Source organism: Drosophila miranda, chromosome 3 (genome assembly GCF_003369915.1).
Source record: "Drosophila miranda strain MSH22 chromosome 3, D.miranda_PacBio2.1, whole genome shotgun sequence".
NCBI classification, from domain to species: domain Eukaryota; kingdom Metazoa; phylum Arthropoda; class Insecta; order Diptera; family Drosophilidae; genus Drosophila; species Drosophila miranda.
In genome coordinates this window covers 24,209,438-25,306,191 of record NC_046676.1, presented here as the reverse complement: position 1 = coordinate 25,306,191, position 1,096,754 = coordinate 24,209,438, and the positions used below count along the sequence as shown (strand labels likewise).

Genomic DNA, 1,096,754 nt, shown 5'->3' with positions numbered 1-1,096,754 from the left:
AGAAAAGTAATGGCTATGCTGAAGGCGGAGTCTGAGGGCCGTAACAAGAAGCGGACGACCACCTTGGCCTCGCCGATTACAAGGCGTCGGCAAAGAAGATCAAACGGACAGTATCCTCCAAGGAGAAGCGTGACCCTAACCAGATGAACATAACAAACTACTACAATGTACTTTCGGATGCTGACGACTTAGCTAATGACGAGATGGATGTGGACACTGACTGCAGCGAGGGAGAGACGGAAGCCGAGGTACCTGTTCCCACAAACAGGCCCTCTACTTCTCAGACCACCCCCCCGCCTGCCCCTACCACAGCGCACGCTCCCAATGCTGCTGCTACTGCTGACGCCAGAATTGTGCGGCCAGCCCCTATTTACATTCCTAATGTTACAGATATCTTTCCCCTGCTCCAGTGCTTCGACAATGCCATTGGCGCTGGTACATATGACACCAGGCCTGCTGCTAATAGGTCTCTGAAAGTCATGTGCCACACAATAGATGGACATAGGGCCCTAATTCGGCTCCTAACTGAGGGGAAGGTGTTGATCACCATACGTTTCGCCTGCGAAGCGAGAGGGGAATGCGTATTGTTATTCGTCACCTGCACCGTTCCACACCCACAGACTGGGTGCGTGAACAGCTTGGTAGACTCGGATATAAGGTGAGGCATATTGCCAATATACATAAAAGATTTACAAAGGAGCCATTGGACCTATTCGAGGTCGAGCTAGAGCCTCAGGAGATTAACAATAGTATACACGAGCTAACGGCAATTTGCAGCCAACGGGTCAAGGTAGAGAAGCCCATACGCGCGCCAGGTGTTCCCAGTGCATAAGTGTCAGATGTTTGGGCACTCGAAGAACTACTGCAGCCGTGCAGTTGTATGTCTGAAGTGTGGGAGAAGCATGACCCAAGGACTGCCCCAAGAAGCGGGAGGATGTGCCGAAATGCGCAAATTGCGATGGTCCCCATGTTGCCAGCTACCGTGGTTGTATCAAGTATAAGGAGTACTGCAATAAAAGGAGAAATGGGTTAGATCAGACCAACAAGATGCTAAGTAAACTTTCGATGCCTACCTTACCCGCCACTCAGGGTTTGCGGCGTCCCCGCCAGCCACCCGTCATGAATCAGCAGGGCTTTCCAGCACTGCAGCAGCCTAGCCGCCGGCGAGCGCGCTCAGGCGCAAGAGCTCCTGCTCCTCCAGTTCAATGAGCAGTTATGCCGATGCACTCCGCACAAGGCAGCCAGCGAGTCATTCTCAGCCTCTTCCAGGGAGGCAAGTATGGCAGTTCGGTGCCACCAGCAGCGACCACAATGGATTCCAGCCCGTGAGCAGTCAGAGTGTCCGTCCTAGCGATGAGCTCAGCCAGAAACTGGACTACTCATCGCTCTGCTGACACAGGAGCGGATCCAGCATGCGGCCGCTGCTGCTGAATCTACTCAAAACTGGAAGGAAAATGGATATATTAATTGCACAAATGACAAGTTAACGATTGTTTATACGCTAGCATTCAGGCGAATTCATTTGCCAGAAATGTTTAATACTAATGCTATACTCTACCCGCCACCAGCAATCTAAAGATTGTATTTTGGAACGCCTCGGGACTCCGAGGGAAGACAGCTGAACTTGCGGCATTTGCATGCAGACACGAAGTTGACGTTCTGATGGTCTCTGAGTCTCATTTTAAAAACTCAGAGACCTTCAGCGTCAATGGATACTGTACTTACGGTGCCAATCACCCATCTGGGACTGGTCGTGGGGGATCCCTGCTCTAATCAGAGCTGGAATCCTTCATATTGCCCTGCCAAACATAAAACAGGACCACATTCAGTGTGCATCCGCTACCCTGACCCTGCCTGATGGTGGCCGACTGTGGTCTCTTCCATTTACTGCCCCCCAATGCAGGAATGGTGAGGAGACTTCTTGGCATTGTTTGGTCAGTTGGGACCGAGATTCGTTGCTGCTGGCGATTGGAACGCGAAGAACTCGTGGTGGGGAAACGCAAGGGCGTGCAGAAGAGGCGGAAAGCTGCTCAGGGCCGTTCAGAAAGTAGCTGCAACATTCTGGCCACTGGATCTCCTACCACTACCCGTACAATACTCGGCATACACCATCGGCAATTGACTTCGCGGTCTACAAGGGCGTGAGGGACGAATTGCTGCATATCTCCCATCTAAACGACCTCTCTTCTGATCATCTCCCAATGGTGATTGAGTTGAGCATGTCTCCAGCGGAGGCGGTGACTAAGAGACGCCTCTTGCCCCAGGGGCTAGCATTTCGAGGTTCCAATCGTGGCTTGACTCGCACATCCATCTGAACCTGAGCTCAGGTCAGCAGAGGATGTTGATGACGCAGCTAGCATTCTTGAGAGGAACGTGTTAGAGGCAGCCGAACATGCCACAAGCAGTCTGAGGAGGCCCGTCCGACCTAGAGTCCAAGCTGAGTACCAGGTCAGCAATCGCATACGGCTGATGATTGCCACCAAGAGGCGCCTGAGGAACCAGCTGAAGCGGAACCATGACCCGGCAGTGCGACAGCTGTACAACATGCTTGCCAACAGGATACATAAGGAGCTAGAAGCGGGCAAAGCCAGACGCGCTGACGCTATCATTGGCTCAATCGATCCTACGATCGCTACAGCATGCAAAAGCTGTGGAGGTTGACCAATGGTTTGAAGCGGCAGCCAGCAGCCAATTTGCCTGTGAGGAAGTATTGTGCGGATGGAGAGGATAATGCTGACGATCCCTGGTGCAAGAGCACTGAGGAGAAGGCAGAGTCTTTTGCGTTGCATCTGGAGCAGCGATTCAAGCCTGTTTTGACCAGCGCGGCAGCCGACAGACGAGTCATCGAGGAGTCCCTTGAAGAGTTTGGATCCCCTGGGCCCAATTTGAGATTCAGGGCGATCACTCTTCCTGAGATTGAGGCACAGGTCAAGGTACTGAAGCTGAAAAAGGCCCCTGGAATGGACAGGATTGACAATCGGACCATAAAAGCTCTACCTAAGTCTGCTCTTCTATATTTCGCGCTCATATGCAACAGCTCCCTTAGGATTGGTTGTTTTCCTAACAGATGGAAGCACGCGGCTGTTAGCATGATCCCCAAGCCAGGAAAACCCGCCGATAAGTTGGCATCTTATCGTCCCATCAGCCTGCTTTCGGGCCTGTCCAAGCTGTTTGAGCGACTTCTTCTGACCAGGATGATGGAAGCTGATGGATTTGTTGAGGCTATTCCAAACCATCAGTTTGGCTTCAGACATGTGCACGCGGCTGAACACCAATTGGGGAGAGTTACGAAGTTCATCCTGTCCACCTATGAGAACAACCTGTACTGCTCTGCCATCTATATGGACATACAGGAGGCTTTCGATCGAGTCTGGCATGCGGGGTTGAAGGACAAGATGAAGCAGTTGTTACGCGCGCAGCAATATACAGAGTCTTGTCCCACTACTTGGATGATCGGTCTTTCTACGTTGAATGCACAGGCGGCGTCAAATCGGGAAATAAAATGATTGCAGCAGGCGTTCCACAGGGCAGCGTACTTGGGCCAGTATTATACAACCAGTACACATACGACATGCCTCTTCCTCGCGACAGTGGTATGCTCTTGGCCACTTATGCTGACGACACAGCAATTCTGGCCACTGGCATGAACCAGCTCATGGCTACCAACAAGCTCAACCGCTTCCTACAGAGCATCTCCAACTGGGCAAAGCAATGGGGCATCACCATCAATGCCTCCAAAACTGTGCATATAGTGCATACATTGCGCGCACATCAGCCAGTGGCTGAATTGCAGCCGCACATTGCTGATCAGCGGATTAGTAGCATCGCTGTGCATTCGTATTTGGGGGTCAAGCTGGACGCTAAGCTCCAGTTCCACCAACACATAACCAACGTCATCACAAAGGTCAGGGCAAGGGTCCAAAAACTGCGCTGGCTCCTAAACTCAAACAGCAAATTGAACCTCAACACAAAGGTAATGTTGTACAAGCAGATGATTGCACCTATCTGGCAGTACACATTGGCCGTATGGGGTCCATTAGCTAGCAGCGCGGAATTTGGACGGATTCAAGTTGAGCAGAACAAGACCCTTCGCCTTATTTGCAATGCTCCATGGTATGTGAGGAACGACACCATTCACAGGGACCTGGAAGTGGACACTGTTGAGGCAGTCTATGAGAGGGCATGCAAAAGGTACACGGAGCAAATGAGATCCCACCACAACATTGAGGCAGCCAAAGTGGTCAATGACCCTTATGTACCGCATAGAGTTACAAGACCCCGGTATTCCGAGTTTCTTGGAAAACACCTACCCAAGGAACTCGCGAAGCACGAATGGAACCGCATCGAGATGATCCCTAATCAGCGCCCGTACACGGAAGAGGACCAAATCAGCCACGACAGGAACCTTGATGACATGCGGAGGATGCTGATCAGGATGGATCGCCCAGTGTCGCCGCCATCAGAGTATAACTATTACACAGAGGTCATACTCCCAAGACGAAGATTACTGGAGCCTGCTCCATAGCCACAATAGACTTGACGATCAGCAGCAGAAGACAGCGATTAGAGCAATTGGGCCTGGCAATTGAAGCAGCTTTGAACGAGATATCCACTCATCAGACGCCTGACACACATTCGCGGCAGAGCGAGAACGGCCAAGTCAATGGAAGCGCGCACATACACACTAGCACAAATGCCCATGAAAGTCAACCACCGTCAGCAACAGGAACAAGAAGCACAGAAAACAACAACCAAAATGCTCAACAGCAGTGAAGACTTACCGCCAACAAATTCCCGTTCAGCCCCTAAGAAGGCAACAACCATGGCTGCCCCATTTGGACACAGAACACACAAACGCACGAAAGAAAAAACAAATATATGCGAGCGCGACGAATGCCCCGGACAAAGCAGACACCGAAATGGCCGTTACGGAATGATCACTCTGCTTAATATCTTCCTAAACCGATTAACTAACGACATAGAAATGGACAACTGCAAATTATTAAAAAGAGTAGAAGACTCATGCGAACGATTGCCAAAAACGCGTCCGAACAAGGCGCTGCTGTTCAAAGCTATGAGCGTTAGCATTTCTGCTGCGCAATTTCTGTCTCCTCCTTCTCCTATAGATCTCGAATTGCCGCCAGTGAACTCCCTGAGAGGAAGAGAGAAGCCAACAACAACTGGAAGGTGGTGGACTTCGGCCATTTCCACTGATGAGACAACGGACCGTTGCGCACATACAAGCGCACATACAAACACTCATCCACACAAACGCTCAACTCAATGCTGGCTGCCCCGGACCAGAGGGCGGAACAGTAACGAAAGAAGAAAGAAGACAAACCATAATAAGCAATAGCTCTGGCTGCCCGGACCAGTGGGCAGAGGAGAACAAAAACAAACAAAACAAATAGAATACAACACATAGAATAGATAACATATATATGTATACAATCTCCCTTTTCTGCCAATGAAGGCAACCAAAATGTTCCCCTTAATTATAATCTACTTTTAAATCTATCTATAGTATCAAGAGTATTATGCTTTAGCTCTACCCACTCCCTCTCCCCCCTCTGGCAAACGGACTGTTTACCAAAGTGGAGAGATTTTCCCAAAAATATGTTTGCGCCGGCAGCACTGCTGGCAATGGAGAATTCGCGCTGTAAAAAAAAAAAAGCATTGTATTTGCTGCCTACGGCTGCTAACAGCAGCTTGTAGACAGATATTTATATATTTATAAGATACAGCCTCAACATATTGTACCTAAAATGTTAGACTAAGTATTGGTATAAATAAAGTCCCCATAGCGTAACGTAACTCTGGCTCCCCTAACCTGCTGGATCAGGCCAAGGCTCGAGTTGGGTTACGTTACGTTATGTTAGTTACGTATCGCCACCGCTGCATACGACACACAAAAAAAAACGCACTCAGCAGATGAACGCCCTTAGCTCCCGTACACGAGAAGAAGCACCCTGCACGTCAAAGCAGGCCTTGAGTTACGCTGCTGTCGCCAGAGCGAGCCTCCCAGCGCAGCAGAAACTACAACAACAACGCAGGTCGAGGTCAAAGAGGAAGCTGACTCCAAGTACACGCTTGCAGGAGCAGCTCATAAAGCACCTCAGCCGAAAATCGCTCCAAGAGCGCAGGCCCGATTTAAGAGCGCAAATCGCCCGCAAGGCAGCAACAACAACAACAACAATAAGGCTGACCTCAGCAGCCTAAACGAGAAGCTAGACAAGCTTATCACTCTCCTACAAGTGCAGACGGATCGAAAGGAACGAGACAACTAATAACAAGACACAACCCCAACCGAGTCTTGAAGCTAGGCTCTCCATGATCGAGAAGACACTGTACCGAGTTATGGCACGACTCCGACCACTCACAAATGACAATGAGACCTCAAATGCATAGTAATTCCCCTTTAATCAAAATCGCTTTCTGGAATGCTGCTGGGCTTCCAAACAAACTCCCTGAACTTAACGCTTATTTGGCAGGCAACAGTATTGACATCCTACTGATATCGGAATCGCATTTAAAAGAAGACACAAACCTCGTGATAGATGGTTACCACGTCTACATGGCAAACCACCCGTCGAACCGGAGCAGAGGAGGAGCCGCGGTAATCATCAAGTGCAACATCCCGCACATTTCCCTCGCACCAACAAGAGAGGACTCCATCCAGATGTGCACCATAGCTGCAACAACAAAAAACCACAAACAATAAACATTGGTGCGATCTATTGTCCACCTGCACACGAATGGATTGATACACAATTTAAAACAGGTATTTGACTCTCTAGGTAGCAGATTTATCGTAGCTGGGGATTGGAACGCCAAAAGCCAGTGGTGGGGCAATGCAAGATCCTGTAGAAGAGGGGCTGCACTTCTGAAATGCATCCAGGAAAACGACCAAAACATACTGGCCACTGGATCCCCCACCCACTTCCCTTCAAATCGACGACATATGCCGTCTGCTATAGACTTTGCGGTTTATAAGGGTATTAGACACAATTTAATCCACATCGAAACATCATATGACTTAGGTTCAGATCACAACATGCAAATTATTAGACTCCTCCTGAGACCTGAATATGGAAAAAAGAAGATACTATTACCAAAAAATGCAAATATCAGAAGATTTCAAGCTCACCTAGAACAGCGAATCCATCTGGAGACTGAACTTCACAACGGCGACGACATAGATGATGCAGTGGCTATCCTTGAAAAGAACATTTACATTGCAGCTGAATTGGCTTCGCAAACCTCAAGTAACCAGCACACAGTGTACGGACCGCAAAGCTTCCATCTTGACTCGCAAACGCTGAAAGCGATCAAGATCAAAAGAATTCTCTGCAAAATCAACCAAAAAGATAGGTGCTCCAACCCCCTCATTGCACGCACTATCAATCAGCTGACTAACAGAATACGTAAACGGATCAAGCTGCAAAAAGACAAACAAATGAACAGACTGCTACACGACATTGACCCAACTGATAGGTACAGCATGCAGAAACTGTGGCGGCTTACCAACACAATCAAGAGACAGCCCATCCCAAATCTGCCAGTCAGAAGGCACGTTGCGGAAGGGCAGCAAGCTCCTGCTGAACCTTGGTGCAAAACTACGGAGGAAAAAGCTGAGGCCTTTGCGCAGCACCTGGAAGCACGTTTCACGCCAAAGATCACGGCAGACCTAGAAGACAGAGAAGAAATTAACGCAGTATTACAAGATAACGGTCCAGATGAAGCTGCTCAAATAATCAGACCTGTGACCATCCAGGAACTCAAATCGGAAATTAAGAAGCTCAAGACGAAAAAGGCACCCGTTTCGACAGTATCGACAATCGCGTCATTAAATCTCTGCCAACATCCGCCATCGAGTATCTGCTGTTGATATGCAACTCGGCTCTGCAGTTCGGCCACTTCCCAAAGTCCTGGAAATGCGCAAAAATCTCAATGTTAAGGAAGCCAGGAAAGCCGAGTGATAGGCTTGAGTCCTACAGACCCATCAGCCTGCTTACAGGCTTCTCCAAAATCCTTGAACGCCTCATCCTCAAACGACTTTTGAAGAAGAAAGCTTTGCCATGGCTATTCCAAACCATCAATTTGGCTTCAGAAGTCAGCACTCAGCGGAACAGCAAATCGGACGAGTCACGCAATTCATCCTCAGATCCTACGAAGCGCAGCGGCATTGCAGTGCTGTGTACATGGATATCCAGGAGGCCTTTGATAGAGTCTGGCATCAGGGTCTTCTCTGCAAAGTTAAAACGGTAGTACCTGACAATCTATACATTCTACTCACCAGCTATCTCTCAGACAGAAGCTTCAAAGTCGTCTGCTGCAACAACATCACCTCAAGCCTAAAGCACATAACCGCTGGAGTGCCGCAAGGAAGCGTACTTGGCCCAGTACTCTACAACCTTTACACTGCCGACATGCCGCAGCCACCAAGACACGCAAACTCAACCCAAATGCTAGCAACGTACGCTGATGACGCAGTATACCTCGTATCTGCCCCAAGTCCAAAACAAGCCAACGAAAATGTGGAGCGGCTCCTGGCTGATGCATTATCATGGTCTAAGAAATGGGGAATAACCATCAGTCTTGCAAAAACTGCTCATGTTCTACACACTCTCTCACCTGTGCAGCTACACACTCCAGCTCCAAGGTTAGCCGGGCAACTCCTGGCCAAAAAACCCGTCATGCCATACCTAGGAATACAGATGGATACGAAGCTCAATTTCAATAAGCACGTAGCGCTGTTGTCACTAAAACAAGGGCCCGGATCAAAAAGCTCGACTGGATCATCGGCAGAAACAGCAAACTCCCACTACCTCCAAAGGTCCTCCTCTATAAGCAGCTGATTGCCCCAATATGGCAGTATGCCATGCCAGTCTGGGGGCCACTGACTTCAAACATGCAAATGGCCAAGCTCCAGACGATCCAAAACAAAGCTCTCAGAGCAATGACAAATGCTCCCTGGTATGTGAGCAACAACGCACTGCATGCGGATCTCCAAGTAGCAACTGTGGAAGAAGTATATAACAGACTCTGCAGGAACTACTACACTCGGTTAATGCAGCACACAAAATTTACTTGCATGTGAGATCGCAACGCACCCATACATTCCAAGAAGGCTGGCCAGGCCAAGGTATGCCGCAATGATAGAAGAGCACAATCCAAACAGCAACAGAAGCCTGACAGCCATCCAATCAATATTGCTCCAAGTCAGACGCGAGAACTGGCTGCGAAATCCGTTTGCAACACACAATATGGAAATCAGCCGCAGTAGCGCTAATGCAGCTGCTACGCAGGCAAATGACGGCCCCAGCAGAGAACCTGATGATGGACGGCGGCAGCTCCAGAATCCAGATGATGGCGGCGGCTGAAAAGAAACTAAAAACCTTTCTATCTTCCACATACGAAGCACTTCACTACATTACTTCAGTTCACAGAAATTGGTAATCCACATCCAGAATGTCGATGCACTGGACCTCGGCCAGCTTCAGCCCTGTTGATGCTGTCCTGCAGTCCCAGTTTAGCGCTGACACTCGCAAGGATTCCACTTCGCAGCCGACGACGAGGCCAATAGGCGTAATGATGTTCTCCACGGCCGCATACTCCACCTGAAATAATTAAAACAATTTAAAAACAATGTAAACAAAGTAGCAATAAGATTAGTGTTACCCTAGCATCTAGACAAATTATCGATAGCTGTTAAAAAATACCAAATAAGCCAATACCGTAACAAATGTTACCCTGCCAATTTACAGCCACGTCTGCAACTACATGTAATGTAGATAAGCAGCCGGCGCGAAACTATTTGTAAAATATGCTAAAGAGTATAATAAAATAAAACGGTTCTCTCTTCATGTCGGCCTCCCTCCCCCCTGCTAATGCAGGTGGCGATGGGAATTGGTTCGACATGAAGAGAGACTACCAATTTAGTTCGCAAGACGAACAAGAACAAACAAAAAACGTGCTCCTAACCAAATTAAAATTAAAATCAAATTTACTATTAAAAATAGTACTTTTCCTACTGTTTTTTCGTGCATCTGCTGACCAATTATGGCAGATCGCGGGAATCGTAGGGGAAAGGCTAAAAAGCCGCCCCCCCCAATAATACGCGTGCACAAAGGCAAGTTGCCTGATGCAATAGAAATGAGGAGGTTCTGCGACCACCTCATGGGAGTGGAAAACTATGTTCTTGACTACCAAGACGACGGCATGGTCAGAATTGTATGCCCAACCAGAGAATCCTACAAAAAGATACTAATGTGCGTTGATGATGACGAGCAAATGCCAGTGATCTCCTCCAGCGAGTCAGAGAGCGAGCATGTAAGTCTAAATACACACCTTGCCTCCCACCCGGGAAAAAACCGCTGTTGAGGTTGAATTCAACAACCAAGGCAAAAGGCCTGCAACCCCGCAGTCCCCTCAGTCAAATGCCCAAAACCAAGCTGCCAAAAAAGTAGTCAAGTCCCCACAAGCACAGCCACCTCAAAGTGCCATGGACTTGACTACTGACGAAGATATGACTGACGTAACAGCCAGTTGTTTAACCCGAGAAGACCTGGGCATACCAGCGAGAGTCCCACAGAGAGAGCGAGCGCCAGCAGCGGCCACACAAAATGCTGCCGGCCCCTCCAGTGGAGACTCCACACTCCACGACACGCGCTCCGCATCGCCCCTGGGGGCACCTGCAACTGAAACTCGGCCACCCAAGCCGCCACCAATTGTACTAACCAAAATCACCAATATTACCGCCACTCTTAAAGAAATCTCGCAGCTAATCCCAGCAGAAAAGTTCCACACCAAGACAACTTCGGCAGGTGGACTACGCGTCATGTGCAGTGACGTGCAGTCTTTCAGGGTACTGCAAAGACATTACAGGGACGAGGCCTGTACCACGCCATCCTATTCCTACCAGCTACAGTCTGAGAGAGGATACCGAATAGTCATTAGGGACCTGCACCACACCACCGAAAGCGAATTCGTCACTGGACTACTGGCCAGCCACGGCCACACAGCCACTTTCATACGGGGCATGACGAGGCGAGCTACCAATGAGCCCCTCAACATGTTTGTAGTTCAACTTGAACCAAGGCCAAACAACGCTGAGGCGTTGAATATCACAAATATGGCGGCCAACGAGTCAAAGTCGAGGTGCAGAGGAACACCGGCCCAGTTGTCCAGTGCCACAGGTGTCAACGCATTGGGCACACCCACAATTACTGCAGAAATGACTTCGTGTGTGTTAAGTGCGCGGGGCAGCACTCCTCAATAGTTTGCCAAAAACCCTTGCAACAGCCGGCTAAATGCGCAAACTGTAGCGGCCCTCACCCAGCCAGCTACAGGGGCTGCACCGCTTTTAAAAGTGCAGCGCTGCGCAAGAAGCCGAGCGAACTTGCCCAAGCAAACAAGCTGCTACATGACCTGGGCATGCCTGCCCTTCCAATGCCTAGAAACCGAAGCCAAAGCCGACGTCGTCGTCAGCCAAGCAAACCACGCACTCAGCAGATGAACGCCCTTAGCTCCCGTACACGAGAAGAAGCACCCTGCACGTCAAAGCAGGCCTTGAGTTACGCTGCTGTCGCCAGAGCGAGCCTCCCAGCGCAGCAGAAACTACAACAACAACGCAGGTCGAGGTCAAAGAGGAAGCTGACTCCAAGTACACGCTTGCAGGAGCAGCTCATAAAGCACCTCAGCCGAAATCGCTCCAAGAGCGCAGGCCGATTTAAGAGCGCAAATCGCCCGCAAGGCAGCAACAACAACAACAACAATAAGGCTGACCTCAGCAGCCTAAACGAGAAGCTAGACAAGCTTATCACTCTCCTACAAGTGCAGACGGATCGAAGGAACGAGACAACTAATAACAAGACACAACCCCAACCGAGTCTTGAAGCTAGGCTCTCCATGATCGAGAAGACACTGTACCGAGTTATGGCACGACTCCGACCACTCACAAATGACAATGAGACCTCAAATGCATAGTAATTCCCCTTTAATCAAAATCGCTTTCTGGAATGCTGCTGGGCTTCCAAACAAACTCCCTGAACTTAACGCTTATTTGGCAGGCAACAGTATTGACATCCTACTGATATCGGAATCGCATTTAAAAGAAGACACAAACCTCGTGATAGATGGTTACCACGTCTACATGGCAAACCACCCGTCGAACCGGAGCAGAGGAGGAGCCGCGGTAATCATCAAGTGCAACATCCCGCACATTTCCCTCGCACCAACAAGAGAGGACTCCATCCAGATGTGCACCATAGCTGCAACAACAAAAAACCATCAAACAATAAACATTGGTGCGATCTATTGTCCACCTGCACACGAATGGATTGATACACAATTTAAACAGGTATTTGACTCTCTAGGTAGCAGATTTATCGTAGCTGGGGATTGGAACGCCAAAAGCCAGTGGTGGGGCAATGCAAGATCCTGTAGAAGAGGGGCTGCACTTCTGAAATGCATCCAGGAAAACGACCAAAACATACTGGCCACTGGATCCCCCACCCACTTCCCTTCAAATCGACGACATATGCCGTCTGCTATAGACTTTGCGGTTTATAAGGGTATTAGACACAATTTAATCCACATCGAAACATCATATGACTTAGGTTCAGATCACAACATGCAAATTATTAGACTCCTCCTGAGACCTGAATATGGAAAAAAGAAGATACTATTACCAAAAAATGCAAATATCAGAAGATTTCAAGCTCACCTAGAACAGCGAATCCATCTGGAGACTGAACTTCACAACGGCGACGACATAGATGATGCAGTGGCTATCCTTGAAAAGAACATTTACATTGCAGCTGAATTGGCTTCGCAAACCTCAAGTAACCAGCACACAGTGTACGGACCGCAAAGCTTCCATCTTGACTCGCAAACGCTGAAAGCGATCAAGATCAAAAGAATTCTCTGCAAAATCAACCAAAAAGATAGGTGCTCCAACCCCCTCATTGCACGCACTATCAATCAGCTGACTAACAGAATACGTAAACGGATCAAGCTGCAAAAAGACAAACAAATGAACAGACTGCTACACGACATTGACCCAACTGATAGGTACAGCATGCAGAAACTGTGGCGGCTTACCAACACAATCAAGAGACAGCCCATCCCAAATCTGCCAGTCAGAAGGCACGTTGCGGAAGGGCAGCAAGCTCCTGCTGAACCTTGGTGCAAAACTACGGAGGAAAAAGCTGAGGCCTTTGCGCAGCACCTGGAAGCACGTTTCACGCCAAAGATCACGGCAGACCTAGAAGACAGAGAAGAAATTAACGCAGTATTACAAGATAACGGTCCAGATGAAGCTGCTCAAATAATCAGACCTGTGACCATCCAGGAACTCAAATCGGAAATTAAGAAGCTCAAGACGAAAAAGGCACCCGGTTTCGACAGTATCGACAATCGCGTCATTAAATCTCTGCCAACATCCGCCATCGAGTATCTGCTGTTGATATGCAACTCGGCTCTGCAGTTCGGCCACTTCCCAAAGTCCTGGAAATGCGCAAAAATCTCAATGTTAAGGAAGCCAGGAAAGCCGAGTGATAGGCTTGAGTCCTACAGACCCATCAGCCTGCTTACAGGCTTCTCCAAAATCCTTGAACGCCTCATCCTCAAACGACTTTTTGAAGAAGAAAGCTTTGCCATGGCTATTCCAAACCATCAATTTGGCTTCAGAAGTCAGCACTCAGCGGAACAGCAAATCGGACGAGTCACGCAATTCATCCTCAGATCCTACGAAGCGCAGCGGCATTGCAGTGCTGTGTACATGGATATCCAGGAGGCCTTTGATAGAGTCTGGCATCAGGGTCTTCTCTGCAAAGTTAAAACGGTAGTACCTGACAATCTATACATTCTACTCACCAGCTATCTCTCAGACAGAAGCTTCAAAGTCGTCTGCTGCAACAACATCACCTCAAGCCTAAAGCACATAACCGCTGGAGTGCCGCAAGGAAGCGTACTTGGCCCAGTACTCTACAACCTTTACACTGCCGACATGCCGCAGCCACCAAGACACGCAAACTCAACCCAAATGCTAGCAACGTACGCTGATGACGCAGTATACCTCGTATCTGCCCCAAGTCCAAAACAAGCCAACGAAAATGTGGAGCGGCTCCTGGCTGATGCATTATCATGGTCTAAGAAATGGGGAATAACCATCAGTCTTGCAAAAACTGCTCATGTTCTACACACTCTCTCACCTGTGCAGCTACACACTCCAGCTCCAAGGTTAGCCGGGCAACTCCTGGCCAAAAAACCCGTCATGCCATACCTAGGAATACAGATGGATACGAAGCTCAATTTCAATAAGCACGTAGCGGCTGTTGTCACTAAAACAAGGGCCCGGATCAAAAAGCTCGACTGGATCATCGGCAGAAACAGCAAACTCCCACTACCTCCAAAGGTCCTCCTCTATAAGCAGCTGATTGCCCCAATATGGCAGTATGCCATGCCAGTCTGGGGGCCACTGACTTCAAACATGCAAATGGCCAAGCTCCAGACGATCCAAAACAAAGCTCTCAGAGCAATGACAAATGCTCCCTGGTATGTGAGCAACAACGCACTGCATGCGGATCTCCAAGTAGCAACTGTGGAAGAAGTATATAACAGACTCTGCAGGAACTACTACACTCGGTTAATGCAGCACACAAATTTACTTGCATGTGAGATCGCAACGCACCCATACATTCCAAGAAGGCTGGCCAGGCCAAGGTATGCCGCAATGATAGAAGAGCACAATCCAAACAGCAACAGAAGCCTGACAGCCATCCAATCAATATTGCTCCAAGTCAGACGCGAGAACTGGCTGCGAAATCCGTTTGCAACACACAATATGGAAATCAGCCGCAGTAGCGCTAATGCAGCTGCTACGCAGGCAAATGACGGCCCCAGCAGAGAACCTGATGATGGACGGCGGCAGCTCCAGAATCCAGATGATGGCGGCGGCTGAAAAGAAACTAAAAACCTTTCTATTCTTCCACAGATACGAAGCCACTTCACCTTCACAGAAATTGGTAATCCACATCCAGAATGTCGATGCACTGGACCTCGGCCAGCTTCAGCCCTGTTGATGCTGTCCTGCAGTCCCAGTTTAGCGCTGACACTCGCAAGGATTCCACTTCGCAGCCGACGACGAGGCCAATAGGCGTAATGATGTTCTCCACGGCCGCATACTCCACCTGAAATAATTAAAACAATTTAAAAACAATGTAAACAAAGTAGCAATAAGATTAGTGTTACCCTAGCATCTAGACAAATTATCGATAGCTGTTAAAAAATACCAAATAAGCCAATACCGTAACAAATGTTACCCTGCCAATTTACAGCCACGTCTGCAACTACATGTAATGTAGATAAGCAGCCGGCGCGAAACTATTTGTAAAATATGCTAAAGAGTATAATCAAATAAAACGGTTCTCTCTTCATGTCGGCCTCCCTCCCCCCTGCTAATGCAGGTGGCGATGGGAATTGGTTCGACATGAAGAGAGACTACCAATTTAGTTCGCAAGACGAACAAGAACAAAAATTAAAATCAAATTTACTATTAAAAATAGTACTTTTCCTACTGTTTTTTCGTGCATCTGCTGACCAATTATGGCAGATCGCGGGAATCGTAGGGGAAAGGCTAAAAAGCCGCCCCCCCAATAATACGCGTGCACAAAGGCAAGTTGCCTGATGCAATAGAAATGAGGAGGTTCTGCGACCACCTCATGGGAGTGGAAAACTATGTTCTTGACTACCAAGACGACGGCATGGTCAGAATTGTATGCCCAACCAGAGAATCCTACAAAAAGATACTAATGTGCGTTGATGATGACGAGCAAATGCCAGTGATCTCCTCCAGCGAGTCAGAGAGCGAGCATGTAAGTCTAAATACACACCTTGCCTCCCACCCGGGAAAAACCGCTGTTGAGGTTGAATTCAACAACCAAGGCAAAAGGCCTGCAACCCCGCAGTCCCCTCAGTCAAATGCCCAAAACCAAGCTGCCAAAAAAGTAGTCAAGTCCCCACAAGCACAGCCACCTCAAAGTGCCATGGACTTGACTACTGACGAAGATATGACTGACGTAACAGCCAGTTGTTTAACCCGAGAAGACCTGGGCATACCAGCGAGAGTCCCACAGAGAGAGCGAGCGCCAGCAGCGGCCACACAAAATGCTGCCGGCCCCTCCAGTGGAGACTCCACACTCCACGACACGCGCTCCGCATCGCCCCTGGGGGCACCTGCAACTGAAACTCGGCCACCCAAGCCGCCACCAATTGTACTAACCAAAATCACCAATATTACCGCCACTCTTAAAGAAATCTCGCAGCTAATCCCAGCAGAAAAGTTCCACACCAAGACAACTTCGGCAGGTGGACTACGCGTCATGTGCAGTGACGTGCAGTCTTTCAGGGTACTGCAAAGACATTACAGGGACGAGGCCTGTACCACGCCATCCTATTCCTACAGCTACAGTCTGAGAGAGGATACCGAATAGTCATTAGGGACCTGCACCACACCACCGAAAGCGAATTCGTCACTGGACTACTGGCCAGCCACGGCCACACAGCCACTTTCATACGGGGCATGACGAGGCGAGCTACCAATGAGCCCCTCAACATGTTTGTAGTTCAACTTGAACCAAGGCCAAACAACGCTGAGGCGTTGAATATCACAAATATGGGCGGCCAACGAGTCAAAGTCGAGGTGCAGAGGAACACCGGCCCAGTTGTCCAGTGCCACAGGTGTCAACGCATTGGGCACACCCACAATTACTGCAGAAATGACTTCGTGTGTGTTAAGTGCGCGGGGCAGCACTCCTCAATAGTTTGCCAAAAACCCTTGCAACAGCCGGCTAAATGCGCAAACTGTAGCGGCCCTCACCCAGCCAGCTACAGGGGCTGCACCGCTTTTAAAAGTGCAGCGCTGCGCAAGAAGCCGAGCGAACTTGCCCAAGCAAACAAGCTGCTACATGACCTGGGCATGCCTGCCCTTCCAATGCCTAGAAACCGAAGCCAAAGCCGACGTCGTCGTCAGCCAAGCAAACCACGCACTCAGCAGATGAACGCCCTTAGCTCCCGTACACGAGAAGAAGCACCCTGCACGTCAAAGCAGGCCTTGAGTTACGCTGCTGTCGCCAGAGCGAGCCTCCCAGCGCAGCAGAAACTACAACAACAACGCAGGTCGAGGTCAAAGAGGAAGCTGACTCCAAGTACACGCTTGCAGGAGCAGCTCATAAAGCACCTCAGCCGAAATCGCTCCAAGAGCGCAGGCCGATTTAAGAGCGCAAATCGCCCGCAAGGCAGCAACAACAACAACAACAATAAGGCTGACCTCAGCAGCCTAAACGAGAAGCTAGACAAGCTTATCACTCTCCTACAAGTGCAGACGGATCGAAGGAACGAGACAACTAATAACAAGACACAACCCCAACCGAGTCTTGAAGCTAGGCTCTCCATGATCGAGAAGACACTGTACCGAGTTATGGCACGACTCCGACCACTCACAAATGACAATGAGACCTCAAATGCATAGTAATTCCCCTTTAATCAAAATCGCTTTCTGGAATGCTGCTGGGCTTCCAAACAAACTCCCTGAACTTAACGCTTATTTGGCAGGCAACAGTATTGACATCCTACTGATATCGGAATCGCATTTAAAAGAAGACACAAACCTCGTGATAGATGGTTACCACGTCTACATGGCAAACCACCCGTCGAACCGGAGCAGAGGAGGAGCCGCGGTAATCATCAAGTGCAACATCCCGCACATTTCCCTCGCACCAACAAGAGAGGACTCCATCCAGATGTGCACCATAGCTGCAACAACAAAAAACCATCAAACAATAAACATTGGTGCGATCTATTGTCCACCTGCACACGAATGGATTGATACACAATTTAAACAGGTATTTGACTCTCTAGGTAGCAGATTTATCGTAGCTGGGGATTGGAACGCCAAAAGCCAGTGGTGGGGCAATGCAAGATCCTGTAGAAGAGGGGCTGCACTTCTGAAATGCATCCAGGAAAACGACCAAAACATACTGGCCACTGGATCCCCCACCCACTTCCCTTCAAATCGACGACATATGCCGTCTGCTATAGACTTTGCGGTTTATAAGGGTATTAGACACAATTTAATCCACATCGAAACATCATATGACTTAGGTTCAGATCACAACATGCAAATTATTAGACTCCTCCTGAGACCTGAATATGGAAAAAAGAAGATACTATTACCAAAAAATGCAAATATCAGAAGATTTCAAGCTCACCTAGAACAGCGAATCCATCTGGAGACTGAACTTCACAACGGCGACGACATAGATGATGCAGTGGCTATCCTTGAAAAGAACATTTACATTGCAGCTGAATTGGCTTCGCAAACCTCAAGTAACCAGCACACAGTGTACGGACCGCAAAGCTTCCATCTTGACTCGCAAACGCTGAAAGCGATCAAGATCAAAAGAATTCTCTGCAAAATCAACCAAAAAGATAGGTGCTCCAACCCCCTCATTGCACGCACTATCAATCAGCTGACTAACAGAATACGTAAACGGATCAAGCTGCAAAAAGACAAACAAATGAACAGACTGCTACACGACATTGACCCAACTGATAGGTACAGCATGCAGAAACTGTGGCGGCTTACCAACACAATCAAGAGACAGCCCATCCCAAATCTGCCAGTCAGAAGGCACGTTGCGGAAGGGCAGCAAGCTCCTGCTGAACCTTGGTGCAAAACTACGGAGGAAAAAGCTGAGGCCTTTGCGCAGCACCTGGAAGCACGTTTCACGCCAAAGATCACGGCAGACCTAGAAGACAGAGAAGAAATTAACGCAGTATTACAAGATAACGGTCCAGATGAAGCTGCTCAAATAATCAGACCTGTGACCATCCAGGAACTCAAATCGGAAATTAAGAAGCTCAAGACGAAAAAGGCACCCGGTTTCGACAGTATCGACAATCGCGTCATTAAATCTCTGCCAACATCCGCCATCGAGTATCTGCTGTTGATATGCAACTCGGCTCTGCAGTTCGGCCACTTCCCAAAGTCCTGGAAATGCGCAAAAATCTCAATGTTAAGGAAGCCAGGAAAGCCGAGTGATAGGCTTGAGTCCTACAGACCCATCAGCCTGCTTACAGGCTTCTCCAAAATCCTTGAACGCCTCATCCTCAAACGACTTTTTGAAGAAGAAAGCTTTGCCATGGCTATTCCAAACCATCAATTTGGCTTCAGAAGTCAGCACTCAGCGGAACAGCAAATCGGACGAGTCACGCAATTCATCCTCAGATCCTACGAAGCGCAGCGGCATTGCAGTGCTGTGTACATGGATATCCAGGAGGCCTTTGATAGAGTCTGGCATCAGGGTCTTCTCTGCAAAGTTAAAACGGTAGTACCTGACAATCTATACATTCTACTCACCAGCTATCTCTCAGACAGAAGCTTCAAAGTCGTCTGCTGCAACAACATCACCTCAAGCCTAAAGCACATAACCGCTGGAGTGCCGCAAGGAAGCGTACTTGGCCCAGTACTCTACAACCTTTACACTGCCGACATGCCGCAGCCACCAAGACACGCAAACTCAACCCAAATGCTAGCAACGTACGCTGATGACGCAGTATACCTCGTATCTGCCCCAAGTCCAAAACAAGCCAACGAAAATGTGGAGCGGCTCCTGGCTGATGCATTATCATGGTCTAAGAAATGGGGAATAACCATCAGTCTTGCAAAAACTGCTCATGTTCTACACACTCTCTCACCTGTGCAGCTACACACTCCAGCTCCAAGGTTAGCCGGGCAACTCCTGGCCAAAAAACCCGTCATGCCATACCTAGGAATACAGATGGATACGAAGCTCAATTTCAATAAGCACGTAGCGGCTGTTGTCACTAAAACAAGGGCCCGGATCAAAAAGCTCGACTGGATCATCGGCAGAAACAGCAAACTCCCACTACCTCCAAAGGTCCTCCTCTATAAGCAGCTGATTGCCCCAATATGGCAGTATGCCATGCCAGTCTGGGGGCCACTGACTTCAAACATGCAAATGGCCAAGCTCCAGACGATCCAAAACAAAGCTCTCAGAGCAATGACAAATGCTCCCTGGTATGTGAGCAACAACGCACTGCATGCGGATCTCCAAGTAGCAACTGTGGAAGAAGTATATAACAGACTCTGCAGGAACTACTACACTCGGTTAATGCAGCACACAAATTTACTTGCATGTGAGATCGCAACGCACCCATACATTCCAAGAAGGCTGGCCAGGCCAAGGTATGCCGCAATGATAGAAGAGCACAATCCAAACAGCAACAGAAGCCTGACAGCCATCCAATCAATATTGCTCCAAGTCAGACGCGAGAACTGGCTGCGAAATCCGTTTGCAACACACAATATGGAAATCAGCCGCAGTAGCGCTAATGCAGCTGCTACGCAGGCAAATGACGGCCCCAGCAGAGAACCTGATGATGGACGGCGGCAGCTCCAGAATCCAGATGATGGCGGCGGCTGAAAAGAAACTAAAAACCTTTCTATTCTTCCACAGATACGAAGCCACTTCACCTTCACAGAAATTGGTAATCCACATCCAGAATGTCGATGCACTGGACCTCGGCCAGCTTCAGCCCTGTTGATGCTGTCCTGCAGTCCCAGTTTAGCGCTGACACTCGCAAGGATTCCACTTCGCAGCCGACGACGAGGCCAATAGGCGTAATGATGTTCTCCACGGCCGCATACTCCACCTGAAATAATTAAAACAATTTAAAAAACAATGTAAACAAAGTAGCAATAAGATTAGTGTTACCCTAGCATCTAGACAAATTATCGATAGCTGTTAAAAAATACCAAATAAGCCAATACCGTAACAAATGTTACCTCGCCAATTTACAGCCACGTCTGCAACTACATGTAATGTAGATAAGCAGCCGGCGCGAAACTATTTGTAAAATATGCTAAAGAGTATAATCAAATAAAACGGTTCTCTCTCATGTCGCCTCCCTCCCCCCTGCTAATGCAGGTGGCGATGGGAATTGGTTCGACATGAAGAGAGACTACCAATTTAGTTCGCAAGACGAACAAGAACAAAAGAACAAAAAACGTGCTCCTAACCAAATTAAATTAAAATCAAAATTTACTATTAAAAATAGTACTTTTCCTACTGTTTTTTCGTGCATTCTGCTGACCAATTATGGCAGATCGCGGGAATCGTAGGGGAAAGGCTAAAAAGCCGCCCCCCCCAATAATACGCGTGCACAAAGGCAAGTTGCCTGATGCAATAGAAATGAGGAGGTTCTGCGACCACCTCATGGGAGTGGAAAACTATGTTCTTGACTACCAAGACGACGGCATGGTCAGAATTGTATGCCCAACCAGAGAATCCTACAAAAAGATACTAATGTGCGTTGATGATGACGAGCAAATGCCAGTGATCTCCTCCAGCGAGTCAGAGAGCGAGCATGTAAGTCTAAATACACACCTTGCCTCCCACCCGGGAAAAACCGCTGTTGAGGTTGAATTCAACAACCAAGGCAAAAGGCCTGCAACCCCGCAGTCCCCTCAGTCAAATGCCCAAAACCAAGCTGCCAAAAAAGTAGTCAAGTCCCCACAAGCACAGCCACCTCAAAGTGCCATGGACTTGACTACTGACGAAGATATGACTGACGTAACAGCCAGTTGTTTAACCGAGAAGACCTGGGCATACAGCGAGAGTCCCACAGAGAGAGCGAGCGCCAGCAGCGGCCACACCAAATGCTGCCGGCCCCTCCAGTGGAGACTCCACACTCCACGACACGCGCTCCGCATCGCCCCTGGGGGCACCTGCAACTGAAACTCGGCCACCCAAGCCGCCACCAATTGTACTAACCAAAATCACCAATATTACCGCCACTCTTAAAGAAATCTCGCAGCTAATCCCAGCAGAAAAGTTCCACACCAAGACAACTTCGGCAGGTGGACTACGCGTCATGTGCAGTGACGTGCAGTCTTTCAGGGTACTGCAAAGACATTACAGGGACGAGGCCTGTACCACGCCATCCTATTCCTACCAGCTACAGTCTGAGAGAGGATACCGAATAGTCATTAGGGACCTGCACCACACCACCGAAAGCGAATTCGTCACTGGACTACTGGCCAGCCACGGCCACACAGCCACTTTCATACGGGGCATGACGAGGCGAGCTACCAATGAGCCCCTCAACATGTTTGTAGTTCAACTTGAACCAAGGCCAAACAACGCTGAGGCGTTGAATATCACAAATATGGGCGGCCAACGAGTCAAAGTCGAGGTGCAGAGGAACACCGGCCCAGTTGTCCAGTGCCACAGGTGTCAACGCATTGGGCACACCCACAATTACTGCAGAAATGACTTCGTGTGTGTTAAGTGCGCGGGGCAGCACTCCTCAATAGTTTGCCAAAAACCCTTGCAACAGCCGGCTAAATGCGCAAACTGTAGCGGCCCTCACCCAGCCAGCTACAGGGGCTGCACCGCTTTTAAAAGTGCAGCGCTGCGCAAGAAGCCGAGCGAACTTGCCCAAGCAAACAAGCTGCTACATGACCTGGGCATGCCTGCCCTTCCAATGCTAGAAACCGAAGCCAAAGCCGACGTCGTCGTCAGCCAAGCAAACCACGCACTCAGCAGATGAACGCCCTTAGCTCCCGTACACGAGAAGAAGCAACCCTGCACGTCAAAGCAGGCCTTGAGTTACGCTGCTGTCGCCAGAGCGAGCCTCCCAGCGCAGCAGAAACTACAACAACAACGCAGGTCGAGGTCAAAGAGGAAGCTGACTCCAAGTACACGCTTGCAGGAGCAGCTCATAAAGCACCTCAGCCGAAATCGCTCCAAGAGCGCAGGCCGATTTAAGAGCGCAAATCGCCCGCAAGGCAGCAACAACAACAACAACAATAAGGCTGACCTCAGCAGCCTAAACGAGAAGCTAGACAAGCTTATCACTCTCCTACAAGTGCAGACGGATCGAAGGAACGAGACAACTAATAACAAGACACAACCCAACCGAGTCTTGAAGCTAGGCTCTCCATGATCGAGAAGACACTGTACCGAGTTATGGCACGACTCCGACCACTCACAAATGACAATGAGACCTCAAATGCATAGTAATTCCCCTTTAATCAAAATCGCTTTCTGGAATGCTGCTGGGCTTCCAAACAAACTCCCTGAACTTAACGCTTATTTGGCAGGCAACAGTATTGACATCCTACTGATATCGGAATCGCATTTAAAAGAAGACACAAACCTCGTGATAGATGGTTACCACGTCTACATGGCAAACCACCCGTCGAACCGGAGCAGAGGAGGAGCCGCGGTAATCATCAAGTGCAACATCCCGCACATTTCCCTCGCACCAACAAGAGAGGACTCCATCCAGATGTGCACCATAGCTGCAACAACAAAAAACCATCAAACAATAAACATTGGTGCGATCTATTGTCCACCTGCACACGAATGGATTGATACACAATTTAAACAGGTATTTGACTCTCTAGGTAGCAGATTTATCGTAGCTGGGGATTGGAACGCCAAAAGCCAGTGGTGGGGCAATGCAAGATCCTGTAGAAGAGGGGCTGCACTTCTGAAATGCATCCAGGAAAACGACCAAAACATACTGGCCACTGGATCCCCCACCCACTTCCCTTCAAATCGACGACATATGCCGTCTGCTATAGACTTTGCGGTTTATAAGGGTATTAGACACAATTTAATCCACATCGAAACATCATATGACTTAGGTTCAGATCACAACATGCAAATTATTAGACTCCTCCTGAGACCTGAATATGGAAAAAAGAAGATACTATTACCAAAAAATGCAAATATCAGAAGATTTCAAGCTCACCTAGAACAGCGAATCCATCTGGAGACTGAACTTCACAACGGCGACGACATAGATGATGCAGTGGCTATCCTTGAAAAGAACATTTACATTGCAGCTGAATTGGCTTCGCAAACCTCAAGTAACCAGCACACAGTGTACGGACCGCAAAGCTTCCATCTTGACTCGCAAACGCTGAAAGCGATCAAGATCAAAAGAATTCTCTGCAAAATCAACCAAAAAGATAGGTGCTCCAACCCCCTCATTGCACGCACTATCAATCAGCTGACTAACAGAATACGTAAACGGATCAAGCTGCAAAAAGACAAACAAATGAACAGACTGCTACACGACATTGACCCAAACTGATAGGTACAGCATGCAGAAACTGTGGCGGCTTACCAACACAATCAAGAGACAGCCCATCCCAAATCTGCCAGTCAGAAGGCACGTTGCGGAAGGGCAGCAAGCTCCTGCTGAACCTTGGTGCAAAACTACGGAGGAAAAAGCTGAGGCCTTTGCGCAGCACCTGGAAGCACGTTTCACGCCAAAGATCACGGCAGACCTAGAAGACAGAGAAGAAATTAACGCAGTATTACAAGATAACGGTCCAGATGAAGCTGCTCAAATAATCAGACCTGTGACCATCCAGGAACTCAAATCGGAAATTAAGAAGCTCAAGACGAAAAAGGCACCCGGTTTCGACAGTATCGACAATCGCGTCATTAAATCTCTGCCAACATCCGCCATCGAGTATCTGCTGTTGATATGCAACTCGGCTCTGCAGTTCGGCCACTTCCCAAAGTCCTGGAAATGCGCAAAAATCTCAATGTTAAGGAAGCCAGGAAAGCCGAGTGATAGGCTTGAGTCCTACAGACCCATCAGCCTGCTTACAGGCTTCTCCAAAATCCTTGAACGCCTCATCCTCAAACGACTTTTTTGAAGAAGAAAGCTTTGCCATGGCTATTCCAAACCATCAATTTGGCTTCAGAAGTCAGCACTCAGCGGAACAGCAAATCGGACGAGTCACGCAATTCATCCTCAGATCCTACGAAGCGCAGCGGCATTGCAGTGCTGTGTACATGGATATCCAGGAGGCCTTTGATAGAGTCTGGCATCAGGGTCTTCTCTGCAAAGTTAAAACGGTAGTACCTGACAATCTATACATTCTACTCACCAGCTATCTCTCAGACAGAAGCTTCAAAGTCGTCTGCTGCAACAACATCACCTCAAGCCTAAAGCACATAACCGCTGGAGTGCGCAAGGAAGCGTACTTGGCCCAGTACTCTACAACCTTTACACTGCCGACATGCCGCAGCCACCAAGACACGCAAACTCAACCCAAATGCTAGCAACGTACGCTGATGACGCAGTATACCTCGTATCTGCCCCAAGTCCAAAACAAGCCAACGAAAATGTGGAGCGGCTCCTGGCTGATGCATTATCATGGTCTAAGAAATGGGGAATAACCATCAGTCTTGCAAAAACTGCTCATGTTCTACACACTCTCTCACCTGTGCAGCTACACACTCCAGCTCCAAGGTTAGCCGGGCAACTCCTGGCCAAAAAACCCGTCATGCCATACCTAGGAATACAGATGGATACGAAGCTCAATTTCAATAAGCACGTAGCGGCTGTTGTCACTAAAACAAGGGCCCGGATCAAAAAGCTCGACTGGATCATCGGCAGAAACAGCAAACTCCCACTACCTCCAAAGGTCCTCCTCTATAAGCAGCTGATTGCCCCAATATGGCAGTATGCCATGCCAGTCTGGGGGCCACTGACTTCAAACATGCAAATGGCCAAGCTCCAGACGATCCAAAACAAAGCTCTCAGAGCAATGACAAATGCTCCCTGGTATGTGAGCAACAACGCACTGCATGCGGATCTCCAAGTAGCAACTGTGGAAGAAGTATATAACAGACTCTGCAGGAACTACTACACTCGTTAAGCAGCACACAAATTTACTTGCCTGTGAGATCGCAACGCACCCATACATTCCAAGAAGGCTGGCCAGGCCAAGGTATGCCGCAATGATAGAAGAGCACAATCCAAACAGCAACAGAAGCCTGACAGCCATCCAATCAATATTGCTCCAAGTCAGACGCGAGAACTGGCTGCGAAATCCGTTTGCAACACACAATATGGAAATCAGCCGCAGTAGCGCTAATGCAGCTGCTACGCAGGCAAATGACGGCCCAGCAGAGAACCTGAGGATGGACGGCGGCAGCTCCAGAATCCAGATTATGGCGGCGGCTGAAAAGAAACTAAAAACCTTTCTATTCTTCCACAGATACGAAGCCACTTCACCTTCACAGAAATTGGTAATCCACATCCAGAATGTCGATGCACTGGACCTCGGCCAGCTTCAGCCCTGTTGATGCTGTCCTGCAGTCCCAGTTTAGCGCCGACACTCGCAAGGATTCCACTTCGCAGCCGACGACGAGACCAATAGGCGCAATGATGTTCTCCACGGCCGCATACTCCACCTGAAATAATTAAACAAATTAAAAACAATGTAAACAAAGTAGCAATAAGATTAGTGTTACCCTAGCATCTAGCCAAATGATCGATAGCTGTTAAAAAATACCAAATAAGCCAATACCGTAACAAATGTTACCCTGTCAATTTACAGCCACGTCTGCAACTACATGTAATGTAGATAAGCAGCCGGCGCGAAACTATTTGTAAAATATGCTAAAGAGTATAATCAAATAAAACGGTTCTCTCTTCATGTCGGCCTCCCTCCCCCTGCTAATGCAGGTGGCGATGGGAATTGGTTCGACATGAAGAGAGACTACCAATTTAGTTCGCAAGACGAACAAGAACAAAAGAACAAAAAACGTGCTCCTAACCAAATTAAAATTAAAATCAAATTTACTATTAAAAATAGTACTTTTCCTACTGTTTTTTCGTGCATCTGCTGACCAATTATGGCAGATCGCGGAATCGTAGGGAAAGGCTAAAAAGCCGCCCCCCCCAATAATACGCGTGCACAAAGGCAAGTTGCCTGATGCAATAGAAATGAGGAGGTTCTGCGACCACCTCATGGAGTGGAAAACTATGTTCTTGACTACCAAGACGACGGCATGGTCAGAATTGTATGCCCAACCAGAGAATCCTACAAAAAGATACTAATGTGCGTTGATGATGACGAGCAAATGCCAGTGATCTCCTCCAGCGAGTCAGAGAGCGAGCATGTAAGTCTAAATACACACCTTGCCTCCCACCCGGGAAAAACCGCTGTTGAGGTTGAATTCAACAACCAAGGCAAAAGGCCTGCAACCCCGCAGTCCCCTCAGTCAAATGCCCAAAACCAAGCTGCCAAAAAAGTAGTCAAGTCCCCACAAGCACAGCCACCTCAAAGTGCCATGGACTTGACTACTGACGAAGATATGACTGACGTAACAGCCAGTTGTTTAACCCGAGAAGACCTGGGCATACCAGCGAGAGTCCCACAGAGAGAGCGAGCGCCAGCAGCGGCCACACAAAATGCTGCCGGCCCCTCCAGTGGAGACTCCACACTCCACGACACGCGCTCCGCATCGCCCCTGGGGCACCTGCAACTGAAACTCGGCCACCCAAGCCGCCACCAATTGTACTAACCAAAATCACCAATATTACCGCCACTCTTAAAGAAATCTCGCAGCTAATCCCAGCAGAAAAGTTCCACACCAAGACAACTTCGGCAGGTGGACTACGCGTCATGTGCAGTGACGTGCAGTCTTTCAGGGTACTGCAAAGACATTACAGGGACGAGGCCTGTACCACGCCATCCTATTCCTACCAGCTACAGTCTGAGAGAGGATACCGAATAGTCATTAGGGACCTGCACCACACCACCGAAAGCGAATTCGTCACTGGACTACTGGCCAGCCACGGCCACACAGCCACTTTCATACGGGGCATGACGAGGCGAGCTACCAATGAGCCCCTCAACATGTTTGTAGTTCAACTTGAACCAAGGCCAAACAACGCTGAGGCGTTGAATATCACAAATATGGGCGGCCAACGAGTCAAAGTCGAGGTGCAGAGGAACACCGGCCCAGTTGTCCAGTGCCACAGGTGTCAACGCATTGGGCACACCCACAATTACTGCAGAAATGACTTCGTGTGTGTTAAGTGCGCGGGGCAGCACTCCTCAATAGTTTGCCAAAAACCCTTGCAACAGCCGGCTAAATGCGCAAACTGTAGCGGCCCTCACCCAGCCAGCTACAGGGGCTGCACCGCTTTTAAAAGTGCAGCGCTGCGCAAGAAGCCGAGCGAACTTGCCCAAGCAAACAAGCTGCTACATGACCTGGGCATGCCTGCCCTTCCAATGCCTAGAAACCGAAGCCAAAGCCGACGTCGTCGTCAGCCAAGCAAACCACGCACTCAGCAGATGAACGCCCTTAGCTCCCGTACACGAGAAGAAGCACCCTGCACGTCAAAGCAGGCCTTGAGTTACGCTGCTGTCGCCAGAGCGAGCAACAACACAACAACAACAATAAGGGCTGACCTCAGGCAGGAGCGTGCACTGGAAATCGTCCAGAGGCAGGCGATAAGAGCGCAAATCGGCAAGCAACAACAACAACAATAAGGCTGACCTCAGCAGCCTAAACGAGAAGCTAGACAAGCTTATCACTCTCCTACAAGTGCAGACGGATCGAAGGAACGAGACAACTAATAACAAGACACAACCCCAACCGAGTCTTGAAGCTAGGCTCTCCATGATCGAGAAGACACTGTACCGAGTTATGGCACGACTCCGACCACTCACAAATGACAATGAGACCTCAAATGCATAGTAATTCCCCTTTAATCAAAATCGCTTTCTGGAATGCTGCTGGGCTTCCAAACAAACTCCCTGAACTTAACGCTTATTTGGCAGGCAACAGTATAGACATCCTACTGATATCGGAATCGCATCTAAAAGAAGACACAAACCTCGTGATAGATGGTTACCACGTCTACATGGCAAACCACCCGTCGAACCGGAGCAGAGGAGGAGCCGCGGTAATCATCAAGTGCAACATCCCGCACATTTCCTCGCACCAACAAGAGAGGACTCCATCCAGATGTGCACCATAGCTGCAACAATAAAAAACCATCAAACAATAAACATTGGTGCGATCTATTGTCCACCTGCACACGAATGGATTGATACACAATTTAAACAGGTATTTGACTCTCTAGGTAGCAGATTTATCGTAGCTGGGGATTGGAACGCCAAAAGCCAGTGGTGGGGCAATGCAAGATCCTGTAGAAGAGGGGCTGCACTTCTGAAATGCATCCAGGAAAACGACCAAAACATACTGGCCACTGGATCCCCCACCCACTTCCCTTCAAATCGACGACATATGCCGTCTGCTATAGACTTTGCGGTTTATAAGGGTATTAGACACAATTTAATCCACATCGAAACATCATATGACTTAGGTTCAGATCACAACATGCAAATTATTAGACTCCTCCTGAGACCTGAATATGGAAAAAAGAAGATACTATTACCAAAAAATGCAAATATCAGAAGATTTCAAGCTCACCTAGAACAGCGAATCCATCTGGAGACTGAACTTCACAACGGCGACGACATAGATGATGCAGTGGCTATCCTTGAAAAGAACATTTACATTGCAGCTGAATTGGCTTCGCAAACCTCAAGTAACCAGCACACAGTGTACGGACCGCAAAGCTTCCATCTTGACTCGCAAACGCTGAAAGCGATCAAGATCAAAAGAATTCTCTGCAAAATCAACCAAAAAGATAGGTGCTCCAACCCCCTCATTGCACGCACTATCAATCAGCTGACTAACAGAATACGTAAACGGATCAAGCTGCAAAAAGACAAACAAATGAACAGACTGCTACACGACATTGACCCAACTGATAGGTACAGCATGCAGAAACTGTGGCGGCTTACCAACACAATCAAGAGACAGCCCATCCCAAATCTGCCAGTCAGAAGGCACGTTGCGGAAGGGCAGCAAGCTCCTGCTGAACCTTGGTGCAAAACTACGGAGGAAAAAGCTGAGGCCTTTGCGCAGCACCTGGAAGCACGTTTCACGCCAAAGATCACGGCAGACCTAGAAGACAGAGAAGAAATTAACGCAGTATTACAAGATAACGGTCCAGATGAAGCTGCTCAAATAATCAGACCTGTGACCATCCAGGAACTCAAATCGGAAATTAAGAAGCTCAAGACGAAAAAGGCACCCGGTTTCGACAGTATCGACAATCGCGTCATTAAATCTCTGCCAACATCCGCCATCGAGTATCTGCTGTTGATATGCAACTCGGCTCTGCAGTTCGGCCACTTCCCAAAGTCCTGGAAATGCGCAAAAATCTCAATGTTAAGGAAGCCAGGAAAGCCGAGTGATAGGCTTGAGTCCTACAGACCCATCAGCCTGCTTACAGGCTTCTCCAAAATCCTTGAACGCCTCATCCTCAAACGACTTTTTGAAGAAGAAAGCTTTGCCATGGCTATTCCAAACCATCAATTTGGCTTCAGAAGTCAGCACTCAGCGGAACAGCAAATCGGACGAGTCACGCAATTCATCCTCAGATCCTACGAAGCGCAGCGGCATTGCAGTGCTGTGTACATGGATATCCAGGAGGCCTTTGATAGAGTCTGGCATCAGGGTCTTCTCTGCAAAGTTAAAACGGTAGTACCTGACAATCTATACATTCTACTCACCAGCTATCTCTCAGACAGAAGCTTCAAAGTCGTCTGCTGCAACAACATCACCTCAAGCCTAAAGCACATAACCGCTGGAGTGCCGCAAGGAAGCGTACTTGGCCCAGTACTCTACAACCTTTACACTGCCGACATGCCGCAGCCACCAAGACACGCAAACTCAACCCAAATGCTAGCAACGTACGCTGATGACGCAGTATACCTCGTATCTGCCCCAAGTCCAAAACAAGCCAACGAAAATGTGGAGCGGCTCCTGGCTGATGCATTATCATGGGCTAAGAAATGGGGAATAACCATCAGTCTTGCAAAAACTGCTCATGTTCTACACACTCTCTCACCTGTGCAGCTACACACTCCAGCTCCAAGGTTAGCCGGGCAACTCCTGGCCAAAAAACCCGTCATGCCATACCTAGGAATACAGATGGATACGAAGCTCAATTTCAATAAGCACGTAGCGGCTGTTGTCACTAAAACAAGGGCCCGGATCAAAAAGCTCGACTGGATCATCGGCAGAAACAGCAAACTCCCACTACCTCCAAAGGTCCTCCTCTATAAGCAGCTGATTGCCCCAATATGGCAGTATGCCATGCCAGTCTGGGGGCCACTGACTTCAAACATGCAAATGGCAAAGCTCCAGACGATCCAAAACAAAGCTCTCAGAGCAATGACAAATGCTCCCTGGTATGTGAGCAACAACGCACTGCATGCGGATCTCCAAGTAGCAACTGTGGAAGAAGTTTATAACAGACTCTGCAGGAACTACTACACTCGGTTAATGCAGCACACAAATTTACTTGCCTGTGAGATCGCAACGCACCCATACATTCCAAGAAGGCTGGCCAGGCCAAGGTATGCCGCAATGATAGAAGAGCACAATCCAAACAGCAACAGAAGCCTGACAGCCATCCAATCAATATTGCTCCAAGTCAGACGCGAGAACTGGCTGCGAAATCCGTTTGCAACACACAATATGGAAATCAGCCGCAGTAGCGCTAATGCAGCTGCTACGCAGGCAAATGACGGCCCCAGCAGAGAACCTGAGGATGGACGGCGGCAGCTCCAGAATCCAGATTATGGCGGCGGCTGAAAAGAAACTAAAAACCTTTCTATTCTTCCACAGATACGAAGCCACTTCACCTTCACAGAAATTGGTAATCCACATCCAGAATGTCGATGCACTGGACCTCGGCCAGCTTCAGCCCTGTTGATGCTGTCCTGCAGTCCCAGTTTAGCGCCGACACTCGCAAGGATTCCACTTCGCAGCCGACGACGAGACCAATAGGCGCAATGATGTTCTCCACGGCCGCATACTCCACCTGAAATAATTAAAACAAATTAAAAACAATGTAAACAAAGTAGCAATAAGATTAGTGTTACCCTAGCATCTAGCCAAATGATCGATAGCTGTTAAAAAAATACCAAATAAGCCAATACCGTAACAAATGTTACCCTGTCAATTCACAGCCACGTCTGCAACTACATGTAATGTAGATAAGCAGCCGGCGCGAAACTATTTGTAAAATATGCTAAAGAGTATAATCAAATAAAACGGTTCTCTCTTCATGTCGGCCTCCCTCCCCCTGCTAATGCAGGTGGCGATGGGAATTGGTTCGACATGAAGAGAGACTACCAATTTAGTTCGCAAGACGAACAAGAACAAAAAGCAGGCCTTGAGTTACGCTGCTGTCGCCAGAGCGAGCCTCCCAGCGCAGCAGAAACTACAACAACAACGCAGGTCGAGGTCAAAGAGGAAGCTGACTCCAAGTACACGCTTGCAGGAGCAGCTCATAAAGCACCTCAGCCGAAATCGCTCCAAGAGCGCAGGCCGATTTAAGAGCGCAAATCGCCCGCAAGGCAGCAACAACAACAACAACAATAAGGCTGACCTCAGCAGCCTAAACGAGAAGCTAGACAAGCTTATCACTCTCCTACAAGTGCAGACGGATCGAAGGAACGAGACAACTAATAACAAGACACAACCCCAACCGAGTCTTGAAGCTAGGCTCTCCATGATCGAGAAGACACTGTACCGAGTTATGGCACGACTCCGACCACTCACAAATGACAATGAGACCTCAAATGCATAGTAATTCCCCTTTAATCAAAATCGCTTTCTGGAATGCTGCTGGGCTTCCAAACAAACTCCCTGAACTTAACGCTTATTTGGCAGGCAACAGTATAGACATCCTACTGATATCGGAATCGCATCTAAAAGAAGACACAAACCTCGTGATAGATGGTTACCACGTCTACATGGCAAACCACCCGTCGAACCGGAGCAGAGGAGGAGCCGCGGTAATCATCAAGTGCAACATCCCGCACATTTCCCTCGCACCAACAAGAGAGGACTCCATCCAGATGTGCACCATAGCTGCAACAATAAAAAACCATCAAACAATAAACATTGGTGCGATCTATTGTCCACCTGCACACGAATGGATTGATACACAATTTAAACAGGTATTTGACTCTCTAGGTAGCAGATTTATCGTAGCTGGGGATTGGAACGCCAAAAGCCAGTGGTGGGGCAATGCAAGATCCTGTAGAAGAGGGGCTGCACTTCTGAAATGCATCCAGGAAAACGACCAAAACATACTGGCCACTGGATCCCCCACCCACTTCCCTTCAAATCGACGACATATGCCGTCTGCTATAGACTTTGCGGTTTATAAGGGTATTAGACACAATTTAATCCACATCGAAACATCATATGACTTAGGTTCAGATCACAACATGCAAATTATTAGACTCCTCCTGAGACCTGAATATGGAAAAAAGAAGATACTATTACCAAAAAATGCAAATATCAGAAGATTTCAAGCTCACCTAGAACAGCGAATCCATCTGGAGACTGAACTTCACAACGGCGACGACATAGATGATGCAGTGGCTATCCTTGAAAAGAACATTTACATTGCAGCTGAATTGGCTTCGCAAACCTCAAGTAACCAGCACACAGTGTACGGACCGCAAAGCTTCCATCTTGACTCGCAAACGCTGAAAGCGATCAAGATCAAAAGAATTCTCTGCAAAATCAACCAAAAAGATAGGTGCTCCAACCCCCTCATTGCACGCACTATCAATCAGCTGACTAACAGAATACGTAAACGGATCAAGCTGCAAAAAGACAAACAAATGAACAGACTGCTACACGACATTGACCCAACTGATAGGTACAGCATGCAGAAACTGTGGCGGCTTACCAACACAATCAAGAGACAGCCCATCCCAAATCTGCCAGTCAGAAGGCACGTTGCGGAAGGGCAGCAAGCTCCTGCTGAACCTTGGTGCAAAACTACGGAGGAAAAAGCTGAGGCCTTTGCGCAGCACCTGGAAGCACGTTTCACGCCAAAGATCACGGCAGACCTAGAAGACAGAGAAGAAATTAACGCAGTATTACAAGATAACGGTCCAGATGAAGCTGCTCAAATAATCAGACCTGTGACCATCCAGGAACTCAAATCGGAAATTAAGAAGCTCAAGACGAAAAAGGCACCCGGTTTCGACAGTATCGACAATCGCGTCATTAAATCTCTGCCAACATCCGCCATCGAGTATCTGCTGTTGATATGCAACTCGGCTCTGCAGTTCGGCCACTTCCCAAAGTCCTGGAAATGCGCAAAAATCTCAATGTTAAGGAAGCCAGGAAAGCCGAGTGATAGGCTTGAGTCCTACAGACCCATCAGCCTGCTTACAGGCTTCTCCAAAATCCTTGAACGCCTCATCCTCAAACGACTTTTTGAAGAAGAAAGCTTTGCCATGGCTATTCCAAACCATCAATTTGGCTTCAGAAGTCAGCACTCAGCGGAACAGCAAATCGGACGAGTCACGCAATTCATCCTCAGATCCTACGAAGCGCAGCGGCATTGCAGTGCTGTGTACATGGATATCCAGGAGGCCTTTGATAGAGTCTGGCATCAGGGTCTTCTCTGCAAAGTTAAAACGGTAGTACCTGACAATCTATACATTCTACTCACCAGCTATCTCTCAGACAGAAGCTTCAAAGTCGTCTGCTGCAACAACATCACCTCAAGCCTAAAGCACATAACCGCTGGAGTGCCGCAAGGAAGCGTACTTGGCCCAGTACTCTACAACCTTTACACTGCCGACATGCCGCAGCCACCAAGACACGCAAACTCAACCCAAATGCTAGCAACGTACGCTGATGACGCAGTATACCTCGTATCTGCCCCAAGTCCAAAACAAGCCAACGAAAATGTGGAGCGGCTCCTGGCTGATGCATTATCATGGGCTAAGAAATGGGGAATAACCATCAGTCTTGCAAAAACTGCTCATGTTCTACACACTCTCTCACCTGTGCAGCTACACACTCCAGCTCCAAGGTTAGCCGGGCAACTCCTGGCCAAAAAACCCGTCATGCCATACCTAGGAATACAGATGGATACGAAGCTCAATTTCAATAAGCACGTAGCGGCTGTTGTCACTAAAACAAGGGCCCGGATCAAAAAGCTCGACTGGATCATCGGCAGAAACAGCAAACTCCCACTACCTCCAAAGGTCCTCCTCTATAAGCAGCTGATTGCCCCAATATGGCAGTATGCCATGCCAGTCTGGGGGCCACTGACTTCAAACATGCAAATGGCAAAGCTCCAGACGATCCAAAACAAAGCTCTCAGAGCAATGACAAATGCTCCCTGGTATGTGAGCAACAACGCACTGCATGCGGATCTCCAAGTAGCAACTGTGGAAGAAGTTTATAACAGACTCTGCAGGAACTACTACACTCGGTTAATGCAGCACACAAATTTACTTGCCTGTGAGATCGCAACGCACCCATACATTCCAAGAAGGCTGGCCAGGCCAAGGTATGCCGCAATGATAGAAGAGCACAATCCAAACAGCAACAGAAGCCTGACAGCCATCCAATCAATATTGCTCCAAGTCAGACGCGAGAACTGGCTGCGAAATCCGTTTGCAACACACAATATGGAAATCAGCCGCAGTAGCGCTAATGCAGCTGCTACGCAGGCAAATGACGGCCCCAGCAGAGAACCTGAGGATGGACGGCGGCAGCTCCAGAATCCAGATTATGGCGGCGGCTGAAAAGAAACTAAAAACCTTTCTATTCTTCCACAGATACGAAGCCACTTCACCTTCACAGAAATTGGTAATCCACATCCAGAATGTCGATGCACTGGACCTCGGCCAGCTTCAGCCCTGTTGATGCTGTCCTGCAGTCCCAGTTTAGCGCCGACACTCGCAAGGATTCCACTTCGCAGCCGACGACGAGACCAATAGGCGCAATGATGTTCTCCACGGCCGCATACTCCACCTGAAATAATTAAAACAAATTAAAAACAATGTAAACAAAGTAGCAATAAGATTAGTGTTACCCTAGCATCTAGCCAAATGATCGATAGCTGTTAAAAAAATACCAAATAAGCCAATACCGTAACAAATGTTACCCTGTCAATTCACAGCCACGTCTGCAACTACATGTAATGTAGATAAGCAGCCGGCGCGAAACTATTTGTAAAATATGCTAAAGAGTATAATCAAATAAAACGGTTCTCTCTTCATGTCGGCCTCCCTCCCCCCTGCTAATGCAGGTGGCGATGGGAATTGGTTCGACATGAAGAGAGACTACCAATTTAGTTCGCAAGACGAACAAGAACAAAGTTGAGCAGGATTCAAATTTACACTGCCAACCTTCGCCACTCTGCCAAATGCCCCAACAATGCCATTACAACCGCCCACAAGATGCTATGCGGTCGACTCTTCGGAGCGTCACGCGCCCGGATCGAAAGATCCGGAAGTTTACAGTATCCGGGCGGTTATACGGGAGCAGGCATTTATCCCCCCCCTTCCCATCCCATCCCCCAACAACAGAGCAGCCAATACGAACAGCCCAAAGAACACGCAAGAACACGAGCCATCAACCAAAGACAACACACACAGCCACTAAACAAACGGCTATTCCAATTCTCCACTGCCTACTTATCGGTGCTGCTGCCCTCGGACTACTTTCATCTCACTCAATATTGGGGTGGGTGAAAGTGGAACCGGGGGTGAGAGCACCGGTAAATGACGATCGGCGATCGGGTCTCTCGAGTGGGGAGTATGGGAGTTGGCGGACATATGAGTGTTCCACCATGAACCTCGTCCGCCACTCTCATCTCGTCCACCCGCTCGAGAGGTCGCGTTCGTCGGACGTGCCAGAACCGTTTCGTGTCATTTTATCGTGTCGCCATTTCCGTTTCTTCTGTTGTGCCCTGTTCTTTCCTGTGGTGTCTGTCGTGTGCCGTGCCGTGCTGTGCCGCCCTTCCTTCACCACACCCATTAATTACAGTGACAAACTTTTATTCCCGTCTACATCTTACTGTGCCACTAACAAAAATCTCAGACTTCACAAACTAAAAGAGATAACTGTGATAGATGAGAAAACTGTGAATAAAAGTGCAAATAAATACATTAAACACAAACAAACACACACAAGAGACTTTTTAATTGGAAGCAGCAAACGGGCAGCGGATCGCCAATACAAAAACCAACAGCCAGCCATGACCAGAGGAATGGCCAGACGAGGGTCATCCAGACGCCACAGCGACGGCGGCAGAGCGGCCCGCAGAGGCGCCCTAGCAGCAGCAGCAGCAGCCAACAATACCAACACCAACACCGCCAATAGCAGCAGCAGCAGCAGAGCCCTCGGCGCAGGCGCCAACACCAACGCCCCAGCCAATGCACAGCGCCGACGCCACAGCGACCCATCTCGTGAGTACCCAGCCATTGCCATGGCCGATTTATCCACGGCCACAGCCACTCCCCCCTTGAGCCCCATCAAATCAGCAGCAACAGTAGCGCCAATACTAGCCACAAATCCCGCAACCCCGCCAAATCCAAAAAACCCGCCAAAAACAAAGGGAAGGGCCGATAGGACGCCGCTCTCACTGCCGCTTTTCCCGCCTCTCACGCTCTCGGACATACAAAACCGTTCGGGAGTAACGGGAGAGGGAGAAGACGGAGGAGAGCCGGCAAGCCGAAGCGCAGGAGCAGAGCGCCAGAGCGGCCAACGGGCAGCCACACACACACACACGACTGGATCGAACCCGTTGCGTGTCGAACTTGGTTGGAGTTCGAGCAGCGGGTCGATCCAAGCCATAGCCCAGCCTGCACAAATGCCACCAAAAACAGCAACACCAAAACGACGCCGCGCCCTCACTGACAGTGGGAGTGACGATGAGGGTGAGAGGAAGCAGGCTAGACGAGGGGGCCGCCATCACCAGCAGCGGCAGCAAACACAACACATACAACACACAATTACAAACACCAACACCGTCACCGCCACTCACACCAGCACCATCGCCAATACCAACACCAACACCTCCACCGCCATCACCTTCACAAACACCCCTGCCACTACCACCGACGATGACATCCGGCACGGCGAATTCGGGCATCAGCCCAGCCAGGAACGTGGGTTGAGGATCCTCATCCGAGGACTCTCCCACTCCACGCCGCCGGATTGGATTCGCAGCAGCATGCTGTATGAGGGGTTCACGGTTCGGTTTGTGAGGGCGATCACTGATCGATTCGATCGCAGCCGTCAATTCAACCTCTTCGAGGCTGAGATCGCCCCCAAACCGGACCGTGGTCAATTCGATGTGTTGAAGCTGCGACGCATGGGTGGGAGGCCCATCAAGGTTGAGAGACTTGGAGTCTCCCGTGACCCCGCCCAGTGCCATCGATGTCAGGTGTTTGGCCACACCCGCGCATATTGTAGACGAGCTGCTGTTTGCATGAAATGCGCGGGTGGACATCTGACGACGGAGTGTAGCAAGCCAAGGGCCGCCATTCCAAAATGCGCCAACTGCCAGGGCGCCCACATCAGCGCCTACAAGGGCTGCAGCGCCTACAAGGTAGCCAGGCAGAGGCTCGTGGCCCACAGGGTCGCCAGGGAGGAGGAGCGTCGCAATCAGCAGCCACAGCCAATACAACAGCGACAGCAGCCAATTCAACGTCGCCAGCAGCAGCCACATCCACAGCCACTCCATAACCCGCAGCAGCAGCGCCAACACCAACCGGATCGGCAGCATCGGCAGCAGCATCGGTATGGCGACCAACATCCCCAGCCATCGACCAGGGGGCGCCAACACCAGAGGGTCCAGCCGATGCAGCCGATCGCGAATGATGCTCCGACGCCACGCCAACACCAGCAGCAGCAGCGGCCAGCAGCTCAGTGCGATGGCAGCTGCGCTCAAAAACTGCAACTATATGTAGAGCAAATAAATGAGTTGGAAAGGAGGATTAACCAGATGGCAGAGCAACTCACAAAATTGGCTGCAGCAAATGGCAAGGGCACAACAGCCATGCCCCCACTCCAACCAACAGCAGCAGCAGTTCCTGCCCCTCGGCCAATACCATCAGTCGCCGCCAATACAGCAGCAGCCATATCGGATTCAGAGTCCGACATTGACTGCGACGCGTCTGAATTAGACGATGGCGACGACGACCAATGGACCGACCACGATCCATTCGATGGACTGGGCCAAGTGTGGAGGGCCCAAATCGCCAGCGCACGCGAAAGCATGCGATCGGGCGGTGATTGTTGATGCGCCCAATCGTTGATCCAGAGGCCAGCCACTGCAACAAAGAAAAGGACGTCAATACGGACAACAACGAAAAACGGCCAAAACACTTAAAAATCACACGTACCTGCCAATCACCAGACAGAGCTGACCATCAAGAAGCTGCCTCGCCACCAACATCACCAAATTTCTGCCAAAGGGGCGGAAAAGGAGGCCTTCTTTGATGACGCTGCCGCCTGACCATGGCCGTGACGTCACGCCAATCCGAACCAACAGCTGCCATTTCCAACGACGACGTAGATGCTGGCGTCTGTTGCCGCTCCACTGGGTCGTGCCCGTCTCTCATGCCAATTATGTGAGGGCGGGATGGCCTGGTGTTGAGCCGCCGGACGCCAGCAAATCCTGCAAAAGAAGGAGATTCAGGAGAGAGGCTGCCGATAAACACGAATACTCACCCGCAAACGTCTCTTACGCCAACACAAATCAGACAAGGGTCGCCAGCAACAACATCCAAATCAACGAAAGGCACCTGCAAATAAAGACAAATTAAAAATCAAACGCCAAAACGAACACCTCCTCATCTGGGTGGCCGGACCAGCAGCCACTTAAAAATCGCAAATAAAACCGACGTCGAACGTGGCCGAGGAGGCCAGGCCAAAACAACTGACAACGCATCCTGGGTGGCCGGACCAGCAGCCACTCGGATGCGGCCAATCAACAATTAAATCGACAACGTATCCTGGTGGCCGGACCAGTTGCCACTTGGATGCGGCCAATAATACTGACAGTCTGACATCACACACCGATGTCAACGCCAACACACTGGACAACGCATCTCGGGTGGCCGGACCAGTGCCACTCGGTCTGCTGCATTAAACCAACAGACAGATGCAACGTGGGCGGCCGGACCAGAGCCGCTCGCCATCTCCAACCTTTTCCCACGATGCACGCCAACACCCACATCCAGCCATCGCCACTAAAGTTCCCAGATGGTGCCACTAATCCTGCACAGGGGGACAGCAGAGCCGGCCGGTATGCGGCGCAATGTTCTGCATTGCGTTTGCCATGCCGGCCGGTGCTTTGTTGTAGTTGTCCTCCTGTTATGAAATAGACGATATTTAAGTATGTTTATTGTTGTGTAAATGTATTGTAATTATTGTTTGTTTAACCTTGTAAATATCTCTGTAGTTTTGTAGTCCTTATTTGTAGTAATTGTAGATAGTTTGTCCTTAGCTGTAATGTAATTTAATTATTTTTAGTTATTTATTTTATCATAATTACCTTTCATTCTTCCTCTTCTTTCCCAACTATCTCCCATTCCCAAATACCTGACAGGTGGCAAGGCCATTAATGACCCAAAAATACCACGCCAATTAGAAAAATACCGCGCCGATAACACACCAAAAGCCATTTCAAATTTAAATTGCATTACTCAATGCCCAGTGTGTTATCGGTCGCAACTTCGGCAATTATGCCCAGCCATTTCCTCACCCACCCCCTTACCCACTTCAAAGGCCATTAAATTCCAAATGCGGTTGAGCAGGATTCAAATTTACACTGCCAACCTTCGCCACTCTGCCAAATGCCCCAACAATGCCATTACAACCGCCCACAAGATGCTATGCGGTCGACTCTTCGGAGCGTCACGCGCCCGGATCGAAAGATCCGGAAGTTTACAGTATCCGGGCGGTTATACGGGAGCAGGCATTTATCCCCCCCTTCCCATCCCATCCCCCAACAACAGAGCAGCCAATACGAACAGCCCAAAGAACACGCAAGAACACGAGCCATCAACCAAAGACAACACACACAGCCACTAAACAAACGGCTATTCCAATTCTCCACTGCCTACTTATCGGTGCTGCTGCCCTCGGACTACTTTCATCTCACTCAATATTGGGGTGGGTGAAAGTGGAACCGGGGGTGAGAGCACCGGTAAATGACGATCGGCGATCGGGTCTCTCGAGTGGGGAGTATGGGAGTTGGCGGACATATGAGTGTTCCACCATGAACCTCGTCCGCCACTCTCATCTCGTCCACCCGCTCGAGAGGTCGCGTTCGTCGGACGTGCCAGAACCGTTTCGTGTCATTTTATCGTGTCGCCATTTCCGTTTCTTCTGTTGTGCCCTGTTCTTTCCTGTGGTGTCTGTCGTGTGCCGTGCCGTGCTGTGCCGCCCTTCCTTCACCACACCCATTAATTACAGTGACAAACTTTTATTCCCGTCTACATCTTACTGTGCCACTAACAAAAATCTCAGACTTCACAAACTAAAAGAGATAACTGTGATAGATGAGAAAACTGTGAATAAAAGTGCAAATAAATACATTAAACACAAACAAACACACACAAGAGACTTTTTAATTGGAAGCAGCAAACGGGCAGCGGATCGCCAATACAAAAACCAACAGCCAGCCATGACCAGAGGAATGGCCAGACGAGGGTCATCCAGACGCCACAGCGACGGCGGCAGAGCGGCCCGCAGAGGCGCCCTAGCAGCAGCAGCAGCAGCCAACAATACCAACACCAACACCGCCAATAGCAGCAGCAGCAGCAGAGCCCTCGGCGCAGGCGCCAACACCAACGCCCCAGCCAATGCACAGCGCCGACGCCACAGCGACCCATCTCGTGAGTACCCAGCCATTGCCATGGCCGATTTATCCACGGCCACAGCCACTCCCCCCTCGAGCCCCATCACATCAGCAGCAACAGCAGCGCCAATACAAACTGCAAACCCCGCAACCCCGCCAAATCCAAAAAACCCGCCAAAAACAAAGGGAAGGGCCGATAGGACGCCGCTCTCACTGCCACTTTTCCCGCCTCTCACGCTCTCGGACATACAAAACTGTTCGGGAGTAACGGGAGAGGGAGAAGTCGGAGGAGAGCCGGCAAGCCGACGCGCAGCAGCAGAGCGCCAAAGCGGCCAACGGGCAGCCACACACACACACATGACCGGATCGAACCCGTTGCGTGTCGAACTTGGTTCGAGTTCGAGCAGCGGGTCGATCCAAGCCATAGCCCAGCCTGCACAATTACCACCAACAACAGCAACACCAAAACGACGCCGCGCCCTCATTGTCAGTGGGAGTGACGATGAGGGTGAGGGTGAGAGGAAGCAGGCCAGACGACGGGGCCGCCATCACCAGCAGCGGCAGCAAACACAACACATACAACACACAAATACAAACACCAACACCGTCACCGCCACTCACACCAGCACCATCGCCAATACCAACACCAACACCACCACCGCCATCACCATCACAAACACCCCTGCCACTACCACCGACGATGACATCCGGCACGGCGAATTCGGGCATCAGCCCAGCCAGGAACGTGGGTTGAGGATCCTCATCCGAGGACTCTCCCACTCCACGCCGCCGGATTGGATTCGCAGCAGCATGCTGAACGAGGGGTTCACGGTTCGGTTTGTGAGGGCGATCACTGATCGATTCGATCGCAGCCGCCAATTCAACCTCTTCGAGGCTGAGATCGCCCCCAAACCGGACCGTGGCCAATACGACGTCTTAAAGCTGCGACGCCTGGGTGGGAGGCCCGTCACGGTTGAGAGACTTGGAGTCTCCCGTGACCCCGCCCAGTGCCATCGATGTCAGGTGTTTGGCCACACCCGCGCATATTGTAGACGAGCTGCTGTTTGCATGAAATGCGCGGGTGGACATCTGACGACGGAGTGCAGCAAGCCGAGGGCCGCCAATCCAAAATGCGCCAACTGCCAAGGCGCCCACATCAGCGCCTACAAGGGTTGCCCATCCTACAAGGCAGCCAGGCAGCGGCTCGTGGCCCACAGGGTCGCCAGGGAGGAGGAGCGTCGCAACCAGCAGCCACAGCCAATACAACAGCGACAGCAGCCAATTCAACGTCGCCTGCAGCAGCCACATCCACAGCCACTCCATAACCCGCAGCAGCAGCGCCAACACCAACCGGATCGGCAGCATCGGCAGCAGCATCGGTATGGCGACCAACATCCCCAGCCATCGACCAGGGGGCGCCAACACCAGAGGGTCCAGCCGATGCAGCCGATCGCGAATGATGCTCCGACGCCACGCCAACACCAGCAGCGGTCAGACGTCCAGTGTGATGGCAGCTGCGCCCAAAATCTGCAATTATACAAACAGCAAATAAAAGAGTTGGAAAGGAGGATTAACCAGATGGCAGAGAAACTCACCAAATTGGCTGCAGCAAATGGCAAGGGCACAACAGCCATGCCCCCACTCCAAACAACAGCAGCAGCAGTTCCTGCCCCTCTGCCAATACCATCATTCGCCGCCAATACAGCAGCAGCCATATCGGATTCAGAGTCCGACATTGACTGCGACGCGTCTGAATTAGACGATGGCGACGACGACCAATGGACCGACCACGATCCATTCGATGGACTGGGCCAAGTGTGGAGGGCCCAAATTGCCAGCGCACGCGAAAGCATGCGCTCGGGCGGCGCCTATTGATGTGCCCAATCGTCGATCCAGAGGCAGCCACTGCAACAAAGAAAAAGGACGTCAATACGGACAACAACGAAAAACGGCCAAAACTCTCAAAAATCACACTTACCTGCCAATCACCAGACAGAGCTGTTCATCAAGAAGCTGCCTCGCCATCAACATCAACAATTTCCTGCCAAATGGGCGGAAAAGGAGGCCCCTCTTGATGACGCTGCCACCGCACCATCCCAATGACGTCACGCAAATACCTGCTCACAGCTGCCATTTCCAACGACGACGCAGATGCTGGCGTCTGTTGCCGCTCCACTGGGTCACACCCGTCTCTCATGCCAATTATGTGAGGGCGGGATGGCCTGGTGTTGAGCCGCCGGACGCCAGCAAATCCTGCAAAAGAAGGTGAAACAGGAGGGAGAAGCAGACAGCCAATACACAAAATACTCACCTGCAGTTCTCACGCCAACACCAACCGGACAAAGGTCGCCAGCAACAACATCCAAATCAACGAAAGGCACCTGCAAATAAGCACAAATAAAAATCAAACCGCCAAAGCAAACACCTCCTCAACTGGGTGGCCGGACCAGTAGCCACTCAAAACGCCATTACAATCTGACGACGAACGTGGCCGGGGAGGCCAGGCAAATCCACCTGACAGCGCATCCTGGGTGGCCGGACCAGCAGCCACTCGGATGCGGCCAACAATTAAATCGACAACGCATCCTGGTGGCCGGACCAGCAGCCACTTGGATGCGGCCAATAACTCAAATCGTTGGCACACCGATGCCAAACGCCAGCACAACGACAATGCAGTTGGGTGGCCGGACCAGTGCCACTCGAGTGCAGCAGCCAACACCGACCAACGACAGATGCAACGTGGGCGGCCGGACCAGAGCCGCTCGCCAACAACACCATCATTGCCCACGATGCACGCCAACACCCACATCCAGCCATCGCCACTAAAGTTCCCAGATGGTGCCACTGGTCCTGCACGGGGGGACAGCGGAGCCGGCCGGTATGCGGCGCAATGTTCTGCATTGCGTTTGCCATGCCGGCCGGTGCTTTGTTGTAGTTGTCCTCCTGTTAAAAATAGACAATGTTTAAGTATGTTTATTGTTGTGTAAATGTATTGTAATTATTGTTTGTTTTACCTTGTAAATATCTCTGTAGTTTTGTAGTCCTTATCTGTGGTAATTGTGGATAGATTGTCCTTAGCTGTAATGTAATTTAATTAATTTTAGTTATTTATTTTAGCATATTTACCTTTCCCTCTTCTTCTTCTTTCCCAACTATCACCCATTCCCAAATACCTGACAAGTGGTAACGCCATTAATGACCAAAAAATACCACGCCAATTATAAAAATACCCGCGCCGATAACACACCAAAAAGCCAATTCAAAATGCATTTATCAATGCCGGTGTGTTATCGGCCGCCAACTTCGGCAATTACGCCCAGCCATTCCCCTTTACACCCCCACCCATTTCAATCCCATAGCAGTTGAGCAGGATTCAAATCCACACTGCCAACTTTCGCCACTCTGCCAAATGCCCCAACAATGCCAATACAACCGCCCACAAGATGCTATGCGGTCGACTCTTCGGAGCGTCACGCGCCCGGATCGAAAGATTCGGAAGTATAAAGTATCCGGGCGGTTATACGGGAGCAGGCATTTATCCCCCCCCTTCCCATCCCATCCCCTCATAACAGAGCAGCCAATACAAGCAGCACAAGCACATAGAACACTAGCCATTGACCAACGACAACACACACAGCCACTATAACAAACGGCCACTACAATTTACCACTGCCTACTTATCGGTGCTGCTGCCCTCGGACTACTCTCATCTCACTCAATATTGGGGTGAGTGAAAGTGGAACCGGGGGTGAGAGCACCGGTAAATGACGATCGGCGATCGGGCCATTCGAGTTGAGGGGGAGAGTATGGGAGTTGGCGGACATGTGAGAGTTCCACCAGAAACCTCGTCCGCCACTCTCATCTCGTCCACCCGCTCGAGAGGTCGCGTTCGTCGGACGTGCCAGAACCGTTTCGTGTCGTGTCGCTTCTTATTGTTCTGTGCCGTGTCGCCATTTCCGTTTTTTCTGTTGTGCCCTGTTTTTCTTTTGTGGTGTCTGTCGTGTGCCGTGCCGTGCTGTGCCGCCCTTCTATCACCACACCCATTACTATCTGTGACAAACTTTTATTCCCGTCTACATCTTACTGTGCCACTAACAAACATCTCACACATCACAAACTAAAAAAAGGGGGACGGCAACAGCCACAGCCAATGCAGCAGCCACTCCAGCAGCAACAGCCAGCAAATCGTCTCCAGCAGCCACCACAACGTCACCACCAGCCACTACAGCGACAGTTGCAGCAGCAGCAGCCACCCACACAGCCACTCCACTCACAGCCGCAGCAGCAACGCCAACGCGGTCCGGGTCGGCAGCATCGGCAACAGCTACAGCATCGCGACCAACATCCCCAGCCACTGGCTGAGGGGCGCCAACACCACAGGGTCCAGCCGATGCAGCCGATCCCAAATCGTACTGCGGAGCCACGCCAACACCAGCAGCAGCAGCCAGGCGCCCAGTGCGATGGGAGCTGTGCCCATATCCTGAAAAGATATGCGGGTAAAATTAAAGAGCTGGAGGATAAGCTGGCAGCAATTTTGAGGAAAGTGACAAACCTGCTGCAGGCAAGGGACGAGAGCACGGGAGAAGTGCCGCCACAACGGACTACAACAGCAGCAGCAGCATCCACACAGCCATCACCACGACCAACCGCAAATACGCACTTTGACGCCGCAGCCATATCGGACTCTGAATCCGATATGGACTGCGAAGCAATTGACGACGAGGATGACGACGAGTGGACTGACCACGATCCATTCGAGGCGCTGGATGGCCTGGGTGAAGCCAGCCACTAAAACAAAGGAAAAAGACGTCAATACGGACAACAACGAAAAACGGCCAAAACACACAAAAATCACAAGTACCTGCCAATCACCAGACAGAGCTGACCATGAAGAAGCTGCCTCGCCACCAAAATTGACAATTTCCTGCCGAAGGGAAGGAAAAGGAGGCCCCTTTTGATGACGCTGCCACCACACCATCATGACGTCACGCCACTCCGAACAGACAGCTGCCATTCCAAATGACGACGCAGATGCTGGCGTCTGTTGCCGCTCCACTGGGTCGTGCCCGTCTCTCATGCCATTATGTGAGGGCGGGATGGCCTGGTGTTGAGCCGCCGGACGCCAGCAAATCCTGCAAAAGAAGAAGGAGAATCAGGAGAGAGGCTGCCAATAAACACATATACTCACCTGCAAACGCCTCTCACGCCATCACAAACCGGACAAAGGTCGCCAGCAACAACAATTAAAATGACGAAAGGCACCTGCAAATAAACACGAATTAAAGATCAAACGCCAAAACAAACACCTCCTCAACTGGGTGGCCGGACCAGTAGCCACTCAAAATTACACCAACAATCCGAAGACGAACGTGGCCGAGGAGGCCAGGCCAATACACCTGACAACGCATCCTGGTGGCCGGACCAGAGCCACTTGGATGCGGCCAATAACTCCGACCATTGCCATCACACACCGATGCCAATGCCAACACGATGACAATGCAGTTGGGTGGCCGGACCAGTGCCACTCGAGTGCAGCAGCCAACACTAACCAACAGACAGATGCAACGTGGGCGGCCGGACCAGAGCCGCTCGCCATCTCCAACTTTTGCCCACAACGCACGCCATCTCCAAGTCCAGCCATCGCCACCAAAGATCCCAGATGGTGCCACTAATCCTGCACAGGGGGACAGCAGAGCCGGCCGGTATGCGGCGCAATGTTCTGCATTGCGTTTGCCATGCCGGCCGGTGCTTCGTTGTAGTTGTCCTCCTGTTAAAAATAGACGATATTTAAGTATGTTTATTGTTGTGTAAATGTATTGTAATTATTGTTTGTTTTACCTGTATATATCTCTGTAGTTTTGTAGTCCTTATTTGTAGTAATTGTTGATAGATTGTCCTTAGCTGTAATGTAATTTAATTAATTTTAGTTATTTATTTTAGCATATTTACCTTTCCCTCTTCTTCTTCTTTCCCAACTATCACCCATTCCCCAATACCTGACAAGTGGTAACGCCATTAATGACCCAAAAATACCACGCCAATTAGAAAAATACCGCGCCGATAACACACCAAAAAAGCCAATTCAAAATGCATTTATCAATGCCGGTGTGTTATCGGTCGCCAACTTCGGCAATTTACGCCCAGCCATTCCCCTTTTCACCCCCACCCATTTCAAACCCATAGCAGTTGAGCAGGAATAAAATCCACACTGCCAACCTACGCCACCCAGCCAAAAGCCCCAACAATGCCAATACAACCGCCCACAAGATGCTATGCGGTCGACTCTACGGAGCGTCTCGCGCCCGGATCGTAAGATCCGGAAGTTTAAAGTATCCGGGCGGTTATACGGGAGCAGGCATCTATCCCCCCCTTCCCATCCCATCCCCTTACAACAGAGCAGCCAACACAAACAGCACAAACACAAGAACACTAGCCATTGACAAGCAACAACACACACAGCCACTAAAACAAAAGGCCATTCAAACCTTCCACTGCCTACTTATCGGTGCTGCTGCCCTCGGACTACTTTCATCTCACTCAATATTGGGGTGAGTGAAAGTGGAACCGGGGGTGAGAGCACCGGTAAATGACGATCGGCGATCGGACCATTCGAGTGTGGAGGAGAGAATATGGGAGTTGGCGGACATATGAGTGTTCCACCATGAACCTCGTCCGCCACTCTCATCTCGTCCACCCGCTCGAGAGGTCGCGTTCGTCGGACGTGCTTCAACCGTTTCGTGTCGTGTCGCTTTTGACTGTTCTGTGCCGTGTCGCCATCTCCGTTTTTTCTGTTGTGCCCTGTTTTTTCCTGTGGTGTCTGTCGTGTGCCGTGCCGTGCCCCACCACACCCATTACTATCTGTGACAAGCTTTTATTTCCCGTCCACATCTTACTGTGCCACTAACAAACATCTCAAACATCACAAACTAAAAGAGGTACAACCTGTACACATACGACATGCCGCTTTCTCGCGACAGTGGTATGCTCTTGGCCACTTATGCTGACGACACAGCAATCCTGGCCACTGGCGTGAACCAGCTCATGGCTACCCAAAAGCTCAACCGCTTCCTGCTCAGCATCTCCAACTGGGCAAAGCAATGGGGCATCACCATCAATGCATCAAAAACTGTGCATATAGTGCATACATTGCGCGCGATCCAACAGCCAGTGGCTGATTTGCAGCCGCACATTGCCGACCAGCGGATTAGCAGCATCGCTGTGCATTCATATCTGGGGGTCAAGCTGGACGCTAAGCTTCAGTTCCACCTACACATCACCAACGTCATCACAAAGGTCAGGGCAAGGGTCCAAAAACTGCGCTGGCTCCTAAACTCAAACAGCAGGCTGAACCTCAACACAAAGGTAATGTTGTACAAGCAGATGATTGCACCTATCTGGCAGTACACATTGGCTGTATGGGGTCCATTAGCCAGCAGCGTGGAATTTGGACGGATCCAGGTTGAACAAAACAAGACTCTTCGCCTGATCTGCAATGCTCCATGGTATGTGAGGAACGACACCATTCACAGGGACCTGGAAGTGGACACTGTTGAGGCAGTCTATGAGAGGGCATGCAAAAGGTACACGGAGCAAATGAGATCCCACCACAACATTGAGGCAGCCAAAGTGGTCAATGACCCCTATGTACCGCACAGAATCACTAGACCCCGGTATTCCGAGTTTCTTGGAAATCACCTACCCAAGGAACTCGCGAAGCATGAATGGGAACGTATCGTGATGATCCCCAATCAGCGCCCGTACACGGAAGAGGACCAAATCAGCCATGACCGGAACCTTGATGACATGCGGAGGATGCTGATCAGGATGGATCGCCCAGTGTCGCCGCCATCAGAGTATAACTACTACACAGAGGTCATACTCCCAAGACGAAGGTTACTGGAGCCTGCTCCCATAGCCACAATAGACTTGACGATCAGCAGCAGAAGACAGCGATTAGAGCAATTGGGCCTGGCAATTGAAGCAGCTTTACACGAGATATCCACTGATCAGACGCCTGACACACATTCGCGGCATAGCGAGAACGGCCAAGGCAATGGAAGCGCACACACACACACCAGCACAAATGCCCATGAAAGTCAACCACCGTCAGCAACAGGAACAAGAAGCACAGAAAACAACAACCAAAATGCTCAGCAGCAGTGAAGACTTACCGCCAACAAATTCCCGTTCAGCCCCTAAGAAGGCAACAACCATGGCTGCCCCATTTGGACACAGAACACACAAACGCACGAAAGAAAAAACAAATATATGCGAGCGCGACAAATGCCCCGGACAAAGCAGACACCGAAATGGCCGTTACGGAAAGATCACTCCGATTAATATGTTCTTAAGCCGATCAACTAAGGATACTAGAATGGACAACTGCAAATTATCAAAAAGAGTAGAAGACTCATGCGAACGATTGCCAAAAACGCGTCCGAACAAGGCGCTGCTGTTCAAAGCTATGAGCGTTAGCATTTCTGCTGCGCAATTTCTGTCTCCTCCTTCTCCTATAGATCTCGAATTGCCGCCAGTGAACTCACTGAGAGGAAGAGAGAAGCCAACAACAACTGGAAGGTGGTGGATTTCGGCCATTTCCACTGATGAGACAACTGACCGTTGCGCACATACAAGCGCACATACAAACACTCATCCACACAAACGCTCAACTCAATGCTGGCTGCCCCGGACCAGAGGGCGGAACAGTAACGAAAGAAGGAAAGAAGACCAAACCAAAATAAGCAATAGCTCTGGCTGCCCCGGACCAGTGGGCAGAGGAGAAACGAAAACAAACAAAACAAATAGAAGACAACACATAGAATAGATAACATATATATGTATACAATCTCCCTTTTCTGCCAATGAAGGCAACCAAAATGTTCCCCTTAATTATAATCTACATTTAAATCTAATCTTTAGTCAAGAGTATTATGCTTTAGCTCTACCCACTCCCTCTCCCCCCTCTGGCAAACGGACTGTTTACCAAAGTGGAGAGATTTTCCCAAAAATATGTTTGCGCCGGCAGCACTGCTGGCAATGGAGAATTCGCGCTGTAAAAAAAAAGCATTGTATTTGCTGCCTACGGCTGCTAACAGCAGCTTGTAGACAGATATTTACATATATTTATAGGATACAGCCTCAACAATTTGTACCTAAAATGCTAGACTAAGTATTGGTATAAATAAAGTCCCCATAGCGTAACGTAACTCTGGCTCCCCTAACCTGCTGGATCAGGCCAAGGCTCGAGCTGGGTTACGTTACGTTATGTTAGTTACGTATCGCCACCGCTGCATACGACACAACAAAAAAAAAAAAAAAAAAGCTGGAAATAAACTCCGCCAGTAGCAAAACTGGCGGGCGAGTGTGCGCAACGTAGGCGTGCACTTGCATCAAAATTACCTCGAAAAAAAAAGTGACTTGTGTTTTGTTGTTATCTGTGGAACTGTAAATGTTTTAAAATAAATGTTTAAACCGGGAAATGAACAATATGTGCCAAATAATTGCAAATAATGCAATCTAATCAACTGTGATCGGCGCCGTAATACAGTGAAGCCAATAAACTCAATAAACTCTGGACCACGCAGCAAAAATCTAGCTGCAATAAAAGAGGAAAGGCTACTGACGCAACTGGACCAGGCCACCACCAAACGGACGCACTTGCTCCAAAACGACCCAAAATATGGATGTTATGGACAACTCGGCAAGAGAATCATCAGCCGAAGCGGGTGAGTTGGAGATGGACTCGCCAGAGAGTTCCCAGAGTTCCTTGGGAGCGACGGTTCTGGAATTTGAGCGTCGCTTCCTGGACAGGAGCCTATATGTTAAAAAATTCCCGCCAATCCCACCAAAAACTGACGCTAGTACACAAAAACAACAACCGCCATCAAAGACACCGACAAAGACGCAGACAAAAATTGCTCCCAGAAGCGAAAGCGCAACGGGCTCCAAAAATAGCGGCGCATTCGCTCTCACCAAAGAGCATTTAAATGCACACAATAAAAACAAGAACTACGCCCATATGTTTTCGCGCCAAACAAACGAAACAACTCACTCAAGCATCATAGAGAGCGACGCTTGCGCTCTCTCAGCATTCGAACCCTCGGCGCAAAAACAAAATGAAGTCGCGTCACTTCAAGCCCCAAAGCGTTTGCCGCCAAACATGCACACACGCACTTATGACAAAAAGAGAGATGCTTGCTCTCTCCCGCCGAAACAAACCACAAACACGAACAGCAAACCAAACGAAGCTACCCTGACCTACGCCAATACCAAAACAAAAACAAACACATTGACTTATGCCGAAACTATAAACGGCATACAGCAAAACAATGACCAGCAACAGCAACAACGTTTGACGACAGCTAAAAGCACCAACACTAGCAGAAGCAGAAAATGCTTGCTGCCTACATTGACTCAGGCGGACGCACACAATGTAAAAGAATGGCTAAATAATGTGCCTCCGCTGTTGGATAATGAGCCGCCCTCGCCCCTGCCCCTTACCCCTATAGCAAAGGCCAACTTGACTACAAATTCGTTTCGCTCGCCGCTCAAACGAAGATGCGCGGCGATGGAAACGGATTCAGATAATGACGACTTTACCTGCCTGACACTGGACACGCCTATGTTTAAGAGCCAATTTGCCAAAAGACTGCATCATGAGACCCGACAGATAGAGTCAGACCAAGAGTCGCCGACGGTTGGTCAACAGTGTGAGGTCCAACAACACAGGGAGCCACAAAGGATGGAGTCTGAACGTCAACAGATGGAGACGGACAACCATCAGCCGCAACATCAGCCAGACATTAATACAAATTTAATTCAACCACCAATACGTAGCACCAAGGTCCCTACACTCTTCCTGCCCCTGGTGTCTGCAATTGTACCCCTCCTAAATAAATTGACCATCAATCCAAATGTGGGGAAATTTACGACGAAATCCATGGCCAACAGTGGACTCAGAGTCCAGTGCGATGACATGGCAACATACAACGCCATACAGAACGCCCTTGCTGAAGATAGCACCCAACTCCATACACACCAGCCGCGCAGCGACAGGGGCTACCGTGTAATAGTGCGGCATTTACACCACACTACGCCAAGCAGCTGGATTACTGAGGAGCTGGAACGGCTGGGATTTACTGCCCGGTTTATCCGAGGATTAAAGCACCGTTTTAATGGGAGGCCTCTAAACATATTTGAGGTTGAAATTCAGCCCAAGGCGGATGGCGGCCATGAGGCAATACTTGCCATTAAACAACTGGCCAACCAATGCGTCTCGGTAGTGAGACAAGCCAAGCCACGCGACCCAGCTCAGTGCCATCGGTGCCAGGAGTTTGGCCACACAAAAAACTATTGCAGACGGCCATTCAAGTGCATGAAATGCGCAGGAGATCACCCCTCATCAGCATGCAGGAAACCCAGGCAGGAGGATCCTAAATGCGCCAATTGTAGCGGCAAGCACGTGAGCTGCTACAAGGGATGTGCCGCCTACAAAAAGGCTCGTAGACAGCTAAGGGCAAATAGGCTCATCGGTGAGCAGCAGAGGCAGCAGTATCAACAGCAACGCCAGCAGCCACAGCAGCCAACTGACCAACAACGCCCACAAACTCAGCAGCCGAGTCGCCAATCCCAGCAACAACAACAGCAGACAGCAAACACAGGCACCAGAGGCAATGGCAGGCCTTCCTACAGCAGGGTGTTGCGGTCTGGGAATGCTGAGCAGCTGCAGCAGCCACGCGCGGCAGAACGGCAACAGCCGAAGAGCAGTCGTCGTCCTTCCCAGCAACAGCAGCCCCATATCCACGCCCCCAAGCAGCAGCAGTCATCTCAAAAGAAGCGGCCACAACACCAACAGCAACAGCAACAGCAGCATTCAAGCGGCAGACAGGGGGCCAAACCAGCAGCACCAACACCAGCTGCAGCAGCAACGCCCAACACCCGCAGGCCCTTGTATAGCCGAGGTGCGCAAGCCAATCCGGCCGAAAACCATTTGGCCAGGATCCAGCAGAAGCTAAGGGATGAGCAGCAGCAGCAACAAAAACAAAATCAGCAGCAGCGCGGACACAATTTGGGTCGGCAGCACCAGCAGCAGCACCAGCATGCCAGCGCGATCAACGGGTGCAGCCAACTCCTAAACGTTTCCAGACACCGAGAAATCCTCAGCATCAGCAGCAGCCAGCCATCCAATGCGATGGCAAGTGTGTGGAAATCTTAAAAGAGTACGCCGTCAAAATTGAAAACTTAGAGAAAAGACTGCAAGAACTTACCACATTAATTACAAACCTGACGGAAGCAAAGGGCAGTGGCTCAGCAGTGGCCAATCCTCCAACACAGACACCAGCAGCAGCACCAATACCTACAAGACCCGCCGCCAATACACAACCTGACGCCGCAGCCGTATCGGAGGACTCTGATATGGACTGCGAAGCACTCAGCGAAAAAAAAAAAAAAAAAAAAAAAACCAAAATGTTCCCCTTAACTGATAGTTTACACTTAAATTTAATTTTAAAGTCAAGAGTATTACGCTTTAGCTCTACCCACTCCCTCTCCCCCCTCTGGCTAACGGACTGTTGCCAAAGTGGAGATATTTTCCCAAAAGATGATTGCGCCGGCAGCACTGCCGGCAGAGGAGAATTCTTGGTGGGGAAAAAAGCATTGTATTTGCTGCCTACGGCTGCTAACAGCAGCTTGTAGACAGATATTTACAAATATTATAAGATACAGCCTCAACAAATTGTACCTAAAATGCTAGACTAAGTATTGGTATAAATAAAGTCCCCATAGCGTAACGTAACACGGCTCCCCTAACCTGCTGGATCAGGCCAAGGCTCGAGCTGGGTTACGTTACGGTATGCTAGTTACGTATCGCCGCTGCTGCATACGACACACAAAAAAAAAACTTTTGTTCCCGTCCACATCGTAAAAAAAAAAAGAGAATAAAAGTGCCAATAAATTACATTAAACACAAACACACACACACAGGAGACTTTTCAATTAAAAAAAAAAAAACAGGCAGCAGATCGCCAACACACAAACCAACAGCCAGCCATGACCAGAGGAATGGCCAGACGAGGGTCAAACAGACGCCACAGCGACGGCGGCAGAGCGGCCCGCAGAGGCGCCCTAGCAGCAGCAGCAGTAGCCAACAACACCAACACAAACACCGCCAATAGCAGCAGCAGCAGCAGAGCCCTCGGCGCAGGCGCCAATACCAACGCCCCAGCCAATGCAGAGCGCCGACGCCACAGCCATCCAGCGAGTGAGTACCCAGCCATTGCCATGGCCGATATATCCACGGCCACAGCCACTCCCCCCTCGAGCCCCATCACATCAGCAGCAACAGCAGCGCCAATACCAACTGCAAATCCCGCAACCCCGCCAAATCCCAAAATCCCGCCAAACACAAAGGGAAAGGCCGAAAAGATTCCACTTTTCCCGCCTCTCACACTCTCGGACTGTTCGGGAGTAACGGGAGAGGGGGGAGAGGGAGAAGACGGAGGAGAGCCGGCAAGCCGACACGCAAGATCGGAGCGCCAAAACGGCCAAAGGGCCGCCACGCACACACACACACACACACACGACCGGATCGAACCTGTTGCGAGTCGAACCTAGTTCGAGCTCGAGCGGCGGGGCGATCCGGGCCAATGCTGAGCCGGCACCAATACCACAAATCCCACCAACACCAAAACGACGCCGCGCCCTCATCGACAGTGGGAGCGAAGATGAGGATGAGGGTGAGAGGAAGCAGACCAGACGACGGGGCCGCCATCACCAGCAGCGGCAGCAGCGGCCGCCAATTGGGAAGCCGAAGAAGAAAAGGCAGACACTGGAGGAGCTAGAGGCTATTGTCCAGGAGCAGTTGAGGCAGCACGAGCTGAGGGAGCAACAGCAGAAGCAGCAGAAACGGACGGCAGATGCAGCCAACACCAACACAGTTGCCGATCCTGCCACTATGCCGCAATCTGCACAGCCAACACATGCCCCTGCCCCTGTCCCTGCCTCTGCCATTACTATAAATGCCAACAGGCAGACCCACAGTCATCACCAACATCGACAACAGCCAATACATAGACAATTACCAGCCATTCACACAGACAATACCACAATTAACAATAGAAATAATAATGACGCCAATACAAATACACCTGCCAATACAAACACCACCACTGCCATCACCATCACGAACACCCCTGCCACTCCCACCGACGATGACATCCGACACGGCGAATTCGGGCATCAGCCCAGCCAGGAACGTGGCTTGAGGATCCTCATCCGAGGACTCTCCCACTCCATGCCGCCGGATTGGATCCGCAGCAGTATGTTGAACGAGGGGTTCACGGTTCGGTTTGTAAGGGTGATCACCGATCGATTTGATCGCAGCCGCCAACTCAACCATTTCGAGGCTGAGATCGCCCCCAAACCGGACCGTGGCCAATGCGGGGTGTTAAAGCTGCGACGCCTGGGTGGGAGGCCCGTCACGGTTGAGAGACTTGGAGTCTCCCGTGACCCCGCCCAGTGCCATCGATGTCAGGTGTTTGGCCACACCCGTGCATACTGTAGACGAGCTGCTGTCTGCATGAAATGCGCGGGTGGACATCTGACGACGGAGTGCAGCAAGCCAAGGGCCGTCAATCCCAAATGCGCCAACTGCCAGGGCGCCCACATCAGCGCCTACAAGGGCTAAATATAATTAATATGTTTATATGTTGTAAATGTATGTCAATTATCGTTTATTTTACCTTGTCTGCATCAATGTATTTGTTGTAGATGTCAATCCTGTTGTTTCTGTAGTTTTTGCATGTCCGTAGATAGTTTGTCCATAGTTTTAGTTACTTGCCTGTGATATTAGGATTAAGTTTTTGTAAATTAATGTAGTTTTCTCTGTAGTTAATTGTAAATTTTCGTAGTTTTCTAATTAGTTTTACCTTCTTACTCTTCTTCCCAACCTATCTGCCATTCCCATAATTCCCCCCCTTGACACGTGGTATTACAAAAAATACCACGCAAATACCAGACTTTGACCGATAACACACCAAAAAGCCATTTCAAATTCAAATTGCATTTATCAATGCCGGTGTGTTATCGGTCGCAAATTCGGCAATTTACGCCCAGCCATTTCCTCACCCACCCCCCCCACCCACTTCAAATGCCACCAAAGACCAGATGAGGTTGTGCAGGAATAAAATGTACACTGCCATCCTTCGCCACTCTGCCAAATGCCCCAATAAAGCCATTTAAACCGCCCACATGATGCTATGCGGTCGACTCTACGGAGCGTCTCGCGCCCGGACGTATAAAGTATCCGGGCGGTTATACGGGTGCAGGCAAACTTTCCCCTTCCCATCCCATCCCATCCTTGACAACAGAGCAGCCAATACACACAGCACAAACATTAGACACGAGCCACTAATCAGCAACAACACGAAGCAATCAGCCACTAAAACAAACCGCCAATGCCAATTCTCCGTGCTGCTGCCCTCGGACTACTTTCATCTCACTCAATATTGGGGTGAGTGAAAGTGGAACCGGGGGTGTGAGCACCGGTAAATGACGATCGGCGATCGGGCCATTCGAGTGTGGAGGGGAGAGTGTGGGAGTTGGTGGACATATGAGTGTTCCACCATGAACCTCGTCCGCCACTCTCATCTCGTCCACCCGCTCGAGAGGTCGCGATCGTCGGACGTGCCAAAACCGTTTCGTGTCTTTTTTCGTGTCGCCGTTTTCCGTTGTCTTGCTGTTGTGCTTTGTTTTCTTTTTTTGTGGTGTCTGTCGTGTGCCGTGCCGTGCCGTGCCCCCGCTGACATGACAACAAGTCCCTCCCCCCACTCGACAAACTTTCTGCTCCCCAATAAATGTCATTAATTTTAAACGCCAATAAATAACATTAACTTATAAAAACACAAACCTAACGAGAAAGTATCCCAACCATGTTAAGAGTAGTGGTTCAGCTGTTAAAATAACAGTTTTTAGAAATATTTGTAAATGCGTTAAAATGTAAAAACTGCGAAAACAAATAAAATTAGCTGAGGGTCACTGTGGCCAATCAGTCTTATTGTGCTCGCGCCGTCGACACACAACCCCAAAAACATCTTCCCAAGAGGACTTCAACTCCGCGTTCTCATTCCCCACCATCGTGTGCGTCTTGCCAGTACCCGTCTGTCCGTACGCGAACACCGTGCAATTCTAGCCGCTTAGCACCTCTTCGATCAGGGGCGACACCACCACCGCATAGACATCGCATTGCTTGGACTCGGGGCCGAAGCTCCGATCAAACGTAAACTTCTTCGTCAACTTCGAGTCGAGGGTGTGGCGTGTGAGGATCTCGCGTGGATTGAGCACATCCACAACCTCTGCGGAGCGTATGCATCGCTCGCGTGCATTCAGCGGCCTGCAGGGATGGAAATCGTACTTATTGGGCGATCTACTACCCGTAGATGGGGCACTCACCTAACGCGCACATAGACCTGAATGTTTTGATTCGATTTGCGTGCCTGCCACAAAACTCAAAATTCACTTTTTAGCGCGTAAAAATGATGCCACCCAAAATATGGTGTGAAACTTTTGTTTCCAGCACTTGGAAATGTACACGTTTACTCTTTTCAACTTGGTGACAGCTAAATAAAGCTGTTGGAATACGCCTATTCTCCAAAGTGGAGAGATTTCCCCAGATTGACGATTGCGCCGGCAGCACTGCCGGCAGTGGAGAATTCGTGCTGTCCAAAAGCATTGTATTTGCTGCCTACGGCTGCTAACAGCAGCTCGTAGACAGCTATTTACAGAATATTTATGGTAAACTACAGCCCTAATAATTTGTATTTAAAATGCTAGAATAGTATCTGTACAATAAAGTCCCCATGGCGTAACGTAACACTGGCTCCCCTATCCTGCTGGAACAGGCGAAGGCTCGAGCTGGGTTACGTTGCGCTATGCTAATTACGTATTGCCGCCGTTGCATACGAAAGACAAAAAAAAAAACGCCAGCGCGCACCGCTGACGCCACAGCGACGGCGGCTGCAGCCGAGCTACACAAACACCAACACAAACCACCGCAAATCCCCACAAAAAGGCGCCAAACCCAAAAGGGAACGCCGAACCGACGCCACTCTCACGTCAAAACGGGTGAGGGAGAAGGCGGAGGAGACCGATCAAGCCAACGCCCAGGCGCGGCATGCCATGGAAGCTGACACAAGCCAACCAACAGCCAGAAATAATCCCACACACACACACAAACACAAACGCTACTTCGTCTGTGTAAAGTGCGGTGGTTTCGTCCACCACTCCCAGCTAAATGCGAAAATTGCGGCGGTTTAACAACTTCTGTCAACGCGGCTTCGTCTGTGTAAAGTGCGGTGGTTTCGTCCACCGCACCCAGCTAAATACGCAAATTGCGGCGGTCCGCACCCAGCTAAATGCTAAAGTTGCGGCGGTTCGCAACCAGCCAACGTGATGCTGACATGAGGATCAGCCTTGCGCCGCCACTTATATGGAGCCCGCTCCGAGGACAGGAACGGACTGAGAAAACGCAATCCATTGTAAAAGAGAACACATGTTAATATTAAGTCTAGTGTTACCTTAACTTTCTTTACTCAAAATACTTGCATGAAAAAATACCGAATACCTACAACTAGTGTTACCTTCCAATCGCTAAGCTAAAAACATTGCAACTACATGTAAAATGTAAAATATGGCATGTATTATTTGAATTTATTACATATACAGATAAGTAGATGGCGTATTGGAGTGGTGGCGCTGGAGTTCCTCATGTGGCGCCAAATGTATAATGTAAGAACTGTTAAGGATGAAACTATCGTCTGTAAGGCAACACAATAGCCCTTACAAAAAACATGTTAATGTTAAGTCTAGTTTTACCTTAACTTTCTTCATTCAAAATACTTGCATAATAAAAAGTTAATTCCTATTTGTAAATAAAGCTTCAGCAACATATTTTTGTCCAGTATTTTTGTATATTAATATTACCTTAACTCCCATGTAATGTAAAATGTATAATGTAAAAACTGTTAAAGATAAAACTATCGTCTGTAAGGCAACTCAATAGCCCTTACAAAACACATGTTAATGTTAAGTCCTAGTGTTACCTAACCTTTTTTCACTCAAAATGCTTACATGGAAAAATACCAAATACCTACCATTACTGCAACTAGTGTTACCTTCCCATTTTTCAGCTAAAAACATTGCAACTACATGTAAAATGTAAAATAAGCAGTTGGCGCCAAGAAATTTTGTTAAATATGCTAATTTAAGAGTATAAATGCAAATAAAACGGTTCTTTCTTCTTGACGGCCCCTCTCCCCCCTGCTAATGCAAGGTGTGAAAAAACTGGTCTGCTTCATAAAGTTAGTCTTCCAATATTGTTCACACGACAAACACACTTCCAAAAAAAATTCAATAAACGAGCCATCAAAAAAAAAAAATTTCCAGCCGGTTTCTACACATTACTTATCTCATTCTCAGAATCACGGCAGATCTAGAAGACAGGGAGGAAATTGAATCAGTGCTGCAAAGTAGCGATCCACCAGACGAACAAAAAATCAGACCTTTTACCATCAACGAATTAAAATCTGAAATCAAAAAACTTGAGTCAAAATAGTCATCTGGGTTTGATAATATTGATAGCAGTGTCATAAAAGTCTTACCGTTATCTGCCGTTTCCTACCTTATGCTAATATTCAAATCTGCCCTGCAGATTGGGTATTTCCCAAAAGCTTGGAAATGTGCCAAAATTACAATGATACAGAAGCCAGGAAAGCCGCCGGATAAACTTCAATCATACAGGCCTATCAGTCTTCTAACAGAATTCTCAAAAATATTCGAGCGCCTTATTCAAACACGTCTCTTTGAAGAACATTTTGCCATGGCCATACCAAATCATCAATTTGGCTTTAGAAGTCAGCACTCCGCAGAGAAGCAAGTCGGACGAGCCACACAATTTATCCTCAGGTCTTATGGACAGCAGCGACCTTGCTGTGCTGTCTACATGGACATTCAGGAAGCTTTCGATAGAGTCTGGCATCAGGGTCTTCTCTGCAAAACCAAAACCATAATACCGGACAAATTATTCATCCCACTCACCAGCTATCTTATGGACAGAACCTTCAAAATCGTCTGTTGTGGGAATACCATCTCAAGCCAAAAGCATGTAGCTGCAGGAGTCCCGCAAGGCAGCGTCCTTGGCCCAGTGCAATACAACGTATACACTGCCGACATGCCACAGCCACAAATAAGCAATACTCAAACGCAACTCCTAGCAACTTATGCAGACGACGCGGTCTACCTGGTGTCTGCTTTTAACCCACGACATGGCAACGAATCCATGGAGAGGCTTCTAGCTGACGCTCACTCCTGGTCAAAAAATGGGGAATTACCGTTAGTCTCACAAAAACTGCACATGTCTTGCATTCACTCTCACCTGCGCAACAACAGACTCCAGCACCTACGGTAGCTGGGCAACACTTACCCAAAAAAACGGTCCTACCATACCTTGGCGTGCAGATGGATGAGAAGCTCAACTTCAACAAACATGTAGCTGCTGTAGTCAGAAGAAGCAATCTTACCCTGCACCTGAAAGTCCTTCTCTTCAAGCAACTGGTTGCCCCAATATGGCAGTACGCCATGCCAGTCTGGGGACCCCTAACATCTAGCACGCAAATGGACAAACTGTAAAAATTACAAAACAAAGCACTCAGAACAATCACAGGCTAGACGCGAAAACTGGCGAAGAAATCCCTTCTCAACTCATAATATGGAGATCAGTCGCAATAACACCAACGCACCAAATCCACATGTAAATTAAAACATTGTAAGCAATCTACACAAAACACAAATTAATACTAAGATTAGTATTACCTTAGCTATATCCAACACTGTTAAATTACCAAATAGCCATTATTGTAACCAATGTTACCCTGCCATTTAATAGCCATGTCTGCCACTACACATATGTAGTTAAGCAGTAGGCGCCACAATTTTTGTATAATGTACTATTTAAAAGTACAAACACAAAAAAAGCAACTTTCTCAGTTTTGTTCGAACAGTCGAACACATCACAAAATGTGCTCTGGCAGACAAGACGTTGCCAGAGTTTAACACCAAATACAACTCCACGGAGCAGCTGATCATGGCCAACATCGAGCTGCCCTTGATCGCCAACATCAATCAATTTTGAGCCTGGTAGAGCAGCGTGCTTTGCCGCGGCTCATAACGTTGCCATCGTTTTCACAAATTATTATGAACTATTGCTTGTGCTATGTTTTTAGGATACTGGCAGCGAAACCGCCTGCGAAGTACCGAAGTCAAAGCTGCTATTCGCCTTTGCAGTGAATGTGATTGTGTATTAATTATAGTATGGGTATGGTTTAGGTTTAAATCCCATCGCTAATGCGCATAAAGGGCGAGGAGAGTTTGGAGAGTTAAAAAAAAAAAATCTAGTTGATGTAGTTGTAAGAAATCTCTAGCGTGTTCCGGCTACTTTGAACTCAAAACAATCGGCTTATTTTTTGTTTCTATCCAAATGGCTCTTTTAATTTTCTTGTACAATGTGAAGAATTTGGAACGTGCTGTCGGTAGAAAACTAAATTAAGACTAACTTGTGTATAGTAATTAAAATAAATAAAGTGGAGGGGGAACTCCTCTCGTGTCTAGTAGACGGCATTGCGATAGTTATCCACGAAATGCTGCACCAAGCCGGGCAGCTCGGGCGCCCGGCACAGATACTTGTGGCCGTACCGCTTGCTCCGGTCAAAGCGGTGGAACTCCACGGGTCCCCACGCCCTACTCCGGCTGTCGAGGGCGATGCGGTACAACTGGTAGCCCAGGTGGAAGGGCACTACCACGTCGTCCTCGGCGTGGATGATCATAATGGGCTGCGGGAACTCATGCACGTGGATGTCCGACTCGAAGCGCAGGCGGTTGCTGTACATGGGTCGCGAGATCGCGAAGTCGAACCAGGGCAGGTGCTTGAAGATCCTTGAAAAGGGGTGGAGCCGGATCTCGTCTCGGATGTTGGTGAACGGGCTCTCTAAGATGACGCCGCGTGGCGCCCGCTCTTTCAGATGGGCCAGCCTGGCGCACATGTGCGTGGCCACGCCCGTGCCCAGAGAGTGACCCCATATGATGACCGGATTGGAGGTCACATTCGCTATGTACTCGTACACCATCATGGCGTCCCGGACCACACCCTCCTCCGTGGGCGAGACGGGATCCGAGTCGGCGTAGCCGCGATAGTCGAAGGACAAGACATGGTAGTTGAGGTTCCGCAGCAGCTTGTACACCTCCGAGCGGTGGCCGCTGCCCCGGGTGGCCGTGTTGCCGTGCAGATAGATGACTACGGTACCGCCGGGCATCCGTAGTAGACGCTCGAAGAACAGCTGCTGGTTCTCGGGCACGATCGAGGGGAACTCCGACTTGATGGCCGGAGCCAGGCGCCTGAGCTCCTGCTCGTAGTCGTCGTCCCTGCGCTCATCTGTTACGATGTCCTGGTCGAAGGCCTCCTCCACTTTCAGCTCCCGCTTGAAGCGGCGAACCGCGTTCCTCGGCAGCACGTGCCACACTCCAATGCGCACCCCATCCTCGTCCGATTCATTATCCTTGACGGTTATGTAGAAGTTCCGTGTCGCGTAGAGTCCGATGCCGGCAGGATTGGTGAGGTCGAGGCCCTTCGGGTAGGTGACTGCAATAAAGAGTATTGGTCTAGCATTGTCTCCTGGGGTGTGGTGGGTCTCTACTTACTGAATGTGAGGAAGAGGATGCCGCGCTGGAGCGTCACCGAATAGCGGAAAACCAGTGGCAGCACCACCAACACCAGGATGAAGAACAGCAGGCATACTTGCAGGCAGCGCAGGCCCACCCTGTGGAGGAAGAGGTGTCAGTGTGCTCCCGTGTGATCTCAGCTTGCTTTCATTTCATGATGGAAGGACGGGGTGATTGTGATGACTACAAAGGGGGAATATTACCACAAGACGAGATACATAAAGTGAAGATGAAAGTTGGCAATGTGGATGAGAGATGGAGTTGGTACAGTGGGAACCAGCGGAAACAGAATACGGAAGCGGAGCAGAGTCGGCGGTTCCCGAAATGTCAAACGTCACGATGACAAATATAAATAACGAGAAATCAGGGGGTTTTGTTTATACAAATGGAAGAGGGATACGATACGTTTACAACATCTAATCGAGCCGGGGGGACTCAAGATCGGTGCGAGGAGCTCGATGATACTTACAGCCCAATTAGCCAACTAATGAAGATCGCTCCGGGAATGATTGTAGCATAGAATATTGTGTTTATAGTACTATAAAGCCCACTCATTGCTTTCGGTCACTTTTGCTCTAGTGCTTATGGGAATTAAGATATGTTTTGCTCGATTCGATTCGGTTCGATCGGGAGTTAACGGATTCGAATGATTCTGACCGGTTGCGTACTTGAATTATTATCGTGTAATTATTTTGACGCGTGGGGAGAGAGAAGCAAACAGATTTATAGATTATTAGTTTGTTATTTGTGGGGTTGTTGTTTAGGGAGGTTGTCCAAAGTCGTCCAAAAGCGAGAGGCATGCATGGCGCACCGTGATAACCGAACCGAACCCGTGCGTAGCACAAACTGATCCCCATTCTTTTGCCAAAAATCCTTTAAGGCCAACCTTTGTACCCGATTTGATACTGCCGATAATGGCGATGGGTGTCGACGCGGGTATACGTAGTGTGGTGCAAGTGGAAATGGATGTACTTTAACGATTATGTATATATGTATGTTTGTTCATATGAGGTCAATGAGGCAGTGAGTAAGTGGTGAGGCAATTTGATAATAACAGTCAAAGCAGCCGAGATATCAACGAAATACGACCGTGACTAATGACACTACTACGGATCGGCTGCCGCGCGAGAGCAGGTTGAAATCATAAGAGAACACAAACGGATTTCGTACGGCTACAAGCAAACTACGGAAACAAATTAATCGGGAGTCGGTTAGTGGGGACAAACACACAGGGATTCACCTCTTGAAGAAATGCCGCCTACGCGCAAAAAGCATAGCTGCAACGAGTGAACAAGAGAGTAGAGAGAGAGAGAAAGAGAGAGCGTTAGAAGTTTGCCAGTTCTGAAATTCAAATTCAAACAGCCGCCAAGAGCGCAAGCGATATCCACAGCCGATAGGCATGTCTGTCAACTGTCAATCGAGTGATCGAGAGAGGGAGATGGAGGCACTAACGGATCTGCAAAAACTTTATTTTTGATTAAAAATAATAACTATTCGCACTCGCGTGAATGAAGCGCGTAGCGTTGTGTGTAGCGCGTCTGTTGATACTGGAGGAGAATGACGAGCGTGGACCAGTCCCCCCCCCAACAATTTTCGAGCTGATCGCTTGCCTTCCCCGCGGCTGCTGTGGACTGGGATTGAATTGAACATGAATAACACATTTAGTTGGGATGCACTTGTGGCCAATTAATGCCTCAATTACCGCCAAGTGCCGGTTAAGTGGGCATATGACGGCGACTCGAACTTACCGAGTTATATCTGTCCAGTCCGTGGAAATGAGTACTAAGAAAATGCAATCACTGCGGTGCGTTCGTCTGATTAGGTAATCCCTCTAATCCAGCAGCTGCATGGCGGCCTGCAAGTAAATGAAAAACTGTTTTCAACACTTTTGACGCGTGGTGGGATGGGGGTGTGGTTGTGGTGCAGCAGCAGCTGCAGTCTATGTATCAAGAAACCCCACATTTTCGCCGGGCCAAGTGGAATCCGTTTATGTGGCAGAGGAAGGGAGGGGAGTGGCTTTCACTACGCCACCCATTGATGGGGTTAAGGGCTTTACGACATTGTCTTTTCAAGGACTCTTAATGTGCACTGCCATTTCACTCAATTTATGTAATAAAATCAAAGGATAGCCGAAGCACTTGTGTTCTCACCACATACGCTCCAGGATTAGCCGAGATGTATTCCAATTGCCAGTTTGTGCTGATTCCAGGTTTTAAGCAATTAACTAATTAACATTTGATTTTCAGAACAGCTGATGCCTAGAGATGTGTAAATTGCGATAACTGAGAAACGCAATATTAATCTAAATGGAGCTGCCACACTGCAGCTGTCTTTTGGCGCGCACCACTCGTATCCAGTCGATAGTATCGAAAACCGAACTTGAATCCGGTAAGGCTCTCTTTTAACCGGTTGACAACAATGAGTCCCATTCCATGCACACATACCCTGGGGGAAATGGATATGTTATAGAGTTGTGAATATGTTTGTCATCCCAGGCAAAAACAATTTATTTTCAATATATTTTAATATTTTTCAATATTATTTAATATAATTTTCAATATTTCAACAATATTTTAAAGCTTATTGTCTTCTTGTAGGGACCAAGAATAGGTATCAGGATCGAGATATATATAAAAAACACTCATCATATACATGAATATGTCTAAAAAATGTCAATTTGAGAAAAGGTCTTTATTAGTTACGTTTTATCTTCATATCAATATTTACACTTTCATATACAATTAACAAAATAGGGTATACAAAGGCCTATACTAAGGCTTACACGCAACATAGCGATCGTTTTTTTGTTGAACTTTTTCGTTTAAACCTTTTTTTTACAATAAATACAATAAAAGCAAGGATTAAAAACTATCCAATCTTGTAGAAAATTTATTCATCAATGGGATAAAACTATGTGGGCATTGCTGAGAGATTTAGTTAGTCAGCATTATTCAATGGAATATCAAAATTGAGCAATTTCCTCTTTCGTTTTTTTGTGTAACCCATTTCGCTAAATCCTTTTTTTGTTTGACCATTTTCGCTAAAACCTTTTTTTACGCAAAATGCAATAAAAGCAATTATTAAAAATAAGCCAGTAAATTAGAAAATAGATTCATTGACCGAATAAAATGATGTGGGCATGACTAAATGATCTATATAGCGAGTATTATTCGACGGAAGATCTAACTGAGTTAGCAAATCTAAATACCAGTAAGTGGCACTCCATTCTCCATTTAGTAAGAGTATCCCATGCCAATCCTCCAATAGCAATGTGGTCATCTTCCATCGGGTGGACCGCACCTGGGGCTAGGACACTTTCGACAATAGTAATCAGTACCAGGAAAGATACAGCGGACCCATTCGAGAGCACCGTTCTGGCTCTGGAGCCTTCAACCGGCCGCGTGCAATACGATTGTGGAACTCCTTTGGCGGCGACCGGGCGAACGGACGGGTGCAGTGTTTCTACTCGAGCAACCGCACCTTTCACTCACAGTATCAAAATCACTGATTGGCGATTTACTGTCCAGCATGGCTTATACCTCGGCAGCAGGTTAGTCTCCGTGCCCCGTCTGGATAATGGCTAAAAGAAAAACAGTTTACAATCCTTTCGTTCCCTTCCAGGTGGAGAACTGATCATTGTCAATAGCCCCAACGCTGAGCTGTGTAGATGAATCCCCACGATGTGGCCGTAACAGCCTATGGTAATAAGATGTATGTGGCCGAATTGAATCCCATGCGTATCCACAAGTGCCCGTCGAGACCAGGCAGCGGGAGTGGACGCAAGCCAGACGACGAGACACCATCCCAGTGGCAGGGCCGTACTGGTGACCTCATTAATGCTGATATTTGCCCGCTCCACCTTTACGCTGACCCTGCTCATGGCCAGGCGGCGAAAACGAGGTAGCCATCAGTAACGCTGCCCCGTCGAGCGATCTGGTCTACCGCAAGCTCACTGCGTCCAACCAGAGTCTGAGCTTAATTACACTCGCGCAATGTCCTACATCTAGTTGTGTCCTATTATGTTCCGGTGTTAATTCGTTACCGATTTTTGTTTATCCATTTGCATATTTGTACATGTGTTACTACTATCATATATTGATAATTCTAATTTTTAGTACATATAATTTTAAGTTGATTTCCGGTCACATTCCCTTTCGCCCAGATATTTGAATGCTTGTACAAAGTATATATGTACACAGCAGACAAACCCATTTATACAATATACAATACATTTTCTAAATTTAAGTGTGTCCTGTTTTCGTTTATAGTTTGTTTCAATGCAAAATTTCAACAACTACTCATACAAAAGCATGTAAGAGCGTGTCGCGTGTCGCATACATGATTTGTTAAGTGAATCTCATCATTTTATACCCAGAAACTTATAGAAATCCAACGTAAAAACCATAAACGTACTATATCGGCATCGAGATATATTTATACAGAAAACCAGTCAATAGCATGAATATGTAAAAACACGTAAATATGTGAAAAAGACATTCTTAATTACGTTTCAAAGCAACTTGAAGCGGTATTTTAATATTGAATTAACGAAATAGGTATACAAATTTCCATACAGCGGTTGACAAGCAACAAGTCTTCAAATACCAGCAGAATGTGAGAAATGAGATGACATTCCATACTCACTTATCATAAAACATAAATTAAAGATAGCATTTTAAATTAGCCATTATTGTAGAAAATTGAATCATCAATGGGTAAAAATTATGTGTTTAGGGCTGAGAGCCCTAGCTAGATAGTAATATTAAGCCGAATATCAAAATCGTCGAATATTATATTCGTTCGTGGACAGAGAGAGATTAACCCATTGCCGACCAGTGGGTATTGAAATACTCTTTACGAAAATGATTAAATCTGAAGAATTGTAGCGCAGTTCACGTGAAAGATATCGAAGTCTTTTTTTTAAGCAAATATAAAGGATAGGATGGACCTACAAGAGTAATTATTATTAATATTATTGGTATTATTTTTCCGCGGTTTAACTCATGTATTTATACTGCTCAAATAAAGGGTGTTTAAGTGGGCTAAGTTCGTTTTTTCATCGGTATATTTACGGTATTTTTTCATATTTGTGACGTATATCAGCCCTGTAAAACAAAAGAAATTGCGAATTAGAAAGAAAACGCGAGAGGACGGCAGGGCCGAGACTTGGAAGACATGAAGAGCTTGGACGAAATCAAGGCGGAGTATCCGCTCCACTGGCACATCTGGAACGGAGACGTGGAGCAGCTTCAGGCCGAGCTACAAATTGACCAGGTAAATGGTGGGTGAGGTGGGTGTGGTTGTGGCTGGGCTGTGATTCTGGCAGAAGGAAAAGCCGGACAGGTGTGTGTGCGCACTAATTGAATTAGCGCATTCCCCGACAAACAACGGACGGCAGAGAAATAAATTGTTATTGAACCATAAATGGCACAATTCGTCAACTTTCAGAATGATAAGGAAAAACTCGATCCACGCGGACGCACCCCCCTGATGCTGGCGGTGCGATTGGCGAATCTTCCCTGCGTAAAGTGTCTTCTAGCAGCCAAGTGCAACGCGACCTATGAGCACGAAGGGTGGTCAAGTGAGTGCACCATTAGATAAGCTCTGGCTGATAAAGATGTAACACATCTCCCCCCGCAGTTGTACAGGAGGCCGTGTGCACTGGCGACGTAGACATACTGACTGCCATCATCGAGGTGCGTGACCTACAGCGGCACGTCCAGCGCGTGACGCACGTGCCCAAGCTCCTGCAGCACCTCCTGGACGCCCCCGACTTTTATATTGAGATGAAATGGGAGTTCACATCGTGGGTGCCGCTGATGTCGCGTCTCTGCCCCAGCGACACCTACAAAGTCTATAAGCGGGGCGCCAATGTGCGCATAGACACCACCCTGCTGGGATTCGACAACAACACCTGGCAGAGGGGGAACCGCTCGTACATCTTCAAGGGCGCCAGTAAGACTCCTACTTCCGAACCCAAGCAATGGCCTCACTCTTTCGTTTTCTTTTCCCCGCAGAAGAGACTGCCACGATGATCGAGATCGACCACGACACGAACGAAGTGATGGTGGAGCAGATGAGCAGCGATATCGGGGATATTGTGGCCATTCCCCCCGCCCTGGGCACTGTGCGCGCCCGCCTTAATGCGCCCGTCATCACCAACAATATCGAGATGGAAAAGATCAGTTTCGAGCGCAACAAGTGCGGCATTTGGGGCTGGCGCAGCGAGAAGTCTGAGGCCATCAATGGCTTCAACTGCAAGGTGTATGGGGCCAGTAATGTGGAGTTTGTCACAAAGACCCGCATGGACCACCTGAGCGAGGAGCAAATCAAGGTAAACCCTTTCCCTGTCCAATCTCCATTGAATCTCTGGCAACTCCAACCCCCCGCAGAACAAAACAGCACGGACGCCCCTTCACAGTCTGCTGGGCATTGCCGATGAGGACTACGTGCCCCCCACAGACGTAGCCGCGGGATTCAAAGAGCGCGTAAGTAGAAGCCATCTATCGTATGGTTCATATTTCGGTTTTTCTTAACCGCCTGTTACTGCAGACACCCTCGCCGCGACCTGGAGAGACAGCCTCCCTTTTGGCGGGCACCGAAAGCGGTGGGCGCTCCTCACCCGCCGTTTCCCAGAGCAATGGCGGCTCTGGCTGTGCATCGGGAGCAAGCACGCCCAGGTCATTAGTCACGCCAGAGGAGTACTTCAGCGGCGAGGACCTGCATGGCCGGGACGTGGGCAAGCCCAAAAATCTGAGCACAAAGGTGCAGCGTTTCAAGGCCAACCTATGGCTGGCCGAGGAACATCCGATACGACTGCAGGAGCAGGTGCTTCCGATTTTGGACCTCATGTCTACCATGGCTAGTCCCCATGTGTCAAAACTGAAAGACTTTATAACTATGCAGCTGCCAGCCGGCTTCCCGGTCAAGGTGGAGATACCGCTCTTCCACGTCCTCAACGCCTGCATCACGTTCGGCAACGTGTTCGCCATGACTACGCCTGTAGAGTACGTGGCCACCCTGGAGGAGCAGGACCGCGTCACCTGCCTGGTGGACGACCGCTGTTTCGATATACCCAATCACTACACAAACCGGGGCGGCGATTCCCGGCGCCAGATCCCACTGGACGAGGACGACATGCTGCAGTACGCCATCGAGCAGAGTCTGGTGGAAAGCAGCGGCGCCTGCGGAGCCGAGGCCGACGATAAGGTTGACATTTGGGAGGTGCTGCGCGGACAGAGCGTTGTTGGATCGGACATGCTGCCCGAGGACGACGAGCAACTGCAGCGGTAGGTTATGATTGACAGTTGGTCTCTTTACAGGATGCTAACCGGTGCAAACCGCCACCGCTAGTCACCCTCGCTTCTCCTCGCACCTGCTTTCACCTCACCACCATTACGGACGATACTCGCCGTCTCCCCACTCCCTCCTAGAGCCGCAGCCCCGCGGCCGCTCTGCTTCGGCGGGGGCTCAGTTCAAGAACGACCTCAGCTACATGAAGAAGATCTTCAAATAGTCCTCCCCCACACCCTTTCACTTATCCCCTCCGCCTGTACTGCTAGATCGCATCTTATCCGAGCTTTGTGTGTTTCCGTTTTCCATTTCGTCCGCAGGGTGCTGCACGAGTCGCTGCTTGGGGCCCATGCTAACGCCAGTGGCTCTCCCGCCTCCGAAGACGATGACGATGGGGGCTTCCGTTACGTAGACCCCGACCTGGCCATGGCCATGCGTTTATCGCAGCAGGACCAAAAGAAGTACGAGCTGGAGCGACAGCGCGAGCAAGAGATGATCGAGCAGGCGCTCAAGCTCAGCCTGCAGGAACACTAGCCAATCAATCATACCAGGGAGCAACCAATCACCACTCGACGAAATCAATTACGAACTGGCACTCGCTTTTCCGTTTGTGGCGCAATCGATTCCAAAACAAAATTCAAGTTATATTTTCTAGTGTAACACTTTCGTCTAAGTTGTATAAATATTATTTAAGTTGCCTAATTTAGTTCCTCCCTGTCCTCTGGTTCTCCTGGATCCTTGTTTGAATTGTGATACAAGCAGCATCAGCAGGATTCGCCTGATCCGCTTTTTCTGATCTGGTCTCAACTCGTCCACTCGCGTGCGAATCCCATCCCCCACATTACACAGAACATACACAGAATCCACAGCTATACGATTTGTACACCAAACACCTCTATATACTATACTATTCTATCATATATATATATATATATATATATATATGTACATCGTATGTATGGAATGTACGATAGATAAGCATTCATATTCATGTATGTGTATCTGTAGATCTTGTAGTCATAGTTTTTACTATCTATTAAGTGCGTGTGGGAATGAACAAATGTCACATATCCTCTAATATTCACATTTTCCTATTTTCGCTCAGTTTGAAGATCGTTGGCTGACACCTACTAGTATCTATAAATATACACCCACTATATATCTGTATTTACTAATCAGCATTATCACTAATTTGTACTAACGAATCACACACATTCATTCTCTGGGCAAATGAGGTAAATATTCATACATATATACTATATGAAGTGAAGTACACGAAATCAATACGAATTGTATAATCCATCTCCATCTCTGGAGATGCCTTTACTAGATCTAAATGTACTTGAAACACTTTTGCTTGTCGTGCGGAATGCGAGTCTTGAACAGTACCGATTCCGCCCGATACTGGGTGTTTAGCAGGGGCGTGTAGCCGAACACCTGGCTAAAGAAATTGATGCATTTGTTGCGGTTCTGAAGGTGTTTGGCTCTTTGGCTGAGCGCAGCCTTCATGCCACGGCGGCGAAAGTTCCACCGAGAAGTGATCTTCACCGGCGGCCGGCGGGTGATGTGCGAGACGAGGAAGTTCATGGCGATGTCCTCGCAGTTCATGAACTCGTCCACCTTTTCGCGGATGGCCTGTGGCAGGTGATAGGTGTACAGGTACATGTAGTATTTGTGCAGGAAGGCTGCTCCGGTGAGCACCATGCTCAGCTCGCAGCTGCAGCTGTGATTGTATCGCCACATGCTGCTGTCCACATCCCAGGCATGGTAGCGGCCAGGCAATCCCACAATGCGGTCGCGGTGTTCGCGCCATACCCGGAAGCCGAACACAATCTCGTCTTGTCCGATTTGAACGTCGTCATCCACCGAAAGGACCGCCTCCGTCTCGATTACGTCCAACGGCAGGAAGCGGTTGTTGAGGGAGTTGCGCGGGCCGCGTACTACATCCACTGGCACGCCAATTTCCGGCCAGAGAAGATTGATCCGCGGCAACTTTCGAGAGTTCCATACCACGACCACCTTGTGCAGATATGGCAGCCCGTAAAGGCGACGAAGCAAGCCGCACAGTACGGGCTCCCGCTCGTAGGTCAAAATGACGATGGTGAACTGCTCCCTGGGATAGTTTCCACCGAGAGCTTCGCTAAACTCCTTACCGGCACCGCCAATGCCCTTACCAATAGGCCGGAATTCGGTGTAGGATCCAATGAACTTGGCATCGGAGGGAAGGGCCGGGTCGAAGGGCAGCTGGGGATACATGTAGAAGGGATCTACCCAGTCGTTCCAGGCCTCTTTGGACTGCATTCGCAGGATCGTGTAGTTTCTGCGGAAGGTGGGACTCGGATATGGTGGCTCCATGGGGCCCAGAAACTCCTCTGGTAAAATGGTTAATCTAATCTTTGCCTTCAATGGCGCAAAAGTATTGTTGAAAACGCGTTGGGCCACTACTGGTGGAACCGGGCGCGGTGGTATCCCCAGGCGGTCGCGTAGGCTGGCTATCACCGTGTCCACAGTGGCCTGAACGGAACTGAGGTACCGCTCCCAGATTAGTCGTCCCTGGCGCCGAAGAAGAAGCAAGTCCGCGTCCTGGACGGCTCGAAGGAGGAAGTGCAGCTCCGTGATGCGAGCCTTGGGCATGAGGAGTGCCGCCCGACGCCAATCCAGAGTCTCCGCATACGGGAGACGAAGCTCATCTGCTCCGAGGATGACGGGAACGGCCCCGGAGCGCAGCGCCTCATATAGTCGGGCTAGCATGAGGGTGGAAGCCACACGTCCGTTCAGCGGGGGAAGGATCAGCGCGAAGGTAGAGTCCTTCAGCAGCTGCTTGCGGGACGAATCCGATCCACAAAGCGTCCAGTCGGACACGGAGTCCGCCTCCTGCTGCTCCGTGGCGGGGACGCACTGGAACTGTAGCTCGAACTGATCCTGAGTGGGTCCCTTGGACATATCCGTCAAGTGTTCCAGTATGAAGTCGTCCAGCGGGTTGGAGCCTTGGGGGTCTGTTTTCGGTCTCATCTCTCCCTGGAACGAGAGCAGGTACTTGCGGCGGGCGGGCACCATGCTGGCACACTCCTGCCAAACGTCTCCTCCTGGCGGACCGAGGATGGGGGGCACAATCAGATCGTATCCGGGCCGGAACTGGTCCAGCTCGAAGGCGCTCTGCACCGCAATGGCTCGCATGGTGTTCTGCTGGAGCAGTGCATTCGTCCTACGGGAGCAAAGGTCCCGGCGTGCAAAGTTTAGCAGCACATGGTTGCGGCCATCGCCTCCCCAGTAGGGCAGGTTGTACAGCTTCTGCATGTCGATGGGGCAGTGGTGTGTGTGGCTGGCTGCGTATCGGTTGTTTCGCAGCAGGTCCTGTTCCAGCAGAGCCTCGCCTACCAGCACCAGGTAGATGCAGGCTTGCGTTGGATCCCTCACTATGTGCGCGTTGTAGCCGAGCGTTTGTTTGAGAGTTGTCTTGAGGAAGCCATCGATATCGTAGCCAGTTCGCTGGACGTTGTGTTCGTCGGGGTCATAGAGGTACACTGGAAAGCCGGAGGTGAGGCTGCAACGGGAGTGGTCGAAGCAGTTGTGCATCGCACAGGAGGCGGCTACGCCCGTCGAGACAGTATTCATCTTTTGGGGCAGGGAGTTGGGCAGGAGAGTGGGCGGGAGGGTAATTTTGGGAGTGTTTCGCACTGCCTCTTGCTGGGCCTTTTGCGCTTGCTTCACGCCGATTTTAAGCAGCTCCAGCATCTTTTGCTCTCGCAATCGCTCTCTTTGGAGCTCCACGAGATCCTTTTGGTACTTTCCGATTGCCCACTGCAGCTTATAGATGGACTGCAGCCTTGTCTCGGCCTCGGCCTCGGCAGTCAGATCCAGGTTTAGTTGGTGAACTCTACTCATGCGGTACGCCATACAGGACACTAAAAACACCAGCATAAGAAGCAGTGCGATAATATTGCAGCGACAGTGTGGTAGCCAGGCAGTCTTAGCAACAACCGGCGCTCCGTTCTCTTCGCTACAGCTGCGGGAGGTGGCCATGTCGAAGGAACGAGCGAGTGTTACTTATCCTCTGATATACTCGTATGTATTATATAAATACTACTTTCGTTCGATTTCGAAACATCTACTGAAATTCCATACCTACTCTATAGCATTATTTATTCTATATATTTCTCTCCCCAGGCTCAAAAATAACTGGAATTCCTTTGTGTAAACCAAATACTAGACAATTGCAAGATTTTGCATGAAAGTGGGGTTGTTCAATAGTGGGGTTTTTTCATGACACAGACGCGTGCGTGGTCTGTCAATTCTCTTTTAGGCTATCCTTTGCTCTGACCGTGTATTCATATTTGGGTCCGGGTATCTATCGGAATATAGATCCCTGTATCTACTACTGAGTCGCTTAAAAACGAATATTATATTAGTCTTAATATTTGTAGCTTTAGCTCTCTTAGTTCAGTTTACTTATAATTTGTCTCGATCATTAGTCTAGCATCTATATTTGCTGCCATGCGGTAGCGCCCTCCGGTCGGGAATTCGCGCGTAGTTAGCATCGCCTTAGTATCGCTTGGCATGCATGAAGTGGGTGGGATGGTGAGGTCAACGTCCTGATACATCAAGATAAAACGTGATGAACGGATATACATACAAGGAAAAGGATTCGTCTAATTGATCATCCTTTATTGATACAGATTGTAGATGCCTTTATCAGGCGCTATATACAGAGTAGTCAAGTGGGGGACATACATACATACATAAATACACAGTAACATAGGATAATTAAGCGAACGTAGACACACATAAGTAAAAGACTTACGATCTGTTTTGGTATCTGAAAGCATCTCCGGCAGGCCGAAGTAGACAAAGGTACATCCATAGGCACATATAAGTAAGCACAGGATGAACATTCGCGTGGTTGAGCGGTCTGGGTAATCTCATATTGCTTATCAGTAGCTACGCTTTGAGTGAAAGTCCAGTGTTGTCCGTAGGCTACGTAGTATATACTACTTTGTGCTTAGAACTAGGAGTGGAGTCCGACTGGGAGTCGGGCCGGAGTCCAGCGCAGTAAGTGAAGCGGCCGTTACCACCGATGTGGTTCATCGTTTCTGGATGGATACAGGTGTGGATGCCCCGATTAGATCTAGATGTACTTAAAACACTTCTGCTTGTCGTGCGGAATGCGAGTCTTGAACAGGATCGAGTCCGCCCGGTACTGAGTGTTCAGCAGAGGCGTGTAGCCGAACACCTGGCTGAAGAAATTTATGCATTTATGGCGCTCCTGGAAGTGGGTGTCGTCCTCGCTGAGCGAAACCGGGCAGCCTGGGCACCGGAACGTCCACCGAGAAGTCACCTTCACCGGGGGTCGGCGGGTGATGTGCGAGACGAGGAAGTTCATGGCAATGTCCTCGCAGTTCATATACTCGTCCACCTTGTCGCGGATGGCCTGTGGCAGGTGATAGGTGTACAGGTACATGTAGTACTTGTGCAGGAAGGCTGCTCCGGTGAGCACCATGCTCAGCTCGCAGCTGTAGTTGGAGTTATAGTGCCACATGTTGTTGCTGCTCACATCCCAAGCGTGGTAGCGACCGGGGAAACCGACGACGCGGTCGCGGTGCTCGCGCCACACACGGAAACCAAATAAAATCTCGTCATGCCGTAGGTGGGCGTCGTCATCGACTGAGAGCACCGCCTCCGTCTCGATTACATCGAAAGGCAGGAAGCGGTTGTTGAGGGAGTTGCGCGGGGCGCGCAGAACCGCCACTGGCACTCCGATGTCTGGCCAGCGAAGGTCGTCCAACGGCGGCTTTGGTGAGTTCCATACAACAACCACCTTGTGCAGATACGGTAGCCCGTAAAGGCGACCCAGCGAGTCCATCAGCACCTGCTCCCGCTCGTAGGTCAATATGACAATGGTGAACTGTTCTCTGGGGTAGTTTCCGCCGAGGGCTTCGCTGAACTCCTTACCGGCTCCTCCAATGCCCTTACCGATTGGCCGGAATCCTGTGTGGGATCCAATGAACTTGGCATCGGAGGGAAGGGCCGGGTCGAAGGGCAGCTGGGGATACATGTAGAAGGGATCTACCCAGTCGTTCCAGGCCTCCTTGGACTGCATTCGCAGGATCGTGTAGTTTCTGCGGAAGGCGGGACTCGGATATGGCGGCTCAATGGGACCAAGAGACTCTTCCGGTTCCGTGTCCAGCCCCACTGGTGGATCGGACTTTAACGGTATAAATGTGCTGTTGAAGACGCTCTGTGCTACTACTGGTGGAACCGGGCGCGGTGGTATCCCCAGGCGGTCGCGTAGGCTGGCTATCACCGTGTCCACAGTGGCCTGAACGGAACTGAGGTACCGCTCCCAGATTAGTCGTCCCTGGCGCCGAAGAAGAAGCAAGTCCGCGTCCTGGACGGCTCGAAGGAGGAAGTGCAGCTCCGTGATGCGAGCCTTGGGCATGAGGAGTGCCGCCCGACGCCAATCCAGAGTCTCCGCATACGGGAGACGAAGCTCATCTGCTCCGAGGATGACGGGAACGGCCCCGGAGCGCAGCGCCTCATATAGTCGGGCTAGCATGAGGGTGGAAGCCACACGTCCGTTCAGCGGGGGAAGGATCAGCGCGAAGGTAGAGTCCTTCAGCAGCTGCTTGCGGGACGAATCCGATCCACAAAGCGTCCAGTCGGACACGGAGTCCGCCTCCTGCTGCTCCGTGGCGGGGACGCACTGGAACTGTAGCTCGAACTGATCCTGAGTGGGTCCCTTGGACATATCCGTCAAGTGTTCCAGTATGAAGTCGTCCAGCGGGTTGGAGCCTTGGGGGTCTGTTTTCGGTCTCATCTCTCCCTGGAACGAGAGCAGGTACTTGCGGCGGGCGGGCACCATGCTGGCACACTCCTGCCAAACGTCGCCTCCTGGCGGACCGAGGATGGGGGGCACAATCAGATCGTATCCGGGCCGGAACTGGTCCAGCTCGAAGGCGCTCTGCACCACAATGGCTCGCATGGTGTTCTGCTGGAGCAGTGCATTCGTCCTGCGGGAGCAGAGGTCCCGGCGTGCCAGGTTTAGCAGCACATGGTTGCGGCCATCGCCTCCCCAGTAGGGCAGGTTGTACAGCTTCTGCATGTCGATGGGGCAGTCGTGTGTTTGGCTGGGAGCCGTCGGCTGTTGCTGCTCAGCCTCTTGGGCCGCGTATCGGTTGTTTCGCAGCAGGTCCTGTTCCAGCAGAGCCTCGCCTACCAGCACCAGGTAGATGCAGGCTTGCGTTGGATCCCTCACTATGTGCGCGTTGTAGCCGAGCGTTTGTTTGAGAGTTGTCTTGAGGAAGCCATCGATATCGTAGCCAGTTCGCTGGACGTTGTGTTCGTCGGGGTCATAGAGGTACACTGGAAAGCCGGAGGTGAGGCTGCAACGGGAGTGGTCGAAGCAGTTGTGCATCGCACAGGAGGCGGCTACGCCCGTCGAGACAGTATTCATCTTTCGGGGCAGGGAGTTGGGCAGGAGGGTGCGCGGCAGGGCAAGATCAGGAGTGTTGCGCTGCACTGCCTCCCGCTGGGCCACCTGCGCCTGCTCCACGGACATCTTGAGACGCTCCAGCTCGGTCTGCTCACGGAGCAGCTCCTGCTTCAGCTCCTCAATTTTTTGATTGTACTGACTGATGTCCGACTGCAGTTTCTGGCGGCGGGACTCTAGCTCGCGCAGCTCCACTGACACAGTGCTCTGGGAAAAGTCGGATACGGTTTAATCCAAATTAGGTTCCAATGTGTTTGGCACTTACCTTGATTCTTACCATCTCCTCGATGCGCATCTTTAGGTCGCCGGCCCGCATCGCGCTGAAATCCTCGTAAGCATCCAGCAGCGGGGAGCTGCGGTGCAAGTCCGTGGGAGGAGCATCCTGCTCGGCCTTTGCGGAAATAGGACGTTTGATAAGTCAAGTCTACCTAGGAGAAATAGATACGTACACCCATGATGCGGTACGCAAGGCAGGACATCAGAAACATCATCATGAGAACCAGGGCGGGCAGTTTATAGCGGCGCCATTGCCTGATCCACGAGACCCTCATGCTCATCGCGTGTCTCTGCGGGACCGCTGCCGACGCGTCTTTGCCGCTTCCGCTGTCCAGTGGGTGATAAGCACCGCCGGAGTTGCTCAGGTCGAAGGCCAGAGACATGGTGCAGCTTCAGCTTCCGGACTTCAGCCCTTGCATGATAGGTTGTCCCAGTCTTTGTTTTTTTTATAATTTTATTTACATGTATTCTTCAGATTATGTGACCGCGGATTTATCATTAAAATATACGGTCCGACCCTCAGAAATATACCAAAATATACCATCTCATTTAAAAAATATACCGTAAATATACTGACGAATTCAAGTTCTATTTTACATATTCCTTGTTTTTGATCTTCCGTCGAATAATACTCGCTATATAGAACATTTAGCCATGCCCACATAATTTTAACCAATTCATGAATTAATTTTCTACACAATTGGTTAGTTTTTAGTCCTCGCTTTTATTGTATTTTGACTAAAACAAGGTTTAAACAAAATAGTTCAACAAAAAAAACAGTCGCAATGTTGCTGGTATTTGAAGACATGATACGTGTATAGGCCTTTGTGCACCCTATTTCGTTAATTTTATATGAAGATCAAACGTAATTTATTAAGACCTTTTCTCAAATTGATATGTTTTTGACTTATTCATGTGTATTATTAGTATCTTGTATAAATTTATGTAGATCCTGATACCTACTGAGCCTTGGAAGACAAACATTTTCTCAATTCTATAACATCTATTTCCCCCAGGGTATGTGTGCATGGAATGGGACTCATTGTTGTGAACCGGTTATGACGACTAATTCTTGGTTAATCTTTCTTCCGTTAAATATTCCCAGCTATATAGATCTCTCAGTTTAGCCGAGATAGTTTTATATGATTGCTGAATCAATTTTAATCAAGATAAACTACTTTTAAGTACTTGCATGTTTTTTGTTTTGACAAAAACACGATTTCAACAAAAATGTTCAATAGTCGCAGGTTGTGACGTCAATGGTGCTGGTATTTGCAGACTCATTTGTTGTTAACCAGGGCATGGGCGTTTGAATACCCTATTTCGTTAATATTATATAAAGATACTGTTTTCCAAGCTGCTTTCAAATGTAATTAATAAAGGCCTTGTTTTAGATTGCATTTTTTTGGTCTATTCAATCATTTGATTAGTTATTTGTACATAAAACCTGAGCCCTGTAGCGATTCTTTGTCTCTGTAAGAAGACCACTAATTGCGAAATATCGTTTAAAATAGATGCTGACTAGTTTCTGACATGCTGCCAGGGCTGCCATGAAAACAGCCGCAAATATCGAAATTCAAATGATAGTTTATAACGCACACCGGCAGCGCAGCTGTTCCGCAGTAAATAGAAACTTTAGAAAGTCAATTAACACCCACTGCCCAGGAGACTAGCAGCAACTAGCCCGTCCTGTCCAAAGATCGACAGTGCAGCATAGATTTCAGCTCACTTGGCTTGCGAGCGACCGCTGGCCGTTGTGTTTTTGCAGTAGTCTCCATCGCGTCGTCGTTCGTGCTGTGGTGCGAGTGTGGCGGGGTTGGTCTCGTGAATGGATGGCTTTGGTGGCTCTGTGCTCATCACCGTGTTAAATTAATTACATGCAGAACGTTTTAGACGATTACTAATAGCAGCGAGATGACTAAAGGCGCCTAACAAGTCGATTCGGATCTTTAGTCTTAACGGAAAGTGTTCCTAGGTGCACAATACTATACTCCCGCGTCCATATCCACTGCCATAGAGAAAGGAGACTCTTCGAACACCACATCGCGATCCTTCTGCGACCAATTGACTGGAAATGGGTAAACTATTCTATTAATATTCGCAGCCATTTACTTTGGCTGACATTTTCACTTTCTTGTGCGCTCTTTCATTGATTCTTTCACTTTGGTTGGGGCTCGGGCTGGGGCTGGGTCAGCTGCGTCTGCTCTGGGCCGCGGTGGGGTGGGTGCGGCCGGCCTTGAAAGTGAAAGCAGCATGAAGGAAAATGCCATTAGCACACCAAAGATTCGATACCCTAACCCCCGTTCCTCAGTGGGAGTCCACAGCAGAGATAAGAGATCGATCCTAGGCGGAAACGTGACGGTGATAAAGTTGCCACTTTATTGGACTTCTAAGGCAGAGGAGGTCAAAGACCTGATAACCTTTCTGGCATCGGGGTCCAAACAGCCAAGCAGACGATTGATGAGCCCCCGATTCGATGTGATTCCCAGTAAAGGGAGCCTCTGTGCTTGCACATTGATGGAATCTCCCGGAGATTAGAATGGGATGGCAGGGTGAAAGGCTGAAGAAATTGAGAGTTCCCATTTTGAGCAAGAAGTTCCGCATTTCGCTCGCAATCAACACTAATTAATCTACAGTCTATGTCCGAGGCAGAAACGCTTAATTGGAAATTTATTCCCCCTGCTACTGCTCCTCCTTGAGTTGCCCTGCTACCCTCCCACCCTCGCTTCTAGCAACGGCACCACGGCATAGGAGTTGCTTCCACTCGTTTTCTAGCCGTTGACCTCAAATGAGGCAACACAGTGGCTTCTGGATTTGGGACGCCGTTGTTTATCGGAGGGCGGTAGGGGTTGGGCTGGGGCAGGGCTTAATTAGGGGCACATTTATTGCACTGAGATCCGTTGGCGGTGCGTGCGTGCTCTAAGCTGGAGCTTCCGCCCATGAGCCTAACCCCCAAACACCCACAGGCCAGCAAAGACGCAGAGCGAGACGACCTTTGTGTGCTGTGCCCCAAAGAGAAACTGAAACAGAGCTGCAGTATAGTTCACAATTACCTTTCCTAATGACATCCGCTTGGGTAGACGCGGATCCGTGTGACTGAAGCCGCAAGAGACTGGCAAAGGCCCAGGCCTGGGTCACCGGCAGACAACTGCGGATAATTCAAATTCAGTAGCCACTTGCCCACCATCGCATGAGCAGCAGCAGTTTAGTCGCCAGTGCCCTGAATGCACCTATGCCCTGTGGCCATCATGCATCTCAAGATCCGCCTCAAGTGTCGCAAATATGAAATTTGGGGTAAGCTCTGCCACATTCCTGTTGTCATTGATACACCCCACCCGTCGTTATGCTAATATCGCACCGAACGGTACACCTGCGGTGCCTTTTGGCATTTCAATTGGAGCCGAACCTCCCACTCACTCCCCCGCTGCACGGACTGAAGTCGGAGCCAGAGCCAAAACCCAGAGCTAGAACCCAAAGCCAGAACACAGAACCAAGCCGCTTTAAAAGCGGGAACCCGCCACAAGTGCAATCTCAGTTGAGGCCGCAGAGCAGAGGTAGTCGCAACCGGAGTCCGAAATGAGTAAGCCTTTACGCATTTACTTTACAGGAAGGAACCCATGTCAATTTTGTCAAAATCCCTTGAGATATTCACATCCCACTCTCCTCTCCAATGCTGGGAATAACGCCGTCACTATTGTGGAAGATATCAATTCAAATGAGTAAGAAGGCCCAAATCAAATCGATCGACAGCTTTTCCTTTGGAGCTTTCGTCTAATCAGACGATAACGTGCACTCTAGCGGTAGATAAATAATAAATAGAGGAAGCGAGTGCTGCACAGTGTGCCTCCGACGGGCGAACGTGAGAGAGAGGCAAAGTTCAGCTTGCCGCACTCCGCAATAAAAATATTATGGGATTGTGGAGATTTCTGAAATGTAATGTTGGTGCCCCTCGATATTCATTGTGTCGCGATGCTAAACGTGATTTATTAGCGAAACAAAGTGCACAACAATGCGTTCATTAAATTAACATTAATGAATCGAAACAAAAACAAAACCAAAACTGAATCTAAACAGATTCGCTATCATCTGCCTGATGACACATTCAGCGAGAGAGACATTGCGCGCGAGAGAGAGAAAGCTTTTAAAAACAGCTGTTTTGGCCAGGTGCTTGGTTTGGCCCTTGAAATGCTTTCTCTCTCTCACACTCTCTTGGCTTTAGTTTTGGCGTTGTTTGGCAATTGTTCTATCTGTTGCATTGTTGCATGCAACTGTTAACCCACAATAATGTAGAATATACAATTTCATTTCCGTTTCCTTTTGATGCGCTGTGTATCGTTCCGTTCCGTTTCGCACGCCGACTTTGAGAAATAACAAAAACAATTCATTTCAATGTGAGTATGCACACCTCTTTAGCAATACCGTTACAACAGAGATGAGATAAACATTGGAAAGCTTTGACCCTAAAATAATTTTAAAAGAAGACTAGAGAAGGGCTGCGTCAAACGTCCCTCCGCCGACCTCGTGCCGATCGATTTCTGTCAGGTATTCCGTCTTATCAACAATTGGAAACCACAGATAGACGCTGTTATCTTTATATGAACTCCAGATACCACAAGTACTCATTTCTCTCTGAATATTGACTTTGGTTGTATTTGCAGCTCTCTGGTTATTCTCATTTGTCTCTGGGCTGGTTTTGCTGCACTTCTCCATAGCTCTGATTCTGATCAACAAGGAAGTGCCACAGTCGCGCGGAATGCTTTATCCTCGGGAGTCGGAGACGCGGGAGGTGCGTTCCCTGGACGGAATCTGGAACTTTGTGCGCTCCGACCAGACGAACCCAACGCAGGGTGTGCGTGAAGAGTGGTACGGCAAGGACCTGAGCAAGAGCAGGCCCACCATTCCGATGCCCGTGCCCGCTTCCTACAATGATATAACCACCGACAATCTGCGCGACCACGTGGGCACCGTGTGGTACGACCGCAAGTTCTTTGCCCCACGCTCCTGGGCCATGGATCAGCGGGTCTGGCTGAGATTCGGGAGCGTCCACTACGAGGCCTATGTGGTAAGCACAAGATGAGGTAATCAACATCAATATGGCATCTATAAAGATCTGTCTTTCTCGCAGTGGGTCAACGGCCAGAAGGTGGTCAAGCACGAGATCGGGCACCTGCCGTTTGAGGCGGAGGTCACGCATCTGCTGAACTACGGCGCAGAGAACCGCATCACGGTGATGTGCGATAACGCACTGATACAGACTACTGTGCCACAGGGTAGGATAACAGAGCTGCCCAACGACGACGGCATGACGATAGTCCAGAGCTACACGTTTGACTTCTTCAACTATGCCGGAATCCATCGCTCCGTCCACCTGTACACCACGCCCAAGACGTTCATCGAGGAGGTAGTGATAACCACAAACCTGTCCAAGGACAATGTCGGTAAGAGAAAGCGTCCATGATCTTTTCAGTCACCAGTTACCTCCTGGGCTTAATCCGCTTCCTAGGTGGGGAAGTCATCTATAGCGTCAAATTTAATGGAAGCGCCGTTAACGAAGCAGACAATTCCCTGTACGTACGAGCCCAGCTCTACGACCGGGAGGGCAAGTTGGTGGCCAATGGCACCTCGGATGAGGAGCTTTGTGGAAGTCTGCAGGTGGACAATGTGAACCCATGGTGGCCGTATCTCATGCACCCGGAACCGGGCTATCTCTACCAGTTGGAGGTGAAGCTACACGCCTCCAACGATGAGCTACTCGACGTCTATCGCTTGAAGGTGGGCGTTCGCACCCTCAGCTGGAGCAACGCTACATTCCAGATCAACGGCAGGCCGGTCTACTTCCGCGGCTTCGGTCGACACGAGGATGCCGATGTCCGAGGCAAGGGCCTGGACAATGCCCTGATGGTGCGGGACTTCAACCTGCTTAAGTGGATCGGTGCCAATGCCTACCGTACCTCGCACTACCCCTACTCTGAGGAGTCGATGCAGTTTGCGGACGAACACGGGATCATGATTGTTGACGAGTGTCCCAGCGTCGATGCGGAGTGAGTCTGTTGTGTGATGAGTTCCCTGCAAAGGCAGAGTGTAATTGTGATTGCTCTCGCCTTTCAGGAACTACAACCAGGAGTTGCTGGGCAAACACAAATCGTCGCTGGAGCAGCTCATCCACCGAGACCGCAACCATCCCAGCGTGGTCATGTGGTCCATAGCCAATGAGCCCCGCACCCGCGAAATGAATGCGGATTCGTACTTCCAGTGGGTGACTCACTGGGTGTTCTCCGCCCGTTTGCTTAATTTTGTATCTTCACAGACTTGTTGCCAACCTGACACGGTCCCTCGACAAGACACGGCCAATCACGGCCGCCATTGCCACTCCCTGGACCGATGACAAGGCGGTATGTATAGGGCCCTCCGGATTCTCCCTTGATCCGTGTAACCGAGCTTTCTTTGCAGGGACGCTTTTTGGATATAATCAGTTTCAATCGCTACAATGCGTGGTACTCCAACACAGGTCGACTGGACATGGTCACGAAGAAGGTAGTTGAGGAGGCCGTTGCTTGGAACAAACACTACAACAAACCCGTAATCATGGCGGAGTACGGAGCCGATACCCTGGAAGGACTGCACCTGGTAATTAGTGGGGCATCTTCGCTGGGACTGTTGCTCTTCATTTCCCTCTCTCGCCTGCAGCAACCGGCTTACGTCTGGTCAGAGGAGTTTCAGACAGAGGTATTCGCACGTCACTTCAAGGCGTTCGATATCCTGCGGAAGAAGGGCTGGTTCATCGGCGAGTTTGTATGGAACTTTGCCGACTTCAAGACGGCCCAGAGTGGGTGTCATCGTTTTCGCTAATAAACTGCATCATAACTAAAGCTGTTTCCATATCCTTTCAGGCTACACCCGCGTAGGCGGCAATAAGAAGGGAGTCTTCACGCGTGCCCGACAGCCGAAAGCCTCGGCTCACCTGCTGCGCAAGCGATACTTTGCCCTTGCCCGGGAACTAGACGATTCCAGCTTCCCGGAAGATCTCTTTACCTACATCGCTGACATGGGCAAGGTAGAGAATACGTAGTAGCCGGACACTTGGCTACTGTAAATATATTTTAATGCGTGTGATCCTTGATCTGCCATCGTTGCATTTTTCATTCCGTTGTATTGAATTGTACAATCTAAAATTTATAGTTTTAGTGCATTGTACTTTTATAGGTACTGTTAAGCTAAACTAAATTAAAAATAAAGTGCGTTATGGTTTTTTTGTCTAATACACAAATGGCTTGCTGTCATAGTTTTTAAAAATAGGGATTGGAAATTTTGAGGGTATTGGTGTATTTTTTCTTCCATTTTTATTTAATTTAATCCTTAATCCTTTCCGTTCTGAACGTGAGCGAGTTCAAAGCTCGGATGATAATATGAATGTCGAGGAGATCGTACCCGACAAGGAGCTGCTAGTAGCGATTTGAAATATTTCTTCATTTTCATAATAAAATAAAATATTTAAACATTATCTATGTGTGTTAAAATACAATCCACAAGAATTTTGAAATTTTTATAATTCTATCTCAGCTTAGGTGAAATATATCGTGGGGTATTTGGGATAGGATGGATTTACAAGTTTTACAAGTAGTATTATACTGCTCTATATTACAAACCTCATTAGTAACTCAAGCAGTTCAACTATTTAAATAGAGGGGGCTTAAGTGGGCTAAGCTCGGTTTTTCATCATACGAGACGCTATATTGTTGTTGAGGAACTGAAATTGACGCAAAAACGTTCAAAGTCAAGTATTTAAAATGAACCAGTCAAGTAGAAAATAGGTTCATTAATTGGATAAAATTATGTGGGTAGGGCTGAAAGATCTAGATACCTAGTAATATTTGATGGAAGATCAAAAACGAGAAATTCGTCGTAATCGTAACCGGTTGACAACAATGCTGCTGTCACCACTAATTTTCATACCCTAGGGAAAAGGATATGATAGAGTTGAGAAAATGTTTGTCATCCCAGGCTCCGTAGGTTACAACATACTAATCATATGCATGAATATGTCTAAAACATATCAATTTGAGAACATTTCTTTATAAATACGTTTTAAAAACAGTTTGGAAAACAAGATCTTCATATCAAATTAACGAAATAGGGTATACAAAAACCTATACACGCGTCATGTCTTCAAATACCAGCAACATTTCGACTGTTCTTTTTGTTGAACTGTTCTGTTTAAACCTTATTCTAGCCAAAATACAATGACTAAAAACTAATATCAATTGAAACAAAAACAGTTTTTCCAGCTGGACAACCTATCATGCAAGGGCAAGCTTGGCCTTGGATGTGGCTTCTGTTCGGCCATCTCCTGGTCCTGGCTGTCACTGGCCACGGAGAAAACAACGAACACGATAAGACGGAGCTGCACCCAGTGTTTCTGCACGAAAATTGGACAGCGCCCATCGCCACCACGGGATTGCTGTATCCACGCGAATCGGAGACGCGGGAGGTGCGCAGCCTGGACGGAATGTGGCGCCTGCTTATGAGCCAACCGAATGATCCGCTCCAGGGGATTCGGGAGAAGTGGTACGAGAACAGTCTGCAGAAGACTGGTCAGGAGATTCTCCCCATGCCAGTTCCGGCCTCCTACAACGACATAACCACGGACAACAACCTGCGCGACCACGTCGGCACCGTCTGGTACGAACGAACTTTCTTCGTACCCCGCTACTGGATAGAAAATCGCCGAACCTGGTTGCGTTTCGGCAGTGTCCACTATGCGGCGGTCGTGTGGATCAACGGGAGAAATGCCATGCGCCACAGCATTGGGCATCTGCCATTTGAGGCGGAGATCACCAACCTCCTGAATTTTGGTGGCGAGAATCGGATCACGGTTATGTGCAACAACCGCCTGACCAACCGCACTGTTCCCCAGGGGCAGGTATCTACAGTGAAGACGGATAATGGCGAGACTCCTATCCAGAGCTACACCTTTGACTTCTTCAACTACGCCGGAATACACCGCTCCGTCCACCTTTACACTACACCCGTGGTCCACATTAGCGATATTGCCATCAGCACGCAACTATCCTCCGACCAAGTGGGACGCATTGACTACCGCATTTGGTTAGATGGCACCACGGAAGATTCTACGATGCAGCCTACGCATGTTCTCGTTCAGCTGCGGGATAGGGATGGAGTTGTAGCGGCCCAGCAGTTCAACCGCGCTGTCTACAATGGAACTCTCCTGGTGCCAGGCCCGAAACTCTGGTGGCCCTACCTTATGCATCCCGAGCCAGGATACCTCTACAGTCTGGAGTTCGAACTATTCATGTCCAGGAGCGACGGCGATGATGGGAAGGAGCTTCTAGACGCCTACAGACTGCCCGTTGGTATCCGCACCCTTAGCTGGACGAGTACGAGCCTGCTCCTGAATGAGAAACCTCTGTACCTCCGAGGATTTGGCCGTCACGAGGATTCTGATGTGAGTCCCATTATTACCCATGTCTATCCTTTCAATCTAATTTGCATTTTGCAGATTCGGGGCAAGGGTCTGGACAATGCACTCCTCGCACGGGACATTAACCTAATCAAGTGGGTAGGGGCCAACGCCTACCGAACCTCGCATTACCCCTACTCGGAAGAATCGATGCAGTTCGCGGACGAGCATGGGATCATGGTCATAGACGAATGCTCCGCCGTCAACATAGACCTTTTCGAGCCGGAACTGCTGAGCAATCACATGTCCGCGCTGGAACAGCTCATCCACAGGGACCGCAACCACGCTAGTGTCATCGCCTGGTCGGTGGCCAACGAACCGCGCTCCTTCAAGATGGGGGCCCTCGGCTACTTCCAGTAAGTGGCATCGCCTTTGTAGAGCAGGGTTAATCGGTATCTGTCGACCCAGGGCCCTGGTAAATTACACTAGGAGTATAGCCCACGGACGACCTCTAACGGCAGCTATAAATGCCAGTCCCGATCCGCCCAAGCAGTGCCACCTGGCTCCTTTCCTGGACATCGTCGGCTTCAATCGATACAACGCTTGGTACCAGAACTCGGGACGCACGGACATGATCGTCAATCTGCTGACAGAGGAGGCCCAGCGCTGGCACCAGAACTTCGGGAAGCCCGTGATCCTCTTCGAATACGGTGCCGACACCATGGAGGGCCTACACTCGGTAGGAAAATGACTCCAGAATTATTTTAATATGCTCTGATTGATCCCTTGCAGCTCCCAGCCTACATCTGGTCCGAGGACTATCAAGTGGCACTTTTCTCGCAGCACTTTAAGGCTTTTGACAAGCTGCGAAAGCAGAAGTGGTTCATCGGGGAGTTTGTGTGGAACTTTGCCGACTTCAAGACGGCCCAGAGTGGGTGCCATAGGAGCCTATTCTCGAGCATCTCAAGATCTCTTATGCTCTCCCTTTTCTCTTTCAGCCTACACCCGAGTGGGTGGTAATAAAAAGGGCGTCTTTACGCGTGCCCGACAGCCGAAGGAGGTTGCCCATATTCTGCGCTGGCGGTACTTTGCCCTCGCAAAGGAGTTGGACAGGGTACCCGTGCCTAAGCATCTAAATGTGTACATTTCCAGCCAGACCGGGCAGGCACACATTGAGCTATAGAGGTCATTATTTAGGGAACGAAGCTTTAGCTTGCCAAAACATTGGCCAAAGTGATTTTAAAACTATTTGCAATATAGATAGAAAATATCTAATTTAAGTATATCCCGACTGGGTCCACTTAATCTTTCCAGGTGAACGATTTTGCTCCCAAAATGTATGTATTCCTGCAACTACATAGATCTCGGATCCATGCTTTCATGGGATGTATCTTGTTTATAGCACACATTAGCCACAAATATACGGATGTACTAACATTACATAAAGATTTATTAGTTACGTAGACACGAAATCACTTGAAATTTTAAGAGCATAGTTCGTATTCGTTGCGCTCCGTTTGAGACATGGGCTCCACGACCTGCATGCACGCGTCAGCGAACTCGAGGAAGAGCGGCTCGTGCATGGCCGCTGTCATGGCCAAATTAACGTTGTGCGCCACGTCGATCTGTTTGAGCAAACCCCGTAGGTGGGGATTGTTGAGCAGCTGGCGTAGGGGCTCGCAGGTATCTGCGGAAAGGAAAATGTTAGCGGAAATGATAGTCGGATGCGTTGCGCGACTCACTTAGCTCCTGCAGCTTCTCTGGCGGCACAGTGTCATCGCTGGGGAAGGGGGCATGCAGTGTGGGTTCTTCCTCGACAATCTTCTGTGAGTCTTCTTTTTTCAAAGAAGCTGCTTGTTGAGCTGTCGTACATTCCATAGAGTCCATGTGAACCTTGTAGCACTTCACTGAACAGCTGCGGATACACAATTTGATCAAACTGAAGAGCTACAGCTAGATAGTTACTTACTAGGGAGCCATACACTTGTTGCATTTGTATTTCCTTGGGGCTTGCGCGCAAATTGCACATTCCATTCTGCAGCTTTGATTTTTTTTTCCTCAACAACAATATAGTATAGCCCACTTAAGCCCCCTAAATTTAAATAGTTCAACTACTTCAGGTAAATAGCGGAAAATATTAACGATTGTAAATTTTTCTTGTAGATCCATGCCATTTTCCCTCTGAACTTAAAAAAAAAAACACTATATTTTTTCCCTGAACTGCGCTAACATTATTACATTTTCATTACTTTCGGTGGAAAATTGAAGTACCCCCTTGGCTTATAATAGGTTAATCGTCCTCCGTCAAGAACTGGAAACCATATTGCTCAATTTTGATCTTCCGTCGAATATTACTAGCTATATAGAACATTTAGCCATGCCCACATACATTTATCCGATTAATGAATCAATTTTTTATTAAACTGGCTTATTCTTAATACTTGCTTTTAATGGATTTTGCCTGAAAAAAGGTTTTAGCGAAAAAGGTAAAACTAAATAAAACGTAATAACGTAATAAAATGTAAGAGAAAAATCGTTCCTATTACTACATTTTTATATTCCGTTGAATAATGCTGACTAACTAAAATCTTTAGCTTTGTCCATATAATTTTAGGCCATTGATGAATAAATTCTCTACAAGATTGGATATTTTAAAGTACTCCTTTTTTTGTATTTTGACTACATCAAGGTTTAAACAAAACAGGTAAACAAAAAAACAGTGGCAACGTAAGTGAGTATGAAATATCACGTCAACCGGAGCTTGGGAACAGGTATACCCTATTTCGTTAATATTATATGAAGAAACTTTTTTCAAAGCTGTTTTAAAACGTAATTAATAAAGAAATTATCTCAAATTGATATGTTTTAGACATATTCATGCATATGGTTAGGGTCTTGTAAATATATCTCGATCCCGATTCCCATTCTCGGTTTCTGTAAGAAGACCACTACCTTCCAAATTTCGTTGAAATACCTTTAAAACAGAGACTGACTAGTTTTGGCCTTTATTGGTGCATTGGATGACAAACATTTTCTCAATTCTAGATCATCCATTTCCCCAGGGTATGCAAAATGTTGCTCAATCCGCGCCATGTTGGGGAACAATGCTGCTCGATTTCACGGCACATGAGTCTGGCCCATACAAATTGAATGTTGCCAGCAACATAAGACGTAAGAAAACGTAAGTGAGTATGGAGTGTAAGGACATTGTTGAGCGGAAAAATCCCATCAGAAAAAATCCCAAAAAAGTCCCACCAAACTTGAGCGCCAAATAGAAATTGTTTGAATGTGAATGCGCGTCAAATATTTAGATGCAATCCATTGGAATAAATGATGCACGGAAGCACGATTTGAAATAGCGAAAATTCAAAAAAGGTATTCGAGGCGGCTCCCACATTGTCGTTTGTGCTAACATTATTAAATTTTTATATATTTCTGCAGCTTACTTGTTCCGCAATTGAGATGGCAGTGCTTCGATATATCGCAACAGTTGATCGCTGGTGGTGGCAGTAGATACATTGCATTTCTAAATGATGCCCTAGATGTCGCTATACCAACTTCAGTTAGCGCCATTTTGGTTTTGGGCGGCGTTTTTTCGGCGGTAGAGTAGGAAAAAGTTGAACGCGAAGCGCATCGCGAAAAACAGTAAAATACGGAGAATATCGGCAGGTCGCATTGAAATTTTGTGTTTAAATTAAATGAACAGACTAGTTAACGTGTGTGTATGTTTCTGAATCGCTTAAAACTAATATGTTTGACATTAAAATTTGGATTTTAAGTTCTACGCACACTATGGCGCCAGTGGGGCTGCACATGTAGTTAACGTGTAGTCATTGGATGTGTTCTACGTACGTGTGTAAAAATTGTCAAGCTTCGAAAATTTTAGGAAAACTCAAACGAATTAGATAAAAAAAGGCGTTTCTTCCTGTCTTCTGGGACTATGTGGCATGTTTGCTTTAGTCAGTCTCATTTATGGCCAATCCAAGGCACGTCATCTTCCGTGCCGTTCCTGAGCAAACAAACGAGTGGGGTATGCCAAAGGGCCATGAAATGCTGGGAATGGCCGGGGTTCCTCAATCATCAAAGCAATGCGCAGTTTCGGGCCACCTGGCGAATTAACGGAGGAATCGAGTGTTGGGTGCGGGGGGGCCAGGAACAGCGGCAGCGCGAAGGGAACAATCAAATGGCGGTCGGCGTGTCCACAAATTGTAAACACATCCTGCACACGGAACGGAACGGTCCGAGCCCGATCCCCAGCACGAGCTTCAGCTCCAGCTCTTGGTCAACCACCACTGGAGCAACTACAGTTTGGGGCAACAACAAAAAGCCAAACGAAACTTCTGGTGGCAATAAATGACTTCAATGGCTGACTGACCGGATGGCGGAGTAGGAACGGGTGGCACGGTAGGGGAAGATGGTACTCGTTTCGCCATATTTTTTTGGGACTTGTAGCAGGAGGCACAACAACGTGCAACTTGTTTTGCTTTGTTCGCTGCCAATTGGATTGCACAAAGAAAAAGGCAGTAAAAAGGCTGAAAAGAAAACAGAGCTGCAAAGAGGATGCCAGCAAACATGGGCGGGATGTGGATAGGGAGGGTGAGGGTGTGGGGCCAAGGGTAACATGATGTGGCGCCTCTGCCGCTTCCGCCGTTCGTGCAACACAAGCGCGATAATTGCCAGCGTTATCCGTTCGGCCTGCCAGTCAATAGGCGCAGTAGCGGCTGCCGCCAGAGGAAGAGCCTTCGTGTGACTCGCCTACTTTTGATTTACAACATTCGTGCAACATCAGCAGCAACAGCAGCACAGGCAGCGGCACAGCCAGCGGCAGAGGCAGCGTTGGGGCAGCGTTGGGGCAGCGGCAACGACAGCAAATTCAGTGTATCGCAAAATAGAATGGGGCAACCAATGCAAACAGCAAGAAGAAGGGGGGGGGGGCAGGGCATTGGAGGAGCAGGACATGGCAACTTCGTTCGCTCCGTGCAGGTGTCGTTTGTTAGGAGTTTTCAGCGTTTCCCATTCAACCCGTTTATCCCCCTTTCATCCCGCCAGCAAAAAGCCAAAAGCGATATTAATAGATAGCGGCACTTTTCGCTTCGCTTTTATCGCCCGAAACGACAAAGGAAAACTCAGCTCCACCTGCACCTGGAGCTTGACTCCTGCGGGTTAGATCGAGGTGGGGCATGGGACTGGCAATTGGGCATATTGACAGATCATGCAATCATAATGGCAGCATATACCTACATATAATGAATATTAAATTACATGCTACAACAGAACTGCCATTAAATGTGCGCCAAGGAGAGAGGCAAGGCGATCCTTGTACGCTGGTACGCCACCTATTGGCGCTGGCTGGCATGCGAAAACGACATATGTCAGCTGGTTCAATGGAAGGGTGTACTGAATTAGTGGGTCATCAAATGGATTAAAATTCCGTTTGGGTTCATCCTAGTTCGCTGCTTCTTAGCTCGGGGAGCACTTGCGGCAGGGAAGGGGAAGGGGCAGGGACAGACAACGGCTTGTAATTTAATGCAATCACGTGGCACATTCGAGGCCCATTTCACAGAGCCACGTCGCAACAGAGCTCCGAAGGAACAGAGAAAAGGCGCCAAAAATATGAATATATATATGTGTATGAATGGATAGCGACTAAATAATTTGGAAATGATTTACAATATTGCCAGGAAGAGACTCCAGACCCCAAAGGTTAATAAATCTAGCTCCATGACGAGAAGATGGAGTCTATTCGAGTGGGGTGGAGTTCGGTTTCTCGCCCCGAAAAATGTTGCAAAAATTACAGGCTGCAGCTTCGAATGATGCATGACTGGCAGGCAGACTCTCGATGGAACGGAAGATGGGCCATGGGCCCTGGAATTGTCCTATAAAAGTGCGACCCCGTGGTGCTAATTCAGTTTTGTATTGTCAGCGGGCCTAATCTAGCGGGAAATGGCCAGCCGATGGGGGCAGAAGGCAGGGGGCAGAAGGCAGCTGACGCGATAATTGCAGTGCCTGCCATTTCAATTTACCCCCCATTCTACATTCTACATTCCCCGGGCTTTCACTTTGATGGATGACGGCGGTCTGACGCAGTCCGACGCACTTGTCAAACATTTCGCGCCTTGGCATTTGTCTTTCTCTTCACGTTCTGCTGTTGATAGTTGATAGTGCCTCCAGTGCCCCAGCGGGGTAGCACAGCTTTAGTGCAGAGTCTGTCAGGATTAGCCTTCTGGTAGCCACCGTTAGGGTATCTCCTAATCGCTGCCCCGTGGATGGCTGCTCCTTTTGCTACGCTTTTTTCTCTTTACGGCTATCCTTGTGCCTTAATTAAAAAAGCTGCATGCCGCTTTAGAAAGAGTCTCCCCAGAGGAGGCCGTGCAGTTGGGGGGTATTTATGACTTGGCACGCAACAGAGGCAGGAGCTATGGCAGGGGCAGGGACATGAGCATGATTTACAGCTTATTGAGAGACGCCGCAGGCGGCGAGACAAAGGCAACGCCAAGAATTAGCCGCAATGCCCCATCAATCATGGCCTGCCTGCCTGTCCATACCTTGGCGTAATCCTTTTGCTGCAAGTACTCAGGGCTCAGAGTACTCATCTGCCCCCCAATCTGCCAGCGAATCTCCTTCACCTCCACCTCTCTGAAGCCCTGCATCCTGCCCTTCCTCTTCGCCGACCGGACCGACTGGCTCGATTGGCTCGAATGGCTTTATGGCCGCATTATGCTTAATAAAGCAGTCAGTGAGTGCTTTTGCCACAGTTACTCGCTTTTTATACCCGATACTCAAAATGAGTATTGGGGTATATTAGATTTGTGGTAAAAGTGGATGTGTGTAACGTCCAGAAGGAATCGTTTCCGACCCCATAAAGTATATATATTCTTGATCAGCATCAATAGCCGAGTCGATTGAGCCCTGTCTGTCTGTCCGTCTGTCCGTCCGTCCGTCCGTCCGTCCGTCCGTCCGTCCCCTTCAGCGTCTAGTGCTCAAAGACTATAAGAGCTAGAGCAACGATGTTTTGGATCCAGACTTCTGTGATATGTCACTGCTACAAAAATATTTCAAAACTTCGCCCCGCCCACTTCCGCCCCCACAAAGGACGAAAATCTGTGGCATCTACATTTTTAAAGAAAGTATAAAACTAAAAACGCAGAATCGTAGAAGATGACTATATCTTCTAGAGTACAAAATCTGAACCAGATCCGTCCGTCCCCTTCAGCGCCTAGTGCTCAAAGACTATAAGAGCTATAGCAACGATGTTTTGGATCCAGACTTCTGTGATATGTCACTTCTACAAAAATATTTCAAAACTTCGCCCCGCCCACTTCCGCCCCCACAAAGGACGAAAATCTGTGGCATCTACATTTTTAAAGATAGTATAAAACTAAAAACGCAGAATCGTAGAAGATGACTATATCTTCTAGAGTACAAAATCTGAACCAGATCGTATAATTATTATAGCCAGAATCAAGAGAACAATTTCATTCTATCTCGCTCTGTCTCTCTCTAACACACAGGTTTCATGGTCGGTTTTGCCAATTGCAAAATATGAGTTCAAGGATCTCAGAACCTATAAGAGCCAGAGCAACCAAATTTGGTATCCACACTCCTGTGATAACGGACCTTGACCGTTTTGTGTCCAAATTTCGCCACACCCCCTTCCGCCCCCGCAAAGGACGAAAATCTGGGGCATCCACAAATCTCAGAGACTATTAAGGCTAGAGTAACCAAATTTGGTATCCGCACTTCTGTTAGATCTCACTATAAAACGTATATCTCAGAATTTCGCCCCACCCCTTTCCGCCCCCACAAAAGACGAAAATCTGTTGCATCCACAATATTGCACATTCGAGAAAACTAAAAACGCAGAATCATAGATAATGACCATATCTATCAGATTGCTGAATCTGGATCAGATCGGATCAATTTTGTAGCCAAAAGGAACAAATCAATTTGCAGTGGCTACGCAGCCCCCGACGTCACGCTCAGACTGATTTTCTGTCTCTCTCGCACGCACTCTTTGTCGTGTCGTTCAATATTAGCGGCGTCTGCCGGAGAGAGCCATACTGACTTAGTATCGGGTATAACTGTAGAGTTGCGGTGTCCGCAGCAACTCACAACGTTCCACCTCGTTATTTCTATGCATCTGGCGGAGGGTTTTATCTGCGAGTCATAATGGGCGCCGGCGACGCTTTAACAGCCCCGCTCACGATTCGAGATTTCGGATTTTTGGATCCCCCCCCACCTCTCACTCTACAGCGCTGCGTGATTTATGTGATTACTTCAATGCGGCGGGGTTGCGCAAAACCTCGAAAAAAAATTAAGCCGTTTGGCCGGGCAAGGAAGATGGGGTATCGGAAACTGGAGTGGGAATCCCTGGATCCTCCCCCTTACCCCATATTCATTGACTGCACACATTCTGCGATACAGGAGGAAGCTGAAATAAATATACATAAAATTATTGCTGCAGTCTAAATTGCAATTAATACTTGCCAGACACTTGACATGCCCCAAAAAGTAGGCTGCAGCAGCACTCTTGCAGCAGCACTTTCGCCGCTGACCGCTAATGCCACACAAATGATATTCAATTTATATTTAAAAACAGAGAGAGAACTGTTCCATTATGAACACAGAACTCCCCTCCACAGGCCATATTTGTACACGCTGTTCTACAGATACATATATAGTACTATTTGGTGTTTGTTTTTTCGTACCCTGCTTCTCTTTTTTTTGCCGCAGTGGCACAAAATAATTTTCCCGATTGGGCATAAGTTCTGCGACTGACCTACCCCTGCCCCTGTCCCATCCCCTTTGTGTGTAAATTGAAACACTCACAGATCCTGTTGGTTGTCCTCGGCATTTATGCAGTCAACTGTCCACAACCCCACGGACGGAGAGGAGATTTCACTCATTCATGAATGCATTTACAAAGCACGGGCCTCGCCTTCGTAGCCTGCAACGGGAGTTCTTCTGGGCGGCAGGAGGCAAGAGGCAGGAGCAGCAGAAGGGGCATGGCAATTTAACAGCATTTACTGTAACACGTGTAATTATTTCATGAGATTTATCTGCAGCAACAGCAGGAGCAGCAGCAGGAGCAGAGGCAGAAGAGCTCTCTTGCCACAAGCTGCCGTTGCTGTTGCACTTTGGTAAATGCGACAAAATTTCCAATTGGAAGGCGGCACCGAACAACCGCAGCGCAAACAAAGAGTGAGCGGAGGAGGGGGGTGGCATGCCACAAGTGACCGCAGGCCACTGCTGCGAGTAGCATAAGCCAGGACCATCTTATGAGGCCAGTGCGCCCTTACTGCTGTGATAAGCTGCCATGTTGCAGCCATGTGCCCAACGTATGCTTGTCTGTCACTCCGGGCCCCACTCTGCCACTAGCCCCTCCCAGCATCCCATCGCCAGTTAACGCGCTTACTCGTGCATCAACTTCCAAGAGGCACACGCATCGCCATCTGTTGTGTTAAAATGATTGGATGCACGTCATATCTACAGTGCAGTCCTCCAGTTCGAGGACCAGGACCAGGACCAGGACCAGCACTAGCCTCAGCCTCAACTCCTGGCCTGTCCTGTTCTCTGTCGTGTCCGTTGCCAGCCCGTAATTCTTTTACGGCGCCTGCGATAGGCTCAATTGTTGTTGCTGTTGCAGGTTCTGCTGCTGCTGCGTGTGTCGTGTTGTCGTTGTCGTTGTCGTTGCCGTGGCAGTCCCAGGTACTTTATGGCCTTGTCGTGGTTGAGCTGAGCTCTGCGCGTGCCTCCGTTGCATATTTAATATGCAAAGCCATGAGGGCCACAGCCACAGTCCCACGGAGCCACATAGCCACAGATGGATGCACTGCCAAATGGCGGAAGATGGTGCAGCAAAAAAAAAAAAAACTCCAAAAGCAGGAACAGGAGCAACCGATGCGATGCTGTGGGCATTGTGTTATCAGTTTTCCGTAGTTTTTGTGGGTTTTATTTCCCTGTTTCTGGGCTATCCTGCAAAATGATAGGCTATATTCCCACCTGCTGTTGTGGCTGCTTCAGCGGCTCCTGCTGCTGCTGCTGTTTGATGGCTGATGGATCCTGCTGCATGGCCTCCTTGGGGACTGCTGCGTTGACAAAAGCCACACTGAGAGAATCAATGTCGCATGGTTCCATTCCTAGGTCTCGTATGCCCTGCCCTTTCCAATCCTCTCTTCGCTCAGTGTAAACCCTATCTGCCCCTATCCGTGCCCATCATGCGTTGTCATGCAAAATCTACACTCACCTCTAAGTTAGCCAACCAGTCCAGCCACCTGCCCTCTGCATCCCCCTCCGCAGTCCCACAATCTGCCGAGCAGCATGTCACCAAAAAGGCACAAGATACGAGTACCAGTGCCCACCCATTGCCCGTCTCTACGCTCTACGCTGGGCACTGCTATGCCCGTGAGGATTTTCAATTTTACTGCATCATAAATTAAATTACCTCTTTCGATGCGATGTGCGAGAGCTGGGCCCATATTTTGCCCAGGACCATGAATAGGAGCAGGACCAACCTGTCTCCGTGGCTCCATTTTATTACCGCAAAAGAAACGCAACAAGAAAATGGTCAGAAGGGGGCTGGGGCTGGGGCTGGGCGACCTTTGACTTTGCCAAAATGCCAAAGGTATGCGCAAAAATGCACAACACACTCAAACAGAACAGTCAGAGAGGAAAGGAGACGGAGACATGCAGTGGCACGGCGGGGCAGTCAAGGGCAGGATGGGGCAACCAATTCCCAAACTGCACCAAAAATGTACAACAACAGCCGCAGACAACGTCGTCGACGACGACTGCGACGATGACTGCGATGGGCACTAAAAATGCAACATTACGTATACGCAGTGGTGCACCACCAAAAGAGGAGAGGACAGAACCAAAAAAAAAAGAAGGTACACCACGAAAGCACTGAAGCACCGCCAGCAACAACAGAGGTACATGGATTCTAATGAAATCAGCAATAGTAATGTAGCTGTGGCAAAAAATCCAAATGGGGAAGTCCTCGACGTCCCCCTCGTCCTGCCCCTGTGACGTCCTCCCACTGTGCGCATTGCAAACCCCCCTTTGGGACTAGCCGTACATTTCTGGCCAGTCCTAAAAATATCACCCCCCATGTGGCATTTTCTTTCTCTCGCGCTGACAGTGCGTCCTTTTGAAATCTCTTACACAGGAGTCCATTAAATTTTGCAGCTTTGATTTTGGCGAGTGGCAGCTGAAAAACAAAAAGTCCAAAAAACTAAAAAACCGAAAACTGAGTCGAAAAAAAGGCCGCTGGTAAATTATGTAATTTGGCTAAGAGGCAAACACAGACGGACCCAGTTCTGTAGCCCCTCCATCCCAATTTGGCGCGCATCCATAACGGCCCTGGTGGGAGCTGTAGTGGGTGGTGGCAACCTCATCAGGTTCAGCACTCCGCAGACGCAGAAGCACACGCCGGCGGCATGCTGATGAACCAAGGAAGACATCGACATCGATTGTACACGACTCTAATGTGGCCATAATTAAAATTACCTCGTTTACCTGTCACGTATGTGGATCTGCCACTCTCTGAGAGTTTTCGGCCTCTTTGTTGACGTATTTTTTTTGGTTTATTACCTTGCATTGCGGATGTGCTCGCCGTCTGCGCCGTCTGCCGAATCGTAATGTGCGTGTGTTTGTGTCGCCACAGGGAAGGCATGCCACAACCTATGTATGTACCTCTAATGGTGCCCAGGTTTGTTCATCGTTTGTCGCCTGCGTGCGAGCCAATGAGCAATGCTTTATGTCTTCCGGTCTGTGTCTCGGGCCTTTGGCTCTTATTTTATTGCTATCGTTTCGTCCTTTTGTTTGATGAAATATGATTGTGTTTGTTCCGCAAAGTGCCCCCAAAAATAACTGCAGTGTCCTCCGCTGGGAGGGGATAGGACAGGTTGGCTTCAAGTTTGGCCATTCCGCAGCAACTCGGAGTGCAAGGGATATACTGTGAGCACTTTTAATTGCCTGATCTCTGCTCATTCCAGTTTATACATATATTTTTTGAAGTATTTTGATTATTTCCATGCGTATGACAGGAATCTGGTTGGATCTGAATATATCCTATAGCAGCTAACCCATAAATCCAACTTTTTACCCTTCAAATGATATATTTAGCAAGCAAAAAATGTTACAAAACTTTAGGGACACTCCAGAGGTAACTGGATGTTAAAGTGTCAGCCAAGTATTTAGCTAGCCTTGGCCATGTGGTGGCTGTGCTCCTCCTCGACCCTACATCTTTCCAAATCTCATGGCGTTTACTTATTGCTGGGATTAGGAGGTATCCTCTGGAGGCATCCAAGGTGCGAGTGCCTTTTTCCTGTGCTTCTGATGCGGCTGCAGCGGGACATAACTCAAACCTAAATCGCCTTCCATGCCCTGCACGTGCAGCAGTCGCCGCTTGAGCCTGCCAACAGCTCCATAGCTCCACAGCTGTGGTTGATCGAAAAGGAGGGGGCCAGCGGGGAGTGGTGTGGACCTGCTGCTGCATCGCCTGCTCGTGCTACTGCTCCTCCTGTGCTGCTGTTGCAGCGAGCTACTCGTATTTGCAACAGAATGGAATGGAATATGGGTCAAAGTGCAGTTGAATGTCCTGAAACATCCGCAATGCTGTAGTTTGACTTTTTCCACACACACATGCATACTGTGGCACTGGTTTGCGTGTGTGTGTGTGTTGTTGGTTTGCATGGGAATTGCATTCAGGAAAATTTTACGATTTACGCTACGTTCCGGCCATTCAGATGTATGTGTGTGTGCGAGGGCTCTTACGTTACTTATTCGCAGTGGTGTCCTCTCGCTCCCGGGTCCTCTCCGGTTTTTATATGCCTGGGATTTTGCGATTTGGGGCTTGCAAAAGTTGTGTCGCCTGTCAGCCATTGGGTCTGAGCCGATCTGTCTGGATCGACCGATGGTGGTTTATGCATTTATTTAGCAAAGGGGTAATCTGCTCTTCCGCAGAAGGAGGAGGTCCTGGGGCGTGCCAAGTCAAACTCTGGTCAGGTCTGGCCTTCAATTAGTGTTTAAACTTTAAATACAAACAATTTGTACAACGAAATGGCCAGCGACATGTGCAGCAGCACGGCTCACGGCCTGCACGGCTGCACTTGGCCTTTGATCAAATCCAAACTAAAAATTAGCCGGACGGGCCGGAGTCGGCTTCTAGGCGGGGACCACAGGAAGCAGTCCCAGGCAGCTCTCTGACTATTTTTGCCCATGTTCCGGGCCAGCCGATACATATTTTTGCTGTTTGGCTAATTTAAAAGTTTCACGGGTAATTTTAAAGATTTGTGTGCTGCAATCCATTAGCCAGAGAAAGGACGAAGGACGCCGAACAGTACTTGACATGCTGTTGGCCGCAATGAAATGCGCAATAAATAAAACGTTAAATGAATAGTCCCGCGCCCTGGTCCGTGCTCCATCCCAAATAAACAAGCGCATAAATTTTGCTAACCAGAAGGAGCAGCTATCCTTTGAGCCGTGTGTCGCCTGTAATTTTCCACTCTCTCTTGAGGAAGAAAAAGGATGCCTCTTGGCGAATGAAAGGGATGTCCCAGAATAGATCGTTTGTGCAAAAGGAAGGCAATTCCAATTCCAATTGATATGTTCAGGAAGCGGCTTTGATCACACATGCACGGGTTGATTGACCGGAAAGGCATTGGGTATTGAGGCATCTCTTACTCCGCTCCTGCTACTGCAGCAAGGATGCAGGACACTGAGTCAGAGCACCTTGCCTGAGCCCCAGAGATCACAAAACCTTCATCCAAAAAGCATAGCATCCGCTTGAAGCAAAGAAGGAAGCAAAAATGCGCATCTTAGCTTTTCGTGCCGTTCCTCCATCCTCCATTCTGCCCCGCCTTTTCTCTTTCTCTTCTCTAATGAACGTGCCGCATTTGTCACAGCAGCAGGTCGTGTGGGTGGATGTGGGGATGGATGTGGAGGTGTCTGTGGGTATTAGTGTCGGTCAGCTGGGTCTTGGCCATATGCAGCAGATTAAAAGTCGATTTGACAAGCTGTTGAGTGCCCGGCGGAGGCGGGCAAAGGATGCCCGAATAAGTGGAAGAGAAGTGGCTTGCCGCATGTGCGTGCGTGTGTGTGTGCAGGAGTGTGTGAGTTTTCTGGCAAGATTTATGTGGCCAAGGGCCGGGAGCAGGCTAGCAATTAAAAAGCAGTTAATGGGAATGCAATTTCAGGTCTTTGTCTCTGTCAAAGTTTTGTCGCTGCGCCAAAAATTACGCATACGCCATGTGACAACTGTCAACAACGTTGTCGCTTGGCGGGGCATAAAAAATGATGCAGGTGAGTCCGGAGGTGCGGGGGCATGGACAAGAGCAGGTCGAAAGCCGCTTAAGGCAGTTACTTTTTGCACCTTTCTGGCGGCTTATGGCAGGGTGGGGGTCGAGGAAGCCAAGCCACTGCCAAAACCGGGGCTCACTTGCCTGTCATCTTGGCTCTTTGCTTGGTACGCAGCCATCCAGCAGGAGGGCGGAGGGGTAACGTGGCAAGGGATGGCACGAGGCACAGTGACAGCAGCGGCAGTGGCAGCAGTAGCAGCGGTGTGGCTGCACTTTAAGCCTTCGCTGAGTAATTGCGCGCAAAAAATGCGCAAATTGAGCGCAAGACCCAGAAAGACCCCAAAAGCCGTGCTTCGCTTTTCCACCATTTTCCACTACACTTCCACTGTACACCCTTCCCTCCCTTTTCCATTGCCCCGACCTGCAGCAGTTCTCTTTTCGGTAAGGAAAAACTTAGTTTTCGACTGTGTTTACTCTACGAGTTGCGTTTTGCGTGAGAAAAGTTTTACTTACGACTTGCATAAATGCAGTCATTGCCATTCTGGCGCATCCCGCTTTCCACTTCCAGTCGTGCCCCGCCAGCCACCACTGCACTGACTCTGACTGCAGTCGCAGTGCCCCAGAGATTGGCATGTAAAATATGCTAAAAGCATGCCACTTCCCAGTGGCAGTCGCAGGGCAAGGCGTCGCTTAGTCGCGTTGTCAGATTTGTCAAACGTTCTCTGTCTCTCTCTCTCACTGCATTGAACCATCAGCGAGGGGGATGTGGTGGGGTGAGCTACGATGGAGAGCATCTGGAATGCGTCGAATGCCAAATGCCTCATTGAAAATTTAACAATTGCATAGCTGCTGGGCGCTGGAGAATTATTTCAGATATTTCTGCAGATTTTATCCCGGTTCCCGGTCGGTGTTTCTCTTTGAGATTCACATGATTCGTAGTAACCAGGCAGTATAACCGGTATTATCCCCTGATGAAGTGGAGGAACTTTATCCCCCATATCATTATTACTTCCGCTTCCACTTTGCAGAACTTACACTATCAAAAGACAGTTTATAAGAGGATGGTTGGGCTTCAGCCATAAATTTCTTTCCTCATTGCGTACATTTCTGCGCCAAATCTAATTTGCCAATAAATTCCTTTGCTCGTCTTCCCAGAACTGCCGGAGGGAGGGTTGAAAATATATATATATTACAGGCAAAGTATCCAAAACTTTAAGGCAGATAACGCCTAAGCGGACAGCAGAGAAGGGTAGGATGATGGCAGGGAGGGCAGGAGAGGGCAGGACAGGGCAGGGGAGAAACTTTAAAACTAAACAAACTATTTATAAATTGCGCTAAACTCGAGACCAACTTAAACTTGCCACAATCGTGGTGGAAGCAACTGAAGTGGCGCGCGCCTGGAAATGAAGAGAGGATGGGGCTGGACAGCGCCGCGTAGGAAGATGCAGTGGCACCGAAACGCGGTCCAAGCCAAGTTGTTGCGGGCTGCGGCAATTCGTTTAAGCCGCTTTTGCAGCGCCCAATAATTTATGGGCCATGTCTGTCTTGCCAGAACTTCCTTAAAGTATGCAGCGTTGCCCTTCCCCCTTCCCTCTATCACTCCCCTCCTCTGGTAAATGCGTTTGGCAGACGCCTTGGCATCGATGACGCCCCGAAAAAAAACTTGGCGCTAAATTGCGGCCGAGGCGCGTGTTCCAAAAAAACTTAAGTGGCTTATGTGATGTGGTCGAGGGGTGGAGTGGGGCGCACAAACAAAAACAGTTCTTGGTAACATAAAGAATGAACCGAGACCGGGGCTAGGGCCTGAAGGACGAAACCTGAATACCCTTGACCAAGTAACGGGGCAAACGGCAAACAGTAGAAAGGAGGCGGCAGCGGCCGCGCAAGCGGATATGCGGAAAAACTTCGATGATGTGTGCCGCAAACTGGTTGCCTTTCCAATTTGGTTTAGTATTTAGAATTTTGTGGGCTTATGCCACGAGAAGGGACACGACAGTCCTCTGTACAGGATGAGTGGAGGGCTCCCTGTGGAGGAGGGCTGCCCCTCGAGAGGGTATAGATGAGCATGAAAAATAATCATGGGCACCACACTTGCAGCGTCAGTAAGTCTGCGGCCAAGTCTTTGGCCGCAGCTTCGTCGGGGAGCCTGAGAAAGGGAAGAGAACGCCGGAGAGCATCGGCATGAAGCTCACGCCAAGTGTCAATCAATCAAAGGCGGCAGCCGAGATCGATGCAGGCTCTGGCTTTGGCTCCACGTCGCCCGTCCCCCGTCGCCTGTCGACGGGTTCATAACATCAATTTCCATAAAAAACCGCTTTGGCAAATTGGGCGACAGATCGAAGGCAATGAATATTATACTCTCTATACGCTCTAGAGCAGATATATCCTGTAACCTGTGGCATCCTCGTTGGTCAGAACAACTCCGTTGGCATTCCACAGTCCGTGGATGGACAATCCATCCATAAATTTCTATAAAAAGCTGGGTCTGTGACTGGGTCTGGCTTTGGTTGTGGCTCATTTGTTAGGCTCTGAATCGGAGTATGCCAGGAAGCACGTTCAAGTGTGATAATTAGCTGCAAGCTGTGCCACATCAGTGTTCTCTGTTCCGTTCCGTTCTGTGCCTTGTGCCCTCCCATTGTTGCTGCAACATCCCATGTCCAGAGGTTGTCGTTGTTGTTGTTAATATGAGGAGGCTTCATTAGCTGGCCACAGCATCGGCATCAGCATCGGGGAGAATCATGGGAATAGCTTTAGCCTTTAGGCCAGTAACCCACACAACCCCTCTCTGGCCCCGGACTGGCCCTGGGTCCCTCCTGTGCATAGTTAATTGGCCAGGCATTGTAATTACTTAAGCATTAACCACGAAAGCAACACTTGAGCGGCGTTGGCGCCATGCAAACACCAACCCAAACAACGACAGGAGCTGGAGCAGAAACAGGAACAGGCATGGCAAGGGGAATGGATGGCCTGTCGTCTTCTCACTTCCAGGTTGAGGCTGCTCTGGATTGGACTATCCTGGCTCCTGGCTTAATTAGGTTTTTGGGCAGCGGGAATTTGTCGTCATGGTTGTCGCTGGCTCAGAGTTTCGTGTATGATCCTTGGGACCAAAAGCAGAAGCATACATCCTGCCTCCCTTCCTCGGATCCCTTCCAGCTAAAAATTTATGATCGAAAACGCGTCCTGGCTTCGGTTTTAGCTTCATCCTCAGCCTCATCCTGGACCCAAGTCTCGCAATAAAACCAATTGATTAATGCTGCTCGTTGTTGGCTTCCTATGTCTCGCCTCAGACAGAGTCCGTCGATTGTCTCTGGTTTCTGATTTAATCGACATCCGATGGAATGCTCGCAACTTCATCGATTTTTAACACACCATTTTTAGAGGCAGCATTCGTTGTGGCAGTTATTCCTCCCTCATCCTTCGTTCTGCTGAGCTTTCGCTCCTTTTAGGAAACTTTTAATTAAGTCAATTTTTCGATTCGAGCAAGTTTTCACAGCTATTTCCAATTGCGATTGACTTTTGTTCTGGCTGCTGATTGATTTCAGGGCCCAGCCAGTCCTCTCTTTCGCATAAGCAAACAGTAAGTGGCAAGTCAAGTGTGGAACAGTTAACGAATGCACACATATCCAACTAAGAGATGATCCTTCACACAGATATATCCACAGTCAGTCAAGGCAGGCAGTCGGTGATTCCCTTGCAATCGCACACTTAAAACGCCAGCAGTTATAATTGTTACTCAGGTGACAGATTGCTGAGTGGCAGCCAGCAATGGCAGGAGGAGCACGGCAGCATGGGAGCCAATAGCACGAAGGATGAACGACCATCCTTGAGGACCCAAGGACCAAAGGGAAAACCAAAACAAGCCAACCCGAGCCGAGTCAAGCCTGCCCTGCCTTGCGCTGCCGTGGCCTCGCCTGGAAATCTCTGTCTCCTCGGAGACGAGGCGGTGGCGGTGGCATCAACGTAACGTCAGACAAATTATCACGTTACACTCGAGTGCGTGAAGCGGGCAACTATCATCCTCTCTTCTCTGCCTCTCATTTCACTTGCCCCTCCTCCTGCCGTGGCTGCTGTCTTGCAAGTTGTCGGCTTGCGTCGTGTTCGCGGCAATTGCAACGGCAGTTGGATCTGAATCGGAGTCTGAGGCTGAGGCGGAAGCAGTAGCTGCAGCCAAAGCCGGAGCTGCAACTATAAATGCATTGCAGTATGGCAAAAGTCAATTTCGTGCACTCCCTACCTCTCTGCTTGTCTCTCCCTCTCGGTTCATGTCTGTGAGGCGAGGCAATATGCAAAATGTGCCTCAGTATGAGGGTCGTCGCAGGAATGATAACCCTGCTGATGCCCCATGTCCGTGCTTGTGCTCCGGCTCCTGCGTGCGGCAGGTCGCTCCGAGCTTTGTGTACCCTCCTTTTGCTGCTGACACTCGGCTTCTCGCTTCTCTTGTCTACTTTATTATCTGCTTAAACATTGAGATTGACCCCCTTCGTACCTTCTGCCTGCCTTCTCCCTGGCTTCAGTTGCCGTTGATTGACACACCGAAGGCCCATCGTCCTTAATTGCATTCTGCCCCATGATAACATAATTTAAAGGGAAAGCGGATACGGCAACGAGCCGCCAGGTGCTCCGGTGCTCCGATTGCCCGGCTTGATTTACGGCTCTGCTCTTCGGGAGCGAGGCTCTTCCAAGTGGCCCACTCTGCGTATGAGTAATGTCATCTTTTTTTCTCCTTCGTTTTTTTTTTGATTTGTTTACAATAAAAAACATAAAAAGAAAAGTAGCATAAGCGCATTCCCCAAAATTTTCGTGCTTTTTCTGCTGCTGGCTGCTAACTGCTTTAATGGCGGGGAAAACTGACTAAAACTGCAATTGCTAAAACGATTTTCGCGCCAATTTCATTTGATAGCTGCCCCGCTCTCAACCTCCCGCTCTCCCACCGCTAAGCGCCCGCTGGCACCAATCACGGCTTGCCACCATCAATTAGGTGTCAGAGTTGCAACAGCAACGACAACAGCTACGGCAACAGCAGTAGGTGGGAGTGGCACCAACAAATAAAAAGTTATAATAAAAGTTGACAACATTTTTTGGTGCCATGCAGCAGAGCAGCAGCAGCGGCGGCAGCGAAAAAAAACTTTTGTCGATTTTTATATTTGTGGAAAAATTTTTAATTTGCCCATGCTCCTGCCTGCCTGCTCCTCTGTCCCATCCTGTCCCTGCAACCAGCGTATAAATTGTTTTATTTGCCAGAGGGTGAAGGGTAGGTGGGACAGGAAAGCAAAGGGAGAGCGATGGGTAAACTAAAACTGAAATTAAACAAAACTGCTGTCATCATCTTCTGGCAAGTAAACAATTGACGGTCCCCGTGCCCATTCCCATCTCCACTCTCACCCGTTCAGGACCCGTTCTGGTGTCGCCTTCGCTGAACTGTCAGCTCATTTTCTGACAGCCAACAGCCAACCATCCCACCATCCAACATTCGGCAACAGCCACGACAAAGATTCCCAATTTGTTGGTTATATGTAAATTGAATGTTCTGCACAATTTTCGGTTTCGCTTTGTTTTCTATCTTGGCCGAAGGAGCAGTCGGTAGCAGCTGTAGTTATTGCAAAAGCCGGGTATCCCCTCAAAGTTGTCATTACATAATGAGAATCATTAACTTAACTGTCCCTAATAGATGCCTTTCTATAAAGTAGTATAGCGGCATACCCTACCAGCAAACAGGAGAGCTCTGTTATCTATATCTACAGCCTTTGGTACTGCACAAACCCAATGATAGGTCGGATATAGCCTTCGGATGGGACTGTAATTAGCATAATCAATTTGTTGGCTGCCTTCGTCTGCGTCTCGCTTGATAAATCGTTGCGGCAAGTCTTTGGTGGCGACGCAGCAGCGCGGGCAGCGGCTCAGCGGGGACTAGTTTTTTTTTGGTAATGGACAACATCAGTCCGGAAGTTGGCCTTCAGTGCACCCCTCACCCTCTCTTACTGGCTGCGTGTATCCTTAACGCCTGACTGGGTTTGCTGTGTGCCTCAGGACACGAGTCGTGTCAGGGACTGGGGCTGGTGCTGGGACGAGAGAAGTGTACTGGAGTCGAGTGGAGTGGAGTGTAGTGGAGTGCTGTCCTGTTGGGCGACGACCCACTTAACGCTGCAGATACGCCGCCAATTTCGCATGCAGCAAGGAGTTGCAGTTTCTCCATTTGCGTGGCGCATGTTGCTCGTAGCAAAGTCGCAGGAGCCAGTGGGTGGGTAAAGGGTATAGGAATGGAGACGGAGTTGGTGGGTGGTGGCTGGGGGCAACCCTTTTCTTTGCTTTACTTTCGTTTCGCTTAGTTTCGTTTCGTGTTTACTTTGCCATTTTTTAGTGCATCTGCAGCACATAACTAAAGGCGCAAAAAACAAAGCAACAAGCCAGGGCCAGTGCAAGTGCCAGTGCCTTAGCCGGTGCCTCAAGAGGCACAGGAACAAGAACTTGCAGCGGAGGCAGTCAAGAAAAAGTTGCCAACTGTTTGCCTCAGACACAGAAGCAGTTCCCCTGCTCTCTCCCCATAAAGTGGTCAGTTGTTGCTGGTCTTGTTTATTCCTATGTTGCAAGTCGATTGTCGGCGTTTGCAGCAAATGCATTTTGTCACTTATGCAATTTATTGCTGTTCGGCTTTTGATGTTTCGGTGTTTGACAGGACGTTTGGCGTTTGAGCTACACAAATGCTACGAACGGAAGTCTTTAAGTGCTGCCCCTGCCACTTCGACTTTCAACCATTTAAAGCCCATTCTCCCGGGGGGCACTTCCACAAACTTCATTTGCATAAATAACAAATATTACTCATACGCCGCAGTGCAAGGACTCAGCTGCTGGTCTACGGCTGCTGCTGCTGCTGATTCCTCCGGATGCGGCAACACACATTAAAAGGCATAACAAATTATGAAAAGTCGTGCTTCATCGGGGGCGCCACAAAAGCTGTGCAATCGATATTCACTTGAAATGCCCCACCATGCCAGTATGCAATGCTCGAAAATTCCAATCAACATTTTTATAAATCACATGCGCGCCACCAAATTTACAGCTGCGTTGCCATCGCAAAGGGTGGGGCAAGGGCTGAAAGCTGAGGACTGAGAAGATTGCGTCAGTGAATTTATGAACTTGCGGCATGTTTCCATTGAATGTTGCCTCCCGCCTCCCGCCTCACATTTCCCGTTTCCTGTCCCGCGCAAAATGGCGCGACAATTTCGAGTTATGGCAAGATAAATTGTCTTTGGCAGTGTAAACAGCAAATGAGTTGCAGGCCAACTGCTTACTAATTGGAAAGAGACAGAGCCACTAAAAGAGGGAAAGGGAGAGAGGAAGAGAGAGAGAGAGCGAGAGGGAGAGAGAGCGAGAGAGAGAGAGCAGTGCAATTGTCATGGCAAACACGTGAACAATTGCCACTCATTACAAAAATGTTGACCAGCAAACGAAAACAACAGAAGGCCAGCATCAGACACACGCGTGACAAACTTTTTAATAAATGAAACTTTTTGCCATATCTTTTTTCTCTTCCTACTCCCGCCCCTGCAACACACAATCTGCCACACCACACTTGCGGTTGACCACTGTGTTGTTAACCGCAATATTTTTGTGCCCTGGCCTGCCTTGCCCTATCCTCTTACCAAAAACAAAAGCCACACACACAATGGCAAATGCCAAAAGCTTAAACAAGCTGCCAATATTTTGGTGTCTATTTCCGCGTTCCCCCATCCTACTCCCATTCCCTTTTGAACCATTTTCGTTTTCCCATTGCCGTTACTTACACTTTATTGGGTTTCTGTCATGTTTCTACTTTTTTGCCTCTTGGTACAGTGCGTGGCAGGGCTGTAAGTCTCTCCTTCGGTACGACTAGAAAAGATATAAGATAGCTATTGTAGCGATAGTAACAATTGTAACAATAAGCATGTAAATAATACACAGCGCGAGTTTGTATCTATCACACCATCGGAACACTCTGTGGCAGTTACCAATAGTATATAACGTATAAGAAATATCGATAAGAGAGAAGAGAGAGTGCCGATCCAATCGGACCCACTTTTTTAAAGGTTGAGAGAGAGAAAGATATCGAGCCTAAATAAACTGAAGAAAGAAAGATATACCTAAAACTATCGAGAGGCCTTTTTTCAGCCTGCAATAGGGTGTCCATATGGTCGGCTTTTCTTCTCGGGACTAGTCTTTGCTGCTTGTTTTATTTGATTGAAGCTCTTTTTCGGGGAATTGGCTAAAAAAGGAGAGAAAAAGCATTTATGGCGCTCTTCATGTTTATTGTGGCACATAAAGCAGCCAAAGAACACGCTCCTTCCCCGTCTGGCCACGGATTGTGGCTTTTTTACGGCCAGTTGGCAAATGTGTCGCTGCTTGGCAGCTTTAAATTCTATTAAATCAAGCAGAAGAGGCCGAGGAGGTCAAGAAAGAAGGCTCCGCAGCAAAAAGAATTTCACTTACGACAACAAGAAAAAAACTCAACGAGGGGGAAAGTTTTGAATTGCTGCTGCGACCGCAACTCTACATTTATACGCGATACATACATAGTCCTTATGGCTACATTGAGCGACAGAGTGCGTGCGTGAGAGACAGAAAACGTGTCTGAACATGTCGTCGGGCGCTGCGTAGCCACTGAAAATTGATTTCTTCCCTTTGGCTATAAAAATGATCCGATTTGATCCATGTTCGGCAATCTGATAGATCTCTATGATTGTGCGTTTTTAGTTTTCTCGTATCTTCTATATTGTGGCTGCAACAGATTTTCGTTCTTTGTGGGGGTGGAAGGTGGGCCGAAATTTTGAAATACACGTTTTATAGTGAGATCTAACAGGAGTGTAGATACTAAACTTGGTTACTCTAGCCTTAATAGTCTCTGCGATTTGTAGATGCCCCAGATCTTCGTCCTTTTGCGGGGGCAGAAAGGGGTGGGGCGAAATTTTGAACTAAACTTGTCAAGGTCCGATTTAACAGGAGTGTGGATACCAAATTTGGTTGCTCTAGCTTTTATAGTCTCTGAGATCTATAGTCATTCTCTACGATTCTGCGTTTTTGATTTTCTCGTATCTTTAAAATTGTGGATGCCACAGATTTTCGTCCTTTGTGGGGGCGGAAGTGCGCGAGGCGATGTTTTGAAATATACTTGTAACAGTGACATATTACAGAAGTCTGGATACAAAATGTCGTTGTGCTAGCTCTTATAGGTTTTGAGCACTAGGCGCTCATAGGGACGGACAAACAGACATGGCTCAATCGACTCGGCTATTCATGCTGATCAGGAATATATACTTTATACGAAACGCTTCCTTCTGGACGTTACACACATCCAATTTCACCATAAATCTAATATACCCCTATACTCATTTTGAGTATCGGGTATAAAAAGCAACTTTCTGCTCGGAAAAGTCCAAACATGCACCCAATAAGGCGGCAATAGCAGCAGGACAACTACAAACAACAACTACAACAGCAGCAACAAAAGACAAACAATGATCTCCCTATCCCTCTCTCCCTTTCCCTGTCCCCTTCCAGCCTTTTGGTCTTGGCCATTTTTGTGCGCGCGTTGACAAAAAAATCGTTTAAACGTAGGCCAAGGCACGTTTCCTAAACACAATTGCTGGTGGGTAAACTTCATTAGAATGTGGCTGCAACAACACTAACAATCGCACGAGAGTGACATACAAGTCGCATGGAAAAGGATGGAGCACAGGCAGTGGAGCAGGGGATAGAGCAGAGGAGCCTGGGAGTCCAAGTTCCCCCAAGAACAAACAGAAACTCTAAAAAAAGAAGAGTAAAATTAATAACAATCCCAAAGCAAAACAAAACACAAAAAACGGGCCAAAAAAGCAGGATAAAAAGTAAGGAAAAAAAGGTTAAAATGCTGTTGGGAATTTGCAGCGCCTATCCCTTACCCAACCCCCTCACGTCTCCCTCTTCTGAAAAAGCCCAAAAAGAAACACCATGTTGGCCAAAAGTTGTTCTTGTTGCTGTTTCGGCCTTTCGCTTGACCAACGCGGAATGCGCGCGAATTTTAATTAGTGCGGAGCTTTGCCCTGCCCCTGCCCACGACCCAGCCACTGCCTTTGCACCTCTCCCTCTGGAAGATGGCAAGTGGCAGCTGCGACCCTTGAACTGCCACTATTGTTGTGTGTGTTTGTGTGTAGCAGAGTGTCTCGCAACAAGCATACAATTAAAAGTTTTTAGCCTTAATGCGGATATGTTTGTTAAATTGCCCACAAGAGTGGGGATCCAAGGATTTCGGTGGCTTGGGGTATAAGTGACACCACGCACAACAGCTTGCCACAAGGAAAGATGAATTTGTAGCATACTTCTGGGCGTAGCCGAAATAACTTTTTTGCCACTGTCAAGTTGGATCGGAGAAGAGTTATCGGTTATACAACCGAGTGCCGCGTGGTGCTGCATGCTTTGCGCTGTCATCAAGCCGTACAAGTCAAAAATGCCAACAACCTATGCCGCAGGAGCCGCAAAGATGAGACAGCGGCGGCGGCAGCAGTCCAAACCACAATTAACCAGCGCACCACCCGACCGCAGTCGACGCTGCCGTTGCCGATGCCGTCAAAGTTAGTGGTGCATCAAATGTTCGAAAGTTAATCACATTTATCGGTCAATAATCCCGGCTGATGAGTAGGCGTGGCTGGGGCTGGAATTAATGGATGGATGCAAAAAGGTCTTTGCAGCAAACCACAAAAATGATGTGGAAAATAGTTTGAAAATCTGCAAATTGCTGCAGTTGCAATTAGCAGAATGGACAAAGGAGCAGATAATTTGTTGACAATTCATGTGGCCTCAAGGATTAAGAGGGGCATTAAAAAGCTATTCTGCTGCATTCGGTCAGCGGTTTCCTAATTTAATTCCATTTGCCCAAAATGTACTATGAACACAGGCTTTCTCCCTGGCCTGACAGATACTCTGCAGAGGTTGCTTTTGTCCCACTGTGACAACATCTTTTGCCAAAGAATGCTCTGCAGCTGCTGCACCAGGCCGAACGATATTTTCGAAAACTGAGCTAAACTGTACGTCAAATAACCATCCAACAAGCAGAGTGTCCTCATTCCCCATTCGTCTTTTCTCATCCTCGTGCTCTCGTTTTTCATTAGAGAATGAGAACTGCACCGAAAGCCGGAGCCCAAAACTGAATGCAATTACAAAATCCCGAAGCCTGAAGCCTCTTATGTGATCTAAATGTAGTTGCCTGTGACCCGCCCTTCCCCGCTCGCTGCTCGATACCTGCCTCCAGCTTCCCCTGAGAGGCAGACAACCTGCAACAAATAAACACATCAAAATTGCATATTGTTTTAATTGTTTTGTTACCAGGTTTCAGGTTTCAGGTTGCAGTTCGCTTGCTGCCAAAACTGCAGATTAACGCATTTACACTGCAAGTCCTGGGCTTCTGGCGTGTGGTTCCTGGCTGCCAGGCAGGTCCCAGGCTCCTCTTCTGCTTCTGGTACTCCTCTACTCCCACAATCACACGACGCACACGACACATATGACATACACACACGACACACATGGATAGGGGAATATTCTGGATTCAGATTCTGGTTTGTGCATTTCCATGTCTGTTCTCAGTCGTGTGCGTTGCATGCCACGAAAAGGGAGGATGAGCAGATGCGGGCGTCGTGTATTTGGGATTCATATTTCGATAAAAAATTATGCCAGAACTTCATTTAAGGTATCCTTCATTCAAGATATAGTAGCTATAATGTGTGGCTGCTAGGCTCTGCCTTACCTCTTCCCAAAATATAATATTTTCTTCGATCCAGTGGATGCTTTTTAAGGTGGCCTTTCGTTCGATTTAAGTGCAGACAAATCGTTGAGGCTCCCCACTCTCACTCTGCTCCCCACTCTATTGTCCATTTTTATGGCCTTGTTGTTTCGCCTTTTGCTGGGTAATGGCGGCATGTGCATGGTGAGATAGAGACGGAGGGGGGAACTGCAATTGAAAATTTATTTTGTGTGCTCATTTTGCACCTAATTTCGAAGGAGACCCCCGAGGAAATGAGTTGCAAAAGGAACAAAAATGAAAAGTAAGGAACTTCCAAAAAGTTATTTTCCGTGTCCGAACGTATTCTCCTTTCTTTTTGTTCCTGTTTTTTTGGGGCTGTCGTGTCCTATCCTTGAGTTCCTTCGTTGGTTGTATATTTATTTTAGATTTATTGTAATGTCCTGCAAAAAGATTGCCCAACTGGCCTACCCTTCTACCCCCTTCCCTGCTCCACCGGTCTGTCCTGGTGCCTCTCCATTTGCTATTTGCTACCCTTTTTTGCCTTTTTTTTGCGACACACGCATTTGGTATGCAGTTTGCGTTTGTGGCCTGACAGAACAAGCCATGGCAGTACAGGACCAGGCTCAGCTTTCATACGCTCGTTGCACAAGACCTCGCCTCTCGTCCTTGCCTCTCGTCCCTCCCGGTCGACTGGATGGCACTGCCAGCCACTTTGGGCTCCAAATATTGAAAGTAATGTTTACGTTTCCGCTTCCGGTTTAAGTCCGTATCCGAGCCGTTCACCCAGAACGTTTGTATTTCATTTTAAATTTTTGTCATATTGTCTTGGTTCTCTGTCGCGCCTTCTCTCTATATCTCTCTAGACTTTTCTATCCATACATATATATATACATATATATATATATATATATATATATATATATATATATCTATGCGTTGATTGCACAAAATGCAATTTGATTATGGGAGAAGGGAAAACTTTTGCCTTTTGTCTAAGTTTAATTTTTTCCATCTCCATCTCTATGTTTCTTTCTCCCTTCGTTTCTCTGCTCTGCCATTCTGCTCTATTCATCAAACCCGTTCATTAGCCTAAAGACTTTCCTCATCACCATCGTCGTAGTCTTCTCTTCGAGCGATAAAAACTTATGACAATCCGACAACACTCGTTTGTCAATCAGTCAGTCAGTTCGTCAGTCAGTCGGTCTTGTGTTCGGCTTTTAACTAATTAGAAAAATATTTGAAATCCACAAAAAAAAAACAGCTCCAGCAGACCTTTCGGTCTCCGTTTCCGGAAGCGGGGAAAGCGACCAAAAATATATTATACTTACGCCTTATATGCCGAGCAGTCCCAAAAAAAATAAGAGAGCTACTGGTGTGAAAGAAAGGCTGTGGCCGTTCAGGTGGGCGTGGCCTGGTCTGGCCCGTTAGCCAGTGGCGCATAACAAAATTGCGCATTTAGCGAAAATGCAAAAGTGCAAATACGAACATCCGCTTCCGTTGCATCACCAAAGACCGACCCACAGCCAAAGCCAAACTGGAGAGGGGAAAAGACCAAGATTGAAAGTGCCGATAGACGAAGGAGGGGGGCGATGTTGCGGGTGGCAACTATTTTGTCCATTTGTTTTGGCCTGTTATGCCGCCCACCCCTTTTGGCTCTGTCTAAGTGTTGCCGTTTTCCAACACTCACCAAGAACTCGGAGGCATTCCCGCCCCTTGCCCTTTATACCGCTCCTCGTTGATTTTTACGAGTCTGCCACCCAGTTTTTGTGGCACTACCCTCTCTCGCCCGTCCGCCCGTAACCCTTCTTCCTTCCATTTTTTTTGTTGTTTTTCTCTGTTGGACATGTGCCAAAAATTTGACATATGAACTGCAGCCGCCAACGCTGCCACGCCTCCCACCTTGCCCGACCGTGCTCTGCCCCGCTGCCGTTGCCGCCACTGGTTCCTCTCCTGCTGTTTGCTTACATCATGAGCGGGAGCCGCAAAAGAAATCGCACTGCATTATTATCAACTTCAATTTTGTTGTCGACGTACGTTGTTCGGTTGCTGCCGCAAAAAGTGGAAACCACAACAACAACAACAAGCGGCGGAAAAACCTGCGCTGCATACGTGATGTGCTGCAACAACAGCGACAACAACAACAACCACTGGGGCAACAACCACAAAAGGAAAGAACAAGAGCCACAAAATTGAAATTACATGTTTTACTTATAAGTTGGTTGGCCCGGCCACAAGGCGCAGGACGAAACAAGCCAACAGAACCAGCAGGGGCAGGAGGAGACTTGGGGGAGGAGATGGGTGATTGGGGGAGGCAAGTGCAGCCAAAGGGCACTGTGTGTCCCGTCCAGAAGGTGGCTCATTAATTTGCCAAAAGCCAAAGCCAGATAAGCACGGGGACTGCTGATGGCGCTGCTGCTGTTGTTCCACTTGCAGCATGCAAAAGTTGCTCCTCTCTGATTCCACTCCCCCATGCTCCCGCTGCTCCTGCTGGTCAGTCCTAGCCACAGATAAAATCCAATATGGCGCCAATTTTCTCACGTATGACATTTAATTAACACAACAATGTGTTCACTGCTGCCCGCGGAACAGGCAACAGCGAGGGAGTTGCAAGAGTGCCTGAACTCTGGCACGGCACGCACTTCCTTTTGTGTGTGTGTGTGGCCCTGTGCCATCACAGTGAGGCAGGCTGTGGTAAATGTTGTCATTAAAAACTATAAATTATAGACGAGATCAACTCCATCTGTCTCTCTCTCTCTCTCTCTCTGTGTCTCTGAGTGATGGAGGGACATTGCTCTATACTTTCTCCCTTTTATTCCCGATAATTGCAGAAAACAAGGGTATATCGCCTTCGTGTGAGACCGCAAACAGGGCTACAAGTTACTAAGTCTAAAAAGAACGGAGCACAGGGTAATGCATGGCAGAGTTGCGTTCTCTTCTCTTGTATTTTCGTTCTTCTGAGTGGATATCGAGTGGATTGAAGGGGGCTTTATGTCCGTAAGTTGTTGCGCAGTCACTCTGTATGCGAATGACGTCACAATAGCTGGCGAGCTTGGTCACACTTTAAATATAGATCAGTGATCAGATAGAACCGAAAGGGGGAAACGAGCAGTGGGCAGTCCAGAGCCGGCTCTCTGGTTCACAACCTTCTGAGCGGCTCCAGACAGACATGGGACTGGAAGCTGGACCGCATGAGTAAGCGATTAACGGCCGCGCCTAACTGTAATTTCAAGTAGCAGCACCACCACCAGAAAAGTGCAGTTAAACAAGTTGCAGCCAGCTATAAAGAGAGAGAGAGGTGCCAGACCAGTGAAGACAGCAGATGAGAACAGAGAACGAAGAGAGAATACATATTCAAGTGCAAACGCCAAATAAATCAAACGGCACACAGATAGCGCCGCTGCCTGCGTCGACAGAGCTGCAGCTACACAGTCATTCGCTTAACCGTTTGAGCAGAGAGCCGTACGATCTATGAGCTCTCATCTGCCCACTACCGTCTGCTACCTCAATAAGCAGCAAAAACTGCGTCAGTATGTCAAGTTCGTTTGGTGCTCAAAGAGAGCGGCAGCGGAAGAGACCTTACTAAGAGAGATCATAGTCATTTACAGCTGCGAAAGCTCTCTTCAAACACTCTCTTTGCTGGCAGTGCCTGAAGCGGCCTATCTGTGGCTATCTGCGTTTAGTTTGGGGGACAACTTTCGAAAGGTGAACGAACTTCCGGTTCGCTTAAAATTTCATAACTGCGATAAAGAAAAGTTTTTGGGTGAATTGTCGATAGCCAATACTCCCTTTCCCTTTCCCACTCCCACTCGCATTCCCTGTCTATCTCTCCCTCGTTCATGCTGGATGAAACGTGTGTGTCAAAGTCGACAATTGCAAAACGCAAATCTCTATACATATTTGTACAATCGGTTTCCCTACACACATTCTCAGCGGTACACAGACACACAGTCCTCACTCTTGAAGCAGTTGAAAACTTTACTTTGTACTTTGTCTGTCTGCCATGTGAGTGGGTGGGTTGGTGGTGTGCAGGGAGCGGCAGTACGGGAGCCGGCTCTGCTCTCTCGCTGGGCTACTACGCAGCAACTACTACTACGGGGGAAGAGAAAGAGAAGTGCGGGCATGGGGATGTGAGCGTTCAAGCAGAGTATAAAGAGTTTTTAAGCTTGAGGTTATCTTTGAATTCTCACGCGAATAATACACAGACTCTTAATAGTCAGGGACTCGGAGAGAGCATTGCGAGTTCGTTCTGCCCGGTTCGATTGCCGTCTGCTGATTCTGTTTTGTTTGGCGAACTGCTGCGCAAATTCAATCCACCGCGGCGGGGGCCTGACCAACGATAAAGATTCTGCTGATAGCCACACGCACACGCAGACTGTCGTCGATAATTATTTGCATATTCTAAGCGGAAATTTGGCAAACAAGGGGAGAGGGCCATACACTGCGATACATCAAATGAAAGGCTGTAGTAACGCTCGTAAGATGCTGTCTCATCTCTTTTTAGCCCTCCCCCGACAGGGTCCGATCCGCCAGACTAATGGCCAAGGCATTAGCTTTATGGCTGCAACAATGTTGCGCTAATAACTCAGACGTGCAACAACCTTGCCGCGTCATAGTCGCTGGCTAGAGCCTCTCTATCGCTGCCATCGCACCGCCTCAGACAGATTGAGACCAATTAGTGTGGCTCAGAAATCCGCTTGCAGCAAACGGAACTGCAACGGGTGGCTAACTGTTAGTCTGCCGCTGTGCCCCAACCCGCAGCCCCAGCCACAGCATCAGCTTCTGCATCTGCTCTTGCTGTGGCATGGAATGTTGCATGCACGCGACAAGCTGAGTCGCGCTCTCAGAATGCCTGAGACCCGCCAGACCAGCCAGACGGAGGCAGTACCTAGACTCTGGACTTAAGCTCTGGCTCTGGCTGTGGCTCAACGATCGTGGCCTACTTTCTCCACATTCCGACGGCGATGGCCAAGTTGTGCAGCCAGCGCGGCAGCTCGAGCACCGCACCGCACCACCAGAGGAAAGGGATGGGAGAAGCGCGAAGAGCTGTGTTGCCGGCAAAACTAGACAAACCAGAAAACGGAGCCATTGAGGAAGCAAAGGTTGCAGCGCCACAAACCGAGGCTCGGAGACAGGAGATAGGTGAGAGAAGGGGATCGAACATTTTCTCCCAGTGTAGTAGAAAACTACCGCAAGTTCTCAGCTGGGGCGACCGAGGCATGCCACCATTCCCCCCTGTCCCGTCGAGACTCAGGCCACGCTTGAGGAGCCCGCCATCAGCTGCTGCTGTTGGTGCTTCGGCTTCTGCCGCTGATGCCGCCGCTGGCCTTTGGGCAGAGTATTTTTACCGTTTACAGTTTTAAAGCATTGCATAATCACAGTCGCCGTCAGCAGCGGCGTACCGCAGACGCCGGCATCGCCAGCAGCGTCGACTGCTGTCAGCTGTTTAACGCTTTTTTTTCGTTTTTCGTTTGTTTCTTTGATTGTTTGCTTGTTCGAGTGTCGTATGAATGAACTTGCGCCAGCGTCGACGCTGTTCATTCAAATGTGGTGATAAGCCCCCCGCCCCCACTTACCTACCTGTATATCTACCTATCTTTCTACATCTCTGCTGTATTGCCCCCACCCCCCATCGTTCCCGCATGTTCTGGATTGGTCCGTTTCGAGCCGAAAGTGTGGCAATCTCATTTCGCTCGCCGATCGTTTACTTTGTTACTGTTGCTGTCTCTGCACGCGCCGTACTTTTAGGTTGTTTACCTGACGACATGCGGATCCGGAGTCAGAGCCGGACTAGTCTAACTGTTCATCATCTGCTTGGTAGGGTATACCCTGGCAGATGCCAGTCTTCTGGCTGTACTACTATATGTAGTATATGTATGTTTAGTAGATGTATCTCGCATTTTATCAACAATCTATAATATCTGCAAGGGTATAGAACGTGTGTGTGCCTTTTTAAAGCTGCCTCTTTTTTCGTGTTCTTAAAATAGCCTCGTTATTTATGTGTATTTTCGCGGCTTCTCCACTACGAGCTGAGCGTGTCTTGCATGATTACCACAACCCTCTTCACAGGCCTGTTTCTTTTTCCCCCACAGAATGAACGCTTTTCTCACTTTGATTTTCCAAAATTGAATTGGCTGTGTCTCTGGTCGGACTGACTTGGTCTGACTTCTCCACTCGAGGAAGGAGAGGAGGCAGAGAGAGTCCCCTAGCTGTTGATCTTTTGACGTCGAAGTGTGTCTGGGAGCTGCAGCCCCAACGATAAATGACAGAAAATAAATGCAAAATTAAGTAAGAGGAAACCAATTGATTTATTAATTGAGCAACTTGACAACTTTTCCTTGTCCAATGCACTAGCTCTGACCAGCCTGTCTAGGGGGATATCATGTTTGGCTTGGCATGGCTAGGCCAAAAGTCCCTGGCAGGAGACAACAGGAGAATCAAATTAAATTCAATTTGTTGCTGCTTGTTGTCCTGATCCTCAAGGAATTTCCACGCCCCAAAACTGGAGCTTGTTGTTGCAGCTTCAGTTGATGTTTCTCTTTGCTGCTTCTGTTGCAAATTGGCTTTGCGGCTCTTTTGTAATTGTTATTGCGTAGTCCATGCTGGCCATGATGGCCGAGACCCTGGGGCCATTTTGTTTATTGGCTTCTGAACTGGGGCTAATAATCTTGCAATTTTGATGCGATTGGTGTTAAAATTTAAATCAGATTTGCAATTTTAAGCAGAAAGCAGAAAAACAGACAGCAGGCATCAGGCATCATCAGTGCTTTAATTGTCCTGAATAATCCCCTTTTTGGCCATAAACAAGAGGGGTAGATGAGTTACGATGCCAAGTCGAGGCATTTTTAATGCATTTCGTCGAGCACTCTTGATAATTAGCAAGCAGCTGTCCGGGATGGAGCAGAGTCCTTGCACAATTTATGACACTTTGAGAGGACATTCCTCAACTCGGGGTTGGGTTGTCGCAAATTGAATCCGAGAAGGGAAGTGGCAGCAGTGCGCCATTTGCTGACCAGAGTCATCCATAATGCAGAATGTTGCAGCACCTCCAAGAGCTGCCACTAGCTTCTTCCTCTGCTCAAGTGGCAACCAATCGACATTGCAAAGCCACCCTGTCCCCGTCCCCCTGGGGGGCACTCTTGACAGCAATTCATCCTCTTACCTGGGTACAAAATTCATTGAATTTCAAATGTTCTGGCTCTGACTTTCTGTTCGATTGCTGGGACGTTTTTTCCCGAGCAGCAGCCAGTTAGAGCTCAATTGGCCAGCTTCGAATTTGCCACTTCAATTTGCATTCTCTTCTCTTCACTCCTCTCTTCTTCTCTCAACCCCCCCTTCCTGCTCCGTCTATTCATGATTCATTCGCTTCTTCTTCTGTCGTTCTTTCCCATTCTCCCCTTTCTCCCGAAAAGCACAAAAACTATTAATTGTTATACCCGATACTCAAAATGAGCGAAAATCTGTGGCATCCACAATTTCAAAGATACGAGAAAACAGGAAACGGAGAATCGTAGATAATGACTAGATGTATCTGAACCAAATCGTATAATTATTATAGCCAGAATGATGAAAACAATTTCGTTCTTTCTCGCTCTGTCTCTCTGTAACCCCCTTCTGCCCCCACAAAGAACGAAAATCTGTGCCATCCACAATATTGAAGATACGAGAAAACTAAAAACGCACAATCATAAAGAATGACCATATCTACCAGTTTGCTGAATCTGAATCAGATCGGATAATTTTTATAGCCAAAAGTAAAAAATCAATTTACAGTGGCTACGCAGCGTCCGACGACATGTTCAGACACGTTTTCTGTCTCTCCCGCACGCACTGACTATGTATGTATCGGGTATAAATGTAGAGTTGCGGTCGCAGCAGCAACTGTTGATCTTTTTGCATCTCGCACCTGCTGTCAGAGCCGACGGATTTTCCTCCTTTTCAGCGTGCTAAGTGTCACTATTTGTGTCATCTCTGAGTCTCTGAATCTGTGAATATCTAAGCGTGTACGCACTATACGTGGATCGCTGATGATGAGTGGTCGTCTTTGAATGCTAATCTAATCAGGATCGGGCATTTGTCATCATGTTCAGTGCCTGCTTAAGCAGAAAATATGTACAAGGTGCAGGGACGGAGCGAGAAAATTTGAAATATGATCTCTGCGTTTCGCATAGGTGTGTTCTGTCCTGCGGGTCCCTTCAATAATTCAAACTCACGGCAGTCACTTGTTAACAATTAAAGTCAAGAGCTGTAACCTTTGCCGGCGACACTAGAGAGAGAGAGAGAGCGAGCAAGATATAGAAGGGTCTGGAGGAAGGACCCAGAAGGAAGGAGCTGGCGAACAATAAATAAAAGATGCAAAGCAACAAAACAAGAAACTATGGAGGATGCCAGGCTGAAAGGCTGCTGGCTGGATGGCTGCTCCTTCAGTGGCCTCCTGGTTCCCTGGCTCCTTGTACTCATATTATTATGAGCGATGATGATGTTGCTGTTGCTATTGCCTGCTCCTGCCACACTCTTGCGCCTTGCTCTCTGCCCCGTCTGCTGCTGCATTCTCCCGTTGACAGCGCAGAGTTGAATTGTTTATTTGACTTTTAGTTGTTTTCTTGCTGTTGAAATGCGAGATGCCACGCCGGGTCCCAAGGAGCAGCAGGAGCAGCAGTAGAAACTGCCACAGAAAATGGCAAGTTTCTGCCCTTTGGCTTCGAAGAGTTGTGTGTGTCGTGCGGCGCTGCGAGAGGAACTTTCCGTCGTTTGCCGCTTGTTGCTGCTTCTCCCTCTCCTATCGTTACCCAGGCCAGGGCAGGGTGGCAGTCAAACAAGTTAAGTAGACAATATGCAAAGCATCCTGGCAGAGACACCCTCACCCTGGCCAAAGGACACGGCCGCAGTGCAAAGCAAACTGTTGCTGCCTGCGAGTCATCAAAAAAGCCCTGTACGACTACGACTTCGACTACGAGTACCTGTCGATTCCCTGTCAGGGATCTGCATAGAGTGTTATACTCATGTTTTAGGAGAGGCAGGGCAAATCAGGCTCATAATTCGGATGATCGTTTCCTTTTCATTTCCATCCTTTTCTGGAAGCCACCAGCCACCGACGAATGTTGCCACAGATGCAAATTAGACGAAGGCCGCAAGCGGGACAACAAAAATTCACTGGCATATATTGCTTTCGGCCCCTCCTCCTTGTGCTGTGTGCAGAAGGGGTGGGACTGGGCGGGGTTCATACTAATTGATTTGCATATAAGTAAGATATTTTTGTAATTACCAAAAACCCAGGCAAAGTTCTACCTTCTACCCCTTTGGGTCACATTCTGGTATCTGTGTTTGCTCTGCCATGTGTGGGCGCTGATCCAAGGATTGTCCTGAAGGGGAGCACCAAAGGGGGGGGGGGGGGGGTGGGGCGGTTCCAGACGAAGTGCCTGAGTGGCACTTGAAACTTTGGACAGCGGCATATTTCCATTGCATAAATCTGGGCTGCAACACGGGGCACGGAACGGAACGGCACGGCACGGCAAACAGAATGGCGACCACTAAACGCGCGCTAAATGCGGTTCAGCTTTGGAAACTGTATGTTGGTGGTTACCACAGGGGTGTAGGGGAGGGGGAGGCGGGAGGCGAGAGGCACGGTTGGACAGGTGCTGGCACGTGTTTAGTTTGCTGCGCAACTGGTCAATGTGGGCACAAGTCCGGAAGAGGAAGAGGGAGTGAGAACGGAGCTGGTGCTGAAGCTGGATGCTATATAGTATCCCCTTTATGTTCGCTTGACTGTTTTTCGGTTTTTACCTGGTGACAACTGTGAATGCCCTTCCTGGGACATTAAGGTTGTAACGATTAAGGATAGTATCATCATATCGCGGTGTTGACCGGAGAGTTAGGGAATCTAGTCTTCGACTCTGCTAAGCTTTTTTCTGTGTTTCCTATTTTTACATATTCGTTTTTGTTTTGCGTGCTACGTAGCATATGAAAAACACATGTAGGACCAGCAAAGTGTGTATTGCCATGTGTGTGTGTGCTTGGGTGTGGGTGGGGGTGTAGGCAGCCACGTCTGCGGCAAGCCATGCAAACAACGGTTTAAGATGATTAAGTGCTTTTGCAGCCGCAGTTGTGTGGGCAGCGCTTTCCAGCTCTCCAGTTCTCAGCGGTGCTCGGTGCTCTCCGAGCTCTCCCGCTTAGAAGAGAAGATCACGATGCCACTATGGAAAGTTTCATTTTCTAAAAATCAAGATGGAAAACTGCCTACAAACATATATGTACATACATACACGAGGATATTTGCGCCAGGCTGCGCCAAAAATGCTGCAACAAAAATTTTACATTTTTTGTTCGGCTTCCGTTTCCTTCGTTCTTTTTGTTGTGTGTGTAGAAGAAATTTAATTTCCATATGTTTTCCACGAGCCCATGAATCCTTGTCTCCGTGTGTGTGTGTGTGTAGGGGGTTGTGGCAGCTGCTGCAGGTTTCTGCTGATGTGCAAGTTTTTAAATTAACCACCCCCCCTCCCCCATTTCCAACCCCATCCCATCTGTCGTTATCCTTTCCGCCGGTCTGCCGGTCCGCCGTTCGGTGGCTTGTCATTTTCGCTGACTCCTCTCGTTGTTCGCTGATTTGTTTATATTTGCATTGAATCTTCCCCAAGCTCTGCTGTGCTCTGCTCTGGTCTGGAGAGTGTGTCAAGAGTTCTTAGAGGGTCCTGTTAACCCATTTGAGATGTCCTCTGACACCGGAGTACACAAGACTTATCCCCCGCATCCATTGTGTGTGCCAGAAAGATTAAGTATACGTCAAGTTGCACGCGGAATTTGGCTTTTCAGTTAGCTACCTCTGTTCTCCGTGAGAGTTGGCTTTCTAGGAATCAGTCTTTTTGCGGAATTTGCGTTTGACAGTGTCTATGGGAGTGAGGCACGGCCACAGTTCATTTAGTTCGGCAGCTTAAAAGTTTTCACTCTGCTGCTGCCACCTTGAACTAATTGAGTTCTGCCACAAAGAGCGGAGTTTGTCTAAGAGTTTTTCTCAGTTTGACTGTGGATCAAGGAAATCAAATCAATTAGGCGGAATCAGGCAGCCTTAAACTGGGAATTTATTGCATCCTCGCGGATTCTCGCTGGAGATTTGGGGATAGTTTACTGCCAGATCCAGTCTGCCGCAGCCATCAGATATCTGCTGACTCCACGGCGCATTCGAATGCTCCCTCTGTTTCCGGGGTTTTTGCATAATTCAAAGTCAATTCGTGTCACAATAAAGACTGACTTGTTCTGTCAATCAGGCATTATATAGTCTGGTGTAGAGCTTTAGGCACTTCTCACTCAGAGTCGGACGGAGATGGATTTTATACCCTTGCCGAGGGTATTTTGACTTTCAGTATATGTTTGCGGTCATCCTTTGGGAGGAAAACTGACCTGAAGTGTGCCACTATATGCTTCATTGGATCTGGAAGGGTATTGGTCTACTCTTTGGTGGTCTGCTGTCAGTTTGACAGGACATTTCATCAACGGGTCGCCGCCCCAGAGGCGGAGACAGAGATAGATAAAGAGAGAGAGAGGGAGAGAGAGAGAGAGAGTGCCTCTGTGGCTGTGTCTATGTTTGTGCTTGTCCGAGTGTGTGTGCGTCTGGTGCACTTTATGCAAACACGGCTATTAATGTGCGTGTGATGGGCCACCCTGCCCAGTCCAGTGGTTCACCAACTTCCGCCTGAGTACAGTCTCTCCCTCCTCCTCTCCCCTCCCCCGTTTGCATATCTGGCGCGCAATTAGCTTAATTTGTGCCACTGTCCAGGGCCCAACATTTCTGATCAACGTTAATCCTTTTCACTATCATCGAACCAGAGGGGGTGGCTCAGAATGGAGGAGAGGTGGTATGGGATAGGGTAGGGGGTGAAAACAACAATGATTTTTCGCCCTATGCCTGCCGTCGACTATCTGTGTATGAAATTATAAAATTTTCATATTTATTTAGATGCATTTGAATATTTTGCGCATATATATACGCTTTCTTTTTTTGTGCAACATCTAATGGCTGTGCCACACCACTCCGCTTCCCTCCCACCGATACAGCCCCTTTAGGCCGGCTTTAATGCAGGCTTTTAGTTTTGAATTGGAATTGCCCTGGGATCGCCTGATTAGCATCGTTTTAATGTTTAATTAAAGCTCTCGTGGCCTCTGCCATAATTTTCCACTTTTCCGCTTTTCTTTTTCCCATTAAATATCATTTGAATATAAAAATACTCGTACAGTGGCAGTGGCAGTGTGGCAGTGCCTCTGCCTGGCCATTCGTTATGGATTGTTTGTGGCGCGCATGCAAAAACAATTTTAAATAATTTATTTGTGTCCATCGCTAATTGCTGCCAACTTCTTGTTACTGGCAATGGATTGGGGTCTGGAACTGCTATTTCTGGCAGCATTATTTCGGTCTTAATTGCAGCCCAATTTTCGGCCGACGACGCTCAGCGCGGCGTTTTATGCGAATTTATTTTGCCGGGATAAAAATATTTGTAAAACAAACAGCGACGGCCATAAAATAAACACACGCAAAAACAAAAAAAAATTACGGAAACATGCAGCGGAATTCCGTGGCATTGGATTAGAGGCTGGGCTGTTGGAAAACCCACACAAAAGCCATCTAAAACCGGAACTCAATTTAGCGACAAAATGCCTAAAATGCAGTTTCAAACATTGCGGGGGGGGCAGGCTGTGGTGGCAGAATGCGGAATGTCCACAAACACCCGCATACAGATACCATTGATACAGTGAGTGTTACTAATGATGGATGTGGTATCTTAGACATCCCCAAAATGGGACTGAAGGGAGTAAGTCTATCAAGACTCCGCCATGCTATGATCACTAGAAAAAACAGATAATTGGGTCCTTAAGGGACCACAGTGCCACAGGATAATCTTTAAAAGCTGTTCTAAACAGATTATTTTAACCGAAATGCTTGGGAAATCAAGAGTAGAGGCTTCCACCTGCCATATGGTTGTACTTTAACACCACCATATCACCACCATACCACCACCATATTTTCCTCCTGTAATCCCTCGGGGACAGGGCCCACTGTGACTAGTATTTCGTTGCATATTTTTGGTCATATCGAGAATTTTGCCAATTTTGCATATGAAAATTGTAAGCGGTTAATAGGCGACATGTGTGCAGAATGTCCTCCACAGAATGTGGGCGGAGGGATATTCTCGGCAAAATCTGGACATTTACATATATGTACATACATACGTACGTACTTGTATGTGTATATCCGAGAGCGGTGGAAAATTTAATAATAATTCTGCAGTTCGGAAATTGTTTGATAATTTAATTGCTTTCGTCTCGCGTGTGGCCAGGAGTTGAATGGAATTAAAGGCCAACGGCAGGACAATGCAAATTGGATGGGCTTGAACTGAAGGACTCTCGGCCTAATCAGGCGTCAGCTTGAGAAGCGGTCTAATTAGATGTTTTGAATGCCACAAAAACCAACAAAATTCCGAGCCAGAGGAATGCTCCCAGCTGCCAGTGCACTCCAGGACCAGCTCCATCTCCATCTTCGGCTGAAGATGTGCTAATAATCATTTTAATGAAACGTTGCAGATGCCGAGCATAAAAATCCTAGTGGCATAATGATGAGCAAAGTGGCCGAGTGGAGGGAAGCCGAGGTCGAGTATGCGGCCATAAAGCATGGAAGCCGGCAAGAGGAGTTTATGGTCAGTTGGGGATTCCCCCCGAACCACATTCCGACACAGGACCAGACCCAGACCCAGGCCCTGTCCAGGGGCATACTCCAGCTGCTTAAGCGAGAAACAAGATAAATCTAATAAAGGGCCGGGGTCCGGGTCCTCAAGTTCTGAGCGCCGCATTCAGAGCTCCCTACGTCCGCCAGCTGGCTCTCTCTCTCACTCTCTCCCTGCGGACTGACCTGCCCCAAGCCGCAAATGAAGAGCGGGTAGCACTTTCTCTTAAGTCCTGCGCTCTTCCGCCTCCGCTCTCTTTCCTTGGCGCTGGCTCTCAATCAACCCCACAAGGCAGAGCAGCAGAGGCAGCGACAGCAACAGCGGCACTGGCAGTGGCAGCGGCAGTTTCAGAGTCAAAGGCTCAAACAAAAGCCGAGCTGAGCAACCACCGATTGCCGAGCGGATGCACTGCAAAATGCCGGCTAAATTGAAGCTTTCCGTGTGCTTCCGCTGCTGGCGTCTCTGCCAGTGCTCCCTTTTCCACGCCCGCCGCCTGCCCCGTTCCGCTTCCGCAACCAAGTCTTCTATTGTAATCTCTATTTGGCTGGATTACAGAGGGGCAACTTCACTGCACTGTTTTGTGGTCTCTTCGAATGGAGTCTCTCAATTTTGAGTGGTTTATCCTGTGCCCTAATCTGTGACTAATCCATATCCTATCTCATTTCAGTCTGGTTTCCACTTTTCCGATGGAACTGACTTTCTAAAGGAAGCTTCGCGAGCGACCCTCAGAGGAAAACTTCGCTGACGTCGACGCTGCATGTTCGGTTCGCCCTTTGTGCCTGCTTTGTGCGAAGCGAAACGAACCGAGCCGATCCGATCCGAGCCGAAGGGATGCGAACCGAACACCCAAGCGCCACCACACTAGACAGACAGCCGATGGGCGCTCTGCTCGCTTCGCTGCCGCAGACTTGTTGCGACGCCAGACGTCAAGTGCGCATCTAACGGCATCGGGCCGGGCCACGTCACGCCACAACGAGCTACAAAGAGACAGAGAGAGAGAGAGAAAGAGAGAGGCAGTGCGACGTTGGCGCCTCGCGCAAGAGTTTACTATGCCAATGCACTCGTTGTCTGGCGCAGTCGGGCCCCGAAGCCCCCGCTTCGCGCCACTGCAGCAGTGCACCGACGCCAGCAGAAGCAGCAGCAGCAGAAGCGGTAGCATCGGGCTATCTCTCTCTGTCTCTCTCTCTCTCTCTTGCTTACATTTATTGGGAGGCCCCCACCTTCACCTTCGTTAAAGCCACTGCCCGCGCTGACTGCGGCGGAGTTTCAGCAGAGACGCCGGCATTGCACACAGCAGTTCTCGTTGGGTAAGTCCCCGTGAAGCTGGCATTCAGTTGAAATGGCAATTACGCCAGTGGAGGTTGGCCAGCGGCGGTGATCCACTGTTCACTGTCGACTGTCCAGATTTTCATACAGAGCATTGCGTTCTCGTGCAGAGATTTGTCAAGGAGTTCCGACAGTTTCCCAGTGCATCGTCGAGAAAAGCCTCGACAGTCGAGCTCCGACGCTAGGGCAAGACAGTCGACCCATGCGGTGCCCCATCTGGATGCATGTTGCATGTTGCGCATACGCAGTGTTTGCCAGACAAAAACTGACTGTGCCCGCAGTCTTAGTGAGCAAAAGCCAAACAAAAGTCGTCGATTAAGTGATCAGCCAGTCCGCGGAATGATAGCAAAAAGTTTCTGCAGCAACCTAAGACCCTGCCCCCAACTATACTGCGATCAGTAATTGTATTTGCAACTGGATCTGCTAGTGTGTGGGGTATGCGTGTGTGTAGTACTCATATGGTAATCGCGCAACTCGACTCCATTCGACCCGACGCGGCCATAATCAATTCGCAGTAATTCATTTACATTTCACGTCGCGTCGCCTACAATAAACGTCAACAAAACACCCAACAAGCAAACACACACACTGCACCGTGAACAGAGAGACAGAGAGAACTTAAAAAGAGACAGAGAGATAGAGAGAGAATGAAAAATTAAATATTACATACAAATGCTGAAAATTCCCCGAGCCATGGAATGACAGGTGAGTGAACAAATACAGATGCAACATTTACCTATTATTAAGTAATAAAAGTGCTGAACAAAGACTGAACAATCTCTCAGGGAGAGATTGAAGTGCAGTGCAGCTAAGAGATCCCACGATTGGCATCCGTTTAGAGATTGAAGAGCTACTATGGATGCTACTACTCCCTTACTTAGGATCCTTTATTCCGCCTTAAGCCTATCCCAAAAGCATTACTCAAGTAATTTTGGGCATGCCTCTAGTCATCATCCATCCATCCAACCGAACCGATTCATCAGCACATTCCTTTCAGCTCCTCCCAGCCAATAGCAATACATATTTTTGGCCCAATGCAAATTCCGTTTCGCTCTTTCCACAGCCCGATTGCACAAAAGCCCGATGACGGTCAATAGCCTTCTGCCAATAGCTTTTTGCCCAATCATGCGTCTCAGCATCCCCCCACCCCACCCCACTACCACCTATTGCGCGAGAGAAGTGCTTTGTGTACGGCTCACGATAAATGATGTTAAATACTCCGTGGCCGAATTTGCAGTTTGCGAGGAGGTCAGAAGAAACTAATTTCGGCCTGATTCAGCTCCACACGTGTGCGGCGTGGCGGTATGGTTAGGGGAACAACCCTATCTTATGGGGGTATGTTATCAGCGGGAGTGGACCCGTGCCGCTCTTATCAGCTGCTCGAAGGTGACAATTTCATTTGGCGGGCACTTGGTACATCTATCCCGCCCCTATCTGCCTCTGCTCTACGCGCTGATAAGCAAATTAGCCTCCAAACGGTGCTATAATTGTTTGCTCTGCCCCCCCCACCAAAAGAGAGCGAGGGAGAGAGTGAGAGGAGGGAAGAGGAAAAGGCAAGGGCTAGGGGTGTGCAGAAATAGCATCGGATTGGGGGCGTTAACCAACTTCTAAAGCCGTGAGCCGCTGCTTTAGCGGTCTATTTTATTTCGTTCTTTTGGTCTTTTGCCCACAGGCGGTTCTCACATTTGTTATGGCCAAAACAGGCCACCGAGCAGTGGCCGAGGAGAGCAGAGAAAGACAGAGAAATCATAATAAAGAAAAGTGGCCGAGAAGAGTGCTTAAAGAATGGAAATAGATGAGTGCTAACTTTAGAAGGTGGAGCGATGGGGGTTAGAGATGGATAGGGGCCAGGTATAGGAATGGCATGGCGGAACGGAGGGGGTAGTGCAGGAAAGTAGAAAGAATTTCTACTTATAACGAGTTTTTATTACAAACGCGCGAAAGCGGAGAGACTCCCGAAAAGCTGCCGAAAATTTATTAAAAAAAGGGGGAAAAAGTGGAAAAATACGTAGTAAAGATAAGTAAAAATGGGCAAAGCGAGCGGGCTAACTGAATTCCTTCTTAGAAATGAGCATGAAGGGAGCGGTGGCCAAGGGGCTGCGCATAAAAAGTAACAGCATTTTTGCCTAGGCAGACGATGACAGAGAGGGAGTGAGAGAGAGGAGAGAGAGACAGAGCGAGAGAAGGGAGAGAGGCCGACAGATGACGACCAAGACTGCGAAAGCATGAAGCAACATTATTCAAAAGAAAGCCAAGTTAAGGCATGCCACCAAAAGAGAGAGAAAGAGACAGGGAGAGAGGAACACACACACACAAAACTGTGCATGGAGCGACAGATACATGGCAGCATAATGCAGCAGCAGCACCAGTAGCAGAGAGAGGGAAGGGGAGTGCAAAGTGGGAGTTGGGTGGCGGCAGCAGGCAGATCGGGCCCAAGCATTAAACATCATTCAGCAGCAGCGACGGCGGCGGAGGGAGTACAACTAGGAGCAGCCGCAGCAGCAACTGCGACGCCGACAGAGTCGTTAGCAGCAGCAACAACAATCACATGCCGACATTCTTTCATTCGTACAACGACCTCGACTTTGATTTGCAGCTTTTAGCCAAGCAGCGGGCCAAAGAATGTTGTGCCAGCCATCGAAGAGAGTCGGCCCCAAACAGAAGAGCGCGACAACGGCCTCTAGACGACCTACACGCCTGAGCAGTAGCGGCAGAGAGTGGGAGACAGAGAGAGCGAGAGAGAGAGAGAGCGAAAACGGCAACGCTGCTTTGACTTCGTGTATGCTTCGCCGTCGTGTCGTCGGACTGCAGTCGTAGTCGGCGTTTGTCGTTTCAACGCTCTGCTGCTGTCCAGAGCTGCCAACTTCGTTCATTCGTTTATTCATTCTTGTCTGTGCCGGTTGGCTCTTTTTGTATCTCCGCTCCATCTTCAACCTGGACTGCCACTACCACTGCCGCTGCCGCTCTTCTCCACTCTCTACTCTACTCGCACACACCCACAGCGGACACACAGACGGAACAGCCGCCAGTCAGTGCAAATGTTAAACAAAGCCATACACAAAACGAAAGAAAAAAAAAAACAGTAACAGTAACAGTGCAAAAGAAAAGTGCGAAAAGTGAACATTACGTCGAGTCGAAAAGAAAACAACAAATCGCCGCCCAGCCAGACAATGCGTCATTCGCTCATTCACTCAATCTTGAAATAAAAGCGGTGCTATCGCAGCAGACACTCACTCACACAACCAGACACACGCATGCAGTTGAACAGTTACAATTACAAAGTGCGAAACGACCGGCTGGCCAGACATCTCACCTCACATACACACGCAGAGATAGCAGACGGCAGAGGCAGAGGCTGGTTGCAGACTACAGTTATCAGAATGCGAGCCCCAGACTGAGACTCAGACGCCGCTGCCGGCGCTACACTGCCGTCGCCTGGCGCTGTCTGGAATTTGTATTTCACATATGTATGCACAGACGAGAGAATCAGAGGCAGCCACGGCTAACCGGATGTTGCACACACTCTGGACCCCAGCACAGGCAGAGGCAAAGGCACAGGCACGAGCAGCCATCTTTGTCATCCTTCGAATCTCAGCCTTGGCTAAGGTCGCTCCTGCCCTCCCATCGAGCAGCAGCAGCAACAGAGTGAGACATACACAAAGTAACCTAGAGAAAGAGAGAGAGAGAGCGAGAGAAGTAAATTTATAAAAAATGCTAGACTCCACTCAGCTACACTCCGCCCCGAGTGGACCGACTGACTGGTTTGGCGTGTTGGCCTGGCCAAAATGGATTTTTTACGGCCCCGAATAAACAACAACAGAATCAAAAGCACACAAAAGCCGCAACTGAAGATCACAAAACGAGCAGAAACCGAAATTGTGAATGATCTGTGGGGTTCGTTTCGGAAACAAAAATTGAAGAGAAACTCAATAGATCTGAAAGATAGAGAATCGGGTAAGCCATATCCAAAATAGCTGTAATCACATCACATAACGATTGCGACGGTAATTGGGAGGGTAATCCTTAATTGCTGAACGATCATCTACCGAAATATTGTTCAAAGTTAGCCGAGAGAAATCATATACAGACGGATTTGGCATTTGATATTGATGTTTAAGTGTTTTAAGTATATATAAGTGTTGAATTTTGACATGTAGTTCGACTGTAATTCAATCCACAACCTGCAGCATCTATCAAGAAAACTTTCAAATTGCAAAGCAACACCTTCTCCAGATATCATTCAATCTTAAGAATTACACTTAAGCCCAAATCCCTGCCACTATGCCACATTGCAGCTGTTATTCCGTTGAGTGTTCCGCTAATTCTAGTTACAGTTATAGTTGAGGTGGGTGGAGGGGCTGTGAGTGCGGCTGGGGACAGCCCCCCCATGAGCGTGCTAATGAAACATTTAATTAAAGTATTAAACATCAAAAGCGACAACGAGGGAACATAATGAAACGGCTCTTCTGTCTGTGTGTCTGGGTTGGAATGGGGAGGGAGGCAGTGTGTTTGTTTGTATGTGTATGTGGTATCTAAAAGGTGTATAAACACCTGAACAGTTGCCAGAGTTAACGGAACCGCCCGATCAGCTAGATGGCTGCCAAATAACTAAAGGAAATTAAAAAGCTCCTCCACTTCATTCAACCGACTCCCTACTGATTGTCCCCTTTCCACTTTCCCCTTTCCTCTGGCTAATGCCGTCGACCATTGCCGTAAAAGTTTATCGCCCGCATTAAAAAACCATGGATTAAAATTCTACTTCAAATAAAAGTCGAGTATACACTCGTACGGGAGGAACAAATTTTCCCATCCATTTTGCCATTTTTTCTACTATTCCGCCCGTCCTTCCAACTTCACCTCCCCCTTCCACTCTCTTATTCCTTCTTATTTCGGTTTAAGTTTTATTCTTTTTCTTTTTTTGTGTTCCGTGCCCACATTTTTCTTCTTGCCGGCTCTTTTTAGCATTTTTTTTCCGTTTCGTCTCTTTTTTGTGTTTTTGTTGTAATAAAGATAAGAGCTCTAGTTGGAGCAGCCACCTGCATTGCCTATTGCCAGGGAAAGAAGGCATCCACCCCCTCCACCCCTACTCCTCTCTTCCTCATTTGCAACCCTCCTCCCCTGCACTGCCTCTCTCTCTCAATCTCTTTCTATCTCTATCTCTCTCTGTTGGCAAAGTGTTTGGCTAACAAATGTTCTCCACTAATTGCAGGCGAAAAACATTTTCTCGGGAAACGAATTAAGCGATGTACATTTTTGGGCTCTAAATGGTGCAACGATTCTTCAAAGGGCAGGGAGTATTGGGAGCTGTGGGCGGAGCGGGGGACTATTTACGGTGCGATTGGGGGCGTGACACGATGGGCAAAAAGTCAGACAGACATGCAGACAATTTCATATAAAATGCATGAGCATGAAACCAATTCAATAGCCAAAAACAAAAAACTCGCGCATACACACACACACACACGGTTGGGGGGAATAGGGTAAGAGATGGAGGCAATGCCGGAGCATGTTAACTGTCTGTCGAGCAAACTGCCATCGCACTGGAACCAATAGTTGTCCTAGTTGTAGCCGCTGATGTTCCAGTACTAGTTCGAGTTGGCCAAAAACGAGTATCGCAACGGAAGGAGGAGAGTGCCAGAGTGGCAGGGAGGCAAAAGATGTGTGGCCTGTGCGGGGGAGGAGCAGAGGGCTAAAGAAGAGGAAACCAAATTACATTAAGCCAGCCACCGACTGAACAGAGCTGAACCGAACCGAACCAAACAGAACGGAAACGAGAGCATCGCTCTACAAGATACCCCTACCCCGACGATGAAACTAAATTTGAAACAGACGAAAATTTGCACACAAAAAATTAAAAGGCAAAAAAAAAGACCGAAAGAAGGGGGGTACAGAAAGAGATAAAGAGACCGAGAACCAGAATCAAAGGGAAGCGAAAAAGTTTTCAAATTAATATATTGATACTGTGATAAGAGTAGAAGGGGGATAGGGAGAGGCGGATGCAGATGCGGAGAGAAAAGTGTGGAAGATAAACGTTGTATGGCAGGGCCATCATCAACAATGAAGAGTGACTAAAAAGGGGCAGTGGCGAGGGAAGGATGTAATAGCAGAGACACAGAGAGAGGATCAGTCTAGGACCCGGTTTAATCAAATGTGTTGAAAAATGTTTCGATTTGCCAAAGTTTTTGAGTCCGAATAGGACTTCAAGTGATTTCTGATGACAAAGGACAGAGGACACTGTAAACAGAGAGCGACAGACTGGGTGGAAAGAGAGAGAGTGGGATGGGTCAATTTGAGGGAATGAAAGTTCTCTTTGTACTCGGATGGGTCTAGTCTCTACTTAACAGCCGATGGAGAAACTCTATCAAAGGAAGAGCAAAACAGGCGCCGCACCTTTAAAATCATCATTCTCATCATCCGATTTCAGGGAACAGAAATACAATACATAAAGATGAGACGTTTATTTATAAATAAGACCTGGGACCTGGGGACCGGTGGATTTCGGAGCCTAGCAACAGCGGAATATGCACATAAAAAGAATCTTCATCAGCATCCGCTTACCGCCCTCCCACCAGAGGAGGGATACTTGTTCAATAGCCGATAACAAGACCGTACTATAGCTTCTGTCTATATAGGTAGATAGATTCTGTTTCTCATGCTGCTGCCTGCTGATGCCTGCTTCTGCTGACTTTGACTTTGCACATCTCCGGAGCGTAGTGACTGTATTTTATTCGTTTCGTTGTTTTTGCTGATACGAGACTTTAAGCACAAAATATGCAAATTTCACTTCGCTCTTTGGCCGCGACTGCTCCACTCTCCCCTCTGGCACTCTGGCTTTCCCACTCGTGGCCCTTCCCCTGCCCCCCGCTGTTATGCATTTGGCATTGTTTTGTTTTCCTGTTTTTTGTTTTATTTGTAAATATTTTTCTTTCTATTTATTTTAAAAAGTCGCTTCCCGATTTATTTATTGTGCCATTCATGTTTCTCTATCTCTACGAATACGTCTCTCTCTCTCTCTTTCTCTGATTCCCTCTGTCGCTCTGTGCAGTTTTATTTTGTGTAATGGCTGCGATATTTATGGCCAACAAGTCCTTCCTTCCACCAACCTCTGTCCAATCGGAACAACTGCTGCAATTTATGACCATGCCCCAAGTTCGGATTTGGCTTCCGTTTCCCTGGGCTAATAAAATATTGAAATATATAACAATTTGCATGATTTTTGGTTCAAGTTTTTGGGCGAACTGAATAAATATACAATTCCATTGCAATCCTATCCATTCGGCAGCGATCCATGGCAATCCATGGCTTTTTCTGGTGCTTTGGTGGAGTGTAATTTGTTTAGATTTTTCAACAGAATGTGATTGCAATTCGTGCAGTTGAAGTGCAAGAACTAAATTGACACCAAGGTTGCTCTAAGGATGAAATGAATGGACTAGCAGTCAATCTGGAGCAAGGACATCATTAGCTCATTCAGAGCTCAACTCTGCTTTTGTCAAGTTTACGATTCCTCTCGATCCCTCTCGATCCCTCTTTTAATCAAGCCAAAAGGCCTTAGATCAGCTCCACTCAATCCCCCTTCACTCAACTATTCCCCTTGGTACCCTTCCCTGTCAAGTCCACTGGGAGTGAGAGCCCAACCTGCTCTGGCCATAAACAAAGAGTTGGAAATGCTTGGGCCTGAATAATTGTCGGCTATTTCCATGCATATTACGTCAACGCATCGGACAGCAGATAGCAGACAGCGTACGCAGATGTGCCGTACGCAGAGTATAGGATGGGATGATAGAGCCACATGTTTGCCGTTTTGCGAATTTGGGCGATGCATAAAACTAGCTATAAACAAATAAAGATTTCGCGATACACAGTTGTGGAAAGAGAGAGAGATGGAGGGCGAAGAGAGTGCTAGAGAGAGAGAGAGAAAGCGACCATCACTGTTCGAATGCAAATAAGTGGCACAACAGGGAAACCTTCAGCCTCAGGGTACCTTCTGCCAGAGTATGTTGCAACCATTTGGTTGGATGGGGGGTAGGGGGCGGCATGGCTTTAATATGCAGTGGGCTGTCAGGCAGATTATGGCTCATAACGACAACACCTGTCGCTCGTGGCTGTTGTTGCCACTCGGCGTCAGAGACTGATAACACGCCGAGATTATGGCGCTCAACAATCTGTTGCTTGGCGGCCGTGGGTCCTTTCAGCTTTCTCTCAGCCACTGCCACTGCACCAGTCCCTGCCACTGGCTCTGTCTTTGGCTGCCTCGCTTTTAATGTGCCCACATAAATTTTGGGGCAAATCAAAAACGCGTTTTATGGCTTGCCATCGTCAATGTTGCTGCTGTTGCTGCCACACTGCCTCACTCCTCGGCTGCTGTTTGGGCCCCGACTTTGTCCGGATAGCTAACAAAATTTATTGCATTTTACAAGCATATTACAAACGCTCAAATCTCACGTACAGCTTGTCCCCTTCTCCTCGCCTCTTTGCTGCTACTGGATCGTCAATTCCCAGCAGCCACATAAAAGCGCGTCATGTCCGTTCCGTGTCTGTCCACAGAGTCCGCTCTTCTGGTGGCTGCTGCTGCTTCTGCTGGTCCTGCCAAATTGATGTAGACTCTGCGGCGCCAACGAGAGTCAAGGAACAGGAGGAGCATCAGAGGAGGAGCAAAAGCAGGAGCAGTAGCAGGAGCCAGTCAAGATTGATGGCCCGTTGAATTGCTCGCCCTGCTGCCGCTGCCGCTACCCCTGCTGCTGCTGCCCCATCTATTCCCCTGACTGCCTTCAGTTTCTGTCTGAGCATATGAATTACTCATTGCTCATTTTTCCAGCAATTTATTGTCATTTTTGCTGTTGCAGTTCTTCTGTTGCTTGCCGTTTCTGATGGTACTATCGTCATTTCAATTTTTCTGTCGCATTCTTTATGGCAAGATGTTTTTCGCGCAAAATCTTTCATGTCATCACGGATCTTTGGTCCCGCGGGTTTTTCAGTTAGTGTAAGAGTGGAGTGGGGAGAGTTGGGTGCAGGCAGCAGGATGCGGATTGCAGTAAGTAAACGAGGGAATGAGTGTGGCCGGGCATATTTTGTCGATATTTACTTAAAAACCCACAGAGAACTCGACTCCTGTTGAGTTATGAGCAATCCGACGGATATAAGAGGGAGTGAGAGGGTGGAGGGGGGACGCTGCCTCCTTGAAGAACATGCCGCGGAAATTACAACTAATGCGGCAACTGCGTGCTAAAGTTGCTCTCTGCTGCTGCTGCTTCTGACATCATTAGGCTCATGTAAACACATACACTCTTACACATGTGGGTCTTGGCTTTGGCTACTTCCGGTTAGACCAGTCTTAATTTCCTGCTCTCGCTCTTCGTACAGCGTGGCGTATGTGTAATCAAGTGAATGGTGCCACATGCCAAACACTGGCACATGGCTCTCTTCCCCCCACTCTTCTAGTCCCTTTTTGCTGGCTTTCCTTAATCACTGGAACTGCCATTTTTCATCAAAGTAATTACGGGACTTTTGCCTGGCATTGCTTTCGTTGTATTTTTCGCTGTTTTCCCCAAACCCCTTCTCCCTGACAAGCCACACACGCATGGAAAACCACGCCCACGTCCACGTTACCACGTCCTGGCCTCTTGGCTGTTCAAACAGTTTCCCGGGGCACTTTTCCGGGCTGCGGTGTCCATTTTTATGTGGCCTCAAATTAAATAATTGGATATGCATTCAAATTTTATGCGCAATTTTATTTTGTAAGTCTATACTAATCCTGACTCTCTCCCTTTCTCTCCCTCTTTCCCCTTTGGAGCACCCTTGAGTTGGGGGGGGATCTCCAGTACTCGACACTTTTCGTGCCGTGCAAATATTTTGTGTGTATTTGTTTTGTGTTGCCTACTTTCGAGCGTCGTCAAATGAATTTTTCATGTGCCACATTCGTTTTTTGTTAACTGACAAAAGGCCCAGTCAAAAAATTTATGAAGCCCGGCTGCTTGCTGTTTGGAAAATAATATTGCAAATAATTTTCAAAGGGATTGGCAGGAGGGGGAGTGGTGGTGGAAGTCCTTCTGGAGGCGCCTCTCTTTCTAGTTTATGCAGATTTATAAAACTTGTTTCCATCGCTTGGGCCGTTTGTCTCGAACTTTTTGATTTTGTTTGTATGTTGCACACATACACACGCATACACCCATAGAGGCTCATTGTGGCAACAAACAGTGGCAGTGGCAGGGAGAGGAATCCTTTTTACGCCCGCTGTGCAAAAATATTAACGAGCCAAAGTTCCGTTTGGCAAACATGAAAGGAAAGGAGCAAGAACGAGCCGAGCCGAGTGGCAGCAAGATGAAGCTGATTGCCAAAAATGGGGCCAGGAGTGGGACAAGGAATGGCCAGCAGGTAAGGGCAGAGGAGAGGAGGGAGAAATAGTCCTTGGCCAGGAGGCAAAACCTGTGCCACGCCTACCTAGCCCTTCGATGCAGAAAGGTGGAAAGCATTTTTGGCAATGAGTGGCAGCCTATCTCCTCCGGCACTGCCTCCTGCCGTGTTTTGTTTTCTGCCAATTGGCGTAGGCTTCTGCCTCAGGTCCTGCCTCCTCCGCTGCCATTTTAGTTGCATCTGCCCGAATCTGCTGGGCTGCCTGCCAAGAGCACATGAATTCCCCAGAAAGGAGAAGAAGACCAACACCACAAGGACACATGCAATGCCATGCCATGCCAGCGCCTGGCATGCCACTTCACTCCACTCCACTCCTTGCAACGCCACGCCACTGTGTCCAACGCCATTCCACTTCTATTCTATTCCGTTTCCAGTCCAGGTCCAGCTCCAGGTTGTCATAATTTCCAACTGACCCACAAGGTGGAGGAGGAGGAAAAGGACCAGAATCAGGACTATGTTATCACACACAAACACACACACACTTACGTGTGTGGACGCTTACGTGTCCTTTTCAATTATTTATGAAAACTGCACCCAAAAGAAGAGCTGGAATTTTTCCGAGATTTTTCTCTGCTTTGCATCTTTTTTGTCGAAGAGCCCCTTTCAAAGAGGTATTTCTTTGAATGATTCGTTATATATTGCCGCAGGTAAAATATTTTTTAGATGGGGGTGGGAGTGAAGTGACTGAATTTGTTGCCAGTTCAAAGTTGAAGCTTGCGCCAGTCACATTGCGCCACACAGAGAAAATTCGGACAGAAAACAGCAGAAAACAAATTAACAGCAAATGGAAAGTCAATTAATGAACTTTAAATTATTTAGGCCTTGAGCAAGGGGGATTAGGAGGGGGCTTGAGGGAAAAGGGTATGGGAAAGGAAAGCTGTTGGCTGTCAGCTGTGTAAGCATTAAATTCAGTAAAACATTTTAAGGATGATTTCAGGTCAATAAATTGTAATTTAAACTGCATCCAAAATGTACTCTTACCTCCTATCCCGCCCTTTGCTTATGTGTGTGTGGTGCAACCAGAAAAAAGAAGCAAAAACCACAGCGGAACAGCGGCACCGACACCCACACATTTGTATGTTTGTTCGGTGGATTGTCTGTTGCTGTTGCAAGGATCCAGAAACTGAGAGGACTGGCAGCCGTCGACAACAGACAATGAGATGTGAGACATGACCCCGTCCCCCGTCCCTACTTCTTTCCTACTCCCTGTTCAGAGCTAGTCCATCCGTATGTCTGTCTGTTTTTCTGTCTGTCTGGCTGTCTGTCTTTCTGTGAGCTATAGGAACACATAGAAAGTTGTTGTAGTTACAAGTTCTTTGGTTTATTCTTTCTATTCCATGTCGAGCATGCGGCTTGCACCACTCCTCCTGCTGCTTCTGCTGCTCCTCCTCTTGCTCGTTCTGTTGTGCATTTGCAAGTTTTTAGTTTTTGTCTGCTCCCAAAATCTTCTCTCCTCTACCTCCCACCGCGCAGCTCATCTGTTTTTATAGACTCCTGCACTTGTCGCAGCCCATTGTCTTGGCCAGGACGTAGAGATGGCGACGGAGACGGCGACAGAGACAGAGGCAGACTCTGGCTCCAACCTGTACTCCACGCCGCTCCGCCTTCTCGGAGAGTGTTGTCATGGTGTGTCAGGTGGCGTTCTGTAAGCTTGCAGGTGTTTTTTTTTTGTTGGCTTTAGTTTCTGACAATTCTTTAAAGAAATACTCCAATGCATTAGATACGCTCCCTCCATCTAATCTCCTCCACCCCCTTGCGGCAGGGAAAAGTCTGGCAAAGTTTTTGCGTTTAAGCATATTATGAAATTTAAATGCGACGTAATTTGTTCTTGGGTTTGGTTTTAGTTTTCTTAGTGGGGGCTAAGCCAGCTTTAAGGATATGACAGTTTACAGATCTGAGTACGGTTGACAGGTGTCTGTGGGCGGAACGGAGGGGTGGGGAGGGGCGCAATGCGTTTATATTTTGGTAGGAGAAGTAAAGGTGAGTCCTGGACGGAAGTCGTGTTCCGTGGCTACGTTATTGTTCCCTATTTTGCCCAGTCACATTTTGTCACCCTTGTGTGGCATGCCCCCAGCTTCTGTTGCTGCTGGAAAAACCTTGTCGCTTTTTGTTAGCACTGATTATGTCGCCCTTCTTAGAGCCTGCTACCCGGAAGGCCTCTCCCCTCATTTAGTTGACGCATATGACGTTGCATGCATGCTGACAGCTCTGCCTGGGGCAACAGTCTTCCGCCACATCCCTTGAATGCTGCCACACTTCTGTTTAGACTGGATCTGAGGTGCTGGCCATCTCCCTGCTCTCTGCTCCCTGGCGCGCTGTAATTGTTTGCGGTTGGCAGCTATTAGCACGGGAAGGGGGTGGGGGGGGGGGGGGTGCAGTTTCCAGTCTCCTCTCTGCATCTCTGACACGCCTCCTTAATGAGGTCATTGCTTGACAATCGCATTTTCCATGCCACATTTGCTGGTGCTGCTGCTTCTGCTGCTGTGATTTGTTGGATTCCCATTGCTACGATTCTTTCGCTACCAACTGTGTCCCTTCACCCATCCCATCGACCCCCCCCCCCCCCCCCCCCCCCCCCCCCCCCCCCCCCCCCTCCCCGTCCAGTGTGTCATCTGCTTTCCACAGATTCGCATCTTTGGCGTTGTCCTTGTAATTTCTCCGTTTCCTATTCTCCTCTCTGTCTCTCTCTCGCTCTTTGCTCTATTGTGGTTGTCATTAGGCGCCGCTTTTCCCCCCACCATCTCATCATCCTCCATGAGGCCACATTTCATTTGATTTTAGTTCATTTTAACTGTCTTTTGTCTCATGTTTTACGCTGCTTCGGTTGTTTTCGCCTGCGCTGCGCTGCTTTCATTAATTTTACCAGACAGCAGGATGCTTGAGGGGTACTGGAGGGGTGGCTGATGGGAGGGAGAAACTGCGGAATTCTTCTTCGACATAATTTATGCGACATGGCGTGCAGGAGATAAATTTCTGTCGTTTGCCATTTTTTGCTTGCGTTGTATTTGGTCTAAATAAATTAAAGCATTCTCCCGGGAGAGTGGAAGCGGCAGAGAAGCGGAGGGGCAGAGAGGGGGTGCCAAAAAACTACAGTAGTTTCCCGATCACAAACACAGAGAGAAAGGGGTGTCCTTTCGCATTTTGCAATGGCTGCCTGTTGATTAATGCGAGCTCTTAATTGCGTGGTAGTGGGGGAGAGAGTTGGAGCGGATGTGGGCATAGGGATCTGGGGCACGAAAGAAAAGAACATACACAAAAATTCCCCCGAGGCGCAGGAGTCTGAGCAGTTGCAAGTCTCTCTCTCTCTCTCGCAGGAGTCTGAGTGGTTGCAAGTCGCTCTCTCTTTTTATATAAAACATGCCCCAAGTATCCTCTCTCCCTCCCTCCCTCTCTCTAGCATTTTCGTGCGTTTGTTAATTAAAAGTGTTACTGTGTGGCATGCTACAACTGCTAGCTGCCGCCTCCCACCTTCCCCCTCCTGACGTCTGATGCGTTTTTGAGGTAAACCCTAAATAATGAATGAAATTAACAGCATGGCAAAGGCAGTGGGGCAATGGCAACATCAGTAAGAGCAGCAGCAGTGGCAGGGAGATGTGAGCCACACACACACACACCCCGCCCTCACCCCCTCCCCCCACCCTGATTGTGTCACGTGTTAATGTCATGTGTTGTGGCTGCTGCATCGCATTGCATTTTGCACTTCTTCCTTTTCCCAGCCCAGAGCTTCCGAACCCAAGATGGAAATTCCATGATTTACGGCATTCGGGCTGCAGGAATTATGAGTCCACTTGGAAGACATTTTTAACCAATCCCCATCGCAGGTCTGCTCTGAGTTATGGCCAGCATAAATTATGCACAGCAGCAGCACCACCGATTGAGCAAGGACCATGCAGGGCATTAAGGAAATGCTCGACAATCGATTTTCCTGCATGAGTTTTCTTCTGGGAGTGTCAGTGCCAGTTCCAGTCCACCTTTTGGCCTGATTTCTGCTTTAATTATTAGCTTCTTTATGGAGCCATTAATTGTTATGTCACGGAATGGCCACCACCCACTGCGATTCACCTATCAACAACATCCATCTACCCTGGAAGCCGCTGCTAAGCTCGTATTTCCGTTTCCGCTCGAGCGCGGAGCAAACAAAGCGCATAAAACTTCATTGAGTTATCAAAAGAGAAGGCAAGGGGAGGATGGGGGAGGGGTGTCTTATTTATGCTCTGGCAATTCCTCAGACAAGTCCATAGTCTGAGCCAAGTGCCTCGAGCGCATTCCCTGCCATATTCTGCAAAACATACACAACACACAACACTCGCATATACAGATACAGCTACAGCTCGCAGATGCAGATAGAGTTGCAGTTGGAGATGCAGAGGCAAAGAGACAAATGCAGCATAATTCAGCTCGGAAGATGCCAAGCAATTTATTCTGCACTCATGTCTAAGCTGGCGCAAAAATATTCATTTATTTCTGTTGGCAAACGCAACCAATGGAGTAGGAGCAGGAGCAGGAGCAGGAGCAGGAGGAGGCTATCCAGGAGATGGAGATGGAGCTGGAAACCGCAGCAATTAACAAAGAGGAGTCGGCACGGACTGTGGCTGTGGCTGGGGCAGCGGGGAGATCACTCTTCTCTTGGCCAGTCAAGTGGCCAACTCTGTTGCGGCTTCGCCTGGCACTTGCTTATCCTCGCATCGCTGCATTTTCATAATAAACAAATTTTATTTTATAAACGTACTTTCGGGTGGCGGAAAAATGAAGTCATGTGGTGGTCCCGAGGCTTGAAGTCAGTAGCCAAGGATGGGATTGGGATTGGCTGAGACGAGAACTAGTGTGCGTTGCACTGGAAGACAATGCCAGCCACAATCCACAATCCCTGCAATCCCCGCTATCCCCGCATCGTCTCCTCTCACAGTTGAGCGAACAAAGCAATTATTTATATTTTTTGGCCAACGATTTGGCCTCTCATGTGTGGCTTATGGGGGGGATTTTTGGGCAGACACACGCGCTCTTCCAGCCCCCCTTTTTGGGCGAAATTAAAGTCACATATCGGAAGGAGAGCCGCAACGCAGGAGCGCAAGGAGCTGCCGAAGGAGCAACTGGGAAATGGGGAAGGAATCGCTATAAAAATTTGCAGTGCACGCAGAACGTGCCAGGACATTCAAGTGGCCAGTACATCCATGCATTTTATGGCCAAAAAGCAAGGCTTCCCCTCCCTCACTCCCTCTGGCCATCTACGAGCATTGCCTCGTCTGACTTTGGCCTGAAAGTAGTTTTCATTGTTTTCCCTGCCTTGGTTTTATGTCCTGGTCTGGTCTGTTCTGGTCTGGGGGCTGTCCTGTTCCGTGCTGTGGCAGCGACTGGGTAGAGGGACGACGTCTGTTTTGTTGTGGCCACAAGCAACAAGGACTTCTAATTAGCACACTGTCAGCGGTGGTCAGCGAGACAAGGAGATGGCGGCTACCAGAAGGGTTGTGAGGGGGGGTGTGTAAGGGGATGTGTATTGTGGGGCAGGACAATGAGACGGCAAATGTGCTTAAATGACCGATGTGGACGCCACTAAAAACTCAACTAAAACTAAAATTGCACGACGAAAGGACGCAAAGCGGAAACCGCAAACTGGCAAATGGCTGCCACTGCCACTGAAGGACATTACCCATTCCTGTTTCTCCAGCTCCAGCTCGTTCTCCTCCTGCCCTGTCCTTGTCAGCAGGCTCGTTACAGAACACACAGAGGGAGGGGCACACGTGGTTGGGGTGTATGTGTCCTGTCCCATGTACATATATGCATATGAAGCGGCGGCTTTGAGCAGGAACAAAACCTGCAACAGCGAATGAAAGAAGCAACGAAAGAAAAAGCTTCTAAGCGGTCTGCTGATGTCCTGTCTGCTGCTCCTCTTTCTGGAGCTCCCCGCTCGCGTAGCTCCTCCGGCACGGCCACTATTTGGTCGACATTCGCTCTGGCTATCCCCTGGCCGCTCGCGTTTTATTTCCATTTTGATTGCTGGCTTTTTTTGTCGTGTGGTTTGTTTTTTTCTGCCTTTGCCTAGCAGTGCCGCTCGCCGCTGCCCGTCCGCACTGCTTCCTGCTGCCCGCAAATGTATGCAACATATTTTGTATGCAATGGCCACGGCACCGAATCCCCCACCAACCAGAAGGAGCAGGGGGAGGAGAGTTCCCGCCACTTCCGTGCAGGATGGCGGAAATGGCGGCGTCAGGTCGCCACCAACGACACCCAGGGCCAAAAGTGAAATTCGAAGCACTGCTAGAAAACACATGCAGTCAGACCGGTCGGGGCCAGGGCCAGGCCAGGATCGAGGCCAGGATATATGCAGGCAGGAAGGGCAGTTGGGGTTGGAGCCCAGAGATGGCCAATTGAATGTGTGGCTCTGGTTTCAAGTGCCGCCACTCAACTAGCACTTATTGCATGCGACAAACGACAGCAGCAGGCACACGGACACGGATAAGGATGATGGCGACTCGGATGGGTACGACTCGTATGAGGACTCTGCTCCGGATGCGGCCGCAAACTTTTGTCGTTTTTTCAATTTCAATTTTTCACTGAAGTGCCTGCTGTTGCAGCTGCTCCACCTATTTCTCCACCTCCTACGCTGGCTCTCTGCCTTTACCACCGCCACTCCCATTGCCTCTGTCTGCACTTAAAGCAGTTAGCACTATGACCGTCGTTGGGCATATCCATGTATGAATTCTCCCTCCGAACGTGCACTTTTTGTAGCCCTGCCCCTGCCCCTGCTCGGTGGGTAATGCCATTTGCTGCATATGGCACTGGTTGCAAGCGAGTGGCACTCGCAGCACTACGTATACGCAGCATTGTGCTGCGGATTTTCTGTGCCTAAGCGGCCGTGAAGACAGAAAACTAACAGAAACTTAAGGACCGGTCAGAACCGACTACGCGGTTCCCTAGATTCGAGATATCTTCAGCTGAAAGCTGTCTAAAATTGGCTGTTACAGGGTGCTGGCAGGAGAGAATCCACCTGGTCCCATAACCTGCGACTGCAGATGGCAGACTGTAGTTATTACGACCTTAAGCGGAACTGTTATCTGTTTTTGCGACCGTGTCTCCGTGTCCTTCTTCCTGTTTCCATTTGGGAAATTTCAGAAATTTTTTTTGCGCTCTCTTCTCATAATTTTATATTTGCAAAGTGGGGCAGGACGCAGCGAGATGGCAGCAAAAAACTGCAAAATAATAAAATGAAATTACCAAAGGGAGTGGTAGGGACAGAGGTAGCAGAAGCAGCAGCAGAAAGGAAGAGAGGCAGAGTGTCCGAGTTCTTTTTCTGGCAGCTGTAGGAAATCTGCGCTGTGCATTAAAAAACGCTTAGGGCAGCAGCTTTGTCGCCTACTAGGCTCCATACCCGCCACTACAGTCTGACAGTGTCCACTGGAATTGGGCCTGGAACTGGGCTTCGTGCTGGTCATCGCTGGGCATCGCCGCAGGCGGCTGTCCCATCCCATTCTGGCTGTCCCATCCCATTCCCATCCTCTCCAGCCTCGACTCTCTGCTCCTCTCTGTGTGCCTGTCGTGCATTTTCAAATTTGTTTGTTTTTAATTAATGGCACGCTGCGATGCCGATGGTGATCCCCTATTCGTGTGTGATGTTGGATGGGTCCCCGACCGACAGGATGGGACTGCGTGCTGTACAGTGATTAAGCGGACTGGAATGGAATGGCAGGAGATTTTAGACACGAGTCCCCCAGGCGGCACCCCTCCTGCCCCAGCCTGACTGCAGGGCGTGGCAGTTGGCGGACCGTCGCCACAAAGTATGCCATACAAATATGTCGAGACTTCATTTCGATTAATTTGACAGTTTTCGGCTGCTTTTCGCTCTCTTTGTGGGGCAATTACCAACACCAAAAGGGGACCAAAAACTGGAATCAAATGTAAGTCCTTGCCTCATCTCCACTCTGCCCTGTATGTGTGTGTGTCCGGGGCCCTGTGGCCATTAACCGACTGGAAAACCCTTTTGGGGCTGACAGCAGGAAAACTTGCATACATTTTAAATTTCAATTTGCAGTCGACAAAGAAAACGAAGAAAAAATTATGCATACCACGAGAAAAGAAATGAAAAGCAAATAAAAAGGAAAAAATACAGAGCTAGAGGTGGAGAGAGACACAAAAAATGCCAGAATCAAAATTAGTAGACAACAAAGAGTCCTCTATCGCTATCTTCTCTGACCCCCTCTCCCCCCTTAACTGGTGAGGCCAACGAAGGACGGAATCGAAATCGTTTTTTGGAGGCCACACAAGGCTGTGTGTGTGGGTGTGTCTGTGTGGGAGCCAACGGTAGCTAACGCACAATCCGAAGAGACGATTGGGTAGCATTTCGTTGTGCCTGTGCCTTCTGCTTTTTTGGCTTTTATCGAAGAGTATTCGATGCGTTTTTCCTAACAGGTCCTGGCCCTGGACTCTGTCGCTGCTTCTGTCTCTGTCTTTTCTTGTCCTGTGGCTCGTTTTACAGATTCTTACACATCCGCAATAGCATCACATGTGATTGTCAGTGTCTGTGTGTGTGTTTGTGACTGTACTAGTCATGGCTATAACGGAAAAGGAAACAACTGGCATTGGCAGCCATACGACGTTAAGGATAATCGTGATGACAGCATATTTTGTGACCCACAGCCACAGCCACTGCTCTGCTTCTCTGCCTCTGTCTATATGTGCCTCTGTGTTTCTCTGCCTCTGCCTGCCCCTGCTTCGTGTGTGTGTCTGTGGCAAATTTTAGGTGGCACTTCCGCTTCCAGGGCTTTCGGCTTGGTTTGGTTTGCTTTCGTTTCGTTCCAGCGTCTTGGCCCTCAGTTGGTTGTATTTAAAATGGCATTAAAAACGGCCAAATAAGTTTAGAGAGACAACCCAGAAATCACTTCTGACCGACGGCCGCTTAACCCCTGCCCTTTCACAAAGACGGAGAGACAACAAACACAACACAAAGCGCACAAACTGCTGAGAACGCGTCTGGAAGTGGCAGGGCATGCCAGAGGATCTGATAAAGTTACACCCATTTGGCTGTGTCTTACAAGTGGGCGTGGCGTGGTTGCCCCCAACCCACACATCCATGTGACTGCGGATTGATATATCTGAGCGGTTTTGTTGCTTAGCTTCTGGCTTTGGCTTTGGCTCTGGTGCTGGATGGCTGGGTGGCTTCCTTTAAAGTTGAGGGTTCTTTCGTGACAAATGTGAATTTTATGTTGATTTTGAGCTGAGGGAAGGAAAAGCAAAAACTTTATCTAATATTTCTTTTGTTTCTTCTTCTCTTTTTCAGATGTTTTTTCGGTTTCTGGTTACTGGTTCCTACTCCTCGCTCCTGCTTTTGGCTCTGGAAAATTCCAGATGAGGTAAGCGGCAGAATTTCTTGGAAGAATATTAAGAGTCCTGCTTGGCCAGCAACTTCTTGGGACGTTAACCCTTCGCAGCCTGTACTTCCTTGCTTCGGTGCTTCGTTCCTTCATTGGGTTCGCATATTACGTATACGCAACGTAAGACTGGACTCTCTCGAAGGACCCGCTTAATTGAACTTTTGCTTATTTATGGGCCTCGTTATTTGAGTGCATTCAAGTGTTTTCAATGGGGCACGCCCCCTGCTGCTTGCCCCCCTCCACCCCCATCCATAAATTGTTAAGTTTTATCAGCCGCAACAAACAGGAGCAGCGGCAGCGGCGGAGGCGGCAGCACCAGCAGCAGCAGCAGCATGAATAATAAGTCAGTGCCTCGCATTGCGTGCCTGCCCCGGGGCGAAAAGCAGGCCCTTATACATGTAAAGCCAACTCGGACAAACACACGCAGACACGTGCACACACGCACACTCAAACGCATATACGCACAATTGAGGCGGAAATGCGCATTGTTTCCGCTTTTAATAAGAGTCGTTGTTCTCTGTGGCAACACCAGCAGCAGCAGCAGTTGTAGTGGCAGCAGAAGCAGTGCAGAAGGAGTCGCTGTGGCAGTGTGTGGCATGGTGTGGCATGCATATGCTTTTGCATTACAATAAACCATGCAGGGGGAGGGACGGGAGGATTCAGTAGCTGAACAGTTTCTCCCTGGCCATAAATTGCATTAAATTGCATTTAAATGTGTCGGACAGGTTAACAATGCGAAGAGGATGCACCGTAATTGATTGTAAATTAAACCTAACTCCAGCCCGAAACCCTTTAAGCCACATCGCCAGCTATTATTTTGTCTCCATCTCTCTCTTTGAAACGCTTTAATTTAAACGCTTTTGGAGCACGAAATGGTATAAATGGCCCGCTGTTGTCGGAGAAGTCTCAGGGGGATTTGCATCCAGGAGGAAAGGAGGAGGGGTATCCACCGTCCTGTTATGGCATGCCTGTCGACAATTAAACATATTCAACATTTACATGAATTCTGCCAAAAGTTCTGGCCAGGAAAAACAACATGTGCCACCGTGCGGTTCCTGCACACATAAACACAGACACACAGCTCTCGGAGTTCTCCTACAGTTCCTCCTTGGCGTTTGCTTATTTTGTGCTTTTTATGTCTCGCAGCTGGAAGTGACTATGATCTATGGCACTTGGCATGTGTGGACTCCACGGACGGCCACGGGAGACCATGGACGTGGCAGAGAATAGACTCTGGAGAGTCTCTGTCTCTCCCAGAGGTGGATGACTTTTGTTCGGCACTTGATTAGCATTCGTCTTAGCCATTTTATTTCCTTTGTGCCGCGTGCATCCTCTGCTGCACGCAGCATCCTCTCCAGCGGAGTGGAGTGCACGAGCGTGCCTATTGATGCGTGCTAATTGCGAGGCGATGCTCCTCCGCTCCACTGCTCCGCATAAATGCAGCTGCAAGTTTTTGCATTGAAGTTTGTGCATTGAAGTTTGTGTCAAGAATAAACTCTCCTACCTCATGCTTCGGGCTTGCCAACCTGCCGCATTGTTATTGGGCTGGTTGCATTACAACGAAATCCGTTTCGAGTGCGACTGGAGTCTGCACTCTTTGTCTTGGAGGAACTCTTGCGAGTTCGTTCCCAAGTTCCTGAGCTCCCAGCCCTTGAGAGCTCTGACTGGCTTCGAGTGCTCTGTGTCGAGGGTACTGCTGTCTGGACAGCTGCGCATCGACGACTCCTGTTGGCCGGAGAGAGATCTTCAAATTGGATCTGCGCTGCTGTTAATCCTGGACGAATCTCTTAAAGAGCGAGTCCGTTGCTCCTTGGTCCGGCAGTCCATAAAAGGCAGTCCTGGCTTCACCCACTGACAGACAGACCGACCGCCAGATAGACTGGTAGACAGACAGCACTTATCAAAACGCTCAATCAATCAATCATTCAATCAATCAATTGTTGCCAAAAAAAGGCGCAAGCAAAAACAAGAATATCGCTCATACGCCCATTTGTAGCAACATAAAAATGGAGAGAGTGAAAACAGCAAACGCCCAAAATCAGCTTAGGGGAAATGGCTAAAAAAGGACCAGCCAGCAGGCAAAAAACAGCAGCAAGAAGGGTGAGAGGGGTATTGGGATTGGGTGTGGGAGTTTATACAAAGGACATATGGCATGGACCAGAGCACAGCTTGAAACATGAAAGCACAACCCACGACTATGTCTCTGAATCTGGCCTTTGTGTGGCGGCTTTTTATTTTTACAGTACAGGACACGACAGTATGTAGGATGTGTGTGGTAAGAAGGAAGTTCGTGTGGGGGCAGGGCTGTGGCAGAGGATGACCCAGAGAACTGGGCCCGAAAAAACAAGCCCATGGACTGAGGCGAGCCAACAAATCACTACCAATCGCACAAACAAAAGCGAACAGCTCCGGCGGAGAACGTGGACGAAGGAGGAGGGAGGCAGGTTCACCTGGCAACAAACGTGCAACATTGTCAGCGGCAGGCCATGTCACACTGCAGTGTCAGAGGCAGAGATAGCAACAGCGACAGAGATGGATCTGGGATCTGGAGGGGCGGCCACCTGCAGTTCATCTCGTTAAAGGAGTCCCTGTCCCCCGCTTTCCCTCACCCTATCAACGACGCGTCTAATAAGCCAATTCAAAGGAGTTGTCGGAAAATGATAATCGTGCAGTGGCGCGGGCGGTGGCGGTGGGTGATGGGAACGTGCGTAAAATGTTTATCCAACTCGAGAAATGGTGTGGCTGGTGGCCTGGCGCCATCCTGCACTTGCGTAAATTTATGCTTACACACATTTTGTCAACATCTGCAGCATATTCACAACATTCCAGATACGTTTCTTTCCCCAACCAGAGCCCCCGCCCCTACAACGCTCTTCTGAGCACACACATCGCTGGATTGCGGTAGATATTTGCATTTTATGTCTATATGCAAATCTCTACAGGAGACCAAAAGAGGAGCAGGAGAAGTGGAGTAGGAGCAGCAGCAGCAGCATTCAGCTGAGGAAGATGAGGGCGTTCAAGATGACGGTGCACACGCGGCGTATACGTGCTGCATTAACATATCAATCATACAGAGGTGGAGGCAGAGGCAGTGGCAGAGTCAGTGGCAGAGACCATTCTTCCTTCCGACGGCTTCTCGGAGCAGAGCAAACATTTGCTTGATGGAATGAGCCGCCCGAGCGCGATAAAGATGAATGAATGTTTGCCAAGATATGGGCACCCACTCATCATGGAAGGGGCCATAAAACTTGGCCCATAAATCCAGCCAGCCATTGAATGGTATCCCATCCATTCGCCACTCAATTCCTCGGCGCAATTGTCATGTGCCTTGTTGAAAAGTTAATTGCCGTGCCACAGGCCGTGGGCCGGGGATCAATAAATTAATGCCAACAACTAACAACATTGTCAGCGATGTATCGACTTCCTACTCAACAATAGTAGTTGTTGTTCTGATTGTTTAATTGCGGATATTTTGTGTGCAGTTTCCGGCTGCCATGAACGCACACGCACGTGCCACACGGTTACAAATAAGTGCTGCATAAATAAATTTTCCAATATAAAAATCAGTTTTTCAATTTTGCAGTTTTCATTCATCGCCTCCGCGCCCTCCATCCCCGCCTGTACACAAATTAGCGGCACTCTTTTCGTCAATAGGCATTTAAATCACTTTGCCAGTTGAACATTATTTTCTGGCATTTATTTGATATGTATTTCGATTGCGCATATCCTGCCCGAGGAATCGGGATAGGCTCGTTTTAGCTGTTTGCATATGAGTGACCCATGACCCATGGCTCGTGGCTCATGGCCATTAAATTGACTTTTAGCAGTTTTCTTTTATATATTTTCATAATATGTACGCATTTGTTGGCCATAATTTCCGTTTGTATATTTTTCCTTCCTTTTAAAGAGAGACGGCAGACACGTCTCCCCTTCCTTCCACATAAATATCGCCCTCCCCCTTCTGATTGCATCGTGTGATAATAGACACAACATGGGGCATGAATTATATGAGAGAAATTATGGTCCCGCATACTGCCACATTCGCGGTTTTTGCTCGCTTCATTCGATTTTTAATTTTTGTACGATTTTCTATCTCACAAAACCCGCCCTACAGCGCGCCCTGCTATCGCGCGTCATTTGTTAGATGTTTTAATGTCATTTAATTATAAAATATTGGCAAGTATGTCTCGAATGAACTGCAGACCAAACTGTAGCGGCGTCGGTGGCCCCTCCCATTCCACAGAATGACATCAGTCTATGGATCCCCCCGAGGAAATATTTGTGCAATGATTTCAGAGCGCCCACTCCGCGTCGCATATGGCAGATCCCAGACTTCAGAGCGCTCGGCCAAGAGTCTGAATTGCGTCATTTCCAGCCGCGGAAACAAGTTTTTTTTCTCCATCCGCCGTCTGTGCCGTTGACAAGGCCAGAACTGGAGGTGTGAAGCGTAAGGAGGAAAAGGGGATGAGGCCTGTCCCATTACCAATCAGTAGAAATGGCTCAGCGATATGGCTTAGATCTTTGCCGCTTAAGAGAAGGTTCTATCGAAAATATGTACTCAAATGCAAGAGTATCTAAGGCTTCGTTTCGCCCCATCTGCATTGCTCTCTGTTCCAATTTAATGAATATGTAATGGGTGGAAAAAAGTTGCCGCTTATCAGCCTCTGCCTCTGCCTCTCGCACTGCCTCTACTCCCAGTCGCCCAATCTCCCAAATTTGCCCGGAAAAGTTGCTCTATAACAATGCTTTCTATCAGACAGAGTCCCATCTCTGGCTCTGTTTTTCTGCTGCTGGCAGCTGCTCCTGCTCCTGCTTAATGCGCCTCCCATTGGGTGCGTCCCACAGCTACATGCCCCATGCCACAGCCACTGTGCTACGTTTTTCAATCTCAACTTGTAATTGACGCTGTACTTTCGGAGCTACATACAAAATAATTTGATTATTAACTTTTGGGGCGAGCGTCGAGTGCGGGGAATATATTTAAATATTAATTGAAGCAGCTCTCAGGATAGAACCTTCCCCAGAGTGGGACGGACACAGACACAGCCCTGTGGGGCCTGTTGACTCTTTAAGACTAATCCCCGACTAATCTCGGGCAGTTTTCCACTACGACTGCTTAGGGGAAGGACAGACGAGGATCCTTTAAGTGGCTGGGAATTGTGTAATCAATTAGTGGTGAGGGGCAAGTAGGGAGTGCGGCAAGCGGGAAGTGCCAGGCGAATTATGTTGCATTTAAATGCTCTCTATTTCTGTGTTTTATGGTTGTAGGTGGGGGGTGGGGGAGGGCCAAGAGATTTATGCGGCTCATAAATGTCAAAGACAGCCGGACGGTACACGCACCTGCACACAGATCTCCGTGTTACCTTACACACAATTAATCTTTTTGATGTCAGCTTAAGGGGCAGGACAACGGCCGGGACGGGATTGAGGGGGGGAACAGGTGACAATGTCAATAATCGGAGTCCCATCACCTGCTGTGGGAATACTTACAGAAGTGAAAGGATTGGCAGGGCAGAGGTATAGGCAGGGACAGAAGAAGAGGCAGGGACAGAGGCACGGGGAATTTGTAGGACAGTTCTAATAAGATATTTAATTTAAAATTTAAAACTCGAAGACCGAAATGAAAAGAAGCCATATGTCAATTGCCGTTGCACAGAGTCGCATAAAGAAGTGGCAAACAGTCTGGATGGTAGTCCTTGCAACAGACATCCTACCCTATCTCTCCCACCACCCCTCATCAAAGACCCTGCCACCCTGCCACACACAATGACATGTCAAGTGCAAAATGCAAGACCTTCTCTGGCCGGACTCTACAGAACTTTTCGCCATTTGTTCGTCCTCGCTCCTCGTTGTCGTCCTGGTCCTTGCCGGGTCCGGATACGGGTCCTGGGTTCGAGACTGCACCTACTACTTCCGGCCTTTGTTGAAATAACCATAAAATCAAGATAAGTTATTGGATTTGCTGGCAGGAAGCAGGAATAAGCACTTTTTGCATTTGCCCCTGCCAGTGCCACACTGCCACTGGCACTGGCTCTCGCTCTCTCTCTCTGCCACTGACTGGCTAGGCCTCCTCTTGCTTTCTGCCTCGTGCCTTCTGCCCCCGGCCATGTCCCAGCCTTGTGTCGTAGATTAATTGTTTTTTTTTTGGGGTGAGGCTCCCTCCCGCTCCTTTCCTCCATCCATCCCTTTCTGGGGCTGGAAAAACATTTTTGTGTAATATAAATACGAATTTTTTATTTCCTGCTGAACTTTTGTGTCCTGAGGATTGCCTGCTGCCGTTCCTGGTAACTATAGCTGCCTGCGTGCCCCTGACTCTGCCCCTGCCACATCTGCTGCTTCCACCGCCTGCTGGCTTTTCCCTTTGCATAAATAGTGACGCTGCCTCACAATGCCGGAGCTTAGGTTTCCGTTCCCCCCAGCTGGAGGCGCCGCACAATCAGTTTTCACAGTTCGCACTTGCCTCTTGGATCGTTCCCCTTTGACTCCTCCGCCCCCTTTCCCTACCCGCCTTGCCATGTGCTTTACTGTGTGGCGGGGTGGCGCACTAATGCGATTAAGCCGCTTGTTGTGGCTGTCAACGCGTTGACTGCTCTACCTCTACCTCCATCTCCATTTCTCTGGTAGTCCTGCCCCAATTCGAACAGTCCCAGTCCCAGTCCTGCCCTAGTACTGCCCCAGTCGGCTGCCTTTGTAATTCACTTAAGTGTGGCACTTTGGCTTGCGGTAAACGTCGTCCATTGTGGCCCACTGTTTCCATCTACTGATCTCTTTAGCACACAGCCAGAGGGGCAGTAGGAGGCAGGAAGTAGGGGTGCAGCAGGGCGTAGGGGGGAGACGGGAGGGTGAGCAGGGGAAGCGCTGCGTGGTTTACATTTGACCAACTTTCAGATTTTGGCATGGCTTTGGTTTAATCATAAATTTCGTGGCGGCTGAAGTGTCGTGTCGTTCCTCAAGGATCTCTTCTGCCATTGTCCAGCGAATGGGTGCACAGATGCCACGCCCAGAGGGCACCACAAAGTAGTTAAGTGGGGGCTGCGGGGTGGCCATCAAAGAGAAGACTCGGAATCGGAGTCCTCTGAAGCTCTTAACTACATTTACTATGATGACATTGTGGCGTGTGCCTCCAGTTTAATCACGATATTACTATCGCAACGGATAACAGGGGGGTGCCCTGCCGATCCCTGTAGAGATTCGGTCGAGGAAGGTGCAATTATTCTCCGGCAAAGGCCAACGCAAAGGCTGTAAAAGTAATAGTCAGCGCTCTCCCATTGGCAGTGGCAGTGACAAGTGTCACAGTTCGACACGCCCTATGCGGTCTCTCCCCATCAGCAGTCCCTTCTTCTGCTTCTCCTCGGCACACGCACCGCACCCCCGAGGGCCTACCCTAGAGGCAGGAAGTCTTTATGGGCTCACACGCTCGCCGGGAAGCCCCGGCAATCAGGACAGAAGAGGATGAGGACGTAGGGTAGTACGTGGAAAGGGAAAGGAGACCAATTGGAGTTTATTAATTTGAGGCCGTGCGTGTCGAGTAGAGCCGGATTCGGAGTCGACTCCAAGGTATTTACAATTGATGTAAATATTTCCTTTATTATTGTAATTATATTTATGGGAATGTTACAGAGGATGGGGATGGAGGAGGAGGAATGTTGGGGAGTGTGGCATGCCATGACAATGTTGCGTGCCACTAAAGACTGAGGGCGACAGGCTGTTGGCGGCTGAGAGAGCGACTTAAATCGCATTAGCAGTACATTAATCTGATTTTTATTGATGTACTCGGGAGTCGTGCTCGAGTGGCAACAACCAGGATGGAGTATGGGGTTTCCACAATTAGTCGAATATTTCTGCGGGTTTTTTGTCAGAGTCCTTGCAAATTGCTCGAAAGTATTCGAGAATTGTATTAACTCATGTGGGTTCTTAGGTATTGTTGCTCATGAATATGGCTGATACTTGTATTTCTGCAACTAATTTGCCCGTTCTGCTCTTTCAGGCCAAGCTGCATGCCACACAGGACGCACTTACCCGCACACATACGGACCCTCCACGCTTCATACTCCACACACTTGTACACGTAGGCACTTCCGGAATGTAATGGATGGCCCCGGACTTGACTTGGCTTGACTCTCGGCTCTCGACTCTCCTCCGGTGGCTCTGGGCTCCGGGATCGTGGGGCATGGAGCATGGAGCATGGAAGACTTGACTTGGACGCTTCAGGTAATTATGCATATTTAAGCAGTTTTGTCTACAGTTTTACGGGAAGGCGCCTAAAAGGATGCTTTGAATTAATTATTTATGCAGGGCGGGGCTGACATATGCAAACATTTGTTCTCCCTCGGCCTCGTCCTCGTCCTGTCAAGTAGGCTCCTCACGAACAGGAAGCCCCCTCCCATCCCTTACATGGTATACTTAATGGGTTTATATGCATTTTAAAGGCAGGCCTAAGCTGTGGCAGAGTCGGAGAGGGGGTCGGGAGCTGGGGGTAAGGGCTTGCAGACGAGGTCTGCAAAATTAATAGAGGTTCCTCTTTCGGATAATTGCCAGGCTAAGAGCTGGAACACACTTTATTCCTTAAAGCTGCCACGGCCGCAAAATTAATGCCACACTATTAATGCTAATGTCGGGGCATCGTTCTTCTTCCCTGGCACATCTGCCTGCCATCGCCTTGGGCATCCACATCCCCTGGCCATCCATCCGCCTATCTCCTTGCATTTTTCAAATGCCGCCTCGCCTCGCCTCGTCATCTGTTTTTGGCCCGGCCTCCTTTCAGCCACACTGCAATACACAGCTTTGCTTTCAGCTTAATTGTTTTGCAACTAAACATCAGTCGGAGGAATGCCTTTCATCCTGCTCCCCATTGTTGACTCTGCTGCTGTCCTGCTGCCTTTGCTGTCCTGCTGCTGCCTCTGCTGCTGCCAAAGTCGTGTCTAAGTAGCTTTTCTATAAATGAAGGCAGGAAGCAAAGGACGAACGACAAGCGAATAAAATGAAACGAACAAATCTGTACCACTCTTTGAGGCTGTTGCCTGAAATCAGAGACCCGCTGAGCTCTAGCAACGGCACAGGATGCTCCTCACGGAAACAGTAGTGTCAGGAGGAGTAGCATGAGGATGAAAACCATCGAGTGGCAATGAGCTGTTGACTAATTAAAATGTGTTCAAGGCCAGAGTCTGCGAATTGCGTTTGCAATTTATGCTTTTATGGCAACAGCTCCTTTGAAAAGGGGGAATGGTGCAGCTTCCCAGCGTAGGCGAAATTGGGCGGATTAGGAAATATCAAATGACATGCGAAAAAAATGCCAACTATTTTAATTGGATACGAGCAGGAGCATTGAAACATCTCATTTGAGAGGTACATAGAGGTATCTTTCTGCTGCACTCCTGCAGAAATTGTTTGCATTTGTGTCAATTGTTGTTCTTGGAGATGGGAAGATGGTTAGATGATTGGAGGGTCTGTTGCTATGGAAAAATGCTCTTGATTCCGTCAAGAATTTGGGATAAGGTCTGGTCCAGGGGTGGATGCTTCTCTGGGGTAACCGCTAGGACACATGTGGCAGGAGGCATCGCATCGTATTGCATGCCCCGGCAAGGGTTTGCCCCCGCAATGGGAATGGATGGGAAACAAACTGTAGACAATGCGCGCACGTCGGAAATTAGCATAGTTTTAGGCAGTCGAAAGTTTTCCGATGTTTTTGCCAATTTCCGTCAACAATTTACGGGCTCCGGAAAAGCCTTAAAAACACATCGTGGTTGAAAAAGTTTTTGGTGGAATCTTTAAAGGCAATCGGGGGAGGGGGCGTATCGAGAGCGTTTAATTTATTGATTTGGGCGGCCCGCAGATAAATGTGTTGTGTGTGGGAGGAAGGGGTACGAGAAATACGGGATATTTATATGTTTCTGAATGGCAGTCGAAGAGGGGCTGGAACAAAACACATAGAAATCTGCCCACAAATGTGCGAAAATTTAACTTTGAACTACGTCCGAATTGAAGATAGAATCAAATCAAAATCAAATCGATTGGGTATGGCCTCTGAGTGAAATTTAAATGGCTAAACCAGCACAGCCATCCACAAAATAAACGCTCCAAGAAGCCGAAGTTGGCCTGTTCTCTTATTCGCTAAGTTGTGTTCTCCTTTGTTTTTTTTATGTTTTGTCCTCTCCTTTGATAAATGTCCAGCAGGCAGCCAAAAACAAGCACATAAATCACAGGCATGTGTGGATAAGGCAGAGACAGAGACAGTGGCAAGGAAATGGGCTGCAGAGCATCTGAAGGCTGAAGAATATGTGATATATGGGACTTGATTTGTCCCAGTATATGCCCATCTATGGCGAAGGGGACACACTAGTTAAAGTTTGCCCACTGGCCGGCCGCATGCAAACATATGCGAGTGACAAGCCAATGTTGATGCCGATGCCTGCCTCTTTTCCCGGCTGCTTCCGGTGTTGCCATGTAAATGTTATTAAATCTGTTGGCCAGGCCCAGATATGTATGTATTTAAGGCCAGCCACAAAGTGCCACACATAGAGATGGGGCAAGTACAAAAGCCAATTGATTTCCACTGAACCGAACTGAACCTCAAACCAGAAAGCCAGCCCCCAGTCCCAAACCCACAAGCGGAGCTCTGACGCCACAATTTTGTGAGAAGGCAAAACAGTCCAAAATCAAATCCATATCCAAAATCCAAGACAATACTGTCCGTCAGGGCAAACAATGCAGGAGTCAGTCACATGAGTATGAGTCCCTCTCTCCATGCCCCACTTAGCTTGGGGCATGTCACACCATCCTTCCTCATCCGCTTCCTCGTTTGGCTTCCGGTTCTGCTGCTGTAACCGCAAATGCCCGAAATTTATGCCAATATTTGCATTCAATGCCCAAAAATAAACCGTAAAATGGTAGCAGAGCACAGAGGAAGAGAGGTGAAGAGAGACTGGCTGAATGGTGCTGCATACTTTTAGGCCTTGCAATTGTTGCAGGATGCGTTCCGTTACGTTCGTTCTGATGAAAATTTCATATTTATGACCAGCCAAGAGTCTCAGTGTGTATCTGTGCATGTTGCATGCTGCATGCTGCATGGTGGGGCTGGTATTTGTGCATCGAGTGCAATAATTCAATTGCACACCTACGCAATTTACCGGCTAGAAAGAGGAAGAGGAGCAAGAAGGCCTGCTTCTGGTCAGCCGCTAATGCCCTGGAATGCAAAGCGCTTAAAGCGCTCCACTGAGCAGTGAGGAGAGAAAGCGACAGAGAGAGAGGTTAAAGCCATTTCTCCGTCTCCATCGCCATTTAGAATATTTCGCAAGCAATTTCGCTACTCGCGGGAGCTGCGAAAGGAGTTTGGGGCGAGTCGGGGAGTCGGGCATAATTGGATTTGTTTAGCTGTCAATATTATGTGAGAAATCAACATGAGACGGGGGAAGATGGGAGGCAGACAGGAAGGAAGGAAGTAGGGCGCGACAGACATGGAGGAATGGATGGAAGGAAGCAAGGATAGATGAATAGATGAATGGATAGATAGATATATAGATATATAGATATATAGATAGATAGATAGATAGATGGACGGACAGACAGATAGACAGATGGACGGATTGATATCTATAGATAGACATCCGATACCGAGTCAGGCGATGTTCTACTATTAACTGCCACGGCGTCGTCACCAGTAAGTGGTATTCGGGGGCAGGGATATGAAAATAGGGGCATGGATTGGCTGTACATACGACCGTACATACACGTGCCCTCGAACTGACACGAACTGCTAGTAATAGGGGGCGTGGCCAACATGCAAACGGGGCAGACAGGGCTGGAGGCAAAGGACAATCAAAAAATTTGACAAGCCAAAAGGAAAGCCGAAAGGGTAATCGGGGAATGGGGAAATTGGGGAAAACAAACAAAACAGCGGCTGCAGCTGACATCGGTAGATAGATGGAAATACAAGAATAGATGGGAGACTGTAGCTGGACAGCGGGGAGGGAAGAGAAAGGGGAAGAGAAAGAGTCCTACCCTAAGAAAGGATACTCGAGTGAAGTGCCCACTCGACGCTCGATTGGCTGTGGCTTCTTCCATCCAAATCTCCACAAGCTGTTGACTCGCATGGCATGTGCCACAGCAACCTAAAATTATCAGTGGGGGGGGGGGGGGGGCGGTTCTGCTGCTGTGTTCTTTCCTGTGATATCAATTATAATTTGCCCGTTCCTTCTGCAAAGAGTCTGCTCCATGGTCTGCTCGGGGGGAGGGGGAGTGTTTAAGTTTCGGTTTATGAGTGCGGCAAAGAACACTCGAGAGCCGTAAGCCAAAATGAAAACAAAATGCAAACACAAGAGCTGCTCTGCTCATTAGTTTTGCTCTGCTCGCATCCCCATCCACCTCCCCCCAGTAGTCCCTGCAACATTGCCCCAAAAACTGTGTTAATAAAGTATTTGCTCGCTCGAGTGCAACCAGCAAACACACTCGACGCAGGGGGGCGGAGGCAGATGCAGAGAGTTGACTTTTGCAATCAGCAGGCAAGGCTGCAGCTGCTCCTGCTGCTCCTCTTCATGGATGTTGTGGATGATGCGAGGATGGAGCGCAAATATCCGAGCAGAGTGACTGGGCGCACACACTCGTGCAGGTTGAGGCACAGACAGGTTCAAGTTAAGTGCCTGACTTGGCACTGTCATAATTTACATATGCCAAACAGCAGCAGGAGCAGCTGAAGCTGAAGCGAGGGTTAACCCAGAGATGCACCGAATCCCCGGGTATCCCTGCTCATCTGTTTGTGGCTTTGCTGCCTGCCTCATGTCAAGGGTATTCGAGTGCAGAGAACACTGCAGCAGCAGCAGTAGCAGCAGATGCAGGTTGGAGCTGGCGGGTGGCTCACTAAAGGTGTTTTGAGGCTTTGTTGGGTGGCTTTATTTATATGAGTGATTAGCCGGTGTCCTCTCTCCCTCTCCCTCTCATCTCTCTCTGTGTTCTGTTTATTTATTAGTGCAAGGTGTTGTTTGCCACTCAGTCTCTCTCTGTCTGTTTGTGGCAAGCAAACAACTGAATTGTGGGTAGCTGCTCCTACTCGGGATCAGCACGTGCGCCAGCTTAGAGCTGCTGATGCTGCTGCTGCTGCCAGATATTTTCCTTTATGTTTGCACGGAGCCTTTAAGCCTTGAAGGCGGATCCGGCCCCACCTAAATAACCGACCGAATCTTGCCGCTTGAGATTCGCTCTCTTTTCAAATGCCACACACGTCGCGGCAGCCGGGTAATTGAGTTGGAAAAATGTTGACATCGTGCCCATGCCGCACGGAGAAGTAACGGTTACAATGGCAGTAGCAGTGGCAGTGGCGACATGTTGCGACAATTGCATCTGCATCCACATTCGCATCCGCATCGTCGCCTCTGTTTCCATTTTGCATATTATTACGTGGAATCCTATCGGGCCGTGGCAATTTCAGCACTTTTTCTGCTCCGAACATGCGCGCAAACATTTAAATCAATTGTGTTCCAATCTCCCCCGAGGAAAGGCACTTCCACCACGATGCAGTTAAAATTGTTGTGTAAAATACGGGAGGCCACGCGCTCGAAATGCAGACGAAGGCTGACAAGGAGCCGCTCCATCGCTGGCGCAGGAGGAATAGCAGGAGCTGGAGCAGGTGGAGGAGCACTTGGAGGAGATGTCTATGATGCGGTTCGGGTTGATTCGATTCCCGTATGTAAATAATTCTATATCGAGGTCTCTTTTTTCAATTTTAATGTAAGGCCCCTCTCCCTCCCACCCTCTCTCTCTCTCACTCTCTCTCTCTCTCTCTCTGCTCGATGCATTTTCCTTGGTAGCAACGGGAAAACTGCATAAACCTCTTTTTTCCTTGTGTCTATTTTTTCCGGCCCCCTTTCAACCCTTCGTGCCACTCGTGAAACTTGGCAAGGTGCACGCTTTCTCACACTATACTCTGAAGGTCGCCCGTTATACACAGCTCTGTGCCACAGCCATAGGTCTTCGAGGATGGGTTGAAAGGCGGGTGTGAGAGTGTGCAGTCATATAGCCGGTGGCGGCATGGAAAAATTTTTCAGCTTAGAGCAGCGAAGGAAAACCGAAGTCGTCTTTTACAAGCCAATAAAGCGAAAAATTTATATATTTTCCCATTAACGCCCCCTCCCCCGGCGTTAAAAACATATTTATGCAAATGGCTGTCTAGTTTATTCACTGCCCCCCATCCCTTTCCTCCTCCTGTTCCTTGGTTCCGGTTTCATTATTACAATTATTATTTCAACCTCATTTGCAGATTCGTCGACGGACCATGCGGACAGTGCTTTGCGGATGTTTTGGACATCATCAGGTAAGTTTTGGGTTAAATATTTTATCGCTTCTCATATCCCGTTCCCCCCCCTGCCACACCTCCTTTTCCACAGAAATGGTGCGAAATTCAGTATTCAGCTTTCAGCTTTATTTTACAATTAATTTTAATTAGTTGCCGTTAAATGTCAAACAATTCGCACTAAAACTTTTATCAGACAGTTTTCAGCTTCCGGTCCGTTCCTCTTCGGCCCTCTCCACTTCATTCCTCTCAACTCCCCTCCCCTCCCCTTCCATCCTCTCCTCTCCACTCCGGTTTGCTCTTCTGTTTTCTCTGCTTTTATGTTTTTATACCAAAGCTAATTATACGATGCGTGTCTGCTCCGCCCTTCCTCAGCACTGTCGTCCGATTTATATACATACATATGTACTTTAGTTTATTTTTTTATGTTTTGCTGGTTAAACAATTTTATGAGCTTGCGACAGGAGGAGGCATCACGGCAGCCCAACTAATCCCAACACGCCCAGCCATCGAAACGAGTCGAGTTGAGTCGAGTTTAGGGGCATGTTCGACGGCAGTCCCTCGCTCTGGCTTTAATGACTTTGGTTGCCACACGAAACCGGGAATTGATCTCACCTGGTGGCAGCCTCATGGATGTGGCTGTGGGTCCTTTTGTGGTCCGAAGGGTGCGGCTTCTCGACTGCCTCGCGACTACTTGCAACTCTTAAGTGAGTCATATTTCAGAGCTTAATCAGCTGCAAGTTCTCTGTTCGCTACTTGAAATGGCTTAAGTTTTGTCGGCTTGGCTCTTTGCCGTGCCCCCGCCACATGCCACATGCCTTGCAACAACGCAGTGGAGACATGCAATGAAGAGAATTAAAAGCATACTTTTCGGCGACTTGCAACCGCACGACAATGCAATAAAAGTAAACTTGCTCCTGCCACAAGTTGCTCTGCAGCTCCGTTGTTCCGGAGTTGTCAGTGCCGGGGGGCAAGTTCCAAGTTGCTTGCTAGTTGCAACAAGGCAAACAATTGAGCAACTCATTGAGGAGGAAAATCAAAATGCAGTGATAAAAACCAATTGAAAACGAGTCACAAATAGGATGGAGAGAGAGAGTGAGAGTTAGGGATGGAGAAACGAAGGAGACACACGGAAAACTTGTGCCAGGGACATGTTTGTCTCTCTTGTCCCTTGTATATTGAATGTTTTTTTGCATGCAACATTGTGTCCTACATACCCAAGCACAAACACACACACTTACACATGAGCTGTGTGTGTGTGTGTGAGTCGAAAGTTTTGTTCGAGCTTCCAAGAGGTAGGGGCAAGGGGCAGGGGGTTAAACGCGTTCTTAATATCACATAAAAAATAGAAGCGTAACAAAGTTAAACAAAAACTTTTGCTGCAACAAAACTTTTGAGTTCCACAGCGCTCTCTCTTTCTTTCCCTCTCGTCTCTCTGGGAGGAGTGGAGAGTCGCTTGACTTGCTTCGAAATTCAAAATGGCTTCCACTTTGGGCTTAAAGCTGCCTCCCGCGTCTCATTCCTTACACGACTTTCAGTAAGCGACAAATTCTTTCGAATCTTAGATGATTTTAAGCACGACTCGTTCGTGGCTTAATCTGAGTATGCCCCATAAATCGATGGATCAAAATGTGGCTCCAGCTTTGGACCACTCACTGGCTGGCTGCCCACCTCTGCGGATCTTTTTTTTCGTCTGGCCTGCACATGTTGGCCAAATTAGAGACGAGACGCGTTCCTCATGCATACAATAAAATATTTACTCCACCCCACATTTAGGGATCTCCATAAAAAATGTGGAAGCTCATAGGCCCCCGCTTCCCGCCTGCCGTTTCCGTTCCCCTTGAGTATTTTCAAGTGTTTCGGGTATTTATACAGCATTCACTCGAACTGGAACATTCATTTAGCGGAAAGGCGGTTGGGGTGGCACTTGTTGAAGTCGGCAGGCTGCCATTTTAATCGCCTCGTTTGCCGCCTACTCATCTGTGTTAGCCATACACACATACAAAAAAGAGTCGTGAAAGAAAGCGGCAGAGCGGGAGGAGTGGTGGAGTAGAGGTCCATAAAAGTGCAGAACGAACGCGTTGCGCCAAATGTCAACAATAATTATACCCGATACTCAAAATGAGTATAGGGGTATATTAGATTTGTGGTGAAAATGGATGTGTAACGTACAGAAGGAAGCGTTTCCGACTCCATAAAGTATATATATTCTTGATCAGCATCAATAGCCAAGTCGATTGAGCCATGTCTGTCTGTCCGTCCCTATGATCGCCTAGTGGTCAGATACTGTAAGAGCTAGAGCACTCCTTTTAGATCTCACTGTTACATGTGACCCCCTTCCGACCTCACAAATAACAAAAAACTGTGGCATCCACAATTTTGAAGATACGGAAAAATTAAAAATGCACAATCATGGAGAATGACCATATGTACCAGATTGCCGAAGTTTGATCAGATCGGATTATTATTATAGCCAAAGTAAAAAATCAATTTTCGGTCGCTACGCAGTGCGGACGACACGTTCAGACTGATTTTCTGTCTCTCTCGCACACTTTTTCTCGCCAATGTACGCGTCGTCTGCCGGGGGAGGGGAGAGACATACTGACTAAGTATCGGGTATAATAGTAGAGTTGCGGTCGCAGCAGAAACTCACAACGTTCCCCCTCGTTTTAAATTAAGATTTGTTTTCGTTTTTCATTTAGCGTGAAGCAACGTTAGGTCTTGTCGCCTCAGAGCCTGCCCACGCCTCCCGCCCACCCTCAGCAATGCGCTGCCACATAAAGCGGGCCACACACACGGACACGGGCACAGACACACGGACTCAAACGGACACATAGAGCGAAAGATCCTTTTGCTGGTGCGGCAAGGAGTTAATTTGAATTTTATAGCAGTCAAGTTTGTGTAATTTCAGCACCCAGCACCGCTCTTCTCCATGGAGAGGCGTTGTGCAACACATGTTGCCATTGCAGCAGGAGGCGTGGCTTGATGTGGGTGGGTGTGAGCTTTATGTGCATATGTGTTTTTTTTTTTCCTTCCCCTTTTCAACAGTTTTCTTTTGCCCGCAGACAAGGATGAAGCACTGACTGACTGCTGCATGAACAGCACATTATACATCCCCGAAAGAGCGAAAGAACAGAGGGGACAGACAGAGAAAGAGAGAGAGAGGGAAAAATTTTTCAATTTCTTGAACTGCATTCGGGCAGAGTCAAGGGTGGTGCAGACTCGGGGCTAGGGATGGCCTCCCCAATGGCTACAAATTAATCTGGCCCAGAGACTACTCAACTTTCGTATCCGTCTCGGCCGGGTGCGAAGTGAGAAGGATGAAAATGATACGTCGGAGGATGTCGATTATCCTTTTCCTCCTCCTCCTTCATTCAGTTTATTTCCTTAGCCAGAGATTCGGCAAAAAAGTTGGTTATACTCTCCTTTGAGTGCGACTACGAGTACCCAGAAGGAGAGAGAAAGAGAGAGAGTACTCTTAGCTGCAGAAAAGTTCTAATTTCGTAAGAAATTACACATGTAAAGCATATGTACGAGTAAGAGTGAGAGAAAGGGCGGAGACATTACAATTTATTAGCTGCAAATGTTCTACATCTTGCTATCGCCCCTCCCCTTCCCACTCCCTGGGCTCTCAATTACAAGCCAAGTTTATCGCTGGCTGCCAATAAGCCACAAGTTTATGGGATGTGCAGTTTCTGGCAATTAAGTTAAGCTCCCAAGGAATCTGAAATCTGCTCAATGGCCAAAAAATGCCTAAAAAGAACTCTTTGGCATTTGCCAAAATCCAGCCAGACACAAGTGTACGTGTATCCGTGTGTTGGCGTGAAAATTGAATATTCTGCATGCGAGGGAGTGACGTGCAGCAGCAGCATCAGCTTGGGCCATGGATTACTTATTAAATTATGTTTGGGGCTGCAAAGCAAACTTCTTTTTGCAATATTGCTGCTTTTCACTGCTTTTCCCCGCTGCCCCTGCTAGAACCCTTGCTGCTTCAACTGCTGGCAACTGGCGTTGCATGCTTTTTGGGCTGTCGTAGCAATTATTTCATTATGTGTGAGGCCTCAGCCGACTAAAGCAAACTGAAGATTCCCACTCGGACTCCTTCTCTGCCTTGCCTTTGCCTCTGCCTTGCCTCTTGGAAATTATGCACTCGAAAAGTTTCAGCGGTGCCTCCAACTTGGCGGCAGCATTTTCATTTACTTTTCTCCCCTACCCCCTACTCTGCCCTTCCCGCTTTGCTGCCACACAAAGAGGCGTTGACTGTGCTTCATTGTTATTATCATAATTGCATAAAGTTGCATGGACTGTGAGGAAGGGGACTCAGGGCGGCACAGAAGGCAAGGCGCCGCTTGCTGGCGACACTTTTTCGGCGAAGACAAGACTAAGCGCTTTCTGGCCATTCTCTTGCAGGCGGTGCGATTCACTTGCCATTCGGTTTTAATCATTGTACATTTTCCACTCATCCGCTTCTCCGCTCCTTCAAGCTCCATTAATTTGGATTTGCATGTACGTGTCTTTGATGAGAGGCGAAGGACATACCTCCCGCTCTCCTCACCTCCAGCTCCGACTCGGACTTTTCCCGCACGCATCATTAAACGAGTAGCCCCGAACGAGGCCATTCACAAATTAAAGTGCCATAGAACTTCCCGACCACGACCACGCCCTGGGTGAGCAAAGACAAACAAACAGCCAAGAGAAAAGGCCAAGAATTGTGTGTTCCGTCCCTGACCCCTGCCTCCTGCCCCTTGCCTTTGATGTCGGATGTGAGTGATTATAAATAAAGAAGATTTTGAAGCTCCCACCTGGTAAGCAGGCGGAACGAACTGCTCCGCTCCATGGAGTTTCCCCCGCATCAAATGTGAGTATCATTGATTATATTGCAAATTGCTTGCTAAATGTTGACTCTGAGCGCTCATTTCCCCTCCCCTTTGTTTCAGGGCAGAAGGCGGAAACTGAAATGTCCATGAGGAATCCTGGATTTATAGACAGGCAAAACGTGAGCGTGGGCCAGGGCGTGGACAGGAGCTGCGAGCAACTGCACTCAAGCGTTCGAGCCCATCTTCCTGCCTACGGCTCGAGGCGTCTGACTGTCATACTTACACGGTTGGCTGCATGCAACACGCCATGAATTTCGTGACGCAATCAGACACCAACCCCACACCCCTCGCTTTTGCCCAGCCGCTGGCGGAAGTGCGTGGCATGACGCAGCTCAAAACTTGGCTCCAGGAACGAGAGCCAGAAATTATGCCACTTCGGATTTGCACATGCCCCCGCAAGCTGGACAAGGCGGGACAGGACAGGATCCGAGCCGAGTCGGGTCGTGCCACCCCTCTTTGCCTATCAATCAGTATAGGAGGCTGAGCGCTAGGCTAGCGCTAGGCGGCACCACATGTGGGGCATTTAAATCCATCATACGAGTATATGTATCAATCACGGCTGAAAGGGATAGGGGAGGACTAGGAATAGGGATAGGGCGTGGCCATGTGATAGACACACGGGTATTAAAACTACTGACAGTCGCAATTTATAATCAATTGTGGCACACAATTAAATCAATTGCTGCTCTCAAAAGGGATGAAAACTCTGTGGCAATGTGTAAGCGGAGGTGGAAGGGAAGGGCGAGTGGGGTGGGGGTGGTGTGACTCATTGATGAATTTCCAAAACAATTAGAATTTCCGATGAGAAAAGGTGAAAAACGGGGGAGATGGAAATGGAAATGGGAAGATGAACGGTGGGCCAGTGGCAGTGTCAAGGCAGAAAATGTATTCATTTCCACTTGCAGCTTCGAAATTTATTGCATAATTAATGAGCTTAAGTTCAGGCAGAAACTGAAATGGAATGCAATTTCGGGCATGACTCTCGGAATGTGTCTCTCTGTGACTGTCGTTCTGTCTGTGTGTATCCTTCCCTCTTTGATTCTCCCTCCCTCTGTGGGTCTGTGCGTGTGCGTGTGCGGGTGCTCTGGCGATTTCCTGTTTTGTGGCTAGCAATTGATTTGTTTGCAATTTAGATGCGAACTCGATTCGAAACTGACTGCCTGCCTGCCTGCTGGGAAATTAGTTAAATTGGTTTTGTTACAGATGCGGGTCACAGGACGAGGAGTAGGAGTAGGACGGGGATGTTGACTCAAACTTAATGCACAAGTCAATGGGCGAGCGAGCTTTGAGTTAACATTGCGTATACGCCGCGTTGCGCTCATAAATAACAAAATCGCATTAATTTAAAACTCATTTCGTGAATAAACACAGACCGAATGGGGACGGTGGTGGCTCGGTTGAGGCCACTGGGTGGCCATGCGTGCCTGGGCGCATGGGTGCATGGGTGGACATGGGTGGTGCAACGGCAAACTGCATTTTAAATTAAAATTAAAAGTCACTTGCTCCCATTATCGCCAGCAGCAGTGTGGACAGACACGAAGCAGCGAGGACAACGAGGACAAAACCCCAGATCGGGGGCTGTCTCTCAACCATGTCCTGTACGAGGCGATAAATAATATATATTGTGCACGCATACAATTATGTTCCCTTTTGGCAGTCGCTGGAGCGGCTCCTGCTGCCAAAGGACTCGTGCGACTCTGGACAGGTGCAAATATCTAAAAACAATGCCATGATTTATGCATGCATGCCGGGCGCGTATTAAGCCATCATTTCTTTGAATATTGCTCAATGAAACATGACTAATCGAATATCAGCCAGCGATTTTCAGCGATTAAATCGTATGCGACAGACGCTGCGTGTGCGTGATATTCGCTCGACTAACACTCATCCCGTGGCAACTTAATTGGATTTCCATTGCCATTTGATCACTGAAGGGGTTGGCTTCCTCTTGGACGGGAACGGGAGAAGGGGTTGCGTGGGTGCTGTGATTGATATTTAATTAAAATATTTATTCATTTGTAACTAAGTTGATTGACTTTTCAATAGGCGACCGCAACAAAAGCCGAAGGTACTCATGACCAGTGCTTATTGTGGAGTAATAATCTGAAGAAACTGAATATTCAACCGATTTCCCTTTTATCAATCTTACTCATATTTGCAGGTGGGCTCTGGATCAACCTTTGGATTCCCCGTGGGATCCCGGGATTGGAGGAAAATACCTTTGCCCTGGACAAACAAAACACCCATTAATATCAGGCTTCCGTCGGTTTAGTGCTGGGACAGGGACTGCAACAATTATTTATTTACTCCAATTTGCTGCTCCCCTACCCCTCCTGCAACGTCCTTGAGTGTAATGGCAGATAAACCATAAATTATATTACCACATTTGATTGCCGGGCCCCATAACAAATTTGATATGACTTGACTACTTTTTCCCCATTGGAGGAGGCTCCATCTATGTTCCTGTATGTGTCTATGCCTGTATTTTCCTGTGTCCCTATCCCTGTCATACTTTGAATGCTTAAATGACTAAATGAATGAATGCATTATGTATGCCTCCGACACATGCCTCTTTCTCTGCGAAATTAATTTTTAAGCTACGAGCATACGCATTTATTTGGAAATTGAAGGGAATGTCGTTTGTCCTCTGTCGTCTGTCGATGTCAAGGAATTGCAAATCGATCTCTCTCTGCAAAGGTCTGACTGGCTGGCTACACCCAGTGCCCGGCCCTACTGCCGGCAAAGATTTATGAGCCAACGCACAAAAACGTTCATTGAAAACACATTTTCCATCTTTGGCTATCTCTCTGGCATCTCTGCTTTTCCACTTCCACCTCCACATCCACTGTGGCGTGTGGCGCCTTGCACAGCTCTGGAGCCTGGAATTGCAAATTCAATAAAGCATTATATAATATTGCCAAGTCCCACACACTCTCACACATACATGGTCCCTCCATGCGAGTGCAATAATTTACAACATTTTAATCGAATTAGACGCTGACTCGGAAGGGGCCAAGGGAGAGACGGACCTTGGCCAAGGGGCAAAATGCATTTTAAGTGCTGCAGTCGACGGCTGTGAAGAACACTTTGGCACTTGGCAACATCGAAAGCGGAAAGACAAAAAAGAAATTATACACACCACAATGGGGGTAGAAAGGAGAGGAGGGGATCCGCGGGATCCGTTCTTGAACATGTGCCAGCGAATCTCCCTGTCCAGGGCCAAATCTCAGTGGCTGAGGGAATGGAAATGGGACATGGGATGGGAAAAGCACGTAAGTCCAGCGAATGGTTGATAATTATGGGGCAGGCATCTCTCTCTCTGACTAGAGGTGTCCTGCGGGAAATGTGCAGTCAATATTCGTGGCACTTTCCTTGCACGTGGCCGCCATAAAGTCTGCTCTTTCGTAAAATTCGTTCTGCTAAAAATTTCGAAACATTTTATTTACCATTCCAAGAGCTTACTGCGCCACATGCAACCAGACCCAAGTGCAACGGGGCAAGGGCACAACCAGCGCCAGAGAATTGTCATAAATTCCAGGCAATAAATTTATATTTGTTTTATTTTGCCATTCTAGTTTTTATGTTTTTTTGTTTGCCCAGCCCCTAACCCTGCTGCTGTCCCTGCCCCATGCCTAGGGGCCAAACTGCAGAATGTCAGCTATTGTGGAGCCCCAGGCCCCAGTTCTCCAGCTGCACCCAACTCCAATCCCATCTTCATGAATCTTCCCATCTGCATACAGCAGAATACTCCGAGCACATCCTGCGAAGCGTGCTGGAATCAAAATGTTCGTGCTTTTCTTCGGATCTGCGCTCCTCTTCCGGTGGCTAGCTGAAGCGGCAGCTGCCATGCCACCTCGAGTATTCGCTGACATTGGACACTCGCCCGTGTCGTGGGGGGGAGGGGGGGTGGGCTTAATCAAATCCCCTGGAATTTGTTATGGTTGGCTCCCAACTGTTGCACGCTCAGAGTGGAATTTTTCAATTTTCCCTGCCTCGTGTGCCCCGTATGCCCCGTGTTCCCCGTCCATTAAGTGTTGTTCTAGCGCTAATAACTTTTGTCTTTTGCTGGAAAATCGATCCAGCTCAACAACATAAATGATTGGTTTGGCGTTGGAAGTACAGTAGGGGAAGGGGCTCTAAGGAAGTGTACATTAAGTAGAATGAGCGGGGGGTGGGGAAGAGAAGCGTAAGAGAAGCAAAGACGGACAGGCGACAGCAGTGGCTGCTGCTGCTGCCAGTCGCCTTGTCACAAAATCCGCTAAGCGCCCTAGACACACACACATCGTCGTGACATGTCATGAGCCCGAAAGCAGAAGGAGGAAGCGGAAAGCGTCCCTCCCTCTCTGCCTCTCCTTCTTTTCCTGATTTCGCATAGTTTATTAAATCCCTCAGATTTGGCTGATTCCATTAGCTCTGTCGTGCTTGCTTTTATTGCATTATTATGAGAGCGAGTGCCCCGGAAAGTGTGCTGTGTGCTGTGCTGGAACTACATTTGCGTGTCTTCACTCCGGTGTGTGTGTGTCAGTGTGTGTGTGTGTGTGTGTGTGTGTGTGTGTGTGTGGCACAGCGGCTGTGGCAGTTTCAGTTGCGAATGACATGCAAACGTTGCATTATGAATGTTATTATAAAATCTCGCTAGTTCGGGGCTGAGACTGGAGATGAGGTCGGTTCAGGCCAGGGAGAGTGCAGTCTGTGTATGCATTTAAACGACTCTATTTACCGCAAAATGGCTGCCAAAAACAACAACAGGGAGTGAAACAACATGCCAGCAAACAATGAACGATAATAATAATGACACAACAGCAACAACAAAAACGCAAAAAAAAAGAAACAACAACAGCTGAAAAGGGAGCCAGGCGGGTGTAATGGCTACCACCGCCACCGAATTGGTGGCCAGCTGAAGCACATTTTAGTGGGTGTGTGTGCCCCTATTTGCATGTGCCTGTGTGTGTGTGTGTGTGTGCACTTTACAGCTATTTAAAATTTAAATAATAGCAGAATATAGCGAGAAAAAAGAACAACCGCACGAAATAATAATAAATCATGTGAAATATATATTTTCAGAGCAAAAGAACGCACATACTGACCCCTCCCACTGCCCAAGCGTATGTGTATGTGGAAGAGGCATTGTGTTGGGCTGCCATTTGCGCCAATGCTTTAGTCCTGGCGCCGCGTGTTGATTTAATAGTCGTGGTCACAAGCATTATGGCATGCTCATGATTGCCCCCAAAAAACACGTGCCGCATACTGCTCCCCAGCGATATGTGTGTGTGTGTGTGCATGGTGTATCGCACATTGTTCCGGCTTGGCTTTTTATGTAAATTTTCCTATATGCAATTTTTCCATTATTTATTGTGCATTTAAACAGATTACGCATACGCAACGTGGCTGTGGCAGTTCCAGTAGCAGCAAAAGGATGGGGAGGGGCATTGGGTTCGGAGCAAAGATTAACAAATCTAATGGGAAAAGGAGCAGCAGTACCGACCGAAGTAACAGCTTGTACGGACTGCAAATTGAAAAAGCGACAAGCAATGACAATGATGGTTACGACAACGACCATGAGCAGGAGTAGAAGAAGGTGCAGGACCCCCAACTGGAGGCCATCCAAGGGACAAGTAATCCTTGTTGGCAAGAAGCTAGGATCTAGTATAAAAATGGAAATTCAGCTCCCTCATATGCTCCAAAAATCTCGCTCAATTGCTGTTGTTGCTGTTATTGTTGTTGTTAGTGCTGCTACTGCTTGCCGAGTACGGGCACGGCACGGGCACTGGGGGGTTCTGCAAAGAAATTTCATGCATTCTAATTTATGCAAAGTGGGAGGAACAGCAGAAACCGCACGTTAAAGCACAGCAGGCAGAAGAGGAAAGGCTGCCTGGCCACATAGCGCCTTCAGTTTTGTTTCGTTCTGCACTTGTGCACTGCACATAAGCGCACAATGCCAAAAGCGAACAACACAAAACACAATACAACAAATACAAAAAAGAGTGGCAAAGAAAACGGGCAAAAACTTGAATAAAATTTAATACGAGAAGCCCTCCGAAATGGCTATCCCCGAAGTCAGCTGCACTGAGCTGAACTGAAACGAACGGAACCGAGCTGTTCAGGACCGCTGTTCCAAGCCAAACGGAGATGGTAGATGGGAGAAGGAACGGGCGGACGGAAGCGACAGGGCTCAGTCAGGCAAGCAGCCAGCGAGCCACTTGGCGTACACGTAATACGTATATGGACAGCAGAAACGGCAACACGAACAACAATCGCAATGCCTTTGGCAGGGGCAAGAAGCTTGGGCTACGTGCCAGGGATCCAGATCCGAGATGGCCCGATGCGGCACAGGGAGAAGGGTAAACGGTATTAATGGGCAGCACAAGCACAAGCACACAGGATCGACCTTCTTTTTGGCAGCAGTTGGCAAGCGTAACAGAAATTGCTGCAATGCGACTTTTCGCTTTTTGGCTGTTGATGTCCTTTATGTATTGTATTGTATGTTGCACGTGCACCGCACCGCACCATACCACACCATTTCTGTGTCAGTCGGTGTGTGTTCGAGTGTGTGTGGCAGACAGTCCAGCAACATACAAATCACTCGAATGCTCAGGGATATTCGATTTTCGACTCGCAACTGGCAGTAATCGAATGCTAATGGAAAACTGTTGCTCATAAATATGCCAGACCAGCAAATCGTTGAGGGAAAACCATCGGCAGGAGGCAGCAGATCGAGCAGAAGGAGCAGCAGAACCGATGCCAAGAACAGCCGAAGCGGTAAAAACTACAAGGGCCATTTAACTTATGAGTGCCAGCCGCCCCAGAACCCCCTCTTGGGTCAGGGGTCAACCTTCTTCCTTGGAAGGTGGCCCGTGCCAATTGCCAGAAGCATCAGCGTCGACGGCTCTTCAGCGTCATCAACACATCGTGTACGTGACTTTGCCGACAAAAATTAACAATTTCATTAGTGGCCCGGTCCCCCGTTGCAAGAGAGTGTGAAGGATGGTTGTAGGAGAAGATGACGTAGTGTCAGCGAGCGGAGGCGAAAGCCAGGGAAAAAAGGAAAGCTACAGCCCCATCAGAAGTGGGAGAGAGAAAATAGAAAACAGCTGAGGGGGCAAAAAAAAAATTCTGCCACTTATCAAACAGACGCCCACATGCACAGCCCGCCCACACACTTCCTGTCTGCCCCGATGCTATATCTGTATATCTGTCGGTCGTACGGGTCTGTCTGTCTGCCTGTCCATCCGTCCGTGCGGTTTTGTATCTCTGTGTGCGTGGGTGTGAGTGTCAAACTAACGAACCGCGCTGTCCTCTCACGGCCGGTCCCCGCCCACTGCAGTCATTTACAATACGTCTAAAAAGGCGCTGCGTGCTGTACGTGCATCAAGTGTGCTTCAAATGCACTTCATTGCCTCCGAGACACAGATACACACACATACTGCTTGGAGTTCTCACACTCATACACATGCACGCCCGTATAGAGTGCTTAGGCTTTGTGTTATACAAAGTAAATGAAATCGTGTAAGAGCCAAGAGGAAAGTGGAAAAGAAAAACACAGAACACAGGGAGCCCAAGGAGTACGGGGAACACGGAGACCACGGAGGACACGGGGCACACTGGGGCAGATATCAAAAGGCGCTGGCTCAGTTTGCCGCCACCTTTTAGCACTCGCAGATACTCAGAAAACACAACTTCATACAAACTTTTTTACTGACTCATGTGCTCTCTTACACAGAGATACACTCGCGCACAATCAATTGCCTAAAATAGTTTATAAAATAAGCTAAAGTTGCAGGATCTCGAGGCAAAGGATTCTGAGACAGACAATCTCTAATGAAAACGTTAAATCTTGGCGCACTACCCTCCGTCTCTCGCCCGGTCTCTCCTGATTCCGGTCCCGCCCCGAGACCGACCTTCTCCTAGGTTTATTTGCCCAAGATTTGTGAGCAAACATACACATGGATTTCATGGACTTTTTCCTCCCAGCTTGTTCTTTCTTATTATTTCGATTTATCTCCTCTGACTGCCTTCGCCCTTCGCTTTGCAAACGGCGCACTGCAGTCATTTTACTTGTGTGCCCCCCTTGGGCAATTTTAAAGCCCCTCCACACTCCCAGGTTCAGTCCCAGTCGCAATCTTAGCCCAAGTAGTCCCTATCTCTAGCCCAACTCTGGAGCGAATGTGAGTAAGTACGCTTGAAATTTTGAGGGCAGCCAAGCGAATCTGTCAAACAGAAAATACGAGTAAATAATAAAATCAAGTTGGCAGGCTGGTAATGTGCTTGAAATTGATTTTTTGTAGCAGCAGAGGACAACAAGCGAAGACAGACTCAGGACCAGGGACAGAGACAGGACCAACAATTGGCTACGAAGAGCAAGTCTACGGCAGGATGTCTCTCGGTAAATATTTGGTCAAAAAATTGCCGTGCAGGTGTTGAGTTCGGTGTTGTTTGTAGATGGAGTCGGGCAAGGATTAAAGGCAGTTGCAGAGGACACCAAGAATAAGGGCTTAAATTTTCGCTCACAGTGAGCCAGGCGGTAGCAATGGAAAGTGGATTTTGTTTCGGCTCTGACGCTGGCGCTGGAACTGGCGCTGTCAACAGAAATGCTCGCTGGAACGCAATGAAATTCCTAAATCAATAAAAGTTTCGATGGCTTAATACCAAAGCGGAAGAGGTCCTTCGCCCAACTTCCTGGATGTGGCGGCGACAGCAGTCGTTGCTAACTCGGCTGCCGAAAATATGCCGACGCCAATTCTCCGCCCTGTTATTGCATTCCCGTTGCACTGGCTGTGGATTGGATGGAATGGGGATGGGAGCGAGGACATTTTTTATTGACTTAGTTTCGAGTGGCAGCGCCGAAAAGTTTTACAACTCTTGCAGGCAGCCATTTCTCTGCGCGACGTCTCTATTATGGGGCTGCCTACTTGGGGCGTTGTCTAGCGATAGTTTTTTCGGCTCTACGATTACAAATGAGATTTATACGGCCATTTCCGTGCCATTAGAGGAAGTGCAGTGCGCTGTGCCTAGTCAAGTGTGCGGTCGTAAAAATGCTTGCCCCCAGAGACTGCGACTGCAACTCGTTCTCATATTTTCATCTGCCCCTCAGCGCATTAACCAACAGTTTTTCATTTACTTCTCTTGTTCGCAGGCTGACTTGTCAGCAGAAGCACGCCTAATGCACTTTTGAATGGATCCGGATCCTCCCCGGCCAGGAGGAGGTCTATTGGATGTCCAATGCAGCGGCGCCAGCCGTTGATAAATTATCATGTGAGCAAGAAAAGGATGTGAATGGCACCTGCAGCAAATGATTCTGCATAGAACTAGCCCTCTTGCTCCCTTCCTGCCGGCAGTCCAGCAGTCCCACCTGCGGCGACTTTTAATCTATTTTAAATGTGCAACGGTAATGGTACGGTGCGACCGGACGATGGTTCACAACGACCGTGTCTCTTAAACTGGTCGGTGGGACTTTCGTCCGTTTGTAACGCCATTTGTCAGCGATTTATCATCATCGTCGCGCCCCAGTGCTCGTATTGGATTATTTATGATACCACCATATCGGATGTTGTCGCCGCATCTGCTATTTATAATGTCGCCTACCGACAGTGAAACTAATTGATTCACAATTTCACAATTGCACTTTTTTACAATTAATGAAATAAATGATTTTATATTGAAACCTAACCAATTGTTGTTGCTATTTTTTTAATACCTAGTAAATGTCCATACATATATTGGCAAGTCCTTGGACGAAGGCTTATACATACTTATAGTATGTGTGTCAGTTGATAATGATGTTTATGTCACACCCAGATTGGTAAAAAAAATAGCCAGGAGATTTAGTTAAATAAGTAAACAGCGAACTGGAATTTTAGAATGCTCTAATGATTTAAATTAGTCAGGCCATGGCGTGAATAGCACATCCAAACGGTTGGCAGGACTCTCCCGATCAGGAAAAGACATGCAACGGCCAGATCGGCCCATAAATAAAAACATAATTTTAGTTAATGACACATAATGACACTTAGTCAGTATGGTACGGATACCAAATTTGGTTACTCTAGCGTTAATGGTCTCTGAGATTTGGAAGGGGGTGTGGCGAAATTTTGAAACAAACTCGTCTCGGTCCGATATCTTAGGAGTGTGGATACCAAATTTGGTTGCTCTTGCTTTTATAGTCTCTGAGATCTAGGCGCTAATGTTTTACTCTAAGCAAAGCCGGCTAGGCTACGTGTGTGTTAGAGAGAGACAGGGCGAGATAAAATGAAATTGTTTTCTTGATGCTGGCTATAATAATAATACGATCCAATCCGATTCTGCAGTCTAAAAGTTATGGTCATTCTCTACGATTCTGCGTTTTTGGTTTTCTCGTATCTTTAAAATTGTGGATGGCACAGATTTTCGTCCTTTGTGGGGGCGGAAGTGGGCGGGGCGAAGTATTGAAATATTCACATTTGTATTCATTTTGAAATAATCACAGAAGTCTGGATCCAAAACATCGTTGCTCTAGCTCTTATAGTCTTTGAGCACTAGGCGCTAATAGGGACGGACAGACGGACGGACGGACAGACAGACAGGGCTCAATCGACTCGGCTATTGATGCTGATCAAGAATATATATACTTTATGGGGTCGGAAACGATTCCTTCTGGACGTTACACACATCAATTTTCACCACAAATCTAATATACCCCAATACTCATTTTGAGTATCGGGTATAAAAACAGAATTTTTATGATTTTGACTATTTAAAGTCGTGCAATTGGGAGATATGTTACATATATTTATAGGTATTTATGCTCGTAGTTATTTATCTGTATATTTTTATAAACAATTGATAATATCTTTTCATTGAGAATGGTTTAACAAACAAATCAGATCTGAAACGGTCGCTTCGGCTACGTTCTGGATTCGGTATTCCGTCTAGAATAACAGAAGAATAACAATATGGTCTAGCGTAAGGACTCAACATGGAAAATCGCTTCAGGATCTGAGCTCGACGGACTTTTGCAGGCGTACTCGTGTCAAAAATTTCAATAACATTAACATGCAGCTAAAATTAGATAATTTTATAAATAATTTGACTATTGACTAGGGATAAATTTGTCGTATTTGCTTTTCGATCTGCTTTTTTCTATCTGCTTCTGCTCTTCTGGTTTCGTCTTTTTCTAATTGGCTAATAATTGTATATTTGGATATAGTGCAGCAGCTTGAATAAATAAAATCTTGAATTGCACTAATTGCACTGGGCGTTCTACCTACTTAGCACTAGCGGATAAGGTAATATTTAGAAATTCATGAGACGGCGGCGAGATTCCTTCCATCGTTGTTCCTTCCTTCCTTCCGGGCAGTAACGTCCAACTTTCGAACTTCGGGAGTTTCGCCGTTCTCTCGCCGCTTTCACCACTTTCGCCATTCGACTCGGCTAACGCGGATTTGGTTCTAAACTAGACTACAGACAAGTTTCTTCGAATGGCAAGACAAAAGCTTTGCTAAAAAAGTGTGGACGTGAGCCATAGAGAGCCTAAGATATGAAAAGCTCTACGCAGGAGTTGCTCACTAGAGCCGTGGAAGCAGCTCCCGTCGCCCCCTGGCTGCTGGTCTTCAGCATGGGCGCTGTCGATGGTGTGGGAATAGACGTGGACGTCGACGTGGCATGATTTATGTCAATGCTAAGCAGCGTCGACGACGACGTCAATGTAGATCCAGTAGCGGAAGCCGTTGGTGAGGCCGTAGCAGAGGACATCGCTCCGGTTCCGTTCAAAGTAGTCGCTGGCGAAGCTCCGAGCTGGCTGGTACTAGCATATCCTAGCATCGGAATGGACAGCTTGCTTCCACTGGCCGTGGTCGTTGAAGAGAACTGTTTTGGTGGCACAAAGGACACGGCGGCCTTGGTTGTCGTGAGTATCAGGCCGGCGCTGGTATGCGGAATGGCCACGCTAGGCGGTGAGAGCGGTGATGGGGGGAAGAAGTCGAGCGGATACTGAAGAGGAATTCAAATTTGTATTCTTCGGTGTATATATGTAGATATGGGACCGTATCTGTACTGTAGATTTCACTCACCAGAGGCTGCGACGGCGAGTGCGCTGCCGGTTGGCTGTAGTAGGTGGTGGGCGAGACGGGCGGGCTCGGGTAGGGCCAGTAGACGAGCGGTGGCGGATAGAAGGTGGACGCATGATGGTGATGGTGGTGGGCGTGGTGGTTTCGGGGCGTGGCCAGGAGCGGCGTGTGAGACGGCGGCGGTGCTGCCCCGTAGGCCTGGAAGGGTGGTCCGAAGTGGGCACCCAGTACAGTGGCACCTGTATGGAGACGGGAGACTCGGGGATTACTCGGAGAAACTTAAGTTCGATTAGAAGGGAAATCTCTCTTAGGCATAATGGGGCATACTGTTTTGAGGAGGGGGAGGGGGCGTAAGTGTTGTGAGTATGGCTTGGTTGAAAGATTCAGATTCGTCTACATTTATAGATAATACGATAGTTTTCATCAGAATTATTTGTTGCAGCTATTCTTGTTTTTATTGTTGTTCTTGTCTCACTGTTGCACTTGTTGCAGTAGCAGTATTTGTTGTTGTTTCTGCTTTTGGGTTAGTGTGTGACCTTATCTTAGTACAAGTAATTAAATTTTGTGATTAGTAGAGGTAAAATTGTATTCAAAACACTCACCGTTTAGACATTGCAAATGGTAGGAGAGACATACAAATATAGTATTGGTATTGGTATTGTATTCTTACCACCTCTTATCACCCCAGAGACCATGAAACATTTGCGCACATACGAATAAGTTTAGACATTTGCCGATTTTTTTTTTTTGTTTTGATTTGAATTTTGAGTTTTTTTGTTTTGATTTGTTTTGTTTAATCCAAGCACCAACCTTTAGAGATACAATTTGATTATGCACCCGAAGAGCTGAAGAAGGCCAGCCTGCCAGCGGACAGAGTTACATACAAGATGCGTCTATGACAGGTACGATCGTGATGGAGATTCCATTTAGGGATACGTAAACGAGAATATTACCAAAACAGAAACAGAAACGGAAACAGAGCCCCAAACAGCAACATCTATTGCAGCTTCCATCTCCGCTCCATCCAACTCCAACCGCTCCGAGGCGAGGCGGAGCAGCCCCGCTGAAAACGCGATCGAGTGTAAAGCTAAGCCCAGTTACATGTACATATATGAAGGAGGAGTGAGGTGGGGTGGCGTTGGATATAGCGGGGGAGAGTACGGGTACAGGGAATGAGGGTTACACTTAAACAAAATTATCCCGCAGAAATCGATTGATAAATGGGTTAGTAGGTTTTTCTGTTTGTGTGGATTAGTAGGTGGGGTCGATCCTTTACACATAATCGGAGAACGAGAGAGAGGGGGCGGGTGAGAGAAAGTGTATATTACAGAGGGAGAGAGAGAGAGAGAGAGAGAGAGAAAGAGAGAAAGACAGGGAGAGAGAGAGAGCGTTGATAGTTTTTAGGCGGTATGTTGTATTTTATTGATGTAAAATAAAAAATTAAAAAATTAATCAAAGATAGATCACTAACAGCTAATGGTAAAAAGATGGAATATCAAAATCGTAAAATCTGTTCCACAATAAAAACGTTGGTTGTTGGTTGCGTACGAACTAGTTAAGTAAATAATTGGTTTTTTTTAAGATGTTTAAGATCCTTAAAGTGGCCGCTGGAGGAGGTTCTGTTAGCCTCATACCCATTCGGAAGCCACTCGATTGCCACAAACTCGCACTCGCAAAGAATCTACTCGTACTAAAGGCTAAAGGTTAAATTAGGCTAAGGATTAAAATCTATGCGAATCTTTCCCGTGGCTTTCATTCGTTATGCCCCTCTTAGCATTACGAAACTGAATGTTAGACGCAGCAGGAGAAGGATCAGAATCAGAAGCAGATAGATAGGAGGGAGTGAAAAGGAGTGATAGGGTTCAGGTTCAGGTGGAAGCAGACTTCCATCGTTCTTTCTTCTGCGCTCTGCGTTCTTCGATCGACGTATTCGCATGTTTGTGTGTGTGTGTATGTGGATGTAAGCCCGAGACACCAATTACCGTTATCACGTACATAGAGAGTAGGACACACTAGACACTAAAGCGCCCGAACGTACGATAAGCAGGTCTTATGCCTAGGACTACATACGAGTCTGTAGATGTAGATGTATATATAGACGTACATCCCTCCAAGGACTAACAACTAAATTAGTGGGGACGAGGGAAAACACACAGAAAAGGAGAGTGACAGTAATAGGAAGAGTGATAGATAGAATTATTAGAGTTCCCGTTTGCGACTAACACCAGTTACGCACACTTAAGAGCTACACCATACTCGCAGATCTACATCTAGATTATGCTAAATACATATATATATAGTACAATGTGTGCACACACACACGATATCAAATTCAAACAACGAGATTATTCAAGTATTGAACGCATATCAGTGGGTGGATTGGATTGGATTAGGGTTTGATTTGATCTGGGGTTAGCTTTTCGCATCGCATCCGAGTTCTGCCTTCAGATCACTTCAGTTCAGAACAGAGCTCAGGAAAGACACAGGAAATGATTTCAGACTGATTAAAATTAATGCCAACCAATTTTACAAGTGGTACGATCTTATATCTAGGCGTTTATCGATTATGGATATTCCACATATTGTCTTACAGAATTTCGTTAAAATTTGAGCGCATGAGCCAACACCTGACGCCATTCGTAGGGGAAGTGCGAGTGTGGAGTGGTGTTTGAACCGGAAGAGACATTAAAAGTAGATTGCACTGTATGGGCGTGGGCGAGGCCCAGGCCATGCCGTACTTCCTCCACGAATGACGTTAGCCTCTGTTGATTGCCTTCGAATCGTGGGGGGGGGGGGGGGGGTTTGACAGGACTGGGAACAATGTGCTATATAGCTATGCGTCCCAGATCCCTCACTGTCACACACGCACACGCGCACACACACACACACTCCAAGCATCCGAATGTGGAAGAAAGGTGAGCAAATCATTCTGGGATCCTCCGTTAACGGGTGTTCATATGCGTTTGAGTGAGGAGCAGTGCGACTGTATGTGCGTGTGCGCGTGTGTACGATATTATATATATGTATATGCTTAGACCATAGACAGGAATGCTTATGCTGCTACGAGTACTCCATACAAGAAGAGTACTCATTTACTTAAGGCTACTCTCATTCCATTCTCTTCCGGTAACGAAATCGATTCACTATAAAATAAAGCTCTAAAATATGTCTGGTATACATGTGTGTGTCTCTGTGGGTTGCCATGATGGAACATGATATACGTGGATCGTGGATAGATGTGTGGTTTATATGTCTATGTATATGTTTATATAGCACTCCGACGCCACTCACAATGGATTGCAAACGGAATGGAGCGAAGCGGAATGTGCACGAAGTGCTGGAGATGTCGCGAAATCGACTTGTATGCGGAGGCTTGCCTCAAATGCTCGGATTGTAGTACGAGTAGACGCTACTAGGCGTGCGAGTGAGCGCCCGCTTGGCCGCACTGGCTGCAGCCGCTGCTCCAGCCGCCTCCTGCTGAAAGGCGTTCTCGTACGACCGCTTTATCGACTGTGGCTGCACCTGAGCCTGTGCCTGGGCTTGAGCCTGTGCGAGGGCCAGGGCCGAGGTAGACGCACTGCCAGCCGCTCCAGCTTGCATGTAGCCAAGGGGAAAGTGCGGCATGTAAGGCCGCTGCATGAACACGAACTGGGGCTGGCCCGACTGCAGCATTGCATTGGCATAGAGCTGCTGCTGCTGCTGCTGCTGGTGCTGCTGCAGGTAGAGGGGGTGCGACTGGAGCATGGCGTTGGCGTAAAGCTGCTGCTGCTGCTCGGCGGCCAGGGCTGCGGCGGCCTGCTGGCGCACCAGAAGGCTCTGCTGGGCTATGAACTGCGCCTGCTGCTGTGCGAGCAGGGCGGGACTGGCGGCCGCCTGGGAGGAGGGCGGCGGCAGCGAGAAGTTGAGGGGGTATCCGGGTGGGGCCTGGCCCGACAGGGAGCTTAGGGCCACGGCTGCGTTCTGCAGCGAAGAGTGGGCTGCGGCGGCCGATGGCTGAGAGGCCATGAAGGAGGCCAGTCCGCCAGCGGACGCAGCAGCGCCTGAGGTGGAGCTAAGGGGCGCCAGGAGGGCTGGGGACGTGGGCAAGCCATGGTGAGCGGAGACGTGGCCCTGGGCGTGCGAATGCGAGTGTGCGTGCGGGTGTGTGTGTGAGCCGGAGATGGCCGACTGGGCGCCGGTTGGAGTCGGCGGCGACTGAGCTAACATACCCGTGGTTAGCAGCGAGGGCTGCTTGTGGGCGTGGCCGTGGTGGGCCGGTGGCTGGGCGACGGGCGAGGCCAGTCCGCCGTTTAGGACCATGTTCATGTCGTCGCCGGAGCACTGGAACACCTCGATGTAGCGGAACTTCTTTCCGAAGACCATGAACTGGTTGTGCTTGCGCTGGGCGCAGAGCCGCGCGGAGTCCTCCGAGTCCATCTGAATGAAGGCCTCGCCGCTGGGCTGGCCCTAGAATGACAGATGCTTGAGCAAAAGTCTCCAAAGTATAGCTGAAGGTAGATCCTCGACTCACCTGCGCATTAATCACCATATGCACGCCCTGGTAAATGATGTGCTTGGCAAAGTCGTCCAGGAAGTGGAGAATGTGCTCCACCATGGCCTCGTAGGGCAGTCCGCGCAGCCTGATGCAGTTCTTTGTCGTTCCCGAAGTGATAAGGTGCTGTGGGGGATGGGGATGTGGGCACAGGTTAGCTGGGACTGGAACTGGGACGCGGCCATTGCCATGGGTGACGACACCCACCTGGGGCAGCAGGGGCAGCTGCATAGTGGGCAGCTGGGCGATTAGCGGCGGCTGGCTGTGGCTGCTTGTCTCAAAGGTCTTGGGGTCCATGGAGCGGTTTAGGACCTGCTGCACCTCGGCGGTGGTCGAGCGAAAGAGCTCGATGTATCGCTGCCCAATGGACTCGCGGTGTCGCCCCAGCGCTTTCGGGGCATCCCCCTCGTTGGCGAACAGCACGAAGGCGTCTCCAGTGGCCCTCCCATCCGGCTTCTTCACGAAAAGAACGCCCTCGTTCGCATCCAGCACGTGGCAGGGCGCCTCGCCCGTGGTAAAGAAGTCGAGCTGTGGATCAAGCGAGACGAAAAGATTAATTTCGTCTCTCTGGAAGGAAACTCTGATAGGACTTACCACTTGCTTGGCCGTGCAGTCGTAGGGCAGTCCCCGCATTCGAATGATCACCTGGGCCCCCTTGGATAGAAAGGCCTGCGCCTCATTGGAGGCGCCTCCGGCAATGGCGAGAAAGTCCTCGCCCGAGGCGCGGTACACCTCGATGTACCTGGCCCCGATGTGGTGCTTATGCCGCTTCAGCGCCATGTCTCGGTGCTCCTGGGAGACGAAGCGGATTAGAGCCTCGCCGTTACGCCTGCCCAGTGGGGACAAACAAAGAGCGACACCGCCCCTATAGGATGGAGGGAGGAGAGAGGAGGGAAAGAAAGCCAGATTAGAGACGATCGCTTGTAATCTACGGTGACCCGCTGAACCCGCGTCTATCGGGGGCAGGCTTATCAATGGGTTGGCTTGGCCGTTCCGCTACTCACTTGGCTACGTTGAGACCACGGAAGAACTTGGCAATGTCCTGGTCGCTGCTCTGCCAGGGCAGTCCGCGGGCGCGCACGATGCAGTTGCCGTCGACCTCGTCGTCAATTGAGCTGCAATTGGATGACATTCGAATTATAATTGGAATTGGTATTGCAGTGGAAAGAGAGGACTACGTTATGTAACATGGGGAGGGGGGTGGCGTTGTCGTCTCTTTTTGTCGCTACTTTTCGATCGCGAAACGTGACTTGGTCGACGTTTTAATGTGCAACAAGAGTTCTCGACGATTACCAAGCCAAGGCGTACTACATACGAGTATACAAATTTTTTGCTGACTCTCCTAATACACACACACACCAAGAAAACACACAGAGAATGTCATCCAGAAAAGGGGCCAAGCAAACAGAAAAAAAAAGTGAAATGAAACGCAATCCGAAACCGAAACAGAAAACAAATAAAATATGAATAATGGTGGCAGACAGACGACAAATAACCAAATCAGTTGGCTGACAGGAGTTCCAACTAATTGCCACTCCAAAGGAGTTGGAGTTGAAGGGGGAGTGGTGGTGGATTCTAGTGCAGAGTACCTTTCCACTAATTGAATATTTTTATGAGTGTATAGTTCGAAACAGACCCGGGTCCGGCAGAGGGCAAGGCGTTTCCTTCTACGCTGGTATAATTTTCCAAGGCAATAGCGATAACAAGAGCCGTGCATTCATTCCATGCGAAACACACACAAAAGCCGACACTGGTTCACAGTTACGACGCGATCCGATCCGTTCTGACCCGATGATCGCCTTACAGCTGGCTGGCAGTATGTACTCCACCGATTTTCTCCAAGACGCCCGAGCTCTTATCGCTCTCCAATCCAAACGGTAACTGACGAGGCAGCAACCAAAAAGACGAAGGCGACAACGACAACCACAACGACGACCACGTTCCAGCACAGCTTCGTGCCGCCTTCCAGTGTTTGGGGTCTCTTTGAGTCGATTTTTATAGGTTCTGTTCTCGGCTTTTTGCTTTGAGTGAGTATTTTTTGGGCACTCGAGAGGGGAGCACTAAACAACGCTTTTTGCAGTTCTTTAGTAACGAGAGGGGAGCTACTCACCAAATTCCAGGTTCCAGGTTCAGGGTGACCAACTCGTTTGAGGCGAATTTGTGACCTGAAAAGCAAAGAAGCATATACTTAGAGCACTCAAAACCGATAAACCGATGTAAATCGAGTACACACCTGCCTGGAGGAGGGTCTGGATCACAGTGACCATGTCGCGAGATTCGCGTATGTAGAAGCCGTTGTCCTCCACCGACGTCGTATTGAGCTCTGTTCCAGGGGGTAAATGGATCGTGTAATTAGTAAGAGGAAGATGAAATCGACTGCCACTCACCATTCAGCATCTCTCCGATGGACTGGGGCACGGGCAGTGTGGGCGATTGCAGCATCTTTTTTATGTCCTTGACGGGGACCAGGGCCCGCGACAGATCTCCGGACTTGTAGCGCAGGAACTCTTTGCGCAGGTCGCTGAACCGATTGTAGTAGGCAGGCAGCTCCACATCCTTGGCGCAGGCCTCGCGGTGCAGGCACTGCCTCAGTGGCAGCTGACCATCCGTGATCATCTGGATGTCTGTGTCGTGCAGCGACAGAGACCGAAGGTAGTCATCGAACTGCAAGCGGGAGGGAGAGTCAACGAGTCAGTAAAATTTCCAATCAGGCGAGGGAGAGAGATCGAGGTGCAAAGGTTCAGTGGCAAGTGAAATGCCCCTTCATTCCAACCGCTTCTCGCCGAAAGGTGTCTCGGGTCACAGTTGGTGCCACATTTATAGGCTGCGACTACACTCCAATGCCATTTGCCTAAACCCGTTTAGTCGACTCTGCCACCGCCATAGTTGCTGGCAATTATTGGCAATTAAACGAGCAGCAGCCAGCAACCAGCAGCAGACACCAGCGGCATTCAGCCATGTCATCGTGAGTAAAAATAACACGGCTTAATGTCGCATTACAATCCGGGGCAGGCCCCAAGGAATCGCCAGCCAGATCACAGCAATCCAATCACAAAATCCACTGATAGCATCCACCTTGGATTAGAGGGGTTCATTCGCATCTGCATCCGCAGCTGACTGCTGACTTTCGCAACCCCTCCATCTTGGCCCTATCGATTCAGCCAATTAGTATTTCAAGCTCGCGTTTCCTGCTCTTTTCTCTGCCATTCTCTCAGACACTTGCGTCACAAGACGCTCACGGATGCACTCCCAAGTGAGAAATGCGATGGCCAATGGGATTGATTCTAGTCTCCACCTATGCAAGCCTTTGTATAAAGTGGATTAATGGATGAAAGGGAATCCCATGAATCTACATAGATCAGAGTTCATTTAAAACCCCTTAAAGAGGCATAGAAAGAAAGAAAACTCATTATGACTCGCTCTAATCGGATGCAATCGGAGGAAATGCAAATAGTAGAATCCGCAATGAATCAGCTCTGGCCAACATTTCGCAATACTGCGCCTCTCGCTGTCATTGTCGCCTTCGCTGTCGCTGTCCGTATCGAGATCTTTTATCTGTGTCGTCGAATAATTACATATGTAAATATGTATGTGGTGTCTACAGAACGATATTTCCCGGCTCTGCCAGCTGGCAGATTTCTCTGGATGGAGGCTTACCCCAGTAGGTGTTCCTCCGACTTATCAGTGGGTCAGATAAACAGACTCGCGGGGGTGGGGTGACTGTGACCCATCCGAATCCCCAAAGGTTAGGTGGAATCGAAGAATAAATGCAATCCCCCATGACGCAGCAATAAATGCGTTCCGTCCACTTATCGTGTCTCTCTCTGAAATCGTATTCTGAATCCGAATTCTAGTCCGAATCGGTTCTTATCAGATACATTGGTGCCTCATATACCACGCAACACCATTAATGTCATTCATCTTTGCCTGTTGGCAGACCGTAACTCAATGCCTGCCCCATTAATACTTTGGAGTGGGTTCAGAGTTCTGGCAGCGACTCACTTTGAGGGTGGGTTCCATAAATAGCTCTCATCTCTCCACCCCTTCCTTCACTTTCTCTTTCCCCCGCACTCCTCTAGATCTGCAGCGGCTCGGTGTGTGGTGTAGGCCTAATCTTATCGGATTTGGGAGCCGGTTCCACCTGATAACAACAAATCCAAACAGAACCCAAACAACGTGCTCTACCTTTCCACTCTCTCCACCTAGAGAATACGTACCTCCTCGATGGCTTCGTTGAGCGGTTTTCCCGCTGCCTGGGCCTCGGCTATCGGCAGAATCAGCTCGCTGCTGTTCTCGAGAACGCCATTCGCTGAGCTGCCATTCCCCGTTCCGCTGCCGATGCTGCTCGAGGCGCTGCTATTCGCATTGACATTGCCATCGATGGCTCCGATGCCAATGCCCGCCAGGGGCGGGGAGCAGGCCGTGTTGCTGCTGGTGACGTTCGAGGTGTCCGAGGAGGTCGAGGTGGTGCGGTCTTTGATGAAGTAGCCATCGGGCCGGACGAGTATTTGTTTGGTGCCGATGATCTGTAGAGGGGAGATTTGGATGGCAGCATTAGTGGGAATTACTTTGAGTTGCTACCTAATCAAAGTAATGTCTGTGTAAGCATGACTGCTGTTCCCCCTACGCTTATCAAGTGGGGCACGGGCACGGGTACGGACCCGGCAACGGCACGCTGCTCTTGGCCACAACAACGGTTCCTATCTCTAACATCTGATAGTGGGGTACACCTGCGAATCACTAGCAAAGCTTCTGGATTTTTCTTAGCCTCCAAATGAGTACCTTCGTGTCTCCCCTACCCCTGGGGGCAACAAGATTGGAACTTGCGTCAGCGGATATGCAAAGGAGACGATACGAATCGGAATTGGAATTGGAATAGGCTTCGGAATCGGAGCCAGCTGTATCCCCTGCAGGTAGTTGGGCCCTATGCTAATGGATCGCTGGGCCCTGGTCGGACTGGGTGGTGGGGGTTGCTGAGGCAAAAGGAGAACTAAAATTTTACTTTTCTTTGTTTTCCGATTTGAGTGCCAGCGATTTGCATAGCCATTGAATGCCTGAACAATACGGAGGATCGGCACAGAGATAATGAAATATTTATGAGTGTCGGTCATGTTAAATTCATCGAAGAGCCCTCGCACTACACCACACATTGGGTTTTGAGTTTGAGGTTAAGCCCGCCCCTAATTATGCCGATTCGAATTTTCGAATGGATGTCCCCGATTGCGATGGATGGGAAGTCGTTGCATTTAGCCACACTTGATAATTAGTTCGACGTAATCTGCGGCCATGAATGAAATTTCAGTTAAATTTAAGCTGAATTCTCGCCAGAGCCAAGAGCTCCAATTTTTGGAGAAGTGGAGCCAGAGAGCAGAGATTCTCAGAGATTCGCCGCACTCTCCCCACTCTGGCGACTGTTTGCAGTTTGTGATCGAATGTTAATTAACTTTAATTGTTGCCATACGAGTCATAACTAGCCTGCAATTAACATGCCAATTACTGCGCCTGTGTGCTGTACATGTTCCACGTATCAAATCAAGTAAATTGCTCCTCAACAAGAAATCTATAACAGAGAAATCCAATAGACATGGAAACGGTTCACCATCGCCTGAGATCGCTCTCAGAGCGAGTCTCCATTTTGAAAAGCGAGACACTCTAATCTTCGTCGTTCTACTTCGGACTGTTCAGATACGTATATTAATATCATACGAGTATACCCTTCCATACCAGTCCAAGCCTGCTTCATTAGGCATTACAATTGATGTCGGAATCGGAAAGCATATTGCCTATTAACAGACGCGTCAGCAAATCCAATAATAATTTGCCTGTGATTTCTATGTCTGGCCAAGTCCAACCGCCCTCACGATTCCCGTCACGATGACGATGACGATGACGATGACGAAGGCGTTGCGGATGGCTGACCTGGCCCGCCCGCGAAGCACTGGCCAAACGAAGCACTTTATTACGTTATCAGTCCGAAATTGCTTCCGATATATGTAGATAGGTATCAATCGGGACGGGACATCGCGTCGGGACCAGGCGGATTCCACCAGACGCGCATTGCCGTTCATCCATTATGTGGCTCACCAAATTACCATAAATTTCGCGCTGACTTTATTTGGTATTCAAATGTTCGTAGAATATATTCCAGAAAATTATATTTTATTCAGATGTCTCCTCTGGTCTGGTCTGGTCTGGTCTAGGGGCCCCTCATTAAAGCGTAAAGGGGGTGTCTACGGGGAGGAATATGATTTCGGAGAAATTCGAGCGAAGCTTGACCCCATGACCTGTCCGAATACTAGCAAAAGAAAAATGAAATACTAATAATTCCACTAATAACATCTTTTCGAATGGCTTCCGCGGCGGGGACTCACCGAACAGATTAGCATAAAAATTGGCCCCAAAGTCGAAACGTTTTGCGAAAGCCGCTGTAAAGCAAAGAGCCATAGTCAGAGCCGAACAGCGGAGCAATTAATTTATATAGATAATAATTTGGCGGCCGCGTCAGCAACAAAAGCTGGACAGATGGACGTGGTCTAGATGCTATGACACTCGAACAGGGCACAGAGTCAGGGCTTTCGGTTGAGTCCGACTTGGCTGGAGATTCAAATAATTGCCACGCAATGCCACTGCCGCAGATGCTGTCTCTGACTCTGCCCCTGCCGCCATTAAATGCCACTTAAGCGGTATAGAAGTTGGAGGAGAGGCTGCATTTGCTGAAAGGTTGCGTGCTCCGTTCGGCCACTCATAGAATCGAGACAATGTCAACTTCGTGTGCAGGCAAACATCAGGTAAATGCCCGTAAATAGCTTCAAGAGCTATCCCTCTTCCAACTACCACTCCCACTCCTCCCCTAACCCAAATGGCGGAAAATGGCAACGATTTCCATCATGGGCTCGAGAAAACAACCTTATATCGGCTGGTACTTATATCTAGTGCCCAAACACGCAGCCTCCGTAACTCTGTCCAGCTCCATCCAACCCCCGAGACAACGACATCCAGCGACATCCAAGTTTGTGTGCAGTCAAGACTGTCGTCGAGTATTGGGCAAATAGAATTGCGATTTGAAAACATCATTGAAACCAGGGGCAGGGGAGGAGACTCCCGAAGGGGAAAGCAGATGATACTAATAGAGTGATTATATTGGATTGGTTTGGATCAGATTGGATTGGAACGGATGGGAGATACACTGACGACACTGGGACTCTCGAGACATCTCCATCTCAATCTCAGTCCAAAACCAAACCATTACATCATTTTCATTTTTTAGATTGTGTACTTTCTTGGAAAACTTAGCTTTGGAGCCAAAGCAAACAGTTTTTAATGGCGGTTTCTCTCGAGTTGAGTCAAGTCGGACTGTCTCGGGCGATAGTTTGTTGAGAGATTTCGTAATGCCGTGCGAGGGTCTACGAGAAGGTTGCATCGCCATCGCCTTCCCTCGGATTTTTAGAGCTTTTTTTCCAAACAATTAGTGTCAAACGCTTGGAAAACTTAAAATATGCAAATATGTCTACAATATAATGTTTCCCTCCGTTTGGGATGGATTTACAAAAACATAATCAAACACTTCTACTTTAGGAGATCCTCTTTGGAGGATCCCAAATTGATAGAGATTGCTCGATTCTTTACTCTCTTTGAATATAGTTGCACTTATTTGAATTTAAATCTCTGGTGTTCTAAGGGGTATTACCGGCTTCGGCTTTCTCTGTTGCGTTTTCTTCGCCTTGGTTTTTGGTGGCGAATCAAAGGCAAGAGAGTTTTGTTTTCGTTGCTTTTGTAACATAATCAACGAGCGACACACCATACCAAACCACTCCATACCACGCCGCACAGTTGAATCTGCAGTATGCTCATGAGTGGGTGTGTGTGAGTGCATCGTTGTGTAAGTGGGGGACCGTTATCGCACAGCATTCATTAATTAAGGCGTCGACGAAAGCCCGAGCCAGCGACCGAGCAAGAGACCGAGTCGAGCGAATGATGAGCCGTCAAACAAAATGGTGAACAGTGGGCGGCGCCAGAAAGATCAGAGAGGGACGGTGCCGGTATCCCCTTATGAATGCTCAATAACTCACCTGACCCGTGGCGACCTCCAGCAGAACGAAGACGAGTAGTATGATCTCCTTCTCGTCAGATCCAAGTCCGGGTCCATTCTGGCCACAGGTGGCGATGTACAGGGAGACAACGTGCTCGGGCACCTGCATCTTATGTTTCTCTCTCGCTGGAGCTGAAGTTGGTGCTGGAGCTGGAGCTGTTGATGCTTAATGATGGTTTAATTATCTTTGAGGCGATCGATCTGGCTATTGATGCTGCTGCTGCTGCGGCTGCTGATGATAATAATGATTTGGCCACATTCCAGCGTTCAGTGCTTTGGTGTTTGGGGTTCCGGGCGGTTCCGTGCTTCTAGCGGACTTCAAGCACTCTCTTACTGTGCTGGCTTAGCGGGACTGCATCTCACGGCTGCCTCTCGGCCATTAGCTGTGCCTGCAAATGGAACAGAAGAACGAGAGTTGGGATGATTGCACAAGGCACTTGGACTTTAAGCGTATACCCGCCCGGCCGCTGGCCATATAAAAACACTAATTACGAGTGCGTTCAAGAAATGTCAAACAAAGCGAATTGGCTCGTACTAAAAAATTTCCAAACCAACAAATCGAAACTAAACGAAACAAAAAAAGGGAAAAAACGAAAAAAAAAAAAAAAAAAAAAAACAAAGTACGGAAAACAAAAAAAAATTCAAAAAACGAAAGTCAAAGTCCGACGACTATTCGTGAAACTTGCCAAGGCTTGACACTTTGACACCTTGAATATGCAATTCAATCAGCTGTCCAGTTTTTCAGTTTGTTTTGCCAGTAGTTTTCTGGTTTCCTTGTTCCCCTGAATGGAGCTCCAGCATGGAATGGAGCAAGTTCAGCGTGCAGCTTTGCCGCCGTTCACTTGCATTTGTAGTACCTTCTAAGACTGCTGCTACTGCTACCATTGCATTGACGTCAAAAGGGTCAAATTGAAATTAAAGTATTAACCCGCATGGCGATTTGAAATTTAATTTCGCTCCACGACAAAGTGGAAATACGGCGAAAACGACAACGCCAACGACGAAAAATTACAGTGCAATTTTATGAGAATTTTTAATGTGAAAATTTTTACTTTTAATGAAAACAGAAAAACACTCCAGAGCCCAAGCAACAGACCAGCTGACTGTCTTTCCGACTCTCTGTCCTACTCACAGGCTGACTGGCTCGCTGACTTACTGGCAAAGTTCATCAAGATGGCGCTCATGGGTTAATCGTGGTGCGCAAGCGCTGTCGCTGCTCACTGCTATCTGCTCTGTCCTCAGTTTCTGTGTGGAGCGGAGCGCACTTTATGAGATTACTCTTTGTTGCAATTAAATTTTAAAATAATGCATATGTATGTGCAAAAGGCCAAGCATTCGTAATTAAGCCAGAAGCTAAAGCACTTCCCGCGGGTCGAGTTGGGTCCGATCCGATTCGAGTCGAGTGGGATCTGCGAGTACTACGAGTACTATATGAACATATATGGCATATCGCTCGGCTCGGCTTGCTTTAATGTCCCACACTTGCCTAATAACTCAAACTGCTTAAGCAGATTTATTATCTCTCCCTCTCTCTCCCTTTTTGCCCTGTTTCCACCTGGTCGATAGCTCACTGAAGGGGTAGGATGGGGAGGCAGCGCATGCTTAGTTGACTCTTTTCACTCTCGGCTTCCTTCATCCCAGCCTTGGTGGCTTTAGAGTGACCATCTCTTAATGAGCGATTGCGGTTGTGTGCTTGTGCAATCCTGTGCAATCTTGTGCAATTTATGACATTTGCTTTTTACTGTTTTACTGTATGCTTTTTGCATCGCCGCCCTCTCCGTATACGCCCTGTGCCCATTTTTGCCGCTACTATCACACGATGAGTGGATTCCCACGTTTGGCGAGCCCCAGATACGCCCTAAAGAACTCTTTGGGAGGTGCCCACCATGGGATATAGTCACTAGCTATAACTTTAAACTGGTTTACCGGGCATTTCAGACAGCCAAAAGCCCCCGTGTGCGATCCCTAGGGTCAGGTTCACGGCAACCGTCTGCCTGTTGACCCCCGAATCAATGTCGCAATGGAAAATTTGTTCTAAAGTAGTTTATTTCCTGTTCTGGACTGTTCCTTTCGAGTACTTAAGCCGAAAAACCCTAGAAAACTTCTTGATCTACTAATTCGGCCCACCACTTTTATCATAAGTCGAGGAATGGCAAGGGGAACAGTACTGTTATATATGAAAGTTCTTACTTTCGTTGTGCACTTGAGAAACCTGGGAAACCGGGAATACCCTCCCTCCCTGAACGTACGCTTTTCATTAATGAATAACGGTTCACGCGTTTGGGCCCAATTAAGATGGACCGCACGAATGGGTCAGATGACAATGGAACAGGGCTGGAGCATTCATTAAAAGAAGAAACTTAAAATAACCGACTATAACGCAAAATCAAACTAAACGGAGACGAAGCCCAAGTGGAAGCCAAAGCCGAAGCCGAAGACCGCACCACGACTGGTGGCCGTTACGCTTTTGAAAGACTATACAATAAAGCTGGTGATTAAATATAAATTAGTGACAGGCGCAGCAGCAAAAGCAACAAGAGCAACAAAAAGCCAATGCAATTAATGAATTGTTGCCTGCTGATTGGTAAACCAGAAAGCGAGTAGATTTTACAGCGTTTTTTTTTTGCTCTTGCTTATTAAATTATGAATTGCGCAAGTTTTTCTTTTTTATTCACTACACTGTTCCCGCTCGCAAATCTGCTGGCTGGCGTGTGCCTCTGGCCGTTGGGGCAACAGGAAACTAATGATTGCGCAAATTGTTGGCCAGAAATGCCAATTGCCAAAGTTATTTTGCCAGAAAAGAAAAAAGTAAGTCGTTAGTTCAGGCTGCCAGTACTCTTTCTCTCTTTTTCTCTCTGTCTCCCTCTTTTCACTCTTATGTTGGCTCTCACACAAGAAACAAGTGCAGCTGGTGGTTATTGTTTCGAAGACGATTCGACTCCAAAATACCCTATTTGGCACTCAACCTGCAGTTGAATTGCTTCTATCTAGCATTCCTGAACTTATCGAACTTCGGAATTGAGTTTAAAGTCGGGTCGTATCTTGTTATTTTATCTTATCCGAATGACATTCTAACTTAAGGTTCAACTATGACCGGGCACACACCTAAACTTATACGTCGTACTCTGTGGAGGGTATTGGTCTCTTATACAAGTCCCAGCCTCTACCACTGCTGCTCTTTCACTCAGTTCTCTCTACGTTTTCTTGGTCTTTGCTAACTGTAAATATGTTTTCACTTTGTGTGCGCATCCACCTTACAGCGGCGGGGCCGTTGTCTCTGTTCATTCACTCGTTTGTGATGATGCTCAGTAGATTTCTCACCTGTGGCAGCAGAATCTCTACTCAATCGGATTCCTTGACGCAACAGGTTGGTGTGTAAATGATTTCTTGTTCTGCTCTCCTCCTTCTGTGACAGCTCGTTCTCTATCACTCGATGCGCGGCGATTTAACTGTTTTTTTTTTGCTTGTCTCTTTTCAACACGTTGTATACATATTGCACTTGTGGCTTTTTTACAATTTTTGGTGTTTATTGCACTTTCTTTTCTCGCCTACACGCTCACACCTGTGTGTGTAGTTGTGTTGATGTTTGTATGGTATCTTGTATTGTTAGCACCCAATGCCTGCACTGCCTTGGCGTCTAGTTGCTTTGATTAGAGACTAGTACACTTGCTTAGACAGCGATCTTAATACCGACATACGGACGAAGGGGAGTCAGAGCGGGTATGGATCGGAGCGTTAGCGCCGACGTCGGCGTATACAAGCAAACAAAAAACAAGTCACTTTTTGCCTCCACTGCTGCTGCTGCTGCTTCTTCTTCGCCTGTTACTACCACTTTTAGCTGTTGTCTTTTTTCTAGTTTTTGGCCGGAGCGAGAGAGGTGTGTGAGTAAGTGTGTTTTTGCGTGTATGTATGTGTGTCCAGCTCTTCGACTCAAGCGACCGCCGCGTCCGTTTTGATCCAAGCTGGGAGACAGCACAGAATATTCAGATATATTTTGGTATAATTCGTTTTAAAACCATAGGATAGTTAAGAATCTTAATTTTCCTGCGATGTGAAATAAACGAGCGACGATGGAGCGCGCGCAACGGACCGAACCTGCCTCGACGAACATTCGAACGGTAATTCGCGCTCTTTTCCTAAACAAGAATATATATATGGTACATATATATACAGCTGCGGCGAAAAAAATAGCACCATGAAGTAAATCATGCCCATCCGATTATGTTTGTTTCTCTATTTCTAATGATTTAACATAGGAGTCAGGGGGTATTATTCTACATTAGGTAGTGGTCTCACATAAGATCAAGACCCTTTTCCACCAAAAAATAGATGTTGGCATTCATCGGACCACAGGATGTTTCTCCATTTATCCTTGGGCCAACTTTAGTGCTATTTTGCATACTCAATTTTTTCCCCCATTCCTTCCCGTCAAAAGTGGACTTTTCCTCGGACACCCATTTTACGTTCTTGTAAGCAAGATCTAGCTTTCCTAGTATTTGGCGATTTCTTACGATTCCTTTTTAGCTCTGTGGCCAAATTAAATGGGTCCTCTTGGCTATCACGAACCAGTAGTTTTACCGGAAATGGGAATATCGCGGCCTTTGTCCGCGTCTCTCTTGTTGGAAACATATTTTAAAGAATTGCGAATTTAATTCACAAAAGCGTTTTCAGTGCTATTTTTGTTGGTGTTCCATTTCGCTCCTCTTTCGCTAAATTGACTCAAAAAAATAGGAATCGTTAGGATTTAGAGAGAGTTATCACACTTCTATCAGAGAGAAGACATGTAAACCTACTTGATATTACAGCAAAGTGCAAGAAATGTTGAACAGTGAAACCATATAGACTGTTGTAACTAGCAGTGCTATTTTTTTCGCCGCTACTGTATATACGTGGCCACCACTACATCCGAGAGAGAAAAACCCACCGAGAGAGGACAAAAACTGATCCCCCCACAGGTAGGTACGAAGGTAAATGAGCTGCGCTCAACGTGTGTGATTCGAGTGTTTGTGCGCAAGAGCGCAACCTACTGGAGAGAGCGCGCTCTCGCGAGAGCTTGCGCCTTTGGCTCAGGTGTATGGAGGTGGTGGTGGAATGCCAAGCCAGATTCCAGCACGCACACGCAGTCCATGTAAAACCCAAATGCTCTCTCGAGTCTGTTTGCCAATAGGCATATGTACATATGAATGTACATACATATGTACCTTCAAGTTGGTTAGTGGCCCGTAAACAAACTCCGCAGAGACGAGAGAGTTGACAAAGCTCGAATGGAACTGCATTTCGAATAGAGCTTTGCCAAAGCACACCGTTATTTTGGCTTGGCCAAAGCTTTGCGCTGTGATTGCAACGACGCCTCTGCCCGACCCCCCTCCTCGCTTGTAGTTTTCCCACGCTACGCAAGACAGTTACGCTCAATGAGCGTGACACGCTCGCTCTCTTTCTCTACTGTCATTCTCTCTCGAGAAGTTACCTGCGCCGCCTGCTCCGCTCCACCAATACCAATACAACAAGCGCACCCGCACGCATACACCTGTACTTTTTACGTTGTGTTTGTGCACCGCCGCTCTTCCTCTTCGCTTGCTCAACTACCAACAAAACTGCCTACGTACATACCTGTTTGTTTTTCGGGGGCAGCGCTAGAGGCTCGAACATTATATAGATTCACTTTTGGCCATCGGTTGGCTATTTTATATATTCGAATATTAAACCACTACTTAATTATAAGACTCTTTAGATCGTTGGCGGAGCTGCTGTAGCGCCACAAGCAACGAGCGACGACGGCGACCTAATGGCTAACACTTGAGGAATCCAAACGCGTTTTGGTCTAAACGGTAGGCAGAGAGCGACTGTAGCTATATAGAGAGACAGAGAGAGGGAGTGCATGTGTGTGTGCGTGGGTCGCTTACCTGTGCGTTAGAGCAGGCCGCTTGACACGGTTGAAAGCTACGATAAGTATCGGCTTATTCCTGAAAGAACGGACACTCCGCATGTCAGGCTGAAAAGTTGTGCCGCTGCGTGACAAGCTTTTATTGCATAAGCTTTAAGAATATTGCACAACATAAATATTTTTATAAAATGGCATACTGATGGGGGCTACGGGTAGGAACGGATTCCCCTGGATGATTTCAGAGAATTATCTCGTTCTTGAAACTGCGACTCAGCTCCTTGTGCGGCAGTACAATACTGTTGAGCAGTATCTTCTCGGCGGGCACCTGTACGAAGCAGCCTGCAATGAGCAATTAGATGGGGTCAGAAGGTCTCAGGCTACATTTCGGTGCACTCGCCCACTTACCCAGTATCGTTATGGAGGGATTCAGTTTTCCCTCGTTGTTGAACAGTGGCGGATTCTCCATCTTTGCGAAGGGCTTGTTGGGGTCCGGGTCGCTTGGCGTGCCCTCAACGCGGGCCCAGGCGCCGATGGTGGATCCCCGCCCCACAATCGAGTGAAGGATGAGCGTGTGGTCCTGGATCTGGGCCTGCTCCAGCACGATGGACTCCTTGATGCGCACCCCAGGGCCGATGGTGACACCAGGCCCAATGGCCACGTTCGGACCCAGCTGAATGCAATAAAGAGAGATGGATGAAGCCGGAGATTCAAAAATTGAGATTAACTGCCACCCACCACTGCGCTGTGGTGGACCGTGGCACTGGGATGCACGTATACATCCGGCAGGACAGTGCAGATCAGGTTGCCGTCGCCCTCGCCGCGCTTCGAGCCCACGTTCGCCAGCCGTTCCGGATGTGTGCGCTTATAAAGGCCCAGGTAGTGACGATTGGCGTAGATGGCCGAGCCGGCGGACTTCAGCTGGGACCACCAGTTGGGCACGGTCATGGCAAAGAGCTGGTTGGTACCCGCCAGAGGAGTGAGCACCTCCTGTTCCCACTTGATGTGGCCCTGATCACGGCCATTTCCGTTGCCGTTCCCATTGCTGAAGCCCGCGCAGCCGTACTCCTGTCCGTGGGCATGGAAGATCTGCGCCAGCTGGGTGAAAATGTCCATAGAGCAGACGTAAACGCCGCAGTTGATGAAGGTGGACACATACGAGCTGGGCTTCTCCACATAGTGCGAGACGGCTCCACTGGCGCGATCGAAGACGAGGCAGCCATAGTGCAGGGACTGCTGGCGAGTCGCCTCCGTGCTCATGATGGTGACCAGGGCGCTAGAGGGACGCCGGGTGTGAAAGTCGTACAGTTCCTGCAGCGGAAAGTCGGCGCACACGTCGCCATTCAGCACGAAGAAGGCCCGCGGATTTCCGGCCCGTATCTGATCGCGAAAGTGGTACATGCCGCCCGCCGTGCCCAGCGATGTGAACTCCTGCAGGTACCTGCGAAATGGACACGTCACTCCATCAATCCTCCATCTGCACTTGCCACGCCACGACTATCGCTCACCTGATGTTGATGTTGCTGCTGCTATACAGGGCCTGCATATCGCCCACAAAGGCCTCCATCTGCGTCTGGGGGTAGTATCCGATGATGAGGATCTCCTTGAGTTCCGGCAGCTGGACGCAGGCCTCAATGTGATGGGCTATGAGGGGTCGACCGGCCAGCGGGAACAGCGGCTTGGGCGTGTCGAGGGAGAGTGGCCGGAAGCGAGTACCCTTCTGGGGTCCGCCGATGAGGATAACCGCCTTGAGCATGGTGTGCGTGGAATGCGCAGCTTGTGACTAATACTATGTATATTTGTGTTTACGTTGCAACAGAAAAAGTTCTCTTCTCGGTCAGCTGATTGTACGTAGTACGCTGAAAACCCGCTAGGTGGCGTGGAGACAGTGGAGTGTACTATTTTGTGATATACATACATATATATATTCATTATTTATTTGAAAACAAAAAACACTTTAACACTTGTCTTTAATACAAAACAAAGCTGAAATGTAGGGGATTAGACTGAATTGGATTGGTGGCTTTAACTGCAATACTCCTATGGCTGCAAACAATGCCAAAGTGCTGTTTAACGCACTAGATCCTCGGGGTTGAACATGCCACGGGCACGCCTCAAAATCGAGTCCTTGCTGGCGTCGTAAGGGTGGTCCTTCGATGGAATCTCCAGGACGGCTGGCACTGGCGAAGTGTGGGCATCGATGACATGGCGAATGAGCTCGGCGCAGTTCTGGTTAATCAAGATGATGTCGATGTCGTCGCGCTTCAGGAACCTCTTGAAGCAGTCCTCCAACTCGCTTACGGGAGTGTTCTTGTCCACGACCATGAAATTGGGGTGGCGATTTTTGTTTATCTCGCCCACGCCACCCAGTAGGAATCCCACGCAAGTGTCCTCATCGCCGATGACAGAGATCAGCTTTCCTTTGATTGCAGAGTGTAGAGCCATGTTGATTGTTAGCTAACTTTAGTTCGGAGGAGTTGCAAGTTGAAGAAAAACTTTTATTTTCTGTTCGGTCAGCTGGTTGGTCTCTATCACATGACCCTTCTTCTTCTTTTCCTTCGAGTTTCTACATCACAACTACACAGAGATGAAATTATCACGGAGCCACCTGACGAGGAAATATCACGAAACGATATATTTTATCCGCCTATCGATACTAACTAATAGCATCGACTACGATTGTGCTATCGAGGAACTGCCACCACCAGCGATCAGCTATCACGATTTATCGAAGCGCTGCCATCTCAATTGCGGAACAAAACAATCTATATTATATTTTTGTGGGGGAGATTTTCCCGTTTACGGCTGTTTTAAAGACCGGCGGCGCCCTTTGCAGCAGCTGTGGCCCACTACTCCGCCCTGCCTCATCAACAAGTAAGTGGCACAAGAGCAAATTGGGCAAAGCATTTCGAACCATTTATCCGACCACTGGGACCCACACTGGCTAACGGCAACACCAATGTTCGGTGGAGCCGGCGCTGCCCCGGCCAATCACGCAGATGTCGACAACGACGTGCCCTGCATCTCCCCCAGCTACGACAGAGTGCCCGATTGTGCCGCTGCCGGTGTCCAGGTGAAGCTCTCTCTCTCCTATTTAGCTGTGTTCTAACACGTTTCCTCTTTTAGCTCCCTGGGCGAACTCGCAGAAGCGTCGCAACATTGCCGTGCATGCCATTAAAGCGAGGCGTCTGCTCATCTCGACAGATGTTGGCAGCCATCAGGCCATCATTCGGGCCCGAGTCGATGGCAATGAGCGTATGGAGCTGGAAGAAGTCACGGCGCTGGACCTGGACCAACAGTCCGAAGAAGTTGTAAACATCAATGGAAAGAACAAGTAAGCAACCATATTGGACACCTCTGGACACGTGTAATCTCCTGTTCCCTCTCTAAAAAAAAACCCCTTGCTTCCATGCATATCCCGCAGGTGAACAACATTGCCGCCTAGGAGGATTTGTGCACTGGCTGGGCGGCAAGACCGGACTGGAGAGGATCACTGTCAACAGAGAGCGTCGTTCCGTGCAGCTGCATCGTCTGTCGAAGTTCACCGATATCCGGGCCGTGTGACCACTGGATGCGAAAGTGCTGCGCAATCACACGGCCAAATTGTTTCCACAACTGCATAGCCAGCGGGGTGTGACACAGTACTCACGACGTTTGCTCGTGCCCCCAGGACAAGGAGAACTACGGCGTGTATCCGGCCAGATAATTTTAAGTAGCGGGAGTAGTGACATAAACAACGACTGTATATCCGCCTTCTGGCGCTGTGACGAAAGGACTGCAGGGCGGATCACTTCAGCTGACAGTCGGTCGAGGGCAGCGACAAGGCTCTGATCAGCGATGGTACCACCTGTGACAATGTCCACGATGAGGCCGACTGCTGCAAGCGGCCAGGAGAACTTCATACTGACATGACAGTTTATAAATTCAGTTATAGTATTTATGTGGCAGTCCAATCGAATGTAGAAAGTATTCTAACTAATGCATAAATTATCGTAAATGTCGTAAGACTCAGTTCCCATCTGAATACTTAAGGAAAAGGCTAGAGGGTTAGGCGAGGGGGATCCACTGGCGAAGATATTCGGTGATCTTCCATTGCATCTCCTGCAGGTAATCCGTGAGATATAGATGGTGCAGGAGCGGGGACTTTTGCTACATCCTCTGGATGACACACCCCTTGAAGGAGTTCAGTCTCACATCGATTTCACCCTCTTCCAGCTAGAGAAGAAGCACAGTGGGAATGGGAGTTTCGAAGGCGAGACCTCTCACTGATTTTACTCACCGCGTTGAAGGCATAGATATCCTGGTAGCAGGATGGAGATATGCAGTGCCTTATGCAGTTGATCTTGGTCACGCCCACGTTGAGATTGACACACTGGGTGTGCTGCTCGCAGGCCACCTCCTGTTCGTGGTAGGTTATTTCCTGTTTGTCAAAGACGTGAACGATTCAGCCCGGAGAAAAATCAATAGCCTCGTGGACGCACATTCTTACTCGTCTCCTTGTAGGCGTACTCTGGAAAGTGGAACGTGGCAGTCTTCGGGAACATCTTGCCACTCAATCCGGGCATCTCCTTGTAACCGTGTGTACATTTCAGTAAAATTACAGAGAGAACAAAACAGATATTCACAGCACGTTTCATTTTCCCGTTACTTGTTTGGTTGAATTAATGGTGACGACACAGAACAGCCCAATCAGGGATGAATTCGGTATGGAAAAACGATAAGAAATCATCCCGTTTGTGTTGTTGGTGCTGTTAGTACTAAGATTCGAAAATTGGAACGCCGATTAATACTAACCAATGCTATTTTACTGAAACGAGCGAAATATAGAAATATTTACATATATGGTTTGTCGAATTTTTTAAACCTTTACCTGATTATTTGTTATCGATCTATCTATCATCCCTAGTGCTAGTGACGCTATCGATATTAATATTCAAGAAAGAAGCAGCACGCGCCGTATAATTTTGTCAATAATTTTGCATTGCATTTCATCTTATAAACGTTGGAAGTGGGGCGGAAGAAGATGGCAATGGCAACGGGAACAGCAACGATGACTACTGCGGTCGAGCAGCTGGTAGCCCAGACCCTGCAGGCGGCCACAAACCCCAGCCACGAGATTGTGCAAAAGGCCGAAGCCCAACTTAGCGAATGGGAGCAGCAGCCGGGGTTCTTTGCCACGATAGCCAGGCTGAGCGTGAAGCTGCCCGGAAGCGCGCAGGGCAGCGCGGTTGACGCGGAGGTGGCGCTGAAAGTCCGCTGGATGGCAGCCGTTTACCTTAAGAATGGCATCGAGCGCTACTGGAGGCCTAATTCGCGGCAGGAGCTGCCGGCCGAGCAGAAGCAGCAGATACGAGACGTCCTGCTGCAGCACTACGACGCGGAAGAAGTGCCCCAGGTGGCACTGCAGGTGGCCGTGCTGTTTGGGCGCCTTGCTCGCACCGACTACCCACGCTTCTGGCCCGATCTGCTGCCCACGCTGATGAAGCAGCTGCAGGCGTGCAGCAGCGAGACGGACGCTGCACTGCAACAGAGAATTCTCTTAGTCCTACACTACGTCATTAAAGCCCTGGCCTCGCGACGCCTCATGGCCGAGCAGCGGGCCTTCGAGGAGCTGGGCAGCCAGATCTTTAGCTACTTGGCGTGGGACATCTGGGCCACTCTGACCGGCCGCTTCCTGCAGCAGGTAAAGAGCGGCGAGGAGGCTCAGGCCCTCAGCGCACTGCAGCGGGCCTATATTGTGATGCGATCCCTCAGGAAATTGATTGTCTACGGATGCTCCAAGCCGTACAAGTCCACTGACCACATGAATTTCGTGGAGCAGCTGTTTCAGCGCCTGCGCCAGTGCCTGGAGCTGCGCTACGAGCTGCGCATGGGACCAGGCCCGGCCAGAGCCTCGCAACTGATAAGCGAGCTGGAGCGCTTCATCCTGAAGATGATGAAGGCGCTGAACGAACTGGTGGAGCGGCACTCTATATCCTTTGCCCGATTTGTGTCTGTGGCCCTGGAGTTTAGTTTCCACTATGTGTTCCACGAGGGCACCGCCCTCATCTTTGACGCCGGCGACCGCATCAACTTTACCAACTTTGCCATTCAGGCTCTGAACATGCTCAAGGGCATCATGTTGAGCGGCAACGACAGCATCTGTGCCCCGCGGCCACGGAGCTGGCGACAGGAACCGGAGCTGGGTCTAGCCTGGAGGACGAACTGCTCGCCACGGCTGCCCAGAGCAACGCCAAGTTCTTCACCGTGGAGCGGGTGACGTACATCTGCGAGAAGATCGTGACCCACTACTTCCTGCTCACCCAGCAGGAGCTGGAGGAGTGGCAGCAGGACCCCGAGGGTTACGACCAAGACGACGGCGGCGGCGACGCCTGGAAATACGCCCTACGACCTAGCGTGGAAACGCTCTATTTCACCTGTTTCACCCAGCACTCGACGGTAATGATAGGCGAGGTCCTGAAGTTCGTCCGCCGGGCACAGCAGCTGCAGCTCTCGCCGGATTCCGACCTCAAAGCCATCCTACTAAAGGACGCCATCTACAATGCGGTGGGTCAGGCGGCGTTTCATTTCTTTAACCAGCTGGACTTTGGCTCCTGGTTGACCTCCCAGCTGCTGGCGGAGCTGCGCATCGAAGCCCCCAACTTTCGAATTCTCAGACGCCGCATCATCTGGATGGTGGGACACTGGGTGGGCGTACAGCTACCGCGGGAGCTGCGTCCGCTAGCCTACGAGGCGTGCCTTCACCTGCTGCGTCCCCAGGAGGACATGCCCACACGACTGGCCGCCGCCCGGACCCTGAACCTGCTGTTAGACGATTTTGAGTTCATGCCGGAGGCCTTCCACCCGTACTTCTCGCCGTTGTTCGAGGCTCTTTTCTTGCTGCTGCACGGGGCCGGCGAGTGCGACACCAAGATCGTTGTCCTGGGCACCATGACACTGCTGGTGGAAAAGATGAGCGAGTACATCGAACCGCAGGCCCTGCAATTCATCGCTTACCTTCCCCTGCTGTGGCGTGAGAGCGAGAAGTACGACCTATTGCGCTGCGCCATCATCGGCACCTTGGAGCAGCTGGTTCGCACCATCCGAGATGTGCCCGAGCCCATGAAACCCTTCCTCTACAGCGTCATCAGGCTGAGCACTGACCTCCAGGTGAGTAACTCTTTGGGAAGGGAATTAGTATATAGTAGTGGTAGAGGGAATTATTAGTGTACTTTGTTCTAAACTACGACGAACCAGCAAGATATAAACCCCAGCACGATAATGGCCTTATCTAACATGGTATAAATGTGTTCAGGAACGTTCAGGTAATTCGCTTAAGAGAACCCCTCAAAAGACGTAAAGAAACAAAAAGGGGGGTAACAAATTTGCACACACTATGACTGAAAATTATTGAGATTGCAAGAGAAAGTGAAATGAATTGCTGTATGCTCGACACAGAGCATCATCAGCATACATGAGTGCTTGAGAGTTTGTTAATAATATATGTACCTCTGCTTATAATATACCTCTTTACTGCAATTCTTTACGTCAGACTAATGTGATTCATTCCATCCTGCAGCAACACTCTCACGTCTACCTCATGGAGGATGGAATCATGCTGTGGCTGGCTGTGATTGGAAATTCGACTGTCCTGACCCCCGAACTGCTGGCACTGTGCGACCACCTACTGCCCATCATCGAGATGTCGTCGGAGAACCTTCGGACTGTGCTCCAGCTCATCCACGCGTACATCCTGCTGGACGCCCAGGCCTACCTGAGTAGGTACGGCGAGGGGTTCGTGGACTATTGTGTACGTTCCTTCGAGGACATCCGCGTTGAAGGCATCATCGCCATGCTGCGGATCTTCGAGACCTGCCTCAAGACGGACGCGTCGATGGGATTGCGATTGGTGCGCCCCGCCCTGCCCTTCGTCTTCCAGCAGGTGTGCCTCAAGCAGGAGTACCCCGTGACCATGGGCTGGTACCTAACCATTGTGGCTAGGACGCTGCTCATCGACCAAGCCGTATTCATGTCGGTGGTGCAGCAACTGCACCAACCGGACGCTCTGGCCCGCATCCTGGACGTGTGGATCGAGATGTTTCCCATGGTGCCGGACACTCACGCCGAGAAGAGAAAGCTCTTCTGCCTGGCCTTCGCCTCGATTTTCGGAAACAACGACCTGCTGCTAGCCCGCCTGCCACACATCCTCCAGCTGGTGGACGAGACGCTCGGCGAGGTCATGGATAAGCAATTCGCGGTGGCGGAGGATGGCGCCGCCAGGACCACGCCTCGCTACTACGACTCCCTGGTCATCCACGACGAGCACGAACTGGACGAGTTGCAGCAGCAGCTATGTACCGAAGACTTCCATTCGAAGGGCTACCCCGCCAAGACGTACCACGATGACCGCCACCGGCAGCTGGTGCTCAAGGACCCCGTCTACAAGATACCCCTCACCGAGTACCTCAAGTGGCAGCTGCAGGCGCTCCAGTCGCAGCTGGGCTCCGCCCGCTACGAGCAGCTGCTCCGAAGCGTCGTCCCGGAGGTGCTCGAACGGATCACCATGTACATAGAGCAGACGGTGCCCAAGGCCTGCGTGGTGTGCGCTGGCGGAGGAGGTGGTGACGGCTCAGGAGCAGAGGCTCCCAATGAGGCTGAGCCGGTAGAGTCCGGCTGATGCTCTACGCAACTCGAGCATTGCTGTGCTTCGAAAGCTTTTTACGCTAAGTTATTAATGTATTTTGTATTGAAATTATATATTTTTAATTGTTAGCCATGTCAATGCGTCTAGTCCAGGTCTAGTCTACGGCAGGGCGTCGCTCCAGCTTGCCACGCAGGAGGGTGCGGATAGTCTCGTCCTTCTGCTCGAGCCTGTGACGCAGCTTGTCCAGCTCCTCTACGTTGCGGGCGTGCAGGCCGCGCATTTGTGACTCCTTGTGCTTGACGAGCACCTCAAGGCGTCGCACTGCGTCGTAGGTTTCCCTCATCTCCGTCTGGCCCGCCTCCAGCTTCTGGGCCCACTGCAGGGCCATGCGAAGACGGGCTTTCAGTCGGTCCCGAGAGTGTTTGGCCTTCTCCGTGCTGCGGGCGAGGGCGGCGGCCCGCATGGAGCTCGCCTTCAGCTGATCCTGCAGAGAGGAACGCTCTCTGACGTGCTCCTGCTTCAGTTCCTCCAGCAGAGCCTTACACTGATGCATTGCCTCCACCTCGACTGGACCTGCTGCTGCATTGGGTGCGCTTGTGGCATTGGGGACAGCGGTGCTCCTAAGGGCTGCAAGCTCCGATTTGGTGCGGGCGTAGGCCGCCTGCAGATGGTCCATGTCCAGAAGGAGCGTCTGCATCCGCTGCTCGTAGCAGTGCATCACCTCCACCAGCTTCTCCTTGGCCAGGTCGGTCTTGCGTGTTTGCGCCTCGGCCTTTGAGCGGCAAACGCCCAGCTGCGCCTGGAGGCAGACACGCTCTTCCCGCCATCCCCCCAGGTCGCGGCGCAGTTGCTCCTGGGACTGCAACTGTAGGGGACATCAGCAGAGAGCAGTGGTCAGTGATCAGGTGAGTGTCCTATGGATATGGGATGTATAGATACGGCTATCACTTACCAGCTTTGTGTTATCCTCCAGGGCGCGCTTCAGCTCGCACGTGAAGTGCTCGAACTCTGTGTTGTACTGCAACAGGAGAGCGTCCTTGTCGCGGATGGATTCGTCGTAGGCCTGCAGTAGCGGGCCCAATGTGTGCGTGGGCAGGGGCTGACAGCCGGTGGAGCCTGAGGAGCAGGCTGCCGAGCTCGTCGATTCTTTCTCCCCGTTCCTCCGCTGATCCTGGTAGTTCTCGATCTGCACATTTAAACGGAAGACGAGAATCTTTAACATGTCCACGTCGTTCGCCAGCGTTCTGTTCTGCCCAAGAACGACGCCCAGCTTCTGGTTGAGCTGCTGGCAGCGGTCGCAATTGGTCACCTGCTGCTCCGCCACTGCCAGACGGCTCTCCAGCTGGGAGCTGTCGGTGCGCAGCCGCTCGTTCTCCTTGGCGAACTGTTCGTTGTACTTATGCAGGGTGGAAAGGCGCTGCACCAGCTGCTCCAGCTGCTGGTCCTTGGCCTGCAACTGTGTGGGATATGGGGATGAGCGCGTGGCTGGGTTGGGTTTGGTTTGGTTTGGGGTGCTGCTTACCAGTCCGTTGAGCGTGCGATCCCTCCGATCCTTTCTCCCGGCGGGTGTCGTCTGCTGGCGTTGCTCCACCTCCACGCTCCTCGAGCGGCGACTGAAGTTTCCGGACAGCGTCTGCAGCGGTTTCCGATTCCTCTTTGGCTGCGTGGGCGGGCGTTCCGGCACCCCCTCCTCCTGGTCGGTCTGGTCCAGATCCGTGATCATTACACTCCGCGAACTCATTTCAGTAATTTTCTTATTCAAATTCTGACATTTCCTGCTCGGGCTTCTAGCCTGCTGTGGAGACGAAGTAAACAAATCCCAAACCCAGCCAACCAACCTCCGCCGACACACCTGTCGTGTGTCCTGGCGCTCGTTGCCATGACGTTCCACCCTGTGTTTGACCCTGTTTCGCGAGTATAGTTACCCCTCTGCTGCGGCGAGAGCGTACTGAGCAAGAGAGGGTGAGAACGAGGGGGAACGTTGAAAAGTGCACATTGATTTGTTCCTTTTGGTTATAAAAATGATTCGATCTGATCCAGATTCGGCAATCTGGCAGATATGGTCATTCTCTATGATTGTGCGTTCTTAATTTTCTCGTATCTTCAAAATTGTGGATGCCACAGATTTTTGTCCTTTGTTGGGCGGAAGGGCATGGTGTGTGTTAGAGAGAGACAGTGCGAGAGGGAAGTTTTGAAATACACTTGTAAGTCTCTGAGCACTAGGCTCTCATAGGGACGGACAGACGGACAGAGGGACGGACGAAAAGACGGACAGACAGACATGGCTCTCTCGACTCAGCTATTGATGCTAATCAAGAATATATGGGTCGAAAACGCTTTATTCTGGAAGTTACACACATCCACTTTCACCACAAATGTAATATACCCTATATTCATTTTGAGTAGCGGGCATAAAAAGCTAGATTTTTCGCTGGACACATTTATTATATTATATCTCGTTTTAAAACGCAGTACAAATGGACTTTTTTCAGAAAAATTAATAAAGTGAATTCTGGGCCACTATATCGGTACTATTGCGAGCTTCTCATTCCGATTTCTGGGCATCTAGATCCTCACTGGTTGGACATTCTCCTTCTAAATTCTTTCTGGATAGTGGATTAGTTTTTTGACTTTCTTCCAATTTCTGGCTAGATAGTAGATTATTGGTGGGAGCAGGATTGTTGAACAGCTTTATGACGCGCGCGATCCACTCTGCATGACTGACCACACCTGTGTAGACAGAAGGGCCGACACAGTTCCGGGTGGTGTAGCTGGCAATCCCGAACTGGACGTAGCGCTCCAGGCCCTGATACTTTACCACTCTACCCAAGGGCCCGCCGGAGTCACCGTTGCAGAGGTTGCCAGTGCGGTGTCCGGCACAGAACTGATTCGTTGCCAGCGATACTCTGAATTGGTCATTGCACACGTTCCGACGGTACCGGTCCAAGGTGATTGTCTGAAGAACGGCGCTGGTGCTACCACTTCTGGTTTTGCCCCAGCCAGTGGCAGTGAACCAGGAGAGTGTCTCCACCGCAGGGGTCACCCTCGGATCCATGATCAGACAGATTGGTCGAATGTGCACTGCAAAAAAGATCGCAGCGTCAATTCTGGATCTTTGCTTGTGGAGGTGCTTGTTTACTTTTGAACTGGACCTTTCGCGCCAGTCGCAGCAGTCCTATATCGTTCGGATGCACATTTTTGTTGTAAAAACGATTTTTGATGGCCATATCAACGTCATACTCTTCAGCTGGAGGAAGGCAACCCGCTTCTGCTTCCGAGCAGTCAGTACTTGTCCTTCTGTTGTAGTCTCCCAGGCGAACCTTTCTGTTTAAACGAAATCCTATATGTACTCCTATATCTAGCTATGGCTACTTACAGCGCTTCTCTATCACGAATGCAATGCGCAGCAGTCAGCACGAACTCTGTAAAGGAACCCAAGTGTTATTCTAGCGCAAAAAGTGCCAAGCTTCCAAATACGAACGATTATGAATGAGCGTCCCGGAACACACAAAGTCCGGAGACGTATGCAAATATGCCATCCAGGGACTCGAAGTTATTTCCGCATTAGAGCCGTCAATTATTTTCGGCTTCAGCAAATTTTCCGATCCTGCGCGAACACCGCAGTTCTGCTCCAGAAATTGTGCAGATCCCGACTGGCAAACGATCAAGCAAGCGAATATTGATATACTCGCTACTAGGTTCTTCATTGCGATTGAGCGAATCGGGGAACACTGATGTCTAGCCAGGAGGGGCGCTCATATTAATACTAATCAGAACAGACACCTAGCTATCACTGAATTCCCAGAAAACTCTGGTTTCCTACGAAAAATGTTATGGCTTTTCTTGAGCATTAGGTCAGATTTTGATCTTACAAAATGAGCACCAAATTCTCTCGACAATAAAAGCTAAAGATAATAATAGAAAAGTTGCTATTTGATTCCAATTAAATAAATCCAATAATTCAAATTTTAGTGTCCAATTAACCAGAATTCGGTAACCAAAAAGATCAAGCAGGGGCAGATTGTGTTCTTTCCCCAAAAAAAGAGAAATTTCAGCCAAGTGCAATTTTAATGATTATGGTTCTCATAAAGCTCCTATTACGATACGGATCAAGGCCTTAAACAGTTCCACGAAATCCCTTTCCTTTGATCCCTACTGCCCCACGCCATTGTTAAAATTTATGCCACAAAAACCATTGGCATCTCAGTTTAAAAAAAATCGATGCCTATTGCTGTGATTAGGTTTTTAAAACTGAAAAGTCTAGTACATATGTAACATATATAGTTTTTTTTTTGTTTTATTTAACTTTGAATAAGATCTAGATCTCGTCTTCTCGCACGACGCGCTGGATCCAATCTGCATGGTATAAAACATCTGTGTAGATACCCGGACCATCGCAATTCGCGCTGCCATAACTGACAATTCCGACCTGAACGTAGCGGTTCTGGGTTCCATTCAAAAATGTTATCAATGGGCCGCCAGAGTCCCCGTTGCATGTGTCGCCTTGCCGGTGTCCTGCACAGATCTGGCTCTGTAGCAGTGTCTGCCGAAATTTGCGATTGCATTTGCTCCGGTCGAGCCGGTTGATGGTTATTCTCTGAAGTATTCGGCTTGTCTTACCGCTGTCGGTCACACCCCATCCAGTGGCAGTAAATGACTCAATTGCCTCTACCGACGACCGCAATTCTGGGTCAACGAACACACAGATCGGTCTAATGTGGACTGCGGGAGAGGAGTTTTTGATTATTGAAAGCATTTATATTGTATAGCATAGCCCACCTTTATATTCCACATCCGTGGTCAATCGGAGCAGACCTATGTCATGCCTTCCCAGTCGCATAGAGAAGAGACGATTCCTAAAGGCCGTTTCCACAGAATATTCTTCATGGGGCGGAAGACATTGCGAATCGCTGCAGTCAGAAGTACTAGAGACATCGAACTCTCCTAGGCGAACCTTTCTGTACAACAAAAACATTTCAATGTTTCAACTATAATTTCAAGGAAAGTACTTACAGTGGCATTTTGCGAGAGATACAATGCGCTGCTGTCAGAACGAACCCTGTAAAAAAACAAAATGTATCTTCCAAAATGGATTATTACTGTTTAACGACTTACGTTTGTGGATAAGCGTTCCGCCACATACGAAAGCTGAGGACGTATACAAATATGCCATCCACGGATTGGCGGCTATTGCTGCATCTGTGCCCCCCTTTATTCTAAATGTAAAATGATGAGGAACGACACCGCAGTCTGGCTGTAGAAATTGTCCAGATCCCGAATGACAAAGGATCAGGCAAGCGAGCACAGCAACAGCAGCTAATGTGATCTTCATTTCAAGGCAATGAACTGGGACACACTGATGTCTACTAAGTCGTGTTGGGCACTTATATACACCAAGGGGATGCCTATGCCGCTAATCAGCATTTTATTTATTTATTATTATTTATTTTGAATTTTTAGTTCCTTAGAACTGATACCACGGATTGTGTATGTGTTGTCACTTGTACATATACGAATAATTGGTATACCCTATCTGAAGGTATAGAAGCGGATCCGGGAATTAGATACAGGTCAATGATTGTGAGTTCTATATAAATTCGATAATTTATTCTGCAATTCTAGTTCTTCTGTTAATAATTTTCACATTTTGCTTAGTTACGTTATATCATATTTTTCTCAAAATAAAAACAAAATAAAAAAAAGGAAGTAAAGTAAATGAATGGTTTCTTTACTTGATATGTCATTGTTAGGTCATCCCACAGTTTGAATATCACTACTTTTGACAGGTTAGTCTTCAGGGTTCTTAACCTTATGCCGTTCTATTAATTTTGTTCGGTCGCCCAGTGTCCAACAAATGGCGGATCTGGCGTTTGATCACCTTGTTGGGGTGATTGCTGAACTCAATATTCTTTAAAAGAGTGCTTTTTAAAATATATGCTTTACCAGTGCACTGGTAGGGCCAATTGATGCCGTGCACGTACAAGTGGTTGCTCCGATTGCCGACACGGTTGAAATATTTTCCGCAGATGTAGCAGCCGTAGGGCTTGTGGCCCATGTGAAGGATAACACGTCAGTCTCACCTGAGTGAGTCTCCGTCCCGTCGAGATGCATCCACTCTGCTCCACGCTCTGCCTGAGGTTCTGGTTCGTGGTGATTGACTCGACCAATTCCTGTTAGGAGACATTATCGGCGAATGAGCCCCAGTCTACGAAAGCCACCTTCTTCGTTTTCTTTGTAAAATTCAATCAAATAATTCCTTATTTTTTTTGTTTTGTTTGTTTGCATTCGAGGCAGTAAATTTTTACAATGGGTAGCACTGTCAGTTAGGGATAGTGAAATATTTTCAGTCGCATCACTAACAATGCATTATATAGATGTGGCAGTTCATACAAACGAACTTTCTGGATTTGATCCCCAGGGTCTTCGGCTCTGGAGTTCGGCTAGTTAGTATGATTATATGATTTTTTCGATTGGTTCTGTTTTCTCTTTTGGATTTGCATTTTGAATATTAGGTTATAGAACTGCTGGCATTTGTGGACTATTTCATTTTCGGCTTCTGGGCTTACATACCCTTTACTTTTTGAACCATGTAAAAGGGAAAAACAGACCACATATCAAATACCAATTCCTTATCTGCATGAAATCAGAACGATCAGGATTGTTTTTCTTTTTCCAGAAACCATTTTAAACATTTCAGTTTAATGATCTGTGCAGTGCTTAATCGGATTATAGCATCTGCAAGTGTACATACATATGTACATATGTGTATTTGTCCCAAAGCCCAAAGAATTTGTTCATTCGCCAATTGTCCGAACATGAAGCTGGTGGCGATGCATCCCTGACGCTAAGCCAAGGATCACGTTTTAATTGGCTTTCTTATGGGATGGTAATGGTAAAGAAAAAGGAATAAATCTTCCAAGTGTACATAAAAGCGAGGGTACACAAATTGTTATTTATATAATATTTTTAAATTCAAATTTGGCCGTAACTGGCTAGTACTGGAAACCGCCAAATCACTGCCTGTCGAAAGGCTCACTGCTACAGAACGCGCAGCTGCAGGAAGTCTAAAGGTGTGTGTGACGTAGACAGGGTAGCTTTCTATTAGTCGCTTGTCAGGCAGCGATAGGTGGCGTCAAACCTATCGAATTTTAAATAAAATAATACTTTGCATACTAAATGTTTTTGATTTATTTTTCAAAAATCAACAATTATGTTCAACTGTTTAACTTTATTAAGTGCTGTACAGATTAAGTTAATTCAATATACGATAATATGAGGTCAGAATTTCAAGTGTGTCTACTTAGACACAAACTAAATAAATAAACACATTCAGACTGGAGAGACTTAGGTGGTACACGGAAAAGTGCGGCATCCTCCATAAATTATGTACATTAATTGAACGACATTTGTGTCTATAAATAGGTGGTGTGTGAATCAGGGAAATTCACTGTGTGAGCCATTAGTAATGTCGCACTGGCCGCAACCGGTTAATCTCTACAGCTTTTACTATCCGAAGCAGTAGGTGAGCGCAATCACGATCAGCGCGGCTATCCGGAAACGGACTGTGAACTGTAGATTACGCTTTAATTGCACTTAACCTAAGCTTATTACAAGTAAAATTAAGTAATCTGGGCCATACGGCGACGGGCCTAGTCGGGGCTATTGCATGGCGTGCCGCGGGTGGATGTAGTGGGAGCCGGAGTCGTCGTTGTCCTGGTGGATGACACTCATCAGGATCAGCAGACTGCCAGCAGCGAGGGCCCGCAAAATCAGGCCGACGGCGCGATGCTGGTGAGATCTGATCGATGTGAACATTTTCAGAGTATTTTGCTGGGGCTACGGGTTTTAAGCTGTACCGGCACGATCGGGCTGAGGCTTAGAATGAGACTGAACGCCGATGAACACTCGCGCCTACTATTTATTGCACTGTTAGCGTTCTCGTCTCGATGTGTTTTCCCCGAGGGAATACTGTTCGAGAATGTGTAGATTCCCAGTCGGGGCTATGGTATTGCCCCGTTCGATCCCGCTGTCGTCATCAAGTGATTGACATGGCATCGATAAGAGGTAGACCTCTTCATCTCGCCATCTCATTGCAGTTTTTAAAAATGCTTCACGAATTGGGAGTACGAGGAGTCTTTATAATCTTTCAGCTGATCCCATTGCTCCCGTGGATCTACTTCTGTGGAGTGGGTGAAGGTCGTTGGCCATTTCTTTGGGGTATAATGGTGTATAAATAATGCGCAGTGTGTGCTAAATTTTGGCATCCATCAACCCCTCCTACGTGCGTCGACTCTCAAAGCAGCCACAATTACTGCGAATGCTGCGCATTTTTTGTGGAAGAATCGCAGAAAGTTTGCTGCCGATGCTGTCATCCGCTGAAAGAGCCCTGATCTTCTTCCAAACTCCACTCCAGCAATGCAACTGCAGCACGGACTAGACGGGGCACAGGTTTGACTGTAGAAATCTGAAGCAATCGAATCAGTTGGCGATGGCTCTTGGGGGGAGAATGTATGAACTTCTGCTTACCGCACGTAGCGCTGGAACTTTGGACTCCTCGACAGTTGGGTGCAGCGGCGCCAGAGGCTTCTTGCGATGTGTATGGAATGCCTGGCCCAGGTCGGGTTAAGGCGCTGCAAGAGCGGCATCTTTCGGCAAGGTAGCGACTCGAACTGAAAATGAACGGCTAGCGCAGGCCTTCTTCAGGTAGGTTTTCATTTAGCGACAGCCCCAGCCCTATGCAGTTGCAGCTGCCCTCTGTCCCGCCACGCCACAGCTGCATAGCTGCTATACAATACACATAGGGATGCTCTTGGGTAAGGGCTGTACAATGATCTATAATATGGTGGGAACTCGTAGAACAAAGATGTTCTTTACAGAAGAGCGTGCGATGAATAGAGACGGAGATTCTCTCTAAGAATCGCTATCATCCGCTGATACGAGTGCATATACTAGTATATAACATTATATAGTACATATGTCATACAGTCGGGACTGATTGGTGCTCAGTCCGAACGTAGCTTCTAAAGGAGAATGACGGGGCTACAGCTGTTGGGGATATGTCTGTGTCTGGTGTCGGTGTCGTTGGTGCATTTTGGAGCAGGCGGAGAATGTCTGTCGATGGTCTGGAAGTGGGCTACTGGTGAAAAGGAACTCATGCCGACTCCCCGTTCTTGCAGATCCCTCATTCTGCACAACCTTTGAGGACAAGCCTGGCTGGTGTAAGCACTTCGGAGAATGTGCCTACTTCAGGGATCTTGTTACGAAAATTAAGAAAGGATTACCGCTAACTGAGGAGGAAACGAGGATCAAGGAAAACGCTGGCTGCTCAACCAAAAAGGTAAGTCACATGATGATCTCTTTGGAATGTGCACTCAACGATCCGTAGACATTCGTCTGCTGCGAAGAGCACGTGAACGGAACGGGACTGGAGCTGCTACAGCAGTCTGAGGAGGCATGCGGCAAGTTCTTGAGACTCAAGGTGCTTGGCGGCAGCGAAATCAAGATGGGATCGAGACCTTGGATGGCTCTGCTCAAGTATGATGCTACAGAACCCGGCACCCAGGGAAGGGGCCAATTTCAGTGTGGTGCCACGCTTATCACGAAACGTAAGTAGAATTTCCTGCATCGCTGAAAGAATCGTTTCACTGGTCCTAACTCTCCTCCCACAAGCAGGCTTCGTCCTAACCGCCGCTCACTGCATGATCAATGGATTCCCGTAAGTGAATTTCAGCCTCTGTCCAACCATTCAACCAATCATTTAAGTCTGATCTCTGAGCAGCGTGGCAGTGAGGCTTGGAGAGCACAATATTACCTCTGAGGTGGACTGCAGGATTGTGGACTCGAAGACAAGTTGTCAGCTGCCCTACGAGGACATTGGCATCGAAAAGATCATCCCGCACGAGGGATACTCGAGATTCACCCAAAAGAATGATATAGCCCTCGTCAAGCTGGTGAGGGACGTGGTGTTTAAGGGTAAGCGCTTCCTCCACGTGGAAATCATATATCATGTCGTAACGTGGGATTTTCTATGGCCAGATCACATCAATCCCATATGCCTGCCACTCTACGTAGAGCTGCAAAAGAGTATCCTGGAGACGAAAGTTATGCGAGTGACGGGCTGGGGCAGACAGACGGCCCATGGAAATGATTCCGATGTTCCCATGGAGGCTGGGGTCTCCCGCCTGCCCCTCGCCAGCTGCACCACTATGCAGAACAGATCCATCGCCAAGAACCAGATCTGCGTCAGCGCCTCCCTCCAGGACAGCTGCAAGGGCGACTCTGGAGGCCCGTTGCTCTTCAACTTCTGGTACAAGAAGAGCAAACAGCGCTTTGTGCAGATCGGCATCGTGAGCTACGGCCCCGAAAACTGTGGCCACAAGGAGTTGGGAGAGACGGGGGAGGGTCAGACATCAGTCTACACGGACGTCACCAGATTCATTCCCTGGATCACCCGGACTGTGGCCCAGTAGCAGGAGTAGCGCCCAGATGTAGTATATAATTGCATAAATATATGAAATAAGATTGGGTACACAGAGTTATCTTGCTTAGTGAATATAAATAATTTAGATCCGACTAATTGGGCATCTAATGCTTAAAATTAAACCGCCTCCGTCGTATCACGATTAATGATGGCCTCCACGATCTGGGTGAGGCGCTGGGCTCTCGTCAGCTTCCACGATACACAGGACAGGGATGTGATGAAGAAACCAATGCCTAAGCAACCGATGGATACATTAGGACGGGATGGGGTGGGATGGAATGGAATGGAATGCAAGGGGATGCAGCACTTACCCATTAGCAATATGGCCTCGGAGGTCTCGTCCTGCCAGGCTTTGGAGACGACGCAGAGCAGAATGAAGCCGCTCAGCAGGCAGAAAGAGCCGACGACTACGGCCAAGGTGATCAAAATGATGACGGGATCGTTCAGAGTCCTGTAGGCGAACAGCGTGTGGCACAAAGATCTCTTGCGTGGAAGTGGCGACATATACACATCCCCACTGAGTCGGAAGAGGCGGAAGATGGTTTAATTAGTTCTAGACAGGGAGAGAGGGTCTTGGGTAAACTGCGATACGAACCAGGCTTGGGCGTAGTTCGGAAGAATGGGAATAGCTCTGCACTCCATCGCGCACGTCGATACACTGAATGGAAGCCCTTTGTCCGTTCGATTGGGCTCTTCCTCTTTTGGGTGGCTGCCTGGCCCTGGCACTATTTTCTATATATAGCTCCATCAGCTGACGAACGCAGACGCGTGTCTGCCGCTCTAGAATCGGAGTCGCAGTCGCAGACGGAATCGGTGTTGGGGTTGGGGTTGCATTGTGGATGCGACTCGTTTTTTTTTTTTTATTTATAGCCGCAAAGGAAGTGCTGCGCTCTAACGGAACTAGACAGATGCGTAGTTCTCAGATCATCTCCGGGCGTGAAAACCACAACGGATTTATATCTATTTATATCGTTCAATTGGGAAGAGTTCAATGCTCTCAAACAATGGAAAACGGTAAGGCAAGGAACGTAGGAACGAAGGATGAAGGTAGAAAGAAGCCGGAGTCGGATTGTAATACAATAAATCAACTTCATTGCATTGCTTGCTAAGAACATGAGAGCAGGGGCTCTAACAAGTGAAAATCATTAACTTGATGCCACAAAGTTCACGTTTCGCATGTGCCCAGGTAGCGTTGACAACCGCCACGCACAACTCCCTCAGTATCCTATTCCACTCGTATCCCACTCTGGTCTCACATCAGCCTCAACCTCTTGGTAGTTATATAAATACTTCAAGGTGGCGTGGCGTGGCTGCATTCAAGCGAAACGCAAATTATGCAAAATAACGATGTCAAAGTTTCAATATAATGAAGCCAGGCAGGATGGTAGGATAGGAAACCCCTGACGTGGATGGGCACCCGGCAGATAGAGGCAAGTTTCATCGTCAAGCCAATGCCCTGATCGATGGGTGTGCTACAATGGATCTCGGTCTTTGTTCGAGAGAGGCTTATCTGGGAGACTGAGACTGCTATCGCCGGGGTAATTTAAATGAACAGGGCTATGATTATACGGATTCTACGGGCACTCAATCATTGTGGGAATGATTGCTGGAATGGACTTGTAGGTCATCACCCTAACTCAGTATTGGCAGACATAAAAGTCCAATCGAAGGCGTCGCCATAAACAATTATCAACTTTGTTGCACATTACTGCCACATGGGTGGTGGCACAAGCAGAGAGAGAGAGAAAGGAGTCACCCGCAGGACCTGGCGACAGGTCCTGCTCCTTGCTCTTGGGCGATAGCAGCGTGTTGTTCTCGCCTTGGTTACATTGTAAAACGTTTTATTGTCGCCGGCATCTGGCGACGATTTGTTGGTAACGTACCTCCATCAACCCCCGTTCCCAGACGCTATCCCCGTCCCCCTCCTCCTCCTCCATCCCCTCGCCACGTACCCTCACTAGAGGTGAGAGCCAGCGGCACGAAACGACGAAACCCACTCCTGACGACAACTGTTATGCTTATCGGATGCTTTGTGAATAAGAATTCGAATGCGGATGCGGATTCGGTCAACGTTGGGTGCTGGGTTTTGGGGTCCCGTGTCCTGGGGAGCTGAGGCAAATTGCCGTTGATTGTCGGGCCCAGGCGTGGCAGCGTAAATAACAGAGAACCAAGGTGCCAACTGCTTCAAAGCCAGTCACAAAAGTTTGCCAACAACATTAGATAGAGAGGCCAGAGAGTGGAGGGGAGTGGGGTGCGGATCTAGACCTGGGTCTAAAGCAATGGTAAACTTCAGGGCCGATTACATTGGGGCAGGCAGGGTGAAATCTTATCGCCGCACAAGAACTCGTTTCATTTTAGTGCCGCAATCAGCGCTGCTCACTTGCAACTGCCCTGGCATGACAAATATTTTACTTTTACTCTTTCGCTGTCCGCTCCGCTTCGGGTCTTCTTTTATGCGTTGGCTCCATTTCTGGCTCTGTCTCAGCGCTAAATTTCCTTCTCCCGCCTGAGCTCTCTAATGCGATGCGAAAGTGTGCCAAAGTCGCTGACAACGAAATCAAAAACAGCGCCTGAGACACACCCGGAGCCGGGATAGGGGGGAGGAAGTCCGGCAAAAGGCTGCAGAAAGTTAAAATTAAATTAGCGTTTTTTCAGACTTTGCAGGGTTGCAAGGTAGCAACCCATCCTTTGGGATATCCTTGGGTCGATCCACGGCCAGAATGGGTAACAAGGTATTCGCCTCCTTGGGCCCGCTTTCTGTCACTGGCTGCTACTTAGCCAAATTAAAATTGCAGAGCAAAGCACTTTCTGCACCCTTTCTAGGAGTCCAGATTCTTGGTCTAAAGGCGGGACAGGCAGGATTGGATGTTTGATATGGGATATCCAGCTCCTGGATGGGCAGCCAATCAGTTTAGGATTCCAGTAGAGCATTGCTACTTCGGGTTTTCCGTTTTTTATCCCTGCTGTCCTCTTAGCATCTCGCATTTATGCTTGTTTAAGCAAATGCTTGTTATCGTCCGGATCCGTGTCCTGGTCCGAGTCCGCGCTCAAATCCAGTCTAAAGGATAATGCGCGTAATTGTTGTCCGTGCCCGGAAATTGGCATAAGGAATGGAATGGAGCAGACCGGAGTGCTTATGGCCAACACCATTCGTATTTGCATGGAAAACATTAAAAGTCGCCAGAGAAGCACCTCCTCGGCGACGGTAATTAAATTTGAGCCTGTGCCATAAACACAATCTGGAATCCGATGCTCGAGTAAACATCCGGATTAGCGCAAATTCCGCACATACATATACATATGTACATATATCTCTGGCTTTTAAATGCGTATGCAGTGGTAAGTGGAATGAATGGCAGCAGATGACTGCTGGATGACTTTTTCAAATCGATTCCCACAAGCGTCAACTTTCACTCTCTCTCTCTCTCTCTCTCTCTCTCTCTGCCATACTCACACACACACACTCTCGACCCACATCCGCATCTGACAGTGCCAATAGTAGTGCTGCCAAGAGATGGCTCCGTCATCGTTGCGTGAGGCCAGAGCAAACATGCGAGCCACGTCGAGTGGCATCAAGTGCACGTTATCCTATATCGATGTGGCCATATGGTCAGTGGCTTCTCACTGATCTGAAGGATCAGGCACTGTATCCTCTAAGCTTAAACTTTCATTAAAATCTGGCGGTTGTTTGAACAACGTTAAAGCACCGTGTTGGCCTCACATCGCTTTAGTCTGCCTGCAAAATTGACATATAAGTGGCTTTTCGGTATGTGTCTGTCACATGACTAGCAGGGAATATCAAAAATATTGCCATAAAATGTGCCAGAACAAGCCCGGAATATACCACCAGCAATGCAGATGCAGGTACTCGTACGAGGAGCATCTTTCGGATAGACAGACAGCCAGAGTTTGGCATCTTGACTGACGCCGTTTGACGCAAGGGAGGAAGGAAGGGAGGCACGGCGATGGGGTTGTGCCCAGAGACACAGTAATGAAAAATATTTCCATATTGCAAATAAAGTCATCCTGTCTTCGTGGCAGCCCCTAAACCTATTTCTTAACCCTTATAGTATTGCCTTGTAGTCGGAGCGGCAGCCGGAGAAGGGAGAGTTCACCTGATGGCACTGCCGTGCTCTGGTTTTTTGTTTTGGCAGCACGGCATCTATCAATTTGCGACTCGAATAGGTACATCCTCCCTTTCCTCATCCCCTTCATGAGTCCAGGGCCCGAAGTTTATGCAAATTCATTTCAGGGGCAACGCAACAGCATTATCAACCCGGTGATGTCTTGTTCTTGCTCTTGTTCTTGGGTTGGCGTCTGGTTCTCCATGATGATGAAAATGATGATGGTGATGAAGATGATGTCGTTGTGGTGCTGCACACAATTTGGCATATTGCCATGGACACGGACACGGATACAAACACGGCTACGTCTGTGCGGAGTGTGCATTGTTGCAGTTGTTGTCCGCAAGTGTCGGAATTTGTATTATTACAATTATTACGTTGATGTGCCTCCACCTTGCCTCCTGGCAATACTCGTCCTCATTCTCGTTCTTCGCCTGTTGTATTCTGCTTGCATATTTGCGGTCAGTGTGCGGTGACAGAGTCACGGGTCGGATGTTGGAGTTTCCAGCTCTGGAGTGTCTGGAGTTTCGAGTGCACTCCAGTTGGCTGCGTGCAGCCAGCGTGTGTGCACACGGCGTATACGCAATTAACCATATTGGTAAATATTATGCCAAGTTACGCGCAATTTCGCGGCTTTCATTAGCTTTGACCAGCGGGCCAATATCCAACGAGGGATCAAAGAGGTGCCAAAGGCAGCTCGCACTTTGGCTTCCTAAATACTCCAACACGGCACACACGACTACACAATGTATGTACTCCACTAATGGTAATTATGGATCGTGCCTAGAAGGGTCGGGGGCGGGGTTGCTTGCATCAATGGGCCTGAGTTGTTTTTTTCTTTTTTAATTAAGTTTTGAGTTGGCAAAGTTTTGCCTGGATTAAACAATAGCCATCCACTTGAGACTTGTTTTCTTTGTTGCCTGCTGCCAGCCCTCGCAATCTCACTCCCCTTACTGCCTGCCCCACTGCTTGCCACACTGCTGCATAACTTGATTAAATTTCACTCCTTACCGGAGACGGCGACGGAAACTGCGACTGCGGCCATAAACCACGCTCGTTTAATTTCAATCCAAAGTCTAAGCAGTAACAAGAGCCAATTCAATAAAAAATTAAAAAAAGGAGCAGAAGGAGGAGGAGCTCGACAGCCTTGGAGAAAGCGGATTGAAAGGGCTGAAGCAATCACAGGAGAGCGGCAAATAAACTTGAAGAAAATTAAAATTGGCAGCCAAGAGAAGCAGACGGAGCAAACTCAAGTTGCCATCCAACTTTGATGGTGAACAGAGAATAGCCCTGAGGTTGGATAGGGGCAGGAGTTGGAGATGGAGACGGAGCTGTAACTGGTACTGGGGCAGGAAACGAATCGACTTAATTGAACAAATCGCAGTAAACGAGCCGTAAATTTTTAATATGTTTCGGTTTGCGTAAATAAAAGCTGACGCAAAACTTTCTGTGGCTATCACTGAGCCAAGGACCGCAATCGAAAGGACTTCTGAGTCGGAATTGGAATCGATTCGGGCAGCACCGGCTGTGGGGCGAGGGTGGGAGCTTTAGGGATGGCCGAATTAATAAATCAAATAAACGCAAAACGAAGTAGAGCCGGGGCGCAAGTTGAGGTAAATTCATTCAATTAGCAACTACTAGCCAGCCTCGCCCCCGCACTCATTTAATTACTTCTTCTGACGGCTGTTGGCTTGACTGATTAAAATACGGCAGAATTACCAAAGTCAGTGTAAGAGACAGAGTCAGAGGCAGCGCCAGAGCTCAGGCCGGGACTTTAAGCTTTGACATTTTGGCATTAGCCATGACCATGGGGCTGCGGCTGTGGCAGAGACAGGGCCAGGGGCGCAAGGACCGTAGGGCTGGAAAGAACAATATTTTCTTTGCCCAGTCGGCCATAGGTCGATGTGTCTGGACTGCTGCTGCTGCTTCCCCTTTGAGTGTTAATACAGAAAGACAGAAAGGCCAGACATCCGGCTAGCCGGATGGAGAGCCAGCCAGCCGCCAAGCCTTTTGTTTTTTCTTTCTGTTTGGCATTTACCCCTTTAAGCCAAGATTTGTTTAGTTAGAAGGACACGAGAAGGTGATCGCGTATCGATCAGGAGGAAATCGAACATGGAAGAGTGGGGAAAGTGGATAATGGCAACAGATGCAGCAAGCATAAAAAGGCAAGCAGAAAAGAAAAACAGAATCGGAACTAGAATTGGAAATGGAAGCGAAGCATGAAAAATGTCCGCTCTGCTGCGAATGCGAATGCGGGTGGAATTGTCATTGTAATATTAATTTATTGCTAGAAAACTTTGCCAGCTCCTCGCACATGTCGACACTGTCGATTGGAAAGCGGAGAAAGAGAAGGGGGGGCTGGGGGTGGGCAAAATAAGAAAAATGGAGACCATTTCACACTTGACATATGCGAGTCGTTTGACATACAAGCAAATTACATGGAACTATTTGTCTTGTCGGCTAAATCGCATAAGCTGCTAGTGGAATCCGAATTGCGGCCACATACCACGTACCCACATGGCAGAGCTGAAAGCGGTGAAGAGCTATGCGATGGCAAAACAAATTGAGTGTTCTACTGGGTGTATTTGTGATGTGCTGTGATCCGACTGCCAGTGAGCGATGATGGTCCGTGCTGCAGCTGTATTCCATAATTAACATAACACAGGGCGTATGAGCAATGAAAAACTCATTCAAATTGTCCAGCACATTACCGGTTCCGTTCCGTTCCGTGCCCTGCTCCTGCTCTGTTGGAACTTTACCCATTGTTGCCTGCTTTTGTTGTTGTTGAATATTTGGCTGCATTTTGCATTGAGTAAAATGTTTTAATTAAAAATGAGAAACTTTTCCAATTAAGAGCGGCCGACACTCGCCTTCGAAGCGCATTTAAATTATCAATGCAGGAGCTGTTTTTTTCGGTGCCACAAATGCATTTCTTCCTAAATGGAGTAATTGTGTGACTGCTACTGTGACTGCTACAGTGACTGCTACTGTGACTGTGAAGAGTGTTGAATGTTGAGTAACGAAATTAATTAGCTGCGAGAGTCCAAGTAAGTGTTGGCAAAAGTTCCATAAAATTGGTAAGCCTCTCTCTCCAACCCTGCTCTGCGCTTCCGCTGTGTGCTTGTGTCCGTGTCCCTGCCTCCTGTTGCAGCCCGGCTAATTGCCTCTGTGAGCGTGTTTAACTTTGGAAAACTTTAACTTAAACGAGGCTAATTAGTTCAAGAACGCGTCTGCAACGAGCGCAGGAAAGTAGACGAGAGCTGCTCTGCTTAAAGCCAGATGCAGGTTGATGGGTTTTTTTTTCTGGAACTGCATCAATAATGCTTCATAGTAATAATCATCATCATCGTCGTCATGCATGTGAAAGCCTGCTCAGCAATGCATTGCATTCATGGCAACAGCCACAGAATGACTATGGCTCGGGTTCCGGCTCGAGGCCCTGAGAGTGCGTTCTGAACTGGTGGCCATGTGGTGCCTTTCGCAATCACTCACCTGGCGCACAGATTAAGTTTATGTGGCGCCGTGTCGTTCACGTGATTAAGTCTGGGCCGCATGGCACTGCACTGCAAATTGCTGAAGGAAGCTGTGCTTTCATTGCAATTAAGCTGCAACTGCCACATAATGATAAAAAGAGAGCCAGCTGAAAGGATTGAAAGGACTAAGAGGACCGCGAGACTGCCTCACCTCACTCTTCATTCTGGACGATGTTTTTTCTGTTTCTCTGTTGCTGTTTCCTGTTGCCTTATTTTGCATGTGGCGCAAGGACACCCGGAGTATGTTCCCCTTGCCGCTTGCCACACCCAGCTAAACCCTCTAACTGGGCCTGCCCCGAACACGAACGAGTACAACGAATTTAATTTGGCCTGCTGCGGCTGCTTAAACGGCGTGCAACTTGCCACTCGACTCGATTGTCTGCCGCTTGGCGGCAATAAAAGGCAGCGTTGCCAACTTTTGATTGCTTTTCAGCTTTGAAAGTTTGTTGGACACACACACGCATGTGTGGCAGCTGCCGCTGAACTTTTAATAAGCATTCAAGTCACAGTTGCAGAACGACCCATTTTCACACTTCATGCGGCAGCAAATCTGCATTTTCACGCACCTGAGCAGCACGTGACCCAGCCATGACCACAGCTCCACACAGCTTTACACAGCTCCAAGGATCTGGGCTGTATAATTAGGCCACTTCGTTTCGTTTCGGAGGTCTTGTCATGAGCAGGACTCTCTCCTGCTCGACCACTGGCCTATGCCTCTGCATTGCAGTTCTGGTCATGACGTTTGCGCTTTTTTGATATATTTCTGCCATGCAGTGCAAAATCTGCGCTTGTATTTTAAGATTTCGCTGGCCATTTATCAGCCAAGAATGCGCTGAAAGTTTTCTACCATTTCCCCAGCTGCCTTCGGCCCTTCCTTCCTCTCCTTCCTGCCCACTTCCCCATTTTTTGGTGCTAACGGGGTTTAACGGGATTTGGCTCGCGAGCAGCGGCAATGCATTGCAGAATTTTAGAGATTCTTTTCGGGTGGGACTTGGGTCTCTTTTTTCGGTGGCACCACCGTGCAGCGAGCAGATTTATTGCATTCAACTTTCGTGTGACTTTCACAACAAACTTTTGTGTCTTGAAACTTTTCAAGTTTACTTAAGCAACAAAAAGTTTGTCCTACCATTCAGATTTTTCGCTTTCTCGTCGAATTTATTGCCAAATACATCCGACTGCGAGCGGATGGATGAGGGGATGCCGTCGCGAAGCCCAAAATGAAGAGTTGGTAATATTCTGAAAATTATGGGCATTAACATTTAAGCATTCCCCCGCCTCCCACACACTCGTGTGCATGTGTGTGAGTGGAAACAAAATGGCTTCGCTTCGCCATAAAAGTTTGCGGTTTTTCGCACCATTAGCGGGGAAGCCCCGCACACACTCCACTCCACTCGAAGTTTCCGCTGCTAATGAGAGCGGGAATGATAAGCGTCATGGGGCGTCCGATGATTATTCCAGTTGTGGCAGCCAAAGCCTGCATCCGGCGGAAGCGACTGTCCAACGATTGTTGCCATAAATCATTCGAGTGGCGGCTCCGGCCAGGTATCGATTACCAATCCTGCCGCTTGGATCGCAAGCAGCGCATAACTCACAAAACTCGTATTAGAATTATTAAAATTCGTGCTGTGGTTTCTGCTCTACATGGCCACATACATAGATGTGTGACTGTGTCTGTGTCTGTGAGCATGGCTTTCACTTGGCTGACTGGGCCATTTGGCAAATTAAAAATATTGCTACTGGGGGGTGGAACATTGAGAGCCACCCTCTCCCTCCTACTCTCTCGTTCTCGACTTCTCTCACTAAAAAAAGGAGAAATAATAAAAACGTAACCAAAGTGGAAGTGGCAACAGAAACAGCAACAGCAGAAAAAAAGAGAAAATACTGGATATTTATGCCAAACAAAATCAATATCAAAAGTAGCGCACACAAAGAGGACAGAGAGGGGAATACTGAGGGACGGGGGTAGTAATTTTAAATATTAGCAAGGCCAAAATATTTTCAAAAACGCGATGCTCCATATGCTCCGTACATATACACAGATACACCGAAAGACAGACAGACAGGTTAGAGAGCTCGTCGGCGGTGATGGACCAGAGAGGCGCTGAAAAGCAACAAAATATTTCGACAATTGTTTCTTTAATGTAGGTTTTGTTTCTGTTTCTTTCAAGATGTAATTAATTTTTGAAATTATCTACTTTCTGGTCGAGATTGGCAAGATCTCTTATTGTTGAGTGCCTCCGCCACCAATCAAAAAGTGAGTTGTTGTTTGTCCCATCGGTCCCACTTATTAATAGAAATTGACATTCAATCGCCCCAGACTTGTGTTCCCATCGTTCACGATGAGTATTCAATGGGAAATACCTGGGGACAGGCGTCAGAGAGGGACTCCCGATGTAACTGCAAAGCCTTTTAAGTGCAGGAAATTGAATTTTCAAAATGCTGCCATCAAGCACTCAATGAAGATGTCCATGGCTGTGATATGAATCTCTTCGTGGCTTGGATGCGGCAACAACTTGTTGTATGAGCCGGGAGCAGCAGGACCCCACGCCTTCTCCTATCAGTGGCTTCGTCCTGTCAATTAGGAGCCTCACATTCCAATGCTCTCAACAATTTCCCGTTCAACAGAGCGGGGCGGAAATTACGGCACGCCCATTTTAATCATTCGCCATTTCCGTCACAGGAGCTCGTCCCCGTTGACTTCCTCGTACTGTCCTTCTAGGGAAATCTGACATCTTTTTCAACTTACCCTTACCTGGCCGAACTGGGAGCTGGCTGGCTGGCTGGATGAATGGATGGTGGCTTGATGGTCACAAGTGCAGGGCTAAAGCTCTGTTCAAGAATAGCGCTAATTGCACTTGGCTCTAGATGGTACTGCGAGTGGTAGCATGAGAGCATGGCACTGGGACAGCACGAGCACGACAAATTCCGTTGGCACAGAAACCACGCAAAATTTATGGTTTCAATTAAAAGTTTTACCATTTCCGTTCATTTGCGGCGCAAACAAGCAGCCCCGAGCAAGCGGCGGTACCCCGAGATGGCCAGGCCAACGCAATAAGGTAATGAGCTTTGGGCCCAACGAAACCCAAGGACCATGCCCAAAAACTTGTTACTTGTCCATACCGTTCTGTAGTAGGGTATATGACACAGAAGAGAGCAATTTCCCAGATCAAATATACATACACATAGTGTCCCCCTATTTGGAAGATAAGGAGCTACAGCCTTGGCTTGATTATACTATCCACAAGTTTAGTTAGTTTTTGGCTCAATATTCTACAATATGTAGTGTTCTCTATTCAAATCATTCCAAATGCCATTGTAGGGGGTATCCTTTGGTTGGAATTTCGAAAATAGAAATCATATTTTGCCATCGCTTAGGAAATGGCAAAAGTTTTGCCCATTCGGCCGGGCAATAAAAATAATGTGAATTATGTGAAAATACAAGCTGCCTCTTGGGAGGCACTGCTCCTTCCACTAATTGGTCGCCCCTGCTCATTGATGGCTTCAGTGCAGCAATCATCGAACAGCATGCCAAGGATCCGTGGCTATTACACTGTTGGCGCTACCTCTGAGCGGAAAATGCGCAGATATGTAAGCACTGTTTGTCATATCGTCACTAATTGAAGTGCAAATATTGATGAGTGCGGAGCAAATGCGCTCCGCTAATTTGCACAATTCGCGTTCTGTCGCCTCGCCGCATAATGCACCGCAAAGGATGGCACGCGGCTCGGAGACACGCGGAGCGAGCTGCCTCTCCTCTGAAGTCAATGCCATACCCACGCCCACAGCCACTCCCAGGACAGTGGCAACAGTCAGATTCCGATGCAGATTCAGATTCAGTTGCAGACAAATTTGCCAGGCAATGGCAATGGCAGACATCCTAAATGCTGGCACAGCAGACTCGACTCGGCAGAATTTCAAATTTATTCAAATCAACTCTTTGCAAATGGCCCAAAGGGAGGCGGCTGTGGGCGTGTGCCGAGCAATGAGCAGCCCCAGCCGAATGAATGATTCAATTAGGCATCAAATATTTACTGCAGACGTTTAAATATTGTCAGTCGGAGCCAGAACCAGAGCCAGAGCCTCCATGGGCGTGCCTGATGTGCCCGGAAAGAGCTTCAACTGCAACTGCAGCTGAGATTTTCTCGAGAACTTTTCTAATTGGCCGCTAAGTGTGTTCCCCGGCCCTTGAGCGCTTGAGCTCTTCAATTCGGTTCAGTTAAGGCTCGAAACTAAGCCAAGTCCTATTCTGTCCTTTTCGCTTCTCCTGCTGACAGCTGCAGTCTGACGAGGACAAGGATGAGAATGAGAGAACAAGGAGCCAGAGTTCAATATGTACCCTGCATAAATAAGTAAATAACTTTGGCATTGTTTCCCTCTGCATTGCAAATCTCCCCGTCCGCAGACCCAAGCCCCGTTTCGATCCAGCAAGAGTTTTCTTCCCAGATTTATGAGTTTTTTCCCCATGCAAAATAGTTCCATATCCAATGTGAATGTGTGTGTTTGTGCTGCAATTCCAATAGTTTGATTACAAAAGTTTTTCAATTGAACATTTTCACAAACGAGCAGGTGGAAAATGTTGCTTGTTTCTGCTTGAAATACTATTTTAATGGCAGAGAGAGGGAGACAGGGGAGAGGCAATGCTGCTGCTGAATTCTCGCATTTCTGCACATTTATGTAATTTAATTTGATTTGATTCGCAAACATTTTGCCCACGCGGAGACCCGTACCCAGACCGAAGCACAGACCAGACTCTGCCAAGTTGTCGCTCAAAACTTGAGCACTCCAAATATTTTCATAATTTTTATCACGATTGTAATTCTCGCCAAAAGTTTTTGCATTCAGAAAGTTGCTCGTTCTGGCCAACTTTTCGAGGCGGCCCTGCGCTGGAAACTTTTCGGCTGCTGACAATGAGCTCACAACAGATTTCTGAGTTAATTTCCAGCATCATTTTGGTTCCTTATCCGCCCTCCGCCCAGCCTCTAGCCTCCCGGGCAGTCTCCGATTCTGCTGTTGCATGCAACTTTGTCGACAATAACAATAACAATTTCGAGTACACGCTGCACGCACTGTTAATAAGCCGAATTATAGAGCCGCAGATGGGAGGCAAGAGTTGGTTCTCAAGTTGGTTCCATCTTCTTGGCAGTCGGCTAATTGGTGCTTAATGCCGATATTTATACGCAGCAGTGGCAGGCAGAGTTGGCTTTAAGCTGCGGCGCCCTATCAATGACGGCCCCAAATGGATCTCGCTGACAGACAGCCAAACAATGCCATTAATCAAGCCGCCTCAAGGTGCTTGGCTAGGCCAGGTCATTGTGTGTGTTTGTTAGCTATGTTTTTGCCCAATGCCCAACCGAATTGGCCAACTCACATGTCACATGCAGCGACGGGCACTGCCGGAGGAGTGGCCGGGTGGAGTGGGATCCACATCCACATCCACATCCACATCCACGCCCCTTCTGGATACCACTTAGAGCGACAGTTTTTCCTTCACCTACTGCTGGGTCGCCTCGTTTTTTATTTCCCGCCTGAAAACAGGAACCGTCAATATAGAGGGATACCTCGATATAGCCTCGAGGGCCGAGTCCGTAGATACCCTCACGATTTCGGTTACAGAATCACAGAGAACAGAACGCAGTGGGGGTAATCTGCTGATCAAAGGGTCATTCTTTTACTCTGGGGGTCGGAAATTCTTACTTCTCTGTGGGACAAACATCTGGTAAAAGTCGTAGCCGCCCCGCTGCAAGGGTATAGGCAGCAGCAGCCAAGGGAAGAGGCACCACCAGAAGACCTTCCTCCTTTGCCCAAGTGCTGACAGCGATAAATTCTAATGCCGGGTCAGCACTGCCAGCGACCACGCCTCCCTCGGAGGCACCCGCTCCTGGCTCTTGGTTGCTGGCTCCTGCTCCTGCTGCCGTTTGGGGAGCGTGTGTTGAGTCGTAGTTGACCAAAGCATGAAAAATGCTCTCGCTTCCGTCGCTTTTTTCTTTCGTTTTCCTTGGGTTTTTCCTGGGTTTTTCCTTGGTTTTTAGTTTGCTGCCAGTCGAAGAAATGAATGAAGAAAGGAAGTTAACTGCCATTTGGTTTTTGTTTGCAAGAGGAAATATTTTTAGCACGTGTTTGGTCAATTTTTGTCCCTGTTTCGAGCTCCCCAACTGCCGTTTCGTCCCTTTTCGACCACCAGGCAAGGCACATTTGTCACTTTAAATGCAATTTGACTTGTGCCCAATGCGCATAAGTCTTCCCAGGAATTTTCCGAGGCATTCTCCCGGCAATTTGTCGTGTCTCGTTTGGCCATTGCGAATGGGCACAGAACAGGACAGGATACCGCAGAGTGAAGAAGGGTAGTAGCAGCAGCATGCATCTGGGAGCGCTTAGAGGAGGGCTCAACAGAATCAATTTTAAAGTGCTTCCTACCAGCAGAGATATTTATTGTCTGCTGCTCTTGTTTGTGCCAAACTCCGCCGGACTCTGGCCTCTGGACTCCAACTGCGACTCCGATTCCAACGGGGCATGCATCGAGCCCATTTCAATCTGCATAAAAAATCAGAGGCAGAAGCCGTTCCAGGCCAATTATCCCGATACGACAAGACTACGGTCTAAAACTCTCCAGAAAGGAGTGTTGCCCGTCTATTCTATACCCGTAAATCTTCTGCAGACACGCTAAAGCCAGAGCGACACGCCCCTCAACCAGCAGGGAGTCCTCTAATGTGCTAGGTAGTCGTCACTGCATTTTCCGAACGGAAAAAGGCCGCGGAAGTATTTGCATATGCGCTCGACTGATGACAAATTACCGCCAGAGGTGATGGCGTGGAGGGTTCTCCTAATGTGCAACGATTACGACTTCATTTGGATGGGTTGGCGTTGGTGGTACCGTTGGAGCTGTTGTTCTTGTTTCTGTTTCTCCTGTAGCTCCTGTTGCTGCTGTCGCTTTGGTGTTCAATGAGCCGGAAATGTCTTCATTATGATTGCATATACAAGGGGCCGGGGGATGAGGCTGGGGACGTGGATGGGGCCGTGGCAAACTTCGTTTGTTGCTACCAAAGAAGTGCGTACGAGCGTGCTAATTCTCTCAGCGCACAATCTCAGCTAGAGTCAAATCCAGAGCCAGAGACAGGGCAGAGCCAGAGACCGGGTCGCCCGACCGGCACACAGGGCGTATGAGTAAGAGTATGAGTATGAGTGATGGCAGCACTCATATAAACTGACAGTTTATTTACACAACGGCATCATTACCACAAGCCAGTCAATGTTTACGGGCGACTGTTTCGGGCGGAAGACCATCAGCCAACAATCAACAGCCGGTGCATGAAGCCACACAAATTATCGCAGCGACAGGGCCAGGAGCAGCTACATATGTGGCTTGAAAAATTGACTGGGATTTATGCAATGTTTTTAACAAAATATTTACTTTCCCACATGCCAATCGGCAGTGGCAGTGGTTGTGACATCGGAAAGATATTAGCAAGGATGTTTACGAGTCATATTCAAAAGGAACATCTAATCGATCCCTTCTACAACAGATAAAGATTTTTATAAGATACACGCGACCAAAAAAAAAAAAAATACAAGAGAGCGCAAGGCACCTCTCTTCATTCTACAATTTTGTTGCCAGCAGCAGAAAGCCAAACTTGTCCATAATGAACACCCTCTCGACAGTCTGAGAAGAGAAAGGAAAAGTTTTGTCATGTTTGTGACACGCCTCCCATCACCATGCCCCATCCCATGCCATTCAATTGCATGGCATCCCATCCGTCCCATCCGATACCATAGGCGGGTTATTGGCATTGAAGCCACTTTAACATTGGCTTGTCAGGGGCAGCAGACAGCCGTTGGCAAGTTTTTGATGTGTGTGTAGGTGCCGGAGGAGGGCTGAGCGGGGGCGGACTGGGGCACAATCTAATAAACGAGCTGGCAGAAAGGAATAACAAACTTTCACTGCTCTTTGCGAGTTGTGGGACTGGACTGACTATGAGCTTTGATGAAAAATATACCTTTGCAGGACTCCTTCCACCACCCCACACTACTCACACACCCACACACACATATACACTGACACACCCACACACACAAATTGAAATGAATAATAGAACATTATGAGGCAGAAAAAACAACCCAAATGAGACCCATTGTAGTTGCTGGATGGAGCTCTTTGTGGGCCATTGACTCCCTCCCATCCGACACGGTCCCCGGGGTGTGCCTGGCCCAAAGCAAACAAACAAAGTGAGAAAAAGTTGGCACATTCACTTACCAGATTAAAACGGATCCCGGATCCCGAAAACAGTATCACCAAGAGTTACGATTGCAACGGGAAGTGGATCCAGAGAACGCACCTGTCGGTCAAACTTTTGACTGACATTCGATGGCTGGCGGATTCCTTTGATTAAGGCCACAAAGTATAGTAGTTTGGGCACTACAATGTCAATGTCAATGGCATCAATGTCAGTTAATTGCCAGTTAATCGGCTGCTCCCCCGCTACATCCCTGCTGTTTCTCTCAAATCAGATAATCCCTCAACCTCGGCGGAAGTTCACAAAGGTCTGCTGCTCGGAAAATTGCTCTGCGAACTGTATTAAACAGGGTCATATGCGCAATTATAAAGAAAGAACAAATCTTGAATAAAAGCAACGAAGAGCGCATACCCTGTTCTGGTATGGCCTCAACGGAACACAGAATGGGAGAGGGTGTGTCAGCCTCTCGCATATGCCACAAAAAACTGTACTCTGCAGTGGATAACCACTGCCCCTGCCCCTGAAAACCAGCGAAGTTTATTTTCCATGAATTTCCCAGCAAACGGAAGTCGTCTGAGGCAGCGCAGCCACGAAACTCTTACCTCCATACCTCCCTCCCTCCCTGTCCACGTCGTTACGGCTGGCTGCTGCGTCGCTGAAGAGGCACTCGGATGGAAAGCAGCAGAGCTCTGGCACCCACTGCCCCACACAATAAAAAACTGGAGATCAGCGGCCACTTCATTTAAATCGTGTGATCCGATGCGTTTGATCATTTGTTGTCGAGATTTGTTAACAAATTGATAGCCAAAGGCGGTCCCAACGGCACTCTGTGTACGAATGTGGACGTCATAATGTTAGCGCCCGACTGGATTGATTATCCACTTCAAAGGCGCTGATATTGTGGACAGGGGGATGAAAGTCGAAACATATCTAATTGCATGTTAGATCCATACGAGAGGTCACGTGTCGTGGTCGTCTATGTTTGCACATGACCCCTGGGGGTGCGGGGAGGGCAGAAGTGCTGAAGCCAATCGAAGATGAGCCAGAGCAAGACCCAGATCCGGACCCAGAGCCGGTCTAATCCTGTAATTACAAATCTATGGCTCACTGCTCGCCTGACTCTCTCTTTTTCGCTTCTCTGTCAAGGTCTAGCGGGAGCAGGCAGGACTCGGGAGAAAATCAATACTACGTCGCTTTCGTTCCTTGCGGCTCCTTGTTGCCCTCATAATTCTCATAACGTTGCCATTTGGCAGCATCTCCCTCGGGTCGATGTCGATGCAATCCATTCCATTCCGTTCGATTCGATTCGAGTCTGTTAGGGGTCTGTGAGGCTTTTACATGGAATGTCTGCCGGATAAGAAAAATGCGCATAAGGGGCATTGAAATTTATGCCCTGAATTTATGCCCCTTCGCATTATATTTCCTCGGCTCTTTTCCCATTTTAATACACGGTACTGCCAGAGCAGAAAAGGTATGCTATACTCGTACTGCGAGCAAATGAGGAAGTCGTTTTGCAATACATAAAAAGTTCATGAATGTTGGTATCCACAAGTCGCATTGTCTTCCATTTCCTTATTCTGGTTTTATAATTTGCTTGTTGAAATGCTGCAAGTTGCGCATTTTATCGGACCTTGCAATGGCAATGGGAATTGTTCCCTGGGGGGCCCGCCTTCTTATCGTTGCTGCAGTAGGCGGCAGACTTAATTTATGCAAATTACTCATCTGATGATTAAATGCTTAATCCATTGACAAACAGAGACGAGGCAGGGCTGGGTAGAGCTCTCTGCTTTCCTTCTCTGCTCTGAGGCACCGCAAGGTTAATTTGCGAAATGCACCTAAACCACACATCAAGCCTGGTTACTGCTCAGACGACTGGCCGGGCGGCCATTGGAATCCTGGGCATGCGACCAATATATACCGAAACCACATCAAAAGCAACAGAACCGACCAAGCAAAGCCAGGCAAAGCAGCCAAAGGAGTCGAGAGCCGAGAGTTGAGAATTCTCTCTCCGGACAACTTCTGATGTATCCACATAAATCCGGTTTAATTAATTTAACCTGTCAAGCCGTTTGATTGCATTTGAATGGCTTCAATCGAATGAAGTTGAAGTGTTACATGCAAGTCGGCATATAGTGCCCCAAACGGAGCGATAGAGAGGGCGAGAAAGAGAGATAGAGAGGGAGAAATAGCAAAAGAGTGTGTCTGTTGCACTTGACAAGAAAAATTGATTTTACTTCGTTCGCTGGCATTTCATTTCCCTCGCGATTGTTTTGGAATTGATATTGAAAGCTGTCAATTTGCATTTGACATCGTTTTCCATTTTTGCCAAAACTGCACTTTTCCCCCCGTTGTTTTTCCGTTTTCTTTTACTTTTACTCCCTGTGCAACCGATTTTCCCTGCTGCTCGTGGAATCGCTTCGTTTATATACATTTTCTGTTATTTTTTGTTGTGATTTTTTCAGTTGATTTGCCTGCCATTTGCCATTTGGGGAATGAAAATAGGTATGGGTCTTGTATGGGAGCGGGAGTGGGAGGGATGGTGCGCTGGAGAACTGTAGCACTGGAAAATCGCTGTTTGACTTTGATGTGTTTGACATTGTTTTCGTTTTTCGATTTTCCGGGGCCCCACAAAACGCTCGACATTTGCTCTAGAGAACACGTTCCGGCAGCAAGAGTGTGTTCAATGGAATCAGAGAGTTTGGGGATCCTGGGCCTGGTCTTCGATTCCTTGTTTATGTCAACGGCAATGACTTTGTCATGTCACGGCCTTTATTCAGGAGGGTATTCCCCACTAAACCATGCAAAAGCCACACAAATACCAACACCAACCCCAATAGTATTATCTTTGCTGTCCATCAATTAAAGGGTTTTGGCCCCAACACTTTCGAACCTCAGATTCCCTGCCTGACTTTGTCACATTTAATTATTTTATTTCAGCAAATTATGCCACAGGAAATTACACGTTTGTCCGACTATAATGAAGCCATATGCTCGTGCTACAAGCAGTAGTAATATTCCATGAATTATGGGTGAAGTGTGGGAGTGCATTTACTCTACTCTTGTGTCGTGTCTGCCGCTTTAAAGGCTACTTTGGGGCAGCAGTGGCTAAAATGTTCGCTTTAAATATTTACCGCGCTGAAGAGCCAGAAGCGGGCTCATAAATATTTAGGAAGCTAAAAGCGAAAAAAGATGAATGGAGCTGGTGATGGAACGATGGGTGGATGGGGTCTGCGGAATAAATTGTTAACACGCATGTGCCGAGAAAATAATGCGAATGATGAAAATTAACTGAAAAGTTTATTAAATATGCAACAGCGGGGGAAATGCGTGAAAGGTGGGGAAATGGAACTGAGGGAGGCAAGAGGCAAGTGACAGCTAACGAAGGAGAAATAATGAACGTTGAATGTTTAAACAAAGCGAAAGTCCTAGACAATGCCGGGGAGCACAATTGGCGGGGAGAGTGGCGGTCACGGCCGTGCGGCATTCAAATCTAGCCTACAACTTTGCTTAATGCAATAACCATGTTAGGGGCACGCCACAAGAAGCAGGACAGGGACTAGGACGAGTAGGCTATAGCAGCAAGGAGTTCGGGGGGCAAGGTGGAGATGGAGACGGTGGTGGAGGCGCACATGTAAATGGGAACACGGGCAGCAACAATTCCCTGGGGAGTCAAGACAGCGACACTCACACACAGACAAACACACACAGAGGCAACTGGCTTCATTTTGTGGCAAGAAACACAATCAAATGCATTAGCCTAAGGATACTGCCATGTTGCCAACAATGAGAATTTGCCACGTGAGAGAGAGAGTGAGACACAGACATGGAGCTGGCAGCACAGCGGGGCACACCTCTCTGTCATTCATACATTTCTGTCTCATAGCCGCGGCCCGTTGTGGTACCACCCGATAAAAAAGATGTAACCAATCCACCAATCTGCCAATCTGCCAAAAGAAAGTAGAATTCAAATGATCACTTTTATATATCTGATATCTCCAATTTAATAACAAATTCCGTCAATGATCCCCCTGGAATTTACACAGACATCGTGTCCGAGGGGTATATAAGAATTCAAATACCTCTGTGCTGCTGGTGATGTTGCTATTTTCCTTCCCCATCCCCTCCGCAACACTTTTAAGCTTGTTTATTTGTATTTTCCTGCATTCAACGCTACCATGCCATGCCATGCCATGCCATCCCTCTCTGGGTCCCAGTTCCATTCTGATTCACGCTCAACTGGCAGAATGATATATGTGCCTGGCATGCGTCGCCCGTTGTTATATTTCTGGCCCCGACTCAGACTTATGATATGGCCTCAGCTCTCCCCTTACCACCTCCCCTCCCGTTTCTAGGGGGCATGAATTATTGTCGCTGTGTGAAATTTTCAATTTCATAAAAAGGCAAACGCCCTATATAGATGTTTCCCCATAAATGATTCGAACTACGGGAATGAATGCTCCCTGGTAGCACTTTTAGGGCCCCATCTTTGATATGGGCTCGGCTCCTTCCAGCTCCTCCAGGGGTCTCGGCTAATTGCCAAAGTTGGTCCCCGAGCGCTTATCGGCAGTAAGTAGATTGGTTTTCGGCCATCGCCTTGCATGTACAAATATTTAAATTTCCACAAATAATATAGGTATATATTGTATCATTATACTTTAGCATGCGCAATCAGCATGGGGTGCGGGTCCCTGCTGCTGCTTCTACTCCCGCTCGTGGAGCATCCTCGTGATCCTAGTCCTACTACTGCTCCTGCTTTTGGTTGTGGCTCTGTTTCTGTCTCTGGCTTCCTGCCAGCCTGCCGATTTAATTCGTTTGCATAAATTTCCGTTGTTTTTTTTTGTAGCTTTGGTGGGTCACAAAACCGAGTCCTGCGGCTCTTTTATGCCTTCTATGTCGGGGGTTCCTTCTGCTTCTGTTTCTGCTTCTGGAGGGGTGTGTATCTGCGTGCATGGCTCCATTTTTTATTATTTTGTTGTTTTGCGTTACGAAATTCGATTCTAATGTGCTGGCAAATGCTTTAAATATTTTCTTGTGCTCTTTGGGGGGTTGTGCTCTAAGCTCTTTTTCTGGCAACAAAAAAACTTCTCCTGCTAATAGGACTAGCGTTCTTTTGTGTTTTTGGGAGAGTAATTGTCAATTATGCTGAGAAATGGCCATCTTTAAGTTGATCAATAATTCATTAGAGCTCCTGGCCCCTGGCCCCGGGCCCCTGACCCTTGCCCTCACCCCCAGTAACCGCTGTCCCAGCTGCTGGTCTGCTGGACCCCGACAATCGCTGTGGTTCTGTTCCTCGGTGGGTCATAAATCATCATTTATATTATTAACAAGGGATCAAAGCAGACAAGCCAAACTCTACACACGAACACACACAGATACTCAACGGAACACGGGAACACTTTCATATGCATATGCGAGAGTGCATATGTGTGTGTGCGTGTTAGCCGGAAACCAGAACAACCGCAAACGACAAGGGAGTGTGTCCGTCCGCCCGCTGCTCTCCGAAACGAAAGGCTTCTCCGGCAGCGAAAGCATCAAAAACGATGTTGGAGCTGAAGTCGAATCCTGTCCGACCACGGTCACGGTACAGTCAGAGCTAAATGCGTATGCCTTCCTTGAATACGGTCGTTGACTCTGGTTTTCAATGATGATTTCATATCCGTTCTTCCAGGAATTGCGGATTATTCTAAGGACCGGATTAAAGTGATAACATTGACGGCTCCTATCAGCGACCACAAGACTGAGGTTCAAGCTCTTTGAGCCACTGTACTTCCTGCTAAACTAATAAATGCCCTGACTCACCGTAACCGAGTCAGTGTCCGGAGTCTGAATCACTTTGCATCGCGCTGTCCCTCCCTCTCTCTGTCTGTCTCTTTCTGCTTTTGGTTCTCGGTGTGTGTTTGTTTTTGTGATGGACTGGAGGTAACTCCCGGCAGCTGTTGGCCTCCTGTGGCTTGCATGTTTTATAGTTCTGACCTTAATACCTGCGGACCCTTTCGCGATGAACATGAGCCGAAAAAAGAGAAGGGAGATGGAGCAAGAGCCGCAGCCAGAGGCAGAGACGGAGCGTGTGAAGTTGTTTTTGTCCTTGGGGCTGCTGGCGTTAAGCTCAAAAGCAAACACCTGCATCCACGTACCTGCCGCTTACAATGGAAATGGGAAATGAAGATGTTATCAGATGATCCAATAGAAGAAGGTTTTTCCTGGAGTGTTCTGTTCCCAGAATCAATGCATTTGGTTGCATTTGATGCATTTGATTAATAGGTGGATAATAGCATTCCAGATGCCATTCCCGTGCGTTAGTTACCGGAAGCCGTAGCAAACATGGCCAGCAAAGGCAATGAGCAAAGGCAAAGAGCAAAGGAGCTTCCATTGAAAGCGTGTGATAAATATTCCGGCAAACATCATGAATTATGAATATTCTAATTTGGATCTTATCGCACTCATTAACACCTGACTGCCCTGTGGGCCCTGGCCCGTCACTCTTTAGAATTTCTCGTCGTCCTCCGATGCTGCCAGAGGATTGCATTCACGAGCAAGGGGCCTAAGTGGATAAAGGTTATCTCCCACACACATAAAAAGTGGGGCACACGCCACACCACACACGGCACACGGCTCTTCCTCTCTGGGCTTAGTTCAGTGTGTCAAGGTACAGCACGAGGCCCAGAGAGGGGCAGCCTGTGCTGCCACAATACGAGTAGGAGTACGGGTACCAGTATGGCCAATTTGCTGTTGTCAATTGCCAATTACCAATTGCCGGTGAACAGTTTGAACGGCTTAAATTGAAAGCCTTACAATCGCAGCTCGGGCATGTAATGAAATAATGAAACAAAGTGCTGCTCCCGGACAAAGGGTGCAGAGGACGAGGAGGAGGACGTGGAAATGAAGGACACTTCTGCAGCTTCGGCACAATTTTTAATTAAAATCTTTGTGTTCTCACTGTGCGTACTTAATTAATTGCGTTGAGACCGGGCCAGTGGCCCGAAAGGATGTACCCCCGTGGAGGCGATTGGATTCATCCTATTCTCGGTTTTTCTCTTGGCTACACCACCGCCATCTGCTTCGTGATCCAAGGCATGAACACCACTACGTTCGTGGCCACCGACGGGTAAGTTTCAATACCGCATTGTCTCGACCCCACGCTGACGATCCCCGCCTGCACGAAGCGCTGCTTTCCGTAGAAGCGGAACGGGTACTGCAGCGGTCCGCCAGAGTCTCCGGAGCAGCTGTCTTGTATGCCGGCAGATGTACAGACCTGATTCTCCGCGAACGCGTATCCCCTGTAGGCCTTAATACAGTCCTCCATGGAAATATGTTTGACAAACGCCTCCATTGGCACATCGGAGGGGCGGCCGCTCTCAGTGCGCCCCCAGCCAGTCACCAGGTACAGCGTCTGACCCAGCACGTTCTTTTGCAGTGACGGATACAGCGGAAGGCATATGGAATTGATGTGAGCTGCAAAAAAGGCTATCAGCTCCTTCCTTTGATAACTGATCGGCTGATGGCCTTTGCTTACCTGAGTACACCACGTCCCGGTCCAGCTTTATGAGTGCTATGTCGTTCTGGGTGATGTTCTTCGGGTATCCCTCATGCATGATGATCTTCTCGATGCCTATATCCTGGTGGGGCAGCTGGCACCGTTTCTTAGAGCCCACCATGATGCAGTCCTCATCTGTGGTTATGTCGTGCTCTCCCAATCGAACCGCGATTCTGTGGCAGGATCAGTCGTCGTTAGCGTTGATAAAGTCGAATGTCTGTCTACTCACGGCTGTTCGTTGATCGAGCAATGCGCTGCAGTCAGTACGAAGCCTAGAGAATCAAAGGATCAGAGATAGTTCTAGTGGGGATCCTACTTACGTTTCGAGATGAGCGAGGCCCCGCAAAGAAACTGATGCCTGGCCATCGTAGCGACATTGTACTTTAGCAGGGCCATCCAGGGTCGCGAGCCCATCTTCACCCGTTGCCCATTCGTGACCTTAAACAACGTGAACTTGCCGCACTCCGTCTCATTCCTTAGCATCTCCAGTCCAGAGGCATTGATTTCGTCCTGGCAGCACACAAAGGTCTACCACGTGCCACGTCATGAAATCATCTGGTTATTCCATCGAGATATCGTACTCACCGTATTCCTGTCCGAACATCTGGCTTGATTCCACATGTCTGTCTCCATTGTGCTTAGCTCGTGGCCGGATAGATTTTTCTGCACCAGTGCATTGATGGACGGACATTCTAGGTAGTGGACGCACCGCCCAGGCCTCTCCTCAAAGGTGCTACAATAGTCGGGATCTGTAACAATCGTAAAATATTTCGCAATTAGTGCCCGCCTATCAGCGATGCTCCGAGACCTCTGCTAACAGTCCTCTGCTCCCAGTCCGCTTCCGATAAGTGCTACCAGCAGGCAAAACGTCAAGCTCCCCGACACACAGCCGATCATGTCGCCGGCGAGGTTTGAAATGAGCTGCAACTGATCGAAGCTATAGCTTCGGCAAAAGCCACACTCGAAAGCTCTACTCAGTCTACTCGGGTCTTATATTACGCTCAGCACTCCTAAGAGCTCTTTGACGCCATGTTTTGATGAGAGAGAAAGAAGAACGAAGTTAGCTGTTGTTGTACATTGACGATCCTCCACTCTCTCTCGCCTTTCTGTTTATTTCGTACCCACTCTCGAATAAAGTGGATCATTTAGTAAATTCCAACGTTTTACATTCGGGAAATCGACTCTCTCCATTGTGACTCCTACAGCCTGTAGCCACCATCTAAACGGGCAGGGGGAGGGCAATGCGAATGCTTTCAGCACGAAACAAGTGTAAATCAAATAAAACCTAATAAAATATATAAAGGGGCGAGCGCAGGTTGGCACTCTGCCACCCTCCACGCCACCCTTTTACTCTAGAAAAAAAAAGCACTCACGCGTCCACACAATGCCACAGATGGCCATGGCAAAAAAAAAACCACAGGGATACGACCATAAGATACCGTCTAGGTGAAGGATACCCTCTATGAAGTCATCACATAACACGTCCAAAAGGAAAGGTGGATAATGGCCAAAGTTATGAGAGCTACGAACTGGGGCCACCGGAATCACATGCTTCCGTCTGCCTGTTGCATTCTCTACCACGAGTCCGGCATTCCCTCTCCTCTGTGGGTCTCTGCCCGAGTAGCAAGTGTAAAAAGGGAAAACGAAACCTAAATGGCAAACGAATCGAAGTCAGCAATTTTATGTTTTATTGAAATTCTTTCCTTTCACTCTTCTTTCTCTGCCCCATCCCCAGCGCCATCCCTAAATATATTTTACAGTTCTAGCGCTTCTTCCCTTTCCGTCTCGTATTGGCCACGGTTTGTCATAAAGGGTAGGAGAGTGGCCCTAGCCAGGTGGTAGGTGTGGATACGTAGATGCCTGGATCCGTGGATACCGATTCAGATACAGCCATTTGCCACGCACTGGCATCAAAAGGAAAAACCTGCCTTGAAGCGAAAAGCGCTTAAATCGCTGCTGATTCGTATGGCTGCTGCACGCATCCATCCCACTGTGCTTCTCACGACCTGCGCATATGTCATAAATGGGGTTTGGGTCAGGGGTCGGCTGGGTTGTAGAGGCGAAATGGAAATGGTTCTGTAATACCCCCAGCAGTGGCAGCAGGAATGGACTCCATCGTACGGGGAGGGCGTACGGCGTACGGCGTACGGCCTTCGGCTTGCTAGCGGCTAGCAGGAACTTCTTGTTTATTCCTTTATCGGGCTTTCTGCGGCAAGCGAGCTGCAGTTGTGAGGCAGTTATAGATACGGATATCTGTCCAAACACATGTATCCGCCTCCACCTTCGCCTCCCCCTCCGTTTGCGTGTCCGTGTGCATGTGCGTCCTTGCTCGGGGAGGTATTCAGGCGTGTTTAGGTTTCTCCATTGAAATTATTTCCCTGCGATGGGTTTTATGGGCGACAGGGAACGAATTGTTTTGAAGCGGGCATAAATTATGAAAAATTGTTGTACATACATTTATACATAATTTATGGCTGGCAATATGAAAGTAAATTCAATAAAAGGCCCCGGACCATACCATATCTATCTGGAGAGAACCCTAAAAAATGTCACATTCTTTTTATCATGGAAATGGAAAACCCACTAAAAACACACAATAAATATATAATAAATGCTCGATCCTAATTCAATTTTCGCTGCCAATCCATAAATTATGCTTTATTTCGGGTGTCGAGAGATGAATTAAATCCAAATTTCGTTTTTGATAACTTTCGGCATAACTCTTGGATTCGTTTGCTGTTCAAGGTTGTTCCGCTCTCCTGCTTCTCTGTCCATCTGGCGGCGCCTTTCATCGAGGAGGGGGGGAGGGGGGGGGGGGGGTATCACAGAGGCTACTCACGCCCCGGCCATAAAACTTTTATATCAACTTATGTACACTTACAACGGCCATTATAACGCATTAAACATAAACGCTGTTTCATGGACTATCGTATACCGCATGCCCCATGCTGCCTTCCTGTCTGCTATCTAATTGCCAAAGCCCGGCAACTTTCACACACTCTAACACACGCACACATACAAGCTGCCACACAGCCACAGATACTCCGTACATCCAATGAATGGGCTTGGTCTTGACCAGAAAAGCCCTGAGCGAAAGCCAAACGGAAACTTCAGAGTAGGTCCCAGGCAATAAATCATTGGCGATGACTGTTCCAGCCCCTGCTGCTGCCACTCCTGCTGCCCCTCCAATGCTACTGCCACTGCTGCAACCTCATTGAACATTAAAATAATTGCAGTGCAGAACTTGGCCAATGATTGTTCGCTGCCGTTGTGCACTTCGTGTTCATTAATGATAATTAAAAAAGTTTTCCGATCCAGCAGAGTCCTGCCTCAAGCCTCCATCCTCAAGCCTCAAGCGTGAGGGCCAGCCGGTCACCGGGCGAGGGAGAGATCCATTAAAAATAATGCCATAGTTTGCTAAACTGCATTATCCATATGGAATCAGTGCGAATCGAAAGAACACTCAAAGCTAATGCCATAATCATAGGGAATCGATGCCTTCCGCATTCGTATTTAAGAGATAGAGATGGAGCAGATGGAGCAGCTTGTTGCTCGACTTCCAGCAGTCACAGAAAGGGCCTTCGGGCGCTTTCTGTCCAAGAGACGAATGCAATTGCAGCAGTCATATTTCATTGCTGCCCCAAAAGTAGGCAACGACCAACATCCAATCCTCTGGCTCTGGCTCAAGCTCCGGGGCCTGCTCTATTTCCAACTCCTTGTTGTTTTGGCAAATGTAAACAAACATTTCTCCCTCCCCGAGAGACCGGGCGATAGAGAGAGATCGAGAGAGAGAGAGCGAGGAAGGAGGGAAATGCCTGGAAGCACGTGCTTCTGAGAATCGAGGATGCCCCCTGCGCAGACTCACCAGAGAGAGATTCGCAGTCGGAGAGCGCGTCCGTGTTGGGTTTCGGTTCTTCCACAAAAGTCAAGTTCGCATTGAAAAGCCTTTGTTCCATCCGGCGGCCATCAGTTCGTGTTGTCCGCCGGAGTAGACAGAACCAAAGCCCGCGAATCCCGGCCACATGTCGAGCATGTGACCACGAAAGATGCGAGACTTTTCCGCCAGAGACAATTGAGAAGCCGAAAAGCAGTGCACGTGTCTGTGGAATGTGAAAAGTGAAAACGCAACAGCAATAGCAATTGCAGCCGCAAATTCAAACTGAAACTCTCCTGCGAAGGCCAGGAGCAGGACCAGCCGCAATTCCCGTTTGTTGTGTTTCAAATTGCGTGCCTACTCGTACCTGCCCCCTGCCGCACTTGCCTTACTTGATGGCTTTGACATTGGCGCCACATTTGCATCTAGCCGTGGGGCAGGTGTAAATATTCATTCCTCCCGCTGTGAAGAGTGGTTGCTTTTGCTGCTTTTAGCATAATTAAGAAGAAGGAAAAACTTGGTCAGATCCTTGGTACCAAAACTTTTAAGAGATCGCTGCAATCAAAGGCAGCAGCTTTAAAGGCTCCCTCACTGGACTGCTGTGGAGTGGAGAGGAGTGGACTGCTGCCAGTGGACGTCTACGGCAAGGTGAGTAGTACCCCAGTACCGGGGGCCACTCAACTCTTTCCGACTGGCCGCGGTCCCTTTGGCCAAGTTTGTGGCGTGCTTTAAAGTTGGTTAATTGAAGAAGGGCCCCGCATAGTAGCCGGCTGAAAAGTTAAATTGAATGTTGCAGTCGCAGAATCAAACGCAGAATCAATATTTTTCTTCTGGGGGAAGGGGCAAGCGATTCAATGAGGATTAGACGGCGGCTGTGCCTCAGGAGTCAATTCCCAACACTACTCTTGGCTTGACATAACAAATCCCCTAACTACTGTTGTTGTAGTGGTAATCCCTACTCTGTTCCACCATCTTTCTTTCTACTCAAAATCCAACCAAAACGAAACGAAAAGAAAGGAATCTTTGGAATGGCTTAAGAGATCGTCGCAACGTTGCCTACTTTTCGGCTGCAAGAAGGGAAACTTTTTAAGTGCCCCAGCAAAAGGCGCAGAATTAAATTAAAAAATGGGAAACTGGGTAGCAAAATGCCTGGGAATCGGTTCCCGTCCTGTCCCGAGTCGTGTGCAAACAGAAGAGGACTCTGGCTTCCAAATTCAATTTAAGGGGAGCATAGTCGTGGTGACGAGTGCCGGGTTCGGGGCCCTCATTCCCAGTACAATAGTTAAGCGGAAATGTGTGTCCCAAGGGGCATCCTTGACGGAGCAGCAGAGCAGAGCCTTGGAAGTGTGTCAAAAGTACGTAGAACTGGCTAAGGGAATCAATCGAATCGAATCGAAGACGGAGACGAGGGAGAAGCAAAAAACCAAACAGCCACGAGCCATAAAAATGGGCCAAAACGAAGGGACGAAGTAAACGTCAAAAGAAATTGAAATGGAACTCAAGCAAAAACTACTTTGTTTGCGATTAGCACTTGGCCGGATTATTGGCGTGAGACGGGGGTGGTTCGGGTGGGTGTTGGGTGGCGCGTTTGCCAAGAGGAAATGAAATGTGTGTCAATATATTGATTGAATAATGGTCTACATATTGACAAACAACTCAAAAGGCACTCGACAGGCAGAGTGTCCCCCGTTCCCAGTCCCAGGACTAGAGACGAAACCCAGTCATCCATGAAAGGCCTAAGGGGGTCTCGGCAGAGTCTCGGCTCACACACAGGAAGCGGAAGCGAACGTACACGCACAAGCATAGAGAGAGACACAACCAGACACACACACAGACATTCATTGACAGAGTCGCATGCGAAGATATGCCGAATCGGCAAATGCAAAGTGAGACATCAAAAGCGTTTCGAGTGCGTCGTCATCAATGTAAAGCAGCTGCCAGTAAAGGCATACGCCCAGATGAAGCTGTCCATGTCGATCCCCAAGACGATGATGATGATGATGATGGTTCGGAGGATGCTCATGACGAAGACACTGCCTAGACGAAAGACGAGATAGGGGGCGACAGCAGAGGAAGAGTAGAGCAGTCTCTGTTTCCACTCCCGAAGTGTAACACGTGTTCCTTTAATTAGATAAAGTTTGTTTGCATTACAAACATACTGGCAGCAATTTGCCTCCTCTCCACTGCTGCTGCTGTCGATGGCCATGCCTCGTTTGCCTCTACTTCCTCCACTTCTCCTCCAATCCAAGTTTTTTTCTGGCGAATTCCCAAGCGGGGGGGCTGACAAAAAAAAGTTTTCGCCTGCCATTCTGGGCTCTGATTGACTGACGCACGTCTAGTCAAATAAAAATAAAAATATAAATAAAAAAAAAACAAAATAGGAAATATAAAAATGAAGAATACAAAATACGAGTATGCAAAAGAAGGCTCACTCTGTGAATATTTATGTAAATAATTTCAATGAATGCTTTGCAGCAAAGAGCTGCAAACAATTTTGCTCATTTGCGTGACATTTGCGCAGGGGCGGTGGGCTGGGAGTCTCTTCTTCAGAGTTTTCTTTATCGCAGTGCCAGAACTTTGGATAAATATTTGTATGGCTTTGGGAATGGTGCCTGGGTGTGTTTTTCGCTGAGATATTTCTTTGAGCAACTTTAAGAATTGTAGAAATATCTGATTTCCGAATGATTTTCGCTTCACAGCTGCTGCAAATCCAGCGGAATCGGGTCACACTATACTATATGTGTGTGCAACTCTCAAGAAAATGAATCTTTAAAGAGCTTCCAGCAGGGACACTGGAATGCCACGTATTGCAAATGCCAACAAAGGCCTGCCGCACAAAGGCCTTTTAAGATTCAAGGCTTTTCTTTCGCTTTTCCCTCTGTGGAAAGCCTGTTGTTAATTAAAAGCTCACAAAAGTAGGTAACATGCATATTACACACACTCTGCCAATCGCACACACTCTCTCTCTCTCCCTCAATTGTTGCACATACGTATTAATTTGTGCGCTTGCCACTCGACGAGGCATGCCATTGTGTGAGTGAATGGGTGTTTCCTCTGCTTCCGCTGCCTCCTGCCTCCCTCTTCGACACAACAATGAAATGGCGACCAAAGAGAATGACAACAATGAAGGCCAGAAATGCACATAAACTTGCCACAAACAAGGACACACATAGCCGAGGAAATTGCACCCCAACAACAATGAATGAATGAAGCACACTAACACAAATCTTTATTTAAGCATAACACAAAACACGAAAAAGATAGAGAATCTTAGTCGAGAAAGAAACCTCTCAAAATGAGTCGCAGCGAAATATTATAGATTGGTAGATAATTACTAGATAAATAAGGCATAAAAAAGGAGTTCCCCAGTACAGCCACAGTGCTGTAACTCCTTCTGCCTGCTGCAAGCAGAGTCCAGAATAGTGTATGCTCCACGTTCTGGACGGGCATTGGGTACGACCAGAAGAGAATGAAATAGACAACAAGAATGAAGAAAGAAAGAAAGCAATTCAATGGTGGAAGCCCACAACCACACAAAGCTCCCAAAAAGATGGAGAGGAAGTAGCACAAGAAGAGAAAGAAGTTGTCACCGGGGAAGGGCCAGCGGGCGAGCGAAAAAATTAGAACAGCCAAGCGCCTCAGGATATGCAACACATAAAACTTCGGAGCCCCAGTCCTCAGTCCTGTTCATGCGGCTTAAACTTGCCCCAATCCCCACACTCTTATGGTTGCGGCTGCTCGCTCGGTAGGTGGTGGGCTGGGCGCCGGCCAGTGCATTCCCCTGCACTCCCGCTCCGGCTGGCATCGAGTGACGTCCATGGCCAGCCATTTCCGTTTCAATGTCTCCCGCTTAGTCCGACAGCCGTTAAGCCATTTTCCCACCACTCGATGCCAGTTTAAACTTGGCTCACAGCCTACTTTCCACTCTCCACTCCACTCCACGCCAGGAGTGGTGTGAGTGCGGCAAAGTTTTCCTTGCCTCCTTGGGGCATAGAGAGGAAGAAGAAGGCGGCTGGGTGGCGGGGGGTAGATGCTACCAGAGAAACTTTGCATCGCAAACTTTTCTGCATATATTTTCCACAAAACGGAAGCTTGTTTTTCATGTCTGCTGGCTTATTTCGTTTTGGGGTTTTTCAGTTTTGGGCTTTTCTCGGGTTTTCCTCTGCCAGCGGGTATATTAACTTAGTGGGACCACAGCTATCCTCGAAGAGGATATCCAGAACCGAGAACCTTTTTCTTCAATTTTAAATGCTTTAATCGCAATTTATTAAATTGGATGTGGAATGGGAGGGGTCCATGGATGGATGGGTGCATGGAGAGGAGGCCTGAAAACTTTTCCAACCGAGGAATTGGGGCATTGTAAGCGTTTAATTTGTCAGCCATTTGCTTAGTTAAAAGTTTTCCATTTTCCATTTGGCATTTACATTTGGATTTATTTTATTCGTTCCTCTTGCTTTTTCTTTCAGAATGCTGGCCTCGCTCCAAGTCCGACTCCGAATCGAGTACTCCTCTGATCCCCGCCGACGCTGAGCGATGAGGGAGCGGCAAGCATGTCCTTGTCTGAGCACAACACGCCCAGCCACGGGGCTGGAGCAGGATCGGGAGCAGTCCGCCAACGGATGCCGCCGGATGTGGAGGAGGCCCTATCCTCCATGCTTTGGACCCCATACGAGCGCACGCCCATGCCCAGCTCCTCGGAGGGCGAGGAGGAGGAGGAGGAGGAGGAGGACGATGACGAGCGCCTCAACCGAAAGCTCCACAAATCGCACAGCAGCTACGAGGCTTCAGCGCTGAACCAGCCTTGTATCCACCCACAAGCCCACTCCTTCCACCTCCATTCCATCTACGCGCATCGCCACCCACCAGCAGTGGAGTCAGTGCCCCTGCTATTACCACTGCCACTGGCACTGCCGCTACCCCCCGTGCCTTCCTTTCCAAATTTTAGTTTAAGCGCATTCGATGCGGCCATCGCAGGCTTCGATCTGGCCAAAGCCGGGCAGGAGGCCACCGCAGAGGGGACTGGCGCTAGCGGAGGTGGAGGGGGAAGACGGAACCGATACTCATACCCCTCCTACTACGGCAGCCCAGCCCACACTCTGACCCAATGGTGTTCCTCGGCGGCAACGGCAATCCAGGAGCCGCCCTCCTACGAGTCGCTCTACTCGGCCAAGGGCTCTACCTCGACCTCCCTCCTGGCCATGTCGAGCGTGGCTCGTCCCAGGAGCGGATCCCAGCCGGAGACCGAACCATGTGATAGATCGCAACGATCGCCAATAAAAGCAGCAGCTCCACTAACGGCAAATGTTCCCGCTGAGCGTCTAGTGCGTTCCTTTACGGACGACTACATATCGCAGGTGAGTCCGGGGTCCCATAAAATTGTCGCCTCATCTATAAAGAGTACTTACGCTTTTAGCTGTTTAATGGGGCGCCATCAAATTTGATGTCAAGGGTTCAACAGACATTTTGTTGGCGCCGCCTAAGTCGAATGGGAACGCAAAGTCGAACTGTCGCCTTTTCGGGCCCATTGACAGCTTCCCCTCCATGTACCACATCCCCCCTCGTAACCCAGAAGACCCGATAAGGGCTAATGCTTCACTTAGGCACTTAAGTGCCGCTAGCATCCCTCCTCCGCCAGCAGATAAGCACCATATGTTGCCTATCAGTACCGAATTCGGAGTCGGGACGGGGCCATACTTCCCCTTTGTTTCCACTTTTATATTCATACTGTAATATAGAGTATAGATATAGCAACCACTGCCCCCACTCCTATCCTTTGCATGTGGTCTGTTTTTCTGTGTATAATCCATAATTTGTTTATGTTGCATCAGCGAAACGGAAAATGACCGCACAAAAATTACAAAAACAAAGAACAAAGACAGTGGAAGTAGACCCGTGGAACAGATGCGGGGACACTCCTGAAAGCGCATAATATGCATTACTGAACAATAAACACAGAAGTTTGAACAGTGTCAAAGGGGGGACCATTCATCATTCAGGTATTCAATCAAGCGATATAATTATTCCCGATCCAAGCCGATCCGATCCGATTTGTGCAATCTGTTCTTCGCCACGGATCGCAGAGCTAAAAAGGCAGGAACAAAAGGGCTAAGCAGAGCTCTACTCCATAACGCTCCCCATCCGCATATTATATGGGTCGCTCCCCACACTTTTTCTCCCCAACCTTATTTCTGCGTATGTGTCTCTGACGACTGACTCATGACGAGAGATTTAGGCGAAAGAACTAAAGATGGGCATGGGACGTGCTCGGTAGAACTCAGATTCGTGCGTTACGTGCACACACTTTCATTTAATAGGGCTACACGGTGTTTTATGTATATTCGTGCCTATATTTAGTGATCCTCGTGCTATGACGGGACTCCAAGCTAGGCCCTCGCTCATCTCTAGCAAGAATCAACGAAGCTCACAAGCACCGTTAGGTGTGGATGACTTTCGGTTTTCGGCTGTGCAGTCGGGTCTGCTCTCTCTCTCCCCCACTCTTTTTGCTTCTGTGATTGCAGTGTGTGAGGCGCCGCACAATCGCAATCGTAATGCAGTCCACTGAGCAGCAGCAGCGACTCCATTCTCCATTAGAACAATCGGAGAGTGAGAGAGTGGGGGAGGGGGCTAGGGCTAACAGTAAATCCTATTATATTTCTGTGACGAAATTAATTCAAGTAACACAGCGTAACATAATTAGATCCCACATCCACAATATACATACTCGTCATATCCATCCGCATGGCCCATAACCCACATCCCAATACCGTGAATGAGTGAGGGCGTCAGCGTCGGAGTCCCGGAGTCAGGTTCGGATTTAGGGTCTCGCGGATGGGGGATGATGCTATCGTCTGTATGATTATACGGCGCGTGGGGAGGGAGCATAGCAACAGCTTTATCAGCAGAGAACCAGCCAGGGATATCACCAACAGCACCCGCAACAGAAACAACAATTACTTGTGACGGGTTTTATGTTTATGCGTTGGCTTAATTAATTCAATTAAGCGCACATTTATGCGACTTCCACAGTCCATGCCACAGCTCCTGCCCCACACCAGGAGGGGGAGTCACCTTTTTACTGGTTTCAGTCCAGCCTTTGGTAAAGTGAGAGAACTCTCCCTGGTTGCGGGGTTAATCCCTCAGCAATTAGCATTAATTACAATTTAAAACTTAAATCAAGGCATATCAAATATAAGGTACGGCAGTCCCGATGTCTCCTCACCAAAGTTTGTAACGTAAGCTGAGCAGTTAAATGTGGGTACCGCTCTCTCGCCTTCCCGTTTTTTCGATATAACCTCTCTCTAATGACTTCACGTTGACTCTCCCTCTTTCTCTCTTTCTAGAACTGCGCTTCATTCACGCCAGACATAAAGCAAAGCAGCAACAAACGAGACACTGAAACGACAAATGCAACGGAAATGAGGCAGAGACAAAAACAAAGTCCAGCAACGAATGCAAGATCACAACAAAGCCGAGAAAAGACAAGCAGCAGCAGCATCGACAACAGCAACAGCAACAGCAACAACAACAAAGATAGCGACTGTGGCAGCAGCGAAGCCAATTGCATTATCAATGAACAGAGAAGAGGCAAAGCTGGCGATGAGCACGAAATGGCAAAAGCAACAACGGGAATAGAGGAAACCAGCTGGAGAGCAGACCGCCAGGTCACTCAACCTGTTTCCTGTGCCATCGCAGCCGGAGAGGGAGAGCGAGAGCGAGAGCACGAGCGCGAGCGCGACAGCCACAGCCAAGAGCGCCCAACGATCAACCCAACGATCACTCGCTCGACACATTTCAACGCGTTCACAACAACCGGCAGCAGTAGCAGCGGCACAAGCAACTGTTCGTATAAAAACAGCAGCGACGGCAGCGTGCTGCGGCCCAACAAATGTTTGGCAGAACTCGAGCGTCTGTACGCCGAATTTCGCGCGAGTGAAAGTAGATTTGAGCGGGGAACGGGACGCCAGTCGGATATTGATAACGCCAACATCGAGATGCGTTTGAATGTGCCAGCCAATGCAGTGGCAGTGCCGCCAACTGCAGCAGCAACAGCGAATGCGAATCCAAATACGAATGCAGGCAGTAGCAGCAGTGTGTTTCTTAATGCAGTCAGCAGCAACAATAACCACAGTGAAAGTCCTGCAGAGCAGGGCGTTAGCAACATTGCTGTGCTGGCAGCGTCAACGGCGACTGCGACTGCAAAGTCCTGCCAGCGTCAGCCGAGTCTCACGATTCAAGTAAACAACAGCAACAACAATAATAATAATAATAATAATAGTAATAATAACGGTACTAGCAGCAGTGGCGTCTCGGTCGCGTCGTCGTCGCCCACGTCGAGCATTGTCAACAACAATAACGGTGTTTGTGTGGTGGAGATAAATAATAGTGTGCCAGCAGCAGCGGCAACAGCAGCAGCTGCAAAAGTGTTTAGTGCAACAAGTGTCCAAAATCTGCTAAATAATAATACGAGTCCCAGTGTGGATAAGCAGCAGGTTGCAACTCCACAAGCGGCAGCTGCCAGCAGCATCAGCAGCAACCATCACGTGAATGATAACAGTGTCAATATAATCAATGTGAATGCCACTACCGTTGCCACCACCCCGCCACGCACCTTCACCTCCACCGAATGCCAAACAGATGACCTCACTGCATCCCCCTCCTCTTCCCAGCAGCAGCAGCAACAGCAGCAGCAGATGCGCACACGGGAGCAGCGACGTCGGGAGAGACGCGAAAGGCGACAGCAGCAGCAACAGCAACAGCAGTTTCCCCCGCATCACCCGAGACGCCACCAAGCACCGCCGCCAGCACCCCCTCCGCAGCTGCACCCGCCCCCGCATCTGCACCACCCACATCCCGCGGCCATGGGCCTGGCGCGTGCCCTCCTCCCGGACATCCTACACCCGCACTACCCACCGCCCTACAGCGCCCTGCCCGTGCCCGTGCCCATCACAGTGGTGCCTCCCCCCTCGCAGCAGCAGCCCCCCGCACAGCAACCGGCACCGCCACCGCCGCCGCCGCTGCCACCATCCGTGCCACCTGCAATGCTGACATCCGTGATATCCACGGTGCCCCTCCCCGGACCGGGTCCAGCGGGTCCACCTCTCATGAGCGACGGACGCTTCACGCTACCGCTGCCCATCATGCGCAGGTGAGTCTCTTCTCTTTTTCCCCTCTTTCGTGAATCTCTTCCAGCTCCCAGGTCCGAACTCCCAACTCTTCCCGGTGCTACCTCCACCTTAGGCACCATCGATCACCCAGCAGCCATCCATCCATTCATCCGTCTGTCTATTCTCTGGCCCCGTCTTCTTCTCCTCTATTCATGCCTCCTTTGTCGTGGCATGGTCCCCGTCTCGGGTTTCGCTCCTTCTCTTCTATTTCGACATTTTCTATTACCACACATTGCCTTTTGCCCCGCTGTATGTATGTATGTTGTGTCTTCCTGTTTCGTGTTTCGTATTCGTCTCGCTATGGGGTATGGGGGATTGTATTCCTCAGACACTATAATGATGGTAATTTGTATGTCAGTAACAAATTTCTTGCATGATTTGATGCTCCTCATACTCCTCCTCCTCGTGTTCCACATGCCACTTCCTCTCCTACTCCTCTCCGACCAGGAAGACAGACTATGTTTTTGGTGTAAAAATTAATTCTCATCGTTGACAGCTTCCAAGAAATTAACAAGAGAAAAGAGCACAAGGTAAGGGAAGGCGAGAGGAGTATTCTTTAATCTAAAGTTCAACCCGAAACCCCAGGAGGTTGATGGTCGGTGGTTGAAGCCCCATTACTCTCTGGCGGAGGGCTAGATTTCGGCGAAACGTTTTTTGGGGTTTTAATAACTCATTTTTATTATAATGAGTTCTGGTTTATCTGTAATTGCAGATCTAGAAGTAAATCTAGAAGCAGACGGCTCTTTTTAGGGGGGGCCATTGGAGCCTCAGATACAGATACTTTATCCATAGGAAGGCGCCTACGAAAAGGCGAACCAGCTAGCGGATTGCCTTGGTTGCGGTTTCCCACGCATTTATCGGTTGAAATAGTTATCGCCATAGTGCGAGGGGGGGGGGGGGGGGGGGGGGACGTGGACACTGGGAACTGCCAGAAGAACCAGTTTTTCCTCTGAACCGAACTCGAACCGAATAATCGATGCCCCGCGTGTACTTCTCGTTCGTATCTGCAGCTCGTTTTTTCTTTCTTTCCCCCCTCCCTATGTCACTGTAGCTGTTGCTATAGATGTAGATGTAGCTGTAGCTGTAGCTGTATCTGACGGATGCGCGCGCTATCTGTCTAATGGCTCGCCTAAACGTCTCATTATATGGGCAAATCTCTGCACCTCCCCTCCCCTCCCCTCCCCGCTCTCACTCAACGACTCGGCGAGAATCGCTATGAACATTTGACATTTCTGTGGCTCCAACAACAACAACGACAACGATAGCAGCAGCAGCAGCAGCGTCAAGAGCAAGTCGTGTCTCACAATTTTAATTGTGTTTGCCCATTGAACAATTGCAAAACTGTGTCAGAGACAACACCGCACCATCTGTCTCTCTCTTAAGCTGCCTTTGTCTCCGAGTGGGTGGTAGGTGGGGGTATGGAAGTGTGGGGCAAGTACTCTGCCCTCGATTAGCATAGTTTGGAGTTTCTCCGATTCCCCATTTCATATTCTGTCAAACATTTACTGTCAATTTTATTGATGGTAGATATTACCCCTCAGGTCAATCTTTCTTCATAAGAAAACGTGCCACATGGATCTAAGAGACATATCCGCTGCTTGGCTGCTTAGATGTTCAGCAGGATATGATGAAAGAGCGGGAAAACCATGTGGCAATACCTCCATCGAGTGGCTGCTCCCTTTAGTGAAAGGGGGCTTGGGCTTCCACTGCACCGCTCACTAATTGGGTCGCTTAATAGAGATTCCTTTCCATTCGAGTGTAAACAGCAGTCCATCCTCCCCCATACCCGCTTCAATCAGATGATGTGGATGAGGACTTGAGAGAGAGATCCGATCCAACAAAAAAGCAACAACAAACCGCAGGCATTATCTGCAATTTTAACACCTTCTCAGCATTCGTCCCAAAATTAACATTACACAACTCCCTTACCCTCCTCACCGCACCCGCCACTCTTTTGGCCCCAGAAAGGTGTAAAAAAAGCGAAAGTTTTTGCAGCTTGTGGCAGCCACCGAAAAAAGCAGGGATAGAGGCAGAGAGAGAGGAGCAGAGTCCAGTTCCAGTCCCCTCCAGCGGAGGCCAGGAGTGTTGGCTCCAGGGTAAAAGGGTCTCTGGACCTGGTGGACCGTGCATAATCTTTAAATCATTAAATAACCGAACGAGAAAACAACCAAGCGGCCCAAACGGCCCAAACGGAGCTCCAAATGAAAAGCAGGCAACAAAAGCGGGCATGAAAAAGCAGAAACAACGAATCCGTCTCCGCCGCAGAGGCAATAAAGAGGAAACGTGAGGCCAAAACTCACGTTGCCCCGCCACTACATATAAATCGTTGTATTCATTTTTTGTAGCCTTTTGATTTAGTTTTTTTTTTGTGTTTCTTAGCATTTAATTTTGTTTTGTTTTTGAAACTTGGCTAAAACCAAAGAAAGAAACGCGAAGGCAAAGATACTCTTGCAGATCTTGCAGATTGTTTGGTGGGATTTCTGAATTGTTTTTTTGCTTGTTTTCTGGATGGATCCCATGGATCGTTTATGTTTTAATTTGTATGCAAAAAGAAGATCCTTCCTTGGCTAGCGCTCTTCTTTCTGCAGTGCAGAGATACCCCTCCTTTGAGAGGGTATCCAAAAACAAAAGCGAAAACAAAAGGCACAGCAGAAACAGAGACAAAAGAAGCAGCAAAAGTGGTAATAAAATCACTTTAGAGACAGAGACAGAGAGGGATACGTCAGCGATTGGGAGAGAGACAGAGATCGACAGAGTGCAAGTTTCTTCATTTTCTTCTTCTTTTTTTCGGCTACTTTCACTTTTGCCTTTGTATCTTTGTATCTGTATCTGTTTATCTCTGTATCTTTGTGCGAGTGTAACTCCTAAGGTTAACGCTTGCAGCTCGTCAAAAATTTGGCTTTAAGAGCCAGAGCCAAACCACTCCACTCTATGCCCCCATGTCCGACTTGAGGCATAAATCAAAAGCAATTTGGCCGAAACAACATTTGGATTCCGGCAACGTCTTATTAATTATGGCTCCTTTTCTTTCTTTCTTTCGCTCTGGCGAGCTAATTGAACTGATTGAACGGACGTATTACGCGGCTGACACTGAAATGTGTCCAGTCGCAGCCCAAAAACCAGTTTACCAGCGTCCAAAAACTCCCAAAAGATACGAAATTTTGCACTGCAAAAAAGGATCTGCAAGATATCGATGATTCAACTTCAGTGTCGACTTGCAGCCTCATGCAAATCCAAAAAAGAAACAATCAGAAGCCGAAGCAGAAAACAACAAAACAACAAATCAGAGGGGAAGAGAGAGACAGACACAAAAACCAGATTTAAACCGAAAACCAATGGAAAAGCAGCCACAAAGAGCCAGAAAATACTCGAGTGGCACAGAACCTCGAGGTCTCGAGGCCTGTTTCTGAATCTCTAACACAGCGAGAGACTCTCTCAGAGCTGGAGATATTCATCTAAAGAGTGGCATGGAGGCAGAGAGAGAGAGAGAGAGAGAGGGAGACGCTCTCCGATCTTGGTTCTTGGGGCAGAATCCAGTTTTGGATGTTGTGGCACGCATCTCCGCACGTGACACACATTTCGCTGCAATTCTGCTGCTGCTGCTGCTGCCGGTAAATTGAGTGATTTTTCCATAAGTTTTCCCTCAAAGAAAACCCAAACAACCAGGTCTCCGCGACACCTCGATACTGCAACACTCCGACACTCGACAATCGACACTAAATGCTGTGACTGTGACTGTGTGGCGGCTGTTGCAAGTAGTAAAACTGACCAAACAACTTTCCAGTTTTAAGGTGCCTCACGGCTTTGCTCTGTCCTGCTGGCCCGGGGAATCTTTCACTGATTCGGGCCCATGTCTTGGGTTTATTTATTTTTGTAAGAGAATAAACACAGCGGCCAGCAGCAATCGGGGGGAAATGAATCGGGGGATACCCTGCAATCACTGGAGGGGCAGAGGGGGAGGGGGAGGGGAGACCTGAAGACAGAACTTGCCAATAGTCAATAAAGCCAGTAAAGCAAAATTTTGCAACAGTCCAAGGAAAGGAAGACGGGCAGAAGCCAGTTCCATGCCCCATTCCCCAAACAAATTGCGACTGCCTGTCGTTGCCCCATGCCCCTCCATCTATGCACATGTCTGTGTGTCGTATCTATGTTTGTATGAAGAATGCATTCGGGCCAAGTTGAAATGCGCCGGCAAAATGCATCAGCAACAACAGAAGAGGCAGCAGCAGCAACCACAGAAGTAGCAGAAAATAAACAGACTAGAGTCGCAAAACAAGTTGCCAAACGAATCTCGAAAGAGTGCACAGACCGACAGACAGGAGACACAGATACACGGACACAAAGATAAATCCAGCGGCGCACAGAGAGAGAGTTGGTGGTGCTGCTACTGTGGTATGGAGGGATGGGTGGCCGTAGGAAGGGCAGCCAGCACCTGTGGCAGCCAATCTTCTGGCTTATTAAATTGTCACCCCGAAAATGAGATCCATTCAATCGGATGATAGCCCCGTTCGATTGACTCGATTCAATCGAATCATCGACTGGACTAAAGACTAAGCAGAACGTGGCCCCGAAAAGACACGAAAATCTAATGGAGGAATGAGGAATGAGGTCTGGCGGTCGGAGCCACGGTAATTGTGTCACTGCCATTAAGTCTCCCCACTAATTGCGGCTATAATTGTTTTAATAACTTTTTAACTGCTATAAATGAGCGTCTCTGCTAGGGCCTTCGCTGGGGCCTGGCCTTGAGCAGTGGGAAACTGTGCCCCTCTTCCTTTTTTTTTACCGTCTTGTGTGCTTGCTTTTCGGTTCTGGCCATTACAGTTCAATGCCTCTGGCAGCAACAGCAACAACACAAAGCCAGCAGCAAAACTGCTCATTGTGGATTCAGATTCAAATTCACATTCAAATTCTGAATTTCGCACAAAAGCCAGGCCCCAAACAAATGCCAAATGGAGACGGGGAGCACAATACAATTATTCCCATGATGGGTTGATGGTTTTTAAATGAGCGCATAAATACTCAATCGAAGAGGCCACTCCCTGTGTCCAGGATATGCCATGACACACACACGTGACTGCCGCCTCATCTGCAGATTAACACAGGAGTAACTCTATCCGCATACTCTTGATGCCCAACCCTGGGTATCCGTGGATCGGATTTTTCCAGCTTTGATTTTCAATCTTTATTTTTCCTGCGGCTGCGGCTGCTGCTGCTGCGGTTTTAAACAAAAGTCCATAATTTATGTTATGGCTAAGCGGGGATACAGTTCTGCCTCTCACCCTCTCTGTCTATCTGTATCTTTTTTTACCATAATTATATTTTTTTTGCGGCTTTGCCTTTTGTGCAATGAACTGGGGATTGGCATTGTGGAGTGTGGAGTGGGGAAGAGGTTTGCAGGGGTTCAGATTGATTCGTTTTCCACGATAGAAGTGACTCAGTGAGCAGACCCGCATCTCATTCTCTCTAGAAGAGACAGAACGAGGCAGAATCCGTCATCCCACATCCCCATGCCGCCTTTCTCTCTCTCTCTCTCTCTCTAATTACCTTTTGTGTGTCTCCGTTAATCTCTCTGAATCTCCGATTTATTTGAATCTTTCACGACTTCCAGCTACGGCTGCTATGAGGTAATATTTGGCGAACCAGTTTCTGTTTTTTTTTTTTGGGTGAAAGTTGTGTCTGTTTTCTCGTTGCTTGTTGCGTGGTTTATTGGATTCCGTAAATCTCTTGATCGATGGTCAGCGATGGTCTAGTAGATTCCGTCTATGATAATGATGGGGCGATTGAGAGTGGGAGTGGAAGTGGGAGCCCCCGCATACGCTGCTTCATCTGGCATTCCACCTACCAGCTGCCTCATGCCTACTGCCCGCTGCCTCTGCATTTTGGGAGTCACGTTGTATTTGACTTCAATTAACGTTTACAACAAATGCTAGGCGCTTAAATATTTAAAGCCAATATGGCAAATGCGCAAACGTAATGAGGACACACACAGAAGTGGCCAGAAGGCATGCGGGGGGGCCACAAGGGGAAAGGAAAGCACATTTTAATGGCTGCATTTTAGAGCTTAAACAGTGCAAAATTTACCAAAAACCAATTGCCAGACAAGTGCCACTGCTGCTACTCCTCACTGGATAGTAGGGGAATGGAGAGTGGAGAGAGTGGGGCAGGAGCATTGGCACCCTTTCCTGTGGCAGCTCCTCCTGGCAATACCACTCTGCCACTGCCACTGCCACTGCCACTCTGCCACAGAGCACTGTGTCAACTGTCAACCGCAAAATGCGCGCACGCTAAAAAAGGGCAGCCGGAAAAAGAATCAACTTGCAACACACACAGCCAGCGGCAGCTACAGAGTTGGGGCAAGGACTGGAAGCACGGACTGCGGGGCATGGACTGGTTGCGGCAACCTTTTGTATCTTTTGCACTGATTTCAATTTAAAGTGCAATGAGTTTTGCAGTTTCGTGGCTCTTTCTGTTGCCCCTCTTGTTGCTCTCCTGCGCCACCGCTGCCCCCTTCTGCAACGCTTCAAAGTTTTTGCCAAAGCTTATTTGTTCGTTGTCTGCAAATCTGCTTGCCACATGGGGCAGGGGTAGGGGCAAAATTTACACTGTTTACTTGTTATATTTATTTGTTGTTTTGCTTTCGGTGGGAGGGTGTGAGGGAAGGACAAAGGATTCTGCTCTGCCGCTTCGTCGCAACTTTAAAGTCGAAACAACAAATGCGCTCCTTTCGTAAATTAATTAAAACACTTAACAAATTTATCTGTGTATCTGTACCTGCATCTGTGCTTATGTATGTGTGTGGTATCTGTGCATCCGTATCCTTGGGAGCGTACCCTTTCTTACGATGCCAAGGATTTGAGCAAATAAAATGCATAATTTATGGTTTTTCTTCTGCTGTGGCCATACCACCCCCCTCTATCTCTATCTTACCCCTCACTCTTGCAATTACATAAGTACACACACACACACAGAGAGAGGGGGATGGGGTTGTATTAACGCGGCGTATGCGTGATGTTACCTTTTTCCGCTGAAGGGGTTTTGTCATTGCCATGCCACTCGAATGGAAATTTGTGGCAAGTGACAACTATAAATGTTGCCGGGGGATTGAAGGGCAGATGGGAGGGGGGGGGGGTGGTGGGGGGTTAATTAGAGAGCGAGAGCACCTTCCGTAAGCCACAAACTAATGGAGAAGAATGGAGCTTGAAGATGAACGAAAGAGGAATCCAAAGGCAGATTTCCTCAGATATGAGAAATGACAGCCAGAGAGAGAGAGAGAAAGGCGGGAAGCCGCACGCAAGGCAAAGACAAAGACAGAGGCGGTAATTTGACGCAGCTGGGAAGCGGCAGCAACACCAGCAGTTGGGACACTGCTACAAACCACACAAACAATGCCTCCTCCTTCTTTTTCCCCTCTCACTCCCACTCCCACTTTCAGTTGACGGCAAAAACTAAAAGTCAAAACAAATAATTTGCTATAATAACCCAAGAAAGAGCGTGCCCCAAAACAGCTGAAGACAAAAGACGCAGACAGAGGCGATGGGCAAAAAAGTCCAAGAAGAAGAAACAAGCGACAGACAGTCAGCGATAGACAAGTGGAAGTGAGACAAAGCCAAAGCCAAATCCGAAGCTGAAACATCCACAGCAACAACAAAAACAAAACCAACATCCAAAAGCAACAACTAAAACTCTCATCTTAGCCGCAAAAGCCAGGCCCCGGCCAAGACGTAGAGAAAACTTTCTCCGTCTCCAGCTCCGGCTCTCGATCTCCTCAGCCGCTTCTCTGCTCCGCTGTGCCCCATGTGTATGTGTGTCGGCCAGGGTCTTGTCTTGTGTACTTTTCAAGTTAAAGAGCCCCCAAGATTGGGTCTTACCCCTTTCGAGGCAGCTCACCTCCCCGGCCCTACAGGGTCCGCTAGCCAAGAGCCGACAGTCGACAACCTACAGCCGACAGCCGCAGAGCTATTAAACGCACACTTGCGTCGCACACTTTTCACACGCAGACACGCCGCTGATGCTACATCCCCAAATCCCCCTTGAAACTGCTCCTGCCTCTGCCTTGCTCCTGCCCCTGCCCCAAGAGGTCCCTCCATTTTTGCATTTTACAATGCAACTTTTGCAAATCTTTGGCACAGCTGTGGTTTAGGTTTGGGTTTAGGTTCCCTTTCTAGCAGCAGCAGGAAGCGAAGGTGACTCTTAGAGGGTATCCGCCAGTCGATTGGCCTGTCTCTCATCAGAAGAGCCATCGGAATCACCTAAATGACTTGTTCCCCGGATACTTTCTTCCAGTTTTCCATTCCATGGAAGTCTCAAATGATCCTTTTCCAATGCCACTTTCCTCTAGGATATTCACTTCTCGAATCTACGGATATGGAATGGAAATCTTTTCGAAAATATGGAAAATATCTTTAGAATAGAGCCCTGATCTGTGAGGCCAGACGATGAGATCTCTAGGGTATCTGCCCTGCACTCCTCTACCCCTCCGCACCGCTCCCCTCCACACCACGGCACGCTAGAGATAGAGAAACGCAGCCAAATCGCCCGCATGGTCATAATTTCTTTGGGTTTTCCTTTAATTCCGTTCCGCTTATCTGCCGACTGCAATCAGCATATAATTTTTTGCCCAACGAAACAACATGTGGCATGTGGCCGGACTTCTGCAGACATCTGGACACTGCGGACAGCGGATACTGGACTCGGGACACAGTCGACACCCTCATCTTATCTCAGGGCCATTGCCTCGTAGTTCATTTAGTGGCAACGATAAGGGGCAAGGACAAGGGCAAGACACTGCCACCCCTCCACCCCCCTCTCAGGATGCGTGGCAGCAACTCTCTTGGCAATTTTCTGTGTGTCATTCCGAGAGAAGGGCGTGTGTGTGTGTTTGTTGGTAGGGGGAAAGATATGGAAAATGAAATGAAAATGTTGTAACTGAACGAAGAAGAAGAAGAACGAAAAAAGAAGAAAAAGGCTCAGAGGGAAATTATGCGTAATGAAGTAAGCACTTTTCTGTCGATGCTGTCGATGGAAGAGACTCTTATCAGTGTGTCTGTGTGTCTGGCTGTGTGTGTGTGTATGGGTGTGTTTGGTGATAGCTGGAAACTGCTTGTTGGCCGGACTACTTGGCTGTTGCTGTGGCTCTGGCAGTAGTTCGCGTAGATTTTATTCGCTTCGTTTCCGCGTCAATTTCCTTTAATGTTCTTTGGCTGTGGCGTGATGTCCCTTAACGCTCACACACTCACACATGAATCAGAGATACTTGAATCTATGTGTGCGTCTCTCTGGGTATAACTCTCAATCAGCTTTGTGCGCTTTATGCGCATTTTTATGGCTTTTTACTTGGGGTTCTCTTCGCTGCACTCCGCTCCATGCTCGACACTCAATCCAAGTCCAGCTTTTTATACCCGATACTCAAGATGAGTATAGACCATGCTGTATTGGTGCACTTGTTGAAGATATTGTTCAGAAAGGACCCCCCAAAGCTGGGTGTACCCCACCTCTAACCGAGACGAAACCCATATTGACCATATTCTGTGTAGTGGGTATTCGACGGTCGAAACAGCCTTCTATGATATCTATTTGCTGCTTGGGCTTGTCTTGTCCTGTGCTACCCGTGTTTTATCTACGTAATTAAGTTCGTTTGCACATCAGCAGAAGAACAACAGAGCAGCAGTGCCACGGGCAGTGGCATGGAGAGATGTAACGACCCCCACACCGGGGACAAAGTAATTGCTGTGCCTGCCATGAGCTTTATGGATTCCTAGGATGCTCTGGGAGGCTGCAAATTATGCACTTTTCGGATATGATTCGATGGGTTACCACACGCCCCTTCGTCAGTCGTCAGTCGCCGTCATTGGTGCGGCATTCAAATGAATTTGGTCCCCGATCCCCTCGTTTTGATGAGCGTAAATTGGCTTTATTGCAAGCCAAGCCTCATCGCCACATCGGCCCATCACTTGTGTGGCACATACATCGTTATGGAAATTCTATTAAAATTATATGTGGCCTTTGACCTCCCTCCTCTACTGCCTCTGTCTCGTGTGTGACATGGTTGAAGCGAATAATCTATATAATACTCGTACTCGTACTCGTCATTGTACTCTGAATCGTACCTGTTACGGGAAAACCCACTTTCAGCTGTGGGAATTTTTGTTTTTAACGAGTGACCGCCTCTAATGAGGCATCATCATCGTTCGGGATGCAGCAGCATCCAATTTCCGTTGAATGGGATCTACCGATTCCTGAAATTAATTGTCCAGAGAGTGGAAGCGAACCAAAGGGGTAATGGCAGACGCTCCAATTGCGTGCCAAAAATACTTAAAGATACTATTGCAAAATTCGGCATTCGGGCATTGTTCGGTTCGGAGTGGAGGAAGCCAACACAAAAAATGTTAAAGAAACTTTAGCTGAATCACGTTTTTGATACAATTTTGACTTCTCTCTCACCCCATCCTAGCAAAACGAAACCAAACCAATCCAATCCAATACCAAAGCCAAAGCAAAAGCGAACCGAACCGAAAGCAAACCAAGTCAGCCCCAGCGCCAGAGCCAGAGAGGCAGCATTTCAATCAGCCAACAGTTCGGCAACGTGCCAGGGGCAAGGTGTTTTAGAAGCATCGCCAATCGGCACACAGTCGACACACAGACCATTGTGCGGCATAGTTGCGCTGCAAATTAGCCACATTTATGAGCATGACCAAAGCGGATTTCTAGCCATGGACAAACGGAGACGGAGCCCTCGCTCTCTGTGAACGTGTGAACGTGAATTGGTAATCGATGAGCATTGGATCGGAGCGTTTCGACTCGTCTTAACTCGTCGTCTGCTCGGCTCGGTTCAGTTCCGTCTGTTGCAGCCATCGATGGAGCTAGCTCCCTGCCACAGCACCAGGGGGGTGTGGGGGGTTCTGCTACGTGCCCAAGGTCAAGTTGTTTATGGCCAGCACTTGATATTTGATATCATCGACAGTTCTCCGTCCCTCCCTCCCAATGCGGTATACAATTTTTTGTATTTATTTCGTGCCGAGTTATGAATGTGCATGAGCACCCCACCCGCCACCATCATATCCCACTCCACCTTTTGGAGTGCATACACGGATGGCGCTGGGTGATAGAGGGGTGGGGAGGGGAGGGTCATGGTATTGAACTCAAAGATCGTTCTCTCCAGGAGAGCACAGCAGCCAACCCGACGATCTGTGGATCGACTCTCAGATGCGATATTTGCTCAGGTTTTTAAGCCAAATATTAGTCTGGCCATGGACTCGAGTCAAGTCGAGTATGGATGGAGTCGTATAGAGCATATTGGAGCATCAGTCAAACACTTGTCGTAGCTCCGACTACCTCTCGAGTGTCTTCTAACTTTGGTGGCAACTGTAAACGGTCTGTAAACGCCTCCGCACCCATTTCCTTTAATTCGCCTTAATTTGCCACGCAGTTGAGTGTTGCATACACCTCTGCCAGAGGGTCACATAATTGGAGCTCCCATGATTGATCCACAGCTCTCCCTTGGACTGAAACTCATCCTTGCTCTGAATGGCTCCCACATGACACCGCGTGCACATTGAAGCTCGGCTTGAGACGCACAAGAGACAAATGCCACAGAGAATGCCCGGGAAAGCAACAACAAAATGCATGTAGTGTGCTTGACAGGGTATCCATACGGCGGTTTCTGAGAGCCATGTCTCTGGCTCCAAACGCTTCAATCTACGGAGCGTACAATATTTCTCAATGTCTGACTTCAAATGCTGGCCCCATGTTCGGAGTTAAGTCGAACATGTGTTCGAGTATCAAGATACATGTCGTGTGTCTCTGTATCTGTGTGTGTGTGTGTGTGTGTGGTTATGAATGCTGATGATGATGATTCCTGAAATGAAAAGTTATGCTCTCGCTCTCTGTCTCTTTCTATTTTTGCCCCTCAGGGGGGCAAAATCCAGAGTCAGAGACAGAGACAGACTCAAAATCGCTTCTCGATTGTTTGCGTTTGTGTCGCATGCTGCTTTTCTGTTTCTGCCATCACTTTCCATTTTCGAAATTTGCAAATTTGCATTTTTGCCTTTTATTGAATATGTATGACATATAAAGCCAGCAGCAGACAGCAGCAACAGAAACATTTGTCCCACGTATTCATTTAATTTCTGCCGTGTATTTCATTTCAATCGCCGCCTGTTGTAGCTTTTCATTATAGCCCGACTTTCGCACCTATTTGCATATGGCCAAGGGAATGGATGGATGGATAGAGAACGAGAGAGAGCAGGAGAGATCTATAGAGAGGTAGAAACTATGGCAATAGTGCGACGACTACTCTAGTGTTCAATCTGTTGAGGGGGGTGGTGGGCTGGCCATCGAATTAAAGTGACCAAAAATTGAATATAAACTGCGCCAAAATTGAAAAGTCGAGCTGTGACAGTGGAACGTGTCCCCGTGTCCTGTGTCTATGGTCCGTGCCTGTCTCTCAGCTAAAACTCTGACAAAAGTCGGTGCCTATAGATGGGTGGCACGTGACCGACAAGCGGACTCGACAGAATCGGCATCAGCCGTGCGGACTGGCCTGGGATCCAGGTGGCAGGTGGCAGGTGGCACGTTCCACGGGTGGCAGTGCCTACTCGCCACTCTCTCTCCGTCTGTCTGGCCCCCCGAAATTGTTTAATAGAAAAATTATGCACTGATTTGTATTTGTCTTAATCTGTTCCTCTGTTCCTTTTGGATGCTTCTCCTCCGCGGCGGAGTCTGAGAGTCCTTTGAACTGGTACGGCCCTGCCGCTGACTGGCGCTTATGCAAATCGCAGCCAAAGAATGGAAATAAATTGCAAAAAGTGTCGTCTGCCAGAACCAGGAAAAGTGGGGGACCTAGAATAGCGGTGGGGGACACGGACACGGGCTATCGATGGCAGCAATTTCCGAAGACCAGCCAAAGAAGCAAAAAAAAAATGGAAAAAAAGAAAAACCCAAACGAAATGGTCGCTTTACATGGCAGAACGCCTCCTGTGATCCCTTCTCCCCTCGCTTTCTCGCTTCCTCGCTTGCTTGCAAACTTTCGTCCGTCCGTCCGGGACGAGAGTTGTCGTAAAAACAAACTCCCAAAATCTGCCGCCGCCTCAAAATTGCTTCTGGCCGGAAAAACAAAGGGAAAACTCAATTGGAAGTCACTCAAAGTGTGGCTTCCAGGATGAAGGGGAGGTGGTTCCGGGAGCATCCAAGAGCATCGCGAAGTTACGGGATCTGCAGATTTCTCAGCTTCTCAGTGCCTTGTGTCCTTACGCACAGCTTTTGCAGTGGGCAGAAAACCATGAAAATCCCGCCCTAAACTGCAAAAACTTTCCTCCTTTCCGCTGTAATGCCCCTCCTGCCACTCCGGCCTTCTCATCCCCTTGGATGCTTCTTCGATTTGTCATCGATTTCAAATGGGTTGCATTTTTATTGGCTTTAGCATTGGCTCTGGTGGTGGCCATGTCGCTGGAATTTCATTTTATTGGCCATTTCGGTTGACCTTCGCGACTGCGAAGAGCAGGGGGCCGGATGACGGGTGTCGATGGAATTCCTTGGGAGTACAAGACATTCCAATATAAATTGCTCGACGCTTGGCGTGGACCAAGTTTTTGCATAGCTCGAGATTTTTGGCGCTTATTGACTTTCATTCCAGACTTTCTTTGATTTCACGCCATTCTGGAATCTGGAGTTTCCCTTGGATTTACCTCCCAACTAGGGCTTGAATTGCTTTTAGCATATAGCATTTAGCATTCAGCATTTATCGGTAATTAAAATGGCTTAAATAAACAGAAGAGAGGTTTTCTCTCATGCCTCCTTACTTCCTCCTCTGTCCCCCCGCTCACTGTTTGTGCTGCTCCGTGGGTGGACTTTTCACACCTTGCCACATTACGGAAGGCATACGCAGGCCGCAGGTCATTCAGGTGTCATAATCAAATAAAACTTCCACATCAAACGGCACATCAAAAGCAATTAAATATATGAACAGAAGCCCCCCACAAAGTAGAGGCAGTGGCAGAGGGAGGGAGAGGTGAGAGGAGGGAGAACACCACCTCTGAGGTCACCGATCCAGAAATGTTTATTAAACAGCCGCGTAATGACCTCTCCCTCTGCCAATCGCCAAGTATTGCGGAATTCTTTTGTTTAGTCAAGGCAAATACGAGCACACGTATGCGTACTCTTCAACCCTCTCTCTCTCGGTCGCTCTCTCTCACTCTCTCACGTTCAAACAGAGTTCAAATGGGTTCAGGCTGCAGCACCTTCCCCGATTGCCAATATCTGAATGAATGAGGGAGGGATGTAATTGTGTGGCGCCTAATTGAAGCAACGAATTATTAATTGATAATGTGTACACGATAATAAGCGATAAACATACAGATTCCTGATCCACGATCTCTCTGTTGGCATAGCCTCCGTTTGGTAGCCTCCGTTATTTTCCATTGCTGTACTCGTTTTGTTGAGTGAGCGTGCAAAGAGAGAAGAGACTTCGCAAAGCTTGGAATCAACAGCAGTAGCGAGAGAGAGCCGAAGCAAGGAAAGCTCTTCTCCTCTCCCTCTAACCCAAAATCCATTCTTGAAACGCAATACTGAGCATAGATCCTCTCACAAATGCCTAAGATATTCGTTTTTGCGTGGCTCTGTGCAATAACAAGGGATTATTGAACGAGAATTGTACTGCGATATATTCATAGAACTCGGATTTTTACGTATCGAAGGGAAAATGGAAAGGGGAGAGCGGACTGTGTTTGGGGGGCCCTTAATGTATTCTAATTAATGACAGTCTATTCGGCGATAACATCTCTTGGGTGATGAAAGCAGATACGCGGAGTGCCAGTGCCCGCATCACAGCTTCTGCTTCTTCTGCTCGTAATAAAAATATAACTTTAAAGGCCCCCAAAGCGACGCCGCCGTACAGTGTCGCCCATAACTTTGTCCACCCTGGATCCTTAGATCACAAAGACAAGGAGCGGGAGGAAAGGAGGGAGGAGTAGAATATTGGGTGCTAAATAAAATCACTTGAAGTTGCCACCGCGCGATATTAAAAGCGCATAGAATTCGAGGGAAATCGCTGGATTACAGTTTCAGCAGCAGCAGCAGAAGGGGTGGGGGAGTGGAAGTGGTAGTGAGGGGGGCAGCAACAGAAGTGACCTACATTATGTGGCAGCCAACGCAACACAAAGTTGTTGCTTTTGTAGCTACTGTTGGGTGGCATGATTATAAGTAGTGCGCGGTACTCGTCGGTTGCACGGAGCATACTGGACGCTACGGAGACACCCAACAGAGAGAGAACCGTCCAGAGCAGAGCTCCGGCGCTCGAGTCGAGGGTACAACGACATTTTGTATCCAGACTTCTGTGGTATGCCACTGTTACAAGGGTATTTCAAAACATCAAAAATTTTGAAGATACGGGAAAATTAAAAACGCCCGCTCATGGAGAATGTCTACCATGTCTACCCATCTGAATCAGATCGGATCATTACTAAAACCAAAAGAACAAATCAATTTGCAGTGGCTACGGAGCGCCTGACGACACGTTCAGACTGATTTTCTGTCTCTCTCGCACGCACTCTTTTTCGTTCAATGCCAGTGCCGTCTGCCGGAGGAGAGCCATACTGACTAAGTATCGATAAATGTAGAGTTGCGGTCGCAGCCTCAAATCAGAACGTTTCCCCTCGTTCTTTTTTTTTGGTTGTGGGACGGGGGTGCCATGAATGAATGAGCAGCAAACCTCATGATGATCTAACGAGCAATTTAAGAATTTAATTTATGGATACGTATACGCGACACAGATACAGATACAGAGGACACAATCCCATCGCCTCTTCGGATGGGAGATGCTGCCATTGCGACAGCAGAAGCAGAAACATCAACCAGCTCTCTTGCAGCCTAATGACGCAGCCACTTAAGCGCGTTGCATGTGTACGTGTCATGTATCCGTGTATCTGTGCAGTGCATGGCGCGCCATACTGGCTGCGGGTCTGGCTGCTCGTGTCGATGCCTCCGCCACTGTGCCACTGCCACTGCGGCGGCAACATGTAAAAGTAATTGCCAACCCGGATGCTGACTGACTCTGACTCCATTGCTGCATTGGCAGCCTCTCTGGCTGGCTGGCTGCCTTTTTGGATGAGTGTGGCTGTGCCACATGAAAGCCAGAAATTAGAAACGGATCTGAAATTAGAAATGCCTCAGACTCGAACGCAGTGTCGGTACTCCAGTTCTCCTTCTCGTTGTCGTTGTATTTGTCGTCACGATGTTTGGCACTTGTTCCCTGCTGCCACATTATGCAGCTCTCCTTTTGTTCCCCTTCTCTCTTTCTCCACCTCGATCTGTGTGGGTGTTTCTATATATATATATACATAAATATATATATATGGTAGTATATTACTGCTGCCGTATGTCTGCTGCTGTTGCTGCCACACCACACACTTGGCATGCTGCCCTATATACGGGCAGGCGGGCGACACACTGTGGCAGGAGGCAGTAGGACAGGGCAGGGCCATGCGTGTGGGCGTCAATTGTTGGCAACTCTTGCATTTTATGCATTCAGAAATTGGCAATAAACGTTTGCCAAAACTTTGTCTGTAGCCCCACACACCCCACCGATCCCTGACGTTTGCCAGAGTTTTCCGCTCAGTGTAGTCAATAGACAGCTCGCCTCCCCCCATATAATCTTTTACACTCCTATTAAAAGCTCACTTTGCCACAGCCAGAGAACGGCAGGAGGGTGGAGGGTAGAAGGAAGGAAATGCTGCTCCAGCAAGCACCTTCTGACATGCTCCATGCTCCAGCTCCGACAACTCCACTGACAGCTCAACTTGGGTCTGACGCTGTAGCTGAAGCTGGGGCCCCGTTTTTGGACGATATCAAAGTCATGTGCTGGGAGGTACGAGCAACGCCCAACGGCTGGCGGACTAGCGGAATAGCGGACTGGCTGGCTCTTTAAGGTGGCAGCAGACTAGACATTGGCTCTGGCATCACTCAAGCGTCAAAGCGCTCGCAGTTAACTGGAAAAACGTTGCCCAAGTTAAGATCCCCCCTCCCGCCTGTGTCCACGTCTTCTTCTGCTGTTAGTAGGTCAGAAGTTCTGCGAGAGAGACGCGATACTCCGCTCTCTCTCGTACATGCAGCACCTATGAAGTGGGCTCTCCTGCACTCTTCTGGCGTGGAGGGGGCCACATCGTGAGTTTGTCTCTTACGTCTGTCAGAGACAGAGACAGTCCCCGGGCAAAGCAGACTGTTGTTTGCTTTCATTTTTATATACGAGCGTAGTACGCGACAGAGAGAATATGAGCCATGAGGCAAGAAAACAACTGCGATTTTAATGTCGGGTGAATGTCAGGTTCTCCACTGCCCCCACACCACACCCGATCACCATCACCATCTCCATCTCTCTATTGCCTTCCACTGGTTTTCATTTAACGAGTACGAGTGCCGTGTATATTAAAACACACACAGTCCACCAGCACCACCACAGTCTAGCTACAAGGCGAAAGCCTTCTTTCTGCCGAGAGATGTCGCCGTGTCATGAAATTTAATATAGCACCTCTCGCCCCTCTCCCAGAGGGCAAAAGATAGATCTCTGAAAGGAATTAGAAAAGTTTCCCAGCCCAAAAGATTTGGCCAAACTTTAGCCAAAATATCTACCAGCCACTACACCAGCCCCCAACCCCCTGGTCAAAAACAACAAAAAAGACCGCTGAACAATAGAAGAACAGAAAAGAAGAGAAGTTGCGATTACAAATCAGAACAGAAACAAAACAAAACCGAGAACCGAGAGCCGAGAACAGATGAGCGGCAAAAGTTGAAAAGCGCGCTGTAATTATGCCTTTATTTTTGGATCGGGTTCAAGATGGGAGGAATGGAAGATACAGGGACAGTGCTTTGATTGAAAGTTTAAAATGGGTTTTGTTCATCCATCCATCAAGCTATCCATCCAGCCAGCCATCCATCCAGCCAGCAGCTGCAGCTGTAAGCCAAAAAAATTCGCCATGTCAGTGGGGCAAACCAAATCGCGAAACATTTCTGTTCCAGGCCTTTAGAAAGAGTCAGTATTTGGGTTTTCCTCTGCTCTAAATCTCCTTTACTCCCCTTCCCCCACCACGCTGTGGGACTGTGAGGAAATGTACCATTTATTAATATGTTTTTGCAGCTAATTATTTTCTGTTGCTCGCCTCCTCACGCTGATTGCCTCATTTTCCTCATTTAATTACATAAGTAAAAAATGAAAGGAAAACTCTCTGCAAAGAAGGCAAATGAAACTGAAACTAAAAGAGAGAAACGCTGAGAAAGATAGTGGGGGGTGGGAAATGGGAGGGGGAATTAAATAAATTATCAAATATTCATATATGTACATTTAACCGAACACGAATTTCGCTTTCATTGTTACCATCGTACGCTTTTAATTAAAGTTTCCCACCCGCTTTTCTATAGAGGCGTGGGGGTGTGGGAATTGCGTATAAATAAAATAAGATTTTCCCCTCTAAACTTTAAAGAGGTCCCCGTGCGGCGTCATCTTTCCTTCTAATTTGTTCACGGGTGCTACGCCCGCCTTTACGACTTTGCCTGTCTGTCTGTTTTAAAGACATTATATACGCAATGTACGAGAGTACGAGAGGGGGGCTTTTCCTATTCGACTGTTAGACTGATCGAATGACTATAGCGTATGGCGTATGCTGTAGCTGCTGTCACACGCACTATGGGATGCCCTTCCTGCCCTGCTTTTGTCCCGGATGTGTGGCAGGCAGACTCTGCTCTCCTGATAAAAGGCCAAAATGAATCTGAGTAATGAAGCATCGGGCCTTTGTCGTTGGGCGCTGAAGCTGCCATTTCCCCTCGCTCCATCCCACCGCTATCCACTGCTATCTGCTTGCGTGCTCTCGTGTTGTCTTTTGTGGAACTGCTGCAAATTGCTTAATCAATTGGAAATTGTTGACTCGCATGCAAATGTCAATCTGACAGCTGCCGGCAATGCTTAACGCACTGTAGGAGAAGTGAAGAAGAAGAGGGAGATGGGGGAGCGGAAGTGCCACCATTTAAATGAAAACTCTGCAAAAATGAAAGTTAATTTTCCATTCGATAAGTAAACGGCGGTGAGGCATTGGGCATGCAAGTAAATACACGAACCGAAACAGAAACTGTGTCAATGTTGGCGGCAATTAATAAATGAAAATTAATTACGGCTGAGGCTGATTGAATAATTGCTTGAATGAGTGAGTGAATGATTGAGTGCATGAGTGACTGAAGGCTCAGGCCTTCTAAGCCTTCGATATATGTACGACTGCCCGCCCCTGAGCTACTTGGAACAGACAGATAAATACATTGCCACATTTACAGTCACAGCCAGATGCTACATACATATGTATACATACTAGATGTGGATCAGAGAACGGCTTTGGGTGATTGCAAGAACGTGCAATGAAATGCATGAAACGCCCCCGAATAAACTCTCTTTGCGTCGAGCACAAACGATCGCTGCTGATTTTAAATTGCTCAAACTCTCCCTCTCTTTGGGTTTCGTGTCGGGTGATTCGGGTGTGTGTGGCTTCGGCTCGACTTCGTGTGCGTAAAACGCAGCGCAGCAGCGCAATTCATATGTGTGCGTGCAAAACGGTCCCCTTAGTGATTTTAGTAAGTGAGTGAGTGTGTAAAAATGATCGGAGCGAGGCGTTGGCCAGCACGAGGCTGAGTTTATTATTCAACATTGAGTTTTTCTGAGTGATTGCATGTCAGTAAGAAGTTCAGTTCATGATGTGGATATCAAATGTAATCGTATATAGCCTCGTACTACTCGTGGATTCATGGATTACATATGACATATGGCGATCCGAAAAACAAGTGCGCAGCTCGCACAATGTTTGCTCAATGCAGTCTTCTACGAGAGATCCGATGAGACCTGCATATGGAAATGGAAATAGAAAAAATGGTAATGGGGATTCCTCTGATTTGGGTTATTACTGTTTCTCTCCGCTGAGCGTTTAATTTGTTACCAATCAATCGTCTGCTTGTTGGCAGCCTTTTTTGATCTCTCTGCCCCACAGAGATCTAATTTAGAGATTCCAGAGTTCTTGCTGAACTTTGTCGCAGCACGGGGCCTCCAATCTGAGACTGAGAATCTGGGAATATTATGGCATCATTTCATCGGAAACTTCACACAAAAAAAGCAGCAGCAGGTCTTACCTTTTCGTTCAGTTTCTGCGCGCTCATTTCCGTGTCGGAGTAGGACTCGGAGTAACTCTGAGAGCGGCGTGTCTGAGCGATGACGAGCTAGAAAGATCCAAATTTATCATGACATGACAACTGCTGAAACACAATCATGCCGCAGCAGCAGCAACAACAAAGGGCAGTGTCAAAGACACTCCTCCTCCCCTGGGGGCACTAGCCTCCCTATGGCTGGGATGGGCTTTCTCTCTTGTCCCGGAGTAGATGTTGTCTTTTAATGGCATGCCATAAAAGAAGTATAAATCCGGAATGGAAATGGAAATCCTTTTCCGAGCGAGAACAGCATCAAATTATTAAACATAAATTTCCTGCCGTGCTCTTTGCCTTTTATCTCTAGTACGAAAATACATGAATCCATCCATGAATACTATAAGAGTTTGAGTGTGTGTGTGTGTGCACGTAATTTTCCAACAATTTATCATCTTTTTGTGAAATTGCTTCGATGACACTCGAAACAACAAAAGCGCCAGAAGGACCCCCTGGGTCCGGGGTTCCCTGGGTCCTGGGTGCCCGCCTATAAATATTTCCTCCTCTAATTGTTTGGCAAGCATCCCGCATCCCCTCTTCAGTCCCCGACTCCTTGAACTTCTCCACAAAAGGGGTTCATCTTCCACGACAGAAGATGCTGCTGTGATGCCCCAGGATCCTAATGAATTTACGCACACACGTCCTCAGACTCCTTCTTCTTCTTCCACGACGCCCCGCTCCTGTCCTCGTCTGTGCCGCATAAATTGTCCTTTCTCCGCAGAAAATACTTTACGTCGTCTGGTTGTCTCCTTTCTCTCGACTTTTCCAGTCGGAACTGGTTTTCGGGTCCTGGTCCTTTTGTGGTTCCTCCTCCTCATCCGACTGCCTGCCTGCTCCCTTACGTTGTTTAGTGTTGGCGGGCAGTGCGCAAATTTTTGGTCTTTTGGCTCATAAATCATCAAATTACAACAATTGCACACTCGCTGCGCTTTTGTGTGGCACGACAATGGCGGGGAAAGACCAGACACCAGCGACCAGCTACAAGGCAACAAGACGACAAGGACGGGAACGAGAACAAACACGAGACTTTGCCTTTTTGCCAATTTGCACGGACGACGAGGCAAAACATCTGTCCCGTCCTTTGTCCTCCGTTCCGCCCACCTGCGCAATAAAAATTCCCATTTTCCTTTTCCCTGTCCAGCATTCTTACATTTGCCAGCTGCGAATCTTGTGCACTAACTCTACAATTCTCTCTGTTTGCAGATCTCCCTCGGAGCGCTCCGGGAAGGGATGTTGCGGCCAGTGGTTCGCAGGACCTCCGCTGCGTGCCCTCATCGCCGTCGTGGCCCTGGGCGGCGTCGCCTGCGCTTTGGGCGGTGCAGCTCTGGGTGCCACCGGTCTGGCTGGTCCCCCCAATTCGCACCTCACCGCCGCCCTGTTAATGATTGGTAAGTAGACATTACATAATCGTTATGGGGGAGGGGAGGGTTGGGAAGGGAGGAGGGGAATAATAAGGGCATTAAAGCCAGCGACCGCCTTTTGATGTCCGCTGATGTTTAGATGACTTCGGACCGAATGAAAAGGTCTCTTGTTCGCAATTGTTGCAATTTTTACTCCAATTACTCCAATGTTCAATGTCCGCTGTCCGTTTCTTTCTTTCTTCTGCCGCCTAAGAGGTACCTGTATCTGTGTATCTATGACTGTCTGTGCAACTGACCCAGTTCGCAGAACAAACAAATCTGCGACCATGCAGACAGACAGAGAGACAGCCAACCCTGTGTGTCCATGTGTCAATATTGGCAAAGCATTTAGTTGCATTGTCTGGGACGGAGATGGAGATGGACTTACCACGAACTAGGTGCCACCAGGTGCCCTTATTTGTGGAGATCAACAGGTGGGGAGGGGAGTCCCATTCATTCCATGCCATTCTCGTTGTAGGAGATTCTGACGACAACAACTTTCGACTCATTCATGAATCATTCATGCTGCTGCTCACCTTACATAACCCCACAGACAGACAGACAGACGGGGCCAAGTGCATGTGCCAGTATGTGTATCTGTGTATGTATGCGACGTCTTTAATCAATTGCCGCCGCCGCCGCCGCCGCCGCCGCGTCGTAGTTGCTCGTAGTTTTGCGCTCTCGGAGCGTGACATTGCGCCATTTTCGGCGGCAATTACCCGAAAGTTTTTACATAATTTAATGGCAATCAAGCCAACCAGTCAGCAAATCTGCCACTGGTACTGCCATTGCTGCTCGTGCGAGCACTACATACTACATTTATGTATATCGAGGGAGGAGAGCCACATACTCGTAATAGCGATAGAGAGAGAGAGAGAGAGAGAGAGAGAGAGAGAGAGAGAGAGAGAGAGAGAGAGAGAGAGAGAGCCCCCATCATGACAAAGATGATGATGATTATTATGGGACGATGTCTCTGGTCTCTCTGGCAAAGATGTCACAACGAGGCCTACAAAATTGTGAACAGCTCATGACAATTTCCGCTAATAAAATCGTATAGCTATCCTGGGTTCAAATTTGCCATCATGACATGCTCCGTTGGCTCCACCGACACTTCCACCTCCACGTCCGCCCTGTCCTGACCTGGCCCAAAAGAAAAGAAAACAACAGAAATGAAAGTGAAAGTCAACTGCCTGCCTGGCGGCCACTTTGATTAGGCTGCAGGTTGGAGTTGGGATCTGTCTAAGTGAGTCGGTAATTGCGGCCACGCCCATTCGGACCAAGGCTAATTAAATCTGCAGCTAAATGGAAATATGAGACAGGAGATGGTAGAGTCCATTGGTTGAAACCAGCTAACCGTCCATTTAGCCATTTGTGGGGCGGCACTCGAGCAAACTCTAAAATTAACTATTTTTTCCTATTCTCTCCCTCCATTCCAACGCAGGAGTTGGCATTGTGCTAGTGACGGTGAGTGGTGCCGCCTGGCGGCTGACGGCGCCCGGCGGTCAGAGCTGCCTGGGACTGGGCCTGGGAACCAGCGTGGATCTGGGCCGCTGCGGACGACGACCGTGCAGCCGCGGAGGCGGGGCTCCGCACGGCTTGCTCTACCCCGAGTTCCAGCACCGGCCGCCGCCCCCCTCCTACCAGGCCAGCATGCAGGAGTACCGTTTGAGGTGAGTAGCGTGCGAGAGGGTGTGGGAAAAGGGAGGACAGGCAGCAGTTGTGGCCCGAATGTGCTCTGGTCTGTGGTGGCTGCCAGTCGCATGTCCTGGCGCAATTAATTGCATTATGCATAATTGTGGACTGGCCAAAAGAACTGCGACTGCGAGTGCGAGTGCGAGTGCGAGTACCTATGCCAGGACGGACCGCCTTTTTCCTGTCGCGTGGCATTAAGCAGAACCATTCTCAATCCGTTCTCTCTTTTCCGCTTTTCGCAGACTTTTGCTGTTGGACCGCGATCGTCAGAACGGGGTGGTGCGTGGAAATTCGCCACCGCCCACATATCGATCTCATGCGGGCAGCCTGCTGAGGTAAGTACTTCCGCTTCCGCGTTACGCTTCATGCCCTTGCTCGCTGTCCCCTGCCTCTGCCACATCCCCATTGCCATTGCCAGCCATTTCTGCTTCCATTCGTGAGTTATTTGCAAAGTTTGGCGCCTGCCAAACCACAAAATGTTTTCCAGGCCAGAGAAAGGAGAAACGAGGAAGAGCAGGGTTGCCAGGGGATCTGTGTGATGTGGGTCCCAGGACAAGATACGGGGGTGGCTCTGCTGCTGCTGCTGCCTCAGCATCAGCAAAAGCGCTTGGCATCGACGGCCGCGGTTTGGCTTTGGCTTTGTGCGGTTTTCGAGGGTGTCAACATTGACACATCGCTTTTCCAGGGGCTCCTCCTTCAGTGGAGTGGGAGTGCTGGCGCTCGCGGGTGGCGGGGGTAGCAGGATAAAAAGTTTTTGTTTTTTCTGCTGCGTAAAACGGTTGACTTGAATCGGCGGCTTGTCTGATGATGGAAGCAAACATTCGGCAATTGATTTGGAAACTAATTGAACAAATAAGTCCTCCAACCGATGAGAATCCACAAGCACTCGATACAGAAGACATCCTTCCTCCACCATCCCCCGCTCCCAGGAAAGCAGAAGCCATTTGGGGGAGCCAATTGAAAGGACGAAGGACTGGCATGGACTGGGGGGTGGATAATTTTCACCTGTAACGCATAATGACGGCGTCTAATGAGAGAAATGTACTTTTTATGGCCTGCAAATTGTGGCCAAACACAAAACGGAAGGAGCAGATTCCGAAGCTTCATTTTGTTAGAATTTCTTATGCAAATAATCGTTGAAAGTAGTCTGCAAAGCAATTGCCAAATTTAAACATATTCATGACAAATTAATTTAGAGAGCGGTGAGAGAGTGTAGTGGATAGTGGATAGAGGAGTGCGTGTAGCACTTGAATATTTATAGTGTGTTATGTGCGTAATGCAAATGGAAAGTCAACAAAGCAACAACTACATCTTTTGGGGAGTTTTCCCGCAATGCCACAGGAAGGAAGCGGATGTGGAAGTGAGGAGGAGGCAGGAGCAGGCACAGGAAGTATGTCGAAAAGCAAAACTTATGCAGTGTGTGGCAAGAAATCACAGCATACTTTTAGGCGGCCTCCCAAGTGCGTGTTCGTCCATCCGTCTGGGTATCTGTCAGCCTCTCTCTATCTCCGGCTGGTTATTCAAATGATGTTGCTCAGCAGAAAGAATTTCCGGGTAAATTTTGCAAAATATTTACACACACGCGCGCACATTTGAAGAGCTTCTTCTCGGTCTCTTCTGCATAACAAGCAGCCAGCCAGGACATGTCCCAGGGATCAGGACCAAAAGCTCAGTGCAGAATAGTACAGAAATTGGAGCTAGGCTCTTGGCCAAGTCAATTAAACAAACAAAGAGGCAGGCGGGCCGAAAGTGCTGCGAAAATTGCCTGTTATTCACAGCACATCACAGCAGGGACTTGAATAGACTAGGACCAGGACTTGGACCAGTGAATGGTAGCCACGAATATTGTGGCACAGTAGAAAAATGGTATAGATAGATAGATAGATAGACAGAGGACCCACACACAGTACCGTAACACAACTCCCATGCAAATGACTTATTTTCCTGTTTCCTTTATTTCTTGCTCCTTGCGTTGCTCCTTTGTCGGAACAATTAAATGCCTTTTTACATACTTCAAATTGCGTCTCATACAATTTGTGCAAGTTTTTAGAATTTTTGAGATATTCCAAAGTCACGCCCACCTTTAGCTACATCTGTATATAGTCCGTACAGGTCTATAAGCCAGCTTTAGTTGGATGCCGTGATGGGTGGGGAGGGGGGCCATTATGTGCAGATGAGCGTATGAGTGTTGACTTTTGTACCCTGGCGACTGAAGTGTTAAGTGTCTGCTGTGATTTGGGTTTGCCAGACAGACAGACAGACACCCAATGCCCACTTGTACTCGGGTATGCCACGTGGCACATGGCAACAATTGCCACAGCGGCCTTTTGTTATTTAAATTGACAAAGATGATAGAATTTACTACATATATAGTATAGGAAGAGTATTTTGAGATTGTGAGATAGGATAGAGACTGATATTTGAATAGGTTTCGTCCTTTGCCGTCCTGTGCAGTCAGAGATAGACAGAGCTCAGTGCTCAGTCTCTGGTCATGGTTTCCTTTCATGCATGCAAATTTGTGCATTTGGTTAACATATTTGACATCTTCTTATGCAAAAGGGGCAAACAATACCGCATTGACTTTGGCTCATACTGGCTCATGCTGTGTAAATAATTTATGCATTTGATTCACTTACTTCCAGGGCCCCACTGACCACACTACGTTCCGGCATGGGTGGGGGAGGCGCTGGTGGCACCATCAGCAGCAGCATGGGCGGATCCGAGTACAGTCTTCCGCCTAGCTACCGGTCGCGCAACGCTACACCCGCCAGCTTTGTGGGCGGCGAGCGGAACATTGAGACGGCGCCGTCGGGTAGGCTGCTGGCCAACGAGGACCTCCATCTGCCGGAGCCGTCGCTGGCCGAGCAACTGACGAACTACACGACACTGCAGTCGAACACGTTACTCACGTCGGCCATTGTGGAAATAGAGCGGGATGGCACACCGACATCCACAACCACAACGGCGACATCCACATCCACAGCAACGAAGGGCAAGGATCTGGTGACCATTGTGACCATATCGCAGGCAGACAGCGGCAGCCCCCACCTGCACTCCCAAAGGCACTCGGCTGGAAAGACGACGCACGGCCAGACCCAGACCCAATCCCAATCACCTGGCCAGGCCAGTGCACTCGATCAGATCGATATATTGGCGCATCTGTAACCGAACGAATCGGTCTTCGGTGCCCCGAGGGAATTAGTTGATTAGTTAGTTTTGATCGATTCGTTCGTTCACGCGTTCGTTCACTCGTGTTAACCCAAAGGTATTTATTTGTACGGAACTAAAGCTCTGCTCCTAAATGAATAATTTAATTCGTACTTGCTAATCTGTAACTGTAACTGTAATCCGTATTCTGTAATTGTAATTGTAACTGTACTCTGTAAGCGGCATTTAGCTGATAAGATGTTTGTTGTACTTGAATGTGTTGAATTTTTTTTTTTAAGCATAAGGAAATGCGCAGAGTAGGTATTACGAATTCTAGATACATGCAATTATACATACACATAAACCCATTGAAAGTATTAACATACGTATTCAAAAATGAAAAACGAAAGAAAATGTTAAAATAAAAAACTTCAAAGATACAAATCTGTAGAAGAGACTTCGGTTAGGACCGAAGCTAGCGTACGCTTCACAGGGGATAAGAGGATAATTCCAGATATACCCAGTTCTCCGATTGATATTTATTATGATATGTACCCCCAACATACACTGTGAAGTGTACCAATCTATGGCGAACTCAGCCCACTATCGAACTGTAAATACGAAATTTTGAGTGCATTTCTAGCATGTGTTAGCCGTAGGCCCCTCCCCCCATCACACCCACTCAAGTAAACTATTAAATAAAGAGATAATATATATAGGTGTACATGTATGAGTCTGTATTTACTGGATATATGCGGCCAGTGCATATATCTGTGTAAATTCGCAACGGAACGCTACGGTGACAAAATAAATTTGACGCGCATTTTCGGAAAACACGAATATCCAACTGAATACTGAATACTGAACTTCGATTCGATCTGATTTCGATTTCTGAACAATTCGCGTTTCAAACAAATAGTAGGTAGAGCTACCCCATAATGATATGTTAAATTACGACTAACTTGTAGCTGCTGTGCGATTAGTGGGCTGCGATTAGTGGGTGTGTCCTGCCGGGCCCCTGTCAAACACATCCCGACACATCCTGCACGAGTACAATTCACACGCTACACAGTATACACTACACACCAAACGCAACACACACTAACTTAAAGTCCTTTCTGTAATGTGTGGGGTGAAGTAAACTAAACATGAAATAAAAGAACCCAAAAAATCGTTGAAAAATGCCACAAAAACCCCAAATTGTTTTTCTTTCTCACACTCCACAGCACAGCCATGCGTCTTTTGACCAAACACACACACATACTCCCACGGCACGATCCTGCTTAATCTAGCGTAAATTTTGTTGGCATCGTCAGGCCTGCGAGGTCGCCGCAAGCGGCACAAAGCGGGACATGGCGTGTGGATAAAGGGGAACGGATGGGAGTTCCAGCGATTAACACCAAACGCAAAAATACGAAAAGCGCACCCCACTCACACCTCACCTCTTCCCGAAACACAAAACGAGGTGGAACGTTGTGAGTTGCTGCGGACACCGCAACTCTACAGTTGTACCCGATACTAAGTCAGTATGGCTCTCTCCGGCAGACGCCGCGAATATTAAACGACACGACAAAGAGTGCGTGCGAGAGAGACAGAAAATCAGTCTGAGCGTGACGTCGGGCGCTGCGTAGCCACTGCAAATTGATTTGTTCCTTTTGGCTATAAAAATTATCTGATCTGATCCAGATTCAGCAATCTGATAGATATGGTCGTTATCTATGATTCTGCGTTTTTAGTTTTCTAGAATCTGCAATATTGTGGATGCAACAGATTTTCGTGCTTTGTGTGGGCGAAAGGGGGTGGGGCGAAATTTTGAGATATACGTTTTATAGTGAGATCTAACAGGAGTGCGGATACTAAATTTGGTTACTCTAGCGTTAATAGTCTCTGAGATTTGTGGATGCCCCAGATTTTCGTCCTTTGCGGGGGCGGAAGGGGGTGTGGCGAAATTTTGACACAAAACGGTCAAGGTCCGATATCACAGGAGTGTGGATACCAAATTTGGTTGCTCTAGCTCTTATGGGTTCTAAGATCCTTGAACTCATATACTGCAATCGGCAAAACCGACCATGAAATTTGGGTGTTAGAGAGAGACAGAGCGAGATAGAATGAAATTGTTCTCTTGATTCTGGCTATAATAATTATACGATCTGGTTCAGATTTTGCACTCTAGAAGATATAGTCATCTTCTACGATTCTGCGTTTTTAGTTTTCTCGTATCGTCGAAATTGTGGATGCCACAGATTTTCGCTTTTTGTGGGGGCGGAAGTGGGCGGGGCAAAGTTTTCAAATATTCTTGTAGCAGTGACATATCACAGAAGTCTGGATCCAAAACATCGTTGCTCTAGCTCTTATAGTCTTTGAGCACTAGGCGCTGAAGGGGACGGACGGACGGACGGACGGACGGACGGACGGACAGACGGACAGATAGATATGGCTCAATCGACTCGGCTATTGATGCTGATCAAGAATATATATACTTTATGGGGTCGGAAACGATTCCTTCTGGACGTTACACACATCCACTTTTAGCACAAATCTAATATACCCCAATACTCATTTTGAGTTTCGGGTATAACAACAAAAATTGGTTAAGCATGAAATTGCGGTAGAAGTGCGTGCTTTTGGACACACAGCTGCCTCAATTGGTCCCAGAGTCGTGAGGTAAGCTCTACGTATGAGTTTGTGTATACAGACCTTAATATCCATACGTAGAGGATTGACAAATCGGCAAAGGACCTGCCTCTCGAATATCGACCTGAACGAATATCGATCACGAAAATAAAAGCAGCGCTCAGATCTGCACATTAGCAGCCGAGATATTGCCAAAGGTAAACTGCACTTAAATCGGCCGTCAAATGGTCGAAACAGAATAAATTTCAGACCGCGCTACCAGGCGAGCAGAAAATTAAACGCCGCTTTCTTGAAACCCCATAGTACCATGATTTATTATGCAACCTGTAAAGTATGCAATGATTTATTTAACCAGTCGTAAAAAATCAAATGTTCGCGAATATATATATATGTATAATATACCTTTCTGAACTCGCGACGAGTCTTACTATCAGTCTGCAGCAAGTATTTCTCTAAGGAATCTCCTGAAAGAGAATGAAATCCAGCCAAAGAAAACATTTTCATATTAAACGCGAAAAAGATTTCGAAATTTATTCATTTGCTGTTCGTGACAATTTACACTCAAATTATGGATAATTTACAACATTAATTTTTTAAATAATAAACATGCGACTTCCTGCTGTCAACCTGTTCTCTTCCGACTCTGTCTCGTATGCATCTCTAATGCCAATCGAATTTGATCTTGGAAATCCCCTGCGCTTCGCAACCTGTTAGCGTTATATTGGGTTGATCAACAGTGTTCGGCAGATAGGTATTTCGATTGGTCGCTTGAACTAAGTAAATTAACGCTGGCGACAGTACATACATATTTAGTTTAAGGTTTGGGTAAAGTAAAATTGGTTCGGTTATGATACGATGCTTGAATAAATAATAGGTCATTGTGTGTGAGTACATAGTAATTTGTTAGCTAGTTCGATTTCTTCTCGTTTGCAGTTTTTCATTCACTCAGCTTTGATTTTCTGATTGAAGATTTGATTTACTTTGATATTTCATTTGATATGACGCGTTTGGGTCGTTGATGTTTTAAAATTAGGATAACATTTGTGCGGCACAATTCAAACAAATAAAAATAATAATAATTACGCAGAGGCGCTCCTACAATCCTTTTAAGATTGCTCTTGATTATCGTTAATTGTTGATTTGATTGATTGGTTGGTTAGTGTGCATGATCCCTGAAGTCAAACAAAATCAGCTGGTCGCCGGCTTAGCGCGCGTGATTCTTGCAGAAGGGACGTCCGCCCTTGTTGTAGAAGCTCTGGCCCTCCAGGTTCTGTTTGCAGTACTGTGGGAGATACACGAGAAATTAGTTAAGGGCTCATCGAAGCAATGTCCCCCACAGAGAGTACTCACAGTGCAGTTAAAGCATTGGCTATGGTAGTTGTGGTTGAGGGCCTCCACCCATCTGTCGCCGGCTTCGACGGGGAAGCCGCAAGCGAAGCACTTGGTGGTGAACAGCTCGTTCCAGTCGGCCTCGCAATAGGCGTTGCCGTCCTCCAGGAAGAAGGGCCTGTTACCAAAGACCTTGCCGCACTGGCCGCAGGTGAAACACTCCGGATGAAAGTGTTTGCCAATGGCGTTCAGGCAATCGCCCTGTAAGAAAGCATTGTTTTTTAGGAGACAAAATTTCAAGTGACTTTGCCTTTGGACTAACCTTGATCTTGCCCGCACACTTGCTGCAGGTGGGGGCCAGATACTTCTCGAAGCAGTACTCGCAGTAGAGATCACCCTTCTCCTCAACGAAGCCAATGTCCTGCAGGGGACGGCGGCAGTTGCCGTTCACACAAATGAAGTGATCTGGGCACCAGATGCGTCCCAGCGCCGTAATGAAGGGTCCTCTGCAAAGACGTTTCTCGTGTTAGTTTTGAATTAATGTAGGCAGAAAGATATCCAACAAACTAGAGCAAGGAGCAAGCGGGGACAGGGATACTTACAATGTGATCTCCTTATTGCACTGACAGCAGATGGGCCGCTTACCATCCTTGAGCAACTGACTTACGGCTTTCTCGTTCTCCTCGGACATGGTGTTCTGTCCCTCGCTGTTTGTTCCCAAGGCCTTCACGCTTACACTGAAGCTGGGAGCAGCACTTTCCTGATTATGCTGCTGAATGCTGCTGTTTGTGGCAGTGGCAGTCGGAGTGACATTGGCAGTGGGAGTGGCAGTGGGTATGGTGACTGAACTGACGGCATTCACTGTATTGAAGCACTGCTTTGGCTCGATGTATGATCTACGATCGGCTGCATGGGTGGCACCAGTGCGCCTTAAATTGTTTCTGAATGCCACTGGCTCGGGCGTCTGTTGTGGCGTCACCTTGCCATTATCACAAATATCGAGGATCCGGCTCATGGGATGCTGCGCAGGCAGCTCCATCTGCAGCTGCTGCTCGACACGCGGCACCTGTGGCTGGGCCTTCTGCGTGCCCATTTCTGCGATCGGCTCCTTCTGCGAATGCAGAGCCACCACGGACTGCAGCGCCACCGGCTGAGTGGGATCGATGTTCTTGAAGTCGTCGAGATCCAGGCGCTTGCGCACAATCATCGGACTCTTAGACAGGTTTGAGCTGCTATTGCTGCGCAGGCTCAGGCTGCTACCGGCGTGCGAGAGGGGAGCACTCGATCCGTTGGATCCACTGCCGGCCAGACGTGCCTCCAGCATGCTGGAGATGATCTTGCCCGCCTCCTGCATGAAGGCATTGGTCTTGTCGCCCATGTCGATCTTGCCAATGGACTCGGCCAGCATGGCAGTGGCATCCGCATTCACATCCATCGGCTGCTCGCCTTGGCTGGCCGGTAAGTCAGTTGCCTGCTGGACGGGTCGGGGCAGTGTGGCATGGTGGGGGTTGGCATGCGAATTAGTTTGCTTGACGGCGGCTGCAACGAACGGAGACAGAACACAGGGCGAGCGCGTTAGGTCACAGGCATGCAAATTAGTTGGCGAAACACTTAAATCTTAGTTAATAAAAACAAAAACAAAGGGCATCAGAGAACCCGCCTGACATCAGCTGTTCACTAGGAAGCTGATCCTCGGAGGGCTCTATCTGATACTTAGATACAACAGCGGGTTAGAATCACTCTTAAAGAACATGGAGAACATCAACAGAACAGAGAACACAACGAGGTTGGGATGCTGCTCTTCACCTGATCTGCACGTTGCAGCTATTGCACAGAGGGATGCGCACTCCCGGTGCGGCGGCCTGGTTGAGGATTCCGCGTCCGCGCTTGGGTGCCGATGTGGCCCCGAAGCCGCCTTTGCCGTTCTTGATGCCACCACCTGCGGAACCATCGACATTAGAGTTCAAGTTCAAGTCGCTAAAGTTTGGCGGAAAGGAAGCTGGCGCTGAAGTTGGCGCCGATGCAGCGGCGGTGATAATTGACTTGGGCGCGGCTGGAGCTTGAGCTGGAGCTGGCGCTTGAGCTGTGATGGAAGCGATGGATAGCCGAGAGGCCAGATTAGGTTTGCTGTTATTGCCGTTTCCAGGGACGTTGCTCCTGAAGGCCGAGCAGGCCTGGTTATTAGTCGTGGTAGTAATAGCAGAAGCTTTGGTTAGACTGGCGGATTGCGCTGATCTGGAGGCGGATGCTGATACAGATGATGATGCTATTGCGGATGCTGATGATAGCGATGAGGAATTGGCTTTCGTGCTGCTCGAGAAGGCGCTCTGAGTGCGCTGCTGCTGCTGTACCACCGAAGACGAAGAGTATGCGGACCTCTGCTGTTGCGACTGCTGCTGTTGCATTTGCTGCTGCGTTAGGAACCCCGGCGGGGGAGCCAACTTGTTAGCCAATGACGCATTGGCTCCATAACCGGGCACAATGGACTCCACCGATGCCGGCTTCAGCGGAAACTTTGAGTCGAAGGTGGGCGATCGCAGCTGCGGGAAGTTGCTCTCTCCCATGGCGGAGGCTCGGGCACTGATGGCCTGCGACTGGCTGGTCAGGCTAGTGATCTCCTGCTCCAGGCCTGACAGGCGTCGCGCCTGATTGGCCACAAATCCAGTCTTTCCATAGGAGGAGCGACGGTCCGTGGACTCAGACTGGGACTGAGACTGGGCCTGGGACACCGATTGGGTTTGCGATCCGGTGCGGATTTCGATTGTCTTGGCACTCTGGGTGCGCTCAAACTCTTCCGTGACTTTGCGACGGCGCTCGATCTGGGTGTTGCCCACCTGGGTCCTCGTCTGGCTTTGGCTCTGTGCCTGGTGCTGCTGTTGCAACTGCGAGGACTGCTCCCGCTGCTGCACCGTCAGATTTCCGATTTGGCGTTCTGTGAGCGTCTCCGGCTGCTGCGAGAAGCTTTGGCTGCCGGACTGGGTGCTCTGCTCGGAGTGGGCCAGCAGCTGGCCCTGGTAGCTCTGGCCCGTTGTAATGGAGCCGGCCTGGAGGCGCGGCGGAGTGCCCCCGACGGAGAGTAGATTCGAGTCCGGCTCCTTCATACGTGGCGCTCTTATGGCGGAGAGCGGATTTGGCGGCGGTCCTGGAGCTGGCGAGCGGGAGCGGTCGAAGCAGGGGGAGAGGGCCCTCTGGTCGTAGGCCCGAGCGTGGGTAGCCGAGCACTCTTCGAAGCATAGCTTCTCGGGCGTCTGGTAGAAGGGTATTATGGGCGCCGGCTTGTTGATCATCGAGGGCGTGAAGGGCCGCGTGGGCGTCTGCGCCTGGTCGGGATGGTCGAACTCATCTAGCGATTGGAAAGCCATCGTTACTGGACCCGAGCGATCCTCGATTATGATGGGCACCGACGGCTGCGGCATTGGCTGTCTCCTGGGAGCGGTCTGAGCCACAGCCGTTGGCGCTGATCTTGTTCCCGGTCCGGATCCCGAGACCTGGGCTATGGGTTTATGTACAGTGGAATCGATCTGGCACTGGGCACTGGGGATCGCCTTAGGGGCATCTACAAAGGCCAGCGGCACATTCTCGCGCAGCTCCTGTGGCTCCGGTGTACGGATGGGACTCTGGGTGGGCAGCGATGTCCAGTTGCGCTGGTACTTGGGTATGGTGTCCGCCTTGTGGAGGCCGGATTGCACGGCTTTGCCCTTCAGGTGGCTAAGCGGGGATGGTGGCGGGAAGAGGATCTCCGAGTGCTCCAGCTCCTCGGCCGTCTCCTCGATCAGCTCTTGGGCCTCGTACTTGCTTAGGGCGGATGTATGTGCATAGGAGGAAGCGGTGGGCAGTGGTGCAGCGAGGGAGGATTTTCCGTTGTAGGAGTTGTTGTTGTTGTTGGTTGTGGACTGTTGGACTGTGGAAGAGGAGTTGCTATAGGAAGCGGAAGCGGAACAAAGCGAGGTCGTGTGAGAATCGGAGTACCCCTGGCGTGTCTGGTTCTCTGTGCGTGTCTGTTGTGCGGAGGTCTGCTGCTGCTGCTCCTGCTGATGGGAGAGCTGGGACATTGCTTGCTGGTGTTGTTGTTGAGTTCTTAGTGTCTGTTGTTGAGCCTGTTGTTGAGTTCTCTGGCTCTGTTGAATCTGCTGTTGGCTAATCTGTTGTTGTTGTTGAGTTTGATAGAGTTGCTGTTTAGATTGTTGAGTGTTTTGCATCTGCTGTTGCGACATCTGACTCTGCTGGAGCTCCTGTTGGGATTGTTGTTGAGATTGTCGTTGGTGTTGCTGCAGCTGATTTATTTGATTCTGCTGGAGTTCCCGTTGATTCTGCTGGATCTGTTGGAGCTGCTGCTCAGTTTGTTGACTTTGCAGCTCCTCTTCCTTCTTGTGGTAGAAGTCGAGGCGCTTCTGGTTGCGCTGCTGCGCCTTGCAGTACTTCTGGTACTCCAGATCCGTCTCCGTCTCCCGGGAGCCGGAGCATATGGAGGCACGCGGCGTGTTGGTGGCTGTGGCATTGGTAGAGGATAGCGGTTCGCGGGACGGCTGGAATGCTTGCATGGCCGCGAATGCCGACGACTTGCGTCGCTTCTCGGACTCCGTGGTGAAGTATTCCACAGAGTGCGGCGGTTCCGGCCGGATGCCAAGCTCCTCCTCGTGGTCGAGCACCTGAAATTCATGCTTCTTCAGCTCCTGCTGCTTCTGGTCCTCGTCCACTCGGTGGGTGGCATTCTCGGGATTCAGGGGGGTGTAGCCACGGTCCGGGGCCGTGCACAGAGCGTCGCACATGCTCAGGTGTTCTTTAGGGGTGGGCAGGTCAATCAGGTGGATGGGCACGTCGCGATCAAAGTGGCCCTCGAAGGGGCGATCGGGGGCGGTGGTGAGGGCGCTGACGAACGGGGACTTGGGACGGTAGTCGTCGCGCATGTACGGCTTCATGTCCATGGGCGGCGGCATGTACGGCTCGGTCTCCTCGGGCAGGGGGATGCCCTGGTCGGCGGGCGGGGCGAACCGCAGCTCGAACTCTGGCGCAGTGACCATGGCCTGGGTGAGGCGAGATCCACGGGGCGGGGATTCGCGCAGGAGTGCAGGTGGATCCGCCACAGGAGCGGAAACAGGAGCGGGAGGAGGAGGCGGTGGTGGAGGCGCTGGCGGAGCGGCTGCAGCTGCGGCTTCTTCTGCGACAGCTGCCTCCGCTTCGAAATCGTCGTCGCAGGGCCGCGGGAAGGGGCACTCGACCAGGTGGAAGGGCACCTCGGGAGCCGTGGTCAGGACCCGGATCATGGGGTTGATCCACTCCTTGGGCATGGGATTGGGTATCTTGGAGGGTGGTATCTGGCGAACAGGCGCTATCTCGAACTTAATCTCGGGCGTGGGCTGGAAGAGCCGCTCGCTCTCGAGGATCTGAGAGCGATGCTCGATGACCAGACCCTCGCGATCCTCGGCTGCCTCCGGTATGGTCTCCAGCTCCGTGGGCAGCACCATCGGCAGCTCTTTGTACTCGGGCTCGTCGTTGAAGACGACGTGTCGCGTGGCTTGTGGCGTGGATGGGGCCGGGGCCGGGGCGGGTGTGGACACGGGACTGGGTGTCACCTCCCTTACCATGTCGATCAGCTTGTAGGTACTCAGGGGCACGGACAGCGAGTCCACGCACTCCTGGGCACTGCGCCTGCCTGAGGCGTACTCCTGCACGTCCTGCGCACTGCCGTACTCCACCTGGTAGTCGTCCATTTCGGAGCCGGACTGCTCCTGCATCTGGTAGGCCGCCACCTGGGCCGCGTACATGCGCTGGTACTCCTCCGAAGTGGTCGTCGTAGTCGTCGAAGTGGAGGTGTAGCTATCCGAACTTGACTCCTGCTCCATTAGCCGCTGATTCGTCAGCTGAGGCGCCGAGTAGCTCTGCCACTGGGGAGCGGACTGTGGCACTGATGCCGCTTGTGGCACTTGCTCTGGCTGCGGATCGAGGCGCGCCGTAACACTTCCGGGTGGCAGCGGCGGCACTTGCTGCACGGGATTGGCCACCACCACGTGCTGCGTCTCAGGGGGGGCTATGTAGAGGGGTGCCGCTGTGGGCGCTGCATGACTATCGTCCTGAGGCGGGGGCCAGGTGAAGCTGGAGCCGCGCTGCGATTGTCGGCTTGCGGCCAGTGCTACCTCGATGTCCATCTCGAAGCAGTCCTCCTCCTCGTACTCCGGCTGCAGGCCGTGCGGCTCCTCCACGCTTGCTCCTTCAGTGCGGACGCGGAAACAGAAGCAGACAGCAGAGAGTGTTCCGTGTTTCGTGTATTGCAAAGTGGGTTGGGGGGGATTTTGGTTAGTTTGTACGGTTTGGGCAAATATAAGAGCAGAAAGAAATAAAAGACATTCGCTTGTTAGACGTTGGCACTGTGAAAGCGGCGACGGCGGCGGCCCCGCAGCAGCTGTGCGGTGGCAGCGAAATGCAGCGGCGGGTAGGGTAGGGTGCCAAGAGAAAAGACTAAAGCTACAACTACAGCTAAACCATGAGGCAAGCGGCAGCAAAAAACAGCAGTAAACAGCGGTAAAGGTATTGGCAACAATGTAATCCCGGTTTTTCTACAGAGATTCAAATGGAATTAGTTTGTGGTTCAACAATCGCGCCGAGTGGTGTGCTGTGGTGTGGTGTATGATATGGTATTGTGTGGACTATTTGTCCTGTTCTAAGGCTATGTGGTAGCGTTAACTCAATCGAAGGACTTCATCGGAAACTTTTCCCCTTTTGAGTTCGAAGAAATCGGAACAGTCCAAGCGAAGTGGAAACTTTTACCCTTGTCTGCAGTGCCACTGACTATCAGCGAGACCATCCTCCCTCACCCACAAGTCCCCTCTCTCTGTGCATTTTGTTGACAGACAAACAACGGCGGAGGGAGCCCGGGTATCACTCCCCGTGTCACTCGAATGCCGTAAAAAAAGGAGGAAAATATTAAATGCCATAAAACAATAGTCGAGACTGAGTGGAAGAAGAGCACTTTATGCCCCTTGCCGAGGCAAATACTCGTACATTTTTTTTATTTCTTCTTTTCGGAGCCATTTTCATGTGGCGCAACAATAAACACACACGCATGCAGAAGGAGGAGGCGGAAGTCCTGTACCTGTACCCCTTGATTGGCAAAAAAAAAAAGGATGGGTGTTCACGAATACGTGAAAGTGGAGGAAGCAGTAAGAAGGATCAATTCCAGGGAACTTCAGAATATAGTATATTTCCACGAGTACCCAGGGTATCCTCTATTCGAAACGCTGTCTATACCCTACCCTCTGTACTTGTTCATATACACACAATATATGGTGGGGGGTATGTGCTAGGCACGCATATTTACTTCCATTTTTTATGGGCCCACGTCTGCCTGCAACTCTGTTCGTATCGTTTCCCCCTGCACACGGAAAAATGGCGTCGACAGGTAGTCATTGGATTTTATTATGCATAATTTGGTATTGGCTGTAATTTTGCAGAAATTGAAAATGGCAGAAACACACAACCAGGCCCAGGACGTGGAGCAGCACGTGAAGCAGAATCCACGACGGGGACCCCAGACTGTGGGACTCAGGACAAAGAAATGGTAGCATGGCAGAGAGCACCGCCACCACCACAGAAATAAATAAACAAACGAATGAAACGAAACGAAATGAAATAAAATAAAATTATTGCCGCAAATATTTTGTCATATGAAAAATGTTGGCAACAGAAACAGAAAGTTTTGGCCATAATAAGAGGCCGCCAGGGCATTCAGTCGCGAAACTTTTCTCCTCTCATCTGTTCTTTATATTTATTATTCTACTATTATTTTCATTATTATTATGACTTTCTTTCTTAGTCTTCTTTTTTCGTGCTTTCCCCGAGACCAAAGGCATGCAAAGTTGTGCAAAGATGGAAAATTCTTACGAGTAGCATAGCCCAGGGCACCATTCGATTAGGTTTATATGTACTATATAGAAAGAGATAGCCAGAAACAGACGTTAGGCAGTTTGCTTGAAGGTTAAGGCTTGAAGCGTTTAAAGTATAGAGAGATTTCTTATAGAAAGTGCGAGTTCTTTGGAAGTACGGGATAATACAGATATTTTTAAACTGTCGCAAATTTATTTTGAGTAACATTCATAAATTTTCCAATTCAATTTTAAAAGTTTTTTTTAGTTAGAAACCGCTCAAAGTGTGTCCATTTGAAGATTACTTTCCCTTTCCTCCCCTTTGCATGCCCTTTGCTGGTGGCTTGTGCGAGGGGGGGGGGGGGGGGGGAAGGATATCGGACCGGATCTTGGACTTGGCAGCAGGTGTAAACCTGGCCTAATACGATTGGTATTGGTAACCGTAACCTAAAAGAAGCAGAAACCAAAAGTTAGTCCGGGTATTATGGTTAATGATTCGCAGAGCGGTAAGCGAAACCCGCCCTCGCAGGGTAGAGTTTAGGCCCTAGCACAATAGTTTCCCCCGAAAACCAACAACGAACCGGGCGTGGAGCTACGCGGGGCAGCCAAATGCAACCGATAAATCTTACGGCTGCCTCAAACTTTGACGAATGCCAGGCATGTGATGTATGGCCTCCTGGCACGCTCCAGCATGCGGCCCCCCCGTAGGTGGAAGCGGGTGCTTGTTTGGATAATAATGGCTGGTAATTTATCTGCTTTCGTTTACATTTCCCGCCAGAACAGAGAGAGAGAAAGAGATAGTGTGTGTGGAGCATGGGAAGCATGTGTGTGTGTGTGGGGCCTGCCTGGCTGTGCGTGTCGGCATTTGTGTAACGCAAACATTTGTTTGCCAGCGCACATTTTTTCCCCCTGCCATCCAACCAACCATACCAGTGGCAGCACCGGGCGGATGCCACACTCTGGTGTGGCATGAGGCAGCAAATTGGAAGTGGATTTGCTTTTAGCTGCCGGCTTTTGCCAGTTTCTTCGCAGATGGAATAACGAAGGCCACAACCCCGACCAAACCTCAAATGATTGTTGCGGTTGTGCGTGATTTTCGCTTTGATTGGGAGATTGATTCCGCAGCCGAATGAAGATTTATGGGGCCAAAGAAGCAAAGCCCCGAAGGGAGCATCCAGCATAGCAATTTTTTTTGTCCAGCGATAATTGTATTTTTAATTGCTCAACGAAAATGGCACTCGAAAAATTGGCTCAATAAATTGCGAGTGCCTGGAGAGAAGAGGAGAGTATTGTTGCTCCTGCTCCTCCTCCGTAAGCCCGGCAGCCATATTTGTTGTTAATTCATTTCCGTTATGACAGCCAACATCGTAGCGCCGTAATTGATAAATCAACAAACAACCAACGAGCGGAAACAAAGATATGTACATAAACAAAAAATTCCAGAAATTGTTCCGCGTCGAAACCACACAGGCACAGTGTGGCGTGCAAGTATTCACCCTGAGAATGGTTTCCATATCCATGGATTTCTGAGTAAAACATATTTTACTTGTGCTAGTGCAGATTCTTCTGCCGTTGACTGTCGCACTGGATGGATGGCTGGCTGGCCTTTGAGTATTTGCGATGCATTTAAAGTACTGTTCGAATTGGTTCTTTTCGGTTTCGGGGGAAAAACCAAAGAACCCAAGAACCGACAGCCGCAGATGCAATGTGGCAATCCCGGAACGTGGCGTCGGCGGTGGAAAAACCGAATGGCAACAAGCGAATACATTTTATATCATTTATTTCTGTATACATGAATGGGTCTTGCCGTCCCGGGTTTCATTTCACTTTACGTATACGCCACGTATCATTGGTTGTCGTTTTGGTTTTTCCCCTCTTCTTCTCCTCTCTCTACGCTTTTCCCGCCCCTATCCCCTTCTCTGTTCTGATTCGCTTTTGCATTCACAATTGCATTTCTCTTTCAGCACTCTCGTCGGGCCACACCGGAAGTGGAATCGGAAGAAGGCTGCTGCAATCGCACTGGCATTGAATGTGCCGATACTGTACCCACACCCCCTGCTCTCCATGTGCCATCCATTGTGTCGGTTTTAATTTCCCGTCTGGGCCTCATAATAATGATAAACACATTTTAAAATGTTTCCACCTATTGATTGAGTTTGTCAACAGAATGTTTCCATTAATAAGCGCTGCAGATTCCCACTGCTGAGTCCTGAGTCCTGCTGATACAATTCATTTGCTGTTGTTGTTGTCTGAATGAGTGAATGAATGTTCGAATGTGTATTTGTGAGTTTATTTGTGTGTGTTTGTGTGTGTGTGTGTGTGTGCGTGTGTTGGCGCTTTAAAGCAACTCAACAAGTGAATAAAGTGCATAAAAGTGCATCTATTGATTCGGCTGCGAGGCTATGAGTGAAATTTTTTGCTAAAAAATTCAACAACAGGCAGCAACACTTTTACCTCTATTGATGTTGTTGTTGTTGTTAAAAGTGCTATAGTTGTTGTTGTTGGTGAATGATGTCTGAGACAGGGACTGACTCTGAGTATTATAATTAGATCCCATTGGGTAAGAGTTTCTATACTGCTGTTTTTGCTGCTGCAGCTGCTGTTGTTGTTGTTGGTATTGTTGTTGCTGATAGTGTTGCTGTTGTTGGGGTTTCTGTTCTTGTTGGTATCTTACATTACGACCTACATGTGTGTATACATACATATATATACAGAATAGATATAGATAGATATATATATATATTTATATATGTATATATGCAGGATAGAGTGTGTAACTTAAACTATGCCAAAATTCTTTGCTGCAGCCACATTTGCCAAATAGTTTCTCATTTACGTGCACAGTATGCAGTTGTTCAGGGGTTCAGGCTTTCCGTCGAGGAATATAACCATAGAATTGTTTTAGCTCTCAGTAAATTTTGCCAAAAAGCATTTCGATAATGAGGGAGGACTGTTGTTGTTGTTTTAGTTCTGGGTTCTGGGTGGTTTTGATTGTTTGTTTTCTGCGCTCAATTCTGTTGTTAAGTTGGTTAAGTCATGTGCAATTTATTTCGAATAAAAAAACTCCATCATCATTATAAACAGAAATCCGGTTAATACTAAACAACAATCAATGGATCGACTCGAGCTGTATGTTTTTCTGTCTGTCTCTCTGTCCTGGAGTCTGTTTGAGAGTCCGTGTCTCTGACTAACTAACTAGCTAACAAACAAACAAAAAAGGAACTGCAACTGGAGGATATATCACGCTCATATAAACATAGTATTCGTAATCGTAATCGTATTCGTGGTGGCTTAGCGACTTAGGGACCTAAGCTTATCGACTAGACCCATTCACCCTCCGAATTGGGCGAATCAGCCTTACCTTGATGGCCCACATTGGTGCGGGGCAGGGTGGCATAGGGGTTGCCACCGGCCGCTGGGCGCGATGATTGCTGCTGCTGCTGCTGCTGCTGCTGCTGCGGCGGATACGCGACCGGCGACTTGGGTGCGGCACTCGGTGGCCCGGCGGCGGCTCCGTAGGGACGAGCATAGCCCTGGTTTACCTTCGAAGAGAGAGGGCGTGGATTAATATAGAGAGCATGGCATAATCATTACAACACTTCAAACAACACTGGACGGAACTTGCTCGGTTAGTTATTTTCTAGTTTCTGGCGGGGATCGTAGAGTTTAGAGCTGAGAGCTGAGCAGCAGCGCGGCGCGGCGCGAGAAGAGCGGATTGCGGAGCACCTACCTTGTAGCTGATGCCCGGCCCCTTGCCGGGTGCCTGTACACTGCGTATCACGTTTCCCGTGAGGGTAACATACTCGAAGGCCGGATCGCCGGGGACGGCCGTTGGTTGAGCATTCATTTGGCCATAGATCGATGATGGCTCATCGGACATATTGCCTGTGAAGGAGGATATTCCTGCTGCTGTTGCTTCTGATGCTTTTACAGTGGGGTTTGAGCTTGAGCTGTCAACTACTGTTGCTGCTGCTGCTGAGGCTGTTGGGAGCGCTGCTTGGGGGCTTGCAACCTGATGCGAATTAAATTTCAATTGATTAGCAAGTGTCGCCGTCAGCGCTGCCACTAGCGGCTGCTGTTGCGTTATGGCTGCCACAGATGACGTTGCAAATGGCTTGGCTACGGTGTTGTTGTTGTGTCTGGGTGGGGCGTGGGCTGTGGTGTTGCTGTTGTTGTTGGTGTGGTTTTGCTGGTGCTGCAGCTTATTGGAATACTCTTTCAGCAATTGGTTGTACGCATTATGGCCCTTGTTCTGCGTGTTCATGTCGTTCTCATTCTGCGCCCCAACCCTGCTGTTCGCCTCTGCTCGCTCCGTTCGCTCCACACGGAAGGGCGTCTGGGCTGTCTGTGGCTGTGGGGGGGGTGGGGGTGGCGGCGAGAGCGGCATTGTGTAATTATCGGCCTGAACACCAGCACCACTGCCACCCACCGCACTCACGTCCAGCGACGTGGACGAGCCCGAGGTCTGGCGCGAGTGCATGGGCGAACCGTAGGCGTAGCGGTCCCGGTCCAGGTCCAGGGAGAGCGTCGAGGAGCTTTGCTGGCTATGGCCCGCCCCACTGGCGCTCCCGCTCCCGCCGACGCCGGAGGATGAGGAGCCGCTCGAGATGGACGAGAGGCTGCTGTGGGTGCGTGTGTGCTGTTGCTGCTGCTTCTGCTGATGCGGCGGTTGCTGTTCTGGCTGTGGCTGGACCTGGATCTGGACCTGGACTGCTGTCGCTGGCAGAGCCTCCTGCGGCTCCTCCTCTGTCTCTGTCTCTGCCTCGTACTGCAGCAGCTGGGTGGGCGACGGCGGTGGCGGCAGTGGCAGCTCGCCGCCGGCTTCTACGACCTCTGGCTCAGGCTCTGGCTCGGGTTCGGGCTAATGTGTTAATGCGAGCACAGGCATGTTAATGGGCAGCAGGCAGGCATGGATTCAGGATTCGGCGGGATACACGGAAACAGAACTCGGGTTAATAAAGGCAGTTAATGAGAATGCAGGAATGCAGGAATGCGGAATGCGGATACGGAATGCCAGTAGAGTGGAGGGCAACGAGGACTACGGCTGACAGTCGACACTTGCCGTGTGTTTTCTGTGTATCTATGTGTGTGTGTTCTAAAAATAGCTAATAGGTCAAGGTCAATTAACTAAGCAAAGAGAACAAACCCCCCCACCCCATGGAATCAGCAGTAAACCCGAAAAAGAAGCCTGCAAGAAATATCTGTATTCTTTATCCTATATATCTCATATTCGTGTGGTATTCCAATAGGTCTGGGATTATGCAACACCAACTGCTGAGTAAATTTACAGAAAATTTAGTGCACTCTTGGGAGTTTCGACTCCCTCTCGGTTCGATAATATTCAATATTCAATATTCGATGATCGCTGGAGATATATCGCTATATGCTATCGCTTTCCGAGTGTCCGCAAGGACACGCATGGACACGGACGTTCGCGGGGACACCCGTTCGAGGACTAGAGGCGCACTGTCGACGAACTGTTCGCGCCGAAGGTGCAAAGAAACTGCGAAATCGGGCCCAAAACCGAAACTGCAGCTGGCAGTATCTCTGGCAGTGCCTCTTGTCACGGCGACGTGACAGCTGGGTTGGTGTTTTTTTTATAGCCAGAAGAACTCTCTGCTCTGCCAAAAAACCGAAAATAAAAAATAATACCGCCTGGCATATATATTTAGCATTCAGCTTTTAGCTTTTAGATTCCGCAGCCATTGCACATTGCACATATTCGCGAAATGCGCTGGCAGAGCGAAGAGTCAGTAAGTGAAAGAAATTCACATGAAATCAAATCAAAAAAACAAATAAAACCCCACTGACTACTTGCTAAGTGTGGGCCCCAATGATATTTATAAGTAATGCAATCAATCTGATTCTGATTCTGGCGATCTGTCCGCAATTGATTGGAGACTCTCTGTCCTGTCCCCCTCTGATCTTCTGTTGTCCAATCATCAGCCGTAGGTCTCGATCCCTTTCGCATTCAAACGGAAACGGAAACAATAATTCCATGCAAAAATACATACACACAAACACATATAAAGACACAGATACAGGCAGAGACAAGGCAAATGAATTCAAGCGTTTGTTGCAGATTCATTTGATCGTTTTGTGGCAAAAGAAAAGTGCGGAAGGAAAAGCCGAGGAAAACGTAACGCAAAGAAAAGCAAAGAAAATAGTAAGCGAGAAGCGTTTTTTTTTTATAAAATTGCACGAAATATTTGAACTTCTTTGCCGGCAAACTTAGTTTTTTTGCATTTTATTGCATTTTTCTCCTCCAACGACAACACCACCACCACCCTCCTCCTCCTACCCACCCCACTATCTCGCTTTTCTTCTTCAAATGATTTTCCACATTTTAGCATATGTATGTCTGGGAGGAGATACTCCAAGTTGCCAAGTTTATGCAAACATTTTCCATGGCAATATGATAAAATTGATTGAAGAACAAAAGAAGAAGAGAACAAGAGAGGGGTCGAAGCGTTGGATACCCTTCAGAGCTTCCGTTAGCTGCCCAAGAAGGAGCCTCTCGAAAACGGATATAAAATCAGATGGCAGATGGAGCATCTGTCGGGTCTTTTCCTTCATTTTTCTTTCAGTTTTCACCTGGCCCAAAGCATTTGCCTTATCTGAGGCCCCCCGAACACGTGTCTGTGTCTGAGAGTGTCTGTGTGTGTCTGTGCGTGTGTGTGCGTGTGTGTTTTTGACAGAATTGTTTTAGCCATGGCAAGGAACAGTTAACAGGCAACAGTCAACAGTTAACAACTAACAGATCTTCCTGGGCCCTTTGGCGTTACTTACCGGTGACGGGACCGGGGTCGAGTTGCCGTTGGAGTAGCCGTTGCTGCCGTAGCCGTGCGAGCTCAAGGCCGACGAGATGGTGTTGGCCGACAGCTTGGTATTGCTGCAACGAGATGGAAAAGATATTCAAGGTTTGATTGTGGCTCCACTCGATAAATCTGCCTTAATCGCCCCCGTCAGTTAATTGGCCCCAATGGCAGCCCTGCCCCTACGACATATAGTAGTACAAGCCTTTTAATTAAGTTGACTTTGAATGCAATTCGAAATTTAGCAAATAGCACGGAAAAACCCCACAATAAATTCCAAATGTCAAATGCAAATTGCATCTGTCGCCCGCCTGGGGGCCAAGGGGACAGAGGGGCCGAAAATGTCGCACACCCTTTGAAAGATCATATCGAATGCACTCCCAACTATCCATACGCCACTGATGGAGGTCCAAGTGCCGAGTATGGGGCACTGGCAGACAGACACATGTTGCCAATTCATTTATTAAAAAATTTGTGGCCCAGCCGATGACACGTCAGCAGAGCAATCAGTGTCGCCTCCATTCCCCCGAAAACATAAAACAAAGGGCCAACGGGAGGACCAGTCCAGTCATAGGAAAGCCGACAATGGATATGCTCTATAGGAGATTCCCAAGGAGATGGATCATACCAGAGAAAGGAGGGGTAGGGATACGAATGGTTCTTCCACTTCGGTTCGTTGAATATTCGTACACTCCCTTGGCATTACTCAGGAGAATTAAAATACCCTATGGGCAGGGCATTCCCAATTGGCGCTCCACCATCCATATGTATGTAAATATGTGCATGGTCGAATTTCGTCACCAGCCTGTCAGACGTGTTTTGGCATTCACCGATTCGCACTCGCTTTCGCATTTATTTATATTTCGTTTTCATATGTGCCCCCCGACGCTGCCTCTACCCCTGAAAGACCAGGGTTTCACCCTCACTACCCAATTGGCCGTGCAATCGGACACAACCGACTGCAACTGCAACCGAACAGAGGCAATACCCTTTGATCACTTACGGCTTGATGGGGATGGGCACGTAGCCCTCGGTGCCGGCGGGCGGATTGTTCTGGGCAGCCTGCTTGGCGTGGATGTCGCAGTAGAGCTTATTGTTGAAGTTGTAGTAGCCCTGGTTCTTCAGGGAGGTGCCACAGGTGGCACACTTGAAGCACTCCACGTGCAGATTCTTGTCCTTGATGCGCACAAAGACGCCACTAAAGGGGAAGGGGGTAAAAAGAGAATGATTATTAAATAAATTATATGGTTGTGGGGGCGGGAGAGATGAGATGCCCTTCAAGGGATTGCAATCTTCTTTGAAAAGCCTTTCAATCGATTACAAATCAATGATTGACTGAATGACTCTGTCTCTCTTTCTGGATGGTTCTTCTTTTTGCATTCGTGTATGTGATAGACACAGCCTCTACGCTGATACCCGAATGGCCGGACAGGGCGCATCTGTCGTGAGGTAATGCGGGAAATGTGTAAAAAGCTATAATGAATTATCGAATTAAGCTCTGATGCGCAAGGGACTGGGTATCGGGGGTACTTATATATGGGGGAGCCAATTAAATTGGCATACAAATTAATACAAATGATGATTCCCATGCGTCGTGTGGAGCACGGGGTGGAAGGGTCTGGGGCTGGTCTGGCTGTGGGCTCAGGTGTGCGGACGGGCTTTTGTAATGCGGAGGACTGCATCAATTTTAAACAATTGACTTCGTTGGGCGTCCCATGAAATAAAAGCAAATTAAAATGCACAGTCTCGTACACGGGGATACCGGGGGATACATGGGGGTGGCAGACACGGACGCGGACACACAGACACAGAGGCGGGATTCAGACTCATGAATTATCATTGAACATCGAACAAATCCTTACACAATGCCCACGCCGCATAACTGACACGCCGGATGTCCGCTGGCGGACAATGGCCGCGGACGCCCCTCGTCGCTGGCCAACGCTGCGGCGGCCGCCTCCATGTCGGCCTTGTACTCGGGCCCCTGCAGGGCCGGGCAAATCGGCAGCACAATGATGCGCGGATCAGTCTGCTCCTGCTCCTGCTCCTGACCTGCCCCCTCCTGGGACTGGGCCTGTGGCTTGGCCACCGGCAGACTGGGCCTGTGTGGAGCAGCGGGCGCCAAAGAATTCGACTGCATAGGGATGCCAATCCGCTCATCCTGATGCTGGTGGTGCAGCGGTGTGCGTCTCTCATTGCCTCCGATGGCATGGCTCTGTGTCCAATAGAAGTTTGCCGGACTGTGGGGTTCTACATCGTCATCATGGTCATCGTTTGAATCGGTGTTGAAAATTCAATCAGTAATATAGCAAATTTTCGGGGTTTGTGTGTCTGTGTTGTGTGTGTTGGTTAATATATATCCGCCTGAGCCACGCCCGCCCCCCCTTACAGTTTACTGCTAGAAGGTCCAACCCCTGACCTCTGCCCTATGCTAGTCAGATAATTGCATGAAATTAGTTACTAATGAGGGTAACAACGCCATACTAGAGGGAGGAGGCAGTGCTACTGCCGTTAGTCAATGTTTTCACATACACAAATGTTGGTACATATATAAATCAATGAGAGTCAGAGATAGTCAGAGAGAGCCTAAAAATAACACTCAACAAATAAGGTAACCGAAAAGAGACACACTCCGTTTTTGTTTCTTTTCCTGCGCTCCATTTCGCTCGATCATAGGCTGCAAGTGTCTGGCATGCGCATGCATGCGTGTAAGCTTGCGCTCGAGAGATAAGCTTCTGCAAAGAGATCGTCGTCTCTCTCTCGCATCAACGAAAGTTCTTATTGTGAGACAGACTTGTTCAGACGTGCACAACCGAAAGCGCAAAACAGAATCAAAGGTACATACATACATACATATGTATGTACATATGTTTGTAAGAAGAAATGTATTCGATTTAGGTACAGTGACGGTTGAGAGTTATTTACCAGCTCTGATGATATTACGAGAAAGGAAAGGGGATAGCAGGAGCAAACACGACTTACGTAATGAGGCGCTCGCATTCGGTGCAAATGTTCTGGCCCGTTGGGAGTCCGCCGGTGCTTGGGGGTTTTGGTGTGTTCACGGGGGCACTGACATGGCGAGTCGCATTCGATTGCTGTTGTTGAATTTGTTGTTGTTGTTGCTGATATTGTTGTTGTTGTTGTTGATGATATTGCTGTTGTTGCTGGTGTTGTTGTTGATTGTATTGCTGTTGTTGATTGAATTGTTGTTGTTGGGGTTGTGCTTGATGGTGTTGTTGTTGTTGTTGGTGAACATCATGCTCGTAATTGCCAAAAGCTGTGAGAAGTGTTGTATACGCAAATTGTTGGTGTAATTGTTGTTGATTGTTCATGTTTTTGTTGGTGTATATTTATTTACAACATATGAAAAAGAGTTTAAACACAAAACATGAGTTAGACGGAAAGATAGAGAGAGATACACAGAAAGAGTTCGTATGTACAAGTTTCAGGGTATCTGCGGTGTATTTCATTCAATGTATTGAGATGATCTATGTAGCTAAATTCCACTAAAATGAACCACGATTAAAGCTGTTCCTTTCAAGGCAAAATACTGATCCAATCCATTTACAACGCAAATCGAAATACATACACAAACAAACAGGAAATTTGAAATCTAATCCTAATGACCTTTTCCCACATCCAATGGACTTTCCTAAAATATTGATGACATATTAATAATTTTTTGTGTGTTCCTCAATGACCAAACTATTGTACTTTTAAACCTAGCGAATCTGTATCGGATGACTTTGAAATTGTTGGAGAATATACATACATACATATGTACATATTTATATATTTATAGAAAATGACTGGGGGGGGGAAACTTTTATTTGTGTGTGGACTGGACTAGAAGTGTGTCTTCAGATAGAGAAAACGAAAGTCCATTTCCTTGTGCCGGTCTGAGGGTTTGAACGACAAAAGAACAGAAAATTAAGTTACGTTGAGAAGCACACGCATTAGAGCTGTTTCAAGGTCTCTGCTGGTCGTTTTAAAAAAAGACTCAGGGAAAAAGGGAAAACCGATTAGAAAATCGCTGGCACTCGGCCCACGGCCAATGGCCACCACCACCCTTCTCTCTTGCTAGAGAATGTCGCCCAGTGTGTCGCTTACAAGCGGATTGGCGCCATCGTTCAGGATGAGGAGCAGGCGGGCCAGCTCGTAGTTGGGGCAATTACCTGGAGTGGACTGGCCGGTTTCCTCCTCGCGCAGGAACTTCAGCACCTCTGAGCGATCGCCCTGGTATTCCTTCTCGTTCTTCTTGAAGTTGACGCTGCAGGGGCGAGAAAGAGAGAAGTAAAAGGTTGTGTTAGACATTAAGGAGTGCATACTTTTCGGCACTCGCGCTTAGCCCGAAAGTATGCCGCGCGAGTGAGTCGTTACGTTACGCATCCGACGCGTTGGCCCGTGGAAACGAGTCGAAAGGACCAGGACAGTGTGAGAAATCCCCCAAAGAAATTAAGCGCAAAACGCGTGCGAGTCCCACGCGTGCGTTTTGGCACACCTCCCCTCTAACCCACACAGACCACCACGGTAACTGGCACAAGAAAAAAGGCACTTGGCCTGGCTCCAGCTCCATCTCCGTCTACGTCCTGCTATCATTTGCCAAATTGCATTCACCGTTAGACCAGCCTGCGGTTGTTAGTTCTACTTTTTCTGCTCTCTCCCTCTCTTTTTGTTTCTTGGCGCCACGAAAGAAACTCGCGAGCAGAGAGCGAGACAGCAAGAAAGAAAGAGGAAGACGGAGGGGAATAAGCAAACCAAAGCACAAAAAAACAAGAAAATTTTAAGTAAAACTTTTCCTGATATTTTGCACTGTCACGGCTGTGGCCCAGACAGTTGTTTGTTGCCTTTTCCCGCCATTAACCCTTGTCGGTACGAAACAGAACGGAACGGAACGAAAGGTAAGGGAAAACTTACCCGAGCACACCGCCAGCCAATACCTCCGCCTGGGCCGAAAGTGTTTCCGCAATAGATTCATCGCTGTAAATGCCAACCGGGGTGTTGTATTGTTTATTGACAATGCTCTTCACGCCGCCATCGCCGCCACCATTGGCCTGAAATCATAGATAGGGGAAAGAAGGATAACGAACGGGGGACATATCGTATATTTGGGGGCATTTTTCAAAGTCTGTAAAGTGTGAAAGTAACAAAATGATTGAGAATGGCAAGAGTCTCAGATAATCTTTGATTGCTCTTCCAGCTGTGCTTTTTTCCAGGACTCTACAGGAGTCGGGAGGTTCTCTTCTGTGTGATTCTCGTAATTATAAGAGAGGCAAAACCCAGCCCCACCCCTTTAGCCTTTTCCCTTGCGCTTCTTAAATTGTTTTTCCCTAAAATGATTCCGCCTAAAATGATCCCAAATCAATTTCATGTCTCTTGCTGTTGTCATTCGAGGTATGGGGCTCAGAGAGGGCTGGCTATTATTATACGAATTCATAACAATAAAATATACGTAAATGTATGCATATCACACACACAAGAGAGTATTGGCATTGGTATTACTATGCATGGCATGCCCCCAAACAGTGCGAATGGGGATGGAAGGTGGGTATCTGTTGTTGTGTGTGTGGTGAGACCTTTTGCACATTAATTCTTGCCAGGCAAATAATCCTGGCACTCATATTCATTACTCATTCTGACACTTTTCAAAACTACGCACAAACAGAGAGACAGACATCGTATAAATGCAAATGTTGTCAACTCCATACAAAAGCAGGGGCACCGAACCCTAGTCGAATGAATAGGGAAAACCAAACCCACAGACAGACAACAAAATAAACGGAAAATGTGTCAGGAAGTTCGGTCCTCGGAGCGGGAGGGGGAGGGGGAACCGTGCTTGGAAGGATTCCAACTATCAACATCATTGGTCATCATCAGGACACATCACCAGCATCAGCATCAGCTGTGTGGCAGCCTGACGGCAGTGGTTGTTCCACCTAAAAGTTTCAGCACTCCCAAGTTTTGGGCTCTCTGCAGTTTATGAATTTTATAAATGATGTTCCACCGCCTCGGCCAACACTCCTCCTCCCAGGAGGGGCTCCTGGGATGTGGGATGTGTGCTGTGGAAGGGGGATGTGGGATGGGCTGCCCGCAAATGTGTGCTACACTTTGTATGATTGCAAATTAGTAAACTTACAAATGGACGGGCCGAGTTGTTGTAGCCGCAGCCAATGTGCTGGCTGTCCTGTTGTTTGTGAGCCAGAGAGGTCTTCGTCACCGTCTGCAGATAGGGGGAGTTTGCCTGCGGCACGTTACCGGTGGGCGTCACCTGTGGCCGCCAAGTGGAGCCACCGCTAAAGGGTATGCAAGAGAGCCGTTCGATTAGGGGAATCTACAAATATATGTATGTATATGTATGCTAAGGACTGCCACTTACCGCTGCACTGTGATGACAAAGTTATTGCCGGAGCGCACCACCGTATCCTGGGCATCCTTGTGCCGGAAATTGAAGACATCAACGTCGTTGATCTTGATGACCGCATCGCCGGGCTGAAGGCCAGCCTGTTCGGACAAGCTGCCAGCGTTAACCTGCAACAAAGCAAAACACATTTCAGAAATCGGGCCCAGTTTCTCTCTCCTGCGATTAGTTCTCCACTCCCGTTAGTTTCAGCTTCAATTTGAGCCATAACTCATGGCCAGGGGCCGGCCAGAATGAATTTATTATGCTGCAACTGCAAAAATTATGAGGCAGCGATCCGAATCCGCTCAGATGCGGATGCGGTGGCTCTGGCTTTTGGCGGATGTTTACTCTCTCGCTTTCCCGTGGAAATATCTGTATCTGTATCTGCCAGCTATAGCCGTGTATCTCTATGGCAACTAGTGCGGCAAAATTTTAGTTTATAGGCGATGCTTTTGTGTGCGTTTGGTATTCTTTTTTCCAGGGGTTTGTTTTCATCATTTATTTATTTCTATATATACTCTGTAGGTCTGTGGGGAAATTGTGCGGGAAAAATGCCATAAATTTCACACGATTAAAATCGTAAAAGTTACGTTGCGCGATTCTCCTGCGTGGGGCCGCCGTGTGGGCGGCACTGACGCATACAAAAATCTCTTGGAATGAAGGCTAATTGAATTTCTTAACACTTAGGCAATGACTAAACCCAAAAGGTAGCTCCATTTAGTGAAGGAAAACTTTGTTGGAAAATACCATATTTTTCTTCCCTTTCCCCGGCGCCTTTAAAGCGGCTTAAACTTCCAGTCTGGGCCCCTCTGTCAGGCGCCTGTCAATGTCGCTTCATCAGCCCAACTAACCAACTAAGCACATAGATACACAGACGTGTATGTGTGTGTGTGTTTGTGTGGACTCCACACATAGATACACTCATGAAGCTAAAGTCTACAACCACAAAATACAGCCACAGAGGAGCTGCAGGGACAGACACACACCGACAGAACGCTGTTGCTGCTGCTGCGGCTCCTCCTGTTGCTCCTCCACTCCTCGGTCAGAGGGGGCTCAGGTGTGCCCAAAATTATACGCGCCATGCACGTATCCACTTTGGCAAATTGTCTGTTTATCAGACAACTGGCAGGCTCAGTCAGTCAGACCGTCTGTCTGTCGGTGCAGGTCCAGGTCCCATCTCGACTCGACTCCAGTCCAGGGTACATTCCACAAAGCACAGGGCAGAGCGACCTATTTTTCCCGTTCCAGGGGCTCTGCCTTACCCTATTGAATGTACCTTGGGACTCATTGGATCGCTCTCCCGCTCTTTCTCTCTCTTTCTCCCCCTCTCTCTGGGATCTCTCTGTGGTCGGTTTATATTTACACAAAACGGGGCGACGTTCGTGCAAAAACAAAAACAAACTCACACACACTCTCACTTGGCAGAGACGTATGTATGTGCAGTGTTGTGTATGCGTGTGTGTGTGGGCATAAATATTTCATTGGCGCACTCACCAAAGCGAGAGACACCTAAATTTTGTAATATTTACAAAGTTGCCAAAAATGTCGATTCCGCCGAAGCCCACGAACTTTCGAACCGCATCGAAGGCGAGTCCAAAGCCGAATCCACGATGAGAACCGCCGACAGGTTAAGCAAAGCAAAAGCAGAAGCCAAACCCGAACCCAAAACCCAATCCCGGACTCACTCCAATGCCAAATCCAAGTCCATATCCGACGTGTGCTGTTGACATGTTCATTTTCTTGCTGGCTGCGAGGGAGACAGAGGGCAGTGGGGATGGGCTGTTGGCGGTTGGGAAAATTGAAATTGCTTGGCCAAGGTGTTTCCCAGACAACCAACTGTCCCGCTTCCCTTCCCCTCCACTCGAAATCAGAATACAAATCAAAAGCAAAGCGAACGTGGCCTGCAAAATACTTTTTCTTTTTGTATCGAAGGTGTTGATGGGGGCATCCGTTGGGGGGATTGTCACTGGAATATTGACATTTGGACAGTTTTATGAGGACCTGTGATCCATGTTTGTTTCCCCCTGCTCACCCCTCGCGAGCTCGTATCTGTCGTATAACGTATCTGGTAGGTTGCTCGACATTTGTCAGCTTTATAGCATTTGCGGCTGGCCGACAATTTGTTTTTGCTTTCACGAATGACTCGTATGCGGGAAGAGGGCAGGAGGATATGAGGGGTAGTTGGAATGGTATTACCATAAAGCTCTGGCCCCACCTCGGCCGCATTATTAGTTTTGCCAGCAGTTCCACTGCGTCCCACAACGGGGCAGCTATTCCGAGCGTTGTTTTCTATGACTTGCGGGGGCCTCCTAACCCTGAATGGGGTACATCAGCTATGAAGGAACGTGGGAGATTATAACAATCTGCGTTTTGCAACACTTGAATGCTCCTCTTTGTTCATTTCTTTGCAGAGCCTCTCTCTATATCTCTCTCTCTCTCAAGGAAGCTTTTGATGGTATAGAGCTTTTAGAGTCCTTTCTATGCGCTTCTCACAAAAGCCTGCATTAGGGTACATCTAAGGTCTATCCTCTATCGCTGCTCGTCTCCTTTTGGGATCCCACTATACAAAAAAGGACATTAATGCGGCGTCCGAGAACATTACATGTGTGAGCCAGCAACCAGAACGAGAGACTATGAGGCGTAGGAGCATCAGGCAAATGATGATTTATATGGCAACTGGCCGGAGCAGAGCTATTTCCTCCATTGGGTGCGTGTGTGGCAGTGTGGCAGAGTCAGAGGATGCCATGTTGAAGGAGTAAATGTTGTAAAAATAATTTCATTTGCATTATCATCATCAGTAGCATGTTTTTAGCATTTTGCCCTGCCTCGAAGAGGAAGGAAAACTCTTGAAATTATATGCGTTATGACAAATACTGCTTCCATGTATATATGTATGTGCGAATGTATGTATGTATGTCAGATATTTGGATGTGGTATCTGTATCTGTCTGTCTGGTTGTGTGCTAGTGGCCAAGTGGCTTTCGTGGTGCTGCTGGCAGCTTGACAAAACTCTGAAGAATCGCTCGTTCTCTCTGAAGTGTTTGATTTGCCAGGCAAAAGTTGAAGAAGCTTGAAATGAGAAAGGAAAAATGGTTTCGAAATCCATAAAGCAAATTAAATTTTCGACCATCAACCCAAAAACCGAAACCCGAAACCGGAGCCAAAACTAGAGTTTGACAGTCTGAGGGCCAGAGCCAAAGACTCATAATCAAGTCAACTAAGCTCTGCTCAAATCCATTCAAGTGCATTAAAATTGAGTTTCATTCGAAAAAGGGAGAGACGAAGAAAATACACACACAACAATGGGACGCAAAAACTCAAGGAAATGCATTCTCTACTGCATGCTGCATCCTGGCACACATCTCCCAACTTTATGCAAAATATTTATGTTGATAAATCAAGTTTGCTTTTGTGGATTAGGTGTATGGCAAATAAATTGAATTTGTGGCGTAAATTAAACCCAAACAAGAAGGCAGAGGATAGAGGACACAGGACACTCGACGCAGGGCGACAGGAAGACAGACAGCCACAAGGAGTTCGTTCTGCTCTGGCCAAGTTGCTGGCCAAGTTATGAGCTTGTTTAATTGAAAATAAATCTGCCTAAAGCCTCAGTGCCGCCTCAGTGCGAAGTGTAGACGCTGGAGAGGAGAGTGTAGAGTGCCATAAAAAAGTGAAAACAGAAACTGCGGGAAAAGTCGGAAAAGTGTCGTAAGTAGAACGAAACAAGCAGAAAGCCAGATAAAATACAAAATACTGCGGAAATGCAGCGCAGATACAATGAATCTCAATGTGTATGAATATGCATGGACAGAGAGCATCACTCATACGTCTGGAACCTAGAAGCCCCGCCGTAAATCACTAGAAAACCCGACTCCAACCTACAGCACAGGCCGTTGTTGCTGCTGCTGATGAGGCTTTCTGGCACACAAACAAATGGCGCAGGTCCCACCCCCCTACAACAACACTTGACCAGCGCGAAACGGGAAGAGAAACAGGAACAGGGAGGAGGAGAAGGAGAAGGAGGAGGAGGATGACAGGGAGGAGGAGGAGGACAGGGATCTAGAGGAGTTTCCCAACAGCTAGAACAGCATAGAGGCGCTTTCCCCAGAGAATGAATGAATGAATGAAAAAAACTCTGTGGACCCCACAGAAACAATTGCATCCTGCTTCTCGCACTTTTGTTTTAAAGTGCTGTTTTATCCGTTTGGTTTGTCGTTTTACGGGGGCAGCAACTTCAAACACATTAAAGCTCTTGAATCTCTGCTCGCTCTCTCTCTCTCTCTTTCGCTTGTGCAACATTCAATTGGATTGGAAAAGTCACCAAATCACTTGCTAATGGCTTCGGATTTGGCTTTGGCTTTGACTGCGGCTGCTGCTGCAGCTATGGTTGCTCCTCCCCAAACAAAAAAACCATCATTATCGTCCATGACGATCCAACCGCGACAACAGAATCGTTTTCAGGTCCAGAGATGACCAAAAGAGAGTCAAGAGTCGGGGAGACAGACAAATGATATTTATTTATTGATGGAGAAATATGGGAGCCAGCAACAGCAGCAGAAGCAGCAGCCAATTGCAACTGCAACATCGAGGCACCCGCCAAACTGTCGGCAACATTTATAAATTATGATTGCAATCAACGTGCAACAAAAGAGCGTACCAACAGCAGGAACAGGACCCCACCAAGCTGATAGCTGCTGTGCAGATACCCTCTCCTGTCAGAGGGTAGCAGTGTTTTTGGGGAAATGAAGGAATTTCCCGAAAGGAAGATTCCCTATCCGTTTCAAGGCAGATCTTCTCACTGAAACACACAAAAAAGCCCCTGCAAAGCGTCTTTGTTGTTGTTGTTGTTGTGCGATGTTGTGTGTGAGAGAGAAAGACAAACGGAGTCGATCTCTTTGGAGAGCTTTTTTCACGAACATAAGCACACGAATGAAGCTCACGACACTCCGCGAAAAAGAGACTCAAAGAGGAGACAAAACCAAAACAAACAAAAAGCAAAAACAGAATGGAATGAAACTTTTTAGTCAGCTCTGCTGATAAGTGTACACATTCTTCGGTGTTCTGTAAATCCATTTCTCTTTTTTGAATTGCTAGAATGACAGATGCAGACAGACAGACAGACAGACAGAGAGAGAGAGAGTCGGCAATAAACGTGACCATTTATATAAATGTTGCATATTTATAACCAGGCAATGCAATGGTACAGCCACAAAGCCTTTCAAAGAGAAAAACAGAGAGAAAGAGAAAGATAGCGGGAGAGAGAGAGGCGAATCCATATTTGGAGCATCATCGGACCAGGAGGCGGATCCACATCGCCTAGAGTAGGCTTCTGTCTAATCCACTGCGTGGGCTGCTGATCATTTTTCTCAAGACGGTACCTCATGTATCTTTGTATCTTTCGAGTGCCGCACTTCCTGGACAGCAGCAGCAACCTCTCCGCCCCCATCCCAAGTCTCGTTCGCCTTGAGGCGCTTGGGGTTGGCCAGTCGTCACAGATTTGCCAATTGCCAGCGCAGTGGCGTGGAGTGGGGTGCAAGTGAAAGTATCTGACGGATTTTCCATGGGAACTATTTATAATGTGAACGGCTATAGCTGCTGCATATGGCAGCATAGGAAACCATAGCATATGGTGGATACGTTTAGCGTAATTCCAATTCAATTTTTGAAAGACTTGAATCCAATTTATTCATACACAAAGTACCACCACACACACACACACACACACACGAGGAGTGAAGCTCATTCTTCGGCTCATCTTGCCGGAGCAATTTACGGCTGTCTCAGACTCAGTCTCAGACTCGAAATTGAGTTTAAATTGCTCTCAGGTTGCTCTCAGCTGCTCCTCTCCACTTCACGCATCGCAAGGACCATCTCCTTCGGCTCCTTGTTCTCCTGAAACTAGAATTTCAATAAATGTCACATGTCCCGGGTCTGGAGAGCATGTCCCTGTTCCTCCGTGCACGCGCAAATTGTTGATTAAAGCGAGACTTCCACAGCCACTCCCACTGCCATCCGGCTCCAGAAAGCTAAACCTGAATCCGATTCCCATGAATTGCCAGGAAGAAGTTTTCTTTAGGATGGCTATCTCTCCTCACCACATATCCCCGTACATATATATTTGGGTTAATAAGACAGAAAAGCAGAGTATCCCTCCATCTGGCTGACATCTTGCTGCTGCCTTGAATGTCATTAGCGGGGATCCTGGTGTTAGTTGCCCCCTGAGGCTCCTCCCAAGAGTTGCGCAGCCAAAAACCCCCAAAACACACACACACTGAAGGGTAAAGGGGTTGCGGGGGTGATGCCACAGGGGAGCGTGCGGACAACTGGCAGCAACTGCCGCAGCGCAAACAAGATTAATTAAGGAATGTAAATTTTGTAAAATTACGCGCCATTGTTTGACTCTATCTCTCTCTCTCTCTCTCTCTCTCTGCCACCCTCTCTCTTTCTCTCTCTCTTGGTATCTGTGTGTGTGTGTGTGTGTTTGTGCGAAAAGGGTGTTGAGATTTTTTCCATTAACAACATCATCAATGGGTGGCAGACAAGTCGCGGGTCGCAAGGTCGAAAGGTGTCCCTGCCTTGGGTAGCTGCAGGCTCCATGAAAGAGAGGGTAATGGAGATTTCCTTCTCTCTCTATATCTCTCCGGCTTTGGGCACACCTTCCACTGCATATACCTTGCGTCCGACCGTGTTTGTTTTTGTGACGAGTTGTTGGGGGAGTTTAGCGGATTTTGTGGAGCTGGGAGCTTAGCCGGCATTCAATTTCAGCCGCCACACGGACTTTGGGTTTGGTTCTGGCAGTGCCGGCTCCTCTTCTGCTTCTGCTGTTGTCAGTCGCCGCATGAGGCATTCGAAGGGTTGGCCAACATTTTTAATTAGTGTCGTCAGCGTCAATGTTGTCCTTGTTCCTGCGGTTGCCTTGAACCCAGAACCCAGGAACCCTTTGTGTATTGTGGCAGTGCCACTGCCACTGCCACAGGCACATGCATAAATTATATTTCCACGCCACGAGGAAATTTCTAATGAAGCCAAAAATCGGTTGCAGGGGAATCCCCAAGATCTGTGTGCTGTGTGTGGCAAGCGAAATTGTGAAACTTTCCCAACTACCGCCTGCTGTGCACTGCTGTATATTGCAACATACGAGTACGAGTAGGAGTACTGTGCGTGTTTTTCCTGTTTTCCCCGACGTTTTCCCATTCCCACTGTCCGTTTCGGGGCATTGTTTACAAACGTGTCGAAATGCTGCTGCAGCATCGGGGTCCAGTCTCGTGCTGGCCTGCGTCTTCTTTTGGGTCAAACCTTTAAATAAACTCCCTGTGTCTGAGGCTCCGATTGTGCAACGCTTTTGTTTGATGTTTCACTTTGTTGCACATGTGCCTCATGGGTTTATTGAAAGTGATAGAGAGAGAGGGCGGGGAGATAAACAGAGAAAGATGTTCGTGGAAGACGATCCATCTATCAATCAGAGGCCAAACGTAATTCTGACAGCCCTGAAATCGTGTAAAGCGTAATCTCGGACTAACCAAAAATCACTCTTCCATATCCTTGTCTCTTGTCTCTGGTCTCCCTCTGATGTGTCTGCCACTGTTATCTGAGGCATGAATGATGGCACTCAAATTACATTAAATGGAATTTCAATTGAGCCAAAAGACTGCCCTGCCTGGCCCGGCCCCTCGCTTCAGCCACTAACAATGGGGATGACAAGACAATGGCGAGGCAGAGGCAAGAACAGAACAGAACAGACACGACACAGAAATCGAAATGGGAACAGTAAATGGCATTTACATGTTCCCTGTCATAAGACCCCAAGAAGGGGCAGGGTGGCAGAGCGGCAGAGTGGAACCAATTTAATGAATCAGCATCATCATCAGCAACAGATTCAGATTCCACATCAGCACCAGATCCACGCTCAATCTACAGTCAGCCTCCTGTGTGGATAGGCCTCCAATGACTGCAGATACCAGAGAAGCCGCTGCAGCTGCAACTCTGCCAGAGTGCCACACGGCCACTGCCTGTACTCCAATCAGACAAATGCAATTAGGATTTGGCAAAGCTTTCGCTGTCGCTCGTGTTGAGAATTCTAAGCATGCCGCATCAGCAACATCAGGAGCGGCTGCCTTTGATTTTCTTCTGTGGCAGCCACATCCATGGGGATGCAACAAGCCGCAGCGAGGAGCGCCACCAGGGACTCGGACATGAGAGACACCGAAATGACGAATGATCCACAAGGACCTGCTTCGACCAGCGATTGGCGACACGGGAGAGGGGAAACCTTAAACGAGTAGAAAACAGAGTCAAATAATCACCGAAATGACGATTGATCTTGTATGCAAAAGGAAATCACTCAAAGAATCTATGGATGGCTCTCGAGTGGAGAGAAGGTGCTTCCAATTAAAGCTCGCGCTCATATTAAATGCTCTCATCAAACTGCTTTAAGACATCAGTACCTCTCTCTCCCACTCGGCGCTTTCTACTCTCCAAGCACTCTGCGCCTCTGTCTCTACTTTCGCTGCTCGCTCGTCTTGGCAGCTCTCAATTAAATATTTAACTTTAAGAAATTTAATTTCAATTAGCGCCACAGAGCATTCAGCGTTCAGCCATTAGCTGTGCCGTTGAGAGAATGCCGGGATTTGTGCCAATTGCGAAACACAGAATGGCATGGCGGATGCCGGAGAGAGCAGCAAAAACAAATCTGAAATGAATGAACAAACAGCTGAAGCGGCGTGGCGGGGGAGAATGAATGCCAGAAGAGGTTGGGGAAGAAGAAAAGCACACAATTCGGACACCCGCGCCTTTCACTCACTCACTCGCTCAAAATCATTACGTGATTAAGGTTGCCGTTACGTCTGGGGGGAAGGCAAAAATAGAAAACTAGAGCATGGCACGCAGACAGCAATGCATCAGATGAGGGGGGGGGGGGGGGGGGGGGGGGAGGGGGCAGAGCAGGAGATTCTGCGGCAGCTGCAGAGGGGGGGGAGGGACGGCAGCAGAACGACCGCAATTGCGCGCTCGTGAAAATAAAAGCAAAAAAGAAGAGCGAAAAAATAACGGCAAATAGAAATAAATAAATCAGTGACACGGCGAAGAAGCAATAGGAAAGAGTGCGGGGTGTGGAAAAAGGACAGACCAAGAGGCACAAGGTAAATTAGGTAGAAGGTAAGGCAGTCCTACTTTACAGACACCCTGCCTTAGGACTCTCTTTCGCAATGCCTTACCATCCGTTGAATACTCTTTAAGCAGAGTGAGAGAGACAGAGAGACGGACAAACACTTCGCCTTCGCCGCACAAAAACAATTAAAATGAAAAACCGTAAGCACTCTAATTCCATGGCCAAACGTGCAGGGACAGTAAAAGAAGCACAGCGATAGGGGGCGAGGGAGAGGAGTCACAGGAGAGCAAGCATGTCCCCTGTTGGAAATTTGTATGCTCTGGCCGCACGAGCGAACAAAATGGTTTGAAAACAAATTTGCCGATCTAATTAAAAGCTAAATTGTGAGCATTAAACGGGGTACGGCACTCCACTGGGTCTCGCTCTCCGACTCGGTCCTCTCGCTCTAACTCACAGCAAATTTAAGTGAGTCCCTAACGGGACAGCCAGCACATGGAAAAACATTGAAAAGCATTTAAGTCGCCCCTCGCTTGACCTCTCTCTCTCTCTCTCTCTCTCTTCCTTTCTCCCTTTTTGCATTTTCCCTGTGCTCTGTGCCTTTCAACAAGTTGGAAACCAATGCAATTTACGGCTGCTCTTCATCAGGCGGGGCGGAGGGATGCAGAACAAGGACATGGCCATTACTGGGCCAACAGGGGAATAGAAAAAAGTATGCCAAGCCCCCACGCTGACCGCAACAGTCCGGCACGGCACGGCACATCGATGGTAGCTGGAGACTGCACTGCACTGCAATGCGATTGCTACTCCGACTCCACTCCGTATGCGGATACGGATGTCTGGCAAATTGTAAATTAATTGATGAAAGCATCGTTTAGAAGCGGACAGAACAGGGACAAACTCGGGCAAACTCAAGTGAGCCCGGACCCGAACCGAAACCCGGTCCAGGGCCACACAATATTTGAGCTGCATTTGGCATGTGGAACTGGAGAACGCAATGAGACGAACAGGGAGACAGAGAGTGAGATAGGGCAGACAGGCACAGAGACCTGGAGGAACACTGACAAATTGCTGGTAGCAAGATTAATGCTGTGCATTATCTTTCCTCATTTGTCGATTGTCAATGCAACTGGGCCGCGTCCACAGCAGAGCTGTATAGTTGGAGAATCGGAGAGAACCGTAGCACAACGGCAACAACAAGGAGAGCACGCTCCAGGGCGTGGCAGCTTACCTTTTACCTGTTTTCCTTCCATTTCAATCGCCTGTCTTTCACATTGTTCTCCGCCTCCCTGCTGCCGACTGCCGCCGACTGCTCTCTGATTTCCCATTTTCCTCTATCGTCGACATTTTTCAATTTGATGATGCGCGCACTCAAGGCAACAACATTGTGGGCGTCCTTTTCCCTTTTTTTGTCCCACTTTTAATGCCGACTGGCAGGGATGCAGGTAATTTCATTTCTATATTAATGACAGCGCTGGGCATTTTTTACGTTTGATGCGACTGCGTCGCGACGTTAATCATTTAAGAGTCTTAAATGGAGGAAAACACTCGGCCATATGGGGCCCACTTAATGGAGACATGCAGCTGGCAGCTGCAGAAAATATTCGCGAAAATAAATAAAATTCAACAACGAAAAAAAGTGACGATGATCGAAATTGCTAATGGGGAGAAGTAATTAGGTAAATCATCGATAGTTCGCGTGACATGTCAATCGATGGTTAGCCAAGAGCTAACTTGTTGTTTTGCTGGTGGAAACGGCTGCATTAGCTGATTAAATTTGAGGGGCATTTTCGCAAACTAGCTAAACCTAGCTAAACTATATTCACGACGACCGATTTGATTACACAAAACAGCCAATTGTGAATGGGCCCCATGTGCTTATTGTGAATGGAATTAACCTGTCCATGTATCGATAGCCTATCGATCGAAAGGTTGTTTTGTTTAGGGCCCTTTTTCTTATGTTAAATTTTCGAATCTTTTATTAAAAAAGTGCTGTGCAATTAATCTTACAACAAGTGCAGGTGCCGGCTGAGCAATTGGAATTTGTACTTTTATTTTTGTTTAGGCTGCAAGTGGACCCATGTGCTGGTGTTTGATATTTGATTTGATTGATTTGAATGATTTGATATTCCCGCCCAAATTGTGAATGCACCTCCAATCGCATACCCAGTATCGATACCGTGTCGATATGTATTGATCGGCTGCCGCCAAAAAGTTGTGTTCCTCGCGGTTTTTACTAATTATTGGAGAATTTTAAGTTTAATTGGTGTGAAAGTTAAGTTTAATGAGTTTAATATCAATTGCAAGTCTTTGTCAAGCAGTGAGTGTTTTTTGTTTTGTGCAAATCCAAGAAAAACTTGTAGATAGCGACGGAGATTCTACTCCTGAAAGGTAAGGTTTACACCTAAAATTTGTGAAACTTTAACAGCATTTCTGATTCCCCATTCAGGTAGGAGAGACGCTGAAACTTCCCATTAACTCAGAGGCGGTGAGTGTGGCATTTTCTTTGTTTTTCCCTGCACACACACGACACTGATCCCTTTTACATGCATCGCACGCGGTCCCGCACGATAGGGAATGCTACCAATTAGCAGACGTAGTACCCAGTCCTGGCCCTGGCTCTGGCCCTAACAAAAAAAGGAAACAATATGTTCGGCTGAGCTGAAACAACTGCAGGCAGAAATCTAAATCCCGGTCAGGACAGTAGCAGGAGCAGGCACAGGGGTAGGCAATGGCCATGGCATTCCGGATGTGCCTGTTGGTCGTCGAAACTAGCGAACTTTCCAGACAGAACAATACCATGCCCCCGTCGACGAGTGTTGGCTGGAATTTTAGGTCTAAATCCTGTTGGGTCATAAAAAGTGCTTATTACATTATCACCTCAAGCGTGGCTGAGCCGGCTATGGGCTCTGCCCCACCCACACCCACTCCCGGCCCAGCACAGCACACAAACAGACATTGACTTGTCCGCCCTTTCCTTTCCTCACAAAAACCGATTCACTTGCTCTCTGGTACTGCTTTTTGTTGGGGTTTTGGCTTTATAATGGCTCTGGCAGCTGCGTTTTTCAATTTTCGCTTTTTTTCGGCCTCTGGGCCTCTCACCTGAGAGCTCTGAGCCTTGAGCCGATTTGGTTCGGTTTGGGAGTGGGTTTGGTTTTGAGTTTGGGTTTGGGCTCGGATAGCTGCTGGCAGCCGTAGTCACTTATTGGCAAATGTTTCGCAGCCAAAAAGAAGGAAGGACCACGTGGCGATGGAGGAGCAGGTGGAGGACCAGGAGCAGCATCAGGAGCAGCCCGTGCAGGAGCTGGAGCGGAAATGCGAAAAATGTGTAAATTTCGGCTTGCTTTTATTTCTCGCATTTTCGCCCCGTGATGATGTGTAGGTCGCTGATCCGCTTTGGCAGCGCACCAAGGTTCGAGTTCATTCAATTTGGATTAAGTCGTTCGTGTTGATTAACAAAATTGACTTTTTTCCCCAGACTTGCCAGACTTTCGAGGCGGCATTCGAGTCGCCTGCCCCCCCACCGGAATCCATTTAAGAACAGTTTCGAGAGAGCACTGTGAGTCCCTGGATCGATGGCGACAGGCCGCAGCTGCGGACCATTTAGAAGACCATGCCGGAGACGTTTAGTAAATATTCAATCAATTTAGATTGAAGGCCCCAGTCGATATAATAAATCACAAGCAAAATCAAGAAGGTCTCCATTTCAGAGCTGTGTTTTGTGGAGACGGACATGGAGACGAGATATGCGTCATAACAATAAAAATTCTGGCATTTCCCATTTCCCCGCTGTGCGGCTAAATAACGAAAATATACAAGACAAGTCGACAGGCCATAATATATCATGGCCCAAAGGCGTTCGACGATACACACACACAGGCACACATAGCAAAAGAAGGACCAAACTGGAGCAGATCAAGCAGAAGCAGCGGCTGTAGTCTGTGGAAGGACATCGAGCGCCGTCGCCCGTAATGGCTGTCATGGGGATGGCTCCCGTTCGGCTTCTGGCCCTGGCCCTATCTCTGGCTCGTCTGCGTTAACTGGGAATCAATGACATATCGTCATGGCAAATACGCATGCCCTCGGGGGACGGTGAGGGAGATTGAGCCATAAAAACCGTGGAATAAAATAATAACCAGGATAATACACCAAGCATATGTCCTGTCAATGATGCAGCCATTAGCGACAAATCCCGCCATCGAGAGGAGGCTTTAAATCTGATCCGATTACCTGAAGCTAATTGCCAGACAAACTTCTCTCACTCTCGCTCTCTAGTCTAAGCCCGCGCCAAATGGGAAGGGGCAGAGTTGCTCTACTGCCGAGTAAGACACTAAAAACCCTCGCCGGATATAGCCTGGAGCGAGGGCTCCAACCAGGGCTCCAAGCTACTAACCACAATGTAAGTTTGGCTCATAATTTATTTCGATTACGCCGCTGCACGCAATTTGCTCTGGTCATATCCTTTTAGCACACGCACGCACAGGAAGTGGCGATAGCCAGAGAACCAGCCAACAGGAGCCGAAGCCGGGGAGTAGGGAATTAGGGGAGCAAGGAGTCCGAGGAGGATGCCAGATAAGTGTGCGCGCAATTTCCGTTTCCGCTTGGCTTGCCGTTATCCAGCTTTGATGCTGCGAAAATCCACTAAGCAACAATTAAATCAGAGACTCCAGCGAGCGTGGAAAGCAGCTCAGAGCCAGAGCCACAGCCAGAGAGAGGAGATAAAGCCACATACATACTCGAGCAGTGACTCAGACAGAGAGGCGGACCAGCAAGAGATATCAATTCGAGGATTGGGAAAACAGAAACAGAACAGAGACAAAAGTCGAAGGCCTTCCAGGTAGCCAAATGCAAATGAATCATGTCCGTGGAGCAGGAAGGAAGAGGCAGAGGCAGGTATCATGCATTAGCTGACTATTATCACGGCCCGAAAGAGTTTCCAAGCCCCCTTTCCCCATTCCCTCACCGAACCATTGAGCACTTTAAACGTTTACGTTTCGGATTTCGTTTTTTTTTTTTTGTGGAACGAAACCTTAGAACTTATAAATATTTATGGCGCACATAATGCAGCGCGTTGAGCACGGCCAATAATTCCTTGGCTTGGACGCGAGTCGAGTCGAGCGGTGCTTACTCCTTGCTATCGGGACAAGGGACTCGTAACTCGAGCGTGTGTGCAGCTCCGGCTCTGGCTCTGGGTGCAGCGGAGCGAGCATTTTCCACTGAAGGATTTATGCTCGCTGACATGCAACTTAAAAGCAAGGACAACAAAACGGCTGCAGATAGCACACACAAACCCACATACACACACACTTCCCACATCCTGCTAAGGAGCCAGCGAAGGAGCCATTTCTCTCCGCACAAGGATGCGAGTGCGAAGGCGAATGCTTTTCTTGTGTGTAAGTGCAGTAGGGAACAACAATTGGGAAAAATATGCTGAGCGCAAGGATTAGGAGCAGCAGAAGCAGAGGAAAAGCAGAACAAATTTATGTGACTTTTGCATGCGGCTGCAGCAGGATGCTGGAAGGAGGCCGCAAGCCTGCAAACTGGCTAGACATTAGTACAATTTCCGGTCCAGGCCACAAAATATTCAATAATATATTAAAGATATAGCCAGCCATCCAGCCAGGCCGAAAGAGATATCCAACAGACACAGAGAGGAAGAGGCATGAGACACGAGGCACGAATTCGACAACTCAACTGAAGCGTAGCAGGCAGGATAAATCTAAATAAGACGTGCTCGAGGCTACAGCTTGTAGCTTTAGAACCAGAGATACTCGTACCAGCAGCAGCAGCAGTAGCAGCAATATTTGTGCAATGAAGTGCAAGTGAACTTCAGTCTTAAAGCAACTGAAGATACTCGTACTCTCGTACTCGTACTTGCAGGAGCCAGCAATGTACCTGCCTTTTGAGGGGGCAGCGATGCGAACGTGAGAGCCCGACTCCATGACCACAATGGAGGTGTGAGTTCCGCAGAGCTTTGGGGCGCCACTACTCACGAGGCTTCCTGCTCATCTCTGAGGCATGAGGCATGAAACAAAACGGAAGCGCCGCCACCCAACAGCAGTCTCTGGTGCGGTAGCGGATGTGGATGTGGAAGCACAGACAACGTTTATGTGGAGTTGCAGAAAATTGTTCAATAAATTTCAACACTCTTAAATTGGCAATGCTATGCAATGCGATGCGATCCAGCCAGTCACTGGAGAGGAAGAGACCCAACCCAGTCGCCAGTTCTCGATTGGTTTGTCCTCGATCCACGGGGCCGGGACAGGGGCAAAGGCAGGACAGCCTTAAAGCGTATGTGACCGGTGAAAATTGATAATCAATCAAATGCGGAAAGGCAACGGCGCTGACGGAATGACGGAACGCAACGCATCCTCCATGCAGCCCAAGAGCCAGAGACGGCCACTTAATCACTGTCTGGTTATCCTTTTTGTTGCACTTGTTTCCTGTATATCGTATCGTATCCCATATGTACATATGTACATATGTTTGTTTGTTTGTGCCTCGGCTTTTATCAATTACGCTTTTTGTGGACGACTGGAGGAGTGACAGAGATGAATCACAGGAAGCTGCAGCGAGAGAGCCACAGCCCCAGCCACAGCCCCAGCCACAGCCATAGCCATAACCCATTCCCGTTTATTAAATCAATTAACGCTTGAACGATAATTACTGAGGCAGAGCTCTGGTGCTCCACCGAAAGACAAGGAAACTGAGTGCGGCTCCCACTCCAAGTACTCCCAATCCAACAAGCAGTGCAATTCTGTGGTTTCATTCCTTCGATCGAAGGAATCTCCTGCTCTTGATGGAAAAACCGCAACACAAATTTCAACAACAATGTACATTTTCCTGCCAAATGCACAAATGCAATTTTCATGTATCTGGATCTATGTGTTGTTTCTGTTGCTGCTGCTGTGTGTTGCAATTAATAAAATGTCCAAGTAAATTGTGAGCCACCGCAGCCCGAGATGTCTTCCGACATCTGCCTCGCCACGTGCCACAGGTGTCCCCTGCCGCCTGTGTGTGCCATTATGTTGACATGTGGGCGCCTGCTGCGGTCGACTGTGACTGGAGAAAAGTGCAAGTACAATCGACATTCAACATTCAACAATTGAAAGCCACTGGCACTGGCACTGGGTAAACGGCATTCAATGCTGTCCCGGCAACCGCAACAACAGGGTGTCTTTTGGGTCGGACCTGCTCGTATTCAATTACAAAAGGATTCCAAATCAAAGCGAGGGACATTCAGAGCCAGCATAATTCGGCAGTGCAGGCAGGAAAGGAACCCTAAACACCCTCGCTGGAAGGAGCATTCTCTAAAACAGAGCACCAGTGATATGGCCATTCGCGAATAGGGTATGCAACGAGCAGAATTATGAATTCTGCATAGTTCGGAGCCAAAGACAAACATCAGACACAAAGGCAGCCCCAGACAGGAGTCAAATAATTAATGGCCAGCAGAGGGGTGTGGAGGAGCAAAGGGGAGAAGGCAAACAAACAAGCCCGAAAAACGAGCAGAAACAAAACCGAAACGAAACTGAACTGAACTGAACCAAAAAAATCTCAGGAAAGTTCACCTTGGAAGCCCGAACTTTTGATACCCTTTACGAGGCTTTAATCCTTTTTTATGGTTTATGGATCGATCCTCCTGCCGTGAGGCATTTCGTTATGTTTCAATGTTTCTTTAAGAGGATCCCAGGGTGCATATATCTGGGATAAATCCTCATTACCCTCCTCTCGTTGAAGGGTACAAAAATCAGCCAAAAACAGATTTGCATGAACACAAAACGTAGACGAAGAGGCAGGACATTGGGGGGGGGAACACATACGAGTAGGTATGTGTGGGCTGGATCTGCCATCCTATAGCCGTCGTCGGTTGCCTTGGATGCCGTCAGTAGCTTGTTATCCACTGTCCTCCCTCTCCCTCCCACTCACCGGGAGATCAACCTGCCCGTTCCCGTTCGGCTCGTCTAGACTTTAAGTTGGCTAATAGCCGACACTGATGCGGCCGTCGCTGTCGCTATCCGACTGTTCTTTTCCTCCTCCTTCAGCTGCTGCTGGTTGCTATATTCCTCTTTTTTTATTGGACTGTGGACATCCGTCCGAGTGCTCTTTGGCCACGGAGCAGAGAATTAGTAGTAAACCGAATTTACGCTTTTGTATTACTTATTTGTTCCATTATTTGTACGGATGTGGTTCCACGGGATCCACGGAGTCCGAGAATGGAGCTTTGGCTTTCGCTTTTATTTGACTTTGGCCTTTTTTGTGACGCTGTTTTTTCTCTTTGGCCCAAAACGAACTCTGCTCTTGATAATGAAAAATAAACGTGGCTTCTGCCTTCTGGCCACGCCCCTCTAGCCTCTTTCTCTCTGAGTGGAGTGTCCTTTGTGTGGGTGGGTTGGAAATCCGTGAGCATAAAGATTATAGCACACACAGGACGACAGGACTGACAGAACTGACAGACAGGCGGAGGGCAACAGGAAAAGGACTTCATTTCGAGAGCTGTTCGAAGATCCACTCATGTCCTCGATAGGAAGGGGACTCAGGAGCGACTCCGCCCAGCGAGAAATCATAAATTAATCGGATTTAAGCAGCTCAGTAGCTTATTTTTATGTGCGCCCTACGGAAACCCGGGAACCTCTGCTCCTGCTTCTGCTATCTCTTTCTCTGTTGTTTAATGAGAGAGGGATGCGACTGGGAATCGTGTACCGCATCTTTGATGAGCTGTGGCAGCGTTTAAAGCCACCAATTTGCTGGCTCCTCAGATGGGATGTCGATGAGAAGGAGGAGCCCGATGAAGGACTTCTTCTGCTAAAGAGCTAGAGAAGTTGACATGATTGGATGCTGATGATGACTGAGTTGATGATTTGTTGTCAAGGTGCACGCTCCTCAGCCCCCGGCTTCGCACCGAATGGCAATGCTCAGTTAGAGCATCGACTTGAGTCGAGAGTGGAGTTCCGCTGCATAGGACTCGGTGTCCTGGCAACGCAGGAGCTCATTACGAGCAAAGTTTTTACGCAGGAGCAGCGGCATTCCTTCCTTCCTTCCGAAGGATGCGGCTTAAGTGTGCCATTCTAAATTCAATTGAGCTTGGAGTGTTCCAAAAACGATGGCAGGCAACGAGGAGTCGAGGTGGAGTCTGCCCCTGACAGGTCATCCAGGATAGGGGATAGTTCAGGGAGGGTCCCGGCGCAGCGCGATTTATGAGCAGACAAGCCAAACAATCCCCAACGATTGGTGGGACTGGGACGGCGACGGGGAGCCGTGTAATCCATAAATATTTCCATTTCAAATTGTTCAAATTGCATTGCTTTTATGCTATGTGATTTTCGCATAAATCTCTCTCTTGACTGATGCACTTTTTGGCCAACATTGTTCGCGGCCTGGCCTTCGTTCTCGTTGGCTAATTGACAGGGACGGACGGCTGCCGATTCTGTGGATGTGGATGCCACTAATTGGGACAGGACAGGACGTTGCGTCAGGCGTCGCGGAGTGTCTGATTTTAATTGATGAATGACATGCAACAAATCAATTTAAACGCAAAGCCATTTTAGTACGAGTGCTCATATACATATTTGGTTTTTTAAGTACTTACAGATCTTTGTGCGGGTAGTGGGAGTGAGAGTGCGGCATTGACACCGAAAACAGCTGTTAAAATAGAAAACTGCCCATTTAGCACGTGCTACGCCTACTAGCCTAAATGCCGCCCAGTGGAACCCATTTGTAATGCCAAAGTAAACAGCAAATAGAACATAAAACAGAACACAAAACAGAAATTTGTGTGTTATTTCTGTTTCACGTTCCAGTTGGAACGCAGCAAAGTACATACCCAACCTACAGTTGGTGGGAGGGGGAATGTGCGGACAATTACCTACATTTCTATATGTCTCTGAATCAATAATTTTAGCAATGCCTACCCCCTCGACTCACAATAACAAAGCCTAACTCACTCCCTTCCTGCGCATACCACATTCCGATGGCAGAAATTCTATTTATGACGGGAACAATATGGAATATGCCCCCCCTGCCACCCCCTGGCATTGGTTTCTGATAAGACGCGGTGGGGCGACGCTTATCGGCAGGGGTCGCAGATTAAGTCTGAGTCAGAAATGGAACTGCGGATTCCGTCAGGGCGGCGATGGGGAGCTCTATGGTTCATGGTTCGATCCATGATTCATCCGAGTCCGTTGCCAAGTTTCATGCCTGAATTCACTTTAAACCCGGTTTCTAATAAACACATATCTTGAAAAGATGATTAATAATATTGATTCATTTAGTGGACTGTATGTATGTTATACCCAGAGAAAAAGATCTACATTTTTTATATTTTCACTTGGATTTAGAGAGCTGAAATATTAACATTAAAATTTAAATATGAAAATATTTTATATAAATTGATTATATTTCATATATAAATTATATAATATAATTATTTTAAAGTTTTTTATTTTTAGATGAAATATGTGCAGTTTTAAAAAGACTTTTTAATATATTTATGTTTCCATCAATGTAAATTCTATTTAATTTTACAACTTTCTCTCCTTTTCTCCCTTTATCACCCACTTCTATATTCACTCGCTCATAAAATTGTCAAAATGATTTAGCAGTGATATTTGTGTGGCATGTCGCCACAAATGTAAAATTGTTCAAAAATCTTTTATGAATGTTTAACAAATTTCGGGTTTGGTTTTCTGTCTATCTGCGAGTGTGTATGTGTATCTGTGTTTCTCTTTGTGTATCTGTGTACAAATTAGTTTGGCGAGCGCGAAATTTGTTGGGAAAATGGGAAAAATAAAGCTCATTGGTTGTGGGTAACGTGCGCAAAAATCGCACGGAAAATGAAAAAATCCAAAAACCGAACAGAGAAAAACGAGCCAAAAACCTACCATATACACGCGGATTTATTTTTGAACGAAAAGAGAAGCACTTAAACGCATAAATAAATTAACTGCTCAACTAATACATATGCTTTTTTCTGCTCGCTTTTCCATATTTTTCTGCCCCCAAAACGAATTTTTATTTAATTTTCACGCGCTTTGCGTTTTCCGACACCGAAATGCCATTTGTCAATCGAGGAATCGAGGAATATATACATATACATATGTACATATATGTACATATGTATCTCGATGTATCTAGATATATAGTACATATGTACATACATACATATATGTGTCGGAGGTGGGCAGCAGGAATCCTCTTCTTCTTTCTCCTGCAACTCCTGGTTCAACTCTCTCTTTCTGTAATAGCTTCTTTTAGCTTCTGCACTACTGACTGTCGTAATGGTCTCTCTCACAGAAATTCTGATCTTCCTCTACTTCTCCCTCACAGACACCAACACCGACGGCTGCGGTGACTCTCTTTCGCTCTCAGCAAACACGAATGGGAAGAAAAACGGATTGCTCTACTGCGTAGTTTCCGCCTTTACCTATTGATTGTCATTATTGCTTCTATAGTAGCTCTACTTCAATTTCTAGTTTCCATGACTCTCCGAAACATATGTACATACATATACATATACATATACATATATGTATGTATTTTCTAGTCTTTTTGGGGGGGAATTCGCTTACCTTCTGCACGAGGAGGGGCTGGGCAAAGTCCACGCCGCCCTGCAGCCGGAATCCCCAGGGCTGGGCATCGAAACGTGACAGCTTCACTTGCAGCAGTTGTGGTTGAGCCATTTTCTATTTGCGCAGACTGTAAGACAGAGAAGAGGAGAACAAAGAGCGTAAATAATAATAATATACTGGATATCACGTACATACGTCGACTAATTAATGAAATCAGAAACCCACACACACGAAAAAATACTAAAATGGAGGTATGGACCGAGATTGCTGCTCCTTTTTTTTGGTGGAGTGGAGGTCCACTAATAAAGACATTATTCAGCCATGTCCAGGCTAATCCTGCCACCAGTCGTAGACACCAGGACCAAGACCAGGACCTGCTACACTCTGGGTGCCAGCTGCAGCTGCCCCCTGCCTCCCCCCGTTCTGTGTGGCAGGTTCGTATGCAGAAAAGCTCCCTCGAGAGTGTGCCCAAACATTCGGCTCACTGACTGCAAAAGGCTCTGCCACGCCATAGGAAGAGTCGACCTGGGGAATGCCCTGTAAATGGATTCCAAAGAGGCCCACTCTTGGAGAATCATTCTAAAATAAATCTCTGTCTTCTCTGATAGCTTTCCGTTTGAATTTCCTTCAATTTCTAGATCTTAAACTCAGTCAAGAATCCCCTAGTTCCTTCTGTATGTCCTGCTGCTCTAAAGGTTCGGCTGTCCTCTCCCCAGGGTCTTGTACTAGAGGGCACTCGACATAAAACGAGTTAAACTTTGTTAGATATCGCCTTTTTTTGCACACACAGATTCTCTCTACACTCCCCTCCCCCCTGTAGCAGCCTTCTATCTGCAGTGAGGCCTGGCCTGCGTGGTGGCCACAGTGAGTGCTGTAAGCAAGCGCCCACCGAAATGGCACATGCTGAGAGCCTGAGAGTCGTGTTGTAAGTGTGGCTTACATGGGTTCCCCCGACCCTCCCTGTGTCTCTCTGTCTCTCATAACTTTGTAATTTGTACGCCGTATGCAGGGGGGGTGGAGGGGAATGGGTATGGCACAGGGTATAACGGGTGTCTGTTGATTTAGTTTGCTGCATAACAATTTTGCTGAGTGTTGTGTTTTTTATTAGCAAAGACACATTTGTTCCTGCGTTTGGCTCTCCCTCTGTCTGTCTCCCTCTGTCTTTACATATGCACATATGTTTGTATGCATGTGTGTGTGTGCCTCTCTTTTGCTCTTTGTGCTGGCTCTCTTTTGCTCCACTTGTGGAAGAGAAGAGCATGTGGAAGACACTCAAAGTGGAAGTAACTACATTAAGCTATTAAAACGACAGCAGCTGGCAGGAGAGAGAGTCAGTGAGCAGGAGAAGGAGGAGGATGGGAGCATGGGAGCATGCGAGATGCGGATGCGGATGAGAGAGGAGTACCGTACCACATATGGAAAAGAGACATTTTAGCACACACAGCAGTTTAATTAACGTTAAGTGCGGGTGGTAATGGCTCCATGGAGCAGTGCTACAGCCAACAGCCACAGCCAGAGCTACGGCTCCGACTGCAGGACTCCATGACTCCAGGAGTCCAGGCTCTCAGGTTCGAGGCGGCTCAGGCCAAGGCAGAGGCCGTAACACGTTGGCGGCATTTGCATGTAAATACTTTGTGCCCCATGAAGTTGGCCCATTAGACGCCCCAGCGAATCCCCCCGTCCCAAGCAACCGCCTAACGTGGAGTATGCACATGCACAGAAATAATTTAATTAAAATATTAAATAAATGCGAGAAGCCAGTGCCAGAGCCAGAGCTAGGGAGAGAGCCAAAGGCTTCAAAGTGCCAGACGACTGAAAGAAGAAAAAGCGCAACAACACGAAAGTGCCAGGATGAACACGTTCCGCAGGAGCAGGAGCAGGAGTAGGAATAGGAGTAGCAGGAGCTATAGCTATAGCTATAGCTGTTCTGTTCTGTTAGCATTCCTGGCTAATTACTGGCTCAAATGCTCTCGGCCAAAGGATGCTCTGCGGCTGACAAACCCATTGACAAGATTGACATGAGGAGACGAGAGTGCACCACCTAATAAATGTAGAATAAATGTACATACATATGTGTTTGCCCTAATACTAGGAGCTTCTGGCTTCTGACAGAACCCCTGGATACCTATGGTTATTTGGGGGCCAGCTCTGTTTATCGGAGACCTACTTTCCATATGCCACCGACAATTAGCACACAAATTATTTGACACTGGATCCGGAACCAAACTCAAACTCCCACCCAGACACCGGGACCTCCCCAGGCCTGGCCTGGCCCCCCTCCCCCTCAATAACCATGGCAGCTTCATGACTAATAACCAGTCAGAGGGGGGAGGCGGGTGGGGCAGGGGGACACGTTGGCCATTTCCTGGAACGCTAACACCAACTTTTACAGCCCCACATACACACACACTCACGATTGGCAAATTACAATTTATTTATGCCCCTTGTGCAACCTGCCACTCTGTCATGCCACTCTGCCACACCCTCCGTCCGCCCCCCATCCGCACTGCATTGACTGCATTTTTGATTCAGGAGCGAAAGCAACAAATCAATTTGCATGCGGTAATTCCAAAGATTTATGGCCAACACATTTTGGTGGATGGACGGATGGATGCAAAGCACTGATATTCGCAGAAATTGAATAAAAGTTATTGTGTGGCCGAAAGAGTGGCAGAGGGAGAGAGTGAGAGATACAGGGAGATTGTGGCACGAAGAGTGGCGGAATTTTAAGTCGATTTCCTGCATTCGGAAATGCAAAAATTATGGAAATGGTCGAGACGACACTCTACCCCCGTAGAGTGTATGCCCGGAAGTACTTTTGATTTTCTTCGATAAATACACCTTCTTTAAGGGCATTACTGGCTCCTACTACTGCTACTACTACTTCCTCCTTTATGACCATTTAAACTTCCATCGTAAACAGTTTTTACTCTATTGCAAGAGTATCGCTTTTGTTATTAGTAGTTTCCCCTCCTCTTCCTCCTCCTACACTCTCCATAACAACAGCAATAGTGAAAACAGCAAAATGGAAATAGAAGTAGAAGAGAGAACAGCAAAAACAGAAGACAAAAGAAAATAAAGAGCGAAGGGAATCGAACCACAAAACCGAAACCCAAACCCAAGTTGAACCATCAGATGTCAAAGCCGATGATGATGATGATGATGATGATGCTGCTGCTGCTGCCACAGATGATGTCATGGTGAACGGTAGCTAGAAGAGAGTGGGGATGGAAGTTAAGTGGAGTGGAGAGGAAAGGCAGTTTTGGGGTCGAAAATTTGATTCGATTTTGCCATTTCGCACGCTGCTCAACAAACGTGGAAGCATCCAACGAGTACGAGTACGAGTATCCCCTGCTTCATGTTAGTGCGTCTCTAATGGAGTTCGAAAAGAGCTTTCCAACCGAAATACAGTGGAACTTCTGGCTGCACGAGCAAGCTTTTAATGAATGGCCATATCTCTTAGAAGGGGCCAAACTGTGGATCCTCTGTACTTTCCTCCCACTTTTCGGCTGTTTACTCTTGACTGCACATCGATTTCCACCTGAATATGTTTATCAATTGGCCAGCCTCCCAGCAGCCCTAATGAGCCACACAATCTCTAAACAAATTCCTTCTATAGCTGTATCTGTAGCTGTTGTGCTTTTGAGGATGTGTCTGTCTGCCTCTTGCCAGGCCTCTGCCTGCTCTCTCAGCACATTAATAAACTGCATGGCCAACAGCTCATTAAAAGGCACTCGAGTGAGGCAGCTACAGCTTTTGCAGCTTCCACCTTCCATACTTCCATTTTTCTGCTGCCCCGAAGTCGAGTCGAGTGGAGTGGCACCCAAAACCCTAAGAAGCGAGAAACTACTTCAAAGATGTTAATGCCCTTCGAGCGTGGTTATTTTGATTTAGATGAGATGCATGCAACGATGCATCTTTTAGGGTATCTAAAGCTTCGACACCCGAAGGCATGGCCTTCCATTCTGTTTGTTGTTGCTGGCTGCTGCTATTGATGTGTTTGGCTCTTTGGGGCAAACTAAAGTGAGAAACCTCTGCTCTGCTCCAGAGCGACAGCCACAGCCACAGCGACATTCACCCACTAACAGGCAAAAGTTGGATTCGACTGGAATTAGGAGTGGAAAAAAAGCAGTCGAGGAATAACAAGCCATGCAAATGCCCTATCAACAGCCACACAACCATATGTGTGGCAAAGTGCTCTGCTCTGGTCTGCAGTTTCCTTTCCGCCGCCCCCAGGGGAAAACGGTGGCGGTGGCGGAGGGGGTGGGTTAGGCGAGCGCCAAGTAGCGAACGCGTTGATTTCGCATTTATGCAAATTTCACGTACACTTCAAACTGCTCAGCGCTCTTTTTCTCTCTCTCTCCCTCAGTCTTTTCTCTGCCCCTCTCCACTCTCCACTCTTCACTCTTCACTCTCTCCCCTTACCTCCACTCGAAACCTTATTTTTTCTTCTTCTTTGGTGCTGTTTTTTGTGCGCCTGACGCGCTTTTGTTGGCCTGGCCAAAACTAAACTTTGGCTGCTGCTGAGTGAAACTGAAGTTGTCAGTGGGGATCGAGGGAGACCAGAGTGCGAGAGAGCAGGGGATTGTTAAAATTCAGCCGAGGGCCGAGTGATTTCTGTGTACCCTGTAGAGGCGCAGAGTATTGGAGAAAGGGTACACGTGCATGTGTTGGGGGAGCAGTAAAGGAAGTTTCACTTTAAGCAAAAACTGTGTATACTGTTTTCGGGCTGTGGGACCGACTCAGCTGCCCAAGACGAAACCGAGTAGGCAGTAGAATTGAAGTACAACGAAGCATCGACCGAAAATGGAAATGAAATTTGTTCCAGATGCCATATCTTGGTATTGTTTAGTCTTTGGTTTAAACCATACTCCTATGGCCCAAAGATAGGATTGTAGATAATTAGATAATCAAGGAGACACTTCATACAAAGCGAGGCTTTCAAGTACTTTCAAGTCGACTATACAGGGTGTTCTCTGTGTCGATGCCCCGATGCACTCGCTTTGACTGCTTCCTGCACTGATGCAACGTGACGTGACGTGACGTCATGTGTGCGCTCGTGCTTGCGGCTGCCAGGACATGCCTCCCGCCCCACCCCCACCGCAAACTCTGTTGCTCTTCAGGCTGTCGCTGTCTAATGCAATGCGCGTGCTAAATGGGCGTAACTCAACGGCTCGACGACTTTTTGCCATACACGGCGCTTATCAAGCGCGGAAAAAAGTTTTGCTAACTCCCACGCACACTCAAACACAGCAGCACCACACACATGCAATATGTATGTATATGTAGAGATGTCTGCAGCTGTCAGTGCATCAAAACACTTGAGTATTTGAAAAAAGAGATGCAGCATGGCTGACAGCAGCAGCAGCAGCAGCAGAAGAAAAGCGACCAAAAAACACAGCAAGAAAACTTCTGTTTTGGCATCGTCACTCGCATGGCCCGCACAACTGCACTTACAGTCAAAATAATAGCAGTGCTAAGATGTGTTCCTCTTGTTTGTACAAAAACTATAAGAACACTGCAAAAGAAAAGCCACGTTCTTAAAGTAAGCCAAACAAATCTATCATTCTTAGAGGGCTTTAATTCAAGAGAATGATTATATGGGAAACTAAGACAAGATCTGTCATTGGTGCTAGTCTTTTGACCGCGACTGTACGTGTATAGAAAAACAAACACACATTCCTCTTGTCTGATTGTTTGATATTTTTAATATTTTTGCACTAGGCACGAAAGCACGCGCAAGAGCATCAAGAGAGAGAGAGAGAGAGAGAGAGATGGAATAGCTGACAAAAGTGACACTTTGCCAAGCATATTCTTGGTGTTGTTGTTGGTTTCTTTTGCAGGTTCCTTTTGTGATTATTTTCTTCGTTTTGGCGCTTTGCTTTTCAAGTGCTCTGTCAGCAAGCAGCAAGAGAGAGACAGACAGAGAGAGGGAGAGAGAGAGTGCAACAAAAGAATGCAAGTGACATTGAATGTGGCAATTTTTTGAATGGAAAACAAACACACACACGGATACACAGATGCAGATACCGATACAGAATTGGGGGGCTCTTCCAACGAACCGCTTGCAGGTCTATCCAGATGTGGAGAGAGGGTAGGGGAGCGGGCTCATCCCCAGAAGGTGGTCGACAGGTGGGGATAAGTTCATTACCACACTGTAATCCTCCCTTTGACTGCGTACCGAATTCCGCAAAAAACAATTCTGCAATTCAATGCAACCCGGATGAAAATTGTAATTCCCTATCGAAGGTATATTTATGACCCCCATTCCACAACCCCTCCATCCCTTCCCAATAGAGTATTTCAGGGGTATATTGGATCTTGACCTCCACAATATGCCACAGGATATGATACTCCTCCACTCTGGCACAGTTCGAGATCCAACATGATGATTAGATGCTGATTACTGGGTATCTCCCTGTCGAGCCGAGTCACTCGCTTATAGGCTTTTCTCTCTTGCTTTTATTTTTTTCTTTTTTGTGGCAACTTTTATTCCCAATTGGCAATTTCAAATATTTGCCTGTAATTGCATAAATATGAATTTTCGCTTATAAAATATGTAAATTCTATATAGTAGGATCCCTCTCGCTTCTGCGTCGGCGGGGTTTATGCGGCAATTTGATTTCCCTTTACAGGATTTATAATTATTCGTGCAACAAAAACTGATTAATATTTCGCGATGAACGAGATTCAATGCAAATTTTAATCAGGGATAGTTATTCCCTGCCTAAACTCATTTAACTTATACTCGTGGCACGTTCTGTTGTAGTTATTTTTGGATCAGGGTTGGTGGCGGGGGGGAGCCCTGAGCTCTGAGCAGTAGTGCAAACATGGAGCCCCGTCGGTCGGTGCACAGTCATGCAAAATGTTGCTGGTCGCTGCCGTGTATGGCATATGGCATATGCCAGGGTAAATATTTATTAAATTGTGTATATAAAAACCAAAAGAATGCATTTAAAGCGGCAGATATCCATATGCAGATTCCGAAACAGAAGCTCTGCCTCGCTCCCTTACAAGGTTTTTTCTTTGTTCGGAAACTGTTTTTGTGTCGAGTTTCGATTACGACAAGTAAACGGGACTTAAAGCCTCGCAAAAATCAGCTGAAATACTATAAAGCATAGAGATAAATGTCGAACCGATATCACATTATTTACCCTTCGATGATGGGGAGAAGGGACGTGGCTCTGGCGGTCGAAATGTAATTAAATATAATAGAAAACAATCAAAAAACCAAATCCCATAAATTAAACTTTCTGCACAAAGCAGACACAGAACTCTGCCCGCTCCCCGCTCCTCTTCTTTCCTATGAACAATTCGATTAAAACCAACGCAAATATATATATATGTATAGTATATACATATAGTATATACATAGATCTGCGGAAATCCTCGGAAGTCGGGCTATAAAAAATACGCAAAATATAATTTAAAATCTGTCACTGGAATAGTTAATGCCATATTAGTTGTTCTGAGCTAATAAAGCGTAATTATCAGCGCATTTATTTAATTAGCCGCACAAAAAGTACATAGAACAGAGAGAGAGAGTTGAGTGGGAGAGTAGGAGAGGGGGGCGAGGGTACCCAGTCCATTATGTGGCAAAGATAATGACAATTTAATAGGCACGTCAATCTGCTCTTTGCATGGGATTTTCTGTGCGCAAATTTAATGTAAACTTTTGGTCCCTTTCAAAGGGGAAATCGTACATCGTAGTGGAGGGAGCTTTAAGTACAAAAATATAAAGAGAAATATAGAATAAAGAGAAAAAAACTATATTTAAATGTATCCCTTATCAATGCGAAAGATAAAAGCATCATCATCTTCGCTAACTTTATCTATAGATCTCTCTGATATCTGGGATGTCTTTTACTTTGTTTGTCGTAGAACACCACACAGTGTAGAGGCTCAGGAAGAGAGGGTAAGATTTAAGATGATGAATATCTCTGTTCTAAGAACTAAACGATTTCTAAGATTCCCCAGAATATATCAAAGATTCCCCTTTATGTGAAACTTATACTATATCTATGGAGAGAGAGAGACTTTTTTCTTTCGGACAGAGTCCTTAGCCACAGCTACAGCTACAGATACAGACACAGCTACAGATACAGATATAGATACAGTGTGGAATTGATTTGCCATTTGATTTAACATTAATGAACAAAATTAAATTAATTGAAAACTATTTCCCCCTTCCTCTGCTCTCCTCTTCCCCCATTCCTCCTCTGTTTCCCCATTTCGCTTGTTTTTGTGTGCTTTCCGCTTTCTGTAATTACCTTTTTGTGCATAATTGGTAGGCTTTAATGGGTTAACAAAATGCGATTAACCGAAATGCAATTGGGAAAATGCAAATTTCCGTCGCTAATTGGGAGGCCAGAAAGCCAGAAAGATAATGCCACCTACCGCTGGAATGGCAGCCGACAATTCTCAGTCGAAAATAGACAAAAGCACTGCTCCGTTTTTAGGAGAAGGCTCACAGGCGGCACACTTGTTGCATGCCACCATCCAGCCCATACCCCTATCCCACTCCTCCTCCTCAGTCGCTGTGACACTTTACAAAGTGCTGCAATTAAGGCTGACAAAGTGCTGGGCCCGACTCGACGGACGACCCGTTTCGGCCCGGTTTCAGCATCCAGCGAACATTCTGAGAACATTGGAAACACTCGAATGAATTTGTTGAAACATGCCTCTGCCCTCTGCCCTCTGCCCCCATTTATGTTGCTGCTGTTGCTCCTTCTGTGTGTGTGGATACGTATTAATCAGAAACTAAATGAAATGCTAAACATCTGAAATGTTTGCCTCTGCAAAACAATTTGTCAGCCGTGGTAATGGACACGGACAAGTGTCACTCTCGGGTCCTAAAAATATCATCTCTTAACGAAACGAAACTATTTCGAGTGCCCGGTGCCTCCAGCTCTTTGCGGGGAAGGGAACAGCATCACGACGTAATCCGAGCTGCATTGGCCCCCGATGTGTGGTTCTCGCAGACGAATAGAGAGAGAGATCTCTGCTCCTCCTCCGAATCGGCAGAACGCTGCCCGGCCCAGGGTCAGCAAGGGTAAGGTTATGGATGGGGGCTCTCGGCCCCACAGTAATTTTCATTCAGATTTCGATTGAGATACTTTTCCTCCCACTTTTGCTTGTGCTTTCGCTTTCGTTTTGCCTTCGTCAATCAGATTTTGAAATTTCTGACTTTGGCATTGACGTCTTTTTCAGTTGTCGATCGAAATAGATTCGGTTTGAAGACCGAAAACACCGAAAATCCGAAATGCTGAGCAAATAAATACGAGTCCGGATCCGGGTGTGGGTACGTTTACGGGTATGGGAACGGGTACGGCTCCACTGTGGGGGCGGATAGCAAGGCCAACGAAAATAGGTTTCTGATACACTATGCAATATTTTTTCCAATGAAAATCGTATTCGAATTGGAATTGGAATATCTCTTGAACAGCCCTCCCAACAACAACTTTCCACAATGAACATTTAAACATTTTTAAATGCTCGGGCAAATGTTCGTGGCAATTAATTCTCGATTCCAATCCCCAGGGAAAATAAATGCTGCACGTAAATGTTGCAAGTTGTGATTTATGGGCGCGCGCCGCCGCATGAAAATTATAATTTGTTCAGCGTTTTAGCCAAAATAAATATATATTTTCGGTTTTCGGTTAAATTCATAAACAAAAGCGGGACTCTGGTCGCGAAGCCATTCGGGGATGCGGGTTTCCCCCGAAGCGGAGCAAACCACTTAACCCTAGCCCCAATCCCCCTATCCTCTGACCATCTTGCGATGGGTTTTGTGGCTCTTTTCGAGGCGATGAAACCGAAAATTGTTTGCCAGTCACGTTTGTGGTGCAGAAAGACAGCGAGACGGAGAGAGAGACGAGAGTGGAGTCCGCGTCCGCGTCCGCACTGACTGTTGTCTGCACTTGTTTTTCTTTATGGAATCTCTGTTCCTCTGCCCCGCTGCCTGCCTGTGCCTCTGCCTGTCTCTGCCTCTGTGGGTGTTTATTTTGAACGCATTGCGGTTATATAATTGCAAGGCGTCGGATACGTGATTACTTTTACGCAAATTGCTACTCGAACACTCGAATACTCTCGTATACTCTCTGGTATTGTGTAACTCCCCCGCCTCCCTTCTCGTGATCTCTGCGAAAGTGTGCCAGCCACAAGTCTGGCACTGGCAACAAATGTTGCGTATTTGGAAAGTGACTAAGTGATGGCCGAAAGATACATATGTAAGTAGTTAAGGTCAGGGGCTGGTCATCGCAGAGGATTCGCCAGATGAGGGTCAACAGAGGGGTGGGTGGAACAGGCGATGTATGTCCCATTCTGGATGATAATTTTTAGATTTTACATCCATAGGAAGCGAAAAATGAAACCATGAAACTGAAGTACTTCACCCAATTTCGACTTCAAGATTAGCTCGAATGAGGTCGAATGCCGCCGCGGAACACCCTGTATTCCGCTCTCTCCCGAAGCTCGTCTCGAATGCTCTTTAATTATTGTCTTTCGGTCTTGATTCGCGTTCAGTTTGCTGAATGACATACGAACCCTGAAATGCACTGAGAAATACAATATGTGCATGCCTCAGCAAGCTGAGAGGGCGGGCATGCAACACACAACCTATAGAATGACAGTTCATGAAGGTTAAATTCTTGAGAAATGATTTTCTGCAAAAGCAAAATGCCAATGCAATGGGGAGTGGCTGTCGAGAAGAAAGGGTCGGAGAGGGAGAGGGGAGGCACTAATTAAAATATACGCAAAAGCTGTTTGAAAATATGTAGAGCAAGTCTCCCCCCTCCTAATAAGTTCCCTGATTATATATATAGTGATTGCACGAAGTCGAGCCATGAAATATTGTCACGCACTCGGGGAATGCCTTCATTTCATTCCTCCCTTCCTGCTGCCTGCCAGTTTGCCAGTTTGCCGGGAAATAGGATGTGAATGAGAACTCTAGAGAGTCGGATTGTGGCATTCTAATGAGCTTTGCAACATTTCCTGGGCGGCCCTAATTTACGATCCCCAACTGCAGACAGCAGCAGCATACAGCAGCAGAAAAGTTCTTTGGCGATCCACTTGATAATTAATTGCGACACGAACTGATAAACGCGATGAAAGGCGTGCAAACACAAGGGCGATTCATTCATTCTTCCACAGTAGCCATTAGCTCACAAATATTTGTGGGGAGGGCTTATCGGCCCACCCATCGATTCATTTTGAAAATATGATTACAGCCCAACTATAATTGGAAAAGTGACGAACTGTTATTCGGAGAGCTCTACAAAGGTGCATGGGGGCTGATCGATTGATTGATTCATTGACTGACGTTCGTCGAGTGATTGATGATGGTCAAGGGGTTCACTGAACTCTAAACTTAATAGAATCGAAGGAGAAACCTCAAGAATATTGGTAGAATTACACCACAGACCCCACTGCTGGATGGAAAATCGAAAATGAGAGAACGACCATTCACAGTGGCGTATACGTGATATCAGAGAGCTAGAGAGCGAGAAAGAGAGAGTGAACGAAAGAGAGAGAGCGAAAGCCTGAACGAAAATAGATCAAGCAAAAAAGGAAAAACTAGAAAGAGTAGCCAAGAAAATCGCACAAGCAATTGCCTGCCTGCGCGACGACGACGACGATTGCCAAGTGAAAGATGCTTTTTTCTTATTTTCTTTCTTTTTCCTTGGCACCGGTGGGTGGAAGTGGGGAGGGGGCCGACCTAGAGCCACCCCGCTTCATCATTAATAAGAAATATCTCGGGTATGTCTCAGAAATTATGGCGCCAAACACTTTCGCAATTTGTGTACCTCTGTCTCGCAGATACTGTACGAATATCTGTATCTGTATCTGGTGGTCGCCAGAGGAAGCGAAAATCCCATCCGCGCCAGTAGCCAGCAGCCATTCCGCGGCCGCTATAAATAAACTCACCTTGAAAATGTTCTAAAAATTTTCTCGCTTCTCGTTTTTGAAAAATATATATATATTTTTTATTCAATTTCAACGAGCCGAAGATCTACGACGTATGTCTAGCTGTGTATCTGTATCTGTGTCTATCTGTATCTAAAAAAAAAAAAAAAAAAAAAAAAAAATATATATATATATATACATATATCTTTAGTTATTTTAGCAATCCAGACTATGATTTAAATTGCAAATCGTGCACTTTATTTTGTTTCGTAATGGATTTTCATTTTTGTTGGCCTAACCTTCACACACACTCACACACTAAAGGACTGTAAAGAGGTAGATATATAGGGATAAAATGGGGAACTGATCTATCAGTTATTGTATAACTTTATATATATTTTATAGGTACTGTTCAGATTATACACACTTTGCTGCTGATGATCGGAGTGCGATTGGTACAACGGATGCGGATGTGGATGTGGAAATGGACTGGCGTCTGAGCTGTTCCGATTCGGTTTTGGATTAGGATTGGTTCGGTTTTGGTTTCGGTATTGATTTGGATTTTTTAACTTTGATTTCTCGGATCTCGGATCTGTATGTTTCGTGTGTTTCGGATCTGTTCTTCTCGATAGTGCTCCGATAATACGACGGTGCCAGTAGAATGTACAGTTCTTTTGGGTCGACGTTAACTAAGCGACGATTTTCTCTCAACTAAAGCAAAAAACGAAACCGAAAAATTTTGATGTGCATTTCGCTTTATTTTTTCGAATGGGAAAATCTTTTCAACCACATCGCTGGCATCGCCGTCGACGCCGCAGTCGGTGGCTCTGCTTTCGGGCCGCCACAGACAGAGGCCCCTCACTATATAGACATTGTTGGTTCTCAATTCCCAACCGATACGGAAAGAGCAGTGGCAGAGGCAGAGGAGCAGCGGCTACAAAGCTACAAAAAAATACAAAAATTAAATCCCAGACGGCTGCCAATGTCTGTCTGCCTTCTGTAGTTCTTATATTTGGTTCTTGGTTTCGGAATTTGTACTGTATTTTGTTATTTTGCTAATTGTTTGTATTTTGTTTTCATTTCCCAGCACACACACACATGGATATGTACAGTGCGTTTCATGGCTGTATGGGGTAGATTGTCGATTCGATGGATCTTTAAAGGTAATTACTTTTTGCAGATCTGAAGGATAAACAAATGAGGCACTCTTCATAATGAAACGCACTATTGGCAAGTCTGTCTATTTTTTACAACTAAGTTGTGCAGGTGCTTTCTGTTTCTGTGAGTTAACTATTTCCCATGATCCTGTTTTCCAACCGCCCACAACGGAGTCCCAGATCGCGATATATTTATGGTCTCCGGGAGATGATAAGAGTACAGAAAACAACAAAGGATGACTCATCGCTAACTCAATCCCTGAGAGATCCATTAAATGTTTGCCAATAATCGATTTATCAATCATGAGTCTTCGGGCAGTCTTGGGGTCGCCTTTAAAAATCGTCTACTGATGCTGCTGCTGAACGAGAAAATTAAACCATAAAGCATTTAATGCCAAAATGCTGCACACATTTTTTCCATTACCGAATCCGATGCTCAATCAGTCACAAAAAATACGAATAATGTGGAAAAACATGGCATGGCGGCTGCCTAATGGATAAATACGATAAATATAATATTTGGATGGTTTCTATATAGTACATGTGTAGTAGTACGCGTATCATAAAAAAGCTATGAAGAAGAGCAAACAAGTAATAAACCCATCGCCCTTCTGTCTCTCTCTCTCTCTCTCTCTCTCTCTCTCTCTCTCTCTTTCTCTTTCACACACAAACACTTTTTGTGTGGTTGGTGGTTCTTGGTGGAAAAAACAATTTGAGCTTTTAATTAAATCATGTTCGGAGGGTGCCGAAAAAAACTGATATTAAGGCCGATTCAATCAAATCACCCAAAAATGTTGCCAAAATAAAAACAACCAGCACTGATATCGCCCGCCAATGGAATGCCAGTGGAGGAGGGGAGGGCCCTCTCTTGTCACACGATTGTCAGCGCGAAGACTGACATAGAAATGAAGTTTAAAGACCGCATCTTGATGATCTTTCGGATTCGGTTTCGCTTTTGTTGGTTTTAATTTTAATTGAGTCAAGATGACAACAGTTACACAATTTCTGGCGGTTAACACTTTTGCTTTTCGGCCAAAGTACGACTATCTCTGTGTGTGTTTGCTGCTGGATGCTGACTCAACTCCAATTCAAATACAACGGTGGATTAGGCCCGGCCAATGGTCAGTTTTTGTGTGCGTATTATTTTTCGGTATGAATCACACTCGAATCGAATTCACGAACCCTTTGAATGGTAATCGGCTCGGCTCTGGGAGCTCTTATGATTTCGGCCCAAAACAAGAACTTGGCCAATTGCACACACTCACACTTACACTCACACTTGCACTTACACTTCGGGTCTGGAACTGGAACTGGGGTCTGGGTGTTTTCTTTGTTTCGGGACAGCGAAAAACAGCGATTCTGTTCTTTGCGATTCTTGGGTTCCTTCTTGTTCTCTTTTTTTGCTTCTGGTTTCGGTTTCTGTTTTGGTTTTTGTTTCTGTTTCTGTTACGGTTCCGCTGGGGCGAGACAACCGCGCGCGATCGTTGCGTTCGAACGAATGTGAGGCCGATACGGGCTAAAGTCGTAGCTGCCAAGCGACGTTTGCGAATGCACACACAGATACCAAGATACTAGGGGAAAAAACAACAACAAAGAACCAGTTGAAGCGCTGAGAGTCGTAGCATACGTTCCGCGACACTCGACTACAATATACCCAGTATTTATATGTGTAATCTTATGATTTATTAGACACATAATTCATTCACTGCGTCTATGCTTTTTGCACCTAATGTCCTCTCTTCCTCTCTCTCTCTTTATATCTTCTCAGCAACGAAGTTCCATTATATCTCCCTCACTCCGCCGTTTTCTTCATTCTGATCCGATCGTTTCTGCAATCTAATAGATTTTCTCGTATTTATAAAATATTGTTTCGCGTAATGAGGATACCCACACATCATTTTGAGATACAATTGATACAGTGATACAGATAAAACCGGTTGCTCTTATAGCCTCTGAGATCTGACTGGCGGCCAAAGGAATATGGAATATACAAGTATATGGTATTTATGGGGTTGGAAACGTCTTGTTTCTGGCTTATCTAAGCATCTACAAGAATCTAATATACCCCATGTACTTCCTTGACTGCAGGGTATAATAACACCCACACACACACATACATATTTACGCTCGAGAGAGCGCTCTCTCTCTCTCTTCTTCTGTCTCTTTTTATGACTGCAGCAGAAATCAACAGGTAAGCAGCCAGCCGAAAGGTGTGCAAGATACTCTCCCTGTATTAGCTGTATCTGTATCTGCGCTTGTGTGCGGCACTTGCTGATAAGATAAATAGACGCAGCACCAGCAGCAGCACCACCATCCCGAAACAGCTACTGAAACCGAAAAGCCACCCAAAACTTCTAGGAGCGGACAAAAGGCCTCGCTTTTCGACACTATAAAAAAAAAAAAATGGGATCGGGATCAACTCTGAGATTCAGCTTGAGCTCAGGGATCGGGGTTGAGGATTCTGGACTGGACTGGGGTCTCATTCTATATTTAGGCTGCATGCCACATCGGATCACGCTGGCGGAACTGGTTCCTCCAGTTTCCTGATAATCTGGGTGACGGCTTCACGGCCCAAGCACACTGCAGCACTCCTCTTCTGCAGCGGCCGTCTGATTTTCCTTTTCAGCGCCAAAAACAGAAAACAAAATGCACTTCTTCCTGCCTCCCCACCCTGCCCCCTTCCACTTCGCTCCGACCAAAAGGCGATCAAAACTGGGCAGTTGCCCCGGAAACCGGTTAATGTTGATTCTCCGACTACCAGCCATCCCATCCCATGTCATCCCGATTCGGGCTCTTTGCCATGATATTGACCAAGAGCCAGAGCCAGTCCCATACCCCATTGGGGCGGCAGGACAGAAACTAAAAGTGCTAGACCCGTCATCTCGGGTCGAAAGCGGCTGTATATCATTTAGCAACTATTTTGTTACAGACCCCAACCCCACAGTCTAGATCCCAGATCACCGACCGCAACTAAAGGAAACGACAACGCGCCGGCGCGTAGTCATCTTGGAAATGTCACGCATGCGCTGTTGGCATGCGGGTAATTGCGTTGAGGATGTGACGGCCAGAAGATGTCTGTCCTACTTCCCGATCCCCCCTCCCCCTGCCTGACACTACAATTGAATGAGCGAATAAGCCAGGAAATTGCCTGGAAATAAGCCCAAAAAATGGGCCCCGCAAAACAAATGAATTATGTAATTGTGAATGAATGAAAGTGACATGTGTGACGTCCTAGATGGGACAAGTGGAGTGGAGGGATTGGAGGAAGTGGCAGTCCGTCGAATTGGAGCGGTAAAAGAGTATTTATTTCCCGTTTGTTCTTTTTTAGCCAATTCTTCAACCAACCTATTGCTGGTGACGAAATGTGGAGAGCGCTGTGCCGCAGTGCTGAATGATTGATAGATGGCGCTATAGATTCACAGGTGGCGCCTCGCAACAATTACATTTTACATTACTTTTACCTTACATTACATTACGATTTTAATCAATAACAGCATCGATACTATTTTTATAATCAATAACAGCATCGATATTAATTTTACAATCAATAACAGCGTCGATATTAATTGTAAATTCAATACCAGCATCGATATTGAGAAACCTTCATTAAATTTTTGAATACGTTCCCATCCAGGATTTCAATTATATTTTTCATATTTTATATGAGATCTCACTAAACTGGGACTGTGACTGGGACAGACTGAATTCGTTCCATCGTGCATCCCATTTTCCAGAAAAGATATAGGAAGCGATATGAAGCGCAAAATCGGTATAGTCTTCCCCACCACTGGCGTTTACCTAATATAGTTAAGACCTTGATCAAAGGCGCTGATCGACCAGCCCTTGATAATCTTGGCATTATTCCCATAAAATGGCTCATTATTGGTATCAACATCTTATAGGCATTTAGAGTTTACCTGTTGGTTGAAGGCAAATTTTGTTCGACCTCATGTCACTGTGGAGGGTCTTTCGATCTTCCCAATTACATTCGCAATCGTTCACCCAAAACGGACTGAACCAAGAAGGTTTCTCTAATACGTAAATATATCCTTGAAGGGGTCCGCTCTGATCGATTCCTACGGATGTTCTGGTCTATAATATAATATAACAGACCAGAACTGGCAGAGAGACTGACGAACGGGACGGATGCTTCGTAATGTAGTCCTTTAGGGTTATCAAAGGGTGCCACCTATACAGAACGATATGATCCGTAAGTGGGCCCCCATATATCGTCGAGTATCGTTTTGTAATGTAGGAACAGCAGGTTGCCCGGATATTTACAGTTACAGCACTTGTCAACAGGAATCACCGGTATGCAAGGGCAAAGAGAGCGGCGGGTATGGATGAGCAGAACAGAGCAGAGCGGAGAAGAGGAGATGAGAGCAGAGAGAGCACGTGCCCATCCCATCACGATAACAGGCGCAAACAATTTGACAATTTAATGTGGCGACAATCAACCTGCAGATCAGAGCACGGGAGAACACCGCAGAACCCAGGACTCACCTGAGGACAACACTACTCAGGACTCGCGCTGACAACATTAGCCCTGTGCGTCGAGTCTATAATTATAATTCCATTACCATTACCAGCGCGAAGGAGGCGCGAGCCATTCGTAAAGAGCAGGACCCAAAGGGACACAGAGAGAGAGTGCAACAGAAACAAATTGGAAAGGTGCTACACAGCCACAGCGCAGATCCTGCGCAGATCCTGTGTTCTGCCGTCAAAGACAATTGAGTGGAGTAATTGCCGAACAAGACCAGGAACCAGGAACCAGGAACCAAGAGTCAGGCACTCGCTCGGCTAATGATGGCCAAGGATAATGCGGGCCGGGACTCGTGTTAATGTGACCAATGCGCGCCGAGCAGGTGGATCGCACGAATGCGGAAGTATGCGCATTTCGTTTGATTTGCAGCGGATCCACATTTGATGGAATGTCTCGACTCGCAACCGAATAACCCCCCGTTCCGCCTGGCCAGCAAATTGGGATACGGCTGCTGCTGCGGCTGCGGCACTACAGCTGCCAATCCGTTGCTAAACCACTTTTATGAGCCACCAGCAGCAGCATCAGCCCCAACAGGTGGGGGTCGACGCGCATTCGGCGATAAGAATGTCATAACACAAGCTCCCAATTAACTGCGTCAGCGAGTGGAGGAGTACCTTCAACTTCAGCTCCAGCTTCAGCTTCAGCTCCTTCTCCAGCTCCAGCTCATTTGCATCCGAGAGTATCGAGGGCATGGGCATTCATCACTGGCCTCCTCGCAGCGCCACGGGTGACCAAACAGGAGATACTCTTCGAAAGAGAGTGAGGGTGAGAGAGGGAGAGGGGGAGGAGGAGGCGCTGAGACAGACAGACGTGTGGCGTGTTGGCTCCTGTAAGTAGTTAACTCTGACTTTTATTGCCGCACAGTCGATGGACCACCGAAGGGTCATTGGCTCTGGCCCCGAATCGGATCGAATAGTATCGGATGGGATCGGGTCTCGTTTTGCGAAAGATCTCCGCTTTAAGTTCACACCCAGATTCGAGATTCATTTCCGCCCCTGGAGAGCCAAAGACAGCGCCAAAGCCAGAGCCAGAGCCAGAGCCTGGGACCCAATCAATATACCCACAATAAAGGTTAATTATGTAAATGTCACACAGTTGCTACTGTAGTCATCATCGTGCTTCATCGTTGTCGGTCTATTTCCAATTTCGATTCCAATACCAATACCAATACCAATACCAATTCCGATTCCGAAACGCGCTCAAAGCCCACAGTTTAATGGTCTCTTCTCATTCGGGTGGAGGATGGAGGAGAAACATTTCAATTTTTTATTAGTTCACATTCGGCGGTGTCTTAACCTGTTGTCGAGAGCGTTCTAAATGAGAACATAACTGCTTCTGTTGCCGCTTGGCCGCTCTGTCTGTCTCTCTGTCTCTCCGTCTGTCTGTCTTGGCCAATTAACCCCTTGTTCCTTTATATCTGCTGGCTCTGACCGAACCCTGTCCAAGTCTTTGCCGCTTTTTACGGTTTAATTGTGCCTACAGCCACAGACAAAACAGAGAAATCAATCTCGAATCTCGAAATGCGTTGACAACTCGGTCCCATCCCGTCCCTAGCCCAGACAGCGATTGCGAGAGAGTCACCTCTGGAGGGGGAGCTCACCCGAGAGGTGCATTTAAGTGCACCTTTAGGAAATTAACCATAAAAAATTGCTTCATTTAACCAGGGAGCAAGCAGCCAGCAGCAATCCGGCACTAAAAACTAACAAACCGAGCAGCAGGGCAGACAATGTCCGAAATTGAGAAGAGAAAAAGTGTGAGCAGAGAGAGAGAGAGAGCAGAGAAAACCAACGCAAGGGTTCGGGTTCGGGCGAGATCTTCCAAAGGCCAGAAGGCCGAGGCCATGCCCTAGAAAGCGGAAGCCCCTGCCCGCCTTGACTCTGGAAAGGTTAGTGTCAGGGTGCCCCCAAAAACTATTACAAATAGGTGTCGCTGAGGAATTGTTATCCGAAAGCAGATATATCTCATCATAATCCCAGTCCTAGTTCCATTCTAGGACTATCCTTTCTCTCTTCCTAATTGAAGACCATTAATTGTGCCCCATGCTCCTGTCAGCCAAGCCATCTTTTTCGCTGCTGCTGCTGCCCCCAAATCCCCATCCCATTCGATCCCATTCGATGCCATTCGATCCGATTGCATTCCCATCCCGATGTCGAGGCAATGTCAAACATTTGGATCTGCTAATCGCGTAAAACATAACACCATTACCGCCATAAAATAAATTTTCTGCCATAATATCTGTCGCGCAATGACCGGAGAGAAGGGCTCTAAGCCACGAACGATGACGACAGCAAACGACTGCGGCTACGGCGACGACGACGACGACGACAGCAAAGACGACGACAGCAAAGACGACGACGACATCTTGTGTCCAATTCCGATTGCAATTTCCAATTCCTCAACAGGATTTTGATTTATGCCGAAATCGCGAAGAGCAAGCAGAGCAAGTCGCAAAAACCGAAAACACAAATCAAACGCAAACAGCGCGACGAAACATTGCAACAATCCATGCCACGGCCCGGCCAGCGTTCGAGGCCAGCCTCAGCCTCAGACTCAGATCCAGCTTCAGCTCCTGGTCTATATCGCAGCTTCTGCTCCCATGTTGGCCAAGTGGCAACAAAAAAGGCCAAAACGAGCGCGAAATCCAAACGCGAGCGGCGCGCGCGTTTTTTGTCGCGCCAAATGGCCACAGCAAAAACGCCCCGAGATCCGAGGACCCACTGATGCCCTGATCCTCCTCTCCAGCCCAGCCTCATTGATATTTCGAGCGCGAGCGTATAAAAATATTCTGTTGTACCTTCGGTTCCAATCCCGGCCAGAGCTATGGGCTCTCAGTCCGAGCCCTGGCCTAAAAGTGTCGCCCGAGCGGGATCGTCGCGACGATCAGCGATCATCATCGATCCGGCGATCGATCTTGTCTGCTGTTCCTGTCTCTTCCCTCTCTCGTTTTCTTTCCCTTTCCCTCTCTCCCCTCTCCAAGACCCTCCCTGTTCTGTGCTCTCTGCTCTCTGGTCGTTTTTTGTGCGGCTTCCCTGCTCCCAGTCAGGCTGTCAGTCATAGTCATGCCAGGGCATTCCAATCTGGCCATGATCAGGAGGCTTCTTTGGCTGATTCTGCATTCCTGGCCGTCAGTTTCCTTGCGCGCATCCTCAACGCCTTTTAGCATTGTTTATGAAGTGGAAGCAAGGGCACTGCAGAGGAGTGCAGGATGGAGAAGGTGCAGGAGGATGCCAGGATGCGGAATCGCGGCACCGCGGCACCGCCTGCACGTGATACAATTATGGCAGATTTTTTCCACTACTCCGATCGGATCGGGTCCTATGCCACTCGCATATTTAACGCGCTCTCCGCGGCACAGTTCTCCATCTTTTTTTTTGTCGCGCGCTTTGCATAACTTAAGGCTGCCGCAATTGTTGCGGCAATTATTTTTAGTCAGCTCCCTTGCCTTTACCAGCTGATTTATTGGTGGCATATTCAGAGTAGCCACCGATCCCGATCCCGAACCCAATGCTTCTGCTGCTGCTGCTGGGAAAGTTTTTCCCAACTTCACACCTCATCGAACGTCCGATGGACGGCTGCTCCCCAGGCGGCGGCCTGCTTATGAATTCCGCTCACAGTGCCACACAGCTTTGACTCCTTCGATTCCAATGCCATTTTAAGAGCCAGTGGCAGTGGCAGAAGAGCCACAGCCAGTGGCAGTTCCATTGTCGCCTCTTCGAGTGCTCGTCTCCGTCTCCATCTACTGCCACCGCTGCCGCCGCCGCTGCGGGCGATCGATAGTTATGGTCGTGTCAGACATCCTGTAATTTTTCACTCGCCGGCCTCGCATCTCGCATCTCGCGGCATCTACCCCAACCCCAACCAGTTGCAGTTCCCATTCTGTTGCTCTCCAGCTTGTTGCAACTTGTTGACACTTCATTGGCGCGCAAGTTAATTAAGGGGGAGCTCTCTGCTCTGCCCCTACCACTGCCACATAGACAGCAGAGACGAGACAGAGACGAGCGACCAGAGACCACCAGGGGGGCAAAGCACTTCATTTACTCGGATACAGATACAGATACGTTTTTATTTAAATAAGATATTTATATAGAATTACAGACACTGAGGGGGCCGGGGGGATACTGGGCAAAGCTAGTACTACTAATACTATCTATATACAGGGCTAAAACTGGGTCATTGAGAGATGCTCCTCCTTCTCCTTCTCCTCCTCCTGCACTTAGTTGACGACCTCCACGCTGCAGTCCTCCTCCTCCTCCTCCTGCTGTTGGTCGTCTTCCTCGTCGACGGGCACCACTTCCGTGTCCACGGGCAGGGGGATGGGGGTGCAAGGACTCGTCTGCACTAACACATCCTCGGAGGAGCCGTCTTGGCTGCTCTCGCACGAGCTGGACGAGAGGCACTCCAGGTGCTCGCTCCGCCGCTTCCCCTCGAGGAGACTCGCCTGCGACTCGCTGCTGAGGCGCAGCCGCTTCTCCGGCTTCTTCAGCAGCTCCTCAATGGAGTAGGGGTTCCTTTTTCGGCTGTGGCTGTGGCCTAGCAGCTGTCCCCGGGCCGCGCTCAGAGAGAGGGCGGCCGGCGAGGACTTGCCCGAATCACAGTCGCTGAGGGCGTCGCCGGTGGCCCCAGGCGTCGACAGGTCGATGGAGCTTTCCGACTTGGTGAATCCCCCGCCATTGGACGCTCCGCCTCCGACAGCCGCTGCTGCTGCTGCAGCCGCAGCCATGCCGTGTGGCAGGTAGCCGCCGCCGTAGGGCAGGAACTGGGCCCCCGTGGCGGCCGCCTGGGCCTGAATGTGCGCCTGCGTGTAGTACAGCAGCGAGGGATTCCACAGCCAGTGCTTGTGCAGAGCCGAGTAGCTGAGATCCAGGCCCCCCAGCTGGCTGGACACGGACACTCCGCCACCAGACACGCTCGCACTCATACTTTGTCCATGTCCGTGTCCATGTCCATGTCCATGTCCATGTCCATGTCCATGTCCATGTCCATGTCCGTGTCCATGTCCATGTCCATGTCCATGTCCAAGTCCATGGGAATGCCCATGACTGGGTGGCAGCTTGGGAGCGGGCTTGAGCGGCAGCTCCCCTCCGGCGGATGTCATCATCATCGCTGGGGGCTTCGCGTAGCGACCGCCGTTGGGCGTGGCCGTGGCCGAGGGCGGGGCATTGGTTCCCGACGGTGTCTGGGTCTTGGGCGAGTGGCTGTTGTTGTTGTTGGGTCCCCCGTACAATTGCGCGGGCGTGGCATAGCCAGCTCCTGGTCCGCCTGGGCCTCCGCCTGCCGCCTGATGGGCCGCCGCCGCTGCAGCGGCAGCCGCCGCATTCTGCTGGCTGGAGGTCATCTCGTCCGTCCAGAGGCCGCTGTTGCGCAGGATGCGGTTGATGGAGCTGATGGACGGCACGGAGCTGGGATCGCAGACGCGCTGCTGCTGCAGCTGCTCCCGGATCTCCCACGCGAACATGCCGCTGTTCTCCTCCTTCAACCGGATGATTTTCTTTACGACAGTGGGCGTGGCCACTTGCTAAAAAGAGAGAGAGAGAGAGAGAGTTGGGAGTTTATACGATATTTTTGTTCCACAAATGCACAATTTCACTTTATTTCTGTTTAAGAGCTTTGCCATCGTGATTTTCAAAGCATAAATAATTGTAACCGATAAATAAATGAATAAATTTTCTATATGATTGACTAATTTTTATAGGCGTAATTTAATTTCATTATTTTGTTAAAATGTTTAAACGAAACAAGTCTAAAGTTAGCCAAAGACAAATATTCGCGCACTCAGTTTTAAAGGAGCTTACATATGTTTTTGTGATTTGTAATTTTTCCATCTGCATTTTCCCAACCAAGAACAAATAATAAGTCGAAAATCAACATAAGAGAATTCCAGATAAATTAATTTCCATTCGTTTCCCTGCCAAAGACACCCGCGTTCCACCTTTAAAGACCCCTCTCTTTGGCTTCCTCTGGCTGTAACCCTCCCTGTGGATGGAACGCGTGAACGATTAATTGCCGTGAAATTCAATTGTGCCCTAAACTAAACTAAACTAAGTTTAAACCTTCGCTGTGGGGCGCAAACAATTGTGCAAAAATTTGCACATTGCATTTTGGGCCACGCCCCTTTTCAGCTGTCATGTTCAGAGATTTGCATCGGACTCCAGTGTGCCACACGAGACGCTGAAAGGTGTTTCGCCCCTCTCTCTGTGGCATATGTTAATTTGTTGTGGAGAGAACGATTCGATGGAACTGGGAGCCTGCCACGAGCTGATGTGTCCACCGGCAGTGAGTGGCGCCTCCGCTCCTCACGTGTGACGCGGCAATTCATTAAAAATTCATAAATACGCTTAAGGGTACGCCGCTGCACGGGAAAAGATCTTATCGGCCATCTACACGCGCGCACTGGCCCTTACCTTCTGACGAATATAACATGCTCCTGCTCCTGCTTTTGGGCCTGCTGTTGGGCCTGTATCCGGAATAGAGACCGCGTTCCGTTCCCCCTGCAAGTGTTCAAGGGTGGATGGGAGTGAACGGGAGCGGAGGGAAGTGGACTTTATTGACCCAGCGTAGGTGTTAAATGCGCGTTTTGTTCGAGCGAGTGCAGGTGGTTATTGAATCACCATGTAAGTGGGTGGATGGGGATCCACCCACCCTCAACCCCCCATCCCCCATATCTAGAGGGAATATTCCTGAATACATTGTGCACTTTGTGGGCGTTGCAACTACCGTTAATTAGGCGTTCTCTGCCGTCGACAAACATCGCACCTGAACAACTGTTTGTGTAAGCAGGAAAAGAAGGAGGAGGAGTGGGAGTGCAGGAGTATGGATGGTATCGTATGGGTCGTGATTCGTGCTTATCGCAATAGTGGATTCCACTATCACCAGAGAGAGAGAGAGAGCTAGAGAGAACTATCATCACTCTAGGGACTTTGGGGCATTGTCGTCACTTGGGGATGGGTGCCTCTGTCTATGTCTGTGTGTCTGTGTGGCATGGTCCGTGAAGTGGAGCAGCTTAAACGGTAGCCACGCACTTGATTGGGCGTGTGAATCCACCAGCTGACGAGTACCTGGAGAGCAACCTGCCGTAGACCCAGGGAAAGCGTGCTCCGATGGGCTTATCATCCGGGTATCAAGCAGCAGCAAGCGAGATTGATTTGTTGCGCCTCCTCCCACACACACCCACACACAAACATGACCCTCAGTCAACCATAAAAGCTGTCACCAACCATCTATGCGTCCATCCCCATGGTAGCCAAAACATGTAAACTATGTATCTGTCGGGTTACAATCCTTAACTTATCTACATTTCTGTGCATATTTCTGTGATACTTTATGGATTTACTGCTGTGCGTTTGATTTTTATATAATCGTTTGTTGATTTCATGCCCCAACCCTCCACCCTCCACCCACACACACACCCGCACCCACCTGCACCTGGAGACCACATGTGGTTTTTCCTCGACCCCCGACCCACAACTTACCTTGGTCTTGCTGCCACCAATGGAACCCGGTCGTATGGAGCCCGTCTCGTAGAATCGTGTCAGTATTTTGGAGACGCAACCTTTGGAAAGAAAAGAGAACAAGAAAGAGATGGCTGTAGGGGCGGGACTCCCTGGACTCTGCTGTCGAGCGGACACTTACCATGAGAGACCAGCAGCTGGCGGGAGATATCACAGGGACGGACTCCGCACAGGGCCAGATCCACGATCCGGCGGCGGACGCAGTCCGGCAGGGGACGTCCATTGACAAAGACGCCGCCCAATTGATTGACACCAGCTTGACCTGGCAAGGAAAAGAAAGGATATTCTCATTAGATTCCCATTCGACTTGGAGATCCCCTTGGGGACAGCAATGCCCCATTCCCCAGCCTCTGGATGAAACATTTGCATAGCAAACATTTTGGAATTTACGAGTACTACGTACATGTTCCTAAGCTTCAATAAACCGCACGAAAGCCCTCGAAGATTTACAATAGCCACAGATACAGATACGACCCCTTCCATCCCCCCTCCCGGCCACTCTAATGACTGTTGGCTAATCTTGGGGCCCGTGCCCACGATCGTAAAAGCTGCTGTCGGCGCACTCCACTCCTGTAATAACCGTATCTTCTGGTGTGGCACTTCTTTCGGATAAACGCTTTGTCTGCGTTGAACTCTCTTGGACAGATCTCATCTGGCGCTTTCGAACTTCGAGTTCATTAGCGGGTTATTCGATAGCAAAAAAAACACTCCACTCTACTCTACTCACCTGTATGTGGCATGATTGAAAGGCTGAAGAAATCGATTCCCGGCGTTCTCTTCGGCGTCACCCAAACAGAAATGTGATCAACAATTCAATCCAAGATTGATTCGTCGCTGCCGTCAAGTATTTTGGTTAAGTTCCTCTGCTGCTGCTGCTGCTGCTGCTGTTGCTGCTGCTGCTGGATGTTGTTTAGTTAATCGCTGAATTTTAATCAAATTTCAAGCAAGAACGCCATAAAAGCGCTTTGATGGATGTCGTCGTGGTCGCTGGCGCAGCTATTAGGATTGCTGCCCGATGCTGGGGATACAGATGCTGATGCTGTCTCCTCAGACGGCGGCCCACTCTCCGAAGAGGTTTTACGGCTTCCACGAAATCGCTGCTCTCTGCTGTTCACTCTCCGCTCTCCAGGTTGTGGCCAGAACCGAACCGAAGAACAGTGAAAATCTAGTAAGGAAAATACATAAAATTTAATTATTTTATAAAACTACTACGCGGCTCGACTCAGCTCGGCTCGGAATTTAATGTGCAGTGGTTTATGTGCTCAATGGCCATGTCCAGTGTGCGGCAAGGGAGTTACCTTACCGGTCGATGGTGGTGCTGGTGGCTCCACGGATCTGTTCGGTTCGGCTCGTATCGGTTGCACCATCCCCACTGGGGAGTAGTATCTCAAATTAGCTGCTTATCAAGCACATTCTCGACGCAGCGTGAACTGCTGGCCCATTATCGGAGGGGGAAGAGGTAGGGGGCACGAACGGGGATTGGGAATGGGAACCTCCTCCTACCCGTTGCATGTCCATGTCGCGACTGCCTGCCACATACTATACACAAGAGTATATGCAAATGCCCGGCGGTTAACAATTAAAATGAATTTTGGCCAATTGCTCATTTCGTTAAATAACGTGGCCCAAATGGAGAGAGAGAGAGATATGCAAATGGACTTTCAGCGACGGCGGGTGGTTTCCGCTTCCTGTCGCTGGAATGAATAAGGCCAGGATTCGGATTCGGGCCTGTCGCCAGCCTGTCAGAAGCATGAAAACGCCTGAGAGACCTGAAGAACCGTATAAATCAAAAGTGTAACTGCTCTTATCCCCCTCCCGCTCCCTCTCCCTCTTCCCCCGGCAGTCCACACTTTGTCATGGCCATGTTATTATGGAATTCACATTAGATTTAATTGCAGGACCACGGCCGGACTGGTCCTGGGCCCTAGTCTCGGGATACTTTTCAGCTCGTAAAATCCCCCTACTCGCCCACCCAAGAAATCCGCGTGCACACACGCACCACATATCGTACTCCCTCCCTCCCTTCCTCACCTCTTCCCTTCCGACTCTGACTCTGAAATTAAGTTGTTCATTGGGTTTTTTGGCTGTCGGCGGTTCTGTTCCCACTTCTCAGTGGCTTACCGCCGCTCACCGTCAAACGGGAAACTCGTGCTGGCCGTTAAGGCCATTAAGTTCGCAGTTGGCTTAGACCGAACCGCGATAAGAATTCCATTGCATTCCACTCGCATCTCCATCTCCACTTTTGGCCAAAACTCTATTGTAGAAAGTGAAATAGACATTTCGGCCAAAGCCAATTTAGATGCAATGAAAAGGGGTTAAATTTCACCTCCCCCTCTACCCTTTCTCTGGACGGACCTCTACTTGGCGTGCCTCCCTGCCATTTAACTGGAAATGGGACCTAATCGAGGCCAATGAGCACTTGAGCGTTGAAGCGGTTCTAGGAGGGTTTCCACCCCTAAATCGGACCAAGAACCAGGACCCAAGGGATTTGGTCTCTTCTTTTGGGATATGTCTACTAGGGAATGGGTTAAGGGAGGAGTTTGAGCTCTGAAGGATATCTACCCTGAATGTTTTCATTTCTAGCTCATCAGAAGATAGAAGACAGTACGATGTATAGTTTTTTATGGTTAATATGAGTGCAGGGATGCCCATTTCAATATGAAGACATTTTCCCTTATAGATAATCCGTTCTTGGTTTGGTAGTAATTCTATAGTTTGCAATAGTCTATCCAAGAAAAAACTTCACTAAAGTGGAAATATATTATTGACTTGGGATTTTTGCTAATTTAAACAGTTCCTATTATAATATTCTCTAAATATCAGTGGAAAACCTTTGGGATTATGTTTGAGGTTCGATGTAGAATCAATATCACGTCTAAGCGCCACAAAAACGTTAATCGAAAGATAACTTTGAACGGGTTCAGGTTCTGGTTAGGGAACTGTTTTCTCTAGAGAAATCAGACCACTAGCAACCGTCTAGCGGAGAGGCGGAGGAGCACACTCTGTGTGGAGCACCAATGGCCCAACCCGTAAGCCTCAATTAGTCCGCGTGCACATGTCAAGCGTAACAGAGACGACATAAAAACCGATAGAAATTAGTTAAACATACAATAATTTAAATCGTGCGATTACTGAAAGTGGAACCGACAGGTTGGCCGAGCTTCTGTTTCAGATCACCCGGACCGGACCCCGGGACCCCGGGACGGACCCCCACTGCTCGATCGATGTAGAGAGCATTCTGTGGGTAGCTGGGACTCGGTCTGCGACATTAACAGCCGCTAATTAAAATAAAAAAATTATAATAAAACGTACGCTTCACAATTTGAATATGATTAGCTATGGAGCAGGGCAGGGGCTCAATGCGTCCACCGTCTAGATCTTAAATAAGTTGTCCAGTGGCTCGTTGGGGCTCGATAGAAAGCTCCGAAAAATCAATGAGCCATAATGGCCACAATGGTCACTGGTCGAAGACCAAAGACCGGCATGACAAAGAATTAATTAGCATACGATTTTTGGCTATTGTCGGGCTCTGGGGACCCCTCCGTCTGGGCATCCGTGGGAAAACTGAGCTCTTGCCCAGAGAGAGAGAGAACTGATCCGTAGATCGTAGAGCTGAGATCTGAGATGAGTTATCCGAGTGCGGCGGAAGTTCAATTTGGAATTGGATTTTTGCAATGCAAATTCGCTGTGGCATCGGCTTCTGTTAAAGGTGGAAATCGGAGCAATATCCGTCCGGTGGAATGGCATAATCTACTCCAATGTTCATTCATAGCGGAGACAGAGGCTGAATGGATAAAGACTTGGCTTCGTTCCGTTCCGTTCTCCGTTCCGATCCGTTAGATTGTCGTTCATTAAGAAATAAGCCGATCGATCGGCGGAGGGCAGAGGGACACAACTGTGAGCGATGTGTTGAACACGATAAGCAAATATCATTATTAAGCCTTTCAAATAAAGCCGCAACCTGATCGCGAGACTCGCCACGATTTAATGATTTAGTTATACTCGTATTCGTATTCGTATTCGTAATCGCATTCGAATGGGAGATCATCGGGGATTGGGGAACTGAATTATGCGCAAACAAATTGATTACGAATCGTTTATGGTGGTCATTATGGGCCAGGTCGATGCGATGGATGTGGCCAAGTCGTAATTAAGTCTCTAATAAGGCATAGCCACTATCTTTTGTCAACTGTCTGAACAATGGAGGAGGGAACAGCCTTCTAAAGATATTTTGATAGACTAGAACCATCTGGGGGAGCCTTCCTCGCACTCACCTTCTTGTGAGCACTGGAGAGAGTGCTCTTGCTCTTCTGGATATCCACTTGGTAAGCTCTGGTGCAATCCCTTTACGATTAGCACTTCAAAACTTCACTTTCTTCGCTTGAGTTTTAGATACAGATACACTTGTTTCCTTATTGCCACTTATCCTGGCAAAACAGTCAGGTCAGGTGTTGGTTGGGTCTCGCGACGGGTATCGGATCGGATAGCGGATTGAATTTCTGCGTCGCGGCGCACCTTGTCACTCGACCGTCAAAATGTCGACTAAATGCACGCGAATCGCACTGCCAACGCATCGATCATTTGTGGAGAGGAGTGTAGCGGCGCCCGTGGTCCATCAGCCAACGCTGGCTACTGAAACTCCGGCCAGCACTATCGCGCTCAGAAAAACAATACCAATACGAAGGCCCAAAGCGAAACTGAAAACCCACCACGCACACACCGAAAGAATCATTCACGGCCCCCCTCGCGTCACCTTCGCCCTCACGGACGGAACGTTTTTCTGGTGTAACCGGTTTTTCACGGCACCGCCAGCCGCCGGCCGTCGCAATCCCAGCCCCCATATCATCAGCGGGCCAATGAGCGTGCAACATCGGTGCGCATGCGTCTGCCCCGCTGTGGCGTGAGCTGTGCCATTGGTCGAGCCCATGACTGTGGCTGTAGCGGCTTCCGCTGCGATGAGTCGTCGTCGTCCCCAGAGGGCACTCGACAGCGCACAGTGGGTCGCATGAAGCCGTGCTGACGCTGGTACTGTGGCAAATGTTGGTGGAAATTAGAGAGGAATTGTTTTGTTTTTTGGATTGGAAATGGGAAAATGAGTGCCAATCCAAGAAATATATCATCCATCGGAATGGGTGATTGAAGAAGCTGAAAAATAACTAAAACTATTCAAAAAACTTGATATTTGAATACAAAAATGTTTCTAATGTTTATTATGATAGAAATTGTTGAAAAAACAAAAAAAAAACTCATTCGAATTAAGTACTTTCTGTATTTTTCTGTTTTTCTGCTGCTTTTGCCCCACTGTGCACAGTGCATGCATGACGCCTGCCAGCGCTGGTCGTTCCTTCCTGGGGGTAGTCTTCGATGCCGTAGAGCGTTGCGGCAGCGTAGCCGTAGCCGTTGCCGTTGCAGCCGCGTTCCGGCCAATCGGCAGAGGCAGAGAGCAGAGTCGCAGCTGCAGCCGCATCCCCATCCACATCCATACTCCCCGGATCGGAACCCGAACCCGATTCACATTGTGACACAGCATTGGGCATAGCCGTTACCCTGGCGAAACAGCCACAGCTACGGCCACAGCTACGGCTTCCCTTCCACCTTCCTTCTTCCTTCGCTTCCCCTGGACCTCTGGGGTGGGGTGGGGTGGGTTCCGGGTGGCTCCTGGCATGGGTGGTTCCTGGCGTTAAGTAACGCTTGGCAGTGGTGCTGCCTGCCTGCCGCAAGCGTTAATTGAATTCGACAATTGTCGGCTGTGGCTGTGGCATTCACAATTGAATCGAAAATGAATTTCCAGTGCGACTGGCGCTGAAAGATAAAACTGTCATATTGCTTGTTGATTGTCAAGCCGCAGGGCGGGGAGAGGGAGGATGGGATGGAGGGGTTGGAGGGAGTGGCAGGCCAGGGCATGGAGTAGGTGGTATATTGATCCATAGGTGGGATAGAAAATGATAGAAATTAGCTATTCCTTCATTGCGGAATGCAGCATGACTCGAAAATCAGTGACTGCACCAGCAGGTCCTGGAGCAGTGTCCTGCGTCTGTGGCTAAGCGCCATGGCCCTGGCTGAACGAGAGAGAACCCCCTTTGTAGCCGCGTGGCACATGCAAATCCACTTGCCACCAAAAACCACAAAAACCTGTGCAAAAACATGCAAAATTCTTAGGCCGAGGCCCAAGGAGCGGTCTGAAAGGACAGCGGCGGGGGGCTGGAACTTCTGCTCGGCAGAGATAAAACTGTCACAAAGGCTGGGGCACAATGCCAACCAGCCAGCAGCTTGTCCTGGTCCTCATCCTCGTCCTGTGCTCATCCCGGGCACAGACAGGCCTCCTCCTCGACACGACACTGATAGCAGCTGCCCGACTTTTCCCATGCAACGAAGCGCGGCATAATAAGATCAAGCGAGTCAGCCGTGCGTGGTGGCATCAACACACTCTCTCTGGCACGAGGTCCTGGCACCAGTGCTGGTGCTGCTGCTGGTCCTGGGCCCACCCATCATGCAACGCCCAACGCCCAGTTAGCTTGTTCATCATTCCTCCCCCTCTCCGCCGCTCACTGCCTCCGTGTGTCTTGCTCTATCTGACAAGGCGATTATGTGACCAAAAGCCCTTTCAAGTGGCAGCAATTACCCAAACCCGGAGCCCAAAGCGACCTACGCCCCAATTAAGGCGCACACACACAGACACACAAATCTGTGTGGGAAGTGCGTTTAGCAATGCCTTTTCGAAGAGTGGAAGGCCTCGAATGTGGGATACCCTTTAAGCGGAAAAAGACAAGAACAATGGGTTCTGATGGTAGCTATCTATCTGTTTAGGAATACATATATCTCAATCCCTATACGTGTTAATGTATTCAACTAACCATTTATAACCCTCTCTATGTTGATTCAAATACCGCCATATCTAGCTATCTAAAGATCCATTTTCTAATACATTTTGAAATCGCTGCATAATTCTTTATACTAACTGTTACTTCTATACCCATACCCATATCCATATACTTTTCTAAACCGATTACTTCAGGATGTCCTTTCTGTGCCTTGTTCTGCCCTCGATGACTGCTTCTAGCGGTACAAACCTCCCATCTGGTCTGACTTACCCTTTGACCCTTGGCAGGGCAGGGCATTCTCAAATGAGCAACGGAAGTGGAAAGTTTGGCTTTTTCAGGGTTTCAAAGCGGGTGTCGCAATTGGTATAAAAAGGGGGCTGGGCAATCGGCTTAACTTCTTCCGATTGACTTGGTTTTCCACGCGCCCTCCGTCCGTCCGTCCGTCCGAGCGTTCGTCCGTCAGGCGATCGCTATCGGGTAAACAGGAGAACTTACACTCGCTTATATTGTAATTGAAATGAAATCCACTCCACTCCGGCAGAAGAGAGAGCAGAAAGTCTTCTCCAAGGAAGCGACACCCACATCACTTTTTTCTCTAATCAAAATTCGAATTCAAATTTAAACTCAGCTCCGAACCGCGCCACAGGCGACGCATTCCTCGATGCGTGCCCCCAGCTCATCATTAGGAGGCAGCAAGGTTTGGCTTTGGAGGATCCGCAAAACCAAGACAGTAGCTGAAGCTGCCGCCTCGGCTCGTGCCTGGGGGCTGCCGGTGGGTCCTGGGTCTCGGGTCTCGGGTCCCGTCTGCGTCTAGATTTCATGGTCCATTAATGAGCGGGGTCCGCCGCTGGAATTCGCCTGGGAAGCGGACAAAAAGTTTAATTCTCTGGCGTGGGCGCCCTTCTAAAGGGGGAATTAGTTGCTCGAACTTGCCACAAATTAGTTCTTGCTGCTGCTGCTGCTTCTGCGTGTGTTGCTGTTGGCTGATGGTTTTTGCAGAGAGGGTCAAGAATATCAAAGGTATCTTTTCTAATTGCAGGGGCGGCCTAATTGAGGGTTTTCTTGCTTTTGCTGTTGCCATAGCTTGGTCCTGGCAATCAGCAGATGCAAGCGGCGGTTCCCTGAAAATTGTTCAACAAAAAGAGGCACAAGAGGATGGAGAACCGAGTAGGATTCCTGTGTGCAGGTCGCCAAATTGGCGCAGGTTACGCATGTGCCTCAAATCATGAGCATTGCTGCGGCTCTGTGGCACTCTGCCACGCGATGATGGATGCAGTCAGGCAGGTTGCAACGCAGACTCGCCTCTCGCCTCACGATGCACCTTGCGTCAGGGACACGCGCCGCACAGACAGACACACAGACAGACAGCAAGTACCCAAAGGCCCAAAGACAATCGCCGACAAGAACAAGGCCGATAAGATAAAAGTCCTTCGGCGGACTATCACTATCCTCTGCAATATCTCTCTCGTCTAGGAGTCTAGGAGTCGCATTGCCCTTTCGTGCCACAGTTGTAGGCGGACTGCTGCACGCGATTTTCGAGTGCCATAAAAACTAGGGCAGAAGACACAGGACAGAGGACACCCGACACACAGGGGTACAGGACACAAGACGAGTGGCATGTCAAAGCCAATTAATAAAAACGCAATTTCCACAAATCGAAATTTTTATAGAGTTTACAGGGTTTTTTTTTTATTGATCCATCTAGGACATTCCACACCTGCACTGCACACAGGACCAGAGCCTGGTCAGAGTCCGGGGTCGGATTGGGCGAGCAGATAAGTAAAATGAGCAATTACAAGAGAGGACTTGACAGGACAACGCATTTTCTCACATTAAGAGACGAGAAGGGGCCTCTGCTGGGCCCCCCCCGGCCTGTCCTCCGCTCCACTGAACCCTGACGACACTGGGAAAATGGCCGACAGGACACCCAGAGGGAGATGGCGAGACTCTACTCTCGACTCTCTCCCTGGCGGAGAGTAGGGTGAGTCCTGGTCCGAAAGTTTGCGTGTGTGCTGCTGGAGGAACGAACGAGAAAGATGGCAGAGAAGAAGCCGCCGCCGAAGAAGGCAGGCAGGACCTTTGCTTGCGATAAATTAAATGTCTGACATAATTATGGCCAAATTGAAAAAGGAAAGAGCAGGAACCACAACCAGGAGACAAAGCACAAGAAAGATGAGGGGAAGATGGACCCCAGCGAAAGGACAGGACATTTATTGTGCCATAAAAACAGAAATTATTTGATCAAACACAATAAACACGACGACATCGACATCCACATCCACATGGAAGCGCAGCTCGAAGCCGCTGACAGGCTAATGATAGGATGTGCCAAAAGGATACATAAGAGCCTTATATCCTTATAGAATGGGCCCCGCAAATCGATTGGGGACTGCTCTTTCTGTATGGATTAGGCTTTTGTGGAACTCTGCAATCTCTCGTCTTTCTCTGCCTTGAGAAGGATGCCCCATTTGGGGGGCTCCTGGTGCTGCTCTGTGAACTGCCCCCGAACTCCCCGAACTGGCCGAACTCTTCTTGTAATTATGGTTTTTATGGCTCGCAACGCCTCTGGAAATCGGCCAACACACATCATAGAATTCAAATCAATTATACGCTTGTCTATGCCATCCTTGGCTTCAGCTTGGGCTTCCTCTTGAAGCCAGTTCCCATTGCCCATTGCCCAAGTGCCGAGTCTAAGCCAGCAAAAGTGTTAAAATAATCATAAAACTTTGCCACTTCGAGAGGTGGCTGGGTTCTGTTGCATCGTTGCAATCGTAAAACGAAAACGCGGAAAGCGTTTGCCGTCCATCGCTCTGCCTAAATGCAATATTTTTACGATGCCCCAGTGCCTCTTTGACTGTTGTTGTGCCCCTCTCTCGGAGACCCAGTCCCTCTGTCCCCTGTCTGGTCTCCATGGTCTCCATCTGCATCTCCAGATCCCAGATCCATGCTGAATGATCATTCGGTTCGTTGTCCCCTTTGGCGGTGGTCGGTAGCCGCTTCGCTGGATCCGATCCGACTATGGACTCTGGCAGGGCAGGAGCAAAAGTCAAATACGGTAGCTCAACTAATTGAAAAATTAAAGTCTAGTGCTGGCCCAAGTACTTGGGAGTATCAGTGCTTTGCGTGGCACCGCCCACCGCCCCATCCATCCATCCATCTATCCTTCCGTTCATAAATCTTACGGCATTCCTGCACCCAGCACCCATCGGCCCATTGCTCATCCGAATGATCATCGAGTTAAGCAATGCCTCTGGGGTCAAGTTTGGCTAGCTTTCCCCCACGCCCCCCAATGCCAATGCCACTTACAGTCTGATCAGCCATGCCTCAGCTGCAGCTCCAGCTTCAGCCTAATGTGGCAGTCTGCACACCTTGCCACAGACACTTTAGGAAGGAGGAGGCAAAGGCTGCCCTCCCCGTGCTGCCGGGTAACGATTATCGGATCGAAGGTAAACACAGGTTCTGCACTGCCGAATCTGTAATGTTGCCAAAATCACTTCTGGTTTTTGCCCCGATACCTGATCGACGCGTCGACGCGTCTTCGACCTCAGGACACACGTATGACTATATGCATGTCTGCCTGTCGTGTGTGCAGCTGCAGCGATCCCCGAATGCAATTTGCGAGCAAGGGAGAGGATCGGATCGGATCGGACCGATCGAGCTTACCCAAGGTGTGCAATCAGACCGCGCCGATCAGAGGAAGGGTTAGTAGCCCTTAAAGCCCACGTTGGCTGGATCCGTCGGGTCTCTGAGGACTGCGGCATTTAAAAATTATATCTACATTAAGTGCATCCACAAATTGCAGACACTTGGGGCGTTTTAACAATGTCATTTGGGGAGGGGACTGGCACTGCACTACACGAGGAGCCACCCTTTTACGAGAAAGAGAGCAGTACAGAGGTAACCATAAATTAACCGTTTAATGTACTCGCTACATTGTCCCTCAGACACAACAAAGACGTAGCTTATAATAGTCCTTTTCGAGTGCCTGTGGCTGCGACTCGGTGATGATTTTCTAATTTATTGCCTTATAAACATAATCAAATTCGCATCATAACAAAGCGAGCAACCCATAACAGAACATAACAGAACAGAACCGAATAGAACCCCTGAATCGAATCCCAAAACACACGCGCGACATGCTGTGTGTTTCGGGGGATAATGATGACAGATCAAAGAGCGTCCACACAATGGGTTGGGATGATCGTCATCCGGATCCGGATCCGCATCGCTTATGCGGCTATGCGGTTTACGCTTGGGTGGCTGGGTGATACCCCCGCTCCTTTCTGCTGAATAGAACACTGATAGAAGCACACCTCTGAAACCCGCACAGATTGTCGTTATTCGAGACCGCATATGTCGATTGCCCTCGTCCACTTCCATTGTCCTTGCCTTGTTGGCGCATCAAACGTTACGTGTCATTAACTCGTCCTCTGACTCCGCTTCTGACTTTGTCGAGCTGTTGACATTTCTATCTGTCCAGCGATGGTCTGTAATTGATGCGCTTCCAAGTGCGAAATTCGCGGCAGGTGTCGGATTATGCATATGAATCAATGCACCCCGACTGCCGGGTGGCTAAGGGTAGGGGAGCGAAGCGGGTGCATCAGAAACTTAAATGTTCGCACATTTGCAGCTCATCAATTTTCGGCATTATCCCTGTCTCAGACCGGCAGCCCAGCAGCAGTTCATTCAACCTACCTTCTGCTCCGTCCGTGGTCCCTGGATCTGGTCCGTGGTGCATGTTAGCGCCGTCTTGTTGACTTAATCGCCCCAAAACAATTTACTCTTGCTTCGGATGCTCTGACTCTGGACATTGCTTAAACGCTTGTCGCCTAATGATGGGGCACAAGCAGCAGCAGCAGCAGCAGTGGATCCAGCTGCAGTAGGGGGGACTGCAGCAGATGGGACTGCAGCAGAGATGAAGGTGAAGCTGTGCCTTCACTGCCCGCTTCCCCACCACATTATTAAGCCATAAAATTGAAAACTTATTATAATTACATAAACGCCTCAACGCCTCCAGACATTCGGGATGATGGGAGAATCGATGGATGGACAGAATGCGCTTTTAACGCGCTCCCAGACGGAACCAACGAACGATTTTCGGGGCACACGCATCCTGCCCGTCTGCGGAGTTGCATTTAATGACCAAAGCAGAACAGATTTTTCTCTCAATTTTTTTTTTGGCAGCCTCTTGCCGGCGGCATAATGAAGGGGTTGGGGCCTTTGCCTTGTGGATTGTGGATGCTGCAACAAGCTCCGAGTACGCCGATCTCTGCACTCCTCAGAGGCCTCTCCTTTCTCATTATGGACATTACCATTAACATTACCATAACGCAGATCTGCACGGAACTTGATGGCTGGCAATTGCATCTGCTACGGTACCTTCCTCCTTCGAGTGTCCACACGAGGCCGACTCCTTGCCTGCTTATACAGATGAAAGATGACCACACGCGTTGACAGAGGGACATCCGGAACTGTTGAATAGGGAAAAGGGAATAGCCATAGAATATCAGATTATATGTGAGCAGTCATTGAGTGGACTGGGGAGAATCGATCTGGACTCCAAATCGTGTCGACTGGAAAGACATATAGAGCACAGATCATCTGATATGTTGAGAAGCTATAGCCCAAAGAATATATCATTTGTTTCGCCAAAACGTTGCATGTAGATTAACTAATAATAGCCGGTGTAACGAGCATACTTGACTAGTCATTTGTTTATTGCCTTTTGTAAGCCATTTGTATGCTTCGACTGTTTATTAGAACAAATGTACGACTATTTAGTAGAAACGAGAGGGAACGTTGTGAGTTGCTGCGGACACCGATACTTAGTCAGTATGGCTCTCCTCCGGCAGACGCCGCTAATATTAAACGATACGACAAAGAGTGCGTGCGAGAGAGACAGAAAATCAGTCTGAGCGTGACGTCGGGTGCTGCGTAGCCAGTGCAAATTGATTTGTTCCTATTGGCTATAAAAATGATCCGATCTGATCAAGATTCAGAAATCTGATAGATATGGTCATTATCTATGATTCTGCGTTTTTAGATTTTTTTTTTTCTTCAATATTGTGGATGCAACAGATTTTCGTCCTTTGTGTGGGCGGAAGGGGGTGAGGCGAAATTTTGAGATATACGTTTTATAGTGAGATCTAACAGGAGTGCGGACACCAAATTTGGTTACTCTAGCGTTAATTGTCTCTGAGATTTGTGAATATTCCCAGATTTTCGTCCATTGCGGGGGCGGAAGGGGGTGTGGCGAAATTTTGAAACAAACTCGTCTCGGTCCGATATATTAGGAGTATGGATACCAAATTTGGTTGCTCTACCTTTTATAGTCTCTGAGATCTAGGCGCTAATGTTTTACTCTAAGCAAAGCCGGCTATACTACGTGTGTGTTAGAGAGAGACAGGGCGAGAAAAAATGAAATTGTTTTCTTGATGCTGGCTCTAATAATAATACGATCCAATTCAGATTCTGTAGTCTAAAAGATATAGTCATTCTCTACGATTCTGCGTTTTTGGTTTTCTCGTATCGTTAAAATTTTGGATGCCACAGATTTTCGTCCTTTGTGGGGGCGGAAAAGGGCGGGGCGAAGTTTTGAAATATTTTTGTAGCAGTGACATATCACAGAAGTCTGGATCCAAAACATCGTTGCTCTAGCTCTTATAGTCTTTGAGCACTAGGCGCTGAAGGGGACGGACAGACGGACAGACGGACGGACGGACAGACGGACAGACAGAGATGGCTCAATCGACTCGGCTATTGATGCTGATCAAGAATATATATACTTTATGGGGTCGGAAACGATTCCTTCTGGACGTTACACACATCCACTTTTACCACAAATCTAATATACCCCAATACTCATTTTGAGTATCGGGTATAAAAAATCAATCGTTATACACAGAGATCCGACAGATCTCTCTCTCTGGTCGATCGTTGAAACTAGTTGCGTAACAACATGCACATATTGTATGTAGGTCGATGGCGCTCCTATACAAAATTTGCATAATCAAATCGATTACACACCTAAAGCTGAGATCGGTTTCTCTCTGGCGCTCGCAAAACAAATGACGTTGGCCACGAACCTGACATTCAAAAGAGAGCATTTGTGTTTGAGAATGAGAGCAGGAACTCGTTCTGTATGTAATTGAGTGCTCAAATCGCGACGAAATAGCTGTTCGTGCCACTAACTCCTATCAGTGTAGAGTGACTGTGAGTGTTAGTCGAGCAGGTAGGCTGGGCTGCCTCTTATCAGACAGCGGCCTCGGCCTAGGTCTACGCGGACTTATGTGTCATTAATTCTACAAAAAACAAAAGAGAAAAGACAAGGCATTCTGCTACGATTACGTACAATATCTACTATCAGTAAGCGAAATCTGGAGGGAAACTTTGGCAACAAACACTTTAGATATGATAATCAGATAATCCGTCAAAAGTTCCGCTCTATATCTTCCATTAATAAATGGAAAATATACGATTCTTATATAGTTTCGATTACTTCCATCGAATTTCTGTCGCTCATGAACAAAAGACACTTCGATTGAGTTTTGTGCAAACGTTTGATTGTGTATTTGTGGTTTATCACAGTACTAAGCACTCATGCGGATCTACTTAAGATTATCTCCTTCTCCTGCTCTTGCATCACTGCTCCGGCTTGCGGACAAAGACCTCCTGCATCTCGACGTCGGCGGGGGCTCGACGATTCCCGGAACGGAACTGCTCCTCGATTTCGAGCAGGGTGCGCCGCCGTGTCTCGGGCAGAGCCCAGTAGATGAAGATCATGGCCAGGAGGGACATGACGCCGAAGAATACGAAGCACTTACTCATGCCGATGGCCTCCTTCAGATCTGGGAAGGTCTTCAGGCACAGGAAGGAGATGAACATGCCGACGGCCACGGTGAGTCCCGAGGCCGGGCCGCGCACCTTCTGCGGAAAGAGCTCCGAGATCATGAAGAAGGGGAGTGTGTATAGGCCGAGGGTGCTCAGGATGATGAAGCCCACGATGGCGACCACGGGCAGATAGGGGACGTCGCGGAGCAGATTGCTCCAGCTGTGGCCGGCCAGCAGGAACATGCAAGCGCACATGCCCAGGGTGGAGATGATGCCGGCCCGTCGGCGGCCCCAGGCCTCCAGGACGTAGCCCATGGGGCAGGTGGTGACCAGGCGGGCCAGCCCGATGAGCAGAGCGCACATGAAGGGGTCGATGGAGATGCCCGCCTCCAGGGAGATCTGCACGGCGTAGACGATGACCACGAAGATGCCCGTCAGCTGCTGGAAGGCGAACAGGGACATCAGGATGAGCAGCGGCTTGTGCACCTCCGGCAGCCGCATGCTCCGCAAAAACGAGGGCTTCTCCTCGGCGTCCCGCAGCTGCAGCGACTTCTGTAGCACCTGGAACTCCTCCAGCACCTGGGGATGCGTAATATGCGCTGCGGAGAGAGAGAGATCAGAGAATGGTGTACACAGTTGGAGAATGCTACTCACGGGACTTTTCCAGACCGCGGAAGTAGTTGAGGGACTTCTTGGCCTCGGCCAGCCTCTTCTTGGCCAGCAGCCAGCAGTGGCTCTCGGGTAGGGGCAGGACGCAGAGCAGGGCCACCAGCTGGTAGCCGCAGCAGATAAGCGCGATTAACCGAAAGTCGTCGCGGATGAAGAAGCCGATGCCGTAGAGGATCGTTATGCCCCCGGCCACCGAGATGGATGTACCCAGAATGAGGCTGCCCCGCGTCCGAGGCACGCTGATCTCCGCTGCGTACACCCCAGGCGGGGCGCTGGCCAGGCCCATGCCAATGCCTGGAATTTTAATTTCATCGAATAAGCAATGACCGATAAACGCTTGTCGAAAATCACACGGATGCTTACCCAAGATGAAGCGGGAGACGATGAGCTGCCAGAAGAAGGAGTGGGAGTCTGTTTGGCTGGCGGTGGCGAGCAGGATCCAGGCAGCGATGTTAAGAATGTTCAGCACGACCAGCGTCCGCTTGCGACCGATCCTGTCAAGCAGCACCCCAGACAGCAGGCCGCCGAGTGGTGCGGCCAAGGCGTTCACTGAGGCGAACCAGGACGCCTGCGTCCCATTCAAGTGCACCGGTTCCGTCTCGTCCTTTAGCTGGTCCAGCGTGACCGTGGGAATGGCCAGGGTCATGCCAGTGGACAGCACGCCCACATTGGCCAGGATCACGGCAATCGCCTGCCGGCGCACGGCTCGCGGCTGCTCGCCCAGTGGCTTCGTCTGCAGCGGCCGGTCCATGCCCGAGATGATCTGGGGCTTGAGGTGGCCATTAGTGTGTAGCTCCTCCTCTGTCAGACCCATGGCCGAGTCACGTGCCGGTCCAGGAACCTCCTGTTATCTCTTCTGCGGCCTGTGAGTGGAGTGAATGATGTAAAGCCAATATTAGCATTTGGCGGTACTCTCACGGAGAGCAAACAGATCAGATACGAGTAATCGTAATCCCCACTGAATACTCGTTCTCACTGGTTGTTTGTACTATACGTATAGTACGTACGTACGACAGTGCATACCCTTCTCAGAAGCCTTAAGTCAAGTAATCTATCAACGCAAAAAACGAAAGCATATCCGGCCCAATAAAGTAATATTTTCTGTATCTAACAGCCACTGTGGCCCCGTTCTCAATTAGTCTGTCAATCTTTGAGATGTCTCCATCATTTAGATGCAGTACATCATTATTCGGATATCAAAAGACCTTTATGGATAGGATTCCCCAAAAAATTCAGACGCGAAACGGAAGAACTCTACCAACGCGATTGGATAATTTATATTCATGTTTGCGCTATGGAAAGGGAAGATCTTCCAAAACGGGTCTTGGATAATCGGGCTAAATTTGTTAGAACATCAGGCCATCACAAATTGGTCGTGCGACTGTGGTTAGAACGAGATATTCTGTGAATTGTTGTTTACTTCAAAGAGTTATTGTTTTCGTTGCCATACGGTGATAAGGGACTAGGGCGATAGTGCCCAAACCCTGGCCAGTGTCCACGAGAAACAGTTGATCCGCGATTCGTAGACCTTTCCAGAGTTTATTCAAAGTTTGTTTGTGGATCGCAAGTGTTTGTGTATTACTCTGATCAATCGACGCCAATTAACGGCTATGCATCCACACAAATCAATTGAGCAATACTCACTCGGGAAGCCTCTGTTTGAAGATGGACGGTTTTCCACCACCACGAGGGCTCGCTGGTAGAGATAACCTGCTGAACCAAAAATCCACAGAGCGGGAAAACAGGTTCTGCGACTTCTAGCCAAAAATCAAAGCCGTGTGTTTATGGCCCAAAAAGCGAGACAATACTTTAGCAAGTCTGTCGGGGCGGCACAGCGGAATAGAGCGAATGGAGCAACCCGTCTACGGCAAAACGCTGGAGCCAACTGAACGCCGCTTGCCACGTTGGATGCGCCTCGACTTGACACCCGACTCCTCTGCTTCTCTGCGGTCCGCTCTACTACACGGATTTCTACCGAGCGAGCGCTACGCTTCGCGACAAATTCTCTCCTTCCCAACAGACTCTCTCATGTCCGGACGGGCAGAAGCGATAAAGCGTATGCCCCGTTGAGGAAACTTAGAGGAAACGTCACCGCCCCGCCCCAGCCGGCCAATCGATTGCTGTTTGTATGACTTTTGTGTGTCATGATCGTTTTGATCGCTGCTGATAATGGGAGATCGCTGTGGATGATCGCTGTAATGAATAAAGGGGTTTAGAACACCTCTCGCTCCCGCCTCGCCCTACGCCAGTGCGCAATATCGGCTTATCGGATCGGTTGGCATAACCTTTACACGCAAAATGCAAATTAAACGTAAATAAATACTTAATGAGCCTCTTTTTAATGTCTGGGTTACCATATGATGCCACAAGTAGTATAGAATTGTTGTATCTTGTGGCATTGGCTTATCAGCTTTGAATTTAATCAGCCATACGCTCATCGCTGTTGTTTTTTGTGGGGCATCAGACGAGTGGAAGTCCACTCCCAAGAGCCCGCGGTGACAAACAGTGATTTATCTTATCGAATAATGAATATATTTCGCCTTCACAGCTGCAATATTTGCCCAGCAATGTATTAAGCGAAGAGACAAAGGCTGGCTCTAAATTGCGTGCTGTCAATTGGCCATTAGAAGTCTTTAGGGTCTGGCCCCGATTAGATAGCGATTCATTTACGAGGTGTTAAATCCCATAAACAAAAAACCGTTAGGCTCGCGGGTATGTGCGTGTCGCAGTACTCAACAAGTGTCAGGCAATGCTTGATACATTTTGCATCCCTGATATCGATACATGTACGATGTTGGAATGTTTTTAATTCACAGTATGACATTATTTCACAAAAGGAATCTATATCCGCGGGAGAATGTTGCTGTGTACCTAATATTGTTTATATTTTCGGTTTTGCGGGCTTATTCAGGACAGTCTATCGAAAAGAAATATCGATATTCATAAATAAATAAAATATGTTGTCAACGGGGTATGGCATACAGGCTTACAGTATATATATTGGTATATTTCATCCATTTTGTGGTATAGAATGGTATGCTTGATCAATTATTTGGTATATTTCGGTATATTACAAAAAAACAAAACTAAATTTTTCACAGACAAATGTAGTTAATATGTAGAAACTGTGTAATTAGCATGCAAAGAAATTAATTAAGTTGTTTAAACTTATTTTACAATAAAATCCAATAAAAAGAACGTTGATTTATCAATCGGATGAAATTATTAGTTCAGAGCTGAGGATCGTAGCTAAATAGTAATATTCAACCGAATATAATATAATCGAACACAAATAATTCGTCAGTATTTACGGTATATTATGAAATTTGTGACATAGTTTTGGTATATTTCTTAGGGTCAGACGGTATATTTCATCGGAATATCCAAATGGGCCTGTGTGACAGGAAAAATAATATAAAATGAACACAAATAGAATCCTGAAATCTGATAGTATAAAAAATATTTAATAAAAAACATTAATAAAAAATAAACCATTTTCACCATTTTTAAAAATCTTTTCCTCGCGTCCCTTAATGAAGGAATCGGAATCCGATAGAACCTAATATCGACATACATTTGCCAATATTTTGCAATTAAGTAAAAATATCATTAAATAGCTTGTAAACAAATCTGAAATGAAGGAAAATAAATTAAACAAAACGTTTTCTGTACTACGATAAATTAATTTTGCTGTTTTTTGGCTAAATGTTTTTCTATTTTCCAATTGGCAGCGCGATTATCATATGTGCGGGTGGATTCGATACCGGTATCGATAAAAACATTACAATGTCCCTTACATTCCAGACTCACTTACGGCGCATTCCAGACTCACTTACGTTTTCTTACGTTTTATGTTGCTGGCAACATTCAATTTGTATGCGCCAGACTCATGTGCCGTGAAATCGAGCAGCATTGTTCCCCAACATGGCGCGGATTGAGCAACATTTTGCATACCCTCGGGAAATGGATGTTATAGAATTGAGAAAATGTTTGTCATCTAATGCACCAATAAAGGCCAAAACTAGTCAGTTTCTGTTTTAAAGGTATTTCAACGACATTTTGAAGGTAGTGTTCTTCTTACAGAAACCAACAATGGGTATCGGGATCGAGATATATCTACAAGACACTCATCATATGCATTAATATGTCTAAAACATAACAATTTGAGATAATTTGTTTATTAATTACGTTTTAAAACAGCTTGAAATAACAGTTTCTTCATATAGATCAACAAAATAGGGTATACCTGCGCCCAAACTCCGGTTGACGTGTCATTTCATACTCACTTAAGGCGCATTCCATACTCACTTACGTTGCCACTGTTTTTTTGTTGACCTTTTTTGTTTAAAGCTTGTTTTATACACTATACAATAAAAGAGAGTACTTAAAAGTAGTCAATCAGGTAGGAAATTTATTCATTATTGGCCTAAAATTAGATGGGCAGAGCTAATGGTTTAAGTTAGGCAGCATTACTCAACGGAATAAAGAATTTGAACAATTGGAACGATTTTTCTCTTACGTTTTATTACGTTTCATTTGTTTGACCTTTTTCGCTAAAACCTTTTTTTAAGCAAAATCCAATAAAAGCAAGTATTAAACATTAGTCAGTTAAGTAGAAAATTGATTCATTAATTGGGTAAAATTATGTGGGCATGGCTAAATATTCTATATAGCTGGTAATATTCGACGGAATAAAGAAATTGAGCAATTAGAACGATACTCGTTTGTTTATGCTACTGTTGTATGAGCAAAAGTGCCATGTGCGTCTGCCTACATTTTGACACAGTCCAATAACAAGAATACGCATATCTTGTAAAAGAAGATTTATTTATCAATCGGAGAAAATTATGTGTTCAAACATGTTCAAAGCACAACATTAGCGGCAGGCACGCGTAAAACACGGAAGAAAATCGAGACGAGACTCAAACGCAAAAGGCAGCGGGTGTCTTGGAACGTGAAAAGAGGGGTTAAAGCAGCCAAAGTGTCCTGCTCCAAAAGTAAATACCGGTGACAGTGCCACCTCTGCAGGTGGAGCAGCATCCAGCGAATCCTCCACTCTATTAGTGGTTAAGTGTGTCGTCTCCGAGTCTACTGTTGCCCCAGGCTTCAGCAGCAGCGGAGTTGGATGAGGGATGAGCGGCCTTGCTTATAGGCAGGTGCGCGTCTCCGTGACAGTAGCAGCAGCGGAAGCAACAGAGGCAGCATCAACATAATTTAAACCTCAAAGAAAAGTGAAAAACGGAAAAGCAGAAAGAGAATCGGGAAACGAGAAAACGCATCGATAAATCGGTTCCTTCGGGTCGCCCAGGAGAGCGGTGGAGCGTGAAGAACGGTGCACAGAGAGCGAGTGTTGTGTATGTGTATCCGTGTCGGTGTCTCAGTGTGTGTGTGCGTGTGGCAGCATCCTGGAAAAGCAGGAGAGCGGAAAAGCAGAGCAAAGCAAAAGCAACATAATCAACCAGAAATATAAAAACATAGTTTTCCCCTAGACCCAACTCCTCATCCAATCCCGCAACCCCCGCCAACCAGTCCCCCAGCGTGCTGTCAACAATTTCACAATTGTCGTCGTGCAAACCCTCGTCCTCGTCGCCATTGCTTTCGGAGCAGTCACCATCAGAACAATCATGGAATGCCGCTGAAGCCGACCCCAGGAGAACCACAGCAGAGCAGAGCAGCCTTCACCTCCTGCTCCTCCTGCTTCTGCAGTTCACTCAATGCCAGACGGCTTCGGCACCCACCAGCAGAAGCTATAGATATTGCTATAGATACAGCTAAAGATACACAGATACACACGCAACGGCCATGTCCAGGTGCATGTCTATGTCCACGAAGTGATTATCCCTCGCTGTGACCTATAAAGCCGCCCGAAATTCCCAGTGACAATTAAGTAGAATCAACAGATGCAGACTTAGTCTCAATCCAGATCCGGAACCCAGAACTCGGATTACCCCACAAACGGCAGTCTAGTTCCAACTCCAGTCCTACTAGCAGAAACAGAAGCGCATCAAGATGACCACAGACTTTCTGTTCCCCAAAATAGCGGATTGCTCCTATGTGTCCTGTTACTGGTGAGTAGCCAAAGTCATAGTCATAGTCCTCGCCCTTGTCGTGATCCTGCCCCACAATGGGTACAGGCTGGCAGGTAGCCTGGGCTGACTCGGGGATACCAAAACTTTTTCATTAGGCAAAATCATTCACCACGAAATACGAGGCAGAATATTAATACAGTGTTAGCGTTTTTTTGATGAACAGAATATGTATAGAGAGAATGATGGTGATTTTGATTTATTATCTGAGATTTCTTCTTCTGTGAATGATTATCTCTATTTTGACCAGTCCTAGCTTTTGGAGAATTGCCTCCTTTAATAATGTATATTTTATTTTTGTGCGCTATCTCTTTTGGCAACGAAATTCGCCGTGGTTTGCAAGGGTCGGGGGCGCCTGTTGTTCTTTCCGCTTTCTCCCCTGTCACTCTCTCTCTCTTCCTCTTTCTCTCTCCATGCTTTTGTGTGTTTATTCCGTATATCTCTATAAGCCGAATTCTGTGGGTCTTCTTCAAAGGCTGTTCTTTCAGACTGCCGCTCCTTCTATCTAATACACCTTGACTCCTCGCTCGTCGATGCGCCTCGCATCTCATTCAAATTCGTTCTTTTTTCTCCTGCTTCTTCATTTTCATCCATCTCTGCTCTTCCCTTCCCCTTGCTTTGTTTTTGGATTTTCTCTTACCGTCCTCAAAGTCGTGATGCGGCGCCGTGCCGTGCCGCGCTGCGCAGCTCCAGAAATTAGGTCAAACGGTCATGTCTGCCTAACAAGAAAAGCGTGCCACAGTGTGTGTTGGAGCCCCTATATGTGGGGCAGGGGGTGGGGATGGCGTGGTTTGAACCTTTCGGTTCGTTTTTATTGCCACATGCGAGAGGCGCGTTTCGAATATAAAACAAACGACCAGCGGCACCAGCAAAAACAGCAACAACAAACCAAAGCGAAAATTAAACATATCCTCATGTATGAACACACACATACATATAGCATGCATGTATTCAAGCTGTGTGTGTTGGTGCAATATTTAAAATGCTAATTGCAAAAATGGCGGCACAGACGATGGCGATGACGAGGACATGGTCGTGGTTGGCTGAGACGGAGGGGAAGGGAAGGGTTAGTAGGGACAAAGTTATGGAAAGTTGGCAGGCAGGTGGCGCCCCCCCAAGGAGTAGACTCCTCGGGCAGCAGCGGGAGTGTTAAGAATTATATGAGTTTTATGTGCGTCTCCGACCACACGCACGTCATTTGACATACACGTACCCACACAGACACCATATACATACATATATATGTACATTTGTAAGGATGAAATGTCGTAGCGTTCTCTGACCTCATCGTCCCCCCATCCTCAAAGGACCCCCTTTGTTGCAACCCCCTTCAGGACATGTTCATTGATTAATTCACATTCGCAAAATGCTCGCACTCACATTTGCACTCAGATTCATCGTCAACGTCATCGCCATTCCCATCTCTCCATCACCTCTTTCCAGTGGGGGAAGAGAATCTTGGAATGAATACGCGCACTCTCTCTCACTGTCTCACACTCTCGCCTTCACACATGCATACACACTGAGGCGCCATCTGTTTTGTGGAAATGTGCAGCCCACCGTGTGGTCTGTTCGTTTGGAGAGGGGGCAGCAGAGCGAAAGGTTGGGTAACTGCATCCTGGCTTTGGCACTCAGCCATTAGCATCGGCAACGGGATGTGCCATTCGGTTATCTGTCGAACTGGGCTGGCGTCGGAGGAACTCACGTTCTCCGAATTCCCTCCCCCCAATCAGTGTCTGGAAGGGCATTAATAACGTCAGCTCACGATATCGCCACAAGCCACTTCCAGTCGCGACTTTTGACCGTGCCACTTGAGTGGGTTCCACTTACCAACCTTGTGCCTCTCCTGATCCGTTCCTTTTCCACCTCCCTACACCCTTTTTTGGCTTTAACTGTTGATATGGCCAATTTTTGTTCCAAGTTCTTTGAGTGTGTTCGTGAATGTTTCTGTTGTACTCTGCAAAAGTGTTACTATAACTTTTTTTACTATAACTTATTCGTTCTATCTATCCACTGGAAAAGATATTGTAATTGGATGCGATAATAGGATAGAAAAATTGGTTCATCTCTGCACGATATAGGCATCATATAGCGCCATACAGTGTACATATTCGCAAGAGTATTCTAGGCTTCGAATATCCCTAGAATAGTGCTGCCGTTGGTTGTCCTGGTGGAGGTCTGTAGCCCCAGTTTAATACCTCCTTCGCATGCACTTGACGCCGCCCACTTGTTTGTGGATCGCGTGGGCTGTTCTCATTCCCATCCTCGTCCTCAGTCATGCCATGCAGGACAAACATGCGAGCAACAATGTGTGGCAGCAAAATTGATTGGAATTTATTTGAAAGAGCCATAAACAGTAAAATGGCAGTCAAGGAGCACACGGGGACTTGGGGCCAGAGGCAGCCGCGTGCTAAGCTAAATCGATTATTTTAATTCGAAAGCCAAGAGGCGGCCTGTTGCTGATAAGCCACTCTGGTGCGGGCACCGTTGGCATTTCGTGCAAAGATTTGGGGCTCAGAAAGTGCATTATGTTAGTAGTCGATTGGTGAATAACCCAACCCACTTGCGACTTGTTACTTGCAGCGAGGAGAACGTGTGGAAACTCTGCGAGCAGGTGAAGCGGACGCGGCCCGAGGAGCTGGGCACATGCTATGCTGTGTTCGTGTCCAACGAGGGGCGAACGGTGCCGCTGTGGCGCCAGAAGGCCGGACGTGGCGACGATCAAGTTGTGATATGGGTGAGTGTTCTTATCCATTAATTCTAGCCATATAGAAACTATTTCATATTATTTTCTTCACAGGACTACCATGTATTCTTCATGCACAATCCCTCGCCGAACCGCTGCCTGGTGTTCGACCTGGACACCACGCTGCCCTTCCCCACATACTTCCACAAGTACGTGACGGAGACATTTCGCTCCGACCTGGCACTGCGACCAGAGCATCACAGGTGAGCGCAGTCCCTCCCTCCATGGAGCCCCATGATTTTCTAACACATTTCATACATATTTTCAGATTCTTCAGAGTCATACCCGCAGACACATATCTCATTGAGTTCTCCTCAGACCGGCGGCACATGCGACGGCCGGATGGCAGCTGGATCAAGCCGCCGCCCTCATATCCACCCATTCTATCAAACAGTGAGATGCTATACTAGAATCGGTGTACAACCAATGACACCCACTGTCTCTCTTCCACAGCCAATATGCACTGTCTGGGCGACTTCATCTGCATGAGTGCCGGAAAGGGCCCCGGCGCCGTATACAGCCTCTCGGAATTCGTGCACAACTTCTACAAGTCGCCCAATATGGTTGCGCAGCACAACAAGTAAAGAGGATCCACATTCGTATCCGCGACCAGGCACACGCATGCATCATAGTCCCATAATCGATGTCCCTTAGGATAATGTCAAGATAGTTTAGTTTTTGTGGTGCAGTTGCTAGCCAGAGAGACAGTTAATTACCAATTGCATATACATATAAACATACATATATATACACATGAATATATTTATGATATTGTATTTTTGTATTCAGATTAACAGAAAGAAGACAAGCCAAGCCGCTCGCCGCGCTTCGCTGTGCTCTTCAGATCATTTATATTGAAATTCAATTCTAAAGAAATTATAAATCTAATTATACATTTTTTATTGTATGTATTGTATTCGATAAAACACTCATAGATATATCATATAGTATATACTGATACGGTTTGGATCTAGCTAAGCGCAGCCCAAGAAATTCGATTTTTATTCGTTACTCTCTTCAAGTACTTTTTGAAATCTTAACCCTTAAACCTAAAACCGAAAACCCAAGCCTAAGCGAAGGGCAACGCACCAATTACGAGTAAAACTATAACATTTACAAACCACTTATGGCATACATACAAGAATATCTATATGGAAATATATGATATGATATATGATATATATCTATATGTAGATATGGATATGGATATACTACGCTACGCTCTTGATTCTGTAATTAAATTTTTGGCTAAGCTAAAAGCAACCTTAACCTTAGCCTTAACCTTAAATCTAAATCGAAGTCTACATCTAAATTTAAACCTTAAAAACCTTAATCGTTGACTCGAAGCTAAAGCTAAATCGAAAAGAATAATTAAATTAATGCTTGTTAACTTGTTTTACCGTATTTATTGTACACTAATTACGTACTCGTACAACAATTATAATTGTAATTCGAATATATATACATATGTATCTACTACTTTGTATACAACAAAACGTAACGTAACGAAAGTGAATCCAAACAAAACAAATGGAAACGGACCGAAACCGAAGATAATATTTATAATATGTGTGTTTGTATCTAGCTAGTTTTTGTACGGTTTGTATGCCCGAGGATCCTCAGCAGAGTAACCACGCCCCACCCCTCCCCCAACCAAACCGAACCCGCTTAGAGTTGATTTCGATATATTTATCGTATCGTTTCCCCGTTCGATTGACGACTTGTGACGCGCAAAGACTGATTCATTATACGCTCTACGGTAGCAGCAGTCCCTCTCCCTGCCCGCCCCTCCCTATAATACCACCTAATCTGGATTATAAAGTTTTCTTTCGATTTCGATTGTTTGTCGATAGACACCCCCTTTACACTCAAGATTAGTTAACGAAACTCGCATTTATTTTGGATTCAGTCGTTTACACTTGTTTGGATTTGTATTAAGAGGTTTTAACTCGATTTGTATGGGGAATACCGCGTACAACTAAATATTAATAACATAAATGGGAATGTATAATACATTGAAGCTGTGCAAAAGTCTCAAAGTTAAACCTAAACTCTTAATAACAAAACACGAAACGTTTCTCAATGTTAAACATGTCTCGCATCTGCATACAATATAGATTGAAAGATGGGCATTAAACGCATGCATTCTTCACTGTTTCACTTTTATAGTTCGCTTATTGTTTATCGCATTAATCGCCAAGCAATCGATTGCAGAGCTCACTATTTGTTGGTGGAAAATCAATTATAAACGAACAAACACGCACAAATAATGAATGCATCAGATCGTGTAACGCCACAATTTCTTTCTTCCAGTTTTTTCTACTAAAAGCAAGCATATAACCAATATGATACGGGGCAGCTAGCCCCCATATAACGTGCAGATATATACATATACTTAACAGTAAGCTAAAGAAAACTAAGTTTTGGCGCCACTCTGTGCGAGGTTCTGTGCGTCTTTTTACTCTTTTTTACTTAGCATATATGTGCAACATATGTACTGTACTCTTACCATATACATTAACACACAAACGACAACAACAACATCAACAGCTGCAGCCTTATTCTGAGTCAGAGGCAGCTGCAAAATGCTATGGAGAATTTTCAATTGCCAAAACACAAACAGAATGGAAACAGAACTGGGAGAACTGGGAGAACAATATGGCTGCAAGTGCTGCAAGTGGTTTCAATTAGATCTGAGTAACCCGATATAGGGATCGATAGCGATCCCTGCCCAAGACCATTTTCCCTTCCTCCTGCAATAAACACACATTAGTGGAGAACTAAGATTTACAAAGAACTCTATGCTTTATTGGCCTACGCCTTTGTTAAACTATATTTATATATATCTCATTACTACCTACATAACGTACAAACTATCGATCGTACTCTTGATTGTTATTGTAACATACTTTGCAACTCCCTAGTAGTACAGATACAGATACCAAATACCCTTACATGGAACACATAACAGTTTATGGATCAATGAATTATAATTGTTCTCTCTTGGTTCTGCAAATGCAAAGCGCTAAATGAAATCCAATATGAATACCACTTAATCTAAACATAAACGATCAATAAATATTCTTGAAATTGCATTTTAACCCCTTCCTCGGATCCTTCTGTTCTACTTCTCTCTGGCTTTCAGCGAATCAGCAGTTTCATCGTATTCATACAAAAATTAATTTGTGTTTACCAAGTTCACAACGGGAGTGCTTGATGACACCATAGGCGGCCCAATGTTTATTTTCTTAGTGCGCTCCAAACAACAGATTTTATGGAGAGACTCTCTTTTCTCTTTCAGGAAACTTGAGACTCCCAACACAAGCACGATCAGTTTTTACTAAAAGGAAAGAAGTTCTCGAGGCCGAAAGCTTCGCTCTTCAATTAGTCTTTCGGACGCCGCCGACGAGGAAAGCACAGAACAGTAAAAATCGAAACTCAAAATTAAAAAAATACATTAGTTTAGTTCATATATCCCACAAAAAAGGGGCCCGGAGAGAACTCGGCGACGAGGAAGTGCATTCGTCATGGCAAAGAACCTGGAAGATACTTTAAATGATTTGAACGGCGAACTAATCAACTTTGACAAAGACCGGAAGACGTTTACAGCGCACTACAACGAGCTGAGGAACCAGCTCTACTCCCTGTGGAAGCGCGACGAGAAGCTGAGCAAGCTGCTCAAGGGATTCACCTTGGGAGGTAACTACTAGAGTTCACTTTTCGATACTGTATATGTATGTATGTATGTATGTATGCTGTAGATGCAATTCCATGTGGGTCGACTGTCTCGTCTGCATTGAGTGTAAAAACATGCATTTCCGAGTGTCCGATTCTCCGCGAGAGTCTATCTACTCTGGGAACTATTAAAATCAAATTTTGAATCTCTGATAAGAACGTATCTGTGAATTCACACTCATTCACACATTCATACAATTACTCAATTAACACAGTACACCTAATTATGTCTTACTGGAAATTTAAGGGGATTACATTTTGCAATAGAAATGTGTTAGTATATTGTGAACATCAATGCTAACATTTTTTAAACGCAAATTTTTTTTTCCAACGTTTTCAAATTTGTTCCCTAATTTTAATACAAGGAACCAATCACCAATCTACCGTGTAAAAACAGAATTAGGTGGATATAAATTTCAAATTCGACCCATAAATTAGGCTATTTTGTGTTTAACCAAGGGCAGGTACGAAAAGAGTTTCCCCAGGCAGTGTGAGGGTTTCTTTGTGGTCTGTTATAAAACAGGAAACGCCATGAATTTCCAGGAAAAGTTTGTTAGCTTCTGATTAGATAGCGTCCAAATGATTGTGTTTGCACAGCTACTAAATCGCTGGGTGCGCTTTCCCCCTTCCAGGAAGCTATGGCGACAACCTGAAGGTGTCGAAGCCGGACGAGTTTGACTTGCTGATTCACTTGGAGTTCCCCGAGAATAAAGGGATCATTGTGAAGCCGGATCCCCGTAGGCCAGGTGAGTTTCGAGAGAAAGCTCCCTCGAACGATAAACTGATTTGCCCCGAACACCGCAGGGAACGTAACGCTGGACATGACGAAGGTAATGGAGGCCATCAGGGATAGTGAACATCACAGGCCCATCTACGAGCAGCTCCAAAAGTTGGTTAACGGGAAGAACATGCTCCTGGAGGACAGGCTGCAGAACTGGCTGCAGGGCCTGATGATCCAGGCGCTAAACAAAATTGGCAACCAGATCGAGGTGAACAAAACGATCTCCAAGCTGACGTACAAGAAGTGCGGGCCTGCACACACCATCTTCGTGACAGGGCCCTACAAGTACTCCGTGGATTTTGTGCCAGGCATCAAGCTGGTAGCCGCGCAGAGCGTCCTTGCTGGAGATCAGAAGAAGCACTTTGGCAACTCCACGCACTGGGATGCGATTCCCAAGCCCCTGAAGCCTCCTCAGCCCGAGAACAACTCCTTCCGGGCCTCCTTCTACGCCGCCGAACACGAACTGCTCAAGGACAAGGCCAACCTGAAGAATGCCGTGCGTCTCCTGAAGAAGTTCCGCGACGCGAAGCAGAACCTGAGCAATCTGAAGAGCTACTACATCAAGACAGTCTTCCTCTGGGAGGTCACTAAGCGGGATCCCCGCTACTGGCAGAGCCCCCTCCATGAGATCTTTATTGAGGTTTGCCATTGATTCTACTCTCCTCTGACTCCCACAGATCTGATCCCTTTCCCGAACGCTCATTTCAGATGATGAGCAAGTTGGCCAATGCCCTGAAGCTGACTCCGGGCAAGGGTAAGCTCCAGTTCTTCTGGGACCCCAAACTGGACATGATCGCCGATCTGAGCTCCAACCAACGCGCGGAAATGTTCAACTGTGTAGTGAAGAGCTTGTACCGTTTCCACAGGGCCGAAGGCAACTTCACGGATGACATAAAGAACAACATGCGCAGCTCCTTCAGTACGCAAACGAAGCACGTTGACGAACCGGTCAACGACTTACTAAGCTCTACCTCTCTCTCTCTCTCTCTCTCTCTCTCTCTCTCTCACAAGGTAACCGCGAGGAACGGGGCATTGAAAAAAAGCCTGCCAAGCCGACGGCCAATGCCAACACCCAGTTGTGCGAAAAGAATAATGTGGCAACCCAGTGCCAAAGCAACCCAGCGGACCTTCCCGTTTCGAATTCCGCAACTCAAATAGATATTGTAACGCCCAATCGTGAGTTGGGTACCAAAGAGAAGGCAAGCCCTCCGGCGAGCGAAGGAAACCCCAAGCCGAAGCCGAACGGATCCCTGTTGAAGCCAGAGCCAGACGTCCAACAGAATCCAATGCCAATGATGAATACCCAGTTGTGCGAAAAGCATAATGTGGCAACACAGTGCCAAAGCAACCCAGAGGACCTTCCCGTTTCGAATTCCGCAACTCAAATAGATATTGTAACGCCCAATCGTGAGTTGGGTACCAAAGAGAAGGCAAGCCCTCCGGCGAGCGAAGGAAACCCCAAGCCGAAGCCGAACGGATCCCTGTTGAAGCCAGAGCCAGACGTCCAACAGAATCCAATGCCAATGATGAATACCCAGTTGTGCGAAAAGCATAATGTGGCAACACAGTGCCAAAGCAACCCAGAGGACCTTCCCGTTTCGAATTCCGCAACTCAAATAGATATTGTAACGCCCAATCGTGAGTTGGGTACCAAAGAGAAGGCAAGCCCTCCGGCGAGCGAAGGAAACCCCAAGCCGAAGCCGAACGGATCCCTGTTGAAGCCAGAGCCAGACGTCCAACAGAATCCAATGCCAATGATGAATACCCAGTTGTGCGAAAAGCATAATGTGGCAACACAGTGCCAAAGCAACCCAGAGGACCTTCCCGTTTCGAATTCCGCAACTCAAATAGATATTGTAACGCCCAATCGTGAGTTGGGTACCAAAGAGAAGGCAAGCCCTCCGGCGAGCGAAGGAAACCCCAAGCCGAAGCCGAACGGATCCCTGTTGAAGCCAGAGCCAGACGTCCAACAGAATCCAATGCCAATGATGAATACCCAGTTGTGCGAAAAGCATAATGTGGCAACACAGTGCCAAAGCAACCCAGAGGACCTTCCCGTTTCGAATTCCGCAACTCAAATAGATATTGTAACGCCCAATCGTGAGTTGGGTACCAATGAGAAGGCAAGCCCTCCGGCGAGCGAAGGAAACCCCAAGCCGAAGCCGAACGGATCCCTGTTGAAGCCAGAGCCAGACGTCCAACAGAATCCAATGCCAATGATGAATACCCAGTTGTGCGAAAAGCATAATGTGGCAACACAGTGCCAAAGCAACCCAGAGGACCTTCCCGTTTCGAATTCCGCAACTCAAATAGATATTGTAACGCCCAATCGTGAGTTGGGTACCAAAGAGAAGGCAAGCCCTCCGGCGAGCGAAGGAAACCCCAAGCCGAAGCCGAACGGATCCCTGTTGAAGCCAGAGCCAGACGTCCAACAGAATCCAATGCCAATGATGAATACCAAAGATAGCCAGCCGAAGCATAGTCTAAACTCTCAGATAGGCGAGAAGAAAACTGGGGAAACCCAGAGCCAAGGCAATCCTAGCCCAAAGCCGAAGACGAACGGATCGCTGCCGGGCAGTGCATCCAATACGAAGCTAGATCCAGAAGTCAAACAAAAGTCACTGCCAAAGATTGGCTCCCAGCTGAATCCCAGGCGCAGCTATCTATTCCAGAGCCAAGGCAAGCTCAAGCCGAAGGAAAATCCTGCTACGAATTCTGCAGTGGAGAATGCAGCTGCAACGCCCAATACCCAGGAGGGTGCCAAAAAAGAGACATGCGAAGGAAACCCCAAGTCAAAGGCGAGGGGATCCTTGCCGGGCTCTGCATCGAAGACGAAGCTGAAGCCGGACGTCAAAGTGTCATCAAACTGCATCGTGAACTAACCAAGGATATGGAGGAGCAGATCGAGGCGGGTAAGAGTTGAAAGAGTTTTATTAACAGCAAAATGAAAAGAAGTTCGATCTTCGATCTTAAACCTAAAACGTTTCCCTAGAAGGTGGTGACAGACAGGACTGGAGACTTTCGTCGCTGTCGTCGTTAAGTCGCGCGCTTACAAGCCGCCGCCAGAGCGATCCACGCTGATCTTCTGCTTGAGATTGGCAGCCTCGTGCTTCTGTTCCTCCAGCTCGGCCATACGGGCAAACCGGGAGTAGGCCACATCGCCCGTCTTGATCGCGGACATCATCTGCAGCATTCAAATAGAGTTTCCACGTAAGAATTCAATAAATTATCGAAACAGATACATCCACCAATCAAAATTGGGACTGTGAGAGACGCACCTGTAGATACTCGTCGAGCTCAACCTGGCCGTTCATGTTGGTGTCGATCTCGCGGAGGATCTCATGCAGCTGCTCGCCGGAAACGTCGCTTTCGCCGAAGCTCTTGAGGCCGCGGCGGATATCATTGATGGAGACATAGCCCTTCTTGTCCTTGTCGATCAGCTGGAAGCGCTTGATGTAGGTCTGGATCTCCTCCTTGGAAAGCTTGATGGGTATGCGCTCCTTGGAGGTGCGGTTCACCGAGTGGCCCATCTCGTTGGCCAAGAACTCGGTGGCGACCTTGATCTGGCGCTCCTTCTCCTCCTTGGACCACTTCAACTCCTCGCCCATTATGTCCACAATCACAGGAAGCGCCTCCTGCGCCGCCTGCACGTTGAGGAAGGCCAGTCGCAGACGGCGGGCGATCATATCCACGGCCGTGCAGGCATATTCGCGCACGCCATAACGGATCTCGGCGTCGATATAGGGGAACTCGGGGTGAATGCGGTTGCCGATAATGGGCCACCGCTTGCCCGTCAGTGAGGCCATCTTGGAGACGGCAAAGGCGCGGTCGCCGTACGACTTGGCTAGGTGCTGTGCCACCTCGCACTCCAGCCCGAAGTCCTGCACCAGGCGGATGTACATGGTCGGTGTCCAGCCCTGACCGCCCTCGATCTTCAGGTAGGAGGTGACGGCCTCCGCCCGCTCCGGCTTTAGATTGCAGGCTGTGAATGGATGGACGGAGATACGATCAGTGATCGGGAATCTTAGGCGTAAAAGCAAGGATACAAACCCTTGATAGCCGCATCGATGGTGTGCTCGGCCATGGCGCGATAGGTGGTCCACTTGCCGCCGGCAATGGTGATAAGATTGGAGGGGCTTATGTGGACGATGTGGTTACGGGCGAGGGACTGAGTGTCGTCCTTGTTGGGGTCAGAGACCAGGGGTCGGATGCCACTCCAGGCGGACAGGACGTCGCCGCGGCGCACCTCCACGTCCGCGTTCAGGTAGTTTTTGATCTCTTTCAGGATGAACTGGATCTCGTCCTCGGTGGGTATGGGGTTGTGGGTGATCTCGCAGGGCAGATCGGTGGTGCCGGCGATCGTCTGCCGCTGCCAGGGCAGGAAGAAGATGACGCGTCCGTCGGACGTCGAGGGATCGAGCAGGCCCATCTGGTCGGGGCTGTAGTAGCCGGGGAGCACGATGTGCACGCCGGAGCTGGGGCAGCAGATGCTCTTCACCGAGGGGTTGTCCATCTTGCGGATGGAGTCCGTGAAGGGGCCGGTAGCGTTCACGATGCACTTGGCCTTCACGGTGAACTCCTTGCCGGAGATGTGGTCCTTGAGCTTGGCGCCGCACAGCACCTGCTTGCCGGTGCCGTCGTCCTTCTTAAGCAACTCCTTTACCTCCACGTGATTGCAGACGGTGGCACCGTGGCGGGCTGCCGTCAGTGCCACGGCCAGGCACATGCGGGCGTCGTCCTGCTGTCCGTCGTAGTAAACGATAGCGCCGCACAGCTTGTCCTTCTTGAGCATGGGGAACAGCTCCAGAGCGTCCTTCTTGGACAGATAGTAGGAGCTCTTCACGTTGCGGTCGCCCGCCACAAAATCGTAGGCCTTGATGCCCACCCAGAAGTACGGCACCTGCCACCACCTGCGTGATAGATCAGTGGATTGGAATTAGTGGATCGGAATGCTGGGCGGGATCGGGTGCATTTACGTATAAACGGGCAGCATAATGGGCAGCGGATGGGTCAAGTGGGGCGCCGATTCGAGCATGGTGGCGCGCTCCTGCAGCGCCTCCTTCACCATTCGGTACTGCTCAAGGTCTAGCTGTGGAAGCCGAAATGGAAGGAGGACAACGATTAGCTCTCTACGGGGCAGATAATCCGGTTGAGCGATGAACTTACGCCCAAAATAGCCTTCTGCAGGTATCGCACTCCGCCGTGGATGAGCTTGGTGGAGCGCGATGAGGTGCCGCTGGCGAAATCGTCCAGCTCCACCAAAGCCGTCTTCATACCTGCACAGAGGGGGGTTACAATAGCTTAAGACGTGCCTCTATACGGGCTTCCGCCTTGACTCACCTCGTGTCACCGAGTCGAGGGCACACCCAGCTCCAGTGGCTCCGCCGCCAATGATTAGCACGTCGAACTCCTCGCCGCTCATCAGAGACTTGATCTGCTCAGATCGCATGGGCAGTGTGCGCTTTCTCTTCGGCGGTGCCACCGCAGCATTGTTCACCACACGGGGGGTGTTCCAGTGGTCGAGGGTCCAGGCGGCCAGAACGGATCCCACGGCTGCACTGGTGGCGGTCACGCCGAACTTGAACATCCGCGAAGTCATCGCTCAGGGAGTTCCTTTTAATTGTTGCTTGTGCTGCCAAGAGATCGGAGAAGCATTCCATATTAATAAAAATGTATTTCTTTGAGTATCTCCAAAGAGTATTTCTACAATATTTTATTCTCTCTCCCGCTTTTAGTTGCATCTCACTCCAACGGCCAGCTGTCAAGATAAAGAGAGCAAGCTCTCCCAAGCATAGATATGCTCTCCCACTCCCACTCTGACCAAGCAACAGCTTTGGCCAGAGCTTTGATGCAAACTTTTCACTCTCTTGTCTCTCTCTCTCTCTCTCTCTCTCTCTGGAAGTTCCATTGCGAATACCCGAATATTTAGTGTGTCAAATCAATACTGTTCCATTGAGATGGGGGGCCAGACCCAGAGCCAGCTGTAGGGATAAAATACTGGACTCGCACCCGGACACGGAACACGTCCACGGACGACACTGAACAGATGTGCTCCAGAATCGAGACTCCGATTCTCGGAATCGGGTGGCGGATTTTACCTTAAGTTCCGGACCGAAAGCGTTTCGACAGTAGACAGTGAAACGCAAAACCTGAATAAATTCCACAGCGAATACAACAGACCACGACGGGGAGAATGCCGAGTCTGTTCAGAACATACATATGTATTTAGCGGGCGTAACAGAAAATGATTACATCAGAGTTTGAGTCACTTTTCGCGTCGACGGTCCGCGCGTCCGCACTCAGCCAGGGCGAATCGGGTATTGAGCTGCTTACCGTTTGCCTTCTGGCTATTGCTATTGCTATTCCGTTGCCGATGCTGTTGCTGATGCTGCGGCTAATGCTGATGCTGATACTGGAAGCGTAACCCTTTCCTGCTGCGCTCCTAAGTAGCTCTCCGTCCGCTCTGTCCGGTCCGTCTCGTTCGCTGGCAGAGTGCACTGTGCAAGTGCAGGTGCAGCTTTTTGGCTCGGCAGCTTTCAGTGCAATATGCAATGCTACAATGTACATATGCCTTGCCGCTCGGAAATCGTGCTCGGTACTCGGCCAACGAACAGCTGTTGTAACTATGCCACGCCGCGCCCCTGTGTCTCTCGAGTGTCTAGCCAGCTAATTGGCCAGCAAGTCGTTCGTGAATCTCACACCCAGATACCAGATACAAGATACTCTCGTGCCGCAAAATGCCGATTCCGCCCCTCTACTCGGATGCGATGCCCACCTTTGCGATGAGCCCACGTCGAGTGTCTTGGGTGTGCGCTTTGTAACTGAGCGCAGAGCGAATGATATTTCTGATTGCTGATTGTTTCGCGCTCTATTCAAATAGAAGCGTTCGGCCAAGTGCTGATAAAGCGGCACTCTCCAACATAGGTGGAACGGAGGTCGAACCGGTGATTCTTCTGTGGGTTTCCATTGCGGCGGCAGTTTCCTGAACAGTGTCATGCCCGTACCCGTGCCCCTGCTGATAACCATAATTTCACAACTGCTACGCATGGCGTAGATCTAGTGGGGAATGGAAATTGAATTCATGAATGAATCACTCCGGCAGAACCATCTTGTGCGTCGCTTGTCCAGCTATTGACCGCGCGACGTCACAGGCGAGACGGCTGCCGCAGAGTAGACAGGAAACAGACCGGCACTTGTGGGCTCGAGTAGATACAGATACGTCATGGGGGGACATGGGCAATGGGTAAGGTCAGTATCACTTGCGCAATTGAGCAAGAAGAGCCCACGGCTATTTATACCCAACAAGACCTACATGAAACGGCCAGACCTACAAATGACCTTGGCTCCCAATCGCATTCCCAAATTATAAATTCGGCATTTCTCACGAAAGCAAGGCGCATTATCACGCCGATTGTAAATGATACAAAGTGCGAGTAGTATATATCCGACTCTCCGTAGAGCTTGTCCGGCGCGGCGGCACAGATACGGACACGGGACGATAACACGCAGCTGTTGCGTGCAGCGCACCACCCACACAGAAATACCTACACAGACGCTCAACCACGACTACAAAGGAGACATCGAAAAGCTCCCGCGGGTCCCATAGTTACGGAGTGAGACGACGCCAGCGACGATGCTATCTCCATCAGCTGACGGCGACGCGTTCTCCGCCAGCACGTGAACACTATCAATGGACTGGCGGGTATACGTAGGACGTACATACACACATATGTACGTATCATGTGTGCAAGAGACTCAGTCTGAGACTGATACGGTTTTCAGTTGGAGCTCCTATCTTTACCAGTCTTACCCCAGTCTTGCCCTCCTCTAAAGGTGAAAGGCGTTGTGTCTGACCCCCAAAATATCACATATGAACGTTAGATTCGTGTTTGTCGACTATGTCTTGTAACGAACCTAAAAGGTTTCGATACAATCCGTCCCCCGACCTATAATGAGCGCATCGCACCGCACCCCACAACCAACGCCCCCTCCGCAAGCAAACACCGATCAACACGCGCCAACTCCAGAACGATGACCAAAGACATCAGGTCAAGCGAACTTTCCCCACTCCAAGCCAAGCCATCGGCCGAGTGCGGTCTTCCGGGTTCATCGACGGAGGAAAGTCGGCGCCGCCAAAATCTGCGACGATCACCAAGAACGGCAAAGTTCACCCCGACGCGGAAGTGCATTTGTCAAACCCGCAGACCCAGCAATACGGGCCTATAAAAAGACGGCGACGAGAACCAAAGAGCAACTTACGCAGAGACCCGGTCCGGAGTACAGACGCGGTACCCGGAACTCACAAGAAGACATCGGCGACCAATTAAAATAAGTTCATTTAAACCGCTAAGAATTACAATAAAGTGTCGAATTATCAAAGTAAAAAACCCCCGATTGCGTAAGTTCACCCCAATTAGTCGAGGCACCGACGCCACCCCACCCCGAGTCTACGCAGCCGTTTCGTATACACGACGAGCGACGCCCATCCTAGCCCCGATCCACCTCTCTACGACAGGCCGCCCCCTGACGCCGCCCTTAAGGTTCCATCACATTTATACAAATTTCTTGTGGATTGACCCCTGGACGGGACTGAGCTTAACTCAGCCTGAAATAGGTCCATCACAGTCTTCACTTATTAAATAAGGAATATCTCTCGTATATCATCGAATTATATCCCGAACTTTGATCTGCATATACATATAGGGTTTCATGCTCTATGTTGCTTGTCATCATTTCGAAGAAAATTTGAGTACCGGGTATAGAAATCTGGTACTCAAATGATATAGGGAAATATTCGATTCGGAAGCGTTTGAGATACAGGGTAATGGTAGCTCCGACTGGCTGGTTTTACATTTTGAATTTAGCTTTGAAGGCGGTTTTGTGGCGCCACTTGATTGGTATGGTGTTGCCATTCGCTTATCCGATGTTAGAACCACGATTTGTGTAGTTTGTAAAACGTACGTAGAACTTCCATTTGTAATAGTGTACTGTACCGTCCGTGTAAGTTTTGCACCTGACAACAGGTGTTCATGCTCCTTCCTTGGTACATTTACCTTCGGTGGGAGTGTCCTGCTGGAACTACTGCCATGACAGCCAGCTGTTTGGATGGTGGCCATGGCAACATCCAATTCTGCCACAACAATGACAATGACTCTTTCAGTTGGACGACTCAGTCGACTCAGTACATCCATGTCGCTGTTCAATGTCTGCAGCTGGTGGTCTGCCCAGTGCGCCGATCCCGGAGAGCAATACGATGTGGCCAGCCTACTGTGCGCCCGCTTTGGCCTGGAGGAACAGGAGAAGGACTACATCATAGTGGGCTCCCAGACGGGGCAGCTGAGCATCTACTACCCGCACAGGCGGGGCTACGATGCCACCGATCTCCTGCTGGAGACTCTGATGCCGGCCCCAATTCTCGGCTTGTATGCCGGAAAGTTTAGCGGGTGAGTCGCCTCTGACTGCTAGAAGAATATGGTCTAACATTCACCAACTCCTCCAGGAACGTTCGCAACGAGAACACCAACCAGCTGGGCGTGCTCCTGCCCAACGCCATCGCCATCTACAACGTCCAAGCCATCAGCGGACTGGCGGAACACGGAGCCCAGGTGCGCCTGCAGCTGCATGCGGAGCACAAATTCCAACGGGTGGCCTTCGGCCTGTGCCAGGGCCACTTCGGGCAGGTGAAGGGCCGCGAGTTCTTCTGTGTGGTACATCTGGACGGGACCTTGACTTTCTACGAGCAGGACGGCATCTCCTACGAGTGTCGTTTCCCCGGATACCGGGCACTGCCGGCTCCGGTGTCCTACTGCGAGCGCACCGACAGCTTCTTCCGATTCAGTGCCACTTGGCACCTGCAGTGCTATAGCTACCAGGACCTGTCCCACTCGCTGATGACCAAGAGCAGCTACCAGCCCACCTGGACGCAGGGTGTGGGCGAGGGCATTGTCGACATGCGGGTGGTCCAAGTAAAGGAGTGAGTACTGGAGCGAAGGATTGGATTCGATCCGACGATGTATCCCATATCTTGCAGGAACTGCTCCTACATCATGATCCTGGGCGAGCGGAACTTCATCTCCCTGGATGACAATGGGAAGTTCATCTTTATTCTGAAGTTGGACTACGCCCCCAAGTGTTTCCACAGCTTCGTAGTGGGCTATTATTGGGGTAAGCCTTGGTCATCCTACGGAGAGCTACCTTTCCTATATATTGATTCTATATGGCGACGCAGAGCCCGGCGCACGCCTGATCACAGCCATCATTTCGGACTCTTCGAAGCTGCATGTCTACGAAGAGGCCAACATCATTTGGGCGGCACAGTGGCCAAACCAGTCGAACGCTCCGGTGGCCATACAGCGCTCCAATATGCAGGGCCTGGCCGGGGGCATAGTGACGCTCGGGGCCAGGGGCCAGCTCGAAGTGGGATATCTGGGCGCCGATCCCTTCACGTTTCAGGTGCAGCCGCTGAACATCGAGGCGCTGAGCTTCGCCCAGGCGCATAAGGAGCTGCAACAGCTGGAGGACGAGATCAAGGAGGCAGTGGATGTACGCGACATGGACGCTCTCAATCAGCAGGCAGCGGATCAGGTGCGTCTCAGCTTTAGCATCCAGACGGATGTCTCTGAGGATCTGGACACCCTTTTGCTGGACGTGCCTGCCGACGTGGCCGTCAAGGAGATGCCCTCGGCCAAGGGCTTGCTGCGCTTCAAAATCAAAGCGGACCTGGCGGAGTTGCAACTGGTGTTCCAGACGCCCAACGGCGTTCGCTGCAGCCAGGACACCATGAGCTTTGTGGACGTGGTCGCGGGCACCAGCCAGGAGCTGAAGCTGGACTTTTATATTGCCGAACTGCTACACATCCACAGCACCAAAGTGGAGGTGGTGGCCTCCTTTGTGAGTCCTCGGGTGAGTGTCATGTGCAGGATCTGCATCCTAATTCTCTCGAGATATCCTACCCAGGGCATTCCGCGGGTCATACAGCAGAACGCCCACCTGCCGCTGGGCATGTTCTATCGCGTGTGTCAGCCCCAGAAGGCGGCGGGTATCAAGCTGACGTACAGTATCACCAGCAGACACGTCGCTCCGAAACTGGGAACTTTCTTTGGAGAGTTCCTCGAGGGACAGGCCGATGCCCACGCCCTCGGCCTCCAGCTGCTGTGCCCCGGCCTGGATAAGCAGTCCGAGGTCATCACTGTGGTAGCGGCCAAGAGCTCCAACCGCATCCGCATCCAGTCCGACTACGTGGAGACTTTTGCAATGATCCTGGAGCGCCTTGTGCAGACGACGCTGCAGCTGGACAGCTCCGCTGGCCTCCTTAAGATGGACAAGAAGAAACTCAAGCGCGGGGTGCTCAATCGGTGCGTGGAGCGGCTCATGGCCGCCCCCTTCCTGCCTGCCCAGCCCATCCTCCATCGCGTCGACGTGCACCACGAGACCCAGCAGAACATTCGAAAGCAGACGGTGAGTGGCGGAGATTCCCCCATGGAGAAGCATCTCTCATTATCACGTCTCCCTCTCGCTTCCTCCAGGAGAAAATGGAGGACCTCTGGCAGCAGTTCAAGACCCTCCAGCGACAGTTGCAGGAGCAGCAGGAGCAGGAGCCCAAGGAGGCCCTCACCATGCAAATCGAGACGAACTACGACCAGCTGATACTCGAGGGCGACAAGCTCGTAGATATACGGCGGGACGAGCGCAGGTGGGTGCATGGGGGCTGTGCGTGCCACATGGAGTGTCCGATAATTACCCAGGCCATTAGGCTATTCTCCCACTATAACTTATTCCAGCGCTTTCCATTAAAATAAAGATTGTTTGATACCCTCGAAAGAGATACATAGAGATAGGGAAATGCTCCGAACAATCAGAAAAGTACTCTAACTCTTTGGCAAATGTTCGCCTCTCCTTAGAGAAAGAACATTATTACGAGTACAGGGTATACAATTGATGTCATACTCTTTTTGAATTAATTTAATTATCGATTGCAGGCAACGCTGTGACCTAAACTGCGCCGTGGCTTTGGCCAAATGGATTATTCAAGCCCTGAACCTGGAGGAGCGCGTAGTCAACGTTGTCGGCTCTGTTCTAAGTGTTCCCGTCGAGGACTGGACCGAACTGGTGAGTGGACACTGAGTGAAAAACTGGGAAAAATCGAACCTGATTGCCACCTATTTTCTTTACAGAGTTGGGAAGAATCGATGGCGCCCGGCATAGACATGCTGCATCACTTTGGGCCACTGACCCGCTCCAAATCGACTTCGACCCATGGACTGCTGGATGCCACCGACACCAACAAGGACAGCTTCGACTATGGTCGCTTCAGGCGGCACTTTGCCACGCTCTTCGATCGAATTGTGCGTCTGGCGGCTTCTCCGCAGCCGGCAGCCGGTAGCGGCGTCGACTCGTCCGGCGCAGAGCAGCCGGTGGAGGTGGAGGAGGAGCAGCAGCCGGCCAAGCAAGCGGATGAGATTGGCAGAATGCAGCGCATGCTGGGGGACCAGTGCCTGCCGCAGGCACCGCACAAGCGCAAGTCCCACATGACCAGCTCCTTGGAAGCCGTCGAAGACGATGAGGAGTACGACGAGGAGGATCTGCGAGAGGACGTGGGATACCGCAAGGAGTATGGCACTGGAACTGGGACTGGGACTAGCACTGGGACCCAGAAGACCTCTAGCCAGCCACGCTCCGAGTGGGTCAACGAAGACTTTGAGCTCCCTACCACCGAGGAGCTGTTCAGCGACCTAGGCATCTGGTGGTAGTAGGGCCTCCCATTGCCATTCCCATTCCTAATCTCATACCAAGTGTCCAATAAACGCTAGAGCTGTCCCAACAGAGATCTTTATTTGGCAGCTGGGCACCAGATCTCCGATTCTGATGGCGATAAAGCCTCGTAATCGGAATTTGCATAACCTACAGCCAACAGAGATGTGAGTGTCCGTGGGAGTGCACTCGAGAGATTTGTGTGGACAGGAAAAACGGCAGGCAGCGAACTCATTTATGATGCATGGCTGCAGATAAAACAAGATAAAAATCAGACACTGATTCTGATTCAGATTCGGATGGGGATAGGGAGAGCCAGATGCCAAATGCCAGATGCATGAGAGGGGAACTCTGGCATGCTCTGAGTGGGCAGCGGAAGGAGGCGCGGAGGAGCAGGGGCAGCTGCTGTGATCCCTTGTCAACTCCACAGGCCAATCCCACACAGGGAGGCCTGAGTTATAGGAGTCTGCTGCATCTAGGCCTAGTTCCAGCTTCAGGCACAGGCACAGGCACAGGCTGTCGGCCGTAAATTGCCAACAATTGACTGAAAAAATACCAGGCAACTCGAGCCCAACTTGATTCAGCGTGCATTGTTTTCGCGTTTATGGATGGATGGTTACTATGGGATGAGTGGCGGTGTTGGTGCTGGGTGCATTCTCATTGATTAATTAACAGCTTTTTAATGTGATCCTGAGTGATCAAAAATTAATTAGCGATCGGCTGATTGCAAACACATTTCATCACAGTGTTATAATGAATGCCGGTTAGGTCACTCACATGCAACCAGGCGTGAAATATAACAGAAAGTACACTGGGATTCAGTTGATTTTATTTACAACGGAGATTGAATGATATGAAAGAGAGAACGATTAAAGTCTGTAATTCTGAAATCTGTCAAACAGAGGCCTAGGCTATCGACGTAACTTTCTTTTCTTTCTTTTTTAATTGGGTTAAAGGAGTAAATGTACTCCAGACTTAAATCCTTACGGAAGCTTCAAAAATGTTCAAAAAATCTGATTTGACAGATTGCAAAATTATCAAAACACTATGATATATGAACATCCGACAGTCACATTCCAAGGTGTTATGTCCAATGGGTTCTTTCGCAAAAAAACTTTCTTTACAAGAAAATCTATTACATTTATGTTATACTTTAGTTTGCATCAAAAGTACAGTCCGAGCAAACAGTGTAACTCGTATATCTCTACGGAAGGTTCTACAGATATTTCCTAGATTTCTCGTAAACTCCCACACGGATCAATCGAACAGATCCACTGTGCGAGAACCGCATCGGACTGTTTCCGTTAAGATTTATAAATTACGAACTGGTCGCCCGCCTGCCTGTCTGTCTGATTGGAACTGGAAGTTAACACCCAGCCGAATTTAGCAGCCGGACCGAAATAAACAGCACTTGACGTATAAATTAGAAACAGATGATTGTCTCGGGATCAATGGGAACGAAAACGATAAAGAGTTTGGTTCAGTCCTAGTATATATTGTAGTTTGGGTTGTATTTCTCCTTCACGGAGCAGAGGGCTGGATACTGCGGATTGTTGCCCGTGAGGCACTCGGAGGCGGGTAAGCCCGCATTGTAGACGGGGACGCCGATGGCATAGACGCTGGCATAGTTGCAAGCTGTGTTGTAGATGTAAAGGAACGGGTACTTCGGGTTGGTGAAGCGCATCATGGCGCAGCCGACATGGGTGTTCCTGTCCACCACCGTTTCCACAAAGTGACCGTACTTTTCCCTGCCAACCAAAAAAAAAACAAGGATTGTTACGTTTCTGCGGAAACCGGAAATGTGGGGGCAACTGCTCTTACAGTTTGCTGGTCACCCGGAAGTCGGTGATGAAGCTACTGTCGATGACATGGTGCTCGCCGAACCACAGACCCAGCGACTGCTCCACCAGATTTGTCACGTTCATTGGGGCACTGCGGTAGCGATCCACGCCGCACAGATTCTGACCCAGATTCCGGAAGCGGAACGAGTGGTTGCAGTCGTCGTGCTCCAGGTTGCAGGTCTTCAGGTTGAGCGTCGCCAGATACTCCAGCTCCTCGTCCCACACCATGGTGGCCATCCGCGTAGCCGGAAAGTAGCCCGGCAGCGAGCCCGAGGCGATGAAGTTGCGCCGCTTGTTGTGCTCATTCAGGATGAACGACCGGTGCGGCTTCAGATTCACCATGGTGGCATCCTCCGAGCAGCTCTCATGGAACTTCTATCGAGGATAATTCCTGGTTAACTCAGAAGCAGAGGGATCATGGAGATCACTTACTCCGTTGTTGTTGCACGCAATATGCACCTTTCCCTCCGGACAGAGCTGCGGGTCGCACCAGGACAGCGGCTGTCCGATCGCCATGGGCATCAGCAAAACGCTGATCAGGAGATATTTCCCAGGCTCCATGTTCTCCGGATGTCAATGCAATCACAAGTGCAGATCCTGACCACCTCCAAGGCGATATTTATTCAGAAATTTTGATTTGATACCGCGTATATTTATTTTGGTTTTTATTTTTGGCAACGTTTGCTGTTTGTTTTCCAACGCGGTCCGAAGTGGGGTTCGGAGTGCGGGACCGATTCCGATTCCGAAAACCGCAGCTGCACGCGGGCTGGTCAGCCGTCCGCAGTGCTTGAGACAGGTCAAGCAACGTTTTATGAATCATTTCCATTTTCTGGCGGACGTCTCGGTCTTTGTCTTTGTCTCTGTCTCGGTCCTCACCTCTGAAGAGCGCTCAGAGCGTTAACACCGAAAGTCGCGGACGAGGCGCACGACTTCTAGGAAAACTCGCTCATAAAGCCCCAAAGTTGAGTGGAGTTCAGGCTTGCCGAAAAGTGGAGAGCGTTGGAATAGATTAGTTGTTATTTGGGTACTGTCTAGACAAGACCGATTCCTTAGGTAGGATCCTTTAAGTTACACGTATCCAATAGATCCAGTAGTCCTCTATAGTAGGTTTAAGAGATTTTACACAGCAAGATTAGCCTCAGACAAATCTAGAACTAACACTAACCCATTAAATTAGGTTATACACCCAGAGTTGGGTGAAGTTCAAGCTGCTCAGAGTAAGAATAGAGTTGAAAAGGTTTCACTACTGCTTTGGATTGTGTGTTAAGTGATGAATAATCTGTCATCCCCCCATTATAACCAAATCTCATAGAAATTTAACATATATTTCTGGGAAATCTCATTCATTCAGACTCCACTCATCGCGAATCAACTCGGCGTGGGCGTCTCCAGCAGTTCAGTGACTCCGGGCTCTGTGTGTGGTTCTAGGTTCTGGGGCTTCGCCACTGACATTGACCCAATTGGTGAGTTTCGGCTAAGAAACTATAATATCGCTGTTGCTTTCTGGCTGCTGTTGCCCATATGTGCCGCGTATTTAGCGACTTCCAGTCGGGACAGGTTTTCAATCACAAAGAACAAATCAATAAGTTCTGCACACAAATCAACTTAAAGTCGAGATTTGCATACTCGAGGTGGATCTTCGAAGATCTCTTTATGATCTGTTGGACAATAATAAACGAAAGTTTTTTATGCCAAACCAGTCTCAAAATGGAGACGGACAAAGAGACGGAGAGCGAGACCAGACGACTGGGCGAGCGCTTTCTTTGTAGAAGCGTTTTGTTTGACTAAAACGTATACGGGAGTCGTACAGCGGCGTAGTCTTAGACGATAATTTATTTTGTGCTTATGCAATGACAGTCGGAGTCGACGGAGTCAGCCGGTCAGAAGTCAGAAGTCAGCCATGGATGAAATGGGATGGGATGCCGATGACTTTGTTGAAATAAATTATGCAAAGTTACTGGAATCAAACAAAACGTCACGTCACGTCGATGCGATCATTTATTTGTTTGTTTTTGTGTAAAGCTACGGGTTTCTTTTCTGAATACTTGACAGTTGGACCTGAGTAAAACTAAAGGGAAGATTTTTAGATCACCAATTAGGATCGTACTCCTCGCGAGTGGAGCAGAGACCCGGATAGAAGTGGCTCTTCCCCGTGGTGCAGCGCGAGGCCGGATAGCCCGTCTCGTAGACGATTGCCCCCAGAGCGTACAGCGAGGCGTAGTTGCAGACCACATTGTAGATGTACACGGAGGGGTAGTCGGGCCGCGTGAAGCGCATGATGGAGCAGCCGATGGCGAAGTTCTTGTCCACGCTCATCTCCACAAAGTGTCCATAGTCCTCGCTAAGGTAGGATACGCATTATGCTTCAGTAGTTCCTAGACGAGGGATAGGAGTCGCCCTCAATACTCACAATATCGGCGTCACCTTGAAGGCGTCGATGAAGCTGTTGTCGATCAGATCCCACTCGTTAAACCACAGTCCGATGCACTCCTCCACTAGGCTGGTCACATTCACATGGGGATTCCTGTTACGCCACACCGCGCATAGGTTCTGGCCAGAGTTGGCATAGCGGTACGTGCTGTGGCAGTCATCGTGATCCAGCACACAGGTATTTGTATTCAGCTGCGACAGATACTGCAGCTCATCGTCCCACACCTACGAGTACGAGGGATTCTACTAAGACTCTGCTACGAGCAAAAATTTAAGGGGGCTCCTACCATGGTGGCCATGCGAGCGGCTGGGTAATAGCCGGGCACTCGTCCCAGCGCCAGGAAGTTCCTCCTCTTGTTGTGCGCGTGCAGGAAGTCCGATTTGTGGCGACTGATGTCCACCTGGAAGGAATCCGGCTGGCAGCGTCTGTGAAAGTGCTAGCGGGATCGGGAGCGGACCAAAGTATCCATCAGTTGCTGTTGAATCTTTTGTTGTTCCGTTGTAGTTACCCCTGTATTCCGGCAGGCCACATGCCGCACACCCTTTTCGCAGAGCGTCGGATCACACCAGCTGTACTCCTTGGCAAGGACCATCTGCAGCAGCATCAGCATCAGCGTCAGGCAGGCTAACGAAGAAGGTACAAAATCAGACATTCTGCTAAATGGGAATCTCTCTTTCTATATCTTTGAATGCGGCACTTTCAATGGGAGGCGCGGTAGAATGCGCGTGGCCGTCTTTATTGAATGTTTCTGTCCGAATGATCTGAACAGAACTGAGATCAGAGACCGGGACTGGGACTGGGACTGGTACTAGAGAGCTAGAGAGTGTGCCGCCTGCTAACTAACTTTTGTATATATTTCTCTCGATTCGAATGCCATTTCGCAAAGTCCAAGCCACAGCCACATCCATAGCCAGACCAAGCCGAAGCAAAGCCTTTCTAACACGTTTAGAACAAAACGGCCAAGAACAAGTTTATACAAAATAATGATAATAAATATAAATATTAATTTGAGGGCGAGTAGACCCGATAAGGAGTGAATCTTCCCGGTTTATTTTGTTTTGTTCTGTTCTGCTCTTTTCTACTGTATTCTGTATCACTCCGAGACGCTTGCGTTGGGAGAAGAGAGTGCCCCAAAGTTCGTTGCTGCCACGAGCTGGGATCCGACGATCGATGGATCGATCGGTTGACAGAACAGACCATTAAAAATGTGCGCGTTTGAAGTTAATGCGATCGTTAAAAGATCCATATATACATGAGCTTTTTTTAAGGTCCCTTGGATTGCTTGGGAAACGGCGGCTATACATTTCAGGAGGCGAGCAATTAATTACCCGATTTTTATTGGCACACAAATTTGTCCAGTGCCAGCAAAACTTAGAACCTATTAGACAAAATTTATTGGCTTTAATATGCAAATTGCGACAACGCTTATGCCCAAAAAGGCGGCACTTAAGAGTGACGCGTGATTTAAGCTTCTCTTCGTGGATTTATGACGGAGAAATTCGAGAAGAAAGTCAGACAGACACCTTATGGTGCTGCTAATTGATGGATCGTTGATGGGTTGTAGCATGTGAGCGCGGGGTATCCCACACTTCGACCTTCCCCCAAAAGCTTGACTAATTAGTATTCCCTTTTCAATATCTGTGGGTTCTTTTGGCACTAATTGCTGTTATTAGTGAGCGATCAAGATTGATGGGCGGAAGGCTTGCGCCAATCCACGTGCGAAGTCACAGATCACCCGCAACATTGATCGCCGATCACTGCGCCATTCACTGAATTGGAATTACAATGGTGTTTGGGATTAGATAAGCACAATTAATACCCCATACGGATTGCACACGAACAACTTCCGTCATTTGGTAGCAGTAGAAGCAGCAGCATCAGTTGACGGGTTTGCATAATTGCATCTGATTGCGATGGGATCTTCGTTTTAGCGAAAATGAAATGAATTATGTGAATACAGGTACAATAATCGAATCGGGGAACAAGCAAAGTTAATTTAATATAATTAATAACCAATATTGACTCGCCAAATGTATGTACATACAAATGTACATCTGAATGCGTTGGATCTGGATGCCAACCAGTTTTCGCTTACCAACAAAAACCAACGAATGCCGACGCCTCACTGTCTGTCGAGGTGCGAAAGCAAGTGATTCTGTATGTGATAGAGAGAGAGTTCTATGTGAAGTCCTTCGGACAGAGAGAGTTACTATTCAAATGGCCAATATCTTGGTAATTAATTGTGTTTCAGTGGGGCTGCGGCTGGGTTGACACAAGTCATCGCCATTAGAGCGAACGCCGAATACTTGATTGCCAATTAAATTAGTCAAAAACCCATAAGAATCACATACATAGATGGATGGAGATGGGGAACGAGGGAATCTATTTATTAATTCAATAATTCATTTAGCCATCTCAGTTTCGTCTCGTGTTCGTGTAAGCAACACAAATCTCTGCAGATATTTGTATATCTAATGACTGACACTGATTGACAGCTGTGTGGAGGAGGGTTTTATGGGGGAGGTGTCGTCAAGTAATAAGCAATTTACACAGTTAATTAACTATGGGCAAGACACCTTAATCTACGGTGTCGGCAAATGAAACGCAGCTGGAGAAAAATGTCAGAAATTATGCAGAAAATATGGATTTCGGAAAAAAGACTACTTATTACATTATTTAATCAGGCAGGCTCCGTTTTTCATTTATTTTTGCGGATTACGTTTTCAGCTAAAACGTTTTGTTTTCGTTTTAATGCTCTCCAGTTTTCACATATTTTTGCTGTTTGCACCAAAACGAAAATTGTTGTTGCCCTGGCAAATTTTTTATGAGCGAAATTTGAGGTTGGGTTAAAATAAAATAATTTATAAAGAAAGCAAAAGTTAAATTACCCTGATATAGGTGTCAAGTTTATGTTAATGCATCAATAAGTCATATATTTGTTTCCTTTTGCAATAAAGGTTCGTTTCGTTGTATAAAATGCCGTTTACTTTTCATTTCGTCAACGAAAATGTTTTCGTTTTGAAAACGAATAAATCTTGCGAAATGTGAAAACGGGAGCCTCAATTTATGTGTATTCAAAAGTAAATCGGAAAACTTTTGTGAATGTGAAAAACGGAGCCTGGCTGAATATTTCAGAATGGTATTCAAATTTCAATTTTGGAAGGAGGAATTTGATGGACGCTGTTGTTAAGGAAGAACATAAGAAGTGAGAGTGTCTACTGTATTTGTTAGCACCGATTGGAACATATGTATGTATGTATCTTCATATAGATTGAACGACTGTCCGAACGGTCCAAATACAGATTTAATTTCCGTATGCTTTCTGCATCGCCTTCATCAGTTGTTACTTGGTGGGCGGAGAAAGAGTCACTCGGAATTGGCACTCCGTTGCTTCTGCTTTAAGGCCCGCGCCGAAGAGTATGCTACAATTTATTTCGATTCTATGCACTCCTCTCCGTCTCCCTCTTTCTCACAATCACTCGTGTTTCCGGCGGATCAATAGCATAAATAATGCCACATTTGTCCAGTTCTGTCAACATCCCCATTTGGTAACCAGGCGTGGGCAGAACTCTGAGTCGCGGATTTTCGGCATTCCAACCTCCTTCAAATCCTTGAGGCAATGGGAAAGTGCAGCCCTTCGACCGGCTTACGTGGGTGTCAATGCCAGTGGAAGTGGATGCCGCTGACATATGTCTGTATGCGCTAATGGCCAAGACGATGACAATGGATGCTCCCACGCCCACTCCGGATGATTCATGCGATTCCACTCGCTTATGCACACTTAGGAGCGCTCCCATTACATTCCATCCTATCCTCATCCTCATCATCTGGCAGATGATGCATGGCGGAGGCCATCGATGTTCGCGGCTTGTCCTTGGCGGAGGCTTATCTGGACAGCTGGACATCTTTATGAGTCCTACAGCGTTGCTGGACCACGGATTGATAAATTGGGGATTTTAAGTGGTTAAGGGCGAAATGTCTATGAATTATGAGCGGATGAGAGGAGGCTGAGTGCCCCGTCACTTATGTGCCCATCTCTGGTCTAATGCCGCCCCATGGGGAATGCAGTAAACACCACTTGTCCGACAAACATTTCACCAAAGGTCTTCACCAAATTTGGCTCATGCCGTGGCGCCACACCAGTCGCTGGCTCCCCAGATCTCCCCAATGGAATGGATATGGCATCTGCACCGATATGGACAGGGTAGCGCCTGATAAGGACAGAGCACGCGTCGGCCGGCGTCTCCAGGCGATCGACACGCGGAAGCATTCAAAGGCATTACATCAGGCAGATGTCACCAGAGGCTAGTCGCAGTTGCAGTCGCAGAGCCACAACCACAGCCAGAGGCAGACCCAAGACCAGATCGAGATCGTTTCTGCTGAACAACGAGCAGCGACGGGCATCAATCAGGTTGCAATTGGAATGGGAATGGGAATCGACTTGTTGCTTATTCCCTGCACGTGCCTGTTGCGTGGCTCTGCCACTGCCTGTGGTTTTCCTCAATGAGCAATGAGAAATGGCCAGTGGCCAGATTGTGTTTTCCTTCTAAATCGCCTTCGATCGGATCGTTGAATTTACGAGCTCTTTGAGTGTGTGCGATGTGGCTCTTTCCAAGAAATCAACAAGCCGCTGCTTGTGGCATGTTCAAATTACAGACAAACTTGTGCACTCCGTTCTGCCATCGCATCTCCGGCGGGTATTGGGATTGGGACTGGAATTGGTCACCCAACCCTAGACAACTCTGACAATTATTGCTAAGCAAACATGCATAAATTGGCATTGCCAGTGCCTATAGCCATTACCAGTGCCTCGTAATTCGACGCCAGCCAGACTCTGGCTCTGATTGGGTGGACTCTGTTTCTGCCTCTCGTGAGAGGTCGGAGTGCTGGATGCTGGAGTGCTGGCCCTTGGCAACTGCTTTGGACTGCTGGGAGTGCTTGCCTCACTTAACTTCCTTCCGTGACTCCCCAGACGCAGCGTCTCCAATTCTTTGTTCAGTCTGAACGGGAAATGGAGTTGGATTTGAGACTGAGAATGCGATTGAGTCTGCGACTGTGGCGGGAGTTCGTGCCTGCGAAACCGATGCCATAGCACTTTGCTATATCCCCGAATATGAACACATGTCTCGTTAGATTTGTTTTTCGTATATTTTAATTTCATTTATCCATTTGCAATTGTTGCATTGGGGTGTCCTTTGTTCTTTTCTTCTCTGTAGGATATTTCTGCTGGAAAATTTACAGATCCAGCCATACTATGGTATATTTCAAGAAGTATCTTGCATCTTTATAGTTAAGTAAATTACTAATTAAAGTTAAACTTGATTAATCCATATAATTGAAAAAATGGCAAAAAGCGTCTCCTTTCGTGTTCCTACGGAGTTCCTTTCGGATTACTCTAACGGTTACGTTTACGGTTAAATACGAGTAGTTGGAGAAGTAAGTTCATATTTAGGTAGGGATTTATAAATATTAACACAGTTTTGTGGGGTAAAAAGGTTATAAGATAAGGTCATATGCGGAATTAGTAATTGGAAATTGGAAAGTTCTTCTTTGAGATGGTTAAGTATTTAGTTGAAGAGTAGGACAGTAAGAGTAAGAGACTGGAGATGGATTTGGCCTGAACGGATCTCTCTGGGCTCTAGGCTTCGTTCAAGTTTAAAGTTTCAACTAAGCAAAAATACTGTTTGTGCCATTCTCATACGTATAGTAGCATTGTAGTAGTGTTAGTAGTAGATGTTCTATGTGTTGTTGTCTGGGGGACTTAGGCGTAGGTCTTAAATTTTAAGCAAACTTTAGCTAGGCTTAGGTCTACCTCTTAGTTTCCTTAGACGCTAACTAGAGGACCTTTGAAGAGTTCTAGCAAGAGTTCCATCTGTTAATTAGAGTAACGTAATCCACACATACAGGAATACAAATACAAAAAATCAGGCACACGCACAAAACAAACATCATCATCATCATCATCATAATAGTACTTCCAATACAGGATATATCCATATATAGTAGGTATTGTATAGAACCGTTTGATATAATTAAGAAAATTCCTTTACTAAAGCTAAAATAAATAAAACTTAGTCTATCTATGCGAAATGGCGACAGTTGGAGGATGAGTTTCATTGATGTATAGTGCATTATATATATATATATATATATATTATTATTATTATATTATATATATATATATATATATATATATATATATATATAGTATATATATATATATATATAAATATGTCTCTATCTGCCTGTTCCAAAGTACTGTACGTAATGCTTCAGCGTAATACTGCTGCCTGTCTGTCGCGTCTGTCGTGTCTGTCTGTCATGGGAGCGGATTCAACTACTCTCTCTCTCTCTCTAAACTCTTTTCGGCTTCCGCCAAAAGTATGCTACGAAAAGCTGAACTCGCTTTGAGAGAATATGCGTGCGAGTGTGGGAGAGTGTACGTGGGTGTGTACGTGTAGTAACTTATGGCAGAGGGGGGTTTTCTCTTTCTCAGTCCACAAATCAGTGGAGTGGCGGTGGCGTACGATCCGGCGCACGCTGCTGCAACAGGCTGCTGGGGACATGCTTCTTGATGAACTCATTGTCCAGGAGCTGATTCTGATTCTGCTTCTGGAGCTGATGTTGTTTCTGCTGATTCTGATTCTGCCTGCTCCTCTGCTGCAGATGCTGCAGGTGCTGCTGCTGTTGCTTTCGGCGCCGCCCCTTGAGAGAGCCTGGACCGGGAAAGCGCCTCAAGCTATCCCCGTAGTACTCGTTGTCCAGGAAGTTCGCGAGTGTGGCATTCCGTCTCCAGCCGGCGGGACAGTTGGTGGAGCTCCGCCAATCAGGCAGCTGGACACCGAGGCGGTGGCACTCGTGAGCGTAGGCCGCGAAACTGTCGCAGTGGCAGCTGCCCGACGGGCACTCGCAGACGTCCATGCGGCAGGAATCGATGTAGTTGATGGGATTAAGCCTACTATCACAGTGTCCGAATACTTCCGAGATGCGCAGCGGCTGGCAGTAGAAGCTCGACCGGCGCTTGTTGCACGTGGGCAGGGCGGCGATGTTCTCGCGCTGGCGGGAGCAGGACTTGGGGCCCCCCACCTTCCAGGAGTTGGCAAAGTGCCAGACCTCGTCGTCGCCGTGCGGGCGCCCGTCGCGTCCTGTGAGATCGTCGCGCCCGCTGCCATTAAAGTTGCCGCACAGGCCGCACATCCGGTGCTTGAAGTGGGCAGGCACCGAGACCTGGAGGAAACCGCTTCCGTCCCACTCTATGGCAAGGCCCATCTCTGAGCGCAGCAGGACAGCCCCGTCCTCGGCCAGCCGACCGATGGTCACGTTCTGGTCGCCGGCTCGGCCCGCGTAGGGTAGCATTACCCGCGTCCCGTTCACCTTGACGCGCAGCTTCTGGCCGAGATTGATGCGCAGGTTGTGCAGCTTGAGGGTCACTGTCTTGGCCCAGCTGGAGCGCTTCGTGCCACGCCCGTCGTTCGTCAGCCGGATGTGGAAGCTGTGCCCGTGGCAGTCAGCAGCCAGCTGGTACTTACAGCTGCCCTGGAAGCTGAAAAACTTTCCGTCGAAGGTCTTGAAGTGCGGGTCCCCGAACACGGTGCAGGTGCCCGCAGTCTCCACGCACTTGGGGCAGCACTCGCCCGGCGGCAGCTTTAGCTCCTCGTTGGCCCGGCATTTGACCTCCGGACAGCGCATCTCCGAGCAGCGGATCGTGCCTCCGTTGCAGCGACAGCTCCGGCAGGGGCCCATGTTCCACGTCTCGTTGTTCTTGTAGATGATCCCCTCCAGGCTGCACTCGCTCCGCACCTCGGCCACCGCACAGCGGGGACAGCAGCCGTCGTCCTCCTGGAACTCTGGCGCGCACTCCAGGATGGGGCACGTGGCCCGCTGGCAGATGGATGTGCCGTTCAGACAGGTGCAGTTGGTGCATCGGTCCGGCATGAACTGCGTTTTGTCATAGTGGAGTTTGTTGTTAAAGATGCACTTTCCTGGAGAACGAAGAGAGTGGAGAGACATGGAACAGGGTGCATTAGGGTGGCTGGTGGGTGGGCTGAGAGGGGCTGGGACTCTTCTCACCTGTCACTGGTATGAAGACCCGCTGCTCCGTGCAGCGGGGGCAGCACTCGTTCGGGTGCTGCTTCTGCTTCGTCTTGGGGCACTGCAGAATGGGGCAGGTCTTTTTGGCGCAGGTCAACTGGTTGTCGCCGCAATGGCAGACCAAGCAGCGGTCGTCGATCGAGGCGACGACCTCTTGGCCCTCGGCCACCGTCTGTCCGTTGATCTTGCAACCTGCCAAAGACGTCAGACATCAGTAATCAGACATCGGCCTATTTTGTCGCATATGATTTAGATCGCTTTCCGATCTTTGGCCGCAAGCCAAGAAATTTTCCACAAGGCGAATCGGCGATCGAATGCGATCGCTGAAACAGGTTTTCAACTCATACGAGGGCCCGGGGCTCACGGACTTTCAGTCTCTTTTTGGTCCGGTCTCTGATATTGTTGTTTCCTCAGATGGGATGGGGATGGGGCGACATTGTCACCTTAATAGACAATTTAAAGCCCATAAACCAGCAGATCGGTCAGAGCCAACAATAACAGAGGGGCAGAACGGATCAAAACAGATCGGAAGACGGTTCGAGTCTAATATCGGAATGCTCCATGAATAAATTATTTGATAATAGAGTCATAAAGAAGTCTCAATGATCTTTAATCTGATTGTATATCGAATGTCAAGCATGCTTGGACTCAATCTGTGAGGTGTTTCCAAAGGGGAAGCTGAATGATCGCGCATTACATCGAGAGGAACTGAACGTGATCCTCCAATAAATATTGGGCAACGATCTCCTATCTATCTCTCCCTCTGATGATCATCTTTCAGCATCCACCCGTAGAACCCTCTGACAGTATCGCTTTGTGGACACATTGTTGTGGACCATCTGTCGCTCTCCGGCTCTCTATTGTCTGCCGATTATAAGGCATTAGTCTGAGGCTGCAGCTAATTTTAGTGAGTGATGTTGACGCTCTGACACTCAGACTGGGGACTGGAATCGCTCGGCTCGAATCGGATCGGAGTGATTTCATGTGTGATGTTAGGTAAGGACTTACCCTGACAGGAAGGACAGCACTCGCCAGGGCGCGGTGCCTGTAGCTGGTTGTCGTCGCACTGTGAATAACACTTCTGTATTGTCTCGGTGACAACACTGGCGATGCACTTGTACGTTTTGCAGGGATCCTCCGGGTCGCTCCACTCGGCGCCACTCTCATAAGGCAGCCCTCGAAAGATGCAACCTATTGTGCAAAGAAATCTCCGATCAAAGACTCCCTTCTGTAGCCTCTTCTCTCTGCGGGGACTTACCTTTACACTTGCGACAACAAGGGTCGCTCGACTCCAGCTTGGACTCCAGCAAGTAGCAATCGTCGATGGCCGGACAGCTCTTGGCGCAGTTCACAAAGCCGTTCTGTGGAGACAAATGTGGAGACACGCAATTAATGTGGTGGCTCTAGAACTAGGGAGGACGATCCCATATGACGTGTGCGCAATTTTCACGAGTAAGAGATGACTTTCAGAGTCGCTAAGCGTATGATTTGCATCTCGAACCCTCTCTCTGGACTGATTTATACCCCAACAGCTGCCTGCCATTTGCAATTGCTCAATGAAGCTGTGCACTCTGACCTTCGGGGAGCCAGAGCCAGCCAGTCAGCCAGCCTCCGCTGTAATTTACGCTAGCAAATCCAGACAGGGGCGTGTCGATTGCCTTGACTTTGTCTCGGATTGGGGAAACGGGGTTCTACTGGGATTATGCAGAGTGTTTCTCGCGGATTCGGATGATTTATTCTCCGGTAATTTATCCCTAAAGCTGCCCAACTCGTTAGCTGATTCCCAATCCCAATCCCCTGCCCACCACCTTTGGTCACACCATTTGGCTTGTCGAATCGTATGGCCTATGGCCACGAGAGCACTCGTATCTATTGGTGCATAGGTGTATCTATGTATCTGGAGTTTTTGCTGCTGCTCGTTAACGACATGCTGACAGCTGCAACGCGGCCCATTAGAATTGATGTCGATTATAAGTCAAATTGTTGCAACTTGCCAGGCTTATGCAATTGCCTTTAACCCTTGTGCGCAGCTGGTGGCTCCGACTGGTGGCTGTAACTGTGACAGGTTAAAGCCAGACCCAGTCCGGGCCCGAGTCGAGTCGGAGCTGAAGCTGCGGCTGCGGCTGCGGCTGCTGGGGCCGCCGCTAATTGTAAATGTATCTATAAATCTAGATAGATGTCGACCAAAAACAGGCAAAATATTTCACTAATTTGTATGCAGTTGCTCCGAACAATGTCTGGGTGTCTCGAGAGGGTTTTCACTGTGCATTCGTATACTGTGTGTGTCTGTGTATGTGAATCTGTGTGAATAATTTAGTGCAACGAAACCAGATTGGATCTCAATTTGGATAGGGGGGGAAACTGCAACGAGCAACATTTGCAATTGTTATGAAAATGAAAATTCGATGGGTGTCTGAGCGGAGGGGAGATGTTTATCATCGTATTAGATTTAATGGCAGTTGCTAGTTGGAATTTTAATGCCACTTTAGTATGGCATTCTCTCTGTTTTGTGGCACCCATAAAATGGAATTGAATATCACCTTAATCGCTTTCTGTCTCTCGGATCAAAGCTCAAAAGTTCTCGAAATCTGGCAACGACATGGAATTGTCCACAGAGTACACTCTTCCCCTTCGTATTCTCCATTAGCCATTACCCCTCTCCTATCCCCATCTCCATCCAGCTGTTTATGCTTTGGAATTCTTTCTTTCTAATCTGGAACCGGTATGGAAAAATGTTCAGACAACATGAAAGTTAAAGCACATTTGTGCCCAGCTCCGGTCCGCGAGAGAGGCGCCACGATGGCAACCCAAGCGATGGCTAAGTAGAATGGTTGTTGCCCAGCGGCAGCGTGTGTGTGTGTATCTATCTGTGCCACAGTGGCAGAACCACATTTGCAAACGGCCTCTAACGACCTTGCGTTTGACAAAACATGATCAGTTTTAACACCGTCCTCGTCTTCCTCTCCTTCTGCGTCGTCTCTGTTTCTGTTGCTGCCCCTCTCGCTCTCCATCTCCTTCTTGGCGCAAACGGCAAACGTTTGGCCGGCAAACTTGGCCAGGTTAGAGTCTCAGTCTCTTTAGACACGGAGTGAATATGGTAATGACAGTCTTGTGGTTTTATGGTCATGTGTATTTTGTCACTTGTGGGGCTATGGCTCGAATTGGATGTGGAATTGAACTCGGAATCGAATGGAATTCAAATGGAATATGCAAGAAAGGAGTTGGCAGACCTGAATATTTGGCCAGATCTGGTTTTCACGTGCTCTACTATTCTACATTGTATTCCATATTCATGGCTTAAACTAAAACGAAATAATTGAAATACTTGCACAAATCAAGAATAGAATGCCTGCTCTGCTGCCTGCTTCCTGCTGCCTCATGCGGAATGCAATATATTGATAGTCACAATCTACTAATTCAATCTTTCTTCGTAGCATAATCCTCCGATGATTTCCATTTCCTGATCATAAATCCTTCATTAATATTAATCAAGAGTCATGCAGCATTCACGAAAATATCTATCGTGAACAGTTCTCGAGAGAAAATCATCCTGAGTGGGCGGCAGTGTGAGGTAGTGGGTGGGGTGAGGAAAACTGTTAAAATCATAAACCATTAGCAAAGGAAAGCAATTCAGCGGATTCAGCATAATAAATGAATAAAACCAAAAATTTGTTGACGCGGGAGTCAGAGACTGTCTGAGAGACAATTTCTTTGATTGTCCTTGACGGGATAAGCTTTCCATATTCGAGTATCTATGTATACATTCAATGAGAATACATACATATGTAGGTTTGTATACTAATATATTTTAGACAATAAACGCCAGTCGTAACAGTTCACCCCCCCCCCCCCCCCCCCCCCCCCCCCCCCCCCCCCCCCCCCCCCCCCCCCCCCCCCCCCCCCCCCCACCATGAGTATTCGCACGAATGAGCGGAGTACGGGTACAGTCGCGCTGCCATAAAGTATCGGGTTTATGGGTGATTCCCCCAAATTACAGCTGAAGGCTTTGCACACTTCATTGAGGAACTTTTTTGGCAGCCCTAAAAGAATGGTGGAGGGAGCAAGAGAGCTTCTGATGGGGAGAGAGACGAGACGAAGCGAGACGTGAAGACTTAAGAGAGGCTCAAACGAACACAAAAATTCAATTCGATTTCATGAACTTTTAATGAGCTGCGCGCCGACGCAACAGAGAGTATCGACTGTCGAACGATCAGAGCGACAGAGATGCAGCATGGGCCGCCGCGCTAGAGTGGGACGGCAGGCTGGTCATGGCGCCTTCCCAGTAAGGTGGCGCCAGCATTGTGTTTTCTGCTGCTTTTTAATTTCGGTTACGCCCACTTGACGACGACGACGGCAGCGACAGTGGAAATAATAATCACCACGAAGCTTAGCCCGGAGCGAAAGAGCTTCGACGATCAATCGATCGGTGGGTCGGTCGGACGAAGCGAAGCGGAGCAGCTCCCGATCGGATGGGATCGATCGGAATGATCGGCGCCAGCTTCGACGGCAGCGGCAGCGGCGGCGGCGTCTGTCGGTCAAATTGGAGCAGCGGCGTTTAGCAGCGCTTAGCGTTAAATTAGCGGCAGGCAGACCCACTTGCAGCTATCTGGCAACCCTGACAAGGCCTACCTCCCCCCTCCCGCAAATGAGCACGCGCTTGCTTAATGACGACACGAAGCTCAAGCCGGGAACGGAAGCGGGGCTGGAAGAGTGGCGGAGACCCGGGATCGAAGCCCGTCGGTACCGGCTCCAAGTGTTTGTCAAACGATCGCTAAGCCATACTACCTCTAGCTCTACCCATACCATCCATACCCGTCCTACGCTGTGGTTAACGATTGTCATGTAGCGTCGAAACCCGTTTGACGACCTTGGATCATAAAAACTCAAAGGCGAGAGCGAAGGAGATAGAGAGAGAGGGGGAGATCCGTAGAGCGAGAGTGAGCCAGAGAGAAGAAGAAGGTGAAGCCAAACAAATGCAAACCGAGTCGAACATTTTTTTCCGGTTCCGGCCAGATCTACAACTCCTGCACTTCTTCGAGAAATAACTTCAGCCGGCCCCTCCATAAAAAGACAGCTGGCACACACACATATGTATGGTGTGTCTGTCTCCTCTCCTCTGGTGGACAAACGGACAGTCCCATGTACACAGATATTTAAAATATTTTCTGAATTTTCATTTTGGCAGGCAGCTAAGGATTCTATTTCAATGAAATGTGTCTGCGTGTGGATGTCCTGCTGGCTGGACACTGGCGTCACCTCATGTAGAGAGCCAGACAGGGCAGAACAGGACAGGACAGTACATGAGATTTATTTCAGGACTGAGGCCGTGCTGGCCATGTTATGTTATTTCACTTCATTCCACTTTAAGTGACTTTTTATCGAGGCCAAAGGACAAGTCCTAGTCCAAGTCTTGGCAAGGATCCCAAGAGCCGCCCAGATTTGGGCTGGGGATACGAAGGGACGCTCTGGAACTGGTACTACCTCCGAAACTTACCTGGCAGATGCACTTAAAGCACTTGGAATTCTGGATACCCGTCAGAACCTCCTCTCCCTCGACCGAGCAGGACAGAAGATCGCCTGAAATGGGAAATACATTTTTTATTAGTGATTAAGATAGTGAGAGTTGGGCTTATCGGGGGATCGTAAATCGCCCGTCTCCACCATTTCCTGCCTCTTGACGTAATAATACTCGGCAAACACACACAGATTATTCATTCATGCACAAACACGCAACGAGAATCGCCGGAAATCGCCCACTGACGGAGAGATGGTATCCGAGCACGTGACCCAAAATGAAGAATGAACCCCTTCCCCTATCCCCCATCAGCGTGCAGGTCAAAGAGATTAGGGCACTTATCGGAGTAGCTGTGTGAGAGTGAATGCATGCTTCTTTGTTTATTTTACCTTTTGGGGCTCGGCTTCCTCTGCCTGTGCCGCTACCTGCTGATCTACCGCCGGCGCCAAGTCAAATGGTCCACTTATACAGGGTGGGGAATTCGAATCGTTCTTAGTATTGTCTTTGTCTGTTTGCTTACGACTACTGAGAGTCCTCTGGATTGATGCCTCACCTTTGTATGAATACACCTTGACCAAGCAGTGCATGTCGAAACATGTTCCAGAACAACAACAGAGCAGCAGCAGTGAAAGAGGCAAACGGAAACCACAGAGAGTGAGAGAGGGAGACGAGGTGACCCGAGCCCCAGACCGAATTCTTGTTCTTTTTGTATTGGTGAAGGAGGAGGAGGAGAGACCACCTGCAATGTGCTGATAAACGCACACACACAGAAATGCAAGCAGCCACTCTCCTTCCCTTTCTCTCTTTTGTGTGCAGTGATAAATGAAGACGCTGGCGCTACAACTGAGGGAGGGAGAGAGCATGCATTTGAGCAACCTTTTTTTCATCTGCTGCTGCGCTTAGTGGGCGGCTTTAGGACTTATCCACTGCTTGATCCCCCGCTTCCCCCTTGCCATTGTGCAATCTATATAATTTGTTCCCTTGTTTGTTTGGGGTTCTGCGTCGAGGGAAAGGAAAACCTTTGATTATGGACCTGTGGATTGCCATGTATTTCTTCTCTTTCCTGCTATACGATTGTGTCCTGCTGTTTGGATCCCTTACCGCACACATCATCCCTAAACCCTCACCCTTTCATAAACAAATCAAGTGGAATATTTCCCCTCAACAACCAGAACAATTTCTCGTTTGCCGCCGGGGACTTTCTATATTCCTTTCTCTTCTCGTCGCTTCATCGTTATCGTTCCGTTCCGTCGCTGGGGGACAGAACAGTTAATGAACTTGGCTCAAGTAACCCGATCTATCGGCACTGCAATATATCTAATTTATGCGATTTTTTATTTTATTTAACACACTCGAAACCCCATAAAAAAAGTCCACTCAAAAATATTTTAGAAGCCGAGAATAGAGCGGTAGCTGCTCCCGCAAAACCCTCCCCTCCACCTCCCCCTCAGCGGCTGGCGTCGTCGGCGCCGTTCGCTAATTAATCACAGTTCGCAGATTAGGCGCCAGCCACAACGGGAAGAGACCGTGGGGAGTGGAGGCGGCACGTGTTCAGGGGAGCGTGCGCCTAACAACAGGAGAGCGAGAACGAGAGAGAGATCAGTTAGACCAACAACTATTTTCAGACAAAGTACAGCCGATTAAGGGCAGCACCCAGCGAAAGTACAACCCTCCAAAGTCGATCACAATGTCACAATGCTAATGATGACTCAGTGACACAATTGCTTGAAGTTCCCTGGAAAAGTGATCGGAGTAACTAAGCCGATGCGATCAGCGAGTATAATCGTTCCAGGTGCCAGCTGCTTGCTGGCAGCCAAAGCTGTTATAAGCTCGTAAAAAACAGCTAAAAGCAGTTAAAATCCATGAATCATAGCCATAACACATAACTAAGTCTGGAGAGAGGGACTGCTGAGGAGGAACTCTTGGAAATATTTTAATAATATTTTTAAGTTCGGGAAGAATGTGTTGAGCTCTCTCGAGGTGGATGAGGTTTCGGTTTCAGCTTCAATTTCAGTCTCGGAGTTTTACGATCAGATTTGAAATGGAGCTTATGGCCAGAAGATTGCCAACGACAAAATTAGTTTTGGGTCCTCGATTCATGTCTTCACGTGCATCGCAACAAGGATCATTAATAGAGAAATCAAAATGTCCTATATGGAAGCGGTTTTATAGAGGGCGTAAATTGAATCCAGTTCCCACAGATAAGACAGTTCCCATTATATAAGAAAATAGTGCGTAAATATCAAATGATCGCTTCACGCTCCCATCAGGCCATCAAGTAATCATTCTTAAGTGATATCTTACACACGCACAACGCGTTCGCGTACGATTACAAGAACGAGTACGAGTATTTACAATACATTAAATCGATCGATCGCCACGATCATGAGAGCACTCACCATGGAGACTATCCCCGACTCCGGCGGCAGCCGTCTGCAGTTGGAGGAGCATCGAGAGCAGGATCAGTACTAGAATAGGAACGCGGAATGTTCTCCAATGTGTTTGCCGACTCAATTTGGATGCTGATTCTGGCGGCAGCTGCTGCTGCTGTCTATTGGGAGATGGAGATGGAGACGGGCCACAAGGTTTCCACTTGCCGCTTGATTTGCAACACATTTTCACAATTCGATCGAGTTCTTCAGAAATCTCTATTAGGTTTCCACTCTCCAATGGTCTTCCTTGAGGGGTGTGGTTGTTGTTTCCCCGCGGCGATTCCTGCGAATCCGTTGTTGCTCTATCCGTTTGTTGCTTTTGCTGTTGCTGTTGTGGTTGCACTTGCTCCGGTGAATTATGACTGGAGGAAATATATTGTTTTCGGGGGCGAAATGAGAAATGAAAGATCACAATCAAGCCGGTTAGATTAAAAATAACAGCAAGCGAGTCAAAATATAATTGTTTGGATATTGAGCAGGTGCTTTGTTGCACGAGTACCACTTTGTACCTACAAATACAACTTTGTTGTTTGTTCCGATTAAATTTAGAATCCGTGGCAGGCTGTGCTGTGTCTGTGTGCGTGCCACAACTGTTCCCGCGGCTCTGGTCTGACCTAGAGACTTTGCACTTGCCGCCCTTGAGTGAAATTTGGTCAACAAATCATTTCGTTTTGGGTTTTACGACACCAGTCTGTACTCAGAACATGAGATGATGTCCACAGAGATAGAGGTATAGATATCTCTGCCCGAATCGCTCGAAGCTAGCCCATGGGTTCGTTCTTTCACCGACATACGAATTCTGCGAATCATCAGCGCAGCCTCCGGCCCGCCCCTGTCCTTCCCCGTCTATCAAGAGGTGTTAAGACAACTTGGACATTATTAGTTTTGCGATTTATGGGTGCGTTCTGTCCGTGTCTGTATCTGTATCTGTGTATCTTATGGCTGCCGGCTGTCGGGTGTACAGGTAACAACAGATATCAGCCTTATGTGTGGTGGCTCTTTGTTCGGGTGTCGGGGATCATAAAAATGTTAATGATCTTTGACTGGCTGGCGCCAGCTACGGAATATTGTAATGCTTGTTTGAGTTATAATTAATTTCGATTGCTGTTGCTGTTTCTGTAGCCGCATAATTTTTTATTATTTGTCTTGAACAACCGACCATCAACCAACCAGTTACAGCCATCGAATTGGCCAAAGATTTTTGGTTTTCTTTCAGTTTCTCTGTTGGCACTTTATTGACTTCTGGCAGCTTCAAAGTGGCGCCAGTCAAACGCTGAACCAAACCGAACCCAACGCGGATGCAAATCTCTCTATGGCCATAGAGCTCCATGTATCATTTAATCCCACCAATCCAACGCAGCAGTCCCCGATCACATAGCTCAAAGCATCGATCGATCGAGCCGAGTGGGAGAAAAATATGCCCAAATAGGTGGGTGCTTGACCTATCAAATGTAAGTGAAGCGAACAAATACCGAGGATGTAGGAAAAAAAGATCGACTTGGGTATACCATTGAGGCAGTTGTAGAGAGAAAGCGAAATCGATCATCTCTAAACTCTATATACCCTTCTTATTCTAAGGCATTGGTCACACACACAGACACACAGACACACATGCACACACAACTAAACGACTGATAAGAGTACGAGTGTACATATATACATATGTATATATATGACTATATAAAGCTCTGAATAATATGTTAATTTCTGCAATTGATAAGATGTCGTACACAAAAACACACAAATGCAGCAACGGCAACGCCGATCACCGAATACGTGCCCATTGGACCGGATCGGATCGGAGCGGAGCACCGAGATACGCCGCTGTTCTTGTTCCCGTTGACCGTTGATTAGCTGCAATTTGTCAAGCGGTTCACGCAGTTGACAAGGACAATCCTCGAACAGCACAGAAGTTGCAACTACCTATACAATAGACGCTGTAGTACGTTGGAAAATGCACAACTCATACATTCATTAGTCAACCAACGGGAAGATAACTTCTGGTTCTGCGGCATTATGTAATGCTCGTGTTCGTATCCAACTTCAATGTCAAAGTGATTTCCCCTCGTTCAAGAAACATTATTCCATTTTAAATACAGTTCTTAAAGAACATTGAAGCTGAAGTTGATTTCAATTGGATTGGAGATCGCTGTGGATCGCTGTCGAGCTTTGCTTTGCTTTCGGCTTATCGTGTGGGTTCATTGTTCAGGCTCATAAAGATGATGTTGCTGCTGCTGCCGCGGCTGATGATGATCGTGCCACATGTGTGCTGTGCCATGCGGCGTACGCAGTTTCTGAATTGCCAAATCAGTCGAGCGACTGGCTGGGGTTAATGTGCGATCGAGTGACGAGTGTTGGTCGCTTGGTCGATTGGGAAATTGTCAAGAGCAAAAAAAAAAACTACGCCACTTTGACGGCAGCTGTGCCTAAGGTTGGGGCTATAAATAGGTACTCCTAGTGTGGCAATAGTGAGAATTAGCGAGAGCCATTTAATGAGAAGTCGAGCTTAGATCTTGGTTCTCTGTTCTCTGTTCGGTAATGTGTATAATTTAGCGTCCGGCGGCGGCATTGCATGCCCCCAGACTTTGACGATGTCGTGCCAATTAAAATGGCTGAGGGCCGACTGCTGAGGGCTGAGAGCTGACGGCTGAGAGTGCTAAGAGTGCCTCCACGGCCAGTGATTATACACTTTGTCCTCCCGACTGCGATTTCTAATGGTTCCGACATGGCGTCCAGCGGCAAGGCCAGAGCAATTAAGCGAACTCCACCATGGCTCAGGGGTTGCATTGCACTTGAAGGGGACCAGGCAGCAGGCAACAAATTGGTGTAGCTCTGAGTCTGGGTCTTCACCGGAAAGGGTTGCGTTACGCATGGCACGCAGACGGCGTCTAGACGGGGACCCCAATAATGCGCGGTAGGTAGTCGCTGGACGAGAAGGGCCCGGCCCCCGGGAGCCGAGAGCCAAGACAGGCCGATGGCTTATCACACTCTCCATCGCAGGTTCCACTTTAAAAGCTCCGCTAGAAGTGCAAGTTGGCTGTGGCCCTGCTGTGGACTACCTCCTGCCAATTACTCTCGGAGTGGACCATGTCGCCGACTTAATTCAATTAACAGCGGAATGCACTGGCTCCTCTTACAACATCAGCGGCCACATCAGCATTGAAAGCATAACCATTAAGGCTGAGAGATCAGTCGTAATCCCCCATTCAAATGACGCCAAAGCAGAGCCAAGAAACTCTTTAGCGAAACAGGCAAATACCATAAGAGCGCGGATACAAGACACGACTCCCAGCTACAACTCCGACTCCATCTCCAGCTTAGACTTTGATTCGGATCGTGCTGGGGTTTGTCGGTTGTTGGTTGCCTGGCAACTAATTTTAATGTATTTGCATATCGAGGTCTGTGTTTGCCACAACAATGAGATGGCTAAAAACGCACATTTGTCAAATGGCAGGCCTTCGGGGCAAGACTCGTTCAAGTTTTCAACTCTATTTGGGACAAATTCACATGACAGGCAGACGGATTCGAAACCGAAACCACACTGAAGGTTGGGGGAAATGATTACAACTGCAGTTTCATCCATAGCCCAAGTCCCAGCTCGAGCTTGAGCTCCAGATGAGGACCAGGCCCAAACGCAGACCCAAACCCATACCCAGCCTTAAGTCGATGACGATTGCCCAAGACAATGGGCCAGCCCAACAACAGCCACAAAAGTCAACGAATTTTATATGTCAGGAGCAGAGGGGAATGGGATTGCGAATGGGAATGGAATGAATGAATGCATCGAACGACATAATAAAGTCACAATCCAGACAAACGTACAGACAAGAGCTAACAAAGCTATTAGCCATCACCATCATCATCCTCATCGATGTGGCCCATCCCATAGCAAGAGAAAAGAGCTGAGTGCAAGGACCACAGTGAAGACCTCCAACCGGTCCCCGTTTCTGCCATCTTTGCATCAGAATGACTTTCTGGAACATACTCTGTTCTTGGAGCAGGGAGTTTCTCTCGCAATGGGGCAATGGTAATGCGATTTTAATAGCGGTCGAAGCACTGCGAACCGAACCCCCAAATGTGCCGGAATAAGTACTCCATAAAAGTCACACATCATATATCGTACTTTAATTAAACGGGATTTCTCCCATGACAAATGGCTTTTCTATGGGAGAATGAAGTGAAAACAATTTATGGATTGATTGATTAAGCCTTGTTAACCCCGTTTTATTGGCTTCGAAATTAAGACCTTAAATTTGACATCGTTTTTCAAAAATCAGTTTGATTGGCTGGCGCTACCAAAAGGAGCTATCACTCGATTGATTGGAACTCATATTCGCGGATTTCCATCTATGGATCTGTGAACATATTGATCTGTATGCTGATTGCCCGTGGACTGCCCGGCCAATCAGCATTAGCAGCATCCATTCAAGGCCTTATTTGCAGCAGATCCGCCGATTCCTGGCCAAAATATTCATATTCGAGCACATTTACTATTCAGATGAATATCATGCAGAGTTTTGCCATGAATCATGGATCATGTGGCATGATTTTTATTATTTCCAACTGCACATTGGGGACGGTGCAGACCCAAGGCTTCAGGGTGCGGGTGCGGGTGTGGGTGCTGCCTCGCTGAAATTTGAGTATTATTAGCAAATTTACCACAAAATCTATAAATAGCCCGAGACAGCAGAACATTAATTGATACACAGACATTGCCCCCTAGGCCGCAGATATGCAGATCCACTATATATGTATATAGCTACGTCCAATCCAAAGTCAAACTTTGAGCAGAGCAAAAAATAAAAAATTAACAGAAATTCCAAACAATTTTTATTGTGCAATTATTTAGGCGAAAGTTAATCAAAAAAACTACGTATACGAAATATTTGTGGCCTCTTTCCCTGTCCCTGTCCCTCTCGCTCTCCGTTTTAGTTTGAAAACCGGATTTATTGATCGAAGATGACCGCAGCAGCAGAAGCAGCAACAACAACAACCATTAAGGCCTCTGCTGTATAGCTGTAAACAATTTTTAGAAACAAAAAAAACCACCTCAAAATGTGGGAAGGGGTTGGGTTGGGAGGGGGGAGCCAAAAAACAGAGCCCAAGAAAACAACCAAACATTTTGAGCACACGATTTACGGGAATTCCAGCGAGTGACGTGCGAAACCCGAAATTTGTTGTTTTTGTTACTGCCACTGCCGCTGGCTGTTATTTGTTGTTATTATTTCTGTATCGGCGCCGCTTTTGGCACATTTGTTTAATGACAATATCGAAAAAGCCAGAGGAACGACTTCAAAATTCTTAGAAGAAACTCCCCTCCACCCCTACCCTTAGCCAATGACAGTCGCCAGGGAAAACAAGTCTCGTCTGCCAATGAGATTATTTTGCCAAAGAGCATGGTGGGAAGAAGGAGGTACCTAAAGGTATTCCCCATGAGATTCGGATAATCTTAATTAAATCCCTTAGAACAGCAAAAACTATCCTTCCAATCTGAATGTTTCGTGAAGGGTATCTCAGCTGCGGTATGCCCCTCATCCCGCTCTCCCCACTCCTCCGGCGATTCTACGAGTAGTTCCGTTTGATTCAAATCATCAAAATGGTTTTCACAGGCAAATTTATTGATTAGCAAACAAATGCGAATTGTTTGAATATTTTCGAATATCTTGTGAAAAGAAAAAATATCATAGGAGGAGGAGGAGGGGGGTTGGAGTTATGGGTCGTCGCACAGGTGCCGGGGGGTAACATTTCAGGCGCCGCCTGATACACTGATCCACAGCCCGTTCTGTTGGTGACGATTCTCCGGTTGCCGCCACCGAGACGCGCTAATATTTTTGTCGCTCTCTGCGGCTGCCTGAAACCCGATATGGCCATAAAAGATATTACCTCCATTTGTGATCTGTGATCTGCTGTGCATATGCAAGCGGTGGATTAGAAGGACGGCAGAAGGGGGTAGCATGGGGGACACTAAATTCCTCACCCATGATTCAGATCAGATCGTGTCCCTACTTCCGCTTCTACTGGCTCTTCTTGGGTTCGTTTCTAGAGTCTTTCGTCTTTCGTCTGGCGTTCAGTGTCGCTCTGTCTCTCTGTCTCTCTGTTTCTCTGTTTCTGTGGCAGGCCGGCAGCTAGGCACTGCCTCTCCGGTCTCGTGTTTGGAGATCGGCTATCTCTTAACGTGTCTGTTAATTCACGTTGATGTGCTCATATATCTTCGCTCCTCGGTCTACGATTTCAGTGTTCGACTTGACGATTTGACATGCAATCGTACGGATCGTACCCCGTGTGCTCTGATCTGTTCTGCTCTGTCCCTGCCCCAATCAGAGTCGGGTGGCATTGTGTTTTCCACTGCAGTTGCACTTGATCAGCTTCGTTCGCGTTTGACTGCCACTCTGTCTGTCTGGCTGTCTGTTTGTTTGTTTGTTTATCTGTCTGTTGCTACTGTGTCGTGTCTTGACGTTGAATCTGCCACCGATCTCGGGCTGCTGCTGCCTCGTTGTTGTTCTCTGTTTTGGCCCGGCATGTAGGTGTTAATTCAATTACGGCCAACCATTTCCGACCAAATCGCGGCTACTCTGAATTCTAGTCTCAGGCCCAAAGCTAATGAACAGATCTGTTTTTATACCGATCCTTTAGTGAATCCCCCTTTCACTAGTTTAGTTTAAGCTTTCCTTTTCGCTTTTCTCTCTCCGGCATTTTCTTCCGAAACCCAGACCCTTATTTTGGTCATGTTTTCCATCGCTATTGGCATTCCATACCACACATAAATTAGTATGTTTATGTGTGTATCTTTCGGCAGCGCTGATTTGAAATTAACATATGATTATTATCACAATCTTTGCTTCCATATTTTATGGGCAACTCTCGCTTCCCTACATACATATCTCTTTGCTGTGTGTGTCTCTTACATACATTTTGCATAGGAAATACATACATAAATGCACATTAATACATTTCCATACAAATGGCCCACAAAGACCCGCAGCAGCAATCGTGTCTGGTGGTTGGTGCTTTGGTGCTTTGGTGGGAGGGGGAGGGGGAGGAGTCACTCTAGTATCTGCATAATTTGTGTGAAATTGCGACTACAAATTGCTCATCTAAACTGAACCGCTGCTAACCCTTCCCTGCAAACAAAAGAAACGTCTTTTTGGACTTTGGTTTTCCACAAAACGCTTTATGGGCCGTAGAGGCAGAGCCACAGCCAGAGGCAGGGCCAGGCAGTGCCACACGAGCGCTGTTATCAAGGTGCTTTATAGCGCAGATTTCTCTCTCTCTCTCTCTTTGTCTCTACAGATACATATATGTTTGTTCTCCATGCAGTTGTCATACCCTTTCTACAGGGTTTTACGATTTAGGTAGAAGATGTGAGCTGTGATTTTGATCTAAATCGGATAACTATATATCGCGTATCTTCTATCGGAGTGAGGTATCTGGATCTGCTTTAGCTGTTTTCTCAACTCCTCAGCACTGCCAAATGGCGGTTGACATTTCCTGCCTGCCTGCCAGGCCCGCCCGTCTGGGGCTGGTAAATAAATAAATATTTTAAACAAATGTTCGCTTTGTGCTGTCTTGGCATATGCGAACCGAAGCGAAGTAAAGCGCTATCGTTGCTATCGTTTTCTGTTGCTGTTTCTGTTTTTGTTTCTGTTGCTGTTGCATTTGTGACTACAACAAATGAGCTTGTCAAGTTATATGGCACGCACCAAATGCTGTCAGCAAGGTTGCACACACACAAACACACACACACACATACACACGCACATGTGTTGGCTTGGCATTGCCGCCATTTTGTCTGGCTGCACTAAGTAAATTGTTGCAATTGCTGACTGTAAATAAGCAAGCACAATGTGGCACAAAACGGCGTATTAGAAATATAGCTTATATCTGACTCTCTCTCTGTGTGCGGCAGTGTGCTGCAGTATGGGGCAAGGCTGCTCAGCTTGTTGCCCCAAGGCAAGCTGGATGATGGGGGGGAGAGAGAGAGAGAGAGAGAGATTATATGGGACTCTCTCATATCAATTGATGTCTGCTTCCATTTCACAAATATTTATGCTCCGCTCCACTTTGGGCGGGAGGCGTACAGCCTGGGAGGGTGAAAAGCTTACTTTTCTGCAGTTTCCAATAAAATAAATTACTTTCTGGATGACAAAAAGTTCCAAGACTTCACAAGATCCCCGAATGCCAAGGAGAAACTTCTTTGGAAATTGAAAAAATTTCTTCGCCGAATAGTGCCTCTTATTTGGAATTGTTTTTTTTATCTAAAAACCCTAGGACTAGACCGATTTGATGATGCTGCACAGGCTCATTTAATAAATAAAAGTATCTTCTATGCATATGGACAGGGGGAAACCGATTCGAATCAGACAGAACGCTGATTATTCAAGAAGTTTAACTGATCCAGAAGATTACAGCCATAGCCCCCATGGTGTTTCAATTCCTCCCCCTCTAGTTTCTCCTATAAATCTCCACTCTCCATTTATCGCATAGCCGCCGCCGCCTAGTCTAGCACATCCAGCAGATACAAGATACACCAGATACCAAATGTATGTGGGTTTCTTTTGACTCTATTTTTAATATCTTATCAGAGGAATTTTTATTGGCTTTGCATTGTTCTGTAAATATTAATTAGTTTCTTTGATTGTGTGCAAGAACAACAATAGGGAAATCGTTCGCAAGTATCTGTGTGTGTGTTGCGTGTCATGGCGAAATTATCACGGAATACTGGGGGGCACACTGCTAGAGTACGAGTATGTGACGCAGAACTTCCTTCCCTCTGTGTGGCGGCTGGTGAAATTGCAATCGACGGACTCTGCTGTTGGCGCTGCTGCCTCCAACCTGCGATGACGCATGCCCCTTCTGTGTATCTGTGTGTCTGTGTGGGCATAGACATATGGCGACAAAGAAGCTGACGTCATGGCTATGTGGTGGGGAGGGGGGTGTTCACACGCAGGAACTACCCCCGAAATGCGTGTCAAGACTTTGGACCCGCCAAAGTGAGCACTTGGCCTACTTGCCTATCCCTCCCCCTTCTCTTTCCCCACCACCATGCACAGCTGCAACATCCACAGCAGGGGCAGTGGCAGTCCCAGTGGCAGCTACACACAGCAGCATCCCACGCAGGCAATTAAGAGCCCGACTTGGCTATTGGGTTACACTTAAACTTCACTTCCATTCCGTTTGGCATTTCGTTTGCAGTCAGCATTTAAAATTATTTATTAGAAGCAACAGTCGGACAGGCCGTGTCAAAGCGCGGGAGGAGTGGGAGAGGTGGAGCGGGAGGGGGGAAGAGACAGGGCCGGCTGTGGACCAGGCCAAAACGGAGAGCGTATCAAATGATTTTTTTTACTGTTCATTTTTTGTTTTCTTCTGTTTTTCTGTTTTGGGTTTTGCCAAAACGAAACGAGCCAAGCCGGCCCCAGTCCCCCCCTCGGACTCCGGTTCGGGCCAGGTCCAGAGCAGGGAACACGTTAAGAGGGTGGGGGCAGAGAAGACTGCTCTATCGTCTGGCTCTTGGCGACAGCAATTTACCTTCGCGTACGCGTAGAACAGCAGCAGCCATCCCTGAAGAGCCAGAGGAGGAAAAAGTGCCTCCAGGCGAACAGGCTTGAGACAGCGGAGAGACGGGAAGTGAAGAGGGGAGCGGGGGAACGGGAGGAGCGGTGTCCAGACCTAGTCTCTCTCTCTATAAATAAGCCAAAATCTCAGAGCAGAGCAGAGCCCCCAAACAAGCTGAACCATAAATCATAAGCAGACGCACGAGTGTGGAGTTATTATGCGATCATATTTTAATTGCAGGATTATTATTATGCAGGCAGTGCCACAAGAGTCCCCCCTTCCCCCCTCTATTCGATGCATGCCACAGCAACAAGCACAACAACAACAACAGCAGCAGCATAATCAAGCAACTGTCCGGCAAACAAACAAAACACCTGCAGAGTCTCCAGTCACCAGTCCCCAGACCCCAGATCCCATTCGACATCGCATGGCTGTGGTGCGGAGTGGAGCAGTCCTGAAGACCCGCTGAAGATTGTGGATCGCAGATCGCAGACCGCCTGGCTCTACCTTGGACAGGTGCGTGAACGGACGCAAAGAGAGAGAGAGAGAGAGAGCTCTATTATGAAGGAAGGCAACCCAACCCGAATATGGAATGCTCTGATTGTGGGATCCCATATCCACCCGAATCGAATGTTCTATCCATCTTCCTTTTGGGGGAGTGTCCTGGCTAATCCTTAATGCTGCACACACAATATCATGCACTGCAATTGCTGCAATTACCTTTTGTCAAGGGTATCCCCACACATACTACTCTATACATTGGAGCTCCGGTATGAGTACTAGTACGAGTACGAGTATAGTTTTTTTTTGACAACCAAATTCACATGCAGTTTGTGGTTGTGGCTGCAGTTGTTGCAGTTTCAGTTGTAGTAGTTGCCGTTGCTGTTGCCGTTGCAGATGGTGGGCAGAAGGGGCAAACGAGTTGGCCCCGCCACTCCACTCTCCTGAGAGTGTGTGTGAGTGTGTGCTGTGTACTGTGTTGGCCGTTTGTCAGTTGACTAAAACTGGTATGGTTGCATTTTTATTATACAGCGAACAGAAACACAACAGCAACAGCAACAACAGCAAAAAGGCGACACCTAGGAGTACCAGAGAGTCTGTTCTGTTCTGTTCTGTCCGATTGTCTATGCCGAGGGAGTGGCGGGAGAATGGAGGGTACAGGGTGCATGGTGCAGGGTGCATGCTGGAGAGTGCCACTGCAGCTGTGGAATGGCACTGGCACTGGCACTGGATAGGTACCTGGGACTGTCATCTAGGCCTAGTGTCGCCTGTAGTCGGTCGCTCACTGCTGGCTCAGATATCTGCTCTACGGACATTTCATGGACGCATCCACATCCACCGCAATGTGTACATTCATATTAACCCATGTATCTGCTGCTAACCCCCCTCCTCTTGCTAATCCTCTCCTCACCACAGTCCCCCTGCAATACGCAGTTATTACCAACATTTCTTACGTTTTATTGCTTCTTCTGTTTGCTTCTCGTTTTGTGTTTTGTTGTGTTGTGTCTTGGCATTGGCATTACCCCTCGTCGTAATTTGTATTTGTGTCCTGCCATTCAGCTATTCCTCTGCCACTCAGCAGCAGCCCCAGTCTTCGGCCTTCGGTTTTCAGAGTCTTCCGAGTCTTCGGCCGTCAGTCTTCAGTCCCTTCCCTCCTAATGAGCCAACTCATTGTATGCCCTGCTCTCTCTCTCTCTCTGTGTTCGAGGATAATACTCGTGCTTTTTTATGGTTATGTCAATGTAATACAGGAAATTGCCGGCGATTAGGTTAGTGACAATCCCAGTTGCAATTGCAATTGTCCGTGGCAGTGGCAGTTGCAGCTGCTGCAGCTATTAATCAGCCAGAGGGGGGGACTTGACACATCGTTACTAATTGTATAAACAATGCGTCTCACGAGTGATTCATGCCACATTAAAAGAGCGGTACTGCACTAGAGCCTCCTCCTCTGATTCCTCTTAATCTCTCAATAAGAGAATTTACCTAAATTGGAGATAACTCTTTTCAGCGGAGTCAATGAGTAGTCACAAGATTTTCACTGGAAAGTCTCCTCTCCTCTCCTTATTAATTCCGAGTAAACTTTCGAGCAGCTTCGAAGAGTAAATTTACGACGGGGCAAAATTCTATGCAAATGTTTTTTATTAATTACTTTCAAAGAACACACACAGACACAACATACATACATACGTACATATGTGCACATATATGTTCGAGTGTACATACATATACGGATACGGATCGGACATAATTTGGCATATTTTTGTAATTTGAGCTGTTTCTGATTCCGTTTTGCAAGACACTCCCGCGATGATTTGTCGACTATAAATTCCATACACAATTCCATGCATATGTATGTACGAGTAGTAAATATGTACATCAACATGTAGAGGAGGTGCATGTCCAAGTGGGTGTCTAGTCTTTGTGATTTCGAGAGTGGTGTGGCAGAGGGGCACCGACCAGGAGAGCCGGACAGCACAGCCGGAGAGCTGCAGAGCGGTCCGAATGTGATAATAGAATTCAAACAATTCAACAATTTTCGCAAAATGTTGAAACAACAAAAGGCAGATAGCACGGACACACACACATACACATACACACACACACACACACAGATACAGTGGGGATGGGGACGGAGACCCGAAGTGAAATGAAATGTTTATATGTTTCTCATTATAATAAAACAAAATCGCACGCTCTCAGTCAGCGATTCCCATCTCCATTGCAAAGAGAGCAGCCAGGAGGGAATGGGGTGGCGGTGGGGGTAAAGATTAATTGCAAAAAGAGAAAAGTAAAGACGCAAAGTTTACCCGTAATTACACTTCCAGATCGGGGGCGCTTCCAGACCCAGACGGAGGGGCGGTGGCGGCTAGGGCCAGGAATCGGCGGCAGTGCTCGTAACAACAACAGAATCGGAAATTAATTATGCTTGACATGTTGTTGCTGCCTTCGCCTCTCGCCTGTGGATCACTTCTGGGTTGCGGTGAGGGTTGGGGTTTGAAGTGCGGCTGTGGGTTGTTGGGTGGCGGGGGAGGCAGGGCAGGTGTTGTAGCCCAGCGCAATTGTTGCTTCTGCTGCTGCTGCTGAGATTGTTGTAATTGCTGGTGTACTCGTAGTTGTAGGTTTAGTTGTTGCTTTTGTTGGTGTCGATATGAATCGCATTTTCAATTGGCTTCTGTTTCAGTGTCTCTTCTCTTTGGCACAAGAGAGTGTGGCATAAGAGGGGGACATGGACACGGACACGGACACGCACTGGGCACTCCACTCCGCTCAGAGCTTCACCATGAGAAGAATTCTCTTAAGCAAACGCATAATTTATTGGAGACGGCGCGCGCCTTTCATTTCAATTTCGATTTCCACGCGGAATATTTCGTACGTTTTTTCACACACTTTTTAACCTCCTCCCCTTCTCATAGAGTACCTCCTCCTTCTCCTTGCAGGCGGCTCCACAGATTACGCATACGACACGTTGTCTCTGCTGCTGCCTCTGTCTGGACCCCTGCCGCCTGTCAAAGGTTCAATTTGTGTGCGGCGAGTGCAATTTGCATTCGGAATTAAGATTGAGATTGAGAATTGGGAATTGTGAATCGCGGGGAGTGTATAGTACAGTAGAATGAAATTGCGCGCCAATTTGCTTTTGTCGCCGCGCACAATGGAAATGCCTCGATTTCTCTCTTCTTTGTGGAACTTTGTGGCGCTCTCCTCTCAAATCGGGAAAATTGGGGAAAATCAGCAACAAACAACGCAGAAATCACAGCTGAAACACACACAGCTTCGTTGATAACGAATTTCGCCGTCGCCCTTTTATTGGCAAATTTGATTGTTGGATTTAGGTTTTTTTTTGGCGGAAATCTGATTGTGGGAATTACGTTTTGTGGTGAAACGTACTATATGGCTATGGTACGGGTGGATCGGCGAAGATCGATAGATAATCAGCGGAGCGATCAGCAGTTGACACTCGGACGCGCGCGCAATTTTCAGCCGTACAAAGGTTGTGCAGTGTTTTTCCGGGCCAAACCAGCGACGACGCGACGACAGTTTCTGGCGCTTCGCTTCGGTTTTCTTCGATTTCGCTCAGGCACTTTTCGTTTGGTTCCGTTCCGTTCGCCGGTTCTCGTCGAACTGAACGAACTGGCCGATGCGGACCGAGCCTGAGCTGCCGAACGTGCTGCCTGCTCGTGCATCGTGTCTGCTCGTGTCTGTTTCGCCGAAGTTAAAGCAGCGCTGTTGCAGCGCGGCAGCAGCGGATGTTGGCTTCCTTAGTTTTTGGGGGCTCGAACTTGGTCCATTCGACCCCGGGCCCGGGCTAATACTACATACAGCCTCTTCTCTTTGCTCTGCTCTGCAGTAATTAACGGCGAATGTATGGTATGGTATGGTATGCCCGCAGATAGATTGATAGAACGCTCGTATGTAATTGCCAAACATCAAAGTCGGTGTCGGTGTCGGCATCGGTGTCGCATTCGCAGCGCAATGATTGGAGAGTGAATTGAATTTCAGTCCGCAATCGCACTCGCATTCCATTCCATTGCTCGGGGAAATGAACACCTTGTCGGTGGCAAAGTGTTAACAAGTGGAACATAACCTGCGCCCCCCAGCACCATTGCCTGGACTCAATTCAAATTCCCAGAAATGTTGCCAATTATTGTACCCCCCGTAGAATTTGTCAGCTGGCATTCCGTGATGTCTCTTCTTCTTTCGCTCGCGCTTTTTATACCCGATACTCAAAATGAGTATTGGGGTATATTAGATTTGTGGTAAAAGTGGATGTGTGTAACGTCCAGAAGGAATCGTTTCCGACCCCATAAAGTATATATATTCTTGATCAGCATCAATAGCCGAGTCGATTGAGCCCTGTCTGTCTGTCCGTCTGGCCGTCCGTCCGTCTGTCCGTCCCTATCAGCGCCAAGTGCTCAAAGACTATAAGAGCTAGAGCAACGACGTTTTATATCCGGACTTCTGTGATATGTCACTGCTACAAGTATATTTCAAAACTTTGCCCCGCCCACTTCCGCCCCCACAAAGAGCGAAAATCTGTGGAAGAATCGCAGAAACGTAGAGGATGACTATATGTTCTATAGTGTAAAATCGGAACCAGATCGTATAATTATTATAGCCAGAATCAAGAAAACAATTTCATTCTTTCTCGCTCTGTCTCTCTCTAACACACAGGTTTCAGTGTCGGTTTTGCCAATTGCAAAATATGAGTTCAAGGATCTCAGAACCTATAAGAGCCAGAGCAACCAAATTTGGTATCCACACTCCTGTGATATCGGACGTATATCTCAAAATTTCGCACGCATTCTTTGTCGTGTCGTTCAATATTAGCGGCGTCTGCCGGAGGAGAGCCATACTGACTAAGTATCGGGTATAAATGTAGAGTTGCGGTGTCCGCAGCAACTCACAATTTTCCCCCTCGTTTTGTCATGGGAATGGAATCAGGCAGACAGGCACGGGGTCATTCTGGGTCTTTCCCCACTCTCTATAAAACTCTGTGATTGCTATGAGCAGAACTTTGGATGTACATTAGGTCCCCCCATACGTAGTGTCGATTAGATTCAGGGAACTCTGGTGCTGGTGCACCGCCATTAATGAAATGAAGTTCAAGAATTGGCACAGTCTACGACTGTACGAATACGTACTGATAAGAAGATCAGCTTTGAATGGAATGAAATATGGTACGAGGCACGAGGTATCGTGGTATCGCACTTAATGACTTATAGGAGGTGGTACTTCACCGCTTACGAGTTGCGACTTACGAATGTACAGTTCCCACAATTAGCAAGTACATTTCGCATATCATATTAAATGCACTTAGAGGTGCACTCTGCTCTGTGGCATTTGCTTGCGTCAGTTGCAAGCTCTTGGCTCTTAAGAGATACAGATACAAATACGAAGCCACGGGCTTCGGGGGCTTCGGGCGATGGGATAATTCACACTTAACCGGCGGCCAAATCAAATAGCCAGCCATTTGACATTTATGCCGTGGCTGCTCACAGATGTTGGAAAATCTACTGCTGCTGCCAGGTAGGAAAATGCCATGGCGCTGCAGCTGGAAGATGATTTATGCACTCATTGTATGTGTGTCTCGTACTCGATGGAAAATTGCAGTTATCACGAACGATGGATACTCGGCCAAGCTTTTGGTTATGCTTTTGGCTGATGCTAAGACTCTACAGCTGGGTTTCCCAGGCCATACATTTTGTCACAAGAGGTTGCCTAGTCATTATTTATGAGGCAAGTCAGTCGGAGTGGCGATGAGAGGAGAGGAGAGAAGGGGAGGGAAGAGCAGAGAACCACAACCGAAAGCGACGTCAACGATCGACGGAGTGGAGCTGCCAGGTTGGAACCGTGACGCAGTATGCGATTTACTTGAAAATTAAATAATTGCGTTTCATTAAACGCTATTTGCATTTGCATAGCGTTTGTTCGCGTCTCCGTACCCCCTTTTAACGTGCAAAGCAATTCGGCATAAACATCATTGGGTCTAGTGCTAGGTTCGTGGGTGGAGGCGACTCTGCCCGCCCCACAATTTTCCACGCCACTTGAGCGTAATTAAGCGTTGAGCTCCTAAGCGTTCAGCAAATAAGCGAAACCGCAGTCTCCAGGTATCTCCACAGATTGGATGCTTACGAGAATATATATATAGAACTGTTACCGCAGCGCATCGATGCTATTTTGATATGGGCAAATATTTGCAATTAGCCATTATTTGCCTTCGGGCCGGCTCCATTCTTGACTCGATTTCGGTTTCAGCCGCGACTATTAGCTTAGCAATTTGTGGTGGGTCTATTTTTGGGCCAGCAGTCGAGTCGGTTGTGGATAATCCCAGGCCAAATATCGAACCCCGATCCGATAGAACCGCGACCAGCCAGAGAACCAACACCGAGGGAGCCTGGGCTCCTAGGGCTTTGGTCATTATCCAGAAGGTTATCACGCACGCGGCATTGGCAAATGGGAAATGGAGCGCACAAACAAGCTGCTCGAATTTCCCTAATGGCCAAAGTTCATTTGCCCCAAACAGAATGCCGCCTGCTGCAAAACAGTGGCAGATATTGATACCCGCAGCACTTGAGGATTGGAGGACTGGTGTTCTAGAGGAGGAGCTGGAACAACAACTGATGTCTGCTGTCGAAGTCAAAGTCAGACAAAGATCAAGTGCTGCTGCGTCAAGTCTTGCTGTTTACAAAGGCGGCACGGCTCTCACGCTGTAATTATGTGGTGGATCCATAGACCAGCCCCATTGCCGTTGCCATTGCCATCCATAGCCACAGCCACAATCCCTCCAATACACATCAACAACTTATTGTCAACTTGGCTAATTGAAAGGCCAAGCCACATGTCCACATAACAATAAAGGGGGCGGTGTATGGTGGACGGTGGGTGTGGTAGTGGCCGGGTCAGTGCATTGCCAATTTGACAGACCATTGTAGACGCTGTAGAGGTGGGGGAGGGAGGCAGAGAAATGGAGTATTATTTACCGTTGGCCCTGTCGACGCCTAACAAGGCGTATGCGCCATTTGTTGGCCCAGAGCCGCGTGTAGTGGCGACTGGCCAGTGGCTCTAAAACTGTTTTTGTAGCGTAAAGTTTTAAGTGAACTGTGTTTGGGGGTATTTCCTTTTGGATTTCGGTTGCATTTGGAACACTCATTCGATACGAGATAAAACTCAACTTGATCTCAATTGAAAACCTAATTAAAACGCATCGAATTACACGCTAGCCCATCCGAGCGGGAGAACGGGACTGGAGATCGAGGATTGGTGGCGTGGAAGCGGCTTTTTGGGGGCCATGCAATTAAATCGAACAAGTCGCCGGCTGATGCGTCGCCGCTGATTATTTCGGAAATGCCAATCAGATGAAAGGGCCAGCAGCAGCAGCAGCAATCCGCAGTGTGTGCGCCTTGTCTGAGCATTTCGCCAGTGAGTCAACCCGGCGGCGGCTGGGATGGCGTCGTGCCGCTGACCAATCTCTGTCACGCTGAAAATGTTCGACTGATCAAAGTACAAGTGTGGCCAATTATTTTGTCTGATAGCCAAGAAGTGTGTGTTCTTGGCTCGCTAAAGAGTGACATACGCAATTTCGCTGGGATTTCGCAGCACCCCTCTCCTGAAGATGCTGCTGCAGAGGGACGGATAGTTCAGACAATAAAAGCCTATGGGGCCAAGCAAAATGTTTAAAATCGTTATTTATATTGGCAAACAATTTGTCTATAGTATGTGGTGTGGCGACCACAATTACAAACGTCTAGAGTTGTATATGTATATGATGTATAGTATATCCATGTACAGAGGTAACTAAGACTAAATAATGCAACTTAGGCTACGAAAGGGAAACGGGGCGCTGGGTTGGGTTAGGTTGGGAGAGTGGCAACAATCTTTACACTTATCACTAGGGGGTACGTCGTATCGTAATGCACTAATCTGAGTTTAGCAGTCGTTGCTTAGTGTCATAAGCCGAATTTAAGATATAACAATGACTTAACGTGATCTACTGTACACCAAACGTTGTGCTTTCTTAACCATCACCAGTCGTCGCGCGGCAGTCGGTACGTCGTGTTGTCGCTCCGCACTATGTGGATGCCTGCCCCATAGTAGGGTATGACGTAGGCGGATCCGTCGGCGGGCCCCACCACCTGTAGGGCGATGAGGACGATGTCGATCAGCTGGCCCAGGAACATACCGCCCAGCGTACAGAACTTGAGCAGGCCGATACCCGGGTATCCCAGGTAGAAGCGGTCCACGCCGAACATCCCGAGGAACACTGACAGCAGTAGTGTGGTGTCCAAATGGTAGCCATTCCTGTGGAGCAAAAGAGGTATATGTCAGTAATGGGTCTGTGTGGGCAAGTCACACACTAACGTCCACTTGCAGGGCACCTCCCGCGTGAAGGTCGCGTTGCCCGTTTCCGTGCAGTTGATTTCGTCGGCGGCAATGCACCACACCCGTGCTCGGCTTTCCTTGGTACAGCCGCGCAGTTGCTGAGTCTTGGGATCGATGTGATTCTTGGCAGGATCGGGACACATGAACTGGCCCATCATCTGCAGTTCGTTGCAGTCGACATTGACTTGGTCTGATTTCGTCGTTAAGAAGAGCAGGAGCAGCGGGACAGCGCACCAGTACATTTGTGGCTTTGGCTGAGTTTGGCGTGTGTCTTCGTTGGTCTGGTACTTGGTGTTCTTGGAGATGTTATTGTGTTAGCAGTGTTGCGATTGCAGTTTGCGCTTTCACACGATTCGTTTTGTTTCGATGTTGATTTTTGTTGGGCAGGCAGGCAGGCACCAGTGTTGTTGTTTGGACTCATTGGCATTTGGATTAGAGTGTGACCGTGCACTCGTGAGCGAGGTGCGACAAATGGGCTGTTAAGTGCACATTCAGCTTACAGTGATTGGTGTGCACCAAATGTGCTGTTAGGCGCAAAGTAGTTATTTCGAAATCAAACTAATTTTTTTTATTGTTTTATCCCCCAGAACTACTGCACAGTAACGTTAAATCATTGAAACAGGCCCGCCTGTTTATTGAAAACATACTTCTTGCAATTTAACAGCACCTGCAAGTCCCTGAATTTTTCTATCGTCGAGTCCGAAAGAGCTTCTCGGAACACAATGCAGACCTTGGCGGTCTGTCCGAAGGGTCGCTCTATGCAGCCCCTCTCTCCGGTGGACAGCTCGATCCACTTGCCCACGTACATGTCCCGGTTGGCCTCCTTCTTGAACAGGTTCTGGACAATCACCTCATTCGCGTTGACCACCCGCTGGATGCTTGCCACTTTCTGCTTCCGCTTGAAGACGCGCAGTTTGGGCAGGACGTCTTGGGCGTAGTTGGTGTCCTGCGTCTGCCAGGCGATGTGGCCCCAGAAGGCCAAACGGCAGCTGTTACTATGGGCGTCAATGTCCAGCTTGGAAGCAATCAAAGTAGTACCCAACGTGGTCAGGACGGGGCTTTCGAACTGCAGGAGGGCAAACACGACACCGTAGGCCGACATCTCCGCTGGAAGCAGCTCCTCCACATACTCATACTCCCTGCCGAGATCGAATTCGGGCGATCGGACTTCCTTGTCTTGGAACAAGGTTATATTGGCCATTACGGTGTCATGGCCGACGGTAATGTGGAGCTTGCTTTTTGACCTGATGACGTGTTTGTAGTAGCGGATCGGTCTCAGTTGCAGGCATACGGCAAACACGAGCTTTAGGTAGCCCGGCTCTGCAATCACACCGCGCTCCAGCAGCTTGGCATTGAACTGGGTGACACAGAGGCCGATCCGATCACCCATGGAGGCGCTGCTCACGTTCTCTCGGAATATCTGCATGGACTTCACCTTCCGCTTCGCGCCCAGAGCCGGCAGCTCCACTGTATCGTTGACCTGTACGCTCCCCTGGATCAGTGTGCCGGTGCAGACTGTGCCTTGGCCCTTGATCCCAAAGCAGTGATCAACGTACATCAAGAGTGGAGCGCTCACATTCCGCTGCGGTTGAAAATATGCATCACTCAGGCCGGCACGCAGCTCGGGAATGTAGATTCCCTCAAGGGCAGAAACTGCATACATGGGAACTTCGCTGCCGAAACTTGTGGCCGCCAGAGTCTTGACCAGACGCGCGCGTAGCTTCTCCAGCTTTATTTCCCTCTGAGCGGTCGCGAAGGCGTCGATTTTGTTGATGACCACAATTAGCTTCTTCTGCAGCAGCTCCCCTATGACTAGGCACTCGGCTGTCTGCGTCTGAATCCCCTTCTGGGCATCTACCACGAGCAGCATTAGATCGATGATCTGGGCACCTGTAGAGCGTCATTGATTTACACAAAGCTGCACATGGATGCATGGATGCCTCCTACCTCCTATGATGGTGCGTATGAGACTCGCATGGCCGGGGCAGTCGACAAAGGTGAACTGCAGCTTATCCGTTTGCGGCAGATTTGGCGGTGCATCGACGAGCAGGCCGCTGAAACCCAAGTCCAAGGTAATGCCCCGATCTACGGACTGGGGATTCTTATCGAAGGCTGCTGTGCTCGAGATGGAGCTCAGAGCTCGGGCCAAAGTGGTCTTCCCGCTGTCCACGTGCCCGAGCAGACCAACATTAAAGTTTTTCGACATTTTTCACTGGCTAGCGAACATTATAAACATGCTATAGGGACGGTACAGATTCGATAACAGAAAATAGAAAATATAAGGGTAAATATTGCATATACATATGTACATAGAAGTGATTCTATGTTAAGTTAACAGCTGATTTTCAAACCACAATAGAATTACAGCAAATTTGCTTATCTGGAACAATTATAGTTATACGAGGTCGCGCTAACAATGCTGATAGGCTTAAGTGGCAGTTGGTGTAGATTTGCAAGACATCTTTTGCACGTATGGGTGCCGTTGTCTCTACTTTTGTGCCCGCACACATGCACAATCCGAAGTCGAAAGAGCAAACGTGCAAAGTTTCTTGCTGGCTTGCTCTTAATAAAAGTGAAATCGTTGAGCGGTGGCCCCCATTTAGCCGGAACAACAAGAAGCAACAACAAGTGGCGATCGATTTTCTTCTCGTAGCGCATTCAAACAAAAGAAAATGGCACCATCTGTAATCCCAACTAGCGTCAATCCCGATATCCAGAAGGAGCGCGATGCGGCCAGCTTCAGCAGCGAAGAGTTCGCAGCCTGGTGGTCAGGTGGCGAGGAAAAGCTAAAGTTCAGCCGTGACGTGCGTACGTAACAAAAACTTGCACCTACTTTTGCTAATCTTTCGGAGCCAACAAACTCAATTACCTTCGCGTGAAAATCATGCTGACTGTGCTATATTGGTTTTGGCTTTGCAGGAGAATACCTGCAAAAGGATATGGATGTGGAGGAGGTGCAACAGTTGCACAACAAGTCGCACGAGGAGATCTACGAGGCTTCCAGCAAGTGGGCCATTCTGGCGGCCAAGAAGCTGCAGCGGCTGCAGAAGGAGCGTAATCCCGGGGGAAACGACTACTGGCCGTAAGTGGATCTGCTAGATGTGTCTTAACCGATGATATTTAATTGGTTTTCTCAGTACACTTTATGACAACCAGGTCATGTGGGGCCTGATTCCAGGTGGCAATCCCTTCGGTGTGATGTACGTGATGCTTGTAAAGGCACTGCAGGCTCAGTGCACCCCCGAACAGTACGAGGAGTTCGGCAAGCGGATAGAGAACTTTGAGGTCTGCGGAACGTATGCCCAGACAGAGCTGGGGCATGGCACGTACCTTCGCGGACTTGAGACCCGGGCTGATTTTGATCAGAATACGGACGAGTTTGTGCTGAACACTCCCAAGATATCCTCCTACAAGTGGTGGCCTGGAGGCTGTAAGTGCAATCAACTGTACGTTTTTCCAATAATATGTAACCAAGATTTTCCCACAGTGGGGCACAGCTCCAACCACTGCATGTTGATGGCCCAGCTGTACATTGACAATAAGCCAAAGGGTCCACACATGTTCTATGTTCAGGTGCGCGACGAGGAGTCGCACGAGCCTCTTCCCGGCATCCACATCGGTGACATCGGCAAGAAGATGGGCTTCATTGGCGTTAACAACGGGTTCCTGGGCCTGAAGAACGTCCGCATTCCCCGTACCCGCATGCTGATGCGCCATGCGCAAGTCAATGCCGACGGCAGCTATGTCAGTAGTCCGGCGAATGTCCTCACCTACTTCGCCATGGTGCGCACGCGCTGTGTGATTGCCTGGAACAATGCCGTGATGCTGGCTATTGGCGCCACCATCGCCACTCGCTATTCAGCCGTGCGCCGACAGAGTCCCATCAATCCCAAGTTAGACCCATGCAGCTCTGCAGTTGAACGTTTGGAGTAATTTTGTCTTTTCTGGCAGGGAGCCAGAGCCACAGATTATGGACCACGTGACGCAGCAAATGAAGCTGTTTCCGGAGATAGCGACCAGCGTGGCCTACCGCCTGGCCAGCGCGCACCTCTGGAACCTGTACGACATTACCTTGGGCGACATATCCAACGGAAAGTATGAGCGTCTCCCGGAGCTGCACTCTCTGTCCTGTGCCTTAAAAGTGAACTGCTCTTCGGACTCGACCATCGGCGTTGAGAGGCTGCGCCTGGCCTGCGGAGGTCATGGCTATCTCAGCTCCTCCAATATGTGCCACGTCTACGTGAATGCCACGGCAGCTTGCACCTATGAAGGCGAGAACACAGTTCTGCTCCTGCAGATTGGCCGCTTTCTGATGAAGTCGTGGCGCGCGGCGCTGAGTGGAGCTCCCCTAGCACCCACCGTTAGGTACTTGGCTGAGGTGCAAAAGAAGCCCGAATTTGGTTCGTGGACCGGCACCTGGGAGAACATGGTGCATGCTATGCAGTTTAATGCCGCCAAGTCAGTAAAACCCTGTCCCACTTGATTGCGCTCCTCTGACAATCACTTAACTTACAGAAAGACCGCCTTGGCTTTCAAGAGCCTGTCTAATCGTCTGTCCAGAGGCGAAACTGAGGAGACAGCAGCCAACCACACGGGAATCGAGCTCGCTCAGGCAGCTGAGGTTAGTTTGCTGACATAGTTTGGACTTTGACCCACTCTGAACTTGATTCTTTAATCATATGATTCGCAGCTACATGGCCGCGCCTTTGTTTTCTCCTCATTTGCCGACGAGGTAACAGGTCCCAAGGCAAAGACCCGCTCAGCTGCGCTGAACCGAGTCCTGGAGAACCTATTGGAACTTTACGTGGTCAAGGAGTCGCTCAATCACATGGCCAACTTTCTTCGAGTAAGTTAGCCCACATAGAATGATCGCTAAAACACTGACTATTTTGATAAATTAACTTATGCAGTTCATCAATTTGACGGACACGGATCTGACCCGGCTGCAGGACCGCTTGGAAACGGTGCTGACCAAGCTCCGTCCCGATGCTGTGGCCATTGTGGATGGCTTCGACTTTAGCGATGTGCAACTTAACTCCACGCTGGGTTCCTTTGACGGCAACGCCTACGAGAGAATTTTCGATGCGGCCATGAAGAATCCCATGAACCAGAAGTCGGTTCCAAAGTCCTTCCACGAGCATCTTAAGCCCTTCATGAAGTCCAATATCTAGTACCAGTGCAATCTAAATATGTATATGTTTATGACTCTTATAAGTGTGTTATCAAAATATCTTTTTTGTATTGTTAGTTCTCTTTTTTAATTTCAATGGGTATCCACAAGATTTACTTTTACTTGGAACAGCATTTGAACATCTTAAAATAGCTTTTGTCTATCTCTTGTAATATGCAGATTGCACACCATCTGGTGGCCCCCACCGATATGTTCAGCTCCAAGATGGGAGCTCTTCAATTGGTACTTGCCACCACTAAGGGCCATACCTGATGGACTGACAATGGACTACAGAAAATGTAACGTGCTATATATTTATTATCACATTTAGTGCAAGTTTTACTTGCAGTCTATAGATTACAGTGAAAAATTAACTTTTTGTGTGCTAAAACTGGTTTTTGGTCTTGGAGAGGAAGCTCTCCATTTCTTTCAATGAAACTAAGACTGAATCCAATCCAGTGGGGGCTTCATTTGCAGGAGGAGGTTCCGTATCTATATTTATTGTTTCTGAAGCTATTGCAGCATCGACGTATAATGGCTCCTGGTTTATGGTTTTTTCTGACACTGCAACAGCAAGTTCAGTAACTGCTGGAGCCATTATTTCTGAAGCTTTTTCAACAGAAGACTTCGGGTTAAAGATTTCTGCTGCACATACGGCACGTGCGAGAACTGCGTGTCGCTCCTCACGACTTCTTTCTACTGCTGCTAGTGTACGAGCTGATGAGGGATCTACGCTTTCCTTCTTTATGTTTTGTTCTCTTACAACAGGAGGTTCCTGCTTTATGTGTTCTGCTGCTACTGGACGAGCCGCTGCGGGATCTACGCTTTCCGTCTTTATGTGTTGCCCTTTCACAACAGGTGGTTCCTGCTTTATGTGCTCTGCTGCTCCTGCGATCTCCTCCTGGCTGCTTTGGGACTCTTTGTACTCGATTGGTCCTTGGGCACGACGTCGTAGCACCTTACGTTCAATATGAAATTTGGCGCTTTCCAGAGCCTTACGCTTCCTGCATAAAAAATAGTGTATGACTGAACTCCGAACCGAACTGAGCTAAATTCGTAGGAAACTAACCTGTTACGTGGACTCAGTTTGGGAGTCACGTTGGAAGATGGAGGTGCTTGGCTGCTTGTAAGGCCAGACACTTTCGGTGCTTCGACATTCCCAGGGACAATTTTTAAGGAAGAATCCTCATATGCATCTGTAAGCTGCTGATAGATGGCCGAACCTGAGAGCATCTGTTTGTTCGTCGCCTTGAAAGCTTCCATATCAAACAACTTTGTGGTGACCGTGCCTGTTAGGGAAAAGAGAACTGCTGCACAAATGCTCGTCTAACCCGGCAGGCCACATACCTCTGCGCAACTGGGCGCCCTCGATGCGATACTGCTTCAGCTCTTCATCTTTAGCCTGCAGCTGCTTGGCCAGCGCGAACACCTGATCCCGCATTCTACTGCCGCAGGAAATGGAGTCAATGAAAGCCTTGCGATAAAACTGAAACAAAAGAGCGGCAATCAGCCATTAGTGTGGATCGCATCTGGACGGTAACTAACCAAGGCTCTGTCTATGCGTTTCAGGTGCCACTCCCACTTGAGTGGCATGTTGTTCAGCATTTTATATTTAAGTTGCAGCACGCATCCCGCATCCTGGTCTGCCTCGCTCAGCGAAGCATATGTGGGTAGATCGCCGCCACTGACTAGAACCTCGCGTGCATCATCTTCTGGGAACTTCACTCGAGAGTTCAGCATCTGCAAACATTAGTTTAATTTTGCCCCTGCATTTGTATGTGCATGTGTTCTGGTCCAGAAAACTTACCTTCAAGCGCCTGGTGAAATCGCTAGGTACCACAGATTCTGTGTAGCTTTGCTCGAGCGCTAGGTCGTGGCACTGTAGATAAATCCCAGTGTCTGGGCCTGAGGCCAAGAAATTCATTATGAACTTTCTTCCATTTATTTCTATTACTGTTAGCATTTTGTAGTTGTCTGGTTCTTGTTCTAAGGGGGGCAAAGGTGTTGACAGCAGTGCTGCCAGATTTTGAAAGTCACCATAAGCTAGATTTAAGAACAAGAATAAGCTAGAATAAGCTAAAAATTAGTTTGTGCCATGCTTGCACATTTGCACATTGTTGTTGCATTGTTTTTTAGCGACAGCATGCTGCCGTAATTCGCACAACTTGGCCCCAATTTTTGTTTTATAAAAGCAGCAGTACGACTTTGTGGTCAGCTGGCACATTGCGTAGACACTCCTTAAATTCATCAAAATTTAACCAGAAATTGTGGAAATTTTGATTATTTTTTTTTCCTTATGTAAATGTGCAAACATGTGCATTACTGTAGTGTAACTAAAAGTTATCAACGAAAAATTACGATACATTTTTACACAAAATTGGATGATTTCCCAAAATATGAACAAGAAATATAATATCTATCAGTTTTCTCTCTAAAAATTAACAAACATTACAATAAAATCAAAAAACAGAAATTTTTTCTTACTTTTATTTTAAGCCAAAATAAGCTAAATTAACTTTTAAATAAGCTAGCTTTCAAGCATTTCAAATATTTTTCAAGCTATTTGGTTTTAAAATTAGCCAAATCTAGCTTAAAATAAGTAAAATGGCAGCACTGGTTGACAGTTGTTTTTTGAATTTAATGCTTGTCTAACAGCGAGCTGTTATGCGCGTACTAACAGCGAACTGATATACTCGACTAACAGCTGTAGTAGTTGTGCTTGACAATCATAAAAATCATTGGCAAAAATTGTTTACCATGAAAAATATTTCCATGCGAGGTACGGCCCTCATTTGGGCGTTCTACAGTTCGGAAAAATGCGGTGATTCCAAAGTAAATTCAAGTAATTTGAATTAGTGACAAATATCAGCGGATCAATAAACAGACTAAATGGATGTTGTGCATGCTTTTAACTCGTTCGGCTCTCTCTCTCTCTTAACAAAGCTTCAACTTGCACTTTGCTCCCAAAAGCGTTCACGCTCGCGCCCGACGAGCAACTATCGCTCTGTACGATCCATTACTTTGTTGGGGCTCACAGCTGTTGGAACATTCCGCTCTTTCTACTGTACTGCTCTTAGTGTTGCTTGTTGTTAGTAAAATTGTAAACGGCCCGATCCAATAATGTCACACATTAAGAACCTCATACCAAAGACGGTCAATCCCGACCTGCTGAAGGAGCGCACGGGCGCCGAGTTCAATGTGGAGGAGTTTGCTGCATGGTGGCAGGGCGGCCAGGAGAAGCTGAACACCAAACGCGAAGTCGGTAAGTCGAAACATGCCACAAAAACCTGGGGAGGGCTATGTGATTGCTGGCCATGTTCACTGGCCAATCTTGCAGCGAAGGATTAAGGGTCGGGTCCAAAGAGTTCGTCTAATTACCGGCAAAGTCCAAGAGATTTATACATTGTTAAGCGTGTGAACAACCAATGTTGGTATATCAGTAACAGATAATGATACAAGCAAAGTTTCATTTGATAAGCGGTAACTGCAACAGCAGACAGCAGACTTGCTTATCAAACCGCGGCTCCTCATCCACATCCACGCCCCCAAGCGATAACGAATTTTTTCGACAGAAAGGGCAATCTTTAGCGATCTGGAGGACGGCTATGGCCTGAATCATGAGTACATGTCACACGAGGATGTCTACAACTCGAGCGTGAAGAAAGTGGCAGAGGCCGCCGTCAAGCTGAAGGCGCTCCAGAACAAGATCAACCCAGGCGGCAACGACATTTGGCCGTAAGTTCCACACCCCGACCATGTTAGAAAGAACGTTTCCTCTAATCTCTTTCTGGTGCAGCGGCTTGCTATACAATGTGGAGAGCCACGGACTCTTTCCCGCCAACCATCCACTGGCCACGCACATCACCATGTTCGTGGATGTGATCAAAGGTCAGGGCACGCCGGAGCAGGTCGAGAAATGGGGCAAGGCGGCCGAGAACTGCAATATCATTGGCACCTACGCACAGACGGAGCTGGCTCACGGCACCAATGTGCGAGGTATAGCCACGCGGGCGGACTTTGACCCTAAGACGGACGAGTTTGTTCTACACACCCCCAATTTGGAGGCCTACAAATGGTGGCCCGGCGGCTGTAAGTAGTATCCGTAGTAACCTTTCAAGTGTCACTGACTGATCTGCCCTTCTGCCAGTGGGACACACGGCGAACCACGCCATGCTGGTGGCACAGCTGTACATCGCCGATGTCCACCACGGAGTCCAAATGTTTATTGTGCCTGTGCGCGATGCAGAGACTCACATGCCACTGGCCGGCGTCGACATCGGAGAGGTGGGGAAGAAACTGGGAATGGTGGCTGTCAACCAGGGATTCTTGGGGCTGGACAATGTCCGCATTCCACGCACCAACATGCTGATGAAGTTCGCCAAAGTGGAGAGAGATGGCACCTTCAAGGCCAGCCCCGCCTCGAGGGTCAACTATCTGACGATGGTCTACACCCGCTGCCTGATTGTCAACCTGACCTCCACTCTGCTGCTGGAGGCGGCTACCATTGCCACCCGATACTCGGCTGTGCGCCGCCAGAGTCCCTTTGAGGCCAAGTAAGTGCTCAAAGAGTGCTCATCCTCCATTCATCCATCCATTTATGTTGATAACTTCCGTCCCCTTGCAGTCAGCCGGAGCCCCAGATCATTGACCATGTCACGCAGCGCCTGAAGCTCTTTCCGGAAATAGCCAACGGCATGGCATACCACCTGGCCGCAGAGCACATGTGGGAGATATACGCCCAGACGGTGGAGGAGGCCAACAGCGGCAAGTTCGACCGACTGCCCGACATGCACATCCTGTCCTGTGCGCTCAAGGTCCTTGCAACAACAGACGGCTGTGCGGGCATCGAACGGCTGCGTCTCTCCACCGGCGGACACGGCTACCTGACTGCTGCCAACATGAGCAACATCTACGGAAACGCTGTGGCAGCCTACACCTACGAGGGCGAGAACACAGTGCTGCTCCTGCAGATTGGACGCGCTCTGGTCAAGGCCTGGGCTGCGTTTGTGGAGAAGAAACCCGTCTCGGCCTCCTACGGCTATTTTGCGACATCCATGCAGCTGAAGCAGTCCCCAAAGTGGGACAACTCCTGGCAGTGCATCATCCAGGCCCTCCAGTATACGGCCACTCAGTGAGTTCCAAATTGCTTTATCCGAGAATCACTTGTTTAACTTCTCCATTCTCCACTCTCCATGCAGGAAGACTCGCATTGCCTTCGAGAACCTAGCAGAGCGCATGGCCAGTGGCCAGTCGCAGGGTGTGGCAGCCAACAACACAGGCATTGAACTGGCCCGAGCAGCAGAGGTGGGTTGACTTTGCCTAAATTGTAGCTTTTTTCAACGATTATCTTCTATTTCCAATTACAGCTGCATGGCCGTCAGTTTGTTTGCCAAACATTCCTCGAGCAAGTCACAGGTCCCAAGGCACAAAAGCGTTCGGCGGCTCTCAACAAGATTTTGGAGAATGTGCTGGAACTTTTCCTGGTCCAGACCGTGCTCAATAACATGAACGATGTTCTGAGAGTAAGTAACATAGAGTGATCGAATCGACTAATATCTTACCGAATTCCAATCTCCATTCTCCACTCGCAGTTTATCAGCCTCACCGATGCAGACCTCAAGTCACTGCAAAAACGCTTGGAGGTGGCTCTGGAGAAGTTCCGTCCCAATGCTGTGGCCGTTTGCGACGGCTTCGGCTTCCACGATCGCGTCCTCAACTCGGTGCTGGGCAGCTATGATGGCAATGTCTATCCCCGACTGTTCGATTCGGCCAAGCGCAGCACCATGAACCAAAAGCCAGTCCAGAAGTCCTTCGAGACCTATCTGAAGCCTCTGATGAAGGCTAACCTGTAAATTGTCCCGCGCCAGGTCATTCTATATCTTTGATCTGTTTTGTTTATCTATCGATAATATACGATAAATAAATTTAAAAAACCAAAAACTCTTTGGTTGTAATGGCTAGACATTTCAATCTGTTGAAAACCGTTAATTAAGCAGCCTTAAATCCTGGTAGCATCCGATGAGAGTGAGCGTTGAGATACTCGCATACTTAAAGGCGTAAAGGCAAATCCATAGTTTATATCTGCTTCGAAATTTGTCAAGAATGTTAATGTTCCACTTGCATGAACAACATATAGTGTTACTGGTTCTTTGCAGGAGTGAACATAGCCACGACCTTCATGTGTATGATAATGGCATCTGTTTAAGTTCACAAATACAATACCTAAACCCAGAAGGATAAAAAGATGCATAAACGAAGTGCGATTTTTTTGGTGCCTCCAATGCGGATTATTGTGCTCCTTAAACAGATCAAATTTACGTCGAATTCATATCTTCCTTCAGCAATCCTACAATGTTCTAATCCTTCCATTCTCCTTTTGTTCATTTCGATAGTCGACAGGCGATTTTATTGTTCAAGGAGCGTTTCGCATTAGTGTAAGCTTATGCTACATACAACATGGAAACTCGAAAACTTTCGAAAGGTTCGCATAGATTGTTACTACAAAAGGGTCACGGGAAATGAAATTAGTTGCATTATCAACAACATTCTAAGATTTAACATAAGTACTCGTACTTAGATTATAAATAATTTAAAGTGTTTTTGCGGTGATCGGTGACCGCGTTCAGGCCCTCTGGCTTACTGGCCGCCGGCACGCTGCACATTGTCGAATGGGACCAAAACGCCTGGAGGACCGCCAAAGCGGCTCGAATGGCTGGTGGAGTCTGGCTGTTGCGTCTGCTGTGGCTGCTGGAAGGGTCTCGGCTCGGCCTGAACAGAGAGAACACCGTTGGGTGCACCGAAGCCGCCGGTGTAGCGACCTGGGTTGACAGTAGGACGAGCCCTGTTGGCCTTGAGTGTGTTACTGAATTCGTGCTGGTTTCCGGCCACGTAGGTGCCAGCACTGCTGTCCGGACTGTTGGCTACTCCGGGATTGGTGTTGGCGCCGGAGCCGGAAGAGCCTTGGGCCTGGGGCCGCAGCAGACCCGCTGGGGCGCCAAATCCTCCTGTATACTTGCCAGTGTTGCTGGGGGGCGTCGATGTGTCTGATGGAAGATAACATCAGATGGTGGTCTCTCGGGGGTATTGATGGCGTACTCACCTTTGCGCTGTCCACTGATCGGGGTGCTGATCACTTTTCCCTCGTCGCTCTTTGTGTACTCCACCTTCTTGGTGACGCCCTCAGTGGAGCCGCCGGCATTGAAGGGCGGGAACTGGTCCTCGGGGACGGCCTTAGGCGCCTGGTTCTGGGCGGCGGACTGAATGCCTTGGGTATCAAAGCGTGCTGCAAAATTGGTGATAGAGTTTGTACTAGGATTTTGTGGGACGCTGCTCGTGCTGCTGGAGGCGAAGAACGAGGTGGATTCATCGCTGGGCTTGTCAGCTGGCGGCACCAGTACCAGCGGCGGCTCTGGGCTCTCATTGGTGCTGCTGAGACTGCTGTCGATGCCCTGGGCGGTGCCTGGAAGCGGAAGCGAGACTTTGGATGGAAAAGCGGAGGAGACGGAGGCCGCAGCTGGGGCTGCTCTGGTCGGGATTGGTGTTGGTGTTGGTGGGATGGTCGGGGAGCGTGATGCTGCTGGCTCAAAGCCCTGGGGCCTAAAGTCAATTGGCTTACTACCTCCCGCCGGCTGCGTCAAAGCTGCCTCCTTGAAGTTGTCCGGATTGTAGGGCACTCCTGGTCCCACGTCCGGATAGTCGAAGTCTCGCAGCCAGGCCGGCACCGTTGACGAATCAAATGGGCTGTTGTCCTCCGCTGTCGTGGGCGTGGTTGCCGTTCCCGTTGCCCCTTTCAGGAGATCTGTGTGGTGAGTGGTTGTGATCAGTTTCGTTTTCTGTGTTTTTGTTGTGTGCTGTGGTTGGGTGCTGTGCGTTGTTGTATGGGTATGGGTATGGGCCCTGGTGGTACTAGTTGTGGTGCTCGGCGTCGTATGCAATGGCGCAGGCTCAGCCGTCGGTGGCGGCGTCAACTGAATGTTGTTGAGCTCCACGAACGGCTCGTACGGCGGCTCCAAATCGTCGGCCAGCGTGTGATTGTACTGGTCATTGTCCTTGGGCACGATAAAGGTGACGGCCACGTCGAGGTCCGGATCGGTGACTTCCTGCAGCCAGGGGGGCAGCGTGTACGCGTACTCCTCGTTGTTGTCCAGTCTGTAGAAGGTGGACGGATCCAAGGGGGTGGTGCTGCGGGGCGTTGGCTGCACTGTCGTCGTTCTTCTGGTCGTTGTGAATGGTCTTGGTGTCGTTGTTCTCCTAGTTGTGCTGGTTGTTGTTGTAGTTGTTGCTTTTGTTGTTGTTGTTGTTGTTGTCGTCATTGGGGGCTGAGTAGTGCTCGTACTCCGCGGCCTTGGCGTCGTCGTCGTGCTTCTGGTGGTGCTATAGTGCGCCGTTCCGCGATGGCGATTGGGGAATCTACCACCCGCATTGCTCGGCGTCGTGCTGCCCACATGTGCATTGGTTCCATGAGCCTCCGGTCCATCCCGCTGCAGCGGCACCACCGACACCTGGCCCTGCGTCTGTTGGTGCGGCACAGGGGCCGCCGGCGTCAGGGCATCGCCGCTGCTCAAACTCAGGCGAATGTTGTGACTGGCAGGATTCTCCACTCCCAGCACGTACCGCGTCGGCTGTTGCTCGGTGATTATCAGTGGCTCCAAGGTCGGGGCAGGGGTGGTGACAGGGTCTGTGAGATGCGGCGGCAACAGGTCCCAGGCGATGACACTCAGGGGCGCTGCATTCGGTGCCGGAGTCCATGGCACTGGGCCGCCAATGTCCGGATCCTGACGCTGCAACTCTCGGATATACTCGGGCAGTGTTCCACTGGCCACCAGCGGCTCCTGGACGCTCTCCTCTTGCTGCTGCTGGATCGGCACCAGCTGGGCCTGTTCCACCTCCACATCTGTGGTGACAGTCGTCGTGCTGGGGGATGGGCTATGCTTTGGTGGTGTTAGTGATGTGGCTGGTATTGGTGCTGGTGCGGATGCAGATGCAGATACGGATGCGGATACGGATGCTGGGGCTCGTGCGAATGAGTTCTGATCGGTGCTCGTGTCCAGGCCCACTGCGATGGCATCTAGTTGGGAAGGATTCGTATTTAAGTATTTCACATCTAACAGAGGTCTGGATCCTGGATTTGGATTCGAAGACAGTGAGGAAGGCGGAGAGGACGGGTACGAGGGGCAAGGACAGAGATTGAGACTGGGACTGGGACTGCGACTGGTTGGGGATGCTGTACTAATCTGTGTAATGATTGAGTTGGGGCCAAAGGGATTCAGCCGGAGCAGGGTAAAAGTGGGCGGGGAATGACGGGGACTGGGCGGGGCAATGGCATATTGAGTGGAAGTGGAGTTGGAACTGGCTTTGCTGTGGGTTTCAGGTAAATCGCGCTTAAAGAGCTTCCCCGCAATTTCATTTGTGGTTTCTGGGGTTAGTGCTTCTACATGAGTGGTGCTAATTGTGGGTGTGGGTGAGCGGGTGCTAGTGCGGGTGCTAGTGCTTGTGAGTGGTGCAACCAAGGCATTTGTGTCTGTTGTGTCTGTTGGTGTTTGCGGTGCACCGTTCGCGGCAGTCCCTGCTGCACCGCTGGTCGCTGCTGCTCGCGTTGGACTGGCCGTCGCTCTGGCTGCAGCTGCAGCTGCCTCTCTTGCTGTTGCTGTTCCTGTTGTCAACTCACCAATGTGGGGCGGGAGCAGATCATCTGCCGGCTGTCGGATCTCCGTGATGCCGGACGCATAGGTAGGTATCTCGAACTGGAGGCCCTGGGCGCTGACTACCTTGCGCCCGTCGGGCGTGTCGATGGGACGCAGACCCGCGATCGGATTGCCGTAACTGTCGACGGACCTTTGGCCGCCCACTCCGGCCCCATTGAATGCCTCCGCCGTCTGCGCCAGTGGCGGCTGCAGCTCTAAGGCGAATGGCGAGGGCCGTACATCTGCGGGAGGAGAAGGGAGGGGGGGTTGGTTGCTGGTTTCAGTGGCTTGCAAAACCTCTTCAGAGAGTTGAAAGGTGTTAGAAGCAGATGCAGAAGCAAAAGCAGAAGAGTACAGAGTACCGAGACGAGGACGATGAAGTAGCTGATGGGGTAGATGGTGGGGTTTCTGGGTGACAGATGAGTCAGCCGCGGGAGGCTCTTGGGCAATTTTCCTGCCACTTGCCACTTCCCGCTTGCCTCCTCCTCTTGCCTCTTGCCGCTGATTGATTGACATTGACTGAGATGGGCCATACATTTGGATGGATAGATGTCTCTCCTCTGGATGGGTGATTCTGTTGTGACTATTGTGACTGTTGTGTGGTGCTGAGGTGCTGTTGCTGTGAAGGTGCTTTGCCATGCAATGTGGCTTCTGTTAGTTACACAAAGGTCTGCCACCAAATAAAATTCAATTTTAAAAGTTAGTCACTGACTACGATTGCTTGTGCATGAGTGTGTGTGTGTGTGGAAGGTGTGGATGCTGTGTGTGTTTGTGTGGTTGTGTGGGTGGGACAGGTGTTCAACGGCATGGCATGCAAGCAAAATGGCCACCAAGTTCGTTGCCTAAGTCTTTTGTTTTCGCCTCCAATTGTTGGTCCAGTTAGGGCACAGTTAGAGTGCGTTTCATAGTCCACTATACGATAAAGCTGCCATAGAAAGGAGGTGCCTAACAGTAGGGGGAAAGCCCGCAGCTGTAGGAAAAACCTATTAATTATCTGCTGAGAAAACAGAACCCACCGCTATCACAGGTGCACGAAACGCACTGTAACCTCCCGCCTTTCAATTAGCGTTTTCATTGTTCCTACCCCTGGGACTGTGGGAAGCCATGTGACAGGGGCCCGGAACAGGCGGGACAATTCAATGGCCAAATTAATTGTTAATCATCGACGACCCTCCCGACAGACAGTATTTTCGTTATGTGTTGGAGACTGTGTTACAGTCGGCGGTTCTGTGCGGTGCGCTCGTGCCGTGTGCGAATAATTAATAACAATTTACTTGGAGGCTTGCACAGTTCTCCATTCTCAGCCAAGTGGCGATTTGATCTGCGATTGCTGAGATTTGTGATCCCTGCCTCGATTGCTCGATTCCTGTTTACATCGGAATAACTGAATAATATTTTAATAAGTCACTTCCCCTCTACAGCTCACTCTCTCTTGCTGTGGGGGAATTCTGGAAATGCGGTTTCTGCTCGGAAACTCGTCTGTGACTAAGCCTCAAACGGAATGCCAGATCATGATGGGCGTTCCATTCATTCGATTTGCTTAGTCTTTGGCTTTGGCTAGTTAGTTCCGGCTACTAAGCATATGTATGTGCATATTATTTATTTTATATACACATACTCGTATAATGCGGTTGTGATTTGCATTCCAGATGGGTTCGGTTCGGCTCTATCTGGATTCCCATTTGGGGCTGGAAACCCTGAACTTTCCTTCCATTCTGAACCCATCGCATACTCGTACTCATAAATATGAATGCCTGTGAGCGATCAGATGAAGATACAAGCATCCACCATTACTCATTATGGCACAAAGTGTTTTTGGGTAATTGAAATTCCCTTACAGCCAGCCACCACACTTCCGCCTGAGACCAGGCCTCAAGTTCAGGCCAATTAATTTTGCTTGTCTCCATCGCCAGCGACAGCCAACACCATCTTTATCTGCCTCTCCGCTAATATGTTTATTCAATTTAATTTTAATTGATTGACAGCTTCACGACATCTGCACCCCCACAAGCCCCAAGCACAATGCAATGGGATTTCTTGGGGCAGCTTGAAAATACTTGTATTTTTCACTTGCCAATTGTACAGTTTTGTCTGCCGTCTGCCTGATTGTCTTTCGTTTTGTTTCATTAATATTTTTTTTTTTGGTTGTATTTTGTTTTTTGACAAGTTTTTATGTTTAGTCAACCTTCAGCAGAAATAAAAAATCAGCAAAAAAATTGTAATGGATTTTGATTAATCTTCGTTTTGTATCATCCTCTCGGAGGGCCTTGAGTTATCGACTTATTGGGCTCCCAGCCCCCACACACTTGACGCGAAACTCAACGCGAAAAATGTTTCAAAAGTCATAAAAATCCCAAGAAACAAAAGCCAGCGTGTAAATAATACCTTGTTTTTAAAACAAATCAGATGCAAAGCTCGTGTTTATTGCACTTGAAATGATTGCCTCGATCGGATCGGATGGATATGGGGTAAATTATTGCGAAAAGGAAACCAGATCGCATGGAAATGTCAGGGAAACTGAGACTCTCCCATAAATACATAAATATTTATTGGAATAAAGCGAACGTTCTAGACGGGTGTCGGGTGATCTTTTGAAGAATTTGAAGAAGTATCTGCTTGCCTGTGGCAATCGATTGCAAAACGAAATGTGATTTTCTGTGACGAAATCAAGTTACTGCCGTCTCTACTCGCGGTATACTCGGTATATCTTCATCTGTATCTATAACTGGTTGATATCCCATTGTGTTTTAATTACGATAAGCTCAAGTCGAGCCATTAATCATAAAAAGCGAAAATAAAGCACGATTCCCCAATTGAGACCCCATAGGAGTCGCCAGGTCGTGCGAATTTGCTAATTATCACGTACGGGACCATTCATTACGATAGGTCCATTGATTGCCGAAAATTCGAAATCTGAAACCGACAAATCTCGTGTGAACAACCATAGAAATCCATTAAAGAAATACTCTGAGCATTAGATAATGCCTAAAGATACATATGTATGTATATGTTTGTGGTGTCTGTGTCGATTACGGTTTCGGTCTTATTATTATCCAATTAAGCGGAATAGTTGCCAGCCATATCCCTTTATAACTATTCCAACCTGTCCTGATCTATCTGTCATAAAAGCTTCTTCTTCTTCTGTTTTTTGTTTAGCTTGAAGCTTCCCATTTGTGGCCCCATGACCTAAAAAAAAGCCCCATCAACAGCGGATTGAAGCCGAAGGTGGTGTAAACAACTCTGTTAACAAATCGTCTTCTCGAAAGCGTCGCTAAATTTATAGACCTCTGCTCTGCTGGGCCTGGGACCAGACCCCTACTCAGGGTGGTTGGAGAATGGGAAGCACAGCTCGTCCCAGAGGTCGCATGCCCCTCCACCGAGCATTGTCCCTGCCTGAAGCCGAAGATGGAGACGAAGTCGAGTAGGAGGAGGAGGAAGATCGACAACGATTCAGGGGAAGAGCCTTGCCAGTCACGTTATCTGTCGCTTGGTGTCGCTTGCATAACATCGGCTGCTGCTGCTGCTGCTGCTGCTGGCTGTTGCTGTTGCTGCTGATGTTTCTGTAGCTTTATTTTTCTTGGGTACAAAGCCATCAGCATCAGCTCTGCTCGAATTTCAGTTTGGGAACTCGATGCCGCCGTCTGTTTGTTTTTGCAGCGGCTACTTGACTTCGCTTGGGTCCGGATCGTAGTGATCTGCGCCTAATTTCCTCGAGCCCCCAAACAGTTTTTTTTATTAAATAAAAACAGATTAAACTGCAGTAGCAGCATTTCCAACGTATTTGAGGTTGAGGGAAGGCAAGGTGCAGGTGGATGTGGATTTCTCCCGAGCAGGACTCTTATCCGCCCCTCAATGTGGGTCATGAGCATGAATGAAGGTCGTTTGCGAGGTAAGTATAAGTGCTTTCTGTTGTAGAATGTGATTTCGGTGAGACTTGGAGCTAAGGTCTAAGAGCAACACAAAGTGGTAGGGTGGGGACAGTGGGGGTGGGTGGTAGTGGTAGGGTAGGGTAAAAAACACATAAAATTAGTAACACTTGGAGGTCGAAGGAAGCTTGGATATTGGACGTAAACAATTCATGCCCTATCCAAGCTTCTTTCGATTACAGATTACAGTAAACACACATACATATATAACATTAAATATTAAAAACTGTTAGGCATGCGCATGCGTAGACGTAAAGAAGACAAAAAGCGAAACAGATGCGCAAGAGAGAAAGAGATATTAATTCCAAGAGCGAATATCGGATTCGCATAATCGTGCAAATTGAAGCGATGCCGATAACGCAATCGAAACGTTATACGATAGTGCTATGGTTTTCTGCTATATTTTTGTTTCTATTTTTATACCAGGCCTTCCAATGGCTGCGTGGACGCTGAGGAGCAGCAGCATCAGCGTAGCGGTAATGCTGGCAGAGCTATCACCGCCGCACTGTGGTCTTTTCATTTTGATTTGCATTTTCGTGGGTAGGGTAGGATTTACAGTTGCTCGCTGTTGTATTTTTTTGTTTGTTATTTGTTGTCTTTGTCACGCAATTAACAATTTAGAATTGGGCATTGCCCAAATACAGAGTCGAAATCCGCGAGCGAGTTCGAATAATTATTGCGTAGGAGCAGAATAACAATGATCGGAGCCGCGGCGATGACAAAATCGAAGGCAACGCAAGCGAGCCGGCGGCGGCGTGTGCACAACACCGTATTGCCAAATACAAATAATATGTAATATTCCAGCCTCTTCTCCAGCCTATTATTCACATCAAATTCAATCAAACTGCGACACGATATCACGAATCCCCAAGACGCGCGTCCGACGACGATGCAACTAGCAGCTATGAGGAGTCGATCGGGAGATTGAGTTTCAGATTGAGAGTGAGAGTGTGAGTGCGAGAGAGAGCGAACGGAGAGGATTTAACAGGTGGCGCGGTGGTGCGATCGAGCGAGACACGTCCGCAGCTCACGAGTTCTGCGGTTTCAATAAACTTGGCAGCGCTTGGAGCTTGAAGCTTGACTTGGAGCATGGCTCTTGCTCTGGCTGTGACTGTGGCGCTGGCGCTGGCTCCGGCGTTGGCAGCGGCAGCAGCATCGGCTTCCAGGTAATATAAGCCAGGGAAATACTGGAACACTAACTGTTTTGTTTACTGATTGACTCTGTCCAGTCTTTTGCATTCCCCTTCAAGAGGGGTACCGTACTTCCACTTCAAATGTTTTTACGCGACTCAGAAAATCAAATCGTAATTTCATTTAGTTGCCATTAGAGCATCATCGAATGCTTGGATTCCCAAAGATAGCCCTTCTTTCTGAATCGCATTTCCATTGCCTGCTGCAACTGGAAAGCAGTGTAAGCTAATTGATGTAATTGTTGTCTACACTGTTCTACACTCACACACGCTGACGTATTGCCAATGACGTTCAAGGTCAGCCACTGCGCACCGCCCCATCTGATCTGATCTGATCCGATGCACAGCCCATTCCCACATCCAACATTCAGCTAACAGCCGCTTAACATTCCAGCCGAACATTTCCAATCCAAAGCAAAACCAAACGACTCTCAGACAGACAGAAATTTAGCATAAACAGAAAAAAAGGGTAGCTTTTTGGCCGAAGATTAGCATACCCTCAAACTATATCGACAGAAATCTCAGGCAGAAAAAACTCGAACATTGAGGATCTACTTTTCGTGGAAACAGACTGGATGTCTCTACCACTACCATCCCCTAGAAGGGTATTACAACAGAAAAAACACACGCAGTCAAAATGCAAATGGAAATTGAAAACGAATGTGTTTGGCTTTGTTTTATTTTTAGTTGACAGGTTTGGCTTGATTTTTGTCAAATATTATGCTAACAATGCATAATTTATGCGAACCATTTATCACAGATCCGACAGATCCTGTTCTCAGAGTGACTGTCGTCAGAGTCAGTCTTTAAAAACAACGTTGACAGAAACATTGACATTCGAAGCCCGAAGCCTGCGAAGTCTACTGGGGCGAATCGGGCTGCATTGAAATTTTGGCTGGATCGAGTCAGAGCCAGACCCCGACCAGGCCAGACGTTGAGTTGATAGATCAATGAAGATGCGTTGATCAGTGCGGAGTCAGTGATCGATGAAATTTTGTCATTTAAGCCCGTTCCAGCGATTAACACGATCGTTGATTAGATCATCGTCATGTGGAGGCGAACTTGTACGATGTGCCGTCAGTATTGTGAAGAATGTTTCTGCAGGTCCGGTCATACAGACAACGATTATTTTTGAATGATAAACCCATCCACTATCCAACGTCTATGGTATTCAGTAAATAATGCGCTAATTACCCTGAAATCCTATTGAAAAGCCCGACCGTAACCATACCTTTGTGATGTCTCTGGAATGTAATTATGTTTTGGCCCAAGCAAAACCCATCAAACGAAATTATGTCAGCTTATTGGTTCCGCATTTGAGCATATTACCGGCATTTGCCTTTGGACGATCAAAGAGTCAGCTTCCTAGCGCCTGATGATGGGTCGTCACCTCGGTCTCGGCTCTAGCCCCGTGTAAGTCGCGCAGGGGCGTAGTAGTGGCGCTGGGCTTGCTATATTATCTACACGTACTCGTAGTACACTTACCCCTCCTTTAGAGCGGCCATGTGTCAGTATCTGTGATGTCAATGATTGCTTGTTTAGCTTTGGCATCATCATCGGGAATCATTGCTATTATTACTGCTACAATTACAGCAAAGATATTGCCAAATGGGCCGTATCCCGCCCAATGCCCAACAGTAGCTTTGGGCTTTTGTTGGTTGCGCCGCGGCGCCCGCCGCCCGACAATAAATCAAAACGCTTAGAGACGGACAAAGGGGCCGGGAACTGAGACAAAGCCCATCAATGGTCCCCCGACCCGGGACTCAGCGGCGTCAAAGAAGTAATCAAAATTGTATTACGAAAACAAACGTTTTTATAAATTTCGTTTCGTTTCGTTTCTTTGGCCCACAACAATGGGAATGAACGGTAGAGCCAGGTCTGGCTCTGGTATTGCTCTGGTAGCATTAGGAGCAGCCCTCTGTCTCTGCGAAAACTGCAAAGTCAGCGACAACACTAGCAAAGCTGAAAAAGCATTCAAGCTATATATTATTTACTTTAATAGAGTCTCTCCCTCCGTTGGGAAATGACACCCAGAGTGGGGTCTGCGCCTGCGTGACCCCAAAACCGAAACCGAAGCGAACCGAGCTACCCTTTCACCTGGGATTGGGTTTTATTAATTGTTTATAATTATTAATTTCACACCGAATCCGATTAACAGTCGCGACTCAGGCCCCAAGTCGGACTTCCGCTAGCTGTTTTCGTGCGAGGATGCTAAATCTTTTTTGGGGGGGAAAACTTAAAAGGTTAACACATCGCGTAATCACTGTTTGCCAAATTGTTTATGTTGTTTACGATTTCGCAACCAGTTTCGTATTAATAAAATTCAATAAAATGCAATTGTCGAACGCATCCCACATGGAAAACGTTTTCGAAAACAAAAACACCAAAAACATCATCACACTGGAACACTCGAAAAGTTGATGGAAACCGCCGACCAGTTTGCATTCGGCATTTTGAGTGCTGAACCAGTTGACGGCGGCTGCTTCGGGCCAAGAGACAGAGAGATACTACCACAAAGGCGCATCTTTTTTATTGCAAAAATATTGAAAAATGCGTTAACAACAACATACAAGCATACATATACATATACTCGTACATACATTAGCTCTTGTTGGTCACCGCGACCGCGACCTTAACACAAATTTCGATTTTGGTTTTATTTAAAGCAGGGGGTGGGGTGCATCGGGTTTTTCTTATCTCATGGGATGCGCTGGATGGGACTGGACTTGTCTTTCATAAATAAATCTGAAAACTTGGGAATTACTGCAAAATTGCTAGTTGAGTCATTCCCTGCATGGAATACGATTGCGAGTAAGCAAGATATGACGGTTCATTGAAACCCAAACCGAAACCGAAAAAAACCCAGAGAAACAAATAAACACATTAATAATTTGTCTTTTGGGACAGACTTTTTTTGTTGGCCATTTGCGTAGGGTATTTTTTTTCGCCATAATCGAGCGTTCAAACACATAAGCTCTCTGATGGGGCCGGGCCGTGACTGAAGAAAGTCAAGAATAACCAGATCGGGTTCGAGAAGATTAGCTGGAATCAGTAGAAACAGACATATCGTAGATACATTTGATTGGCTTGAAAAACATTTGGTTGCCATCTGAACTGCAAACAAGATTGATAGACATTTATTTGTAAATTCGAATCGAGCCGTTACCAACTAGCGGAGACGTCACACATTGGAGCTCACACAGCTCCTCATTCGCTGACATGTGTCGACCTGCAGCCCTAGGTGGAATCAGCTGTTTTCACACTGGCGGTTCCATGGGGCTCCATGGTAATTACATAAAGATGTAGTTGCCATGTAAAGAAATTAATTTAGTGGACATTGTTTAAACTTATTTGTAAATTCATGACTGGATGGCTACAAATATTACAATAAAATCGAAAACAAAAATTCTTTTGTACTAAACTTGCTTAAGCCAAAAAAAGCTAAATTAAACTTGAAATAAGTTAGATTTCAAGCTATAAGCATTTCAATTATTTTTCAAGCTTTTTGATTTTAAAATCAGCCAAATCTCCTTAAAATAAGCTAAAATGGCAACAGTGGTGATAACCCAAGACAAAAGAAAAAGCTTTACGGATCAATGAGCTCCCTGTTTCGTAGCCTCAACAACAGAAATCCAATAAAAGCAAATATTTAGAATAGGCCATTCAAGTAGAAAATAGATTCACTAATCGGATAACATTATGTGGGCATGGCTAAATGTTCTATATAGCTACTAATATTCCACGGAATATCAAAAACGAGGAATATGATGGAACTTGAATTCGTCAGTATATTTTTCAAATGAGACTGATTTCTGAGGGTCGGACGGACAAAACAAAGATTACGGACCAATGAGCTCCCTGTTTCGTAGCCTTAACAACAGAAACCCAATAAAAGCAAATATTTAGAATAAGCCAGTCAAGTAGAAAATAGATTCACTAATCGGATAAAATTATGTGGGCATGGCAAATTGTTTTATCTAGCTAATAATATTCGACGGAATATCAAAATTGAACAATAGGAACGACTATCCTCTTTTGTTTTTGTTTGTTTGACCATTTTCGCTAAAAAAAACTTTATATGCGAAGTGCAATAAAAGCAAGTATTTAAAATAATCCAGTCAATTAGAAAATAGATTCACTAATCGGATAAAGTTATGTGGGCATGGCTAAATGTTCTATATAGCAAGTAATATTCCACGGAATATCAAAAACGAGGAATATGTAAAATAGAAGTTGAATTTGTCAGTATAGTTACGGTATATTTTTCAAATGAGACGGAATATTTTGGTATATTTCTGAGGATCGGACCGTATATCTTATGGATAAGGTCCAAAACAAAACAAAGAGCTTTACGGACCAATGAGCTCCCTGTTTCGTAGTCTCAACAATAGTTTTTCGTCGAAGCGCGAAAATGTCGTGAAGGGAGCGCTGATAAACACTTTGAACGAGAATGCCCGCGAGATCGAGTTTGAGGTCAAGCAGAAGGGGTTGGGTAAGTTCTGGGTGCACTCTATGAATCATTGCTAATGTAGGAGGAGGGGACGTCCCACATTTCAGAGGTTGTGGGGCTGTGCGAGCAGACCAGTGCCCTGTGCACCACCTTGGAGGCGGTGTTCCTGCATGGCCTGAAGGACTCGTTCCTTTGGGCCACCTTAAATGTGATTACGGGCGATGTGGAACGGCGGCCAGATCCCAGCTTCTGGTCCCCCTGCATGGTTTTCATGCACAAGCAGGTGATCGAGCAGATCCAGGGTCTGAGTCAGATCACCTCGGAGATTGGCCAGTGTCGCGCCTGGGTGCGTCAATCCCTCAACGAATCGGTGTTCTCGTCGTACCTTAACGTCATGCGGAAGAATAGCTTTGCCATGTCGCACTACTACAAGCGACACGCTTTGGCCAAGGATGCCGATGGCCTGGAGACGGCTTCCAAGATTATGGAAAGCCTAGAGGCCTACGTCCAGTTCGACTTGCCGGTTAACTCGAGCCTGTTAAACCACTGGCCGGACTACTCTTTGCAGCTATCGGATCTGTGGACGCCTGCCCTTAAATCATGTCCGGTATGCACTGGTCCATAATCTAGTTCATTGTATGGCTGACTATTTTGAATACTTCATTACAGATTAGCAGTGGAGTAGACATAGCCAGCTCCCTGGGCTCCGATATTGTGACCATACCCACCCCGCAGCCTCTGCAGACCAATGAGCTCTTCTCAGAGTCCATTTCTAACAGCCCCTTCAGCCGGAGCGGCAACTTCGGAGTGCCGGATTTGAGCCAGCGCGAGAACCTCGACCTTCTCATACAAAAGTTTGACGAAATGGACATCATAAGCGAGGAGCAGTCCCCGCCCGTAGCAACAGCAGAAACGAGTGAAGCTGGAGAGCCAGTGGCTCGTTCGGGGAGCAACCAGAGGTCCCGGAAGCGGTCCAAGCGTCATATAGAAGAGTCCTTCGCCGACCTGGCAGATGAAGAACTGACCAGTCTGCCCCATGGTAGCAATTCCCTCTCCAATCTCATGCAGACCTCCTGGTCCGGCGACCTGGATCTCTCGCCCACGGCCACCGAGCCGCCCGCATCGCGTCTCTTTCAGCGGTCCGTGAGCATGAGCAGCTCGAGCAGCCTGCGCTCTCCCACCACAGATCGCTGCAGCTACAATGCCCTGCTGCGGAAGCACGAGAACAACCGCGAAAGTGGAGCTGGTTGGTCGGAGATTTGGGAGAAGTTCCGGGCCAGTGCCTCCACTTTGAATGTGGCCCATGCTCAGCGGGAGAGCGAGCCCCCTGTGTCCGACGACCTGAGTGACTTGCAGTCCCTAGATGTAAGCAACATAGAGCCTAAAGCCAACAAACCTTACCGCCTTTCTCTCCGCAGACGAACTCCGAATTTGAATTGCTCGCCTCGGACTTTGACATGGCGGAGCTGCAGCAGATGGTGGCCCAGCTCTGCCAACTGGCGCGGGAGCCTGGTCTGGATGCCCAGGGATTTCTGTGCAAGAGCTGTCAGCACCCTCTTGGAATAGGCTACACCAACTTTCAGTGAGTGGAACTAAGACGGGAGTTCCATCAATTGAAAAGTTCATCTCTTACAGAGTCTGCGCCTTCAGCGGGAATTACTACTGCAACAGCTGCATGGATGTGGAGTCGCAGCTGATTCCTGCGCGCATTATTTACAATTGGGACTTTCGCAAGTACAGCGTCAGCAAGCGGGCGGCCACCTTTCTGGCCGAGTTTAGGTCGCAGCCGTTTCTGGACATGCAGCTGCTGAATCCCAGCATTTACTTTGCATCCGATGCTATGGCCGAACTCCAGTCGTTGCGCATTCGGCTCAACTTTATACGCGCATACCTTTACACGTGTGCGCCGACCAGCATTGAGCTCCTGCAGAATTTCTTCTGCGGCCGGGAGTACCTTTACGAGCATATACACCAGTACTCGATAGCGGATCTGGGTCTGATTCAGCGCGGCGCGCTGTGCCAGCAGCTGCAGAAGGCTTTCAAGATGGGCGAGGCGCACGTACTTAAGTGTCGTCTGTGCCAGCTGAAGGGCTTCATCTGCGAGATATGCCAGAGTCCTAGGGTACTCTATCCCTTCCACATTAGCACCACATATCGGGTATGCTAGTCGTCCCTTTCTTTTCGCCGACTGTTTTCATTGAATGCCTAATTTCAGTGTCTGGCCTGCGGTGCTGTATTTCATGCGGAGTGTCTTAACGAGCAGCAGCCATGTCCCAAGTGCGAGCGACGACGCAAGCGCGAGGATCAAGGCCTCCAAGAGGCCGTGCAAACCCTCAAGGAAAAGCATGAGACGGCCTAGGATAAAATCCGATAGTTTTGTTAACGAATAAGTTTGTAAAAGTGCGATATATTATTATGGCTAACCCCAAGAAAAGGCTTTACTTTACCTTTAAACTAGATTTAAGTGCTTTGCTGTTATGTTATGGCTTGTCTTGTCAGCATTTACACACACTTTACTCAAATATTCACTATATACACATACATATATACTCGTTTATATAGTAGATATCGATTGACTTACCGCGTTCATTGCGTCAACTTTGGGCCAAGCCAATGACAAGTTCAAAGTTTGCTCAAAGTTTTCAAAATGATTTTGGAATTTATTTATCTGATAACTGCAATGATTATGATTCGGATGCTGAATAAAACGTTATGTTAAATGCTGGTTAATACTTCTAGTGACACCAATTCTAACAACAATAATTGAATTCAATAATAATAATAGTAATAATAATATTTATGTAGAGCAGTACTCGTATTACATTCTATTCTGTATACATTCATACAGTATGTATGGCCAAAAAGATCTAACAAATGTTCACCAATTGCGGATAGATCTTAGATTAGATACTTGAGAGAGATTTTATCACACAAATCTGGGTATTACCACTAGTTTTATTAGACTCTAAAATAGTGACAAGTGTATGACAAGATTCGTTGAAATGCTCTCAGTTGTGCTTCGATTAGGTATTGCATCTAACATTCTTCGTTTTGTGTGTATTGCACTAGAGTCTAGACTCTAGAGGCTCTTCAAGTATCCCAGTGCAGAGTATTCCATTCCCCCCTCCAAGTATTCGTGTATACTCGTATCTACATATATTAATTAGTTGTGTTGTTGCTGGGTTTTAACAGGTTCAGTCTAGTAAGATATTCATATAGAGGCGCTCCTAAATACAATACAATCGTATTGAAACATACAGATACAATGCATATACTTATAAAAGATTTGCTGGCTGCTATATTGCTGTTTTCATAATTTTACTAACTTTAGGTGCTATTTCCTATATACAAAACGAACAACTATGGTTAAGGATTGGCTTGCTTGCCAAGTGCTGCCAGGGAAGACGCTACAGAGAGTTGCGCGCATAAATTGGGATTCGATTCGTTCCCTCAGAAGAGTGGTATTTGGTATTGTTCCACTTTTATTTGATCAACCTTTCGTAAAATTTTGTACAATCACTCCGCACCGTGCCACACCGTATATCCGCATTATGTACAACTCATGGGCAACGATATGGATCGCCTCAGCAGACCGTCGAGTTGCGCGCCACACTTCCCGCCGCCTGTGATTGGGGTCGAACGGGGGAGGAGGCACTACCGGCCGTTCCGGCTGCTCCGCCGCCGTACAAGAAACTAGATTGCCGTATTACGGACACTGTGGCAGCGGCCACGCCTGCCTGAGGCGGTGGTGCAGGTGCCCGGTGCTTCTTCAGTGGTGCATAGGCTGGCTTCAGTGCTGGCGGCAGTGTACCTCTTCCCCCCGGAGCCATTGAATTGGTATTTATGCTGGCATTGTTGTTGCAGACAGCCGAAATGTTGTTGTTAATGCTGATGTTGTTGTTGCTGGGCGTCTGGGCGGCAGCTGAAGTGTGAGAGAGACAGAGAGAGAGAGGGAGAGAGGCAGTGGGGAGAGAGAGATATATTTAAAAAAATGGATAGATAGCGCAAGATATAGAGAGATAGATCAATGGGATCGATATGGGGATATCTTGATCAATGTTTGTGCAGGCAAAACTCCGACGAAGCATACAAATGATAAACGGAAAGGAAAGAAAGGAACTGCCAAAGGTGTAAATGCAGTGGAAAGAAGAGCTCAAAGACGTCACAAATGAAGAGAAACACAAAACAGGTGACGAAAGGAATGCAAAACTGTATGACATACTTCGGTATATCAGAAGGAGCCACTGAAGATAACAACCGATACAAAAATTAAGTATAACGGACAGCGAACAGTGGAACACCTGTAGCTCTTTTCTGTTTTATATTTAAATTTTAATACAAAACAAATGAAATGGTTTACATGTTGATGTAAATCCAATCGAATTTTGGTTTATTGTTCCATCCAAAAGATAACTTTAAAATTAAAACAAACAATTATACTCGTAGTGTGCCTGTTGGATACTAGAACTAAAATTCATCGCATCGGATGTCGGATATATGTACATAATATGTGTGTGTATGCCTATGTATGCATATGCATTTAGAGATGCGCGTACAGATAGGTAAGATATATAAAAGATATGATGGGAGTGGAGTACAATTAAAAAGCATGCGCTACATGTATTTCAAATGTGTTGTGTTGTGTGTGGATCGATTGCGGGGGAGGGGGATACGGTGGTATATGGAAGGACTTCTCTTTACATACACACACATAGTACATATGAATATATACGGGATATATCTATAGCTATGCGTAATAATATTGTGTGTGCTTAGTGGTAATATCGCGTTTCGTTAACATATTTTATGGAGATGTTGATCGTATCTGATCTTCATCTCCCTATCTTCTTCTTCTTGTGAAATTTAACAAACTTTAACATTAGATGGTATAAGATAGATAGTGTTTGGATAAAGCTATTCAACTTTAGTATTATGCAATATACAAGATAACATTCATCTACTCTTCATACATTCAAATTTTATTGGCTCGTTAACAGTAAAATAAAACAACAATAATCCAAAAAAAAGATTCCTAAACTCCCCTGGTTGCATTTGTATGCATTTGCATGTGTTTGTTTCTTTGTGTTCGATTGGATGGGTTTTCAGTGTGTTAAACAATAATAATCATAATCATAATAGTAAGTAATACATGTTTAAAATAATATATATGTATATAGCATGAGTTGTATGTATAAAAGATAAGAATCGTTGTATGCGAAATGACAGAGCGTGTGCCTTAAGAAACAATTACATAATTATATAACAGCATTGCATTCCATGTGTGTATATAAGAATAAACGCAGTTACATAAACATATACATATGTGTATGTGGTTGTGTATCTCTAAATACTGTACACATGTATTTAAAGCACTCACAGAACAGACACACCCACACACACTCACACGCTCACAGACGACTACATACCGTTGCTCGCCTTAAACGTTCGACTAGGATAGATTTTTTGTATATTAAGAAACGGCGGCGGCTTGGGGAACTCGGTCACGTTGTGGAATCGCTTCCCGAACTTGGTCTCCAAATCGATGACCAGGCGGCCCACAGTTGCACCTCCTGCTCCTCCTCCTGCCGACAGTCCTGAATTGCTACCAAACTGATGCGAGGCGTTGGCCATGTGCGTGGGTGGAGTCAGCGGGGCATTGGGCCGTATGGATGAGTGACGCTGTGGCGGCACTGGCGCTCCAGCACCCGACCCTGATCCGGATCCAGCCTGCAAGATGGAGAGAGGAGAGTGGAGTCAGTTATGTGGCTTTTGATACCGTGAGTATCGTGGGTAATCTCGGACAACTCTAGTTACGTTGCGCTTGCCGTGGAGCATCAGCATTTTGATAACCTTGAATGGTGGGCGGCCGTGGCTGTAGTTCCTTTTCAGATATTTGCTAAGCGAAAACAGCCTCTTGAACAACCAGTGCTTCACTCGAACATTCTGGGAGAAGGCATCAATGAGAGCTCGGCCTGGCAGTGGACAAGCAATGGACCGAAAAACAAAGCGAATGGAGGGTCGTGTGTCGTGTGTTTTGGTCACGTCTCACATTTGGAAAATCAATCTCCCCCACCTCCCCCTCCCTTTGGCACGAAAATAGGTGAGTTATAAAAAGTACGACTGGCGTGCCCCAAAAAGTGCGCAGCCAGGAGCTGCTCGGAGAAGCGCCTGCGCAGTGAGAGTAAGCTCTGCACTGCGCAAAAAGCAAACGTTCTTTGGGATAGGTTATGGCCGTGACGCTGTGACTGATTTGAACAGGTGGAACCCCAACAGCAGAGACAGCAGAGAGAATCCATACCCGTCACGATCTCATCTCTATGGACAGTAGCTCACGAGCTCCGCTCCTTATATCTGTTCCAAGTCTGTTCTGCGTGGTGGAGGCCACCCAATTGTCACCTTTGCCATTTGGGACAACCTGTTGTTGTTGTGTTGCTGGTACTGATACTGCTACTCTGGCTAATTGGCTACTCACAGTGCTCGATTGTCGCTGCGGCGGCGGTGGAGGCGGACAGCTGCGGTGCGGCGGCGGGGCTGGTGGATGGATGATGGGTCCCCCATTCAATATGATCGGCCGGACGGTCGAAGACTTGGGGCTGGCCGTAGTCGATGATGAGGCCGACGAAACTGATGCTGGAGTAGGCAGCGGCGGCAGCGGTGGCGAGGAATTCCCATTCCCACCGTTCATACCATTCATACCGTTCCCGATGCCAACCGCACGGAACTGGTCACGCAGGGCGGCCACGCTGCTACTGCTGCTCGAAGTGGAGGGCGGTTGGGTAATGGGAGTCGAAGGGGCCTGAGTCGTAGTCGCCGCACTCTGCACCAGGGCCGTGTTGACGGCACTTAACGGCGCTGCAGATGATCCAGCTCCGATGTTGCTCAGATTGCTGTTGGAGAAGCTCCGCGCCGGTGTTGGCGGAGGTGGAGGCTTCACCGATGGTCGTGCTACAGGAAGGAGGAGGAGGAGGAGAGACGTCATTCCATTCTCTCATCATGGCGATTTTCTTTGAGGTACTCACACTTTGGTGGATTGGGGGCACAGCGCATGCTGGCGACGCTTCCGTCGCTGCCCTGCAGCTGGAGCGGAGCCCGCATCGTCCCAAAATGCTGGAGGGTGGGGGCAGCATAGGCCCAGACGCTGGCGGAGATCTGTGGAGGAGGCAGAGACCCATATTAGTAGCGCTTAGGGTAATAGTCGGGGCTATAGCCAGAAATCAATGCAAATCGAAAGCCATAAAGATAAGCAAAAGCAAAACCCAAACTATATCAATGGATTGACTGACTGGATCGTGGGGTGACTGAAGCAAGCGGTGTGCATACTTAGCTAGGGTTTACTGCACTGTAATGTACTCTATACCTGGGCGACTTCATGCTGTGGTGCCGCGTCACCGCCGGACGCTGCTGCCCGTTACCCAGAATCAACTGCTGGAGCCCCGGCGGCTTTGGAGCAAAGTTCGGCTTGCCAAAGCTGATGGCCGGCTTCTGCTGCTGTGACTGAATCTGTGTTTGCGTATGGGACTGCGCTTGAGATGGCAACGGTGTGGGCGTGGCCGTTGATGGAGGCGATGTCTGCTGTGAACCACCACCACCAATAGAAGAACCAGCACCACCGAACAACGTTGACTTATTGGGCGCCAGGTTGCGTAGCGATCCTGCCGAGGACGTTCTGCTCGAGTTCAGCGACGTCGTGGAAGCACTCGCAGTGGTTTTTGCCATCGAACTATTTACAAAACTATTCCCTAACGAGATACTGTGGATACCATGGATAGCGTCGTTTGTAGTTTGTATTTGTGATGGGTGTGTGGTGTGGTTTGGGTGAGTGGTTGGTTGGGCGGGTGGGATAGGAAGATAACCACGAATGCCCGGCAAAGAAATCCACCCGAAAATAAAGAAAGAAAATGTGGAATTTTAACAAAAGTTTCAAAAATAAAAAAAAAACAAAAGAGTATCAAATGTTGGAGGTGCCGGACTGCTGGTGGATCCAAGCATAAACTTACTTCAGATTGGCCGCCTTGCTCTTGACGCTGCCACTGCTGTTGCTGCCGCTCTCCGAGAGCGTGGGCGAGGCAGCTTTGACGGCGGCAGCTGGTGGCAGGGCAGCGCGGGGTGCGATATTCATGCGCTCCAATATCGAATCACTTGAGTTGGTTTGCTGTGATGGCGGTAGAGAACAACAGATGGATTAGATATTATTATTTTTCTTGGGAGCTCTTCTAATACGAATTCTAGCTAGAGAATATTCACATGTCAATGCTCCTGAATTTCTACTGATTCCTATACAGGCTTTCTATTTCTATTTCTATTTCTGAACTTCTACTGATTCCTATACAGGCTTTCTATTGTTTTCCAAAGATCAATCGTTCCTCTCTCACAAATAACGCTCTCTTCTATAGAAGTACTTTGAACAGCATTCGTGTTTCCACTCTTAGCATCTATCCCACTCCTCCTCCCTAATTATTTTCATTAATATGGTGAGATCTATATTTAAACACTCTGCCGTCTGTGGGTCCATCCGTACATGGCTGCCTTGCCCTCACCTTTGGCGGTTGCGGTGGAGGTCCCCGATTTGTTTTCAGATTTGCTTCTGTGGCATTGATATGCTGGGTGCCGCTGGGTGCTTGCGGCGATTGTTGCTGCTTCTGCTGCGCCTTCTGGCGCTTCAATGTTAGGTGCATGGCCAGCTCTGTATTGAAGTCCATGGGTCCGTTGCTGGATGCGGCAGCGGCAGTGACGGCTGTGGGGGGGCTATGGCTTCGTTGCTGCTGCTGTGCTATTGCGGCCGCTGCTACTCCGGCTGGTGGTTGTGGAGTCGCTGCTGCTGCTGCTCCGGCTGCGGGTGCGTGTGCGTTGGCGGAAAGCGGAAAACAAGTGAGCAACGAAATACATAATTTGAATTAACATTTGTGAACCTACTGCGATAGCCATTCACGGGCTTCAGCTTCGGCATTTGCGAGTAGCCTTCGAACAGGCCCCCCAATTTGGGGGCTCCATTGCCAAGGCCGTTGCTGCTGCTGCTGCTACTACTGCAGTTGTTGTTGTTGTTGCTGGTGCTGGTGTTGTTATTGAGGGTGCGCTTGGCGCCTCCAACTCCCGCTCCTGCTGCGGCATCTGCTCCACATACTTTCCCCGATATCGCCGGTCCGCTCTTGTCCACGGTGTTCGTCTTACGGAGCTTGGTGCCCTTCTGGATGGAGCTGAGGAGGGCAGAGCGGGGATCTGCACCACCTTTGCCTCCACCGCCGCCCAGCTTCAAGCCGCCCATGGCCGGGGGCGGCGGGGGCCCTGGCGGTGGCGGTGGTCCCGGTGGTGGCGGTATGGCCATCTGCAATTCCAAATATAACGATTTTTGGGGTTAATTTTGTTGCTCTTTTAGAGCTACATATTCTTGATTTATGTTTAGAGCAATTCTACTTTTTTGTTAGCGCTTTTCTTTAGTCTCATTCTCGCTTTTGATCAGGTCTTCTCTTCTGGCCACAATCTCTGCGTCTGCCTCGTAGGGGCATTGGCTAAAGACTGGCTCTGCTCTGCGTCGAGAGACTTTCAAAGCGGAGGTACCGCGGAGACCGCTGTCGCCACCCACACGCCGCAAACATACTCACAAACAGACGCAGACATGCTCCACCACAGAGATTTAATAATACAATTTCTATACTTATTATTTATGTCGTGTTTTGTTTTGTCTTTTCTCGAGATTGACGCCTCGATAGCCAGCAGCCAGCGACGGCGAGCAGCAGCATTCCCACGCACCGAAGCCTGCAGTGCTCTACGGATGCGAACGGAGCAGTCCATAGATTTTATATATCAAAGATTTGATGTACTCTCTGGGACTGGGAAGGGTATTAACCAACATAAGAAATTTCAAGCTCAAGCGGCGCGTAAAGCTGCAGAGTTTGACAGGAACTGGACCGGGCAGACATCCCACATCTCCTTCAGCCGGAGGCCATCCCACGTGATCTGTGCAGATCTTGCAATACGCGTATGGGTGTTGTCGCGATGCTCTCTTAATATATTTCCATCATATTTATGGCTCTCTCCTACAGAGAATACGAGCAGAAGGCGAAATCGAATAGCAACAGTTATCAGAAAATTATAATCACGGCATTTCCATAGCTCGACTGATAAGACGGGGGGCGAATGAATCCCCGTTTCTTCATGTGATTTCCATAAAATGTTCTGTAAATAGGAATTCTCAATCAATTTGAATAGATTCTCTGGAAATTCCGATTCAATATTTAATTCCACTATGAACTTCCCCATTTGGTGCGCACTCTGCTTCCTGGCCGTTCGTCTCCGTCTCTCGGAGGTAAGTCCACAAACAAAAGAAAAAGTAAAACTTTAATGAATAGGCATTCCCAACAGTCGTTGGATTTGGTAGAACAATTGGAGGCCATCTATGAGAACGCAGATACGTTGCTCTCCAGGTATGCTTTCACAGAATAATGCTACACTGAAGAATGAACCACAGCTATTCTACAGATTGAAGGAAGAACTGCAACAGCACACGAATAGAGCCCAGAAAAGCATCAACCTGCTGCTTCCCACATCCTGCCTGACGGCAGCAATCGACCAAAACGGTTTGTACACCATAGAGGTCCCGGGACTGAGTCCCTTTCCCGTGTTCTGCGAGTCTCAATTGGCAGGACCTGGGTGGACAGTGATACAGCGACGCACCAACGGGAGCCTAAACTTCTTCCGGAACTGGGAGGAGTACAAGCAGGGCTTTGGGGACCTCGAGGGAGAGTTCTTTCTGGGACTGGAGAAGGTGCGCGCCCTGACGGCCCTCGAACCTTTCGAGCTCTACGTCCACCTGGAGGATTTTGATGGGGAGCGGAGGCACGCGAGATTCGACGAGTTTGCCCTCGGCACAGAGGAGGATGCGTATGCGATGAATGCTCTGGGCAGATACACGGGCACGGCCGGAGACTCCCTTCGATCGCACCGCAAGATGAAGTTCTCCACATATGATCGCGACAACGATCGGGAGTTCACCAAGAACTGCGCCTTCTACTATCTGGGGGGATGGTGGTACAATGCCTGCCTCGATAGGTACGTTTTTCTTTTATCTGAAGTGCACTTATAGTATAATCATCTCATGCGAGTATATATTTATGATCTCTGAAGCAATCTAAATGGCCAATATATCCAGGGCGGCAAGTACGAGGAGAAAATGTTCGCCCGGGGCATGTGCTGGCGCTCGTGGCGTGGCCACAACTACGGCTATAAGGTAACCCAAATGATGATAAGACCCAAGTGCCGAAATATTCCAAAGCCATGACTCACGCGAGAGACAGCGGAGGAAGAGGAGGAGCGGGTTCTCAATGAATAAAATATTTTATTTTCATAATGGCTTGAAGATCAGTCAGTGTGGAACGGAGAGTCGTAAACAATTTGCATGTACTCGATTAATATGCGAAATGTGTTTTCATTGAATCATCATCGAATCACCAGGCGAATTGGCTGAGAATATAAATCAGATTCTTATATAGTACATATCATTGAAATCATGGTCTAGTATATAGGTAGTTTCACCAACTTCCTGATAGATTATCGCCCCGAGCGAGGGAAACTTGACCTACGAATCGGAATGAATTGATAAGGCAAACGATTGAAAATCGTTTTGTAAATGTTATAGAAAATCTATCTCTCCAGTCTAATAGATTGATAGAATCGAGTCAGAGAGGACAGAATCATGGAGCTATACTGGATTTCCATTTCAATATTGAGTTTTTACTTCCACCATTCCGATGGCAGTCGGAGTAATTTCGCAGTTGCTTACGAGAAAACAGAGGCAGTGCTTGCCAGCGTAAGATCTCAAATTGAGGAGCTCAAACAGATCTATGGAGCGGTAGTCGCACAGAATATGACTCAGGAGAGTGAGTAGAAAGGCTTCATTTACAGGAATTCATGCATTGATCTCTCCTCTGCTGTCAGCTGTGGCCTATCCGTCATCCTGCCTGGCTGCCTCCACTAACACGGACGGGGTCCACACCATAGAAGTTCCCGGACTGGAGCCCTTTCCCGTCTTCTGCGACACTCGGGTGGCGGGATCGGGCTGGACAGTGATCCAGCGGCGCCAGGACGGCAGTGAGAACTTCTATCGCAGTTGGGAGGAGTATGCCCAGGGCTTTGGCGACTTCAGCGGAGAGTTCTTCATGGGTCTGGAGCGACTGCACTTCCTGACGACGGCCGAGCCCTACGAGCTGCTCGTACACCTGGAGGACTTCTATGGCGGTACCCGCTACGCGAGGTACGAAGACTTTGTGATTGGCAATGGCTCCGCCTCGTATCCGCTTGCGGTTCTGGGCAGGTACTCGGGGGATGCCGGAGATTCGTTGAGCTACCACAGGGGGATGCCGTTCTCCACCTTCGACCACGATGTTCTGGGCCACGGGTGTGCCATGACCTACGTGGGGGCCTGGTGGTACGACGATTGTCAATTCAGGTGAGGGAGGAGCTCTGTCTAAACACTTCTTTGGAGACTAATTTCCATCGGTTCTATTGGGTTTCAGCAACCTGAACGGACAGTACGTGGATGGGGGCAGGTACGAGGCGAAGCTCTCGGGCCGCGGCATCTGCTGGATGACCTGGCTGGGCTACGACTATGGCTATAAGGTCAGTCAGATGATGATACGGCCTAAGTGCTCTAATAGCATACAAAGGCATAGGCACAGCAGGCAGAGCCTCAATTTCAGTTGAATTCCAGTTCCAATCGAATCTAAATCGTTATTTTTTGTTGATAAACTTTATCAGCGTTTATGCTTTTATTTACATTTTGATAATAAGTTTTCACTGTTGCTTTTTTGGTTTTTTTGATTTATTTTTATTTTCGGGTTTTCGCACACACAAACGACAAAAACAAAAGTAATTCTTTTATTATGAGTGAAACACGCGTTGCTCTCCGCTCGCGGCTCGTATTCGAAATGAAGAACTTCAACGGCTGCGCATGCGATGCCCCAACTTTGGGCCCCAAGCAAAGCCAGAGAGAGGGAGAGGACACTTTTTTCCATTGTGTGCGTCAGTACAGGGTGTTGTATACACAGAGAGCGCACTCACGACAAGCCTGAGAACGAGTGTACCGCGTTATAACTGTGAGTTTAACGAAGACGACGACGAGAGAGAGCGAAGAGAGCGTGTGGGTACAATTATAAAATTAGCTGTCGCTGAGGACAGCCAGCTGTGACGTCACAATTAACCGATCAAGTTTTGCGATATGCAAAACCGCAGGCACCACCAACAAAGCCAGTGACAAATGCACACACGCAAGACAGCAACACAGATAGAGCCAAGCGCATACACGCAAGACTGGGAGAGAGACAGACAGAAGACAGACAGACAAAGAGAAACTGCGCTTGCATCCCCAGCACCTGTCATCAACGTTGTAAACCGATGATCTCCTCCAGATGCCAGATGGGGAATGAGAGAATAAGAAAGAGACGCAGAAAAAGCAGCAGCAAAAAACGCTTAACCGTAAGCTTAGCCTTGTGCGTGAGTGTGAGTGTGAGTAGAAACGTGCGAAATATTTTGTAGTCTCGACTCATTAAAGTGGCACAGTGGGACAGGTCCAGTGCAAACCTGGCCAGTGGCCATTCCCTAACTACTGTCCACTCTCAGAGCGATCCCCGATGCACAGCACAGGGGTCTGCGTATGATTCATTGCGATTGATTCACCCAGTCGGATTGCCGCTTAATTGAACAGCTGCTGACGCTACTGTGTCTGGAAAATGGCCCCCAGTACCCGGAGAAACCGTTGTCCGTATATACAGTATCTAGGGATACTAGGGAGCTAGGGAATGATTTCATTTCAAACGAAGAACAAATTAAGTCGTTTTACTCATTTAAATTGGGCATAACCCGTTCAGTCGGGAAGTTTGCATGTTTGATTATGATATCCACAGTACAGTTACATATGCTTGATGACTCCACTTGGCAGAGGGTAGAGGCATTCCCTCTATGGATTTCCTTATGGAAGATTTTTGGGTATCGAAAAACACTCAAACTTGATCAAATATTAACTCAAACGATTCATGACTCATGGGCGTGTGCGAGTTCGCTGGAAATTAAAGGTATTATACCCCAGGTATTTCTACAGTTTCTCTATCTTATCTTTATCGCGGCGGGCATTGCTTTTTGGCTCGGTGGTGGTTCTGGGGTCTGGTTGCACACAAATGTGAATGGTCATATTCTATGTGTATAGTCGTAACCGTTTAAGATTAAGATCCGCTAATCATTCTGATCAATTGTTCCATCCAACATATAGTATATACATACATATGTATGTACATACATACATATGTGTGTTCCAATAATATTCGATAGGAAAGGTTCAATGACAGCAAAACGATTGATTCGATTTGTCTTGAGGTATTTCTCTGCTGATAGTATGTTCGAGCATGAGTCACTCCACTCCTAAACGTTGCCATAAAAAATGTAATAATTTGAGGTCCGGTCTAGCTCCTGCTCCTCCGCTCCTCCTTGCGTTACAATTTGGCACACATTCAATTAACGTTTTCGAGGTGTGCCTTCCGGGTCTTCATCCCCATTCTCATTCCCATCCCCATCCCCATCCGAGCATGCTCTGGATTGCCCCAATAAACTGTCATCAAGTTAATTGCCCCAAATGTCCGTATAAACAAGGGCGTGTGTGTCTGTTATGTTCCCCCGATCTCAAGCGGGAGGGATGGACATCGAATCAAATTGAATTAAATCGCGGGAATCATCACCATTCCGTTCTTCACGGCATTCCATTCGCGGCACACGCACACACAAAAGCCGACAAATTGCCATTGGACGGGACTGTCCAAAATGTATATCCATTATGTAAGTCAAATATTGTGTGTTAAATGCTTAACACGCCTATTGGAAATACTACGCTGTAAGACAATATCCAGACACCGCAAACGTTGCGTAAGTTCCCCCTTTCCCCCCCATATCAGCCACAAGGTGTCCACCCAATCCGATACGATCCAAACCAAGACAAACCAAACCAAAGCAGAGCATGGCGAAAAAGCATAATCAAATGTGTGGCAACAACGCTTAAGAGACAGTTTAGTCAACTCCCAGGTTCTCTTAACGATGGCAATTTTTTGATGTTTTTCATTGTGTTTTCTTCTCTTCTTTAGCTTTTCCTTCTTTTGGCATATCATTTTGTTTACTCGGCAATTTCCGCAAAAGTTTCTTTGGTGTTTACATTTCGGTTTTTATGAATGATTTCAAAATTAGATATGCTACGTTGAACCACTAGTTTCGGGGGAACCACCGAAAATTAAGACCCTGTACTATGTCTGTCCTATATGTATCTTTCATTCTGCATTTTATTGTGATTCATCTTACAAGACGTATACATACATATGTACATATATGTACATACATATATTTATTCTATGGTCCATATCTAATCTAAAGTTTCCTTTCACTTCATTTGGTCAAGCAAACAGCTCTCTGAATCAGAGTCTGAGATGGAAATGTTAATTTCACAGTGATTCATGCGGTGTGGTCTCTGTTCTGAGCGATTCTTGGTGAATATAATCCACACCATATATGTACATTTATTTATTCGGATTTATATAGGTACATATGTATGTATGTACGAGTATGCACAGACTTTCGCTTTCAATTTCTTTTGTTTCTTCTGCCGATTTAGCTTTGGCTGCCTCAAGTTCCAATTACACAGCCAAAACCGTTGGACTAACAATTAACATTTACATTTAAATTGCAAGTCGTGCAGCAAGTTGTGTGGCTCTTGATCATCATGGCTCATGGCACAGGTGGAGGGGGATGGACGGGGTGTGGGACTGGTCAGCATTTCATTGAAATTCCAAGAGCTACGCCACATGATTATAATACTCGTATGTGATCGCAGTGTAAAGCACTTCCAGAGCCGAAAACGCAGAGACAACACGCTCCACACACCATTTCTTATGCCAAATAATTTTAGAGATTTTGTTTACCATTTGTGAGAGATCGCGTAGATGTACAGTATACAAGGTAGATTTTGACGCAGAAACATTTTGGTGAGTAAAGTATTCGAAAAGAGTGGCAAACAATGGGGATCAAACGGAAATAAATCTGCAAGTGATTCCGAATTCGGGTGAATGTCTGTTTCATGGATTCTTTCTGATTACCAGATACCTATTTCGAAGTGTGTATATGTGTCTGAGTCGGACTCAGGGAGCATCAACCTTCCGACAACCTTGGGTCGCTTGCATACATAACATATATGTTATGTGACACACAAATCTTTAGACACACTGCGTTTTGAATTACTTCTGATCTAAGCGTTTCTCCGGGCATCTCGCTCTTTATATTTGCACCTACCTCTGTATCTACCTGCCTTCAGCTCTTTAGTAAGCCCCTCTCTTGGCAAGAGTGTAATGACGTAAGGAACATATTCACTTACAAAAACAAGAGAAACTATTCTTTGGACGCCGCAGCGTTAGATACTTTTTCAGATCGATCGTTTCTATTGCAGCTGTATTGGTTTTCCTCTTCCGAAAAAATGTCTGCTTAAATAGTAGTACCCTTTGCAAGGGTATATAACAAAACACAAAGTCAGATCAAAATTGCATTGTTGCACTTGTTGTAGTAGTAGTTGTTGCTGCTGCTGCTGCCGCTGCTGTTGCTGGGGATGAGGTTTATTAAAATGCGGTTTTCAGCCCCGTCGCACAATGCTTAAATAACTAACGCAAACACATGGCGATGAGTGGAGAGGAGAGAAGGGGAGAGAGGAGAGCAATGCAAAGTGAAGCCGCGACAGCAACGCCACTCAATGACAACAACGGTGTTGGGTTCGGCACTTTGCATACACTTATACACCCAAACGCATGTGACAACAACAAGAATGATGTAAACCAACTCAAACACGAGCCGTGAGTGAGTCATCCATCCTCCCACCCCCCACATGCTCCGAGTTGAATTGAGGAAGCAAAAGGCCAACCGTCTCACAGCATGAGTAAATTGCAGTTAAAGTGAGGACACGATCCAAATATCATTATGGAGAGGAGGGACTCTTTAAGTCCCTTGCGGCCGAGTCTCTACTGTGCTTTCACAATTCAGTTCCAGCTTGCACAACGAAGTATCCCGCATAAATCAGAGAATCAACGAGAGAGAGTAAATATAATCGTTACAGCTACGTGCCAATCAAACTTCAATGTGGGGGAATGAATGATGCAGTCCACAAAACATGCACGGCAAAAACCACATTTGGCTGACAAATGGCCGCCCGCAAGGCTGACAAAAGCTCTCCCGGTCAGGCGGTACTCGCGGCCCTCCCCCCTTCCATACGATCTATTCATGTGTCATTCCAGCAGCACTCGATATGCATGTACATATGTATACACCTTTTTATGCTCTGGCCGTGATTTGTACGTGTATACGTGTATTTGTATCTGTGTGAACAGAGGGGATAATAGGCTCAACAATAGACTGGCAGTCTCCTGTCCTGCCTTACCCCACGCCAATGACATTGAACTCTCGTCTGAGTGACGGCGGCGGCTGGTGATACTGCTGGTGGGGCCTATTGAGACTCTTTCCTGCAAATTCTGAAGGACATACAATTATTCAGCTGCAAAGAGTATTCGACATTTCAACGGGAAGGAGTCCAATTTTTGAATCACTGTTGGGTGTACTTCTCGGTCTCATCAAATTGAGCGTTTCCCTGACAAATAAGATTCGCAGCTCTGGAAAAAAGTGTAAACCCACCCCTAAATGTACATAGTTTCAGGGCAGAGCAGACGGCGTGCAATGTACTCTTTGTAGGTCAGTGATGGGGCTGCTTGGGGCTGGGGTGTGGTATGCATGGGTATGCCTGGTTCTGGTTGCAGACGACGTCGCCACCGTTTTCGTCATGCGTCGCGTGCCAGGCGTTTTGTTTAATGTGATTAAAACAAAAGCGATAGACAGCCAACAAACAAGTAAAGTGCAGCCGGTGCTAAAAGAAAAATCAAAGAAGCTAAAGTTTGTTGCACCCTTACGAAACGTTGGTTGGGTAGGGGGCCAGATCTAAAACGTTTTTCATGTTCCTTTGCACTCGGCGAATCCTAACGGACAACTACAACTTGCATTCAAATGTAGGCACATATAATTGACTGGGTGCTATTTGGTTAGAGGGCTATAAGATAAGGAACCCCATTCTCTGGTTCCCTGGCTTGCATTCCATAATTTATGATATCTTATACCGTTGCTGCTAGGCCAGAGAGATAAGCTTTATCAATAACTCTCCAATTTGCAAATACAGCTGCTCTGCATATTGGTGTATGTACATGAATATGTGTACGAACATGAGAATGTGTGAATGTATGAAAAGAACGGGTTAAATTTTACAAACAAACTTACCTTGAAGCGGGTTTCAGATTTAAGTTGTTGCTGCTTTCTGAGTGAAATTCTCGTCCGATTCGATTGTCGGTGATTTGATATTAGTTAATTCTTTTAGACATAGAGGGAAGGGAAGTGGAGAATACAGGCAGGTTCCAAAAGAGTTCCCAGAAGACGCGGGCTTCTCTTTCATGCAGGAATTTGTAATGTGTTTTGTGCAAACGGATGATCGCGAATAAATGCAAAGGTTTAGTGTAAAAGGAGCCGAAAAAAACTACAATAAATAACAAATTTGACTATTTTTTTGTGGTTTTACACAAACACACGCACACTACACCAGAACTCTCACTCACATCACGCACACAACCACATAAAGAGCAATCAGCGCCTAGATTTGTATTATTACTTCGTTTCCCGCTGCTCGTTTTCTTAGCACATCTCGCTATGATTGTTGCCTGGGCGAGGGACTAACGCTGCAACATTTGTATGATCTGCGAATCTATGGATTTTCGTTGCAAACTTCGAGCAACAAAATTTACTTGACTTGGCAGCTAGAGATGGACTGTGGAAAAATTTCACGAGCTTCCCTGTGATATTTCACTATCGAGTGCTAGAGGTGAGAAAACATCGATATTAATTTTATAATCAACAACAGCATCGAGGTTAAGAAACTGCCACCACCAGCGATCAGCTGTCGCGACTTATCGAAATACTGCCAACTCAATTGAGGAATAAAACAAAGTAATCTTTATATTATATTTGTGTGGTGTGGGAGATGTTCCCGTGGACGGCCGTTTTGAAGATCGGCGGCGCCCTTTGCTGTGGCCCACTACTCCCCCCTGCCTCAGCCCCCAGACCACCCCAGAGATGCTCTACACGGACTGTTTATTAACAAGTAAGTGGCACAAGAGCAAATCGCTGAAACTGTCCTGGAAACTGGGACCCACACTGGCTACCGGCAACACCATCGTCCTAAAGCCAGCCGATGGCTGGTTTCGGTAAAGCCGGCGCTGCCCTGGCCAATCACGCAGATGTCGATAAGGACGTGCCCCAGCTTTGACAGACTGCCCGAATATGCCGCTGCCGGTGTCCAGCCCAGGGGAAGCTCTCTCTCCTATTCAGCTGTGTTCTAAAACATTGCATCTCTTAGCTTCGGGCCCGAGTCGCTGGCAATGAGCGTGTGAAGCTGGCCTGCAAGCTGGTAGAAGTCACAGCGCTGGCCCTGGACCAACATTCCGATATGATCTACTATGCCCATGGCAAACGAATCGATGGAAAGAACAAGTAAGCAACAAATATGGGCATCCTCGGGACATATGTGTAATCCCCTGTTCCCTCTCTACAGGAAAACCCTTGTTTCCATGCACATCTCGCAAGTGATCTCGCATTGCCGCCTGGGGGGGTTTTGTGTACTGTCTGGACGACAAGACCGGACTGGAGAAAGAGCGTCGTTCCGCGGAGCTGTAGCGTATGCAGCAGATCACCGACATCAGTGCCGTGTGGACAACAGATGCACAGTCGCACCAAGTGCTCCAAACATCTGATGCTGCTGGAGGACAAGGAGAATTGCGGCGCGTATCCGGCATATGAGCCAGATCATTTCACGTTCTCGGCCCCCTTGGCGGGGAATAGTGACATGAACAAGGACTGCATACCCGCCTCCTGACGCTGTGACGGCCAAAAGGACTGCCCAGTCAAGTCGGATGAGGTGGGCTGTCCCACCTGCGGGGTGGATCAGTTCAGCTGCCAGTCCGGCGAGTGCATCGACAAGGCCCTGGTCTGCGATGGTACCACCAACTGTGACAACAGCAACGATGAGTGTCCCATCAACAAGGTGAGTGGAAAGACACGATATCTGCCCAAATATCTAAAAATCACTGCATACTGAAATGTATTCTCGCAGTGAAGCACGCCGTCAAGCATTCCCTTTTAAAGAATTTAAAAATTCAATAGAGAACGTGCTGGACATTGCATTCGAGGTGCAACGCGACCAAGCTGCGGATGAAGATGGAGCGAAAAGACTCTGGACGAGTGTGTCAGGAAACCCCTGTGGAAGATGCCACAATGCCTTCTACAAGGACCCCAGGTCCGAAGTCGATACCGCAGCGGAGTATAATCCGGTGAAACAGTCCAAGAGATCGAGAGGCATCGGGATCTGTGTACGTCGGACCAGACAGCTCGCCTACTTGCGTACCCAGCCGCGAGGAAAGTGAGGAGCTGAGTTAAAGGTTGAGCTGGCCAACGATGTCTGCTGAAACAGTATCTTCATATTAAATTAACGAAATAGGAAATACAAAGGCCTATACTACGGCTTACACGCAACATGTCTTCAAATACCAGCAACATTGCGACTGTTTTTGTTGAACTATTATGCTTAAACATTGTTTTAGTCAAAATACAATAAAAGCATGGACTAAAAACTAACCAATCTTGTAGAAAATTTATTCGTCAATGGCCTAAAATTATGTGGGTAGAACTAAAGGTTTTAGTTAGACAGAATTATTCAACGGAATATAAAAAACGAGGAATATGTATGATGGAACTTGAATTCGTCAGTATATCTACGGTATATGTTTCAAATGAGACGGTATATTTTATCGATAAATCCATTTGCAATACTTCGAATAAAAGCGGTATCAATTTAATTTAAGCGTCGCGTCTTGGAAAAATCTTAAAATATATGTAACATGGGTACAAACATAGAGCAGCAATACAAAATATTGAATGCTGAACTGATGGACCACGTACAGAAACTACGTGTGGAGCTGGGGGAGTACAAAAAGCTGGTAGTCGGTCTGCAAACGGAGCTGTGGGAGGTGCGAGAGTCTCACGTCCTGGAAATGGACTTCAAAAAGAAGCAGCTGAAGTACGGCATCAGCACCCTGCTCAAAAATTTGGACCTGAAGGAGGACTTTCTTACCGGCGTTACCCACACCACGCCTTCTGTCCATCGACGGTCGAACATCAAGGAAATTTGTTATGATATGCGTCGTATAAGTAGCCTTACCCGATCTTCAGTGACTTATTCACCCACCCGTCGCCGCAGCAGTACCGTCCGTGCCGGTAGTGGTAGTAGCAGCGCTATTATAACAGAAGACGCCACAGATGTGGATGCAACCACAGCCTCAGAGGATACACACAGACTGGTAATTAGACAGCCTTTGCCCGTGCGGATTCAATGTACTAATAATATATTTACTTTTAGAACATCGATAGCGCAGTTACGCCACCTCCAAGACGTATTGTGGAAATGGCCTGGGCCCTTGAAGACACTGACGAGGACTCTCCCACCATTCCAGTGGTGGAGTCCTGTGAACCCGACGAGATACTCGCGGCACTGTCTCCATGTGACCAAACTGACAGCCTCTTCTCCATTCTAGAGGAAACGGACAGCGAGGATGCCGCGGATACCTCGTCAGTGGAGGTTGGAGATGCAGCAGAGTCCCCAATCAGCGCTGCATCCAAGTGGGACCGAGTCTTTCGCGGGATTTGCGAAAACGTGCCCAAGGAGACTGGCAAACAAGAAAAGACCGTCTTGGCCATTCCCTGCCATGATAATGACAGCAGCTACGACGTGAGCATACAGAAGCCGCGGCAGGCCCTTACGCGCAGCTTGTCCATTGAGACGCCGAGACAGAGCCAGTTCAATGGAATTGGCAGGCGGTCTGGCAGCACTAGCACACCTTTACCCTCCCCGGTCCCTGACATACATCAGAAGACGGTTAGTGTGGCCAGGGGCAGGGGCAAGCCCAGAGGCAGAGGCAGAGGAAGTGCCAAACCCACTAACGACACGCTCGGTCCGAGTGACCCGCTCAGTGGCGATGCAGATATGTCCAGTGCCAGCTGCAGCACCAGTGGACGGCCGAGTCGTAAGTGTCGTCCCACCTCGTATAAAGAGCCAAAAATAAATGTAAAAATGCGCAACGACTCTCTCCCTACCAAAAAGTCTTCGAAATAGATTTACATGTTTGGTTCTTGTATATATATTTTTTTGTAGTTGATTAGATCGTTTACATATTTGAATTAAAAATTTATTCGGAAACACATGTACAAAACGGATTGGGATAGGATGGACATTTAAATAAAATCGTATATATATATATAGTATGTAGATTGGTTTACGTAGGCCGACAATAATTGCACTTTGAGAGCAGCATCCACATCAGACCACCTCGAATTTGCCCAGACAACAGTTAAGGTGATCCACAGGATGGCCGGAGAGGACAGTCGTTGGCTGCTCGGTGTTCTCTTTGATCTCGCTGATAATGTTTTGAATCTTATTCAGAATCTGCTGCGAGTTTTCCCCATTGCTGTCTTCGTTGGAGGGAGTCTGTGTAAGAGGCCTCTCCTGTTCGCTCGGAGTGTGCTGAAGTGCTGCTGTTTGCAGCTGCCCTTGGACTTGGTCGGCGGGCAACTCCACGCCCAGGCTGGCCACCAGGTTGTTGAGCGCCTCGATCTTCTCCCGCAGCTGCTCGCGCTCGGCCTGCAGCAGTCGCATCTGTGTGGCCTTTTCGTACTCACGTTGCTTTAGCATCCGTCGCTGGGTCTGGTACAGGGCTATGTACTCGCCAATCGTCTCTGTCTCGCCCTGCAGCTGAAGCACCAGATGCTCTAGGCTGTGTTTCTCCTCGGTCAGATCGGCCACTTGGCTAATCAGTGTGGTGAAACGCGCCTGCAGCCTCTCCACGGCCTCGGCGGTGGGCAGAGAACCGCGTGACAATTGGTGATGCTCCTGATGCTCCTGGTGGACATGGACGTGTGAATGATCATGTGAATGGCCGTCTGAATGATCCCCATGATCGTGGTCGAGCAAATGATCATGTGAATGGTGCTCGTGATGATCCTTAGTTTCGCTCTCTTCTGGTTCTCCAGTTTCATCAGGCTGCTTCCCTGCCTGGCTATGGTAAGCCTTGACCTGCGAAATACATTCTTTAGATGACCAGACCATGGATAAGTGTGCCATTACCCACCTCATAGTGCTGCAGGCGATCCAGTTGCTGCTTCAGCATCAGCTGCTGGCGCTGGAGCTCAACATTCTCGTGCGAGAGCCGGATCATCTCTTCATCCTTGAACTTGAAACGCTCCTCGCTGGCCAGCAGCTTCTGCTCCATGCTGTCGTAATTGTGTCGTATCTCCCGATTGGCAAACTCCTCAGCATCCAGTCGGATGACCAGCTCAGCCTTGTCGTTTGTTAACTGGACGAACTTTTGCTCCAGTTCGTCTAACTGTTGCTTCATCTCCACATTCTGGGTGAGGGCCCGCGAGGCGGCCACCTTGTCCGATTCCATGGTGGCCAGGAGTTTGGACTGATCCGGCTGCTCGGACTGCAGGCGATCCAACTGATGCTCCATCTCAGCGAGTGCCGCTTCCTTTACATGCAGCTGATCATCTTGGGACTTGATCTTCAACTGGAACTCGTGTCGCTCAAAGTCAAAGTCACTGAGGCGCTCTTTGAGAGCAGCAAGCTCTGTTGTCAAAGCAGTCTGGTGAGGAACGAGATAATACTCATCTTACTATTATATTGTCTTTTGTAATGCTTTGTAAATCCTTTGGTTACCTGATCGATTTGCGGCTCTGCAGGCGTCTGGGGTTGGCTGGCCTCCTTGAACTGCGCTTGTAGGCTCAGATTCTTTTGTATGTCGCGCTCCAGACCACTCACGTGCTCCACCAGCTGCCGCTCGCGTTCCCTCAGCTCGAGCAACTCCTCCGTGAGCTCAGAGTTTTTCTCGTTGAGCTTGGCTATCTCGCTGTTCTGGTGCTGGACATAGTTCTGGTACTGGCCAGAGGCCTGCTCCTTGTCTTGCGTCAATTGGCCCACCATGGCCTGCAGGTCCCTGATCTGCTGCTCGTACATGTATTGGGTCTGGGTGAGGGACTCCACGCGGTTGTCGGCATTGATGTTGGACTCGTCGGAGAGCTGGCGCAGCTTCAGCTGAGCCATCTCCAGTTCGCTCGATTTTTCGGCCAGCTGCCGCTGTAGCTCATCCTGACGGAGGTTTAGCTGTTTCAGCTGTGCCTCCATTTCGAGCAGGTGCGACTGCTGGTCCACGATTTGTGCTTGCGATTCAGTCAGCTTGTGCAAGAGCTGGGCATTGTGGTGGCGCTGCTGTTCCACACCGGCCTGCTGCCCCTGACAGTGCTGCTGTAGCTGCTCAAGGCGCAGTCTGGTCTGACCCTGCTCGGTGCGCAGCTCCTCCAGCTCCAGCTCGCGCTCCCGACAGGCGACACGTGCTCTGGTCAGCTCGGCGTTCAATTGGGCCTTCTCCGCAATGATGACCTGAATAGCCTGGAGATTGGATTCATTAGGGGCTCCATTCGGAGCGAATATGGGCGAGTCCGGTTCTGGCTGCGTAAAGAGCGCAGCTGCCGTGGGGGTGGGCAAGGCTGCCAGGGAAACAGCCTCCTCCGACTGCTGCCGGACATGCAGACTGCTGGAACCTCCTCCCCCATTTTCATTCACATTCACCTCGCTGTCGGAACGCTCGGACAAGTTGCTGGCGACGCTGACGGTGGAGGAGTGGGTGCCCGTTTGCACCTGCTCCTCTCCTCCGGCATGGTTGTTGTTGCGCTGCTGGTACTCCTTCAGCTGTAGCAATATTTTTTTAATTAAAATCAATACGAAGCTTAATGTTGTCCACGTCACAAGGGCCGAGAAATGTATCTCCCTACCTTCTTTCTGGCTGCGGCCAATTTCAGCGCCTTGGCGTCATGTGTGTCATCTGGCATGACCTAAGGGGGTAAGCAGCGTCGCTTTTGAGTTGATCACTTAATTCTTCAATCCACAAATTGTAAGAAAACAAGAAAATTTTAGTTGTAAATATACCGATGATGGTGATGATGGTCACACTGGAAATTATTTTGGACAAACCGTCCGGCGCTATGGGGTCACACTGGAAATTCATTTGGCCACATACGGGCAGACTTGGCGATAGGCAAATTTGATTGGCAGTTTTGGTTTGGGGGGAGTTTTAGTCGAATTTGGATTTTGAATGCATTACGAAATCACCGCCGAATTGGACGGAAGCAAGAAAAATGAATTATATTCCGTGGCTTATCAGCGCTGCTCTATGGCTGTGGCTCTGCCTGTGCCTGGCACTGCCCGCCCACACGGTAGCCGGCCGATATAACATAAGCTTTGCCCAGCTGGATACGTGCGACAGTTATACGATCAACGAGGCGGGCTATGCCTACCGGGACTTCTTCATGGTTCACACGCTGGACAATAACCAGGTCAATAACAATAAGCGCCTGCACTTGAAGTTCTATGTCCTTACCAGCATGGATGCGCATATCTTGCTCTCGGTGACCAACAGACTGCGTCCCAATGACCGCGTGTACGAGATTGGTATGTCAAGGTTACACTGAATGGGATCTCTTAGCGACGTACAATCTCTCTCTCTCTCTCTCTATTCTTACCCACTCTCTGTTCCAGTGATAGGAGCCGGCGGAAATACGTTTTCCGCCATCCGCACGGCCATGGGCCTGCGACGTGTATCCACGAATCAAGATCGGAATTTATTATCTGTGTTCGAGCCGACGCCAATAGAGATTGTGCAGACCCAGGGTGAGGCTCGTCTCTGCCTATCCAAAGTGCTTATCTCAGGCGTCACTTCCTCTAATTCTCGTCCCTCCCTCCACAGATGCTGAGCTGTTTGTTTATATACCCGGATTCAAAACGGAACCACTGCTACAGTTCATGGACGCCTCGGCCCTGACGATCAACTACATAAGCTTCAGCTCCTTCGGTACTAACACTGCGCGCTGGTTCTACGACTGCTCCTTCGATGGGTTCGGTAAGCTCCTGAACAAGACAGGATCTGACTGATCACTTATTCTGATTGTTCTTGTTTTCCTTGCACATCATTAAAGACAAGGAAATATCGAAGGAGACGCCTGCGCTGTCATGGGAGCAGAAACTGCTGGCGGATCTCATATACCAGGGTGAGAATGCGAGTGTTCCGGTGAACGTAACATCGATTGCGTTCCATTTCCAAGCGCGTTCGATCGCCTACGAGCAGGCCAATGCTCTGCTCCGCACCCGAATGCATCTGATGATGGTAGGCAGAGAAATGCCATCTAGACCTTAGACAAATCGATTTACCTTCTCGTCTACCCACAGCATTGGCAGGATAACCGTCTGCGTTGGAATCCAGAGCGATACGGACAACTGAAGTCTTTCGAGCATCCCCGCCTGGAGATCTGGACGCCGCAGCTCACAGTGCTGAATGGAGCCATGGACTCCCTGGGCGAGGCGCTCAAAACCTACGAGCTTCGTGTCTTTTCAGATGGCAATGTCACCCTGTACGCTAGCAACCTGGAGCTATCCAGCTGGTGCGTGGACAGCGCACGCAATTGGCCGAAGGAGCACATCGCGTGCGACGTGGAGCTAGGCGTGCTCAGACAGCCAAGTCAGAGCAACATAATCCTAAAATACGAACGGCAGCGCAGTCCGATCGCACCCACCGAGCATGTGAACACGCCATCAGGCTGGACAATCATCGGCTTATCAGTGCTGCATCTGGGAAACGACTCGGCCAGTCGATATTCGGACCAGGGCATGCTCCATACGATGGCGGGCGATGTGGCCATTGAGTTCAAGCTGCAGCGGAACAGCTCCTTCTATATGACGGTCTTCTATATGCCGCTGATTGGTATGGGAAATACTTTTATTTTATAACTATAAACCATCATATGTTGTTCCGTTGCAGCCTGCGAGATCTTCATTATCCTATCGTTTGTGCTTCGCTCCACCCGACGTAGTGCTCTCATACTCATTGCCCTCCTCATAATTGCCTGGGGACTTATGTACATAACGCGCCACGCCTCTCCGCACTATGTGCCCGCCTTAAGTAAGCCGATTTTCTTGCAAGGTTCTATCAGATATCAGGATCTCAGGGACTAAAAGCTGGTTCTCTCTCTTTCTCTTTCTTGTAGTGTCAGACTACAAGATCATAATGATTGTCAGCTGCTATTGCTATATCCTGCACATCTGCATCATGTGGCTGGAGCGCTATCCGCCAAGGAACAAGGCACCCGCACTGCTTGCATCCTTGATCAATTCGAACCTCCAGCGCTGTGTCCTAGGACTGCGCTATGCGGATGTGAGCGGATCGAATCATTTCATTTTCATTTAAGCAATCTACATAGTCTTTCTGTTCTGTTCTTTCAGTCGAACGCGTACTGTGACATTCAGGAGAAACCCTGGTCCCACTTGGCCAAGATCCTCAACAATCTGAGCTTCATTGGCGTCTGCATTGTGTTCGCAGTGATGAATGTGACAAGCGGCGTTTGAAAAATCTAATGAATTTCCTTTATTTGCAGTGAGAGAGATATGTTATTAATGGGTTCTTAATAAATACGAAATATTCAGAGACAGATCCGGTTCGGTTCGTTTAAGATAGAAAGAAGGATTTCGACTACTTTTGGACTGTGGGAAATACTAAAGGAAGAACGTGCCTCGGCTGCTGCCGCTCCATGCCTCACAACTGGCTTCTTGACCTGATCCGCGTCCATCCCCATCCCCTGATGGAGCAGCGTCCGCTTAGTGATAACCAAAGTGGTCATCATAGCCGCCGTACGACTTCAGGAGTGTCGGTGCAGCGTAGCTAATGGCTGGGGCGGCGTATGACTTCACTACGGCAGGCGCTGCGTAGCTAATGGCTGGGGCGGCGTATGACTTCACTACGGCAGGCGCTGCGTAGCTAATGGCTGGGGCGGCGTATGACTTCACTACGGCAGGCGCTGCGTAGCTAATGGCTGGGGCGGCGTATGACTTCACTACGGCAGGTTCAGCGTAGCTAATAGCCGGAGCAGCATATGATTTAACAATGGGCGTGGCATGGGAAACCACCTGTGGATCAGCATAGACATTAGTTTAAATTAGTTTCAACAGGCTCCGGACATAAGAGCTTCTCCGTACCGAACTGAAATGAGAGTAGCTGGTGGCCGGGGCATACGACTTGACAGCCACTGGAGCAGCCACTGCCACAGGCGCCGCATACGACTTGACCACCGCGGGAGCAGCATAGCTGTAGGACGGAGCATGTGCCGCATAGCTGTAGGACGGCGCATGTGCCGCATAACTGTAGGACGGAGCTGGGGCATAGCTGATCGCTGGGGCAGCATGTCCGTAGCTGATGGCAGGCGCCGTGTGTCCCAGTCCATAGTCGAGTAGTCCGGGGGCGGCACTGGCCACAGCCAGCAGCGTGGTGGTAAGAATCTGGCAGAGCAACAAAGAGAGATCTATAAGCATCCCGCTGATCCGATCCTGTCGATCCTGCTGCTCTACTCACCAGAAGTTTCATGTCTGCTTGGCTTTGATTCGCTTGGCTTCGAGGGAGAACTGCAACTGTAAATGGATTGCGTGCATTGCGTTACTTTTATAGTGCACACCGATCCGATCCGATGCGATCCGATCCACGCACTCTTAACGGACAGAGCTACGATCGGACAGAGCGGCAGTGCGGACACTGCGGACAGATGGCTCGAGTAGATAGCCAAACGATTTCGATTTCGATCTGAGCTGAGCGTCAGACAAAACAGTCAACAAAGCGGGCCAACAGCACCAATTTGTGAAGTATCTGGCTGAAGTGGACGATGCATGAATGCAATTCTCGTGGATGCTGTTGTTGCTGGCGGTTGGGGCAAGAAGCTGCTGCTGCGGCTGGGACTGTGCCTCGATGGAGCTCCGATCTGATGACGCAACGATCTGGCAAGGCAGACCACTTGCCGGCAAAGGCTTCGCTGCGGCAGGCTGTGTGGCAGGAAAGGCAGGTCTGTGTCTGGAGATGTATTTCCACTGGGGAGTTTCGAATTAGAAAGCCTCCGCTAATTGAATTCGTTGAATAACTCCCCAATTTGGACAGCCGGCCAGCCCCTCGGCACCACCCCATCTAATCAGTCCGAAGCCTAAATCAGAATGCTTTGGCCCGCACCCCACCCAACCTTGCCACTAACAACTTAATTAGCCTTTGGAGAATGTCGTCTAATTGTTCTCGCAACAATTCTCGACCCGACAACTGGGGCTGGGGCTGTCGTCTGGTGTGGCTTGAAAATTCTCCCCAAATTGCATAATGGCCGCGCTTGCCAAATCGAACATTCAACAATCCCAGGCTTCATATTTATCTTTATCGTGCCTCGAATGCCGCAGCATGCCACATTTGACCATATTTGATGGCCATAACAGTTGTCTGCGGCCACGCCACCTCACAGACGCAGTTGCAGTTGCAGTCGTAGTCGCAGTCGCAGTCGAAGTCTGAGTCGAGGACACTTATGGCTAGGAATTATTGCACTTGCCCCTTCTCCCGCTGCAATCTTTGCGGCAGCATCTGACGGTTCGTGGGACTTTTTATTGCATTTGTGGTGGGCGAGGGTATAAATCAATGACATGCTGCGATTACCTCATAAAATATTTATATATTCTTCTAAAAAGATCATTCATGAGAGCCTAACAAATTGTTGCGAGTAGATTAACGGCGGAAAACGAATGATGGCAACAAAACTCCTGTATGTATGTATATATATTATTTTTCAATAATTGAAAGACATATTCGAGCTTTTGGGATTACAGAAGTGCGAATGGTAGTAAAATGATGTTAAATGATTTCCCAATATGAGAGAAGGATTTGTAGGCTTGGTAGAATCGATGAAAAAAGGAAGTTTCACCTGGAATCGCTCTCTCCAACCAGGAAAAGCTTTCGGTGTGTCTACGAAAGGGCTAAAAGCCCCCGAAATTTTCAAAAATTCCGAGACTTCCAGCAATGTTACCCGTCTCAGAAAGCAGCTTGCAACAGCTTTGGCTGAGGCCTCCTCTCAAGAGGCCACGTCATCATCAACAGCCACTAAAACAGCATATTACTCTTAGGTTGAGATACATACTTAACTGACAAGAAAAGAGAGAGACAGAGATAGAGACACCAAAAGAGAACTAGAATGAGCGAGAGAGAGAGTGATAGACACCTGTGAGTGGGGTTCATGCATAAATCATGCCAATGGAATGTGATTTATGTGCAATCTATTAGCAAATATTAAGTCAATAGCAACAATTGCTGCTGCTAACATCGGCAACTGCCAAACCAAACAAGTGTTCCATGTCCACTCCGAAACGGTTTCGTTTTGGCCACGGTTTATAAATAAAAGATTTCCACTGAAGCCACACTGCCTGCCCCACATTTGGCCGAGGTGGAAAGCAATTTTCCACCAATCGCTTTACGAGTTTGTTCAGTCCGGGATCCATTCTGCTCCGTTCCAATCCATTCGAGCTTGCGCATAGAAGGCTTGCCGCCCTTCCTAATGCCAAATTACCACACAAAATGCCGCTTTAAGGAGAGCGCACAGCACAACCCCCCCCCCCCCCCCCCCCTCCCCCGCCTCCATCCGACCCCGCTCTGATCGGGCCAAGACAAGTCCGATGGCTCGATTTGGTGATCGGGCGGCGTGCGCTCCAAATGAGTGCAAAATTTTTGGGATTTTGGATTTTGGATGACGGGCCTAATTAACCAGTGGCCAAGTCTGAGTCGGGGCAGCGTTCAGCGTTCGTTTCAGTTTGCTTTCCCAATGCCTCTCGCATTCGACGAATTCCTCTCTCGCATTGTGCGCGTGTTCCACGCGGCGTATGCGTTATTTTTCATCAATTCAATTAATTAACACCACGATCGCTTCTAGTGCCTGGCTCCGGCTCCTGTCGCATTTTACTTACAACGAAACAACCAACAACATCTTGACTCGGACTCCGAAGGATCGAATACCCTAGCAGATGGCAGATGCAGCCAAACGATTCCATTGCATTCAATAGAAATCCATCTTCCCACAACAACCTGTCCAAAAATATACCCTTCTTCTGTATGTTTTGCACACCTCAAGTAAAAACTATAGTACTCCCCGTAAGGGTATCCCGAAATACAAAAAACAGAAACATTGCAAAATGGACAAACGCTGCTTAATTAAATCAGAAACAAATGGCAAAATCAACGACGCGAAGGAGCAGAACAGCTAAAAAATGCGTGGCATTTATGACGCTTTGCCTGAATTTAATGAATGAATCAGCGTGTACATGGAAATGGAAATGAAAATGGATATGGATGTGGAGCTGACAAAGTTAGAGCCCCCGAGCTGGCTCTGGTGTTGCTACAGAGCCGGGGGTATTTTGGTGCTGCCCGGCGTTTTGCATTTGGCAATCCCAAATGGAAGGCGAACCAATGACAGTTTCCAATCATGAATTGGTCTGGTCTGGGCTTGTGGTGTCGTTTCTCGCGCCGCTGTCGTTGACCGACAGACCAGGAGTCGTGCTGGTGGCTTGTTTATGGGATGACTGCATTCAGACTGTCGGGTCGGTTGGGAAACGATTATTGCCTTGATAATGGGAGATTGGACGGGATTGGACGTGTGCTGGAGGAACTGCAAAGTTGCCACCCGACCCTCTTGGTTATCGCTGTACAAACACTGCTGCACATTGGATTGACTGCCAGCCGGTGATCGCTGATCAAATGCGGATACTTGAGCAGGCGGAACTGCAGGCTCTGCTTAAGATTTTGGATTTGCGACCTCAGCACAGGCCATGCGGATAACAAGGGCATTGTCGCTCTAATCAGCGACCTGTGGTTTGCAAAATGCAGGTTAGGGACAGCGGTTCCACATCCGTAAAGCGATTCCTCAACAGGAGAACAGGAAGTCCACAAAAGGCAAACAAAAGCGTGCGGGAACGTTGAGAGTCGCAGCTAGGGTGCCTTTATCGGCACGATTTGCGCGCAAGTTTTTAAATTTTCTTGATATCCATTAAATGTTTAGAGCTTCGCTTCAAAGTGGCTAGATGTCGCGCGTTTCGAAACGACTCTTCTTCTTCCATTTGATGATGCTCTTCTTTTGCGACCTACACATGTCTCTTGCATATATGTAATGTAAGATGAGAATGTAAAATATATGCATTTTGACGTAATATTGTAAAACATTGCATACTTTTGTATGCTTCTGGCCATGTCAAAATCGCGTAGAAATGCAATTTTGCGGCCCCGGTCCAGCCCCGATTCCTAATCTCTATCCTGATCAGTATCGAATTTCCGATCGATTGGCATCAAAATCTAAATTTTTTCAAAAATGGAAGAAAAGGCGTGTTTAAATGTGGATCACGGAGGTTTTTGACGCTGGCGCTTCCATGGGGCTTATATGAAAAAAAAGCGGCCAAGCTTGTCAACAGACGTACACATTTCCCCTTCGGATGTCACCTTAGATAATTACATAAATATGTAGTTCAAATGTAGCGAATGTGTAGCTATCGCGTAATTAACATGTAGACAAATTGATTTGTTTTTTTTTTTAATATTTAAATATTTATTTAAAAATAATGCCATCTATCTGCTCGCTTTAAAATTGCCCATCCTATAGAAAATTTATTCGGCACCAATTATTTGTCTATTACAAAAGTAAACTACAAACTTGCTATTATGCTCAGCTCCCTCCTTTCATTCTGGCTGCTTACTTGGAAAACTAGTCTTAGCTATTATTATTAGTTATTATTAGTTATCTAGAGGCCACTCGTTTTGGCAATGACTAGTTAGAAGATTGGTGAAACCTTATGGGAAAAGAAGGCAGAGTGTGTGAGAGAAATGAATGAACAATAAATTATAAAAAAAAAAATAGTTTTGGGATTTTTGAATGAATGGCATCTGTGCTTTTACTGCTTTACTTTAAATAAAACAAAAAATTATATAAAAAATGCATTTTTGAAAAATTCCAGTAACATTTGATGTCCTTGTGGGAAAAATGGGTGCACCAGCCCCGTGATGCGAGTGAGGCTCTCACCTCTGGATTAATTAAATTAATTTTTAAATGAGCAAACTAATTTTCAAAACTCCTATTCAAAAATTTTAGCATCGAAAGTTGGAGTTTAAGATTCATTTATCGATTCCCCTTCACAGCATTTCCACAGAAGTCACCCTATAATCAATATTGCGAACCGAACTTAAATATAGATCAAAGTCACTGAAGCTAACGGTGTATAAGCAATGCACACGGACAAGGAGTCGGAGGCAGAGACGGGAGTCCCATGAGCCATCTGTTTGGGCGATGTCAACGATTTAAAGGGTGCTTAAAGGGGTCCCCTCCAACCACAAGCAGTCAACAGGTGACGGATGACTGAGTGAATGGTTTAATTGGTGGGTGGATTTTTGGGTGGTTGGCTTTGGTTATCCGCCCACTGACCTTAAAATATAATATTAAACACAAGGCATGCCTCGCCCCCTCTCTGGACAATCATTGATTGAGGGATTCATTGGTTTAAGGCCTTTCCGTTAAGTGAAATTCAACCAAATCTTGGTGCACAACAAAAGGAGACTTCTTGCATAAAGTGCCTCTGTATGGGTGGGGTGTGTATCTGGTGCTGGTGTTGGTGCTGGTGCTGGTGCTGCTGCTGCTGTTGTGTGACAAGCGTCAAGTGCAGTTTGAAATTCAAGTTGCCTAATAACTTAAAACCCCAAGCAGCTTTAATGGCCATAATTCGTCTCCAATGCTGTACGGCACGGACGGAGGCGTAGACGGAGACAGAGACGTCGACGACGCCAGAACGAAAACAGAAGAAGAACGCGAGGCGGGACCCAAAGCCAAAGCCCAAAGCCAGAAGGAGTGTCCCGATCTCATTGTTGTTGTTGTTGCTGTTGTGGCAGTACTATTGACATTATTGATGGAAATTCTTTTGTGTTTTACGAAAATAGAATGAAGACAGTGTGGTTGGTTGGTCGAAAAGGAAATACCCTGTAATACTTAAATATGCTGGAAAGCGAGGAATAAATATTTAAAGTATTTTCAAGTAGATCCCAATCATCAAAGAATCATTTTCCATTTATTTTCAAGAGTTTCATCATTGGGCGACACTCCACTCCATTTCCGATTATTTTTGGATGCTTAATCGGTGATAGAACCCCCTTTGGAAAGCGTATCCGTGTAAGAAGAAGCGACTCGCGCTGTTTACTCTTTCTTAGCAGCAAATGAAAGCCCAACGGCGGTGGCTGACGATGGCCGCTTATGTGGACAGGTGCATGTCCATGTGCATGCCATGCCCCAAAACTGTACTTGTGTGTGCGACTGTGTGTGTTTGCCTCCGTTTTCAGTTGCCGTCCGTCTGGTTCTGAATGCAGCCAAAGACCCACAGCCACAGACCCCAGACCCCAGAAACATAGTTAGACCCACAGACGGACCAAACAGCCAAACAACCAGACCCAGACCCATACCCAGGCCCATGACCAAGTCCCAAGTGCGTGGCCCAGCCAAACAGTTATGCAAATCGCGGAGTGGAGAGACAGGCGCACTGTCTCTGATGCAGAGCTTTATTTTTGTGTATTTAGCGCCTAATACCCAAGTTTATGTCGCTTAATTATAGACCTTAGGCAGCCGACTGCCTTAAGCAAACCGACAGAACCGAACCGTTTGTTTAACATGCTAATCGCTACTCCTACAGCTACAGCCTAGCCAGCCATCCTTTCTTTTCTGTATCAAATGACCCGCTCTAAGACGCCACTCGAGGGCCTCGAATCAGGCAGGCAGGCCTGGAAATTCTAGTAGCTTGGGAGCGGAAATCCGTGAACAGCGATGTGAAATCGATCGATCGATGGATCGATGGCCATATATAGTATGTGTGTGTATAACAGCTGCTAAGCTGATTTGACCAATTCCGAATAGAACAGTGATCGAAGAGCGATCGAACAGCGATCTGCTTTTAATAATGTTTAATTAGCGTTTGAGCAGCGGCTCGGCGATTAATTTGCCATAAAAGCTGGGGCTTTGATTATTTGTCCAATTTGGTGTGCGGGAGGTGTGGGTAGCGCAAAAGAATGAATACATAATTGAATACATTACGAAGAAACTAGCTTATAAGATATATTGGGATTGAAGATCAATAGAAAATACAAAGAACGAAAATACTGTGTCTGTAAGGGATTGGTTGGAGTATCCATATCCATTCGCTATAGATCTTATAGTTTCTTCCAGTTTGATAAGGTTGTCCTACATGTTCTATTATTATACAATGAGATTCTCTATATGAATGAATCTCTCTAAAGGAATGACTTCCTTTTTTCCAGCCAAGGACGTCTGCAGGACTACAGAACGTTCTTGAACAACAGAAAACTAGCACAGCTGCCGGCGATAGATAACATTTAACACATTTCAACGTGAACTTTGGCCTTTCCACGAAATTGAAATGACACAAATTCTGCATAAATTTCCATTCGAAGGACAATGCTTTCCACCTGCATTCGGAGGCGTGGGTGGGTCTGTAGCGGGTGGCTGTGGGCAGCCTTTCAACTGTGACCTTTTCGCATGCAAAATGAATGGCAAGCTCCGCTAACAGGGTTAATCAGACCACTCTGCTCCCACAACGAGAGAGATTATTAAGTGCACTTATAATTTATGAAATTTCCAGCGTTCATATTACATTATGTTCTCGTTCCCTACAAGGGTCGATGAGGATAGTACCCTATACTTCGGTTTTCGCAAGTACTTTTTACTGCCGTTGTTGCGTAGTTCGTTTCTTAGTTCCGTATATTCGGGTACATTTTTATATATATCGAATTTAATTGTGGAATTTTTGGAATTTCTAAATAAAATTCCTCAAATAAAGGTATAGGGTATTCATTTAGCTATGCTAAACTCCCCTTTTCTCTCTTCGAACTCCACGTCAAACCAACTGGTTCGCCTCAAACATGCTCGAAGCGGGCTTCACTTGGTGGCTTCGGTTTTATTTGTTTCACCTTTTTCGATAAAACCTGTTTTTAGATAAGATCCAATAAGTCAAGTAGAAAATTGATTCATTAGTCAGATAAAATTATGTGGGCAGGACTGAGTGTTCTATCTAGCTAGTAATATTGGACGGAATATCAAAAACGAAGAATTTGAATAATTCATCGGTATATTTTTAAATGAGACCGTATATTTCGGCACCTATTTTGCTCTCTTATAATATAACTTGAATTCGTCAGTATATTTACGGTATATTTTTAAAATAAACCGGTATGTTTCGGTATATTTCTGAGGGTCTGCCAGCTGCCAGGTCCAACGGCCAGCTGATTTTAAATTGGATCTCTGAGCCCCACAGTCGTGCCACATTCAAACCAAATAGTCGAGCGAGTCGGTTGTGTTGGAGCCCGTGCTCCCCATTTGAACGTATTAGCTGTTTGTGTTCCCGTGCTTCCCACTCGCGTCATTTGTGTGTGGAGTCGGTCCATAGGCGCAGCTCCACCTCGTGTAAGTCGGTTTTTGTGTATTTGTGTGTGCTTATTTGTTTTTTCCCTGCGTTTCAACAAGTGTTTCAACGTGCGAAACGAAAGAAAAAGTCAGCCGCAAGGCCTTATCAGCATTTAGAAATTTATTATAACGAATGATGAATACGAGCATAAACAAATTCCAGTGAATAGTGCAATATTTCTGCTACGTTTGCGGTAAAATATTTCCACTGGATTAAATTGATAGCTCGGTTGCAGCCAATGCATATGTATGCATAATCGATGCATAAATTAACAGCGTGTGTGTGTGTGGAAATGCAGGGACGAAAATGATCGAAGCCAAGCTTTAGATTTAGCTGTGAATGTAATTCGATTGAATGCAGCGGAGTGGAGTGGAATGGAGCGGAGCTTTGATTGATTTGAGCAGGAAATTCGAAACGAAACAAAACGGTTAACCAAGTTTCCCGAGAAACGAAATTCAAAACGCCCTAATGTCAAGGTCTGCTTTGCTCTGCCATAGGCTCTGCTCTGTGCATGTTGTGTCTGGCTTAATGGACTTGACCCCCATGTCTGTTGGGGGCTGGGGCTGTAGCTAAGTCTTACTAACCGAGATCCGACTCGGATTGCGTAAACGTATTAGCTCGGCTCAATTTGGAGTTGCAGCATTTGCCTGAAGGGACCCATTTAGGGGTAATTTAAGAGTCAAAGTTCTGTCTCCTCTCAAGAGAGATATTCACAGCGAAAGATTTCCCTTTATCTTTTCAATCAGTTCTTGTCCGCAATCAATCCGCAAGGTTCATCCGAAATCTTTCATTAATTTCTAGCACAAACCATAAAAGCAAACAAACGAAAACAAACAAAAATGTTAGAAAAATTAACAAAAATGCAAAAAAGTATAAAACAAAGTGTTGAAAAGGTTTAGCAACTGCGAAAACGACTTACGAATTTTCACAACAACTTGATGTTTGTAACGGATTTTCCACCAACTTGTAAAAACTGAATAGTGGATTCTTTAGCCTCTGCTTCTGCTTCTGCGGATCCACCGAACCGCAAGTTATTATTTTGCGAGTTTCTTTTGTGGATTGGATTCGTGCCACTTGAGGTGAGTCGTGTTAATTATTGCTAAATTATCTGCTAAAATTAGCTAATCCCAGCCTTTAGATATGACTAAATTACGCAGGAAATCCTATTCTCTAGAGCATGATTCATAAGCTATTTGCAGAGGAGATCAGAGCAGAGCCCTTAAGTGAATCACAGCCTCGGATGTCCCACATTTCAGAGGGATGGATATATATAGAAAGAGCTCCGTTCTTCTTCTAGTGGGCATTGCATCTGTCAGCTGTCTTTCCATCCAATGCTACAAATCGAAGCCAAAAGCCGTCAACCCATTCGGGTTGAACAAACTCAAATCGAAAGCGAGAGGCACATGAACTTCCACAATCCGTCCGCACAGATCTCGAATGTCGTTAAAATCGCACAAGGTTAGAGCCACAGTCCACGGAGACCTAGACGCAGGGGCCGAAACATTTCATTTTCATTACGGTTCACAGTCTAGACTCTAGGAGTGTATTGTGTGCACCTGTTGCGGTCAGCAGTACTAGATTTCACTGTCGAAACTGGATCTGAATTTCGTAAATTCGTAAATTTGTCAATTCGTATTTCGATTCAGGAAAATGGTTTGTGGTCCAAAGTGTTCTTTTTTCTGCCTGTTCATCAGTGCGTGGGCAGTGATTCAGCTGACCCTCATGGGGATATTCTTTCTCCTGAATTCGATGGCGCTGATCGATGATCTGCCCCTGACGCCGATTTTCCATAGTCTGGAGGATTTCAGAGCCCATGCCGATGTAACCTATCAGGTGGTGGCCATCCGCTGTTTTGTCACCGCCTTGCTCTACCTCTGCTTTGGGATCCTCTCGATCTGCTGCATTAAACGGAACAGAGCCAAGGAGCGGCGTGCCTTGGAGTCCTCGCTGCAGCGTTGAATAAATTATTTTGTATATTGTTTTCTTTATAATTGGCCATCTGGCAGTGCCACCCATTAACCCACACCCACACCCTCGCACTCACCCACTGAGTGGGAGTCCAGCCACAGCCACTGGCACTGCCACCCACTTGTTAAACCAGAACCAAAACAAGTTTGTTGACCGCATTCTCTCTCTGTGTTTGTTTGTTTGTGTGTGTGTTTTTCTTGTGATTAGCTCTGACTTCTTTATCCACGAACTACTTTTTCTTTACGAGCCTTGCGCATTGTGCATTCGATTCGTCTCGACTAACCGATTTTTAACAAGTGTTCGTTGTTGCTGGCACCGCACGTGACACCTTTTTCGTTCTCTTTGGGGCATCATAAATTTCCATGAAATGCTCTCCCTGCCTGCCACATGCTAATGCGGTGTGGGTTCAGTTCTGATGCTCTGATGTTCTGCTCTTCCATCATGGCTCCACTTTTCTGTTTCTTGTGCTTATCTTTTGGAGCTTTTGTGTACCGTTGTGTAAACTTTTGTACACGATTTTCTAGTTGTTGCTCAGACCTGCATCTATTTATCTAACGTGTTATCACTCACCCAACCACCGAATGCACTCTGCCCGACTGACTCAGAGATCGTTTTTAGGTTGAATTTGGAAGCTACCTTTACCTAGAAGTTGTCCTTGCTTTAGTTTTCGCATTACTTCCATGAAATATATACGATTTATAGATTTACTACAAAAGTAGTCTTTCATCTACCCCTCTGATCGTACGTCGTATTCAACTTATCATTCCAGCAGCAACCGAAAAATAATACATTTCGTTCGTGAAAAATCATCGTTGCTCTCAGACTAAAGTTTAACTTTATTTTTCGATTTTTCAATTTTTAAATTTTTTTCAAAAGTTTTCCACTCGTTGTGTTTTGTCAATTGGCGGAAGTTCAACACTATATACATGTAGGGTTGTGCAGCAGAAGAGTGTTGGACAACCCTTGCCCTTGCGCTTGGTCAGGCTCTGGTTCAGTGTTTGGCAACCGTTGCAAGGACGACATCGAGAATGTAGTAGTCCGTGAGTTAGACTTCGATTTGGTTTCGCTTGGTGCCTTTTTATTTGATTCATTCGATTCGTTATATACTTTTGGCAGTCACACATTTTCCTGAAAACCAAAAAGCAAGCAAGCGTGAGAAAAGGAAGAGAGATGTCCCGACTTTTGATGGCCGTCACGGCCGCCCGACTCCAAAGCGGAAGTAAGTGAATCCCGCACACCGTTTGAATCTATAGCCTAATCCATCCCCAATCCCATAACCCCCAACCCTATTCAGTGTCCAGCAGCGGAAAGCTGTTGTTCAACGCAACCCGTTATCTGTGCGCTGGTAAGAAGGCGCCACCCCCGCCGCCGAAGGCCCCCCCACCAAAGGCAAGCAAGCCGAGCACGGCCCCCAAGTGTAAGCCGGTGCCTCCCCCGAAGCCGAAGCCGGGCTTCTTCCCCAGCGGCGGGATGCACGCCGTCTTCAGCGATCTACCGAAGCCCGAGGGCGACTTTATGAAGGAATGGTCGGCAAAGAACTCCAAATACTCCATGTTCATGCTCAGCGGACTGTTGGCATTGATCGGGTCTATATACCTGTCGTATATGACGCTGGAATTGTACGCCGGCGTGCCCGAATATCCCTACACCGAGGAGGAGAAGGAGGAGTTTGAAATCGAGGAGGAGCGCCTCCAGGAGGAGAAGGAGGCCCGCGAGCAGCGGCACCAGGATGCAGTAGAGGCCAGGGAGGTCGCCATGCGCGCTCGCTTGGCCAAAGAGGCCATGGTCCGCGAGTCGGAGCTGATGAACAAGGACATGGAAGGAGGCCTCGACGACAAGGAGGCGGCGGAGCTGCAGAAGCTGGCCGTCGAACGCGAGGCCTATGCCGAGTGGGAGAAGGAGGAGGCAAAGCGTCGCGAGGAGAAGTTGAAGGAGCGCGAACAGATCGCGAAGGAAAAGGCCAAGGTCAAGGCCGAGCGCGACAAGGAGCGCGACATGAAGCGCAAGGAGCGGGAGAAGCTGCTCGAAAAGGAGGAGGCGGAGCGCGAGAAGGCGCGCGAAAAGGCCCGCAAGGAGCGCGAGAAGTCGCGCAAGGAGGAGGAGAAAGTGAAGGCGCAGGAAAAGGCCGAAAAAGAGAAGGCCAAGAAGGCTCTAACGGCATAATCTGTCTGCCACATCAACGCATCCACCTAAGACCCACACACACACTTGCCACAAACCGCACTTATATTTTGTTAGTTTTTCCCCGAACCTCAGGAAAACCAGCTGTGAAAATGTCTTTGGCATCCACAAAACCCCACATACACTGAAATACACTTGCTGTTGTTGTTGGAACTGCAATCCAGACACTGAAAACAGATCACAGAGAGATCTCAGAAAGCACACCCTACACCCAGGTATTCGATTTGCGATACAAGAACTACCAATATTACACACACTTTTCAATTGAATTTGAGCAAATGTTTAATAAAAACCAACAGATTGCTGTGGCTGTTGGTCGCGGTGCATGTCTTTCGTTTCTCTCTGCTGTCGGGAAAATCTAATTATGAGTACCACACGGATACAGATATCTGCCACATTATAAACGAATCATCTAGCCACAACAAATGTGTGTGCTATTCTATTTTCTGACCCAAATGAGGTGCAACAGCCGCCAGATGCACCAATGCACCACCACAGTAGTGGTGCTCCATTCTGGGGCTCTGTTCGAGCAGGCATGCATTAGAGCGGGCCATAGAGGAAATGGCTCATTGCATATAATCAAATCAAAAGCAGCGCACAGTGCGAACCGAATTGTATCTCATAGATAACGAGCCGTGCCAACAGAAGAGAACCTGCCACCGCTCTCCCCCTCCCCCGGCTCCCCAATCAGTACGAATTCAATTGAAGCCTCAATTACGCATCAATCAGCCCCTCAATCCACTGTCCGCACAAACAATCCTCGACCACTGTCCGCGAAGGAGTTGCATGGACGAGGGGCACTTGTTGTCTATTTTTCAATAAAGTAATGTTCTTTCTTTGCCTCGATTTGGGGGGAGATTTCTATTTAATGAAAACTAGCTACAGCTACTGCACTGCCACTTGGCGATGGATAGTTTTTCCAGATTGCAGATTGGCCCAGCCCCAGCCCCAGTATCTGTATCTGTATATGTATTTGTATTTGTATCTGTGTATCTGTTTCTGTTACTGTTGCGCTAAGTGTGCTTGGCTTGTGCGCACATAATGAATCACAATCGTCGTCAGTTAAGCTCGGCTTATCATTAATCAAATTAGCTGCAGCCAAAGAGCTGAACTGCAAGAAAGCAACAAAACACTTGCCTGTCTGCCACTGCCACTGCCACCGACTGCCGACTGCCGGCTGACTGTAGCAAAGCGGCACAGTGGGTCGAATCAGATCAGATCGGATCGGATGGGGCTAGGATGTTGCGGATAATTAACGATTCCATTCCATTGATGATGAGTGTGTGCCATAAATAAGCAATATAGCAATATAGCGAAACAAAGAAGCAACGAAGACCTTTGATTTGTTGGAAATAAATACTCTAAATGACGATGGGATCCCCATAAGTTCCTTTTGCATTCATAGTTTGTATATTCTAATGATCGCTGGTATCCTGGCAGATTCTTTAGCTCTCCATTCGAATATTTCCCCCACTGTGCCATGCCCACACATACTTGCTCGTAGAAGAAGAAAGCCCGCTGAAGCTAGCTAATTTATCACTGGCATTCTCCATGCCACAGATACATACAGATACACTCCCTGCCCCATGCTCCCCATTCCCGTGACAGTGCGAGTGACATTATTACTGTCACACTGTGTCGCCCGATATGTTGCTCCTCTGCCTTTTATAATGCATTTATGCTGCAATTTGTTTGAATTAGCGGCTCGTGGAGGCTCTCCGGCTATAGATCGTGGAACGGAGTGGGGCATGGTGCATGGAGCATGGAGCATGCTGCGATAGAGATGGAGGTGCAGCAAATGAGGTGGAGTGTCACCGGTTTAGTGGCTTATTTGGGGCGTGTATCTATGCATCTGTATGCCTGCTGCTGCTGCAGTCCAAGCACCGTGCCATGTTTTGTGTCTTATGCAAGCAGCAGCAGCAGCCGGAGCCCCAGAGAGTAGGAGAAAGAGATCGCTCTAAAGTAAAAGTAGCTGCATTCACCCCGGAGTTGCAACACCGCCAACAACATGAATGCTTCCGGGCGTGGTGGGGCGTGTACGCACTTGAATGGGAATGGGGAAATCTTAAGATTAAAGATTGAAAAACCCTCTAAATTACACAGATCCCCAGCTGTATCTACCGCCCGCACCCTGCCGTACATTCGTTTCTCTGTGTTTTATCTAAGCAAATATGATATTGTTACAACGATTTACAATGATGCTTTACAACGTGGCTTGATCTCGCGTCTTATCTGCCGCTACATGTAAATATTTGCATCGGTGGCGGGCACAGTCATAGCCACAGCAACAACTAGCGTTTGCTTCTGATAAGATTCGCTGGGGGTCGAGTAGAAGCAGCCACTACAATCGGCTGGGACTCCCTTCGCATTCCACATTGAGTGATAGAGAGAGAGAGAGAGAGATGGGAAATACACAGGGAAAATATAGCGAATTCTGCAATCTATAGATGCTCTCTGGAACTGTCATCATCCTCGTCGCTGGACCTTTGGAATGCACATGCCACACGCTTGTCATTGCATTGTGGATTCCCCGAATGGCAGTGGTGATTCTCCTACAAGTAATTCCTCGGTTCATTGACTCCGGGGTTTATAGAATATGAAACTTATGAAACTTTCCCTCTGCTGCGCGTTGTTTGATGAACTCTCACTTGGCGAGCGATTAAGGGAGCGCTCAGGGCTCATCCATGGCTGGTGTTTAATATACCAACAAAAGAAATGTACGCTAATTAAACAAATTGGCCAGCAGACTATTTGGCCATTTACCTTTGGGGGTCCGGTCCGGTCCGTCGTTCGTCTTCTTCCTCTGTCTATCTTAGTCTCTGTCTCTGTCTTGTAAGCAAATCGAATGGACTCGAATGCAGACAGAGAAAGAGAGACAAAGCGTTGAGAGCGTGCCAAGCGGCGTTTTGTATCTGGATTGAGGTCTTGCCACAGTTAGCCAAGCAAAGCGCAGTTATAACCATTTCAGAATAACAGTGGGTCAATTCTCCACACTCCACACTGCTGCGGCTCTGCGGCTCTACGGCTCTGCTCCAATCAATTTGCGAGACTAGTTCTAGGCCTTCCAGCTCCACCTATTCTTCGATTCGATTCGATTCGATTTTGTCTGTGCAACTCACGTACCCCACACCATCCTCCATGTACTGATGGATTCTATACACGTCTATGTACGTGTATGCGTAATCATTGTAATGAGCCATTTCTATAGTTTGGGATACTTTCTTTGGAGAAGCAGCACAGTTTTTAATTAATTTTTCCATTGACGAACTACGGGCCTTCCTCCGCCGTCAACAACAGAGAGAGAGAGAAAGAGATATTAATTCTCATTTCGTTTGGGGCTCAGTTTTGGGTCCGGACCCGGGGCACGCCTCTTGTGTGTGGCCCAATGGCCCGTTGGAGGAGGCCTCGGCTGCCTCTGGTTTCGGCTGCATTCTGCATTCCAGACTGTGTGGTCATCATCGAATTTCGTACTGAAACGCGACACAGTACAGTGTTGCCAGAGCTATGGGAATCTGCCTGGATATATCTGTGGGGGACAATCGGGGGGATACTTTCGGGGTGGAAGTATTCCGATTCTTTTCCCTTTCTTTTCCACTCAATTCGTTTCCACTTTGTTCCACTGTGCGTGGCCTTAGCCATAGCCTTTGTTATAAGTTAAATTTATTTTCATGCATAGTAGGCAGTGCCCCACTGTATCTGTATCTGGCGTATGGGTGCCTCGAGTACCTCCCATACATTGTATCATACAGATATCGTTACACTAAATTGTTATGTCGGGCCTCTCCCCTCCTTCAACCCGTATCCGTGTCGTGAGCGGGGTGGAGAGGGTTTGCAGAGCAGGGCGTAAGCGATTTGTCTTTTGGTTAAACGTCAAAGTACCGCTAAGGCCACCGCCTTCTATCCTTCCTTTACGAGCATTTCTTCCTGGCTGCCAGAGCATCCGCTCTCTTGGCTCTTGGCTTTTGCGGAATCTCGTAACGTAATAAAGTAATTAAAGCCACGACACTGTCCATATTTCATCTCTTTTCTTGTGGTCGGAGATTAATTGTTCCTGGAGCGGGGGGTTGCAGCGGCATTGGCATGGCATGCGGCGATCACTTACGATCACTTTCAGCCCTGATTTGCATTTAATTGGAGCTCTCTGTGGCGTGGCATGGAGTGCAAAAGCAAAAGCCTTCCCAAGTCTATAATCAGAATTGCATTCATATCAATTTTCACTCAATTTCGTTTCGTTTGCTGCAGATAAATGCAGCAAAGAGAAAGAGAGAGAAGAGACGAGACACAGCGAAAGCTTTTAAATGTGCACTTTTGTTACTCATATGTCCGATTGTGCCTTTTCATCTCTTTATCTCTCTCGCTCTTGATACCCTCTCTTTCGATGGGGCTTTAAAGTTGGCTTGCAAGTTGGCAAAGCTTCAAAGAAAAAGCTTTTCCAGAGAGTCCCTTGGTCCAGTCAATCGTACTTGTAGCTTAATCTACAGCTATCCGAAGGCGCTGGGCTGCCTGTACGCTCGCGTCCTCTTGCCCAAAAACGAGAGGGCGGATCACGAAAGCGAGAGCGGTAGTCAGGGAGAGCCAGCGGAGGCTTGTGAGAGGACTCTCGCCCTTCAGTTGTCAGCCGCATTATTTCCAATCAACCGAGAATTATTGTAAGCCTTCGTTATACCCAATACCAATGAACATTCCACATGTATTTTCCATAGGATTCATGAATCTTCAAGGGTATTTCATAGTCGTTCTGCTTCTTTTAAACTCTCTTGCTGTTTTATTTGGTTTTTGTTTGTTAACTGTAAAACTTTTTACTTTCGCACGTGTTTTAATTGCCGCCTGCTGCTTCTGCCGCCACTCATGCTCATGTGATGATTATGATCATCGCCCGCTAGCGCTCCCGCTCCCCCTCCCCATCCAACTGCAATCTCCAGCTTCAGCTGATCGTTTGGCAATATGAAAAAGAGAGAGAGAGAGAGAGATGATGGAAGCATTTGCCGGCAACCACGTTAATGTGTTGGCCATAAAAAGCGTGTGAACCGCCGAGCGAACAGAGCAATTGCAAACGTGTCGAACGAGACAATGAGCAACTACAACGGGCGACACTTTTCCTTGCGCTTCGCTTTTCCTCAGTGTTGTGCGACGGGACAGGGCGTTTTACTGGCGTTGGCTTACGGTTTCATTAGCGCTGGACCCCGCCGGACAGAGGTGAAGGCGTTTTTTGTCTGCTCTTTCCAAGCGTTTCCGTTGAAAGTACTCCACTGTGTTGGGTGTTGGGTGTTGGATGGGGAGTGCACCAAATGAGGCGGCGACACCTTTCTTTGGCCTTCAGTTCAGGTTCAGGTCTGTGTCCACAGTGCAGGTTGTGGGCGGGGCGGTTGGAAATCATTTGGATTGTAGATTTAACGAACCTTAACGAGAAGCCTGTTCGTCAAAAGTTTCAAGTTCTACTCAGGTTTTTCGCAGCTTTTCGGGCCCTATGTCTTTTCTTTTGCATATTCTTTTGCATCGGCGACCAATTTAGAGCCAACAAATATTTGATATATATTTTCCGACCGAACCAACCCACTTATACACCCATTAACCGCTCTCCAATGCCCTGACACACGACTGAGACACAAGCCCCAATCCGATTTTCATTTCTTGGCCCATTTATCGTCGCTCCCCTCCCCTCACTTTTCCTACATCTCCATCTCCCGCTCCTCTATACACACTCTCCCACTTGCATTTTCCGTTCGGCATTTCTGGGCATGACATCCATTCCATCCACCACAAGCGGCTGCTGATCCGCTGATCCGCAAATTAATCTCACATTTAATTGCAGTGCTCTACCGTGCCCCCTCTCCGCAATGCTCCCCTGCTTCCCCCCGGCAGGCAATTGCAGCTGTCAGCGGTTTTGCTGTTGTAGTTTTTTCTGTATTTTCTGCACAAAAAAATAAGAAGAAATCGTTCAAAAAATGTTAATTTCAATGCGCGAGTAAAAGTCTTGTCGTTTCGCCTGAGTTTCGTTTCGTTGGAGTGTACGGTGAGTGGTGCGGGAGGATGGAGGGGTTTCGGGATAGTGGACAGTGGAACAGTGGACAGCTACTGTTATTTTATTCGTCATGAAAATTGGGTCAATTCTCTGGCAAAGAGAGAGAGACAGAGGATAGGAGACAGAGAGGAGAGGAGAGGAGAGGAGAGGAGAGGAGACAACATGGCCAAGAATGATGACTAAGAAATGTGTTAATGATTCCCGTAGCGAGTGGCGTAATTAGCCACAAGTCCAAGTATTTTGTCGTTAAAACGTTCGCTGCCTGGCATGCCACACAAAACGTTGCAAATGGGGACAGGAAATTGCGTGAATTCTTTGGCTGCAATGGCTCTGAAATAGTTTAAATGCGTAACTTATTTAATTCCTTGCATAATTTTCGATGGCATTGAGGAGAGGCAATTATTCCAGTCCTATTTCCATCATTGGGGCACAGAATTTCAAGTTTCTCCCATAGACTATGCAAAGCCCAAAGCCAAAAGCAGAATCAGCAGAAAGTCATTCAGAAATCATCAAAAGATCCACAAATGAATGTCGAAATAGTAACAAATTGATGACTGCTGCTGCTGCCGCAAGAAATATGACAGTTTACAAACGGTAAAAGATATATACATGTGCATGCCCCACAGCAACACAGCAACACAGCAACACAGCAACACAGCTACAGCTAAGGCCAGCCATCAGCATTAGCTTGGCTTAGATGACGTTGACAATTTCCCAAAGGCGTCAACCTGTCAAAGTCGGTAAGGTAAGGAAATTTGTCTGAATTTGTGACTGTTGTTGTTGCACTCGTTCGAGTAATGTTAACGGTTAATTAGTTGATGCCGCAAAGAGGTCAAAAAACTGCACTTAAGACCCTTTGGGGGCTGCTTCGTCTTGTGGATTCTGGAAAATGTTTGTGTTCTCTTCGCTCTTCGCTCTTCGCTCTAATGTTTGCCCACGTGTCTCTCTCGGCCACATGATAAATGATTGAATCAACATTGGTTATGGTTATGGCCATAACCAAGGGCCCTATGCAGCGGGCCCTATGCAGGCCAGAACATCATTAAAGTTGGAGCCCCGGGCCCAGCCTGTCGTCTGAAATTTAATTGATATTTCCATGTGAAATTGAAAATGAGTTGCATTTTGAAGAGAGAGAGAGAGAGAGGAGGGAGAGAGAGAAATGTGGAGAGAACAGCAGTAAATGTCGGTAAGATTTATGATCTTACCGATCAATATATGAAGATACAATCATTTTGTACAAGTGGGAACTATTTTGATGGGCATTTACTTCAACACCTTAGCAGCTTCCGCTGCACTCAAGAGTCGTCGATTCAACCCCCCCAAAGATTCAGTACCTCAAAAGTCCCTCAAAGTCTCTTCTGTTCTTCTGTTCTTGTGTTCTTCTGTTGGATTTCCAAACGGAAATACACTCGCGTTGCTTCGCATAATCAAAGAGAAGACAAGACCTCTTCCGTAGAGACATCGTACCATCGCGAGCCCATTCCCATCCCCAAGACCCTTTAGAATTTAATGCTTGAGTCATCATCGAGACATCGACTGCATTTGCCACCGGCTCTGGCTCTGGCTCTGGCTTTGGCTTTGGCTCTGGCTTTGGCTTTGGCGGCTTTGGATTTGTGTGTGTTTCGTTGTGTTTGGTTTCGGTTTCCGTTCGAGAGGAAGAACCGAACGAACCACTCTGCACCAGCCACTAGTGCATGAAAAGTAGTTAAAACTATTTACAAATCCATCCCCGATCCCATCTCCTACCCGTACCCTTCGATGTGATGTGTCGCTATTTCTCTGTTGCAAGTGCAGAAGCAGCAACAACAAGCAGCAGCAACATTTCCGCTGTCTTTTGGCCAAAAAAGGCATTGAACAATTATTATTTGTTTGCCTTTGAATGTATCCACGAGTGTGTGCACAAATGTGTATCTATGTGAGTGTATGTCTGTGTGTGGTTGTGAGTGAAAACCATAAGCGTGGACAGTACTCGTCGTAGGAGAGTCTAACGACACCAGCAACATGGCCATAAACAACAAGAAAGTATGGCTATATTCGGAGTCCATACGAGACACATATGCTATAGCCTATAGCCTATAGCCTATAGCATGTAGGTAATCCGATCGAAGTGGTGTACACTCTAGAATCTAGATACGCTCTCTGAGAGGGGTATGCATCATAAGAACAGCAACAAGTGAAACACCAAACAATGGGGGGGGAAGGGTGGTTAATGCTCCCTATTGTTGCTGTCTTTTTCTTCTTCGTTTTATTTGCTCACGTGAAAGGCAAAGACCGGTCAACCTATAACCACAACAACAGCAAAAACCAGAAAGAGAAACAACAACAGCAACTGCTGAAAATTGTCAACACTTGCCACTTGCCACACAACTCCGACTACAAATACAACTACAACTCGAAGAAGGGAGACGGGGGAGAGCCTGGTGAAGGTGTTGGTGTTGGGGTAGAGAGACGACATCCAGCTGCGTAGACAGAGCTCAGACATTGCCCAAGAGTCCAAGTCCAAGCCGAAGCCAGCCAGCCAGCCAGCCAGCCAGCCAGCGTTTTCCACGTTTTCCAAAATCATCAATATCCAACGGATTCAGTCGAACTTTGGGTACGCTTTCTGCAGCATGGAAAACGATAAGAAAAACACCGTAATTTTCCACAAAACACATTCGATAAAAGGATGAGCATGAATGTAATATCGTAGATTCCTATATTCATATGAAGAAATGAGTATTTCTCTCTCTCTCTCTCTCTCTCTATCTTTCTATGGGGAAGCGTGTTACCAATTGCTTCTCATAGCTCTGGTACTCCATTTTCCCCGTACTTGATTATCTATCGAAATCTTTTCCGCTGGTTTGGCAGTTTGGCTGCTTCTTTCTTTATTTTTTCCTTTTTTTTTTTTTGGCATGCGCCGCGTGAAAAACGAAATGAAAAGTTGTTGTTGTTGTGTCGCCGTTGCCGTTGCTGCTCTTGCTTCTGTTGCTGTTGCTGCTGCTGCTGCTGCTGCTGCTGTCGATGCTGCAGTGGCCGGCCAGTGCTGGTCAGTGGCTGCCACCTCCCTCCGAAGGCTGCAGACCCAGCAAAGCACATGCCACACGCCACACACTCCTCTCCGTCCTGCCTCCTGCCACACTGCAGCAAACACAGCATTTGAAAATGGAAAGTCGTCGTCGTCTGGCTGTCGTTTGCAGTTTTGTTTCGGGGGTTCGTGGCTGGAGCTGGGGCAAGGGGTTTCGCTGCTTGTTTCTATCTTTTTTTTTTTGTTTTTGGCTGGGCTGCAACTGGTTGCATTAGCACATGCAACAAATTTTCGCTAAATTTTTATTGGGTTTTGATTTATTATTTGTGTGTGTCTCTGTGTGTGGATTCCTGCAGTCTATCCGCTAATTGCTGCCTTACTGCGCGAAGGAATTGGAATTCTCAGCGAGAAACGTGAAATCTCCCAGAGATCTCTGGGTCGGGTCTCTCCATGCCCATGCAGCGGAGGAAAGCGAAAGTTAGACGCTTTATATTTGAAATTGAAATTTCTTGTTTCTTGGCGCATGGCTTATGGTCCGAGCGAAACTGGGAGGAGAGTGTCGGGGGGGACGGGGATGGGCCAAGTGCACGTTTCGCTTGGGCCATAAACTGTGTGTGTGTGTGTGTGTCTGTTGCCATTATGACCTAACGCCAGAAGAAGAGATAGAGATAGAGATACAGAGACAGACCCAGGCCGTGTCCGAGACCAAGTCTGGCTCCAACCTCAGCCCCAGCCCCAGCCCCAGCCCCAGCCCCAGCCCCAGCCCTCGCCGCGATGTTTCTCTGAGGTTTGCACTCCACTCCACTCCGGCGCAGGTTATATAAGGTTTGCGGTTCGGTTCAGCAGCGAAAACCTTAGCCGAGCGTCATTAAAATTGCAAATTTCCCTCAGTCTTTCGATCGCCATCTATCTCCCTCTTTGTGTGGATGGATAATGGATAATAGCAATAGAAACAGGCACTAATAAGCAGGTGCAGAATGAACCCAGAAATAACCTGTCCATACATCGCATTGTTCCACTGAGATAAGCCCTTGTTCCCTTGAGATAGAATGGGTTATAGGCAGCGTATATTCACCTGATTCCATATTGTTGGAAGTGGATGGTTCTTTTAGCGCAGAGCTCGATCGTTTGTTCATTAATAAAACATTTGTTTAAATTAGCGTTTGTTTATTGTGGCCCTGGGCTGTATTTGAATAGAAATTAAACAATAAAACGAGATTGATTTATACGAATATTTCGTGCCTATACAAGTTTCCTAAACAAATTTATTTTGAAAGGAAACTACCGTTTCATTACCGATTCAAACTATGGAGAACCGAATCACCGCTTTTATATCACTTTGATAGCGGAATCGCGGAATCAGTTTAGGCGAAAATGATTATCATCTTTTGTGCAGATTGAACCAATTTCAAGACTTGACTGTATCGGGGGGAACCTTTCTACTGAAAGATACAACATCTTTTAATCGTTTTTCTATATAACAATGATCTTTGAATATGAGGAAATACTCTTACTCAACATTCTTTCCGTTCGCGATCGTTTCAGTTGGCATTTTTCCAAATGTTCCCGAAACACTTCAAATTGTAGATCAAAGATGTTGGCAGCAGCCTCTTCATTCACTGCCGAGTATGGAGCGTATCCACTAGATCTGCGGTGTTTTTTTTTCCCTAATCTGTAGGTCATGGAGAACAATCGAATCCACTTGTGGATCCATCGCCCACATCCCCAGATCCCCAGAGATAGACAGCACTTTCGATAGGAGCCGCGATTTCAGCCTCATTTCGATTCGATTTCAGTTTCAGCTGGCGAATATTTGGCCAATACGCGCGCACGCACACGCACAACAAGTTAGCGGGTTTATCAATTACCATTTGAATTGTACGAGTATTTATGAGTAGATACAGTGTATCTGTATCTCTGAAAGTATTACCCCGTTAAGTGGTTATAACTTTCACTGCGTCCCGATAGAAAACATTAATTAAAGCATTAAATGCACATATATAATTAACGCAGCAGCAGCAGCGGCTTCTTCTTTTGGCCATTTCTTTCTTTCTCTTGGCCATATATGGCCCCACCATCATCATCATCTCTCTGTCTCTCTCGCTATCTCTGTCTACCTGCCTCCAACAGTTGCACATTCATACTGTATGAGATTTGTAATGATTTTCCTTTTGTTGCGTTGCTGTGTTTGCGTTGCGTTTTCGCAATGTTTTCGCACGGGGAAATGGAAATGGACAGGCGCAACGAGGGGAGGAAAAACCAACGGCAAGTGGAGTTAACCTTGAGTTTTCCGGGGTAATAAATTCAACTGTTTCGCAGTATTCAGTGTTTCAGTTGTTGCGGTAACCATCATTTCCCCCCTGCCACTCATATGCGGAAGATATCGTAAGACCCAAGGGTCCGGCTTGCTCTGAAGGCGGAAGGAAGCAAAGCAAAGAAAGTTAAAGGATCTTTATAGATCTTTAAGCCCATAATGTGAGCAAAGACAATCATCGCAGATAGATAGAGATCCATTATGAGAGACAGAAGACCATATCGATGCTATTTTCATGCCGAATTTCATTCCATTATGTAAACGAAATGAAACCAACACAAATATCGGATTTGGAAGCGTATAAGCCAAATAAACTGAAGTTTTACAGTTAAATTGAGATTTAATGGAGAGTGGGGGATGAGGGGATGGGAGATGGGAGATGGGAGACGGGTGAGTGGTGAGTGGTCTCAGGGGAGGACAAGGCCCGGCATGTGTGTCAAATGCGTTCAAAATGTTAAAATTCATCCCAGAAAATCGAACGCCAGCAGAAACTAAGAGATAAAAATAACAAACAAAAAATGCAAAATAAAACGGCATTAAATTATAAAACAGTTTTGCCTGGCAAACCGGTCGCAAGTCGAATAATAATCACATAAGAACCGGATTGGATTTAAGAACCGTCCAAACCGTCACTCCGAGCTGGAACCCCCCTCGAATTCGGGCCCCAGACATCCACATCGACATCCATCCACCAAACAAGCTGCTTTGCTAAAGGTTTTATTCGGCACTGAAAATATCTGATTAAATTTTGTAATTGCCATGAAATGTACAAATATTTTAATTAATATTTTGTCATGTTACAATCTGAATTTTAATTGAATTATAGAACTGCCAGCCAAGATTCCAGAAATTAGTTATATTCTTATTCTTATTATTCTGATCAAAAAACTTATACAAATTCCAATTTAAAAAATGTCTTTAAATATTCCTAATAAAAGTTTAGTGGCACCGGAAATTAATTTCAATTTCAACTTGATGGATGGTTCAACAGCGAAATCAGACAGAAGATTGAGATCTGCGAGAGGTCTGTCCGAGAGGGACACGCAGATGTATCTGTATCTGCGAGAGGCAGACTTGACAAGCGTGAAGCATGCAGAATTGGAGCCATTCGGAGCCAAAACTCTTGTAATATTTATAATAAACAACTCAACGCCGCTTTTGGGCTTTCGGCCAAAAAGGGAGATGAAGTGAAGCCCGAAAGCTGGCCCGAAAAAGATTGCCAAAGTTATTGCCTGTCAGGCGGCGTGACGGCTGCCCAATCTCGTATCTCGTTTCGTGTTTCCCCCCAACCGATCTCGCTGGCGATGATTATTGGAAGAAGTCTTCCGGAATCTGTCGAGGGGGAATTACTTTCAACGGGGACGTCCGATAAGCAGCCATCGAAGGGGGGATCGCTAATCACGAGCCCCGGCACCTCCGCTCCATTGATTTATTGGCAAAATTCGAGTTAACACTTTTTTGCCGTTCCTAAATTGAGTTATTTATTCCTCTGTTCACTATTCGATGTTCCCTGTTCCCTGTTCCATGTCCCCTGTTTGCTGCTCTCGGTCACGTAGTGTTGCAGCAGGTTGCAGCAGTGGCAGTGGCAAGTGCAACACTTGCAGCTTAGATTTATATTCGTAGATTTTGGCAGTCGTTTTAATGAAGTTCCCTGATTTATGTGCTCATGTGGCACGCTGGAACGATGGCGGATAGATTTCGCGATTCGCAAATCGATTTGGAAACCTAATTGGAGTTTTCTTTCTTTTCGATTCTTTGCAGATCGCTGACGAAACCACCCCGAAATCACCAAAATAGCAGCCGAAAACCCATTAAGAGGTAAGTGTGAAACCAGCAACAACAATCTGATATATTTGTCAAGCAATTATGTTATGTGCGGCCATTTGGCCACTTTTGTTGGCTCTGCAAATCTTGAAAGCAAATATCTCTCGAAGATCGGCTAATGGGCACACGATCATCACGACACATCATTAGAGCCTGGCCAATCTCTAATATTGCCTCTGATTTCCACGGCAGTCGGAAAGAAGTCAAAGAACAGCTGGCGGAATTCTAAAGATACTCCGCACTCGCAATCGCACGTGTTCCATTCATTTGACAAGTTTTCATGCTCCAGTTGTGGCTTTTACGAGCTGGTGTGGTGCTTTCTGCTTAACTGCACAGCAACAAGTTTCGGTTTTTGTTAATCAAAAATATGCCTAAATAATGATAAAAGGCGGAGAAACCGAAACATTTACAAATGACACCCAAACACAAACACAAACACAAACGCAGAAAAACATTTTGAAAAAGTGAAAATCTGAGAAAATTAAAAGGTAGAAATGCCACAACGCAAGAAAATTGTGAAGTTTTCTTTTCCTTTCGCCCATGAGCACAATTCATGCATGAAATGGGTGCCAAAGTGAAATTAAATTGTCTTTGGGGGTTTTTTTTTGTGGGTGAGTGGAGTCTTGAGAACGGATTCGGTTAAGCGTATGGATATATTACATTTGAAAATGATTTACAGGAGAGTGAATAAATCATCGTCGAATTAACGTTTACCCCTTTTCCACCTTTTCACTTAGTCATTTATTTCTGCATCGCTTTTTTTGGCTGTCTGCAATATTTCTTAATTTTCACGGACTCATCCTCATCCCAGAGCCAGAAAAGTGATTCATGATGTTTGTGGGTCAAGTTTATGGGCAGCTCTTTGTTCGCTTTGCCCCAAATCCCATGAATCATTTGTACGAGAGTATCTGACACCCATTTGGATCTTGTTCGGATCATTAGCCATTATTTAATTAGATATATATCTGCACCTGTGGCCTGCTGCAGGCCACACTTCACAACTCCATCGGTAACAGAGCATTTTGGCTCAATGGAAATAGAAATTGATATTTCCCCTCCTCATCTGTGTCAACACAATTCCCAGCAAATAGCCAATTGTTTGTGCCGTTTGTGCTGTCTGTTGTCGTGGCTAAAATCGCAGACAAAAAACGATTTATCTGTTGAACAAACTATGAGACTTGAAAGCAGACAAAAGTCGGGCCAAACTTCACAAATAAATTTGTTACAGTTTCTGCCATTTATTTCCGTCGTTGCTGGGTTGGGGTTCTGTTCGATTCGTTCTTGGATTTTTGTTTTGGTTTACAGAAGAAGTCAACCTTTGTATGGAGCCATGATTCTTGATTGAGGAACATCTTTTATAGAATTATGATGAAAAGAAATGCTCTTTCGTTGATTCTATTCATTCACGAACAATAGTTGGAGGAATCCATAGGGCAGTAGGAATGAGAATATACTTTCTAAATGCACAAATCATGGCAGTGCCTAAAGAAGAATAAACGTTTTGGGGTTCCTAAAACCCCTAAATGGGCTTTAATTACCAATTTATGTGCAACAGCAGCAGCAACAGCAGCATCTCCACTCCACGGACGCTTCGTCATCATCTCCATTCCGCTCCAGCCCCTTCAGCTCCCTCTGTAATCTTCTGTGATGTGAGGGGCTACTGTATGCGTTGTCACAGGCAGCAGGCAGCAGGCAGCAGGCAGCTCCTTGGCTGTCTCTCTGCCTGCTTCTGCCTGGTTCTGGCTTTCTGGCCCAGTCATCCTTAATTATTATGATTATCGATGTTTTATGCTCTATAATTGCCCCTGGCTGGGCCTCAATGACTGACTCTTTTCTTTTTTGGGGCGTCTCTTGGCCCAGCCCGCTGAAATTGCCCCTCTCCCTTGCCCGTGCTGCTGTGTGTGTGAGTGCCATCCCATGCGTCGGGGGGTCTTTAGTTAATTGATATAATTGCCGAAGGCTTTAGCTAAACTAAACTTTGATTTAGTTTTAGTTTCAGCTTCACGTTCGTTTCCCAAGTCTTTAGTTTTTGTTAGTTTTATATATTTTTTTTGGCATTGTGTGTGCCGCCTGTGATGCATGTTCGTGAATTATGGCAAGGCTTCGGGCCAGGCTAATGAAGCTCCAAGCAGAGCAAAGTGACAGACGAACAGCACAAGTCATAAGTGGCTCACAGTGGCACCGAATGGAGGACATCCCCGCACAAGCGATGGCCAAAAGGATACCTTTTCAATTAATCTGCGCAGCCACTGTGAGCGGTGCCAGTAGGCAGGGGGAGGGGGCAGGGACTGCCTCCACGTGCATCCGCTAGGTCCAGGGCGGGCGTGCATTAAAATTTATTATATAAGCCAACAGAGTCGCTGCCACTGACACTGCATCATCTGCCGTTGCTGCTGCCGTGTTGCAATCTTTTAAAAATCTCGCGTACTCATCAACAACATTTCAAAGTGTACGTACATCAAAGTGGACGAACAGCAGCGGCAGCAGCATCAACCCCAGCCTCAGCCCAGTGCCTGGCACAATCCCTGCTCCAGTACCTGCCACAGTCAGTCCCTTGCAACGTGCCCCCAGCCACCGCCTAACAGTTGTACATGGAAGGTGTATCGCATAAAATCACAAAAAACTATCTAAACAGGAAACCCAACAGCACAAGCAACAACAACAACAACAACAACAACAATGTCGTTGGCGGCGGCGTCGAGTAAATTAAAACAAAACGTTGTCGTCGTTGTCCGTCGTTCGTCCGCTGTCCGCTGTCCGCTGTCCGCTGTCGTTCCTTCCACCTAAACTCTGCTTCGGCTCCTCTGCTCCTCCACTGATCCTGCCCCTGAGGTCTGTCCCCCCATCTTCTGGTGGCTGTTTAGATTCTGTTCTTCGTTGGCCGTCCAGTAGCTGCTCTGCTCCTCCTCCCTGCTACTCGTGCTGCTGCTGTCGTCTGAGTATGTCTGCTACTGTCTGCTGTTTTGTTGCCTTAACACTTTGCACAAATATTATTATGTATTATGCTCTTGCCCCACCCTCCCGATGCTGCCGCTGCTGCTACAGTGGAAGCCAAAGCCACAGATGCTTTGATGGATTGCACGTCTGTCGTGAAGAAGTCAACTTCAACTTCGACTCCCAGCCACGAGACTACGGCTACACGACTCCGATGTTGAGTGAAATGGCAGCCTCTTTTTCGGTGTGTGTTTGTGTGTGTGTGTGTGTGTGTGTGTGTGTGTGTGTGCGAGTGGCTTCAGGGACCTTTAGAGGGGCGTGACTGCCACATCTTCAGCGAGGAGGGAGAGCAGCCAGACACAATTTGAAGGTCAAATATGAAGTTTTTGGCTTTTGGGAAAGCCTCCAAAGTTTCGTTTGATTAGCATCGAGTTTTGGTGCTTCTCATCGGAGATGTGGATGTGGATGTGGGACGAGACCTGAATGTCTGATGTCTGATGTCGGAGCGAGCGCACTTTATGCAAGAGATTTATCTGCCACATATGCAGCATACACACAAGCAGACTCACGCACAGAGGCCTAGCCTCAAATGCAATGCCAAAATAGGCACAAACTTCGATGGCTATCCAGGGGCAGGGCTGGCCGCGTCTCATCCCCACACACACGAAAAACACCAAACATCAGAAAATAAAAGATGAATTCGACATTGAAGTGCCAAGCAAGGGCATGACGCGATACAAATACATAGATACAGATTGATGATAGAGAAAAGCCCCTGGTCTGGTCTAGTCTGCTCTGGTCTGGCCTGGCCTGGGTCGATTGATTAGTCACGCCTCGCGAGAGTCCCTTTGCAGCAGCTGCAGCTGTGCTGGATGTTGCACATCCCCCCTCGCACCCCACACCCATCCCGGAGCACTGTGTTTAGCACTGCGATGGCAAAGAGCTAAGCAAACACAGATCCAGAATCAGAAACAAATAAGAATCGGAATCGGAATCCGAGTCCGAATCCGAATCCAAGGCGGCAATTTAGCGGCGGCCAAACGAGTCTAACAATGGAAACACCAAACCAAACAGCCAGCAGCCCAGCAGCCAAACCCGAAGCCAAAGCCAAAGCCAAAGCAATAAAACACTAGAGCCAGCACCACATGTGGTGGCATGTGGTATGGGGCAGTATGCAAACTGCAAACCGCTGGAGAATCTGAGCCACAAAAGCAGCAGCAGGTGCACACAGAGATCCGACTGGCAGCAGCCTCAGCATCAGCATCAGCATCAGCATCAGAAAAAGCAACAAGAGTTTACCATAATCACAATAATTTTCAACTCAACTGGACACAAGTGGCACAAACGGAAACAACAGAACCGAAGCCAAGCCGAAGCCAAACCTCAATAACTGCAGGAGAATGTATCTGGATGGAAGTGGAGGGGAGAGGAGAGCAGAGAGAGAGAGGTGAAAGCGGGAGCAGGGGGCACTCAAATTGTTTAATGAATGTGGATCTGTACAATGGAGAGGGAGAAGGAAAAATGAGATCAGGAAAAGGAGAATATGAGCAGAAAGACGGCATAGAGATTTGACGGATATCCATGAGATACTTTAAATAAAAGCCAATAGTTTGTAGTTCTTTGGCATAGTTTACTTTCTCTCAAGCGGTACTCCCCGCAAATGGTGTCTTCTGCATCCTATGAGCCCTGAGATACATTCTTCTATAAGTTTCCCCCTTATCACAGCTGCACTTTGCTTTCCGTTCCGTTCCTTTTCTTTCGTTTCCTTTTCTGCTTTCATTCTCGTTCTTGGTCTGTTCTTCCGATTCGTTCTTGCCCATTGTGCAAAGCCATTATGAAGCCACGTCAAGTGATTGACATGCCGCATAACGGGGCAGGCAGCAGGCAGCAGGCAGCAGGCTGCAGGCTGCAGGCAACTTCCCCAACTGACTCACATTATAAAGCCATAAAAATAACACCTTTGGCCAGAAGCAGAGGCAAGGGGAACGAGCATGTTGCATCCATCATTGACAGGGAGGATGCCGATGCCGATGCCGATGCCAATGCCACACGCAGCGATCGACAAGATACAAAAAGACCCACAAAAAACCGAAGCAAACTAATTACATGCCAAGTAATTTTAATACCCACTGAAGAGGAAAGAGGCACAAGAGAAGAAGCGGCCCAGTGCAATGAGCACTCGCACGGTGGCAAGAGCACAACACAGCACAGCATCAGCACAGCATCAGCACCAGCATTGGTGGCAGCAACAACAAAAACACGTAATGTGGCAGGCAGTCAACAAAATGAGTAAAAGCCGAAGATATAGATACTCTTGCAGTGCGATGCGGCGATGGATCTCTCTCCATAGTGTCGTCGTTTGGGCAGCAAACATCTGGCAAATGTTCCGATACCCTCTTCAAGGGTACGAGGGTATATGCAACAAACAAACGACAGCTTCAAAAAGTGGTGCAAGTAAACAGCATGAGGGCCAATGGACTCCCAGCAGTAGCCGTGTCTCATCATTGCAACCAAGTCAGTGTTTGCTGCTGCTGCTTCTTCTGATGTTGCAGGCACTCATGTGGCTCCCGCTGCTGCTGCTGCTGTAAATGGCCAACAACTCGGGCTTGACCCATGGGGAACATCTGCTCATGCTGCTGCTCCTTCTCCTCGGTGTGGAGTATGGTATGGAATGGATATGGATGGGTGTGGAACAGGAAGTTTGCTTCGCTCGCTTTGATATGTAAATTGTGCCAAATCAATGCGGCAGCCGAAAGCAGCACTCCCCCCAGCACTTGAATCCCAGTTCGAGCCTGCCGCCTGTTGCCTGCCGCCTGTTGCCTGCCGCCCAATGTGGTAATTAAAATTGCTGGCAGATAAAAACCAAAGAAACATTAGTATGCAACTCTCACTCGGAGACAGCAACAGTAGTGGTAGCAGTGGCAGCAACCGATGTCCATATAAGCGGCAACTGAAAAGAAAGGCCAACGTTCAGTGCTCAACAAAACAATTTACCAAGTTTGGCCTAAACGGCCAGTGACAGTCGAGATCCAGTGGCAACAGCAATAAGCAACGGCAGCAACAATTGCAACTGTTACGGCAGCAACATCCTCATAGCGTGCATAGCAACACGTGCGTTTGCCTTTTGCAACAGTGGCAGTGGCAACAACAACTGCAGCAGCATGGAAAGGTGCTTGGTGCTTGCTTGGCCCAGGCACCAGACTAACTTTGAAGTTTTTCGCGCGAAATTTACTAACGGCAAAGGCAAAGGCAGCAGCAGGAGCAGCAGAAGGAGGAGCAGGAGCAGGACCAGCAGTAGCAGCCACAAGAAGCAGCAGCATCAGCATCAACAACAACAAGCAGCAGCAGCAGCAGCAGCAGCAACTAAAACGCGCGTGCGCAACATTTGCCACAAATGGAGTTATCAACCAAATGGGTCTTCATCGATAAAAATTGATGAAGCTCTGGTCTTCTCTGTACTGCACTGCACTGCACGGCCACTGCCACTGCGGAGGCAGCAATTTTCCAAGGAAATTGCTTTCGCCCCGAGTGGAGTGGCATACGAGAGAATGACGCATACGCATACGCATACGCATACGTGGCAGTGGAAGTGCGAGTACGGGGCATATTACGCGTGTGCGTGTACTTGTTGCAGATGCTGTTGCTGCCTTTGGTTGGGTGACTTCTTGGAGCTTGTTAGTGTGCTTTCAGGTGATTTGTGTTCCTGGCTAATGAGCAGCTATCGGGGGAAATCATCGATCGATCAGTTATCGCTGAATCAAGCTATAAGGAAACTCTGAGGAAACCCTCTGATAAAATGTCAGAGTTTGAACAGACTGAAAAGTGAAATGTGACAAATCCACTCTAGTCCCCAACTGTATCTGCTGTATCTTTTATTGTATCCGTATTTATTGTTTTAGTGTCGTGGAATTTGTCGCTTCATGTGTTTGCCTGACACACAAAGTCATCGAGGTGTCAAAAGTGAGTTGTGCGCTGCACTGGGACATTGGAGCATTGGAACAGCCATTGGGTTGTTGCCCAACCCGATGGACGGATGAGCGAGACATTGTCTTGGCCTGTAGCTTCGAAACGATGTGGCAAAGTGGCACCCCGTACTAATGGATAGCATAAAGATCAGCATAAAGATGTTGACAGAGCAAAGCAAACCTCAAACCCCAATCCCAACCTCTCTCCCGGGGGATTGCTCTTGTTGTTTGCCTTTCACTTTTCATGCGGTCTGTGTTCTGCCTCCCGCCCGAGCCGTTTCAAACTTTTGAGAGGAGTTGCAGAGATGATCTAGAACCAGATGAACTAGAACTATGGTAATGGTCAGAGTTGCAGCTGCAACGCATCGTAGGAATTTTCCGTGTGCATACACGCCACACGTACATTCTGTAGAATGTGTATGTGAAGAATAATTGAGGTTCATGCGGTTCATGAGCATTCCCCGGTAACAGTCCGATCGCGTCCGATCCACCCCGCTTCAGTGGAGTCCAGTGCAGTCCAGTCCAATGACTGCTGCCTCCTGCTGCCGTCATACATTAGCTAATGACAAGCCATGAAAGCTGTGGCGTGGGTTGAACAACCTCTAAGAGCAACAGCAACGACAGCGGCAGCAACAGCGGCAGCAACAGCGGCAACAACAGCAACAGCGGCAGCTTGGAATGAAATTGTCATTTCAGAGCGCGTTCAGAACAAGTTCAAGGCATAATTGCCACAAGTTGCAGCAGCAACAGCAACAGAAACAGCACCAGCACCAGCAACAACAAGAGCACAACAGCACTCGTGTGTAATTGTCGTTGCGGATCAGTGGCAACACCTGATTAAGTGAAGCATCACATCACATCACATCACATGACAATGATGTTGCCTGTTGCATCACATGTGGCGTCTGGTGTTGAGTTACCAATCTGCCGGCACCAACAGCAACAACAAGGATGTGGCATCCTTTTTTTGTGGATCGCCTGGCTGTCCACAGGTCTGTCAACGGGCGCAACACATGTGGAGGCAACATCAACAGCAGTGAAAGTATAGGCTTACAGCCCCCGCCAACTGTTGTTGCTCTCTTGGCCATCGTTAAACAGTTATTTTTGGGTCGAGGAATGGACTGGAGTGGGAATCACTTCAAGTTTTGTTGTGGGTGTGTGTGCCGCGCACCGAATTCATAAGTGGAAATCTGCTGTTGCCTCTGCTGCCACTGCCACTGCTGCTGCCGTCGTCTCTGCACCAATTGCAAAATTGTTATCTGCAATTAAAAAAATTACATGTACGTGAAACAACAGTGGCAGCAGCAGCACCAGCAGCCGTAACGACAAAGTTGCGTCCAGGTCATCAGCAGCAGCGTTGCAACATCGTTGCTGATAGCATTGATTAGAACTTTTGTCCGCCAGCCCCTTCTTCGCCTCACTTTTCGTTTTTATTCAGCGCTTGACAGTGTCAGTGTGCATTTCTGTGTGTGTGCGTGTATGTGTTCGGGCAATTTTCCACAAAAACGAGACAAAATATTTAATCATCTCATGGACAGTGGAATGCACAAGCGAAATGAAGTAGAACCAGACGTAGAAAAGTATATCCCAAGCAGCAGAACTTTTCTAAACATACTCAAAATATATCTGCATATGCAGAGATAATCTCTGTGATTGTGAATATGAATATCTCTAATCATCTAATCTGCAATCATCCGACAGCAAACCGATTAATTATCCGATATATGTACATGTACATAATATGATGAAAAAACACCGAACATTTGAACATCTGAGGGAAGCTCATTTTCCAAAAAGATAAAGTTTTATCAGCATCGATAAACCATTATATGTACATATGTATATATCGATAGCTTGCTGACATTTTATCAACAACATTCTGCACAAATTCTCACCACATGCATCCCATCGTACGGGTACGGGTAACGGGTACGGGTACGGGTACGGGTACGGGTACGGGTACAAGTGTGAGGCAAGAAACCTGCATCTGCAAATGCAGAGGCTTCTGCTGTTGGTTGTTGCGGCTGTTGCTGCCGCAGCTATTTTGATAAAGCGCGTAATCGTAAAAACGCTAATGATACGATTTTTGCAGCAATGTGATGATTAAATGTTGCAAACGCTGCAGGCCATGTGCCTCCCTCCTCCTCCTCCCCACGCCATCTTCAGATGGCAATGGGAGAGGCCTTGGCCGGGTCTATGACTACGACGACGACTACGAGTGGTACTACGGACTGGGACTGGGACTGGGACTGGGACTGGGACTCTCGGCCAAGTGCAAGTCCAAGTCGAAGTCGCGGCTTAATTAGCGTAGAAATGGGCGCAGCCAGAGACATGCATCAAATAGTTGCAACAACAACAGCAGCAAAAGGAGGAGGAGCCGCAGCAGCAGTAGCAGGTTCTGTTCAGTGATCTGTCATTGGGAGGGGCGACTCCGACAACAACTAAAAATAGTTGCACACGTGCATGAATTTTGGACTATTAGACGTAATAGTGGCTGAACGCATCATAATTTACCTTGACATTTAGACCAATGTCTGCGCATGCCAAAGATAATTGCCAATAGCAACATTCAGCAGGCAACAAGAGCAACAACATGCAACAGGCAACAGCATGCAGGCAGAACTATGCAAATGCTTGGCTTACACGCCTGCATTTTGATTATGTTAACTATTTATAGCCGGGCGAGTGTGGCAGCAACATTCCAGCAACATTTTGCACAGCACACGGCACACGAGGATGAGTCACAGTTGCAACAGCAACAGCAACAGCAGCAGCAGCAGCAGCAGCAGCAGGCACTGCCGCAGAGGGGATAATCATATCGATATGCCTAATTAGCTGGAACAGCGTCCAGTAACTGTTCCACTGGCCATTCCGATATCTCCTTTGGGGACTGGGCAAACAGGTGGCAGAAGGCCGCCTGAAGGTCAGCCACATTCCGCTCTGCAGTACTGGGCGCCCGCGCCCGCTCCCGATCCGGGGCTAGCTGCAACACCGTTCGATTTCTGTGTCTGTATTTTGTGCCGCAATTAACATATATGTATATCTGAGATTGGCGCCCCAAAAAAAGCTGAGTGTTGATACAAAGGCAAGCAAATGGTACTCCTTGGGTATTTTTTTTTTATTTAAAAAGACGAAAATAGAAATTTTCGAATCTAAAGTATCACATCTATATAAATCTGATGGCAACCATCGATCTGTTTTCAATAGTTTTTTGTACTTTTTTGGGCTACTAAGAACAAGCCGACACCGGCATCAGAAACAACATTAAAACGAAAATGAAAACTGGACGCATGCGCCACAGCCTCGGAGACTGCCGCTGCCACCGAAGCTGACGCTGACGCTGACGCCGACGCACCATTCAAGGCGGCCGGCGGGCAAATGTTTTTGGTTTTCGGTTTCGGTTTTGGTTTTGGTTTATGTTTTCGTTCGAGCTGGTCTGCTATGCCATGCCATGCTATGCTATGCGGCGGCTCTGTCTTTGGGTCTGGCTCTGGCTCTGACGCTGGCCCCGGCTCTCTGGCCAACTTGGGGCAACCTTTAAAAGAATGCGGACTTGCCAGTAGTAGACACACACACACACACACACACACACACACACATACACCAGCAGCAGCACACACATGGATATGTAGGCGCATGGTAGATAGGCCATATCGCAGCATATTTATATGTATGTGTATGTGTAAACATGTATATGTTGGGTACATAAGGTACATGCACTGAAAAAATAACTCAAAAAGTTTGTGGCAACAAAAGGTAACAACTCTGCTTGTCCCGTGCTGCCCCGTGATAATGCTGCCCCAAGTGGTGGGGTGTTCAAGCAGTTGGTGGAATGCTTAAAGTGGGGTATTTCTTGTAAGAGAAATCTATCATTTTGGAACCTTTTTGGCTCTTGGATCTATAATGATCCCATATATGTACATATGTACTATCTCCCTATAGTGCATCCTTTTCTCTCCATTGACTCCCCTCTGTGTACACTTTTTACACTCTCCTTGGCTGCTGAAACTCTTCTGGCAACCCGTGGGGCCAATGCCAATCCATTGCTGCAATTGTTGGGGGGATCATCTGAATGTGTGTGTGTGTCTGTGTGTGTGTTGCCAGGCTGGCACATGCCACAGCTGTGGCAAGCAACCTCTGCTTGTTTACAGGAATTTTACAACTATGCAGCGGCGATTGCTTCGACTCTGGCTCTGCCTCTGTGGCTCTGTGGCTCTGTGGCTCTGGTTCTCCAGCAGCACTTTGAAGGAGAGTGGATCACACTAAAAGCCGGGGAAAATGTGGTTATTACTTATTAAGAAAAAAAAGAAAAAAGGAACGAGGAACGAGGAACGAGGACGATGCTGCTGCTGTTCGCAAATTAAAATAAAATTAAGTGCAGAGAAATATGCGACGGGGCCATCGGCTTAGCCTTGTCCTTGTCCGACTGAAAGGCAGTTTAAAAAATAGTTTAGCAATCGTCAGCCCCGAAGAGACGGAGAGTCACGTTTTCGCTACGCGCCACCTTCCATCCCTAGCCGCATACCCCATCCCCTCATCCTCCCATCCTTCCATACTCCATCGTGTGGAGAGTCCACATCCACATCCACGATGAGATGACGATCGTCATGCGGTAATGAGCCAAGTGAAGTTCTTGGAATCGCGCCAGCGGCGCGTCCTTGAAACTGGTTTCCTCCCATAAACAAGACGGCCATTTGAGCTCTTGGGCTTCCACTTTGACTATAACTCTGACGACTGCGACTGCGACTGCGACTCCGACTATTACTATGACTACGACAGCGACAACGATACTGATTCCAATTCCGATTCCATCTCTGACTATCATCCGACGATGGCCATTAAAATTTTGCACTATTAATTAGAGGCACACATCCACATCCACAGGCACACGCGAAATTTATGGCAACGGCCTCGGTGACCAATTAAATGCACATTACGACAACATATTGTCCGGGATCTAAGGTTCTGCCACATCCTCTATAGCAATGGCTAAAAGCGTCTATAAAAATCAGGCAGACAAGGTTCAAAGCGTCTGATAAAATTAGCAAAGTTATGGCTGCACAGTAGCCAAAGCAACCCAAGGAATTGGCGCTGATATCCGCTTCATTGGCCTTGGAGTCCCAGACAGAGACAGTGGTCATGGATTGGACGACAAATAATTGAAATAGCTAAAGACTTGATTGCTTAATGATGGGATCATATGACTGATTGAAGGTTCCCTAGGAATCGATACACATCGAGGAGCATGCAAATCATTAACTATTTATAAATGATAAATGGATAGTAGGGGACTGTGTTATCTATAACAAATCGATACACTAAGCCCACTAATCGGAGCTACACCACTGTGCCACACACACGACATCCCAATGCGTCCCGTCTGCAGATGCACACGCAAATGTCACATCAATTAGCGGAGACTGGGACTGGGGATGGGAATGGGAATGGGGATGGGAATGGGGATGGGAATGGGAATGGGACTGGGACTGGGACTGGGACTGGGTGGATGTTGCAGCTGGCTGTTAACTGTTGACTGTCGTATAAAACATCAAATTAGCTTTGACCATAGCCTGGCTAATTTGAAAAGTAAAAGGCAGTTGCCTGACTCCAGCTGTGGTCTCTGCTGCTTCTGATGATGGTTTAGTGCGTGGTTCAATGCTCGCCCGCCCTTCCACCCACACCCACTCGGCAGCTGTTGGCTGACCTTCAGTGCCCTCCCCTTGCGCCCTGGTTCAATCCATACACTAATCAGAGGCAGAGTGGCAGCGAGTGGAAGTGTACCGCAAATATTGTGTGACACATGCCGCAAGCAACAGTAAACATAAATAAATAATGGTTGAAAACAAAAAGAGTAAGCAGACACACAGTACACACAAATGTGTGCACGGCTTGTTATTTTTTGTGGGGCTTATTGCTGGTAATCACCTTTGAGGCGTTTATTGAACCGATAAGCCAGCCAGCCAGCCAGCCAGCCAGCCAGCCAGCAAGCGATCGGGGGCCAACGCCGAGTTGGCGGCGCCTCCCCTCATTAGCATATGGGGGAAGTGTCTGTGTCGTCGGTGCCGACTGATAAGATTGATAAGCCACTTGTCGCTGCCCTGCCTGTCACTACGATTACACACTCATACATATCTTTATAGAGAACTATAAATAGATCTATAGAGTACTACCAGTATAGCTGTTAAGCCATAAAATAAATGATTGGTATAAATAGAGCCCAGTGGAGATCCTTTACTCGTAGATTCTAAGATTCGTTTGCTTCCACAACGGAAAAGTGTGATGTCTCGTATGTTGCATATGGAAGTGGGAATGCCACGCAAAATCATGCCCCAGAAAGTAGGAAATCGATCGTTAAGCAGCAGCAACACTTTGCATTGCTTTTTTGGCCAATTCCCACTCGAGGCGCCGCCGGAGCTGCAATTTGTGTTAATTATACGCTCCGTTGAACGAAAAAAAAGCAAGGGAATGTCGATTTGGGGAATTGCAGACAAATTTAGGTTTTTGGGTTTTCAGCTTTTCTTTTTGCTTCCCTCCCGAAAATTAACCCACAATTTTGTGTGCACTCCTCCTAAAATTGCAGCAACCACGTAGCATGCGTCTCTTCAAAACGCGCAAATCCACGGACACCTACAGCACCTTACAGCAGCCGCAACAGTCGCAGCAGCTACAGCAGCTACAGCAGCTACAGCAACCGGAGAACAGCAACAGCAGCAACAATTGTCCGAGCATCATTAGGAACAGCAACAACAGCAGCAAGAGCAACACACGCGCAACATGCAGCAACCGATTGAACAAGAGCATTGTGAGCAGCACCGCGATATCCTCGTCTCTGCCTGATCTGCACGACAAGTCTCCCGTGATGATCCTCAGCTGCACCACGCTGGCCAGCAATGGGGCGGTGTCCACTGCAGCATCGGCCACATCTGGCGGCAATCTGCAACAGCCGCAACAGCAACAGCAGCAGCAGCCGTTACGCACGGCCACGCCCACATGTCTATTAAGCGGACGCCAGACGCCATCGGGCATATCGGTGATGTCGCTGCAAGAGGCCAACACCTTGCACCGTCAACAGCAACAACAGCAGCAGCCCACAATCTATGTGCCCATGCCACAAAAGTCGGGTAACACTTCGTCGGCCACACTTCTCCTCAGATACGACAGCAGCAACAGCATTGCCTCCATCCAGCAGCAGCAGCAGCAACATCATGCTGCCCAGTACCAGCAATATGTGGCACAGCGACTGCATGCGGCCTCCAGCAGCTGCCTGTACGAGAAGGGGGCGGCGGTAGGAGGACCAGCACCAGGACCAGGAATTGCAGGCAGCCACAAGAGCAGATCTCTGACTCCAAATGGTGAGTAGAGAACAGAAAACAGACAACACTCCCCCGAAAAACACTGTCCACTAATTTTTATTACGACCCAAATAATATTTGTGGCAAGTGACTGCAATCGTTCAGCTTCCAGTGGCAATCGGACCGCGGAGAGACGGCATCTCCAAGGTAGCCTAGTCCTTCGAGGACACACAGCTTTCTGGCCGTGTGGCTGGGGACACTGTGTAGCAAGTGCGTCGTGGCGTCGTGCTCCTGCAACATACTGATGAACCATCGACTGTTCTTGTCGCACACATTGAACAGACCCAGCCAATGGCCCCGCTGCTCCGACAGCTCCTGCACCTGCCACATGCTGCAGTTGCTGTTGGCTCCAAGCTCCAGGCGGAGTCCCCCCACGGCATAGAGCATCTCCCGCTCGTGTTGCAAGCACAGCCAGCGGCTGTGCAGGATGAGCCGCATGGAGCGGGGCAGGCTCTGCCACATGTTTTGCAGCTGGGGGCTCCACAGCTCAGGCTGCGGCTGTTGCTGCAGTTGAAGGCGCCTCAGAGTCCTAGCAAAGTCAAAGGTCAGTCGGCCGTCCAGGCGGTCCGAGCGGCGCAGGTGCCAGTAGAATCCCATCCAGAGCTGCAGCTTGAGGGGATTGCTGGGTCTCAGCTGCTCCTGCAGCTCCAAGAGACTTCGCCCCTGCCTCAGAGCCTGCGTCCAGGGCATGTTCCACGCCAGACGCTGCTGCTGTTCGGGCTCCAGGGCGTGGCTCATCCGCAAGGTCCACCAATCGAAGTCCGAGATGCTGCCATTCAGATGGCGGAGCACCAGTCCGGTCAGAGTTCCGTACAGATCCCAGTTGAAGGTCGCCTTGGCGGAACCAAAGAGCAGTACGATTCCCATCAGCACTTCGATGGGGGGGAGATGTCCAACCATTTTGGTGGAAAATTGCAATCCAACTGAGAATTGTCTTATTCGTTGAGTTTTGGGGGCTCTCACTCTTATCGGCCACTTATCACTTGTCCAGCATTATCTCTGGGGACCCTTCCGCGCTGAACCATCCCGCAGAGAGCGGCTAATGAACCCGATTCGTTTCCTTATTCTTCCGTAGGTCACCTTCCCGACTACAAGTTGGTCACAGCCGTGCCGGTTGTTGTCCTGGACGATGAGCAAAAGCCCGGATCTATACCAGTCGCCGAAATGAGCCAAAATAGAAACAGCTACAGCGGCAGCAGCAGCAGCAACAATGACGTCAGCAACAGCTCCACGACTGGCTCCCTCGCCAGCACCACGCGGAACGGTAAGTACTGCCCAAAAATATAAATATAAATAGAATGAATCCCCAAATCCCTTGGCATTGATTTTCCCCATTAATTGCTGGCTCTGGCGGCGCCTCGATGGCCATCAAAATGGGATTTCATCTGCTGCTGGCGGAGGCTATTCATGGGGGAACTTCCCCATAAATTATGCCACGCTCTAAGAGAGCGTCGTTTTCGTTCGAACGAAGAATTTAGGGCTAATGTTAAAGAATATTTTAATTGAAACAATTAATTTTCCATTTTCCACTCCCCATTCGATGGAGAACCAGTGGCGGTGGAGGCGATGGCTTCCGTGTTTAGCGGAGGGTAAATCAGCACAAATCAGTTTGCAATTGTCATCGATACGTCGCGACGTATGCGTCGTATGCGGGACTACTCTGAAATACCGTATCGACCCGATTTCGCATCAATGAGCGCCGCTGCCACTGCCGTTGTCGTTGTCGTTGTCGTCGCTGTAATGCGAGCCGATGATATGTCTGAAACTGGAATTTGTATTGTTTCCAGATCGAAGGCAGACGCAGCCAGCACGCCGGCGCAAGCTGTGGTCTCGCCTGGGGTGGAGAGGTGGAGCTATAAGTGGAGCCCCTGCCACCAAAAAGCCAAGCGACCAAGTGTGACAAAGCCGGGCATTATGCGCCATTTGGCTGCCATTCCCTGCAGTTCCGTTCGAGTCACTTGGGCCGCGGGGGTGCAGTAGTCCATTGATTCTCATAAAGAGTGCCCTGTTATGTGATTGTGGGTGGAGTTTTGGGAGCGACTTAAAAGTGCGGGCTCATCAAGCATTAAGTTTATAGAAAATAGCAACAGGAAGTAGCTTGATGAAAGGTGCGGAAATTATGGGAAAATCAACATCATCTCGATATGCATTGTGGAAAGCGGGCTGTGGTCTTTTCCCGCATCAAGTTTTTTTTAGCTGATTTTCACTTTTGCACGACTGTTCTGAAAGACCACTAATGATCTGACGAGAGTTCTGGCAAACAACAATTCAAATAATGCCAGCAAGCACCTGCTCCCCAGTGCCAGATCTCTACGATCTCCACAGACCACAAAACCGTTTGATGATTGCATCCCCCCTCTCTCTCTCTCTCTCTCTCACAGACGTTTGCCGACAAAGCGGTTAAACAGCTGCCGGCCAGAAGTTGGTCGGGGAAGGGACTAGGGGGCACAAGTTATGCCAAGCTTTATCAGGTGCAGCTGTTGAAAGATAAAGATTAATCTGGCAGTCATGTCATCCATCTTTAAGCGTCATTCCACAGCCACAGCCAGAGGCCATCGCGATTGGCATTGCCATTGCCATGTTGCATGTTCAAGCCACATTCTATGGATGTTCATTGAGCTTAATGCCGCACTTAATTGGTATTAATTAGGGTTTCGCCAAGTGTCTAGTGTGTGGTGCATGTGTCCGCCCTCCAAGGTCAATTCGAATATTTATAAAGTCATAGAAATACATATGTATACATCATACACACATATATCTGAGCTGCGTAACGTAACTGCAAATTGCTTTCCTCAGAGCAAAAAGAACAAAAAGATGAGAAATCAATAAGCGCCCACTTTGAAGCCCATTCCCCTTCTCAACCAGCTGTCGGCGGGCGCGCACACTCGATCCACGATCCCCAACATAAATGCTATAATTTTCGATCCAGTTGAGGATTGAGTATCGATTTTTTTTGCAACTCCTACCGATCCGATCGATCCGATCGATCCTCCGATCCTCCTCTTTGCTGGCGCTGCACGCATGCGCATTTATTGTGGATTATCGCTTATTACATGTTCTTCTTGACTTGATTTCTGTTGCCAAACCGATTATCGATCTCTCATTGCCTCCTCCCATTCCATTCCATTCCATGCGGTTTCCATTCCGTTATGGGCTGCAACTTCTGCTTTGGAAGATTGGGCGAAGGAAGGAAGGAGCTCTGCTCTGCTCTGCTCTGGAATTTCTGGAGCAATCCACATCCATGTACGTGAGATATTATGTTGAATGATTTCGATTCTGATGTTGATTCGGTATGATCTCTGGCTTTGCATACATACCTATATGTATATACGAGTATACTCGTAGGTATAGTGTGTATTTTGTATCTGTATCTTTCCCATGGCTTGGCTTATGCCGAATTTCTGATGAATAGCAATTGGGATTGGGGCCTGGCATGGCTGGGCATTCTTTTGTGGTTTCCTTTGATCTCTCCTCTCAAGAAGTCGCCGTTCAGCAGTCCAAGGTCTGGCAACCCTGCCAGCAGGCCGCACTCTTTCTCTCTCTCTCTCTCTTCCCCCTACCACCGTTCTCAACTTGAGATGCAGTTCTAAGCTGCAGTCTCTGCCGCCTCCTCCTCGTCCTCTCAAATGGTTTTGCCTCAGCATCGCTTGCATGTCAGCCGGCAAAATTGCAACAAAGCCATCTCCGACATGGATGGGGAGGAGGCATGAATGGAATGGAGCAGATGAAGAGCAAACGGTCTGAAGCTGTAGCAGGCTCTTGGGGCTGGCGGGCATTTGACACCGTCTTGAAAGTTAAGTGGGTGTAGAATTTGTGGCATGTGGCCGGCGGTGACTGCCACAGACATAGACGGAGACTGAGATGAAGGAGGGAGTGGGAGTGGGCTAGTGAGGCTGAATCTTGGAGTGTGGCTGAAGTTGTCATATAATTGATGCCCGCGCGCCGTTTCCTATTATTGTTTAATAGGGTTGTGTGTGATTGCAATGGTGAAAACTTTAATCAAAGGCGAACTCGGTCAGGCCTTGGGTGGAGTTTGGAGCGGCGGCTGTCAACCTGCATTGGGCCCGCCGCCGCCACAGCCGCCTCAGCATCATCCGGTCTTCCAACGCCCACACATGGCCTGTACCTGGACTCAAGGCCTGGGGCTGGGCTGCGGCTATTAAACAACTTTGGCACGAGTCAGCCAAAGGAGTCGGAGTCCACCAGAGATGGGCAAGCAAATGACTGTTTTTTTTTTTGGATGCAGTGATTCGCAGCGAAGAAATGTCTATAAGTCGTGATTCTTCGCTTTTAAAGAGTGATATTCAGTGACCTGAGTCACCGTTTCGCATCACTGCTCACCCCCTCCACCACTCCATGCGCTTAATGTCGCTGATGAAAATAGTTTTGGAAATTTTATTGGTAGTGCCCGGATAATGCGATTTGAAGTCAATGGAAATGCGATGCCTAAGCCCCCCTCTCCGATCCTCCACGATCATCCCCGATCCGGGAATCTGTTGGATCTCTCTCTCTCTCTCTCTCTCTCTCTCTCTCTCTCTTTCCATATGGCGTGCGTGAGCATGTTTTATGCTAATTGTTGGTAAATGCTCCATCCTGCCCGATCCCCATCTGGTCATCTCTGTCTTGCGCCAGGCGATAAATATGGCACAAGCGCATAAATTTGTTTATTAACGAGATTTCGAGAGGAGTTTGGAAGTTCGAAGAGCGAAGAGCGAGCATCGGATGAATGTGGATGTGTTGATTCCCTGTTTTAAGTGTTGCCAACTGCTGTTAAAGCTGAATCGTTAAAGTATTTTACGACCCTATTAGATATCCATTGGGCAATGGGCAATACGAGTCCATTCCGTGATTGGTTATGCTCTATTAGTAATTGAGGTGTGTTTAGAGCTTAATAACTGCACAGAGAGCTGTAGCTCTACCGATGGGGTTCTAATTCCAATGGAATCTGGATAGCACTTACCTACATGTATATAAGTAAAGATAGTATCACGGTTGGGCGCCTCAGTATGCAGAATGAGTGTTTAAGGTTTTATGGTGTTAAGTGAATGCTGGAGAAACGCAGAGCAAGACTCGTTACTCGTTTCTTCCGTCGTTTCCGTCCTTCCGCAACGTGTCAAAAGGCTTCAACGTCAGAGGAGGATTTCGAAAGATCTTTGAAGCCGACCTCTAAGTGTGCTCCCACAGAGTGTGTGCAACCACAATGGGCTCGCCTCCATGTAATCCGATGCGTTTTTTCACCAACAACAGCACGTGCCATGGTGCCCGACCACAAGACAAGGTACAGAGGGGATGTCCAAGGAACACAATCCATATACGAGTATTGATGCCTGGACACAACATTTCTCATCTTGTGACACGGCCTGTCACTGTCACTGCCTCCCTGCCCTGCCTCCCTGCCCTGCCACCCTGCCACTGCCTCCCCGTCCAATGTCCACTGTCCACAGTCACGGCTTGTGGCGAGAGAGGCGTCGAGATTTATTGAAGTGTTATAATTAAGTTAGAAATCGCTTTCTGATTGCACCTCCTCTGTTTCCATCCTCAATCTCCATCTCTCATTGCAGTGTTCACCTGGGGCAAGCGCATGAGTCGCAAACTGGATCTGCTGAAGCGGAGCGATTCCCCCGCGTCCCACAAGTCGCATACTGATCTGCGCAGCCTCTTCCACTCGCCAACGCACCACAAGAGCAGCAGCAGCAGCAGCAGCAGCTTCTCAGGCCCTCCGGGCTCCAAAGCATCCCCGTCACCAACTGGCGGCTATCAGAGCAGCAGCACTTTGAAGAAATGCAAATCGGGACCAATTGAGACCATCAAGCAGCGTCAGCACCAGAATCAGAATCTGCATCAGAATCACCAACAGCACCAGCAGCATACTCTGCAGGATAGCACCCAGAGCGCTCACTCCACGCCCACGCACCAGGTACATTACCAGGCGGCGGCACGCCCACAGAAGGCCCTGAAGAACTTCTTCCATCGAATCGGGTCGACGGGCATGCTGAATCATCGCTCGCACAATCTTCTGAAGGCCTCGGAGGCGGCACAACATGCCGCGCCGGCAGCGACGACGCTATACAGGAGCAGCTCCACCAGTCAGCTATCCAGCTCCTCCTACATCAAGTGCGACGATCCCACCGAGGGCCTGAATCTCCAGCGGGAGCAGAGGGAGCAGCGCGAACAGAGACTCCCCCGAATAGCCAGCCTTAAGTCCAGCAGCTGCGACGACATCGCCAAAGTGAGCAGCTGCCTGACGGCCAGCAGCAGTAGCGGCAGTGCCGCCGTCAGCCTGGGCTCTCCGCCCAGTGGAGGAGGCAGTGCCGCGGGCACTGGCACTGGGGCTGGGTCTGCTGCATCAGCACCATCTGGGGGAAGCGGGGGGGGCCAGCAGGATGCGTCGCGTCGCGGGGCCTTTCCCTACGCCTTTCTGCGCTCCCGTTTGTCGGTTCTGCCGGAGGAGAATCACGGCTCGAGTGCCGGGCACCTGAAGCACCTGCAACACCAGCAGCAGCAGATGGAGCGACGAGAGCAGCTGCACCAGGAGATAGTCACCATCCTCAGTCGGTCGCCGCTGCCCCATCGCAGCTCCCCCGAGCAGCAAATGAGCAGATGTGCAACGGATGTGTCACGAAACGACAGTATCACGTCCAAGGACTGGGAACCACTTTACCAAAGATTAAGTAGTTGTCTGAGTTCTAACGAGTCCGGCTATGACAGCGACGGGGGGGTGGGCGGCGTTGGAGGGGTCCGGCCGGGCAATAATCTGAGCATCTCCGGCGGAGATACGGAATCTATTGCCTCGGGCACCCTTAAGCGCAACTCTCTAATCTCGCTCAGCTCCTCGGAGGGCGTCGGAATGGGAATGACCGCAGGATCGGGTATCCGGAACAGCAGCATCTGCAGTGCGCCCGTGTCCCTGGGTGGCTACAACTACGACTACGAGACGGAGACGATACGCCGCCGATTCCGGCAGCTGAAGCTAGAGCGCAAGTGCCAGGAGGACTACATCGGCATCGTCCTCTCGCCCAAGACGGTGATGACCAACAGCAACGAGCATCAGTATCGGTATCTCATCGTGGAACTAGAGCCCTACGGCATGGCCCAGAAGTGAGTATTCATCGGATTCCGAAAGAAGCATTCTCTAATTTATAATCTGCAATACCTAGGGACGGTCGGCTTCGGCTGGGCGATGAGATTGTGAATGTGAACGGAAAACATTTGCGGGGCATCCAGTCCTTTGCCGAGGTACAGCGCCTGCTGAGCATCTTCGTGGACAACTGCATCGACCTGGTAATAGCCCACGACGAAATCACGACGGTCACTGACTTCTATACCAAAATCCGCATCGATGGGATGAGCACACAGCGCCATAGGCTGAGCTATGTGCAGCGCACCCAGAGCACAGATAGCCTGGCCAGCATGCAGAGCCTCCAGCTGCAGCAAGATGGAGAGCGGCAGGAGCAGAGGGAGCCGGAGAATGGGGGTGAGGACCAGTGCGACGCCCGATCGATAGTCAGTGTAAGCACACTGCCCACGCCAATGCCCCTGATGCAGCACCGCCGGAGCTCTACGCCCCGCCACTCGTTGGACGTGAGTGCGCCGGAGCACGAGCTGTTGCGACGACGGGCGCGCAGCTCCTCAGGTCAGCGCTCTAGCTTGGTTCTAACACCGACACCGCTCTTTAACAGCAGCAGCAGCAGGTGCTCCTCCTCACCTAACCACCACCACCAGTCGAGCGATAATCCCGACGAGAACGTGTCATACACGCCCGTCTACGCGAATCGAGCGGCGAGCGTGTGCGTGGCCTCATCGCTGGCGGACGACGAGAAGTGGAAGCTGCTGGCCCGCAAGCGGTGCTCGGAGGGCGCCGCCCTGCCGCCACCCGGGTCGCCCGGTGGCCCCCAGCAGCAGTTTGGCCAGCGCACCCACTACGCCCGCAACTCCATTAACTTGGCCAACTCGCACTACCGCTCGTTGCGGTTCGCTCACTCGCGGCTCAGCTCCTCACGGCTGAGCCTGTTCATGCAAACGCCACCTAACAATCTAACCGAGGGAGTGGGAGCACCCTCTAGCCCCCAAACAACTGCAACAACTGATCTCACTAATAACCAGACGCAGCAGCAGCCGCAGCAACATCCACAACAACAACACCACCAATCACTATACATCAAGCACACGCCAAAGAGCGTCTCACTATCCTCGCCTAATCCATATGTTAATGCCTCATCTCCACCAGCCTCGGCATCAGCGGCAGGATTGGGAACAGTAGTAGTCAATACCGGATCATCTCTGGCACCTCCTGCCGCCGCACTAATGCATCATCGCCCATCGCTGCCGGTGGCCAAGCTAACCATTCGCGACGAGGAAATGGCCGAGGTCATCCGAGCCTCCATGAGCGAGGGTGAGAATCGTTAACCCCAAATAACCCTAATGTCGTTAATTGGTCCCCATACAAAGTGGATTGATTGATCAAAGATCCATTCCATTTTCCAGGCAGTGGACGCTGTACTCCGAAGACCATTACATTCTTTAAGGGTCCGGGGCTGAAGTCCCTGGGCTTCAGCATTGTGGGAGGACGCGACTCGCCCAAGGGGAATATGGGCATCTTTGTGAAGACAGTGTTTCCATCGGGACAGGCTGCAGACGATGGCACCTTGCAAGCGGGTAAGTGTGGAAGATCCCATCAAATTGAAATTTCAATATCTGAATATGTCCCTCCTACAGGCGATGAGATCGTGGAGATCAATGGCAACTCTGTGCAGGGCATGAGTCACGCCGAAACCATAGGGCTATTCAAGAATGTACGAGAGGGCACCATTGGCCTGAAGATCTTGAGAAGAAAGTAAGTAGGAATCTACAATCTATGAAAGAGTTCTAACTAAATAAATGTCTTTCTTTTCAGACTGCAGAAAGCTAAATCTATGGGCACGTAGGGCTTGCATCCTGCTCATAGTAGAACCACTAGTTAATAGCTAATAGACCGTTTTTGTCTTTGGAATCCCATACCTGGAATACCTGAATCTGGATAACCTGCTTTGTTTAAGCAAGTTAAATGTAAATTTCAGCAACTAACTTCTTTTTTTTGTTATCGTACAAAGAAGTATTCATATAGATGACTCTTATAGGTACTAGAATCCCATAAATATAGTATGTAAGAAATTGTACGGAGTTACAATATAAAATTATTACCTACCTAGACTATGCTAAGCTTCGTAACGTTGTACAAGTTCATGAATATAAATATATTTACTTTAGAAGTCTAGTGGACTATTATTGGAGCTTTTCTCTGCAGTAATTGCCGCTGTATAGCCGAGAAGTTGCGTGCAGAGAAAAACGAGCATTTTAATATCTAGCATAGAAAAAACGTCGGGCGCTATATCGCGGGCAAATAGGGCCAGATTTGCGAAAAATTGCACTATTAATTGCACTTCAAATTTCGATATAAATCATCTTTCGTAATTTTCTAATTTAAAAAACAAATTTGGTGCACATAAATTGTAATTCTTTGTGACTTAGGTATAATGATTCAGCTTTCATCCTTGACTATCAGTCTTTGCTTTTTCACAAAGTGCTCTATGCGATTCTCCAGGCTCTCTGCAAAAAGATTCAATTAGCTTGTTGCGAAAATACACACTGCAATTTCCGGAAAACACTCACCACAGCGTTTTCGCTCTAGGAGAGGCTGATATTGACGCGGTTTGACAGAGTCCTGTAACAGGATGACCTGCGCTGTCACACGTTCTTTTGTGTGGTAGTTTTTTTCCAAGAGGTGCTCCAGTTGTTGGAGAACATTTCGTATCATAGTGCTCTTCACACTGAACTCCGTCCACTCGCATTGGATGTTCTCGATGAGCTTCTCCAAGTTCTCTTCGTTGTAAATCCAACTTGTAAGATCTTTTTCCTCCGCAGGACTTTCGGAGCTTTCCACATCCATTGCGGAAGTGTCCATGGCCTCGTCATCCTCAGCACCATCAGCTGGAAGCTTCAATTTCCTCGTCGTCGTGTCTCGAAAATTACAATGGAACAGATTCAACGGCAAACCAAGAGCGGGTGTGTACTGAGGTTTGCACGGATTAGTTTCCACGTCGAGAAGGTCGCTGACAATGCGAGGCAGCTCCCTTCGCTGTCCCACGAGCAGCAGCACGGCCATGATGCATCTTATCTGATGCCAAAGGAAGGCATTTGCTTGGATCTCCAGATAATACATATCATAGCCTATTGATTGACGAAATCAATGAAATCCTTAAAAATGAAATAGCAGAGCTTCATATATTTACCTGAATTGTTTAACATTTCCACGCAGGGATCCACACGAGCTGCCTGTAGATTCCTTATAAATTTCGTGACTCCATTGTGCACATCCATTTTGCAAAAGTTCCTAAAGTCAGAATGTCCAACCAGCAGCTTACAGGCTTCCCGCATAGCTTCAATGTCCAGGTCACCCTTGGGGAAGTAGTAGCGATAGCTACGCGAGGTGCAATCAAAACGAGCACTGTATACAGGGCTCCGCAGCGGCATCCACGCCACACATTGAATGTTCTTGGGCAGCACCCGGTTAAGAAGGCCACAGTAGTCGATTTCGGATGACAGGGAAGCAGGCTCCAGCTGAGTGTCAGGCGTATGTTTGCTGCGCAAATCTATAGAAATCACCTGGCAGAAGGCGCTTACTTCCTTGTCCGTGCGTCCACAGCGATGATAGTTGGATGTGGCACGGGATTCGATGAGACAAGTGCGCGTCAGGGCGCGAAAGAAATGCGACTCTGTTCTCAAACAGGACGAAATAATGTTAATTGGTCACAAACAGAAATAGACCACCCACCAATGGTATCGTTGGAATCCTCCTGGCAGGCGAAACCCTGGTAGTCCCATCCAAAGTAGGTCAGTTTCAGCAAAACATGACGCTTATGCGCACTGAAAGGTGTAGTTTTAGTGCATTCTTGCATTGAATTCTTCAATGGGGGGCCACTTACATACTCCAATCGAACTTACGTTGCTTCTGAACCTTGCCGGAATGTGTCGTTGTCTCCTTGGGAGCTGTAGCGGTGGCCGCCGTCTCTTTACCCAAGAATTCTGCATATTCCGCATTACTTCTATCATGCTCCGTTAGTTTCTTGTGCAGAAGATTTCTCAGCTGAAAGTTGTACGCCTCCAGTTGGACTATTTTATCAATTAGCTCCGTTTGGCTGAGTTCTCCCAAAGCCTCTCGCGACAAACCCTTTTGGCGCTTATTTATGACCACCTTTCTGTCATTTGTTGCACTCATGTTGTCCGTAAGTAAAAAGTAAACAAAACGGCACGTGCGATTTGGCGATTGGGAGGAATATGTAAAATAAAACTTGAATTCGTCAGTATATTTACGGTATATTTTTTAAATGAGACGGTAGTTTCGGTATATTTCTGACGGTCGGTCACACTGATATCAACAATCCTAGAATGAAAATTCAGGTGCGTAAATCGTGAAAGTAATAAGATATTTACAGAATAAAATACCAACAAAATGGCGTGCCCGATCCTGCGACGAAAAAGCAAGTCGTTTTTTTGAATGGGCTACAGAAAAGGGTATGGACAATAGGCACAAAAAGCCAAGGAAAATTGCAAGGTTCGTACGAACCTCACCTGGCGTGTGAGGACAATCAGCTTTTTATCTTCAAGGTATATTGGGCAAAAAGGGTGGATTTTACCTTGCATGCGTTGCTTTTCTGGGCCGTTTTGCCTCTTGTCCATACCCTCTTTTTCCTTCCATTATGTAGCTAATGTGGACTCCACATACTCCCCCAATCCCCATTTGCTGTTTTAGTCGCGCAGCAGCTGAAGGTGAAGGACACAGTACGAAGAAGGACATCAAGGACAGGACAGGACCCACGATGGACACGTGCAATCACAAGGTCGACAGCGAGAATCACAACTGTGACATGAGCTCCCCTCCCTCGTCATCGCCACTGTGCTACGCCAGTCTGAATGTGCTGCCTGACGAGATTCTCGAGTTCATCTTCACCTACCTACCACCCTATGGGGATCTGGAGCACTGCAGCATCGTGTGCAAGCGCTGGCATGGCATTGTAAAGAGTGAGTATGCACGCAGTGTGGCTGCGATTGATAAAGAGCTTCTCTAGCCTCACCTATTCTTCCCCCTATTGGTCCCCAGATCTCGTGCGCCGCTCGAAGTTCAACCTCGAGAAAGGCCTGACCGACTTTCGACTGCGTTGGGAGGTTTTCTCGCCACAAACGGCCGCCGCCGCGAGTAGCTCACCCGTAGCCTTTATCGCTGGACGGTTTGCCCACTCGGCGGTGCGCCAGCGCAACTCCATGTATGTTTTCGGCGGCGGATCCACTTCAGACACCACCTTCAACGATCTTTGGCGCTTTGATCTGACTCACATGCGCTGGGCAAGGCCTGTAGCAACGGGCACCTATCCCTCGCCCAAGGGCAGCGCCTCCATGGTGGCCTGGAAGGATCAACTCGTGCTCTTTGGCGGCTGGCGTTATCCCTCGCTGCATCCGCCGTATCAGCCGTGGTGCCTGTTCGATGAGTTGCACTACTACGATCTCGGAAAGAATCGCTGGCTTTTGAGGAACACTATGCCCTGTCCGCCGCCCATGGCTGGCCACTCGGCCACTGTGCATGGCGACCGCATGGTTGTGTTCGGTGGCTATCAGATCACGAACGATGTAAACATCAACTCCAACGACACTTGGGTGCTGGACCTGCCCGAGCAGCGCTGGTGGCAGCCGCTGTTCGTGGGCAATACGCGGCCCAGTGCGAGGTATGGACAAATCCAGATCGAGTTGGACAAGAATCACCTCCTTGTCGTGGGCGGCTGTGGCGGAGCCAATCGGGTCTACACGGATGCCTGGCTGCTGGACATGACTAGAGATGTGTGGTCGTGGAAAACGCTGACCGTGCGCAACAAGCGATTCGGGGCCGTCCACATGTGGTGCAATCCTGGCTGCAAGATCAACAACTACCTCGTAGTGGTGGGACCGTCCCCCAACATGCCCCAAGACTTTCAAATGATGAAGCAGAGTCGAGTTCCTATGGTCGGTGGACGTGGCCCGCCGCCCCCCAATCCTCACCAAAACATGCCGCAGCGGGGCCAACGAATCCTAATGCCGGAGCGCCGGCTGGCTGGAGGCTTGGGAGGCTTGGGAGGCGGCTTGGGTCAAAATCGAGTAAATCGCATTGGAGCAGGAGGAGCGGGCGGGGCTCTGGCTCCGCAAGAACAGTATTTGGCCAATCGACGGGCCATTCTCAACCAAAATATGCAGCAGGCGCAGCAGTTCATGCACAACAACAATGTAAACAACAACAACAACAATAGTTATCAGCCACGATCCGGACGTTTGAGTGATTTGCATGCTCCCCCAGCTCCGGCTGCCGCCGCCGCAGCTCCTTCCCCACCCTCACCGCCAGTGCGACCCCCCTCCCTGGCCGCAGCCGATGGGGATGTGGATGCAGCCCAGCGTCTTCAGCGCAATCTGGCCCTGCGATGCCGGGACAATGAGCCTCGATTACCCAAACGATTTGATGAAATGTACGAGGTAAGTGCACAAATACGACACTATTTGGAACATCCGAAACTTAATGCACAATTCCGCACAGGATCCCTTCCGTATGGCCGCCTTCAACGTGCCGACACGGTCACGCAGCGCTTCGCGAGACCACAATGAACGCATCCGACGCATGGAGGAGAAGATGAACGCCATACGCAACTCGCGGCGAAGTGCACCCGCAGCCGCCCAGGTGGAGCCGCAGCCGTTGCGTGCCCCCTCACCCAAGCGACTGCGCTGCAATGTACAATCCCTCTTCGTTTGCGACATCTCAGGCATACTCAGCAGCAGCGAACCCGCCCTAGACTGGGTGGAATACAAGAACTTTGGTGTTCTCCGGGGAGCCCCCGACCGCCTCATCCTGTCTAGCCTCATTGCCGGCAATGGCGAGCTGATCCTGTTCGGTGGCGTCCACAAGGAGACCCTCACAGACATCACACACCACGTGTCCAATTCCATACACTTTCTGAGTTTTCCCCGTGATATTATTTAAGCTCGGACCGGGGCCCGGCCAGCCATACCACAGCAGACACGATAGCTATGTCTATGTCTATGTCCTCCCCTCCTGACCTAAACCTAAGTTATAGGTAACAGCCAATGCTGCTGCCACACCAAACTCCTTCAAAGAAGTTCGGGCGAAGTTCATTTAGACCATATATTGAGTGTAATGGATGAGTTGTATGATTAAACATGGTTACCTACTTAAATTAAAGTATCCTCAATATGTTACCTTAGCCCGACTTCAACTTGTCCTTCGTCCAAAGTCCTAGCTGCCCAGCAGCTCGCCAAGCAGCTTGATCAAGTCGTATGCTTGCTGGAAGCGCATATCACATGTCGCGTCGTCGCAACGCACACATTGTTCCAGCAGCATCTCCAGCCTTCCGTTGGCCAGATCCCGCAGCAGGAAGTCTTTCAGCAGGAGACAAGCCTGATAGACATTCGCGTCCAGATGCTGGCCACCGCAAAAGGACTTCACATCGAAAGTGAATCCATCGCCAGGCAAGGGCTCGTACTTCTGGGCGTCGCCCAAGGGGACCGCCGCATCCACTAGGACAACAGAGTCCAGGTCGATGAGGATCACACTCTGGCTGGCCTCGTCAAAGGCCAGATTGTCTGCCGTAAAATCGGTTAGAAAGATGCGAAAGTCCGCAAAGCCAAAGGTGAGCTTCAGAGACAGCTGGAGCAGTTGTCGGGCCATTTCCAGGCGCAGATTCTTGCCAGCAGTGGCGTAGTGTACCAGGGTGCGTCCGGCATAGGCTTGGAAATGGGTAAGGCCACAGGCAGCGTAGCTCCGAGGAACTGGAAAGCCACGCAAAAACAGTTCCTGCATCAGCAATGGTGTAATGCTGTGCATCATGTAGTACCAAATGGTGGCAGACTCATGACCGCGCTGCTCCAAGTAACTAACAAAACGGGGAGTCCTGAATCCGCTACGACAAAACTGGAATCCACCGGGACGCTCCTCCATCTCCTCAAGAAATGCTTCTCGCAAGATGCCTATATTGCGGTAAGAGTGGCCCCCAATGGCATCTCTTTTGGCCACCAACTGTGCTGCCTGATGACCCTCATTCAATTGCAGGAAATATATCTCCCGACGATCGATGAGCAGAGCGATTCCTTTTAGAAGCTTGCTCCAATCCGAGGGCTCTGCAATGGCCTCAAAAATTTCCTCGCATTGCCAGCGCTGTCCGGCAAAGCAGGCCGGACAAATTTGTAGATCCCGCTCGAGATGTGCCCTGAATATGTTCTTCTGTGGTTTTACCTGCAGGTCCTGCAGCAGAGCCAGAATGAGCACGATTCTGAGATGTCCGGGCGACAGGTGCATGCCAAGGGGCTGCAAAAGAAGTTTGAGAAAGAGGGGAAGAAGGAAGCTGCATGAGGAGGCTTGGCAAACAATAAAAGAAGCCACACGTGCGTGAGTAAGTGTGTGTGTGTGTACCGTGTCTGCTTGTGTGTGTATGTGTGTTCGATGAATGTGCGTCCGGGCCCAGCCTCCCTCCAGGGTCCACAACATTACCTGTTTCCTCAGCCCAATGCCAAACTTAAAGGCACAGCTAAGGTCTGAGCCAAAGCAGCTGCCCCAAGACGGCGCGGCAGTGAAGAACCAACCGTTGGGAGCCATCTAAACCCAGCACCGAAACTAGCATACTCTGTAGTGACCAGGTGTAAAAAATCTATTAAAATTCTCATAATTTAATCAAGGTTGCGCTCCCATAAACGACTGCGCCACTCACTTCTAAAAAAGGAAAGCATTTAAAATTAGCTACGATTATAAGCGATTAGATAAGCATTTGTATTTCATCAAAGATCAGATAAACCATGTACCCCACACCTCACACTCCCAAGGGAAGAGTATTCAAGATGGTTGGGTTTACAGAAATAGCTTTGCTTTGGTGTGGCTGTGGCTAGGCGGCGACTTCTCGACCAGCTTCTCTCTGGCTAAACTGAAGAAGAGGCAATTTTAAGGTTCAAGGTTGGAAGTCGCTGCCAGGCGCTTAATTTGTAATCTCAACGAAGGCGTAATCTCATCATCATCATGAAGATAGTGCCAGACGAGCATCGGGAGCGTCAACTCCTTGTAGTAATGTCTGTAAGCAAGCAGCGTCCCGGCCTATGGTCCAACAGGATCTATTCTGTTAGGGCAAAGAATCAGAAAAGTGGGAGTAAGCCTCCCAGAAAACAATGGGATCGCCAGAGCTCGAAAAAGTTCGAAAGAAACCCTTTTGGGTACTTCCAGTACGGCCCCAACTAGCGGCAGAGTGGCAAAGAACTGAGAAAATTGAGAGGTATAGAGAGAGGCATGATCGAGAGCGTGTGAGAGCGGCCGGCGATCGGACGCCAACGATCGCTTTGATACCACACCTCTACCTCTACCTGGCTGTCCATCGGATCAGTTGAAGGTGGCGCGTTGCGCTCAACGGTTCACAGTTTTCAGTTCCATTCTCGTTTGTCGTTCAGCCTCGTTCTCTGCGCCGAACAGCTGGTGGCGTCTGTTTTGGTTTGGCGATCAGATCAGCATATAAAGTCCGCGATATCGGTCAAGTTCAGCCGACTCCACACCTCGGCTGCCAGAGCAGAAAAACGACGAACAAATTGTCGCCCAATTAGTCTCGCCTAAAAGTTCGCGTGAAATTCACTTATATTTTCGTGAACTTTTCGATCAAATCGAATTTCTACACTATATAAAACACCACATATAGTACATACCTACTATATAGTTTCGCAAGTGATCGCTTTTGTTTGAAAAGAATTTGTCACAGTGCCAAAAAGAGGTGTGTTCTTCTTGGAAAAATATCCACTTAAATAATCAAATTTTATTTGAAAAATTACCAAAATACACATCATAAAGAATTTGATCTAAGGCCGTCCCAAAAATCTGTGAGCCCTTCACCTCTCGAAGGTGAATTTTATGCAACTTTGAATATTGCGATTCAGAGAAAGTAAACAATCTGCGCAGCAATATTAGAGATCACGAGATAATTGATTGACTCCGGGGGAAGGGAAGGTAAACAGTCGCTAGAGTTTGATTCAGGAATACCAACCAAATGCTCAAAATCGATGCGATGATCAGCTTCTCGGAGGAGCCGAGCCCGCATTTTACATATGGGTTCTATGCACGCGCTACAACCCTTGGACAGAGTCTATCACTTCAGTTGTATATGGCTTTAGCAGGGACTATACTTTCCATGCCATACGCTATACATATACCTTCATTCATTCCACTGAATTGCACTTCCGAAAGTACTTTGGAAAGGATGCACGCTATGTACCGATAATCCCCTTAAAAGTCACCCTAGCCTAGGCCGCAAACCGACAACTAAAATCTGTAGAAAAACACTTTAAACCGGTTATGTATTACCCCCATGCGCAAAAACACTCAAATATAAATAGGCAAACGAAAGCCCCTCCCCTCCCCTCCTCATGACAGAGCGAATTCGAGCCGGCATTAGATGTGAATAACTGGTCGACAGACCGACACTTCGTAGTAATATTGTGGCTTATTGATAAACGGAATACGTCTGGCAGAACATACATATGTACATACGTCTGTGCATACCCGTGTGTGTATATATTTGCTTGCTTATGGCCAGCACGTTCTTGGCAATGACTAAGGAAATCTAAGGCAGCTTTAGCCAATTGATTCAATTGATATTATTCCATGCAAATTGCGTCACGCTGTTACAATACGAGCACTTGTGCGGTGTACGGTTGGGGAATGCCCTTGACTTTACAGAGGCAAGGCACTCAAACGTGGGGGCTTTCTTATCAAATCAGATCTGTTTATGGCATACGCCCTATTAAAAAACTATCATATCAGAACAGTTCTCTCGGGAGACATTCGGTTGCCTGATCGGTTAACTGCCAGCAAACAAAATTCAACGTGTTAATATTTCTTTTTTTCGTCTGCTCTTGACGATTTTTCGCCGCTTCTCGCTTTCTATTCGCCCAACCCGAAATAGTTTCTATTATCTAAAGCATGATTGATGGCCCGGCCGGGCACGGGCAAATTGGCAACCGGTTCAGTTCCCTATCTCATTTCATCCATATTTATGGCCTTTCTCCCTCTTTCAGATGAGCAGCTCTGCTGTGGAACTGGCCGAGACCCATCACAAGGAGCAGGCTAGCGTGGGCAACCTGCTGGGGCGTCGCTATGCCGAGCTTTTGCACGGGGAGAAGTACACGGACTGCGTTTTCCACGTGTGCGAGGAGCAGCTTAAGTGCCACAAACTGATCCTGAGTGCCGCCAGTCCCGTGTTTGAGGCCATGTTTTTCGGACCAATGCATGAAAATGAGCCCGAAATCGAGATACACGACATTAGTGCGGCCATTTTCAAGGTCCTGGTCGACTACATTTACACGGGCAGCGTGGACTACAACAACCTGGAGCTGGTAGCCTGCATTGAGCTGTACTATGCGGCAGAGAAGTATCTGCTGGACCAGCTGATAGCCGACTCCCTGGTGGCCATCACCAGGAAGCTGCGCTTCTCCAACATTCTGCCGGCTCTGGAGCTGAGTGTGTGCATGGGACTGGATAGTCTGCTGGAGGTCTGCATGACCTTCTTCATGCGCTGCTGCGTGAGCAATGCCCAGTACATGACCCATCTGAAGGAGCACTATGTCCACGTGTCTAAGGAGTGCGTCAAAACGATCATAGCCGCCTGCAAAGAGCCGCACAAGCTACTCATTTGGTATGTCTACGAGTGGACCCAGCATGAGTGTGAGCAACTGGGCCTTGGTCCTAGCGATGCGGGCTTGGTTGTCCATGGCCTGGGGCCAGAGGCAAACTCGTGGCCCGTGAATGCTTCTGATGAAGTGCAATCTCCTGCTCCGGCTCCTATTGTCTCAGTAGAGCGCTGCTACTACAAGGCCTGCCGGCCGTTTACCGTAGATGCAGAGTCTCCCGTGTGGCGTCTTCGCCTGAAGAGCCCTCGCTTCATCTCCCTCATGGGAGTGGTCCTGAACAGCCGCCTGCCCCCCAACCTGACCTGCACCTTTGGCCACGTTCAGCTGCCTCTGGAATATCGCGAGTCCCTGCGGCTGGACCTTTGCGAGTTGCCGGCGGACGGCGAGGACGCGCCCACCAATCCCGTGTGGAGTCATGTCATTCAAAATCAGAGCACAAAATATAACTGCGACTTGCACCTAAGATGGCGCCGCGAGGAGGCGTGTGTACTCACCCCGGAGCTGTCCTACGAGCTGCAGATACGCTGGGACGGAAGCGCATACGGTGCAGAGTATCCTTGCAGCCTGCAGTCCTGTATCGCCGATGGCATTCGCTTCATCGACAGCGACAGCTTCATCGGCAGTTTGGTCAAGGGCCTGCGCTACGCCAACCTGGTGTAGGTTTTAGTTAGGCTTATTCTTAATCATTGTGTATTTATTGCCGTAAGTTAATGTACGCTGTGTCGGAGTTCAATAAACTTTCGAAAACACTCCAAACAGATTCAACGATAACAACAAAGCCGGTTTGCTCTGCGGCTTTTGTTTGGATGCTGCTGCTGCTGTCAAACTAAATCCGATAAGGAGCTGTACTGTGCCGATTTCTTCATTTGACTGTAATTATTGTTGCTTAAAGCTTAAATTAATTAAGTTCCAATTACTTCATGAAATAGATAATTAAAAAAAAAACGCTGAAAGCTATCGATGGGATGTAGTGATGTGATTATTCGATGTGTGATTTACCGATATTCCCTACGTTCTAGCACTAACCATACCATAAATACCAATGTTTTCCACTTGTTTAGTCATTTATACTAAGCTAAGTATTGATGAAAAATCTTACTTGCGGAGAATCGGATATATACGACCGCTTGGGCTTGTTTGAGTTTAACAAAGGATATAGGATATTCTTCCAATTACAGGAACCTATGGAACGACCAAATCACCCCACAAATAACGGAGAAAATAGGATACATAAGACTGCAGAAAGTATCCTTGGTCCTTGATAAGGAGTCTATCAGATCAAGGATGTTGCTCCAATCTCAGGAGCATAACAAAATTTATCGGTATGTCTGTTTTTCAGAATCGACTTGTCTTGTCTTGGCGTGGATAAGTCTAGTGGAATACAACCATCGGATTAGTTTCGATATTTACAGCGTCACTGACAGGGCGGCCTGTCCATCTCTATGCTTTTGCCGTATTGTTTTGTTTACGCTGAAAAATGACGATTCTCTACAAAGTGGAGAGCAAGGAGTTCGGCAAGGACAGCGTGTTTCCCCAAAAAGTGGTGCTATGCTCTGTCTCGGCCCGCAACATTATCGCGTTCAGCTCGCTCCAAAGTGCCATTGTTTCCCATGGCCCCGGGGACAGCAACAGTGCTGGGGTGGCTGTGGGGGCCAGCAACAGTCATGTGTATGTCTGCGACATTGTGACGCCGTGGGAGTACTACAAGGTTTGCTCCTCGAAGTCGCTGATCAATGTGCTCGAGTGGAGTGCCAACGGGGAGAAACTGCTGCTCGGCTATGTCGGCGGACGCGTCGAGATTTGGCTGCCCAAGAATCAGTCCATCAACATCTGGCTTCTGCAATACCATGCCAACGTCCCCAGCGAGGACATCATAGAGGCCAAGTTCTTCCACAACGGCAAAGGAGTCCTGTTCAATCCCCAGAAGAAGGAGCACACTTACTACGCAGAGAAGTTTGAGCGCCTGGAGCAGCGTCCCACGCTCAGCGGCTTCGGCGGGGTGGCCAGCGAAGGCTGCATTCTGCTGACATCATCTGGCCTCCTGGGGTCATTCAGCCTACCCTTGTTCCAAAAGTTCTCCAGTGCTGAGAGCGCCGGCAATGAGATTGTTGAGCTAACACCCGTTATGCATAGCATTGGCATCTCCAGAAGCTTCATAGAGCACTGCAGCATGGCCCCGAGTCCCTCGGGGGCTGTCAGTGTGGCTTTCAGTTGCGGCTGGCAGCAACAGCTCGTGCAGTGTTTCAAGATCTCCCTGATGATGGAAGGAGACCTGGGCCTAGAGCAGCACATGGCCATCAAGTCCGAGTCGCAGGCAAGTATATTCCTCAATCCGCTGGAGGGCAAGCTCATCAGTCACCTTAAGTGGACGCGGGTGGCCAATGACGACGTGATCTTCATAGCATACTCCTGTACGGAGGGAGGCAGTTTGCTGGAGCAGTGGACCCTCACGCGCAGGCATCAGAGTGTCCACGCCCTGCTCCAGGGAGGCGGTTCCAATAAGGGCAACGAATTCGTGCAGTCGGAGAGTTGGGAGCAGGTGGCAAAGCTCCATTTGAATGCTCCACTTGCCGATATTTGCCTCTCACGCCTCATGCCGTCCACGGCGGAATGCTCTCCGGTCTATGCGATACTCCAGGATAACAGTGTCCAGGTCCTGGAGCCTAATTCTCTGAAGCAACTGAACCACACGCAGTTCGATAAAGTGACCGACGGCAGTGGAGTGAAATTTGTGAGCGGGGACCTCACTCCCACCAGTCAAATGCTCCTGATCTTCGATGCTCACGCCCAGCTGTATGCCATGCAAGCGCCACTGCTGAAACAGAGTGGATCCGCACTGCTCCTGCTGGAGTACTGCATTGTCACGGGCTGCGATGCCAGTGATGTACTACTCCTGAACCTGGGGAACCTGGAGCCCCTGGTGGAGAAGCTGACGGATAACTTTTCGCGCCAGCCATCGTATGTGAAGAACTACTATTATGCCAACTTCCTGGCCCTCAAGAGCAATCTCTGTCGTGTGCAGCAGCAGGAGTTTGACAATCTAATCATCCTCCATGCCATATCCACCACTTTCAAGAGTCTTCTGCGCCCCTCCGACCTAGGTTACCAGGACAAGGGACCCGCCGATAATCTGACGACGAAGCTGAACGAGTCCATACCAGACGTGGACACAGTGATGCTAAACCTGGATGCCAAGGACTTCACAGTGGAACCAGTGATGCTGCAGAGCTTGCAGCAACTGATTCAATGGGTCACCGATCTGGCGCTCAACATGCTCAACATGCTACCTGAAGAGGTGATGAAATGCAAGCTGTCCGGGAAGCGTCCCAGCTATGACATCAGCCGGGATATTAACGCCATTAGCAGCCTAAGGGAGTTGCTCGTCATGATACGCATCTGGGGCCTGCTGAACACACAATGCCTGCCCGTCTACACCAAGACCATGGACAACATCGACGTGCTGGTCATCCTGTTCCGCCTGCTCACGCGCCTGGCCCAGAACCCCGCGGAGCCGGACGAGATGCTCTTGGACGAGTGCAGTCTTTTGTCGAAGCAGCTTCTCATTCCTCAGCTAAACAAGTTCAATCCCACCACGCTGCTCAGTGCCCAGGGATTTGCTGCAGTGAAGTCGGGTCATCTCATGTTCACCTCCCTTGTAGAGCCGTCGTGCCTGCAGGACATGGAAGTGGAGAATGTGGTCTTCGCCAAGTCGGTGAAAGATGGCGTCAGCAATCTTCAGCTCGGCGCCCATCCAACCACCATCAGAAGGTGCGCCCGCTGTGGTTTCGTCTTCGTCAACAATGCTAACAAAGTGGCCAAGACTTCGGCTCTGAAGGCCTGGTTCAACAAGTGGCTGCATTGCCATTGCGGCGGCTTCTGGAAGCAGATTAATTAGCCACGGCCGCCCCTTTACAGTATCAATCTTAAAATTTAAATATCCATAGCTTTTAATAAAAATCAAATTTAAATGAAACAATGCTTAACCCGTTAGAAGGTATATCAGAGTATAGGGTATAGAAACATACATATGTATGTATGTATGTATGTACTTACGCAGAATCTATATTCCAGCAACTTGAACCACGGAATAAGCAAACATATATCTCCAAAGCGCAACATAACTAATAAAATATTTGTCAACTCATGCAGCTAAATTTGGAAAACGGTAGGTATTTTAACGTTAATTAGGAAATAGAGTACAAAAATGTTCATATTCATAGCAAATTTGTAGTTACTATGTAAAATAGGGACATTTTTCTGACAGAGGGTCGTTAAAATTAGCCAGTCTTGTAGAAATTCGATTCTTTTATCGGCTAAAATTATGTGGACAGAATTATTCAACGGAATCTCTAAATTGTGCAATATGAACGACTATCCTCTTTTGTTCGACCTATTTAGCTGAAACATTTTTTTAGACAAGATCCAATAAAAGCAAGTATTTAGAATAAGCCTGTCAAGTAAAAAATTGATTCATTAATCGAATAAAATTATGTGGGCATGGCTAAATGTTCTATATAGCTAGTAATATTCGACGAAAGAAAGAATAACCACGAATTAGTCGTAATAACCGGTTGACAACAATGATTCTCGGCAACATCAATTCTCATACCCTAGGGAAACAGATATGATAAAGTTCAGAAAATGTTTGTTATCCCAGGATCCGTAGGTATCAGGATTGAGATAAATATATACAAGATACTAATAATGTACTTGAATATGTCTAAAGAATATCAATTTGAGAAAAGGTCTTTATAAATTACGTTTTATCTTCATATAAAATTAACGAAATAGGGTGTACAAAGGCCTATACACGCATCTTGTCTTTAAATACCAGTAACATTGCGACTGTTTTTTTGATTGGACTTGTTTGTTTAAACCTTGTTTTAGACAAAATACAATAAAAGCAATACAATAATAGCTAGTAATATTCCACGGAATATCAAAAACGAGGAATATGTAAAATAGAACTTGAATTTGTCAGTGTATTTACGGTATATTTTTAAAATGAGACGGTATATTTTGGTATATTTCTGAGGGTCGTACGGTATATTTTAACGATAAATCCGCTGTGGGAAGAGCTTGCAAAATAAATACAAACAAATCTAAGAAAGAAATAAAATTATTTAATAACCGTTAGTGGCTGGAAGGAAGAACAACAACTCTACAATGAACATAAATCTGCCCCATTTTAACATGAAGAACCTGGTCAAGGAAGCAGGCAGCACAATATCGCGTGTGGTGCAGGTAAAGAAATCAATGATGGGTGCGAGAAAAAACGGGTGGGGATGAATGGGCTTTTTGGGGGTTGGGTTGGGGGCTATACAAGCACTCAGCACTGACGCTCTTTGCCCTTTTCCCCTAGCTGACGGAGGAGAAGCTTGGCACCACCGAACGCACCGAATACGACTTGCACTTTCAAAATCTCGCCGAACGTGCCGATGTGACCAAGGCATGGACAGAAAAGCTCGTCAAGGACACAGAATCGGTGCTGATACCGAATCCACAGAACCGTGTCGAGGATTACATATTCGAAAAGATCGACAAGTCAAAACCCAAACGAGTAAGCAACCTGGAACACCTGGCCCTGGACATGATTGAGGCCGGCGGGGACTTCGGACAGGATTTGCCCTACGGTCAGGCCCTCATCAAGGTCGGACAGGCTGAGCAGAAACTGGGCCAGTGCGAGCACGATTTCATTGCCACCTCAGGCATTTGTTTTACGCAACCGTTGCGCAAATTCTTGGAGGGCGAGATGAAGACGATTAGCAAAGAGCGCGGCATTCTCGATTCGAAGCGCTTGGATCTGGACGCCTGCAAGAACCGGGTGAAGAAGGCGCGCAGCATGCTAGGCCAACAGTCGGTGAGTGGGCGGAAAAGGGGGCAGTGGGGGCGGTCATAATGGATTATTGACTTTCGATATTTTTCTACATAACTTTACGCTGCCTCTGTGTGGATTGTTGGTTTGATTTATTATGCTTCATAGAAAGATGGCATCTCGCCAGAGGCTGCCTTGGAACAGGTATCAGACCTTGGACCTTGCCCATACCTATTACTCATCACTTAACAGTATGCTGCAGCAGATCATTAATTTGTACTTTCTTCACAGGCGGAGCGCGACCTGCGCGTGGCCCAGGCGGAGTTCGACCGCCAGTCGGAAATAACCAAGTTGCTGCTGGACGGTATTAGCACATCGCAGGCCTCCCACCTGCGCCATCTGCACGCCTTCATACAGACCCAGGTGCGCTATTACAAGCAGTGCGGCGATGTCATGGAACAGCTGCAGCGGGAGCTGGCCAAGTGAGTATCAGATGGTAATGGTGATCAATGGAGATGATGATGCTGATAACAGACAAACAAAGACTCTCGACTAGACACCAACAGCAAGTCTCGTGCACTCTGTGTAGGATGGTCCCGGTCCCGTCCCTGAGCTAGCTCTATTGCGCCTCTGGTCATCTCACTTTCGGTTATTGTTTGTGGTCTTACAGAATGCAGCATCCCAAGCCGCGCCTGCGCATCAATAGCGAAGATGTTGATGGTGGGCCTCCCAGCTCTGTGTCGATGCATTCCTGTGATTCCGATTCCGTAGTGGGAGTAGCCCTAGATAGCGATAATGATATTGACAAGTCCCTAACGAACCTGCTGGAAGACTTTAACATTGAATTCGATACGACTGCCATATCAACAGTTTAATCCTAATACAAAATACTTCGGCTTGGTGGCTCCAGTTAACATTATATATAAAAAACTATACGTAATTTAAGCGACAGGTTTTTACTTCGTCGCTCTTGTTGTTATTGTTGTTGCTGCACATAATCAAATCCAATCCGGTTTCCGTTGAGCGCCTCCCCTCCCATCCATCTGAGCAGCATAATCAAATCACAAATCAAATCCATTAAAATCTGCATCTGCCTCTGCGTCTTCCATCAGCTTGGGAGGCCCGACACCATATATACCGCTCGATCTGAGCAACGCCAGTGCCAACAAGTCCAGCGCAACTGGCGGACCGTCGCCGTCTCGTGGTCCAGGCAACAATAACAGCAGCAGTCAGGCTCCATCCGCCCACAGGCCGACCAATCAGCCCATGCATGTCAACACGGATCAAATGCAACGGGCTCGTGTCCTCTGCTCCTATGACGCCAAGGATCACACTGAGCTCAATCTAAATGCGAACGAGGTGAGTAAAAATCGAGACATTGATAGGCCCGTGTGTCTAATCTTGTGCATCTCTAGGTCATATTTGTCACCGAGTGCTCGCCCGTGAACGAGGACTATATGTACGCCAAGCAGGGCCTCATGAAGGGACTCGTTCCGCGGGCCTTTGTCGAAATGCTCGATGAGGAGCACGACGTCACCCTCTAAGTAAACGCGCGCAATATAATGCAATAATCTCAACCAAATACTCGTATGTTGGACAGAAGATGGAAAGGAGAGAAGTCAAAATTAAAACTCCATGTTACGGCTCCGAAATACTCACACGTATATGGGAATGGATTTGAATTGGAATGGCAATTGGACAATTATAAAATGCGGCCAAAAGGCATTTGGCACTAGCAAGAGAGTACAATAATTTATCAGAATATAGTTATATACAAAGCATATACATACATACATGCATGCATGAACATAGTATTATATATAGAGCATTCCCTAGTTTAGGCCACGTTTACCCCCATCTCATCCTTGTCCTCCCACACATCCACGCCATTTGCACAGCACAGCCACACGCGTCAAGCAATAATCGAAAAATATAGCATGCGCGTATTCAGCTGCCTGAATCGATTACTATTTTAACAATTACTATAAACTGAATACTTGGATCGATTCTCAACTTTATTATTGTTACTGCGTATCACATATCTGTAGAGAGTGTTGTATGTCTAAGCTTCTCCCTCCACACTCGTGAAAGTATTATGTATTATGTGTTATGTTTGTCTCTACCGCAGTTAACAAACGAAATTCACTGTGCTTTAAACTATGGATATTCTATAATTATATATATGTACCTATGAGATTGTTAATCCTATTATCTACGTATTGCATTATCCGCAAGTGTTTCCCATTTAAGCTAATTAGTATTTAATACAAAATGATTAATTACTTACTCATTCCTGCTGCAATTTATTACATGTTTAAAAAAAAACGCAAACCCTTTGGTGCAATTTTCAAAAGTCAATTATTATGAATGTTGCCTCTCAAATCTAAGAGAATCTACCCAAAAAACAAAAAAAAAGAAACACCAATTAGCGCTTAATTAATGCAAATAAACTGCAAAATGCCAAGGCAGATCGTACAATACAACAAACACAAAGTGAACAACGATGATTTTTAGGTTTTCAACAAACAAATAACAAATACAAATTGTAATATGAAATGCGTCTAGAAGTGAATTTTAAACACACACCTAAAAATTATGAAATAAATGAAAATATACTATAATCAAAGCAGAAATGATTTTCATCTGATCTTCTTTAGGATCTTGAATAAATAGGCTTTCTTTTAGAGGCTCATCCATTCCGAACTTCTTTATATGTACATAATCCATTTTGTAATTGAACAGTGGGAAACTACAAATTTTTTCTGGGTTAATAATTGTGAGTTAAAAATAATCAAATAATCGATGAAACGATGCGGCAGATTAATCTAAACGGTGGGGAGAAGTAATATTAAAGTATCAGATGGCATAAAAATCAGCATTTTTCTTGTATATAACATACCTAAAGACATGAAGGGCTATGGGGGATGGTGGCCATGGGGGCCAATCTCGAAATCAGAGTCTTCGTCGTCGTCAGCACTTAGGAAACCGAAATCGAACATGTCGCCGTAGTAGTCGGACTCATCACCGCTGTCCAAATCATCCTCTAGATCGTCCGGCTCGAAGTCAAAGTCGTCGAAGATAAATTTGGGAAAGTTTGGATACATGTCATCATCGTTACAAAAGCAAAAGTGCTTCACCTCGATGATATCCTTGGGGGCGACATCAGGATGCTATTTCACGAAAAGATTATCAGTAAAATAACGAGTATCCACAATATCGTCTAGAACTGAACTCACATACTCGATGAGACTGTTGACTTGAGTGTCCGACACACAGAGCTGTACTGGCAAGTTTCGTTGATTCTCCTTCCTCGCAATGTCCAAGCGCAGTTTTTTTATGATTCCATGTACCAATTTCTCGCTTATTCCTTCGCAATCCTCTAGGCCTAGGCTATGCAGCTTGGGGCAAGATTCGAACAGAAACAAAATCGAGGAGTCATGCAGTCTGTTGCACTTTAGGTTGATCTGCTCTAGTTTTTTGAGGCTCGAAAACACTGAGAGTGAACTGTCAGTCATAGCAAACACTTGGGGTAGAACAAGACTGCGCAGACCTCTTAGTTTGGAAATTTGGACAAGCAATTCGGCGGACATACTGGAGCCCCCATAAACCTCTAGGCACTCCAGCTGTTCGGCCTTAAGCTCGGCCAGCTCCTGAAAGAGTTCGGAGCGTATAGTGCGGCCTGGCAATCCGATATAGATTCTCAAGCTCTTGAGGCTTGGCAGCTGGGCCACGTACTCGTATGTCTCATTTGGGAAGGCGCTTATACAAAGCACCTCCAAAGAAGTGCCCGAGTTCTCCTTGATCATCGTTTCAAAAACGTGAGAATTCATGGTGTCAACTCTCTTCACGTTTAGGGTTTTAAGGTTGGTTAACACCTTGCAAATCTTGGACAGACATTGGCCTTGAAAACGAGGGCATCCGGACAGAGTGAGAGTTTGGATGGAAGGGGAGAGCTCGTGTAGTGTTACACCGGTAATTGGGTTGCCGGCAATATTGAGCACCTGCAGAGTCCGACAGTTCCTGAGGGCCGAGATGCACTCATCAGTCAGCTGATTCTGCGGCAGCTCCAGCTCCTCCAGCTTGGTCATCTTGGCGAAGATCCTGTGCATATTTCGCGAAGTCAACGGGCTGCTGTACAGCTTCAAGGACTTTAAATTCGAACAATTGTTCGAAAGAAAGTCGCACAAGCGCTGAAAGCGCATCGGCGGAATCACGCCGGTAATGTGCTGAACATAAGGACCGGACAAATTGAAAAATTCTCGGAGGTCCCAGAAAGTCATATTCTCAAAATCGTACAAATCAATTGATTTGTGCAGTCTGGCCGTGGCCTGCTGATAGATAGCGCGGAAGCGAAGGCATGTCCGAGCGAAGACCGTCTGGTCTTGCATTGGGAGATGCTTCATAATCATCTCTAAGCAGAGATCGTTTACATTCAAAATGAAAGGACACAGTTGATTTGCTTCCTCCTGGTCGTCCGTTCCGTAGGCATCTGGCTGATGCCAGCTATCGCTGGCCTGCACATTGAATCGCCGACCGTTTACATGGTGTATCCGGCTGTGCAAGGCTCTAAAAATGCAGAATATCAGGGGATGTACTCACACACACAGTAGTGCGGCCGGCATACTCACTTTGCTGCATCCTTGGGATTCTCATAAAACACACAGCCAGTCTGGTGGGAAAAGCGATTTGATCTGCCAGTAGCATGTCTACCACCACCACGAAAGAGTTTTATTTGCAAAACGCGTCCATAGTTTGATAAGTGCGCATGCAGCGTAGATTGATTTAGCTGCGATGAGACAGGACAGTGTATTGTTTCAGAGTAAAGCTTGACAAAAGGGGGACGCGGACACTTACATCCGGTGGGATCTTGCATAAATACAGCTTCAGCACTGGAATGTGGTCTTCTGTGTAGGCAATACCATTCTTGAAGTAATAGTTCTGTTCCGCTGCAATGACAATGGCAAAACCGAAGTGCGTGCAATGTGTGCAAGAATTTGGCAACAACGAATAGGAGTGCGTTTGTGCGAACTTGCATAGGATAACTGCATACTTTCTTTCTACGACTTACATAGATTGTTGACAAAATGGGCCATATTTTCACAGATTTTAGTCCAATTTTATACAAAAAGTTAGTCCGAGACTCGATTTATTTGAATCAATGTTAATTTGTATCAGTTTACATTTACAATTACATGGCTTCTACAACTACACGGTAACTACATATTTGCTACATAATGGGAGGAAAAATAGGGTATGGACATCAGCAAAAACGGCCCAGGACCACCACCAAAAATTAATAGAGATTCAAATATTTTCATTTACTTTATTAAATTGTGCCTTGTTTTGTTTTGTTTTGTTTACGTTTAAGTGTTAACGTAAAGTGAGTGACAAAGTATGACCGCAGTATTTTTATATATACCAATTCAGTATATTTCTCCTGTTTTTGCCTGATGTCCATACCCCAATCTGTAGCCAATTCAAAATTACGACTCATGTTGTCGTTGCAGGAGAGAGCTGGCAAGAAATCAGTGATGACAACTGATGGGCTAGAGTACAGCGCCTAAGAGATTTGTTTTATTTGCTATTTTAATAGATTGATGAAATTGATCAAATATACCAAGATATTATTTTAGACTGTCGAAAATATTCAAATGGTGCGGATATTTTCTTCTGTTGACTCAGTTTCCGTTATATATATCACTGTATACAGTATATATACTGTATGGTTAGTGATCAGATATACCCGCGACTTTTGACTATACATAACGATAAGCAAGATAAATATCGGCGGTAAAATATAATTTTACTAATAATATATGTAATTATTTTGAAAATAAATAGAACAATCTGTAAACTTTTAATAGCACGGTTTTATTATATGTTCTTCTTTCTTGATCGTCGTATTCGAATGAATGTGTGTTGGCATATCGATACTTGTCGAGGACAAGTATCGATATATCGAGTACATTGGTATTTCTTATAATACTATCGATGAGTAAATCTTAAACTAATATTCAAATCTTATAAACTAATATTCCTATCTTACAAATCAAAACGATCGATCGTTCAAAATTCCATTTTTTAAATCAAGCATTCATTCAAAACATGAGGAAAAATCTATGGTTTTCCAGTTGGAGTGAGCAAGTCAAAGAAATGGTTGAAAATAATAAATAAATAAAAGCATCAACTCTTTTTCCAATATTTCCAAATCACGAGACAAGTTTTTTCAACTTGCATTTTAATTTCGTTAAATATGCGGCCTTTGATAAGCTTACAAAAGATTATTAGCTTGTTGGCTGTTTCTGTGTTTTTTGTTTTCTTATAGAAAACCCCAACTGAGTTATTTTTCTCCAGGTAATTACCTACCAAATGTACATGTATTCCATTTCGAAAATTATTTCCTAGTTTCAGATGCGACACGTTACTAAAAGTCTTTTCTTATAGAATCAAGGTATGATAATGGCCTAGCTAGTATAGAAATACAGATAATTGCTGCCAGCAGCATTTGACTAAATATTCTCTTAGCATAAGTATTATATACAAATTTTTTTACCAATAAGTTACCAAAAGAGCAAATTAGATAATAAAATATACGTAGAGTAGATTAACGAACTACAAATAAATATCTCTGGATTTGTCTGGGTGATTATGGTGAGCGTTTGGCCAATTGTCATGATAGTATCCAGGAGTGTATAATACCTGCACAAAAGAGAGAGAGAGAGAGAGAGGATTCAGTTTACTCTAAAATTCTGGGATCTCGTGGGTTCTACTCCACCAAGTTCTACTCACGATTTTCGCCTGGCGAGAGCGTTATATGTATATCCTCACGACTCAGCACTGGGGCTAAAAGTAGAGAGTGGGCCACAAAATAAAATATACATACATACATATATTCTGCGCTCAACCAACGAGCGTGAAGAACATGTGAAGCGACATGTAAGGCGTAGCGTGTTTAAATATTTAAATAACGTTCTTTATTGATCAAGTTGCTAAAAATAATAAACTTTGTTTCGTTTCATTGCTTAAAGCTATGCAACTGTTGCTGTTAATTCTATCGTTAACGTAATGCTGTTGCTGAGGCACTTGCAATATAAATAAATCATAAATTGAAGGGGCTGGCTAGGACATGTCTTTCAGGTTGAGAGCCCCAATTTATCGAGCCGGGCCCAGGGCCAGAGCCACACGATACTAATTTAAATGCTATCACAGTTTCAAAGTCCACCATTATCAGCGGGACACATGCAGGCTGTTGGGTAAGCAATCAAAAGCGAGCGCATGCATGTTAGGAGAACTTTGCATTCCGTTTCTGGATGGGTTATGTATGCAAGGCATATGGCTGCTGGGGCTGCTGCGGTTGCTGCTGCTGCTGCTCGAGGCTCCCAGTGGAGGTGCCAGCAGCTCCATCAGCAGCTCCAGGGCCACTTCCGCTAGGTACAATGCGTATCATACCCGGCTGGATCCTAACGTTCTCACAGGCCTCGCAAATATTCAATTGCGGATGATTGCGGAATGTACACATATTGCAGGCCCACATTTCAAGTGGCTCCTCATCCTCGTCCACGTCCGAGTCTGATAGGTATTCTTCCTCGTCGTTTACTGGACGCTGCACTGGCATCTGCTGTTGTTGCTGCTGCGCCTGCTGCTGCTGTTGCAGTTGAAATTGTTGGAGCTGCTGCTGTCGCTGCTGCTGCAGATATTGCTGGAACTGGTAGTACTGGGCATACGTAGGCGGCGGCTCCTGTTGCAGCTGGAGATGCTGCTGCTGCTGGGGCGTCAGGCACGCCGACGTCGGAGCCCTGCTGTGGTGCTGCACAAAATCAGGGCCCGGCTGGGCCGTTGTCTGGGCCGGCACAGAGTGCAGACGCAACGAGCTGGGCGGTGCCTGGGAGCGACCAGCCTGTCGTTGGCGTGGGAATGGCTGTGGCTGCTGCTGGTTATTGTTGGCTGGGGCCGAGTGCTGACGATTCATGGAATTTGGCGCAGGACCAGACCCATTCGCTTGCGGTTCTACAAAATAAATATTGATTAGTATTAGCTTTGTCGAGGGAACCGCACTCGGGGCTCACCGTTGATCAAATTGAGCAGCCGCTGGCAGTCCTCAGTCAGTTTCTTGATATCTCTATCCAGTCTTTCAGATTCGCCCACCGGTACGGGCTCGGTCAGTATGTTGATCTCCTGCTCCAGGACCAGCAGTCGCTTCTTGTTGTGCTTTAAACTATGGATATTCTATAATTATATATATGTACCTATGAGATTGTTAATCCTATTATCTACGTATTGCATTATCCGCAAGTGTTTCCCATTTAAGCTAATTAGTATTTAATACAAAATGATTAATTACTTACTCATTCCTGCTGCAATTTATTACATGTTTAAAAAAAAACGCAAACCCTTTGGTGCAATTTTCAAAAGTCAATTATTATGAATGTTGCCTCTCAAATCTAAGAGAATCTACCCAAAAAACAAAAAAAAAGAAACACCAATTAGCGCTTAATTAATGCAAATAAACTGCAAAATGCCAAGGCAGATCGTACAATACAACAAACACAAAGTGAACAACGATGATTTTTAGGTTTTCAACAAACAAATAACAAATACAAATTGTAATATGAAATGCGTCTAGAAGTGAATTTTAAACACACACAAAAAATTATGAAATAAATGAAAATATACTATAATCAAAGCAGAAATGATTTTCATCTGATCTTCTTTAGGATCTTGAATAAATAGGCTTTCTTTTAGAGGCTCATCCATTCCGAACTTCTTTATATGTACATAATCCATTTTGTAATTGAACAGTGGGAAACTACAAATTTTTTCTGGGTTAATAATTGTGAGTTAAAAATAATCAAATAATCGATGAAACGATGCGGCAGATTAATCTAAACGGTGGGGAGAAGTAATATTAAAGTATCAGATGGCATAAAAATCAGCATTTTTCTTGTATATAACATACCTAAAGACATGAAGGGCTATGGGGGATGGTGGCCATGGGGGCCAATCTCGAAATCAGAGTCTTCGTCGTCGTCAGCACTTAGGAAACCGAAATCGAACATGTCGCCGTAGTAGTCGGACTCATCACCGCTGTCCAAATCATCCTATAGATCGTCCGGCTCGAAGTCAAAGTCGTCGAAGATAAATTTGGGAAAGTTTGGATACATGTCATCATCGTTACAAAAGCAAAAGTGCTTCACCTCGATGATATCCTTGGGGGCGACATCAGGATGCTATTTCACGAAAAGATTATCAGTAAAATAACGAGTATCCACAATATCGTCTAGAACTGAACTCACATACTCGATGAGACTGTTGACTTGAGTGTCCGACACACAGAGCTGTACTGGCAAGTTTCGTTGATTCTCCTTCCTCGCAATGTCCAAGCGCAGTTTTTTTATGATTCCATGTACCAATTTCTCGCTTATTCCTTCGCAATCCTCTAGGCCTAGGCTATGCAGCTTGGGGCAAGATTCGAACAGAAACAAAATCGAGGAGTCATGCAGTCTGTTGCACTTTAGGTTGATCTGCTCTAGTTTTTTGAGGCTCGAAAACACTGAGAGTGAACTGTCAGTCATAGCAAACACTTGGGGTAGAACAAGACTGCGCAGACCTCTTAGTTTGGAAATTTGGACAAGCAATTCGGCGGACATACTGGAGCCCCCATAAACCTCTAGGCACTCCAGCTGTTCGGCCTTAAGCTCGGCCAGCTCCTGAAAGAGTTCGGAGCGTATAGTGCGGCCTGGCAATTCGATATAGATTCTCAAGCTCTTGAGGCTTGGCAGCTGGGCCACGTACTCGTATGTCTCATTTGGGAAGGCGCTTATACAAAGCACCTCCAAAGAAGTGCCCGAGTTCTCCTTGATCATCGTTTCAAAAACGTGAGAATTCATGGTGTCAACTCTCTTCACGTTTAGGGTTTTTAGGTTGGTTAACACCTTGCAAATCTTGGACAGACATTGGCCTTGAAAACGAGGGCATCCGGACAGAGTGAGAGTTTGGATGGAAGGGGAGAGCTCGTGTAGTGTTACACCGGTAATTGGGTTGCCGGCAATATTGAGCACCTGCAGAGTCCGACAGTTCCTGAGGGCCGAGATGCACTCATCAGTCAGCTGATTCTGCGGCAGCTCCAGCTCCTCCAGCTTGGTCATCTTGGCGAAGATCCTGTGCATATTTCGCGAAGTCAACGGGCTGCTGTACAGCTTCAAGGACTTTAAATTCGAACAATTGTTCGAAAGAAAGTCGCACAAGCGCTGAAAGCGCATCGGCGGAATCACGCCGGTAATGTGCTGAACATAAGGACCGGACAAATTGAAAAATTCTCGGAGGTCCCAGAAAGTCATATTCTTAAAATCGTACAAATCAATTGATTTGTGCAGTCTGGCCGTGGCCTGCTGATAGATAGCGCGGAAGCGAAGGCATGTCCGAGCGAAGACCGTCTGGTCTTGCATTGGGAGATGCTTCATAATCATCTCTAAGCAGAGATCGTTTACATTCAAAATGAAAGGACACAGTTGATTTGCTTCCTCCTGGTCGTCCGTTCCGTAGGCATCTGGCTGATGCCAGCTATCGCTGGCCTGCACATTGAATCGCCGACCGTTTACATGGTGTATCCGGCTGTGCAAGGCTCTAAAAATGCAGAATATCAGGGGATGTACTCACACACACAGTAGTGCGGCCGGCATACTCACTTTGCTGCATCCTTGGGATTCTCATAAAACACACAGCCAGTCTGGTGGGAAAAGCGATTTGATCTGCCAGTAGCATGTCTACCACCACCACGAAAGAGTTTTATTTGCAAAACGCGTCCATAGTTTGATAAGTGCGCATGCAGCGTAGATTGATTTAGCTGCGATGAGACAGGACAGTGTATTGTTTCAGAGTAAAGCTTGACAAAAGGGGGACGCGGACACTTACATCCGGTGGGATCTTGCATAAATACAGCTTCAGCACTGGAATGTGGTCTTCTGTGTAGGCAATACCATTCTTGAAGTAATAGTTCTGTTCCGCTGCAATGACAATGGCAAAACCGAAGTGCGTGCAATGTGTGCAAGAATTTGGCAACAACGAATAGGAGTGCGTTTGTGCGAACTTGCATAGGATAACTGCATACTTTCTTTCTACGACTTACATAGATTGTTGACAAAATGGGCCATATTTTCACAGATTTTAGTCCAATTTTATACAAAAAGTTAGTCCGAGACTCGATTTATTTGAATCAATGTTAATTTGTATCAGTTTACATTTACAATTACATGGCTTCTACAACTACACGGTAACTACATATTTGCTACATAATGGGAGGAAAAATAGGGTATGGACATCAGCAAAAACGGCCCAGGACCACCACCAAAAATTAATAGAGATTCAAATATTTTCATTTACTTTATTAAATTGTGCCTTGTTTTGTTTTGTTTTGTTTACGTTTAAGTGTTAACGTAAAGTGAGTGACAAAGTATGACCGCAGTATTTTTATATATACCAATTCAGTATATTTCTCCTGTTTTTGCCTGATGTCCATACCCCATTCTGTAGCCAATTCAAAATTACGACTCATGTTGTCGTTGCAGGAGAGAGCTGGCAAGAAATCAGTGATGACAACTGATGGGCTAGAGTACAGCGCCTAAGAGATTTGTTTTATTTGCTATTTTAATAGATTGATGAAATTGATCAAATATACCAAGATATTATTTTAGACTGTCGAAAATATTCAAATGGTGCGGATATTTTCTTCTGTTGACTCAGTTTCCGTTATATATATCACTGTATACAGTATATATACTGTATGGTTAGTGATCAGATATACCCGCGACTTTTGACTATACATAACGATAAGCAAGATAAATATCGGCGGTAAAATATAATTTTACTAATAATATATGTAATTATTTTGAAAATAAATAGAACAATCTGTAAACTTTTAATAGCACGGTTTTATTATATGTTCTTCTTTCTTGATCGTCGTATTCGAATGAATGTGTGTTGGCATATCGATACTTGTCGAGGACAAGTATCGATATATCGAGTACATTGGTATTTCTTATAATACTATCGATGAGTAAATCTTAAACTAATATTCATATCTTACAAATAAAAACGATCGATCGTTCAAAATACCATTTTTTAAATCAAGCATTCATTCAAAACATGAGGAAAAATCTATGGTTTTCCAGTTGGAGTGAGCAAGTCAAAGAAATGGTTGAAAATAATAAATAAATAAAAGCATCAACTCTTTTTCCAATATTTCCAAATCACGAAACAAGTTTTTTCAACTTGCATTTTAATTTCGTTAAATATGCGGCCTTTGATAAGCTTACAAAAGATTATTAGCTTGTTGGCTGTTTCTGTGTTTTTTGTTTTCTTATAGAAAACCCCAACTGAGTTATTTTTCTCCATGTAATTACCTACCAAATGTACATGTATTCCATTTCGAAAATTATTTCCTAGTTTCAGATGCGACACGTTACTAAAAGTCTTTTCTTATAGAATCAAGGTATGATAATGGCCTAGCTAGTATAGAAATACAGATAATTGCTGCCAGCAGCATTTGACTAAATATTCTCTTAGCATAAGTATTATATACAAATTTTTTTACCAATAAGTTACCAAAAGAGCAAATTAGATAATAAAATATACGTAGAGTAGATTAACGAACTACAAATAAATATCTCTGGATTTGTCTGGGTGATTATGGTGAGCGTTTGGCCAATTGTCATGATAGTATCCAGGAGTGTATAATACCTGCACAAGAGAGAGAGAGAGAGAGGATTCAGTTTACTCTAAAATTCTGGGATCTCGTGGGTTCTACTCCACCAAGTTCTACTCACGATTTTCGCCTGGCGAGAGCGTTATATGTATATCCTCACGACTCAGCACTGGGGCTAAAAGTAGAGAGTGGGCCACAAAATAAAATATACATACATACATATATTCTGCGCTCAACCAACGAGCGTGAAGAACATGTGAAGCGACATGTAAGGCGTAGCGTGTTTAAATATTTAAATAACGTTCTTTATTGATCAAGTTGCTAAAAATAATAAACTTTGTTTCGTTTCATTGCTTAAAGCTATGCAACTGTTTCTGTTAATTCTATCGTTAACGTAATGCTGTTGCTGAGGCACTTGCAATATAAATAAATCATAAATTGAAGGGGCTGGCTAGGACATGTCTTTCAGGTTGAGAGCCCCAATTTATCGAGCCGGGCCCAGGGCCAGAGCCACACGATACTAATTTAAATGCTATCACAGTTTCAAAGTCCACCATTATCAGCGGGACACATGCAGGCTGTTGGGTAAGCAATCAAAAGCGAGCGCATGCATGTTAGGAGAACTTTGCATTCCGTTTCTGGATGGGTTATGTATGCAAGGCATATGGCTGCTGGGGCTGCTGCGGTTGCTGCTGCTGCTGCTCGAGGCTCCCAGTGGAGGTGCCAGCAGCTCCATCAGCAGCTCCAGGGCCACTTCCGCTAGGTACAATGCGTATCATACCCGGCTGGATCCTAACGTTCTCACAGGCCTCGCAAATATTCAATTGCGGATGATTGCGGAATGTACACATATTGCAGGCCCACATGTCAAGTGGCTCCTCATCCTCGTCCACGTCCGAGTCTGATAGGTATTCTTCCTCGTCGTTTACTGGACGCTGCACTGGCATCTGCTGTTGTTGCTGCTGCGCCTGCTGCTGCTGTTGCAGTTGAAATTGTTGGAGCTGCTGCTGTCGCTGCTGCTGCAGATATTGCTGGAACTGGTAGTACTGGGCATACGTAGGCGGCGGCTCCTGTTGCAGCTGGAGTTGCTGCTGCTGCTGGGGCGTCAGGCACGCCGACGTCGGAGCACTGCTGTGGTGCTGCACAAAATCAGGGCCCGGCTGGGCCGTTGTCTGGGCCGGCACAGAGTGCAGACGCAACGAGCTGGGCGGCGCCTGGGAGCGACCAGCCTGTCGTTGGCGTGGGAATGGCTGTGGCTGCTGCTGGTTATTGTTGGCTGGGGCCGAGTGCTGACGATTCATGGAATTTGGCGCAGGACCAGACCCATTCGCTTGCGGTTCTACAAAATAAATATTGATTAGTATTAGCTTTGTCTAGGGAACCGCACTCGGGGCTCACCGTTGATCAAATTGAGCAGCCGCTGGCAGTCCTCAGTCAGTTTCTTGATATCTCTATCCAGTCTTTCAGATTCGCCCACCGGTACGGGCTCGGTCAGTATGTTGATCTCCTGCTCCAGGACCAGCAGTCGCTTCTTGTTGTCCCGCAAAACATTGGCCAGCTTATCGCGCCGCTGCTTCTGCCGCTCAATGGTCGCTGCTCGAGCTGAAAGCAAGAATGAAAAAAATAGAAAAAAAGTGTTTAACAAATGGTTAATCGATCAATTATGGAATTGGAATTGAAAGTTCTGCTGTTGCCTGGCAACAAAAATTGTGTTTGCGATTTCGCAATGCCGAATGTTGGCCGAAAGTTATTTTTACTGGCCAATACCTCACATTTTATTACTCTGTTTTGCAGCTAAAAATACTCTCGTGCCTCTGCCTGCCCTGCCTGCCGCAGGGAAGGAGAAGGTTCGGTTCGGTTCATAAACAGAATTTATATTTAAAGCGAAAGATAAATTTAGTGAAAATGCGCAAGCAGAGCATGGGAAGAGCCACAGCACAACCGAAAATCAATCTAATAATAATTTATGTCTACGAAAGAAAATCGGTAACAAAAAAATTATATTATTTTGCTCAATATAACGGAATTAACGAAAGGTATGCGACGAATATGCATTATTTTTCCAATAAAATTTGTTTTGGAAAAAGTTTAAAATTTAGTAGCGTATATGTAAATAATCATAATATCATTCTTTAATAAAATGGAAATAATTCACACATCTCTACAAAGCTCTATTTAAATATTATTTCGAGCGCAAGTATAAATTGGAGAGTGGGTAGAGTGGGTGGGGCTTGTCATTGATTGATAGCATCGTTCAAATCGAGTCTCCTCAAAATGTTTCGTGGCCTCGTGCTGTCTTCTGATACTTCAGAATGCATAGTAGAAGCCCCTGACATAAGTAGTGACCACGAAATTTTGGTAATCCTGGATATCCCACGAGTACATTACCTCGTGAGCAGAAAGATAGGAGAAGACTTTGTCCTTAAGCTGCTACAATATTATGAAGGACCTTAGCTATTTCATCAATTGATATCTCTTCGTCTGTCTCTCTGCAAAAGGAAAAGGAGCAGAGAGAGAGAGAGAGAGAGCGACCGCGAAGCAGAGGAGTCATCACCGCAAATGGTTTTCTTCATTCCGCCATTAGTGGGGGCAAAAATACACTTCAGATATTACAGTAGCCTGGCCACAGGATCCAGTTGCTGTAGTTCTTTAAGTCTGTGAGAAGTGAACACTATGCAGCAAACAAGCCTGATCTGACAGACAGAAATGACTATATCGTTTCGGCTATTGATGATGATCATGAATAAATATACGCGTATTCGGAAACACTTACATCTGGCTGTTACCTACATCTACTCGGATCCAATATACCCTATCCTGTTCTCTTTTAGTGTTTATGTATAAATAGAATGATCTTCTGATGCATTTCGTATTTTGATTTGTGCGACTTTTCGACTTTTTTGATTATTTTTAGACGCGCCTCTGATAGATCTCCAACGGAAATAGCCTACAGGGCAGTGGGCCAAGGGATCTCGTCTCATCTCTCTATCTCATGTGTTGGACGAGGGAATGGGTATCATTTTAATTGAAAAATTAATTCATTAATGGGCGAAAAGTGTCCCCGAATTCCAAATTGAATTCCGGCTAAAAGGCGACGACATTTAAAGTGCTTCTAATGGTCGTCGGACGTGGATTGTCGCGTGATTAAATGTCAAAGTGGAAATGCCAGCCGTCAGCTCGGTTGGGCCCACGCTGCGTATGCTTAATGCCCCGTTCCCAGAGGCGATTACTCTATTTTCCCCACCTACTCTTCTCTGTTTCGCCGTGAACTTGAACGTCGAAGAAAGAGAGCCCGAGAGAGAGTGGGGAAAACACAGCCGGCCAAAGCAGAAGCCAGACAAAAGACATTTCAATCTATAAAGTTCCGAGCGCGTGGGCGTCCTACAAGCGTACTACACATATGTATATCTGCATACATCGTATGTGTATGTGTGGGGGAATATATAGTAGGGGGATCGGATCGGATTGGTTTTTGTATGTGTATCGTATATTCAGCAAAAAAGGTAAATCAAATGCAACAAAGTTGCACAGAAAATTGCACACAGTGATAGTGGAAGGGAAGGACAGAAAGACTGATTCAAGGCTCAATTAAACTGCCGCGAAATTGATTATATTCTCTCACCTGATAACCGAATACCAACTACCGTCTGCTGCCTACCATCTACTGTCTACTGTCTTCAGTGTTCAATTCTATTCTATTTTATTCCGTGACGTCAATACCTTAATACCTTAGCACACGCGGAGTTTCAGTTCTCTTTGGCTGCTCTGCTCGTCTGCGTATCGTCTTCGCTAGATCCCTACCCTTGTACATAAGCTGGCAATCTGTTAGCTTTTGGTAAGACGTTTGCTGAGAATTTTCTACGAATAAATGCTCTGCGCTCTTTTTGGCAGAGAGCGAGCTCGCGCTAATTTTATTTTGGGGCGTAATTCCAATTTCCTTATCAATTGTAAACAATACTGCGGCGGACCTCCACCGATAACCGAACACATCGAAAAACACCGACAGAAACTACGACGTCGTCTGGGTGGCTCGATAAGGCCGTAAAGCACATTGGAACCCATGTCGGTACATGTGTAGGAATAAAGTGGAAAAGCACTTGACATCGGACATGTGCCACACGGAAATGAAATGATGGAAATTACAATGCAATGCCCAGAGATAGCCTTCGACTGAACTAGTGCTTCTCTAGGGTTTTCCTGGGGTTGATCGTGAAACCCACCTTCAGGATCGCACTCCTCGAGGACCCCCGCATAGAGGGGCATGCTGACGGGGCTGCTGTCGTTGCTGCTGTTGCCGCTGTTGTCGTTGCCTTTGCTGGTGTCCGCGGCATGGTTCGTGTTGTAGTTGGAGGCGACAACGTGGTTCTGAGCCTGCGTGGGATAGGGGAATACTTCCGGCATGTCACAGTCCGACGGTGAAAGTCCATCGGTGGAGAGAAGCGACGCCGCCGCCGCTGCCGACGGGGGCTGGCGTGGCGGAGGAACTGCTGGCTGCTGCGGCTCACACGCGGTGGCGGCGTACGGTGCCTGGGGACGGATGCAGCCCGCGCTAAAGACACTACCCTCGTCGGTGACCGTCAGCTGGAAATTCTTGTGCGTCCCCCGGCGGGCGTCGAAACTAACGCTCGAGTAGGTGATGCCGCTGCCCTGGCCACTAGGCGCCGGGCCGGCGGTGATGTCGATCGCGGACTGGGCGCCGCCGGTCGGCTGGCGCAGCGTGAGATTGAGCGAGGTGAAGCTCTTGCGACCCGGCGAGACGGCAGAGCCTGGGGAGCCGGGCAGCGTCGGTGGCGTCAACGCTGGCGAGAGGGCACTGCTGTTGCTGAGGAAATCGCGTGCATACGGCAGTACCGGCTGCAGATTGATGACTGAACGGTGTCGGACCGGAGAGGCCTGTTGAGACGTTGTTGCTGTCGCTGCCGTTGCTGCCGCTACTGCTGCTCTTGTTGCTGACGTCGGCGATGATAAGGAGACGGCGTTGAGTGAGAATTCCGATTCGCTGGAGCTCATGGGGCTGGTGAGGCAGGAGGAATCGTTGGAGAAGCTCGGCTTTGGGGCCAGCGGCGGGCCCGGTGGCGGCGGCAGGGGTGGCGCCCGACGCAGCGGCTTGTTCAGCGACGTGGGCGTCAGCTGCGGTGGCTGCAGGTCGCGCTGCTGCCGCAGCTGTCGCTGTTGGATCTTCTGCTGCAGCTGGGCGTTCAGTTGGCGCTGCAGATTGAGCGTGGTTGGTCGCTGCCGGGGCTGGGGACTCGGACTGTGAGTGGGGCTGGGGCTGGCATCGCCATTGCCATTGCCATTGCCATTCCCATTCCCATTCCCATTCCCATTCTGGCTCGGACTCTGACTCAGTTCTGGGGGCTGTGCGGGTGCCACTCTCGACGGCTTTAGTGGGGTGGGAGGCTTGGCCTGCCTCTGTTGCTGCTGTTGTTGCTGCTGTTGCAACACCTTGGCCGGGTAGCTCTGGACAGGTATCGGATGCAAAGCCAGTTCCTTCTTCAACATCTGTATACAGTTCTCGCGCTGATGGCAATTCTCGCTGACGCACTGCGTCACAATGGCATCGGGTATCGTGGGGAACTCCTGCTTCATCTCGTGGAACAGGTGCATGATACTAATGTTCGTGCAGTGGCAGGACGTGCTCTGCTTGCGGCCTGCCTCTGGCTCTGCTTCTGCTGCTGCCTCTGCTGCTGCTGCTGGCTGTGAATGCTCCAGCAGCTCCAGCTGCTCATAGCTGCCGCAGCGTCTCCTCTGACTTGTCGATGGAGCGGCGTCCTTCTTCCTCAGAAAGTGCTGATGGATTGCCTCGGTTATATTGTTGCTGCTGCTCCTTCCTCTGGTATTTCCTTCTGCTGGAAGGCTACTGCTGGTGATGCTGGTGCCATTCAATTGGTAACTGTTTGATCCGGGCGGCATTGGTGGTGTAGCCGCCATTTTAGGCCATCATTTGTCACAACTGCAGACCTTCGGAAGGAAAGAGAGAAGGGGGAATCAGTCAGGTAATGCCACTTATTTAATTAGTATCTGCCCCCGCACTCGGGTGCGAGTGTTGCATGCGGTGCGGGTGAATCCATGTCCCGATTTAGAACATTAACTAAGAGGCTTTAAAATGTATTGTTTTTAAAAAACAGAAACAGCCAAGAGAAAGAGAGGGAGAGGGCGACTGCGAGGGCGAGAGAGGGAGATCTCTTGGGTATGTTTAAAAATATTTATGACACAACGATTGCCTATATCTCTGTTGCTCTCTCTCGACTGCCGACTGTCGGCCATTGTCAAGGATGGCAGTGATAAATAATCCGTTTCCCTATATAGTACACATAAACCATCTACCAGATATATGTATGTATATATGTACATACATACATATGTACATATGTATATGGTATTGGGCGCCTCTTCAGGTTCAGGTATAGATGAAAGCATATCTATAATACGAGGAGTACTCGTAAATGTATCTGTATCCACTTCCACTTACATTTTGTCGATGAAAACTGATAAATAGGGTTCCCAACGCGATCGATAATCTGTCAATTTGCTCATATATTTATTCACAAGCTTGTGAAATATGGTTTTGGATTTTCTTTAAAAGTAAGGCAAATTATTCTTTTAGGTATAGGTATTTTATATTAATTTGTGTGATTTGTCTTGTTTTATTGCACTTTTTTTGTTGCTAATTTTTCAAAGTTTGAACTTAAACTTTAACATATTTCAAATTATTTTCTTCTATTCGTTTTTCTCGATCGCTTTTTCACACACACACAAATTTAAACACTCTTGATAAATTGTATTTCCATTTCCTATGTTTTTTCTTTGACTTTAATCGAGAAAATCTCACGCAGTTTTCCACACAACAATATATCTTTCTTTCGATCAAATTTTGTGCGCGTTTCGAACGCCTTAAATGCCAGCGATAAACTGAAAAACCAAATTTCGCAAATTTTCGAGAATAAAACGACCGAAAATGCTGCGAGGAAAATGAGCAGAAAACACATAGATACTCGTGCACTGGTACATCGTCTCTGCTATCTGTGTATCTGTGTGTGCAAATGTTTGGGAGAGCGCTCTAGCGTAAGCAAAAAATCACGAGAGAAAACGGAAAACAGAAAACGGGAAACCAAAGCATACCCAATTGGATACCCTCACAGATCGCTGCCACTCGATACTAACTAACGGGACTGAACGAACCGAGTATCGTCGTTTTTTTTACGTCGGTGTTGCATCCGAATATCTTGGATTGCCGATTCAGGAGTCATGTGACGACTGAGGCAATGATTCGGAAAGCATTCAATATGCAGCTGCGATCTTATGAATTCTACTGTGAATTCTAGTACGCACTCTAAGACAAGAAACCAATACAGAACGATCTTTCATATGGTAGCTAATGATATAGTCATTCGATACGGTCTTTTTATGGCTGTTTTGTTCAATATCCCCAAATCAAATCGAATTGTGATGAGAATTAAGTCAAGGCATATCCGCCTTGTGATCGTACAGATATTGTAGACAGTACTAAAAAACAGAAGAGCAACCGCAGCGAATCAATTAAATCATTCAATATTTTTGCAGCACAAATTTTAATTTTGTTTTATTGTATACATATGTATGTACATAGGTGGCTGTCTCTCTCTCTATTTATTTTATAAAAATAAACTTTTGTGTGGGTGTTGCACAAACACAACGAAAACCAAAGAAATTGAATGAAATATTTTATATATGTATCTGTATATCTGTATCTTTGAATATAGAAAACAATCTGCGCAAAATTAATGATATTTAGTTCTGAGGTGAAAGAGTTAACAGAAAAAGAAGCAAAGACCCATCAAATGGGATCAAAATTTAATTGCCGGCCCAATGAAAAGCGCTTAGATAAACCCCTGGCTTAGCCAAGTTATTCCAAAAAAAGAACCGCCCTCGCAGCGGCATCGGCGGCTCACCTGTTCTCCCAGGAGATGGCGACAAGCAAAAACAAAAAGAACTGGAAACTAGAAGAAACTCTGACAAAATGAATAAAAACAAACAATAAGCCCCAAAACAGAAACAGAAGCAGAAACAGAATCATGTCCGAGGGTGAAAGAGATGCAAATAAATTATAAAATATAGCACTTAATTTGCAAGCGATGGCGCCATTAAAATTGGCCACCAAAGCATAAATAATAAATTATGAATGTATTTCAATTTAGTTGTTGTTTTTTGCTTCCCCTGTTGTTCGTTGTTTTCCAGCTTTTCTTTTGTATACCCTTTAGGATATAGTATGCAGACAGGGTATTACGACTTTCTGTAGATGTTTGTGTGGTGCCTGAGCAGATAGACTTCAGTTCCAATTTGTAGGCAGTTAGTCCGATGACCCGAACCTGTTGCTAATTCGACGAATATCCAAAGAAAAGGCCAGATCCAAGCTTCATCTTCACGGGTTCTTTCTCCATCCTCAGGCACAAACAGTAGCGGCGTCGGAATGGTTTAAAAAACCCCTCAGGTCTGAGGACACCAGCCCTAGATTAAAAGCCGTGATTCAATATCAGAGCTATATCGAATCATATCTCATACAAAATCTGATCCAATATCACAGATGTATCTTCCATCGTAACTTCCATAAGAGCAACCGATCTGCAAGGGTATCAAAACTAAAGAGACTCCAAAAATCTACCCATCTTTTCCAGCACATTTTTCTTTATTTTAAAACACAATATTCTTCGACGGAGTGGGATGGCAACATTTTCGAGATCCGTGCGAAATTAAGAAGTCATTAAAGATGAGAAAACCTCAGAGAATTATGAAGAATAATTCCTCTTGAAATGTGGCTTTTCCATAAAATAAAATTCCAACCCTTCCCCGCCTCCGCTGTAGGAGGGGTGGCGTACTTATGGGCTGGTCGGCGGGCATTGGATGGGATGGTATAGGATGGGAGATGGGCGGAACACGCAAATTGCGATCTGATATTTGAAAATATTTAGCATATAAATATAAACAAATTCTCTTCCACTTTTTTTGTTGTTTAGGAATTTTTCGAGGGGTAGAAAAGAGATCAAATTGAATGGAGGGGGAGCAGGAATGAAAATTCATTTTGTGTGCTTTTCCTTCGTGTTTTCTTCGTCTGCCTTTTGTAGCGGGTGGTAGCAGACGCAGCAACGACAAGAGCCATAGAGAAAGGCAGGCGATCGACTGCAGACGTAAACGACCTTCACAATTAGCCAGATACACACACACAGATGCAGATACGCCCACAGATTCACAGATAAATAGATAGAGATACGAGATACAGATGCAGGCAGATAGGAGATATGTATATATACATACATATGTATGTATAAACGTTAGAATGCAGAATCGGAAATCGACGTCAAATATATTGCAATCTTTGCTCTCGCTCTTCTTCTCTGTTATAAAGAGTACACGTGTGGAATGATAGGTAATATTATAGATACAGACATCATATGTAATCGTATTCGTACACGCCATTTACCTGTACCTGTGCACGTTGCGTTTCGGTTCCATCAGACAGCTGTTTCGTTCACTTTTTGAGTAACGAGATGAATTATCAAGTTATCAGACTGCAGATTACGGAACATAGTTTAGACTATCGGATAATAAAAGGAATCACAGATGTGTTTTCGGAACCAATTAAGAGGTAAAGAGAAGGAAAAACATATTCTAGGGCAAAGAAAAATTAAAAAAAAAAACAAGATAGAAGTGGAGTGCAACTCTGCTGCAATGCTTCTTCATCTCTGTCTGAAAAACTTTAAACTGTAACTCTCGCCATCGCGAGAGACGGATAGTGACTTTATCTATCGGTAAAGATACGAGTATATTATCTGTATGAGCAGAAGATGGGTGAAAAGCAGCATACATTCCCAGTACGTATTCTTGGAGTTTCGAAACGCACTGTACCCAGCGTTTATGTACTGATGCTTCAGGTAAATCATCATTTGTCTTCTTCCCATTTGGTACTTTGGTTTGTTTTTTTCGTGTGTTTTATTTCGAGGACACGCAAAAACAAACATAAAAGTTGTTAAGAAATAATAGCAACAATAAAAATAAATACAAACACAGAACAACAACAATTTCGCATTGTGTGCCAAAAAAAAACAACATAAAACAAACACACAAAAAGGAAAAAACTATGGGGAAAACACACAACAAAAACAACAAAAAGTTTACAACCATTAAAATTATGGCAGCGCTCGTCCCATGGATTGTTTAGGATCCACAACGTGGATCATGGATTGCGTGGGTATTGTAGATTGTAGGTAGGAAGGGGACGGGAAATGGAAATGGAGGGGGAAACTCTTGTAATTAGTGGAACAAAATTTCCATTCATTAAATTAGAAAATAAGAAAAGAGAGAGGCAGCGGTGAAGGACGTAGTACATTACAAATTGAAATGATATGGGGGATTTTCCCCCATTTGGTCAAGTGTAGTGGGATATATATTTAATTAGGGCTGATGGAAAACAGAGCAGTGCAAACTATTAAATACATCGTTTGATATTATTGACACGATATCGATCAAAAATCATCTAAACTGATTATAAACTGGAGTAGAATCTGTCAAAGATCGATTTACGGTTTGACACGGTCATTACAGTATAAATGATTTCCTTTGGGTAACGATCCCCAAATATCATATTTTAAACTGCAATCGACTCATTTCAGGATTTCATTTTAATTTACAGTCCCAGAGGAGGCCACGAATCCCAATGTCCATCAAACAAATCAATCTGATAACCGAAATCTAAGGGAATTAATCGAACTGTCGTTCCCCCCCACCGAAGGCCAGGTTTTCGTCACAAAGCGATTTGCGGAGAGGAGGAGTATCAGTGTTGCACATTGACCGGAAATCTTGCTGTCTGGCGTGTCAAAAGTATAAATAATTATAAATAATTTTTTGGGGAGGGGGAAAAAACGAAATTACCGAAAAAATAGATTGCTAAAGGAACTACGTACCAAGAAACCTATCTCCTCCTCCACTTCTGAACTTTCGGAACACAAAACATATGGACGGACGACAAAGGGAAAGAAAATGCGTAAAAACAAGAACTAACCGAAAAGTACAACAAATATACCAGAATAACAGAAAAAGAAGCTGCAGTAAAAAATAAATAACATGGAAAACAACTTTCACTTTTCTTGTGGAAAAGACAACAAATATTTGGAATTTAACGCAAACTGAGAGAGAGAGAGAGAGAGAGAGAGAGAGAGAGAGAGAGAGAGAGAGGTAGAGGGAGAAAAGAGAGAACGATGGAAATTGTGAAAATTATAAATCAAATGCAGGGGACAACATGAAATCGGTGGAATGAAGGCAGAAGGCAGCGCAGAAATATAAAAAGAAAAAAAAAGCCAGAGAGAAATGGAACAAAAATAATTTTATTTTGTACAATATTTTTGTGCTCTGCTTTTCTTTTCCTCCCACTCTCCACTGCGCCTTCTTCGTCTCTCTGTTCTCCGCCGTTCACTTCCCGTCCCAACCCGTCTGCTTGCCAATAATTTGAAGAGGCGTTTTGCGGAATTTTGTGCAGACGTCAGGCCTTGGGACTGACGTCATTGGCGCGACTTTTAGAATTGGAAATGGAAAAGGAAAAGCCATGGCGGCACTGGGGATGGGGAACGGAACAGGAATGGAACTCCTGCCCTGTCCAATCCGCGTAGTGCGAAAATAAAAGGCAATAATACTATACATATATACGGGTTATTTATTTATTTATGACCGATCGCCCCTCTCTCTCATTCTCTCTCTGCGTGATGATGTGCTTCTTCAGAGATCTGCTCTGTTCTGTTCGGAAATATGCAAATAATCAATATGGAGTTATTTTTAGGCGAAAAGGTGTTTTCCCTGGAGGGGTTCGGTTCCATTAGAGAGAGGTTTCACTATGCTTATCGCTAGGGGGAGGGGGACATACTGTCATAAAAAGTAAACCCAATTTTATGCAGAAAACTGATAAGATTGATTATACTCGAATTCGCCTTTTTGGTGGGAACTTTTTAATGAGTACGGAGTACGGATGGAAATGGAAAGTTTTCGATAGTCAACCCCCCAACTTTTGGGAGAGCAGAACCCCAGATTAGCATATTTTTCAGAATTTCATTGTATATGTTGGTACCTCTAGTATATTCGTACTATCAACTCTGTTCATTCCGGGAATTTCCCGCTGAAACAACAACAACTATACAAAGGCGTAATATGAAATGGCAACAATTACGAATACACGTACAACTCGTACAACTCGTACAACAGCGACACAGATACAGATACCGTTTCTGTTCGCAGCAGCAAAAGTGCAAAAGTTTTGTAAACTTGTTTTCCTAATACAAGCCCAAAAGAAAAAAAAAATAAACAAGAGTGAAAGAGAATCTATTTTTATTGATAAGATGCTAAAATCTCAAGAAAGTTACATTTTGGAGTAACGAAGATAAGATATCCTCTGGAAGTGGGGGGCTGGCACCTAAATCTTCATTTCAATCTAACCCCCATACCCGCCTACTATACGATATCATACATACATATGTTTTTTTAAATGTCGAGTTCCATTGAGATTGGATTCTATCTTCCTAGCCGTTTCTATCAAACTTAAGAATCCAATTATAAGCCAATGATGTTTATGAGAGCAATATACTATAATTGGGCTGGGTTTTAACTGTTGGAAATACAGTATGTCAAGAAACTCTTTACACACTGAAAATAAATTAAATTTTTTGACTTTGGATAAGAAAATAATGGCCTTTGGTTCAAATTTATCAAATTTGTTTAATTCATAACCATTCAGGGATTAATTATAAAGTAGTTATATATATATTTTGTGTAAAGAGTTTCTTGACAGTGTCAAAAATGAGTAATCATTGTTTTTGTTGTTTTGTAAGTTACCTATTTATAGTTTTGTTATTTTTTTTTTCACTAACTACTTTATAATTAATCCCTGAATGGTTATGAATTAAACAAATTTGATAAATTTGAACCAAAGGCCATTATTTTCTTATCCAAAGTCAAAAAATTTAATTTATTTTCAGTGTGTAAAGAGTTTCTTGACATACTGTATATGTGAGTTGGGAGCTACAATAGTGCCTAACTGTCAGAGTAAACGGAGAGAAGAGATCGCAATAAAATCAAACTCCACTGGCAATTCTGATCAGGAATAGGTGTGCCCTGAAATGCTTTCTCTGGAAACCACAAAAACACACGCACATGAAAAATCAATATTTGTACTTTGCGATTAGCAATTAGGATAATGGGGTAGGAGAGGGGAGAATGAGGAAGGGGTGATGAAAATCGAAGCGATATTTGGACTATATTTCCATAAGAATTAAGGCCATGACGATGGATGGTGGATCCCCTCGCTCCAACCATTGAATTGACAACAGTTGTTCTGTTATCAACAGGCGGAAATATACACACTCTCACTCTCGCCCACACTCGCACTCTCGCACACACACACAAACACGCACATGCATGCCAAATACACAGTTACGTGCACTGAGCAGCAACGGCCAAATGGGCGTGCGAAAGGGACACGTAGATCGTCGAGTCGTCGTCTGTGCCAGTGTTAACGGCACCAGAGAGATAAAAACCAGTGTGGGAGCGAGAGAGAGCGAGTATACGAGAGCAGCGCATAAAGACAGGTGACATTGGCAGCGCGCGACGGCGGCACTACGCAATAGTAGATAAAAAGCAAAAACGTCCAAAAATGAACGGTAAACGATGGGGAAATCAACCCCACCCCCCTCCTCAAACAGACGCATTCACAACTTGTTGCATATGTGCAAAGGTATTTTTTTTTTCCGTATGCGTGTGTGTGTGGATGTTGTTTTTACGAATTTTGTTTTTGGGGAAAAGCAGCTGCTCGGGCTCCTCTACCCTTCTACTCCTCCCATAATTGCAATTTACCAGACACTTTTATATGGATGTGGGTCTGTGCAAGAGATCCTTCTCTCTCTATCTCTCTCTCTTTGTTTAAAAATTTCGATGCCCTTCTGCCCACTCACCAAAGGAATTTAATATGTGGCACGTACAGTGAAGTTCCTGGTGCTGATGCCTTTGCAGATTTCAAATCGAATCCGTATTTTAGCATTAAATTGTTATTCTCAATATTTTTGTGGCTTTTGGCTTTGGCCCCCTCCCCTTTCACTGTTGTTGTTGGCTTGCCTTTCTATGGCTTCTCCCTTGTTTCGTTTCGTTTCGCCTATCGCACTCAATTCCACGCACAGTCCCACTCCAACGCACTCGTTTTTTATATTTAATGTTGCACTAAATTTAATAATTTATTGTAATTTTTCACGGAGCAGGCGATCGCGATCGCGCGAATGTTGATATATCAATATATCGATATATATTTTTGATAATATATTTGTAGATAGGTGATTTTAGCCGGCAAAAATATTAATATGAATCTTTTGTGGGATTTATTATTTTCTGATTTCAAGGTGAATCGACACTATTTTGTTCCCCTACTTTTGATTATACTTTACATTTCATCGAATAAAAGGGTAGCTTCTAAAATATATCGATAGTTTTGTGCGATAAGCGGAACCAATCGGCGCCAAGAACAACATCCCATATATTCTTGCCACAAACATGCGAGGACAAAAATTATCTACGAAGCTAAAGCATCGTGTTAATGGGACTTGGAAATCATCCATGGTCGGTTCCGTTAGTTTGTCTGTGCCTGCGCAAATGAATGTACCTAGTGGTACTATCGGATAATATCGGATGGTCGACTAAAAACGGTTACATGTATATTTTCTACTTACGCAAGGAAATATTAGAGGAATTAATTACTAACTGTTATTTATCGTGCTCTTTGTCCTTTGTGACGTTTGAACACCTCATAAATAATATATAAATATATTTTTTTCAGTGCAAGGTGTGACCAGATGTGCAGGCTGTTTGCTTACAAATAAAACTGGTACAAATTTAAATTTTGTAGGGAAGCAAGCCTTAATAAGATTAAATTTGTCTTCCTTATGCCATTTTCTAGCCGACTGGCACTTTCTCGTTTGCTTCCTTCGAGATCAGAATATACCATTTTTGCTTTGTCAATATGTATCGTTGCTTTTCCAGTATTAATCGGCTATTTATTTTGCTGATCTAAGTAGTCGTCAGAAAAACGCCTGCTACAAAATTTTGCATAGATTGAAATGTTTTTGTGTTTATATCGTTTCCATTCGAATATCATTCCTGATTCGATCGATGGAAAATTTTGCTGATATAAGTAGGCTTTAATATTAATAAAAAATAAAAAATATATTCATGTCAACAGATCTGGCCGATGTTTATTACGATAAGAAATGATATTTTTGTAATATCAATATCGATATATTCTTGACAACAACAAGCACAAAACCAACTTTTGCGCGCAATTATTTATTTTTTGTGTATTTTTATTTCTTGTAAAACCCAACCTTGTGTTAAAATTGTATTTAGCGTGAATAACATTGAGAGAATGCTCAACTAGAAATACGGCCGCACTAGAGCAGTCCAAACAGATAATAGAAGACGGGCAAGATAAGGGCCGCCTTGGCGCTGGAGACTCCCGAGATCCAGACGATCAGCTTGAATATTCCGAACCAGAACAGCAGCTGGAGGGCAACATGCAGACCGAGAAGACTGCCAAATAGATTCGTTAGTATCCCGATGAAATATGGAATATAGAATAGGGGTGCTATATGATCACTAACATTTTATCCTTGCGACGTGCCTTCTCCAGATTCTTGGGTGACTCCTTGCTGAGGTACTGCCGCACTCCGCGAATGGTGTTAGAAAAGTACTCGTCCCACGTCAGCTCGCCAATGTCAATGACGAACTTATTCCTGTCCACCACGTCCATCGACTTGGAAAGGGCCAGTAGACGCTTGCTGTCAAAGTGCCATTCCGTGAAAATGAAGCGCTCCAGGGTGTTCAGCGAGTTCCACACGTTCTTGTGCAGCCTCATCAAACTGTAAGCAGTGGAAAATAAACTCTTATTCTAAGAGAGATCTCTGTGATACTCACATGGGACGGCCGCCGGTGATGCGGGTAACGATATCCAGGAAGAATGCAGGCACAAAGTGGAACAGTATGGCGCTCAGCCGAAAGACCCAGAGGCTCTTGACCAGCCGCAGATTAGGGTACCAGACGGCGCTGTTCAAAGGATAGTCGTGCAGATAGCTGTTGATCTTGTCCGCCATCAGATCGAAGCGGAAGGGCTTGTACGTGCTGGAGGTCAGGTGGAAGATCTGCAGCTCGGCAGGACGGCCGGCGTTCTTCACCTTGAGCGCATTGACATAGTAGCCGGTGGTGATGATGCCATTGACCACCACATCGATGGGAATGTAGTCCATGATGATGCTCGGATCTAGGGGCAGGCGGCGTAGCACTCCCTTGGAGGCGCCCATAAAGAAGCCCTGGGGGCCGTTCTTCGAGATGGTCCACCCAGGAATGGGTTCCTTCCAAGCCGCCGTGACTGAAAGTATAAGTTTCTATATCCGAAAAGCGTAGAAGCCCCGTGTGTTTGTCACTCACTCATGCTGGGGCGGACAATGCCGCAGGGAAAGCTACTGGCGGCATTGGCCACCTCGTGCTCGGCCAGGTGCTTGGTGAAAGTGTACGTATTCGGATGATCCTTGAGCAGTCTGTAAAAGATTTTCGTACAATTGTAAAATAATCCAATTTCAGGTACTCACTTCTTTTCGAGTGCCTTTAGCGCCTCGTCGTTGAGGGTTTCGGCCAGCTGTATGATCTTCTCGGGATCGTCGGGCGAAGGATAGAGCTTCTCCTCGACCTCTGTCAGATAGGCGTTCACATAGGCGCTGGACACATGGACCAGCGAATCCAGTTGCTTCAGCTGCTGGCACAGTTCAACCACTCGTCGTGTTCCCTTCAGATTGATGTTGGTTGTCTCCTTGAGGGACTGAAAGAAGTCTAGGGTGGCCGCCGAATGGAACACCACATTTACATTATCGATCAGCGTCTGGCGGTCCTTTGGCGAGATTCCCAGGTTGTCCAAGCCCACATCACCCTCAATGGGGACGATCTTCGTGAGACGCGACTCCAGCTGCATCTCCTTGAAGCGATCAAAGACAGAGTTCTTCTTGAGCTCCTCGAGCCTCTCCTCCACGCTCTTTCCCTTCTTGGCGCGCATCAGCAGATACAGGTTGCCCACCTTGGGCACATCGCGCAGCAGCTTCTCCACAATGGTGACGCCCACGAAGCCAGTGGCGCCCGTGATGAACACATTGCGCCCCGCATAGAAGTCTGTGATGGAAGAGCTGAAAAATTGTAGGAACACGTTAGTCGCAGTCGTTATCGTCTCTCTTCCTTCAATCTCTGTTTATATAACAACTGCCTCTACATGTATTTTCAGATGCCATAAAATGAAAATGAACTCTCATCAAACTTTCTCTCATCTCCCATTCAAATGGCAGTGGCTGCTGTCGTCGCGTCGTGGCAAACTTACGAAACCCCAAGCGACTCTGTGGACATCTCCGACTGGATTCCAAGGCAAAACCTGTTTCCCGCGTGAGTTGCTAGTTCTAAGCTACTGCTCATTGTGGCTCTTCTAATATTGATCTAGCTAATGATTTGTTAGCAGGTGCCGGGTGTCGGTTTTCGGGTCACTGCCAATACTCGTACTGTTCAAATCCAATTTGTGGGCGTCCCAGTTGACTCTAGCCTAATGGTACATTGCCTATTGTATTCGGCTGCACTCAAACCTGTCATTTGATTAAATAACATGCCAAGGAATGCATTTAGAAACTGAAAAATTAAAGGCATAATTCAGTCATGAGATCTTTGGAACTTTATTCCATACAGATTTTTTTATAATGCTTAAATTCATTGCTTGAAGGCTGTTGCCGTCGACAGACAGACATAACTGAGCGACCATAGCCTTTTCCTGTAAGCTCTACTGAAATATCATTCGGCATCTCCCATCACCTCTCAACTGTCCCCAGCGTATTGCCAAACCTTTTTCCCGTCAAGCAACGAAAGGCACACGCAACTTGATCATTCAATTATCCAACTCCAAGCACATTTTTTCTTTTAATGATCTGCAGTCCGCGCCATCTCAAATTTTTTGTTATGCCAAATGATTTTATAATGATGATCATTGAAGGGGATCGAATCTCTGTTTTTCCCCTCAACAAATGCGTGATATAATTTCTACATAACAAATCCATATGAAACTCGAAGAAATGCAACATTCCCTATATGTATGTATATTGTAGTATTTATATGCAAAAATAATGCAAATTTCCGCATGCAGTCACAGGCGAGGCCCTGAAGGTCTTTGCAGGTCCATAAAAAAGGCGTCAAGTCATGGTTAATGATTGCATGTTGCCCCCTGGCGGCCTCTTGTCAGAGATTGCTGTCTAAACTAAATTGAGCTTTCACTTTGGAGCAGCTACTACCCGAAACAGAAGGGAAACGAAGCAGGCGGGTGACCCGATCCAGAGACAGGCAGAAATGTGTTGCCTTGTCTTTTTCTGTCTTTGATCCCATTCAGTGCTGTGGTAAATTGGGTTGCTTATCTGGCTGATACCATGCACTGTCCGTTACTCTGATTAGATTTCCCATCTGGTCAGTGGCGCGGCTTATCTTGGGTAATTAATTGCTGGGATTTACTGTATTGGCGGAGGTGCTACTTGAAATTTGTTTCAAATTATACTTTGGTTCGGAAACAGTGCTGGGAAGCCACTCAACTATTCTCAACACTCGATGGAAAAAGTGTTTTGTAGATGGAACCATAGGCTGTGCACGTTTTAATTACATTTAATAACTATACGAGTATCAGTGCATATAAATTTAAAAGCTATTCCCACCTCAGCAATTAAGGAACCCTCGACTCAATCATCGTCTGTTAGCCTGTCTGACCGGATGTCTGCCTGGATAACTGACCCTACCAACTGTGGCCAACCTTGCGGTGGCCAATAAATCTCTGGCTTACTCTTGCGATTATTAATGAACGTTCGAAAAGAGTATGTTGCTAAAGTTGCATGTAATTGTATGTAATGGATCATGTTTTTCAACTTCCCTCAGCTACATATGACAACCTGTAATTTTCCGCTTGATTTTCTGACGACTGCAAAACGGAACCATTTACGTCATCTCTGGCTTGCTCCACCAGAGATCTACAGATCTGTGGATACACTTCCCTTCCCCACTAGTCAGCAAGGAAAAAGGCAAGGCGTCAACAGGTCAAAGTTTGAGTAGAGACTGAAGAATGCAATCGCTCTCTCTGTAAACACTCCCTCTCTCAGAGAACACAGTCGACTCTTATGTGATGGAGAAGAAAGTGTCGAGATATGCTAATGCAATGGAATAACGAGAAGTTGTTGTACATTTGCGTTGCGGCTGCTCTTTTAGAAACAATATTCCAAGAAATGCATTCGAGTGGATGTCAAAGATCGTGCACAAATATTGTTTAAATGCATGTTTCTTGGCAGATCTGCCGCATTTCGAACTTTGCACCGAATATCTAACCTCAATAGCAGCTTTTGAGCGGAGAAAAGAGAAAAATTTGGCCGAAAGTTGTCAAACGGGCTACCAAAAAAACACACACACAGACACCGCTGACAAGTCGGGTCCACGATCGGGTCTTGCATTGTTTAAGACACATTGAGTAACACTACTTACCTGGCCATAATTTCTGCAGGTGTACGAAATGGGTATAGATATCTATCTATCTATCTTTCGGCTGCTGTTGCCTGGCGCTGGGTTTAGAGCCTAAGATCGTTTGCAAATCGATCTAGAATGGGTTCAATTTTTCTTTCCTCCAAACACGGCCTTCTTTCGCTTCCACTCTTTCTGCTTGTTGTTCGTTTTGCTTTGCTTCTTTCGTATGTTTTCTCTTCTCCTGTCCAGATGTTGATGCGACTGTAAACAAAATACAAACACAAATGCAGATGCACGCGTATTGGTAACCGTATCTGCAGGTTTGTGTGTATCTGAGAAGTTACGATATCGGCTCGTTTTGAAACTGAATGGAGCGCTCGCTCTCCGCTCCCGGCAAAAGCAAAACTACGAATGATCGCTGGCTGGCTACGCTACCATATGACGATATAATGATGATCGTAGCCTAAGCATAACGTGATCGTTATTAGGCATACCTCTCTTTGGTGGCCTAAGTTGTTTGTCAACCGATCTCTCTCTCGGTTTTAGCGCTGTCCCTACCCTTAGGATGGTATACCAAACGTAATAAAAACGCAGACCAGCTAAGAAGGCTCGGGCCAGATAGAGGTCCATGGATAAGGGTATATCCAGAAGTATAGGAATTTTGGGACATAATCGGTTTTGGATTGGTTATTTTCTTGGCCAGCAACTCTGTTCCCAGCTCAACTGGAAAGCCATGTGAATCATATATCTATATCTCTCGCGCTCACTGCATGGCTCTTCCCATTAGGCCTTTTCCCATAGAACCTTGTTAACAGCGAACAAGATTTTACATCAGAAGATTGCTAATGTCTACAAATGTACCAATGAAATGGTACATTCTACATGTAGTTTGTACCAATATCTAAAATATTCATGGCGCCACTGTTCATGTTGACTCACGACACTGTAGAATCCATGTCACGCTTATGTAGATGCTATGTAATTTTTGAAAAATATTTTAAAGGATTTGATAAATGGGAATTAAAGCTGCGGTCGGCACGCACACATTGCAGTGCGTTTGTGTGCGTAGACAGTAGGCAAAATGAAACAAAAAGTTTATTGTGTTGGTGCCGATTACTGTTCCACACGTGTAACCTAACCCTATGCACATAAGACAGAGCCTTGTAGACTCCTGAATAAAACACAATGATCACAGGATAATGCATAAGATAAATAGATGAAAAATATATTTGATGCATAAAATAAACGGAATAGAACTGAAATTTTGGCAAGAAAGCAGTGTACATACATACATACACTATAAATCCTTTCGGGCATAGCACTTAGCAGCCATCTGTCGTATCGTGGAATAGTCAGTACACAAGAGATTTTTCCTTAATGATAAAGTTGTCGTATTTATTTGCATAATAGTTATACATTTAATTATTTAAAGTTTAGTTCTCGTACTATTCGACTATTTGACTATATACCGGATGATAATTACAAAACAATCTAAAATCGTTTTCATTATATTTTCAGTTTAGTTATGGGTTTTATAATTTTACATAGTTGTTAATGTGACTAAGTTTTGGGCTACATTTTGCTTTGCTGTGTGAGAATAGATTGGTGTGGTCTTTTGTTTTTGTTTATTCTTCATATGATACAGTTTTTTTGTAACGTATGTTCAATCCGAGAATCGATTCGACGAACATTGACTTGTACTAGACTGTGTTAAGAGAAAGGACTTAAAAGTAAAATACATGGATACCCTACAAAGACAAACTACGATGGAAACGAACAGGAGAACGGGAGAGTGAATATGGAGAAAGAGAAATATTGCACTGTCCAAGGGAGTCTGGATCAGGATCAGGAGTGCGGGATGGTCCCCTACAGCCAGACGAGGAAGCCCCAGATGAGCACGGCCAGCGTGAGACCGATCTGTATGCCCAGGAAGGGGACGAGGGCAATGTACAGGACGGCAAAGATGACAGCATAGCCCGCATAGTAGAGGAAATTGAAGCTGATGTTAGGGAGGAGAAAGAGAGAGAGAGAAAGACTTGGATCAGAGAGAGAGCTCGGAGAGAAGGCCACTAGTCCTGGGTACTTACACCTTCCAGTAGTTGCGGTGCCATTCCGTTGTGACCGCAGACTCCTTGAAGTAGAAGCGTCGAATGCCTATGAGGCAGCGATCGATGAATTCCGACCAGTCGCACTGGCTAGCATCGAAGTTGTAGCGCCGCCGATCGCTCTCCGGGATGATGGCGGAGATGCGGAGAGCATTCTTCAGGGAGTACCGGAAGTCCTTGTCCAGGAAGTAGTCAAAGGCCTTGGTGCCTTTTTGGAAGACGCGCATGTACTCATAGGCACTGAAAGAGAGGCAATCTGAGAACTGGGAGCAGGAGGTATTCTTCAGGCAGGTCCTAGCAGAATTCTTACGTGTGCTGTGGCATGCCAATGCCAAAGAGCTTCTCCGGAATTATAAAGACCATGGCAGGCAGCAAATGAAACAGATAAAAAAATAGATTGTAGCGCCAGCCGTTTCGCAGCTTGGTCAGTGGCTTCCACACGAAACTGTTGGGGGGATGCCGCTCCACGCTGTCGTTGATGATCGTGCAGAACTCCGACAGCGTCAGCGGATTCACTTCGCCCGAGGTGCAGTGGATGATCTCCGGCTGCTCCAGCTGTCGGGTCCCCACATACCAGCCCATGACCAGGGAGGAGTTGATCACATAATCGCATGGAATGATGTCAATCACGGCCGAAGCCTGGCCGCACATCGTCCGAAAGATTCCCTTAACGAAGCCGGCGAGGAAGCCCAAGTGGCCGGAGTTGGCGTTGCCCACCCAGCCCTTCATCGGATTCTCCAAGGTGCCATACACTAGAAAAGCAATCAATTATAAATTGTTGTCGGTTCTGTTTGAATGTATAAATCGAACGCTTACCAATCGATGGCCTGACTATGGCCGCCGGAAGTCCTGACATCTCCGCCATCAGCAGGTTCTCGGACAGATTCTTAGTGAATGTGTACGTGTTGGGATGGTCCTGGATGTAACCCTTGCACTTCTGCTGGGTGAAGTCCACCCAGGCCTCGTCGTCCTCGGCCATTTTCATCATGTCGTAAGGATCGAACTGTGACTTGTACACTTCCTCGGCGATCAGGCCGCGGTTGTTGCTGTTGCAGAAGGCTGTCGAGCAGTAGATGTACGCTGACAGATGCTTCAGCTGCTTGGCCAGCTCGATGGTCCGCATCGTGCCCGTCAGATTGGTGCGGATGGCAGTGCGCAGCGGGGAGCTGAACTTGATCGTGGCCGCACTGTGGTAGATCACGTGCACGCGATTGATCAGCTCCTGGAGCAGATCCGGGCCGAAGCCGAAGTTCGGCTCGCTCAGCTCCCCCACGACAGGCACTACCTTGGCCAGGGTTTTCTCCGCGTACTTCTCGAAGATCTGTGCGGGAAAAAGCCGTTGTTTCGATAAGCCGTTTGCTTGTTTGTATCTGAGAGTCTACAAATTATGATTACTACTACTACCAGGGGGGGGAACGGTTTTTTTCTTATAAATAAGCAATTTCCAAAACCAACAAAAATGTGCTTGTTGCGCCATTAAAAAGTGCGTTTAAAACTATAATTAACTAATTGTTGGGAAGACTCGAAGGTAAAGAAATATGGCAAAGATACATAGCTTGTACCGAAGTCTTAGATACTCTTACTGGTTCAAAGATTACAATAGATCTCAGAGATTCTTAATGCTTAATCTAAAATTAATCAGCTAAAACTACTGAAGTTTGTGGATTAAACTGATTGTTCAGATATCCCCACTAGCACAGAGCCATAACCTGGCTAACACTTTACCGATTATGGTTCAATTTACTCTTTCATAAGCGGTGAGGGAGTGCGGAATGCTTCTCTAATGGGAAATGGGAGATGGGAGAGGGTATATCAAAGTGAATAGAGACCCGAATAAAATCCCAAAGAAAGATATGTAGAAAACATGTGTGGAAAGAGGCGTGAGGCAGAAACCGCTAAGCAGACAAAGCGGAAGAGGTCGCGGTGGGTCTCCCTGTCTGTCCGTTCCCTTCGACCGGTTACGACTCTGAAAAATTAACGCTCCATAAAGAGGCACGTAATTGGCTTTAATGATACACCCATGATGTCAGCGAGAGTGCCAAGGGGCGGGGTATGGTCGTGACCCTTGGGCCCCGCGAGTAACCCACACCAAATGTAACCACACTTACCGGCTTCTGAAGCAGGCGATTGATCCGCTCCTTGGGATCGAACTTCTTCTTACCCCGGACGAGAACATAGATGGTGCCGATTTCGGGATGTGTGTCCAGCAGGGCCTCGATCAGGACTGTCCCCAGGAAGCCCGTGCCGCCGGTGACGAAGATGTTTTTGTGGGCAAAAAACTCTGGAATGGTCAGGGCCGTGCTCAACTGTTGGCGCTGGCTGCTCGGTCCACGATTGCTATGCTGAGGTTTCCCATTGCTGAGGTTGCTGCTGTTGTTGTTGCTGTGGTTGTGGGTGGTGCTGGTGCTGGTGCTAGAGGTGGAGTTTGTGGAGGTTTCGGTGGTGCTGCTACTGCTGTCATGATCCGTTATGACAGCCATGGTGTAGGGCTCGAGATTCGTCGGTGGCGCCAATTTGCTGCTGAGCGTTGGAATCGGTTGGGCCCAGCTGTAGCAGAGAATATTTGTCTTACGTTAGTTAGTCTCGAGTCGTGGCTTACTAGATAAAAGGTGTAGCAGATAAAAAAGATTGAAAAAAGTCCCCCACTCAAGGCAGCTTCCGTCTGTCTGCGAGATCAAAATCCGCTTGCCGGCGGAAGTGCAGTCGAGTCAAAGGCCATTAAATGATAAGTAGATACAGAGGAAGTGAAGAAGTGATGACCGGAATTGGATGGTTCTTGGACTTCAGCACTATCCATTCTTCAGAGTTTTCTCTGATGAGCAATGATGAATGATTGATGAACAACGAAAAAGATATTCACGCTTACAAAATACCTTTAGTCTGTTCAGATAATGCTTCAAATGCCTTCACAACACCCCAATTTAGGAGTCCGGCATTTTCTGTCAAATCGAATTGTTTGATAACAAATCATCACACAATCTCCATAACCTCCCAAGCATTCAGTTCACAAAAATTTCGGTCATCCATTTTCAAAGTTTTCCAAACAAAACAATACATTTGTTCAGCTTGGATTTCTACACAAAAATTAGTTCTCAGAAAAAAACCAAACAATCATTTCAGAAATATTCAGCCTCGTGTTGATAGTAATAAAAATTTTCTGTAACAATATTTAGAATGAATTGCACGCTGAAAGTGGCTCGGGGACTGAACCATTGCTGGGGAAAGCTGCAGCAGGTGCGGCTCTTGAGCCACAGGCGCTTCGACTGGCGCAACTACAACCACGACTCACCCTCCGGGGTGCATTCCCAGTTGCAACGGTTCGATGATGGCCCTGTGGCCAGTGGAGAGCTCATGGAGCCGCCGATGGCCAGCAGCCAGCGAAGTGGGCCCGTGTGGGAGGTGGGTCGGCGCACCATCCTGCAGAACCCCGAGGAGCACATGCGGCGCCAGCAGCTGATCATTGAAGAAAACAGGCGAAGGCGGACCCGGGGACCTGCGAGACGCGATGCCCAGGCTCCAGGTATCTCCAAGTCCGACGTTATCTACGATGCCGACGACAGGCGGAATCGAGAGTCGAGTCGACCCCGCCGTAGGGCTAAGGACCCTAACAGAGCGGCCAAGGACTACAGCAAGAGGCGGCGGTACCAGCGCCAGAAGGAAGTCAAGCGCCAAGCCTACGAGCTACAAAAGTCGCGCAGGGGCTACAATCTGCCCAGGCCGAATGATTCTCGCGCCGAGGCCCAAGACGGGGACGTGACCATGAGCCATCGCGACGAGGCACAAAATCAGGACGATTACTCTGGCGCCAGCAAGGAGTGGCTGCGCAAGCGCGCAGAGGCTGAGGAGGCAAATCACTGGCACTCCTGGCACACTTGCCCCAGTCAGCGGTGCAGTGAGGATCTAGAGCCCGGCGACGATTTTAATCCCAGCGACGGCAGTCACAGTGGCCTGGGGAGACACCCCGGGGGCTACTACGACAGTCGCCGCAGCTTTCACCACCTGCAGCTGCCCTCGATCAGGTTCTCAAACTACCAGAAAGTAATCGATCGCCTGACGTGCAGACGCAAGCCTGTCGGCTTCCACCTGCTCATGCAGAAGCACCCAGAGGATGCCAGGCTGGAGGATGATTCCGTCCTGGAGGAGAAACCGCCGCAAGCCGCTCTGCGCAAGCGACCGGAGAATGTGGGGAAGACACCGCGCTTTGACATGACCATCACGAGGATGGAACGCGCCCCAGCTCCCGTGTGCAGCTACTCCGAACAGCTGACCAACCCACCGCCGAGCGGCAGCCAATCTTTCTCCAACAAGTGGCGACAGTGTGCCAGTCTTTATAGAGACTTCAAGCGCGGCGCCTAGACGAGAGCCTTCGCAGCGGACGCAAAAAAGCAATCCACAGAATTATACAGTATTTAAATAGAGCTCAAACATAATTTTTGTTGGACTTTTATGTCTTCTTTTCAACACTATTAACTGTACTTTCGCACATTTTAAGCATTCCGCTGTAATCGGAATGTATCCGACACAACACTCTCAATTGATTTCCAATTTTCAATGCTTTCAATTAAGGGAAACATTGAAGCCAAGGCCGTTTCCCAACACTGCCAACTGTACTTTCCCCCGCATCCAGCGGTGATCGGTGATTTTGTGATTTGGTGATTGGTGATCGGTGGCACACTGCCTGCCTTTGTTCGCCTCGCCTCATGAGGCCATCAATAGCTCCACTAATTAATGGCAAATGAGGCGTATATCCGCGATACCGAAAGAGACGCGAATGAGAAAATCAGAGAAATCAAATCAAGGTATAACCGCTGTACTTAGCACTCACGCGGAGGGTTGGGGTTTTCCATTGCCTAAGGTCTGCTAAGGTCTGTGCAAGTGGAAGAGATAATGAACGAAATGCGTAACAATTTGTTCAGCGGAGAGATTAATTTTTTGAGCATTTTCGTGGGATTCGTGTTTGACGCTAACACAAATTTGTGTCAAGGCCGCCGCTCTGCCAGAGATCCCAGAGCCCAAGCAGCGTCTGGTCTGTCTGGGTTGGGCCAGAGTTGGGCCCCAAAGATGTTTGTAGCTAGAGTTTCTGTTCGAACTTCGAAGACAAACAACTTAATCAAAATGCACGGTCACGGTCGCATCGCATGCGTCGTGTTGATCTCCAAAGTCTCTGATGTCTGGGCATGCAGATGATTCGAATCCAATCCCATCACATGGATACACTCCAGCTCTTGTCCGATAGCTGCTGCTACAGTTGCACATATTTTTTGGGGGTTTATCACCTGATCGCTAATTGATTCGCCTGATAATTGACCAACTGACAGATCAGGCCCACTTTGCTAACCTTCACTAACCTTCGCTTGCTTTTCCATTTCCAAATGGTGACTCAACACATTTGTGCTTGGCCAATTGGCCTAATGACTCGCCTATTTCTTTACATTCGCTTGCTCAAGGCATTTCGCTTTCAAATGCCATAGCCACAGCCACATGGTCCGATTTCGTGCGATAGAATTAAGCAAATTTTGGATTAGAAGATGGAAATGGGTCGACGGGCCGGTGGCTGGTAGCTGGTGGCTGCGATGGGATGGGATGGAGGGATATCTGAGAGAGACAATGCCACCAACTCTAAACAGGTTTAGAGGTCTCGACCAATGATTTGCATAAAATCTTCACAGGCTCCAACCCAACGCCATTTGAGTTTCGTTCGAGGCATATTTTTGTCATATTTCCATCTCCATCTCGTATTTGTAATAGTTTTTGTTTGTTGAACTCTGTAAAGTTCTTCGTGGGTTGGCTTTGAAACAGACAGATTGATGTATGCATGGGGATGGGGTATAAGAGAAGGTTGGGGGATCGTTGAACTTGACATTTTGTTAGGCGAAAACCTTGAATAATCGGAGACAGATGATCTTTCGATTCATGTCTGTAGAGGTCAGAAATCAAGAGATGAATTCTTTTTTCTTGCACCGATCCTCTCTATTGTTGATGTTTACCAACAATATTTTTTTATGTATTTTGAGTTGAGAAAAACGTGGAATCTATTATATACTGGTGTATATACCTGATAGCTATCTACATTGTCTATTGGCTATTGAGAGATAGCTTTAACTGCACGAGTATATGCCCTAAGATTTGCATAATTTTGCTACGTCTGGGCTTGTGTTGAGATAAATGACTCTCTCTCTCTATTCGCTCTCCGCTCACCAAGCCCCCCCTGCGAGATACAGAAACGGTTTATGCATATTAAATATTTGGAAATTTCTTTTGCAGCTTCAAAATGGCAAAATCGTATCGAAGCCCTAGGCAACGAATTGATGGCCAGAAGAGCCGAAAACAAACGATTGGAGGCGACTCTTCGTTTTCGGTTAGGGTATGTTCCAACTGTGACGAATTTTCGGTTTTTTGCTTATGTCTAAAGATCCATTTCGGTCACTTTCTATTTAACGACGAACAGATCTTTCTCCTCTCGTTGGCCTGGCCAGGCCAAATGATTTCTCTTCATGTTTTGTTATGATTTTGATTTTGATTCGATTTTGATACGACTCCATTTAATGCCATTTATTTCCGCCTTGGCAACCAAATGTGTAACAATAATTTGTTGTTTTATTTATGCTAGGCATGAACCATCATCAGTGTGCGGTGTGGAGGAGATCGGGGATCGGGGAAGACTCATTGAATCGAACGCCATAAAAAACAAACAGAGAAAACTGAAATACTGAAAAAGTCGCACTTGGGGCTGCGGCTGGGCATTAGCATTAAATATTTGTTGTATTTTGGCGTAGACCTTAACATTGAAACATACCGCAACAAAAACAATGAAAGCAAGCCATATTGATTGAGCAGCTCAACAATCAACAATAAACAATCAACAATTGTGATTCCGTTCAATGCCAATCTAAAGACTTAGGCAACGAACGTGGAGCATCTTAGCGCCATCTAGGAATGATCCTATTTCTGAAGATAATTCAATCGAAAGTTGGAAATTACAGCTTATAATATAGGATGAAGACCCTAAAATAGATATATAATGCTTGAGATATATTCTATAGGGTATCAATTGCTTCGACCCTGTCTATCTAGCCTCTCAGTTGCTCCGACAATTTGCGCTTATATTTCGACCCATTAACAAATAGACAATTGAACATTCCTGTTTGATGCTTGTGGCCATAACGAAATTCTACCACAAAAAACTGTATTAGTATTTATTTATATTCTTCTGGAACATTTGGTAAACCGGTTGGCAGCGTTAAAAACGATGTCAGCCATCCAAAAAAACTGTAATAAATTATAGAACCATGCCAGAACCAGAAGAAAGAAATAAGCGTTTCTGGATTTGGCCACGCTGTCAGTTCCAGAGAAAACTTAAAAATTGTTTGCGAAAAGACCAGGAAAAATGCTCTTATAAGCATATATTTCTAAGGGCAATACAATTACTTTGGTTTGCCAATGAATTTTCTAGCAAAGTCAGCAAAACAACATGTGGAAAACAGTCGCGAAAAACTTAACCAGCACACACTGATAGGAAAACCGAAACACACACGGAAACCAAGAGAGCGGTAGCGAGCGAGCGAGCGAGAGAGAGAGGTAAAACTTGTAAAGCTGAAAAAAAAACAAACATTCGAGTGAAAATTGAAAAACAAACAGATATTCCAATGGCTTTTCCTTGAAAGCAAACAAATATCCGATAAACTGAGCACAAAGGTCTTTCGTCACTTCCGCTGGGTCATCGATTTCCAAGTGTTTGGCAATCTATTCTCGACTCGATCGAAATTTGTTGCAATCGGTTGTACTTTCGATGACTTATCATTGATTGCACCACGCGTCGGTTCTGTTTGGTTTGGTTTGGTTCGATTCGGGGGGTTTCACTTTGCACTTGATTTGATTTTGGGTGGGCAGTCGCAGACGTAGACGACCGGGACACACGACGGTCGTGATGGCCAGTGTTGGGTGTTAACTGTTTATGTGGAAGTGTAAACTAACCGAAAAACTATATCGACCAAAGTCTGCAGCGGGAGGGGGTGGCCGAGCACACTGTGACGCGGTGCAGGAGGAGGAGAGGAGTCGGCTAAGAGGTTTTCTTCTTTTGCTGCCAATGCCAACGCACGCTCAACGCAGACTGATCCGAGGAAATGGCGCGACCGGAGCTTAAGCTGAAACCCAAACTTGCACTCAAAATCGGAATCGGAAACACTCACAGTCTCTGTGGCTCTCTTTCTCTAACTCCTCGGCACTGTCTCGTCTCTGGCTCTCAACTCACAAAGATCGTCAAAGCTAAGTAATGAAAATCGGAACAGAAAACAATCAGAAGTCAGCGACGAAACCGAATAACCAACAACAAATAACAGTAGAGTCAGTAGAGTCGACATTCCGACTGTGAGATACCCACTATTAGAAAAAAATATCTAAAGACAATTAAGCAGAAACGTTGCGTTTCTTTGTTTATAGTTTGTTGGCCAGATAATATGCATAAATTGTAAAAACGTGCTACACACATCGGCATAAGTATTTTGACAAAAATTATGCACTGCATATTTGGTTGTAACTTTTTATTTTTTTTAAGTAGAAAGTATATTTATTTATCGTAGATAGGTATTATATTAAGCTTATAAAAATATGTACAAAAAGTATGATAAGTGCGTTTATTCTGAAATGAAAATTAATTATTCGTAAACAGACGGTGGCATAAGTATTTTGACATTTTATAAAATGTGAAAAAAAAAACAAAAACGAATGGAACGAAGTAACTTTTTATAATGAATCAGTAAAATATATATCCTCCCTTTGCCTCTATCACCTATTGCAGACGTCTCGGAACTGATTCCACTAAGCTGTGGATATAAGACAGCATAATTTCTCTCCAGAGTGATTTCACCTCTCAGATTTTATTCTCACGGTTCCTTGTCAAATTTGAAGTCCGGTTTCATTTTATATATGACCAGAGATTCTCGATAATGTTTAATTCTGCGCTCTGGAGCGGCCAGTCCAAAGTATTAACCCCAATGTCCTTCAAGAATTGGGTAACGACTTTAGCTTTATGGCACGGGCGTTGTCCTGTTGGAATGTAAAGGACTCCCCAATCAAATTATCTCCAGAGGGGAAAGCGTGATCGTTTAGCACTTCCAAATATTTCTCTTTATTCATGCTGCCATCTACAGGCACTAAATTTCCCAAGCCATTGTAGGCGACGCATCCATAAAACATTATGGTCCCACCTCCATGGATCGCTCTTACACATATAGGTGCCACTTTTTTGCGACGTTCTTTTAGGTTTCTTACGAAAACTTTTTTTTTTGAGCCGTGAAACTGAAAAGCACTTGCATCGCGCCATAAAAAATTTTTCCAAAATTAAAATTATTTGCCGATCAATTTTTTGGCAAATTCAAGGCGCTTTGACTTATTGCGCTGTGTTATTTGCAGTATAGCTCTAAAAATATATGTTCCAAAATCAGTTTCCTTAAGACGTCTACGTATTGTCCGTTCGCTGACATCAAAATTTCCTGTTCCCTTCAAGTCATTGGCAACCGATCGAGGAGTTTTTAAGACATCCTGCTTAAATTTCCGCAAAATGAAAGTGTCTGCCTTGGCAGTTGTCTTTCGTGGTCTGCCACATCATGAAACGTTTTTTGTAGTGTGGGTTTTTTTATATTTGTTTATTTGGTAATATATTGTCTGACGTGAAATATTGCATAATCTACTGATATTTTGCACTAAAATACCAGAGTTAAACTTCACTATTATTTCATTTCTAAGAGACTCACTCAATTCCTTTGTTTTAACCATATTAAACAAATTATTGAACGAAAATAATTTTTAAGCTCAGCTAAGCTCAGCTAAGCTCAGCTTACGAATGAGAATAAGAAGCATATTAAGAAAACTCAAAGTGCAACTACGAAGATAATTTGCGATCTACTTTATGCATTCATCTACTTAACGGTAAATCAGATAAGAGAGCTTTTACATGTAGCAATTTGTCGAAATTCAAAGCTAAACGTTGCGTATAGCTTTGTCAAAATACTTATGCCGACGTGTGTATATTGAAATTGTACCATCTATAAGATTGAGAATGTTACTGATCATAAATATTTATTGTCCGGTCTAATCAAATATACCCCTTCATTACTGGGTGCAAAGAGCGAGCGAAATAAGCACACTCAGCTGAAGGCAGAGAAACACCAAAACTAGCGGAGAGCGCAGCACGGAGCACGGAGCACGTAGAGAGAGAGCAGCACTTTTGAGTGGCTAACGAAGCAGCAAGACAGCAACATCGGCAATGTTTTCGGTAACTGAGAAAGCTGACTCTCCACCCCCTACCTCTCCCACCTGTGTTCCCCCCTCTCATGGTCGGATCTATTACGAGTGCGTGGTATCTTTTGAGTGGATCTGGCAATGCCTTTGGCTGCCGTTTGGCGACCATCCACAATCCAGCAACCCAGCAACCCAGCAACCAGCGGGTGAAAGCGAGACAGCGACTGGTGCTTGAGTTAAGCGATTCGACTTAGAAGACAATACACTCAACAACGTACAAATGAATCCAAGGAAATACTTTACTCGTACTCCCAAAAATTTTCGTTATTCTCTTGAAATGATTTTAGTTTTCCAAATAATTTGAGGTCTTCAAGCGGGTCACCTAGCTTCCTGTTCTTTGTCTCTTACCGCTGACCATTGCACTTTATTCTGGTCAAGAACGATACAGTTATATCTGGTATAGTAAATACATATACATATACTGCTGATGTTCATAATTTGAGTCCGGTGTCAATGCGGGAAGGAAAAAAACACTGGGGGATCGTATGACGTGGAGCAGATCCACGTTTTCGTTGATTAATTATGCAAAAATGCTTTGTTTTGCTGATTAATTGATTGATTGATAGACGCCTTGATGATACCAAAGCAAATAACATTACAAAACTGTCCGTTTCAATGATCTTCTCTGACGGAAGCTTAGAAAGCTCCAGCGATATTCAACTGCAGGTGACCTACATAAAGGAGGGGAAGAGACAAACAAACAGAAAAAACCTCAAGCCGTAGGCCTAACCAGCCACAAACATACACACACAGACCTGTGCCGTGCCGTAATTAGAGGTACTCCCCCCCGTCGCCCTACAACATAAGGAAATGCTAAAATTGGCAATAATTTCTGTGACACGCAATGGAAAGTGGTAAGAGGAGGAAACCTCCGCGGTCGTAAATCTATGGAGGGCCTCAGTCTCAGCCTGGCATTTCCCAGATAAAAAGGCATTTGCATATTTCGAGATGACCAATTTAATTAATTAAACAACCGTTTTGGAATAACGGCATCACACTCTCTTAATGGATACCCAATCTGTAACCAAAATAGATCCACAAATGAAACGATCCGCCCCATTGGCAAAGCCATTTGCATTGGTTTTAACTCCAGTGCCTGGCATCATGCTCAAAAATCCATTTGCTTTAAGCTAAACCGCAACGGAAGGAGGCACTTGTTAGTTAATCGAATTTCCACTTAGTCACCGCCACTTGGCTGCTCGTCTCTTTCTCTCTCTCTCTCTCGACACGAGGTGGGAATTTTCAACATATGCTCACATTTTTTAGTGCTCCGTCATCATGCAGGGAGTTGCAGTAAAGTGTCCAAAGAGGGCTCCACAGATGGGCTTGGTCGCAGCTCCAAAGAGGCTCACGTCACCCATCCCGTACTGGTATGCGCATGAGTAATGAGCCTGGTTTTTCATTGTTTTTTTTTTGCTGTGTGTTTGCCGATGTCTAACCTATTTGTTATCGTTTTTAACTAATTTGTGTCATGTAATACTCTTCTTGAGGCTGGTAATTGGTCAATTAGCGAAGGTTAGGTTTGGTTAGTTTCTATAATAGTCTAAGTCTAAGTCTATAATAGTTATTAGGTCTTCGGAGTCCTGCAGATTTCCATTGTGCTGGAGTTTCCTGCCCCTACTTTTTACTCAAAATATGACATAAATGGATGAGGCCCCTCACATATTATAAGAGCATTCATCATTCCTCAACTCCATACTCATTTTTCTTAATGTACTTACATCAGCCCCATGAAAATTGATTATTATGCAGAGTGGAGAGCAGCACGTCCACACTCTCCCCTCTCCCCTCTTAAAACCGACAAGTTTGGGGGCCCGAATGACAGTGCATTTTCTGTTTTTTTTTTTCATCTTTTTGTTTTGATTTTCATATTACGTCTCGTTGCAATCGGCCGTCCGGCCGTGCGGCGACCTTGTGGCCATTGTCCAAATATCTGGTCCTCGAAGGTTGGATTGGACGCTCGACAAGATCGGGTTTTCCGGTTTGAGTCGAGATTGATGACAGATTATAATCTCGAGTGGATTTCAATTTGAATTCGAATTTGAATTGCCTTAAGGCGGTGTGGCAACGCTGCAGCTGGCGGAGAGTGGCAGCGCCAGCGCATGTTTGAAACGAAGCATGCGATGATTTTTTCAGTAGAAAAGTGCAGAAAACGTTGTTGGCGGTGTGTTTATTTGATAATTATACCGTTTTGTGCTCTTTGTGCGACGACTTACACATCCGCTCTCTCCGTATAAGAAGAAGAGGCGTAAAAGAAGAGGAAGCAGAAGCAGAACTAGACAAAAGCGGATTTCATTCAATAGGAAAAACACTCTAGGACAGGCCCAGTACGGCGAAAGGTGGTGGAAAAAATCATAGCAGAGGGCAGCGCAGCCCCCGGACAACAGCGGTGTGTCAAAGCTCACCACCAACGAAGGCAGAGCCAGAGAGCGTCGGAGAGTGCAAGCTGCTGTGCTTGCAGGGTGGAGAAAGGCGACACACACACAGAGAAAGAGAGAGAGAGAGAGAGAGAGAGAGCGCGCGTGAGAGAGTAGAGAAAGGAGAAAGGCGAGGGAGAGAGAGAGAGAGTGTGTGTCAACTTTGGCCCTGTTTTATTAATGGTGAAAATTGTCAGGCGGGCAGCCCGGCGTTGCGTTGCTCCTCGTCAGCCGACAGTCGCTAGTCGCCTTCCGAGCTGTGCTGCTCTCTGCCTCTGCCCCTGCCCCTCTGCCCTTGAAAGCGCGAAGAACTAACCGCACAAACAACGTCAAAAAACAATCAAAAGTGGGTGAACGTAACCGCCCACGCGACTCCTAGAAGTGCTCCCCAAGCAGTGTCTGTGAGTTTCTCAAACGAGTGTTTAGCAACAACAACAACAACAACAACCCACAACCAGAGAAGAAAGAAAAAGTGCTGTGATTACAACTGCCCCCAAAACCTCGCTGCCCCTCCCGCCCTCTCCACAGCACGGCTCAGCTTCAGTTCAAATCGTCGTCGGAGTAGCAGCATCCATCCAGGAGCATCGCTTCCAACCTCACATTTATTTTGTGCCGGTATGTACACGCCCATGACTCGAGGGGCCAGACGGCGCACACCCCCCTTGTTGTAACTTACATATGTGCGCTCATCATTTTTTTTTTGTTGGTGATATTTTTAGCATAATTTTTGCCCTGTTTGAGCATGTATTATTTTTGTTCATTTTGAGCGAACATTTATTTATAGACCCCTCTCGTCAGCTGCCCCTGCTGCAGCCTGTGCCGTGTCTCCTCCGCCTCCTCCAATCTATCGTGTGGAGAATGTATGTCGCTGGGTTTATTATCTCATCCGGAGAATATCGCTATTGGAAACGCTGGCGACAGCGACGACGGCGGTTGTAAAAAATGTAGCAGAAAATCTGAAATATCCGTTTCACGCTTCCGCTAGCGAGAAGCTAAGCTTTTCGCGAGAGCGAGCCAGAGAGAGAGAGAGGCAGAGTACGGTCTGGTCCGTACATCAAACGGGAGAGAGAGCAGAGCAGCAGTGTGGTCGTGCTTGCGCGAAAGCGGCCTGAAATTATGCTGCACGAAATTTTGAATTATCTTTGAATGGAAAAAAAACAACAAAAACAAACCAGAAGTAAATCAATTTTCGGTGATCCAAATGGGGAGTTTTATGGCTGATAAGCCAGCTGATAAGAACTTATCTTATCGTCCGCTCTTCCATCAGCTGAGTCAGCTGGACGCTCATTATATAAGCAGCCAGCCAGCAACCCAGCAACCCTTGCGGCACGGCAACCAAAAGCCGGCAGATCCCAAGCCAATCCCAGAAAAAAGGTAGTAGAAAAGGTAGTAGCAAAGAGCAGGCACCCTGCTCTCTTTTGGCATTGTCTCTCTGGCACACTCTCCCCCCTCTACTCTCTCTTTCTCTCTCTCTCTCTGGGTGAGAGCAGGCGCGTGAATAATCTTGGGGAGCAGAAGCGCAAAAAAAAAAACTGAATCAGGCATTTTCCAATTGATTTTCAAGGCGGTCGACGCGAGTTGGTCACAAAAAACATTTCCACCAGTATCTGCCAGCCATAGTTTCCCGAAAATTCATAAAATACAATCACATTTTTGCTGATTTAAAATGTTTGCCAAAATGCGTGAAAAATTATACGAAATATCGGCCTCGAACAACCCAAGGAAGTGAGCTTTGGGACCCCCTCCGCTTCGTATCTATTGCATAAAAAATGATGAGTGAGTAGTGGTCGGTCGAGCCGCAGTCGCAGCCTCAGCCGCAGCCCGCCCGGAAAATGGGGAAAATTTGGGCCAGGGCGCCGTGTGCCTGGGGTACGGGACAGGAACGGGGACGGGGACAGGCAGCAGTAGCCTGAAAGTGAGCCCCAAGATGAATGGAGCTTTGGCAAACTTGGAACTTATTTGTGTTACTATAGATACTTTATCGGGGGATTTCCCCGTGTGAGCCAGCGTGTGGGTGTGTGTAGTGCTATGATTGCACTCGACATCGTGGCGATAACATTTCAAGTGCATTATGTCATTTTCCTCCTCGTTTTGTTGCCTCCTAGCTCTCTGGGAGAACTGCGGATGGTAATGGTGATGGTGGTTGGGGATATGTGTGAATGTTGGATGAGTGTTTGCCATTTACCAGTCGAGGACGAGGACGAGAACGAAAATGAGGACAGGGCCTGCTGTCAACAGGGCGCCATCTAATGCCGTAACTTTGTGTAATTACAAAAAAATATGAAGAACTTTTAGAGGGATGGCCATGGAAGTAGAGTATCCATTAGACCACCTCCTTATCAAATATGTTATCAAAGTGCTGAAAGATTTCCCCCTGGGAGCGTGTGAGTGATAGTGCCCAAGCCTGTGCCGCTCCTCTAAGCCACATTTCCCACATCCGGTCTGGTTGATATTGGAATTCATGTGCGCCGCCTGAAAGTAGGCAAACGGTTTTACCACCCCACAGCCAACCAACCATTTCACTCCCTCCCCCACCGGAAAGTTAGAGAACCATTTATATTGGGGCTCTGCTGTGTGTAAAGAGGCTGCCACAATGGACCGGACAAACGTGGCCAAGAGCGACACGCTTGGCTGACTCTTCGATCCATGCGGCAGTTTCCGCATTTCGGGGGAGGCTGGAGGCAGTGCGAGTGGCTCTGCTCTTCTAACGTGATGAATGCAAAATCAATTAAAAACTCAAATATTGACCGGTGTCAATTAGCAAGTTTCGTGTTGGGGCACGTGGCAGACAGATAGTTCGGGGATTAGCCAAGATCCACAGGCCACACCCCAAAACCCAACACACACAGAGGGGGAGCCGAAGAAGTGGAGCTTTTGTCATGTGCCGTGCCCTTGAGGGGGCTGGTGTTTTTTGTGGGGGCTGTCAGTATTTGTGATTCTTTTTTAAGTAATTTCTGTGGGTTGTTTGCTTGGCAGATGCCCGGAAAGCGCCATTATATGTACATACTCCTCATGCCTCATGCTCTTTGGTTCCCATAAGTGAATTGTTGTTGCTTGTTGTTGTTGCACTTAGATACGAGCATGTGCATGTTTGTGCACGTCTTATGCTTGTGGACAATACAATTGCTAAAGTGCAGCAGTCGATTATTATTTGCTTTTCTGATGGTTTCGGTCAGTTATCCAATACCTCCATTTCATATAATTTTCAAGGGACTTTCAAAACTGATAGATTGATCGATAACCACATCCGATAAACGTTCCATAGACTAATCACGTGTCACAGACCGATGATGCTTTCAAACATTATATAAATTCATTGTTTGATCATATACATACATATGTACATATACTGCAACCAGTTTTCCCTTAGCTACCACGTGCTTCATTGTTCATTGTCTACTTAGAGTTAGTGGTATGCCACGACTTGTTGATAATCGGTAGCTACCATCTCAAATTTATATATACATAAGTCCAATAAGTTATGGGTCGAGTGCTTTTACATATACACGTCGAAATTTTATTGATCTTTCAGTTGGGAATTAACAAGCTAATAAATTTTGTATCCAGACTCCTGTAATATTAAACTTTTACAAGTTTATTTATAAATGTTGCCCACACAGAGGACGATACTCTGTGGCGTCCACAATTTGTTCAATACAGGAACATTATTATAGCCAGAAGAAGCAATGAAATGGGAGAGCGCTTACTTATTCTCTCCCTCTCTCACACACGCTTCCTCGATCAGTCTGCGACATTTGGCGGAGGGGACCGAGAGAGAGCTTGCGAGTATTCGGTGTAAATTTTCCCGCTCGCTTGCTTTATTTTCTATAATTAACATTTGGATTTATGTACATACATATATATTGTAAATGGAAAATGTTGTTATTTTTCCTTTTATTTGTTTGTCACTTGTTCTGTTTGCAGTTACTTAATTATATATTATCTGTATCTATCTTAAGTGCAATTTTTCGTTTATGGTTTCTGAATCGATCATATAGATTATATCATTGTTCGACTTTCAAAGGAAAATGATATTATTGATTTGACTTGCTAAAATCCGAGTGAAATCTTTAATTACTTATTTACTTAAAATAACTCGAAAATGTTTTGTTACCTCACTCATTTAGGGATGGGTACATTCACACATTTGATTGTAAGCGAACCAATTCAGATTATCGTGGCAACCTGCCCTTCCCTCATCCACGCCCCACTCCCGTACACTTCGCATTACTTTTTTTAGGCACAAAATCTCTTTCTGGGGCTCTTTTGGCAGGCCATCAATTTGTTGGCTCAATTGCTGCTGCTGCTTCCTCTGCCGCTCTTATTTCTGTTGTTGTTGGCAATGTCTCTCTCCAGCTGTGGGACAAGTGTAAGATTATGCATGCACACAAAGCCACGGACGACACACGCACGATACACGCACACACGCACCCGCTGCGATACCTGATACTGTTGAAGCTCATGCGTGTACTTTGACCTCTTTTGCGGTGCTGGCAACGTCTCCGTCTGCGTCAGCGTCTGCTCAACCCAGCGCCGGCGTCAACGTCAACGTCATCGTCATCGTCATCGCGAGGTGGTCAATGTCAGTGCCTTGCCAGTGGCCACTGGCCGCCGTCTGCCTATTGGGGTTTCTTTCTCTGCCTTTTCCATCGTTTTTTTTTCCCGACATGTTTTTCCACAGACGAACTGTTCTTTGCGGCTTTTTCAATTAAAGCTTGTTGCATGTCGCTGTCGCTGCCTCTGTCTCAGTCGCTGCTCAGTCTCAGTCTCGGTCGCTGTCGCTATCGCTACCTCTGGCTCTGCCTCTATTCCGATCTCAATCTCAGCCCGTTTACGTGTCCGCCTCTCCACGATGCTTTCTTTTGTGCGCTTTTGGCTGCCTTTCGTGTCCGACCATAAAACCCCAGCCCGAGCCCATCCAAAGCCAGCTTCAGCGCTGGCGTTGGGCCTCACGCCGGCGTCTCTGCTGCCGTCGCTGTCGCTGCATAAAGTCTTTCACTTCTTTGGCGTTTAAGTTTAGTTCAGATTCAGCCGGCGTTGGTAGCGCACGCGTCCCACCGTAGTCCGCAGAAGAAAGCAGAGAAAGGCAACAACAACAGAAAGAAGAAAAACAACAAAGCAGCTCGAAGCAGAAGAAGAAGCGAAGCGAGCATAGAACTCTCTCTTCTTTCTAACTATCGCTCTCCGAACACCTTTGCAACGACTCTCACTCCCTCGCCACTCGCTCGTCGCCCTCGCTCTCAATCGTTCTGTCTCCTCCTTTGGTTCGGTGTCGGTGTCGTTGTGTCGCTGTCGGTCGCAGTCGCAATCGTTCGATTTCTTTGCGCAGGCGCAGCGGTCAAGAGAAGAGCAGCTCACTCACGCAGCCCCAGCGTCAGCGTCAACGTCAACGCCGACAGCAGCAGCGTCAGCTCGCAAAAGTGAAAATATTTGGAGAAATTTCTTAAGCAGAATTTCAGTCCCCGTTTTGTGTGTCATCTGTATAGGTATATTCCACTAAAATAAATATACATACAAACGTATAGATATGCGTGCATGCGTGTATCTTTACGATCGGCCCATGCCCTGCCTCTAGTGTCAAACCAAAAGAAAACAAATTGATAAAAATCACTAACAAAAGTAGTCGAAGTGATTTGATTAGCGTGCCTAGTTCTCGCAATCAAATTGTTTAACAACCTCAAAAGTGCTCCCGAAACGAATCGGTAAAATCCAAAATCTAAATCTAAATCAAAACCGAAAAATAGCTCTAACCGAAGGAATTGCAAGCGCGTGTCATTGACCTAGATACGTACGGTCGATTTGGAATCAAAAGCAAGTCAATCAATATCAAAATCGGAATCTCGTCAGCGTTTATAGCCGCACCAACGCCACCTATCGTCTGCGTCTCTGTTTAACCGACAAGTAAGTGCACGCTTCGGTAGGGTAGGGTAGAGTAGGGGTCTGGGCCTGGCCCAGTCTCGCAAATATTTGGGACGGGTTATGCAACCGTTATGCCTCCGCCTGCCTGCCTGCCTGCCACACACCGAGCTAATAATACTTGGACCGCCGGACTAAAGTCCAGCCAACACCAACCAACCATTCAAGTCCCATCCTCAAGTCAGGGTTTAGTCGAGGGCGAGGGCTGCGTCCGAGGTTGTTGTTTCGTTTCGCTGTTGGTGCGAGAAAGTTTTTGTCAGAAAATGTTTTCGAAATGCTCCTCCTCGCTTGCTTGTTGTTGGTGTTTGTAATATTAATCATTGCATATTTACAAATAAAATTTGCACACAGACGAAACGCCAGCCAAAAGGCAGATGAAGACGACGAAGCATAATAAATAAACATGGATCATGGCCACACACGGATACAAAGATACAGAGATACAACAATACTCGAATTGCAAAAAAAAGCCAAAAAAAAAAATGTATGAAATCTGTCTTTAAAGCATCGAACATTAGATACCCTAGTAGTTTGAGGAACATTTTATTATTTACAGCGACAAATATATGTCTATAAATCAGTGAATCAAAGATGTCCGAATGCTTAGAGGTATACATAGGTATTGTTGGTACACATAGAGTTTTAGTACAGTTTCCAATCAAAAGACTTCCAAAAATGCACTGCCTGCAAAGGAAAGAAGACGCGCGAAACATGTAGATTCAAAACCCCTATGGCATACCCTACAAAAACCAAGCGAAAAAAAAAAAATGAGCGAGAGATATTGTTTATTTAATTTTTACATTTACAAATATCATTACAGCGATTTTTGCTTTTATGGGGTAAATATCTGTCTCGTGCAATGTGTCATAATTGCGAACCCACATTGACTTGACCCACATTTTTTTGGGAGTGGAGCAGTCGTGGTGGCGATGGTTGTGGCGGTGCCGCAAGAGACAGGCCAGACGCATGCGCAAGTGCATCGACAGCAAGCGCTGAGCTCAGCCAAAATGTACGAATCCCCTCCCCATCCACTTACACGTATATTCAGATATTCACTATATACATATAGTATGGACTGCATATAGAGGGACAGTGCACAGTTGCTGTGGGGACATACCGCCGAGTGTGTATCGTCTATTGATTACGTGCCTGGATTATTGATTAACACTGAGCACACACACAGAAATTTCTTTTTCACTTTCGCGTACATTTCGCTAGATCGGAGCTAGATCGGATTCTACTTCTACTCGGCCAATGGGCTAATGTTCCTGCTGGAAATGGGTTATGGAGCCATTAAACCAACGACTGGACGGCTATCCACTTGGCATTCTGATCGATTGTTTATTGGGCACATACACTGGGCAAACGCGGCACACCGAAAGCTGGCAGTGACTTCTGTGACGTAAACTCAAGTTTTGGGAGAGGTTTTCGAATGGAATTTGAAATGGCCAGATTATAAGAATGAAGATTATCGCCTCGGAAGAGTCTTTGATTAGGAATTCCCTTTCTTTGACCTTTAACATTGTTGTCCATAAATCTCAATGAAGAAACTTTGCGAAGAGGAAAGGAGAGGAGTGCTATCTTGAGACCATAAATCTTCATCTTATAATTGCAACGATTCCAAAATTGTTGATGATTATTCAAATTAGTCGCAAGAGAAAGAGTACTTTTAATTAGACAAATCGCACATGCAGGATGGAACCCAGCTCGAAAAATAGCTTAATTGGACCCGTAGACACTTAGATCTTAGCTCATGTGGCAGGCAGGCCTATAAATACAAAAAATATATATTCTAAAACTGAATTATTTAATATCCAGAGATGTTTGGAAAGGCAGCTCTCTCTCACTCTGCCTATCTCTCACTCTCATGTCACTCTCTCGATCAGTGAGAGCTTAAATTGGGTAGCTAATCTGAATCTGGTGACTACGTCAAATGGGGGACAGACTGACGACCGACTGCACGGACTGCGGAGGGAGGGAAGGGGGCATCAGGTGAGGGGGCCCCCATTATACACAGTTAAATTTAACTTTTATGCTGTAAACTGCGAAATCGCTTTTGTTTGTTAATCAAGACACAAATTATGGGATCACAGAGGAGAGCGGAGAGTGCAGAGGAGCGGAGATGGGCGGAGCGCCGTTCTATCCATCAGATTGCCCCACAACCCTCTACAGATTTATTCAATTACACACAAAGCATAGATAACTTACGATAACTGTAAGAGCAGACATATGTAGTCGAGGATGGCGATGGCGATGGACACCGCAGTGGATAGCCAGTGGATAGCCAGTGGAATGCCTGAATGCCACAAACTCACTCAAAGGTTCAATAGAATAGAGGGCACAGACCCATTATGAGCATGAGCCGCAGCCATGAGCAGAGCAGAGCCATCCGAGCGACTGTGTGCCGTGCCGTGCCGTGCCTCTGTAGTATACAGCATCCGCCGTAAATTTGGCTCTGCTAAGGGGTTTACATAATGAGAGAGGAGGGTACAGCTCGGCGGCCTCGGCCTACCTTCCCATTGTTGAAAAGTGAAAATGCATATTTGAACTTTCGTTTGTATCCAATTCGATTCGAAACGAAACGAAACGGGACGAGACGAGACGAAAGATAAAATGAGCTTCCAAATTGCTAAAACAAACAGGTTGACAACCAAGCAAGAAAACACCTTACACCTTGCACCTTATTCCACCTCGCCCTTGTTCCACGCCCAAGAATCGCCACATCTCTTATGCAGTCAGCATATGCGGAAGCATACGATATAGGTAGAGGTATATGTAGGTCCACACCTATATAGGCATAGGTGTAGGTAGTACTCGTATCAAGTGTAAGACTTGTAATCCGAAAGCAACAAGCTACAAATGAGGAAACATCTGGCGACCAGCACCATCAGAGGGCACCACCCAGAGAAGAGGCATAGGGAAACTCAAAGAGGAAAGACTGCTAAAGACGGGTCAGTCTTTTAGCCATGGGACAAGACAAGAAAGAGTCGAGATTCAATGCCGTTGGTCGAAAGTTGTAATACGTTCAGCTCAGGAGAAGGCAAAGGCAAAGGCAAAGGCATAGGGTATATGTAATATTGGTAATACCCGAGATATAGAGGCGGTCGCCAAGGGACAGTTGTCCCATTCGATGACGATGACGAAGATGACGAAGATAATAATGATGATGAGGTTGAATTCGTTGTTAATAATGATGATGATATGCGTCACACGATTATAGGAAATGGGTCAGACAATACACACGGGCAACAAGACCGCCTCGACTCGACTCGACTCGACTCCGACTCCGACTGGCTCCGTGTGCAAGCACCTTGTCAAGGCAGGTTGAATGTTTACCGTTTAACAGCACACACACGCAGATACATTTTTTGGTCTTCATGTTTGGTTAACACGCCAACCACCAAGAAAGGCAGGGCAGCGGGAAGAGGGGTTGCGAGGGGGCCAAGAGAGAAATAGGGGCGGAGGGGCTTCGAAGAGGCGTGGTCGGGGCCAAAGCGATGGTTCGATATGTAGGTTCATTTGCCTCTCGGTCTCTGTGGTGCGCAAATTTTCGTTGCACTTGGAAAGACACAGAGAGAAAGAGAGAGAGAGAAAAGAAAGATTCGAAAGAGAGAGAGAGAGAGAGAGAGAAGAAGTTGATTTTCAAGAAATTTCACTTTAGAATGAAGAGGAACCAGTCAGTCGTGGAGTTCGGAGTGGACTCCAGTTTCCCGTCTTTCCGCTGAAGAAGACGAAGAAGAATAAGCTTCATTGATAAGTTTACAGTTACGTGATGAGAGCGCTCTGATTTGGTTGTTCCCCGTTCCCCTCGGTCTCTCTTCTGTCCCTCCGTCCGTTAAAACCTTAATTATAGAGCTGCTTCTGCTGCTGCTGGCCCAACTAGTTTGCTTTTTTCCGAGCTTTAACAGCGGATATAGCCAAACGATTTGATAACATCTCGGATCGAATCGGATCCAGCAAATGTGCCAATTTCTTAACACATTTCCTAGATAGAAAGAGAGGGAGAGATAGGGAAAGACAGAGGGAAAGATCATTAAGAAATTTTTTGCCGAGTCAGAAAGAAACCCATCATGCAAATGACCAAAAGATATTTCCTCCCATCTTCCATAGGTGGAAGTAGATTTTTTTCTTTTTACAAACTTAAAAATTGAAAACGAAAGTTGGACAAAAAAACAGAAAAAATTTACAAAAATTTAAATACACAAAACCAAATCGAAAGAAACAAAAAAAAAAAAAACGTATTGCGGAATTTAGATAAAGGAGGGGAAAGGGGCGGAAGGGAAGAAACCTACAAAAATTCGAAAAATAAAAAAAGTGAAAGTCATTCGGATCGCGCGGGCCTGGCTTTGAACCCCGAAAATAATAAAATAAAAAACGTTTTAGAGACGCAACATTCGAGACGAGAGCATCTTCTGGAAGGGAAGGGGAGGGGGCGGGGGGGGGGGGGGTGGGGGGTCTGTGGACTCGTCGTGTGACGTCAAATATCACACGTTTTACAACGAATCCGAGTATCCGACGGATGTGTGCGAATACACACTCGTAGTTCCTGGTTATTCGTTGTGATCAATATTTGGCCAGCAATTGATTTGATTAGCAATTAGCAAGGCATCAAGCAAATTACATTCCCCCAGACATGGATCGCCGCATTGGCGAGGCGGCTGCCGTTGCACGGGCAGGTTGAAGAGGTTGCATAGTCGGGGTTCAAAGGTTCGACCCTTCCCTGTTTGGCTTGGCCTGGGGAAGGGGGTCTAGACTTCGCATAGCTGGTGTTGTTGTTTTGGTTTTTTTTTTGCTTTCTAGCGAAATATTTTGTTGGTTTTTGTTTTCTGTAAAGTGAATCGTATTTCCTTTTAGCTTAAGGGGAAATTATTTCGTTTAGTATTGTTTAACCTGTAACCCCTCCCTTATTGCTTGTTGACGGATACATTTAGATTTTTTACAACTCTAGACAGCGACACAGGAACACAGAAACAAAGAAACACAGATCTGCGATCTCTTGTTTGGTTTGCGCTGAGTAGTGCGCTACCCTCTCAAGAGGAAGTTCATCCATCCAGTCAATTGACAAATCTCCTCATTGAATGTCGGGGGGCATTCGTAGGGCATCCACAGGGTGAGTAGTGGCTGCCCATGGGTGGGAGTGGGACCTTAGGCCCAAGATGTCGGTGACGTGTGTGAAACACTCTCTTAAGTGGCACTTGATCATGCGGGTCGCAGCCGCCGCCGCCGCCGCCGCCGCCGCCGCCGCCGCCGCCTTCGCAGCCGCTGTCGCAACTCTCGACGCTGCGGGGCTCGTCTCTCATGTGAAAATCGTTTAATATAGAATGAAGTGTTGCCTGCCGCAGAGTGAGCATTCGCCAACTGTCAGTGCCATCGATAGCGTCGGATACGTTCCGTACTGTTCCGTTACGTTCTCGGTCTCTGTCTCTGTCTCCTGCTACGCTTTCTAAGCCGATTGGGAATGGAGAAGCTTTTGCATATTTAGTTCTATTGTGCGTTAAATTCGATTGCGGTTCGACAGAGACCGACCAGTGTGTGAGTTATACAACAACGGCTGTGCCCAGGCTCATCCACATATGTATATGTGCACGATTATCCTTCGACGTCATTTGAATATCCTATTTGCCTGACGTTGGGCTGCCTGCCAAATCATTATTTCCCCATTTCCGCCCATCTGCAGACGTCATAGCTCTGCACGGATTATTCTGGCTGCCAATCAGCCTCGGCTCGGTTTCTCCTCAATCGGTTACTAATTTAACCTGTTCCCGAGACTAAATGACATTTTGATAGATAAAAAGATAGATAGCAAGATAGATAGATAGATGGAAAGATGGAAAGATGGATAGATGGATAGATGGACAGATAAATAGACCTGCACTTTGAGCAGGGCTGCTATTTGCGTTGTTCCGTTTGCGGTAATCTCGTTGTCAGCAGCTAATTGGCTGTCCTGGTCCTGCCCTGTTTTGTCCTGTCTGTTGCGTTATAATGCGATGAGAGGAGAAGCGAAAAAAGATTGAGCGTCCTTGAGCGTGTAAGATTGATAAAGCCCACCCTACTCCTAAAGCATTGCAGGGGAAGGGAATTTAATAAGAAAAAGTGCAAAGGAATGGATTGCGCAGAAAACCTGACAAAGGAGGGGCTGGTCCTTGAAGAAAATTCAACATATGCACAAAGTTGTTTGAAGTCTTCGATTAATTCTGTGAATTTTGATTTCAACGTAGTTTCACAATTGGTGCAGAAAATTGAATCGGAATCGACAATAATTGGTATTCTGAGTGTTCATTTCATAATTTTTTCTCATTTCTATGCAATTTCTAACAAGTTTCTAATTTAATTTTCACACAATTCTTGTGTTTTTGCAGCTCTGCAGAACACCACTGGAGTTAGACAGCCCTGGTAGATTGCTTCTTGTCTGCCCGCACCACACACCCCACCCGCAGGACACAGGACACAGGACACACCTAAGGACAAAAGCTTCTGCTTCCTTCTGCTGAATTGTTTTGTAAAAAGAAACCCCCCATCCAATCCAATCCCATCCGATACCAATCCCTCTCCACCCTCTGGGTAAGGGACGAAACGAAAGCAGCGAGACTTGTGTGGACAAAATGGACAAGCGCTCAAAGGCGACAGAACGACAATTTTCAGGACAATTTTCCGCAGATTTAATTGCATAATTTCCCCCCGCACACGATCCAAACGAAGGCTTCCAAAGCAAAGCTACTTCCAAATATTTGAAAAAGGAAACGGAAACTCGAGCGCACACTGCAAATGACAAAAATTGCTTCCTAAATTTAACTTAAGCGGAGGATCAAGAGGATAATAACACTACAATACGGAAGACGGACAGCACAGAACAGAACAGCTATCGAACATGTCACACGCGGTCGTTGAAAAACCAGAAACGGACACCTGCAACAGCAGCCTCAAACAGTCGCTGCATCCTGCACAGAGCCACGATGCCAAGCTCCTCAACGGGAGCCTGACCTCGCACCAGCTGCAGCCGCGCACCAATGGACTAACCCATGCAGCCGCCTCCTCAGCCGCCTCTGTGGCCGGTTCCGGCGGCAGTGGACTCTCCCCCGCGGCAGCCATGGCTGGCCTCCTGTCGGGTGCGGGAGCATCGACGGCCCTGCCCTTGCCCCCCAACAGCAACGGCGAGCAGTCGCCGTCGTACGAGCGCTACCGCGCAGACGACAGCAGCTACGTGCCCGTCGGACAGTTTTTTGCGGGACGCAGCGTCTTCATCACAGGCGGCACTGGTTTTATGGGAAAGGTGAGTAGGGGCTCCAGAACCGGACCCCTTTCTTCTGAATAGAACGATCTTCAAGGGTACTTTCCTTACCATATGTAAAGTTTCTCTTTGTTTCTTTACAAAGTACTGTCCAAATCCTTACACACACATAACCACACACACAGATCCGCATTCCCTTTAGCCCCCATTCCCATTGCATACATTTGCGGGCTCCTGAAACGCCTCCATTCTATTCCCTTCCATTCACATCACGCATACGCCGCGTGTATTTGTTGACTCGTAATCGAACTATTGAACCCAGGCTCGGCTTGATTGAAAAGTTGAAGTGCTCTCAGTCATAAAATATGCACAAATATTTTTGTTGATTAACACAAGAGCTAGGCCCGAGGCGTCGGAATGGAGGGTGCGCTACAGTCAGCCTGAATTTTAGATGCACTTTGGCCCCGGGCTACTTATGGCCAATACGCGTGTGTTCATTCGCTTAGGTGCCCCCCCTCCAAAAAGCTCGAGATTCGAGTGCTGCCTGACTCATCGTCGCATGGCATGCATCTGCGAGGCTCTCCTAATTGTGCGGGCCCCTGCTCCTCGCGCTCCCTTCTAGTAATTCCAGCGGCTGTTGTGCCAATTTTCGTAGAAACTATTGTTAAACATATGCATATGCCTTGCTCTCGCATGTCCTCGTTTGAGTTCCGTTCCTGACTGGCGTCATTATGACATGAAATCGCAGCAGGCGCCGCTCAGACTCTGAACTCAATGTTCGCAGTGGCTCGTGCATCGATTTTGTGTGTTGGAAGGAAAGGGGAGGCAGGAGAGCCACTCTAGTAGTACCTGGAACGTCCGAACAGAACAAAGCACGCCCCCAAGCAAACAATCCTCCCTCCATCACCGTTCTTTTGTGTGGTTACAATTCTCACATCGTTTTTGGGGCGTGTCAATGAGGCCACCAGTACTCCCACTGCAATGCTCCGTTCGAGGGTAAAATCAATCCGAACCGCAGACATTATTGAATTGGGGGTCAAGTGCGTCGTCCTTCTGGGGGCGGCGTAATGACCGCCCGCTTATTTGGTTAATGCTTATTGGACAATTAATAACTTATCCAATGAATAATTAAATATTTTCAGGTGCTGGTGGAGAAACTGCTGCGCTCATGTCCGGACATAAGGAATATATATCTACTGATACGACCGAAACGTGGCCAGGAGGTGTCGGCACGTCTCACCGAACTACTGAATGCACCAGTAAGTGTACCGCCAATCGATAAAGAAGAACTATCTGTCTAACCCGCCTAACCCCGACTTGTACTTGTATTTGTTTCAGCTCTTTGAATCACTGCGTCGCGAGAAGCCCAAGGAACTAAGCAAAGTCATACCCATTTCGGGGGATATAACATCCGAGGAGTTGGGCATCTCAGAGAAAGACCAGGTAACAGGGGGTAGGGTAGGGGCTATTATTATGGTTATCTAATGGTGCTCTAACTGTTCTTCTTACCTTCTTCCCTCAGAACCTACTATGTCGCAACGTTTCCATTGTCTTTCATTCGGCTGCCACTGTGAAATTCGATGAGAAGCTCAAACTGTCTGTCACAATCAATATGCTGGGCACGAAACGTTTGGTCGAGCTGTGTCATCGCATGATGTCGCTGGACGTAAGCCCTTAACGAATGAGTTCTAGAAAGAGGAAGATCCCTCTAATGGTTAATGGTTGATTCATTCCATGTTACAGGCCCTTATCCATGTCTCCACTGCTTATTGCAATTGCGATAGAACCGATGTGGAGGAGGTTATCTATGAAAGACCCTACAACCCCGACGATATCATCTCACTAATTAATTGGCTTCCGGAGGATATACTCGATCAGGTATGTTCCCCCGATTCGAATACGTTTATTAAGTAGAACCTATCCTGTAACCCATGGCTTTTGCAGCTTACACCGCGTCTGATTGGCAAGCGCCCCAATACGTACACGTTTACAAAAGCCTTGGCGGAGCATATGTTACTTAAGGAGGCTGGTAATCTGCCCGTTGCCATTGTGAGGCCATCGATTGGTGAGTGCTGCCCGAGATGAGATGAGATGAGACGAGATGAGATCAGCAGCCAGACTGCTGTCAATGCTAATGGTTCCACACATAATTTGTTTTTTGCTCCCCCGCGCACAGTGACTGCCAGCCTGAATGAGCCATTTGCTGGCTGGGTGGACAACTTTAATGGGCCGACGGGTCTGGTCTCGGCGCTGGCCAAGGGTATGTTCCGCACGATGATGTGCGAGAAGAACTATGTGGCCGATATGGTACCTGTCGATATTGTGATTAATCTAATGATTGCCGCCGCCTGGCGCACAGCGACGCATAAATCCAATGATCTACGCATATACAATTGCTGCACCGGGCAGCGCAATCCCCTCATCTGGTCGGAGTTTGTCAAGTACGCCATGTGCAGTGTGCGCAAGCATCCCTTGGGTGAGTCCGCTCATCTTTCTAAAAATATAAAGCACGATATTCAACATTCGTTTATTTAATCCACCAACAGAGGGCTGCCTATGGTATCCAACTGGGGAGCTGCGCATGAATCGCCCCATGAACACACTGAATTGTATAGTCAAACACTTTTTACCGGCCTACATAGTGGATGGAGTGGCGCGCCTGATGGGCAAGAAGCCATTGTGAGTATCGCTTCCGGACGGACAGAAGTCCTTGCTCTAAGACCTAAACACAACCCACTAATACATTTTCTACTCTGCTCTCGCTTGCTGCACAGCGTTGTCAACGTACAAAATAAAATTGCCAAAGCTGTGGAGTGCTTAGAGTACTTTGCCACACGCCAATGGCGCTTCAAGGACGACAACGTCCACGGTCTGCTGCACACGCTCAGCCCCAAGGATCGGGAGATCTTTGTGTTCGACGTGCGCCACATACACTGGGACAAGTACGTCGAGAGATATGTGCTCGGCTTCAGGGAGTTCCTGTTTAAGCAGCGGCCCGAGTCGCTGCCAGACAGCAGAAAGCGTATGGTCAGGTGAGCTCTCAAAAACAACTCTGAAAACTCACGAAAAGAGCAACTCTTAACGAATAGATTTCGATTGTTCCTTGACAGACTCTACTATCTGCATCAGCTGACCAAACTGGTGGCCGTGCTGCTCACCTGGCGCTTCCTGATGTCGCGATCGAAGCGCCTGAACGACATGTGGAGCGCCTTCCTGGACAACGCGTTGAAGATGGCGCGCTTGATTCCCTTTTTGTAATAAACTGACGCGATTGAGCCACAACTCTGGATATATGTATTGGGATATGGATGGATCTGGAAGGCCAGGAGGTCTGATGCGATACGATGAGATGAGATGCGTGGGTCTTCTTCTTTGCAATTTCTAAATGCTTTAACACGGCGTACATTTTAGAGGTTTTTAGCGAATAATTATAATCATAATTTTTATATACATATATGTTACAAGGAGTAAACACACAAAAACACGCCCAAAAACAACAACAGCCACATGGTCACAACAAAAAAAGAGAACAGATTTAATAATGATAACACATCGGGGTAATAAAATGGCATTTGTCGTACCATCATCCAGCACCCAGCATTCAGCAGCCATTATCCGTCATCCAACGTCCAGCATTCAGCATCTATAAGGTGCAATGATAGAAGATCCCAGACGTCCCTCGCTCTCTCTCTCTGACCCTACCAGCCTCCTGCCTTAGCGAGTTTGTAAAGTTTTTGTGTAATATTTAAAGGAGAATGCGGGAAAAGAAACCCCTTAGAAGAAGGAATTCCGACCTTTTGCATGCAGAGATGAGGGAATGGGATTGGGGATTGGGAATGGAAATCGAGTGAATTTATAAGATCAGAGTGGCGGCTCATCGATGGAGAAGCAATTTGCATGATTAGTACATCCCAAACTATAAAGAGATATATATATAGATATATATATATATATATGAAACAATGGCGATTAATTCCACAAAATGATTAGTAAAGAGAATAAATGAAATTAAAGAAATGGCTTGTTATTGCTTTAAAAATTAAATACACGTAACGTAAACTATGCTAATTAATTAATATTAAATATAAATATTACTATGTAACGAGCGAAAATTGCATATAAATAATACGAAGCGAAGCGAAGAGAAAAGAAAACCAACATTATTTATAATTGAATGTAGTTTTAACATTTTTACATTTACAATTAAGTTTTCAATTTATATAAAAGAAAGCGAAGCAAAACAAAACAAAGCAAAACAGAACGAACAAAAGCGACAAATATATACGGCAGGAGCAACAAATTCATATATACAAAATTCAATTTATGTATGTATATGTTCGATATATATGTACGTATGTACATAATTATATATATATTATATTATATATATATATATATATATACGAATATATATATATGAACGAAGGGAAGAAACGCCACAAAAACAAAAAATATACAAATAATAACGATTATGATAATGAATAACGAGTAATTATAATAATAAATTAATAAAAATGAAAACCAGAAATATATTTATATGAAAAATCGTCAGAAACATAATAGCATTTTGCAGTCTAAAGCCTAAATCTAAGGTTAGCCACCACAAAAAAAAGTTACAAAAAACCACAAAAAGAAAATGAAAAAAGGGTTTGCCCAAAAAAAATGAAGTTTTTTGAGTCGAAACAATTTAGCGAAAACATGATTATGAAAATTTATATATAAAGGCGATAAATTAAATTAAAGAAAACCAACACAACACGCAGACACACAGATACACCGAATACAGAAAGAATACAAAAACAGATAATACACATATAGTAAGAACATTCCATCCAGTTAGTAGGCAAAATCGGGTCATCAACCAATCTCTTCCTCCACTTTGGACCCTAGCCTTCCGTCTCGTTTGATCGATTTGTTCTATGCATCGTATCCGTATCGTTCTCGGGTCCGTTCTTTGTGCAATTTTGAATATTGAATATGTGGAATATTTTATGTTATGCCTAGAATTTATTATGTTTTTTTTTGTCTAAATCGATTTGTAAATTGCAGTGCATCAATAAAATACACTTCCAAAATAATAATACAATTATACCAGCGCGTTCTTTTTATTATTTACCTATACAAATGTTAAATTAGCCTCTAGACATGCAAAGGTATAATGCAAAACTAACTTTAAAAAATTCATAATAACTAAAACTAATACGAAAAAAGAGGAAAACTATTGCCATACATACGAATATATGTACATATGATTACATACGTATGTATGTATGTATGGGGCTTAGTTTTTATTGGCCAACAAAGCAGTGTGGAAAACAGGTAATAAATCAATCTAAAAAACAGAAAGAACTCAATAAAACAGAATTATGAAGGAAATTCTACAGAAAAGTGTTTGAAATTAGATGGGGGTTCGGGTTCCCATCCCATCCCAATCTATTTTTTTAAATAAAACTGTATTAAAACATTTCTTTTTGTCTTTTTTTGTACACATGAATTTTCATTTTTATTATTTCTCAGTTTCTGTTACTTCACATCACCAGCGCTGCTTACACGCTACCAACTTTAAAATCCCTTCCCCATCACTTGCTCCAAATACAGATGTTTTTTATATGTATACCTACTATATTTGTTCGATTTTTTGGTTTGTGAGACATGTGCTTACGATTAGAGATACTCGCAGTATAGACTCGTTCTCGAGACATTAAAAAAAAAAAAAACGCTCAAAGAAAAACCAGAGAGGTTGAAGGGTTCACGAGGATGGGTGTATGTATCTTCTTAGCATGAGTGTTTCGTTATATAGCTTAAGTCGACTTTAAAATTATATAAGATATAAGTTTAAAGAGTGGAGCATCGGAGCAAAGATATTACGAGTGGAGTCGTGGGCATGGGCGTGGGCTTGGGTGCCTGATTTGGAATCTTCTGCTTAGTAATCACTAAGTGGACTTTTGTTGCCTGTATTGTATATGGTTTGTTTCGTATTATATATGTATGTATATATACATAGCTTTCCAGCAATAATCCATCCCATTGCATCCCATCCATCCATCCGTCACTCATTCAATCCTTCAATCCTTAAATCCAATTTTGCTAAAAAAACTCGTCGGTTTTCCAGCTTTCAAAATGTGTGTTCTAGTCTTTGCGTTTCTGTTTCTTTTTTTATTTATTTGAATTTGTTTTGACTTTGTTTTTGTATCTATATCGATTTTAATGTAACAAAATAATTTAAGATTTTAAATGAAAACCATCAATTGTTTGTAATATTTTATTAATACATTTATATCTAGAGCTAAGTTGAAGCTTTTTTCGCATGCACTAAACTTGCATTTCATTTCAACCTTTTTGCTATTCTTGACTTTTTATTTTTTTTTTTTTTTGGATTTTACTTCAATATATAAAAATATTATTTATTGGATTTTTTTCGAGTACATTTATACGCTTACTCCATTACCTAAATAGGTTTTTGTTTTTAATGGGTTAATATTTTATTTTTAGTTCTTTGTTTTATTTTTTCTAAATTTCGTTGCGAATTTTTATTGTGGAGAAATAAATTGTGTGTGTGTTCGAAGCTACTGATATATTGTTTGGAAAATCTTTCCGGTGAAAGCAATCAAAGTGGTGCTATTGCTATCCAGCCAATAAGAATATTTAAGATCTGAACTTGGGGATTCCTGAAGAATCAACCTGAACTATCGAAATAATCATCAATATTTTGGCGCACCTGACTAGAACATTTCTATCCGTATGGATAAAAGTTCCTTGGTCAGTCAGGGTATTGAGGTAAACAAATAGAGAATCTATATCTGATTAATCGAGCTATTGAATGCAACATCTTCCAACAATCAACATTGAGCTAAGCTCAGAATTTTCCATCCTAATCTTGGTTCCACAATAATCAACGGCGAATCGAACCAAAGAATCAAACTGGTGTCAAGAATGTTATCAGCTAAAGAATCAAACAATTTCGAAACAATCGATTAACGATTTAATCAATCAATAACTATCTGTTCTGCACCGTGGTTATACATACGAGTATGTATGTACGAGAAGAATTCTTCTGTATGTGAGTGTGTCAGGTTCTGGACGTTAGGTACACAAGGTAATCTTAAGGTCATCAGGGTACAAAAATGCGTATAATGTGGGTATACGGTCTGTGGTGTATGTTTGTATATCGGACTGACTCTCCTTCACTGAGCAGCAAAGATCTCCTAGAGATGTGTAATCGGCACAACCATAGTAGATACACACGATACGATACAATGTATACGATAAATGAGCAACAACCGAAAGAATACTGTTTCGTTTCGTTTCGTAGGTTGTAGGTTAAATTAAATACTAAGTGTATGCTGTGGATACTGAGGATCAATTGTATATACATACTCGTATATGTATGCATAAGTGCCTTCATATACAACATATACCATTGAGCCTTCGATACATTTGGTTTATGTTTTGTAAGTTTTTATTTCGATATTCAATTTGTATCGATATTCCTTTCCATTCCGTTTGGTTTTGTACAATATTTCAATGGGAATTGGGAACTGGGAATGGAATTTCAATCCTTTCGAGTAATCCTTCCTGTAAAATGTGTGTGTTGTTGTATAGTAATTATAAGTCTAATTTACAGATACAGATATTCCGATTTGGGTTTCCGCGTACTCAGCATTTAGCATTCAGCATTAATTCACGGCTTGTCGGGGTTTATCGTTTATATATGTATGTATGCATGTATGTATATAATAGTTAGATATATTAGCTGGATATATTAGTATCATACGTATAGCTATGTATACGAGTACGAGTACGAGAGTATGCTTCCCATGTGTATATGTAAATGTATGCGCATATATAACTGGAGACTGGTACACAAAGCGAAACATAGACATAATGTTCATCTTAACTATTATGATAACGTTAACGCTATCCGTCTTACATAAGTACTATATGTAGCGGTATTTTTTCTATATATATAATTATATATATATATATATATATATATATATATATATATGTATATATATATATGCATATATATGTATATGTGTGTATGTATTTCTCGTTTTTCGATTTGTTTCGGTTTATCTCAATTTTCTTAGATCTAGGATAGATATACACATACATATACTATATGATGAGCCATATGTCACTTGATCTTGTATAATTGTATTAATTTTTCTTTTTGTTTGTTTGTTTTTTTTTTTTTGTTTAATATAATGTTGTCGCCTCACTTGTATATCCGTTTATATATCTTTATAAAAATTATATAATTTAAAGCTTGTTTGTTACGTTCCAACTAAATGTACAAAATCTCAAATTTCGAATCTCGAATTTCGAATCTCGAACAGAACCATTTTATAATGATGAACAAATACAGGGCCGTGCTGAGAGCATGTTGCACAACCAAAGGTCGCACAACTCCTCGATCGGGGTTGTTACCTCGTTAATGCTAATTTTCTGTTTTTCAAACATACAACTGAATTTTCATAAAAATCACCCTGTAAATTGTATTCGTTTTCGATCTATCGTTTACTCGCTTACTCGTTGACACGCTATGTGGTTTTGGTTTTGGTTTACCTCTTAATCTAATATAAATACAAATACATTCAATAAACGTGATTCGCTACGACGGAAGCTTTTGTTGGTTGGTTTTTGTTTGGTATTTACAAGTTCGTTCGGATAAAACTTAGCATCATAAAGAAATCAAAGAGTATAAGAGAGTGTGGGTGGTGTGTGTCCTGCTTTGAACTTTGAACTACTTTGAGTTGGCTTTGTATTGGTTCCCGATCCTCTGGACTGCGTATAAAAAATAATCAAACTCTTTCTTCTCGTTCTCTCTCGGTCACGCTTTGTTATATTTTAGGAATATTGTTTGGCATTTCAGTCATCAGCTTAAAACGAAACTAAGGGTAAACTAAAAAGATGGAAAAAAAAACCTAAGGGTACATCAAACAATATATGCACTAATATTATACTCAATTGATATATACAACCTCTCGCAAATTTATGTTAAATCCTTTTTGTTTTTCTCTCTTTTTTGGCAAACTAATGTCTGGTACAAAACTAAACTAATTTTTCAACTAATTAATGTGTGTATTTTTACTTGCTTTCACGGAGTTTCCTCAGCGGTTCTCCATTTTCGTACAATACAAATTTACGCTTTAATTGCAATACAATATTTTTGTGAAGTTCTCACTCGATTTGTTTTCTGTTTTCTGTTAAAGATTTCCCCGATTGAATCAATCAGACCAAGCAATACGTTTCGTGAAACGCAAACAAATTGTGGATCGTACGGGATCGTACGATATCGTGATACGGTACTGACAGCTTCACCCTGTGGCCGGCGGCGAGACACCTTTTGTCTAGCAACTGATTTCGGAATGATTGTTGTTGTCCTTGTACCGCTCTGCGTAGCCCTGGATGGTGAAGGGGGGCTCCCGGTCCCCGGCAGCACCCGCAGCTGTCGGACTTTCCCCATTAACAACAGCGCCATTGCCATTGCCATTGGTCATGGCCTTCGGTTCCGGCTCGCCCTTTACCTGGACATTGGCGTACGACTGCTTGCCAGGCGGTAGGCCATTGGGTAGGCTCTTGGCCAGGGTCGATGGATCCAGCGTGATCCCATCTAGCTGAGAGGCGAAGCACTGCGGCGGTGTGATACTCGTCGGCGTCGGTTGCGGCGTGTCCAGACTGATAAGCTTCCCCTCATGGTCGTGAGTTTGGCTATCGACGACACCCTCTGCGGCATCTTGCTCGGCGGCCGGTTTCTGTTTCGCTGCTGGGGGTAGAAGTGGAGAGGCGGCTTTGGGTGGGGTGGGGACGGTAATGGGCGCCGTGGTGGTGATGGGCGCTCCAGCGGCCAGTAGGGGCTGGTCACTCTTTGAGTTGGGCAAGATGAAAGAGGTCTCCAACTGCTGGTCATGCAGGACGACCGGCTTGGGATGGGGCGTCGCTGGCGAGGATACCGCCGGTGGAGTGCACGCGCTGGCGCTCGCCTGCTTGCGCTGGGGCGGGATGTAGGCGGAGCCGCTGGGCAAGTGCTGGGCGAGATGGCTGGGAAGGGGGACCAGGTAATCAGGTACGGCCAGGCAGAACTCTTCGCCATTGGGGGGGCGGATGATGGTGTCGTCGCGGTCGGAGGACGTCGATCCCAGGATATTGGGTAGCGGCGCGTTCATGATGCTCGGATCCTGGGAGCAGCTGGTCAGGTGTTCCATCAGGCTGGTAAATGTGGGACGGTCCTCCGGCGTCGGGTTCCAGCAGTCGGCCATGATCTTGTATATAGAGACGGGACATTCGGTTGGGGTACCCAGGCGACCGCCTCGCACCACGAGCTCCATCACCTGGGTGTTGTGTTGGCCCGGATACGGGGAGCGCCCCAGGCTGAACACCTCCCACAGCAGGATGCCGAAGGACCACACGTCCGTCTTGGAGGTGAAGATGCCGTCGAGGAAGGCCTCCGGGGGCATCCACTTGATCGGCAGCATCGCCTTGCCGCCCTTCCGGTAGTAGTCCGATCTGTAGATGTCCCGCGACATCCCAAAGTCCGCAATCTTCACCACGCGACCTGGCCCCTTGCTGCTTAGCAAACAGTTGCGGGCGGCGATGTCGCGATGGATGAACCGCTTGCTCTCCATGTAGCGACAGCCCTTGGCCACGTCCAGGGCGCAGAATAGCAGGTCCTTCATGGTTAGGAGCGAGGGCCTCTCCGGTGTGTTCCGATTCTCGCGCAGGAACTTCTGCAGGTCCCCACCGGCCAGCAGCTCCAGGACAATGTAGTAAGGCTGCCGGTCGAAGCAGACACCGATCAGGTGCACCATATTAGGGTGGTTGAACTTAGCCATGATGGCCGCTTCCTTGAGGAAGTCCTCCTCCTTTTCGCGCTTTGGATCCTCGCGCAGGGTCTTCACCGCCACGCCCATCTCCACGGCATCACCATCGCGATGGCGGTACAGAGCCATGTAGACCTCACCAAAGGCTCCCTTGCCCAGAGCACTGCAATCAGAAAGGGAGGAGGGATTAGCACAAGGCTGGAAATGGAGGTGGAAGTGGTGGAACTTACTTGACCAACTGGAGACTGTCGCGCCCCACCTGCGGCAGGCTGTTCACATCGATGTGGCCGTTGAGGATGGCGTCGCAGCCGTAGTTCGGATTGAAGTTGTTCAGGTTCGAGTCGTCGATGTTGTGGCGCAGTCTCGTCAGCTGCAGGTCCTGCTCTACGAGCATTTTGTGGCGCTTCTTGGTCTGCTTCTTGCGCTGATAGCGATTGTCTAGGAGGGTATCAATCAGGAATTAGTATTTTTAGTACTTGATTCTCCCGACTCGAGTCCACACTTACATAGCATAAAGATGAGGGCCGCTATGCAGAAAAAGAGCACTGCCAATGAAAATATCAGGATGGAGACCAGGTGTTGGAAGGAGGACTTGCCCGCCTCCTCGCGGATCTCGCAGGCCGTGTTATTGTCCTTTTTCAGGCTCCAGCCGTCCGGACATATGCAGCGCACCTTCGACCGGAACTCGTCCATGGCCACGCATCGGTAGTCGCAGCCACAGCCCTCGATTGCCGGTATGATGATGACGGATCCCGGGCCACTACTGGCCCCCGCATACACGTCACCAATCTCCCGCAGGCTGCGGGAGGCGCTTATGTACGAGCTACCGCCCTCACCGTTTGACTCGTTCAGGTAAACATCGCCGCCGGCATAGCCGCCGCCTCCGCCGCCCGTGTTGCAGCCACCTCCGCCGCCTCCGAATCCGCCCTGGCCATGGCGATGGACAGTGGTGCCATTGTCAGCCAGCTCTACATAGCAAGAGTGTCCGCCGCGACCGCCTTGCAGCAGGGCAGCCCCATTGGTGGGACTCAGAGCCTGATCCTCCTTGGCCCGCCAGCCGCCTCCTGGTCCGGCTGTCTTCTTGTTCAGCGGCTCGCCATTGATCTGTCCACTCTCCGGCGCCTGCAGCGGCTTCGCCTTCTGGCCGTGCTGGAAGTCCTCGTCTATGTACTGGCCAATGCCCAGGCCTCCCCCTCCGCCGGCCACCAGAAGCGGCACAGCCTCATTCTTGGCCTGATTCAACAGGAAGACAAAGGACCCACCGCCACCACCACCGGCGCCGTTCTCGATGTAAATGTTCTTGACCATGTCCTGTTTGGATCGGAAGCTGTACTGTGCAAGATCCAGGTCGTGGTCAGTGCCACACCCGGCCTCCTTCAGCGCGCCCATGGACTTGATGCAGGCGTTCTCGCCTTGCTGGCCAATCAGAAAGTAGAGCTCCTCGTTCTTGTGCAGCTCCAGCACAGCCACGGCAACAGATCCGCGAGAACTGCCCACGCCACCCGATCCGAGTCCTCCACTGGCTCCCTTGGCAATGATTCTGGACGGAAATGGAGGAAGAATTGCATTATTGTTTTAGGGAGATCGGTTGAAGATCGGTTCTTACGTGTAGTGCCCCTCGTTGGGCACCTTCCACTTCTGCATGCCCTTGTAGCTGCTCTGATCCTCGACCACATGCACCTCTCGCAGAATGTGGGTCTTGTTCTGCTCCTTGTAGGCGCTCTCGCACTGCGATTGAGTGGGCCCTATCATGCCCCGAGTATCGCAGCTGGTTAGCTCCAGGTCTGAGGAAGGAGAATGAAGATTTAATCACCGTTCCCGGTTCCCCCCACTGAGGCTAAGATTTACACTTACAATTGGTATATTCAAAGTCTCGGTAGGTGGGACTCTTGAGGTTCTGTCGCACATCCCAATAGTTGTAGCCATTGAGGTGCTCCTCGGGAATGTTGAGGCCAAAGCACTCGGGGCTCAGGGAAAAGTCATCCACGGCCACATCCGAGTAGATTCTCATGCCCATGCGGGCCTCAAACTGAAGATAGTATCTGCGAAAGATGAAAATAAGGTTAATCAATATCCCATTAGTCAGCTATTTCTCTCTCTCTCTCCCCTTCTCTCTTACTTGGACGTAATATTGGGCAGGACGTACTCGGCTCTCAGCCAATCGCTGCCCTGGTTTTTGGTGCTCCACCAGAGCGTGGTGGTTATGTTCTCCTTCTCCTTCATCTCCACCACGGAGAGGTTTATGCTGCCGGGATTCTTGCCGAACTGATGGATGAAGAACCGCACGACACAGGAGTTCCGGTACGGGGAGTCCGGATTTCCGTGCACCGATGGCGGCGGATTGAACGTCTTGCTCAGCATGATGGCATTGCTGGCAAAGCCGATTATCGAGTTCTTCTCCGTATCGTTCATGTGCTGATTCATGTTGACCAGCATATAGTAGCCGCTGGTGTTGTTCAACAAGTGCTGCAGGGTATGATCCCCATCGGGCCCCGTGTCGTGAGTGGGCGACGAGCCCGTGTGGCGCGACCAGGTGAGAGTGGTCTTGCCCGAGTCGCGCCAGCCGCACCAGTCCTCCTCGAAATCGCAGCGACCGCCATAAGGTATTTTGTCTGTGAAAGAAATCGGGAAGCAAAAGGTGACTTGGGATCTATGTAGGATCATCTGTGGTGATTACGATCATTAATATTGAGTATTTTTCGGATATTTTGAGAGAAGATCTGGCTTAGCTAAAATGCGTGATGCATATGTGTGCACGCATACATTCAAATAGGGTAAACCCTCAACACGAGAACATATTGTATGCGAGAGCCGTCTTACAGGAAGATAGCCGAACGCGACAGCACCCCAGCCGAAGCTGATGCTGTGCGGACGTTTCGCTTTTATGCGGTAATACATATATTTACTGTATGGTTAATGTATTGATAAAGATCGAACTAATCCTATCCGAATAAAGTGTTCTCCAAAGTGTTTTTCGCTCACTCACCGCATGACTGATGCTCGTCTTCCGCTTCGTCGCAGTCACGTGTAATGTCACAGACGCGTGGCAGATGGATGCAAACGGGCACTCTGTTGTTTGTGCACTTGACCTGCGACGTACTGCATTTCTCCGACTTGGTGCCCTCTGGAAAGCAGTTCACCATCCGCAGATTGTCCAACGCCACATGACCCTTCTGGCCGGCCTTCAAGTCCGGAACGATCTCGAACACTATGCGGAAGTCGCGGGAGATGCGCCCCAGGCGATACACCTTGCGCGTCCACGTGCGAAAGTTGTCGCCCTGGATCTCGGCCGGCACCCAGCTGCTCTCCTGCGTGTGGAGCGGCTCAACCACCACGCGGGACAGGCCGTGGCTCATATCGCTCTGGTGCATGTACACCTCCAGGAAGCACTTCTCCATGGTAGTGCTGAACTCCGGAGAAGTGAGATTCAGGGGCTTGGTGCTGGGCTGAACGCGGGCGTACAGAAAGTGTCCGTTGGCGTCGTCGATGCTGTCGGCCACTGGCCCTGGTAGGAGACCCGTCATGTTCCGCTTGGCCAGCTCCGTGCCGGTCATCACCTGGAAACCGTCCGGGTAGTCCACCCAGGACCAGCTGCAGGGCGTCTCAAAGTTGCACTTGACCCCCAGCTCGTACTCGTACTCCGAGGATGGAGTGGACTCCGTGTGGGTTGAATATGTGTTCTAAACGGAAAAGGCAATTAGAGAATCCGGAGAATAAGTAGCTTTAGATTCGTACCGCATTGGGTTCCGTGTCCCTGATGCGATCCTTGATCTCTTGTATCAGATCCACGGGCACCCCCTGGGGGCTGACCACGGGATCGCCTTCAAAGTTGCCATGGGTGACTCCGCCAGCGGGCTCGTCCGCCTGGTTGAGGCTCTTCTTCAGTTTGTAGAGCTCGCTGATGGAGTTCTTGCGCGAGTACATACGCTTCGGCTGCTGCTCGTCCACGCCAGCGTACAGCGGGGGAAAGCGGGTGGAGAAAGGTCCCACCACGGGTCCGGCTGTCATGGCTGCTGCGCCGCTCGGCTGACGCAGCTGCTCCCCATAGCGATCCGCGGAGCCCATACCCAGACCGAGGCCGTCAATGCGGCCTATCGAAGAAGTACCGGAGTAAGAGGGATATCCGGCACTGCTGCCGGAGAGGCCACCACCGGGACCACCCACCGATGGCTTCATCAGCTCCTTGCGCAGTGACTCCATGCCTCGTCGGGCAAGATTTTGGCGGCGTCGCGTCTCCCGTCGCCCGCCAGCCGGTGGTGATCGAGAGCCAGCCTCCCCCTCGTAATCATCGTAGATTCCCGTCACCGTGGGCTGTGGCTGTGGCAGAGGTAGGGGCTGTTCGTGCACCCTCCCATTCCGCAGCTGCTTGCCGCCCGGCCCCCAGTTGTTGTTGTTGTAGTTGGACAGCGCGTTGAAGGTGTGGTTGGCGAGCAGTGGTCGTTGGGCGAGAGCTGGACCCGGACCCGGACCCGGGCCCACGCCCACCCAAATGGCCAGTACCAGCAGCAGCCAGGCCCAACCCTGTTGCTTTAGCCGGGGCATCCTAATCGGATCCCAGATCCCCCAAATCCCACTCTGACCGTGTCCGTGTCAGTTTCCGCCTACTGGAGGGGGCTGTTTCTTGTGGGTCGAGAGTAGGGTGCTGTGTGAAGCGAGAGTCCTCTAGTGAGTGATTGAGAGTGAGTGTGGGGTGAGTGTATCTGGGCTGGATCCTGGCCGGACTCTGTTCGATGGATCTGTTTTTAACTTTTCGTGGATTTCAATGAGCGCGGATGGCCGCATTTAAAGTTCTTCAAATGCAAGCAACACATTGCTGTGGCACTTATCCGTGTGTTGTTGTTGGTTGTGGCTCCCCTACAGGTGATGTGGCTGATGAGTTGTGACTTCCGGGAAAATCTGTAATTAATAGGAATACAATAACTGTGAGCTGTGATTAATGAGATAAATGGTATTTGATCTTTCAGCAGACAATTCTACCCACGTAATGACCTTCAATAATTGTATATTTTAGATGCATACACTCCCCTATATATAATTTTCACGAATGCATTCCCCAGACCTTCAGACTCATGTCAAATTCCAGGAAACAGCTGCCCCCCGGAAAGCAGCCAGGAGCTTCCGAAATTGCCATAAAGTTTCGTTTATTAGAGAACGTGTATTAGGCACATACAAAAGGCCCTATACACGGCCCCTACCACCGACCACATACCACTCGAATCCACCCCTAGCCAAGGGCTAAAATCGATGACAGCCTTCAGATTGCCTGACATCTGGCCAACAGCAGAGGGAGCAGCAGCACCAACAGCAACAGAATTGCTGTTGATGCAGGCCGACTGCTCTTTTCAATTATTCCTGTTCAGGTTTTTTGAAATGCAATACGGATACGGAAAAGGCTCGGGAATTCGGGTCAACTGTTGGGACTAATTGGAAAGGCCAGAAGCATAATCACAATGGCTGGGGGCATGCTCGGGAATTCCATGTGCAGTGAGTCCTTAATTGTCGAGGCATCTGAATCAGATTCCTCGAATCGGATGTGCATCGAAAGGTGCATTAACAAGAAACATTAGCTTGGAAATTTCACGGTATGGGCTCTTCTATGGAATCAAAGCAGGAATTGATATGGAAATAAGTTAATACCAACCAATTCCAGTTGTTTCCCAGAAAGATACCTTGAATCGAATTTGCAATAACAGGAGGTGTGTGCTGCAGGAGCTAACACGAAAGAGCTGTCATCGATGGTAGTTTTTAGCTGATGAAATTTCGCAGAAAACCAGCCACACAATCGGATTATTTCACTTCCCAGAATTCCCCAGGAGTAAGATAATCAAGCAGAAAAGTCCTTCCTTCTAAACAATGTAAGCATTGATATGGAAAACAAATTTTATATCAACTTCATGAATATAAAAGTTATTTCCCATGAAGTGCAATAAAATTAATTTGAAGATTCGCGCACTGGTAGTTTTCCATGAAAAGCATATAATTGCAGTGCAGAGTACGGAGTAGTTTCAATGCGAATTTATATTGAATCTATGGAACAGAAAAGAAATAAACTTCAACTGGGATTCATGTATATGGTCTGATGGGTACTCAGTTTCTGCCTAAGAATAATAATAGGAGCTTCGGATAAAGCTGAAATAAGAGATGTAAAACTACTTTTTAGCTCCATAAAAATTCTTAGTGATTTAATTCTTTAAAAATTTTAAATTTCTTTAAATTCTTTCAATTTGTCATTCATATTCAATATTTATATAGATGTACATATAGGCAATATTTCTTAGAATATTGGTACTTATTTCTGGAAAAATATGTATTTCAATGGATATATTAATAATATTTTTGGGATCTTTTAGATGGATGTCGTACATGGGCGTCGTACAAAATCACTTTTAAAATTTCGCGTGGCCACACAAACCCCTACATATACAGATCCCTACATGAATATATGTATATACTCGGACACACACAAGACACAATCCATATCTCACAGATACTCTCTTATGCCCCCAAGTATTTTTTCGCATTTTCTCTTTGGGATTTGTGTTCGCCTGCCGAATGACAACTGCATTTATTGTATTTGATTTTTTCAGAATTCGCTTTCTTCTTCAGCTCTTTTCTCGTGTCGTTTGCCTGTTTTCTTGTTTTTTGTGGATACTAGACTTGAGCATAGACGACTACCGAAAGAATGAGAGAAGGATAGAGAGAGAAAGATGGCTGAAAGCTGTGGTAGGAAGTAGCTAAAGCGAGAGAGGGAGGGCGAAAGAGATGGAGTCTGCCTTTTCCCTCTTCTTGTTGTTTGCCTTTCGCTTTTTCGCATTTTCTAGTCTATTATTTTGGCCAAGTGATGCCCCTTCCTCCACCTTCACCGAAAAAAAGGAAAAAAAAATGAATATTGGGCTAGCTAAAAAGTTGGGAAATTCTCTTCTCGACAAAAAAAAGGGAAACTCTCTTAGTTGTCTGTATGTGTATTTGTGTGACCCTGCTTGTATGTGTGTGTGTGTGAAACTTCATAGTACGCAAAGTATGCTATACAAAATGGCTGTCGCACAGTTGTACAACGGCGAAAACAACAACAAAGCGGAATTGTAAATCGCACACACATACACAGTCACACACACATGGATAGAACACGCCTCGTGAGAAGAAATGCGAAAAAATCGAATAACCAGCGAGTATCTTGAGAGTTTTTCTAGTACTCCCCCCGTCTTCAGGCCGCAGCCACAGCGAGTAAAGAACGGAACGGCAATTGAAGCTGAAAGTTCTGCGAGTAACGGCACACAGAAGCAGCTGCAGCGGAATGGAACGGAGCGGAGCGGAGTAGCGGCAAAAGTTGAGGAAACTAATACAAACTACACTACCCGCTGGAGGAAGCCCCCCACCCCCGCCGGAGAAGGAAGCTAAGAAAACTCGAGTGGAGCAGCCGGGGAGTTCAAGACACGGACAAGTGTCCCACTGAGGGGACATACGGTGACACTCACTGCGGGTGGTGTGTTTCCGCTGCTGGATAAGAGTGGATTGGAATCATCGGAGATGTGGGGACACTCTACTTGGTATATAGTTATAATTGGAGAATTACTAGTGTGTCTTCACCTTTGAGGTCAGAAATATCAGAAATAGCATGTCATTCCAGAAAATGAATAGCAGAAGGACTCGATCTACATCTTTCAACAAACAAATGTTGGAGATAGTCTTCACATGAAAACGAAACATTTTAGAGTAGTTTCCTCAAGGAGTAGGGAGTAACAAATTCGATCAACCTATAATGATGTATATAATGGAAAGGAGTATCAAGGAAAACATGAAACACGAAAACTTGACCATCTTTTAAGAATCGTAGTGTTCTTTTAGCTGCATCTATGGGTCCTGTCGACTCTGAAACATGAATTATCAAACTGCTCTGCTGCTTGTATCTTTTCCAGAATTAATTTCCCCGAAACATGGCAAAATGCCTCCCTAATTGATTCCGAACCAGAGTTCTCTCAATCTTTCTACGAAAGCGAGTACTATGTATGTGCCTTTTATTTGCTTGGATAATTACTATGCTTTCCCCAGCTCGTTTCGTTTGACTTTTCATCGAAAATCTGGGCACAAATTTACCAAAAAATAAATATGTGCGGTGGGAAGTACCTGCATTTTACCCGTTAACTTTTTAATCAAAGTGCAAATGTTTGGCCACATTTCGCAAGACAAACACACATGCACTTGTACTTGTACATTACATGGATGGTTGGATAGAGGTATGTACGATGTACGAGTATCTGTATTTTGCAGATACACATGCGGCGGGTCCCCCGCTGCCGCCACAGCAGCAGCCACAGCAACAACAGAGGCGAGTGGGGCAGGCAGGCTGCGTCAACATCGCAAATATTGCGCTGCCGTTGGTCCTGCCACTGCTTGGATGCTGCTGCTGTGTCCTGTGTGGCAGCATCGAATGCGAAACGCAGCCTCGTTTTTGTCGACTGCGCAGAATACACACACGCACACACACAGACACAGATACTCGTACATATACAGTCACAGACGCGCACACACATGGGCACATGCCTCCGCAAAAGCTGAGGAACGTTTCGCTACTAATGGCGCAGACAAATTGTTTTGCGTATCTCACAGATACATAGAAGCCGAGCCACAAAAGATACTACACACCGAACTCACACACACGCTCCCACACACACACACTCACGCAGAATAATGAAATTTTCTCTGCAGCTCAACAAATTTTTCATTAGATTTTCCATCAAATTTTTGTCCGATATCGTATTATTTTGCACGTCCTTTGATGTGGCTTTCTTTATCCGATTTTCCGCTTGCACTTTTCCAACTATTTATCTATCGATGGTTTCATATTTTATTTGCATTTACCATAGCTCACACTTTTTTATTCGTTTTTTCTCGTTTTCGTTTTTTGATGAGGTGAATGAGAATTTTCAATTCTGCTGTGAAAATTTGTAGCAGAACAAAATTCAAGTTTCTCAAAAATTATCCGCCCGAAATGAAAATCAAATCGTCAAAACTTTGCACGTTTTACACTAGGAAAATGTTCACGTTTTCACTCCGCTTTTCATTTGCTTCTGAATGCTGCCACCCGTGAATGCTGTGGATGCTGCTGTTGTTGTAACATTTTTCCAAGCCCGTGCTCTTGCTCTGGTTCTGGCTGTTCTTGGTTTATTGTACTGTTTTGTTGCTCTTTCTCTGGCGGTCCGTCCATCCGCGTCTTTACGCTAAATACTTGCGCGCACGTCGCTCGTCAAACGAAGACTGAAAATGGGGAAATTCTCATCGTCCGGCCAGCATCAGAAGCAGAGGAGCAGAGCGGCATCGTGCTCGGGCATCGACATCGGCATCGCCATCTCCCGGAGTTTAAACGAATATCCTGCGCTGAAATCGAGCTGCGTTCAGGATACAGACACGACACAGAATACGGGCTCGGAAATTCCCATCACTCGCTGCAGCCTCCACTTAGCACTCGCCGCTTACCCCAGCACTCGCTGATATCCGTCGAAAGCTGTTGCTGCTCAGTGGGCTTGGTCTTCGGTGGGCTGACAGTGAGCTCCAAGGAGAGACTTCGCTCACTGGCGCACTCTGGTGGTATGCGGACTCTGGGAAATTAATGCAAACGGCTGGAAATTCAATTTGGCTCCATCAGCCGTTGCAGCAGGGTAGGAGCCAAGGGGTGGGATATACGAGTACTCGGTTGTGCGTCAGTTTTGGCCTGAACCACGCTTCCTTTATCAATTTTGCACTGCAGCTGCTACTCTCGGGGGCGGCGGCTCTGTGGATAAGTCCTGGGTTCCGGGGTCCTGGTTGGCGGTGTATCCGGTCCCTGGTGCCAGGCGCGTGCGTTTGTAATTTCATCTAATCAGAACATGAACGGATGCGATACTAATGCACTTATCAGCTTCTCTTCCATCCACTGCCGTTTTAGCCGGTCCGTGAAAAGTTGTTCTCTATTGGGGGAGAAGCCCGCTGAGGCCGGAGAAGCCTCTGCACTTATAAACTATATATTTCCGCCTTCTGTTGAGGTGGCATCCTGTTGCTTGTCGTTTAGATTGGTAATTAAAAGCCAGCGCACTCCAAGGTGGCATACACTCTCTTCAAAGGCATGTGATAGACAGGTAGGTACGTGGGTGAATTTCCTGTTTGCTTAAAATCAACCTTGACTAATCAAATCAACCTGGACTAATGAGTGACTATACTTACTATAAAGATCAAAGCAGTAAATAACCTTCGGCGAGAGCTCGATTGAGTGCCATTTTCAGGATGTAAAGTCATCTTGTAGTAGGAGAAGTGCAGGGGAAGCACATTGCACTTTAGAGGGAGGGCAAGAGAGTTGGTCAGAGAAGACAGAGATAGATCCTTAGGGGATATGGCGGGGTTTTTTTTTGCGAGAAGTCTCAGTACAACCGATCGGTAAATATGTTGGTCTGCATTTCAAGAGTCCTGTGCACAGATCAGTCTTAAAGTTATATATTACTTAGTCTTCATCTTTCGTGGAACAAGAAAATATTTGCTTATGTTGGGATAAGAAATAAATTTGCTGGCAGTCGCAAAATCCAAATGAAATATGAAAATAGTGACGACAACAAACGGAAATGGGCGACGCGACACAGCAATCACTACAAATATAAGCAAAAAATGAATATGGAACCGGCGCAGATGAAAGTACTTCAAGATACTTATATGTAGTAGGTATGTATAGATACATATATATATATATATCCATACAATATACATATGTACATATATGAATATAAATATATATTTGTAAAAGACGACGGCGGCTGCAGGAGAATGCTGCAGACAAGAAGTTCTCGGGTGAAACCATTAAGAAGCGAGGTTAAAACGTCTCGGGAAAGACCGTTCCGATCGGAATAAAATCTCGATATCTACTATACGAGTATTTATAAAATCCGAGTATCATCTCTCTGGCACTCTCTATTCCTCTGCGGCTCTCTCGGATTCTTCTGATTTTTTGCAACGCGACGGTAAACGCGGTCGTAAAATGTTTAGAGATGCGCAAATTACCGAAACTATTCCAAAATGGCGCATAAAAGCATCACTAGATGCACTTTGTATATGGTAGATGTACACAAGAATTTGGAGGAACTTTTCCTCAGGGTGCGTTATATTTATAGATCAGTAAAGAGGGGGGAAACGAAAGGGAACGGAACGGAACTCACGCTGTCACATCGAAGCGTGCCGGGCACGTGTCTTGGTGTATCTTTGAAAGAGTTTATGTCACTATAGAACCGAATAAATGTACATATATAGTAGGTATCAATTGGGCCTCAATTGCGGGCTAATTCACTTAAGTTCGCGCAAATGTACTGCTCTGCTACGGCACGAGTGTCTAGATAGATGGATAAAGATTCTCGACTGTCGACTCTTGAGATTCCACGGAGCAACAGAGAACTGAAAGAGACGATCGCTCGCCGACGACTGACTAGAGATGCGGATGCGAATCGCAGCAGCTGTGATCGGGCACAATCGGACACAAGTGCTGCGGAGGCGTCTTGGTCTGCGCAACTCTCATCTCATTCCCTCTCCCATCACCTCTCTGGGATTGCTGGGCTGCTGCTTCTCACGGCTGCCGTCTGCATCCTTGACTCTCTCTCTCTCTCTCTCTCTGTCGTTTGTTTATTTGTTTGTTTGATTTCTTCGCGCTGTGTCAAGTGCTAATACAATTGGAACCGTTGACTACCCACAGGTCACAGGTCACAGCGGGTCTCAATGGGTCACAGCGGGATGGCGGCGTCAGGACAGAACACCGAACTACCTGCAGCGTGGAGTTCTCAACCGATCAGCCAGCAGATCTATGGATGTCTGGTTGTGGTTCTGGTTCTGTTGAAGGGAGAACTATTTTTAGCAGCAGTCAGACAGTGCGACAGTTTCTCCTTCGGTTGTGGTTGTTGATGTGGGGAAAGGGAAGCTGCGAAAGTAATTAATGGCATGGCTCTGTGACAGGGCAGTCGTCCGGAGCGGGGAACGGGTATGGGAAGGGAAAGGGGCATGGCAAGATAAAAAGGGGAACGGGGAACCAGAGGCAGAAACAGCGACAGTCAAAGCGGATGTTGGCAATCTCTCCTGATCACAGTGGAAGAAAAACATCTGAGAATATAAAGAAATTAACAATATCTACCTTTTTGTGAGTTTAAGATAGTAAAACGTTTGAAGATCCATCATCCATCATCCATCATCAGCCATCTTTACGATATAGGTAGGTATTCTTCATATATGTATACCCATAAACATCAGTCATTATCTTATTATCTACCAGTATCATTACTAAGAATCATCATGCTATCAACACTAACAAAAAAAGCAAAAAATTAATGATCCCAAACTGTAGCCTCGCGTCCCACTGTGCCTGCATCGGTGGCCGGGTCCCTTTCCTTGCCTTCTCAAGTGGACTGCCGATGTGCCGATGAGCGGGGGTTGCCACCGCATTTCAATTGGGTTTTTTAGCTCTGAAACTGGACTCTGGGACGCACCTTAGTGGCGAGAGGCGCCACAGTTACGGCACCGTGGGGCGCATGTCGAGTGGTATGTCCCTTTCCTTCCAACGTCGTGTCATCTCTATCGAGCCGGGAAGGCACATTGTTTACGTTTGCCACTCACACGGCACCTGCGCCATGGAGAAATAAACACAACACGAGACGCGTGCCCCGAGAATGAAGCAAACAAGTGGTCTGGTCGGACGACGACGACGACGGTCGTGGCCACGTTGTCCGGGCCTCCCCAGGGCCTCCCACTCCACAACGGACAAACTGTTGCCTGGCCAGGCTAGGCGACAGCACCCACACACCCGGAGGACACATATCGATTGGTCGAGGACATGCGCAGAGGCATCCCCTATGCTCTGTGTATGGATTCGATGTCGATTTCGATGTAGACACAATATTTAAGGCAGGGACTCGAGTCAGAACGCTCCTGTGCCTCGTGCGAAACGGTTCATTTCACATCAAAACTCGCTTCCGCCGAACGATAAGCTTTCTGCCGTCGCTGTCCTGTGTGTCCTCTGTGTGTGTGAACGAGTGTGTGTGTATGTTGGAATGTGCCATAGATAGAGAAAAATTGAATCATTGAATTAAATAGCGACCACTGCAACTGGAATATCAGCATTAGCATCAGCATCAGCGTCAGCATCGAAACATTTGATTTCTGTGTGAAAGTGGCAGAGGGATAGAGTGAAAGATAGAGTGATAGATAGAGTGCTAGAGCGTGGCACGAAGTGGTGTTGCTTTTGTTGCCTTTGTTGCCACACATTTGTACACCCACACAACACACACACACACCCACACATACTCGTACAAGCACGCTTCTGGGGTGCTGAAAGTGAAAGTGACGCCCCAGCGAAACACTATACGGAGGCAGCCAGCGTTCGGCTTGTGAAAAGCAGAGAAAAAAGTTAGTTTTGTTGTCGGATATCCAAGCGAAATACTCGCTTGCTCGTACCAATAATTTCCACAATCTAAACGGATTCTAAATAAAATTCTATTTATTGCCTCTCCAACTTTCCATCTCTCCACCTCTCCATCTCTCTCCTTCTCCAACTAACTTTTTGCTCTCAAATTTATGCGTGGCACATATTAATACAACTTTCCCTTTTCCTTTTTTTTGGGCACCTACACAAATACTATACACAGCACAATTTTTGCCCTAATCCGGACACCACCCACTCCTTTTCAAACTTAACTTTATTGGCATGCTGTACAGTGTATACTTTTGAGGCACTTTGGTGTAATTTTTTTGGTGTAAATACCACTTCGGTGTAAATACTCGTACTTTATTCCTACTTTGCTCATTTTGGGATTGCAGTAATGCTACTCTCGTAATGGTATAATATTTAGCATCGGATATGGACCAATATATGACCAATCCGCTCTGAGATACATATACTGTAATATGTATCTGTGAATAACTATCTAAAAGAGCGAGAGGGGCCCGTAGACGAATATTTACATTGCAACAGGTAAGTACAACACGATGATGGCGATGTGGCAGGGCCCAGGGTCCACTTAGCTTTAACAAACATTTCTATTGCGACAATTCAGGTACGACATTGATTACATTTCTCCCTTTTGAATTCCACTTTTGCCCTTTCAATGTGCATGCCATGCCCCACCACCAACCAGCACCATCTCCCTATATAGAACAACTTTTCCCGAAGTATGCAACAATCTTTTGCAAGGCTGCTGCTGCTGCCACGCCCCATCCCTACCCTATATTTGATGTTGTTTTGTGAAGAATACTTACTCGTGCAAGAGCTTGTGTTGGCCTGTTGTGGTATTGTCCTTCTCCGATGGCATTTCCGGATGGCATGCCGTTTGCCTGGGAGGAGGCAGGGCGCCTATTGCCTTTTGCCTTTATGGTAATTGCATTTTATTTGCGAGTTAGCTATGCTCAAGGACGCACACGGGGCAGGTGCCACACGAACGGCTGGCGCGATGGAATAGCGATGGCAGAAGTGCCAGGAGCAGGACCAGGACCAGGAGCTGGAGCATGGCGGGCGCAGACGCGTGTCTGTGTTGAGGCCGGATATTTGTGGGGACTTTTGGAAGTGGAAGTGAATTACAATTTAATTACCTGCCAAGCCACGCCACCGTTCCTGGCCTGGCCTGGTCTCAAAGGATCAATAGGGACTTTCATCTATGTACCTCGCTGCCCCCCCTGTATGAGAATATAATGAGGAATTATTTATAGAATTTTTCAATTAACTTTCCGCCGATGATGCTAAAGCCTGCCTCTCGCACGCACATCCTCTGTGTCTGTGCGTGTGTGTGTGCCTCTTGTGATTGTGTGATTGCAGTAAACCCAAATGCCAGAGGCGCTGATACTACTCGGCATGGCTGACGCAGAGCCGGACCTATCGACGTTCGAGAACAAAACGGGACTGGCCGAGGACATGAAGTTCCTCGCCTCCATGCCGGAGCTGTGTGATGTAACCTTCCTGGTGGGCGACACCCGAGAGCCCGTCTGTGCCGTTAAGGTATGTAGCATGCCCCAAACATCATCATCATCATCACCCCCCCCCACCACCACCAGCTTTATGTTCGTGTCTGTATGTCCGAGTATTGAAATCAGGTCACTGCGTAATCATTACACAGCCTCGACCCTATATATTACAGTGGAGCTTCCTTAACGAAAACTAAGTAACTTTTTTAAATAATGGCACAGCACAGACGGTTTGACTCTTGGCTTGAGTTTGGAAGTAATTAAAGTCGGGGAAACTCTGAAAACACCCACACATATACTCGTACTATATTCATTTTCAAGAAGTTTTACTGTCTCTAATCACCTACAACTCATTTCTTCCTCTCTCTATAACAGGCCGTGCTGGCCTCCCGTTCCCGAGTGTTTGCGAAAATGCTTTATGCAGCGCCATCGCCGCAGCGTAAGCGGGAGACCTCCACGAAGGAGAACAAGCTGCGGCTCTTCCTCAAGCGTTCCTCGGAGCCGCTATTGAATCTACAGAATGCCGCACAACAGGTTCGTATAAGCACCAGCATCCATCTATGTACGTATGAATGTATGTATGTATGTATGTATGTATGTATGTACGAGTATGTGTCTGTGCATCTGTATTCATTCATAATCGATTACCCTGGGGCGACACTGGGTCTCTAAAAGGAGTGAGTACTTCTCGTGTGTGTGCGTGTGTGTGATGCGATTTTGCATTTTGCTGGGGACTGCTGTGGCGCTACTGTGTGCATCATTGAATACTCGTGGGTTTATTTTTGGTTGAACTTTTCGATATTTCTTTTGTAACATTATTTTAGAATACATTTGTATTTTGCATACTGTTCTATTTGATAATCCATTTTAATGATACCTATCAATGTTCTCGTGCATTCCCTGTTGTGTCACCAATTCTCAAATCCTGCAATCATCCAATCATCAATATCCCAACCCCATCCGCATAATAATAGAGAACCGGTTTCACCCAACAATTAGCTCCGATAACCGAGGTAACTAACCAACTAACCAAGCATCAAAAATCTATCTATCTCTCGCTCTCCCCTTACGACTCTATCTCTCTATCTGTTCGTATGTGTAATTTTATCTGTATCTGTATTTGCATTCGTTTCTGCATCTGCATCTGTATGTGTGTGCTGTGTATTTAATCCATTCACGAGCTAAAAATACTCGTACCTCGAATGTACCATAATGGGCTTTTATGTGCTTTACTTAGATGTGCTTTTTTTATCCTGTGCGATTTGCGTTTTATAGGGGAGTGTGTTGCACGTCTCTACTCTGTAAGATAGTGTACGAGTATCCTACACATTACAAGGCTGCCTTAAACAAGCCATTCAGTGATACGGGGACTACTTAATCAACGGGAACCTGGAGCTCTTCTGTTCTGGCTTTTATCTACGCATATACCAACAGTGCATGTGGAACTACTGAGCTTTTTCAGCAGTGTATGGGTGCGATCGATTTATGAAAAGTCGACGATTGTTCGGTTTAATATGTTTTATTGAAGGGGATGTTATATAAAGCGATACAAAGTCGAAGGGATAGCGAAAGGTTCTAGTTGGGTTTAGTTGGGAGCAGGACTAGTCTGCTGGATGACTAGCTCGATTCAAGAAGGGGTCAGATTGAAGACGCGTGGTGTCGGTTTAAGACGGCGATGGATCGAAGAACTTTTCGCAATAGGCGAGGTGCAAGAAGTGCAGGTCCAGACTAAATTCAAGGGCGGGCGGGGCGGCCGAGTTGCCCGTGTGACCTAATGCAAGCGAGAGCGCGACAGATCGAGAGAGCCCTAGAGAGGGCGAAAGAAAGACGGGAGAGAACGGCTGCATAGGCTCATCATGAAATTATACATACGCCATGCTTGATGTGAGAGAGATGACAGAGATAGATATATGGAAGACGTTTTGAGTTGTTGTTGTACTCTTCGCTGCTTTTCGCTGCTGTGAAACCTTTCAAATCAGAAGGAAAACATTTCATTTATTAAAAACGAATTTTGCGGGAGCATATGTATGTATGTAAGTATGTAGATAACAATGTAGAGCACTGGACAGTGCAAACAACAAAGACTAATAGAGACTTAAGTTACTGCTGCATAATCTATAGTCTGGCTATAATCTATAGATTGTTGGCTAATATTGGGCTGTGTAGCCAACAATGTGTCTACATTGTGTATATGTCTACAAGTAATCGGTGTCTAGAATCCTACTTTTGGTTTGTCTGCAACAAGTTTGATACCTAATTTGGCTTCTTTCCTGCACACTCCTCCCTTCCATACGCTTAGTAGTTCGTGTTCTGCTAGCGCCAATATGTAGTCTCCCCTGTACTAATTCAGATTCGATTGACTCTAGCCCACAGGCCAGCAGCACCAGACGCTGATCATTGAGGAGTTTGAGCCAGATGTCTTCCGCCAGCTCATCGAGTACATACACACAGGCTGCGTGACCCTGCAGCCCCGCACCCTGCTGGGTAAGTCGCATAACGGTGGGGAGAGAGGGATTCATTCATTCCCTTTGTCTGTTTTTTAGGCGTGATGAATGCCGCCGATTACTATGGCCTGGAGGAGCTACGTCGCGCCTGTGCAGGATTCGTGCAGTGCTGCATCAACGTGGACACCGTTTGCGCCCTGCTGGCCTCCGCCGAGCGCTATATTCAGTACAAATGCACAAAGACCCTGGTGCAGAAGGTGCTCGAGTTCGTGGACGAGCATGGGACGGAGGTGCTCAATCTGGGGAGCTTCACACTTCTGCCGCAGCATGTGGTCCGCCTGATCCTGGCCAGGGAGGAGCTGCGGGCCGACGAGTTTACCAAGTTTCAAGCGGCACTTATGTGGAGCAAAAAGTATTACGACAACAATCCTGTAAGTCCCACAGATAATTATGATTCTTCTTATAAAAGGAACCAAACAAATTCCTTTTGCAGAACATTGACATCAAGGAGATATTGGGCACCTTCCTGGAGTACATCCAGTTCCACAAGATACCCGCCAATGTGTTGATGCGGGAGATCCATCCGCTGAGCCTGGTGCCCTACGCGATCATCATGAATGCCTTGGCCTACCAGGTGGGTTGCTGTGTGCTTTTGTGAAATAGAAACCTACCCCGCTTTTGGCTTTGTTCGTGTTAACTCAGAATCACTCACATTCACGCCACCTCGCCATCTCTCTCTATCTGTCTGTCCTCCATCCGTCCACGTCCACGCCCATGCCCATGGTCATGTCTTTGTCCATCATCCACGCCTCCATCTCCATGCCATCCATCCATGCGATCCATCCATATCCATCCATCCATCCCTGTTGTCCCCCTTTATGCCTGATTCTACAACTTGCAGGCAGACCCAGAAAGCATCGACCCCGGAAAGCTGTCTCCCAACTCTAGCCGAGTGAGGCGCGCTCGCCAAAACCAGGGCCGCTCGATGTCCGTGCAGAGCTCGCTGGATCCCTATGGCTCCAACACCACCCTCAGCTCCAGCGGCAGCAGCGACCCCACCAGCTGCGCCCCTCACAGCAACTAACATAAGTTGAACGGCCCCTCCTCCTCCTCCACCCAACCGCACCAGCACCGCCACCGCCACCACCACCAGTCCCTGCCAAAGATCCGCAAGGCCAAGTCGCAGTCGTTCCGCTCGCGACGCAGTCCCTCTGAACGGCGCAGCCCCAACCTCACCCTCAACACCACCTCGGCTGGGGCCAGTAGCGAAAAGAAGCGAAGTCCTCTCACACCAAAGAGTCCGGTGCCAACGGAAACGGAATCCAAGAGTCCGGGCAGCGGTTCATCGAAAACGCCCACCACACTCTCGCGTCAGGGCACACTACGGGCCTCCAGCCGGCGGAAGAATAGCGGACAACTCTCAATCTCTTTGGGCACCCAGGGCCGGTCCCGTAGTCCCGTGGCCACCAACGATCGAAGTCCCCAGGGCAGGCGCAGTCCGCTCTTCCCCGGCAGCAGCAGCGGCCTTCGATCCCCTAACGACCAGCCCAGTCCCACTGCCAGAAGTCCAACGGGAGAGCCGCGACGGAGCAGTCCCACCTTCAGCGTGCACACCCAGGAGCGTCGCTCGCCACTGGGGGCCACTGTGCCCACGGATTTCGGCTGCCAGACGGGCTTTCCGGGAACCCGGAGGAGTCCCACTTCCACGGTTCACGTGCAGGACATGGCCACGGAGCCGGAGGAGGCGGGCTTTGTGGGAATGAAGCGACCCTCGATCGGCCTCTTCACGCCGATCTACTTCGCCAGCGAGAAGCGGTCCCCCATGGGCATGGGACCCATTCCGCCGATCCACGTTTCCAATCCAGCCGAGACCCACAAGAGCGCGGAGCGGGAGAGGGAGGCAGCCGAGGCAGCTGCCCGGGAGTTGGAGCGAGAGAGGGAGAAGGAGGCGGCGCAGTCGCTGCCGCAGGTGCAAGAGAAGAAGAGCGTCATGCGGGAGATCCTGGCCTTTGTGCGAAAGCCCTCGAAGGTGATGACAACGCGCACGAACCGCTTCGCCAACGCCTTCACGCGCGCGGATTCGGGATCCTCCAGCGGACCTCTGATCCGGCAGAGCACATTCTCGGCCAGTCCAGCCCCCTCGTCCACCGCCTCCAAGAGTGCCGTTCAGAAGCAGATGTCAGAGGTGGGATTCGAGCCGAAGATGTCCCTTAAATTCGCTCACTACACGAAGATGAGCCTCAAGCTGCGCCGATCCGCCAAGCGGGATGAGGAGGAGAAGCAGAAGCAGCAACAGCAGCAGCACAACCAACAGACAGGGAGCTCGGCCTCGGGATCGAAGCGGCCCAGCGCGGACTCCAATGCGGGGATAATGGAGCAGGTAGGTGGCTCAGGATCTGCATCAGCATCAGCCTCAGGCGAGGAGCTGCCATTCGAGCTGGCCAACGTCCACTTCGAGAAGGTAGGTGAGTCCTATATCAAGCATGAGCGACTCCGAGAGCTAGTCGAGCCAGACCAGGAGGCGGAGGCGAAGAGAGCAGCTGAATCCGAGTGCAAGGTCGGTCCGGATGTCGAGCCGGAGCAGACGGATGCCGCCATGGCGCAGTTCGTCGAGGAAGTGACCAATTCCCTCAAGGTGGTGGCCCTAAACGGAGAGGGAGGTGCAGCAGTGGTGCACCACTTCACGCGCCGCTCAGAGAGCCGGGAGCCCATCGAGCCGCGGATCAGCGAAGAGCACGAGTCGGACTCCAACGACCTGATTATTCCGGAGGAGCTGCGCGCCGAGCTAGTAGAGATCTTGAAGGCCTATGCGCCAGAACCAGTTTATGTTAATCTGCAGGCGCTGCGGCGCGAAACGGATGAGGTGGAGGCGGCCGCCCAGGCTGTGGCAGAGGCGGCAGCCTCTGCCCCGCCCGTGAAGCAGCCGCTGCAGTGTCCTACTATTGAGTTTGAGCCGCCCTCGCGACGATCTTCCTTCGACCCGCCACGCTCGCCTTTCCTCGAGCAGCTGCGCAGCCCCGGGGGGGACACGGACACGGATCTGATCAACCTCCAGAGGCTGGACTCGGGCGGCGACAGCTTTGAGATGGTCGAGGGCGATCGCAAGTCGAGCCGCGCCGAGTCCAGCTTCGACTGTCCGTACTCATCGCGCGACACCAGCTTCGATGTGTCCATATCGCGGTACCAGTCCACCAGCTATGAGGACCAGACCTCCAGCTTCGAAATTGTGGACACGGACGAGCGCCACCGGCGTCCCGTGGACTTGCGCAAGAGCTCCATCGAGCTGGTCGATGTGGAGACATTCCAGCGGTCGGGCTCCTCCTGCGGCAGGAAGTCCTCGCTGGAGACGCACTTCGACTACACGCCCTCAGAGACGAGTGGCGTAACGCCCGCCCGCTCGCCCAACTTCCCGCTGATGACCAAGAAGCAAAAGGCCGAGACCTTCCGCCAACTGCACATCTCACCCTTCAGTGCCTTCTCGCGAGCACGCAGTCCGCTCTCGCAGCAGACCTCCTCGAACTACAGCTCGCGGGACAGCTACGACTCGAGCTCCTCGTACCAAGGCGGACCCAGCCACGGCCATGGGCACGGACCGTATGCCGATCCCAGCCGGAAGCACTTCCCGCTCACAATCAAGCGCGATCAGCGCGAGGAGGAGGTCAAGACCTTCCTCTGCACCGACCAGCGATGTGCCTCCATCTTCGAGCCGCGGCCCAGCTCTGTGCTTACCCAGCAGCTGTCCACGGGATCAATGTCCACCCCCTCGGGCTACACCAACGGTACGCCACGCATTCCCAGCACCGTAGGCACTGTGCCAACTGCTGCCATGCCCCCCGGGGGGCAGCTCCACAGCTGCGGTTTTTCCAGCGGCAGCGAGTTCGAGCCACCATCGCCACGTCGCGCGGCCAGTGCCTCGCCCAAGCACACCTTCACGTTCCGCATTGTGATGAAGAAGGTGGATAGTTCGCCGGAGGCGCTGTGCCCGGAAAGGCATCGGTCCCGCATCATAGATCGGTACCGGCGACGCGACAGTCGACGCAAGCGCATCCATGAGGCGGGCAAGAGCTTTTAAGAGGGCTCTTAGGCCGGGGCGTTTTAGATAGAATAGAATATAATAGAATAGAATGGAATTTTTTGAGTACTTTGTTTAGTTTAACCACGGTGAACCTCATGAGAATTCATTGCGGCAATGCTCTATATATATCTTCTTGGATATGTTTTTGACAATCTCAATGTTATCTCAAGCTATTTAAATTTTAAAACTCAAAAACATCGCATTTCAACTTTGTGGTGTGTCTGTAGGATTAAGTGAAAATCAAACTCAAGGCGTTTAATAATCAAACTTTATAAAATGGTTCTGGTTTTAGGCCGTTTCAAAGCTCTACCCAACAGGTACTTCGGCCAAACCGAAGCCAGCTATACATACCTCCTCCATTAGAGAAGGGAAACCACTTATGATCTCTACCGATTTATCTGACTATTTGAAAAACTAAAGAGAAAGCAAGAAAGCCTCCCCCCATTTTGGAGGGTTGGAGTTGGATCCACTGAAATGAGCAAAGAAATAGTTGAATAGAAATTGTTATTCTAAATGATCTACAAATGTATGTGAAACAATAATTCCTCCCACGATTTACCTGATTACTATTTAAAACAATAGATCAAACATTTATTATATTGTATTAAACGATATATATATACATATATAGAGTGCGTACGTGGATGTCGTACGTATTTGGATAGCGGTTCAAACTTTGATGTTGTAATTATTGTGGAAAACCAAAACATACGATAAGATATTTGTGCATTTTTACGTGGTTCCTGTTATATACGTATAGCTATAGGATATACCTACATATACATAAATATATACAAATATAGATGTGTGCGAGTATTACACATTCTGGATGGTATAGTATACCCCATCAAAAACCATACAAAAGATTGTATCCTTAAGATCTAAACGCTATATTCTAAATGTAACCGAACTGCGCGGCTATTGCAAGAGGTGACCTCATTACCTATTATTTTGTTCAGTCTCTGAAAAAAAGATCAGAGCACAGTGGGATTATACGATACGAGTATATATGCGCATGCCTGTATACATATGTATTAAAAGCTGGATTTGGGGCCGTACTTAAATCTTAAAAAAAATAGAGAAAACAGAACGACAGAGGAAACTCCTCGCGTATTATCAAATGAATATTTACTCGTAATGTTAAACTTTGAGCAAGATTTTTGGACTCTGTGTTTGTTAGTTAAACAAAAACAAAACCAAAAGAAACAAAAACAAAATTGATTATAAAAATTGAGAAAAGGAAATCCTACATCTAAGCAATCCAAGTATCATTATTTACAAGATATTTACTATATATATACATATACATATACATATATTATGGTTAAGCGATACGATATGGATGTTGTTGGCTTTTTAGCAAGTCGAAGAAAGATATCAGCATTTTACAGGTAATTACGCATTATGAGCATTTACTTCTAACCAACCACAACACATACTACAATATATATGTAAGCTCGTATATGGTAAATATGTAATCGTAAAGTACATCCATCGGCAGCGACAGCAGCAATCGATCGCTAAAGCTTACACTCGAAACTCGAAACTAACCTGAATGCCAGTAGAATCGTTGCTATTTTGATTTGTAGTTGCTTGCTTTCGACTCTAAACTAAAACTAAATCGATTCGCTAAACAGATCGCTTGAACAGTTCTTAGCGTAGTGCTATCGAAGCGGATATCTGCCGATTTTCATTTGTGCCTCTGCATGCTTGCGAGAGGAGTTTGTTGCCATTCGGATATTCCAGAGCACCCAACTACAATTTCACAATGCGACCTTCTTCTATTTGCAGAGCGGTTTTTTACAGTGTTACAGCCATCGATCGATCGGAGGAGGATCAGTTACAGTCACCCACGAACATACATACTATATATGTATGACATATACGAGTGTAACGTATATCCCTATCCCTATCCGTTTAGGGATAGAGAACTCCCTGAGGATATAGTTGTCGAGGCATTTGTTAGACTAACTCCAGTTCCAGTTTGAATGTTTTACTTGTACCGTTTTTGTATTTGTACCGTTACTGTTATCGATCTTTCGATCAATCATACACACATACATACATATAGAGAGAGCTGAAACACTTATACATATTCATACATACAGTACATACATTATATGCGTTCGTTTTTATTGTAATTTGAGACAAAATAAATCCAATATTTCTGTCGTTAACTAAAACCCTCCTCTGGGTCTTGTCTTAAATTCTCGCGTCCACATGAATGGCCAACACGCCGTCAAAGTCATCGGAATTGATGCTCACAAAGCCCAGGCCGTCGTCCCCGACGTAGACGGACTTGCCGCTGCAGGATCCGTTGATCAGGTCTCCCGAGATGACGTCACAGTAGACTCCCTTGGGCAGACAGGTCTGCAGCACCTCCGCGAGATTGTACATGTTGTTGTTGAATGCAATGAAGCCCTTGGAGCCGCGGCAGAAGGCGATCTGGCTGTCGCCATTGTCCCACCAATTAGAGATCTCAGTGTCGCGCACGGCGTTCTTGAAGCCCACCATGTTGTATATCTGCCTCCAGCGGTGCTCGCAGATCCAGCCATTGGCACAGCCGCCATCCGCATCGAACTCGGGCGAGATCAGCTCCTCCTGCGCGTCCTGGGGCGGAGCCGAGTCGTGGTCATCGAAGGCGAAGGAGCTCATCACGCGACTGATGCCGTAGGGATAGGCCAGGTGGAAGGCGGTGGCCATCTTGTACTGGCGAGGAGACTTGTAGGTCAGCACTGCTCCGCCGTCACGCTGGTTATCGTGATTGTCGACAAAGGTAAGTGCCTGGCCCGACGAGAGGAAGCCCCAGTCGGTGCCCCAGCTCTGAAGCCACTTGAGGGCGTTGTTGCCACGGAAGGCGTTGCCGATCTCCTGCGAGAAGCGGAACTCGGTGACGGCACCCAGGCTGCTGTACTCCTCGCGGGTGACTTCCTGTCCACCATGGTCGATCACCTCTTGGAAGATGAAGGGACGGGAGCTGTGGGGGAATCCGTGCTCAATTTTCAGATCGCTCAGGCTGCCGTAAATGAACTAAACGATCATAGGGATCACAGGGGGTAAGTTATTGACTGGGAAGGAGCCGCAGAATCCTTGACTTACCTCGAGATCCTCTGAGGCCATGTGCTTGGCCGCATCCACGCGGAAGCCAGCCACTCCCAGCTCGATCAGATGATCGAGGAACTCAATCAGCTTGGTCCTCACCCAGTCTCGGCTCTGGTCGAGATCCTTGAGGCCCACCAGCTCGCAGTGCTGGATCTGGTAGCGATCGTTCCAATCGTAGATCTCGCAGCTCGGGTGGAAGTCCTCCGCTGAGTAGGGCACGCCCGGGAACGACTTCACGGCGGGTTCGGCCTCTGTGCCGGCCGTGCCTACAGCCTGGCCGACAAAGTCCGCCGACATGTGGTTGAGCAGGACATCGACGTAGATTCGGACGCCCACTTCATTGCAGCGACGCACCATGTCTGCAAACTGCTCTTCGTTGCCCGACCGCGTGATCAGCTTGTAGGAGATCGGCTGGTAGCGCTCCCACCAGGGGCGTCCTGGCGACACGATGTTCTCGTTGGCCGGACTGACCTGCACGCCGGCAAAGCCACGCGGACCTAGGAAGTTCTCGCACTCCTCGGCGATGTCCTCCCACTTCCACTCGAAGAGGTGGACGATGGTATTCCGGTTGCCCCACCAGTGAGGGCTATGCTGCGCCAGCGCCGAACCGGCAGCCAGAACGCAGAGCGCCAATGCGAACGTGAACTTGAACATGACTGTAGGTGATGGTGATGGCGGTCCCCCTTTTATAGCCGTCCCCAACCACCCAATCTTATCGCATCGATTTTCTTCGCTTGGGTCCAATTTACGACGAGCAGATGGTCCGCTGAAGGTATATTTACGATGGACATCGGCTGACCTATGGCAATAACAGATAACGAAGCAAATTACTGCTACTTATTTGCCATTGGTCTTTCAAAGATAAGTGTCGCGATCGATGGATTGTTTCGACCCGCAATTTGTGTGCATATTAAGAGATTGACAGAGGATTGGAGGAATTATGTGATCGTTATAATACTGATTATATGGGTAACGGACTCCCTAAATATAAAATACAAATTAAAAAGAGTGCACGATCTTGGGAGCCCCTAAAAATACGTTTATTTTATTATGTGGGTAAACCCTTTCCACGAAAACATAAAACCTCTTAAGACGATAAGTACCGCGAATAGAAATCGTGATCAGATTTTGTTGTGTTGTGCTTTGAGGCAATCATTTTATTGCTCTAATTTATTGGTTCGTTTTTTGCACTTTGATATCGCTGATGATGATTACGATTTGTAACTTGAATTATGAATACCAATCTTTGGATTTTTGTATGCGTAACTTGTTTTGGGAACGGCGAACTTTGTTCCCCTCTGAAGCATCTTTGTGCGTGCTCGACACTCCTTCACATAGTTCTTTCGGAGGATAATCGAAAAGTAATACAGTATCTCCACCACGGAGAGCATGCTCATGCCTACAAATAGGCTAAAGGCGCTGCCCAGGTTAGCTATGAGGAAAGCGGAAATTATAAGATGGGATCTCAAGGAAAAAAAAAAAATGGATGAACTTACAAACCAGGGTCACCATGTTGGAGAGCAAGTCCTGACGAATACGCCGATAGCTAATAGAGTTGATGAACACATGTAAAATGCCATCGTTTTTGGCTATACCCGAGCTGAAAGTGGAATCCATAACCTGAGAAGAATGTATACTTAAATTGATAGCCCAGGGGAACACTCACTAAAAGGGATCCACCACTGGCATATTGGGATGAAGCGGGAAATTGGAGATCTGAACATCGTAATCAAAGTGCTCGCATGTCAGGGGACAATAGCATTGAGTGCTTCTTTCTCGTGTGATGATATTAGCTGTACGAAAAGTCTTGTAAGATCGGCCATTCTATCGATTTGGTACCCACCAAAGTTATCCACCAAACAGGGAATATCCCTAAACGAGCATATCCGATCCCTGGTGCGATTGAAGTCAAAGAAGTACGTGTGACAGCCGCAGAACTTGACCATGTTGGTCACCCGGCAGTTGAGCTCACAGTTGGGGTAGACGTAGTCGGGGAAGTAGCGCAGATGGAACTCGTTTCCGAACACACAGTTCCGCTCTTCGATGGCCAGAGCCTTAACAGCCGCCGCGCAGAAGGTCTCCTCGGGTCGCAGAGCTGCGAAGACCTCCGTGTTGAAGGAAACGAACTTTGAGACAGCGTGGGCACTGGGAAAGGCATTGGTTTCCTGAATGAGCAGCTTCACGCCATACGAATAGGACTGCAAAGGGTCGTAGTTGTCGTCCTGGTACCGTAGAATCACCGACAGGCCAGAGCCCAGTCCTCCAGCGGCCCTTTGAGCGGTGAAGTTTAGTCTGTGCAAAGATGGAGTCATTAGAGGTTGGCATCTATATGGCCACTCACCCCTGTTGGCGCAGATTGAAGGAACAGCAGTTACCGAAGAAGGTCTTTGAGAGCTGAAAGAGCTCTGAGCAGTTTATAATCTTGCCATGGTACCTACAACGATACAGAATCTCACGGCAATCCCAACGCAAGTGCTCGACAAACTGTTCAAGTGTCAGATTGTTCAGGGTCAGAACAGACTCCATTTGCTCTATGTCCTGATCGGCAAAGCGTTCATCGTCCAGCATGAAGCCGTAGAAGATGTGGAGTTGTCGCTGGATGAGTGCCACATCAGCTCCCTCAGGTAGTCGCCTGTCGGTTGGGATCGTACCAATCAATCGAGGTCTCACACTGTGCTCATTCCCACTCACAGAGTCTCCAGAAATGCCTTGGACTTTTGCATATTGAAGAGCACCTCAGGACAAATTGTGACCGGTGGAAAGTAGAGGTTGCTCAGTGGCGTGAAGTCGCTCTCCACATTCATCCGGGTTGGATTGCTGCGGAAGTCCACGTAGAAGGTGTGGGCCATGGCCACCGCACAGCTGAACATCACAAGGGAGATGAGCAGCCAGACAAAGTGAACAATCCGGTTAGTGTCCTCGTCCCGGGTGTACCTCAAGCCGTGGATACTGCTGGTAGTGCAGAAGTCGGTCCAGGTGCGCCTGAGGGCGCCCCTCAGTGGGGACACACCAAAGTCTACTTGCTCCGGTGTTAGTTCCTCTTCGTGACCCATTGGATTATAACCATTGCATGTCCTTTGTGTGTCTTTTTATATGACAGATGACAGATGGGCCTACTAGCAGAAACGGATAGCCTGACATTTTGACAGTCGAACAACTGATTATTAATTTCGAATTAGGACTCCCCTCCCCTGCTCTGCAATCGATTGAAACACTCAGGTTCAGGTTTGGCTTTAAGCTATGGTAGATTTAATTCTTTTACATATTTGGTTGCGTTCCTTTCATCGGATCATTTCAATTGGTTAGAAGACTAAACTCGGTCTCTATCACATAAGAAAACTACAAAACATATACTCGTACTCATTTACAATGGTAGACCTCGATTTGCCTAACTTTGTTTCGACAATTTGTGCCTTGTTTCGGGTTTCCTTCTTGAACATTCTCTTTAACATTTCCTTTAACATGATTGCTGTCTTTTATTCTGCAAATCGGTTGCGTTGCAGCTGACGGGAATAGGATTAGGAATATCAATGGCTAACTATCGTAGTAAACATTTTTCTTAATACATAGATAACTAAAACAAATACTAAATTCTAGACTTGTGTACAGTAGTGTAATGGTAATGACAGACACAGGACACAGGTCGAAGGTCACAGGATAATACTACTGCCTCGACTCGGTAGCGGTGATAGCCTGTGGCGTGCTCAGCCTTGCTGGCGAGGAATTGGCTCCATTGCTCAGAGCCGCCTTCTGCTCGTCGCCCTCGGGATTGTCCCAGTACTGGCGCTCCCCGGAGCCGAAGATGTTGTAGAACGTACCGCAGATGATGTACACGAAGGCGGCAATGAAGAACACAATCTGCCACTGTCCCATAATGGGCTGCGAAAAGATATAGCTATTAGTAATCCCTCAGGACACAGAGCTCAGCTTTCTATCCTTACCTTTGATTGATCACTGATCAGGTTGCCCGCTGCAATCGGCGCCAGCAGACCCGCCAGATTCGCCGAGCAATTCGTGATGGCCATGAGGAAGCCGGCGAAGCGGGGCGTCAGGTCAAGATGGTTGATCTTGAAGCCCGAGTAGATGCCACCGTTGAGGCCTACGCCAATTGTGAGAATGGCCAATGTCAAGGCCCGGTCGCAGCCCGTGTAGGAGGCAGCAATCAGGGCGATGCCAGGTCCGTACTGTCCGATACTGTTGATCAGCTTCCTGGTGACCGTGTGGGAGAACCGCTTCGAGCTAATCATCCAGTCCGCAATCACCGAAATGAACATCGAGAAGAGCCACATGGCCAGGTAGGGGAGCGAGCTCAGCAGACCGTTCGACTTCAGGGAGAAGCGGAGCACCTGCTTCATGTACGTCGGCAGCTCTGTCATCAAAGTCTCGTAGCCGTAATTGTGGCCCATGTGGGCGAACAGGATCGCGTAGAACGGCATCGACTTGAGAATGGCCTTGAACGGAATCGGAGGGTTCTGCAGAAGATTCGAAAATGAATTATGAATGAATCCCTGTTGCAAAATTCAATCGAGTGGAGGACTTACTTTGACCACATCCGTGCCCCAGAGGGAGTCGTTGATGTACTTCTTCTCGCGCTCATCAATGCTAGGATGGACGGTGGGGTCCTCGTACACAAAGATGAGGAATGCAATGGACCAAACAGTGCCCACAATGCCAAAGACATAGAAGATCGATGGCCAGCCACCGTCGAAGCCATATTCCGCAAGGAGACCTGACAGCGGCATAGAGATGATCGTTCCGAACTGAGCTCCCGCGTAGACAGCGGCGCCCATGCGTGACCTCTCGTTGGGCGGAATCCACTTGGCAAGCATGGCGTGGGTGCAGGGTACAATGGGACCCTCGCCCAGCCCCTGGATGAAGCGGACGGCGCACAGGCCCCAGACGCCGCCTTGACGAGCTGCCACAGGGACCAGGAAGGCGAAGACCGAGTTGACGAGCATGCCATAGCCAAGGAAGCGCAGGGACCCGAACCTCTTGGCCAGTATGCCGAAGGGGATCTGGGTGATTACGTAGCCGTAGAAGAAGGACGACAGGATGTAGCCCTGAAGACTCGAACTCCAAACGAACTCGCCATCCTGGGAATCGTCCTAAAATGATAAATTGAATGGTTTAGAAAGAGCTGGAATACGAAGACTTTGGGGGGTGATTCGAACTTACAATGGGCAAATCACGATCGCCGCACTCATCGACGATCTCCTCATCGGTCGTCTTGATGGCCGTGTGGTTCACCATCGCCACAATGGCCACCGACATGTTGGTGCGCATCACGTAGGCATTGGCCATGCCCAGGAAGAGCATGAAGGTCACAAAGTAGCGGGTGGCAAAGAATCCTAAAACAAAAAAGGAACGAGCATATTAGTGGATTGTCAAAGAGTTTTCGTGCCTTCTTTTTCCTCTGTGTATTTCTCATCTTTCCATATCAATGAATACGTCAGAGACTAATGTACATCCATAAATTAAAATTTAATTGAGCAAAGGAAAAGCGGAAGTGTTGTCAACAGAAATAATTGCTAACAGAGATGTTCGCTTTTCGGAACCGCGAAAATAGGCGAAAATAAACCAGAACGAGGCTACAACACAGTGAGATTCTCGTACATATTTATCACACAGTCACAGTCACAGAATCTCTCAACTACGATATAATCTACGCTATAATCTTGTCTGTGGTTTACTTAGCCCAAGGTTTGACGCTCGAGAGAGAGAGATAAGGTCTAGTCTACCCATGACTCATTGCAGATAGAGGAGCCGGAAAGGGGTGTGAGTGGGTTGGCAATTGCCTCACTTTCTGATGCGGTCTCTGAGAATATATGGAATTACTGCTACGGGTATGGTGTCATTTCAGTGTATACATTCGATCTAATAGCCTTACAATCGTATTTTGAGATTGTTATTGGAATTGCTATGACGAAAACTGCAAATAAATGCGAATGGGAGCGGGGAGGGGGGTTCATTTCTCTATTGTCATTTGACAAACGTGTATCGTTGACAGTCGGCGTTCTTCAGAGTGTCGCCAACACGTGATATTCGATAGATTTCTGCTGCAAGTACAGTTGTGATCACTTTGCTGGGCTTGGGCCGTATCGTACATATAATTGGTAGGTAAAAATTAATGTTCGAATCAAGCCACAATTAAGGAATACATTAGATAGTAAATATAATTGAGGCAATTCACTTTTCCAGCAGTCGTAACTCGGCCCAACCCTGTGCCCGCCCATTGGGAGTGTTGAACTTTGCCCCTCCGAAAGTAAAGTTTCCGTAAAGTTGGAATTTACAATAAATCCACAAATAAACAGCAGTAAAAAAGCTATGTATGCCATAAACAATTACACCGAATAAATGCTGATTTAAATACATTTCAAAATGTACTGTTGGACGCTTGCTGTTCTTGTCATTGCTCACGCAGCATTAAATCGCTCGATTTTCCCCACCACACTAACCTAACCTCACACCCCTCTCATCACTCCCCTCACTCTCCAACAACGTCTCGTGTTGCACAATCGCCGTCGCCGCGTTCGCCACGCGAACCGGAATTGGAATCGCACGTGCATGTCTCGAGTGGCAGAGAGTCTATTTTAGAACGAGCGTCGTATCGACTGGCAATTAAATCGGACTACACTTGCCACTAAAATTACGTATACGCACACTGTGGACAGTGGACAGCGAGCATCGAAAACCCAAACACAGTTCCACAATTTAATTATTAACAAGGCTTACTTTTAGGGGTCTGGTCGAGGTCCCTCTGGTCCCAGACCAGGACATGTCCATCGCGATGGCGATGATTCAGTGTGCTGCGACGAAAGGTCATGTTGTCGCGTTGTAAATAAATTAGGTATATGCTAAACTAAATTCGAGATTTGTTCGAGAACTTGTTCGCTTGTTTTCTAGGCGGTGCGATTCACGAGTAGTAAGACTTTTTCCGCACACGCTTAAACCATTTCATTGTCTATCTGTAAACTTGACCGGTGTGGGACCGTAGCATTGCGCGGACTGGCAGACGATTTCAAACGGGAAAACTGAAACTGAACAATTACACTATACTACTCTTTCTTTGGGTTGCGTTACGGTGCGCTAACCCCGACGTTGGCTAGAGAACTGACTGATTCGGCACTTTGTGTGGCGGCTCGCTCGTGCGGCTTTTCCTACTGAGCGGCGACCGTGGCGCTGCCTTCATTTATAAACTCTGGTGCTGTGGGTTCTCGTACTCGTGGGACATTTGCAGTTCTCTGGCCGCTCTCTGTCCGGCCCGGCGATTACATCAACGGTGGTCAGCGTGATTTTAGTTTTCGACTTTCCCTTGTACTAATTTAGCGAAACGATGGAAAATTCTCTCGCCTCATAATGCATCCCACGATTGATGTCAATTGGGCGAGTGAACTTTTCGCAGCGTCAAAAAAATCGGCCCAGCTATATAGAGATATAGTACACAGTTCTAATTATATCGGTCGGACGTAAGCGTACCACACATCCAGATCTCGTGACTGCGGCACATGGAGACTGCTCTTAAAAGACATGCGCCCATTGCTTAAAATATGCACAGCTAAGTGATTCTGACGACAGTCAGCGGCAGGCCTTTGGGCAGTGGAAATATTTTCGAATACATACATATATATCTGCCTGAGCACCCAAACGAAAGTAAACAAGGCACACATGCTATGAAGTCATAGAAATGCCCCATCCCATCGGAGACGCCACCGCTAAATGGAGGCGCCCCCAGAGGTGCATATTCTGTGTGATTACTAATTAAGCCGAAACCAATTACTATATATTCTGGCAAGTCATTGCGTGAGCTTTGACAAGTTCCTGCTAATTTTGACAATCAATCGGACCGGCCTTTGTTGTGTTGTGCTTTTATTATTCTGCCCAACCGCAAAGCAAAAGCGAGACAGTTGAAACATTAAAAATAGCTACAGTCACGCTTTAACTCACAAATAATACTCGTACAAGGCGGCAAGTGCAAAATCATGTGTGGTTGTGTGTGTGTGTGTGAGTGTGAGTGTGAGGGCGAGTGCGTCCAAGAGACAGACACGTGATTGTCGGCTGCTTTTCAGCCGCTCAAGCTTTGAGCTTGAGTGTAGAGTAGAGCATTTCTAGCTTTGACTCTCTCTCTTCTGCAGCTCTCACACCGCCGCCGCACACATATTCGTGACAGTCTGAGATGCCCCATTGGCAGCTGTCTCGTTTTTTTCATTTTTTTTCAAATAAATACATATGCACAAGTCATCGCGTCGTGTAGTTGTATTTTTTGGCAAAGACCCTCTAATGGAATATTTTGTTTGGTCAGGCCGCAGTAGAGAGTACAGTTGTGCACGCTCGAAGCAATTAAGTGATTTTTCATAATGCCTGCCAACTATTGGTGCTATTTCGGGATGGGCCATCCATCAGGGCGATAATTAAACAACATAATTACTATAATTGCTACCTGCTGGGGCAGCACCAACTCCGAAGCCGCTCGACCTCAACGTTGGCGGCCGACAATGGAGAATATTGAATTCCAGGATGAAGGATGTGGATGTGGAGGTGGATGCTGATGTAGATCTCGATGAGGATGTCGCTAAAGAAGTGACGGTAATGACAAGGAGGTGCATCATAACTTACATTCTTTTTACATGGAGCTAAACTTCTCGTTAGCGCGAAGCTTTTTTGCAGCATGCTTTTGGGGCGTGCTTTTCAGCTTACGTTATTCGTTTCACGTAAGCGTAATGTAAGTGGTGTGCGGTTTTAAGCATTAGTGTATGAGATTTGACCAGATTCCGTGCAATTCTGAGTACTAAAAGTGTTGTGAATTCAGATACTGATTGCTTAGCCACAAAATTTCGATCATAATTCGAACAAATACGAGTCTCTCACAAGGGTTTCCTGGTATGGGACTGTGCTAGGTGCAAAGCAGAATCGCAAATATTGGCAGCCTTTATGAGAAGAACCTTTGTTTTTCCCCGGCAAGGCAAGGAAGGTTACATGATTTCTACTGAGCTGATGAATGGATTCTACTCGTATCGTTTTTATCTTGTGGTTCCACATGGGCGAGTGCCAACTATGGAAGCGCTGACGCTTAATTGCTCTCTGTGTGCGAAAGTAATTTCTATTTGACGTTCGCTTTTTCCCTTTAGCAGGTGAAATGCCTGCTTCATGATTACCATTCACTGAATGAATGTCTTGGCTATTTCCGAGGTGGTGCGGCGCTCTGGGGGATCTGGCAATCTATATAAATAGTAACATGCACAATTTGAGATGAGATGAGTAATTTGCTTGCCACTTGCTAGTGGCATGTGGCGGCTACAACAAAATCTAATTAAATGTTTTGCGAAACGTCGCAAAAGTCACGATCTTAGAAATAACCCAAGGAATTTCAACTGTCCAATTTGTGGGTTACCCTCTTACTCTCACTCTCTCTCTCGGTCTTCGGTCCTCGGTCTATCTGCTCTGCTTTGTAAAAGCAATTTTCTAATTTATCATTCGAGTCGGGCCGGGCCAGGCCGGGTCGGGTCGGGATGAGCTGTAAATCGCATTACGCCAGAGGCCCCGATGACAATACACCCTATATATGGAACAGATATGGGGCTCAACTCGAGCGCAACGTTCAACAGGTCGCATCGCTGATTGTATTGTTGATTGTGTGGGAGGTTTGTTCAAGCCACCCATCCCAACCCATTCCACACCCCATAGCACGTAGATTTTAGAGGAGGGAGGCGTTTTCTTTAAATGCTATACTAGATTTCGCTGGGTGCCGAATAACAATGTCCCAATTAAACAATTGCATGTCCGGGGAAATATGTGAAAATTGAAAACTAGGATAGCCATGCGAATGTCAATATCAGGGCCAAAAGCCGGCGACATGCAAAAACTTGTCAAACTGCCAGATCGAAATTGCACGGCAGAGAACTTGCCAGAGCAGAGCTCTGTTAGAATTCAGAACGCCAACAGAGCGCAGTGCTGTTATTGCAGCAGCGATCCGAACGAAAGTAAAAATGCGAAAAAGTGAAGAGTTCTCTCGCTGGAATCCCAAGGGGAATGCGCATTTCCCCGGCTGACCTTAGCGCCGAATGGAGTGGGGGTGGGGGGAAACGAGTTTTGTCATTGCCTTGCAGAGTTCATTTGCACAGTTATGAACACGTACCATACCTGGCATTTGTCGAGATTTATGGCATTGTTTTGGATAGGTTTTGCTTTTATTGCTCAGCATTTTTGGGGCTATGCCGGTAACCGGTTCGACTGTGGCAGGCCTACCGGTCAGCTCCGCAAAAGGCAAACGGGGAAGGGAACCGAACCTGAACGATGATCTGTGTCAAGTGTGGGGCAGGCAGACGATGATGATTTCTAGAAAGGAAAGAGCAACAGAAACATAGGCTCTGTGTCTGTCTCTGTCCGCAAATGGAAACAGAATAGGCAAATTAGACAACAAAAGTTGGCATTTATTGACTCAACTGTACCGCCACCGCATCCACCTCCTCATCCTCCCTTCGTAGGGGGACTTTTGTGGGGTCTGTGTCTGTGTCACACGTTAATTGGGAATGTGGCTCACGCGTTGGCGACTCTGCTATTAATGAATTTTATTTTATTTATTTTCCTTTTCTTTTGCATTGCATAACAAATAACTTCCGTTTAATGCCGACCCTGGCGTCCGCTTTTGGCACTTTTCAAGCTTCTGACGCTCTTGATGTACTCGTATTAAAATCAAGTGGATTCCAGGAGAATCATTGAGAGTCCCATTCGATTCAGCAGCTTTCAGTTTCTGTTGAGACTTGCTTAGTATAAATGTAAATGATATGCCTGAGTAGTCAGCAGTCAGACAAGCTTGAAATAAATAGGGCAATTACGTGTAACTGAGATCATAGACCTGGCCATAGCATAGATCGTACGAAATGGAAGTTGAGCGGATAACGGCGAGTACAAAAGGGGAAGTGTAGATGACTGGGATCCAGATTGATTAATAATTGAAATGATTGCTGGGTTTATTTCCTTCTTTTTTGGTATCTGTATCTCTCTATCTATACTCTCCTTATCGGATGTTAGTTCAATAAAGAACTCATTATATGGCTTCTGATTTTATTCATCAGCCTAATCTTTATGCGATAATTTTCCATTACAATTTCCATTCTATCTCTTCGTAACAAATTAACTTGTAAAAAGCAAAAGCCTAGATAGTATATTATCTGAGCAATGTTCAGTATTCACATTTTGATAACCTATCCCTCTCCACCCTCATCCCTATATCATCTCTACCTCTACATATATACCTAAATATAGTTTGGGCACTCACCTAATGGCGGCTTCTCGAGATCCTTCTCGGTGCTCCCACAAATGGCCTCCTTCGATGCGGACATCTTGTGTGCTTCGTGTTTTATTTGTTGGGTGGGAACGTGAGTGTGTGTTTAAGTTAAATAAGAGGTGTTAAAACCAATTGCTTGTGGCCTCTGTAAGCGCAGCGCTTAAATATCACAATACTGCACGGAATGTATAAGATTTAAGACTTTTTTCAGCAACCGTTTTCAGCAAGAGCCCGATCTGACAGCTCTCAAGACATCTTCTTTGCAGATGTACATGTGTTTGTATCGTTATCTCAGCTCACTCTTTCTCTCTTCACTCGCGACCTGCTGCGGCTGGCAGCTTGATTTGTTCTGATTGTCACTCGGTGGCTAGCGGCCTTTAAATAAGCCGAATGGAGACGGAGTGGAGACTGGGACTGGGACAGGCGGTGCTCCGTCTGCTGTTTGCACGATTTATTTTCCGTTCTGTTTGGCTTTGCTTTGCTGAGAGATCTGCGCATGCGTTCCCTTCGACGTTGCCCGTTGTCGTTGCCCCGCTGTACATATAGCTACAGCTATAGGTGGTCGGCAGATCAAGTTGTTAATCTGAAAGCAGAGCAGACATCAAATTAGTTTGATAAATTTAGCAGGGTGTTTCAATTGATTGCGCAAACGCAACCGCCAAGTGTCGCCGAACGCGAACTCGAGATTTGCATCATCATCTCGCCTCCCTGATTGATCAGATCAGCGGCGTTTGATTTCACGAGTCTCTCGCCCTACGCACGTTTTCCCAGGTAACAGCGAAGTTTGCGTTCAAATATTTGCTATGATTTGACAGATTCGCGCGGGATGATAAGCTCGTATCAGGAAATATGGGGACCTTAGCCTACCACGTAAGCCACGTTCTGTATGGGAGAGCGGACCTTGAAGAGGCTTTTTTCGGCAAGGCACGACCCGGAATGCAAGGCTACTCCAATATTTGCATTGCGGGCTTATATGCGGAAAATTTAAAAGTAATTGCAACGACTCAATGTAATTAACCTTATAACTATAGTACTTATCTTGCGAGCCTCACATATTGACAATTTCGGTTCCCTGATGATGTAATATAATCTTCTTTAAGCTCTGTCCCTTTGGAGGAAACTGGTTCCGATTTCGATTCGTACTGACAATTCTAGGTAAATCGATTATAATGGCACTTTAGATCTGAACAAACTTTATATCCCCACACACCAGACACCACACACACTCGGACACTCGATAACAACAGTTGCGCACTTGAGTTTTTGTGAGTGGAATTTCAATTGTTTTCGGGTTGTTTTGCATGTCAGAGCGTCAGAGCGGCCCAAAATTGAATTTTGGAAAGTTTCATAAGTCGCATATAACGAACAAAACAAAGCTGCGACGCGATTTTGAACAATCTGCTGCCCGCCGCTGATTTGTTTACGTAAATTTCTTAGAAATTAAAACCACATAAGGCCTTAAACAGGTTGTTGTTATGAGCCCCAAAGTGTGCCGAACAAGAATCATGGCAAATGGTTCACTAATTACCAAAGAAACACACCAAGATTCATTCCTATACTCCAATCCTGATTTCTTCGGAAAGATAACGCTAGAAGATAGACGTAGAAAGGCACTCACTCTATTTAGACAGAGCAATTTTCTAGGAAAGAGAGAGGCACTCGTATTGTTTTGTTTGATCAGTTGGATTCGATCGTTCTCAGGGGATTTCTTTACTCTTTTATGAGATCAGACATTGGTATATGGGAAATACCCATCTATTCTGAATGAGCTGCGTTCATAAATAGCGGAAAGTTTTTACTAATAATAGACCCTAATTGCGTACCATTTCATGATTTTCGAATGATACTGAAAATAATAGAAAATCTAAAACGTGATCTCTATATTGTATAAGATCTATTCATAACAGAGTGCAAATCTTCAGTGTCTCGCACCGTCATTCTCGTCACAAATATTTATCGATTTAAGGAATTAGCAATGTTTAATTTTAGGTAAATAGTCGGAAAAAATACCGAACGGCCCATCATTTCGAAGACGAAATGATTTTGCATTTTGAGGCTGCTAAACGATCGGCGACTGCCACAGAAACAGTCTCCAAATGCGGATCGTCTGCGGAAGGTTCCTGGATCGGAAAAACCTAATCTTGGTTGCACAACCTGCATAGATGTAGATCTTATGTAAATCACGACAGGGGGGAATAGGTTCTTTACGATAATTGCCCACGATCGTAAGGGAAAAGGGAATTCACAGCCCAACTAAGCGAGTGTACGACTATATTGCTTAAACAAAAATTATAAATTTAACTGGCAATTGTTAATTACGACTGTCGACTAATGCGCAACTCAGGACTCGCTCGGCTATAGTTGCATTTCACGGGCATTAAAAGTGCATTAGTAAATAACAATAAATTTATAGACAGCCACAAAACCATATTTAATAAAACCCACTTCTACGAGTAGCGGAAATTTATGAATTTAATCGTAATCGCCAGTCCCCGGGTCCTTATCCGATCCAAGCGTGCGCCAAAGGCGCTTTCGCCTCTCCAGAGTGTCGGAAATTTCAGCAGATAAGTAGCGAAGGGGTAGAGTTTTCGTAGAGTTTTCAAAGTCCGATCCATGCTTGGGGGCAGTTATTCTATGGGCCGAAACGTTTGGAGAGTCGATTGTAAATTCGCGGGCAGACAGATTTATTGACAGACCCCATACCCGATTGATATATGGACAGAGGTGAGGGTGACAGAGGGGTACAGCAATTTGCTGAATTGGTTGCCATGAAAGCGGCCAATCGTTGGGACTTGACCATAAATCAAATACACTTATCGAGGGACCCTCATCGAGTGCGTGCGCTCTTATAGATTAAGCTCGTAACGTCCCTATCTGCTACCCTGTACAAACTCTGGAGAGTAAAGCCAGGCAACAGCTTTAGATTCAGGCACTCAGGCACGTGCAAAAGGTTCTTCATTCAGCTGTTTTGTGGCCAAGTGAGATGTGGCCATAAACCAGCTATAGACTCGTCTGATATCAGATTGCCATACTCGTAATTATGACATAATTACGTTTATCGCTATCCCATAAACGTGCAGTCGTCAGCCAGTCAACGGCCGCTTATACGACAGCAAAATGACAAGGCCCTGGAAGCGTACCGCGCACCGCACAAAAAATTTTCCACCCACACCACACTATTGCTGAGGACTCTCTCGGCCTCTCCCGTCGGATGGAAAGTCATTCCTCTAAATTGGTACGAGTATTTCAATTGTAATCCTCTTAATTTATGATGATTTTATTCGCTCTGTTCAAAAATTGTTGCTCGCTTTTTCTCGCGCAGCAGCGTTTTTCCTATCAATTTCCATTTGCAGTTCGCATTCAGCTTTCAAGTTCAGGTTCAGACCTGAGCCCCAACCTCATATACACATTCGTTTCGGCCGAGTGGTTCTGTGTCTCTATGGCTGTTGCGTTTTGTTGCTCTCGAGTGGTGGGGAACTGTTTGGCTTTGGAGGAGAGGGTCTTGTGTCTTGGTATTGTCTCGTGGCTCATGGCCCAGAGCCTATCTGCTTATCTGCGCGCATTTTTGCACTTGAGCCGGGAATTACTTGTAGCCCAGAAACAATCGAACTGCAATTGGATCGGAAATTGGGTCTAGAGTTTGGGTGAGTAACGGACATTGGGCCAGTATTTATCATCCGATCGTTAATCATTTCTTAATCACTTTTTATTCGTTTTCCTTGACAAAAGCTCTCACACACAATGAACGATATTTTTTATTCAGGAATGGATTTCTGGGGAATACTTATTTGACTCGTTTTTTGTTGCGTATGGAATAATTTTAAACATATTGCTACTTTTTTTGTGGATTTAATTTACGATGTTTAAGTCAGAAACTCACTCACCTCACACACACACACACACACACATTAAAATAAAAAAAAAAAACACATATGTATGTACAGTATATGAATATAAAAAAACACAGACACAGATATATGTAAATACACACGCGCAAAACACACTTAAAAACAACTTTTCAAAAATACGAATCAGCTGTTTTGCTTTAGTCTGATTCTTATTCCTCTGACTGCTGTTTCCCTTGCTGGAGTTCTTATTACTCCTCTTACGTGTCTTCTGTGCGGTCATTTAACCGATATCAGCGAATTCGCAGACAAAAACAGAGACAGGAACAGAGAGTGAGCGGAAGAGTGCGAGTAGCAAAAGCTCCACTCAATGGACAGGAACACAGTTATTCTATCAACTAGAAGCTTAGGCAGAGAAGAGACACTCACAGGAATGGTTTTTCCGATACCATGGAACTCCACTGGAATTTTCTCTTGTTGGACACTTTCCACCACAGACGCGCACTTGGGCTGGAAACTTTCTTCTTGATCGGCAATCGACACCTTGGGGTCTGTGCTTGTGCTGCCAAGGCCGGGATGCAGGCAGAGTACAGGTGCTGTGCTGTGCTGGAGCGGACAGTCTCGGACGAGCGCTGGCTCTGTAATGACTTACTACCTCGACTAATTGAACGTTTTTATAATTCTGTTTTTGTTTCTGTTTTGCTCGCATCGAAACGCGGACGCTGACAGAGCTGCGTTAGCGGACAGAGGAAACACGAAGCGAAGCGGCATTCGCTCGTTTGATTCATCGGCCGAGCGGCAGCGCAGAGAGGAGGCTTGCTCGTCGTTCGGTTGGGTGGGTGATAGGCGACTGTGATAATGGCCACGTTTATGGGCAGCAATATAACCAATTAAACGATATTTTTATAGCGACAGTGCCAACAAAGTCAGCGTTGAAGCTGCGCCTGAGGATCACAGAGGCTCTAGTGGCACTGCAGCTTTGTCTCTATTTTCGGGCCTCCGCTTTGTTAGGTGCGAACGTGTTAGCGGTTACCGGTTACCGGTTCAGGTGGGGAGCGAGAGCTGTAAGCTCCGAGAGCAGCTGTTCTCTCGTGCTCTCCGACATGCCGCTCACGTGCAAATTCTAGCACTGAGAGCAGACAGTCGAAAGTTATCTCCAACCGCATGAAAGACGCATGAGAGATCGGCCGAGCTGACTCTACCGATGCGAAGCTTTTACAATATTGACAGGCCTAATGAGGAGATTTACAGCAAAGACGTCAGAGCTTTGGGCCCATATCATGCAGAACGGAACCAATAAAAGAGGAATGCCCCGTGCAAAACAGCTCTGTAAACTGTGCTTTTTATAAACCAATATCCCAATCCAAAAGCGGACAATTAGTGGGCCATAAAGTGACTTTTGACCAACGATAAGGGCTGGGCCAACGAGCCTGCCCAGGTAGCGCTAGAATTCTATCAACCTGATTTCGGGTCTATAAAGAGTCGTAAAACATAATCTTGGGAAACAGTAGTTCCAACCGGACAAGGCTATTGCTATAGCCATCAATGAGCCACCAATTCGAGATGGGGAAAACCTAATCACATGATGCGGGATTGGATTAGCCTATCGACGGAGCTCGGGGCGCGGTAGCTCTCTCTGAGATCTCCTATCGCGCAGCGCCCATCGTCCATCGAATATGTCTTATGTGACAGTCTCGAGTGCGTTTCAATGGCCGATGCCAAATCAAATGCCCATTTCTGCTCTTGGGGAATTATCTGATTATTAATTATATTTCACCAATCGCGATAGGCAGCTCTGTTTAGTGTTTAGTGACGGAATCGGAGCCAGAGGAAGATATTCCAACGTCACATTTGATCCACTATCGTTTTGGGGCCTGTCGTTTGACGCAGTTAAAAAGGTGGCAACTGTTTCTGAGGGTCTCTTTGTGTGAGGACTTGTATTTGAAGCAGATAACGAAACGGTTTTGAGGGTACGGCACGAAACAATTAGCGAATAGATTGCTTTTCTTTTAGGTAAACAACTGGGGTAAAAATTTGTCTTTTAGATTATAACTTATCATTGATGATATTTGATATTTTAGGTGATTTTGCATGGAAATATGTGTCATACTGGCGCCAGAGCGACTCTTCAGTTATGGGGTAACCTTTCGAGGCATAACTAATTAAATTGATCAGTAGATCGGTTCCACTACCAATTGGATCTCTGACCCAATCACCAAAACTTTCATGCGACCATCGCCAAATGATGATATTCCTCCACATAATGCTATATTACGTTCTATCACCCCGTTGGGTCTTCGGGGATATTCCTTTTGCTCGGGCCAATACGCCGTATCCTCCCAGCCTGGACTGCGGTCTCAATGCCACCAAGTCCAGCTGCTCCTCCAGGTGCGAGGAGACCTGCTAATACAAGTCGCGCACCTGTCCGCCGAAGATCTGCGGGGGTCCGTGCGTCTGCATCGAGGGCCATGTGATCGACGAGCGGCGATCGGGCTGCGTTCTGCGGATAGATTGCGGGCAGAAGCAGCTGAATGTTCCCTCGTACCAAGTGAGCAGCGTGAAGTACTTTGGTGCCAATTACGGCCAATACCTTATCCCTACATGAAGGAATTGTGAAATTACTAATGTGAGTGCAACCAAATAAAAATAAATCAGTGCCGAGCTGTGTATCAGACTGATGCCACGACTGATGGCTGATTAGTTGGAACAGCAGCTCTAGCGTAGGGTAAACATGGCCATAAACCACCGTATGGGCCCCTTACTATTGAGTGCCGAGTGCCTGGTGCCTAGATAAGAAACGTGCCGCACATCGGCCGATCCAGGTCCGCACGTTCACGTGATGTGCACGCCGATCTATCATCAGACACCACATCACCCATACAATATATCAGCGATAATGAATAACAAGCACAATTAACGCGACCAACAACGCATGTGGCAACTGACAACTGGCTGATGTGCCAAATGTTGATACAACTGGCTTATCTTGTCACCGATATTGGGCCCAGACATCCACAGATTTGCTAATGATGATGAGGCACCCAGCCTTCAACAGACTAGTTTGGTCTCTTCTGCTCTGCTCTGTCTCCACTTATAGACAACGCCTACAGCCAACAGCCAACACTGGCGTCTTAATCACCTCTATTTAATTTGACTTGATGAAGCACATTCCATTCGAGTATATTGTACAAATTAAAGCTCAGAAATGTGTGCTAAGGGGGAATATTGTCTCTGTCATTACTCATCCGCCGTGTGGGCCAGTGCACAGCAATCGTTTATAAGACCAAAAGTATGCTATAAATCCATATGAACGTATCCGCAATGAATCCCGTGGTGAATTAGAGCATGGGGGGCATGAGTGAAACCCTTAGCTTCCACATAATAATACCATCAGTTCAATTACTTTCCATTGGCACCATCTTCTATCCATTTTACAGGATTCCTCTTATAAGAAGGCGTTGGAAAACCTCTCCAATATTTAGCTTTGTTTTATTTAGACAACTGAAACATACGAATCGTGTCTCAATTGCCAAAATAAAGAATAATCAAATTCTTTCCAATTTCTTTGTGAGTAATATATTTTGTTTCTGTTTCGCGACTACACAACACAAAATGCCTTGCACGGTTTTCGATATAAGTGGCGGATCATCTCGCTTCCGGCCTGTCGTCCGCATTGGCAATTGGTTCGAGGAAAACTGCCTCGAGGAGGTAGGAGAGCGAATTCAAGCCATTATACCATTAGATCTTACCTACTCTGACCTTTTCTAGGACAAAGTTCGCAACTTTAAGAGCAAGCGGGATCGGGGCGAACTTCTGGTGGAGAAGGCGCGCACTCTTTACGACAACTTCCACAAGGAGATTGTCCTCGCAGCGCCTAAGCAGAACGTTATCTTCGGAGCCGTCGTCCAACTGATGCCCATTTCCATGAACATCGAGAATATGAGCACCGCTGATCTGAACCTCGCCCTCTCGGTGGTGATCAACGAGCGGGTGGTGCGCCACAGCCAAAGCATCAACGAGGACTGCGAGCTGACGGTGGCTCCCTCCGCGCGGTCCTGTGTGCGCAACTCGTTCCGGATCGTCAGTGGCGACGAGCACGACCGCATTGGGCAGGACATCAAGTACGGGCAGCGCTTCCGCCTGGAGTGCATGGACTCGGAGAATGATCCCATCATGCTCTACAGTGCGCCCAAAAAAGTCAACCTGAACCAGTCCATCGATGTCACATATCATTCCCATAAAAACGGCGAGCTGAACTTTCCTCTGGGCCTTGTTCATCGCAGTGTAAGATGACGATGAGTCCATGAAAAGGTTTTTATTGATGTATGCTATCGTCTTCTACAGAGGTGTGGCTGTCCGGGTGGTGACCTGCCGATGGCCTTTACCAACTGGTTCTGCATTCACGTCGATCGCAACCGGCGCTTCGAGAGCGAGGGCGAAGATATCCCCGTTTGTATGAACAAGCTTCCCTTTGCCATTATTCTAACCAACTTCTCTTCCAGAGCAATGCCCCACTGGTCATTGTCCATGCGGCGACCAACCGCAATCTCGCCGCCGAAAATGTGGTCATCCAGACTCTGTTCGGTCCAGAGTTCCTCGTGTCCGTGCAAAACTATCGCAACATCTACAAGCGCGAGCTCTGGAAGAACGTGTGGATGATCAGCAACGGCCATCAGGCAGGCCCCATCAGCAAGAAGGCCTAATCTAAAAATTCCCCGTCCCAACAAACACCCGTTTTCGCCTAGTTTGCTTTAAATAAAGGCCACTGCAATTAGGTGTAACGTGAACTTGGATTTTACGAGTATGTGGCGATAATTTAAGTTTCGCACATGGAATTGTGTCAGCCGAGCCCCCGCGGGTTGGCGCAGATAATGCCCGGCAGTGTGTGTTTTCATGCTTAGAATAGATAGAACGAATGGAAGAGGATGAAGGCACAAATTGAAGTACAAAGGCTACACCCTATGTAGATGAAAGTTGAATATGGTTTCCATGGTTTGTCAGGAAGTATTTCTTATCTTTATTGGCGAATCGAATGTATGTTTCCAGGCTTTCCAAAAGGTACCGTAAGTTACTAATGGTGGCACCCCACCCAGCTCAATCCAATTCTCATATGAAAGTGTGCCAGTCAGAGATAAAAACTTCCACGAAAATGAGCCAACAAGACCTATAAATATGTTAAAGGCAGCTACAGTCTGCACACTCATTCCTAAAATGTCTCCGGTCACATGTCTAGTAGCTCCACTGCTCCTTCTGATCGCCACGACATCTGTTCCTGGTCAAGCCAAGGCGGCGGATGTTTCGCGAATCATAGGCGGAGAGTTTGCGGGCCCTGGCCAGTTCCCGCATCAGGTATCGCTCCAGTTGAAAGGGCGCCATCATTGCGGAGGATCTCTCATCTCCGACACGATGATTGTAACTGCCGCCCACTGCACCAAGGACCAGAATCCTTCCCAGATGAAGGCCATAGTGGGAACCAACGATCTGAGCGCCGGCAATGGGCAGGTTCTCGGCATTTCCCAGTTCATCATTCATCCGCAATACAATCCGCAGAGCCAGGACTTTGACATGTCGCTGATCAGGCTAAGCAGCCCCGTGCCAATGGGCGGTGCTGTCAAAACAATCCAGCTGGCCGAAGCTGACTCCAACTATGCCGCTGACACCATGGCCACCATCAGCGGCTTTGGAGCAATCAACCAGAATCTTCAGCTGCCCAACCGCTTGAAGTACGCGCAGGTGCAGCTCTGGAGCCGTGACTACTGCAACTCCCAGAACATTCCCGGTCTCACCGATCGCATGGTCTGTGCTGGGCATCCCAGTGGACAAGTCAGCTCCTGTCAGGGTGACTCCGGTGGGCCGCTTACTGTGGAGGGCAAACTCTTCGGCGTGGTCTCCTGGGGCTTTGGATGTGGCGCCAAGGGACGCCCGGCAATGTATACCTATGTGGGTGCCCTCAGGTCCTGGATCAAGCAGAACGCAAATGTTTAATTGGAATCGGCATGAAAGTAATTGGGTATCTGACTAAAGCTAAATCATTAAATAAAAAAATACTGCATACTAATCATCGCTTTATTAGGAAAATTAAATTTAGTTCTTGGCTTAGCCAAGCAGCTGGTACATTTTTTAATTACCTGCACTTTCTACGATGTACGACGCAGGTGATTAACCTCATCGACTTTGACCCTATTCATCTTTTTTTCGTAGACTATTTTTCTTGGCTCTTCTTCTTTTATTTTTGGGCGAGACCCTCTCTGGCCACAAATTGCTGTGCCGGGATTCCCTCCGAGTGGTGTGCTCCTGTCTCTCCATCGTCATCCTTCGGCATGGCCATCGAATATAATGCAACATGGCCACTTTAACAATGGCAACCAAGGAAGGGGATACATGGGCTACTAAATGCTAAATATATCTCGTTTTTATTAGGTTTAAAGAAAGGTTTTAGGATATACGCGTCCATATATTTAGATAGTAGATACAAAAGTTTTCTACTTGTTTATTTATTTAGGCTCAGCTAAGCTATGATGAATAAAATTGTTAAAAAATCATCCTTGCTGTATCCTGTGTGGGGAAAACTATCCCGATCACAAAAAAGGCGTGGAACGCCAAGATCGGTTCAGAAATAGCAGAGAAAATAATAATTTTTGATTGGGGAGAATGTCCTTGATCCTTTATAAGGACTCCATAAATCAGGGACACTTCTGATCTATTTTTCTGATCATTTCGGGCCATGAAACGCCACGCTCGTGTTACCAATAAGGGATAAAACAAGATATACATATATGTCTGGAGAAAAGATCCTTGATCCTTGGTCCTTGATAAGCGCTCCATCAAATCAGGAACATTTTTCCGAATGCAGGAAGCCATCGCACGCTAAGATCGGCCCACAAAAAGCGGAGAAAATTAGTATTTTTAATCTTTGATATCCCTTGTCCTCGAAAATGACTTTATAAAATCAGGGATATTTTGCCCATCACAGGAAGACGTTTCACGCCCAAATCGGCCAACAAATAACGGAGAAAACAAAAGGGTTTGTAATTTGTTGCTTTTGAAAATGTAGCTCAAGAAATCACAAATAGGGGTGCAACCGTCAAAAAAAAAAACTCACGTCAAATGGCTGGGATACCAGGCGAACAGAAATCAGCAGAACGTCGATGATTTTTTTTGAAGCCCCCTTAAGTATGCTGCGAAGTTTTTTTTTGCAATTGCTACAGTTGCTTGCTGTTGATTTCTGTTCGCCTGGTATCCCAGCCATTTGACGCAAGATTTTTTTTAGACGGTGGTGCCCCTATTTGTGATTTCTTGAACTACATTTTCAAAAGTAACAAATTACAAACCCGTTTTGCAGCGGCATCCAGCCAGGAGCACATCCCTCGTAGCTCCCGAGAGGAAGACAAGCTACGGTTGACCTGCTCAAATGAAATGAAAAGTTAAATCAAATAAATGAATAAACAATAACTTAATAACTGTACCTGGTGGAATAAGAGGAGGGAATCGCGCCAAAGCAGTTTGTGGCCGGAAAGGGTCTCGGCAAAAGATGACTACGGGGGAAACAAGAAAATCTTACCCGGCCAAAGCATGGTGCTAGAGGGACGACGATGTCGGTAATGTATACACCTGCGAAGCACTTACGTCGGAAAAGTGAGGGAAAACTCTGGCGTTAATGCCTAAGCATGGCAAAATAGTTCAAATTGGCTCGGCAAATATAAAACAATCAATGTCATACTTTTGGGTGGCGACTAAGTTGTTGCTAATTTGGTAAGAATATTACGTTGCAACGTAGCTGGTACGACAACCAGTTAGCAAAGTTTTCGACCAGCTTAGTTTTGTCAGTGGCCGTAGGGGGCGCCACAGCATGCATGTTTGGAATCTATTTGAAATCTATTACATATTTTCTTTCCGGTATAATCGGATCTGATTTCCAAATCTGATGGAATGCTTAATATTTAATAAAATAAACCGGAAATTTAGTTTACTTTCAAATAGTTTATTCATAACTGCATCTGTTGCCTTGTACAATTTCGATTCATTACTACACATTCACTACGCGCTTAGTACATTATTCTTTAAGGTTTAAGTTAAAAAAACGTTTCTCGACCACTTTCTATGGCTTCGGGGTTTCGTACGCTAAATTGTAAATGCCGCCTGTGTGATGTGAAGCGTTTTGTGTGAAAAATAGCAAATAAAGATTCGCATGCATTCCGTAGAAGCGTTGCATCCACCAATTCTGGTTAGTGGTATTTAGTGGATGCTATGTATGGTATGGTATGTGCGCTTTAGTCTCGAATAAAACAGTATTTAATCCATAGTTATGTACACATTCTGCAGGATGCGATATGAAATTGTACAGTACAGTATATACACAGTCGCTGTGATTGTGACCTAAACTAATGCTACAGGAGTAGCATCGCATGTTCATCGCATGTTCGATGAACGATTGCGATATATAGTATATGGATAAGTGTGTGTCCGTTATAAGTAGAAGGCACTATGCACATTCGCATTAATTAACTCTAAGATTTGCTCAGATCATCTGATATCTGTAGTCTGGAAACTGATATTGTAAGTACTACTACAAGCTGGCTGTGTCCAACGCATAGGATATGTTGTCGTCTTGAGAACTAAACGAGCTCAACAAAATAAAAACCTACAGATACACAAGAGCAAAAACTAAACATCTAAATATACAATACATAATTTGGCATAAGGCGTCTCCAGCGCACTTTACAAATAAAAAAAAAAAAACATAAACTTCATCGTCTCGCCTCATCGAGTCGTACATAAAAATAAATAAGTTCAAAATTTTGGTGTGCCATCTAAAGATAATTCTTTCCATATAGGTGCAATATAGGAAGGAGTAGGTAGGTAAATAGATAGGTGGTAAGTGGGAATGCTGCGGGGCGGGGCGTACAATACAGGCAAAACAAAGGCTATCACCGAATGCTTTCCGACCTAGACTCTTAGCCTAAAGCTTAAGCACTAGACACATATTTGGAATGGGGCTTTCGTAGAGCCATTTGATGACAATATATAAAATTCATAATTCATAATCTGAAATCGTAGGATCGTACGCTCTCCGTTGGATCATCCAACACACTTTCCATAAATTGTGCTAAACGTTTACAAATGTAAATGCAAAAATTGCGCTACGACTTCTTGTTTTTCTTTTTTGCCAGCACTTGTCTTGGCTTGATTCTAACCTAACGGCCCCAAAGTCATGCTGACTTTAGGCCTTCAAAACTTATAGCTACTGTACAGCAGTCGTTCTCTTTTTTTGTAAGTGTAAGTGTCTGTTCGTCTGTATGTCTATCTCTCTGTAGATCTGTGTGTGTTTCTTATAGCTATGTAACATATATTATGTTGCTTGGAAACATATAAATTTTAATCATATTTATATAGCATGGCAAACTAATGCTGATGACAAACTCCCCCATTCTCCCTACATTTTCCTGCGTATTGCACATGCCTGGAATATAATAGGGGAAAATCTATTCCAACTCCTGTTTCCACTCTGACTCCACTTTCCAATACCGCTTTTGTTGCTGTTTCTGTTTCTGTTTCTGCTGCTGCTGCCGCTGCTGCTATGCTCGCCTGTCTCGTTGTCGATGGCGCTGCGAAGTGGGCAACAGGACGTTGCCCCTCGCATAGAAGTAGCCTCACAATTTGGAGCTATCGTAGCTCTCCAGCAACCATTCCTGTCGAGTCAGGGACTGGCTGCATTCCTCCATGAGCAGCTGGTCCTTCTTCTCGCTGATGGACAGACACTTGCCGGAGGTGCCGTGATGCAGTTGCTTGGTGTTCTCACGATATGTCCAAAACTGAAATGGAGCTTCGATTAGTTGGGTGTCCCATTATAAAATATCCCTGCAACATCACCTGATTTCCCTTGCCGCCGTGGCACGAGTAGAGTATCACTTCCTTGCCGGCATAGTCTAAGCAGTAGTCGTCGCGTCGTATTTCCCCCACCTTGCTCAGCATCCAGTACTGCAGGGGAACGGGAGAAGGAAAGGGATTACATTAATATAAATTGCGATGGATGCGGATGCGTGGGTCTGCCAATTGCCAAGCCAAAAGTTTTTCCAGCACTACAGGACTACAATCTCACATCTTATTACAGATTAATGTTTTATTCAACTAAATGCCAAAAAGCAGCTCTGTTTCTGTGTATGTGTCTTTGTGTGATTGTGTGTGTGTGTACTTAAGGTTCTGTCCACTGCATGGGTGCGTCTGTGTGAGTCTGGTCATGATTATTTATAATTTGAACCACGTTGCCAATTCCAGATGGCAGGGACCTCGGAACCAGGCTTCTGAATCCCGTTCTGATTCTGCGGCCCGCTGAAAATGCCTTTGTTTGCCCTGCCCTACAGCCCTCATTCCCTCCCACACCTGCTCTCGTTGGTAGGTCGTGACCAGCCGCCATTTGGTGTTGCTACCATTTCCGTTTCCGCGCCTGCTGTCCATACAGTCTCCCTTCCCTCCCCTTCTTTATTCGTTTTATAATGATGCCAGGACTGGAATAATGATGAGCCGTTCAATGGTGGGGTGGACGGAGGTGGCCCCCATTGAACGGATAATTACAGTTATTGTTTTAACAGTCGACTTTCAGAATTTGAGTTTCTTCAAGTATGTCGCTTTCGTTACAGTTCCCCCTTCGTTCGGGTAGAATGAGCGGAAATCCCTCCAAAGATTTCTACAAGAGCTGTCTTACAGTTGTGTCACGTAGGCTTCCCAAGGACGCTTCTCCTCCTTGCGGATAGAGAACTATCTACTTCATATTCATCCTTGCTTATTGTTTTGTCCTGGCATCCACCCACCCACTACCCCACTACCCCACTGCCCCACCCACTCCCTTGTCACCCTTGGTGTTCGCGATTTGCATTTCTTTTCCATTTCCTTTCCCCCATTCCGTCATGCCTTCATTGCTTTCCCTCTCTGTGTGCGTGATGCGTTTTTAATTACATTTTTTGCATGTCGTTTTATATTTTTCTTTTTTATCTAGCGAATATTTTATTTAGCTCTCTTTATACCCTCGAAACGGGGTAGTATGATTCTGAGTCCATGTTGATACATAAGGCATATGGAACAACCTCGGAAAGAGCTTCAATGTTGAAAAAAACCTAGTCTCTTGCATTGCCCTACAGTTTACTTGACCTGCAAGGGTATCTAGCACTTTCGAACGCAAGGGCTAGCTTTCCTTTTTTTTGTTTTTTTATGCTCTCTCGCTGAACCAATTTGTTTTCTGCCGGCACACAGATACTTCGCACTCCGTACTTCGTTCTCCGTGCTCGTATTTGTCCTGGCCCAGTCGCGTTCTCGATACCCTTGCTCATGGCCGGAGCTCTTACATTATGTGGACATTCCGCCAGTGGAAGAACAAGTTTTAGCCTCCTTGTTACCAGATTCATATCCTTTGACGTATTCTCCTCACGGCCAACTGCTGGCCGGTGCACATGCAATCGCTACGATATGCAAAATTAAAATTTTCGAAAAAAAACCACGCCTCCGTGCTCAAACGCCCACGAGTTTAGGCCCGCATTTTCCTTCCGCACTTTTTGCGACTGCTTTGCAAATGTTGATTATTTCATTCGCAGCCGCTTTTCCAACTTGGATGCGGTTTCTATTTTGTTGCACTCTCACCATTTGTATGTGTGTGTGTGTGTGTGTACATGGGGAGGCGCGGTGAATGGTTGTAGGCGTGGCGAACGCCATTGTAGTTGTTGTTTGCTGCCGTCTGTCTGGGACGACAATTTCGAAGCGAGGCAGCGCGACGCGTCGGTCGGCCAGTAGAACGGGGTCAACACTTTCCCCCCATTTAAATGCTGAATATACCATAGCTTCACGCAAACATTGGCACAGTATCTGTGTGTGTTTGCGCCCGCGCTTGTGTGTGTGTGTGTGTGTGTGTGTGTTGTAAAGGATTCTATTGTCTGTTGCAGTTCATTCGCCTGTAGTTTGGTCTGTTGCCGAGTTGTGTGGGTCGCCCTCTGTTGCTTGTTAAGTTGTCAAAAATTTTTGTTTCTAAATCGGGTTTTTTGTTTGTGTTTCTTTCGTGGACCCTCGAATTGTTGGTGAAGCAGTTCTGCTGTTGGAGAAATTTCAGGATTTTTCTGTTGTGATTACAATAGTTGTGTTGGTGTTGTTATTGTAGCTTATCCCATTGCTGTAATTCTAAAAGCAATGCTTTTTGAAGAGCCCTTTTGAAGTTTAATGTTATTGAAATTATCGTTATTGTCTGTCAAAGTTGTTGAATTTCTGAATTTTGTTGTAGTTTTCACAGTTGTAACTGTTTTTGTTGCTCATGCGCGTGCAATTTGTGTCGGTTTCTCTATTTTCTTTTTGAAGTTTCTGTCGATGGCAGTCGTAATTGGTGTTTTTGCAGCACCAACAGCAGCAGCAGCTCTGTGTGCTGTTGCAAGTGTTCTCGTTAGTGCTTTTTGTAACTGTTGTTGTTGTTGTTGTTGTTGTTGTTGTTGTAACATCAGTTGTTGCCGCACAACACGACAACTAAAAATCAACCTCTCAGCAGCTGAAGCCAAAGCGATGCAAATGATTTATCATTCAGAGTTTTATTTATGATTGCGTTTTAATTAATTTCTGTGTGACATGGCATAAATCGACCAAAAATACCCTCAAATAAGTGTCTGTCAATGTGCGTGTTCGTGTGAATGTAAATGTAAATGTAAGTGTGTGTGTTTTATGCGATTGTATCTGATTGTATGTATCCTGTAAAACTGTTAAATTGTCAATGCAATTTTTGCCTTGGCTTGGCAACAATTGCGGATAAATACCTTCACTTATGATATGCAAACAAATTGAAAATTGTAAATTGAATATGAAATGCTTTCACTCCACATCATTTTCGATACGATACTAAAATTTATTACACTAGCCACAAACTCCGTCAAAATTAGTGCTCAAAACCGCAGAACTTTCACAAGGATAACAAAAAAACAAAGGAAAAAATACAGTTATTGTTGTCAGCTCTTATAGAGGATCCACTTTTGAAATACCTTTCGGCGGAGGCACAGGCACCAAAAATCAAAAAACCAAATAAGGAAAAACTTTCCAAACGTAACAATAAAATCAAGATTAGATCGGAATATAAAATAAGTGGGAATATTAGGGGTTGGGTTTCATGATTTATCAAATAATATTTCAAAGAATATATGATTTTTCTAAGGTTGTGTTTAGGTTGTACTTTAGATGAGTATGGCCTAAAGATGATTTCAGGTATAGACATTTGGTAGCAATGAAAGTGATTTTTAGAGAGTGTTTTCGTCTTCTAGTAAAGACATTGTTTTCTTTTCAACAGATAAAGTACTTAGAGGCTATATGGGGGTTTAATCTAAACCACTTTTCAATTTAATAATGATTAAAACGTACGGATGGATCCCAAAAAATCTCTATAGCCTTGATTGCTATAGAATCTGTAGGGATTCTATAAGGTTTTCATCAAAAATTCAAATCGAAATTCTTAGAAAAATCAGAGATATTAAGTGCATGGATTAATAGAGTTCCTGAACCTCTTTAGTGGGATTATTCCATGATGATGATGTGATATGATGTGACTTGGAGGAGCGGGAGTGTATTGTCAAGTGTCAATTGGATGTGGGTTTGGGTTTGTATTCAAAAAAGCAAGCAGAAAATTAACAAAACGAGAAGCGGAAAAGCACTCAATAAGCGCAAAAATCAGGAAACAGGAACCGAAGCAAAACACCAACAAAACTCAAATTTCAACAAAGCGGAAAACAGAAAAGTAAATGTTAAGAGAACGAGGTGGGGCGCCGGGCAGCCGTCAGGCGGGCCGCCTGGTCGCCGCCTATGCCTCCGTTTCTGGCCGGTATGTGGATACCTGATTTCCTCCTTGGCCGTGACACTGATACACGGAAACGGTGGCCGCTTCTTGGTGCCTTTCCTGCCCATCTAGGCACATGCCCGACGCTATGTTTGATATCTGGAAATTAAGTTTATGTAGAGTTCATAGAGAGTTCAGATCGGTCTGAGACCTGAGAGCTGTTCAAAGCAAAGGATCAAAGAGTCTTATAAAATCTTAGAGTTGGAGAGAATGCCACCACATTGCCAGATGTATATATAGAGAGATATTAGTTTTGGACATAGTGTTTAGTAGCAACGAAGTGGGAGTACGGATCAAAGAGGTTGTATCTTTCGGTTTTCGGTTTACGGTTTTCTTGTGCTTCTTGAACGGAGTTTGTGACGGTCGCAGGGCTGCTGAGATTGTTGCAAAACAAACCTGATTGCCGCCCTGGCGATGGCAGGGATAGAGGCCTACGGCCTTCTTCTGGTGCTTCTTTCCGGTTGGAGAGTCCAAGCAGGTGCGACCGCCATAACCTAGGTTTCTTATCTGCGAATTGGGATTAATATCGTGTGGGTTGGAACCAGTTTTCAGGGTTAGTGTTTCAGTTGATGGGTGTGGGGTTGGTCCTAGGGATTGGGGTTTGGGGTGGGGGTGTTGACAACACTGGGGAAACCAAAGGACTTACCTCGCCATGGGCCACCGCATCGCCGGGTATGAAGAGCTCGGGATAGATGTTGTCCAGATACCACTTGAAGCTCTTGCACTGCAGGTCCTCCCTGGGATGAGCATTTGGGATTGGGATTGGGATTGGAATTGTATTTGGGATGAATTCTTGTTCTCATCCTCCGCACAACTTACCGCAGTTTCTTACGATCGCTGACATCGCCCCAGTCGCCCTTGTCGTTCCCGATGCGATGGTAGTAGTACTGCGAGTACTCATCCATCCAGACCTCCGCCAGTCGCACCGAGTTCTTTCGCAGCACATTCACGCCCGAACGCCACTGCAATTGGAGGGAAAACAGAAAGTGGTGAGTGGACTGCTCCATGGCCTCCATAGTTTTCCCAGGAAAGCGAGGGAAAGGTAAAAGATAGCATAGGGAAAGGCATGGCCAAGGCAAACGCAATCACTGAACGGGCGGGCGGGTGCCGGAGCCAGAGTCAATGGAAATATTTGGTCAGCAAACAGAACAGAGCAGAGTGGAGTGGAGTGAAGTGGAGGTAGAGCAGAACAATGCAGCCAGAGCTCTCGACGATGTCCAGGTCCAGATCCAGGTCCTAGGAGTGGCCATGAAGAGGCGCAGCAGCAGCAGCAGCAGCAGCAGCAGCAGCAGAGGCAGCAGGAGAGGTGGACAACAAAGCCTAATTACCTGAATGAGTGGCTTTTGCTTAGTGGCATTATGTAAGGCTTCTGCTGGTTGCTGCTGCCTCAGCTCCTGCTCCTGTTGTGGTTGTCTCTGGCTACCTGGTCCTTGCCTTCACTTCACCTCTTTATTGCCCCTTTACCACACCACCCCCACCTCAGACCTCATGGGCATTGTCCGCCTGTTGTGTGTCTTGTTCTGTGTTTGTGTTTCCCTGCCCCTGTGTATTGTCGCTGCTCGTTTCATGTTGCCAGCGGGAAAGCAGAGCCGTGAGAGGACGGATGGGGGAGGTGGTTGGTGCAGCAGTGGGTGTGGCGGATGCCAGGACTGAAAGATTTAGTGCTTTGCACCTGACGTTTATTGAATTTGCAATGGGCTGTCGCCACAATCGATACCCAAACGATAAATGTTTCGATCTGTTGCTGTTTCTGATGGAAACATGTCTATAATTTATCGATAAATGTTATCCGAAACAATCGAACGATTACTATTCATGAACTAGAGTACATATTTACTACTAGGAATGTGTTATTGTGCGAAATTGAATATCATGTAGCTCTTTCCATTAGTGGTCCTCTGTTCTTCTTCTCTCTCTCTCTCTCCATATCTCTCTTGTTTATCGGCAACTTATCTTGAGGACGAAACTCCCTGGGGATTTGGACGTTCGGGTTCGGGTTAGTTCCACTCCGAGAGCATGCTTTGAAGCTCTGTGTGTTGCGGTATTGACATCCAAACAGTTGCCAAACTTTTGTCAAGCGTAAACCGTTGATAATTGAAGCAGCCCCAAGAGGCAGAGGCAGTGGCAGTGGCAGTGGCAGTGGCAGTAGTTGCCAGCAAAAGTTGCTGGTAAAGGAGGACACACATGGCAAAGACAGCCACAATGCATGTCCATGTCGAGGTCCCTCCATGTTGCTGCTTTGCGGCTGGCATTGTGCAAGGCCCGAGGAGTGGATGGGGAAACGGGTAGAGTAGACTATGTGGTGGTGGTGATAGTGGGTGTGTTGGGTGTGTCGGGTGTGGGGTGTGAGCGGCGGGTATTGGGACACTGTTGACCAAACACGAACCTCGGCTAGTAACTGGTCCTGAGGCTGGCCACACAAAGCGATGCCGAGCACACAAAACACACAACACACAGCCATACAGCACGTGATGTTGTGTAAGAGTTTTAAATTCTTTTGGTCTTTCCCCCAGGCATCAGACTCACTTCCATACCACTCTACATAGGTATCCACCTCTAGGTCGTTAATGAGCAGTGGGAGAGACTTGGGCAGTGGGTGTTGATGGGTTGGATGGTATATCAATATTGGTTTTGGCAACCACTGCCATTCATTGTCCAGCAATTTCTGCCCCTCAGAAACAGATGTACCGACCGACAGATTGCCATTTCCGTTTCCATTTCCATTTGCGATTCGATAATTGACCGAATGGCACTTACCTTATAAGGGGAACGCTTGCGGAAGATGTGGCCCACATGGGAGCAGGGCACAATCTCCAGCGTGCCGCCGCACATCCAGGTCTTGAAGGACAGCTCCAGATTCTCGCCGCCCCAGATATCGAAGCCAGAGTCGTAGGTCCCCAGGCGGTTGAAGTACTCCCGGTCTATCGAGAAGAGCCCACCGGCCATCGTGGGGGAGTACACGGGCTCCGCCGTGCTCTGAAAGACGCAAAAAAAAAACATATAGCATCGATGTGAGTACAGTTGGGAGGTGGCGAAAAGGCGTAGGAGAAATTTCATTTCACTAATTGATACTCTCAAGCGGAGGAGGCTCTCGCATTCCCGTGCCACAAGTGCCTTGCACCTGAGCAAACTTTTGCTCAAGTACCGCACCGGGCATGGTACCGGGGAGGGGGTGGCAACAGCCAGGGCGTTCTGTCTGTCTGGAAGGGAAGTCCCTTCTCTCTTCAAGCCCTCTCTCTTTCTGTAAGGAAAAGTTTGCTTCTGCCTTTTTTGGTTACTCTCTCAACAGCTTGCCACAAGAATACTTGAGGCTACGTTTTATTTAGTACAACATTTTCACTCTCCTTCTCTCTTGCTCCCTCTCTGGCTGCCCTTTCGGCTATCTCTTTCACACTATTTATCTGGTTTTCCGGCACAAAATTTTGGGTTGTAATTGAATACTTTGTCCAGAGTCCTGGCTGCAGTACTGGTTCCTGTTCCTGTTTCACGCCTGCGCCCCCTTTGGGGCAACGAATTTCTGCATTTAATTGGAGAATTTCATTCCGTATTTCATTGCAATTTAATTTCAGGAATATTCTCGATTTGTTTCGACTGCCAGGAGCAGCAGCAGCAGCAACAGCAGCAACAGCAGCTGTTTGTCCGCTTGCAACATATAAAATAAAATAATTAAAAATAAATACACTTTGCAATGGAGGAGGGTTTTCCTTTTGTTGCATTGTTTCGTAATTTGTTATTGTTCAATGGAAAGCCAAATAAAAAAAGAAACGAATCGGGGAAAATGGCATTGAGAAAAGAAAATTTTGCGCTTTTGAAATGTCTTAATTTGGATATTTATCGGGTAATGGAATTGCCATCTAGACGAACAAGGAATGCTGAGTGTTGAGAAATAAGTCGCTTATAAGTCTCCCCCCGCCTCCGCTCTCTCTCTCTCTTGCTCTCTGTCTCCCACAAAAAAGGGTATTAACAATTATGCAAGTGCTTTAATAAATTAAGTTCCCGCATAAATTATGCTATCTCTATAGATATTTATTGTGATTGCTTTTAATTTTATGGTTGGCTTCGGGGAGGGGGGGTGACATCATAATAATAATTTCCATTATTATTAAATTATGCGAGAAATGTGCACACAGTAATTGTTGTGTAAACGCGCCATGTTGCAAAGGTCAGAACGGTGCTGCTGCTGCCACACAGCGGGGCAGCGACTGGTAGGGGGATGGGGAGGGAGAGAGGGGGCCCAAAGCCAACCGATACAATTGCAGGCAAAGTAATTGAGTTTCAGGAGGAGACACCAAGCGAGACAAAAAGGTTGACGACAAACGTAAAGCGGAAAACGAGAAAATAAATGAAATTGTCACAGAGATGGGTTAAAGGGCACTCGCCGACCGGGAGTGGCAGTGGGAGTGGTAGTCGGAGTGGGTGGCAACTAAAAATGTGTAACATTAAGTCAACACGAAGAAGGAGGCAAATCCGGAGAGATATCTGGCAACAGGACAACAAAGTGAAATCTCCGAACGCGACAAGTGCCATTGTGCTTTTGGGGCAGCAGCAGCAGCAGCAGCATCCCAGAGGGGAGGGCGGGTGGTGAGGCAGGAAGGAAGACGCGGCCGGCCGTCGGCAAATTCGCAGTGTGACATTTAATAAACGCCTGAAACAGAGCTTCTCCGAAAAAAGTGTGGCAGCTACAAGGACGGAGAACAGATGTGGCAGGCAAAAGCGGATGGGATGGGGCACCCAAATATGCGAAAGGCAAGCAGGAGAAGGCATACGGGATAAAGGGACACAGGGCGGACATGCGGGCGGCCATTTTATTTTTTTTTGATTCGTTGCCACCGGAAGTGACGGAACAAATAGCAAAAGTGAAAAGTGAAGGCGGGGGCGGGGCCGGAGGCTGTGGAGGCTGTGGCGGCTGTGGCCGTGGAGGCAGAGACCGCTTGCAGCATGTGAGTATAAAGAGAATCCTTTTATTGTTATAACCTGCACACGCACTCCTGCCTCCCTGGAGAGCCTCCCCCTCTACCGCTCCTGTGTATCCTTGTTGTTTTCCGCCTTCGCCGCTCAGAGGAAAACGCACATGAAAAGGGAGAAATATTTGTACATGAACAAAAAAATAGAGTTTTCGTTCTGGGCGAGAATAAACCGAAATGAAATAAAATGAAATGCAGCTCTGAATAAATAAATAAATGTACAGGGAAATATGAGTGAATCATGTTGTTGCAGTTGCTGTTTCTGTTGCACACTCTGTTGCAGTTGCAGTTGATGTTTGTGCAACTTTTTGCGTTTCCGACGGTTGGTTCCTTCTTCTTCCTGCTTTTCCGCCTGAGCTCCCCTCCCCCCCCCCCCCCTGGTCAACCATTCGTTGAAAAATAATGCGGCTTAAATGATTTAAAAGCAGAAAAACAAACAAACAAAGAGACAAACAGAATTCTTATGCCCGAATGAATAATGCTGCAGTGCGTGGCTTGTGGCGGGGGCGTGGAGCGCAGAGCGGAAAACCAATATGAAAAGTTGCGACCAAAGTAAAAGGAAATTAAACAGCGATAAGCAGGGGATGAAGAGTGTTGTGTAGTCAACGTGAAATCCCCAAGAGATTTAACCAGCAGATTGTCCTGATTGAATTCGCAACATTATTTCCTCTTCAGCAGTAAATTATTTTATTTATTTTTATACCCGATACTCAAAATGAGTATTGGGGTATATTAGATTTGTGGTAAAAGTGGATGTGTGTAACGTCCAGAAGGAATCGTTTCCGACCCCATAAAGTATATATATTCTTGATCAGCATCAATAGCCGAGTCGATTGAGCCATGTCTGTCTGTCCGTCTGGCCGTCCGTCCGTCTGTCCGTCTGTCCGTCCCCTTCAGTGCCTAGTGCTCAAAGACTATAAGAGCTAGAGCAACGATGTTTTGGATCCAGACTTCTGTGATATGTCACTGCTACAAAAATATTTCAAAACTTCGCCCCGCCCACTTCCGCCCCCACAAAGGACGAAAATCTGTGGCATCCACATTTTTAAAGATACGATAAAACCAAAAACGCAGAATCGTAGAGGATGACTATATGTTTTAGAGTGTAAAATCTCAATTAGATCGTATAATTATTATAGCCAGAATCAAGAAAACAATTTCATTCTTTCTCGCTCTGTTTCATGTACGAAAATCTGTGGCATCCACAAATCTCAGAGACTATTAAGGCTAGAGTAACCAAATTTGGTATCCGCACTTCTGTTAGATCTCACTATAAAACGTATATCTCAGAATTTCGCCCCACCCCCTTCCGCCCCCACAAAGGACGAAAATCTGTTACATCCACAATATTGCACATTCGAGAAAACTAAAAACGCAGAATCATAGATAACGACCATATCTATCAGATTGCTGAATCTGGATCAGATCAGATAATTTTTTTAGCCAATAGGAACAAATCAATTTGCAGTGGCTACGCAGCGCCCGACGTCACGCTCAGACTGATTTTCTGTCTCTCTCGCACGCACTCTTTGTCGTGTCGTTTAATATTAGCGGCGTCTGCCGGAGGAGAGCCATACTGACTTAGTATCGGGTATAACTGTAGAGTTGCGGTGTCCGCAGCAACTCACAACGTTCCCCCTCGTTTTAATTATGCAAATTATTATGTTTCATGTAAAAACAGCACCATTCAAACGGAAACAAAAGCTTTGTTCTGATGGAAAGAGGTGCAACAAAAGTCAGAAAAGGGCTGTGGAAAATCGACATAAAAAGGGAAAAATTAATCAATCTTCGCCAATCGAACAAAAGATGGTCCACAAAGGAATAGAGTAAATCAATTTTCAAAGAAAGCCTGAAAATTTTCATTGAATTGCTCGTTTATTGGCATTTCTGTTTGGGCCATTTATTAGGCCATAATCCCGCCAGTTGCGTTAACTTGGCCAACTCCTCAAGTAGCTCACAAAGTAAAAGATTCATGGGGCCAAAATAAATCAATTTTCTGTGGCAATGGCATAAACAAGTAGCTACAGAAGAAATAGAGCTTAAGATGACAAAATGTCAAAAGTAACTTGGGCACATTTTTCATTCACATTCTCCGAAACAGACACAGGGTGAGGTTCCTCTTTGGACCATTTTTGGATATCAAAATAAATCCTATGGCATTCATAATGCTTAAGGAGTGTGACACATTTCACGATGCTGAATGGAGGTGTTCCAGAGGATGCCATTGCGGTGGCTTCACTTTAAAGTCGCTGGAAAATGGGCCAACCTGCTGAGGAAACCCCCTCCGAGGAGCCACATTAACATCAAATAAAACAGTCACGTAGAGGGGCGGCAGCGGTGGTGGTGGGAGGCACCGAAAAAAATATGCCCAGGAATATCGTAAATGTCAGGAGGCGCCTCTTCAGAGGGGTGGTGACTGGAATCTCTAGAGCCACCCCACACACCAAGTGCCGATGGGTCTCTTAGCGCACAGCAGGCAGGAAGGCAGGCCCCGCAGGAGCCGGCAGGCAGGCGAGGATAATGTTTTAAAGATGACGGAGGCCGGATAACGAGTATGGGGATACCCTTCGGCAGGTGGAGAATCTTCAGAGAGAGATATATTACCAGGAAATGTACTATGTATCGTCATTGTTTCTCCTCGAACCTTAATTTAATAGTCACAATATATTTATTAATCTATTGATCAATTTCGGGATTCCCAGCGCGATATTAGACAATAAGTTCCTTAAATAATACCCAGTGCCCTCTCAACTACACTAGGGCACGGACAATTCGGTCCGCCTGCCCTTGGCCAGTCTCGAGCTGATCGTCATGCAACCCACATGTACATATGCACTTTCCCTTTCGTTTACCAATAATTTGCAATATACATATGTTTATATCGAACCTGCTCGACTTTTCATTAAGCTTCAGCATTCAATACCTATAAAATCTATATAATAATCGCTCGAGTTGTGTATTTTGGGCCGAGATGAACTCCCTCTTGCTACCCTCGAAAACCGTAGATGTAATGCTTGACGAAATAAAGAAGATGTTTTCGGTGAGAAGGCCTGACGCGCGCTACGCTCCCGAAAAAATACGGGAAAATGCAAAGCAGAAAAAATGAATATACTATAGCGCGCTGCTTGACATAATGTGAAGTTGGCTTTGAAAAGTGCTTGCCGGGAGACGCCTCCGCCTACGGAAGCAGCAGAAACAGCAGCAGCCGTCACCACACACTCTTACACATCTGTGTATGAGTATCTGTGTGTGCGCGTGTGTGGCAAAGTGGCAACTTAGCGGGGCAACTTGGAGGGTTTTGATGTGCTCGACTGGGTATTTGCATTTTGAGTCAAGCACCGAAAAGTCTCGCAATCTTCGTCAAAGTTAATAGTTGGAGGAGTGCTTCAGGTCAGACTTCAGGCTGCAGCCACGAGGATGTATCTTTGAGCTACAATTTGGCTTATTGCACGAGTGTCTGCAGTGGCAGGGTGCCGTTGCAGGATGCAGGAAATCTCGTGTCTGAAGTTTTGGTTCCTCCTTCCTCTTAACCCACTCAGCAGCATCCGGCGGGGCCCCGAATCGGCGGGGCTTCTCAGAAGCGTATTTAAATGTTTAATGTAGCATGCCACACACACAGGTGGACTGAAGCGGTGTCCGGGTTGAGGTAAAAGTAAAAATTAGCATAAAAAAGTTGTTTCAGTGCTTTGGTGATTTTGCTTTGATTACCGGTTCACTGGACTGTTAGCAAATGCTTAACGTTCCACTGACCCCACCCCCCGCACCCCTTCCACCACACATATAAGAGGGAAGGCAGGGACGTAGACTCCTACGTAACCCACAGAAGGGATGAAATCTTTCTGCTAACATCCCCTTTTTTGAGGGACACCCCCTTCCACCTAAGCCCCTGCTTTACGAGGGGGGGGGGGGGGGGGCGGAATCATAAAACGCAGCAGCGATTTCCAGGCGCGAAAGCGCGTGCACAAAACTTTCGACATTTTTAGTACGCAGCGCATCCTGCCACAAGGACCTGGATCCCCAGATCCCCAGGACCAAGTGCAATAAAAACTAAAGTGCAACTTTGCGTATTAAGCAGTAAAATCTGCGCCAGGGAAACGTACACCAAGTGACGGCAGATGCGAGAAGGAGAAAGCAGGAGAGGCGGCAGCTTAACTGTTGGAAAATTAAAAGAAAATGGTCGCCGGCAGCCAGAGCGAAGCCTCTTGACATCGCAGGACCCTCCGTCCCGTCTACATCTCTCCCACTCCAGGCCCCCTAGGATATTACTAAATTACGTTGTCAAAATGGCGGAACACGTGCCTCGCGCTCCGTGCCTCGTGCCCCGCTGGGCGGCAGCAGCTGGAGGAGGCGTGCTTGACCCACCCAAGGACGTTTGTGTTTGTCGTTGTGCAAAAATTGTTCGCTTATTTAATTTTCTGCAATGTTATTTAAGTTTTTAAGCTGACGCGCAAAGTTTGCCCCTCCCCCCGCCTCCTCTTGGCCATGCCCTCGGAATGCTCAGCATATTTCATGGCCTAAACTCTCGGGGGCGAAACTGATTACACGATTATCCGCCTCCAGGCAGCAGCAGGGGTGGAGGAGTGGGGTGGGCGGGGTGCCTATAGTGTGCTTCAATCAGCAGGAGGAGCACGTTTTCGCTTGGCCTTGTCCGCATCCGTGAACAGAGAACAGAGACCAGAGACCAGAGACCTGATGAAACTGTAATTTTTGGCCATGCGAAAAGCGCTCGCGCTCAATTTCCATAGTTTGTGGAAGAGTGGCAGTGGCCTGAAGATGATGAAGCACGGGAGGGACTTGCGGTAGGTAATAGGTAGCAACTGGAGCAGTAACTGCCGTCCAAGTACGTGCTTACTATCAGTTGATGAGCGAATATGGAGCGCCCCCCGAAAGTGCTGCATAAATTATGCAATTTAACAGAGCTTCGTTGCATGCAAATATCCATTCATCCTCGAAGCAGTTAACGACAGAACTATCCCTACATTCTACAGCCATTTCCAGGGATTGGGCAGCACGTAGTGGAGAAATCAACAGGAATAGCAGGGAGAACCCTGATCAAAAATACTATACCCTCCCGTTAATCGTAGCCCACTTTTTCCGGGATATTTAGGATGCAATTTAAAGTGTACCCCACATCCATTAGGTGGCGTAAATGGGGCTTAAGACATATTCCCCGAAAATATGATGCTATGCAAATGAGAGCCGCTCCCGTTTCGGTTGGGTAAACTGGCAATTTGCAGCGGAGCTTGGGGTCCGCTCCGTCCGGTGCTAACCAGAACAAATGTCCCGAGGATATCCCCTCATACTCCGCCTCCTCCTCCTGTGGGTTCCTGCATGGAATATGGAATGGCAGCTAATTAATAATACGGAATGGTGCTTCCGGCAGCAGTGCTTTCAGGCTCCGAGAGATGAAAACCAAACATGGCTGCCGCTTCACAATTTTCCAATTGCGTGACGACCACGACGAGGATGCAGATGTGGATGTGGATGTGGATGCAGATGCGGATGAGTGCACTGATGATGATGGTGATGTTGGAGCCTGAAATTGGTACAAAAATCTATGGCTTCGTAAAGAAATACATATACATGGATGTATGTATGTGTATGTGTATGGAGTCATCTATCTAAGAGGAGGGCCATCGGGCACATCGTTTGCTAAAATTGCTTAAAAATGAACCCCGTTCCGACAGTTGATGGATGGGCTGGAGAATTTGGCTCCCAGCCGATCCCATCCACCCCATCCGTTCCACAACTCTCATCATTCGCCGCTAAGTGCTTGCCACGAGACGAGAGGCGTTTGCTGCTGCTGCTGCTGCTGCTGCTGCACGGCTTGCAACTATAAAGAGGCGGAGCAGAGTGGGTGGGTGGGTGGCAGGCACAACGAGTGCCAACGAAGCTTTAAAAATTTCATATCTATTTTTAGTGCTGGGGCTCTTCTGCTCTTGTGCTCTTTTGCTGCTGCCTTTGCTTATTTCCATAGTTATTTTTCATGCATTTTTACAGCACTACCACACACACACACACACACACACACACACACAGGCATATCTACTGCTTTTTGATGTTTGTGAGTACCCTGTAATTCTGAACCACAATGGTATATTCTGTGTAGATTTTATCGGGCTTCCAGGTTCTTTCCAATCTTGAAATCCAAAAAAAAGGAAACATTTTTGAATGCCGAATCTGCCTATTATTCGGCAGAGCAAAAGTGGTACTTACTCAAATTACCTTACATTTACCTGAGGTGACCGTTTTACACGTACATACATACGTACATATACATATACATATATACACGACTGACTAAGGGCCGGCTTACACGCACGTAATGTTTTAAGCACACAAACGCAATCGAAAACAGTTTCTGCGTGCCGACCGAGTAAAATGACTAAAATCATACGCGTAGAGTTTACTCATTGCGTTTTTACTCATAATCAATACGATCGTTGTTGAGCCGAAGCCACCGACACCCGAAACACACGAAACGAAAACAAGCATCAATAAACTAAGCGAAGGAGGCCGCAAAGAGAGGGAGAGTTCGCGTGGTTTAAAATCAGCAGCGATCGTATGTACTCAATGCAAAGAGAGTTTCTTCGGGTGATTATCATGCATGATCGTTCTTGCAATCACCTAAAGCCGATCTCTGATATGTACATACATACATATCTTATTAGGGTATATCCTATAGTCATAGCCCTCGACTGTAGTGTTGCTTCTTGGTTGTTGGTTTTTTTTATACCCGATACTCAAAATGAGTATTGGGGTATATTAGATTTGTGGTAAAAGTGGATGTGTGTAACGTCCAGAAGGAATCGTTTCCGACCCCATAAAGTATATATATTCTTGATCAGCATCAATAGCCGAGTCGATTGAGCCATGTCTGTCTGTCCGTCTGGCCGTCCGTCCGTCTGTCCGTCTGTCCGTCCCCTTCAGTGCCTAGTGCTCAAAGACTATAAGAGCTAGAGCAACGATGTTTTGGATCCAGACTTCTGTGATATGTCACTGCTACAAAAATATTTCAAAACTTCACCCCGCCCACTTCCGCCCCCACAAAGGACGAAAATCTGTGGCATCCACATTTTTAAAGATACGATAAAACCAAAAACGCAGAATCGTAGAGGATGACTATATGTTCTAGAGTGTAAAATCTCAATTAGATCGTATAATTATTATAGCCAGAATCAAGAAAACAATTTCATTCTTTCTCGCTCTGTTTCATGTACGAAAATCTGGGGCATCCACAAATCTCAGAGACTATTAAGGCTAGAGTAACCAAATTTGGTATCCGCACTTCTGTTAGATCTCACTATAAAACGTATATCTCAGAATTTCGCCCCACCCCCTTCCACCCCCACAAAGAACGAAAATCTGTTGCATCCACAATATTGCACATTCGAGAAAACTAAAAACGCAGAATCATAGATAATGACTATATCTATCAGATTGCTGAATCTGGATCAGATCGGATCATTTTTGTAGCCAAAAGCAAGAAATCAATTTGCAGTGGCCACGCAGCGCCCGACGTCACGCTCAGACTGATTTTCTGTCTCTCTCGCACGCACTCTTTGTCGTGTCGTTCAATATTAGCGGCGTCTGCCGGAGGAGAGCCATACTGACTTAGTATCGGGTATAACTGTAGAGTTGCGGTGTACGCAGCAACTCACAACGTTCCCCCTCGTTTTGTTTTTTTTTTGTGCTGGTTCTGGTTCTCGTTCTGGTTGAGTGTGTTGTGCATTTTTACGAGCATTTTTTAATAAATCATGCGCCACGTAAGCGGACTTTCATACACAGGATACATTTCTCCAACCGTCTCCTCTCTCTTTTCCTCTATGTGCTTGTGTGTGTGGTGTGTGTGTTGGTTTTTGGGCAGGCATCGCTTGAGTGAGTGATTTGCATATGTTGCTTGTTCCAGGGCTGGCAAGCCACTGCTGCCTCTTTCTTCTACAAAAATGATGCAGTTTTCTCCGCTCGAGTCGAGCGAATACTCTGCAAGCTCCCAGTTTTTGTAGGGCTATAATAATACTCTCAACCTGGAGCTATACAAGTTGTGGCATTCGCAGAAAGCATTCTCATAATAGTTGCCTCGATATGGGTGAAGATCGAGAGCCGTAACCAGAGCCCTGGTAACGTTTATCTCTCGCTCCCCTCCCGCATTCAGGGCACCAAAATCTTCCTCTTCCTCCGCCCGTGGGTTACGCCACCCGCCCGAAAAGGGCAAAAGGCACAAATCACTTTTGCAGGCGGCAATGGGCACGCCCCTACAGACCACCCATCGAAAGGGTCGTTAGTTCTGGGGTTCTGTTCTCCCTCCCTCCCCTTTTGAAACGAAAAATGTTTACAGCTTTGTTGTTGTTTTAGTGTTTGCTGTAGCCAGAGGAGGCCTAGAGGGGCGTGGGGGATCCCTCGTCACTCTCCATTGGGTGCGAATTAATACACTTGCGGACTCACGAGGAGGTGGGGGGGGTAAGGAATTGCAGTTCGAGAGGCCGATCTTGTTTTTGTTGTTGTTTTTTGGTTTGCGGTTTGGCCTTAACGAGTAGATAGGGAAAGCGGGGTGGCCAACAAAGTTTTCTCTGTTTTCTGGTGTGTATTTTCCCCCACCCCCCACCAATCCATCCCTCCGCTCTGTTGTTGTAGAGTGTGCACATGGCTTAATATGCAAAAGTTATGGCTGAAGCGAAGAGAGAGGCATGCCACTTGTGGTCTTTGGTTCTCTCGCTGAAAGCCAGCTTAAATTGGTGGTTTATTTTTAATAATATTTTGGAATATAATTAATGGCAGCCAAAAGGCAGCCAGACAGCGCATCCGCCAGCCCACTCGACAGTCCACCTTGCAGCCAGACGAGCGGAGCTTGGCAAAAGTGTAGCATACTTTTGGGGCTGCTCGTAAATATCACCCGCTGCCGGCAGTCGACCCAGTATCTGTGCTGCGTGTGTATCCTGTTAGAGTGTGTGTGTCTGTTGGCTATACGTTTAATTAAACAACGGCAGCTTTCAACTCGATATAACAACAGTATTTTAGGAAGAGAAAGGAAGCGCAGCGCTGCATTGCCATGACAGTCTCTACAGAGAAACCGCGCCAGTTCCTGTCCCTTTCACAGACTCTCTCTCCACTGCCAACTTTTGTTACAACATTTCAATTAAAAGTTAAACGTACACGTAATTATGCGGACTACAAGCAAAATGTGTAAGTAATATTCCGCCTTTGCTGACTGGGTCCATGGCGAAAAATTAATTAACCAAAATGCTGAGAGCAAAACCACACAAAAAAGAGGGAAAGCGAGCGAAAAATAAAACAAGGAAAAGTCACTTTGACCCCAAAAGAGTGGAAACCCCGAAGAAACAAAAATATAACTAAGGACGGTGAACCTTTGCGCTCTTTTGGTTTTTTTTTTCACTTGATTATATTTAAGTGAAACCTCTACTTTGGTCTGTATTAAATTTAGGGGAAGACTCCCCCTAAGCTTTGTCTCCTTGTTATATTTTGGAGGAACCCTCTGCTTTTCTCTCTATTATATTTTTTGGGGGAACCGCTCGTGCATGTGATTGGGTTTTGAAGCCAGCTGCTTGCCCCTGGGCATGCCCCAGCATCAGCTTAACCCCATTTCTCACTCTCAATTCCATTAAATTAACACCCACACACATACCAGATGTAGCCACAGACGTTACCAGACCCACGTCAAGAGATGAAAGCGAAACTGCTAATTGATTAAGTACTGTATTTAAATTACGCAAAAATTGTTGCCTACAATCAACAAAAGAGACAAACAATGTGCCAACTTCCTATTGGAAAACCTTTTATCGAAAAAATTTCGCATTCAAATCAACTCCCAGATGAGGAGGAAAACAGGAGAAACAGAGGATGGAGCGGAAGCTAGAGAAAACGCCAATACCATTTTGGATTCACTGTAACATTCTCGATATGCCCATGAATTCCCAAACAGATATTCAAAAGCGTAAGAGCAACAGGGACGGGCAATGCTCTAGACACGAGAGGAATGCCAGAGAAAAGGAGCGCAGGACATCAGAGGAGAGGAGAGCAAGTATAAAGAGTGGAGAGGAAACTAAATAAATGAAATTGATGGAGCACACACTTACTCACACACACGCACGCACGCACACACTCACCCGAGCATACCACATGAATTATGAAGCAGGCAACAGAATTCTATGTAAATTTGGAAAGCCGAAGATGTGAGACCCTTCGTTTGAAACTCACCAGATATACAACGACTTTATAGCGTCCCTCATACACAAACATCCAATCAAAATCATAAGCGCCCTCGCTGCAAGGGTGTGGCATCAAAACGTATCAGCTCTGAATAGGATGATATTTAGGGAGGGGAGAGGGCATCAACAGAGGCAAAGTGGATTGAACAGCGATTAGGCAAACCAAAACACAAGAATTATGCACAAAACGAAGAAAGAACCAGAACTATAGAAGAGCAGAGCAGAGAAGAGAAGACAGAAACATCCCAGAGCTTAGGGCAAAGCTCAAACACACACACCAAAACGAGACCAAGTGCCGATAAGAGCATCAAAGCAAAGTCAAGCAAAGGCAAAAGCAAAAGCAAAAGTAAAAGCAGAGCAGCAGCAGCAGTAGCAGAAATCTGACAGAATTAGAGAGCAGCAGCCGCAGAAGCAGAGAAGCAAAGGAGACAAACAGAAACAACAAAGCAAAACTTTTGTCGAGACAAAAGTAAAGTCGTAAAAATTTAAACACATTCTGTGAAGCGATGCCCACTCGATTGTACTGAAAATTAATAGTACAGTGGGACCAAACTAAAACTAACGAAGTACATAATTTGTACAAAGTATAAACTCTAACTTAGTTCAAGACAACAAAAGAAAAAACTACTTCTACGACTAGTGTATGCCTCAACACTGAATTCAATATCAAGTCCCCACTGTATGCATTTCAAATGATTTCATTTGAGCCTCGCTTTGTTTATCAGCTTCACACTTTGCTCTCGGCAAGCAGCTTACAACAACAAACACGTCGCCGCCTACAACCCAACCTTCGCGATGCGTCGCGACGTGGAGCCGAGCCGAGACGTCCCGTTCCAAGTCGAGTTTCAGTTCCAAGCGAGCACTTGAACGGAACACATCGAATCTGAATTCAAACCTGAGTCTGAATCCCCCCCGAGCGAGAGATGATCAAGACATTGGCTATTCTGGCGCTGTCGCTGTGCCTGGCCAGCGTGGCGCTGGCCGTGAAGGTGGGCCAGCAGCAGACAGGGCCCCAGGTGCCCAAGAAGCACCTCGTCTGCTACTACGATTCGGCGAGCTTCGTTAAGGAAGGTGAGTGAGCGGCTTTGATATGTTATGTAATACCCGTTGTGAGAAAAGATGAAAACGAAACTGAAAACAAGCTTATCACCCAATTCCTCAAATCGGTTAGCGTTGTGATAACCTTCCTCTACTAAAACCCCCTTCAATCTCTAATCACGCATCATTTTTTTGTGTAGGTCTCGGCAAGCTGGTGATCGATGAGCTGGAGCCGGCGCTCCAGTTTTGCGACTACTTGATCTATGGCTATGCGGGCCTCGAGCGCGACTCGCACAAGGCGGTGAGCCTCAACCAGCAGCTAGACCTCGATCTGGGCAAGGGGCTGTACCGCACCGTGACGCGCTTGAAGCGCAAGTACCCCAACGTGAAGGTGCTGCTCAGCGTGGGCGGGGACAAGGACATCGAGACGGACAAGGATGCCAAGGAGCTGCCCAACAAGTATCTGGAGCTGCTCGAAAGCTCCACGGGGCGCACTCGCTTCGTGAACACCGTTTTCTCTCTGGTAAAGACCTATGGCTTTGATGGCCTCGATGTGGCCTGGCAGTTCCCCAAGAACAAGCCAAAGAAGGTGCACAGCGGTCTGGGCAGCTTCTGGAAGGGCTTCAAGAAGGTATTCTCTGGCGACTCGATTGTGGATGAGAAGTCCGAGGAGCACAAGGAGCAGTTCACAGCCCTGCTGCGCGATGTGAAGAATGCCTTCCGTCCGGACAATCTCCTGCTCTCCACCACCGTTCTGCCAAACGTTAACTCTTCGCGTAGGTACTCCATAAATCTTTTCAAAAGAAAGATCTATCAAAGCTCTCCTTCTTTCTGTCTTCTTCTCAGTGTTCTATGATATCCCCGCTGTGATCAACTATCTTGACTTTGTCAATCTCGGCGCCTTTGACTTTTTCACGCCCCAGCGCAATCCCGAGGTGGCCGACTACTCCGCGCCCATCTACGAGCTGAGCGAAAGGAATCCCGAGTTCAATGTCGAGGCCCAGGTCAAGTTCTGGCTGCGCAACAGCTGCCCCGCCAGCAAGATCAATGTGGGCGTGGCCACCTACGGACGCCCCTGGAAGCTCAGCGAGGACTCTGGCGAGACGGGTGTGCCGCCGCTTTCCCATGTGGAGGATGAGGCTCCCGTGGGCGCCAACACCCAGATCCATGGCATCTACAGCTGGCCCGAGGTGTGCGCCCTGCTGCCCAACCAGAACAACGCCTATTCCAAGGGGGCCAGTGCACCGCTGACCAAAGTCCAGGACCCGGCCAAGCGCTACGGATCGTACGCCTATAGGGCGGCGGACAAGAAGGGCGAAAATGGGATCTGGGTGAGCTACGAGGATCCGGACACGGCCGCCGACAAGGCCGGCTACGTGGTCAAGAACAATCTGGGCGGTGTGGCACTGTTTGACCTCTCTTTCGATGACTTCCGCGGCCTCTGCACCACCGAGAAGTACCCCATCCTGCGGGCAGTCAAGTATCGTTTGTCCAACTAAACGAAGATGATTGATTGATTGAGCCCAAAGTAAAGCTTTGTCAGACAGAAAATTAGAGCTATCAATGTATCTATATGTGTCGTAAAATAAACAGAGGGTGTTGCAAGGGCATTCCCATTAATTGCTTGATGATGCCACATTAACATATGCACAATCCCCCGCCCCCATATAGACACCCTGTCTATCTAATTATCCGCCTATCCATTTCTCATTCTACGCGGGCACAGTCGTCCTGTGGGAGCTCCTCCTCCATTCAGCAGTTGCTATGGCACCTCCTCTTTCACAGGGCTTCAGGCTTTCATCATTGTGCTTCGATGAATAGCCAAAATCCAATTGACTTTGACGGAAAATCTGTAATCGGCTTCATCATTAAAGCAGCCCAGAGTGCCGGAGTGCCAGACTCTGGCCACGTCCTTGCCTCAGAGGAAACCAGCCCCGACCCGACCACGGAAGGCCTTGAATTGACTGCTCAACATTTGTCACTGGAGCGAAAACGTCGAACATTTTCGCAAACGCAGCAGATACAAAAACACACACACACAGATACAGACACAGATAAGGTCGAACGCACATGGGGAAATTCTGAAGGACTAGCTCAATGTTAGGCACGATTTCACAAGAACAACAGAGAATACAATGAGAGAAAGCCTAGAATAGGAAGTCGAAGCGTGGAATACCCTTGAACATGAATGCAGAAGAGATGCTTCCCAGTAGACTGCCAGCGGATGCACCCTCTCCTAGGAAGGGCAGACCAAAAAGGAAGGGAACGAAGAACAGCCCCGAAAAGCAGAACAATGACAGCGCAGACAGAGGCACAAAAGGACTCTCGACAGCAACAGCCATGAGAACGCACGCATAGGCAATCAGAATGGTATAAACCTGAAACGAGAGCGAAATGAAATGAAACGTGCAACGGGCCACGATGAGAACTTTCCTCTTCTCCCACCCTCTATCTCTCCCGCTCTCTATTGCGCGCTCCCCCAACACTCCCCCGTTCGCTTAGGGTATTAGGAAAGCATTTACCTTTCCGCACAGGCCCCATTACACATGCATATAAGCGAGGGACGAGAGTACGACGACAGCCTAAACCATTTTTAAAGGTAAACTCTGTCTAGAATATTCCTTTGCATTTGCCATTTGCCATTTTCCACCCAGAATCCGAACCAGAAGCAAACCCATACCCAGTGCAAGGGTAAGGTACAGGGGGAGAGGAGGTTGAGGATTTGGCACTTTAGGCACTCTTCTTTATAGTATGTATATTCGGTCGCTCTATGTATAGTTAAACGCTTTGGCCAACATTGCGTATGAGTGTTCTGTGTGCTCTGCGTGCCCTGTGTGTGCCAGCCGTGAGCTGTTGAGCACGCATATTGCGCATACGCCATGGCATGGCATGGCATGGCAGGGCATCGCACTGCTCTGCTCTGCCCTACCATCGAATACGTTTTTTGTCGGTGCTTTCCTTCCTTCCCATTTTTTCTGATTTCTTTTCTCAAATAATTGGATTAGTGTTTCAGCGCCCTCAGCAGCAGCGGCGGGTACTCCATTACTCCTGCTGCTGCTCACCCTTTGGGACCCCGTCATATGGATATGAAATTGTTTGTAGTTTTATTCCAGATTTTCCCTCTATGCGGGGATTAGTTTACACACATACACGAAGCACACATATCTGTGTGGGTGTATATGGCATTATATTGCCATGCCCAAGGCGGGCAAACGAAGCGAATTAGTTTTTATTTTTATGCTATTTGGTTCGTTCCTTAAATATTTAAATTTCATTGCCATCTCTCGCTCTGGAATAAGTGCAAAAAGCAGCGAAGCAGAAGTGAAGGAAGTCTGTGGAAGGAAAACCTTCGGAGGAGGCAAACAACTTTCACAGCAGATGTACATTAAGTTGTTTAAAATGATTAACTGTTGAGGATTTCGATTTGGTAAATCGCATTTGATTGATTTGATGGAGAGGCAGGCCGGCAGGCGGGTGAAGCCCGTTGCCGGATCGATTAGCTTTGCAGGAAAAGCAGGAAGCATTATTTTCATAGAAAAAAAATACAAAATAATCGTACTATATCCTTGCAACTTTTTGCCTCCCTTCCCCCTGAGGAAATACAAACAAAAGCTGCAGGAACAAACTTTTGACTGGCAAAAGAAGGAGATGGCAATGGCAATGGCATTGCCCATAACGAATATGTATTTTTGATTCCCTGTTCCCTGTGCGATGTGCTGTTTCCTTGCTGTTTGTATAGCTTCTGCTGCTACTGCTGTGGCAACTCGTAACAAGTTAAGCAACTTTGGACAGACATCAAAAGTTTCGGGGGATTTTCATTCGGGCAGCTTTGGAGCTGTCAACAGCTGTGCCCCTAAGGAGCAGCAGCCTTTCAGCAGAGTTTCTTAGAGGATGCCCACCTGATGGGACGGATACACCTCGAAGAGATACTATAAGAAATAAGAACTTACTGGGGATTTGCTTTGCCGAAGAGAGAGTTCGAGAGTATTTCCCATTCGCTTAAACATTTTCAATTTCAGGCAACAACTTTCCACTGCCAGAGACAGAGAGAGAGGCAGAGAAATCTTCGCTGAGCCATTATCATTGTCGGCACACATGTGGCACACAGAGCAACATTTATGGGCCTCGCTTTCCCCGCCTCGGTTCCCTCTTCCGAGTCGGCAAATTGCCAATGTTGCTGTTGGCACGGCAGAGAGCGGCAGCAGCGGCGGTGGCGGTGGCGGTGGCAGGCAGGAAATGCCTTACTTGATTTAGCTGCTAAGTGCAACTTGAGGCAGGGCCAGGCATGGGGCCAGGCATGGATACCAAATTGCACGCCGCATGTCGCCAGGAAGCAGCGGAGGCAGAAGGCAGAAAGCAGAAAGCAGCCAACGGCAGCAACAACAATTTGCCAGTGTCCTCGGCAAGGATTTTTCGGCAACAATGTTCTCATAAATCCCCTTGGCGCTTGTAAAAACAATTATGCCAGATATTTACGCCGCAAAAAGCCGAATGCGTTGCAACTTGCAACGACAACAGCAGAAACAGAGATGCAGAGAAGCAGGGAAGCAGCTGCAAGAAAGGAAGTCGAATTCAAAGATACCCTTCCTACGACGATACGATACACTCTGCGTTTCTGGATGGGGTTATAGCCCCTCTGGAAAGGGCATTCATTCGACTACCCAGAGTCGTGCGGCACATTTGCTGTTAACATTTTTGGCTTTTAATTGCAGTGTCATGGTTCGTTGTTTCTTCCGCATCCTCTCCTGCTCCTTGCTCCATCTCTTCTGATCTCCGTTTCCGTTTGTAATTTGTGGCCTTTAAGCCACGAGGCGTATGCGTAATATCGCTTACATTCCAGCCAATTCACACCATTCACACCACGCCACTCGCCATTTGCCATTCGCCAGAGAGAGAAAACGTTGTAATTATGAACTTTTAATTAAAATGTTAAGCAAATGGAACAAAAAACGCATCCTGCAAGAGAAGAGACTGCAATCCTCCCATGGATTTCAAGCAGGGTAAAGGGAAAAGAGGTGTTGATGGCAGGGGGGATGCGGATGCTGCTACGTGAAAAGTGGAAAATGGTTTGCGCTGAGGCCCAGTCAAGGAGGATTTTCCTCCATTCAGACGGGAGGAAAACACACGAACAGGCAGCAGCTGTCAGCGCCTGGAAAACCCATCGACAGTTTCGAATGTCCATTTGTGGAGCACTTTGTCTCTCCGCCCCCCCCACCACCCCCGACCCCCTTCACACTCACTCTCTCTCTATCTGTGGCGTGTTTGTGTGTGTGTGTGTGTGTGTGTGTGTGCGGGAGTATCTAATTGCGTGTCGGAGTATGGGTTACAGTTTGTACGTGGCTCGCACAGGCGGCCATAAACTGCAAAAGCCATTTCTTTGGCTCATGGAAAGTTATGGCAGCAGGCAGGATGGGGCATGGGGCTCCTCCAGTCCGCAAAGGATATGAAATCCGCTGGGACAGTGTGCCTTAAAAGCATAGCACCATAACACCCCGCCGCTCACAAGTTAATCAATAAATTCCAACTAAAATTAGAAGGAGTTTACTTCTTTTTGACCCACTTTCTGTGTGGATTCTGTCTAATAGTAGAACTTCGATTTATTGTAGATCCCATTGCCACAGCATTACCATTTTATATTTCATAAAACTTCTGCTTTTAACTATTCGGATCCCGGACATTCTTCCCAGACAAACCTCCATAAAAGGTTGCCAACTTTTAGTCTTCCTCAACGCAAATTTGATCTCAAGTCTTCGGTCAATTGTTCGCTAGCTCATCTGCAGCGTGAAAAGAGCGACTGTTAGTTCTAATAGCTCATATCGCAAACGACACTTTTGTGGCCTGTACGTGTGAATGGATGTGAATGTTCCGTATCCGTATCTCTGCGAGAGTGTTTGTGTGTGCAGTGGCAGGGGCCCGGGCAGGGGCATTCATGCCCTTTTTACGGCAAACATTCAGTTTTTGTAGTCACGTTCAAGCGCTTTAAGCGAGGGCTTCCCCGGGAGGCGGGAGTAACCCCACTTTTCGCTACGGTTTCGAGCCAACATAACCATGGTAACCATTGGGTAAAACAAACAAAAACATAACTCAAACCCAAGGAACACGCCATGCGGCGTATGTTTAGGCTAACCCCAAGAGGGAGGAGACTCCCGCCAGTGGGAGAAATAATCAGATTCTACTGAAATCTACTTACATTGTGGCGCTTCTTCTCGCGCTCGGGCACCGCGTGCCAGCTGAACTGCAAATTCCAATCAAAGCCACCCACATTGACGCCGCTGGAGTCGCGATAGTGGTACTCCAAGGTATCATCGCTGATGACATCGATGACGGGACAGACAACGGTGGTAGAGTTCCGGGCGATGCGATCCAGCAGCGGTTCCAGCCAGCCTGCGAAAACAAAAGGATGAAAGGATGAAATTGAAATTGTGAAAATACGACTACGAGCGGGTTTAATTGCTTTTTCGGGGCACGGCACGGCACGGCACGGCACGGCACTCGCTCGCTCATCCATCCATCATCCGCCTCATGATAGGAGAAATTGCTTTTCTTTACGCTTCACTCTCGGATAGTTTTTTGACAACCAATTGCCAGCTTTTGCTGCAACTTTCTTAATAAACTAAATTGATTGCCTTTTGTTACGTTCTCTTGTCAGTCATTGAGCTTATCGAGTGGGAGTGGCAGTGGGAGGCTCAGAAACAGAATCTGAGCCAAAGCCAGAGAGGCAGAGCCAGATCCAGGGAAATACCGAGGCTCAAGTGAATTACTCGAGTTGGGCTTTGTTTTATTTGGCATCGTTTCGGGCCCAACGGATTTTGTTTGATGGCCATCAAAAATGGTACGAACAGAACGTTACACTCTGGGCCATAAACCAAAAACGGGAGACGCCACAGGAGAGGAGGAGACTCCTAGGAGGAGTCTCGGATAGGAAAAAAGCTTGTACAACAGAAATGAAATTTCTGCATTTAAATTTGATTTGGTTTTACTTTTGCTTTGCTTTTTTGGCTGCCGCATAAATTTAAATATTTATTATTGGCCTGAATTTTGTATTGGCAAAAATGTTGACTGCACAAATGCTATCTACTCAATTAAGAGCCGCATTTGTAGTTTTTTTTTGGGGAATTAGCATATTGGCAGATTGACATTCATTCCATTAGTGAATGTAATAGAGAAAAATCTACGAGAGGGAGAGGTGGAAAATGGCTCGTCAATCGTTTAATACGGATACTTATGATTGAATTATCAAATTTCGTACCAAGGAATACAATATTAATTTAAGATATTTAAGAGAGAGAAGACCTCACAGCTTAGTCGTTCTTATACTCAACAAATAGTATTTGCCGTCTAAAAGTATGCTACAAATTAAAGTAGCAGTGCAGTAATTCAGCAGCGCATAGCCCTACCTCCTTATGGAGGCTACAATTTCTTAGTGTAAATTGTGTTGCCTACTTCCAGGCAAATAAATTAATCACTTAATCGCATCTAATGCACGCGCACTATTATTTTCTCCTAAAGGTATTCTACAAATTAATGTGGCAATGCCGCAAATATTATCCCCTCTAATAGTATGCTGAGTATTTTGTAGTCTGAAGTCTGTTGCCTGCTTTCAGGCCGCGACATTTATCACTTGCTCACCTTCAGTGCACTCGCAATGGGAATCCAAATACGTCAAAACTGGCGCCTTGGCATGCTGGGCGCCCAGGAGGCGGGCACGAATCAAGCCCTCGCGCTTCTTCCCCCTGATAATCTGAACCTTGGGATAGGCGGCAAAATAATCCTCCAGTTGCTTCTTGAGATGCGCTAAAATGGAGAATAAACCTCGATGTAGATCCATTGATTTTGATTCCAAGACAAGATTCCAGGAGAACACTCACGCATATCGCTGTAGTCATCCACCAGGATAATCCTGCCAATGAGGTGTTCCGGGGATCTGTCCAGCACCGAGTGCACTGTCCGCAATAGTACGGTCCAGGCCTCGTTGTGGAAGCAAATGATGACATCTGTGGCAGGCAGATTCGATAGATAATGGGCCGAATCCTTGCACCAGGCATCCCGGGGATCCGGCAGTGTGCGGTGCACCGATATCAGATCGGAAACATACTGGTTGAAGGCATTGTTGGTCCAGCCAGTCTCCACGGCCTTCTTCATCTCGTCGGTCATCTCCTTGGGCAACGTGACGGGTTTGCCCATCTCCCCCAGATTCTCATCGAAGTTGCCAGGCGGATCTATTACCTTTTTCGTATCTGCAAAAGAGAGAGAGAGGTAGAGAAATATGTTTGCATTTGCTGTCTGATTTGATTTGCCTTGAAACTGCAGTTGAAGGTGAGATGAGCACGAGGGAACCCTGTTGTGCGTGAAATTTATGACAAAATAAACTCACACAGATACAGGGAGAGATAGAGAGAGAGCGAGAGAGAGAGAGAGAGAGGCGAATAAACATTAAGTTCCTGTTGAGATAAATCGCAGTGCATTTCACATGAAAAGTTGCCATCATCAGGAGCTCCTCGCCTGCTTTGTGGGGTCCTTCCTTCACATGGTTATGAAAAATCGTTTGCCTTGCAAATTTCCTCATGTGTGTCCTGACCCCCACCCCCACCCCCACCCACTCTCACTCCCACACCCACCCTCCTCGACTAGCACTCCTACAGCTGCTACTCCCGTCCTTGCTGTGCATTTTATTATTTTGTTATTTGCATTTGCATGGAAATATGAAATATTCTCCTGTTCTCAGTCGACTCCTTCCCGCTGCGGCTGCTGCTGCTGCTGCCGCCATGCCATGCCATGCCATGCTGTGCTCCTCCTGGGAGCATATATATCCTGCTCGTGAGCTTCTGCCTCTGCTTTTTATGCGATTTGTCAGCCACAAGTGACACTTATTGGCCATCGCCTGAATGCCTGACTGTCTGACTGTCTGCCTTTCCACTATCCATCCTCGAGTTCCTCGGGTTCCCTGCTAATGGAAATATCAGGTACGCAGCCCAGAGACCCTGCTTAAAGGGCTTACCAATTTAATTAAACTGGATTTCCATCTCGGAATTACATTCACTCAAGCCTCGGGGTTTAAGAGGATCTTAAGCTGGGGATTTCAAGGAAATTTCGTGGGTCGAGTGCATTTAGTGAGAGTTCTAGGGGCTTCCTTCGTAAAGTTGCACCATTCCGAACAGATGTTCCCCTCATTACATCCCTTTTCCAATCATAATCATAGCCTGTTCAATTAGAACATAGCCATTGAGGCGAATTTGGTTTTATGAACTGGTTTTTTGGACCACAAAACTCTTCTTTATTTCCACAGTCGGGCAAAGCATATTTCTGGCTTCCCCACCCCCACCTTAAAGGGGGGCAGAACATTTCAATTACCACAACCATTTCAAAATCAATAAGTGTAAAAAGCTGGCTCCCCGGCAAAATAAGAAGCCATAAAAGGCTGCAAAATGAGCACGATAGAAGCAGGATGCTAAAGGATGGTATGGCATGGCGTGGAGAGTGGGGTATTGGGGGACTGGGGATGCCAACCGCATTATGATAGTCTCCGGAAAGAGAGAGGAGTGGAGTGGACTGGAGAGCAGGCCAATCAGTCGACAATAAATTTGTTCGCACACAAAAATGGGAAATAAGAGAGAGAAAAAACCATTAAGTCGGCCATAGGCGGCGGTAGGCCCAGGGACGAGAGGGGACACGGGAGAGGGGGTTGCTTGGTTGGTTTCACTCATAAATTGTATGATTTGTCGCCCGTTGCCGTAGTAACAATTTCATTGCGGAATATTCACGGTTCCGCCACAGGATTCCTTTGTTCTGGGCCCCCCTCCATCCCCTTCTTATAATGAACTTTTTTCGCAAGCTGGGCGCCTCTCGCACACGCATCGTCATCATAAAAAGCAATAATAAAAAATAGAATAGAATATGGTCTGCGGCGAGGGCCTGTGGAGAGCCGTAACTGGATTTTATGTCTTTTATTGATTCACTGTTGCATATTTATGGCCCCTTGAGATATTAATGATATGCCCAGTGGCAGGGCTCCAGGACTATTCTCAGGACTCCCCCCTTCAGGAGTAAACCAATTAGGGACACGCCCACAGGCCCAGGCAGAAGTGGGGCCAAAGAAACAAAGGACAGAATCCCACATTCGATTGCCATCTTTAAGGATTTTCCCATACAGGAAATATTTCAATATTCTTGTCACATTTCCGGTTAAATCGTATGTTAAAATATTAAAACTCGTTGCTTCATTCCGAAAAATGCCCTTCGCTTCGATTATTCGTGCAGTTTTCCAATGAGAAAATCGGAGTTGACATTTTCCCATCGTATGGGACGCGGGACATGCGAGAAAAACAACGCTGCGTATGCGTTATGTTCGCCATGCGCGGACAATGGCGCGGGCAGAGGGGGCAGAGGGGGGAGAGGGGGGAGTGGTAGAACAAGGAAAGACAATCGCAGCGCAGAGAAGCGCTCAAGGGACACGCCTGAGCGTGACAGGAAGCTATAAATGTTTGGCTATTGACAGAGACAGGAACAGGAGGAGCAGGTGGGAGGTTGCAGCAGCAGCAGGTGAAAGGTGGATCTAGTAGGGGTGGGTGGGGGTGTGTCTGGCACATGACAAATGCCTTTCCCTAGCTCCCTAGCTCCCTCGCTGCCCCTCTCTCTCTCTCTCATTTCCTTCTCGTCGCTCATGTTTCACATCATGTTCGCCGCATAACTGTAACATAATATGCCAAAGTACCGCTATTTCGCACAACGAATGAGGTTAGGGCGAGTCACGTGTGAATCCCCCCTGGCTGTGGCAGTGGCAGTGGCAGCATGCCTGGGGGGTGGCAGGATGGCACGATGGCACGATGGCAGGGGAAATGACAATAGACATGCGAGCGCGCATTCCCTGGGATTAGCATTGATTAAAAAACCAGGAAACCCCAAAGAACAGGGTAACAAGAGGAAAGGATAAAAGAGGAGGAGGAGGACTGAGAGAGAGAGAGAGAGAGAGAGAGTGAGAGGCACAAATCAATCTGCTTTTGTGCCGCATTTTGTGGCAGCGTACGACAAGCACAGCCAGCAACAAAAAGGGGGGCCTTCGGTGGGCGTGTCTATGTTGTTGCCTTGAATATGGTATAAAATCATTATCGCTGCTAAATTGTAAAAACAAGAATTATGCGTATAGCAGATGCCCCCACCCCCTGCCCTACCATAAGGGGAGGGTGCAGCAGGGTGGTGCAGCGGCAGGGGCCAGGCCAAGAAGGTATCCCAGGGATAGTAGGGATCCCAGCGATCAAGATAACATGGCCAGAAGGCAGAAGGTAGAAGGTATGGTATGGCGTGGCATGGGGTGGGCTGGAGTGGAGTGGAGTGGAGAACCCGATGCGAACGCGCGATAAACGTCGTGTTGGTACCACGACGCTCTCGCACGTCTCGTTGTTGCATCTTTTTGGTGGTGTAGTGTGGTGTGGTGTGGTGTGGTGTGGAGTGGTGGTAACGCTGTGCCCCAAGGCCAAAGCCAATAAGTACAACAACACTAATTACCAGCTATGAACAACGTGGGGCAACCACATGGCAAACACAGGCACACAGGCCGAGGCAGAGGCCCAAAGGACGCCACTCTCGGAGGACGGAGGACGGAGGAGGTCGAAAGCTACGGCTAGGGCTAGGTTGGAGGAGCAGCCACAGTGGCACCCCATCGAGAAAACTATAAAACTTGAGCATTGTCTAGCGAATGCCAGAAATGCCATCAAAAATATAGAACATTTCTTGATTTTGTCAAGAAAGAGGAAAGCCAAGCCATCCATCCGCTTGCTATGAGAGGTCTCCCTCTGGCTCTGCCTCTCCGTATTCCCTAAAGATCAAAGGATCAAATCCTTGTTGTTCCTAGTTGTTCATTCCGAACCACTGTTCGAGGTTCGATCCACGGCTCGATCCATTGGCGAGTGTTGGTAAACGTTTGTTGGCTTGCACACAATTTTGACGCCATGGGGCAGCTGGCAGCTGCTGCTCGAGCAGCGATCCCAAAAGGAGTCCAAAGGAGCCCACTTGTAGCTTTGCCACCTCAACGATGCTTATGATGATGATGATGATGATGGGAATGGGAATGGGAATGGGTAGGAGATGGACTTGCAGTTGCGCAAGGCAGAACCTGGGCTGAAGATGGGGCGAGAGATGCAAACATGATATGCGAAATTGCAAATACGTGCATTGGCCGAGACGGGGGGATGTATGTAGATCTTTCGCTATCCTCCAACTCCTCCTCCTCCTCCTCCTCCTCCTCCTACCATATGCACCGACGGACTGATGGTCAGTCGACCACATGCTGATGCCATCTTAAATGCTTGTTCCACATGCGAGAGCCAGAGCCAGAGCCACAGCCCAATAGATGCGAGGATAGTGGAGGAGGGACATACAGGAAGCTACAAGCGAGGTCTATCTATGCCTTCTCCTCCTCCTCCTTCTCCCTCGCTCTCTGCCTGTGCCTGTGCCTCTGCCCCTGCCCGCCTCCTCTGGAGTCATGCCTGGTTGGGCCCCAGACGGGCTTCATTGATTTGCCTGGGCAGAGGCAGAAGCAGAGGCAGAAGCAGAGGCAGAGCGACCAGTCAAGTGTCCATTGAGGAAAAATCTATCCCATGGCCGGGAACTCTGGACTCTGTATCTGCCACATCTGCCACCTTACCACCTCCCCCTCCACTGGCTGCCCCCTTCTCCCAGCCTCGACTTGACTTGATTAGTAAGTAACATTATCCATACCCTTTACGCGTGGCTTAAAAGGCCGTACAGCACTCGCCGAAAATGCAAGAGATATTCAGTTAAGTTCTTACTCGATCATGGATATGGAAATTCTCCGCCCAACAGCCATGTTTAGCAGCGATTCAATTTACTTTAGTCTGTAGAGCTCCCATTACAGAGCCCATGTTCCTGAGGGAGTTGCTTTCGTTCAGAGGGTATCCCTTGGTCGTTGCCCTTTGCCTCGTTATTTCGTGTTTTTCCTCCCCTCCACGAGTTGAATGCGAATGCCTGTCTGTCTGTCTATTTATCTGTCTATATCTTTCTATCCCTGTAGTATCCCTCCCTCCGCCTCCGCCTCCGCCTCCGCCACCGCCACCGCCACCACCTCCGCTCCGCTGAGCATTCGCCTGACATTGAAAATGTTGTTTGGCAGCAATTCCAAGTTGTTAAGTGCTCTGCGTTGTTGCAGTTGCAAATGTTGCAGTTGTTGCTGTTGTTGCTGTTTGTTCGGGTTGTTAGTATTTGCCGCTGGGGCCAGCATCTTCGACATTGTTGTAAAACTTGTTAGAAATTTTCTTAAAGGCACAAAAGGCGGTGGCGCGGCCACCAGAGCAAAACGAGGAAGTGTGACAGCAGCAGCAGCAGCAGCGAGTTTTCCTCGAAGAGCGAGGGGGGAGCCCCATATGTGTTATTATCCCCCATTCGGATGGGAGCGGGCTCGGGCTCGGGCTCGGGTTTCGGTTTCGGGTGACCCAAAATGCATTCTCACAAGAAACAAGGATGTGTGTGTGTGTGTGTGTGTGTGTGCAACGGGTGCCATGGCTGCAACGGTAGGGGGCATGTGCATTGAATTGAATTGATGGGAATTAGTTGCAAGCGATTGCGTGGAAATGAACTGCAAAGAGTCCAGGGAAAAGCAAGAAACAGATTTCCCAGCCCCGATAAAAAGGAGCAGGAACCAGGGGGTGGTGCAGGGTGCAGGGTGCTGGGTGGGGGTGATTCCATTTGTGCGGATTCCGGAATGGAAATAAATGTGCAACTGATTTCAATAGAAATGCTTATTGTTCGACGCACAGGCAACAATAAGGAGGCACTCGATAAGGAGCGAATGCTCCAAGGAGCACCCGCCAAAGGGATGTTAAATCACTGGGAAAATGAGAAAGTAATCTTGGGTAAAACTGTTAGCAAAGAAAGCGAAGAGGAAAACTTTTCCCAGAGAGAGGGAGAGCTAATTTCGCAGGAAAAGGACTGATTAGTTTTCGATGGAAAAAGGGATTGGATTGGCTGGCAGGGACCTCTGATTTGTTTCTGATGCTGTGACCCTCTTATGGAGATTGACCAGAGGAATCTCCGCTCAAGGATGCAGCTCAAGGAATCTCTCTTCGTCTCAGGCTGAATCTCAATCTTCAACAAAGCCTGAAATCAGTTTAATTGCAAAAAACAAAGGAACTCTCACCGTCTTGTGGCTTTGGCTTGAGCGGAATGGGGGCCGCCTTCTTCCGGGGCTTCTTGTCAGCGGACTGGCGCCCGGACTCGTTTATTTTGGGCTTGGCGGCGGTGGGCGGAATGTCCGCCTCCTCCAGCTCATTGCGTAGGCCGCCTCCTGCTCCGATGATGACATTGCCATTCAGGCCGATGTCGTCGTTGAGGGGATCGGCCGGGTCGCCGTCCCCGTTCCTCAGGGGCAGGGCAACGGGATCTCCGAGGGGAGCGCTGCCTCCTCCCCCGACGGCGCTGCCCGAGGCACCTCCTGCCTCCTGGGCGGCACGACGCCGTGTGTCGTCCGTGTAGACGAGGAAGGCGATGCAGAACCAGATGGCCAGCAGGAAGGCCACCAGCTTCACGATAGTCGTCGAGCGTCGACGCCAGATGAAGGCCATCTTTGGTGCTTGTTTGTTTTCGTTTCGCTGATGTGTTGTTGTTGTTCGTGCAGAGTCTTTTCTCCAAAGAAAGGTGCCAACGGATACACTAAATCTCTCTCTCGCTCTCTCGCTCTCCCGCTTTTTGCGGGACTTTCTGCGGCGGCTTTCACTTAGTTACGAGGCCTCTGGTCCTTCTGGTCCGCGGCAAGGGCGCACAAGGCGTTTACGCAACATTAATCAATTCCCAGAAACGGAGAAAAGTGATTTATGATATGTCCTCTCTGATTCTCTCACTCCTTTCTCCACTGATATGTGGTCTCTCCTCTCCTCTGTTCTGTTCTGGAAGATATCAAAATATAGTTTTCCTTGGAGTCTGCTCTCGAATCAGTCTGGTTTTTGCTGTGGGATATGTCTGGACAATCTTCAAAATTGTGGGAAGAACTGCGGTTGCACTCCTCGGGGGTGGGGGGTCCTTAGCTGTGGAAGAGACAGAGGGGGGGTTAAATGGGTTAAAACAGAAGGCAGAATGCAATTAATTTCTGGCATTAAGCCATTAAAATGAAACGCAAACCAAATAATTGTGCCATTAAGAATAATATTGATTTTAGATCTGCCTCTCCGTTGCTGCCCCTTGGTGTTGCAGCATCATCTGCAATTAAGCGTGGAAGCTCTTGCCGTCTTTCAATCTCCGGTAATGGCACCGGCAGAGGCAGAGGCAGCGGCAGAGGCAACGGCAGAGGCACAAACATAAAGCGACAGGCAACATGCCACTAATGTCAATATTATATAATTGCAGCAAAAAACCGCATCAGAACTTTGTACCCGCTCCCGCACCCCGCACCCCGTGCCAGTGGCCCTGCCCCTGCCCCTGCCCCTCCCCGCTTCTCATTCCCTGAATCCACTTGAGTGGCTGCCAGGTAAATGACATGGACACGCCACTTGGCTCTGGCACTGGCACTGGCTCTGGCTCTGGCCCCCAAGCCCCCAAGTGGAACAGCGAACAGAGAGCAGCGTTCGTCGGCCCAGAGGCCAGGCCATAAACCATAGACATGATCCCAAGGCAGACGAAGTGGAGTTGCGTGTTGCAAGAAGATGTTGCGGGCCGGGGCAGAAACAAGAAATTGTGCGGTTTCCCCTACACCTCCCCCACAGCAGCACAGGGAACGGTGAACGGGGAACGGGGAACAGTGCTAACCGCAGTTGAATACCCTTCGATGCTAATCCAATTAGCGGACTTCGGACTGACTGTCCACCGCCCAGAGATGGGTTCCGTGCGGGTTCGGTTTCCGTTACGGGTTTTGGTTCGGGTGCGTTCTGTGGTTCGCTGTCGCAGGAGCACATAATCCTGGGAAAACTTCAAGCCATTTCCCGCAGAGACTACATTTCACTTAAAGCAACAATCTCCCATCATAAATCAAAGAGTCTGTCGGCAAAAAAAGGTTCTTTGTGTTAAAAGATTCCTTAAAATGGCCTTCCCTTTGAATCCCCGCCGCGCGTCCTCTTGGCTTCCTCTTGGGGCAGGAATTCCCTTGACTTGAAGCCAACACAGTTTGCATTAATACGAGTGCTTCCCCGAGTGGAGTTTCCCGGAGTCTATTAGAGGAAAATGTGTATGCAGGAGAGAATTCAAATGAAAACTAATAAACATGGCTCTGGAGCCCTGATGGCCTGATGGTCGGACCAGAGGGCACTTCTGGGAGCGGAGCACTCTCGGACTCGTACTCTGACTCGTAATTGGGTGCACATGCAGGCCGCTGCTTGCCCCCAGGGCCACGCCGACTCTGGGCTTATCAATTAGATGGGGCAGCGTCTCCTCGTCCCCATCCCCGTCTCCGTCACCGTCCTCGTCCCCGTCTCCGCCCCTTCCCCGAGACCGTCTATAGCTAAACATCCATCCGCTCTGGGGAATCTCTTCATGCCACTCTTGTCGCCACCCCTCCCCTCCCCAACCCTTTGGGAGCCGACTATGCGAATACAATAAATACGAGTTAATTACTTCGTGTGCCTTTTGTTATGGCTCGTTGGGTTCAAGTGCCATGCTCCCTCCTCCCCCTCTGCAGCTATGCTGGGGCTATTTCCGCTGCATGCGCTTGTAAATTGAATACAAAAGAGAAAGGGGTTCCCCGCCACCCACACACATGTCATGTCCTCTTGCTCAGCTGCAAAAAAGAGCAAAAACAACTGCGACATAACTAAAGTTTGCCCTGACAAAATAGAGCAATTATTGGAAACAGAGAGAGAGAGAGAGAGAGTGCGGGAGGAGAGGAGTGCGGGGCGGCTATACAGGTGTCCCCTCCACCAAATGTTGACAATCTCAATTACGGTCTACGGACCGCACTGGCAACAGAGCTACAGAGCCATTGCCACGACGATAATTGGCGGATTTCGGCCGACAATTATTTGTATGGATATTTGTGTGTACATCGGACGAAAGCTAATCAAAGAACACACACCTCTCTCAGGGCCTCACGATTGTTCATCAAGATCCAGATAGAATATGTTTATCGATTCAACCCCGCAGATGATAGCCAAGAATTACAAGGGGGGCTGGCATAGCTACTGTGCCGACTAATAGGCCTAGAAGGCCATTTTTGGGCAAATAGTATCGGCTGGCTGAAAGTGAAATCTATTAAATTCCATTTATAATATTTATGCACTACTCGTATATGCATTATATCTTTTCGATTATATCGTTCTCTCCCCCTCTCTGTTTGGAATATATTCAGGAATAAAGGCACGTAGGTCGAAATAAACAATCTTCAAGAGTACATAGTATACAGAGACTCCTCTCAATAATTGACTGATTGCAATAAAGTGACGTTTATGGACTTTCGCTGTCAAACAGGAACAGAGTGGGTCACTGTCAACCACCGCCCCCACCCCTTCTGCCGCCTCGTTCCACTCGAAATACACCCCCTGTCTGTCGGTCTGTCAGTCGGTCTGCCTTCTGCCAATTCGAGTGCAGCATTTAAATTTGTATATTAATTAAAATGCGCTTCTGTCGTGTCGTTGCCGTGGCATTGGTTTTATTGCGGTGCACGCGGCGTATGCGCAATGTTTGGTTCTGGTTATGGGGGTGGGATGGAGGTGCCACATGTGGCCATAGATATCATAATATTTAATGGCCATCGCATCGTTTTTGCGGTTTATGTTTAACTCTAAATTGGGCATTTAATGTGGGGGCATTTATTAGGATACTAGCCCATCCCCTGGATATCCCATGCTGCAGCACTGCGATAAGGGTATTTTTCTGGCATTCCCCACAAGGAATCATTGGGAAAACTATGCGGCTAGTGGAAGACTCTTTCTGTGGACAAACGCCATTACCTTTACCATTAGCCAGCATTGATTGGCCTCGAAACGTGGCAAATCGTGGGCTATCTTCAGTTTCAGAACCAGCTTTGAGCACATGCAATTAAAAGATAACCATTTTAAGTGACATTCCCGAAATGGAACTTCTGGGCGGATATCTGTTCCCATCTGCCACACACCCGTGTGTATTAGAGGTGATTGGCAGCGACCCTGCCCCAGTCTGGGAATGTTTCCAAATTGGTATTTTACATTTTTGAGTGTCTCGCTTAATGAGTGTTGCGGAAAACCCCCGCTCCCGCCCCCTCCCCCGCGTAAAACATTCCGAACAACAGATGGAAATTTGTGTGTGTGTGTGTGTGTTTTTTCAGTGATAAAACGAAATTACAAATGCAGGAGAAAAACAGAGTAAAAGGTACGGGGAGAGAGAGAGAGAGAGAGAGAGAGGGAAAGGGGGCACAGGGACACGGTGATAAGTGTTTGCCATTGTTACGATGACAGGCCGATACCCCTACTCCACTCCCCGCCCCCCGCCCCACGCAACTGGGCTACTTGTCTTGAGTTTACCTTTAGCTGCCATTCCCTGGCATTCTCTGTCTGTCGTTCTTCATTACCTGCCCATTCGCCCAAGCTGTTGTCGCTTTTCTTATCGCCGGGCTAATTGACTGATAAGCGGAGGAGTCGAGCAATTTGTGCGTCTAGCTGGTGGTTCCCTTCCTTACTGGCTCCTTCTGGCTCTCAGATAAGATACAATTCAATTGAATAACACTCGGGGGAGGGGAAGGGCGTCTTCCTCCGCTTCCGCGGCTATCTCTGGGTCTGAGGGGTGTTCCATTAAACAAAGGAGCCTTCACGGCGAATAATTGCCGAGATAATTTGATGTAAGAAGATTAAAGGAAACCCCCATTCCTATCTTATTTCCATCCCTGTCTAGGGGAAAACTCAAAGGAAAACGCAGCGAAAAGCCACCTCAAATTACGCATAACAAAGTCCTCGAATTTTTCGCATTTCCACCGAAACGAAAGGAGCGGCGAAAACTTTATTGTCGCTCCCTCCATCCTGGGTGCCACTTTCTGAATACTTTTCCCGGGCGATCATTTGTCATTTTCTTATGCAGAAAGTTTCCAGGGGGCAAGGGGAAGGGGAGGGGGGAGTGCATTTTCGCACAGTTTATAATCATTATTATTTATGCAGACTTAATCCACAGTTATTAAAACGAAGGCAGAGGCAGAACCAGAACCATAACCAGAACCAGAACCAGAGTGGAGCCGGGCAGAGCGGAGGAAACGCGTTTAATATTCATTTTCTCCGGAAAATGGAAAAGTTTCGGCCGCTAATGAGTTCTCTAATGAAGTTCTTCTGTTCTGAACTTTTTTTTGGCCTTCACTTTGGTGGGGAGGGGTGGTGAAAGTCTTAGCCACGGGTCAAGTCATCCTCCAGTCACGGAGAAGCCGCTGCCACCGACCGTTGTGCTCCACCAAAGATGCCACCTGGGAACGGAGTGAGGGACAGCCAGAACTGAGAGATAGATGCCACCGCCACTGCCACTGCCACTGCCACTGCCACAGACACTGTTGCTGCCACTGCCACTGCTATTGCCGCTGCCGTTGCCGTTGCTGATGATGATGATGCCACTGCACACGGTGGCTGCGTTTTGGTTCGTGGAAAGAAAGTTGCCATGGAGAATCGGGGGGAGAAAATTTAATCAAAATATTTGCACATCCGCCAGCAGGCAGAGGAGCCAGAGAGGAAAGAGATTCAAAGAGAAGCTGCCAAGGCGACTAGAATTACCCGTCTAAGAAACAGAACTGAACCCCTCCTCCCCGCCCCGCCGCCGACAGAGTGTAGAGAGCGGACGGGGGGGTGGGGTGCAAAGTGGAGTGCAACGGAGTGGAGGTACAGTGCGAATCGTGGCATTGCCACAAAATGGAAATCTTAATTCATTCTGATTTCATTTTGATTTTGAGAGACCAAATCTAAGAGAAAACTAAAGCTTCAAGAAGTTCTCTCTACAGTTCTCTCCTTCCGTAGGCGGGTGGAAACAGTCCCTCCCATAAACGTGTACATATCTGTACAATTTTTCTGGCAAACCCAGCCGCAGATGCGCTGCATGCCGGTACTTTCCACATCCCTCAAAAATATGGTACTGTATGGATACACTCGGAGAAACATAGTGAATGGTGTACCCTTCACATCCTCAAAGTATTTTCTTGAGGGCCTGGAGAGTCCAGACTCTCATGAATGTGTGTGGTTCTAAAGCATCAAAAGGGCACTACTCTGCACCCTCGAAGGCATCTCTCAAAAGCTCTCTCTTGATTTCTCCCAAGCAGGCGGGAGACCTCCCTCCCAGGCAGTGCTCACTGTATTTGGCTGACTGCTTGGCTGGCTGGCAAAGACTCCTTTTGGGCATTTGGTTCATGTCACGGCGAAACCAGTCAAACCTCATTTGCGATGGCGCGACTTCATCTTCATCTTCATCTCATCCCCATCCGAATCCCCATTCCCAATCCCCATTCCCATCCCCATCCCCATCCTCATGTTCATCCGAGGTGCATCACGAGCATGCAACATGCAGCAGGCATCGAGGATGGGATGTTGTCTTTGACAATTATTTACCGTTGGCGCTTAACTGTTAATTTGCCATCCGGCGAACCAGTCCACGTCCGAAGACCTGTTTCCCAGCGGATCCCCAGCAGCCACGAGGAGGCAGCCGCAGCATCCAGCATGCCCCATCGTGGAGCGACCGACAATTGGAAACATGCCACGCATTTTTTATGGCTTTCAATTTGACAAAAAGCCGGCCAGCAGCAGAAGCAGCAGAAGCAGCACAAATTATTTTCCCTCTTTTCAAAGACACGAGGCACGAACCACGAAGCACGAACTACGAAGCACGAACCACGAGGCATGGGGAAAATGTAATTAAATGGCTTTTCCAGACATCTCTTTCTGCTGCAAAACAGGATCTGGGTGATCGAAAGATGACAGATGACGACGGATGGAAATCAGAATGGAATAGAAAGCCAAACCCATCAAAATGATGAGAAGAGTTGAATGAACCGAACAGAGCCCGTGCCATGCGATCGTTGGGCTGTGGCATCCACTAAACCAGAAATCAAATCAAATCAAATCCCATCTGTAGTCTATTTCCCCTTGAGTCTTGAGATGATAATCTATGATGACTGGCAGGCAGCCCACAAATCGTTTCCTCTGTGGCCAACAAACTTGTCAAAAAGTTGGCCAAGAGATTTTTTGCTGGCTAATTTACTCCGCAAACTGTCCCAAGAAACTGGCCAAACTCGTTGGCCCAGCCCAAAAAGCAAAAAAAAAAAAAAAAAAACAAGCTACAAGAAACAGCAGCAGCAGCAGCAGCAGCAGAATCCACAATCCACAAAAATCCAGATGAAACGTAATCTGAATTCCCCAGAGAGATTCTTCTCCCTCTGCTTTCTTTCACTCATTCTTTGCCCCTCTCTCTCTCTCTCTCTCTCTCTCTCTCTCTCCCTCTTTGCTGACCTTGCACTTGGCTTGGTTTGGGCCAACGTATAGAAACAAGGTCAGCTTCTGCCGCTGGCCGCTGTCCGCTGGCCGCCTGGCCAAAAGCAAAGCTGGAACCGCCAACTAATTTGAGGGTCAAACGGGTTTCGAGTGAAAGAAACCCCCCAGAGTACCCAAAAAGAGTACCAATCGAAGCGAATGAAACTCCAAATGAGCCGCGGGGAAATCATTTGTTCATTTGCATATGCATGCATTTTCCACCTGCGGCCACGCCACGGACCCCACTCTTTTCCTCACTTTCCCGACCCCAACAGTCAATTTATTTTGCCTCTTTTTCCAGAGAGTCAGAGAGTCAGTGTCAGGGCCAATAGCATTTCCATGGCTGGCCATTTTTCAACATGACTGGACGGAACCGGACCGGATTGGATTCGATCGGACGCGATGGGGACCCTCCACCGCCAGACTAGAGCCTTCTTCTTCACGATTTTTCACGATTTCTTTTATTTTTTTGTGTGTGTTTTCCGCTGATTTTCGACTTTCGGGCTTTTGTTTGAGTTTCGTTTCGCTGTTTTTCCTACCCCTCTCCCGCCTCCCGCCTCCCCCTCTTCTTCTGCATCGGGAAATGCATTTTGGGCGCTTTTCGTAGGCAGACTATTGGCTCTGTTTGGCCGTTGGCCCATCAACTTTTGGGGACCAAATTGAATAAGAAACTAATTTCGAACAAACTGAACGAAACATTTTTAAAGGAGGCACACACACACACTACACATCCTACTGCATACACAGAGGAGGGTCGACTTGTGGGATACCCATTAGAGAACACCGAGAAAGTGTATATTCCAACGAAGAAATACGGAAGTAGGGCTTGAAATTATTGGTGAAAACTATCTTAACGCCAAGAATGCCTATCGCACAGATACATTTTCGACCATGCATCGTGCCCCCCGCTGGTCTAGATGTTTCCTATCACATCTTTTAATGACAACATCAGAGATAGATGTGTGAACAAGATAGATAGATAGTAGGTGGTAGCTCTTGTGTAAATGCTTATGAACATGGTTATTGGCTATCTGTTTGATCGGTGAACACTCAGGGTTGCGCAGAGCCAGCAAATGCCCAACTATTTGCTCATGCATCCATTGCCGGAGCCCTATTCCCCTCCTTCAGTCCCTGTACACCCGGCTTTGTTTTCCCTCGACAATCAGAACTACCACAAAACTGTTTGCCACAACTAGTCTAAAAGATTTAGCCACACAGAAAAGCTATCAGCGTTAATTTTGTTTGTTCAGGTTTTACGAAAGCAAACAAAATAGAGATAGGGAGAGAGTGGGAGAGGGAGAGGGAGAAAGGGAGAAAAATTAATTTATTACTTTCCATTGGAATGATAAAAGAAAACGGGCCTGTAGCGGGCCGCGGGCTGCGGAAAAACCGTGCGGCTCGCAAACAGATTTAGATTTAATCAAATGATAGCCCAGAGATCGGGATGGGCCCGAGAGATGTGTGGAGCGGAGCCCAGCGGCTGGATTTGGTAATGCACTCAATATATTTCAATGTGGCAGCTCGATTAAATATTCCAGGCCAGGAACGGAAACGGAAACAGAGACTGAAACAGAAACAGAAACAGAAACAGTAGCGCCACAGAATAGGGCCCGAAATTCCTGGCCCGAACCGGAGGGGTCGAAATGTTTTGTGCGACAGGCATGAAACATGAGAAATGGCAACAGATTTAGCCACATGTCCTGCGGGGGACGGGGACGGGGAGTGTGCGAGAGTGTACGGGAAAATCGCTTTTAGCCGTATAAACTATTATCGTCAGATTTTATATACATTTTTCCTTTTTCTTTCGGTTTTATTTTTTTTTTGGGTCACCCGCCGTCCGACAGGACATATTTTATTTCTCGCCCGTTTTCCGGGAAGATAATTCGGTTGCGTTGTGGCGGAAAATACCGGGGAGGAGGAGGAGGGGGAGGGGAAGGAGGGCCCCACAAAATATCGAAAATGTTACGCTTGAAAATTGCCTGTCAAATGACAAAAATGGTTTCATTTTCCGCCCTCCCGCCGACGCCCTTCGACGTGGCGACGCTCCATCTAATATCTAATATCTAATATCTAATGGCTGTTGGTCATTTCTTTATGTCAGGGCTCGGAGCAGGCTCCCTTTTTTTGGGGTGGGAGTCCCGCCAGCAGATTAGGTCCCCGCCTTTTGTGGGGCAGGTTGCGGTTGCCGGAAAGCCTTTTTACGTTATTCGGGGGAACCGTTTTTCGAACAATTTGTATGACCCAAGAAAAAGGTCAAATGAAGGAGAGAACGGAGAAAGTGTGCTGTAAAATATCATAAATGATATTCGATGGAACAAATTTGAGGGCATTTGTGTGCAAATGTGGCACTCGACATCCCCAGCACCGAATGCCGGAATTGTGTGCCTCGGGGTCTGGTCTGTGTGGAATTAATTTGGTTCTCTCGTTAAGAAGGAATTCAATTCCGATTCCCCAGCGGACTTCGGCGGGCCCTGTCTGCTGTCTGCTGTCTGTTGTCTGCCATTCCATTCGATGTCCCGTCAGATATATTGGCAATTACAAACTGCTTAAAAGCGAATAAATCCCTGCCAGGCAATTGCATCGATGATGCCAAAGGATAACGAAGAGAAATACATCCGTACGAGTGCAGACACAGAGATACACAGAGAGACAGAAACACAGATACAAATACATTTGCCGCTCCATTTAATGAAGGAAAGGCAGAGGAAGAGCAAGCAACATTTGTGCTCGTTATCGTTCAGTGGGGGGGCTAGGGAGGTGAGGCAGTTGAGGCCGTTGAGGCAGTTGAGGGAGGGGAAGCAACCTGGACATAAAACTGTCAAAAGGTCGCCTATATAAATCGCTAAACTAAATGCCTTTCATAATGCCACCTCGAGGGATTTCGAAGGAGTCTCCCTCCACACACAAAAAACCGCACAAAAGGGGAACCACAGAGAAAGACAGAGAGAGAGAGAGAGAGAGAGAGATCTATGGAATGGAATGGGGATATGGGTATGGTATGGGTATGGTATGGGTGTGCAAGGGCCAGACAACGCGTCTCTCTATCACTATCATCCTCCATGCTCCAACAGCTACCAGGCCCATCCGCCCATCCGCCCATCCACGCCTCCACCTCCGTCGCCATCGCCATCCTCGTGTTGTCATTAAAACCGAATGAATTATGCAGTAGCCCAAGTGAACTACTTGCAGGACCAGACAGACTCCTTGCCGGATAGAACCGAACCAGTTCTTGTGGCAAGAGAGTCTTGGGACCTGGACTGCAGTTTGGACTGCAGTTTGTTTGTTGTTTTAATTAACTAATTAAGATTTTTCTATGTCGCAAGTCGCAAGTCGCATGTTGCTGCTTGCTGCTTGCTGCTGCTGAAGGAAGGGGAGAGCCCCCGAGTCCCGAGTCCCAAGTCCCGAGTCCATGTCCGTGGAATGTTTGCATTATTTGTTGCTGCCCAACAGTTGCTAAGGACCCAATTAACCTTTTATGGCCATTTGGCACAATAACGAGGCCAAGAGCGACGCGACGCGACGCGACGCGACAACGACAATGAGAAAATGTCCACAAAACGAAAAGAAAAGAAAAGCAACACAGAAATGTCGAACTTTGTCGCTACGAAGCCTTAGATACCCTGGAAAATTCATCTATGAGATATAGATTCCAGATATTCGATTCCATTTTCGAAGATTACAAAGAAAAACCAAGAAAGTTTTTATCCCAAAAGAAGTGTCTTTCAACTGATTGTGACTGTGTCTTTCCTGACACGATTTGGGGCTAGGTGCAGGAAAAGCCATGAATCTGAGAGCATATCCATCGGATAGGCTTTCTTCTCTCATTTGACCCTTGAATACCCTCTGAAAGGGTATCCCAGAGGGAGGGGACACCAGTCGAGACAATGAAACCCCCATCTCGTTGGACCTTTGCTCGGACGCAGTAAGCAGCTTGTGCAAAAGTGCACAAGTAGCCCCCAGTTCGGGGGCCTGATTCAGTGAAATTGGTGGCCATATTTGGCAGGACACAAACAAAAAAAAAGAGCAGAGCACTAAAAGACAAAACAATGGACATCATAAATTCCGACTACAAATTGACATTAAAAATTTGTTTGTTTCGTTTCGTTTCGTATGGTTTTCGTGGACGGGTAAGGGGAAGGGGAAGCGGGGACTTAAGCGGGGACTCACCTCCAGATGGACTTCTATTCTTCCCGAATTTCCTTCAAAGGAAAACCCTGCGTTTCGAAGCGTGACCGAAGGCTGCAATGGAAAATGGAAAATGGAAGGCGAATGTTATTTCAAGCGATACGTTGTATCAACAGATAGCACATAGATTATGGAATAAATATATAATAGTTTCATGCATTTAATTATTTTTCTGTAAGCGACATACTAATTTATGGCACTTGCTCCATATGGCTCTTCCGCATTTCCGCTTGGGAAATGCCACATGGGAAAACTTTCCATAGCAACAGCAACGGGAAAACTTTCTCATTCTCAGTTGTGTTTTTTGGGGATTTACGAATTATGCAAAATATGAAATGAATATTCCGGTTTATTCCAAATTAAAGCACACTTTGAAAGGCGCTTCCGATTGTTTAGCACATCGTTTACGTTTAATGCGATTATTTATGGTTTATGATTTAAATTTATTAGCTGTGGGAGTGTCAGGTCGGTGAGGATTTTTACCAATTGTTTCATACAAACATATCACACTTCTTATGCAAACAACAAGCAACAATGTTTTGGTATTTAATACAAAATCCTTCCTCACAAACTCCCCATTCCCTTCCCGCAGCTCCACGACGTAACGTGTCGGGGTCACCAGTTATCCCTAAACGTTGTAGATCCCCTCTTTCATCGCTAAACAACAATGTTTTGGCACTTGAAAGTAAAACAGATTCATTTCCTCACGAAAATGATCCTTTTGCCACATCCAATTAACTAATAATGAAGATGTCGGGGCACCAATTGCCATTTCCTGCCAAGGATATTCTTAAACATTCCATACACCCCTCTTTCAACGCTAATAAACTATGGTTTGCCAAGTAAAAGCTCTGACAGATTCCTTCAACATAGCTTTTAAGCGTAATTAACTTGTCGGGGTCACCAATTTGCATTTAGTGTACCCTTCAACATGCTATACCCCTGTATCCCCCTTCTTGAACGCTAATCAACAAGGTTTTAGCAGACAAAAGCTCTGGTAGATTCCTTCCTATGGTTTTCCCCTGCGCTTACAAGATTCCTCAACGTTTTGCAAACATTTTGTGGGTCGCCAACAGCAACGCAGGGCCAGTCAATATGGTATAGTGTCCCATTGGGGGGAGTCATTCTCTCCCCTTGGCACTTTACTGGCTCCTCGCTTTCTCTTGGGTTCAATTCAAGCGCCCACACACTGGTATTATCGCATTTTTTTCCTGCTTTTTGCCATTTTCCTCTGCTCTCAGCTGTCGGCTGTCGGCTGTCGGCTGCCCTCTGCCCCCGAAACACCACGCTCTGAATGGAACCGGTTAGGTGTTGGTGTTGGCTGGCGATATGCAACGATACTTCAAGGTACCACGAGGACAGGTAGTGACGGACGTACTATCAGAGACCTCCAATCGCATGACGTAGCACTGTTGGTTGGGTGTTGGTCTCTCTGGGTGACACCCATCTGGGCCACACATCTCCGGGGACTAATTGAAATGGCAACACTAATTAGCGATGCTACCAGGTGCTGCAACGGACACTGTAAAGAGAATGCAAAACCCGATAACACACTCAAACGAGATAGAGAGAGAGCTGGAAAACAAAGCACAGTAGCGACAGAGATCCACTTTGAGCTACAGAACATGCTTAGAGCATGGACCGGAGACCGGAGACCGGAGACCAGAGACCAGAGACCACCCGCCCAGTCTAGAGGCCAGGCATCGATGGGAGTTCATTAAAGTAAATGGTCTTCCATAAACCTTAAGCCGATTACCAGAACGATCCCCCATTTCGGCCTAAAGGCTCTTCCACGTTTGTTCGCCCTCAAATTAATGGCGTAAATTATTAGCTAATGATCGAAACGCTCTTGACGATTGGTCACTGGAGAGCAGACAGTGGACAGTGGAGAGTGGAGAGTGGAGAGCAATCGCCTCGAGAATGGGTTACGTCATGGAGTTATCTTCGTGCGATGCTCCAAGTTCAGGCGCAAGTTGGGTTGAGTTGGCGCTGAGTTGGGTTTCATTTTGTGTGCAATTGTTCAATGTTTATATGGTTTTTTGCGTTCTGTCTGTCCCTCATCATAATCATCGATGAGCGAAGGTCGCACACGCGATGCCCCTCTTTTTCTTTCCACTCGTGCTAGTACGAGTATTAGCCAGAGTCGTAGATACTTCATTTACATAGCGGGGAAACCAGTTATCATCCACAGGCAAGTCGTCACCTGTGGCCCAGAGTTGGGCCTTCAGGCCGGGAACTGTGGCTTAGATGTCGAAACGTGCCTTTCCCCCTGATTTTCTCCCTTTTTTCCTTTGAAATTTAATTACAAAACAATAAAATTTCATCCAGGAATGAAGAAGAGATACTCGTAAAATGCCAGGCAATCGTTTCGGCTAGGTTCGCTTTCGTTTTGCTTCGTGCCAGTTGATTTCGCGTAAGAAAAATTCGAGTTATTTGCGGAACTACCAAGAGGGGGAATATCTTCTGTCGTGTTGGACAAAGGACAAGGAATCGATGTCCGTTGTCCGTTGTCCGTTGTCCGTTGTCCGTTGTCCGTTGTCTGTCGACTGCCGATTGTCGACTGTAGTCGTGTGTCAGCAGCATCCGGGGAATGCAAACTGCAACGTTCCAGGAGGAGCAGCAGCAGAGGCAGCAGAGGACCATGCCACAGTCAGTGCAGTGCCTCGTAAAGAGGCCAGAAATTGCAAAATCATGCAATTTGTGGGCACTTCGAATGCAATCAACAAAACTGTTTGATTTATGATCATTTGCAGTTTGCACTAATTTTTCAAATCACAAAAGGCACCAGAGCGGCAGAGGGGCAGAGGAGCAGGGGGGCAGGCAGCCCCAAACCTGACTCGACACAAAAATTAATCACCCAACCGAATGGGGAGGAGACCAGGCTGAAAAGATAGACCAGAAACCCAGTCTAGGCTGAAAAGATACAAAAGACTGTAAGGGAAACGGACTGACGGACAGACGGACAGACGGACAGAGAGACGGACTGGGTAGATGGAAGGCAGCCATGAAGGATGGGGCCCAAGGAGTCATTACAATCAATAACTGAAATCGATTTTAGGCCTCGAAAGACCCAGCCTTTCAGTAGCTAACAGTAGATATGGCCGCGTGACACGATAAATGGCCGCAATGGTCACAGATCGAGTCCCGTGATCGTCTCCCGTCCGTCCTTCATCGAAAGGGAGACTGGACTGTGGCATACAACTTGTAATTATGCGCTTGGCTGGCTGCCCCAGAGGAGCCCGTCCTGGGGCAGACCCTTTTTGCATTATGATAAACGAGCCCTAGACCGGAGCCCCATCCATCCATCCGTCCATGCACCCATCCATTCATCCATCCATCCATCCATCCCTCCCTCCCCATGTCTCGAGCGATCACTCTTTACAACATCTTCATTATGAATTATGCGAATTTCTCAGTGATTCCAGCATTCTCATGAGGGGTTCCCATGGGTTGCCATAACTTTTGTTTTATCACTCGTAACGAGGAGGCAAGGACAGGGCAACCGGCACTCCAACGAGTGCTTATCTTTACCTCTCCCTCTCTCTATATCTCGATGCGAGAAAGAGAGTAAACTTTGGCCAACATGTTGCAACTAATTACACAAAGCGACACGTGCGATGCGACGCGACGCGTCGTTGTAATTTTATTTGTTACAACTCGAAATTAGCATGAATTTGCTAATTAGCTCTGATTGTAAAAGTTGCAGGCGAGACCAGGCCCAAACCCAAACCCAGGCCCAGGCCCAGTCCCAGGCAGGCACGACGTTGACGATGGCCTCGAAGAGCAGTTGCTGCACCGCTGCACTGTATGCTCCCTCCCTGTATCTGTATCTGTATCTGTATCTCTTTAGCATGGCTCTGTGTGTGGGTTGTGGGCCAGGCCGGAGATACTTTGCGTATCTCTGCCCACAGCACAGAGCAGAGACGGAGCTCTGGAGTCGTACTGGTATCTAAAACACGCTTTGAGGAGAGCGTGGATTGCAACACACTAGCACTCGCACTCCGACTCGCACTCGCACACTCGCGTCTCGTGGCTGGGCAGGGGAGAGAATCGATGTCGCGTTGGACAAGCGATTAAGATCAGTTTTCTGAAAGGAAACACACCATAAAAACACCGCCTAAATATCACATTATATCCATACTATCCATAAGCACTGCTTTTGGACTTTTGAGTCGACTCTCGAAAACACACTCCCAGAGCCCAAAAAACTGATTAATATTTCAGGGCTATCAATCCACTTAAAACTGATATAAGTGTCAGATCAATCAGGGGCCGACTGACTGCTTCAATTGTTCCGAATTCCACGAAACCAAAAGTCGATAGCAGGTGGGTGCCGTCGATAGCCAAAGGGGAACGGAACCGAAACACACAAGACCAATAAGAGGGGACATATCTGATGGACTGATAGGCCACGTGAATATCGAATGAATATTCCAGACTTAATTGCGAATGCATTTCATTTACAGACATTTCAGATAACAAACAACCGGGCACAAAGAGCGGCAGTGAGACGATATTGCACTCCTCTGAAAGCATTGTTCGCATTTTGTTCAACAAATATTGAACCAATCGTTGCTAAAAATACTACGTACTGTACATTTATTGTACGGCCAACTGCTGTGTAAAGTACATTCTGTTGCTGTTGCTGTTGCTGTTGCCGTTGCTGGGGCATGACTCGTAGCTATCCGAAATTTGATGAAAAATAATTGAATTCCCTACGAATTGAATTCCATTTCCATATCCGACGCAAACAAAAAAAACACCGCTCTATAAAATGTAGGGCGAAAGGCGTACGGTACCGAGTAGCGAGTAATTCCAAACAAAAATAAGCATTTATTGTACTTATTCGTTCGTTCGTTCGTTCATTCGTCCACTCATTCATTCACTGATGATATCAACATGGCAAAAACTAAAAATAAACAATCGAAACAGCACACACAATCACCATCATAATCTTTGGGGCACCTCCAATGACAGTGAAAGTGACTCGATGACGATGGTGGATCTACCATGATGCGACACGATGATGGCAACAGACAAAAAGCTGAACAAAAGTCACGGCTACCACCAGCACTAGCTCCCCCTCCCCTCCCTCTCCCTCTCCCTCTCCCTCTGCCCTGCCAGAGGGCCTTCACTTTACATAACTCCCATCAAAGCACACAAAAAATTAGCAAGTTCATAGGAAAAAATTATGAAACATGGAACGGGAAATATTCAGGCAATTTTTCACAAAATTATGAAACATGGAACGGGAAAAATTCCAGGGTGTGTTGCACTAAAACATGTATAAAGAAATTCAAGAGAAAAAGAAACATTTCGATCTTTATTGTATAATCATTTTGAGTATCGGGTATAGTGAGTAGAACCAAAACTTTTGATACGATTTCCTTAATTTTTCACACAAAAATTACTGGATTTATTGGTGTTTCTAAATGGAAAATTTCATAGAAATAACTCTATTGGAACCAGAGTTCCCTTGGAACCATTCATTGAAAATGTAAGGTTTATGTTGATCTGGAGATAAATCCCATGGATACTCCTATATCCTTGACAGACTAATCGAATGTATACTAATATTTTAACATTTTGCCCTTCTCACCAGAACCCGAGTTCCCTTAGAACACTTAAAGGTTGGGCCACCTTTTTGGGTACTGTTACAGATTTAATCAGTGATTCGCTATTCAATAATTGCCAGCTAGATAGTCCTCCTATATACGCACTTTCATAGAAAACACCCCATTAGAATGAGGGTTCCCCGAGTGCTCTTCGTGCAATTGGTAATAATTTTCACACTTTTACGGCTACCGTTGGATGGTTGGTTGGTTAAACCGTAACCCCACGATAATTAAGACATTTTGTATTTATCTACTGTAATTTTTGCTTTAATTTTGTTTCTGTGTTTTTATTGTTTTGGCTTCAAACTTTCTTTGTTTATGCAAACAGAAAAAGCAGAGGCGAGTATAATTAGAGATCTCAACAGCATGTCGGAAAGAAAAACAAACAGGTGCTCCAAGCTCCAAGCACAAAGCAAACGCAACCGAAAAAACCAAAGAAGAGAGGTGCAGGAGAGAGAGAGAGAGAGAGAGAGTGGGAGAGTGGGAGAGTGAGGGAGAGAGCGAGAGTAAATAGCTGTAAAAAAAAAACACAGAGCTCCCAAAAAGCCAATCGACGGTGGACGGTGGACGGTCGACGGTCGACAGTCAGACGGGTTGTTCACCTGGTCGGTCGCGGTGTCGTGGTCACCTCAACACCTCTTGGACCGTGCCCACAGCAGTAGAGTGTTGTTGTTGTTATTGTTGTTGTTGTTACTGTGATTGCCTTTTCATTTTATTTGAATGTCTTTTGGTTCTTTTTTTCTTGTGCTCTTTTTATTCTTTTTCCCTTTTTGGTTAATTTCCAACGTGCCTGGAATGCGATTCCACTCCATTCCGATTTGAATACCGCGTGGAGTAGCTATGGGGAGCTCTTCGCTTCGGGGTGCTTCCAGATTATTCAGAGATTATTCTCCTATCCAACGGGGGGATCAGTGACACATTTTTGCGGGTGTTAATTCCCAGGCGACCCACATAGCCGCTGAACATCTAATTTGTACGTTTGCAACACACACTGGCAGCAGAGAGGGGGGTTCACAAAAGATCTCCGCCGCCGACTAATTACGGCTCAATCAAGCGGCCGTGCTGCAACCTGCCTCCACTGGCTGGTGCTCCGTTGCAGCTGCAGGGCCTCTGCCGCAGACCATTCGAAGAAGAGTTACCTAACTTCCAGCTTAATGACTTCACCAGAGCCCAGAGCCCAGAGACCAGAGACCAGAGGCCCTGCTGTTGCTGTTGCCTTGCTCTCTGTGGCATGCTTTAAATATTTTACGGCACCTGAGTGCATTTCACAGATTTTTCATTGCAACATGTGATAAATTGCATTCAGTTTGGGTCTTTACTGAGAGCCACAGACCCACAGACCCATAGAGACTCCTCCCCTCTGGCGCTGACATTTTCTCGCCTTTTTTTGGAGTGACTCATGAACTGCACCGCACCTTCCGCCTAGTGGCATAGGCTCGTCTTGGCATTAACCATTAACATTTCGAATCGAGTACAAAGGTTTAACTTAAGGAGCAGCTGTCATCATTGCCTGCATTTGCATTTGAAAGACACACAGAGAGAGAGAGAGAGCGAGAGAGAGAGAGAGAGAGAGAGAGGGAGTGCTGCCGAGTGGGAAGACCCTCTAGAGAACGAGAGGAACCACCATCATCATCAGCATCAATGATTGTGCTCTGTTGTTGCGGTCTGTCTGTATTAATGATGATGCAACATTTGCCACAAATGTAAAAAGTTAAGAGGGAAACATGGCTATGCCTTTGGCTATGGCTAAGTAAAGTTTAATGCCCGAAGGCCAAAAGCGCGTTTGACTCTTTGTCCATCCCTTTTGTTTCTGTGTGCCCCAAGTGGTGAGACGAGACCTTTTTTGCCGAGGATCGGGGGCTATAATGAGTGGAACACGAGCCCCAAACAACCGACAAAAGAACTCGAAAGAGTCTGTTAAATTTTGGGACGACTTTTAGCAGATTGCTGTGAAATATATTTAAAATAGATTTCGGGGGGAAGTAAAGTGTGAAATTTGTGGCAGATTTAAATGCTGCGAGTCTCGTTATCCATGAGATACAGCGATACATTCGGTGAATCATGGGATCCCTGGTAAGAACTAAGCATAAACAAACATTCACACAGATCCATCATTGACTCCTTGACTTAGATCCATTTTGTATTTGGCAGCAAAAAAACATTAAGAAACATGAATGGTATCGAAAGAAAGAATAAGAGCATCCATCCTTCGTTGTTGGGGGGACTCTAGCCAACAGCAACAGCAGCAGCATATTGCCACCTTCCTGCTTAAATGTCACTGATATGGGGGCTCGCTATGAAGCTCTCCTAAAGGCAGCCCCTGAGGCATTTGCATTGGCATTTGCCGCAATGTTTAGCTTCAGAGGCGACACCGAGAGCTTGACAACTCTGACGCTGACGCTGCTGCTGCTGCTGCTGCTGCCGCTGCCGCTGCGGTTACGGTTTAATGAACATTCATGTCTCTCCTCTAATGCCAAAACAGAGGGTGCACAGCGGGAGGGGGGTGGAAACCGGTGAAAAACTGTGAACAAGAGCCACAAGAACCCTCTGCATTACAACAACAGAAGAGGCAGAATATAAAACACGGCAAAAGAAACAAGTTAAGAGCCATAGAAGCAGCAGCAGCAGCAGTAGCAGCAGAGCATTGCAACAGGTTTCTCTTGATTGGCCTTTCGATGGTGTGCTGCCGCTGCCGCTGCCACTGCCGCTGCCACTGCCACTGCCACTGGGGTGCTGCTGCTGGCTGGTGCTTTATTAAATCTTCTGCAGGCCATTGTATTTGTATTTTATATTTTTCTGTATATTTATTTTTCATCTTTCTGCCTCTGACAGCCCGTGATTTGTTGCCGAAGGTTAGTTCGAGTCATTAGAGCGATGTATCTGTATCTGTATCTGTATGTACTGTATCTGACTGTATTTTTGCCTCTATTTCTGCCATAAATTGAAGACGATTCTCTGTCTTTGTCTTTGTCTGTGCTGTCTGTTTTGTTCTCAGATACTTTGTTAAATGCCCGCAAAAATGCCATTGTTTAAGCAATTAAAATTGCTGAAAATTATATTCGAAGATCGTTGAATAAAAGATGATGGGGCATGAACACACACACACACACACACTTCTATGTTCAGTGCTTGGGGCGGGCATTGAACAAAAAAACATAGAGAAACGAATGTTTTGTTTTCGATTTTCCTTTGGGGTTTTCCATGTTTTGAATAACTGAATAATTAATTTAGTTTCTGATCAAAATTTGATGTTCAACTGGTGGCCGACAGCAGGTTTCAATTAAAAGAGAACATTCAGTGGTTTTTCGGAGGCCAATATTTGATGGTTAAATATTTATGAACTAAAAGGGAAACCCATTGGGCCTCTAGCAATCGATTTTCATATCGTTTTCGGGTTTACTACGCTTCCGATTGTAGCCCTATGCCTCCTCTTGCTGATTATTACCCATTCAAATCTGTTGCCAAACACTTCTGCTCTTTAAATGGATTTATTGAGTCTCCCGCCACCCCCCACAACGCATCATTTCTCCCTGTGATGCCAACGTGCTTGAGTACTCCAACAAATGATGGCAATTAAAACTTAGATGTCCGACTCTTAGTGTCGCTTAGTGGCCGGCCATCGTCAGAGCTTTGGCTACATTTAATTATAAGTTGAAGACTAATTGTCCGTTGTCCACAATTAAAAATATCTTTGAACGGGTCGGGTGGAGAGCGGGCAGAGCGGGCCGAGCGGGGAGGGCAGATTTGTGTCCAAAGTTGGTCACAGACGATGGGGCAAGTGGGGCGACGACCAAAAACGCACAACTCTCTGCAACTAATTGGACATCGGATGGGGGCAGGCCATGAAAGCGACGCATCATCTGGCCTTTGGCAAACAAGAGAGACCACAATAATTTCAACAACTAAAACTACAACAACAGGAATCTAGTGCGAGCAAAATAGTACCACAAAAACAAACTTCGACAGCTACAAAGCCGAAATATTTCACAAAATACTAATCTTGAATCTTCGACAAAAGCAAATTATGCTACAACAATACACGATACAACAATTACAACTGCAAAGTCTATAACAATAAAGATTCTATTAACAACACTCACAAAAATAATTACAACAACAAGCCCAGCAACAACAAATGCAATAACAAATACAGTAACTTCAACAATAAGTTGATAGCTTCTACAACAACTTCAACAACAAAAACTATTACACGCCAAGATACTATCAATCATTGTTATAACAAAAATTGTTCAACAACACCCACAAAAAGGATCAATAACAGTCACTAACAAATATTTACAACAACAAAGACAACAAAGAGGGCAACAGAAACGACGACAAATACAACAACTCCAACAATAAGTTCAACAATCACTCGGAACAAAAACAACAACAGCAACAACAATCGCAATGACAAGACAAATGTTGGAACAAGAAGCTGCAACAGGAACACCCCGACAACAACAACAACAACAACAACAACAACAACATCAACACGACTGCAACATGCGGCATACAAGTTCTGTGGCAGCAACAGGAGAACGAACAAACTTTTTCGTATGTTGCTAATCCAATTCGAAAGCAATTTCTGTGTTTTGGTAGGGAGGGGGACATGGGTAGAGGGTTAGAGGGGGCGGGGAATGGAGAACTCCCCATTTACATGGCCCGAGACCATGTCTGGGGATCTGCCCACTTAGCACACACACACACACACACACACACACACAGACCTACTCTCGAACACACACTCTTCACTCTCTCGAGGAGAGCCGAAAGCCAAGTTAGAAGACGAGTTCATTGAATTCTTCCCGCTTGGTATTCGCCAAACTCGTAAATTTTCAACATAAAAAAAATCGAAACAAAAATAAAAATAAGAGACCAAATCCCAAAGCAAACAGGTTCCTGCATCCAGCATCTACCATCCACCAAAAACAAAGATACCCCGAACAGCCAGACACATCTTGTGGCATGGTTTGAGTTTGAGTATGAGTATGAGTGAATTTTTTGGGGCCTGCAGCTTTGGCTTTGGCCAAGTGGAATGCGGCAGTCATCTGGCCAGTCGGCCATCGGCCATCGGGCATCTTCATCTCTGGCTCTGTCGAGACCCAGGTCTTGGGTTTCGGTTTCCGATTCGGGTCTTGGGTTTTGGGTCTTGGTCTTGGCTGCATTTCACTCTGGACTTCGATTAAGTAGCTGTCAGTATGTGTATCTTGTATCTTGTGTCTTCCATCTTGCAGCTCTGCATCTCCCCCTGTTTCGGTTGGGAGAAAGCGCTCCTCGTTCGCATTGCACTTTCAAGCTGCGACCCACTTCCACTTCCAGCCAAGACCTGCTGGCCGTGGCCTTATCGAGTGTCAAACACACTAATTGATCCTACAAATATGGAAATCTAATGCCAAAGAACAGCAAAAGCAGAAGCAGTAGCAACCAGCAAAAAAGTGAACCTCTAACCAAAAAAACCAGAGATATCTACGGATGATACGCAGAGGCAGACACGACTCGAACAGGCAGATAGACAGACAGACAGACAGACAGACAGACAGTCGGAGGGACGGCTCAATCTAGGTCTCAGGCGAGGGATCATCTCGGTCTAGGGGTCGCCTCCGCCTCCTCCTTCTTCTCCTTCTCCTTTGTGTGGCAAAACAATGGATGAGAGATTGCTGCCAGTCATTCGGATGGGATGACCTTTCAGCCTCTCTATTCCGAACCATCAATCAACCGAAAAACCGAACAAAAAATCCAAAAGAAGGCAAAAATTGTTTAAAACGGAAATGAATCCACGCTTTGGACATTAACTGTAATTGCGCTCATACACGCGCTCGCCTGGTCGCCTGGTCGCCTGCCCGCAGACCCATAGATACGTTTCTATCCCATGACGCACCAACGAGTTCCAGTCTATGGGTCCAGTCAGTTCCCTTCCCCACTTCCACTTCCACTTCCACGCCACTCCGCCCCACACAACCCCACATAATGACCTTGTAACTCAACTGTCAACTGTCACCACACGCAGCAGCAGTGGCGGCAGTGGCAGCGGCAGCAGCAGCGGCAGCAGCAGCGGCAGCCTGAATGGCCAACAGCAAATCAATAGCTTCGGCCACAATTTATAGTATCCATGGCCATAAATTGGTCCGCGCCGGCACATGTCATGACTTTGAGGGGCAGAACCCAAAGAATTCTGGCCAAAATAGGCACAGAAAAGAGGGGCAGGGGGAATGGGGATGGGGATGGGGATGGGGAGGGAACCCAAAGGAGAACGAACAGAGGCGCAACAGCTCTCATTATCATATGAACAAAAGGGTTCTGTCCGTGTATCGCATACGATTTTTATGAATTTATAAAGAAAGAAAGTCAAGGAAGGGAAGATACATTCAGGAGATACACAACCCATGGATACGAGTACTGGCACTCGCACTCGCACTTGAGTATTCCGTGGAGGGGTGGGGGGAGGAAGGTCGGGAATCTAGGCGTCTGGCAATCTAATAAATATTTAATGAGTGCAATTTATTCGCTGACTGTAACAGATTTTCAGTTGCAGATATATTCGTATCTGTGGAAGCTTCTGGGGTTTTCCTTTAACAGAAGGGATTATTTCATATACAGATTATCCAGATAAGATCTAAAGGAATGTTTCTCCCCATGTTTCCCAAGTGTTGGGTATCGCCTGGTCTACTCTTTAAACTCTTAGAGAGGAATTTGTACGTATGTGGGATATGTACGGGATAAGCATTCCCCAGTAGCGCTTAGATATTTATGTATATTTAATGTTGTAGATACAGTGAGGGCTCTCTGGGGCGGACAGTCCGCTCAGCAGAGCTTTCACTGTGTCAGAAACTTCTTATCGCCAGTGAAAAATGTATGTTTTCTTAAGCGTAGACTTAGGAGAAACGAACAACAGGCCAAGGCATGCCACAGCAGCAGAGATTAGGGGAGAGAGCAGACCAGAGAACAATGGAGCAAGAGAGTGGGTGTGGGGATAAAGTATGAGCAGAACTCAGATACAAAAATACAAATAGTTTGTGCGATATCTTGCACTGAAACTGAAACTGAAACTGAGACTTCCGCAAAGGCCAGAAACCAGAGAAACCGGAGTAAACAGAGCCCCAGCCCCAAGGCAAACCCTCAGACTCGTAATGAATTACGCGTCAGAATGCTCTTCTTTTCAAGGAGAGGGATCCCGAGGAGAGATTCCCGAGCTTCCAGATGCCAAAAACAGCTACAGAGGAGAAGGAAGCGTCCAAGGAAGAACGACTGAGTGCGAGGCAAGTGGGGTATTGGGGTATGGGGAGAGTACATAAAAGGCTGCTAAAAAGTTTTGCTCAGCATTGTTATCATCACGGGAGAGCACAGCACAGCATTATACTTACTATAAAAGGCCAGAAGCCAGAAACAAACAAACAAAATATGAGAAATGAAAAATAAACCCGAAAATCAAGCAAAAGACCAACACAACACACAGAAAACTCTGGACAAAAGATCTCTTCCGACATAAAGTTTGTTCGTTCTATATGTTTACGGTTAGGGTATGGGTAAGGGTATGGATACGGGGTCCATCCTGGCAAGGAGCAACTTTCTTCAAAGGGAAATTACTGGGTCAGCCAGTAAACAACTCGAAACATGGAAGGAAGAAACCTGAAAAGCCGAAACGGAAATGGGGAATTCTAAAGATAAAGATGATTGGATTGCCAAACTGTTTCCATGGAAGATGCCACCATTAAAGATACTTCTTTTAGATACTTTCAGCTGTGTTACGGATGGAGGAGTGTATCAATCGACTTTCGGGTAACCGAAGCCCTGGAACGTGCCCCAAAACATTTCCGCCCCTGAAGGAATCCCTCTGCCCCACATTACGCTGGTTAGAAGATATCGGATATTCCACTGAGGAACGTGCAGCAATACGTAAAAAAAACAAGACAAAAGAATAGTGAATAATTTTTTTCCCATGTACCACATTTTGACAACTGTTTTTTACTGTTTTTCTTCGGTTTGGAACAGCTTTTTCTGGCTCTTTTTTGCAGTGGCGAACGTGCAGACGTGCAAAATACGGCAATACGGCAGGCGGGCAGGTCGAAGAAGAGGTGGTAGCCGAAGCAGTTAGCAGCAGTTGATAGGAAAAATCAGAGCCAACAGCTGTTGAAAAGCAGACGACGGCAAAGAACACAGACACAAAAGATACGGAAAACAGAACCGTCGACGGTTGCGACGATTCCGAAGACTGCGACGGCTCCGACGATCTTCTTGCGACATGATGTAAGCCACACTAAAGAGGACTAATATGTGGAGTGATTAATTTATTTAAATTAACATAAATGGCAACAGCTTTAACTTTTACCCGAGGACCGCAGGTGGGCTCCAGCTGCCCCTTCCCCGTCCCGTCCCGTCCCGTCGCGTCCCGTCTCTCGATCCCAGTGGCCGACATAAATAATTAAAGTTAATTGCCGCCGCCGCCGCCGCCGCTGCCTCTTAATGATGCAACCAAGCATCAAACGAGCCACAGAGAGAGGGAGAAAAGAGGGAGAGCCAGACCTCGGTCAACCCCGGACTTGGTTTCAGCCATAACTCCAGCCCCAAGCCCCAAGCCCCTACTCTCTCCCTTCTCCCTTTCCGCTGAGAAAGCCAGAAACTCGTTTTATGGAAAATGGAAATGAAATTAAACGGAACCCTCTCGCCCACAGGTCGTCACAGGCAACAAACGGGGGCGATAAAGGTGAATTTTTTGAAATTAAACAAATGCGAAACAGGAGTATAAACCCACTTGACGGGGTCCCAGGAGAGCATGAGAGGGGATCCCCCGAATCACAGAGAAATGCCATTTTCACGTGATTTTCCTGCTGTGGCTAATGGAGTCATTATGAAGGGTAGGTTGAATGACGGCCTAAAGGTGCCGTCTAAAGAAACTGCTAAAAGAAAGAGCAATGGGAACGAATATAAGGATACATCTGTAGTGTATTACACTGTCAGGATTCACCACCAAGATTGCTGCTCAAGAGAGGTGTTCGCTGCAAAAAACAAATGATATGAGAAAACTGTCAACAATCCGGTTGTCAAATTATTCCATTATGACATTTGAAATCCCAGGCAAAGATAACCCCCGAACGGGGCTACACTTGGCCCCAAAAGATATACCCCATTCAAACTGAAGCATTCTAATCTTATCTTATCTTTGAGTATAGCGTGTACAGCCGTGAGTAATGGTGCAGTGGAAGAGAAGAGAACGGGTTTCCAGTGGAGAGCCCAATCTAATAAAAGTTCTGAATTAATTAGAAGACTAGTATAGAGGCGGCTCTTGGGCTGCCCCTTGCCCCTTGCCCCCTGCCGCTGACACCAATCCATCCATCTGTCCGTCCGTCTGTCTGTCTGTCTAATTTGGGCGGGTCTGGCTAGCGATGCCCGCCCCTTCCTCGGGGGAGCCGCCTTTGATAATTAATAACAAAAGACAAGTTTTTTTCGGTTCTTCTCTTGGCTGGATTCTAGGCCAGACCCAGAGCAAAACAAAACGCGGCAAAACGCACAGAAAGAGACAGCAGGAAATCCAAAGGGTGGACGAGAGAGAGGGAGCTTTGGGTGAGGCCAGGACTAGGGGCTGGAGGGAGGAAGGCTGGGTTGGGGGTGGGGGTGGGGGTGGCGCTAAAAGCTGTCATTGCAAAGCCAAAGGCAAAAACAAAGCGCTCCCATTCAACCGTTCTTCTCCCTCCGTCCGTCCCTCTACCAGACACAGCTGTGGGCTCGGTCGGCCATGAGCCGGGGTTGGGGGGTGGGGGATGGGGCAGGAGGCGCAACATAAAAATCAAATGAAATTTATTGATTTTTTCTTTTCGCACACGCCAGTACATGCAAGACGAGGGCCAACCAGTGCCAAAAAAAAAAAGAGAGCAAAACAGAAAGGCAAGCAAAGTCAAGGAAATGGCCAATAAAAAGTCATTTGCAAACAAAAACACGTGAAATCTGATCCGGAATGTATGAAGAATCGTGGATACCCTGTCTCCTCTGTCTTTCCAGAGAGGACTCTCTCCCGCTCTCTATTCGAAATGTTTTCCCGATCAAAGATCTCTCTTTCACTCTCTCCCACTATCACCACTAATGGTAACAGTAACAGGAACAGCAGAGCTTCTGCTGCAGACAGAAAGAGAGACAAAAAGTCAATGCACGAAGAGCATGCGGAAGAGCTGTGAAAGAGAACTCATGCAAGACGAAAGCAACAACAACAATGAGGAGAAGGTGGGGTTTGGATGAGAACCAAAAACAACACAAGAAGCAGTCACAAGAAGAAGAAGAAGAAGAAGAAGAAGAAAAAGCAATGCCATGTAAAATGTCAGTCCAAGTTAACGGGACGCCGCGCGGCGTCGGCAAAGACACGCAACAAAAACAAATGTTTGATCTGTTGTCACGGGCAAAGGGGACGGGAAGGGAGGGCGAAGGCGCCAGCAGCAGGAGGCGCAGCAGCAGGTGCCGGGGTGGGTGCCAGCCGCTGAGGTTGTGACTTGAGACAGAATATGTTCCATCCAACCCCCAGACAACCCGGTCGCAGGTCGCGGGTCGCGGGTCGCGTGTCGGACGGAAGAGTGGGAAGCAAGTCTAACAACAAATTTGAGTGCTTTACTCCTCCGGCCGCACCGTTACATTTCCGTTTTCCTCTTCGTTTCACTTACCCCTGCGCAATCCACCTGCTGCTGAAATGACGGCTTCTCCTTCTCTCTGCGGCTGAGCTGATGGATTCTCCTCCCTCTGCAGCACTCTCTTTGGATTCCTTGGATTCTTCACCACCTCCAGCTGCTGCTCATCCGCAAGTAAATTTATGGTAAACACTTTAACGCCGATTGCTGCTTCTATGTTTCTTTGTTTGTATTTTATTTGTTTGAAATGTTTTTGAAAATTATTTTACGTTAGTTTTTTTCCGATTGATTTAGAGCCGCACGCTTCGTTTCGATTTCGGAGATATGGAATTTACGGGAGAATTCGGGCTGATAATTCGTAATTTTTGGCCAACCATTTATTCGATTTGCATTTCGCTTTCGCACCTTCACAGCTGATTGCGGCCCCGTGCTGCTGCTGCTGCTGCTGTTGTTGTTGTTGTTATGTTGTGCCACTCTTCACACTCGCACAACACACAGGCACCGACACTATCACACACACACACACACACGCATGGGTACGGCACGCACACAATGACAGACACCTGCGCGCGTAGAGGTGTGCTCGTCGGCGGACTCTTCACGTATTTTTTTTGGATGGAAGAAAAAAAAATTCAGCGCACTCACTGCCAACTGCCAACGTCCAACACTTTCAACGGCCAAAATTCGAATGGGGCGGCAAGGCCGTGGATTGCCAATACGCGCCAACTTCCAATTTTCCCTAGGGTATGCCGAATGTTGCGGGACATGTTGCTCGTTTCCGCGGCACATGAGTCTGGCCCATACAAATGAATGTGGCCGCAACATTTGTGTATGGAATGAGTGTTGCTACCCATGCAAAGAGAGCGAAAAAGAGAGCCTTTACCGATTGCAGAGAGCGAGGAGAGTTCCAACATGTTGCCAGCGCATAGCACAGCACGTTGGAGCATGTTCGAAGCGAACTCTGGTTCGACTTAGGGTGTGGGTCAATTCTTTCTGTGTGATAAAAATTCACTGATAAGAGACACAGTCAGAGGGTTTGTGGGAGGAGAGAATGTCTGAGAATGACAAATGTGCCCCTATGCGAAAGACATTTGTGGCAGCCAGACAATTGGCTGGGGGGCCAAGAGGCGACAGTCAATGGCAGTGGAAAGAGACTGAGGGCCACTTTTGATTCATTCCCTATGAATATTTCCATGGAACTTCTTTCCCTAATGTGTATCTTTGTTTGTTTTCTTTTCGTTTTACGTCCAACCCGCTCATCACTATGGCAACTTCGAACAAAACTTGTTTTTGCTGATTTTATGCCGGCTCCCAACTCGAACACGCACATGTTGGCCGCTGCACTTGTCGCTCGAACTCCTCCGGCATGCACGTGGCTCATTTGCATTTTGTTGTTGCTACTTTTGTTGTTGTGGTTGCAAGGCATTGTTGCAGGCGATTTTTGAATATGGTTTGAAGCGGTTTCTGCAGAGGGTTTCAGGCGTTTTTAGTCGCTAGCTTATGTTTTTTCTTTTAACATTCTCCATTTGCTGAGGCTGAACTTTGACCCTGCTTCGTACTGCATTTCCCATTAACTTTCGTCCGCCAAGTGTCTTTCTGTTGACAAGTGCCGAAAATCGACCGCAAAATTGACTTCTTTCGACACCTTTCCGAAACAGTATTTCCAATTGCTTTCCACACGCTTACTCCCCGTGCCCCCTCATGCCCCCTACGTTATGGCTCGTTCAATTGAAACATGGCCAAGAAAGGGGGGGACGAGGTAGAGGAGAGAGATGACACCAATCAACTTTTCCTCTGGCGCATTTTTCTTTTTACGCATCGCAAAAGTTTTCTGTTTTCTGTTTTCTGTTTGCTGTTTTCTTGGCGACCGAAACGAGTTTTCTTCGGGTGTTTTCGCCATCAATAAACCCAATTTTCTGTTTGCCCAGTTGCAGTTTCATATACGCTCATGCCTGTCTATATAAAGTGGATATTCCGTATAAATATTGGCACTACTTGTTGGAGGGAGGCCCCAGATATATCGGAGTATTGCGGAATAATTATTAAATATTTATCTATGGGTTGGATCATCTAACAATTCATTATTAAGTGTGGATGTTGCAACTACAGAATGGGGCACTAGAAGCACTAGATATGAGGGGATGTACATACTAACCGTGGGTCAAGGGAAAGTTCTCCACATCAAATGAAGATCTGATAATATGGTACAATCGCCAAAAAATGTCAACATTTTCATAGAAAATCCCATTAGTTTCCAGTACTAATGATATTCCACATCATTATTGAGGAAATAATCACCAAAAAATACCCATATTTCCCTGCTATATTCCCTATTTTGAATATAGAATATCTGCCACCTGTACGATGCAAGGCTTGGGGCTTCATTTGTGGACTGTTTTCCGTTGGCGCTGCCAATTTGCAGACCAATTGAAAATGCGTTGCACGCCCCAGACAAAAACTCATTTGCAACACTTCACGCAACGCCGGCGATTTCGATTTAGCCAAGATCAAGGGCGATAATGCCCGCAGCAGCACTACACGGGGGCTTGGAACTGCTTGGGGAGGGGGAGGGAGCTGGATCTGAGTTTTGTTGTATGTACGGGACGGGGGACTGCGGACAGACATCGCATTGCGTGCAACAACGTGCTGCAGATATAAATAGCCGGCAGCCAGAGAGCAACTTGCAACTTGCCTCTTATCCAGGCTGGCTGATCTTTACGCACAGGAGGCAGCACCACCAGCAGCAGCAGCAGCAGCAGCAGCAGCAGCAACGACTTGCAACAACAGCAACAACATTCCTTTGGACATTTAATTAACGATCGCGATTGCAATCAATGCAGGGCTCCTCTCCAGCCACTCCAGCCTCTCCTCCATCCCATCCCCAGCACAGCCCATCCCATCCCATCCCATCCCATCCCAGAGATTGGTGAATGAGCCGGCGATGGCTCTTCTTCGTGGCTGCTCTTCTGGCTCCGTTCCGTTGCGGTGGCCTCCTGGTTAGCCGAAGCTAAGCTGACAAATACTGTAATTAATTTTAATTGCAGCGATTGGCGCTCGCTTTCCGTCTCATTAAAGATTTAACTCTGGGCCAATGCTAGATTTTCGTATTATGATAAACCCGCGGGGGGATCTTCAATTCAAGGTATGCCTCCGCGGCATGCCCCCCATCCAGAGCTGCGTCTGTGTCTGCGTCTGCCTCTGCCTCTGCCTCTGCCTCTGCCTCTGCCTCTGAGCACAGACCTAGCCATTCCGCTTGCCATTCCTGGTACGTGTTTTTGCCCCTAATTGCAGAAAATGTCGCGTGGCAAAGATTTTCTCGCCTTTCCATCAAAAGCGAACACGACCAGAAGGGGGCGGGCCAAGAAAACAACAAAACAAAAACAAGATATAATCGAAACAATATTTCGACTATGGGATAACCGATTGTTGGCTTTATGTATATTTCTGGATAAAACAGGAGAATACTGATAAATAAAGGTTTTCTGATATTTCTGGATACAACAGGGGGAAAAACAGGAATTCTAAGGGAGATTTATGTATCACTGTATTTGCAGACAATACGAAGCCCACTGAATGGGAAATCTATATGTTTATCTACATATATCTACAAACTATAATTGTTGCTCTGTCTTTTATATCCACCTCTCAAATGATTTACGACCCAAAAATCTGTTCATTCTAGTCTAGTGAATTACCCAAGTTACATCCTGCCACACAACCACGGCATACCTTCTCAATGCACGACTTTCGGGGGTATCATAAGTCGCAATGTATTTTTCATATATTTTTGCATACACTTGCACTTTGGCTGTGCGCAAATGGTCTGTGGCAAAGTGCAAAACGGGAATAAAAATGTTCAGTCATGCTGCCGTGGAGGGGCGCCCCCATTAGAGGCTCAAGTGGAATAATCATATAAAAAATACTCTTTCGCTTGCAGTTCATTGAATGAGCACCAATCCAATTAGACGTGGACCCCTCCTCTAGGGACGCACACTCCTCTAGGGAGTGCAACAGAATTGTTGCATACTTTGCAGCGTTTTGGTAGCCCGAAAAAATGCTCTTTGAGCCGATTTCCATGGCACACAACTTTGGACTCTTTGCTTCATTCTACGAGTGTGCATCTGTGTGTGTGTGTGTGTGTTTTTTTTTTTTTTTTCCATGGATACGCCACGGCGGGTGAGAATCTCTAAGAGACGCGACCGGCCCGTACCAGTCAACGAACTGGACTACCCCTTCGGGGCTTCCCAGCTAAACTCACCACCACGCACAGCTGCACACCTCATTCCCCGCGGGATCACCGCAAAGTATTACTTCGCGGGGATGGGTTGCCTACGTTAGGCACTCTCCTCTACGCGTCGCTCCCTTTCGCATCTTCTCAGATCGCTCTGGATGGCTATTAGGGTGTTGCTAACGCGCTGCCAGTTCTCGTCGGACTCCGTCATGAACGCCATTAGCTCCTCTGGTCGTGGGAAATACTCTGCACTTGAGCGGTACCTCGTGCAGTGGTAGATCACATGCTCCGGATCCTCGCTCTCATTCGAACACTCAGGACACTCGGGAGTATCCTCGTGTTTGAACCTATGTAGATACTTCCTGTATCCTCCGTGACCCGTCAGGAATTGGGTGAGGTGGTAGTTCATCTCTCCGCTTCTCCGCCCTATCCATGACTCAATGTCCGGGATTAGTCTATGGGTCCACCGTCCATTTGTGGCCGTGTCCCATCTTGCCTGCCATTTTTCTATCGACGCCCGCCTTTCCGACGCACGGATGGTCTCTAGCGATGCATTAGTTCGCATCCCTGCGCGCGCTTCATATACATGCGTCATCTCGAGCGCTAGTATATCCACCGGTATCATGGCCGCGAGGACCAGGGCTGCGTTATCCGACACCGTCCTATATCCAGACACTACTCGAAGAGCGCAGAGCCGATATGGCACTGACATCTTTCTTCTTAGACTCATGTTGCCGGATAGGGTTGAAGACCACACCGGCGCAGCGTACAGTAGGATCGAGGCCACTACTCTCGCCAGGAGTATGCGACGACCTGCCTTGGGTCCACCAATATTGGGGAGCATCCTTGCGAGTGCTGCCTGCATCCGGGAGGCTTTTTGACTCACGTACTCGATGTGGGCCCGGTAGTTCAATCGGTTATCCAGCATCACGCCTAGGTACCGGATTGACTCCTGCGACTTAATAGTCGCATTACCCACGCGAAACGTCGCGTACTCCACCTTCTTCCGACTCGTGATGAGTACAGCCTCCGTTTTGTGGCCAGCCAGGTCCAATCCCGCGTTTTCCATCCAGTTGGATACGATCCGGATTGCCTCGTTGGCCGTCGCCTCGACATCTCGGAGCTCTTTGGCTACCACGACCAGGGCGAGATCGTCAGCGAAACCGACAAGCGTGCATCCCTGCGGGAGCTGGAGTCTCAGGACGTCGTCGTACATTATGTTCCACAGTAGAGGTCCTAAGACTGATCCCTGTGGAACTCCGGCTGTCACCCTGTAGAGCTTTGGTCCCTCCTCCGTCTCGTACCTCAGTACCCTACCCGACAGGTAGCTGGCTATTATCCGAAGCAGGTAGGTGGGAACTCCAATTCTCCCGAGCGCCTCGTTTATCCGAGACCAGTTCGCTGAGTTAAACGCGTTACGGATATCCAGGGTCACCACCGCGCAGTACTCCTTTGTGCCAAATCTCCATCTTATTCCCTCGATCGCTCTGGATGCAATGTCGGTGACTGCCTTGATGGCGTCGACCGTTGATTTGGCCTTCCGGAATCCGTACTGGGACTCCGATAAGGCCTCCTTCTCCTGGATCACAACTTGCAGTCGGTTGTAGACGATTCTCTCCAGGGTTTTGCCGACCGTATCCAGCAAACATATTGGGCGGTATCCTGATGGTTCCTCCGGGGACTTATTTCCTTTGGGTAGAAGTATTAGCCGCTGCACTTTCCACTGCTCTGGAAACACTCCTTCCCGCAGGCATTTGTTGAACGTGTCAACAAATACTTCTGGTCTGGCGGTTGCTCCAAGCTTCAATGCCTTGTTTGGGATACCGTCCGGTCCTGGTGCCTTTTTATCCCCAATTCTCCTGGTAGCCGCTATCACCTCCTCAACAGAAATCTGTTGCCACAGCTCGGAGTCTTGGCTCGAGACGCTTTCCTCCCTATACGGGTGCTGTGGGAATAGGGCCTCCACGATGCTACGAAGCAGGATCGGGCAGGTCACTTCCGGTGTTGACTGGCTCCTTATCCTCTTGGTGACGACCTTATATGCCGTCCCCCAAGGGTTGACGTCCGCCTCCTCGCATATCTGCCTGAAGCAGGCTGACTTGCTCTTCTTTATGGCACGTTTAAGGGCTCTTTTCGCTGATCGGAGTTCCTCTCCCCTGGTTTCGAACTCAGGCCGACCTCGCGCTCTCTGGTAGCACCGTCTTGCTCGTAGGCAGGCTTTCCTTAGCTGGTTAACCTCCGCATTCCACCAGTAGCAGGGCGCTCCTCTTTTGCAAGGCTTCCTTCTTGGCATTGCCACATCACATACCTCCTCCATGAGCTTCGCCAGTTTCTGAGCCAGGCCCTCTGCCGTTTCTCGCGCAGGGCTCCAGCTGGCGTTGCGCAGATATTCCGTGAAGGTTTCCACATCCAGGTGGTCGCCCTTCCATTTAGGTCCGGTAATTTTGGCTAGCTGTCTTTTCGTTGCTGCTCCGCATTCGAAGTGGATCGCCTGGTGGTCGCTGAACGTAAACTCCTCGCTTACTCTCCACGTAGCTCCCCTATGGAGTGAGACGCTCATGAAGGTTAGGTCGATAATGGACCCTCGGCCCGCCTTGAAGTAGGTTAGCTTCCTGCCATCGTTTGCGAGTATTACGTCCAAGGACGCAAATTCCTCGAGCAGACACGTGCCTCTGGCGTTGGTTTCCTTACTGCCCCACTCTACGGACCACGCATTAAAGTCTCCCGCTATTACTACGGGGGCTCTTCCGCGCGCGTCTTCCGCTATATGCGCTAGCATACTTTGGAAGCGCGCTAGGTCCCAGCTCGGCGGGGCATAGCAGCTATAGAAGGTTACCTCTCTAAGCCTCGCTCTAACAAATCCTTCGTTGGCTGCGCATATCTCCTGGGGTTGGATTTGTACGGCCCAGATGGCCGCCTTGCCGCAACTGCTGCTGGTCCAACCGCTTCCTGGTATCGCCCTGAATGGCTCGCAGATGAGCACGACTTCGGTCTTCCTCTCCCTGACTGCTTGTCTCAGGAGAGACTGAGCAGCTTCGCAATGGTTTAAGTTCAGCTGAGTACACCTCATGCTGATCTTTTAGTCAGGGCGTTCCTAAACTGGGGGCATCTACCGCTGCCGGCCACGTGCTTCCAGTCTGCGCTCGTTCCCTTGCAGAGCATGCACTGTGGTTCCAGGCTACAGTCCTTTGCCAGGTGGTTCTCCTTTCCACATCTTCTACACAGCTTGGACCTATCTACTTTGCTACTGCACTGTCGTGCCATATGCCCAAACTCAAGACATCTGAAGCATTTGGTGACGCTGATTCGCTCACGCAGTCTGCATCTTACCCAGCCTACTTTTAGGACTCCTATTTTCAGAGCCTTTTGAGCGCTCTCCGCTGGCAGCCTGATTGTGGCCGTCTGGGTTCCGCCGTATGCCTTTCTCAGCTGGATGTCATCCGCAGACAGCTCCGCCAATTCCACCTGGCTTCTCAGAGCCTCGCATATATCCTCCGTGGTGGTTATTTCGTCCAGGTCCTTGCACTCTACGGTCACCCGGTGCGACAGGCTACGGACTTCTGCGTGCTCCTTCAGCGTATTGGCTACCAGGCTTTTAAACATCTCCGTCTCCTCTCCCGACTTGTTGAGCTGTAGAAGTAGCTCTCCTTTTTGGGTCCTCCTGATCCTGGCGACCGCATCACCGAGTCCACGCAGGGTTTCGTCCGTCCTAACCTTGCGCAGTATCTCTGCATAGGTCTTTTCACCTTTGGTGGCAATGACGATGGCGTCTGGTCGCGTCTTGTCCGCGAGCGCTCCAATCGGCTTTTGCGGCCTCTTCCTTCTGCGCCGGTTGGTCACCGTCAGAAATGGGGTCTCCTCCGGCTCCTTTCTCTCCCTTTCAGCGTGGGCGTTCTTTTCAACTGCTACTCCTGGTGTGGTCTGGACCTCGACCGCTGCCTTGGTCCTCTTTGTCCGGGGTGTTGGTGCACCTGCAGCCTGTTTCCTCTTAGGCTCCGGGAGAGGTCTGAAAATCGGTGACGTCTGAGAGGACTGGTGGGTCCTGATCACCGCCTTAGCTCCTTCGTCGTGCAGCTGGATAGCAACCAGCTCATACAGCACCCTTATGCTCTCGATCGAGTCCCGCATGGGTTGGTGTATGGATCGCCTCTTGCCATCCTCGAGCATCTCCACTAGCTGCGTGATCTCTCGTCCTAGATCGCGCAGCGCTGTGCTGCCCTGAGCTTTTTGGTGCTGCTCCGGGCCAGGGAGGGCCGGCAGCGGGGCGTCGGTCCGCTCACCAGTTGGCGTTCTCGCCATTTTTTTGCTTTTATTGAAGCCTTCTGAGTCGTTCGTCGTTATGGGTGTAATACTTTTGCTCATTTTGTTGGGTCCCAACTCGTAAGCCGTTGTCCTTGTCTGTTGTACAGTCGCGTTATGATCCCATGGTTGTCTATGCAAGCAGGGAGGCCATGCGAGGGTTGACTCCCGCCCTTATGGGGTCGGGAGTTCAGAGCCGGATCCGCGCTAGTCAGGAGTGACTCAACTGAGCCTGTACGTCCAATTTAATGGCTACGGAACAAGAAGCGTGCTTAGAGATTTGCCAATTTTTCACGGGACGGGGGCAGAAGCAGCATTAACCTAGCAGCCATTTCGGCGGGGTTTCATTCCGCGTACTAAAGTGCTAGAATGCTGGCTTCCGTCAGCCCTGGGGTCATCAATCCAAAAAAAGGGGGGGCCAGTTCCTATCCTAAGACTTTACTGGTCTCCGTCTTAGTCGCCTTCTCGTATTAGCTAGGTGTTTCACAAGTGTGTTAGACCTATCCGGGGGATACCTGGCTTGTGCCGGCGGTTACGAGTTGCTTTAGTGCTCTTTAGAGGGAGCAGAACATCCCCGTGTCTTCTTAGTCGCCTCATACGACAAGCTGTGACATGCTGTGGTGGTATTCTACTGCCCGCTCACCACACGGGTGTGTGTGTGTGTGTGTGTGTGTGTGTGTGTGTGTGTGTGAAGGGTGTTCAAGCCCTGGCACACTCACAGCAATACGCACAGTTTTCTGGCAGTTTGTGCCGCATTGCTGATTATTGATTTTGCAACCAATTAAAATGCAGGCAAAAACAACTTGCCACAAGACAAAGTTTGTCCTTTCGGGGGGATTAAAGCATCTCCGAGTGTGTGGGCCCTAATTTGCATTAAGTACTTTGCCACAGCTCAAAGGGAGAGTAAAGGAATTAACAAATTGATACCAGTTCAAAGGTCGCAGCGGAGGAATGGTTTTGTATCTTTACAATCAAATCAATTGCAGATGTCAGCTAGGGTCAGTGAATCCTTGGGGAGGCGTCAGAACATCAAGGAAATGTCCTTCAACTAACCAAAAATATCATATATTTTAATGATTAAACACAGGCTTTCGCCCTGTAAAATCCTTCCCCCCCCCCCCCCCGCCCAACAAAGAGTATTCTTCCGCTTGGTCAATCATCCCCTGAACACCCCCATGGTAACCGTTATCCGATTCACGTCCAATTAAGCGCAGCTTAATTAAGCCCCAACGTTCGGGCATTTTGTATTTATTTAAAACATAATATATTCGCCGTGGAAATATGGCCAGACAGGACGGGCAATTAATCAATATAATATCAATATGATTGCCGATATTATCGGGCCCTGCCGCAGACGACGGGAATTAACATAAACTGTCACTGCCATAAAAAGTGTCGGAAAAATGGAAAAACTTCCACACACACACACACACACACAATTAAGATGCCATAAACACATGATATGCGGGCGGGCAGGGCAGGGCAGGACGGGGCAGGGCAGAAGTGTTGCATGCGGGGGCTAGTCGTGGCACGGATAGAGGTAGGTGCCGCAGCCAGGAGGGATCGTAAAAAATGCTGCCTGCCTGCCTGTGTGCCAGCCAAAAAGTTTCAAAGTGCAATTTGAAAAACAGTAAATATGTCGCGGGGCAGCAACGGGAGGAGACGAGGCACTGGGGAGGCGAGGCACGTAGCTGCCGCAAAAGTCACGGAAGTATTTTCGCATACGAGTCCTGGCCCCCAGGATCTACATATCCGTGCGGGTACATGCATGGATGGGGATGTGGCAATGACATGACTTGGCTTGGCAGCAATTTCTATTCCGAACCCGCACCCCGCACCCCGTTCCCGTACCGCTCCCACTTCCCCTCTCACTGCCGCAAAACTCTGACAAATGGCCAAAAGGAACGACGGAGTGGGGGTATTCGGTGGTGCTGGCAGGAGGCGTGGCTGTACAGGTGTTTGCGGTAATCGGGGATGACGGCAAGGAGATGTACGGTGTACGGTGTACGGATGTACGGTACATTCGCCCCAAAGTTGCAGCTGAGAATGACGAAAATTTATGATATTCTACGACTCCGACTCCGTCGCCGACTCCGAAGGTCTGTGCTCTTTATTGAATCGCAGCGAAGGCGGGGCTGATGGTACGATTTGTAACGAAACGAAATTGAAATACCTTCCCGGGGGGGATGAGAGTGCGGCAGAGAGGTTGTGGTGTGGTGGAGTTCAGGTCAAGTAGAAGAAGGTTAAAGCTAAAGTCAGTCGAAAATTGGATTCGATTGAAGTGCCCAGCCGCAAGAGCACCCCTCCTTAAAGCCAAATCCCTTTGAAGTCCAAAGTCCAAGGGCTGCTTTCACCGCGTGGCACATTTTTTCACCTCCGATGCTCAGTCAATTGAGTTGTTTGCCGGCTCTCAAAAGCCTCACGCGGCAGCAACGGCTTATGAAGCCCCACACTGATACACCCCAAAGCCACACACACACACACACACACACATACACCCACAGAGAGACACACAAGCAAGGTGGAAGCAAGGCTGCATTGTTGTTGTTCTGCTGCAATGTCCTTGCCATGCCACCGCAATCATAATTAGTATCCTGTGAAGACATGTGTGCGTGATGCATGTTGGACTCCTGTTGCCGCAACACACACAGACACACACACACACACACACACACACACACACGTGTGGCTACACGGGACAGGTGGCTTTGTTAGCCAGTGATATATTGGCATTTAAGCCAGGCCGAGAGTGTAGACTGTAGAGAGCCCACTGCCGCTGGCATATCCTGGGCTTTAAGGGACACTGAATGAATAATGCCAACCAATTTGCCTAGACGACAGGCGACGAGCGACGGGTCCTGCAGCCCGGCCAAGGACTTCATTAAACTGCAAAAATAGAATTACCAAAAGGGCTGTGTGGAGGGAGGGGGGCTGAAGAACCTAATGGCAGCTTACTTAGACCCCAATTAAAACAAAACCCAACGGCAGCACAACGGACAGCGGACAGTGGACGGGGGACACTCCAAGAGAAAGCAAAACCAAACTGAAGAAAAAGACAAACAGCAACAACAGTCATCCACTCCTGCAGGATGGAATGGAATGGAATGGAATGGAATGGGATGAGATGAGAGCGGTGCTTCTCTGTTAGTCCGGTACTCCAGTACTCCGGTACTCCGGTGATGACCATAAAACACCTTGGCTAATTTCCGCAAATTGTTACAGCTGACGAGTGAGAATGAATGGCCCCAAAACGAGTGAGAAAATGATTAAGGAGAGCAAAATTAATGGAGGAGCCAACGAAGAAGAGCAGATAGGATAACCAGGCTAATGCTTCCACCTGAGCGAAGACCTTAAAGCCCCTGTAGACGAGTGAGTCCCGTGTCTAGTGCTCCAATTCGGGAAACATTCAATGGCAGAGTATATGGCAGACGATCTGGAAGGCCTGCCACTACTCATGCAACGGGAAGCGTTTATTAAGAAGGACGCAGCAACTGCAGCAAGCAGTTGTCGTTGTGGCCGTTTGCGGCACGTACGCTGCTGTACAGCTGTCTCCGGAATCCTTTCCTCTCGGCCTGGGACTTTTCCCAATTAACAGCAGCTGCATCGCCACAAACAGCTCTGCCGGAACACTCTCGCTCTGGGAAATGCATTTAAAAGTGGCAAAGACTTTCGGTCGTCTCTTCGATAACCTCCCACGGCTATGGTGTTATCCGCTTTAAGCCGTCCCCCAAACGGGGGAATCCCCTGCCTGCAGGGAGGCACAGGGAGGGGACTCTCTGTCGCCATAAATTTGCAGCGCCAAAGTGATAATGAAAGTGTTTCCTTCCGCTTTGGCCAAACAATGTGCCAAGAAAAGGAGACACGAGGCGAGAGGAAACCCCCGGAGGACGCCACACAGAGGGAGAAAAGAAGAAAGGATATACGAATGGTTCGATACCCTAAAGGGTTCTCTTTTCGATAAGGTTCTCTTCATTAAATGTTTTCCTGCAATAGAGAGTCCCTTGAAAGCATGGTACTACTGTACGAATACCCTCGAAACATACGCCATAGGGAGCTTCCTGTATTTTGGAATGCCACAGTGTTTCTCGTTGGAGTTGCTTCCACGAATACAGTGCGTGTAGATAGTATACCCTCTCTTATCCTTTGCTGCACTGTTTGAAGTTACCTTGGCTTTTCCTTCCCCTTCTTCAGAGTCCTCCTCCTGCTCCTCCTGCTCCTCCTGCTCCCCTGTTGCCATCCATTCATCTTTCAGCTTGGCGCACTCCGCTGCGCTCCGTCGCCTCCTGGCTTTTCACTTGGCTTGTTTATTGTTTTCCGCTCAGCGAGAAATTCAATTTCGGTGGCAAGCACAAACACACAAACAAAAACAAAAACAAGAAGCACGAATCCTGGAATCGAGGAGTCCAGGCATCGAGGGAGGCAGGTAAACACACGGCCAGGCCAAGCAAATGAAACGCAGCTCCGATTGCTTCAATTGCATTTGGCTTTCGCTGCAAATCCACGCTCTGGATTTATGTATGCCGCAGGGGGTTGCAGAAGGGGGGGGGGGGGGGTTGGCTCCACCATCAGAAGACACGTTTAATTGTGCGCTTAAACCGAGACTCTGGACAGACTCTTGTTCGAAAACAATTAAAGCGGACTGGACTCCTTCTCCTTGGTTTCCGTCGCCGACGTCGTCGTCCAAGGCTTAGGTCCAGCGGAAGAAAAACAATCGCGAGGAAATTTCTCCTTCTTCCTTTTCCCTTCGCCTGAAGCTCCTCCTTCGCCATTTGCTTCGCCGGCCAAAAGTTGCAAGTCCAAAATGACCGACTGTCCTCGGGGAACTGTTGAAGCGTGGCCAAAGGAGCAGCAGGAGCGCAGCAGGCGAGGATGGATCCCCGAGGATGCACCGAAGCACTTTACACAAAATGGCTTCCAGCCAGTTTTAAGTTTGGTCTGCTTGCCCCGGCACTCGCCCCCACACCACTGCAGTGCCACACCTCCAAAAAAACGAAAAAAAAAAAAAAACCGGGCAGCAGCCAAAATGTTGCTTTGCCTGCAGTCGTGACCCTCTGTACACCCTGTAATTTTAAGGGCGTATATCTTCTTTTCAGACCTTTTCAGACTATATGCTATATGTAGGTTCTTTTCTCACACCGAGATTCATTCTTCGGCAAGTGCCGCCAGCACAAGACGCACAACCGACAAAGAGAGAGCAGGCCAGAGAATGCAAAAACAAAATACATGCAGTTCAAAAAAAGGGACTCCAAGCCGGAAAGGTTTCATAAAAGCCATGTATAAGGAAAGGATCCACCAATCTTGAAAATTGCATACAGATCATATCTAATGGGCCTACATCCAGTGGAAAAAGGGATGTCATTCAGCAATGGAGATCTGGCAGTCGACTCCTTTTCATATTTGTTCGTGTTTTCGGGGAGGTCCAGACCGTAAACGGGGGAAAGGAAAAGGAAAAGGAGAGCGGGGACCGGCCATAAAATGAGGGAACTATGACAAAAGATTGCAGTGGCAAAAGTTTGGAACAACGTTAATTAATTTTGCGTGCGTTGAAGCCTGAACTCTGGCGTCGAAGCCTTCAAGGGTCAATTGGTAGCCCATGAACCCCACACCTTACGCTGCATTAATGAAGTGCACAAAGACGGAGAACCCCCCGTGGTTCCTAGATCGAGAACTACGTTTGAATACGCATAAAAATAGAACTTACTTTTCAGTATCCTTGGGAAGTCCTTCTTGGCTATTGGCTAGTCCACCTAAAAGGATAACAGACCTTAGAGTATTAATGCGTTTATGTGTTGGACGGACCTGGAGGGTTCTGGTACTTCTTAAACTATTGTTTATGCCTTAAATAAGATCCAGAGCCAATCCACATGTGTAGAACGAATTGGCTTCTCCTCCCACTCCCACAACACATATCAAGAGCTCGGGGATGCTCGACAAAGTTTCCCTTCGATAACCGCACTGCAAACATGCGATGCAATCAAAGTTGCACCCACAAGATGTCCTTCGGTTCACTCTATGTTATAAATAATGCTTCAGATAAGTTGCTGTTCAGCTGCTCTTCGGTTTACTTTTGGCGCACACCCAGGCCCAGATACTTAACGAGCTGCTGTTGCACAGATACATTGCGGGGCGACGTACGGAAGCGCCAGGCAGCCTGATCTGTGTTCCCCCATTGATGTTGTCGGATGGACGCACCCGCGAACAGATGCTAATGGCTAATGGAAATGGCCCCGGAGCGAGGTATATCCGGGGATTGGCCCAAGGTGGCGGGATTCAGAAGCCTCCTGGTCAGGCCCAAGACTATCTCCGACTCGGCACGGCGTGCGGTGCGGACTGTAAGCGACATGGAGGCCACGGATTTCGAGTATCCGGCCACGAGTCTGTTGCACATCAATCAACGACTGGAGGTCCCCTGATGGAGAGTCTGTTGAAGAACCGCGATCTCAGTAAGGTCACCCAGATGATATCGATTAGTGCCGGGGCCTTTGAAGGCCACTGGAAAATACCCTTTCCCCGGGAGAAGAGGGGAGCATCCCTCATCATGCCTCACGGGGCTCTTGGGCATCGGAAAGCAGCAGCTGCCCAAAGAGCAGTTCTCCTGCGCTGTAGAGCTCGTGCCCCACAGACTCAATGATCCCCGATCGGCGCAGCGAGGCGGCAAGCTTCTGTAGACTCTCGACTGCCACGAAACTTCGACTTTCGAGCATGATGTCCTTCGACCCTGTCCTTCCCTGTTCGGGTTACTATTAATTTCCGACTCCTGTTGCAGAGACTCTCAGAGTCTCAGTCTGCAATGGACTCTGGACTTTGGAATGTGTAATTAAGCTGCCTCGAATTTCCCTCCGCCTCTGCAGCCACCCCACCCGACGACTGCTATGCTAATGACCAGAGCGAGATGCTCTCTGGGGCTGGTACGAATTCCTGACAGCGATAAAATTGTTTCCCCTAACCACCCCCCGCCATCAGTTGATGGCATGTTTAGTCAGCGGCTTATGCGGCGTATGCGCAATGTTATCTCAAGTTCCTGTTGACCAGAATACGAGGAGTGTCAAGGGGTCTCTCGTCTGCATGAATTGATTGACACGGGAAGCGACAACAACAGCGGCAACAGCCACACAAAATGTGACTGCAAAACAACTTTATTTGCGAGAAGTGGCATTCATGAAATATTCATGCAGGCAAAAAATCAGAACAAAACAGAACAGAACAGAACCCATGCCACTGCCCCTGCCCCTGGCCCTGCCCCTGCCCCTGGCCCTGGCCTAGGACTGTCAGGCGATGGAGGAGACAGAACTCCTACAGAACTGTCAGGCTGCCTGAGAGGCTATAGAATTTATTGTGGCTCCAGGCAGAGAGGAGTGGATGGAAATTGAAGGCTGCTTCAGGCTGCTGCAAGTGTTGCAGCTTTTTATTGTCGATGGAAAGGACTTGTGTCTATCGAAGGCGTCTAATCGATGTTTAGGTTCGATTTTATTCACCCAAGCTCACTTTAATCGCTGCTTATCGATAGATCCCATGTTTCGATAACGGTCCACGAAACTTTTAATCGGTTTTTTATTTAAAAAACCCACTTTTCAATATGTATTTACGATGGAAAACTTTCCTTTATATTCAGTTTCCCTTTTTCTTGGAAAAATTGAATTTTTCCACACTCAAATGTTATTGTTTGAAAATTCCTTTATCTATATAAATTGTTCCGGATGTTTTTTGTGTACCTTGAACCTTTTTCCATCGCCTTATCCCATTTCAATCTCCTCTGGCCTCTTCTGTGCACGACCGCCTGCTTCCTACGGACAAACCATTTATTTGGTCAGCTTGGAATTGACCCACATTTGACACAGCTTAAGTTTCTCCATGCCCATATACGTACATGCGATGTTTGTCCACGCTGATAGTCCAGGCTGCCACCAGAGCCCCCTCCCGCACCTCACCTCACCACCCTGATGGAGATCCAGGAGAAGCTCAGGCAGAGGCAAACTTTAAAAGCGTCCAAGCCAAGCCAGTGGCATCGATGTCGTCTGGCACTATACAAACTATAAATTGGCTTAAGCCCCCAGACAGCCAGCCGGCGACCAGTTTTCGAGTGTGTTCCCATTCTCGGTTCCTTCCACAACGAGGACAAGTAGGAGGAGGATGGATGCGGAGGGAGGATAGGACAACAGTGGTGGCTGGCAATGGTGTACAACGTTTGACACTTTTGAACTTTGATGTACGGCATTCAATCTGTGATTCGGGTCGGGTCGGGTGGGGTCGGGGGCACTCTATCGACTGGCTGGCTGGCTGGTTGGCTGGCTGGCTGGCGGAAAAGTTTCTTTGTGGCTTGTCATGTTTTCCATTTGATTTGCAATGATTTTTGCTAATTTTCCATGGCATTCACTTTGACAACATTGCGGCTGTGTCAGTATCTGCCTCTTCTGCTGCCAAGATTCCCACGAAAGATGTGCGACTTGCTCATCGTCATCGCCATCGCCATCGTCATTGACTTTTACCCGATACCGATGCGAACCTGTTTTCCCATTTCCATTCCCATTTCGCTTCTTTGGCCAGGCTCTTCGGCTGCATAGATTACGAGTGGAAATTTTGTAAGTGCCCCCAAGCCAAAGTTATTATTATGATTAGGATGAAATGAGTTTTTTCCGATGAAAACTTTTTCGCTGGAGATTTTCATTTCGCGCGGCGGAAAGCGAAACATGGAAACTTTTACTTGCAGTGAAAATCATGGGCATGACCAATCAAGTCAATAGTTCCATAGTACATAAAAGAACCGCCGCCCACAGTACTTGACGGCTCCATTCGGAGCTCGGTTCTGATTGAGACGAATCGGGGGAAAAATCAAGGACCACTAGGTACTAGGACTTCTGTTCATGCATTAATCATAAACTCAACTCAAACCCGGAAACTCAAAACGGAAATTCGCATCCGTCTTCATCATCATTAGGGGCATAAGGGGCCGACATACAGGCGGCTTCCCGCAGCATTCTTTCTCCTCCTTTGGCTCCTTCCTTTGGAAATTAAAAATTCATCTGGGGAATTTTCCTTTTCGTCCCTTTTTTCAGTTGTACAGTTGTACATTCCTTTTAAATGAATATTAATTGCGATTCCGATTGCGTTTGCCTTCGCTCCACGGGCGACCATTGAAATTGGGCCTCCATTTTTCCTCAGACTGCTATGCAAAGCGGCATTCAACGCGGCTGGGCCAGGAACTCCATTAAGCCGTAAACTAGGCATCGACAGCCGCCGCTTTTGATTCAATTAAGCGCAGCGGGAGCCCGAATAAAGTGCCCGGATTCGCTTAAATAGAAGACTCTTCACTCAGGCAGAGCGAGTACACTGAGAGACAAGCAAGCCAAGTAGGTTGAAGCGGGATAGAGCTCAAGAAAACGATAAGCATGAGCACGTAAGAGAGGGATGCAGCTAGGCTACGGACACCCACACTCAAATCTCACTCAGTCAGCAATGAGCACTTTTGCGGTAAACATAACATTGAGGTTAAAAACGAATTTAAAATTAGAAAATCCTACAACAAAAATTAATTAAGAAGCATGTTAGCAATTTTCTTGAGTGCAGGCTCATAATGCTGTTCCTGGATTTGAGTTGATTGAGTGCCCTGATGTCTACACCGCAGAGAAAACTAGGTCTCTGAATAATGAAAATTAAATTATATGCTTAATAAAACATCTCCGGAAAGTTCCAGCCCGCCCACACCCGCAGGAGCTAAACGAGTACAGATTTGCTCAATTTTCATTTGCCCGGGCACAATATTCCCTTGTACTTTTGCTTACATTTTCAATTAGCCATTGATTGGTGCTGCTGTGCGTGGGGGGGGAGAGGATAGAATTTGTCTTCACGGTCGAATGCAATACCAAAGTACTACGCATACTCCAACTTAAATTTACTTATTTGTTGGCCGGCTCTGCAACGTGGCCAATGGAAAGATCACATTCTGTGTTTATTAACTCTTACCTGGGCACTATTGCACGGAAGGCGGCAATCCAAGATGGCCGGCACGCCAGCGGCCTCTCAAAAATATTCCTTTGCAAGGCAGCGAAAAGTGTACAATACATATGTAATCTTCTATGTAATTAGATTTTTATATTAATCACTTTAGAACTCAATCAATCAAGGAGCTACACATCAGTAATTGCATTGCAATGTGATTGAAATTTGGCAAAATTTGGAACAAAACAATAATCACAGCGTCTGAACTTATTTCAATCTTTCCCTAACGCGTCCTCAACAACTGATCAAGACCAGTGTTGGAGAATTAGCATGTCCTTCGACTTGCGATACATATTATCGATATTCAATAACAAAGAATTTAAACAATATTCTGAGGAAAATAGTTGCTTTAATAGCTATAATCATCACTAAGCTCAGGAAAACCAGCAGAATCAATGTCTCTCACTGACTCTGAATAATATTCATTACCATTGTTGTCGCCGTTGAAATCACCATTTGGGTCACCATTGTAATCACCATCGCCAATAGCATTACCATCGCCAAAATTGTTACCATCGCCAATTTCAAGGTTATATGACGGCATCTGACGCACAAAATTATTTTTAGCTTTCTTTGGCTCGGGTGGTAATCCCGCCTCTGAGAGCATGGGCGGCTCGACTTTCTTCCTACGTTTTCCGTCATGAGCGTCCCCCGGGTCCGCATCATCGTCGCCGACTTGGCACACCTCCACCTTCCAGCACGCGCCATTATTCCTCACGATGAATGCCTCCTCGCAGCCACAGCCGCTTTGACAGCGATGGAAGCACTCGAGGCCGCGGCAGCTGCCGTAGCAGTAATGGTAACAGTCGAAGTAGGTAGTGCCATGACAGGGAACAGCCGGATGCGCGCTCGCCAGCTTTATCGAGAGCAAGCAGAGGGCCACAAGGATGAAAGACTTCATTGCGGCAGCAGCGAAAAGCGACAATAACTGAATGGAAAGCCCATTCCAGAGCGTGACTCTCGGCCGCTGCCAATTGGAAATGCAATTCGAAACCGATACGTATCAAATCGATTGGATTCTGCCCTTAATTGCTATCCACTAACGTAACAGATTACTTGTAAACAAATCCATGTATATTCATCACTAATTGAATCATCTTTCATTGATCTCGCCAATGAAGACCATCCATAATAGTGGGATTAGGAATTAGAAGAACTGTCGTATGAACCTGAATCCGAATACTGGTGTCAATCCATCACACGTCAAAGATTGGTGCCCAGCTAGATCGAGTGCAAGCAGAAGGCCGCGAGGACGCAACACTTGATTGCGGCTCAGAGAGAAGCGACAATAACTGAATCGAATGCCGCCATTCCAGAGCGTGGCAATTTAAAATGCCATCTAAGAGCGTACGTATCGAATCGATTGGGCTTGTGGCCTTTATTTTCTATGCACTTAAGTAACAGCTTGATCCTCGACAGGACGTCGACAATGTTCCTTTGCGGACACTCTTTGAAGTCCGGGATTAAGCCCTTGCGCGGCACTCCAGCTGCTCTCGGGAAGATGCAGCTGGCTGCCACGCTGAGGTAGACAACGTGTGAGTGATGAATCCTGTGTATCCCAAAGCACTGCAGCGGATACAGCGCTGCCTGCGTATTGAAATTTCACATTTTAGCCAGCTCATTGTAGGTCGCCGCACATCTAGTCCCTTGGTGGCGGGCCACGTGGTCGGAGGACACTCTCGAGCAGATTCGGACCGGGCTGGTTCTTGGGCCGGGGCGTCGGCGTCAGCGAGCGGGTGTGCGGTGGGGCGTCCTCCTTCTTGTGGACGGCAGAGGTGGCCGCACGGCGCAGGCGAATCTTCTCCTCCATTTTGCTGGGCACCATGAAGCAGTTGGACTCCTTGTAGACCGGCTTGCGGCGATCGTTCCAGGGGAAGGTCCACTGAATGGGCGTAAAGTCGCGCCTCCATGGCTTCCTGGGCTTGAACCAGCAGTCGCAGGTCCAGTCCTCTTCGCCGGGAGCATCGTCATCGCTGAAAGAGGTACACGGTTACCTACCAAAGGAGGAAACGCTTGCGGATCGGATACTTACCCACGCACATATACGCGAACGTACCGCGAGGACTTTCGGAAGAGCTCGAGGGCCTCGTTAAAGGTCAAATCCAGCGCGGGGACGTCGTTGATCTGAGTGATTTCATCACCGACGCGCATTCCGCCGCGCTTGGCCAGGCCCGTTGGCGACACATTGATGATGGTCAGCGGCTCGAACTGGTCGTAGCCGCCCGACACCTCCATGCCCCACATGGCGTCGTAGAAGCTCATGATGCGGCAATCCGTCTCCAAAGTGTACGTCATCTGGAGCTCGTACTCGACATTCTCGAACGCCTCCGAATCGTACTTGGGCACCTTAATCTTTGAGTCGAACATTCTGATCTCAACAATGGGTGATCTCGCCCTGGCAATGGAAACTACTCGTACAACTAAAGCTGCTGCAAGTTGCAAGTGGACGTGGCACTGTCTCGCCCAGCGTCTAAGTTGTCTGGCGTTGGTGGTGTGTATCGGTCGCTTTTATAGCCGCTAATTGGGTGATTTGGCAGCCTCTAACGTGATCTCCTGAAGGCCAATGTCATTGTTGTTTAATCGTCTTGCCAAGTGCAGTGGGAACCATGTACGGAAGAAAACCTCCGATGAGTGTACTCCCCGATCAAAGGTTCCTCTTCTTTCGGTTTGATTGATGAAATTGCCTGCTTTTATATGTGGTTCCCACTGTGCCTTGAGGGGAAATCAATTCAATTGATTTGCATTTAATTGTTGTCTATTTTTAGTGGCGTTGCTGTGATTTTGGCTGACGGAAACAACGGCGGCTAACCCCAAAAGCAGTCCGAAGAGGAAGAACCCGTGGCCGCATTTGGCCATTGAAAGTGGAGCCGCTGCGAGAGCCAAGGGAAACGAAAGCCAACCAAGTCCAAGTCCAGTTCCAGTTCTTCTCCACTCTGCTAAGCAGCTTCAGCAAGTGCTAACAACCTGTCCGTCCAATGCTGCCGCTTCGCGTCCAAGCGATTTGATTTCACTGACCTCAATTACAGCCGCCGCTGGCCAACAATGCAACTGCGATGGACTGCAGAGCTGCAGACCTGCAGCTTCTGCCTCCGCTCGCCTGCCGACTATTGAATTATTCATTTGCTCAGACCAAAATCCAACAAAAGAAGAAGGAAGACCAGCGACAAAAGTCCATAAAATGCTCTTGTGGCCAGCGACGAGGGAGAGCAGCATCGGAATGGCAAATGGCAAACGGCAAACAGTGACAACTCGCCTAATTACAACGAATCTTTGGCTCTGCAAAGTAAATTTGTCCACTCAAAGAGTGCTTGAACCAACACAAAACCCTGGCCCCGAGAGTGCCTGGTACTGGGGCTTATGCAACGACACTCTGCAGTCTCCAGCCGGGGATTTTCACAGCGAGCGTGCCGAGCTTTTGTTTCCATGGAATTTCTAAGCAACAATAGAAAGGATTTGGAGCGGAGTGAGCGAAGCGACCATGGAATTGAAGCAATTACTTAGCAGGTGCCAGACAACATTTGGGATTACGAATGGATTGTCTCATACTATCTCCATATGGGTCACTCTTCCGACTAACATTGTGTTCACGTTCTAGGCTTTATCGGACATTCAACAGTCACGAAATGGTTTGCAATTTAATATATAAACCAGCGACAATGTTCGGTGAACTCAGAATCAATCAGCATGAAGCTTCCTCGACTGTTTCGTGAGTATTTAAAATTTCAGTGCTCTGCGGCGCCCTGCTGATGATGATGATGCCACTCTCCTGGGGCATAGATCCAGGATTTCTGGAGTATATAAAAAAACGTGTGACAACCTAAAATATCCCTTAAGTGTATCATATTGAATGGACTACCAGCAGAAGCCTTTCTTAATCGATTCTTAAGTTTTGTTTTGATGTAAAATATACCGAATGGCCTGATTCTTAGCGCAAGTTTCTAGTGTTCCTTGCAGTTTCACATAATTTGACATTCTGCGAAGGATTCCGTTTGATAATCCAATTTTTTGTGGCTTGCTTTGAGGAATTAAACACTTGTGACGATGATATTCAGTTTGCTGAGCCTCGCAAACTCCGGGTATGCTCTGAATTTTTATTGAAAATGTATAATTTATTGTAGACCTTAGTCCTCAAAGCAGTTCAGGGAGTCTAACTTTCGTTCCTGGGGCTTCAGCAAAGTGACAGCCGCCGAGAACATCTGGATAAGGCAATCGGGCTTATGGTAGATCGCCTTCTTGGCAAATTGGTGCACGATTCGAATGTACTTGAGGAAGCTATTGCCCTTTTCCAACTGGGGTTGATAGTCAATGCACAAAACCAGGATCTTTAATGCAGGTATGGTGTTTTCGATCAGCAAGGACACCCCGTCGTTAATCACCTCAAAGCACTGCAGGTACTTGTCAAAATCTTTTGAAAATGCCTGGACCTGACTCTTGTGGCACAGCTAAATGACGAATGGGATCGGTATGGATCGGCTCGAAGCAAGTAGGGCTAGTAAGATGATAATATACTCACAGCCAATAAGCTCAGCAACAAGGTGACCTTGATCAAATGCATTTGGGCTTTCTCTGTCTTCGTAGGTGTGTGAGGCTTGACGGCTCCAGTCCCAACGTTTGAGCCATCAGAAGAATGTGCCCTATTTATAGGCCACAGGATAATCCCATTCGCCATGCTCGCGGCCATCACAAATGATCAATTTCACGCTCTGGGAGCGCATTTCTGCAGGCTTAGCCATTATCCGTAACGAATTCTACGCGAGCATAGCGAACTTTGTCCGACCTTGAATCTAAAACCTTTTCTGATTGAGTTTTTTGCGAGCTCTCTTGAAACGCTTCGGTTGAAAAATTTAATCAATTAGCTTGCTTAGGAAACAAGAGTGGTTATTCGTACTATTAGAACATTTTTGAGATCTGATTGATATTTTTGCATGCAAATGCTTTCGATATATTGCAATTTGCGATATATTTATACATATACATATATGTCCACATGTGTATATCCTTTCTACAAGATATAGTCCTTCTCCTGCAGGCATTCCAATTCCTCGATTTGTTCGGAATATGGTTTGATCAGTTCCGTTGCCTGGGTCACCAAGAGCTTGATGCACTTTGGATTATTTAAGACCAGCTTCTTAAAGAACAGATAAATGTTCTTTAGGTACCATATCGATGATTTTGGCTTGCCATCTTTCGGTGGAAGCGCCGTATAGAAGGAGCATATCTGCATCTCGTAGACCGCTGGAATGACGTTGGTGACGACCTTGGCCACCGCCTCGACGCCTACTTGGGCGCACTTGCTCAGCTTGCTCCATTGGGAGTTAATTATGGCCTGTGCATCGGTTTGCTTCGGGGCCAGGCAAATCTGTGGGTCGTGACAGTCGTTACTGGTTAAGATTACTATAAGGAAATCGAGCTGAAGGTACTCACAGCCAAGAAACTCAGCAGTAAAATCGACCTAAGCACGTTCATTGTGATCGGACCCAGCTATGGAGTGTCTGATCAATCATCTGTTCTATTTATAGAGCTTGAGAAAACTGTATTCGTCATGCTTCTGGCCATGGCTAAAGGATCTCTTCGCACCTTAATGCTTAATGCGGTAAAAGCCTCCCATATCACATTGAAACCCATTCATAATAATTATATAATAGCCTTATCCGGGGATAAACGATGGGTTCTGCTTTTGATCTCCCCAGAGGTGACAGGAATGTCAAATCTCTCCGAATATTGATGTATGTATTTATGTTATTGTAAGTATAAAGGCAATGATAATGATAGTAAAGTAGTAATGTTCAAATGTTTTACGTTTAGGAACCAAGGATTTTCTTATAAAAACGACAGATATTCGAATCATAATATATATGATTTCTAGGATCCGCAAGTTATTGGTTTGCCATATCCCTAAATTAAATCAGAAACATTTTGTCAGTTTTGGCTTGCTTCAATTAGAACAGGCGGCAGGCTCTCGGAATGCTCTGCATTTTATTTCAATATTGAAAAACGTATTGAATATTTAGGAGTCCAAGCAGTGCATGCTATCAATCCTCTCAACGTATGGCTCGAGGGTGTTGACAACTCCCTTGAGAGGGTCAAGCAGACAGCTCTGTTTGTCGTAAACAGATAGCTTCAGGAACGTGTAGATGTTTTTGAGAAGTCTGAGTTGGCTAAATTCGGGGTCGCGGAGAGGCTCGAAGTCGATGCACTGATATAATACACGCATCGCGGGGATGGTGCGTCGCAGTATTTGCGCCGAAGCTCTGGCGCCAATATGGGTGCACTCCAGCCATTTTTCCCAGTCTATGGACCCTGACTCCTCCCCGGCCTCAGACAAGACCTAATATAGATGGGGGATTGCTCAAAGATTAGAGAGAAAGATCCACTGATGGACTTCCCGTGCTCTACTTACAACCAACGCGCTCAGCAATAGCGCGGCTTTAAGCAGATTCATTTTCGGGCTTTCTCTGTCTTGATGCTTTCGGCTAAACGGCTCCAGACTCAACGTTGCAGCCAGCCACAGATCGTGCCCTATTTATAGGCCACAGGATAATTCAATTTGCAGTGCTCGCTGCCTTCTGTAAAAATAAATTTCACGCCTCCAATGAGTCACGTTTGCGGCGATTTAGATTTGCTTTTTTCCTTTTAAAATGCAACGTTTTTTATTCTGAATTTCTCAACATAGAGGTGGCTTCACAAACAAATAGGAACATTGCAAGGAGTTCATCTTCTCCAAGTGAGGACCCACGACGCTCGATAGCGTCATGTAGGCATTCATCAGGCAGGGCAGACGCTCGCCCATCAACATTTTATGGACGAACTGGTAGATGATCACCAGCAGCTGCACCCTATTCACTCTGGCAGTGCTGATCTTGGGCAAATAGCCCACGCACTGCAGCAGATCTTTCATCATGGGCATGATCTGGATGGCGAGGCTCGCCGTCAGCTCCAGGCCCGCTTCAACGCAATTCCCTACCTTGATCAGGTTGATCTTCTGCCCTGCGGTTGGTCTGAACTGAAACAGCTAAGAGACGATCCGTCTCTGCTTAATCACATACATATAACAGTATGAATCCCGTAGTCACAACACTTACAAGCAGACAGCCGAGGAGCAGTGAAACCTTCACTCTTTGCATGCCGAGGGTAGTATGAGAGAACTGTGCGGCATTGTCATGGTTTGAGCTGCTTTTATATGATCCTAAGTACTTTTTATATGCTTCACAGTTTCACCAATGTACACGTAACACGTTGCGAGATACAGGCTGCTCTTTCATTTGTTGTTTATAAATCTTTGGGTATACAGGACGGCGCCACACCCAGGTACATGCATCTATAGGTCTTCAGTCGCACGAAATGCTGTCCCAAGATTTTTTTTATCGAGGTGGCCAAATCGAGAAGGCACGAGGGATTCTGGACGAGCTCTCCCAGGAACTTGGAGGCCACATCCTTGAATGTTCTGGTATCGAGTGCTGCCAAATTTTCCGAAGTCTTGAAGCTGATGCACTCGAACATGGTCTTCACTATGGGCATAGCCTTGCTGGTGAGGTCTGAAGTTGCCTCGAGGAAGATCTGGGAGCAGACGCCAATCTGCTTGAGGCTGTACGACTGGGCATTCGCCAATATCTACAAAAGAAGTCGAGGACTTAAACAGCTCACTATAGAAGTATTTATTACCCAGAAACAGCTCAGGATTAATGCGGCTTTTAAGCACTGCATGCTGGAAATTCATTTAAAGAACTGTCTGACTTTTTTTAACTCTACGGAGTATATGAGACATGCATGAAAACCCATTTTATATGCTGCCATAACAGTCCGCTTCAGCCCGCTAAGGGCAGGCAGCTTTGCGGAACACCAATGTAACTGCACTGATAGCTGGAATACCTGCTCCAATGGGGCTCTAGAATCTGGGCCACCGCATCGGTCATGTTCCACAGGCAGTCGGTGGCCATGGCCACGTGTTGCAGGAAGCTGAATCCCGTTATCATGAGCATCGGTACGTCCATGCTCTCCAGATCAACGCTGTTCGTGAAGTTGGTACACTTTACCAGGTCTTTGATGAGGGGCATGCCACGGTTCGCAATGGCGGAGGCTGCTTCCAGGAAAATCCTCCAGCATATGCCTATTACGCCCAGGTTGTACTCCTGACCCCCCAGAATGGGTACCATAAGCTACCGACACAAAGTGTATCCATCATTACGAGTATCTGTGGATAGTATAGCTTCTCTCACCAACAGACAGCCAAGGAGCAGAATGTTCTTCATGCTTGCAATTACCCCAAGGCACTGTTCTAAAGCGAATGTTGTTTTCTTCATTTATAAAGCTGACTACCCGAATCGATTTCATACGGTTGTTCATTTCATACGCTTTTTTTTATAGATATTACGTTATAGATGTAACGGTAGACGACCCTTCAAGGGCCCCTGTCATATGACAAAAAAAAGCTATGCACAAAAACCCAAAAAACAATCCTAGCCAGTGAGGCACTTTAATGTAGAGAACGTTGTGGCAAACGGAGCGAGCAGATCTCTTATTTCCTGGATGGTGTTCAACAGGCACATCTGGTTGCCGACGATCTTCTGGATGAACTGATAGGCCAGCATCAGCACCGCCGTAGGATCCAGATCCTTTGTCTTCATGGGCTCAAATTTTGCGCATTTCGCCAGGGATTTGATGGTGGGCACAATCTTCTGGCCCACGACTGAGGCTACCTCGACACACAAGTCAAAGCACCTGGCCATCTTATCGATATCCAGTCCTTCAGCAGACACGGTTTTAGTAACGGATCCAAGCAGCTGTAATTTCACATATTTTGAGTTGAAATTCGAAATATTTAGCCTTTATCTTTTACGATCACTGAGCAGAGAAGGCAAATGGCCTGGATGGACTTCATTCTTGTGGTAGTCCTGGTTAACTGAGCAATGCGTTCTACCATTGCCCACAATATATAGAGATTGAGATCAGGGACAGGTCTAAGCGAACAGGCAGTGCCCTGCAATAATACAGAAATATTTATTTCTTCAAATCTGTTCATTCGAACAGATTGAAGGTGAATCATCGATAAGCTTTGTTCGGCTTCGAGAAGTGTAATCGCGTAGCAGAGCGTGTCCATCTATAAACCAATTGTGTCAGTTAATTCTTAACAATTCGATTTGGATTATATAAAAGACTTTATGCAATGCTCAGGAAATGCACATCTTACTTGAATTCCTTTTGGCTTCGGGATATCTTTAAGCCCGAAATTAATGCTAAGATTAAGCCTTTCTCAGATTTCAGATCCCATTCCCTGCACCGCCAGTAAGCAAACTATTGGGCGAATGGTTGGACGAATACAATGTTTCCTTGACAACTTGCATTATGCATGGCTGGTTGCACAAGACTTTCTGAAACTGTAGAAAGTCTACCACGATGGCGTTCTATATAGAATGTCTCGTGAGCTGGCCTAGTCGATCAGGCAGTATGTGAATATGTGAATAAATATAGAAATATGTGTGTCAGACACGATTCGGCTTGTATAACTGTAATCCCCTACAAGTCAAGCATATAGTAGAGGCCTCGCAGTACGATAACCAGTTGATAATTTACAGATTTTATTTAAAGCCGTGTTATTTTATATTTCTTTAATAGTGATACGCCCTGGCATATATCGATTGGTTTGATTATACATACATAGCATAGGTTTGTTTTCTGGTTTTACTTCCGGTTTCTGACTATCATCAACTACCGATCCGGTCTGATCCGATCCGATCCGATTCCAAGTTGGCCGACACTTTGCCTGAGCATACCCTTAGCCTTTGCTCCGCTTAGGTTACGCTTTGAACTGTTAACTTTCATTCGTTAAGGTGGCCGGCATTCATCTCATCTCCTGTCGCGTCTTTCTCCAAATATGTGTATCCGATGTACATATAGAGGGGTATATATTTAGATAGATTTTGAAATGTATTTTATGTACTATATATATGCATATATAAGTGGAGCTGTGGCTCGCCAACTCGCATAGCCAGTAGATCGCTTGTGGACCTTTGTGTGTTGCATTGTGTGCCTTTCAATTTGTGGGGCCAAAATATTGTTGGATATTACATAGATATCGTATCGTAACGTATATATGCTCGTACAATGGTTATTGTAATTACAATTCTCTAATATGTTACAATTCGAAATTAATTCAATAGGTTAACAAATGTTACATTTCGCTACAATAAACACAAACTCAAGTTCAAACTCGGCTTCAATTCCAATTCCCAATCGAATACTTGATTGATCCAATCTCCAGCTTAACGAAGGCTTAACGCTCTGTGTCCGAAGGACACAAAGGAAAGCGCTTCCATCGACAACATAGGGAGCTTCGGTACTTGTGATCCGGGCACAAGAGAAGCTCCTATTGTCTGCCATATTAAATTTCATCCATTAACCCGACCTAAGCTCGTGCTCTAAACCGAAAGCAGAATACAGAATGCAGAATGCAAGTGACATTTCTTGTATAGCGTGTGAAAAGCAAAGTTTCAGTTTCAGTTTGAGTTTCTTACTGGGAAATGTACAGGTGGCCGTGGCGTACTACTCGTAATTTTAGATTTAAATTATGTTTTATCAAAACTACAATTGGTTTTGTTCCATAATTTGTTGCTTGAAGCTTTGCAGGTGGTTCCGAGTGGGAGCATAGAGAAGCGACAAAACTGCTTTGTGGTTGTGTGATTGTGTTTTTTTTTTTTGGGTGAAAAGCCTTAAAGCGGTCAACACTTGAAAAATGTTATATGGCAACTTTTACAGATATATGTATATATATATAGCAGGGCCATTCAAGTGATTCATAGCTCCTGTGTAAAATAGCTTCATATATATGAATATATCTTTCTATATCTGTGTATATATAGATCTAACAAGTAGTCGTTATGTTAATCGAGATTTCGCAATTCTGCTGAGCTTTTGCCTCGCTTATGCACGCCTATATCCTATATACTGTACGGTCTTTCGCTAACACACACATATTTTTTTGGTATAATATTTATCTGCGGCATTCGATTGCCTTGACTTTTCTTTTAGCTTCGTTTCCTTTAAAGTTTAAACAATACGCGATACAATTATATGCTTGAAAATTTGTGTATACACAGCAAATATATAGGTTTTATACAATAAATCTTTATATATACCTACTATATATATGTATATAGATGTGTGTCTGTATGTGTGTGTGTTTCTCCATTAAAATGCATTGTAAGCACTGCGTAATAGTCACATAATTGAATCGAAATAATCATATATGTAGTACTCTAACCGATCAACATAATATCACGTGAAAACCGAAATAAATTAACAAATATTTATACAATCGAAACGAACTAAAGCTATGTACAAAAATCTCCAGAAAACACGAAACTCAATCGGATGTGTAAGGGTTTCCAGAAGTAGGCTATCAGCCATCGTACGGGATGGGATGGGAGCGTTCTACTGCCTTCTACTACATTCGGCCGGAGCCAACTAATTACAAAATAAAATAATCCGTCGGTTTGCTGCTTTCTCTACTTAATAATTACGTACGCTTTGCATTTGGTTTGCTCTTTGCTTTTGCTTTTGCTTTTGCTCTACAATCTCTACATAAATCTCCTGCTATCCCGATGGAATCCTTTCAGCTTTTAATCGGTGGACAGCTGCTGCCGCCGCCGCCCGATCAATCGGCTGGCCAAGCTCAAGCGCTGTAGCCAGCCATAGCCTGCGTCTCAGTAAACCAAAACGGACTCCATCGTGATCGTATCTCATTTGTTCGCACTGTTCGCGTTCGCGGCACTGCTGGCCTGGATCTGGGAAGCCGTCTGGCTGGCCGGCTCCAAGGTGCGACGCGCCAGGCGGGATCTGTTCGAGAGATGATAACATTAGAAATGGTTCTTTATTGGGTAACATGGAGCTTACTTGATCTGACCAGCCAGAAGAGGATTGATGGCATAGAGCCAGTCGTGCACTTCCTTGTCGCCGAGTGTCTGCAGCAGATAACCCCGATGCTTGGTCACCACACTGTAAAGAGTGTTCAGTTTAGATGAAAAGTCTCCCTACTCGAATACAGATCATAGCCCACCTGAATGTGTTGGGTATCTTGACCATGGCTGCCTGATCCTCGCTGCACTCCACCTGGGCCGTGGCCAGGTTGAGGACAGCCCGCTCAACGGGGTCCTTCTCCGAGCGATAGATAAACACATAAGGACGACGCACAGTCTGTAATGGAAAGCATTTAGAAGAGACGCATATAGACGCATATGCCATTGACTTACCACCCAGCGTTTCTTCCAGCCCGAGCCGCCATGTTCCAGGACATTCAGCAAGCCCTTGCGGGCCACCACAGGGCTGACGCGAATCTCCTCCAGCTCCGGCACGTACAGCCGCAGCGGGAGAGCCGGTTGTGTGGCCGGGGCAGGGGCCTCCCAGCCATTCGGAGCATCGGCCCGATCCGGCGAGCATAGCCTGCGGGAAAGAGGTGGAGCAAATGTGAGCCAAAGGTCGCACTGGGGGGTGGAGAGGATTAAGGGGTTGGGTTCTCTGGATAGAACGGAAAATTACCTGCGTCGAATTACAAATTTGTTGTCTCTAATTTGTGTAAAAGAAAACCAAAGGAAAACAAACAGATGTAAAGATTGGAGGATTGTTTTTGAGTCTCGAGTCATTGAGAAAATAAATTGTGTTATTTTGTTAGTTTTGCGCTTGAATGAATCGGATGGTTGGGGCGATTATATGGAACAACAGCTTTTCGACAGATTGGGTTTCAGTTAGTCACGAAACGCCGAATGATTCGGTTGAGTCTGTTTCTGCTGCTGCCAGCTCTCGTTATGGTCATGGAAATGAGCGATGTGTTGGTTCATGACGCAATCCCGGACCCGGATCGCGACAAATACATATGGAACCCGTTCCCGGGCTTCTGTGGCCCCAATGCCACCATGGCACGCTGTGGCGGCGTCTGCCCCGAGACCTGCCTTTTCAAATCGCTTTCGTGCCCCACACACTGCGGAGTGCCCTGCCAATGCAAGCCCGGATATGTCTTCGAGGTGTCTCTGCTTCTGTGCATTTTACGTAGTGACTGTTCCCCGCACAACAAGCAGCAAGAAGTAGCCTCTCATCGGGTTTTTCAATAGAAAGGAGACACTGGATAGGTGTCATAAGATCTAGATAGTGACTAACAAAGTCCCAGACTAGGAAAGTATAGTTCATAGACTCTGGGAAGTAAGGGATTCCCAATAAAGAGATGCACAGAGTGTTTCTGTGAGGAGGAAGTGATGGGTGGATGCTCGAAGATGGTTGGATGCTAGCTTATGGTGTGTTGTGCCAATTTTGTATGTTCTAATAAATCAAGAAAGCCAGATGGATGCAGTAGAAGCTCTCTAACTAAGATGAGTGGAGGGATTGTTTGGCGACTACTCACTCCATGGAGTTGCTGGAGATGCAGCTGACGGTCATGTCGGCGCAGCCCTCATCGCTGGGCGAGACATCCGATTGGGTCTGCGTGTCATTAGCCTCGTTCTTGGCATAGCGTCCAGCTGGAAAGGGCCAATCATTAGCCAAGGGATGATGGAAAGCCATAGAAGACCGACTCACCTTGCACCAGCTTCAAGCACTTGAGCATGAGATCCTGCTCCCGTTGGTTGTACTCGCGCTCTGGCATGATTTGCTGCGGATCTTTGACCGGCGTCTGTGGCGATTGAGGAATGACCATGTGCACGGGGGAGGTAGCCGCACGGGCAGCCAGATTGCAGACATCCTTCTCCGTTTTGGTGGTCGGATTCGGGTTGGTGTCCATGCCCAGGCGCTCGCGCAACAGAAGCAGGTGCCGCATTCGTCCCACCTCCTCGAGGCGCGTCAGCTTCTCCAGCTCCCACTGATGGTCAAAGATGAGCGAATCGCCGCGTGGCCGCCAGCCGTGCAGATTCTCCTCCCCACGCACATATGTGGAGCTGGTGTCCAGCACGCGACGCTGACGACGCTGCACACCTGTGTGGATAGGAAGATTGGGCGTGTCAGAGAGAAATCTGTGTAGCAGCTTCAGCAAGAGCTGGCTAGCGGGATACGACGAGTACAACTACAATGAGAATTGCTACCTGGACTACCTGCTTCGGATGCTCTACGCAGCGACAGCTCGTAGACGCCGGATAGTCGGTTGGCCTCCGGATTACGGTACTGGCCCGAGAACAGGTGCTTCAAGGAGCGGGGACCGGTGCGAGCGTCGCGCCCATAGATTACCATGCTCAGATCCTTCGTGACGATGGCCGGGCGGGCGCAGTTCTCCAGCTGAAAGAAGGACGCATAAAGCATGACGTATGAGAAGTGTCGCGCTCCGACTGACCTCCAAGTAAGCGCTCAGTGTGATGTAGATGGTCTCGCCGCCCTGTGAGACGCGATTGAGCAGCGCCGAGTTGTGGAGACTTGAGTCCCAGGCGGCCTCGAAGCGGTAAAAGGAGCGATCGTCACCGGGCACGTCCAGCACTTCGCCGGGGAACAGACCCAGCGACAGCACGCACGCATCCTCATCCTGTTCGTCCGAGGACTCCGGAGTGTTGCGTATGCGTCCTACCACCAGCTCGTTGATGTCCTTCCACTTGACCTCAGGTGTGGGCTCGTGCACAATGGTGATGCGAATGCGTCGCTGGATGCCTTGATGCAGCAGGAACAGCCCGCGGCAAGGAAGATCATCGCTGTGCTCCACGACCTGCGTGCGGCGAAAGGGGATTAGTAGCTAGTATGACCTGTGGTCTGGTCTGCTCTGGTTGTTCCTCCACTCACCGAAGGCACATACTCTCCGTTGGGTGCCAGCTCGCAAATCTCGAACCACACCAGCACATCGTGCTTGGCCAGCACCGTGGATGAGGGCGGACAGGGCAGGGGTCCAAACTTGGGGCTGCGCACCGGCTGACTGATGGGTATGCTCGGGGGCAGCATTCGCCTAGGCGGTGGCCGCGACACGAAGTCCTGCTTGGCATCCTTGTGCAGGGGATGCGTCTGGTAGTGGCCAAAGATCTTGAACATGATCGGTTGGGTCTTCAAGTACTCGATGAACGACTTGGTCACAGGCACAGTTATCTACGAAAAGCAACTCCAACTAAGAAAAAGCTCTGATATAGGGAAATCATGGATTTGGCTTACATTCTGAACATGGTAGAAGCCCAGAGGGGCGCCCGATGCCGAGTTCTTGACCGGCTCGGTGGAAAAAGCTTCCTCATGGCGATGCAAGAAGCTGCGGGGTAAGGGGATACAAAGATTCTATAAAAGCAATATCAAAAGGAGATGATCTTTGTACCCACTTGAACTGGCAGAAGATGTCTGCGTACTCGGCACCAATGCCAGTGGCCTGGAGCACCGTCACGCGGAAGGTGAACTCCTTGCCCACCTGCAGATGCTCGCCCGGCTCTTCGGCGTTCTCGGGGCAGTCAGAGGCAGAGTTCGAGTCAATGCCGCGTCCCGAGTCCACATCCTCGAGCTCTGCTAAAGGGAAGGGATGGATTTTTAGGCTTAAATAAGGGCCTAGCCGCTTGTAGAGATAGAGACTTACCCTCCAGCTTGCTGTCGTGTCCTCCATTATCGATGTACCGCTGCACGTCGTCCTTCTCGTTAAGGGCTCGATACTTGGGCTTGGCATCGTCCTCGTTGAAGACCAAGCGGGCCGACTGCTTGACCCCATTGTTGAAGTCGATCGACTCCTCATCCAGCACCGGCTGCACGGCGATCCTCAGGTAGCCTCGCACATCCCCACGCTCGTTGACAATGGCCACCTTGTGGACCAGGGGCACGGGATACAGCAGGTTGCTCAGATAGATGAACGAGCGTCCGACCATGCGGAACCAGGGAAAGCGGTCGTAGAACGGATCGCCCCCGGTGAGACTCTCCACGTTGTAGTCCGGCGAGGTGGGACTCATCTCCGCCTCGTTGTGGTACATCTCGCGCATCAGCTCCAGGCGTTGTCTGCAAAAGGGAGAAACGAATCCCCAAAATGAGAACTACTCTCGGGATGGCAAGGACATACGAGTATCAGGCTAACACTTGCTGTGGAAAAGGGGGGTGCAGATAGAGAGAGAAGTAGGCGATTGGCCAAGCAATATGGAAAGCCATGCAGTGGCACTTACACAGGCACAAATCTACAACTAAGGATACAAACTGTACAGAAAACATTTAAGAAAGCTATAGACGGACGGGCAATCCTGATACTCAAAGAGATTACCATTTCGAGTACCGGGTGCAAACAGAAAAAAAAAGCAGAAAAACAGATGCTCCAAGCAAACCTAGAAGGTATCAGATTGGCCAATGTCAGACGTGCTGGTGAGGCTCTTTCGCTGGCTCTTTTCACGGCTTCGAGGGGCTGTGGATTGGGCTCCACTTGCAGCAGCAGCTGAGTCTGGCCGTGGCCTTGGCAGTGGCCGTCTGGTTGTGGTCCGCTATAGGCCTCGATTCGGGACGTATCGAATAGCATGGATGATGGCGGGCTCTCGACATTGTATATCTGTCGCATCAGTTCGAGGCGATATCTTGGATAAGGTCAAAATGATCCAGGATTTTTGGTTGGGATTTAAAATGGTTTCGGGTTCGTTTTGGATTGGGTTTCGGGTTGGTTTGTAAGAGAACCGAAAAAGTACAAATCAACATTTGTTCAAGGCCTGGGGGCTTTTTATTTTGAGATGACGATGAGGGTTAAGGCGTAAATGGTGGCGGTGATCTTCGCGAGACAATCGTTTGTAAGAAATCATTTGAAAATGTTCTAGAGCACTTTGACAGAAACTTCGAATCCATGAACTACAACCACCATGCACGTACCAGAAATGAAAACAAACCAAACGGAATGTAAAGGTAAACCAAAAAATCAAAAGCCAGCTTCAACTTCGAACGAAAGTGCAGAGAACGAATGAGTGTGAGGAGGAGCAGGAGTGGCAGTGGCTCCTTTGGAGGGACCGGCTTACCGGAGCTTCTCCAGCGACCAGTAGTGAGTGGCTCCGTTTTTGGTGTCCGTGACTTCTACGGCCACCAGGGTCTTGGACACGGGCGGGGCTCCGAACTCGTCCTCCTGCTGGAGCGGTGCCACACTCGAGGCCAGCTCGGGTGGCAGGGGGGAGTACAGGGTGTCGGTCAAAAGGGTGAACTGGAATTGCACCTGAAACAACAAAGAGCAAAGGCATTAAAGATAACATTAATCTCTAAAGACAGGTGGGGTACGAACCTTCTTCTTTAGCTCAACGGAAATGGCATTGGCCTCCTTGAGGAATATGGCATTGCCCCAGAGGTCATCGCGCAGCGAGGTAAACTGATGGTAGCGCCACTTGCGGAAGGCCCAGGCCGCCAGTCCAGCCTCGCGGGCTGTCCAGCAGGACTCGTACATGGGATTGTCTATCGATAGAACCGGGATAAAAGCTGAAGTTTAGCCACATAATATGCGTGTGGTTCACTCACTGTAGACGTCCTCCTCTTGGTGGAAATCCTCTGGAGAGTAGCTGCTGTACATGGACATGGTCATGGACTGCTCCTCGACCTGCTTCTGCAGAGCATCGATGCGGGCCTCGTAGGTCTTGCGCTGCTCCTCAAACTGCTGGTCGGCCTGCATTTTCTCGCGCTTGTACTGCTCCTCGAGATTGTCTAGCCGCTTCTTCATCTCGGCCTTCAGGTCGATGCCCTGCTTCTCGAGCAGCTCGCACTGGGCAAAGTTCCAGTCGACCTGCGGGGCGTCGGCCTTCTCCACCTCGTTCTCGGCCTCGTTTTCGGTGATCTTTTCGCGCAGCTCGCGAGCCTGCTCCGGATTGGTGAAGCGGAAAACGTGATTCTTGCCCAGGATGACACGCGAGCCGGTCTTCAGCACCTCCGGTTCAACCAGCTGGCGTCCGTTCACAAAGATGATGGCATCCTTGTGGGGCAGCAGGGTCACGGTGCTGTTCCGGTTCTCGAAGGTGCAGTGCTCCTTGAGGATGTGCGACCCCGACAGCTGGATGTCCTGCGGCACATTGGCCTCGTGGGTGCCCAGGCGGGTTAGCCCATCCTTGATGTAGTACAGCAGACACTCGGACAGATTGGGGTCCTCGTTCAGGTTCACCAGATGCGGCGTCTTCTTGGGCGAGAACACACCCACGGTGATGCCATCCTCCTTGACGGCCACCCCCATCTCGGCAAAGACCGCCTCGCGCTGCAGGCGTATCTCCTCGGTGCGCTTCAGCTTCTCCTCCCAGGTTTCATTGAGTTCTGCAGAAGATGGCAGAGGATTGGAGTGATCAGTCCTGCCTTCCTGTGGAATCGAGTGGATGACTACTCACCTGCGATGAGCTTCTCGCTGGCCTGCAGCTGATCCACGGCCATTTCCGTGGTGGAGCCATTGCGATTACGAGACTTCGAGGGCGACTTGATACCCGTCGTCGACTTGTTCAGCTCATCCTCTGCAAGAATTGGAACGGTAATTAGCTGGGAGGAACCTCTGACTCAGACTTAAGAACGCCACAAGCGCAGTGATAAGCGTGCTATGATAACATTAGAGCGATTTCTTCTCATTTAGAAATCGGCACCAAAATATGGAATACATATAGAAACAGATACATTGGATAAATATTGAAGTTAGATACGGGAAAAAAAGCAATTGCCGATTGGGGGAGGATGGCCTAACACTCTGGCATGTCCACGTCTAGCCCTAAAGGACTGCCAGGACTGCAAGGAGTCTGGGCCTGTCACTCTTCTGTTTTCAGGGCAACACAAAGGAAAAGTCCATATAAAATATGATGGCGAGGAGTTCCCTCCCGACCAGCCAAGGATCCTTGCGGAGCTCTGGCCTGGACAGGAGACTCTGCCGCTCAGAAGCTGGTTATTCGTGTGTGTGTGTGTGTGTGTGTGTGTGTAGAAAAAGGCAACTTAAGGAGGACTTGTTGGTGATTATCGTATGGGATATATGTATATGTCCTGAAGCAATTTGTTTAGAAGCTTTAGATACGATACAGCAGCACATTACAGACGTAGTACACATACACATGTTTTTACGATATCTGGCCATGCACAGTGCGTTTCGACACTGTAGGGTACTTTTTATTGACACTTTCTTAGCTTATATTCCTTAGCTATTCTTTGGTTGTCCTTAGGCTTGGAAACGCACTGTACATATCCATTTGGATACTTTGGATAACATTTTGCATGTGAAGCCGTTTGGCTTTTGCTTATTGTTTTTTGTTGGTTTTTTAGCGCTGAGAGATTGTAGGCTCTACTTACTATTCGAATCGCGCTTCTCGCACACCACCTTGCCATCGGGTCCTAAACGAAATAGGTTGGGTTGTTGTTTGGTTTCTAAGTTGGTTTTAGAAGGGTTTAACGACTACGGCTAACTTAGGATTGGATAGCGTTTCTTTGTACATATTCTTGTTGCATGTACTTGTATGTAGTAATTTCGGGTTACATGAGAATGTCTGTGTGTTGTGTGGGTGTGTGTTAGGGGCTTATGTTTAGGCCTAGTCGAAGGTATTCTAAGTTAAGGATCTGCTGGGAATGCTTACCTTCCTGCACTTCGATGCCTTCGGCCTTCAGGAGATCGCGCAGCTTCTGTATCTCCTCCTTAAGTTCGCGGATAAGCTTCGCATTGGCATCCTCGTTGACCACAGCCTTGCACACGATCTGCTTGGCCCGATCCGCATACCTATGGGTTTCATTATTGACATCATCACGGGGCTCTACTTATATGGGGATGGGGGATTGCTTACCGCAGTGTGCTTAAGGTTTCGTCATAGTTTATGTCCGCCGGTGAGATGGCCGCTATCATGGCCGTCTTCGAGTTTCCTCCCAGATTCTCGCGCAGCAACCAAGTCAGGGCCGAGTCGCGGTAGGGTATAAAGTCGGCCTTCTTGTTGTGTTTCTTCTTGGATGCCTGCAACGGGATTCAGGTGTCAGATGGGGGCTTGGGATCTACCAAATCTGGATGACTTACAGACTGGGAAGCCACAAGGCAGCGATTAATGGAGAGAGCAAGGAATAGAGCATTCGTTTTTGTCAGGAATATATACTAGATCTTAGATCCTAGAAACTTACGACTTCCGCCAGAGCGGAGATGACTTTTCCCAGGGTGGTCAGGGATTTGTTGATGTTGGCTCCCTCCTTCAAGCGGGTGCCCTTCGCACCAGTCGAATCGGCTCGCTCGGAGCCGGCCAGATCCACCAGGCTGATCTTGGAGACCTTCTCGGTGGTCAGGTCGGTCATCGTGTCGTGGCGACGCTGTGTAAAGAAGATGGTGAATACGGCATGGGAGCGAGAGCTCGTCTCGTTCATGTTGGTGGCGGCCACAGTTCTAAAGATCGGTAAAGAGAGGGGATATAGGGGGAAATCACAGCAGAACTCATCCACAGATACATACCGTGCCTTGTTGCCCTCATCGATGAGGTCGTGTATGTCCTGGTAGTCGGTGACTGCCAGCTTGGACAGGTCCTCGACATAGGGACCCAGCAATGGATGCTCGCGCACCCGCAAATTACCCTTGTTCTTGGGATTCAGCAGATCCCGCACCCGCTCGCAATAGATCTCCATGTAAGAGACCTCAACCTAAGATTTCGATTGTTGTATTACTGCTATACTATCCTATGGACACTTCTCGATGGATTCTCGACTTACTGAATACTTGAGCTCATCGGTTTCGGTATCGTGTATGCGAGTGAAGAGATCCTGGCAAATCATGGGAATGATGCCCTCCTGCTGCTCCTCCTGCCTGCCCATCATGGTGTAGGACTTGCCGGCACCGGTCTGGCCGTAGGCAAAGATGCACACGTTGTAGCCATCGAAGGAGTGCTGCAGCATCTCCTCGCCAATGTCCTTGTAGACCATCGTTTGTGTGGAGAAGTCCGAATCGCGTGGCTGCAAATGGAAACGAGGGAGGATTATATATGGCTCTCCTGTCCGGACATCGACTTACATCATGGGACCAATAGGAGTAGTCAAAGTTGAAGCGCTTCACCGCCTCACTAGTGTTGGGCGGCACCTTCGGATTGGTTATGGCTGCAAAAGAATCACAAGGATGAGAGTCTGTGGTGGTGTGTCTGTTGTGTGGGTCTTACCCGTGGTGGCCCCGGTCATCTCGATGATGCATTTCGACTCCCTGCCTATTTCGCGCGAGTTGAAGGGGCGCACTCGCACCGCCACCTTAACCGACGACATCTTTGGCTCTGTGTCTCGCTGGAGTGTCTCGTGTCCTGGTTTCTGCGGTTAACTGGAGTGGAAGGGTACGAAATACGATATTATAAACCACATACAAGTCCCAGGAGGGCCCAAGCCCCGACCTCGCCCCCGTATGTGGAGTGCTGGCGTTTTATAATTGCCTCAACTGTGTGTAGTGGATAGTAGTACGAGTATTTTCTGTGGTCGAAGCTTCAGCTATGAGTCATTTCCAGGGCAAGTCGCCAGGGAAATTCGAATTAGAGACGGTACTCGTGTGATTGTGAGTTTCTGGGTGGGCGTAGAAGTTCTTTGGGGGTGTGAAAGGGATTTCAAGCACCAAGGAAAAAAAACAAGGGGAAGACCGTAACCATAATAAAGAATACAATTTTTAGTCCGGGATACCGTTATATAAACTTTTCTATGCTTTCTATATGTATCTTTCTTTCGTATTCTTTAATTCCAAGAGATGGCAGCCTTCCTTCAAGTTATTCGTACTTTTATTGAACTTTGAATTCTTGTAAATAGTTTTACCACCCCCTTGGACTTGTAGTTTCTCTAACACACACACACTCGAAGAAGAGGTGGTGGAGAACATTCCACAATATGTATGTATATGTTACACAATATGTGTCGGCCACTCGAATGAGTCATCCAAGCAACAAAAAAACACACAGGCAAATGCAAACTCAAAAGCAAAAAAGCAAAGAACAGAAAAGGCAATCACACCCCTCATGTTTTATATAGGAATTTTCAATAGGAATCTTTAGTTCCATTTACCTTTAAGCAACAGCCAATTAGTTTCTGGCTTACTGAAGGAAGATCTCCCTTGAGTTGCACATATTACAATAATGTATTCGCTTCACTTTTGTATTTTTCGTAAATGTTTATCAATGGAATGTTTTTATATTTCTTATATTTTTATTAATGATTTTTGGTTCACACAAAGTAGTGCACTGTATTTTTTAACAACTGTTTTATTTGTTGTTTCTCGTCGAACAAGGAAATTTTTATACTTGTGCACAGTCGAGTCCTGAAATATGGAGACAGTCTGGTTGAGACCTAAGCTTTGGGGGCACTTCCAATGATTCTCGCATGGTTCTCTAGTGCGCAACTCTCACTCTCTCTCTCTCTCTCTCTCTCTCTTTCTCTGTCTCAGGTTCTCTCTTGTTGTTTACCTGAGCAAAATACTTTTGTTTATGTGTGTTTTGATGGATCTGTCACAGCAAACATGCAACAGTCTGCAGCAGGATTGAGGAAAAAGTCTCCAGAGAAGCCCCTGCGCAGACGCCTCAAGCAGTGCAAGAAATTGGAGAGTGTTAGGCAGAGATAGAGGCAAAGAGAGAGAGAGAGAGGAACATGCTAAATATTTGTGTAATGTTTGAGTATAATATTTTCCATGATATGCAGACTGAGGGAAATCATAGACAATATAAAACGTGGCTAGAGGAAAAGAAAAAACTTGGTAGATGATATTTAATAATAACTTTCCCCTGAATCCATTTCCACACAAGCGAAAGGGTCCTTCAACTTGAACTTGTTTCGTGCTCATGGAAGGTTCCACTCGCGAGACAAGGAAACAGCCAAGGCAAACGACAAAAAGAATCCTTCGCTTTTATTGGAGTGGTTTTTTTATGGTTTCCCGGGGGGGCAAGTCAAGGCAAGGCATTTCCATGGACACACAGCATATCCTTCGCTCAGCTCGTCTTGACCTTTATTAATAAATTTTCATGTTGCCTTCGCCGCGGACATAGAGCGGACAAATCTCTACACTCTCCATCCATCCATCCACCCACGGACTCTACACAGAAGCGAGGCTAAGCACATCATTCTGGAGGCCACTGTAGCCAATGGTTAAGATGAAAAAAAAAGAGAAAACTAAATCAAAATTATATTAAAAAAATTAAACTGATGAAAAATGTCTTGAGATTTTCGAATCGATGAAATTTTGCAAAGATATTTTTTGAAGCATTTACCAATTGATTTTTCCCTTTTTTTTGGTCTGCCCTAAGACTTATTTATTATTCAAAAACTCAAAAAAATTTCTATTTCAGGAACATTTGTGGCTGTTCCAGATAGTCCTCTTGTTGTTGTTGTGGTAGTTGTTGTTGTTGTTGTAGTGGTTGTTGTTGTTGTTCTTGTGTGTAATTAAATACGAGGATAAAGCTGTCCAACATGGATCGCTTTGAGGTCGTGGCAAATATGATGGACAGCACCAGAATTGTCGTTAGCAATAGGGCGAAAAACAATAAGTAACCAAAAGCGCACATTCGCGTAGTTTTCTTATTTTTCCCTTCTTTACTCAGTTATAGATTGGTATATATATTCGATGGATATATATTAGGTATATATATGTACATTCGTATGTGTATACATATATACGCGAGAGGGGGGGTCTGGCTTTCTGTATAACAGAGAAAATTTTGCACTTCGTTTGGGTCTTTGGGTTATGATTTGGATATTTCTTTTGTTTGATAATTTGATGGTGGATTTTGCTTTACTTGGCTGCGGTTTGAGCTTTCTCTTGGGGGTATTTTTCGAAGCGTATCTCACTGGGGAAAGAAAAAAATTTCTGCCTTTTCTTTTTATTTTCTGCACAAAATCGATGGACAGGCCAGAACTGTGGCACGCGCACGAGTCACACGAATCAAATCGAGACCAGAACGAACTGCACCCTTTGAGGGTAGACGACACAGTGAATCCGAGTCGGGTCGAGAGCTGACTGCTGCCAGGACTACTGCTGCTGCTGCTGCTGCTTCGACCAGCCCTCTAGCCGGGCGCATGCGCCCTGAGCAGGCCCGACCCCGAGCAGTAGCTGGGGGCAAGATGTACTCGTACTCTTACTATATGGGTATGCCAATAATTTGATAAATTTTATAAAGAGACAGTGGGCCCGTCATCGTTTAGCATCAAGAATTTCATTAATAAAGCAGGTGCGCACTCTGCCTCTTCCCACCACTGTCACACACACCGCCGGCCGCCACTGTTTGTTTGATCTTATTATGAGCCATTCCGCTGTCGCTGCTGCTACTGCCACTGCCCCTTGCCACTGAAACTGCTGGCAGAGTGGCTTCTGCCTGATGACGTAAAATGAATTGTGAATTGTGTATGTGGATGTGTGGTGCTTTTCTCGCTTTTCCCACTTTTCCTATTGATTTCCCACCGCCTGGCGTCGTCTCCTCTCGAGTGGTTGCCTGACGCACAGCACAGAACAGCACAGAACGAGCGCTAGCTCTGTCTCTGACTTTTTTATGTTACTGGTAGTTTCATTTGTGTGCTTCTCCACCTCCACCCCCGCCCGTAATTGCATTGACATTGAAATCTGACGCTGACGCTGTCGCTGTCGCTGACAAGGGAGTAGCGCTAAGGAGAGCCATGGAGGGAAAGGAGATTTCCAGGACAATCTTATACTGGTGGCGGCTATATGTATGTCCTGTGCAAGTCTTTTGAATAAGTATGTCCATTTAAAGAGTGCCCCCTACCAAGTTAAAGAACTCTAGGGAATTGTTAATGAGGAAAAGTCAGAGAATTCGATAGGATAAGAATTCTTTATTAATAGTTTTTTATAGTCATAACTCAATTGAGTCTTGGCTTTAAAGTCAAAAACCATTGGAAACGCATAACCTCTGACTTTTTCGCCTTTTTTTCACTTATCCTAATATCAAAGAGGTTCCTTGTTCAATTTTTCGTATTTTCCTGTACTTACCAAGAGCATGACTTGATAAAATACTACCGGCCTATAAAGATTCCAGTCTACACAGGTAATCTGTCTGGGTAATCCTATCAGATAGTTATAGTATCTATGAGTCTTAAGACTACTGCTACGAGTGCATAGGTCTCTACTAGGTCCATTTGGTCAATATGTATATATAAACTGTTTCGGATTGTGGCTGTTTCTGGCTAACAATTGGCTACCATAGGCCTTCGGCTCAGGGCAATCTTGGAGCAGTTTCCGGGTGCCGATCGCAAATGAGCAAAAGCATACGAGTTGAGTTTACTTATTGCGGCTTTACTCATAATCAATACGATCATCGTCGCGCCGAAGCCACCGACACCCGAAACACCCGAAACGAAAACTAGCAGCAATATGCTAAGCGAAGGAGGCCACAAGAGAGGGAGAGTTTGAGTGGTTTAAAATCAGCAGCGATCGTGTGTGCTCAACGCAGAGAGAGTTTATTCGGGTGATTTTCCTGCATGCACGTTCTTGCAATGTATGTACATACATATACACGGCTGGCACTGTACACATTTCTATTACTGCGCAGAGTGTGCTTTATTTTGGGCAACAGTGCGTGTGAAAAGCCAGTGGTTGGAGGCAGGTGGATGTGAAATAAGAGGAGCTCTGACCCTCCCACCCACAGACCGAAGGGAGCCCAAATAATATCGAGCGTGTGTGGGACGCAGGGGCAGAGTCGAGGAGTGGTGGAGTGGTGGAGTGAAGGCGGGTCGTTGACGTTGAACGCGTTGTTTTGTTGGCTGCGCAATTTCCAATTTTCCTCGCCGCTGCTTAAAGGACTTTCCGCTGTCAAATGTCATTGACAGTTCACGAGCAGCAGAGAGCAGAGAAAAACCATTTCAATTTCCCTTTTTCGAGCTACTGCTGCATCATCCTCGAATCGAAGCAGAAGTTCAGCGACAGTCTGGGCAGAATCTGGCGACCAATTAAAATATCACACTCCATGGAGTGGAACTTTAAAACTGAAAGCTGAAAGATGAGTCATTCTTGAATGTGGGGAGTGCTTGCATTGCAGTCAACTTTTTAAAATGGAAGGAATGAGCACTCTTCAAATGACAGCAGACACGTGGGGTCTCCTGCTCCGACAATTTAGCAGTGGGCGGTCTGGGTTGGAGGCGGAGCCTCCATTAGGTCTAGGACATTAATGAAATGCGATTTTGTTAGTTAAATTATTGCCAAGAAGGCAAGCGTCAGGCAGTAAAAGCAGAGCGAGGAGTAGGGGCAGGAGCCAAAAAGAAGGAGCCAGAACGAAAGCAAAGCCTGCCCCACGCAAAAAGGCACAGACACACACACATACTCTCTCTCTCTCTCTCTCTCTCTCTCTCTCTCTCTCTCTCCCTCTGACCCAGCGGATGACTCATTCGGGCAAATGTTCGTGCCAAGCTTTTCTCTGTGTGCGTGTGTGTGTGTGGCACAACAGTCGCGTCCCAGCCGCAGTGGGCACCTACATTTGTACATACAAAGAGCAGAATGCAAGGAACAGGAAGGAAGAAACACCCCAGCCAAATGGTGAATCATCTTTCAGGAGGCAAAAATTCTGCCATGCCTACTCTCTGCCCTACTCACCATTTTCATTCGATTTTCTTTGGTTTTTCTCATAATTTCAAGGTTTGTTTACTGTTGTTTTTGCTTCAGGAATGCCCCTCCCCCACTTCGGGCCAGAGAATGTTGTAACTTTCGGTGCCGCATAGTCGCACTATTAGCAAGCATTTTCCATTTGTAGCTCTTTTTGCGGCATACTTATAGGAAACATGGAATAGCAGCAGGACCTCGCCTGACCACACGTGAAGTAGTAGACCGCAATGGCAGAGGGCCACGCCCCACGCCCCATTCCCAGGCCACTGCAGCTGCAACTCCACTGGGGAGCACTTAAAAGTGCAGCCACCAGCAAAACATAAATCATTTTGGGAAACCGCAAGTCCCCTCTTTGGCTAACACAATTAATAATACAGGACGAAAAATTGCCCCAGCTCGGCCCGGGAAGCCATTTTTCTGAGCAGGTGATAGCACTCTGGGAGGAAACTCTTGGTTCTACCTCTTTATAACGGTTTTAATGTCGCGCGCGCTCACCGTAAATTTATGTTTATTGCATGGCCCCCAAACCAACCTCCAACCTCACGCCCATCCTTGTACTCCTTTTGGTCGACGCCTGGGGAGCGGTCCACTCTTTCTGTTTTTTTTTCGGAATAAGTATTTTCCCTTATTTATTGATGATACTTTGGAAGCCTGTTTTTGTTGCGGTTGGAGTGTAGAGAGTAGAGTCCTCTCTAAGCTGCGGTCCTTAAGCTGGCTGCTACCCAGGGGAAAGGACTATCCTGAGGATAGTAAGACTGAAAGCCGGGAGGGACCTCCTCTTCCGGCTATCATATTTTTCAATGAAAGCAAACAATAAGCGTACTTCACACTTAATCTAGCAATCAGAGTGGGCCAGTGTGGTCCGCCTGGAGCTGGTGAGGGGCAGGGCCAGGCATAATCATTCTCATCATAATCAGGGCGTAGCTTTTCCACCAATAAAGCGATGCGCAAAAAGGAAAAAACCATACGTCCGCCCACACACACATGTCACACGACTTTGGAGGAGTACGAGTCCGCGTAAGCATCCAGCCCAACCAGAACCATTGTTCTGCTCAAGTCAAGGCTCATGCAATGACTTTTTGCGTCGCATTAAGGTGAAGGTTGAGTGGCGGCTGTCTGTGCTCTCCTCTCCCTCACAAAGGTCAAAGGTTTCCCAGCGGCAGAAGCACCACCACTTGAGGACTCTGGGGAACTAAGCAAATATTTGAAGACTCTAACCCGAACGCATCAACCCCAGCCCTTGGATACAGTTAGTCCATGTCCATAGACTGTGTTGTTAACTCAATTTCCAACTCCGATTCCGATTCCTGACGTCAATCGTTGTCGGTCAAATTTGCACTACGATAAGGCAGCCGCACTCGTATCAAAGTATTCATGGGGGACGGAAGGGGGGCCATGCGCCTGGCGGCAGGCAACATAAATGTGTGTCCCGTTCCGTTCCGCCCTGATGACTGGGCGACCATATGCTCGCTGGGGCTAAGGAAATTGGCAAATAACAGAAAAGAGGTTTATTTTTAGCCCACGTGGAGGAGTATGGGGCGGCAGCAGCAGCAGCAGCAGCTGCCCGAACGCCCACGCCGGATGCGAGGACCAACAGCTGCTGGACCGCAACAGGAGGACGTCGAGCAGTGGGAGTGGCAGGTGGCGGGTCCACCCTGCGGGACATGCGTGCGCAGTTCTCGAGAAGGAAAGCAATTGGCCTATTGATTTTTCCCAGAAATACCCGAATACAGCACGGGATGTGAAGTTTTACCACAAAATCGAATTGGTTTTTGGAGTTACTTACATTCAAACGGAGACTCCTTTGGCGGCTCTTCCTATGGCGCCTGGAATGTGGGAAACACTTTCTTTTGATTTCTGCTTGCTTATTTAATCACAATCACAATTAATGCCTGCTTAATTGCACTCAATTTGAACGATTTTCTTAGGTTTAATTGGGATTCAGCACCAAAACATGTAGATTTCGTTCCTTAGTTTTTGATTTAAATTCTATTTTGATTGAATTTGAGGTCGGCGATTGCCATTACGAGAACACGCAACAAACGACTCTGCCAGCGGTTGGTGGCCATTTGTTGGGGCATTTTCCAGCCAAGGAAAACGGGTGAGAAGTGAATTTTCCGCCCCAATATTTTGTTTTGTCTGTTGGGTTGCTGCAGCGGGGTAACAGCTGATATCGCGCTTAGAGATGACACCCCGAATACATTACTCACTCTGGCTGTGAAACGCATATATGAGCAGCGCTATCGATATCGATTTTATCAACAGTCTTATCGATATTGACCCAAGAGAAATGTAAGGTTTTTCTCTCTTGCTTAATTTACTTAAATAAAATAAATAATTCCCTGTTCTAAATAAATATCTATATTTTGCAGTAAGCAAGCCACAGTCATGTTTACAGCACGCAAACTCTCCCAGGCAGCGCGGTAAGTGCAGCAATTAATGCAATTAATCGATGCCGGCTCAACCGCTGTCCGGTTACATAAAAAGCAAGAAAACAACAATTGCAGCAACATAATGGCGACCATGACTTTGAATATCTACTAATGCACATTGTTGTACCCCCACAGCAGCATTTCAGTGCGCGGCAAGCATTCGCTGCCCAAGCTGGCATACGACTATGATGCATTGGAGCCCATTATCTGCCGCGAGATCATGGAGCTGCACCACCAGAAGCACCACCAGACCTACGTCAACAACCTGAACGCGGCCGAGGAGCAGCTGGCGGAAGCCTCGTCCAAGAACAACACCTCGAAGATCATTCAGCTGGCCCCGGCCCTGCGCTTCAACGGCGGCGGGCACATCAACCACAGCATCTTCTGGCAGAATCTCTCGCCCAAAAAGTCCACGCCCAGCGACGACCTCAAGAAGGCCATCGAGTCGCAGTGGAAGAGCTTCGACGAATTCAAGAAGGAGCTCAGCGCCCTCACAGTTGCCGTTCAGGGTTCTGGGTGGGGCTGGCTGGGCTATAACAAGAAGTCGGGCAAGCTGCAGCTGGCTGCCTTGCCCAACCAGGATCCTCTCGAGGCCAGCACCGGCCTGGTGCCCCTCTTCGGCATCGATGTGTGGGAGCATGCCTACTACTTGCAGTACAAGAACGTGCGTCCCTCGTATGTGGAGGCCATCTGGGACATCGCCAACTGGGACGACATCTCGTGCCGCTTCCAGGAGGCCAAGAAGCTGACTACCTAGGATGCTGCTTTACGTTCTGTGTGTTAATATTTAAGCATCGGATCATAGATCCCCACTCTGTAGTCTGAGATTTCGGCAAAAATAAATTGGTAATCATTAGAAATCAGTTGTCTGGAACTTTAACTGCCGCATAAACCACTCTACTGCTATTTTCAAACACTGACGCGCGTGTGTGGCGCCACATTTGAATGATGCTGTGTATGCTGTGAGTTTTCCGTCCAATGCTTTTGCCATTCATTCAACTTTCTATTGAAAAACACAATAACCACATAACATGTCTGATTTCTGTGTTCCCTCTCGAATCCAGCTCGATCTGACCGACAAAAAAGCACAGAAAATTCTCCAAAAATATCTAAAGTTTCGTAAGTTCATCCTCTGGCAACCCAACCTTCTTGGCCCACGCACTCACAGTGGTTCCTGTAGCTCTTGCAGAAGCAGTTCCGATGGCTCATAAGTCGGTCATCATCGACAATGGAACGGGTGTGTGCAAGGCGGGATTCTGCAGCGACAGCAAGCCAAAGGTGGTCTTCCCTTCGGTCGTCGGGCGGCCACGCCACCAGAATGTGTTGGTGGACTGCCGCATCCCGGACGCCGTTGGTGAGGCGGCTATCAACAAGCGGGGCATGCTAGCCCTGAAGTATCCCATTGAGCACGGCGTGGTCACCAATTGGGACGACATGGAGAAGATCTGGAAGCACACGTATGACCTGCTGAAGGTCAAGCCCGGGGAGTCTCCCTGCTGCTCACAGAGGCCCCGCTCAACCCGCGAGCGAACCGCGAGAAGATGGCGGAGATCGTGTTCGAGAGGTTCGATGTGCCGGCCCTGTACGTGGCCATAAAGGCGGTGCTTTCGCCCTACGCCACTGGACGTACCACTGGCCTGGTCCTGGACTCTGGCGACGGTGTCACCCACACGGTGCATGCTGCATGCGTCTGGATCTGGCTGGCCGGGATCTGAGCGAGTATCTGTGCAAGCTGTTGACGGAGCGTGGCCACAATATGACCACCAGTGCCGAGCGGGGCATTGTTCGCGAAATAAAGGAGAAGCTCTGCTACGTTTCCCTGGACTACGATCGGGAATTGATGGAGCAATCCGACAGACTCCAGCAGAATTCGTGCAGTTCCGACGAAGAGGTCTACCAGCTGCCCGACGGCCAGAGGATTACGCTCGGAAGCGACCGCTTCCGCTGTCCGGAGGCCCTGTTCCAGCCCAAGCTGCTGGGGCTGCAGATGCTGGGTGTGCACGAGGCCACCAGCAAGTCGATCCTCCAGTGCGACATTGATCTGTGGCGTCATCTATACGACAACATTGTGCTCTCTGGCGGCACCACCATGTTTCCCAATATGGAGGAGCGCATGCATCGGGAGCTAATCCAGATGTCGCCGCCCGGAACCAGCATCAAGATCAAGGCCTGTCCCCACCGACAGTTCGCCGTCTGGATAGGTGGCTCGGTGCTGGCCTCCCTCAGCACCTTCCAAGACATGTGGATCAACCGGTCGGAGTATGAGGAGGTGGGTGCTAGCATTGTGCATCGCAAGTGCTTCTAAATCTTGAAGAATATGGGAAATACATATTTAAGACCCTTTTGTTCGGCTATATTTTATTATAATTGTTTTTTCAAATCCCATAGCTCTGTTCTTTCCCAATTCTCAGTTCACTTATGCACTCGTAAAAGCCTAATCATTGCCATTAGCATTTTGATGACAATTCGCGCTGCATTGATTTTAATTAATTGCGAATTTATTAAGCCAAATGACGCATACAAATGTGTGCCGATTGCCACATCTCGCAGCGTGGCACGCAACAGCAACCTTAACTTCCTTAGAGTGTTCGGTTTCCAGTTGGCAGTTTCCAGTTGACACACGTGCAGCGTGCAGCGGTGACAGAACTTGCAACAAAAGGCAAGCGTTTCCAAAAGCGTTTACCTTCAACATAATCATAATCGTCAAAAGCTGCAGCTCCATCATTCTGCATTCAGCTGCACTTGAGGCGCTTTTGTTGTTGCAGTGCACTGCAATTCACTTGATTTTGATCACGGATCTACACGCCGCAAACGATGCAGCACCAAAAGATGGCTAGATTTGAAGGTCGCAGCTTGGATACCCTTGCAGATAGTAAGGCTATCATTATCCAATCATGCATTGGTTCGAAACCATGGTACCCCTCTCGTAAAGGGTACAACCAAACCAGTCAACAGCGCGTGCTCGAGGTGAAAAAGAAGTATCTGCAGCTGGTGCTGCTGCTGCCTGACATTAGCCCTTCTAAACGCATCAAAGCCCCATTCCATTCGATCAGAGCTGCGGGAATCTCGCTCGTATTTTAAACGTATTTGAAGTGTAAAGTTCAATAAACTGGGTAAATTAGGAGCAACCAGGTGTAGGCTGAGGCTGGAGCCTGAGCCTCAATCGATCTGACAGCTGCTTAGAAGGGTTCTACCACACCGTCGAGTCTTCGTAGAGAGACAGTGCCACTGCGGTGACTGTCTCTGCTGCTGCTGCTGCTGCTGCTGCTGCTGCTGCCAAGGTTGCGTAAAATTCGTCACTTCACTTTGCCAGCGGGCGGGATCGCATCGGTTGGATCTTTTTGGAGCGGTGGAGTGGCTACTGGCTGCAATTTTGTAAATTGTTTCCATTTGGTTGCCTCATGTCTCTCACGTGGATTTATCCATCACTTCATTTGCCTGCTGCCTGCTGCCTGCTTCCTTCTTAAATACACATAAATAAATTCAAATTCGTGAGGCCATAAATTAAAAAGGGACATGAGCACAACATGCCCAATGTGCGGATAGTAGAGATCGGGAGAGTGGGCACACCATTGTGACATGCCCCGACCCCGACCCGACCAGCAGGGGGAGCGTCATGAGCATCATCTATGTACTAGTCTCTATCTGCAGTCTGTAGTCTTCGTTTGTCTCTGGGCCTCGAGGAGCTGTCTCTGGCATGTCTGGGCACTTCGATGATGTCGCCGAAGTCGCTAATTTCATATGCATGCAATGGAGCGAAACTAAATGTTTCGGCGGTGGTGAGGTGAGGTGAGGTGAGGTGGGGATGTTTATGCCAGCCATGGACCATGGAGATCCCTATCATCATCCCATTCCATTTTGTTGTTTACCTAGACTCAATTTATAGTTCGCTACGCAGTATTTACCCAGCACTCCCCCGCAATGCAGGGACGCGGGTACGCGGTGTACCTGTTGCTCTCCTGTCACAGCAAATTAAGGGAGAATGGATATTTATGCGAACCCAAAGAGAAAAACAACATAAATATACTCTCATAGAGAGTGGATGCTCTGAATACCCTTTCACACATTATAAACATCATGCAGTCTAGAAATTGTTAGTCTAGAAATTCCACCAAATGTAATCCTTGATAATAAAAATAAGAGATTTTTGTTGGATCTTTCGATTCTATCATTCCAAACAATGGATTCAAGAATAATCCAATAATAATAGTTTGGTAGATAGAGATACCTTTAAAAATATAACTTTCTTTTTTGTGTCCTTTTCTTTTGCTGTCCTGTAAGCTCCCAGCCCAATCCTGAAACCCCAAGCAAAGGGTATATCAAATTACGCACAATTTTCACCGCGCAGCCGCCAACAGGGTTGCCAATTCCTTCCCCGAGGCTCAGAGTTTTCCTCCAGTGAGTCATAGCCCTAGCCGCCTGGCAGCCCTGGTCCCTGGTCTGCAGGAAACAACCTGTTTGCCCCTAGCCAGAGTTCATTATCCTTGTGGCCACAGAATGAGTCAGCCGGAGGAAACCACAGCCACTGGCGCCCGCCTCAGATGGATCTGCATCTGTGGCCTTGCCATCTCTTTGTACTCTCTGTACGTGAAGATGCAGCTGGACCAGGATGCAGACTACGTGGCCATGTGCGATCTGGCGGAGAAGGTTAGCTGCACAGCCGTCTTCAAGTCAGAGTGAGTGGCATACCCTACTTCCCTTAGAGCTTGAAGACACCCAATGAAACACACATTGCTTTCCCCCCTGTAAGCTATGGACGTGGCTTTGGACTGACACAGCTGCTGTTTGGATCCACCTCCAACTACTACCTGAATCCCCCGAATGGAGCCATAGGTAGTGTCTTCTATGTGCTACTCTTTGCAAGCTGTAAGTCTGAAGAACTACATCAATCTGTGCGGAGATCTAAAGGATTATCTCTTTCGCAGCCTTCTTCGGGCAGCGCTGGATGTGCCTGCTGCAGCTTTTGGTCTCCATTTTGACGCTGCTCCTGTGCTTTTACCTGGGTTTTCTCCTAATCTTCGTCCTGTTCGATTGCTGTGTGGTCTGCCTGCTCATCTATGTGGTCCACACGCTGCTCTTTCTGGAGGTGCATGGGCGCTACAAGCGCCTCTACCTCTACCTACCCAAAAAGATGGCCATCGAGTGAAATCGTTTCTTATTATCGGTATGGTAGTTGTAAAGTATGCAAAAATGCAAATAAATAAAGAGAATCTAGATGCGCTACTACCAAATGAGTTATGTGGGTTGACGGCAACCCGGTGGGAGGTTAAGCTGCCGACGTGATCCGACTCCGATCGTCAAATCTTAGGCAAATCGCCCGCTTCTGACCCGCACGTCTGACACGGAGCAGGATGAGCTTGAGGATGGGGATGAGCAGCTGCCTGCCATGGCCAGGCACGTACCCACTGCTTGGAGCAATTAATTCTGCACGTTCCCATTTGTCGTCGCGACGGTGTCTGAAGCTAAAGCTGAAGGCTGTGTGTGAATGGCGCTACTTCCCAAGCGGTGGGCGGCTGACTGGGAAAAGTCTATGCAATTAATTTCCCATAAGCTGGGGGAATCTCCTCATGTGGGCCGCGATCTATCAACGGAATCAATGAATGAATCAATGGAGTGGGGGAGTAGAAGGACTTGATCTGAATGAATGGGCCAGAGATTCGACTGATCTCTTGGAATCACTCTGAATGAATCAATTAAAGCACAATTGGAGTAGAAATTCATTGAGATCTATAGTATTCCCTTCATCTGATCTTTGCCGATCTACCATTCAACGATCTGTAATCTGTAAGCCATCAAAACGCATTCGGATGTGAGCACAGATCTACACCCAATTGGGGTCGCATTTGGCACGATATTCTTTAATCGCAGTCGTACTCGTACTCGTACTCGTACCTTTTTCTATATTATATTTGACAAGGCAAACAAATGCAACAACATGCAACAAATACGGAGCTTGTCACAAACGAAGACGACGACAACAACAACAACAGCGGCAAGCACACTGAAGATGCAGCAGACGCCGCCGACACATTCACCCAGCGACCGAGTAGACTACTTTGCGCCAACGTAACTCCAGAGTCAGAGACTCAGACTTGGAGATGGAGATGGAGATGGGCATGGGGGCAGGGGCCTAGGCAGAGGGAGGCAGGGCTCTGCTGTTTGCAAACACAATCACTCGTCTCGAAGATGTGCTGTACTGTGCGCCGAAAGAAGGCAAATCAGCTTGGCAACCCGCAACCCAGTTGGAAACGGAATCTCGGGGCTGCCTGCCTTCACGTGCGATCCAAGCCAGAGCAGAGCAGAGTAGAGCAGAGCAGGGCCATGCCTATGCTTGAGCGTTGATTGAGATTTTTGCTGGCGCTGGCGGGGCACTGCCAGCCGGCAACAGCAACAGCGACAAGCTCCAAATGCAGCTGAGTTTGCGCTGTTTGAAGATGATCGTATGTGGCAGCAGCTGTTCGTGGCTGTGGTTGCCACATGTTGCCACTGGCAGCGCCATCGCCACCGCCACCGCCACCGCCACCGCCACCGCAGCACAGATGAGTCTCGTCTCGGCTGCCCCATCAACTCATAACCGAGGGCCCCGTCGCTCTGTTCTCTGTGTGATGTGGTGTGAGGTGTGTGTGCATCCTCGACTTTCAGTTTTGCGATCGTTTCATATAAATACGCGACCCGGCTGCAGTCGGAGATCAGTCAGAACTCGGCGCTGCTTCGAGACGCTACACAACCAGATCCGCCGATCCACATCCACATACGCATCCAGATTCAGATACAGATCAGAGATCTCCTATAGCATCGTGGAATATGTTCAAGTTACTCGGCCTCACGCTGCTCTGCACGGCGGTTCTGGCGCGTCCCGAGCCTCCAGTCAACTCCTACCTCCCGCCGTCCGATAGCTATGGTGCACCGGGGCAGAGCGGCCCAGGAGCACAGGGTGGAGGCCCAGGCGGTCGTCCAACGGATTCTTACGGTCCTCCTGGACTAGGACAAGGACAAGGACAAGGACAGGGACAAGCCCAAGGCGGTTTTGGTGGCAAGCCCTCAGACTCTTACGGTGCCCCAGGCGTTGGTGGCAATGGAAACGGCGGCGGACGTCCCTCTAGCAGCTATGGTGCTCCTGGCAACGCCAACGGCGGCGGACGTCCCTCCAGCAGCTATGGCGCTCCAGGACAAGGACAAGGCGGTCGTCCTTCCGACTCTTACGGTGCTCCAGGAGCTTCCGGCAATGGCAACGGCAACGGTGGTGGTCGTCCTTCCAGCAGTTATGGCGCTCCCGGCCAAGCACAAGGCGGTCGTCCTTCCGACTCGTATGGTGCTCCTGGAGCTTCCGGCAATGGCAATGGCAACGGTGGTGGTCGTCCTTCCAGCAGTTATGGCGCTCCCGGTCAAGGACAAGGCGGTCGTCCTTCCGACTCTTATGGGGCTCCTGGAGCTTCCGGTAATGGCAACGGCAACGGCAACGGTGGTAGTCGTCCTTCCAGCAGTTATGGCGCTCCCGGCCAAGGACAAGGAGGTCGTCCTTCCGACTCTTATGGTGCTCCTGGAGCTTCCGGCAATGGCAACGGCAACGGTGGTGGTCGTCCTTCGAGCAGCTACGGTGCTCCAGGTGCAGGATCCGGCGGTCGCCCATCGGACTCCTACGGTCCCCCTGCTTCCGGCGCAGGAGCTGGCGGCGGATCCGGCGGCCCTGGAGGCAGTGGCACCGACTACGACAACGATGTGAGTAGACCGTAGTAGATTCGGGATGGGTTCTCATCCACACACATCCGTACGGAACCTGACATGCGACATGCGACACTCGACACCTCTCCGCCCCTGCTGCACAGCGCCTTGATGCACGCCCTCGCCCTGATATCTTGCTGGTTCTCTTGGTAGTTCTCAATCTCTCTCTCTCTCTGTACCTCTCTCTGCACCGCTTGCTTGCGCCTTCCCCCTACTGCTCTTGATCTCTTGTCTCTATCTGTCTATTTCTCTCTCTTTCTCCACACGCCCCCCGCTCCTCGGTACCGCCCCTCGCTCTGCTATGCTCTGCGCCGCAGGAGCCGGCTAAGTACGAGTTTAATTACCAGGTCGAGGACGCCCCCAGTGGGCTCTCGTTCGGGCATTCAGAGATGCGCGACGGTGACTTCACCACCGGCCAGTACAATGTCCTGTTGCCCGACGGAAGGAAGCAAGTAAGCGCCGAGCCGGACGAGACGGCGGCGGGCAACAGGCGATGATCCCTCCCTGCTCCGCTCCCGCCACTGCTATGTCACTGCTAATCTCTCTCTTCTCTCTGGCTTTCTTTACCCGCAGATCGTCGAGTACGAGGCGGACCAGCAGGGATATCGGCCACAGATCCGCTACGAGGGCGAGGCCAACGATGGGGGCGCCAGCGGTCCTGGTGGCCAGAATCTGGGCGCCGATGGCTACTCGAGCGGACGTCCTGGAGGCAATGGCAACGGTGGGCGCCCTGGAGGTCAGGAACTAGGACAAAACGGTTACTCTGGCGGACGCCCTGGTGGACAGGATCTAGGACAGAATGGTTACTCCGGCGGACGCCCTGGTGGACAGGATCTTGGTCGTGATGGCTATTCCGGTGGGCGCCCAGGAGGTCAGGATCTAGGACAGAGTGGTTACTCCGGTGGACGTCCTGGTGGTCAAGACTTGGGCGCCGGTGGCTACTCTGGTGGGCGTCCTGGCGGCCAGGATCTAGGACAGAATGGTTATTCTGGTGGACGCCCAGGTGGTCAAGACTTGGGCGCCGGTGGCTACTCCGGTGGACGTCCTGGTGGCCAGGATCTGGGACAGAATGGTTACTCCAGCGGTCGACCCGGCGGCAACGGTGGAAATGCTGGCAGCGACGGCGGCCGGGTGATCATCGCTGGACGTGTCACCGGCCCGGATGGCAGCGATCAGGGACAAGGCTTCTCTGGCGGTCGTCCTGGAGGCAATAGCAACGGTGGACGCCAGAGCGGTGGTCAAGATCTAGGTCGCGATGGCTATTCCGGTGGACGTCCTGGCGGTCAAGACTTGGGCGCTGGTGGCTACTCCGGTGGGCGTCCAGGTGGTCAAGATCTCGGCCAGAATGGTTACTCCAGTGGCAAGCCACAGGGTCAGGGTCAGGGTCAGGGTCAGGGTCAGGGCCGCAATGGCTTCGGTCCCGGCGGCCAGAACGGCGACAATGACGGCAGTGGCTACAGATACTAAACGACAGGCAATACTCGTACACGTAGATCGATTCCAGGACACATTAGCTAGAACTTTCATTACCTAGTACTTAAGACTTTCTAGAACTATGACCCCCTCCTCTCCTCATTCTTAGCCCAATCTCAAGACTCCATCTCTATCTCTTACTCATCTTGGGGTGTATCATGCCTATTCCTTCGATCAACCATCGTCCCCAAGACTCCGATTAGAATAAGTTTATATTGTTGTAGATGCAAGTGCAAGAAAATAACCCAAAAAAAAATAATGAAATGATTTACGAATATTTGATAAATATTTAAGTAATGAAATAAACGATAAATACCTACAAATACAACACACCCTGTCGGGTTTTCATTAGGTCGGGTTTCAATTACCTCTTTCTCTTTTTAACACACACACACACACACACACACACACACACACACATTGCCGCATACGATCCTCTCTCAGCGACTCGTTTTTTGCTCTAGGCACTCTCTCACTAGCCCCTACACAGCAATGGGACCGGCAGTGGACAAGAACAAACAGACAGCAAAATGTCGTGTCGGCATTTGTGGTTCAATTCTTCCCAAACGGATCGACCGACTCATATGAAATCATCATTGAAATTTTTTTATATTTTGTAAATATGATGCGAATACGTAAGTTGTAAACGAATATGCGAATAAGACGGCTTGTTCAACAAGACAATGAAAATTTTCTGACGATAACCTTATATTTCGATGCCTGACCTAAGAGGTAGGATTCAATTTCGAGAGCCTTCTTTCGCATACAGTAAGGGCTGATCTTGCGGGCGGCACTTTAATGCACGAACGGATCGCGCCCGGCTTTCGCTACCAGACTATAATATCAAATCCTTAACTGGCTACAACAACAACTATCTAGATCGATGTGGTCGATCATATTTTCCATGGCTTAGATGTCACTGCTGTTTTCCAGATTGATCTTACAGGCAATTCCTGCGGCAAAACTCCTATTATGATGATTTGTCTATGCGATCCGTATTTATTATTTATTTATGAATCTGGTGACAAGAGAGAAATATATTCTGGGCCATGCTGTTGTAATTTTGGGTTAATTTTGTAGGACGTTCGGCCAGTAAATAAATGCCAAACCCTTTAACATTCGCTTAATTGACATTCAAGAAAAGTGACTCCAGCCTGCCGCCGAGTGGCAACAAAGAGATACATCATCTAGTGAACCCGACCCACCCCTTCCATAGTATGTGTTCACGTTCGGTTTTCGCCTGACTGGAAACACCAAAGTACCCAAGTTTCCCGAGTTTTCCCAGTTTCCCCTCGTTCCCGGCAAGTGCAAAGTTTGTCATTAGTTATTTGCACTAATTAAGTGCAAAGCTTCTCTTCGGCTCCATTCCCCCACCCGTCCCCGTCACCCTTGACGTGGCTTTCACTTTCGCTGCTGTCAGTACGTGTCGTGGTTATGTAATTCTATGCCGCATCCTCCTATCCACGAGCCATCCAGCCCATTCCACGGGCCACATTAATGGATTTGCCCAGCCGCACAATGAACGCAAATTGTTGGGAAGGCGACATCGGATTGAATTGCTGCCTCAACACCCCCGCCCTCCCCTTTGAAAGTCCGATTTTCCGGAAAATTTAATAGTCACCTTTTGTGTAAACGGATTATTTTGCCAGCTAAAATTCCATTGAACAATGGGTGACATTATGAAAGTGTTGTTGCCCCCCTTTGGGATAATTTAGTTTAATTCATTAGCAACTCATTTTGTACAGGACATTCTGTACGGGGGGGGCAGCATTGGGAATATATATTGTACAGAATATATCCCATCGAATTTTCCATCGCCAAAGGCTGACCGTTGTTTATTTATTTTATGGATAACCGTTGCAGGTCTTTGCCCAACGACTTCTCCCATGTGTGTGGCCAATCAGGCAGAGTAATTTCCACCGCATTTACTTGTCTCGTATCCATCCTTTCAACCATTATCCATCCCTCCGGAAAGATCCAGCATCGCTACGCAGTCAGTCGGGGCTTGCTCAAAAATTACCATTTCGTCAGCAGCGAGGACCTCAACAATTTCTGCAATTTTCCTGCGAATCAAAAGAAACCGCTTGCCCCATCACCCCTGGTAACCAACACCCCCCAGGGAGTGGAAAGGCGATTCATTATGGTAAATGAAAATTAAATTTACAAAACACAGCTAGAGAGCTTCGGGCACAGCTTTCACTGAATTTCGAGCAGAGCAAAAGTGAAAATCAATAAATCATTCTGTGGAATGTGCCCTCCGCTCCGGAGGAGCCAGCTCCGGTTCATCCTTTGAGCGAACTTTGAGAAAACGAGAATCAATTGACTTTCGAATGAATTCGGGGGCACGTAGAGTTCAATAAAGTGCAACTTGACCCTGCAGCAGGTGCCATCACAGAAACCTATTTCGAGCATGGCTACCTTTTCATCCAAGGACAAAGGAAAACTTTTTAAAGACGAAAGGGAAAGCTAACCACAGACCGCAAATACAAGTTCAAAAAAGTTCCTGTTGCCAGAACAAAAATAGAGTTTTCGGCCAAGTGTGTAACTTTTTTCTTGTTACATAAATACTCGTTCTGTGATTATACAGAGGCATATTTTTGGAATAATCTGAATAAATTACATGGCAAGCCCTCCCGCTCCAGCCCTTACAGAGTATTCCGTTTACAATACCCCAATTTAAATACTGGCCCACGCGTGGGTCTATTATATTTTTACAGCAGACACTTGAGGAGTGACGGGGTATCAGGAACTTTTGTAGATGTGTGTAACATGTGGAAGGAAACGCATCGATATTCCCTATCGATCCAATCAGCAGCAACCATCAGTTCTCGTGGAACTCCCGCAAATCGCGTTAGCAATCTTCTGCTCAATAAAATTCACTTTTACAGTTTGTAAGTTTGATTTTACTCCTTTTACGACCTGTCGTACACTGATTCACGCAGGTGAGAGGATTCGACGATTGAAGACGACAATAGTAGCGGGGGAAAATCCAAGTACAATGCCAGCTCTAAGTGTCCCATGCGTGCAGCTGCGTGGCGCTCAGAGGCGCCACAATGTTGCAGGCTGTCGTCGCAGTGGCGTGTGTCAAAGTTGCCCCCAAATGACTTTCCGCTTGTCTTGTCAACCATCAGCCATGCCATCATCCGACGTGAGGGAGCCCCTGGGGCGAGGAGGTGCTGTTCCGAAAGCATGTTCGAAACCGAGTGAAGAAAAGGGCTCTGCTCTCGCCGTGACGCCCCCGCTGTGTTTGAGTTTTCTGGATTGTAATTCAAATTTACCGAGCGCAAACAGCACGGAGGTGGCAATTAATTAAATATCACTCATATGTCAGACAGTGGCGTGGGCTAACGTGACTCGTCTTCGGTCCGAGCACACTCGCGTGCAACACGTGGGCTCCCAGTGCGTATACGTAATGAGGCTGTGGCGTGCCAACAGTGGGACAAACTCGTGCGCGTGGGAGTCCTCTCAAGCAACACACTCTCACTCTCTCTTTCTCTCTGAGCCGAAGTACTACACTGATTCCTCTTAAACTTTTCATCTAAGCCCAATCCTCTGGGTACCTATAATCGCCGGAACTCTGTTTTCTAACTGTTTTAAAAGTTGACTGCTCTGAGCTGGAGCTTCTGTTCTCTCTCCCCTTCTCCGCTTGCGTAGATGCATTGTCTATCTCTGCAAATAAATTGCCGAACAGCTATACAAAGTTTGCTTGGTTTTTGCTGCCGTAAACTACAATTAAAACTGCATACGATTCCAGTAAAAATACTCAATGAAAAATTGGTTCTGCTTTTAAGGGAAAAAGTGCATTCATTTTGGCCTTTATAGATAAATAAATCCTTCGCCTTACATAGTAAAAAGTGTGCTTCCAACATTAATTTTTAAATATTCATTCCCTCAATGATTACTTCTGCTGGCACACTTTAATCAGGACTATCTCCTTTATACCAATGACTAAAATTTGTATCATGTCATTAGTATCTAGGAATTTCAATCCCCAGATAAATATAAATTTACATCAGTTTTCAATGCAAACTTTTTTTTTGAAACTTTTATTGGTTATGGTGTGGGGACTATGTTAGATTCGATTTCGGATCTGGACTTCACCATTTCTCAGCCGGAGGCAGTGGTGTTGTAGGGACACAGCGGAGACTGCATCAGGCAGGCCAGTAGGATGAAGCATGCCTCCGAAGAGGGCGCCATCAAAATCAGGAATGCGGCCAGCAGCACCAGGTAGAAGCACACCGTCGTAGCGATCATCTTGAGCAAACTAAGCGTTGAACTAAGTGATCCAGATCAGATCTTGTTCAGCCTTATATAGCAAGAAAATTGCAGTGTGGCAGCTGTCGAAGGGCAAACACCATGTTGCATAAGGCTCGTAAATCCACAAAATACAAAATCAAATATAAATATTGGATATTTGTGAGGGAACAGACTGGTTCTTATAAAACACACCACCACACATGCATATTTGTGTATACAAAGTAGATGTACAAAGCCCTTTGCTATCTGTTCCCACGGGTTCTCCTCGCCTTTCGCTTGGCAACACCACATCGGTATACTGTCCATAAATCAGTTTGATCTGGGGATCTTTTCTTATCAAATGACACTCTATTCGCTTGGCAACACATGATAAGGTCGATGAGGCGATGTGATTTTCACAGAGTTATTTTCGTTGGCCCTCTTTTTGTCGCCCTCCCATTCCTGGGGGCAACTACTGAACACATCCCCCATTATTCGAGGCCAGAAAGTCTTAACCATCAAAGCAGACCTCAAGCAGGTGAAAAATAAAAAGGATGATATATGATAACCCGACTGGTAGACACCCTTCATGTCATATCGTCATTTTATCATATCAATTTTGGATTGGTCCTATTTTTCTCTTATAATACAATGATAATGACTCTGAATAACTTTTGGATTAAGACTTAAAAACTAACCTAAAAACTACCTACCAATAAGACTACACACCCTTCTGCTCTCCCATTACAGGGTATAACAAGCACATAACAATATCAAGAAAATATTTGTATAAAAATTGTTGCCGTTGCCAAAACAGATTTCCATTGAGAGCGGGGGGAAATACTCGTTTCATGAATGAAATTCACAGTCGAAGGCAGGCAACAGATGTCTGCCACGTGGGGAAGGGGCAGGGGCAGGGGAACTCCGATTGGGATCCACAGTTGCCGGCGCCTGCGCTCTGCCACGCACGTGGTGGATACCATATTCTCGGTCTCTGTTCTAGCTTTGGCGCGCTTTTATCTGTGTGCCACATGTGGAACGCATTTCGGGGGACAAGCATTTCGGGAGTCGCAGACTTGGGCGCCGCGCCGGTTCCGACGACTTTGCCGAGTTAGTCCTGTGAACGGATTCGCCTGAAGCAGTCGTCGTATCGGTTCTTCTCCGCCGTGAAGTGAAAGTATTTGAAAACCAGAATACCAACAGAATATTTCGCATTCCTCAGTGTCTCAAGAGAATTTTCTTTTGAAGCGCCCTGGGCCTTGACGAGTGCCAAACCAAATACTTTCGTTTGTTCCAAGTGCCAAGTTTTGGTCCCTGCCTTTGACTGGCAAACAATTCAATTCAATTTGAGACAAGACAAGACAAGTGTTTAAATAAGACAAGCATCGTCTGGGCACCCTCCTGCTCCCTCCATTAGTCAGAGGTAAGTATTTGGCGGAAAGTTCATGGGGCACGGCACGGCACACACATCCAGAGATCATTCGGATGTTGCCTGAAGTTTTTCATAACAAAAATGTCCATTATATTTTAAAAGGCTTTACATTTTTGTTCTTTTCTTATTTGGCTCCAAGTGCTTTGCCACATCCTCTGGAAAAAGTTTTGTGTTTTTTTCCCGAATACCAACGCAAGGGTAAAAGTTCTGTGCAGGTTGCCCCTCTTGAAATTTTTCTGCGTTGACATGCCATTGCGGAGATTTTAATTATTTACTTGCAAGAAAGTGAAACAACAACAAAATTCTTTGTCTGAAGTGGAAAAAGTTTCAACAAAAAATTAATTTAACATAAGAAATATGCTTGCGGAATACAGGAAAATCATTTGGCAAGGCAAAGCCGTGACATCCAGTGCAACTGAGAACAATATTTTGATATAAAGTTTAAGGGCATATGAGCTCTTACCGATCAAAAATTCAAAATAAATTAAATTTCCAACAGGAAGCACTTTAAAGAGCTTTCAAATTCCTTAAATTAGTCCCCCATGCATTTCGAAAAGGAAGCCATGTCAAAACTAAAGACTTTCTCTCTCCACATTTTAGTATCCAAGTATTCCATGACTTAGGGAAGATACTCCTAAGACTCTCATCTCCCAAAGAAGAGACGCTCGCGGTTGGCGGGGGTCAGTATGTGAGGGAGGTCGCAGAGGCTCCTCCTTCAGACGAGCGCCTGTTTGTGCGCCACAATTTCGCTCATTAGGCCAGCGGCGGGGGGGTCGGGACCCCGGAATCTAATTAACTTGGCCCGAACTTCGCTCCGACTTGGAGACAAAGAGACCACATTGTAGCCAATCTTTGTTGTTTGCCTGTTGGGTATTCCGCCCCTTGTTTGCGGCATAACTGAAAAAGGAACAGTTTTGCATATTCTGAGATAAGAGGCAGCTGGAAAATGGAACTGTAAAATGGCCCCACGATGATGCCGCTTAACCAATGCCAGGCCAAATTGGATTCCGTATCCGTGTCCGTGTTAGTGCCACATTTTGTGGCTGATCCATCAATGAGTCGGGGGCGTGGAGGGGAGGCGTGGCAGGAAACAGGAAATTAGCATAAGTCAATCAGTCATCTCTCCATCCGGAACGTGTCGGGGGCACACACATCAGCAATGATCAGATCAAATTTGTCAGCCCAGCCACACCTGGGTCGGTTACAGGTGCAGGATGATGGGTGAAGGAGGAAGGATGTGTATGGGTGGATGGATGGTAATTAGGTATCGCAATCACTGCCATATACAGAGATACAGAGAGATATATCCCCGGGGCAGGCTACCAGCCACACGAATGTGCTCAATTAGTGTGTATTTTTGTGTTAATTTCGCTTTTGGTTTCGCAATTGTTTGTTTTTCGGCGCCACAATGTAAATTATCACGCATGCGACATGTTGCTCTGTGGCGCGTAAATTAATTCAAAAAACTTTCCAGAAGGGAAACGCAATCTATTGGGGATCCGATACGGGGAATACCCCTCAATCTTAATGGCAGATGTATAGCAAGAGGTGCCAGTCTCCGCATCCTGATATGCTCTACCGCATGTTTCGCTGGGTATCCTGGGACAAATATGCTTATTGTAATCCCTTCACCGCTGGAACACGCTCGTCCCATCCTCTGGCAGAAAAGTTTTGCGGTTAATAAAATTGGGAAAGCGCGCACAAATTGGGTATTCGTAATGTGCCCACAGGGCCACATTCGTTCATCGCCTGCACTTGACTATCATTTGATTACGCCCACAACACTCTCCCCTCTCCGTCCGATGTTCGTGGGTCGAAAGGGTTTAATCCACCCAAAAAGTTCTGTATGTACGAGCTTTAAAGTTGGTTCTGACAGTATCTATCCGTCAGTCACTAATGGATGTGGATTATGATACCATTTGCATCCATTTGATGGCGATGACAGATGCAGCCACAATGTTTACCAGCCACTAGAGAGCCAGAGAGTGATGGCTCTTCAATTGGTTTATGTTAATGGAAGACAGCTCAATGCAGAAACCCGATAAATCTGTCTTTGAAGGCAGCTTAACGGAGACACGTATTGAGTAAAACTGGCTCATTGAATCGGCCAATATTAAACTGTTATGCTTTACTATAATGGGAAAAGTTTCAATGTTTTCCAAAGCCCCAAGTATGCCTCAATTAATCCCAAACAGCAGCAGACTCTTGCGTGGAAACTTTCGCGGCAATAGGCACAGATTTTCCTGGAGAAGTTGTTGGCTTTCAACATTCCCACTTAGGCCCTATTAATTGCCCACAAAAATGGGGATAGGGCTTCTCCCTTGAATGCCACAAATTTTGATTTATCCCTCCATCAGGTGTACTGTATTTTCATGCCGTTTCCCAGGCTTTCCACGCTTTTCAATCTCGCGCCGCGTAAGCATTAATAAATTACATTTTATTTGCCCCCCAACACAATGTCAATGCGTGTCCCCCCGAAATGGATATTTATGGGGTCAGGTCTCTATATAGTATATACACGTCTCATACATAAATGCGTGAGCAACTTTTGTTTTCGGATCCAGACCTGATTTATTGATGGGGACATTCCGAACATCTTATTGAATTCCATGGCGATTCGGAACCGTATCTCCGGATGCTAAGCTCTTAAACTTAATGGTCTTTGATGGTGGGGTTCCAGTACCAGTTTATAATTCTGCAGGATTCTGTAGCTATGATTTCCGCTTCTTTTCATCCGTTATTTGGCTCTGATTTTGCGATGTTCCAACTTTAAAGCAAATTTCTATTTGGCTCAGTTCACGCTGGTTTTCCCGGGCTATGCGTAAGCCAAGGCTCTGAAATTAATTTGCCATATAAAACTGATTAATGTCCGCGCTGATTATTAATGGCCATACGGCAGGGGTGGGACACCCAGGACACCCAGGACACCCAGGACTCTCTGCTGTAATTATGCAGTGCTGATGGGTGATGGGTGGTCCAGAGTCGAGCCTAATTATGCCTCCGTTGCGGAGGCATCTATTAACTGATGAATATGCAGTGGGCACCGTTTCCGACAGCTGCCTTATCCATTCCCCAAATGAAGGCCATAAGGTGTCCATTAGGAGGGTCCCATCTGATTACTGATTCAGCTGCGACCATCCTTCAGGTCCTTCTTTCTTTCTGGTCTTCACTGATACCTGAAAAGTCTCTCATCTCCTGTCGGCATATAACAATCACTTGTCCATCGCTCTGTCAGGCAGCCTTCAGTGTCATTTGGCTGCAGCTGTCGGCCATGCGGGAGAATTCAATTACCGTTGCAGTCAGTCCACCATCTGGAGAATCGAGAATCGAGAATGGTACAGGAGAATGCCTGACATAAATAGGAAATTAAATTAAATGAAAGAGATGGGCTTTGAGGCAGGTCGACTTTCGAGGACGAATTCAGACGCTGACGGGCTGTCAATAGAGGCAAATGGAGTTGGCAACCTCGCGTATTTCGTTGACAGGTGCGTGGGCGCTTATTCATCTATTCAGCGACAGGATACACCTGTTTGGGGACACGTTATTGCTATTACTCAGTTCCTGGAATTCTGTTTGTCTTTGTGATTCCACCAGTGATTGATAAATGAACCTTCTCCAGCGGTGGTTCCTATGGATTGTTTGCTAATGTGGATTGTTTGCTAATGTCCCCCGATCCGACCGCAGCCCCGTCGAATGATTTATGGAGCTGACTTTCCATGAAATGTTTTTGCAAATGTTGTCACATCGGGATCAACTGGTTGAGGCACGATGATGCTGCCGCTGCTGTTGCTGATGATGATTCGATGGACAACAGGGGACTCAATTAATCAAGAAGGAAAGCTCTGCCCCTGGCACTCAGGTAGGGTCTGTTAAATATCAGTGGGAAATCAGAGTCGTCTCTCTCACGGACTCGCGTTGACGTCACAGCGGGAGGTGGATTAAGAGGTAATCCTTTACCCTTTCCATGCCTCCATACCATTCCCAGGGAGGACCCGCTCTTGCCCGATGATTAAAGCGAGTCATTTATCATAAAATCGTTCTGCGTGTCCGAACCACAGAGGGCCATAAATAATCTCAAGGAGCTGCTAAAGAAAAATGTTTGTATCTTGTTTCGTGTATCTTTTATTCTTTTTCGAGTTCCACAATTCGGTCGTAATCGCAGTCGCAATCGCCATTGTTTGTCGCACATTTATTTCCAAGGAAATGCAGAGGGGGAGAATGCAAATGAAAAGAGAGAAAAAATCAAATAAAAGAGCAACTGATTAATTTGCATAAGATTGCCATTCAATTCCGATACCATTGGTCTGGAGAACTTCTTTCATTTCCCGCTTTCCAGCTTTTCTTTGCTCATTTGGGGCCTAATTTATTTGGGCCTGACCAAAATTGGCACAAAGCTTAGCCGCAAGCCACAAGCCACAAGCCGCAACCCGCTGGGAACCCGAATGGAGTTTTCCTACGGCCAGGGGCATACCATATGGCACGCTTCATTCAGGGGACATTCCGGAGATGCTCCCAGTGGATTGGCTTATAATTTTCGAACAATTTTAGAGGATAACCCACGACAGCACTTGATGGATTTCGACAGAGAGAGAGCAGGATAATCAATAGGCAAAGTTCTTCCTCTGTGAATGTTCTTCTTCTCCCCACATTCCTGTTCTCATATCAGTATCTTATCCCTCATTCATGTGTCCCCTGTCTGCCATTCTTTGGTTTTCCGCTCCAATCCTCTTTGTTTGTGTGCTTACATGCGTGTTCCTGTCAGGGCTCCTGATCAGCATCCCTATCTCTGTGTGCGTGTGCGTGTGTGACCCATCCCTCACTCACTTACTGCTTCTATGTGTGTGCCCATCTCTCATTGCTTTTCGTACCCTCTTTGCCATCCCATACTCGATAACCTATACCCCATTCGATTTTCCACTTTCCTATTCCTGGCAGACAAGCGAGTATCGCGAAAATTCAATTGAATCGCACTCTCTGCCCATTCCCATGCATCAAATGTGTTTGACAGGCGACGGAAAAAGGTTGGAAAAAGGAGAGCAAGGGGTCAGAGATATGTTCATTCGACAGGCACCACACCCACGCCCAAACAATCGGTGAGACATGGCCCGCAGGAGACCCACTTGTCATAGTTAAACAATTTGTAATGAATTTTCGAGTGGATGCCAGGGCAACGTAACACAGTTCCCTTTTCCAGCTGAAAAAAAAAGGGTTTTGTTTGTCCCATGGAACGGCAAAAAAACGTGGAGAAGATACAATATGTGGCTTTAAGGGGTTCCCTACGATCTACAAAAATGTATGCGATTCTCATGATATGTACAACAGCATCTACTCCAAATACTATCCCAATATGCGTTCCTCTGCCCTTATCCTCTCCTTTTCTTGATGAACTGTTTGCTGGTAGACAAAACATAAGCAGCTTTTGGAACTATTGTGTGGGAAAAGTATTACATATCCGAGACGGATCTACCATCGGATGAGATGGTAATGGACTGACACTGACCAAACCACACTCGTAATCGCACTCGCGGTAAACATCTCACGCTGATGGACAGGGATGGCCTGTCTATCTGTCCGCCAGTAGAGCAGTGCACTAAATATTTACACAAGTCTTTGGGCAGCATTCGGGCAGAAGGGGGGCAGCTTTCTGGCTTTTCCCACATGAAATCAATTAAAATATTTGGCCAACTGCTTGCAGCACATTAAGGCAGCAGAGGGCACAGAGGGTAGGGATACTGTAGGGGGCAGGAGGGTCAGAGCATGATAATAACCATAAAAACTAATTGGAAGTGCGCCCCGAGATGTGACTATAAAAAAAATTACGTATACGTATATTCCGCGTGGCAGGGTGCAAAGCATCGGCAGAGGGGAGCGAGGGAGAGCGAACGGAAGAAACATTATGTTTGAGAGCGTACAAAATGAACTGGAAAATATCTTCGATAATTGAAAATAATACAAAATAAGCAAAATATATGGGGAAATGAAGTACGATGCCCGCCCGCAGAATCTTGTTTATTTCGAGAGCCATCACGCGCCCCACAGGGAAGTGGGGACTCGAGAGTGGAGAACCAGAACAACGCTAACACCAAATATTCTCAACGGGAAAAAGTGGGCCAATAAGTGTGGGCAAAGAGGTGGGTCGGTGTGTGTTTGCCGCCCAGCTGTACATCACATGACCAGAAGAATGCCTATGCGTCGGAACACAAGCGAAAATTAATTAAAATACTTATCATCTTAGAGGCTTTCTCTCACTATTTATTCTCTCTGGGAAAATATGAGTTTTCTTCTCTCTTGCTGTGGTGTTTTATTCAATTTCCATACCAGAAGTGCCAGCTGGCCAGCAAAAGCGAATGAAAAAGCAAAATAGCGAAAAAGCGGAAGAGCGGAAGAGGTCGAGAGCGGGGCTATTTCAAATATTTGCCAAATAATTAATCACGCCACATCGTAACCGAAATCACTGACAGATCCGCCGCCAGAAAGAAATGCCTACGTCAGCCTCTGGAATGCCAGTACCCTAGTACCAGTGCCAGTGCCAGTAACAGTACCAGTATCGCCCCTCATCACCAGACGCGTTCTGAGTTCTGGTCTGTGGCGACTGCTGGCTGTTGGCCACCGATAAAGGCACACACAGCTTCATCATCGGAGTCCCTGAGGGAAGAGGCATCCCATCCTCCTGCAGAGATTACGATAAATTTTTAAATAAAGTCGACAGCAGACGCTGTCTGTGAGCGATGGGATATGGGCCAGGGCATAGGTATGGGTATGGGTATGCGTATCCCCCTTGGAGCAATAGAAACAGGTGGCAGAGAGGGACAGCCAACACGAGATGCCCGACACCCCATCAAAGGCCGATTTGCAAGACTCTTGTCGGGTGATTAGTCAGCAGTTGGCCGAAATTAACGTAATCAATTACGGCAGCACGCAGCTGCTCCTCTGGCAAAACCAATCCCCGATTTCAACATCGTAATCATTATTTATTAGGGGGCTCTAATCAGGGACATTTGCTTAGGATCTAGTGCGCTGGGCGGGAAGGTAGAGGAACTCGCTGTCGGTCCAAAAGTCCACCAACGACTTGCACTCCCAATTTGGCGTCTTCTTCGGCTTAAGGCAATCGCACAGTGTTCCCGCCGTCACGCCATCCAGCCCGCCCTCCCGCAGCTGCAGCACCAGCTTGTCCTCTGGCCTGGCGCCCGATCCGCGGCCCTGGACAGGAATCGGGCGCATCCGCAGCTTGTGCGCCGTGGACACATCTATGTCCAGAAGGATTGTTTTGATGGTCTGCGGATTGTAGATGCTACGGCGCAGGACATTGTCCGCGTAGATCTCGTAGTGGTCGATGTCGCTGTAGTCGTGCACGAACCACTCGAGAGCCAGCGAGCCCGCGTCCATTCGGCGGGCGTCGGTGATGGCAAGGGGGTAGCTGACCCGCGGGGAAGGCTGCTTCGGGCCGATGCCGTGCAGATCGCAGAGGATCCGCTCGCGCACTATAGACATAGCATTGATGTCCAAGAAGAAGTCCTTGGCCGCCATCTTCATTTCCAGCCGACGCTTGCCCTCGTCCGAGGCCAGGAACTCGGCCTGCTTCACGGCACGCCGCATGTGTACGCAATGGCAACAGCAGCAGCGCTCATCGTAGGTGGCACAGCTGGGGGGCGGCTCGGAGATGCCTTTGGTGGCACTAGAAGGATCTGTGGTGTCTTTGGGGGTCTTTGGCTCTGCCTCCTCTTGGCTATTAATGGTTTCGTCGGCGCTGACGAGCGCGAAAGCAAACGACGGCAGGATCCGGCGGGAATTGGAGGAGCTTCTCCTTCTCACCCTAGCCAGGGAATTACGACTGGACTTCGGAAGAACCTCCACTCTCAAGGGCGTCTTCACAGAAATGACAGATGGCTGAGAACTGGAGCAGAAGTCCATCTCTCCAGTGCTACTGTCCAGATCCAGGCGGACTGAGCTCAAGTCCTCGGTCTCAGAGTCGGCCTTCTCCCTGCGGAAAAGAGTCAGGTATTCGGGTTTGGGGCTGGTTTGGCCAGATCTTTCAGCGGGAGTGGTCTCGGAATCGCGACTCGGATTGTGGCTATCCCGCCTGAAGTGACTAAGGAACTTTATGATGGAGGTAGCGGACCCTGCACCCAGCACACCGACCGTATTCTCCAGGAAATTCTTAATGGAGGCCCTGACCGAAAGCCACCCAATCTGCGATGTGTCGCTCTGCGAGATTTCCTGCTCTTCGGAACCAACGGCGCTAGCGATGCGGTTCTCGGTCTTGATCCTAGCTGTAGTGGTTTTTGTGGGATCCCTGAAGTAATTGCGACTGCTGGAGGACCGACCGCTGGAGGTCATCTGCATGGCGGTACTCGTGCTGACGGTGCTCGGCAGATCGCTAGACGTCCTTTGCGGAAGACTCCTTGTGCTGATGGTGCTTGGTAAGTCGCTCGACGTCGTCTGCTGTGTAGTCCTGGTACTTTGGCTGGTTGGCAGATCGCTGGACGTAATTTTCAGGGAGCCAGGCGTCTTCAAGAGGCTGATGGAAGGCCTCTTCAAGTTGCTTTTCGATCGGAACATCGGTTTCGCTGGCAGAGGTGAGGGCGGCGGCGGCGGCGGCGGGGGCGGCGGCGGCGGCCCCATCTCCCCGGGTAGAATGATGCTCACGCGCTTCGACATACTGTGGATTTTACTGCTGAATGATGGATACTAAAGTGGATTTTGCTATGGGAATTGTTAGACAAGTTTATTACAAGTGAAGTAATCACTCAATGGGAAAGTCTTCGCCTACTGCCTGATGCTTGGAAACACACTCACTCTTTTCCCTGTCCGTTGTCTCGTCTAATCACCATCCGTCTATCTGTCTATCCCTCTATCTGTCCATCTATGTCATCTATATCAGGCTCTCCATCACGACAAACGGCTGGACAAATTCCTTCCTTCTGCCCTCTGGCGCCTAAGCGACGAGTCGCATAATTTTGTCAATATTTTCGTTGCCAGCGGGAAAAATGGATGGGTGGATGGATGGGGCTGGGATGGTGGAAATTTACATAATGGGCGGACCTTCGAGCGCGCATTAAGCAGCAGAACTTCCTTCCTTCCTTCCGTATGGCAGCCTTTATTTTCGGCTCTAATTAGGAGAGCTTACAGCTCCGAGCTCTTTCTCTAGGTCTTTCTCTGAGAAAGTCCCCTTAAATCCTGTTCCTTAAAGCCTGCGCGGGGCTCTCTTTAAGATCGCTACTCCTGCCGGACGTGTTATTCGGCTTGACTGCGCCGTCTACTTGGCGTATGATTAACCTGCATGCAGCATTACACATATGCCGCGTTGCCGCAGATACAGATACGAGATACAAAAAGAATAAAACCAGGCAGCCAGCCAGGCACGCAATTGTATTAAATTATGTTTGCCTCATGATTTATCTAACCAACAAGATGCTTTATCCCGACTTTGTCTCGCTCTGTGGCTTCTGTCGGAGATCGCAGCAGGGGGCCACCGCTGGCATCCTGGCAACGGGGTGCCCACGGAATTGCCCCTTCTGAGAACTGTAATTGCCTGGCTCCGTAGCATATTTAGATTCTGGCTGTGAAGCATACAGGCCTAGGCCATAAATAAATGCTGTTACCCGAAAACACCTTTTTACGGGGGCTCCACGGCTGGGTTTCAGACCACCAATCCTGCGCCCTCTAAAGCCGACAGAATAGCAAAAGAAACGGCAAAAGACTTTAAGCCAAAAAATGGAATTAATGATTGCAAAATATGTATATAGTATGTTAGTGTGGTATATGGAATTCAATTAAATTGATTGAGGTCAGCGCTGAAGCTTAATCATTTCTCTTCGAAGATTACAGCCCATTGGGACTTTCCTCTGGCTCCCCTGGGATCAGTGCTCCGCTCCATCGCATGTCGAAGGCGGAGCCTTTAACATTTTTTCGGCTCCCAGTTCCACTTTCGCTTTCGCTCTTTATCTGCTCCAAAAACTAATTCGAAACTTTTCATCTGTAGAAAAACGAAAGCGAAAAACTTTTCTTCCTCCCTTTCCGCCTTTGGGGTGGGTGGCTCTGATGTATTCTTTGCCTTTTCCAGAAGCTTTTTTTCGACAAGTTTTTTAGTGGCATAAATAATTGACTGGCGAATAGAATTTATGACAGCAGTGGGGGAGGATGGGCGTTAGTTTTATTTTCCGCGAAAAATCAAGAGAATCAAGAGAATCAAGAGAAGCCAGGGAATCCATTTAATCCCTTTAAAAAAATATGCATATTATGTACGTACGAGCATCTAAGGTAAAATGATAATCAGAATCCGGTCTGTAAATGCAAACGGAAGGAAAATGTGATGAGTCAACCATCAGCATCTGTTACTCCATGGGATTTTGTTGCTAACAATAACTGGGGGAAAATCATAAAAAATCAGACCCTCCGATTACATGAGATTCCTTCTGTGTGAAATTGTATTTATCGTCGAGAGAGTGAGAGAGTGTTTCATTTGCCAGCAATTGACGGGTGGGCTATGGGAAAAAGGTTTGCAGGAAGGGATGGTAAATACTCCTTCAGTGTGGCGTTGCCCGGGAGCGTCCACGTGTAATGGGTTTAATGACAGGCCTCTGGGTCAACCACACACACACACACACACACACATGTAGGCGTACACACTTCGTGTGTATGGCGGAATGACGGAGTTTAACTTCCGGCTAGGGGCAGAATGAACTGAATTTAATGGCCCGAACATTAATTATTTCTCTGCTGTTTGGCCAGCTTCAATTTAAAGTCAATTTTAGGCTCTCCTTGGGCCCCCATGACCTTCGCGAAAGGCCATTCAATTTGGGGAAATTCTGACCCGTAAATATTTAGTGAGAGTCCCAACGAACGCAATGCATCGTTCGCCCGTCCAGCAATCAGAGAGATCCCGAGCGGGCAGTGAGTGCACTTCGGAGTCTCCATGTTGATTACATTTTTTCGGTGAGCTGAGAATCAATTGAGTCGTTGGCGAATTCTACTTGGCGAATGGGAATCACGCATACGCCTCGTGGGTCACAATAAAAATAAATAAATAACGAAATCGAAATCGAAATAGAAATAGAAATCAATGGGAACCATCCAAATGACAGCCATGGCTGCTAAAGCAATCTAGTATCAAATTGAAATTGAAGAAACATACAGGCTCTCGCTCTCGCTCCCCTTCCCCCCACCAGACACCTCCCCGCACCTAAGCTCGGGCTTATGCCATCCCATGTGCCACCAGAGTGTCAGTGCCAGTGCCAGTCCCTGTTTTCTCTCTTTTTTTTAGGGATAAATGCGTCTGATTGCGACTTGAAAGTATTTGCGCTTCCACACGAATGATTTTCTATTAGTTTGCCGAAGGGGAAGAACAACAGAACGCCATGAAAGCGTGAAAGATAATCGGCAGGGGATGGTAAGTAGGAGTACGAAATAATTGGATGCTCTGCTTCTGCCTACTTCAGGCTACAAGGGATGATTCCTTAGGAATTTATCAGGCAATTGTGGATGGGACGCGTGTACTCCGATTGCGTGCGCCGTAAGCCGCATGGTCACCCATGTTCCATGTTAAGAAGATTCTTTATTATGCAGTTGCACACACAGACACACACACACACACACACACACAGAAACACGACAATGCCACAGCTGCCGAATCATAAATATTATCTCCATTTCCACACACCGATGAACATACGCAGCGTATGCGTAATATTTATGGGTTTCATAGGTAATGCAAAATGCAAAATGCCAATGCAAATGCATGCGGATGGGCTGGCGCAACATCTGCCCTGATGTATGCAGTAATTTTCAGTTTAAGTTACTCAAATCCCTGCCCACAAAACCATTTGACACGGTTTTTGTATTCTTTCTCTTTCTCTTCCGCTGCAGCACCGCATCGCATCGCACCGCCAACGAGCAGGAAACAGACCAGCCCGAGCAAACTCTTGTGGCATAATGTGGAAAATAAAACACGACTCTGTGGCAGCAACCACCCTTCGAACCCTTCAAACCGCAACGTTCCTGGAGACATAGACGCCCCTGGGGGAAGCAAAAGTGGCAAACATTTCGACAAAAAGCGGACTAGCGGAAACGGAAGTGGCCAAAAGCGAGCCCATAAAAAGCCACGCACCCGAAAAGCACCAACACACAGACTACAACTACAAGAGCAGAGGAATCACAGAGAGATATAAAGGACAGCAACATCTACCCCGTAAAAACATGTACGCCGCCCTAATGGACATGAGCCAGTCTTTGGCAGCCAGTCTGGCATATGCCCCCCTGGATCTGAGCGGAGTCAGTGTCTCCAATGGGGGGAACGGTAGTGACAGTGGGAGTGGGGGCAACGACAGCCTCGACGCCGACGCGGGGTCATCTTTGGGTCAGCATAATGCCAGCGGCAATGGGCCGTATGTGCCCGTCCTGGAACGCCCGGAGACTTACATTGTCACCGTGCTGTACACGCTCATCTTCATCGTGGGCGTCCTGGGCAACGGCACACTGGTCATCATCTTCTTTCGGCATCGTTCCATGCGGAACATACCCAACACGTAAGTGGCACGCTCACGCACACGCACACGTACGCACAGTGGGAGGTGGCTTCTGGAAGTACGCGGTGTCTCCTCGGGCAACCCTCGCCGGAGCCATAAATAATAATGTTTCATTCGAGCCGAAAATGAGTTCCGTTGCACCCCAACACGAATGCTGGAATAGCCACTCAAAATTCATGGCCTGACTTATGAGTGGTATTTGATTTTATTGTTCCAATAGAAGAATACACTCGTATATCCGCCTCCAAATTAAAAGTTGCCAAGAAATATGCCCAACTTTTCGGGGCAAAATGTACAGAATGTGTGACAATATGCTGTCTGCGATTCGTGAATATTAAATATACTGATACAAAAAACCGAAAAAACTGAATGAATTAGCCAGGGAAATGTCAACCGCAAGTTACTCTAGTTTCTCAGAGATCCACAAGCTGCCGCAGTTCGTGTTCTGCGGAGAAAGTTTTTAGCCATTTCCTTGTTAACTTTACAGCAGCAGATACTCGTACTCGTACTCGTTCTGTAAATATATTGACAAAAAGATACCGACACATAGCGTATACGCAGGGTGAGCCACAGAGACCCTAAGCCTCTTTCATAACTGAAGCCAACAGCTGACGACACAGCTGGAACGAGGGGGGAGGCGGAAAGAGCTATGGTCTAGGCAAATGTTTATTAACTTTTCGAAACTTGTACCAAACTCTGTCTCCTATATCTGTATCTGTATGTGCTCTTGCGTCAGTCTCAGTCACTGGCAAAATTCAAATAAATTCAAATAGAAATTCAATCAAAACTTCTGTGTCCCAGCAAATGTCAGCTGTCTGTCTGTCTGTCGCAAGAAGAATTCGTTTTTCGGTTTGCCCCTTTTGTAAATGAATGAATCTGGTACTTTATTCAGCTCCCATTAAATGGAAATGGAAGTGGCATCGTGGAGGTGCTCTGATTGCCTACAAATAGTCGTTTTTTGCTGGCTTTTTGGAAGCTGCAATCAAAGGGCTCCCTAATTGTAATGGTGATTGTGATGCGATGGCCATTGCAGCCCATTGTTCGCCCTTCGTTTCCCACACACAAAGTCTAGACTGTGCCGCAAATGTGTAAGATTTTGATTCATGTCACATACAATCGTTAGTGGCGGTGTCTAACAATTCCCTCAGTCAAGCTCGGTTCACTGGAGGTTGTTGGTGCCAATGTCAAGGCGAGTGGCAGGCGCACATTTTTCCAATCTTTCACTCAACCGCCACTTAAATGAGAACAACGAATGGTAGAGGGAGAGTCTTGTGGTTTCTACTGGTTTTCATGTATAACTCCTGTAGCTGCCTGTAGCTCTACCAACCTCACTCATTGTGAAACTATTTCCACCACTTTTACAGTACTCATATATTACTTTAAGTTATGCTGGTCCCTCAACTGGTGGTTATCATTCAGTCGAATCGTTTACGACATCCTTTTCCTGTTGGAAAAAATCATTCCTTTCAGTTGAGGCGTCCGAGCGTGTCTGTGTGTGTTAGGGTTTAACCCCTTCGAATGAGCAGACACAAAGGAATTTCTAGTCAGAAGGGAACTCTTCCGCGTGAGTGAACAGTAGAGCAGACAATGTCTGAATGAGAATGGGGATGAGAATGAGAATGGGAGTGGCACTAAAGGGTTTTCCCCCTCTACAGGTACATATTATCGCTGGCTCTGGCCGATCTGCTGGTGATTCTGGTGTGCGTGCCCGTGGCCACGATTGTGTACACGCAGGAGAGCTGGCCCTTTGAGCGGAACATGTGTCGCATCACCGAGTTCTTCAAGGACATCTCCATCGGAGTCTCCGTCTTCACGCTGACGGCCCTGTCCGGTGAGCGCTACTGTGCCATTGTGAATCCCCTAAGAAAGCTGCAGGTAAGTGGGGGAAGAGGCACGTACATCATTGGACATGTCCAGTCTCTTACCATCTTTGTTTGCAGACCAAGCCGCTGACCGTCTTTACGGCGGTGATCATCTGGATCATGGCCATTCTGCTGGGCATGCCCTCGTTCCTGGTCTCTGACATCATCGTCTACCCGGTGACGACGCCCGCCGGAAACAGCACCATCAGAGTCTGCTCGCCCTTCCGCTCCAAGATTTATGCAAAGTGAGTTCCGAACTCAAAGTTCTTCTAGGCCCTCCTTACGTCGCCGGCATTGCCGGCAGCAATCAATTTGCCAATTTGGCATCTGTTCGGCTCATTTGGCTTTATTTAGTCTACGGATAATACTACAGGGCAGGCCAGGCCAGGCCCACAGGACAAGGTGTCCAATCAAGCAGAAGTGCCAGGCCACTTGAGTGAATCCGTTCCCTTTGGCTGGGAGTAGAGTGGTGGTAACTCGAAGGTGACTCTCGGGAGGAGGAGATTCCAAATTTATGATGACTGTGGGGCCGTTAGAGTAAAACTTTACCATCTTATCGTTGCTCAAGCAGAAGCCGCAGAAGCTTCAGGGCGCTGGAAGGGGAAATCGGAAGCCATCAGAGGGCATTAATCATTAATGCCCGTGCCCGTGCCCGTGGAAATGCCCGTGCCACATGCCCCCCGTTTACAGCCTGGGCCATCCAATGCAACTTTTACTTTCACCTCCTGCTCCTTTTACTCCTTTTACCCGAAGTCCTGCCTGAGAAATCCTTTCGTGCAGCAGTGCGTCAGCTGTTGCCACCACATAATCCGTCTGTGATGTAATTTTCAGAAGATCCGCTGCTTGCTAATTTCTCATTTAAAGCATCTTTCCCCTCCCCCAGCCCAAGCATGGTAGGAGTCTTTTGTTTCAAGCTTCTGGTGCTGGCACGTGCTTCGGACCGCAATAAGACCCAAAAAAAATGGCATGAAAATGGGGAAAGCTGAAAGCTTGTCAGACGAGCCGAGCGGAGCCAGTACTTTTCAGCTTTTTTTATGACCATGCGAAACGCTTAGGCGTAATTGAATGTCCTCCATCCGGACTCGTATATGAGCGGGGAATGCTAGGAATTTGCCAAAATCCTCTTATGAAAATTGAGACGATTTTCGGACTCCTACGATACTCGTACTATACGATCTGAGGGACACCCCCAAGGGACAGGAGAAATTAATCAACTTTGGACATGAGATCCTGTCTCCAAGTAACCAAACCTTCGGTCCTTGTTCTGGTCTGGTCTCTCTTCCAGGTATATGATGGCAGCCAAGGCCTCCATCTACTATGTGGTGCCGCTGTGCATCATCGCGGTGCTGTACATCATGATGGCCAAGCGGCTGCACATGAGTGCCCGCGACATGCCCGGCGAGCAGCTGAGCGTGCAGAGCCGGACACAGGCCCGGGCCCGGCGACATGTGGCCCGCATGGTGGTTGCCTTCGTGGTCGGTAAGTGCACACACACAGACCCACAGCGCAAGTCGCGCAATAATTGGCTCTAAACTCTAAAAATCCTTGCAGTGTTCTTCATTTGCTTCTTTCCGTACTACGTGTTCGAGCTGTGGTACCATTTCTACCCCACCGCCGAGGAGGATTTCGACAGCTTCTGGCACATGGTTCGCATCGTGGGATTCTGCACGAGGTGAGGCTCCAGTCCAGTCCGGCGGAGTCAGCAGTTCTTCTGAATTCTGGCTGTTCTGCTGCTGGGGGACATTCCTCTTTTATCCCCAGCATGGGGCATGCATTCCTCGAGGGGTCACAATTTGGGGGCACATACATACATATACTAGCTGGCAGGAATGCAGCTGGCTTTTCTTCACCTTCTCCTTTTTTTTATATTTCTTTAAAGTTTTACCGCACAGACAGGTTTCCCCTGCATTGCCTGTGGCGCAGCTTGTGGCAGAATTTTTAATTGAAACAGATTATGCCTGCCTGCACTCTCCTTCGCCGAGGAGAGTATATTCATACGAGGAGTATCCCTCGCTGTGGGAATTGCTAGTAAATTTATTTTTGTCGACAGCTTTTCTGGGCGTCACTTAGCGCCGTAAAACTCGGAAAATAATGTTTGTCAGCAATTTGGTGGTTGTAGGGAGGAGTTGCTGGAGGAGGGGCAGCCGTCGCACTGAAAGCAATTTACATTTTATGCAAATGGGCGGAAACCATATAAGAACCCTTCAATAAAATTCCACAAACTAGAGGAGACATCTCCGAGGTCGCGACGCCGACTAAGTTATGCTCGGAATGCGGCACGACCACTGGGTGGCCTCCACATACTCGTAGCATTAGCGGGATCTTCTGCCGGGGGGTGGGACTCTGCCCGATTACAGCATCATTCCGCTGCTTTGATGGCAACTAAAATCGGGTTATGCCTTTTCAATTTTCAGCTTCCTCAACTCGTGCGTCAATCCCGTGGCACTCTATTGCGTGTCCGGCGTATTTCGGCAGCACTTCAACCGCTATCTCTGCTGCATGTGCGTCAAGCGACAGCCGCACCTCCGGCAGCATTCCACGGCGACCGGCATGATGGAAAACACCAGCGTAATGTCGATGCGTCGCTCCACCTACGTGGGAGTGGGCACCGGAGGCAATCTTCGAGCCTCGTTGCACATGAACAATAATCAAGGAGGCGGAGGCGCTGGCGGAGCTATGCGTGGTGGCAGCTTCCACCGCCAGGACTCGATGCCATTGCAGCACGGAAATGGTGGGGCAGCTGCTGGCAGTGGCCCCACCGCCGGACGTTCGGCCAACATCAGTGAGAAGAGGTGAGGCACACTGATTGTGGAGCTGCTGGAGGAGGAGGAGGTGGTGGTGGTCTCCTTGGCGGCCGACGAGCAGCTCTAAGCGAACCATTGATCTCACTTTGGTGTATGCACTACCCCCACTCAAAAACCCAGTAACCCTTTAACCCTTTGCACTGTGCACCTTGCACCCCACCCTTTGCAACACCTCTTCCCAGTGGCATTCCATGGATATTATTTTGGAAATTTTGGAAATTTGGATGTCCCCAAAGTGGGAAAAGCGATGGTAAAATTGGACATACTCGTAATTTATATTTTATTATAGCGGCCTACGGGCACACACATTTCCTGTACATACAAATCGTATACATACATACATATATAATATCATTACCATATTTATATCGTAAAATGTTAAATGTTATCCTATTCCGTTGCCGTACTTTAGCCGTATGTGATTATGTGTTAATTAAGTAAGCCACTAAGCACATTGTGTGTAAATCTTAATCGTGCAATAAATTAGTGAATAATGAACCACAAAAAATGCAAAAAACTGTTAGGGAAATTCACCTGCAAGCTCTGTTAATTATGCTGAAAATATCAATAGACTTAACGATGGTTTAAATACTGATGTAAATAAATGAATTCCATAAATGTTGAACCCCCGTAAGTGTGTGTGCGTGTGTCGATGTTTCGGTGTATTTCAGGGTCGTTGATGGGGAAATCCTTTATACTATGTATAAGTCGGGTTTCTGTAGGAATGCGGATCTGTTTCCATTGCGACACGTCATACATCGGAATTACTCCGCGGGTGTGGGCAGGTGTGTGTCGTCTCATCAGTCGTCTCTCTCCCTACGCACCCTCACACTAGCACCTACGCAGCAATGGGACAGACAGTGGACAAGAACAAACATGCACAGCAATAGGAGAGACAGTGGACAAGAGCAAACGGCAATTCGTAAAGAAGCAACGAAACAAAACACTGCGAACAATCTGGTAGTGAATTCTTGGACAGCAAAAAGACCAAAATACACTGAGAATACATATACGATTGGGTATTGGGCAAATTATAATATTATTACTCAAAATAAAAAAAACGAAACCCTTCGCAGGCTCAATAATCCATTTAACTCAACGGTTTCAGCATAATCAATCGATACGATACCGACAGGAGGCGATACTAAAGGAAGCCGACAGCCGGCACAAAAAGATGAAGATAAAAAAGAAAGGCCAATAATGAAAGGATGGAAATCCCTGGAAGGCAAGGGTTTTTGGGTTACAAAATATATATGTATGTACGCCACACTCAATGGATAAGTGCACTTTGATATGCTAATAACAATGTAAATGAAACTTTTCAATGCGAATAAAACAGAATTATGGATGTATAATTATGGAATGTGGGTTCATCTCTAAATTTGGCTCATTAATTTATTTGGTAAACTTTTGCTGGAGGCAGGCATTCCTTTGAGCGAATCTTGCGAAGCGAAACACAAATTTCGACAAAAGGAAATGGACAACAGAAAATGCAATCTGCCCCAAAACACACACACACACACACACACACAAAATTTCATTATGGCATGCCAATCAAGAGGCCACCAGGCAACAGTTCTCGCCCCTGTCCCAGCCAAAGCCCCACCCTCGCCCCAGGTTGTATGTAAATTGGCCAAACACTGCCTACATTATCGGAGACGTCAGAACATCAGGGCCCGGGCACAAAACATGTCCCTATTCGAATGCCGAGACAATGCGAGTAGTTATTGGCATCCAATAAATGTTGGCCAGTCAAACGCGGTCGATCCCATCTGCCCTTTGGGCAGTGACGCTGTCCACCCACATGCCGACCCATGGCCCTCTCTAAATCAAAGCTTGAGAGATGATGCCATAGCTAGCGCCTGGAAAAAGCAGGCCATCCGAGGGCTGGTGACTGCTGCGGTGGCAAACAGCTCGACCGGGACATAATTCGTGCTGCCACAGCCAGAGTCAAAGGGCATCAGATTTATGTAAACGCAGCCTGATTCGGCGAAAAGGCAATTAAGGGATTGCCAGACGACCACAGATGGGGCGCTGATTTGCCCGCAAAAATAGATCGCAGAGTCCCATCTATCCATCGCACAATTAGCTAATTGTACACTGGAACTGGAACCACATCGAGAACTCGAACAGGAGCTTGAGCACAAGGATTACTTCAATAGAAGTAAGCTTCAAGCCCGCCACTCCAATTCGGAGCAGTTTAGTTGAAAGTTTACGACCTCCGAAAGTCGAAAGGAAGGAAGCTCATTAAGGTTGTGGGTAGGTAGTGGGAAATAATCGTAAACAGAAGCATAAAGTATGAATGGATTCCGGGAAAGTTCTGAATGGAATGGTCAGGCCCATTGCCTTAAGATTTTATGTCTACCCCTACCCCTACCTCTACCCGCCCTACCTACCCCTACCACTACTTCTGCTTTTCCTTACAGAACAGAACTTTCTGCATACATAATAGAATAACAGTTTACACATGTTGCCAGGTGCTCAAGCGGCGCTCGTGTGCTGAGCTGTGCTGGGCTGCAGATGGTGCTAACATTGCCACATGCAAATGAGGCAGGCAGGCGGGAGGTGGGAGGAGGACTTAAGCAACTCTACGCGAGGAGGCGGCTGGAGAGGACTTTTAGGATGTGTGGTAATCAGATTATCAAATGCACAGACCCTGGCGGCACCAGACTCTGCACACAAGTCGCCCTGCCCTAAGTGATTTACTGGCCCAGCCGGATGGGGCACATCCTTTATGGCATCGACGGCCAATAACTAACAATTAGGGGGTAAAATGCCTAGGGCCGAGCCAATATGCCACGACGATCTATCTTTCCGCCCCGCTCGCAGCAACGCGTCTTTTATGTGTTCACGCATTCATAATTCCTCATTATGTAGAATGTTCCCGGAAAAACAGGCAGCTGCTTGTCCTGTTTGTCCTGTGTCTCGACGACGCTCGCTTTCACTTTAATGCTTGTCTAACACGCAACAAGGTCCTGGCCATAAAGCTCAGCAGTAGACCAGTAGAGCAGTAGAGGCAGAGCAGTAGATGGCCTGCTTCATGGCCTGGTTACCCATCCCTTACAATTCCTCCTCAATTGAACTGAATGGGACTATCCTTTGTCGGTGTTGGAATCTGTTACCATCTCTAGTTTGTCCTGGCCCTTGTCTTTTCTTTTCATTTCTTTTCGCTTTGTTAATTGCTGCCAGCCGTAAGCCCGGCTAAGAGGAACCTCCTTCCTCGACAGCAGATGTCTCTGACGAAAGGGCTCTGGTCAAGTGTCTCGAGTTGAGATTGCGGCCGAAGAAAGTAAAATATATATAGCATCATTTGAGCCTGTTTATGTGTATGGGCCAGCAGCAGCAAGTGGTTTCCATCCCGGTCTTATTCCGGCTTTGCTAGCTTGATGGCTAGCATTTTCTTGTAAGCCACATTCAGGCGTGTTTCGGTTATTAAATGTGCTCGTCCTTTTTCTCTATCTCCTGAAGCCAAACAGGAAGTGCTGTGTAACTAAGTATCATGAATATTTTCATCAATTCGTGCGGCTCTGGCCCATTCATGGATCTTGACAGCTACCTAATGAATTTTAGATGAATGCTAATTGGAGTTGGATTCCGATAAACGAAATGATTTACCTTTATTAAAAATTCCCTTACCCCAAAGTCGGGACTTATGCTGTTCGAGATCAACATTATCTATCCATTAAAGTGGAATCAATTGAAATTGTTTGCCAACTGCGAATCGGGGGCCCATCAGGAAACGAAATTTGTTACGGGCTCCATACAGTCGTCGGCACAATCGAGTCAAGAGTCGGATGAAATGGGACGCCGATGACGAGCCGATGATGCTGAAGTGGGATGGGGCGGGTTGTTGGAGTGTGTTGTGGTGGGTGTGGGCCCTCTTAAGATAGGAGAAATGTATGTGTGGTAGCTCTTCAAAGGCAAAAGGCCAAATCAATGAATTTAAAATGAAAAAATTCCATGAAAAATAAAGACCCGTATCCTTGGCCTATTCTGGAGCTTTCATACTTTTGGGCGAACACTTTTTGAGGACAGCGTGGGAAGTATCCTTCCCCAGCCACAGGTTACATTTTCGGGAGTGTTAGATGAGAGGAGGGGGGGGGTTAGATGGGGAGTGGAACATCCTTAATAGGCTTAAGAACAGAGCCCAAAGCCGACTTAAATGCAAACGCACTTTATTTAATGACAGGAGCCACAGCATTAGTCAGAGTAGAGAAGGTGGAAACGGGAGTTGGGAGTTACAGCTACAGTGGATACACATTCCCAAGTAGCCTTTCGATGAAACCATAACTCGCCAATAACGGTCATAACTTGTTTCCTTTGAAGTCTGGTCACTGACAAAAACACTGAGCAAAACGCTCAGTAAAAACAGTAACAAAGGAGAAGCATAAATTTACTTTTGCGACCCACTGTGCTGGGCCTACTTACGCGGTGCGTAATCGGAAATCAAATGAAACGCAATTAGTCAGGACCGGGCACCCGGCACCCGGCACCCGGCACCTGGCATCTTCCTTATGCACTGTTTGCCTGCCTGTTTGCTGCTGATGGGATTTGCAGGAAGCTTCGCAAGAAGCGGCGTCTCCCAGGCGGATTGTACTCCTGACCCTTCCCCGACTGGCCCTGAGTGGGTGGCATATGGGACGCCATCGTGATGGGCTTTTTTTTATCACCCCCCCCCCCACCGCGCGGCCCCGAAAGTCATTTCAATATTTTGCGACCCACGAACTTTCCGTTAGGCAATCGAATTTGTGTTTGTTATTTCTGTCGGAGTCAGAGTCGGAGGAGCATAGAGCCATTAAAAATCAATTGGGCCAACAAATGCAAAGTGCCCGGCACATGTAAAACGGAACAATTTATAGCGACTCGAGGCTACCAAAAAAAATGGCACAAGTTCTCAAGGTCTGCCCACGGACAGACACTGGAGCGTAAACAGTGTAGCTTGAGGCCCGTACATCTGGCTACATTCCGCTAAATTGATTCCAAACTGGCAAAGCTCTCCCCCCTACTCACCCCATGCCACGCAAGCATGGAACTCTGGAACGCCCCACTTGGCAGGGGGGATTCATGGTCAGGGCGTGCTCGCAGATTTTAAATTTTGAGTGCCGCAAAATGGGGGCAACTACTTGTGGTACATCAATCTCCGATCAATGTGATTGCACTGCCCCAGCCGCAGCCCCATCCCCATTCCCATACCGATTCCTATCGACTATTATACGAGATAGAGCACTGATTCAGCGGCTACTGTGGTCTTTGCTGCGTCGTTACTATCGTTACCATAAACGCTGACTCGACCCGGAGTCGTCTTCCGATTCGATTTCTACTCCTTAGAGCCAGTCTGTCGGAGGCGGATGCCCGTGGCTCACATGCAGTGCACAACACTTCCGACGGGCTGTGGCCATATCCTTGTCTCCGTCTTCGTCCTTTGTTTCACCCACGCCCCCGACGCTGGGCAAGGGGGTACGGTGGCAACTGGCCAAGATACAAATTGCTGTACCCCAAAGGAAACCACTTGCAGCGAATGGCTGAATGGCTTGCTTCTTTACGATTATGGGGGCACTTCTCATTGTATTGTATTCGGATCATAATAAGGCTCGTTGTGGCTTTCAGCATTCGATGTGAATGCAAATACATGCGGCGCTATTTTACAACCAGAAGACAAGTGTTGTCCAAACAAAGCTTTGGGCCGGCAAACCGACAAAGACGGTTCGATTTGATTGATTTGTCCTTGCTGTTCGTGTTGGGTCTGGCTGTTGGCTTATCATTAGGGAGATGATCTAAGAGCCTTTCGAGTGCGATTGAGTGGCCCCAGGACACATTTTGTTCAACTAATGCCGATCAAACACGAGATGAGAGGAGTGATGCCCAATATCTATAATGGAATCTCTGGCTGTGCTGCTCTCCATACAGTTCTAGTGCCCGAAAACCGGCCAATTTAATTCTTTCCACAAAGTCAGAAGCAGAAGAAACTTTGTTCCGATATTAAACGCTCGCTGTGCTCCGTGCTCTGATTTAATGGCTCTGCTGTCAAAGCTCAGGCGCTCAATTTTCGACGGGGAGGTAGCTAACTTTTAGAGCCAAATTATTTTTTGGCGCTTTTGAAAAAACTTAAAAAAAAGGTGGATCCACCGTCAGAGGAAAGTTGAGCAACGAATTTATAATTTCCAGCAAGGTCTGTGGTCTGGGGTCTGGGGTCTGGCTATGACAGTATTCGTGAGGCTATGTGTATTTCTATCAGGAGCTCACGTTTCACCAGCGCTTCACAAATTGCTCCACATGTCGGCAGATTATTAGGAGGCGATTGCCTATCTTCAATCCGTACCCTTGGTTATGGGGAGAGCGTGGTCGCGATAAGAACTTGTTTCAAAGTTTGTCTCCTGGTTGCGGTATCTGTTCATTTACCTAGCCGAACTTTTATTTGCTAAAACGGAATTAAAAGTTTAGCTTGTCTTCACTTGACTCTAGTTCTCATACTCGAAATATATTTTTCCTTTTACTTACTCGTTGAATTTTCATAGCGAACTGGAGCGCATTTTTCTTCCATTACCATGGAAAACAATTAGCTCGAGGAGGCGGGACAGGAACTGACTGGCTACTAATTAAAATTCACTCAGAGCTGCTCAAACAAGCACAACAACGAATGGAACGAAACAGCATTCGATAAAGTCAACAACTAATTCCGAACGGACCCACATTCCCTTCCCAACATTCAGCTGCAATTTACACAAAAATTCCATTGAATTGAATGCCGCCCAATCCCGACCCCTGCTCTGCTCCAACTCCGTCTTCAAAGCCACGGGTCTGCTGCAGGGGGAACAAAAGTTTTGAATTTTATTGTCCCAGCTTAAAAGCTAGATGCAGAAGATTTGAACACAGTAACTTTGTGACCTGGGGCGTAGAAGGAGAACGTGCAGACAAACAGTCGAGTCGAGTCAAGTCGATAGTCGCACAAGATGCTCGAATGCTCAGATGCTTGGATGCTGCATAGTTTCTCAAGTCAAGATATATGAAGGGCCAACGCAAAGTTTTGCTTCGCACGGAACGGACTGGATTTGTCCGGGCCAGAGCTTCATGTGTGAGAATTTAAAGGAAACTTTGTCGGCTTGTTCGGTGTTTGTGGCACTATGTACATATGTGTGGCTAAAGTCGTGATTTTCATTATAATGGCACTTAGACCAAGAACATAGTGTATCGATTTCCTCGATGGGAGTACTTTATGGAGTCAATCCTTTAAATTATCACTAATGTCGAACAAGTGGCAAACTTTCTCGGGTCGGACAAATTAACGAGTCTATCAACCCATAATTAGGACCACAATTTACTGTCATTAGGCGGGGGTTCCTAGCGTATATAAGCATGCTCCAAGTGGCGCCAGTTGCAACCAACTGTGACATGAAGGACACCGGCAAGTGGCCAGCACCAGCACCTGGCAAGAGAGTCTTGGAAAGGAGGCGGCGCTTGGGCCCCCTGAGATCAGCCATCGCCAGCACCTTCTGGGAGTACACGGAGCGGACCAAGGTGAGCGGAATGTGGCTTCTGCGACGCCAGCGCACCCACGGATTGTCCAGGTGAGTTAGAATTCCACTCCCATCCTTCCTCCCAGTGCACAGGGCAGATTTCAGATTCATTTGGTCCTCGGTGCTGCTGCAGTTGCTCCTGCTGAGTATCTACCTGACCCTCCTACTCTGGCTGAAGTTCTACTCGTATCCCATTCTGAACACCATCTCAAACGATCTCTCCATCACGGACGTGGCCTTTCCCGGCGTCACCATCTGCAGTCCCAAGGTGGTCAACACTGAGCGTGTGGAACGCTACGTCAAGACCCTGTGAGAAATTAAAAAACCCTTTTGAGTACCCTCTAAGGTAACTCCATTTCACAGTAATATTCCCCCAGAGTACGAGATGGCTGATGTGGCAGCAGGGTTCGAGTTCCTTAACGCTTTCACGGACCAGAGCTTCGAGCCGCCGGCCCACGAGAGTTACAGGGTCACCGATGCGGTGCTTCGGATGAACAACGTGAGCGTCTGGGAGGCAGCCATGGCCGTCAGTCCGGGTTGCTCGGACTATGTAAAGAGATGCTTCTGGGGCCACACTGAGTTCCAATGCAACCAGAGCCACGAGTATCTCTCCTTCATACCGACGACGGCATATTTGGGCCCGTGCTGCTCCTTCAACTATAATCCGCGCAACTCCAGCTATGTGCCCTTTTCGGCCAACATCTTTGGCATGGATGGGGGTCTCACCTTTGTCGGCGCTGAGGGCTCTGAGCGCAATCTCAACACGGGTCTTATAGTTCTCGTCCACCATCCCATGGACTATGTCACCGAGTCGGCCTCCTCTGTGACAATCACCGCCCGATCCGAGAGCTTTCTTGAAGTCTCGCCCACCGTACAGAGCTCTTCGGCGGAGGTACTGGAGCTGTCGGAACGAAAGCGGGACTGCCTCATCTCGGACGACTTGAGGCTCCGAAACTACCGGCAGGCCGCCTGCCTGCTCTCCTGCCAGACGGAGGCCATCGTCGCGAAGTGCGGCTGTCATCCGTATCTCCTCCCCATCGTCGGCAATCAGTTCAAGGAGTGCAATCTAAATGATACATTCTGCTACTCGGCCAACTATGGTGAGTTCCTCTTCCCACGGAGCATCCCATGCCTCATTCGGGCTTACTGTCACTTCTGGTTCTTCCCACGCGCATCCTTCAGAGCCTGACAAGGTTCACGTACTCCCCTTCCGACAGCCTTTATCACGTTGTCGCCTTCGCCCTTGGCTGCTGTACTTTTCATGTATTTTCCATGCTGCTGCTGTTGCTTCTACTGCTGCTGCTGCTGCTCCTGATGCGGTGACTGTGGCGTATTGTGTGGGTGCTCTGTTGTCGTCTCTTGTGCTCGCTCATGTTTCATAATTTATATTAAATATTCAGGATACTCACGTGCCCGAGTGTCTGCATTATACGCCATGACTAGGATGCGCCCACAAATCGCTTGGGAGCTCATTTGCACGTTAATAAACCCCTAAAGCGCTCCCTCCGATATGATATGCAAATTTAAAAAAAAAACCAAAGGTTCCCCCTTAACTTAACTTTACTTTTCGCAGACAACTTTAAGAGTGTGCGATGCGACCAGTGTCTGCCCAATTGCTACGATGTAACCTACTCCACGCTGTCCTACAAGACGGACCTCAATCAGCACCAGTTCTCAGTGAGCCGCTACTAGTACGTGCCTTCTTAGTAGAAACATTTTATGAAATCAGCTTAAAATCATATTTGACTCCTCTTTAAGCTCTCGTGAGCTGCTCAACAGCGATAGCTTTGTGCTGCGTGTCTATCTGGCCAAGCAGGTCGTTCCGGTCATTCGAAAGGTGACGGTCATGTCTTGGATCGGGCTTCTCTGTAAGTGCTCTGTAGTGTAACATAACTAGATGTAACTAAACTCTCATCTATTTCAGCTGATCTTGGGGGCATTTTCAATCTCTGCCTGGGCCTGAGCATGATTTCCATTATTGAGTTCTTCTACTACTGCATATATCGCTTGTACATCAACTATCAGCTTCAGAAGGCGCAGTTGCCAATGAAGGCGTGGCAATAGACCCCACTGCATCGATCTTACATATTAATACGTTTTAATATAAAACTTGGATCTACAAATTAATAAGTAAATGGATAATTTAAACTTTCTTCTTTTTCGTCTTCTGCGACTGGTTCGGTCCCTTGCGCTTTTGCTTGGCCTTTTCCACCGTAACAGTCGCTTCAACTTGTTCTCCAGATTCGTCTTCGCTGTCGCTGTTGGGGAGATTAGTAGGTGACATCAAAGATATTCAAATAAAAGGACTCACCCCACAGTCGGCATCTGATCAAACATATACTCGTATTCATCGTCCACAGGGGCTGTCTTGATATTAGGCTTCTGTGGCACTATATTATCAATTTCCTCCTCCTCCTCTTCTTCAGCATCAGCCTCTGGTTTTTCCTCCTTTAGTTGACGGATGAGGATCTTGGTAGCCTTCGATTTAACATAGCATTGATAGAGCAGCACTGTAGAGTCGGCGTCGTGGATGCGCACATAACGATCTAAGCTGGCAGAGCTCAAGAACCGTCCAGTGGGATCCAAATGCAGGTCGCTTATGCCACCCGTGAATCCCTTGTACGTGTGCACATGAGTTTTCATGCGTCGAGTGTCGAAGGCCTTCAGGGCGCCCATTGTGGTACCCGTGTAGATGTAGTTTCCTTGTGCCACCAGAGTCGCGAAGCTCATTCCGTGCTCCTCGCTGGCAAAGCAGGAGACGGGACGGCGCTGCTTGCGGGTGTCGTAGAGGCGAACATATCCGTGTCGGGAGCACGTCGCCAAAACACTGGGACCGTCCACAAAGCCAATGTCACTGTCCCAAACAGGGACCTCCAGCTGCAGATAATCATTTGGCAAGTTCTTCGAAGTAAAAATCTGCTTGCCGTCGGCGCTCAGGTCGTAGACTTTCAGATTATTTTGTCGCTCCTTGCCACCAGTGGCCACAATGTTCCTGGCCTGTGTGCACTGACGTAGATGATCCATTTGGGTGCCAGTAGAGATAACAACAGGTGCCGTTTCTTCTTCAGGGTCTAGCTCCAGGCTTTGCAGCTCCCCATTCCCAATGCCGGCAATCAGTTTTTCGTTGAAGCGAGCCAGGCCAACAATGGGAGCTGCGCTGAAAGTCACATGTCGCGCGGAGAACCCTCCTTCCCCAATGGAATGCAACTCGGCGATGTTTTTACCTCGGCCAAGCAGAATTTCTGTTCGCGACTCGTTGCCAAAAGCCAAAGAAGTGACCCGCGATTCTTTGTCCAAGTCCTTAAGATCACTGATGTTTCTCTGTCCGTGTGGGGTTTTCTCCGAGGCCGGCAGAAGGTCTACAAGAATCGTTTATAATCAATTCAATCATTGTCGACACACCAAATTTTGTGACTTACGTTTGAAAGATCCCGTGTGTGTTCCCACGTAAATTTCATGTTGTGCTGTATAATTGGGGTGCTTAAGATTGGCCGTGGTCCACTTCATCTTAATAAATAGTTGTTTTTAGCTTACTTTACCAATTAAATTACAAAATCTCAACACAAAACAAATGCACGTGCGGGGATAAAATATCGATGGTTTTCGAATTGTGCGATACATCGATGGTTTATTCCGTGCAATTTCGAGTCGAAATTTTCGACAGCCCTAAACACTAGTGCTGCAAAACGATTAAGCTAATCGGTATTTACCGATGAAATTTTTAATTATTGACCGGAACGCCAAAACATTTGAATCACGGCTACCTTGCCGCATCACAATCCCTCTAGGATACGGACCGGACGATGGCAAGATTGTCGAGTAGATCCTCTGGACCAGAAGAAGCTTGGCGGTGAGTATGATGTTGGTGGACCATGTCTTATCGGACCTTATCAGGGACAAAGTAAATCCGTTTTCAAAGAGCTCAAAGTGAAGTTGAGCGATTGGTAAGCAATCAATATCAATTATAGGTTTAATATCATGTGCTTGCCCCGACCCTGTCACGGAATCCGATTCAGCAGGGCCTGAATAAAAGAACGCTGAAACAGGGAACTCGTAACAGCTTCGAAGCGAAGCGAACCAGGAAGTAACCATCTGCAGTTATTGGTCCTTTTACGAGGTGCCTGAAATTTGAAATGAATTTTCGTAAGTGTCGCAGTGGGAGATGCAAGTAGGTCCTTAGACTCAACCGCTTCCATTTACAGCAAGCCTTCTTCTGCTGGCCCTTGTGGCAGGAATCGCAGACTCGCACAGGATTGCTCAGCCGCCTGCAGCACCCGAAGAGTCATACAGCACCACCACCCTCCAGCCACCACCTCCGACATCCACAACCTGCACTACAACAAATGCTCCCGCTATTGCAACATCAACAACCTGTTTTACAACAACCCGTACCACACCAACAACAGCCTGTAACACAACACCCTGTACTACAAGAACAACAACCTGCGGCACAACACCCTATACCACAACAACAACATCCTTTCCTACAACAACAACCTGCGGCACAACACCCTATACCACAACAACAACACCCTGTACTACAACAACCTGCGGCACAACACCCTATACCACTACAACAACACCCTGTACTACAACAACAACCTGCGGCACAACACCCTATACCCTAGGATAGGTGTAACATGTATATCACCCTGTATCCTAACCAACAGTCATGCACTCAATATACAGCAATCTAATAAAGCTTATTTCAAAATTCCAGGATCTGCCTATAACATTTCCGCATCGAAATAGAGAACTAAACTGTACATCTAACAACATATGTATATGTATGTACATATGTATGTCATGCCCAATACAGTACAACTGAAACAATAAGTACGTATAATATATACAATATGATACAAATTTTTGTGTTTGTCGCACAACATTATCCCTGATAACGCCGGCGGCAATCCGATTGGCTTTGGGTCCTGAGGTTCTGATGTTGATGGATCTTGTCTAATCGGACCTTGTCAGGGAAAAAGAGAAAGAGCTCAAAATGAAGTTCAGCGAGTGGATAGCAATTTATATCAGTTATAGGTTTTATATAATGTGCTTGCCTCGACACAATTCACCTGGGTCTGTACCCCACACCACTCATTGCTTATGCATTTCGGCACGAGCGGGAATGGCGAAACTAAAATGATAATCATACATAGTAGATATGATTGGTGATTGATGTTATCGACAAAGAATATCATTAGATATCAAAGAATACACATTACAGGGGGAAGGGGGAATTCCAGACTTCCGCTGATCGCGTAGAAAGTGTCAGTCCGACCGTCACCAAGTGCACGGTGCTACATTGGACTGCTCCGAAATCAAAGTCCCCAAATCGCTTAAGTATCTCGCGGGCATCGAAGGGGCAATTCATTGCGGTCATGCGATAGTGATTTTTCAGCACGACCATATGCAGCTTTTTAGCCGATGCGGAAAGTCCAGTTGCTTGGAAATGTGACAGGCATCGGTTGGCGAACCTCTGCAACTCAGGAGCCTCAATGCAGCCGTACCCAACACGGGCGGAGCTTGGATCATTGTCACTGATGTCCAGACCCTTGACTTTGATCTCGAATGGAGTAGTTAGATCTGCCAGGATGGAGCGACAGGATTCGCAGCAGCACATAGGAACCCAATGCTATTTGGTTATATATGAAGAGTTCATCATCGATGCCCGGAAGCTGAGCCTCCAAAATGCTTTTCTGGGGAGTAAATACACAATAAATGGCTGACCTGGTGTCCTATCCATTCGTTATTACCAAAACGCGATTCTGAACTTCGTCAAAGTTCAATGGAACAACCAGCAAATGTATTGGGATCTTCCTGCGAATGGCGCCAACAAGGGAGCGTATCTGGCGCAACGCAGCACACACCTGATTGCGCTCCTTGGCCTTGATGGTCACATTTGAAGACTCCTCGTGCTGACGTGGAAAGTAAATTTTTGATTGTGTTTCTTCCTCGATGCGACGTTTGGTCGATCCCTTGGGGCCAATCAGCCTCCCATAGAATGTTCTGCAAGGCAATTAATTCGAATGATATATATGTACATATATAGATATATAAATATAAATATAAATTTATCCGGTATCTTCGTGATGGTACAGAGCAGCTCTATCTCCATATCTTTCACAGGCAACCGACCCACTTACTTGGACACATGGAATGAAAGTTTAAAGCTGCCAGAAACCATTTCTTCTAACTTGTCAGCGCCCGGGTCCTCTTCGTCGGGCGCGAAGAAAAAAACCTGCCTCTTAATTGTAGGGAAAACAGTGAATCAGACCAAAAACCAGGGTGGCAAAACCACAGATGGTATCGATGGTTGGTGAATTGTGCGATGAATCGATTTATTTTTCGACCAGTGCTGTAAAATAGATCGACTTAAAACAGCTGCTGCATTTGAAAATAGACAATAATTTGTTTTATGTAATTTGAACGCATGGCTCTCACAAAAGTCTACGACGCCACGACAGTTTTCAGGCACTTAAATGGCGTTTTAAATGTATACAAACCCGCCGGCATGAAAGTAGGACACGTGCGCAGTGCCGTTCTCAGCAACATTTGCAAGGGTTAGTGGAGCAATCTTTAAATATTCCTAACATAACATTTCCTATTGTCCTTAAGGTCTGAACGAACTGAAGCAGCGGGATCCACGCAGGCTTCCGGAAAACAGACCGCTGCTGGGCACGGGTACCGCCGCCGACAGTGTCCTCCACAATATAGCCACGAACACGGATCTCTCTGACGATGTGCTGTCCACTGGACCTCGCTACATGCCGGAAGATATACGCTGTGCCGCAGTGGCTAGTCTGGGACAACACACCAGCGGTGTTTTGCGTAAATTATTCACTTTTATAAGAACCAAAGTAAAGCAATCTAATAATCGCCATGCTATTCATTAGTTTTTGGCATCAACAAGGGACTGCGGCAGTCGAGTCGCATACAGAAGAACCGGCCAGTGCGAGTGTACCACATTACTGGTCGTATGGGCACTGCCACGGAGAATCACCTGCCAGACACCCGCATCACAGCGCGATCCAACCATAAACATGTTTCGGCGGAAAGAATCAGTGGCCTGGCTGCCTCAATGCAGGCCTCGCATCAGAGAAAGATGTACGAGCTGTGCGGCGTCGACCTCCAAACCCAGGCGGCCTACGAGCTAGCTTGTAAAGGCCTCATTCGCCCGGCCGACAATAGCCTGCCTGTCATCTATGGAATCAAGCTAATTCATTTCGAACGCCCGCACTTCACTCTGGAGCTGCATTCCATCAATGAGACGCAGGAGTACTTGGCCGCCCTGGTGCATGACATGGCGCTGGAGCTGCGTACAGTGGCACATTGCAGTCAGCTACGCTGCATCCGCCACTCCCACTTTGATGTCACTGACAGCTTACTGAGGCATGGCTGGCATCTGCCGGGGATCGTGAAGAACCTGCGCCAGCAGCGGGAGATTCTGCGGGAACATCCGCAGATGTTGGAGCAAGAGCGCGTAGAGTTGCATGCGTGAAGATAGATAAGATTGCAAGCTGTAAATTAACTGTATCATAAAGTATGTTTTATTTGGAAAACTAGTCAATTTTCTGCTGCTGGTATTTGATGGTCAGCATTAGTTTCTCCCACTCAAAGATCTCCGTCTGAAGCTTGTCGTTCAGCTTCTTACCTGCCACCGAATCGAGTTCCTTTTGCAGCACCTGCTGAGCCTCTTTGAGTCGGAGCAGAGCGTGCTCTAGCAGTTTAGAAGCCTCTGCGGGATTCCTGCGCGCCTGTTCCTCCAGGGTGTGGGCAATCTCAACCAGAATAACAGTCAGATAGATGGCAAGCTTAATGCTGTAGGGATCCAGGCGACGACAGACGTTGTACAGGTCATCACACAAGCGCAACTTGCGCTCCAGTATTCCATCACTGAGCGAGCTCAGCTCAAGACCATTTTCATTGCCATATAGCTGAATAAGCGTGTGCTTCAGGTTGAACATGTGAAAGTGATTTGGATGCAGCATCTGCGTGAGGCGGGCCAAAGTTAGCTCAATCTCACTGGCCGATGGGCGTCCGGCCAGCATCTTATCCACCTGCTCCGTCATATGGGTCTGAAGCTCGGTCACGTATGCCGTGTCCATGGCCATGGGGCAAGCGTTGCATTTCCACTGACTTTGCTCGTCGACTGGATCTAGGGGGAGTTGCTTGCCCCCACAGGATTTGTTCACATCTCCCAAGCAGGTCAACGCACTCACATAGCTGCCAAATTCCGTGGGATCCAAGCAGCGTTCGCAGCCACATTTGAAATGTTTGGTCAGACGCAGATGATGCTGGCGCAAATGAGTGCCCCACAGGATGTTTGTGTAGGTAATCCTCAAATGATCGCCCTTCTTCAGGTCGCCGCCCGCCCTAACCGCGATCTGCATGGTAGTTCCGTCAAATTGGAAATAGCAGTTGGGCTGGCAGGCGTGCTCCATCATGCACGCCTGCCGGAACAGTCCGCTCAGCTCGATGCCCGTGGGCAACTCCACAACCATGTAGTTAGTCTCAATGATGCCACACAGCCGATGGAGCAGTTCCGGTTCGCAGTGCTCAAGGACATCCATCTTGCTCTGCTCGAGCCGCTGCAGAAAGCGTTGGCTCAAGTAGCTCACAATTCCATCTTCCGCCTCCTGGTGCAGCTCAGTGCCCTTCCGTTCCTCCTCGTGCGACTGCATCTCGAGCAGATCGGTCCACTTCTTCGGATCTTTGCGCTGCAGCAGCAGACACTTCAGCACAAGGAGTGCATCTCCCCTGTAAAAATCGTTCAGCCCCCGGGTGTCGGCTCTCGCAGACGGACCCGGTCCCAAGCTCAAAACGCTGCACTCCAGGGCCTCATGCTCGCAAGAAGCACTGCAAACTGGCCAACGACAACTGTGGGATATGTTGGTGAAAATAAGCTGAAAACTCTCTGGCGGTGTGTACTCACTTGCGACACAAATGTTTGCCCAGGCGACAGGGCGTGTAGCAACCCACGCATGGCACGGTCGTGGACGACTTCTCCGCCTCCGACATGTACCACTTTGGCCCGACCACCAGCGGCTCCTCTACGAAAATTATCTGATTGGCCTTGATGTCCTGTGTGGCAACCAAAAAGCGACCCAGCACGTCATCCTTCTCCTCGCGGATCGGCTTGCAGCAGCGCTTGTGTTCCGGCCAGTGTTGCTTCTGGTGCTCCTTGTCGCAATAGCGCACAATTTTACAGCGAGTGCAAGTCTGGGAGGCCGCAACTCCGCATACGGCACAGTCCATGCTCCGCATGCTCGATATATGTTGTCTGTAGACGCGGAATATGATTCCCAAACTAAACTGTCGAAATTGTTACGTTGGCAGCGATTCGGTTGATTTTGTCCGCCACTGGCTAAGATTTGTGCTTATTTTTAGCGCGCTTCCCCAAACAAGTGCAAAAGCGTTGCCATACTCACGCAATAATTACACTCCGCTCTCTCTCTCTCTCTCTCTCTTCAGAGAGGACAAAAATCGAATTCCTCCAGTATGGGGGAATATTAGATTTGTGGGGGAAGTGGATATGTGTAACACCCAGAAGAAAACGTTTCGGACCCCATTACAAAATATATTGTTTTCTTATGATTGATATGAAATGCCAAGCGCTGCCCATTTTCATCTTCCCCTTCTGCACAATGAGCTTCCCGGCGGGCATTCAAACGTAGTGGCTTACTGGACATGCACCAACTTCATCTCACTGGGATAGGTGGCCGCTGTGGGTGGAATTCGTGGAGCTTTGCCAGCGCCCTGGCTTTACTTTTTTTTACTACGCAAATACTACGAACCAAATATTTCATCATATTTAAGAGTCTTAATAAAAAAATTTCGAAGAAACCGAAATAATTTTTAAGTAAACATTAACATAAACATGTTTACATCTGATGCCAGCCTTCTTTCGCAGGCAGTTGGCGCAGATCTTGTGGAGTGGCTGCGGTCCTTAGTGCTCGAGTGCTTTCCAGATTGGCAAAACGCTAGTCAACTTGCGAGAGAATTGGTAGCCATGCTTTGAGACCGGGTGCGATACGTCCCATTCCCTCACATTTCACTGCGACGTCGGTTCTTGCAACTGTGACTCCTAGGGTATATGCACAGAATTGCATCATTATTCGAAGTCGGAGTTAAGGTCTTCTCATCCTCATCCAAGATCATTCCCCTTGAACGACCCACCCATCTTCATCAATCGGTGCAATTTTTAGACCCGACCCAATTAATGGTTGTCCTCGTAGAGAATTCTGGTTTTCTTGAACTTTATTTTGCTGTTTTATCCGTCGCTGATTACAAAATTGAACCGTACAAAAGACTCGTCAATTGGAAACAGATAAAGTTACAATTACTATAGCACGTAGTTTGCATTATGAGGGGACTTGATCAATGCAGGCATAATATATAGTAAATACAATTGATTTAGATTTGATTGTACACTAGTAGCTCTATAGTCTAGTACGGCTCTTGTGGCGCGTCCAAGTCCCGGTAGTGTGATCTGTGTGATCGATAATCAAAACCACCGGGTCTGTAAGCAACGAGAATGAACGAGAAGGAATTTAGATATTGTGTTGAATATTACATGTTTATTTATTTAGTATATAGATTCGCCCTTTCGGCAACGTCATCTCTGAACGCGATTTTATTTATAGTTATAGTCGGTTTCTAAATACAATTGGCAAATCATTGTACACGAAAACAGATATCGGTATTCATATATAAATCAGCTTTATAATATATGTATATGTGATTGATTGTTCTTTCTTGCTAGAATTGTTTGAATCGAATGTTGGGTCGAAACAGGATCATTAGATCAGATCAGATTTCATTTACATTGCTGTGTAATATTTTTTCATGTGTGTACTGGTATTGGGCTAATCAACTAGTCAAATATATCGGAATTTGAGGGCGCATCCAAATCATGGTAACCGACAAGCCGGCGGTGGTGTTCCAAAGGCAATTCCCTGCAAAAAATTTGCGACACAAGAAGATTGTGACAAATTTCGTTTTAGACCAACAGAAACAACAAAATATAGGAAACAAAGACGTAAAAGAGGGCGATCTAATCATATCTGAGAGGTGACTAAAGACTGAACAGACGCTGTGTGGCGGCCGCTTCAAGCTGGCCATTCCGCAGCTCGGTTCAATCATGTTTCAAGTGTCATCTTCATGATACCACCGAGGATACAGGGATATTTTGAAAATGGAGCAAGGAGAAAGTGTAGTACGTTTAACGTTTAAATGCTGGAGAGGGCAACCTCTCAGGGATAATAGTTGAGAAAACAAATCTCTTAAGAAACTCCGTTAGGAGAGTGAATGTGGATCGCATGAGAACCGAAGCCATTCCAAGTTATAACGCGCTTAGACTAAAAGTAGAGTTAGGGCAAGCGAGTGGCTCAAGTACTAACCTGCGAGCAGGTGGGAAGTGGCGTCCACCACGGCCACCCCCCATCATGTGGCCACCAAAGCTATACGGCATCCCAGACATTGAGGTATACATCGGCGGACGGTATCTGGAAAAAGAAATGCACATTTTTTCCGCGATCGAGGAATTTTAATATGATTGCGTTGCACTCACCCTCCGGGCCCACGAACAGACTCCGTTTCAGGGCGCTTGACGCTGCCGGGGTGCTCTGGCAACTGTGGACGCTTCGGGTCGCGTAGATAGTTGTTGAAATATTGCACCTCCTTGCGGACCTCATCAACCTTTTCCTCATGCTTGTTGAAAATGTGCTTGCGGATAAATTCGGGTCCCTTGAACTTCTTTCCCGAAAGCGGACATAGCCATTTGTCCTTGGCCAGCTCCTGAGTGTTGGCCTGCACAAACTTTTCCACCTCGGTGTCGGCATTTTTTGCACCGAGATCCTTGATCTGATCTTCGCTGAGCAGCGCGGTTTTGGTCAGAAATTGCAGAAGCTTGCCCTCGTAGGACTTGATGTATTCATTGAGCTCGTTGCTGGTGACACGAGAGGGAGCTGGGCCACGGGTGTGGATGATGCCACAGCGATTGGGCATCTCGTCTTCGTAGGGATACTCGCAATGGTTGTAGTAGTCCACCGAGTGGACAATCCGTAGGTACAGCACTAGACGATCCAATACCGACAGCAACTGCTCGTCCCGTTCGATGGGCTCGCCCTCACCGTCCTTGCGGTCGCCGGAGAGGCCCAATAGCTCCTCCTCCTCGGCGGAAGCCTCTTCTATGAGGTAGTCGGTGATATTCTGAAGCACAGGATTCTTAGAATTGAAACCATAGCTGGAGCCGCTTCCATTGGCAGCCGTTGCCTCCGAATCGTTGGCAGGCGAGGGCTTGCTAAGGGGACCTTCGGACCACAGCTTAAATTTCTCATCCAGATTCATGACGATCCGAGCGCACAACTTGATATCTGATCGCACCACCTGCTTGTGGGCAGTGATGCCGTTGGCTGGACGCACTCGCCGACTCAAGTCGCGATTCACAATGGCCCCCATTTCGCAGTCGCGTAATCGCTGATTGTTCAAGCTCCAGCAAATCTCTTTGATGTTGACATCGCGTGTGAATGTAATCCAGCCGCGACGGTACCAGCGACGCTCCACCAAGGGATCTGCTATGGCCGTTCTCAAATACCCGCTGAAGCGGCTGCAAAGGGCCTCGATCTCGGCCTTGGTTATGGACGGAGCCAGGTTGCGTAAGAAAATCGATGAAGTGCGGTGCATGGCTCGCGGAGGATTCACTTTGTCCAGGTCAATGGTTACTGGTTTCACCTCACCTTGGGCATCCCCAGTCGCTGGCTCAGCAACACTTTCCGCTTTGGCCGCATCACCATTTTCCTGTTTTTTCTCATCATCAGATTTAGGCGATTTTTCTGCCTGCCTGCCGTCCTCCTTAGCTTCACCCTCGACCTCAGGATCAGCAGCGGACTTCTCTGCGGATGTTTCCTCTTTGGGACTAACTGATCCCAGCTTTGCCTTAGCTGCTTCAGCCTGATCCTTCTCAGCCTCCGCTTTCTGTTCGGCCCTCAGGCCATCCTCAACATCATATTTGGCCTTAAGCTTCTCGTCGTCCTCCTCCTCCTCTTCGGAGGAGCTGGAGCTAGATTCAGATTCAGATGAGGAGCTCTCGTCGCTGCTGTTGTTTCGCTTGCGCTTTTTGATCTTCTTTTTCTTTTCCTTCTTCTGCTTCTGCTTGATCTCCGGAATGGGCTCGCTTTCTTTTGGCTCTTCCTCCTCTGGTTTTTTGGGAGGCGCATCTTCAACTTCAGCGTCATCCCAGTTCTCATCGTCTGAGTTAACAGGCTTTAAATCAATTCGCTGAGGCGAAACAATCAGTGGCAGATCATCTTCCTCCTTCTCTTTCTTGGGACTCTTGGGTGTATTTTCGACCACCGTGGTTGGATCAACTGACTCCGGCTTCCGGTCGAAGACTAACGCCTCCTTGGGCTTTTCATCGAGAACCTTGAGATCCTCATCGGTGCCGCCTTCCAGCTTGATAACACAGGTGTCCAAGACCTTGATCAAAGCATCGCCATGGGAGGAGTCTACCTTGACGCTGCCAATGGTGCCATTTTCTAGGAGTTCCACAAACACATCTGTGCGTCTCTGCAAGGATTTGTAGGGAGAGTGGTCTTAAAAAAAGTGCTCTCAAAATGATTCTCGTAGATAAGATAATAGTACCCGCAAAAATCCGCGCTGCTCCTCGCTGCGGTTCACACTGTCCTCGGGATGGTATTTGTTCTTGAACCTGTGGGAAGACAAACGATTTTTCAAGTGATTATTTGGTGGTGGTAAGTAGAATCAATTCCTGACGGTAAAAAGAAAAAATTCTGCGCATCAGTCGAATTTCTACATTTCGCTTATCCTTTTCCGGCTGTTGGCAATAGGTTTAGTAAATGATTTACTGGGTTTAGATAGCGATTGTTTTTGTTTTGTTTTTGTTATTACCCAAAGTCTTACCTTTGATGGCTTTGCGCTTTCGTTATTTATAGGAATGTGATATATGGTTATTTTGGGCTTTCGCTCTACAATCGAATTGAAATAAATCGCGGTTTCAAAATATAAACACACCACGGCATTGCTCGCCGGGTAATTAAGACTTTAAGTTCAAGTTATATCAGTGATATCAGACAGCAGCTCTGCAAAAGCGGCGCAGATGCTCTCAGATAGGACTCTGTCTCACAAACCCAATAAGCTGCAGAGAAAAACTTAATAATATACAAACAGTTATGATTTGAGTGGCGTGGCGCACAAGGAAACAGGCAAATAAGAGAAACAACGCAAGGGATTGCATAGGTGGGAGGGTATAGATGGGGATGGTAGAGATAGATCAACCAAATGAAAAGGAGAGTGCACTGCATCAGCATTGGCATTGCCGTTGGGCACTCGTCACTCGTCGTAGGAGTCCAGGCAGTGGGCTAGCTACTAACCATTCCTCGTCCTTGTGGGCCACAAAGAACTCGTTCAGCTGCTGGCGCTTGAAGTCCGTCTTGTACTCCGTGTACTTGCGCATCACCTCGGAGTCGGAGATGTTCTCGTCCTGGGTGTCAAGGAACTGTTTCAAGTTCAGCATCGCCGGCTGAGTCAGCGTGTCTCCCCCGATTATTGGCAGCTCTCGCACTGGCGGAGGGTGGCTGGCGTGGTGGTACGCCGAGTGCATGGACTGATAGTGATCGGTCCATGCCTGCATCAGATAGGGGTCATAGCCTGCAATTATGAAACGGTAGCAAATAGCAACATATGCTTTCGTTAATTTTTGCAGGCGAACCTACCACCATATCGAGGACCTGGGCGCCCATCTCCGTCACCCCAGTCAGAGCGCATACGTTTCGGTGGGGGCATGTCGCGAACGGGAGAGCCGTACCGTGCCCGTGGACCCGGGCCACGGTAATCGCTGTAATCGGGTCGATGACGCGGTGCTCCGCCTCCTCCAGCACCTCCACCCCGGAAGGGATTGCTGTAATATGGAGAAGAGCAGTTTAGTGGTGGGCCTTTGCTGGCGGACAGGCCACTTACCGCTCCGACCATTCGTCCCGGCCTCCTCCAGCACCACCTATGGGGCGACGCTCGTCTCGGCGCTCAGTCCGATAGCTCTCGCGTTCTCCACGAAACTTGTCGCGCCGCTTGCGGTCGTACTCATCATCCGAATCAGCCATTGGTGGTTGTCTGAAATCAGGAATGGATGCGGATTGTAGTGAAAGTGCTTCCGCCATAACCTCAATTTTCTTCCACTTTCATTCACTTGTACCAACAAATTAAAACAGTTCTTCAGTTTCTACACATAAAATCACTTCGTCTGGTTTTTAAGTGGGCATTTTTAGGTATTTATTTACTTGGTTTATGCAGAAAAGAATACACAAGCCGCCATCTTGCCGCTTGGCAGAAAACCAAATAGCTTACGTGTTTTGATTCGCCAAGTCCGCGATTTCTTTAGGTGGAGAACTATTGACAGATGGTTGCACTAACACTATTCCTTAATAATTGCCCTTTTTTTTGTCATCAGAGAAAATACACTAACCTTATTTAAATAATTTTAATTTTACTTTAATTTTTTTGGCAGAGCCCTGCGCGTCAGTGTGACCGTAGATCAGGCTTAGCCCGCTTAGGCCCCCCGTATTTAAACAGTTCAACGACTTGAGGTATATGGCGGAAAATATTACTGAATGCACATTTTTCTTGTAGATCCATGCCATCTTTCTTCTAAACTTAAAAACACACGAATTCTTTCACCTGAACTTCGCTAAAATGATTTTTTCATTTTCGGTGATATATTAAAAAAACCTCTGGTCTACAATGGGTTAATCTATCTCCGGTAAGGCTTGGAAGCCATAATCCTCGTTTTTGATATTCCGTCGAATATTACTAGCTAGATAGAACCCTCGGCGCTGCCCGCATAATGTCATGGCATTGATAGATTAATTTTCAACAAGATATGTTAAGTTTAATTACTCCCTTTTATTTAATTTCTTCCAAAAAAGGTTTAAGCAAATATACATAGTCAAAGCACAAAAACTTAAGAGAGTACTGAATGGAATGTAAGTTTGCCTGGAATGTTACGTTATTGTTGCTGGACTACGAGTATTGTTGCTACGAGTATGGACATATTTATACCATATTTCATTTAATTAACATTAAAATTCTGTTTTTTGATATATGTATATATTTATATAGATATACCGATCCCGATACCTATTCTTGGTCCCTGTCAGAAAAACAACCAAAATATATTTTAAATAGCCTTAAATTAAAAATTGACTAGTTTCTGCATATATTGACGTCTTAGATGACAAACATTTTCTCAATTTTATAATATCCTTTTTCCAAGTACTAGTACTAGTACTGACTAGTATAAAAGTACGTTACATTTCAAATCGAATTTGATTTTCCATACAGCCTTAAAATTAAACAATTTCCACACTTAAATGCTCATTTTTTATTTATTATAGGTATGATAATTAATAATGTTTAAATAATTTGTTCGGTTATTTTGTTCGGTTGCAGCTCTTCAGCTCTTCTCTAAAATTTAGAGGTAGGGTGCGGCCTGTTCTTCGATCCATTGTATGTGTGAAGTGATACTAGTGTACACTCCGGGAAATCCTTCCCGGCCACAGCCAACACCCCACGAAACGATGCCCACCAACACACCATCCACAGCCAATGGCCCACCGGAGTCACCATTGCAGGAGTCCTTTCCACCCTCCAAGTAGCCGGCACACAGCATTTCCTCGGTGATGGTGTAATCCTTGGTCAGATATTGATCGCCGCATGCACTTCGGTCGACAATTTCTAGCTCCACGGCACGCAACAAGGCGGGCAACGCCTCGTCCTCCTCGGTACGCTTGCCCCATCCGCTGACAACAGCATGTGCTCCCGATGGTGGGGCCTCCAATGCCAAGGGTATGGGCTGCACGAGGCCCGAGTACTCCAGTGGCTCTCGGGTTATGATCAAGCCAATGTCGTTCACATAGGTCTTCTTGTTGTAGCCACTGTGATAGATCAGTTTGCTGACCTTCACGCCCATCTCATCCAGATCGGCAATCGAGTTCTGTCCTGACACGATGCGAATGTACGAAGCGTAACGTCCCTTTATGCAGTGGGCGGCAGTTAGCACCACATTGGGCGCGTAGATGCTGCCGCCGCAGATGTGGAGCAGCATGTACGTCTCCAGGCGAACCGACACCTGGTAGGGGAAGTCCGAAATGTCCGCCAGGTCCCCACCTACGATGTGGGTGCTGACGAAGGCGGATCGGCTGAGGGCTACTAGGGACAGCAGGCCCACAAGAATAAGTCCCAAGCGCACCGACATTTTGCACAGTTTAAAGCAGTAAAATCGTTCGACTCTCGGGTTTTATATAGACGTCTACCTTCTTCTTATCGCAGGCCAAAACCGGGAATATCGCGATCATCCTCCGATAGCAATTTTGGATTTCCATAAAATGTAGCTTCGATATAGTAAAGTTTATAGGACCCACTGCCACATGTGTGTTTTATATCCATTATAAACAGCGCTGTGCTGGTCGGTAGTCTTCTAAAGACCTTTCTACAATAAGCCAAAACAATGATATGGGAAGGAGCCTAAAGGGGATTATCAGCGAACTTTTTGCTTGAGTCACGGCCCTATTTTTTTCTTCATCGCACTTTACCCTGGCGCTGACGAAGATGTCTGGGTCTCCGCTAGCCTTGTAATCTTTGGTGGAACCAAGAAACAGATAAGAGGCGAGCGACTAGCCTAAGCAGAGATTTAAATAATATTAACTTAGTAACGTGGAAAGCAACACAAGAGGCGATAGTCCAATCAAGGCGGTAATCATAATGATTGTTGTATGATTCAAAGAAAACGATTGAAAAAAGGGTAGCGGAGCGGATTTCAAAAACGATTATTACGAATGTGGAATTACTGGGAATTCTTTGAAGAAATGAACAAGAAGTTAGAATATGCTTTGTTTAGATACGAGTTTATAATAAAATTATTTGCCTAAAATGGTAGCACAAATGAATTGTTCAAATTGGTTTTTCGCGGAAATGATTCCCGAATATTTATCTGTTGGGCATTTATAATGACGTTAAAAGCTCAAAGCTTAATGCTATGCAAATTCTTAGGAATATGTAAATAAAATTAATTGATTTAACTGCTAGGCGGCTACAACTGGCAGGGAACCCTTACGGAGGCTGTGCTTGGGACTGTGCTAGAGCCCTAAGTGCTTTTTAGCGACACGCGACTCACCTTTGCCATTAGCTTGAGGGTCTACGTCTACTCCTTATATCCCACATTGTGTAATCTTGGTACGCAGTAAATTGGCAAAAACCAGCTCTGAAGAGTCGCTGAAATGTGTACCATAGGGATATGTTGGGATGTGTTTGTTCCCATAAATATGGCTATTGTATCGGGCAATATCAAGAGAAAACAAAGATTGAAAAAATGGTTAATTGATTGGCATGCCACTTGACTAACTCGCAGCCAGCATTATTTCCACTTCTAGCTACTTAGCACTTCAAGAGCCGACTAGTTAGCAATTACTACCTACAATATTTGCCCCCTCCCGGCTCACGTACGCGCACGCCATTGAAGGTACGACTACGAGTATTTTGTGCGTCTTTTTTCGGCACAGTGCGGTGTGTGATGTGTACTCGAAAGCCGAGCTTGATCGAACCAAATCGGTTATAAGTAGAAGCCGTCCCGCTGGAGATCCCGCATTTGAAGCTCAACTGTCGACAGCTGTGACGGGATACATAATAAAGCCGCAAAAAAGCCAGTTACACGGAGTGTCGGCGGCAAGGACTCTACCAAAAGAGATCACTTCTATGTGATTCATATGATTCACGTGTTGAAGAAAATTGAGTAAAAGAACTTGAAAAGGAAAAGATTAAAATGTTTGTGGAAAAAGTGGTGAGTGAAATAAATCGAAAGTACTTCAAGAAAAGAATTCAAAAGTAGGAGACACGGAAATTGGCAAGAAATTATGGACTATCTCATCGTGATCTCCCACCTTCTGCCCTTCCCAACTTGTATCGCTTTTAAATGGAATTTTTTTTGAGGTGTTGGACCCATAACAAGGCCTATACTTGGCTCGTATCTGAGGCTGGGTCTCGTTTCAAAGACGATTATGATAATTTATGAAATTAGTGAGAAATAATCATGATGTGCATTTATTAGTGATCAAGTGCCAAATGTTTAGACAAACAAGGGAGCTCGGTTCTGCACACAGCTTCGCCTGGATACGTCGATTCGGATCTTACCGTGCCCAAAAAAGTACCAAAAAAGCACCCAAAAAAGCAAAAAAAAGAAAGAAGTGGCAATGCTTCATTGGGCGGGTAAATATTTTCTAAGAAGATCGAATAGAGGTTTCGGTTCCGCTGGTGTGATGTGATGCGGCGTGGGAGCGCGTTAGCGGACGTTACCCTTGAAAGCTTCTAATTGTAAATCGTTTTGTATCTAATTTAAATCCTAAGATGAAACCATGGCTTCCTTTTGGGTCTCATCAGTTGGCCTCGATGAAAACATCGACGAATCCTACCATTTCAGTCTTCTATTCCTACTGGAGATATCACAAATATTTTGACTGAGAATTTAAAATAAAAAATGTGGCATCTTACTTTTGTAATCGTTGAGGGCCTTAAATCATGATATCATTGACTGGGCAGACAACTTTCTATTTCCCTGGCGCCAAGTGGTGCGGGTTTCCTTTTATGTTGGATCGTTGGCTTTAAGCCCATCTGAAGGATAATCAAGTCTCAAACGGTTGCTCGAATCATGTTTGCCTAATCTTTGGTTTCCTAAGATTTTCCTATTTCTGTGCGATACAGGACTCAAATATGTGCTAAATACCTTGATTTTTATCGTCCTTCGAATAATACAGTGCAGTATCATTTCGTGCATCTAATTGCAAACTGTTTCTTAATTGTTTTTTAAAAACAATCAACTTACCGTTGATTAGCGATAAAAGTCAGTTTACGAATGATGTGCAGTTGGCCATGAAACCTCACCGATATGTTGGCCTAAAGCCATTAAGAGGCGGCTCCGTTTACGGATATGTACGAGTATGTCCCATTGTTGAAGCCCAGAACTGAACAAAGCTCTTGGGAGGACGGATAGGGTGACAGCAAGATGCGAGGGAGGTGTTTCCGATTGTGTAGCATGTGGGAAAAAGCCAACAATACTTGTCCCTGCCTGGTGATCATCATTAGCATCTGTCATCTTTTTGGCCAGCCACTGACTGGTTATTGTTTTGGCCGCCACCGCTAATCGTAACCTGTTGCACCACTGACACAAATAAGTCCCAAAAAACACACACAAAGCCGAACCAGACCAGACCAGACCAGACCAGACCAGACCACGTACTGCGCTGAGGGTGGATGGTGGATGAGAGAGCGAGAGTTTGAGATACAAATGTACTCGTATCTGTAGGCTGCCTTGAAGTGATTTAATCAATCTTAAATGCTGCACGTACTTTGGGTATATGCCAGCGGTCCCAACATCCCATCACATAGTATCGCCCATACGCCATGTTGTCTTAATCAATTTACACCGTGCTTAGATACATAACTTGTACTTTCGTTGCGCTCACGATTACGATTGCAAGTGCGAGTGTGTGTGTGTATTTGAAAATTACTTGCGACACGAGGCAAGGGCATCTGACATAAGTCCAGCAGTCCACCAGTTAATTTGATTCCAAATATTCCAAATAGATTGAGCACCGCGCTGAACTGAGTTTTAAGGGCCAATTTTCGATGCTTGGGGGTTAAGCAAACACTAGAAAATGGCAGCCCGAGAGGCAAACCAAACACGATAATATTGAAAGATCTATGCAATTTTACACTCGAATGACTGTATCCACAGCTAGAACGCGCCACCAAAACGGAGCTATGCTTGATCCTGGCCCTGCTGGTCATCAGTCTGAGCATCTACTCGTTCTATGCCCATCTGGACACGTACCTGAGATCGGTCATACTGTCGCTGCGGCTGTCGGGTCCGCCAACGCTGCCCATTCTGGGCAATTGCCTGCTCATCAAGGATAAGGACTGTAAGATTCAACTATGAAATATTATAGTTATTCCCTCTGATTGATAGTCTGCTCCCTAGTGATGAGAAATCAAGCAGCCAAGGCCTTCGATTTGTATGGATCCCTTGTGCGGATCTGGGTGCTCTTTTTCCCCTTCTTTGTGGTCTTGCAGCCAGAGGATCTGCAGGTCATATTGTCCTCGCAGAAGCACACCAATAAAGTCTTCATCTACCAGCTGATGCATAATTTCCTGGGGGATGGCCTCATCACCAGCAGCGGCCTCAAGTGGAGCACCCACCGCAGGCTCATCCAACCGGCATTCCACCTCAGCCTGCTGGAGAAGTTCATTGGGACCTTTGTGGACGCCTCGCAGTCGCTGTACGAGTCGCTCGGTGCCTCCGCCGTAGGCACTGACATCAACATCGTCAGCATCGTGAACAACTGTGTGGTGGACATCTTAAATGGTGAGTCTTCCATTCCAGTTCCTTTTCGTTTTGTCCACTGATTCACACAAACTTATACAGAGGCCGTTTTGGGTGTGCCCATCAAAAAGAAGGGCTTGGACCTGGTCAAAATCGATGAGTCGCCATTTCGGCAGGGCAAACTCATGATACCCACCCGGTTCTCACATCCCTGGCTTCTGTTTGATGGCATTTACCACTGGACGAAGTTGGCCAACGATGAGCTCAATCAGAAGAAGCGCCTCCACGACTTCACCCGCCAGATGATCAAGATTCGTCGCGAGATTCTGGCCAACACCGGCAACAACAACGCCGAGCGGAAGTGTCTGCTGGACTACATGATCGAGATCTCGGAGAGCAATGCCGACTTCACCGAGCAGGACATCGTCAACGAGGCCTGCACTTTCATGCTGGCCGGGCAGGACTCTGTGGGCGGAGCCGTGGCCTTCACCATCTTCCTGCTGGCCCAGAATGCCGAGTGCCAGGAGCAGTGCCACGAGGAGCTGGAGCGCATCTTCGACTACAGCGATCGGGCGCCCACCATGAGTGATCTGCGGGAGATGCGCTACCTGGAGATGTGCATAAAGGAGGCCCTGCGCCTCTACCCCACAGTGCCACTAATTGCCCGCAAGCTGGGCGAGGAGGTGCGTCTGAGCGACCACACTCTGCCCGCGGGTAGCAATATTTTCATCTGCCCCTATGCCACCCACCGCCTGAACAACATCTACCCCGAGCCGGAGAAATTCAACCCGGAGCGTTTTTCTCCAGAGAACTCTAAGGACCGCCACCCGTACGCCTTCATTCCGTTCAGCGCCGGGCCGCGCTACTGCATTGGCAATCGGTTCGCCATCATGGAGATGAAGACCATTGTCTCGCGACTGCTGCGCAGCTTCCAGCTGCTGCCGGTGGCCGGCAAGACCACCTTCGATGTCTCTTACCGCATCACTCTGCGTGCCTCCGGCGGTCTGTGGGTGCGCCTGAAGTCCCGCGATCATCCCATCTCGCAGACCCGCGACAGCGATTGCTTCGGACTGTAGCCTGCAGGTTATAGAGTACAAGGTGCTAACTCTTCGTTACATTAACTTTAATTAGTATGGTAAATAAGTATGTATATAAATCGATACAATAATTTAAATTTTTAGCTTCCTCTAGCCTAAGTACAGTGCCTACCCCCGTTTTGGGCGAGTGCCTGATCTGATCAGAGGTGTGGATGTGTATTATAATGTGTTTATGGTGTGGCTGTGTCTGTGGCTGGGGTGTGGGGTGAGGGCGAGGGTGTTCTAACCCCGTGTTCGCTATCGCAATCGCAATTGCATTCGCATTCATATTCATATTCATATTCATATTTATATTCGAGTGTTCGTAGATTTTCTGCTGGGTTTTGTCTGAACAAATGATTTCTGTAATAATAAAGTTATGTTCGTCGGCGTTTATGCGACATAAATCTAGGACGTGATATGTTTCGTTTCGTTGAATCTATTGATGAGACGTCGCGCACGTGACTCTCGGCTGCTCTCTGGGACGTTTCCATTACCGTTGCCATTGCTGTTGCCGTTAGTGATCCCATTGCCATTGCCATTGCCATTGCCGTTGTGCCGTTGAGCGCTGGCCACAGTGTGCTGTTGGGAAAGACGCTCGGTCGCCTCACGGACACGTTGGCTCATCAGCCGCGTCGGTGTGGCGGCACGCTGAGGCAGCGGTGAACTAGGCATGGATCGGGTTTGAGCGGATTTAGCTTTAGTAGAGTTGCTGTTACTGCTTCCGGCTTTCCCTGGCTCTTCTGCTAGCATATATGGAGAAAAAGTACATGAGTTAGTCATGGATCAAAGCTTTAAGGTTCAGATGGGAGTTACTTCGAGGGATGCGCCCCACGCTGGCGACCTTGGTGATCTTGTTGGGCTCTAGGGCAAGCTTGGGTTTGTTAGCAGCAGCGGAAGCGATTTTGGTCTGCTGGAATTTGTCCTTCAACTGGGACACCTTCAGCTTGGAGGACTCGCACAGGGGCTTGGCATGCAGCTTCGGCTTCTCGCGCATGGCACTGTCCTCCAGCGACTTTTTCCGCATCTTTATAGTGTTGGTGAAGTCGGAGCGCATTATGGCTTCGCCTTTGGGTGGCAGCTCCAGGGTGATAGGACTCTCAGGACAGTCCAGGACCACTGGCAGAGGACCGCTGCTCGCCTTGGCAATCTGCTCCAGCTTGGACTTGGCCAGTGACAGGAGCAGCGTCTCCTGGGCCACGACGCCGGCCGCCCCCAGGCTGCAGTTGGAGCACTCGCTGTAGCCGGAGTCGCTGCGCTCGCTGCACTGCGACTTGTCGCGCAGCTTCAGGGCTCCGTGGGCATACCGCTTGTCCACGTGCGGCATTTCAACACTGAAGTCATCCTCCTCCTCGTGCAGAGATGTCATTTGCGTGCTCACAGTACTGACCAGGGCGCTGGCGGCACTCAGCATACCCAGGCCCGAGATTGAGGGTCGCGGACTGTTCAGGGCTCCCATTGCGATGGCTGAGTTCCTTCGCGAGGCCGATAACGTGGCCATGCGTCCCAGGGCGCGAATAGCATTTCCAGTTTTCTGGATAAGAAGCAGCAGAAGCAGCAGCAGCAAGGCGGCAAGCAGGCAAGTTAGGCAAGGACACAAAAAGGAGCAGCAGTTGGTTAGGATTTCTTGAAGCAGATGTAACTAACCTGCCACTTGCGTCGAATGATGAACTTCTTGAGTTTGTCCGTGCAGATCTTGTTGTTGCTGAGATTGTCATCGTGGCGCTGGCACAGCCACTTGGACTCCAGGCACTGCTTGGCAGTCAGGCGCTCCTCCTTGCGGTGCACCAGCAGCTGGGAGATGAAGTCCTTGGCCTCCTGCGAACTATGGACAGGTGATCAGTAAAAGAAATACATTCCTCGATTGCTAAAATCCTACACGCAGTCAAAGGCCTCGTCATCGTAGTCGTAGTCCGCTCTTGTAATATTCGAAAAGGTTTCCACATCGGTGTCGCCCATGAAGGGGGAAAGACCAGAGAGCCTGGAAAGGATACCAATTGGATAAGAGCTGAAATTTCAGAATTCCCTTACTGTAAACACTCACAGCACATAGCAAATGACGCCCACGCTCCACATGTCCGACTTGAAGTCAATGGGCTCGTAGCTAATGATCTCTGGCGGTATAAATTCTGGAGTTCCGAAGAGCACCCGAACGGGTGCCTTCGTGTCCAGTCGCTGTGCCAGGCCAAAGTCAATGATCTTGATCTGGTGGCTGGTACGTGTATGGCACATGATGTTCTCCGGCTTCAGGTCCAGGTGAACAACGCTCTGACTGTGCATGTAGGCGACGCCCTCGCACACCTGTCGCAGGAACAGAATGCAGTCCAGCTCCGTGAGTGTGAAATCATCTGCCACCACACGCTCGAACAGCTCTCCACCGGTGATACTAAAGATAAGCAGGGTGCGGATACAGATTGGGGAGAATTGCAGAGACAATTCAGAACCTCTTGATCTACTCACTATTCCATCACCATCACAATCTCCCGCGGACTCTCGAAGGAGGCAGCCAGCTGTAGGAGCTTGGGATGCTGCAGCGATCGCATGATGGAGATCTCCTCGAGCACCTTTTGGCGATCGCGCGATTTGATGCACTTGATCACCTTGGCGGCCAGCAGTTGCTGCGGCTGATCACGCTCCTGCACCTTGTACACGATGCCGAAGCGGCCTTTTCCCAGCTCCTCGATGACCTCGAAGCGCGCCTTGAAATCGCCGCCAGACTGCACGCTCACCGCTTGTCCATAGTCCACGGTGGTCGACTCTCCCGCTCGGGCTCCGTACTGGCTGCTGCTCATCTGTACCAGTTCGCTAGCCTGGCTGGGCGCACTGCGTCCGTGTATGTTCTCGGCTCGCACGCGAAATCTATACTGCATTTGGGGTTGAAGATTCTTGACGGTGTAGGCCAGGGTGTCCACAACACGTGCCACCTGCTGCCATTCATCGTTTTCCTTATCACAGTTCACAGGATCGCAGCTCTGCATTTCAATGCTGCAAGAAAAAGTTCAGTGTGGTCGGTCACGTTCGGTTAGTGTGGTTTCTGGGGAAAGACTTGTCAGAGATACTCACATAAAGCCCGTAATCATGCAGCCGCCATCGTAAGGCGGTCCACACCACGCCACCGCCATGCGATCTGGACCGGGGGATACACTCGGCTGTCCGCTGGGTGGCTCTGGTGGTCCCTCAACGGCCACCGAGGCGGCCGCTGCCTCCACGCCGTAGTCATTCATTATTTCCACCGTGTACTTGCCGCTGTCATCGGCCGAGATGTCCGTTATGTAGAGCGTCGACTGTTGAGAGCTCGTACGGATCGTCACATTGGAACCCTCGACAATGGCACGGCACTGTAAAAAAGAGATACCCATATTTTGATGTGTGAGTGTTGGGTTAAGCTCTGGCCAACCTTCGTGTGGCGCAAAAACACGTTCGTCGCGGTTCGCATTTGCGGTTTGGAACCATTACGTAGCCGGGCGGCATACGTCAATACCGCAAGCTGATCGTGACACAGTCTGGGTCTGGGCTGTGCCCATAGGGGGAGCTAAAGATAGAGCTAAATATAGAGGGGCGTCTGTGCTGGCTTATGACAGATAAAGAATGATACGGATCATGGCCATAACAATGAGAGTACAATACTTATATCCATAATCCCCACTAACTGCGGCCAGTGGCCTGCTCTGGCCTAATTGGGTCAAGACATTGTTGCGCAACGAAACCGGACAAATTACCATACGCATACCAAACACATACTCCTTCGTCACTTGGTCACTTCTCTGAGAGCCCTATTTGCCCTATTTGGGTATGGGTATGGAATCGATGGATTGATACTTACCGCCTTGTACCAGATGACTTTGGTGCCCGGGAATGGGTCGTAGCGCACGCTCAGCCGCACATGACCGCCAATGAGGGCGGTGCAATCTTCGGGGCGTGTCAAAATACAGCTTCTGGCAGCCAGCGACGAGGATCCGTTGCTGCTACTACTGTTGCCCCGTACAATGGGCAAGACCAGCAGACTGGTGTATGTCCGGGCAGTGGGTATGCGCCGCTCCGTCTGTGGATGCTTTATTTGCAGCCGAATCTCCCCGCTCTTGGAGGGCTGTACGTCTCGCAGGCGCAGCACCCGAATGCCGTTCTCTGGATACGACTCCAACTGCAACAGAAAGAGATGATCACTATAACTCAAGGAAACTCAAAGCAGATGGGTAAACCATGTGCATACACTATGACAACTACTATGTGCGTATCTATAGTATATAGTGTGCACAAGTGTTTCCGATCGGGCGGAATGTGACACGACGCGGTGAATGGTTAGTCCAGCACTGAAAGCCTCTCTCAATGGCAACGTACCAATTAGTCGCGGAGAATCGGGAGCACGCCAGAACCGAACCGATCGCGACGACAATGGCACTTTCACGCTCACTGTCGCTGTCGCTGGCGCTCTCGTTCCACTTCCATTTCCATTTCCATTGGAGCACAAAAACGGCAAGTGTCTGGGCCCTGTGCCCTGTGCATGGGCGGCACTCGCCACACTCGCCCTGCCTTATCTATAAGGTATTTTATCTACGCGAATGTAAACGATATTGATACACCTTAAATGTTATCCATTTGCCTCGCCTACCTTCGACATCTTGTCCCACCCTTGAGCGGCTGCGACTAATTATACTGCTGTTTCTATTGCCTAACTAAAACCAGGTTGACATCTGGGGGAATTCTTGGACCTGATGTGAGCCGCTTGAGCGCCACTGAACGAGTGTTTCATTCCTCTTCGATCGGCCGGACGGAAGCATGGCGCATCGATTGGAAGCGCAAGCGAACGGGCAGCGACGCCTCACTAACATCGTTTTGCATGCAGCGCACATGCGGCAGTATTTCAATCTTTTGGGTCTCTCTGTTTTCAATTTCTGATTTGTAGATGTGTACATATGTAAATGAGCATGCCTATATGTATATGAACAATCATGATTATTGTTATTGTCTCCGTCATCTCCATCAAGGTGTGAACGAATCTGAGGCTGAGGTTCCAGCCTGCGGCAAGGCGACAAAGAGAAAATGAAAGGAAGTCTAGCTTCGAGAGTCGAAAGACTTAATACCCTAACAGATCTAAAATTCCAACGGCACAGATCCATGATCCATGATCAATGGCTTCGTAACTGTAGCTTTGGATGCTGATCGGGTGTATATACACAATTCATCTGATCAAATATTCTTTCTTTTCTGCTTAACAAACATCTGCTCCAATAAATAATACCCTCTGCAAGGGTACAATCTGAAATGAAGACCTCTGTTTGGAGATGGCAGTTATCCAAATTCTCCGCGTTCCACACACTCATATTGGGGCCAGCGAGCGACCGAACCACTTAATGTTTATAGGCCCTGTGTGACTGCTTGTTCCCCCTGCATACGCACCGTCATGTTCAGTGAGTCATCCGCCTCGTCGGCGAGCGGCTTTCCATTGAGATACCAGACAGCTTCCGCTTCGCAGGGAAAAACACGCGCATAGAAAAGCGCCTCCTCTCCCGCTCCACAGACCACGGGCAGCGGTGTCTTTAATAGTTGTATGCACTCCTCGTCGTTTTGGGACAGATCCCGCTCTAAAACGCATAGCTCCCCGCTGCTGCTGCAGTCACAGTCGCTGTCCGGGGCTGAGGCTGAGGCTGGGTTGGAGTTCTGAAGGAGGATGTCATTGCTTTCGGGCGATGAGGAAGAGGTAAACACCTGACAGCTGTAAGTGCCCGAGTCAATGTCGAATGGTTCGTTGAGGCGCAGACAGAGGCATCCATTGCCGTGATCAATGTAGCTGCAATATATAATTAAAACGTTAATAAATTCTTGCGATTATAGGTAATACCGACGAAAGAATACCCTATTCTCGGTTCACAGATCTGCTTCGTAGGCTAATCATCGGGCTACGGTGCACTAAAACCATATACCCTTGCAGTCCACCGCCTTATACTCACTTAAACTCGTCACTATCTGGTAGAATTTCCCCATTACGTAGCCAAAGGTAGCTGTAAGGCTGGTCGCAGTCGATAAGGCAACACAGATCGATAGCCTCGCCCTCCACCGCTTTGGTGATCTCGGCCAGAGGTTCCGCAATGACAGCGCGACGTCGCTGTTGTTCAGTGTTAGGTTCGTGGAAGGTAACGCTCGTGGAACTAATGAGTGGATCATGATCGCCGCTTATGATGCAGGTGTAGACGCCCTCGTCCTCTCGCGTCACATTGTCCACGATGAGCATGGCCATTGAGACCTCCGGCTGCAGTAGAATGTGCACTCGATCCGTGGGCTCCAGCTCCATGTTGTTGTGGTAGAATCTCACCGACGGCACTGAGGAGCCTCGATAGCCGCTTGCCAGAGCCATGCGTCCGCCAATAGCTGCAAAATTGGATTTAAGTCATGGATTTCGAGAGTAAGAGAGGAATACGCCTACCTGTCGATGGACCCATGATTCGTCTATGTAGATAGGCATTGCGGCGGGAGGAGGAGGCCCGAACACTGCGCACTGAAGGGGACTTGGAATAGCGTGAGCTTCGGATGACGTCCAGCCGAGCGGTGGCCTCAATGCGCCCAAAATCGTTCTCAAGGGTGATGCGGTACAGGCCCGCATCGTCGAAGCTCACCTCATCGATCTCGATGAAGCGCAGATCGTCCACTTCCTTCACAGCTATGCGCGTGGTGGGTGTGACAATCAGCCCGTCCTTGTCCCAGGTGGCCCAGGGCGTGGGATGGCCTCCAATGGCGCACTGGAATCGGACGTTGTCACCCTCCTCGACAACGCGGTTGTAGGGAATGGCAAGGAATTTGGGAGCTGTAAAGGCGTTACGGGCATCGCTACGGCGCCGCTCCGCTACTCCAGACAGATCGATGCTGCTGGTGCGGTACGAGAGTCGACGCATGGGCGAGAAGCTTCGATTGGGGGTCGACCGCGGAGTGGAGCGTGGCGTCGAGTGGGCAGAGAGCAGGCCGCTTGGCCGTGTTAGCTGGCGACTCAGCATGTTCTCCTTCTCCTCGGGCACATCCACGATAATGCAAGCAGACGAAAGCGTACGTCCCACGGAGTTCTTTGCCACGCATGTGTACTCGCCCTCATCTTCGGGATAGACGCGGGGTATGCTCAAAATGGCCTTTGTGCCGTCATATGACATCACATAGTCCCTGTCGCTGGGCACAACATGACCATCCTTCTCCCAGATTATGTACGGTTCGGGCATGGCCTCCACATGACACTCCAGCGATATGGCGTCGCCATCGCAGCATCGCAAATTTCTCAAGTTTCGGACGAATCGCGGAAGTGTCTCGATGTTGCTGCAAAGTACAAATATAATTGAGCCCCGAACCGCAGCACCTATGAGAGAGAGTTACTCACCCATGTCGCGTGTGAACCTTATCCATGCGGCTATCTTTAAGTATATCTGCGAAACGAATAACATTTTTAAACAAACTCCCGATAACCAGCAGATGCCAATCGACAAGCAGTGTAAAGCAGTGTAAATTGACACATTCATTCCTGGCTGTCGTTTTTGCCATTTCCCTCTAATGTATAACACGGTCACACTGAAATGTTTTTTTTTAGCCCTCAAAGTTTGTCCCGTACCAGAAAAACTTTATAAATCATTTCGTAATGAAGGGAATGATTATTGTTCCCATGGACATAGATCCTGGCTTCCGCAAGGCAACCATCCACACTTTACCCACCCTCAACAGCGGAATGGTGTATAACTTTTGCCGGGCAGCATCCTCCGAAAAGTCACAAAATATGTAAGCAACCTATTGCTGTCTCTCTCGCACTCTCCTAATGGAATTTCTGGTCCGCAGATCGACGGATAAAAATGATCTCTTAGCTGATTATGTGCAATTGCGACAGCAGGGCAGCATCTGCGAACTGAAGGCCATGGTATTCTCCGCATCCGAGTTTGCCGATATGGACACACATGCCAATGTCGCCATCAAAGTTCTCGAAAACCCGCGGGCCATTGCCGAGGGCCAATGCAGTCGGTGCCCCGATTCTGGTATGAAATCCCAGTAGTTCCTTTGCCAGCGAAAAAGATTAATTAACCAATCTCTTGTTCTTAGAAATGTGTCCACATATTGTGGCCTTCACATTTTGGCTATTGCACAAGAGTACGGAGCGACAACCCTCTGCTGTGGTTGAATTTTGGGGGCACGAACTGGAATTGCTAGTGCAGCCGGAGCCCACACGGGCCATTCAAATATGTGATATGATTCCAAAGGATGAAGTCCGACTGCAGAGTGACGCGAGCTCTCAAAAAATGAACGACAGTGATGGGCAGGCCTTCCTCTCGACTGTGCTGGAGGAAATAGCTATTTGTGGACGTGGATCGGCTCTGTACCGGCAGTGTGTGGAGACCAGTGATGAGTTTGAGACACTCTTTGTGCATCATGTGCTGTTGAGGGCAAACGAGTACAACATACACGATGTCCAGGGCTTTGCACAGCACATGGAGCAGCAGGCGCAGATCGGTATCATTGAGAGCCTCAATGATGTGAGCAGGAACCAGTACAAGTCGAGGCTGTGGGTGGAAACGCAGTACATGCGCATACGCTGCTCCATGATAAACCTTTTGGCTACTCGCAAAACGGCCGAGGATAATGAGCACATATTCAACATGATGTTCTGCAAGGGTCGCGACACGAACACCGATGCCCGTATGCAGCTGAAGCAGCACAAGCGATTCATTCTTAAGCAGACGGAAAAACTGGAAAATAAAGAGTACGTCGAATGCGGACTGATGCTGCACGAGAGCTATCCGTTTTTGTGCGCTACACCAGATGGCATCACAGACGATCACATTGTTGAGATCAAAGCACCAAAGTCCGAAGAGGACTTTCAAAGGTATCTCGAGGCCGGCGAATCGATAGCACCCAAATATATGGCTCAAATACAGATACAAATGTTTGTGGCAAAAGTCAGCAAGGCGCTCTACTGCGTCCTCAGTCCCATATTCGAGACGAACGGGGCCCTGCACTATGTCTGGGTGGAGGCCGATCCGGAATTTGTGGCCAGTCTGATCACCATGGCCGACGACTTTTGGAAGGACATTGTCTTTCCGCGCCTTCTCAACACCTATCCCCAGATAACATATTCCCATTAGGGAATACCCCTATCCAGGAGTAGGAGTAAAGTGTCTGATCCCCCGACTAGTCAATAAATGAAAAATGTGTAATCTTACCTTTGGCAAATATTTGTAGCGATATTACAGCCTTGGCCTCGCCATGGCAATTGCTGGCTATGACGGAATAGGTGCCGGTAAAGTCCAACTTGGCGCTCGGTATCTCCAGTCTGTACTCTGGGCCCTCGCCAATCCTGCGAAAATGTGGCGCGTCCTTATAATACTCCGGCTGCGTAAAAAAGATGCAGATAGATGCAGCATGTGAGTCAAGGTTACTCCGAGATTTTAACACAAACGGACGGTCTGGTCTGTCAATAAGGAGCATGAATCACGACGACTATCTTTATACAAATGTCTGAGGCCTAAGGCTGAGGCTGGTTTCTATGGCTGTTGCTGACGTTCGAACTCGGTTGTTGTTGTTGTTTTTGGGTGAAGCTTATGGCCATATATGCACAAAATTGAATTTTGAGACAGTCGAATAGGAAAACTGGTAACAGGTATACGCTGACAACTGATGTTGACGTTGACCTCCTCCTGCCTGCCTGCCTGCCTGCCTGCCTGCTTCTGCTTCCTTGGTTGCACGTTGCACACGACAGCGGTTGTTAGTACTCGCAATAATTTTTTTTTTTTTCCTTTTTGGCTTGTACTCGTATCGTATAATTGTTTGTATCAGTTTTCGATGGCTGAACAAGCTTGTTATTTGATATGGCCTGAACTTGAATTAGCGTTTAACAGCGAATCGGATTTATAAGATCTGTTGTGTTTGTCTCTATGGTGCTATGCCCCTCTGGTCGGGTCTGGTATGCTCTGCTCTGAGAATGACGCATTTGTCTGTAATCCGAGTACGAAGTGCAGCAGCCGCACCTGTGTGCCACTGCTGCTATTGTTCTTCATCATATCACATTCCGTTTACCTTTGCAGAAGATTCTGTATTGTTTCTACTTTTTTCGACACTTTGTTCGCGTTTACGGATCAATACGAAACTTTTGAAATCTATCCGCACGAGCAACTATTGCAATTCGAAAAAAAAACACAATCTACCGTCTGGCCCCCTGGGAGCTCACTTTATATAAAAAAAATATCAGGCGGAAATCACTTTGCACTTCCTGATGCCAGTAGGGCCCCCACGTTCTTGGTTCACCTGTACTTGAGCGTCTTTACGAGAATGGGCACGCGAGAAGGTAACGCGTAACGGGCGTAACGGCAGCGATAACTGAATACGACCCACATTCGCTGGTGCCGTGAATGCAACTGACTTGACTGCCCGACTGGGTGGCTGTGGGGCTGAAAGCTGCTGCTGCTATTGCCTCTGCTGCGCCTGCGCCTGCACTGTGACTGTGTTTCACTTGTACTCACCTTCAGAAAATCACGCAGCCAAACCACCTCGGGCTTGGGATCGCCAACCACCTCGCAGAATATGATGACGTTGTCGCCCTCGTAGGCCTCGCTGGAACGAGGCTTGACCACAAACAGGGGATCCTTGGAGTAACTTTAAAGGAGAAATGGAACCATTAAGCAGGCATCTCTAAGTTGTCTTTTGGATAGAACTTACGGCAGATCGTCCGTCTTGATGCTGGGTATTTCCAGTGAACGCTGCGGCACCATTTTGTGCTCCTCCTCCTCGATAGCCACGCGGCAAATGGTCTCCACTTTGCCGACCACATTGGAGGCCACGCACACATAGATTCCGGCATCCCGCACAGTGGCCTCGGCAATGATCAGCTCAACGTATCCATTGCTGTCCAGGGTGGCGGTCAGACGTCGACTGGGGCGCAGGCGCATGCCATTACGATGCCAGGTGACACCTACGGCTGGGTAGGCCTCCACCTTTGTGGACAGGCGTATTTCAGAGCCCTCGGGGAACACATAGAACGGATCGAGAGGCACATAGAAGTCAGGCGAGATGTAGGCACGAATGCCTTTATCCACTACCAAATTGCAGTGGCACGAAACGGAGCCCAGTTCGTTTTTGGCCAGGCAGGTGTAGATGCCGCTCATGTCCAGCGTTGTGGCAGCAATCTCTAGAGTAAAGAACTGCCCATCGGCTGTGATCAGGTGTCGCCTGTCAGCGTTGATCAGCTCCTCATCCTTGTACCATAGAATTTCCGGCACGGGATAGCCTACAATCTGGCAGGTGAGACGCACTGGATAGGTCACCTGGACGCGGCGATCCCGCAGACGCATGGTGAAGATTGGCAACGAATCCCCCACCTCAGCCACATTGCGTCCATGGGCGATTTCCTTCAGGCGGGAGTCCGCCTCGTACAGCCGCGAGTCGGACACAACTTGAAGCCGTGCAAAGGTGGAGACACGGCCCTTGGAGTTGGTCGCCTCGCAGGTGTACCGGCCAGAGTCCAGATCGCTGACTGTGGCTATGGTCAGGGCGCAGGTAGAGCCAATCTGTCGTATCCTCACGCGCTCAGAACTGCTGCTCAGCTGAATACCATCCTTGTACCAAGTCACTGTGGGACGTGGGGCGCCTCGCATGTTGCACTGGAGAGTGAAGGAAGAGCCAAACAGGGCCTTAACCTGGCCGGGCAGGATCTTGACGAACTCGGGTAGGCATTCGACGCCACCCACCTGCATAGCGGAGCTCGTCTGGACGGCCGGGCCCCAGCCGTAGCGATTCTTTGGCGTGACCCGGAAGTGGTACTCCACATTGGGCTTCAGATTGAAGGCGTCGAAAGAGTTGATCGGCGTCAGTCCCAGCTCTCGCCAGTAGGCGCCGCCCTCGTGGCCCAAAATCCAGGCCTCCACCTTGTAGGCAATGACCGGAGCCGAGTTGGCACTCACGGGCTTGCCCCATGACAGGGAGATGTGTGTGGGTCCGGAGTCGACGACCAGCGGTTCGGTGGATATGCAGCCAGGTGGATCTGGAGAGTGGGCAAAAACAAAAACAACAGAAAAAACAATTGAATGAGGTGCGCAGATTGTAGATGGAAGGGAGGGGTGGGTGGTATATCCACCGCAAGAGATCCGATCCTCAAATGAAAGACAGTACGCCCCGGAGAAATATTTTTTTATTTTCTTTTTTTTCACTACGTAAATGTATAAGCTGGATTGCTGTGCTTTAAATAATACATTATTTATATACGATAATAAAAGTAATTAAGTCAATCGTTCAGAAATACTAACAAAAGATAAATACACGAAATATTTTGTGTGTGTGCTGCAGGGTGTATCGATCTATCGATCTCATTGATCTCACAGGACGATTCTTTTGTCGTTTTTGGTTTGTGGCGGTTCTTAAACCGATCTGGAAAAGATCCAACTAAAGCTTTGGCATCATATCGTATTACAAGAGATGCACACGAACAGACAGACATAGGACATATGATGGAACGGACAACGAAGGGAGAAAGACGATGATCCACACACACAAAAAGGGTACAAGCGAAGGATGTGTACATAGAACGCATAGATGACAAGCAGGCTGCCACTCGTATGCTTAGTAGCTTACTCGTTCCACATCTATATGTTCTTTAATACAGGACGCTGAGATATAGAGATGCAGTAAACTCTGGAACTCACCTCTGAAATACGATGTGTCGCTGTAACTGTCCAGGGGTAGGCCCCAGCGAGGTTGCGTTGGCGTTGCGGAGCGAGCGCGCGGGTTTACCTATAAGTTTTGTAGTCAGAACGATATTATATTGATTTGAATGAACACATAGAGAGAGTCAGGAAAGTTGACTGTAATTAACTATAATTGTATTTGGTGTTGGTATTTTGTTGGTGCGGAGGCGTTCGAAATTTGCAAAATATTTATATGTTTAATAATTAATAAGCTTTATTCTTTCTTTTTGGGGATTTTAATCTAGATAAAAAAGAGAAGAAAAGCAGAAGCAGAGAAGAAAAGAGAAATAATAGCAGATGTTAGTTAGCGAAAGCATTTGGCGCACATACAGAGAGAGACGCAAGACATTCAGGAACAGCCACAAGCGATAGAAAACAAAAACAGATTCATATGTATACTCGTAGAGGTATGTACGAGTATTTGTATATATATCCCAAGGAACCTTACCGTGACGGTAACAAATATCCTGTCCGTGCCAAAGTTGTTACGTGCCACAACGAAATAGGTGCCCGAGTCGGAGATTTGGGCCTGCTGCACTGTGAATCTGGTATAGTCATCGGATACCTCTTTGCTGACCCGATCCGATTGGGTGATGTCCTTGGTGCCCTTCATGAACGTGACTGAAACATGAGGCAATCGAATGATATGATTAGTAGGAATGGGGATCCCAAACACACGCAATGAGCAATCGCTTACGCTTTGGTTTCGGTTCGCCGGCAATACGGAAGGCAAACGAGAAGGGATCACCCACAGCGATCTTCATTTCGGTATCTGGGCGAGACAGGAACAGCGGTGGCCGTTCGTCCTTTTCGGCACCAACAGCCACATCGACATTGGCATGCGACTCGATCCGTCCGTAGGCGTTCGAGGCGCGGCAGGTGTAGGTGCCCTCAACCTCTGACGTGGCTTTCATGATGGTCAGCGTGTAGACACCGCGATCGGCGAGGGCCTGGACATTGGGACCTTCGACGACCTGGCGGTCTCGCAACCATTTCACCTCGAGGGGCGTGGTTGTCTGCATGAACTCGGCCGAAATGGCTACAGTACCGCCATCGCAGACGGTCTGATTGCCGAGCGGCGTGAGGAAGTGCGGCTTATTGGGGTCACGATGGTAGAAGCCGGACGTCTTCTCCTGTGTGTACCGTTCACGTCCCTTAAAGTCCACTTGATGAGACATCTTGTTCTCGGCACCCTCGTTGCGGGCCACGCACGAGTAGACGCCAGAGTCCTTCTCGGTGGGGCTGACAATGACCAGCTTGGCATACCCATCGGCCTGATCGGTTAACTGGTACTTCTCATCGCTGCTAAGGATCTCGTTCCCCTTCATCCACGTAATATCGGGGCGGGGCTGGCCACGTACGCGACAATCCAGAACTAACTCATTCTCGTTGAGAGAATATGTGTCTACAAGAAGGACGAGAAAAAGTATTAGCAAAGGGTCAAGAAATCAACGGGTGTACAGAAGCGGTTAGCGGAACAGCAAACAGCAAAGATGAGCAGCAAAGGCGCGGGCGAAATCCTCGTTTGACGGGGAGGGAGGGAGCAATACCTCGAATCGGCTGCGTAAAAGTACTTGGCTGTGAAGCTTCCTTAAAGTGCTTGTAGACACGCAGCTGGGCATGAGTAAGGCTCTCGCCAAAGTCGTTGCTGGCAGCGCAGGTGTAGTTGCCGCTGTCGTCGGCCACTGCAGCGTAGATTTCCAGCGAGGCCTCTCCGTTCTGGTAGAGGGTCTGGTAGCGCGTGTCTCTGGGCAGTGGTTTGTGGTTCTTTAGCCACTCGATGTGCGTGTTCTCATCACCGGAAACGGCGCACACCATCCGGAGATTAACTCCCTCTGAAACGGTGCGATCGTGCAGCAGAGCGTGGAAGAGCGGCTTGGCTTTGCCCACGCTCCGCATGACGTGATCTCCGGCTCGATGAAGCTCTCCATTTCCATTTACGTGACCAGCTCCTGTGTTTATATGCGATGTACTACGCGACCAACTGGACGCATTCTGATCCGCAATCGCATACACTTCGTCTGGACTGACAGTGATGAGACGCTTGAGGTCGGCGGCTCTGATGGAGGTGCTAATCGAATCGATTCGATCCTCGTGCTCCGCATAGCAGGCAAAGATGCCGCAGTCGGAGGATATGGGATTGCGTATGATCAGCTTCCGAACGCCACCGGGCTCCTCCACCGTCTTGTAGCGATTGTTGCAGATCGTGTGATCGTCGCGCATCCAACTGACACTGGGGCGTCCATGCACCTGACAACTGAGCACAATCTCATTCCGCTGTGCATCGTACGACTCTGCGAAGGACAATTACAAATATGTATAATCAGTAAACGAAAAAGGATGATAGATGGGTCGGTCTATTTTTACCTGTTATTGCACTGGAGAAGCTCTCCGGCAGCTGTCCGTGGGTCTGATCCAATACACTGAGCTGTCCGGCACTCTCCACAGTCTGCTTGCTGTTCTTCACGACGCATCTGTAGTAGCCACTGTCCTCGACCCGGGCATCGTATATCTCCAGACTGATGGCCCCGTTTATGTTGTAGATCTTGTGCCGGGAATCCTTCGTCACGCGCTCCTCGTTCCGCAGCCAGTGCACATCCTCGATGAAACCGGTCACATAGCAAATCATCTGGGCCTTGTTGCCGCTGCCAATAGTCATGGTCTTCAAGCTGGTCTCCAGGCTGAGCCGCAGCTTGTCCTCGCGGACCTTGGCCTTGGCCTTGGCTGCGGCATTGTCGCTAGCAGCAGCAGAAGCGGAGGATTCATCATCCCGCTTGATCTCCTGAATGACCATATCAATGGGTTTCTTTTCAGCCGCTCGCTCGCGCACATAGTCGGAGGCCTGCACGAACTTGCTGATCTTCATCTGACCGTTCTCGCTCTCCGCATAGCAGGTGTACAGTCCAGAGTCGTCGCTGCCAAAGTTCGCTATGGTCAGGAGCTTTACGCCGTCACTCTGCTCGGCATACTGGTACTTTTTGCTCTCCAGTGGCAGCAAGGTGTTGTCCCGCTGCCAGTAGATGTGTGGCTTTGGGCTTCCCGATACCTTGCACTCCAGCGTGAGGCTATTGCCCTGTGAATGGTATGCATCTGCAAGGGATGATGGGGAAGAGACAAGGCACAATACACATAAGACAAAGTACAGAATATGGGAAAATCAAAGGATCTATCTAGGGATTAGTGTTAGTTCTCTAAAGCTACATCTATAGTAGGAGTACAGTAGGACTACACTTAGCTCAAAACAGGGTGGGACATTCACCTGGACGCACTGGCGCGACTTTCGCAACGTAACCACATACGAGTAGAGCGTCCTACCTTTGATGCCCACCACAAAGGTCGGTGGGATTATCTCTTCTTTTCCCGTGCTGTAAACGAACAGGTTGCAAGTGCTCACGATTTCGTTGTCAGATCCCCTCACCCTCAGCGTATACTCGCCGGCATCCTCCTCGGTCACACCCACCAGATTCAGCCAGGCAATGCCGTCCTGCATGGACATCTTGCTCTTGGGGCCGAATGCAATCGGCTGGTCGCCGTGGAACCACTTGGCACTTGGCTCCGGTCCGTCGATGTTCACCATCCACTTGACGTTACTGCCCGACTTAACGGTGCGATTCGAGAGGTAGTTGCGGAAGTAGAGACGCTTCCTTAGATCTGGTGGCATGGGTACCTCGCGCCTCGAGCTTGTCACCTCCTCTTCGTCGGGCTTGGGCTTCCTGCGTCTCGGCTCACCGTCGGCTCCAACTTCTCCCTCCTCGCCGGCGGCTGGCTCCTCGCCCTCGCCAGCAGGACGGGGCGGCCGGCCCTCCCTGGGCGGCGAGATGCGTGGAGCCCTCACACGCTTTTCCACGGTGACCATGTGAACGATTTCCGTCTTGCCCTCGCGGTTCTCGGCCTGGCAAACGTACTTGCCGCTGTCCGAGGGCTTCGGGCTACTGATGAAGAGCTCGCAGGTGCCATCATCGTGGTCCACCTGCTGGTACTTGTCGCTGTTCTCGATCTTCACGCCATCCTTCACCCATGTGACCGAGGGCGTGGGCAGACCGCGCACATGCACGTCCAGCTGCAGTTCGTTGATCTTGCCGTGCAGCGTGTCCTTGATGTTGCGCGTGAATGTGGGCGGAACGTCGCCGGTGCCCGGATCCTCGAAAACCTCCAGGCGGCACGAGGTGGACGCTTCGCCGGTTTCATCGCGTCCCCAGCACTTGTACTCGCCATTGTCCTCCGCCGTGGCGCTCGTGATTTCCAGAAGGCACAGTCCCTCGCTATAGCGGCCCCTGATCTTGGGTCCATTCACCAATTGCTCTCCGTCTTTGAACCACTTGACTTGTGGCTCCTTGGCGTCCAGGAAACAGGATATCTTCACCTTGGATCCCTCGGCCACAACGCGATCCCTCATGGAGGTGCTGAAGTGGATTACGATGTTCTTCTCGCGCCGCTTGCTCGAAATACTGCCCGAGTCCGAGGCATAGTCGGAGGCATAGGCCGATGAAACTCCCTCATCATCGTCCGCCTTGCGGCCACGTCGCTTGCTCTTGCCCTCCTCGGTCTCAGCCTCAGACTCGGCTTCGGGTGCGGCCGCCGCTGGAGTTGGCTTCCTCCAGTCCTCCGAGGGCTTCTCCTTCTCCTCCTTGGCACGCAGAAGATTCTTGTCGGCATGGAACACGCCATGGATGTTGTCCGCAATATGATGAGCCATGCCCTCGAACAAAACGTAATGCGAGATCTCCATTTTGCCGGCCCGACTTTCGGCCTTAACGACATATTTGCCCGAGTCCTTGTTGTCCGGACGATCGATGTGGAGCTCGCAGGAGCCATCCTGATGCTCGATAAGCTGGAAGCGACCGCCGCTCTGGATCTCAATGCTGTCCTTAAACCACTGCACCTCCGGTGTGGGCTGGCCTCGCACCGCCGTCTCCAGAATCAGCTCATTGGTGTTCAGATGATAGGTGTCTTTAAGTGGGGAAGGGAAGAGGGTGGAAGAGATTTGTATTATGCAACGAATGCAGAATTCAGCATGCTGCAGAGAGAAGACATATCACATCACATCACCACAAACAACATAATGGATTGCATAACGATCAATGGCATTGCACAACCACGAATAATGTCGGATGCTTCTAAGTATAGATCGATCTCTCACTGATCTGATCTGATCTCTCATCCGATGAGGAGACGATTGTGATGCCTGCTCGATGCGATCCCTTACCTTTTAGCGAACGTATGAACACGGGCTGGACATCGGTGTTGACCTTCGCCTCGTAGACATGCAGCACGGCCGAGGTTGTGATCTTGCAGTGCTCGTTTTGGGCAGTGATCGTGTAGGTGCCAGAGTCCTCTGTTGAGGCGTTGACAAACTCCAGGACCGCCAGGCCATCACGATTCATGTTGCGAATGCGCGGTCCGTAGGAGACATTCTGGTCGTCCTTCTGCCATTTGAGTGTCGGCTCCGGACCTCCAATTACAGCCTGCAACTTGACCTTGGAGCCCTCGGCTACATACCGATTGGACAGATTGACCGTGAAGTAGAGCATTTGCTTGGGCGAAGGGTCCGGCATGCGGCTGCGTCGCTCGTAGCCACCATCCCCGCCGCCACCGCCGCCGGCCTCCTCCTCATCGTCCTTCTTCTTCTTCGGCCTGCTCTTGGCCTTGCCACCATCCTCCGCGGCTTCGCCCTCCTTTGCACCGTCCTGCATGGCCAAAGTGGAGAGAATACTCGATCGACGCGATGAGTGTGTGTCGACGACGACCGTGTGGGTGGTCGACTGACTGCCCAACTTGTTCTGGGCACTGCAGACATAGATTCCGTTGTCATTGACGGTCGGCTTGTTGATGATCAGCTCACAGATGCCGTCCAAGTGCTCGATCTGCACCACCCGATCGTCGAGCACCACGGGTATCTGGTCTTTGGTCCACGTAATGACGGGTCGGGGATTGCCGCGCACCTTCGTATCGATAATTAAATCGTTCTGTGAGGCATGATATACATCTAAGGAGAATGCAAATGCAATCCAATCAATCAATTCATCTATTTTCGTACACGGACGACCTCAATCGCGATCGTCGGACAACACAATACACACACGTCACACACACATATAGCACATATAGCAGTCGTGTAACCAGAACACTTAGGGACATAGTATATCCACAGAGTAGAGACATCCACGATATAGAGTGCAACATTGAGAGAAGAGCAAATACCTCGCAGGGGCAGGGCGAATATGGGCTCCGACTCGTCGCCATCGGTCTGTGCCGCATACACTTTGAAGTAGCAAGAGGTTTCGATTTCGCTGAGTTCGTTCTTGGCCACGCACTTGTAGACGCCCGAGTCGGCAGTGGTGGCATTCTCGATCGCTAGAATTGCTTTGCCCTCCTCCGACAGGTTCTTGATGTTGCCACCAACCACCACCCACTTGTCGTCCTTCATCCAGCGGGTGCTGGGCGAGGGTCCAATGACAGTGGCCACAAACTTAATGGTGGACCCCTCAAGAGCCATGCGATCACGAAGTTGAGTGGCAAACGAGAGCTTCTGCTTAGCAGGGACCAGTGGCTCTGGGGAGGGACGCACTGGTCGGAGACGCGCCTGTTCGGCCTCGGCCTCGGCACGCCTCTGATCCGACTCGGCCATGGACTTGAGGGCCGCATCCATTTGCCTCTTGGCATGCTTCAAGCTGTCCAGCTGGATCCTGTCGCGGGCATGGAAGATGCCCGGGACATGGTAGTGCAGATTCTTAGCTACCTCCACAGTGTGATTGATCTGAACCTCGCCGATGGAATTGATAGCCTTCAGAGTGTAGATACCGCCGTCCTTGTTGCCGGGCTTATAGATCAGCAACTTGCAGACACCGTGCGCCTCCTCCAGCATGGTGAACTTGTAGCTAGGCTTCACCTGGAAGGCACCGCGCCACCATGTGATGACCGGTCGGGGCACACCATGGACATGGCACTCGATAGTCAGCTCATCGTCGCGCAAATGATAGTACTCTGGAAGAGGCAAAGAAAAGCTACAGCACAGAACTTAGGGATGCACCAAAGGCGAACGCGAACGCGAACCAAAAACCGAGCACGCTCACTCGCCGACATATACCTTTGATATACTGAATGGTGGGTGGTTTCGGTTCATCCTTAAACACCTCGTAGACGGTGACAATGCACGAGGAGGTCACCTCGTCGTTCTGGTTCGAAATCACGCACGAATACTCGCCAGAGTCCAGGATGTTTGTGTTGAGCACCTCCAGGACAAGGATATTGTTGTTGTTCGAGATGCGATGGCACCCATCGCGCTCAAGCTGCCGGCGGTCCTTGAACCACTTGGCTGATAGCTCGGGGCCATCAACGGCACAGGCCAGGCGCACACTCTGGCCGCACTCGACCGTGCGATCAGAGAGGAAATTTATAAACTTGGGCCGGCGACCCTGCTCCCGGCGATTCTGCCAGTCGGCGTCGCGCTCCTTTTCGCTGATGCGCTTGGCCATGCTGTACTTGCGCATCTGCTGCATGAACTCCTCGCCCTCGATGGCGGCGATGCGCTGCCAGCGCTCCTCCTCGTGGGGATCGGGACGAACGAAGTCATCGGAGGAGTCGCTGCCACGACGTTTCTCTTTCTTCAAGTCGACCACTACGTCCTCCTCTTCTTCGGCGAGATCTTCGGGATTTTCTTCACCATTCTCGTCGGGGTATTCGTTTTCCTCGTCTCCGTAGCCAGCCTCGGTGCCATCTTCGCCCTCCTCTGGTGGCTCCTCTTCCTCCTCGGCCTCCTCCAGTGCCCGCTGCTCGGCCTCCAGGCGTTCCTGCTCCTCCTGCTCCTCCTTCTCGGCCTGCAGACGTTTCTGCCGCTCCTCGAAGGTCTCGCCCTTAGGCTTCGCCCGGTTGGCCTCCTCTTCGGCGGCCTTGGCAGCCGCCTTGGCCTGCTCCTCCATTTGGAGTACCATTTTGCTCTTCTTTGGCGGTGGCTTGGGTCCCGCCTGCTGCTGCTGCTCGAACATCTTCTTGCTAGCCTTCTGGCCGCCGCCAATCTCTAGTTTCAAGCTCAATTTCGGACTGGGTGACTTCTCCTTCTTCTCCTTCTTCTTGGGAGGAGCCTTCTTCTTGCCCTTCTTGACGGGCTCGTCATCGTCGAGATCCAAACTGTCCTCCCGATCATCGAGGCCGTCAACAATATCTTCGCTGTCCGATGTCATGTCGACGGACTTGCGCGCGACACGGGGCTTCCTGGCCTTCTTCTCCTTCTTCTTGGGCTTCACCTCCTCGAGGATCTCCTCCTCATCGAACTCTTCGTACTCTTCCACGACGTAGATAACCTCAACGTTCGACACATCCATTACGGCAGCGCGATCGATTACCGACAAGTCAGATGTTATGTAACGCACGGGCTTCTGCACATCCAACGGCTCGGAGATATCCATGACGAGGGCGCGATCGAAAACGGCAATGTTGCACGTGGTCTGGCTCTTTATGTCCCGCCCCAATTCGAAAGGAGTCTTCTCCTTCTCCTCGCGATTCAGGAACGGTGTAATGCTGCGCCACGTCGAGGGCGTGGCACTGCGTCGGGTCATATAGAGGGTGAACGGTGTCTGACTTCGGCCGTGTATCGGCGTGGAGCTGCGTCCGCGTAAGCTTCCCGGAGTTGGTGATTTGAGTTTTCGCTTTTTTTGCGTTGGCACCTGCAAGGTGTCCTGGGCTGCTGGCGCATCTGGTTCGGCAGATGCCCGTGGCTCGATATCTCCATCCGTTTCTCCCATTTTTATTGGTCTCGGAACTTTTTTTGAAAGGTGTTTTATGGAAGGATAACGAGGGAATGGAGTTCGTTATGGTAAACCGATAAAAATTATATCCGTCCGACTTTATATACTATATAGCCCGCAACGGTTCGATCGATAGTTTTTTTAGGACGTGAGACGTCCGCTCGAAGCAAAAGAAGATTCACGACTGTCACCGAACGTGGTGAAATATTCGAAAATACATTCCTTCTCGAATCGCATCGAACCGAACCAATCTGTTCCGATCTGATCCTCATTCCCAATCAATTGTTATGCTAGAAACTATTTTACGAATTCTGTTTTGTTTCGCCGAGAAGTGTTCGCACAATCACACGAGCACACACATGCAACATTCAGTGCCAAAATGCATTTCTATTTAAATACTTTTCCACTTTTAATGAATGCAGGCAGTAAATGCAAATGCAAATTCAATTATATAAATGAGGCGGCGCGCGGCTGCCATTCGAATTAAACGATCTATTTAAATAGGTTTCTATTTAAATGCTATGATAATGATGGACCTCCCTGATGCCTTATTTACCTTCAAATCTCAACACATGCCATATTTGCGAACCGAAAGTGTAGAACGATTTGTTTAGTTTTTTATTAGTCAATGCCCAAGGAATAAACGCAAATTAAAGTTATTATTATTATTAGTTGTTCTGGGTTGTTACTATTTGACATGAGGCGTTGCCTATTTAGGCGCCACACCCTTTGTCGTGCGATTATCATTGGAGTGTAAACCGGAAACACTATGCATTCCTTTTCTCAGGAGATTTTTGTACTCTCAATTGACAAAATATTTCTCAAGCCAAATATATACCTGCATAGTATGTATTATATAAATATAATATAATATAATTAGTACTTAGTCAAGAGCCGCCTTACACACACTTGCTTCCTATATACTATACCTATTTACTTTATACCTTATACAATAAATGTGTACGTGTATGCCAAGTCAAGATGCATAAATGCAAAGAATTGAAATATTTCACTTTAATTGAGTTTTAAATTCGGGCATTAGATCACTAGGTAGAATAGGTAGAACAGGGCATGATTGCCGCCACTTACCTCGAATGTTGCGTGTAAATATTGGCGGGGTGCCAAATTTGCTCGAAGGTGCTTCGTATATAGTCACAAGACAGCTAGTTTCGACTTCTCCATTTTGGTTGGACGCTATGCAGCGGTAGATGCCAGAATCATTTAGTTCGGCCGATTTAATTTCAAGGCACGAGAGGCCGTCGTTCAATGTTTTCCTGTACTTGGCCCCATTCTCGATCGGAGTGTTCTGCTTAAACCACTCCACCCTCATATCGTGTCCAGATAGCCCGCAGGTCAACTTAAGATCACTGCCCGACGCCGTATTTCGATTGGTTAACTGTATGTCCACGGTGGGTTTACGCTTAGCACTGCGTGATTCCTTTCTATCCTTGTACTCCGAGTCCATTGATTTATAGGATCGCGTACTGATGGCGTCAGCAGGTTCATCCACTCTTTGATTTCTCTCGACATCACGTTGAGAGCTGGACTTTCTTTCGTCAATAATATTGTCTTCAGAAACAATTTTTCTTAATTCTGATCTCTGAGCTGTCTCTATTGAGACTTTCTCGGATGTCTTCACCTCAACGGCCTCGATTACTTCCACTTTCTTAGAGTCGTCTTCGGCTTCCTTCTCAGTCTGCTTTTGTTCCGTCTTCGTGACTTCTTTTAACTTTTCTTCGAACATCTTTTCAGTAACAACCTCAGATTCTTCTGCCTTCTGGACAGTTATTTTGGAATCCTTCTCAGTTTGCTTCTGTTTCTTCTCAACCAGGTGTTTTTCCTCGAGTTCTTGCTTCTCCAAAGCCTTTGCTTTCTGTGCCTTAGCCTCAGAATCCTTGACATCCGCCTTTTTGCTTTCTGCAAGCTTCTCTTTGGATATCTTTTTAGCAACAACCTCAGATTCTTCTGCCTTCTGGACCATCTTTTCGGCATCCTTCTCAGTTTGCTTCTGTTTCTTCTCATCCAGTTGTTTCTCCTCGAGTGGTTGCTTCTCCAGAGCCCTTGCTTTCTGTACCTTAGCCACGGAATCCTTAACATCCGCTTTCTTGCTTTCTTCAACCCGTTCTTTGGATATCTTTTTAGCAGCAACCTCAATTTCTTTTGCCTGTTGAGACTTAATTTCGGAATCCTTCTCAGTTTGCTTCTGTTTCTTCTCATCCAGTTGTTTCTCCTCGAGTTGTTGCTTCTCCAGAGTGTTTGCTTTCTGTGCCTTAGCCTCGGAATCCTTGACCTCGGCCTTCTTGCTTTCTGCAACAACCTCAGATTCTTCTCCCTTCGGGGCCTTCTTTCCGGCATCTTTCTCAGCTTGCTTCGGTTTTTTCTCATCGAGATGTTTCTCCTCGAGCTCTTGCTTCTCCACAGCCTTTGCTTTCTGTGCCTTAGCCTCTGCATCCTTGACATCGGCCTTCTTGCTTTCTTCAAGTTTTTCTTCAGATATTTTTTCAGCAACAACCTCAGATTCTTCTGCCTCCTGGACCATCTTTTCGGCATCCTTCTCAGTTTGCTTCTGTTTCTTCTCATCCAGTTGTTTCTCCTCAAGTTGTTGCTTCTCCAGAGCCTTTGCTTTTTGTGCCCTAGCCTCGGAATCCTTGACATCCGACTTCTGGCTTTCTTCAACCTCCTCTTTGGATATCTTTTCAGCAACAACCTCAGATCCTTCCGCCTTCTGGGCCATCTCTTCGGCATCCTTCTCAGTTTGCTTCTGTTTCTTGTCATCCAGTTGTTTCTCCTCGAGCTCTTGCTTCTCCAGAGCCTTTGCTTTCTGTGCCTTAGCCTCAGAATCCTTGATATCCGCCTTTTTGCTTTCTGCAAGCTTCTCTTTGGATATCTTTTTAGCAACAACCTCAGATCCTTCTGCCTTCTGGGCCATCTTTTCGGCATCCTTCTCAGTTTGCTGCTGTTTCTTGTCATCCAGTTGTTTCTCCTCGAGTTGTTGCTTCTCCAGAGCCTTTGCTTTCTGTGCCTTAGCCTTGGAATCCTTGACATCGGCCTTCTTGCTTTCTTCTACCTGTTCTTCAGATATCTTTTCAGCAATAACCTCAGATTCTTCTGCCTTCTGGACCATCTTTTCGGCATCCTTCTCAGTTTGCTTCTGTTTATTGTCATCCAGTTGTTTCTCCTCGAGTTGTTGCTTCTCCAAAGACTTTGCTTTCTGTGCCTTAGCCTCGGAATCCTTGACATCGGCCTTCTTGCTTTCTTCTACCTGTTCGTCAGATATTTTTTCAGCAACAACCTCAGATTCTTCTGCCTTCTGGACCATCTTTTCGGCATCCTTCTCAGTTTGCTTCTGTTTCTTGTCATCCAGTTGTTTCTCCTCGAGTTGTTGCTTCTCCAAAGACTTTGCTTTCTGCGCCTTAGCCTCGGAATCCTTGACATCGGCCTTCTTGCTTTCTTCTACCTGTTCGTCACATATTTTTTCAGCAACAACCTCAGATTCTTCTGCCTTCTGGACCATCTTTTCGGCATCCTTCTCAGTTTGCTTCTGTTTCTTCTCATCCAGCTGTTTCTCCTCGAGTTGTTGCTTCTCCAAAGACTTTGCTTTCTTTGCCTTAGCCTCGGAATCCTTGACATCGGCCTTCTTGCTTTCTTCAATCTTTTCTTCGGGTATGTTATCAGCAACAACCTCAGAATCTTCTGCCTGTTGGGTCATTTTTTTGGCATAGTCCTCAGCTTTCTTTTGTTTTTTCTCATCCAGTTGTTTCTCTTCGAGTTCAGACATCTTTTCAGAAAGATCGTCAGAGAGTTTAGCTTTCTTGGCCGTCTCTGCATCCTCTTCAGCCCGCGTCTGCATCTTATCATCCAGTTGCTGTTCTTGGATGGATTGTTTCTCCAAAGTCTTAGCCTCTGAAAGTTTGGATTCTTCATCAAGTTTCTTGATGGTAAGAAGTTTAGGCTCTGTAATTTCTTCTGCTTCCCTATGTTGAGTTTGTTTGCCAATCACGTCTTTCAGATCTTCACAAATGTTCAACATCTTCTGAGTAACATTGTGAATCTTTCCATGAACAATAGCAGTATGAAGATCTCCTTGTTTCTTTTCAATATAGTCATACTCGCCGAGCAAAATCGTCTTAATTTCATCAATCTTTGGCTTTAAGATTTCCGTCTTTTCGTCTAGTAGGTCATCAAGTATTATAAAAGTGTCCATTAGATTCTGTTGCAAGCTGATCATCTTTTCAGATGACTTATCTAAATGTTGCGTAGACTGAATTTTCTCAGAAATCCTTTCCAGATTAACTAGTTTCGGCACCAACAGGGATGGTTTGGTGAACATGTTGCTCTCGTCGATAAGCTGAATGGAAGCTTTAGTTAAAATTACATTTGTCTTAATTTCCTTAAGATAGTTGTGAATTAGTTGCTCAGCTGCGTCTGGGCAGGCCGCAAGAATGTCTTCTATAAACTCTTCCGCGAGTTGCTTATCATTTTGTTCATTTCCTGGCTTTCCGTCATAGGTGTGAACGATATGTTCTCGTAATTTAAAAATGGACTTGGTTACCTTGTCAACATCACTGAGATTTTCGATAATATCTTGGCTTTCTGTTACAATTAATTGGAATGCCTCGTTATGTGTGCCGAGAGCAACCGCCTGGGATATAATCAATAACTTTTGCTTCAAAGTATCTACATTTTGGGCCTTCTTATCAGCTTCTGTCTCAACCTGCTTTAGCCTTTTTTCAACCACTTCTTGTTCCTCGTTAAATTGCCCCTCCAAAACCGATTGTTCTTGGGGTTCTTCAGAAATGTCTGCTTTCTTGGCTTTTTCTACGACCGTCTCATCCTGCTTTTGCTTGTTCTCATTCAGTTGTTTTACTGAGACAGACTGTTTTTCCAAAGCCTTTTCCCCTTGAGGCTTGGATGCCGGATCCGTAACAATAGTTTTGAGTATTTCTTCTTTCGGTTCGTCAGATACCTTTTCAGTCAGAGCTTCGGATACCTCTCCTTTCTGGGCCATCTTTTCGGCATCCTTCTCAGTTTGCTTCTGTTTCTTCTCATCCAGTTGTTTATCCTCGAGATCTTCCTTCTCCAAAGACTTTGCTTTCTGTGCCTTAGCCTCGGAATCCTTGACATCGGCCTTCTTGCTTTCTTCTACCTGTTCTTCAGATATTTTTTCAGCAATAACCTCAGATTCTTCTGCCTTCTGGACCATCTTTTCGACATCCTTCTCAGTTTGCTTCTGTTTCTTCTCATCCAGCTGTTTCTCCTCGAGTTGTTGCTTCTCCAAAGACTTTGCTTTCTGCGCCTTAGCCTCGGAATCCTTGACATCGGCCTTCTTGCTTTCTTCTACCTGTTCTTCAGATATTTTTTCAGCAACAACCTTGGATTCTTCTGCCTTCTGGGCCATTTCAGTTTGCTTCTGTTTCTTATCATCCAGTTGTTTCTCCTCGAGTTCTTGCTTCTCCAGAGCCTTTGCTTTCTGTGCCTTAACCTCGGAATCCTTGACATCGGCCTTCTTGCTTTCTTCTTCCTGTTCTTCAGATATTTTTTCAGCAATAACCTCAGATTCTTCTGCCTTCTGGACCATCTTTTCGAAATCCTTCTCAGTTTGCTTCTGTTTCTTCTCTTCCAGTTGTTTCTCCTCGAGTGGTTGTTTCTCCAGAGCCCTTGCTTTCTGTGCCTTAGCCTCGGAATCCTTGACATCGGCCTTCTTGCTTTCTTCTACCTGTTCTCCATATATTTTTTCAGCAACAACCTTAGATTCTTCTCCCTTCTGGGCCATTTCAGTTTGCTTCTGTTTCTTCTCATCCAGTTGTTTCTCCTCGAGTTCTTGCTTCTCCAGAGCCTTTGCTTTCTGTGCCTTAGCATCGGCATCCTTGACATCGGCCTTCTTGCTTTCTTCTACCTGTTTGTCAGATATTTTTTCAGCAACAGCCTCAGATTTTTCTGCCTTCTGGACCATCTTTTCGGCATCCTTCTCAGTTTGCTTCCGTTTCTTCTCATCCAGTTGTTTCTCCTCGAGTTCTTGCTTCTCCAGAGCCTTTGCTTTCTGTGCCTTAGCCTCGGCATCCTTGACATCAGCCTTCTTGCTTTCTTCTTCCTGTTCTTCAGATATTTTTTCAGCAACAACCTCAGATCCTTCTGCCTTCTGGGCCATCTTTTCGGCATCCTTCTCAGTTTGCTGCTGTTTCTTGTCATCCAGTTGTTTCTCCTCGAGTTGTTGCTTCTCCAGAGCCTTTGCTTTCGGTGCCTTAGCCTCGGAATCCTTGACATCGGCCTTCTTGCTTTCTTCTACCTGTTCTTCAGATATTTTTTCAGCAATAAGCTCAGATTCTTCTGCCTTCTGGACCATCTTTTCGGCATCCTTCTCAGTTTGCTTCTGTTTCTTCTCATCCAGTTGTTTCTCCTCGAGTGGTTGCTTCTCCAGAGCCCTTGCTTTTTTTGCCTTAGCCTTGGAATCCTTGACATCGGCCTTCTTGCTTTCTTCTACCTGTTCTTCAGATATTTTTTCAGTAATAACCTCAGATTCTTCTGCCTTCTGGACCATCTTTTCGGCATCCTTCTCAGTTTGTTTCTGTTTCCTCTCATCCAGTTGTTTCTCCTCGAGTTGTTGCTTCTCCAAATACTTTGCTTTCTGTGCCTTAGCCTCGGAATCTTTGACATCGGCCTTCTTGCTTTCTTCTACCTGTTCTTCAGATATTTTTTCAGCAATAACCTCAGATTCTTCTGCCTTCTGGACCATCTCTTCGGCATTCTTCTCAGTTTGCTTCTGTTTCTTCTCATCCAGTTGTTTCTCCTCGAGTTCTTGCTTCTCCAGAACCTTTGCTTTCTGTGCCTTAGCCTCGGCATCTTTGACATCGGCGTTCTTGCTTTCTTCTACCTGTTCGTCAGATATTTTTTCAGCAACAACCTCAGATTCTTCTGCCTTCTGGACCATCTTTTCGGCATTCTTCTCAGTTTGCTTCTGTTTCTTCTCATCCAGTTGTTTCTCCTCGAGTTCTTGCTTCTCCAGAACCTTTGCTTTCTGTGCCTTAGCCTCGGCATCTTTGACATCGGCGTTCTTGCTTTCTTCTACCTGTTCGTCAGATATTTTTTCAGCAACAACCTCAGATTCTTCTGCCTTCTGGACCATCTTTTCGGCATCCTTCTCAGTTTGCTTCTGTTTCTGGTCATCCAGTTTTTTCTCTTCGAGTTGTTGCTTCTCCAAATACTTTGCTTTCTGTGCCTTAGCCTCGGAATCTTTGACATCGGCCTTCTTGCTTTCTTCTACCTGTTCTTCAGATATTTTTTCAGCAATAACCTCAGATTCTTCTGCCTTCTGGACCATCTTTTCGGCATTCTTCTCAGTTTGCTTCTGTTTCTTCTCATCCAGTTGTTTCTCCTCGAGTTCTTGCTTCTCCAGAACCTTTGCTTTCTGTGCCTTAGCCTCGGCATCTTTGACATCGGCGTTCTTGCTTTCTTCTACCTGTTCGTCAGATATTTTTTCAGCAACAACCTCAGATTCTTCTGCCTTCTGGACCATCTTTTCGGCATCCTTCTCAGTTTGCTTCTGTTTCTTGTCATCCAGTTGTTTCTCCTCGAGTTCTTGCTTCTCCAGAGCCTTTGCTTTCGGTGCCTTAGCCTCGGAATCCTTGACAGCGGCCTTCTTGCTTTCTTCTACCTGTTCTTCAGATATTTTTTCAGCAATAACCTCAGATTCTTCTGCCTTCTGGACCATCTTTTCGGCATCCTTCTCAGTTTGCTTCTGTTTTTGGTCATCCAGTTGTTTCTCCTCGAGTTGTTGCTTCTCCAAAGACTTTGCTTTCTGCGCCTTAGCCTCGGAATCCTTGACATCGGCCTTCTTGCTTTCTTCTACCTGTTCGTCAGATATTTTTTCAGCAACAACCTCAGATTCTTCTGCCTTCTGGACCATCTTTTCGGCATCCTTCTCAGTTTGCTTCTGTTTCTTGTCATCCAGTTGTTTCTCCTCGAGTTGTTGCTTCTCCAAAGACTTTGCTTTCTGCGCCTTAGCCTCGGAATCCTTGACATCGGCCTTCTTGCTTTCTTCTACCTGTTCGTCACATATTTTTTCAGCAACAACCTCAGATTCTTCTGCCTTCTGGACCATCTTTTCGGCATCCTTCTCAGTTTGCTTCTGTTTCTTCTCATCCAGCTGTTTCTCCTCGAGTTGTTGCTTCTCCAAAGACTTTGCATTCGGTGCCTTAGCCTCGGAATCCTTGACAGCGGCCTTCTTGCGTTCTTCTACCTGTTCTTCAGATATTTTTTCAGCAATAACCTCAGATTCTTCTGCCTTCTGGACCATCTTTTCGGCATCCTTCTCAGTTTGCTTCTGTTTCTTGTCATCCAGTTGTTTCTCCTCGAGTTGTTGCTGCTCCAAAGACTTTGCTTTCTGCGCCTTAGCCTCGGAATCCTTGACATCGGCCGTCTTGCTTTCTTCTACCTGTTCGTCAGATATTTTTTCAGCAACAACCTCAGATTCTTCTGCCTTCTGGACCATCTTTTCGGAATCCTTCTCAATTTGCTTCTGTTTCTTGTCATCCAGTTGTTTCTCCTCGAGTTGTTGCTTCTCCAAAGACTTTGCTTTCTGTGCCTTAGCCTCGGAATCCTTGACATCGGCCTTCTTGCTTTCTTCTACCTTTTCTTCACATATTTTTTCAGCAATAACCTCAGATTCTTCTGCCTTCTGGACCATCTTTTCGGCATTCTTCTCAGTTTGCTTCTGTTTCTTCTCATCCAGCTGTTTCTCCTCGAGTTGTTGCTTCTCCAAAGACTTTGCTTTCTGCGCCTTAGCCTCGGAATCCTTGACATCGGCCTTCTTGCTTTCTTCTACCTGTTCGTCAGATATTTTTTCAGCAACAACCTCAGATTCTTCTGCCTTCTGGACCATCTTTTCGGCATCCTTCTCAGTTTGCTTCTGTTTCTTGTCATCCAGTTGTTTCTCCTCGAGTTGTTGCTTCTCCAAAGACTTTGCTTTCTGCGCCTTAGCCTCGGAATCCTTGACATCGGCCTTCTTGCTTTCTTCTACCTGTTCGTCACATATTTTTTCAGCAACAACCTCAGATTCTTCTGCCTTCTGGACCATCTTTTCGGCATCCTTCTCAGTTTGCTTCTGTTTCTTCTCATCCAGCTGTTTCTCCTCGAGTTGTTGCTTCTCCAAAGACTTTGCTTTCTTTGCCTTAGCCTCGGAATCCTTGACATCGGCCTTCTTGCTTTCTTCAATCTTTTCTTCGGGTATGTTATCAGCAGCAACCTCAGAATCTTCTGCCTGTTGGGTAATTTTTTTGGCATAGTCCTCAGCTTTCTTTTGTTTTTTCTCATCCAGTTGTTTCTCTTCGAGTTCAGACATCTTTTCAGAAAGATCGTCAGAGAGTTCAGCTTTCTTGGCCGTCTCTGCATCCTCTTCAGCCCGCGTCTGCATCTTATCATCCAGTTGCTGTTCTTGGATGGATTGTTTCTCCAAAGTCTTAGCCTCTGAAAGTTTGGATTCTTCATCAAGTTTCTTGATGGTAAGAAGTTTAGGCTCTGTAATTTCTTCTGCTTCCCTATGTTGAGTTTGTTTGCCAATCACGTCTTTCAGATCTTCACAAATGTTCAACATCTTCTGAGTAACATTGTGAATCTTTCCATGAACAATAGCAGTATGAAGATCTCCTTGTTTCTTTTCAATATAGTCATACTCGCCGAGCAAAATCGTCTTAATTTCATCAATCTTTGGCTTTAAGATTTCCGTCTTTTCGTCTAGTAGGTCATCAAGTATTATAAAAGTGTCCATTAGATTCTGTTGCAAGCTGATCATCTTTTCAGATGACTTATCTAAATGTTGCGTAGACTGAATTTTCTCAGAAATCCTTTCCAGATTAACTAGTTTCGGCACCAACAGGGATGGTTTGGTGAACATGTTGCTCTCGTCGATAAGCTGAATGGAAGCTTTAGTTAAAATTACGTTTGTCTTAATTTCCTTAAGATAGTTGTGTATTAGTTGCTCAGCTGCGTCTGGGCAGGCCGCAAGAAGGTCTTCGATAAACTCTTCCGCGAGTTGCTTATCATTTTGTTCATTTCCTGGCTTTCCGTCATAGGTGTGAACGATATGTTCTCGTAATTTAAAAATGGACTTGGCTACCTTGTCAACATCACTGAGATTTTCGATAATATCTTGGCTTTCTGTCACAATTGATTGCAATGCCTCGTTATTTGTGTTGAGAACAAGTGCCTTGAATAGATCCAACAACTTTTCCTTCAAAGTTTCTGACTTTTGTGTCTTCTTGTCAGCATCCTCCCCAGTGTGAATTTCTTTTTTAGCATCGGCCTGCAGTTCCTCAACTGGCATCCCACTTTCTTTGACCTGTTCTTCTGATATCTGTCCAGGAGTCTCAGATATATATCTATATCTATCTACATTTTGATCATCTTGCCTGATATCCTTCTCAGCTGGCTGAATAGGTTCATCGATTACCTTTGGCTTTTTGGTTTCGGGTTCAGTGTCTTCCCAAAGGACCTCTTTCTCTTCTGATTCCTGGGCCGATTCCGATTCTTTATGGAGTTCAGCAAGTGAAACATTCAGTTCTGTTAGCTTCTCTTTGAGATTATTCAGTTGCAGCTGCAGGGTTTCTATGAGAGTGAATTGCTGTGCGGTTATCTGCGTTAGTTGAGGCTGACAAAGAATTTCTTTCTCTATTTGAATTAGTGTTGATTCCAACTGAGCAATATCCTCCGTGTTTTCGTCGAGCAAAAGAATGCTTTGGGGATTGTTGGCTTGCAGTCCCTCCTCGATTTCAGTTAGGAAGGCTTTACCTGACGATACGTTTTCGATTATCATTCCAATGTCAATGGGCACTGTCTGTTCAAATGGAATCTGGTTCAGGGCGTTCAAGTCACCAGTAATGGAATCGATTTCCTGCAACAGTTCTATGATTCGAATCGAGTTCTCGTTGTTCTCAATGAAATCAAATACGGTCACCAGGCTGCTCTGAGTTTTTAGCAGGCCACCCAATAGTTCATTGCTGGCCGCATCGCTAACCTCATTGAGACTTCTGAATGCAGCCATCAGACTAGTCTGAAGCTGAACCACTACCGCAGATGATTTTTCGATATCAACGTTGGGTTGACCGGCTACAGCTTCTATGGAATGCAAAAGATTCCCAATGGGTGCCTTCAGGGTGATAAGCTCCTGTGCTTCTGCACTCTGGCAATGGACAACGAAGTTCTTGAAGACTTGCTCGATTTTGCCAAACATCTCCTCTGCCAATTGGGTCTCTAGAACTGGCAAAGAAAGTAGTATGTCCTCGAAAGCACTCTCCACATTCTCCAAAGAGTCAACCAGTCCCGATTCATAGGTGTGCACTAGACACTCCTTCAATTTGAACATGGTCCGAGCTATTTTCGCCTGAGCCAAGACAGTTTCCTGCTGATCGTTGTCCGAGACAAGGGCGGCTTGAATGCTCTTTAGATCGGACTTTAGCTGCTCCATTATTTCACCCACTTGCTGGATTTCTTTGCTGGCATCGGTCTGGGTGACCTCCAGGCAGGCCTCGAGCTGTTTGATGCCACTCGCCACACCTTGCTTTATATCAAATAATTCGACCCTTGGCTCTTCCTCCACGGCAGCTACCCCTTGGATGTTATCCGAAACGGTTTGCTTATGCCCACTGGTCTTAAGGTCCGAGATATCGTCCTGCGTGGATAAATCGATGGCATGCTCCAACACATGAGTATCGATCTGTTCACAGTATTCCCTTACATCGCGCAGCGGTGTGGCCAATGTTTTAAGTTTTGAAAGTTCCAGTTCACTTATATTCTCGACTCCACTGTGGGCAATACACTCCTCCACATGCAGGACACAGCGTTCCAGGCTGCAGAGGGCCTCAGCAAAAGTGCCCTGATGACTGGACTCCGACAAAGAATGAGCAGCCTCCACGAAGTTTGTCTCCTGCACCAGAGCGATGCTGTTCTGTAGTTCCTGCATCTTGACTTTGATTGCATGGACCTGCTGGCCAGCATTGCTGGCTAGAGAAGTCACATCAACGTCTTCACAATGAGATAAAACCGAAGCTATTCCATGGTTTAGGTCTGCAAGCAAGGCACCTACATTTGGTGAAGGTTTATCGCCGCTTAAGGGCTCTGCTTCGGGCTCCGTGGGCAATGACTCTGCAATCGACTTTAGCACTGAGACATCGTCCAATGTTTCCGATAGATCTTCCACAGATGCCCTCAAAGGGTGAACTCTTTCGAGCACTTGAATCAGGCTAGTGAGCGGACCGGCTATGCTGAGTTTCTCGCCTGATCTCTGATTCTGTTGGCCAACAAGTTCGCTAAAATGATGAAGGGCATTTAGGAAATCACCTTCCGACTGATCTGCTGGATTATCAAGGGCTCTGGCCAGGTCAGCAAAGCTTTTACCACACTCGAACAAGAGTCTGGATGTGTTTGCCTCGTTCACGTCGAGAGTAGTCTCCGCCTCGCTGAAGGTTGCCAGCCCCTTGGCAATCTGCAGGATACGCAAAAGCGACACTTGAGCTTCGTTTGCGGATGCCTTGAGAATTTCATTGGCTCTGGGGCTTTCACTCATTTTGTTTAATGCCACCTGCAATGTTTCAATGTTACTAATGGCCTCATCAAGGGAGACTTTTGTCTCGAGCACTCGCCGTAGTGCGCTAAATGATTTGTCCTGCTGCTGCTGCGAGGCCTGCTGTTCATCCTCCTGGATCTCTTGCTGAAGAATCTTAAACTCGTGCTCTTCAATATCGATAATTGCGTTGCGAATGATACTTCTAATGTTGTCGAGCGTTTGCAGTGCCTGTTGATCGGGCTCCCGTGCAATGAGTAGCAGGCCATGGCCCTTCTGGGTGTTATCCTGCAACATGCTCAGTGGCTCAATTAGATCTGCTAACGAGCCGGAAATAGTCTTGACCTCTGTCTGGCGAATACAGTAGTTGAGTTCATCCACCGGCCGCTTGAGCCTGTCGAGCAGCTCCACGTGATGCCTGGTTATATCTCTGTCTAGGATGGTGCCAATCAATGCCGATAGCTCATCCTTCAGATTTAACAAGCGGACTTTCACATTCGACGAGAGGCGAGGCGAAATCCTCTCAATGTTAGTTTCAAAATGCAAAACAGCCTGGGCAAACGACTGCAGGAGTTTCTGCGTATCGGCCACATCCAGTGCGGGTTCGGATCGGAGCTCTTGCTCTGCCACCTCAGTCATCGCGGCCTGGCCACTTTCCAGATCTTGTCCTAGCTGCGCCAGGCCATTCTGTATCTCCTGCAGGGGCGGCACCATCGATTCCACGGTGCTAACTGTAAGCATGCCTCCCTCCACACTGTCAGATTTCTCGTTAAGAATAACCTCGAGTCCCTTATTGAGCTCGAACAGCGGCGGCGTCACAATATCAAGGATGGCCATATTGATTTTCTGCTCCATAGACTCGGATCCTGCCAGGGATTCGGTCTTGTCTTCGATGGACTGCAGGGTACTCTGCAGCTGTTTAATGGGCTCCACAATGCTTTCGAGCACTTTCTGATGCACTTTCTTGTAGATCTGCTCCTCCGAGTCCTCCAGCGAGAGCTCCATCTCTACACGTTCCAGTGCCTCTTGTATCCTTGCCACTGGATGGCAAATCTCCTTGAGGGCGCTCGCTTCGCTGGGCAAATTGGCTTCCGATATGGTGGCAAAGGATACAGAGTCGGGCACATCCTGCATCTTCTCGACGGCTTCGGTAAAATGCTTAGCTGCCTCCAGTTCCTGTGCTTCCTGAAGCAGTGCCTGCGACTTAATGGTGCCCTGTGTAATATCCAGCCCCTGCTGGATGTCATCGGCGGTGAGCTCTATTTGTGCCCTTAGGCACTCCGACTCAAATCGTCGGCTGACGATTTTCAGCTCTTCCAGGGCCCGCTTCATTTGATCTGCCACGCTGTCAATGATGCAGACACTGGTGCGCTGTATGAGCGTTGCCCCAGTCTCATCTATCTCCACACACTTTTCAATTACCTGCAAGCCCATGTGGAGTTTGCGTATGTCCTCGTCCATGGACTGGATGAGGCCATCGATCTGTGTCTCGCCAGAGTAGACGCGTAGCTTCGATTCGATTTGCTTGATAGGATCAATAATGTTACGGATGATTGCAATGCTCTGATCTGCGGCAGCCGCCGTCATCATCATGGTGGACTGCTCCACCACCTCGTTCTCCACTACCGTGAGATATTTCTCAATTACCTTGAGAAGCTTTGCTAGGGGCACTAGGGCCATAAGATTTCGATTGATTTCACTCTCGTCGGTGACTGCTTTTGGGTGGGATTTTGGGGTCACCAAGAGACCATCACCCACTGCACCGGAAATGTCCTGCAGCCGTGCCTCATCCTCATTGGTCTTTGATGAATCACTGTCGGCTGATGGCTTCTTGGACTTTTTCCTCTTTGGTGCCGACAATGACTCTGGGTCCTGCTCCGGACTGGCCTGAGATGCTGAATGGGTGGCTACCTTCTGGGATGTGGACATTTGGGCACTGGCAAAGGTCTGCAGATCCGATGTCTCCTCCTCCCCTTCCTGGCTACCCGATGCCGAGGCCTTGGACAGGCTGAAGAACTCATCTGTCTCAGTGGGTCGCGACTTTTTCCGCTTCCGTATGGGGGCCGACAGCGACAGTTCCTCTTCCATTTTCTCAAAGGATTCTTGCACATATTGCTGCGTGTCTTTGTCGAGTTTTCCTTCCCTTCCGGACGATCCATGCACTGTGATCTCTGTAATTGATATGTCATCCATATCCGCCTCGGTGCGCATATCCTCCTCATGGCTGAAATACTCGGGCGCTATATCAATGACAACAGCCTCCATCAGTAGCTTTCCCGACTGCGAAGTCTCCTTGACAAAGCGCAACGGTGGCAGCTCAACGATATTGTGCTCCGTCACGTGCTCAGATATTTGATCTGCATACATTTCGACAATCTTGAGGGCCTCCTCCTCGGTGAGATCCGGCGTTTCGTAGAGCGAAACGGAGACCTCTTTGCCATCGAAGGAGAATGACACATCGCCCTTCTCGTCAATGGTTATGTCGCCAACGGGCGTCTCATACATCTGGGATGTGCGCTCCTCTTGAATTGTGGAGAGCGAGTAGTTCCTCTGCAGCTCGTTTTCGTGCAGCGGCTCACTCTTCTGGCCCTGGCTCTGACTTCTTTGGGCGTCCTCAAAGCCCAGAAGCGATGCAGAGCTGGCGACGACACCCATGCAGTTCCTGGCCTCGCATGTGTACGTGCCCAGGCAGCAAGTGCCATCCTGGCCAGAGATGATTCGATGAATATCGCCGGGTTTCAGTTCCACACCATCCTTGTACCACTTGAGCACCGGCTGGGGCACGCCAATGACCTTGCACTCGAGATTTACGGCTCCCTCCTCGGTGAGCACCGCTCGAAGACACTCGAGGAAGCGAGGCTTCTTATAGTGCCGGGGTATCTGAAGCTTAAGGAAGCAAGACGTTATGCTGGTGCCAAAATCATTGACGGCAACACACTTCCATTCAGCCTGATCCACAAACTCGACGGCCTTTATGTCCAGCAGCCAGCAGTCGTCGTTTTCGCCACGATAGTGATTATATCTGTCGTTCGGATCGATGGGCAGCTCATCCCGAAACCAGGACAGTATGGGATCCGGGGTGGCCTTCACCGCCACCTTGAACTGGAAGGGTTCGTTGATTTTGGCATCGGTGCTCTTTAGGCCCGTCAGAAACTTGGGTGCCTGGTTCTGTTGCGTGAATACCATGCGCTCTTCATCGGTAAGCTGATTTTGTATGTCCTCCACAGTGAGCACGGCCGTACTGCTCGTCTCTCCCATGCAGTTACGGGCAATGCAGCAGTAGGTGCCCAAGGAATTGGTTCCTGTCAGCTGGTAAACATCACCAGGCTTCAATTCATGGCCATCCTTGAACCATTTGAGCACTGGCGTTGGGAAGCCCACCACTTTACACTCAAAGGAGACAAGACCCTCTTCAGTTAGAACGGCACGAAGACTCTCCATGAACCGAGGCTTGCGATAGTTTCTGGGAACTGTAAAGGAATTTATCAAAATTAATTTCGTAGTGAATCTCTCGTTAAGCTTCACTCACTGTCCATGTTAACTGCACAGGTGGAGATGCCCACACAGCCCTCAAAGCTGGTGACCACACATTTCCATTCCCCGGCATCGCAGGACTCCGATGGCTTAATCTCGATCATGTAGACGCCCAGGCCATCTTCAATTAGTTTATATCGCTCGGCGGTCTCCACACGTCCATCGGTGTTGTACCAACTGACGCTCTTGGGCCAGGGCGGCACCACCACTGAAAAGAAAACAATTTTAGCATACTCAAAGATATGATACAATGGTGAGAGCGAAAGGCGCGAGAACATTGTCTGTTGTTTGTCGCTCACTGCCTCCGCATTTTTTATTTCCTTCTCTCGGTAGGCAGGCAGCAAAGCAATTATCAGTTTTGTTTTGGTCGCGCACTCACTGTGATGCGATGCTGTTGACCTGCCTCAACATTTGAGGCATTCCAACCATTTAATCGAGTTCAAGTTTCTAGAGCACGATCGCCGTGGTCTAAAAACAAACAAGCGCCGGCGAGAATTGAACTACATATATTCGCAGATATACGAATACGAATGCGAGTGCGAACCACAAGTGTCCGAGTGCTCGAGAGAAAGATAAACAAAAATGCTTTGGCACTGGGCCAACAGGAGATCAGACACGAAACGAACGACGTCTGCGTATTGCTCACCTTGACAGCCGAGAATGATTGTCTCGCCGATGTGGATGCTCATGTCCCGCAGTTCGTTTGTGAATATCGGAGGCGGCGCATTGCTCGAAACGCTGCAGAAAGAGAAGCATCAGAATCAGCATCAACATCACTGAAGAGTTGCTGCACTAAAGAGTCTCGACTCACTTGTCCGCTGGCTTTAGAGAGCCCTCCCGACTGCCGCGTCCCACCACATGAACCTTGGAGCTAGAATAGGTGACGCCCATGCAGTTCCTCGCCTCGCAGGTGTACGTCCCGAGAGATGTGGGATCATCGGCATTGGCGGTCAGTGCAAAGATATCGCCAGCCTTGATCTCCTTGGAGTCCTTGAACCAGCGCAAGTGCGGCGTGGGCACCCCCACCACCTTGCACTCCAGCGAAACAGTTCCCTGCTCTGTCAGAACGGCCCGCAGCTCCTCCACAAACTCCGGCGTCTTGTACGCCTTGGGAACCAGCACGTTCACAGTGCCCAGACACGAGTTTCGACCGCCAAAATTTTCCGCCATCAGCATCCACTGACCGCCATCATCCAATGTCACGGGGCTCACTTCCAGGTAATGAAACGTGCCCTCGTTGATCTCTGTAATGCGATCATTCTCACACACTCTCCTGTCGTTTCTGTACCATGTAAGCTGCGAAATTGTATAATAATTAAGTGATTTGCAAATTATCTATCCTCAAAACTGTGTTGCAAAATGTCGACAATGAAGTATCGATAGTTGTATATCGGAGAGGCCATTTTCTTCGTTTTTGATTTGTTTTGGTTTTTTTGTGTACCTTAAGATCTGTTGAGCTGCGTATTTCGGTGAGGAGACGTGTTCGTGTACCCACTTTGACAGAGAGATCGACCAGGCGCCGCAGGAACACAGGCGGATCGTCTCCGGTCGATCTGTCCTCGACAATGAGTTCGACGTGCCTGCGCACCACATCGTTGCTTTTCGTTCGTGCGAACAGCGTGTAATGCCCGGCATCCTCCCGCTGCACGTGCTCCACGGCCAGCTGGACGGCATTGCTGGTTTGCGTTATCCGAAAGCGATCGGAGTTCTCAATGGGTATCTCCCCACGGCTCCTGAAAGTGAAAGATTAGTGCCACACCAAGAAGTGGCCATGATCCGGTGTGAGTAGACGTAAAGGGGCAGTACGGAGCGGGAGAAAAAATAAAATTTATATATGTATGGCTAAAATGTAGGATTCACCTTTTCCTGTAGACGGACGAGGCCGAGGACAGCGTGCCGTTGATCTGTTTATGTTCGTTGCACTGACAGCATTTGGAACATCCGTTGCCCATGGCGTTCGACTGGCTAGGGCCTGCTTATAATTTCTGTTCAAATAATAACCGCCCCGCCAGCTATTCGGTTCTCGTTCTCTTGTTCTCGTTCGCTATTTGCTTTTGATTGATTGATTTGTCTAATTTTAAAACATAAAAGAAGGCTAGAAGCCTTCAATACTCTTGCAGTCCCAGATCGTAAATATGACAGCTATATGATTAAGTGATCAGATTTTAAATTGAAATTTGTAGCAAAATCATTTCCAAAACATTTGGTCTGCTTTTAGAAACAAGAAAGTCTCACAAAGACTTGTTGTATGAGAACGATCAATCCTGAGCAATATATCAGATTTGTTGTCTATCAAACTAAAAGACTAGCTTACTTATCGACAACACATGACTATGTTCTTTAAATGATCGGAAATACACGCTTCTCTACGTGCTTCTCACTATCCCCAAGAGTATAATGAACATATAATACACGTGCCCGCGCATCTATCGAAACGTCATTTATTTATTTTGGCAGGATTATTGACCAATAAAAGAGAACCTCATAAAACAAAACAATGGAAGAGAAAGATGACTGAAAATATCTTTGAACCGAAACAAGAATGTTTATAAATAAATGCTCAAACTTTCGGCAGTGCGAGAATTAATTGAATTTTATTTATTTTTTTCGTATTTTCTTATTTAACACTTCACAAGAAGACGAAGACTCAGGCCGCAATAATTTAAAAGTTAGCAAGACAACGGCAAAAGCGTCGGGACGGCTTTTTGCCAAACTTATTTCGGGATGCGTATTTCATGTTGAGCGCTAATAACTTGTTGTTTCGCTGTCTTTTCTCTGAGGTGTTTTCTTTTCGCGTTTGTTTTTCTTGCACAAAATCGCGGAGATCGAGAATTTTCATTCAAATTATTTCTTGTTTCTTTTGTGTGTGTTGTGTTTCTATCGGCTTGGTCCCCAGCCCCAGCCATTTATTTATTTATTTATGCTCTCGCGGATATTGCTAAACATCTGACCGACTCTTTCTCTCTCTTTTTGTTTTCTCAGCCAAGTCAATTATGTAATTTTCAATTTCGTTTGAAAAACTATTTTCAACACTTTTAGGGCATAAAATTGAAACGTTTTGACGCACGCCAGACCGAATTCCGTTCAATACCCGAGACAATTTCACTGGCGCAACCCGAAAAATCACGGACGACGGGGGAGGCAACGCGACGGCGTCGCAGGCCGATGCGATTTGTTAATGCAGCTATATTTAGACGATCGTTACAGTTTTCAGGCCCGCCACACGCAAAATATGGGACAGGTACCTGGTACCAGCTACTGCTCCCCCATTGTTTCTGGGAAATGTCTTTCTTTTAAAGGAATTCTCACTAACTTGATCGATTCCGTTATACATATATGTTATTTATTAAGTATACGCCACGGACACCCCCAGATTTACGCACTATACGTTCGTATACACGTTGATCTCTCTGTGTATATATAGAACTTTCGTATGGCCGAACACGAATATCTGCCAGTTGGGCAACGGATATGTTAATGCGCCGATCGTCAAAGTAGAACTGTCCGCTCATTTCGATGGGCCTGAGGCACACCATACACCATACACCATACACCATACACCATGTGCCATGCGCCATACGCCATAGACCCATAGAGCAAGTAAAGCAATGCCACAGCACGCAGCAATCGAAGGAGAGCCAACGCTCTAGCGCTTGTGGCGCAGTCGCCAGTGGAACTGCTCTCTATCTCTCTGTCTCTCTGAGTCTCTGCTCAATAGAGCGTTTGAAGGAGAAATCATATGTTAATGCGCAAAATTCTGCCATCATGCAGACCAGGCGAACACTAGGACCGGACGGGATACGGGCAAGGTCTGAGTGAATCACCAACGGCAAGTGCACAGGTAGACACAGGCAGAACAGAACTGACCTGAAAGACTTATACGTGGATATGACTTACCATTCGAATTTGAAGGGCAGCATTTCGGACTCCTCATCCTCATCGCAATCGATTTTCACAAAGAACGTTGCCCGCTCGTTGGGAATGCAGCGGATTAAAGAGCTGGAATTATCGCTGAACGTGATGCGGGGTGGTGGTCTGCGTTGGATCGTTTCCGATACTGGTTCTTGGCCAGGAGGTTCTGTCAAGGAGAATTAGGAATATCATGAGCAATATACGAGTATGCATGACTAATCGTCTTCTATGTTGCGGTGTCGCAGGAAGTTTCAAAAAAGATAAATTATACGAAATATTTGCAGAAATGTCAAAGATTCCCCCGAAAGAACTAAACATACATAATTTTTTTTTGCCGGCAACAGGGCAGTCGCGCACCGCCAATTGCCTTCTATATATTCGACTATAAGATACCCTAAAATGTGCAACTTTCCCAAAAGGATTCTGTCGATAATGGTCCACCATCTCTTTAGAAAAATAATTTGTAAGCTCTAAAAGTCTGATGATTTTATGATATTTAAATGTAATTATTCTAAAGAAGAATATTGACCGCTATACCCTCGGAATACATCGAGTATTCCGAATATGCACTATAAATAGTTCCAAATATTCATACACGCAAAACAAGAAGAACTATTCTCGACCATGTCGAATCTTTCCGTTCTGCCTGAGAAACCATAATCAAATGTGATTCCTAAATACTATTGAAATATTAAGGAACATCTCGTTCTTGGCTGAGGACAGAATGACCAGCATCAGCAGCGCATTTTCCAACGTACAATTATGAAAATTTCTCATACACATTTCACAATTACGTAACTCGCGCACTGGGGCCCCGCTACTAAAAGACTAGCCAGACAGACACGGCTACGGACAAAGTCGGAGCCCGTGGCATGCCATAAAAATACACACAAATACTCATAAGATCCCATCGTCTGTCCGGGAATGGGCCGGGAATGGGCATGTGCAGGGCAGCCAGAAGAACAGAACAGATCGTGGTTGGGGGGGAAAGGAGAAATCGTTCGCTTTCCCGGTTTCGTCTGGGTCTTACCTACTACGACGGCAGCCTCTTCAGCGGCGGCTGCTGCTGGCGATGTTTCCATGTTCAGGTCTCTCTCGCTATATAATTAGCCAAAAAAAAACAGGGGCAACACGCGGACAGAGGACCGGCTCGGGGGGTACGGGTACACACTCTCAGGACGACTTTCTCTGTAGGATTAGGGTGCTCTAGACCGAAAATTTTTAAATATTTTTTTTCAATGCGGCTTTAGCCGACAGCCGATTTTCCTATTTATTTATATTTAGAACTCTCGACGCACACCAACGTGAACAAACACTGGTAATAATTGAAAATTTTCCGCTTTTTCGATTGGCAATTACTTATTTTTCTTTAAAACAATATACTGGTTAATATATAATTGGGATATATTCAGATTTTTTGCCTTTTCTGGCATTGCAAATAGCCTTTCTTCTTCCAAATTCCACTAGACCAGACACACTGCATAGACACAAACACACACACTCAAAAAAATTGACAAATTTGTGAACACAGAAATGTTCTTTTCCTTTCCTTTCTTTCTATATATAAATAATATATACAACACGGCGTTCGACGTCGAGGGCGCGCACCACGTCCAGCAGACACCTCCTGGATCTTCGATCGTTTTTCTCAGACTGAACAGAGCAGACAACAGATCCAACAGTCCATGCCACTAGCAGAACTCACACTACACCGCGCAGCGAGAGAGAGATTGAGAGATCTCTCAGAGAATTCCTGAGGATGAGAAAAGATTTGCGCATGTTTTTTCAAACTTTTATTTCTGGTCGCACACTGTCTCGTCTCCCATTAGGTATAAAATAAATACATTGCTTAGAGTGCTGATCTCTGTTTTTTGTTTTTTTGCTCAGGTGTATAGTAAGTACAATACATGCAGCACTCGACCAGGCGCTAAGGCAATCATTTTGCTTGAGCTAAGACACAAATCGATCGATCGATAAATCGATGAAAAGAACATAAGAAAAATACAAAAGCTGCACGGAGCATTTCAACAAGGGGCGGCTACTTGTTGCCCCCTTGTACGTTTAGTTGTTCGATAAAGCTACCCCAATGTCGGTATTGTCCGGAGGGGATCCGGAATCCCGCCTCAGACCGAATAAAAATGGGTATGGAATTTGGTGCGACACGAGGGCTCCGTAAAGGGCGAAAACCACGCAAGCGAGAATCGCCCAAAAACCGATTGAATGCTCTTGAGACGCGACTTCTTTGCCCATCGGGCCTCCTCCTTCTTCAGTTGCTCGATTCCCTGCAAACGAAAGAAACGAATCAAATCAAATTCATTCTCCAAACAATTTGCGTTTACTCACCGTCTGATCGTTGAATATGGCCGTCAGCTGAGTGGCCAGCATTATGATGGTGAATATGCCAAACATCAGGCCCTCGAACGTGAGAAAGAGCAGCAGGAATATTGTGGATGGCGGTGAGTACGGCGAGCATGTGCGCCAATCGTTCTTTACGCACTCCGCGAACTGCGTGAGCACTAGAAAGAGCGTATGCAGCGATATCGAGGCAATGTAGAACTGCAGAGAGAGCGCGAGTGAGTGAAGAGTATGGAAAAATGTTCCGCATTAGCTTACGGTGAAGAGTACAAAGTACTTTTGATTGTTCTCGCCCACGCAATTGTTCACCCAAGGACAATGGTGATCCATTTTCCGAATACATCGCTGGCAGACGGAGCAGTGGTGGGCACGCTCCGGTTTGATGCTACAGCACTTGGGGCACTTGTAAAACATCTGACCCTCCCGGTAGCCCATCTGCTCGATCATTTCTTTGGTGGCATTTCCCCTAGGCACAGCGCCCTGCAAAATGGCGACATGGTTAAGTGCATACGGATTTAATTGATTTGATTCCTACTTACCGGATCCGAGAGCATGGTGCGTATGTGAGAGGCGAACGCTAGGAACGCCAGCGCTTGGAATATAATCATGTTAATGGTACTGAAGACTGTGTAGTCGCTGGGCATCAGAATAAGGCGCATGACCACAAACTCAGCAAAGAGGATGAGCAGCCAAGTCATGATGACACAGACAATGCCGCAGATGTCCTTCACGCACCAGGCGCGGTTACCGCAGCACCGATTGTGGTGGTCCACACTGGCCAGGGCTGAATAAGAGTAGTTGTTCATGGTTTTTGGATACGCAAATGACACATCGGTTTCATCAATTCCCAGATAACATGGCGCGACGGCAGACCATAGGCTATTAACAACAAAACTTCGGACGAATAGATAATGAAAAACCAAATAAAAATACAACTAAGAAAAGTGCCATTCACAGTGCGGCCGAGGCAATCAGCTGACCGTAACCGCCATTCGCCCTGGAACGCGAACAGAAAACGAGAAGTCCATTTAGGTGGTTCATAAAATCGTTCATTTCTCATATCATATCTTTCAAACTTAATCCAATTCACAAATACAAATACAACCGTTAACGTTTCTCTACAGATAATGGAGGAATGAGTTTAGGCACAAGTAAAAATACACAGAGATTAAAATATTAGGTCATGCAGTATTATGCGGGCATTAGCTTGGCCTTCGGTTCCAGCAGGGTCCATAGGCCGGCCAACGAGGAAATCGCTCCCAGGAGGCCAATCGTCCGTGGGGTCAGACTAGTGTATCCAAGGGCCGTCAGGGGGATGAAGAAGTCGCACATATTCTTTACTGTGTCCACTGCAATGTCCTTATGTCCCTGAATCATGACATACGACTGCAGGGCCAGGCGTTTGAAGTCCTGTGGGCTATTGATACTTGTTGGCAATTCACAGCGCGATATGCCACTCCTGCAGCCCGACAGGTGAAGGTTCAGCACCCGCACTATCTCATAAAAGTCACGGCACAGATTCATGATAATCGAGAACAGCCAGTATTTGTTGGCAATGTTGGACCAACGCTTTACGTCCACTTTCGTCAGGCCCGTCCTCGCCAACCACAGGAAATGGTCAGCGAACAGGAACAGGGACTGCGACAGCTTACCCAGGGTCAGAGTGGCCCGAATAGTGAGGTCCGGATAGTGTATTGTGCGCAGAGTTCCATAGAACACATCGAAACATTTGCCAAAACGAAGCACTATGGATTAGCATGTATTAACTGTGAAATGGAATCGTATTGAATGAAACTCACGCTTTCGGAATGTGCTCAGGATGTACTCAACTGTCTTGAAGTTGTCCACCAGCGCTGGACTAGAGTTGCACACCTCGAGGGAATCCCACATTGCTCGCGACGCATATTGAATTAGTCTGTTTTGGTTGTGCAAATAAAGGTTAGTGTTTTATGCTCCCATCGAGTCAACCCACTTACCTCGCTAGTTTATCCCGGCCAGCAACCTGGTTATTCAACTGCACCCACTTGTCCATATTCATGTTAAAATAAAGTGCAGGCGATCCGAACGGTCAAGGTACAAAAAGCAGTCTAAGAAAAAGTTATAGAGAAATCCCCTTTTACAACACTCTTGCCGCTGCAAATCGGTTAAGGCTATCTTTTTCGCTCTCTTTGAATCGGGTTCAGGTCGGCATTTGAAGCATTTAAAATTAGCCAATCTTGTAGAAAATTAAATCAACAATGGGATAAAATTATTTGTTTAGGACTGAGGGTCCTATCTAGCGAGTAATATTCAGCCGAATATCAAAATCGAGGAATATGATTTTCGATCATGGAACCATTAGCCCATTGTCGACCAGTGGGTATTAAAATACCTTTCACGAAAATCATGAAACTATACGAATTTTAGCATAGATCAGGTAAAATATATCGCCGGGTGCTTTGTAACTGAAGAGGAAGGATTGGATGGACCTACAAGACTAATTAGTATTAGTATTATTTTCAGCGTTTTAGCTCGAGTTGTTATCTTGTTTAAATAAAGGGGGCTTAGGTGGGCTACGTTTTTTTCATCGGTATTTTTTTTTAAGTAGACGGTATTATTTTTTTATTTTTCTGAGTGTTGGACGGTATATTTTATCAATAAATCCTGCTCCACATACTTGTGCCACATCCCCATTTGCGGATTTGTTTTTGTTTTGGTTGCATCTGAAGGATATCTTATCTGAAGCACAAAATTATAATTATATAATATTAAATTTTATCGGTAAGGCCACGTAAAACAGTGGTCTAAGATTAGTTTCGAAATTCTTAACACATAATTAAAATAGCAGTAATGGCTGTAAGTAAATTATACTGGCTCAGAATGCTAGGGAATCGGCAATAAACATTTCGTTCTCTTACAGCCAACGCAGAAGGGCAAACAGGGCACGAAAGGTGCCAAGCAAATCGTCGAAGAAAACAAGACCACATTAGCATTTTATAGGAACATGGCCATTGGCTGTGCTGCACCTGCTCTCCTATTGAGCTTTCTAGTCTTCGAATTCAGCAAAGTCACAATCGTAAGTCAGATCAGTGACAAACTGCGGCTACCTCTTAAATTAATGTAATTCCCATTCTCCACAGATCATGTACATCCTTTCATTGGCGATACTTGGCGGTGCCTACCAGTTCATGGCGTTTATGTCCCAAGCAAAGTTCTCGGAGACCGGTGCTCTACTAGACTCGGGCAACGATCTGAACATGGAAGGCGGCATAGCGGAGTGAGTAGTGCTTGCATCTGAATCCGTTAGATATTAGCTAATCCTGTCTGCTTTGCTTGCAGAAATGTCAAGGACCTGATTATCCTTACTTCTGGAACATTACTGATGGCCCTCATCTCGAACTACTTCTGGCTGGTGCTGCTTCTGGCGCCCATGCGAGCCGGCTGGATGCTCTGGGGCTCCTTCATAAAGCCCTGGCTTGCCCAGCGAAATGCCCAAGAGGAGCCAGAATTGGACGAAAAGAAGCAGAAGAAGATGGAGCGAAAAATGCGCCGCATGAGATAAAAGGCAGCATCAACTGTCGGCTAACTATCAGTTGGGTTGGGGTCCTCTGGGGCTGGCTTAAATACGTTTAAATGAGATTTTACGCTTAGATAATTGACTAGGACTAGATGGGTGTGTGGGCGTTTCCAAATTATCAAAAAATATTCAGCAAATTAAATTCGAGACAAAAGACAATCCCCGCAATTTTCAGCTACGTGAAACATTTTGTGCGATTTAATTTTTGGTGAATTTTTCCGAGTGAACAAACAATACAGTACAGCTTCATATATAATGCATTCACGTCTCCACAAAAGGCCCACAGACTACTATAATTAATTTGTTCTGCGAACGATCGTCCTGTACTGGTGTGTGCATTGTAAATACATATACATTACGATATTATTTATAAATAAATGTGTGCTTGAGTGCAGAAGGAACTAGTGCATTTTCCACATCGTTTCTTTGCCTGGGAGGAGCTTGGTTTAACAAAATATTGCATGTTAAAAAGAAGCAACAAAATTGAAGGAATTAAGCTTTTTGCAACAATTTATTCTCTTTTTGTGGCTCCAAGCTAAGGTAAGGTATAAAAAAAATATGAAATAATATTAGGCTGTGATGTTGTTCCACTAATTGAAAACGACCCTGCCCTGCCCCCTGGTGGTTCTTCGAGACACCCATCTATAACAGATTACAAGAAACAACATGGGCTAAATGTTTGATAAATGCCGGCATAGGTGAGAGAAAAGGGACTGGGAGGGAGAAAGAGAGAGAGACGGTCGAAATTATAAGAGATTGTTCCGTCACATCCTACGCGAAGATAACCAGCTAATGGAGTGTGTATGTGTGTGTGTGTTTTTGTGTTGTGACCAACTCCTCCGTTTTTGCTTAACATCGTAAATCTGTGCTTAACTACAACAACTTCCGAATAATATATATATGATATATATATATATATATGTATATATATGTAGGTGTATATAAATATATAACATCAGGGCTAGCTTCTCCGCCACGGGTATGGTATGTTCTTAGTTGTATTGCTCGGGAATGACATAGGAGATGTCGTCCCATGGATGGCGATAGAGACCCTGCTTGAGACGCTTCTGGTCCATATAATGGCCGATGAAACCTATGCTACGGCCCAGCACAAACAGGGAGTTGATGGCACCCACATTGATGTACTCCTGCGCCTCCTCGCTGGAAAATAAAATTTAAGGATTCATAAATTATAGGTACATTCTCATATAGAATATTCTGTCTCGCGTCCTACCTTGTGAAAGATCCACTGTTGCGGAGCATATCAACGAAAGCAGTGGCTATCACACCATCCACATTCAAAATCAAATTCGGCTTCTTGTTGGTAGTGATCTTCTCGACCTCCAGGGCGTATCTGAGCAGCGGACAGGCAGGGAAGTTCTCGAGGACAAATTCCTTGATGATTTTCACACGCACATCGGGATTGTTAATCGACTTGACGCGATGCCCAATGCCCAGTATCAGTTTCCCCTCCTTGCGCATCTTGTTCACAAACTCCATGGGATGCAAATTGGTGTCGTAGGCCTCCGAGAACTGTCTTGCCGAGCCATCCAGGGCACCACCAAACCGATCACCCTGAAAATTAGAATTGTTTAGAAGTCTTTCAGCAAAGGAAACGCATTTTATTCCACATACAATTGTCAGCAGGCCACTGACAACGGAAGACACCAGATCCTTTCCGGCACGGGCACACACAATGGTGTTGTGGGCGCCAGAGACAGCAGGTCCGTGATCGGCCGTCACCATGAGACACATTTCGAAGAACTTGCACACGTACGAGGGCAGACAGCGCTGGAACCAGAGCAGCGAGATGACACCGCCAATGCCCACGTCCTTGCTGAGCACCTCCGAGATGGGCATACCCGCGTAGATCAGCTCCTGGCCACGCTCATCGCAAATCGAGGTCATGAACGACGCTGGCTTGCGGATGAGACCCAGCTCGCGGGCCCACGAGTAGTCCATGGGCACGGTCGGTGGCGGCACCTCCTCCTTGGGCACCACTCGGCCCGTCTTCACCAGCTCACTGTACACGTGATGGATGAGCTCGCCGAGCGTGTCGAAGGAGTCTGGGACATAGGCACGTGCCTCCCGTAGAGCCTTGTTCTTGGCCGTGGCCGTTTCGCGGTCCGAGTTGGCGCAGGATCCGGCGTGTCCGAACTGTACCTCAGAGGTGAACATGCTGGCACAGGTGCCGATGCACCAGGCCACCAGTGGCTTGGTGATGCGTCCGTCCTGGAGAGCGGCGCACACATCGTACTCCTCGGTGCCGCCCACCTCGCCCAAAAGCACAATCAGCTTGGTCTCCGGATCGCCCTGGTAGCGCATTATGTGGTCCATGAACGTGGATCCTGGGTACCGATCGCCGCCAATGGCAATGCCCTCGATCACACCGTCGGTGGCCTTCGATATGATGTTGTTCAGCTCGTTGGACATGCCGCCGGAGCGAGAGACATAGGCCACGCTGCCCGGACGATAAAGTTTCGAGTGGAGAATGTTGTCCAGCATGCCGCCAGTGTTGCCGATCTTGAAGCAGCCTGGCTTAACGCCGCCCACTGTGGCGGGTCCGATTATGGCCACACCCTTCTTGTCGGCCTCAAGGATCAGTTTGCGTGTCATGTTCTCGGGTATGCCCTCGGCAATGATGGCAACGGTGCGTATCTGGGGGAACTCCAGCACCTCCAGCGTCGACTCGTAGGCACTGCGCAGGGAGGCAAAGCTCACCAAGACATCGACCTCCTTGTTCTTGTGGATGGCGTCGGACATCTTCTTGTAGACGGGAATGAGGATCTCCTTGTGGCCCCAATAGTATTTCTGCTTGTGATCGCCGGTGAATGGATATACCATTGCCACCACAGAGGGTTCTTCGCGTCTGCAGGGAGAACATATACGTTAAAGAGGGAGCTTCACTTAGGGTTATATATTCTGAATATTCTGAATGCTTGCCTGCAGATAAAATCAAAGTCAAGCATCGACTGCACCGCACGCTGCTGCATGCCCCACACAATCGCCTTGGTGGTGTTGGAGAAGAACTTTCGAGTTAGGCTCGAGCCATTGCGATGCCCGCTGGCACTGCTGGCACTGCTGCCATTGTCCGCCTCATCTGCTGAGATAGGTGGTAGTTTAATCGATTTAGCTGCGGTCGAGCTCAGGGCTTTTTGATTTTTGATCCCAGAATGAAGTCGAGTCGAGTCGAGAGTTCGATTATAATGATGATATGGAGGAGGAGTAGAGAGCGAGATCAAACCAGTATACAAGATACACAAATAACGGAAACATATACAAATACGATACAGATACAGATACAGATACAGATACGATATATACGATATACAAACACGGGGTGTATGAGGATTCACGGTGCAGTTTCGGGTTGATTGGCCAAACGAGCATTTCAAATTGGTTTTTGATTTTTTGATCGAGGTTTATGTGGATTGTTATTTTTGTTTGTTTTTTATGTGATGACAATATTTGTTGTTGTCGGTTGTCGAGGGCGAGAGCGATCAATGCAAATACATACAAAATACAGAGAGAATAAAAAGAGAGAGAGAGAGAGATCAGATAAGTGCAGGACAATCAATGCAATCGATGCCACAGCAAGGATACAAACGATTAAAAATACGATTACTGCTAGAATGGATTAGTGATCTCCTTTGGGGTACACACACACCATACAACAGATTTCACGTTCAGATGCCATTCTAATTCCATTCCATTTCACTTACCGGAGCCCAGGGCCTCGCTGCTGGCATCGCTGGCCGCCTTGAGATCAGCCTGCGCCTGCTGGCCGCCAGGAAGCAGGAAATTGGCGGTGGAGAACTCCACACTGGCCACCTTCGGGATGGGCCGCTTGCCCAGGGCCATTCCGCAAATGGAAGTCATGTGTGTTTCGGGCCCAAACACGTGCAGCGGTATGCCCAAGGTGCCGCCAAAGTCACGCATGCGGCGCAGACCCTCCTGATAGTTGGGCCCAGCGCGGCGCACAAAGATCGAGACATTGTGCTCGACCAGCTTTGGCTGGAACTCACGCAGGGCCGTGATGATGCCTGGGATGAGGAATGAGTACAATATTGATCGATGGCTGATAAGATATATATGTATATGTATATAGGTATATATCACCTTGGAAGGTCGCGGCAACGTTTGTGAAGTTGGCAATGCCACCGCCGGTTATCAGCACCTTGCCATCGGGGTGCTTGGGCGAGGAGGTCATCAGGTTGAGTATGGTCTTGGCGTACTCGTACGTCTGCTGCTCGGAGGGGGCACCGCTGTACTCGCCATAGTTTGCCAGCTCTGAGGCGCCGCCCAGATCGCAAATGGTGTCCGAATAGATCACGCTGGCACCGCCGCCCGCCACCATCGTCCAGATGCGACCATTCCGATTCAGAATCGTGAGCTTGAGCGAGGCCCCGCTCTTGGCATCCAAATCGGCGATGTAGGCCTCCTCGGGATAGGCATCGCGGCCAAATGGTGGCGGATAATCGATCTCTCCCCACTTGGGACGGCAGATAAAGTCAGCCGTCGAGTCCAGCTTGGCGGCCAGGTCCAGTATGTACAGATTGTCGGCCGTCACCACCAGGGGATTGATCTCCAGATATGTGAAGTACAAGTCCACGAATGTCGCATACAAGGCGCCAATGAATTTGGCAATGCGCTCCCTCTGGCTGGCATCCTTGACCTCCTTGAGCAGCTTGCTCTTGACATCGGCCAGCGAGAGGTCGCTGTTCACTGGGACATCCAGCTTCACGGCCTTGGCATCCACATCGCCAATGTCCACGCCGCCCTGATGATAGAACAGAATCGTGTCCGCCGATCGATGGGAATAGATGCACACGTACATTTCCTCCGCCTGGGACAAAGCAGAAAACAGTTAAGGGGTCGGATTCGACTCAATTGAGATTGAAAAAGAGTGTGGTGTGGCACTCACGTCGGTGTGTGGCAGAAAGGGTTCGATGATGAAGTTCCGCAGCTTGCCCACGGCATTGCCGATCTTCTGATCCTTGTTGATGCGCTCGCCAATCCATTGTTTCACCTGCTCAAAGCTCTTCTTCACGCCAATCAGTCCCAGTTTGCCGCGACGCTTGATCAACTGATCGGGCTTGACCACCAGCGGCTGCAACAAAGGAGAGCATCCCCAAAATCGAAATGTTAATTAAACTGTTGATAAGATACGAGTGCGAGTATAATAATAGCCAATAAATCATTGAACTTGAACGGACAGCGAGAGAAGCCGGTTTCTCAGCAACTCAGCAACTCAGCAACTGTGTGTGTGTGTGTGTGTGTGAATGTGTGTGGAGCCAGATCAGGCGATAGCGAGCGAGCGTCCCCAAGGGTCAGGCCGGGCACACAGCCAGCGCCTCGTCATTGACAATGACAATCCCCGGGTACACTATACGCGAAAACACAGATGTTGTCGGAGATGCCTATTAGAAAATCGTACGAGTGTAAATTGAGCAAATGTCATCCGCGTCGTCAGGCAACACGAAATCGTAGTGCAAGACAGAACTTTCAAAAAGAATAAGTGTTTACTTTCGGAAGAAGCCGGGGAGCATCGTCAGCGCTTTTTGTGTTTTTGCCCTTCCGCAAACAATAAAAACATCACGCGACATTTGGAAGATTTCAGATTTCTCGCTTTCAATGACCGATAAAACGCGAGTGAATTTCCGCTACGAATCTACAAGATTGAGTAATTCTATTGTGAGCAGCAGTAGCACTTATCGTGCTCCCCAGCTCTCAGGCGACGACCACGCCACACGACCTCTAGCTATAGCTATAGCCAATAGTGTTCAATAATCATGCACGCCGATAAACAAACGCCACACGAAAAAACCGCGCAGCCAATCCGCCCTTCTATCAGAATCACTCGGTCGCCTGGCGCTCGCAACATGCTGCTTATCAGGTGGAGGCCAGCGCCGGCTTAGTCATCCGGGGATGGCGTGCAGAGATCCCGCCGTCCCCACGTTCGCCTGTCCCCCGCTTTTGCGGGGTCAAGTTCAATGACAACGTCGAATGTTTGTGGCCGACGCTGGCCTAATTAACGGTTGCTGCTGCTGCTGCTTCTTCTGCTGCTACTGCTGATTAGGGATCCGTTAGGCTATTTTTAAATGGAACTCACCGTGGTCAGCAACCAGGGCTGATCGACACTCAGCTTGGACCAGTCTGTGTCGGCATTGACTGTGGCAAAGCGACAAGTGGCCGCGCCTGCGCCATGGGCATTGAGGTGACGGTTAAGGATATCCTTGCCAGTGGCTTCAGTGATTGCTTTCGCCGACATCCCAGATGCTGTCAAGGGCAGAAAGAGAGAAACATAGGATATAGAGGCATGGCATTAGCATGGATCGGAATTCAATGGCAAATATGGACCCCACCCCACCCCGTGTCGTGCCGTACCGTTTGACTTTTGTCTGTACTTTCAAACTTTGATTTTACAAGTATTTACTTAGAATTGATTAGAGACGGAGCCGCCCGTTAGAGTGTTTGTGTGTGAGTGTGCAAGTGCAATAGGTATTTCTGACGGTGTGTGTGTACGGTGCGAGTGTTGGTGTCCGGTGTTTTATTTCTGGAATCGAATCACTTGGAAACCTGTGTGTCTGTCAACCTGCACGATGTCGAGTTTGGAAGTAAACTGAAATCAAAAATGCGCAAGCACCAGCCACGAAAGGGAAACAAAAGCTAAGCAACAGGGCAGGCAGCGTCAGCGTCAGCGCCTGCCTTCGTGCGACGACTTAAGCGCGAGCGCGAGCGCGAGCGCGAGCACAAGCTCTTCGGGTGCCTCGCCGTCTTTGGAAGATTGGTAGATTTAAGAGCGACAGACAACGGGGCCTTACGTTAGTCCCCAAGAATAAGCCTCTCTCCAGATTAAGGGGGAGGCTGGCACTGGGCTATGCACTACCTGGACAGTGGTCCACAGTCTTTCACTTGTCAAACAAGTGGTTGGGCTGTGATGAACCGGTTATCGAAGGGCAGCAGCTGCCTGCCAGCTTAACTTTCTCCCAAAATTTCTTCAAACTAAATGATGTGAGGAGTCGAGGGCGAAACGGTACCCTGTGGTACTGTGGCTGGTCTAGCTAGTGGAGCTTTGAATCTAATTTGAAAAGCACACACATTTTAAGCAGCCACTGACATTGGCCCCCTCCGCGTCCCCCTCCCTTCTTCTTTTTCGCCTCGTCAGGTAATGACTTTGCAATATGCCCGCTGTATACATACATATATAGTACATGTTATAGTATCTATCTGCCTAATTTACATCAGGTAACGAAGTTCACTGCGCAGCGGTGCGTTCCGTTCCTATTTCTGACGCGTATGGCAATCTGCCGCGGTTTTTAGCGAAACCGAATTTAGTAAGAGGTGAAAGTGGGCAAAATCAATACAGCAGCAGTTGCATCACAGGCCATGAGGTCAGCTTTGCTTTAATCTAACGTTGCAAGTGCTCGCTTTAGTATTTCAGTATTAAATTCTCAAGCATCTGCATAGCTATGCACATAAATTTCTGCAAGATTCAATGTGAGTGCGTGCCCGCCCGATGTGTGTACATTTGCGAGATCTACATACGTCACTCTGGTTACCCATGTTTTACTTTCAAATAGCACTTGCAGTGTGTTAATAACTGCCGATTTAGCAGTCCCGGATTATTCTGATGGGGTATACTCACTATAGTTATAGCAACTTCGCGTATATTAGTTAGCAATTTACACGTAAACCAAAAATCGCCAACTTTCTTTTTCGTTTTTGTTTTTTTTTTGTTTTACCAGTGTGACCGCGGACTTTATACTACATATACTACATGTTCGTTTCTACATGATTTACATTTTGCTCAAGTAATTACATCGCAACTACTCGGTAACTACACATTTGCTACATATTGGGAGGGAAAATAGGGTATGCACACCGCCCACCGGACCAACCGCCCAAAAAAAGAAACGCATGCAAGGTAAAGTCCACCCCTTTTGCCATCACCCGCGAGGTGGGGTTCGGACGAGCCTTGCTATTTGCCTTGGCTTGGCTGTTTTTGCTTGTCCCTACCCTACCTTTTATAGGCGATTCCATATCACGACTCATTTCTTCGTTGCAGTAGAGAGCAGCAGTATGACCGTCTAACCCTCAGAAATACAGCAAATATACCGTAAGTATACTGACGAATTATTCAAGCTCCATCAAATTCGTCTTTTTTGATATTCGGTTCAATATTACTAGCTGGATAGAACGCTCAGCCACTTTCACATAATTTTATCCGATTAGTGAATCAATTTTCTACTTGACTGGCCTATTTTAAATACTGCTGCAGCGATTGCTTTGATTTTCTTATGTATGTGTATGTGTCTCGAATACCGATAAACAAACGGACATAGCCCTCTTAGCCCCCTGTATTAAAACAGGTGACATGATCGGAAATTTGCTATGGTTTTGTATATACGCGGATATGCCTTATAGGCGCCATCTGTTGATAGCTGCATGAACTAATTATTCTCATAGATGCATTTCGGTATTTTTATTTATTATGGGATAATTGGCAATAGATTTCGGCGGCTACACACTTTATTTTGAAAATAACAATATTAGATGCGACAACTATACATTTGTATAGAACTAAGTAACTCGCACATACTCATACATAATTATACCTAAACACAAAAATTCTTGGAGCAACTAACGACCAAAACCTGAGGGTGTTTTTTATTTAAACATCTTCCAATTCGTCGACGAATAGCAGCTCCTCCGATCCGCCCCCTACAAAGAAACGTATGCGAGCGTACGATTTTTCCATGTGTTTTGTTTATAAATCACTTCGTCATCACTTCATTAGCAAACAACTTAGTTGGCTTTCAAGAGAGACTAGGAGGAACTTTAATCAAGAATCGTCTTTCTTATAGGAGAAAATAGTAAAGAAAGAAGTAAAAAGTGAGCAAAAAATACCCAAAAATATCACTTTTGCCCATTTTAATAGGTTTTCAGATCATTGATGAACTATCTAATGTTCTGAAACTCAACCGTCAGCTCAACTCCGTCAGTGCTATGCTGGGAAAGATTAGGCCGGTTCTCGGATACATATTCACTTAAGTCAAGCAGCTGTTTGCAAACCTGAAACATTGTAGTGTAGAAAACGATTAAGGGAGTACCATTTGATGCTTCTTCAAAACTGTCTGTACAAGGATGTGCCGCGGCAGTCCCTGAAGGACAGTGTCGCGCCTTGCCTCGTATTCCTCGCCACAAACTATACACTGTACCGACATATGTTATGGCACTGTTAAATTCAAATGTAAACGAGAAATTTCGCGCCTAACTGCACCTAAATCTGTGTGAGTTAGCTTTTGTCAGTGAGCTAAAATGCGCGCGAACTTTTAAACTCGCTCTTAACGTATTTATTTTATAGGTTATTTGTATCTCCGCTATTCATTGTCAGTTTCGTTCCCAGGATTAATAGAAATTCTGTGTACGCTCACGTTTCGTGACCGCATAATGTACTCAACCTTTTGCTCTTTCTAATATTCTACGTGTAGCTTTCAATTACGCTCCAGACAGGCGACACATACCCCGGCAGAAGACCAGAAAATAATATGCGAAGGGACCTGCTGGTCTTATCCTTTGTTTTTGCGTGCCTCTCGCTAAAAATGCTGTTAATATTTTTCCCGTTCGCTGGAAGGAGCAAAGAGGGAGAGTTGAGCCGGGGTGTGCAATTATTTGAAACATCATCGTGTATGACTTTCGCATTGGCACTTGGAGGCGGAGGCAGAGGCAGAGGCAGAGGACACGACACACGTTGGAGACGCACCAACGTCAATGACTGACAGTTTATTTAATAGAAAATTCGCCTAGTGGTGTGTGCGCGTTGCGTTTGTTTTCCAAATAGTTCCCCCCCCCCCCCACACACACACACACACACAACACGCTCTAGCAGCAGTGACAAATTGTGTGGAAAATATGCATAATATAATAAATGAAGCCATGCCACGCCACGCCACGCGCTGTGAAATGTGAACTTTTCCAGTTCTTAAAAGCAAGAAAGGACGTATGGAGCTGTCAGTATTCAATTTCAATACTTTGGCTTATTATACAGAACAAATAATATGCATTCTTATAAATAGAAATCATAGTTAACCGTGCATATACGGTTAATATACACATGCATACATGTATGTATGTACATATGTATGGATGTCTGTAGGCAATCCGAACCGATAGCGAGGGCGAATTCGCGCCCAGGCGAATTCCTCATCATCACAGCAGAGAAAGAGCGCACAATTGAGAGCGCAAAGCTAGAACGAGCGAGGGCGAATTATTTGGAGCACGAAGCAGATCGGCGAGGTGAGCTGCAAAACAGAAGCCGAGCTAGGGCGAATTCGCTCCCAGGCGAATAAACGCAGCGAGGCCGCAAGAGATGGAGAGTCTGAGTGATCAAAGCGAAACCAGAAGACGAACGTAGCGACGAGCAATTTAAGTCTCTTATGGGACTATATTTTGTATTTAATAAACAAAACCGCCACACACAATTCTCTGCTCTACTCTACTCTAGTAACCCAAACATTCTAGCAATTTAATTATTTGTTTATTTATTTCCCAACCCAATCTGCACCAATTAACTTTCTCGATTATCAATTACCGATAATTCAATTGAAGTGCACTTTTAGCTAGAATATTGTGTTTTCTTTTCGCGATGAAAAAATGTAAGTGCCCTGCACTGGATGTGTTCCATGGCCTCGCTCCATATGGAGCTCCAGAGAGCTCCAAACCGCATTAATTTCGTGCCGTGCGGCTACGCAGAAACAAAATCAGAAAAATCTGGAAAAGGACGAGACGGACTCAAAACGGCGGAAGAAGCAGCGCAGGAAGCGGGGAAAAAAAATGAGAAATGGGAATCTAATAAAAATCCACTTTGTGCAAGTATGAAAAATGAACGATGAATTTCATTATAAATGCAAAAATACATAGCAGGCACTGGTCGGGGCGCGGCTGGGGGGGGGAGTGGTGCGGTGGCGTTGCTGGACATAGACAGGCGGCTTCAGTAAATCTGATCAAAATCATTGATGCGCACAGAATGGGGAAGCACGCGGTGCATGCCACAGTACGGTGCGGTGCGGTACGAGGAAGGGGCATTGCCAGGATGCACCAGCAGGAGCAACTGCAGCGGAACGTGGCGCACTTGCAAAGTTTTTTGCAGCCCCCCCCCCCACCCCGCCTGCCCCGCCTGCCACGCTTTGTGTCGCTAAGCTGTTGATAACATTTGATGATGACGACGACGCTGCTGGGATAACCGCAGTGATAATGTTTGGGATGCCGTGCCAGGTGAACGCCAATTGCCAAGGACAAAAGCCAGCACATCCTGCTCGTCGTGCTCGTCCTGCTCGTCCTGCGTGCGTGCGCAGCATTGGGAAAATTTGCGTTGAAATGGAATTTATTTTTGGCTTAGAGACGGATGATGAGCCCCGGAATAATAGTGGAGGAGCAGCTCCGGCAGGCAGACGAGCACCGCAAGGAATTTATAATTATTTGCAGGATGACTTTCTGGTCTGGTCTGGTCTGGCATGGTCTGGTCTGGTCTGGCCTTGTTCTAGTCTCCTGTCTGGCCAATGACATTGGGCTAAGCAAATTAGTCTGTGCTCTGAAAGAGTCTGTGCAAAAACGGCATGTGAATAATTATATTCGATGGGGATATGACGATTCAGCGGCTCTGTGGCGTATCCCTGCTGCAATCCTCCCGCTCTGCTGCTGTGTGAATCCCCTTAGTTCTGTGCAACATCTTGAATGCTTTCAGTTTGGGGTCTGGTCCCTCGCGCCTTTTGCACAAAGCAAATCAACTGTAGTTCAGGTTAGACTTTTTTATCTCAGAGCTGCAATCTGCCGTTAGCAATCGCCCCCTCCAGGCCCCCTCGAGGCTTCCGCCAATGCCATGCAATTATTTGTATAGGAATTTAAATTGAATGTCAGTCTGTTTGTTTCCCTAACATACACACCCGGACAGACACAAAGACTCTCTCACCCTGGCATACTTCCATACTCTATACTTCCACACACACACACGCATTTGGTGACAGTTTAAGGAACATGTGGAGGCAGTCCAAAGAAGGACTCAGCCAGGAGCCAGGACTAGGTCTGGGACTGGGACCCAGCATTGTCGCGCTGCACATAAGCAGTTCTTGGGGATCCTTCCTTGCTTCCTTCCGTCCTTGTCTGCTGTAAAATTCCAAATTTGTTTTATTTGATTTCTGCTGCTGCGCTGCCGCCGCTCGTTTTCTTTTCCAGTAGTAACTGCTGCTCCTGCCACTGCCACTGCCACTGCCACTGCCACTGCTGCATATTTCCCTTTATGCAAAATATATGCTATAAATGCCACGCCTCCCCAGCATCGCCCCAGCAGTGCCCCAGCAGTGCCCCAGCAGTGCGCTGTGCGCCGTGCGCCTTTATTTGAATATCGTGTCACATGTCGCACGCAGTTAGGTGCCGTCTCCGACTCCGTCTCCGACTCCGCCCCCACAGGCATTCATTCCCCTTCCCCATCCTCGCTCTGTCGTTGTTATTGTAATTGTTGTAAATGTCGCCCAGCGACAATATCACATTTGCATATTTCTCTGCCAAACACTCCGCACCCCCCATGCCCCCCCGCCCCCACACCTCCCCTCTCGCATCCTGGCGCTGTGTGCATTTTTACTTAATTTTATTTGTATTGGATTTGCGCCGATGTCTTTGCCTGACATTCGGCGACTGCCGTCAGCGCGTGTTCCCGGCTTTGGCTTTGGCTTTGGGCTTTGGCTATGGGGCTGCACTACGCGCTTTCGGAATTCTGCACAATTTGCACAATAAATTTTAATTCAATTTACTGTTAAGTTCGCACACACACGCACACACGCACACACAGACAGACAGACACAACGCGGAAATGCACATTCGGGCTTGGCAATCGTCCACTGGGGAGCTGGAAACGCAATGGAGACAGTGGAGCCTGGCTAAGGGCGAAGGTGGGGACTGGGAAACTAGACTGTGGCAGTCAGTTGGGTCCTCTCAAGACTCATTTATTGCAGAGTAGGTAGGGTACAGGGCTACAGATCACTCTGACCTTAGAGATGCGGCTTTCAGGGCTTCGTTGGCCTGTCCCTGCCCCTGCCCCTGCCCCTGCCCTCGCTCCTTGCTCCGGCCGTTAGTTGGGGCAGTTTATGCCCTGCAGCGCCCCAAGGCAGGCCATAAGTTGCACTTATTACGATAATGGCCGCGCATGTGCAGCCATTTTGATTGTGCCGCAGTGCCGGCCATTTCCGGCCATTTCCGGCCATTTCCGGCGCCGGCTCTGATTCGTTCTAAGTGAATTGAATGTGTGCGCAGCTGCCGGCAGTTGCAGGGAATCGACTCAACTAATTTGAAATTGCTGTCAAAAGGGCGAGACACTTTTTCGTTTTCCCTTTGCTTGGCTTTGGTCCTTCTCTCTCCGTTGCCTTTCCTTTCGAAGTTCTCTCGGGGAATGGAGCCCAGGCCAAGGCCGGACCAGGCGGAGCCCACGGAACAGGCTTTAACCGAAATGTGAGTGTTTTTGGGGCTCCAGAGGTTCCTGGATTCCTTCAAACTTGTCCTCCCTGCAGTCGCTCCAGGTCGTCGTTCTTCATCTACAATCCGTACGAGAAGCGAACCGTGGAGGTGCCGCTGACGTGAGTTGCCCTTTGCCCTTTGCCCTTTGCTGTCCCCTTCCCCTCGCTGAATCCGTTCGTTGAATCCACTTCCCCAGCAACTGTGATGCCGTCATATCCCTGCTGAAGTGCGTGATTGGCACCGGAATCCTGGCCATGCCGCTGGCATTCCGCCACTCGGGCGTTCTGGCGGGCGTCCTCTTTTCGGTCCTGCTGATGATCCTGCTGACGTACTCCATCCATTTGCTGGTCTGTAAGTGGCTGTGGACAGCCCCCCGCCCCCATTTCTAATTGGTTTCCGGTCTCTTCCGCGGACAGATCGCCGGCATGACCGAGTGCTGTCGCAGGCGCCGAGTGCCGCAGGTGTCCATGCCGGAGGCCGTGCAGATTGCCTACGAGCTGGGGCCCAAGTGGGTGCACCGCTTCGGCCGCGCCGCCGGCCTCCTCACCACCTGTGTCCTCGTCTTCGGCCAGTTCGGGCTGTGCACCGTCTACCTGGTGTTCGTGGCGAAGAACTTCAAGGAGATCGGCGACTTCTACGGCGGCAAGTACAACGAGCGCTACTACGTCCTGGGCGCGTGCCTGCTCCTGCTGCCCCTCTTCCTGATACGGCGTCTCAAGTACCTGGTGCCCCTCAACTTGGTGTCCAACTTCCTGCTCTACGGGGGCTTTGCCTTCATCATGTACTACCTCTTCAGCGGGCTGCCCGATCCCCGCGAGCGCCAGTTGACCACATGCCCCAGCGAGTGGCTGGTCTTCTTCGGCATCGCCTCCTTCTCCCTGACAGCCGTGGGTTCGGTGAGTTCCCCTTTTTCCCCCGCATCGGGGCTGCTACTGATCCTCTTCTCCATAGATGCTCGTTGTGGAGGCGAACATGGCCCAGCCCCAGAGCTATCTGGGGATGTTCGGTGTTCTGAATGTCTCCGTCTTCTTCATCCTCCTCTCCAACATATTCTTCGGCATCATGGGCTATTGGCGGTTCGGCGAGATGGTGGAGGCCAGCATAACCCTGAATATTCCGCAGAATGAAATGTAAGAATGGTCCCGACTTTCGCTCACTCTCGCTCTCCCTTTCGCAGTCTTTCGCAGCTGATCAAAGTCTTCATTGCCACGGGGATCTTCTTGAGCTATCCCCTCAACGGCTTCGTGGTGATCACGGTGATCTTCAGCGACTACAGTGAAGCCACAGAGAAGGGGAAGTACCACACTCTCCTGGAGTATGCGGTGCGCGTCAGCTTTCTGCTCCTCACAGGTCGGCATCGCTGCTCCAGCCACTGCCCTGAGGGCCACTCACAGCTCCTTCTTCCGCGCAGGTCTGGTGGCTGTGGGCGTGCCCAATCTGGCCGCCCTCACCGAGCTGGAGGGCGCCTTCTCTCTGAGCAATCTGAACCTGCTCTGTCCGGCCCTGATAGACATCTTCCTCAACTACGACGTCGGCTACGGGCGTCTGAGGTGGAAGCTGGTCCGCGACCTCCTGCTCATCGTCGTGGGACTCGTCTTTGGGATTGTGGGCTGCACGATGGCCATGAAGCAGTTGGTGGACGACTTCCGGACGACGCTGCAACACATGTAGCTTCCATCGGCATCGGCTCCTGCTTTTATCATTGCTGTTTTCCCCCCTCTCCTCTTTCTTTTTGCAATAAAATCGTCTTTTCCAGGAGGTCCTCTGGTGCTGCATTTAAGAACCAAATATTTGACTGGATTTCGAGCTGGTTGGCGGCGGCGGTGGCGGCGGTGGCGGTGGCTCCTTTTAATTAATTGCCAGCCAAGTGTTTGCCGGCTGCCGGCTGAAGGCTGCCGGCTTATCCCCCATTAAGTCGGTTGTCTAAGCCGCTGCCTTTCTTCCTGGCTTCCTGTTTGCTCAACGTGGCGTATGCTTGATGTTCGCTTAGGTTTAATTAGCTCTCATCGGGCGGCAGGCGGCGGGCGGCGGTCGGGAAGGTCCTGCCACTGATCATTTCAACATGAAACATTTTCCATTTGTCCGTAATCAAATGCAGCCAGCAGGACCTCGAGTCCTGTGCACTCTGCTCACTCCAGGTATGTGTTTTTTTTTTGGGACAGGGATAGGGATAGGGATTGGGGATTGGGGATTTTAAAATTGAATTCCTTGCCTCAATGGAGCGCAAATACAAAAGGCAAAAGTTGCCTAGCTGCCGCACAATAAACTAAAAGACAAATACACAAATACAGCCAGACTCCCGAGAAGTACAGTCCCCTGCAAACACACAGAAGTAGGCACAGGAAAAGCGACTGCCGGGGCGACTGTTGACGGCGCGCCAGTGTAAATAGCACGGCGGAATACAATACGGGAAGCAAATGGAGTACGGGGAGGAGCTGCTGGCAGCAGAAGACGGTGGCAGGCGCTGTACAGCTGGGGCTGGGGCTGGGGCTGGGGCTGGAGAGCACAGCTCCTCAAGGAACTGCTGCACGACGAAGGACAAGGAAGACCACTGCAGCAAACATACACAAAAACACAATTTCCATTCCTCAAATACGGAATACGGAATACAGAAAAGAAAAGAAAAGAAAAGAAAACCGAGAATAAAACGTTGCGACTGCCAGCGACAGCAACCAAGTAGAGGGGGGACCACGAGAGCCTGGGAGCCCGGGAGCCCGGGAGGAACGGCAGGGGGGGCGGTGCAGGGTCCCTGTTGTCCTGGGGCATGATTTTTGCAGACATGTTGCTTAAAACTTAATTTAGAGCGCCGCTTGCACTGGCCTCCCAAAAAAGCGAACTAGGGAAAACCGAAATGAGATCAGGCGGGGAAAACGGGGCGAAACGGGGGGCGAAACGGGGGGCAAACGGAAAAGGCGGAAAAGCATGCGGTAGCATAGAAAATTCGCATTCGCCAGCGGCGGTCGTTTCAACTAATTCTCGTATATAATTTCGTGGCCCAGACAACAGTTGCCTCAATGGACCATCAGGCGGGGGAAGGAGGGGGGTTGGAGTTGGAGCAGCAGCCTGCGTTGCGGCTGGAGCTCCAGTTTCTTGTGCCTACGAGTAGTTGTCAGTGCAGCATCATGTCAGTGTCATTATCAAACAATTCGCTTGCTGCAAAGTCAGCCAAAGAATGCCACAGAGAGAGGGACAGCGAGAGAGGGACAGCGAGAGAGGGGCAGGGGGGGGGGGGGGGAGAGACAAACTGGAGTCATGTCTCACATGCGGCTCATGGGGTAAGTTGTCGGTGTCCCTTCTTTCAGGCAGCCAAACAATGCGTGCCACAACTTCATTCTCTGTCTCTCCCGCTCTCCTCTCCGCTCGTCTCCGCTCGTCTCCGCTCCCGGCTGTCACATGTCCTGCCGTCGAGTCCTGTCACGACATTCTCTCAAATTGAAAAAATTCCCATTTTAATACAATTATTTGTAGGCTAAAAAGAAAACGAAAAACGACGCCGAGTCTGGAAATGGAAATGGAAATGGCAAACAAATATGGCCGAAACGGAGGACGTGTGATCGGGCACAGAACCAGTGACTGGGAAGCAGTGACAGATATTCAAAGGACAAACCACGATTGATTGCGGGATAAGGCAGGGATTAATGGTGGAACCACCGAGCAGATTCTCACATCAAATATTCGTGTCCTAAGAAGTCTTTTAAATACTGTAAGTATTACAATTTATTCTCTGGGTTGGGCCAAGAACCCAGCGGACGGTCTAGTGAGCCCGCTTAAACCAGATTTGCGATAGACGTGCCACCCAATCTCCCAGCCTCTTGGATCCAGGCCCTGCTCTGCGGTCTGCCCTCCTCGAATATCGGCCACACACAAAGTGACTCTTCACTGCTGTGTGCTCAGGTACTGGAGCTCTGGAGTAACTGGAGCAAGGTCTAAGCTGCCGCTGACCCGGGAGGGGCACCGCACCGCACCGCACCGTCACCGGCGTTTGCCGAGCGGCTGTGGCACGTTCCGTTTGTGCCGCCTAACATTTATTTACTTGGCTGACTGAAATGTCATATTTGCTTTTGGCCACGTTTACTTCATTCTGATTTCAGCTGTGTGTGTGTGTGTGTGGTGGATTTGCATGCTGAAGGGTATGGATAAAAATTAGACCTCAGAGAGAGAGAGAGATAGAGGGGGGAGGGGGGGAGGTGCTGCGAGAAGCATCTCAACTATTTACTTATTTATTTCTTATTCGATGCAATTTCGCCTGAGAATTTACCCGAGTTTCCCCCCGCATTCTCCTACATTCATGCCCCCCCCTCTGCCCCCGCCACATTTCCTCAGCTTGCCTCCTCTTCATTCGTGCTTTCTTTCCAATTTGAAATGTGCTCCGCCGGGCACTGACGTGGAATAATGCCGGTATGCAGAGGAGATTCCCTTACACTCAACCATCCAGCCATCCATCCATCCGTCGAGATATCCCTCTAAGCATTCGGTCCTGCATCTAACCATCCATCTATTCAGTCGTGTCCCTGCCCCGTCCCTGTCCCTGTCCCTGTCTTGGCTTTTGCTTTTGTTTTGCGGCATGCGATTTGTAGATTTTTCCAACATCCCGAAACCCTTTGCCAGAGAGATGCCTGATGCCAGATGCCAGATGCCAGACGACTGGTCAACAATGTGCCAGTGCATAAGTTGGCATTATGCAACAAATATGCAACAGAGCTGTGGGTCACACACTCCCCCTCCGGAGTGCCCCAGCGGCATGGTCGGGAGGAAAAGAATTGAGGAGCTTCGGGTTGGCAGGCGATTTGCATAGACAAACAGTCCGTGCATCTTAAAGATACACAGATACATGCTGCCCATCCTTGCAATCAGTGAGAGCTGCCCCGCCGCCCCCCCCCCCCCTTGCCGCCTGGAGCTGGCTGCTAATTAAGTGTGTGAATTCCTTTGGGAAGAGGGGCGGAGACGGGGACGGGAACGGGGGCAGGGGCTCTTCTACTGCTCTTCTAATGAACCAACTAATTGCAACTAACGGCAACTGCAAAAGTAATCAAAGTGGCAGCCTCTGAGCCCACTGACTCCCTGCCCCCCTGGCCCCCCTGCCCCCAAAAGAGTCGGCCAAAATGGCAATAATAACGAAAACTTTGTTCAAGAATTTTCAGAATGTTGCACAAATATGCGCAGAATGCAGGAAAATATGCTTGGACCAAAGCAAACATGATTGGGTCCCTGGCGGGGAGCGGGGAGTGGGGAGCGGGGAGCGGGGAGTGCAGGGGCAGACTGAAGTGGCAGACACTGAAGTGCTGCCTCTGTTGCTGTTGGCTTATATCAATAATTGCCAAAAGCAAATTGGAAAAGTTATGCGCCTGCAGTTAATGCGACCAGCGGAAATAGTCGCAGCCAAAAATGGCGCAACAGCCGAACGGAAGTGCCCACAAGTACACACACACACACACACACACACACACACACACATACTCATGCATGTATATCCAAAGTTGTTGACTGTACTTTGGTTATTAGTATTCCCGTTTCGGGGGGTTCGATGGCAGATGCCCGTCCTCCATTCGAAGATCTACGAGTGCGTGCACACGCACCAAATACCTTATAAAGAAACATATAGGAATGCATTACACTCCGAGGAAAACTCTGCACTGTTCGGGTTTGAATTAAATCTAAAACTATCCAGGATAAATGTATGATATTCGATTTGTAGGACAGACACATCTCTGTGCCGCAAGAGTATCCCCAATTTCGGACTTCGTTTGCCCCAAACTTTCGGCCCGATCTTCTTCTTGTTTTGTTTCAACATTTTGTTGAAAACTTGCCCAAGTTTTTTCTTCGTTTTGGCAGAGAACTTGCCGCTGCCACTGGCAGTCGGGGATTTGTTGAAGGACTCTCAAGTAACTCTCGTACTTTCGGCATCGATTCCATTTCGAGTTGGAGCTGGAGTTGGAGTTGGAGTTGGAGTTCTGTTTGGTTTGATTTGATTTGGTTTGTTACTTTTGCATTATTAAAACTGCGCCGTTGGCCGCACAAAAGGCCTCCCGGAATGGGCCTCGGCTCGGCTCATTGAATTGATATTTGCCATTAAAATGTCTGACTGACTAATGACCGAGTGGTGGGTGGGTGGTTGCGTATATAAGCAGAGAATGGGGCCCCAGAAATGGAACTACAATCCAACATGAATCGTGCTTCGGTGGTGCTGCTGCTGATGGCCTGTCTGACGGTCCTGGCCGAGGTGAGTGCTGGAAAGAAGGACTTCCCCTAGAGGAGGCTACTCACTGCTCACTGGTCCTTCTGCAGGGCCGCTATGCCAAGGTGAACCTCAATCTGGGCCTGACAGTGGCCGATGAGGCACCGCGTCCCCTCAGCGAGGCCATGGTCCGCCTGTGTGGCGAGCAGACGGACATTTCCCTCCAGCGGCACGACCTCTCGCATCCCTCGGTGCCCGTCCAGTGCTTCACCCACTGCCTCTACGAGCAGATGGCCCTCCTGCACGACGGCGTCTTCGTGGAGCGCGACCTGATCGGCCTCCTGTCGGACGCCAGCGATCCGGCCGCCTGGCCGGAGCGCCAGTGCCACGCGATCCGTGGCTCCAACAAATGCGAGACGGCCTTCAGGATCCATCAGTGCCGGCAGCAGCTCAAGGAGCAGCACGATCCCGAGGCCACCAAGGAGGCGGACACCACCAGCACTCCCTCGCAGGCAGATGAATTCTTGCCCTAGGCTTTTACTTTCTTTTCTTTTCGTTTTTGGTGTTGGAATTTAGGGTTTCTTCTACGTTATTAAATCCTTGCTTGGTTCTTGGGGAAAGGCATCTGATTTGTCAATGAAACCGTTGCTTTGACTATGAGAGCCCAAAGGGGTGTTCCTTGATGCCTTGGGGGGCTCAGTCGGTCCCACAAGAGATTTAATTGGACCGAAGTCCAGGGAATACAGTATATTTAGCAACAGATTTCCATGCGATGAGTATCTGGGCCAGGTCTATCGCTGCTCTACCCTAATCTCTGCCTGGAAAACCCTCGAATCCAAGGCAGAGCTCGGACCAGCTCTCATATCCGTGGGATATCCATATGCTCGAGTCCCGGCCCTCGACTTGCCCTCGACTGCGACCATTAGTGCGGGCTCGATACTCAATTGCGGGACTTCTGCGGAGCCCTTGTGGTTCCTTCGCTTTTCCATGGAAATTTAGCCACTTGTCTCTGGCTCTGGCTCTGTCTCTGTCTCTGTCGCCTGGCATTGTTAACTACAGGGGGGGTATGGGGGTAGGGGGGTAGGGGAGGGCACACGGATTGTGTAAATGACGCTAATGCAAAGATCGAAGTTGGAGCCACCCCTCGACATGCCGTGCCGTGGCACTTGTCTGCGATTTCAAGTGCGTTTTGCTCGGCAATTATTTTTTGCTCAATGCCCGACCCCCACTTGACTTTAAATTGTCGCCAGCTGCGGCTCTGACCACCTGGATTCTCGACTTCCTTTGTCATTTGTTCTCTGTCGCTGCCCCTGTCCCTGCCCCTGCCACCGCCCCTGCCACCGCACTTGGCTGCGTTTTAATTTGTTGAGGAAAAGTGGCTAATTTGAAATTCTTTTGAGCCAAGTGCGCACATTTTTGAATGTCAACTGGGGATGTCCTTTTGTCCTTCCGTCGGTCGTCTTCCCGATTGCATCCCCCCACCCCACCCCACCCCACCCATTATGGGCGGTGGCCTCCTGCCTGGGCTTTGTCTTTGTGTCACGCGGCATGAAATTGAATTTTCACTCTGGGGCAACGAGAGAGGGAGGGGCCAGCCAGCCAGCCAGCCAGCCAGCCAATTGGTGGGTCAACCGTCAGCGCCGTGGCCCCCTTAAGCCTTCAATTATGTCCAGAGGGTGCTGTGGTGCCGCGGGGGCCGGGGGGGGGGCGACACATACAGCGTAATTTGAAATGAATGAAAATTTCTTCGGCTCGGTTTTGTCTTTTCAGTCACTTTTTCAGCTGTTGATGTGGCTCCTGTTATTCCTGTTCCTGTGGTTGTTGTTTTTCTGCACTTGAATTTCAATTTACATAAGTCTCTGTCTTGCACTGTCTCTCCCCCCCCCCCCCTCCTCCCCCCTCACTATCCCTATCTCTTGGCAAGTCTCGCCTTTGTTAAGCTTTCATCTTAACTTTTTTCTGTGTCTGCAGCCGCCTCCGGGCTCAGGGGGCCGAAAGGGGTCGGTGGGGACGCTCAAGAGGTTGTTTTTGTGGTTAAATGCAAATTTTATTGAATTCAACTCTTTTGTGTCTGTCTGGGTGAGCGTTAAAGAGGAAATTGCATAATTATGCCGCCTAATCTTCAGGCAAAGTCGCAAATGTGCAACGCCAGAGGCGGCAAGGGGGCTGGAGAGGGGCACATTGCTGGATAAGCAGGTGCATCCTCTGCATCTAGCTCCTCTGGCTCATCCCTGATGTCTACGGCCGTCTCCTGGGGCCCACAGAATCAGGTCTGAGCCTTAACGAAGAGGAAGAGGCATATCGCAAAAAGGGATGTCGATCGGGGGCTTCGATTAGTCCCTCCCTCGAAGGCTGGCCCAAGGACTCGGTCCGATCTGTCAGCCCATCTTGTAAATTGCATTCATTCGCCTCATCAGACCCATTCCGGCGGATAATAAAAACTGATGGCGAGAGACGGAAAGGTAGAGGAAGAGGGAGAGTGGGGGGTAGTAGGGGGAAGCACCCTATGCGGGGATCCGGGGATGCGACAGTCGAAAAATACATTTGTAACAATATTTCAATCATTAATAAATCAATTAAAATAAATTGGAATTTTGTGCGCTGAACGTTGAACGCAATGATATTTTTTTCGCTTGCCGAAAAAACAATACCCCACCCCCCCTACCCCCCTCCCCCCCCCCGCAGAGTGTGTTTCTTGTTGTGCCCTGTGATGGATTCGGTTCCATGCCATTTAATGCAATTACGGAAGAGCTTACTGAGCCCCTCCCACCACCGCCACCGCCGATGAACCGATAAATCAGATATGGGGGGGAAAAAGGCATTTTTGATGGCAACAGCCACCCAGACATTTTAAAGTGACTGACACTGGTCCACGGTCCACGGTGCACGGTGCACGGTCCACGGTGCATGCTCCATGCGGAGGGCTTCAATAATTCATTTGATTTACGGCAAAAGCCTGACTTTCACGGGGGGGGGGAGGCAGGCGTGGAGGAGCTGATATTAAAATGCATTTATTTGAAATTATGTTTTATCTGCCAGACGACAGACAGTCCCCGAAATGGAGCGGATTCCATGCCGAACATGGCACTATGATGGCACTATGCACTCGGACCCGGACACGGACACGGACACGGACCCGGACACGGAACTACTCTCAGCGCCTTACAACTGGGGAGACATGTCAAAACTTGCGCGACGTCTGTCGATTTGTTAAGTAGAGGGAGACGTCCATGGGTGGCGACAGGCGACAGGCATCAGGCCCCCCTTCGGAGAGGCAGCGAAAGAATGAGCCAAAGAGGCGAAGCTAAGACGAAGGCAAACAGACAGGCGACAAATCCATGAGAGCGGGCCTGAGCGAGACATGAGCGTTAAGAGCATTAGACTAAACTTTGCCCTCGACGTTGATGTCGTGCGAGTGCGAGTGCGAGTGCGAGTAATAGAAGATCCCCCCACCCTGCCCCGAAAATATGTCCGTCCTGGGAGGCTAGCAGGTGCCCGCAAACGGCAGTGTCTACTCACAGTTGGCAGTCACTGTTGCGGACTGAAAAGTGATGCGCTTTCAGGGGCCATAATATACGAAATGGATTCGGCAGGGGTTTGGGCTTAAGTTTAATACAAATATCACTCAACAGAACACCCATAGATAGATAGATCTCTGGATAGATGTTCTTGAAACCTAAGGGACTTCCAGTCAAGACAATTACAGTGTCAAAAGGCTTGGTAGGAGTTAGGGACAGCCCCACCCTAAGGCAATCTGTGATAATCCATAAACCATAGTTTCCATATCCCCCCCCCCCCCCCCCCCCCCCCCCCCTTGGCCAGAGAGTTTGAGCCACATTTGATATTTGTAATATGCTTCTCCCTTTTCCCATATTATAAACATATTTTTTCGTGCATTTTCCGTATGGTCTGAAAAGTTTTCCTTTTGCCTTCCGCCCTCCACCGCCCTCCACCGCCTGCCGGCTGCCGGCAGCTGTTGCTGGCCAAGCACTGGAAATGGGAAAAAATTACTTGAGCTTTGGGCCGGATTCTGTTGTCCGCTCTGAGGCGTTGAGAGGAAACCACGAATGCCAGAGCCCAAAGATCGATAGGCAGCCTCCACAAAAAAAATAAAATGTGTAAATAAAGTGGGGGGGGGGGGGGGGGGGGGGGGGGGGGGGCTGCGGCAGGGGCTGGGGGCCGACCACAAAATCTCATCACGTTGAGCAAATAAGGGCCCGTCCCGCCCCGTCTCGGCCGCATGCCAGGCCGGCGTTCAAGTGTAGATTAAAAAATGGCCGCAAATAAGTTTCGGGGCCCACGATTTAAACTTGAAAATCGATTACGCAGCTGTGATCTGCCACGCCCCCCTCCCTGTGTGTGTGTGTGTGTGTGTGTGTGTGCGTTTGTTTTGCCAAATCACGTATTGGCAATTGCTTACACGCTGATTGAGTCCGGTCCGGCACCTAATTAGGCCCTGCCCCTGCCGCACTCGCTTTCTGCCGTTTCATGGCAGTCAAATCAACGGAGCTGCAGCTGCCCCCCACCCACGACTGAGAGGCACAGGCAGTTCCAGTTCCAGCTCCAGTCTCAGCTCCTGTTCCGGCTGCGGAGACAACAGCCAGGCAGGCGACAACAGCAGGAATTTCTTCATTTACAGGGAGACGTTTTGCGGTGAAACTTGCTGACATGGCAGCAGCAGGAGGAGAAATGGGTAGGGGGTAGGGGGGAAGGGGCTGGGGGGATTACTGGGGGGGGGGGGGGCTTGACGGCTTGTTGCGGTTGTGGTCGCGCTGTCGGGTGCTAGATTTTTGCCAGCTGCTGTTGTGCCCTTCGAGTGGCATGCAAAAATAATTGCAGACATTTGTGGCCCCGCTGAATGTCTACCTCTAGCTCTACCTCTTTCCCTGCCCCTGCCCCTGCCCCTCCTGCCCCTGCCCCTGCTCATTGTATTAATTAAGAAATTTAGTTGGTCGGCGACTGGCAGATTTGAGGTCTATTAAAATGTGAGAGCGGCCACCAACGGCCCCATTTGGAAGCCGGGAACGTGCTGCTGCTCCAGACGGGACAGCGCTGGAATGTGGCAGCCAGAATGCTCCCTGGATGCCCTCCATCTTCCCTGGAATCGTCGTCGTCGTCATCATCCGCTGGGTGCATTCCTAGTTCTTTTGGGGTCTGTCTGGTGTCTGCTCCTGCTTCTGCTCCTGCTCCTGCAGCTCTTTTTGCTCCTCGCTGGTGGTTAATGAGTTATGTCAAAGGAAAACAATGTTTGTTACTTCATTTATATGCCATTATTATTGCTGTTGTGGTTGTCCCGTTTTCTCCGTTTCCTCCTTTGCCCCATTCTCTGCCCCTGCCCCTGCCCCATCCTCTGGTTTGCTCCTTCTGTTGTCTATCCTCTGGCCCCGGCCAGAGTATCTTAGTTTTTCTTTCAGCTTCAGCTCTATTATGCTGCTTGTTATTTGCTCTCTCCCCCTCTGCGGCCCCTCTGCGGCTCCCTCTGCAGCCCCCTCCTCGTCGTTGTTTATGGCAAAAGTTTTTCTCCATTTTGCTTTTTATTTTCTTGTAGTTTTGTTGCTCTGTGGTCGTCGCATTGTGCCATGATTATGATTGTATTTCGTCATGTCACTATTATTTGCTATTTTTCGCTTCAACTTTAGCCCCTCCAGCGTTTCCATTTCTCTTGGTTTTCTCCCGGCTTCTCCTTTCTTTTCCTCTCCTCTCCGCAAATCCGTTTAAAGTTGGATTCAATGTTTGTTTGTCGGTTGTCGGTTGTCGGTTGTCGCCTGTCGGTTCCTTCTTTTAGTTGGGCTTTGGCAAGTGTTTCAAATTTAATTACCATGATTTGTTCCACTTTGGAGGGGAGTACGCATACGACGTGTATGCCGCTGGCCAAGTGCCGACAATTGTAATTAAAACTTAATTAATTGCATAAATATTTGCATTTGCTAATGGGTTTAATGAATTGTTATTGTTGCCCGCCGCCTGACCCCCGACCAGCCCGACAGGGGAATTCGGCTGGAAAATTATGCGAAGCTTTGAGGCTGCGCCTAATTGGCTTTAATGCACCGCAAAGACGAGTCGCCGAGGTGTGTGGTCCGAGGTCAGAGGTCATTCATCTGAACGAAGCCATAATTAGTGGCCAGAGTGGCGGCCCTTAAATGGAAAATCAATCGAAAAAATAGACAATTTTCAATTTATTTATGGAGGTGTTTCTTTTTTCTCCGAGTGTACGCACAGATCGAGTATCTATTGGGGAGTATCTATTGGGGAGAACCAGGAATCAGGTTTAAATTAATTGAGCCACAATCGTGACTTCTTCTCCGACAACACAAATATTGATTCCATCTGCCATCTGCGTGGCACAAAACTAAGCAAATTGCACAATAAACAACTGGGGACAGACGAGAAGGATGGACAGAGAGAGGGGGGTACAGCGGGGAGACAGACACCTGGCCTTCAGACACCCCTCACGACTCTCCGACAGAGCGCTCCTTTAATTGTGATAAAGCCATCTCTGGCAGGGGGGTGGAGGCTGTGGCAAGTGCGACATGTTGTGCACAACAAATAATAAAAGCAACGGCAACGGCAACAGCAATCAGAAGCAGTTAATAGAGGAAAGCGTAGTTTATCAACTTAACATGCGGTGGAGGGGGGGCGGTGGGGCGGTGGGGCCGGGTCTGTGGACCTGTAACGAGTTGTAAATGTGTGCGTCTGCGTATGCATATCTGTGCCCTGCTCTGCTCTGCTCTGCTGTGTGCGTGCGTGCGCTCAATGATTAATTGCAATAAAACACTCATGATCCAGCCGGAGCCGAAGCCGAAGTCGAAGTCGGAGCCGGAGAAGCGGGCAAACCCCACGAATATGATAAATGGCATTTTGTATTGCCCAGAGACGTCCTAGACACACACACACACACACACACACAGACAGAGGCTCTTCGGCTTGTTGGCACTTGGATCCCCGCATAACCGCGAGCATCTTTGCCTCCTGCTTTTTTTTTGGGGGGGGAAGGGGGGGGGGGTTCTCTCTCTATCTCTGCCCAAAATTTATGCTACTCTTTTGTCTGCCTCCCTGGTAGATCTTTCCGGAGGTGGGTTTTGGGTTTTGGGTTTTGGGCTGCTTTCCTTACAATGGAAACACGTACATTTCTCAGGCGTACGTGATGTCGAGTATTCATCAAGCATATTCGTTTGTTTGCTGCACACTCACACACTCACACACTCACACACACACACACTCACACTCATATATAATGAAAACATTGTCCTGGCAGTTCATAGACGATGAAGGAAGAAGCGTCTCCCCCCCGGAGCGCACGGAGTGGATGTTTGTTGTTGATTATTATTTCCGGTCTGTGCGTTGCCCTCTTCAACTTTTCGCCAAAAAAAAGAGCAGCAGCATAGAAGATACACGACGGAAGAAGTAGCACTTGAGAGGCAGGCGCCTCCCCCCGCCCTCCGCCCCCGCCCCCGCTTTTGGAGCCGCTTGTAAATTAAAGTTCTCGGAAGAGCAGCAACAGCGAAGTATCGGATCGAATCGAATCTGATTTGTTTGTAGCTTTTAATTAACGTTAAGTATGCAAATTTGCGCTCGGGGGGAGGGCAGGGCAGGGCAGGGCAGGCAAACAGATTCCCCAGGCGCAAGATTCCTGGGAGACCGGAGGACTCCAAAGAGGCCTCCCCCCCCTCGCAAGCCCTTACAGTGCGCTGTTGTGGGGTGGCAAAAACTGTTATATTATAAACTTTACCGTAAGCTGGGTGTCGTGTCCGGTTTATAGCAAGAATCAAGAGCTTTTCGAAAGCTCTCTTAATGGGGGCTGCCTCTCTTTAGCTCTCTCTCTCTCTCTCTCTTTCGCTGGCTGTCTCTGCGCTCTTTGGCCGATTCTCTTGAGGTGCCGTCGTCGTCGTTTCCACTGGGCTTCTGTCGTCATCGTCCATTCATTTCACTGAAAAATATGCCGGCAATAAGCAAATCAATTCTGCAATTTACTCCACAATACTATTTCAATTACAAGCAGCAAAGGAGCGAAAGAGAGAGCGAGTGAGAGAGAGAGGGTCTCCATTCGGGAAAGAGAACTCGCTTGGAAGAGAGCGAAAGAGCGAGGCCTACAGCCTCCATTTTGCTCCATGGCGGAGACCATGTTGAGCGGCCGCCATGTTGGCCAATCGGCTCCCGGAGTAGCAGGCGCTCAGAGGCGCCCAGCAGCATCGATGACGTTTTCCAAAAGCCAAAAAACTTAACCCAGTTTGCAGAGCAAATCGTCATAGACGGGGAAACCGATGCAGACAGAGATGGAGAGACACACAGAGCGAGCGAGAGAGGGAGAGAGGGAGTGCGAGTGCAGGCATTTGCATTTAATGCAATTTCAAAGCACCCCTCCCTGTCTCTGTCTCTCTCTCCCTCTTTGTGTCTCTCCCTGTGTCATTAGCATGCATGTCTGTGAGCCACATAATTCCAGAAAAGTGTCCAGCTAATGTGTCCTTAATAGCGACATCATCCGCTTCTCATGTGTGCGCTCACACACTGTCCGTCCCCCCCGTGCCGCAAATGGAATTAAGTCCAGCAAAAGCGAGCGGAAGCAGAAGAAATTAACGCTCAGGGACTTCCCAGGGTCCATTACAATGTGTCCGCGCCTCCTCCCCGCCTACTTTTGAAGCGACCACTTTTTCCCGTATGCAAATTTCGGCCACATTACGAGGGGGGGGGGCTTCCCCATAAATCTTTGGCCAAGCATTAGCTGATGCATGCACCCAAATGTCCAGCGGATGGGGGATCCCAAGAGAGATGGTGGGGGGGGAGAGGAGGCGGGAGACACCGCAAGTGACTTTAGTGAAATTTACAAGCTGTCAATAATTTATAGCAAGGCAAAAACTTTACGGCCAAAGTGCCGTAAATTGGCAGCAAGGAGTTATTGTTGTGTGGCAGCCACTGCTGTGGGGGCGGCATCAATTTCGCCTACATAAATATTCATAGGCGCCACTTTGTCAGGAGGGGCAGAGGCAGGGGCAGGGGCAGGGGCAGGGGCCCCCCTTGCGTGTGTTAATTTGACGCTTCCGGGATTTATTCAATTTTCGCCAAAGAAATATACAAATCTTTCGAGAGGAGACAATCGAGATGGTTTCTATATGGCAACACATATGTTTACACGCATATATTAATGTGTGTGTGTGTTTGAGTGTGTCTGTGGCCAATTTATTAAAATTAATTAGCTGCTGTTGCTGCTGCCACAGCCACTGCCACTGCCGCTCCTTTGGCCCGTGCATGTGTGCGGTTTCCCACAGCCGCGAGCGAGTAAACTGCAAGCCAAGCCAAGCCGAGGGGGGGAGGGGATTGGGGGCTTGGTTAGGGAAATTAATTAGATGCCGAATTATGACCAAATTCAAATATTTGATTATGAACGCAGAAAGGAGCCGCACTCAGAAAGGTATTCGATAATATATGAATATTTTTCTGAAACGAATACCTATGTACATACATATGTATGTATGTATGTGCATATGTAAATGATTAAATAAACAGCTTTGTAAGCCCCCAAAAAAGTCAAAAATCGAACTCAATTTAGGGTGAAACTAAGCCAGGAATAGAGCCTGCCGGAGTGTTTGCATATCGATAAGGGGGGAGAGGGGGGGGAGAGAGAGGGAGGCTATACATCCGGCTATCCTGTCCTTGCCTCCACTCGGCATTTGTTTAAGTAATTTGCCCAAAAATGTTGCACAAAATGCTCGGCAGCAAATCAAACAAACAAAATTCAGGGGCGGCTTCAGGAGGGCTATCCGAGGGGACAGCAAAAGGAGGTGCCATCAGCAAGTGATGTAAAAGAAAGGCCATCAGGCAGGGTGGCAGGGTGGCGGGGTGCCATCAGGGTAGTCCCCTGTCAAGGGTGTCTCCTGTCTCCTGTCTCCTGTCTCTGCTGTGTAGTGCATGCATCGTCCGGCTTGGTGTCCAGCCCAGCCCGTAACAAGGACAAACAAGAACAGCACAAAGCTCTCTCCTGGCTGCTGCTGGTTGCTGCCGATGCTGCCCCATTAGCTGCCGATGTTGCTGCCGTTCTTGGTCCTGCTTCATTGCCCTTATTGGCTGTTCAAAATAATTACAATAGTTTGGCCTCCGACAAGAGCTTAAAACTAAAAAATAAAAATTAAATTCATGTTCTGGGGGAAATATGTTCGTGTTGCTGTTGTTTCTGTTGCCTTTATGGGGTCGAGCGAGGACATTGCTGCTGCTGTTAGTTTTGATGTTATTTTTGCTCCTGCTGGAACTTTTACTGTCTTTCCCCCGACGGTTCTCGACTTTCATCTGTGTGCAGGTATTTTCTTAAATTTTTCTTCGCTTAAAGAAGGCACCTTTTGGTGCACCTTTTTGATTCCCTATTTTCTAGCTCTTCTGTGGCTCTCTTTAGCTAATACTTAAATGCCTTTTGGTAGGGAGGGGGGGACCAGTGGAAATACTTCATCGAGAGCCAGTGCCCGACAACTGTCCAGCCAGCACTCAGGTGTCCCTCTCCCTGGGAGATGAGACGCATTGCTATAATTACAAAAGTTTTTTAATAAATACACAACAAGCGACCGGCAGTCGAAAAGAAAAATCAACACGGGGCGGGGGCTAGGAATCAGTGGAAAAGTTCCCAGAAGCTCTTGCCCCTCTCCGAGTCTCCGAGTTTTCCCAGTCTCCGAGTTTTCCCAGTTATTTCTGTTTGTGTTGTGTCATCGACAGCGACAACAATGCCAAGAAGGAGCTGCGTTGTCATTTTGATTTGAGCCAAGGACTGGGATTGGAATTGGAATTGGAGATGGAAGATGGTGGAGGTGGGAGGAGGGAGTAGCACAGTACATTGTGGAGTCTGGAGTGTGGATGGTAGGGTGTCCCCCCCCTCTGCTGTGGAGTTCAACTGCCAGACATTGGCTGGACATTTCCGGTAATAAACAATTTCAGCGACAGGCCATTGTCAATATGGCCCGATCAACTCGAGGCTTTTGTCCCTTATCCACTTTGGCTGATGAGTCCTTCAGTGGCGGTTCTCTCTCTCGCTCATCCGCTGCTCCTTTCTCTTGTGGTCTCGTTAATAAGAAGAAGTGCCCCTTGGAATGGTGCAGCTGCCACTGCCACTGCCACTGCCACTGCCACTGCATTTGCATGCTAAATGGATGGGCGTGTCCCCTATCCCCAATCCTTGTCCGTGTCCGTGTCCGCGTCCGTGTCTGGGGCACTCCTCGTTTGTTTTTCGCCATTTGTCAAATGTCAGTGCTCATGAGCTGTTATTATTATTAGCTCTCTTCTCCCTCTCTCACCCTCTCCCTCTCTCTCTTGCTCTCTGTTTCTCTTGCAGTCGACCAACATAATTGCGTTTTGAGAAATGTGCATCATTTTTTATGCAGCACTTTGCATTTTCTATTACTTCATTAGAAGCAGCCAAACGAATTGCAGTTGCAGTCCCACTCTCTCCCACTCCCTCTCCCTCTCCCTCTCTCTTCCACCTTCTTTCCAGGGCGATCGGAGTTGATTCCCAAGCGGAAAGTCACTGGGCTCCCAGCCCTGGCCCGCATAAGTAGGCAATGATTAATGTCCACAGTGGGCGCGGGGGGTGCGGGGGGGTGCGGGGGGTGCGCACTTGTGTGCCTTGCAATTGAAACTCGTCATTTGCCGGTTAATTTCAAGCGTAAACAAAATCAACAAAAAAACAGGAAAAAAAAAACAGAAAGAGTTGGAAAAAAATAACGTGGCCAAAAGGCAACAAAGTTTCATCGCGTTGGTTTTAAATTTTTCATAATTCATGAGCCCCCCTTCTGCCCCTCTCTGATGCTGCTTCTGTTTCTGACGTTTGTTTGTGGCACCCACAACCACACACACACACACACAAACACACACACACACACACACACATACACACAAACACGCCAAGAACTATGCTCAAAGGAAAAAAAATAAAAAATTAGGTAGAAAAAGAGAAATCACCGCTTTTGCTCTACGTTTCTAATGCCGCAAAGAGTTTATAGTTTAGACTCCCCCCCCCCCCCCCCCCATCTGCCCCTCCCCCACTCTGCTTTGGCCTGCTGCAGACGGCTGTAGCTGGGTGCCTCTACAACGTGCAGATCATATATATAAAACACTTTTCAAAATCAGAAATAAATCTTTTTTTTCTTTAGTTTTTTTTTATACCAATTATAATCCCTAAAAACCTATTTCTTACGCAGAAAAACTGATTCAAATCTGAAACTCTTTTTATCAGCATGAAACGCACCTTCTGGGGGCATGGCTGTGTCTGTGTGTGTGTGTGTGTGTGTGTGTGTGTGTGTGTTCGTAGGCGTTAAAGTTCTCGGCGCTGCAGCACCGAAAGTTGAGCAAAAACTTTTGTTTTATGGTCTTTTATATGCGCTGTCAAAACTCCACCACATAGGCGAGTCCGCGGGAGCGAGAGGGAGCGAACGAGTGGGGGAGCGAGACAGAATTTAGCTAAAAACATTGCCACATACCCGTGCACTTGTCGAGATAAATAGTCGAACACGAGCGTCCAAATAGTCGCCAATGTTGTGGCTCCAAGCTAACCCCCTGCCCCCCCCACGGTTCGTTTTGAGCGAAAGTTTTGCCACCAAAGTTATGAGTTATGTGTGAAAGTGCCAACTTTACACGCTGTCACACAATTTGCGCCATTTCTTTCTGCAATTCGGGGGGGGGGGGGGGGGGGGACCCCTCCCCGCGCCCCCACGACTGCGGCAGAGACACAAAAGTGTGCACTCGCAGAGGGGGGCACCGCGACTCTTAAACTGGACTTGAAGTGTTTTTTCTTAAAGCCACACGGAGCGGTTTTTGGCTGGGTTTTCCCTTTGACTGGCTCTGGTCTCCCCAGTTGGGTGGGGGAGGGGGTCTGGGGCCTGTCTGGTCTCTGCTGCTGGAAAACTAATTGACAGGCAAAAAAACTGAAAGCAAGCTTTCGATTTTTAAGACCCTCAAACAGGGGCGTACATTGATAGCGCACAAAAGCAGCTGCAACAGCGGCACATCTGCAACAACAGCCACAGCAGGAATAACAAAACAACAACTTGTGTGCCTGACCAACAGCGCTGACATGCCGTTAAGTACTTAACACTGAACGCAAACAGAAACAGAAACGGCCACGGACACTGCCACTGCCACGGCCACGGCCACGGCAACATCAAGAGAATTTTATGCAAAGGCAAACAGGAGCGGAAAATCGAAGGGGGCCCACACATACATACACCCTCGAATATAACATAAAGGAAATGCAAGGCATAGAGCGAAAGGTTAGGCGAAGCTTGGGATACCCTGCTCTAGGTTTAGGGAGGAAAAACCCCGGAGAACTGGGCCCAAGGAAGGACTAGCATCCACCCAAAGACGATTTCATGGTGAAAGGAAAGAACCCCCAGAGCCACACAATTTCGCATCGAACAGGGTATCAGTCCAGGCGATAACTGCCCGGCCCTCCCCCCCCTCTTTGGCAGTGCTCTCTGCTGGCTGTTGCCACGCTGTTGGCGTTTTTAATACCGCACGCTTTGTCGTGTTTGACATTTTAATCGCCTTAAATTTTATGTTGAGGTGCGCACCCCCCCGACACCCCCCGCCCCGCTCTCCGCTCTCCACTCTCCGCTCTTCGGAGCCACAAACAGATAACGATTCCCGGCTCGAGGAGCTCGTGGGGCAACTTTGCCTGTGCAACGGTCCACAAGTAAAATTTCCGTTCGAATTACTTTCTAATTCTATAATGAATTGTTTTTTTTTCGGTCGGTGGAGGGGGCACTACGTTGAGCGGCATCAAAAGTTGCGTATACGCCATGCATCACCGCCACGGTCGGCAGTGGGGTGGGGCAGGTGGCAGATGGCAGCGATGCAAAGTTTTATAAGCGTCTCCTATAATTTTGCTGCTTTGTTTTCGGCTTTTTCTGGCCCCGCTCGTCCTGGGCCACTTATTTATGATAGCCTCCCGGAGTCGAGTCCAGTAAAGTCCGGTCCAGCGCTTTGTCGCAGTCTCTATCTGTGTTTGCCCCTCCCTCTGTGTGTGTGTGTGTGTGTGTGTGTGTGTGTGTGTGTGTATTTGTAGTTTGCCCCAAGCCAGCAAGTTTGTTTAAGCAGCTGTGGTCCAGCTGTCGAAATCCCTTGCATAAATTGCCGGATTAGTATTGTTAACCGAAAGTTTTGTTTTGCATTTTAAAAAGGTGGCCCTGGCATATGGCCATGGCCGAAATGAAGTTGCCACAGCCACCCGACCCTCTGCCTCTTCGACATGGAATCTGTTTGGGGCATGGCATGGCTGATTAGGAAAAGGGCGAGGGGAGGGGAGGGGTGGGGCAGCCTCTGCTCCTCTGCAATTTGTTTATTCCGCCTCGGGACCAGGGAGAAGGTTCTCTGTCAGCGTTCGATATGCCAAAAGTATATTAAATAAACCCCATAGATCTCTCCCTCCCCCTCTCTCCCCCTTTGTCGGGATACGTGTGCTCGTTTTATAACTTTCTGATTGCTGCTGCTGCCTGACGGGCGGAGCGAAAAACAGCTTGCGGCAATTATGGCGAATGCGAGAACTATTTGCACATCTCTACAGGGAGTTGGAGCTGCAGCCCCCCCCTCTCCCGCTCTCCCGCTCTCTCTTTGTGCAGGTGTGTGGCAACAATGAGGCGGCGGAAGTACTTAAGCGCAGCGCAGAGCACTTCCTGTTTTTGTTTTGCCAATAGGAGGAATACAAGAAGCGACGAAGCACCTTCGACTATGTTGTCGAGTTGAATTCGCAATGCTTCAACCTGTCCGCACACCCCTTGCACAGCGGCAAAGCGGCACAGCGGCACAGTGGGGGCATATGCGGCAGTGCCGCATCGAGGAAGGAGGCAAGTAGGGCTGTGGCAGGTCTGTGGAGGGATATAGAAGGTATCTCCTAGTCGACTACCCTCAGCCCGTGTGCTCAGCTCCTTGTTTTTCAGTCTCTCTTTTCGTATTTCTTTATGCAAGCCCCTTGTGCCCGACTCTCTCTGCCTCCCCCCACCCATCTTGAGCTGTCTCTTCCTCTCAGAGCTCATTGATGCCTGATGCGAACGACTTTAATGTGCATTGTCGGCATGTTGTTTGGTTTTGGGTGGCGTTGAAAGTGGACTATCGCCTGAGCCCGAGTCCCGGATCCTGATTTCAGAGCCCCGCACGAGCCCAGGCCGAGGCCGGACAGTCCGTCGGACAGACTTTCGGATGAGCCGAAACCGGAGTTGCTGCTGAAGCTAAAGCTGGAGCTGGAGCTGGAGCTGGAGCTGCTCCTTGTTGGCAACCAGCAAACATACAAAGCATTTTAATTTCTTTTATCCTTCATTACAGCTGCTTCCTTTTGGCTATTTCATTGCGTTCCGCCTGGCTTCCTCCCAAAGTCCTTGGAGTCCTGGGAGTCCTGCGAGTCCTTGGAGTCCCTGTCGCTGTCGCCGCTGCTGCTGTGTCAGATTACATACACTCCATTAACATTTTATGCGCTTGTATTATCGCAATTAAATTTTTAATGTTTTCATTTCGAGCACATTGCATTTTCATGCTCTCTCCCTCTCCCTCTCCCTCCCTCTCTCTCTCTCTCTTTCTGTTTGTCTCCTTCTGGTTACGCCCCCTGCTTCAAACCGCCGCTGGCATTGGCTGCCAAGCAATCAGCACACGCAGCACCGCAGACAAACACCTCAGCCGCACACACACACACACACACAGAGAGCCCACTCTGCCACATTTGCTGGCAACATCACAACACGGCAGCAACAAGAGGGTGGAGCCCTAGGTGCCGACACTCCCGATACCCTTGGAGATGCAGCTGGATGCACGGATCTATACGAAGATACACGTACTACAGCTTTGTTGCCTCCTTCCCGGCGCTCCCTGCCATTCGTGATGCCCTCTGTTAGGGTATTGCGCCAGTAACAATGCAGGAAACGCAATGCGCCGCATGTAAATGCCACGGGGGACTGGGGGGGAGAGGGTAGCCGAGTGGCGGAGGGGGCTGTGTGGCGCCTGGCTGTGGGTGCAACTTCAGGTTCAGAGCGGCGACGAGTGGAAACAATTGCAAACAGCAAAAAGCATTTTTAGCCATAATAATTTTAATGAAAGTGTTTGCAGTAATCACACACAGTCCTCGCCCCCGCCCCCGCCCCCGCCCGCCACTCTTTTTTTTTTTGGTGGGGGGGGTGGGGGGTTGGGGGATCCCGCAAACTTTTGCGTGAAAATTGTTGTGTTCTGCTGGGGCTGCTGCTAATGCGCACGTGTCGGATTGACGAGTCTTTTAATTAATTTAAATTGCATAATTTATGCGCTTTAAGAGCGGCCAAAAAGGGCCAACGCCACGGCGGAGGGAGGGGGAGGCGTGGAGGAGGCGTAGCCACGTCAAGAGCAGACAATGGATGCTCATCAGTCTCGGGCGGCGGAATCGGACTGTCCCACTCGGCGCCTCCCCTGTCTGCCTGTCTGCCTGTCTGCCTGGCCCCAATTGCTGGCCCGCTCTACGGTCATTGCTCGTTTACATGCATGACTGGGCCGGAAATGAAGCTTTAACGACTTTGGCCAGGCTTCCAGCAACGTGCACACAACTTCCGAGGGGAAACCACTTCGCCCCACCGCCGCACCATTGATTCGGAGGAGAGTGTAATCAACAGGAAGACAGCGAAAAGGATCAACGGATTTAACTGGAAAATACAACCCATTTAAAACAGGCGAATCGAAGATGAGGGCGAATCCGCTCGTTACGTTCCCAGCGAGTACTACTCGTTCGAAAAACTGTCAAAAGTATCTCGAAATCTGTGTAATTCCAAGTTCTCCTTTAGGAAACTTTTCCATGGCCCATCTTTAGAGTTTTCCCTTTCTCTTCTTCTCTTTTTCAAAGATACACATTTCAATTACATTTCCTCCTCATCAGCTCTGTATAAATCAAAGTCAGTAGTAAATTTGACATCTTGTGACCGCAGCCAGCAGCCAGCAGCCAGCAGCAGCAGCAGCTCATTCTCGCACTTATTAGAGCTCCTTTGTGGCAAGGAGGACCGAAAGGACAAGCAGAAGGATGCTGATGCTGATGCTGCTCCTTACAATCAATTCCAATGATAATAAATTCAATTTTTGCTGCGCACGCGACTCTGGAACTAAATTGAAACGTTCCACACGTACGCCTAAAACTATCACTAGCCGAGTGTGACTATGGCCAGGGATTAGCAGTGGGCAGGGCACGGGCGGAGAGAGCAGGAAGTGCAATGCACTCGCACTCGCTCTGTCTGTCCCCCCCCTATCTCCCTCTGTGTCTGTGTGTGTCTGTGTGTGTGTGTATGCCCCGCTAAACACAATTCTCGTTGCGGTGTCGAAGGCAAAACTTTTGCTTTTTCCGTTACAAAAAGTTTTTCTTTAGAAAATTGTTCGCTTTTGTATTGGATCAGGAGCAGAAGTGGCTGCTGTGGTGCTCCCAGTGCCAGTGCCAGTGCCAGTGGCAGTGGCAGCATCAGCACGTGTGGTCTGTGGTGGTTCCACCCACTGAACCACTCATTGCTCCAGACCGGGTCCATGGCAGACACAGAGAGAGAGAGAGAGAGAACCCCATCAACACTTGCCTTGCTCATGAGCCCTGAAACGTGTTTGACATCAGCGAGTAGTTCCCGTTCCTTTAGTTCTCGTTCTGCTTGGGCTCCCACAGGTCAATGGCTAAACTAACCTCAATTATTTGTCATTCAATATGATTATGGCCTGGGCTCTGGTTCTGGGTCTGTCTTTGGTTCTGGCTCTGGCCCTGGCTCTGGCTGCGATTGCGTTGTGTTGGCCATTGTGCGGTGCGGCTTGCATATTGAATGGCGAAAAGGGAGCCGAGCAGAGCAGAGCAGCAAAGGAGAAAGACAATGAATCAGCTGCTGCGGGCTTCAGCCTCTCCTTCGTCATCTTCTTAGGACTCAACAATGGCTCCTCCGCACAAAGACTAAGAAAACAAACTTGCACCGAGCTCCCATTGTTACGGGTGGGGCCGCGGAGTCGCTGAGCGGCTGTGGCGCCACGGGGTTTCTCGGCAAACATGCTTAATTATTCCATTAAAGTAATATTGCTTCGTACCTGGCTGGAGCCACCTTTTTACGAGTATTTCCATTTTTTCGCAAGTAACCTCCTTTCTGCACTCTCTCTCGCTCCCTCTCTCCCCCTCTCTCCCTCCCCCCGCCGATTCCTGTTCATTGCTTTTGTGGCTTTTCTGGTTTTCAGTTGGAGCTTGGAACTCACTAAAGTTCAATTAAAACTTAGTTGGAGCTCGTCTGGGCAGGACATGTCGCCCTCTTGACGTGGGAGGGGGGGGGGGGGGGGGGGGGAGAGAGAGAGACACCATTAGGGCCCCCACTAGTGCCCTGAGTGCATTGACCATTAGATGAATTTTAATGTCTCCTCTTATTGGCTTTTGAGGCGACTCCCTCCTCTCTGGTCACCGATACTCCCACCGATATTTCCCACCCCTCGCTTTGGCAAAACTTTCTGCCCCACCCCCACCCTCCATTTGTGGCACGTGAGGATGTCAGCAAACCTGACGAGCCAAGTGTCTTTCCTCCTTTGCAAGGAGCAAGGAGTGGGCTCCTGACGAGGGTCTCGGATCCCGGGTTTCGGATCTCGGGTCGCTTGATGGCAAACTTTAAGCACAACTTAATCAACATCAATGTGAGAAAATTATGATTCGTTGTTGTCGTGTGTGAAATTATCGTTTCCCCTCGGCAAAACTCCTGCCAAAGTTTGGCGTACAGTGGGCTTTGAAAGTATGCGATAGCCAGCGTTAGATGAATTGGAATTGGAATACAGAGCATAATTTACTTTGAAAACTGTTTAAACTTTGACAAACAGGAAACCCGAGACAAAATCTCATTGCCTGCAACTATTTTACGGCTCTGAAACGCACTGTACCGTCTGCCGAAAAAATAGAGAGCCGAAACGAAAAGCTGCGTGGTAGCGGGATGGCGGGATGGCGGGATGGCGGGATGGCGGGAAAGCGGGAAAAGCTTAAGCCAACAACTTCCATAAGTAGATCTCCTCAAGAAGTTTTCGAGCACCTCGGAGGGGGCAGGGGAGCGTGCTGGTGGGAGCATCCTGTGTGGGATGTGCCTAAGTGCAGGGTAAGCAGCAACAAAATTTGACAGCCATTAATGTGAAGCCATCATTAAAACTGCAGGATGTGCTCGAGAGAAGCAGGAGCGGTACACGGCACACGGATGGATGTAGCCGAATTTGATGGTTTTTGATTCATTAGAAAATCACTTCGTGACATTTAATATGCAAATTATAAGCAGTGTAGCCGGGAGAGGGGAGGGGAGATACCAGCAGGGCGGGGGAGGGGGGTAAGGCTTAGGAAGTCGCTGCTCGCTTCCTCATCCGCATCTCTAATGCGCTGCTCTTTCGACTTGCGCGCATAATTTTCTAATTAAGTTTCCTTTTCCTTTTCCAGCATGCAGCTTCGGCTTCGGCTTCAGCTTCATCTTCAGCTTCATCTTACTCGCGCTCCCGCTCCCGCTCCCGCTTCCACTTCTCTTCCTCCTCTCCTTCTGCTCTTCTCGTTCCCGTTGCACTTTGTGCCTTCAGCGAGCCCGTTGTTGTTGCTGTTGCCGCTGCTGTCGCAATGACTTTTAAGTAGCTTCCCGGGATTAACTGTAAGTCAAGTGCAGACGGAACGGAGCGAAACAGAGTGAACCGTGCAAATGTCGTGAATAATTTCTATATTCCATTTTCGCGCTCTCCTTCCTGCCAGCTCTCTTTCGCCTCTATCTTTGTTTCTGATACTCCCTGCCACTCCCACTTCCACTTCCACTCTCACTTCGCTCTCCTTTTTGTTTTTTTTGTTTTCTTTTGCCGTCTGCGCCTTTTGCACTTTTAACAAGATTTTAATTTGAACTCATTATGCTAAGCTCTGCTCAAAGAGCCAGAACTTGGGAGTTGGGCAAAAGCTCTAGGGTTCTTTGTGCTCCCGTAGAGATGTACATACATATGTATCTCCTACACGTACACAGATGACCACCAAAACGTATGTTCCAAATTTGTACTTCTACAATACGTGGATAAATGTATGTACATTGAAAGCTTTCCATTACATAAGTGCTTTCTTACGCGGACATTCCTTTCTGAACAGACAGAATCTGATTAAAACGAGGGCGAACGTTGTGAGTCGCAGCTCCGGCCGCGACTCTACATTTATACCCCCTGGGACCACGCATCCACTTTCACAAAAACTCCAATACACCCCTATACTCTTTAGTTCGATTCCAACAATAGATCTGTATGAAAGACAAATTGAGACATGAAAACATGAAATATTGGACACAAACACAGACACAAGAACACAAATATGCAGCTCGAGAGATTGCTGATCTCCTTTGTTTTTGTTTTTGGTATGAGTATGGGTATATATGTTGGACATGAGACTACAAATTAAATGCAAGAAGCAGTTGGTCCCCCATAAAGGTATTATATTGGTATCAAATCGCCAGCAGAGAGCCGAAAGAGAGCTGAAAATACTTATGTATATTTATGAGCTACAATGTTGCATTAGAGAAAATATTCTCTTTTCTCACTCACCCTCAGAACCCTCTGTTCTTCTCTCACATAATGATTTCCAATAGGAGCACAAATTCAAGGCATTAATATATTAATATGAGGTGAGGCACAAGAGGGCGGAAGTTCGTGTGGACACACGAAACAAGACAGAGTCAGATCTGCACTATTGGGAATTCCTCACCCTATTATGAACTTCACTTGGAACGAGAGCACTCATTCCTTTTTGCTTCTCTTCTTCACTGCACTATCCCACCGTGGAGGGGGAAAGGGACAAAACGAATTGACGAAAATTGACGAATTTTCAACCACGCACACACACACATAGCTGGAACTCACGCGATCAAATGAAGAAAAAGATTTTGGCACACGAAAAAAAAGAAATTATGCAAAAATAATATGTTTTTCTACACATATGACAAACATTTTAAATATACATATGTATGTACATATCACACATTGCAGCACTTTTCCTTGGTAGATGTTCCTTTTTTTCGCCATTTCGCCTCATTCCGCGCCCCCGCCCATGATCAAACGCATTTTTCTGCATTAAAACACTTTTTTCTGCATTTGCATTTCATTATTGCACTAAACATTGCTTCACACATCTGCTCGGCAATTTTCCCGTTTGATTTTTCGACATTTTCCGGATTTTCACGGATTGAAGAGCGGAGCTGACTTAGAAACGCGCGCTTTGACCGGGTGAAAAAATTTGAGTGACAGCGGTGCAAATGAGGTCTTTCTATGCTCTTCTACTCCCACTCCTCTTCCTATTTGCACTCTCTGCCACTCACTCTCGGCTACTTTTGCTAATGCTAATCTCTACTCCTTGCTCACCAGGCTCTCCATTTCACTCCCACTCCCACGCTCTTTTGATCTCTCTTCGCAGTAGCATAGGAAGAAGACAAGGAGCATGATGAACTTACACAAGGTGGTCCGAGAGTCCGCTCTCACAACGCGCTCACTTTTCGGGTCTTCTTTTGCTCAAACATCAAACGCTCTCTCAGTAGTGCTGAGCGTGAAAACCGAAAAAGAGTTAGAGTTAGAACACCTTGTGTAATTTCATCACGAGCAAAAGATCGCGAAGCGAGCGAGGGAGTGGGAGAAAATAGAAAGAGCAGGAGATCGAAGAACGCATTTGCACCGCTCTCACTCAAATTTTTTCACCCGGTCAAAGTGCGCGTTTGTAAGTCAGCTCCGTGTTTCAATCCGGAAAATGGTGAAAAATCCATCGGGAAAATTGTCGCGCAGGTGTGTGAAGTAAAGTTTAGCGTTGTGATGAAATGATTATATAAAAACAGTGTGTTTTAGTGCAAGAAAATGTATTGAATAAAGGGAGGGGGCGCAAAAGAGGTGAAATGGCGGCATAAATGCAGCTCAAAGAAGGAAAAGTGCGGCAATTTGTGATATACATCTATATACATACATATGTATGTATATATACATATGTGCATATATGTAGACAAACATATTATTTTTGCATAAACTATTTTTTTTCATGTGTGAAAATCTAATCTGTGTTACTATTTCGTTATTTCGCCCTTTTTCGTTTCCTTCTTCGTTTTCGTAAAAGTACCCAGAGTGTGCCGCGGAGAGACAGAAAATTGGAAGGGGAGCAGGAGATCGAAGAATTCACTCAAATTTTTTCACTCGAGCCAAGCGCGCGCTTTTAAGTCAGCTCCGCGTTTTTATCCGTGAAAATGCGGAAAATATTGGAAAATCAAACGGGTAAAATGTCTTTCAAGTGTATTAAGTAAAGTTTAGTGCAATAATGAAACATAAATGCAGAAAAACGTGTTTGATCAAGGGCGGGAGCACATAATGGCACCAAAAATGCAGATCTACGAAGGAAAAGTGCCGCAACGTGTGATATATATTACAAATGTTTGTCATTATGTAGAAAAACATTTATTTTTTGCATATTTTTTTTTTTTTCATCTGCTAAAATCTCAAATGTTTTTTCGTTCGATCTCGTGAGTTCCAGCTACATATGTATGTGTGTGTGTGTGCGTGCTTGAAAATTTCTCAAGTTTTGTCCCTTTCCCCCTCCACGGTGGGTTAGTTCAGTGAAGAAGAGAAGCAAAAAGGAATGAGTGCTCTCGTTCCAAGTGAAGTTCATAATAGGGTGGGGCACTCCCAAAGTGCTGATCTGACACTCTCTTGTTTCGTGTGTCCACACGAACTTCCGCCCTCTTGTACCTCACCTCAATTAATAAAATAATGCCAACAATTTGTGCTCTATTGGAAATCATTTTGTGCGTTTGGCTTGCGGTTTCTGTGCGGCTTTGTCGCAGCTTCGTAATTCGTAGTACGGTGAGCAAGTACGGAGAAAGATTATGGGTGAGTGAGAAGAGAGACGAGAGAATTTATGTTGTTCATTGGCATTGATACTTTTATTTTCTTTGTAACTATATTGTTGCTGATCAATAATACACATATGTATATACCTTATGTGGTAGTGTATAAAAATGATTTATTTTTTGATGGCATATGGTATTGCTACACATGTATGCATGTATGTATGTGTGTTGCTCAAATCGAATGGTGTGCGTGGTGTCAATGCTGCAACTTTGCTCTTTGTGGTGTGGAGGCCAAAAGTCAATGATATTTATGAATGGCTGTCACCGCCAGCCGCCCAGCCACGCCTCCTCCAGCCTTCAATCTCTCGAAAGTTTCTCGCTTTGGTCGATGCTCTCGCGCACTCATTAATTGCGAACCGTTTGTGAAATGTTCACGGCTCTCATTGCAGCTCGTTGGCTGCGTTTTTGCGGCTCTAACGAATTCATTTAATTTCCGCTGCATTCATTTGCACGTCACAGAGAAACGCAGCACAGGGAGGGAGAGATAGAGAGAGAGAGAGAGAGGGGGGAGGAGAGATATATAGTGTGGTCGCAATTTCATTGCATTGCGGCCACAAGTCCATGGCCAGGTCCCATGTCCCGGGACCCAGGTCCCAGGTCCCAGGTCCCAGATCCAGTGTCCAAAACCTACACTGTGCACACGGACTTGGGGCGTTGATGATGATGACATTCCCAAACGCAAAGTCTACACAGATATACATATATAGAGAGAGGGATTCCGATTCCCAGCCAGCTCTGGCACTGCTCTTCTCCTTCCTGAATCTCTCCTCTCTCTCTCTCTCTCTCTCTCTCTCTCTCGGCTCTGGGCATTTCCGTGTGCCGTTCCATTTCGCTGCGCGTTGTTAACCAAGCAACTTCCGAGGGTAATTAATTCGAGTACTCGACGCTCGTCCAGATCCTCCAGCTATTCTCCTCTCAACTACCACCTCTCCCCTCCCCCTCTGCTCCTTGCCGTTCGTTGTCTGTTTTAAACGACTTACAACTCGGATTACAATTAGACAAGCTGTTCGTTCGTTTCGTTTCGTTTCGCTCATTCGTTCGTTCGCTTGTTCTGTTTGGGCAAATAGTTTTCTTCTTCCTCTGCTCGACGGCTTTTTTGTCCACTTTCTCACCGACAAAAAGAATTTGCATGTTACATTGTCCGCTCACACTCCAAGGAGCAGGAAGAAATTTTCGCATTTATTTGCACTGCGGTTTCGCTTGAAAAAATTTAGCTAAAATATTCACACTTACTTTTTGGCATTTCCCGTTCGCCCGCTAATTGCCTTCTTCCTCTTCGCTGAGCTTCGCTGTGCTTCGCCCCCTTGCCATGCTTTATCTTTGCTCTCTCCACAGAAATATGCCAACAATCAAAAGCAAATCACAACACATCAAACTTCTCGCATTATGTGAAATGAGCGGGAATAAAAAACCCAAAAGTGGAAGTACGGGGGGAAAACAATCTCGAAGAAATCCCATCAAACGTGGGGAGGGGGGGGCAGGGAATCGTAAAAATATATTACCCACTTTAAAGCTAGCCGGCACTTCATCAACTCAAATACACCACCCAAAGTCCCCCAAAGTCCCCCCAAGTCCCCCAAGCGCCCACCTTGAAAGACAAACATGTAACTAAACACCGAAAACTCTGGGCTGGGCTGGACCGGGCCCAATCTAGATTTCGTGGCTGGTATTGTGGATACCCTGTACTTGCATTTTGATGGATTGTCTTGCCAAAGATTGTTTCCCATTTTGACTATCGGAAGTCCAATAAAACAGGGTCTACATACAGATATGTATATGTATGTGTGTATGAACAGCAGATCTGGAAGATGCATATATTCCTAAAGGTACTTCCTCTCTGCTGGGGTCTACAAATAACTGCAAAAACCCCCCCCCCCCCCAAAGTAGTGGCTGGGATTGGGCCCGGGCCTGGGCCTGTCATAAAAAATGGTCTTGAGTATTAGTTTTGTGTGTGACAGAGCCTGGCATTCACTCAGTGGCTCTCGGCGTCCCACCTCTGCTCCTCCTCTGCTCCTCCTCTGCTCCTTGCTGCATTTCTTATCAGCGCGAGCAAGCAGCCCTCTGGATCGTTGCCTTTGTCCCCGGTCCCCCCGATCCCCCTGGTCCCGCCGGTCATCTGTCAGCGGACAGGGAAACACTGAAATATTTTCATGCTCATTCCCTCACCGCCCCCGCCCCCGCCCTCGCCCCCGCATCCGCACCTCTAATGACAACACAAAAATCAACAGAATCGCAAAAGGTAGAGACGGTAGACGGGCACGGACGTTGGGAATCTAAAATGCAAATCCGCTTTTTATTTCATGCAATTATTCTTGGTCATTGTTTTTGTTGTTCCCAGCTTCGTCCTCGCAGCGAGTGTTAAGAGACGTTCCGACGAAAAATGAATGGACTTTCTGTGGAGTTTCCTGGTGGAAACGGGAATGCTCTGCAAAAGGAATTAAATATTTATAGAAATATGTTGCAAGTAGTTGATCTTCATTGGGCTGGAAGCTAATGCCGGACAAGAGCCCTGCAAGGATATTTGATCCATTGTAACTATGCCTTGGATTTCGTTTCCCCTACCCGTCCGCAGGGTTAACCACTCGATTGCTCTGCTTGTTAGTGCAGGACACCGCTATGTGCAGGCAGCGGCGCCGCCGAGGGAGGGCGAGTGGGCGGAAAGAGCGGCTCAAGGATGTCGATTGTTTCGCTGAGAGCGTATTTATAAAAGGTGAGATTCCGTTTCCGTTTGCCCAGGGCCCCTCCCGCCCCTTGGCGGCCACTGTGGTAGGAGCTCCCTCCGGCAATGCCTCTCTCCTGCCGTAGCACTCATACCCGGCGACTACTTAGAGTATTCCAGAATAAAATACATTTTGTGGTCATTTGTCTGTTGCTTGAGTTCCTTCTCCCAAATTGCCGAATGCAAAAAGGTGCGTTGCTGCTGTTCCTCCGCTCGGAGGGGGAACAGAGGCAGGTCCTGTCGCCCATTCATCACTCCGGCCGCCAGCCAGCCCCCGCCGACATTTGGCAAATGTCAAAATGTTTTGTGTTTAGTTGTCGCGAAAGTTGATTGACAGGACGAAATGTTGGCGCATATGTTGCCGGCAACGCGCGTCGAGGACGAGATGTTATGTTAATGAGTTATTGTCTTCGCGACGCTCCGCCGCCGCCTCCTCCTCCTCCTCCGCCTCCGCCTCCAAGTGTGCAACCGAATGCGGCAAAGTGCAGAAAAGTGCAGTCTTCGCTTCAGTGCCAGCCGCTCTACCCATCTCTCTCGCTCTCACCCTTTCCCTCTGGCAAGTGTGTGTGTGTGTGTGTGTGTGTGCAATGGAAAAACAATTTTGAGAATTTGCCAGCATGCTGGAAAAGCAAACAAGAAGCGACAGCACTTGTCATAACATTTGGGACCCCGGACAGGCACAGGCCACGCTCTCTGCCACTGTCTCTCTTCCCCCTCTGCCTCTGCCACTGTCTGTATTTTGTATATTTTGTATGTTTTTTAGTAATTTACCAGGCTGCCTGGCACTCAGTCAGTCATGCCATCGAGTCCTTTTCAATTATAGCCTATACACTGAAAAACAATAAACAAAAGTCTTTGTTATACAATAATTATTATTAATGCCATGGAATTGTTGTGGAATCACAACCAAACGACTGATCCCTGATATCTAATCGGCTTTTAATGTCTAATTATTGCATAATAAAATATGTGTATGTTGGCTCCTTTTTTTCCAGTGTTTAAGAGAAAAAAGCCCTGGAATTTAAATATTTACACTTCGATTTAAACATGTTGACCCATAGAGTTCCTCTGAGGTGGGGAATGGCAAAAATAAAGTGTTTCAACATTCGATAGACGAAAATATTTGATCTGAATATATTTCATATTTAACAAAATTATATAAATATATAAATTGAATTTAAATATATGAAAATGGTGTGAAGAATGTGTGGGATTTCATCAATTGAGAATGGGTTGCAGGAACGAAAGAGAATTTGGAGAAAAACAATGAATTTTTTGGTTTAAAAAAGTCTCAGCAAAGTCGAAAATCAGTTCCAAACTCGAGATATAATTCTCCATCGATGAAACAATGAATTGAGGGTTCCTCATTTCTCAACCTTGCAGCCCCAACGGGGCAGGGCCCCAAACTATGATATATTTATTCTTTATTTCCTATGTAAAAACCGCATATTTAATCCAAAAAGGAGGGGCTTGTTTTCTCTGCTTATATGTATGCCGCTTTTCTCTGAGTGTACTATGTAGTGCAGTGTATCCCAAGTGTGCAAGTGCATGTCCCTGTTCATCTGTGTGTGTGTGCGTGTGTGCGTGTGCGTGCATTTGTATTTGTCATTGTTATCAAATCTGACAGTTAATTGCTTTTGTCTGTGTCTGTGTCTGTGTGTGTCTGTGTGTGTGTGTGTGATGGACAATGGGCCAAAGCAATTTTAATTGTTGCCATATTTTTGCTACACACTTAAAGCCGTGTACGGGGTGGCTGCAGGGCGGAGGGGGGAGGGGGGAGGGGCCGTGCTGCACATTAGCAAATCCTGGCAGGCAATTTTGTTTCATGTCTCACGCTGGGCTTTGTTATTAATCAATAAGGAGGGACGGGCGGACGGGCGGACGGGCGGGAATGGGTCTCGGGTTGGGGGCTGATTAAATAGCCGCGTTAAGACACATGCCACACACACACACACACACACACACACACACATGCCACACACACACAGACGCACACGCCAGGCTCCAGTCTGTTATTTAATCAATGAATCAAATGATTTGATTTATGAATGCTTTTGATTGGCTCCCCTTCCCTCCACACACCCCCGCGCACACACAATCGAGGATTTTCCGCTGCTTAATGAATTATATAATATGTGAGGAGCTCTTGTTAGCCATCTTTAAAGGGGCACCAAACTCCATTCTCCCATTCTGCCACCGATAAGATTTGATAAATAGTTGCAATGTAAATCGTTTGCCATTTAAAAATAAATATATTTCAAAATGATAATCGAGAGGCGTTTGATGGATGGTTTCTCCGGAAAGGGTTCTTCTCAGGTCGAAACGCGTTTGTTTAGCCATATTTCCGATTTGGTTTCCCACTCGGCGCATTCATCATATAATCACTGGATCCCCCGCTGAGCTGGACCACGCCCCTAAATGGAGTACAGGTCCCACGTTCCCTCTCGCGTTCCCCTGGCAGCTGTGTGCCTCGTGCCGCCGTCTGTGCCTCCGTCTGTGCCTCCGTCTGTGTCTGCATTTCGGTGACATTTTTGCCATTAGCCAAATGTCAATGCTCGCCTCCGAGTGGTAAGCACTTATAATAGATGGGACACCCAGTCGGTTCGGCAAATATAAGGCTTCTCCTGTCAACTCCTTCCGGAAGGGGGAGCAGGCGGTGGAGTCCGACGCGGATGTACGCGGATGCGAAGGGGCGATAAAGGAATGCCACTAAGGCCATTTGATTGCTGCCCGCCCGAGGGGGCTGGGGTGGGGTGCCGATTGCTATTGCCTCAGCTGCAGCAGCGTCTGCCGGAGAGTGCCTGCTCCGACCTGACAGTAAAATCTTCCCGGGGATAATTTGAATAATTTCACTGACCCCAGCCAATCGCCCAAACCCCGCTGGCGGGTGGCGGGTGGCGGGTGGCGGAGGGCCAGAGCCAAGAGGCAGGCAGTGAAAGTTCAGTCTTCAGTTGGCCCGGCTGACAAATGGCTTTTAAATCACCTGTCCGGCCATGAATCAGACTCCGGCCTGGACTGTGGACTCCGGACTGGAGACTCCGGACTCCGGACTACGGACTCCGGACTGTGCCCCTTGTTATTCCTGCGATGCTCCACAGATTTCTTTTTGCATACTTAAGACACTTGGCGTTGACTTGCAATTTGCAGCAAGTGAAATGGATGTGCTGCCATCAGTTGGTGCCCCGCCCACAGCCCTTGCCTCATTGCCTCATTGCCCCATTGCCCCATGAACGGGTGGCAACGCATGTCTGGCTCGTGGCTGGTGGACGGGGGAGGGGAGGGCATGGGCCCATGCGGCGTATGCGTAACCGCAATGAAAAGCCCTGTGCCTGTGCCTGTGCCTGTGTCCGTGTCCGTGTCCGAGGCGGAGTCCGTGTTGAACGCTGCAGCTTTGGCTCATCAGAAGTTTGGCCTGGATGACGGCTTATTATCAGCAGCGGCAGCACTTTCCACGCTCCAAAGCACTTGGCGGATGGGTGGGGCAGAGGGGGGGGCGGGAAGGGGCATGCTGCACTTTTGTGATGGATTAACCGGCGCTTAAGCTGCAGTCGAGCGATAAGTGCCGCTCATGGCAGGCCATTTTGTGTGCTGCCGCTCACTCAGCTGCCACACCTGCCACGCCAGCAACTTGCCACCTGCCACCTGCAACCTGCAACCTGCAACCAGGGAGGGAGCGAGCGAGGGTCTCTGCCGAGTGCGCGACTGACGCAAGGTAACGGAAGCTGGCAATGAGAGACGTTTTAAAATTGAAATGTAATTTCCTGCAGCATGTGGCAGAGGCCAAAGTAATAGGCGTCCTGGCAAAAGGACAGCCCCAACACATGCAGAGGATGCAGAGACAGGACACTCGAATGGCAGGCACGTAAGTCAAAGTCAAGGATACCATAAATAAGTTAAATTATGCCTCTACGGATAACACTTGCATGCAGTCCGTGTCCGGAGGCGGGGGCAGGGGCAGAGCCAGGCTTAACTTAGTTGATTCACTTTGCCACAAGCATGGGGTCTCCCTCTCTCTCTCTCTCTCTGAATGATTTACAGAGCGGGCAAACAACTGGATCTATTTCTATTTCTATTTCTTCATCCATGGCCCGTCTTCGCTGTCTTCAGAGTGGGGGCTCTTCTGGGGGGTGGCAACACCTAGCGAATCCTCCCATCTGCACTCGGACCCAGGCCTTGGTTTCTGGTCCCCCACCCCTTCAGAAATGGTAACCTGAAAATCTCATTAATGCACACGCCCTGTGCCTTTCGTAATCCGAAACATAATGCCATGAAGATGTTGCACAAACGGCGATTTGGAGCCCCAGAATGGCATTGATTCCAGTGGCCTTGCTGTGGATCTGCCGTTGTTCTGCCCCTTGTTGTGGCCCCTACGTGTGTGTGTGTGTGTGTGTGTGTGTGTGTGTGTGGGTGATGATAAGCTGCCCCACCAACCGAAACCTCATGGCCAATGAAGATGCTTAATGCATTTTGTGACCGCCGGCACTTGCCGCCCGTTGTTGCATGCGGATGCGTTTGATTGGTTTTGAATTACATTTTAGGGTCCGAGCCGGGCCGGGCCGGGCCGGCACTTGATTTATTATGTTGCAGTTGCAAATGCAATTACGGCCAGAGTCCGGCCCAGTCGCACACATAATATTCACAGTCGAATCGGATCGAATCGAATCGAATCGAATCGGATCCATAACTGCCCGAAAAACAGCCCAATCTGGGGCAACTCTTTTCCATGGAATGCAATTAATTTGCTTGGAATATTTGCCGTTCCATCGAGTCGTGTTATTTGCAAAATTCCACATAAATTCGTAATTATTCGTTTGACAAAGTTGCAATCAAATTCATTTCGATGCCGTTTCCCAGTAATTCGATTATTGTGACATTTTACATTAGCATTTGACACAAATGACACGACTAGGAAAGCGGGGAGGAAGAGACCGGCTACCAGGGGGGTAGCCCTGCCCTGGGACTGGCAGAACAAACCGAAAGATAAACATTTGCCGCACAAAACTCGCCAAATGGCCATCAATGGCAGACGGGGCACCATTTGGGGCAGACCAGACCAGAGCGGGGCGGGGCGGGGCGGGGCGGCAGCTCCGGGACAATCATCGATGAATTGGACGGGCAAACTTTTGCCACCGGACGCGCGCGACTCCAACTCCAACTCCAACTCCAAGTCCAAGCCGGAGTCCAGTTTCGATTCCGATTCCGATTCCGATTCCGGGGCCTTGGTTCGCGTTTTGCTGCTTGTCTCAGCTGCTGTTCCATGGTCCCTGCTTCTGCCCTGCCTCCCATGCCTCCCGCTGGAGTTCACTACAGTTGAGAAATTACTTATTTTTCAATTGTTGGCGGCCCTTTCTGGCCGGAATGGCCCGGCATTTGGCATTGTTGTAGGAGCGCCGCGCCGGGCCATTGCCGTGCAATCTTGATTACTGTCAGTGGCAGCAGTTGTATTTAAAATTGGCTAACAAGTTGGCTGGACTCGGACTCGGACCCGGACCCGGACCCGGCAAAAGAATTCTGACGGTGCTGTTCCTCGTTTGCTGTTGCCTTTTTATGCTCTGCTGTAAGTATCCTGTATCCTAGGAGAGCCAGGGAATGCTCCGCCTGGGAAGAAGGGAAGGAACGGAAGGATCCGGGGGGATTACCCATAGATTACTTGGGATGCTGTCTGCTGTCTTTGCTTTCGGGGGGAACGACAGATCCTAGAAGACAGTTTAGAGGGTATCTCGTGGGCGGAATACTCGACTGAATCGCATCCACTAGATACTTTTCATTTAGTTTTGCAGCTGCCGTTTCTTTGTGGCCCCACTCCCCCTTCCCACCCCCCTTTCCCAGTGATCTCAACCAACCCCCCAATGCCTTGCCTGCTGTGGGGCTCTGTATTCTGTGCGCCTTTCTATACATTTGTTTGGCAATAATCTGATGCTCGATGGGACGCAGGGCGGCCGATAAATCAGGGCTTCAGGAAACGCCCCACGAAGTAGACGGTTCTGTTGTTGCGGATCGCAAAGACGAACGGCCGGTTGGCCGTGAAGAGCTTGCGATCGGGGTTCTGCGCGAAGGCCGCTGCTCGGGCGGCTGCAAAAGAGATCAGAGAGGGCATTAGAGAGGGACAAGGCTCCATGGGGGACTCCAGGCGGGACTTACGCGTGTCTGGATCCGTCTCACAGCCGGACTCGTTCACCTGCAGGTAGAGCTTCTGCCTGGCCTCGGAGATCAGCTGGGGCGACTTCTTGGCGAAGAGGCCACTGAGATCCGCCTGGCCGGGGCTGAAGATCCGGGATATGCCCATCTGCAAGAGGTCAAAGGGTGAAAAGGGGGACTCCTGGTCTAGTAGGGGGCTGGGGTCACCTTCTGCATGGGCACCTTCAGGTCGATGTCGCACTCGATCTTGAACTGGGGCATCACCACGTCCACCTCGTGCATCAGGCCCTTGGTGGCCACCTCGTTCAGGTCGAGCAGCGCCAGCTTCTGCTCGAGCTCGGGCAGTCCGTCCGCCGCGTGGGGCACGACCAGCATCATGCTGATGTCCGACTCCTCGAAGGGCAGGTGCAGGATGGAGGCCTTGAGCTTCTTGGAGTCCGCGAAGCGGAACGCCCCGACCTGCCGCATCATCAGCAGCTCCATGCGCTGGGCGGGGTTGATCCAGAAGTCGCCGGCGCTCGTGCGGTCCACGGAGAAGCGCTTCGCCCACTTGGCCCGGAAGTAGATGGAGTTCACGAGCAGCACGCTCGACTCCGGGCTGAAGGAGGCCGGCGTGAGCAGGTTGCGGACCGTGTAGAAGGTCTGCAGCTCCAGCCACCTGTTCACCTGCCGCGTGGACGCGTCGGCGTCCGAGAAGTTCAGGGCGTCCGCCTGGGCGTTGAAGAACTCCACGGCCTTGAGGTTGAAGTCCGGCCGCAGCGGCAGGTCGCTGCTCACGTACAGCCGCGTGATCAGCCGCAGGGCGGCGCCCCGCTCCGAGCAGGTGCACTCCCTGCTCCAGAACTCCGCGTGCTGCTTGGCGATGTCCTTCTTCCCGGCCGCCCCCAGCATCAGGGTCGAGCGCAGCTCGTCGGCGCTCTTCCCCCCGGCCCCCATGAACACCAGGGTCAGGGCGCTCCGGGCGGCGGCCGGCGAGACCACCATGTTGCCCCTCGGCGAGTCCTCGTTCAGGGCCCGGAACAGGTTGCGGGCGAACACAATCGGACCCGCACTCAGCGAAGGCGCCGTCGTGCCCGCGGCCGCCATCGGGATCAGGCAGAGCAGCAGCACTGGCAGTGGCAGTGGAAAATTTTACAGTCTCGAAACAGATCTCGAAACGGATTTCGAAACGGAAGTAGTTTTTGTTACCTATTTCTCCAGGCATGTTGGGGTCTGGAGCTCTCAGTGGAACCGACTTGGATCGCTGTTCTCCGATCACTGATCGGCGCATGGATGGAACAATGGATGGAACAATGGATGGAACAATGGAGGGCCTCCGATGAGATCATCTATCGCGATTCGCGAGTCGTAGTCAAACCGGTTCCATTACGCCGCCAATTAATCGAATGCCCTGTTGTTGTGGAGCCCCCCCCTTGGGAGCCCTCGCAGAGTCCAAGTCGGAGCTCTGTGCAGCTTGAGGAACCTACAAGCTGACTTATTTCTCGAGTGGTTCCGATCCACTGCCACTGCCACTGCCAAGGCCAAGCTCTGCTCCCGAGGGCTCTTCTCAATCTGCGGCTAAAAGTGATCCAAGCCCTGAGCTCTTTCTGTTTTTGATGACATGGAAAATGCTTTTTGTATGGTTTTTGTGTCTGCCATTATTTTTATGCGCATACACAGAGAGAAAAAACGTACCGAGAGTCGAATTTTCACCCTTCGATTACGGAGACAGTGGAAACATTTCCATTAAATATTTGCCTCTAAAAATTAAATATATTTTCTACAAATTTAATCAAATATATTATATATATTTTCAAGTGTTTTATATTTTTTATTATTTTTTCTCAAGTGTTTTAAATTTGTTTTTATTTTTATTTCTTTTAAAAATTCCATTTAATTAAATGTTGTCTTTTACAGTGCCACTTTTCTCTCAGTGTATGTGTGGACTTTTATTTGTTGCATTGTTTTTTTTTTGTTTAGTTTTGTTTGTATTTCTGGCTTGCATCGCTGCCAATTTTTGTCTCGACTGGCAAATATTTTCGCAGCTCTCGAAATGGCCAAAAAGGGGGTGGTGGTGGATGGTGGTGGGGCATGCCCGGTATTTGCATGCCACGACAGTAAGTCAATAACATCAGTGTATTGGCAGCTGCCTCGGCGGTTCACCAGACGGTTGCCCCTCTCTGCCTCCTTCCTTCCCTCGCAGGGTCTTATGTGGTGCAGGGGGGGGCTCGTCTTTTGTGTTTTCGATGGAGTGGGTGCTTAAATGCTGTCTACACATTCCTCCGGTCCGCCTTCTCTGTTTCTCCCGCGAGCAGAGACTGCAGTCGGGCATCGCTTTGCGCAAATTTCGCGCTTGATTTGCCTGCTTATGCGGCTGAAGCGATTCCCATTTATACGAGTATTTCAATTTCAATTTCGATTCGTTCACCTTTTCACGTCACATGGCTTCCAGTGTCTACGGCTTTGTGTGCGTGCGTGTGCGTGTCGCTTCGTCATTAATTTGCTCAGGCACTCATGACTGGCGCAAATGAACAAATTTCACGAATGATTGAGCCATTTAAGTGCCATTCGCCGACTCGATTCGAGTGCATCTAACCACACCCCAGAGCACCCGCTCCTCCTCCCAGAGCACTCCCCCTTCCTCCCTTTTCGATTGATTTATACATTCTAATATCCTTGATCGCCTTACGAGAACTAGAAACTTTGGCCGTAATGCAATTATAATTGAATTCTTTTGTAGCCGAGGAAAGCGGCTTATATTTCGTATTGCAAAAGTGAAAATTCAATGGGGGATCAACGCAGGCAAATCGCGCACTAATTGCATTCTCATGGAGTACTCGAAGCGCCTCGAGGCATGCAGCACACACTTACAGGGCGGCAGGGGGGGGGGGGGGGGGGGCGGGGGGCGGAGGCGGCTTAGAGCTGGCCCAACAAATGGAAACAATTCAATGCCGAAACGGCAGATGCCACCAAATGAGAGGCACGGGGCCTCGACGGCAGGAGCCCACTCGATTTTCTCCCCCTTGTGCTCCAGGCTCCAGGCTATCATTTTCGATTGTGGAAACTTTCCGCATGCTGTTGCGGTTGCCGCGCATCGAGAACTACTCAGCCAACTAGTTTGCGGTTCACTTGGAGGAGAACCCTTCACAGCTGCCACGCCCACGCCCACAACCACCACACCCACCACACCCACAGTCTTGCCATTGAAGCCACTCTATCCGCAAAAGATACAGCATTTCGCTAAAATATTGAGCAGCGACGGCCGTGGATTCTTGGGCCGTGGATTAACCTCCTCCCAGGCGATATGGTAATGGGCTGGCCAGGTGGACAAATCAATACGGGACTGTCCAGGGCGGTCCGAGAGGTGCCTGCAACTGAAACTGGGTGTCTCGGGTTCTATTTGCTGCCACTTCCGCCCCTCGCCCCCCGTCCCTCTCTCTTGCCAGCTCTGATTGACTTTGTAGCCTTGTCCGTTTGATTTGTGGTACATTTTGCAGTTGAAATCAAACAGCAGACAGCAAACACACAGCAAGAGGCAAGTGGCAAGGCTGCAAGGCTGCAAGGCTGCAAGGCTGTGAGCAGTAAACTGTGAACGACTATCGATTGGATGGGGCTGGGGCTGGGCAAATGTGTTGCAACACGTTGTCACGCATACGCACTGTTGCACCAGCCTCAGACCCATCCCCAGCCCCAGAGCCCATATCGAGCTCCATAATTAATTGTTTTGCCACACTTGTGCTGCAATTGAACTGCAGCACAGCACAGCACAGCACGACACGTACACACACCTATTTATTTATTAATTAAACCATTCCATTGTTCAATCAAACTTCTGGGAAATGCGGGGATGCCTCAGCCGGCTGCCTTATGCCACTGTGGCAGGTACTACGAGTCCTGCACCTCCCTGGGCTGTCGTCGGGGGCATTCATCATTTAATTAGTTGCACAGCTTGTACGGGGAATTGTCTGATTTGCGGTGAATGATTTCACTAGATTAGACGACGCAACAGTTTGGGCTCTTCCGGCGGGCCCTTCGCCCGGAGAGGCCACGCACTTGTCCGATCCGAAACCCAATTGATTTTCCGATTTTCTCCCGGCTCTGTCCTTGCGTCTACCTCCGACTTTTGTTTGTCTGTTTGTCTGTTTCTTCTGTTGATTTTCGGTGTATATTTTTTGTCTCTCGATTTCGGAATTTCAGTTACTTTGTTGCCTCTACAGTTTCCGCCCCGTACTCTTTTTTTTTTTTGCTCCCTTGTTGGGACAGAAATTGTTTGTATTTGTTTAGGCTTATGGCCAAGACGATAAAAACGTCTCGAGCGCCGGCAAATGGCCGGAGAAAACAGGCGGATGACGGCCGACTTTAGAGCCATCGAAGAGGGGATGCTCTTTGCCATAATCCAAGCTGGACTCGAGACCTGGGACCTGCGGAGGAATGCAGTTTCTCGAGGGGCATTGATACAGCGCGATGTTGCTGCCCCTCCCATCAAGGGGAGATCTGCGTGCAACTGTGAAATTAAAACCTTCTCCTGCAGAAATCGAGCTGCCAGCTGCAGTAAGCGGCTGTTAACAGGGCCCCCCCCCGTGCCGGGGCCTCGCTGGCCGGAAGAGTATCCGAAACAACGTGGCGGAAGACAATAAAAATACAATTTCATGTCTATGACAGGGACTTACAGCCGGTAGAAGTAGGTAACCATTGAGATATGGCTTTGTGGACACAGCCACATGGGACAGGAGGCCCCACATACGGCAGGGGGGGGGCACGACAGATACCGAGTTTTGTGCACCAGACACTGGAGAGCCTCTCCAGTCGGTTCTATAGACATTGGCTAAATTTAAACAGCAAAAACACACACACACACACACACAGATAGTGGAGGATGGAGAGGGGGTAGAGAGGGGGTGGAGAGGGGGGGGGGGGGTGAAGTGAAGAGCTACATTTCCTGTGCCTTTCTTCGATTTGATTTTTCATTTCCGCTGCAAATGGTGACAAAGTTGGAAATCTCTCAAAGGTGGAGAGAGAGCTGTTGCCATGGAGATGGAGAGGGGTGGAGTGGGGGCAGAGGGGTAGTGGGGCAGCAGAGAGGAAGCCTGTGCTTGACTATTTTTGTGTGCTGTGTTGATTTCTCGTGAAATATCAATACAATCCAAGGACCCTGGCAAACACAGCCCCTCACATCCTGGTCCCTGGTCCCCGGTCCACTTGAGATTACCAAGCGACAGCGGCGTGTCCTTGGGGCCCGGGGCCCACAGAGAGGGAAATTTAAACAAAGCCAAAACTGAATTTGGCACCTCGGCTGGCGTCTGCGGTGACCGTTCATAAAATTTGGCTTCCACCGACCAAAGACCAGTAACCGCAACCGAACCCGGACACGGACACGGACAGGGGGTGGGCAGGGGGTGGGCAGGGGTTGGGCAGGGGGCATGGTAAAGAGTGGAGAGTGGAGAGGCTCCTACGAAACACACTCTTCTGTCAACAGTGTCAATGGCAATCATTAACACAAATCAATGGGATTAACAATATTTGGGTGCGTTGCCCACACGGAGAAAGAGGCAGGCGGGAAGGGGGGGGGGGGGAAGAGAGTGGGGAGGTGCAGGCTAAGAGGCGGACGAGAACAGCGCCAAATGCCAACAGAGCTGCAACCGCAGACATTGGTCCTGCACCCACACACACACCCACACACACACACACACGGATACCCCCAAAGGACAAATACGAATCCACATGACAGGCGCAGGACTTAATCCGAAAATAGTGCATGGCGAGACGGAGAGAGACAGAGAGAGAGAGAGAAGAATCAGAGGATGGAATGACGAAAAATGGTCGGCACTTAATTTCCTCTATTCTGCCACCTCTCCCCCCCCCATCCCCCAAAAACCTCTTTGGATGATTTAAGATGTCCTTTAAGGACACGGCCATCATCAGCATCTTGGGCCCTGGGAGGGGGGGGGGGGGGAGGGGCTGCGGCCGGACAATATGCGACACTGACAGGCGCCGACAACAAGGGGTGCCACCGATGCGGTGCCACACAGCCGCCGCAACGACAAGGCGACCCAAAGCATGTCTCTCTGTCTCTCTCTCTCCCTCTCTGTCCCCCTCTGTCTCTCTCCCTCCCTCTCTGTCCCTCTCTGCCCCTCTCTGTTCAATAACTATTGGCTGGCGACCACGTCCGGTGCAGCTGTTGCTCAACGTCTTGGCCGACGATTGACTTTAAGGTTCTGCGGATGAGCATTTTGGAATCAAATTAATTTCCACAGAAAGAGCTACATTTCGTTGCCGTCGAAAGGCTTCCAAAGGCTTCCAAAGGCTTCCTTGTGGCTTCCCAAAAATGTCTCAAAATCCGTGCTCATTGAGTGCCTGGATGCTGGGTCTATGCTGCTAATTAGTTTCCTTGCCAGCGGGAAATGGAGAACAGACCGGACGGAAAAAGAGTGCAGGGGGACGGCCACCTGCGCGGACCTGCAGTCGGGCCAAGTTTTTTTTGGCCACAAGGCTGTGACGGGTAGCCCTCACCTTTGTTGGCCACGCACGAATGCCTCACTTAATTTTGTCGCCCCAGAAGGGGGCGCCTCCCTGCTTTCCTGCTTTCCTGCTTTCCTCTGCATAATTCTCTGTCAATGGCAAACATTTGCCAAACTTTTGCACCGAAATTTGTTAACTGTCAAAATTGTGCTGTCGTTGAGTGTGCGAGTGTGTGTGTGCGAGTGTGTGTGTGTACACGCAAATCAGGTGAATGCCACAGATCTCCCGCCTTGCCCCCGCAGGCCCCGCAGTCCCCCCCAAGGCCCCCCTCGTGCGCTCCCAGGTGTCGGCATGCTTTTAACTTCTCAACTGTAAATTGTAAACTGTAAACTGTTTATGTGTGCTTAGAGTGCGGGGGGAGGGTGGGGGGGGCTGGGTTTTTGCTGGCAAAGTTTGTGGCATGCCACAGCGCCGGCCCTGCATGTGTGATCCGTTCGGTGGCCATTAAAATAAGTTTTGATCGTCATGGCGACTGCAATGCCAACATTGGCGCGTAATTAGAAGGCAGCTTCCTCGTTGCCCCCCCCTGTTGCCCCCTGCCGCATGTGCTACCTAATTGATTTGTCCGAATGGCGAGGCACGTGCTGGGAGCAGGACTTCATTAGTGTCCTGCCGGACGTGGGGAGTTTTTGCTTTGTTCCGTTGATTTATTCATTAGAGACTGACTTCTGTCCACTCCAGCGTATCCAGGGCGTATGAGCCCTGCTTGAATTATTTCAAGAATGCTCCACCAGAGCACCACAAAGCCCCTGCACATCGCTGCAGTCTCTTCTTTCAGTCGTGGACACAAGGCGACGGCGACGGCGACGGCGACGCCGGGGGATGCAAATCCGGAAATGTGGTTAACTGTAAATGCTGGACGCGACACCCGGAGAAGGGGGGGGGGGGGGGGCAGTCGAAGCTGCAACTGAACGGAAGTGTCGTTTGGCCTGACGTTAGACAAGCAGACTCCTCCGGCAGCCGTGCCCCAGCCTCCCCACCTGTTCGCCCCCCTCCTGCCGAGAGTGGGCTTGAAGTTTTTGTTGTCAACCGGTTAATGGTCCATTGTGGCCGGGCCTGGGAGGGAGCTGCAAGATTTCGCGCTTTCAGCCAAACCGCCGCCATTTGCGGCCAACACGGCGCATACTTAACGCCCCATCGCGAGTGCCAGTGCCCGTTTTCGTGTTTACTTAATTGTTGCTGATGATCCCGAGCAGACACAGCCCCCGGGGGGCGGTCTCCGATGGCGCCAAACAGCGATTATCCTGCAAATGCTGGAAATCAAAGGAGAAAAATATCGGTGGAAAGCCGCAATCAAGATGGATTCCGAAAACAGTGGCGGAACAGGTCCCTTAATAAATAATTTAGAGGACATTTCTGCCGCTAATTAACCAGAAAAAGGACTGCCAGAAGTGGAGTGTTGGCCCGAAAGGAGGTTACGATAAAGTTGAACTTCGTTTGGGCAACTTTTAAGCGGCTTGCGCCAACTTGTTTGCTGTTTATTTTGCATCGTGGATCGCCGTCGAGGACTGCTCCCCGACAGGAGTCCGAGTCCGAGTCCGAGTCCCGGCCGGAGAGCGTGTCAATGTAAAGTGACTCCATAATTAAGCAAGCAATAAAAACGAGACGAGCAAAAAGCGAAGAAAAACGGTCACAAAAAGTGTGCTGGCAAAAAGTTATGAATCTCATAAAACTTTCGCCATGGGGCGGAAATGATTGCGAGACGGGCTTGGTGGGGCGGGGAGGCCTTGAGAGGGGGCCTTGACAGGGGGAGTGGCTGGGATGTCGCCGCTAATGAGCCTGGCCTGGCCTGCCTGGCCATGCAGATACTTATTTCATTTCTGTTTTTGCTGCAATTTCTGCTGGTTAATAATTTTGATGGCCGCCAATTATGCAGGGGCCATGCAGCAAGGGGCGTGGCAGGAATAACATACGAGCATGTGATGAGAGGAGGCCCCAAAAGCCCCCACGAGCCCCCAAAGAATCTGCACTGCCGAGGCAGAAATCGAGGCTGGCCGAAAGCAAACGAAACTTTCCATCACGTAGCACTTAATTTCCCAAAGAGAATTTGTGGGCAAGCGTGCCGACACGCCCCCCTCCCAGCACCAGCGCCAGCTCCCCGCCCTCCCCTATTTGTGCCGTAAAATTTAAAAATTGATGAGTATTCTCCGAGTCTGTGCGGCAGGGAATCCCCCTCGCTGTTGTTTTTGGCTCGATTTTGGTTTCGGTTTTCTCTGATTTGTGTGGCGCCTGGGACAGGGTGTGAATGGCAGCAGCTGCAGGGGTGAGTGCACTCACACATTCATTCATTCATTCATTCATTCGCTCGCGCGTCAACAATGGCCCTTGGAAGGACTGCTTAATTCCCGAATTCTTTGGCACTGTAGATCGAGTGACTATCGATTATTTTCTATGGAAAAACATTAGCGAAAAACCTTCAAGTCGCTGCCGCATTGTGCATGAATATTTGTTGCATGTTTTGTGGCATTCACTTGACCATTCGGGCTCCATTCAGGGCCTTCCAGGGCTCGAACGGACGGATGTTTTCCACCGAAATGAATATGTTTGAACGAGGCTTGAGTGCGGCCAGCCAGGGCATGGGTGAGTGAGTCGCTGAGTGTTGCAGTTGCAGTTGCAAGCTGCAATTCGGGGCTCACTAACAAGCAGCAAAAGTTTTGGAAGCCAACCCATGCCTCACTGCCTCCCTCAGTCCCTCCTCCATCCACCCTCCACATCCTCCTTTTCCTGTCTCGCTTTTCCGCTAAACTCCAGCGAAAATTGCAACTTTTGTGTCAAGCGCTGAAATTACAGCACAAAGAATGACGCAAAGGCAACAAAGCAGAAGAAGCATCAGCAGCAGTTAACCAGGGGTGGCGCGGAGAGGGGGGCAGGGGGGGAAGGGGGCAGAGAGGGAGATGCTGGAGCTTAGTCCGGCTTTAAGAGCTGTCATCCCGTGCTGCTGTCTGCGTGGCAGCGTTTGAAATTACACCCAAAAGGACAATTAAGCATGAAGTATTTATGTGCCGACGCTTCTGCAGCTGGAGCAGTGGCAGTGGCAGGGGCAGGGGGCAGGGGCAGGGGCAGTGCCTGTGGCAGTGGCAACAAGCAGCGAGCGGCGATGCGTTGTTGTCGTCTGAGCGGCCCGAGAAATAATTTCATTATGCTTGCAACTTAATGCCAACTTACACTTTTACAGCCTGCCCCCTCCGCCCCCTCCTGCCCCCTCCTGCCCCCTCCTGGCAGCATCTTTTTCATTACAGCTCGGGCCGCATGACTTTGCTTTTAGTTTTCACAGCCCTTTTCGGAGCAACAGGAGCAGCAGCGGCGGCGGAGCTGGACAAGACGCTTGCCACTTGCCACTTGCCACTTGCCACGGCAGGGCTCTCTCTCTCTATCTCGCTCTCTCTTCTCTCTTTATTATGCGAGCTCAGCACTAAATTTTATTGTCAGTTCATGTCCTCCTGAATTATGTAGCGCGGCAACAGCAGTGGCAGGGGCAGGGGCGGGGGCGGGGGCAGGGGCAACATTATCATTGTAATGCATTTTGCCTTGCTCTCTGACTGGACTTTTATGCATTCGCGAGCACTCAACAAGGCGGCGCCGCGGCGAGCTGGAAGCCTTATTAAAATCCATCAAATGAAGGGGGTCGGGGGGGCTGGGGGAGGGGCACCAGGCCATGCCTTAATTAACATTTGTCACTCCGGTTACAAAGCAGATTTGCCAGGCACTGATTTCGCACACAGAAGCGCGTAAATTGAATTGTGCATTGACCTGATTCGGAGAGTCAGGAATGGCGAGGGGTGGGGAGGGGGGAGGGGGGACTGGGGCCTGCCCACAAATTCAAGCATATTTAGTAAACAATTTTAATTAAATGCCAAACCGCCGAGCAGAAAACAAAAACTATGCACATTAATTTGCGGCATTTTGCAGGGACTTCCTGGAGGACTTGGCACTCCCCCCCCCCGCCACCTCTTGGCGGCAAGAACTTTTAATTCAATCCGCCCCAAGAAGCAGCAGCAGCCGCCGCCCCCCCCCCCACCACAACTTGGGCCACTCGAAGCGATGGCTGCGGCGGCCTCTTGTACATGCAATTTAATTTGACAAATTTGCTGAAAATAGTTTCAAACCGAACAAAAAACCCAAGTTTTCTCCTCTGTGGCAGACAGTCCAGGGCCCTGCCTCCCCCTGGGAGGGGGGGGGGGGGGGGAGCTCATTAAATTTTCCCTCTTCTTCGGCTCGTTTTTCGTGGGGTCCAGAGGTGGGACGGGGGGGGTCTGCGCCCCCGCCAAAAAGCAATCAAAAGTCAATGGCCAACACTTAAAACGTCGATGCGGGCGCAACATTTTTTGCAGTTGATTTATTTATTACATTGATGGGCAGCCGCCGCCCACCGCCCACCACCCACCCACTCCGGGGGGAGTGCCTGCACTCGGGGCCTGGGCCGAAGGTCTTTAAGGCCACCTCGTGGGGGTGCCTCCTGCGGCAGGGCTCCGCTTGCGTTTGCTGGTCACGATTCGCACGAATTTTTTATATTAGGCTTTCGTTTATGTGAAAATTATGTGCAACATACGAGAGCCCTGCCGCAGGGCGTGGCGGGTAGGGGCAAGTGCAACATTTCAAGTGACAAACCTGGCCGTGTGGCGGAGCGATGGAGACGGAGAGGGAGCCAGCGTCCACGTACTCGAGCTCTCAATAACAGGCAGGATGGGGACGGGGACGGTGACGGAACCGGGGGGGGCACAGGACCAACACGAACGGGTGAGAAATCCAGGCACGTAATTTTAAATGGCTTTTACTGGCGGCAGTCGACTTAAACTTTCGCGCGGGCCCCAACATTAGCCGACGGGGAGTGGCAGTGCCAGTGGCAGCGACAGTCTGTCGGAGGTCCTGGGTCCATGGCGGAAGCGATGTCGATGAGAGTGTTAAATGCAACTGCCACACACACACACAGACACACAGACAGCTGTCGTAACTGCCACATGATGCCCACATGCCACGCCCCCAGAAGGCCCAGAGCAATGCGGCAACGGGAATGGCAATGGCAATGGCCACGGCCACGTCACTAACCGCAATGTTAACGGCCATATTAATGGCTGCCTTTTTTGTAGCTCCAGCGAGGGGGGCCGGGACGGGGTTTCCAGCTGCTTGACTTTGATTGCATGCCCCATCAGAGCTGCCGCGTGATTTCCTCTTCCTGGCTAAGCTCCGGCCATAATTAAATGTTTTGGAGCGGCCCACCCGGCGTATGAGTGATGTGAAAGGAGTGGCAAGCGATAGGCGGAGTGGAAGAAGGAGCTCTGGTGGAAAATAGTCGCCTGTTTAAGGAGAACTAAGCTCGACTCTTGGCCCAAAATATCTCAGGGCCTCCACTACCCCCCCGGACCCTCCCGACCCCCACACATGCCCGTAATCAAGCATTCAAATGCCAGGGTGCCAGGGTGCCGGGTGCCAGGGTGCCAGGCTGCTGGCCACAATTCAACATTCAACATTCAATTCACCTTGAGCGAACTTTTGGCCCGCCGCGCCGTCGAGTGCATCATTTGTTATGGCCCAGACGTGGCCAGACAAGACAATGCCACTGCCACTGCCTGCCAGCAGCATCGGTGATCAGCGGCAAGCACCTAACCAGGGCTACGTGACGCGTCACCAGTGGCACGACGCCACAGTGCCACAGGCAGGGCTCCACGGCTGCATGCAAAGTGGTTGCCTATGAATTATGAATCGAAATCGGCATCGCATTCGGAATCGGAATCGGAATCTGCATCCGAGAAGGAGTTGCATTTGTCTGGGCGAACCGATGGCCGCAGCTGCCATCCAAGGAGGCGAAGGGGGGCGGGGGGGGCACGATAGAGTGGAGGCAGTGGCAGAGGCAGAGGCCAGCGCACTATAATTTGTGGCAATGATAGCTTCGGGCGTGTTTTATTCCCGGCAGCCGGCTTTTTGGGTTCGTTGTTCCTTGGCTCGTCTGTGCAACATATGCTCATCAAAAAGAAGTTAATTTCTGTGTTCGCTCTGCCCCCGAGTGTGCCCCACTGTGTGTGTGCCCCACTGTGTGTGTGTCCTGTGTGCGCTTGTGTTTGTCTTGTGTCGACTGACATTAAGCTGCTTGTTTGCACAACATCTCAAAGGACAACGGCAACGGCAAGCCAACAATCAGCCAGGATTCCAGCCAGCCAGCCAAGTCTTGTCCGTGCTGCCTCTCTTTCTATAGAGTGTGTGTGTGTGTGGGTGGGTGGGGGTAATCCCAGTGCAACTTGAGCCAAAGATGGGATGGAAGACGGAAAACAGAAGACAGAAGCTGCCGTTGGAGTTTGTCTCCTTCGCTCCTTCTCCTCCACTTCTGGCAATATCCTTTTTTTTTTGTTGCTTGCTGTTTGCTGTTGTTTCTGTCTTTGTTTCGTTCTGTGCGACGTTGCGACGTTGCGACGTTGCGACGTTGGTTGCATTGCTTTCATTATATGTTGCATGTATCCTTGAGGGAAGTTAATTAAATTTACTGACCATGCTATTAAGCAAACAGAGCTGCTGTTTGCAGACATGCCCCATGCCTGCCCCTTGCCTGCCCCTTCCTTGGACACATCCCTGTGTGCAACAGGGATAATACTCAATTAAGCATAAAGCATTTTGGTTCGCATGTGTTTAAGTGTCACGAGCAAATACGCTGCCACGCTGCCTCTCCGCCTCTCCGCCTCCATATACAGACCCGTGGCAGGCGTCTCATCTGCGGCCAGTCTCGCCGTGCCACTGGCCGGGGTTAATCGAATAAGCAACAGCCACCGGAGCCCTGGACGCAAGTCGAAACGGATTTAATTACGTGGCCGGCGATTTTCCGTTGAATCGAATTTACTGCATCGACGGCAGTGCATAAAAATGCAATTAGCATTATGACAACAGTCCGAGGACGAGTGGCAGGACGAGTGCCAGGACGAGCCTCGGGATAGGCCAGAGCCGGAATCGGAACCAGGTCAAGAGACTGACTGATTCGCGGCGCCCACTTAACGCCCGAGCACAGATACACTTACGATACTCCGGTGATTTGTTTGCCAGCCAGGAGGCCTCTTCTGGGTGCTCTCTGCCGAGTGCCAGCAGAGAAGGAGGAGCAGCGGTGGTGCTACGATGGTTACGGCTAACCATCCAAGGGCGGGCAGATGCCCTGCTTTGATGCCCCACGACTGTAGGCATTATGAAAAGGTCTAGTCAAAGACCTCTCTTGGAGAGGGAAGAGCCCTCTAGTGCTCCCCTCCCCCTCCCTGTCGTTGCCTGGGGATCGTTCCGATTCAATCCGTTCGGTGGCCGCTCGTTGCGCCTGGCTGGAATCCAGTTAAATGCAATCAGCTGCCAGCCACCCGCTGCTGCCAGGGGAAACTTCTCACATTCTGATTTTTTCTTAGCACTTTAAACTTTCGGGCCAAGAGCGTGCACAGTGCCGGTACTCGCACTCGCACTCGCACTCGTACTCCGTATTTATTTGTGTTTTGTGTGTTTTATCTATGCTTCGTTACACACCAGCACACACACACGCACACAGGCAGCCCTTTTCCTTTTGGATGTTTACGGAATTGCAGTGTTTTAGCCAAGGGGGGTCGGGAGGGGGGGGGGGGGGGCAGGAGGGGGAGTGGGGTCTTTCGCTCAGCGAAAACGAAGAAAACTCCGGCTCTGCTTACGAGCAGAATTGGCCATTTGTGCAATTGCTCTGCCTGAGTGAACTTGCCTATTTTGGCATGACGGGAGGACGGCGGGACGGCAGGACGACGGGACGGCAGGACGGCAGGACGAGGCCAGCGAGGACACAAAGGGTATCCCCCCAAGACCATTACAGCTCCACACTTGTGCTGTGCTGTGCTGTGCTGTGCGCTTCCACGCTATCATCTCGCCCACCAGGACTCTCCCCCCCCTCCCCCCGCTCTTTGGCGAAAAGTTAACTCCGGAAGGGGGCGGGGGGGATACCGAATGGGAATGGGAATGCCAACTGACGCTGACTGCTGTTTATTTAAATGTATTCGCAGACACACACACACACACGCAGATCCCCACCTGCCACACCTGCCACACCTGCCACACCCCCTAGGCAGCTGCTGCCCCTGCCCCTGCCCCTGCCCCGCCCTGCCCCTCCTGCTACCATGAATTATTTAGTTTGCATTGCGCTCGAGTGAAAGTTACTTGAAAATTTAATTTCAAGCTTCCTTTTTTTCTTGCCCCTCTCTATTCTGCACTCGAAAACGACCAAATGCAGTTTTTTCGGTAAATAAATACAAGTCGGGCACAGGTCAAATGGGATCAAAAGTCAGAGAGCGACAGAGAATGCAGCTCTCTCTCGCTCTGGCAAATCTATTTAGCAAAATCAATGGACAAGCCGTGAGGACAGGCCATGTCTCCGTCGACAAGTTCTTCTTTTAAGAACAGGAAGCACACACACACACCACACAAAGGACGGGGAAGGATAATTTGGAAGCAGAGGCAGCGGCAGAACTTGAATTCAGGAGCAGGTAATCCAATTGCCAGGGGCCTGTAGGGGGGAGTGTTCCTGTAGGCCCCAAATCAGGCGGCGACTTAACCAAATTGCCCCCAGAATCGGAGTCGGAAAGAGAGAAGCTTCAGAGTTTTTGTGTGCCGAAATCCCTCCCCGATTGAGCCGGGCATCAGTAATGGCCAGGACAAGGAATTACGCCAGACTGATAATTGGTCGAGGGGCAGCCGGGGAGGGGGGGCAGCAGCATCTACTAAGCCAAATGAGACCAAAAACTGAGCCAAAGAAAGGGCCACAGTGCTTCTCGATTGTCTAGCTACATGTGGGGTCGGGAGTGGGGCTGGATTGGGGCTGGGTTTGGGGCTGTGGATTGAATGCCTGTCTCCGTGCCACTTGCCACCGAGGAATGCCTGCTTTTGTGTATTAAAATTCAATTTTCAAGCGACGTATGAAAGCCTCTGGCCCACCGGCTGTGGACCGACTCAGGGATACCCTGCATCCGCTGGGACTCCTCCGCTCTTCAATTGGAAAACGCTGCGTGGACGAGTGCCCCGACAGGCACAGACATAGGCACTGCCCCGGGCTGTGGCAAGGCGGAAAAATATGCCGGCAGCCGCCTGTCATCGCCGGAGTCTGGTCAAAATCAATTTCGCGATGCGAATATGTGCGGCTGGCAAATGTTGACGCAGCGGCGGCCAGGGCCAGGGCCGGCGCATATTGCTCATACGCCACGTGGCCGACGGAGGACCGTGCGGCTGTGCTGCGGACGGAATTAAAGCAGGGAGCTGCACTAAGCATAATGAGTTCTAGTCGGAGTGACGAGGCCTGCGGCCTTTGGGGCACATCAAAGGCATAGTTAAGCAGTTTTTGCCGAGCAGAATACACCGATGCGATCCCCTTATGCATGCCACTAATTTGTGTGTGCAGCCTGTGGCCAAATGTTGTGTCTCGAGGTGTGCCCCCTGCCCCCTGCCCCCTGCTCCCTGCCCCCTGCTGCAACCTCACGACTTTTGACATCAAAGCCATTGCTTGTTGGAGATTCTAAATAATGCCGCCTCGAAAATTGGTTTCGCATTACTCAACACTAACGCCGGGTAGTCGATGCCGATGTCGACACAGGTCCCAGGCCCCCCACCACCCACCTCCTTGGGGGGCGCATACTTTCCGCAAGGTCTTCAAAGCGAATTTCACCGAAGATGTGCAAATATGTGTGTGTGTGTGTGTGTGTGTGTTAAATTATTAAAAATGTTTTTGGCAGCACATCCTGTCAGCAAGCAGTGCTATTTCTCATGCAGGATGACAGCCCAGACGGGGTCGGAAGCCCTCCTGGAAGCTCCGTTCAAGCTGAATCTGTGCCCTGCCCCCCCCCCCCCCCGCCCTGCCCCTTGCTGTCGTTACATGGCACAAAATATTTTCGAATAAATTTTTCAAATCGTTTGCCAGCAGCACACCCCCCTCTCCTTCCCCCCCGCACGTACTGCCACCGGGGAAACTTCTTCGTGTCCATTGGCATGGCAGGTGAAGGTCAAGAGCTGCATTCTGCCGCACAGTAGAAGAGAGGGGGGCCGCAGGGAGGCCACAGGAGGCCATCTGTCCCAGCCGCAGCCCTGAAGAGCTGCATATTTTTATGCCGCTTTAACGCAAAGCGAACACTTGGCGGGCCATTTGGCTAATTCACCAGCCAGCAGCCACCAGAAACACCGCTCTGCACCGCCTTTTGGGCAGCTGCTGCCTTTGGGGCCTAGAGATGGCCTCACGCCCCCTTTGAAAGCCGCTCTCAGGACAGTTTTCGGGGCTAAGGAGCCGATCATCTGCTCTGATGGAACTCAGTCACTGGCCAGTTGGGTTCCGTTGGGGACATTTCCATTGGGTAATCGAGTGAGTGCAGAGTTCGTTTTGTCACGCTGCCATCCCTAATTGGGGGGCTGTTGGGGGGTGGCCCAAGACTTGGCTTGAGGCGGGGGCCCGTTCTGGCGGCTGTTGCAACTTTAGTAACAAGTTGACCTTAAAGTTTCTCAGGCAAAAGCTTGAGAGTCGAGTCCCCCGCTGCGGGCAAAGTTTTAGCAGCGCATAAAATTTACGTGGCAATTGCAGTGCACTCGAGGCGCACCTGGAGCACCTGGAGCACCCGGAGGAAGCGGTGGAAGCGGTGGAAGCGGAGGAAGCGGAGACCGGGAGGGGCAGGGGCGCCTGGCGACGGGAGTTGGACGTGTGTTTTATTTTTGGCTGCACTTTTCAATTAGAGACTCCCACTTAAAGGCTCGTGTGTCGTCGTCGTCGTCGTCGTCGTCCTGGTTGTTTGGCAACCGCAGGAACAATGTAACTGCCACGGAGAGGGGGAGGAGGAGGACAAAGAGGAGACTTGGCAAGGCATCAAATTGTTAATTGTGTGTAACAAAGTTATGAGCTCTCCTCGAGCTACAGCCAGAGCTACAGCTCCAAAGCCAGCTCCTGCCTGGTCCAGTGCGGTTGAGCCTGCCAATGGGCGGTGGGAGTGGTGGGAGTGGCGGGGCCTTGTCGAGCCTCTGCCAAGAAATTTTAAACCAGTTCAAACAAGGTTCAAAACAAGCAATAAACAAAAATAAAAAGCGCAAACAAAGGCACACAAAACGAGGCAGAGAGCGGAGCGAGTGAAAGACGAAAGACGAAAGCCGAAAGAAGAGACATAAACAAGCGGCCAGCAGCAGTCGAGGCTGAAAGAACAAAGGAACGACAGTGGTGGGGGAAGGGGGGAAGGGGGCAGCTAGGTGTGTACTTAAATGGCAAAAGAAATGCGAGAGCGGAAACACATAAAGCACGCCCAGGAGAAGGGCGGGCAGACAAACTTCCGCTAAAGGAAATTTTATGCAGGGCACGGCTAAAGGATGCGCAGCGCTTAAATAATACATGGATGCCATGTTGATCCTGCTCGGTTAAGGTGCGGTCGGTAAATGTCTTATAAGGAAGTCTCCCTGCCACATGAGAACAATAAAGTTAAGGGAACCGAACACCCTGTGGCAGACTGACCGTCTCGTCTCGTCTGGCTGGGCTCCCCGCTCCCCGCTCCCCGCTCCCGTCTCCCGGCTTAATTGTGGGGCCACTGGCTGGAGGTGCCTCCCGCCCCGTCTGGCTTATGAAATACGATGCTGCAACTTCGTTAAGCACTACTTTAGTATGTGCCCTTCTTCGCCAACGATTGTGTCGCCGTTAGCCGTGCTTTTCGCGGAATTCGGGCCCCGATTTGGGCCCGCATTCATTACGCGCCCATTCATTACGCGTTTCAAAATGATTTGTGTTCAAGCTTCAACCTGTGAATCGCTCCAAATTGAAATCACATACGCAGCGGCCACTGGGAGTCGGCTAAATTGATGACCCTGACCGTGGGGTCCTCCCTCGTTCTGCCTCCTCCTCCACCCTCTCCTGGCCGCTGACGTGATTCGTGGGCTCGAAATCGAATGGGAATTTTGTGATTACTGGTGCATGAGGGGCCATTCATGCGCCGTGTCTGGGTCAATTAGTCAGTCCGCCTGGGCAGCCGGGCTTTTGGGCACCTGGGGGTGGGGGTGGTGGCGGTGGCAGGCGAAATTAGCATTCGGCTGCTTTTCGGGTGCGTGCATAGATCATTGGGTGTGCAACCACAGTCCGCACATAATTCCCCTCCCCCCACCCCCCTCCCCCGGAGGACGCTTTACGATTTCGCACACTTGGCACGTCGACGTCAAGGCCATTGAGTGCTGGCCTCGTCCTGGGCCTCGTCTCGACCGGCCTCAAATGTCAAAGGCAGAGTCAGTCGATACTCTCGCACCTGGAGCGGGGGGCCTGAGAAGAGGGGCAGGGAGGGAGGACCACGAGGGGTCATGGGGATGGCGCAAATTAAAAGACAATTTATGCCAATGCCATCGCAATTTAGATGTTTGTAATTAATTACGCACACGCCTCCTGAAATATGCATGAAAAATGATGCCCCACACCCATGGGGGGGGCGGGGCGGTGGCTGGGTGTGGAGCCCGATGCGTGAGTACGTCCACTTTGGCGCCAAATTAATGTCCAGCGAGGTCCATGGAGTCTTGACCTCCATCGCGATGACAGGTGAGCGACAACCCCCCTTCGCTGTGCCCCGTTTTTTGGGGGCATACCCCTGCTCGTGTGGCAGGTCCGGGCAGAGCCTTCTTTCTGCTAATTATCCTGCCACTTAGTCCCTTATCCGCTCCATCATATGGGGGCCACCTGAGTGTTATTTAAATGAGGGCTAATTGTGGGCGGTTGCCGAAAAAGTGTTTTAATTAACGTGCCACTAAGCGATGCGATGCGATGCGGTGCGGTGGCAGGACCATGTGCAATCAGGGCCAAAGAACGAGAAGGCCCCGTCATCAACGCATTGACAAAATGGCGGCTATTTCGAAGGTGGGGAAGAGGCAGGAAGCAGAAACAAGGAAGGGGCGGAGGCGGAGGCACTGCCACTGCCACAAGGCAAACAACAATGGCCAAAGCCAATGATGTCAACGGCATTTAACAACGGTAACGCCAGCAGCCGCACAAACAGCCAGCGGGGAGTGTAGCAGGTGCCAGGTGGCCAGGGGCGGGGGGGCAAGGGGGCAAGGAGGCAGGTGGGAATGGGGCCTGTTGTGCATTAACATTTAAATTACCGTTAAGTTGGGCACACGTTTGGCTGCATTGCCACTCCACTCGCTCTCCCGCACGCACCTCCACCCCCACCCATCGTCTGGCCACCCCTTTTGGCCCTGTCGTTCTTTTCCCTGATTTCCCATTCCGTTTGCTCTCGAGAGCTCCTCCTGTGTCTGTGCCTTTTTCCTTCTGGCGACTTTTCCTGTTTATATTTATGCCGCTTTTAGTGCAAATGAGTGCACGCCTCAGTTCGGTCAGACATTGTTGTCGCAGTGCCTGTCCCAGGACCTGTCCCAGGACCTGTCCCAGGCCCTGTCCCACGGCCTGTTCCTGTTGTCGCTGCCGATTGCCTGTTGTTGATTTTGAATCTGTGCTCTGACAGAGCACTGGTGGAAGTCGAGGAGCCTGCACAGTGGCTTGAGTGCAGGCGAAAACTGGGGGAAACTCCGGGGAGACGCCCGTCCGGGACTCGGGCCACTGTTGACCTGCGAGGGGGCGCCTCCGCTTAGGCACTTTAGCAAATTGGCTGCCCATTGAATGCATTATCAATTACGCCTCGCCAAACAGGCATTTGGTCGGAGAATTATGAGTGCGGTGGCTGGGGGGGGAGGGCGGGGATGCTGCACTGAAGCCTACTGGTGCGGAGGGGGGGGTGAAACAAATGAAACTTTAATGGGCCCGTCGCCGTGACATAAGCGATGTCGAATTAAGGCCACCCCCCCAAAACGCCCACTACGTAAACCCCATATCACTATCCCCCCCCCTGGACTCTGGACTCTGGGGAACCCTTCTTTAACAGACCTACGCAGAGGCCACGGGAGTCGTAAAAAAGTTTCATGTTATTTTTATGATGATGATTATGGTTGTCGTGTGTGTGTGTGTGTAAGCTCCACACACACACACACACACACACACACACACACACACACACAGTGACAGTGCTGTAACGGAATCTGTTCTCTCGTTCTCCGCCTGGTTTATGGCGCCCTCGCGTGCCACTGAAGCCGGCGGCAACTTTTATTCAAGAATTTCGCTCTTTTCGGCTTAAGCCGAAGGACTCTTCTCAATCCAACCTGCCGCTCCCCCCCTCCCCCTCCCCTTTTGCTCTGTCGCTTGCCCGCAATGCAAGTGTCAAATTATTGGCTGCCAGCGAAATCCAACCAAATTCGATACACTTCAAGTGCACTTGCCGCCAGTTGCCCGAAAAAGAAGTGTAAATAAGAAGATGCTCAGCGCAGACAGAGGGGAGGGAGAGGGAGAGGCAGGGGGAGGGAGATGCATACACCTGCGGTCGTTGTCGTTCTCCAGTGACAGGCACGCCGGGACCCCGCCGCCACCCGGCAATTCCGGATTCGGAATCAGACAAGTCTGGTGAAAACGACACCGACACTGCACCTTCCACGGCTGCACCTGCCAAGGCAGAGCATTTAGACGTGCCACATTTGCATGACATCGCACCGTACCCCTTCCCCCTTCCCCCTTGTTGGGCAAACTTTGCAATCTGATTTTGGCATTTTCCCTGCGCCTCTGGATTAGCACCCTGTAAGCTCTTTATTCCATCCAGGAGCGGAGCGGAGCGGGGCGGAGCGGAGCCAGGCAATTGGCAGATGGCAGCCTCGGCGCAGTTTCCAAAGAGGATTTATCGCTTCCAGTTAGCGGGATTAAAGCGGGCGAAAGTCGGTCAAAAAAGTGCTCACTTTTGTTGGGTCTGTCGGAGGCGCCCCCCACTAGCATTAGTGGCAGAATCCTGGCATACTTTGGGGCTGTGCCCGTGACAGCTTCGGTAATTATTTGTGGCAGGCCACAGCCTCGCCAGGACACCGATTGCCCAATCGTTTCGTTGAGTCGCTGTCGGCGTGGCACTTATTGTAATTGTTTTTTACTGCATTTTACACTTATTTTTCAGACATCTCTGCTGGATTCGGTTTCACAGCCACTCGTATCGTTAAATCAAAACGAATCTCCACTCCGCTCCACTCCCAGCCACAGCCAGCACAGTCCGCCTGCCACATGGTGCTGCCTCCGCTCCTCCGTGAGTGCGTCGGATGGCTAACAACGCCCTCGGCTCGGAGTGGTTTGGGTTGTCTTGTTAGCTCCGTATCGGGGCAGTGCATCTTTGTAGTTCCATCCCCACAGCCCCCCACAGCCCCCCACTGCCCCACACTGCCACCCATTCCATGCTCTGTGCCACTCGTTCTCTCTCTCTCTGTGTGTGTGTCTGTGCCATTCTCTGGGCTTGTCTGCAGCTGATGTCATTGTCATTGGCAGTCGCTGGATGTGTGTTATCTTTGCAACCCCACTTCCATGCCATGCCTCCCCTCCCCCTCCCCCGTGGCAGTGGCAGCACTTTATTATTATCCATTTTCGGTCAGAGTCGTGACTAAAGCGCTCCATAATCGTTATGCTGCAAATATTATGGCAAATGACAGTCTTTGCTTGTAATCATAATTTTCATGTTGCTACATTAGGACCAGCCCCCCCACCAGCCCCCACCAGCCCCCACCAGCCCCCACCAGCCCCCACCAGCCCCCACCAGCCCCCACCAGCCCCCACCAGCCCCCACCAGCCCCCCAGCACACAGTGGCTGTCCCCCGTCTAACCAGCAGCCAGCAACGCCCTCATTTGCGTACGAGAGCAGAACATGTTTCCGCCGCACCCACTCGATGGAGCCCCCACCCCCCTTCCCCCCCACTAGCGATCCCCAGCAGCACGGGTTTTTTCCCCCGGAATGTACGTTTTCCGCTGCTTTTCTCCTCGCGTGAGTCGTGTCGTGAGAGTCGTGTCTAATAATATTGATTTGGTGGCAATTTTGTGGCTGGGCTGCAACTAAGGGTGTGGTGGGGGGGGGGGGCCTTGGGGCTTTCGACTTGAAGGATGCACACGGACACGGACACCAGCAAAGGCAAACACAGGCATCACGTGTGTGCGGGCCGAATGTCTGCCTGTAATTTATACAGAAAGGGACTGCAGCGAGAGCTTTGTTTCCCAATGAACTGGCAGAGGAGCTGCCAGGTGAGCCCCTGCCTCCAGATGCCCCCGCAAACAGCAAAAGGGAGCCACAGCAGGTGGACAGCAAACAGGCAGCGCCTGGCGCCCACGACGGGCCACGTCTCCGAGAGCCGAGGCAGCGGCAAAATAAGTTAACATGCCGGGCCGGTGTTGAGCCACTTTGACAGGCTACAAATGTTGTGCAGCTCAGAGCAGGAGGAGGGGCCTCAGCCGCCTCAGCAGCATGCAACACACAACATACAACATGCATGTCTGCCGCAAGGAGAGAGAGACAGAGAGAGCGAGAGAGAGTGGCGGCCGCAAGGGTGCGGATGGAAACTTTTTAAAAGTCATATTCCCTGCGCGCCGCCGCTCGCAAAGTGGTTTGAACTTTGGAAACAGTTTTGATAAAGATGCACCGAGCACCGAGCACCGAGCAGAAGGAGCTTCTGCAGCCAGATGTTCCCAGAGATTTCTCCCAGTGCATTGCTCTCGGCCCGGCCCAGCCCAGCCCAGCCCGGCCCGGCCCGGCCCGGCCCGGGACATGTGTGTGCTGTTGCTGGTGCTGCTGCTGGTCATGTACGTAATTAGAAGTTTCGCTGCAGCCCAACAGAATCAAGAAAATGAAAAGTTTTCCAACCTTCGTTTCAGTTTGCCCTCCTGCCCTCCCGCCCGCCGCGCCCTGCCAGCCCCTGTCTAGGGCCCTCCATCTTCTGGCTTTTAGTTCGGAGATGCATGAAAGTACAAGAGTTACGGGCCAGAGTCTGCGGGCCAGAATTAAAAGAAATGGCAAAGAAAGGAAAGGAAAAAGGGAAAACTTGCTTGCACTTTTCCCGATGTCCATCCTCCGGGCTCCAGACCGGCACGTACATGTATGTGGGGTCCGGTTTCATTAGCAGGCAGCCCGAGAGGAAATGCAAAGCGATTTCCCAGCCACAACTTTTCAGAATTAAGTTTTGTGAACCGAAAAGAGGATCCAAGTCTTGCGGCGGAGAGTCTGGAAATTGACTGACAGCCAATTAACTTATTGCAAATTATGATTTACGGCGCACATTTGCACGGCCCGCGGCTATGGCCGTGCCTCCAGGGCGCACCTTTACAGCTCTGGTGGCGGAGTACTGAAAAGTGTAATTAAAAATTAGCCCACAGGCAGGGTCCTGCCCAGTCCCCAGGGCGGAGTGTTTGCCTGCCATTAAGAGGCAGGGGGGATTTTATATATTATATATATTTTATATTTTTCTATATTTCGGTTTTTTTGTGGTTTTTGGTTTTTCGTTTTGTTCACAGAAATTCTCATCAAAATATCAAGTTACGTACAATAATAGTATTCATACGTTGAAAAATGCCTTCGGTTTATACTTATACAATACAAGAATAAAAATAACGTTTTTCTAATTATGCTGATGGTTCTCCTGCCTCGCCTCCTCTACTCCTCGACTCCTCGCCTCTCCTGCCCCTCTTCGCCTCTCTTCATTCACTCCTCAGATGCTTCGCTCTGCTGTTGTTCTTGTTTGTATAATAAACTAATTCTAAATACAAGAAATTTCCATTTAATTTTCAATTTTCTCTCTTGTCTTCGTCTTCTTTTTCGTCTTACTTTTAGTGGTTTTTTTCTTCTTTAATTTTCTAGATATTTGTTATTTATTTCGTTTGCCTTAATAAACTGGTATCCGTATGGAGATGCAATGCACAAAAAGCCGCAACAAACAAGCCGTAATAATAATCATAATAATTCATAATGATCAATCCTTTTTTTGGTGAGTGTTTTATTTAATGAATAGAATATGCAATTACACCTTAGGGGGGATCGCAGGGAGGGGGCTGAACGTATGCTAATTGAATTCAATTCTATCAATAATTCCCGCAGTTAATCAACTAATTTGTTGTGCAAACATTTCGCGCTTCAAAAGTTTGCCCCAAACAAATTATCGGGGGACTCCGATGCAGTGCATTTCATTATCATTCCATTCCATTATCGTTATATTTTTTATGAATTAATGAGCGAAGCGCTAAAAACAAATTCAAACAACTGTTCGGGGGGTGTGGGGGCTGTTTGGGGGCTGTGCATCGAATGCACACACACACACACACACACACACACACACACACACACGCACACACATTGATAATAAATAATGAAACACTGACAATTAGATTTTCTGCTATTTGCTATTAGCTAAGGACTTCTCTGGCCTCATGCACAAGCATTAAATGTAGTTTTTGTTTCTTTTTGTTTTTTGATTTACTTATGCTTAAATGTATTTTCTGTTTATGTGGATTTTTTTTCCTGTGCCGAAACTGGTGAATTTTTCTTGTTATACATTTATTTTGATATCAATTACGCTTAAGACTACAATTTAATTATGAATTTCGAGTCGTTTCGCATCGTTCGCAGAACTCAGGATCGGGCTAAACTAAGTTATCGCGTAAAAGTTCTATATAAATCACCGTTTGCTGCCTGCCAAGCCGAGAAAAGTGCCCGCCCTGAGGGCCCTTCCCGCTCCGCTCTCTAGTAACCATTCGTGCGTCTGTAGCTCCAAAAAAAAAAAAAAAAAAACACGGTAATTTATAATGCTGTACCTTAACTCGTAGATGCTTTGCATAATACTACTCCTCCTTCTCCTCCCACGACTGAATGCATTCAAAGTTAATTCACACACACTCACACACGCACAACTGTCACGTGAATAGGTTTGCCATACACTTATATTTCCTAAAATATATATACGTATACACTATATATATATATATATATAGATATAATTTCTGTAATGTAGTTTACTTTTCGAGTTGATTTAACATTAAACTAATTCATTTCACTAAACTATACACAAAATGTTTACGAGTTATGTCCTTATTTGCCTACATAAAACGTGTCCCTCCCACCTACCACCTACCACCTACCACCCACACGTATGTATATATGTATATAGTGTGTATATGCTTTAGCCTGGGTTGTCTGGGGGTTTCTGCTATATATTTCTGCTATGCTATGCCTGGCCATCCGTCCTACATTTAGTCTACACTTAAACTAAACGCTTATGATGTTCCGCCCTGCGTTTTCCCAGGGAAATCATACTTGAGGGGGATGGCGGGGAAAGGTGCGTTCGGGGTTGGGGGGGGGGGGAGCTTGGAAACTGCTAAGCACATTTGCAAACGAAACTCTAAACGAAATTAAAATGTATTTACTTTAGTTTTAGTATACTTTATTTACTCTTCCTCATGCCTCATGCCTCATGCATCCGTGCTGCCAAATCTTTGTTCTACCAGCCTTCTGCCGCCGCCATCTCCTTGGGCCCTTGCCTCGACTGTAAATCTGTAGAAAATGTTTATAGATTGCTTCTGCAGCAAACGGCAACGGCCATGGCCATGGCCATGGCACCACAGACCCTTCTCCACCCTCCACCCTCGACACTCCGCGCCCCACTGCACTCCAGGGACCCAGGGGGCACTGCCTTGTAAAATGTGCCAGTGTAGACAATAAAATATATTCATAGTTATCGGGTTAGTACTCTCTAGACTCACATTCAGCGTTACTTAAAATTCGTACTTCATTAACTTTAATTTGGGGGTTCAAGGGATCAAGGGATCGTGGGAACTCGGCTCTAGCCCTGCCTCTGCCTCTGCCTCTGCCTCTGCCTCTGCCCCTGCTGTGCCCTGCCCTGCCCTGCCCTCTTACGTATGCGTAGTTTGCTGCCGAATTCGAGACACGAAATGATCGAGTGGGGAACCTATGCCTGTCGCTCATTTGGGAGTACCATATTTCTGTTTCAAATTCTCATATAGTATATATATATGTGTATGTATATATTATTTTTATGTTGCAATTGTTGCATAAACGCGGAACACCTCGTTGACCAGTCTTTCATTTTTTTTGTTTTACTTTTTTTACACATTAATTTTTTGTTTCTTTTTTTTTTTTGCTTTCCTCTTTTAAAATACACATTTTTTGGTTGTAAAATACACACATTTATGGTTTATCCATATCCATATCTATATCCATATCCATAGTTGAGTGACCATCAAATATCTGCTTTAGGATCTAAATATTCTTTGGGTTTTGTGGATTTTTAGTTTAAAGGTTTTCTATACAAAATATTTCTTACTTTTTGGGTTTACATTTTTAATTTATTTTTTGTTTTAGTTTTGGTTTAGTTTTGGTTTCTCGAAAAGTTAGACTAAACTGATTGAAGCATTTTTGACACATCGTAGACATTTTTGGATTCTTGGATTCTTTTAATTCATTTAATTCCCCGCTTCGTTCGCGAGCTAGTAGTACATGTGTGTTCAGTATAGTATTGTTTTCAGTGCAATTTTCACTTGGAAGCCAAACGGTGTACGGTGTACGGACTGGAAGGGGGCTTGTGGGGGGGGGGGGGGGGGCTTTGACTGGATGATATCTGCTGGCTACAACAACATTCAAATGACACTAAGCACAAGCAACACACTAACATCGATACATCTAGACGATACATCGACAACAATACACAATATCGATATCGATAAACATCGTATATTCTTTCTCTGTGCCACAATTGGCGAGAATTAAGCTAGAAAAAGTCGACAAATAGACAAATTATGGAGACATATAGTACTATATCCTGATATAGTCCTGCTAGATCTCTTCTCTTGATTCGAGGCGGCGTGCGTGCTGTGCCGCCTCCGATTCCGCCTGCTCCTCCGAGTAGTATCTGTTCTGGTATAGTTTTGGTTTTGGGTTTCTCTTGCCTCAGCTATTTTGTTGCTGTTGTTCTCTGGATCACAGAATTTCTCATCACACAAACCATAACGCTTGACCGTTGTATACTTTGATGTGGAAATGATTAGGCCGTGGAAACGTACGCTTTTCACAATCTTTTTATTCATTAAAAATAATTAAAAATAAACAAAAATGCTGAAGTGATAAATTACAAAATAAAATGCAGCACACAAAGGAGTAAAACTAAACAGAATGGAATCTATAAATTTAGCGAAAGAAAAACTACAAAAAAAATCAGTTACGCAAAGAAGTCGGACTAAAATTAATGAGGCACATAAAGAAGAATTTCCATGATGGATCCCCGACGAGAGGCAGACGCTCCAGTCGTCGATCGAGCGATGCAAATTTCGATTAAATTAGTTATACATATCAAAAACGGGTTCGTAATACTTTCCATCACTTGGGCAATGCACAAGGGAAGCTGCATTCAATCAGTTACGTATATAACCTAAAAAAAACATAGCAACAAGATTGCTCTTCCTCCTTCCTTACGATCGTAGTTCTAGGGATTTGCTTGAATTTTGAGAGTACGTAATGTAAAATCAGACCTAGGCAACATTTAAATTACATTTAAAATTAATTTAAGAAAAAAAAAAGCATTCATCGTTTTGTGTTTTGTGTTTTCCCTCTTTTTGTTTTGTTTAAAACATATTTTGCACTTGTTCTTGTTGTTTTTTTCCTATCCGTATTCTTATTTCTCTGCTCATCTGCTCCACCGACAGCGGATCTTAACTATTTTTTTTTTTTTTAACTTTTACACACATTTTTTACATACATTTTATCTAGCTTTATATTTTCCTTTCTTCCTTTCTTGCATTTATTTTTGTTTTTGTTTTTGGCAGTGTTCACAATATGAAAAAAAAAAATATTCCTTTACTCTTTAGGTTTTTTTTGTTTTTATTACAATTTCTGCTTTAGTTCTGCTCTCTGCCGCTTCATTACAAATTACAGTAATGTCTGCTTAGCTTTGGTAAATTGTACGATATTTTTGTTCAGAACGCGACGCTAAATGCTACGTATGGGTGGTGTATGGGGGGGGGGGGGGGGTATGGGGGGGTGGCTTAGACTTACGCTTAACAAGGCATTGAAACAAATCGAATTTGCAATTGAAACGATAATGATAAGGACAATGATAACGATAACCGATAACCGATAACCGATAGCCGATAACCACAACGAAAGCGAAAACGATAACGATAACGATAACGCTGATGAATGGCAACACAAATATCTGATTCCCGTCTTCCGTCTTTGTGCTTGTGTTGTGTTTTGTTTTGTTTTGTTTTGTTTTGTTGTGATGCTTTCTTTGATTTTCCTCCCACTTTACTCTCTCCGTTTACTCTCTTTACTCTCCGCTTAAATGCTCCTTAATTCTCTGTTATTTTGATTACGCGTTACGCAGTTTTTTCATCGTTCCTTGATGGCACTCCGCCGGCGGTGCTACCACCCTCCATCCTCCGTCCTTCGTCCTCCGTCTCCGTCTCCGTCTCCGTCTCCATCCCCGCTTAGATCTCGCCTCACATGTGTCGCTTCATGTGGAGGGCCAGGTGGTCGGACCTCGAGAAGCAGCGATCGCAGTTGCGGCACTTGAACGGCTTGGCCCCGGTGTGCTTCCGGTAGTGGCGCGTCAGCTCGTCGCTCCTCGCGAAGCGCCACTCGCAGCCGTCCCAGGAGCACTTGTAGGGCTTCTCACCTGCAGCGGGACAAGAGAAACGTTTATTAAATAAGTTGCTATTAAAATGGCAAAAATGTGTGTGGAGCTGCAACCGCTGCCGCTGCTGCCGCTGCTGTTGCACAAACAATAAAGCGCATAAATATGCGTAGCCTCTGGGGGATGGTAGATGGGGCGGGGTGGGGTTTTTGGGGGGGGGCGCAAGCATTTTTTATTTAGCACGCGCCTGCCAAATGAAAAAACTTTCCCAACACTGCCGCCGCTCGCTCGTTCCTCGACGGAAGCGAAATATGCATAAAGTAAAACACGAGTAAACAACCAACACAAAGGGAAGGGGGAAGGAGTGGAGAGGAGAGGAGAGGAGTGGAGAGGAGAGGGTTGAAAGAACACAGGGAATAAGCGAGAGAGCGAGAGAGCGCGAGCCAGGAATGTAAGACAATTAAAAATGAAAAACTGTAAAATTAAAACCGAAACGAAACGAAATGATGCTAACGCTGATGCCGACGGCGGCGGAGCCAACGTCAACGGTGTGCCAAGCAGTCGTCCCGGGTCCCCAGCTCCCCTGCTCCCCAGCTCCCCAGTTTCCCAGCTCCCCTGCTTCCCATTTCCCAGTCCTTTGCCAACATTTTTCATGCGTGCCAAAAGCCTCAAAGGATACAAGCAGCAGCCAAAGCGCCAAAAGCCAACCAGAGCAGGAGCCAGACCCTGAAACAGGTCCTGAAACAGGTCCTGAAACAGAGCCAGAGCCAGAGCCAGAACCAGAACCATTGCCACAGTCAGAGCCACAGAATCAGCCAGGCGAAAGGAAAAGGAAATGCAGAAGTTGTAATTTCACACAAAAGCAAAAAAAAACCCAAAAAAATGAAGAACCTAAAAATGCGCACCAGGAACACTGAAACAGAGAGAGAGAGAGAGAGAGCCATGACTAGAGCCAGAGAAGGACACACTCACACACACACACACACACACACACACACACACACACAAAAGGAGGGAAAAAGCAGAACAAACCGAAAAAAATGGCAAAATTATTTCAGTTTAAAAGACAAACAGCAGAGCCGAGGCAGGAAATTGCCGCCGTTGCTGGCTCTGGCTCTTTTTCCCACAGAGAGATAGAGAGAGAGAGAGAGAGGGGGAGAGCGCAGAGGCAGAGAGGAAAAAATGGAGCGAGATAACCGGCAAGTAGACGACGACAGCCAAGAAAAATGCATAAAGCTGAGTGGAAAACTTTGTAACGCACACCAGCCAGCCAGCCAGCCACACACACGCACACACACACTCGCACACGACACACACACACGCTTACACTTGGCTTAAAACTTAATGCATGCGGAAATGTGTGATATTTCCGTGCTCAATTTCACATTATGCACTTGCGGCTCTCCCTCGCTCTCCCCCTCTCTCTCTCTCTGCACTCTTCTCGCTCTTTCTTCTGTGGCTGGTGGGCCTTCCGCTTGCAGGGATTCGACCATGTCTTAATTTCCATTTGTTTACACTTGGCCACTGCCTGAGTCCTCCATTCGTGTGCTATCTGCAGCTGCAAAAGAGTGTGTGTATCCATGTGTGTGTGTATCCATGTGGGTGTGTGGGTGTCTGCCACTTGCACTTTGGCATGTTGTCAGAAATGTTTGGGAATCGAAGCATTGCCAATAAATAAGCGGCTGCACACACACAGTCACACTCCCCCACCCCCACACACACACACAGGGACACATACATATGTACTCGCTTGGCCATCTTTTTTCCGCTCCATCTCTGGCGCTCTTTTTCTGGCGGCTATCTCTTTCTAAACGCCTCTTGCAGCTCTTTCTGGCGCTGTGTAAATCAGCGTCAAATGCACAAAGTGCAAGCTCGCACAGAGATCTAGGATGCGACCCCCAAGAGTCTCGTATTGAAGTGCATTTAAACGGCGAATGTGGAGGGTGGTTGGGCAGCAGCAGCAGCAGCGATAAAGCAACCAAAATGGCCCTGTTATCTGGCCATTGAAGAGTGGCCTGGCCTCCCACCAAACGGAATGGAACGAAACGAATCCAACAACAAGCTACAAAGCGCCATTCGGGTCGGGAGATACCCTGTAAAGGGTAAAGGACTTCGGATTACAAGGATGGATATACCCCCGCCGCACGTACTACCCCTTGGCTGTCCTTTCCGCTCAAAACGGTCGCTCATATGGGCCAAGATGTACGAGGCGCTAGTATCTCCCTGCCAGCGGCCAATGTCTTTTAATTAGTTTTCATGGCTGCCATCGGGGCCCGCGACCTGGCCAAAAAGCCACCCAATCCCAATCGGCAACTGGGTTAAGCGCCCCCCCATCCGCCTTTGTCTCCTCTTTTTTTCGCGGCAGCCTCCGATCCTCCAATCGCGACGCCGAGACGTCGCCATGTTAATTTATTGAGCCGAACGCAGTTAAAACTTAACCTCAGCCGTTTGTCTGGCTCCACGAGCCCCGAGTATATTGATAGTTTCAGTTGCAGTTGCAACTACGGCGGGGGGAGGGAGTGCTGCCGCCATGGCTGTGGCAGGCCATAAAGCTTGCACTTGTAAATTGTTTAAAGGCAATAAGGAGTCGGCCACAAAAGCCACGTACTGGAGGAGCACGAACTGGGGCCAGCAGCAGCTTGGAGTCGACAGCAGCCGCTTAGCAGGAGACGAAGGACCTGCCGTGGCAGCGTATGGAGCCAGTTAATATTTTATAAATTTCACTTGGCGCTGGGTTTTAATTTCAGTCGTTGGCCATAGAAAGGAATGCCCCGACGGGACATGCGATGCGGGCGGGCGGGCGGAGAGCTCAAGGAAGAAGCCCTCGTCGATGCCTTCTCGGCTTTTGCACTCAGCACAGTTTTTATGGTCTGTTTGCGTCTTCTCACTTGATTGCACTTGTAATCTTTTCTTAACGGTTTCAGTGCCCCCTCTCCCCCCCCTCGCCACTGGTGTCTGTGGTTGCATGCAACTGTGGAATGCTTATAGCCGCCTTTGCGTTTAACTAATTGAAATCTTTTGTGGCAAAACTTTGTGAGGAATTTATTGCAGTGAATGGCGCTTTAATTGATATTCAATTGTGCTCCACCCACCCATCGAACCACCCATCCATCCATCCATCCATCCATCTATACCATTGTATCTGCATCTGAGGTGGGGTGGGGTGGGGGGGGAAATGCTTGAATGGATTCCTAATTAAATGGTCCGGGACATGCAAATTGAAATGCCCGACAAGCCACAGGAGGAAACGCAGGAAGCGCGCTCGAGAGCCCAAATCAAATTAATTTCTCTGTCTGCCATTGCAGCAGGCCAGCGTGCTGCTCTTTGCTCTCACCCACCGAGCACCAGGCTCTCCTCCTACCCGCTCAAGGACGCCCCGTTTGGCCACTAAATAATGGCTGATCATCAATTATTTTGCATGTGTCCGCCTTTCTAATGCGACAGCATTTTAAGAATGCCCCCAATACGAGGCCCCGCGCTTAATTTCAAATGCAAAAAACGTAATTCATTAGATTTTCTTTAATTTAAGCCAAAAACGGAAAAAAGGGACCTACACCCCGGTCTCCATGGTGTCCCTGGTGTCATTAAAATAATTACGTTTTCCCTCTCCACCGCCCCCCGCCCCAGAAAAGAATCCCTCTCGGCTTTGGCTTTTGCTTTTTTTTTTTTGGGGGAGGGGGGGCGTCCGAAATCAGATGTTTCAATCTTATCGCAGGGCCAACACCTTGGCTTTTGATATATGGGGCTCCTCTGACTTGTGCTGGCACTCCTCTCTCTCTCTCTCTCTCCCCCCCCCTAGAACATGTGTAATTAATTATAGAATTCCCCCGCTTTCATTTTTTATCGGGCCAAAACGGATGTCGGCACTGGGGAAACTTTCTGCCGAGCAAATTAACACTTTCGGCACTGGGGGCAATTGGGGGGCACTGGGGGCAACGGGGGCACCGGAACGAGGTGCCAATCAAGCAGTCACGCCCCCTTCGAACCGCCCCTGGATGAGCTTCTCTTCTGTTGTTGTTGTTGTTTTTGTGGCCAAAGATAAACTGAAAATTATGAGCAAAAACTTTCGACTGTTATGGATTTTTATTGAGCCAGAAGTTTTTGGCTTTCTTGCGGCAAGAGCAAACAGCAGCAGCAGCGCAGCAGCAGCAGAGGCGGCAGCAGAGGCGGCAGCAGAACAAACAGTTTCGAGGAGGCGCAGAAATTGAATGTTAATTAAAATGTTAAGCCCCACATCCTGGGGCCTTGGCAGCCATTTATAAATTGAGCAATATCCTGCGGCTGACAGAGAAAGTTGTTGACTTTGTGTCTGTCTGTCTGTCAGTGGTTGAGGCAAGTGTGGCAAGTGGCAAGTGGCAAGTGACAGACTGGTACCTTCTGTCGCATATGCATGAGTCCTCCTCCGGTCCCCCGGTCCCCCGCTGATGATTGGGTATGCCCCGAAAGGGTCACTCCACATTTGGGCACTAAACAAACACTCGCCCCGGAGAGTCGCATTCGTTTTTGAGTGAGAAATATCTGTGGCCCCAAACTTCATTTGCTGGGCATCTGACAGATGCGATGCGTTGCCAACACTTGGATGCACACCCAGGAACACCCAGCAGGATGTCCACAGAAAGACCATTCTTTCGAGGAAGCCTACTTCTGTTGTAGGGCATTCCCCCCCCAGGCATTCCCCATTCTCTCTGGATTGTTGCCGGAACGTATGGCACTGCCTTCTGAATCGCTTGTCAAGATTCTTGAGGATTGCCTGAACAGGTGTTCCGAACACTTTCGAGGCTTCAAATTAGAAAAAAAGAGAAAATATACTTCTTGCAAATTTCGGTTCGATCCAGCGGAAGTATTTGTCTGTTTCCGATGTCTCGGAAGAAGGTCAACGATGGAAATTCTGTTTTTGAGTGTGTGCCAAGTGATTTGTGGCCTGTGCCACGCACACCCCGCTGCGCCTGCCACCGCCTCTCCAAATAAAACTGACAGCCGGGAACAAAACTCGTCCTGGAGGGGGGGTTGGGCGGCCGCTCAGCGAATTTTAACTGAATGCGCACAAAACTGTTTTCCAACAACTGCAAATACCGTGGGTTTTGTTCGCCCATTTTTTTGGCAGAACTTGAAATGGATTTCGGCTTCTATTTTATGGGTTAAGTGTTTGCCGGCAGAGAGGCGGCTGCCTCTACGTGGGGCACAAATCAATAGATTTGCTCTCTGGCGCCCGAGTGTGTGGTTTGTAATAAAATTACATTTCATCGCTGGGAGTGCTTCCTCCCCCTCTCTGCCACCAATATTTCATGTTTGAATTATGCGATTTTTATTGAAATTTCAAGCATCGTCTGCTGTCAGGCCACGAGGTTGTTTTTGGGGGTGGGGGGCCTCAATTGCCAGTGCCCCATCCCAGGAGGATGCCCCCCATTCTGCACTCCTGCTGCATGTTTTTTCAATGGACAATGGACGGCGGACGGTGGACGGCGGCCAGTGTCGGGGCAAACAATGCAACATGTCACTCGTGTGTCCCAGGGGTCTCTGTCCGGGACATTGTTGTCGCAGGTCTCTGATTTATTAAGGCAGCGCCAGAGCGACGGCTAGGGTGGTGTGTCCTTGCCCCAAGGTGTGTGCCGGCTTTTAATTGGTAGCCACCGACGGGGGCCCGCTCTTCGGGCAGGGTATCAGGGGGTCGGGTCTGGGCTAGATTTTGGTTCCTCACATTTCAGCAGGCAGTACTCGAAGCTGTCAGGAGCAGCAACACATACACCCCCCCCTGCTCTCCCTCTCCGTGGCAGGCACTCACCTGTGTGCGTTCTTTGGTGGGCCTTCAGGTGCGAGCTCTTCGTGTAGACTTTTTTGCAGCCCAGGAATTGGCACTTGTGTATCCGCCGCTTGGCGTCCGGGCTGTGATCGCCGTGATGTTGCCGCGGGTGATGATTTTTGGCAGAACCTGAAGCGAGAGAAGGGTCAAGGGTGAGGCTGAGTTTGGGGCAAGTGCTGGGCTGTCATACGCACCGTTTGAGGCCTTGTCGGCTCGTGGCGCCACCACTTGTTGCTGTGACGTCGACGCGCTGGATCCATGCGAGCTGCTGCCGCTGCCGCTGCTGCTGCTGGCGGCTGCACTGAGCACGGCTGCCACGTTGGAATTGCCGTTGTTCTGCATCTGGATGACGCGGGCCAGGCTGATGCCAGCCGCTCCCGGCTTGCCGTTTGCCGTGGTCAGCCGTACGATGGTGCTGCGCGGAATGTTGCTGTGGGTGGACTGGTCCTTGTGGCAGCTGCTGCTGCTGGCGCTGCCGCTGGAGCTGCTGTTGCTGCTGCCAGTCAGGCCGCTGCCCCCGTTGCTGTGGGGAGAATGGCTGCTGCTGCTGTTGCTGCCTGTATTGCCGCTCTGGCCGAGGGCCTGCGGCGATATGCTCAGATGCTGGACGGCCAGCTGTTGCTGCTGCTGCTGCAGTTGCGTCAATGTGGGATTGTTTTGGTTATTGCTGCTGGTGAAGCGCAGGATCGCTGTGGCGGGTGTGGAGTTGCCTTGCTGCTGCTGCTGCTGCTGCTGCTGCTGCTGTTGTTGCTGCTGCTGTTGCTGCTGCTGCTGCTGCCTCTGTTGCTGTTGCTGTTGGATCAGGACCGCCAGATCGTTGGCCTCGATCTGTTGCGCGTAGTTGCTGTGGCTCCGCAGGCTGGACTCTGGCGAGGAGGGCGGCGTCAGGGTCGGCAGGACAAAGTCCTGCACGTGTCCGAGGTGCAGCCGCGCCCCGTTGCCCCCCTGGCTCTTGGCCTGCACCACGCGCACCTTGAAGCCGGGCGCCGAGCTGCTCGGCGAGCTCACCGTGATGGTGCTGGCCCCAGTCAGGCCGCTGCTCACTTGACTCATGCCACTGCTGCTGCTGCTGCTGCTGCTGCTGCTGCTGCTGGAGCTGCTGCTGCGGATGATGGGGCTGCTGCTGGTGGGTGTCATGTTGCCGTTGGCACTGCTGATACTGGGATTGGGCGAGATGGCCGAGGGGGGCGCCGCAAAGAGCCCGCCCAGCTTCTCGTCGCAGCCCCCCTCCTCGTCCTCCTCGTCGATGCGCTCCTGCTTGACCAGGACGGCGCAGCTGAGCGCCTGCGAGCCATTGCTGTCCCAGGAGATGCCCGAGCAGTTCGAGGAGACCGACGACGTCGTGGAGATGGCGTCCAGGTTCTGCTCCTTGATCTTCAGCTCCTCGAGCAGGCGGGCGGGCGTCGAGAAGATGTCCCAGGCCGAGGTGTCCAGATCGCTGTGGAGCTTCTTCTTCACGAACTTCGGCTCGTCCCGCAGATAGCGCTCCAGCTCGTAGCAGGTCTGCGAATGAATCGGAAACAGGGAAGGCAGTTCGTGAGTAAAGTCGCTCCATTAGGGGGTAATGGATGCTGCCGTACAGCGGCATCGCTCCCGCAATTCAATTTGCCAGCGGAGGAATTTCGGGGCCCATTAGGCCTATAATTTAGTGGCCCGCGGGGCACAAACATGGCGGGAGTCTCAAATTATGTTTTATGCCCCTGCCGCTGCCTGTAATTACAGGTAATAATTTTGACCATTGAATTTATGGCCGCTTGCATACTTTTAGGCGTCGCTCTTCACGCTTAATGGAGGGGCGACACTTAGGGGCATGTAAAGGCCGCAGCGAGTGGCCGCGTGGCAGGGGGGCGAGCGTCAACATCCCTTTGATGCTGCCGCTGCTACACTTGCAACAACCTGGGTGCGCAAACATGCAGCATGTTGCAGCAAGTGCAAACAACCGCCTGCCCGAGCCCCTTGCCACTTGCCACGCCTCTTCGTTGCTACGATTTCAATATACGAGCTGAAAGGTCGCCCTCGCACCCCCACCTGTTTGTCCGTCTGGTTTCTGGGGGCCCTGCGGCTTAAATTCGACCACAAATTGAACACATGACGAGCCATTCGGCCGGTGATTTGTTAAAGCCAGGACTCCGCTCTCCTCCTTTCGGGGGGGGGGAGAGGGCGGGGCGGGGGATTGATGCCGATTTCCATTCTCATTGAGGGCCTAACAAATCTTATTAAGTGCAATGCAAAGCACAAAACCCAATGGGGCGGAATAAGCAGCAGCATCAGCAGACATCGGACCATCGGACCATCGGAGGAGTCCTTTCCGCAGGGGAAGCCACCATTTGGCTGGGATTTTCCTTAGTTTCCTTTCGAGAGCAGAGAGTGGGGGCCCCTTCGCCCCCCCCCCCCCCCCGTAAATCACTTTAAGTGTTGTTCCAAGAAAATAATTGCAACACATAAATTTCGCAACCCTTTGCCGAAAACAACCCAAAAGAGAGAAAACTATAATGGTTTATGAATCGGGAGGAAGGATAATGGCGAATGGCGAATGGGGAATCTGGCTTAGACTCCTCGCATGTGCGGTGTGGGGTTTGGGGCCTCAACACGTTACCCCTGGCCATGATTAATGGGCGGCTGCTGCTGGTGCTGCTGCTGCACTTACCTCCCACTTCCGGGCCACTCACTCAGACAGCAGGCAACAGACAATGCAAGCAGCAGCCGGCAGCCAGCAGCCAGCAGCCAGCCAGGACAATCTTTGAGCCAGAATCTAAATAAAATGTAGCATGCGCGCAATGCAAAAGCAATTTGATATATTGTCCAACGGGTGGCACATCGGAGTGGGGCAGTGGCAGTGGCAGTGGCAGGCAGGTGGCCAAGGGAACTGCTATCAAAAATGGCATTTTGATTTATGCGCTCCACTGCTGCCGCCCCGCTCCTGGCGATGCTGCAAACAAATCACGTGAGCCAACAGGCCAAAGATTAGACGCGACTTTCGAATTGCTCACGGCCAGTGGCCAATGGGCCCGGGATAGGTGGCCCCCCCCCCTGATTGATGGCCGGCGGGTGTCCAGTTCAAGGCCTGGCCAATTTGTAGAGCACAAAGCGAGGCGGCAGTCACCTGCATGGGACTCCTCCCAGCCTCCGCTCATTATCGAGCTCATTATACTTTGTTATCTCGTGTTTAGTAATTAGTTTAATTATAATTGCGGCTGCCAGGGCCAGTGGGCAATGGCTAATAATTGCTGGCCAGGAAGAGCCAACAAACATGATTTTAATTAGATTTCAAAACAAAAAGCAACTCCACAGCGGAGTGGCACGCAGGAAATTGGTTTGTTGCGAATGCAAATTCCCTGCTGATGGGGAAGGCCCCCGAATTATGGCTTACATTAGAACTACAGGCATTGCTGGTGGCTGGATAATGGATATTGACGGCTCAGCTCAAGAGCATCATTCAGTATCATTCGGCGGATGGAGTGGTGGGGGCGGAGGGGGCGGAGGGGGCACAACACTTAGCGGCAGATTGAAGAGGCCAAAAGTTGCCTCTTTGTTGTAATCAACATAATTATTGTTGCCCCCAAAGTTGTCCTCGAAGTGTGCGCGTGTGTGCGTGTGCGTGCGTGTGTGTGTGTGTGTGTGGGGATAAAACTTTTCTTAGAAACTTTTTTGTTGCTCATTTGTGTTTAATAGAAATTTATTTGGCTGTGTGCAGCCCCCGTCGGGGGGTGGCTCTGGCGAGTGACAACAAAACACTTTTTGCCAGCAATTTATGGGGCAAGTACGGATGGGTGGATGTCCTGCCCCACTTTGGGCCACATAAAAATCTTCATTTCCGTTGTGTCTGCCTTTTGTTTTCTGTTTTCTGTTTCCTTGTTTTGCTGTTCCTCTTCCCATTCCCATTCCCCTTCCCATTCCCATTTCTGTTCTCTTTCTGATCTTAAATTGTGGTTCAACTTTCTCCATGGCGTTTTTTTTTTTCGTCTGTCCGCCGCGTCTGAGCCTGGTTTATGCCCTGCACTTAGGCGATGGTGATGTGGCGACAGCTGCGGTTATTAAAACCTGCAAATTGTGTTTATATCCCCCGGCAGAGTGGCAACTGCAAAGAGGAATTTGACAGAGCCAGAGCCACAGACAGAGCCGCCGGAAAGCACATATTTCCGCATAAATTTATTGGCTCAAGGATTAGCCAGACCGGAAAAAGAGACACAGATAAAGATACAGCTACAGGGGACACTCACATGAGTCTAGGTACACTTTTAGGCAGGAAAAAGAATACAGAGAATCCTGAAATTTTTGCAATTATCTGGCCGCAAATTGTTTGCCAACTGGAGAGCCTTTGAGTTGTCAAGAGGGCGGCACAAGGCGGATGGGGAGAGGGGGAGTGGATTTTTGAGCATTTCTAGATGGAAATGAAATGTTTGCCCAAGGACCCAGGCAGGACTTTGGTGGCAAATTGAATTTGGCCACAGCAAATAGAGTTTGTCGTTTGCCAGGGCTGGTGGGGTGGGCCAGGGTGGGGCCAGAGGTGGGGGGAGCACACATGCTAATGTAGAATAAAAGCCTGCGATTAAATTTAATTATCTTGCGTGTTTATTAAAATCTACAAAATGCTATCCGACAGGGGACGCTGCTGCGGGGGCGGGGGAATATCGCACAATTGGGAGAGATTTGGGAGTATTTGTCTGGAGCACACACACACACACAGGCACACACAGAGGCACACACAGAGGCACACACAGAGGCACAGCAATGGGCTGTGTCCCTGCGGGATACCACGCCCCGGCATTGGTTGGGGCGTGCAACATATTTAATTATGTGTGTAATTGAAAAAGACGCAACGGCAGTTAAGACACACACACACACACACAGGCACAACCAGGCACACATGGGGCATGCCTCAAGGAGCCGAAGAAGACGTTGAAGATGAGAGAAAAATCAAGCCAGGACTATTATGCGGCACATGTCTGTGAAGTGTCCCGGCCAGGCCCCACACATGTGTGAGTGTGTGTCCGTGTGTCCTCGGTGCGTGTCTGTGTATTAGAAAGACATTAGCAGACGCCAGCGGGCGGCCAGGCTGCCAGCGCCCTGCGGCCACGGCATCGAGGAGCAGCGACTCGGGACTCGGGACTGTCGCTGTCGCTGTCGAAGGAACTCGCAAGTATACAAATACAATTTCGGTTTCTCCACTGTGTCTGCATTATGTCATTTAATGAGCCATAATTCCACGGAGAGAAGGAGGCATCAGCAGCCACAGCCGCCACAGCCGCCGCCTTAAGCCCTAGCCCTAGGGGGAAATTTTTGGCGCTTTCCATTTGGGACGCCGCCGACTTTCATTTTCGAAAGTTTTAATGAACGAAACGTAATGAAATTATGCCGACAATTAATGTGGCCCGTCGCGGAGGAGAGCCCCCAGAAAGCACTTAAAGCCCCCACTTAAAGCATTGGTCCCCCCCCCCCCACCAGATGAGCCTGTGAGAAATCGATTTCGGGGGCAGGTCGGCTGCTGCCTGCTGGCTGCCCAAAGTGCTGGCCTTTGGGGCCTCCGGCGAATGCCAGAGTAGAGCTGAGAGGTGCTCTGGTAACCCCGTTAACAGTACACCTAATGAGCCATTTCCCTGGCATTCTTACACGCCAAGTACTTGCCACATCTTGACCCACTCTCAAGTGATGAACCGTGCAACGATACACACATGCAATCCGTCCATCCGTCCGTCCACTCATTTCCTATTTATGTTTATAGCCAGACGCAGGACACAGGACACAGGACTAACACACACACTCGCACACTCGCACACTCGCACACTCGCACACTCGCACACAGATTGATTCATTTCGTGTGTCGTTTGGATTGCAACTATTGTTTCCAGTTTACGTCCTGCTGGGCTGCCCTTCCTCCCCTCCTCCCCTCTCCTGCTCGTGCACCTAATGCTGCTTCTGCTCCTTGTTATCTGGCTGTCAACTAAGTGACTTCTTAATACGAGGCAAGCTGCGAGCAGCCGGAGACGCAGCCGGAGACGTGCAACCAACGAAAGTGCCTGCAATCTCTGTGCAGCCACAGCCACAGCCACACGAACAGCAACAGCAACATCAACATCAACTAGTCACTCGGTTTGGCAATAACAATAAGCCAAGACAAGCTGGCCAGAGTAGGGTGGAGGGGTGGCAGGGTGACGGTGTGGCAGGGTGGCAGGGTGGCAGATGGCAGTGGCAAACGCAGCAGGATAATTGAATTATTGGCATTATCAGTGCATTTGCACTTACACTCTGGGCAGAGTGGCCCTTCTGTCCCCCCCCTCTGTCACCCCTCTGTCCCCCCCGTCGTATTCCCAGTGCTTATTCAGTCACATTACAAAGTGTAATGCGTTGATTTACTTGACCTGGCCAAGGGCCCTCCCACGGCAGCCTCCTGCTGTTGCAGCAGCACTCGTTGGGTGTTTGTTTGTTTCTCGGTTTGTTTTTCGGTTGGAAAGTGCACTTAGGCAGGCTTTCAGGGCGGGGCGGGGCACGACACGGCGGTGGAGACTCGAAGAGTCGGAAAAAAGCATTGCATAATTCGCTGGCATTATGGTAATTTCACGGAAAAGAAACTTACACACACACAGACGCAGACACACACACACACACACACACAAGTAGTTCTAGAAAGAAACAGCAGGAAAAAGGAAGCAGGAAGCAGGAAGCAGGATCACTTTCGCCCAGAGCGGAATTCTCTCTGCTTTTAAGGCCATCATCGAAGGACTCTTGAAAACGGAGCCAAAAGTGTCTCCGGCTTCGGCGGGGGGCGGTGGAGAGGGCGCGGGGGGTGGTGGTGGGGCTGACGCAACTAATGCGTTGTACGCGCCGCTGAATTTAAATGAGGAATTAATGCGTACATTATTTCCAACCCTCCTCGGAGCACCCAACCCCAAACCCCATTTCCCAGCCCCATTTCCCCATTTGCCATTCGCTTTTCCATCTCCATCTCCATCTCCAGCTCTGGCTACGGCTTTCGGTTATTCGGTTCTTCGGCTCTTCGACTGTGCAAACATTTTCCCAGTTGCCACTTGCCACTTGCCACATGCATTGTGCGGCAGGCGGCCCACTCTCGTTTCGCTTTCGTTACAGTTTTCCCCCTCCTTTCCCTTTCCCTGTCATTGTCTCTGTCTTACATTTTTTTGTCGTTCGTTGTCTGCTTCGGTTCGATTATGCCAGAGTCCTGGGTCCTGGGTCCTGGGTCCGGGGTCCTTGCTGGGCTCCCCACCCCCCCCGGTGGCATGCCACCGACATTCCCAAACCCTGCCCCGGCCATTAGCTTTGAACTTGATGTTATTTGTGCGGCAGAGGCAAATTGCGAGACGGGGGCCGGGCCGCCTTTTGTTGTTGCCGCCTGCTCCGCTTTACGCTTCGTTTTGTCATTTTGTGGCATGTTGCCGCCTTGCCACCGCGTTGCTATGCCCCCTGGCCCCGTCCTAAATGACACTTTGCCCCAAATGATGACGCTGACAATGATAATAAATAAATTTAACGCACTCCAAGTGCTCGCCAGCTTCGGCAACGAGGCCTCACGCCCCCACCCCCGCCCCCGCCCAAGCCCCGCGCCCAAAGTCAGGGTCATTTGCATTTTTTGTTTGGCGTTGTTTTGCCCTGCTTTGGCGGTGGGAAGCTGTAACCGAAATTGAACTTTATTAACAACAGAGTGTCCCCCCCCCATCTGTGTGGCATGTGGCATGTGGCATGTGTCCTCGCTTAAAGCTGATTCGTAGGTGGAGTCGCTCTTTAAAGTGCTGTCGCTTATCGGAGCTGTTCTGCTTGGTCTGCTGCCGGCCAAAGGGCAGCACCAATCGCAATTTGCACATGACTGGCCTGGCAGCAGGATATGCGTGTGTGTGTGCGTGTGTGTGTCCATCCTCTGTTGCAATTAAGAGTTGCAACAACATTTCATTGCCTAGTTTCCAGCCAGGCATCTCCCCAACAGCCATGGATATGGATCCCTGTACATACATCGCACTTAGCAGGCAATTACAAGTGGGCCTCGTCCTCCCCATGGCCTAGTCGTCCATTCCGATGTTCCGATTCCGATTCCGATTCCCATTTCGATTTCGATCGGGGGCACACACACACACAGGCACACACATGCATAGCCTCTGTGGCAAGACGAAATCATTGAAAGGAGCCCAAAAACGACAGAGCAACCCACAAAAGCGCACACATTTCAATTGAAAGGACCACGACCGCACACGACCCCTGGGTAGCCGGGATCCCGGGATCCCGACTGGGCCTGTCATCAAGGACACAACGTGGTCCTAACAGAGATTGTAAAACATATAAAATAAAGACAAAAGCTTAATAACTGAGCGCAGAGGCTAAACTCCTCCATCTGGTGGCTGCCCCCGCCCCTGCCCCTGCCCCCTGCCATGGCCAATGTCCTTTGTGTGACAATAAAAACTAATTTTTTGGGTCGCATTAAAAGGGATACACATAAATGACAAAATAAGCACACACAGACACAAACACAGACACACACACACACACTCGCATTGACAGGACAAGGAAACCCACAAAAACTGTCGAGACATAAATGCAATTTCTGTGGTCTCCCATTTTTACGGCAGCTCCAATCCCCTGGAGCCCCAAAACGAATGAAAGGTGGAACATTTTCAGTGTCTATTATGGCATTGAATGGATTTCGTGGTGCCCCCTCCCTGCCCCTCGGCCCATCTTCCAGTGCTTCCCTTGCCTCGCCGCCCAAGTGTTTGTCTAACATTTTGTGGCTTATAACTATCATGGCTTATGATATTGACCCAAAACATGTTTAACAACGCATTTTGTCTGAGCAAAAGGGCCGAGAAACGCTGCCGTTCGAGGCGTGCCGTGCGCATACATATGTGGGCGAGTGTGCTGATGCTTTACGGTCGGCGAGTGGGTCTTATCGGCTCAATCCATCGATTGTCCTGCCCGAGAAGTGTCCCCACATAAATGGGAAATTTGTACACAAAGCAGGTTCGTGGCACGATAAAAGTAATAATGCCACCCGTCCGGGACCCTGCAACATGTGTCCCTGTCCCCAAACTTAATTGCTGTCGGGCGGTGGGGGAGTGCTGCAAATTACACTAAACAACCGAATTTAAGGTCAAGTTTCTCCGGTCCTGGTGCCGCATGGCAATCAAATAACGGCAACGAGCTTAATAACATTTCTGTCCGAATGGAAAACTAACAAAAGTACAAAAGTTCTGCCGGTCTCCGGTCTCCGGTCCCCATTTTGTGGCACAAGAGATTACGCAGCGACAGCAGCAGAAGCATGGAATAAGATACGAACATTGCCATAAAGTTATCTCCCTCTCTCTTTCGCTCCCTCTTTGTGGCACATTTACATACGGATCGGGGGGTGGAGGGACGGCATTGGCCAGAGAGCTGTCCTGCAGCTGGGAGCCTCCTGCCCGGTCGCCAACTAAAATACGATTGTATTTTATGCAGCGTGTCATGAAATATGCGGCACTGCTTACATTTCATTTACACGCAGCACGGGCTGGCAAAGAGAGGATTTGCATTTGCATAGAGACAGCGATAGAGACAGAGAGCTAGGGGAAGTGGAAGTGAAAGAGGTGGCTCAGGCAGGGGGGGCCTGCATTTTTGTGTGCAAAATTTATGCGAGAATTGCGACAAATGCTGCAGTTGACATCGACCATCCAGAAATTGGCAAATATTTGACCGCTTTGCAGTTCACATTTGCAATTCTATTGCCCGACAGCCCGACAGCCCGACAGCCCGAGGGCCCCAGTGGCAGCAAAGCCTGTGGCAAGCAGAGAAGCGGAGAAGGAGTAGCCTTTAAGCCGACACTCGCATAAAAATGGCCATTAGGTGCACTCCATTAAGCCAAGGAAAGCAGAAAGCAGAAAAGGAGCTCAAGGAGCAGAAAGAACCAGAAAGAGGAGGCAGGCCCCTCCCCCCCCCCTCGCCCCTCGCTCCTGTTACGACATTCATTTACACTCGTTTTTAATCCATTATGTACTGGCGACATAAAGATTTAATGAATCGTAAACCTGAGTAATTGCCAAGGCAGCAGCCGCCGCAGCAGCGGCAGCGGCAGCAACAGGTTGGAGGCACGTCCATATGGCGGAGATTCACCTGACTAATGGGAGTGGGGGGGGGGCGAGTGTCCCTTCATTGATTTCCTTGAGTGCACAGGCCGCATCAGCTTGCACTCTTCTCAGATTTATTTGCAAGCTTAACTGCCAGGGCAACAGAATAGAACAGAATAGAACGGCTCTGTACACGGAGGCTCTGTGCCTCTGAGTGTGGCAACTAACTGTAATTCAGGAGGCAGCTCTAGACGTGGCAACTGTCAGACTAGTGGCAGGCTAAGAGGCAGCCAGCAATAAATGAAGCCCTTGAAGGGCGTGTGAGCCGATTGTCACAATAGACATTCAACGCAGAAGCAACTGGTGTGTGTGTGTGTGTGCTAGTGTGTGTGTGTGTGTGTGTGTGTGTCATTGAACTCCATGGCAATTAAGTGTGTGGCAATGTGGCAATGTGGCTGCTGCATGTGAAATGCCTAAAAAACCAATTCCATGGCCATTCGATTCAATTCGAAACAAAAAATGGAGCAGCTCCTGGAGCTCCTCCTGCTGCATGTTGCATGCTGCTAAAACACTAAAACTGCCAAGCCCGATTGCCTGTCAAGTGAACAACTCTCTTAGCCAGTGCCACAGCCACAACCTCTGGCCTCTGGCCTTTGCCCCTGCCCCTGCCCCTGCCTCTCCAGACAATACCAAACCCATGACTGGCTCTGCATGCATTTTGCATACATTTGGCAGCAGAGCAACAGTGGCAACAGTGGCAACAGTGGCAACATCAACAGCTTGGCTAAGCCGATTAGGTTGCACTTCTGCCAACGAAACCAGATCCACAGGCAAATCCTGCCCCTGTCCCTGCCCCTGTCCCTGCCTCCGCTCCGGCATGACCATTAAAACCAAATTCCTAATACGTTTTGAGCCTACTTTCTGGCGCTTAAACGACTACAACGTTTGCTGTTTTTCACCAGGTCAGAAGTTACGACCGAACCGAAGGAGTGGGCCAGGGGCCGGGGGGGCGGGGTGCCGGGGGCGCAGGTGTGAAGAGTCGCAAAGCTTAATTAATGCACAGGGCCTCGGCATCGGCATCGTCCTCGGCCTCGGCCCTTGGATCGAGTGCATGGTACGGTGATTTCTGACCACGGCTCGCTGACATCAAACAATCCAACATTTATTAGCAAACATTCGAGGAGGAGGACCTGCAGGACATGCAGGACATGCAGGACAGGCACCCTGCCACATGCGGCACATAGGCTTTGCCCCGAAAGTCAGACGGTCCCCCCCTTTGGGCAGGAGCTTACATGATGTCCCTGCTGGCAGGACAGCACCCCGCCCCAGCCCACACACGGATCGTCTAACGGCTCGTGGATGCCACTTTTTACAGCTACTCGCATTTTTACAGCAATTTTCACCTGTCTGCACCCACTCCCGGCTGCCCCCTGCTGCCACCCCCCCCCCCTTGGAAGAGGCTTCGCTCTCCATTTTTTAACCACAAATGCAGGTTTTTGCAACAGCTGCAGCATGTTTGCACTCCAGGCACTCCTGCCCGCCACTGCCACTGCCACCCTTCCCTTCCCCCTGCAGCACGGCTCTGGTGTTGATTATTGAACAACAAAACGCAGAGACAACCCAAACGAAGGACCAGACGCGGGGAGCGGGAGGTGCAAAGGGAGGGTGAGGGGGATTGGGTGCCACACAATGAAAAAACAAGGCAAAATAGCAACAATAGCAGGAATGGCAGGAATGGCAGCAGGAAGCAAAAATCGAACACTGAATGTTGCTCTTGTTGCGGATGTTGCCGATGTTGCGGATGTTGCTTTTGTGGATTGACCCCCCAATCAAGCTGTGGCTGTTGCTGTTGTTGTTTCGGCTCGTTTTACACATTTTCCAGGGAAAAGGACGCGAGAGCCGCAGGCCAAGCAATTGATATGCTCCGTGAAACTTTATTGCCAAACGAGAATTGACCATTGCATGGGATTGGCCAGTCCTCCACACATATTGTGGCCCCCATTCCCCCATTCCCCAATCCCCATTCCCCAGCGACTGCCACCGTTGTTGTCCGGCTGCTACTGCTGCTGTTGCATGCACCATTGAATGCGGTTATTTAGATAAAAGTGCTCGAAATTAGAAAACGCTTGCGCAGGCCCGACTAATTGAAGTTCAACCATGTGGCATTCACTCTTAAAGGGATGCCGCTGCCGCTGCCGATGCCGATGCCTCTTTAAGCCGAATTTCTTTACCAACTGAATAATGCAGGCGGGTCTGTGAGTCGAGTTTTGGGTCAATAGCGCAGCCTCAGAGCCACATTTGGTATGCACAAAGGGCCAAGGCAGGCAGCAAAAGCCAAAGCAGAGGCCAACCGACAAAAAAGGGCGCCAAATACGAAAGAAAATAAAATATATATGTATATATTTCGAGCTGAAAAGGAACCGAAAAGGCCAAAAGCGAGAGAGACAGGCAGGGCACAGTCCGCAGTCCGCAGGACCACAATGCTGAAAAGGAAGTTGCTTAATTAAAAGCGGATATTAGCAATTACAAGCCACATCCAAAAGGGCCAAAAGCAGAAAGAACCAGCGAGAACGGCGGAGAATGGCCCGTACACTGCACGAAAAGGCCAAGAAAAAATTCAAATACAAACGAGCAGCAGAAACAGCGACGGATCCCAGGTCCATTCTGGATTTGCTTTAATCTCTGCAAGAAGTCCAATCTCTCCACTCTTTTCCCCCAGTGCAGGACGGAGGCAGCTCCAATGAAACGGAAGTAAATGAAATGGCATTGAATGGCATTCGGCATTCGGTGTTCGGTGTTCGGCTCTCTCTTTCTCTCTCTGGGGCGGCAATAAACTGTGGGGAAATTAAAAACGCGTATGCCAGGGAGAGCGGAGAGTGGATTCGAATAGATCCAGGGAGCTCCACTGGATAGACCCCAAATGAAACTTTAATGCCGAATTTTGTTTGCTTTTGTCGCTCGGAGCGGTTTGTTTTCCCCGCTTTTCCGCGGTCCCTTTTCGCCGTTGATGTTTTGTGCTGTCTTTGCCCTGATTTCCATTTCGTTTGACAGCGACGTCGCCGTCGTCGTCGTCGTCGTCTCCTGATGCCTGCAAGAGACAGGAGGCAGGTCTCTGGGGGGGCGGGGCGGGGCGGAGTAGAAAATGGAAATGGAGGCAAAAAATATACAAAATAAAATACAGTAAAGAAACACGAAAAGGTGAGCCCCAGCTTAATTAGGTTATCATTCTGGCGGTGGGTCTTTTTTGTGGCACGGTTCGGTCTTCGGGGAGGGGAGGGGGGTGCGGGTGCGGGTGCGGGTTGGCGACAACAAAATGTGCCACAAATGGAACAAGAGCTGAACGCAGCGCGTAATTGTTAATGGGTTTTACAGCTCTTTTACGCCGGATTTTTGTATAGAAAAGTACACGTAATTTTTGTTGTTGTTTCTGCTGGGTTCGCCCTGATTTATGCTGCGACCCAAATGTACACGCCAAATAAATTATACATTAGACGGGGGTTGGCTTTTGGGGGCACAGAAAGTCAGAGGAAGAGGGAGAGAGTGGGGGGTGGGTGGGTGGGTGCCTGTTGTTCTCACATTCACCTGACCCTGACTCAGGCAGAGTCTCGGGCGCAGATTCTGCTTCAACAATCCACAAAAAGGATCCACATTCACCAGCGGAAATAAGTGGCAGCATACACTTCCCCCTCTGCTGGCATTTTTCTTTCATTTAGTGTCGCTCGCCGTCGCTGGTTTCTGCCTCTTCGACGAAGCCTTTTAATGCCCTTAAATTTGCAACAAATCGCTGACAATAATTCGCACATGGCACTCAACAGGAATAAATTACAAGGACACATTGTAGCACACACACACACACACACACATGGACATGGAAATGGAAATGGACAGACATATGGGGAAAAAGAATCGCTTTACCGGAAACAAAAGAGAAAACGAATAAAGGAAAATGAAGAGCAGCGAATCGAAGCGAAGCGAAGCGCAAGGAAAAAGACGGAGAGAAACAATTTTAATGGAAACCCAAACGCGCAGCTGTTGAGGCAGTCCCCATCCCCCTGCCCCGCTGCCCCATTCAGGGGCAACAATTGATGGACGTCAGCGCTGTTGGCGACGCTGGAAAAAGAATTATTAAATTGATCGATGGCCATAAAAAATATGCGAAAAGGTAAACTGAATAGCGCTGAAAGGGCTTTCGCCAGGTGTCGGCAACAAAGGGTGGCAGGTGGCAGGTGGCAGGTGGCACGCTGGCACGCTGGAAAGTGCCGCAAATTGAGGCAATTTCCATGGCACTGCAACCCGATCAAGTGTCGGGGCTCCAAGAGATTGAGCGACAAAGTATAAAGTATAAAGAGTGGAGATCCCGGAGCTGCCGGAGCTCCCGGGCGCTCAGCTTTATGTGCCACACATCCCAGAGTCCTGCACGTCTGCAGCATAAATTCCGGACATGTCGCCCCCGTATATGAACCGCCATCAGCCATCAGAAAGCAGTGGCTGGTGCGTGCCGCGTGGCCCTCGTATGTGGGCCGCAATGGGGAAAATTATGCTCTCGTTAGAAGGAGTCCCAGTCCCTGCCTTTGCCCCTGCCCCTCTCCCGCTCCTGGAACGAACTGTGTAATTGCACATTATGCTTGCTCTGCTTTTGTCCTCGCTTTTATTTCGCCCAGTTAACAGATATTACGTATACGCAGTGGCATCAGCAGCAGCAGCGGCAGCGGCAACGAAAGCAATTTGGCAAAAGCTAAAGAGTGTGTCCGTGTGCGTGTCTGTGTGTGTGTGTGTGTGTGTGTGCTTTGGGGGAGGGGCTGGAGTGTGGGTTTCACATTCGAGTTGATGAAATTGGAATACATCCAAAATGAAAATTAAATTCAACAATTTGCGGTTGTTTTTAGCTGTTTGTCTGCCGCCAACATGAGGCAAAGGAGGCACCATCATGATGATCCCCTCCCCCTGTCGAGGGGGGGGGGGGGAGTACCGAGGGTATCTGTATCTGTATCTGTGTGCATTTCCATGCGGAAATGTGCAATTTGCCATCTCTCTGATTGTTTTTTGAAAACTCTGCTCGGTCTGTGGCCAAAGTGAAAGTTTTATTCAGCAATTTTTGTGCGCCCATCACACGAGGACTGCCGGGGAGTGTTTACTGTGCGGCCATCCTACTTTCGGGATCCCCACCAGGGGATACCGGGTATCTGCTAGTCGCAATATTAACCATATTTTACGTGTTTTTTCAGCTGCTCGGCTGCCAGAAAAATTCCTGTAAATTGTTCACACTGGAAAAACACACACAATAGTTCCTCCTGCCGCTGGCCAGCACTTGGCGAAATTAATTGAGTGCATATTTCTGGACCCCCCCCTTCCCCCCCATCCGTTGAAGGAGGAGCTGTCAAAAAATTACTAATCGTTGCTGGCAGTTATCGGCCGACAGGTGTGTGGCAGGCACAGACGTGTGGCAGGGCCCTGGACTGGTGTAATTTTATGGTAATTAGGTTTCTGGCATGCCTTTGGCAGGACAGCGAATTGCATTGTTAGCACTGAGCCTTCCCCTCCTCGACACACTCTCCCCGCTCGCCTGATGACTGCTTGTGGCACAACAAACCGCAGCGGCAATTGCTGTTGTCATTGCAGCAGCAGAGTGCCAAAAATTTGTAAAATGCGCAGTCCTTGGGTGTTGTGGCTGTCTTTTTGCGGCAACAGCGAATGCCATAAATTAAGTGCGGCGACAAGAGCGACAGCAGCAGCGACGGCACGAGGAGCGGCACGAGGAGCAGCCGCCACATGACAGCGGTTGAACGCAAAAAGGTAATTTTGCGAGTGGCAAAATGCAGAGCAGAGCGGAGCAGCCACCACCACCAGCAGCAACAACAACAACAACAACAACAACAACAACAACAACAACGTTGACAATGGCATTGTGGTGCGGCTGCTGCAGAGGTGCACAACATTTGATGCCGACAATTGCCGTGGCACGCCGACAGGTGGCACGCCGACGTGATGAGGCCGAGGCAGAGGAGAACCCAACTAATTACAGATGGAATCACAGATGAAGTGCCGGCCATAGACGTTGCTTTCGCTTGCCACAACTCAATATTGAAGTCCTCAAAGCATCAAGCATCTGCTTGCAACATGCGGTAGGTACTGCCATAATCGGATTGCAGCTAATATTTGCCCAGGAAGGCGAGCACTTTACTGGGGATTCGGAATATCCTGAATATTTAAAGGCAGACAGAGAAAAGTTAGATAAGCAAATGGAAAATGGAAAATGGAAAATGTATCAAATCATTTCAAATATTTATGGGTCAACACACAGAAACGTCAGCACTGCCGTCATGACCTCGCCCCGACAGCAGTAATAGCTGCCCCTGCCGCTGTTGCAGTGGCAACTGGAACTGTGTCCAATTTAGATTTTCATTTAGTTCGACGTTGGAGAGTGGAGGGGGGGGTCTCCACTCCCCCCCCCACAAATAGGCAGCCCAAAAATGGGAAAACAAATCTTTGGGATCTGGCAAAACAGCAGTAAAAAATTATTAAATTGCCTTTCCACACAAGGGGGTGGCTGGGGGATGGGGGGGCCACACACACACACAGAGAGATGGGAGATTTGGCTTGTGGCATACAGGCAATTTGTTGCATGGCATCAAATATGCAATAAATCTAACTGCTAAATCAACAAACAAGTGCAACTGCACCACAGACGGACGGACGGACAGCCGGACGGACGGACAGACAGACGGACGAATGGACTGAAGGACAGTCAGTGCCATAAAACAATGCAACAAATTTTTACAATTGAAATTGTAACAGAGCTCATCCTCGATGTGTCTGTGTGCCTGTGTGTGTGCGTGTGTGTGTTTGGGGCAGAGGCAGGACCTAATCTGATTTACCATAAAGTCGAAAATGCATAACATGCTGCCGCCTCTGCCGCTGCCTCTGCCGCTGCCGCTGCTGTTTGTGGGGTGTGGCAAGTGCAAACAATTGTGTGGCATACGCTGCACAGCCCTAATCCCTTTCGCTTCACTTTTTTTGTGTGGGGTGTTGCATGCAGCTCCATCTGCAATTTGCATGATGTTGATCGGGCGGGAGGATGTTGCACGTTGCATGTTGCTGCCGCTGTTCATGCATAAACCATGACAAAGTGCGTCGGTGCATTGGTGTTGCCCCATGTTGTGGCAGGTTGATTTGGCAAAACGTTGAGATTTTATGGAAATTCGCATGCAGCAAAAAATTACTAAATAAATAACTAGAATAATACGATATAAAATAAAAGCATGCCCCCACCAGTCGGTGGGGCACGCCCCACAGTCAATTGGATTTAATGACTCCGTTCTTTTTTTCCCGGCGGGCTTTTTCCGCCGACTGCAGCCCAATGGGTTGGGCATTTGTTGTTGACAAATGAGCGAAACCCCAAAAGCCGCTAATCGATTTACCGCTGCAAAAAGCCCTCTAATTGGTCAACATTTGCATGGGCTTTTACCGCTAGTTTCCGCTGCCTCTTAGGGGGACGCCAAAGGGCAGCATAATCTGACTGCCCTGGAGGTGTCCTTCAGTCCTTCAGTCCTTCAGGCATTCAGTGGAAGTTATGCTGTCAAGTGGCTCCTCTAAGCCACTCGAGAGCTGCTGCCAAAAGGTACGAGGCGAAACGAAACGAAACGAAACAAAACAGAGCCAAACAAATGCCCTGCCACGCCTCCAACAAGTGAATTCTGGTGTTCCTGTCCGGGCCTGCCAATCGATGGCAATTGCATTTGGCAATTGGCAGGCCATCAAGATTAGCCCGAAAGACACACGGGAGGGCACACAGGAGGCGCAGGCGAAGGCGGAGGAGGCGGAGGATGGAAAAGTAGGGAAAATCCCCTTGAAAAGCTGCTCCTTTCTGTGTATCTCCTTCTGGCCTGTCTGCATGTGCATTCATGTGTCCCGAGTGCGAACAAAGGCAGTCACATGTTGGCTTATGGGGGGGAGTGGCAGTGGAGTGGGCGGATCTCCACTCGACATGCAGGCAGGCAGGCAGGCAGGCTGGCAGCCAGGGGCTGGGGCTGGGACTCGTGTTTGTCTTAAGTGTTGCCGGCGATTAACAGTTTAGCTCGGCTTTGTTTGCCTTAAGTGAGCTGCACTAATAAGCTGAGTGTGCAACATCATGAAAGACGTGCAACAATTGACTGAACGACTGGGGAGGGCGGGGGAGAGCGGGGCTAATGGCCCCCAGAGCCTAAGCAAACAAAAGTTTCCGCCGCTGGTCAATTATTTACCTTGTGGCACGGACACGAAACAGAAAAAAAAAAGCAGAAATCGGAGCCAAAAGAGACCGCAGAGGGGCACAGCAGGCAACTGCGGTCATTGCAACACCTTGCCCCGTATGGAAATGGGGCAAATTGCTGCGGAAAAACTTGTGCAAATAATACTGGGGGAAATTATTGCAGGGTCTCGTGCCCCGTACAAAAAAAATGCAGACAGACAGACAGACATTTATGCATAATTAAAATGGACACCACGCATGACTGTATCTCCACATCGCTCCCTATCTCTGGGTGTGTGTGTGTGTGTGTGTGTGTGTGTGTGGAAGCCAAAATATTAATTTCCTTGCGGCAGGACCTTTGCCGGAGGGAGGCAGCCACAACTGTAAGCTTTGGGAGGCAGCAGCAGAAACATGCCATGAAAATTTAATTTTAATTAAAAATTGAAATGAATTTGTATGAAACTTTTGTTACTATTTATGCATAATGCATAATGCACGCGCCGCTGGATCCGATTCATAATCATTATGCAGAAGAGGGAGACAGGGAGAGAGACAGAGAGAGAGAGAGAAGTCCTGGGCTGCTTCTGTGCTTCTCTGCCTCTGTTTATGGCTTCTTTAATGAAAATCAAAGTTAATTAAAAGTAACGGCATTCTGCTTCCATTGCACTCTTAACGGCCCAGCCAGGGCCATTCAATGGCCACATAAAAGACCTGCCCCCCCCCTCCACCCAGTGGCCCCCCCCCAGACGGCGGCCAACTGCAGCGCGACTTGGTCAATAACCGCAAACTGTTCCACATTGCTTTCCACAGTGCCCGAAACGGGAGGAAGAATGATGCCCCTAATGGGAATAGGAAATGGCGGCTGGGATGCCAAAATGTTGTACAGTCGCCGCCAAAGTTCTGTCAGCTGTGAAATGGACAAAACTCTCGGCCATTTCTGATGGAGAATGGAGGATGGCGGCAGAAACCTTTGTCAAAAATTATATGGAGCTATGATTACATAATTATTGGCTTTTCCGCGTAATCAGTTTAGCGTGCGTAAATTTGTGTGCGTGCCTTGATTAAATGCCTCAGCGATTCTTTTGACTGCCACTTGGGGCGGGGGGCGGGGGGCGGGGGGCTGGGGGATGGCCCCTAGGGCGGGATATCTACGGCGGAAGCTGTCGCTGTGCTGGGGTTAGGGTCTCTGGGTCTCTGGGCCATAATTGGTTTATGTTTGCATACTTTCGGGCATAATATGCTTTTGATTTCGGCAGACGTGACCCCAGGGGAAGCTCCGCCCGCTCCCCGCTGCCCCGCCGCTGCTCCACTGTCTAATGATTTATGGAAAGTCAAGTGATTTATTTCTGCTCAACGAAGTTTGTAATCCAATTTCGGCATCATCGCCGCCTCTTAAGCACACAGATACACACACACGTTGGAGCACATCTAGGGGGAAGTGTAAATCGGGCCCGGGGTTTACCTGCAACGAAAGATACGAAAAGATAGTCGCAGTTTAGTAAAGGCAGTAAATAAGTGTTCAATTTTAAGGTTAATTTTTGGCGCAGCGCTTCAATAAAATTGGCCATCGATTGGTGCTCGAACAAAGCTCTCAATTGCCTCGCAGGACATTTGCCCCTCTCTCTTGTGGGGAAACTAATTGGGAAAGTCGTGGAAGTGAGACGGAAGTGAAACCTTAAAGACTCTGGATCCCAGGCACTTATCCAAGAGACGCCTGATTATTCCGCCCCCAAGCCGAAGGCCAACAAGTTTACAAAGCTGTTTCTGGTTAATGATTTTCGTCGCTTCAAGCCCCAGTAGTCCCCCGTGCTGGGGCAATCACAATAATTGGCATTAATAATGCAGGCCTTAACCTGTCAGGTCAATAAATCAAAATCAAGCTGCCAACTCGAGTGAAACAAAAGACGAGCCTAGACGCCAGGCGAAGGAGGGGAAGGAGCGCGGAAGGGGAAGCTGCCACATTCATGTTTTTTAATGAAAACGATTTGAAGTTTGTTTTCCTTTCGTTGAAGTATTTATTACTCTGCCAGACGACGACACACAAATATATCCACGCGCCGCAACAAACGGAGAAACAGAAAATATCAGAAGCGTATATCTTGGGATGGGGGGAGGATTGGAAGGGGGGGGGGGAATGGGGAGATGTCTGCCAAAAAGCTGTCAAAAGTCGCTCTGATTTGATAACAGAGAAATGGGACCAGCAGCAACTACAACAACAACAACAACAACAACAACAACAACAAACGAAGCTCAAGTCCAGATGTTTTTATTCGGCATGACAACGCCGGGAGACGCCTCCGGCCTTCAGCTCTTTAAGGATGACGTCAGCAAAGAGTTCCAGCAAGTTTTTCCTGCAACTTGAACAATTAGTTTGGCCAGTGTTTGGGCAGAACTTGAAGCTTGCCGCTTGGCGCTTGGCTTTTCCTCGGCTGCTGGTTTTACGACGCTCGCCGATAATCAGCCAGTTTTATCGCCTCGCCAAGGCGGCAGGACAGTCGGCGTGGCGTATTTGTGGGCGCCAGACGAGGGCGAGAGAGGACGTAAGCAAATACTCGCCGAGGCAAGGGAAAGCGAAATTTAATATGGCGCCATCTTGGTTTCCTTGTGGCTCTAATAGGCTTTGCTCCCCCCAGCCCCCAGCCGCCCAGAGCCATCCCTTGACGCCTTAGCAAATAAAACAAAAGGACCCCAACACATACTCAGGGCCCACATGTGTGTGTGTGTGGGGTCGCCTCAAGGTATGCAATGCTTTCAGCGCCTTGCGGCTTTTAAGCGGCTTTGGCAAATTGTTTTGGCCGCAGCCGCAGCCCCGGCCTCAGCCCGAGCAGAGCCTCGAATATTTTTCATATGCGGCAGCTTTTCGCGCCTGCAAATATGCAATAAAATTTTTACAAGCAGCCATGAATTTCCGCAGGTACAAAAGAGAGAGAGAGAAAGCATTTAAATTTATAGACATTTTCGGGCTAAACCCGAAACGAACATTATTTAGCATTTTAAGCGGCCATCCAATAGAAATTCCATAAAAAGGCAGAACAGGCAGCGGCCAGAGGCACGGTGTCCCGCGGCGGGAGAGGCACGGCCACGATAATTGAATTAAATTATGGTCGGGCCCCCTCCCCCCCCCCACAAAGTAGCGCCGGCGGCTATTGGTTTTCGTCCAGGCAAAGGGGAGCGGGGAAAGGGCAGGGGGTGGGGAAGAGGAAGAGGCTGGCTAATCCCTGGCTAGAGGATAAACGCTACCTCAAAATCAAACTTGAAATACTTTCCGCAAACTTTTCAACGCGCAAATTTACATAGCAGATAATAAAATGAAGCCGGAGTTTGGCCAATCCCCCCACCAATCCCCCAATCCCCCATGCTCTCTGCCCAATCATCGTCAGCATCATCAGCAGCATCCTCGGCGAGCGTCAACATTTTGAAAGCACTTAAACCGTTTGTTCGTACACGCAAAGTACGCAAAGTGTAAGCACAAAGGGATGCCCCTGCCACATGCCACTGCCTGGTGCCTCCTGCCTGGTGCCTGGTGCCTGGTGCCTTCGGCGACTGCATTCATGCATAGACAACATTTCATTTTTCTTCTCGACGCTCTCGATGCTGGCGGCAGTTTCCGCGTTGAAAGAAAACAGACAGAAGGGAGGGACGTGGCAGGGACGTGGCAGGGGGGGGCGTGGGCTGCCACCCCCAGCACACAAAATCTGTGCAGGGAAATTTACGCAGCTACTTAAAAACTATGCAGGAAAATCAGTAGCAGCAGGAGGGGGAGCGAGGGGGAGAGAGAGAGAGAGGCAGCATTGCTCCCAAAAGCCTGCGGCAGTGAAACATGGCCCGAGTCTTCCGCTTCTTTGGCTGCTCCTGATGCTGCTCCTTCGACTCCCAACTTCCAACTTCGACTTGGACCGCGCTGAGCCCCGCCGTCGTAATCCAATTCATGAAGTTGAACGTCTGACAGGGTCGGTGGGGACTCGGGGGGGCACGACACAAGGGGTGCAAGGGTGCAAGGGTGTTGCTACAAAACGCAGCCAGCTGTCTGCGCAAATTTGGCGTAAATTTAATTTTCAAATAAACTGCAGTCCTCCCCCAAGGCCGTAGAAAAGAAGCAAAAAAAAAGAAGAGCCGAACCAAAGGAAATATTATGCAAAATGCGAGAGACGGCTATGGAGACGGGGACGGGGACGGGGAGGGGGAGGGGACGTGTGGCGGTGGCGGTGGCAGTGGCAGTGGCAAGGGCGAAAAATATTCAATGCATTGCATTTACATCTTGTTATCGCTTGATTAATTGTCATTGTCAGTGTCAGGGCTGCCTGCAATGGGGGTCCCGGGCGCAACGCAACTTCAAAGGCAAAAGTTTTTCCTGATTGGCAGCCGTTGGAGATGCCGCTGTTGCTGCCGCTGATGCGTCTGGCGGTTGATTAATTTCCGCCTCGCTTGCTGCTAATTGAATGCCGCTTGTTTAGTCAACTTTCCCCCCAGCAGGCAGCAGGCAGCACCCACGCTACCCCTTGGAGGAGATGCCTAAGTACATCCCATATATATTTTCAACACGCAATTATCACACCGAGGACTCCAGGACAACCATAGGCCACGCACGCGTGCACAGCAAACAAGGAGGCAAGGAGGCAAGGCGGCTAGGAGGCAGCATGGGGCACAAATTGCCAAACAATTTGCACCGGAAGAAAACAAAACGGAGAAAAGGTGAGCGGAATTCGTAACTCATTTGGCGGCAAATTAAGGGCACCCCTCTGCTGCCAGGGGCAACCCCTAAGCAGCCCTTTAATGCGGAGGGCATAAATTTACCCAATTTATTTCCTCGGCAACGACTACGCGCAAAGGTGGCGGTGGCGGTGGCAGCCACTCCTACGCGGCGGCGGCGGCGGCGGTGGCCCAAAAACTGGCCGCCCATATAAACGCAGTAAATTAGAATTAGATGCGGTGGGTAATTTCATTTTAGACACACCCCACATCGGTGCTTCTGGTGGTGCTTCTGGTGGTGCTTCTGGTGGTGCTTCTGGTGGCCACAGAACTTTTAATGACTTGAATTATGGCTAGTGGTTGACTGTCGGACTGCCTGACTGCCTGGCTGCCTGGCGTCTGTCTCTCTTTTTATGATTTCTTTCAAATATTTTAATTGTGCTGCAGATAAGATAGCCGCTAATGCATACACATTTAGATACTCGTATCTGCTGTTCCTTCCGCCCCGTCCGTGGCTGGGTAGTCCTTCGCCCCAAAGGATGGACATTATGCGGTGTCGCGATGTGCAGGCATGTGTCCGCTTGGGGGCTTGTGGCACAGCTCCCACTCCACCGCTTCAAAACACAGGAAACAGTGTTGGAAAGTGCTAGGGATACTGGTATCGTTTCGGCACCTCTATTTTTATAAGATCTCGCTTAAACACCCTTCGATTTCTTAACAAAAATATCGCAGGAACGTGTAGAGCATCGAATAAGAAAATTCAATTTCCGACTAATAAAATGTAATTCCTTTCTCATTATCTCCCTCTCTCTCTCTCTCTCCCACACGGAGAGCGGGATAGAATCGTGACTTGCATTTCCTTTCATTCCATTGGAATTTCAATTAAAATTCCATTCGATTGCTGTTCGAGGTCCTCCTTGCCCTGTGCCCCCTTCCAGTTGCAGTCCTTCTTTTTGTCACACCAAAATGACCCCTCCCCCTTCCCCCCCGCCGGCTGTAACTTTTAATTGGCAACAAATTTTGCTGCAATTCCCAAAAACCTGGGAATCCGGGGGAGAACTTTCGCTCATGTGGCAGCCGGCGAGGAGTTTTGCCCGTGAAAACGAAAGTGTTGCTCTTAATTAGCTCATTAAAGTGTCCCCACGACGGAAGCTACCTTGCGGTTGGCGGCATGAATGGGTGGGCGTGGGTGTGGCAGGGATGGGGAGAGAAATGTGTAATGGAAACTGCAGATTTTGGGGGCATCAAAGTTTGATTGCCATTTGAGAGGGAAAAACCTGCACTACAATTGAAAGCCGAGGCCAGATTCGAGTTATTGTTTTCTGCCAACAATGGAAGAGGCCAGAAGAGGCCAGAAGAGGCAGCGAGGAAGAGAGGAAGAGACGCAGAGAGGAAGCCAAGTGTGAGAATCCTGTCTCTGATTTCTTGGCAACAACACTTTTGCTTGGCTTCGATGACCTGCGGGGCGGGGGAAATCGATTACAAGGGAGGGACCTGCAGACCATAAAGAAAACGGCAAGCCGGAGACTTGGCCCAGACACAAATGGGGGCAAGAAAAGTGTGGAAATATTTTCACAGCTTGTTATCAACACATAAATAGAAGGCAACGCCCCCGCCCCGCCCCTCCCCGCCCCGCCCCTCCCTCATGGAACGCCCTCGGCAGGACAAAGTCCTGTACTCGTAGGTAACAACAATCCACTCATAAAGTTGTCCCCTCAGCCAGAGGTGTCCTGTGTCCTGTGTCCGTGTCCTGAGTCCTGTGTCCGGAGAGGACGGGGCTCTTCCTGCATCGATGACATGCATATTAATGCCATACCCATTCGATCCGATCCGATCCGATCCAATGCCTTGTGATACGAGTCGAGTACACTAGTCTGCACAAATATTTTCATTAAAATTGGAAAACTTTCGGTCCGGCTGTCCGTCTGTCCGTCCGTCAGTCAGGGGAAAACTTTGCCCACGGCTAGAGAGAGAAGCGTTTTAAGTTCTTTTCGCAGAAACTTTGGGGTCAACTTTTCCTGGCAGCCAGGCAGCGGGGGCAGTGGGGGCAGTGGGGGCAGTGGGGGCTTGGGGCATGGGAATTATCGGGCATTAATGTGCCAGGCAAATCTGATTAAGCCACGCTAATTGTTTGCACTAGCCAACTGTGACTGTGCCACAAGCCGAGTGCTGCACTGCCACTCGTAAATGACATTTCTCCGCCTATCTCCAATCTGTACTCCCTCTCTGCCCCTCCCTCCCCCTCTCTCTCTGTGTGTCTGTCTCCCTTGCTGTGTTCTGTGCTCCCTTTTCGCCATGATGAATGAGTTTGAGCTGAATGGCCAGGGAGATAGAGATAGAGATAGAGAGAGAGAGAGAGAGAGAGAGAGACACCCCGGGTTCGGAGCAGAAAAAGCACAATCCTGGCAAATAAAAGAGCATCCCTTATGAGGCATGCCCCCCATCCGCATCCCCCATGCAGCTGCTCTGCCTATGCCTCCTAATGTACATAAATTCCAACATTTGCTCATTTTAATGGGCATATTTTTGTCATTTTACAAAAGTTTTCGCAAAATGCAAAGAGGAAAATGCGACGACGGGCGGGGAGAGGGGGGAGCGGAGAGAGGAGAGCACGGAGCGGGTGTGTATGCAATGTAGTAGACTTTTCCTCCCTCTCCCAGCCTCTGCCGTCCTCTTCCTGCGTGTGTTTGGCGCACTTATAAATTTTTTAGAGCGCAGGGATTTTCCATAAGCACAAACATGCAACGGCAGGCGGCAGGCAGCTGGCAGAGGCAGAGGCACCCATCCAGTCAACATTTGTATGCGCTGTGCATGTGTGAGTGGACTGGCAAGGGAGTGGGTGGCAGTGGGTGGGGCGGCTGGCTGCTGGCTGCTGCTGTCGTCGTCGTCGTCGTCGTCGGCATGCCACAGAAAACACTGGGATAACTCTTCAAGGCAGGCCCTAGCCACATATAGAGACAACAAGCAGCCAGCAGACAGACAGTTAGATGAGGAGCAAAACGGGCAGGGGGCACGCGGCGTGGGGCATGGGGCAGCTTTGTCTGCTGCTCCCTGTCTGGTGCTCCTCCTTTTTGGCTGGTGGATGGGCTGGGAAAAGCTGCGGCAATGCCTTTATATCAAATGCGGTTTTTATTTCACTGCAGCGAGCGTCGCTTTTAAGCCGGTTTCCCCCCCACCTCCCCCCGCCCATTCTCCGTCCCGCTGGCTGTTGCGGGACTTTAACAGACACTTTAAGGGCGCAACGAATGCTCTCCCTCCCCCTCTCGCCCTCCGTTTATTTGCCTTATCAGGCCAACTAGGCGTATGCGTAATGAGAGCAGTTTGTGCCTCATTTTTAATATCCTGCGTGGCGCAAACAATGCAACTCATATCTGTCTTGGTGGCAGCGGCAGCGGCAGCGGCAGTTGCTTCGCCTGCTTCTGTTGCAAATTGCAGTTATGGGTGCAATGAACGCACAATCAGGCAGACATCGTTGGAGGTGGCACTGGGGGTGGTGGGCTGGTGGGGTGGTGGGCTGGCGGGGGAAGTTTATTTGAAAAGTTGCCACCACAGAAATGGAGTCGACGTAATCATTGTAAAGGCATTACTACAACTTTTCATTCAGTTTGTTTCACTCGCGGCTGCTGCTCGCTTTTTAATATACCAGATACATTCACTTGTATCTCGCTATCTCTCTCTCTCTGTGGCACTTGGGGCAACGATTTCATATTAACACGGCTCTGGTTCTGGCTGTGGCTGTGGCTGTGGCTGTGGCTGTGGCTCTGTTTACGCTACAACTTTCAGAATGAGTGAAATATTTGTGGCATTCATTCATGGCGCAATGGAAATGCAATGCAAACTATGAATCCGCGGTGAAAGTGGAAAGTAGAGACCGAGAGAGAGAGAGCGAGCGAGAGCGAGAAGGAAGCGTGATTAATCCTGGAAGAATTGAAGCTTAAAAATGTAATTGCTTCACGTTCACAGGCACACACATCGGCGCAGGCCCCAGTCCACATACATAGGTGTGCCACATGCAACCCGCAAATGAATTTAACTTTTACAACCTACAGAAGGGGGGCGCGGGCACGCCCACTCCTCGCCGCTCAACCAATTTACCGCAACGTCATCATAATCATAAAAGTTAAATGCGCATAAAAGCGTCAGAAGTGCGCTAAAAGGATATTCATGCAACAATTTCAGCTTGTTGTTGCCGCCACCACAGCTTTTCGTTGCATAATACCACACCATAGCATACCATAGCATACCATAGCATACCATAGCATATAATAAAAATAAAAATAAAAATAAAGCTCGCTTCATAAAGTCTCGCTGCTTGTTTGAGGTTTAACCGCGACTCTGTCGCTCCTCTCGTCCTCCTCGCGTCCTCCTCCTCCTTTTTTTTTTTTTGACAAATTACATAAATTACTTACGAACGAATTGTTCTTGTACAAGCCTCAAAAAATGATCAAGTGCTGGAAAGAGTGTTGCAAATTACCTGCCAAGAGGGAGGGGGAGTGTGGGCTTTGGGGTTCATTTTCAGGGCTCAAAACGGGGCGAAACAAGTCAAGTGCTTTGTGTGTGGAAATACTTCGTCCCAATTGTTGTAGAGCGGTTCGAGTGGGGATATTTCCGTGTGGTTTTTCCTAGTTTCCCCCCCCCCCCCCCCCCCCCCCCCCCAAAAAACTATTCCCATGTTGCGCTGACCAGCACCGGGAGAGGGGAGAGGGGGCAAACAGGGGAAACAGCAGCCAAAGCACACAACAAGAGGCAACATTTTCGCATGAAACATTTTTGTTTATGGTCCAGGATACCTCCCCCCCCCCCTCCCCCCCTCGCCCTGTTTCAGCAGGGGAAATTTATGAGCATGTGCGTTTCATTTGGTTGACAAATTCGCATTGTTTTTGGGGTTTCTGCTTCCCAGCGCAGGAGGCAACGATTTTTGTGGAATTTTTTGGCTCGGGAATTTTTCCGCAGGGAGGAGATTGACGCTGGAGCACCACCACGACTCCACCCCACCATCCCTTTTTTTGGTTCTTTTGATTTTTGCTTTTCCCCCCGCACTCCCCCCCGCACTGCCTTTGACATGTTTGCTGTTTGTTTCAACGAAATTCAGACAAACAATTGAAAAATGCCATCAGGCGGCAGAAAATTCCGATGCCGAAGCCGATGCTGCTGTTGTTGTTGTTGTTGTCAGCCATAAAATGCGGTCAGAATTGTATGGCCAGGGCCATAATTAAAAGCCATTTACAAAGCGCTGCGTCCCGCCAGCGGGTGCCACAATAAATATGCAAAACACACACACACAGACACACACAGACACACACACACACTTCCATATAGCCGTAATAATAATTCCAATTCCAATTCCAATAAAGAAATATCGAGAGACAACGCAAAACATTCGTCAATCGATGTTTGTCGCATTGAGGGATTGAGGCATTGAGGCATTGAGGCTGGAAATGGGAAATGCTTTGAAGTTCATTAAACTTTCGGTACGCACGAGACGGCCACGCATAGTTGGGGCTACGGTGGTGCCACAGCGGGCGGTGGTTGCCACTCGACTGGCTCCCACCCGGCTGCCGCACACTTGAGCATTCTAGACATGATTTCTGGCCCGCGGCAAGTTGTTGCTTAGCCCCCCTCCCCCCTCTCTCTCTCTCTCTCTCTCTCTCTCTATCTAAGCTGACTGACAGACAAGATGCCCCCCCCGTTGGACTCCCCCCAGCCAGTGGGTTCGATATGTAGGTGTGTGTAAGCCTTGTATAGGTCCAGGCACGTACTTAGACATAAGCTGCCATATCAAGCCCCCCCCTTTTGAGTGGGGGGCGGCATTTAAATTAAACACACAGGACAGGCGCACCTTCCCTGGCACCTTCCTTTAATCCCTCCGTTCCACTCTATTCCAGCCATCCAGCAATTGCCTTTGTCTCGTACTTTTTGCCCATTTCATTTAATTTCTATATAAGTCCACTCCATTCCGCCACCGCCCCCCCAACCCCCTTGGGTATTTCATTGCGTAGGCGTTTGGAATTTTAAAATTCTTGGATATTTGTGCGGCTGTAAGGACCAGGAGGGACGTGCCTCTATTTGCGGACTCTTAAATCAGGGGATGCAAAAATAGCAATCGGCCTTAAAGCCACGCAAAAGTTGTGCAATTTAATGCCACATGCCCCGTCCCCGCCCCCGCCCCCGCCCCCGTACCCGTCCCCGTCGCCGTCGCCGCACAAAAATAAATAATACGACAAAGAATTTCGTAACATTATTATTTATTATTTATTTACATTTCCGCTCGCATTGTGGCGCCATTATGGAAAATTGGGCTTATTAATAATGCCCGGGGTTTACAAATAGGATTACACCGGCGACCCCCACCAGACCCCCGCCAGAGCGCCAGTGAAAACTGTTCAATTGGCGTTAATTATGCAAACGAGAACAACAACAACAACAACAGACGCTTAAATGCGGCACGGCAGCAGCTTAAAGGTTGCATCTGCAACGCAGTGGAGAGACGGCAGCAAACATTTGAATAGATTTCGGGCTCATTGAGCAGCGAGCAGCAGCAGCAGCAGGAGGGCAGAATCGAAAAGCACTTAGGATCCCCACCAGCGAGAGCTCCAGAGCTCCTGCATCCCCCCCCCCACGACTCCATCAGCAGTTGCACATCTCACAATCATTGAGGAACCACACACAACCTTCGCAGATAGAAGAAAGTCAGCGCTGGGGCTATCGAATGGTGGGCGGGGGGTGGGGGGCCTTAGAGGCAAATGCTTTTTGCTGGCGTCAAAGCGTTTATGGCAGCCACACCCCGCACCCCCCCCGTGGCAGTCGTTGCTTTCCAACCAAAAGACAGGACTCCTTGCCACAGCCCCGGCGGATGCATTCGAGTGCAGCGATGTGTGTTCAATATAAAAAGTGCGTTCACCCTGTTGCAATATACCTCTCTGGCACTCCCTCCCCCTCTGCCTCTGCCCTTCCATTCCATCCACTCAATATTTAGTTTGGGAATGTATTTGCTTTTGCCACTCAGCAGCAGAGCAGCAGAGCAGCGGAGGCAGCAGCAGGTGGAGTCGCCAGAAAACTGTTTGCGGTGTCTGCAAATAAATGAAAAATATAAATACGCCAGCGATGGATTTTCCAGTGGGAAAATGAAATTTAATATGAAAATAATGCGGGCATTCGAGGCCAGAGTCACTTGACATTTTAATAAACTTCTCAACGAGGCGGCAGCCGCCACAAAAGGAGGCAAGAAAGATACAAAATCTGTAGCTCAAGTCGAAGACGCGGATACTTGAGACATGGAAGAAGTTCCATAAATGAGAATTCACTTCGCATAATAATGCGAAATCGTAATTATTGTAGTCCGCATGCCTCTGTGGTAGGGGCAGGGGCAGGGGCAGGGGCAGGGCAGCAAACAGCCAAGGAATGCCATGCAACGATCGAGCTAAAGAGCGGATATCCTTCTTAAGCAGCAGCCAGTGGCAAAAGCGAGTGGCAGACAACGGCAACGAGAGCAAAAGCCGGACAAGTGGGCCGTGGATGGGTAGGACGACGACGACAATGCCACAAATGCAATTACAATGGGTCAAGCGGCATGCAGCAGCGGCAGCCTCTCATTGCGTGACGAATTCAGCCTTGGGGCATGCCACATAGCACATAGGTGGACAGTCAAATTGCCTACACAATGGGCGGCCGCCTGCAACAAAAAATATATATTTTCTGCAATTATTCCTGCACTCTCTGTGCCACAGTCTCCCGGTCTGCGTCTCTCTCTCTCCCCCCAGTGCTGCCTCCTTCTCTGCTGGAGGTTTCACACGCAAAAGCGGAAATTTTAATTTCATTCTGTGCCTCGCGTGCTCTCGATTCGCTCGAGATCGTAATGAGCGTTGCAGCTAGAGGAGAGGGAGAGGAAATGGGGCACACCGATGGAATGACGGAGTCCGTCCGACTGACTGATGTTGCCTCCGATGTTGCCTCCGATGCTGCTGTTGCATTAATGCAATTAGGTGGAGTCTCAATTTCAGTCTCAGTCTCTGAATCTGACGCTCAGACATGCCATTGCTCTTGAAATGGGTTTGTGGGCCAGATGCAAGTGCAAGTGGAAGTGCCACACCACACCACACCCCCCCTCCTCCGCACCCCCCTGCGGCACTCCATCTCTCGGCTTAATCGAATCAGCATCACACTTGACAATACGGCGTGAAAAATCATTGCGCCAGCATCAATTTTCATTTATGAGGGAGGCTATTTTGCCCCCCCGTGTCCCCCCCCCACCGCTTTCAAGGGGGGGGACCAAGACAAGACGTCTGCAAGGGAGTCGTGTCACATTATCGTGCTGTGGCGAACATGAAAAATTCAACAACTAATTTGTGAGAGGCGCAAGGACACCAACCAAAACAACACCCACCGCACACGGCACACCGCCCAACCCCCTGCTCCTGCCACCCACTCCTGCCACCCGCTAATTTTATGACAAACGACAGACACTGTGCCCCACACTCCATCATCACCTGCCACATCGTACATCAATTTGGCAGCCAGCGACAGGAACGGAGCCGAGGACATGCCCCATAATTCTCAGCTAGCTTGCAGCTCGGCATCGAGAGACTCTGCGGCAGGTCCAAGACAAATGGCCCTGCCGAAGCACCTAAAAATCAGGAGCAGGAAAGTTCGAAAGAAAACTATTGAAGAGATTTGATGGCAGACACAGAAGATATATGTATGTCCGTCTCTTTGTGGTATCTATGGAAAGGGGCTCTAATATATATCCATATATATATATATATACACACACACATGCACACACCTTTAAGCGTGAGCCAAAGTGAAATAAAAAATCATTTACATTTAAATGAAATATTTTTATACATTTTTTGTTAAGTATTTTCTCATGCATAAAATTGGCATTTTTGCACTGGCACAGCCCACTCGTCCCCCCTCTGCCCTTGTGCCTGCCCCGCCCCCCACCGTATTGAGCAGCAAACTTCACACAAAACATAACCTGAAACCCCTGAAACCCCTGAAACCCCTGAAACCCGGCGGGGCCGCATCAAAAACCAACAAAGAGGCAGGCCACCGGCAACGAGCCCCAAATGAAGCCCACAACTCGACTTCACCTTTGCCGAACCGAAGAGAAGGGAGGGAGGGGAAAAGAGGAAAAGAGGAAATGAAAAGTGGAAAATGGAAAATGTATTTTCAACAAATAACCCACAAATTTTACAGCTGCCGTTTTCGTGCGGCTTCGGTGCCCCAAAAAATATGTTTTATTATTTGAAAGTCAAATGGAGAAAATAGCCCCAAAAGCAGCGGCGGCAGCGGCGGCAGCGGCGGCAGAGGGGGCAGAGATTGGGGAGCAGCAAGTCAAGGACACACAGAGAGAGAAAGAGTGAGAGACAGAGGAGAGAGAAAAAAAGGACAAGCCGCCATTACTGTCAGCTGAGGGGCGGAGCAGCGAAGGAGGGGTCTTATCAAAAAGCCTACGCACGACTGACTGCGGGTTGGTGGTGGGGGCTGTGGGTGGGTGTATCTTGACTTCAGGGGTAGACAGACGTGGCATGAACCAGTCCGGACAATTCCCTTTAATGAGGCCTTGGATAATGCCCCCTCCCGCCCCCCGTCTGCTGCTCTCGCAAGATCGTTAATTTACAAAAACATTTCTGAATAGTTAATTAAGTGCGACGTGCTCTACTTAAGTTTTAAACAAGAAAACTGTTGCTCCAACTGGAGCGGGCTGGGGGGGGTGGAGGAACGACTACCGACTGCCGTATACCCTGCAAAAATCTGTCCCAGGTGACACTGACCTATCGGCAATCAATGCAGCCTCCCGGATGGGATAACATTCATAAATAAATTAGCGTGGAGCCGCACAATCTCCAAAAGTTTCTGCCACCTGCTCGACGGTCTCCCGGTGCTCCCGGAGCTCCCCCGGGGCGGAGACTCGCAACAGAACTCAACAATTTTCGGGCTCACTCAACGAAATTGCCTCGCTAAGCATGACGACGACAAAGGGGGAGCCAGCAGGGGTAGGGGGGGGGGGGGGGGCTGGGATTGGGAGTAGGCGTGGCCCTTAAGTACGCACAAAGCGTCGGCTTTAAGTGCCTCGAAATTATGCACAAATTTCAATGGTATTAGTCGTCGGAAAGTTTGATAATGGCTTCGACGGCGGCGATGAAAAGGTGTGCGCCATAATTGCTGGCCCTGTCTCGACACTTGATCCCACCCATGGAGCATCGAGCAGATGCTGTGGCGACTCCCCCCCCACCCGCTGCTGCTGCTGCTGCTGTAAAATGTTTTAATTTGTCTATTATTTCAGCTGAAACAACATTCGCAGGATTCGCAGGACTCACAGGAGAGAGTGCTCATCAAATTAGCAATTGTTGCATATTTCCAGCGCCTAAGCTCTTTGTAATTAGAGCCGCTTCCTGGAGTACCACCTGGGATGGGGGGGGGATGGGAGGGGGAAGTGTTTGCTAGAGTTTCTTTAAGGGCTGGCTATAAATAATTTAATTGCCTTGGCCACAAAAGGCCACTGAGGAGCTGCCCCAGGACCACGACCCTCCGTGCCCCACGCGTACCAGAGGATATGTCAATAAAGAGGCAGACCCAGTGCCCCCCAGTCCCCGAGCAGGACCCCATCCATTGATTATTTACACAAATTATTGCGTTGCCCTGGCAAAATCATCGAAGCGTTCTCCAAGATGGCGACAAACTCAAACTCAAACTCGAATCCGAAGCCAAAGCCAACCCGAAATCAGGGCCAAGTCTCGTCTTCATCCCCCAAGAACTCACTCTTCGGGTTTCTATTTAATTTTGAGATTTAAATCCGGGGCCAAAGGTGCTCCAGCAGGGGCTCGGGCCTCCTTTGATCTGCGGCTCAGCCGCTCAGCTTTAATTAAGCCCAGGACTCGTCTCTGCCACTGGCAGTGTGGCAGATGCAATCGCATCATTATTAACTGTTTGTTTAACATTAATATGACTTTCTGTGCGGCAGTGCAGGCCCATCCACAGCCCAATCCCCACCCACGCCGCTCATTGGTTCGATTCATTTGCTATTTACACGGCCTGCCAATCAATTTTTCAGCTCCGCTGGCTGCCCAAAGTGCGAATAAAACGAGTGCCGGGCTGCAGATAAAACCAAATAAAATGCCAGCAAATTCCGGGCGTAATCAAATATCCGCAAACGGTTATGAGTGGGCGAAAAAACTCATTTCGATAAGCGGAAACCAACAAAAACGAGCCCCAATTAAATGCCACTTCATCAGTGAAACGAGGAGAGTTGCAACAACAGGATATCCTGCAGAGCATCCTGTACGGGCTCCTTCTATTCGGAGGAATACATTATAGACATCCCTGATGCGGCGCCAGTACCGCGTAGTTCAAGCTGCAACTCGGCTCGGGCTCAAACCGTTTGCCCGAAAGTCCCCTTCCCCTCCCTCCCCCCGCGGGAGAGTCATTGCCTGCGGGGTGTAATATAAACATGTGGAAAAAAAGAAACGTCACACAGAGCCGACAGTTGCCAAATTTGCAGGTCGCTTCATCGCCCGTCAAACGCTTGTCTGTCCTTCGAGTCGGTCTGACAGCCGCCCGCCCTGTCTGTTCCTCTGTTTGTTGATGTGTGGCGTTGCTGGTTGCTCTGTGTGTGTGTGTGTGTGTGTGTGTGTGTATCCTGTCTCGTTGTGTTATGTTTGCTGACATATCGTATCATATCCATGCATCATCATACGTGTATTACACGCACGAACAGCGGTGGGTAGGGGGGTAGGGGGGTAGGGGAGTCTGAGCCGGGATTTGTTATGCGAATGCGGATTTTGTGACGGAATGAAAGCGAATGATTGCATTTAACAATTAACTCCCCGACCCCCGCACTCGTCTCATTATGCGGCTCCACTTTATTTCGATTCTGAGGGCACTGGGGGGACACTGGGGGGGGGTGGGCACTGGAATCTACATAATTGCTGTCGCCGCCGTAGACAACAAGCAATAAAAGAAAGGAGAGAAAGAGCAGGCCCCACAATAAGACCGAGAGAACAACATCAACAAAAGGGAGGTAAGACGATGAAGAAATAACAGAGAAGAGGAAAAGAAAGGAAAATAAAAGAAGAGGAAAGGAAAGGAAAAGTAAGTAAATAAAAAACGCGTAAAGTGGGTCAGAAATAGCATAGCGCAGGGCACAGAGCGTGCAACAGTCGAACAGTGTGGCAGTGGCAGTGGCAGGATGGAGGGAGCGGCAAGCGTTGCATACTTCAGGGCTGAAGCAATAAAAGCCAACGAGCAGAGCTCCGTCCATCAGCGGGGAGGGGAGGGGGAGGGGGGAAGGGATGGATGGATACACGAATTGAGAGCGTTTTCTCTCTCTCTCTCCTTCCCTCTCTCCCTCTTTTGTTAGTGTGTTGGTTAGCCATTCAGCGGCAAACAACAATGACGACACTTTTACAGTCTCCCAGACAGCACACACACACACAGTCGCGCACACACACACACATACGCATATAACAATGGCCCAGGGCCAGCCAACAAGCCAAAGTTGGCGCCAAACTGGCGTCCATCAACTCGCACGCACACTCACACACACACACACACACACACAGTTAAACAAACAAACACAGAGGCCAGGACACACACACACACACACACACACACACACACACACACAGAGAGAACACTTTAAAGAAGGCTTCAAGGAATGAAGCAATTGCCACACGAGAAGCATTCATCGTGGAACATTAATTACAGCCAGGGAGAAAGCTAAAAGCTTTTCACACTTCACCTGCAACAGGCAACGGGCAACGGGCCACAGGCAACATGTGGCTGCCACATGACTGGCACAAATCAGCAAGCCCAGAGATTTCCGTTTGCAATCAGGCAGAAGAGAACCCTTTCAGGGGGTGCGGGGGTGGGCGGTGGAGGGGGAAGCGGGGGGGCGAAAAATAACTTTTGTAATTTTCTCATTTAAATGCATTAAGCTACGCCTAAAGGCCGGCAACGACAATTTGTATGCACACAAGCACAGGACTCTCTCCACACACACACACTCCATCCCCCCCCCCCCCACTCTCTCCCTCCTCGTTCTGTTTACTTTCATTTTGCATAACATTAGCGGGGACAGGGGGACAGGTGGAAAGTCCCCTGGCCACCGTCTCGGGGAATTTTTCACTTTCATCAAAACACGAGAAAAAACGAAACCGCATAAAAATTGATGAGTTTCGTTTATGGGTTGTACGGTGTAAGGGTGTAAGGGTGTGTGTGTGTGACACACATGGTGTCCCCTCCATCCCCCTGTTGCATGCATTAGGCATGCTCTACTTAATCGCAGCGCTCATCAATATGTAAGAGTGCCAAGTTTTCCATGCCCCAAAGAGCACACACACACACACACACACACACACACAATGGCAACAAATCCTTGTACACAAATTAGAAAAGCAAATTGACAGCCTGGAAGGAGGAGGTAGGCAGTGGGTGGCTGGGTGGCTGGGTGGCACATAAATATTTATTAAAGATGAAGATGCGGCACCCCACAATCGCATACGAAACACGAACGCGACAAGGACACAAGCCATATCCTTGCAGTGCCGCCTGCATTAATATCCTGTGCTCCCCGCCCACCCCGGGCCCTTTTTGTACCCGGAGTTGTTTCCAGATAAAAACGGGAAATTGCCAAACACTCACACACACACACACATGCAGACAAGGTGCCGACACCATAAACTTTTCAACTTTTCCAGTGCTTGAACCCAAAAACTAAGCTCCAACCCTTCCGCCCCTCCTTCTGTTTTTTTGTTAATTTTATGACGGTCCCTTTTCCAAAAAGTGACAAAACTATTAGCATATGTCGGCCCACCCCCTTGGACCCCCCCTCTCTCTCCATCCCCTACACTTGGCCAAACACTTAAGCATTGTATAACAAGGCAGTTTACTGTAATGCCCAGGGCTCCCAGGGCTACGCAAACATTTGAATAGTTTCGAAAACTAAATAAAATAATGAATGCCGGTCATTTGATAGTCGAAATTGTCGCAAAAGTTCCCTCCGAACTCCTTCAAGGCTCTCTGGAGGGCTGTCCAGGCACTTCGTATCCCGTTTAAAGAGCTTTTCCACCGATAATCGAGCGCCTATAACCTCCCCTTCGTTCCCTCCTTTTCTTCCTTCCGTATAGCCCGTGGTATTTGTAGTCCTCTTCGATCTTTAAAGCCACACTCGAACACATTTCAATTTCAGCTTTCTTTCAGCAACAAAAATCAATACATCCCTTAAATCTTCGCAGCCCCAACCGCAGAGCACCGCAGGTGGATAGGTGGATAGGTGGATAGGTGGCTGTACGGGGGAGGGAGGCAGGGGCGGAAAATCTAGGACTGGAGCTGGGGGCGCGGCGGAAACTGACGTGAACTGACATTACATGCATTAGAAGCTATTAGAACCGTGCGCGAAAGGATGCCAGCGAGCTCCTGGTGTGCGCTTAGCAGAATCAAAAGGCGCAAAAGGGTTTCCCGGGCAGGGCAGGGCAGGGCACGGCAGGGCGGGAGGCGAGAGGCGAAAGGCGAAAGGCATTCGATCCCCCGCTGATGGCAGCCGTAATCATCGAGCCATAGATAGCGACAGTAGCTGGAGCATGAGTTGGAGCAGGAGCCACAGGAGCCACAGGAGCAGTCAGGCATCCCATGAAGCGGGGCGGGGAGGGGAGGGGGGGACTGGGCCGTGGCCGGGGCCTGGGCGAAAAAAAGTTGCCACGGTGCACACTTTGCCGTCTCATTGAACGTTGTAATGGCTTCGGTGGCAGCCACAGCCACCCAGCCACCCAGCCATATGTGTGCCACAGGAGAAGCAGCATAGCTATCTGCCAGCGGATGTCGGGGCATCTATGTACCGATATGCTCGAGTCGGGTGTACGTGTGTGTGTGTGTGTGTGGAATTTAAATAAATTAATACGCTGTATTAGACACATATTAGCAGAGGAGGAGGAGGAGGAGGAGGAGGAGGAGCACCACAGCGAAGAAGGAAGAGAGAGGCAGCAAGAGGTTAAAGGATCCATCCCTCGACAAGCTCTTTCCGCACTAAAAATCAGGCAAAGTTAAAGGTGAAAGTGCATGTGGCATGCCACCATCATACACGGTGTGTTAGTGGCGCTTGAGTGCGCCCAGCACGTAGCACCGAAGGAGTAGGAGGAGGCATGCCACAGCAGATGTTACGGAAATTCAATAACAAATGCATATTTAAACATCGCCGCAAAGTATGCAAACGCATACACACACACATGGAGCGATGGAGCGGAGGCAGAGGCACTGTCTGTGTGGCACCTTTTCGGTTGCAACAGAATTTTAATGGCACCGCACAAATCTTTGGGCACCCTTCCGCCATTCCACCGGCACTCCAACTTTTCGTGTGTGGGGGTTGGCCCTGGAAAATTATTTAATAGAGCAATAAATCAAAGCGGCCCTGGGCCCGGGCTCCCGTATACCTTGGAGACAAATGTCGGCGTCGTGAACTTTTAATGAAGGCCCCAACAGGGCCAACAGGCAGAATCTGGCCCAGCTCGGTAGCGGCAGCAAAATGATTTCAATAATCAACGAGCCAAAGTTTTCCCCAGGCTCGGGACCTTTTTTAAATTTCAGACAAGAGAAGACTCGAGGGAGGCAGCTCCCTGAACTCCTCCAAGGCACAGAGTGTGTCCACCATTTCCAGATAATCAGCGTTTTATGAGCTTCTTGGAGGTTTCCCCTATCCCATCTCCCCAGACTCCCCCCCCCGCCCACTGCCAAATGATTTGTAATCCGAGAGCCAGGGCCAGGCCAAAGCCCAGGACGTAGACGTAGACGTAGACGTAGAATTTTATCAACGTAAGAAGTTTATTATGCAATACTTTACGATCTCCATGGAAGCAAGCGTTATTTATATGCAAGCAAGTGCAATTATGGCTCCACTCCACTCCACTCCCCCCCCCTGCTCCGAGCCGCAGCTCCATGTAGATGAAATCTGCATTGAGATAAATATGCGCAAAGAGCAAACCAATCATCGATAAATTCTCTTTGACAACACGGGCATCGACGAGTGGGGGGGGGGGGGGGCTAAAGGATGGGGTCCTGGGGCAAAACCACGAAAAGAAATCAATTTCCTGTGACTCGACTCCAAACATTCGACAACTCCATTTCTTGCGATTATCCTGTATACTTTCTTTATTTCTTTTGCCCCCCCCCACTCACACACACACACACTCGCACACTCTCGCACACAGAGGAAGCTCCTCTTTGCCTGCCTCTCATGCCACAAAAAACGTGGAACCACTCAAGGCTATAGCCGACGACGGGCTAAAGGAATATGTTCCACTCAGTACAAATGTATATGTGTGTGTGTGTTTGTGTGTGTTTGTGTGTGTGTGTGTGTGCTTTTCACTTCCTATTACCAAGGTAAACAAAAATTTTATTACCTTTTTATGGGCATGCCGGAGTCACAATGTCGCAACCAGTCGGCCGTCCCGCAATCCGTGACAGACAAAAGATGGTGCCCACGGAAGGGGGGGGGCACAGGGTAGTGGCACGTACAGTAAACTATGCATAAACCATAAAGATTGGTAGTAAAAACGCAAGAGTGCAAAGAGTCTTCCCACTCCACCGCTCCCCATTCGGGGGCCCTGCTTTCTGCTTTCTGGGCCTTGGATAAATTCCATTTGAACTGGATAAATTGAATTTGCAAATGACATCAGAGTCGCAGATACTACACACTACACACTTGAAGTACGTTCTCTCGCTCTCTCTCGCCCTCTCGCAGATGCAGATTAATCAGTTTAAATCCATGATGTGGCTGCTGCCTTTCATCTGTAGCCACATGATGGGGCATGTGCCATGTGCCATGTGCCAAGCCATATAAATGGTCTGACGTCGCTCTAGCCGGCTCCCACTCCGCCCGTCTCCCCCTCTCGTCTTTAATTTGAAGAATTATCAAGGCTAAATAAATTTGCACATTTTTACTTTTTTGCCGAAAAGATCCATCTATGTATCTACGTCTCTACGCGTATTGTATCTGCGGAGAGTCTCAACTACTTGAGAGTTCAAAAGCCAGCCACAATTCGCACACAGATCCATCCGACGCGGGCTATATTTAGAGGCTTTACGCGTATGCTTATATTGATATGTTAATGTTTGTATAACTTTCGATGCCCTGCAGAGCGGCGGGGCACATGCATTCGGTGGATCGCTTGGCGGACGCGTGTCCCCTCCTTCCCAGAGGGTATCTCCAAGTCTCTCAGTCGCCAGCTGTCTGCCCCAATAGTATCTATAGCAATGGCTATTAGCACGCTCCAAGGCCGATGAGTACAAAGGAAAAGTGCTCTTTGTTTTGCGGCGAGCACTCGGCCCTGTTTGCTCGGCGGAGAAGAAGAGCAGCGGAGCGGCTTAATTAGTCGTTTCGGGCTCTCGTTCGAATATGCAAATGCGGCAAATAATTCTCAAATTTCTCGAATTTATTCTCCAAAATTATGTTGACTTCGCTTGACTTGTTGTTGCATTCATTTCGCTTCAGTACTCGTTTGGGTTTGCATCTCTTGCACTCGACTGAGTAGAAAAAGTTGCAATAATTTGCAAGTTTATCATATCTATGGGGGGGGGGGGGGGGCATGGGGCATGGGGCATGGGGCATGGGGCATACGGCATGGAGTTGGCAGTCAAGTGTGTGCCAAATATCCCAATAATTGGACAGCATCAATAAACAATTTTTGCAGGCGGGCAGGCAGGCAGCTCTGAAAATATATATCCCATATATCCGAATGCAACAACGGGTTGCGGGGGTTGCGGGGGTTGCGGGGGGTGTTTGGGGGAGACGTCTTAAATTTAGATTTATGTTGCAATTTGGCCTGCAACAAATGGCAGGCGGCATTGGCGATGACACCGAAATTGCAGTGGAGGATGCATGGCGAGACCTTGAGCCACAAATCCCGCGCTAAATGTGGCAGAAAAAGGGCACTCTTCGTTCTCATCCACAAACTTCTTATAAATAAACAAGAGGCGGGGCAACAGCAGAGGCAGCATGCTCAAAAGATTGAGTGGTAATGAGTGGGGGGCACGAGTCGGTTGCCTGGAGGCGTTCTTCACTCCAGATTGCTGCAATTAATCACAAAAAGAAACTCTTCTGCAGGACGGCAGCTGAAAATGTCAGTCGGAGGGGCAGGGGGCACACTCCTCCCTGAAGGGTGCAGATACATATATGTATCTGCCTATAAGTATCTGTATCTGAAGAACATGTGTTTGCTGTTGGGCCAGCTTTTGCCGGAATGTAAAATTCTTTGTTTAAGTTTCATTTCAACGCCACTATTAAACATTTCCCTCACGCCTCGTATGGCCGCCCCCCCTCCCCCACTGTATCTGAGGGGGGGTGTGTTGAGGGTGGTTCATAATTTGTGTTTATTTTTAAGACGCTGCCGCTGCTGCTGCCGCTCCTAATTAAAAACAATAATTAAACAATGTTGAAATTTTGCAGATTTTGTTATTATATTCTTTTATGGCTCGCAGCAGAATGTGGGAATGTAATTTTCTCTGCTCTCTGGCTAATGAATGATCTCCAGAGAGGGCGAGCGATGCCCACTTTTGCTTTCTGTTGGACGTTCTCGAGGCACATTCCTAGCACATCGCATCGCATCGCTGACTCAATTCGCGATTGCTTCATCCATTCACACACAGAGTGGCAGCGTCAGCAGCGTTTTCCACGAACTTTTCCCTGAGTCATGTGCAACGCGCATCTCCGATGGTGGGGGGGGGGGGGGGTGGTGGGGGGGTTTGGTTCTGTTCTCCCACATTTAGTCATCGTCTGGGTCTGTGTTTAGTGTTCTGTGGGGCTGCCTTGGCACTCAATTGCTGTGTGAACTCGGCTGAAACAACGGCAATTGGACAGTGGGGGAGGGGAGGAGGGGGGGGAGGCAATGAGTCAACCCATTCTCACGCGGCAGCAACGGCAGAAGCTGAAACACATGTTTGGAGAATTATTTACTCGCACGCGTTCCCTATGCAAATTTAATTAGCGAACAGCATTCTCGACCAACAAATAGCCTCCACACCCTACAGCTCCAAGGGGTAGATGCGCACAGAGGGCCCACAAGAGTCACAAGAATAGATGTCGACGGCAGATGTCCTCCAGTGTCTCCCAGCGACTCAAGGGCTTCAATCGAAACGATTCATTATCGGGAGGATTCCCTTTGAGCTCCTCGAGTGTTTCGTTCGGGGCAAACAACCACCTCCCCGCCCCCCTTGGGCTGTTCATTAGCTAAGCAAACATCAGGAGAGCAGGAGAGCTGGAGAGCTGGAGAGCTGGAGAGCAGTACAGTGTGCACTGTACAGTGAATCATCTTGGGATGACTTTTACTTTCGTTTGACGGAGGAGGCCCGATCCGAGGCAATCGATCAGCGGGCACCCCCCGCCACCCCCTATCGCACCCCCCATCCCCCCATCCACGATTATGACATGACATCATGCGATGTTTTTTTCTCTTGGCTAAACAGTTAAGGCCATTGATGGAAACCAGTTTGTCTGTTTATCACAAACATCCCATGCCATGCCTCTACCCCCCTACCCACCTACCAACCCCCACCCTTCCGTTGTTATATAATAAAGAAGCGCAGCCCATGATATCAGCATCGAAGCCATTTCGCGGCATTAGCATATTCCAAAGGCACAGCAGAGCAGAGCGGAGAGTCGTGCCTCGCTTCGTGGCAGGTAGTCTGAAAATTGAAATTCAATTTCGTTTTCTTTTCAAATTAAAATTTTGTTTGTGTTGGAATTTGAATATCAAATTATGTCATTTGTTTGCGCAGCGTCCGACTTCGGCTTTTGTTTTCTGTTTTCTGTTTATGCACGCAAGAAACGGACGGACGGACGGACGGACGGACGGACAGATGGACAGCCAGTAAGAACAGGCCCCGAAAACACTGTTTATAAACAAAATCCAAAAACTTGTTTCGCGCCAAAACAAAAGGCTGAAAGCCCCAACCTGGCAACCTGGCAACCTGGCAACCGGCCACAGGCAGACCCGCTGCTGCTGCCTCCCTGGCTGCTGCCTCGCTGGCTGCAACTTGTCTTCGATCTTCGTCTGAATGAACTGCCAGCCTCAGCGAATCAGCAGCCGAATCTGGATATCTACATTGCCCATATACGGCGGACAGTCCTCTATAAAAATGAATTAACTTTGCAATCGCTTTACTACGAGTACGCGCGGGAGATTGTTTATATTTGGACCCGTTTGAGAGGCACCTAAAGCAACAAGGCCGCAAAACAGGAAAGATCCACGCGATGCAGAGACCGAAGAGGCAAATACCCTTCCCAGAGGACGCCCTCTTGGCGCTGCAAACCTCTAAGCAAATGAGGAGTACCCTCAATGGTGGGACATCCAGCGGATAAATCAGTTTGCTCGGCAAAACCGGTTGCCTGCTGCGTATGCGCTCTCACATAATCGTGAGAAATTCCTCCACTCGAAGCCCCAAACCGCTAATTAAGCTGAAAGTACGAGCAGCAGCATCATCCAAAGATGATGACAAAGAGCCCCAGCCAGTGCCCCAGCCAGTGCCCCAGCCAGTGCCCCAGCCAGTGCCCCAGCCAGTGGCAGAGCTTGTTGGCATGACCCAAAAACTGTGTGTGACGAGCTTGCAACGTGGTGGCAGCAGCGGCAGCTGAAACAAACTGGCTCGGCGTCTCGCCCGTCAATCAAAACCGAATGCTGGACATGGCCATAACGACTTCACGAGAGCTGCAGCAGCAAAATGTTCTTTTTGACCAACATTTGGTGGGGCTGTGGAGGGGAGGGGGCCTTGCGTAACCTTTTGGCCAGGCAGCCGCTTGTACGAGTGCAGTGTGCACACCGAAATGCCATTAGAATAAATTACAATCATGGCTTTAATGAATTTCTGACGCCGGAGAGCCGAGAGCTAGACACATGAGGCACATGACTCATTAGAGCATCCGTTCCACCCGCAGTCCCCTCGGCCGCTCCCCTCGGGCCACTCGCCGGGGTTCGTTGTCATTGGCAGGGCAGGTGTTTCGCCTGGCAATGCGGCATTACCATATTTAATAAGCCGAAAAAATTATGCGACATGAATTACAATTGGCCAAATGCAGTGCCCGGCGAGCCAATGCGACAATGAGCCGAATTCTCGAGAGCCAAATGGCTGAGAGAGGCAACTATTTATGTGGCTGTTCAGGGGGGGGGAGGGGGGAGAAGGCTTTCAGCCAAATGGAATGATAATGAGGTAACCAGGGAGAAGGCAGAGCACACACAGATACAGATACAGATACAGATAGAAGATCCACTCAAGGAACTCCAAATATTGTGGAAAACTCTTTGGATGCAATGGAAAATGTCTTAGAAATAAACATCGGAGGCATAAGTGCCCAGCAAAACACTGAAACGGAGGCATTCAAGGGGCCTACCCACCTACCCAGGGATTTAATCATTCATCATAACTGATTCCAGGGGCTGCCAAGGGCCTTAAGACAATTGAGTTCCAGTTCCAGCCACAAAAGATCTCTCTGTAGAAGACCCCCCGCCTGCAAAGTGCCTCGTTTTATGCGGAGATTTGCTGCTCTTTCGAGTGGCTTAGAACTCCTTGGGAGGGTGTCAAGTCTTTAGCAATGTTTTCTCAGCTTTCTTCCTCCATTCTGTGTGCGTTATTCAGCTTGCATAATAATTATAACTAAAAGAAGGAGCAGGCACTGTGGAGCTAAGCCCACATTTCTCTCAGGGACACACACACACACACACACTCTCCCCCTCTCTCTCTGTGTGGCTGAGAGTGCAACTCCTGCTCGACTGGGACTGGGACTGGGTCTTGGCCTGGCCTAATCTTTAAGCCGATTAAAGTTTCATGCAAAAACACAATTTGCCACAATAACCTTCAGCTGGCAGCAAAACATCGGGAAGGCAGCAGAGAAGAAGTGCCACACAGACACCCCCCATTCCCATCGGGGGCGCCTCTACCACCCTCCCCCTCCCCGTCTCTCTCTGGCATGCAATTTCTCGTGTTAACGAAAGTTTTTTGTGGCCAACGAAAAATTCGCTTTTCTTTTGTTTACTTTACGAGGGGGCCCCCCCACCCCCATCGCCCTTCCTCCGTCGTACAGCGAAAAGCCTGCGACAACATGCAACACGGAAGCAGGACGACGACGCCAGGGCCTAGAGTCCATGCACCCCGCCCCGCCCCGCCCCCCTCCCTCCCACAGTGCCACGTCGCGTGTTTTTCCTGATATTGCCACTAAACGCTGAGGCATACTTTCAGGCGTCTGGCTGGCGCGCCTACATGACGTCGCACGTTTCCTGTGCCAACAAAAAGCAGCAGCAGAGGCAGCCGTGGCAGCCGTGGCAGCAGCAACAACAGGGCCCAAAAATAATAATAATAATAGCAGTAATAATAGGAGACGGGCCAACGGCCGCAGCGCCACTAAATTCGAGAATAAAGGCAAAGGAAGCCTGCCACTGGCACGGCTCCTGCCACCGCCACCGCCACCACCACTGCCCCTGCCCCCTGCCGCTGCCTGCGCCGTGCCCCTTCAGGCAACTAGTTTATGAAAAGCACTAAACTTTGTCCGCTCTCTTTTTTGTTGCACACTCCACTTTTGCCACCCGTTTTTTTGGCGACAGGCGGTGGCGCGGGTGCCACAAGCGAAGGGGGGGCAGAGTGGCAGGTGTTGCAGCTTCTGGCTAACTTTTTGGCTAGCTTTTGGCGTCTGTGGATGGTGCGATGCATGCGATCTTCAATCTTTAATATTTTTAGTGTTGGTAAGCGCACAAAAGCAGTGTTGGGCGAGCTTCAGTGTTGGTAAACACAGAAATCTTGCACTCATAGACTCCTTTCAGCCCTTTAAGTCCCACCGTGCGGCAACGTTTTCAACACTCCATTTAGTATGTGCGGGTGGGTGGGTGTCCCCCCTCGAACCCTTTCTCTAACCCTATCTCCGGCCGCCTCCTGTCTCCTGTTTGGGTGCCCTGCACGAGAGTGTATTGTGTTTGTGCAGTCGAGCCTGACACCCCAAAACATGGCCACAAAACGCCGCCACAGCAGTCACTTAAGAGTCACGTCCTCGTCCGAGTCCTCGTCCGAGTCCTTCTGCTACTCGTGGGCCCAATCCTTTCGCCTGGTGGCAGACTCGACTCCTGCCTGATAATGATCAAGGCGACCAGCCGTTAAAGTTGTTTCCATTGTTTTTGTGCAACCTCTTTGCATGTGTGTGTGTGTTGCACGTTGCTCTTGGTGGTGGTGGCGCTGGTGTGCCTTGCCCCGTTTGTCTTTTGTAATTGCTCTTGAATTGATGGCGTCGGGTGTTGTCGGGCCGTCGCTCGGCTTGGGCCGGCGTCAGGTGAGCTTTGTGGCGCCATTTTTTGGCCAGCAATTTGCAAATTGTTTTGCAGACATAGGCGGCAGCGGCGGCAGGCAGGCAGGCAGCACAAAATAGACCAAAATAGGAGGGGATTTAGTGGCCGAGAGCTTAAAGAGCTTCTATGCATGACTCCATTAAATGTGTGGCAGCGGGGAGGGAGGAGGGAGGAGGGGGCTCCCAAGCGTCCGGGGCTCCATTTTGTGTCGCATGAAATATGTAAAATATTCCGTTGCATGGCCGCAGGCAACGGCCTGGCAACGCTTAAATGGAAATGCTTTAAATGCAGCAGGGCCCCGCCCCTTCCCGCCCCCTCCCCTCACCCTCGACTGTCTGGCACTAAAGTTATACAAATTAAAATTCAATTGTCTGCAGGCGGCACACAATGCAACCTCCAGTCGAGGCTTAGCTTTGCCTCCTTTTAGTCTTTGCCTGGAAACGAGGTTAGGCGGCAAGGGGGTGGCAGGGGGTGTTGCAGGACTCGCTGTGGGTGTGCCATTCAACCATATGGCCGCAGGCGAGGCTCGGGCTGCAAACTAATGCACTTGCCAAGTCCCTGGGTTTTTCGCATGCAATTTGCACTCTCCGCCACGCCTGCCCCGCCCCGCACCCTTGCCGCATTCAAGCAGGTGCCTTAAACCACCCTCGGAGCGCCCCCCCCCCCCCCCTCTCCAGCACTTTCCATTTTGTGCTGCAAGACAATGAACTCTACGCCCGGCCATCATTATCACGGAGCCCAGAGTCACCCTCTCCGACTCCAGGCCGGTCCCCTGCCATCGTGCATCCCACTATCATGACGTAGTCCTGTGGTCAATGCCATCGTCATCCTGGCATTGACAAAACACAGTATCGCGTGCGGTCCGCTCCCACTCCCGCTCCCTTGGGGGCCTTCGGCCACTCTGGCATTTGATGACGTCGATTGCTGATTGGGGAGCGGCCAGTCCCTGCCCCTGCCCCTGTCCCTGGGCATGGGCATGGGTTTTTGCGCCCATGAAAGGACTCTGACATATGGTCTGTTGTCTTGACTCGTGGCCGGGCCTCCCTGCCGGCCCCTGAATGCACTCCTCGAGCCATGGAAGCGTACGCTGTGATGTTGCCTCCCTTTGTTGTTGATGTTTGCGTATGAAATTTGCATTTGAACTTGCCGCAAGGACTCCAGCCTCGCACCCGCTCCCTCGTCCGCCGGGTCTCCCCTTAAAGTTGCGATAAATTGAAGCTTTTACAAACCTGCAATGAAAGAGGAAACAGAGAGAGAAAAAACATTATTATTAATAAAATACAGAGATGACAGAGAATACAGAAAATACAGAAAATACAGAAAATGGAATAGATTGCAGGACTAATTGAATGCCCCCAGGACACTTGGGGGTTAGGCCACAAAAAAGGGCATGCCTCTGATTGTGCGACGATTTGATTATTGCGGCAAAAGGACACACACACTCGGACTAGATCGTAAACTAACAAAAATAATGGACAACAAACAAAGTGCAGGGGCGTCCGAGGGAAAACACAAGAGTCCAGCGAGAGGCAAACAAAAATATGTTGGTGGGGGGAGGGGCATGGAAATGGACATCATTGAGGACGTAATTGAGTTCGAAGCGCGTTCGCTGTCGAAGGAGGACTTTATTTGAGCGCCGCCTTCATAATTTTCGACTTTAATAAATGTTGGAGGGCGCGTGGCCCCTCCCTGGCGAGTGCCCCATCCCCGTTGGCGTTTCTCATTACTTGAGCAGCGCAGGAAATGCCTGCAGGACACAGAGCCACAGCCACAGCCACAGCCACAGCCACAGCAACGGCAGCAACATTCGTGGCCGTAATAGAGTTTTCCTTTTTTTTCGCGCTCGTTTTCCCTCGAGTTTTCTTTTAGCTCACAGCTGTGCTTTTCTTGGGCTGCCCCTCTCCACCCCTCCCTGTTTTTGTTGTGATAAAGTTGCGCTTTCTTTTTCCTTGAGTCGACGGGGATTCCGATTCGCTCTTTGTTGCTGCCATTTTATTGGATTTTATTTTATTTTCTGTTCTATTATTTGTATGTTTTCCTTTCCCCCTTTCCCCACTTCCCCCCTCCCTCTCTGACCCCCTCCATTTGTTGGCCACTTGTGCATTTTGTGCGGGCGGCAAGCGAACAAAATTAATTTGCAAGTTTTGCCTTTGGCGCAAAAATATTTACAATAAATTGAGTTTGCAGCCAAAGCAGGGCTCCGAAAGGAAAACTGAAAGAAAAGAAAAGCGGAGCCACAAGCAGTTATCCGGGAAAAATGCTCTACAAATTGCGTATACGCCGATTGGTCGCCGCTTGTCGCCGGCAAATGGAAATGCTTATTGGATTTTTATTTCCCCCACACCTCCACACCCCCTCCCCCCCCTCTCTCTCTCTCTCTCTATCCTTTTGCAACCAACAAATTGGCATTTTTGATTTGATTGGCCAGAACCTCCTGGCCCGCCTTGCCCGCCCTCCCTCCGCCTCGCTGTTGTTCGCCGCCAAAGAAATGGAAACAAAATGCATGCAACATCATAAATTGCAACAATGCGGCAGTGTGGTGGGGTGGCAAAGCGCCAGGGGGTTGTGTGTTCTATCCGCTGCCAGCCAATATCTGCATTATTGAAGTTTTTCGCGTGAAAAACAATTAACCGCAAGCGATTTCTCCTGCCGGCAACCAGCCACACCGCTCCGCTCCCCTGAAGGCGGTGGCAGGCGGGTCCCCGGAGCCCAGACAGGGGGGCATGCCCCTGGTCCCTTCAGTGTTCGGTTTAGCCGGATTCGCCACGAAACAGAGGAGAGCTCTGATTGGATTCCACACGTAGACCTTTTCCCGGCAGGAGACCTGGGATCCATGCCGTACTCCTAGAGATCTAGAGATCTTTCGGCAATATACAGGCTAAAAAGGAGCCACGGCTGCCGCTTGTGGGTGTCTGGGTCTGGGCTTGGGAGCCTCCTCTTCAGCTTCCTTGATCTGTGTGCCTCGCGGGGGCTCGAGTGCTTGCAGCAGAAGAAAACGAACGCATTTGATGTTTTTAATTGAGTGTGCTTTATCCAGCCCTTGAGAGCGACACTTGCACACCCGCACAGTGGCGGGAGAGAGCGGGGGATCGGGGGAGTGGAGCACACACTCGCACAATGACACTTTAGGTCTCTGTTGACACTTAAACACGACGCTGATGCTGCAGGGAGAGGCATGTGGCAGGGAACGAGGCACGAACATCATTTAGCCATTTTCCATTGCACTTAATCATGTCTAGGAGGCAAGTTCCTGTTGCTGCCGCTTCAGCTCTAATGAGTTGCACTTTGACGTGGCTTCAAGTGCTGCCGAAGTGCCGAAGGACAACACATCAAAGGGCGGGGGAGGGGCGGTGGCGGGGGCGGGGGGAAGTGAGCCCCCAGGGAGGGGCCCGGCAAGAGACAAGAGAATTTACAACTTTTTAATAAAATCACGTTTGGGCAACAAAAACTAAAGCGCACAAAGTGGCACAGGGGCAGAGGGCAGAGGGGGGGGGGGGGGGGGGGGTATTTATGGCCGGGGCCAAAGCCTAGAATTACCGAAGGCCAAAGGACTTGCTGTTTTATGGCCGAAACTGCAAATAGAGCCGAGCACTTACTTGTATCTATATCCAGATAGTGCCCCCTGCCCCCTGCCCCGTGCCCCGTGCCACACAAGGGGCACACACACGGACACACAGACACACAGACACATGCAAATAAAATAAGGACAACTATATATTCTAGGACGACGGAACGTGCCCCGGGTGCTCGGTGTAGCGTGAAAAGTGCGACGCCGTCATAATGTGCGCTCTGATGCATGCCACACACAGCACCACCACCAAAAAGGAGGCCCTGAGAAAACAGAAAAAACGAAGCAAAATATGACTAAATTAGCCCGAGACTCGGGGAACGAGAGGGAGGCAACTCGTGACGCCTCGGACCCCTCCTACCCCTCGGCCACCCCTCGGCAGGGCCTGTTTATAGTGGGGCACATATAAATTAAGTCTTGCTGCCGGCAGCTGCACATAAAAATTTCCAAATACAAATCTCTAAGGTCAGCAACTGCCGAGGCCCTCCCCGCCCCCCTCTCCCTCTCCTTTCATGCCCCACGCAATGTCGCATGTTTCTACTAAACCGTAAAATAAAAACGAGCGAAACTTGCAAAAAGCAGCAAGAAAATGGCCAACGAAAGGTGGGGGGGGGGGGGGGGGGGCAACGCGTGACCTCCCGCACGTTTCAACCCCCCAAAGGACTCGTATGGAAGTAACAGGCTCTGACGGGAATATGAGTATGAAATCCAGGGGAAGGGGCAATCCGCAGAGCGCGAGCATCGACCAGAAACTACCCTGGAAACTAAATCAAGGAAGGAATACCAGGGAACACCCTCGCTTGGGGTGGAAGGTCGCTCCAGCGGCGACCCAAAAAGTAGGCAACACTTTCGTTTACTTTCACTTTATGACTCCTTCCTGATCGCTGAACCGCATCGAAAGTGCCCTTAACATCTTTTCGGAATACCCTATACAACCCTCCCCCCTTGGGCCCACACTTGCAAATGTAATGAAATAAAATAACGACAACATCAAGAAATACACGAAAAAATGGAGAAGAAAAAAATATAAGATGTAGCGACAGAAGGGGGTGGGGGGGGGCACAACGGCCTCTGGTGCCGTCTCCGTGTCCCAAAAGGGTCCCCAAGCGGCGTGCCATTCGGTGGGGGCACACCGTCCCTCCCCCCCTTAAGTGCAGCGTGGTTTTTGTTTCACTTAAAGGATCGCAGGCACGAAAAAGCCTAAATTAAAAAACGCACATCGCACCCATACACCCCCCTCCCCCACTCCCTCTCTCTGGCTCTCTGCAGATGGGATCACGGGGGATATGTGAACTTTTACGATTTGTTTGCATGGCGCTTTATTTTATTATTACAATATACATACATGGCTCCCTTTTTTTTCCCCTAGTTGGATGCCGGTTCCTGGGCCTTTACCTTGGCATACAAATTGTGCCAAAATGGGGGTGGCACGCACCCCCCTCCCCGCAACAGAGACACACACGTGGAAAGGCAGGGCTTGTCTGGTAGAGGGTTGAGCCGGGACCAAAAACAAACACCACACCCGTGTCCAGGCCTCCACCCTCCACCGCCACCCAACAATAAATTTTCATTTGTTTGCCGTGTGTAATTAGAAAATTAAAACCCAGTTTAACAGCAGGCGGAGGAGCAATTGGCCAAAAGGTGGAGAGCCGGGCTGCGGCCCCCCCCCCCCGTTCCACCCTTATTTATGGCCCAAGGGGTTCGGCTATGATGTGGTTTCAAGCCTCGAATGCTTAACTAAAAGCGAAACATAAAAGAAATATGAGCATAAAACATTTTTGTGCAAATTTCCAGCGCTGCACTTTCTTCCGGCCACCGCCAGTGCCACACATCTTTCAGCACACATTTTGTGGCCGCTCGGAGACGCGTACATTTTATGGCTTTAATGCTGTCACAGACAGGCTGCTGCTGCTCTACAAAACAAAACAAAACAACAACAAATACGAAGGAAAACTCTGCTGGAGGGAAAAGTGAACAATTTTTATGCGTAAACACGTCGCTGAAATAACCGCAACGAGAATGCCAAACGCATCGCAGCACTCCACACCACTCCGGGAGAGGGGTGGGGGGTGGGGGGGAAGGGGCATGTAAGGCGAAAAAAAAACTCATAAAATTGCATACAAATTTCAGGAAAAATAAAAATACAAACAAACGGAAAAATACAGTCGGAAATTCAAGCAAAAACCTGACAAATGCGACAACGCGTTGCATATTGAAGGGAGGCAAAGGAGGCAGCGCTGGGGGCAGGAACAGGGGTGCGTGTGGTGGGGGGAGGGGGGGCAACATTGTTGCCAATTTGAATATGCCAAATGGCCGCAGACAAGAGCAAAACGCTCGTATAATTTTTGAGCCCCGAAGAGAGAGTCGCCGTCTGCCGTGGACTCGTAAAATTCCCTCTAACGAAATGGCTGCTTGTTGTGGCTTAAACTGGGACGGGATATAGCCAGCTAAGGATCAAAGAAGCACTGCGTTAGATATCCCAAAAGAACTCGATTTTTCTCCGAATTTATACGAGTTTTTTGTTCCAAAATGTCATCAAAAGATGGGAAGAAACTTCTTTTCCTTATTTAAAAAACTTTCTCCGACTCTTTGGATTTGTACGGATTTTCCAAGAATTTTTCTTTTATTGCTTATTGAATTTTCTCGTGTTTTTTGCAGTCTTTAGGGTATCCCAAGGTCGGGTCTTCTTTGGTGCGGACTTTCGTTTAGTTTTTTTTATGGGTTTTCTGGCAAAAATCAAATGGCGGCTTCGTGTATTTCCTGTAAACTAAAAGTGCGAACGCGAACGCGAACAGCAGACGCACGCATAATCCACACAAGACACGCACACGAGTACACCCCAGCTCATACATATATGGACATCTTATGGACCATAAAAGGGGAGTGTGTGTGTGTGCCGACGAATGGGGCAGGCGGCGGCAGGGGCGGAATGACTGGGGCCGGTGGCAAGGTAACATTTGACACTAGTTAAAGGGGGGGGAGAGCCATTCTCCCCCCCCCCCCTTGGCTCTCTGTGCCATAAAAGCGTTTGCATTTTTGCGGTGTAACACCTTTTAGTGTGATTGTATTTGCGGCACACCCACCACCACCACCGCCACCGCCACCAGCATATGGCCGCCTCCCCCTTTGCACTCTTGTTGCTGTTGCTGCTGTTGCTGCCCCACAACCTGGCTGTGGGGTGTGCTCCTACTTTGGGGAATACTTCTAGCTTCCCCCCACACAAAACATAGCGTAAGCATACACGGGGGGAAAAGGGCGGTTGGACAAGGCAACAAGTTCTCATTTGTGACCTCAGAGAGGAGCTAGCACCAGGGGGGCATGCCTCTTTAAGATATTTAAGGAGAGAAGGAGATCCGCAATTTCTACAGTATTTCTCTCAGTGCACACACACACAAATGGAGGACGCAATGCGCCATTTCAATTTCCCAAATACACAGTGCAACGCGTGTGGCAACATGCTCTAATAAATGTTGCCTTCAAAAATGGCTCACGTGCCGGCGGGAGGGGGAGGGGGAGGCGCCACAGCATCTATTGACAACTTTTAACGCTCAACTTGGCTGCAAGTTTTCCTCCACTTTTCCACTCCAGACTCCCCCTCTCTGCTATTTATTGTGGCGCTTTAAATGCTCATAAAACTTTGGCAACGACTCCGTCCGGATTGGCCGAAACATGAAACTGCAATTTGTCCCGAAACGTGGCCCAATCGTTGATTTACTGCTCGCACAAATATCCCTTCATGGGAGAAGGTCATCGTATCTCGCATCCAATAGCCAGCAATTCATTTATCCATTCATTTATTCATTCATTTAATTCCGCCAGCGGCCTCATTAAACATTCAATGGTCGCCGAATCAGAAAGAAAGGAGAAGAATATTAAAACTAAATCCAATTTCAGCCTCTTGACCCCCGCCCCCACCGCCCCCCCCTAAATGAATTAACAACTAATTGCTGTCGGATCCGTGGGCTGGAGGCGGGGGACAGATTCAATTTCCCGTATCAATGCCTCATCGATTCGTAATAAAATGCATCATAAATGTACACAAAAAATGTGTAGATTTTCCATGTAAATAAATGATTCTCCCCCGTGATAATCCTGGAAATGACAGCCACCGAGGGCCACGCCTACAGCCAATGAAGGGAGGGAGGGAGGGACAGAGGCAGTGCTGGGTGTCGATGAGGTAATAATTAATGAATTTGTTTTAATTGCATCGCATCGAGCGATGGTTAACAGATCATTAGATGGAAAATATATCGAGAGAGGGATTATCGCATGCAACGATCGATAGATCGGGGGGGGGTTAGTTACTCCTTTCATGGTAACAAGCTAAAGTCCCCTCCGCACCCCCTCGATCCAATGGGGCCACCCCTTTTGGTGGCATTTCATAAATTGCCTTTGTCATCCCGGAATGGAAATGGAAACTGAAAGTGGGATGGAGTGGGGTGGGGTGGGGTGGGGCCACGGGAGCGAAGGGTTTTAGTGGAAAATCCATTTTAATGATTTTGGACATTGCATCAGAGGCCAAAGCCATAGCGAAAGCCGGGAAACAGAGACAGAGAGAGAGAGAGACAGAGAGAGAGAGAAACACTGAAGCCAGACTCTGGGCCATCATTAAGCAGCTTTGTCTGGAGCGCTGATGGAGCTGCTGCTGTCGCCGCTGTGTGCAGGACTCCCTTTGGTAATTTTAATCTCATCTGGGAGGAGCACTTGCCTGCGAGCGTTGTCATCGCCATGGCCATCAAACGAACACCGAAACCAGGAAGAGGAAGGAACAGGAAGGAACAGGAGGGAACAGGAAGGAGCAGCGGAACGGGGCCCCACACCAGGGGGCACCACAAGTTTGTTTGGATTCCTTACACATATAGCCTCCTGTCTATCGTTACCCCTTTGAAGTGTCCGCCTCTCACATACGCAATCTGAGAAGAACGATCTTCCAACCCCATAGAAAATCACGTGCCTCCTGCCTCCTGCCCCGTGCCCTCTGCCCTGGTGCGTCTTGTTTGACTTTCGAGAGTTTTAGTTTCGGTGTACAGGAAAACAGGACCCTTTGCTCATTCCTCAACCCCTAACCTTATCCCCGGCCAGGGCCGGGGCCAGGGCCAGGACCAGGACCAGGGCCAGGCCTTGGCCTGGTGTCAGCTTCATTCGTATCAACTTACGGCTGTGGCCGGCTCCGCACCGAGACTTCGATGCCTTGGGTACCCTTTTCGTGTTGATTTAGTGCTGACTTCTCAGCGCGCATCTCCTTGGCTCTCGAAAGACGGCGGAGCCCTGCCCCAGCCTCTCCTCCGCTGCCTGCCACAGTCTAATGCGGCAGCTTAGCAATGAGCATCAAAAAGTTGTGTTTGCCAACATGGAAAGGTGTGTCCCGCACCCCCCACACCCCCCCACACCCCCACATATCTCTGGCTCTGTCGGATTTGGGTAAATTAAACCGAAATGAGATTTGAGGCCAAGCCCCCCATCCCCCATTCCCCACCCCCAACTCAAAGATGATACATGTGTGCACTGAGAGAAAATAAAGCACACTTCGCCTACCCTTCAGGGAAGGGAGTGCCGATTCGTATAATTCCATATATATTGATGGAAATCCAGTATGTTTCAAGGTCCCCCACATCTGCCCCTTGAAATTCCGCCAGCCACACTCTTCGCCTCCAAAAGAGCGACAGATAATGAGGCACAGGGCACGCGCTTCGCGTGAAATTCTCGCGCCACCAAATCAATTTATGAACCCAAAAACAAAGGGGCATGTGAGGAATTTTTGTGGTCAAGCCTCGAATCGAGTATCAAGAGTAGAACTTGTCGCTGCCGCACAGACAAGGCCTCCTCGCAACACCACGTAAATCTCGTCGACTAATAAATTCCCATAGATTCAGTCGAATGGTCGTCGGCGGCGGCGGCGGCGGCGGCTCTGCCCTTTCATGTGCCGCAGCGGCAGAGAACGGGAAATCATGTTCAGATTGCTTACTGGAGCAGAAAGACTCGAGCTCTGTGTGTGTGTGCAACATGAAGCGAAAACTGTGCCACACAGGCTCAATGACAGCCAAACAGTTGCTGTTTTGCATAGCAGCTCCCAACGAAAGCGAATCTCCAGCTCCCGGAATGACGGGGAAGATGCCACATATAATTGGCTAATTATGGGGCAGGGGCAAAGGCAAAGGCAAAGGCAAAGGCAAGGAGCCCCCCCCTCCCCCAACAACAGTCAACACCATCATTAAATACTCGACAGTTTTTGTTTTTTAGAATTCCAAGCCGGGCCTTAGCTCGCTTTTAATTGGGGTACTCCCTCTGTGTGTGTGTGTGCCCCGCACAGGTGGCATGCCACTGCTGTCGTAGCTGTTGCAGAGCTGTTGCCAGGGCCACGGCCAGTTCCATAATTAAAATGTCGGAGGGACAGACCCCGCACTTGAGGCAGAGACCAGACCAGAAGACTCTCGGCCATCCCATCCATCTGATTGCTGCCTCTTGTCTGGCTCTCAGGGCCAGAGGTTTGTTTTGCTATCTTGTTCGGAGATTTGTTTCGTATTAGGCCCCCCCACCCCCTGCCCCAGCACCCCCGAAAAATTCATTTAAAAATGTGAAAACAAGCAGAAGCCCCCCCCCAAATGGAATGGATCGAAGGGGATTTCTTTGGTATTGGGAACTCAAGTGGTTGTATCTTTTTCCCTCAGACAACAAATGTTATGACATTAAGCCAATGCTTTTATGAACGAAACCCGTTCTGCATAGTCGTGCGGGCATCCGAAAGCATCAGCACAAACGGCCAGCAATTAGCCAAATGGACTGTGAAAATGTACTAAAGTACTTCAGTAAAAGGCCATGAATCATGGCCAGGTTTTGTGTCTGGCCATTGTTTCACTCCTCCTGCTCCTGCTTCTGCCGCCAGTCCTGCTCCTGCCACTCCTGGCGCCTACATAAACAACGGGCCGCACAAAAAATTGTGTAATATGTGGCAAGAGATATTTACGTCCAAACACAGAGGCATCCACAAACATCGCCTGCCACCGAAATATTGTATATTTGTTCGCCAATATTTTTTCTCACTGGCAGCAAAAGTTTTTGCGGCAACTCAAAAAATACTCGTACTTGCAGCTTGCAGCAAGCACAAAACATGAAAATTGTGTCAATGAACTGAAAAGACTGCAACGAGTTTTTCTCACAATTTGTTTTTCCCTCCAGTCGGCAGTCGGCAGTCGGCAGTCCATTGTTGCTGTTGTTGTTGCTGTTGTTGCTGTTGAGTCAAGGTCTATTAAATGCACGTTTTTGGTTTGTTTGTTGTTTGACATAAAAGCTGAGGCAGCAACAACAGCTGCAACAACAGCAACACGAGCAGCTGCAACAACAGCCAGTGCCAGTGCCAGTCGAGAGTGGAGAGCGGAGAGCGGAGAGCCGAAAGCCTGCACCAGCTTCCAACATTTGAAAGTTGAAGGTTAATTCTATAATAAATTTTATAAGCCAAATGGCAGGCCAGATCTGGCATGCAGTTCAGTCGTCATTCAGTCAGCAACAACAACAGCAACAGCACTGGGCATTAAGAACATGACACATACTTGGCACGTAGCTCTGGCATTCAAGCCAGCAGCTACAAGCGACCTAACGACTTGGCCCGAAAGAGCCAAGAGCCAAGAGCCGAGAGCCGAGAGCCGGCTTCTCCATCTGGTTAAATAAAATAAAAACCGGCACGCCCACATCTAACACACACACACACACACAGAACAATGAGGCATGCCGTAGCCCAATAACAAACAAGAGAATTTTTCGTTGTATAAACTACTCGGAGAAAACAATTTATAATACGGGGGGCTATATTTTTCCTTTTTGCATACCAAACGAGTTAGTAATTCTCATAATGAACAAACAGCTACAACAAATGTGAATAAATTGAAACGGAGAATACTATGCATGAATAAAAGGCAGTTAAGAGTGCCAGGGATCGACAAGGAGATACCCATTACCCATTACCCATTACCCATTACCCATTACCCATTACCCATTACCAGTCCCTGCCTAGAACACTCCGGGCTTAAATCTTTCCAATTTGGTTACGCCTGAATGGTTACCCATGAATCCCCTGACCAATATACCCAATCAGCGCCCACTTGTGCGGGGTACGGCAGCAACAATTTGATGTATTTTTTTGTGCTATTTGAGGAATTTCGAAATGAAATCAGCATCGGAATCGTCATCGTCATGCGGCATCGCCAACAACAACAACAACAACAACAATAACAAAGGGGCTGGCCGCATCGACTGTCATGCATATAAATAGATGCATTTAAAGCGGGCTTAAACGTGTGAAAAATAGTGGCAAATCGTTGGCTCTTTATTGCATTGTGTGGCGCACAGATAATGAAAACAACAATTAAGGGGTGTTTGTGGGAGAGAGAGAGAGAGAGACACAGGCCCAAAGACATGGCCATAACTTAGCAAAGACTTCCTTTCGTTTTCTTTTGTTTTGTTTGCCGAAAAAACAGGGCTCGGAGCACGAGCAAGACCACAGTTATTAGCACATTCAGCGAGCAAATTTATGGCCAACACAACATTTGCCCATGAGCCCCGGCCCGAGCTGTAGGCCAGGCCGAGAAGTTAATTTCTGGTCAGATAAAAGTAACACAGTCATCCACAAAAGCACGAGTCCGGGCCAAGTTGTTCGGGCCAGAACCTCAGCTGAGAACCTCGGCTGAGAGCTCATAAATATTGCACACAAACTGCGTAAATCTCAGTTGATCTTCTGACCAGGCTAGAACTTGGCTGCTGCCTGTTTTGGGAATTTATGAAAATTGAAAGGCTTTCATCATAAATTTTGCAGAGAAACGGCCGGCCCTTGGCAGAGTGCGTGAGCGGCACCCAAAACTCACTTAAATATTAATTGTTGATTTTATTACCCGGAGAAGCCGGGCAGCCCGGAAAAGCAGGAAAAGCAGGAAAAGCAGGCAAATGGAAGGGAGAGCAGGGCGCCAGCTGCTGACAAATTGTGCGTAAATGCGTGTAAATCCTTTAACAAATCTGCACGAAAAGTATTGCAGCGGTGTTTGGGGGGTGCTACGGCCAAAAACAGGAAAAAATAATAAGATGGACGAACGGAGGGGAGGAGTGAGGACCAGCCAGGCCCAGCGGCACGTGTCGCGGCATGAGCATCGCGTGCCACATTATGCCAGTTCACGGTCACGTTGGCAAATATTTGTGGCCCATTGTTGCTGTTGCTGCAGCATGTGTGTGTGTGTGTGTGAGCAAGTGTTGCACAAACAATGGTCCATTGCAGTCCGTGGCTGGACCGTCGTCTCGTTTCAGCCATTTACCTGTGCAATGAGCATAAAACATCTCAGACGCGTGTCTCGGCGTGCGCAAAAACGACGTGCCACTGCCACTGCCCCTTCGCCGCGCCGGAATCCGCGGACTCCTCCACAATGTGGCCATGTGGCTTATATATTGTTTCTTCTTTTCTCTCTCTCTCTCTCTCTCTGATGACTCAATGGGCTCAGGCGAACGTCGAACGCTGGCCAAGTTAATTGGCAAAAAGACGCACAAGGCACTCGGAGAACGGGAGGGGGGGATGTGGTGCGTATTCCTTATAATCATTCGATTCGGTAATCATTCTCTGCTCTGTGCTGGCCGGAAAGCATTTTGCAATACACGAAACGGTAAAAGCAAATTCAAATTCGAACAAAAAGAGCCAACAATTGACTCGCCAACATCTGCTTTTGCTTGCCACAATATTAATTGATGGCCCAATGAATACCCTCTAGCTGTGGGGTTCCTATTGCACGAGTCTTCCAGTAAAAAACCTCAGCGTCGCTTTTTCCCCAAAATGCAAAGTCCGAGCCGCCAGGTGGAGCTCTCCGAATGAACGCAAGTCCTGGGGCCTTCTTTTGTGTATGCGTATGGATGAATTATGTATGCAAGGGGACAAAAAACTGCAACACACAGAGAGACTGTTCCACCTCCTCTCTCTCTCTCTATGTCTGTCTCTTGCCTCTCTTTGCATCTTCCCCTTCCGTCGACTGGCGTTTGGCTATTGGCGACTGGCGTGGCAACTGGCGTGGCGACCACCGTGGCTTGATATATGATAGCCGCCGCTGGCCTTTGGCTGGGAAACTGCCTTTTCCTCGCTGCGGGCGTGTGAAAAGCCGCGACTGTGTTCGCCCGTTCATCCGTTCCTTCTGCCACAGGCGGGGCACCGGGCGTGGGGTGCCGTGCCTGCCCGGGAAATGGGGTATAGAATGACCAAGGGAACTTTCTAAAAAGCCAAAGCGACTTTCTATTAGCCCAGATGTGTGCTTGCAGAGCGGGTTTTCCAGCCAATGGAATTGCATAAATTAGTTCAATTTTTGGAATGCGCTTGCATCCGCTCTGGCAAACAACGGCATCAAAAGCAAACGACAGAAATCAAAGCAAAAACTCAGCTTTTTTCGTATGCAAATAGCAAAAACAATGCGAGCGACAGAGAAGACAAAAATGAAACTGAAATTGTGACTTCCGCTCTCAGAGCGTGCAAGCGGGCAGTGGGCAACAGCACGAAAGTCGAAGAGAGAAGGGGGGAATGCAAGAAGCATGAGCTGTGGGCAAGAGACGAACAGAGGCTAAAGCTGAGCCGAGGCGAGAGCAGAGCAGAGGCTAGAGCTGAGCAGAGTCTAGAGCTGAGCAGAGGCGGGAGCCGAGCAGAGGCGAGCAGAGACTAGAGCCGAGCAGAGGCTAGAGCTGAGCAGAGACTAGAGCCGATCAGAGCCGAGAGCCGAGCAGAGGCGACAGCCGAGCAGAGGCTAGAGAAGAGTAGAAGCTAGAGCTTAGCAGAGGCTAGAGCAAGGTATATTAAATAACAGGCAAGGCAGTCCCTCTCTCTAGCTGTTTAGCTCTAGAGTTTAGTTCTTGTACGTTCTAGCAGTGACTTTCCTGGCATTGAGTATGCCTTGGGAGTGAGTCGAGACAAGAGAAAACCGCAAACTATATGTATATGCAATTACCTTGTTTATTTATTTTTAGCTATAACGGAGACAAAAATAAAATCCGACTACAACAATCATTTAGTTATCATGGAAACGCAAAAAAAAAACTAGTTTGAACCGCTTAAATTGCATAAGCAACAAAAACAAGTTAACGCGACTGCAGCGACACAGACACACACACACACATACACATACACACTCACGGCCACATGCGAACAGGCGAGGCGGCGACGCTAAACTAGAAACCCAAATACCGAAAAGCGAATTCGACTCGGAATCGAAATTGAGTTTTCGCAGAAGAGTAGGAGAGGAGGGGAGTGTAATAGAGTTGTGGGAGAGGGAGAGTCATGGAGTCTTTTGTCTAATGGCAGAATCTCATTAACATGCTCTGCCAGTGATTGCTGCTGCTGCTGCTCTGCTGCGTCGTGCACTGCCTGCTCGCCTGTCAACAATTTTATGAATGAAACTGTGAAATGCATGAGATTTACACCCGAAACGAACTCACACACGAAAAAGCAGCACAGCCCCCCACTCATTCTCACACACCCGCAGAAGAATGCGAAGGCGCGAGCAAGCAGTAAATGGAATTTACAGCAACAAGCAATAATAACTGCATAGCAATGAGCAGTTCGAGAGAGGCGAGGGGCGAGGGGCGAGGGACGACCGAAGAAACAAGACAACACAGGGAAAGAAAATCAGACGAGATAGCGTGCTGTAGTCGACAATGTGATACCCTGTCGAGGTGGTTCCTTCTCACTTGAAAATCAATTCACTATAATTCAGGTACTAAGTTGTACTGGTCTTGAGGCCACTCGATTGCAATTCTCGCAGTAGCATGGCATTCCATACTCTTCGAGTATCAACGATTCGCACATGCGCTCAGTATTTGCTCTGCTCTGGCTGCAGATAATTGTTGTTGCTTTGCATTTTTTTTTTTATTGCCTCTCCCTATGTTGCTTTTGCTACTGCAGTTTGCCGGCAGCAGAGCAAAAGTTCAATGAACGCAGACAACTGAATGCCACAGTTGTGTTGTTGCTTTGCGTCGCGTCGCGTCGCGGTCGCTGCTGCTGCCACAGAGGCTATTACTGTTGTTCTAATGAAAGTTAGATAAAATAGCAGACAAAACGTGCAAGAGCTTTGCCCCCACTCTCACTCTCACTCACACTCCGCGCTCTACGCTCTACGCTCCACGCTCCACGCTCATTGTGTTTTACATGAAGATTTATTAACTAGCACAATACTAGTACCAAATGTTGGATAAATGCACCAACAACAGCAATAACAGCAACGCGACCGCGGCATGCATGAACATGTTCAACAACAACAGCAACAGCACGGTCGCAGCACTTGTAATGGCTTCTGCTGTGGTTGGCGTCAACGTCGCTGCCCGCTGCTCGCTGCTCGCTGCTCGCAGCTGCAATTTGTTTGTGTTTTCGCTTTTTATACACTCCCCGAGCAGACGATGCGATCGATTTTCTGAGAGGCTTGACAACGCATAAACGAGATGGATAGCAGGACATCTTCAGAAAGTAGATAAAATATACCCCATAGAAAGACTCATAGACTGATCTTTAAAGGGTATCTTACACTTCGACTCCTCAATGGATAGCCCCGCGTTCTTCTTGTTTTTGTGTTTTTACATTTTTATCTGGCGATTGTTTTAATGAATTTATTTGCATTTTAAATTCCGCTGTGAGATTTGCTTGCTGCTTCGTGTTCGGGCTGTTTGCTGCACTTGTCTCTCCCTCCCATGCCGCATGCCGCATGCCCCATGCCCCATACGTATGCGTAATTTATGCCCCACTATTCTGTTGCTGTTGCTGTCTCTGCCGCCCGCTGGCTTTTAATTTGCTGTATTTTTGATGCAATTACAATATATTTCACAGAATGATTGATTGATTGCCCACAGACGGGACTATCGTTGGGGGCTAGGGGGGAGGGTCTTCTGCAGGTAGAAATAATTGCACGTGTGTGTGCGCCTCTCGAGTGGCAAATGCAAATGCAAATTCAAGTTAATTAAGTATCAAACTGGTGATTGCGCTCTTATACATACATATAAAAATCAGCGAGGGGGAAAGAGACACACACAGAGAAGGCTGGATAGTGGGTGAGGTGAGGGGTGGGGGGGGGAGCATATGATTGCAGTTTCCATTTCAAAGGGAGTATATGTACATATTATGGTTGTTCACTCCCGAAGAGTGGCCTAAAGGCAAAAACACAAAAGAGTCCACTCAATAAGAGAAGAAGAGTTGAAGGGTGGAAACGTCTGGCGTCTAGAGGTTAGGGTGGACCTTATCTCTGACTCGAATCCCCCTCCCTGCCCTGCCGTGCCCAGCCCTGCCGTGCCGTGCCCTGTCTAGCCTATTCCTGGTTGACTGCCTGTGAAATTGCGGAAATGTTCGAAATTTAATATTGTTCTGTTTAAAGATTGATTCCCATGTTAACCAGACACCCGCACAAAGGGAACCCACACACACAGACACACACACACACACACACACACACATTCTTATAGTATTTTGTCGCTGTGCTTTGGTGCATAACAGTGGCGGGGGGAGGGAGGGGTTGCGAAGGGCGCCCGCTGCTTGTGTCTGTTGCGCCTTCTTCTCAGCCTCTGCTGCTCCTCCCCCCCCCCCCCCCCCCCCCTACCCAAGGGTTTGCGGTTCCCTTTTCTGCATTGTTTTAGCACCATTTGCGCTCTGCCTCCGTCCGTTTTTGTGCTCCGAGTTATGGAGTGCGGTTTTTGATTAAAAACATTGCCCCCTCCCTCAGAGATCCAATCCGCCCCCCCTCCCCATTGTTCATTGAGCGTAACGTGGAAAGCAGAGACCAGCGGAAGGGCACAATGGAAGCGTCGTCTGGCTGATCGGTTCATAAATACTCGTTCTCGCATTGTGCCTACCATCCACCTAGCACCCCCCCCTAGCACTTTGACCTCCACCCACCACCCACCACCCACCACCCCTCCCTCCGCAGCTGCGGCTGCTGTTTCAAAGTAAATGCTGGCCGCAGTAAATTAATTGACAACTTTTATTAGGAAATAGCTGCAGTGGCAAATGGAAAATGGAAAATGCAGCCACGATGGCAGTGGCAGCTGCCAAGAGCTGGTGGCAAAAGGCTGCCGCTGGCGGGCAAAGCGGCCAAACACTTAAGAAAGTTGCTCAAGAAATTAGCAAACAAAGCCGCACAACGGCCGAAGAACTCAGCAGAAGAGAGAGCGCAGAAAGAGGGGGGGAAGCGAATTCGAACTCAATTGAATGGAGTGGGAGAGGGAGGGGGAGAGGACTGCGACTGCGACTGACCATTGGAGGAGCTTCTGTTGGGGATACGAACATCTTCTCCCGAGGGCAGCCCTCCATTCGGCGCTTCTCCTCACTTATCCTCACTTCAATTCAACTTTCGCTTTATTTCCACTCTTTGTTCTGTGCACTTTAAGCGCACTTATTATTTTTAATTACTAACATTTTTTGCTCTCTTCCACTCCGCTCTCGTCATAAGTTTGTGTGTGTGCTCCGGGGTAGATAATTATCTATGTACAAGGCCCGCCATAAAAGCAGCGAAACGATAAAATAAAGACCGTATGACTGAGCAGAATTCCCCTCCATAAAAGATAAAGCCCTCGAGCACCCACATACATATATACATACCTTTATTTACAGAAGGTAGTGCCTCCGATCTTTGAAGAGCGGTACGGGGTTCCTATGCCTTTGAGCAAATCAGGACTTATATCCGCTCAATCCGCTCATCAATTATCTACTTTCCCCACTCCCACTCTCTGCCCTCCTCCTCCCACTCGTGTGAAACTCTCCTGAGCGCCAGATTAGCGCATTCCCCCCCCCCCCCCCCCTGCATGCTGCAGTTTAGAGCGTTGCCAGATCGACCAGCGGGTTTTTGCTTTTATCTTTTATTACTTACTAATTAATGGCAGACAATTTGTTAATTAGGGGCACGCCCACCGCCCCGAGTGGCACTGAAGTCACTGCCAAAGCAGCCAAAGTCTGGACGGAGTGACGTAGTGGCATCTCTAATTACCTGTAACGAGAGCAAGAAGAAGCGTAGAAATTGATGAGAATGCGTCCTCGAGAAAGTGGCGGCAGCAAGTAATTATTTACTGTGGAGACTATCCCCATTGGGGCGGGGATAGGATAGCATTTCTCAAGACCTTTCTCTCTGGAAAGGTGAGAAAAGTGCTGCTGCATCCAAATGCAAATGGAATGTGCAATTTGAATAGAGAGAGGGTGCACGGTGAGTGCATGCTCTCTCTCTCTTTCTCTCTATTGATTGGTATTGAATGCTGACGATGACTCAGCACTCATTCGGGCTGATCAGCACAGACCAGACCCCTTTTTGCCCCCTCCATTCGGGCCAAGACTGTTCTGGCGGTGTCCTTAAGTGCTGGGCGAAGTGCCAGCCAAAGTGAAAAGGAACAGGGACAGGGACAGGGACAGGGGCAGGGTACAGGGACAGGGTACAGGGGCAAATTGCATTCAGCTTGAAAATAACTTAATTTGAAATGAAACGTATTGAAAACCAAACCCAACCGAACGGAATTGGACCGAACTGCCGGCAACTGTACGCTGCGTCGTGTTGCTTGGAGCTCAGATGAGTTGCAGAGCTGAACCGCAGCTCGAGCGGGCACTGGGAGAAAGGCCTTGCCCCAGATTATGACGGTCGCAAGCCGTATCCCAGCCATAGACAGCATTTCTCTCAGTGCACAGGGCTGTGGCAGTGCAAACACCAGGGCTCCCCATCTAGCTGTTGATTATGTACCGCGGAGAGCCCCAAAGTGGGTGGAGCCGAGCGCAGCCTGCCCCTGGAGGCTGGGGGCGGTGTGACATATTGATGAACTGCATCGTAGTGGCGGTGGAAGAGGTAGTAGTGGTAGTATCTGCGGTATTGCCGGCATCTTCGGCTGATGATAATGATGATGCTGCTGGCTGTGGGAGAAGGGCCTGGTGGTGGCACGGCTGATGCCAATGCTGATGCAGCAAGGCAAACAACACCCTGTGCAGCTGCCACACAGCATCCCATCCCAGCACAGCACAGCGCCAAAGCGAGTGCAGTTCAAACAAATAGCTGGAGCCCCATAGACAGGCAGAGGTCCTGGCACTGCGGGACTGCGGGACTGCGGGACTGGGGAAAAAACTAATAGCTTCACTCTGGCTCCTGGCATTGACAGCTAAATGTGCGCGGCAAATGCAATTTGCAGCAACATCGGCAGCACCAGCCATGGAAATCAAAGAAGAGGCAACGAGATGAGAGTGCAACTGCAACAGAATCCGCAGCCAGTAGCCACTGACAAAGCGCTGCAGTTTCCAAGCAAATACCAAAAGATAAACTCTTTAACGAGGGATCTGCAGCTGTATCTCTGTATCTTGGGGGCAACACGTGGCCCGGCACCCCACGAAATGCGGAAATATGCGATGGGAATGCAATGAAATAGAAAAATTAAGCAACTGTCGAATCCTATCACGCATAACGAGCCAAAGGAGGGACTGGCCCGAGTGTGTGTGGCATGTGTGGATCCTCCAGCAAGTGCTGCTCCTCTCTGGCGAAATTTAATAGCAAAAAGAGAGAGAGGGAGAGGAAGAGAGAGAGAACTGCACTCTTCTGGTTAACTGGAGCAGTAAGCAGCCAAACAGCAAAGCCATAAAAAGCAGCGGCCAACACAACTGTTGACAGGAGGACAGAGGATGAACAGGGGGCAGGGGCAGGTAGTGGCAATCGGATAGCCATGGCTTTCGTTCTACCCTTTTGGCCAAGTGGATGTTATAACTTGGTAATTCGATTGGCGCAAAGTATTTCCACTCCAGACACAGAAACAGGGAAAAGGGAAAAAGAAAAGGCAAAAGGCAAAAGGCAAAAGGCAAAAGGCAGAAGACAGAAGGGGAAAAACAGTGTAAAAAGCTCCACTGTCCACTGTCCTCTGTCCTCTGACGTCCTCCCCTGTCTTGCCCCTTGCACAAGCGCATTTTACAGTACAGTTGTGCCCCGGCAACAACAGGAACAACATCATCATCATCATCAGGCAGGGAGGCAGACGGGCAGCATTATCAAAGGCCAACGACAAATCGTTTGGCAGTGCTGGGTCCAGCAGTCTCCAGTTGCACTCACGCCGGCCCCCAAGTTGTTGTTGCAACATTACAAGGCATGGCACTGCGGTTGCTGCCTCCGCTGCTGCCGCTCGGAGCAGTGGCATCATCAAGTTACGTTCCTGTCTCATTGCCGCGCTTATCGCGCCGTGTTTTGTTCTAGCGCAAATCGATTTGACGCCGGCCCCTTGACTGGCTGGAGCTCGCCATCGACATTGCAACGCATTGGGGCAATGTCTTCACTCAAGTGTCAATTTGTTGTTGCTGTTGCTGTTGCTGTTCCTGTTGCTGCTCCCCCCTCCCCCCATCCCTCCTGCTTGTGCTGCTCGGGCTCTCACGCAGTCTTGCATATTGATGCGGCAAGCCCCACATTGCATGCCCCACTGCTCAATGTTAATAATCGCTGGCTGCAATCAACATTGCTGCCGCTGCCGCTGCTGCTGCTGGATCCCTGCTCTGGTTTATCCCTTGGCGGGTTCACTCGCTCCGTCCTTCATTAATTCCCACAAATTAATTGTTTCTCGTGCATTTTTTGATGCCTGCGCCGAAGGGCCATTCATTTGTGGAATACCCGGTTCCCCGTCTCCCTCTCCCTATCCCTCTCCCTCCCCATCTCCCTCTCCATCTCCATCTCCTTCTACGGCTCTGGAGTCCGAGCAATGTTCTGGTCAAATTGAAAATCGTGCCATGAAAAAGGAGCCTCGACGAAGCCGGCAGTAAGAGGATTCTCTCATCCACTAATGACAAATAATAATTGCTTGCAATTCCTTTAATTCCACTCGAGTATAATTACTGGGACTCCCGGTTCCAGCTATCCACCACCCTTCCGGGGGGATTATTAATAAATTGGTATCGCATTGGTTCGCCCAGTCATTCGATAGGAGATCGATATGGCTGGAAAGAAGAGCTATCGAAAGGCAGGCAGAAGCAACGACCAGGCAATGCCTCTAGATCGCAGAGAGGATTTATCGAGCAAGAACCAGGCTAGATCCCATCAAATAAAGAGATAAAGATGCCCCTTAGTACCGGGTGTAGGGGGGAGAGCCCACCGCACCGAATACCCTCCATGGGAACATAGGATCGCCGCATCCTGGCACTGCCACTCGGCAGTTGTTACCTTTCCCCCTGCAGGACTTTAAACAGGCACTGTGGCACCCGCTAATTGTCTCAACTAATTGAACATGGCCCAAATGGAGTGATGAGAAATGAAGCTAAAGAACTGTTTGAAATTCGTTTTAATCAGTTTTTCCCTCATTTAATTTTTGTGGTGTTTTTTTCCGAATTTTTTTCTGTATTTTCTGTATTTTTTTGTTGTGTATCTTTTGATACAATGGAGGCGATGAATGGCTGAATGAATGCTTGTTGGCTTGAATGAATGAGCAAGCATACAAATTAAATTATGCCACGCACTCACCGCTCCCCCTCCCGCCCTCCTTCAGCACCGCTTCTCCACCCAGACCCCCCAGACCCCCTCCGCACCACCCCAAAAAACACAGAGAGAGAGAGAGCGAAAAGAAAGCCAAAGCTAATTGAATTTTTCTCACTGTCGCTTGCAATTTTCATTATTATTAAATTTTCAACTGTCTCTGTATGAGAGTGTGTGTGTGTGGGGTGTGGGGGTGTGGGTGTGCGAGTGTGTGGGTGTATATTTATACTAAATGTAGTATAAAGTTTTTGCTTATTCAGGCGGAAATGAGATAATGAATGGGCCATCCAGCCAGCCAGCAGTTGAATTGAGTTCCATTTACGAGTAGTTCTGTCGCTGACCGACTGACACGGAGACGGGCGACAGGAGGGGGCACAGAGGGGGCCTCGGACGGGCGAAAAAGTGCGTTCCGCTTGCCAAAATAATGCTGCCATTGTTTCGGTTTGTTTAATGGACACAAATTGGAGGCGGCACGGCACAGTTGCTGAGCTCATGCTCATAACTTAATTAAATGAAATCTAAACAGGGGAAGCAACAGGGGAATCAACAGGGGAAGCAACAGGGGCAGCAGGCAACAAAAAGTACAGTTGACAGGGCGGCAAAAGGCAAGAGGCATGAGGCATGTGGCAAGAGGCCTGAGCTAGAGAGGAGGCAGGCTGAAAACTTGAAATAATTAAAAACCACAAGTGCTCTGGCTGAAAGGGGACCTCGCATCGGGCCAAGACAGTGCTCTGGGCGGCTCAGGGCTCCAGTCAGATGGGAAAACCACACGAACCACACGCTGCCACAGGGAAAGGGGGCACGAGGCAGGAGGCAGTAGGCAGGAGACAGGAAGCAAGATAAGCAGCACATGAGAGCCCGGCAACAAGAAGAGACTGCTCAAAAGGTTGAGAGGTGGGAAGTGGCATGGATTACAAAAGGGGTTAATCAACAACAGACGGTGGAAGGGGCACGGGGCACGGGGCAGGGGGGAACGGCATACAAGGAAAACTGTCGTGTTTATTTATGACAAGATGCTTCATCATAATCAGCGCCTGACACTTGTAGAGGCAGCATATAAAAAGCAGGGCCGTCGCATCCCGAACGTGGGCCGTGTGGCAGGGCAGGCTGCCGACTCCTGACTCCCGACTGGCAACAGAGCACATTGCAGCACGTGCAACACCTTGGTGGAGAGTGAAGTGCCTTAATTGAAGTGATGCTGCGGCGACAAGCTGTGCGGCAGCCTCGGCCGAGGGAAGTAGACAATGTGGCACACATGCTGAGCGTGCCACCCCGTCTAACTCCTCCAGCTGCTCATCTTAGCTCCAACCAACTTCGAATTAATTAAGAAAGTAACTGAAAGCGAAGCCCAGGCCCCAGCCAAGGCCCCAACCCAGCCCCCAGTCCCATAGGGAAGCACAACATCTGCGCTTACACTGGAGATAATGTCTAGAATCTTAAGAAATGGTTTCACAATCAACGCGAGTTCCCAAGAATATCGCCTGAAAATCTCCAAAGACTTTGTATATTTACGAGAATAATTCCCCATGGCTATGCCCTTCTGGACTCTCTCAGTGTACCCCCACCTCCGCCTCCGCCGCCGCCCCTGCCATGGGCCTAGGAATTAAGCAAAATTCTAGCCCCATCTTTGGGAGCGAAAAACTTGTTTTCGACTCATCAGCATAACAATAAAGTTCTTTGAAATACGTTTATGGCCGGGCAGCCTCGCAGGGCAGGAGAAACCCTTTTTAAACGCCTCTTTACATAATTTCCAGAGCGGCAGAGCAGCATGAGTATCGAGCAAGTGGCCAGAGTGGCCACCGAGTCAAGTGGCGAAACGTGGCAACTACTTGGGGCATAGTGGCAGGCCGGAGCCGGTCTGGGGCCGGGAAAGCACTTTAAATTGAAATTCACTCAAATTGAATTTTTATGCCCCAAAAAAGTATCGCATCTCGAGAGTACAAGCAAATAATCAATTCACGAATCACGAAGTGGCGGGGTGGCAGGGGGGGCAAAAAGACATCAAGAACAATATTGGATCATAAAGAACACAAATAAATCACATCGTTCTCTGGATATAACTGTTATGGAGCGAAACAGTCATAAAGGCAGGTCTTCTTTTTGGGGCAGGAGTGGGTGGCAGGCACTCTCTCTCTGGAGGGAGGGAGGGAGGGAGGAGTGTACGATTGGGTTCCCTGGTTTTTTTGTTCGATTTCTCGCATCAAGTGAGAAATTTTCGCGCCTTTATGGCTGAATAAATTTTTATTCATACAACTCACACACACACACACGCACACACACACGCACACACACACGCACACACACACACACGCACATATGCAGGCTGTTTCAATAAATTCAAGTAAATCAAGTCCTCCGTCCTCGCATGTGAGGACTCAAAAACTCGGAGGAGAAATGCCAAAAGAAAAATCATCGTCAAAATCACTGAACATCAACAGTGGGCGGGGGAGGGGGAGGGGTAGGGGTTGGTGGCAGGAGTTGACAGGGGTTAGGAGGGCTGCGTGGCAGCTATGTAAATGGTGCTAATTTTTCAAAGGAACTCCCCGTAATCCTTAAAGGAACTGAATTTTTCCAACGACGAAACTAATATGCGTGAAATTAGACAGAAAGTGAGCTAGGGAGAGGGGAGGGGGAGGGGGAGAGAGGTAGTTCGAGACGAGAGTGAAAGCTAATTTCCAATGCAAAAACTGCCAGGGGCCATAACTTCTAGCGAACTCAAAGGATTATGCTTTAAGCCAACTCCGGGCAGGCGTCCCCCCCCCCCCCCCCCTCTCCACCCCAATCACATGTGGCAAGAGCTTCATCAACCCTCGCAGCACTGGAGCCCCTCTGTCATCAGGCAAACGATTCCAAAGAAAAATGGGAGCCAAAGACAAAACGTGGCGAGCAGCAAACCAGCAAAGCAGGAAAGCAGGAAAGCGAAGAAAAAGGCCAGGATACGAGCCGCAGGAAAATGAAAAAGACCAAAAACATGCCTTTTGACAGCTGCCGAAACTTTTGCATGACATTTATCACTGTCGCATAACAAATGAGCGACAGCCAGGGGGGGGGGGGGGGAGGGGAGGGGAGGAGGAGGAGGCGGCAGCAACAACAAACATCGAAGAGTGATAAAGCCCAGCCAGCCATTGGCGGCAAAGTTGCTGTTTTTTCCTCGTTTGTGGCAAGGAGAGCGCAGAGATTAAGGAGTGGGGCAGGGGCAGGGGAAGGGGGCCATCCGGGCCCACCTACACAGCAAAAGTGGTAGAAAGAAGTCAAGCAGCAACCCGAGCAGACAAGCCCCAGTGCCCGAACATAAACTTAAAGTTATCCCCGGAGGGAGAGGCGAGACGGCGACGAGAGGGGGAAGGGGCATGGCACACAGAACCTCAGCCGAGACTGGGGCTTAATCTGCAACACTGGTGCTGCCCTTGCCCCTTCCTCACCCACTTCATTCCTGCCTCTTAGCCGTGACACATGAGTTGTCAATGCAATATAATAAATACGATTTTTGACTTTGTTAAAGCGCTGCCAAGGCGTGTCGTTGTCGTTGTCCCAGCTGTCGAGAGCGAGAAGGAGAGGACACTTCCTCCCTTCCTCCCATCATCTACCCCTCTCCCTTGCTCCCATGCGCATGTATGTGGGTGGGTGGGGAAAATGCGCATTAGGCCGCAGGCGGTTCTCGGGGGTTTAGGCCGCACACAATAAAGGATAATATGCATAAAATGCTCAACTTTATACGAGAGTCGACTGTACGCACCAGTTAAAATGTCATTTCGAGATTATGCGGTGTGCGGGGAGGGGGGAAACAGAATATTGAAAGAAAAAAGAAAACGATAAGCGATAGCCAGAGAGCCACAGAGCCGCAGAGCCTCAGAGCCACAGAGCCAGGCCTTGCATATGGAATCTTTCGGAATGACGAAGCAGGAATGCCCTTACTACAAAAAAATGGGGAAAAAAATTAAAGCTAAATCCATTTTAAGCTAAATCCATTATCAAAAATCATCTTAAAAGCCTATGGAATATTTTCGATTAATTCGATTATTACAAATCGATAAAAAACTATGAACGATAACTCACTCTTTGCATATGTTATCGGTTTAAGGATATTCTCACATTTGAATAATACAAAAAAGCTCTCTATCGAAAACCTATCGAATATGTTCGATTAATTCAACGATAACTCACTCTTTGCATATGTTATCGGTATTACGGGTTTTCCCACAGCTGAATAATAATTAATTAAATATTTTTGTATTTTGGTAGAAAGTTTCCCACGCAATTATTGTGTTGCTATTTGCTGGGATGATTTATCGGTACTTGATCGATAATTAATTAGGTTTCGCGGCGTTCCCGTCAAACCCAAGATACCCTTCGGAGGCTCAGTTCCCTGTGGCCAGGGGCCAGGGGCAAGGGGCAAGGGGCAAGCAGAGCCAGATGAGCATGTGACAGGCAACAATGTTGCCATTATTGATGTGTCTGCTGAGAGCGGGACGGGGAGAGGCAAGGTGGCAGGAAGATGCATAGCACAACCGACCATAATGCGGTTTCTGAGACATGCAATATAAAATGGATTACCCAAGAAAGGATGTCAAAGAGGAGGAGCCCGAGACCGAGCCTGCGACTGAGACAAAAGAGAGATACGAGACCTAAGCCAGATTGTCCATCATTAAGTATCTGTATCTCGCAGCGAGTTCCTGCTGCAATTTCCGTTTAATTATCGACTGCTGTCAACAGTAATCAGCGGCAGGAGCCAAGAGGAGCGGAAGAGTGTCATGCAGCAAACCACAAGCGAAAGAGGGAGGGAGAAAGAGATGTATAGGTATGTATCCAACCCCGAAAAGCATATTCCATAAGCAAATCCATGCAGCAGTTGACCTGAGTTAACATCTACTTAAAGCAGACACTCACACAGATACGAGATGCATCCCCAGACAGAGAGGGAGAAGGGGAAGGAGAACGAGAAGGAGAACGAGAACTCTCTGTCCGCCGAGTGCCCGCTCTGTGAGTCCGTGGACGGTGCCACGCCAAACGACCCCATTAGGTGATAGACAAAATCGTAATCCCAGAGCAAATCAGTTGCTGTTGCTGTTGCTCTTGCCCCGTCTCTGGCTTTGGCTCTGGCTCTGGCTGTGGCTCTGGCTCTGCTGCTGCTGCAATTGAATGCAAAAAGCAAAAGCTGACAGCCAACCAGGGCCATAAAAAGCAGCACAGACGCTACAGGAAAGGACCGAGGAAGCAGATAGTCCGAAATAGAGTTCAACATCGATAGAGGAGGAGGGGACCGACTCCCAAGTGGACACTGAGAGAAAAGAAGGCCTCGAAGCGAATGCGGAACATCTGTGGAAGTCCCGTAGATCCCCTAAGAGCTCTGTTCTTTTTCTCAGTGTCTGGTCAAACGGCGACTACGACTGTTGCCATATGCACACACACACACACACACAGATACACGTGCCTGGAAGTGCCACTTGGCAACCGAGCTCCATGGCATGCCCCAGTCGAATGTCAAATGCAAAACACGGAGTATACGGCGTATCCCCCCCCCGCCCCTCCCCCACCCCACTGGCCAGCAGCATGTCATAACCCGGTGCTAAGGCACTGACACTCCACTCGCACGAGACAGAGACAAAGCCGCAGACAGAGTCGAAGGCAAGCCACCAAAACTGGCAGAACGTCAACAGTTCTGGGCTGCTCGGCCCTGTTCTGGTCGCGAATAGCTTTCCCATATTTATGGCGGCCCAAAGCGAGTCGGCGGCTCCGTAACGGACCATATTTGGCATCATTAAGCGGCGGCGGCCGCTGCCGCCATCGGCAGAGGGCGTAGAATGGGCAATTTTCCCGATTGGTAATCGAGAGGAGAGTCCCGGGGCAGAGGCTGGCAGATCAATGAACTGTCGCCAGGCCTTCGCTGCGGGGCCGGGACCCAAGACACATGCAACTGCCTTGACTGACCTTGATAGCCCTCCCCCAGGCCCCAGGCCCCAGGCCCCAAGCCCCACCTCTCGTACAACAAGTGCCTGCTGCAGATAGAGATACGCAAATACGCAGATACGCAGATACACAGATACACAGATTCATAGGGCAGGCATGACGATGACTTGTCTTTTACACAAATTGACATTTGAAATGACAGATTCATTTGGTGTCTGCGCTCTGTGTTCTGTGCTCTGTGCTCGATGGCATAAGGCGGAAGTGCGTGTTGTAGCTGTATCTATGGATCCGCAGCTCTGTATCTCTGTATCTCTGTATCTTTGTATCTCTGTATCTCTGACCAGTGCCGGACGTTTCGCTTTTGCTCATCAATGCACAATTATTTATTTATACAACATGTCTAACTGCCGTCTCACTGTCTGTCGGCCCAAAGCACGCCCACACCTCGATGTGCCAGCCCCTCCGGCGCCCCCCCTCTTTGCCATCGTCCGTGGCACTGCCTCAAACACTTTGCTCTGCGCTTCATTAAATTAAACTTGTATGCGAATTGTTGCCGTAGCTGTTGCTCTTTCGGCCTTTTCACATTTCATTGCCACAGTCGTTCCCGATGCCCCAGCCGCTGCCTTTGGGCTCTGCCTCTGCTGGCATTTTGGCTTTTGCCAATCAGTAATTCTACTTTGTATGCCGTTCCCCCCACTCCCCCCTTTTGTTTCTGCGCTTCTTTTGGCACTCGTATTCCGAATTGGAGGCCCCATGCGAGCGATTTCCGTTGCGGCAGGCGAGCAGCGTCAGTGGCACCCCCACCCCCGGCCCCACCCCCGGCCCCAGCCCCGGCCCCGGCCCCAGCCATCGCCCGCCTAAAAACCGAAACCAAACCAAACCAAACATTGCGCACTGCGTTGATATCTTAAATGACACTCACTGCCAAATAAAGATTGACGTGAAATTCATTATATCGTATACATATATCGTATATCGCATACGACTACGGACTCGACTGTGTTTGGGTCGGATATGTGTGTTTTTTCGGGTGAGTGGATATCGGAGGGATATTGGGGAGCGCAAAAGTGTCAATTGCAGGCATAGCTGCACACACACACACACACACACACACACATTTAAGATATTCCACCAGATAGAGAGGTTTTTATTCCATCATTCGATGCACAATATTTCATAATTGAGATTTTTCTCTAGATTTATGATAGAATCCGGGCAAAGAGAGTGGGTTTTGAATGAAAAAATCTATAAACTAGCTATCGATAATCAAGCGATAGTTAATCGATAATTATTTAAGTCGAATTTCCATCATTTTATGTAGGAAAACGATCAATTCTGGTTATTTGAAGCATAATTTGATTAAGTAAATGGCGTAACATCCATTTTTGGTCTTGGAAACAACCAAAGCTCACAAAACGATTTATAATCGATTCATTATTCAAGTTGCATATCGATTCGATGGCGTTTATCGGTGAACAGGCAGTAAAGTAAATTGTTACATTTTCTGCTCTCCGCAGAGACTGTGGCTCGTGTGGCGACAACCTGCCCAATAAGGTCATGCATCATGAATGCCGAAGCCTTGCCACACAGCACAATCTCTGGCTGCACTCGCTCCATATACGCCGAGGCACACAGAGGGGCCGTGGTGCATGCTGCATGGTGCATGGTGCTATTTTTAATTCAATTAAATGTCATTTGCGGCACTCAACTTTAAATTTTAACTGCAGCATAATTTGCCCAGGCGACAGGCAGAAAGGCAGAAGGGCAGAGAGGCTGCAACAAAAGGGAGTCGCGTCGAGCGAGTGCGTTGCATGTGCGGCACGCGTGGGCAGGATGCAGGATGCACAGACAACCGACAACCGACAACGATGCATGTGACGCCAACGCTAGAGCTGCCAAAAGCGCAGGACAGAACAGGCCCAGGCCCAGGCCCAGCTCCAGAGGAGTCTGCGGCATGGGGGAAACGGAGGAACAGAGCAACAGGGCTGAGGCACAGACGGAGAGAGTGAGCGGCAGTTAATCTGGCGATAATGACGACACATAAACACCAACAACAACCCAGCGACAGGGACAGGGACAGCGATAATGATGATGATGATGACGATGCTCGAAATATATAAAAAACGAAAGAGTGAACGGGGCTGTTGCGTCTCCATCTTTCGGGTGTGGGAAGTGCTCCGTTCCTCTTCAGTTCGGGCCAAATTGCATGTAATGCGCGACACATTTAGAGGCAACGGCAACATCCACCGTGGCAACGAGTGGCACCCGCATTCGCATTGCCATGGAAGCGTGCACTTTGCCGCTGCTCGGCGTTTTCCAGCAGAGCATTTTCCCAGTGCCGGCTTTCACTCAACACAAATTAAAATGTAATCAATTTCGCAGCAACGGCAGCGGCAGCAGCAGCAGCAGTAGAAATGTTGCCTCCGTTCAAGTGACATAATTCTCGCGCTGTCTCCTCCAGGGCCACCCCTGGCGCTGGCTCTGACGCTGGAGCTGGAGCTGGAGCTGGAGCTGGCGATGGTGCGGAGCTGCTCGACAGTGCCCCATCTTGTGTCGCGTCGCTGCTTTGCTGTGGATATTAAACACTTTGTCATTTATGTGTCAAAATCATGTCAGCGTGAAATGGCGACGCCCGACGACCGACGACCGACGCCCGACGAGAGGAAAAAAGAAGCGATCCCCGGAACAGAAGCGGCTCCAAGAGCCCCACGAAATTGTCAAGTGTGATAGAAATCAAGTGAGTGAACCAGCAGCAGCAGCTGAGTGAGCGACTGACAAACTGACAAACTGACAAGCTGGAAAACTCCGAGGAGGAGGCACGCAGCAGTCAATGACGCACACGCATCGCATCGCATCGCATCGCATTCTACGGGGAGGCAGCAACAGCAACAGCAACAGCAACGCCTTCCTTTAAGTGGCATACTCGCGGGCCTAATGCGCCCCGACACATTTGGGGCGTGGCAACAACATGGCACCTGTCAGGCTGCTGGCGCATTGGCTGCTTGACGAAGCAGCCGACAACAAAGCGCTGCCAGAGGCAGGGACAAATCGCCATCGAAAAGCGGAGCACGAGAGAAAAAGCTTAACTGATTTTCGCTCCAGTTTCCATATGGCACAGTTGCCCCTGCCCCTGCCCCTGCCACACAGCAAAGGCATTGACCAACTTACCTTAATTGAATCCAAGTTCTTATCGCCGGCCAAAGTTTCGTTTAGTTTTTTTTTGTAAACAATATCTTATCGTGGCAGCCGCACTGTGGGCTGTGGCGGTGGCGGGTGGGTGGCGGGTGGGGGGCGCACTCGGCTAATGTCAATTAATTAAAGGCGAAAGTGCCTGAAAGCCGTATCGAAATGCATACTTTTCGATGGGACGACAGCATCAAATATTTAAGGGCACGACCTGGAGCCGGGGGTGGGAGGTGGGAGGCGGGAGGCGCCTTAAACATTTATGAGGGGCGTGTGTTGCCTCATTCGAAATGCAACCAAAAATTGTTGCCGCATTCGGTAATGGGCGTGGTGCCGCACTCACAGAATATTCATTTAATCAAGTGGCGGGCCCGAAGGTCTTAGGACACCCCCAGGCTCCCTGTCACGTCAGTCCAGGGCAGGGCAGGGGGGGGTGTGGCATGGTTTTATGATGCAGCAGCCGTGGGACATGTCTGGGGGGAGGGCCATAAAATCGGGCTGGTGGCAAGGCTTTTAATCGTCATTCTGTTTCGGTGGCAGTGCGTTAACGTTCAACGGTGCGTATGCGCAATTTTCTGCCATTTTTATTGCTGATGAACATCATCATCAGACACGACACACACGACACACACACACACACACACACGCACACACACACGTAGTCCAATGTCAATCATCATTTGCAACAATTTATTATTATAATAAATGTTGTTTTTGGGGGTTCCCGAAGCCACACTCTCCTGTGTTTTCTTTCAAGCAGCTAACACGGAAAATGTTGAACAAATCGCATTAATTGCTGTTGCCGTTGCTGTTGCCGTTGCCGTTGCTCTTGTTGCATGAGTGAGAAACTTAAGTGGAGGCCTTAATGCGGGCCCAAAACTTTTGTTCTTCAGAGCCCGCATATGTCGGAATGACAGTAAAAACAACTTAACTTGGCTTGCCAGTCCCCCCCAAAAAAAAACCAGGGCCCAGAACCCAAAGCAGGGGGGGGGGAGCGGCAGAGGAGGAGCCATTGTTGAGCTGTTAATGAAAAGTCAACTTGATTTTCATGCCAGAGCAGGCCGTTCCGTTGACTTGTCCAACATGCCAGGGGGAGGGGGGAGGGGGGAGGGGGTTGTGTGGCATGCGGCATGCAGCAAGATGGCAAGAAAGAAAAGCACGAGCAACTGAAAAAACTTTCACTTTATCATTAAGCCTGACAGGATGGAACTTTTTCCAGAGGCTCTTCGCCTTCGTGTGTCCCCGTCTCCCCCCTGTGCCCCATGTGTGCCCCATGTGTGCCCCATGTGTGTGTCCAGGACTACGAGTATATTGAAACATAAATAGAATTATAAATACTCTACGGGCATCCTTCTCTCCTCTGAAAATCAGTTAAAGTTATTGCATGTCGTCGCAGCTCGACATAGACAAATGTTGCTCTTGTCGTCGCAAGTGAAGGAGGCATGCACCACATCCCCCACAGCCACCGCCCACAGGGGGGGGGTCTCTCATCAACTAGCTGTCTTCATGTGCCTGTTGCCAACTTGACGAAAATTGAATTTCGAAACATGCTGGTAAAAGGAAAAATGTACAGAAAAGAAACCAAAAAAAAAGGAGGCAAGAACAAACAAACCAAAAACGACACAAAACTCTAGAGATGGGCGAATAGAGCGGCACTTTCAGGAGCAGCGGCGGCAGCGGCGGCAACACGAATTCCAGGATCCAGGACGACAATGACAGCGCAAAGCCGGGGAATGCAACACCAACAGTAAAAACAGCAGCTACACCAACAAAATGGCGGCTCTTAAAATGTGAAAAACGCGTCGAAAACTGTTTGAACAACAAGCGTGAGCGGAGCAGCTCCTCTGCTCTGTGGCGCGGAGCTTTGGGGGGCTGAAAGAGGAGCCAGTGTACGGCTCACAGGAGTTACAACAACAACAACAACAACAGCACCACTCGAGCTGCTGTGACACCATGCGTTTCCCACCGATGATTTTTCAGCCATGCAACATATTCCAACGGCGAAAAATAGAGACCTTCTCGCGTCTCTCTACTTTCCAATGAATATTGTTGGAGTATCCGTTGGAATATCGTACCGGTGGAAGAAGCGACGTGCCAGAAGCTGCTTTGCAGCTGCCATCACTATGCGGCGGTGCGTTGGAGTTTCGCTAAGTGCCATTGCTTTGCCATCTCTGACTTTCGGGGGAGGGGACTCCCGCGCCATCCCCCTCCCTGTTGATGGTCCTTGTTTGCCTGTTATGTTTTTTAGCGTTACGTAAATTGCGTAAATTGTGTGCATTTTATAGCGCTACACTTCATGCTGTCACGCCTCCCCCCTCTGCTCTCCCCTCTCCCCTCTGGCCAGGCTTTCACTCGTCACTCACCCCCCCTCCCCATAGACTGCACATATCAACTCTTTTCTCTTTCCTTTTTGGCAACATTTCTTGGGGATTGTTGCTGTTGGTGTTGTTCGAGCTGTCATCACGGAGAAAATGTCTTCGTTGCTTTTATTGGGTGTGAACTGTTGCTGTTGTTGTTGTTGGTTTCTCATTGAGCAAATGTTGGTGTAAGTATCGGTGTGGCTAAGTGGCTATGGAAGCCCTTAATGGTGAGTTTTTCGTATGAAAAATGTGTTGGTGTAACAGAAGAAGTTCCCAATGATGGCTTTATAAGTGTTGGTGACACTATAGCTTTTGATATGGGATATATCAAGTGTTGGTGTCTCACTGTTTTGTGTTGTTATTGTTGGTGTAGCGTTTGAAGTGTTGCGGGCTTGTTGGTGTAACAAACAATGCTGTAGCTTTTGTTGGTGTAGTTGGTGTAACTATTATTTCTGTTGTTGGTGTAATTACGAGCATTATCGGTGTCAGTACTAGTTCCACAGCTGTACAAACGGAATTAACTATTGTTGGTGTAACTTTTTAAGGCTTCTTGTTGAAAACAACAGGTTTACTGGCATTAGCAGTGCTCTCATAGTGGCTAAAACTCCTGCCAAAGACACATTTAGTAAAGTAGCAGCTGTTTCTCCCCTGGTTGTTTATCGGTAAGTGCTTCCCCGTGAAGTAGGGTCCAACTAATCAAAGATAGCACAAAACAGAGCCCTCTTTCCAATGGGTTTGATGTAAATTTATTGTCCCACCACGGCTAATAGGCCCGGCCCTGTCCCGTCCACCTACCCCTAAGAGCAGAGTCTCTAATTGTTACGCCTGACAGCATCGCGTGACCAAAACCGAACGCTAAACGAAACGAGCGAGGCACAGGCCCCCAAGGGGCAGCCAAGAAAAGAAAACGACGCGAAAGCGAAAACCAAAATTAAATCGCAGGGCGCCGGCGAAATTCCACGCGACGCGATGTGACGTTCAAGTTCATTGCCATTTAGGCCAAAAACTGGCGCACGCGGAACTTGTCTTCTGACCACAAAAAAAAACCGAAAACCAAAATAACAAAACAGAAATAATCGAAGGCAGAAGCAGCACAGGAAAAACACGGCTATTTTTGGAAGCCCACGTAGCTGTGGCACAAACGGCAATTGCTGTTGTTGAGGCAATTGAGGCATTAAATGGCACACGATCGGGGATCGGGGATGGAGGATCGAGGGTCGAGGGTCGAGGAGGGTGGCAGAACTAGTCCGTGGCCTATGCGAGGCACGTTCCTGTCTTGATGAATGCGAAAGGCATTTAACGCAGTTTGTTGCAATTAATTTCGTGGCGTGATTTGGGGAGTGTGAATATTTTTGGTTGCCTGCCAAATGCTACAGAATTTTGATTTCATAAGCCGCCAGCCCAGCGAACACTGAATCCCTGCACTGACACGTGTACGACAGCAGTCAATGGGGGAAAATGCACTCGAAAGTGCATTTAACATGCTCCCCACTCCGCCCCACTCCGCCCCACTCCGTCCCACTCCGACCCACTCTGCCCCACGGGAGTGCCGAGCATGGGGCATGTTGCTTTTGATTTATTTGCATGACAAACGGGTTAATTACAGCATGTTGCGGCGCCACTGCAGCGGCAGCGGCAGCTAACAAAAAACAGGATTTTTTTGTTTATAGGCACACACAATTGTTGCATGCCCCCCGCTGTCCGGTGTCCGCTGTCCGGTGATGCAACACCACCAACAACGCTTTGTGGGCGTTTGAGATGGCGCCAGCAGAGGCATGCGGCATGCGGCATGCGGCATGAGGCATGTAAAATGGTAACGTCAATTGACAAGCTTGTCCCCGTGCCACGTTGTGGCATCATAACGATCCCCCCCTCCCGCCCACACACGTATCTTTTTTTGACCAGGAGATGCAACGTCATTTATTACACACACCACCCCCTGCCCCCTTCCCTTCCCTGCTTAATCTCCCTTCCCCTCTCCATTGAGCCAAGTTCCTTTGTTATTTGATTGAGCTGGAGACCGGGACCATAATGGAATATTTATTTATTAAATGCGAGTCTCTCTCTCTCTCTCTCTTTGTCTCTTTGTCTCTCTGTCTCTTTGTCTCTGTCTGTGTGTCGATGTCTGTCCGTTGTGTAATTTATCACTGGCCCAGAGTCCAGGTCCCTGGCCGGCAGAGGGAATTTTCCGGGGGATTTAATGCACTGACAATGCCTGAGAAATGGCAAAGGAAAGAGACAGAGACAGAGAGAGAGAAAGAGAGTGAGGGGGGGATTGGGGATTGGAGTGTGGCAATGCATAACGCATTAACAAACGGCTTTCGGCTTTCGGCCTTCGGCTTTCGGCTGCATATTGGCTTTTGCGATTAAAGCGCTTCGATGCGAGTGTATCGGCGTATCCTTCTGGCCCAGGCACAGGCACAGGCCTAGGCCCGGCTTAAACGCATGGCCGCAAATTGTTGAATATACATTTTTATGCGGCCACAGTTTTTTAGTTGCCACATGGCCGGGCCTGCCTTTTATCGGGCATTATAATAACGAGTAAATGCCACAAATTGTTTAATGCGTTCGTCTGCGCCCCCCGCCCCCGCCCGCCCCCCGCCCGCCCCCCGCCAGAGCCATGAACGATTTATGCAAATGCAACCAATGCACTTAGCGCCGTTAAATAAACAAAAGCATTATCAGCCAGAGAAGAGCCAGGCAGCATCCACCCAGAGGCAGTGGGGCAGCAGGCTGTGGGGGGGGCACACACAGAACCACTGCTGAATGCTGAATGCTGAATGCAGAATCGCAAGACAATGCATTAAATTCCCTCCGTTCGCAGAGCACACATCAAAAATTCACTGTGCAACTTATCTAAACGCACTAAATTACACATTAAGCAAGTATCTTGAATCAGAGACTCGCACACGAGCACACAGACACGCGTGCACAAGTATGTATAGAGAGACAGAGAGAGAGGGGGAGGGAAGGAGGGCGGGGGAGGGGGGGAGAGTGCGCAAACATTGCGCAAGCAAATTGAGTTGCATGGCCATGGACTGGAGACTCGCTGGAGACTCGCCAGAGACTCGCTGGAGACTCGCCAGAGACAGCACTCTGGAGTCCGAGCGGGTGGGGTGGGGGGGGGCCTGCAAGATGCTTAATTTGCGTGTGAGCATACACTTTTTGCCCTCACTGTGCTGCTGTGCTGTGGCTCTCCGGGGCTGCCCTGCATCGATTATGTAAATGCAAAAATTTCCATTAAATGCATTGAATTCCATTACGAACGCATCATCATCATCATCAACAGAATCAGCAGTGGCAGTGGCATAGGGCAGGGGCAGGGGCAGTGGCAGTGGCTGGGGCCGAGTCTGGGGGCCACCATTGTCTTGCGTCTGCGAATTTATAGCTCAACAACAAGTGCCGCCGACGCAGAGGAGTCCAGGGTGCCACACAATGAAGTCATTTGCCTGTGGCATGCCTTAGCCCAAATACTGTAAAACGTTTACGGCAGCGGAGGCTTGTATTTTCATTAGCCAAACACAAATTGAAGCGACACGACGCTACACAAACCGAAGACCCAAAGAAAAACACTTAACATCAACACGAAAAAGGCTAAACAAGCAGCCAAGGCTAGGTCCGAGCCAAGTCCGAGCCGAGTCCGAGATCAGAGAGCGAGAAGAATCAACAGCAGAGGAAAAAAAACTACTGTTTAAAGATGTGGCGGCCATTGGAGTCGCAGCAGCAGCTGCCGCCGAATGTGCAGCCAAATGCGTCTTTTGTTTGCCGGCTTTCACTCGAGGCCCAGTGTTTGGCCATGCATTTCACACTTCAAGTGGGGAAAATACCAGTTTCCATCCATGTGCTTGGCATTGCCTATCAAATCAAACAAAAAACGAAAACTGGAAACCGAAAACCGAAAACAGAAATCGAATTGAATCGTTGCTGAAATTATGCCTAGGAGGCTACTCCCTGAGTACGGGCAGAGGCCCAACAAGGGCCTGATCCTGGTCATCTTTGCCATGGCCATTCTCATGAAGGTCGGCATCATTGTGGTGGAGCTGATGCTCTAAGCGGTGGGCCATTGATGGGATAATTACCTGCAATGAAAGGAACAAGAGGTTACTACTCCGATGAAAGAAAACACACAGAAAAGGTAAGGGGAAAGTGATGCCCGAAGTCAAGTGCAGTTGTGGGCTCGAGGGTACTGGGCTCCAGCTACTTGCCCCACCCCTTCCACCCACGGCTAAAGGGTCTTTCATTATTAGCCCGCCCTTTGACTTTTCCCCTTTTCCAGGCAGGACAAACCGCGAAGGCGACGAAGGCGACGAAGGCAAACCGCAAAACATAATTTCATTCTTCCCGCTGTGCAAAACAGTGAAAATAATTTGACAACTTGCTGGAAAATATGTCACATGAAGGAGGTCCCCCCCCCCAGCCCCAGCCCCCCGCCCGGTAAACAGGAGAAAAAAAGGGTTTTCGGCGTCGCCTTTCGGGAAAAATCAAAATGAAAATCCAGGAACGTAAACTTTTATTAAAAGCTGTCAGCTCCACAAAACACGGCCGCATTCCTGGTGGGAGGGGGAGGGGGGGGAGGCAAACTGTCATCGTGGCTTCATTAGGGATTCCTGGAATGCCTCTCACTGCCGCGAGTGGCACAAGAAGTGGCACATTGGCGTGTCCTTTGATCAAACTTTGATCCATGTGCGATGCCACAGCAATGTGCAGCTGTCTGGCTGCTCTTTGATGTGGCAGCAGCACGTGCCCCCAGCGAGATATGGATATAGGCCTAATTGGAATCGATTTGGCTCTGGGGAGCGGTGGAGGGGGAGGGGGAGGGGCAATCCTTTCCTTTTTGGCCATTAAAAAACAATTAACAATTTCAAGCACTCAATAAAATATTTAAACTCAAAAGGAAAGTGAATCCTTTTTCCACAGAAGGGGGACAGAGCCCCCCCCCCCCCAAAGGCAAACCCCCGAAAGGCAAGCACAATGATAAATTACAAATGGAATTGTAAAAGGGCGCAACAGCCAAAAGGAATTAACAAGAAAGAGAGGGGGAGAGAGAGAGAAAAGAACAATTAACGGCAACCGAAAACAGGACACGCCTCCAGACAGACACACTCCATTAGTCCATTTGTCCATCTGTCCCTCTGTCCATCTGTCCTTCTGTCCATTTGTCCATGTTGACTCGATGATTACTCTCGCCTTTGATTAATTTCGACCTCATCGATACTTTTGCGTGGCTCTGGCAACCCTTTTTCCTGTCCTAATTTCATGGCCGCCAGTGTAATGGCTGCCGTCGTGCCCCGACTGTGTCTGTGGAGGAGCCCCTCCGCCAGTGCCCCAATCAGAGCCTTTGATTAATGAAAAGCCTCTCCTTTTCCACCTTCGGATGGGAACCACAAAGTCATTTCCGCCCGTTTTCGGCCATCATTAATAACGAAAACCAATAAAAGTGTTGGCCGAGCATTTAGGCCAAAATAAGTTGTCATCATTAGTGGCAGTTACAAGTTGGCCAAGAGCAGAGCAGAGCAGAGCAGACCAGAGCAGCATACCCTATAGATATGATCCCCAAGGAAATGGAGAGGGTTCGACAGGGAGTTCAGATCTATTCCGAGCAGTTCCTGAGATTCCAGAGAAAGAGAAGTGCCCTCAATGAAGTGCTAGACCCTTTGGTGCTTCCCGGAGACAACTAGCGCCCGTTTCCCGTGTTCCTTGGAGCCCATATACGATTACGAATAAATCTTCTTAGAGCGGAACCGAACATGTCAACGTTTCCTTCCAGGATAGAGGACAGCCGTTAGAGGATGGAAGGAACAACAGGAAGCTGCCAAGTACAAGTCGTAACAAGAATTTCTTTCGCTTTGAAACAAATTGGCAACAATTGATGAATGTCTGGTAATGAGGCCCGAAACACGAACAAAAATTAAGGCTAAACGCAACTAAAACTCTGTCAAAAGGAAACGAAGGGAAAGGAATGAGAAACAGAAGCCCAAAAGCAGGCGCCAGAGGCAGGGCCTATAAATAAATAGGCACACACACACACGCACACACAGATACACACACACGCACACAGATACATGGTCATGGTATTTACAGTACAGTGAAGCCATTCGATTCCGAAAGCAATCTGTGTAAAAGTAACGTAGTCATTAATCATTATCATATAAACATCAATTGGTGTTTAGAGTGTTGCACAGTCCGGGGAGGGGATGGGGGGATGGGGGGAGGGGAGGGGGAGGGGGGGCACTCTCCTGCCCCATGTTATTGATTGGCCCATTCGGTTCTGTGGCTGTGGCGGCGTCTCAAGGAGTGCAGACAGCCAACAAAAAAAAAAAAAAGAAAAAAAGAGGAGAAATCGGAAAAGAAATCGAAATGAAATTTACCGTAAATAAAACCGTTTCCCAAGAAGAGGGGACGGAAGGAAGGAGGAGGAGGAGGAGGAGTAGGAATGAAAAATTTAATTTATAACCGAATATATACGAAGTATTGGCCAGCAATGCCCTTCGACCAGGCCAATTCCACTTCCTTTCAAAGGGGGTGGGGGTGGGGGGGAGCGGAAGAGCAGACAGAGAGCTTTCTTCAAAGGTTTCCTGTTTGGCTCGATTCAATGCATTAAGGCCAAATCATCTTAGCCGAAATCAAATCAGAGAGAGAGAGGGAGAGAGAGAGAGAGAGAGAGAGAGAGACAGGGACAAAACTATGTCTCGTGGAGATATAAATCAACAGAAAATAAGACAAATTCTGAGAGACTCGCAGCGATGTTCCACCTAATCAAAGACAGCCAAAGCGGCAACAGAATTACATGTAATCAATTTGTCATAAGAGCCCGCAATGGTATTAGTGTGTATCGGTGTGCAGGCAGCCAGAGGAGGAGAAGGATGAATGTACTATCTTTAGCGACAGTTAACCTTGGGGCAGCTCTTAAATGGGGCGCAAATCTTCAACACTGACAAAGGTCCTTCACACAGCATCTCGCCTGCCGCCTGCCGCCTGCCGCTTGCCGCTTGCCACATTTATCATCTGCCCCGGCCCCTGCCACCATGTGTGGGCATTCCCTCATTAATATTTCATATTTATTTCAAGTTATTCCTCAGAACTCTGATAAAAGCCAGAGCGGACTTATCAGAGAACAGAATTCCCTTGTATTTCCATACAGAAAAGCCAAGAATATAATATTTTGTAATATCGGGTGTGTATTGTGTTGTTTGTGACTCGTTTTTTATCAGCACCAGAATTCCTTTGGAGAGAACAGCCATCAATCATTATCATTGGGAAATGGAAATGGAACTGGAAATGGAAATGGAAATGGCGGAGGCCCTGCCTTCCACTATCCGCGCCTTCCTGCTGAGGGCTCTATCTTTTCTTTTGGTATTTCTTTGCCCCCCTCTCGTCCCGTCCCCCTCTTAAGGGTTTTCCTGTGATTATGGCCTGCTTGATAAATTGCTTTCTGTGCGGCTTAGTCCATCGTTTAGTCCCCATATTTTATTTGGCTTATTAATTTTTCTTCTTTTTCTGTCGCGAACAGCAGCCCCCTCCAGAAATTTCCGCTCTTTCCCCCCCCCACTCTCTCTCTCTCTCGCACTTGAAGCATTTTCAATTTGTTTAATGCAATTGGGGGAAGTTTCCATCTGAAAAAGCGCCTCAATTGATGCACTTAGGCGCTAAGATCTCTCGTCGCACAAAAGGTTCACGGCCAGACGAGTGCACATTGAACGAGGGGGAAGGGGGGGGAACAGACAGCAGGGTGTGTAAATTGATTTCATTTTTGGGCTTGCCACCACATCCCACAGATACACAGATACACAGATACAGAGAGACATCAGTGTGAAATATAACTCAAAAAGCGACACAAATTTTGGGGAGGATTCAACGCTGGGAAAGACCGAGGCCCAGCCCCAGACCCAGCCCCAGCCCAAGGTCTGTGGGGGGAGCCATCAAGGGGTGCCACTGTTCCGGCACTCAGTTTGAATTTTGGTTGCATTCCGATCGCCGGAGCCCTGAGCGCGGTTCCCATGGCGAGCGCTGAGAATCCAAATCCATTCTCTTGTGATGTTATATGAGCCGAAAACTGTTTGAATGGATGATTAACATACATGAATGGGATGTGTGCTCCTCTCGGAAGGGTACGCGTTGTTTGTTTTTCGCTTGCCCTCAAAACTTTGATACGGAGCAGATGACACACGCAGTCGGGTGTCGGCGGGGGAGGGGGGCAAAGGGGGAGGGGGGCAAAGGGTGCGCTGCCTCTCTCTGATTCATCGCTCGGCCAGCCGCCTGTGGGCTTTATCTTTGCCTTGCAACAGGAAATGCTGCTGCTGCTGCTGCTGCCCCCGAAACGATTTAGCACTCAATGCGAATGCTTCGGCACGCCCATATCATCATCCTCCTCCTCCTTCTCTGGGCCTAGCAATTGTTTCGGAAAAATATTGAAAAATAAGGGAAAACAATTCACCGCCATATGCGGCAGGGGACAGCGGACAGGGGCACAGATATGTGGGTCTCTTAAGGTTCCAGTTCCGAGCCTCTTGATCCCTTTTATGGGCAATGTGTCGGCAACCGAAAATTGCTTTTGTATTTACAAACAGAACAACAAAATTTGTTCCTTATCATCGCCTGCTGTCGCCTCCCTATGGCTGGGAGGGGGGCGGCGGGCAGGGCATGCCCCCGAAGATATTGGCGCCATTTGGTCTTATCACTTATCAGACATCATGCAGACGACAGCAGGCCCTGTGGGCCCTCCGTCGAAGGAGTCCAAGGTTACAAACGGGTCGGGTCGGGTCGTGTCGTCCCTCCCTCCCTCCCTCCTTTGGCTGTGAGCTTAGCAGAAAGTAATTTATGTTCGGGCCAAAGCAGGGCCTTTAATTAGCCCATTGTTGGGCATCTGACAAATTTTAGTTGCCCGCCAAGGGGCATGGGCCTCGACGGCGGACAACTGTCAACTGTTTTCATATTGAGGCTGCCACTGCCACAAATCACAGGCAACCCACCCACCCACACGCACCCACACGCACACATGTCCCATCCCTTCTTGTTTTCCCACATTTGACATACATTTTTCGCCAGAAAACATTTTAAGGGTAGCAGGAGGAGGAGGAGGGGGAGGGGGAGGACACCAGACTGCCAGCCGACAACAATGGCGGTCGTCTAGCCTGGCTGTCATCCCACGCACCACCGGGCGGAACGGCACCCACTCCAGCCCTCCTTTTCCTGGATCTCCACCCAAGTACAAGGCTCGCTCATGTTTTTTCCCCCTGCCCTTCAATGGAATACTCGTAGTAGTGTAACATCTCGATAATCCTTCGGGAACTCAAGTATCTGGGAGTATATGCCATTTCGCCTGCTCTTCCAGAGTTTTGCTCCGGGGCTTGAAATACTGGAGAGGGATAAGGGCAGGAATCGGATTCCTTTGGGCTTGAAAAACGATCAAAATGCTATCGATCAGCATGGAAAATGCTATGCCCACTGGAGAGGTATCTATCTATCCATCCATCCATCTATCTATCTATCTATCCATCTACTAATCCATGTATCTATCTATCCATCTATCTTTCATTCCATTCCCAAGCAAGATCCTATTCCGCTGTTGCCGGCGTGTATCATTCCATTCGGTGTGGCTCGCTCTCGTTCGTGCCGTAAATTATGCACCCTTCACACATGCTCCCCCTCCCCCTCTCCCCTCCCCCCGCCACCATAGACGTGTGCAAAATTCAACAAAATGGCAAGTGCTCAAAAAAAAAGAATTTCAAAAATACCAAAAATATTCCAAAATAAAAATTGTTCTGGCGGCCGCCACCCCTTGAGATTTTTCGCCACCAGGGAGTGGGTGGGGGTGGTGGTCGGGCTGGGGGGGGGGTGGTGTGCCTGTTGGTGGTTGTTGCTGGGCTGGCCTTTTATTTCGCAGCATTTTCCGCAAAAATTTGCTCAAGACGACGGCGACGGCGACGGCGACGGCTACGGCGATGGTTGTTTACCCAAAGAAATGGAAAGCAATTTGTAGCGAGGATTTCGGTACTTCGGTATTTCGGTATTTATTTGGAATTTACATAAAAAATAAAACAATGAGTGTGCAATTGGCTGTGGTATAATGAAATCGTCTCGTCTCGTCTCGTCTCGTCTGTGTGTGTGTATCTTTCGCTCAAATGAGTTGGCAATGAAAGATGACGATTTGCAGGAGGCTGGGGCTGAGGCTGAGGCTGGGGCTGGGGCTGGGGTAGCCCCGAGGCACGTGGCCAGTCGCCCTCGAGGCCATCGCATTATTAAAAAAGGATTAGTTTGTGCCGCTCGTAAAAGAAACTGTCAGGACACATGGCCTCTGCCTGAGTATCGGCCGCTGGCTCTGGCTCTGGCTCTGGCCTTTTTTATGGCCAGAAAGAGCGCGCTCCCTCTCTCTTTCTTTGGGGGGGGACTTGGGGCCCGGCTTCGGAGGCAATAAAGATTAATTTCGAGGCATAAAGCGGCGGCACGAGAAGAGCAAGCAATCAGCAAAACGAAAAAAAGGAAATGTCTGTCCTTTGGCGAAATCAATCAATTGCTTAGAAAGACCATTTTTTATTGGCCAAAAAAAAAAAAGTCTCAGTGAATGCCAGTTGCCGCTTTAATGGGTAAAAGTCGTTCTACTGTATGTGTGTGTGTGTGTGTGTGTGTGTGTGTGTGGAAGGAAATGAGGAATCAACCCACATGGAGAGGCGCCCCAGCCCACGCTGAGAGATTAGCAAACAGAGAGCTGGAGACACGACCCACAATCAGGGGACTGTTCTCCTTAACAAGGCAGCAGCCAAGGGGGGGGGGGGGGGGGGGGGGGGGGGAGAAAAAACACAACTGTAATTAATACGAAACATATCCACTCATTACCAAGAGACTTTATCAACGGGCGCACATCTTTCGGAGCGAAAAAGAGCAAAAGACCAAAAGCAGACGAAAGAGATACAGATACAAAGAGAGAGAGAGAGAGAGAGAGAGAGAGAGACAGCATCAGCATGGTAGGAGATGGAATTACAGGAGGAGGAATAGATTGTAGCTAAAATCTGGAGGCACACACACACACACAGACACAGACACACAAATGATGGGGCGGTGGGGGGGAGACAAACGTTGCCTGAGCAAAGGATAAGAGAGAGCCCCACAGAGGAGATGCCAACTTGATGTATGACTCTAATAAATACGAATTTACCAGGCTGTAGCAGGGAGGCAGGGGGGCAGGGGGGCTGGGGCTGGGGCTGGGGCAACCGAGGCATACATAATTGTACAACCAATTAGGAGCTGGATACAGAGAGGATATAACTCAAACTTAAAGCACAAAGAGAGCACAGAGCGGAGAACAGAGAGAGCAAGCATCGGTGGATCGAGAAGACCGCATTCGAGGCCCAATCGTGATCTGAGAGTCGCTCGCTGGCAGAGTCTCTCTTCAGAGCGGAAACCGTGGGTGGAAGTGGAGCCGATAGCCGGCAACTCAATTATCCGCAATTTAGACGAGTCCCTTTCGTCCGGGTGGTGCTCTCCCCCCCCCCACACTGCACTGAGGGGAAAACAGCAGGAAAATGTCAGCTTTCAGGAGCCACATCTTCAAGCCGAGACGCCCCAACAGCTGTGCAGAATTTTGATTCCGGTCTCAGGTTCGTGCCCCCAATTGTGGGCCACTGGCACACCCGCTCTTACAATAATTATTGTGCGATATGGAGTATCACCGAGGAGAGGGTGAAACCTCCTTTGGAAGCCTTTTTTTAGCCACTCTTTGGCTTGATCTCGCTCGCTCTCTCTCTCTCTCTCTCTGGCGGCATCGCTGGGAGTTATGCAAGAAGTCGCGCTGCCACAAGTTGCAGCAACTTTTCTGGTTAACTCTGCGTGTGGCAGCAGGCGGCGGCAGTAAGCCAGTGGCGGTGGCACTGCAGACCGCAGCTCGAGGCGGCAGGGAGCGGAGTCTGGAGTCTGGAGTCAGTCGTATCATAAACTTGCACGTAACCAAGAGCCGCTCTCCTCCCGGCCCGAGTGGGGGGGGGGGAGGCAGTCGCATAGTTAAATATGAGCTATGTGCCACAAATGCGAGTGTCTAGTGTGGCACCAGCACTCCCCGGCACACACTCGTAGATAAACAGACAGTGGCGTCGCGCATTCCACATTATAAGCATAAATCCCGCAAAAACTATAAAAGGACATGGACACGGCCGCACAAGGGGCAGGGTGCGAGGCAGGACGCAAGGCAGGGTGCGAGACTGTGGCTGTGCCTGCCACGTAGTGCGAATGTGCGAGGGGAGGGCGCGCGTATATTTGATGATTAATTGCAGCCAAGATGATAAATGATTGAGGGTAATAGAGGAGTAGCAAATGTGTGGCAAAGGAACAGTGGCACGAACGACGACACCAAGGGTGTGTGTGTGTGTGTGTGTTTGTGTGTGTGTGTGTGTATCGGAGGGCATTTAAGGCCCACAGACGCTTGGCCCGCACGTTGGTTCCTCCCTCCCCCCCCTGCCCCTCCCCCATCCCGCAGAACAAACATATTTTCAGCAATTGCACGTATTTCGGATTTCTCTCGCTCTCCCCCCCGTCTCTCTCTCTTTCTTTCTCCCTCTTTTCTCTAGTTCTAGGTCTTTGTCTCTTTCGCTTTCTTCTTCTCTTTCTGGCACTTCCTTTTGCTTTTTCTTTGGCTTTTTTTTTGCTGTGTTTGCTAGAAAAAAGAACTCTGCCACTGCCACTGCCGCTGCCGCTGCGACGTGTTTTAGTCAATGAATTGGGTGTGTGTGTGTGTGTGTGTGTGGCTTATTATGTGCGTGTGTGTGTGTGTGCGTGTGTTGTGCATCTATCTTCATGAATTTCCCAACGGCAACAAGCTCCGTTTTCTCAGCGTTTTTTTTCTGGTTTTTTCTGTTTTTTTCTTCTATTTTTTGTGCTCTTTTTGGTACGTGCCATTTTTGGGTTTTCTGCCACGATTTTCGTGTGTTAAATGTTAACTGCTGATTGCATATTGTCGAAGGTGGTTGTTGCCACTTGTGCTTGGGGCAGTAACCAGGGGCGGGGGCGGGCTGAATGGAAATATTTAATATTAAAATGTAATTGGGAAATATTCATAGATATCCCGTTGGACGGATAGACGGATAGACAGAGCTTTAGATTTATTTAAATTTATTTAAATTTGTGGTTTAAATGTGTGCAACCGCAGCACAGGGACCTGCCACTGCCACAAAATGTGGCTAATACGCTGGGCGAAAATCGCATCGAATCCGCTTAGATTTTCACAAATTAAAATCAATATCCAATGGCCAAGAGCAAATGGCTAAAATAATACCGAAAACTCGCCAAATTCTATAAATGAAATTAATCGCAAATAGTTTTGGGGGTGGGGGAAATTGTGGGCGGGGGGACGGGCCCCCCGCTCATCAAGCGGAAAAAAAAAAGGAAAATTCAATTCATTTTCGGGATTTTTCGCTCGTCAAAATGAAAGAAAAATACGGTTTAGATTCCAGATTGGAGTGGAAATGAAATAAATTAAGACTGGGACCCCCCCCCCCTCACCGCCCCGCCGCCCCCTGATGCCCAGAATGGCATTTATTTTTATTGGTTTCCATAACCAGCCCACCAAAAAAGAAGCTAGAGATACAAATGCAGATACAAAGATACACATAATGTATGCAGCAGATACAGATACAGATACAGATACAGATACAGATACAGATACAGATACAGATACATGTGCCAGAGCAGCAGCTTGTTTGTCTTTGCCACTGAGGCAGCAGCAAAGGCAACAATTTGAGGCTCAACAGCTGTTTAAATGGAAATGAGACACAAGTGTTTCCCAGCGACGGACGGACGGACGGAGGGAGGGACGGATGGAACCGTATTATGCCTCATAACCATAGCTCCCCCCTCTCCCCTCCAGCTAAAGCACTTCCCCCCAAATAACAATTACAATAAAACAATAAGCAAACAGCAAAACGCAGCCGCCGCATCGGAAGCAGGCGGAAGTCAACGGAAATAAACAAAACATCCATCCGCAAGTTCTAATTACAAAAGGCACCAACCCAAACAGAGACAGGGAGAGAGAGAGTGGGAGTGGGAGTGGGAGGGGGAGGGGGAGATCGCTTGAGAAAGTTCCAGTACGAAATTCGTGGTTCTGCTCCTTTTGATGTCCTTGCCACCTGCCCGCCGCCCCTGCAACGCCGACAAAACTTTTATTAAATGCAGCAATTTAAAGTTTTTAGCCCCGAATCAAATCTAACCGCTCTTGAGGCCAGGCCGCAGCGGCAAATACCTTAAAAAATACTACAAATATTAGCCAGAGAGGAGAAACCGCCGCTTTTGATCGAAAAGAATGGTTCTAGTTTAAGGTGGAAAACCCAGTACAAGATATGAGTCTTGGCCAGGGGCCTCTTCGCTGAATTTTTTATCCATGAAACCCCTTAACTTTCATCCATGATCTATGATAGGATACGATTCCGGGCTCTGCCTCTCCAACGGCTAGCGGCCTCTTCGCTGACGCTGCCAATACTTCAGCATCTTGCCTCAATCAACTATTCAGGCTGGCAGGGCCGGGCAGGCCATCTCTTTGGTTTCAATTTCAAGTTTTGCACAAACTTTCGCAAGTTCCGACTTTCCGACATAAGGGTATCCGAAGGAACGGCATCTCGAGCAGCCCCAAACGTCAGCGACAACGACAACGACGACGACGACGAATACAAAATACAAAATACAAAAAGTTATGCAAAAATGTGTACTCGAGTTCAATTAAAAGTTTTTAAGTTGTGCAAATGAAACGAGTGCATCGCGACTCGCGACTCCCGCCTGCCGGCTGCCGTTTCAAATTCCAAATTCGACTTTAACTTCGACTTTGACTCAGACTCAGACTCGCACTTGATATCCAAACTGCTGATGGAAATTCCACAAAATTCATCCAAAATTTAGTGCTTGCAGGATTGAAACCTTTTCATGTGCCTATTTCTGTGTATTTTTATGGAATTTCTGGCTGGAAATACTTGAAATATCTATCTGCTGGCTGTGTTTGTATCTTTTGTTGTGCGTAGAAAGTAAATAAATAAACTGAGGGTGTGAAAAATATTCTTAATTTGCGGCGAAACCTGAAACGGTGGCCAAAGAGCGGCACAGCCTCCGACTTGTCGCAGATTTCTTTCATCGCAAATGGGAAAACAGAAACAAAAACAGAAACAAAAACAGAATAAAAAAAAACCCCACCTCCGCCCCCGCCCCTTCCCCCTCAAAGTCGTAACACAATCTTCTTATGCGTCAGTTATTTTTTGATAACACCCCAAGACGACCCCCCCGCTGGTGCCAGAGAGAGAGAGAGAGAGAGAGAGAGAGGGAGAGAGAGGGGCCAGTAGAAGCCACGAAAAGCTGTCTGCAATCAGCTGGCGGCGGTCTTCGATTCGTTTTATCAGAGAAAACACTCGAAAAAACGAGCAACAAAAAATAATAAATAATAAAAAGAAATGCCACACACAAACACACAGAAACACACATAAAAAATTGGCAAAAAAAGAACAAAAAAGAAGAAGAGATTAAACGTCTGAATATAGTACAAGCATACATTTATTTAGTATATATATTATTCATGCCGCGCGATGATAACCGAACCGAGCGCTGGGTGGCTGCTGGGTGGCTGCTGGGTTGCTGCTGGTTTGCGAATTTCTACTTATTTATGGCCCCGGCACATCTATTTATTCGGCTGGCCCCATCTTTTGTTGGGTTTTTCGCGCAAACAAAACTGAAATACATATCAGTCCGGGAGAGACCGTGCACACACACATACATATAGCGGGCACACACACACACACACACACACACACACACACTTGGAGCACCCGAAAAGCTTATCAAGAGTTTATAATTTCTGGCGATTTAATTTTAGACCGTGCGGCAGGTAAGCTGGAATACGCAGACCTTGAAAACAAAACACTAAACACTTTCGCCTCTAGCCCCTCTATCGCCTCTAGCCCCTCTAGCACCTCCAGCCCCTCTAGCGATCGGCAAAGATTGCGCAATGCCCCAAAAGGAAGTCGAAGAAAAGTCGCCCAAGTCGGCCAGGTCTTTCGATAAAATTGAGGAATTAAGTAGTCGAGTCTTTTGATAAATTTCCAAACACAAAGCAAACACAAAGCAAATACAAAGCTCTGCTGGAAGGTGACGTCAATCGGGGGGAATGTGGCGGACAAATATGAAGGGAAATGGGAACAGTCTGTTCTGTGAGAGGAAAACCATTTGGAAAGCCAGAAGCCCCCATAATCTTGAACACTATTCCCTCTCTGCTATCGCCGAACTACTTTAGTAGATCAATTAACATTGAAAAGCATGGAATGTTTGCGATTAGATTAGCCAAAGGGTTCAGCCCAAGATTGTGCTGAAATTCCCTTAGGAACTGAATCATCTTTAGGGAAGGTTGCAATGGTCTTGGAATGCTCTCATATCTACCATCGAATGGGCACTGATTCGGTATCGTTTCGATAAGCATAAGATAGGGATTTGGGCCACAAACCTGTTGCCATTGATCCTCAATGGAGGGCTGCGACGAGAAGTAGCCGGTGGTGCAGATGCGCTCCAGTTCGCTGAAGATATTCCCACTCGGTAGGATATCCATCTCGAAGTCCTCTTCGGTGAATCGCAAAAACTCTAGGGACTCCGTGGTGAGGCCGTTGCAGTAGGGTTTTGATTGATTGATTGATTGATTGGTTGATTGAGTGCGGCTCAAAGTTCTGCTCGTCGAGGTTTTGATTACAATTCAATATGGCTATATGCTATATGCTATATGCTTTGTGCTATATGCTATAGATCTATGTACTATATGTATGTATATGCAGATGGTTATATATATTATTTATTTTGATTGAATTTTGATTTCAGAGAGATTGTTGCTTCCCAGCGCTGGCGGGGGTCGCTGTGGGCTGCATTTTGAGACTCGCGTCTGTGGATTATCGGATATATTCTAATCTGTATGGGATCCACACACACTTATCTTTCTCGCACTTTATTTTGTTAGTTTTTGTTCAACTAATTTCATTCGGGGTTTCTTTGATTTCGCACTTTTTCACATTAATTGATTCCTTTTTTTTTTAGATTTTTATGAATGCATTTCCATAATATTTTTTCTGTTGTTTGTTTGTAGGTTGGTTTTTTTTTTTGTTAGCTGCAAGTAAACAAAAAAAATACATAAATAATCATTAATTATAGGTTTTTTTTGGGTGGCGGGGGGGTGTAGCGGGGGGTTCTTTAACCCACATTCTTTTTGGCCTGTTTTCATCTTCTGCCGAGTCATCGCCCGTCATTCCAAATTATTAATTATTCTAGTTTTATTTTTTTTTTTTTCTTTCGTTTTTTCGCTCTCTAGTGGGAATATTTTGAATATTTCTTTAAAAATAGATCTCGAGGTTTTTCGCCCCGTCGTACAATCTCGAATTGGATTCAGTTTCTGGTATCTGTTTTAGCCATGCTCAACACAATTTGGAAAACACAGTTTTGGGTCAGTAACCCCCATTTCGAGCACTACACTCGTGTGTGCATACTTCTCTGGGCGAGTGTGTGTGTGTGTGTGTGTGTGTGTGCTGGGGTCGGATCAATTTGATTATTATTATAGTCAACAGGGGCCCTCTCTCTCCCTGTCCCTCTCCCTGTTTCGGCCTGGCCACAACTCAGCCTTAGCCACCGCCACTGCCGCCGTCGCCTGTGTTTTTCTTTCGTTTCTAAGCGCTTGGCGTCCCTTTCGCTCTCCCTCTCTCTCTGGTGTCTCTTTTGCTCTCCCCTTTCCTGCTGCAGTCGCGGTCTGTTGTCGGTTTTTACTACCTGTTTCTTGTTGTTGTTTGAGCCGGGCCGGGACGGGCTCACAACGTTTTCGTGTTAACTGAAAAAAAGAACCACCAAAACCGAGTCCCAGTCCCAGTCCCAGCCCGTTGACCGTGTGCGCTTTTGACTTGAATTCTGTTTTGTTTCGGTTTTCAGTTTTCGTTTTTCGGTTTTCGTTTTTCGTTTTCTTCTTTGGTTTGTTGTGTTTGTTGGTACAGTTTTGTTGTTTCTGTTGCCTGATGCATGCGGCACATGTGGCGCTGTCTCTTTCGGGGCCCAAATTAGAACTTTGCACTGCAGTTCTCTGTCTCTCGACAAAGGCGAACTTTCATTTGGTTTTGGCCTAAAAAATAATGCCCCGGCCCATCTCCCCCCCCCCCCCCCCACTCACTCACTCTCCACGCAGTCCCGCAGTCAATGGCATTTTTATGTTCCTGACTGTTTTCCCCATGAGTCCCATCGGTTCCACCACATTATGGGACTCCCCTCTCTCCCTCTTTCTCCCTCCTTCTTTGTAGGAGTGTCTGCTGTCCCTATCCCAAACATTCCCGGGCTCTATTCTATGACAATAAGCATTGGCTTATTGATTTTCCAGCATCCAGCATCCACCATTCCAGACAACAGCATTTTCCATCCCATCTCGAATCGAGAACCTTTTCACACACTTGTCCTGCGCTCTGAAACTCTTCCTGTTTTATTGTTGGACGTTCGACGTTAGATGTTACACCTCCCCCCCTCTACCATTCCCCTCCCCTGGCGGTCGTTTTCATTTTGATTATCGAACATTTTTATCGCTTTGACGTTTTTACAAGTTTGTATTATATCCACTCTTCGAGAAGAAAAACCAGGGAAAAGGGAGAAGGGAAAATCGAAACAAAAAGTTATGTCTCTCATGTCTGGGGGGGGGGTACAGTTCTGAGGTCCCTGTGTGTGTGTGTGTGCGTTGGCCATTGTCCAGGGCCGCTGGAACCCCTTCTCTGGGAGCGGAAGAAGGGGGCAGGTGGCGGGTGAGGAGTCACATTTCGCTTGAAATTTAATACGATTTTCATATCGAACTTTGGGCTTTAGGTAGATTGTTTTTTGGTCTAATTAACTGTTAACCCAGTTACAGTTCCAGTTCCAGCTGCAGTTTCAAGTTGCACGAGTGCCGTGGAGTTGAAACAATAAAAAAAAAGAAGCATTGGAGCCCACACGAAAGCCCACATGAAGCGATCGCCCACTCGCACTCCTCCTCCTCCTCCTCCTCCTCGTTTCTATTGCCAGCCACCCGCCTGCTGCATTTATGATTGCAGCATCCAGTAACCGAGAGAGCTGCCTCCACAGCAACAGCAGACACACACACGTAAAGATACTTTACTCAAAGACCCTTCAATCAACAACTTAACGCGCCACGCGGCAGCCGAGAGACAGCGCTAGAGGCGCTTCTTCGCTCCCTGCCGCACGTTCTCTGTCTCTGTCTCAGTCTCTGTCTCTCCTCTTCCTCCACTCCTTCTGCCTACGTGCGTTTTAATTTCTTGTCCGCTGCTGCACGGCCACTTGCCTCCCGCCTTTGGGCTGGTGTTGGGCCCTTTCCAGGCCCAAGACGGGATCTTCCAGGGTAGCCACAGCCACAGCCACAGCCTTGACTGCCGGCTTTCTTGTTTTGGTTTTGTTTTTTCCCCATTTTAAAACGGAATTTTAAGCGTTCAAGAAAGCACATGCTTTTGGGGTCTTGCCTTCCCTTTTTCCCTTCTCTCCCGCTGGTTTTTTTTGTATCAGAAACAGCAACAGAGAACCGAGAGAAGAGAGAGAAGAGAGAGAAGAACTGGCGACGACCTTAACGGGCATGCTGCCAGGGACGGGGCCCCAAGACGGACTCTCGAGGAGGCAGCAGAAGCAGCAACAGCAACAGCAACAGCAACAGCAACAACAATGGACACCAACGAAACGTCATCAGCAGTTCAACGGATCTTTGCCTGCATTTGTTGTCCCTCTCCCTCTCCCTCTCCCTCTGCCTCTTCCCTTTTTTTTTTTGTGTCTTACTTTGTTTTCATCTTCGTTCCATGACTTGGCATTTCCATCCATGAACTTGATGCCTCCCCCCCTTGTCCCCCTCCTTGTTCCATCCCACGCAAAACTCTTTTGTTTCCAGTGTAATATTTCCTGCCAGCCGCCCCCGAAAAACAAATCAACACTTTGTTCATTTCACACGTGAATTGCTTTCAAATAAAACCCAAAACCGAATTGGAAAATGGAAAATGGAAAATGGTGCTGCTCCATGTATGCTCTGCTCTCGGGGCTCTCGGGGCTCTCGGGGCTCTCGGGGCTCTCGTTGGTCTATTTTTATATCAAAACTTTGTTTACATTCCAATTCGAGTGGGAATTTTCCTCTAGAAATAGAGAGGCACACACACACACGCATACGCATACCAGGGAAATTCAGGGAAATTAGAAAACCCTCGTTTCATTTCGATTCTGTTCCTGCGGTTGCACGCGGATTGACATTGCCCCAAAAAGGTGCCCACAAAATGCTGCAAGCTGCGGCTTTTCCTGGCGGTTTTCTGCAATTAATTCGTATTCGAAATGGGGGATTCCTGGGGCACACCGCAAGAAGCCTCAAGGAAACGCCACAAGAAAATTTCCTGCCCTACAAAAAGTTGGTGCCAAGAAATACCGTTTCATGTGGTGTCGCCTCCCTTTTGCCGTTGTTTGGATCATTTATTTTTAGCCGGGATATCGCTTGCGTCTGTTTATAAACAAAACGTTATTTATGGCCTCTATTTTACTTTGTTTTATTTTCGTACAGTCAAATAAATATTAATAAAGACCCCGAAGGCGACAGAAGACACTCTCGACGGGCCACCACATGTGGCATATCTTTAATTGGGGGGAAAGGGGGCGAGGGGGGGGGGGGATGGGTTCCATAAATCAGACAGAATTAGCCAAAACTCTCGGAATTCTCTTTTGTTGCGTGCCCCAACCATTATTAGCAACATTCCCGTTAATATTGGAGATCTCTTGCCACACTCTTGCCGCCCCTCGACGCTGAGTAATTGGATTACAAAGTGAAGCTATTGGTAAATATTTGGTGTATAAACAAGAAACAGCAACCCATGGGGCAGGTATTCCTGCCTATCTTTCCACCCAGGGGGGGGGGATCTATTGATATTTGCAAGGGGAAACCAAGAGAAACTGAAAAAGCAGAACCGATTCGTATGAATCGTAGAACAAGTGCAATGCCTCTGTTCTGTACAAGAGTGTGTGTGTGTGTGTGTGTGTGTGTAAATGTATTTATTTATTATTCATATTTATACGATTATTGCCATTTTGGCGCCGACGAGTCAACCGTCAACCGTCAACCGTCAACCGTCAACCGCAGTGGAAATTGAAAAATACTCGATGCATGAATCAACCAACAGCCAGCACTCGAGAACAGAAACCCGTTCCGATCCCCTCCGATCCCCTTGGATCCGTTCCCCCCCCTGTGTACTACGTGATCTCTGGACAGTCGGTTGGGGGCATGCAAAATTGCGCAAAACATTTGCTGTAACATTATACACGGCATAGTATCTGGCAGGGAATTACTCATAGAGGATCCCAGTGAATCATCAATGGACGTGTCGAGAGCGAGGAATGTCCCTGCTGCACCTGCCTAACGGGCTTCCGATTCGATCGATTCGAATCTGGCTTTACCTTGCTGCCAGTTGGTGCATGTGCAACACTTGCTTCCCGTTCGGACTGCTTCACTTTGCGGCGCTGCTGTCTCACTTTTGTGGTTGTTGTTGTTGCTGTTGTTGTTGTGGCCTTTTTTTTCGCAAAACACAGAAACTTGTTTGCCACACACACACACACACACACGCGCGCGCTACTCACTAACACCACCAACGGCGGACAGACACCTTAACGACGCGACGCGATGCGACGCGACACCGGCAGGCAGCAAAAACAATAAAAGCCACAACATTGGCGGCTGATCGAGCGGCGATAACAAAACAAACACAAATATTAGTATTTGTTTTCTCCACTCAATAATTCTCGTTGCAACTATGTTTTTTTTTTGTTGCAATTTTCACGGCTTTAATTTTGCATTTTCCAGCCCTATTTTGTTGTATTTCTCGATAATTTTCCTGTTTGTTTTTGCTGTATTTACACGGTGTTCTGTTGTTCTGGATTGGTTTTGTATTCACTTGCTTGGGTCTCGTCTCACTTGATTTGACAGTTGTTTACGGAGTTAAACCCTGTACTGTTTTCCTATCGGATCGAAGGGGCACACGCACACACACACACGCGATAAGGCCGGATAAACAATTGCAGTTTTGCACGGTTTTTGTTTTGATTTTGGGATATTTTTGTGTGTTTTGGCACAAAAAAAAAACAAAATAATTAACCGCTAACGGGTGCGTGTTGTGGGTAACCGGCAAACGCGTCTTCGCCCGCTGTGTTCCGCTCTTGCGCGGGCTTTTTCAACGGACTTCTCTGAAATTCGGAAAGGAGTTCGACAGCAACTGTTGTTTCCTTGTCCGCGGCCGAAACATGTTTTAAATCGTGCTCACGAGATTCGGGGCTGCTTTCGTTCAACTGCGCTCGCCTCCGAACGCAACGTGCTGCGGCTCGGGTTCGCTCGCCTGAGCGGTTCGATCGAACCGAAGAGAGCGCTTTAGAAGAGCGTTCGCCGTCTGATGCTGTTCTACTGTTAGCTAACAGAGCGAAGAGAACAAAACAGAACCTCATCTCGCTCGACAGCAAGCCGCTCTACGCAGACGAACGTAACAAAACCCGACGAAACTCAGTTAGAGTTCGATTCGGCTGCGTTTGTGTGGTGAGAGAGAGCTGCATGGCTCTCTTCGTTTTGTTGTCGTATTAGAACCGGAATTGCTAACAGGCCGCTGTTAAACTGTTATACGCGTACGATATTGGGTAGGGCTGTTACCCCCAACAGTCGGTTAACATGGGGGGATTCTGTGCCACCAAAACACTTGCTAAAAGGCACACAAGGGGCAAGGGGCAAGGGGCTCAATTACTGACAATCATATGGCATATAATCCTCGTACTCCACATATGACACTTATTAAGGACAACGGCTGGCATTTGGCATAATTGCGAATAAACTAGCAAACATACCCCCCTTTCCCACAATGCGCCCCCCTGGTGGGGCAGCGGAAGTCACACAAATCCGTAAACGGCACAGTTTATGCCGGCCAAAGCACTCCGCAGCGCCCAAGTAAGGAGACGACCAAATTGTCCATTATCGGTGCCACAGCCGGGGAGGAGGGAGAGGAGGGAATTGGCAGGAGGCGGCAGAGGAGGCAGAAACAGGGCCTAAACCCCGCATTGCAATGGTTATTAATATTGATTGGAGCATAAACTGGCGACGGGATTCGAGAGCTGGGGACTCCACTGCCCACAGAGACACACACACACACAGGGACACACACACACAGGGACACACACACACACACATTTGTTGTCGATTAATTGCGATTATGTAAATGTTAATGTAAATCGCGTTACAATTTATTATATTTGCATGAGGGCCTGCATGCAAAGTGCCTCTGCCCCAATACGAATCCGATATCCGATGTGGCACGGCAGTCTGGCCACAAGAAACTACAGTGGGGCATCGACAGGGCGGAAGGAGCACTCGAAATGGAGGGAAACAAACGAGAATCTACAGCTACTTGTACTTGTTCCCCACCCCAGTCCCCCCTCCCGTACACCCCCAACATTTCACTTCATTGAAGCTTCACTGTGCGTGTGTGTGCCCGCTTGTTGGCCAAACTCTGTGCGTATCCGTTAGGTTGCCAAGTTTGGCTTATTGATTTAGTAGACGCTGCAAATTGCTCTTTGATAGCGTCTAATGTGACATTTGTGCATTTGTAATGGGAATTTATGTTTGCCATTGCCCGCCACACACACAGACACACACACTTAGAAAGGGGGGCACGATGGACAGGCCACAGGGCCTTAATTAAAGGTGTGTCCATGCTCTCGAAGTGACCCTGCCACCGATCAAAGGTATCGTTTGCAACATCCAGAGGTGCTCAGATCTCAATCACCGACTCGAATTGTGGCAGCGATACAGTCGCCGTCTGTGGGGCACTAAGGAAACCGTAAAGTGCATAAAATCATAAAGCAAATTGCTAAAAAAAAGAGAGAAAAGGAGACACCAGCAACCAGCAACCAGCAACCAGAAACGAGAAACCAGAAACAGTGTGCGCTCGCAGTCGGAATCGTCAAGCAGGAGGCAAGAGGCAAGAGGCAAGAGGCAGGAGGCAGCTTAAGCCAATGGCCAAAACGCGGCAGCACACCCCTCCCCATGGGGCCGGGGGCGGGGGGGGGGGGGGGGGGGGCCACTGGCAAAGCGAAAATATTTTGATGTATTCATGGAAGCATTTTATGCATGTTAAGTAACAGACAAATCGACGGAAACTTATGCTCTGTAGATTCTCAGGGGCGGGGTGGGGGAGAGGGGCAGGGCGGCAGGCAGAGTGGCAGAGGGGGATCACCCGCCATTCGACTTATTAATAATTTACGTGGTAATATTTCTGCTGCCCTCCCCTTCCCTCCCCACCCCTTTCGGTATCGAAAAAACAAAGACAGAGCGAAACGGAATAGATGAAAATACAAGACGTGTTCAAGGTGGAAAAGTGGCCAACAAAGGGGGAGAATGAGCGAGCGAGAGAGAGAGCGAGATGGATGGAGTGCGCGTGAGAGACAGAGCGAGACAGAAAGACCCGCCCGACGCATATGAATTGGAAACTAATCGTGGAATATGGCCATGATTATTATGCACATCACACTAATCATTATCTTTGTGTGGCAGAGGCACAGTCGGTGTCAGAGACGGAGACAGAGGGTGGAAAGTACGGGTATAAAGGGGCCCTCCCCCCCCCCCCCATACACATGCGTGCCTCATAAAAATCTCTTGATATTCATTGCATGTCGTTGCCCCATGCCCCAAGCCACGGGGAAGAGGGGTGGGGGGAAACTTTTCCGGGCTTAGCTTTGGGCTTTGTCTGATTTCTTTCCCCCCCTTCCCACCCTTTTCTGCCCCTCTCCCGGTAATGGCTCAAATGGCATTCATTAACTGCTTTTCACGGCCCTCCCACCCCCTACTGCCCCCCCCCCCGCAGGAACAATGAAAAATGTAATTTAATTTTTGACAAATACAAACACACTTGCCGCACTTGATACGCCACTTAGCTGCAGTTCATTGCTTCGAGTAAACACGGTGCACCCCCCTTGGAAAAACTTTCTGCCACCAAACTTTTGCGCTCTTTCTTCTCCTCCCTGCCGCCTCGCGCTCTATTTGCAGGCGTCTTTGACAGCTCCAAAATGTTTTGCATGCAAATAGGCGCCACAACAGGCGAAGCACAGAGCCCTCGGAGAGCCGACGATGGAAATACCCTGCAAGATCGATCCCTGCCTTGGCAGCTAGGGTTTAGTAGCGGCTTGGCTGGTCCTCTGTTAGGGTATCCCATGAGCGAGACAGCGATAGCCGAGCAGAGAGCAAATAGAGATTCTCAGAGCGTGGAAAGACAAGCAAAAGCGAGAAGCTTTGACGATGATAAGAAAGAAGGGAGGAGAAGGAGAAGCTAAAAATAGACTCCACGCACTCGACCGGCACCCGAAGCGACGCGACGCGACGCGACACGCATACCAAAGACGATAACGAGGGCCGATAACGATGCGCAATCACGGCACTGACCAGCGCAAGATTCGGCCCCAGAAACGACATCGGGATTGATCCGACCGAAGACTGTCCGCCTCCCTCTCCCACTCCCACTCCCACTCCCTCTGCCTCTACTACTCGTGAGGGCTTGGGCAAAGGGAGCATTTCTCAGGCCCTTAGCCCGTCGAAGGAGGACCTTCTGAGGTCAAGGGTATGGCCTTTCAGATCCCCAGATTTTCTTTAACCCCAGCCCCTCGAATCCTTGACTGCCCAACAGATTACTGTGGAAACACTAGGCTTTTCTGGTTAGTGAATTGATATCCGTAGATATCGATTGGATCGCTTGGGCCTTCAAGTAGTCGGGAATCGAATATTCTCCATGCTCCTTGCTGTTTTTGTGGCTGGGAAAAACTCTTTATTTGTTTTTAAAGCTTAGCAGATTCCAGCCTGGAATTTTCTTTATAAAAAACCATCGGAAAAGGTGAATAATTTCACACGCTAAGTGGAGCCCAACCTCTGCATTCCTACCAGCCGATAGTGGGGCCGATTGAATTGCTTTTTTTTTGTGCCATGGAAGAGCACATTTCATTATACGGGCAACGGCTTATCGATTAATATGGAGCGTTAATTTGTGCAATAACAGATTCCCCCTCCCCCACCCCCTCCCCCTCTCTCGAGGGGCTAAAATGGATTAACTTTGTCATTAATATGCCGTTGAGCAATTAACAAAATGTGGGCTTAGAAGCCCGTGTAAGCCGCACTTTCCGCCAGGCCATTCCGCGTATATGTAGATTAATGCGGGTTTTTCATAATTAATTCGAATGCAAATTAATTAAATGCAAATATTTGCATCTTTCTGGCACTTTTGTGGCAGTTTTTGCTCCGATTTGCAGTTGTCCTTTGTAGACTCGAAAGCTATTAACAATCTGTCATCTCGGGCGTTTAATCAGTTTTCAAATAAATTCCCTGCGTTATGGCCACGCCCACGGGGCTAGCCGAAAAAATTTGATTGGATTTAATATGCAATTTGGCCCAGAGATACATATTCCATTGAAATGTTGATTAAAGTATCGAATACAAATATCGGAAAATCTGTCAGCTGCAGCCCCTCCATCGGGCACTGCCACTGCCACTGCCACTCTGCCGCTTTTTCCTTTGCCTTTCCTGCCACACAAAAATTTGCATATTTGTCTCCGGCTGCGGTTACGTTTCCCGCTTCCCGTCTCCCCTGTCCTCCTGTCCTCCTGTCTTCCGCCTTTGGCTGTCATTTTAATAAAAATATTTGTTTAATTCCGTTGCGTGTGTAGCGGGTGGGGCAGTGGGGGCAGTGGGGGCAGAGGGGGCAGAGGGGGGGTGGGGTCATGGCTTGCTTATAAAATTAATTTTAAATTAAACAATTTTAATTACGGTTCAATAATCGGCGCACAGCCCCGTCAATGTTTTTGCAGACCTCCAACAATGGAAATATTTACCCATCCCCCTCCTTGAAGGGGGTTCCTCCTCCCGCCCCCTGCGCCCCCGGGTAGCCGCCTGCAACAAATTGTTGCCGCTGCAAGAGTGCCTCTCTCTGCTGATTCGAAACAGCAGCATTTTCGGCCCTCGACGAAACTTTTGTACACTGGAAAAATGGACAGATTTTCCCCGGGGGAAAACTCCTCGAGGGGCAGCATTAAGCCAGGGGATGGGATGGGACACAAGCTTGGAACAATTTGCCGAATAAAAAATGATTTCAATGCTAATTGAATTTAAAATTGCGGAATGGCTGCTGTCTTCGCCTGCTGTTCGTCATTTCGGTCGAATCGAATAATAAAACTTAAGCACAAAATTAATTCGCTAATTGAAAAAACGATGCTGGGCATAAATTAGGAGACCAGCGAAAAAAGTGCTCTGGAAGAGCCAGAATTCAGGCAGAGGAATGCCTAGGAATGCTTATTGATAGAGCAGACCCTGTCGAATATCAGGGGTTGATCCTATGATCCCTTTCCTCCATATCTCGGAGGTATCACGCCGTCGTTGCCCTTCAGGAGATAGATTTGCGATGCTTTCAACCTTAAAGCCCCCCACCTGTTCGACCGCATGCCACGCCCCCTTGTTTAATCCAATTTTTTATTTACAACAGGGCCAACGAATGAGGCTTAATCACTTGCAACAAGTTGAATGTAAAATTATCGCCCAGCGTTCCATGATTTTATTCAATTAACCTTTGTCCGACGCCTCTCTCTATATGGGGGGGGGGGCATGCCTCGTCCGGAGGACGCCCCCAAATGGCCGCAGACAGTTTGATGCACTTGATTCACGCATAATTTAAAAGCCTTTTGCGGGCTGCTTAATGGCCGTTCGTTTATTGCATTTGCAACGCCCAAAACCAGGAGACACGGGGCATAGGCGCATCAGACACGCCCACTAGAAAAGGCGTTTAAATGTTTTATTCAGCGACAGATTAAAGTCCCGTGCGAGGGCTGATTGAGTTGAAGATGAGTGGCAGGAACTGCCGTACTCCTCTGAAAGGAAACCCCCCAGCCTTTGCTCGATGTCCCACAGATGGAGGGCCTATCCTGCCACATATGCCTGCCCCTCGATTCTCAGCTGCAACTAGCTCTAATCATTCGATTTACACCTCCATTAGAAGGATGTCTCTGGCCCCTTTCTGATTAATTGGCCCTGCCGAGAGGCTGCTAATGTCTGCTAATATCGAGCATAAATTAAAACAATTAGTTGTCTGTAAGCCCTCGTCGGTGTGGCTCCTGCAGGACGAAAACACAGCCAACACCTGGACAAGCGCTTAAAGCCACCCCCCCGCCCCCCTGGAATGGAGTGTGGCTGTCTGTGCCACACTAACTCTCCGCCATTCAACTTTAGTCGCTCGAATTTGATTTGATTTTGCCATTTACCTAGACAGAGGACGCACACACAGACACACACACACAGACACACTGTGGCCTCATCCTCTTCTGCTGCTGTTATCACTGCTGCCACTGCTGCCTTTTGTAGCTGCCACTGCCTGTGGCACTGTGCACTTCCTGTCTGCATCGTTGTTGCCATTGCTGCCCCGAAAAGTTGCCAGGCCACGTTCTGGTTTCGGTTTTGGCTTCGGCTTTGGTTTCGGTTTCGGTTTGCTGGCTTCGATGGGCGCCTGTTGACGTAGGTAGACCCACGCATGTGTGTGTGTGTGTGTGTGTGTGTGTGTGTGTGTGCATATCCTTGCCTTATCCTGCCAGAGCTTTTGGCTCTGGAGTTTATGGGCCCGGGCTCAAGCGCCTTCTTCAGTTTCTCATATTATTTTATTTGTCAGCGGTATTTGCTGGTAATGATGCTCAAGAATTTTTAATAAAACACACGTGGGGGGCGGCAGAGAGAGAGAGAGAGGGGCAGAGAGAGAGAGAGAGAGATCTCCTGCTGATGAGGGCAATCGAGGAGGAGCCAGGCGGCAGGGCGGCAGGGCGGCTGCAGTGCCGTGCAATGCAATGCAATGCAATAATCAGGTATTAATTATGCAAGAAAATTGAGAGCAGGAGAGCAGGAGAGCAGGAGGGCAGGAGGGCAGGCCAAGGCAGTGTCAAAGTTCAAAGAACTCCGCCTCCATGGGACGTGGGACTGCCAGATTGTGCGGGCAAATAAATTGTTTAACCAACTTTACAGACAACATCCGCGCAGTGGGCACAACAATGGCAGTAACCAGTCGATGCCACCAGTTGTGGCAAGTTCCTTCTGTTTGCCAGGAGGCACAGTACCAGGCTGGCAGGCTGGCAGGCAGTCAGCCGTGTGACAGGCAGTCGGTCATTATTTCGCACTTTTGTTGCCGGTGCGGAAATTTCACACAGCAGCAGCGGCGACACGTGCACCAGCCGAGCGGCTTGCACGTTGCACAAAGAGGAAGTGGAGTCTGGGCGACACACACACACACAGCAAATAATGCCACAACAAAAAAGAGACAAAGAGAGAGAGGGAAGAGGTTGGGGGAGGGGGGGTAGGGATAAAAAGGTAAATATCTCTAAAAGTCGAGACGAGACAAAATGGAATTTTAATGATATGAGAGAAGGAGCATCGAAAAGGCAGGTAACACAGCCTTGCCCCCTGCCACCTGCCCCTGTCTGTGGCGCCACCCCGTGCTCGTAGTACAACCGGCACTTGAACTTCGCCGCTTACTACGATTTGTGGAGCTTTTGGCGCGCTCTTTTTTTTCTGGCGGCGCAGAGAGCACCAGCGAGAGAGAGCGAGAGAGAGCGAGCTTTCAGGCAAAAGCCGGCAAAAATAGACAAAAAAGAAAGGAATAAAGGAAGAAAGGAGGATGGGGAGGAGGAGGAGGCATCTGTAAATGTGTGAATGTGAGGGAGCTGGAACTTACACGAAAAATCCCTGGCCGGAAACAGGATCGTCGAGCAGGATAAACAGAGTTTCTCTGGCACTTTTCTCTAGTTTTGGGCCTGCCACATGGCGGCGTTGAAACCGTTTTACATATCACAAACACAAGGGCCGGCTATCCACACACACACACACGCACACACACACACACACGCACACACACACACGGCAAAACAGTCGCCATGTGCTGCGCCCGATGCTGTGCTATAGTTGTGTCCGCTCGCTCTTCGCTGCTTGCGCCTCTCCTCTCCCTCCTGCTCTTTGGTTGGTGGCCGCTGCCCGACGACGACACAGAGTGCAACACACAGCGCAATGACCCGACCGACGTACTCGAACGTTGACTCGTTTCTGTTTGGCCAATGACAGCGACAACTCTGCTCGCTGCATGCCTCCTGCTGCAGGCTCCTGGCGATGGCGATGGCGATGGCGATGAAGATGGCAGGGCCTGGCGATGACGACGATGACGACGATGTGCCAGAAGCCAGCGCCGGAGTTCGGGGACCAGAACGACGCCAAAGCTGCTTGTTCGATGCGATGCTGTAAGCCGATGACGTTCTTCGTTGCTCGTTGCACATCGTTAGCTAAGCTCCTGCTCTCGCTCTCGCTCTCGCTCTCACCCTCGCCAGCCCTCTCTGTTCCTCTCTTTCGCACGTGGTAGGGTCTGCGGAAACTTCTACTCACCGCAAAATGTACGAAATGAGCAGCCAAATTGCGAGTTCCTTCCTTAATTGCGCACACAACATGCCCGCACGCCTTCGTTCCCTCTGCTCTCTCTCGCGTTCGAGTCCACTCTTTGCGCTCTCTTTTCCGCTTATACACCTCTTATACGCCGTTTTATAGCACGCATGCCAGTGACGTCACTCGCAAGCCCAAAGCATAAACTCTCTCTCTCTGTGTGCGCGCTCTCCCTCTCTCTCCCTCTCTCTCACAGCTTCCTCTGGCACTTCTTGCTTTTGTTGCAAAAGCCGGTAACAGTGTAAACAAAACATAAAATATATGAATGGGTGAGTGGGTCTCCTACTGCAGCCAGGACTTGTCTGTGTGTGTCTGTGTGTCTGTGTGTGTGTGTGTTGGGGTGTAAATTTGGCAATGCGTGTGCGCTACACTTGATGAATGAAATCGGGCCTACAGCGGGAGGCCCGGCAGCCCCAATTCTGCGGTCAAGTCCCCCGCTGAAGAGGGGGGGGGCACACATACCAATGTCGATACAAGGGGAACGGGCTTGTCCAAGCAATTACCAAAACAAGCAACACGAAACGATGGCCATTCGGCCAAAAAGAACTTTTGATTGTTTCCCTGGCAACGTCATCGGAATAAATGAGGAATTTCGAGCACCACAGAGGACTTTGAGGGCGTAAAAGATACATATAAGGTATCTCCATAATAACTATAGATACATCGGATCTATTTTGCATAGTGGGAGCTTGTTTCTGGTGGCTTTCAGTAGGAATATTCTGCCGTGCCCTTTTCCTGGCCAAATCACAGGGCTAGTAGTGGCTGCAACCATTGACAGGACGTGTCAGAAATACACGCAAAGAAAAAATCCAAGTTCCCGGCGGCAGTCGAAATTTAATTTGAATTCTTTTGGTCTGCAAAAAAACACCCGAAACGAGGCACAATCGAGCAAAAAATGAACTTAAGTTTCGGCCAAGAATCCTGGCTAAAGAATTTCTGTTTGAGAATTTGTCATGTCTTGGCCTTAGTCTATAAAATATATGGCCAAAAGCCAGTAGCCAGTAGCCAAGAGCCAGTAGCCAGGGGAGTCCCGTCGCTTTGGGTGTGTGCAAATATGCGAAAGCTAAATGTCAGCGTCAACCCTTTCTGTCCATCTCCCTGTCCCCCTGTCCCCCTGTCCCCTGTCCCCCGTCGCCTGTCGCCCCCCCTGTTTCTGGTTGTTCCCCGCTTTTTCGGTGGAAAGGAAAGTTTTTATCTTAAGCTCCGCTGACAGGCAGCAAAGCAGAAAAGCGTCAGGCGGCAGGCGGCAGTACAGTGGGGGGGGGGGGGAGAAAGTGGCAAACGTCAAGTTATAGAAATTGCTCGAGCTGGCTTCGGGGGCGGCCAAGACTGAGAAAGATCCCGGTGGAGGCGAAAAATTAAAGGACATGCTGAACGCATTCCTTGGGACACAGGATGACAGTGAGTGATTTGACCATACCCTCATTTGCGTGCAGCAGAGGCAGCGGGCAGCGGGTAGCGGGCAGGGTTCAAGACGAAGGACCAAGACCAGCAACCAATGGATTAATGTGCAAGGATGCGACTCGCCTTGCCTCGGCTCGGTTGTACGCACTGGGCCAGCCATTGTCACCTCGCCCCTTCTGCTTTGTGGCAATCTGATGACGAGAGCTGACTGTTGCTGCGGGTGGCAGGGGCAGGCATGGTGGGGCGGTGATTGCCAGTTGCACTCGAGTTACAGGGCAGCGGCATGGGGCAGGCAGAGGGGATGATAACTTTTCCAAGCTATTTCTGCGCCCAAATGACAGCGAAATGTAATAATGAAAAACTTTTTCTTTGTCAACTTGATGAGTATGAAATTTTTCACAAAAAACATGGAAAAACAAAGGGAAAAGGGGCAAGAAGAGACGTTGGAAGGGGGGAAGGGGGTGAAGGGCGACCAGCTAGAAATATGAAACGTCGGGTCGGGGCGAGGAGGAGCCGAGGCAGAGGCAGAGGCAGAGGCTCTTCAGATTAGTTATGCCAAAGCAGAGGCATTTCCAGGCGAAGGCGCACGCAAATGACGGCATGCCGCATTACGCATACGCCACGTTGTGCGTGGCCACTCCGCAGATTCAATTTTAATGGGGAGCAGCAGGAGAGAGCGCGGGGTGGCTGCAGCCTGCAGCTGGAGATGGCTCTCTGGCAGCATGATAGACATCTGGAGCTGGACGCATCCGTTGCCCTCTCCGGATGCCCCACCAGCCCTCTTGCAACACCAATCACATGCTCTGCATTTTTACTTTGTGCCCCCCACCGCAGCAGCGGCATTGCGGAATTCATAAGCTTTGTGCGTTCGCCCAGGAGTCGGGGGGGCGTTGGGGCGGCTCCAACCAGAAAACAGCACACAAAAAGCAGGGAATTTCAGCCACGGCAAAGGCTCCTGCCAAAGCCTGCCATTAGCCCGCTCGCAAAAAGCGCAAAAATCGCTTAAATTATTGTTGCTTTCCCCGGCTTTGAGTGCCAGTTGGCATAACTCCGCCGGCCGCAGGCGGTATGTCTGCCCACCGCTCTGCTGCTTGGTGCCACTGCCACTGCCACTGCCGCTGCCACTGCCGCTGCTGCTGCTAGAAATATTTGCGCACAAGCATCCCCTCCACCTGGAACAACCCGCCGCAGACGCTCACTCGTTACCGACACCCACCCGAAGCAGGACAAAGAGTGTCCTTGGCCTGGGCCTGGGCCAAGGAGCTGCCTCCTTGTTTTTCCACTGAGGCGCCAGAGATTATGTATGGGATCCTCCCATATAATCGCTCGGTAATCGATAGACCGCAAACCCAATCCCCACCTAACATATTCCTACAATTAATAATCCATTTACCGCCGGCCCCGAAAGAGGGGGGCAGAGCGAGCGATTTTCAATTTTACGCCAATTTTACAAAATTAGACGCTAATTAAATTTGCATTTTCCAATTGGCCAAATTGGCCCCGACGCAGAGCAGAGTTCGTGGCCAGAACACCTGACCAGAGCACCGCACAGGCCGCCCCTCTCGCCGCCCACCGCCAACCGCCAAACATTTAAATGTTGTTCGACTCGAACATCATCGATTTGGGAGCTTAGTTTATTGGGAGTACTCTAATGTCTACTCTAGTCTAATCCTCTCACTCCTGGATGTCTGTGAACCTGAAGCGAAAGTCTATGGCCGGCTCCATCACGAAGAGCGTCTTGTAGGGCCTCGAGGCATCGTGGAGGAACTCCACGTGGAAGTTGCGTATGAGCTTGGCCACGCTGGTCTCCACCTCGAGGTCCACCACCCGCTTGCCGAGGCACATGCGCGGCCCAAAGCCGAAGGGCAGGAAGGTGAAGGGGCTGACCTGCATCTTCTGGCCGGACTGGGGATCGCGCAGCCAGCGCTCGGGCAGGAACTCGTCGGGGCGCGGGTAGTGGGCGGGGTCCTTCATGAGGGCGTTGGCGGCGAGCAGGACGGGGGTGCCCGGGGGCACCGCGTAGCCCGAGAGGGTGACGCCGGTGGGGCAGGTGCGGAGGGTGCCCAGGCCGTTGGGGTAGAAGCGGAGCGTCTCCTTGATCACGGCCCGCAGGTAGGGCATGTCCCTCATGGTGTCCTCGTTGAGCAGCGACTCCTTCGAGGGCATCACCTGGCGCACCTCCGCGCGCAGCTTGTGCTGCTTCTCCGGGTGCTTGGCCAGGGTGAGCAGCACGGCGGAGAGCAGCGTGGCGGTGGCATCCACGCCCGCGAAGAGGATTTCCAGGCCCATGATGAGGGCCAGCTTGGGATCGATGTCCATGAGGCGCTGCAGCATGCTGTGGCTGTTCACCTGCCCGCCGGCCCGGCGCCGCTGCTCCAGGAGCTGCTGCGACTCCGCGAGCACGCGCTGGGCCACGTCCAGGCTCTCGTTGAGGGTGCGCATCATCCTGCGGTAGGTGGGCGTGGAGACGATCTTCCACAGCGATGGCTGGACGTCCAGCTGGAAGGTGTAGCGGAATATGTCCCTCGAGGTGCGGAAGAGGGCCAGGGCGTCGGGGTTGTCCCTGTGCTTCCGGATGATCCCCATCTGCCGATCGAACGACACCAGGGCCAGCGACTCGAAGATCAGGCGCTGCATCTCGTCGTTGAAGTTGCCGGGCACCTCCAGGGTGCTCGGATCGCGTATCTCCTTGATGCTAGCGGGAGGATCTCACATTACTCTAGGCGAAGAGACAAGCCGCTCGGGGGAGCTACCCTTACCGCTCGATGAACTCGTTGTTGATGTTGGAGAGCGGCTCGAAGTACATCCGCAGGCCCCTGGGCTGCATGAAGATCGGATTGACGGCGGAGCGCATCTTGCCCCAGTCCTCCCCCTGCCTGCAGAATAAACCCTCCGATTAGATTGCCAGAGCGGGCACACGTGGGGTGGGGCCTACTTACCCCGCCGTCAGCCCCAGGGTTCTCCCATAGACGTCTGGCCGAATGTGCTGCCGGAAGTGCACAATCGAGTCGAAGGCCTCGCGATGCGGCCACGCCCCCTCATTGCGGAACACAGTGGCAATATCGCCGGTGTTGAACGTCACCACCCAGTCCTTGCGTCCGAACATCCCTGGCAGGATGAAGATGTCCCCGTACCGGCGCCGCATGCCCATCGAGAACTCCACAATGGAGGCGTCGCTGAACTCCCCGCCGGGCATGAAGCTCCGCATGAACTGCAGCCTGCCGGGCCGCGGCACCTCGCTGAAGGGCCGTGCCTCCACATCCTCGACACTCGCTTGGGCCTGTGGCCGTGCCTGGGCCTGTGCCTGTGCCTGGGCCGAGGCCCCTCTCAACGATCGAATGGGGCCTGTGGCGACGGCCAGGCGTCGCGTCAGACTCTGCCAAGCATTCATTCTCGCAGCGACACTCGACAAACTGAATCTCCGTGGCCTGTTGTCAGGTTTTTTATAGACCCACCTTATCACCAAACTCGAGAACAGGGCAGGAGGAAGGGAGAGCGAGAGCGAGAGCGAGAGCGACAGAGACTAAGCCAAAGCGAAACACGAGAGCAAAACAAACGCAAAACCTGCCACCAATCATGACTTGCATTTCGGGGGGCGCCTCTTATCGAGCATTCGCCTTTTACGGACCGTGTTCCCACTCGATCACCGTGATTCGTTCGGTCGCCCAGAAATTGCCATGGCAGAGAGACATGACTTTGATAGCTGCAAACTCGACCACAGAGAGGCCTTTAATACCCTTGATTGGTGGCAGAAACATTCCATCTTTTATGGTCCTTGAAAAAAAGCATTAAAAAATGGCATCAGTTCGATGAGAGCTCTGAATGTACACTCAGAGAAAAACGGCATAGTAAGGAGACACAAACCCATATTTCAACGAGGGGGAACTTTGCGAATCGCAGCTACGGCCGCGACTCTACATTTATACCCGATACTCCCATCAACCAGAGGGCGCACACGGACAAACGGGCAGACAGACATGGCTATATCGACTTGGCTATTGATGCTGATGCTTTATGGGACATTGAGACAGGAAAACATTAAATATTTGGGATTATTCGTTAATTTGTCAAAACCAGAAAAGAAATATGCTGCTCGAGGGAATGTGGACCTCCTTTGTTTTTGTTTTTTGGTATGGGTATTATATACAAAATAAATGCAAGAACCAGTTGGTCCCCCATAAAAGTATTATTTTGGTATCAAATCGCCAGCAGGGAGCCGACTGCGCTGCACCATGGAGAAAATACTTATATATTCATGCGCTACATTGTTGCATTAGAGAAAACATTATCTTTTCTCACTTACCCATAATCTCTCTGTTATTTTCTCATATTCTCGATTCTGACGATTCTGGTGAATGGTGATTCGATGACTCCGAAGTTGCGACAAAACCGCAAACGAAAAGCATAAAATGATTTCCAATAGGAGCACAAATTTTAGGCATTAATTTCCTAATTGGTAATACCTCACCCTATTATGAACTTCACTTGGAACGAGAGCACTCATTCCTTTTTGCTTCTCTTCTTCACTGAACTATCCCATCGTGGAGGGGGAAAGGGAAAAAACTTGACGAATTTTCAAGCACGCACACACACTCATAGCTGGAAGTCACGTGATCAAACGAAGAAAAATTTTAGATTTTGGCACAAGAAAAAAAAGCAATATGCAAAAAAAAATATGTTTTTATACACATACATACATATGCATAACAAACATTAGTAGATTTGCATTTTTTTCTCCATTTTGCCACCTTCTGCGCCCCTGCCGTTGTTCAAACGCATTTTCGTGCATTAAATAACCCTTTTTTCTGCATTTATATTTCATTATTGCACTAAACTTCACTTCACACATCTGCGCGACAATTTTCCCGTTTGATTTTCCACCATTTTCCGCATTTTCACGGATAGAAACGCGGAGCTGACTTAAAAGCGCGCGCTTGGCTCGAGTGAAAAAATTTGAGTGAATTCTTCGATCTCCGCTCCACTTCCTACATTCCTGTATTTTCTCTCACTCCCACGCTCGCTTTGGGTACTTTTGCGAAAACGAAGAAGAAAACGAAAAAAGGCGAAATAACGAAATAGTAACACAGATTAGATTTTCACACATGAAAAAAAATAGTTTATGCAAAAATAATATGTTTGTCTACATATATGCACATATGTATATGTATATACATATGTATATAGATGTATATCACAAATTGCCGCACTTTTCCTTCGTTGAGCAGCATTTATGCCGCCATTTCACCTCTTTTGCGCCCCTCCCTTTATTCAATACATTTTCTTGCACTAAAACACACTTTTTTTATATAATCACTTCATCACAACGCTAAACTTTACTTCACACACCTGCGAGACAATTTTCCCGATGGATTTTTCACCATTTCCGGATTGAAACACGGAGCTGACTTACAAACGCACACTTTGACCGGGTGAAAAAATTTGAGTGAGAGCGGTGCAAATGCGTTCTTCGATCTCCTGCTCTTTCTATTTTCTCCCACTCCCTCGCTCGCTTCGCGAACTTTTGCTCGTGATGAAATTACACAAGGTGGTCTAACTCTAACTCTTTTTCGGTTTTCACGCTCAGCACTACTGAGAGAGCGTTTGATGTTTGAGCAAAAGAAGAACCGAAAAGTGAGCGCGTTGCGAGAGCGGACTCTCGGACCACCTTGTGTAAGTTCATCATGCTCCTTGTCTTCTTCCTATGCTACTGCGAAGAGAGATCAAAAGAGCGTGGGAGTGGGAGTGAAATGGAGAGACTGGTGACGTGACCCCTTGCAGTAAAAGAGGAGGACAGCTAGGAGTAGAGATTAGCATTAGCAAAAGTAGCCGAGAGTGAGTGGCAGAGAGTGCAAATAGGAAGAGGAGTGGGAGTAGAAGAGCATAGAAAGACCTCATTTGCACCGCTGTCACTCAAATTTTTTCACCCGGTCAAAGCGCGCGTTTCTAAGTCAGCTCCGCTCTTCAATCCGTGAAAATCCGGAAAATGTCGAAAAATCAAACGGGAAAATTGCCGAGCAGATGTGTGAAGTGAAGTTTAGTGCAATAATGAAATGTAAATGCAGAAAAAAGTGTTTTAATGCAGGAAAATGCGTTTGATCAAGGGCGGTGGCGTGGAATGAGCCGAAATGGAGAACAAAATTCAGATCTACGAAGGAAAAGTGCTGTAATGTGTGATATATATGTAAAATTTTTGATATATGTACATATGTGTAGAAAAACATATTATTTTTGCATAATTTCTTTTTTCTAAAATGTTTTTTCGTTCGATCACGTGAGTTCCAGCTATGTGTGTGTGTGCGTGCTTGAAAATTCGTCAAGTTTTGTCCCTTTCCCCCTCCACGATGGGATAGTGCAGTGAAGAAGAGAAGCAAAAAGGAATGAGTGCTCTCGTTCCAAGTGAAGTTCATAATAGGGTGAGGTATTACCAATTAGGAAATTTGCGGTTTTGTCGCAACTTCAGAGTTGTCGAATCACCATTCATCGGAATATTCAGAATCGATAATATAAGAAAAGAACAGAAAGATTGTGGCTAAGTGAGAAAAGAGAATGAAACGATGAACACTTTCTTGTTACGATTTTCCCTCTCGGAGCAAATCCAATAGATATACATTACGTATTAAATTGAAGTGGAAACATTCGGTTCTCGGGGCTTTTTCTCTGCGTGTAATCGCATATTTTGCTTGGCAATTGAGAGCAAAAGCTGCAATAGGTTCCAGTTCGAAAGATGAATAATAATGCATGCAAATACTGTTGACTCTGTAGTTTATTTATAGCTGAAGAAAACCTGTTCATTGAGCTTAAAGCAAAGCTAAATCAGCAAAACTGAGGTCTAATCATCTGCGAGGTCAAAGGTTTATTTAAGTGTACGAACAATGTTAAGGCAGGAGTCTCTTAGCCCTAGTTGCACCCCCAACAAATATAAGAGGCTGTAAATCGTAGCGCGCCCTGTTGGGGCTCTCCACTCTCTCGCTCTCGCTCCGTAAATCCCCTTCTGGGAGAGATTCTTGGGCTCCCTGCTGCATAATCAGTGCACTCAAGCGGGGGCACAAAAGGCGGTCCAGAGCCCAGAACAGAGAACCGAGAACCGAGAGCCCAGAACCCAGTTATGTTCAAGTGTCACCAGCGCTGGCCGCAACTGTCGGCAATAACAAAATGTCGGCTCAACGAGCTCCAATGACTTCTTTCTGCCTGCTGGGGAGCTACCGCTAGCTCCACTTTTGTACCTGTTCTCAACGTGTGTGTGTGTGTGTTCCTCTGTCTCGTAGTTGCTCATTTTTTCTCAGTGCAGCCACTGCCACACTGCCTGTGCAACTGCCACACAGAACATGGCTAGCTACGGCTACTGCCAACTGCCAACTGCCATCTGACATATCTCTTGATTCCATTCTGCATTCATTCTCTCTGAGCTGCCTCTGGCTTCTCTCCCTCTTTGGTTTCCAGATTTGGAGCGGAGCATCCTTGAAGTTGCCTTTGGCAAGTGGCACCACCAGCACCACCTCTCACGTGTGGCTGGCTGAACGCATCAGGCGGAACGACTTGAAGTGTTTATATTCCCTGGCAGCCAACTTTATCCGCACAGGGAGAAGAGACGCCACCGACAACAACGGGGAGAACCCATCAACGACTGGGAGAAGACGAACCACAGAGCAGGAGGTGGAGGAGCAGGCGGAAGAGGGGGAGGCGGGGCAGGCGGGGCAGGTACCACCGAACAGGAGCTGAAACAGGAAACAATCCCCCGACAAAGATGCGGCACACAGTTGCCTTGTTTATGATAATTACTTCACAAATCTTGCAACTTTTTAATTAACTTAATTCTCCTGAAAAATGCCACAACTTACGGCGGGGGAAGGACAGCAGCACAGCACGGCAGAGCACAGCACCGACTTTTGTGCAACACAAATTTCCACAAAAATGGAAACTGCATTTTATGTGGCTGCTGCAGCAGCTCCTGCAGTTGTGGGCCATCAAATCAAGTGATTGCCACTGTCACAGAGGCATGGTGGAGGGGAGGAGGGGAGGAGGAGAGAGGAAAGGGAAGGCTCTTAAGACTCGGCAGGACATGTGGTTAACGCTGTTTTTCCATGTCCTGTCAACTGGTTGACAACTCTCCATGTTCGGATGCGGTTGAACGAACGGGCGGCAGGCAGCAGGCGGCAGGCAGCAGGCGGCGTGGAGTGGCAGACATCAAGTGCCAAGGGGCATCCACAGACCGACGCACATTGTCAAAATCTGTCAGTTGTGTCCCACGCCCAAGCCCAAGAGGTGGCCACCTCACTTTCACACTTTCAGGTGCGGCAGAAAGGTGCAAAAGACCTAAAGACGGATGCCTGCACTGCCTGCATCACACGGTGGCGGCCTAATGAGCTGTCAGCACCCACTGGGCAAAAGCAGCCGCAAGACTTCCTGGCCAGCCGCACATCGATGCACCAGGATGCCATGGCTCTACTGAGAGAAAAACATCCCTAGGAGGTAGTACAGCTCGCCAGCAATATAGTTTGGGTTTCCTGTTCTGTTCTGAGATGAAACCCATCTTTGAAGGCTTTGGTTTTCGCCTCAGTGCCACTGCAGCAAGCAGCGGAAGGCCCAGCAGTAGATACAAGTCCAGAGGTACACAAGCATGCTCCTTAATTGAAACCAATGCCGACTCGGTTTATGGACTGAGTTCGAGGCTCTACGGAGTACGAGTGGGTTTGCATGGGCTGTGGCCCAAGACAGCCTGACTGCGGCTTCAAACGGGATGAACCAGTGACACGAGGGCAGGCGACGGTTAAGACACACACACACACACACCCTTCAATGGGCTGCTCGATTGACCGCGCCTAATTAGTGAATTGTGGTGGGGTTTGGGGGTGTTCGAGGACAGAAAAACGCAACACGATGGCCCGCATAGACACACAGTGCATTTGCTGATTAAATTTTAACAATCAGACGACTCTCCAGGGCTCTTAGACCCCGCCACAACCCTACGCCACACCTCCCTCCCCCGTTAAGGCCGTGCCCCGCATGCCCTCGAGGCACTCGCAAGTCAACAATTACAATTATGCTCTGACGACCGGGCGTATGACCGGCACGCATTAATTTATAATTTGTTCAAATTATAATTGCCAGCCATAACTGTACACACACACTGGCGTTTTGGGGCCTTAGCATTAACACCCCGGGGACATGACTAAGCCTGACCCCAAATACACAGAGAGAGAGAGAGAGAGAGAGGGGGGGAGAGAGAGAGAGAGGGGGGGAGGGAGAGGCACTACACAAATTTAACCTCTTCAATTGACCAGCCGTCGTCGATGGGGGCTGGTGGCTGGTTGATCTCCATGGATTGTTTGTTTGTTGACCTTCATGACGTCACACACACACACACACAGTCCCCTGTGCATCTGTGTGGGGTGCAGCCAACTCTTTTCGCGGGTTTTTATGCGCCACCCGCATACCCTGCCATCAAACGGAACCTCAGGCCCTGGGAAATCTTTCGACAAACAAGAAGTGTTTCTCCTGGTGAACCCTAAACCCTGGGAAGTAGGGGTAATTATAGGCAATCAATGGAAGTCAAAAGACTTGCTTCATATTTTAGGGTACCATCGCGTCGATACCTCGTGCATCGTGGCCCTCTAGTTGTTTTTTAATTAGCAGAAGCTGACGCATTCGATCTAAATTGAATTATTTACTCGCTTTTATGAATGAATCGCTCGAGCATGATTCACTTGGGCAGTCGGTCGAGTGTGAATACATATGTGAGCGGACTAGTATCTGTATCTGTATCTGTATCTGTATCTGTGTCTGGGGGCTGGCTTCTGCCAGTGAATTCCGGTTAAAATTAACGTACTGTCGAACCGAACTCATTAGTTTTTTGGAGCAAGCCGCCCTGCCACCGCAAGTGGCACTCAAAGCACTTCTCGAGGGGGTGAGAGGGAGGGAGAGGGAGAGGGAGAGTTTCGAGTTCAAATGGCAACCTAGCTGAAGATTTCTCAATTGTCGCCGTGGCGCCCAAGGGGCTATGACAATTTAATTAATTAACGACTCAGAATTCACTTTTCAACATGTGGCAGGGGAGACAGGAAGGAACCTATGCGACACCACACACACAGCGCATGGGCCTGCCCCTTAGCCCTGCTTCGACCCCCCGACCCCCGACCCCCGACCCCTGATTATTATTCATTAACCGAAAAAGCCACAGTCTCCTCGCATTCGAACCCTCACTGTTGCTGGGGTGGTTGCGTTGCCTTCCATCAATCATTGGGGGGCCCGCAGGCGCCCAAGTAACCCTTCGATGAACCTATTGAACCCCGGCCCAGGCAGCGCCGTCGATGGGGGCACTGGCGCTTCTTGGGGCAACAGCATAATTGCGTTATGTGTTTTATTAAAGTCAAATTAGCAGGGCAACAAAATGCGTCAACATCAGAGGCCCACGCACACATCCGTACTCCGTTGTGCCCCTTGTTGATGCCACAAAATTCAACTGGTGAATGTTTAATGGGCATTTCGCTTTGATGTTTGCCGCCACCCGAATGCTATCACATTTCGCATTTCCCATTTTGCCATTTAAAGCAATTTGCATTCATGTGCTCGAAAATGCTCGGCCTGCCGCTGGCCAGCGGCTCAAATGGAGTTATTACATGAAGTGGTCTGCTGCGGCATGCCTCGTTCTGTTCTCCTGTGCGCTCGGGCCGGTGCGGTGCTGGGGCATGAATGGGAACGAATTCCACTGCTGTGGCAAAAATTCTATTTCATAAGCGTTGCATGCCATGCCTCAAATTTTACAGCAAATAAACATTCCGCATCGCCGCATCTCCCAACTCTCTCCCTCTCCCTCTCCCTCTCTCTCTCTCTGTGTGCGTGTGTGTGTGTGTGTATCTTTGTTTCTATTTCAATTTCTGTTTCTATTTGTGTTTGTTTTTGTTTTTGTGCAACTGTATACGGATGTCACACTCACTCTTGGTCTTGGTTGAATGCCACAACATTTTCATTGTTTTTTTGTTTGTTGGTTTTTTGGTTTTTTATCCGCCCGACATAAATTACAGCCACAGCACCAGCACACGCATATTTTCCAGCCATACACAGGACGAGGCGGAGGA

General features: G+C 48.2%; 110 protein-coding genes, 12 long non-coding RNA genes and 1 other non-coding gene across 242 annotated transcripts; 51 read left to right on the top strand and 72 right to left on the bottom strand.

The window, feature by feature from the left end:
* Nucleotides 1–6,986: 6,986 nt before the first annotated feature.
* Nucleotides 6,987–7,826, bottom strand: LOC117188303. Its single transcript, XR_004472550.1, has 4 exons — nt 7,761–7,826; nt 7,525–7,687; nt 7,148–7,438; nt 6,987–7,082 (listed from the first exon to the last, which is right to left on the bottom strand). It is a non-coding gene; the product is annotated as an uncharacterized LOC117188303 (long non-coding RNA).
* Nucleotides 7,827–12,566: 4,740 nt separating this feature from the next.
* LOC117188096 lies at nt 12,567–13,679 on the bottom strand. Its single transcript, XM_033391426.1, has 5 exons — nt 13,581–13,679; nt 13,341–13,509; nt 13,105–13,267; nt 12,728–13,018; nt 12,567–12,662 (listed from the first exon to the last, which is right to left on the bottom strand). Exons 1-4 carry the CDS (start codon nt 13,660–13,662, stop codon nt 12,842–12,844), a joined length of 591 nt encoding a protein of 196 aa, XP_033247317.1. The 5' UTR covers nt 13,663–13,679; the 3' UTR covers nt 12,567–12,662; nt 12,728–12,841.
* Nucleotides 13,680–18,111: 4,432 nt separating this feature from the next.
* On the bottom strand, nt 18,112–19,224 carry LOC117188097. Its single transcript, XM_033391427.1, has 5 exons — nt 19,126–19,224; nt 18,886–19,054; nt 18,650–18,812; nt 18,273–18,563; nt 18,112–18,207 (listed from the first exon to the last, which is right to left on the bottom strand). Exons 1-4 carry the CDS (start codon nt 19,205–19,207, stop codon nt 18,387–18,389), a joined length of 591 nt encoding a protein of 196 aa, XP_033247318.1. The 5' UTR covers nt 19,208–19,224; the 3' UTR covers nt 18,112–18,207; nt 18,273–18,386.
* Nucleotides 19,225–23,686: 4,462 nt separating this feature from the next.
* LOC117188022 lies at nt 23,687–25,088 on the bottom strand. Of its 3 annotated transcripts, none has more exons than XR_004472423.1 (6): nt 25,001–25,088; nt 24,698–24,952; nt 24,462–24,630; nt 24,226–24,388; nt 23,848–24,138; nt 23,687–23,782 (listed from the first exon to the last, which is right to left on the bottom strand). XR_004472423.1 is itself a non-coding variant. In XM_033391160.1 (5 exons), the coding sequence occupies exons 1-4, from the start codon at nt 24,745–24,747 to the stop codon at nt 23,962–23,964; spliced, it is 555 nt and encodes a 184-aa protein (XP_033247051.1). In that variant the 5' UTR covers nt 24,748–24,991; the 3' UTR covers nt 23,687–23,782; nt 23,848–23,961. The 3 variants fall into 3 exon arrangements, 1 of the variants encoding a protein (XP_033247051.1); XR_004472422.1 differs by having other exon boundaries at nt 24,718–24,952; XM_033391160.1 differs by lacking the exon at nt 25,001–25,088 and having other exon boundaries at nt 24,702–24,991.
* LOC117188023 lies at nt 25,089–26,400 on the bottom strand. The gene is made up of 4 exons (XR_004472424.1): nt 26,373–26,400; nt 25,815–26,312; nt 25,338–25,724; nt 25,089–25,274 (listed from the first exon to the last, which is right to left on the bottom strand). It is a non-coding gene; the product is annotated as an uncharacterized LOC117188023 (long non-coding RNA).
* Nucleotides 26,401–29,187: 2,787 nt separating this feature from the next.
* LOC117188021 lies at nt 29,188–31,891 on the bottom strand. Of its 2 annotated transcripts, XR_004472421.1 has the most exons (9): nt 31,877–31,891; nt 31,317–31,815; nt 30,838–31,224; nt 30,500–30,774; nt 30,218–30,451; nt 29,962–30,130; nt 29,726–29,888; nt 29,349–29,639; nt 29,188–29,283 (listed from the first exon to the last, which is right to left on the bottom strand). XR_004472421.1 is itself a non-coding variant. In XM_033391159.1 (5 exons), exons 1-4 carry the CDS (start codon nt 30,281–30,283, stop codon nt 29,463–29,465), a joined length of 591 nt encoding a protein of 196 aa, XP_033247050.1. In that variant the 5' UTR covers nt 30,284–30,488; the 3' UTR covers nt 29,188–29,283; nt 29,349–29,462. The 2 variants fall into 2 exon arrangements, 1 of the variants encoding a protein (XP_033247050.1); XM_033391159.1 differs by lacking the exons at nt 30,500–30,774; nt 30,838–31,224; nt 31,317–31,815; nt 31,877–31,891 and having other exon boundaries at nt 30,202–30,488.
* Nucleotides 31,892–33,164: 1,273 nt separating this feature from the next.
* Nucleotides 33,165–34,279, bottom strand: LOC108153579. Its single transcript, XM_033391158.1, has 5 exons — nt 34,179–34,279; nt 33,939–34,107; nt 33,703–33,865; nt 33,326–33,616; nt 33,165–33,260 (listed from the first exon to the last, which is right to left on the bottom strand). Exons 1-4 carry the CDS (start codon nt 34,258–34,260, stop codon nt 33,440–33,442), a joined length of 591 nt encoding a protein of 196 aa, XP_033247049.1. The 5' UTR covers nt 34,261–34,279; the 3' UTR covers nt 33,165–33,260; nt 33,326–33,439.
* Nucleotides 34,280–46,727: 12,448 nt separating this feature from the next.
* On the bottom strand, nt 46,728–47,399 carry LOC108160335. The gene is made up of 3 exons (XR_004472507.1): nt 47,184–47,399; nt 46,823–46,896; nt 46,728–46,766 (listed from the first exon to the last, which is right to left on the bottom strand). It is a non-coding gene; the product is annotated as an uncharacterized LOC108160335 (long non-coding RNA).
* Nucleotides 47,400–57,534: 10,135 nt separating this feature from the next.
* LOC108160336 lies at nt 57,535–58,619 on the bottom strand. The gene is made up of 2 exons (XR_004472553.1): nt 58,081–58,619; nt 57,535–58,021 (listed from the first exon to the last, which is right to left on the bottom strand). It is a non-coding gene; the product is annotated as an uncharacterized LOC108160336 (transcript).
* Nucleotides 58,620–59,979: 1,360 nt separating this feature from the next.
* Nucleotides 59,980–61,960, bottom strand: LOC117188130. Of its 6 annotated transcripts, none has more exons than XR_004472477.1 (3): nt 60,724–61,960; nt 60,308–60,675; nt 59,980–60,212 (listed from the first exon to the last, which is right to left on the bottom strand). It is a non-coding gene; the product is annotated as an uncharacterized LOC117188130 (long non-coding RNA). The 6 variants fall into 6 exon arrangements; XR_004472481.1 differs by having other exon boundaries at nt 60,308–60,993; nt 61,061–61,960; XR_004472479.1 differs by having other exon boundaries at nt 60,308–61,308; nt 61,425–61,960.
* Nucleotides 61,961–62,143: 183 nt separating this feature from the next.
* Nucleotides 62,144–65,680, bottom strand: LOC108160573 (lysophosphatidylserine lipase ABHD12). 3 transcript variants are annotated; one of them, XM_033391480.1, is made up of 6 exons: nt 65,550–65,680; nt 65,148–65,254; nt 64,640–64,676; nt 63,869–64,066; nt 63,379–63,497; nt 62,144–63,319 (listed from the first exon to the last, which is right to left on the bottom strand). In XM_033391480.1, the coding sequence occupies exons 4-6, from the start codon at nt 63,952–63,954 to the stop codon at nt 62,289–62,291; spliced, it is 1,236 nt and encodes a 411-aa protein (XP_033247371.1). In that variant the 5' UTR covers nt 63,955–64,066; nt 64,640–64,676; nt 65,148–65,254; nt 65,550–65,680; the 3' UTR covers nt 62,144–62,288. The 3 variants fall into 3 exon arrangements, with proteins under 3 accessions (XP_033247371.1, XP_017150148.1, XP_033247372.1); XM_017294659.2 differs by lacking the exon at nt 63,869–64,066; XM_033391481.1 differs by lacking the exons at nt 63,869–64,066; nt 64,640–64,676; nt 65,148–65,254; nt 65,550–65,680 and adding an exon at nt 63,603–63,826.
* Nucleotides 65,681–68,473: 2,793 nt separating this feature from the next.
* Nucleotides 68,474–71,863, top strand: LOC108160134 (ankyrin repeat domain-containing protein 13D). Of its 2 annotated transcripts, none has more exons than XM_033390625.1 (7): nt 68,474–68,673; nt 68,848–68,980; nt 69,040–69,354; nt 69,417–69,733; nt 69,792–69,887; nt 69,952–70,688; nt 70,753–70,954. In XM_033390625.1, exons 1-7 carry the CDS (start codon nt 68,575–68,577, stop codon nt 70,913–70,915), a joined length of 1,860 nt encoding a protein of 619 aa, XP_033246516.1. In that variant the 5' UTR covers nt 68,474–68,574; the 3' UTR covers nt 70,916–70,954. The 2 variants fall into 2 exon arrangements, with proteins under 2 accessions (XP_033246516.1, XP_017149417.1); XM_017293928.2 differs by lacking the exon at nt 70,753–70,954 and adding an exon at nt 71,013–71,863 and having other exon boundaries at nt 68,475–68,673.
* Nucleotides 71,864–71,984: 121 nt separating this feature from the next.
* Nucleotides 71,985–74,776, bottom strand: LOC117187784 (exostosin-3-like). Its single transcript, XM_033390624.1, has one exon. It carries the CDS (start codon nt 74,713–74,715, stop codon nt 72,025–72,027), a length of 2,691 nt encoding a protein of 896 aa, XP_033246515.1. The 5' UTR covers nt 74,716–74,776; the 3' UTR covers nt 71,985–72,024.
* Nucleotides 74,777–75,336: 560 nt separating this feature from the next.
* LOC108160133 (exostosin-3) lies at nt 75,337–78,837 on the bottom strand. The gene is made up of 3 exons (XM_017293927.2): nt 78,628–78,837; nt 78,444–78,569; nt 75,337–78,385 (listed from the first exon to the last, which is right to left on the bottom strand). The coding sequence occupies exons 1-3, from the start codon at nt 78,835–78,837 to the stop codon at nt 75,818–75,820; spliced, it is 2,904 nt and encodes a 967-aa protein (XP_017149416.2). The 3' UTR covers nt 75,337–75,817.
* A 1,406-nt stretch (nt 78,838–80,243) lies between these two features.
* On the top strand, nt 80,244–85,713 carry LOC108160037 (beta-glucuronidase). Of its 6 annotated transcripts, none has more exons than XM_017293777.2 (9): nt 80,244–80,532; nt 83,113–83,516; nt 83,580–83,892; nt 83,958–84,495; nt 84,563–84,706; nt 84,762–84,846; nt 84,905–85,081; nt 85,142–85,280; nt 85,345–85,713. In XM_017293777.2, the coding sequence occupies exons 1-9, from the start codon at nt 80,529–80,531 to the stop codon at nt 85,521–85,523; spliced, it is 1,983 nt and encodes a 660-aa protein (XP_017149266.1). In that variant the 5' UTR covers nt 80,244–80,528; the 3' UTR covers nt 85,524–85,713. The 6 variants fall into 6 exon arrangements, with proteins under 6 accessions (XP_017149266.1, XP_033247441.1, XP_017149268.1 ...); XM_033391550.1 differs by lacking the exon at nt 80,244–80,532 and adding an exon at nt 82,081–82,173; XM_017293779.2 differs by lacking the exon at nt 80,244–80,532 and adding an exon at nt 82,280–82,387 and having other exon boundaries at nt 83,167–83,516.
* Nucleotides 85,714–86,628: 915 nt separating this feature from the next.
* LOC108160036 (beta-glucuronidase) lies at nt 86,629–89,309 on the top strand. Its single transcript, XM_017293776.2, has 6 exons — nt 86,629–87,917; nt 87,972–88,288; nt 88,341–88,611; nt 88,665–88,803; nt 88,871–89,057; nt 89,187–89,309. Exons 1-5 carry the CDS (start codon nt 86,754–86,756, stop codon nt 89,053–89,055), a joined length of 2,076 nt encoding a protein of 691 aa, XP_017149265.1. The 5' UTR covers nt 86,629–86,753; the 3' UTR covers nt 89,056–89,057; nt 89,187–89,309.
* LOC108160039 (zinc finger HIT domain-containing protein 3) lies at nt 89,292–90,061 on the bottom strand. Its single transcript, XM_017293782.2, has 3 exons — nt 89,842–90,061; nt 89,615–89,787; nt 89,292–89,559 (listed from the first exon to the last, which is right to left on the bottom strand). Exons 1-3 carry the CDS (start codon nt 89,904–89,906, stop codon nt 89,357–89,359), a joined length of 441 nt encoding a protein of 146 aa, XP_017149271.1. The 5' UTR covers nt 89,907–90,061; the 3' UTR covers nt 89,292–89,356.
* A 38,904-nt stretch (nt 90,062–128,965) lies between these two features.
* LOC117188166 lies at nt 128,966–171,775 on the top strand. 2 transcript variants are annotated; one of them, XR_004472493.1, is made up of 5 exons: nt 128,966–129,655; nt 148,632–148,704; nt 156,713–156,936; nt 162,974–163,027; nt 170,045–171,775. It is a non-coding gene; the product is annotated as an uncharacterized LOC117188166 (long non-coding RNA). The 2 variants fall into 2 exon arrangements; XR_004472492.1 differs by lacking the exon at nt 128,966–129,655 and adding an exon at nt 131,772–132,904.
* LOC117188167 lies at nt 165,230–170,009 on the top strand. Its single transcript, XR_004472494.1, has 2 exons — nt 165,230–167,864; nt 167,944–170,009. It is a non-coding gene; the product is annotated as an uncharacterized LOC117188167 (long non-coding RNA).
* Nucleotides 171,776–178,663: 6,888 nt separating the features above from the next.
* LOC108158938 (RNA-binding protein fusilli) lies at nt 178,664–198,345 on the bottom strand. Of its 10 annotated transcripts, XM_017291752.2 has the most exons (13): nt 195,866–196,662; nt 192,525–192,933; nt 188,673–188,981; nt 186,843–187,119; nt 186,689–186,778; nt 186,566–186,620; nt 185,460–185,570; nt 185,050–185,320; nt 184,663–184,983; nt 184,435–184,581; nt 184,133–184,370; nt 179,928–180,163; nt 178,664–179,847 (listed from the first exon to the last, which is right to left on the bottom strand). In XM_017291752.2, the coding sequence occupies exons 2-13, from the start codon at nt 192,651–192,653 to the stop codon at nt 179,389–179,391; spliced, it is 2,643 nt and encodes an 880-aa protein (XP_017147241.1). In that variant the 5' UTR covers nt 192,654–192,933; nt 195,866–196,662; the 3' UTR covers nt 178,664–179,388. The 10 variants fall into 10 exon arrangements, with proteins under 10 accessions (XP_017147241.1, XP_017147240.1, XP_017147239.1 ...); XM_017291751.2 differs by having other exon boundaries at nt 184,435–184,983; nt 195,866–196,663; XM_017291750.2 differs by lacking the exons at nt 178,664–179,847; nt 179,928–180,163 and having other exon boundaries at nt 181,322–184,370; nt 195,866–196,664.
* Nucleotides 198,346–198,531: 186 nt separating this feature from the next.
* Nucleotides 198,532–200,283, bottom strand: LOC108158940 (mannose-1-phosphate guanyltransferase alpha). Its single transcript, XM_017291760.2, has 4 exons — nt 199,934–200,283; nt 199,164–199,866; nt 198,834–199,098; nt 198,532–198,767 (listed from the first exon to the last, which is right to left on the bottom strand). Exons 1-4 carry the CDS (start codon nt 200,179–200,181, stop codon nt 198,667–198,669), a joined length of 1,317 nt encoding a protein of 438 aa, XP_017147249.1. The 5' UTR covers nt 200,182–200,283; the 3' UTR covers nt 198,532–198,666.
* Nucleotides 200,284–200,376: 93 nt separating this feature from the next.
* On the bottom strand, nt 200,377–200,970 carry LOC108158941 (V-type proton ATPase subunit F 1). Its single transcript, XM_017291761.2, has one exon. The coding sequence runs from the start codon at nt 200,868–200,870 to the stop codon at nt 200,496–200,498; it is 375 nt and encodes a 124-aa protein (XP_017147250.1). The 5' UTR covers nt 200,871–200,970; the 3' UTR covers nt 200,377–200,495.
* Nucleotides 200,971–201,131: 161 nt separating this feature from the next.
* LOC108158943 lies at nt 201,132–202,430 on the top strand. Its single transcript, XR_001775288.2, has 3 exons — nt 201,132–201,498; nt 201,552–201,759; nt 201,850–202,430. It is a non-coding gene; the product is annotated as an uncharacterized LOC108158943 (long non-coding RNA).
* LOC108158942 lies at nt 202,349–203,122 on the bottom strand. The gene is made up of 3 exons (XM_017291762.2): nt 202,907–203,122; nt 202,705–202,845; nt 202,349–202,640 (listed from the first exon to the last, which is right to left on the bottom strand). Exons 1-3 carry the CDS (start codon nt 203,060–203,062, stop codon nt 202,575–202,577), a joined length of 363 nt encoding a protein of 120 aa, XP_017147251.1. The 5' UTR covers nt 203,063–203,122; the 3' UTR covers nt 202,349–202,574.
* Nucleotides 203,123–203,342: 220 nt separating this feature from the next.
* LOC108158087 (importin-11) lies at nt 203,343–207,114 on the top strand. Its single transcript, XM_033392275.1, has 3 exons — nt 203,343–204,568; nt 204,607–205,574; nt 205,984–207,114. The coding sequence occupies exons 1-3, from the start codon at nt 203,449–203,451 to the stop codon at nt 207,079–207,081; spliced, it is 3,186 nt and encodes a 1,061-aa protein (XP_033248166.1). The 5' UTR covers nt 203,343–203,448; the 3' UTR covers nt 207,082–207,114.
* A 25-nt stretch (nt 207,115–207,139) lies between these two features.
* LOC108158939 (protein Cep89 homolog) lies at nt 207,140–209,016 on the bottom strand. The gene is made up of 3 exons (XM_017291758.2): nt 208,571–209,016; nt 208,001–208,504; nt 207,140–207,913 (listed from the first exon to the last, which is right to left on the bottom strand). The coding sequence occupies exons 1-3, from the start codon at nt 208,787–208,789 to the stop codon at nt 207,203–207,205; spliced, it is 1,434 nt and encodes a 477-aa protein (XP_017147247.1). The 5' UTR covers nt 208,790–209,016; the 3' UTR covers nt 207,140–207,202.
* A 295-nt stretch (nt 209,017–209,311) lies between these two features.
* Nucleotides 209,312–211,231, bottom strand: LOC108160473 (serine protease grass-like). Its single transcript, XM_017294493.2, has 4 exons — nt 210,530–211,231; nt 210,425–210,470; nt 210,188–210,372; nt 209,312–210,129 (listed from the first exon to the last, which is right to left on the bottom strand). Exons 1-4 carry the CDS (start codon nt 210,753–210,755, stop codon nt 209,594–209,596), a joined length of 993 nt encoding a protein of 330 aa, XP_017149982.1. The 5' UTR covers nt 210,756–211,231; the 3' UTR covers nt 209,312–209,593.
* Nucleotides 211,232–211,337: 106 nt separating this feature from the next.
* LOC108160474 (serine protease grass-like) lies at nt 211,338–212,466 on the bottom strand. The gene is made up of 4 exons (XM_017294494.2): nt 212,164–212,466; nt 212,062–212,107; nt 211,828–212,006; nt 211,338–211,770 (listed from the first exon to the last, which is right to left on the bottom strand). The coding sequence occupies exons 1-4, from the start codon at nt 212,378–212,380 to the stop codon at nt 211,367–211,369; spliced, it is 846 nt and encodes a 281-aa protein (XP_017149983.1). The 5' UTR covers nt 212,381–212,466; the 3' UTR covers nt 211,338–211,366.
* A 1,789-nt stretch (nt 212,467–214,255) lies between these two features.
* LOC108160476 lies at nt 214,256–218,260 on the bottom strand. Of its 2 annotated transcripts, XM_033391663.1 has the most exons (4): nt 218,124–218,260; nt 217,840–218,045; nt 215,575–215,731; nt 214,256–215,512 (listed from the first exon to the last, which is right to left on the bottom strand). In XM_033391663.1, the coding sequence occupies exons 1-4, from the start codon at nt 218,168–218,170 to the stop codon at nt 215,482–215,484; spliced, it is 441 nt and encodes a 146-aa protein (XP_033247554.1). In that variant the 5' UTR covers nt 218,171–218,260; the 3' UTR covers nt 214,256–215,481. The 2 variants fall into 2 exon arrangements, with proteins under 2 accessions (XP_033247554.1, XP_033247555.1); XM_033391664.1 differs by lacking the exons at nt 214,256–215,512; nt 215,575–215,731 and adding an exon at nt 217,524–217,761 and having other exon boundaries at nt 218,124–218,234.
* Nucleotides 216,043–217,582, top strand: LOC108160471 (serine protease grass-like). Of its 3 annotated transcripts, none has more exons than XM_017294488.2 (6): nt 216,043–216,157; nt 216,225–216,385; nt 216,434–216,653; nt 216,718–216,763; nt 216,827–217,020; nt 217,084–217,582. In XM_017294488.2, the coding sequence occupies exons 1-6, from the start codon at nt 216,079–216,081 to the stop codon at nt 217,515–217,517; spliced, it is 1,134 nt and encodes a 377-aa protein (XP_017149977.1). In that variant the 5' UTR covers nt 216,043–216,078; the 3' UTR covers nt 217,518–217,582. The 3 variants fall into 3 exon arrangements, with proteins under 3 accessions (XP_017149977.1, XP_017149978.1, XP_017149979.1); XM_017294489.2 differs by having other exon boundaries at nt 216,044–216,157; nt 216,721–216,763; XM_017294490.2 differs by having other exon boundaries at nt 216,083–216,168.
* Nucleotides 218,261–240,307: 22,047 nt separating the features above from the next.
* Nucleotides 240,308–241,875, bottom strand: LOC108160472 (serine protease grass-like). Its single transcript, XM_017294491.2, has 6 exons — nt 241,766–241,875; nt 241,533–241,696; nt 241,268–241,475; nt 241,177–241,219; nt 240,927–241,120; nt 240,308–240,865 (listed from the first exon to the last, which is right to left on the bottom strand). Exons 1-6 carry the CDS (start codon nt 241,842–241,844, stop codon nt 240,453–240,455), a joined length of 1,101 nt encoding a protein of 366 aa, XP_017149980.1. The 5' UTR covers nt 241,845–241,875; the 3' UTR covers nt 240,308–240,452.
* Nucleotides 241,876–244,933: 3,058 nt separating this feature from the next.
* LOC108160228 (ataxin-2 homolog) lies at nt 244,934–280,821 on the top strand. 2 transcript variants are annotated; one of them, XM_017294081.2, is made up of 7 exons: nt 244,936–245,469; nt 249,288–250,175; nt 252,162–253,966; nt 275,409–275,593; nt 277,047–277,275; nt 277,540–277,632; nt 279,940–280,821. In XM_017294081.2, exons 2-7 carry the CDS (start codon nt 249,372–249,374, stop codon nt 280,460–280,462), a joined length of 3,639 nt encoding a protein of 1,212 aa, XP_017149570.1. In that variant the 5' UTR covers nt 244,936–245,469; nt 249,288–249,371; the 3' UTR covers nt 280,463–280,821. The 2 variants fall into 2 exon arrangements, with proteins under 2 accessions (XP_017149571.1, XP_017149570.1); XM_017294082.2 differs by lacking the exon at nt 277,540–277,632 and having other exon boundaries at nt 244,934–245,469.
* A 2,895-nt stretch (nt 280,822–283,716) lies between these two features.
* On the bottom strand, nt 283,717–340,713 carry LOC108158880 (PDZ and LIM domain protein Zasp). Of its 15 annotated transcripts, none has more exons than XM_033391766.1 (17): nt 340,501–340,713; nt 338,482–338,765; nt 338,076–338,207; nt 326,151–326,277; nt 305,458–305,609; nt 305,218–305,374; nt 303,999–304,135; nt 303,257–303,351; nt 300,944–301,331; nt 300,085–300,279; nt 299,056–299,158; nt 295,997–296,278; nt 295,628–295,808; nt 286,214–290,615; nt 284,730–284,913; nt 284,429–284,668; nt 283,717–284,360 (listed from the first exon to the last, which is right to left on the bottom strand). In XM_033391766.1, exons 4-17 carry the CDS (start codon nt 326,259–326,261, stop codon nt 284,283–284,285), a joined length of 6,705 nt encoding a protein of 2,234 aa, XP_033247657.1. In that variant the 5' UTR covers nt 326,262–326,277; nt 338,076–338,207; nt 338,482–338,765; nt 340,501–340,713; the 3' UTR covers nt 283,717–284,282. The 15 variants fall into 15 exon arrangements, with proteins under 15 accessions (XP_033247657.1, XP_033247663.1, XP_017147130.1 ...); XM_033391772.1 differs by lacking the exon at nt 338,076–338,207 and adding an exon at nt 294,721–294,948 and having other exon boundaries at nt 286,214–286,346; nt 340,501–340,703; XM_017291641.2 differs by lacking the exon at nt 338,076–338,207.
* Nucleotides 316,662–318,953, top strand: LOC117188241. 2 transcript variants are annotated; one of them, XR_004472534.1, is made up of 5 exons: nt 316,662–316,974; nt 317,033–317,071; nt 317,807–317,995; nt 318,062–318,212; nt 318,294–318,953. It is a non-coding gene; the product is annotated as an uncharacterized LOC117188241 (long non-coding RNA). The 2 variants fall into 2 exon arrangements; XR_004472533.1 differs by having other exon boundaries at nt 316,663–316,974; nt 318,062–318,953.
* A 7,084-nt stretch (nt 340,714–347,797) lies between the features above and the next one.
* On the bottom strand, nt 347,798–355,945 carry LOC108158888 (paired box pox-neuro protein). The gene is made up of 5 exons (XM_033391777.1): nt 355,537–355,945; nt 351,990–352,427; nt 351,384–351,524; nt 351,224–351,303; nt 347,798–349,269 (listed from the first exon to the last, which is right to left on the bottom strand). Exons 2-5 carry the CDS (start codon nt 352,000–352,002, stop codon nt 347,968–347,970), a joined length of 1,536 nt encoding a protein of 511 aa, XP_033247668.1. The 5' UTR covers nt 352,003–352,427; nt 355,537–355,945; the 3' UTR covers nt 347,798–347,967.
* A 9,673-nt stretch (nt 355,946–365,618) lies between these two features.
* Nucleotides 365,619–368,532, bottom strand: LOC108158885 (facilitated trehalose transporter Tret1). Its single transcript, XM_017291660.2, has 4 exons — nt 368,227–368,532; nt 366,946–367,445; nt 366,568–366,876; nt 365,619–366,512 (listed from the first exon to the last, which is right to left on the bottom strand). The coding sequence occupies exons 2-4, from the start codon at nt 367,394–367,396 to the stop codon at nt 365,725–365,727; spliced, it is 1,548 nt and encodes a 515-aa protein (XP_017147149.1). The 5' UTR covers nt 367,397–367,445; nt 368,227–368,532; the 3' UTR covers nt 365,619–365,724.
* A 2,790-nt stretch (nt 368,533–371,322) lies between these two features.
* LOC117188240 (protein N-terminal glutamine amidohydrolase) lies at nt 371,323–376,952 on the top strand. 2 transcript variants are annotated; one of them, XM_033391779.1, is made up of 5 exons: nt 371,323–371,579; nt 375,252–375,405; nt 375,469–375,617; nt 375,683–375,807; nt 375,868–376,952. In XM_033391779.1, exons 3-5 carry the CDS (start codon nt 375,487–375,489, stop codon nt 375,996–375,998), a joined length of 387 nt encoding a protein of 128 aa, XP_033247670.1. In that variant the 5' UTR covers nt 371,323–371,579; nt 375,252–375,405; nt 375,469–375,486; the 3' UTR covers nt 375,999–376,952. The 2 variants fall into 2 exon arrangements, with proteins under 2 accessions (XP_033247670.1, XP_033247669.1); XM_033391778.1 differs by having other exon boundaries at nt 371,323–372,650.
* A 1,793-nt stretch (nt 376,953–378,745) lies between these two features.
* LOC117185711 (proteoglycan 4-like) lies at nt 378,746–383,169 on the top strand. The gene is made up of 6 exons (XM_033391774.1): nt 378,746–378,838; nt 378,902–379,113; nt 379,782–379,895; nt 379,954–380,570; nt 380,639–380,849; nt 380,942–383,169. Exons 2-6 carry the CDS (start codon nt 378,942–378,944, stop codon nt 382,810–382,812), a joined length of 2,985 nt encoding a protein of 994 aa, XP_033247665.1. The 5' UTR covers nt 378,746–378,838; nt 378,902–378,941; the 3' UTR covers nt 382,813–383,169.
* Nucleotides 382,844–386,765, bottom strand: LOC108158883 (glycerol-3-phosphate dehydrogenase, mitochondrial). 3 transcript variants are annotated; one of them, XM_033391776.1, is made up of 7 exons: nt 386,706–386,765; nt 385,271–385,562; nt 385,097–385,206; nt 384,907–385,019; nt 383,981–384,840; nt 383,209–383,912; nt 382,844–383,114 (listed from the first exon to the last, which is right to left on the bottom strand). In XM_033391776.1, the coding sequence occupies exons 2-7, from the start codon at nt 385,527–385,529 to the stop codon at nt 382,980–382,982; spliced, it is 2,181 nt and encodes a 726-aa protein (XP_033247667.1). In that variant the 5' UTR covers nt 385,530–385,562; nt 386,706–386,765; the 3' UTR covers nt 382,844–382,979. The 3 variants fall into 3 exon arrangements, with proteins under 3 accessions (XP_033247667.1, XP_017147146.1, XP_017147147.1); XM_017291657.2 differs by lacking the exon at nt 386,706–386,765 and adding an exon at nt 386,264–386,429; XM_017291658.2 differs by lacking the exon at nt 386,706–386,765 and adding an exon at nt 386,029–386,118.
* An 89-nt stretch (nt 386,766–386,854) lies between these two features.
* On the top strand, nt 386,855–392,750 carry LOC108158882 (protein PTHB1). 2 transcript variants are annotated; one of them, XM_017291656.2, is made up of 9 exons: nt 386,855–387,661; nt 389,091–389,373; nt 389,430–389,903; nt 389,961–390,094; nt 390,159–390,832; nt 390,887–391,387; nt 391,456–391,622; nt 391,909–392,038; nt 392,104–392,750. In XM_017291656.2, the coding sequence occupies exons 2-9, from the start codon at nt 389,120–389,122 to the stop codon at nt 392,677–392,679; spliced, it is 2,910 nt and encodes a 969-aa protein (XP_017147145.1). In that variant the 5' UTR covers nt 386,855–387,661; nt 389,091–389,119; the 3' UTR covers nt 392,680–392,750. The 2 variants fall into 2 exon arrangements, with proteins under 2 accessions (XP_017147145.1, XP_033247666.1); XM_033391775.1 differs by lacking the exon at nt 386,855–387,661 and adding an exon at nt 388,672–388,887.
* A 1,024-nt stretch (nt 392,751–393,774) lies between these two features.
* On the bottom strand, nt 393,775–395,117 carry LOC108158299 (antigen 5 like allergen Cul n 1). The gene is made up of 3 exons (XM_017290539.2): nt 394,954–395,117; nt 394,502–394,896; nt 393,775–394,428 (listed from the first exon to the last, which is right to left on the bottom strand). Exons 1-3 carry the CDS (start codon nt 395,080–395,082, stop codon nt 394,167–394,169), a joined length of 786 nt encoding a protein of 261 aa, XP_017146028.1. The 5' UTR covers nt 395,083–395,117; the 3' UTR covers nt 393,775–394,166.
* A 1,384-nt stretch (nt 395,118–396,501) lies between these two features.
* Nucleotides 396,502–397,729, bottom strand: LOC108158220 (antigen 5 like allergen Cul n 1). The gene is made up of 4 exons (XM_017290448.2): nt 397,461–397,729; nt 397,239–397,388; nt 396,932–397,176; nt 396,502–396,862 (listed from the first exon to the last, which is right to left on the bottom strand). The coding sequence occupies exons 1-4, from the start codon at nt 397,602–397,604 to the stop codon at nt 396,610–396,612; spliced, it is 792 nt and encodes a 263-aa protein (XP_017145937.1). The 5' UTR covers nt 397,605–397,729; the 3' UTR covers nt 396,502–396,609.
* Nucleotides 397,730–403,164: 5,435 nt separating this feature from the next.
* LOC108160145 (BMP-binding endothelial regulator protein) lies at nt 403,165–426,653 on the bottom strand. Of its 4 annotated transcripts, none has more exons than XM_017293954.2 (7): nt 425,350–426,653; nt 412,958–413,352; nt 410,538–410,620; nt 406,302–406,404; nt 406,052–406,234; nt 405,023–405,235; nt 403,165–404,934 (listed from the first exon to the last, which is right to left on the bottom strand). In XM_017293954.2, exons 2-7 carry the CDS (start codon nt 413,172–413,174, stop codon nt 403,457–403,459), a joined length of 2,277 nt encoding a protein of 758 aa, XP_017149443.1. In that variant the 5' UTR covers nt 413,175–413,352; nt 425,350–426,653; the 3' UTR covers nt 403,165–403,456. The 4 variants fall into 4 exon arrangements, with proteins under 4 accessions (XP_017149443.1, XP_017149444.1, XP_017149445.1 ...); XM_017293955.2 differs by having other exon boundaries at nt 426,409–426,653; XM_017293956.2 differs by having other exon boundaries at nt 426,428–426,653.
* Nucleotides 426,654–430,705: 4,052 nt separating this feature from the next.
* On the bottom strand, nt 430,706–431,865 carry LOC117187929 (TM2 domain-containing protein CG10795). Its single transcript, XM_033390904.1, has 2 exons — nt 431,399–431,865; nt 430,706–431,338 (listed from the first exon to the last, which is right to left on the bottom strand). Exons 1-2 carry the CDS (start codon nt 431,659–431,661, stop codon nt 431,062–431,064), a joined length of 540 nt encoding a protein of 179 aa, XP_033246795.1. The 5' UTR covers nt 431,662–431,865; the 3' UTR covers nt 430,706–431,061.
* A 105-nt stretch (nt 431,866–431,970) lies between these two features.
* On the bottom strand, nt 431,971–433,688 carry LOC108160233 (selenocysteine-specific elongation factor). Its single transcript, XM_017294087.2, has 2 exons — nt 433,367–433,688; nt 431,971–433,309 (listed from the first exon to the last, which is right to left on the bottom strand). Exons 1-2 carry the CDS (start codon nt 433,623–433,625, stop codon nt 432,030–432,032), a joined length of 1,539 nt encoding a protein of 512 aa, XP_017149576.1. The 5' UTR covers nt 433,626–433,688; the 3' UTR covers nt 431,971–432,029.
* A 126-nt stretch (nt 433,689–433,814) lies between these two features.
* LOC108160232 (probable peroxisomal acyl-coenzyme A oxidase 1) lies at nt 433,815–436,666 on the top strand. The gene is made up of 8 exons (XM_017294086.2): nt 433,815–434,227; nt 434,339–434,501; nt 434,557–434,849; nt 434,907–435,312; nt 435,371–435,877; nt 435,935–436,040; nt 436,110–436,265; nt 436,330–436,666. Exons 1-8 carry the CDS (start codon nt 434,092–434,094, stop codon nt 436,588–436,590), a joined length of 2,028 nt encoding a protein of 675 aa, XP_017149575.1. The 5' UTR covers nt 433,815–434,091; the 3' UTR covers nt 436,591–436,666.
* Nucleotides 436,667–436,889: 223 nt separating this feature from the next.
* LOC108160234 lies at nt 436,890–438,607 on the bottom strand. Its single transcript, XM_017294091.2, has 5 exons — nt 438,397–438,607; nt 438,135–438,329; nt 437,937–438,075; nt 437,659–437,878; nt 436,890–437,593 (listed from the first exon to the last, which is right to left on the bottom strand). The coding sequence occupies exons 1-5, from the start codon at nt 438,550–438,552 to the stop codon at nt 436,975–436,977; spliced, it is 1,329 nt and encodes a 442-aa protein (XP_017149580.1). The 5' UTR covers nt 438,553–438,607; the 3' UTR covers nt 436,890–436,974.
* Nucleotides 438,608–439,315: 708 nt separating this feature from the next.
* Nucleotides 439,316–442,529, top strand: LOC108159984 (probable peroxisomal acyl-coenzyme A oxidase 1). Its single transcript, XM_017293686.2, has 8 exons — nt 439,316–439,851; nt 440,162–440,324; nt 440,386–440,678; nt 440,737–441,142; nt 441,214–441,720; nt 441,788–441,893; nt 441,956–442,111; nt 442,181–442,529. Exons 1-8 carry the CDS (start codon nt 439,710–439,712, stop codon nt 442,439–442,441), a joined length of 2,034 nt encoding a protein of 677 aa, XP_017149175.1. The 5' UTR covers nt 439,316–439,709; the 3' UTR covers nt 442,442–442,529.
* Nucleotides 442,530–442,963: 434 nt separating this feature from the next.
* On the bottom strand, nt 442,964–451,257 carry LOC108159983 (mucin-5AC). Of its 4 annotated transcripts, XM_033391291.1 has the most exons (5): nt 450,622–451,257; nt 446,257–446,514; nt 444,208–445,656; nt 443,689–443,871; nt 442,964–443,632 (listed from the first exon to the last, which is right to left on the bottom strand). In XM_033391291.1, the coding sequence occupies exons 1-5, from the start codon at nt 450,728–450,730 to the stop codon at nt 443,226–443,228; spliced, it is 2,406 nt and encodes an 801-aa protein (XP_033247182.1). In that variant the 5' UTR covers nt 450,731–451,257; the 3' UTR covers nt 442,964–443,225. The 4 variants fall into 4 exon arrangements, with proteins under 4 accessions (XP_033247182.1, XP_017149171.1, XP_017149174.1 ...); XM_017293682.2 differs by having other exon boundaries at nt 443,689–445,656; nt 450,622–451,256; XM_017293685.2 differs by having other exon boundaries at nt 443,689–444,387; nt 450,622–451,255.
* Nucleotides 451,258–455,699: 4,442 nt separating this feature from the next.
* Nucleotides 455,700–458,570, top strand: LOC108159520 (protein associated with UVRAG as autophagy enhancer). The gene is made up of 6 exons (XM_017292884.2): nt 455,700–455,880; nt 455,946–456,445; nt 456,508–457,203; nt 457,257–457,420; nt 457,474–457,996; nt 458,054–458,570. Exons 1-6 carry the CDS (start codon nt 455,748–455,750, stop codon nt 458,195–458,197), a joined length of 2,160 nt encoding a protein of 719 aa, XP_017148373.1. The 5' UTR covers nt 455,700–455,747; the 3' UTR covers nt 458,198–458,570.
* A 203-nt stretch (nt 458,571–458,773) lies between these two features.
* LOC108159519 (verprolin) lies at nt 458,774–474,732 on the bottom strand. Its single transcript, XM_017292879.2, is given in 11 exon segments — nt 458,774–459,760; nt 461,265–461,565; nt 462,311–462,783; nt 462,858–462,968; nt 462,971–462,987; nt 463,196–463,588; nt 463,836–463,990; nt 464,376–464,668; nt 464,752–465,160; nt 474,169–474,421; nt 474,501–474,732. Coding segments are annotated over 9 exon segments (2,490 nt in total). The 5' UTR covers nt 474,169–474,421; nt 474,501–474,732; the 3' UTR covers nt 458,774–459,422.
* On the top strand, nt 466,031–467,182 carry LOC108159522 (ficolin-1). Its single transcript, XM_017292888.2, has 4 exons — nt 466,031–466,141; nt 466,198–466,259; nt 466,315–466,884; nt 466,960–467,182. Exons 1-4 carry the CDS (start codon nt 466,082–466,084, stop codon nt 467,111–467,113), a joined length of 846 nt encoding a protein of 281 aa, XP_017148377.1. The 5' UTR covers nt 466,031–466,081; the 3' UTR covers nt 467,114–467,182.
* LOC108159521 (microfibril-associated glycoprotein 4) lies at nt 467,484–468,625 on the top strand. Its single transcript, XM_017292886.2, has 3 exons — nt 467,484–467,711; nt 467,770–468,280; nt 468,348–468,625. Exons 1-3 carry the CDS (start codon nt 467,528–467,530, stop codon nt 468,532–468,534), a joined length of 882 nt encoding a protein of 293 aa, XP_017148375.1. The 5' UTR covers nt 467,484–467,527; the 3' UTR covers nt 468,535–468,625.
* Nucleotides 470,350–471,461, top strand: LOC117187796. Of its 2 annotated transcripts, none has more exons than XR_004472362.1 (3): nt 470,350–470,655; nt 470,772–470,898; nt 470,958–471,461. It is a non-coding gene; the product is annotated as an uncharacterized LOC117187796 (long non-coding RNA). The 2 variants fall into 2 exon arrangements; XR_004472361.1 differs by having other exon boundaries at nt 470,350–470,710.
* A 489-nt stretch (nt 474,733–475,221) lies between the features above and the next one.
* Nucleotides 475,222–476,494, top strand: LOC117187866 (low-density lipoprotein receptor-like). The gene is made up of 4 exons (XM_033390748.1): nt 475,222–475,233; nt 475,298–475,431; nt 475,813–475,981; nt 476,101–476,494. The coding sequence occupies exons 1-4, from the start codon at nt 475,222–475,224 to the stop codon at nt 476,269–476,271; spliced, it is 486 nt and encodes a 161-aa protein (XP_033246639.1). The 3' UTR covers nt 476,272–476,494.
* Nucleotides 476,495–476,749: 255 nt separating this feature from the next.
* Nucleotides 476,750–478,193, top strand: LOC108160047 (shugoshin). Its single transcript, XM_017293791.2, has 2 exons — nt 476,750–477,293; nt 477,353–478,193. Exons 1-2 carry the CDS (start codon nt 476,835–476,837, stop codon nt 478,103–478,105), a joined length of 1,212 nt encoding a protein of 403 aa, XP_017149280.1. The 5' UTR covers nt 476,750–476,834; the 3' UTR covers nt 478,106–478,193.
* LOC108160045 (golgin subfamily A member 2) lies at nt 478,165–480,985 on the bottom strand. Its single transcript, XM_017293789.2, has 4 exons — nt 480,817–480,985; nt 479,705–480,733; nt 479,118–479,630; nt 478,165–479,062 (listed from the first exon to the last, which is right to left on the bottom strand). Exons 1-4 carry the CDS (start codon nt 480,871–480,873, stop codon nt 478,310–478,312), a joined length of 2,352 nt encoding a protein of 783 aa, XP_017149278.1. The 5' UTR covers nt 480,874–480,985; the 3' UTR covers nt 478,165–478,309.
* A 93-nt stretch (nt 480,986–481,078) lies between these two features.
* Nucleotides 481,079–483,524, top strand: LOC108160046 (neuronal acetylcholine receptor subunit beta-3). Its single transcript, XM_017293790.2, has 8 exons — nt 481,079–481,492; nt 481,580–481,711; nt 481,788–481,940; nt 482,017–482,204; nt 482,267–482,798; nt 482,856–482,996; nt 483,082–483,248; nt 483,317–483,524. The coding sequence occupies exons 1-8, from the start codon at nt 481,180–481,182 to the stop codon at nt 483,437–483,439; spliced, it is 1,749 nt and encodes a 582-aa protein (XP_017149279.1). The 5' UTR covers nt 481,079–481,179; the 3' UTR covers nt 483,440–483,524.
* A 24-nt stretch (nt 483,525–483,548) lies between these two features.
* LOC108158085 (cuticle protein 21.3) lies at nt 483,549–487,721 on the bottom strand. Its single transcript, XM_033390747.1, is given in 5 exon segments — nt 483,549–483,997; nt 484,067–484,366; nt 484,440–484,464; nt 484,466–484,669; nt 487,597–487,721. Coding segments are annotated over 5 exon segments (963 nt in total). The 3' UTR covers nt 483,549–483,688.
* Nucleotides 487,722–492,220: 4,499 nt separating this feature from the next.
* LOC108160056 lies at nt 492,221–533,196 on the top strand. Of its 3 annotated transcripts, none has more exons than XM_017293801.2 (10): nt 492,221–492,378; nt 493,181–493,458; nt 509,630–509,686; nt 523,172–523,943; nt 525,019–525,207; nt 529,505–531,041; nt 531,101–532,335; nt 532,410–532,598; nt 532,659–532,776; nt 532,837–533,196. In XM_017293801.2, exons 4-10 carry the CDS (start codon nt 523,184–523,186, stop codon nt 532,865–532,867), a joined length of 4,059 nt encoding a protein of 1,352 aa, XP_017149290.1. In that variant the 5' UTR covers nt 492,221–492,378; nt 493,181–493,458; nt 509,630–509,686; nt 523,172–523,183; the 3' UTR covers nt 532,868–533,196. The 3 variants fall into 3 exon arrangements, with proteins under 3 accessions (XP_017149290.1, XP_033248193.1, XP_017149291.1); XM_033392302.1 differs by having other exon boundaries at nt 493,126–493,458; nt 532,428–532,598; XM_017293802.2 differs by having other exon boundaries at nt 493,126–493,458.
* LOC108160061 (ribonuclease kappa) lies at nt 493,940–494,505 on the top strand. Its single transcript, XM_017293807.2, has one exon. It carries the CDS (start codon nt 494,030–494,032, stop codon nt 494,336–494,338), a length of 309 nt encoding a protein of 102 aa, XP_017149296.1. The 5' UTR covers nt 493,940–494,029; the 3' UTR covers nt 494,339–494,505.
* On the top strand, nt 495,098–496,854 carry LOC108160059 (stress response protein NST1). Its single transcript, XM_017293805.2, has 3 exons — nt 495,098–495,387; nt 495,464–495,566; nt 495,642–496,854. The coding sequence occupies exons 2-3, from the start codon at nt 495,518–495,520 to the stop codon at nt 496,508–496,510; spliced, it is 918 nt and encodes a 305-aa protein (XP_017149294.1). The 5' UTR covers nt 495,098–495,387; nt 495,464–495,517; the 3' UTR covers nt 496,511–496,854.
* Nucleotides 523,985–524,879, bottom strand: LOC108160060. The gene has a single exon (XM_017293806.2). The coding sequence runs from the start codon at nt 524,841–524,843 to the stop codon at nt 524,004–524,006; it is 840 nt and encodes a 279-aa protein (XP_017149295.1). The 5' UTR covers nt 524,844–524,879; the 3' UTR covers nt 523,985–524,003.
* A 127-nt stretch (nt 533,197–533,323) lies between the features above and the next one.
* Nucleotides 533,324–535,273, bottom strand: LOC108160057 (tRNA pseudouridine(38/39) synthase). The gene is made up of 5 exons (XM_017293804.2): nt 534,905–535,273; nt 534,754–534,845; nt 534,212–534,694; nt 533,592–534,149; nt 533,324–533,528 (listed from the first exon to the last, which is right to left on the bottom strand). The coding sequence occupies exons 1-5, from the start codon at nt 535,195–535,197 to the stop codon at nt 533,461–533,463; spliced, it is 1,494 nt and encodes a 497-aa protein (XP_017149293.1). The 5' UTR covers nt 535,198–535,273; the 3' UTR covers nt 533,324–533,460.
* Nucleotides 535,274–535,313: 40 nt separating this feature from the next.
* On the top strand, nt 535,314–538,212 carry LOC108159568 (F-box only protein 42). Of its 4 annotated transcripts, none has more exons than XM_017293007.2 (4): nt 535,314–535,379; nt 535,732–536,000; nt 536,080–537,473; nt 537,535–538,212. In XM_017293007.2, exons 2-4 carry the CDS (start codon nt 535,799–535,801, stop codon nt 537,973–537,975), a joined length of 2,037 nt encoding a protein of 678 aa, XP_017148496.1. In that variant the 5' UTR covers nt 535,314–535,379; nt 535,732–535,798; the 3' UTR covers nt 537,976–538,212. The 4 variants fall into 4 exon arrangements, with proteins under 4 accessions (XP_017148496.1, XP_017148495.1, XP_017148497.1 ...); XM_017293006.2 differs by lacking the exon at nt 535,314–535,379 and adding an exon at nt 535,390–535,533; XM_017293008.2 differs by lacking the exon at nt 535,314–535,379 and adding an exon at nt 535,502–535,586.
* LOC108159570 lies at nt 538,124–543,250 on the bottom strand. The gene is made up of 2 exons (XM_017293012.1): nt 543,161–543,250; nt 538,124–539,316 (listed from the first exon to the last, which is right to left on the bottom strand). The coding sequence occupies exon 2, from the start codon at nt 539,305–539,307 to the stop codon at nt 538,249–538,251; it is 1,059 nt and encodes a 352-aa protein (XP_017148501.1). The 5' UTR covers nt 539,308–539,316; nt 543,161–543,250; the 3' UTR covers nt 538,124–538,248.
* On the top strand, nt 540,364–543,422 carry LOC108159569. 2 transcript variants are annotated; one of them, XM_017293009.2, is made up of 2 exons: nt 540,364–540,754; nt 542,055–543,422. In XM_017293009.2, exon 2 carries the CDS (start codon nt 542,055–542,057, stop codon nt 543,324–543,326), a length of 1,272 nt encoding a protein of 423 aa, XP_017148498.1. In that variant the 5' UTR covers nt 540,364–540,754; the 3' UTR covers nt 543,327–543,422. The 2 variants fall into 2 exon arrangements, with proteins under 2 accessions (XP_017148498.1, XP_017148499.1); XM_017293010.2 differs by lacking the exon at nt 540,364–540,754 and adding an exon at nt 540,832–540,987.
* A 675-nt stretch (nt 543,423–544,097) lies between these two features.
* Nucleotides 544,098–546,639, top strand: LOC108159567 (mediator of RNA polymerase II transcription subunit 16). Its single transcript, XM_017293004.2, has one exon. It carries the CDS (start codon nt 544,144–544,146, stop codon nt 546,559–546,561), a length of 2,418 nt encoding a protein of 805 aa, XP_017148493.1. The 5' UTR covers nt 544,098–544,143; the 3' UTR covers nt 546,562–546,639.
* A 1,069-nt stretch (nt 546,640–547,708) lies between these two features.
* Nucleotides 547,709–550,968, top strand: LOC108160087 (endophilin-B1). Of its 4 annotated transcripts, none has more exons than XM_017293863.2 (6): nt 547,709–547,910; nt 548,029–548,526; nt 548,650–548,685; nt 548,773–548,963; nt 549,152–549,350; nt 549,897–550,968. In XM_017293863.2, exons 1-6 carry the CDS (start codon nt 547,833–547,835, stop codon nt 550,023–550,025), a joined length of 1,131 nt encoding a protein of 376 aa, XP_017149352.1. In that variant the 5' UTR covers nt 547,709–547,832; the 3' UTR covers nt 550,026–550,968. The 4 variants fall into 4 exon arrangements, with proteins under 4 accessions (XP_017149352.1, XP_017149353.1, XP_017149350.1 ...); XM_017293861.2 differs by lacking the exon at nt 549,152–549,350 and adding an exon at nt 549,594–549,840 and having other exon boundaries at nt 547,712–547,910; XM_017293864.2 differs by lacking the exon at nt 548,650–548,685 and having other exon boundaries at nt 547,710–547,910.
* Nucleotides 550,969–551,128: 160 nt separating this feature from the next.
* LOC108160088 (leucine-rich repeat-containing protein 1) lies at nt 551,129–553,675 on the bottom strand. 2 transcript variants are annotated; one of them, XM_017293865.2, is made up of 6 exons: nt 553,550–553,674; nt 553,336–553,427; nt 553,110–553,267; nt 551,718–553,047; nt 551,381–551,651; nt 551,129–551,306 (listed from the first exon to the last, which is right to left on the bottom strand). In XM_017293865.2, the coding sequence occupies exons 1-5, from the start codon at nt 553,572–553,574 to the stop codon at nt 551,397–551,399; spliced, it is 1,860 nt and encodes a 619-aa protein (XP_017149354.2). In that variant the 5' UTR covers nt 553,575–553,674; the 3' UTR covers nt 551,129–551,306; nt 551,381–551,396. The 2 variants fall into 2 exon arrangements, with proteins under 2 accessions (XP_017149354.2, XP_033247734.1); XM_033391843.1 differs by lacking the exon at nt 551,129–551,306 and having other exon boundaries at nt 551,531–551,651; nt 551,722–553,047; nt 553,550–553,675.
* A 1,757-nt stretch (nt 553,676–555,432) lies between these two features.
* Nucleotides 555,433–557,265, bottom strand: LOC117187865 (alpha-protein kinase 1-like). The gene is made up of 3 exons (XM_033390746.1): nt 557,257–557,265; nt 556,548–556,707; nt 555,433–556,488 (listed from the first exon to the last, which is right to left on the bottom strand). Exons 1-3 carry the CDS (start codon nt 557,263–557,265, stop codon nt 555,797–555,799), a joined length of 861 nt encoding a protein of 286 aa, XP_033246637.1. The 3' UTR covers nt 555,433–555,796.
* Nucleotides 557,186–559,732, bottom strand: LOC117188280 (leucine-rich repeat-containing protein 1-like). 2 transcript variants are annotated; one of them, XM_033391844.1, is made up of 6 exons: nt 559,607–559,731; nt 559,393–559,484; nt 559,167–559,324; nt 557,775–559,104; nt 557,438–557,708; nt 557,186–557,363 (listed from the first exon to the last, which is right to left on the bottom strand). In XM_033391844.1, the coding sequence occupies exons 1-5, from the start codon at nt 559,629–559,631 to the stop codon at nt 557,580–557,582; spliced, it is 1,734 nt and encodes a 577-aa protein (XP_033247735.1). In that variant the 5' UTR covers nt 559,632–559,731; the 3' UTR covers nt 557,186–557,363; nt 557,438–557,579. The 2 variants fall into 2 exon arrangements, with proteins under 2 accessions (XP_033247735.1, XP_033247736.1); XM_033391845.1 differs by lacking the exon at nt 557,186–557,363 and having other exon boundaries at nt 557,588–557,708; nt 557,779–559,104; nt 559,607–559,732.
* A 975-nt stretch (nt 559,733–560,707) lies between these two features.
* On the bottom strand, nt 560,708–575,542 carry LOC108160270 (putative uncharacterized protein DDB_G0271606). 4 transcript variants are annotated; one of them, XM_033391842.1, is made up of 6 exons: nt 575,149–575,542; nt 565,402–567,142; nt 562,580–562,783; nt 561,963–562,520; nt 561,303–561,356; nt 560,708–561,216 (listed from the first exon to the last, which is right to left on the bottom strand). In XM_033391842.1, the coding sequence occupies exons 2-6, from the start codon at nt 567,110–567,112 to the stop codon at nt 561,188–561,190; spliced, it is 2,556 nt and encodes an 851-aa protein (XP_033247733.1). In that variant the 5' UTR covers nt 567,113–567,142; nt 575,149–575,542; the 3' UTR covers nt 560,708–561,187. The 4 variants fall into 4 exon arrangements, with proteins under 4 accessions (XP_033247733.1, XP_033247732.1, XP_033247730.1 ...); XM_033391841.1 differs by lacking the exons at nt 560,708–561,216; nt 561,303–561,356 and having other exon boundaries at nt 561,465–562,520; nt 575,176–575,535; XM_033391839.1 differs by lacking the exons at nt 560,708–561,216; nt 561,303–561,356 and having other exon boundaries at nt 561,465–562,520; nt 575,149–575,534.
* A 983-nt stretch (nt 575,543–576,525) lies between these two features.
* Nucleotides 576,526–581,170, bottom strand: LOC108159656 (putative fatty acyl-CoA reductase CG8306). The gene is made up of 6 exons (XM_017293130.2): nt 580,775–581,170; nt 577,825–578,409; nt 577,664–577,773; nt 577,154–577,604; nt 576,841–577,098; nt 576,526–576,769 (listed from the first exon to the last, which is right to left on the bottom strand). The coding sequence occupies exons 1-6, from the start codon at nt 580,780–580,782 to the stop codon at nt 576,631–576,633; spliced, it is 1,551 nt and encodes a 516-aa protein (XP_017148619.1). The 5' UTR covers nt 580,783–581,170; the 3' UTR covers nt 576,526–576,630.
* Nucleotides 576,693–580,725, top strand: LOC108159658. 3 transcript variants are annotated; one of them, XR_004472543.1, is made up of 6 exons: nt 576,693–576,784; nt 576,870–578,429; nt 578,505–578,659; nt 578,733–579,741; nt 579,966–580,116; nt 580,178–580,623. It is a non-coding gene; the product is annotated as an uncharacterized LOC108159658 (long non-coding RNA). The 3 variants fall into 3 exon arrangements; XR_004472541.1 differs by having other exon boundaries at nt 578,733–580,116; nt 580,178–580,725; XR_004472542.1 differs by having other exon boundaries at nt 578,730–580,116; nt 580,178–580,725.
* A 1,357-nt stretch (nt 581,171–582,527) lies between the features above and the next one.
* LOC108159655 (putative fatty acyl-CoA reductase CG8303) lies at nt 582,528–591,068 on the bottom strand (the record flags this gene model as incomplete). Its single annotated transcript, XM_017293128.2, has 6 exons — nt 582,528–582,752; nt 582,841–583,098; nt 583,169–583,610; nt 583,675–584,179; nt 584,967–585,405; nt 590,833–591,068. Coding segments are annotated over 6 exons (2,013 nt in total), but the record flags the coding sequence as incomplete, so codon positions are not given.
* A 4,815-nt stretch (nt 591,069–595,883) lies between these two features.
* Nucleotides 595,884–612,311, top strand: LOC108159654 (putative fatty acyl-CoA reductase CG5065). 4 transcript variants are annotated; one of them, XM_017293125.2, is made up of 11 exons: nt 595,884–596,189; nt 607,850–608,760; nt 609,861–609,977; nt 610,057–610,161; nt 610,241–610,384; nt 610,462–610,596; nt 610,663–610,783; nt 610,895–611,194; nt 611,265–611,397; nt 611,493–611,750; nt 611,829–612,311. In XM_017293125.2, the coding sequence occupies exons 2-11, from the start codon at nt 608,359–608,361 to the stop codon at nt 611,974–611,976; spliced, it is 1,863 nt and encodes a 620-aa protein (XP_017148614.1). In that variant the 5' UTR covers nt 595,884–596,189; nt 607,850–608,358; the 3' UTR covers nt 611,977–612,311. The 4 variants fall into 4 exon arrangements, with proteins under 4 accessions (XP_017148614.1, XP_033246710.1, XP_017148613.1 ...); XM_033390819.1 differs by lacking the exon at nt 595,884–596,189 and adding an exon at nt 597,263–597,350; XM_017293124.2 differs by lacking the exon at nt 595,884–596,189 and adding an exon at nt 601,244–601,475.
* Nucleotides 612,312–617,361: 5,050 nt separating this feature from the next.
* LOC108160530 (ALK tyrosine kinase receptor) lies at nt 617,362–630,981 on the bottom strand. 3 transcript variants are annotated; one of them, XM_017294590.2, is made up of 9 exons: nt 630,722–630,981; nt 623,280–624,440; nt 622,531–623,224; nt 621,664–622,156; nt 621,399–621,586; nt 621,151–621,328; nt 620,051–621,084; nt 619,775–619,982; nt 617,362–619,707 (listed from the first exon to the last, which is right to left on the bottom strand). In XM_017294590.2, exons 2-9 carry the CDS (start codon nt 624,084–624,086, stop codon nt 618,075–618,077), a joined length of 5,235 nt encoding a protein of 1,744 aa, XP_017150079.1. In that variant the 5' UTR covers nt 624,087–624,440; nt 630,722–630,981; the 3' UTR covers nt 617,362–618,074. The 3 variants fall into 3 exon arrangements, with proteins under 3 accessions (XP_017150079.1, XP_017150081.1, XP_017150080.1); XM_017294592.2 differs by lacking the exon at nt 630,722–630,981 and adding an exon at nt 629,742–629,910; XM_017294591.2 differs by lacking the exon at nt 630,722–630,981 and adding an exon at nt 628,404–628,809.
* Nucleotides 630,982–632,453: 1,472 nt separating this feature from the next.
* LOC108160660 (serine-enriched protein) lies at nt 632,454–642,900 on the top strand. Of its 5 annotated transcripts, none has more exons than XM_033391657.1 (9): nt 632,454–633,513; nt 634,351–634,530; nt 634,872–635,030; nt 635,471–635,509; nt 636,863–636,980; nt 637,040–637,371; nt 637,434–637,574; nt 637,842–637,892; nt 638,070–642,900. In XM_033391657.1, the coding sequence occupies exons 2-9, from the start codon at nt 634,360–634,362 to the stop codon at nt 641,010–641,012; spliced, it is 3,954 nt and encodes a 1,317-aa protein (XP_033247548.1). In that variant the 5' UTR covers nt 632,454–633,513; nt 634,351–634,359; the 3' UTR covers nt 641,013–642,900. The 5 variants fall into 5 exon arrangements, with proteins under 5 accessions (XP_033247548.1, XP_033247545.1, XP_033247546.1 ...); XM_033391654.1 differs by having other exon boundaries at nt 632,454–632,948; nt 633,360–633,513; nt 637,842–638,123; XM_033391655.1 differs by having other exon boundaries at nt 632,454–632,948; nt 637,842–638,123.
* Nucleotides 642,901–642,964: 64 nt separating this feature from the next.
* LOC108160659 (alpha-amylase-related protein) lies at nt 642,965–644,789 on the bottom strand. Its single transcript, XM_017294796.2, has 2 exons — nt 644,115–644,789; nt 642,965–644,045 (listed from the first exon to the last, which is right to left on the bottom strand). Exons 1-2 carry the CDS (start codon nt 644,769–644,771, stop codon nt 643,218–643,220), a joined length of 1,485 nt encoding a protein of 494 aa, XP_017150285.1. The 5' UTR covers nt 644,772–644,789; the 3' UTR covers nt 642,965–643,217.
* A 437-nt stretch (nt 644,790–645,226) lies between these two features.
* LOC108158349 (sodium channel protein Nach) lies at nt 645,227–647,234 on the bottom strand. The gene is given in 7 exon segments (XM_017290588.2): nt 645,227–645,382; nt 645,384–645,549; nt 645,614–645,717; nt 645,784–645,910; nt 645,961–646,409; nt 646,459–646,749; nt 646,809–647,234. Coding segments are annotated over 7 exon segments (1,599 nt in total). The 5' UTR covers nt 647,171–647,234; the 3' UTR covers nt 645,227–645,282.
* Nucleotides 647,235–647,337: 103 nt separating this feature from the next.
* LOC108160532 (putative inorganic phosphate cotransporter) lies at nt 647,338–659,899 on the bottom strand. 2 transcript variants are annotated; one of them, XM_017294595.2, is made up of 6 exons: nt 659,676–659,899; nt 655,393–655,984; nt 649,293–649,465; nt 648,659–649,222; nt 648,059–648,589; nt 647,338–647,996 (listed from the first exon to the last, which is right to left on the bottom strand). In XM_017294595.2, exons 2-6 carry the CDS (start codon nt 655,454–655,456, stop codon nt 647,781–647,783), a joined length of 1,548 nt encoding a protein of 515 aa, XP_017150084.1. In that variant the 5' UTR covers nt 655,457–655,984; nt 659,676–659,899; the 3' UTR covers nt 647,338–647,780. The 2 variants fall into 2 exon arrangements, with proteins under 2 accessions (XP_017150084.1, XP_017150083.1); XM_017294594.2 differs by lacking the exons at nt 655,393–655,984; nt 659,676–659,899 and adding an exon at nt 650,850–651,249.
* A 1,754-nt stretch (nt 659,900–661,653) lies between these two features.
* Nucleotides 661,654–661,907, top strand: LOC117187864 (accessory gland protein Acp62F-like; the record flags this gene model as incomplete). The annotated part of the gene is made up of 1 exon (XM_033390745.1): nt 661,654–661,907. A coding segment is annotated over one exon (198 nt), but the record flags the coding sequence as incomplete, so codon positions are not given.
* Nucleotides 661,908–662,732: 825 nt separating this feature from the next.
* LOC108160531 (cilia- and flagella-associated protein 161) lies at nt 662,733–664,033 on the top strand. The gene is made up of 4 exons (XM_017294593.2): nt 662,733–662,954; nt 663,015–663,530; nt 663,591–663,695; nt 663,749–664,033. The coding sequence occupies exons 1-4, from the start codon at nt 662,859–662,861 to the stop codon at nt 663,947–663,949; spliced, it is 918 nt and encodes a 305-aa protein (XP_017150082.1). The 5' UTR covers nt 662,733–662,858; the 3' UTR covers nt 663,950–664,033.
* Nucleotides 664,034–664,121: 88 nt separating this feature from the next.
* On the top strand, nt 664,122–665,291 carry LOC108158084 (trypsin 3A1). Its single transcript, XM_017290232.2, has one exon. The coding sequence runs from the start codon at nt 664,419–664,421 to the stop codon at nt 665,229–665,231; it is 813 nt and encodes a 270-aa protein (XP_017145721.2). The 5' UTR covers nt 664,122–664,418; the 3' UTR covers nt 665,232–665,291.
* A 1,915-nt stretch (nt 665,292–667,206) lies between these two features.
* On the bottom strand, nt 667,207–731,821 carry LOC108159611 (putative polypeptide N-acetylgalactosaminyltransferase 9). 3 transcript variants are annotated; one of them, XM_017293065.2, is made up of 12 exons: nt 731,168–731,821; nt 714,889–714,960; nt 703,473–704,355; nt 697,192–697,560; nt 696,953–697,117; nt 695,514–695,707; nt 675,853–676,071; nt 673,915–674,057; nt 673,742–673,832; nt 673,492–673,602; nt 669,117–669,224; nt 667,207–669,058 (listed from the first exon to the last, which is right to left on the bottom strand). In XM_017293065.2, the coding sequence occupies exons 3-12, from the start codon at nt 703,894–703,896 to the stop codon at nt 668,897–668,899; spliced, it is 1,986 nt and encodes a 661-aa protein (XP_017148554.1). In that variant the 5' UTR covers nt 703,897–704,355; nt 714,889–714,960; nt 731,168–731,821; the 3' UTR covers nt 667,207–668,896. The 3 variants fall into 3 exon arrangements, with proteins under 3 accessions (XP_017148554.1, XP_017148555.1, XP_033247591.1); XM_017293066.2 differs by lacking the exon at nt 673,492–673,602 and adding an exon at nt 673,093–673,194; XM_033391700.1 differs by lacking the exon at nt 714,889–714,960.
* On the top strand, nt 689,129–690,951 carry LOC108159613 (imaginal disk growth factor 6). Its single transcript, XM_017293067.2, has 3 exons — nt 689,129–689,356; nt 689,524–690,099; nt 690,170–690,951. Exons 1-3 carry the CDS (start codon nt 689,209–689,211, stop codon nt 690,820–690,822), a joined length of 1,377 nt encoding a protein of 458 aa, XP_017148556.1. The 5' UTR covers nt 689,129–689,208; the 3' UTR covers nt 690,823–690,951.
* A 19,186-nt stretch (nt 731,822–751,007) lies between the features above and the next one.
* On the bottom strand, nt 751,008–752,131 carry LOC108159614. The gene is made up of 2 exons (XM_017293068.2): nt 751,690–752,131; nt 751,008–751,630 (listed from the first exon to the last, which is right to left on the bottom strand). Exons 1-2 carry the CDS (start codon nt 752,022–752,024, stop codon nt 751,297–751,299), a joined length of 669 nt encoding a protein of 222 aa, XP_017148557.1. The 5' UTR covers nt 752,025–752,131; the 3' UTR covers nt 751,008–751,296.
* A 110-nt stretch (nt 752,132–752,241) lies between these two features.
* On the top strand, nt 752,242–753,591 carry LOC117188209. 2 transcript variants are annotated; one of them, XR_004472512.1, is made up of 2 exons: nt 752,242–753,161; nt 753,384–753,591. It is a non-coding gene; the product is annotated as an uncharacterized LOC117188209 (long non-coding RNA). The 2 variants fall into 2 exon arrangements; XR_004472511.1 differs by having other exon boundaries at nt 753,253–753,591.
* A 109-nt stretch (nt 753,592–753,700) lies between these two features.
* On the bottom strand, nt 753,701–754,282 carry LOC108159617 (accessory gland protein Acp53Ea). Its single transcript, XM_017293072.2, has 2 exons — nt 754,171–754,282; nt 753,701–754,099 (listed from the first exon to the last, which is right to left on the bottom strand). Exons 1-2 carry the CDS (start codon nt 754,210–754,212, stop codon nt 753,779–753,781), a joined length of 363 nt encoding a protein of 120 aa, XP_017148561.1. The 5' UTR covers nt 754,213–754,282; the 3' UTR covers nt 753,701–753,778.
* A 205-nt stretch (nt 754,283–754,487) lies between these two features.
* LOC117188208 lies at nt 754,488–755,191 on the bottom strand. Its single transcript, XM_033391701.1, has 2 exons — nt 755,082–755,191; nt 754,488–755,016 (listed from the first exon to the last, which is right to left on the bottom strand). Exons 1-2 carry the CDS (start codon nt 755,121–755,123, stop codon nt 754,660–754,662), a joined length of 399 nt encoding a protein of 132 aa, XP_033247592.1. The 5' UTR covers nt 755,124–755,191; the 3' UTR covers nt 754,488–754,659.
* Nucleotides 755,192–755,573: 382 nt separating this feature from the next.
* Nucleotides 755,574–756,168, bottom strand: LOC108159557 (accessory gland protein Acp53Ea-like). The gene is made up of 2 exons (XM_017292985.2): nt 756,058–756,168; nt 755,574–755,985 (listed from the first exon to the last, which is right to left on the bottom strand). The coding sequence occupies exons 1-2, from the start codon at nt 756,097–756,099 to the stop codon at nt 755,665–755,667; spliced, it is 363 nt and encodes a 120-aa protein (XP_017148474.1). The 5' UTR covers nt 756,100–756,168; the 3' UTR covers nt 755,574–755,664.
* Nucleotides 756,169–757,995: 1,827 nt separating this feature from the next.
* Nucleotides 757,996–758,653, bottom strand: LOC108159555. The gene is made up of 2 exons (XM_017292981.2): nt 758,494–758,653; nt 757,996–758,437 (listed from the first exon to the last, which is right to left on the bottom strand). Exons 1-2 carry the CDS (start codon nt 758,575–758,577, stop codon nt 758,114–758,116), a joined length of 408 nt encoding a protein of 135 aa, XP_017148470.1. The 5' UTR covers nt 758,578–758,653; the 3' UTR covers nt 757,996–758,113.
* Nucleotides 758,654–759,560: 907 nt separating this feature from the next.
* On the bottom strand, nt 759,561–778,228 carry LOC108159551 (kinesin-like protein unc-104). 8 transcript variants are annotated; one of them, XM_033391699.1, is made up of 28 exons: nt 777,860–778,228; nt 770,666–770,817; nt 770,524–770,606; nt 770,226–770,465; nt 769,972–770,156; nt 769,650–769,905; nt 769,549–769,551; nt 769,325–769,488; nt 769,121–769,260; nt 768,840–768,881; nt 767,903–768,022; nt 767,052–767,831; nt 766,822–766,988; nt 766,565–766,755; nt 765,893–766,135; nt 765,166–765,575; nt 764,918–765,098; nt 764,760–764,850; nt 764,400–764,696; nt 763,963–764,325; nt 763,718–763,907; nt 763,218–763,610; nt 763,045–763,159; nt 762,189–762,215; nt 761,903–762,092; nt 761,710–761,846; nt 761,547–761,648; nt 759,561–761,489 (listed from the first exon to the last, which is right to left on the bottom strand). In XM_033391699.1, exons 2-28 carry the CDS (start codon nt 770,763–770,765, stop codon nt 761,393–761,395), a joined length of 5,307 nt encoding a protein of 1,768 aa, XP_033247590.1. In that variant the 5' UTR covers nt 770,766–770,817; nt 777,860–778,228; the 3' UTR covers nt 759,561–761,392. The 8 variants fall into 8 exon arrangements, with proteins under 8 accessions (XP_033247590.1, XP_017148464.1, XP_017148461.1 ...); XM_017292975.2 differs by lacking the exons at nt 765,893–766,135; nt 768,840–768,881; nt 777,860–778,228 and having other exon boundaries at nt 764,918–765,095; nt 770,666–770,765; XM_017292972.2 differs by lacking the exons at nt 765,893–766,135; nt 769,549–769,551; nt 777,860–778,228 and having other exon boundaries at nt 764,918–765,095; nt 770,666–770,765.
* Nucleotides 771,544–773,257, bottom strand: LOC108159559. Its single transcript, XM_017292987.2, has 2 exons — nt 772,739–773,257; nt 771,544–771,795 (listed from the first exon to the last, which is right to left on the bottom strand). Exon 1 carries the CDS (start codon nt 773,030–773,032, stop codon nt 772,808–772,810), a length of 225 nt encoding a protein of 74 aa, XP_017148476.1. The 5' UTR covers nt 773,033–773,257; the 3' UTR covers nt 771,544–771,795; nt 772,739–772,807.
* Nucleotides 778,229–778,288: 60 nt separating the features above from the next.
* On the top strand, nt 778,289–779,368 carry LOC108159553 (superoxide dismutase [Mn], mitochondrial). 2 transcript variants are annotated; one of them, XM_017292980.2, is made up of 3 exons: nt 778,289–778,365; nt 778,446–778,496; nt 778,644–779,368. In XM_017292980.2, the coding sequence occupies exons 1-3, from the start codon at nt 778,304–778,306 to the stop codon at nt 779,260–779,262; spliced, it is 732 nt and encodes a 243-aa protein (XP_017148469.1). In that variant the 5' UTR covers nt 778,289–778,303; the 3' UTR covers nt 779,263–779,368. The 2 variants fall into 2 exon arrangements, with proteins under 2 accessions (XP_017148469.1, XP_017148468.1); XM_017292979.2 differs by having other exon boundaries at nt 778,641–779,368.
* A 128-nt stretch (nt 779,369–779,496) lies between these two features.
* On the top strand, nt 779,497–780,859 carry LOC108159552 (actin). Its single transcript, XM_017292978.2, is given in 4 exon segments — nt 779,497–779,624; nt 779,686–779,997; nt 780,000–780,185; nt 780,188–780,859. Coding segments are annotated over 4 exon segments (1,209 nt in total). The 5' UTR covers nt 779,497–779,536; the 3' UTR covers nt 780,811–780,859.
* Nucleotides 780,860–782,925: 2,066 nt separating this feature from the next.
* Nucleotides 782,926–783,854, top strand: LOC108158370 (vitamin K epoxide reductase complex subunit 1). The gene is made up of 3 exons (XM_017290623.2): nt 782,926–783,181; nt 783,256–783,371; nt 783,431–783,854. Exons 1-3 carry the CDS (start codon nt 783,003–783,005, stop codon nt 783,649–783,651), a joined length of 516 nt encoding a protein of 171 aa, XP_017146112.1. The 5' UTR covers nt 782,926–783,002; the 3' UTR covers nt 783,652–783,854.
* A 1,332-nt stretch (nt 783,855–785,186) lies between these two features.
* On the top strand, nt 785,187–788,013 carry LOC117188432 (pro-resilin-like). Of its 2 annotated transcripts, XM_033392311.1 has the most exons (3): nt 785,187–786,224; nt 786,545–786,679; nt 786,801–788,013. In XM_033392311.1, exons 1-3 carry the CDS (start codon nt 785,310–785,312, stop codon nt 787,692–787,694), a joined length of 1,944 nt encoding a protein of 647 aa, XP_033248202.1. In that variant the 5' UTR covers nt 785,187–785,309; the 3' UTR covers nt 787,695–788,013. The 2 variants fall into 2 exon arrangements, with proteins under 2 accessions (XP_033248202.1, XP_033248201.1); XM_033392310.1 differs by lacking the exon at nt 786,545–786,679 and having other exon boundaries at nt 785,189–786,224.
* Nucleotides 788,014–791,712: 3,699 nt separating this feature from the next.
* Nucleotides 791,713–791,984, bottom strand: LOC108158322. The gene has a single exon (XM_017290562.2). The coding sequence runs from the start codon at nt 791,952–791,954 to the stop codon at nt 791,808–791,810; it is 147 nt and encodes a 48-aa protein (XP_017146051.1). The 5' UTR covers nt 791,955–791,984; the 3' UTR covers nt 791,713–791,807.
* A 1,081-nt stretch (nt 791,985–793,065) lies between these two features.
* On the top strand, nt 793,066–810,691 carry LOC108158083 (neuropeptide CCHamide-2 receptor). Its single transcript, XM_033392112.1, has 7 exons — nt 793,066–793,359; nt 805,234–805,892; nt 807,548–807,767; nt 807,833–807,999; nt 809,040–809,233; nt 809,306–809,426; nt 810,169–810,691. Exons 2-7 carry the CDS (start codon nt 805,564–805,566, stop codon nt 810,548–810,550), a joined length of 1,413 nt encoding a protein of 470 aa, XP_033248003.1. The 5' UTR covers nt 793,066–793,359; nt 805,234–805,563; the 3' UTR covers nt 810,551–810,691.
* On the bottom strand, nt 800,321–802,117 carry LOC108161015 (putative uncharacterized protein DDB_G0290521). Its single transcript, XM_017295327.2, has one exon. The coding sequence runs from the start codon at nt 802,024–802,026 to the stop codon at nt 800,371–800,373; it is 1,656 nt and encodes a 551-aa protein (XP_017150816.1). The 5' UTR covers nt 802,027–802,117; the 3' UTR covers nt 800,321–800,370.
* Nucleotides 810,692–817,911: 7,220 nt separating the features above from the next.
* Nucleotides 817,912–820,149, top strand: LOC108158082 (sodium channel protein Nach). Its single transcript, XM_017290230.2, has 6 exons — nt 817,912–818,123; nt 818,178–818,381; nt 818,436–819,172; nt 819,646–819,763; nt 819,831–819,940; nt 819,997–820,149. The coding sequence occupies exons 1-6, from the start codon at nt 817,912–817,914 to the stop codon at nt 820,134–820,136; spliced, it is 1,521 nt and encodes a 506-aa protein (XP_017145719.1). The 3' UTR covers nt 820,137–820,149.
* LOC117187694 (WD repeat-containing protein 74) lies at nt 820,148–821,684 on the bottom strand. The gene is made up of 3 exons (XM_033390373.1): nt 821,492–821,684; nt 820,384–821,431; nt 820,148–820,330 (listed from the first exon to the last, which is right to left on the bottom strand). The coding sequence occupies exons 1-3, from the start codon at nt 821,577–821,579 to the stop codon at nt 820,216–820,218; spliced, it is 1,251 nt and encodes a 416-aa protein (XP_033246264.1). The 5' UTR covers nt 821,580–821,684; the 3' UTR covers nt 820,148–820,215.
* A 77-nt stretch (nt 821,685–821,761) lies between these two features.
* On the top strand, nt 821,762–822,791 carry LOC108160421 (integumentary mucin C.1-like). 2 transcript variants are annotated; one of them, XM_033390374.1, is made up of 3 exons: nt 821,762–821,922; nt 822,041–822,215; nt 822,275–822,791. In XM_033390374.1, exons 2-3 carry the CDS (start codon nt 822,206–822,208, stop codon nt 822,703–822,705), a joined length of 441 nt encoding a protein of 146 aa, XP_033246265.1. In that variant the 5' UTR covers nt 821,762–821,922; nt 822,041–822,205; the 3' UTR covers nt 822,706–822,791. The 2 variants fall into 2 exon arrangements, with proteins under 2 accessions (XP_033246265.1, XP_033246266.1); XM_033390375.1 differs by having other exon boundaries at nt 821,762–821,973.
* Nucleotides 822,792–823,072: 281 nt separating this feature from the next.
* On the bottom strand, nt 823,073–824,358 carry LOC108160420. Of its 2 annotated transcripts, none has more exons than XM_017294419.2 (3): nt 824,219–824,358; nt 823,829–824,081; nt 823,073–823,707 (listed from the first exon to the last, which is right to left on the bottom strand). In XM_017294419.2, exons 1-3 carry the CDS (start codon nt 824,257–824,259, stop codon nt 823,294–823,296), a joined length of 708 nt encoding a protein of 235 aa, XP_017149908.1. In that variant the 5' UTR covers nt 824,260–824,358; the 3' UTR covers nt 823,073–823,293. The 2 variants fall into 2 exon arrangements, with proteins under 2 accessions (XP_017149908.1, XP_017149909.1); XM_017294420.2 differs by having other exon boundaries at nt 823,515–823,771.
* A 91-nt stretch (nt 824,359–824,449) lies between these two features.
* Nucleotides 824,450–825,637, top strand: LOC108160485 (mitochondrial mRNA pseudouridine synthase Trub2). The gene is made up of 3 exons (XM_017294507.2): nt 824,450–824,635; nt 824,691–824,903; nt 824,969–825,637. Exons 1-3 carry the CDS (start codon nt 824,506–824,508, stop codon nt 825,571–825,573), a joined length of 948 nt encoding a protein of 315 aa, XP_017149996.1. The 5' UTR covers nt 824,450–824,505; the 3' UTR covers nt 825,574–825,637.
* Nucleotides 825,600–827,494, bottom strand: LOC108160484 (SET domain-containing protein SmydA-8). The gene is made up of 2 exons (XM_017294506.2): nt 827,008–827,494; nt 825,600–826,952 (listed from the first exon to the last, which is right to left on the bottom strand). Exons 1-2 carry the CDS (start codon nt 827,337–827,339, stop codon nt 825,635–825,637), a joined length of 1,650 nt encoding a protein of 549 aa, XP_017149995.1. The 5' UTR covers nt 827,340–827,494; the 3' UTR covers nt 825,600–825,634.
* Nucleotides 827,495–828,314: 820 nt separating this feature from the next.
* On the bottom strand, nt 828,315–833,632 carry LOC108159999 (serrate RNA effector molecule homolog). 4 transcript variants are annotated; one of them, XM_017293717.2, is made up of 8 exons: nt 833,436–833,625; nt 833,052–833,201; nt 832,808–832,992; nt 832,466–832,742; nt 831,717–831,783; nt 829,645–831,641; nt 829,475–829,579; nt 828,315–828,594 (listed from the first exon to the last, which is right to left on the bottom strand). In XM_017293717.2, the coding sequence occupies exons 2-8, from the start codon at nt 833,189–833,191 to the stop codon at nt 828,522–828,524; spliced, it is 2,844 nt and encodes a 947-aa protein (XP_017149206.1). In that variant the 5' UTR covers nt 833,192–833,201; nt 833,436–833,625; the 3' UTR covers nt 828,315–828,521. The 4 variants fall into 4 exon arrangements, with proteins under 4 accessions (XP_017149206.1, XP_033246263.1, XP_017149205.1 ...); XM_033390372.1 differs by lacking the exon at nt 828,315–828,594 and adding an exon at nt 828,631–829,030 and having other exon boundaries at nt 833,554–833,632; XM_017293716.2 differs by lacking the exon at nt 828,315–828,594 and adding an exon at nt 828,631–829,030.
* An 821-nt stretch (nt 833,633–834,453) lies between these two features.
* On the bottom strand, nt 834,454–835,373 carry LOC108158909 (trypsin alpha-3). The gene has a single exon (XM_017291703.2). It carries the CDS (start codon nt 835,339–835,341, stop codon nt 834,559–834,561), a length of 783 nt encoding a protein of 260 aa, XP_017147192.1. The 5' UTR covers nt 835,342–835,373; the 3' UTR covers nt 834,454–834,558.
* A 1,345-nt stretch (nt 835,374–836,718) lies between these two features.
* On the top strand, nt 836,719–840,944 carry LOC117188016 (probable cytochrome P450 4aa1). Its single transcript, XM_033391152.1, has 4 exons — nt 836,719–836,922; nt 838,873–839,056; nt 839,116–839,499; nt 839,560–840,944. Exons 1-4 carry the CDS (start codon nt 836,905–836,907, stop codon nt 840,531–840,533), a joined length of 1,560 nt encoding a protein of 519 aa, XP_033247043.1. The 5' UTR covers nt 836,719–836,904; the 3' UTR covers nt 840,534–840,944.
* LOC108158905 (myosin light chain kinase, smooth muscle) lies at nt 840,564–883,206 on the bottom strand. 15 transcript variants are annotated; one of them, XM_033391143.1, is made up of 28 exons: nt 883,002–883,198; nt 881,957–882,137; nt 879,501–879,792; nt 878,871–879,355; nt 878,706–878,797; nt 878,055–878,267; nt 864,161–877,995; nt 863,062–863,965; nt 855,596–856,318; nt 854,779–855,522; nt 853,926–854,633; nt 853,677–853,849; nt 853,187–853,274; nt 851,208–852,528; nt 851,012–851,144; nt 849,716–849,884; nt 847,891–847,936; nt 846,955–847,829; nt 846,482–846,899; nt 845,931–846,321; nt 844,357–844,674; nt 843,597–843,871; nt 842,994–843,518; nt 842,578–842,919; nt 842,413–842,514; nt 842,181–842,358; nt 841,350–842,067; nt 840,564–841,279 (listed from the first exon to the last, which is right to left on the bottom strand). In XM_033391143.1, exons 1-28 carry the CDS (start codon nt 883,051–883,053, stop codon nt 840,942–840,944), a joined length of 24,639 nt encoding a protein of 8,212 aa, XP_033247034.1. In that variant the 5' UTR covers nt 883,054–883,198; the 3' UTR covers nt 840,564–840,941. The 15 variants fall into 15 exon arrangements, with proteins under 15 accessions (XP_033247034.1, XP_033247032.1, XP_033247035.1 ...); XM_033391141.1 differs by having other exon boundaries at nt 841,350–841,735; nt 841,772–842,067; nt 863,062–877,995; nt 883,002–883,197; XM_033391144.1 differs by having other exon boundaries at nt 863,062–869,215; nt 869,606–877,995; nt 883,002–883,197.
* LOC117188017 lies at nt 844,872–845,480 on the top strand. Its single transcript, XR_004472418.1, has 2 exons — nt 844,872–845,075; nt 845,217–845,480. It is a non-coding gene; the product is annotated as an uncharacterized LOC117188017 (long non-coding RNA).
* Nucleotides 848,056–849,714, top strand: LOC108158907. Its single transcript, XM_017291701.2, has 3 exons — nt 848,056–848,282; nt 848,340–848,533; nt 848,598–849,714. Exons 1-3 carry the CDS (start codon nt 848,146–848,148, stop codon nt 849,635–849,637), a joined length of 1,371 nt encoding a protein of 456 aa, XP_017147190.1. The 5' UTR covers nt 848,056–848,145; the 3' UTR covers nt 849,638–849,714.
* A 543-nt stretch (nt 883,207–883,749) lies between the features above and the next one.
* Nucleotides 883,750–885,268, bottom strand: LOC108158908 (palmitoyltransferase ZDHHC3). Its single transcript, XM_017291702.2, has 4 exons — nt 884,866–885,268; nt 884,585–884,806; nt 884,315–884,527; nt 883,750–884,253 (listed from the first exon to the last, which is right to left on the bottom strand). Exons 1-4 carry the CDS (start codon nt 885,130–885,132, stop codon nt 884,095–884,097), a joined length of 861 nt encoding a protein of 286 aa, XP_017147191.1. The 5' UTR covers nt 885,133–885,268; the 3' UTR covers nt 883,750–884,094.
* An 85-nt stretch (nt 885,269–885,353) lies between these two features.
* LOC108158910 (peroxisomal membrane protein 11B) lies at nt 885,354–886,425 on the bottom strand. The gene is made up of 3 exons (XM_017291704.1): nt 886,303–886,425; nt 886,126–886,241; nt 885,354–886,071 (listed from the first exon to the last, which is right to left on the bottom strand). Exons 1-3 carry the CDS (start codon nt 886,362–886,364, stop codon nt 885,518–885,520), a joined length of 732 nt encoding a protein of 243 aa, XP_017147193.1. The 5' UTR covers nt 886,365–886,425; the 3' UTR covers nt 885,354–885,517.
* Nucleotides 886,426–886,961: 536 nt separating this feature from the next.
* Nucleotides 886,962–888,283, top strand: LOC108159978 (transmembrane protein 208). The gene is made up of 4 exons (XM_017293670.2): nt 886,962–887,161; nt 887,226–887,381; nt 887,446–887,582; nt 887,645–888,283. The coding sequence occupies exons 1-4, from the start codon at nt 887,156–887,158 to the stop codon at nt 887,865–887,867; spliced, it is 522 nt and encodes a 173-aa protein (XP_017149159.1). The 5' UTR covers nt 886,962–887,155; the 3' UTR covers nt 887,868–888,283.
* Nucleotides 888,284–888,365: 82 nt separating this feature from the next.
* Nucleotides 888,366–895,630, bottom strand: LOC108159977 (ATP-citrate synthase). Of its 5 annotated transcripts, none has more exons than XM_017293666.2 (9): nt 895,531–895,630; nt 893,995–894,161; nt 892,807–892,992; nt 892,002–892,728; nt 891,605–891,925; nt 890,826–891,033; nt 889,518–890,751; nt 889,117–889,457; nt 888,366–889,043 (listed from the first exon to the last, which is right to left on the bottom strand). In XM_017293666.2, the coding sequence occupies exons 2-9, from the start codon at nt 894,151–894,153 to the stop codon at nt 888,875–888,877; spliced, it is 3,345 nt and encodes a 1,114-aa protein (XP_017149155.1). In that variant the 5' UTR covers nt 894,154–894,161; nt 895,531–895,630; the 3' UTR covers nt 888,366–888,874. The 5 variants fall into 5 exon arrangements, with proteins under 5 accessions (XP_017149155.1, XP_017149153.1, XP_017149156.1 ...); XM_017293664.2 differs by lacking the exon at nt 895,531–895,630 and adding an exon at nt 894,270–894,504; XM_017293667.2 differs by lacking the exon at nt 895,531–895,630 and adding an exon at nt 894,319–894,504.
* Nucleotides 895,631–901,216: 5,586 nt separating this feature from the next.
* Nucleotides 901,217–903,169, top strand: LOC108158292 (glutamate transporter polyphemus). 3 transcript variants are annotated; one of them, XM_017290528.2, is made up of 7 exons: nt 901,218–901,385; nt 901,445–901,510; nt 901,588–901,738; nt 901,808–902,287; nt 902,343–902,521; nt 902,569–902,741; nt 902,803–903,169. In XM_017290528.2, the coding sequence occupies exons 1-7, from the start codon at nt 901,327–901,329 to the stop codon at nt 903,060–903,062; spliced, it is 1,368 nt and encodes a 455-aa protein (XP_017146017.1). In that variant the 5' UTR covers nt 901,218–901,326; the 3' UTR covers nt 903,063–903,169. The 3 variants fall into 3 exon arrangements, with proteins under 3 accessions (XP_017146020.1, XP_017146017.1, XP_017146019.1); XM_017290531.2 differs by lacking the exon at nt 902,803–903,169 and having other exon boundaries at nt 901,217–901,385; nt 901,588–901,742; nt 902,569–902,660; XM_017290530.2 differs by lacking the exons at nt 901,218–901,385; nt 901,445–901,510 and having other exon boundaries at nt 901,660–901,742.
* A 4,351-nt stretch (nt 903,170–907,520) lies between these two features.
* LOC117188493 (general odorant-binding protein 56a-like) lies at nt 907,521–908,193 on the top strand. Its single transcript, XM_033392442.1, has 2 exons — nt 907,521–907,611; nt 907,677–908,193. Exons 1-2 carry the CDS (start codon nt 907,537–907,539, stop codon nt 908,097–908,099), a joined length of 498 nt encoding a protein of 165 aa, XP_033248333.1. The 5' UTR covers nt 907,521–907,536; the 3' UTR covers nt 908,100–908,193.
* A 30,792-nt stretch (nt 908,194–938,985) lies between these two features.
* On the bottom strand, nt 938,986–940,795 carry LOC108160884 (serine protease inhibitor 42Dd). The gene is made up of 4 exons (XM_017295153.2): nt 940,462–940,795; nt 939,481–940,382; nt 939,277–939,421; nt 938,986–939,207 (listed from the first exon to the last, which is right to left on the bottom strand). Exons 1-4 carry the CDS (start codon nt 940,541–940,543, stop codon nt 939,083–939,085), a joined length of 1,254 nt encoding a protein of 417 aa, XP_017150642.1. The 5' UTR covers nt 940,544–940,795; the 3' UTR covers nt 938,986–939,082.
* A 25,854-nt stretch (nt 940,796–966,649) lies between these two features.
* LOC108160017 (Krueppel-like factor luna) lies at nt 966,650–1,076,065 on the bottom strand. Its single transcript, XM_017293752.2, has 5 exons — nt 1,075,200–1,076,065; nt 1,070,227–1,070,874; nt 974,215–975,523; nt 974,003–974,149; nt 966,650–968,262 (listed from the first exon to the last, which is right to left on the bottom strand). The coding sequence occupies exons 2-5, from the start codon at nt 1,070,326–1,070,328 to the stop codon at nt 968,087–968,089; spliced, it is 1,734 nt and encodes a 577-aa protein (XP_017149241.1). The 5' UTR covers nt 1,070,329–1,070,874; nt 1,075,200–1,076,065; the 3' UTR covers nt 966,650–968,086.
* An 11,230-nt stretch (nt 1,076,066–1,087,295) lies between these two features.
* Nucleotides 1,087,296–1,089,102, bottom strand: LOC108160921 (probable cytochrome P450 12d1 proximal, mitochondrial). The gene is made up of 3 exons (XM_017295203.2): nt 1,088,619–1,089,102; nt 1,088,439–1,088,555; nt 1,087,296–1,088,374 (listed from the first exon to the last, which is right to left on the bottom strand). The coding sequence occupies exons 1-3, from the start codon at nt 1,089,068–1,089,070 to the stop codon at nt 1,087,354–1,087,356; spliced, it is 1,590 nt and encodes a 529-aa protein (XP_017150692.1). The 5' UTR covers nt 1,089,071–1,089,102; the 3' UTR covers nt 1,087,296–1,087,353.
* Between the last annotated feature and the right edge of the window lie 7,652 nt (nt 1,089,103–1,096,754).

What these genes read in the sequence shown, in the direction of transcription:
- LOC108160270 (XM_033391841.1), bottom strand. Translation starts at nt 567,112, where the DNA reads ATGGCGGCTACACCACCAATGCCGCCCGGATCAAACAGTTACCAATTG. An exon ending in CGAGGAGTGCGATCCTGAAG is followed by an intron (nt 562,784 to 565,401) that starts GTGGGTTTCACG and finishes TCTTGCTTTCAG; the next exon opens with CTCGAGCAGCGACCATTGAG. An exon ending in GCTGCTCAATTTGATCAACG is followed by an intron (nt 562,521 to 562,579) that starts GTGAGCCCCGAG and finishes TTTATTTTGTAG; the next exon opens with AACCGCAAGCGAATGGGTCT.
- LOC117188096 (XM_033391426.1), bottom strand. Translation starts at nt 13,662, where the DNA reads ATGGCAAAGCTTTCTTCTTCAAAAAGTCGTTTGAGGATGAGGCGTTCA. An exon ending in GCCTGTAAGCAGGCTGATGG is followed by an intron (nt 13,510 to 13,580) that starts GTCTGTAGGACT and finishes GCGCATTTCCAG; the next exon opens with GACTTTGGGAAGTGGCCGAA. An exon ending in GCTGTCTCTTGATTGTGTTG is followed by an intron (nt 13,019 to 13,104) that starts GTAAGCCGCCAC and finishes GTCTTTTTGCAG; the next exon opens with CTTGATCCGTTTACGTATTC.
- LOC108158880 (XM_033391766.1), bottom strand. Translation starts at nt 326,261, where the DNA reads ATGGCTCAACCACAACTGCTGCAAGTGAAGCTGTCACGTTTCGATGCC. An exon ending in GGCCGGGCATCAGCTACAAG is followed by an intron (nt 295,809 to 295,996) that starts GTAGGTGCTCCG and finishes CTCTCTTCGAAG; the next exon opens with GTAAACCAGGGCTATGCTCG. An exon ending in CACCAATGTGGGCCATCAAG is followed by an intron (nt 290,616 to 295,627) that starts GTAAGGCTGATT and finishes TCCGCACTGAAG; the next exon opens with GAGCAAGCGTGGAGGAGCCG.
- LOC117188022 (XM_033391160.1), bottom strand. Translation starts at nt 24,747, where the DNA reads ATGAGGCGTTCAAGGATTTTGGAGAAGCCTGTAAGCAGGCTGATGG. An exon ending in GCCTGTAAGCAGGCTGATGG is followed by an intron (nt 24,631 to 24,701) that starts GTCTGTAGGACT and finishes GCGCATTTCCAG; the next exon opens with GACTTTGGGAAGTGGCCGAA. An exon ending in GCTGTCTCTTGATTGTGTTG is followed by an intron (nt 24,139 to 24,225) that starts GTAAGCCGCCAC and finishes GTCTTTTTGCAG; the next exon opens with CTTGATCCGTTTACGTATTC.
- LOC108159654 (XM_017293125.2), top strand. Translation starts at nt 608,359, where the DNA reads ATGTCACACGCGGTCGTTGAAAAACCAGAAACGGACACCTGCAACAGC. An exon ending in CCGAACTACTGAATGCACCA is followed by an intron (nt 609,978 to 610,056) that starts GTAAGTGTACCG and finishes TATTTGTTTCAG; the next exon opens with CTCTTTGAATCACTGCGTCG. An exon ending in ATCGCATGATGTCGCTGGAC is followed by an intron (nt 610,385 to 610,461) that starts GTAAGCCCTTAA and finishes TCCATGTTACAG; the next exon opens with GCCCTTATCCATGTCTCCAC.
- LOC108158882 (XM_017291656.2), top strand. Translation starts at nt 389,120, where the DNA reads ATGTCGCTGTTCAATGTCTGCAGCTGGTGGTCTGCCCAGTGCGCCGAT. An exon ending in CCTCCTTTGTGAGTCCTCGG is followed by an intron (nt 390,833 to 390,886) that starts GTGAGTGTCATG and finishes TATCCTACCCAG; the next exon opens with GGCATTCCGCGGGTCATACA. An exon ending in ATACGGCGGGACGAGCGCAG is followed by an intron (nt 391,623 to 391,908) that starts GTGGGTGCATGG and finishes TATCGATTGCAG; the next exon opens with GCAACGCTGTGACCTAAACT.
- LOC108160472 (XM_017294491.2), bottom strand. Translation starts at nt 241,844, where the DNA reads ATGATCGGCTGTGTGTCGGGGAGCTTGACGTTTTGCCTGCTGGTAGCA. An exon ending in GGCCTCGCTCATCTCGAAAC is followed by an intron (nt 241,220 to 241,267) that starts GTAAGTAGGATC and finishes TTGATTCTCTAG; the next exon opens with GCTTCGTACTGACTGCAGCG. An exon ending in CCGGGACGTGGTGTACTCAG is followed by an intron (nt 240,866 to 240,926) that starts GTAAGCAAAGGC and finishes CCTTTTTTGCAG; the next exon opens with CTCACATCAATTCCATATGC.
- LOC108160659 (XM_017294796.2), bottom strand. Translation starts at nt 644,771, where the DNA reads ATGTTCAAGTTCACGTTCGCATTGGCGCTCTGCGTTCTGGCTGCCGGT. An exon ending in TGGCCTCAGAGGATCTCGAG is followed by an intron (nt 644,046 to 644,114) that starts GTAAGTCAAGGA and finishes ATGATCGTTTAG; the next exon opens with TTCATTTACGGCAGCCTGAG.
- LOC108159999 (XM_033390372.1), bottom strand. Translation starts at nt 833,191, where the DNA reads ATGGCTGATTCGGATGATGAGTACGACCGCAAGCGGCGCGACAAGTTT. An exon ending in GCCCACAAGGACGAGGAATG is followed by an intron (nt 831,784 to 832,465) that starts GTTAGTAGCTAG and finishes GTCTTCCCACAG; the next exon opens with GTTCAAGAACAAATACCATC. An exon ending in TCTGTTCGTGGGCCCGGAGG is followed by an intron (nt 829,580 to 829,644) that starts GTGAGTGCAACG and finishes TTCTTTTTCCAG; the next exon opens with ATACCGTCCGCCGATGTATA.
- LOC108158084 (XM_017290232.2), top strand. Translation starts at nt 664,419, where the DNA reads ATGTTAAAGGCAGCTACAGTCTGCACACTCATTCCTAAAATGTCTCCG.
- LOC108159983 (XM_017293682.2), bottom strand. Translation starts at nt 450,730, where the DNA reads ATGCAAATCAAAATGAAAAGACCACAGTGCGGCGGTGATAGCTCTGCC. An exon ending in CGCAGCCATTGGAAGGCCTG is followed by an intron (nt 446,515 to 450,621) that starts GTATAAAAATAG and finishes CTCCTCCCGCAG; the next exon opens with ATGTACGGCCCTCGCCATTC. An exon ending in GATCAGTGGACAGCGCAAAG is followed by an intron (nt 443,633 to 443,688) that starts GTGAGTACGCCA and finishes ATCTTCCATCAG; the next exon opens with ACACATCGACGCCCCCCAGC.
- LOC108160233 (XM_017294087.2), bottom strand. Translation starts at nt 433,625, where the DNA reads ATGTCGAAAAACTTTAATGTTGGTCTGCTCGGGCACGTGGACAGCGGG. An exon ending in CATACGCACCATCATAGGAG is followed by an intron (nt 433,310 to 433,366) that starts GTAGGAGGCATC and finishes GACGCTCTACAG; the next exon opens with GTGCCCAGATCATCGATCTA.
- LOC108159570 (XM_017293012.1), bottom strand. Translation starts at nt 539,307, where the DNA reads ATGCACCTGTCGCCCGGACATCTCAGAATCGTGCTCATTCTGGCTCTG.
- LOC108160660 (XM_033391657.1), top strand. Translation starts at nt 634,360, where the DNA reads ATGCCAGAGGCGCTGATACTACTCGGCATGGCTGACGCAGAGCCGGAC. An exon ending in AGCCCGTCTGTGCCGTTAAG is followed by an intron (nt 634,531 to 634,871) that starts GTATGTAGCATG and finishes TCTCTATAACAG; the next exon opens with GCCGTGCTGGCCTCCCGTTC. An exon ending in AATTAGCTCCGATAACCGAG is followed by an intron (nt 635,510 to 636,862) that starts GTAACTAACCAA and finishes GATTGACTCTAG; the next exon opens with CCCACAGGCCAGCAGCACCA.
- LOC108160088 (XM_017293865.2), bottom strand. Translation starts at nt 553,574, where the DNA reads ATGGCCCATTTTGTCAACAATCTAT. An exon ending in CCATTTTGTCAACAATCTAT is followed by an intron (nt 553,428 to 553,549) that starts GTAAGTCGTAGA and finishes TTGTCATTGCAG; the next exon opens with CGGAACAGAACTATTACTTC. An exon ending in TCAACAGTCTCATCGAGTAT is followed by an intron (nt 551,652 to 551,717) that starts GTGAGTTCAGTT and finishes TTCGTGAAATAG; the next exon opens with CATCCTGATGTCGCCCCCAA.
- LOC108160232 (XM_017294086.2), top strand. Translation starts at nt 434,092, where the DNA reads ATGGCACCATCTGTAATCCCAACTAGCGTCAATCCCGATATCCAGAAG. An exon ending in AAAGTTCAGCCGTGACGTGC is followed by an intron (nt 434,228 to 434,338) that starts GTACGTAACAAA and finishes TTGGCTTTGCAG; the next exon opens with GAGAATACCTGCAAAAGGAT. An exon ending in CAAGTGGTGGCCTGGAGGCT is followed by an intron (nt 434,850 to 434,906) that starts GTAAGTGCAATC and finishes ATTTTCCCACAG; the next exon opens with TGGGGCACAGCTCCAACCAC.
- LOC117187866 (XM_033390748.1), top strand. An exon ending in CGAATCGATGGAAAGAACAA is followed by an intron (nt 475,432 to 475,812) that starts GTAAGCAACAAA and finishes ACCCGCCTCCTG; the next exon opens with ACGCTGTGACGGCCAAAAGG. An exon ending in ATGAGTGTCCCATCAACAAG is followed by an intron (nt 475,982 to 476,100) that starts GTGAGTGGAAAG and finishes AAAATTCAATAG; the next exon opens with AGAACGTGCTGGACATTGCA.
- LOC108158322 (XM_017290562.2), bottom strand. Translation starts at nt 791,954, where the DNA reads ATGATCGCTACGACGGTGTGCTTCTACCTGGTGCTGCTGGCCGCATTC.
- LOC108160476 (XM_033391663.1), bottom strand. Translation starts at nt 218,170, where the DNA reads ATGGAGTGCAGAGCTATTCCCATTCTTCCGAACTACGCCCAAGCCTG. An exon ending in CCGAACTACGCCCAAGCCTG is followed by an intron (nt 218,046 to 218,123) that starts GTTCGTATCGCA and finishes CTTCCGACTCAG; the next exon opens with TGGGGATGTGTATATGTCGC. An exon ending in AAGTTCCAGCGCTACGTGCG is followed by an intron (nt 215,513 to 215,574) that starts GTAAGCAGAAGT and finishes CGATTGCTTCAG; the next exon opens with ATTTCTACAGTCAAACCTGT.
- LOC108159614 (XM_017293068.2), bottom strand. Translation starts at nt 752,024, where the DNA reads ATGTTCGACTCAAAGATTAAGGTGCCCAAGTACGATTCGGAGGCGTTC. An exon ending in GTTCGCGTATATGTGCGTGG is followed by an intron (nt 751,631 to 751,689) that starts GTAAGTATCCGA and finishes TACCTCTTTCAG; the next exon opens with CGATGACGATGCTCCCGGCG.
- LOC108158885 (XM_017291660.2), bottom strand. Translation starts at nt 367,396, where the DNA reads ATGGGTCTGACAGAGGAGGAGCTACACACTAATGGCCACCTCAAGCCC. An exon ending in CGTCTCCCGCTTCATCTTGG is followed by an intron (nt 366,877 to 366,945) that starts GTAAGCATCCGT and finishes TTAAAATTCCAG; the next exon opens with GCATTGGCATGGGCCTGGCC. An exon ending in CCGCGGTCTGGAAAAGTCCC is followed by an intron (nt 366,513 to 366,567) that starts GTGAGTAGCATT and finishes CTCTCTCCGCAG; the next exon opens with CGCATATTACGCATCCCCAG.
- LOC108159569 (XM_017293009.2), top strand. Translation starts at nt 542,055, where the DNA reads ATGAGCAGCTCTGCTGTGGAACTGGCCGAGACCCATCACAAGGAGCAG.
- LOC108160056 (XM_017293801.2), top strand. Translation starts at nt 523,184, where the DNA reads ATGCGTCTCTTCAAAACGCGCAAATCCACGGACACCTACAGCACCTTA. An exon ending in CGCCAGCACCACGCGGAACG is followed by an intron (nt 525,208 to 529,504) that starts GTAAGTACTGCC and finishes CTCTCATTGCAG; the next exon opens with TGTTCACCTGGGGCAAGCGC. An exon ending in CCGAGCCTCCATGAGCGAGG is followed by an intron (nt 532,336 to 532,409) that starts GTGAGAATCGTT and finishes GATTGATCAAAG; the next exon opens with ATCCATTCCATTTTCCAGGC.
- LOC108160047 (XM_017293791.2), top strand. Translation starts at nt 476,835, where the DNA reads ATGGGTACAAACATAGAGCAGCAATACAAAATATTGAATGCTGAACTG. An exon ending in CAGAGGATACACACAGACTG is followed by an intron (nt 477,294 to 477,352) that starts GTAATTAGACAG and finishes ATTTACTTTTAG; the next exon opens with AACATCGATAGCGCAGTTAC.
- LOC108158939 (XM_017291758.2), bottom strand. Translation starts at nt 208,789, where the DNA reads ATGAGTTCGCGGAGTGTAATGATCACGGATCTGGACCAGACCGACCAG. An exon ending in ATCGCACGCTCAACGGACTG is followed by an intron (nt 208,505 to 208,570) that starts GTAAGCAGCACC and finishes TATCCCACACAG; the next exon opens with TTGCAGGCCAAGGACCAGCA. An exon ending in TGGAGGATAACACAAAGCTG is followed by an intron (nt 207,914 to 208,000) that starts GTAAGTGATAGC and finishes TGTCCCCTACAG; the next exon opens with TTGCAGTCCCAGGAGCAACT.
- LOC108158220 (XM_017290448.2), bottom strand. Translation starts at nt 397,604, where the DNA reads ATGTCTGATTTTGTACCTTCTTCGTTAGCCTGCCTGACGCTGATGCTG. An exon ending in TGGCCTGCCGGAATACAGGG is followed by an intron (nt 397,389 to 397,460) that starts GTAACTACAACG and finishes CGATCCCGCTAG; the next exon opens with CACTTTCACAGACGCTGCCA. An exon ending in TTCAAGGTGACGCCGATATT is followed by an intron (nt 396,863 to 396,931) that starts GTGAGTATTGAG and finishes ATCCTACCTTAG; the next exon opens with CGAGGACTATGGACACTTTG.
- LOC108160037 (XM_033391550.1), top strand. Translation starts at nt 82,125, where the DNA reads ATGCTGGGAATAACGCCGTCACTATTGTGGAAGATATCAATTCAAATG. An exon ending in TGTCCCAGCGTCGATGCGGA is followed by an intron (nt 84,496 to 84,562) that starts GTGAGTCTGTTG and finishes CTCGCCTTTCAG; the next exon opens with GAACTACAACCAGGAGTTGC. An exon ending in CCTGGACCGATGACAAGGCG is followed by an intron (nt 84,847 to 84,904) that starts GTATGTATAGGG and finishes CTTTCTTTGCAG; the next exon opens with GGACGCTTTTTGGATATAAT.
- LOC108158087 (XM_033392275.1), top strand. Translation starts at nt 203,449, where the DNA reads ATGGCAATGGCAACGGGAACAGCAACGATGACTACTGCGGTCGAGCAG. An exon ending in GAGCGGCAACGACAGCATCT is followed by an intron (nt 204,569 to 204,606) that starts GTGCCCCGCGGC and finishes CAGGAACCGGAG; the next exon opens with CTGGGTCTAGCCTGGAGGAC. An exon ending in GGCTGAGCACTGACCTCCAG is followed by an intron (nt 205,575 to 205,983) that starts GTGAGTAACTCT and finishes TCCATCCTGCAG; the next exon opens with CAACACTCTCACGTCTACCT.
- LOC108159656 (XM_017293130.2), bottom strand. An exon ending in CTAAAGGCACTCGAAAAGAA is followed by an intron (nt 577,774 to 577,824) that starts GTGAGTACCTGA and finishes AATCTTTTACAG; the next exon opens with ACTGCTCAAGGATCATCCGA. An exon ending in GCACGTCGCAAGGATAAAAT is followed by an intron (nt 576,770 to 576,840) that starts GTTAGTGATCAT and finishes TCTATTTGGCAG; the next exon opens with TCTTCTCGGTCTGCATGTTG.
- LOC108159557 (XM_017292985.2), bottom strand. Translation starts at nt 756,099, where the DNA reads ATGAATCTGCTTAAAGCCGCGCTATTGCTGAGCGCGTTGGTT. An exon ending in TATTGCTGAGCGCGTTGGTT is followed by an intron (nt 755,986 to 756,057) that starts GTAAGTAGAGCA and finishes CATCTATATTAG; the next exon opens with GTCTTGTCTGAGGCCGGGGA.
- LOC108159977 (XM_017293666.2), bottom strand. Translation starts at nt 894,153, where the DNA reads ATGTCGGCGAAAGCAATCACTGAAGCCACTGGCAAGGATATCCTTAAC. An exon ending in AGCCCTGGTTGCTGACCACG is followed by an intron (nt 892,993 to 893,994) that starts GTGAGTTCCATT and finishes CCTTTGTTGCAG; the next exon opens with CCGCTGGTGGTCAAGCCCGA. An exon ending in CAGCGAGGCCCTGGGCTCCG is followed by an intron (nt 891,034 to 891,604) that starts GTAAGTGAAATG and finishes AAAATCAAAAAG; the next exon opens with CCCTGAGCTCGACCGCAGCT.
- LOC108160884 (XM_017295153.2), bottom strand. Translation starts at nt 940,543, where the DNA reads ATGCGCCGATCAGTGATCGGAGAACAGCGATCCAAGTCGGTTCCACTG. An exon ending in TGAAGGTGCCCATGCAGAAG is followed by an intron (nt 939,422 to 939,480) that starts GTGACCCCAGCC and finishes GACCTCTTGCAG; the next exon opens with ATGGGCATATCCCGGATCTT. An exon ending in TGAGACGGATCCAGACACGC is followed by an intron (nt 939,208 to 939,276) that starts GTAAGTCCCGCC and finishes TCTCTTTTGCAG; the next exon opens with CCGCCCGAGCAGCGGCCTTC.
- LOC108158905 (XM_033391139.1), bottom strand. Translation starts at nt 883,053, where the DNA reads ATGGAAACATCGCCAGCAGCAGCCGCCGCTGAAGAGGCTGCCGTCGTA. An exon ending in AATCATGGGTCCATCGACAG is followed by an intron (nt 846,900 to 846,954) that starts GTAGGCGTATTC and finishes CCAATTTTGCAG; the next exon opens with CTATTGGCGGACGCATGGCT. An exon ending in CCAGATAGTGACGAGTTTAA is followed by an intron (nt 846,322 to 846,481) that starts GTGAGTATAAGG and finishes TATATATTGCAG; the next exon opens with CTACATTGATCACGGCAATG.
- LOC108160133 (XM_017293927.2), bottom strand. Translation starts at nt 78,837, where the DNA reads ATGTCTCTGGCCTTCGACCTGAGCAACTCCGGCGGTGCTTATCACCCA. An exon ending in TTGCGTACCGCATCATGGGT is followed by an intron (nt 78,570 to 78,627) that starts GTACGTATCTAT and finishes ATTTCCGCAAAG; the next exon opens with GCCGAGCAGGATGCTCCTCC. An exon ending in AGGAGATGGTAAGAATCAAG is followed by an intron (nt 78,386 to 78,443) that starts GTAAGTGCCAAA and finishes GACTTTTCCCAG; the next exon opens with AGCACTGTGTCAGTGGAGCT.
- LOC108158907 (XM_017291701.2), top strand. Translation starts at nt 848,146, where the DNA reads ATGAAGGGAATGATTATTGTTCCCATGGACATAGATCCTGGCTTCCGC. An exon ending in TCCGAAAAGTCACAAAATAT is followed by an intron (nt 848,283 to 848,339) that starts GTAAGCAACCTA and finishes TCTGGTCCGCAG; the next exon opens with ATCGACGGATAAAAATGATC. An exon ending in CAGTCGGTGCCCCGATTCTG is followed by an intron (nt 848,534 to 848,597) that starts GTATGAAATCCC and finishes TCTTGTTCTTAG; the next exon opens with AAATGTGTCCACATATTGTG.
- LOC108158292 (XM_017290528.2), top strand. Translation starts at nt 901,327, where the DNA reads ATGGAGCCCAGGCCAAGGCCGGACCAGGCGGAGCCCACGGAACAGGCT. An exon ending in CGTACTCCATCCATTTGCTG is followed by an intron (nt 901,739 to 901,807) that starts GTCTGTAAGTGG and finishes TTCCGCGGACAG; the next exon opens with ATCGCCGGCATGACCGAGTG. An exon ending in CCCTGACAGCCGTGGGTTCG is followed by an intron (nt 902,288 to 902,342) that starts GTGAGTTCCCCT and finishes TCTTCTCCATAG; the next exon opens with ATGCTCGTTGTGGAGGCGAA.
- LOC108159613 (XM_017293067.2), top strand. Translation starts at nt 689,209, where the DNA reads ATGATCAAGACATTGGCTATTCTGGCGCTGTCGCTGTGCCTGGCCAGC. An exon ending in GGCGAGCTTCGTTAAGGAAG is followed by an intron (nt 689,357 to 689,523) that starts GTGAGTGAGCGG and finishes TTTTTTGTGTAG; the next exon opens with GTCTCGGCAAGCTGGTGATC. An exon ending in GCCAAACGTTAACTCTTCGC is followed by an intron (nt 690,100 to 690,169) that starts GTAGGTACTCCA and finishes TCTTCTTCTCAG; the next exon opens with TGTTCTATGATATCCCCGCT.
- LOC108160087 (XM_017293861.2), top strand. Translation starts at nt 547,833, where the DNA reads ATGAACATAAATCTGCCCCATTTTAACATGAAGAACCTGGTCAAGGAA. An exon ending in CAGAGGCTGCCTTGGAACAG is followed by an intron (nt 548,686 to 548,772) that starts GTATCAGACCTT and finishes CTTTCTTCACAG; the next exon opens with GCGGAGCGCGACCTGCGCGT. An exon ending in CTGCAGCGGGAGCTGGCCAA is followed by an intron (nt 548,964 to 549,593) that starts GTGAGTATCAGA and finishes GTCTTCCATCAG; the next exon opens with CTTGGGAGGCCCGACACCAT.
- LOC108160134 (XM_017293928.2), top strand. Translation starts at nt 68,575, where the DNA reads ATGAAGAGCTTGGACGAAATCAAGGCGGAGTATCCGCTCCACTGGCAC. An exon ending in GTACATCTTCAAGGGCGCCA is followed by an intron (nt 69,355 to 69,416) that starts GTAAGACTCCTA and finishes TTTTCCCCGCAG; the next exon opens with AAGAGACTGCCACGATGATC. An exon ending in TGAGCGAGGAGCAAATCAAG is followed by an intron (nt 69,734 to 69,791) that starts GTAAACCCTTTC and finishes AACCCCCCGCAG; the next exon opens with AACAAAACAGCACGGACGCC.
- LOC108159551 (XM_033391699.1), bottom strand. Translation starts at nt 770,765, where the DNA reads ATGTCGTCGGTTAAGGTGGCGGTGCGAGTGCGCCCCTTCAACTCGCGC. An exon ending in AGGCATCGAAGTGCAGGAAG is followed by an intron (nt 768,882 to 769,120) that starts GTAAGCATTCCC and finishes TATTTCGTTTAG; the next exon opens with GACCCGATGGCAAGGTGGTG. An exon ending in GCTGGAAGAAACGCTGGGTG is followed by an intron (nt 761,847 to 761,902) that starts GTAAGTCAATGG and finishes TTTCCATTACAG; the next exon opens with ACTGTGCGTCGTCCTTATGT.
- LOC108160485 (XM_017294507.2), top strand. Translation starts at nt 824,506, where the DNA reads ATGGCTCTCACAAAAGTCTACGACGCCACGACAGTTTTCAGGCACTTA. An exon ending in TCTCAGCAACATTTGCAAGG is followed by an intron (nt 824,636 to 824,690) that starts GTTAGTGGAGCA and finishes ATTGTCCTTAAG; the next exon opens with GTCTGAACGAACTGAAGCAG. An exon ending in ACACACCAGCGGTGTTTTGC is followed by an intron (nt 824,904 to 824,968) that starts GTAAATTATTCA and finishes GCTATTCATTAG; the next exon opens with TTTTTGGCATCAACAAGGGA.
- LOC108160036 (XM_017293776.2), top strand. Translation starts at nt 86,754, where the DNA reads ATGCAAGGGCAAGCTTGGCCTTGGATGTGGCTTCTGTTCGGCCATCTC. An exon ending in GGGGCCCTCGGCTACTTCCA is followed by an intron (nt 88,289 to 88,340) that starts GTAAGTGGCATC and finishes CTGTCGACCCAG; the next exon opens with GGCCCTGGTAAATTACACTA. An exon ending in CCATGGAGGGCCTACACTCG is followed by an intron (nt 88,612 to 88,664) that starts GTAGGAAAATGA and finishes GATCCCTTGCAG; the next exon opens with CTCCCAGCCTACATCTGGTC.
- LOC108158909 (XM_017291703.2), bottom strand. Translation starts at nt 835,341, where the DNA reads ATGTCGGTGCGCTTGGGACTTATTCTTGTGGGCCTGCTGTCCCTAGTA.
- LOC108158908 (XM_017291702.2), bottom strand. Translation starts at nt 885,132, where the DNA reads ATGAACAACTACTCTTATTCAGCCCTGGCCAGTGTGGACCACCACAAT. An exon ending in AGTACTTTGTACTCTTCACC is followed by an intron (nt 884,528 to 884,584) that starts GTAAGCTAATGC and finishes CTCTCTCTGCAG; the next exon opens with TTCTACATTGCCTCGATATC. An exon ending in CCATATTCAACGATCAGACG is followed by an intron (nt 884,254 to 884,314) that starts GTGAGTAAACGC and finishes TTTCGTTTGCAG; the next exon opens with GGAATCGAGCAACTGAAGAA.
- LOC117188208 (XM_033391701.1), bottom strand. Translation starts at nt 755,123, where the DNA reads ATGAACGTGCTTAGGTCGATTTTACTGCTGAGTTTCTTGGCT. An exon ending in TACTGCTGAGTTTCTTGGCT is followed by an intron (nt 755,017 to 755,081) that starts GTGAGTACCTTC and finishes CACGACCCACAG; the next exon opens with ATTTGCCTGGCCCCGAAGCA.
- LOC108158883 (XM_033391776.1), bottom strand. Translation starts at nt 385,529, where the DNA reads ATGACTTCGCGGATGTTCAAGTTCGGCGTGACCGCCACCAGTGCAGCC. An exon ending in CCTCGACTCGGTGACACGAG is followed by an intron (nt 385,207 to 385,270) that starts GTGAGTCAAGGC and finishes CCCTCTGTGCAG; the next exon opens with GTATGAAGACGGCTTTGGTG. An exon ending in AGCTCGACGAGTATCTACAG is followed by an intron (nt 383,115 to 383,208) that starts GTGCGTCTCTCA and finishes TGAATGCTGCAG; the next exon opens with ATGATGTCCGCGATCAAGAC.
- LOC108159984 (XM_017293686.2), top strand. Translation starts at nt 439,710, where the DNA reads ATGTCACACATTAAGAACCTCATACCAAAGACGGTCAATCCCGACCTG. An exon ending in GGCGGCAACGACATTTGGCC is followed by an intron (nt 440,325 to 440,385) that starts GTAAGTTCCACA and finishes TTTCTGGTGCAG; the next exon opens with CGGCTTGCTATACAATGTGG. An exon ending in CAAATGGTGGCCCGGCGGCT is followed by an intron (nt 440,679 to 440,736) that starts GTAAGTAGTATC and finishes CCCTTCTGCCAG; the next exon opens with TGGGACACACGGCGAACCAC.
- LOC108158082 (XM_017290230.2), top strand. Translation starts at nt 817,912, where the DNA reads ATGCTCCAAGTGGCGCCAGTTGCAACCAACTGTGACATGAAGGACACC. An exon ending in GAACGCTACGTCAAGACCCT is followed by an intron (nt 818,382 to 818,435) that starts GTGAGAAATTAA and finishes TCCATTTCACAG; the next exon opens with TAATATTCCCCCAGAGTACG. An exon ending in TTCTCAGTGAGCCGCTACTA is followed by an intron (nt 819,764 to 819,830) that starts GTACGTGCCTTC and finishes CTCCTCTTTAAG; the next exon opens with CTCTCGTGAGCTGCTCAACA.
- LOC108160057 (XM_017293804.2), bottom strand. Translation starts at nt 535,197, where the DNA reads ATGAGTGCAACAAATGACAGAAAGGTGGTCATAAATAAGCGCCAAAAG. An exon ending in GGATTCCAACGATACCATTG is followed by an intron (nt 534,695 to 534,753) that starts GTGGGTGGTCTA and finishes GTTTGAGAACAG; the next exon opens with AGTCGCATTTCTTTCGCGCC. An exon ending in GGAAATGTTAAACAATTCAG is followed by an intron (nt 534,150 to 534,211) that starts GTAAATATATGA and finishes GTCAATCAATAG; the next exon opens with GCTATGATATGTATTATCTG.
- LOC108160420 (XM_017294419.2), bottom strand. Translation starts at nt 824,259, where the DNA reads ATGGTTTCTGGCAGCTTTAAACTTTCATTCCATGTGTCCAA. An exon ending in CTTTCATTCCATGTGTCCAA is followed by an intron (nt 824,082 to 824,218) that starts GTAAGTGGGTCG and finishes ATTGCCTTGCAG; the next exon opens with AACATTCTATGGGAGGCTGA. An exon ending in AAGTTCAGAATCGCGTTTTG is followed by an intron (nt 823,708 to 823,828) that starts GTAATAACGAAT and finishes ATAACCAAATAG; the next exon opens with CATTGGGTTCCTATGTGCTG.
- LOC108160473 (XM_017294493.2), bottom strand. Translation starts at nt 210,755, where the DNA reads ATGAAGAACCTAGTAGCGAGTATATCAATATTCGCTTGCTTGATCGTT. An exon ending in CGGGACGCTCATTCATAATC is followed by an intron (nt 210,471 to 210,529) that starts GTTCGTATTTGG and finishes GTTCCTTTACAG; the next exon opens with AGTTCGTGCTGACTGCTGCG. An exon ending in ATTCGTGATAGAGAAGCGCT is followed by an intron (nt 210,373 to 210,424) that starts GTAAGTAGCCAT and finishes TCGTTTAAACAG; the next exon opens with AAAGGTTCGCCTGGGAGACT.
- LOC108159553 (XM_017292979.2), top strand. Translation starts at nt 778,304, where the DNA reads ATGAGCAGCGCTATCGATATCGATTTTATCAACAGTCTTATCGATATT. An exon ending in GATATTGACCCAAGAGAAAT is followed by an intron (nt 778,366 to 778,445) that starts GTAAGGTTTTTC and finishes TATATTTTGCAG; the next exon opens with TAAGCAAGCCACAGTCATGT. An exon ending in AAACTCTCCCAGGCAGCGCG is followed by an intron (nt 778,497 to 778,640) that starts GTAAGTGCAGCA and finishes GTACCCCCACAG; the next exon opens with CAGCATTTCAGTGCGCGGCA.
- LOC108153579 (XM_033391158.1), bottom strand. Translation starts at nt 34,260, where the DNA reads ATGGCAAAGCTTTCTTCTTCAAAAAGTCGTTTGAGGATGAGGCGTTCA. An exon ending in GCCTGTAAGCAGGCTGATGG is followed by an intron (nt 34,108 to 34,178) that starts GTCTGTAGGACT and finishes GCGCATTTCCAG; the next exon opens with GACTTTGGGAAGTGGCCGAA. An exon ending in GAGTTCCTGGATGGTCACAG is followed by an intron (nt 33,866 to 33,938) that starts GTCTGATTATTT and finishes TCTGTCTTCTAG; the next exon opens with GTCTGCCGTGATCTTTGGCG.
- LOC108159555 (XM_017292981.2), bottom strand. Translation starts at nt 758,577, where the DNA reads ATGGTAGAACGCATTGCTCAGTTAACCAGGACTACCACAAGAATGAAG. An exon ending in GCCTTCTCTGCTCAGTGATC is followed by an intron (nt 758,438 to 758,493) that starts GTAAAAGATAAA and finishes GTGAAATTACAG; the next exon opens with CTGCTTGGATCCGTTACTAA.
- LOC108159611 (XM_017293065.2), bottom strand. Translation starts at nt 703,896, where the DNA reads ATGGCCTTCATCTGGCGTCGACGCTCGACGACTATCGTGAAGCTGGTG. An exon ending in GGATGACTACAGCGATATGC is followed by an intron (nt 697,118 to 697,191) that starts GTGAGTGTTCTC and finishes TCTCCATTTTAG; the next exon opens with CGCATCTCAAGAAGCAACTG. An exon ending in GCGAGAAGAAGCGCCACAAT is followed by an intron (nt 676,072 to 695,513) that starts GTAAGTAGATTT and finishes TGCGTCTTTCAG; the next exon opens with AGCACGGCGGAGCCCGTGTA.
- LOC117187929 (XM_033390904.1), bottom strand. Translation starts at nt 431,661, where the DNA reads ATGTACTGGTGCGCTGTCCCGCTGCTCCTGCTCTTCTTAACGACGAAA. An exon ending in GAGGTGCCCTGCAAGTGGAC is followed by an intron (nt 431,339 to 431,398) that starts GTTAGTGTGTGA and finishes TTTGCTCCACAG; the next exon opens with GAATGGCTACCATTTGGACA.
- LOC108160234 (XM_017294091.2), bottom strand. Translation starts at nt 438,552, where the DNA reads ATGCTAACAGTAATAGAAATAAATGGAAGAAAGTTCATAATGAATTTC. An exon ending in GGGCGCCCAGTTGCGCAGAG is followed by an intron (nt 437,879 to 437,936) that starts GTATGTGGCCTG and finishes TTTCCCTAACAG; the next exon opens with GCACGGTCACCACAAAGTTG. An exon ending in AAACTGAGTCCACGTAACAG is followed by an intron (nt 437,594 to 437,658) that starts GTTAGTTTCCTA and finishes TTTTTTATGCAG; the next exon opens with GAAGCGTAAGGCTCTGGAAA.
- LOC117187865 (XM_033390746.1), bottom strand. An exon ending in GCTGCTCAATTTGATCAACG is followed by an intron (nt 556,489 to 556,547) that starts GTGAGCCCCGAG and finishes TTTATTTTGTAG; the next exon opens with AACCGCAAGCGAATGGGTCT.
- LOC117188097 (XM_033391427.1), bottom strand. Translation starts at nt 19,207, where the DNA reads ATGGCAAAGCTTTCTTCTTCAAAAAGTCGTTTGAGGATGAGGCGTTCA. An exon ending in GCCTGTAAGCAGGCTGATGG is followed by an intron (nt 19,055 to 19,125) that starts GTCTGTAGGACT and finishes GCGCATTTCCAG; the next exon opens with GACTTTGGGAAGTGGCCGAA. An exon ending in GCTGTCTCTTGATTGTGTTG is followed by an intron (nt 18,564 to 18,649) that starts GTAAGCCGCCAC and finishes GTCTTTTTGCAG; the next exon opens with CTTGATCCGTTTACGTATTC.
- LOC108160145 (XM_017293954.2), bottom strand. Translation starts at nt 413,174, where the DNA reads ATGTGTTGCAAATCAAGCGGCAAGTGGAAACCTTGTGGCCCGTCTCCA. An exon ending in GTGCTGTCCTTCCTGTCAGG is followed by an intron (nt 405,236 to 406,051) that starts GTAAGTCCTTAC and finishes CGTCTTTGGCAG; the next exon opens with GTTGCAAGATCAACGGACAG. An exon ending in GGTCTTCATACCAGTGACAG is followed by an intron (nt 404,935 to 405,022) that starts GTGAGAAGAGTC and finishes TTCGTTCTCCAG; the next exon opens with GAAAGTGCATCTTTAACAAC.
- LOC108160061 (XM_017293807.2), top strand. Translation starts at nt 494,030, where the DNA reads ATGGTTTGTGGTCCAAAGTGTTCTTTTTTCTGCCTGTTCATCAGTGCG.
- LOC108158938 (XM_017291749.2), bottom strand. Translation starts at nt 192,653, where the DNA reads ATGCAGGTGCCCGAGCACGTTGTCTCCCTGTACATCGCCACCTGTGGC. An exon ending in TCAACGAAGCCATCGAGGAG is followed by an intron (nt 187,120 to 188,672) that starts GTACGTATTCTC and finishes TCCCGCTTGCAG; the next exon opens with TTCGATGACTACCTTCGGTC. An exon ending in CCAGACCCTCCTCCAGGCAG is followed by an intron (nt 186,621 to 186,688) that starts GTGTGTACTCGA and finishes TTTGCTTTTCAG; the next exon opens with GTCACAAATTCGCCTCAAAC.
- LOC108160017 (XM_017293752.2), bottom strand. Translation starts at nt 1,070,328, where the DNA reads ATGGATATCCTACCGAGTGGGAATATCTTCAGCGAACTGGAGCGCATC. An exon ending in TTGAGGATCAATGGCAACAG is followed by an intron (nt 975,524 to 1,070,226) that starts GTTTGTGGCCCA and finishes ATTCATTCGCAG; the next exon opens with ACCTGCTACGAGCTGGAGCG. An exon ending in CCACCAAAGAACGCACACAG is followed by an intron (nt 968,263 to 974,002) that starts GTGAGTGCCTGC and finishes GTCCCGCTGCAG; the next exon opens with GTGAGAAGCCCTACAAGTGC.
- LOC108160573 (XM_033391480.1), bottom strand. Translation starts at nt 63,954, where the DNA reads ATGAGTGGGCTTTATAGTACTATAAACACAATATTCTATGCTACAATC. An exon ending in ATTAGTTGGCTAATTGGGCT is followed by an intron (nt 63,498 to 63,868) that starts GTAAGTATCATC and finishes CTTCCTCCACAG; the next exon opens with GGTGGGCCTGCGCTGCCTGC. An exon ending in CATCCTCTTCCTCACATTCA is followed by an intron (nt 63,320 to 63,378) that starts GTAAGTAGAGAC and finishes TCTTTATTGCAG; the next exon opens with TCACCTACCCGAAGGGCCTC.
- LOC108160060 (XM_017293806.2), bottom strand. Translation starts at nt 524,843, where the DNA reads ATGGTTGGACATCTCCCCCCCATCGAAGTGCTGATGGGAATCGTACTG.
- LOC108158370 (XM_017290623.2), top strand. Translation starts at nt 783,003, where the DNA reads ATGAGTCAGCCGGAGGAAACCACAGCCACTGGCGCCCGCCTCAGATGG. An exon ending in ACAGCCGTCTTCAAGTCAGA is followed by an intron (nt 783,182 to 783,255) that starts GTGAGTGGCATA and finishes CCCCCCTGTAAG; the next exon opens with CTATGGACGTGGCTTTGGAC. An exon ending in TGTGCTACTCTTTGCAAGCT is followed by an intron (nt 783,372 to 783,430) that starts GTAAGTCTGAAG and finishes TCTCTTTCGCAG; the next exon opens with CCTTCTTCGGGCAGCGCTGG.
- LOC108160471 (XM_017294488.2), top strand. Translation starts at nt 216,079, where the DNA reads ATGACGGGGCTACAGCTGTTGGGGATATGTCTGTGTCTGGTGTCGGTG. An exon ending in TGCCACGCTTATCACGAAAC is followed by an intron (nt 216,654 to 216,717) that starts GTAAGTAGAATT and finishes TCCTCCCACAAG; the next exon opens with CAGGCTTCGTCCTAACCGCC. An exon ending in TGCATGATCAATGGATTCCC is followed by an intron (nt 216,764 to 216,826) that starts GTAAGTGAATTT and finishes ATCTCTGAGCAG; the next exon opens with CGTGGCAGTGAGGCTTGGAG.
- LOC108160530 (XM_017294590.2), bottom strand. Translation starts at nt 624,086, where the DNA reads ATGCCCCGGCTAAAGCAACAGGGTTGGGCCTGGCTGCTGCTGGTACTG. An exon ending in AGACTTTGAATATACCAATT is followed by an intron (nt 621,329 to 621,398) that starts GTAAGTGTAAAT and finishes CTCCTTCCTCAG; the next exon opens with ACCTGGAGCTAACCAGCTGC. An exon ending in GGCCCTCATCTTTATGCTAT is followed by an intron (nt 619,983 to 620,050) that starts GTAAGTGTGGAC and finishes ATACCCTCCTAG; the next exon opens with ACAATCGCTATCAGCGCAAG.
- LOC108161015 (XM_017295327.2), bottom strand. Translation starts at nt 802,026, where the DNA reads ATGTCGAAGCGCGTGAGCATCATTCTACCCGGGGAGATGGGGCCGCCG.
- LOC108158888 (XM_033391777.1), bottom strand. An exon ending in CCAGCTGCTGGTCTCTCATG is followed by an intron (nt 351,304 to 351,383) that starts GTAAGTGTCCGC and finishes TTCTTTCCAAAG; the next exon opens with GTTGCGTCTCCAAAATACTG. An exon ending in TTGGTGGCAGCAAGACCAAG is followed by an intron (nt 349,270 to 351,223) that starts GTAAGTTGTGGG and finishes CTCTCTTTTTAG; the next exon opens with CAAGTGGCCACGCCCACTGT.
- LOC108160531 (XM_017294593.2), top strand. Translation starts at nt 662,859, where the DNA reads ATGCCTTGCACGGTTTTCGATATAAGTGGCGGATCATCTCGCTTCCGG. An exon ending in AGGAAAACTGCCTCGAGGAG is followed by an intron (nt 662,955 to 663,014) that starts GTAGGAGAGCGA and finishes GACCTTTTCTAG; the next exon opens with GACAAAGTTCGCAACTTTAA. An exon ending in GCGAGGGCGAAGATATCCCC is followed by an intron (nt 663,696 to 663,748) that starts GTTTGTATGAAC and finishes CTTCTCTTCCAG; the next exon opens with AGCAATGCCCCACTGGTCAT.
- LOC117187784 (XM_033390624.1), bottom strand. Translation starts at nt 74,715, where the DNA reads ATGGCCACCTCCCGCAGCTGTAGCGAAGAGAACGGAGCGCCGGTTGTT.
- LOC108160484 (XM_017294506.2), bottom strand. Translation starts at nt 827,339, where the DNA reads ATGCGGAGCATGGACTGTGCCGTATGCGGAGTTGCGGCCTCCCAGACT. An exon ending in GGCAAACATTTGTGTCGCAA is followed by an intron (nt 826,953 to 827,007) that starts GTGAGTACACAC and finishes CATATCCCACAG; the next exon opens with TTGTCGTTGGCCAGTTTGCA.
- LOC108159521 (XM_017292886.2), top strand. Translation starts at nt 467,528, where the DNA reads ATGGAGCTATACTGGATTTCCATTTCAATATTGAGTTTTTACTTCCAC. An exon ending in ACAGAATATGACTCAGGAGA is followed by an intron (nt 467,712 to 467,769) that starts GTGAGTAGAAAG and finishes CTCTGCTGTCAG; the next exon opens with CTGTGGCCTATCCGTCATCC. An exon ending in TACGACGATTGTCAATTCAG is followed by an intron (nt 468,281 to 468,347) that starts GTGAGGGAGGAG and finishes ATTGGGTTTCAG; the next exon opens with CAACCTGAACGGACAGTACG.
- LOC108160046 (XM_017293790.2), top strand. Translation starts at nt 481,180, where the DNA reads ATGAATTATATTCCGTGGCTTATCAGCGCTGCTCTATGGCTGTGGCTC. An exon ending in TGACCGCGTGTACGAGATTG is followed by an intron (nt 481,493 to 481,579) that starts GTATGTCAAGGT and finishes TCTCTGTTCCAG; the next exon opens with TGATAGGAGCCGGCGGAAAT. An exon ending in CTGCTCCTTCGATGGGTTCG is followed by an intron (nt 481,941 to 482,016) that starts GTAAGCTCCTGA and finishes ACATCATTAAAG; the next exon opens with ACAAGGAAATATCGAAGGAG.
- LOC117188240 (XM_033391778.1), top strand. Translation starts at nt 372,592, where the DNA reads ATGACCACAGACTTTCTGTTCCCCAAAATAGCGGATTGCTCCTATGTG. An exon ending in TCCTATGTGTCCTGTTACTG is followed by an intron (nt 372,651 to 375,251) that starts GTGAGTAGCCAA and finishes TGTTACTTGCAG; the next exon opens with CGAGGAGAACGTGTGGAAAC. An exon ending in CTGCGACCAGAGCATCACAG is followed by an intron (nt 375,618 to 375,682) that starts GTGAGCGCAGTC and finishes ACATATTTTCAG; the next exon opens with ATTCTTCAGAGTCATACCCG.
- LOC117188016 (XM_033391152.1), top strand. An exon ending in GCTCATCAAGGATAAGGACT is followed by an intron (nt 839,057 to 839,115) that starts GTAAGATTCAAC and finishes TCTGCTCCCTAG; the next exon opens with TGATGAGAAATCAAGCAGCC. An exon ending in TGTGGTGGACATCTTAAATG is followed by an intron (nt 839,500 to 839,559) that starts GTGAGTCTTCCA and finishes AAACTTATACAG; the next exon opens with AGGCCGTTTTGGGTGTGCCC.
- LOC117185711 (XM_033391774.1), top strand. Translation starts at nt 378,942, where the DNA reads ATGGCAAAGAACCTGGAAGATACTTTAAATGATTTGAACGGCGAACTA. An exon ending in GCCGGATCCCCGTAGGCCAG is followed by an intron (nt 379,896 to 379,953) that starts GTGAGTTTCGAG and finishes CGAACACCGCAG; the next exon opens with GGAACGTAACGCTGGACATG. An exon ending in TCCATGAGATCTTTATTGAG is followed by an intron (nt 380,571 to 380,638) that starts GTTTGCCATTGA and finishes CGCTCATTTCAG; the next exon opens with ATGATGAGCAAGTTGGCCAA.
- LOC117188432 (XM_033392311.1), top strand. Translation starts at nt 785,310, where the DNA reads ATGTTCAAGTTACTCGGCCTCACGCTGCTCTGCACGGCGGTTCTGGCG. An exon ending in GCACCGACTACGACAACGAT is followed by an intron (nt 786,225 to 786,544) that starts GTGAGTAGACCG and finishes TCTGCGCCGCAG; the next exon opens with GAGCCGGCTAAGTACGAGTT. An exon ending in TGCCCGACGGAAGGAAGCAA is followed by an intron (nt 786,680 to 786,800) that starts GTAAGCGCCGAG and finishes CTTTACCCGCAG; the next exon opens with ATCGTCGAGTACGAGGCGGA.
- LOC108159520 (XM_017292884.2), top strand. Translation starts at nt 455,748, where the DNA reads ATGAGCTCCCTGTTTCGTAGTCTCAACAATAGTTTTTCGTCGAAGCGC. An exon ending in ATAGGCTACACCAACTTTCA is followed by an intron (nt 457,421 to 457,473) that starts GTGAGTGGAACT and finishes CATCTCTTACAG; the next exon opens with AGTCTGCGCCTTCAGCGGGA. An exon ending in ACATTAGCACCACATATCGG is followed by an intron (nt 457,997 to 458,053) that starts GTATGCTAGTCG and finishes GCCTAATTTCAG; the next exon opens with TGTCTGGCCTGCGGTGCTGT.
- LOC108159568 (XM_033392303.1), top strand. Translation starts at nt 535,688, where the DNA reads ATGTGGACTCCACATACTCCCCCAATCCCCATTTGCTGTTTTAGTCGC. An exon ending in CTGGCATGGCATTGTAAAGA is followed by an intron (nt 536,001 to 536,079) that starts GTGAGTATGCAC and finishes ATTGGTCCCCAG; the next exon opens with ATCTCGTGCGCCGCTCGAAG. An exon ending in GATTTGATGAAATGTACGAG is followed by an intron (nt 537,474 to 537,534) that starts GTAAGTGCACAA and finishes AATTCCGCACAG; the next exon opens with GATCCCTTCCGTATGGCCGC.
- LOC108159522 (XM_017292888.2), top strand. Translation starts at nt 466,082, where the DNA reads ATGAACTTCCCCATTTGGTGCGCACTCTGCTTCCTGGCCGTTCGTCTC. An exon ending in GCAGATACGTTGCTCTCCAG is followed by an intron (nt 466,260 to 466,314) that starts GTATGCTTTCAC and finishes GCTATTCTACAG; the next exon opens with ATTGAAGGAAGAACTGCAAC. An exon ending in TACAATGCCTGCCTCGATAG is followed by an intron (nt 466,885 to 466,959) that starts GTACGTTTTTCT and finishes TGATCTCTGAAG; the next exon opens with CAATCTAAATGGCCAATATA.
- LOC108159617 (XM_017293072.2), bottom strand. Translation starts at nt 754,212, where the DNA reads ATGCATTTGATCAAGGTCACCTTGTTGCTGAGCTTATTGGCT. An exon ending in TGTTGCTGAGCTTATTGGCT is followed by an intron (nt 754,100 to 754,170) that starts GTGAGTATATTA and finishes TTCGTCATTTAG; the next exon opens with CTGTGCCACAAGAGTCAGGT.
- LOC108160532 (XM_017294594.2), bottom strand. Translation starts at nt 650,940, where the DNA reads ATGACCTTTCGTCGCAGCACACTGAATCATCGCCATCGCGATGGACAT. An exon ending in CCTCGACCAGACCCCTAAAA is followed by an intron (nt 649,466 to 650,849) that starts GTAAGCCTTGTT and finishes TTTTTGTTTTAG; the next exon opens with GATTCTTTGCCACCCGCTAC. An exon ending in TGATCAGTGATCAATCAAAG is followed by an intron (nt 647,997 to 648,058) that starts GTAAGGATAGAA and finishes ATCTTTTCGCAG; the next exon opens with CCCATTATGGGACAGTGGCA.
- LOC108160228 (XM_017294081.2), top strand. Translation starts at nt 249,372, where the DNA reads ATGTCCTTGTCTGAGCACAACACGCCCAGCCACGGGGCTGGAGCAGGA. An exon ending in CCGCTGCCCATCATGCGCAG is followed by an intron (nt 253,967 to 275,408) that starts GTGAGTCTCTTC and finishes CTCTGTTTGCAG; the next exon opens with ATCTCCCTCGGAGCGCTCCG. An exon ending in CGCCGCCCTGTTAATGATTG is followed by an intron (nt 275,594 to 277,046) that starts GTAAGTAGACAT and finishes ATTCCAACGCAG; the next exon opens with GAGTTGGCATTGTGCTAGTG.
- LOC108159567 (XM_017293004.2), top strand. Translation starts at nt 544,144, where the DNA reads ATGACGATTCTCTACAAAGTGGAGAGCAAGGAGTTCGGCAAGGACAGC.
- LOC108160474 (XM_017294494.2), bottom strand. Translation starts at nt 212,380, where the DNA reads ATGAAGATCACATTAGCTGCTGTTGCTGTGCTCGCTTGCCTGATCCTT. An exon ending in CGGAACGCTTATCCACAAAC is followed by an intron (nt 212,108 to 212,163) that starts GTAAGTCGTTAA and finishes GTTTTTTTACAG; the next exon opens with GGTTCGTTCTGACAGCAGCG. An exon ending in ATCTCTCGCAAAATGCCACT is followed by an intron (nt 212,007 to 212,061) that starts GTAAGTACTTTC and finishes TTTGTTGTACAG; the next exon opens with AAAGGTTCGCCTAGGAGAGT.
- LOC108158910 (XM_017291704.1), bottom strand. Translation starts at nt 886,364, where the DNA reads ATGAATATGGACAAGTGGGTGCAGTTGAATAACCAGGTTGCTGGCCGG. An exon ending in GGCCGGGATAAACTAGCGAG is followed by an intron (nt 886,242 to 886,302) that starts GTAAGTGGGTTG and finishes CAACCAAAACAG; the next exon opens with ACTAATTCAATATGCGTCGC. An exon ending in CCTGAGCACATTCCGAAAGC is followed by an intron (nt 886,072 to 886,125) that starts GTGAGTTTCATT and finishes GCTAATCCATAG; the next exon opens with TGCTTCGTTTTGGCAAATGT.
- LOC108160039 (XM_017293782.2), bottom strand. Translation starts at nt 89,906, where the DNA reads ATGGAATGTGCAATTTGCGCGCAAGCCCCAAGGAAATACAAATGCAAC. An exon ending in AACAAGTGTATGGCTCCCTA is followed by an intron (nt 89,788 to 89,841) that starts GTAAGTAACTAT and finishes GTGTATCCGCAG; the next exon opens with CTGTTCAGTGAAGTGCTACA. An exon ending in AGAGAAGCTGCAGGAGCTAA is followed by an intron (nt 89,560 to 89,614) that starts GTGAGTCGCGCA and finishes TCCTTTCCGCAG; the next exon opens with ATACCTGCGAGCCCCTACGC.
- LOC108158941 (XM_017291761.2), bottom strand. Translation starts at nt 200,870, where the DNA reads ATGGCTCTACACTCTGCAATCAAAGGAAAGCTGATCTCTGTCATCGGC.
- LOC108158940 (XM_017291760.2), bottom strand. Translation starts at nt 200,181, where the DNA reads ATGCTCAAGGCGGTTATCCTCATCGGCGGACCCCAGAAGGGTACTCGC. An exon ending in CGGTCCACCACAGCGCAGTG is followed by an intron (nt 199,099 to 199,163) that starts GTGGGTGGCAGT and finishes TATTGCATTCAG; the next exon opens with CTGGGTCCGAACGTGGCCAT. An exon ending in TCCCTCCATAACGATACTGG is followed by an intron (nt 198,768 to 198,833) that starts GTAAGTGGGCGA and finishes TGCTCATTGCAG; the next exon opens with GCTGCTTCGTACAGGTGCCC.
- LOC108160045 (XM_017293789.2), bottom strand. Translation starts at nt 480,873, where the DNA reads ATGCCAGATGACACACATGACGCCAAGGCGCTGAAATTGGCCGCAGCC. An exon ending in TGGCCGCAGCCAGAAAGAAG is followed by an intron (nt 480,734 to 480,816) that starts GTAGGGAGATAC and finishes ATATTGCTACAG; the next exon opens with CTGAAGGAGTACCAGCAGCG. An exon ending in CAGAGCCGCAAATCGATCAG is followed by an intron (nt 479,631 to 479,704) that starts GTAACCAAAGGA and finishes GTTCCTCACCAG; the next exon opens with ACTGCTTTGACAACAGAGCT.
- LOC108159559 (XM_017292987.2), bottom strand. Translation starts at nt 773,032, where the DNA reads ATGTGCGCTTTTGGTTACTTATTGTTTTTCGCCCTATTGCTAACGACA.
- LOC108160921 (XM_017295203.2), bottom strand. Translation starts at nt 1,089,070, where the DNA reads ATGAATGCTTGGCAGAGTCTGACGCGACGCCTGGCCGTCGCCACAGGC. An exon ending in ACCCTGGGGCTGACGGCGGG is followed by an intron (nt 1,088,556 to 1,088,618) that starts GTAAGTAGGCCC and finishes TTTATTCTGCAG; the next exon opens with GCAGGGGGAGGACTGGGGCA. An exon ending in AACAACGAGTTCATCGAGCG is followed by an intron (nt 1,088,375 to 1,088,438) that starts GTAAGGGTAGCT and finishes TCCTCCCGCTAG; the next exon opens with CATCAAGGAGATACGCGATC.
- LOC108158083 (XM_033392112.1), top strand. Translation starts at nt 805,564, where the DNA reads ATGTACGCCGCCCTAATGGACATGAGCCAGTCTTTGGCAGCCAGTCTG. An exon ending in ATCCCCTAAGAAAGCTGCAG is followed by an intron (nt 807,768 to 807,832) that starts GTAAGTGGGGGA and finishes CTTTGTTTGCAG; the next exon opens with ACCAAGCCGCTGACCGTCTT. An exon ending in GGTGGTTGCCTTCGTGGTCG is followed by an intron (nt 809,234 to 809,305) that starts GTAAGTGCACAC and finishes AAATCCTTGCAG; the next exon opens with TGTTCTTCATTTGCTTCTTT.
- LOC108158299 (XM_017290539.2), bottom strand. Translation starts at nt 395,082, where the DNA reads ATGGAGCCTGGGAAATATCTCCTGATCAGCGTTTTGCTGATGCCCATG. An exon ending in TTGCGTGCAACAACAACGGA is followed by an intron (nt 394,897 to 394,953) that starts GTAAGTGATCTC and finishes TATCCTCGATAG; the next exon opens with AAGTTCCATGAGAGCTGCTC. An exon ending in TTCCGGGTGACCAGCAAACT is followed by an intron (nt 394,429 to 394,501) that starts GTAAGAGCAGTT and finishes TTTGGTTGGCAG; the next exon opens with GGAAAAGTACGGTCACTTTG.
- LOC108160059 (XM_017293805.2), top strand. Translation starts at nt 495,518, where the DNA reads ATGTCCCGACTTTTGATGGCCGTCACGGCCGCCCGACTCCAAAGCGGA. An exon ending in CGCCCGACTCCAAAGCGGAA is followed by an intron (nt 495,567 to 495,641) that starts GTAAGTGAATCC and finishes AACCCTATTCAG; the next exon opens with TGTCCAGCAGCGGAAAGCTG.
- LOC117187694 (XM_033390373.1), bottom strand. Translation starts at nt 821,579, where the DNA reads ATGAAGTGGACCACGGCCAATCTTAAGCACCCCAATTATACAGCACAA. An exon ending in ACACACGGGATCTTTCAAAC is followed by an intron (nt 821,432 to 821,491) that starts GTAAGTCACAAA and finishes CGATTCTTGTAG; the next exon opens with ACCTTCTGCCGGCCTCGGAG. An exon ending in GATCAGATGCCGACTGTGGG is followed by an intron (nt 820,331 to 820,383) that starts GTGAGTCCTTTT and finishes TCTCCCCAACAG; the next exon opens with CGACAGCGAAGACGAATCTG.
- LOC108158942 (XM_017291762.2), bottom strand. Translation starts at nt 203,062, where the DNA reads ATGAAACGTGCTGTGAATATCTGTTTTGTTCTCTCTGTAATTTTACTG. An exon ending in ACAAGGAGACGAGTAAGAAT is followed by an intron (nt 202,846 to 202,906) that starts GTGCGTCCACGA and finishes TTTGACAAACAG; the next exon opens with GAAATAACCTACCACGAACA. An exon ending in ATATCTATGCCTTCAACGCG is followed by an intron (nt 202,641 to 202,704) that starts GTGAGTAAAATC and finishes CTTCTTCTCTAG; the next exon opens with CTGGAAGAGGGTGAAATCGA.
- LOC117188493 (XM_033392442.1), top strand. Translation starts at nt 907,537, where the DNA reads ATGGAACTACAATCCAACATGAATCGTGCTTCGGTGGTGCTGCTGCTG. An exon ending in GTCTGACGGTCCTGGCCGAG is followed by an intron (nt 907,612 to 907,676) that starts GTGAGTGCTGGA and finishes GTCCTTCTGCAG; the next exon opens with GGCCGCTATGCCAAGGTGAA.
- LOC117188280 (XM_033391844.1), bottom strand. Translation starts at nt 559,631, where the DNA reads ATGGCCCATTTTGTCAACAATCTAT. An exon ending in TATGCAAGATCCCACCGGAT is followed by an intron (nt 559,325 to 559,392) that starts GTAAGTGTCCGC and finishes GTCTCATCGCAG; the next exon opens with CTAAATCAATCTACGCTGCA. An exon ending in TCAACAGTCTCATCGAGTAT is followed by an intron (nt 557,709 to 557,774) that starts GTGAGTTCAGTT and finishes TTCGTGAAATAG; the next exon opens with CATCCTGATGTCGCCCCCAA.
- LOC117188021 (XM_033391159.1), bottom strand. Translation starts at nt 30,283, where the DNA reads ATGGCAAAGCTTTCTTCTTCAAAAAGTCGTTTGAGGATGAGGCGTTCA. An exon ending in GAGTTCCTGGATGGTCACAG is followed by an intron (nt 29,889 to 29,961) that starts GTCTGATTATTT and finishes TCTGTCTTCTAG; the next exon opens with GTCTGCCGTGATCTTTGGCG. An exon ending in GCTGTCTCTTGATTGTGTTG is followed by an intron (nt 29,640 to 29,725) that starts GTAAGCCGCCAC and finishes GTCTTTTTGCAG; the next exon opens with CTTGATCCGTTTACGTATTC.
- LOC108159978 (XM_017293670.2), top strand. An exon ending in AATTCAGCAAAGTCACAATC is followed by an intron (nt 887,382 to 887,445) that starts GTAAGTCAGATC and finishes CATTCTCCACAG; the next exon opens with ATCATGTACATCCTTTCATT. An exon ending in ATGGAAGGCGGCATAGCGGA is followed by an intron (nt 887,583 to 887,644) that starts GTGAGTAGTGCT and finishes CTTTGCTTGCAG; the next exon opens with AAATGTCAAGGACCTGATTA.